The 1,153,433-nt window shown below is 40.5% G+C and overlaps 3 protein-coding genes and 1 pseudogene across 5 annotated transcripts in view; 2 read left to right on the forward strand and 2 right to left on the reverse strand.

The window, feature by feature from the left end:
* Positions 1–1,607: 1,607 nt before the first annotated feature.
* LOC126185576 (5S ribosomal RNA) lies at positions 1,608–1,724 on the reverse strand (annotated as a pseudogene).
* A 47,431-nt stretch (positions 1,725–49,155) lies between these two features.
* On the forward strand, positions 49,156–650,309 carry LOC126184668 (muscle calcium channel subunit alpha-1-like). 3 transcript variants are annotated; one of them, XM_049927151.1, is made up of 41 exons: positions 49,156–49,400; positions 54,892–54,997; positions 132,545–132,684; positions 148,545–148,651; positions 175,198–175,350; positions 181,874–182,079; positions 182,391–182,494; positions 222,639–222,799; positions 245,298–245,400; positions 269,049–269,194; positions 273,744–273,817; positions 287,264–287,415; positions 287,655–287,865; positions 299,768–299,888; positions 326,306–326,397; positions 341,091–341,200; positions 355,622–355,719; positions 371,147–371,276; positions 372,978–373,107; positions 373,301–373,467; positions 427,787–427,874; positions 447,976–448,083; positions 482,008–482,060; positions 482,263–482,409; positions 499,775–499,976; positions 507,082–507,351; positions 507,480–507,557; positions 517,657–517,845; positions 549,646–549,748; positions 549,860–549,999; positions 550,083–550,307; positions 550,431–550,635; positions 550,718–550,851; positions 551,268–551,369; positions 577,214–577,315; positions 581,733–581,771; positions 615,389–615,507; positions 639,792–639,911; positions 640,079–640,119; positions 641,041–641,171; positions 649,345–650,309. In XM_049927151.1, the coding sequence occupies exons 1-41, from the start codon at positions 49,270–49,272 to the stop codon at positions 649,558–649,560; spliced, it is 5,454 nt and encodes a 1,817-aa protein (XP_049783108.1). In that variant the 5' UTR covers positions 49,156–49,269; the 3' UTR covers positions 649,561–650,309. The 3 variants fall into 3 exon arrangements, with proteins under 3 accessions (XP_049783108.1, XP_049783109.1, XP_049783110.1); XM_049927152.1 differs by lacking the exon at positions 447,976–448,083 and adding an exon at positions 449,589–449,696; XM_049927153.1 differs by lacking the exon at positions 371,147–371,276 and adding an exon at positions 372,032–372,152.
* A 104,292-nt stretch (positions 650,310–754,601) lies between these two features.
* LOC126183648 (xaa-Pro aminopeptidase 3-like) lies at positions 754,602–963,568 on the reverse strand. Its single transcript, XM_049925791.1, has 7 exons — positions 963,414–963,568; positions 872,709–872,848; positions 848,774–849,256; positions 800,174–800,477; positions 779,417–779,658; positions 762,849–762,969; positions 754,602–755,072 (listed from the first exon to the last, which is right to left on the reverse strand). The coding sequence occupies exons 1-7, from the start codon at positions 963,460–963,462 to the stop codon at positions 754,897–754,899; spliced, it is 1,515 nt and encodes a 504-aa protein (XP_049781748.1). The 5' UTR covers positions 963,463–963,568; the 3' UTR covers positions 754,602–754,896.
* Positions 963,569–1,112,738: 149,170 nt separating this feature from the next.
* Positions 1,112,739–1,153,433, forward strand: part of LOC126184858 (heat shock 70 kDa protein 14-like) — a 232,727-nt gene continuing 192,032 nt past the window's right edge. The window contains exons 1-3 of the mRNA XM_049927472.1: positions 1,112,739–1,112,923; positions 1,113,085–1,113,165; positions 1,113,311–1,113,545. Coding sequence (XP_049783429.1) covers positions 1,112,864–1,112,923; positions 1,113,085–1,113,165; positions 1,113,311–1,113,545 — 376 coding nt within the window. The 5' untranslated portion in view covers positions 1,112,739–1,112,863. The remainder of the gene's footprint in view (positions 1,112,924–1,113,084; positions 1,113,166–1,113,310; positions 1,113,546–1,153,433) is intronic.

A 1,153,433-nucleotide genomic window follows, 5' to 3' on the forward strand; every position in this document is an offset into this window, starting at 1 on the left:
CCGCGAGACCAGCGCGGCCGGCGCAGGAATCAATGTCGGAAGTATGACCAACGTATCGGTTAGGAAAGTGCGGCGAAATTTGGCGTTAATGGGCTGTGGCAGCAGACGACCGACGCGAGTGCCCTTGCTAACAGCACGACATCGCACACAGCACCTCCCCTCGGCTCGTGACCATATCGGTTGGACTCTACACGACTGAAAACAGTGGTTTGGTCAGATGAGTTCCGATTTCCGTTGGTAAGAGCTGATAATAGCGTTAGAGTGTGGCACAGACCCCCCGAAGCCATGGACCCAAATTGTCAAGGCACTGTGCAAGCCGATGGTGGCTCCAAAATTGTGTTTACATGGAACAGACTGTGTCGTCTGGTCCAACTGAAACGATCATTGACTGTAAATGATTATGTTCGGCTACCTGAAGACCATTTAAGGCCATTCGTGGACTTCATGTCCCCAAATAACGATGGAATTTTTATGGATGAGAATGTGCCATTTCACTGGGCCACAATTTATCGCGATTGGTTTGAAGAACATTGTGATCAATTCGAGCGAATGATCTGGCCACCCATCGAACATTTATGGGACATAATCGAGTACTTATTATTATACACACTTGATTCTTCAGAATTCTCAATGGATGGACATCCTCATCCTGGAGGAGACTGTGTCTGGGGTTTGTCAGTTTGCTGAGTGCCGATTAGCAGTGGTAGCGGGATAGCATAGCCAAAGTACCTCACCTGCTGGGGGGCAGCATGCTTGATAGGCCTGTTAGTAGCCTTCGGGTCAAGTGTCTTCACGTTTCTCCTCTCCAATACGCTGCTTCAGGCTCACACATATGGATCTGCTGGCTTAGGTCTTGGTAATGTGGATTTCTTCCTGATTTATCAGAAATACTATTCATATTGGAAATTCTGTTCGTGCTTGCTTTTTTACAGTGTTTTAGAAACTTTCGCTGATGACTGAACAGGATCCAAATTATTACGATTTATGTACTCAAAAGAAAAAAAAATCAAACATATATTGCTCCATAGGATGAAGGTAGTTGCAATATTTTTGACCTGGAGAAGAAAAGCTGAAGTAACGTGGAACTGAAAGTAATATAGAATCACAAAAACACTTGGATTTGGTACGACGAGATGGCCTACACTACTGATCGAGAATTTAGCTTATGGTTTTGACTAGCAACAATTGTAGCATGGTACTAAGTGCTGTTTGACCGAAAGATTAACCAGTGAATCAGCTGACGGTTCAACTGTAGCTGCATAAGAAAGAGACTTCTCCTAAAAAAAAAAATTCAGTAACTAATTAAATGTAGAAAAATACTGACCTAGTGACGGTGCTCAACTGTATGTAACCTGCGAACGTGTTCGTTAAGGAAGCGCGTTCAGATCCCTTCAGTATACTCCTCCGGAGTAGGTCATAAAGGCCCAAAGGTACCGACCGGCCGCCGTGTCATCCTCCGCCCACAGGCGTCACTGGACGCGGATATGGAGGGGCATGTGGTCAGCACGCCGCTCTCCCGGCCGTACGTCAGTTTCCGAGACCGGAGCCGCTACTTCTAAATCGAGTAGCTCCGCAGTTTGCCTCACAAGGGCTGAGTGCACCCCGCTTGCCAACAGCGCTCGGCAGACCGGTGGTCACCCATCCAAGTGCTAGCCCAGCCCCACAGCGCTTAACTTTGGTGATCTGACGGGAACCGGTGTTACCACTGTGGCAAGGCTGTTGGCACTTCAGTATACAATAATATAATAATAATGATGATACCGAGCAGCATACATAGCACACGCCCGTTGGGCATTTTAATCACAATAGCCATACATCAACACGATATCGACCTTTTCCGCAATTGGTAAACGGTCCATTTTAACACGGTAATGTATCACGAAGCAAATACCGTCCGCACTGGCGGAATGTTACGTGATACAACGTACTTATACGTTTGTGACTATTACAGCGCCATCTATCACAAAGCGAAAAAAGTGGTCCAACTAAAACATTCATATTTCTTTATGTACTACACGAATATGTAATAAAAATGAGAGATCCTATTTAAAAAAAAAAAAAAAATCGGCGTTGATATCCGTTTGACCTATGGCAGAGCCATCTAGCGGATCATCTGGTTTCCCCCTTCATGCTAAACAAGTTTCGTTCCTTGTAGTTTTTTCGTTTGATGCTTATTTCGTGAGATATTTGACCCGGTCACGATCAATGGACCACCCTGTATATATGGGGGTGATTTAATATGAAATGAATATATACATATAGTCGTGAGGAAGGTAAAAATCGGATGGGAATCTGCCTGAAAAATCGCGAGACATTTAAAAGTCTACGTGAAGGAGTCTCACTTAAAATTCACCCTTCCAATCAATTCTTCAGTATAGTTCATCTGTCACAGACACTTATCAGTTTCTACACTCCTGGAAATGGAAAAAAGAACACATTGACACCGGTGTGTCAGACCCACCATACTTGCTCCGGACACTGCGAGAGGGCTGTACAAGCAATGATCACACGCACGGCACATCGGACACACCAGGAACCGCGGTGTTGGCCGTCGAATGGCGCTAGCTGCGCAGCATTTGTGCACCGCCGCCGTCAGTGTCAGCCAGTTTGCCATGGCATACGGAGCTCCATCGCAGTCTTTAACACTGGTAGCATGCCGCGACAGCGTGGACGTGAACCGTATGTGCAGTTGACGGACTTTGAGCGAGGGCGTATAGTGGGCATGCGGGAGGCCGGGTGGACGTACCGCCGAATTGCTCAACACGTGGGGCGTGAGGTCTCCACATTACATCGATGTTGTCGCCAGTGGTCGGCGGAAGGTGCACGTGCCCGTCGACCTGGGACCGGACCGCAGCGACGCACGGATGCACGCCAAGACCGTAGGATCCTACGCAGTGCCGTACGGGACCGCACCGCCACTTCCCAGCAAATTAGGGACACTGTTGCTCCTGGGGTATCGGCACCGTCTCCATGAAGCTGGGCTACGGTCCCGCACACCGTTAGGCCGTCTTTCGCTCACGCCCCAACATCGTGCAGCCCGCCTCCAGTGGTGTCGCGACAGGCGTGAATGGAGGGACGAATGGAGACGTGTCGTCTTCAGCGATGAGAGTCGCTTCTGCCTTGGTGCCAATGATGGTCGTATGCGTGTTTGGCGCCGTGCAGGTGAGCGCCACAATCAGGACTGCATACGACCGAGGCACACAGGGCCAACACCCGGCAACATGGTGTGGGGAGCGATCTCCTACACTGGCCGTACACCACTGGTGATCGTCGAGGGGACACTGAATAGTGCACGGTACATCCAAACCGTCATCGAACCCATCGTTCTACAATTCCTAGACCGGCAAGGGAACTTGCTGTTCCAACAGGACAATGCACGTCCGCATGTATCCCGTGCCACCCAACGTGCTCTAGAAGGTGTAAGTCAACTACCCTGGCCAGCAAGATCTCCGGATCTGTCCCCCATTGAGCATGTTTGGGACTGGATGAAGCGTCGTCTCACGCGGTCTGCACGTCCAGCACGAACGCTGGTCCAACTGAGGCGCCAGGTGGAAATGGCATGGCAAGCCGTTCCACAGGACTACATCCAGCATCTCTACGATCGTCTCCATGGGAGAATAGCAGCCTGCATTGCTGCGAAAGGTGGATATACACTGTACTAGTGCCGACATTGTGCATGCTCTGTTGCCTGTGTCTATGTGCATGTGGTTCTGTCAGTGTGATCATGTGATGTATCTGACCCCAGGAATGTGTCAATAAAGTTTCCCCTTCCTGGGACAATGAATTCACGGTGTTCTTATTTCAATTTCCAGGAGTGTATTAAGGCAAGGAATCGAAAATTCAGAGCAAAGCTCGTCTATACGAAACTTCGCTTAGTCTCCTTGATAACACCGCGAAATTATTCATCATACTTCTGCGTTGCTGCCTTTTGGATCACAGAGTCCCGGGTTCGATTCCTGACCGGGTTGGGAATTTTCTCTGCCCGGGGACTGGCTTTTTGTGTTTTCCTCATTATTTCATCATCATCATCATCATCATCATCATCCGTGACAGTGACTAGATTAGACTATATAAAAAAATTGAACTGTGAAAAAATTGGAACTTTGTACGGGAGCTGATGACAGCGCAGTTGAGCGCCCCGCAAACCAAACATCATCATCATCACCATCATCATCACGACCATCACCATCATACTTCCCTTGTAAGAAGCACTCTGTCCGTAAGTGGAAAGAGAAGACGGTAAAATGGTACTAGTTTCTTGTTTACTATACAGCTATTTGCGAAGCACAGATGTAAATGTGGATCTAATCAAGAAAATAAAACTAGGGACAAAAAGGATTTAACATCGTTAGAAACTTTTTGTTCGTTATTCAGTAATAAATGTCGAAAATTCGAAAACTAATTTTTACTTTATATTTTCTTCAGAGAGATGAAATAAGTATTTACTATTTTCATAAACACCTTAAAAACCTATTTGACAGCAGTAATAAAAAAAGGCGGGAAGGCGATATTAGTGATGCCACCGAAGGATTTTGTGTGAAAGCTGTAAGTGTAATCATCTGTGATCCCTGGATTGCTCGCGGTCTCACATCGGCAGAAGTTCATCTAATTGCTGTAAACTGACGAATTCTCAAATAATGTACTCAATATAGCGTTTGATTGCTTTAGCTGCTTTGCACGTTTATTAACATTCGTAGCAACGCGATGACCGGTCTCTGTTCCCACACTGGATATTAATTATAGACAGGCAAATACGATAACTTACAAACCATCTGACTGCGGCTAACGGTTTACAGGGCACTTTCACATATGGATGCTGACAGACGAACATAACAAAGTTCGTGTCGAATTACCCAGTCGATGGATGCAGTAGGTTTTGCGATAGCTAATAACGTTGCACAGTAATTTCTGTAGCTGATACGGAGAAATTAACACCATGACATACGCAGACCTCGAAGTATTGAGCAGTTGACGAACAGGCACGAACTGAACTTTCACCAAAAAGTTTCACACAGATACAACTAAAGAGACTAAACGATGTTATCGAAGTGAATAACTCCCGCAAAAGTTCACGGTGATATTAAGCATTAGCTTTCCGGTAGCAGACATTGATACATCTTACGATACGACTGAACAGAACTTTTATCAAGATGTTACTCGCGTGCTATCTGGCTGCGGATTGCAGTTTGTAAGGGTAGGGGCGGCTGGCGTAATGGTATTTTAGGACTTTGGAAATTATTTACTTTTCATAAAAATGTACTAGTCATCGTACGCTAAACAAGAACTTGCTTTAACTGAAATATGGTTAGTTCACAAAGAAAAAAAAATACATTATGGAACTATTTTGTATACCTCCGCTGTGATTTACCGATTTACGAAATGGCTCAAATGGCTCTGAGCACTATGGGACTCAACTGCTGTGGTCATAAGTCCCCTAGAACTTCGAACTACTTAAACCTAACTAACCTAAAGACATCACACACATCCATGCCCGAGGCAGGATTCGAACCTGCGTCCGTAGCGGTCGTGCGGTTCGAGACTGTAGCGCCTTTAACCGCTCGGCCACTCGGCCGGCAACCGATTTACGAGAAAAGTTGCTATATTTAAATTTACATTAATTTATACAAGTTCTTAACTATAGGCTTACTGGAGTAATTAAGAGTCTCATTTGTATGCACATATGTGCGTATGTATTAAACCGGGGACCTAGAAACGATGGAGAGGCTTCGTCCCGCCGTATCCCTCAGTGGTTCACAACCCCCACAACAGGCCACAGCAGTCCACCCACCCCACCACCGCCCCACACCGAACACAGGGTTATTGTGCGGTTGAGTCCCCAGTGCCCCCCCCCCCCCCCCCGCTCCCCCCAGGAACGTCTCATACCAAGCGAGTGTAACCCCAAACGTTTGCAAATGTGTGTGTGGTAGAGTAATTATGGTGTACGCGTACATGGAAACGGTGTTTGCGCAGCCCAGTGTAACTGAGGCGATATAAGGGGAACGAGACCGCATCCGCTGAGGTACATGGAGAACAGCCTTAAAAACTATCCACAGGCAGCGCGTTAGACCGCGCGGCTATCCGGGCGGGCAGGATCTCATTTGCTGTAGAAAAATTAGCGCAGTAAAAGTGTAATGTTAATTCCTTGACTTAAACAAGTACCTTCGGTCACTTGATAAAAGTAAATTTGGTGTGACTGAGCTATTTTCCTTTATCTCCAGGAATGTTTTAGACATCAGCAAGTGTTAGAATTGACGAGGTATTGCAAGAAAGAAACGTAATTAAGTTTTTATTGAAATTGTAAATTTATGGTAAGTTCCTATGGAACCAAACTGATGAGGTCATCGGTTCCTAGGCTTACACGCTGCTTAATCTAACTTAAAATAACTTACGCTAAGGGCAACACACATACACCTATACCCGTGAGAGGACTCGAACCTCTGTCTGGGGGAGCCGCGCGAACCGTGGTAAGGCGCCTCAGATCGCGAGGTACTTATTGACTTTAGATATCTCGTCAGACCATCATAGTGAATAGCGGAAGTTATCTCTCAGAGGTGACGACTGTAACAACTAATTTCACTAGACCATAAAATTTTGAAATTTTGAGAGTTAATTTTTGCAGCGACGCTAAGAACACGGTCCATAAAATCCACCTGCCTCATACTGAATCACTCGCGTTTTGCTATACAGCAGACGATTGGAAAATTGACACATGTGGTGATTGTGGCATAAATGACCGAGCAACCGGCACATAATTTTCCAACGCGCTCTGTAAACATAATCATATTTTGCTGGTAAATAGTTTACAAACCACTGGCGCCATAAGTGCAAAACGATAATTAAAATGACGATTTCAGAGACGACATAAATGTGATAAATGTTTCTTAGCTCTTTCAAGACATGACAAGTCCCGGATTATAGAGGAGCGGCGCAACACAGCAGACAGGGCAGCTGCATTTTCGCTGCTTCGCGTCGAGGTCTAATTGGGACACGCAGTGGCGCGGCAACAGGAAAGCGCGCTTCACCGAGTGGACGGCAAATGCACGAGCCGGAAGAGCTGCAATCTTTCTCAAACGATTTTATAGAAACTACTCTGTAAAAAAAAATTGTTGTCTAGCATCTCGTAGCTTTATTCGTCAGCTTAAGAAAGAACTACTCTTAATTTCGTTAATTGTCACAGATATTATATTTCAAACTTAATCAAGCTAATGGAAAGAGAACCGAATAGTTCGCAATGAAAAATAGAGGACGCCATGAATTTGCGTTTCATGCACATTAGGCCATATGATTTTGCGTACCATATGTAGTTACCATATTGAACTACTTTTTAAACTTGTTATGCCACCTATACCTCACTCCATTCTCGAGAAAATGTATCGTATCGAGCTCATTCCGTTCCGCTTGCGTGCCCATACGATAACACCTTTGTATATCATAAACGATTTGAGGTATGTAAACAAGATTTTGGCAAATGATAACACACAAAGAGGAGAAAAGGTTGCTATGTGGTTCGTATACGTAACTCCTTTATCTAGCTCGATATACAAATAACTAAAGGTTTTTTCAATCTAATAATGTAATTTTTTAAGCGTCGTCGTCAGATGGTGAACGAGAATTGTTACAGTTTCCTAGAAACCAGAAGTAGTTCTCGAGTCATGGCTCTGACATTCACGATACGATTTATAACCATTGTAAGAATTTTGAAGTCAACTATCAAAGCGTTTTGGCATTGCATCCAGCCACAACACACAAACGCCTTCTGAAGACGATTTTCTAGCTACTGTAAATATTTATACAACATACAGAATTTTCTAAATGCAGTTGGTGATGCTGACAGGAAACACATTCGACTAAAACGCTCAGAAAATTCCGGTACAATGTTTATAACTATAAAACATTTTCATTCAATCATCTTACAATCAGTTGCAGAACCTCACAGAAAATTCATAATAACTGATGTTGGGTAATAGGGGAAGGAAAGAGAAGGTGTTAGATTCCATTCTGCTAGTGTATTCCATTTGATGCAGGAAGGGGAGCTTAATATATCGCCAGACTCTCTGCTACCAAAGACATCATGTGTGTTGCATTATGTGTTCATTCGTGATGAGGCATATCTATAGTTGAGGCATTTTGTCAACTCTTACAGTCGAGGGGATTTAGATCCAAGGAAAGAATATTTCGACAAACGCTTTGCCAGACCACGACGATTATAAATGTGCTTGTGGAAAATCGGCATATTTTGGAAATTCACCAGGGTTTGCTGACGGTATCGTGAAATGTAAATGTTATCCACAACACTGTCATTTACCTAGGAGGATTCCTGAGTGTCGATGAGCAAAATACAGAAAAAAAATCATCCTTTCTATTCTTTCTATTACATTTATGAGACAGGACGAAACTTCGACAGAGCTTCAGATGAAACTCTCCAAAAGAGACGGTTCTGAAAACTTTTTTTTTTCACGTAGTAAAACATGTGTGTATCAGCTATGCTGCTTCAACTTAATGATCGCCTGTCGTTTTAAGACAATGAAATAAATAAGAGAGTAAGGAAATGTACTGTGTGCTTGTAGTTTGTAATACTGGTGCCACCTCATCAGATAACTTGTCCAAAATGAACCAGTTGTGATGAGAGCCGTTTTGCTACTTCCATAAGGACGCCGAGTAAGTAAAACTGCATTTGCTCAACTGTACGGCAAAAGAAACACAAGCGCCAGCGACAGTACTGACTGCTACCTGCAGAAACAGTCGAATGCTGTGGGCGTTCCACGAACGCAGTCGGAGTCACTCGAACGTTCTGGTCGCCGCCCTCAGGATCAAAAGTGTTTGATTCGCCTCTCAGCTGAGCGCCGCCCTGCTCGGAGCACGCGCATTGAGCAGCACCGGTTTGTTCCGCCAGCGCTGCTTTGATCGTCCCACGCCGCTCCAGTACATCTACATCAACATCTACATTTATACTCCGCAAGCCACCCAACGGTGTGTGGCGGAGGGCACTTTACGTGCCACTGTCATTACCTCCCTTTCCTGTTCCAGTCGCGTATGGTTCGCGGGAAGAACGACTGTCTGAAGGCCTCTGTGCGCGCTCTAATCTCTCTAATTTTACATTCGTGATCTCCTCGGGAGGTATAAGTAGGGGGAAGCAATATATTCGATACCTCATCCAGAAACGCACCCTCTCGAAACCTGGCGAGCAAGCTACACCGCGATGCAGAGCGCCTCTCTTGCAGAGTCTGCCACTTGAGTTTGTTAAACATCTCCGTAACGCTATCACGGTTACCAAATAACCCTGTGACGAAACGCGCCGCTCTTCTTTGAATCTTCTCTATCTCCTCCGTCAACCCGATCTGGTACGGATCCCACACTGATGAGCAATACTCAAGTATAGGTCGAACGAGTGTTTTGTAAGCCACCTCCTTTGTTGATGGACTACATTTTCTAAGGACTCTCCCAATGAATCTCAACCTGGCACCCGCCTTACCAACAATTAATTTTATATGATCATTCCACTTCAAATCGTTCCGCACGCATACTCCCAGATATTTTACAGAAGTAACTGCTACCAGTGTTTGTTCCGCTATCATATAATCATACAATAAAGGATCCTTCTTTCTATGTATTCGCAATACATTACATTTGTCTATGTTAAGGGTCAGTTGCCTCTCGCTGCACCAAGTGCCTATCCGCTGCAGATCTTCCTGCATTTCGCTACAATTTACTAATGCTGCAACTTCTCTGTATACTACAGCATCATCCGCGAAAAGCCGCATGGAACTTCCGACACTATCAACTAGGTCATTTATATATATTATACCCTTCTTTGTATCACCGCAGACTTACAGTTCTACGTGCACAGTTTTACCTGCATGCTATCTTCTAATGAAACTCGTTATAGTCAAGGACTTCGTTGAATACTTGCTGTCTTTCTATGAATGTAGAACGCAATTTGTTTCTACTAGGGTTTTTGTAAATGCTCAACATAAATTCTCCTGACAGACAGTAATTTGGCTGATTTTCCGGCGTAGTAGAACAATGCCATACCTCTTACGCGTTTCATTCGTATATGTGGCAAATGCATTTCTGTACCTGTGCTAATGACACTCAAAGTCGAACGTAAATGTACGCACCGAATGAAAGATAATACTTTGTAGTCTTACTTCTGAGCAGGGGTTTATGATCCCTGTCCGGTCATTCTAATTTAGGTTTTTAGTGTTTCGTTAACTATTTTTATGCGTATGCCATGTGAGTCCTTCAACCCCAGGAGCCACATATCGTTACCTTTCCCACCTCACATGTCATCGCAGTCGACGAAACATTAGAATCTACCCTTCTTTGTTTCATAATAAGCAGCGAAGGTAATCTGAGCACTGTGCTTTAATTTCCTATAAATTTTACATCTAACAGCACAACAAATGGCTACTGACTGTCGCAGCCAGTACAGGGTGGTTATAATTAAACTTTTACTACTTGAGCCAGCGTAAACCGAAAACTCTTTACCGTATGTATACGCAACATCATAGGAATGATGCTGGGACTGTGCACTGCAGGATAAGCGTTGTTAGTGGTGTTAGACTAGTCGCAAATTGAGGCGCGTGTGGCTCGGAGCAGCCGTCATGTAACTTAACAAGTTCAAGGGCGAGCGCGCGAATTGAGACGTGATGTGATGGCAACGCGATACGTGGCTGCGCGGCATTGTGGTTGTGGCACAGTTTCTCGCGTCGAGCACGGAAAGCAGTCCTCCCAATCCTACCTTAGGCATCGTGCATTCAGTATGGACAGTGATAGTATTGACCGTCCGAAAAATATTGCCTTACTACTGAACTTTATTGTCACGTAGTAGTGTTTCGTTTTTCGCCATTTAAGTTTTTCGTTGCTGCATTATATTTTTCAGTTATTTATATCTGTATTGACTTGCTGTGTTGTTTCGTTATTGTTTTTCTTTTACCGAGAACAATGCACCATTAAATGACTGGTGAGCAGTTAGCCACTGGGGTTATACCTTCTGCCTCCACAATGTCTTCAGATCGCAAGAAGAGACAGACGATTCATCGTTAAGGTAGTGAAAAAGGAAGTAATATTATAAAATCGTTTGTTAACATCGAGTATAGATTTAAATGCCAGGAAGTCGTTTCTGGAAGTATATGTATGGAGTGTAGCCATGTATGGAAGTGAAACATGGACGATAACTAGTTTGGACAAGAAGAGAATAGAAGCTTTCGAAATGTGGTGCTACAGAAGAATGCTGAAGATTAGATGGATAGATCACATAATTAATGAGGAGGTACTGAATAGGACTGGGGAGAAGAGGAGTTTGTGGCACAACTTGACTAGAAGAAGGGATCGGTTGGTAGGACATGTTCTGAGGCTTCAAGGGATCACAAATTTAGTATTTGAGGGCAGCGTGGAGGGCAAAAATCGTAGAGGGAGACCAAGAGATGAATACACTAAGCAGATTCAGAAGGATGTAGGTTGCAATACGTACTGGGAGATGAAGCTTGCACAGGATAGAGTAGCGTGGAGAGCTGCATCAAACGAGTCTCAGGACTGAAGACCACAACAACAAACAACATTATAAAATCGGTTGATCGAAAAGGAAGACAGGGAATTTTAAACATTATACAGTGAAACAAGGTTGTCTACGTGCTGCCTATTATGCTGACGTATCTGTACGATCTGTTACAAAAATTCGAAAAGTGGAGATTTCCACGGATGTATCACCTGCTGAAAAAGGTGCAAGAACTGAAGTATATAGATTCCACTGTAAGTACTGGGATATGCATGTAATAAGAGACGTTATACTACATGAATGTGAACATCGCATTTTCACTGTAAGCTAAAAACAGTCGAAAAACCGCCATAAATGACAATGTTTATCACTGATCCGCCAGAACAGTATGACCACGACCTACTATCGTTATAAACCCGTCCAGACGAAAGCAGCATTATCTGGAGAGGAATGACCGCTAGTCACACACGCACGGTGCACGAAGTATCAGTAAGCGTGCTGTCCGTGTCTCGAATAGGGAAGGCGTGCGATCTATCCGAGTTTGACGAAGGACAGATAGTGATGGCCCAAACGCATTCCGGAGGCATTTCAGAAAAGGCACGACTTGTCGCGTGGTCGAGAAGTGCTGTGGTATGTGTCTTCAACAAGCGACGAAACCGAGGTGAAACCACATCCAGACGTCGTGGGGTTGGGCGGTCACCCTTCATTACAGATGTCGGGCGTCGCAGGCTGGGCAGACTGATAAAACAGGACAGGCAGCTAACTGTGTCGGAACTAACATTAGACTTTAATGCTATGCAGAGTACAAGTGTGTACTGCAGGACGGAGACAAGGTGGCGGAACAATGGCATGGGCATACAATGGTCCAGTGGAGCTTGTGCAAGGCACCACGACGGCCATAGAATATCATACACTGGTTACAGACTACATACAACTCTTCATGACGTTCATGTTTCCCGACAGCACTGGCATTCTTCAACAAGACAATGCGCCATATCACAAGCCCAGGATTGTGGTGGAATGGTTCAAGGTCCACATGATTCCAGTTGATGTCCTGTCCCTCCCTCCGCTCAACACGCCAGATCTGAACACGATCGAGTACATCTGGGATGTGATTGAACGTGGCGTCATATCTCATCGTCCCCCTCCCGGAATTTACGGCAAGGTGACTTGTGTGTGCAGATGTGCCAATTCCCTCCAGCAACCTACCAGGGTTTCATTGCTCCCATGCCACGGAGCATCGCTGCTGTTATCTGTGCCATAGGTGGACGTACCGGATATTAGGTAGGTGGTCATAATGTTCTGGATGATCAGTGTAATTGGCACGTAGTGACGAGAAAAAGCATTTCAGTGGTTGCGTATAGGGTATCTGTATCAATAATCTAATTACACAACATGCTGTGCAAATGAAGAATGCGGTCGGTATTATCCTGAAGGATTGGGGTGGTTTGACATATTTAATATGCTGAAATGTATTGCTGACAAAGGCATACCCAATACAACAAATATACAGAAGAAAACGGGAGAAAAACTGAAAAATACATCCAACTGGCTGAGGAAGTCAAGGACGTGTGGCATCAGGATAAAGTTGACATCATACCAATTATACTAATAACTACAGGAGTCATATCACACAGTATCCACCAGTACATCAACGCAATACAGCTACATCCAAGCGTATACATTCAACTACAGAAATCTGTAATTATTGATACATGTTCAATTACCCGAAAGTTCCTAAATGCAATGTAACATATACCGAACAGGTAAAAGGAAGTCACGCTTGATCAAGGTCCGCGTCACTTTCCATTTTTGACCGGACATAACGTCTGAGAAGAGAAAGAAGAAATAATAATGATGATTCTAAATTAAGTCTGTCACAGTCTAGCAGAAAACTGAAAATCATCAATAGCGATTAATTAATCTATGCAAGAGCAGCACGAACAATGAGTTGCAAACACTGTAGAAACTATTATATCCTATGTTACCTTTCATCAACTTTAATTCATTTGCAAACGGCCAGAACGAAGTTCAGTAATGTAAAGTTCTGAGCTGATATATAGCGCATCTCAAGCGTGACGTGACGATGGTGGTTGGTTTGTGGGGCACTCAACTGTGTGGTCATCAGCGCCCGTACAAAGTCCCAATTTTTACGCAGCCCAATTTTTGTACACAGTCCGGCCTAACCACAGTCACTAATGATGATGATGATGATGATGATGATGATGATGACACAAACACCCAGTCCCCGTGTAGAGAAAATCACCAACCTGGCCAGAAATCGAACCCGGGACCCCGTGATCCAGAGGCAGTAACGCTAGCCACTATACCACGAGCTGCGGACACATGACATGATGAAGGAGCCTAAACCACTGAAACACTGATGCCTGGAAAACTGTCTCATTCGTACAGTGCTGACTAAAGCATAACATTCACAAAATGTCCGCCGCCTGCGAGTTTGGGGGTAAGAGTAGGCCCGCGGTATTCCTGCCTGTTGTAAGAGGCGACTAAAAGGAGTCTCTCACGTTTTAGCTTTTATGTGATGGTCCCCTCTCGGATTTGACCTCCATCTTTCAAAATTCTTCAGAAGAGCGAGCCAATTGGGGAAGGGCGCCTTACATGGTGCATTGTGTCCATCGTGCATTGAGACCTTTAGCCAGCTTTCTCGTCGTCGCATTGCAGTCTCCCTCGTTCTCCATCTCTTGGGCGAGGATACATTCCTGGGTGCGATTTCTACCATGCACTGTGCAGTGTTGCTTTCTGCGTAGACGACGACCATGGACTTCCTTGCACCTAATATCCAGCATGGTAGCCAAGTCGGTTGTGGTGGGGCCGCCATGTACCCTGTTAGTTGTAGTCCCCTGACAACACAGGGATCGCTCTGCTCATGCCTGCGCCTTTAACTCCCCACGTATGCCTAGAAGAAGATCACTATCTCCCTGGGGCGTTGGAACTCCTAGCAATGGCCATCCTGCCAGGTGGCCCTTGCTGAGACTGGGTGGCGCCCGTGGGGACGGCCCTTGGTCAGAGTGGGTGGCATCAGTGCGGATGACCCGCAGTGAAGCTTGGTACATCATCTCTTGCTGGTGGCCAGCCGCCAGCAGTCTCTAAACGTTCTCGGGCTCAATTCAACGCTCAGAAATACGATCCCAAATCGTTCCCCTCCCTGGCCACACCATGGGAGGAGCAAAAGGCTCAGGATGGCAGCAACACTTATTTGCCCCAGTTCCTAGTTTGTATAAGAGCTGATGGGGAGTCTTTCATGTCAATGAAGCCTCCAGTCTTTGTAGAGTATTTAGAGGATACGTTTGGGGAGGTGGAGGGCTTGTCCAAAATGCGCTCTGGGTCAGTATTGATAAAAACGGCATCCTTTACCCGTCACGAGGGTTACTTGCTTGTGACAAGTTGGGGGATATTTCAGTTATCATCACACGCCATAAGAATTTAAATATGGTCCAGGGTATTATTTTCCATAGGGACCTTCTTTTGCAGCCTGATGACGAGCTGCGCGCCAGTTTGTGGCGTCTAGGTTTTAATTTCGTCCAGCTTGTTCATCAGGGTCCAAAGGATAATCAGATTGCTACCGGTGCCTTCATCTTGGCCTTCAAGGGCGATACATTACCAGAGGAGGTCAAGGTGATGGTCTACCGCTGTGATGTCAAGTCCTATATCCCTCCCCTTATGCGGTGTTTTAAGCGCTGGAAGTTCGGACATATCTCTTCTCCCAGTACTTCCACCCTCACATGTTGAGGTTGCGGACGCCCATCACATCCCAATACTCCATGTGCCCCGCCTCCCATCTGTGTCAACTGCAGAGATCATCATTCACCTTGCTCGCTAGACTGGAGGATCTTACAAAAGAGCGGAAAATCATGGAATATAAGACCCTGGACCGACTGACCTATATTGAGGTTAAGAGGAAATATGAATGACTCCATCCTGTGTGAATGACTTCCTCATATGCTGCCGCTACAACAACCGTGATAGCCCCAACAGTTCAGCAAATTCCAGTTAGCTCCCCGAGCCATATGATTCCACATGCGCCCTTGACTGTGGGGGTGCACTACCCACCCTGTTGCTCCTGCACCACCTACCTCGGGAGCAACACACCCTCCATCCCCCTTGATTGGGGACGTACCTCCCTGCTTCTAAGCTGGAGAAGCGTCCAACTGCTTCGGCTCCTCTCGCTCGCAAGGGGTCCCATGTTTCCACAAGTGGGAAGGATGACGCCCGGCAGTGGCACAAGTGCCCACAAGCAGCTGGTCGTAGGGCTTCGCGATCCTCCTCCGTCCTGGAGACAGAATCAGTTAAGCCCACCCACCCAGTGAAACCCAACGAGCAGTGAGACAAGTCCAAGAAGACCTCTAAGACCAAGGAACTTGCAGTGGCACCCACCCCTCTGCAACCTACAAGCTCTGCATCTGAAGATGAGGTAGATATTCTGGCGTCCGCTGAGGACCTAGATCTCGCCAGACCCTCACACACATTGGATGTCACTTGCACAGGTATTCAATTGGAGGCAGCAGGTGACCCAGCAGAGTAATCTGCCTCCTTGGACCCTTCACGCCTTTCTCGCACATGGACAATGTAATCCTCCAGTGGAACTGCAGTGGTTTTTTCCACCATCATGCTGAGCTCTGACAACTTCTCAGCCTTTACCCTTTCCTCTGAATTGCTCTTAAGGAAACTTGGTTTCTGGCAATGTGAACCCCCACCTTCCATGGCTATCGAGGTTATTATAAGAACCGGGCGCTTATGAGAGGGTATCTGGTGGAATCTGCAACTACATCCTTCACTCTCTTTACAGCGAGTGTGTCCCTCTACAAACACCTTTTGAGGCTGTCGCCTGTCCTGGCTGCGCTGATAGCCCAATTGCCGCCACCTTTTCTGTTACTGCGCGACTTCAACGCCCACAACGCTCTACGGGGTGGATCAGTGGCAACAGGACAAGGCAGTATCATTGAGCAAGTGTTGGCACAGCTCGACCTTTCTCTTTTAAATAATGGGGCCTTCACACTTTTCAGTGTGCCGCATTGCATGTACTCAGCCATCGACCTTTCGATCTGCAGCCCTTGCCCATTACCGTATGTCCAACGGAGTGTGCATGACGACTTGTGCGGTAGTGACCACTTTCCGATCTTTCTGTCACTGCCATAGTGTCACTCTTCTGGGTGCCCCTTCAGATGGGCTATGAATAACGCCTACTGGAACTTGTTCATCTCCATGGCCACTATTGAGCCTCTTTTCAATGACGCCATTGATGTGGTGGTTCACTGGGTCACCACTGGCATCGTTACTGCCACAGAATCTGCCATTCCCTGTTCTTCTGGGTCCTCTCGGTTCAGGAATGTGCCTTGGTGGTCGCCAGAGATCGATGAGGCGATTAAAGATCGCAGGCGGGCCCTCCAGCATCACAAGCGGCATCCCTCCTTGGAACACCTTTAAACAGCTCCGTGCACAAGCCCGCTGCCTCATTCACTGATGCAAACAGGAGTGCTGGGAAAGGTATGTCTCCACCATCGGCCTCCGTACCTCTCCATCGCATGTTTGGTCCAAAATTAGGCGACTCTATGGATATCGGACCCCCACCAGCATACCTGCACTTTCGCTGAATGGAGTAGTCTGTACTGACTCCAACACAATTGCAAACCACTTAGTGGAGCATTTTGCTCAGAGTTCCGCTTCTACAAATTACTCGCAGGCCTTCTGCTCCCTGAACGAGTGGTTGGAACATCGGAGGCTTTCATTTCACACATGCCACCCTGACTCATACAATGCTCCATTCAGTGAGTGGGAATTCCAAAGTGTCCTAGCTGCTTGCCCTTATACAGCTCCTGGGCCAGGTCGCATCCACTGTCAGATGCTCAGACACCTCTTGGTTGACTGCCAGCAACGCCTCCTAGACCTTTTCAACCATATCTGGGTTGAGGGTGAGTTCCCGTCGCAATGGCGGGAAAGCATCATAATCCCTGTGTTGAAACCTGGCAAGAACCCGCTGGAGGTGGACAGCTATCACCCCATTAGCCTGACCAACGTTCTTTGCAAGTTGCTCGAACGCATAGTGAGCCAGAGGTTGAGTTGGCTACTTGATTCTCCGGGCCTTCTGACTCTGCCACCGATAATCTGGTGAGCCTGGAGTCTGTCATCCGTACGGCCTTTGCCTGACATCAGCATCTGGCTGCCATCATTTTTGACATGCAGAATGCATATGATATGACATGGCGTCATCATATCCTCACCATGCTCCAGGGGTGGGGTCTTCAGGGTCCGATCCCAATTTTCATACAAAATTTTCTGTCATTTCATTCCTTCCACGTGGAAGTTGCGGCCTCCCATAGTTCCTCCTGAGTTCAGGATAATGGGGTCCCACAAGGATCCATCCTGAGTGTCTGCCTCTCTTTTGTTGCAATTAATGGGCTCGCTGTGGTGGTGGGAACGTCTGTTTCAGCTTCCTTGTATGCTGATGACTTCTGCCTATACTGTAGCTCCACCGGTATTGCAGCTACTGAACGGCAGCTGCAGAGCGCTATCCGCAAGTTGCAGTCTTGGGCTGTAGTGCATGGCTTCCAGTTTTCGGCTGCCAAGACCTGCATTATGCATTTCTGCTGGCGTCGCACTCTTCACCCTGAGCCACGGCTTTATCTTGATGGCGAACCTCTTTCAATGGTGGAGATGCATCAGTTTTTGGGATTGGTTTTTAATGCCCAGTTGACTTGGCTTCTTCATATTCGGCAGCTTAAACAAATGTGCTGGCGGCGTCTTAACACTCTTCATTGCTTGGGTCACACCAGCTGAGGTGCTGATCGGTCTACCCTTTTATGGCAGTACCAGGCGTTAAATCAGTCCCATCTAGATTATGGGAGCCTGGCTTACTGTTCGGCATCCCCTTCCGCGTTGCAGTTGCTTGACCCCATCCTTCACAGTGGAATCCGACTCGCCACTGGAGCTTTCTGCACAAGCCCTGTCACTAGCATCCTTGTGGAGGCTGGTGTCCCTCCATTGCGGATCCGGCGCCAACGATTACTGGCCGCTTACGCTGCCCACGTTTGTAGCTCGCCCGGGCATCCCAATTACCATCTGCTGTTCCCCCAACTCGGTCGTCCATCGGGCAGAGCGGTGGCCCTGATCAGGGTGTACGATCTCAGTTCGTGTCAGGGCTCTTCTCTCTGGGCCTGAGTGTTTCCCTCTCCCGCCTGTTTTCCGGGCCCATATATGTCTACCCCTGTGGTGTACGCCCCGCCCATACCTTCGGCTCGATTTGGCACACGGCCCAAAGAACTCAGTCTTTCTTTCAATCCTTGCCACGTTTCAAGACTCTGACGTTGTCTGTACTGACGGTTCGATGGTTGCTGGTCGTGTCGGTTATGCTCTTACTCTTAGGGAATCATTATGAATAACACTCATTGCTGGCTGGATCCAGTGTTTTCACTGCCGAGCTGGTCGCCGTCTCTCGCGCCCTAGAGTATATCCTCACCTGCTCAGGTGAGTCCTTTGTTATCTGTAGTGACTCCCTATGCGTTTTACGAGCTGTCGCCCAGTGTTTCCCTCGCTCTCGTCTGGTGATGGCTATCCAGGAGTCCCTCCATACTCTTGCCCGTTGGGCACTGAGTGCTGGGTCTCAGCCACCAGGTCCATGAATGACTGTGTAGCTTTCCAAGTAGGCTGTATACGCGGTGGATCGAAATCATCAATTGACATCTGTTAATGTGTACATTCAGGTATAAACAATTTCTGACTTGAATGTTCTGTTCACTTCTACTGCAAAAGTACTGACAAGCACTACTTTAAGGACACAGAGATACTTCACTAATAAAAAAAAAAAGCTATGCCTGAAAAACAGCGAGGGGACTGTCAATGAACAAAAACTGGGTTCTATTCGTCATTTAGAAACCAAATAATGAGGTAACATTTATGCGAGCAATGAGCGCACGGGTAGCTATCATATCTCGTTGACAGATATACAGATAAAAAATCTTGAACGTGTAATATTAGACAACTGCTTGTAGGCCTGTCTGTATCGGTCGAACAGGTTATCTGTTGGTTTTTGTGAACGTGCAATTTGACTCTTTACTGCACAACATCAAGTAATTTGTCAGTTGCGTTTCTTTATACATCTGCTCTCATTACCCTATATCCAAATTTTCGCAACAGTCTATAAATTGCACTTCTATGCGGGTGATCTTTCTTATTATTTTTAGGTCAAAGGTGTATAACATATACCTGCTATGAGACCTTTTCGACAAGCAAATTTAGCAATTACTTTTCTATTGATAAAATAATAATTTGTCATAAGCTGCTGTGGATAAGGGTGTAATTCATCTTTTATGTAAATAGGGTATAATCACGATGGCGTATTATATACTTCAATATTTTTCGCTCCGTAACTGGCATGAGAAATCGTGACATAGCTAAATTTTCTATATATGTGTAGGAATTTTCTGACTCCGATATTAGCAGCTATAAAGTTCTCACAACCATCTGCATTAGCTAGTTTCAGATATCAGGAAATCTGGATAAAATCTTATTAATTACCTATTATATCACATTCAGTCAACGTAAGCTTTTGCTAGGTTTGACGAGTTACTCCAGAATATGATCCAATATGACATAATAGAATGAAAGTCATCCAAGTAAGCAAGTTTTTTTATATTTATATCTCCTACATCTGACATCGTTCGCATTGCAGATACAGACCTGTTTAGGCGCTTCAGCAGTTCTGTGTCATTCCCTCCCCAACTGAATTTGTTATCGAGTTGTAATCGCAGAAATGTAACATTGTCAACTTCTTGTATCAGCATGTCTTCATATGTTGTACACATGGTGGGAGGAAATCCCTAATTATTAAAGATGCTCCATTACGCTTACAACTGCCAACAATTGTTAATTTGTTTTTTATTTATTGAGTTTGCAATTTCGAGTAACACCATTCAGGCAAAAATATGCACACAAGCACAAATACAGGCCCTAGTCCGAGCACCACGTTAGTACGAACAGTGTCAGTCATGGAGAATACAGATAAACACAAAACCATAGTAACTACTGTGGCATCGGGGTATTTCTTACCGTCCTAGATTCCAGCTCATATCAACTGCGTTTCCTAAGTCTGTATTACTACGTGACGCAGTTTCCTTGCGTGTTTATAGAGGGTACGTCTTCATGCCGATTCAACATGTTAATCCTCATATTACATTCAGAAATTACAAGCGTTTCTTTCCTTTTGCTGCGCACACTCTAAGGCTAAGCACAAATTGACACACGTATAGCTCCTGTGAAGTGGCACAACACTACAGCGCGATGTGCACCTTGCACACATATCCTGCACATATTGAGGCACGATGACATTCTTTGATGCTGATTTTGTGTATGCAGCAACAAAAATGGTTTCTCGCGCAACTACATACCAATCAGAACATTGTCACTCACTGGCGTTTCTCGACTGTTTCTAGCTTATAATAAAAATGTGATGCCCACGTTAGCGTAGTATAACGTCCCTTATTACATTCAGATCCAAGTAATCACAGTGAAACTTACAAACTTCACATCTTTCACCCTTTTTAGCTGGAACACAACGGCGAAACGTCTGTGGAAATTTCAACTTTTCGAAGTTTTATAAAGAGGTCGTACAGATACGCCAGCACAATAGGCAGCACGTAGACAACCTTGTTTCACTGTATAGTATTTAAAATTTCCCCTCTTGCTTCTTGATCAAACGATTTTATAATATTGCTTCCTTTTTCAGTACCTTAACGATGAGTCGTCTGTCCCTTCTTGCGATCTCAATGCATTGTGGCGGCACAAGATATTACCGCAGTGGCTGACGGCTAATCCGTCATTGAATTGTGTGTTGCTCTTGGTAAAAGAAAAACAATAACGAAACAAAACAACAAAACTATACAGATAACGTATAATGTACTAATGAAAAAGACCGAGAATTTAAATGGCGAAAAACGAAACACTACTCAGTGACAATAAAGTTCAGTGGTAAGGCAATATTTTTGGAATGGTGAACAGTACCACTGCCCATATACGCGGTGCCTAAGGGGACATATTGGAGAATAGCTTTCCCGCTCCCCGCCACACGCCTCCGATAATGCCAGCGTGACGCGCGGCGCGAGAAACTGTGCCCATTACAAAGCCGCACGACCTGGTGCAGCCAGTTAGAGAAATGCGCGCTACGCGCGTTTCAATTTGCGCAGCGTTCACAACGAGACTTGCTGGACCTGGCCGTGACGCGCCGGCTATCAAACGCATTGTTCTGCACTATGGCGTTCACAATGACGGCTGTATTCAGAATGTTTAAGGTCAGATTCTCATTGAAATGAGCAAAAAATAGACAAAGTTTCGAAATTTTTCAGAGACCGTGAAAAGACGAACAAAGGATGTGTTTGGGAATTACGGTTAATCATACTATAAACTTCATTTTAAGATTTCAATACAAAAAAGAAACAGAATGGCTACTGTAATTATGGTTTGGAAAGGGGCCTGCTAGAAGTACCTGACTACGTGCAGTTTAGCTGCTCGGGAGTTACCTGAAACTGAAAATGGATAACATCAGTCGATACTGAATTAAATTTATGGCACCTTATACCTAATCACAATGAAATAACCTAAAATTTAACGATACGATGCTAACTCAAACTTTGAGTTCGATTTTTAGGGACTTTTTCACTCTTTACCCCTTTTTAAAAAATAGGTAATATTAACGAATTTCATATACTATAAGTATAAACTCCCAAGAAAAGTGTTTACTTCTCGAAGGTAGGAGTTAATAGGATGAACCGCTTTTATTTTACTCTGCACGCACTTTTGATAAATCGTTTCTAGAGAAAAACCTGTTTAAGGAAAACTTTTGTATGTATTAGTAGTTCAATTTGCATAAAAACTGCATGTTGTTACATATTTTTTATGTCGCTGAACACGAATCTGAAGTTGGATTTTCAAGTTCAAAATAGCTAATCCAGTATGACGGAGCAAAAATTATGCTCTGACCAATATTGTCTAAAAAAGAAGGGTTTTCGTTACTTATATTTAGTCTGTAATTCCAGGACCGTATATCGACCCTTCTTCTAGCTCGAATTTTTCCTGGAGAGCAATTCCCTGGTTCTTCTTGGCGAGAAAAGCCGATCTGGCTGAGCTGGATACGCTGCACACGTTGTTCGACACCTCTTTTCGGCGAATATGTTTGAACATAAATCATTTTGTGAACGTGCGTCATGGCACGAAAAGTTTCCCACCTGAGCCAGGCGTCTGCGGCTGAGAGCGTCCCACTGCCTCGACCGATGGGCTGCAGAAGCTTTTGTAACGCGCGGATTAAAAAAAACTTTTCGTCCCAACGTTCAAGGCAAGTATACCTTTCAAAAAATGCAATAAAAAATTGAATTTTCGATTATTTTGAATGATAATTTGGTCTTAATATTTCCGTTGTGTGCCGGTGGACGGCTCAAGCACGTGGAGATAAGCTTCAGGTTCTACATTAAACGTATCAGATGTCTCCTGTATGTTTTTATCAAAAGTGTCACTGCACATTCCTCAGACAGTATTTCACAATCAGTGAGCAAAAATTACAAGTATTGTAATGATGCATGCAAAGTTAATTAGTTGATCCACATTTACTTAGTCTACTTTAATAAATCTGTAACAATGGGGAACTAAAGAGCCGTATTTTCCTACAACCTTTTTATTATTCTTCGACTTAAAATGGTGAAATCGAAGTGGAACTCCTTAGAGACAGTTGCAGAGAAGAATTTAAGAAACTTGACAAAAATGAGGTGAGCTGATCCTGGGAAAAGTCCATCGAAATGCAGTTCCACTTGGTCTTGGTTTCTTCATATGAATTTTTAACGGATATTTTAATTCCAAGAGCTGTGCACAGTTCGTTATCTGTGGATGCAGAACAGTGAGCCAAATGGCATTATCTGAAGAATTTTCGGCTATGATTCAGTCTTTCTCACTAGGTGATCTTTCTGAGAGGTCCAGTCGATGAACCATCTCCACTGCGAAGCACCGCATCATTAAGGAAAAAAAAGGAAACTTGTCGGAGAAATATTGAAAATTTTTTTCTATTCGAAAATGTCGGAATACCGTTGCTGAAGGCACAGCAAGACCTTAACAAAGATGATGCTAATTACTTCGTGGAGTGTCTCAGGAGTCCAATAAATTCCCTTCCTCTTCAGAGGCAGACGATTGTAAAACTTAAAATATAAGAGCTTGACTCTAATGAATTGGAGTTGAATTTGGTTCAAAGTAGTACTTCAAAACATTGATTGTGCAGCAATTTATCTTATCGTATACAGGCCGGCCGGAGTGGCCGAGCGGTTAACGGCGCTACAGTCTTGAACCGCACGACCGCTACGGTCGCAGGTTCGAATCCTGCCTCGGGCATGGATGTGTATGATGTCCTTAGGTTAGTTAGGTTTAATTAGTTCTCAGGTCTAGGGGACTTATGACCACAGCAGTTGAGTCCCATAGTGCTCAGAGCCATTTGAACCTTATCGTATACAGAGTTTGTTCTGCTGTTATACTCCTGTGAAAACTTCTATTCACTTTCGAAATTTTGTATTAAACGTTCTGCAGCGAATACTTAAATTTATTACCATTCATTCTGTAGTAAGAATAAAATTTTTCAAGGAATGTTTTAGTTCGTCAAGTAAAGAAAGAACTCTCCTACATGTTTGTCGCTATTTATGGGATGAACCCATATCCTCCTACTTCTTTTGTGCTTCGAAGTTCGATGAGTCAGTACATTGACAAAACAATACTAATAAAATACTAATAAAATAAGGAATACTATACGATAGGCCAATACTGGTTGACGGTAAACGACTTGATGGCTGCACCTGTGTTATCTATGTAGCTGTAGCTGCAGTTCCGACAGCCAAGGAGAAAAAGTGAAAAGAAAAGAAAAAAAGAAAAAAAATGACACATATGCATCGATCGACAGTAAATCGTTTACATGCGGTGCATTGTTTAAGGGTACGCTGAACCTGTTCACTATTATTTCTGTTTACAGTCTCTAATGACCTCGATGTCTATGGGACGTTAAACCCTAATCTTCATTAATTCTTTGTGTTAAAGTAGAAAAATCGAAATGGAAACTCGTTAGAGGCTGAGCTGACAATTTAAAAATTTAGCAAGTTAAGATGAAGCAATTCACGGAAAAGTCTATAGAAATGCAGCTCCACTTGCCCGTGGTTTCACCATATGAATTTCCTAAAAGAAATATTATTCCTGAGAGCTACCCACAGTTCTTTGAAAGTGGAGATAGATTCGATCTAAAGCACTTAATTATTTACAACCTGTGGTACTACAATCTCACAAAAATACGAAAGGGTAAATTTCAAAAAGGAACGTCTTACATATAAGTCAACTTAGACGTTGAAACATCTATAAATGCAATTCTGTTTCTAGCCATCTGCTATTTTTTATCCCCAATTAAGTAGTGTCGCAAACTTTCATTATAGTCCATCCACAGCAAAGTATCACCTTAGATTGACTCTTCTCGTGTAGTTCCAAACGCGAAATGCACACGGACGACAAATAATTGTTTGCCTTTTATAATATAAAGTGTAGCCCATTGTAAAGCAGTAGCAGATGACTGTCCAGTGCAATCGGTCGTCTCAGACTGAGAAATTTGTATATATTTGTACTTTTCTGAACATGGATGATTAAAATCACACAAGGATCCAATTCTAGGCCTGCAGTGATCGCTAGTAATTCGTTTGTCTATCCTGCGGTGTTTGACACTATGCTGAACCCGTACAAACTCCGTAGGCTTGTGATCATAGCACTGACGCAAATCAATAACTCGCGTTTACAAGGACACGCTGAAAAGAAATGCCTCGGAATTTTTTGTGTCAAACGTCTTAAAGCTTTTAAAACAATACAACCGTTATTAAAATTCTACATCTGTATTCATAGTGTCTACATACACTCCTGGAAATGGAAAAAAGAACACATTGACACCGATGTGTCAGACCCACCATACTTGCTCCGGACACTGCGAGAGGGCTGTACAAGCAATGATCACACGCACGGCACAGCGGACACACCAGGAACCGCGGTGTTGGCCGTCGAATGGCGCTAGCTGCGCAGCATTTGTGCACCGCCGCCGTCAGTGTCAGCCGGTTTGCCGTGGCATACGGAGCTCCATCGCAGTCTTTAACACTGGTAGCATGCCGCGACAGCGTGGACGTGAACCGTATGTGCAGTTGACGGACTTTGAGCGAGGGCGTATAGTGGGCATGCGGGAAGCCGGGTGGACGTACCGCCGAATTGCTCAACACGTGGGGCGTGAGATCTCCACAGTACATCGATGTTGTCGCCAGTGGTCGGCGGAAGGTGCACGTGCCCGTCGACCTGGGACCGGACCGCAGCGACGCACGGATGCACGCCAAGACCGTAGGATCCTACGCAGTGCCGTAGGGGACCGCACCGCCACTTCCCAGCAAATTAGGGACACTGTTGCTCCTGGGGTATCGGCACCGTCTCCATGAAGCTGGGCTACGGTCCCGCACACCGTTAGGCCGTCTTCCGCTCACGCCCCAACATCGTGCAGCCCGCCTCCAGTGGTGTCGCGACAGGCGTGAATGGAGGGACGAATGGAGACGTGTCGTCTTCAGCGATGAGAGTCGCTTCTGCCTTGGTGCCAATGATGGTCGTATGCGTGTTTGGCGCCGTGCAGGTGAGCGCCACAATCAGGACTGCATACGACCGAGGCACACAGGGCCAACACCCGGCATCATGGTGTGGGGAGCGATCTCCTACACTGGCCGTACACCACTGGTGATCGTCGAGGGGACACTGAATAGTGCACGGTACATCCAAACCGTCATCGAACCCATCGTTCTACCATTCCTAGACCGGCAAGGGAACTTGCTGTTCCAACAGTACAATGCACGTCCGCATGTATCCCGTGCCACCCAACGTGCTCTAGAAGGTGTAAGTCAACTACCCTGGCCAGCAAGATCTCCGGATCTGTCCCCCATTGAGCATGTTTGGGACTGGATGAAGCGTCGTCTCACGCGGTCTGCACGTCCAGCACGAACGCTGGTCCAACTGAGGCGCCAGGTGGAAATGGCATGGCAAGCCGTTCCACAGGACTACATCCAGCATCTCTACGATCGTCTCCATGGGAGAATAGCAGCCTGCATTGCTGCGAAAGGTGGATATACACTGTACTAGTGCCGACATTGTGCATGCTCTGTTGCCTGTGTCTATGTGCCTGTGGTTCTGTCAGTGTGATCATGTGATGTATCTGACCCCAGGAATGTGTCAATAAAGTTTCCCCTTCCTGGGACAATGAATTCACGGTGTTCTTATTTCAATTTCCAGGAGTGTATTTATTTCTCAACAATCACTCTGTTGACGAACACATTTCTACCAACGAAAGACCAGTTTATTTATATCGTCACTGTATAATGTTTGATTTTGTTGAGGAAGCTACAGCCTCACGTCTGCTTGCACCGTTTAAGCACTACCAAAGTGTGGTCGAACCTCGACTACAGCGCACAGCTTCTCACACTCTGACATAGTTACGTTTCAAGCAGCCATGTTATACGCAACATTTGAGAGTTGCAAACATGTGGACATGAAGAATAAACGTGTACTTTATTAATAACGTTTGTTTTAATAGTTTTAACATAAAAAATCCGATGCATTACTTTCCAACGCACTGTCATACTTGTGATAGAAGACACCTATCAGTCTCACTGCCGTTCCAAAATTTCTTTTGTACGTTTAGCCACGTTTCACCCGTAATAATATATATCCTAAAACGTATCGAACAGTAAGCTACCCACTATCAGACTAATAAGCGATTTGTAAATCAAGTACGTGTGCTTAACAAATAGCGCTATTTCACAGTGACTGTTACGAATTATGAAAAGCTAAAGGATTTATTAAGAAGCTAAGGAACTCCACTACTACGTGTACAAAAATCAGATATTTTAACGCATACTTTCTCCAAAATCGACTGAGGAACGTTACGGAACGAAAAAATCCGTGCGAAATGAAAATTAGGCTTTTTTCTTTTTTCACAAGGAAAGTAAAACTTTTAAGGAAGAAAAATTCATAAACCGATGTGGTGTAGTCTTATATACCGTCAAGAGTTTTTATGACATTAAAATCTGTTAAGAGGATTTCCCCGCCGGCCGGTGTGGCCGTGCGGTTAAAGGCGCTACAGTCTGGAACCGCGCGGCCGCTACGGTCGCAGGTTCGAATCCCGCCTCGGGCATGGATGTGTGTGATGTCCTTAGGTTAGTTAGGTTTAAGTAGTTCTAAGTTCTAGGGGACTGATGACCTTAGAAGTTAAGTCCCATAGCGCTCAGAGCCATTTGAACCATTTTTTTGAGGATTTCCCCCCTTTCCTCTACACCGATCCGTCGCGCCGTGGGCGCACACTCTCCAGTACATCCCATCCCGGCACGCAGTGTGAAACCAGCTTAATGGAATTCGTTGCCGCGCTAACTCGACAGCCCTGACCATTATTTGTAAAGTCAAGTGTAAACTTGTATCCTGCAACTTCTTGTGAGCCACATTACAAAATTTACCGCGTATCAACTGTTCGTTGTATTTCGCTAATTTATGGAGCGATGGAATAGCTACAGCTTATGTGATTTCTATAACTGATACAGTACAGTGATCAAAGGACTTTCAGGAGTGGTACACAGATGGTTGGCTGTAATTTCTACATCTGCGGTTGAAAAACAGGATTTTTGAACTACTTTTTTTTTCAGAAGTAGACACTCATGTTGGGTTCATCCGCAAGATTATAGTTTTAAAGCTACTTCACTTTACGTAAGACCGAATCTGTACAGGGTGGTTAGAAACAGTCCAAAAAGTTTGTAACGGTGTTGCATGGTAGTTCGAGCTGAGAAATAATTGTTAAGAAAAAGTTCGATCGTTGCCCCGTTTCCGAGTTAATTAGCATTGAAGTTAGCCAATCAGCCCGTTACGCGCGCAAATTCAAGCGCCCCTCCAGTGCGAGTTGCTCAGCCTTTGGCTCGGGTTCGATCCTTATTACCGTCTCATGTTCAATAATTGTATCGCTCTCTTCTTCGGTTTTAGGAAATAAAACGAATGACACGTTTGGCGACACCGTATCTGACGGACATTTGAATTTGGGCGCGCAACGGCCTGATCTTGAATGCTAATTAACTCGGAAACGGCGCAACGCATCGAATTTGATTCTTAACAGTTATTTCTCATCTCAACCAACCCTGCAACTCCCTTACAAGCTTTCCAGATCGTTTCTGACCACTCTGTAGAACCTCATTAATTTTATTTCTCCTCTTGTTGTCACCCCCCCCCCCCACATGTCCGCCGCTCGTGGTCTCGCGGTAGCGTTCTCGCTTCCCGAGCACGGGGTCCCGGGTTCGATTCCCGGCGGGGTCAGGGATTTTCACCTGTCTCGAGATGACTGGGTGTTTGTGTTGTCCTCATCATTTCATCATCATCCAGGAAAGTGGCAAATTTGGACTGAGCAAAGATTGGGTAATTGTACGGGCGCTGATAACCGCGCAGTTGAGCGCCCCACAAACCAAACATCACCCCCCCCCCCCCCCCACACACACACACACTTACCTGTTTCAACTGTGACTCATTAATCCAGAAGTCAATGACTGTTGCATTATTAAGCTTCGTAAAGTGCGTATATCTGAGTCTTCGTACATTTCTAACCTGTTGTCAGTACCTACAGAAAACTAAAATCTTGCAGAGATGTGTCAATAAGTTCGTAGTTTTCTTCTAAATCCGCCTCATAGGTAACTGAGTGCTTTTGAAATTACATCTAATTTGATAATTCTAAAATCTGTGGAGAACCAGAAAAAGCCTTTCAATCTGCTACGAACTGAGCGCGGTTTTGGAACTTCCTGGCAGATTCCAGCTCCGTACCGGACCACAATTTTCCCTTTTGCGAAATGCTCTTAGAGAGTGAGATATCTAGGCACGATTCGTGACCCGCTCTCATACCTACCTTCGTCTTCAGATGCCCCGTCCTCCACACAGGTTTGATCGTATAGAGTGTAGTACGCGATCCGATCTGGACACTTCTGTTTGGCAAACGATTCACTATATCGAAGCAAAGTTTGCATTGATTCATGAGACACTAATATAAAAAACATTGTCAGTATGTTCTTTCGAGCCACTATTACTTTAATTGGATCGATATACATTATTAACTGCAGTCGAAAGCAAAATGGTCAATACAGTGACACGGCGCTTTTTAACTTCTGCAGTGAATCTAAAAATAAAAATAAACTTCACTATACAGCAATATTACATCCGTATAAACTTAGCACGATAGGACGAAAACTGCTATGGCTTTCACATTTATCACTTACCCGTAGGCACGAGTTTTACTTTAAACTCGGAGAAGCACATAACACTGTGTCCCTCAATCCTGTTACTTGAGAATTCCGTTAAAATAAAAGTACAAAATTTTATTTAAAAATGAAAGCCAAGTCGTTTCACTTCCTCTAAACAAAAAAAATTGTGATTATCGAAACAGGAAAGTATTTTCCCGGTAGTATAATACGAAAATTGGCTTTCGAAATCTCGAATTTGTATTAATACTACGAGTAATAGCGTAATACGGCGACCTTTATCTCGGTGGAATGGACAATAACGGACATAATACGTCTCTTCGGGAAACTTACGAAATTTCCTCTGAATTTGTTGTTGAGACTATTTCCATGGAAAATATTGCCTTCTACCTCTTGAAGGTTTCTCACTCTGCACATTCTATCTAATCAAAAGTATCCGGGCACCTATTAGTGGACGTTAATGTGGCGTGTGTCCGCCCATCACCTTTATGACGGCTTGAATTCTGCTACGGACTCTTTCAATGACGTGTGTGGATGTCTCTGGAGGAGCAGAAACCAGAGAAGTTAGTGATGCAGGACGCTGGGACTTGGATCGAGGTCGACGTTCTAAATCATTCCAAAGGTATTTCATTGGGTTGAGGTGGGGACTCAGGGCAAGCCAGTCCTTTTCAGGAATATTACTGTCCACAAACCATTGCCTCACGGATGCAACGTTATGACACGGTGCACTGTCAAGCTGATGGAAATGATAATCGTCCCCGCACTATTCCTCTACTGTAAACCGCTCGTAATGATGTAAAATGTGTTCTTATCCTTCCACATTTAGTGTTTTCCCAATCGCAGTAAGGGAATCACACCCTAATCACGAAAAACACCCCATAACATAACATCGCCTCCTCCGTACTACCCTGTTAGCACTACATATGACGGCAGGTAACGTTCTCCACCCATTCGCTAGAAAACCCAGACCCTTCCATAGGACTGCCCCAAATTATAGCGTGATTCAGCATTCCAAATCATTTGTTTCCAGTCATCCTTTGTCCAGGGAATTCGCTGTTTGTACCGCCTCGAGCATCGCTTAACATTTACGACAGAATGTGGCTTACGAGGAGGGGCTCAACCACTGTAGCCCATTCTTCTGTCTCCCTACTTAAAGTCACTGCGCTACCTGGACTGCTGGTAGCATTCCTTCTACTGATTTCGTGCGATTTTTACAAGCACCCTCCGCAATGTTCGACGGTCCCTGTCCATCACTACATGAAGTGTGCCAGCTCTCGGTTTTGCTGTGCTTGTCCTTTCGCGTTTCCACTTCACAGCCACACTATCAGCGGTCGTCTTCTGCAGCTTTAGAAGGGTTTAAATGTCACTGATGGATTTGTTGCTCACGTAACAGCCAATGATTAGTCCACGACTGACCCATTCTGCTGTTACTGGTTCTCTACTGACAACCTTGTTACATTGGGGTGTTCGGAAACTTCTGATGGAGTAATGTAGGCCGGCCGCGGTGGCCGTGCGATTCTGGCGCTGCAGTCCGGAACCGCGTGACTGCTACGGCCGCAGGTTCGAATCCTGCCTCGGGCATGGGTGTGTGTGCTGTCCTTAGGTTAGTTAGGTTTAAGTAATTCTAAGTTCTAGGGGACTTATGACCTAAGATGTTGAGTGCCATAGTGCTCAGAGCCATTTGAACGATTTTTTTTTTTTTTTTTTTTTAGTAATGTATGCCATATGAGCTTATTTTGTTCAGGTTGCGCCGATGTCACACAGAATCGCATGTTTTCATAAACAGAAAAAAAGGAAACCTGTCTGGTTAGTTTGACTCAGGGTTTTAATATAAAAGATTTGGAGAGCGCCAATTGCGTTTCACATGGTGAAATATTATGGTTTCCCCTAAATCACTTACGGCAAATGCCGGGACGGTTCCGTTGGATCCTTTACCCAATGTCAGCTTCTGCTCCGTTTGTAATAACGTCATCGTCTACGGGACGTAAAACCCTAACCTTCCTTTCTTGTGAATTGCTAGTTACGAAGGACAAGAAAATCTATTTCTTTTGTCAGAGATGAATAATTTTGTTTAAGATTCGAATAAAGTAAAGAATGTTTTGTAGATAGATTTACATAGATTTCAGGGTCTTATTTTAGATCAGTAATTAATCGTGATAGTATCGACCGATTTCAATTACGCTGTTTTCCGTACAAAAACGGTGCGATTTGGCACAGTGGCTAAGGGCATCTAGAATGAATTTTTCCGTCGTTTCCTTCCACCTTTCGAAGTAAATATTCGGTAGTTTCTTCAAAACGCCAAGACCGATTTTCCGTCCCGCCGTCAGGTAATCTGAGCTTGGGCTCCGTCTATAATGTCCTAATTTTGGTGTACTTTTTTTCGTTTATTTAGAAAGTTTTCGTATCGAATGATCTTCTATGAATTCTGGTGGAACAGGGAGTTAATTAAGCTACCAAACAAAATGGACGCGGTTCCAGCGTAACGATTACGGATGCCTTTATCATACCTCTTTCTGTGAAAAACGATTAAAGGGGATCACTTTGTCTTTGCGTTCTGAGAAAGATCTCCTGGCAGGCGGGCTACGGTACTCGTTAAAGCCATTATATCGTCTAACATAAAACGGCTAATAAACAGGTTGTTTGCTTCTTAGAAATTCGAAATTGCCACTGCGTCTCGTTATTTCATTAAGAGATTTGTTAACTACACTCCTGGAAATTGAAATAAGAACACCGTGAATTCATTGTCCCAGGAAGGGGAAACTTTATTGACACATTCCTGGGGTCAGGTACATCACATGATCACACTGACAGAACCACAGGCACATAGACACAGGCAACAGAGCATGCACAATGTCGGCACTAGTACAGTGTATATCCACCTTTCGCAGCAATGCAGGCTGCTATTCTCCCATGGAGACGATCGTAGAGATGCTGGATGTAGTCCTGTGGAACGGCTTGCCATGCCATTTCCACCTGGCGCCTCAGTTGGACCAGCGTTCGTGCTGGACGTGCAGACCGCGTGAGACGACGCTTCATCCAGTCCCTAACATGCTCAATGGGGGACAGATCCGGAGATCTTGCTGGCCAGGGTAGTTGACTTACACCTTCTAGAGCACGTTGGGTGGCACGGGATACATGCGGACGTGCATTGTCCTGTTGGAACAGCAAGTTCCCTTGCCGGTCTAGGAATGGTAGAACGATGGGTTCGATGACGGTTTGGATGTACCGTGCACTATTCAGTGTCCCCTCGACGATCACCAGTGGTGTACGGCCAGTGTAGGAGATCGCTCCCCACACCATGATGCCGGGTGTTGGCCCTGTGTGCCTCGGTCGTATGCAGTCCTGATTGTGGCGCTCACCTGCACGGCGCCAAACACGCATACGACCATCATTGGCACCAAGGCAGAAGCGACTCTCATCGCTGAAGACGACACGTCTCCATCCGTCCCTCCATTCACGCCTGTCGCGACACCACTGGAGGCGGGCTGCACGATGTTGGGGCGTGAGCGGAAGACGGCCTAACGGTGTGCGGGACCGTAGCCCAGCTTCATGGAGACGGTGCCGATACCCCAGGAGCAACAGTGTCCCTAATTTGCTGGGAAGTGGCGGTGCGGTCCCCTACGGCACTGCGTAGGATCCTACGGTCTTGGCGTGCATCCGTGCGTCGCTGCGGTCCGGTCGCAGGTCGACGGGCACGTGCACCTTCCGCCGACCACTGGCGACAACATCGATGTACTGTGGAGATCTCACGCCCCACGTGTTGAGCAATTCGGCGGTACATCCACCCGGCTTCCCGCATGCCCACTATACGCCCTCGCTCAAAGTCCGTCAACTGCACATACGGTTCACGTCCACGCTGTCGCGGCATGCTACCAGTGTTAAAGACTGCGATGGAGCTCCGTATGACACGGCAAACCGGCTGACACTGACGGCGGCGGTGCACAAATGCTGCGCAGCTAGCGCCATTCGACGGCCAACACCGCGGTTCCTGGTGTGTCCGCTGTGCCGTGCTTGTGATCATTGCTTGTACAGCCCTCTCGCAGTGTCCGGAGCAAGTATGGTGGGTCTGACACACCGGTGTCAATGTGTTCTTTTTTCCATTTCCAGGAGTGTAATTAGTTGACGAAATTTTCAGAAAGGCATTTTTTTGGACAGTAAATTACCGGTTATTAGAGACCGAGAGGGAAAACAGTCAAATATCTTAAGTATGTAACATGGCGTAACTCAAATACTAAATTAGCTATTACCCTTCCTAAATAGTAATTTACGAAAAATAGGGCATGTTTGATCGTACAGAAATTCTATGTTTCTGTGACCATATTTTATTTTTCAAGGACATTTCGAACAAATAAATTTTGCAGTGCATTTGAGTTATTAATAATGGTGTGATATATTTAAAAAGACATCCAGAAAACACCACCACGTGAACGAGGACTCGTATATTACCTTGCTCAAAGTTATCTTTTCAAATTATTATCATACGTCGTAAAATTGTTCTGATAGGGAAGCAACATTGAAGCTGGCAATGATTTGGAAAGACTGAGCCGTAACCGTGCTTACTAAATTGAGAGTGATTAAATCTCTTTTATTTCCAGTTTTCCTTTATGTGGCTGGGCATGGACAGTAACTGAAGCGGACGGCAAAAGAACGAATGTTTTTGAGTTGTGGACACACAGGAGGTTTTTGAGAACATCGTAAATCGAAAAACGAACCGACGAATCAGTCCTTCAAGAAGAGTTTGGTACTATATCTGTTTCCACCGAATGCTGCAGTATGTTGGTCTCACAGATCGACGACAGGAGGGTAAGTTGGAAAAGATGATCATCTAAGCTAAAGTTAAAGGGAAAAAGACTGCTGAGACGATAGATGGACCAGATAAAGAAGAAGACAAACCAAACATGCTGGCCAGCTACTCCGAGATGTGGAAGACTGGGAAAAATGGAGACAGGCGTTTAAGAGGATAGTGTAACGAGTCACCAACTTTCAACTATGACAGACTGGGTGCTGATGATATCCCGTGCTGTTATGCAGTGGTCGAATGTGTTTACTCGATAAGCCCAAAGTTTCGCCCCCCATCTATGTCGACACAGACCGAGCGCGGGTGGCTGTTGGGGGGGGGGGCTGTGTTGTCATGGGAGTCACAAGTTTTTGAAATTCGAGAGCAATTGGGCGTTGTCGGTTGCTGCTGCGCATTGCCGCCACCTTCACAGAATATGGGAAATTTAACTTACTTTCTCTTCAGTGCCAAAAGCCAAATGTCACGAACCGTAGAGCTTTCTTGTTTCTGATGTTGTGTTTGACACTTTCTACCGCTTTTCTGTGCTGCCTGTTGTAGTACCTGCTAGCGTTTTCCCGGATATAGGTCTTATCAAATCGAATCCCGTGGTTTCCTGACTACGAAGTTTGTTTCGCTGCAGACGATCTATCCATTTTTCAACACAAAATATCTTTCATGCTCCTCTGTTTCATTATTTTTCTTCTCACAATACTCACATACATCTGTCTGCAACTATACAGCATTTTGCACACTTCTATTTTTTGGCGAGAATCCTTGGCAGACAACATTTTTGTATTTGCTAGTAGGTATGTGTACTAGAGTGATACGCCGCTTTTCCTAAATCTTATTCAGTTGTTCCTGGCCAAGTTTTTCCTGTACAAATATGCCTGAAAACAACACTGAAGCGAATGTGGTGAGGATTACTGTCATGTAAAGAAGACACGCAGTTTCACATACTAATTTGAGCAGATACAGCAGTTGTATTATCTCTCGGACCGTTTAGTATTCATAACTTCATGAATTACCTTCGATCAGAAAACTCTTCAAATAGGGAGCGTTGGCATTATAGCTGGCGCTGTGTTTAATGCGGTCCTTCATTTTCTCCTATTGATGGCAATCTCATCATGTGTGCTGGTTACTGATGAATGGCGTTATCTTTAGTAACTGCTTTCCCAACGTTTCACTTTACCATTAAATTATCTCTTCCATTGTCTCATTAATTAACCACGAACGTAGTTATGGGCCCGATCTCCCTCTTCCCCCCCCCCTCCCTCCCCCCCCCCTCTCTCTCTCTCTCTCTCTCTCTCTCTCTCTCTCTCTCTCTCTCTCTGCAGCCGCAAATTTACGCTTTTAGCTTCTTTCCTGGTCATATAAAGGTCATTATTTCGCTTTTATGTTTTTGCTCGCAGTACAATCTCGCGCGATGGCATAAGGAAATATTACTGCTCGTTTGCGATACTTTATTTTTCGAGTCTCTTGCTTATAAAGTGACATTTCTTAGTACTTTTACATAATTTTTTAAATTTCTTCCTGTAGCGTGTTGTAATTCCCATTTTCCCGCATCTCTTTTTCACTTGCCTAAATGTCTCACTGCGTAGACGCTCTGAGAGCGATGCTCTGGTTTTCCACCATAAGAAACTCAGTGACAGATCTCTGCTTGGAACGCACTTCTGTTACAGACGCCACCTCCCAGAAATTCATGAAACTATAGTGGCTGAGGCGAGAATATTCCACGAAGCCCCACAACAAAATCGGAATTGTTTAAACCGCAATTGGCCGAGAAAAAATGTGTTGCATTATTTACTGACAGCCCCTCGTAGAACGGTGTTCTCAAAGTTGTAAGACTACAGAGGCGCGACAAACAAAATTTTACTGTTAACAGTTACTGTAATAATCGCTGAAGAGATAGGTAACCCACGTGGAGTACGTGGATAGGGAACATTCTTTAAAATCACATGATGTCATGAATCTCGTAGAAAATTTCCTTTGGGTAATGTTGTTAAATCTCTGTGTATCTACACTGAAGAGCCAAATTAACTGGTACACCTGCCTAATATCATGTAGGGCCTCTGCGAGCACGCAGAAGTGCCACAACACGACGTGGCATGGACTCGACAATGTCTGAAGTAGTGCTGGAGGTAACTGACACCATGATTCCTGCAGGGATGTCCATAAATCCGTAAGAGTACGAGGGGGTGGAGATCTCTTCTCAATAGCAATAGCACGTTGAAAGGCAAGCTAGACATATTCTAGATAATGTTCATATTAGGGGAGTTTGGTGGCCAGGGAAGTGTTTAAACTCAGAAGAGTATACCTGGAACCACTCCGTAGCTATTTGGGACGTGTGGGCTGTCGCATTACCCTGCTGGAATTGCCGAGGTCCGTCGAAATGCACAATGGACATGAATGGACGCAGGTGAGCAGACAGGAAGCTTACGTACGTGTCACCTCCCAGAGCAGTATCTATACGTATCAGGGGTCATATATCACTCCAATTTCACACGCCCCGCACCATTACAGAGACTCCAACAGCTTGAACAGTGCCCTGCTGACATGCAGGGTTCATGGATTCAGGAGGTTGTCTCCATACCTGTACACGTCCATCCACTCGATACAATTTGAAACGAGACTCGTCCGACCAGGCAACATGTTTCCAGTCATCAACAGTCGAATGCCGGTATTAACGGGCCCAGGCGAGGCGTGAAGCTTACTGTCATCCAGATATCAAGGGTATAAGAGTAGGCCTTTCGCTCCGAAAGCCCATATCGATGATGTTTCGTTGAATGGTTCGCACGCTGACACTTGTTGATGGACCAGCATTGAAATCTGCAGCAATTTGCGGAAGGATTGCACTTCTGTAACTTGGAACGATTCTCTTCAGTCGTCGTCCGTCCCGTTCTTGCAGCATCTTTTTTCGGCAGCAGTGATGTCGGAGATTTGATGTTTTACCGGATTGCTGATAGTTACCGTACACTCGTAAAATGATCGTACGGGAAAATTCCTACTTCATCGCTACCTCGAATATGCCGTGTCCCATTGCTCGTGCGCCGAGTATAACACCACGTTCAAACTCACATAAATCTTGATAACCTGCCATTGCAGCGATAGTAACTGCGTCAGACACTTGTCGTCTTATATAGGCTTTGCCGACGACAGTGCTGTATTCTGTCTGTTTACGTATCTCTAAATGCGCACGCCTATACCAGCTTCTTTGGCGCTTCAGTGTATGAACTACGTTATAATTTCTATTCTACACGCAGAGGAATGCAACTAATTATCCATCGCGAAACAAGTCCTCATAGGTACGAATGGCTCTGAGCACTATGGGACTTAACATCTATGGTCATCAGTCCCCTAGAACTTAGAACTACTTAAACCTAACTAACCTAAGGACATCACATAACACCCAGTCATCACGAGGGAGAGAAAATCCCTGACCCCGCCGGGAATCGAACCCGGGAACCCGGGCGTGGGAAGCGAGAACGCTACCGCACGACCACGACCACCACCACGAGCTGCGGACAAGGGCAGTCAGCATGAGTGCATTAAACAGGGGCCTGCTGCAAAGGCCCGTAGGTAGCAACATTCGGTGAACGGTCATTGAAGAGACACTATCGGTAGCCCCATTGTTCATCTGGGCGGTCAGTTGCTCAATGGTGTCACGTCTATTAACCCGTACACATCTCCGCAACCGTCGTTCACCCCCCTCCCCCTCTCTCTCATCTATGGCCCGTGGTGCACTCCAGTTGTCTCAGCGCCGGTTTTGGATAGCGCTGTTTTGCGATGGTCGGTATGCTTTAACCACGGTGGCAAGCAAACAGTTGCTGTTTCGGAAATACTTACACACTTGTCCCGAAAGCCAATGATAATGGCCTTTTGTATATCATCTAAATCGCTCCGCGTTTCCACGTTACGACAACGACCACATTGTTCTCGCGTCCCCCCCCCCCCCCCCCCTCAGACACGTATCATACACTCCTGGAAATTGCTGGAAATTGAAATAAGAACACCGTGAATTCATTGTCCCAGGAAGGGGAAACTTTATTGACACATTCCTGGGGTCAGATACATCACATGATCACACTGACAGAACCACAGGCACATAGACACAGGCAACAGAGCATGCACAATGTCGGCACTAGTACAGTGTATATCCACCTTTCGCAGCAATGCAGGCTGCTATTCTCCCATGGAGACGATCGTAGAGATGCTGGATGTAGTCCTGTGGAACGGCTTGCCATGCCATTTCCACATGGCGCCTCAGTTGGACCAGCGTTCGTGCTGGACGTGCAGACCGCGTGAGACGACGCTTCATCCAGTCCCAAACATGCTCAATGGGGGACAGATCCGGAGATCTTGCTGGCCAGGGTAGTTGACTTACACCTTCTAGAGCACGTTGGGTGGCACGGGATACATGCGGACGTGCATTGTCCTGTTGGAACAGCAAGTTCCCTTACCGGTCTAGGAATGGTAGAACGATGGGTTCGATGACGGTTTGGATGTACCGTGCACTATTCAGTGTCCCCTCGACGATCACCAGTGGTGTACGGCCAGTGTAGGAGATCGCTCCCCACACCATGATGCCGGGTGTTGGACCTGTGTGCCTCGGTCGTATGCAGTCCTGATTGTGGCGCTCACCTGCACGGCGCCAAACACGCATACGACCATCATTGGCACCAAGGCAGAAGCGACTCTCATCGCTGAAGACGACACGTCTCTATTCGTCCCTCCATTCACGCCTGTCGCGACAGCACTGGAGGCGGGCTGCACGATGTTGGGGCGTGAGCGGAAGACGGCCTAACGGTGTGCGGGACCGTAGCCCAGCATCATGGAGACGGTTGCGAATGGTCCTCGCCGATACCCCATGAGCAACAGTGTCCCTAATTTGCTGGGAAGTGGCGGTGCGGTCCCCTACGGCACTGCGTAGGATCCTACGGTCTTGGCGTGCATCCGTGCGTCGCTGCGGTCCGGTCGCAGGTCGACGGGCACGTGCACCTTCCGCCGACCACTGGCGACAACATCGATGTACTGTGGAGACCTCACGCCCCACGTGTTGAGCAATTCGGCGGTACGTCCACCCGGCCTCCCGCATGCCCACTATACGCCCTCGCTCAAAGTCCGTCAACTGCACATACGGTTCACGTCCACGCTGTCGCGGCATGCTACCAGTGTTAAAGACTGCGATGGAGCTCCGTATGCCACGGCAAACTGGCTGACACTGACGGCGGCGGTGCACAAATGCTGCGCAGCTAGCGCCTTTCGACGGCCAACACCGCGGTTCCTGGTGTGTCCGCTGTGCCGTGCGTGTGATCATTGCTTGTACAGCCCTCTCGCAGTGTCCGGAGCAAGTATGGTGGGTCTGACACACCGGTGTCAATGTGTTCTTTTTTCCATTTCCAGGAGTGTATGTAGACACTATGAATACAGATGTAGAATTTTAATAACGGTTGTACTATTTTAAAAGCTTTAAGACGTTTGACACAAAAAATTCCGAGGCATTTCTTTCCAGCATGTCCTTGTAAACGCGTGTTATTGATTTGCGTCAGTGCTATGATCACAAGCCTACGGAGTTTGTACGGGTTCAGCATAGTGTCAAACACCGCAGGATAGACAAACGAATTACTAGTGATCACTGCAGGCCAAGAATTGGATCCTTGTGTGATTTTAATCATCCATGTTCAGAAAAGTACAAATATATACAAATTTCTCAGTCGGCGACGACCGATTGCACTGGACAGTCATCTGCTACCGCTTCACAATGGGCTACACTTTATATTATAAAAGGCAAACAACTATTTGTCGTCCATGTGCATTTCGCGTTTGGAACTACACGAGAAGAGTCAATTAATCTAAGGTGATACTTCGCTGTGGATGGACTATAATGAAAGTTTGCGAGAATAACTGTCCATATGGCTCTGTACGTGCCGTAATCTCTCTTTTCTTTATCTCATGATTCCTACGCGAGATATTCGATGGTGCAGCGTAATGACGGTACAGGAAAAAAAGGCAACGCCGCGTTCAGGCCCTGAAGACCACCCGAAACTCGACCGACCGCCGGGCTTCCTCAATCATTTATCATCGGCTGCGGTATTTAGCGGCATGGGGTTAACACATCGTACTCCTGGCCGTTGTCTACGTTTCGTTGGAACTGCTACCTCCTAATCGCGTAGCTCTTCGGTTGGCATCACGAGGCTGAGTGCACGCTGGCCCAGTCCTCCCACTAACGAAAAATCCCTGACAAAACCAGGAATCGCATTCGGGTCCCCCGAATGAGTGTCCGTCGTGTTGACCACTCGGCTCCTTCGAATACCAGCTCTCTGACTTTACCCAGCAGGGTCTCACGATAATTGGGGCGCCTTTCTTCTAAATATTAGCATTTAACTTCCTCGAGCATTTCCGTTAGTTACACTTTCGTATGGATCATACCTTCCTGTCACGAGCCTCTGCATTCGTTCAATATCTGTTGCCTGACCTACTTGATAAGGACTCCGAACAGTGGAACAGTACTCTAGATCTGGTGGTACTAGCGTCTTGGCTTTGCTTTACAGATACATTACACTTTCCTAGGGCCCTTCCAACAAATCTAACTCTTCCATTTACTTTCCTGTTAGTTACCATCCGACTACAGGCACATTTTCAATCTAGCAGCACTATCTATGGCTTTAGAATACATGATTCACGGGCAGCTTACTAATTACTAAACCTCAAATAACCTTTTAGATGAACATAAGTCAGGTTTCCGCAAAAATCACAGCGCGACGACTATTCTGTAACCTTCCCGTATAGATTTAAAAAAAAAAAGACGTGTAACCTTCCGGAACAAAAAATAAAAAAATAATTAAATTTGGATAATTAAATTCTGGCGTATGAAGACTGATAAATATTAACTCACGAAAAACTGATAAATTTTGACGTAAGCAGCGCTACTCCATGGCCCTGTGAAATCAATTTGAATCTGTCCGTGAGAAACTGAAAAATTCTTACCTCGTGATGGTGTCGCCGGATAACGCTGTCTATATATCTGCTCGTAAATGGCACAGCTTAGTGCAATGCTGGCCTATCTACTGATACTGGATAACATTTTTCTGTGATCTTAATTACGAGAAAAACTGACATTACTTAGTGACACAGCTGCACAGCCGGTCGTCTGGTTACTAAAGAGCACATGACTATGATCTGACAAAAATGCTGGAATATTTTAATTTAGATAAATGACTGGATCGGGACTGGCAATGACTTAAGGGGAAATTATACTTTTATAGCTGACTAGTAAAAACAATTATATTCTAAATATTTTTTTACGTTATTGATAAAGATCTACAATCCATTACTCAGGAACACTGAATATATTATAAATCTGGGTCAACTGGTGCTGACGAATCAAAAGAGGAAAGATTGAAACAAATTCATATTAACATATCAGACAAGTGACTTAACTACGCGCATACCAATAAAAATAATAAAATTTATCTTACGATAGATGTTTGACTTAATTACACTGTCGATTTTTCATAATATTAACAATTATTCATTTGTTCATCATCATCGTCTCATTCCATGGTATCTTTTAGCTCCACGGCTAATCACAATTATTATTCAGTTCCATATAACAAAATTTTACTATTTGTTCTGCACTGTGACTTTAACAACTACTAACTATAAACTGCGCTGTACCGGCGACAGACTACAACTACACTGTAGCAGTGAGCGACTGCAACTGCGGCAGGGACTGCTCTGACCTGCGACTCTGTCGCAGCTCTCTTTTAACAGGGCAAAGATATTTTATGTCTCAGGCAGCGCCTGTGAATTGTAGTTCTAGCAAATGAAGAATGCATCGAGATTACATCTGCTCCAGCAGGCTGGGGAACCCCTTACAATTCATGTAAGAGCAACTGACGAACTGAAACACGCAATGAACAAATAAGAGGTGACTATTCTGCGCGGTTTGGACTTCAGCAAAGCTTTCGACATTGTCAATTTTGACATTCCACTTGCTTGCGCCACAAGTCAAAATTTTTCTTCAGGTGTTGTACAGTGGTCCCCTGCAGCCCGTCAACAGTGTGAGATAATAGTAACAAAAAATGTCGCAATAAAGGGATGTAGTACCAGGGGTCGCACTCTTTTCTCGTTATTCGGTATGTTAGTGATGTGCCGACTAGTCTCTCCTACTGAAAATATCACTTACACGCTAACAACCTGAGTTACACCTAACCGCATCCAACATACCGGTGCACGACCATTTAGCATGTAAATTCAGACTTACTGGCCTTATCAGAGAAGCCGCAGAACATAGGTTTGAAACTTAATGGATCTAAAACCATTTACTCACAAAAGACTTATTTCCGTCAGTTCAAAGAATCTCTTCTGCCCAGAAAGAACTTTTTCTTCTCCTGCATAGAACTTCGGTATAATTCTGGACAACCACTTAGAGTGAAGTGAATACACAACTGGAATCTGTAAGAAGGTGTTGACGTTACATCATTCTCTACAGAAATATAAAACGGTATTTCCTCTCGAGCTTAAGAAGAAACTCGTAGAATCACAAATATTCTCCGTACTTGATTATGGTGGTACAGTTCTCCAAGGACTTTCGTATGAGAGCTCACTCCTGCTGCAACTGGCGATGAATGCTTGTGTGAGATACATTTGTGGCGTTCGCAATTTCCACCATATCACTCCTGCCTGCGTGCATTTATCACTGGTACATGCCGATAAGCGTATAGACAATCTTACCCTGTGTCCAGCATTGGAACTATCTTCCTCAAAATATCAACGTACTTTAATACCTTTCAAACTGAAAAAGACATAACGGCCCACCTTCTATCAAAATAGCTTTCTTCCATATGATTGGCTGTAACTTATTATCAACCTCCTCCGGCACCACATTTCCCCTTGTCTACTGCACTGGAAGTCTGTCCTTTCTTAGCAGCTGTTATCATTATCGTTTCATTCTGCTCCTCTATCACTATCCCTTCCATTTCTGATGACACAAATGCGCTAAACTAATAAATATTATTTATAAATCATATTATTACTATTATTCTAGGTTTTAAAATTTATTTACATTTTCTGGTAACCTAAGATTATACATCAGATTTAATTTACGTTCTCCGTTTGTGCCTAGCTGCACATTAATTTGATTCAGTAATTCCTCTTCTAATTAATGTTGGCATTCCTTGTATCCATGTGGCCGGTGGTCTCCCCTTGTCTCCCTTCTTGGTGGTTCGCATTCTGTGATCCGTCGTGGAAATCTCTCATCTGACATCAATTATGTACGCTCATACCATATGAGCTGTTTTCCTTCTATAAAATCAATTACCGAATTTTCGATACCCTTTCTCGCCTGGAGATCGTTGCAGCCGTCTTCAAAAGTCCATCTCAGCTAGTATCAGTGTTTCCATGAAGTTTTTTCTTTTGTTTCCTTTGTAATCTGACGATCCTATGAAACATCATCTGTGAACTCTCCAGAATATATTCTTGAATTAATTTTCTTATCTTGTTTATCGCGGTGTGCCGTTTTTACTCGTATATATTTCCACCCTTCAGTAGGTGCAATCGTTCCCTTCCCTTCTTAAAGCGGCAAATCTTGATTTGTTCCTGCTACTACCTTGCATTGTGTTTCATTCATGTTGACCTGAGGGCCTCATTTTTTACACTCCTCTATTACTTTCTAATTTCCAGGTGATACATTCAGTGTCTTCATCTTGTGCCAAAATTAGCTGGTCAGCAGCAAATTATAGGATGTATTGGGATTCTCATGTTCTTGTATTTTTCTTCTATTTTTTCCAAGACTTTTTTTGTATTTATTTTATAAATTGTCGATGAGAGACTGCATCTCTGTTGTAATTCCATTGCAGCTTTAAATCCAAGAATGAGAACGTTTTGTATGTATATTCATGCTGTAGAGTTTCATGTAGGTTCTTAATTGCTTCAGCTATGATAGGATTAATCGGTATGCATGCAACACCATTCTTACCAATATATCCCAGTACGAAAATGGTTCAAATGGCTCTAAGCACTATGGAACTTAACGTCTGAGGTCAGCAGTCCCCTAAACTTAGAAGTACTTAAACCTAACTGACCTAAGGACATCACATACATCCATGCCCGAGGCAGGATTCGAACCTGCGACCGTAGCAGCAGCGCAGTTCCGGACTGAAGCACCTAGAACCACTCGGCCACAACGTGTCCCAGTGCGCCGCGCATAAAAATGTGATTTTCCGATGCTCATTCTTAGAGTTCTGTTGGTGGTAGAAATGGAGCGTTAAGCGTTTTGGATATCGCTTGGTCTAGGGACCTTATGTGCGCCCAGAAGAAGAATCGTCTTAGTGTCAATACCCTACAGTATAGGGTCATAGTATGAATATTACACACTTCCTCGTGCTTAGGCAAATAGAGCAAATTGGTTGGTTCTTTTTGCATTTGATGTGGCCAATGGAGGGATTGATGGGACTTTTGGAGGCACCATTATTTCGGGGGCAGTTCCTCGGAGAACGGCAAAAAAAATTTTTTTTACCATATTTTCGTCATTAGCGGACCAAACCCCACCCGAGTCACTAGATGGCTATTCACAGCAAATGACTGAAATTTTTACGGTATAATCTCGAACAGCCTTAAAAATTTTCGTGATAACTTTATCCCTTTCTCAGATACAGAGGTTCAAAGTTGCCCTACTCGTACACGTGAAATATGCAAGTGAAAATTAAATAGATCGATTGATGATATGCCCCTGAATGAATGAATGATTGATACATTTGCGTAAATTCATGGACGGTTCCTGAGAAAACCCCAAAAAAGCGTTTTTCACCATTTTTTCGCTGTCAGTAGCGGACCAAGCCCCAGCGGCGGATTCCAAGACGGCTATGCACAGCAAATGGCTGAAAGTTTAACGATATATACCCAAGATCCCGGTCTCAAACTGCCTTGTAAATTTTCTAATTACCCTACTTGTGCACCTAAAGTGCGATGTGAGGAGAAAACGTAGGTTATTAAGAGATTTAGCAGAGAGAAATATGACGTAAAGTGTCTCCGTTAACCATCAGAAGGGTTCTGGCAACTCCACATTGTAGCTTTTTGTGCACGTAAAATCCGGTCTGAGGCGTAAAATTAGTTTTGCATTATTTCAGTTTCACATAAATAAACTAAATTTTACTACCCACCAAACAACGGAAAAGAAGGAAAGCTGCTACTCCCCATATAGCGGAGATGCTGAGTTGCAGATCGGCACAACAAAATGACTCTCACAATTATAGCTTTCGGCCATCAAGTTCTTTTCATATAAGTGACATGGCCTGCTGTGGCAGGGAACAGAAGGGAATCAGAGGAAAAATGCTCCTATCAGAGCACAAAAAAGGCGAATATGCTCCTGTTTATTGAAAGACTCTGACTGACGAATGGGATACCAGCTTCCTCGTTCTACCTTCCTCGACACCTTTAAAATTTTCGCAAAAATATTGGCATACGATCATATTCGCCCTTTTTATACTGAGAGAGGAGGAGATAATAGCAGCGGAAAAGAGATGGAGAAATGGAGAAGTAATAAATGCTGGAAGATAGTAGACAGTGGTTGTGGCGCAGAAAGAGCGAGAGTGACAGAGGCAGTGTGAGAGAAAGAAAGGGACACAGAGGCAGTGGAACATAGTGGATAGTCAGAGAACAGTGTTAGGAAAAGGGTGAAAGAGACAGTGCCAGTAGGAGAGAAATAAAGACGAGGAGTGGAAGTGGGTGAGAGCAAGTGTTAATGAGAGACAGAGTCCATGACAATGACGATGTGGAAGAGAGAGGGAGGGGGGGGGGGCAGGAATGAATGAGATAGTAGCAGCTAGAGAGAACAAGAGAGAAACAACGAGAGGCGACAGTAGTAATAGGACAGAACGAAGGCGACTGTGGCTGTGAGACAGAAAACAGTGACAGCTAGAGGGGCACAAAGACATAATGACAATGAGTTGGGCAGAGTGAGTGAGTGAGATTGGGCAATTGCGAGTGGATGGGTATGGGAGCCTTAAAGCAATGGATTAGTGGGTGTGAGTGATTAACAGCTAGGGCAGCTTTTGGGAGTGAAAGGTGAGTTGTATCTTAAAAAGAGCGCGAATATAGTCACATGCCAATATTTTTAAAGGTGCTGGGGAAGGTAGAATGAAGTAACTGGTATCTCAACTTTCAGGCAGAGTCTTATTAAAGAGGAGCATATTCGCTTTTTTTTTTTTTGCTCTAGTAGGAGCATTTTTCCAGTGGTATTCGATGATTCTAAGGCTTTCCACAAACTGCATAAAAATATGTTAGCATAGGCTTTTTCTACGTCTACAGATATTAACTGAAGGGGCTGATTTTCAATATCTTTCTTTTCACGTATTTGTTGCAAACAAAATATACAGTCCGTAATTTTTTTTCCTCTTCTGGAGTCAGTTTGCTCTTGGGCTCAATTTCTTTGCATTTTGTCTCTAAAAATGTTTAACGACTATTTGTCACAGTTAATTCTTTATAATACTTCTATTAATTTTTCCCCTTCGTATGAATTGTTGATATAAATTCTACTTACCAAACTTTGGGGATGCTTTCGCTATTTAAACATTTTTCAAACAGGTTTCTCAATAGCTCACGTAATTTTACCATATCCCATTTAAATACTTTAGTTAGGGTTTCGTCCAATTACTGTAGTTCTTCCATTCTTTAAAATTTTGATTGAATTTTTTATCGTTTCTATGTTCAAAGAAAAGTCTACATTGTCCTCTATTATCTCTCTTTTGTTATTAATCCATCCAAAAATTCTTCCCTAATTCTGTCAACAATTGTTCAAATTATTATTCTCAAATCTGGACATTAATACTTATAATTTATTGTGTTTCTTTAGAAATTTCCTCAATATTTTCAGTGGCGTCCATGCTTCCAAGCCTCTTTTTCCTCCAATAAAATTATAATCAGTTTTATTATTTATCTTTTCCCAATTTTTATTTTTTTAAGTCTGTTGGATTTCTCTAATTTTTACTTCTTGCAGTCTTCATTATGCCTTGTCCCGAATATTATGCATATTTAGCCATTTTAAATATCACTGTTTATTTGTAACTCTTTCTCTACGTCTGAATAAAAATAATACAATGGTTTCTTCCTTACACATTTAATTACTCCGACTAGAGCTTCTTTGGCTGCCTCATGTAAAGTACTAATGATGTATTTATACTTTATTTCTGTATTACCATATTTGGTCAATTATTTCTGTATAGATACACTATACTTCCATTTTCTAGCCTATTTACCTCATACTTTGGAACCCTTAGCTAAGTTTTGAAGTCACTCCTTTTTATGCTCTGATGTCTTGTGTTTTTAAGGCTGTTTTCGCCTAATTATTATGTAATCAATTATTGATTTTAATTGAAGTTTATACTGGTGCCATGCATATATATGAATTTCTTTACGCAGATGAAAGCCATTTAGAATTTATACTGAATTTTGTTCACATACATTAATTACTCTCGTGCCATTATTATTCACTACATTTTCTCCATGTGCTCCTACTATTTTATTTCTTACTTACCTCCCGATTCTGCCATCGAAAATTCGGCCAATAATCAATTCCTTTCTATTTCCTACCGCTTCATCTATGTCATTCAATTTGTCGAAGAAGGTAATTTCGATACGATCTCGTACATCTTCGCTTATTACATAGGCTCCTATTACGATAGTTTTGCGTCTGTATAAAGTTATATTTACTTTAATCAAAATTTCATTAATATGTTCCCAATTTGTAACATTATTCTGTAACTGTTTCCTCTTCGTTATTTATACTCCTCTCTTTGCTCTTAGATGTTCCTGCACCCCACGACGTGAATGTACATACCATCCTTTAGTTTCTGTGCTGTCCCCCTTCTTTTCTCATTTCTTAAAATAAAATGTCTGGCTTTTTTTGTTTTCCAGTTATCTAATAACTTTCCAGAATGAAATTTTCACTCTGCAGGGAAGTGTGCGCTGATATGAAACTTCCTGGCAGATTAAAACTCTGTGCCAGACAGAGACTCGAACTCGGGAGCTTTGCCTTTCGCGGGCAAGTGCTCTACCAACTTTTTTTGTTCGGGGCGGACGTCCTATGACACCTTTTCATAGTTCATCGTTGATTCATTAACTCAGTTTTTTTTTTTTATTACAGAGGGCAGCTAACCCTCTGACCGAACACGCTTAGCTACCGTGCCGACGACACACAGTTTTAATCTGCCAGGAAGTTTCATATCAGCGCACACTCCACTCTAGAGTGAAAATTTCATTCTGGAAATATCTCCCAGGCAGTGGCTAAGCCACGTCTCCGCAATATCCTTTCTTCCAGGAGTGCTAGTTCTGCAAGGTTCGAAGGAGAGCTTCTGTGAAGTTCGGAGGGTAGGAGACGAGGTACTGGCGGAATTGAAGCTTTGAGGACGGGTCGTGAGTCACGCTTGGGCAGCTAAGTCGGTAGAGCACTTGCCCGCTGAGTTTGAATCTGCCAGGAAGTTTCATCTAATGACTTTATTCCTTAATCTTTGACTATTCGATGTTTGACAGCTTTTTACGTTGACCGTTTAATGTGTCCAGCAGGGCCTGTGGCAGGCGTGCAGCATGATCTGGGGCGAGCGACCAGTACTGCAGGCAGCAGCGTCGCAGCGGACCGGCCGTTGTCCACGGCGTGGCAGACGGCACTCAACGCCACAGCCATGAGCGCAACCAAGAAGAGGCAAGTGCGCCGCGGGGGCAAGCCACCGCCCGACCGGCCCCAGCGGGCGCTCTTCTGCCTCACCCTCACCAACCCCATTCGGAAACTGTGTATAGACGTCGTCGAATGGAAGTATCCTTTCAAATAAATATCTCTACCGCCTACCTTACGGCCTGGAGCCGATACGTGTGGTTGCACTTCTCGATACGCTGCCTTTGTTAACCTTTGGGCAGTTTCTTTGTGTGTTTTCCTCTCTCGCTTACAGCAGCATGTGCGAACTTACTGTGACAGCCACGTAACTGTCGTCTCAGTTAACAGTAGAAGTGTACACATTCCGCTTTCAACCTGCCCGCGCTTGTCTGTTAGCCAGGCAGACAAGCTGCCGTACGTTATCGAGCTCAACGGGCAGGCTGCTCTACTTCCGTCTAGACCAAGCAGGCTACAGAAGTCTTGCTTGCCTGCCTGCCCGTCTTCCCGCTGTGCTACAATACGTAGCAGTTTATTCTGTACACTTTCATTGTAGTGTTATGACTAGGACTAGGAAGTTGATGAAAAGTCTCTTTTTACACGAGTATCACGAGAAGAGGCTGAACGAAATATACAGGATGTTTCACAATTCATGTTACACACTTCTAGAGGTTGTAGAGGGGACTTATTAGACCAAGTTTTACGCAGGGACTGTAATCTACCCCCGCCTTCCTACTTCCATCTATTGTCCACATTAAACAAAGTATTTTATGAAGATTTGAGAGGAACGAAGATTACAATAAACTTTCTTGTTTACTTAGCTTGTCATGTCGAGTTGACTACAGTTCTTCTTGTCTAGGGATCTGATTCTTGAAGATGAAAATGTCACTTTTAGGTTCCCACGGTTGGATTAATCTAAATAAAGTCTGAGAGTGTTGTTGCACAATTTATGTTTTTACGTAAATCTATTTTCTCGCATTTGATTTTTCACATTTACAAAGCCGAAATTACATTGTTCGCACAAAATACAGAAATACGTCCGATCCCGTCGGATTCATGCTTACTACTCCCATACTCTGCGAAATAACCATATTCCAAAGGGTTTACAATTTTTCTTAACAAATTTATTTCTTCTAGTTTCTGTTGCATTATTACATTCGATTATTATTTCATAAACTAATCCAGAAACAAACATAGTAACCAGTATAGTATTGCGTAATTAATAATAGAAATTTTAAGTGTGCCAATAGTAAGTAATTTCGAATGAGTCAAAAAAAATAATTTTAGTTGTACATTCAGAATTAGTTCTTATCGATTATAACATCGAGACTACAACATTTTATAAAGTAATTCATTTTCGTAAGTTTTAACTTGAAATGTAACATACTGTGTATAAAATTATATGAAAGTTTTCAGAAAAGCAACTGAGATAATATTGAGCTGTCCAAAATTCGAAAAATAACACTGGCGTCGACAATTACTGTTGACGAAAAGTAATGCTTGTGAAGGACGTCCCATTACAGGACCCTTGTCCGGAAAAGTGATCCGACGGCGCTACAGAGCGTCAAAGTTATAGGCGCCGGCGCCTGTAAATGTACGTATATACAGGGTGATACCGTGATGATATTACAAACTTTCTAGGATGACGCAGATGGATAAACGTAGCAATATGAAGTAACGGTACCTTTACCGGAAACGAACGAGTCGAAAGTTATAAGCGAAAACCGTTCTGGTACCTCTGACAGTGGAATACGTGTACTGGTACCGTTCTTGCTAAGGTTGTAGTGTAGACAACTTTCAGGGGTGGTAGTATGGACCAAAACAAGGAAAAAATGTGCAGTAAACATGAACTCTAAAATGTATACCTTCAGAGCTATGAGCACTTATTCATCTTCGCTACAGTGAAACATATTTCCTCTTTTGAAGAAGTGATCATAGCTCTGAAGGTATGCATTTTAGATCCCATGTTTACTACACATTTTTTCCTTGTTTTGTTCCATATTACCACCTCTAAAAGTCGCCTAACCTACAATCTTAGCAGCAGCAGTACCAGTACTTGTACTCCACTGTCGGAGGTATCAAAATGGCTTTCGCTTATAATTTTCGACTCGTTCATTTCCGGTACAGAGACCCTTACTTCAGATTGATGCATTTATTCTTCTCCATCGTCCTAGGAAGTTTGTAAGATCGTCACGGAATCAACATGTATAAACATAAATTTACAGGCGCCGGCGCCCTTAACTTTGACGCTCTGTAGCGTCCTTGGATGACGTTTCTGGACGTGTGTTTCTGCGTACGACTCGATCTACTAAGTCCCCTCCACAGCCTCTACAAGTGTGCAACAAGAATTGTGAGACAACCTGTATATTCATTTTGGGTCATTGTAGGCCAAATAATGGTGGATTTTATTTGTCTTTATTTCCTTTTTGGCGTATTTCGGGCTTGCTTATTTATTACGATATGACGGTTTTCTCTGCAGCATCACCCTCTTTCTATACTCAAGTCAAACCATCATCGGGACACACTTTTCTGTAGTAAGCACAACCATGTCTGGATGTAGACATCCTTTGCACCTGAGAACCGGAAGATGTCTATTATACTGCAACGCTAATTAAAGTTAGATTCTGGAAGTCTAGTTTCTGCAACACTAGTGTGTTCCAGCCAAATATGACTCCAGTTATACCTATTTTACTTTTTCCAGGATGTCTGTTTGGGGTTAACTGAAATCATTCTAAGTGGCAAAAATAGTTCATTCAAATCTCATGAAATGCATTTTTAACAAACACGAAGTTCATTTGCCACATTATGTTAATCTAAAAACTACACGCCTGAAAGGAGAAACTTTTCTTTCATCCTAAGCTTTTTTCACATAATGTTGCGTACCACCGGAACGAGGTTTTTAATATCCACTGAGGTACATTTTTTTACTACTTCAATGTTTTCCCTAAATTTACAACCCCTGTACACTGCTAAATGCCCTCAAGTCCTTCCCACACACTTGTCAACCGCTTTGTCCTCTTTCAGAATATTTATGTGGTGAGGAAACTGCTGGTCAAAGTTACAAACACGTCGTAAGATACTCAAAGTCCCCAAATGAGTGCATAATAACTTTTTACAAAATTTGCATTGCGAGACACCTACTGATTTATTTGAAGCTGCCTCATAAACACACGACAACTTTTCTCCAGCTGCACATGGGCTCTGTTTCGTGACTGGTATATATTCGCCAATTCTTAATTTCCCCTCAGTTTCCTTTAACTTAATTTGTTCATTTTGCTGCTCCCACCGTTATGTTAAATGAGCTGCAGTGAAACTAGCAACGCAAACATATTCTGGCTAATCACGTTGGATTGGTAGCGCAACCTGTTGTGTGGTGCAGCAGGCTGAAGGGGTCCTGTGAAGCTTACCGGGCTTGCGGAAACCCATGTTGGCCTGCTTTAACCACTGGGCTTAAGTACACATGCACTCTTTACGTCACCGTTGCGACAGCTTGGGATGCTTCAATGGTTGCGGCAGACATGGGCAGGCAGGCCGGAAGAAGAATTTGTATACCTCTGGTTAACAGTGATGTGGACGCCTGTAAAGACAATGATCCGAACTTGGACGTATTGGACATGGTGAATCTCAAGTAGTCCATTTTTTTCTTCTTAATGTTTTGTACTCCTTCATCGAAGAGGAGAATAATGCCAACTGGAAAAGTTTGTAGTCTTTGTCACATTTTTGATTATCTACGAGCACATCTGCTTACTTCCGCGACGCATTGCGGCCCACATCATGGATCACACATACGGCTTGTTTAAGCTACACATATAGTACTGTTAGCAAGTATTCAGACTGTTACTAAAATTTTTTTGTATTTCTTACTTAATTCTTTGTTTCTAAAATAGCTTTTATGTGTAATACGCTGAGCTAACTGTGTTTTAAACATAACTTCTTTAGATAGTAAAGTCGAAGCTGATAGTCAAGTGTGTCTTGTTTCACACGGATGTATAGCTGCTCACACGTAAAATTTCTGTCGAAATACGAAACGTATGTGCCGCAGTTGCGCATACCGTTTGCCGACAGCTAACTATTTCGCTCTCTCAAGTTTCCCTAATCACTTTAGGGAACATTACATACCAAGTAAAAATAAGAAAAACTGGCCTTTATTCTCAGTTACTCTAATTTACCTCACATCAGAAATCAGTTCATTCCTACTTAGACCAAATACCTATTTTATTCTCAAAATATAATACATGCTTTATACGATCATTTAGATATTATCCTAGCTTTGGATGAGAGCAGATATGTTCTGTATAATAAGTCAAATGAATGGAAGCATTATATTAAAATGACTGTCACCTACAGCTGAATTTGGACAAAATCTCGTTAAACATTCCATGAAAAACGAAGAACATGATGCGAATTTAATGACGCTGAATCTTTCAGAAAGACTGAGGTTCAAGTAGGATAGTGGAAACCAAAAATGTTGCCGTATGAAACACTTCTTTACAGATAATGAAGCATGACATAAATGCCCTTAAATGTAATCTAACAAGGTTTGTAAACATTTTCATAAACGTTATGAGCGTTCATGATTTACAAGAAGCAAGTCATACAGGCTTAAGTTTATTAAAGAAACGTTATTGTTCATTGGCCTAAGCTGCATTCATTTGGCATTGTGATTAGGACGTAATGATAGAACTGCTCATTTCCTGTGCAGTGTCTGTGTAAGTGTTCATTACAGATTACTCTCTTTTTAATATCTAAAGATTTCATTCTTTATTTGCGCCTAACTGCGATTAAAAATAATTGCATAAATATTCAAAAATCTGTACTGTATTTGGAAATTATGACATGTGTAGGTCCTATAAATGGATCTCATAAAATACGTCAATGTGGTGTAGGCAGTAAAGTACTAGTCAATGGGAGAATGGGCGATCTATAATACTGGACAGTGTGCTTATTTATAATTTTCATAGTTCTTTAAAATGCACAACACGCACAACCTTGAGTGGATAAACTGTATAATATCATGAAAGCTGGATTTAATTCTTACAACTGCACTCTCTCTTGCTGGTGAATATTTTCTGTTGGTCTCCAGTAAGAAAGCCTCATGGACATAAATAAATGTGGTCTGTAAGGCAAAAAAGAGGAATAAATTATTTAATACTCGGCAAACGAAATCACTGAATCACAAAGAAATTTCTATATCTTTAAAACAGCTTTTCTCACTTTGAACTTCCATAAACACACTGTTTCAGATACAGACAGTGCTCCATAATTGTTTCACATCTATAGTGATACAATTTGCTTAAATAAGAGTATTATATTATTAATTCTACTAGTGTTCCTACGTTACTAATTCCTATTTAGTCTCTGCAATTATTCTTAATCTAGTGAAGCTATGCTTTGAATTTCCTAACAAGAAAATTAATCTGAATTTCTTACTGGTAATAGACACCTAGTAATGGAGCAACAGAAACAGCTTAGAATTATTATTAACAATCTTGTATCAAGAAATTGTTTATCTGAATTAATCAATAGTAAATGTGTTCACAATGTCTAAGTTCATTTGAATATTGTCATCAATTAAAAATGTTTAGACTCAAGCAATTTCTGTCTAGAATTACTTGTCTTGTCTGCAGTAAGTTACTTTCTTTAACTTCGTACACAGACCTTTTGAGTACCTGATATTACTGACCATCTTTGCAAACTGTGTTGCCTTGGCTGTGTACACTCCTTATCCCAATGGTGATTCCAATAATACAAACCTTTATTTGGTAAGTACATGAATATATTACATTATTACTGCTATTTTAAAGAGCACCTTATTTATGTAAACAAAGTACATGACTTTTTTCGGTAAATTGTTATCATAGGATCCTAAATGAAAGTGTATAAACTGTTTAGCAATATTTCATATAAGTTGGAAGTATAGTGTTTCATATGCACCGTCCCTTTAATGATGACAGACGAGTTTTGACTGACACTTGCTATGTTTACATTTAATTTTGTGCACTAAATTATTTTTATGCTCTTCATTCCTCCTCCTTTTGAGTATATGGATTATCAAAAGAGCAGCTACCTAACATATTAGTCAGTGTGATATTTGTAGTGAAATGTTGGTGTTTATGAATGCAGTTTGCTGAACATGGCTCAAATGGCTCTGAGCACTATGGAACTTAGCATCTATGGTCATCAGTCACTTAGAACTACTTAAACCTAACTAACCTAAGGACAGCACACAACACCCAGCCATCACGAGGCAGAGAAAATCCCTGACCCCGCCGGGAATCGAACCCGGGAACCCAGTTTGCTGAACATCTACATCGATATGCATAATCTGTAAATCACATTCGAGTGCCTGGCAGAGGGTTCATCGAACCACCTTCACAATTCTGTATTATTCCAGTCCCGTACAGATTGCGGAAAGAATGAACACCTATATATTTCCGTACGAGCTCTGATTTCCCTTATTTTCGCATGGTGATCGTTTCTCCCTATGTAGGTCGGTGTCAACAAAATATTTTCGCATTCGGACGAGAAAGTTGGTGATTGTAATTTCGTGAGAAGATTGCTCTGCAACGAAAAACGCCTTTGTTTTAATGATGTCCATCCCAAATCCTGTATCATTTCAGACACACTCTCCCCTATTTCGTGATAATACACAACGTGCTGTCCTTCTTTGAACTTTTTCGATGTGCTCTGTCAATCCTATCTGGTAAGGATCCCACACGGCGCAGCAATATTCTAAAAGAGGACGGACAAGCGGGGTGAAGGCAGTCCCCTTAGTAGATCTGTTACGTTTTGTAAGTGTCCTACCAGTGAAACGCAGTCTTTGGTTAGCCTTCCCCACAACCTTTTTTATTTGTTCCCTCCCATTTAAGTTGTTCGTAATTGTAATTTCTAGGTATTTAGTTGAATTTATAGCCTTTAGATTTGACTGATTTATCGTGTAACTCAAGTTTAACGGATTCCTTTTAGCACTCATGTGGATGACCTCACACTTTCCGTTATTTTGGGTCAATTGCCAATTTTCGCACCTAATAGATATCTTTTCTAAATGTTTTTGCGATTTGATTTTCTGATGACTTTACAAATTGATAAATGACAGTGTAATTTGCAGACAACCTAAAACGGCTACTCAGATTGTCTTCCTAATCGCTTGTATAGATAAGGAACAGCAAATAACCTGTAACACTACCGTGGGGAACACCAGAAATCACTTCTATTTTACTCGATGTTTTTCCGTCAGTTACTGCAACACGATCTAAGTAAAACTAGAGATCGTGTCGTTGCAGCAGCCTCGCCAGCGACTAAGTCCCATTCAAGGGCACCCGCGTTGAGATGCGACAGGAAATCACGAATCCAGTCACATAACTGAGGCGATATTCCGTAAGCATGCAGTTTCATTACAAACCGTTTGGGTGGTACCTTGTCAAAAGCCTTCCAGAAATACGGAATCAATTTGAAATCCCTTGTCAATAGCACTCAACACTTCGTGAAAGTAAAGAGCTAGTTGCGTTTCACAAGAACGATGTTTTTAAAATCCGTGTTGACTGTATGTCAGTAGACCGTTTTCTTCGAGGTAATTCATGATGTTCGAACACAATATATATTCCAAAATGCTGCTGCATTCCGACGTTAATGATAAGGGCCTGTAATTCAGTGGATTACTCCTTCTACCTTTCCTGAATACTAGTGTGACCTGTGCAACTTCCCAGTCTTTGGGTACGGATCTTTCATCGAGCGAACGGTTGTATATGAGCGTAAAGTATACAGCTACTGCGTCAGCATACTCTGAAAGGAACGTAACTGGTATTAATTAAATTTTCTGTAACTTACCTGTTGTATAGGGAAACATAGAGGGAAGTTTCGATCAGCCCACACTCCGCTGCAGAGTGAAAATCTCTTTCTGAAAATATCACGCAGTCTGTGGCTAAGCCATGTCTCCGCAGTATACTTTCTCCCAGGAGTGCTAGTTCTGCATTGTTCGCAGGAGAGCTTCTGTGAAGTTTGGAAGGTAGGAGACTAGGTAGTGGTAGAAGTAAAGCTGTGAGGACGGCGCGTGAGTCGTGCTTTGGGTAGCTCAGTCGGTTTAGCCGGCACGGTAGCTCAGCGTGTTCGGTCAGAGGGTTAACTACCCTCTTAATGAATGGATCAACGAGAAACCAAAACGGATGTCGTCCGACGTCCGCCCCGAACAAAGGCAACGAACAATACAGAGCAAAATGAAATAAAAAAGACGGTAGAGTTTGCTGTATGTGAACAAGGCGCGTTTTCAGTAAGTAATGAAACACATTTTTCCTAGGCCAATTTCGCTTGAAAAAATGCGGAATTTATGATGGGACATCGTGGAATAACCACGCTTCAGACCCCATAGCTTCATGAAGTTCCGACAGGTGGCGGCGCTATACGTGGCCTTCAAAGTGGAGTCTGTAACCGAGATGGGTTCGAACCAAAGAGAAGAGTTTCTTTCGGCAGAAAACCAGAGCGTCGCAGATACTCATAGGCGCTTGCAGAATGTCTACGGAGACCTGGTAGCGAACAAAAGCACGGTAAGTCGTTGGGCGAGACATGTGTCTTCGTCACTGCAAGGTCGCGTAAACTTGTCAGATCTGCGGCGTGCATACCAGCCGCACACAGCTGTGAAATCCAAGAAATGACTTCAGCTGTTTCGTCGCCACAAAAACGAACTTCTCCTCCTCCATGACAACATAAGACCTCACACAAGTTTGCGCAGCCGAGAGGAGCTCACAAAACTTCATTTGACTGTTCTTCCTCATCCACCTTACTTCCATCTGTTTGGCCCAATAAAGGACGCACTCCGCGGGCAGCAATACGTGGATGTCGGGGAGTTTACTGACGCAGCGAGACGTCGGCTCCGTCGTCGACCAGTAGATTGGTGCCATGCAGGCATTCAGGCCCTCTATCTGATTTGTCCGAACACTTCACGTCGACTTCCCTGTTTTGAAATTTCTGCCAATGTCAGTGACGTAGCAGTTGTAGTGCCAAAATTGCGTGGTGAAGCTATACGTTGTAGTTTGTGTTGGTAGCGCGAAGCGCCGATTACGTCAGTATTTACCCTCACACGCCTCCGCCCAACGCAAAAACCAAACCGAACCAATCTTCTCTTTTAGATTTTTTCCCATCATTTTCAGCAACTATTTTTGAAGTATACTGATACGGAAAAATAGCACACTAGTTTCGTTAAAAATGTTTTTTTTTTCACACCGCCATCACCCCCCCCCCCTACCCCCACATACACTTGTTTCACACAGTCAGAGAGGAGGACTGGACGTGATGAAAGCTCATAAAGCAATAAGACTGCTTCACATAGTGAAAGTAAAATTATGTTCAACAATTGCAAAAGAACAACTCAAAATATTTACCGAAAATTTTGAAGAAAATTTAATATAAAATAAAAATATCGGCGCTCGATATTGCCATTTTTATGTCGATATATCTCGGGAAAAATATCGACGAAATATGTTTATATATTTGGAAAAACTATTGATACATCGATATTTTAACAACTGTCCTTGCGCACACCCTGGTGGCGACAGAGCGTGTAGGTGCACTCGTCGACCGTTTACTGCATTCAGTAGTGCTGAAAATAGAGAAATGGAGGCTCCATAAGAGGAGCATAGGCGTGAAGTGCGTTTCTTCGCAGCGAAAGGAGCAATGAAAATTCGTCAAACAATAACACGAGTGTAAGGAGAACACTGCATGTCGATTGCAGGGGTCAAAGTGATAATCGATGGCCGACGATCTGGAACGCCACAGCACATTACCGAACCATTGTGTAACATATAGATGCCCTCATTATTCAAGATCGGCCAGTTACGGTAGCGGCCATTGCTGCAGAGGTACGGTTGAGCGTCGGAAGTGTTCACGCCATTATTAAAAGTAGATTGAAATTTCGCAAAGCGTGAGCACAGTAGGTACCTGAGCCGTCAGCCAGCTAGGAAGTATGTCGAATGGAACTCCGTTGAACTTCTACAGCCTTACGCGAAGGAAGGGAATTAGTTCCTGTCACGAATGGTAACTGGAGACGAGAAACGGTGTCGCCACTTCGAACCGAGTCAAAACTATAGAGCTTCCAGATGAAGTATGCAGGGTCGCCGCCTCCAAAAATGCACTACCTCACTTTGATCTAAATCTGAAGCCTCAGTTCCACAGTTTCCAGCACGACTGATTGTATTGGAGCGTCGACATGTGCCCGTGGTCACTGTGTCGCCGCGTGGGTGTGCGCACATGCCCCTGTAGCACCGAATGCGGGATCACAATGCTGTTGTAGGGATCACACCTTCTTCTATAGGCGATGGTATTACGACCCCTTAGACGGTTTTCGTTTTACAGCCACCGGCTCGTTTCTTGGGAACGCACCTTATCTACTAAATACACTCCTGGAAATGGAAAAAAGAACACATTGGCACCGGTGTGTCAGACCCACCATACTTGCTCCGGACACTGCGAGAGGGCTGTACAAGCAATGATCACACGCACGGCACAGCGGACACACCAGGAACCGCGGTGTTGGCCGTCGAATGGCGCTAGCTGCGCAGCATTTGTGCACCGCCGCCGTCAGTGTCAGCCAGTTTGCCGTGGCATACGGAGCTCCATCGCAGTCTTTAACACTGGTAGCATGCCGCGACAGCGTGGACGTGAACCGTATGTGCAGTTGACGGACTTTGAGCGAGGGCGTATAGTGGGCATGCGGGAGGCCGGGTGGACGTACCGCCGAATTGCTCAACACGTGGGGCGTGAGGTCTCCACAGTACATCGATGTTGTCGCCAGTGGTCGGCGGAAGGTGCACGTGCCCGTCGACCTGGGACCGGACCGCAGCGACGCACGGATGCACGCCAAGACCGTAGGATCCTACGCAGTGCCGTAGGGGACCGCACCGCCACTTCCCAGCAAATTAGTGACACTGTTGCTCCTGGGGTATCGGCGAGGACCATTCGCAACCGTCTCCATGATGCTGGGCTACGGTCCCGCACACCGTTAGGCCTTCTTCCGCTCACGCCCCAACATTGTGCAGCCCGCCTCCAGTGGTGTCGCGACAGGCGTGAATGGAGGGACGAATGGAGACGTGTCGTCTTCAGCGATGAGAGTCGCTTCTGCCTTGGTGCCAATGATGGTCGTATGCGTGTTTGGCGCCGTGCAGGTGACCGCCACAATCAGGAATGCATACGACCGAGGCACACAGGGCCAACACCCGGCATCATGGTGTGGGGAGCGATCTCCTACACTGGCCGTACACCACTGGTGATCGTCGAGGGGACACTGAATAGTGCACGGTACATCCAAACCGTCATCGAACCCATCGTTCTACCATTCCTAGACCGGCAAGGGAACTTGCTGTTCCAACAGGACAATGCACGTCCGCATGTATCCCGTGCCACCCAACGTGCTCTAGAAGGTGTACGTCAACTACCCTGGCCAGCAAGATCTCCGGATCTGTCCCCCATTGAGCATGTTTGGGACTGGATGAAGCGTCGCCTCACGCGGTCTGCACGTCCAGCACGAACGCTGGTCCAACTGAGGCGCCATGTGGAAATGGCATGGCAAGCCGTTCCACAGGACTACATCCAGCATCTCTACGATCGTCTCCATGGGAGAATAGCAGCCTGCATTGCTGCGAAAGGTGGATATACACTGTACTAGTGCCGACATTGTGCATGCTCTGTTGCCTGTGTCTATGTGCCTGTGGTTCTGTCAGTGTGATCATGTGATGTATCTGACCCCAGGAATGTGTCAATAAAGTTTCCCCTTCCTGGGACAATGAATTCACGGTGTTCTTATTTCAATTTCCAGGAGTGTAGATCGGTTGTACAAACGCTAGAAAAAAAAGTTATCTTCCGCTTATCCAGAACTTAGTGTATATTGCAGCGGTCTTAATGAAATTCACAACGTCCTCCATAGCCCAGTTGTGCCACCGCTCTTACTGTGAATGTAGGGCTGGTGTCCTAAGTATACCGGGCAGTTCAGAAAGTGCTTCATGAGTAGTATAGTAAGGACAGTTTAATAACAGCGAGTGTCATCGATGACGACATCAATGAGTCATGGGTTACCCCCACTCCTCATCCTTCTGGCAGAGGCCAATTGTCCCATGCATAAAATGGCGGGAGATTCAAATTATGGTGGTAAATTCAAAATTTTGGCAGGGAACTCAAAAATAGACCAATTGTGTTCTTCCTGTGGATGTAGGGCTGTTGTCCTAAGTATAAATTGGCGAGAAATTTTAAAGCGCAAGATGGCGACCAGGGAATAATGGGACAAGCTGTATGACGTCGGAATCCGAGACATCGAATACTGAGACAGGCTATGCGGCGTCACAATAAAGTTTAGACCCATTGGGCTGTTTATAACCCTGTCGAATTCTGGTATGCTGCCCCAGAGCTGGGATACTGTCACTGGCTCTATGATGCCAGAACCCAGCTCAGATCTGTCGGGCAATTTATAACATTGCGGGATTCTAGGACAGGTTCTACAACGACAGGATCAAAGTTCTGGAATACTGGCACTTTGACGTCAGAGACAAAGGACGTTTGTGCGTTTCCAGGCCTGACTGCTGGACTATTTGACATTTTTTTCCCTCCAAGCTACTATTCACTGTGCTTCTCGTAACCCTACACTCAATAACTTTCCATTATTGTTCCTGTTATTAATCCAACAAGAAAAGTTTGAAGAATAATGAAAAGTATTTCTGATATTGGATGTCTTAATTTAATCAAATTAATATTTATTACATTTGATAGTGATGTAATCATTATTTTGATAATTTCATGGGTTAGTTCATTAAAGTTTGCATGCGTCTTTATTCAGTCAAACACTGGGGAGGGTCCTCCGCCGCAGGGAGCACCGCCGCTGCATGTGCGTGCATCGCGCCGGCCGTCGCTGTCGCCTCAGCGCACCGGGGCAGCCGAAATCTCACTAAGAGCTATCGGCTAGTCCACTATTCTCTACTCGTCTGCGTTTAGGGATAGGTGCTCATATCTTAAGTTTTCTTACGTCCTTCTTTATAGACAGGACGTGTGCAGTGCAGACGTCTCTTAAAATTGTAACCAAAAAATGGTGCAAATGGCTCTGAGCACTATGGACTTAACTGCTAAGGTCATCAGTCCCCTAGAACATAGAACTACTTAAACCTAACTCACCTAAGGACGCCACACACATCCATTCCCGAGGCAGGATTCGAACCTGCGACCGTAACGGTCGCGCGGTTCCAGACTGTAGCGCCTAGAACCGCCCGGCACTTTATGCAGTTCTCTCTTCTTGAACTGCCGGCCGCGGTGGTCTAGCGGTTCTAGGCGCTCAGTCCGGAACCGCGGGACTGCTACGGTCGCAGGTTCGAATCCTGCCTCGGGCATGGATGTGTGTGATGCCCTTAGTTTAGTTACGTTTAATTAGTTCTAAGTTCTAGGCGACTGATGACCTCAGAGGTTAAGTCGCATAGTGCTCAGAGCCATTTCTTCTTGAACTGAAGGCTGCGTGGGGTAGCCGTGCGGTCTAGGTCGCCTTGCCACGGTTCGCGCAGCTTCCCCCGTCGGAGGTTCGAGTCCTCCCTCTGGCATGGCTGTGTGTGTGTTGTCCTTAGCGTAAGTTTGCTTGAGTTAGATTAGGTAGTGTGTAAGCTAAGAGACCGATGACTCCAGCAATGTGATCCCATAGGTACTTATCACAAATTTCCCAAATTAAATTGAAGTGTAAATTGCACCCATTGTTATAAAAAGGACACGTGCAGTGCATATTTAACGGCACGTTACAAACAATTATATACATATATGACACGGTAGAATGACTGAAAAAGATTGACTAGAGTTTAACAAAACATTTATTTACTCGTCAAAAACAGATGGCAGATAACATTTTTTCTTACAGAAAAAGTCCCACATGTTGGACTATTTCATTTGTTTCACATAATAAGACACATGGCACAGATGACAGACTTAAACATTTTAGTTACACTTGGTAAAGACTATTTATTTACGCCTCCCGTCCTAGTGAACAGCAAACTAAATGCAATCTGCTTTGGTATGGCCATTAAACTACTTCACAGATAGTAGACGCACGGTGAGCAGGAAACAAGATATCTCGAACAGTTCGTGTGCAGAAAACAATATATTTCGCACAAATGGCGTGCAGAAACACACACACGCCAGCACAAATAACTCACGTGTTTTCATGCCGAGACAGACCGATTGTCAGTTGCGATACCGTGTGCGCCTCATGTCTTCGCAGTTGAATACTGAAGCGCCGTAGCGTGTGCGGACCAGGCGGCAGAGCACCGTCAGCACCGCCGCGAAGGCATTTCAAGTAGTCATCAACCGAGAGGACTATTGAAGCAGCCCGCCACACACCCGTAGCGCGTCTAACGGTTGTACAGTATGCGTGGAAGACTACAAGCTACACAGTCGGTGACCCGTTCGCCTCGTCTTGCATGACAGAGATAATTACTGTTGGCAGGTTTACGGGCTCATAACCAGATGCGTTGAATGCGTCGGAGTGGCACCTTGTTATTTCATACAGATCCCAAACCTTCACCCAATAGATGAAGCTGTCGGTATCCATATAAAGCAACTTCGGATTTTCGAAGTGCGTTTTCGCAACCTCATCATGGAACGTGTACATGTGGAATTTAGATTGGTCCAACACACTCATCTCAACACAAACAGGTCTCGTAAAATCTACCGAAACCTCAGCCACCTCCAGAGCAACGAAATCTTTGTTGTAGATTGTGAACCGTTTAACATTTGGCCTGTCGACATAATCTGCTGCGGCGAAGCGCCCCCTTCCAACAGGTAACTAAGTGAATTTCGCGATGGTCTCTGACATAGTTTGTACCTTGTTTTTTCCTCCAGCATTGTCATCTGCTTGGGGTTGCAGCTGGATACACACATCCGCTCTGTTCCCTTCGAGCAGCTTCGCTGTTGGAAGGACTAAATTTGTTTAAACACCGAAAAAGGGTTCTCGCGTCATGTACATTTGATAAATATTTTTACAAATTTATGAATAAAGCAGTTTTTGGCAAAACTATGCAAAACGTCAGAGAACATAGCTAAATTCACTTTAGTTGCCCGTTGGAAGGGGAGTTTTGGCACACAGATTATATGGCCAGGCCAAATTTTGAACGGGACACAATCTTCAACAAAGATTTCGTCGTTATTGAGCTGGGTAAGGTTTTCGTAGAGTTTAATGGTTCAAATGGCTCTGAGCACTATGGGACTCAACTGCTGTGGTCATAAGTCCCCTAGAACTTAGAACTACTTAAACCTAACTAACCTAAGGACATCACACACATCCATGCCCGAGGCAGGATTCGAACCTGCGACCGTAGCGGTCGTGCGGTTCCAGACTGTAGCGCCTTTAACCGCGCGGCCACTCCGTCCGGCCCGTAGAGTTTACAAAACCTTCTTATGTCGGTTTGTGTACACTTAACCGATCCAAACTCCTCATGTACCAGTTCCATTATAACATTGCGAAAACCTACTTTGCTAATCCAAAGTTAGTTTATATGCATACCGACAGCTTCATCTACTGGGTGAACGGTTATGATCCCTATGAAGTAATAAGGTGTCGACCCAACGTATTCGACGTGTCTGGTTATCTACCCGATAATGCTTATGGCGTAACACCTATCAACAACAAAGTAATTGAACTCATGAAAGACAAGGCAGATGGGTCGCCGATTGTTGAGATATAGATGTAACCCTTAGAAGAAGGTTGTCTGGCGTGGGGCATCAATAGCCCTCTCGGTTGAAGGCTACTTGGTGGTGCTCCCTCTCCGTACATGAGAGGCACACTGCAACTGAGAATCTAAGAAATGGTCTGGCTTGGCATTACGACGAGACTTATTTGTGCTGACGGGATAGAAACCCTACTGTATGCGCACTATTAACTTGGGCGATGAAGATTGTGTGTGTGGTGTAAGCACTTTTCCTGCTCACCAGTTGTGTTGTGCGTGAGTTAATCGGTTTTTTGTACGCCATTTGTGTGAGATATATTGTTTTCTGCATACTACGTGTGTATCACATTTACTTTAGAGTTATGTTTCAAAGGAGGGGGTGGGGGGTGGGGGGAGAGGAGGAGAGCTGTAAATAAATATTTCTTACCAATTGTATCTAAAAGTCTGTCAGTGGACCACGAGTATTCCAATCCCATCAAATGTGATTAAAATGTCGAGTCTGTCAACTGTCCCACGTGTATTCCAAACTGTCGGAACAATTTAAAATGTCCATCAGCTATTTGTAAACCGTGAAAGCTGTTTGAAAACGTAACGTGTGACATAAATATTTTTTTGTTTATATATTCCTGGAAATCGTGAAGTTGCTTTTTTTAAATACTGTATACATGTTTTGTACCATGTTTTCGGTGTATTATGTAAAAATGTGAGGCATGTCGTTTGTCTATGTTGAAAAGTTATGTGATAAATTGCCATACTTTTATAACTATCTGCAATTTATTTTCATCGTATTGTTTTGTTTTTCTGTGTTAGAACGAACATATTATTACGTGAAACAAATGAAATAGCTCAATATGTGAGACACCTTTTTTTGTAGGAAAAATATTACTTGCCATCTATTTTGACGAGCAAATAATCTATTTGTTAAACGCTAGTCATTCGTTTTCAGTCGACCTACCCTGTCATATGTATATACAGGGTGTTACAAAAAGGTACGGCCCAACTTTCAGGAAACATTCCTCACACACAAAGAAAGAAAATATGTTATGTGGACATGTTTCCGGAAACGCTTACTTTCCATGTTAGAGCTCATTTTATCACTTCTCTTCAAATCACATTAATCATGGAATAGAAACACACAGCAACAGAATGTACCAGCGTGACTTCAAACACTTTGTTACAGGAAATGTTCAAAATGTCCTCCGTTAGCGAGGATACATGCATCCACCCACCGTCGCATGGAATCCCTGATGCGCTGATGCAGCCCTGGAGAATGGCGTATTGTATCACAGCCGTCCACAATACGAGCACGAAGAGTCTCTACATTTGGTACCGGGGTTGCGCAGACAAGAGCTTTCAAATGCCCCCATAAATGAAAGTCAAGAGGGTTGAGGTCAGGAGAGCGTGGAGGCCATGGAATTGGTCCGCCTCTACCAATCCATCGGTCACCGAATCTGTTGTTGAGAAGCGTACGAACACTTCGACTGAAATGTGCAGGAGCTCGATCGTGCATGAACCACATGTTGTGCCGTACTTGTAAAGGCACATGTTCTAGCAGCACAGATAGAGTATCCCGTATGAAATCATGATAACGTGCTCCATTGAGCGTAGGTGGAAGAACAAACTAAAATGAGCTCTAACATGGAAATTAAGCGTTTCGGGACAGAAGTCCACATAACATCTTTTCTTTGTTTGTGTGTGAGGAATGTTTCCTGAAATTTTGTCCGGACCTTTTTCTAACACCTTGTATATAGTTGTGGCAGTTCGGCAACGACGAACGGTTGGGGCGTGACGTTGAGCGCTCTGATTGCGGGAAACCAGCTACAATGCGTGAAGTGTCAACTATCAAGTAATTTTAATCGAACTATAGGTACAATGACATAAAAAGAAATATGGCATCGACAAGCACAAAACAGTATTGACACACTTCACAACAAAAAATATATAGGAACACAAAAGTAAGTTTACAGACAAGCAGAGCAGAAAGCAAGGAATAAATGGTCAAGGGATGGTCTCCACAGGTACACTTAACGGTTAAGATAAGGGGTGACATAATAATGAATTGAAATGAAAAACATAGCAGAAGGAAGCTAAAGAAGTGGTAGAGCTCGGCATTCTGCCCTTTAAGACGCACGGAAGAAACTGAATACTCCCTTACAGACGTAACCTTAACACAGTTATTTGATTGCACAATCACTTCAGTTATAGGTGTGATGAAAGATGAGACGAGGGGAACTGAAGCAAGTCTCGTATCTGGGAGTGAACGTAAGCGGGATCCACGTAGTACAGCCTAGTTTTAAGTTGGACTCGAATCTCGAAGTTCCTCCTTAGACGCTACCTCGCATCGTTCGCCCACAGCACGCCTTAACAGTTGGGGCCTTGCCCACTCGTCTCGTATAGGGTTCCTATAGGATGCTGCGTTCTCGGAATGCTATACAACAATTCGAGGTTTATTTCTATAAAGCAGATTGACAATACTTTGAATTTAGAACAAGTGTCGCAAGCGATGGCCGACAGGCAATATAAATCAGAGTACGGTGATATATGCATTGGCCAGTTGTGGATCACCACTAACTGTTCTTGTAGCACTCTCTGCGAGGCCGTGCTAGTACTCCGCGAATACTTTCCACTGATGTCCGGTCTGAGCCACTAACGTCCGCCCGAGGCTGTCAGGAGCGCCGCTTGTATCCACTTCTTGCAGAGATCTCTACTGCCGTGGCGCGGGATGTTGGCTGACGCCGCCTCACCGCCTTCTCTGGTCTTGCGTTCTTCCTCTTCGTTCCGGCGCTTGTCGTTACGCCAGAACGAATAGCACATCCACTAAGCATCATCCTCTGTTCACAACCCACAATATCGCTTGCCTTATGACGGTGTCACTCATATGTATTGTCATTTTTCTTACTGCCGTCCATTGTGTGACTCATCTGTACCAATCGTAAACATCAAAATCGCCAGTCGTCTCCGACAGTAGGCCTTAATGGCAAGCATAAGTGTACTCGTGCCAACGCTGCAGCAAGTGATTGCTACTTCTACACGGCAAAAATGTCATTGCTCTACGCGAAAGCAGCAAAATTTCTAGAGACTGACTTACTCATTCTTGTACATCTTCCATAAATTTGATTCAGAATCACCTGATAGCTGTGACAAGATAGCATAACACAAATTCAGAGACAGACTCTTTGCATTGTTCAGAAGACGTAAGCCACTAATGGTCTTTAGCTGTCTCGGTACATACTACAAATACTGTAAAGATCTACTTACGAGGAGAACACGGCAAGTGCCATAAACCGACTTTCCAGAAACTTCGCTCTGTTCAAGGGAACCAAAATAAGCGGACACGTGTATCGGCTTATCCGTAGATACTTGACCGTTACTGAGAAAACGACCGTCAAAATTTTCGACGTCATTTAGATGCCTTTTTGTGCACGATAAGCTCAGCCCAACTGGACACATACTGGGTAACGTTATGGTCTCTTACTTTTGCGTCCCATGTTCGAAATCCCATTTTTTTTTTTTTTTTTGCTTAATTTACTTTTCTTTGTTTTTCATTTATCTATCCATGAGAGTAGAAGGTTGCTACATGAATGTTTCTTACCAAATTAGAGGATAAAAGGGCGTTATATTAATTGTGAAATTATAGCTGTATTTCACAATAAGTGTAATACACTTATTATATAATGTGTGTATGATATTTTTGAGTTACAATTTTTCTGAATTCTCGTATTATTATATTTCATTTTTATGTCAGTACTTAATTGTTATATTTTATTCTTACGCTTATTCTTACGCTTATTCTTCAGGAAGATTTGTTGCATTCCCTCGGATGATACCGATCGTAGAAACATTCGAAACACAGAGCATCGCGCGAAGGTAGCGACATTCATTCGTACGAATCTCACTAGGGAAACAAATGTTAAAACTGCTGAATATTTCACACGTTGACAATAATTTTGCGACAAACCATACATAACGGATTACTTTCCCGAAAACTGAGGCTTACAATTGATTATGAATAAGATACACTACAGGAAACGATTTCAAATAGTTCTGTCATTTATCTATTTTTAATTCATTCGCCAGGCATACAATTAGTAGACGAATCAGGACAAGGTTATTTCGATGTACACTAGAAAACATTCGTGTAGTAATCTGCTGACGTGGGTAGGTAAACGAAAAACGAAAATAAAAATTAGAGGAGGGTTTCGAACACGGAGCTCGAAAGTGTGAAGCCGATACGCTAGCCACTGTGCCTCAGTTTAGATAGAAAGATTTACTCGTTAAAAGGCGCACGAAGTACCTCGAAAACGTTTGCCGTCGTTTTATCAGAAGCGGTCGAATATGTACGAATAAGCCGCGACACGTGTTCACTTATTTTGACCCCTCTTCCACTGAGCGATGTTTGTGGGAAATCAGGTTACGGCGCTTGGCGTGTTCCTCCTCGTTAGTTCAGTCAATTCGGGGAGATACAGAGTTGCACGACTTGTTGAAGTCGGCGACGAGCTGCTTGGGGTAGGTCAGTGTCTGTGGCGCGTGCCGTAAACGGCTGACTGAAAGGGGCAGTCGACGAATTTGCTCTGAGGCAGCTGCCGGCGCGGCGTCGGGCGGTGTTGACAGAGCGCACTGCGTTAAGAGGCTAGCTAATCCGAGAGACGGTCTAAGCGCTGCAGAGGTCGCTGCCGGGACTCCCTCCGACTCTTTCGACAGCCATTACCCCCACGCCAAAAGTGCGCAGGTGTCATCGGCGTGCGGCGAACCGGAATCTGTCGCGATGTGCACTCACCCACAAATCTGCAAGTCTAACGTCTATTTAGGGACATCACGAGAAGCCACTGACAATCATTCTCGCTCACCGACATACAACGTACTTAATAATAAAAGCGAGAAAGATTCCCGCTTTACACTGATGTTGGCCTAATTGCTCCGTAACACACAGAAAAAAAGTGACGTATAATGAAAACAATTACTTAAAAGCCTTATCACTAGCACAAGGCGAGTACAAATAAAGAAATCGTTGTTGAGCGATACACTCTACAAAAACGGTTCGATAAAATGAATGAAACTGCTTTAGGAGCTCAATGTTAACAAAAGGTACACACAAGCAAACAATTTACTGTTCCGTTATTGGTATGATAGCAATGCAACCGTGACTGGACAAGATTTTCAATTTTAAAAAAAGAAAGGTGCGCGAACATGGAGTATATACACAGCCATAAAAAAATTAGTACACACGTTTAGAGGAAGATTACTGTTGCAGCAGTGCATATGGAGTACATGAAATGATTAAATTTACAGATCAGTGGCACAGGTGGTTTTGAGATACAAGGTATCGACTCGTGCCGAAACACCCGTATTAGTACGTGATGTAGCCCCCCCTCTCGTATCCAGTCGCTTCTACAGGGAGTGAATACTGTCTTGGGATACGTTGTTCCACGCCTGCTACACCTGTTCACGTAGTTCTGTAAGAGTTGCCGGCTGACGAGTCGCAGGAATCACTTCTCGCCCCGTCGTATTCCACGAGCGCTAGGTTGGAGACAAGTCCGGACATCGTGCTGCCCAGGGAAGCTGCTGCACGTCGAGTTCCACGGGCAGCGTGTGAGCGAGCATTATCCCGTCGGAACAACACATCCTGTTGCAAGAACGACAAAAGAACGGGTCTAACAACATTCTCCGCGTGCCGAGCGCTGGTCAGCGTCCCCTCCAGAAACATCAAAAGTGAACGAGAGTTGTAGCTTGTCGCACCGCGCACCAGAATGCCTGGGGTGAGACCGGTGGGTCTCGGACGAATGCATTCTGCGGGACACACTACGTCGTACGGACACACGACCCTCACTTGCGTGTAGCCTCTGATACATAGTCCGCAAGCCACCGTATGGTGCGTGCGGAGTGTAGTCTGTACCACAATTAGGCGTTTCCTTTCCTCTTCCAGTCGCAGATAGAGCGATCGGAAAACGATTTTCTATATGCCTCCGTATGAGCCCTAATTTCTCGTATCTTATCTTCGTGGTATGTTGGCGGCAGTAGAATCTTTGTGCAGTCAGCTTCAAATGCCGGTTCTCTAAGTACTGTTCTTCGAAATCAGTCTTCTTCCCTCCAGGGACTTCCACTGGAGTTGCCGGAGCGTATCTATAACACTTGCGTGCTGATGGAACCTACCTGCAACAAACCTAGCAGCTCGCCTCTGAATTCGGTCGATGTCTTCTTTCAATCCGATCTGGTGCGGAACACAAACACTAGAGCAGTACTCGAGAACAGGTCGCATTAGCGTGCTATATGCGGTCTCCTTTACAGATGATCTACACTTCCCTAAAATTCTCCCAATAAACCGAAGTCGAACGTTCGCGTTTCCTACCACAATCCTCACATACTCGTTCCATTTCCATCTTCCAAGTGATCCTCTGACAGCACCAGTCGAGCCATGCACGTTAATGCTATGACGTGGGAGGAAGACGGGCTAATAACCGCTTCGCAACAGTTCCGGTTGACCCGTCTGGCCTCCCAAGCCCTCTTATCTGTGCTGCACGATCTGCCACTGCTGCCCTTACAATACGACGATCCTGGAGGGCGTCTGTGCTGCGTGGACGTCCAGAATCTCCTTTACGGGCGTGAGAGTGTTTACCTGACCACCGATATTAGCATTGTTGACCAAATGACGCAGCACGCCCAGCTTGTGCGGCAAGGATAATCCCGCCACTCGGAAGGCCACAATTTGATCCCCTTGAAATTCGTTCACTTGGTTGTAGGAAGCACGAGAGTGTGTTCTTGGCGTGGTTGCCTGCTTGCTTCACACATTTGCAGCCCAATGAGCCTTCTGCCTGTGAGCATTTACTATTAAAGGGTAGACTCAGTTGGCGCTGTTGTACCCGTGCCACTACGCTGTCTGTTGGACGACGTCGAAACCATTATCAGTACATCCACTACCCCCCAGGTGGCATATGCCGTCATGGGGGCAAAATCGACGTTGTCATTCCAGGTGTACCTAACTTTTTTTCCGACAGTGTATAGACAGAGTATCACTTCTGCCTCATTAAGCATGTTATTGAAATATTACATATGCTCAATTACCATGAGATAAATACAAAAGGCCGGCCGGAGTGGCCGAGTGGTTCTAGGTGCTTCAGTCTGGAACCGCGCGACAGCTACGGTCGCAGGCTCGAATCCTGCCTCGGGCATGGATGTGTGTGATGTCGTTAGGTTAGTTAGGTTCAAGTAGTTTTAAGTTCTAGGGGACTGAAGACCACAGATGTTAAGTCCCATAGCGCTCAGAGCCATCGTCAGACACTGCGCCATGGTTTGCTTAGTTATTAACACTGGAAGGTAGAGATGTCATGTCCAAATACGCATATGGGATGTCAAAAACCGTAGAAGGATTACCCGTCACAACTTTTCCCTCAACCCTTCTGTTTACCTGAAAAACAAGTGAAATTACTAAAATTTTATTTTTTGTGTCTTTTGTAGTTCAAAAATGGTTCAAATGGCTCTGAGGACTAAGGGACTTAACATGTGAGGTCATCAGTCCCCTAGAACTTAGAACTACTTAAACCTAACTAACCTAAGGACATACCACACATTCATGCCCGAGGCAGGATTCGAGCCTGCGACCGTAACTGTCGCGCGGTTCCAGACTGAAGCACCTAGAACTACTCGGCCACCCCGGCCGGCCTTTTGTATTTATCTCATGGTAACTGAGCATATGTAATATTTCAACAACATGCTTAATGAGGCAGAAGTGATACCCTGTCTATACACTGTCGGAAAAAAAGTTAGGTACACCTGGAATGACAACGTCGATTTTGCCCTCATGACGGCATATGCCACCTGGGGGGTAGTGGATGTACTGATAATGGTTTCGACGTCGTCCAACAGACAGCGTAGTGGCACGGGTACAACAGCGCCAACTGAGTCTACCCTTTAATAGCGAATGCTCACAGGCAGAAGGCTCATTGGGCTGCAAATGTGTGAAGCAAGCAGGCAACCACGCCAAGAACACACTCTCGTGCTTCCTACAACCAAGTGAACGAATTTCAAGGGGATCAAATTGTGGCCTTCCGAGTGGCGGGATTATCCTTGCCGCACAAGCTGGGCGTGCTGCGTCATTTGGTCAACAATGCTAATATCGGTGGTCAGGTAAACACTCTCACGCCCGTAAAGGAGATTCTGGACGTCCACGCAGCACAGACGCCCTCCAGGATCGTCGTATTGTAAGGGCAGCAGTGGCAGATCGTGCAGCACAGATAAGAGGGCTTGGGAGGCCAGACGTGTCAACCGGAACTGTTGCGAAGCGGTTATTAGCCCGTCTTCCTCCCACGTCATAGCATTAACGTGCATGGCTCGACTGGTGCTGTCAGAGGATCACTTGGAAGATGGAAATGGAACGAGTATGTGAGGATTGTGGTAGGAAACGCGAACGTTCGACTTCGGTTTATTGGGAGAATTTTAGGGAAGTGTAGATCATCTGTAAAGGAGACCGCATATAGCACGCTAATGCGACCTGTTCTCGAGTACTGCTCTAGTGTTTGTGTTCCGCACCAGATCGGATTGAAAGAAGACATCGACCGAATTCAGAGGCGAGCTGCTAGATTTGTTGCAGGTAGGTTCCATCAGCACGCAAGTGTTAGAGATACGCTCCGGCAACTCCAGTGGAAGTCCCTGGAGGGAAGAAGACTGATTTCAAAGAACAGTACTTAGAGAACCGGCATTTGAAGCTGACTGCACAAAGATTCTACTGCCGCCAACATACCACGAAGATAAGATACGAGAAATTAGGGCTCATACGGAGGCATATAGAAAATCGTTTTCCGATCGCTCTATCTGCGACTGGAAGAGGAAAGGAAACGCCTAATTGTGGTACAGGCTACACTCCGCACGCACCATACGGTGGCTTGCGGACTATGTATCAGAGGCTACACGCAAGTGAGGGTCGTGTGTCCGTACGACGTAGTCTGTCCCGCAGAATGCATTCGTCCGAGACCCACCGGTCATGCCCGAGCAGGATTCGAACCTGCGACCGTAGCGGTCACGCGGCTCCAGACTGAAGCGCCTAGAACCGCAGGCCACACCGGCCGGCTCATTCGCTACAAACATACGTCACCAGGAATTCTCCTCAGCTAAAGGTATGCGCCAAAGCTACATTTCATCGCTTGGTGTTGGTGGTTCATCTTCATGATCTTTAATATTTATGTCATCCTATACGTTCCGTTGGGGTAAGAGGTACCATTTTCATTTTCTGGCAGAAACATACCACTACATCCATGGACAATCATCTGAAACCCAGTAGACATCAGCACAAAGACGAGAGAAACAGAAAACTAACAAATTAGTGATTATAAGCTGGGAAAACGGTGTGGGAGTGTTGATACAGATTACCTTCGGTTTAAATACTATACCCTTCACTAATTTCATGCCGGTCCATGATCGACTTTGTTGTTGACTCGTCACTTAGGCACAGACAGCATTCTTCGTTGACAGAGCTATGCATTTATCTCTCAAGGCACTTACGTCATACCAGTCATCCTTCCAAGTTAGTTATCAAGCGGACCAGCGCAATGGTTAGCACACTGCACTCGCATTCGGGTGGACGACTGCGCAAACCCGCATCCGTCCATCCTGTTTTAGGTTTCCAGTGATTTCCCTAAATCGATTAAGGCAAATGCCGGGATGGTTGTTTGAAAGGTCACGGCCGACTTCCTTCCCTAACCCGATGAGACTGATGACCTCGCCGTTTGGTCCCCTCTCCCAAATCAATTAACCAATCAATCAGTCCTGCAGACGGTCAGCCATGATATCGTCGGCCTCTACAAACAGCGCGGCATACTCCCTGGATTAATTATTGCACCACCCATCTCTCCTGCTTGCTTAGTCCGATTAAAATTACTTGGTAGTTGACGTCTGTCACTTGCGGCTACGGTGTTGTCACATCGGCTGCCGGCTGCCACTCTGTTATAGGCGACACACAGACTCGGAGATTACGTCACAAATGCTGTTAACGTGTAACGAGGAGAAATGTTGGAAGCGGCCGCACGAGGTATGACGGACCAATGACTGAACTGCGGCAGACGATGCGTTTTGTTGTCCTAAACTAACGACGACCTCGTGATGTGTAGTGCATTGGGAAAACCGCGGTCAACAGTCTGCGGCAGAATTAAAGTCACAATAGCTCTGTTCACTGCAATTAAAGCTAATATCTTCGACCAAACTCAAGACAGAAAAGCTCAATTTCAGCGCTAAAAGCAAACTAATTTGCCGCTATCATTCGTCACCTGAAACTATGCTCACACTGGCTACACGAGCTACCGCGTTACCAACCGATGAGCAGTCCTCGTTGTCACTTGGCTGCAGATTGCAGGAGACGCCGGTAGATTTCAGACGAAAAAAGAAAGCTTGGAAGAAAAATGAGAGCAAATAAACAAATCTATACGATAATGATGAAAATTACGCGGCAAAGTATTTTAAATAAAAAGATTACATTTGAACCAGTTAATTGAATAAAAACATTAATGAGACACTTTTGATTAGATTTATAAATTTAAAGAAATTCGCATCATTTGACGAGATTTGAACCTACGAGCTTCTACAGTCAGGTACATAAGCTAACCATGGTACAACAACTGTGGCGACCGAGTCGCAACGATGAATAGCAGCCTTCAAAAATTCGGCTTTACGCAATGCCGTGCGAAGCCTATCTACTGTAAGCCGATCTCCTTGATTATGATAACTGTATATGTGACGCTGAAAGTATACATTAGTGTTTGGTTCGTGCTGTGTACGAAACGTGTGTAGTAGCATCTGTGTGTGTTGTCTTTGGTACGGTTATCATGTGTAATGAAATACGAAATAGAAGTTCCAGACCCATGATTCGGGATCCAACTATATAAAGAGGGGAACCGAACAAGGAACTCAGAGTGAAATGACCAGTCGTGGCAGTTTGGCAACGGCGAACGGTTCGGGAGTGACTTTGAGCATTCTGACTGGAGGAAAAGGGCACCAAGGCGTGAAGTGTCAACTGTCAAGTAATTTTATTCAAACTGTAGTCAGATCTACATCTAAATCTACATCGATAATCTGCAAATCACATTTAAGTGCCTGGCAGAGGGTTCATCGAACCACCTTCACAATTATCTGTTAACCCAATCTCGTATAGCGCGCGGAAAGAGCGAAAACCCGTATCTTTCCGTACATGCTCTGATTTCCCTTATTTTATCATGGTTATCGTTTCTCCCTAAGTAGGTCCGTGTCAACAAAATATTTTCGCATTCTGAGGAGAAAGTTGGTGATTGGAATTTCGTGAGAAGATTTCGCTACAACGGAAAACGCCTTTGATTTAATGATGTCCATCCCAAATCTTGTATCATTTCAGTGACACTCTCTCCCCTATTTCCCAATAATACAAAACGTGCTGCCCTTCTTCGAACTTTTCAGATGTACTCCGTCAATCCTATCTGGTAAGGATCCCACACGGCGCAGCAGTATTCTAAAAGAGGACGGACAGGGGTAGTGCAAGCAGTTGCCTCTGTATATCGTTTCGCATTTGACCCTCCTTCACGCGGCGCACTGTGTTGTGGATTGGGGCTACGGACTTGAATTAGCCCACAGCGCCTTAGATCATGAGGACGATTGCATCGATGAGCGGTGCGCTCACTACGTGGCCAATCATTACGACGGTCCCCCCGCTTCCAACAGTTGCTATCGTGTCAACTGTAACGCCTTTGTCGCCACGCGATTCCGTCGTTGCTATTACGCACCGGCGAGTTCCGTTGTCAACATCGCTACTGCGTCCTGCGGTCCGCTTTCGTAGGACAGTCTCCGTAAAGCAATAGGGAAGAACGGCTGCCCGACATGGCGCGCCCCTCTGTGACGATGTTACGCTGCAGTCTTTGCGGCAGTGTGTTTAAGCACACCCGTTTCATCTCCGGTTGGTCGTATGGGGCATCAAGGACTTGGTTCCTCTTCTCTAAATCTTGCAAGAACTCAGAAGGACTCTCAAACGACGTTTCATGGAAGGGCTTCGTCACGAGAATCACTAACTTTACCCTGGCTCGCGTCCGCCTAGACAAACATTCTTCTACTGAAACGTCTTGTTGGCTCCATCAATTCTCTCATTGTTTTCCTCCCAACTGGTCATTAGAGCACAGTACTTTCTTCATCACGGCAATAAGCGAAATAACTAAGATATCTATACGCAAAGCATTTCACTTTTGTGTATCATGAGGTAAGTACATTGGCTTCTGCAGAACTTAGCTTTCGGAGGACGATAACTACGACACTTCCACAGAGATTATCTTACAACAAGACGCACATTTAGCGCTACAGGACACGTATTTGAGTGATTAATTTTGTACTTAAATCATTTATTTTTAATGATATTTGAAGTACAATGATACAAAGGTTTTCCGTAATACATTTCATTCCATTGTTGTAATCTGTAACACCTGAGGGTATAATTACATTAATCCTCAGGGGGTACACGCCTACTTTGTGTACCATGTGTTTGGCAAGCACAAGGAGCCCTTGCTTGTGGATGAATGTCGTTGCCAGAATTCTTAAATGTTTTAAATCTACGTGTAGTAATAAACAGCTTATAGTCAAAACCATCATGTCGGCGAGTCGCATATCGGTCATTGTTACGTCGTTTCGGCGGTTCCATTTCAAAATTCGGTGCACCTTGCCAATTTCTTTCATAATTTCCGAAATGCGCTGTGTTATTATTTTGTGGCTGTTCCGTATTTCTATGTCTCTCTTCCGTATTGGGGCGCGAGTGTCCTCTGAAATACGTAATTCTTGTATTACCTATGTCAGCTGATCTTGTACTTCCCGGATTTCTCTTTGGTGTTGCGAATTAATTTGATTCTGATTTTGTTTGAATTTCCTAATTTGTTCGCACTCTTCTGTGTCCTTAAAGACTACCGGTTTTGTGTCATTCAGATTATCATCTACCTTCGTAGATAAATTATTTAGCTGATCCGAAAGTCCAACTACTTTCTCTGGTAATGAACTAATTTCCTCCATGTGTCTTTCTACTGTGTCTAAGTTTTCCTGAGTTTTTGCAAGTTGCGTAACCGAATTAGTAGATGCAACTGAGTCAATTTTAGCTTGCAAGGTCTCATGATTTTCATGAACAATAGTTTGCAGTTCTTTTATGGCTGTTTCGTGATTCTGTAGTGCATTTTCATGACGCGAAAAAATAGGTTGGAAATGCTCACAAAGTTGTGTTTTTACGTCATTACAGACTTTTTGACATTTCGATTCGATGTTATGTAACTCAGTAGTTAAATCTTCACGTGTTTGTTCAAGCGTGGTGTGAAGATTTTGTTCCATTGCGTCTAACTGTTGCTGTGTTTGTCTCTGATGTTGTTCCATTGTGTCTAACTTTTGAAGATTTTCTTCCATTGTGTCTAACTTTTGAAGCTTTTGCTGTGTTTGTCTCTGATTCTGTTCCATCGTGTCTAACTTCTGGAGATTTTGTCCCATTTGTTTCTGATTTTGTTCAAGCGTTGTGTCTAACTTTTGTAACCTTTGTCCCATTTGTTGAATTAACTGTAATAACAATGCACTGGTGTCTGAAACATGTTCCTCAGTGCTATTCGGCAGTTCATTTGAACCGGCAATACTCGCAGTTTGAAAAGCAGACAATGTGTCTTGACTTATTTGAGAAAACGGTGAGGACGCAAAACCTGAATCTACAGTATTTGCGAGATTGTGTCCTGTCCTTTCGGATTCCTGAGGCAAGCTGTTGCCGACTGATCGATCGATAATGCTTCCCTGTTCACTAATTGTTTCACTGTCTACACCATTGTTTGCAGCCCAATCCATTTCCCTATGTACAATTACCAAATTACTACTTTGAACATTAGTTAATTCATTACTCGGTGGCGCTAACACACTGCTTTCGTCTTCACTGTCGTTTCTCAGTTTACTTTGGAGCCCAGTATTACGTTTTTCACACGCCATTATTGTCACAATATTTCACCCGATAACACAGAAAAGCACAATTTGAAGAGCAAAAATAAGAAAACACATTAACATAGCACTGAAAATAATATCTCGTTAATTGCAAGCGCAGCTGCGAAATACTTGGTGCAAATCTGCATGCATGCCACAACTGTTCTACAGTACAACAATGAAAGACTGCAACTACGAAGGAGATTCTCTCTACAATTACGCGCTAGCAATAAACAAAAGCTACACTAATTACACAAACTACAAGAAAAAATCAGAAGATTCCAGTGAGATATCCTCGGCTAAGGGTCGACATATGAAACGTCCCCTTAGAACAATTTCAGAATTACTGTGCTGATAAACCTCTTACATTATTTGCTTTTCAAACAGCTGAGCAAAACTGAACGTACTCAAACATTCACTAAAGTGACACACAATATTTTTAGCGCAACGCAATCTGACTTTCAAAAATCCCTACAAAAGAGTGGCCCTGACTAACATTAACCTATACCTTTCACAAATCACTTACCTCACAAAAATCGTCGTTACTCAAGCTACAGCAATACAGCGAGCGCCACTACTGCCAGCTAAATAACAGATTCAAACTACGGAAGGCACTAAATACTAGTAGGCATAGTTAGCAAATGAAAGATTTTAATAGAGAACAAACAATGTATTTACCTCAATAGTGTTCAAAAGTCATAATGTATATAGCAGTTCATGATATCCAGTATTACAAATTTCAAAACTCCGCCATCTCTCTCCTCACATCCACCACTGCTGGCGGCTCACCTCCAACTGCGCAACGGTACGCGCTGTTCACATCCAGCTGCCCAACACTACGATGGCAGACAACAATGCAAACTAGCCACAGACTGCACACAGCACAGCCAGTAATTTTCATACAGAGCGCTACGTGGCGTTACCAATATAAAAACCTGAACAGCCTACTTACATAGCCCCCATGCTCCCTACAAAAAATTTTACAAATTGTTTTGGGCAGTGGCCAATAATGATTTGATAAAATTTTTCATAATTACAATAACAAAGAAATCAAATGAACATACTTATTGATACAATGTTGGTCAAAAGCTAAAATTTTCTCACAGTCCATAAAGACAGTCCTGATGCTCACACCTTCGGGTAATTCAATGTTTCCTTTAAAATTCTGTGAGCGGTGCTTCGGGAAACCTCAGGAACCAACGTGCAGAGATCATCCACGGTGGTCCGCCGATCTTCACGCATGCTTTGCTCAGCCTTCAACAACTCAGAAGTTAACGGTCTCCAGCTTCTTTGTTCGTCGTGAATTTCGGTCCGACCAGCTACAAACTCTACACCATTTACGAACATTTTTAACATCCATGCACGACTCACCATACACTCCCGTCAATTGGCGATGGATTTCAATCGGCGCAGGACCGTTTGCGCTCAAAATCCGAATAACGGTGCGCAATTCGCACTTGGCGGTAACATCCAACGGGAGCTCCATTCTCAACGGCTACCAAGCCAACACTGAGCGCCTCAGCGCGGCGTGCGCATATTTACACACAGCGCGTGAAGCACTCTTCATAACAATGTGACCAACTGTCACACAGAGTTCTGCACTTATAAAAAAAATAGGAGCCCTTACTTTTGGGATTACCCTCGTACATAGACAAACGTCTTAGTTGGTGCTTTACATTTGACGTTTGTTCTGTGCGTCAGTGTAGTGTCTAACCGTTCCGGCAGATGGCAGAGCTGTAGTACAGCGTCAAAATGGCCTCTACGTACGACTCTCGTTACAAGCAGTGTACTGTTATTTAATTCTTGTGTGCAGAAAAAAAACCGTGGTGAACATCCATAAACGTTTGTGTGCAGTGTATGGCGATGCTGCAATTGATATGAGTACAGTTGAGCGATGAGTAAAGAAAGTTAAGCCACAGGAAATGCAGAAACACAGCTCCGTGATCAGCCACGCTTGGGACGTCCTGTCACAGCCACTGCTCCAGACATGCTGAATGGTACGGATGCCATTATTCGCGCCGACCGGCGCATCACAAATCTACAATTGGCTCTACAGCTGTCGTGCAGCATTGGAAGTGCGTCTGTAGCCGCGCGGTCTAGGGCGCCTTTCCACAGTTCGCACGGCTCCCCTCCCCCCCCCCCCCCCCCCCTCGTCGGAGGTTCGAGTCCTTCCTCGGGCATGGGTGTGTATGTGTTATCCTTAACGTAAGTTAGTTTAAGTTAGAATGTGTAAGCCTAGCGACCGATGACCTCAGCAGTTTGGTCCCATAGGAACTTACCACCTCCTCCTGCAATGATTGAACCTCTCGGATATTGTACGTGGTACTCACGATGGGTTCCATGAATGCTTATAGCGGACCACAAGATTCACAGAAACGCCATTTCATCTGAATTGTTGGACCGTTTTGAGACGGAGAGGCCCATCCGTCACAGATCGTTACGGGGACGAAAGCTGGGTGCACCACTTTGCGCCGGAAACAAAAAGGCATCATCCTCATTCACCACAAAAGAATAAATTCGAGACAACCCCCTCTGCCAGAAAATCGTGGCGACAGTCTTCTGCGATTGTGATGCCGACATTCTCTGGGGGTGATACGAAGAGGGGCAACCATCGATTCAGAGGCATATATGAAGACTCTGAACTGCTTGCAACGTGTTCGATCGAACAAGAATACAGCAGAATTCTTGTCCCAACACGATAATTCACGCCCACACACAAGTCTGAGAACCTGGGAACACATCGCCAAATTGGGTTGGACATCATTGCCTCATCCACCCTACAACCCAGACCTTGCACCATCGAACTTCCATCTCTTTGGGAAGCTTAAAGATTCTCTACGGAGAACATACTTTGAAGATGATGAGAGTGTCAGTCATACAATGAAAACATAGCTACGCCTACAGGACAAGAGTTTTTACCAGCAAGAAATACATCCTCTTCCACAAAAATAGGACACGTACAAAACATGTTGATGTATATTGTCACAAAATTCTGACTATTAACAATAAATATGTTCTGAGAAAAAAATGTGGGGCATTACTTATTGAACGACCATCGTATATAATTTATTACCCAGCAGTTCGTAGGCGGCCTTCTGCTCTTCAAATGTACGTAAAAGCCTATCGTAAGCGGTCTTCGGGTAATTGGACATTCGCAAAAGTTGTGACCTTTGGCTCGTAGCTGGACACAGAGGGACGAAGTGGTTTGCGGGGAGGGAGGCGGCGACACAACCCTGGCGGCTTTCGCGAAATCGTAGGGGCCGCATTCTGTGACGGCCCACTCTAAAACTGCTCACAAATAAAAATCGCTAAGTTACTTTACAATCCTTTCAAACGTATTAATCTTGAACGTTTATAACCTGCCCGACATTAAACAGGCACTCACGCCATCTGTTGCACAGTCAGTCGCAAACCAGACGTATTGGGAAATGTTCTCGTCGATGCGCTGTTGTTAGTGACATTTGTTTTTCTCGCTTTTGTGCTTAACTGGAGATGAAAACACGCACTGAATATCGAAATGAAAAGTGAGTACTTTATCTTACATCATACCATAATTGTTTTATTGTTTCAACTGTATGTTAACGCAATGAAGCGCTTCGGGAGGCGTCGGGTAATCCGTGATATGGCGCCTCAAACCGCGCGTCAAATACAGACGTACGTAAACAGGCAGAATAATGTGCTGGAGTCGGCAAAGCCTATATAAGACAACAAGTGTCTGGCACAGACGTTAGATCGGTTACTGCTGCTACAATGACAGGTTAGCAAGATTTAAGCGAGTTTGAACGTGATATTGTAGTCGGCGGACGAGCGATGGGGCACAGAATCTCCGCATTAGCGATGAAGTGGTGGTTTTCCCGTACCACCATTTCACGAGTGTACCGTGAATATCAGGAATCCAGTAAAACATCAAATCTCCGACATCACTGCGGCCGGAAATAAATCCTGCAAAAACGGGACTAAGGACAACTGAAGAGAATTGTTCAATGTGACAGAAGTGCAACCCTTCCGCAAACTGCTGCAGATATCCGTACTGGGCTATCAACAAGTGTCAGCGTGCGAACCATTCAACGAAACATCATCGATATGGGCTTTCGGAGCCGAAGACCCACTCGTGTACCCTTGATGACTGCAAAACCCAAAGCTTTACGCATCGACTGGGCCCGTCAATCCCGACATTGGACTGATGATGCTTGCAAACGTATTGCCTGATCAGACTAGTCTCATTCCAAATTGTATCGAACTAATGGACGAGTACGGGTATGGAGACAACCTCATGAATCCATGAACCCTGCATGTCTGCAGGGGACTTTTCACGTTGGTGGAGGCTCTGTAATGGTGTGGGGCATGTGAAGTTGGAGTTATATGGGACCCTTGATACGTCTGGATACGGCTCTAAGAGGTGACACGTACTTAAGCTTCTTGTGTGATCACCTGTTTAAACACTTCCGCTGGCCACCAGACTCCCCACACATGAACATTATTGAGCATATCTGAGATGCCTTGCAACGTGCTGTTCAGAAGAGATCTCCACCTCCTCGTACTCCCACGCATTTACGGCCAGCCCTGCAGGATCCATGGTGTCAGTTCCCTCCAGCACTACTTCAGACATTAGTCGAGTCCATGCCCCGTCGTGCTGCGGCACTTTTGCGTGCTCGCGGGGGCTCTATACGATATTAGGCAGGTGTGTCAGTTTCCTTGGTATTTCAGTGTATATAGTATTTCTATGGGTGCTTTTGTTATCTCAAAATCTAGAGATTTCAATGTTTCAGTTACCTTTTTTGGTCTTGTAAAGTCATATTTCTTATAGATGCACGAAATTTAGAAAGGTGACAATTGTTTCACACAATAACATTGTCTGCCCCCATCCACCATATTGTTTTTTATTAATTCAAAATTAAATGTTAAAATAGTTAAACTATTGCAACTTAGAAATTCTTCGATTATTATGTTGCAGATTCTTTGCGAACGGTAAAGATATTTACCAGAAGAACTTCGTGCGATATTTTGAAGCAGTTTAAAGCATAGAAAATGGAGGAGATGTTTTCGTTTATACAAAACAAACTTTCAGGAATGTTAAAATGTCCAGCTGATCAAACAGGTGTTTTAAGTCGTGCTTTGAGATATTTCAGAAGTGACTTCGTGTATGTCTGAATATAAATGACGGCAGCACATCTAGAAGATTGTGACCCAGAATTGCCTTCTCAAGTCACTGGCCTCAATGTGGATTTGATTAAAAGATTCAGAGTAATTCTGGAAATGATTTCGAGTGGGAACAGCACTCATACCTACAAATTTTGATGCCATTGTACCTAGAAATTTTGATGCCATTGCTTGTCAAATTGCAAAAATGTACACAGACTCGTTTGTCTGGTATCCTACGTCACCAACCCTTCACAAAGTTTTAATGGAGACACAAAGGAATTAATGATATTTAGCTGCTAGTGGACACTGATTTACATCAATGGAGAAAGTTCAAAATGTGTGCCAGACTGGGATTCGAACCCTGGTCTCCTGCCTATTAGGCAGATACTGTCACCGCTAAGCCATCAGCATACACCAGTCCTCGCAACTGCACGGACTACCAGCACACCTCCCGTCAGACCTAAATTGTCAACTTATCCAAATATTACTGCCTTAGTAACCCTGCCCTTTATCGTCAGTACTCGCGGAGTTTCGCCGATTCCGGTAAGAGTTCTAGCGTGGTGTGCACCTGCACTGAAGAGATCACTGGCCAGTCTCGCCTTAATTATGTATGTCCGAAAGAACAGACGCCACATATATAATTAAGGCCAGAATAGGCAATAATCTCTTCAGTGCAGATGCACTCCACGCTCGAATCTTTGGGGAATTAGAGGTACGCCGCGAGTTATGAAGATAACAGGCAAGGGCGTAGGTCAGTAGCGTGTGGATAAGCTGAGAATTTGGGTCTGACAGGAAGCTTGCTACGACAGTCTGTGCAGTTGCGATAACCACCGTGTTCGGATGACTTAGTTGTCAAGGTGTCTGACTAGTGAGCAGGGGCCCCGGGTTCGATTACCGGTCCTGCACAAATTTTCAGCTGTCTCCCTTAGGTGTCTTTTCATAATAGCTGCAGGATCAAAATGGTGTCTGCTGTTTCTGACATGTCCGAAAGAACGAACCCCACAGATATAAAGCTTTAATGCAAGGTACTTAAGTCATTGAACATAAAAGGGGAGTCGAAACAAGACACACACAATTCCAACGACACAACTGTGATTTCATGCAGCAATGACTTGATTGCAAACAGAATTGCAACGCCTGTTAAAATAAAGTACAGGTTAGTTAGTACATATTAAAGTAACTTAGGCTACCTGTCCGCGTGGAGTCAGAAGAAGCCACTGTAATCCTTACGGGGTCTGATCATTTTGTGTGTGAGGTATTAACAGCAACCTGACTGCTGGGTATCAGAAGACTACGCAGGGAAGGAACCTGCACCGCGGGTCGCCATTATTATAGAGAGGTGCACTTGTCTCCGGGAATTTGATTGGGGCACATGACATCTGTCGTAGCCGCTATCCTCCGCGTAATTGATTAAACGGAATCAGGTTCGCGTGACGTGTGATAGATGCGCCCGCACTCCACACGTGGGAAAGGAAAGATAAACTATGAGTCATTCTCTCCCACGTGTAATGGACAATGGAGAATCAGACCCTATTCGAAACTAAATTTTCATTCACAAAACTTGCACAAAGGAACGCGTCTCCGTTTGCCCCAGCGACGAGTTTATTCAAGTAAGGGAAATTATCTTGGGGGGTCTTCACCAGCGTCAGAAGTTCTTACTTGTGAAACTGATCCACTCGCTTATTACGGGGTAATCTGTTAATGCAGAACCGATTTACGCTGAAAACAAAAATTCCAGTTTTGCAACCAGGTACTAATGTGGGGCTGTGACTGCAAGAAAGACGTATAGAAATGTTTACACATCTAATGGATTAGAAACGGGACGTTGACAGATAAGGTCAAACAAGCGAGAATGTACAATGTTACTTCCTGGCAGATTAAAACTGTGTGCCGGACCGAGACTCGAACTCGGGACCTTTGCCTTTCGCTAGCAAGCGCTCTACCGACTGAGCTACCCAAGCACGAGTCACGCCCCGTCCTCGCAGCTTTAATTCCGCCAGTACCTCGTCTCCTACCATCCAAAGTTCACATAAGCTCTTCTGCGAACCTTGCAGAACTAGCACTGCTGGAAGAAAGGATATTGCGGAGACATGGCTTAGCCACAGCCAGGGGGATGTTTCTAGAATGAAATTTTCACTCTACAGCGGAGTGTGCGCTGATATGAAACTTCCTGGCAGATTAAAACTGTGTGCCGGACCGAGACTCGAACTCGGGACCTTTGCCTTTCGCGGGCAAGCGCTCTACCGACTGAGCTACCCAAGCACGAGTCACGCCCCGTCCTCACAGCTTTAATTCCGCCAGTTTGGAAGGTAGGAGACGAGGTACTGGCGGAATTAAAGCTGTGAGGACGGGGCGTGACTTGTGCTTGGGTAGCTCAGTCGGTAGAGCGCTTGCCCGCGAAAGGCAAAGGTCCCGAGTTCGAGTCTCGGTCCGGTACACAGTTTTAATCTGCCAGGAAGTTTCATATCAGCGCACACTCCGCTGTAGAGTGAAAATTTCATTCTATGTACAATGTTGATTTTATCATAAACCTCCGCTTACGAAATTTGTTCAATATGAGCACAGGAGACGTCGACGAGATGATGAACAGCGCCACATTTGCACCTATTGGCCAAAGTTGGAAATGATTTTTTTCTAGCAGAAATTGGTTCCACATTAACTCATCAGCTAATCACCAAGTTTCACTGCTATACGATAATTACAGCCTCCGTGAGTAGCTGCACTTTAGTTATAACCACCTGGTACTTGCTTCTTGTGATAAAACCATACACATGCTTTACTCTCCATCCCACAATATTTATGAAATATTAATAAAAGGGGGAAATTTAGCGATGTTTATGTATTAAAGTGATGCTTATATAATAGTCTGACAGGTATTTACATCTTTACACAGGAAAGTGATACATATTGCAAACCCCCCAAACCAGTTCTGCAAACAGAGATTGAAAATACCGCTTCAGTTGAAAATTACTTTATTTTCACACGACCGGTTTCGGATTGTTATAAGCCCATCCTCAGGTGTCGTAGCTGTGCTGTCGTCCCCGAGCGCCTGGTACGCGTGGCGCTCTGGGACCACAGCACAGCTACGACACCTGAGGATGGGCTTATAACAATCCGAAACAGGTCGTGTGAAAATAAAGTAATTTACAACTGAAGCGGTATTTTCAACCTCTGCTATAATGCTCAGTTGCGGATGTTCTTCCAAGAGGATTGTTTGCAGTTCTGCAAGCTTCGCAGGAGAGCTTCTGTGAAGTTTGTAAGGTAGGAGACGAGGTACTGGCGGAAGTAAAGCTGTGAGGGCGGGTCGTGAGCCGGCATGGTAGCTCAGCGTGTTCGGTCAGGGGGCTGCTTGCCAAACTGAGTAAATGGATCAACGATCAACTTGAACGGATGTGATCTGACGTCCGCCCAGGCCAAACGCAACGAACAGTGCCGGAAAAAATGGATAAAAGTTGGTAGGCAAAAGTCCCGAGTTCGAGTCTTGGTCCGACACACAGTTTTAATCTGCCAGGAAGTTTCTTAATCTCCGAACTATTTGCAATGTTTTTCATGGTCGTAATCTCATACAGGAATATTTGACTGACTAGCGAAATGCCCTCCGGACTGTATAAAATGCATGCTGCTTGGAGTTCAGTGTCATAGATCCTTGTTATGGACTATCAAACACATTTAAACGTAGTTACATAAATAGAAGTACAGCATTCCTTCTGGGTCGTAATATTCTAGTAAATAATCGTAAGGTGTTCAAATCAAGATTTTATTGCTGACAGAGTAGTTCGTTACAACTGTTTTTCTGTAACATAGTGTTACAGTTTTATTTTAAGTTTATGGAGTTGATTTATTTATTTGGATGTTTTATTTCAGTTACACAAACATCTGCAGCCCTCTAAGATGTCCAGAGTACCTTGCGCATACACTGCACTGGATGTAGGCGTATATAATTCTACAGTCTCTTGTTAACTCTACCATAGGATTCGTGACCGTGCATCCCTAATGCAGTGTAAACTATGTAGAATACCGAAAAATTCACTTATCTTCCATGTCTCCCTGTCCGAAGTTTGGGGGTGATCCTATGATAATGCTACAAATTTTCAGGGATTATGGAGAAGGATAAAGGTATAAATCTATGGTAAGAGGCCCTGGTCCGGAAACGGTAGAGGCGAAAGTTTTAAGCACGACTGGTTCTAATGCCTTTGACATTGAATCTCTTCCACTGCAAACTCATCGCTTTCCTTATTTTGGAAGGAGGTATTCTGGACCAAAACACGAAAAAAAAAAGTCCAACAATCAGGGTCTCTAAAGACACCTTAAGAGTTATAAGCACTTGTCCAGTTGAAGAGATGTTTCGCAGTATCGGAGATGAATACGTGCTATACCACTTGATGTATGCCCTTAATAGCTCATGTTTCCTGTCTTTTTTTTATTGATACAGTTTGTTAACATCCTTGTAACAACATCATAGAATCACCCTGTCTAATTAGAAGCTGTACGTACGCGACATTGGTAGCGGACTATTTTGACGTTTTGTGATTTGGACGTTTTGTCTCGATTGTGGTACATGCTTAGACGACTCGGCTCAGTTGTTAATTCAGCTCTACATCTCCGTTATCAGTCACCACCGGAACCGCTTGCTTCGCTCCGCCGATCTCCTCTTTACCATCAGTCCGAATGATCATGAACTATGTTTTTTACCTACGCAGAGTAGGATGCAAAAGTTAATATGATATTAGTAAACTGCAGGAGCATCCAAGGAAATGTTTCAGAGTTAGTATCGCTTATTGAAGGTTATAATGTCCAGATAGTATTAGGAGCAGATAGCTGGTTGAAACCGTAAGTGAATACCACGAAATCCTAGGTTCCGATTGTAATATTTAAGAACAGGGTAATCGCCATTGGTGGCGGTGCTTATTGCTGTAAATAATTCGATAATACTTAGCAAGGTTGTCACGGATTCCGAATGTGAATTCATCTGAGTGGATTTAAGCACCACAGGTCGGTCAAAAACGGTAATCTGGTGCGTTTATAGACCGTCTGGATCGGGAGCTGTACTAGTAGAGCGCTTCAGAGAGAACTAGTAACATTCCCAACCATGCCGCTGTAATAGGGGGTGACTTCAAACAGCCAGGTATAAATTGGAAGAGCCATACTGTCGAAACTGGTGCCAGAGACAGGGATTCGTCACACATTGTTGTGAATGTCTTGTCCGAAAATTATTTTGTGTAGATAATTAGAGAACCAACTCGAGAAGGTGACGTCTTAAGACTTCGTAGCAACAAACAGACCTGAACCTAACGTACCATTTAACGGAGAGGAAGGTATGAGTGACCGTAAGCCTGTGATAGCAACTATAACTACAGATATTACAAGGAATGTTAAGAAACGCATGAAAATATTTTTGCGTTGCAAGAGTGACAGCATACAACTTGCAGAGTATCTCAGCAGCCAGCATCAAATATTCAGCTCCAATGACGAAGACGTTGACCAAAAACTGAAAAAAATTCAAGAGCATGGTTGAATATACCTCAGACAAGTATGTTCCGAGCAAAGTCTGAAAGACCAAACGTGGTTTAATCGCCGGGTTTCAAAATTGCTAGTTAAACAGAGAGAGCTTAAAACCCAGCGGATTAACAAAAGCTGAACGAAGCGAAAATAAGTGTAAGGAGAGCAATGAGGCAAGCGGTCAGTGATCCCGAAAGTAAAATTTTGTCAATCAATCTGAGTAAAAACCCTAAGATGGAAAATCAGTAAGTGGTTCGAGATGATTTATTCAGTCACTCAGCGACCATACTGGCACCGAAATACTGAATCTGTTTTACCACGGATCTGTTTTACCATGGAAGATTGTAATACCGTCCCACCTTTCAATCATCGTACGAACGTCAAAATCATACGGGATAAGCGACCACAGAACAGAAAAGCAGCTACAGTCGCTTAGTAGCTGAAATGCGTCAGGACCAGATGAGACACCTGCAAGATTCTACAAAGATTATGCGAAATAACTAGCTCCACCTTTAGCAGCAGTACAACGAAGGGTACCTAGCAGTAGTAGGGCAACCAGGACGTCACCCCAAAGTAGGTCACTCCAAGTACCGTTATCCAAGATGGCTGTGACGCAAGTACGTGACGTCATGTGACGTCAGCTGATGACACATTGACATCAGCTGTTGACGCGAGTACAATTATCCAAGATGGCGGCTTTTGAAGGGAAGATGGCTCAATTGCGCAACCTCTACTAACCTAAGAAAGTACCACGCCCCCCTGGCAGGACGTTTGAATTTTGGAGGGAAGATAGCTCAATTGCGGTACCTCTACTAACCTAAGAAAATTGCGGGAAAGAAAGGGCTACCTCCACTAACCTAAGTCACCTCTTCCTAGGAACTGGGCATAAATCTTTATTTAAAGAATAAGAGGCAGTACCATCACCAAGTGTGTTCGCTATGCTTTTCGAATTTCGAATTTTGCTCTAAGAGCTTACTCCTGCAGCTGAGGCAAATTAGTATGGTATTGTCGTTCAATTCGAATGTAATTTTTATAAATTTGCTTAAAATCTGCTTAAATTTATTTAAATTTCATTAAATTTGTTAAAATTTATTATCTACCCACAGCATTAGTGTCGTGCTACCGGCACAAGACGCTGAGCTCTATTACATGCACACATTCAGCACTGGACATAAGTCATTATTTAAACAATTAGAGGCAGTACCACCACCAGGTGTGTTCGCCATTCTCTTGGAAAATGGTCACGAGTTTTGCTCTAAGAACTTACTCTACTAACCTAAGAAAATGGCGGGAAAGAAAGGGCGCTTGACCTACCTCTACTAACCAAAGTCACCTCTGCCTATGAACTGGCCGGAAGTTTCAATTTAGGCAGGGAAAGAGAGGGCACTTGGGCAACATCTACTAACCTAAGAAAATGGCGGGAAAGAAAGGGCTACCTCCACTGACCTAACTTACCTCATCATAGGAACTGGACATAAGTCTTTATTTAAACAATTACAGGCAGTACCACCATCAAGTGTGTTCGCCATCCTCTTGCAAAATGGATGTTACTTTTGCCCTATTCCTGCAGCTGAGGTGACTTAGTATGGTATTGTCGTTCAGTTCGAATATAATTTTTATAAGTTTGTTAATTTGCTCAAATTTCTTTAAATTTGTTTAAATTTGATTAAATTTGATTAAATTTGTTTAAATTTATTATCTACCTACAGCGTAAGTGTCGTGTTAACACCACAAGACTGTGAGCTGTATTACATGCTCTCATTCAGATCTGGACATAAGTCTTCATTTAAACAATTTGAGGCTTTACCACCATGAAGTGTGTTCACCATCATCTGGGAAAAACGTTCACTAATTTTACTCTAAGAGTTTACTCCTGCAGATGACGGGTGTTAGTATGGTGTTGCCCCCACTAGACGCTGCTCATTCAATTGAAATATAATTTGTTTAAATTTACTATATTCATCATTAGTTTCGAGTTATCGTCACAAGAGGCTGAGATATCGATAGCTCTATTACATACACTCATTCAACAGAGCATTTATGCTCCAACATTTGAAGAGGAAGAATGCAGTCCTGGAAATAAATGCCTTACACAAGAGGCAAAATGCATCCGTCCGAAGAACTGACCTACTTCACTACTACAACAGCGCTTCGCGATCTCTCATGTTGTCGTCCGGCTGCATGTGTGTCGCGCATTGATAATAAGAACGACATCCGACTAACTTACTTTCAGACCCGCCGACGTCTGCCGGACACACAAACATCCCCTTTTCTCTGAGAACACTCAGAACCGCCTATTCCAGCACTACGCGTGGCTGAAGTCCCACAAAGCTTTATATAGGTGAGAAAATGGGTTCGCTACGCTTTCAGCTACCTAGTTTCAACAACTTTTCAAGGTCATCCGACCACTCACGTCCACATTTCCTACATACATCGAGGGACGTATGCCATCTAGTTTATTTATTGCGCCGATACAGAACACTCACTCTGCCTGCGGTCTGGAGGGAGTAAAATTGCTGTGAAGAAAGGAAACAGCCTGCTCTGGGCTGCTGGAGAGAGGAGGGAGTATACTTTATTTATTTTTTGAACAATTTTTTTAGCTACGGATTTCACCTAATTTATTTATTACGCTGATGCAAAACACTCGGCCGGCCGGTGTGGCCGAGCGGTTCTATGCGCTTCAGTCTGGAACCGCGCGACCGCTACGGTCGCAGGTTCGAATCCTGCCTCGCGCATGGATATGTGTGATGTCCTTAGGTTAATTAGGTTTAAGTAGTTCTAGGTGACTGATGACTTCAGAAGTTAAGTCCCATAGTGCTCGGAGCCATTTGAACCATTTTAGAACCAATTCAATGCACAAACACTTGCTGTAAGTAAAAAGCCTAACTTATCAACCACTCGAACCCTGATTCTACTGGATGGAATGCCTAAGTGCAACCCCCCTAACGCATGGAAACTCTCCAGATGCGGGAGAGGAGGGTTAGGTTAGTGTACTTTATTTATGTTGCTCGGGAAATTAACCCAAATATCCATCCTAATTACATAATTAATCACAAAGGTCGGTCCTAATTACACAGCAATATGCATAGCGTTGCGTTGTTAAAATCGCAAAAACTGTACTGTTGTGTCCTCCAACAGTTTATTGAACCTAACTTCTTCTACAATACAATAACTGGCTGTACAATAGATGTAGACGTCCGTGGATCTAGCCGGAGATGTGGTTCCTCTCGGTCGGCTGGTACTTCGATCGGCGGTGCAGTACAGCGGCTTCGGCGATATCTTCTCGGAGACTCTGCTATAGCGGTTGCCATTAGTAGCGGACGAAGACTGGTCTGCCTTCGACCGGCCGGGCCTATATAGTGAACTGGAGCCAATAGAAACCCGGCGTAGGAATCCGTGGCCGGATATATCGCGGCGACCTCTGCAAGGATAGGTTCCTATTAATCGACTGGAATCTTCGGCGTGTTTACCTGATGTCTTCGCCTGTTGGCTGTTGGTTTGTTTCCCTCATAGCTGGCTGTTATGCGGTGCTGCCTGCCATTTAGGGGAACCCGATGGCAGACAGTACATTTACAACTCACCTTATCCTGCTTTAGTTACACAACTATATAGCACTGCCCAAGAACGGCAATACTCGGCAAAAACTGACAACTCGTGTTATCTTCTTTGGGAAAAAAAATTATACCACTCGAAACCAGCAACAGAAATACGCAAACACTACCCTACACCTTGAAGCTAGGGGGAAAAATGTGCAACTCACTAGATCCTGCTGTTGGACAGAGATGAGTTTAAAAAAGTCTATTAGCTCCAAGCATATATCATCTATCCCTGTTTGGCGTCAGAGTTCACTACACACGCCTACTAAAAAATCCCCCTAACCGAGGCCAGGGGAAATCCTCGTCATGAAAAACTGCCTTCTCATCCATATACAATCACAAACTACGCCAACAGTCTCGCGGCGCCTGCCTCGCCGCGAAAGTCCCGCTTTCTCTCCAAATGCATCCTGTTCCTCTAAAAGTGTAGAGACCCTAATCGCTACGAAGCACCGCTGTCACAGTCCCACAACGCCTCGCGTTCACAGACTTTGTTTTTGCATCACGTAGTACGCTCGAGCAGGGCCGGACAAGAGTCGCAGTTAGATTATTATTTATTTAACATCAACTCAGCTCCTGTAACAAACCAAAACATTTCAGATCACAATAAATGTCCTATTTTTCACGAAAATAGACGAAGTCCAGTTTTATGAGCGAAAATCTTTATAGTTTTTCATGTTCGACTTAGAAACTTATCATTTCTGCGAACACATTTATGTCTAAACCGATATTTCCACTCACGAATACAGATTTCTGTGATTTAGCAGTTTCCAAATTACGCCCTATAATTTACAAAAGCAAATAACGTCTTTCTCATATCTAGATAACCGGCAAACATGTGTTCCACCTGCTAGATGCACACACCACAATCGACCTCCTCTCAACTAAATAAAGAAGTCAAATGCGAAGAAGCACTCGACCGAACAATTTACAACGAAATACTCCCTGCTGCAGGCTCAGGGAATAGAAATATCTCTACCATTCTTATGACTTGACATACTCTCCCCTTTTCTGTCACAGTATTCCACGTCAAATCCGAGCATTCCTTACCAATCGACATAGTCATCTCCTTTACACATGTCTGAACACAAACACATACTTTATAAACCTGATGCTCCCAATTTAGAAAATTATTCTGCTAAGGGATGTGTTATGAAACCTGTATTTTCAACTCCCTCAAGCCACCGCAGTTAGATATTCATCCAGTATTTGTAAATACTGGATGTAGATCACATAACTAATGAGGAAGTATTGAATAGGATTGGGGAGAAGAGAAGTTTGTGGCACAACTTGACCAGAAGAAGGGGTCGGTTGGTAGGACATGTTCTGAGGCATCAAGGGATCACCAATTTAGTATTGGAGGGCAGCGTGGAGGGTAAAAATCGTAGGGGGAGACTAAGAGATGAATACACTAAGCAGATTCAGAAGGATGTAGGTTGCAGTAGGTACTGGGAGAGGAAGAAGCTTGCACAGGATAGAGTGGCATGGAGAGCTGCATCAAACCAGTCTCAGGACTGAAGACCACAACAACAACAACATTTGTAAAGCATTCTCTCTCTATGCCTCGTCAGAGGTTCCGTGATATATCGACTAGGCTATAGGCGATGCTTGATTGAGAAGGATCACAAACAGTGGATGATGTCGTAAGAAATGTAAACTAGCTTTTCAGATCTGTAGTGCTACTTTATCCGCTAGAAATGCAGTACCCAATTTTGAATCAAGTCCTCGCATTCAAGCACATACCTGCGTAGGATTCTATGGAGAAGTTCTTTATTACAGCCACTAATGAATCATATTTCTAGCACTCTCATATCTCGAAACGACTGACCTTTCTCGAGCCGATCTGCTACAGTAAAATTCCAACCCCGTTTTAGTTAGCCTCCATGCAACTGCTGCCATTTCAAAAAATGGTTCAAATGGCTGTAAGCACTATGGGACGTAACATCTGAGGTCATCAGTCCCCTAGACTTAGAATTACTTAAACCTAACTAACCCAAGGACACCACACACATCCATGCCCGAGGCAGGATTCGAACCTGCGAGTTGCCATTTCTCCAGCTTTAAGAATCTGTTCGTTGAGATTTAAATCGCAACTGAGTAGGAGTCCGGGGAAAACATATCTACCACCTTCTGCATCCCATTTAGAAACAGGCTAAGTTGCGTTACTGCGACAGGACTGTGTTTTGACCATTCAATGGAAACCGGAACTGCTAGAAGGACAATGATTTTTTCTACCGTACTGCGGTACGCCCCCAAACTACATATAAGTACTACAGATCCGTGCCCATTCACATCTATCTTCGTTATTCTGTACCATCCAACAGAGAAATATTACCAACTACAAAAGCTCCACTAACTTCATCCAATAGACAACTTGATAATATTTTCATTGCATCTCTCTCCTACCATATATCGAAAACAAAATACCGCATGCGTGCAGGCATCGAGCACATGTGATTATCCTATTAAATATACGCGTTTTGATCAACTGCACACCTCAGTTTAAAGTTTCATCACCTGTACCATAGGACAATGACAGTATCCCGAGGACAATACTGTAAGTTGCAAGAGACGCGCCCTCTGACCCTGTCTCGTTGTTTGCAATATTAATTTTTCTGCTCTAACATGCTTTGTACACTGTCAAACATTTTAATTATTTTTCCCTGCCACGACTTCGAGCTCTGTGTCAGGTTCTAAACTGACATTAACTTGGCCTCTCGCAGAAAACTACACCTTGAACGGTGACGCGATTGACCTCAGCTAATCACTCGAGTACCACTACCCAAGACCACGGGAGAGTACAGCGGCTCCTTGCCGAGTCCCCTTTGCGGGAAGTTTGAATTTTGAAGGTGAAATAGGTCAATTGGGACACCTCTAGACATCGCATGGTCTAAATAATTTTTTTTACTGCTGTTACTGTAACACACACTCGATTATTTTAAATAAAATTCACTTACAAGATAACGAAATTGGAACAGGTTTGCCGCGTTCGCGTGGGTTTCCAAACTGCAGTCCAAATCTGATTGCTATGCATTCCGTTTCGACTGAATCCTCATATTGCAGTCATCTACACAATCACTGTCTTAGTGCTAGCATCCCGCAGAAGGTTTCGTCCCTCCACAAAACTTTTTCTCCAACTTGAACAAGCATTGTCAGTCAATCATTTGTGGTACCAACAACGTGCCAGTGGACGGAGAAGACACCGCCGATCTACTGAAATAATAAGCATTACAATTGATTATATGAACAATTTTACCAATTCGAAATTAATTTCACCTACGACTAATGGTGTGAGAGCACGTTTCCCAATTTCAGTATCATAACTGAACCACCTCTTCTCCACTTTGCGAATCTGGATAGATGGCCGGCCGCGGTGGTCTAGCGGTTCTGGCGCTGCAGTCCGGAACCGCGGGACTGCTACGGTCGCAGGTTCGAATCCTGCCTCGGGCATGGGTGTGTGTGATGTCCTTAGGTTAGTTAGGTTTAAGTAGTTCTAAGTTCTAGGGGACTTATGACCTAAGATGTTGAGTCTCATAGTGCTCAGAGCCATTTGAACCATTTTTGAATCTGGATAGATGACTGTGCAGTACCTCCATTCATTGTTAATTCTCGAACATATACATCATCAAATTATATCAGACAGCGCTCTACATATTTCTAACACCTACAGCATATTGCTTTATTTATGATCTGTGTCTATGCTGATGGGAGTTACAGAGCATTCGCACAGTCTTACGCTAAAATTAGAGACTGAAAGATCCCCCTCACACTGTCATTGACCAACCTGCCCTTCTCCACTGGTACCTATTTAATCTGCAACCGACCAGAAGTAGTCAGCTACATTTCACATCTCGGGAATGGATGGAGCTCGTTGAGTCCTCGCTCATCCAAGTGTACAAGATTTCTCGAGATGCGCGCATGTCGAGGAGGTTAGCACTCCTTATCGATGTATAGTAACAGATTTGAAAGTGTTGTGATCTAATAGCAGACCGTTAATAAGAAGAACTGTAAAAGGATGATTTTTTATGCGTGATGGAATTCAGATGGATGGAGTTCGAGGCATTTTTACGTAAATCAACCAAACCATCAATTTTAAACTATTAGGATCAGTAGCTGGAAGGTATTGTTAAGAGAGAGAAAATAAACACACACGCACTCCTAAGGCTACAACATTCCTCACTTAAAACGGGCTATAATGTTAGATGGCTTAAGTTTCCAACCTATCACTCGTATGGAATGTAGCTCTGTTATTATTCCAATGTAAGAAGTATATTTCAAGCGCATGCCATACATCCTTCTTCCCAGTTTGAGTGTTTTGCATCAGCGTAATAAATTAGGTGAAATCAGTGTGTGTGTGTGTGTGTGTGTGTGTGTGTGTGTGTGTGGAAGGGTCCATGGACGAGCGCAGGAGAGCTGCAGGGTCTCTTCCGACCAAGCAAATCGTTGCGACGTGAGGGACGGACGCCTCCTCAGCACGCAAGCGTTTCGCGCAAGTAGCGCCCGCAGCGCCTCTGCGTTGTTCGCACACAAGGTAAACGGTGTGGTATGTTTGCGCTTTGCGAGTGGGAAGCGCGGTCTCGCACAGGTTTTGTGCAGCACGTTGCGGAAAATTCCCCCAGCTAGGAAAACGTAGCTTTGTGGAATATTGATGTAGATCTAGTAGCTGATTAGAATGTTCATTCACTGGTTCTTCTGCATTCAGTAGTACATCAGCGTGTTTCGTTGCGCATGCCACCATATGGCAGAAGGTACGGTTTGCCAGTATAATTTATAGGAATGACAGTTTTACTCGCTTCAGACACACAGCTAAAGCAATTCGGGAGAAGTTGAATCAACTTTGTTCTTCCATTGAGTCATCTTATGAGGTATCTTGTGCTTGGCGCTTCGCAGAATATCTCAATTGTGTCCGGGTTAAACATATAATATAAAATGTAATAACTTGAGACACAATTGAGATATTTCTTGGCGATTTGCTTTACAAGTACGTTAACTCAAAATGTTTTCCGTGTTTGCTTGCGGCTGTAGGTACCACGTGCGCATGCCCGTAACTGCTTTGTTCACGTAAACGCGCGTCAGAAGTCTTGTGGACTCCACAGCAGCTGTTTACATTGTTACTATACCGTGACGTGATCTTTCAACAAAATGGCGCACTATCCTATTTTGCGAACATTCTGATTTCTTGCGTCATGAGTTCCCAGATCGATTGATTAGGAGAGGTAGTTGCTTGCATTGCATTATGCCACTCCACCTTCTTTCCCCCCTTGAGGGTTTATCAAGAATTACGTGTACCAGACACAAGTTCGTCATCTACCAGATCTAGGCATCGCAGCCGTCCAGTTATCACAAACGTTACTTCTGCAATGCTGCAAAACACCTGGAGAGAGGTAGAATTCAAATTAGATGTCTGTCGCACCAATAATGGTGCGCATATCGCGGTCGATGGTTCAAATGGCTCTGAGCACTATGCGACTTAACTTCTGAGGTCATCAGTCGCCTAGAACTTAGAACTAATTAAACCTAACTAACCTAAGGACAACACACACATCCATGCCCGAGGCAGGATTCGAACCTGCGACCGGAACGGTCACGCGGTTCCAGACTGAAGCGCCTTTAACCGCACGGCCACACCGGCCGGCATATCGCGGTCGATTAGGTGTATAACAAAAGTTATCATACTTCTAGAAACATAACGTCAACAAATACTTCAATTACTTCTCGTGTTATTACATTTTATATTGTTGTATCTTAACTCGGAACATCCTGTATAAAAAATGGTGATTTACTTCATAGGCCGGCCGGAGTGGCCGCCGGTTCTATGCGCTACAGTCTGGAACCGCGCGACCGCTATGGTCGCAGGTTCGAATCCTGCCTCGGGCATGGAAGTATGTGATGTCCTTAGGTTAGTTAGGTTTAAGTAGTTCTAAGTTCTGGGGGACTGATGACCACAGCAGTTAAGTCCCATAGTGCTCAGAGCCATTTGAACCATTTTTACTTCTTAACAACATTGCCATTTATTTTCTGGGATATTTGTGAAATATTCAGTCTCATAATTTATTCTTGTTTGCAATCAGTATACAACTGAAGTATTATGTTCAAGATTAATAAATGTACATTTGGCGTAACTTCAGCTCCATGGATTTCACTTTCACGAAGATGGGCTCCCCTTACTCCAGTAATTCCGATAGCATAAAAATTTGAGCTTAGCAGCAACCGATCCTGAGACTTTCGACGTGCCTCCAGTAGCGTGCGACGTTTTCTGCTGCAGGTGAAATAATCCGTGGCCAACACAGCTGACGGAAACGGCCGCATCGTGTCCCAGTCGAGGTGCTCAAACAATAATACCACTAAAGACTTAATGAAATAATATCGCGAATGATTTATGATAAGTAATGTACGTGTACGCATGTATATTTCCTTTTAACTGGGACCAATGACCTAGCAGTTTAGTCCCTCCCCCCCCCCCCTTTTAAACCAACCAACCTTTTAACTAATTAAGCGTTACTTCTAAAGTTATTGAATATGCTCAAATTATTACTTGTATGTCCAAGTATAAAGGGGAAGGCCTCAAGTTTTCACACATTCAGAGAGAGAAATCGAAGTGCCCTTTAAACGCACCATGTGAGCTGTTAAATCGCAAGTGAAGTCTAATCGAAGTCATACTCGACTGTCACAATCCCCATCGCCCGAACCAGCTACGAGTATATCAACTTCATTGCAAAGTTGAAACCTCAACATTACGTATCCTAATATCGTACAAATTTCAAACCACAAAATCGAAATAAGTATCCAAGCTCGCCAAAATTTGACAGAGTCCCGGCGTGTGTTCTGTGTCACATACTCCATGTTTTGGTTATGGCAAACTGAGCACCAGGAACTGCTTACAAGTTATTCGACTGAACAGTGCTTTGAAAATTTCAAATTCGACCGAATTCGCCGCACATACTGATACAAGGTCATATCGCTTTACAGCTACACCCTCCTTAAATATTATCACACGCTTCCCATCCTAATTTTCTCTTTAGTGATCATTCAGCTAGTTGCAGTACTGTATTAAATTGTAACAATTCGACCATAGCATTGGTGAAGATGATTATTTATACACCGTTCTATGCATTGAAAAAAAAAACAAAGAAAAACAACAAAAAATCTAATCAACCTCAGAATTAATATATTCTTCCTAGCGAGTAAACTGTTGTTATTACAGGGCGCATATAGATTTCATTTGATTCAGCTCCTCAGTGACTGATAACTAGTGTACTGGACTCATTTCTAACTTATTGCATTTGGGAGTAATGAATTTTCCAGTTATATCTCTACGCCGACGTGACGAAAGTCTCGGGATGCTTCCTAATATCGTGTCGTACCTCCTTTTGCCATGCGTAGCTCAGCAACTCGACATGACATGGACTCAACAAGTCGTTGGAACCCCCTGCAGAAATATTAAGCCATGGGGTCTCTATAGCCATCCATAATTGTGAAAGTGTTACCGGTCCAGGATTTTGTGCACGAAGTGACCGCTCGATTATGTCCCATAAATGTTCGATGGGATTCATGTCGGGCGATCTGGCTGACCAAAAAAATGGTTCAAATGGCTCTGACGACTATGGGACTTAACTTCTGAGGTCATCAGTCCCCTAGAACTTAGAACTACTTAAACCTACTAACCTAAGGACGTCACACACATCCATGCCCGAGGCAGGATTCGAACCTGCGACCGTAGCGGTCGCGCGGTGCCAGACTGTAGCGCCTAGAACCGCTCGGCCACCTCGGCCGGCTGGCTGACCAAACCATATGCTCGAATTGTCCAGAATGTTCTTAAAACTAATCGTGAACAAATGTGGCCCGGTGACATGACACATTCTATCGTTGTTTGGGAACATGACGTCCATGAATGCCTGTAAATTCTCACCAAGTAGCCGAACGTCCAGAGGACCCAGTCGATTCTATGTAAATACAACTCCACACCATTATGGAGCCAGCACCAGCTTGCACAGTGCCTTGTTGACTAATTGGATCCGTGGCTTCGTGGGGTCTGTGCCATACTCGAACCCTTCTATCAGCTCTTACCAACTGAAGTCGGGACTAATTTGATCAGGCAACGGTTTCCCAGTCGTCTAGAGTCCTGCCGATATAGTCACGGGCTCGGGAAAGGTGCTGCAGGTGATGTGCTGTTAACAAAAGCACTCGCGTCGGTCGTCTGACGCCATAGCCCATTAACGCCAAATTTCGGCGCACTGTCCTAACCCATACGTTGGTCATACTTTCCACATTGCTTTCTGCTGTGCTGCTTGTCTGTTAGCACTGGCAACTCCACGCAAACGCTGCTGCTGTCGGTCGTTGAGTGAAGGCTGTCGGCCACTGCGTTGTCCGTGGTGAGGGGTAATGTCTGAAATTTGGTGTTCTCTCCACACTCTTGACACTGCGCAACTCGGAATATTGAATTCTCTAACGATTTTCGAAACTGAATTTCCCATGTGTATAGCTCCAACTACGATTCTGCGTGCAAAGTCTGTTACTTGACTTCGTGCGGCCATAAGCACGTCGGAAACCTTTCCACACGAATCACCTCACAGCTCCACCAATGCACTGCCCTTTTATACCTTGTGTACGCGATACTACCGACATCTGCATATAAGCCTATTGCTATCCGTGACTTTAGTCACCTAAGTCTGTTTGTTACCCCTTCGCTTGTGAAATAAATAAAGGAGAAAGTAGGCTTTATTGGCGTCACACTGGCCAAGAATTTAACTTCAAACGATTATCTAATTCTATTGTAGCGTTTCTCTATCCGTCTGAAACATCGCGGTGCGACACATACGTATTCATAATTCACTATTTGGCCGTCCATTCTGGTAGAAATTCAGCCTCCTCTACTACGTCTTCTGCGCTAGAATATCCGCCACTTGTCCATCTTACACCAGTTTTTTCCCACTGGCAGTTTCAGGTAGTACCGTCGCTTTGATCCGCTACGGAGCACTTGTTCCGCTGCCAGACTTGTAATCAGGCTACCGAGCGAGACATTGGACCCGTATTAAGTAGAACGGCGGTCTCAATCACGCAGGCTTAAGTTTCCGTGCTGTCTTTAAATCGCTGCAGACGAATTCCCAAACGAATCTTTTGGAACGAAGTGGCCGATTTGCTTCCACATTCTGAGCTTGTTCCCGGTCTCTAATGACGTCGTCGATGGATGTCAAACCCTAATCTTTCTTCAATATTACGAAAAAGATACGTTGCTACTGACTCTAATGATGAGATTTTTAGTTGAAGACAGGCACAACGAAAATACTGATACAAATTGAACTTTCGGCCAAAGCCCTTTTCAGAAAGAAAACACACACATACACACAAGAAAGCACACCTCACGCACACATGACCGCCATCTCCGACAGAATACATTCTTGCCGGAGCGGCCGGTAATGTGGGTGTGAGGTGTGCTTTTGTTTGCGTTTGTGTTTGTGTGTGTGTGTGTGTGTGTGTGTGTGTGTGTGTGTGTGGGGGGGGGGGGGGGGGGAAGAAGACTTTGGCTGAAAGCTCAATGTGTAACAGTCTTTTCTTTTGTGCCTATCTGCAATTCAACGTGTCATATTTAATGTGAGCAGCAGTCTATCCTTCTCATAATGCAGACAACCTGGTTGCCGTAATATATGCATATGATGATCCTCTTTCACGTCATTGCGCTCTCAAGGTTTAGCATACTTACGGGTGTTACTGATATATCAACAGACGCTAACATACTCTACAGATTGTTTTTCAAAAAAGGTTTTGTACTTTTTATCCCAATACTCCTTGTTCTTATTCACCATTCGTGTATCCCTCAAAAGACCACCACTCATTCGATCGGGCCCAAGAATTGTCAGCGCATGCGCGAGCCGCCTGTTTACTTTCTCGCCGTCAGTATGACACACGCCGCCGCGTCCCCTGTTCGCGAGTGCGTACAGAGAGGCGGGAAGTTCGGTTTCCAGGTGCTGCTTTTCCGTCAATAGCTGTTTCCTTGACGGGTTTGATCCCGGTAGAAAATTCCTCCGTTTTGTGGTAACCACATCTTGGTTTTTCATTCTGGCCCAGTATTAGGTCTAATAGTTTTTCATTTATTTCCAATTTACAAATGAATCACTATATGGTATGATTTGTTTAGGACCCATCCACCATATTGAAATCCGGCTGTTTTATTTTATTACATATCATCTTTTAGTGGTGTTTTGTTCAGACGAACAACAAATGTTGGGTACGAAGTGTTGAGCTTTTCAGCTTAAATGTTTTAGCTATGAGCGTACTAATATTTTAATATTATCATGTAAAGGCTTTTAATAGTTTTTAAATTTTATAGAATCAATGTAATTTACCTTGTCAGTGTATATCGCAGGGTTGTTATTCCTTCTGGATCTATTTTTATGTAGATGTTCACCTGAAAATATAGCTTTTAGTGCCACAAAACCGAAAGTGATCCAATAATAGGGGACTAACTACAGCTCAAGCGGTTTATTAATACCCAAGATGCCTTCTCATAATATTGATGGTACTCCAGTCTGGACTTCCGAATCTTTCTTCAATTTTTAGTGATCCAGCACAAAACAAAACAAATCAAATCTCGTAATATATTTAATGTGTTGCAGCTGTTGTACCAATCTCATCGCATCGTGTTCACTGCAAACAAGGCAGACGTTCGTTTCTAACGTCTCGGCAATCTGGCAATAGGCTAAGCATCTTGTCGCTCTGTCTGCCTTATAACCATGATCTAAGAAGTGCGATTATACTGTCTAAATATTCAAGGTGCATGCGTTATGTGTAAAGCATGGAGCAGTTCTCGCTCTCATTTAATTTGCTTAATTTGTTTACCCTTCTTCTTACTCCACTTAGAAATACTGCGTGATTACACAACGAGCTACGAGCATGTTTGTTTACTAACCTCTCGAGTTTTATCGCTGTCGTCCTTACACTGTATTCATTTATCGAGGAGTATAAAGTTTCTAGATTCCTCAGACCCAAGTTCTCAGGATATGCCTCTTCTAAAATGGACAATTAAATTTTGTTGAGCATCTTTGCAGCATTATTGTACCGAGTAAGGAGACAAATTTCCTAGCTCTTCATTCAAACTTGTATTTTTTTTAAGTTACTCAGACTTCACATAGATACCACAAATACTTACGGGATGGTGAGACGTAAGTTTTGTAACCCGCTGCTTCTTAAAAAAAATTTTACCTCCCTAGAATTTTCCAGGCTGGCCGTATCTGGCATTTTACCTCCCACTAGATTAAGCACCTGGTGGCATGAATCACATAACAGTGTAAGGCGGTACCAATGTACTTGGCCAATCTAGTGCTTTATTGCAGATTTTTGTACTCATTTATTGCAGGAAACGTGTTATGTACTTGTTTTTCATTTTGTTTTAAGTTGATTGTGTTCACTGACAGTTGTCGGGAAAAATGGTTCAAATGGCTCTGAGCACTATGCGACTTAACTTCTGAGGTCATCAGTCGCCTAGAACTTAGAACTAATTAAACCTAACTAATCTACGGACATCACACACATCCATGCCCGAGGCAGGATTCGAACCTGCGACCGTAGCGGTCACGCGGTTCCAGACTGAAGCGCCTTTAACCACACGGCCACAACGGCCGGCAGTTGTTGAGATCAAGTATGTCTTATTAAATACTCCTACAATTCGCAGCACTTCACTTGGGAGATCATAATCTTACTGAAGCCGCATCTAAGTAGGAATGGAGTTCAATAAGTAAAAAAACGTTTTTTTTAAATACTCCTACAATTCGTAGCACTTCGCTTGGGAGATCATAATCTTACTGAAGCCGCATCTAAGTAGGAAGGGAGTTCAATAAGTAAAAAAACTTTTTTTCTGAAATCAGGTTCATTTTAATCAGAATTCCAATGTACTATATTATTTCCGACTCGTTTAGCTACAAAACCCCATTTTTCAACATCTCCTCCGTTCACCATATGCCCGCGTGGTACCACTCTACCACTCTACTGGTCGACGTCTTGCTGCATCAATAACCACCTCATCGCCCACGTACTGCTTCCCGCGGATTTGACCAGCCAGACGGAAGTCGGAAGGTGCGAGATCCAGGCTGTAGGGTTGTTGAGGGAGAACAGTCCAATGAAGTTGCGAACTCCTCTCGGGTGCCTAGACTTGTGTGAGGCCTTGTGCTGTCATGGACAAAGGAGAAGTTCGCTTGCATTTTTGTGGTGACGAACCCGTTGCCGGCAGGGGTGGCCGAGCGGTTCTAGGCACTACAGTCTGGAACCGCGCGACCGCTACGGTCGCTGGTTCGTATCCTGCCTCGGGCATGGATGTGTGTGATGTCCTTAGGTTAGTTAGGTTTAAGTAGTTCTAAGTTCTAGGGGACTGATGACCTCAGAAGTTAAGTCCCATAGTGCCATTTGAACCATTTTGAACGAACCCGTCGTTTCTTCAAGTTGGTGAGGTTAGCACAGTACACTTCAGGGTTCAAAAATGTTCAAATGTGTGTGAATTCCTGAGTGACCAAACTGCTGAGGTCATAGGTGCCTAGAATTACATACTGCTTAAACTAACTGATGCTAAGAACAACACACACACAAACATGCCCGAGCGAGGACTCGAACCTCCGGCGGGCCACCCGGTCCGTGACATGGCGCCCTAAACCGCGCGGCCACTCCGCACGCGCTTCAGAGTTGATCGTTGCACCGTGTGGGAGGACATCACACAGAACAACCCCTTCAGAGTCCCACAAGACCATCACAATTACTTCACCGGCTGAGAGCGTGGGTTTGAACTTTTTCTTCGGAGGAGAGGTGGCGTCGCGCCATTTCACGGATTGCCGATTTCTTTCCGATTCAAAGTGCTGAATTCAAATTTCAGCGTCTGTGACGATGTTCGACAAGAATTTGTCACCTTCAGCCTCGTAACGCACAAGCAGTTCAGTGCAAATGGTCCGTCGTTGCTGTTTACGGTCTCGTGCTAGGCGGCGAGAAACCCAGCGGGTACGTGGACGAGTGTGTCAGCACTAGTAAGAGAGACGTCCACTTGAGCAGCGAGGTGTTCGACTGTCATCCTTCGATCACCTCGAATGAGAGTGTCCGCACGTTCCAACATTAGAGGAGTCACAGCTGCGGCCGGTCGGGCGGCACGCGTGAGATCGACAAGGTTTGCGCAACCTTGTTGCCTCGACCAGCAACTTGCTGTGCTTTCGTTCATTGCCAGTTCTCCGTAGACATTCTGCAAGCGCCTGTGAATATCTGCGATGCTCTGGTTTTCCGCCAAAAGAAGCTCTCTGCTCGAAAGGCACCTCCGTTACAGACTCCATTTTGAAGGCTACGAGTAGCGCCGCCACCAACCGGAACTTCATCAAAATATAGGAGTTTAAGTGGGAATATTCCACGATGTCCCACAGCAAATGCTGCATTTTTTCAATCGAAACTGTCCAGGAACAAAATGTTTTGTATCACTTATTGAACGCCCCTCGAATATACTTAGACACATTGCGTGCAAATGCCTCTACCAGTACCTTCATACAGTAACAGATCAAAAAAAATCCCGTTATAAAATAGTTCAAAGTGTTGCAAACTGTTTCCATTAGTACGCTCGTGATCCAGGCCCCGTTGTATACCACTTCATAGCAATTCTATCGATTTTGTGTGCTCGTATCACACAGGGCCATTGCTTTATGGAAGTAGTTTTCTCGTTCTACTGTTCGATAACATAGTTTATGGTAGAGAAACCAGCCTGAAATATATTTCTTACATTGCAATATTAACAGTACTACATTCCATATGAGTGATAGGGCACAAACTCGAGCGATCTAACATTGTAGCCTTAGGAGTGCGTGTTTTTATGTTCTCTCTTACCAATACTTTCCAGGTACTGATCCCAGACTCTGGTATAATTCTTTAAAATTGATAGCTTGGTTGATTTACGTAAATATGCTTCGAACTCCACCCGTCTGGAGCTCCATCGCACATAAAAATCACCCGTTTCTTGTTCTTCCTCACCGTCTGCTATTACATCACAATTCTTTCAAATCTATTGCTATACATCGATAAGGAGTGATAACCACCTCGACATGGGCGCATCTCGAGAAATCTTGTTCACTTGGATGGGGGAGGACTCTGCAAGCTCCATTCATTCATGATACGTGGAATGTAGTGGTCTGCTTCTGGTCGACTAAATCGGTAACGGTGCTGCAGGGCGGGTTGGTCAATGACAGTGTGAGGGGGGGGGGGGGGGCGTCTTTCAGTCTCTCATTTTACCCTAAGACTGCGAGAATGCTCTGTGACTCCCATCAGCATAGAGATAGTTCGTAAATTAAGCGCTATGCTAAAAGTGTTAGAAATATGTAGTGTGCTGTCTGATAAACTTTGATGATGGATATGTCTGAGAATTAACAATGCATGGACGTACTGCACAGTCATCTATCCACATTCGCAGTGATACTTGCAAAATGGTGAGGGGGTGGTTTAGCTATGATACTGAAATTGGGGAACATGCTGTCACATCATTGGTCAGTGTTGAAATTACTGTAAAATTGGTAAAATTGTTCACACAATCAACTGTAATGCTTATTATTTTGGTACATCGGGGTGTGTTTTCCATCCCATCCGTCCACTGGCATACTGTTGGCTACCATCACTTGTTTGAGTTGGAGAAAGAGATTTGGTGGAGGGTAACAACTTCTGGGACGGTTAGTACTGAAACAGTGATCGCATAGATGACTGCAATATGAGGAATCAGTAGAAACGGAACACGGAGCTATCAGCTATTCCATCACTGTGACAGATCAGTTTAAACGCATAGGCTGTCAATCACTTTCGGACAGCAGTTTGGAAACTCTCCACAATGCCGCCAAACTCTTCCAGTTTACTTATGTTGTAACTGTCTTTTACTTAAAATCATCCAGTGTGTGCGGCGTGTTACGGTAGCTGGAGTAACAAGATGATTTACACCATGTGACATCTAGTTTTCTGTGAGAGGCAATGGATCAGAACCTGTTAATGTCAGTTTAGAACCTGACACAGACCTCGAAGTCGTGGCAGAAAAACAAACTGTATGGCAGTGTGCAAAGCGTGTTACAGCAGAAAAAAAATGTTTCAAACAACGACGCAGGGTCACAGGGAGCGTCACTTGCCACTTACAGTATGATTCAAATGGCTCTGAGCACTATGGGACTTAACATCTATGGTCATCAGTCCCCTAGAACTTAGAACTACTTAAACCTAACTAACCTAAGGACATCACACAACACCTAGTCATCACGAGGCAGAGAAAATCCCTGACCCCGCCGGGAATCGAACCCGGGAACCCGGGCGTGGGAAGCGAGAACGCTACCGCACGACCACGAGCTGCGGACCGACTTACAGTATGGTCATCCTCCTACAGCACAGGTGATGAAATTTTAAACTGTTCTGTGCAGTGGATCAATACCTGTATATTTAATTATATAATAGGATCGTCACATGTGCTCGATGCCGGCATGCATGCGGTATTTGTTTTCGATATATGGGAGGAGAGAGATGCGGTAAAAATCTTATCGAGTTTTCTATCAGATGAAGTTAGTGGAGCTTTTATAGTTCGTAATTTTCTCTGCTGGATGGAAGGGAATAACGATGATAGAATGTTGGGGTGATAGACTGAATGGGCCCTGAGGGACGTGGATCTATAGTACCTGCTTGTAGTTTGGAGAAGCACCACAATGCAGTAACAAAATCCACGTCCTCCCCTCCCCCCCCCCCCCCCCCCCCATTTCCCATATTGTCTTGTATACTACATCGTGATGCAGGAGCAGGCTTCATTTTTGTCCAATGGTCAAAACACAGTTCTGTCGCAGTAACTAAGTTTCGCCTGTTTCTACATGGGTTGCAGATGGTGGTAGATATAGTTTTCCTCAAACCCCTACTCAGTTCCGACCTACATTGGAATGATTACGTTCGTAAAGCTCCACGGGTGGTAGCGCTGAGTCTGAGGGGGCAGTTGCAGGAATTTAACTGTAGCAGATAGGTTCGAGAAACGTGACTCGTTTCGAGGTACGAGAGTGCCAGAAATATGATTCACTTGTGGCTGTAATCATCAAAAGACTTCTCCAAAGGATCCAACACATGTATGTGGTTGAATGGAGAGACTTGATCCCAAATCGTAGACATCATTTCTAACAGATAGCGTAGCAGTAGAGGTCTGAAAAGCTAGTGTACATTTCTTACGGCCTCAATCAGCACACCATCTACTACTGTTTGTGATCCTTTTCAATCGCCTGTAACTCAGTGGATATATCGCACAGCCTCTGACGTGGTACCGAGACAGAATACGTTACAAATACTGGAGAAATATCTAATGGCGGTGGCATGAGGTGGTTGCAAATAGCGTTCCTCAGCCGAATCACTTTGAAAATTCAGCTATTTTATGACGAGGTTGCATTGTGGGCTGCGTGTAACTGGATTGCTGGTCTGATAATATACACTCCGGCAATCGTCGTCTGGGTATTTGTCTGTAAAAACCACGTGATTCATAGGTAATACAATACGTGGATTTATAAAGCCGATATAGCTTTTAACATGGATACTTGTGTGCACATGTAGAACCAAGACCGCTTATGACAGTAACATGCAGTAATTGTTGGGATTGGGTTTTAAACATCTGGCGATTTTTAAGACGATTAAACCCCTCTTTCTAAGACATGGTGGTAGCACTCGCAAGAAAACTTACGAGACATGTCCACCCATCGTTGATTTTCGGTCAGTATTACTTTGTATCGCCAGCGATCAGTTATTGACGAAGTATTATACTTACTAGTACGGGGTGTGTGATAGGTTCGCCTTGAGCATCAGGCTTATAAAGTATGTGTTTGTGTTCTGACACGTGCAAAGGAAATGACTACGTCAATTCGTAAGGAAATTATGGATTTGACGTCGAGTACTGTGATAGCAAAGAAAAGAGTATGTCAAGTCATAAGGATAGTGCTGATATTTCTATTTACAGAGCCTCAGCCGTGAACAGGGTGTATTTCTGATATTTCGCTCATTGTCGAATGTCGTTCAACTGAGACAGCAATCGTAACATTTAGTTGTAAGTGCAGGGATAAAATATGTATGTGACCGATTTCTTAGGATAATGATTCTACCTGTGCGTGCTTGGCGTGCAGCGTCGGTGACCTGTGCGAGGATGATTCACGTTTCCCATTAACAGTAGGAGCTGTCCGAATGAAGAGGCCTGTTGGAGTGTAGGAATGTAGATGACAACCTCTAGACGACCGAATAGCGAACTAGTACTTACTAGGTGTTGGATAGCTTTCGTGATCACGTGGAAATTTGAAAAGATTGAATATGGTGGTGCGTTTGCGCTGGTCCGTTATTCGCTCCCATGTAAATTGTTTGGTTGACTGCTTATGCACATTTCGCGCCTTTATTTAGTTGAGAGAAGATCGATTATGGTGTGTGCATCTAGCATGTGGAAGACGCGTTTGCTGGTTCTCTAGACATCAGAAACACCTTAGTTGACCTTGTAAATTATGAGGATGATTTGGAATCTGCTTCGTCACGGACATCGGTATTCACGGGTGGGAATATCAGTTACCTCTATTATTTTCGAGTCTTCGCATAAACGACTTCGCAGTGGTTTACAGCATGCCCCACGTAGCTAAAGTTTCAGGTTTGTAGAGAAATAGTTTCCAGTCTATATCTTTGGAATTATGTTTTGCAAGCGATCGTTAGGATACTGCTGTGTGCTTGATATCGAGAAGTACCGCGAAAATGGTGTAATATTATGGCAAACCATGCGAAAATACATGAGTTCTTGTAATCCCAGAGTCTGGAGATGGGTGTAGTAAGCAAGCAGGTCTGGAGCAGAAACAGTAACGCTTTTGTTCCGGGGGGGGAGGGTGGGGGGAACGAGCCCGAATCTAAAGAACAGTTCTAAGATTGACTTTGGTCCGCTGAGGGCACTCTGGTCACCCTTCGGGGGAGGATGACTGCCAACCTCACAGGGAAATATCTACTGCTGCGAGTAGTGTGTACGGTGCTGTCCGTCTTTGCAGTATATGTACAAATGATGTAAATGGGCTGATTTTGTATGGCGCAGCATACGAATTGTATGTTTACTACATCGACATGGTACGCGATGATATATTGCTGGGTTGGAGATCTGTTTTGTGCTCTAATATTGAAGCTCCTGTCCTCAGTGGGAGAGCAGTATAATATAGTGAGAGTCTTTCTGTATTTAACTATCTGTAGGCCACTTTGCAGGGTTTAATTGTCAGTGCAATATGATCATCTGTGCAAAATACAATCATAATGCTCTATTCATTCACAAGATATCCTTTGTGCCAGGATGTAGGAGTGTCTACAAACTGTTTCGAACAAGATGGAGGCAAGGTATGTATGCAAAGTTCTGAGAAAGCACGCGTTCAAAGACAAGTTGAAGCAGACCAGCTATCTCTGGCGGGGATGCCGTCATTCATCCGCCACTGTGATCTGTATCTGTAGGATACCAAAAATTCCGGCCATTGTTTTCTCTTCTGTAAGACAGTGCTTCGAATTCTGTTTGTGTAATTGTTCTAATTCCTCTCCCCCCCCCCCTCCACCCTGTCTGTACTTAGAGGGTGCTCTGATTCCTAACAAAATGAAAGCTGTTATGATTAACGGTGTTTTTGTGAGCATGCACAGGCTTTTAGTGATGAGAACGTTTAACGAGTCTGAGATGTATACTGATAGCAGGACAAACATTTTGCCTGCTGTTTCAGCCATGCTGGATATGCGTGCACAGCTTGACGCAGCTCGCATGTCCCGTAAGGATCGCTAGGAACAATGCACCCTGTGCTATTCTGTGACACCAGTAAGTGCAGGTATTGCGTCAGCAATGGTAAACACATGTGCTGCCCAGAGGCATCTTGCATATGGGATGGGCGTGAGGGCACCTTGGAGTTCTGTGATGTCAGTATAACACTCAAAGAACTCTAACTGTATACCCGAAAATAGGCCCAACTTTCACCTGCTCGCTGTAGGCAGCAGCGGTGTGAGAGCGATAGCTCGCACTGACCTGCGTCCGGCGGTGGCTCACGGCATCATCGACACGTCTGCGCCCTAGGAGCGTCTGTGCTCTCCAAATAGATCTACACTCCCATCCGGTCTCATCAGCAATGATGCCTAGGTGATAGCGTATTTTGAGAGAAATTTCTCAGGCATCAAGTATGAAAGGGTTGCCGCCGTTTCATGCTTGAGGGACCAAAACTGGCACCTGTGCGTGGTTTGGCAGCTGCCAGTGCATCCCGTCTTTTGGGAGTGTGTGCGGTAGCCTCCTGTGCAGTCCAGTGGACAGGGGGCAGTGGGCGGTGCTGGCACACGTTGTTTGTATGTCTGTTACATTATTTTGCGAGCAGGTCTGTAGGCTGTGCTATGCATTATTTGGACAGTTTACAAGTTGATTTCGTGTCTGCACATCAGTGTAGTGCATTATTTAGGAGGAGTTTGCATGTCTGTAGTGCATTATTTCGGTAATTTAGGGGTTGTTTGCATGTCTGCAGAGCGTTATTTCAGTAATTTATGAGTAGTTTCCAGGTCTGTAGGCTGTGCAATGTGACCCCAAGCGTGTTAGGGGTGAGTGTTTTGTATCAGTGTGATAAATATACTATCTAAAATCTGTCCCTAAATAAACTGTACCAAAATTAATAAATAAAGTACACTCCTTCCTCTCTCCAGCAGCCCAGTGCAGGCTGAGTCATTTTCCCCTCCAGACAGCCATCTTGGGTTACATCACAGAATGGACGACAGTGCTCTCTGGTTGTGGTACTGTGTACTAGGTCAGGTGCACTCCGGACCCCATGGCGACCACACTGTTTCCCTCCATTTCCCCCCGCCATCTTGGATTATGTCACGGAATGGAAGACAGTGGCCTGTGGTGGCAGTACTGTATACTAGGACAGTTGGACTCCGGACCCCATGGTGATCACACTTGACGGTGGTACTACCTCTAATTGTTTAAATAGACTGGATTCAAAATAAAGACTTATGTCCAGCACAGGCCGAGTCCTTTTCCTGCCAATTCCTAGTAAGAGGTGGTGGCCGGATGACTTAAGTTAGTGGAGGTTGCCAAAGTGACCTATTCTCACATCATTTTCTTAGGTTAGAAGTGGTAACCATGGTGTGTAGCATTCTCCTGATGGGATTTGAACTTCCTGCCATTTTCTGGGGAGGAGAGCTGAGGGGGGGGGGAGGGGAGGGGGTTTACCAGTGGGTGAGAGCTTAATTAATTGATCAGTTTAATGACTAGTCAATCAAATTGGTAAGAGCGATAGGAGCTATTAAAATAACTCAGACCTGTTAAAGTGTACCTGTAGCAGTGAGGGGGATGGGGAGGGGGTGGGGGAACAGTAGGTTAAGTGCCTGTCAATCAAAAGGCATGGTCCTTTTAGCAGAACAATAGGTTAAGGGCCTGTCAATCAAAGGAGAACAATAGGTTTGCCCCTGATATAGGCAACCCGCACTAACATAATCTGCTGATGCCCCTGTAGCCCCCCTGCATATGTTAACTCCTGTCATGTGGCCATAATCATGTCGGAAACCTTTTTGTATGAATCATATGACTTTTGTCACCTCAATATGCTCTAAAGAGACAAAGAAACTGGTACACTAACCTATTATCGTGTAGGGCCCTCACGAGCATGCAGAAGTGCCACAACACGACGTGAAATGGAACCGATTAATGTCTGAAGTAGTGCTGGAGGGAACTGACACCATAAACCCTCCAGGCCTGTCCATAAATCCGTAAGAGTAGGAGGGAGTGGAGATCTCTTTTGAACAGCAAGTTGCAAGGCATCCCAGATATGCTCAGTAATGTTCATGTCTGGGGAGTCTGGTGACCAGTGGAAGTGTTTAAACTCAGAAGAGTTTTCCTGGAGTCACTCTGTAGCAATTCTGGATGTGTGGGGTGTCGCATTGTCCTGTCGGAGTTGCCCAAGTCCGTCGGAATGCACAATGGACATGAATAGATGAATGTGATTAGACAGGATGCTTACGTACATGTCATCTGTCAGAGTCATACCTGGACATACTAGGGGTCCCATATCACTCCAACTGCGCATGCCCCACACCATTACAGAGCCTCCACCAGCTTGAAGTCCCCTACTTACATGCAGGGTCCATGGATTCATGAGGTTGTCTCCATACCCTTACACATCCACCCACTCAATACAATTAGAAACGAGACCCTTCCGAACAGGCAACACGTTTCCAATTACGAACAGTCCAATTCGGTGTTGACGGGCCCAGTCGAGGCATAAAGCTTTGTATCGTGCAGTCATTGAGGGTATATGAGTGGGCCTTCGGATCCGAAAGCCCATATCTTTGATGTTTCACTGAATGGTTCGCACGCTGACACTTGTTGAAGGCCCAGCATTGAAATCTGCAGCAATCTGTGGAAGGGTTGCTCCTCTGCCACATTGAACGATTCTCTTCAGTTGTCGTTGGTCCCGTTTTTGCAGGATATTTTTCCGGCCGCAGCGATGTCGCAATTTTGATGTTTTACCGGATTCCTGATATTCACGGCACACTCGTGAAATGGTCGTACGGGAAAATCCCCATTTCGTTGCTACCTCGGAGATTGTGTGTCCCATCGCTCGTGCGTCGACTATAAAGACACGTTCAATCTCAGTTAAATCTTGATAACCCGTCATTGTAGCAGCAGTAACCGATCTAACAACTGCGCCAGACACTTTTTGTCTTATATAGGCGTTGCCGACTGCAGCACCTTATTCTGCCTGTTTACGTGTGTCCGTATTTGAATACGCATGCCTTTACCAATTTCTTTGACGCTTCGGTGTACATAGATTAGTGTAAAACTACCCAGCGGCGGGACACATCGTCATCATTTGTGTGAGTAGGATCGTTTGTTATACAACCTAATGGAACACTGATGTAAATTATCCGAGAATATGTTATGCACACTGACAGAATCAGTCAGTTTACATACGTGGACACGGTAGAACGAGGTGCCTGTTGCTTACTAGAAACTAGGATTATGTAACCTCCAACGTGAATACAAGATTACAAGCGTCGGTGGAGAAGGAAGTGCCTGTGGTGCGGTAGGCAGATGTCTCTGGCGCCCCAAGCGGCTAGCCACACATGAGCGGCGGGCCACGGATATTTCCGACGGATTAGCTGGCCACACACGAGCAGATTTCCGCGACGAGCCAGAACCACGGGTCGACTGTGCTTTTCTCTCTGAGGCCTGGTCCATACCGGATTTTCACCGAGCGAGGTGGCGCAGTGGTTCGACACTGGACTCGCATTCGGGAGGACGACGGTTCAATCCCGCGTCCGGCCATCCTGATTTAGGTTTTCCGTGATTTCCCTAAATCACTCTAGGCAAATGCCGGGATGGTTCCTCTGAAAGGGCACGGCCGACTTCCTTCCCCATCCTTCCCTAATCCGATGAGACCGATGACCACGCTGTCTGGTCTCCTTCCCCAAACAACAACCAACCATACCGGAAAAATGTTGCTGGTCTATATAGCGAGGCTGCCTCGCATATGTTGAGGCACAGCCCCGCAACAAAGAACCTTGTCCACATTACAGGGGACAGTTCAGCTCGAAAAGTCTGAGGAACTATCCTGTGCACGTCTGTAGGTCCACCTGTCTTCGCTTTTACTATCGATTTAAAAAATAAAAATATAGATTGTGCCTCCAGAACAGAGTGGAAGTATGTTTTTTTCTTTTTTTTTCTTGATTGTAAGGAATTCTTCAGCCTTATTCTGCTTGCTGTAGCTGACAGAAACTACAACTTCATATGTTTGGATGTGGGGTGTCAAGGAAGAATTTCTGACGATTGAGTGTTTAAATATCCAAGCTTTCTGAGAAAATAAATAATGGTACATCGGGTTTGCCTCAGCCCATCCCATTGCCAGGGTGAGAAAACAGCGTCCCATTCTTGTCTGTAGCAGATGACATGTTTCTTCTGTTACGAATTCAGTTATGATCTAAGTCGTGCACGCTGTATTATTGAAAACGTTTTTGGGATATATGCCGCGAAATTTCCGGCTTTACTGAAGCCTAAGGGCTACATCCTTGCGAAGTGGAAACAGTGGTAGTGTATTTTGCATAATTTTTTATGACGACATGCAAAAACAAGTTACATTCCACCTGACATTTTTGCCAAGGAAGAGTCTGATAGGAACTTAGAACTGCAAGAATCAGAACTTCAGGAGCTACAAACTCTACCGAGGAGGTCCCCAAATCAAGTTCAGGAAATCAGAAATAAATTTAGTGATTAATTTGTCATCTGGAGGCTCAGTACCTTGGCGGGATTAAATGATTTGAAAATATATACATATAAGCTATCTTTTCCTAATCCTTATTCTGTATTTCTAAAAAAATGAATGTTATTTGAGGTTCATAACAGTTATTAATTTTGTATTATCTTACCTTATATTCTTCTACATCAGTACTACTACTTCCTCTAACTGAATGGCAGGCATGAGAAACATGAGAGATACATATCCAAACCATGAAAATTTTTAGGAGAAATCCCACTCTTCCTACTTTCCTCTAATTTCTTGTGTTCCCGCCGAAACTGGATTTCCAAAGCGTGATCTTTTTCCAATTTCTTCTATGAAGACGCCGAACCTTTCCGACAAACATTTTAATGTGCGTCCTCATTTGTCGCGGTTCCTGCGTTCGATATATGTGACGTCCCACAAGCAGTTGTTCATTTGAAGATCAGCAATTAGTTACAAAGTAGTTTCAGTCGTCCACATATTGGAAAATATAAAATATAACCAAGCTAGACGACAACGATAACACTGACGACTACGTGACTGACTGAGCCAACTTCCCCTGGACATGTTGCGCAATATTGTTTCATAGATTCCCGTTTAGACGGGAGTCCAATCCTGTATCACTTTAGACCGGTAGTACACTCCGTGGACATGGGAACATTTTGAGAGTCTGAATCGTAGCAGCACTGATTCAGACTGGATGCAGCCGCGTAACAAACATCTGCAGCATCGAGTCACGGCGTAGACTAGGCTGCGGCCGCCGATCTGAGGACCATCGCTTCCCACTAGCGCACAGACTGGGTCCGTTCGTAGGTAAGTCGCCGGATTTTCGTGATTTATCCGCGGATACAGGACTGCGGTGCATACTCGACAGGCCAGAGGCTACGGGCGGCGGATCTATATCTATATCCACATCTACACTCTGGAAACCATGGCGGAGTGTACATCCCGTTGTACCAGTGATTAAGGTTTCTTCCTGTTCCAGCCATGTATGGAGCTCAGGAGGAATGATTAATTGAATGCCTCTCTGTGTACAGTAATTGTTCTAATCTTATCCTCACGATCCCTATGTGAGCGATACGTGGGGAGTTGTACTATATCCCTAGAGTAATCATTTGAAGCCCGTTCTTGAAACTTTGTTACTAGACTTTCTCAGGATAATTTATGTTTTTCTTCAAGAGTCTGCCTGGACTGTTCCTTCAGTATCTCTGTGACACTCTCCCACACATTAAACAAACATGTGACCATTCGTGCTACCTGTCTCTGTATAGGTTCAATATCCCCTGTAGTCCTATATGGTGTGGGTCCCAGAGACTTAAGCACTATTCTAGGACCGGTTGCACGAGTGATTTGTAAGCAATCTCTTTTGTAGACTGATAGCACTTCCCCAGTATTTTACCAATAAACCGAAGTCTTCCACATGCTTTATCCACGACTTGAACCTATATGAGCATTCCATTTCATACCCCTACAAAGTGTTACACCCAAGTATTTGTATGAGTTGGCCGATTCCAACAATGACTCATCGATATTATAGCCATACAATACTACGTTTTTTTCGTTTTATGAAGTTCAGAACGGAAGAATTACCACTGTGTCTCGCCACAAGTATGTTGTAAACTTTGTCTTATTTATTGTAGTACTTTTCGCAGTTTGAAAGTAGTTCATATCTTCGAGAGAAAATATGGACGATGTACGCTATGTACTAATATATTTCTCTAAAGAAAACTTGCACAAAATTTGTCAAAAATATGTGGCCAGAAAGCAACATTCTAGGTACATAGAGCTGATTCAGAATCGCGGCCATTCTTCTGATAATCATGAAGATTCAGCACGCCAGGAAGAGGACGTTCTTGACTCATTGAAAAGTACAGTAATTCGTAATAGCTGGGGTTCCGCGATGTAGTGTTATAGGCCCTGTGCTGTTCCTTATCAACATAAACTATTTAGGAGACAATCTGAGCAGCCGTCGTAAGTTGTTTACAGATGATGGTATCGTTTATCTTCTACTAGTCATCAGAAGAGCAAAACAAATTACAAAACGATTTAGGAAAGATATCTGTACGGTGCGAAAATTGGCAACTGATTATAAGTAATGAAAAGTGTGGGGTCATCCTCATGAGTGCTAAAAGGAATCCATTAAACTTCGGTTACACGATAAATCAGTCAAATCTAAAGGCTGTAAATTCAATTAAATACCTAGGTATTACAATTAAGAACAACTTAAATAGGAAAGAACACAGAGAAAATGCTGTAGGGAAGGCAAACCAATAATAGCGTTTTAGTGACACGTAGAAGATGCAACAGATCTACTAAAAAGACTGGGTCCATTATGCTCGTCCATCCTCTTTTGGAGTACTGCTGCGCGGTGTGGTGGGATCCTTACCAGATAGGATTAGCGGAGTATATCGAGAAAGTTCAAAGAAGGGAGCACATTTTGTATTATTAAGCAATAGGGGAGAGTGTGTCAGGGACATGATACAGGATTTGGGGTGGACATCATTAAAAAAAAAGGCGTTTCTCGATGTGACGGGACCTTCTCACGAAATTTCAATCACCAATTTTCTGCTCCGAATGGGAAAATATTTTTTTGACGCCGATCTACATACGGAGAAACAATCGTCATAATACAATGAGGGAAATCAGAGCCCACAAGGAAAAATATAGATGTTCGTTTTTCTTCCGCGCACTGTTCGAGAGTGGAACAACAGAGAATTTTTGTTAAGGTGGTACGATGAACCATCTGCCAGGCACTTAAGTGCGATTTGCAGAGTAGCGGTGTAGATGTAGATATAACACAGTTGTGGGTAATAGCCTGCAATAGCACTAGCAACATTTTATTGGCGTTCACAATACAAATTCTACGCTTCTTTCAAGAGACCTACATCTTTCTGAGCTCTTTTCTGGAATTACTGAAGGTATTTTAAACCTGTCTTTACAACTATAAGAAAATGCGTATTTTTGTCACCAAATGCTTTTCGTGTTATTGAAATAAAACATCAGTGGTCTGTAATGAAACACATTTACAGTCTGGCTTGCATTCTAGCTCTAAAAACAGTTCGTTGGAAAAGATGTTGATTTGACTTACGATATTTTATGTCCCATTTCTACTCCCATCAGGAAACGACGTTTGCTTACACGCTTTTGTGGTGTTACTCGTTTGGCACTGTTGCTTCTTGCCCCGGTTGCAAAAACGGATTTAAAATACGTTTAGTAATTACAAAGCATCTACGGCCAGTATTACCCACACAAATGATGCATTTCTTTTCTGAAACTTTAGTTCAAATTTTGTAGCTTAGATTTTATAACACTTTGACCCACTAGTGGAATTCGGTATACAAATGTCAGCCATCTCTTTGTACATACTAATTATTACGTTTTTGTTTGTGTGACATTCATGTGTCAATTTTCACAAGCAAGGTATTTCACGGTACAATTGTGTAAGTTTCTCGATGTGGCTATTGGTCCACCCCTTTACTATGCTTGCAGCAATTAAAATATGCTGTCCCCCGAGAACCACAGGAAAACACTTGTACTTCCTAAGGAGGCCCATCGCAGAAATCCACACGAGTGTGGACAACTAATGAGGCTGGATCGCCGCTTCCGAGAGTTGCATGTCTGAATGTCGTCTACCCTCTAAGGCACAGGCGGTGACTGCACGTGTTTCAAGGATCAGTCAGAAATATTCGTGGCCCGTCGCTAGCTCATTTGTGATACGTCCTGTAAAGAATGTGCCAACTATGGCTCCCCAATCGGCGGCTGTGAGTCGCTAGTGCCTTAAACCGGCCATAAAACCCCCCTCCTGATTCATCCCCGCCTACTGTTTTAAAATTATCAAACAGATCGACTGATATCTTTAAAAAAAAAAGAAACCATACCATTGGATCTTAATTCCTTTTTAACGATGTCCCTTCTAGTACTCCGAAGTACCATTGATGACTTCACCTCACTTGATGGATTTCAGCAATTCTGGGCACCCTGTGTGTTCAGTAGCGATGAGAATCAATACAGTCATAATTGGGATCCGATCTTAAGTGGGGTGCGGCTACAAGTCGGGGTTTTCAAACTGCGCGTCGCGACCATACAGTGCTTTCATAAAAATAATAATTTGGTTTATTTGCGTTTTGAGCAAAGAAACAATGTATGCGCTAGTTCAGACAGCCAGAACGCCGGCAAGTAAGTGGTGTTACTATAACGGCGTGGTATATGGCAGTCGAATCGTACTATATAGCGCATTTGTGTTTATTCAGTAACAATCCGTTCGAAGGTCGGTTTGTAAGATGCAGATCGTCTGTGATTGATTTACGTCTATTGTGGTCTGCCAGCATGGACAAATTTTTAAATGTGAGTACAAAACGTAGTATTTCAAATGTATCATGCGGTTCTAAAGATATGAATAGACGAAAATGCTGGAATTGACGACAGTAAATTTACGTGGATTGCTGTTGGAAATGAACTACCACAATGTGTCCTTTGTTTCAAAGGCCTAGCTAAGCGTGATTACTTTCTGAAGTACTTTACAGAACAACTTGATGAGCACATAAATTGCCTATCGTACCTACCATGTGGCCGAACTTGCAAATAAAGACTTTGGTAAATCAGCCTACACGTCTCCGTCTGCACTGTCTTTGTATACTCGTAGTAAGAGACAAATATCAATTAATGAGTCTGTGTTTATTTGGGTCAAAGGTAAAGGAGTATGTGAATATGTAAAGTTTGTTGGTGATTGTACTTTGTATTTTCATAAATAAATTGATCTTTATTCAAACTGATTTGTAGCGTTATTTATTCTAAATAGTACATCGAGAACCGGGGGCTCAAGGATGCAACAGTTTGTTTTTGTTTCTTATCGGTTATCGCTTTATTTCAGTACAGAACTTCCATCAACACTTACCACTGAACAACGGGGGAAATTTATTGATATTTGCTTCAGACTTCATATCGAAATCGAAGTTTGTTTCCTTATCACGGCTTGAGTTTTGGAGCTTGGTGAAAGATGAGTCTCTGTAATAGGTACTGGCCCTTAAGAGTTTTGATACCTCTTGCAGCATCCTACTTATTATCAACCCAAAATATATCGCGAATTAATGTGGGAAAGAGACGAGAGTCGAAATTTTCAGTTTTGTGCCGAGATGTGAATAACTGATGATGAAGCATACAATCTCGTTCTTCCGATTGATTTCGTTGAAAGAATAAGGTTGAATTTCGATTAAAATGTGTTATGTCAACAGTTAACAAAGAAATAACCACTGTTATTAATGGTTTTTTTTTCGAAACATGAATTCAATGACCCAACATTTTGAGTCGGATGCCATGTGTGGAAGTGGACACAGGTGCTCATGTTCAGGTTTAGGGAACTATGGGCCCAAAAAACACTGCTCCTATGCGTTACTTAAATTCGTATCAGCGTTCTAATTTTTTTTTCTCGTTTGTGTACAACATTGTGACAAAATAGGCACACTCTTGAAGCCTTAGTTCCCATTTTGCAAGTTGTGCTAATGGGCCTTTCAGGATTGGCAAACAAAATAGAGAATGACAGTCTGGTGCAGTAGTGAATGGCATGCCAAATAAATTTGGGCGGATAGCCCAAACAGCTTTTAAGACACTGGTTATAGGTAGGCCCTACTCGGGGAGCAGAAGCCCACATTTTCAGCAGCTTCCTCGATTTTACATGAAATTATATTGCCAATGTTACTGTGCTATTCCTACACTACACATACATTGCACAATGCTACCATGGAAGATATCAGCGCATGCTCAAGTATAGAGGCAGATATGTATTGCTCAATCGCTCCGAGAAAATTTCGTGTCTCACTGCAACTGTATTCCTGAAGACAACTGAAGGTGTGTGAAAAAGGGCACTTTTTGTACCTCTGTCACTTCCCACTTTTCCTGTTCTGGTCATGAATGGTCAATGCAGAGAGGAGGATTGTTGGGAAGCCTACGTGTGTGATCTATATGTCTGATTTTACCTCCATGGTCGTGATCGGTGGAAGTCGGATGACTTCGTGCCACTCAGGAATTTTTACGGTTGCTGTCAATATTAGCTACATAATTGTGCGCTGTAACAATAAGGTGCCGTTGGGAATCTAGTGTTAATTTGTATGCTGTGTTGTGCGTGGTCACTGCTAATATTGTGAACAAATGTGAGCGAAGAGCCCATACAATAATGAGTCATTCTGCCAATTTATGCATAATACATTACACCTGTTTATATTGCGGGCTCAACTGGCAGTCCACGCAGCAAGTTCGATCCTCTGCAGGTCTTTCTGCAGTTCGGTAACATTTTTTGGTGTTGTGAATTCTCCCTATACCGTACATCATTATGATTCGCGAAAAGCGTCATGGGACTTTCTACGTAATACGTAATCTACCTATATTGTGAAAAGTAATGCTCCTATAACACTCCCTTGTTGTATTCCCAAAGTTACTTTAGGTCTGAAAATCTCTCTCCATTGAGAATCCCATGCTATATTCTATTTCCTAACAACTGCTCTGGCGAATCACACAGCTGGCTTAATATTCCGTGTTGTCCTACATTGTGCATGAAGCAGCTGTGTGAAATGTAGGTAAATCACTTGGGGATGAAATGTGGCTGTTCACAGTATCTCTTGGATTGTTTGTGATGCGTCTTATTTTCGCTGGCATGTAACTTTCCTTACGAACTTGATTACAGCCTACCGCTTCCAGACTGACTAAGCTTCTTTGTTAGAATGAGAGTCTGGATCGTTGACTGGAACTAGTCCGATCTGTCATGATATAACATCATCTGCAGTGGTTCACAACCAGCAGAGTATATGTTATGGGAACTGTTTGAAGCAGTAGAGTCAATCTACTGTTCCTAAATTTCCCAGCCTGTGATCACCTTTGATATTTGCAAGAAGTTTCATCTGAGGATAACACTATGGCTGCGTTCTGGAAGTATGTCAAACACAAATCGTTGTTACACTACTGGCCATTAAAATTGCTACACCAAGAAGAAATGCAGATGATAAACGGGTATTCATTGGACAAATATATTACACTAGAACTAACATGTGATTACATTTTCACGCAATTTGGATGCATAGATCCTGAGAAATAATTACCCAGAATAACCACCTCTGGCCGTAATATCGGCCTTCATACGCCTGCGCATTGAGTCAAACAGAGTTTGGATGGCGTGTACAGGTACAGTTGCCCATGCAATTTCAACACGATACCACAGTTCATCAAGAGTAGTGACTGGCGTATTGTGACGAGCCAGTTGCTCGGCCACCATTGACCAGACGTTTTCAGTTGGTGAGAGATCTGGAGAATGTGCAGGCCAGGGCAGCAGTTGAACATTTTCTGTATCCAGAAAGGCCGGTACAGGACCTGCAACATGTGGGGTCGTGCATTATCCTGCTGAAATGTAGGGTTTCGCAGGGATCGAATGAAGGGTAGAGCCACGGGTCGTAACACATCTGAAATGTAATGTCCACTGTTCAAAGTATCGTCAATGCGAACAAGAGGTGACCGAGACGTGTAACCATTGGCGCCCCATACCATCACGCTGGATCATACGCCAGTATGGCGATGACAAATACATGCTTCCAGTGTGTGTTCACCGTGATGTTGCCGAACATGGATACGACCATCATGATGCTGTACACAGAATCTGGATTCATCTGGAAAAATGACGTTTTGCCATTCGTGCACCCAGGTCTTTTGTTGAGTACACCATCGCAGGCCCTCCTGTCTATGATGCAGCGTCAAGGGTAACCGCAGCCATGGTCTCCGAGCTGATAGTCCATGCTGCTGCAAACGTCGTCGAACTGCTCATGCAGATGGTTGTTGTCTTGCAAACGTTGCACATCTGTTGACTCAGGGATCGAGACGTTGCTGCACAGCCATGCGGATAAGATGCCTGTCACCTTGACTGCTAGTGATACGAGGCCATTGGGATCCAGCACGGCGTTCCGTATTACCCTCCTGAACCCACCGATTCCATATTCAGCTAATAGTCGTTGGATCTCGACCAACGCAAGCAGCAATGTCGCGATACGATAAACCGCAATCGCGATAGGCTACAAAGCGACCTTTATCAAATTTGGAAACGTGGTGGTACACATTTCTCCTCCTTACATGAGGCATCACAACAACGTTTCACCAGCCAATGCCGGTCAACTGCTGTTTGTGTATGAGAAATCGGTTGGAAACGTTCCCCATATCAGCACATTGTACGTGTTGCCACCGGCGCCAACTCTGTGTGAATAGCTAATCATTTGCATGTCACAGCATCTTCTTCCTGTCGGTTAAATTTCGCATCTGTAGCACGTGATCTTCGTGGTGTAGCAATTTTAATGGCCAGTAGTGTATTTGTTAAGTGAGTGTTACCTTCTCAACACTGGTTTTAAGAGGTTGGGCATGTTTTCGATTCATAATTTTCAGCACAATGCCCCACATACCACAAAACATCATTATCTTTGGCTAACAGTAAGACATCTGATATCATGTAAATGGAAGATTCAGTCAGCGAGGACAACAAATTTACACAAAAATGACGATCATATAATTTCCTGACATATTGGCAACTTCCCCCACAAACTCCTAACCGTTGCTGCCTCATCTGCAGATGGTGCTAGAGAATCGCTGTAATGTATTGGAGAGTGAATTTGACCAGGATACAGCAGTTCATTCCATCCTGCAATTCAGCTGTAATTTTTGCAGTTCCTTGGGTGGAGGGGGACTGCTGTATATTATTGTAGAATACTCAATGAACACTCGTCATCTTGACAGTAGTGAATGATTTACACAAGGTGTACACATTGGAGCCATTCTAGTGTGTTGTCCCCTATCTGTCAGATATTGCAGCATATTTTTTTATTTATTTTTTTATTTTTATTTATTTATTTATCTCTTGTTCCGGTGATCCATGTTGTGATAGTATCACAGGATATGGAACGTGTCAATTTTACAAGCTTTTGGCCAGAATTTATGGTAATACATAAAACAAAACAAAAACAGCAAACAGTAACTTAGGTCCCACTACAAAAAAAAAATACATTTTAGATATAGATAGAGATTACAAAACAAAATACAGTGAACAGTAACTTAGGTCCCACTACAAAAATACATTTTAGAGAGAGATAAAGATTACAAAATAATAAGTGTTACAAAGAAATAAATATTGCAAAATATATGTTCACAATAAAAATATTCGGTATTACAAATACAAATTTGGGCATACATTTGCAATTTACAATACAAGAGATGTTAAATACTGTAGTTCAGGAACTCTTCTAATGTATAAAATGATCCTTGCAATAGGAACTGCCTTAAGGTTTTTTTAAACAGGAGATCATCATCTAGCAAACACTTAATTCTTGAAGGGAGGGCATTAAAAATCTTACAGCCACTGAAATGGACTCCTTTCTGCACCAGACTTAGATTTGGCTGTTCATAGTGGATATCATGTTTCCGTCTAGTATTGTGACTGTGATATGCACTGTTCAGCTTAAAGATGGATTTTTCTTTCCTTATGAAGCACATCAATGAGAATATATATTGCGCAGTGGATGTAAGTATTTCAAGCTTCTTAAAAAGATTCCTGCATGTGGCTCTAGGATGGACTCCACACATGATCCTTATGGCTCTTTTTTGTACACACAGTACTTTTTTAGCCAGTCGCTGATTTCCCCAAAACATAATTCCAAATGCCATAATTGCATGAAAGTAACCATAATATGCTGACTTCATGGTTTCCATATTTCTATAAGAAGAAACAATGCGCAATGCATATGTTGCTGAACTTAGCCTTTTGCACAGATCCACGATGTGGCTGGACCAATTCAGTTTGCTATCAATATGCAAGCCTAGGTATTTTGAGGAATCTACCCTGTTTATTGTCTGCTCACCTACCTTTACAAATATTTCCTCATCTTTGGATGTTTTGTGGAACTGAATATAGTTTGTTTTACAGTAATTTAAAATAAGACCATTAATGTTGAACCAGTTCACCGTTTCATTTAGAACCTTATTTGCCATTACCTCAAGCTTATCTTCCGAATTATCAATAAGTAGTGTAGTGTCATCCGCGAAAATGGTGAATCTACAATATTCCATAGAGAGAGGAAGATCATTTATAAATATAATAAAAAGTAGGGGGCCCAGAACTGAGCCCTGCGGCACTCCACATGTGATGGTACCCCATTCTGAAGATATAGGGACACCATCTTGACTACCTACTACAACTTTTTGTTTTCTGTTTGATAGATATGAGTCGAGCCATTTCCCTGCTGCACCACTTATACCGAGATGTGCAGCTTTTTGTAAAAGAATTTGGTGATTTACACAGTCAAATGCTTTTGTTAGGTCACAAAATATGCCAATCACTTTCAGTTTTTTGTTGATAGATTCCAAGAGTTTGCCAGTAAATGCAAATATTGCATCTTCTGTTGACAAACCTTTCTGAAATCCAAACTGACTTTTGCTGAAGCTATTGTGTTCACTGAGATGCTTAACTATCCTGGCATGCATTAGTTTCTCTAAAACTTTTGAAAAGCTTATCAGTAGTGATATTGGCCTATAGTTAGCAGTATCCGTCTTATCCCCCTTCTTATACAGCAGTTTTACAACTGCATACTTAAGCCTCTCAGGAACTATTCCTTGCTTAAGTGATGCATCAAAAATGTGGCAAAGGACTTTACTTACATGGCTGGAGCAGTATTTTAATAATTTGTTAGAAATGTTGTCAATTCCAGCAGAGTTTTTACTTTTCAGGGATTTAATAACTCTTTCAATTTCTTGAACAGTGACTGTTTTTACCTTCATGTGTTGCACTAAACCAGGTACTCTAGCTTTCAAAAGATTGATGGCTTGCTTCATGGACCCTTGTAAACCTATTTTTTCTGTTACTGTTAAAAAATTGTAGTTGAATGTGTCTGCAACTGTTTTTGGATCGCTAACAAGATTACCCTCACTTTTGATTTGGATATTTTCACTACAAACTGCATTTTTCCCCATTTCCTTCTTTACAAATTTCCAGATAGTTTTTACTTTATTGCTCGAGTTGTCAATTTCTGCCTTCAAGCACATGTTCTTTGCTGCCTGAATTGTCTTATTCAGAACTTTATTGTAGATTTTATAGTGTGTAATCCTACTGTTATCATTTGAACTCCTGGCTGCAGCATATAGTTCTCTTCTTGTTTTACAAGAGATTTTGATGCCTTTAGTAATCCAAGGCTTGTTTCCAGATTTGCACAGGTTTTCTCTCACTGATTTTTTTAGGAAATGCTTCTTCAAAAAGGCTTGTAACTTCATTGATAAATATATTAAATTTTGAATTAACATCAACTGTAGCATATACAGGAGACCAGTCCACAAGCCGTAATTGCTGATTAAAGGTTTCAGTGGTGTGTCTGTTTATGATCCTAAATGTTTTCCAAATGAAATTTTCTTTTCTTTGTACATTCATTTGGTTTAGAGTGAGGAATTGCCCTTCATGATCAGAGAGACCATTTATAATATTTTTCATGGTTAAATTATTACAAATATCCTTATCTACAAATACATTATCTATTAAAGTGCTAGAGCTGGCAGTTACTCTAGTAGGAGTGTTCACAAGTGGTACTAAATTGTAACAGTACATTAAATGTTCAAAATCTGTCTTGTTTCTATTTTCTGTTAAAAGGTCCACATTGAAGTCACCCATAACAATGATAGATTTAGTTTTCCTACATAGGTGGGCCAGAAGTGATTCAGTTTGTCTTAGAAATACATTTAGATTTCCAGCAGGTGCCCTGTAGACAGCCAGAACAATAACAGTTGCACTATCCGCTGTTAACTCAATGCCACGCACCTCAAAATGTTGTTCATCACAGTATTTGCTTAAATCTAGGGATTTATACACTATATTATTTTTTATAAATATTGCAACACCACCTTTTTCCATAACAGATCTACAGTAATGAGTAGCTAAACTAAAGTTCTCAATCTGTATCATGTGGATCCCATTCATAACGTGATGTTCTGAGAAACACAGTATATCAGGCTCACTTTCACACTCGTCTTTTAAATTTATTAGCAACTGGTCTATTTTATTCTTGAGGCTACATATATTTTGGTGGAATAAAGACAAAGTTTGATTTTTTCTCACCTCTGCATTTGCGTGATGTTTGCTAGGAGTGGCTTTTTTCAGTACATTAGTTGATAGTATTGCTTGGGGTGTGGAAAACTCATATTGAACACACGAGAGAGATGCTTCACGCAACTTTGAATCCTCATCTCTCGTGTTACTCACCATAAAAAACGCTGAGTTTGTTTTCTGTTGCGTGTAGGACGGGCAATAGTTACCGCTGGATATGTTGTTTTAGCTGTTGGTTCCGCCACTGACGATTCTGCTGCTTTTGAGGATGCTTCTTTTTCTTTTGCTGAGACTGGTCCCATACTGGTACATGGAATTTTTCTGTTCGCTCTCTCTCTGTTCGCAATGATTTCTTTTATAATTTTACATACAACATTTTTTCCTTCATAATTTAGATGCATTCCGTGTTTGGTATGCTGGCATCTGTCCAGTTTGCCTATATCAAGGACGCTACATTTTCCAAACAAAGAACACATCTGTTATATAACTTGGCAACATGGCCATTCACACTTTGTTTTCTGGGAAGCATCACTGTTTGTGTTGCATACTGAGGCAGTCATTAGAGATGTGAAGCTACAAACATTGTGGGATTCACCAGTGTTAAAGAGTGCTTTCAGGCCATGATTTGATGATAATAATAATAATGATGATTACATGTGATTCAACAGCCTGATGCAAGTCTTTCAATTGGATGCCACTTTGGGGACTTGCATGTCCCTAACGTACTACAGTAATTCTAATGGGGAAAGTTAATGTAATAGTTTAGCGTGGAGTCTGAACCACATGTCATTTCAGGTGATTCTTCACATCCTTGAGAGGTGAGATTATAAGCAGACTGAAATATTCCATGCTCAAACCAGGATTTAGTTCTGTGACCATTTGGTTTTCAGGCGTGCACTTTACCACCAATCAACCATACCTGACTGGACAGTGATGAAATCCGTGAGTGGATCACACATTGTTCACCCATAAAACTATCTTTTGAATAAAATATCCTACATATGGCTGGAATGGGCATTCAGTAATGGCAGATATGTGTGGCAGTGGAATGTGCAAATGTTTTCAGCAGTAATTCATCAGATGTGGAGAGGATAGTCTTGCCAATATGATGATAAGTCTCTGAGTAAATGATGGGGTAGTTGTTTGAGGTGTCAGCATTTGCTAGTATCTGCGGCCCCAGTCTGACTATGGTGAAATCCCTGAGCAGACTACACAGAATTTATGGTGAGAATTGTCTGTTGATTACCAAATACACTGTATGAGGCTTATGCAGGCAGATTGGTAGCATAGAGATGTTGTAGAGTTGCCAGTAGTGCATCAGCAGTCTCGGCAGGGAATTGTCAAACAAACGAGGACTAATTTTAGCAACATGATTACTCTAATACAACTAGATTCCTGGATTTGATGGTATTTTATAATTTCAATCTACACTTAGCAGGCGTATTGCCTCAGCGTGATGGCACGACTTGGCAGATGTGCGCTGCTGTGTAGTCATCATTCAGACTGTTTTAAACTGATTTACTCCTGCAGCTTTCATTATAATCACAATAATATCAATGAGTCACAGTTGGAATCAGACAACTCAAACAAACCCCTGAGTGTATCAATTTGTAGTGACATGAAATGGAACAATTACATAGTCTCAGTTGTAGGTAAAGCAGTCTAGTGGTAGAATATGAGGAAACACAATATGTCTACAAAGGAGACTGCGTACAAAACACTTGTGCAACTCATCCTACAATATTGCTCAAGGGTGTGGGATCTGTACCAAATGGGACTAAAGGGGGACATTGAATGGATATAAAGAAGGGCAGCATGAATGTTCACAGGTTTGTCCAACTCATGGGAGTGTGTCATGAGGATACTGAAAGAACTGAATTAGCAGACATTTGAAGATAGATGTGAATTATCCCATGAAAACCTATTTACAAAGTTTCTGGAACCAACTCTAAGTGACAAATCTGGGAATATATTGCAGCCCCCTACGTATTACTCCTGTAGGGATACGAAGATATGATTAGACTAAGTACAGCGCATTCAGAAGCATTTAAGCAGTTGTGCTTCCTGCAATCTGTACATGAATGAAATGGGGGATAGTCCTAATAACTGCACCTCACATTGATATGCAGGTTATATTTGTATGTGTAGATTTTATGTAAAGCTTTATTGGCTTAGTCTCATTTGGATTCATTGTGTGGAACAGTGCCAATACACTGTGTGTAATTATATTATTGCATATTCTTCCATTGCCTAGACTCTAAGCCGGCCGTGGTGGCCAAGCGGTTAAAGGCGCTACAGTCTGGAACCGCGTGGCCGCTACGGTCGCAGGTTCGAATCCTGCCTCGGGCATGGATGTGTGTGATGTCCTTAGGTTAGTTAGGTTTAAGTAGTTCTAAGTTCTAGGGGACTGATGACCTTAGAAGTTAAGTCCCATAGTGCTCAGAGCCATTTGAACCATTTGAACCTAGACTCTAGTCCATTGCCTGGACTAGAGTCCATGCTTCATTTTGTTCTCCTAGGAAGTGAAGTTACTGCTGGTTCTTGTCAAGGTGTACAGGACATTGACACAGCTTTTGAACCTGTCGTCTTCGTTGTTCTTGAACTAGTGCTGGGCTGTACTGTACAAGTGAAAATAGATTGTAGTGATGCGCACAATATCACACTACCCTTTGTATTGGGCGACTGTCAATTCCCTTTAGTAATTTAGCCAAATCTTGATGGTGTCTCCCAAAGTCACTGGTGGAGGCTTGATGTATAAATGGCTCACTGGCATTTGTGTATCCATCAGTCTCTTCCTAAGTGGATATAAGTAACAATGTGCAGCACTTATGTGGGTGATTTAAGCTATGGCTATTTTATAGCCCCACTGGAGTGATAATGGCATCAGTGTACCAAATTACCAGGTGAATCATGTCACGTTTTTCCCAGAAATCTGTACCAAATGCACCATGAAGTTATCAGTTGACACTGGTTTATCATAATTCTGAAAATTCTCTGTTGACAAAATAAGTGGAGTGTATATGTTTTGCTGATTTACTCGTTACCTACAAATATACTACACTTTAAATTCATGATATAAACAGTTTTAGCAGAAATTTGTCTCCAATTTTCAGTGGGTTCAGAGATGTTGACATATGTTCTGTTCAGTATGTATGACTGACATAGGTGACAAACACTCATAAGTATGATGTTTGAATGAAATAAGATTGTATGCCAAGCTGGATGACTGTTATTAGCAAGTGTTTAAAATGGTGCTATTAATGTTTATATGTGTTACAAATTTATGCATGTTGTAATTTAATTTTACGTGTATTTTTGAAGAAAAACATAGATTTCTACTTAAAAACAGAGTACTGCAATAGAATCCAAACTTCAATAATATCTAATGCTTGGAATAATTCCAACAGTCACCTTTGTTATAGAAATTTAGCTATAATACTAACAGAAATACGTAACACAAAAGATAAATAATTTAAGGAGTTACCAATAACAACTATCCAAATAGTAAATACCAGACAGGCACATATGGAAATATAACAAAATGCATAGATTGGAATCACCAGTTCATGAAAACAAAAGAGGAGGTACTGATTCTTGAATTTTAACACTATATTTAACTCATTAGCTCTATTCCAACTTCAAAATTTAGTGTGTATTGCATTCAGCATAGCAACCCATATCTGTTGCACAAAGTTCAAGATGTTGTGAAAGTATGATACTCTGAAGTTGAGCCTTTTCATTTTATAAAAGAATTCAGTGATTGCATTTGTTCGCAGTTAGCCATAGCACTGAAATTTTCTCAACACCTCTTTATGAAATAGACTTCTTCCCCTTCTTATGTATGTAGTAACTATTGACACTGTAATATTGTATCATTTCTTATGTTTTGTCAGTTACTCCAACTTGTCTGTCATGGATGGACACTGTAATTCCCTAGTACTCAGATATTATACAGTGGTAATCATGACCTACTAACCTGAAATAGTAATGTAGTGGAAATATCACAATTCTAATTTACTTTTCTTAACACAGTATTTCCATGTTAAGTTACCTACATTTCTGTTAATATGTGTTATCATTATTGTTTTTAATACTGTATGTTTTTCCATTTCAGGAAAAAATTGAAAATGTCTTTTTAGGTATATTTACAGTTGAATGTGTGATGAAGGTTGTAGCGTATGGTTTAGTGGCACACCCTGGAGCATACTTGCGGAATGGCTGGAATTTATTAGATTTTACTATTGTTGTTATAGGGTGAGTTGTAATATTAAGAAAATTAATTTTAAAAATGTTCATTTTGTGACTTTTTGGTACACATTTGACAAGGTGTTTATACCAACAGCATGTTTTGTAGGAGAATTATCTCTAATTAGCACTAGCTATAAAACAATTTTTAACACATTGAAGTCTGGCCTCATTCTAATGGATGGGTGCTGTTTTTAACACATTTTTCGAAAATTACAACTTCTTGACTGTAAGGTAAAGGTAAGATAAGTTTTGCATTCTGACTCTATACAGTCCAGTCAGGCCTGACCAACCATTGTGTCATCCTCTACCAATCATGTTATTGGATGCAGTATGGAGCATGAGTTTTGTTGACCTTGTAAACGCTACCAATCAGTTGAATAGCTCCTTTGTTAGCCTCACAAGGCTGAGTGCTCCCTATACCAGTCCTCCAACAAAGCAAAAATCCCTGGCAGTAATGAGAATCAAACCTTGGCATGGCAGTTAGCTGCACTGGCCACTCAGCTACAGAGGTGGACTTTGTAACTGTGAATACAATAAATTTGTATGATGTTTCATTTGAAAAGATGAAACCTGGTTTATCTATTCTTAAAAATCTTACTATGAAATGCTAAAATTACCAGATATACAACATGTTTTACTAAATCATGTTTTTCTTCTGAAAAAGAAAGATCTACAGATCATTTTTGTAAATAATTTTTCTGGGTATAGTATGTCGTGAATAGACAGGCATACAAAAATCTACATTGCAATTATGATGCCACCAAAACATTTCTTTCTGGCACATTTTTACCTTCTGGCTCTTACCGACATTAGAATACACTTTGCAGACACATGTTTGAGACAGATTTTTTTTGGTAGGCAGAATCATTTTGGCAAAATGTCACTGACTATGTCTGCTCTGCCCAAAAGATTTGGGTGCCGTCCACTTGAGTAACTTTCACTACCTGAGTCCTAAGCAGGTGCCATCCACAATGTGTTAAATTAAAGCAATGAAATTCACATTTCAAGAGCCTCAATGAACCCTCTGTAATGCATGACAGATTATGGCACGGATGCTATTTTAGTGTTTATTTCAGTGGTTTATCACAGGAAAATCATGGTAGAATATCTGTTTATATTTTTATATTTGTGTAATGCAGTTTTGTTGTGTGCACTGTCCATCACTAGTAATCAGTATCATCAGTGTTCATATCTGTCATTATTGTGCATGTTCATAAGGAATTGAAAAAAAATTTCAAGAGCCTTTTGATGGTAAAAGCTTATGGAATTTACAGGAAATATAACATTTATTTTGTTGTCCTACTGTGCTTGACTTGTTGTTCTGTCTTACATGCATATCACCCCTTGTTCTGTTAGTTAATTTCTAATCAGTTTGCATTGTCTCATCAACTAATACATTTTGGTTACTGATTTTATAAACTGCTGGCATGGGAAGAGTGTTAATAATGAATGTACTAATGTATAGCATATTGCAGAAAATGAAGAGTTTGATGTATCAATAAAGTTGTGGAAAGTGCATGGCCTCACTGGGCAATTCCAATAAGAAAGAGAAATTAAGAGAAGACACTGAAATTTTAAAATGATATTTCAGCTTGATCTGTAATGATAGTTCTAAACTTACTTCATACTCATGACTAAAATTAACAGCAGGACACATCAGGTATGATTATAAAAAGTATATCTGAATCAACTAAATTCACAGCTGCTGCTTCTTGTCTGCTGGGAATGTCAAAGTGAGGACTAAATAATTGCAGCTCATTTAACAGTGTTTGCCTGTGAAATAAAAACTGAAAGCAATAAATCATTGAAACACGTCAGCCTCTCCCTTTATCCCCTTCCCATTCTTGCCCCCTAATACTTTTTCCTTTCTTCCCATGTCCTGTTACTCATGTATCACACACATTCAAAGAAATTCTTTTCAAATGAATGCTGCAGGAATAATAAATAGTCTCGTTCCTCAGAAAGAACCATAGTAAATGCACCACATGAACAACTACTATCAAACACCTCATTAATCACATAAATCAGAAAATAGAAGTGATTGAGAAACAGATTATTGAAGAAAAGCTAATTTAACATGTTTACAGTCTTACAAAATTAGACCCATCGGGGTAGCCTAGAGCGCTAATGCGCTGCTTCCTGGACTCTGGTAGGCGCACCAGCCCCGGATCAAATCCACCTGGCAGATTAACGACGAGGGCCGGTATGCCGGCCAGCCTAGATGTGGTTTTTAGGCAGTTTTCCTCATCTCGCCAGGTGAATACTGGGCTGGTCCCAATGTTCTGCCTCAGTTACACAATTCACAGACATTTGCAGATGTTCACACTATTTCATGGCTTACACCAGACGCAGACAGCTGGGGTACATTACTTACATCCCAGGGGGTTCGGAGTGGCGGCAAGAAGGGCATCCGGCCACCCTCTGCAACTAACATTGCCAAATCTGATAACAAGGCCTGCCCCATGTTGAATTTGCTATTGTATATGTTGTGTTACGATTATGAAAACAGCAGGCACTACTTGAGTACAACACACGTTATATATACAAACTCCTTTCTAATATGTAATGTGTATTTATTAGTAAGAAATATTATTTATGTAAGTTACATAACTGAGACCAGATATTCTGATAAATTGTGGAAGGAATGCCTAATAAGATATTCTTTTACTTAGTTTTTGAGTGTCAAGGGATTTTCAGTACTACATTTGATGTCACCTAGTGACATGTTAGCTAATTGATGTAGCATAGCGCTTTACTACTCAATGTCCTACTGGACATAGTATTCACTTGTTTCCCTCCTCCATTTGAAATGACTCATTATACTTGAACCTATGGTTTAATGTCAATTCCAAAGCACAGTGTCACTATCAAGGTTATCCAGAGCATGCGTAAACTTCTTTCTTATTTATTTACTTCAATGATGACCATACTGCATGCATTGAAGACAAACAATGAGAGCACTCCAATGACAGAAAACGTTAGTCCCACAACTGTTTGCATTTTGTAGCTTCATTTAATCCAATAATAATAATAAATAGATAAAATGAAATTACATTATATTACAATTCATCTATTCCTTCATATAATTTAATTTAATACAGGGCATCTAACCAGTAATATATTGGTTGTTTAATTGCATGTTCAGGAGAATCTTGTACAACTAGCTGAAGTGTATTAAATAATGTTTATCCTCTGAGTTCACAGCTGTTAATTGATCTTGACAATTTATGGTACAATGTATAAACTTAACGCCCAGAATCATGTGAGTAACTCTGCACAAAAATACATTTAGCACTAAGGAAGAAACTATATTATACAGCTTAATGAAACAAAATATTTCTCATTTGCCATTGTTTGAATTGTCTGCCTCCACTGTTGAGTGGTCAGCACAGCTGACTGGTGTGTGTGGAGGACCCGGGTTCTTTTCCCAGTTCTGCCAGGGATTTTTCCTCAGTAGAAGGACTGGAATGAGGTTCATTCAGCCTCATCATGCTAATTGTGGAGCTTCTTGACCAAGTAGTATAGGCTCCAGGTCAGGGTACCTAACGTTGGCTGGGAGAGTGGTGTGCTGACCTCGTCCCGCTCATGTTGAATCCAGTTACAGAATTGACGAAGGATGACACAGTGGTCAGTTGGTACTGAGACTACCAGGGCATGTAGACAGAGTTTAGTCTTTAATTGTTTGCACTGGTGTTCAAATAAAACTAATACTTTCAAATAATTTATAAAGTTACCGTTAAAATCTGTCCTTGGATAAAGAACAGTTTCACTTGCAGCCTATTGTTAGTGAACTCGTAATCAGTTCCCTACTGTTGTTTCACTTCTGTATGTATATAAAAAAATTGGCACACATGATCAATAAAGACTTATTATAAATGTACAAGGGTCCTATTTGAGTATATATAGCTTTTAGCACATTAGCTCATATACACAGTATTTATTTATTGCTGATATTATTCTGCATGTAAATTTCAAGCTGTCTGGTCAGATCAAATATTTATTATAATAATTCAGGGCTACAACCATGTCAACATTTTAAAAAAAACACACACACACACACACACACACACACACACACACACACACACACACACACACACAGTGGTATGTGGTGTGCAAAACTTAGGGACAAAAGTAAGTTTCATATGATGTGTCACTGCCCAATAATGTAAATTGATGAAACTTGGACCATACATAGAAATAACTGCTACACTGTAGTGCAGAAGGTTACTGAAAGAAACATGCTATGAGATGAACAGCAATGGCATTTTTATTCAAAGACAATAATTACACTGAAATTGCACCGATACCTGATTGTTCCCTGGACCTTACAAAAGGTGGTACATCGTTCTCGATAGGGTTTTGGTCATCATGAATGGCAGTGCATGCTCTTAAAGTGCCAGTTTCATTCTGCCAGTATCTACATTACCGCTAGTATGAGATTACATAAACTGTATTCTGATTATGTAGAGTAAGACAGAAAAATTGCTACATGTTGAAAAGCACCAGCAATGATCTGGCAGTTATCTACCTTGCTGGTGGAGGAATGGATCACCCTACCATAAGAAGTCATTACCAACCTTTTGGTCAGCATGGAAACATGTTGCAGAGACTGCACTGCGTCCATGGTAATCACACACCCAATTAAGAACCATGTCCTGTCTTTTGTAATGTCCACAAGACAATCATGAATTGCAGTGATTTTACTGTAATTATTATCGTGGAATAAAAGTATAATTTCTATTCATCTGATTGTGTATTTCTTTCACTGCCTTCTTTGATGCTGTGTTACTAAGCAGGGACACATCATGTGAAAAATACTTCATTCTTACATTTTGCACACCAATGCACAGTGCAACATTTGCACGTATATCAGGTGGAAGAAATTATAAGTGACAGAAAAATCTTACGACTGACTGAGAATTCAACCAAAGAACCACACATCAAAGATGTAGTACAGAATGAGAGCTGTGTTCAGAGTATGATGATGTACCCAGTTGTTGTAATTCTGAACATCATTCCACAGATCAAATTACAACCTGTTTCTTATTGTTGCTCAAATTTCCCAACTTTGTATAATGATTTAAATTTTCAAGGGACTACATTGTGGGAGCAACATCCCCTCCCTCCCACCAACCCCCTCTCACCCACACACGCAGAGACACAAAAAATTGTGCCTAAATTGTAGGAAAAAGTGTTTATTTTACACGAACAATAATAATTTCACCACCACCACGAAGTACTACTAAAGAAATAAATAAGTAACGTTTTAATTCTCTGTAATCTTGTCTATATGATTCAAGGCTGAAAACAGTAATTTTCATGTAGGTGTAATAGCCTGGAAAAAGATAAGGAAATCATAAATTCTGTCCCCAACCTTGTTATATGGTCACTTAAATGACCAGTACTGCTTCGTACCTGCATGTATGGATTTAGTGAGATTAGTAATTAGTCTCTGATGGGTATTTTGCTACTCTTCAAGAGGAGTACTTTTCTGCTTTGGAATAATCACAAAAATAGGCTTGCCTACTTCAAATACATATTTCAAGAAAAATTGTGACAATCATGAATCATCAAAGAATTGTCAGATGAAGTTGAGGTCAATACAACTGCAGTGTGAGTGTATCTGTGTGATATTGTAACTCAGAGCTGTAAGATGGTGTGATATTTCCCACTGTCATGGAATGCAAATGATTTCTTTGTCAAGCAAAATTTGCTTTCGTTTGGTGTGCTTTTGTCTAGCAAAGTCTTCTGTGCAGTGCCACTAAGTGCTTTGGTGGCATGTTAATGGAACATACACCAGAAGCATGCATGCATAGGTGACATTTTCAGGATAGTTGACAAGAGTATCTGAGTTGATCAGACAAAGCTGGTCATCCCCAGTGGGGATATTGCACTCCACCTCTGGCCTCGATTATAGCCTCAATTTAGCAAGAAGAGTGTCCACAAGTTTCTTCAGGTACACTATGTCCCACAGAGCTCCCAACTTGCAGGGATGTTGACTGTTATGTTTCACTTTTTGTTCCAAATACCATAGCCCTAGACATTTTATGTGGAATTTAGGTGATTTAGTGGTACAGTCAAGGTGCAATAGGGTACTTAAGTGTATGGCTATCATCCCCTTGGAACATGGGAGAGTTAATATGACACTAATTGTGAAGATGCAGATCAAAGAACAACTCTTGTTTGCCAAGAATTTTGAAATAAACATTCTGGTTAACATTCCAGTCAACTACTGCTTAGTTGCCATGTTGTCTGTCTCATTCAGGGTGTGTGTGTATGCAGCCTTCTGTGCTGAAGCAAGGAATAGCCTTTTCGAAGGTACCTGAGTGGCAACTATTCTTGTTTGTATTGAAACCAATAGTCACTGATGAAGCACTACACTTGCAGCCAACCCCTGTTAGTTATCATATTTTTATTACTACTGTTCTTACACCGTGTTACATGGCTGCTAATAACCCACCATTCCTTATAGACATGTTAGACAATCCTCATTGATGCACTAATAAATTGGACAGTTTCGTGCACTGTGTGGTCGTGGCTATAGCCAAGCATAATAGCTCATTTCTGCTGTTAATTTACAACTCCACATTGATGTCTCCTAATGTGCTCATTCCATACAGCTGGCGGGCATACACAAACAACTGAAATGGTATGACTTACATCAAAGGTGGAGGATGACATGATCCCCTGGGACCGGTTTTTCACCATCTACAGTACTCCAAAGTGATGTGTGTAATCTGTAATAGGAGTGACTAATATTTTGTCCAGTGAGCACATTACCCATGATGTGGCTGTTGGCAAGACTTGTTGTTGATGCAATCATCTGGGTGTTCTCAAGAACTTTTGTAAGCGATAAATGTTAACTATATTTTCTTGCTCCAGTAGTGCTGAGACATGAGGTCATCAGTTTTGCTTCTCAATTCTGTTATATGTTTATTTTTCATTTCAGTTTTGTAGTGAATTAATATGGAAGGAGCTGATGTGTATCTTCATGTCTATGGTACATTTTTGTAGGTAGGCACTCACAAGATGGAGAAATCTCAACTTCCTGAACAGCAGTGTACATTACCTTAATGTGTTTCCCTCCTCTCACCAAGGCCAGATTAATTTACAATTGCTGTCTTCAATTAATAAACTATTGCTGTATTGTTGACTAGATTACCTTAGTAAATGGTTTAGTCACAACTTAAGTGCTATTTTTAGCATGAATCTTACATTCTTCAATGGAGTATACAATATAATACAGTTCTGTGACAAGTTTACTGAGCGTTTCATCGTGACTCTAACTCAGAATTTCCATTTCTCAAGTATCACGATTCTTTGTCTCAATCATTTGTGCATACCTTCGGCTCACTCAAGGCCTCCAGTCTTTCAGTATCTCTCACATTCTCTTCTACATTTCACAGAATCCCCCCTGTGGGTGTGGGGGTTAGAATAGGTTCGAGGTATTCCTGCCTGTCATAAGAGGCAACTAAAAGGAGTCTCTCACATTTTGGCCTTTATGTGGTGGTCCCCTGCAGGGTTTGACCTCCATTTTTCAAAATTTTCCCAAAGAGCGAGCCAATTGGGGAAGGGCGCCTTACAAGGTGCATCATGTCCATCGTGCATTGAGATCTTTAGCCCACTTTCTCATTGTTGCATTGCAGTCATGCCCATTCTCCATCTCTTGGGTGGGGGCACCTTCCTGGGTGTGTTTTCCATCATGCACTATGCAGTGTCACTATCTGCATTGACCATGACCATGGACTTCTTTGCACCTGATATGGTAGCCAGTCCGTTGTGGTGGGGCTGCCATGTACCCTATTGGTTGTAGCCCCCGGACCACACATGAATCCCTCTGCTGATGCCTGCACCGTTAACTCCCCACGTATGCCAAGGGGTAGATGCCCATCCTCCTTGGGCATCGGGACTCCTGGCAATGGCCATCTTGCCAGGTGGCCTTTGCTGCGGCTGGGTGGCGCCCATGAGGAGGGCCCCTGGTTGGAGTGTGTGGCATCATGGCAATTGACACGCGATGAAGCATGGTCCATTATCTCTTGCTGGTGGTGAAGCACCAGCAGTCTCTAAGCGTTCATGAGCTCAATTCAGTGCACAGAAGTATGTCCCAAAATTGTTCCCCTCTCTGGCTGCACCATGGGAGGAACGTCAGGCTAAGGATGGCAGCGGATCTTATTCACCCCGGTACCTTATATGTTTGAGAGCTGATGGGGAATCTTTCATGACAATGAAGCCTCAGTTTTTTGTTGAACATTTAGAGGACAAGTTTAGGGAGGTGGAGAGATTGTCCAAAATGAGATCTGGTTTGGTCACGATCAAAACAGCATCCTCTGCCCTGTTACGGATGTTACTCCCTTGTGACAAGCTGGAGGATGTTTCTGTAATCATCACACCCCATAAGAGCTTAAATATGGTCCTGGGTATCATATTTCATAGGGACCTTCTTTTTCAGTCTGACGATTAACTGCGTGCCAGTTTAGAGCGGCGTGGTGTACATTTCATCCCGCGTGTCCATTGGGGTCCAAGGGATAATCAGGTTGCCACCGGTGCTCTAATCTTGGCCTTCAAGGGTGATACAGTGCCCGAGAAGGTCAAGGTGATGGTCTGCTGCTGTGATGTAAAGCCCTATATCCTTCCCCTGATGCGGTGCTTTAAGTGCTTCAAGTTCTGTCATATGTCTTCCCGCTGTACTTCCAGTGTCACATGTCGAGATCGTGGATGCCCATCACATCCCCAGACTCCATGTGCCCCACCTCCCATCTGTGTCAACTGCAAAGAGCACCATTCGCCTTGCTTGCCAGACTGCAGGATTCTCCAGAAAGAAAGGAAAATCATGGAGTACAAGACTCTGGACTGACTGACCTACACTGAGGCTAAGAGAAAATTTGAACGCCTTCATCCTGTACCTATGATATGGTCTTATGCCACTGCGACAACAGTTCTGGCACCATCACCTCTGCCAACCCCAGTCACCTCTCAGAGCCGGAAGACTACTTTTGCCCCCTTGTTGGTAGGGGGCACTTCCCTCCCTGTTGCTCCTGCACCACCTACTTTGGGAACAACACCCCCCAACCATCGGGGACGTCCATCCCCACTTCTAAGCCAGAGAAGCGTAAGTCTTCTTCAGCGTCTCTCTCTAGGAAGGGTCACTCCCTTCCCAGGTTTCTGCTAGTGGGAAAGATGACACCCAACAGTGGCTGAAGAGCTCAAAAGCAGCTGGTCATAGGGCTTCACACTCAACCTCAGTCCCGGAGACTGAGCCAGTGAAGTCCTCCTAGCCAGGGAAACCCAAGGAGCAGCGAGAGAAATCCAGAACGAAGACCCCTAAGGCCAAGGAAATTGAGGTGGCACCCACACCACCACTACCTACAAACTCTGCGTCTGAGGATGGGGTGGAGATTCTGGCATCTGCTGAGGACCTAGATCTCACCAGACCTTCAGACACAATAGATATAAACTGCTTAGGCAATAAGTCAGTGGCAGCAGGTGACTCTGAGGCGTAAACTGCCTCATCGAATGTTCCATGCCTTTGTAGTCTCACGATGACTTCATCCTGCAGTGGAATTGCGGCGATTTTTTACACTGCCTGGCTGAGCTACGGCAACTGTTAAGCTTTACACCTGCCATCTGCATTGCCCTCCAGGAAACATGGTTCCTGGCAATGCAGACCCCTGCCCTCTGCAGCTATAAGGGATATTACAGGAACCATAGCGACTATAATCGAGTGTCAGGTGGGGTTTGCATTTACGTCCTAAACTCAGTCTGTAGTGACACTGTGCCCCTTCAAACCCCTCTAGAAGCTGTGGCTGTCAGAATAAGGACGACGCAGGAAATAACTGTCTCCAATGTATTTCTTCCTCCAGATGGTGCAGTACCCCTGAATGTATTAGCTGCACTGATTGATTAACTCCCTAAACCTTTCCTACATTTGGGAGATTTTAACACCCACAACACCTTGTGGGGTTGGCACCGTGCCTACTGGCCGAGGCAGAGATGTCGAAACTTTGCTGTTTCAGTTCGACCACTGCCTTTTAAATACTGGGGCCGCCACATATTTCAGTGTGGCTTGAGGTAGTTACTCGGCCATTGATTTATCAATCTGCAGCCCAGAACTTCTCCCACTGGAGAGCACATGACGACCTGTGTGGAAGTGACCACTTCCCATCTTCCTGTCACTGCCCCAGCATCAAGCCCACAGACGCCTGTCCAGATGGGCTTTAAACAAGGTGGACAGGGAAACTTTCACCTCTACTGTCACCGTTGAATCTCGCACACATGGTAACATCGATGTGATGGTTGAGCAGGTGACTACAACAATTGTTTCTGCTGCCGAAAGCTCAATCCCTTGCTCTTTAGGATACGTCACTTTCACAAGTCTGGGCAAAGATCAAACGTCTTTCCGGGTACCAGACCCCAACAGGTGTTCCCGGCGTAACCATAAATGGCGTGTTATCTACCAACACAAACGCAATTCCCGAGCACTTTACTCGAGCCTCTGTGTCAGAGAATTACCCCCCCCCCCCCCCCCCCCCCAGCCTTTCGCACTCTCAAACGGTGGCAGGAAGGGAAAGTCCTCTCATTCACTACACACCACAGTGAATCCTATAATGCCCGTTTACAGAGTGGGAGCTCCTCAGTGCCCTTGCACATTGTCCCAACTCAGCTCCTGGGCCTGATCAGATCCGCAGCCAGATGATTAAACATCTCTCATCTGACTACAAGTGACATATCCTCATTATCTTCAACAGGATCTGGTGTGATGGTGTCTTTCCATTCCAATGGCGGGAGAGCACTATCATTCCAGTCCTCAAACCCGGTAAAAACCCACTTTATGTGGATAGCTATCGGCCCATCAGCCTCACTGACGTTCTTTGTAGGCTGCTGGAATGTATGGTGTGTCGTTGGTTGGGTTGGGTCCTGGAGTCACGTGGCCTACTGACTCCACGTCAGGGCGGCTTCCGCCAGGGTCGCTCTACCACTTATAACCTCATGTACCTCGAGTCTGCCATCCGAACAGCCTTTTCCAGATGCCAACACCTGGTTGCCATCTTTTTTGACTTATCTAAAGCATATGACATGACCTGGCGACATCATATCCTTGCCACATTGTGGGAGTGGGGTCTCCAGGGCCTGCTCCTGATTTTTATCCAAGACTTCCTGTCACTCCATACTTTAAGTGTCCAACTTGGTGCCTCCCATAGTTCCATCCATATCCAGGAGAGTGGAGTCCCACAGGGCTCTGTATTGAGGGTCTCTCTATTTTTAGTGGCCATTGGCTGTCTAGCAGCAGCTGTCAGGCCCTCTGTCTCACCTGCTCTGTATGCAGACGACTTCTGCATTTTGTACTGCTCCACCAGTACTGGTGTTGCTGAGCGTCACCTACAGGGAGCCATCCACAAGGTGCAGTCATGGGCTCTAACCCATGGCTTCCAGTTTTCTGCCATGAAGACGTGTGTCGTGCATTTCTGTCGGCATCGTAATGTTCATCCGGAACCAGCACTTCACCTTAATGATGATCCACTCACTGTAGTAGAGACATATCGATTCTTAGGTCTGGTTTTCGATGCTTGTTTGACTTGGATGGAAGTTTTGGCAGCAGGTCAGTGCCTTCCGCTTCCTGAGCAACACCGACTGGGGTGCAGATCGCTCCTCTCTGTTACAGCTCTAGAGAGCCCTTGTTCAATCCCACCTTGACTATGGGAGTGTGATTTATGGTTCAGTGGTGCCCTCAGCATTGCATTTGCTCTACCCATTGCACCACTGCAGAGTTCGACTTATGACCGAGCTTTTAGGACAAGTCCAGTGAAAAGTGTACTGGTGGAGGCTGGAGTCCCTCCATTGAAGATCAGATGTGCACAACTGCTCGCCAGTTAAGTTGCACACATTGATAGCTCTGTTGAACATCCTAATTACCATCTTCTTTTCCCAACCACATTGGTTCACCTCCCATATAGGTGGCCCAGGTCAGGGCTAATGATTGTAGTCCACGTTCAATCACTTCTGTCTGAACTGGAGTCCTTCTCTTCACCACCTCTCCTCGAGGCCCATTCGTGTACACCTCCCTGGTGTAGCTGCAGGCCAAAGCTTCGCCTGGGTCCTTCACGTGGCCCTAAGGACTCCGTTAACCCGGCAGCTCTCCGCTGTCTGTTCCTCTGGATTCTTGAAGTGTTCCATGGCTCTGCAGAGCTGGTGGCCACGTCTCGCGCACTTCAGTATATCCGTTCGTGCCCCGAGTAATCATTTCTTCTGTTTGACTCCTTGAACAGCTGACGAGCTATCGACCAGTGCTACCCTTGCCATCCTTTGGTAGCATCCATCCGGGAGTCCATCTATGCCCTGGACTGGTCCTGCCATTCTGTGGTGTTTGTGTGGACCCCAGGACTCGTCGGCATCCGAGCCGACAAACTTGCCGACACACTGGCTAAGCGGAAACCACTTCTGGGGATGGGCATCTCTGAACCTGACCTGCATTCTGACTTATGCCACAGGGTTTTTCGGCTTTGGGAGACAGAGTGGTGTAACAGTACGCACAACAAACTGTGTGTCATTAAGGAAACCACGAATGTGTGGAACTCTTCCATGCGGGCCTCTCACGGGGTATCAGTTGTCCTCTGCTGGCTCCACATTGGCCACGCTTTGGCGACCCACGGTTACTTCTTGCGCCGCGAAGACCCGCCTCAGTGTCGGTGTGGCGCCAGATTGACGGTGGCCCATATCCTGCTGCACTGTCCCACTTTGACTGCCCAGTGACGAAATCATGGGTTGCCGGACTCATTGCCGCTCATTTTACCTGACGACGCCTCATTGGCTGATTTAGTTTTACATTATATTCATTTGGGTGGGTTTTATCATTTGATCTAAGTTTTAGTGCATGTCCTTTGTCCCTCTGTGTCCTCCACCCTAGTGCTTTCAGGGTGGAGGTATGATTCCATTATGATTCTTAGCAAACTCTTGATATGGAGCAGCAGGAGGAGGAGGAGGAGGAGGAGGAGGAGGAGGAGGAGGAGGAGGATGTGGTGTAGGTTTTGTTGTTTTACTACAAAGCAATAAGTGGTCAGATGTTACTACACACAAATTATTAGGAGGCTTAAAATGATTAGAACACTTTGTAATGAGTGAAGACACATTTTTAGCCCTCTGTGTAGAATTACCAAATATTTTCTACCAGAGCCTTTGCCTGTAAAACTAAGAGTGCATAGAGCAATTCAAAAATTAGCCTGATATGCAAGATATGACATTGTTGACAAGTAGTTCTGTTTTTCTAATTCAGTAAACATATCAGCATGTGTTGCAGGGTGGCTGGCTTTTCCTTTTTATTTTCGTAGTTGGCCAGCCACTGTAATCTGCTTCCTTGTTTTACTCTCTTCTAACTGTTTCTTGTATATTGCTGTTGTTTTCTTGTTTTCTTTCATTCCTTTTAGTGTTCGCTGCCTTTCCTTCGTTCTTGTGGTCTTTCCTTTCTTTCTGCTTTGTGTTAAATGCCTCATCTGTTTTATTCTCACACTTATGGTATTGTTTTATTAGGAACAAGGGACTGATGAGCTCATAGTTTGGTCCCTTCCCCCCCCTCTTTTAAACAAACCAACCAACCAACCAACCAACCATTTCACAGAATCTCTTCTGCATACCTTGTTAGAAGCAGTGGCCATAAAAGGTCAAGGTCTGGGTTCATTATCCAGCCTGGCAGAGTGTTATTTTTAGTCCCTCAGTATAATACATTTAATTAGTCTAAAAATTCAATCAGTTGACTCACTTGCAATATTATAATGAAAGACTTTGTCCTTCTGTCACATCTATATTCAGTGACCAAATTGTTGAGTTACATTGGACAAGAAATTGTATCAGGTGCTCTTTTATTACACATTTTGAAACAGTAGAACAATACTTTGCAAATGGGAATGATCATTTTTTCAGTCTTCCAATCATTACTGAAAATTAATTTCATGTTGTTGGTATTTGTAGGTTTCCAAATTTTTTTTGCCCTAAATATTTAATTTATGAGACAGACAAGTGGTTTAGTGAACTCCCGAGCACCTGCTGCTGAAATTCAGTCAAATAAAATCTATATGGTTTGTGTTCCTATGAGGAACTGTTTATAATTGTGTGTGTTATTTTGAAAACATATCTTACTGTTAGAAAACTAAGAAGCAATAATTGAATGTACATTTAAATGTCAGAATTATGAAATAACTACCGAAAATTTTTTATCAATTGTCTCTCTGTTGTTCTACTATAATTTGTATTGCTGCACAATCATTTGGTTTGTGTAGGCATTCTCCTGTTACTCACCTCTTTTTTTTCTGCAGAAGTAACCTCATCTAATCATGATAGAAAGTACATCACCAGTGATAACTTTGACTGGTATTTCTCTGTCACATCATTGGATTTGATGTAAATTGATTCTTTTTCACAATAAGGGTTAAATTAATATAAATGTATCAAATGATACTGCCCAGTTCTGTTAAAGTAATGAATTTTGGTTAATTTTGGACTTGCATTCTGAAAGAGTGGAGTTTCATGTGGACCCTTAATCACCTCTGAGAATTGCCAGTTTCACCATATTTTCATATGGTACAATTCACAGAAGATGAAAACTAAATTAAAAAAAACTGATTTTAGCTGTGCTGTTTGTATGTAAATCAGAACTGATTGTGATAGTTCAATCAAATGTGTTTCCTAAGTATCAGTTGTTTTATTCAGATTGTGAGCTTAAATCAGCTGTTTAAATTTCAACAGCACAGTGAAATGAGGTTATCAGTATCTTTGAAATGTTTTTATTAAATGCAATGTATGATTCCATTATGATTCTTAGCAACCTCTTGTTGTAGGTTTTGTTATTTTACTACAAAGCAATAAGTGGTCACATGTTACTACACACAAATTATTAGGAGGCTTAAAATGATTAGAACACTTTGTAATGAGTGAAGACATATTTTTAGCCCTCTGTGTAGAATTACCAAATATTTTATACCAGAGCCTTTGCATGTAAAACTAAGAGTGCATAGAGCAATTTAAAAATTAGCCTGCTATGCAAGATATGACATGGTTGACAAGTAGTTCTGTTATTCTAGTTCAGTAAACATATCAGCATAGCTGTATGTCTTTCCATTTCAAAGAGATAAAAGTGTGTTACACTAGATATAGGAAATTAATAGCTTCCAGGTCAGCACAGTATTTACTTCCCTTCACTCCACTCAAAAGCAGTCCATACACATTATCAAAAATTCTTAAAAGCAAGTAACTACCTGACAATCCAGTCATGTTTCAGATGTTTACATGGAACCAAAAACTAATCTGGCAGTTTGAACTACATTTACAATCGATATTGCATTATACACAGGACCAAACAGAAGTCAAGCAAAATTGGGAAATCAGTTAACAGAAAATCAGATTGTGTAGATCATGTACATGTAGTTAATGATTTCTTCTGCAGGTCATGAACTTTTCCTTCCTCCAGCTTTTTTCTCAAACTGAGTTACTGCTTCATCTTGAATGACTTTAATGTTAAAAAGATGTTAAACTTTTCTTTTGTCCTTCCTTCTGTCAACAAATATGAACAATTTACAGTATAAAAATGAGATATAATTTTCATAGAATGACAGTTTTTTGTTCTACTTGTGAAACCACATATTATCACCTTTTTATTTTTTCCCATCTTAGTTCATTCATGCTGTATTTTAAAATATTTGTAATAATTTTTAATGTTAGTAAAACACTTGCAAGAGGAAATGAAACATTGTAATTTCAATCTGAGCAATACAAATGTTGTCTGACTTATAGTATTACATTAACTCTTGACTTTTATTCAGTTATTTGACTATTATTGGTATATGAAATAATTTTAGATATGCTTTTTTATTTTGCAGTTTAATAAGCACTGCATTGTCAAACTTAATGAAGGAAGGGTTTGATGTGAAAGCATTGCGTGCATTCCGTGTTCTACGACCACTGCGTTTAGTATCAGGAGTACCAAGTGAGTAAGAAATGACAGGAGTAAGTGTCTCTGAAGTAGAAATAAGACAGTGAGATGATGCATATGTGACGTGGTTTCATTATGACTAAGAAAGATTTTTATTATGTTGTATGCCAAAACCACTATTAACTTATAGGTCCTTTCATATAACAGAACTATTTAAGTAAGTTCAGGCACATGGGTGTTGGGATGCATGTGAAGGTCTGTGGATCTTAGCTAATATGAACATTTTGCTTAGAGTGCAAATTTTCAACTTCTAATTATAAAATTAGTCATGTTTTACAACACTATTTTGTCTAAAATAAATATTTGTAGTCTAACCACTACCTTCAAATAATTATTGTGTATTTCTTATAACAGAAAATTCTTGAGACATTTTTTGTTGTAACTAGACTCCATGGTATTACGGGAATTGTGAAACTCTAGTTGTGTCCTGAGCGTTACGGAGAAAATATAGCCAGCCACCTCTCACATGTTTATTCTAAATGTGTACAAATCAGATCCATGATTTCTTTTCCATTTTAGTGTACTGTGATGCCTGAATTTCTTTCTATTTGTACGCCTATGTTGCGGTTACTCATTTGTACTTACATATTCAAAAGTTCACTTTCAACTGACATACTTTAAGCTGAGTTCATAAATATTTCCAACTGGTTAAAATATAGTATAGTTCATGAAGGTAATAATTAAGCTTAAATTCAGTGTAAGTTATTTGTTCTTCAGTAAAAATGACTATTTTGGAACATTTGCAGTGTCTTTTGGACTTCTTCGGCAAAAATATTGGTATTTTCATTTCAGGAAATATATCTTAACAAAGTGTTGATATTTAACAGTGTTACAGTTATAAACAACTACCTGAAACATTTTTTTCTGTTTTTTCACTTTTTTTAGGAAATGAAAATTTGCCATGTCTTACTTTTAACAACACAGCAATATTAAACTACTTTTATTCCATTATGCTGCCTAATATAAAACATTTGTTTTATTTTTTTGACATAGCAGTTTTTGCTTTCAAGGGCACAGTCTTAAGAAATAAAATTAGGATATTTCAGCATTGTCTAAAATAGTAAGAGTTTTAAGAGTTAAATAAAATAAATTGAAACTACAGTAAAACAATTACATATTCTCTCATAATCAACAATAAGATACATGAATAGTATCTACAAGAGACCTTAGTATACATTTTAGTACACTCATGCACAGTTCAAGTACACACATCCATGTAGCAGTGCGTAAGCACATCGTTTCACCCTGATAACAGTGGCAATGCCTCATGTCACTGCAGGAATTGTGTTTCTCACTGAACACAAGAAGTTGATACCATGGGTTTGCTAGGTGTGGAGGGTAAAATGAATGGGTAAAGCATGGGAACAAAGTGCGAAAAGAATTCTGATTAGCAAACAGTTCATATATTGGAATGGTAACAGGTACAGTTAATTCCCGAATGCATTTACAAAGGAAAGTTACCAGAAAAATTAACAAAAGCTCTCAATCGAGTCAGTCTAGTAATCCCACCACTCATGAAGACATTATGAATACACGTGAGGGGTGCCCACTGTACATGTGTGAGGAATCAGTTTACACAGGTTTTGTTTAAGACAACAAGAGAAACAATCATTAATGTACTTCAAGTACAGTAAGTGGCATTGTGTGCCCTGTGTTAAAACACAGTGATCAAGGAAATAGACAAATTGAAATAAATGAACTTGAATGTAACATAAGTGTATGTAATCTAACACAGTGATGGAAGCAAAATACAATACACAAAGAAATGAAATTTAGGTACCTTACGTGAAGCTAATCTAATACAGTTTGGGATTTCAGTTTTTAATGGTTGTAGTGGTTTGCATATAGATAGCAAAAAGTGGTCCGATCTTGTCACACTCACTGTAATTTAATGGGCTCTGGAAAGTGGATACTCGGTACTCAGAACATGAGACTGTGAGCCAAATGCCAAATGTTTCTCTGAAGTATGGTATCAGTTTTGTGTACTAGTTCTCCGTTGGTGTTGTGCGAGCCTACAATGCTGTTCGCTTCGTAGATGTACAAAACCAGCTCACCATCAACACATTCATCAGTTGTGTGCCTATCTGGTAACACTATGACAAGCTGTTAAGTTCTCAAAATGAGGTAACTTAAACATAAACTTAACATCAGAAGAACATTAAATTGCTGCACTTGTGTCTAAATTGATGTACTCATGTCAACAGCTTAGCTTTGGCATGGGGAGAGTGCTGGGAGTTGGAATGCTCCCTCTAGCATGCTTTAGGGAAGTACCCCACATACTGCAGCAAATGGCACATGGCAGAGAAAACTCTTGTCCTTGGATGCATATATTTCCTGATGTGGTTTTTTTGCCAGGCAACACATCATAAGTGTGAGATCTTCTGCTAGAGCAAATGGGTGTTGGGCACAAATGTGTAGTAGTGCATTGCCACACAGTTTCTCCCCCCCCCCCCTCCCCTTTCCCCTGTAAGAAGGAGAGGGCAGGTTGCACAATGCAGTAGCCACTCCCAGCATTCATCAGAGGACTGCCGTGGATGGTGGCATGGTGTCAATGGAGTCAGGGCCACTGATGATGGTGGAGTTGGTGGCCTCTGGGGTGTCATGTTGCAAGCTCAGCATGTGGGTAACACCCTGCCACACTGCCAGCTGGTGTCAGGAGTGACGATCCGCTCTTGTTGACAATTGTAGTCTGATGCACTGCAGTGCAAGGGCGGGACATGGTAGAGGATGCTGTGGTGTGGTGGTGCTGGGGAACATTGCACAGTGTACCCCACGTGGGTGGCGTAACAACCACTGTCATGTGTCGGCAATGCAACAGAGCATGTCTCGGCACATTGGCAGAGGTGTCTCGGCTTAGTGGCAGAGGTGTCTCAGCATAGTGACAGGTGTGTGCCAGTGTTTGGTGAAGGCATGTGCCTGTGTTGTGAGGCTGATGACAGGTGCCTCAGTGTTGAACAAGTGGTGTTGGTACCTCGCAATTTAGGTGAGGTACCAAAGGATGGGTCCTCATGAGCAGCTCTGCTGGGCCAGGTAGTGGAGTGAATGGCAGGGTGGGCTCTGCTCTTGTGTTCCAAGAACTGCCTGCCAGATTGGCAATGTTGGAATGGGTATTGTTTTTGTTGATCGGTGCCAGCTTAGTTACAATGATTGGCAGTACGCAAGGGCTGGAGAAGTTGAGCATGTATCAACTGTTGGATAGTGTGGTGGCAGCACTGTGGAGATGTACAGAAAAAGTTTTCTCCCATTGCGTGGAATGATGGGTAGCTGGTTTCCAGCCAGAGCATGACATGTGTGCTAGCAGCAGGGTGGCAGACCATGTTTTGAATTGACAGGTAATAGCAGCTTTTTTGGGTCCTGTGGAATGCACACGAAGGCCTGCTTTGAAGCACTGACATGGGAAGAAGGCATGGGCCCAGCTGTTACAGCCCTGCTGGACACCATGCCAGTCAAAACACTCTTGCATAAGGACTGTGGATGCACACACGCCAGTTTGGGACAGGCCGTCAAGAGGTTCAAATGTCACTTCATGGAAGCTTGGGAGAAGGTAGGGGTGGATACGCTCCACGGAGTCACTTGGGTGGTTGGAAATCGTGTGAAAGTCACACCAGACATGTCGGTCCATACCAGGAAATGCGTGTGGTTTGAGATTGAACCTGGTGTTTGGGTTGCTGTGCAGTCTTAGCATCTCAGGATCAGCTGCCTGGGTGGTGGCCCGGATGGTGTAATTTAGGGGGAGCAGTGAGGGTGCAGGAGCAGCTGAGTCAGTCGGCGATAATATTGTCAACGCCTGTCAGGTGCCATATGTCAATTGTGAACTACCTGTGTACAGAACTGCCTACAGAAAATCTGTGTTCCTCCCTTTCAACAAAACTCTGTCGTAAGTGGGCGGTGGTCAGTGAAGGCTGTGGAGTGGTGTCCTTCCACCAAGGGATGGAAGTAGTTCCAAGTCTCTTATACAGTGAGGAGCTCACGGTCATATGCAGCCCAGCTCCACTGTGGCCCTAAGGAACTTCATGGAAAAAGGCACCAGCAGCTGTCAGGAAGCTTCAACACATTGTTGAAGGATGACACTTTTGGTGCTGTTAAAGAAATGTGCCCACTATCTGTAGTGTGGTCACCCTGGAGTGCAGCAGTGAGTGGTTCTTGCAGCATTCTTCAAATGGCGCCAGAAAAAATATACCATTCTGAGAAACCTGCATTGTTATTTGAAATTTGTGGGGAGTGCGAGTTTGGCAATTGCCTGGTCCTTTTCATTTAGTGGGCAGAAGCCTGCAGATGATATCCTATGTCCAAGGAAGTAGAACTCCAGAACACCAAAGACACACTTTGCCAGGTTGATGATAACTCCTGCCTCTTGGAGGGGGAAAATACCTCCTGGAGGCACTGGCGGTGCTCCATGAGGTCTTATGAATGGACAAAGGTATCATCCAGGTAAACAAAACAACCCAAGATTCCACACAGGACATTTTTGAGAAATCTTTGCCAGTTCTGTGTGGCGCTGCAAAGCCTGAGGGGCATAACTATTCTTTGAAAAGACAGAAGGGGCTGATCATTGCCATCTTCTCGACACACTTTGCCAGTCTGGGTACTGGTCAGGTATCTTACTGGCATTGATGGCCTGGAAGTTGCTGCATGGATGCCAAGTGCCATCTTATTTTTGATAAGGTGTAGGGCTGAGGTCCATTGTCTCATCAAGGGATGGAGAACACTTGCAGCAGTTGCTGCCTCCATTTCAGTCAACATGGCTCTTCGTTTATGCAGCAGAAAGTGGCGAGGGCAGCAGAAAACCAGGGGGCCTGGTGACACGATGTTGTGCAGCATATGATATTGCATCTCCTGAGGAAGGGGGAAGACACAGGAAGGGCAGTTGAGGAGAAGAAATAGAACACAACTGTTAGGGCAAACTGTATAGAATCACTGGTAATCGAGGAGCTGGTGAATAGTACATGAAACCCAGCCATATGCACTCGTAGATCAGTGGGAAGGGGGGGGGGGGGGGGGGGGAGGGTGGGAGTGTTTGGATGTTTGGTTACCAGCCATGTCTGAACTCGAAGGTAGCAATAAGCTGGGATAGTACTCATTCTATGACATGCCAGGGTCACCAATGTGGGAATTGTGTTCCTCACTCCACATGACAGGCAGATACAGTGGGGTATACTGCACATTGAGGATAAAACGGATGGGTAAAGTGTGGGAACAGTGTACCAAAAGACATTCCTATATTGGAACATTAACATGTGCAATTAATTGCAGGAAGCATTTACAAAGTTAAGTTGCCAAAATGTGTACACACAAGTAGTGCCCACTGCCCATATGTTGGAAATCAGTTTGCATTTTTCTCATTTTTTAAAGACAACATGAGAATATCATTAATTGTCCTGAAGTATGGCAAATGGAGATAATCTAACACAGTATTCAATGGAATGTGAAATGAATGAAGTTGGAGGTACTGTAAGTGTATTTAAACTCATATAGCAATTACAAATAAACAAACTTCAGGTACTGTGAGTGAAGCTAATCTAACACAGTTGAGGACTTCAGTCTTTAATGCTCTTTGATGGCCACACATGATACATTGCAGTGGTTTGCGAATAGTTCTCAAAAAGAGGTCTGATCTTGTCACACTTGCTATAATTTAATGTGCTCCATTAAATGGATATGCCACACTTAGGATATGAGATGACAAGACAGGTGCTGAATAATGTTTCCTAGAAGTATGGTATCAATTTGGCCAGCCAGTTGCCCATAGGTGTCATGGGAGCCTGAAACACACAAAACCAACTCACCATTGATGTCTACGAGGGTCGTATGCCTATCTGGTAGCGCCACAGCAAGCCATTAAGTTCTGATAATGAAATAACTTTAACATAAATTTAACACTAAAGGAATCAGTTTACTTTAGGGAGAAACCCCATGTGCTTCAGCAAAGATGCACACGGCAGAGAAAACTCTTGTCATCTGCTATAGTGCAAGATCATCTGCTAGAGCAGACAGATGGCAGGCAGGAATGTTAATAGTGGATCACCACAATTTAACTAGTCATATTTCAAAATATTCACTCTTCCCATTGTGAAAACACCTTCGTGAGCAGGTGAATTGGCCTGATGAAAGATGCTGTTTTCCCCTTTTGCAATCAAGGTCTCTTCTTGTTTATTGTATAATTGACATGACTCGGAAGACTTGTATAATATTTTCCTTTTATTGTTTTATCCATTACAAGGTGGTCAACAGAAGGATTTATTTCTGCATTCCATAAAACATTAGTCATATCCCAGAAAATTAAGTAATTCCATATTTTTTGAAGTAAAGCCATTGGCTTATACTTATTGCTTTGATTGCTGTGTGAAACAATCTGAACTTTGTTGAGGAGTTATTTTGTATATTCTCTTTAGGTCAGTATTCAACAAATGCAGCACGTATCTTCTCACAGTTAATTCTACATTAAAAAATTACAGTGCTCCGTCATCAGATATACATATAGTACTGCCTACTTCATAGAGTTGTGATTGCCATCTGTCCAATGCCATAGTATATACTCATATATTATTTTCATCTGTGGGTGCAGTTTTCATCAAATAAAATTGGACACCCTTCATTTGGATCACCTTTAAGAGTAGTAAGGACACATTTTAATTCAGTGTCCCATTTCTTGACTATAGGAAATGAAGGAGAGCACTTATTCCAAATGTTTTACCAACTTTATGTGAATATACATTGGTGATAAATTACCAGAACAAAGATTTTCATGACATTATAGTATTCCTGTTGATCTATATGAACAAACCACTCATATCATGAATACTTGTAAGAGCAATAAAAATCTGTTCCACAATTCAAGTTGACACTTAACTTGTATAATTGTTTAATATGTGCTAACACACCAAAAATAAAATTTTATTGATATCAATGCTGTTTCCATGCCAGGTTGAGAATTTCACTTTGCACTCATACACTGCCCTCTGTTTCTATGTTTTAACCAAATGATATGGTATAATATGGTAGAGTGATTGACAAGATGTTAAACCACAATCTTTCTTATTTTCCACATCCTTGAGCCATCTTCATTAGTCACACAGATATTCTGTACAGAAGTATCTGATCAGTGGGACTCAAAATGTCAGAAGGTGTTGCCAAAATACATAAAAAGATGATATACCACAAAGGAATTATCTGAATGTGACAGAAATCGGTAGATGTGATGTACATGTACAGACAAACAAACGATTACAGTTTCAGAAAAGATTGAATGATTTATTCAAGAGAAAGAGCTTCACAAATTGAGCAAGTTAGCAATGTGTTGGTCCACCTCTGGCCTTATTCGGCATCGGATTGATTGATAACGTTATTGGATGTTCTCCTTAGGGTATGGTGTTAAACTCTGTCCACTTGACACATTAGATCAACAAAATCCTGAGCTGGTTGGGAGGCTCTGCCCATAATGCTCCAAACATTCATAATTGGGGAGTGATGTGGCAACCTTACTGGCCAAGGTAGGGTTTGACAAGCATTAGAAGCTCTTGCAATTTGCAGAAGGGTATTATCTTGCTGAAATGTAAGCTCAGGATGGCTTTCCATGAAGGGCAACAAAATGGGGCATAGAAAATTGTTGACATACCACTGTGTTGTAAGGATGCCACAAACGACAGCCAAAGTGGTCCTACTATGAAATAAAATGACACTCCAGACCTTCACTCCTGGTTGTCATGCCATATAGTGGGTGACGGTCAGGTTAGTATGTTACTGCTGTCTGGAATGTCTACAGTTAAGTCTTTACTGGTCATTGGGTTTCAATTCAAAGCAGGACTCATCACAGAAGACAGTTCTACTCCAGTCGATGAGATTCCAGGCCCTGATAACTAGTGAAGATGTGTCTCGAGACACCCTAGGTAGCAATGGGAGACAAACCTGACTGCCACCCACTATACGGGACAAAAACAAGGACTGATGGTCTGTGGTGCAATTTCATTTCACAGCAGGACCCATTTGGTTGTCATCCATGGCACCCTTACAGCACAGTGGTACATTGGTGGTATTCTACAACCTGTCTTGTTGCCTTAATGTGACAGTTAGACATAATTTGGCACAGTACCCCTCAGAAGGACATCCAACAATTATTTCAATCAGTGCCAAGCCAAGTAAATGCTTGCATAAGGGGCAATGGTGGAACAACATGTTATTGACTTGCTCAGACTTGTGAAGCTCTTTCTCTTGAATAAATCATCCAATTTTTGTGAAATAGTGATCATTTGATAATCTGTACGTGTACATCACAGCTACTGATTTCTGTCCAATTCAGATAATTCCTTTGTGCTTATCTTAGAGTGTATTTCAACAGATACATACAGTTTTTGCATAAACATAAGAATCTACAGCTACAAATGAAGTGTTAAATTTAGCAGTAACAAACATTGCTATAAGATGAGACTGAAACGCAAAATTGAGGGTCACATATCTTCTGTATGATAGCACATTGTTGAACTCATTTCCCAGTAAACACGGTTTCTAACTTTGTTGTTCAGTTACCCTTGTGTAAAGGTTTTACATGGTTATAAATCCCAAATTTTGTATGAAACTTGCAGCTACAAACAAACACTGCAGTCAACATTGGGAAGTGTATGCGAGTTTGCCAGATCTATGTTTTTCATTTGCCATCTTCGCTTATGCAATATTACTCTTTGTATAAACAAATGGCAGCATCGACAGTGTGATGCTAGCAACAGTACTATTTGAAAATTTCTTCTATTTATCTGGAACGATACCAATCAACTTAATTACATGTTTAGGGAAAATCAGGTGACTAACACAGAAATATAGCCTCTATTCCGAATTTTGCATACAGATTTAATTAAAAATTGTGAAGTACAATATGAAAGATGTGACTTAACTGGGCCTGTTTTACATACATTTCCAGTGTAACATGTTTTAAAAATGACAGACTATATGCACAGTCAAAAAGAATTAGAAGTACATCAATGTCTCTCACATGTAACAAAACAGAAAAAATCAGTAGTTTCCAAATTGATTACAGGAATACTCAGTTGACTAGTTAGATAGTTAAATTAATAATAATAATAATAATAATAATAATAATAATAATAAATCATTGTTGTACAGTTCCAATTTCCTGGGTACTGTTAATGAGCCTCTTCCATTTTCTTCTGTCTGTGTGTAAGTCACAGAGAATCTCATCCATTGTCCTTCCTCTGTCAGTGAGATCTTCCTTGATCATGTCCAACAGTGGGTTCTAAGTCTCCCTGCTGAGCATGTTCATGCCACCTCTCTTTCCAAATTTACTCATGCTGTTCCTGTAGTCAACAGCCTTATTATAGTCCCATTCCACTGTAGTCTGGATGCCTGGATGTGCTGATTCTGTTTAAAAGGGATGCCATGACTCCAGCTTTCTTCTCACCTCCTCATCCCTTATCTTATCCACCTCAGTCTTCTGGATGGTGGATCCAAGGAATTTCATTTCTGATGCCTTTAACTTTGAGGACCCTCCATTTGTGAGGATGCACAATTAGATACTGTACATCAATGTTGGTATGAGGTAGCTGTTGAACATCACTAATTTTGCTTTTCTGGCACCTTTGCATTCCATAAAAGGGTCGTAAATCATTGATAGAATACAGCTCATCTTACACTCTGTTGGTAATCTCCTGTCTAATCAAATTATTCTTGGAGGTTATACTGTACAGAAAACTGCCTACACACTGGTCTCGTAGTTTCACACTTGTGGAATGCCTGTCTCCATTGACTGCCATCATAGTGCCTTGGTCTCACTGATGTGAAGGTTGTGCTCCTGGAACTTGGCTTTCCATATGTCTAATTTGATATGAACTTCCTCCTCTATTTCACCCCAGATAATGAAGTAACAAGGAAAAGCAACTGCATGAAGTTCACCAAAACTTTTTTTGGTGTTCTTTGTTATATCATCCATAACAGTGATGAACAGTAGTGGGGACAGTGCACTACTGTGCTGAACTCTACTCTCGGTCTGAAATAGTGAAGATCATCCCTATCCAACTTGCACACAGATAGTATAGTACTGTTATAGCATCTGAATTTTCCTTATCAGTCCTTCAAGTACATTATTCTTCTTCAGGCACTCCCAGATCTGCTCCCTTGCAGCACTATTGTATGCCATTTTTACATCTAAGAACACAGTTAACAGGTTCTTGCATTTCTCCCAGTATTTTTCCATCAGTATGCAGGGACTGAAAGTTAGATCCACTGTTGATCTGTTCTTTCTGAAGCCATACTGCTCCTCTTCCAGGTGCACTTCTATGATCTCTCTCAATCTTTTCTAGAATTTTTAGCTCATGCAGCAGCAGAGTTATTCTTCTGTAGTTAGTAGGCTTCCATCTACTGCCTTTCTTAAGCAGTCTGCGGGCATCCTTTTGTATTTCCACAATTTCCACACTGCAGTGGGTGTTCTCAGAGTAGCCATTGTAGGCCCTGGGTACCTGCTGCCTTATGTCCACGTTCATTTCATCTGCACATAGAGATTTTCTTTAGCTGTCTCTGTTTCTGTCCAGCTGATTGGAGGCTCCTCACTGTAGGTCTGAATATCTAGTTCTTTGTCATGGTCTTCATCCATTCCATTCAATTGTTGGTCAGAATGCTCCTTCAGGTCTTCTCTGATGCCATTTTCTTTTCTAACAAGATTTCCATTATCATCTTTGAGTGCCTTTATGACATTCAATGATTTACTTGTACCTCTGCTAATGCTAAAGAGAAGTTTCTTATTGCCTCTGCTACCCTTTTTGAGTTTCTGGGTAATACCTGTCATATCTCGGTCTTCTTTTCAGCAGCTGTTCTTTTAAATTCTAGTTTTTTGTTTGTGTATTTGTTCCAGATCTCTGATATTTTCTTCAGTTATAGCAACTTGTGATTAAACTGACAAACTGAGAGTAATTGTCATCAGTACTTAAGTTCGGGATTCTAAATGTTGAGCACTGCCAGTATACACACTTTTATGCATGTGTAGTGGTAGTACTAAACTTCTGGATTCTGGAAAGTAAGTACTGACCGTAATTATGTCTCATAATTTATTACTTGTCTCGACTGCAGTTCATGAACAGCTGAAGGTGTTTTTGACTATGGTCAGTTTCCTTCAGTGTGTGTGTGTAGTGGTGGCAGAGAATCTGGTGCATCACATGAGACACCTCAGGTGTCACTTGTTTTGCCCACAGGCTCTGCTTCTGAGGCATCTCCCAGTGTATCCGATGTGGTGGACCTGCCCTCACAGCAGGATGGGTGGCGGGTGGTAACACATTCACGTTACTCAAGGCGGAGGGCCAATATGGAGACTGGTCACCTGGTTTCACCCATTCACCCTGTGAGTGGAGGTGGCCACTTCTTCAACAGGGTCTGAGCAGCCACACAGTGGGAGGGGTTTACTAGTTATTGGGAGCTCCAATGTTAAGCATGTTATGGAGCCCCTTAGGTAGATAGCATTCAGGGTGGGAAAGAAAGCCAGTGTGCACATGATATGCCTGCCGGGGGGACCTTACCTGAGATGTGGAGGTAGCCTCACCTGTGGCTATCAAATATGCAGGGTGCAGTTGTCTGCATGTTGTCGCTCATGTTGGCACCAAAGACGCCTGTTGCACGGGTCCAGAGATGATGCTCAGTTCATACAGGCAGTTGGTGCAGGTGGTGAAGACTGCTGGCCTCGTGGGCAGGGTGCAAGTGAAGCTTACAATTTGGAACATCATTCCCAGAGTTGATCAGGGTCCTTTGGTATGGAACCAAGTGGAGGGTCTCAACCAAAGGCTTGGCTACAGGTTTTTAGACCTGCGTTATTGTGTGGGGATTTGCAGGGCTACCCTTAATAGGTCAGCGGTACACTATACAAAAGAAGCAGCTACTCTTGTAGCAGAGTACTTGTGGAATGCACGCGATGGTTTTTTAGACTAGGCAGTAGCTTGAGGTGCTGTGATGAATGCTCATCAGCCAATATGCGACAAGGGAAGTCAAACAGTATTCAGAATAAAGAAACTTCAACTGTCACAATTTTATCAGTAAACTGTCAAAGTATTCATAATAAAGTTCCCAAATTTATTGCCCTCCAGGAAAGTTCTTGTGCTCAAATCATGCTTGGGACTGAGAGCTGGCAGAAACCCAAAGTGGAAAGCTCTGAGATATTTAACAATTAAGGAAATGTATATCTGAAAGACAGATTAGCGACCATAGGAGGAGGAGTCTCTATTGAGGTTGAAGTTGAGTGTGATAGTGATGCCATCTGGTTGTGTATAACAGGTGCTGGTGAAACCAAGTTAATTGTAGGATGTTTTTCGTGGCCACCTGATTCTGCTGTGACTGTTCTAGAGTCATTCAAAGGAAGTCTACAGTCAATAGTACGTAGATACTCAGACCATGCAGTACTGGTTGGACATGACCGAGCGAGGTGGCGCAGTGGTTAGACACTGGACTCGCATTTGGGAGGACGACGGTTCAATCCCGCATCCGGCCATCCTGATTTAGGTTTTCCGTGATTTCCCTAAATCACTTCAGGCAAATGCCGGGATGGTTCCTCTGAAAGGGCACGGCCGACTTCCTTCCCCTTCCTTCCCTAATTCGATGAGACCGATGACCACGCTGTCTGGTCTCCTTCCCCAAAACAACCAACCAACTAGTTGGAGGCGACTTCAACCTGCTGAGTATAGACTAGGGTATGTATGGATTCATTGCGGGGGTACAGACAGACAGTCATGCAAAATACCTTGAACATGTTTTCTGAAAATTGTCTTGAGCAGCAAGCTTGGGAGCCCACACACACTGGAAATGCCTTAGACCTTGTAGCTACAAACAGAGTGGACCTTATCGACAATGTTAGTATAGAAACTGGGATTAGCAATCATGATGATTTCATTCTAGAAACTGTGATAATAAAAGTTAATAAATCAGTCAAGAAGGCTAGGAGAGAGTTTCCACTAGACAGAGCAGATAAGCAGTGAACTGACATCACTTAGTTCCAGTGAGGTGGATGTAGAGAAATTATGGGCAAAGTTTAAGCAGATTATAAAATGTGGTGTGGAGAGTTACATGCCTGTTGTTGTTGTTGTTGTTGTTGTTGTTGTTGTTGTTATTGTTGTTGTGGTCTTCAGTCCTGAGACTGATTTGATGCAGCTCTCCATGCTACTCTATCCTGTGCAAGCTTCTTCATCTCCCAGTACCTACTGCAACCTACATCCTTCTGAATCTGCTTAGTGTATTCATCTCTTGGTCTCCCCCTACGATTTTTACCCTCCACGCTGCCCTCCAATACTAAATTGGTGATCCCTTGATGCCTCAGAACATGTCCTACCAAACGATCCCTTCTTCTGGTCAAGTTGTGCCACAAACTCCTCTTCTCCCCAATCCTATTCAGTACCTCCGGATTAGTTATGTGATCTACCCATCTAATCTTCAGCATTCTTTTGTAGCACCACATTTCGAAAGCTTCTATTCTCTTCTTGTCCAAACTATTTATTGTCCATGTTTCACTTCCATACATGGCTACACTCCATACAAATACTTTCAGAAATGACTTCCTGACACTTAAATCTATACTCGATGTTAACAAATTTCTCTTCTTCAGAAACGCTTTCCTTGCCATTGCCAGTCTACATTTTATATCCTCTCTACTTCGACCATCATCAGTTATTTTGCTCCCCAAATAGCAAAACTCCTTTACTACTTTAAGTGTCTCATTTCCTAATCTAATACCCTCAACATCACCCGACGTAATTCGACTACATTCCATTATCCTCGTTTTGCTTTTGTTGATGTTCATCTTATATCCTCCCTTCAAGACACCATCCATTCCGTTCAACTGCTCTTCCAAGTCCTTTGCTGTCTCTGACAGAATTACAATGTCATCGGCGAACCTCAAAGTTTTTATTTCTTCTCCATGGATTTTAATACCTACTCCGAATTTTTCTTTTGTTTCCTTTACTGCTTGCTCAATATACAGATTGAATAACATAGGGGAGAGGCTACAACCCTGTCTTACTCCCTTCCCAACCACTGCTTCCCTTTCATGTCCCTCGACTCTTATAACTGCCATCTGCTTTCTGTACAAATTGTAAATAGCCTTTCGCTCCCTGTATTTTACCCCTGCCACCTTTAGAATTTGAAAGAGAGTATTCCAGTCAACATTGTCAAAAGCTTTCTCTAAGTCTACAAATGCTAGAAACGTAGGTTTGCCTTTCCTTAATCTTTCTTCTAAGATAAGTCGTAAGGTCAGTATTGCCTCACGTGTTCCAGTATTTCTACGGAATCCAAACTGATCTTCCCCGAGGTCGGCTTCTACTAGTTTTTCTATTCGTCTGTAAAGAATTCATGTTAGTATTTTGCAGCTGTGGCTTATTAAACTGATTGTTCGGTAATTCTCACATCTGTCAACACCTGCTTTCTTTGGGATTGGAATTATTATATTCTTCTTGAAGTCTGAGGGTATTTCGCCTGTTTCATACATCTTGCTCACCAGATGGTAGAGTTTTGTCAGGACTGGCTCTCCCAAGGCTGTCAGTAGTTCCAATGGAATGTTGTCTACTCCGGGGGCCTTGTTTCGACTCAGGTCTTTCAGTGCTCTGTCAAACTCTTCACGCAGTATCGTATCTCCCATTTCATCTTCATCTACATCCTCTTTCATTTCCATAATATTGTCCTCAAGTACATTGCCCTTGTATAGACCCTCTATATACTCCTTCCACCTTTCTGCTTTCTCTTCTTTGCTTTGCACTGGATTTCCATCTGAGCTCTTGATGTTCATACAAGTGGTTCTCTTATCTCCAAAGGTCTCTTTAATTTTCCTGTAGGCAGTATCTATCTTACCCCTAGTGAGATAAGCCTCTACATCCTTACATTTGTCCTCTAGCCATCCCTGCTTAGCCATTTTGCACTTCCTGTCGATCTCATTTTTGAGACGTTTGTATTCCTTTTTGCCTGCTTCATTTACTGCATTTTTATATTTTCTCCTTTCATCAATTAAATTCAATATTTCTTCTGTTACCCAAGGATTTCTACTAGCCCTCGTCTTTTTACCTACTTGATCCTCTGCTGCCTTCACTACTTCATCCCTCAAAGCTACCCATTCTTCTTCTACTGTATTTCTTTCCCCCATTCCTGTCAATTGTTCCCTTATGCTCTCCCTGAAACTCTGTACAACCTCTGGTTCTTTCAGTTTATCCAGGTCCCATCTCCTTAAATTCCCACCTTTTTGCAGTTGTTACATGCCTAGTAAGTGGATAAAGATGGAAAAGACCCACCATCATTTAATAATGAAATTCAGAGGATGCTGAGGGAGCAGAAGCTGTTGCACTCTCAGTTCAAAAGGGAAACATAAATGACAACAAGCAAAGGTTAGTAGAGATTCATGCATCTGTGAAAAGATCTTTGCACAAACAACTACTACCACCATCACATCTAAAGATCTGGCAGGGAACCTGAGAAATTTCTGCTTGTATGCAAAATAGCTAAGTGTGTCAAAGGCTTCCATTCAGTCCCTTGTTGCCCAGTTTGGTGTGGCAATTGAAGATAGCAAAACATAAGATGAAGTTTTAAATTTCACATTCAAGAAATAGTTCATACAGGAGAATTGTAGAAACATACAGTCATTTGACCATTAGACTGACTCCCATATGGTTGACATAGTGATAAACATACCTGGTGCATAGACACAACTGAAGAATTTGGAAGCAAATAAATCACCAGATCTGGATGGAATCCCAGTTCGATTTTACAAAGAGTACTCTAGAGCATTGGCCCCTTACTTAGCTTGCATTTATCATGAATCTCTTACCCAGTACAAAGTCCCAAGTGACTGGAAAAAAGCACTGGTTTTTCCAGTATATAAGAGGGGTAAAAGAACAAACCCACAAAATTACAAACCAATATACCTACTTCAGTTTGTTGCAGAACCCTTGAACATATTCTCAGTTCAAATATAATAAACTTTCTTGAGAGTGAGAAGCTTATGTGCATGAACCAGCATGATTTTAGAAAGCATCACTCATGCGAAACTCAGCTTGTCCTTTTCTCATATGATATAATGAGAAATATGGATGAAGGGCAACAGACAGATTCCATATTTCTAGATTTCCGGAAAGCATTTGACAAGGTGCCCCATTGCAGGCTGTTAACGAAGGTATGAGCATATAGAATAAGTTCACAGATATGCGAGTCACTCAAAGACTTCTTAAATAATGGTACCCAGTATGCTGTCCTTGATGTGTGAGTGTTCATAAGAGGCAAGAGCGTGGTCAGGAGCGCCCCAGGGAAGTGTGATAGGACCGCTGTTGTTCTCTATATACATAAATGATTTGGCAGACAGGGTGAACAGCAATCTGCAGTTGTTTGCTGATGATGCCATGGTGTATGGTAAGGTGTTGAAGTTGAGTGACTGTAGGAAGATACAAGAGGTCTTAGACAAAATTTCCTGTTGGTGTGATGAATGGTAGCTAGCCCTGAATGTGGAAAAATGTAAGTTAATGCAAATGGGTAGGAAGTACAAACCTGTAATGTTCGGATATTGTATTACTAGTGTTCTGCTTGATATAGTCAATTAGTTTAAATATCTGGTCATAACGTTGCAAAGCGATATGAGATGGCACAAGGATGTGGTAACTGAAGTAGGGAAGGCAAATGGTTGACTTCAGTTTATAGGGAGATTTTTAGGAAAGAGTGGTTCACGTGTAAAGGAGACTGCATTTAGGACGCTGGTGTGACCTATTCTTGTGTATTACTTGAGTGTTTGGGATCCATACCAGGTTGGATTGAAGGATGACATTGAAGCAGTTCAGAGGCAGGTTGCTATCTTTATTACTGGTAGGTTAAGGCAATATTTAACTATTACAGAGATGTTTTGGGAACTTAAATGGGATTCCCTGGAGGGAAGGCAATGCTCTTTTTGAGAAACACTATTGAGAAAATTTAGAGAACTGGCATTTGAAGCTGATTGCCGAACGATTCTACTGCCTCCAACACATTGTGTGTAAGGACCATGAAGATAAGATACGAGAAATTAGGGTTCATATGGATGCATACAGACAGTAGTTTTTCCCCTCACTCAATTTGTAAGTGTAACAGGAAAGGAAATGACAAGTAGTGGTACAAGTTACCCTCCACCATGCACCATATGGTGGCTTGCAGAGTATCTATATACAGGGTGCGTCAAAAAAGTGTATACACACTTTGAAGTGTCATAGAAAATTTATTTCCCTTTCTACAATGTTAAATTTCTGGAAATGGAAAGCTTAAAGTTCAATTGGAAAAATAAATGTACTTTGCAAATGTGATTAATGTTCAAACTGGTGGCCTTCAGCATCAATACATTTCTGAGTATGAGTCACCACTGATTTCTGTGCACACCACCTGAATCTCATTCCAAAGTGTGTCCAGGTTACGTGGTTTACATTTGTAAACCTCATCTTTTACTGTGCCCCATAAGAAGAAATTTAGCGGCGTGAGGTCTGGAGAGCATGCAAGAAACTCGATTGGTGCCCTGCTTCCTATCCACTAGCCTGGCACATTGTGATCCAGGTATGCTTGTACATCCCTATGATAGTGCAGCAGGGCACCATCTTGTTGGAAATAACTCATCAGTACCGTATAATGCACAAATGGCAAGGAATATGGAGTCAGCAAGCATTGTTAGGTATGTTTCTCCAGTAACAGTACCTTCAAAGTGGAAAGGCCCAATGAGTCCCCTTGCAGACAAACCACACCACACATTTACACCAGGCAAATTCACAGCCTTTTCAACTGTAATGTGAGGATTATCTTCAGCCCCGTATACACAATTGTGCCTATTGACAGTTCCATTGAGTTTGAATTGGGCTTCATCTGAGCAAATTATGCCACCCATAAATCCCGGTTCACGACTCACCATCTCCTGAACCCATTCAAAAAATTCTAACCTTCGATCTGGATCATTGTTACTTAGCTGTTACACCAGCCTTGGAATGTACACACGAAACTTGATTTTCTTCAGAATGCATAGCACACTACTAGCACTTACATTTCTCTCACGTGCTGATTGCCTTGAAGATTTTTGAGGCGAACACTGAAACAGTTCCAAGACCGCAGTTGTGGAATCATCACTTGTAGCTGTACGAGGTCACCCTGATCGACCTTTATGCACATCACACACTGTTCCATGAATTTCGAATTTGTCTCGTAGACGTGTAATTGTTAACCTTGAAGGTGGTTCTGCATCATACTCACTTCTCCACTGTCTTAGAACTGCAGCTACATTCTCAAACTTCCAGTACCACTTAATTATCTGATTCCGCACTTCAAAGCTCAAACGCACATCCACCATGTTGCAGTTACTTCCTTGCCACTGCTGGCACCTGTTGAAGAAACATAACATTACTTTCTCACATATATTTAACCTGGTAGAACGGGAAATAAATTGTCTATGACAGTTCAAAGTGTGTGTACATTATTTTGATGCACCCTGTAGATGCAGATGTAGACTGACATTTCCTTTCATACAACTGATAGATAGTAACATGCTTGTCACATACAGCACTAGAGTGTTTGAAAGATTGCATATGTCTACATCTACATGATTACTCTGCAGTTTACACTTGCATGCTTGCAAAGGATGCAAGACAATTTGAAACTACTTCTCTTACATTTTACCCTCTGACAGAATGTGGAAAAATGAACACTTTTTTGTGAACTCTGATTTAGCTTATTTTATCATGATGGTCATTTCTCTCTATGTAAGTCAGAAGCAACAAAATACACTCCTGGAAATGGAAAAAAGAACACATTGACACCGGTGTGTCAGACCCACCATACTTGTTCCGGACACTGCGAGAGGGCTGTACAAGCAATGATCACACGCACGGCACAGCGGACACACCAGGAACCGCGGTGTTGGCTGTCGAATGGCACTAGCTGCACAGCATTTGTGCACTGCCGCCGTCAGTGTCAGCCAGTTTGCCATGGCATACGGAGCTCCATCGCAGTCTTTAACACTAGTAGCATGCCGCGACAGTGTGGATGTGAACCGTATGTGCAGTTGACGGACTTTGAGCGAGGGCGTATAGTGGGCATGCGGGAGGCCGGGTGGACGTACCGCCGAATTGCTCAACACGTGGGGCGTGAGGTCTCCACAGTACATCGATGTTGTCGCCAGTGGTCGGCGGAAGGTGCACGTGCCCGTCGACCTGGGACCGGACCGCAGCGACGCACGGATGCATGCCAAGACCGTAGGATCCTACGCAGTGCCGTAGGGGACCGCACCGCCACTTCCCAGCAAATTAGGGACACTGTTGCTCCTGGGGTATCGGCGAGGACCATTCGCAACCGTCTCCATGAAGCTGGGCTACGGTCCCGCACACCGTTAGGCCGTCTTCCGCTCACGCCCCAACATCGTGCAGCCCGCCTCCAGTGGTGTCGCGACAGGCGTGAATGGAGGGACGAATGGAGACGTGTCGTCTTCAGCGATGAGAGTCGCTTCTGCCTTGGTGCCAATGATGGTCGTATGCGTGTTTGGCGCCGTGCAGGTGAGCGCCACAATCAGGACTGCATACGACCGAGGCACACAGGGCCAACACCCGGCATCATGGTGTGGGGAGCGATCTCCTACACTGGCCGTACACCACTGGTGATCGTCGAGGGGACACTGAATAGTGCACGGTACATACAAACCGTCATCGAACCCATCGTTCTACCATTCCTAGACCGGCAAGGGAACTTGCTGTTCCAACAGGACAATGCACGTCCGCATGTATCCCGTGCCACCCAACGTGCTCTAGAAGGTGTAAGTCAACTACCCTGGCCAGCAAGATCTCCGGATCTGTCCCCCATTGAGCATGTTTGGGACTGGATGAAGCGTCGTCTCATGCAGTCTGCACGTCCAGCACGAACGCTGGTCCAACTGAGGTGCCAGGTGGAAATGGCATGGCAAGCCGTTCTCCATGGGAGAATAGCAGCCTGCATTGCTGCGAAAGGTGGATATACACTGTACTAGTGCCGACATTGTGCATGCTCTGTTGCCTGTGTCTATGTGCCTGTGGTTCTGTCAGTGTGATCATGTGATGTATCTGACCCCAGGAATGTGTCAATCAAGTTTCCCCTTCCTGGGACAATGAATTCACGGTGTTCTTATTTCAATTTCCAGGAGTGTATTTTGTTATTATTGGGTACCCGGAATGTGTCGCAATAATTCTCAAACAAAGGAAGAGTTCGTATTTAAAATCTGTTTATTAGAGTGCTTTTGGAGAGAACAATTGTTTTTTAATCTGATGCATACACAAATAAATGAGAAGATTTTCCAATGTGTGAGCAGGCCACATGCAGTTGTCCGTATGAGAAGCACAGATTTGATAAATTTAGTACACACACTTGTATAAGTTCTCCCTGTGCTTTGTTGATGGCCACTGAAAATGCGAGTTGCACCAGAGACTGCAAATATTTGAATTTGAATGGCATATCTGTCAAAATTGTTGGAATGTGTGGCAATATTCTCAAGCAAAATTTCCATTCAAACTGTAGCTTTGATGATACTGTTCATCGTTTCCACTGAAATAGTGGTACTGCTGCAGACTTGCAGTATATTTGTGCTTTGGAGAAGAATGATAGACATGCCAATTTTCAATGTTGAAACATGCAGTGGCATACCTGACAAATCAAATGAATTCAAGAATTCAGTTGGATAATTTTATTGACACCTTCATTTAGATTCATTACAGTATTGATCAACTGATAAGTTTTTTGCGTTGTCTCCTATTTTGTTTTGAATGCTGAAACTGATGGCACTGACATCATTGTTTTTGGCTGCTAATATAGCACATGCATTGAGCCATTGACAGCTTTTATAATTCTGTGCAATATTTAGGAAAACTTTGTGAATCAATTCATCTATGGTTGCTGTGATTGTATAGAAGTTGGCAGTGCGATACAGTTTGTAGATTGAACAATTACCATTTTCCCATTCTCAGTATCCAACAATTGTATAGCAAAACATTTGGCAGATGCTTTGTGTTGTAGTTACACATGCATATTGGTCAACAAAGCGAGCATCTGTACATGTCACCATTATATTGACTAGTTGAGACATGCGCTAAGTTCATCAGTGGCTACTGAGCATAGTATAATTTGTAGAGTTTGTTGAAAACCACCAAACAGTACAGTGAGTGAAGAGCTGTTCCTTTCCTCTCTAATCTTTGTATGATGAACCACTTCTGATGCTTTTTGTGTGCCTTAGTAAATTTGTCTCATATTATTAGTTGACATGACTGGAGCACTTTACCCATTCCTGAATTTTTGTTGGTATTTCAAGTTGGTATCTGAGTGATTTGTATTACCAGTGGCAGTTTCAGTGGTGAATGTGCTGTTTGGCCACCATCCAAAAGAGTTGGCACAGTTCCAGATGATGCAATTGCCACTGCAATATTTTGTAATGATTGTATGGTTACCAAAATAAGTGAGGTGAGAAAACTTTTTCCCATGCCTCCAGGTGCATCTAAGAAACAAAATCCACTGCTTTTGCTTGTAATTACATGCAGAATTGTCATACAGTATGTGTTGTTCTGGAACCAATTTCAAAAGATTAACTTGAATGAATATACCCAATTCATTGACATCAAAATGTCTTTTTCATTGCAAATCATGATCAAAGATGTCATTTACAGATCAATATGGATTTAGCCATTCCCAACCAACCAGTGCCTGTTTGGAATTGCCAAAAGTATGTTGTCAGTTTAAATCAGTGTCTCATTACACGTGTCTGGCGTGAAATGAATGTTTCAATTTTGATTTGTAGCAGTCAAGTGATTCAGGGTATCTTCACTCGTGTAGTCTTCGTATTTTTCTCAAAGATCTTTTGGATTGTATGGGAAGGACATTATCAGTATGATTGCAAATAACATCAACATTTGCTGTGGTTGACCAGTATTCAATGCATCAGTGAGTGTAATGTACCAGTGTGCATAATTATGGAGATTTAATTCTTGGCCAGCTTCATGGTAGGTGGCACACACTTGACCAGTCACTGTTCTCAGTTCTTGGTAGGATATTGGTCCACATATATTGTTAAGAATAACTGTAAGTAAAAGTATTCTGCATTGTTTGGGAGAGTCGAGTACAGACAGCCCAAGGTATTGGTTGAATATAAATTGGGATGTCCTGCAACTACTTTTTGTTGTTTACAACATCGATATTTGTTAGCTGATGCAGTCCACATGCATTATGTTGGCACCTTAGAGTAAAATAGCATCTTATCATACATATCACCACACAGTGATAAACATGCAGTTAATCTTGTTGGTGTCAGTGTCGGTGCTCTTGCATATACATTTTCAGTTGTCAAGTACAGGTGCTATCCATTTTCAAGTTGCACTGCCAAATGAAAAACTGCTGGATTTCATTCACTGATCAAAAGTGATAAAATGCACCATACTGCTTCATCCTACTAATATAGGGTCCTAGTTGATATTGACTGATTACATTTATAGATGTTGTCACATTCCCAACCACAAAAACTGCCATATCACTTCCTGTGTTGACGTATTTGCAAATGTACTTGATTGATTTCATGAAATTGCAGCATTCAGCATTGGTGTGTGCTTTGTACATTTCCAATAGTAATATTGAATATGGTGCAACCTAACAATTATCAACTTGAATATCATTGTTTTAAATTTATGGATTTACTGCCATCTCCAGTTGAACATCAACAATATAGCGTATATCCATCATTGCCATTGATAGTCTCAGCAAGTAAACCTCTTGGGTATCGTTTCATGCATTTCCCTTCAGATGTGCATGGTGAATTATTGTTGAGAAAACCATATGGACCGTAAATCATGTTTGGCGACAGCTTCAAATAAGTATGAATAGTACTGACATCAGGTATTTCTCCTTAGATGACTTGATCAATTTTATATGGTGTGACTTTTTTGTTCAAGGAAATCAAAGTGCCTTCATGTGGCAATCCTCTCTCTTGCCATTCAATAGGATACAGCCATATGTGTGTTTATCTATAAACATGATGCTTAACAATGAAACCCATCAAACATTTCAATTCTTTTTTTTTTAAGACGAGCACTAAAATATGACAGTTCAGTTAACAAATGTTCTTTTATTTCATCCCATTTAGGATTGTATGTGAATGTGTAAAAAAATCTAAGTGGCTATATGCACAAATGTATGTCATTGCATCATGTGGATATTCATGCATATCCCATTGACTCCCTGTCAACGTGGCCGATATTGTGACCATTTTCTCCTAATTCACTGATATTCACATTACCACCATTAACAACTGCATCACATATGTGAATGTACTCTTCAGAACACAACTTCATCTGGTTTAATTAAATGTAGAAGAGTCATTTGTTTTTCATTTTCACATACATATTGATGATTTATTGGTGGAACAATTGTCAAAATTTTCATGATAGAATTATAAGCATTTTCAGAAATTATCAATCAGTGTATAATAATTCATGACACTGACTTTATTATTTGTTTCCTCATCTGTTTATGAATTTCTCAGTTTGTTGTTACTGAGATTCATCTTCTCCGTGCCAAAATAAAATCCGATATTGAAATCCATCATATGTGTGGTGAGCTTCTGAGACTCACTGAACATCGTGATTTATGCAATGAAGAACTGTATTACATAAGTTAAATTCTTTATGAACTATAACAATCACAACTTCATCAGTTGTCAGTGCATTTTATTGTCTTTTGTGTTGGCCACCAAGTGTTTTGTCTACTCTAACTACAACTTTGTACTCATCAGCTGGCCTTTATTAAAGGACAGTTCTGAACAATAGAATTAATTTGTTGTGATGACTGAATAAAGTTTGTAATTCAGTGACAATTCCTCATTGAGTGCCCATATTGACTCAACAATGTTGATCATCTTGTTCATCAGTGTTTTCCATGGAATAAATTTGAAGAATTCCATGATGTTTATTGGCAGTGACAGTAATGATCCTGCGTGGTGATAAATTTGCCTATGAACTTTGAATGTTATCATGTAATTCTCAGACACAATATTTGTTGCACCAAATGATGTCATTTGAAAACAAATTTTATATGTTTGCCAAGAAATGTTTAGATTGGCTAGTCACACCTGATACCAGTGTTGACAATGATGTTAATGGTGAATGTGATTCTGGCAGTTTCACATTTCCATCCTTGCAGCACATTCCTGGTGTTTCATTCTTAAATTTGTGTGTGCATAATTTAACAATTTCTTCAGTAACCACAATTGGATGAAGACTATTCATAATTAGCATTTTAATGGAATGCACTAAGATGGAAGTCAGCATGCAGTGTTTGTCTGGATCAAGCAGTATTAATCTCGCATTATGTTGCTCAGTTGTTTCAGACAAACAGGCATGAGCATGGAATACTTGTGCCATTTTCAGTCTTGCTTCCCATTGCTTGCCTGTTTCCAATACTCATGATGCCTTTATCATTTGTGCTACAGACTGTATATCTTGATCAAACTTTTGTTGTTTGGGTGGCGTAATTTACTTGCCAATGAAAGTAAAGATTTTTGACAACTATTACAAATTTACTTGGAAAAACATAAGAGAATGACTGTGATCCATATCTAATGTCAACAGGCAATTGGAGTTTCTCAGTAAACACCACTGTTCATACCACATGTGAACTGAAAAGTCACTGCTTGTATTTCATTCAGTTCAGTTGCATCACACATGCACTCACACTCTGAAAACGTATGAGCTGCCACTAATCTATGTAAAATACATACATTTGTTGAAATGACTCATGCACAACTTACTGTAAATTGGTTGTGCAAATTCAGAAACGTTCACAGGTTTACACACAACAACTCATACCAGTTTCATTGCCCTCAGGTGAATGATATAGGAATACACATGGGACAAACAAAGAAATATGCATTTTATGCATATAAATTATTATATGTATTTGGAGGAGAAAAGTTGCATTTCAGTTCTTCCAATTGTAATAGGTGTAGTAGTTCTAACTAATAATTCCCTAAAGTGCAGTTAGCTGTGCATGATAAAAAATTATTTCATGTGGTGAAAATGCACACAAATTGATTGGACATAATTTTATTGCACATTTTTCTTAACTGAAACCACTTTCCAAAGAATTGAAAGCTAAAGGTATCAGAAAATCTTCTGAAACTCCGATAACTCAGCTGCATTAAAAACAACCGAAACATGCTTACAGATTCATATGTAGTACAAACTTGTAAAAGGTAAAGCTGTAATTAACCAGAAGGTTGGCTCGAACACCACTGTGCTGTACTAGCATGGTTTTATTGGAGATGGCATGCTGTTGCCTCGCTCCAACTGCAGAACTGACTTACACGGCCAGTTGTAACCTGCCCAGATAACCGCATATGAGTGTGACTTCCAGGGTGTGGGGAGGTGCACCAGCCACAGATTTAATGTACTTGGCAGATAAACAATGAGGGTCAGTGTGCTGGCCAGCCTAGGTGTTGTTTTTAGGCAATTTCCCATGACAGTCTAGGTGAAACCAGGCTGGTACCCACATCCCACTTCAGGTATATGATTTGCAAACATTCAAAACATATTTGCACACTTTAACAAGGGATTGCACTAGACATGGACTGAAAGGGTACCAAAATTCAGTCCTGGCAAGGAAGGGGTGGTGACAGGAAAGGTATTTGGCTCCCTCTACAACTAACATTCCCAAATCCAAAAAATTAACGTGCCGATCCCATGAAGATATAGGATAAAGGCCATGAGAAACAAGACAACCCAGCCAGTTGTAAGGGGACCTTCAAGTTAATGTAGATTCTTAACCATGATGTAGCTCAGCATTTTTTTACATCAACAAACTTTTCCAAAGATCAAAGAAGTAATAACTGATAGATAAAAATGCTGGGAATAACCAGGGATCAAACATGAGACCTTGGGATCCATAGTCTGACACTGAAACACTTAACCAAACAGTCACTTCATGAAACTCTTTAAACATGATAGTGCTTGCTGCAAGCAAGTTCCAAAATACAGAAATTACAAAATAAAGGCAAAGGAAGTGCACTGTTCTTATCCACGAGGACATAACCAGATTGCAAAGTAGACAAACATGAAGGAAAGAAATATGTTTCTTAATATATATTCCAAAAACACTGCAGAATAGATTGCAAAGTAGACAAACATGAAGGAAAGAAATATGTTTCTTAATATATGTTCCAAAAACACTGCAGACTATTAGTGTGTCCATAGTAGCACTAGAATGCAACAATTCTCTCCAAAGTACATAGCATAAAAGCACAGAACTATATTCAAAACCCAATGCTATTGCTGCCTGGTCTGATCAGGAGATCAGTAGTAAGGTGAACAAAGAAAGAGTAAAAACACTGTAGACCTTTACAAGGTACCAATGTGTTTGCTAATATCAGGCTAATATAAGCATTATAAATGGGTCCTTGATGCCTGGTGACATCCTTGAGAAGGAAGATCATGGTCCTTCCACAATGGTGCATAGACTTACCTTAATTTTAAGAATATAATCTGTTATTTTTTTATGTCACTCATTATGGCCTTTTCTTTAATTTGCAGGTCTACAGGTTGTGCTAAACTCAATTCTTCGTGCCATGGTGCCTTTATTACATATTGCTCTCCTGGTATTGTTTGTTATTATAATCTATGCAATAATAGGCCTGGAACTATTCTCAGGAAAGATGCATAACACGTGTTATGATAATACAACAGGTAGGTAATGCTACAAAATGTATGTTAACCATAAAACTGATACATGCAACAATGCAAATATACTGAAGAATAAATTTCCTTGAGACTGAGAACCGTATGTCTACAAATCAGCACAGTTTTAAAAAGCATCACTTGTCCAGAACTCAGTTTGCCCTTTCCTTGCATGATATGCTGCAAGCTATGGATTAAGGGTACAGGCAGATCCCATATTTATGGAACAGCAATTGACATGGTGCCCCACTGCAGACTGTTAACAAAGGTATGAGCATATGGTATATGTTCCAGGATACGTAAGTGGCTTAAAGGTATCTTAAGTAATAGAACCCAGAGTGTTGTCTTCAATGGCTAGTCTTCATCAGAGACAAGGGTGTCATAAGGAGGGCCCCTGGGAAGTGTGATAGGACTATTATTATTTTTTATATACGTAAATGATCTGGCAGGTAGGGTGAGCAGCAATGTGTGGTTGTTTGTGATGATGCCGTGGTGTGTGGGAAAGTGTTGGAAGTTGAACAACTGTAGAAGGATGCAAGATTATGAGTTAGACAAAATTTCTAATTGGTGTGATGAATAGCAGTTAGCTTTAAATGTACAAAAATGTAACTTAATGCGGATGAGTGTGTGAAACAAACTCATAATTTGTGGATACAGCATTAGTGGCGTCCTGCTTGACACAGTCAAGTTGTTTAAATATCTGGGTGTTACATTTGAAAGTGACTCAATATGGGATGAGTGTGTGACTATTGTGAAAGGGAAGGTGAATAGTCATCTTTGATTTAGTGGTAGAATCATAGAAAAATGTGATTCATCTGTAAAAGAGACCACATGTAGGATGCTAGTGTGATCTATTCTTGTGTGCTGCTCGTGTGTTTGGGATCCATACCAGGTCGGATTAAAGGAAGACAATGAAGAAATTCAGAGGCAGGCTGCTAGATTTGTTAGGTTCAAATAACAAGCAAGTGTTACGGAGGTGCTTTGGAAACTCAAATGGGAATCCATGGAGGGATGGTGATTTTCTTTTCAAGAAACACTATTAACACTTACGGTTCTGGTCTCATAGGTCACTACCATTGCCTTTGGCTTGGTTAAAATATCTTTTTTAAGCTATAAATCGAGTGTACAAATATGTAGTTAGAACTTCAAAACATTTTCAGGTTTAACAGACGTACCCCTTTGCAGACACATATTCTGGAATTGCCAGTGTTATACCTTGAATACGCAGACGAACATTAATTTAACATAATCATTACAGAAAAAAAACTGTAAAGGAGTTGTGCTATTCAGATATGTAAGCAAACATGTTATCTTTCTGTTTATTTTGCTTTGACAGCTAGGTCACATCTAAACAAACACACAAAACGTAAGATCAAACAAAATTTTGCATACAGCACATGTCCAACATGAAATTCATTGGACTCTAATTCTTGCATTCATTTTCTGATGTACCAGAAGGAGAATCTGCAATAACAACACAATCTGTGAAAATAACACTATACGCATATGCAGCAACTCATGTTCAAAAAAGCTTAAAGTTACTACAATTTTCAGATGATATGTAATCTGAATCACCATCACAAACTTCATTTTCATCATCTACAGACTTGTCAAGGGCTTCGTAAATCATTTATCAGTTTCTCCAAACATTTCTCTTCTTCACTGCATGTTTTGATCAATGTAGAAGCAAACAAAATGCACAAAACAGAGAGTACTCGAATGTCACCTAAAGCCTACCACACAAGAGACAATAATTGTTCAAGTGATACAGATACTCATCTATGAAGCCTCCCGATCTCACAGATGATTCTGGGAGCCATAAAAATATGTTTGACACCATGGAAAATCATCATAATTGACGTGATGTAATATTAAGTCCACCGCACAATTTGATTTCCTGTGAGCGCCATAATACTATGTCAACCGCACGCTAAGTGTTAAGAAAATTTAGAGAACCAACATTTGAAGCTTATTGCAGAAAGATTCTAATGCTGCCAAAATACATTTTGCATAAGGACCACAAAGACAAGGTTAGAGAAATTATGGCTCGTACAGAAGAATTTAGACAGTAATTTTTCCTTCACTCTGTTTGTGAATGGAACAGAAAAGGAAATGATTAGGAGTGGTACAAGGTACCCTCCATCACTGCCCATATGGTGTCTTGCAGAGTGTGAATGTGGATGTGGATGTAGATGTAGATGTAGATGTAGATGTAGAAGAGCAGTTTGTACAGTTATTTGAACTTCGTCATCGACAACAAGGAAGAACAGAGTTTCTGATCCTTGGTGATATCTGTATAAAAATTACAGCCAGTCTCGGATCAGACATGAGTGGAGGCAATACATAAATCAGAATGTTCAAGCTGTCTGAGGGTTCACATTGATAAGAACTGTAATTTTTACAGCTCATCTTGAACACTTTCATCAAAAAAATTCTCCAGAGTATCTGATTATGCCTACAGGAGTGCAAAGAATGCTGTTTTTCTTTTGTTAGATGTGTCATCATTATCAGGTATAATGGTAGCCTTCAGTGATCGATAGAATTATTTTGAGCCAAGTAATTGCACACATAAAGAAATCTATGAATGATTAGAGGACACATTATTTATGAATCTGCATACTATGTCTCTCCTTTGTTAGACAGACATAGCTGACGGGCAAAATAATGCTAACAAAATTAATGAATTCTTCTTGGGAAATAAGTTGAGTATCATCTTCATTTTGGAGTGACATTTTTACAAGCTTCTCCTCTGGCAAAGTGTGTGGGTCCTGTTGGATGCTGCTGTTCATCTGATTCAAGTCTAATCAAGACTCCTGGCAAAGTTTTTGCGATATATCATCCCAAGCAAGCTGAGATAGAAGCTGCTGTCTCTCTTCATTAGATTTTCATGTCTTTTCCATTATTTCCTTGATTATAGAATCCTAGAAATGCCTAGTGCAATAGAACATCTTTATTTCTTTGAAGTTCAATGCATTATCTTCAACGATCCTATGCTCCAGTACTGCTGACTTGTTTTTGTAGCCAACTTGGACATGCTTATCATGCTCTACACATCTCTGTGAGATGCAGTATTGCATTTGGCTGATATATTGGTAGTCAAACTCACACATGATGCTGTCTGTGTCAGTTGTCCTTTGTTGTAATGGATTTTTTGAGGTGCCCTGCATTTCCCTAATTTTGCAAGCAGACAGAAAACTTTTGTTCATATTATGCTTTTCCAGGACCCAGCCAGTCTCACTGGTGTGGAGTCCAGCATGTGGTTGGAATGTCAGGCCCTAGCTGTTATCTTCTGTCTTTTCCCTTTCCTTGTGGTAATCTGTCCTGAGAGAACATTTTATGTGTGGCCCTGAGTTGCCATTCCTTCGGAATGTTTCACGTAGCTGTGCACTAGTGTTAGTGTGAACGTATGAGTCTGTGTGTGTCTTCTTGGGGTATACCATGTGCCTGAGTGTAGTATACAGTTTCTTCTGTATTACGGTGTTCAAGAAAAGTAGAAAATTACTATCCCCTACTTCCATGGTGAACTCATGCTTTTGTGTATGCTGTTTTCTTTCACATGACTAAACCACAGAAGTTCTATCCATGTATTGTGGAAAGACTTTGGCTTGAATGAAGAGGTTTCAAGTGCTGTTTCCTTGCAGTGCTTCACGTATGAGTTGGCTGTGAGTGGAGCCAGTGAAGATCCTATTCTTACCCTCTCTTCGTATTCATGGAAGTTATCCCCACATTGAAAATAAGTGGTAGTGAGTATGTTTTGTGACAGTTGTAGTGGGTCCATGTGACAGTGCTTCTCTAGCACTTGTAGGGAGTCTTGTTTTGGCACTCATGTGAAGAGTGACGTGATGTCAAAGTTCAGCAACAGATCACCAATGTCCAGGTGCATGTCTCAGAGCATTGACACAAACTGACTTGAATTCTTGATGTGGAGACATTGTCCTGCCAATGGCTTCAGAAGTTGTGGTAAATGTTTTGCCAAACTGTAATTTAGAGAATTTGTCATATTCACTATTGATTGTAGAGGGATTCCCTCTTTTTGTATTTTTGGAAGACCATAGAGACAAGATTGTGCTGGTAGTCTGGGATACAGTGCATTACCAATCGTGTCATATAACCCCAAATATTCTCAAGTCCTGGGTGTGTGTTTTACTAAAACCATGCCAAGAAGTTGTAAAACTTCGTTTGTTGTTGAAATAAAACAAAAGAAACACCATGTAGGATTATCAGCTATGTAAGAAAAGGTAGATTGCTATTTACCGTAAATAAGACACATTAAGTTGCAGAAAGGCACAATTAAAAGAGAGAGAGAGAGAGAGAGAGAGAGCAGGATGTGTGTGTGTGTGGGGGGGGGGGGGGGGGGGGCGGTTGGCAGTAGCAGTAGCAGTAGCAGTAGCAGCTTCAAACTTTGTGTGGTCTATTCCCTATAGAGGTGAACTATGTGTAAATTAAGGCTTTCTTAGCAAACTACACTGATTTTCAGGAAATAAGCTAAGTGATGTCTTTGTTTTGGAGTAACATTTCAACAAGTTTCTTTCTTGTTATCTTGTGGCAGAATGTTTGGATTCTATCAGATTCTGCTATTAGCAATATGCTTGGATCTGTAAGATTCCTTAGGACTAATGAGAATTGACATCATCATTAGTGTTTGGCCACCAATACATCAACCATACAAAGTGCTGCATCACACAGAGATGTGTGTAACATATGAAGTAAGTCAACCTGTGCCACAGCAAGTTGGTAATAGTGAAGCATAGTATCTTTGAGAGGTACACATTCTGCTGTGAAGAAACCAATGCCATGGGTTTTGGGATTCTATGATAAGAGAAATCATAGAATACAGATGGCATGAAAATCTCTGTGACATAGGCAGTGCCTTCCATCTCAGGTCCACCAGGGACAACAGATTAGCAAAAATTCACCAGGACTATTCCCTGATTGGGTAAAATGCCCCATCAACATTGAGGTTATTAGAGCTTTTCCTGATTAGAACACTAGCAATGTGCAGGACAGATAGGTGGGATCAGGACATTATGTGTGGCCAGTACCTCACCACCTGAGACTCCCATGTCCAAAAGCTTGCTACTGGCCTGACTGATCTGAGTCCAAGAGATGAAAGAAATGACCTGAAATGAATAAACATCAGTGTCCAGGAAGACCCAGACACTTCAACAGCAAATTACAAGTTAGAAATTTGTTAAAATGTCACTCTTAAATGAAGGTATTACACAGCTGATTTATTGAGAAGAATTAATTCTTACAATTTGCTGAGAAATCCTGTATTTGCATAATAAAATTTATTTCACAAATAGATAAAACGTTTTTCTATTGCTTTTAATACCTTATTCAGTAGTGATAACTAGGTCTGAAGTAGGGTTGTGCTGTTTTACAAATTCCCTGTTTTATCTTTTAGAGTTTCGTTAAAAAGAATTATGCAGAGCTCAACATCAGTTAAATTAATGTTGTCATTTCAACATCAAATTATTATTGCACTAACTGCTTGTAATGACACTTAAGAACTGCTGTGACATTTTTATTGCTATCTTAAGTTTTTTGCTAACTTAGAAATTTATTTCCTGTTGGGGCTTGTTGGCACTACTAGTCTGAATTTTATCTTCAGCTCCACTATCACAGTACAGTATTCAAAATCATTCCCTTTTTGTCTCCATTAAACTGTCTTGATTCTATTTTTGTACATATAACTATTCACACTTATTTTACAAATTCTATTGTAACATGACACCACACTGTATCTATTCAAAGTGTGTCCATTAAATTTTTAAAATGTTAAAGTGATGCTCAGAAAACTGTAACACAGTGCTGATACTATATTTAACATTTAATTTTCTTGTGTAGATATTCATTTATTAAGATGTCATAAATTTGTATGGCATGTGTCCTTGAGTATGGTTGTGTGAATAAAACTACAACAGCTAAACTGATTTTTGCTGGCAACTGGAGCATTTGATTTCAGTAAACTTGTAGTCAACAATTATGTAAGAACTCCAGCACTTTGAGTTGTGGCAACTCAACCACTGCCTCATGAGCAAGTACATTACTCAAATTTCTTCATAATCAAAATACACTTTTCAGTATTTGTTTGGGTGATAATAGCAGTTTGTCATTGTGGTTGTTGCTGATTTTTATGATGATGACAGAGTATTTTGGCAGGGGAATCAAAAGATGGGAGTGACATTTGTTAGTTTTCAATAGTTTTTTACAATATTATTTTTTATTATTTTTAAAATATCCACAAGCAAGCCAAGATACACAAAATTCCCTTGCCACATAGCAAGAGACACTGAACAAAATTTGTTTTCCTCCATACTATTTATAACTTTTCAAATGAAAGAACCTTATATTCTGAAAGACAACATTTATGACGTTTTTATACATATCTATGTCTGCTGCTGCCTGGCAGGTTGCAGTTTTTTTATCTACATTTGAGTCTAGTTTAACTTTGAAAACCTTTGTCAAATTAATTTAGTGATTCTTTGAAAAGACATGGCTGGCTTAAAAACAGACAATACTTTTACAGATAAAATGATGCGTGATCCACATCCATGTGGGAAAAATGGAGAAGGTGGTTTTCAGTGTTCTGAACTAGGTCCAAATATGACATGCAAAGAAGACAGCTGGGATGGTCCAAATTTTGGAATAACTAATTTTGATAATTTTGGCCTTGCTATGCTAACAGTTTTTCAATGTATAACTCTGGAGGGTTGGACTGACGTTTTGTATGATGTAAGTAAATCATTATTAAGGTAACTGTAGATATTGAATATATTTTAAAATTTTTTCAAGAGACTAGCCACTTAATCTGTGTATAAAGAATGCTATTGACTTGGGAATTTCTATTTGTCCCTAACATAACAGAATGATTTAGTTACAGCTGTCAGTTTTGTTTTAGTATTATTAAGTGTATGACTCTGATATGAAGCAGTCCTCTGACTGTTTGTCTTTATCAATGTAAAAAAGCAAGATGGCTAATGGGATACATTACAAACTTCTTGCATATTTAGTTACAGACATGAAAACTTTTTTTTTAAACACAGATTGAAGATGCGATGGGAAATACGTGGCAGTGGATATACTTCATCTCAATGGTTATTCTCGGAGCATTTTTTGTCATGAACCTGATCCTTGGTGTCCTCAGTGGGTAAGTCTGTTGCAGAAGTAGTAAGGTATGCTGACATCTGCAGATATTGTGATCAATCACTAAAATTATGATTCCATTGCCGTAGATGTGTAGGTACGAGAACATTGAACTTTTCCAATAGTACGCAGTTAAAAGATTAGATTTCACGTAAAATTTAGTGCATATTATTTCTTGTGATTATGTTTAGCTGTTTCCTTTTTCTCTTTTCCATTTCATGAGAGGTCACTTAAATTAGGCCAAACAGCATTACATGAAAAAACTAAGTAGAGAATCAATTCTGCTGGAGACTGGATATTCTTTGACAAAGATTACAGTAATTCATGAGAATGTATAAGTGTTAGTTACAACCAGAGTCCTTAAGTGCATCATATTGCTCATTGCATTTACATACCTAAATATGTAATGACATTAATGAGATCATATATTATCAAAATATAAAGTATAAATGCAAACAGAAAAGAACCAGTAATGTAAGACTGTACTGATTGCCAAAATCATGGCCGATTTCATCATATATTAGTACTATACCCAAAATAAATCTCAGAGGTTAGTTGAAAAGCCTCATAGAATTACTTGCACAAGAGCAGAACAGTTCATAGTGGTCTGAATTGTGCATTTGGTGTAACAGACATGCAACTGAAGCTGAATACATTTTTTTAAGGAGCAGAGGAGGCTTTAAAATGGAATGTTCTTTGTTTAAAGTGTTTAAAATTCCAAACTCTAGGTGGGAAGCAGGAGGCACGTTCTTCAGTTTCTCTCTCTCTCTCTCTCTCTCTCTCTCTCTCTCTCTCTCTCTCTCTCTCTCTCTCTCTCTCTCTTTATATATGACGTTACTAAAATAGGAAAAACTGAACATGACTAAGAGTAAAAATTACTTTATGTTTAAAAAAGAGAAGAAATTTACATAAAGTAAAATTTATGTAGAACGGTTGTTAGAAATCTGTTCATATTTCACTGCATTGAAAACAATTGTTTTTGAAAATATAATTCCATTACATATATGTATCCTTGTCCACCCTCGTGGTTTCGCGGTAGCGTTCTCGCTTCCCGAGCACGGGGTCCCGGGTTCGATTCCCGGCGGGGTCAGGGATTTTTCCTGCCTCGAGATGACTGGGTGTTGTTGTGTCGTCTTCATCATCACCATTCATCCCCATTACGGTCGGAGGAAGGCAACGGCAAACCACCTCCATTAGGACCTTGCCTAGTAAGGCGGTGCGGGTCTCCCGCATCGTTCCCCTGCGCTCTGTAAAGAAGCATGGGACTTCATTTCCATTCCATTTTTCCATATGTATCCTTATGAATTTGTGTATAGGCATCAGCAGATCTCTGCTTGAGTCACTGAAATGTCCCTGGTATCCACACAAAAGCTGGGAGAAAATCCAGGGAATATTTACCAGTGGTGGAGCAAGTTACTGAGCCTAGCCACAGCATAAATCCATTGTTGATGGACATTCATGTCCAACAAATTTGCACTGTGGCAATGTGTTGGTGTCGTATCTTCCTGGTAGAACATTTCACTAATATTCAGGCACTTAAACACAGTTTTTGAAAGCAAATTGTGCACCATAGACCAAAAAATTGTGTCACTGAAAAACCAGACATGTACAACCGTCACTATAGTTGCCACAAGAAATGATGGTGATAACTGATAATCATGTCTTTCAGAACATCAAAGTGAATACAGGCATATAAATTGTAATTTTCCAGTTGACATGCTGTTTTTAATATACTTTCCACATGAGAACTGCTATTGGCTAGTTACTCATAAATGTTCATCAAATGTACGGCATTATGTTGAGCTATAAAACAACACTGGAAAATTGTGTTAAATATGTAAATGTAAACTAGACTTTGGATCATCTTTACTTGTTAATTATGAATCTAAATAATTTAAATAAATTGATTCCCCATTACATGTTAAAAAAATCACTTTTCTGGGCCTGTCTGTGACCCCTGTTGTCTTTAAAATTTATTAAAAGATGACATACCTCTATTTTTCCTTGAAATCATTCACATAAAACTATATATTTCTAGCTAACACATTCATAAATTGTGTAATTTACCAATAAATAGTATACAAACAAATAGTTTTGAGAAAGACTTTAACTAAATTCTACTTTACTGTAAACACAAGTTTTACAGTTTATTTTCATCTTTGAAATCTCTCACTCATAAATCTCTCACCCACAAATGGACAAATATTATGTCATGAGAACATTTATTGACTGAAAATTCTTTCTTTTGATTGAAGTTCTTTAATTTTACCACACATATAACATACCTGAAATAAAATATTAATAATGAAAATTAGAAAATGTGTGTCTTTTAAACATCAGTTTCTAGGTCTGTGTCACAGTCAAAATGCTTAACAAGAACCTAAACAAAACTGAAAGCATCACTAGCTTTAGGACGAATTGTTTTTAATTCTTTTTTGAGCTAAGAGTACACATACTGACTCCCCCCCCCCCCCCCCCCCCCCCACACACACACACACACACACACACACACACACACACACACACACACACACACACACAGAGGGAGAGAGAGGGAGAGAGAGAGAGAGAGAGAGAGAGAGAGAGAGAGAGAGAGAGAGAGAGAGAGAGAGAGAGAGAGAGAGAGCTGAATAGCTGAATAAACAGTGTTGGGGCTGGAGTTCTGCAGATTTATGAGGGTTGTGTCAGAGGGAGTAGGCAAGGGGAGAAAGGAGGCATGAGGTGGAAGGGATGTTTGGGGAAGGGTAGCTGAAAACTCAAAGGGAGCCAGTAGGAGTATGAGACAGGGATGGCAGCATGTGCAGGGGATAGGAATGTGACACATGGGCAACAGCACTGACGAGTTTGGGCAGTGTGTGATGATGTGGGAGGGGTGACAGAAGATAGGAAGGGGATATGGTGGGGAAGTGTGTGTGGGTACACAGTGAAGTGGATGTGGGCAGGTATTAGTGGAGACTGAGGCCTGCAGGATTATGGGATGAAAGAGGTATTGCAAGGGCATCTCCCATCTGTAAAATCCAAAAAAGCTGGTGCTGGGATGGGGGTTTCCAGATGCCTCAGGTCGTGAAGCAGCAATTGAAATTGAGCGTGTTGTGCTCAGCAACATGTTCCACCACATGAAGGTGTATTTGTACCCCTCTTGAGCTATTTGTGATTTGCATATTTTATTTTAATTTTTTAAGTTGTGTTGATATAATCCACAAGTAATCTCTGCCCTCTTATGCTCCAAGTATATTTATAGATATCTTTTCACTGGCAAAATATATTAATTAGTATTAATTTATTGCATACTGTCTGAGATCTTCACCACAGTCATTCATTCATTTTTGCCAAGGGTATAGGCAGATTTCTAATACGGACACTCAAATCTCCACAAATTAATGCTACTCGGTCTGTTATTATTAACTTTAGTAATTGTTTCATGCAATTTGTAAAAGCTGTCTTTCTTCTCTCTTCTGGTTCATATACATCTATGGTATTTATATGATCCTTGTCAGTTTGAAATATTCCTTAATGTATGCATAGCTCATTATTTTGTTTTTTCATTTTTTGTTTATTAGTACAGTGACTATACAATATTGTCTTCTATTTTGTTGAACTCCACTGTAAATAATTGTATAGTAGCCTAGATCTTAGTCGCTTTTAACTTCTTCTTTGTTTCAGTTATGACCTCGACATCTGTCTTTCGTTTCATCAAAGTCCTATTAAGATCTAATGCCGTGTTTCTTAAGCCTCTTACATTCCATCTAAATCTACATAATTACTCTGTGGTTCACACTTAAGTACTTGGCAGATGCTTCATCGAACCACATCAGACTATTCTGATACCATTCCATTCTTGAACAGCATATTGGAGAAATGAACACCTAAATCTTTCCATGATGCTCCGATTCCTTTCATTTTATTACAGTGGTCATTTCACCTTTTGTAAGGAAGAGCCACAAAATGCTTTTGCATTCAGAGGAGAAAGCTACTACAGAAATTTCATGGGAAAACCTCCCACAATGAAAATTGTCTTTAGTTTAATGATTTCCATCCAACTCTTGTATCATGACTCTCTCTCTCTCTCTCTCTCTCTCTCTCTCTCTCTGCTATTTCATAATAATATAAAATGAAGTGCATTCTTTGAACTTTTTCAAATCCTCTGTGTATCATATGGTGTAAAGATCCTATACCGTGCAGCAGTACCTCAGAAGAGGATGGACAAGCATAGTGTAGGGAGTTGCCTTTAGTAGACTTGTTGCATATTGTAAGTGTTCTGCCAATAAAACACAATCTTTGGTTCACCTTCCCTACAACATTTTCTGTTTGATGCTTTGAGTTTGTTTGTTTGTAATTGTAATCCCTGGATATTTAGTAGAAGTGATAATCTTTAAATTTTGTCATTTACTGTGCAACGAAAATTTAACAGATTCATTTAGATATTCATGTGGAGGACCTCACATTTTATATTTTTTAGAGTCATTTGTCACTTTGCACCACACAGACATCTTGACTAAATCATTTTGCTATTGGTTTTGATCTTCTAATGCCTTCACTAGATGTTAAACAACAGCACCATCTGCAGACAATCAAAAAGGGCTATTCAGATTGTTTCCTAAAAAATTTATGTAGATCAGTAATAGTAGAGGGCTTGTAGCACTTATTTGGGGAATTCCAGATATCACTTATGTTTCACTTGATAACTTTCTGTCAGTTACTACAAACTGTGACCTTTCTGACAGGAAATCAAATATCTAGTTGAACAACTGTGATGGTACTCCATAGGCATGCAGTTTGATTATACAGCACTTCTGGAAATCTAGAAATATGGAATCAATGTGAGATCCCCTATCAATAGCACTCATTACTTCATGTGAATAGAGAACTATTTGTGTTTCACAAGAATGATATTTTATGAATCTATGCTGACTGTATGTCAGTAGATCATTTTCTTGTAGGTATTTCATAATGTTAGAATACAATACGTGTTCGATAAACCTACTGTAGATTGATGTCAGTGATACAGGTCTAAAGGGTCTAAAATTCAGCAGATTATTTCTGTTTCCATCCTTTAATACTGATGTGACCTTTGCAACTTTTCAGTCATTAGGTATAGATCTTTCATTGAACAAGTTGTTGTAAATGATTACAAAATATGGAGCTATTACAGATGCATACTCTGAAAGGAACCTAACTGATATAAAGTCTGTACCAGAAGACATGCCTTTATTGAGTGACTTAAGTTGCTTCACTAGAATGAGTGAAGCTATCTGCTTCTACATTACTCCTGTTGGCAGCTGTTCTTTTTGTTTAATTGTGGAATATTTAGTGCACCTTCTTTGATTAAGAAAGTTTGCTAAACCACGTTCAGTAACCCTGCTTTAGTAGTGCTGTCATTAGTAACATTACCATAGCTATTGCACAATGATGGTATTGATTGTGTCTTACTGCTGGTATACTTCAGATATGTCCAGAATCTCCTTGGGTTTTCTGCCACATTTTGAGAGAGTTTGGTTGTGGAAGTTATTAAAGCAGCTCACATTGAAGTCCACACAAAATTTTGAGCTTGTGTTAAACATTGCCAATCTTGGATATTTTGCACTATTTTAAATCTAGCATGTTTCTTTTTGTTGCTTCTGCAACAGTTTACTGGACTGTTTTGTGTACTGTTCTGTCAGCATCTATTACAAATCCACAAGTATTTTCAACAGTATCAATGCAGTCTGTTCTGTCTCTTATTTATTTACTTGGTATGAATCTCTCTGCTACCATCAATACTGTTTCTTTGAATTTAAACTTCATCTGGTCGATGCTTGCACAGTTAGTGTGCTTTTTAAGATAAGTATATGTAGGTACCTTAATTTAATCTCTTATACCAAGTCATTTTTCCTTGTCACATCTAGTTTGTCTTTGTATACATCCATCCATTGCTCCCTCCCTCCAGTTACGACATAGCTGGAGTTGTTAATTAGTGGGGATTGTATGTACCCTAGCACAGTTCCTCAAATCTTCAAAAATTCATCTTGACAATGGTAGCTCAATTACTGTCTACTTTTTATTTTGATTAACAACACACAGATCTCTGTAAATTATTAATTGTTAGTATTTAGCACCTTCAAGAATCAAGGATAAGGTTGTTGTTGTTGTGGTCTTCAGTCCTGAGACTGGTTTGATGCAGCTCTCCATGCTACTCTATCCTGTGCAAGCTTCTTCATCTCCCAGTACCTACTGCAACCTACATCCTTCTGAATCTGCATGGTGTATTCATCTCTTGGTCTCCCTCTATGATTTTTACCCTCCACGCTGCCCTCCAATACTAAATTGGTGATACCTTGATGCCTCAGAACATGTCCTACCAACCGATCCCTTCTTTTTGTCAAGTTGTGCCACAAACTTCTCTTCTCCCCAATCCTATTCAATACTTCCTCATTAGTTATGTGATCTACCCATCTAATCTTCAGCATTCTTCTGTAGCACCACATTTCGAAAGCTTCTATTCTCTTCTTATCCAAACTATTTACCGTCCATGTTTCACTTCCATACATGGCTACACTCCATACAAATACTTTCAGAAATGACTTCCTGACACTTAAATCTATACTCGATGTTAACAAATTTCTCTTCTTCGGAAATTTCTTTAGAATTTGAAAGAGAGTATTCCAGGCAACATTGTCAAAAGCTTTCTCTAAGTCTACAAATGCTAGAAACGTAGGTTTGTCTTTCCTTAATCTTTCTTCTAAGATAAGTCGTAAGGTCAGTATTGCCTCATGTGTTCCAGTATTTCTACGGAATCCAAACTGATCTTCCCCAAGGTCGACTTCTACTAGTTTTTCCATTCATCTGTAAAGAATTTCGTGTTAGTATTTTGCAACTGTGGCTTATTAAACTGATTGTTCAGTAATTTTCACATCAGTCAACACCTGCTTTCTTTGGGATTGGAATTATTATATTCTTCTTGAAGTCTGAGGGTATTTCGCCTGTTTCATACATCTTGCTCACCAGATGGTAGAGTTTTGTCAGGACTGGCTCTCCCAAGGCCGTCAGTAGTTCCAATGGAATGTTGCCTACTCTGGGGGCCTTGTTTCGACTTAGGTCTTTCAGTGCTCTGTCAAACTCTACACGCAGTATCGTATCTCCCATTTCATCTTCATTTACATCCTCTTCCATTTCCATAATATTGTCCTCAAGTACATCGCCCTTGTATAGACCCTCCATATAATCCTTCCACCTTCCTGCTTTCCCTTCTTTGCTTAGAACTGGGTTTCCATCTGAGCTCTTGATGTTCATACAAGTGGTTCTATTATCTCCAAAAGTCTCTTTAATTTTCCTGTAGGCAGTATCTATCTTACCCCTAGTGAGATAAGCCTCTACATCCTTACATTTGTCCTCTAGCCATCCCTGCTTAGCCATTTTGCACTTCCTGTCGATCTCATTTTTGAGACTATTTACAATTTGTACAGAAACCAGATGGCAGTTATAAGAGTCGAGGGACATGAAAGGGAAGCAGTGGTTGGGAAGGGAGTAAGACAGGGTTGTAGCCTCTCCCCAATGTTATTCAATCTGTATATTGAGCAAGCAGTAAAGGAAACAAAAGAAAAATTCAGAGTAGGTATTAAATCCATGGAGAGGAAATAAACTTTGAGGTTCACCAATGACATTGTAATTCTGTCAGAGACAGCAAAGGACTTGGAAGAACAGTTGAATGGAATGGACAGTGTCTTGAAAGGAGGATATAAGATGAACATCAACAAAAGCAAAACAAGGATAATGGAATGTACTTGAATTAAGTCAGGTGATGCTGAAGGAATTAGATTAGGAAATGAGACACTTAAAGTAGTAAAGGAGTTTTGCTATTTGGGGAGCAAAATAACTAATGATGGTCAAAGTAGAGAGGATATAAAATGTAGACTGGCAATGGCAAGGATAAGGTATGGCTTTTAATAGACAACTTACTAATTCATCTCCTTTTGAAGCAGACGGCTGTGGCCACATAAATCATTGCACTGATACTGTTGAAAGTGCTTATAGATCTGCAATAGATGCTGATAGAAAATAAATTACATGTGAGTTGTGAATATGGCATGCTGTAAATCCATAATTATAACTGAGGTGTCACAGTCAAGTTCTTGCTGAAGGAGAAAATTTTTCATAGTAGTTTGTGCTTTTTGCAGATGTAATTTATATTTAATTACTTGTAGTTCAATATATTGTGCTAAGTCGCAAACTTTACAAGTGTACTATGTTGATGGCAATGTCAGTCCAGTAGTGTCCTCTGTACAGTATTAAATTTGTTTCAAACAATATATTTTGCGAAGAACAACTATGTTCCTTCACAGGATTCACAACTTCAGCCATACACTTACGTATATGTAATTCGTACATCTCTGCCAGTGAGTGAACATTGGTTGTGTAAAATATATTTGGATTAGCTCTTCTGTTGTAATCTGACATAGTCTAGGAAACCATTCATTTATTTCCCCTTACAAGTTGTTTTCACTTTATTGGTCAAATCTATAACTCATGTCGCATATGTTATCTAAAATTATGTGAAGACCTAAAATATTTTTTACAACTAACTCATTCTAATGTTAACTGTTGTAAAGAATATTGTAAAATACAAATTTTAGTAGAACATAACTCACCTGTGAGAGATGTCAAGTGTTTTTTAGCAATATTGTGATCTGGAAAAATTCACTCCTGTAAGGAATGTGAAGTTAAGATCAGGCTAACTCCAGCACACAGTTACATTTAAGCAGTCATTCTTCCTGTGCTCCACATGTGATTGGAAGAAGAGAGAATCTAACATGTTCCTGGTACAGATATCCACATCAAGTATCTCTTTGCCCAAAAGTGGAATGACATCTGGTGTGCTATTGCTCTCAGTAATAAACTCCGCACAGTCAAGGAGACTACTGAAGTTTGGTGCTCTTCCTTCAGCTCCTCTCAGAACGAGTCCACTGTCTTTTGCTGTCTACACATTGGTCATACCAGGCTCACGTGTTTTTTCTCTTTGTAACAAACCACCCCTCAATGAGACTGTGGAGCCAGACTGACGGTATCCTATGTATTAGTGGAATGTCCCTATCTTTTCACCCTTTGCCTCCCAGATTCTTTGTCTTTAATATTAGCAGACGATTCTTGGATGGTTGAACTGGTCCTCGTTTTGCTCTGTGAAAGTGGTTTTTATTTTCAGTTCTAGGGTTTTGCTTTACTCCTGGAGCAGGGGCAGGGTGGTTGTGGTTGGGGCCTCTCTTCATGTTTTCTCGGCCTGGGACCCATGATCATTCCCAGGTGGTAAAGACCGCTCTTTTATCCCTCTGTTTTTATGGTTTTTATATTTGATCTACCTTTCTATGCTTTCTAATGTTTGTGTTTTAACTTCTTTGTTTTATAGTTTGAGCCCTCTGACTGGATTCATCTACTTTTAGCAGACCCCCTCTCTTCTATAAGTAATTTTGGAATTGGCTTACTGATGGCTTCACTTTTTAGTCCCATAACCCCACTCAATCAATCAATCAAGAATCTAACATGTAGTTCCATGCTAAGTACCCTCTGCCATGCAGTTCATACTAGTTTGCAGAGTATGTATCTATGAGTGGGCTTCAAAAAGTAAATTACACATGATTATGATAGATCATGAAACTTTGATAGAATGCTACACTACGCTTCAAAGTGCTACAGATACATGACATTAGATGACATTAGTTTTTGACATAGTTACTTAGTCTGTGTAAACAAAGGTCGTCATGTTCTACTGGCCACTCAGTTCCTTGGCAATAGAGCTTCATTCCTTTATCATGGAGCCATTCAAGAACTGCTGTGTGAATATCCTTATTGTTGGAAAATATCTTTCCTTCTCAGATGTTCTTACTCAATTGCCCTGGACAGTGTCATATGTGGTCAATGTTGACAGCCTTCCTTCCCAATCAGCATCATCAGATCAGCATCCATTTTACTATGGTTGGATACATCATTGCATTTGGTCCATATGCCACCAAAATTTTACAGTGAATCTGTCAGCAATTTAGACCTTTTGCCCACAAGAATCATACTGTCTCACATACTCCAACTTTGGAGTATATTTACAGTTGCCCCACCATTTCACTTACACACTGTGAAACTCGGAATATGTACTCCATTTATGGATAGTAATGCCATGCTTGTAATGGTCTCAGCATGAGGTGACATCTGTAACTTACTTTTTAGTGCCTACATAGATGTAGAAAAGAAGTCCGCAGCCTCTTTCTAGCTCCTTAATTATATAATGTGTAGCTTCAAGCTAGACTGTATATTTCTTGCATGCATTTTTACATCTATAGCACTTAGCAAGACAATGTATGTATATATTGTGAACATAATTTGTAAATTTCATGAGAAATAGTTGCCTTTGTCTCTATCTGTTATTTTCAGTAAATTCATCTTACAACATTGAACAATGCAACTAAGCTGCTTCACAAGGGGCAGAAATATATTCTTTTCCACTGTTGTCCAAAACTTTATTCTTAAGTTTGTTCAGCTCATAAACACAGCAATTTATTTCCACTTCTAACATCACCAATTACAATAAAATCTTCTCGGTTCACAAGCTGTATCACTTCAAATGAAACAAGTGAGCTTTCAACATCTGTCCCAACCATCATCATCAGGAGTTAAAATCACTGACTACTGGGGCTGGCAAGGTGTTCCACTTATACACTGAAGAGCCAAAGAATCTGGTACACCTGTGTGTAATATCATTTAGGGCTTCCACAAGCACATAGAAGTGCTACAACACGATGTGGCATGGGCTCGACTAATGTCTGAAGTAGTGTTGGAGGGGACTGACATAAAGAATCCTGCAGGGCTGCCCATAAATCTGTAAGAGTATGAGGGGGTGGAGATTTCTTCTGAACAGCATGTTGCAAGGCATTCCAGATATGCTCAATAATGTTCGTGTCTGGGGAGCTTGGTGGCCATTGAAAGTATTTAAACTCAGAAGAGTGTTCCTGAGCCACTCTTTAGCAATTCTGGACATGTGGGTGTTGCATTGTCCTGCTGTTATTGCCCAAGTCTGTCGGAATGCATAGTGGACATGAATGGATGTAGGTGATCAGACAGGATGCTTACAAATGTGTCACCTGTCAGAGTCGTTTCTAGATGTGTCATGGGTCCTATATCAATCCAACTGCACATGCCCCACACCATTATAGAGTCTCCACCAGTTTGAACAGTCCCCTGCTGACATGCAGGGTCCACAGATTCATGAGGTTGTCTCCATACCCGTACACATCCATCTGCTCAATACAATTTGAAATGAGACTTATTCGACCAGGCAATATGTTTCCAGTCATCAACAGACCAATGTCAGTGTTAATGGGCCCAGGTGAGGTGTAAAACTTTGTGTCGTGCAGTCATCAAGGGTACATTAGTGGGTCTTAGGCTCTGAAAGCTCATATTGATTACATTTTGTTTAATGGTTTGCATGCTGACACTTCCTGATGCCCCAACATAGAAATTTGCAGCAGTTTTTGGAATGGTTGCACTTCTGTCACATTGTACAATTATCTTCAGTTGTCATTGGTCCTGTTCATGCAGGATCTTTTTCCGGCTGCAGCAATGTTGGAGATTAGATGCTTTGCTGGATTCCTGATATTCACGGTACACACATGAAATGGTCGCACGGGAAAATCACCACTTCATTGCTACCTCGGAGATGATGTGTCCCATTGCTCATGTGCCAACTATAACTCCATGTTGAAACTCATTTAAATCTTGATAAGCTGCCATTGTAGCAACAGTAACCGATCTAACAACTGCACCAGACACTTGTTGTCTTATATAGCTGTTGCTGACATGTATTCTCTGTACTTGAATATGCATGCCTATACCAGTTTCTTTGCCACTTCAGTGTGTCAGTATGATAGCATCATCTGGATCATTTCAGAGAGGGCTAAAGTGATGCGTGCAAAGAAGGAGAGTTGGGCAGCTCTGGCCTGCTGTGAGACCAGGTGATGTCAGTTGGCATGATGGACCAGGGCCACATTTGAAACTCTCATTCTCACTTTGCCACAAGCATCAGGTACCCATCTTTGCTTATGCTCAATATCCAAGACCCACCCCCATGCCCTACTAAGCGTGTAACCCTTGGATATTGAGCAGAAACAGAAATAGATGCTTGATGCTTGTAGCGAGGTGGGAGTAACAGTTTTAAGTGTGGCACCAGCCCTTCATGCCATCTGGCCTCACTTGGTCCCACAGTGGGCCCAAGCTGCCAGGAGGTGACCAACTTCCCTTCCATGTGTGCATTACTTTGTCCCTCCTTGGAAGGTTCCAGACACTGTTATTGCACTTATATAAGCAGAACACCTTGACAGCCCCACCAGTCAGTGAGTTTCACTCTTGATGATGACAGAGACAGCTGCTGAAGACTTAAGTGTTTTATTTGAAGTGACATGGCTTGTAAACAGAGAATGAAACCTGCCACTGTGAAAGACTGTGAGGGCATCACCAGTTACATTACATCAGACGCTTCATAAACTGGCCATACTGCATCCACTACCAAACGGTTACAGAATGCCTTTCACTGCTGCAACAATGTGGATGTGTGATCTGAATTAGAATGGGTTCTTCTTCCATTTAGTCACATAGACATTGTAATTATTCATTTCTCAGCTTACTTCAGTTGCAACCCAGTAGCGAAAGAGATAAGTGTGGTATTCTATAAATTGATCACAGATGGAGCTGGGTGCATACTGTTTGCACACTAATTTTTGTTCGTCTGTTGAAATGGGACCCTTCTACAGTGAGCAACTCGGTTGTGAAAAGTAGTATCTTAATCTTCCCACATCTATAGTCATCTCACGTACAGGATGAAGCAGTTTAGTTGATATGATGAGCATGTAATCTTAAGGCTACACAAGTTTTTGCTCATTGCAGCTGGATTCTCAAAATTCTGTCTTAACTGATGCAAGTTATTGTTTGAAGATGAAGAGAAACTTATTAAATTTGTGTGATGATGACAAATTACAGCATGTGTTATGTCAGATGATGTCAAAATTTGATAATCATTGTAATCAATGAAACAGAAATAGATAGATAAAAACAATCTACCTGAAGAGACAGTGATCACTCAACATGGAAGTTATGAAGTGACAGCTTAGGATGCATGCTTGTAGCATATGAGAAAGCAAAATTTTAAGTTTTATTGTGTTTTTTAGTTATGGTTTTAATTTACAACTTTGTAGTTTCTGTGTAGGATTTTGCTCATGTAAGTGATCATTATTGTTTATGAAATGACATCTTCACCTGATTTTCACATTTTTACCCATCCACTTCACATAGGTTGTAATTATATACAAGTAAGTAATTTACACAATTTGTCTAGTCCCATTAGCCACCATAAAAAATATCAAGTTATTACTCTCAGAGGAGAAATAAATTTTTGTAGAGTAATCTCTTCAGAAGTAAATATGATAACAGGAAGCCCTCAGTGGAATATAAATAATGGAAGGAGTGAAAGTATCAACTTGCCGCATAGTTGAGGTTTTGAGTGGCCATTACATAATTCAAAGAGGAAGGAGGGGCACTGGGAGAGAAATCGAGTGACGCTGGTTGTGAAGCAGCTGAAATTATTCCATTCTGATTTGATACTGAATAATTGGAAATGGTGCTCCTTTCCAACTGGTTCAGAGACTCATTTGGAGGATTGTGGGCATGTGTGGATATGATGTGGGGGGATATGTTTGTGGTCTAGTGTAGGGTAATGCCTGTATGTGAAGGCTTTAGTCAGTCACTCAGAATTCTGGGCAATGGATTGCTCATCACTGCCAGTGTGCCATTCGTATGCTAATAAATCATAGCAAGATGCCTTATGCCTACACTTTTCTAAAGATGATTTAATTTTTTCTGCAGCAGACTGCCATATCATTGTAGAGGTGATAAATAAGAGTATCACAACATCATATAATCATGCACCCTTACTGCACCTCCCACATCCACACTGAAGATTTGCTTGTGTGATGGTATAAAATTTCAAGTGTTGATTGTATTGTACTTGTGTGTGTGGATTCTGCAAGAAGTGGAAACCAGAGAACCAAGATCTGTTTTGTGCTATTTAGACACTATTGACCCTCTTGTATACTGCCACCTCTGAGCCCTGCTGCCCCACATACAGCATGTGAAATATGTGTTTTTGCTATGTTGACAACAATGTTAGGCCTAGGTGTGATGATTTTTGTGTGCTGTTGGAAATGGAGCACCATTTTATCCTCTCTTGCAAGATAAATATAAGCAGTTTTAGTTAGACAACAAGTGGCAGAAGTAATGGGATGAGATTAAAATGCAGGGTGTTCATAAAAGAATGTACTTATTGGAATGATATAACTGTTTAATTTAGATTATTTACAGAAAATCATACATCAAATAGAAGGTAAGCTAAACTAGTTTTTCTTACAAATCTTCAGTATGTGCACCTTTAGTTATATGGAAGACATGCATCCAAAAATCCAATAATTTGGTTAACAAGTCTGGAATAATGGAAACAATAGCCTCTTCAATCCAGTGCATCAACTGTGGGGAAATCATTAGGTACAGCTGGAACCTAGACACAGCGTTATATAAAATCCCAAAGGAAAAAATCGCATAGTATGAAGTCAGGTTGTAATGGTCGCCTGGTCGTAGATATTGCTAATTGCTATAATCACACTATTTCACTCCCATTTACGGAGCTTGTTAGCACTTGATGTTAGGTTGGCGCCATTAAAATGCATTGTGTTGTGGAAATCGCTGCTACTTGCTGGATCGCTGCTGTCTCTCGATGCTGATGCTGGCTCTAAATCTGGTTGTCTAGGGTTAAAAACATGAGGTCCCGTGTTTTTTATGTGCTTTTGATGATAAAGAATGAGCGAAACCAACAAATATGTAAACTTCAAATATTTATTACTCTGGTGGCCATTTTAATTCCACTGTCTACCAAAGACCATGACACAACACAAAGTAGTACTTCCGTTACATGTTCTTTGCATTGTTTATCCAACTCAAACAATAACACACAAACACACTTTACCAAAGTGACATTCCGGCTGCCTCCCGACCGTTCTTGCTGCTTGTATTTATAACATTGTCAAAGAACTACTAAAAAGAGATATAGTTTACAAGTCACATGTACATCTGTTATCATAATTTGTGCAGAAAAGTTATTAATTTGCAACGAGTGACATAATTTAACATGTTCTTAAAATGACAGACAGATTTTTTGACTTGACAGAATAATTCTTTGTTACAAAAAGGCCGTTTTTTAGAAGTTTGTCAATTGACTTCTCTAATTTGCATAAATAAGTAATTAACATGAACTATTAAGAATTACATTGGTTTTCGTCTAAAACAGGATTGATTTCGTGAATACTAAGTGAAACCGCTCCTAGTGAACAAATAGGTTTCACTGGGTGATTTTTATTTAAGGAGATCCAAAATACCTAAGTTATCCACTATTTTTCGTACTTCATATTAATTATTTAAGATGAACTCAGTGTTTTTACATTATGACATTTGCTGTATCAGTGATCAAGTGATATTAACTTTTGTGTGGGTCAGTTATTCAGTATAATTTAATGGGTTGACTGTTTATGGAGGCATGTTATGCAATCATTGTTAACATACGCAATAACTTTTCTATAATCATAAATACTCGTTAAACTGGTTGAATTTGGAGGGTATCCCATACTTCGGTATAGTAAAGCCTTCAATATGTTCCGTTACAAGGTGAACTTGGAGGCCCGTGGAAAAGAACTCTTGTCATATTGACCATTATAACCAATGCAATGGTAAATGTTCAACTACTAAATAAAGTTTTCAGGTTTACCATCTAATTGTGGAACGAGCCAGTCCTGCAAAATATTTAGGTAAGCCACCCTTTTATGGTAGCTTAAGCAGAAAAAAATTGTCTGTACACTTCATGTTGGGACACAGTGCAGAAAACAACTAATTTTGAGGTATCTCTTCCATAATGTAGAGGTTCATGAGGTTGTTCTGACCCACAGATATGAACATTATGGGTATTTACATTCCCACTTTAAGATAAAGTCATCTCATCACTCCACATGATAAAGGAAGTAATCTTCCCGCTACAAAACTTCACTTAAAAAGTTATAATGTGCACCATAATCATCTGGCTTTAAATTAAGTACCAATTGTAACTGGTATGGACACATGTGAAAACTTTTCTTGAAACCTTCCACACTTTGTCTGTGGCAAGTAAAGCTTAAGATTTGCTTACTGATCAGACTTCTTAGGATGTGAAGATAAGATGCTCTTCTTGAGACACTTTTGGTCATTCCATGCCTTTTCCTTCACACACACAACCGGTCATTAATAAATTGACTGTACCATTGGTGGATGTTTTTGCACATGAATGATCATCACAATTAAACTATAAATGAAATTCACATTGAACTGAAATTACAGATTCAGTCTTGATAAACTGCAGGACACAAAACACTTTATGCTCAGGAGTCACCATTTTGTGTATGTGGTGCTGCAAGTGGAAGAACAACAAAGCAGTACTTGCACATGCACTTGTCTAAAACTGTTTGAATTGCTGTTTAATTGTGACCTTGAACCAACACACTATAATGCTTACAGTTGATGCTATTGAAATTTGTGGCTGGGATATCCTTTTATGGATACCATAGTAAAACAGTTATGTAATCAATTTACACAGACCTTCACTTATAGATAAAATTTATAGCTGTATTATTATTATTATTATTATTATTATTATTATTATTATTACTACTGTTATTACTATTACTATTATTATAATCTAATTAATGACATTTTGCCATGTACTTCACCCTCTCAGTGACATAAGAGGCAGTACTTATCCAGAAAGACAGGCAGTAGAAGACTACTGCAAGTGAGCAGACGGTAGCAGAAGAGAAGTATGCATTGGCAGTCTATGTAAAATATAGCCATGAACTTGCTCTGATTGAAGTCAACAACAGAAATTTTCTCAGAGTACAGCAAACCAAGAATAACTATTGAAAACTTGCAGTCCAGTGCCAGAGTGACAGCTTGCACAATAAAGCATTGCATGGGCAGTTTTTGAAGAAGATCGAAGGTAGAACGGATAAGGAAAAGACATGGTCATGGGTGACAATGAAACTGAAAGACTGATTTTAGCTGTGCAGAAAAAACTCTTCACAACTGTTACCATCAAAGCCGGAATCAAGAGATCAGCAGAAGATCCAAAGTGCCGACTCAGAAGAATCTCAGGAAACAGTTGGCTACAGCTTCAGCTGTTGCAAAAATATTGCTTACCCTGATTATAAGCAGAGGCACAATTTTGTGGCACAGGTGAACCACAGGTACTTAGGCCAAAATCATCATCTGCCAATGCTGTATAACTGGTGAAACCACGAGCCAGAAGAAAATTTTTTAAGACAGGCATGCCAAATTACTGTGGGTTTCATACTTCAGACACACAGAATCCTGGAATACAATATGTCATACATCACAGTTGTGAAAAAAGGAAAGTGTGGATCATTGACACTGCCATCCAAGATGCTAGCAGAACTGAGAGAAAAAAAAATCTAGAAAAACTTACCAGACACAGGAACTTGAAAATTAGACTACTGCGACTTCTGGTGTAAACTAATGAAAGTGATTCCAGAAGCAATGACAAAAGAGTTTAGTGGGCACTTGTAAACCATTGACATTGATAAAATATCCATTTGCAACTACAAAAATCCAATTTACTGTGATCTGCACAAATTACCCATGATATGTCACATAGTCCTAGATGCTTGGAAAGTGTCAGACTAGTGATAAAATAAGAAATACAGTATAGTGATCTGATTTTTTCTGTGATTATTGTTGTTGGTGATGATGATGATGATACAGATAGCCAAGAATCTGTATTGGTGGCATACTAGATTTTCTAGTGTTTATATATAGTACTTAAGAAAAAAAATCTCATGCTGTAATTTAGAATTCACAGCCTTCCTCACTAAGTCCAAGCATTAGCTGTTGCATCACACACCTAATATCAATATGGAATCAATATAGTTGAGTTTAACATCCTATGTACATGTATTATAAACTGTCTCTGTGGACAACATGACTGGCTACTGCTTGTAATTAATGTTCTCAACTCTTAGAGAATATATGACTTGTGGAATGAAATAACAAAACCTCTAGCCATGCTATCAAGGAATGTTGATGCCTGCATGATTTTTGTGAAGTATGTTTTTCTCCTTTGCTATCATACAGTAAAATAAATCCTCAATTTGTTAAATTACAGACTGAAGATGTGGTTATTTTGGAATCATACACTCCTGGAAATTGAAATAAGAACACCGTGAATTCATTGTCCCAGGAAGGGGAAACTTTATTGACACATTCCTGGGGTCAGATACATCACATGAACACACTGACAGAACCACAGGCACATAGGCACAGGCAACAGAGCATGCACAATGTCGCCACTAGTACAGTGTATACCCACCTTTCGCAGCAATGCAGGCTGCTATTCTCCCATGGAGACGATCGTAGAGATGCTGGATGTAGTCCTGTGGAATGGCTTGCCATGCCATTTCCACCTGGCGCCTCAGTTGGACCAGCGTTCGTGCTGGACGTGCAGACCTCGTGAGACGACGCTTCATCCAGTCCCAAACATGCTCAATGGGGGACAGATCCAGAGATCTTGCTGGCCAGGGTAGTTGACTTACACCTTCTAGAGCATGTTGGGTGGCACGGGATACATGCGGACGTGCATTGTCCTGTTGGAACAGCAAGTTCCCTTGCCGGTCTAGGAATGGTAGAACGATGGGTTTGATGACGGTTTGGATGTACCGTGCACTATTCAGTGTCCCCTCGACGATCACCAGTGGTGTACGGCCAGTGTAGGAGATCGCTCCCCACACCATGATGCCGGGTGTTGGCCCTGTGTGCCTCGGTCGTATGCAGTCCTGATTGTGGCGCTCACCTGCACGGCGCCAAACACGCATACGACCATCATTGGCACCAAGGCAGAAGCGACTCTCATCGCTGAAGACGACACGTCTCCATTCGTCCCTCCATTCACGCCTGTCGCGACACCACTGGAGGCGGGCTGCATGATGTTGGGGCGTGAGCGGAAGACGGTACGTCCACCCGGCCTCCCGCATGCCCACTATACGCCCTCGCTCAAAGTCCGTCAACTGCACATACGGTTCATTTACATTGCTAGCAGCAGCTGTTCATGAAATATTTCATTTTCCTCTCAAATAACCAATTGACTTGTTCTAAATTATCCTAATTACTTTCAAACAATTACACCTTTGTTGCAAAACTGTACCTCATGGTGGGTCAGCTTGGTACCATAATTCCACTCTTTGTTTGACAATGAATTTGACAATGAAAATCTGGACAAAAATCCATACTGTAATTTCTAGGGAGTCTTGTTTTCAGAGCACAGAAAATGCTGTTCACTCTTATGTGTGACTGACACTTAATATACCAAAAATGGTTTGATGATAGTAGGTAATTTCTTTGATTTAACAAAAGCATTTGATATCTGGATCATGCATAAGTTGGAACACACACCGTTGGGTGGCTTGCGGAGTATAAATGTAGAATGTAGATGTAGAAACAGAGATGTTGAGTCCCACTGAGGTCATCTAAAGGGGGGGGGAGGGAAGGGAGAGAGAGGAGTACCACAGGGCTCTGTTCTGGGTACATTGCTTTTGCTGATTATCTCAATGATCTGCCACTAAACGTGACAGATGGTGCAAATATTGTAGCCTTTGCAGATGACACTGGTGTTATTATGAAAGACATGGAATGTATTATAAATGATGTAGCTAACAGCATATTCAGTAACATCACCACGTGAATTTCAGAGAACAGATTAATGCTCAACTGTAACAAAATTTGATGCATACAGTTTCTGACACAGAACTCTGGTAAAAACAAAATTTTACTGTCCATATGTGGTCAGTCAGTCAGTCAGTCAATAAATGAGGTCAACCACTTTAAATTCTTAGGACAGAGAGTAGGTGGAAGACTTTCTTGGAAATATCATGTTAAAGATCTTGTGCAGAAGCTTAATACTGCTATCTTTACCAAAAGAATAATCTTCACTATCTTTGACACTGCAACCTGAAGGCATGTTTAATTTGAGTACTGTCACTTTGTTATCTCAGATGATGTTACACTTTAGGAGTAACTCTATGCACTAACCAAGAATATTCTTAGTCCAGAAATGATAGGTCAGACTGATCTGTGGTGTCGGTTTGCGGACTTCATGTAGGTTATGGTTCAGGTTTCTCAGAATTACAGCTGCCATAGCAATACATACATTCCAGCTTGTAATTTGTTATTGACAGCACTGACTCATTCAGAAGAAACTTCAACTTTGATTCAGGGAATACTAGATGGATAAACAATTTCACTTAACTTAAGCATGGTACAGAATGATGTGGACTGTTCAACAATTTCATTTTCAGTAGGTTTATAGTAAAACTGAAAGAAATAGTTATAAATCCAAGCCTTCAAATATAAGTTGAAATTTTTCCTTATGGCACACTCTTCCCATTCTTTACAGAAACTCCTTGCATTTATTGAAGACATTTCTCTGTAATTTTTTTGTTATTTATACGCACTCTCTTTTTTGTGTTTTTATGTCTTATATTTTTTTTTTAAATCAGGATTCTGTAAAGTATCAGCTGACTTATTCCATGACCTAGTAGCTTTGTTTGCATAGTCCCATGGAAACTATAAATAAATAGAGCACTAAGGTCACAAGAGGATGTTCATGCACCAGTAACTTGTGTGCATGCACTTCCACACCAAATTTTGAAATGAACGTAGCTATATACATCCACAATCTCCAGTGTAAAAAATGCACTTGAAGATGGTAGAATGGTTGTCAGCTGAGATGATATGGCAAGATGTTGATGTCATGTAGCTTTAATCCCAAAACCACAAGAAATACTCATCACACCACGAAAACTTCAACAATACAATTTTGAAAGGTTTCTTAATTCAGTTACTCATTTGTAGGGCCAAGATTTTATGTAATTACATATTCTGTTCCTTTATATATAGTTATAAGAAAAACTAAAACGTAAACAAATTACACTGAAGAGACCCTTATTTAAGAGTCTAAAATTACATATTTTGAGGCATAATACAGATTTCAACTATACTACACAATTTTACATGTTTTAGTATTAATGTGGAATTATTATACATTTTTGTAAGTCACAGACATTTTCATTGCAGTGCAAGAAAGGAAAAAGAAATTAAGTTTTATTATTGTGTTTCTCATACTGTTGTCAGCCCCGTTACACTCACAGCCAATTTTTGCAACTTTGATGTGAACAAGAATGACTCATTTTAAACACTTTCTTTTCTTATTTTCAAAGACTTCACAGTGTGTGACAGTCAGTTACATGTAAGTTAACTATGGCACTGGTTGCACCTCCACTGTCACCAATGGTGAAAACATGGATTTCAGTCAGCTGTTGGTAAAAGAATCCCCTGCCAAACTTGTGACAAACTTGTAGGATTTACAATGAACCCTCAAACTGAAGATCATTTACAAAGTAATTTGCATATTAGAAATAAACAATGGATTTCTTCAAAGAAACAGGTTCTACTTCCATAGTTATAGGGACACACTGCATCATATAATTATGAATTTTACAAATAACTGTGTTTTGCATTGGTTGCAGGAAACATACCCATGAACAAACTTCAGGTACCTGAATTTAAACATTTTTTACAAAAATACTGCAACTGCAACATTCACAACAAGTCCACTCTCAGGAAGGATTCTTGCTATGTTGTTGTATTAGAAAAAATCAGGGCCAATTTTGGCAAATCACCTATATGAATATCTCCTGATGAGATAACGGGTGCTGTAGACCTTTCCATCTCTAATCTAATTGTGGGCAATTGGACTGTGGGGCTACATGTAAACCTTATTTAATTTATTGTGAACCTTTGTAGGCAACAAATGCTTCAACTATTGCTACATTAATTAATGATGGACTAAAGGTATTATGGCCAGATGGCATAAAAGAAGAAAGAGTCCTATTGATGTACACCAGTGTAGCTCCCTACATGTTAAAAGTCAGACATCACTTAATGTATTTTATCCAAGCTTAGTGCATGTTAAATGTATGGATCATGCATTGCAACAAGAAGCAAAGACTGTTAGACTAAATTCCCAGAAGTAAATAAACTGATATCAGCAACCAAAAAGGTTTTGTTCAAATGTCCTTTTTGTGCACAATGCTGCAAGCAGCATCTGATGTACCTCTGCATCCAGAGCCAGTGATAACAAGTTGGGCAACATGGACTGAAGCTTTGATTTTCTATGTCAAGCTCTTTGAAGCTGTGATGCCAGTGAGGGAGAACTTTTGATCCTACAGTGTCTGTACATGAATCCTTGTCAGCATTCAACAGTTCTTAAGTGCTCAGTTAAGTTTCATACATTGCAAGTCACTTCAGCTCACTTCCTGAAAGTATCAAAAAACTGGAGATTTCAAGTGTGCCTCTCCGAGAGACTGTGGGGGTAATGGAAGATGCAGGTCAAAATGTCAGCATTGCACCATGTGAACTAGATGGTGCTGTTTCCAGTTAACTGTGATCTGTGCTGAATAAGGATCCTGGATACTCAAATATTGTTATTGTGTCTCACTTATTTAATGGTGAAATGGTATAACTCCCAGAGAATATTACTTGTAGCACACCCACTCTGTATAAATATGCACTGTTCACTTCTTGTGAAGCTGAACGATCTTTCTCTACTAGTAAAAACATATTGTCAGATATAGTCAGACAGAAGACTGGGCATGGCAGCAGAACATTTGGAAAAGTATATTATAATTAACTGTGCAGCCAAGTCCAGTGTGACTTAAATACTTGGAAAGGAGACACTTGTACCTCAGTACTTTTACAGTGGAAGTGAACTGATTAAGAATTAACAGTGATATTTGACTAGCCTACCTGTGAACTTATATCTTCTAGCAAAACAATAAAATTTTGGATTTTACATATAACTGCTCCATTACGTATTTAAGACAGCATGCTGAAAAGTAATACATCAGAATTTTTTATTTGAAGGCACTTAAAGCTTTCTAAATAACACATATGTTGTTAACATTCTATATCTTTATTTTACATGTCTACATAAAACTAATGTTATTAACATTCTACCTCTTTATTCTACATGTCTACATATATACATCCCTCTGTCACTAGATGGTTCCAAATTGTAGCGAGTAACTTGGTAGTGTATAATGTAGCTGTGTCAGCACATGAGGAACAGCGTGCTGTAATCGAGTTTCAAATTCAGATAGTTCATTGGAACACCTTCAGCATGATAATGCCAGATCACACATGAGTGTTGTGACATCTGCAACAATCTGACACCTTGGGTGTTCACTGTCGTCTATCTTCCCCCATAGAGTACCGGCTTGGCCCCATTATCTGGTCTTCCTCTCTTTCCAAAGCTCAAAGAACACCTTTGAGGACTTTGCTTTCGTAGTGATTAGGTGATGCAAGCAGAGGTGAGGTTGTGATTACATCAACAAAATCAAAATTTCTACAGTGATGGTATCAACATACTGGTGTCTTATTGGGAGAAATGTGTTCGTCACCAGGGTCACTATGTTGAGAAATAAATATGTATACATAAATATAAAAGAGGTAGAAAGTTAATAAAGTTGATTTTATTTAAAAATCTTTGAGAGTTTTCACATAAAAAAATTTGGTGGCATTACTTTTCAGCATGCCTTCGTATTTATATATTTCAGAAATTTTGGTTGCATATTTTGGTATATTTTTTCAGTTTGATATTACATAAAATATAGGCTCTAATCATTAGTGTGTACGTAGTTACCACACTGATATTGTTAATTATGTGATACAGTAGGAGAAAGCTGAAGTTGTAAATAACTGGACTTTGACCTGAACCAACCAAGTGAGTTGTTTTGGCAATCTGCATATCTGTAGCACATAACTTCAGGACTAGCAACATCAGCACTTGTTTTATACCAGATTTCTCTAAGTCTGTCTCGTGTTTTCTTGGATGGTGTAAGGTATAATGCTGCGATCATTACTTTTCTTGGTCCTCAACTGATCTCATTATTTTCTGACCTTGCTAGTAACAGAAAATAAAGATGCATCAAAATATGTTCTTTGAATGCATTCAGTGTTGACTGAACGTTATTTTTCTATTATTCTTGTGTACAGATCTTCATTTATTCATTACTATCAGATAGGTAGCAATTTCAGTTCCTAAAACTGCCACTTCATTTGTTTTATTTTAACAAATGTTACTTTTAGCATATTAATATTTCCAACTATGGACAGTAAAATGCCTCACCCAGAACGTCGTCGTTAGTTTTCAGGATACTTTGTAAACAATGTTCAAAATCCATATCTATTATAAAAATTGATGTATTTATGTTTGTATGTGCATTCCCCATCTCATCCTAAACAACTGGACCAATTTCAACCAAACTCGGTAGACATATCACTCACTGTTTGGAAAGAATTGCTGTGGGGGTAAGAACAATGTACCAATCAAAGCAGTGGGGCTGGGAGTTAGAAAATAGTGTAAATGACTGTTGTATCTGCCTGGTTTGGCAGACAAGAAATGTTTACATAGATTTTGTAGCATGAAGTCTGTTTAACAAGAGAGAATACATGTGTTACCATATGTGTTTTAGTACAACATATTAATTAATCACTTGACAATGACAGTTACTTCTTGAATAAGGAATAAGTGCTTTTAAAAAGAAAGTATCTTCTCAATTAGTGAAATAACAGTAGTGTTAATTGGTAGGTCAAAGGCCTGATGAAAACAGATACTTCTTGGAAGAGCAAATAAACATCAATGTAGTGTGAAGGCTGAAGACCTTTAGAAAGAAAACAACCACTGCTAGAAAATATCACTAATTAATGAATACACAATGCACTATGCTAGCTGAAGTTAAAGCTCTGATGGGACAGTCTAAAGTTAGTTTTGTGCACTTGGACACAGTATGAGTTAAAGTTCCAGAAGGACAGTTTAGTTTAAAAGTTCCAGTATGATGAAACAGTCAAGTCCAGGGTAGAAACAAAGATAAGAAATCTTACAACTCCACTACTGATCATTGCAGTGGTTCCAAAGAATGCACCTGCATTTAACACATGGCCCAGGAATCCCATCCAGAGTGAGCTGCTCATTGTGGCTCAAGCACAGATCTAAATACAGCCTGGGCACCAGCATGCCAAAGGAACTACTTCCAGTCCTGTGGCCTGTGGTACCAGCGACCTCTATCAGTGCCTGGGATGCCATCTGGTGACTGGGCAGATCATGGTCGAGTTGCACCTGTCTGCAGGAAGGCTGGGCTCTATTAGTTACGTGCCATTTCCCTCGGGTCCTTATTGGTTGTGGGCTGGATAGGTACAAGGCCTGCTCATAGCACCCATTTATTTGTCCAGTGTTTGTGAACAAGAAGTGCTTAGTAACTTGCAACAAACTTTACACATAGATTCAAACATTTTTGAAACTTCCCAATGACAACCCCCACAAAATCATGTAAGGAAAAAAGAAAAAGGAAAAAATCACTTAATACATTTTGACTGTCCATATAGTAAAACAGTCATGGTATTTAAATTTATTACTTCTTTACCACCAACTCACAGACAGTTTCTACATGTCCTACTGAATGTACCTACAAAATTATGTCCTTGTACCACACACAGTTCAGCAGATACAACATCACAAGCATTGAGTTGTGTGAAAATAAAACTGCAGAGTGAAATTCATTAGAGATATAGGTGAGCTGCATGTACAAATATGTGTGAAATATGATAAATATATTCAAAATATGTGTGACATATGCATACATGGTCAAAGATGTGGGTAAAAAGCTTCTCCTAAACTCCTGGAACAATTTCAGCCAAACATGGCACACATCTTACTTATACCACTTATTACCTGAAAAGTAATACGAGGGTGGTTTGATAAATCTGGTAAATTTCCATGGAAGAGTGCAACATTTTTGTTGTGCCTTTAGGTTGGTAAGCTCGATTATTCCAATGCTTGTATAAAGAATTTCAACTATGTACAGAATACAGTTCATTGTTGACAGTCATCTGAACTGTTCAGTGTGTCAACTGAGATTGAAAATGGAGAAAACCGAGCTTCGTGCTGTTATTAATCATTTTTGTTTGAATGGCTGGACTGCCACACAAATGAAAACAGAATTGGATGTAGTTCACATGGACTGTGCATGATCATTGAAGACCATTTACTTTTGAATTAATGAATTTAAATGTTGTCAGACAAGCACTGAAGATGAAATGGGCTTGAGCTGTCCAGTTGAGGTCACCATCAAGGAAACCATTGACTAAATCCATGACATGTTAGTGCAGATTGCCGTATAAAAATTCATGGGATTTCTGAGACTGTAGGCATCTCAGTGAACCGATGCATAGTATCTGGAATAAAGAACTGACTGTGAACAAGCCGTGTGGGAAGTGGGTGACACAAGAGGCATCCAGCACATTTCAACACAATGTCTGGTGATGTGTAATTATAATCCACAAGACATTTGCACAGACTTGTGACTGATGATGAAACCTGGATCCATTACTAAATACTAGAGTCAATTCAATGGACAAAGGCTGCTGAAAATGCACTGAAGAAGGGAGACTATTTTGTCAGCTGGTAAGGTGATGGACACTGTTGTTTGAGATTCCCTAGAAATAACCCTCACAAATTGAAACTTGTGTTGGCTGAAAAATGACAAAGGTTGGCATGTAGAAATGTGCTCTTTCATCAGGATAATGCACCATCCAACACATCAGTGAAGATAATGGTGAAAATGCGTGAATTGTGCTTTGAATTGGTCTCGTCTAAATTGTTCGCCAGACTTAGCCCCAAGTGACTTTTTCATGTTCCCTCACTTGAAACTTTGGCTTGCTGGGAAGAAATTTTCATCAAATGAGGAATTGATAGTCACAGTCACCTCTTCAAATGACAGTTGAAATGCTACACACTATTGTATCATTCTTAATTGTTCATCCTCACCATGTGGCTTTAGTCACTTATACACTATACAGCCCCTAAAATTCTACATCCATTGAGGTGCAGTGCTCATGAGCATTAGAAATGCATTCTCTTATATTGTGCAATGATAAGACACCAGACTTACAGTTGATAAGACAAGGGATAAAATTTTTGCCTGGTCATTGAGATGTTGGCTTTATTGTTTGTTATATTCTGGATGGTTCCTTTGAAAAGGTTTTCTTTTTTTGTTCTTCCTGAATAAGAGCTCATATTCAGCATGTAATGACCTTATCATTGATGGGGAACCAAATAAAAATAATTTTCCATTTTCTAAAATATAGTTGTAGTATCTACTTGTATAAAACACTGAGTTTTGTGTAAATACACAATCTCACTGGTCAGTTATTTTTATTTTTTCATTTTGGTGAACTGTAATGTTGTGGAATTATCTAGATCACTTATCGTTAGAATGGTCAAGTGTTGTTCGATTGCAGGAAATTGCAGGCCACCAGTTACTTGTTATAAATAGTTAAATATTAAGTGTTGTGAAACCACCTGCAATAGTATTGCCAAAGTGACACACACAAATAATCAGTTATGTCACTATCAAAGTCTAAATCTCTCTACATATGTAATTAATTTATTTGATTACTTTTCTCTCATATTAACACTTCTTTCCAGGATTGGATTATGTGTTTTTCTATATCTTTTGGCCCTTTTTTTTACATTTGTACCTTCTCATTTTTCAAACCTGGTATTTTTTAAATATATATTGCCTTTCAGATAAACATTAAGTGTACTGGGAACTCTTTGCCTTAAATATTATCGCATATTCTAGAACAGATACCACTGAATCTGTCACTGATCTCTCTACAATGCAATGAGCTCTGTCTTAGAAATGGACGAGTTGTCTGTGCTATGTTCAGTAAAGATTTATGTTGTCTTCTTGAACATATTGCCTTATAATCCACAGCATTCAGAATTTGCTACAAAAACTGTGGCAGTAATCTTGATTATGTGGCCAAGTGCATGTCGTATTAATGCCAAATGTGTTCAGTAAATGTGTAAGTGTGTAAGTCATTCTAAAATAGGTCTTTTTCAGTAAGGCTTCATTGACTTCATTTTTTTTTCTGTGCATCTGCTGAATGATAATTCATCTGTCAAAATTAAGTTCTGGAACATCTGCAAAATACCAAACTACAGCTGTTACCTATGAATTCAAAACATTTCACAGTCTAAAATTTACTGGAGTGTCCTCATTCATCCCTTTCATTTTAATTGAATGAATGTGAAAGTAATTCTTAAAGTCAGGTGAAAATTTTCATCATATCATGATCATTAATACAGAAACCAGAAATGAATCATGAATTCATCTATCATTGCAGTTGAAAATTCCCAAAGCTGCAGCTAGACTGACCATTGTTGCTGACCCAATAATGTACTACACTAATTTATGTCCTGTATGGCTCACACCCTGTCCCATGAGCAAGTGATTAGTGCATTATGTTGTATGAGCAAGTGAGTGAGAACACTGTATATTACCTAACAATTTCATCAATATATTTATTCATTTTTCACCATGTTGTTCATGAATACCTTCAATCATTGTAGTGCGACTTTTTTTAAATTTTGCAATCTTGTTTCGGACTGGTATTTACCTGTGAATATTCCTTTATTTTTATCCTCACTTATGATCATCACTACTGGAATTAGTTATAATGTCCTACACCACAAGAAGATACAGGCATTACAGTTTAACCATTTTTAAAGTGTATGAAATGTAATTCTGAAATTGAGCAAATCAGATTTCTTTTTGTGTATAAATCCATTAATTTCTAACAGAGAATATGCATATCCTTGAATTTACTCAATATCCTTGAATCTGTCAACCTCTAAAAATGAAATTGAGGTTTAATTTGATTGTCTTAATTGAAAAATTGAAAGTTAATAAAGTTAGAGATTTTTTTCATGATATTCAGTTTGTAATGATTACTGCAGTCAGTTTAATAAATTGTAGTTCTGTTTGTAAAGGATAATTGGTGTTCTGAAAATACAGACATATAGATACTGCTCAAACTTTAAGAGCAATAATTGCAAAAAAATTCTTTAGCATTTCATATGCATTTCTGTGCACATGTAATCAATTTTTATAGTAAGTATAATTGTAATTTTAAAGATTTCCTTTATGTCACATGAAAGTCCACTAGTAGTAGTAGTAGTAGTAGTAGTAGTAGTAGTTTTTTTAATTGGGCTGCTTGGAACTGACTAATAAGAGCAGGCCACGATGTTGGGATCACAGATTTACTTCAAGCTTTGTACACCTTTAGCAGGCCATTAATAAATCATAATGTGCAAGTAGGAAGGTGCACTATCCTGGCAATACTGAAAAAATAACAAGAGAAGTTTTATGCATTTACATTACTCCTCGATGATTTGAGCTGCAGACAGAGGCAGGCTGCATTTGGCAGTTAACCTGCATAGTGGTGGGATGTTGCTAATGTAGCAAGAATGAATAGTGTGGGTGCAAATTTTTTTAATATCACAGAATTTACTCTTGTACTACAAAAATAAAGATTCAAGTGGGAGGTGAATTGTTGCCTCATACACATTCATCTTATTAGGCTCAAATGCTAATGACTGCCGGCCGGGGTGGCTAAGCGGTTAAAGGCGCTACGGTCTGGAACCGCGTGACCGCTACGGTCGCAGGTTCGAATCCTGCCTCGGGCATGGATGTGTGTGATGTCCTTAGGTTAGTTAGGTTTAAGTAGTTCTAAGTTCTAGGGGACTGATGACCTTAGAAGTTAAGTCCCATAGTGTTCAGAGGCATTTGAACCATTTTTTTGCTAACGACTTGGACACCATGAACTCAAATGTCCAGCACTTATGCACAGGTACATCAGTTACATAACAGACATGTGAAACTTCTCTTGTGATTTTCTTAGACTTGCCAGAGTAATGCACCTTACTACTTGCACATCATGTTGTTTTAATGGCCTACCAAAGGTGCACTAAGTTTAAAGTAAAACCATGATACCAACATTGCTGCCTCCCCTTATAAGTAAAACATACAGTTTAATGACCATCTTTCAGTGATTCCCTATCTTCTTTTTCAGTGCTATAACAATGTTTCTAAAGTTGTACAGGTTGCAAAAATTAAAGGGAAGGGTGAATTAAATTATATATTACCGCTTTGATGTTAGTATCAGGGAAACAATAAACTTAAATGTTGAAAGATACTACCAGTTTAAGAGTAGACAAAATCAAAATTTGATAATGATGCCTGTCACTGGATAGAAATTTTATGTGGCTCTTTTGAGTCATAATTGAGAAACTAATTTAACATCATTTTTAGTATAGACTTCAGAGAAAGTGGAAAGCAAATGGGATGTTCCCATTAATAGTTATGTGGAGGAGGAGGTTATATAGGGTTATTCATATAGTACATTCAGGGTTTAAGAAGATGAATACATAAAAACTACAAGACTACAGAAAATAGATGCTTATCTGTGTATGGAGCATCTCTGAAAGCCTTTAACTAACATTATAGGTGCTCATTATGGGCCCTGTTTGTGTCGCAGCAAACTTCAATAAATGTGTTTAACTCACTGAAGATACCTCTGTCTCCTCACAAGGAGGAGATATGACAGCAGTCTGCTTTGAAAATCTGTTCATAGGGTTGCCTGTCTGCAGGTGTGGACTAATTCAGTGCAAGAACACAGAACAGATTTTTTGTCGTCGTGTTCTGACATGCCTGTCCCATAGTGGTGTGCTCTGCAACTATGCCACAGTGGGTACACTACTGGCCATTAAAATTGCTACACCAAGAAGATATGCAGATGATAAATGGGAATTCATTGGACAAATATATTATACTAGAACTGACATGTGATCACATTTTCACGCTATTTGGGTGCATAGATCCTGCGAAATCAGTACCACCTCTGGCCGTAATAATGGCCTTGATACGCCTGGGCATTGAGTCAAACAGAGCTTGGATGGTGTGTACAGGTACAGTTGCCCATGCAGCTTCAACATGATACCACAGTTCATCAAGAGTAGTGACTGGTGTATTGTGACGAGCCAGTTGCTCGGCCACCATTGACCAGATGTTTTCAATTGGTGAGATATCTGGAGAATGTGCTGGCCAGGGCAGCAATTGAACATTTTCTGTATCCAGAAAGGCCCATACAGGACCTGCAACATGCAGTCATGCATTATTCTGCAGAAATGTAGAGTTTCGCAGGGGTCGAATGAAGGGTAGAGCCATGGGTCGTAACGCATCTGAAATGTAACGTCCACTATTCAAAGTGCCGTCAATGCGAACAAGAGGTGACCGAGACGTATAACCAGTGGCACCCCATACCACCATGCTGGGTGATATGCCAGTATGGCGATGAAGAATACATGCTTCCAATGTGCATTCATCACGATGTCACCAAACACGGTTGTTACCATCATGATGCTGTAAACAGAACCTAGATTCATCCGAAAATATGACGTTTTGTTATTCGTGCACCCAGGTTCATCGTTGAGTACACCATCGCAGGCACTTCTGTCTGTAATGGAGCATCAAGGGTAACTGCAGCCATGGTCTCTGAGCTGATAGTCCCTGCTGCTGCAAACGTTGTCAAACTGTTCGTGCAGATGGTTGTTGACTTGCAAACATCCCCATCTGTTGACTCAGGGATCAAGACGATGCTGCACGATCCATTACAGCTGTGCGGATAAGATGCCTGTCATCTCGACTGCTAGTGATAAGAGGTCATTAGGATCCAGCATGGCGTTCCATATTACCCTCCTGAACCCACCGATTCCATATTCTGCAGTCAGTCATTGGATCTCAACCAACGCGAGCAGCAATGTCGCGATACGATAAACCGCAGTCATGATAGGCTACAATACGACCTTTATCAAAGTCAGAAATGTGATGGTACACATTTTTCCTCCTTACAAAAGGCATCACAACAACGTTTCACCAGGAAATGCAGGTCAACTGCTGTTTGTGTATGAGAAATCGGTTGGAAACTTTCCTCATGTCAGCACATTTTAGGTGTTGCCACCGGCACCAACCTTGTGTGAATGCTCTGAAAAGCTAATCGTTTGCATATCACAGCATCTTCTTCCTCTTGGTCAAATTTTGCGTCTGTAGCATGTCATCTTCATGGTGTAGAAATTTTTATGTCCAGTAGTGTCTTATGACTCAAAACTGGGAGACATGCTCTATCCATTGATACGAGTCATTTTCCTGTTCATCTTGTAGTTTTCATATAATTGTCTTCTCAAAACCCAGAAGCACTTATGAATAACCCTTTGGTAATGGTAGTGCAAGAGCAGGATGCTAAGTACCGCTGGCAGAACAAGATATTTTGACCACTCAAGAATACATTCTGCAACAGATTTCAGAACAGTTGAACCTTTTTGTGTCCATTCATTATTGCTGAGATATTTTTGTCAGTTTTGTTAATGCATAGCTTGTATAGTTTCATATGTTACCTGGCAGAAAATATTCTAATACTACATATTGTACTTCCTAATAATGAATATTGTCTGGGATCAATTAGTCAAAGTTAAAATATCAGTTTTTTCTGGAACCTCTTTGTCATTCAGATATACAAGGCTTAGTATTCCAACTTTATTATAGTGTCAGATAAGAGAAATTATATAAGGTAGAGCAATTGAATGAAATGACTTAAGGTATACCATCGTCGTGTGACGAAATAATTTCCAAATTATTTAACTGCATGAATGTTTTGAAATTTGAGCAAGGTGCATATTATTTAGCAAACAAAATCAATTTAGAAATAAGATCATTTCTATTATAGAGGGAGTACAGCAGGACCTGAATATCATAGTCCCCCCCCCCCCCCCCCTCGGACTCCCCCTCCCCCACACACACACACAAAATCACTCAGCATTAGGAGTTAGAACATTAAAGAGGAAATCCCTAGCTTTGAATGAATAGAATGTGTCTGATTATAGTTGATGCCATTTACAGTTGTGCATTAACACTTGTTTCCATATTTGGTTAACCAGGTAAGCTTAATAACAATAACAGCCAATTTTTAGGTGTTTTGAAACTGGTGAACACATGCCTCAGGTTATTACTCGTTTGCATCTTTAAAAATGTCACAATAAAAGCAAAATTTTAATAAAATTAAAGCAATAACAGCCCTCGGTCACAAAAAAGACTTCTTTCTTTTCATTTTCTTCTTCTTTTTTGTGACCGAGGGCAGTTATTGCTTTAATTTTACTTCTTAAATGGTCACTGACCTGGCAGACCTGTTCAGAACTCCAAAATTTAAATATTTTCAAAGGAGAGCATTTAAATAGAAGGGAACATAATGCGTTCTCTAATTTATATTTGGGTTTCCCAGACAACCACATATCTCCCATCAGAACAAGTGTGAAGTTTCCAAATGAATACTTTATTTTACATAATATATTAATAGTTTTATTAATTCTTAGTCAACTCAGTAATAATATAACAGATATAGTCATATATATGTTCAAAATATATCACATTTTACTATATCTGAGAGAGACCATGAGGATAAAATCAGAGAGATTAGAGCCCACACAGAGGCATATCGACAATCCTTCTTTCCACGAACAATACGAGACTGGAATAGAAGGGAGAACCGATAGAGGTACTCAAGGTACCCTCCACCACACACCGCCCGCATCTCGTGGTCGTGCGGTAGCGTTCTCGCTTCCCACGCCCGGGTTCCCGGGTTCGATTCCCGGCGGGGTCAGGGATTTTCTCTGCCTCGTGATGGCTGGGTGTTGTGTGCTGTCCTTAGGTTAGTTAGGTTTAAGTAGTTCTAAGTTCTAGGGGACTGATGACCATAGATGTTAAGTCCCATAGTGCTCAGAGCCATTTGAACCAATCCACCACACACCGTCAGGTGGCTTGCGGAGTATGGATGTAGATGTAGATGTAGATGTAGATGCAGATGTTGATGTAGACGTAAAGCATGTAATATTATATAGCTGCTCAATTTTGCTGCTCGTTATAGTGGATAGATAAACTTGGAATTATTATTTATTAAGAAGTCCACACACTTGTTGTAATGCAATGCTCACCACTTATTGGCTTCTTATATTTCTTGCAACTTTTTTTTTATTATTATTGAGAATTGCATACAAAACAGTCATCAACATCCAGAAGCATCTCATTTTGGCTGAGACTCCACTTGTTCAGGAACCAGAATTAGAGGTCCTATCGTGCACACAATACCCGATTTCACAAAAAAATTTCTCAAGCGATTAGGATTCTACACTCCTGGAAATGGAAAAAAGAACACATTGACACCGGTGTGTCAGACCCACCATACTTGCTCCGGACACTGCGGGAGGGCTGTACAAGCAATGATCACACGCACGGCACAGCGGACACACCAGGAACCGTGGTGTTGGCCGTCGAATGGCGCTAGCTGCGCAGCATTTGTGCACCGCCGCCGTCAGTGTCAGCCAGTTTGCCATGGCATACGGAGCTCCATCGCAGTCTTTAACACTGGTAGCATGCCGCGACAGCGTGGACGTGAACCGTATGTGCAGTTGACGGACTTTGAGCGAGGGCGTATAGTGGGTATGCGGGAGGCCGGGTGGACGTACCGCCGAATTGCTCAACACGTGGGGCGTGAGGTCTCCACAGTACATCGATGTTGTCGCCAGTGGTCGGCGGAAGGTGCACGTGCCCGTCGACCTGGGACCGGACCGCAGCGACGCATGGATGCACGCCAAGACCGTAGGATCCTACGCAGTGCCGTAGGGGACCGCACCGCCACTTCCCAGCAAATTAGGGACACTGTTGCTCCTGGGGTATCGGCGAGGACCATTCGCAACCGTCTCCATGAAGCTGGGCTACGGTCCCGCACACCGTTAGGCCGTCTTCCGCTCACGCCCCAACATCGTGCAGCCCTCCTCCAGTGGTGTCGCGACAGGCGTGAATGGAGGGACGAATGGAGACGTGTCGTCTTCAGCAATGAGAGTCGCTTCTGCCTTGGTGCCAATGATGGTCGTATGCGTGTTTGGCGCCGTGCAGGTGAGCGCCACAATCAGGACTGCATACGACCGAGGCACACAGGGCCAACACCCGGCATCATGATGTGGGGGAGCGATCTCCTACACTGGCCGTACACCACTGGTGATCGTCGAGGGGACACTGAATAGTGCACGGTACATCCAAACCGTCATCAAACCCATCGTTCTACCATTCCTAGACCGGCAAGGGAACTTGCTGTTCCAACAGGACAATGCACGTCCGCATGTATCCCGTGCCACCCAACGTGCTCTAGAAGGTGTAAGTCAACTACCCTGGCCAGCAAGATCTCCGGATCTGTCCCCCATTGAGCATGTTTGGGACTGGATGAAGCGTCGTCTCACGCGGTCTGCACGTCCAGCACGAACGCTGGTCCAACTGAGGCGCCAGGTGGAAATGGCATGGCAAGCCGTTCCACAGGACTACATCCAGCATCTCTACGATCGTCTCCATGGGAGAATAGCAGGCTGCATTGCTGCGAAAGGTGGATATACACTGTACTAGTGCCGACATTGTGCATGCTCTGTTGCCTGTGTCTATGTGCCTGTGGTTCTGTCAGTGTGATCATGTGATGTATCTGACCCCAGGAATGTGTCAATAAAGTTTCCCCTTCCTGGGACAATGAATTCACGGTGTTCTTATTTCAATTTCCAGGAGTGTATGATCTAGAGAAAATGCAGCAGTCTGTGTCTACGAGTCACATTTTTTGCTTGAGGATTGTTTTCTGTGTAAGTAATGTATGTTACTAAGCAAGCAATATCCAGAATGTAAAAATGCTAGCAGCCATCTCTGTGTCCTTTTTACACTGTAATGAGAACACAACTTGTCCATATTATCAATGCTCCCATTTGTTTTGTTACAATAACGTATAACTTCTGGCTTTGAAAGAGGGCCAGAAGTGGTTGCATCATAATGTGCTGTGGATAACATCAGAACTGCTTTCTTTTTCTTTGGAACATATGAACACAGAGAAACATTATCTTCACTGAATGAAAATATAGATGATAGTTCTTGGTGTGAGGAGGAAGGTTGCATTTCTGGTGGTATATAGGGGTCATCTCTTTCACAGTACCAGCTATGGACAAATCCCATGTCATCAACAGCCCTGCTAATGGTAGAGTTTTGAAAAAATTGCCAGTGACTTTTTTTCTGCCTGTACCTTTGAAATGGTAACAAATCTTTTATTAACCTCTTCCCTTGATTCGTTTCTCTGCCCAAAGCAGAGTTACCTGTATAAATTTCGTGTTACTGGATAAGAGTTACGCGAAATTCAAGCCATATTTGGAATTATTTGAGGGCATGTGTTGAGTAAGTCTTGTCTTTCCTTTGTAAGGAAAAATCTGCTCATCAACAGCGAGGCAATCAGAAGGCATATAGTTCTTACAGAAAATAGGATTTTAGCATTTCAGATGTGTCAGATATTGCAGCAGCTTTGTCAGTTTTCAAATGCTTGACCCTAGTGTTCATACTGTCAGATCTTATAAATCTGCTTGTCTGCCAAAACTTGTTGAGGGATAAGCTTGCATGGTACAATGGGAATGCATTTTTTTCCACATTTTCTTTGTGTGTTGAGTGTTAGAGAGTCTTACACAAGCTGTAATCAGTATACCAAGATATGCATCAAATTCTTCAGTTATCAATGGCTTGCTCCTTCCGATTCGATGTTATAGTTTGTGAATACCTGATTTACCTACCTGCTTGTTTCATGTACTATTATATCACATATTTCTTCTATAAATATACTCTTGAAGGTGTCTTTTATAGAAAGAAGTTTTATTTTTCATGTTAGACCAGCCCTTTCCCACAGAATATAGTGCTTCAGCAGCTTTCTTGTCCCAATAGGTTCCTTAAGCCATTTAGTTCCATCTTTACACATATAGAATGCCTGCAGAAGACACAGTCACTTTATGGTTTTCATCAGTTCTGTCATTTCATCAGTACTATTATCATTTGTGTCTCTCTTAACTTCTATATCACTACAAGCACCAATAGCATCTTCAGTATCTAAAGTAGCAATATCTTCCTTACTCAGAATCCACTCGTCTATAGAATCTTAGTCACTGAAATTTGTAGCATCATTCTCTTCTGTATCAACAACAGACAGAAAGTTCCTGATATACTCTTCTTTTGCTTCATAGCTTAATCTGCCATATTCAGATTTAGGGAGCCCCAGTTTATCATCCATGAGAATCCAGAGTTGAGGTTCATAGTAACAAAGCTTACACAGTAATGAACAGTTTGTAAGGTTGTGCAACAGTAGCCAGCAACAATTATAATGCCTCAGTGCAACAATTTTGTATACAGGGTGACCGGGCCAAATGTGTCATGAAATAAGCATCAAACAAAAAAACTGTAAAGAACGAAACTCGTCTAGCTTGAAGGAGGAACCAGATTGCGCTATGGTTGGCCTGCTAGATGGCACTGCCATAGATCAAACAGGTATCAAATGTGTTTTTTTTAATAGGAACCCCCATTTTTATTACATATTCGTGTAGTAGGTAAAGAAATATGAATGTTTTAGTTGGACTACTTTTTTCGCTTTGTGATAGATGGCGTTTTAATAGTCGCAAACGTATAAGTATATGGTATCATGTAACATTCCGCCAGTGCAGACGGTATTTACTTCATAATACATTACCCTTGTTAAAATGGACCATTTACCAATTGCGGAAAAGGTCGATATCGTGTTGATGTATGGCTATTGTGATCAAAATGCCCAGCGGGCTTGTGCTATGTATGCTGCTCGGTATCCTGGACCACATCATCCAAGTGTCCGGATCATTTGCCAGATAGTTACGTTATTTAAGGAAACAGGAAGTGTTCAGCCACATGTGAAATGTCAACCACAACCTGCAACAAATGATGATGCCCAAGTAGGTGTTTATCTGCTGTCGCTGCTAATCCGCTCATCAGTAGCAGACACATTGCGCAAGAATCGGGAGCCTCAAAAAGTCAGTGTTGAGAATCCTACATCAACATCGATTGCACACGTACCATATTTCTATGCACCAGGAATTGCATGGCGATGGCTTTGAGCATCGTATACAGTTCTGCCACTGGGCACAAGAGAAATTACGGGACGATGACAGATCTTTTTCACGCATTCTATTTAGCGATGAAGCGTCATCCACCAACAGTGGTAAAGTAAACCAGCATAATATGCACTATTGGGCAACAGAAAATCCACGATGGCTGCGACAAGTGGAACATCAGCGACGTTGGTGGGTTAATGTATGGTGCGGCATTATGGGAGTAAGGATAATTGGCCCCCATTTTATCGATGGCAATCTAAATGGTGCAATGTATGCTTATTTCCTACGTAATGTTCTACCGATGTTACTACAAGATGTTTCACTGCATGTCAGAAAATTGATGTACTTCCAACATGATCGATGTCCGGCACATAGCTCGCATGCGGTTGAAGCGGTATTGAATTGCACATTTCATGACAGGTGGATTGGTTGTCGAAGCACCATACCGTGGCCCACACATTCACCGGATCTAACGTCCTCAGATTTCTTTCTGTGGGGAAAGTTGAAGGATATTTGCTATCGTCATCCACCAACAACACCTAACAACATGCGTCAGCACATTGTCAAAGCATGTGCGAACATCACGGAAGGCGAACTACTCGCTGTTGAGAGGAATGTCGTTACACTTTTGGCAAATGCATTGAGGTTGATGGACATAATTTTAAGCATTTATTGCATTAATGTGGTATTTACAGGTAATCACGCTATAACAGCATGTGTTCTCAGAAATGATAAGTTCACAAAGGTACATGTATCACATTGGAACAACCGAAATAAAATGTTCAAACGTATCTAAATTCTGAATTTTAATTTTAAAAACCTACCTGTTACCAACTGTTTGTCTAAAATTGTGAGCCATATGTTTGTGACTATTACAGTGCCATCTATCACAAAGTGAAAAATGTGGTCCAACTAAAACATTCATATTTCTTTACGAACTCCACGAATATGTAATAAAAAATGGGGGTTCCTATTTTTAAAATGTGCAGTTGATATCCGTTTGACCTATGGCAATGACATCTAGTGGGCCAACCATAGCGCCATCTGGTTTCCCCCTTCAAGCTAGACAAGTTTTGTTCTTTGTAGTTTTTTTGTTTGATGCTTATTTTATGAGATATTTGGCCCAGTCACAATCAATGGACCACCCTGTATACCTCGAGATAACTGTTGCCAACCATGATTGTACAACAATAAATTGATTCTGTTACCCTGGTAACAGGGTTATAGAACAAAGTATAATTTGCTGAGTGTGGACAGAAAGGTTAAAATAGGAATTCTGCACAACTTCTCGTTCATAGTCAGTAACTGTGTAATATGAATATTCTCTGCAGCAGTTAGTGGTTTTTCAGGGCATAATGTGTTCCTTGTATTAGGTCCTCTCCAGTTTGAAGTCAACTTATTAAATTTATGTACTGGAGATACTCTTTGAAATATTTATCATAAGTTTTTCCATTCTCTGTTTCTTAATAAAAATGCAAGAATTTGATTTATTGTCTTTTAAAATTGTATAATTTTGATTAGGAACAAGACAGCTGCATTAAATTATTGTTAATTGTTCTGATACTTTAAAATAATTATCTAAAAATTTGCCCATAAAAAGGGAGAATGTGTTGAACATTTTATTTCAATAGAAATATTTGAAGTCCTGTTTTTATGGGTCTGGTTTTCAGATGATAAGGCTTTTCCTATTTTAATGAGACAAGTTTTAACACACATGTATCTGAAGAATTGTTTGAAGCCTATAATACATTAAAAATGAATATATAAATTTGAAAATGTTGTGAGAACCAGTTTTCACTATGTAGATTACAAACAGCTTTTAATGAAAAACTTTTCATTTCAATGACCCAGTTGTGTTTTGTTAAATATATTTCTGACTGTAGATGATACACTTCACTGTGTGTAGTAGATAATACAAGGAAGACATGTGCAAAAAACAATTTACAAGTTAAATAGTAGCGAACAACATACACAAATTTTGAAAATTGCTTCTAATCATGTTGCAACCATCATTAACTGAAATGCTCTTTGTATAACAAGAAAGATGTCATTTTTGTCCTGACAGAGAGTTTTCCAAGGAAAGAGAAAAGGCCAAAGCTCGTGGTGATTTTCATAAACTCAGAGAGAAACAGCAAATTGAGGAGGATTTGAGAGGTTATTTGGACTGGATAACACAGGCAGAAGATATTGAACCTGAAGGAGAGGATCATCCTCGGAATCAAGATGGTAAATGTGTGTTCATTTGCTTGAATGTGGCAGCCTTAACTTGAATTGCATAAATGGATGAACTGCTTTTTATGTCTATTGCATGAAAAGAATTAATTCATTGTGGAAAAATGGACTATTTACTTTTTAACATATTAGGCTAAAATTTTTTCATTATGTGCAGAATATTTTAAAACATAATGCTGCACACAAAGTAATTCAACATCCTATGCATCATGTGCTCTATACTAGTGTAGAGCTTTCTTTGTATGTACCATCTGCCTCCATCTCAGCCATTAACTACAAGACTTGCCACATCATGTAGATTTATTGGGTGGCCTACTGGTGGTGCTCGAGCTCAGAAAATTATAGCTTTCAAGACATAATGCACGCTGTCATGTGTGCTTAATGTACAGAGCATAAAGACTAAGACACACATCCTGTACTAAATGCTGAAAAAACTTTTACCAATTTTAGGTTGTTGAGGCTAAAGGTCACTGCTAAGCTAGGCTACTTGAGTTGTTACCAGTAGGTTCAAACAACACATAAGTGTTATGGAGATGTTTTGGGAAATCAAATGGGAATCCCTGGAGGGAAGGCAACGTTCTTTTTGAGAAACAGTATTGAAAAAAATTAAAGAATTGGCATTTGAAGCTGACTGCTGATTGATTCTACTGCTACCAACATATATTGCACTTAAGTACCACAAAGATAAGATACGAGAAATTGAGGCTCATATGGACAGTCATTTTTCCCTCAATCTATTTGCAAGTGAAACAGGAAATGAAATGACTAGTAGTGGCACAGGATACCCTCCGCCATGCACTGTACGGTGGCTTGTGGAGTGTCTATGTAGATGTAGATGTAGAAGTAGATGTAGAAGCAGTGTACCTGTGTGGTAGCAGCCTCTCACGGTACTGCTGCACAATTCTTGGCTTATGTACACAGCATGTAATACATCCATGGAAATAGCTCACAAATTAATATTTACAGAGTTACCAGTCAACTTTTGTGTCTGTGTGTCATAAGCATGAAGTAACTGTGGCTCCCTTTTAAAGAACACTATAAGCCTTTTCCTTTCAACTATAAAAAATAAATTATATACATTCAAAGCAGATTTCGCATAACTTAATGTAAGTATTGAATATATTTTTTGATAGAACTGTAGAAATACTAAATTCATATTCAAGAAACATGAAGACAAAATATCAAATTTAGATTTCTAGCATTTCCCTCTACATTGATAGGAAAATGCTGGGATCATTCACTTAACAAAGTTGCATCAGATTTCATACTCAGCCATCTGCTGTAGTGGTCCATCTCTAACAAACTGCTTGTTGCACAACATGCTACACAATTGATTGTACTTTGAAGAGTTTTCTGTTTGTAGTACACAAGAGATCATGGAATATGTAATCACCAAAGTGAATAAAGCTGTAGCAGAGGATGAAAGCTCTCTTCATGCAGTAGACTGCCATAGATTGCTTTGTCAGGTAATTCCCCCTTTGTGACTTAACTTCAGACCACCCTTGCAAAAGGGTACATGTGCAGTAACTGAGGGAAAAGTGGGAAGACATTGACATAACAGAAGTCAAAAGCATAATAGAGTGAGTAATTCACTGTAATACGAAAGACAAAATGTGTCAGTCAGAACAATGTAAGTTGTGATATAAATTTGCAGACTTGTACCCTCACTTTTGACTCTCAAATGCTTCCAGAGTATGGGTATATTCATAACTGTGAAGTTACTCCACATGTACCAGCAGTGAAACAATGTTTCCATTGTTTATATTATGGGCATATAGCCAGACAATATCACAGTCACTATCGCTGCTGTCAATGTGGTGCTCAGCATACTATAGAACAATGTCACAACACCAGTCTATCTTGTGTGAGAGGCATCAAGCTATAGACAAATAATATAGGGTGTTCCTATTTAGAAAACAAGTTAATGAAATTGCAGTTCAAAATAACTGGAGTTTTAAAAGGCTGAGAATCACCTATGCAATGCAACATATACTCATGCTATTCAGTCTTTCCATGTGTTTGCAAACATTAATGTACCTCAAACTCAGCTATATGTACTTGCAAAAATTACAAAAGAATTGGATTCTCCCTCCCCTTTCTTCCACAAAGAGCTGCACTGGAAAAAATAGATTTGTAATGGCTCCCAGAGTTATACAGTATAATATGTAGGACTTGTGTCAACAAACTGCTAATCTAAGCAGTGATAGAGCAGAATTACAGTCAGGAAACACATTGATGTCCAGCAAACAAAGGAATCATGGAGGCTATAATTATCCACACCACTTGTTAATAGACCAAAGAGGAAGTTAATGGAATTTGATCCAAAGTAACACACACTTTCTGACATTAGACCCACACAGTGATATTCTGGTTGGAAAAACTCTGCAACTTAGTACAGGGTGGAGCAAATAAAAGTGGCCTGAAGAACTGAGTTCCAGGATACAAAGAAACACAGCAGAGGAAAGGAAATATGGTACTAAGCTGACTATAGCAGATGTTGAAAGTGACCACCATTCATCTCTTGGCACTTTTGGGCCCTGGTCAGCAACTTGTAGTTTATGAAGACTATGAAGGTTGTCATGATGCACTTTAGACCTAAGGGCTCCCTCCACAAACTAATTGCACACTGACAAATCAGGCAACTTGAGTGCTCAGCTACATCTGCAGCCAGACTGAACTCTGCTAAGATCTCTGTCAGGTGTGAAGATTGTGTAAATGTGCTCCAAGGTTCAGCCAGCTGTTTGGGTAGTTGCTCCATCCTGTTGGAAGTAACTGTAGTTCTTTTACTTCTCTGTTAATGCTGCCACAAATGGTTTCAAAATGTTGGCAGTGAAACACACCAAAGTCAATGGTGAAAGAAGATGGGGACCAATAGTGCAGAGTGCAGATGCTGCACACCACACCACACCACACCTAACCCAACCCCAACCTTCTGATCATTCAGTGATGTTTTACAGAAGTTATGTGGATTCTCTGCTGCCCAGAACCTGTGATTCTGTGAGTTGACATTACCACTCGGGTGAAACCAGGCTTCATCGGACATAAAGAACAGATCCATGCCCAAGCCATTCATTGTTATCTCTGTGAACAGCCATTCACAAAACTGGAGGCACTGAGGAGCATCTACTGCTTTTAATGCATGAGCAATAAACACTCAGTAGGGGTGCATATGCAGGCCGAGGTGAAGTATTCGTCCACATGATCGATGCGATTTCTGGTCTCTTGCCACTGCCATCAGATTGGTTTAGTAGGACTCTCAAGCATTTTCTGGTGTACTGGCACATTTCAGATTATTTCTTGACTTGGTCAAAACAGATACTGCCCAATGCCATTTTCAGACTAGGTATTGCATGGCACCCTTTACTGGCAGTTTGTTTCCTTTAAACTTCTTGGCAAACAACTGACCATACTATTTCCATGACTTTGTTGTCAGGTAACTTTCCACACCAAACACTGCTTCACTGTGAGTACCATCGTCCCCTTTGCACTACTCCACTCACATTGACACTTCCCACACTTTGCTCTGAACTGGTTGGATCATGTGGTGGGTGTATACATGGTGTGTGCATAACGGGGTGAGTTTATATGCGTACAGTCACATTCAGTCATATCCACTCTTCCAGGCCACTTTTATTTGCCCCACCCTGTACTTAATTGGATAGAACAAATACAAAATGAAGGAAACTTACAATCATCATTAGTAAAATCATTGATTGATAAACTGCTAATATCATGTTATGGGGTTTAACTTTTTGCAGTGGAACAGTTGCTCCTTTATTTCAAATAAAGAAAGTTTAGTCAGACAACTACAGCACAGCTGCATAGTGGCTGCAGTAATATTGGATACATGGCTCCAGCTGAATAAACAGTTTTTAGTCAAAGGCTCTACTTCATATAGAGCTGACCAAGATTATGGAAGAGGAGGAAGAGTAGCAATTCCGATCAGAGACCATAAACCAACTAACTAGTAGCCTTAAACCTGTATAATTTTCAATTCCAAGCTGGGGCTAATAGGACTGAATTAGGCAGTATGAAAATATCTTTTGTATTGTGCATTCCACCATAAACTCTAGTAAATGAAGTTCAGTGGGAGGCTTTGTTTCAACAGATACAACCTCTGTATATTTTATGCACTAAGCTCCATAGTTACTGACAGTTGAAGTAATTGAAGCATGGGCTATAGGACAGCAATTTCTGATAGATATGATGCTCTGATAGATGTGTTGTGGAAGCAGACATTAGTTGTGTATGAGTACCATCTGGAAGTGATTGCTGAGAACTGTTAGATGCCTGGCAAGCAGTGTGTCTATGTGGCAGTTGGGTCTGCATGTTTAATTATTGGAGGGGCAAGTCTATTCTGACATTGTTGGATAATAAATCACTGACTGTTATATATGAAAGCTCTCCGATAATGATTTTGGCTCCTGAGAGAGGAAATTCTGCATTAGACCCATCACTGTGCTCCCCTTGCATTGCAATAATGTCTATGCAGCAAGTACTCCAGGATTCTCTAGGATCAGATCATTACCATATGCTTACAAAGATCATTGTGAATGTAGTTGCTATCAGTATATAACCTCACTGCTATATGGAATATTAGAAAAACAAACTGGGAACATTATCAAGAAATTGTAATCCAAGAAATACAAGACAATTTCAATATTCGCAAGAGAGGTGGTGAGTATGGAAAGCTCGTGTCACGAACTGAATGAGCGGCTACTAGAAGTATCACTCCCCTAAGAAGCAGCAATAAAGACAAATGACTGGTAGTTGTTTGGTGGAACATACACTGCTCTAGGGCAGTAGCAAGGAGAAGATTAGCTTTATCACAATACAAACTATGGAAAATCCAGGATGGAATGTACAATATTATGAAAAGGGTAGTTGCTGCTCACCATATAGTGGAGATGCTGAGTCGCATATAGGTACAACAAAAAGACTGTTGGAAAGTGAGCTTTTGGCCAACAAGGCTTTTGTCAACAAAGGACTAATTGGCCAAAAGCTCACTTTCTGACGATCTTTTTGATATGCCTGTCTGCAACTCAGCATCTCCGTTGTGTGGTGAGTAGCAACTATCCTTTGTGTAACATTCCATCACAATACAGAAAGGCACAAATGTTGGATTTTTTTTACATTAAAAGTGAATGGAAGCAACAACAAAAAACGTTTTGAAGGGGGCCAAAAAGAATTTTGGATTCAGTACTGTGAGTTGATATGAGTAGTTACTAGCATGACAGAAGTCTGGCAAAAGATTAGGTGTTTTAGAAGTGGGAAACCAAATACTGAATTGTTTGAGAAACAAATGCTTTGGTAGAGCTGTTCTTGGGCAGAATTTCACCAGCTTCAACCCACAACAAAGATTTTTACATGTGGGATGATGAAAGAGAATATGAATTGTGTACCCCTTTGCAAGAACAAGGATTGATTAATGCTTTACAAAATTCACTCAGTGCAGCACCTGGTACCAATGAAATACATTATAGCATGATCCAAAACTTGCCATCTGAAGCACTTTTTCTATTACGAAGGTTATACAATGAAATAGGGTGTATGGTCCATTTATTTCCCATTCTTAAACCAAACAAAGATAGTCTAAACCTGTTTTCTTACAGACCAATAGTACTATCTTCATGTTTATCAAAGACACTTGAAAGAATGGTTAAAAACAGCTTGGAATGGTGGATGAAGAGGAATGATGTTCTTCCCCATACCCAATTTAGATTTCAGAAGGGAAAGAGTGCTCTTGACAACATAGGGTTTTTGACAACTGACATTCAATGGGACTCCACGAACAAATGTTTCTTGTTTATAATATTCTGTGATGTAACAGGGGCTTGTGACAATGTGAAAATCGTGATACTGGAAAGAAAACTTGTTTCAACCAGTTTACCTGTGAAACTAATCTCTGGCATTAAATCTTCACTCTCAGAAAAAAAAAATCTATGTTAAGTACTGTAGTAAAGACATCAGGCCATGGATAGTCAACAATGGTCTCCCTCAGGGAGCCATACTGAGCCCTCTCCTGTGCATAGTGTACACGCAAGACCTTAAAAAATGTTGCTCAACAAGAGTATCTGCATTATAGTTCACTGATGATCTTTGGCTGTATTTGACAGCTTATTCCATACAAATGGCAAAAGAAATTATGGATCAAGCGGTATCAAACCTTAGAATCAGATTGAAAGAGAATGCCCTTTTGATAATACAGGAAAAATCAGCAATAGTTATTTTTATGCAAAGAGAGTTCCAAATTGCCCAGATAGTTTAAGGGTTTGTGGAGTAAATATCCCATTCAGGGGTTAAGCTAAGTTTCTAGGCATGAGAATTGACTAAAGACTAGTGTGGAGACCTCACATAAATGGTACCACTTCTAAGATGGAAACAAGGATGAATGCACTAAGATATGTGGCTGGCACATGGTGGGGATAATACCTGAAAATTCTGCTCAATTTTTATAGGGCTTGTGAGGTGTAAATCCTTAGGCTCACCTTTCATTCACTTTAATTACTCAGAGCATGTGGACGTACATAAATAAGGCACTTACATCAAGTTAGGATGACACTGTGACTGATATGGTGGGTGTTAAATAGAGTTGACAATTGTTGGGTACTGAGTTAAAAAAAATGTTCAAATGTGTGTGAAATCTTATGGAACTTAACTGCTAAGGTCATCAGTCCCTAAGCTTACACACTACTTAACCTAAATTATCCTAAGGACAAACACACACACCCATGCCCGAGGGAGGACTTGAACCTCCACTGGGACCAGCCGCACAGTCCATGACTGCAGCGCCTTAGACCGCTCGGCTAATCCCACGCGGCACTGAGTTTGTTGGTACCTAATTGTATGGAGTAATTTTAGGTGACAGCACTAAGTTTATGTGTGGTAGAATATTTTGTACTGATCTCTTGCTCACAGTGCCAGCAAAATCGGGCTTTTGACTAACCAAGAGAAAACCGAATATATGGAAATAGGTAGAGTCATAAACCCAAATCCTTACTTTGAAATTGACCAACATTCTAAATTCAGAAATGTTCTCCAGTTTAAATACCTTGGATCACGTTTCAGCAGTAAAAATATCATAACAATGGATATAAATGAAAGAATAGTCTCTGGGTCAAGATGTCTGTTCTCACAAAGCAACCCACTTAAAAGTAAAGCTTTGTCAATCACCACAAAGATGAAGATATATAACATTATCATCTGCCCCATAGTACTGTATGGTTCAGAAAGCTGGACGCTTACAAAGAATGAAAGAGAAAAATTGAATGCTTTTGAAAGAAAAGTAATGAGAAAAATCTGGGTACCTGTGTTGGAGAATGGCGTATTGAGAATTCAAAAGAACAATGAATTTTATCAGTTAATGAAGCAACCCACTATCATGCAGAAATTAAAAAGTATGAGACTGCAATGGGCTGGACATGTGGCCAGAATGGAAAACAGTAGAATCACCAAGAAAGCATTTGAAGGAACTCTCCAGGCAACAAGACCATTGGGCTGACCTCGTACAAGGTGGAAAGATGACATAGAGAAGGACATCACAGCATTAGGAATTTCTGTAGGCTGGAGAGAGGCTGCGGGAGGTAGAAGGGGGTGGAAGCAGATCACTGATGCAGCACGTGGTCTACAGAGTCTGTGATTGCTGAGGGGAGAGAGAGAGAGAGAGAGAGAGAGAGAGAGAGAGAGAGAGAGAGAGAGAGAGAGAGAGAGAGAGAGAGAGAGAGAGAGAGAGAGAGAGAGAGAGAGGAGAGGGAGAGAGAGAGAGAGAGAGAGAGAATATTTTGTTGGCCAGTTAGAGCTGCAGCTGGGTGAAGGGAAGCTCACTGGACATAGATGGCAAAATAGTCACTTTATTGGTGTCAGGTCAGATAGCAAGGGAGGGACACAGGCACAGGTATTTCAGTGTGGCCTGGGAGACTTTGTCGCTGCTTTCATGCAGAGGGAGGCATGCTGGTGAACATGGCCTGAACAGCAGGGGACCACTCCAGCCATGTGCAGAGGAGGTCTCTTAGTGAGTCACAGAACATTGTCCCAAAGGTTTGCAGAGAGATAAACACTGGGTGGATTTCATGGACCTTCCCATACGAGCAGAGAAAAGGTGCTTTGTTTGGAAATCTGACTGTTACATCAATGATGTACCAGAAATTGTCTGTTCTCTGTCATAGCAAGTAATAATGAAAGGAATTTGCCCATCTTCTGGAGGAGGGTGTACTGAGAAAGGAGAATTATGTGTTTGGCATAAAGGAGTGCTGCTCATTTTGATTGGTAGGTAGTTTTTTTTTTCCATGAAGTGAGGGAGATGAAGATCTGGGCTTTGGCCAGGAGTCATGTTAGATTGTGGTTGTGGGTTTTGATCTGCAGAAAGCTTAATAGTCCTGGGACAGGAGGAGGAGGAGGAGGAGGAGGAGGAGGAGGAGGAGGAGGAGGAGATCCACAGTTCACGTCAATGTAAAAGCACACTGGTGGCTGCATTGCAGACTCTTGCAGGTGTAAAGTAAGCATATTGCAGGGCTGGCATATGATGAGCCTTAGAGGTGAATTTTCACCATCCACATAATGCTTTTTTAAACAGTTGTAGTCACAGTTTAATGTGTGCATGTCACAGTAGCTTGCAGCTTTGTGGTTTACAATCACTGGCAACTGAAGTAAATTCAGTTAGCTCATGTTATCCACATTTAAAGTCAGAGGTGTAATTGATTTTCCATGTACTCCCCCACTTTTTCAACTATACATTGGTGCATACTTTGTCATTAGACAGGTGCTTGAGTGTGATCAATGTTGTTTATTTTTGTTTATGTCTGATGTCATTCTTGTTCTTTTGTAATAACTATATAGTTATCTTAAATATTGTGTCTTATTCCAGAAGATTCCATTCCTTGATCATTTATTAGTTTTGTTAATTAATGTGGGAGACAATAGTAGTATTTTGGAGTGTAATGCATTGTATCAATTTCAGCTTCACTGCTCAGGGCCCAAAATCAGTCATTTAGATATAAATCTTCCATTGAATTTAATTTCACAATGGGGTAGCTGAAGGATGGGTCAGTGCCATAGAATACTCTGGAGCAGAAGTTCTGTTTAGGTATTACCAAATTGTATATCGATGCTGTACACCTCCACTCATGAAAGCAGACACTACTGCTGTGGGCTGTCTTCTGCAATAAGAATCTTGGTGGATTTCCATGCCAACTGGCATATGCTGCCTTGAGCTGCAGAGCCATGCCAAAATGGTACATATCCTGCCATGGACTCAACCTGTCACCATTCCTGCCCAGCTGCTGGCATGAAACAGGCTACTGGATGCTTGCTGCATCATCACAGCCATATTTGCATTGCTACAAAAGTTGTAGTTAATTCTCCAATAAAATGTATGTCTAATAAAGATGTTTCCTTGAGCAACCATTGTTTATCATCCTGACGACAAGCCACCATCTTAACTCAACCCAGCCACCATAGAGGTCAACCACTCTGTGCCACTAAACCACAGTGTTGTAGCCACCACCATCTCCATTGAAAAATGAAGGCATTGTGATGATTTTGAGAATGACAAAAAACAGCCCAAAGCCATCAGACTGTGCTGCACTTGCCTTGTGTAGTGAGTCTGATGAATATGAAAGTACATTCCCAAGTCTTTACCACCCTGTAATACTAATCATTCAAAACTACTACAGAATTTTCCAAGTTCAAAGGTCTCCTTATGAAAATGAAGGTATCTTAACAGTCAGCCAGATACTAGCACAGAAGTTGTTAAAATTGTGCTGAGTCTTACCAGAAATTAAAATAATCCCCACACATTGCTGACTCATTACCCAGAATATTGCTTGAAAATCATCACTGCCAACTGACACAGATTCCTTCTGAACTGGCATCCAAACATATAATAGAGGGTGTGCAGAATAATGTGGTCAGTAGATACACAATTGACTCATATTTTTTTGTAAATATTAAGTAGAGGACTTCCATGCCCATCATCCAAAAAGATCTACTGTCACCTTTGCTTTGGTTAGTATTATAGTTGCACTGTACCAAAACTACAATTTAGTAGAGTGTGATGTAGTGAATGTTAGGATTACAAACAGTATCGGTAGCGTAGGTAGGGAAAGGAACATAAATTAATGTGTTAGAGAGAAACTGAGAACCAACAACTTCTCTCGCTCTCTCTCTCTCACTCACTCACTCACTCACTCACTCACTCACTCACTCACTCACTCACTTTTTCACATAATTAGAACCACAAATCATTCAACGTTAGTCCATAGTGTATATTATATCCATATAATTGCTTTTATAAGTAATAGAAATTAGGCTTTTATGCAACCAAATAAATTACTTTCAATGCAAGTACAGTTTACATGCACAAAAATAAAAAACTATGTATTATTGTTGTTGTTATTTTATACTCAATAGAACATTTTTCATTATGATGAAAGGTAAGAGTTCTCTTCTGATAAATGCAAAAGTTGTTCTGAATAACAGAAACGTGTTTTATATAAGTCTGATGAGGTACTGAAATGATGATGATATATTTTTTATTATTATTTCTTTTTCTTGGGGAAACTGCATTTTATAGTGGTCTAAGATATGTTTCCATTGTTTTCTTCATTTTTATAACAACATTCCTCTGTTTTACATGATGAATCAGCAATTTTTGAATTAACCTGTATAAACATTCACAATTTGTTTTGTGATTCATACTGTTTACTTTTAAGTAACAGACAGGTGGATAGCTATGTAGGACAAAAATATTTTGTAGGTTACCCAGCCCTTTATATATATCCTCACTCAGTTTTTAGATGGTTCACTGCTTCCAGTTTATAGGGAAATCTAGTAAGACACTAATTGTATATGTAAAGAAAGCAATCCTTATGAGGTACCACCTGGCACATATGCATCACACCTAATGTACAGGTAATGTGGGTACAGCCTTAACTGACCAGAGCTATTAGGAAAATTACCAAAGTCCACACTTACGAAAATCTACAGCAGCTTATAGTAGTTTTTAATATCTAAAGAGAATTCCACTGATAATGCAACAAAAATAGAGATTCATTTTCACCTGAATTGTTAACCATTTGTAACTTTCATATAAACATCAAGTGGTGAATTTTGAAGAAAACCTACATTTCTTCTGTTGCCATGTTAAAATTTGGTTCTTTCGCCAAAACTCAGTGCAATTTACACAGTACCACCTCACCAATGAGTTGTGCAGGCAAAGTTGCAACAGAATCCTGAAACAGTGGTTTATTAAGTGAGGAATTGAAGTCAAGTAAGGTCAATAGCTTAAGTAAAAGCACATCCTCAGTACAAAAATAAAGATGTTATGTCCTCATTTATATTGTTCCAAAACCCACAGCAGTTCTTGTTTCATCAGCAATTGACAACCTTTAAAAATTACATTGTTTCATCCAAAGTCTGTAGTTAGTGAAATAACACAGTAGGTAATGAAGTTTTGCATATTACCCGTATGGAAAAATACTCTCCTCTTTGTGTGCTATCATTTGCCAAAATCTTTTTTGGTATCTTAAACCATATGTGAAATATGAGAAATGTTATGGATATTTCATTCTGGCTTTATCCCTTGCGAACATGATTGCAAACGAGTATGCTGCTTAAAATCAATTTTCTCGAGATGGGTGACAATAGAGATCTCCACCCAAGTCTAAAGAAAAATTCAATGTGTTAGCTACATTTCATATGCAGTAACATATGATGTAATATGTATCAAACACAAAATCATACCAACCCCTATTTTTGACTGCAAATTATTTCGAATTTTGCACAGTATCTTACTGAAATGCAAACATCACAATAACTAGACCATTAACAAATAACTTTAATATGAAGGTGACATAAAAACCTATAAGTAATGCAAAAATGAGATTTTTTACCAGTAGTTTATGTAAAATCATTTGATAAAGATTGCAGGCCACGAACCTTGATTCTGTCAGTGAATTGTGTTGCCAGCTAGCCGAAAGTGAGAAAGCAATGGTGACCATGGCTTCCAAACAACTGAATGTACTAGCACAGTGCTTTGGATGAAAATTCATTACTATTTACCGGCCACTGTATCCTGTGTGGACTCTGAAAAAAAATTGTCATTAGTGCTGCTCTCCCACATTTTCATTTAAACCACAAATTTAATAACATGGACCACTATTCAAACAAATAAACTTGTAGGACACTTGCAGATGCTAAGAGGAGTACCTCTATTGGCTGTACCTTTTGAGACCTGGCTTGGTGACATATGTTAAACAATACATGAATAATTAATTAAATTATGAAACACAGGCACATACTACTTATTAATAAATATGCAGAAACACGTTAAAATACATTCAACACATTAACACCGCTGTATTCATATAAAGCATTTTTCTGCACTCATTATTGTTGTGCTATCAGATTATACAGTAGAGGCACCCAGTTCTAATGACTTTGTGTCTTTATTAATTACCATTGTAACTGGTTACCCAAGTTACTACTGAATCAAACGTAAGACTGAATATTTTACATAAGGAAAAGTGAAAGTTTCTAGTTTTCATGTACTGGTTCATATTCTGTGCAACAGTGGAAGGCTCAAAGTTCTGGCATGAGTTTGTATACTTAGTATTAACTGATGAGGCTATAACTGTAGTTGTGTGATGGCCAACAGCGAAAGATTTTCAGTGGCATTACTTGACCCCTTCAGGTATACTATTTGTGTAGATATTTCATAGACTCAATAGTGGCAAGAACAAGATTTTGGCCAGTTTGATAAGTAGCCAGGTACAGGAACATTTTCAGCATAGTCTTCAATTTCTGGAAAGCCGCATCGCATGACGCGTACTAGTGAAAAGGCACGTTTTTATGCAACAGGCGATGTAACGGCTGAGCCACCAAAGCAGCAGATGGTAAAAACTTGTGATAGTATGATATTTTCCCCCAAGAAGGCCTGCAGTTACTTAACAGATGTAGGGCGAGGAAGGGCATCGACCACAGCGACAGTTTGCTGAAGCGGACGAATACCATCCCGAGAGAGTTGAAACCTCAAGTACGTGATAGATGCCTGAAAGAATGTTGATTTCTGAAGATTACACTTAAGACTGGCAGTCTGTAAGACATGAGAAAGTGTGTGGAGATTTTGAAGATGGTCGTCAGTGGTGGAGCCAGTGACAACAATGTCATCCTGGTAATTTATACACCAAGGGACAGTGAGCAATAATTGTTCCAAGAATCGCTTAAAGTGAGCAGGGGTGCTGGCAACCCCGAATGGCAATCGTTGGTATTGATAGAGGCCGAAAGGCATGTTAAGGACCAGAAACTGCCGGGAAGCAGCGTCATGAGGAAGTTGATGATAAGCTTCTGACAGGTCAAGTTTAGAAAAATACTGGCCTCCAGCAAGTTTAGTGAACAATTCTTCAGGTCAAAGCATAGGGTAAGTGTCAATAAGGCATTGAGCATTTACAGTGGCTCTGAAATCGCCACAGAGATGAATATCACCATTTGGCTTAGCAACAACAACGACAGGAGAGGACCACTCACTGGAAGTGACAGGAAGCAAGACCCCTGAAGCAGTGAGATGATCCAGTTCCCGTTTGACCTGATCACGAAGGGCCACAGGAATGGTTCGAGCCCAAAAAAACTTAGGCCGAGCAGTGGGTTTAAGCATCATATGAGCTTCAAAGGCATTTGAATGGCCTAACCCAGGAGAAAAAGGGACAAAAATGTCGTCAACAAGGAATCCAACTGAGCATAAGGAATAGCATCAGAGACTATATTGACAGTCATCTATGGAGAACCCAAAAACGCGAAAGGCATCGAAACCAAAATGATTCTCCGTGTTACTATGGTCAACCACAAATATGGGTACAGTGCGAACGACAGATTTGTAAGATACCTCAACATCAAATTGTCCCAAGCGAGAAATCTTCTGTTTATTGTAAGTCCGTAATTGCCTTGTGACAGGTGACAGGATTGGAGAACCCAACTGAAAATACATCTGAGAATTGATTATAGTGGCAGCAGAACCAGTATCCACCTGCATGCGAATATCTCGACCAAGTATTTGGACAGTGAGCAATAACTTCCCTGAAAGGGAAGAAGTACAATTGACAGACAACACAGAATCAGAATCAGTGTCATGTTCAGGAACATCATGTATGTGGTCGGATTTTCAAACGGATGACACATGACCCTTTTTTCTTTTCTTTTTTTTTTTTTTTTTTTTTTTTTTTTTGCATTTGTGACACACGACCCAATGTTGTGGACAATCTTCTCATGAATGTTTCATAAAACACCACGGACATGAAGGAAGTTGCTGTGGGTTTTGCTGCAGTTTCTTAGAGGTTTGTTTACAGTTAGGCTGAGGCTGTGCTTGGAAGCGTACTGCAGCCACGTTGGCCGGCGGGGACATGTGACACACTCTTCGTCAACATCGCACAGAGTTGTATTTCCCCACCGTCGCCCCATGACTCTATTTGCGCTCCAGTGGTGCAAGAAATTTCAAAAGACTGAGCAATGGATAGGACTTCATCTAGAGTTGGATTTGCCAACTGAAGGGCACATTGCCTAACTTCTTTGTCGCGTGCCGATCGGATAATAGCATCCCGTACCATGGAATCGGCATTGGATTCTTTGTGAACTTCAGTAACAAATTGAAACTTTCTACTGAGGCCGTGAAGTTCAGCAGCCCAAGTGTGATAGGATTGATTTGGTTGTTTTTGACAATGATAAAAGGCATCACAAGAGGCTACCACATGCATTTGCTTTTGAAAATAGATGGACAGAAGTCAGCACATTTCAGCAAAGGACAAAGACGCAGGATCTTTCAAAGGAGCCAATTGCGGCAACAACCGATACATTTGAGGTGAAATCCATGAAAGGAACAGAGACTTACATGTTTGGTCATCCGCGACATGAAATGCCAAGAAGTGCTGTCGAAGATGTTTTTCGTAATCAGACCAGTCTTCCGCCGTCTCGTAAGGAGGAAAAGTAAGTAGAGAGGACAACGAAGGACGCCCCACATTTGATGCCATGACGAAATCACGAATCGCATTTGTGAGAAGTGATTGCTGTTCTATGAGACCTTGCAATAGTTGCTCTAAAGTAGCCATGGAAACATGTGGGTCAACGATGGAAAAGAAAAATCCCATCCTCTTTGCCAATTGTAATAACTTCAAGTTGAACAAATATGTTTCAAGGAAGATGCAATACATAAAAGTCACAAATCAAGTAAACAGAGTAAGACGTGTGTACACTTTAACAGTCAAATCATAACTGAGTCCAAGTCTAGTGGCCGCTGGCTGGCTGGCCGCTTAGGTGGCGCTGCTGCTGCATGGCTGGCAGACAGCGCCGCATGTAGAGGACGCGTGTAACTGTGTGGCGGCACTTTGAAAGATTGGTGAGTCACAACACTACCATTACAGGCCATGTTCACAAAAGAAGCATTGTGCTAGAGTTTCCCCTCTTTCCAGACTTGTGGACAACTGCAGTATGGGTCTTCTCCTAACTGTGGTATGTTCCTTCCTGCCTGGGTGTCTCATGTAGTCTGCTTTTGATATGTTTATGTTTACCTTGCATATGCATTGTCCTACACCAGTCTTATGTCTACAGAGCGTTCCCTCACAGATGCCAGACTTACAGCAGTGGGCATAATCTTACAAACTTCATATGACAAAACTAAAAAAAAAAAAAAAAAAAAAAAAAAAAAAAGGAATACAAACAAATGTTCATGTGTTAATCAGAATTTGTACTCCGAAATTCCAAATAACTTTAAAATTTAGGACCCATAGTAAGTTTTTTAAAAATCATTTTAGGAACAAAAGCATCCAGAAAGCAATAAAAAAATCATATTTGTAGAAAGGAAAAATCCTCATTGTATGTATGGGAATCATACTTGTGGGTGGAAAGCATACAGCTAGTTGCCTAAGAACTAAGTAGCCCATTCTACTGTTTTGAATATTGTGTAAACTGTTATACTGTGGTGAAGTTATTCATCAATAGTAATAAAGCAACATTTGCTTTAACTGTTCTTATAGCTTGTGAAGACATTTCCTGTATATTGTTGCTAAACTGGTATCTGTCCAGTGCAAGTAATACTCTTTCGTCTCTTTGAGCCATTTCTTCCAGATTTGTTCCCTTAATGTAAATTTTTATTTGTGTTACTTCTGTATATCATCATGGATATCATTACTTCAGAAAAATAGTGGGCCTGGGACACTTTTTTCTGTGTGTCAATTTCTAGGAAGTGTATATTGGACTCTGCAGCTGATATTTCTACTTTCCAGTACCTTTTTGATAATTGTAGGTTGGTTCAGAAAAATTGACCGAGTTTCAAATGTTTATAAATGTGTAACCATAAGTCAAATTTCAGTGAACTATATATCATTTTAAAATAGTAAAATAAGTTTTCAAATGGGACCACAAGAGCATTCATAAAGTTGCAGCCACTAGAACAGTCTTAGCTTTCATTAACTTTAATTTTGAAGAAAGTGGTTATTATGAAGTATATAGTTTGATTTCAGTAAAACCAAACTTGTGTTCCTTTGGTCATGATTCCAGCATTTCCCTATCAAAAGAAAAAAAAATGTTGTTAGAATAAAATAGAGCTCATGTAAATGTTTCTTATTGGATGTGAACATCACACAAATTAGGGAGTATTTTGATTTCAAGTCATGGAAGTCAACAAACAGGATGAACAGAAAACTTAGACTATTGCATGCATCACTCTGGTGTGATTTGAGAAGCAGTTTACTATTCAAATCATTTGCACAAACACTTCATAAAAAATGACAAAGTAAAGTAAGCAGAATTTTTTGAATGTATGCTATGAAACATGGAATGTGTTGATAACTCCCTACCATATGTTAATGATGAAGCATGTTTTACAATGTCTGCATTTCAAGACACCAAAATTTCCACAAAACAATTGAACATGAAATGGGTTTCCCAAAATGTAATGGGATTTGCAAAGTACCAGTACCGAAAGTTTATGGATATTTCTTTTTCAATGAATATGGCTTAATATATCTGTGACTGTTAATGACTGCTGATAAAGAAAACGGGTGCAGTTCGCAGTGCAAATATAATCATGGCAATGCAGTTAGTGACTCCTTCAATGAACTCTGTAATTCTTCCACAAAACATACACTAAAGTGCTATGTGATTTTACTCAGAGACAGCCATAGAAGAAAGCTAGGTGAAATCTTAATAACTCAAACAATCATCTTGAAGTGACCAGTGTTGTGAAACCCAGCATGAAAACAAAAAACATTGTACAAGGCGCTGACTTGAAAGGTAAAATGCTGCATAGCAATGATTTCTTACTTTGTGTAAGTGGTGCAAAGGATGTGGGAAGCAATGAAGGTGGTGTCTCCATTGAAGCTCTGAAGAATTTCATTGAAGAAAATAAGTAGAAAAACATGATTGTTGCTACTGTCCTTCATCGATACGATCTGATCAACAACTCATGTGTGAACAAGGAAATAAAAAAAAAACAAATATTATAATTAGGGCACTATGTTTAAACTATGGAAATTGTTCAATTCTATGGTGCCTAGTGTGAAAAAATTGATTGGGTTGATAAACTTGTATGTGAGATGATTTTTCAAATAGCTGTAATAAGAATAAAGCTTAAAAATAGCAGTTGAATAATAGCAAGCATGTGCAGATCCCCTAACAGTAACATGGAAGAATTTTTCTGTCATTTAAAGGAACTTGTTGACAAGCTCTCACCTTGTAAAAGACAGACTATAGTAGTAGGGTTGTGAACATAGATTCCTTAACTAATAGTATAAATTATCTTAGATATATTGATATTTTACAGTCCTATAATTACACCCATGTGAATTCAACACCAACAAGAATTACATGTGACTCTCGGACATGTATTGACCATGTTATTATGAACTTAAGAAAGGAAGATCTTGTAGTTAGAACTGTTGAGAATCACATTTCAGATCACAGTGCATTAGTCCTGAACTTCATAAGAAAAAGAAATAGTATCTGATGGAGACCTATTTACCTACAAAAGAAAACTTGAGTATTGTATGTTAAAGGAAACTCTGCCACAGATAAATTGGCATCAGGTAGATCTATATGAAACAGAAGATTTTAATGAAAAGTGACAAATTTTATACAACATTAACCCATTGTCTTAATCAAGTGTGCCCAGTGGTAAAAATACTTAAGAAAACTGACAACTCCAGGAATCATAAACTTCCCCCTAACATGATAAAATTAAAGGAAGATATGAAGGATTTATACATTCTTTTTAGAGACACCAAACTGCAGTACTTCCAATATAAATACAAAGCCTGTAGGAAAACCTACAGGGAAGCACTTAAGATATTAAAAGCACAGATGCATGCTGAACAGATGAGGCAATCTAGTAATGTTAACAAAATAGTGTGGGTTGTAGTAAATGTGGAAAATGAAGGGAGTGACAATGTAGTGTGCAATAACATAATAAGTGAATGAAAAATTGCTGACTGACCCAAAGAAAGTATGTGAGAGATTCATAGACCAGTTTAGTAAGATGAGTAAGGAGGATGTGATAAACCCACCACAGGTGCTAAATCCCAATAATGTTAGCAATTCATTCTTCCTGGGGTGTGTTACAACATTGGGAATTCTGAAAACCATTTCCAACTTAAAATTAAATACATCCAGTTGCTGGGATGACATCTCAGCGAAATTCCTGAAAGAATGCTTTAATGAATTAATAAAGCTACTACAACATTTAATAAACAGTGCTTTCAGTCAGGGGTCGTTTCCTGACCTGTTAAAAGTCACTGAAATAATACTGGTGCTTAAAAAGGGGATAACTACAGATATACAAAATTATAGACCTCTTTCACTGACATCACTACTTAGTAAGCTGTTGGAAAGGCTACATCTAGATGAACTTGAATCATTTTTCTGTATGTACAATTGATTAAAAAACTGTCGGCATGGTTTCACGAAGGTCTGGCCCACAATAACAGCTATAGCTACATTTTTGCAAGTGGTATTGAATAAACTTGATGATGGAAACAAAGTTATTGGCACCTTTTTAGACCTACCCAAAGCTTCTGACTCTGTAAATCATTCTGTTCTTCTACATAAATTAGAAACTTATGGAATCAGAGGAGTTGCTTTAGATTTTTTAAGATCCTACCTTGCTGATAGGAGACAATGAGTAAAGCTGTATAATGCAACTGGGAGACACACACAAACAGTAAAATCATCTTATAAAATTCTTAACTCTGGAGTCCCTCAGGGAAGCATTATTGGGCCTTTTTTGTTTATTGTGTACATCAATGACATAATAATTCCACAAAATTCGAACCTAGTAAATTATGCAGATGATACCTCCTTCATAGTGCATTTTTTACTGGAAGACATTTTTGTAACAGATTGCCAAATAATATAAAATTGTTAAAAGGAAACGTATTTAAGACAAAATTAAAGCAACTGTTAATTGATAAATGTTTGTAATCCACCAGGGATTTTTAATGTTTATTGTGTATAATTTCTCTTTACTTCTAAACTTTTTTAATGTTCTTGTGTTTGTAAACTGACTATACTCATGACTATTAAGTTAGTATGCAAAAATAAGCCATTTATTTATTTATCTAGTACTTTTACAGAACAGGCTTCTTTCTAAAACCGATAGATATGTGAAGATTTTCATTTTCCAACTCCATGAGGCTTCAACCAGTTGGCTCAGAGATGCCTGCCACTTTCTAAGTAAATGTCTAGTTTAATGATGGATAGATTGCATATGGAAAGCAAATTTTCTATTAATGTCTACTGATATAACACACACACACACACACACACACACACACACACACACACACACACACACACACACAGAGAGAGAGAGAGAGAGAGAGAGAGAGAGAGAGAGAGAGAGAGAGAGAGAGAGAGAGAGAGAGAGAGAGAGACAAATATAAGTTTAAGGACATAAATGCTTATCCTGTTGAGAATGGTCTTTCAGATCATGGTGCACAGCTAGTTACAGTACATGACATAGCTCCATGCAGTATATCAAATCAGACTTTCAAAGCAGTGCGTTCAATTAGCAATATAAATATTGCAAACTTTAGGGAAAGCCTACAGCAGCTAGACTGGGATAAAGTGTATAAGGAACCCGATGCAAACTTCAAACTTCAAATATAACTTACTTCACGATACATTTTTAAGGGTATTTGAAAATTGTTTTCCCAAGAAAATAGTTAAACATAATTCCAAGAAAACATATAAAAAACCTTGGCTAACTAAAGGAATAAGAATATCTTGCAACCATAAAAGAGAACTGTATCCAGCAGCAAGAGGGAGTACTGGCCCCGAAATTGTTCAATATTATAAAAACTATTGTGCGGTACTAAGAAAAGTTATTAAAAAGTCCAGAAGCATGTGTATCATGTCTGAGATCAGTAACTCTGATAATAAAATTAAAGCAATTTTGAATATTATTGAAAGGGAAACAGGGCAACCAAGAGCACAGGAAGACTTTAGTGCCATAAAACTGAATGACAAGTGTACTAAAAAACAATCAGTAATTGAAAATATTTTCAATAATCATTTTTTAAGTGTTGTGGAGAAAATAGGATCTAGATCTTCACTAGAAGAGGCAAGGCTACTAATAGAAGAGGCCATACCTGTGCTGTTTGAAACAACTGTAATTCCACCAACCTCCCCCTCTGAAATCAGTAAAATAATAAACTCACTGAAAAGTAAAAGCTCTTACGGAATTGATGGCATTTCCAGAAAGCTTGTTCCCCACAGGTAAGTAGGATTCTCAGTCACGTATGTAATAGCTCTTTGGAGCAGGGTGTTTTCCCTGATAGACTGAAATATGCCATTGTAAAACCATTGCATAAAAAGGGGGATATGTCAGATGTCAACAACTACTGCCCAATCTCTCTTCTGACAGCTCTATAAAAAATGTTTGAAAAAGTAATGTATTCAAGAGTAGCCTCCCGTATTTGTAAAAATAAAGTACTAACAATATGTCAGTTTGGTTTTCAGAAAGGCTTTTCAACAAAAAATGTTATATACTCTTTCACTGATCTAATATTAAATGCTCTGAATAACCGGACATCACCCATTGGTATTTTTTGTGATCTCTCAAAGGCCTTTGATTGTGTAAATAATGGAATTCTTTTAGATAAGCTAAATCATTATCGTTTGAGGGGGACAGTGCACAAATGGTTTAATTCATACTTAACTCAAAGAATGCAGAATGTTGAAATAAGTGGTTCATGTAATGTTAAAACAACAGCTGATTCCTCAAACTGGGGGGGCTATCAAGTACGGGGTCACACAGGGTTCGGTCTTAGGTCCTTTACTGTTCTTGATATACATTAATGACTTACCATTCCACATTGATGAAGATGCAAAGTTAGTTCTTTTTGCTGATGGTACAAGTATAGTAATAACATCCAAAAACCAAGAACTAAGTGATGTAATTATAAATGATGTTTTTCACAAAATTATTAAGTGGTTCTCAGCAAATGGACACTCTTTAAATTTTGATAAAACACAGTATATACAGTTCCATACAGTAAATGGCACAACTCCAGTAATAAATATAGACTTTGAACAGAAGTCCATAGCTAAGGTAGAATTTTCAAAATTTTTAGGTGTGTCCATTGATGAGAGGTTAAACTGGAAGCAACACCCTGATGATCTGCTCAAACGTCTGAGTTCAGCTACGTATGCTATTAGGGTTATTGCAAAGTTTGGTGATAAGAATCTCAGTAAATTAGCTTACTATGCCTACTTTCATTCACTGCTTTCATATGGCATCATATTCTGGGGTAATTCATCGTTGAGTAGAAAAGTATTCATTGCTCAAAAACGTGTAATCAGAATACTTGCTGGAGCCCACCCACGGTCATACTGCAGACATCTATTTAAGGATCTAGGGATCCTCACAGTATACATATTCACTTATGAAATTTGTTGTTAATAATCCAACCCAGTTCAAAAGTAATAGCAGTGTGCATAGCTATAACACCAGGAGAAAGGATGATCTTCATTATGCAGGGTTAAATCTGACTTTGGCACAGAAAGGGGTAAATTATGCTGCATTATGCTGCCACAAAAGTCTTTGGTTACCTACCAAACAGCATCAAAAGCCTGACAGATAGCCAACTAACATTTAAAAATAAATTAAAAGAATTTCTAGATGACAACTCCTACTCATTGGCTGAATTTTTAGATATAAATTAAGGGGGGGGGGGGGGAAACAACTTAAACATTAGTGTCATGCAATATTTTGTGTGATGTAATATCTTGTACAGACATCTTTAAAGAGAGAGAGAGAGAGAGAGAGAGAGAGAGAGAGTGAGAGAGTGAGAGTGAGAGTGAGAGAGTGTGTGTGTGTGTGTGTGTGTGTGTGTGTGCGTGTGTGTGTGTGTGTGTGTGTGTGTGTGTGTACATAGATATTTCACTGCCTTTAAGCAAATAAGTTATTTGCAATTTTCTCTTTATTGCTTTTAAATGCTGTGTCCTTCTATTTTAGTAAAAACACAGAATGAAATGGAAACCGCAGACAGAGCTGAAGGTGATGAACTGGAAGTAGAGCAAGAATCTTGGTGGAGAAAAAAGAAAAAGGACTTCGACAGGTCAGCTGTACATTATGTACTCATATTATTTGTATCTTTGAGCAAAGTTAAATAATTTTATCACTCCTTCCATTTTCATTGATTTTTTAATGTGTCATGTACTGTGATCCTTTAGAAAAGGGATGTAAAATTCCCATACAGCCGGCAGCATATTCAGTCATATATTAACTTGTTTCTAAAGTAAAAAAAAAAAAAAAAGAACACGTTAACTACCTCTAAAATACCTTATAAAGTTACAGTTGAAAAATGAATCAAAACAGAACACACCATTTTCAATATATATGAATGCTCGAGAATTTTATCAGTATTTCCAATACATACCCCCTAGGGGGCTCGCCACTCTTTGGTGGGTTTGTGCTTCACTACCACAGGGCGCCAGCCTTTGTAGGACTTTTTCCCTTCCGTGCTGTATGTCTATCCTCTTGCTATTCTTTCTCCCCTCCCTTGGGGAACGTGTCTGGGGTATTATTGGGAATGTTTTGCATTCTGTCACTGACCTGCAAACAGTCTCAACTTTCTTTTTGGCTCCCTTTTCCTTTCTTTGTTTCCCTTCTCCTCTTGTTCCTCCGCTTCGTTATTTGAGGATTCTCTTTTTTCTTCTTCCTCCCTGTGTGCCCCTGAAGGCCAGCCCATGTGTATGATGTGTAAAAGGTGACTGGGTAACGCATAATTCCCAGCCCCGGGTTGACAGATAGGGTTCGCACATACCCCCTGGTACAGGTCAGGCCCAGGGAGGGGGAATTGCCTGAGCTTTAACCTTCCCAAACTGCCCATTGGTCCCTCCGTCAGGTGTTTGGGAGGTGTGAACAATCACCTATGGCAGGTGTGCCCCCTTGTAAAGAGGGCCCCTAGTTGCAAGGAGTGTGCCATTGGAGATGCTGGCAATCATGGGGGATTTCCTCACGATGAGTCAATCATCCTCTCCATCGACTTTGATGAAACATAAACGTAATGAGGCTACTGATTTGTAGACCCTTCCCGCTGCACACGGTTCCTTGTGGTATCTCGTACTGAAGACGGCCAGTCCTTCACCACAGTCGATGCATTTATTATTCAGAAAGGTGTTGATGCCATTGTTGGTCCTGTGAAATCCTGTTCTCATTTATGGAATGGCACTTTGCTTTTGGAGACAGCTTCTGATTCTCAAGCACAACAACTACTTGCTGCCTTGCTTCTCCATGGCTACCCTGTTCGTGTCAAGTCACATAGAACTTTGAATTCTTCCTGTGGTGTAGTTTACACCAGGCTTCTTGATGGTCTAACCGAGGCTGAAATACAATCTTACCTCTCTGATCAGGGTGTCATTGCTGTCCATTGTGTAATGAAAATGGTCGATTCCTCCTTGGTGCCCACCCGCACTGTTTCCTCACATTTGATAGGGTGGTGCTGCTGTCCAAGATTAAAGCAGGCTATGAAATCATCACAGTCTGGCAGTACATTCTGAATCCAATGCGCTGCTACCAGTGTCATCAGCTCAATCACACTAGAACATCTTGTTGACACCCAGCAACCATACCACCTCCTTCCAGGATTTTCCTGTGTATCTAGATGAGTGGGCTGTTCAAGAGATTTGGGTAAAGGAAAAAGTGCCTTGTGGAGCTGCTCGCAAGTTATTGGCAAGTCGCAAACCCTGTGTTCTCCTGTTTGGCAGCTAATGCGACCTCTAATTTGGCTGAAAAGTTGTGAAATCAACAAGTGTCAAGGTAGCATTGCCATTCTCCATTCCCGCTGTGCTAAGCTACCCACTACACAACTGGCAGGCAGTAAAGGACAGAAGGAGTACTCCCGAGAAGACTTCCTCCATCCCTCCAGCCAAACAACACTCAAGTCTTCCTCTAACCAGAAGGGCTTGAAGAAGTCTGCTAAAGACAAACAGTCTTCTCCTTTACAGACTCAAAGATCCTGCTTGAAGGCATCACCACATGGTCACTTAGCCTGGCCGGCCTCTGTCTCGCTGGTGTCCACCACCAACCGTTTTTCAGCATTGGACTCCACAAACCAACCGCACAAGCACGCCGATGCTCCTGTGAACCCCATGGAGCAGGATCCTCCTGCTTCTGTGCCCTGTAGTAGTGACTCTCCACCGGCTGTGCCTTGGCAGCCACCGAGTTGAAACCCCTACATCTCTTACTCCTCATGACTGTCCTCCAATGGAACATTCACGGCCTTTGGTCCCACAAAGAAGATTTACAAATGATTCTAGCATTGCATCATCTCCATGTACTCTGCCTTCAGGAAATGAAATTACACCCTCAAGACCGCTTTGAGCTTTCACATTACTTACCAGTTCATTTTGACCTTCCCCCTGAGGTCGGCATTCCATCTCGTGGGGGCATTATGCTACTCATACAGGATGACCTTCATACGAGGTGCATTCAAGTTCTAAGGCCACCGATTTTTTTTCTCCAGACTGGAAAGAGATAGAAACATGGGCATTGTTTGAAAATGAGGCCGCATTCATTGTCAATACGTCCCAGAGATGGCAGCACCATATGGCAGATGGAATTTTACTGCCAGCGGCAAGAATGAGAACTGTTTTAAATACTTAAAATTGCGACGTTTTCCCTACTTGAACAGCGTGCAATCATTCGTTTTCTGAATTTGCGTGGTGTGAAACCAATTGAAATTCATCGACAGTTGAAGGAGACATGTGGTGATGGAGTTATGGATGTGTCGAAAGTGCATTCATGGGTGCGACAGTTAAATGGAGGCAGAACATCGTGTGACAACAAACCAAAGCAATCTCGGGCTCGCACAAGCCGGTCTGACGACATGATCGAGAAAGTGGAGAGAATTGTTTTGGGGGATCGCCGTATGACTGTTGAACAGATCGCCTCCAGAGTTGTCATTTCTGTGGGTTCTGTGCACACAATCCTGCATGACGACCTGAAAATGCGAAAAGTGTCATGCAGGTGGGTGCCACGAATGCTGACGGACGACCACATGGCTGCCCGTGTGGCATGTTGCCAAGCAATGTTGACACGCAATGACAGCATGAATGGGACTTTCTTTTCGTCGGTTGTGACAATGGATGAGACGTGGATGCCATTTTTCAATCCAGAAACAGAGCGCCAGTCTGCTCAATGGGAGCACACAGATTCACCGCCACCAAAAAAATTTCGGGTAACCGCTAGTGCTGAAAAAATGATGGTGTCCATGTTCTGGGACAGCGAGGGCATAATCCTTACCCATTGCATTCCAAAGGGCACTACAGTAACAGGTGCATCCTACGAAAATGTTTTGAAGAACAAATTCCTTCCTGCACTGCAACAAAAACGTCCGGGAAGGGCTGCGCGTGTGCTGTTTCACCAAGACAACGCATCCGCACATCGAGCTAACATTACGCAACAGTTTCTTCGTGATAACAACTTTGAAGTGATTCCTCATGCTCCCTATTCACCTGACCTGGCTTGTAGTGACTTTTGGCTTTTTCCAACAACAAAAGACACTCTCTGTGGCCGCACATTCACCAGCCGGGCTGCTATTGCCTCAGCGATTTTCCAGTGGTCAAAACAGACTCCTAAAGAAGCCTTCACCACTGCCATGGAATCATGGCGTCAGCATTGTGAAAAATGTGTACGTCTGTAGGGCGATTACTTCGAGAAGTAAAGCCAGTTTCATTGATTTCAGGTGAGTAGTTAATTAGAAAAAAATTCGGAGGCCTTAGAATTTGAATGCACCTCTTAGTCAACCCACCTCCCTGACTACCTGTCTCCAAGCTGTTGCCGTTTCCCTTTTCCTTCGCCACCTGACTTTCTCCTTCTGTACCATTTATGTACCTCCATCTTTCAATGTCACCAGAGAGACTTCCTTCAGCTTATTGGGCTGATACCTCCCCCATTTTTGCTACTCAGTGACTTTAATGCACATCATCCCCTTTGAGGTTCTTCCAGGACCTGTCAGAGAGATGCTCTCTTGGCTGACCTTCTTAACCAACTCAACTTCTTCTGCCTCAACACTGGAGCACCCTCTTTCCTTTCTGACTCCTCGCACACCTATTCCCATTTGGACCTATTCTTTTGCACTCCCAAGCTTGCCCATCGTCTTGAGTGGTTCGTTCTTTCTGATGTATACTCAAGCGACCATTTCCCGTGTGCTCTCCATCTGCTGACTCCTACCCCATCCACATGCATGCCCAAATGGCGGCTCACTAAGGCTGACTGGCAGCTTTAGTCCTCCTTGGCGACCTTCACAGAACAAGATTTCCTCAGTTGTGATGACCAGGTGGACTATCTCGCCAACGTTATCCTTACAGCTGCAGAATGTTCCATTCCTTGCACTTCCTCTTTACCACATTGTCTCCAAGTCCCTTAGTGGACTGAGGCATGCTGCAATGCAGTTCGCACACAGAGACATGCTCTCCACATTTTTAACTGCCACCCTACGCTTGAAAACTGCATTCATTATAAACAGATGCATGCAAAGTGTCGTCGAGTTCTTCAGGATAGCAAAAGAGCTATTTGGATTTCATTCACTAGTTCTTTTAACAATTCCACACCTTCCTCTGTTGCGTGGGCCAACCTCTGATGGCTCTCGGGAACTGAGATCCATACTCCCATATTCAGCCTGACAGTAGGTGCCGATGTCATTGTGGATCCTGTTTCTATCTCCAACACCCTGGGCTGCCATTTTGTGGAAGTTTCAAGCTCTTCCCACTATCACCCTGCCTTCATCCATGGGAAACGAGTGGAGGAGTCTTGGGCGATAACCTTCTCTTCTCCGAATCATGAGTGCTATAATGCCACCTTCACTATGAGGGAGCTAGATCATGCTCTCAGTTCATCCCGGTCTTCTGCCCCAGGGCCAGGTGCAATTCACATTCAGATATTGCAGCACCTCTCTCTTGCAGGCAAGCACTTTCTGCTTAACACATACAACTGCATCTGGGCTGAGGGCACATTTCCTGGACGCTGGCATGAAGCGACCATACCTAAGCCCGGTAAGGACAAAAAACTTCCCTCTAGCTACCACTCCATCTCTGTTACTAGTTGCATCTGGAAGGTGATGGAATGTGTGATTCGTGCGCAGTTGGTGTGGTGGCTCGAGTTTCACCATTTACTCACGAATGCACTGTGTGGATTTTGAGTGCATTGTTCAGCAGTTGACCATCACATTACTTTGTCCACCCATGTCATGAATGGTTTTTGGTGGAAATCCCAGACTGTGGCCATGTTTTTAGATTTGGAGAAGGCCTACAACATCTGCTGGAGAACTGGTATTCTTTGTACTCTTTACATGTGGGGTTTCTGTGGGCGCCTGCCCTGTTTTCTTTGGGCATTTTTACAAGACCAAGTTTTCAACGTGTGTTCTGCGTTTTAGGGCACCTTCATTCAGGAAAATAGTGTGCCTCAGGGTTCTGTCCTGAACGTTATCCTCTTTGCTATTGCCATTAACCCTATAGTGGCCTGTCTCCCACAAGGCGTCTCCGGCCCCCTTTTTGTCAATGATTTTGCCATCTATTGCAGTTCTCCACAGACCAGTCTCCCTGAGTGGCGTCTTCAGTGCTGTCTTCATCATCTTCATTCCTGGAGCATCACCAATGGCTTTCACTTTCCCAGTGACAAAAGCATCTGTATGAATTTCTGGTCTCGCAAATGGTTTTTCCCACCATCTCTACATCTTGGGCCTGTTGCCCTTCTGTTCATTGACACTATGAAATTCCTGGGGTTCATGCTTGATAGGAAACACTCTTGGTCATCCCATGTCTCTTACCTGGCAGCCCACTGTATGCAGTCCCTCCGTGTCCTGTGTGTCCTCAATGGTACTTCTTGGGGTGCCAATCTAACCACCCTCCTCTGTTTGTACTGGTCCCTGTAATGGCCTGTCTCCTGCCGGGCATCTCCAGCTCCCTTTTTGTCGATGATTTTGCCATCTATTGCAACTCTCCATGGACCTGTCTCACTGAGCGCATCTTCAGCAATGTCTCAACCATCTTTACTCATTGAGCATCAACAACAGCTTTCACTTTATCACTGACAAAACCGTTATATGCATTTCTGGTGGTGCAACTGGTTTCTTCTACCATCTATACATCTTGGGCCTTTGCTCTTCTGTTCGTTGATATTATGAAATTCCTGTGGCTCATGCTAGATGGGAAACTTTCTTGGTCCTCCCACATGTCTTACCTGGCTGCCTGCTGTATGCAGTCTCTCAATGTCCTGTGTGTCCTGAGTGATACTTCCTGGGGAGTGGATTGGACCACCTTCCTCCATTTATACCAGTCCCTTGTCCGTTCGAAACTCGACTATGGGTGCCTTGTTTATGCGTCTGCACGCCCATCCCTTTTACACTGTCTTAACACTATCCATCACCATGGCATCTGTTTGGCCATGGTTGCCTTTTACACCAGCCCAGTTGAGAGTCTGTATGCTGAATCTTCTGAACTACCAATGTCCTACTGCTGTTACTTTCACTTCAGCAGGTATGCGTGCCCTTTGTCTGCCATGCATGGCCACCCCTCGTATGCCTCCTCCTTTGACGATTCCTTAGATCGTTAGTATAAGGCTCGTACCTCTTCTCTGTTACCTCCTGGAGTCCACTTTCGCCACTTGCTACGGTAGCTTAAATTCACGCTACCTGCAACTTTCCCAGTGGGTGTGAACCCCTCACTACCTTGGGTTCATGAAGGGGGCCAATGCTGACGTTGGCCTTCATTCACTTTGTAAGGACACTGCTGCAGCCTCAATCTATCGCCTTCAGTTTCATGACCTTCACATGGAACTTAGCGATAGTACCTTTGTATACACTGCTGGCTCTCGGACTGACCGTGGGGTCGCGTGTGCCTTCGTCATTGGCACCCATGTCTTTTGATATCAGCTTCTGGCACACTCCTCAGTATTTGCAGCTGAGCTTTTTGCCTTGTATCAGGCCACGGAGTACATCCAGTGACACAGCCTTCCCAATTGTGTCCTCTGCACAGACTCACTCAGTACCCTCCAAAGTTTCTGTGTGCTGTACACTGCTCATCCCTTAGTGCGGCAGGTCCAGGAAAACTGTCACTTGCTCACTCTTGGTGGAGCCAATGTCATGTTTCTGTGGGTCCCTGGTCATGTTGGTATGCCAGGAAATGAGGCTGCTGACACTGCTGCCGAGGCTGCAGTCCTCATACCTCGTCCCACGAGTACCTCTATTCCCTCCAATGATCTCTGCATTGCCGTCTGTCAGGAGGTGGTGTCCCTTTGGCATCGCCAATGGTTCTCCCTTCATGGGAAAAAGCTTCAGCTTATTAAGCCTCTCCCGGCATCTTGGATGACCTCCTCTCAGTCCTCCCGCCACGAGGCTGTATATTGGGCACTGCCTTTTTAGCCATCATCATTTGCTGATTTGCTTAGTGGTGCTGCCCCTCCACTTTGTAGACATTACGCCCAAATTTTAACTGTTTGCCACTTCCTGCTGGAATGCCCTTTTTTTACCAATTTATATTCAAGCTTGGCTTTGCCATCTGATTTATTAGCCGTTTCAGCAAATGACACACGTTTTACTTTTTATCTGCCGAAGTGCCCTGAAACAAAACAAGGCAATACATATATTTTTTTCCAGTAGTGGAAGAATCAAAGTGTTGAACAGAAACTAGTTCACAGCAAGCAGCTTTACAGTTAATATTATAAAGTCTTATATTATGGAACTGCAAACAAATATAAATGATTTAAGGTTACTAAAAGTAGAGATCACTGTCCAAGAACTACATAAGGGTCATTGGTTGAAATTCCTAGGCATGTAGAGATGGGGCAAGTAAAGGAAAAACTATGACAATTCGTTACAAGAATTTCTTAATGATAATATGACAGTCTGAGCAAGAAAGTAAGTGGCCAAAATGTTTTGTTATTTAAGATTAGAAGTTTTATATCTAATAAATGACTGTAAAAATTATTCTCTCTGGACTGATGACCTCAGAAGTTAAGTCCCATAGTGCTCAGAGCCATTTATTCTCTCTTTTTACAGTAATACTGTTGTTAGGCTACACACAGTCTCTGTAAGTTATAGGTTAATAATTATTGTTTGTGTAATCCACCATGAATGAGCCTCTGATCAATCAAAATGTTCACTGAAAGCTGTTCAGACATGTTTCCCATGTTCTGCATAATTTTTGCTAGTATTTTGCAAGGCAAGACGCTAAATCACAATGCATGAGAGGTCCATATGATCAGGCACCACCATGTTCGCTATAAATGCAGAGTTATAACTGATGCTTCCTAGTCATAATGATAGAGTAATATCATTATGCCATTCCTAGCCTCATGCTTCCACACAATACTTGATGCAATATTATTTTTGTCAATAATATTAAGCAGGTGAGGGCTGTCTGGTGGTATTTGGGGTTGACTGAATGTAGAATGAACTGTACAGTTCACAGCCATAATATTACACTGTCCAGATACATTAATGTGACCATCTGTCAGAAGCCTGAATAACTACCTTTTGCAGCACAGAACACTGCAAGACATGGAGGAAGAGAGTCTGTGAAGTTTTGGAAGGTACAGACAGGGATGTGGAGCCATGCCAACTCCTGTGCTTTGGCCAGCTATGTTACATTTCTCGACAGAGGATCCATGTTGCGAATAGTCCAACCAATGTTGTCCCAAAGATTTTCAATTGGTTTTGTGTCTTGGGAAGTTGGTGGCAATGGGAGTATGCTAAACTCATCCTGGTGCTCTTCAAACCATGCCTATACACTGTGAGCTGTGTGATATGTTGTATTTTCCTGCTAGTAGATGCCATTGTGCCAAGAAGAAACAGACTGCATGTAGGGCTTAACTTGGTCTCCAAGGACAGGTGAATATTTGCATTGATCCATTGTGTTTTTCAGAATTATGAGATCACTCAGGGAATGCCTAAAGAACACTTCCAAGACCATAGTGCTCCCTTCTCTGGCTTGAACCCTTCTGACGATTGTTGCAGGACCATCACACCAGTGGTCATCTGTCCAATGGAACATAAAACATGATTCATCTGAAAAGACCACCTCTTGCCACTCAGTAGTGATCCAATTGTGGTACTGGCATGCAAATTGAAGCATTCATCACTGATGGACAGCAGTCACCATGGGTGTGTGGACCAGGTGCAGAGGCCCATATGCAGCAACATTTGCAGAACGGTCATTGAGGAGACACTGTTGGTAGCTCCTATGTCCATCTGGGCAATCATTTGCTAAACAGTGGCACATGTATTTTCCTGTACACATCTCCACAGCTGTTGTTGAGTCCTTTCATCTATGGATTGTGGTGCAGGACAATTGCCTCACTGCCAGTTTTGGATAGCACCATTTTGCCATACATTGTATACATAAATCACGGTGGCACGCAAACAGTTTACAAACTTAGCAATTAAGGAATGCTTCCTTCTTTGGCCTAAAGCCAGTGATGGTTTTATTTTGGAGGCCTGCATTACAACAATGTATGCACCGTTTTCTGCATCCCCCAAACACACTTCATATGCCCTCCACAGCTAGTCAATCTGTAAGTGGTTATTGCACTTTGATGTCAGACATAGGCAGTGGTCACATTAATGTGATTAGACAGTGTAGGTACAAAAATAATACACAAATTATGCATAACTCTTACAATTAACATTGCTGTTTTATAGGCTGGTGCAGAAGTCTATAAGTTACATGCTGGTAGCAGACATCAGGAAGGAAATTGATAATCCACTGATATTCAAAAACTAAGTAAATAAGTAGCTAATTAGCTATTCCTTCCATATTTCATGAGAGTATCTTGTCTCAGATGTGTAAAATCTAATGTTGTGTGAAACACGAACAGCTGTTAGCTTGAGTTTCTTAGAAGTAGATACCTTAGGGGTTGCAAAGCAACTCAAATCACTTGATACGGGCAAGTCTTCAGGTCCAGATTGTATACCGATTAGGTTCCTTTCAGATTACGCTGATACAATAGCTCCCTACTTAGCAATCATATACAACTGCTCATTCACCGATAGATCTGTACCTACAGATTGGAAAATTGCGCAGGTCACACCAGTGTTTAAGAAGGGTAGTAGGAGTAATCCATCAAACTACAGACCTATATCATTGACGTTGGTTTGCACTAGGGTTTTGGAGCATATACTGTATTCAAACATTATGAATCACCTCAAAGGGAATGATCTATTGATACGCAATCAGCATGGTTTCAGAAAACATCGTTCTTGTGCAACCCAGCTAGCTCTTTATTCGCACGAAGTAATGACTGCTATCGACAGGGGATCTCAAGTTGATTCCGTATTTCTAGATTTCTGGAAAGCTTTTGACACCGTTCCTCACAAGTGACTTCTAATCAACCTGTGGGCCTATGGGGTATCATCTCGGTTGTGCGACTGGATTCATGATTCCCTGTCAGGAAGGTCACAGTTCATAGTAATAGACGGCAAATCATTGAGTAAAACTGAATTGATATCAGGTGTTCCACAGGGAAGCATCCTGGGACCTCTGCTGTTCCTGATCTATATAAATGATCTGGGTGACAATCTGAGCAGTTCTCTTAGCTTGTTCGCAGATGGTGCTGTAATTGACCATCTAGTAAGGTCATCCGAAGACCAGTATCAGTTGCAAAGCAATTTAGGAAAGATTGCTGTATGGTGTGGCAGGTGGCAGTTGATGCTAAATAATGAAAAGTGTGAGGTGATCCACATGAGTTCCAAAAGAAATCTGTTGGAATTCGATTACTCGATAAATAGTATAATTCTCAAGGCTGTAAATTCAACTAAGTACCTGGGTGTTAAAATTACGAACAACTTCAATTGGAAAGACCACATAGACAATATTGTGGGGAAGGCGAGCCAAAGATTGCGTTTCATTGGCAGGACACTTAGAAGATGCAACAAGTCCACTAAAGAGACAGCTTACACTACACTCGTTCATCCTCTGTTAGAATATTGCTGCGCGGTGTGGGATCCTTACCAAGTGGGATTGACGGAGGACATCAAAAGGGTGCAAAAAAGGGCAGCTCATTTTGTATTATCACGTAATAGGGGGGAGAGTGTGGCAGATATGATACGCGAGTTGGGGTGGAAGTCATTAAAGCAAAGATATTTTTCGTCATGGCGAGATCTATTTACGGAATTTCAGTCACCAACTTTCTCTTCTGAATGCGAAAATATTTTGTTGGTCCCAGCCTACATACAAGGGTTGTTTTTTAAGTAAGGGCCGTTCGCGCATATAGTCCCCTAGTTCGCGCGGATGCCGCAACAAGCCACCGCGCCAGTTGCCGGCATCCTTGCCATTCACACTGATGCAAGTTGCAGCTCTGTAGCTGAGGTGTACGCATCGCTGTGCTACTTTATAATGTTTACGATTATTGAATCGCCCGCCACGTGTGGGATAAGGTCAGTGATAAATTTTTTGGCTGCGAGAAGCCTATCAGCTGCAGAAATTCATCGTCAGTTAACAGAAGCTTATGGCTTGAATGCAATGAGTGAAGGTAAAGTGCGTCAATGGGTTAGAGAGTTTAAAAATGGCTGTCAAAACATCCATGATGAAGAACGCTCAGGCTGGCCCTCTGTGATCACTGATGATTTGGTGGCTGCAGTCGAAACAAAGATTCGTGAGGACAGAAGATTCACAATTTCCACTCTTTCTTTGGAATTTCCACAAGTTTCAAGATTGGTTTTGTACAAAATTGTGTCTGAAAACCTAAACTTTAAGAAACTGTGTTCTCGGTGGGTACCCAGACTCCTCACAGAGGACTACAAAGGGAAGAGATTTGCCACTTCATTGGACTTTTTGATTTGTTACGAGAAAGAAGGGGATGACATGTTGAGTCAAATTGTCACTGGAGATGAAACATGGGTATCCCATATCACTCCCGAAAGAAAGCGACAATTGATGGAATGGCGACACACAACCTCACCCGTCAAGGTCAAAGCCGAACAGACGCTGTCAAAGCGCAAGATTATGGCAACTGGGACCAGTGCGGTGTTTTGCTAGTGGACTTTATGCCACGAGGAATGACAATCAACTCGGATGCCTACTGTGCAACTCTAAAGAAGCTCCGCAGAGCAATTCAAAACAAAAGGCGCGGCATGCTGACAAAAGGAGTTTTGCTCCTGCATGATAATGCTAGGCCTCACACCTCTCAAAAGACTCTGGATTTGATTGATTCTTTTGGCTGGGGAGTTTTGGACCATGCACCATGCACCATGCACCATACAGCCCTGACCTGGCTCCTATCGATTTTCACCTTTTCCAGTACCTGAAACACCATCTTGGTGGGCAGCGCTTCAATGACGACGATGAAGTGAAAGCAGCCGTGAACTTTTGGCTGTTGGAGCAGGCAGCCGAATTCTTTGAAGAGGGAATTAAAAAATTAGTTGTACGGTATGAAAAGTGCTTAAATAAACAAGGCAACTATGTAGAAAAATAGGTAAAAGTGTTTAGAATCAGAAAATAAAAGTTTTTTTACAAAAGTATTTGTATTTTTTTTTAAAATAAAAACGGCCCTTACTTAAAAAACAACCCTCATAGGTAGGAATTATCATCAAAATAAAATAAGAGAAATCAGAGCTCAAACAGAAAGGTTTAGTTGTTCGTTTTTGCCGCACGCTGTTCAGAAGTGGAATGGTAGAGAGATAGTATGATTCTGGTTCGATGAACCCTCTGCCAAGCACTTAAATGTGAATTGCAGAGTAATCATGTAGATGTAGACCTAAACATTGCCATCATATAGGCAGCTGATAGTGTTCTATGTAAACTGATGTAAATGCTTTGGTTGAAATGTTTGAGAATGCCATGGCTTCTCCTCTTCCACTATTCAGCTGTTATTTTTATCTGAGTAGCTATCTTTATGCTAATATACATATATAAAGCAATCTAGAAGTAATTCCCACAGTTACGGGTTGGGGTGAATTAGCACAAGTCACAATTGATGTTTAGCACACTTTAGATAAGTTGAGAAGTTGCTTTCAGTGGATGCTTCTGCCTCTTAGTTTATAGCTTAACTTGTTCCACATCCTGAAAAGCTCTCTTTCTTGCTGTAGTTTACAGGACACAGTGTATGAATGTGTAAATGAATGTGTAAATGAATGAATTACCACATTCACCACCACTGTCTGTCCTCTTCGAATGCATAGGTGCATTGTCAATTTTCTGGCAAATTTAAAGACTAATTACACAGTAGTCAAGCATCTTAGAGGTACACATGTAGCATCATTTTAAAAACCATACGTCATAGATTAGGAAATATGCTTGTTTATAAATATGTATGCATCAATACTGATATATTAGCATTAAAAGAACATAAAAATCTCTTCCCCAGCAAAAGTTTTGCATTTGCTTACAAAGATTTCAAGTGGAAATAAAAACAAAAAATCACAAGAGCACATTTATTTCATATTTTATGAAAAAATGATTATATGTAATTTATACATAGTTTACTTCCAAATGGTAATCATGAAAACATTGTAGTACACAATGTCCAACATTGCAGTTTTTGCAACACAATCTGCTTTCTTTCTTTATCCGCTTGTCAGTCTCTTTCTTTCTATTTCACAGCAAACTGTACAGTAGCATGTGGTGTTTACTTTGTTTTCAGTGGGTGGTACCTTTTCTAAAAACCTGTGACCAAAATTTCTATATAGGCTAGTGGCTGGTGTTAGTTCTGATGATTGAATGTCTCCTCCTGCAGCTACCAAATCTGTGCCAACTTTTCTTATAAATTTCCCTAGAGATATCTAGCTGATATGTAGCTGAAGCTGTAGAAAGGGCACAACAATCTTTCAAGGACTTGAAAAAGGTAGGGAAATTTTTAAAGAAAACGAAAGTTCTGTTGTTAGGTAGTTCCCATGGTAGAGGTGTTGGCCAACTACTGCAGAAAAATCTAGGTCCAGAGTACCAGGTCATAAACTTTTTAAAGCCTAGTGCAGATCTGGGTCAGGTAACAGAGGATGTATGTTGCTTATGCAAGGATTTCACAAAGGAGGATGCTGTGGTTATAGTGGGTGGTCCGGGAAATAGCATTGACAGAGACACTGAATATTCCATAGAGAGTTACCTGGTGAAGACAGCATCAGCAACGAAGTATACAAGTGTGGGATTTGTGTCTGTGTTGAGGTGCCACAATCGGCCTCATTTGAACTCTTCCGTTGGGAGGGTGAACTTGGAGTTGGAGTGGCTGGTTTGATTCCTGTGCATGCCATCGATAGGTGGGACTACACTAGGCATGGCCTTCACCTCAATCGGAAAGGGAAGGGAAAACTGTCTGGGTTTATTGCAGAAAACGTAAGGGGGGACACTGTCACAAGTGGAAAAATACCAGTGGTCACAGGTGTCAGAGGGGTACCTTTTTTAGGATATGGAGGGGGGAAAGAAAATGAGTTTTAAGAGAGATTGGCAGGCACACTCAGTTTGAGAAAACAGATGAACAGGACTCAGATTTTAGCATACAGCCTCCATTTAAACAATGTTTAACAGAAAGTAATCAGAAACTGCCATTTCATCTTTGCCAAAGCAGTTATAATCCCATTAGTATTCAGTATCAGTTATCTTTATTACACCAGAAAATTCTGGGACACAGAAATAAAGTTAATGAACTACTCATTTGTATTGATGAAATGAATTCATCTAACCAAATTGACATAATCTGACTCTCTGAACATAAAGTGACCACTGGTATAGATATCTTAGACATTTCAGGATTTAAGCTAGCTCCCTACTTCTGCAGAGTAGATATGGATGGAGGAGGAGTTGCCACATTTATTAAAAACTATCATAAATTCAAGAACATTGACATTAATAAATTCTGTTTAGAGCAGCATCTAGAAGCATGTACAACAGAAGTAGAGTTTCATAACATATCCTATACAATAGTAACTATTTACCGAGCACCTGCAGGAAATTATAATCTATTCATAAATCATCTAGAAGCTCTTTTGGGTTATTTAACAGAAAGAAACAAAGAAATTTTGATTGCTGGTGACTTTAATACAGATTTTCTAATGTAATCTTCCAGTAAACATTTACTGCAGTTAGTAATGTTGTCTTTGAATCTAACTCACACTGTAAACTTTCCAACTAGAATCACTAAATCCTCAAGGACAGCCATTGATAACATTTTTATAGACAAATCAAAGGAACAAAATCATATCATAAAACCTGTAATAAATGGACTATCAAATCATGACATGCAGCTCCTTGTTTTAGATGTAAATTCTAAGCAGATTATCAAGACTGCTAAATCTGAGTACAGGAGAGTAGTCAATCAACTAAAAATTGAGTGTTTTAGAAAACTGCTAAAAGATATGAACTGGAAAGATGTTTATAGTGCTCATGACACAAATGAAGAATATAAGACATTCATGAACAATGTCAGTATCATGTTTGAAAACTGTTTTCCTCTAAAAGTTACTCAAATTAAACAGAAGTCTATAATAAAACCATGGATTACACAAGGAATAAAGATTTCCTGTAAGACAAAAGGAAAATGTATCTGTCAACCAAGAACAGCTCCAATGCTGATGATTTAGCTAAATACAAGGAATACTGTAAAATATTTAAAAAAGTAATTCAGACATCTAAACAAATGCACTACGAGAAAAAGATAGCAATGTCAGGGAACAAAATAAAAACAGTATGGGATATAGTGAAAGAGGAGACTGGTAGAATCAGAAAGGAACAGGAGTAAATAGCATTAAGGGTAGATGACACATTAGTAACTGATGGGCATAGTGTGGCAAATCTATTTAACAAGTACTTTATATCCGTTACTGATAGAATGGAATTGTCAGGATAGGTAAATAATGCCCTTGAATATCTGGAACTAGCCTTTACAAATAGCTTCAGGTACATGAATATGTCACTCACTTCACCAAAAGAAATAACTTCCATAATAAAATCTTTAAAAACAAAGCATTCTAGTGGTTATGATTAAATATCAACAAAGTTAATTACAGCATGTTCTTGTGAGTTTAGTACAATTCTAAGTTACTTGTGTAACCAGTCAATTATAACTGGGACATTTCCTGACTGGCTAAAATATGCAGATGTTAAGCCTCTATTCAAGAAAGGGGATAAAGAGATACCATCAAACTACAGAATGATTTCACTTTTGCCAGCTTTCTCAAAAATTTTAGAAAAAGTAATGTACAGGCAGCTTCTCAACCATCTGACCACAAATAACATATTATCAAGAACACAGTTTGGATTTTTGAAGGGTTCCGATATCGAGAAGGCTATTTACACCTACAGTGAAAATGTACTTAATTCATTAAATAACAAATTACAAGCAGCAGGTATTTTCTGTGATTTGTCAAAGGCATTTGATTGTGTGAACCACAACATTCTTTTAAATAAATTAGAATTCTATGGTGTCACAGACAGTGCTGCAAAATGGTTCAAGTCATACTTTGCTAACAGGAAACAAATTAAGTCATCAGTCATCATCAGAATGGGAAGAAATTACATGTGGTGTCCCATACGGATCCATCTTAGGGCCATTGCTTTTTCTTGTGTACATTAATGATCTCTCATCAGTTACACTGCCAGAAGCAGAGTTAATTTTGTTTACAGATGATACAAGTATTGCAATAAATAGTATGCTGAGTGTAGTTCTAGAAAGATCTGCTAATGGTATTTTCATGGATATTAATAAATGGTTTAAAGCCAACTCACTGATATTAACCTTCGAAAAGACTCACTATATGCAATTCAGAACCTGCAAGAGATTTCCACCCAGCATATGCATAAAGTATGAAGAAGAGCAGATAGAAGAGGTTGACAGTCTTAAATTCCTGGGGTTACAACTTGATACTGATTTCAGTTGGGAGGAGCACACAACAGAACTGCAAAAACACCTTAACAAATCTGTATTTGCAATTTGAGTGTTAGCAGACATAGGTGACATAAAAATGAAAAAGCTTGCATACTTTGCCTACTTTCATTCCATAATGTCATATGGTATAATATTTTGGGCTAACTCTTAAATTCAAACAAAAGTTTTCAGAGTCCAAAAGCGTGTAATACATATTATTTGTGGAGTAAATTCATGGATGTCCTGTAGAAACCTCTTCAAAGAACTGGGTATACTAACTACTGCCTCTCAGTATATTTACTCCTTAATGAAATTTGTCCAAAATAACATATCTCTTTTTACAACAAACAGCTCAGTTCATACATACAATACCAGGAACAAAAATGATCTGCACAAGGACTTAAAAGCACTTACTTTAGTTCAAAAAGGGGTCCACTACTCAGGAACTCTCATCTTCAATAATTTGCCAGCAAAAATAAAAAATTTAGTTACAAATAAAGATCAGTTTAAAAGGAGCCTGAAAGACTTACTAGTGGCCAACTCCTTCAACTCCATTGATGATTTTTTTAATAGAAACAAATGATGTATTGTATATATTCATACTATTAGTATTGTTATTTCAGCTTTAAAAAAAATGAAACCTTTCACAGTTGAAAGTAGAAATATGTGACAGAAAAGTTTTTTCTACCACTTCATCATTTTGCTTGCTAATGTGTAGTAGCTGTAAGGCTGATGGACACGGTCTAAACCAGTCTTTTTCATATTATAATCTGTGATAATGTTTGGTTTTATTGTTCTTGTAAAACCTTCTTTTGAATGTACAGAGATCTGTTTGGTGGTTGCCTGATGTTTTGTGGATAAGAAATATACATTAAAAAATTTAATTTTGCTTCAGCTTCCTTGTTTTGAAGCCTGTTGGTAGGCTCTTTCTGTCCTTTATGAGAGTTTCAGTACATAGTTTCTTATGTTTGTACACCATGTTCAGTACATGCATACTTGTAAGTTGACTCCTGCTGCATCTAGTGGACATAATATGAACTACTGCAGCAGCGGGCAGTTGTATAGCATGCGGGAAAACACATTTCAGTGAGTGGAAAAGCTGGGTCCTTATGGGATATGAGTGCCATCCACATGGATATTATGTGCGTGACTGTATATCATATGGGCATAGTGCTGAATGTGTTAAAGAACAAATGAATATATGAATATAATTATTGTACTTGGAACAAAATACACACATCACTGAGGCAATAAGATAATCTGTGTCATCATTGTCACTAACAGGTATACAGGAGTGGCATAAAATTGGAACACTATTATGAGATCAATCGGTTGGTTGGCATTAGCAAATTCCAGCTCTCAAGAATAGCATATTAGGATATGCGACTGTTGCTGGTGAAGAATATCACAGTGCAGTTTATTTTTCCAAGCCACAAATTATATTTTATAGTGAATTTACATCTGGAGACCCCAGTACTTGAACTTTCCTGCATTTCTGAAACATTAATACTATATACTACCCTATTCCTTGCAATTTTCATCTACATCTATACTCCGCGAGCCACCTTACGGTGTGTGGCGGAGGGTACTTATTGTACCACTATCTGATCCCCCCTTCCCTGTTCCATTCACGAATTGTGCGTGGGAAGAACGACTGCTTGTAAGTCTCCGTATTTGCTCTAATTTCTCGGATCTTTTCGTTGTGATCATTACGCGAGATATATGTGGGCGGTAGTAATATGTTGCCCATGTCTTCCCGGAATGTGCTCTCTCGTAATTTCGATAATAAACCTCTCCGTATTGCGTAACGCCTTTCTTGAAGTGTCCGCCACTGGAGCTTGTTCAGCATCTCCGTAACGCTCTCGCGCTGACTAAATGTCCCCATGACGAATCGCGCTGCTTTTCGCTGGATCATGTCTATCTCTTCTATTAATCCAACCTGGTAAGGGTCCCATACTGATGAGCAATACTCAAGAATCGGACGAACAAGCGTTTTGTAAGCTACTTCTTTCGTCGATGAGTCACATTTTCTTAGAATTCTTCCTATGAATCTCAACCTGGCGCCTGCTTTTCCCACTATTTGTTTTATGTGATCATTCCACTTCAGATCGCTCCTGATAGTAACTCCTAAGTATTTTACGGTCGTTACCGCTTCCAATGATTTACCACCTATGGCATAATCGTACTGGAATGGATTTCTGCCCCTATGTATGCGCATTATATTACATTTATCTACGTTTAGGGAAAGCTGCCAGCTGTCGCACCATGCATTAATCCTCTGCAGGTCTTCCTGGAGTACGTACGAGTCTTCTGATGTTGCTACTTTCTTGTAGACAACCGTGTCATCTGCAAATAGCCTCACGGAGCTACCGATGTTGCCAACTAAGTCATTTATGTATATTGTAAACAATAAAGGTCCAATCACGCTTCCTTGCGGTACTCCCGAAATTACCTCTACATCTGCAGATTTTGAACCGTTAAGAATGACATGTTGTGTTCTTTCTTCTAGGAAATCCTGAATCCAATCACAAACCTGGTCCGATATTCCGTAAGCTCGTATTTTTTTCACTAAACGTAAGTGCGGAACCGTATCAAATGCCTTCCTGAAGTCCAGGAATACGGCATCAATCTGCTCGCCAGTGTCTACGGCACTGTGAATTTCTTGGGCAAATAGGGTGAGCTGAGTTTCACATGATCTCTGTTTGCGGAATCCATGTTGGTTATGATGAAGGAGATTTGTACTATCTAAGAACGTCATAATACGAGAACACAAAACATGTTCCATTATTCTACAACAGATTGACGTAAGCAAAATAGGCCTATAATTATTCGCATCTGATTTATGACCCTTCTTGAAAATGGGAACGACCTGCGCTTTCTTCCAGTCGCTAGGTACTTTACGTTCTTCCAGCGATCTACGATAAATTGCTGATAGAAAGGGGGCAAGTTCTTTAGCATAATCACTGTAGAATCTTAAGGGTATCTCGTCTGGTCTGGATGCTTTTCCGCTACTAAGTGATAGCAGTTGTTTTTCAATTCCGATATCGTTTATTTCAATATTTTCCATTTTGGCGTCCGTGCGACGGCTGAAGTCAGGGACCGTGTTACGATTTTCCGCAGTGAAACAGTTTCGGAACACTGAATTCAGTATTTCTGCCTTTCTTCGGTCGTCCTCTGTTTCGGTGCCATCGTGGTCAATGAGTGACTGAATAGGGGATTCAGATCCGCTTACCGATTTTACATATGACCAAAACTTTTTAGGGTTCTTGTTTAGATTGTTTGCCAATGTTTTATGTTCGAATTCGTTGAATGCTTCTCTCATTGCTCTCTTTACGCTCTTTTTCGCTTCGTTCAGCTTTTCCTTATCAGCTATGATTCGACTACTCTTAAACCTATGATGAAGCTTTCTTTGTTTCCGTAGTACCTTTCGTACATGATTGTTATACCACGGTGGATCTTTCCCCTCGCTTTGGACCTTAGTCGGTACGAACTTATCTAAGGCGTACTGGATGATGTTTCTGAATTTTTTCCATTTTTGTTCCACATCCTCTTCCTCAGAAATGAACGTTTGATGGTGGTCACTCAGATATTCTGCGATTTGTGCCCTATCACTCTTGTTAAGCAAATATATTTTCCTTCCTTTCTTGGCATTTCTTATTACACTTGTAGTCATTGATGCAACCACTGACTTATGATCACTGATACCCTCTTCTACATTCACGGAGTCGAAAAGTTCCTGTCTATTTGTTGCTATGAGGTCTAAAACGTTAGCTTCACGAGTTGGTTCTCTAACTATCTGCTCGAAGTAATTCTCGGACAAGGCAGTCAGGATAATGTCAAAAGAGTCTCTGTCCCTGGCTCCAGTTCTGATTGTGTGACTATCCCATTCTGTACCTGGTGGATTGAAGTCTCCCCCTATTACAATAGTATGATCACGAAACTTCTTCACGACGTTCTGCAGGTTCTCTCTGAGGCGCTCAACTACTACGGTTGAATTCTTTACTGCTATAAATACTCCTCCACCATTGGCGTTTATCCTATCCTTGTGGTATATATTCCATTCTGTGTCTAGGATTTCGTTACTGTTCACTTCCGGTTTTAACCAACTTTCCGTTCCTAATACTATATGTGCACTATTTCCTTCAATAAGAGATACTAATTCAGGAACCTTGCCCTGGATACTCCTGCAGTTTACCAATATTACGTTAACTTTTCCTGTTTTTGGTCTCTGAGGACGGACGTTCTTTATCAACGATGATAATGTCCTCTCTGGTAAGCCGTCAGGTATTTTATCGTTTTGCCCAAGGGGGGGTCCCTCTAACCTAAAAAACCCCCGTGTGCATGCCACACGTACTCTGCTACCCTAGTAGCTGCTTCCGGTGTGTAGTGCACGCCTGACCTGTCTAGGGGGGCCCTACAGTTCTCCACCCAATAACGGAGGTCGATGAATTTGCAACCATTATAGTCGCAGAGTCGTCTGAGCCTTTGGTTTAGACCCTCCACACGGCTCCAAACCAGAGGACCGCGATCGACTCTGGGCACTATGCTGCAGATATTAAGCTCAGCTTGCACTCCGCGTGCGATGCTGGTTGTCTTCACCAAATCAGCCAGCCGCCGGAAGGAACCAAGGATGGCCTCAGAACCCAAGCGGCAGGCGTCATTCGTTCCGACATGTGCTACTATCTGCAGCCGGTCACACCCAGTGCGTTCAATAGCTGCCGGAAGGGCCTCCTCCACATTACGGACGAGACCCCCCGGCAAGCACACCGAGTGCACACTGGCATTCTTCCCCGACCTACCCGCTATTTTCCTGAGGGGCTCCATAACCCGCCTAATGTTGGAGCTCCCTATAACTAATAGGCCCGCCCTCTGTGACTGTCGGGACCTTGCCGGAGAATCGGCCACTGGCCCAACAGGCGAGGCATCCTGTGGTGGCTCGGAAACGATGTCATCACCACTAGGAAGCACCCTGTACCTGTTGGAAAGGGGTAAGGCAGCTGCCACGCGGCCAGATCCCACCTTCGCCTTTCGGCCAGGCACACGCGAGCCCACCACTGTCCGCCATTCACCCTGGAGTGATGGCTGACCGGTAAGATGCTCACTGCCGGAAGACGCAGCGACACCAGGGGTTCCATGTGACTCCAAGGCCACCGAAGTAGGCATAGGTCTCACCACAGTTGCCCCAACGCCACTACGAGCTGACGCCTGCGCCTCGAGCTCGATGAGCCTAACAGACAAAGCCTCCACCTGCCCCCGAAGAGTGGCCAATTCTCCTTGCGTCCGCTCACAACAACCACAGTCCCTACACATGACTATGTTTACCCTACTCTATACGATGACAAATTCCCAAGATAATCTTCTGATGAGCTACTCTGATAATCAAGAAACACTCACTGAAATACGAGACGTGAAAACTACGCTAGGTTTTCCCATAAAAACTATTTAAAAGCTAAGCGCAGCAAATAAGTACAAAAACGCTTTATACAAACAGTACTCGCTGCTGCTGGTGCTCTCGCTCTGGCTGTCACAAGACAACTGCTGATTCAAGTGACTAGTGGCTAACGGCCGCGAAACAAACAAAAGACGGTTTTAGGGCGCTTTCTGTTCTAAACGATCAAGAAAACACTAAGAAATCTAACACGAAAACTACGTAAAGTTTTATCAAGAACTGTTAGTTACTATGCAGAGCAGATAAACACAAATAGAATCCCTTCCTTAGTGGAAGGTCGTAAACAAAATGCAAAATAAACGCTTTATACAAACAGTACTCGCTGCTGCTGGTGCTCTCGCTCTGGCTGTCACAAGACAATTTTGTGTGTTAATAGCCTTTACAGTGAAAGCATGTAACAGAATATTTGCAGTGAATCTTAAGCTCAGATTATCTGTCCCTTTTGTCATTATCAGTATTAAAATGGGCTCACAGCATTTATATGAGGCATGTGTCAATGATGATACAATAGCTGACCAGTTATGTTATGTGTAATTACTTTGTTATTGATGTTCCTTGTTGGTCACAGGAAATAAATTACTATAAACTTTCATCAGATCCTTGCCTGCCTCCTCCATTTAAGTTTCCACTGGTTCCCCTAAATCATGTTAGGTGAATACCAGGAAGGTTGCTACAATGAAGTTATGGTCATTTTTACTAGTGATCCTAATATAACTGAGTTAGTACTGATACTCAAATAACTTAATTGGTGGAATGTTAAATACTGATCTTCCATTTCTTGCTTTCACCAACAACTTAGTGGCTGTTCTGAATGTTTCATTATTCAGTAAAAAGGGGATGTAATAATAAAAATCACATTTCACTCTAGCATTCAATCTACAATCTTTTCAGTATATTGTCTGTGACTCTCCAGTCACTAAAACGCTGTTTTGTACTGGTATAATGTGTTTACCTATGGCAACTGCTTGTTCGCTGCCAGGTCATTCCGCATACCAATATGAAAAGCATTTTTAACCTAAAATGCCCCCAATGATGGTGGAGAAGCTCACATGAATTGAATTGTGTGTTTCACAGTTTTCATTGCTTTCTGTCTTTGACAGACAGATCATGAAGGTAACTAAGAAAATTTGTATAACAGATGAATGTTAACTACAAAACCTGAAAGTACTGTGTTTATTGCTTGCTGTCAAAATAGATTAATTGCATAACAATGGCATGGCTCTTAAAGTGTAAGTTTCACATCAGCAAATTATGAAGACATTTTGGTAAAACAAACAACTAAGCTTGAAATTTAACATGCAATAAAATATGTTGACACACAGTACTGGCAATTAATTTTAAGTGAACAATTTCATTTTTGGACTTGTCTTAAATCATGAATTTCATTGATAAGTTAACTGTAATTTTATTACAATGCCATAATAATTGGTGCCTCATTGTGACATAACTTATAAAATTAATTTCAGGCAGAATCGTCGTTTGAGACGAGCTTGCAGAAAAGCTGTGAAGTCACAAGCATTCTACTGGTTAATTATAATGCTGGTGTTCTTAAATACAGTTGTTCTTGCTACAGAACATTATCATCAACCTAAATGGCTTGATGATTTTCAAGGTAATATTTATAAATGTATTCTTACATAACCAAAGGTTTGGTATTGATAGCTGTTGTTTGTTGTTGTGTTGAATTTGTTGGTACTAGTATTTGTGGTAATAATAATAATAATAATAATAATAATAATAATAGAAATGTAAGAAAAATAGCATAGTCAAGGGCAAACACACTAAACAAGAAGATTACATATTGGATAACCACAGCGACTGCATAGAAGCGATGGAAAAAACAGATGCCTATAAATACCTAGGATACAGACAAAAAATAGGAATAGGTAATACAAATATTAAAGAAGAACTAAAAGAAAAATATAGACAAAGACTAACAAAAATACTGAAAACAGAATTGACAGCAAGAAACAACACAAAAGCTATAAATACTTATGCTATACCAGTATTGACCTACTCATTTGGAGTAGTGAAATGGAGTGACACAGACCTAGAAGCACTCAATACACTTACACGATCACAATGCCACAAATATAGAATACATCACATACATTCAGCAACAGAAAGATTCACATTAAGCAGAAAGGAAGGTGGAAGGGGATTTATAGATATAAAAAACCTACATTATGGACAGGTAGACAATTTAAGAAAATTCTTTCTAGAACGAGCAGAAACTAGCAAAATACACAAAGCAATCACTCATATAAATACATCAGCTACACCATTGCAATTTCATAACCACTTCTACAACCCTTTAGATCACATAACATCAACAGATACAAAGAAAGTAAATTGGAAAAAGAAAACACTACACGGCAAGCACCCGTATCATCTAACACAGCCACACATAGATCAAGACGCATCCAACACATGGCTAAGAAACGGCAATATATACAGTGAGACGGAAGGATTCATGATCGCAATACAGGAACAAACAATAAACACCAGATATTACAGCAAGCATATTATTAAAGATCCCAATACCACAACAGATAAATGCAGACTTTGCAAACAACAAATAGAAACAGTAGATCACATCACAAGCGGATGTACAATACTAGCAAATACAGAATACCCCAGAAGACATGACAATGTAGCAAAAATAATACATCAACAACTTGCCATAAAACATAAACTAATAAAACAACACGTTCCCACATACAAGTACACACCACAAAATGTACTGGAGAATGATGAATACAAATTATACTGGAACAGAACGATTATAACAGATAAAACAACACCACATAACAAACCTGACATCATACTCACCAATAAAAAGAAGAAATTAACACAACTAATTGAAATATCCATACCCAACACAACAAATATACAGAAGAAAACAGGAGAAAAAATTGAAAAATACATCCAACTGGCTGAGGAAGTCAAGGACATGTGGCATCAGGATAAAGTCGACATTATCCCAATTATACTATCAACTACAGGAGTCATACCTCACAATATTCACCAGTACATCAATGCAATACAGCTACATCCAAACATATATATACAACTACAAAAATCTGTAATTATTGATACATGTTCAATTACCCGAAAGTTCCTAAATGCAATATAACATATACCATACAGTTACAAGGAAGTCACGCTTGACCGAGGTCCGCGTCACGTTCCATTTTTAACCAGACTTAAGTCTGAGAAAAAAAGGTCAATAATAATAATAATTATTATTATAATTATAATAGTGTGACAACTCTCGTAAAAATAATAATATTTCTTCATAATAAAAATAGTTGCAACTGAAATAAGTGTACAACTTGTTCTCTTCAGTGCCACAATGACGGAAATTTGTAATACATGGGATAACTGGTCAGACAGGCTCATGTTTATAGCACTGCCTGGAGAATATACACTGAAGCGCCAAAGAAACTGGTATAGACATGCATATTCAAGCACAGAGATGTGTAAAACAGGCAGAATACAGTGCTGCGGTTGGCAACACCTATATAAGATACCAAGTGTCTGGCCCAGTTGTTAGATCAGTTACTGCTGCTACAATGGCTGGTTATCAAGATTTAAGTGATTTTGAACATGGTGTTATTGTCAGCGCATGAGCAATGGGACACAGCATCTCCGAGGTAGCAGTGAAGTGGGGATTTTATCACATGACCATTTGATGAGTCTACCATGAATAACAGGATTCACGTAAAACACCAAATCTCTGACATTACTGTGGCCCGAAAAAGATCCTACAAGAATGGGACCAACAACAACTGAAGAGAATTGTTCAACAATGACAGAAGTGCAACCCTTCCACAAATTGCTGCAGATTTCAATGCTGGGCCATTAACAAGTGTCAGCATGTGAACCATTCAACAAAACATCATTGATATGGGCTTTCAGAGCCGAAGGCCCATTTGTATACCATTGATGACTGCACAACACAAAGCTATTCGCCTCACCTGGGCCCATCAACACTGACATTGGACTGTTCATGACTGGAACATTTTGCCTGGCTGGACAAGTCTCATTTCAAATTGTATTGAGCGGATGGACATTTATGGGTACAACCACATGAGTCCGTGGACCCTGCATGTCAGCAGGGGACTGTTCAAGCTGGTGGAGGCTCTGAATGGTGTGGGGTGCATTCCGTTGGATTGATATTGGCCCCCTGATACGTTTAGATATGACTCTGGCAGTTGAAATGTACTTATGCATCCTGTCTGATCACCTGTATCCACTCATGTCCATTGTGCATTTCGACGGACTTACGTAATTCCAGCAGGACAATGTGACACCCCACCCATCCAGAATTGCTACAGAGTGCTTCCAGGAACACTCTTCTGAGTTTAAACACCTCTGATAGCCATCAAACTCCCAAGACATGAACATTATTGAGCATATGTGGAAGTTCTCGCAATCTGCTGTTCAGAAGAATACTCTTATGGATTTATGGACAGCCCTGCAGGATTCATGGTGTCAGTTCCCTCCAGCACTACTTCAGACATTAGACGAGTGCATGCGACATCGTGTTGTGGCACTTCTGTGTGCATATGGGGGCCCTACACGATATTAGGCAGCTGTACCAGTTTCTTTGGCTCTTCAGTGTATATCGAGGTGGCAAAAGTGATACGATAGCGAAATGCAAATATACAGATGGTGGCAGTACCCAGTAAACACAACTGCAAAGTGAAACTAGACTGAGATACTGATTTAGAGAAAAAGTTCAGCAGTAATAGCTTTATTTGCTACACTTTAGAGACATCAGTTAATCATTAATAACAGCAAACAATTACGATTTGCATGGTAATATTATTTATGACTTTAAAATGTTCAATTCAAGTCTGACTGAAGTAATGATGGTGTCAATGTTATGTTTATATTATTTTAGCATGTAAAGTCAAAGAAAATAAAGATAAATATAACATAGTGCATAAAAATGAAGGAAAAAATGTATTTCACCCAAAACTAAAAAAAAAGGAAAAAAAACAGATTACTCTTTCACAAAATATGCTGCGGACAACAGTACCATATTGCTCCCTCAGTAATGCTACACATAATGTAATATGCCTCAGACAGTAGTATGTTAACTAATCAATTTGACAAAGTGTTACAGAAATTTGATTTTCTTTGGGAAATATGAGGCTTAAACTCTCATCTGCCCTTTCTATGCGGTACCTTTAAATCACAAAATAAAAGTAACATTTGCTTTGTAACAACATGTGTAAAGTCCTGGTAACTGAAAAGAAATTTTGTGATCATGGATAAATAAAATTATATAGTATTTTATATCTGATTCACACATGTACATATCTGATAATCAGATTATGGAGATGATATTTGGTTAGTATAACATTTTTCATTTGTTTTCTTACCTTGAATAAAATCCTTTTGTTCAACCCCACATCTTTTGTGGTTTCAGAGCTAATATATCAATTTCAAACAATTCAACAGATCATTGACAGTGCATAGTTGTAAAAGTTAAAGATTGATTCTTACGAAACTTTGTGTTTCTTCCCTTTGCTATAGTGTCCCCTTCATATAAATTACAAAGCTTTCTGGATGAATAGGTTAGTAAGATTAATAAAGCTGTTAACTTTATAATAGCTTCCACCTCATCATTGTTGGCTGTATATGTTGTGGGAGGGTCTGTTGTTGTCTATCAATCCAGATACGTTTGTATTCATATTAAAATAACAATATTTTGGCATGGATGCTAGAATTTGGTAATATAATGTCAGTTAATTAAGGTATGTAGACTTGAGGAATTTGTGGATAAACAAAGAATGGGAACTAACATGTCTTACTAATCACATGTAAATGTCTTCTGATAAAGACGATGGTTCAATCCCGTGTCTGGCCATACTCCAGAAAAATGCCGGGATGGTTCCTTTGAAAGGACAAGGCCAATTTCCTACTCCATCCTTCCCTAATCCGATGAGACCGATGACCTCGCTGTTTGGTCTCTTCCCCCAAACAATCCGATCCAATCTTCTCTTAAAACATGGGAGCTCCTCCTTGGCCAGGCATGATACTTCTCACAAATACTTTTACTTGGTATCATTGTACTAAAAAAAATTTCTAAAGCTGTAATCATCTTTTAATCTCTACTTTTACTAACATTTGTCATTTTTTATTTTCAGACTGGACCAATCTCTTCTTTGTTGCTCTCTTCTCAATGGAAATGTTAGTCAAGATGTATAGCTTAGGATTTCAGGTAATATAAAGGGAAAGTGAAGGTAATATTAGAAATCTGACAGTGAATGTGTATTGGATGTAACTGACTGTGTCATCTTTTCATATTTTTATCATTTTACACAATCTACCTTTTTACCACAAAACTTGTGGGAAGACTTACTTGCAAACCCTTATTCTGCCCTCAGAGCCTCATTGAAGAAAGTTTATCGATTTGCTGTAGGACTGTTGTTATGGAAAGTATCCTAATAATGTACACAACAAAAATTTTTAATAAATGTGGTTTTTCCCTTATTTATCATCACTATATGTGACACAATGACCAGTTCCAGTTTTCGGATAAAGTCATTGTTTACAGGCAGGAATCTCCACAATCCTATGAAACAGTATGAAACTGACACATATAGTGAACTTTCATGCTTGAAGTCTGACATTATATCACCACAACAGTTCTAGTGTGCACAGTTTGTTAGCATTCAAGCTTCCAGATACGTAACACAAATGCACAGATGTTCATGATGATCACAAAATTATGTGACTAGAATAAATGTTATCTACAGAATGACTGAAAGAGGTTTCTACAAAGGTGTTTACTGTAAGAACACAAGTGGCATATTCTCAAAGATATAATCCTATACAAGCTCATCCAGGTCTTTTGACATAGATCGTACTTGCATCATTACCAGCTGTGGACTGAAAATTTTGGTGTGGGCTTAGCATTGTTAATGATATATTATGAACATTTTAGTATTTTTGACACTACATAATCATTTGGAAAACTGCTACATTGGATTTTTCTAATTTGCATGCACTGTGTGTGTTAAGACATTAATTTGGTTGTGGTGGGTTAATAAAGTGTAATGTTCATGGAATCATTTTGTATGCCTATGTTTAGGATAATCCATTTATGAGCAGAGGCATAATCATTTATGATAATGTATGCAAATTATTAATTAATCACTTTTTTAATTAATAAAGGGTGTCATTTAGTCCAGGAAAATCAAGGCAACAAAAATATTGTGGTTGAATCAGGTAGCTAACAAGCACACTGGCTAAATTGGCTGTGGAAATTTTGGATGGGTGTGAACTTTGACCACAATTATATCTTAATGAAATTGTTTTTAGGAGAATTAAAGTCTGCTGCTGTAAAGTCTGAATTCTTAGCTCTCTGTTGGTAGGTGTCAATATGTATAATATGACTGATTAGCTCATTCAAAATCTTTCCATGCATGTCTTTATATGTTCTATTATTAATATTTTTTTTAATTATTCCTCAAAATTAAATATATCATTGCAGTTAGTGTATCAACAATTATCATAGAAATAATGACTTAGCAGGAAATATAATGTTAATGATGGTTGGACATATTTGGGCATATACTGCTCATTCTCAGGTGTGTATAACTAACTTAAAAATAAAAAAAATAATAATTATTAGTAGAAGTGCAAAAAGAGCAGAAGAAAGAATTCAATCATTTGTGCTATTTGAACAATATAAATGCATATATTATTGGAACTTTCACTGGTCATTGTTTTCACACACATATTAAAAATAATATTAACAAATGAGTCCTTTTTCCTAAACTTTATTTCATAACAGCAAAATTTTCTCTCATTGTCTTTTCTTTTTAACTCAGTGACTCAGTACAATGCTCTTCCTTTGAAATCCAGTACATACAGTTTACCCTCTCTCATAGTCCAAAAGGTGGTTCTGTCTCCCAGGCACTTTTGTCAGTGTTCATGGTTACACAAACACCCGGTGTTCGTAAACATGAGAAATATACAAAAATATCTGAAATTAGTAACACAATAATGTTCATATTTAAACCTAAAAGTAAGTGAGTTACCCCCTATTCCAGAAGAAATACAGATTATATGCTGGCCAGTCACATTTATGTAGCCACCTGTCAAAATTCTGAATAACCACATTTGCTGTGCAGACTGCTTTGAGACATGCAGAAAGAGTCAAAGGATTCTGGAGGGCACTGACAGGGCTGTTAAGTCATGCTGACTCCAGTTCCATAGCCAACTGTTCTAGGTTCCTCAGTTGAGGATCTAGGGTGTGAACAGCCCGATCAAGGTGGTCCCACAGACTCTCAATTGGGTTTAAATCCAGTGAGTTAGGTGGCCAGGGGAGTACAGTAGACTCATCCTCGTGCTCTTCAAACTGTGCATGTACACTATGTGATCAAAAGTATCCGGACACCAGGCTGAAAATGACTTAAAAGTTTGTGGTGCCCTCCATTGGTAATACTGGAATTTAATATGATGTTGGTCCACCCTTAGCCTTGATGACAATTTCCACTCTCACAGGCATATGTTCAATCAGGTGCTGGAAGGTTTCTTGGGGAATGGCAGCCCATTCTTCATGGAGTGCTGCACTGAGGAGAGGTCTTGATGTTGGTCAGTGAAGCCTGGCATGAAGTCGGCGTTCCGAAACATCCCAAAGGAGTTCTATAGAATTCAGGTCAGGACTCTGTGCAGGCCAGTCCATTACAGGGATGCTATTATCATGTAACCACTCCACCACAGGCTGTGCATTATGAACAGGTGCTTGATTGTGTTGATGGATGCAGTTGTCATCCCCGAATTGCTCTTCAATAGTGGGAGACAAGAAGGTGCTTAAAACATCAATGTAGGCCTGTGCTGTGATGCTGCCATGCAAAACTACAAGGGGTGCAAGCCCTCTCCATGAAAAACACGACCACACCATAACACCACCGCCCCTAAATTTTACTGTTAGCACTACACATGGTGGCAAATGATGTTCATCGGGCATTCGCCATACGCACACTGTGTACCGTGATTCGTCACTTCACACATTTTTTCACTGTTCAGTTGTCCAATGCTCCTTACACCAAAGATGCATCATTTGGAATTTACCTGTGTGATGTGTGGCTTATGAGCAGCTGCTCGACCATGAAATCCAAGTTTTCTCACCTCCTGCCTACCTGTCATAGTACTTGCAGTGGATCCTGATGCAGTTTGGGATTCCTGTGTGATGGTCTGGATAGATGCCAGCCTGTACGGTTTTGTGCTGTATGTGTCCCTTCATGTTTCCACTTCACTATCACATTGGAAACAGTGGACCAAGAGATGTTTAGGAGTGTAGAAATCTTGCATATAAACGTATGACACAAGTGACGCCCAATCACCTGACCACATTCGAAGTCCATGAGTTCTGCAGAGAACCCCATTCTGCTCTCTCATGGTGTCTAATGACAACTGAGGTCACTGATATGGAGTACCTGGCTGTAGGTGGCAGCACAATGCACGTAATATGAACAATGTATGTTTTTGGGGGTGTCTGGATACTTTTGATCAGATAGTGTATACTGGGAGCTATGTGGCTTGTTGCATTTTTCTGCTGGTGAATGTCATTGTGCCTATGAAAAATAAACTCCATGTAGGGTTGGATATGGTCATTCTCCACACCATAATGTTCCCTCTTCCAGCCTGGACCTTTCTGACAATTGTCACAAGGTGTTTGCCATGTGTCTGATGAAGCACAAAACGTGATTCATCTGAAAGGGCCACTTTTCCCCTCTCTGTGTCCATCCACTTATGGTAATGGCATGCAAATTTCAGCCTTTGTTACTTGTGAACAGCATTCATTATGTGTGCATGAACCAGGTGCCTGCTGCAGAGGCCCATATACGGAAATGTTCGCTAAATTGTTATTGAGGAGACACTGTTGGTAAGGGTGGGTGAACACCATATTGAATTCCAGCATTACCTATGGTGGGTGCCATGAACTTGTAAGTCATTTTCAGCCAGGTGTCCAGATGCTTTTGATCATATAGTGTATAGATGTAACATACTCTATTAATGTTAGAAACTATCAAATTTTATAAAAAGTAAGTTAACAGTGTTAATAAAAGTACAAACATAAGCACATCAATATGTCCAAAAACCAGTTACAAAGATGTAGGAAGAAAATGGCAAGAGGATACACTTGCGTATAAAGGCATAAAATTTAAAAAAACGACATACACAATGTTGTACACACATCAGGTCATATGAAATTTAATAAAACAAAAATTTCACTTAAAATATAAAACAGTGAGAGAAGAAAGGACAGAGATGTGGAAAACATGGCCATCTATAAAGGGCTCAGGAAAATGACTATATGTGAACAAGAATTTATTCTCAGAAACTAACAGACTGCACTTAGACAAACCACCATAAAAAATTAAAATATAAAACTTTACATGAAGCAGTTACAAGCAAAAATGTTTACAATTCCACCTTGACATAAATCTAACAAGAAAAACATGGTCATATAGAGCATATAAGAAATGCATTTCAACTGACATGCAAAGTTGTTTATCATAAATTAGGGAGAATCTGCTCAAATATCACATATACTACAGATTGTGAGACCCACTTACTCATTAAGCTGGTGAATGTCAGATGATCCATGGTGGTAGAAAATCTCCATCTCCTATTGTGTGGGTTGTGATGATTGCTACATTGGACAGACAGGGTGAAAAGTGGCAGTCTGCTCCAGTGAACGTGTTGCCATTGATAGAAAGGATGTGGTATAGAAGTCCAACATTGTCACTCCCCTGATTGTGAGTGGACATTGTGTTCCAGCTGTTGACTTGCATATGTGACTATTGCACCATGGTCAGAAGGGTAAGTTTATGGATCTCCTTAACTGTTCGCCCACATAGAAGGTGCTCTTCCTTTATGCAATCTGTTTATATGTGTGACTATGTATTCAAATTTGAAAGATGTATGTGTTTAAGCACAAGTTAGATGTAACCTCATAGGGTGATGTATGACACGTATTTTTCTTATTTGTATTATTACTGCATTATGCTGTCTTGTATATGTTTGTATTCTACTTGTTTCTTTTAGCTCTGGCACTGGTGATAGCTTTTCTTTAGTCAGAATTGATCTGCAATAAATTCAGATTATCCAGGACTAATTGCTGCATTTTTCCATTTGAACTTTGGAATGAGTAAAGATAACCACTCACAGTGTACTGAAAGTTTCTGAACAGTAGGTACTCATGAGAGAGAGAGAGAGAGAGAGAGAGAGAGAGAGAGAGAGAGAGAGAGATATGAGTGTTACAAGGACTTTTATGGAAGGTAGGAAAATACTTGCTTAACAAGAGTGGCAGGATACAAATTACAGAGTATCTAAGCAGTCAACATTATGTATTCAATGCTGAGGATGAAAATTTGGTGCAAAAATGGACAAAATTCAAAAGCATAATTCAGTATGCCATAGAAAAGTATGTTCTATGCAATGTTTTAAGGAATGGGAAAGACCCAACATGGTTTAATAGTCATTTTAGAAAGTTGTCATATAAACAGAGCTTCATCATTTAAGAGAAGTAAAAATATAACTGACAAACTAAAGCTGAACAAAGGAAAAATGAGTGCAAAAAAGTGTTTCATACTGTAGAAAAGACATCAGCATGGCCATAATGAACCAAAGTTTATTCTTTTTCAACATACAAGTGAACAACTGTTGAGAACACTCAGACAAACACAGAAACAAATGAGATACTGATACAAGCATTTCCTCACAATAAGTATGAACACAACAGGATGGTGAGTGCCTGCTGCACTACGCTAATAAAGAGGACTCCAGTATATGGCATGGTGGCTGCCAAGCTGTGTGCACAGGTCATATGGCCCACTGTAAGTGGCCTCTGTTGGCCTGCTCATGCAGATGCCATTGGAAGAATATTTGAAGTGTAGCCTGCCAACAACCTGGTGCCGCAGCGTGTATCAGAGTGTTACGGCCAGGGTTATAGTGTCCCTCTCCACTTGGAGAAGGGATTCACCAGCGATGCAAGCATCAGAGCGGCTGTTGAAACATCTGTGGCCCCTGCAACAGACACAACAGGTGTGTCAATGATGGTGAAAGGAGATACTGGGCAGAAACTGTTGAAAAAGAGCAGGAGTGGTGTGACCGTGGACACCTGCTGCGGCCTCTCTGCTGTAATGTACCTTAAGAGAAGACAAGTTACAGGGGTGCTGGTAGGATCTCAATATCTGATCCCTTGATGTAGTGAAGCTGCATTGACAATGAAGGCCCCAACCACTTGATCAGGGACGCCAGGAATGCCAGTGTTGAAGGACCTGAAGGCTCCAGCCTTGCTGGCTGTGAAATCACTGGTGGCAGTAAAGCGTCGTGGAAAGGCCCAGCAACAGGTGCCGTGGATCCTGGACTGTGGAGGAGAGCAGGAGCAGGTGACATCTACAAAGAGGGGTGGTCTGCACTGCAGGAGGGACACCCAAAAAGGTTGGGACAGGTGCTGAGGGGGGTGACAGAGGCAGAGCCAGAGGCACTGGTGATGGACCCACAGCCCTTGCCAAGGCACGAGGATGCAACTGGTCATAGTGACAAACCACCAGCCCATCACTGGTGAGCACCATACAGAGTCCATGGCCTCTGTAGCTGTGGACATTGGCTGTAATCCACTTCGATCAGCAGAGCCAGGAGCAAACCACGATGGGGGCTGTGCCAACGGATGTTAGGGGGTAACATGAGCAGATGCAGTAGGATGTGTAGCTGATGGCCATGATGCATCTCAGCTGGAGTCTGATCTCCCACCAGCATAAACCTGTAGAAACTCAAGATGCATGTCAAGGTGGCATCTGAGGAGGAGTGTGTGACACACTGCTTAATTTCAATCTTTAACATACAGATGAGATGTTCTGTCTCGCCATTATTTTGGGTGTCAAAAGGAGGAGCAGTCATGTAATGAAGGCATTGATGGGCATAGAAGTCACGGAAGGCATGAGACACAAACTGTGGACCATTATCTGTCACAATCGTAGAAGGCAATCCTTAAATAGAAAAACATTTGGAGATGGTGTGAATCAGAGCCATGGTGGCTGTAGAACCACCAGGAAGAGTTTAGGAAGGGTCTCACAAAATCAACATGGATGTGTTCCCATGGACGCTGTGGTGCAGGCCACGGAGAGAGCACCCCCATCATGCCGCCTGTTGTGTAGCACACTAAGAGCAGACCATGAATAAATGTGCGGAGTTGCTGTCATTGCTGGGCCAGAACATGTGCTGACAGGTCAGTAACTTGGTATGCGAGACCCCCTCCTCCAACGTCCATTATATAGGAACTAGCACATCCTGCCATAGGGCGGCTGGGATCACAACCCTAGGTGATGGGCCATCTGTTGCTTAGAGAATGGTACTACCCAATACCAACAGGTGATGACACAGGGCAAAAGAGGTATGTGAAGGATCAGAAGCCCTGCGTGGTGGCTTGTCCGGCCAACCATGCTGAATGTGATGAACAAATTGGTGCAAAACTAGATTGGCACTGACAGCAGCTGCAATCTTAAAGCCTGTAATAGGAAACCTTTCCAGTGTATGTTGCACTTCAACATCTGAGTGAAAACAAAAGAGTTCATCCTGATTAAAAGTAGGATCTTTCCTCATCAGAAGCCAGGACAGCACATCGGCATTGGCGTGATGCGCAGTAGGCTGAAAGTGTATTTCACAGTTGTAACAAGACAGAAACAGGGCCCATAGCTGGAGGCACTGTGCTGCTTTGTCAGGAATGAAGCAGATGGATTAAATTATGAAACCAAGAGCTTGTGGTCAGTAATGAGATGGAACCCATACAACAACGTGTATGGGGTATAGACAATAGCAAGAACTTCCTTTTCAACTTGTGAGTTGTGCTGCTGAGCATTTATGATGGAATGGCCAATATGGCTGAAATATGGCTGAAATAAATTTGGGATAGTAAGCAACTTTACCTGAAAATGCTTGGAGTTCTTTGACATTTGTAGGGTGAGGTAGTGTTGTGACTGCAGCAACATGACCACCTAAGAGATCAACCCTGTCCTGAGACAGACGTAGATAGCTCAAAAATGTGTGACTTGGTCAAGTTGCATTTCAACCCTACAATATGTAAAACTGTGCACAAGTTATGTAAATGCATTTCCATGGATGCACCCATCACAACAATGTCATAAAGATAGTTGATGCATCCCAGAATGGATACAAGTCAGTTGTTCCAAAAGAATGCTGAAAAACTGCTGGGGCAGTATCCACATCTAATAGTAGGCACTGATATTGGTACAACCCTAACGACATGTCAACCACAAGGAGCTTTTTAGAATCCTCATCCAAGAGAACCTGTAAGTAAGCTTCAGATAAATGAATTTTGGAGAAAATTGTCCCTCAGTGAGTTTAGCCAATAACTCGTTTGGATGGGGCAAAGGGTAGGTATCAGTGATAGGCTGAGCATTGACTGAAACTTTTAAAGTCACCTCAGAGGTGACCAGTAGGTTTTTTAACAGTCACAACTGGGGCAGAACACTCACTTGCTATAATAGGCTGTATGACCCACAAAGATGTGAGCCTGTTCAATCCTGTTTTCACTTGATCACACAAAGCCACTGGAATAGCGGACACATGGAAATAGTGCATCCATCTTGTAGATTCCAGGATTATATGGGCCACAACATTAGTGTTACAAACTAACCCACCTGAGAAAAGAGGCAAGAACTCATAACACAGAATCTAACTGCTGGTAAGGGACCAGGTCAGAAATGTGGTGGTGCACCATATCCAAAATGGAAAAACAAAAAACACTGAGAGCATCCTGACTGAACAAATTTGCAGTTCCAACATCATCTACTACCAAAAGAGTCTAGGAATGAATCACAAATTTATACATGTTGGGAGCTGTAAACGCCCAAAAAAAAAAACTGGAATAAGCTGCTTGTTGTAACTCACCAATTGTCGATTAATGGGAGACAACACCAGAGATCCAAAGTACGCATAAGTTTGTGAGCTCGGCCAAGTCACAACTGCACCTATGTCCACTTTTAATCTGAGTGCTTTGTCTATCACTCGCACTTCGATAAACAGTTTATTACGATTCATGAGCACTGGAGACATGCAATTAACATCCACATCCATGTCTCGAGCAGGGGGCTGGGAACAATACAAAGATGTTATATGTGCTCTTTTCCAACAGTTGTTGCAAGTTGCTCAATGATTGTTGCTGTCCTGTCATGGTGTGTGAAATAGTATGGGCAAGTTGAGAGTACAGAGTACTGTTGTAGCTGTGGTTCTTGTGGTTTACCACATTGGTGTCCAGTGCAGTGTAGAGGCCGTGTTTCCATGGCTGCCATATTGTCCCCTCCCCATCATCCCCCTGAACTGACTAATGCTCAACGACCAGGAATAGGAGCTCCCACAGGCATGTTACACCAAGCCTCAATCTGATCACCAGCAGTACGAGATACCTTGAAAGATTGATCAGTATTCAACACTTCAATCAAAAATGGGTTCTTACCCTGTAGTGTGTGTTGACATAACTCCTTGGTGGGAGCCAACTGACTAATGGTGTCACAGACCATAAAATCAGCAAGGGAATCATGATGAGCATTGGTAACAAACTGACATTTGTGATTGAAGCTGTGGAATTGGGCTGCCTAAGCCTGGCAGGACTGGTGAGACTGTTTATGATAGTCATAGAACTTCACACGGGCTGCAGTGACATGTATGGTGATAATTTGACAGCAACTTATACATTTCATCAAGCGAAAGTGAAGCAAGTTCCTGGAGCAGAGCTAACTGGTACAATAACTGGTAGGTCTGAGGAGAAACCCAAGGCTTACACGTGTACGACAGTGACACCAAAAGTGAGGAAGTCTCATAAACCTCCCAGTCTTTGGCCAGATCACTGTAAGGGGGAAGGGTGGTTGGTATGCCAACAGCATAGAACCCTGCATAGTCAATGTGGCAGGTAAGCCCCCTCCTCAAGACACGGACATGGATGTTAATTGTGTGTCTCCAGTGCCCACGAATCTTAATAAACTGTTTATTGAATTACGAGTGATGGACAAAGTACTCAGATTAAAGACATGGGTGCAGCTGTGATGTGACTGAACTCACAAACTTATGTGTATTTTGGATCTCTGGTGTTGTCTCCCATTAATCGACATTTGGTGAGTTACAACAAGCAGCATATTCCAGTTTTTTCAGGGTGTTTACAGCATGCTGCTGCTCCAGGAGAGATTGGAGCACTGCCTGTCCCTGGACAAAATAACCACAGGAACAACTAGATAGACTGAGCATGTGAAAGTTAACACAACAATCATTGCCAGTTGTATGGTACTGTAAGACTTAAAAACAACAGCATGGCCACAATGAACCAAAGTTTATTCTTCTTCTGCATACAAGTGAACATCAGTTAAGAACATAGACACAAACATACAATCCATGTAATGATACAAGGAGTTGTTGACAATAAGTATGTTCACAATATGAGAGTGACTGCTTGCAGGATTGTGCTTATAAATAGGGGGGTTCTGGTAGACGGCACAGTGGATGCTATACACCAGTCATGTGGTCCACAACAGGCAGCCTCTGGTGGTCAGCCTGCACAGATGTCATTGGCAGAATATTCAAAGTGTAGTGCACCAGTGATCTGGTGCTGTGGTGTGTATTCAAGCATTATGTATAGGGCTATAGCAAGGAGAGCAATGAGAGAAACTTTTAGTGATCTTGAAAGTAAAATTTTGCCAAGTGACCTGACTAGCAACCCTAAGAAGTTCTGGATTTATGTAAAATCAATAAGTGGATGAAAATCATCTATTCAGTCACTCAATTGCCATAGTGGCAGTGAAACAGAAGATGACAGAGGAAAGGGCAAAATACAGGATTTGGTCTTCCGAAACCGTTTTCAATGAAATATCACAATAGAGCACGTCCTTTCAGTCATCGCATGAATGTCAAAATGGCAGATATTGAGATAAGTGATCATGAAATAGAATAGCAAATACAATTGCTTTGTAGTAGAAAGACATCTGGACTGGATGATATAGCTGTAAGATTCCTCAGAGATTATTTGAAAGACATTGCTCCCCTTCTAGGAACTGTTTATCATAGGTTGCTGGAAAAGGCAGGGTTCCTATTGACTAGAAAAAACCACAGACAATGCCCATTTCCAATAAAAATTGTAGGAAAGTTGCACATAACTGTAGTCCTTTATTGCTAATGTTGATCTGTTGTAGAATTAAGGAGAATGTTTTTGCTCACGTATTATACAGATATCTTGGGAAATGCGGCTCGCTCTGGTCCTCCGTTAGATCCCCAGTGCTGTAGACATTGGTGCCAGGTTGATGCCCTGTTCCTTGACTTCAGGAAGTCATTTAATACAGTCCCACACTGTCATTTAGTAAAAAAATTGAGCTTACCAAGTATTGAACCAGATTTGTGGCTGGATTCAAGACTTCCTTGCAGACAGAACTCAACACTGCTCTTAATGGAACAAAATCAACAGATTTAAAGGTAATGTCAGCAATATTCTAAGGCAGTTCGATAGAACTGTTGTTGTTTATAAATATAAATGATATAATGGATAATGTTGCAGGCTCTGTGAGGCTGTTTGGAGGCGATGCAGTTGTCTATAAGAAGGTAGCAAGGTAGACTGTAGTGAGCTACAGGAAGACCTGCAGAACACTGAAAAATGGTACAGGGACTGTCAGATGACCCTGAACTTAAAGAAATGTAACATATTGTGCATACATAAGCAGAAGAAATCCACTACTGTACAATTTACACTGTTGGTGATAAATTGTTGGAAACAGTGACTACCAGAAAATATCTAAGAGTAACTATGGAATAACCAGATAAAACAAATAGTAGGAAAAGCACATGCTAGATTGAGTTTCATTGGAAGACTCTCAAGGAAACATAATTCATCCACTAAAGAACTGGCTTACACAACACTTGTTTCACTGATTCTTAATTATTGCTCATTAGTTGGGGACTGTCACCAGTGTGGATTAATAGGAGAGAGAGACAGGATCCAACAGAGTGTTTTGTGTCTCTTCATTGGATCACTTAGCCAGAGTGAGTTACAGGGATGCTTAACTAACTCTTGTGGAAGACACTACAAGAGAGGTATTGTGCATCACAGAAAGGTTTACTATTGAAATTCTGAGATGGTACATTCTGGGAAGAGTCAGAGAAAATATTACTTCCCCCTTCCCACACATATGTCTGACAAAATGATCATGAGAAAATCTGAGATATTGAAGCTAATATGAAGGTCTACCAACAGTCATTACTCCCACACACCATTTGTGAATGGAACAGGAGAGGCGGGAGGGTGGGAAGCAGATAGTGGTACCAGAAGTACCCTCCACTACCCAGTGTCAAGTGGCTTGTAGGTACAGTGGAGTCATAAAGTCAAGGGAGGGAGCAAAGCCTGAGAAAAAGAGTAACAGAAAGGAGAAAGGAGAGCAGGATGTAACCTGAGAGAAGACATCCTAGCTCAGGCACGATAGTGGCATGAACAAAATATAGACAGAGGGAGACCAGTGAGAGAAGAATGTGGATAAACATTAAAGGTATATCTCCAAAGTGAAGAAGGGAGGGATAAGTACCTTGAAAGGAGGATGGAGTATTTGGAATAGGAGGTACTGAAGGACAGAGAATCAGATGATGATGATGATGATGATGATGATGATGATGATGATGATGATGATGAAGAAGAAGAAGAAGAAGAAGAAGAAGAAGAAGAAGAAGAAGAAGAACAACTATTGAAGTACACAACATTGTGTTCAGCAGCATGTTCTGAAACCAATCATTTAACCATGGCATCGGCCATAGTTTCACAATGTCTACGCATCCAGATGCACTGCTGCTTGGTGATCAGTCTCACACAAAATCCTATGAAATTTGCCTAAATTTAATCAGTCATGATATCATATGGTGCTCTCATGAGTGGCCCACTCTCTGAAAGGGTGCAATATGCCTGTGATAATACCGGAACATAAAGTACTAGCTTATTGCCTGGGACAGTTCTTGTATTGAAGTCTTTCATGGATAAGACCCATGCAGTAAACAATTGAAGTTACACATGACATAAGGTTGGATCAAAGAACAAATGTTTGTAAGCTAAGTTACCATTCTCCTTTTCTTGTTTATGTGCATGTCTCCTACTCAGTGCCTCCACTATATGGTGCGTCGCTATATTCACTAATTCAGATGTCCATATTCCATGCAGAATTTGCCAGTGTAGTATTATTGTAAACAAAATTGTACATTTTCTTATATTTCAGCATAAATAATTTAATATTCTTACTTCAATAAATAATGGGTTAGTGGTTATCATCTATTCTTGTAAAACTAAGTAAAAGTCATTTAGAGTTTATAATACTTTTTTCTCCAAATCAGGCCTATCAGCTCATAATATAAAGTATCTTGCATAGTACTTATAATAAGACAAAAATCTAAGTCCTTTGCAATGCATTTCTAACTTTATTTAAACTTGTATTTGAAAACTAAGATCTGATTTGTGACATTCAAAATCTGTTGCAACCTTTTCATGTTACAGTATAGCACAGTTCAGTTTTAAAATACAACAATATTAGCCTGCAACAACATTAGTGTGTAACTTAGTAAACAAGATTTATCAATGTAAACATAGTGTGACAAAGCTTTTTATGTTTTTCAGGGCTACTTTGTGTCACTGTTCAACCGCTTTGACTGTTTTGTCGTGATAGGTAGTATAGGTGAAATTGTTTTAACGCACACAAAAGTTATGCCGCCTCTGGGAGTATCTGTCTTGCGGTGTGTTCGTCTGTTACGAGTGTTCAAGGTGACCAAGTGAGTTTTCACTAAATTTCTCTTCTTCCTTTCCATTACTGAATTTTTTCACTACTTAATTTTAGCTTGTGGTCGTCCTTGAATCATCAGATAAATTATAAGTCAACTGCTTCATTATAACAGAGACTGTGATCTTTACATTAGTCTTGATTAACTTCACATGTTTTACTTAACTTCTTTATAAATGTAAGTGTTTATTGTAGGCCATAGTCTGTGTCATGTTGTTCATATTCTTGCAGATATTGGAGATCTCTGTCAAATTTGGTTGCCTCTCTGCTTAATTCAATACAATCAATTGCATCTTTGTTGCTGCTGTTATTTTTGTTTATTGTTATATTTGCCTTACTTGGAATGCAAGTATTTGGTGGAAAGTTTGATTTTGAAGACACGCAAGACAAAGATCGAAGTAATTTTGATAGCTTTTGGCAGAGTTTACTGACTGTCTTCCAGGTAAAGTAACTGTTAAATACTAAGATTACCTTTTGTTTTCCATTGGCACTAAAACCTAATTTTAAGCAATAAAAAAGTAGTTCAGTAGAGACAAGTATAAGCTTTACCAAATAGTTATGCATCTAACTTTAGAAGTTATGTTTTCTACCAATATGCATGATTAATATGTCTTTGTTTATTGTTTTCAAAATTTCGAAAAATATTGAGACATATCAGTTGTAGACATTATCTTTTGTGCAGATATTGTACAAGATTCAGTCAACTACAGAACATTCCAAATCCTCTTATCTTTTTTTATGGGCACTTAATGTCCGTCATGTGACATAAGTAAACTGACACAAAATACCACAACTGTAATGTTGTTTTCCTTTTTTTCTGCATGAAAGTAAAACGAAACAGTAAGAAATATGATATATTTTAAGTGGATGGCAACTACTTAAGATAAAAGAGCAGTGTAATATTGCCCAAATAAGATGGTTGTTTAAATGAAGTAACTTCAACAACTGTACTGTTCACTATTTAGCACTTTGTATTAGTCCTGCATTTTTTGGAAAGACAGCATTATTTATCCTGTATGATTTAGTATACAGGGTGTCCCATCATGTAGCTTGACCACGCTAAATAACTGTTTGTCCAGATGCAAGTTACAAATGTTCTTTAGTCGTCAGGGGGACATCAATCAGCATGATTGCCTTTGTTGTAGCTTTGTTTTTTACAAAAATATGAACAGCGGTATGACTTTTTTAAATGGCACCCTGTGTTTTTTATTCAGTAATTCATTTCCTCTCCTAAAGTCCTATTCAAAAATGTATCACAGTGTACCATTCACTCAAACACAACATTATTAATTACATAACACAACACTGACGTTGACTCGCTGAGCACTTAGGGCAGGTACTCAGGGTAATGGAACACATCCACATGCTGCTGTTGACAGAGGACAAATGTAAACATAAATAGAATGCACACCAGTCATTGCATCAACCATCGTCAGTTGAAGAGTTGTGTGAGTAGAATGTACACCAACAATGAGAAGGTAGAAATGCTACTCATTTATGGGGAATGTAAGTTAGCAGAACAGTAATTGCAAAACTGTTTTTTTTATGTACAGGTACATTTAGTACAGTAGTCTAGTCCTTTTAAATACTGCTGTGTAGAATAGGCATACAGTAAAGGCTGTCCTTCCTACAAACTGCATTGACATAACATTCGTTTAATTGTTGTTGTTGAAGGCAAGTGAAATGCTACACAGGCAGTGTAACTGTACAGAGAGCAATATCCTGACAAGAACACACCTTCCCAATGAATGTTTTCTCATCTTGTTGTGATGTTTCAGAAACGGCAAGTTTCAACCCACAACAATGCAGTCATTGTAGCACTCACACAGACGAAGCTACCGAAGTTACTGTTCTCGTTTCCGTTGCTATAAATCCACATGTGAGCACACGACAGCTTGAACATGAGGTTGGCATTCCTAAAACAAGTGTACATTGTATTCTTACATGTTACCGGTTCCATCCTTACCATGTACACCTACATCAAGAATTGCATGGGAATGATTTCCACAATCTTGTACAGTTCTGTCAGTGGGCACAGCAGCAAATCATTGCCAACCCTAACTTCTCTTCCAATGATCTATTTACTGATGAATGTTCCTTCTCAAACAAAGGACAGGTAAATACAAGGAACATGCATTATTGGTCCAGCAACAACCTACGATGGCTTAGACAGGTAGAACATCAGTGTCAGTGGAGGGTTAACATCTGTTGTGGGATGCTTAATACTACAATTATTGGCCCTTATTTCATCAATGGTAGTCTAAATGGCACAGCATATGCCAACTTCCTCAGACGAATTCTTTGTCCTCTTCTGGATGAAGTGCCACTAAGAACCAGAAAGCTTATGTGGTATCAACACCATGGATGTCCAGCACATAATGCCTTGCGTGCATGTTGTGTTCCGAACTGAAGGTATCTTGCCAGATGGATTGGTTGAGGAGGAACAGTTACTTGGCCTGCCAGGTCTCCTGATTTAAATACTATGGATTTTTTTCTTTGGGGATGCATTAAAGACGTTGCCTATCACATATTCCAACAACTCCAGAGGACATGCAGGTACGTCGTGCTTGCTTGTAATTCTCTTCAGCAGGCAACACTGGAAGCAGTAAATAATTCTTTCATTCAATGAGTGCACCAGTGTATTGGTGTCAATGGTCACCACTATGAGCACCTTTAAATGTTCTACTCCTGGGCAATGATTCAGGAGAGTCAAAGTCAATTTTGTGTTATGTTTTTATTCAGTTTTCATTTGTGTTGTGACAACTACAGCAAGTGGACGAGTTTGTGATTCTGGTCTCAAAGTCAGTGTTGTGTTATATAATTTGTTTGTTGTGTTTCAGTGAATGGTACACTGTGATAGGTCTTCAGGAGAGGAAATGAATTACTGAATAAAAAATACAGGGTGCCATTTAAAAAAGTCATACTGCTGTTCATATCTTTGTAAAAAAACAAAGCTACAATGAAGGCAATCATGCTGGTTGATGTCCCCCTGACAGCTAAAGAACATGTGGTTGAAACATTTTGTAACTTGCATCTGGACCAACTGTTCTTTACAGTGGTCAAGGTAAATGGGATACCCTGTGTATGCATGCTCATAAAAGACTGTGCAACTAATGTCTAAATAAAAGCTTTGAAAATCTCAGGCACCCTGTGCTGGTGGCTACCTGTTGCCACCAGTCAACAAAGATTTACCTAGTGATATAAAATATCTGACACACAGCAAAGCAAAATCTGAAAACAAACTGAAAGAGTTTCTCATTGACAACTCCTTCTATTCCATAGAATAATTCCTATTGTAAAGTGTGAAAGATACCGGGTAAGAATTACAAACTCACATCTGTATATTAAAAAAAATAACCTTATAAATGTTCAGCATGTAGCCATGTTTACAAATTAATTTGTGATGTGAATGTAAAATGACTCATTCCACATCATTGTGATATATCACACAAAATGATCCAAGGAACACGAAACTAAGTAACTAACTTTACATTGTATTCATGCTTGAATGATCATTCTTGGGCACATTTTTGGAATTTGGCAAATAATAGGGAACAAGAAGCTTGTATTTACAGACTGCTTAATGAGTAAGGTACATCTCTTTGTCAAAATTCCTTAGTTTAAGATTATCACTGAATAGTATAGATGAATGATTGTTGTGATAAAACACACATTAAAGTATTTGTCACATCCAAGTTATGTTACCCTTGGCTTAACCATGAAAAACATCTTACAACATAGGCTGCTACAGTGCTGCCACATTGGGCACAGCACTGCTGAGTGCCCTTCAGCTTAGTTGCTGTCAGGTGCCAGTCGGGTAGACTATTGGCCCTTTGTATGCATTCTGCACATGCACTAGCAAACTGGCCACCCGTGGTTATGGGCTCCCATCCAGTGTAGTATGATCACATATGCTACTGCCTGCCTGCCTGCCTGGCTGCCTGACTGTCCACATGTCAGCTGTTTACTCAGCTGTCTGCTAGTGAGCATGTGAGCTGGAAGACTCTATTATACCTTTCCGTGGATCATTAAATTACTTGACTCTGTTCATGATCAGCAACACTGACTTATTTCTCAATAAGACCTCAGCTTTGTGAGACCTTGGTTTCTCCTGGTGTATACAATGTTCAAATAACTTATGGGAATGCAGCTGGGCAATGTCGTTGACAACCTCTGATATTTTGACAGGAGCACACCCTGCCATTTTCAAGGCAAAACTGCATCACATATGCACTGTGCAATGGAAACTCCCTGTTGCAGATAAGTATCTGATTCCATGTTAAATAAAAGCATTTAGTTAGACTCATTACATCTAATTTTAATATCATTTATTATATGACAACTGGTACAAATTATTGCCATTTAATAAACAATACAAAATGTATTTTGCAATCATGAATCCTCCATTTTTATGGTTATGCCATTCTTTACTATATGTCTATTGTGTTTGTACTTCTGAGGTGACAAATGTGCAGTCTTTCATGATATTTCCTGTGTAATGCCAAACAGGCGTTATTGGACCTCTGTTTTATGAGATAGAATTCTTAGACACAAGGAAACAGATTAGACACGTACCATAATCTCAGCACTGTTATTAAACCTTCCACAAGGTGTGGTTCCAATGCTCTGACAATACTTCTGAGAACATGAACCGTTTGTTGAACACCAGTAAAATGTTGACCTTGAGTAAGGAATACACAATAATGTCAAAATCTGACAGCTTGACAAAGAACTCCAACAAGTTAAGTAAGTCTGTAGAGTTTACAATTACTTCAAGACTTTTGGTTCTCAACAAATGGTTCACTGAGGGTTCAGAGCAGTTTATATCACACATTCCGTAGTGTGTGCCCCATTCAGGGCAGTATAGAGACTGGCTAATTGCTGATGGTATCAGCAGCACCAGAATAGAATGATTCTTGAGTTTTGAAGTGCTTTTAATGAAAAAAATCTCTTTTCAGTTTTCAAAATGATTTGTGTTTCCCACATTTTGGCCAGAAATCAAGAAAATTTCTGCAAGTAGGGTTTGTAGGTTATGATGCTAATAGTTTAGCCAACTGGCCAGAATAATATAAAATTATTTCTTCAGGGTTATGCAAGCTCAAGCCCGGTGCAGCCCAAAGAAATGGCCTACAAGTATCTTTCCATTAGAACATAAAAAATGCCTTGCAGACATTAAAAGTGTTATGTATGTCCTATTTCTGATGAGAAGTCATGATTTCCTTCAAGCTTAATTTTTAATCATGTGATCATTGTTGTTATTGTTGCCACTGCTAATGGACGAGTGGTTAGTATTTTGCAGGCCAGTAAAAATTTCTCATTGACATTCACAGGTTCAGATGTGGATGTTAAAATTCCTTTTCACGCAAAATTTGTCACTAAATTGGTGCTGGAGTATCTTTATTTCACTATTAATAAAATTTAAACCTCAGGTTTCACTCAAATTTCATGACATGTTGTGGATGTGGATTAAAAAAAGAAAAATTCAAGAAACTGACTACGTAACTTCCACACAGAGTCAGCAACTGAAAGTGTAAGATCACTAGTGCACTGCTAATACCAATTGAGCACTATTTGACCAGTCCACTTAAGTCTGCCAATGCTTCTACAATCATTACACTCTGAGGATGTAGCATAGCAGCAGTAGCAGCAGCTGGGTTCTCAGTTGCAGTCAAAATGTGAAGTTGTACCAAATTTCAAAGCAAAAATCCAGTGATTTGCACTGTGGTGTAGGCATTGAGAGAAGACTTTAATTACAAATGCATGAGTGGCATTTTTAACCTGTGTTCACCTTAGCGGAGTAATCAGCATGTCTGACTGCCATGCAGCAGGCCTGGGTTTCATTCCCAGACTGGTCAGAGTTTTCCCTGCTCAGAAACTGGGTGTCGTGATGTCCTCACCATCATTTCACCACCATCAATACGCAATTTTCCCAGCATGGTGTCAGCTGAAAGGACTTGCAAATTGGCAGCCAAATTTCCTCAGGTGGGGTCCCCCACTCACCTGTGGCATACAATCATTTCATTTTGTAACTTGTGTCGATCCCCTTTAGTACATCTGTAGCCAGCAGCACACCCCACTGTCATGTGGTGTTAATCAAGTGAGATGGAGCAGACCACATGAATTTGCATAGGTTCACTAGCAATACTAAACAATGTGGCACATCATCTGTTGCATCATTTGAGCCAGATCTCACAGGCAGATATACCAAATATATTTCATGCCTTGATGTCAAAGTACTTAGAGCTGGAACTGCCTAAGTATAATGAATTATGACAGTTTGATGAAACTATAAGAACATGCAGGCTCACCCCCAGCCAAAGATACGTATTTGTGTTAGCCAAAACTGAGATAACATAATAAGTGGACAAATTGAATACTTTAAAACTTTGATAGGCAATTACTTCAAGAAAATAACTGAAACTTCACACACAAAGTTGATTGATACCTGGACAGGCAGTCAAGTCAAATGATAAAAGTCTATTGATCAATTTCTCAAAAACAAAACTGCATTTAGCATCTTCTATTTTAAGAGCTGTTTTCTATTATGTACATAAAATTCTCAAAGTTGAAATATTTACCATGTTCACTGCCAAATGAAAGAATGATGAAGTTTTTATTCCGCAGAAGTGATCAGTTAGTTTTCGTTGATGTTAATAACTGTATCTGGCACTGAGGCATCTTGAAAGCATTTTCTTCACAGTACATAGCACGGCAAGAAATTTATTAAATTTGTTGAATGAAGATGGCATTTTACCACCTCTGCTGTATTTATTTTATTGGTTCATGACTAGTTCCTGGCCTTTAGGCCATTTTCAATTGATATCCTGTAGTAGAAAAACATACCACATGCATTTAAATGGCAAAGTCCTTAATTTTATGTTTTTTGTTTGTTTTGGCTATATATGCAAACGAAAGAAAAAGACCATGTAAAATTGAAGATGCTGCCATTTCAATGTTTATGGCATATTTTTCTGCTACAGAATATCAGTTGAAAAGGGCATAGATGGCAGAAAGTAGTCATGAATGAATAAATACAGCTGGAATGGAAATATTTCACATTCTTTTAATCTTGAAAGCACTCAAGACATTCTTGAACAAATCTACATCAGTGACACAACACTCAAACATGATTGTTAGTTTCATTCTATGGCAATCACGAGAGGGATAAATGAAGGATATACATTCAACAGTGGAAACTTTAAGCAGTGTGTATTCTAAAGCAGTAGAGAAAAAGATGATGGTAACTTCTAAGCACCAAGAATATATTGAAAATATGGATCAATTCAATGCCTTCTGTAAGTTAATTAATAATAATTAATTGGAGCAGCAAGAATTCACCTCATTTCAAGCATAAATTAATGATTGTCTCGCTGGATTTTTTCAGAACATTGTGCCCGAGTGAAAACCCATGCTGTAAGACTACACCCTGCCAATTTAAAAGAAAAAAAAAAATCAATCAATTTGATGTGGATTTAAAATCGAGGGGATTTTATTCTAAACTCAGACATAATGTAACAACAATGAAAATCAAAGATAATCTATTGAGAACTATACAAGGAATGTGGATATTATACACATGTGCTTGTCTATGCATATGTATTGCACCAAAAATATCTGCACAAGAATACAAATGTTATCAGTGTGTGTTGGGTCATGATCCATCCCACGGTATTTGAGGTTGATGACAGTAATGATCATTTAACACTTTTCTCTCTTGTCTGCATTCAGTACTGTTAAGTTCTGTCTAAGGTTTGTTTTTCTGACAGTGTTAGTTGTATGTTAACAGCTGCTGTATACTCCTCTGTGATCATGGTTGCTGACATTTTGAACAATAACCATAAGAGAACAATTGTTCGCATTCTTCTGTACTATACTGCGCGCTGGCAGTGTAGTTCAAATACGCTGTGATAAAAGTATATGGCTTAGTCTTACGGTGGTTGCGTTACTCTGTGTTTTGTGTTTTACAATGGAATGATGGCATACTGCAGCCTTTTTTGGAGATGTGAAAATATTTTCACAAAATCAAATATAATTGGGGTAAAAAACTAAATAAATGATAATTACGTTAGTGATGTGTAATGAGCTGCCGGAGACCGTGGATCACTTATACTAAAATACTCAGAGAACATTCGTGAACAACCTCAGAAATTTCATCTCTGGAATTTGGATTCATACAATGAAGGCTTTCATGACTGGATGGTACTGTTGTTGATCATTCTTCTGGGTTATATGGCTGTGGTCCATGGAATTCTCCTATTCCTAACATATCGTCCAATACTACGTTGGACATCCTCAGAGGTATGGCTGGTCATGCTGAGTCTTGCCAACTGTCGGCAAGACTCATCAGGACGAGCCATACCTCTAAGGATGTCCAATGTAGTATTGGACGAAATGTCAGGAATAGAAGAATTCCATGGACCACTGCCATATAACCCGGAAGAATTATCAACAACAATTTGGATTCACCCTGAAGAAATCTAGTGTGCAGGTAAAAATGACAGGTTGTATAATAGTAACATCTTTGATAGCAAAAAAAAAAAAAAAAAAAAAAAAAAATCTTTAGGGAATGTGAAAAAATGTTTTGCCACTTATTAAGAGAATAAACAAATATGCATGGTGTGGGTGCACCAGTGTATTATAGTATGATACATTGCAGTGGCATGTGTATTTCAGTGTGTTGTGTCAGTAGTGGAGGTGGCCAATAAACACAATCGGACTTCTACAATAGGTAACACATTAATAAGTTTATTTACACCACATATGCTTAATAACTGAGTTACAAATAACTTTGAATGCTGTAGGTTCTTCTGTAATGCTGATATATGAATATATGAATGTCCCAATGTGCCATTGAAAAAATTTCCATATTTTTCAGACAGGGGATGAATACTGGCCTATGCAAGTTGCGTATCAGTAGCATACACAGTGACCTGTATATCCAAGCAAAATAAATTGAATGCGTCCATGCCAAAAATATTGGGACTAGAACATGACCAAACTACTGTGAAAGGCATTGATGTTATCATCTGTCTATATTTTGTTTGTAAAGTGGACGTTCCAAGAATAGAAATACTTTCACCATTTTAGGCCATGAGGTGCAGATATAATTTTCATAGTTGGGGTGTCACAATTGCTCATAAGTATTTCAATTAACTGCAGCACCAGTCTCTAACTGAAATGGTACAGACCGATTGCAAATCTGCATAGAGATGAACAGTTTGCACTTACTCATCAGAGTGTGACTATCTGTTATGTGTGAGCATTTAGCTGTGCATTTATTAGGGTAGAGCTGGTTAGAATGAGGCAAGTGTTACAATGTGTGATGCTGTCACTTTTGTCTATTGTTCCTGTGTTTACAAGAGGAGACCTGGTTAGAATGAGGCAAGTGTTTCACTATGTAATACTGTCACTTTGGTTCATGGGTCGTGTGTGGATTGCAAGGAGGAGTGTGTACAAGGAAGGAAGGAAGATAGGGTTTAATATCTCATTGACATCAAGGTTATTAGAGATGGAGCACAAGCTCAGATTGTGTCAAGGATGGTGAAAGAAATTGGCCATGCCCTTTCAAAGGAACCATCCTGTTGCCTCGAGTGATTTAGGGAACTCACAGAAAACCTAAATCTGGAGGGCTGGATGCTGATTTAAGATGTCATCCTCCAAAATGTGAATCCAGTATGCTAACCATTTTGCCACATTACTCAGTAGGAGTGGGTATAGATTAGGAATGAGAGATCATATGTGTTTCCAGATTCTCAAGTCAAGATTTATGTTGCTTTTGCATGCACACTTCCTGTGTGCATAGTGATTTATAGTAGTGCTGGAATTTTGCATGACAGAGAAAGCAGTTTTTGCAGTCATGAATTACAAAACATTTTGCACAGGACTTCAGAAGGTGTGAACAAGCCAAGGAAGCAGCTGAGTGTGCCATGCTTTGTTTTTGTTGTTGTCTACATTGGCAGGTTCTCTGGGAAACTAGGACCACTTTGTGCTATATAGGGTCAGTGTTGCAACAAAAGGCACATTACAGTCTGGTTCCACAAAGTACAGAACTTTCTGGGCTTTTATTACTTTAATCATAGCATTGAGACCAAGGTTTCAATGCTTCAGAACCTCAACCCTATCAGTAATGTTTTTAATAATGACATTGTGAAGCATTGCATCTTGAAATGAGGCTCCACAAGAGCAGTTAAATTTACAGCTCCTACTTATGCACTGGGGTTCAGCAATCCATTTCTTGTAAGACTAATTATAATGATTATGCATGCAAAAGAATTTGAATCAAGGAGCGGCTACATGAATCTGTGCTTCAATGAAGTTGTTTAATTCTCAAATAATGTCTTCATAGGGTAGGGTTTGGGCCTCTAACTGAGGGAATAACATGCTGCACAGTTGGAAAATATGCACTCTTACTCGTGAAAAATGAAAGAGCATTGCTATTCATGTGATATGTCATATTCAGTGAAGTGTTGCTCTATCTGCAAACAGTACTCAGTCCATTCCTCTTGTTGTGCATCAAAAGAGTGGAAGGGTGGAGGAGGTGGCACCTGGCCACTGACATTCTGTGCTTCAGTCATTGTTGTTTGCTGGGTTTGCTGTGCATCCATCAACCTGCCAATAGCAGTTAACAACAATGTGATTTATTAGCTCTGAAACTGAATAAGTGCAGTGGGGGATTGCTCTCCAGAAGCTGCCATTGCTTGCACAAATTAAAGACACATGAAACAGAGAAAAGTTCCACATAAAAAAAAATTTGGAAAAAAATTTTAAGATTAGCTGACCACTGCCTTCTCTAGCATCACACACATCGCCAATAGGCAAAAAATATCAGACTTGTCACCATTTGACATCTGTTGTGCAACTAGTGGAGTTGGTAAACAAACACAGTAAGACATCTACAAATGGGTAACATATTAATAAGTTTATTTACACTATGCACACTTAATAACTGAGTTATACATAAGATATGCTGTGGGTGCTTCTGTGATGCTGAGTTATATACAAAGAGGATAAAGTTTCCTGATTGTAGCAGATAGTCTTGAGTGCTGATATGCTTATATAAGTCACTAAATATTAGAAATGTTCAGTAGCACTGTGCTACATTGATGAAATGTCCTCACTGCAGTCTTCTGTACTTGTGTTGGTAACACTATTGATGCATTGAATCTTGGCCTGAAACTCTGACTGAGGCAACTTAAACAGATGCAACAGCCAATCACAGTTGCAGCAGTGAGGCATTGCCATTTCTGCAATCTCTGGTGGTGTGTATGCATGGTGACTCTCATTGGAGTTTGCAAGCAATGGAGGAGCAAAGTTGCCCAGACCAGTCTTAGTGTGACATGCGGCCACCGGGTGTGATCAATGAAGATTCTGTCGATACCGCACACTGAGTCAAAAAAATCTTGTGTATCAGATATTTCATTATTTAAGATGGCAAATGTTAAAGTTGACTGCTCTTTTAAAATTGCTAAAAATACTATAAATGTTGAAAACATTAGACAAACAGAAAAACCCCATTTAATACTTTACTTGATATATTAACTTAGGAAGTTCACATCAGTTAACAAGTGATGAAATGATGATAAAGGATATATGTAAGAAACAAAAACATAAGAATACCTATAAGAGCCATAAATAAATCATGAAAGTGCTATCCACATACTGTGTTAAATATCTAATATGAACAATTTGTCAACAGTCTCCTGTGATGGTCTTACATACTTGGTAACCACATCAGCCACAGATTTTCATCACACTTTTCATCATTGAAGTATTGAAGTATAAATCATGGTCTGGAGAATGGTGTGTCTTGTAAGTGGGTTAAAGATGGAAAAGGCCCACCCTGGTTTAACAATGAAATTCAGAAAATACTGAGGAAACAAATTCTGTTGCACTCCCTGTTCAAGAGAGAATGCGCAAATTACTCTTGAAGTAGAACTACATTCATTATCAACAGACTGAAAATGTGTGGTCTGTCACTGTCTCATTTGATGAAAAAACATTAGCATTTTCCTGAACACACAACTATTTTGATTTTATGATGAGGTTCAAGAATTCATAACACATCTAGCTGTTTGTGAGAAAGGTACTGGTTAACCATGTAAAACTCAGTATTGAAAGCTTCTTCCTGAAGAACTGTAGGATTTGGTGGGCAATAATTTTGACTGGTCTTCTGAATAATGATTTATGTATTTGAGGTCTACTGAAGAAAATAATTTTTAAGAGCAGTTACCAATTCTTGATTCTGTAATCATGTATTTCGTATTCAGCTGTATTTTGATCAAATTTTTTAAAAAATCTTCATCATGTAATAACATCAACTCATTAAGCCCTGTTAAAATCCACAGGTACTGACTGGTGAAGACTGGAATATGGTGATGTACAATGGAATACAGGCTTATAATGGAGTTGGCTCATTTGGTGTACTGGCCTGTGTTTATTTCATTATTCTTTTCATTTGTGGTAACTGTATCCTTTACATCCAAATTTTCATTTTTTATTTTGTTAAAGTAAGAAAATCTAAATATAATACTTTTAGATTATGCAGCCTGGTAAATGTACTCGAAATGTTATATTACTGATACTGTTGATAAACTGCAGCTAGGCCTCTTCCGTGTATTAAAAATACATGTAATCAATGGTCTCTGAGTCAGTGATGTACAGCTCTTTATGTTAAATGTAAATACTGATTAGGGCATGAAATCTACTAACTTTAAGTTCAGAAGGGAAGCCAGTAGGTCAAAAATTAATTATTTCAGTGAACTCCTCAGAGACATGAACTGGAGTAATGTATTTAGTGTGCAAGACAGCAAACAAAAAAACTTTATTAATATTTCCTTACGTTCTTTAGAATCTCTTTTCCTCAAACATTAATCCTGATTAGAGCAAGATGGGCACAGATGAAATTATGGGCAAAGTTTAAACAGGCTATAAATCACGGTCTGGAGAACTATGTGTCTTGTAAGTGGGTTAAGGGTGGAAAAGGCCCACCATGGTTTAACAGTGAAATTCAGAAAATACCAAGGAAACAAATGCTGTTGCGTACTCTGTTCAAAAGGGAATGAGCAAATTACAACAGGCAAAGATTAGCAGAGATTAAGACATGTGTGAAAAGATTTATGTGTGAAGCTTACAACTACTGGCACCATGATATCTTAACAAAAGATCTGTGCGATAGCCCAAGAATACCCTGCTCCTATGTAAATTCATTGAGCTGGTCTAAGACTTCCATCCAGTCATTCGTTGACTGGTCTGGTGGGGCAGTGGAGCAAAACAAAAGCCAAAATTTTAAATTTTGTACATAAGAAATTATTCATGCAGGAGTCATACAAATATACTGTCATTTGACCATTAAACAGACTCCTGTATGGACAACATAGTAATAAGCATCCCTGGCATAGAGAAACAACTGAAAGAGTTAAAAACAAATAAGTCACCAGTTCCAAATATAATTCCAATTCAGTTTTACAAAGAATATTCTACAGCATTAGCTCCTTACTTAATTTGTATTTATTGTGACTCTCTCACCCATTGCAAAGTCCTAAGTGACTAGGAAAAACACAGGTGACTCCTGTACAGAGGTAGGGTAAAAGGACGGACCTGCAAAATTGCAGACTTTACCTAACATCGGTTTGCTGCAGAACATATACTCAGTTTCAATACAATAAATTTTCTTGAAATTGAGAAGCTTATGTCCTCAAATCAGCACGGTTTTAGAAAGTGGTGCTCGTGTGTGAAACTCAGCTTGCCATCTTCATATGTGGTATACTGTGAACTATGTATCAAGGGCAAGAGGCCAATTCCATATTTCTAGATTTCCAGAAGGCATCTGACATTGTGCCCCACTGCAGACTGTTAATGAATGTGCAAGCATACAGAATATATTCCCAGATATCCCAGATATGTGAGTGGCTCAAAGACTTCTTAAGTAATAGAACCCAGTATGTTGTACTTGATCAAGTATTCATCAGAGACAAGGGTATTTTCAGGGATGCCCCAGGGAAGCGTGATTAGGAGCATTATATTTTTTATATTGACAAGTGATCTGGTGGACAGGGTGGGCAGCAATCTGTGGTTGTTTGCTGATGATGGTGTGTTGTATGGGAAGGTGTCAACGTTGAGTGACTGTAGGAAGATAAAAGATGACTTAGATAAAATTTCTAGTTTGTGAGATGAATGGCAGCTAACTGCAAATGTAGAAAAATGTAAATTAATGTGGATGCTCCAGAAAAACAAACTTGTAATGTTCAGATACAGCATTAATAGTATGCTGCTTGACATAGCCATGTTGTTTAAATATCTAGGCGTAATGTTACAGATCAATATGAAGTGGAAAAAGCATGTGGAGTTGAGGTAGGAAAGATGAATTGTCAACTTTGGTTTATTGGGGGAACTTTGGGAAACTGTGGTTCATCTGTAAAGGTGACCACATATAGAGGACACTAGTGTGACCTATTCGTGAGTACTGCTAAAGTATTTGGGATTTGTACCAGGCCAGATTAAAGGAACACATCAAAGCAATTCAGAGATGGACAGCTAGAATTGTTTCCAGTATGTCTGAACAATGAAAATGTGTTACAGAGATGCTTCCCACAGTCAAATGGAAAACCCTGGAGGGAAGCCAACATTCTTTTTGAGGAACACTATTGTGAAAGTTTAAAGAACTGCATTTGAAGCTGACTGCACAATGATTCCACTGCCACCAACATAAAATTTGCATAAGGACCATGAAGGGATATAGATTGTTGCTTTTCCCTTGCTCTGTTTGTGAGTGAAACATGAAAGGAAATGATTATTAGTGGTACAGGGTACCCTCTACCATACACTATATGGTAGCTAGTGGAGTATGTTTCTAGAAAGACCAAAAAAGCTATGGATTACTCAAAAGGAAGATGTCTTTTGAAACAGGGCAAAAACTCTACATAAAATAAGGGAACGGCAGCCACTCACCTATAGCAGATGACTGCATGGAGCTCAGTAACACATAACAGAAAACAGCATTCGTTCTGAGCATTTGCTCATTTTCCAGAAATAGTACACACATTCACACACATAACAACAAAGTATAACATTCTGTACAACAAAAGAGAATTGTAGAAAAGGTAACATACAAGCAGTTTCTTAACCACATGACTACAAATAATACATTGTCATTGAAACAGTTTGGATTTATTAACAGTTTCAATACTGAGAAGACTATTTATGCTTACAGTTAATACATAAGACAATAAAGTACTGGCTACTGGTATAGTGTGTGATCTGGCAAAGGTAACTGACTGTGTAAAGCACAATCTCCTCTTAAATAAATTTAAGTATTATGTGGTAAACGGAAATGTAGCACAGTGGTTCAGATCATGTCGTTCTGATGAAACAAAAGGTGTCAAAAGGAAAAAACCCTGAATTAAGCTATCACACATCATCATACTAGTAATCATGTGATGTGTTCCTTAAGATTTTCTTGTGTATATTAATGCCCTTTCATCAGTAAGATTTCCAGATGTCAAGTTTGTTTTCATTGCAGACAGTAAAACATGGCAGTAAATAGCAAATTGTGTATAGTTTTAGAAAAAACAGTTAATTCAGTTTTCAAGTATTGTAATAAATGGTTCTACCCAATTATCTCTCATTAAACTTCAAAAAGTCACACTATGTGCTGTCCAGAACATGGAAGAGGTTTCTTCATAGTATTTATCTAAAATTTGCCAACAAGCAGATAGAAGAGGTCAACAGTATTAGATTCTTGGGATTACAACCTGACAATAAATTCAGTTGGGAGGAGTGCACCACAGAGGAAAAAAATCTAGCATCCTCAGCTCGCTTTCATTCCTTAATGTCATACAGGATCATTTTAGGGTTATGTAACTGCTCAAGCCAAGCTAAGTTTTCTGAGTCAAAAAGCTTGTATTATGAATTATGTGTGGAATGAGTTTCAGAATATCATGCATAGAACTGAAGATGTTGACTGCTAATTCACAATATATTTATTACTTAATGAGATATGTCATAAATAGTACACCTCTTTCTCAAACTGTCTGCTCAGTTCATGAAAACAGTTCTAGAAAAAAGAATAATCTGCATAAAGATATAAAGTCATTGTACAAAATTGTCTGTTATTGAGGAAGACACATTTTTAATAAATTACCAGAAGCCATCAAAAGTTGAACTACTAATACAGTTCAGTTTAGGAGGAGCCTAAGGGACTTGTTGGTGACCAGTTCCTCACACACCACTGACGAATTCTTAATCGAAACAACTGACATAAAATTATTCACCATATAAAATAACATTAGTTGTATATAAAATCTGACTTGTGGACTTCTTCAGTGCAGTAATGTCATCACTATAAATAAGTGTTGTAAATTGGTTATCTGATGATGCAAGGCCACAGTATTCTAGGAATTGTCTCACAATTCTCAGTGTATTGTACATTCACACATATAGTGACAGATTTACAATGAGTGACAAAAGTCATGAGATACCTCCTAATATTGTGTCGGACCTCCTTTTGCCTGGCGTAGTGCAGCAACCCAAATCTGCATGAACTGAACAAGTTGTTGAAAGTCCCTTGCAGAAACATTGAGCCAATTGATTTTTGCAGTTATTTCACATGTTGTCAATTGTCTGTTAGCACTGACAACTCTCTGCAAATGCCACTGCTCTCGGTCATTAAGTGAAGGTTGTCCATCACTGCATTGTCTGTGGTAAGAGGTTATGCGTGAAATTTGATATTCTGGGCACACTCTGGACACTGTGGATCTCAGAATATTGAATTCCCTAATGATTTCCAAAATAGTGTGTCCCATGCATCTAGCTCCAACTACTAGTCCACGTTCAAAGTCTATTAATTTCCCTCGTGCAGCAATAATCACATCAGAAACCTTTTCACATGAATCACCTGAGTACAAATGACAGCTTCACCTATGCACTGCTCTTTTATACCTTGTGTACATAATACTACCACCTTCTGTGTATCTGTGCATAGCGCTATACCATTACTTCTGTCGCCTCAGTCTATTATTGCCTCTTAAATGGAAATATACACTACTGGCCATTAAAATTGCTACAACACAAAGATGACGTGCTACAGACGTGAAATTTAACCAACAGGAAGAAGATGCTGTGATATGCAAATGATTAGCTTTTCAGAGCATTCACACAAGGTTGGTGCTAGTGGTGGCACCTACAACGTGCTGACATGAGGAAAGTTTCCAACCAATTTCTCATACACAAACAGCAGTTGACTGGTGTTGCCTGGTGAAATGTTGTTGTGATGCCTCGTGTAAGGAGAAGAAATACGTACCATCATGTTTCCATCTTTTATAAAGGTCAGATTGTAGCCTATAGTGATTGCGGTTTATCGTATCGCGACATTGCTGCTCGCGTTGGTCGAGATCCAATGACTGTTAGCAGAATATGAAAACGGTGATTTCAGGAGGGTAATATGGAACACCGTGCTGGATCCCAATGGCCTCGTATCATTAGCAGTCGAGATGACAGGCATCTTATCCGCATGGCTGTAACGGATCGTGTAGCCACATCGCAATCGCTGAGTCAACAGATGGGGACGTTTGCAAGACAACAACCATCTGCACGAACAGTTTGATGACGTTTGCAGCTCAGACACCATGGCTGCAGTTACCCTTGATGCTGCATCACAGACAGGATGTGTACTCAACGACGAACCTGGGTGGACGGATGGGAAAACGTCATTTTTTCGGATGAATCCAGGTTCTGTTTACAGCATCATGATGGTTGCATCCCTGTTTGCCGACATCGCAGTGAACACACATTGGAAGCATGTATTCATCATCGCCATACTGGTGTATCACCTGGCGTGATGGTATGGGGTGACATTGGTTACACGTCTTGGTCACCACTTGTTCGCATTGATGGCACTTTGAACAGTGGACGTTAAATTTCAGATGTTTTATGACCCATGGCTCTGCCCTTCATTTGATCCCTGCAAAACCATACATTTGAGCAGGATAATGCATGACCATGTGTCGCAGGTCCTCTACTGGCCTTTCTGGCTACAGAAAATGTTCGACTGCTGCCCTGGCCAGCACATTCTCCAGATCTCTCACCAATTGAAAACGTCTGGTCAATGGTGGCTGGACAACTGGCTCATCACAATACACTAGTCACTACTCTTGATGAACTGTGGTATCATGTTGCAGCTGCTTGGGCAGCTGTACCTGTACACGCCATCCAAGCTCTGTTTGACTAAATGCCCAGGCGTATCAAGGCCATTATTATGGCCAGAGGTGGTTGTTCTGGTTCCTGATTTCTCAGAATCTATGCACCAAAATTGCATGAAAATGTAATCGCATGTCAGTTCTAGTATAATATATCTGTCCAATGAATACTCGTTTATCATCTGCTTTTCTTCTTAGTGTAGCAATTTTAATGGCCAGTAGTGTATTTTAGATTTTTTGTGTTATTGCACATTCGTCAGGATCATTTCTAGTTCTTTTTTCAAAATATTGCCTTCAAATTTGTTTCCTTTCTATAGCCCTTTCTAACATTCCCACCACCTGTAAGACTTCCCTTCTTTTTTTAGTACAGGCTTGTCATCCGAGCTGTTTTTTTTTTCTTTTTCATCAATCAAATTGAAGGTCTCATTTGTTATCCAGGAATTTCTACTGGGCTGCATCTGTTTGCTTATTTGATACTCTGCTAACATCACTATTTCATCTCTTACTGCTGTCTATTCACCTACAATTTTATTTCTTTCCTCTGTTTGTGTAAACCATTGTGTAATATTCCATATAAATCTCTCTACAACCTCCGGTTCTTTCACTTTATCAAGGTCCCATATCCTTAATTTCCTATCTTTCTGCAGTTTCTTTAGTTTTAATCTGCTGTTAATAACCAATAATTTATGATTAGAGTTTGTATTTATCCCTAGAAATGTTTTTGCAGTTTAAAATCTAGTTTTCAAATCTGTGTGTCAAGGTTACGTAATCTATCTGAAACTTTCCAGTGTCTCCGTGTATAAAATTTTCTTTCGTAATCCTTAAACAGTCTGCAATGAATAAATTATACTCTCTTCTAAATTCTACCAGGTGAATTATAGTTTCATTTCTTTCATCCAGTCCATGTTCTCCAGCCATTTTTAATTCTCCTCCTGCTATCGAATTCCTGTCTTCCATCACAATTAAATTTTCATCTCCTTTAACTATCGGAAATAATTTCTTTTGTCTCATCACACATGGTTTCAGTCTCTTCATCATCATCTGAATTGTTTAATGTGCTTTTTAATACTGTTGTCATGTCATGTCATGTCATGTTCCTGTTCATCTTCTTAAAACATCAATACTTTTGTCCTGCTCAGTTGTTCAGTATGTCTCTAAATTGCATTATTGCTTTTATGTCATATTAAAAAGTAGTGTCATGAGTGAAAAATGTGTGTTTTACTTTACGAGGTCTGTTCAAAAAATTCCATAACATTCATAATTTCGTGTCAGTGATGTGTTGGAGCAAAATGCAGTTGGCATCCCTGCACACACCTGTGTGTAGCTGCCAGAAGTTTCATTGTTGTGTGTCTGTTAGTTACTGTTCAGTGCTGTATTGAGTAGAACATTGTGTCACATAGTTTACGAAGTTCGAGATGGCAGAGTCAGAGGAGCAATGCATCTGCATTAAATGCATTTGCATTAAATTTTTCTGAAACTCAAGAGTCACCAAATGATACAGGAAGCCTACAATGGTAAGTGCTTAAGCCATACTTGGTGTTACAAATGGTTCACTTGATTTAAAAATGGCTGGACGGAAGTTAAAGACAACCCTCATTCAGGATGCCCTTCAACGTCTGCCAATGATGCTTATGTCAGGAATGACAATGAAACTGTACATGCCACTTGAAGACTGACTATCCCAGACATTGCAGAAGAATGTAACATTTCAGTTGGATCATGTCATGAAATCCTGACGCGGCTTCTTGGAAAGCATTGTGTTGCCGCCAAGTTCATCTCACAGCTCATGAGTAAAGACCAGAAATACCTTCGCCTCACAGTCTGTGAAGAACTTGTAGATCATGCAAATGAGAACAAGCTGTTCCTTAACAGAATCATAACTAGCTCTAAGATGTGGGTCTACAGTTATGATATTGAGACCAAGGTTCAGTTTTCACAATTGGTCAGGAAAGGTTCTCCAAGACTGAATAACTAAGCCATGCTGATACTTTTCTTTGACTTTGAAGGACTAGTTCATCATGAATTCATGCCACAGGGACGAATTGTTGATCAGTGGTACAATCAGGACATGTTGCAATGCCCGTGAGAAAATGTGAGAAGGAAATGGCTTGAAATGTGGCGAGACAATTCATGGCTCTTGCATCATGCGTGACTATTGCACAAAAAACAAAATCACTGTGCTGCCTCATCATCCATACTTGGCCCATGTGGACTTTTTTTTTTTATCTCAGAAGTTGGAAATCCCATTGAAAGGATGAAGATTTGCAATGATAGATGAGATAAAAGAAATTCGCAGATGTTGCTTCATGGAATTCAGCAAGAGTTGTACCAAGGCTGCTTCCAGAAGGGGAAACAGTGTTGGAAACAGTGCATCAGTTGTGGAGGAGAGTAATACAAAGGAGACCAAGCACAGTGAGTAAAAGGTAAGCGTAGAAAAATTTTGAGGACAAAGTTCGACAATTTTTTGAACAGACCTCGTAGATTAGCCACTCAGAGTGTAATAAGCGAAGTTTATGGCCTGGACTTTGCTGGTGTTACTGTAGTGAGGACATTTAATAAAATGCTTTGTAACGTTTTCCCATAAAGTCATTTTAGGCAAGGTAACAGAATAGTGGATCTGGGAAGAATGATTTCTGTGTGTCCTTCAGGCAGAGGTGAAAGTAGTTTATGTTGCACTGGATGGAATGAAGTGGGAAATGAACTATGAGAACTGGGAAATGGTAACAAGCAAAATTAAAAAGAGACAAAAAACAACACATTGGAGTTGCAACTAATAAATAGTTTAAGTTGCTACCCGATACGATGGTGAAGAGAAATAGGGAGGAGGTACTATACAAAGGACGACTGTTGCACTCTAATTGGAGCAATGCTAGATGGTAAAAAAGAGGTGTTTGTGTTTATGCTATACCAAAAAATCATCTATGGCAGAATGCAAATTGAAAGTGGGCAACAAATTGCATTCAGTGAGACATCTGTTATTATGTAGATTAACAGTTTCTAGAATAGCATAAGAAAATAAACAATTCATTTAACATTTTGAACATGGCTGCATGGTCAGTGACTGTTTACAAATTAAAGTTAAAACAAAAAAAACAAAAAAACAAAAATAAAGTCGAATGAGTGGAAAGCAAGCCACTACGGGCTGCTCACATATATGCTTGCAGGATATGCGAGCACCCCATAGTGACCTACTTTTCACTCATTCTACTTTAAAAATTTTCTGACTTTAGCTTTATCGCTTGATATTTATTTTATATGTGACATGTAAGTACTGTTTCTTTCTTGTACTGATAGTCAGTACTTACACTTTTATATAAAAAATTTATCCCACAATTTTGTACTTATGCTATAGGCCAATTTGAATATTTAATTTCTGATGAAGGCACTCGTGTTGAAACCAGGTCGAAAGACTTAATTTTTGCAACTGAGGGCTGTAATTGCTTTAATTTTAGTTTATTTAACTATGGACTGAGCAGCAGTGACATCATAGGTGGTAGTGCTACTACATAAGGATGAAGTCATTGCAGACACAGGCATCAGTTACCTTTTGACAATGGCCAAGGAGAACTGTGCTGGAAGTTTGTAGTGTTTTAACCACTTAGTGGCTGGAAACCTGAGAATATTTTGTTATAAAAATCCATGTGTCCATAAGCTTAAGCTTAAAAAAACTTCGGCATGATTCATAAGTATATTATCATGCACTCTGTGATCTCATTATCATCTGCAAATTTCAGGTCTCGTAATGTTCTGTGAAAGAGCCAAACAAGTAAAAGTCTGATGGTGCCAGTCCTAGTCTGTTTGGTGGGATTTTCAACAATACAAATTTCAGATTATGAAGTCTTCTTTTTCCTAGCTTTAGCTTTAATCTTTACAGGGACAGTTAGTCTGGATTTGGCAATGTTAGTGGTAGAAGGTGGCCTTGTGACATCATTAGGGTAATATTTGAAGGAGAAAAAAATGTTTATCTTCAGATATTCTGTTTTTTTTACTGCTTATGTAATGAAAAATTAAATGACTAACATTGAAATTATTAACTGTTTCACCCATCAAAGTTTAACACATAAGCCCCCATGTGCTTCAACACAAATAAAAAATTAAATAAAGCAAGAAAAGCACAATTCATAGGGCTTACCATTGTGTGGCTGGATTTCAAAATATTGCCTTAATTAATGCCCAGGAGCCAACCAATGCATGCACTGCATTTAACCATAAATGAAGACAGTCACAAGCTTATTAAAGTTGCATTCAGGAATTTGCAGTGAAACAGGGTTCACTTCTCGCTTTTCACAGACTGAATTTATTTCAGAAAAAACAAATGAAATATCCTTTCACACTATTCACAACAGATGATTATTAAAATAATATTTACAGTATTGCAGTTCCTGTGTTAGTCTGAATTAGAGTGCTATGTTCCTTCGGACCTCCATACATGCATGTCCAAAGGAACAGGCACTGTGGCGACTACAGCTATTATGAAACACGTGAAATGTATTTGCAGTTGTGAATATGGACAAATGTCCCACTCCGACACAAATTTTCATAGTTGTTATTCCATTTTACAGCTGATGGTTGTCCATATTCGCAACTGCAAATACAGTGCATGCTTTCAAATAATATTTGTTAGTGTGGGAACCTAAGAGGGTCAACCAGCACAATATGATCACTCATCCTTTAACAAAGTCACAAAAATGATTCAGAGTGCTTCAGCGCACTTCTAAGTTGAAGCAATGTAACTGCAAACTAACGATATTTTTAATAGTTCATAAATGTTTACACACAGTCACCTAACACAAAATTATTCATACTCCAAATACAGAACAATGTTTTAAACTCTTTTTTGATCAACAATCTTGAAATATTTATAAGCCCCACCCCATCCATTCAGGCAGCCTGAATTTCTTCTAAGTATGGAAAAGCTAAAATTATTTCAGAGTTGGAACTTCCTGGCAGATTAAAACTGTGTGACAGATCAAGACTTGTACTTGGGACCTTTGCCTTTTGCAGGCAAGTGCTTAACCTACTGAGCTACCCAAGCATGACTCACAACCCATTGTCACAGCTTCAATTCTGCCAGTACCTTGTCTCCTACCTTCCAAACTTTTAATCTGCCAGGAAGTTTCATATCGGTGCACACTCCACTGCAGAGTGAAAATCTCATTCTATTTCAGGGTTCCTCATCATGGTCACAGGTGAAATTCTTATAAATCCCAACCAACTACTTAGAAAATATTTTGTCTACCCATAAGATGACTTCAAGGTGCACATATGTGAGCTCCACTCCAACTGAGTACCAAAATCTGAGTGTAGTCACGCAAAAATGGTCGCTGATACTTATAGCTTCATCCTGAAAATGAGTCAGTATTTCCCACTCTCAAAAGTATTTCAATGCCACTCATAGTTTTTGAGTATCGTTAATGGTTTTCACACATATTGTGTTTTTGTTTATATGGGTGCTAGTTTGCATCATTATATCACTTGCAGCGAGTTGGGTTTTGTGACACTAGATATTGAGCATCAGTGATAGACAGGAACAAAGGTCATTATATTGTCATGGATGGCAGGAGGGAAAGCGACACTTTGGGTCCTTCCCATGGCCCAGTGAATGAAACATTGGTTGTTCCACTATCAGTCATTTATTGACACATAAGACCCTTTAAACAAACAGACTAATGTGTTTTAACTCACTCAGTTCCTCATGGCAGTGATGCAACTCGGAGCTGTAGCATGCAGATTCCAGCGACCACTCATGCAGGGACGGCTTGTGTTGCAGTGGAGCACCAGGCAGCATATTCTTCTATCCAGTACTGTAGCTGTTACCCACTGTATCAGCAGTGTAGTCTTCTCCTTGCAAATTCACTCATTGTGTTGTTAACAAGCAGCTACAGCATGGCATGGAGTGGTCAGTCATGGAATCGACCCAGTGACCCTGAGGTTTGGCGTCTTCTGCTGGAGTTCACCAACCTCTAAGTTCACAAGTGACCCATTTGGTGAGGTTGTAGTCTCTTCATCCTCACCAGCCACCTGGGTAAGTACCACTTTCTGGTAACATCTGGGATGACATCTTATGCTTTGACCTATTGGGGTGGTACTGACATCTTCTTCTGTCAAGCAACATAGTGGCTAAGTCATTGCAGCAAAGTATAATGCCCTCTGACTAACCATCTGTTTGTCCATCCAGGCAGCATTTCTTCATCTCTTCCTTCTCCCCTCAAAGGACCACCTCATGCCCATTTGTCGCAGGTGTTTATAAGGTGTTTTCACTATTGTCACCAAGTTTATAGGTTGGTGACTGACTCCTTGGTCATTGATCAGTGCTTGTCACGTTGGGCAGAAATGTGACCACTATGATGGCATTGTCGGGCATTACCCTGTCATCCTCCGCTGCATCACCAGATATGTCACACATGTGAATTCTGTATCCTGACAGTTCCTGTGGCGTTGACCACTGACATGCAAACTTCACTGGTTGTTGTTCTCCTTCGGAGCATTTCCCATCTGCTGAGTTGTTGATCTGTCAAACTGTTGACTGCTGCTGCACAAACTCCGCTGGTTATCGGCCTCCTTGCTCAACTGCTGCCACTTCCAAACATTGTGGTTTAACATGTCAAAGTCTCTGAAATGTCCACTTAACCTATAATAAGTTTTTACATATTTCTCTGCACACAAACATAAATAACACATAATTATTATACATCCTACATTCCTCCTCCATCCAGAAAAATTCATTCTTGAATTTTCTCCTATGTCCATCTAGAAATGACTAACAAACAAGAAACAAAAACAAAGTGTGTCCTTAGCCTGTCAGGAAAATTACATAGTACATTCATTCTGTTATAGTTTGAAATACATTATCACTATCAAAACTTCTGAAAATAATGTTAGAAGTGTGGTAAAATGATGATCAGTAGCAATAAAATGAAGTAACAAGCAACAATTATCTCTACACACATTTTAGCAGAACATGTGTATGCTTTCCATTTTTGTAGCCATTCAACTAGAATTTGATGCAGTCATATGTTATTGTTTGTCTTCAGTCTTCATCTGATACAGAGGAAAGCAGTAAAACATATAATTATGAACAAGAAGATTCCAAAAATACCGGTGGCCAATATCATAATGCATGTTTCATGTTCGTCATTCAACTGTACAGTATGCTGCTTCATAGCATTGGCATCAATCTTGCCTTGTTGTATTGTGATAAGAACATCTAATGACTGCAGGAAGGAGGAATCAAAGGAGCTGTTTAGGTAAGACAGATTTTAAGGAGCCAATAGTTGCATAGGTTTTTCTGGCCAGTAAATTAGTGGGTACGATGAGGTGACAATGGTCGAACCAGCTTTGCTTGTGCGCAAGTGAAATTTCACACCTGAGGGAGAACATAATGTACCATTAACTATCAGTCCACTGCCATGGAGTTTAACATGTTTGGTTGTAGTAGCGGCACCATGGTTGAAATAATGGCCAAAGATATCGGTCGGTTGGTTAATTGCGTAAAGCCAGTGTTCTCCTATGTGCTTGAAAAAATATGATGTCTCAGTTAGTATGTAGCATGGGGTATTTGAGGCTTTGTTTGGCTCAAAAAATAGCTGGGGTTCACAATTATTGGTGTTCATTTCAGTGGCACGTGATAGACATATCATAAACTGCTCAGGCATCAGTTACGTAATTCAGCAGTTGTCATTACTGCAGTAGCATTCAATGTTTTGGAGATTAGGAACACCTGACTTGTTTGAAATTATACAAATCAGTTAAGCTGGCCCCATTTCACTCAGAAGTAGTGCACTGTATAACAGTCATAATATCTGATTTGCCAGTCACCGGGAAGGAAATATGAATTTGTAACTTTATGCCATTTGTATCCACTAGTACCTTAGCTAAGTAGTGGTAGTGCAGCAAGTGTTCATTATCTGGAGGGAAACTTCCTGGCAGATTAAAACTGTGTGCCAGACCGAGACTCGAACTCCAGACCTTTGCCTTTCGCGGGCAAGTGATTTACCAACTGAGCTACCTGAAAATGACAAATTTCTCTTCTTCAGAAACGCTTTCCTTGCCATTGCCAGTCTACATTTTATATCCTCTCTACTTCTACCATCATCAGTTATTTTGCTCCCTACATAGCAAAACTCCTTTACTACTTTAAGTGTCTCATTTCCTAATCTAATTCCCTCAGCATCACCCGACTTAATTCGACTACATTCCTTTATCCTCGTTTTGCTTTTGTTGATGTTCACCTTATATTATCCTTTCAAGACCATGTCCATTCCGTTCAGCTGCTCTTCCAGGTCCTTTGCTGTCTCTGACAGAATTACGATGTCATCGGCGAACTTCAAAATTTTTATTTCTTCTCCATGGATTTTAATACCTACTCCGAACTTTTCTTTTGTTTCCTTTACTGCTTGCTCAATATACAGATTGAATAGCATTGGTGAGAGGCTACAACCCTGTCTCACTCCCTTCCCAACCACTGCCTCCCTTTCCTGTTCCTTGACTCTTATAACTGCCATCTCGTTTCTGTACAAATTGTAAATAGCCTTTTGCTCCCTGTATTTGACCCCTGCCACCTTCAGAATTTGAAAGAGAGTATTCCAGTCAACATTGTCAAAAGCTTTCTCTAAGTCTACAAATACTAGAAATCTTTCTTTTAAGATAAGTTGTAGGGTCAGTATTGCCTCACGTGTTCCAACATTTCTATGGCTGGAATCCATAGCTCATGTTATTCATACCTGCAAACAAGAAAAGTAGTTCTGCAATGATGTAGGACCCCATTGTGGTAGAAGGTGATACCTGTAATACGGAAAGTAGTATTGCTAAGCGCATCTTTCATAATTGTGATTTTATGCCAAAAGAAAAATTATTGTGAACTTTGTATGACTTAGATACCCTTATCAATACATTATAATTAATGACTTACACTTATTTAAGCACATGGTACCTAATCACATGTCAGTACTTCCTATTACTTAGAACCCAGAATTCCCCTTTGTGTATTTTCCTAATTCCCTTTTCTGTACCTGATTTCCTGTTAGTACATTATTGCTAGAATCTGCAGTATACAAAGCTTATTTGTATTTGCATTAGAATGGTAGATTTTGTATTGTAAATGTGTAATTGACTGCACGCAGCCCAAGATTGTGTGTGGCTGAGTGTGTGTTCTATGTTGGTGGATCAGTAGTCTTCTGTATTTGCTATTGTTGGTGCCATTACATCTGCTACTCCCTTAAAAGGTTTCAACCAGCTTGCTTGAACAATAGTTGCTTTTGTGTATAACTGTAACTTGACATTAACTGATGATGTGATTTTGACAAGTTGGCAAGGACCCTGGTAATTTGTCACAATTTTTTTTGTCTTTTGTAATTCATTTCTTCTGCTTCAATCATTATTGTAGATTTTTGTCTGTCCTTCAGCAAAATAGGGAGTGGATAGAAAAACCCATTGTCAAATTTTGAAATCTGGATGCTTAGCATGTACATTGACTAATTACTCTTGTCATTCTAACGCTCTGTTATTCTGTACTTTTTTCCACATGTCCTCAATGATTAGAGCAAATTTTCTAACTGCTTTTCCATTATTCCCTTCTTTGGGGGATAAAATTTCTTAAGGTGACATGACCGTTCCTTCATATGTTTTGGCGTTTTAAGTGCTTACATGGTATTGAATGATGATATACCAATTGTTGTGTTGGTTGTTGATAAAATAACTAAGCATCTGCCCAGTAGTGTGGGGAACCCTTTCTGTTCATTCGTTTGCCTGTAGATGTAATGGAGTTCTGCATAATTTATGTACTTTCAGCAAACTTGTTTCATGAGGTCAGACATGAAGTAACTACCTTGGACAGCTATAAGTGCTGTGGTGCACCAAATTTTAAAATCCAATTGTTGACCATAGCCTGTGCAATGGTGTTTTCCTGTTGATCAGGAAGACTTACCACAGTTAGATATCTTGAGAAATGATCTGAAATTGTTTATACACACCTATTCATGGCTGGTGTTTTACTAAAGGGACTATAAATGTCCATTCCTACTATTTGAAATAGGTGTGATGTTTCCAGGAGTCTTTGTAACAGTATACATTGATGGCAGTAGTCTGCTTGCTAGGTGCATGGTATGCTATTTTGCACTTATTGTGCTACATCGTGTTTTCTTGCCTCCCACCAGAAACGTTTAGCAATGTGTCTATCAGTAGTTAATAGTCTGAATGCATAGGCTACTGGATGTTCTGCACCATGAATGTTTTGACCCAAAACTGCTCCGATAGCACATCCAGATGCATCACAGGACAGGATGAAGTCTTTGCTGAAATCTGGATAGATTAATACAGGACTATGTGTTAATTTGTATTTCAGTTTTTCAAATGCTGTGTTGCATTCCATTGTCCAGTGAAATGTAGTACCTTTTTTCAATAACTTCATGAGAAGTCATACAATTTCTGCATAGTCTTCAAAAAAATTTTGATAATAATTTGAGAGGCCTAGACCTTGATAGATGGTGGTGTTGGAAAATCTTTAACTGTTGTTATTAGCCATGGATCACTTTTGATTCCATGTTTGCTGATAATATGGCCTAAATATTTTATTGCTGTTAATGCGAAGTGACACTTTTCCAAATTTAATTAGCATCCCTGAGATGTTGGAAAACTTCACGTAAGCAAATCACATGCTGCTTGATATCTTTTGAAAATATGATTGTCATCAAGGTATATCATGCATTGTTGAGGTGTTAACCCACATAACACACCATCTGGCAATCTTTGGAATGTTGCAGGGAGATTTTTTAATCTAAAAAGCACCCTTAAGAATTGCCAATGACCTGAAAAGGTAGACAGAGCAGTATTATGTCTGTACTCTGGTGCAACTTCTATTTGATGGTACCTGTTCCTCAAGTCAATTGTGGAGAAATATTTACTGTTGCTGAGATGATCAATGGTATCTACGATATTTGGTAATGGATGCATGTCCAGAATTGTATTGCTATTTAAATGCCTGTAATCACTACAGAATCTACAATGTTTTTCACTGTCAGCTGATTTATTTGGCACAATTTCTGCATTTGCACTGTATGGCGAATCTGAATACTCTGTTATACCATCATCTAATTGCTGCTCTATGAATTCATCAAGTAATGGTTGTAACTGGTGAGGAACTCTGTATGGTCTCCTATAAATTGGAGTGTTATCTCTTGTTGGAATCCTGTGTTGTGTGATGTTCATTACTGGTAGTGGTCCCTGTGGACTAAACAGATCCTGAAATTCCTCCAACACTGCTATTGTATCCCGTTTGTTTGCTTTTAAGTGTGATATCTTCTGGTGCAATGCAGTTTTGTATGTGACTTGTTTGTCCCTATTGTCTAGGTCTGACCAATCAAAATCATCTTCCTCTAAGGCACATGTGTTAGGTAATAACATTTCCTTTCAGCTATCTAAATGCAGCTGTACCTTCTGTATGCCATCAGTTGCTATGGCACAAACTATGCTCCTGCACACAAAACAATGTGCTGTGTTTAATTCATCATTTTCCTCTAACGGCTCCACTATGCATATTGTGTTTATGTGCAGCATTAATGTGCACTAAAAGTAGCTTTCCTATACTGAATGGTATTTTATCCCGCAAATCTACCTTCAAGGACAGTGCTCTCAGTTTAGTTGAGTCCTCTTTACAGGAAGAGGGATCTTGTGGCTGAGCGTCCTTGGCAGCTGATCACCTAATCAAAACAATGTACCTCTCAGCTCCACTGTTTGCTGTTGGTTTATGGTTCAAATGGTTCAAATGGCTCTGAACACTATGGGACTCAACTGCTGTGGTCATAAGTCCCCTAGAACCTAGAACTACTTAAATCTAACTAACCTAAGGACAGCACACAACACCCAGCCATCACGAGGCAGAGAAAATCCCTGACCCCGCCGGGAATCGAACCCGGGAACCCGGGCGTGGGAAGCGAGAACACTACCGCACGACCACGAGATGCGGGCGCTGTTGGTTTATCAGGAAATCTTACCCTTGATATGACTTACACAATCTCCTGGAATTGTACACCCTCAATGTGAAAGGTCAGTGACATGCAGCTTACTGAACATATGTCACCTCCACCTATAACACTTAAATTATATCTTGGAGTGTCATATCTCCTGACCTCAGTCCACTGTTTACTTATGACTGACCCATGAGCCCCAGTATCAACTAATATTCCAAGTGTTTTACCCTTGATAGTGCCTGCTAACCAGCACTCTGCCTTTGAATGGGCTCTAATAGCATAGAACTTTAATGGGAATGTATTGCAGTAGTTCTGGGGTTCCCATTCCTGTTTAACAGACCATTGTTTGCAAATTTCCCTGTACTGCTACAGTCATGATATGTATGTCCCACCCTTTGACAATTTGTACACCTCATCACGCCATCTATTTCCTCTAATGCTGTAGCATTGTTGACTGCATCAGTTAAATTCTTCAGAAATTCTGCCCTAACAGCACGCTGTTTCGGGTAGCAATCCTCACAAAAAGTATCTAAGGCCCTGTTCTCCTCTTCTTGTATAATATACTTATCAGCTTCATCAATGGCTGAAAATTGGGAAATATTACTATTAACTTTTCATATTCTGTCCACAAAGCTTTCTATTGTTTCATTGTGTATATGGGACATGTTGTTCAATTGCTCCCTATAAAAACGGCAACTGTTATGCTTTTTAAAACTTTTGAGCAAACCTTGTTTCAATTCTTCAAAAGTTAATGCATTTCATAACTTCTCGTGATATATTACATGTGACTTAGCTTCCCTGGTTAATTGTAACCTTGTCATTTGCAGCACCTGTTCATCCGACCAGCAGTCCAGTGTAGCAGCTGCTAAAAAATCAGCAAAAAAATACTTCCATGTCCTCGCTTGGCTTGCCAGAGCAGGGAGTCACAGTAGTGGCTGCTGATGAATCGAGTATCGGATTAGTTGCACTAGATGTTGAGCTGTACTCAGATAATTGATTCAACAATTCATTATTGTCAGACCTCAATTGGGCTACCTGATTAAGTACGCTCTGAATAGCCTCATGAGTGGAATCTCCTTGTGTCCTACTGTCTGTCATTATAATGATTTCCTGTTTAACAAATGGTTATTCCCACAAATATATTTCCTATGACTACAAGAACATAGACTCAGATATATAACAAGTAACATTAGAAACCCAATTAGAGTTCCGATCAAAATAACAACAACATCTAACACTGTTCGAAAAAAAATTTTGTAGTGTCAAATTTATCTGAAAGAAAGAGAGCTTTACATTGTTAGTTTTTTACTCCGTGAAAGCGTTACTTTAAAAGGAAAAACACCTGGCACCAATTTGCACTCACCAATGTACTGAAATACTATCCATTGGCTGCAGGTTGTCATCTGCTGTCTGTGGGTTGTCTGCAGCCCTTCGCTGGTGATGGCATCAACAATTTCTTGTGCCACAAATTCCCTACCATGTACATCTCAAAAAGAGCCAAAGTTATCTGACTCAAAGTGTAGCAGGTCAGGGTTTTGTGACACTAGATATTGAGTGTCAGTGACAGACAGGAGTAAAGGTCATTATTTTGTCAGTGACGGTGGGAGGGGAAGCAACTCTTTGTGGGCAGCGGAATGAGTTCTTCCCTTGACTCACTGAGTGAAACATTGGTGGTTCCACTATCAGCCATTTACTGACACATAAGACCTTTTAAACAAACAGAGTAACACATTGTGTTTAAACTCACTCAATTCCTCATGGCAGCAGTGCAGTGCGGAGTTGTAGCGTGCAGATTCCAGTGACCGTTCATGTGGTAACAGCTTGTGTTGAAGCAGAGCGTCAGATAGCGTATTCTTCCATTCAGTACTGTACCCTTGACCCACTGTGGAAGTGGCACAGTCTTCTCTTGTGAATTTGCTCATTGTATTATTAACAAGCAGTTATGGTATGGCATAGAGTTCATCCTGGAATCGAACCAGTGACTCTCAGGATTGGTGTCTTCTGGTGGATTTCATCAACCTCTAGGTTCACAGGTGACCCAGCTGGTGAGAATGCAGTCCCTTCATCCTCCTCAGCCACCTGGGTAAGTACCACATTAATTTGTTTCTGGTAACATCTGGGATGGCATCTTCTGCGTTGACCTATTGGTGCGGCACCGACGACATCTTCTGTCAAGTAGCATCACAGCTAAGTCATTGCAGCAAAGTATGATGTCCACTGGTTAACCATCGGGCCATCCATCCAGGCAACATTTCTTCGTCTCTTCTTTCTCTCCTCAAAGGACCGTCTCGTGCCCACATGTTGGAGGTATTTATTTGGTGTTTTCACTAGTGTCATGAAGTTTATAGGACAGTGACTGACTGTTCGGTCGTTGATCTATGCTTCTCACATTGGGCAGAAACATGACCAATATTGACACATGTGCTGGCTTTCCTTGTTTTACCTCTATGCTGGCATTTTCAGGCATTGCCCTGTCATTCTCCTCTCACCACCAGATACATCTCACATGTGAATTCAGTAGGCTGACTGTTCCTGGCACATTGACCACTGATTTGTGAACTGTGCTAATTGTTGTTCTCCTTGGGAGCATTGTCCATTTGCTAGATCATTGATCAGTCGAATCTGCTGCACAAACACCACTGGTCATCAGTCTCCTTGTTCAACTGCAGCCACTTCCGAATATTGTGGCTTAATGTGTCAAATTCTCTAATATATCCACTTAACCTGTAATAAGTCTTCACATATTTTTCTGCCTGATCTCTGCTTTGAACAACCATAAATAACAATTATTATACGCAACTATAAATAACACATAATTTTATACATAATTGTTATATGTACTACACATTAATAAATATTAAATAACTGAACTAATTAATAGTCATACATTTCTAACTGCCTGTATTAATTGCCAGTCCTTTTGCTGTTACATGTTTTATTTTTCAGAAAATTCACTCTTTCATGCATAGAATATACATTCTGGTCTGTAATTCAAAATACAAAATTCTCAAAGTAAGTCTATCGGAACTGTTTGATAGTGCTCAGGAGCCCTATCTATTGAAACTATGTTTATATGAACAACTTAAGGTATTAGTGAGTTACTAATTTTAAAGATCATTCTATATGCAAAACATTTAACTATTAATAACGTTTAAAGACTTTTAAATAAAATCTTGTAGAGAAGGTGTATCTTCAGTTGTGTCATTGCCTAATTTTTGTTTTTAAAAGCGTGTGAGTGGTTTCTCTGTTACTGGCTTGGTTTACTTTTTATTTAACATTTCCCTTATTTATCTATTCAACTTGTTCATTCATGGTAGTGACCCTGTGTAGTTTGTTCTGATGGTCAGGATTTGCCCACCATGTGTTCAATGTGTCTGACTAGCTGACCTGCAGTCAGGATTTCACATACTTCGAGCTTTGCCAGTCAGCTCACTGACCATGCCATGAAGCTCATCCAGCCTAGCATGGCCCCACAACTGTCAAAACATGCTCACCTGGCTGTCACAATACACATGCATGGCTGCGTCTTTTGTTAAAGGTTTTCATAGACATTTTTGACATCTGCTGCGTCAGCTTGTTTCCAGCCCTTCACTCTCTGGATGGAATTACGTGTACCCTATCTGTCTATCCTAAGTGAAAGTGTGAGAACATGTTTTGAAATGTTTGTTAGTCATGTAACTGAGGTGGGACTTGGGTAGAAGCCAAGTGTTCATCTAATTAGATGTGGGTACCAACTAAAAACCATGTCACAGCTCATTGCCACACAAGCCCTTGTCATTAACTCGCCAGACAGATCATCAGCTGTTGGCATGCCTTATTGCCAATGTACACCTGTCCGGGTACCAAGCTATGTTGTAACCATAATGGTGGACATCTTGAGGGCTTTCAGTCACTTATGGTGGGCAGCACATTTTGCCCATCTGAGGTACCTGGACTGCCCACCAGCTCTATCAACTGTTTAAAGAAGAAACTGCCTGGCAGATTAAAACTGTGTGCCCAACTGAGACTCGAACTCGGGACCTTTGCCTTTTGCGGGCAAGTGCTCTACCATCTGAGCTACCAAAGCACGACTCACGCACGGTCCTCACAGCTTTACTTCTGCCAGTACCTCGTCTCCTACCTTCCAAACTTTACAGAAGCTCTCCTGCGAACCTTGCAGAACTAGCACTCCTGAAAGAAAGGATACGGCGGAGACATGGCTTAGCCACAGCCTGGGGGATGTTTCCAGAATGAGATTTTCACTCTGCAGCAGAGTGTGTGCTGATATGAAACTTCCTGGCAGATTAAAATGAAGGTAGGAGATGAGATACTGGCAGAAGTAAAGCTGTGAGGACCGGGCGTGAGTTGTGCTTTTGTAGCTCAGATGGTCGAGCAGTTGCCCATGAAAGGCAAAGGTCCCGAGTTCAAGTCTCAGTTGGGCACACAGTTTTAATCTGCCAGGAAGTTTCATATCAGCACACACCCCACTGCAGAGTGAAAATCTCATTCTGTTTAAAGAAGTATTGTCAAATCAGAGAAGGAATGCTATCATGACCAGGTGAGATCTGAGCAAAATTAATTTAATAGGCTGCCCACAGGAGTCAATAAGTAGCCCTGTCTCTGGAATATGGTGCTTGACTCTTTGTTGTGAAAGCAGCATGATAGTGATGCATTCGAGAGAGCTGTGGCACATTCTGATAACCTGATAATCCTTGTGAAGGGGAGCTTCAGAAATAACCTTGAAGAAGGAAGTGACATAGTCCTTCCACAATTACATCAGTGGTGCCAAGGAGTTAAATTGCCTATTGTGCCTGAAAAGACTTCATACTTGTTGGTAAAATGGAACATTTTAAGATACCTAATCATAAAATTAATCAACAGTACCACAAAGAGAAATTAAGTCACCAGATATCTATGCATCTTCTTGGACAAACAAAAATATTATAGTGCACATATTGAAGAAATGAGGAACAGAGGCAGGAGCATAATGTACAGAATTATTAGTTTAGCCAGTAGTGATTATAAACTACCATTTAAAGACTAACACCTTCTTATAATCCCATCTTGATTCTAGTTGCAGGATACTTTGAGAGTGATTGACTGCATGGACTTTAGCTTATAACACAGGCATGGGTAGTTAACAGGGTGTAACTTCTTTGGTTGGCAGGAGCTTTTAGTACTGTGTCAGCTGAGGCATTGGAGTACTCCAGATACAGAAAAAATGGTGACGTATTGGCTGAAGAAAGCATATAATCATGAAGTGCTGATTCAATAGGAATATTCATTGTGAGCAAGTAGCAAATTCAGAATTGGGTCCTTCACTTGTAGCAGAGACAATGCAATGATGCCCAAATAGAGAGGTGCACATATGGGTTTCCCCCCAAATATAAAACAGAGACTGGGAATGAGGCATTTCAATACCTCAAGAGGATTGACACACTTCTTCATAGACGTGGCCCTTATGCCACCTACTGGCACTGGATTGGTCAAAGACAGACCTCTGAATGTGCCTGTGCTGTTGAAGTCTCTATCTAGGGATGTGGGCTATATGCTGATCTTACTGACAGTGGTTGGCAGCAACTGAATCAGCATGGAAGATTAAATGTTAAGGAGATACTGCATTTGGAGGTAGTGCAGCAGAACTTTGACAATATTGCCAACGCTATTTCAAGAAAGGATTGGGTAACACATTTCATTAAAAATCAATCCCTGTCCACTGCACTACAGAAGCTTGTGACAGAAGATCGAGGAGCAATGCATCGTAGACTATCACTGCTCATACACTATGTGATCAAAAGTATCCAGACACCCTCAAAAACATACATTTTTCATATTAGATGCATTGTGCTGCCACCTACGGCCAGGTACTCCATATCAGCAACCTCAGTAGTCATTAGACTTGAGAAAGCAGAATGGGGTGCTCCACGGAACTCATGGACTTTGAACGTTGTCAGATGATTAGGTGTCACTTGTGTCACACGTCTGTGTCTGACATTTCCACACTCCTAAACATCCCTTGGTCCACTGTTTCCAATGGGATAGTGAAGTGGGAACATGAAGGGACACATACAGCATGAAACCGTACAGGCTGACCTCATCTGTTGACTGAAAAGAGACTGTCAACAGTTGAAGAGGGTTGTAATGTGTAATAGGCAGACATCTATCCAGACCATCATACGGGAATTCCAAACTGCATCACCATCCACTGCAAGTACTGTGACAGGCAGGAGGTGGGCAAACTTGGATTTCATTGTTGAGTGGCTGCTCATAATCCACACATCAAACCACTAAATGCCAAACAATGCCTCATTTGGTGTAAGGCGCATAAACATCAGATGATTGAACAGTGTAAAAACATTGTGTGGAGTGACGAATCATGGTTCACAATGTGGCAATCCGATGGCGGTGTGTGGGTATGGTGAATGCTAGTGAACGTCATTTGCCAGTGTGTGTAGTGCCAACAGCAAAATTCGGAGGCAGTGTCTTAGGGTGTGCTCGTGTTTTTCATGGAGGGGGCTTGCTTCCCACTATTGAAGAACAATTCGGGGATGGCAATTGCATCTTTCATCATGATTGAACACCTCTTCATAATGCACGGCCTGTGACAGAGTGGTTTCACAACAATAACATCCCTGTAAAGGACTGGCCTGCACAGAGTCCTGACCTGCATCCTATAGAACACCTTTGGGATGTTTTGGGATGCCGACTTCATGTCAGGCCTCACTGACAGACATCAATACCTCTCCTCAGTGCAGCACTTCGTGAACAATGTGTTGCCTTTCCCCAAGAAACCTTCCAGCTCCTGATTGAACATATGCCTGCGAGAGTGGAAGCTGTTACCAAGGCTAAGGGTGGGCCAGCACCATACTGAATTCAAGCATTACTGAAGGAGGGCACCACGAACTTGTAAGTAATTTTCAGCCAGGTGTCCGAATACTTTTGATCACATTGTGTAGTTAAATCAAACTCCTGCTCAAAATCATTCACCAACAGATCAGTGACTTCTCTAGGCTCTGATACAACCAGACCATCACAAATGTGAATAGCTAGAATGGCCAGGAATCCACTCCTGCCAACAATGTGACCAACAACACCACCAGGTTGGAAGTACAGCCATGTTTTGCCACCCAAGGAACTTGAGTTGGGGTGATGTGACCTGGTATGCTGCCGCATTTCTCAGTGTAAGCAACAATGCATCCTTGGAAGCTGACAGTTTTTGGAAGAGCACACAGTGCCATCCACAGCACCCAAGGAACTGGCAGCATGTACCTACGAGGAGTGGTGGTGTGCGTTCTGAAATATGGCAGACAAGAACTGGTGTTATTACTGTTTGTAACCTGTTTCAATTATTTATGGTGTATACTAGTGACAGATAGGAGGTAAACAAGGTTTAGAGCAGTAATAATGGTAGACATAGCTAAAATTGGAAGTAGGCATAGTTTTATTAATATTGGGAATAGTTAAGGTGATGGGAATTTTGTATCATTAGTTGCCAATGTATGAAAAAACGTTTGCTGTTGATGATAATTTGTGTGAGGACAAATACAGCCTGTGTTTAAATTATAGGTAACAGGCTGCACTTTAATAAATAAATAAATAAATATATATTCAGACGGGTGAAATTTTGGATCATATAGTGGTTCTTTCAAATAAGGTGCAGTATTAGGGCTTGCATAGCCCTCCAGCACAGTACTGCTTGAGTAGGAGAATTCTATGGCAATATGATTATTCATCTCCTTTACCAACACACCACTGTAACAAGTACTAGTTAAAATGTGGCTCTTCTCCTGGTGGAGATCCAATGTAATTCCTTTGACATCTCAAAAATATTATCAGTAAGAGTTACCTCAGCAATGCCTGTGTTTTAAATGATTTCTTGGCCAAGGCTGGTGGATGTTCTCTCTCTCTAAACTGTTTCTACTTCCTGATTCATAGTGGTACATCCAGGACTTGGTGTTGTTGTAATTTAATCAAGAACACCTCCTTCATGAACATAATGCTTAAAAGTCACCTGTGGTATTGTCCGCTATGCACACTTGTAATCATCTAACAGATAACTTCATTACTATTCATTACAGTGTCCTGTAGCAAAGGTTATCATGCATGATTTGTCTCCAATATGTATCAATGATTTCAAAAACAGTGACACATTTTGGCATGAATCCATTGGTTGACATGCTGTTTCAGTCTTAGTTCAAATTCATTTTGGCCTTCAACTTCCTTGTTCATTGCAAAGGTTGTTTTGTGCTTATGAGTCTTTCTTTACATCTATAAATTCTTCCTTTATTTAAACATTTGTCACCTTCAGTAATGTTCATTGCGATGTTGATTTAAGACAGTTTCACTCATTATGACCACGAAAAGTATTACATTGTTAATCCTCTATGACGACAGTGGCATGGCCATGTTGTGTGTGCTAATGTGAAAGTGAATGTTGCTTCGTGACTATGAGAAATCTATGATGTAATGTTAAGGGAGTAAGTTTACTTCCATTAAACAATATTTTATTGTACTTATATGTGGACGAAAGTTGTAATAAAACACATTCACTTAATAACTGTCCTTTGTGTGTAATAGTGTTCTCCATAGTGTGCATTGCATAGAGAGAGGTGAACTCATGAGCATGTTTCTTGAGAGAATTACAAAGATTTTGTTGATTGGCATTCTATTCTATGTCTGTTTCTTATATATGGCTCTTCAGGATTGGTGTGTTATTACATGAGTCTTCCTTAATACAAACAACAAGATATTTTGTTAAATGTATTCTTGGCTATCGCTGTTGACAACCTGGCAGATGCAGAATCGCTGACAGCCATAGAAAAGGAAGCAGAAGAAGAAGTAAGTAAGGTTTTGTTTTATGGTCAATAGCATAACAACTTCAGAAACAGTGCTAACATGAACTGAAAGAACAAAAGCTTGTATCACCACATAATAAGTAATCCTTTCACGAGAGATAATAAAACAAAGAAAAAATTAAGGTATTGGAAGCTGGCAGAGATGGTAGATAATTCTGAATGATTCTCACGAGATACAACCAGAAACCACATAAAAAAAATTAGCTAAGGTGAATCAATATTTGTGCAGTGAAATATCTACTGGAAAGAGGTGCTAAATAATAATCAAGACCCAGGTATGGTATAAAAATACAAATGTCCATGAGCCCAAAATTTGATGCTATTTATTTTAATGGATGAAAGATCAAATCATACAACGGAGTGGAAAGTCTTGTGAAACAGTGTAAGTGTTTCTTAATTATCATATTCTCTGAAGTTTCATGGCTTGGGAAGCTGACATATTATAACTCCCTTACGTGATCACAGCTAGCTTGCGGATAGGTCATGGATGCACTACTGTTGCTAATAACTGAAGCACAGTTAATGATATTTGCTAATACTATAAAACTTAACCCAATATTCAAAACTTTATATGATGTGTTAGTTGCTAGAATTACAGTGAAATAGCTTGAGAGTCTAGTTAGCAGTGCCTTATGAGCATCAATAATAAATCTATATACAGGGAGTATTTGAAATGCATCTGTTGTTAACAAGGCCACCACCTTGTGCTTCTGCAAGTTCCAAGCTCTGGTTGCTAGACCAAATTTAACTACAAAACCTATAGTTAATTTTTGAGTAAGAACATCCCATGCATATCTTGAGTCACTAAAAACAGACAAACAACAATCCCCACTCCTTAATGATGTAAGCTGTAAGAGACTATTCGCTTTAGGTACTTGAAAATTCTCTTCACTCCTTTCCAATGTGTCTCTCCAGGTTTTTTGAGTTGCTGACTAGTATTTTCCACTGCAAATTTGATGTCAGTTCTGGTTCCCCTGATAGATAGTGCAAGCTTCCAACAGCTTGACAGAATAGAGCACTGATAATTTCTTAACTGAGTCCCAGCTCAGATTACACGTGACCACAATCAGTGTGTATTGCCACAGCATTGGCATTCTCCATGTTGTACCATTCCAGCAAATCCCCCTCATATGCCTCTTAATTTAAGAAGACAGAACCATGTTGAAACTGCTCTATTTGCAAATCGAGGTAATTATCTACATTTTAGTAGTTACATCAATTTCCTACTGCAAATCATTCAGCAACAGATTGATGACTTCTGTATACTCTGGTACAACAAGACCATCATTGATAGGAATAGCTAGGGTGGTGAAGAGTCCACTGCTCTCATTTACAGAAACACAGGGATCTGCATTGGTTGCTGTCAGGATAGATTTGTTTTGCATGCTGTTGAATTGTTGATTCCATAGTAAAGATGTTTGTTTCAGTCTATAGATATTTTTCTTCAGTTTGCATACTCTTTTGGTGCCACCCTCAAAGCACTCTGGTTGTTGCATATGTATCTTGGTATGGGTTTCACTCTATACAAATTTAGTGTTAACATCAGACTGACTCAGGCCCATCTCTTTGGGTGCTACAGTAAATAATATTATTCTTATGCAGATAAATCTTACAACTCAACTAAGGTTTTCAGTACAGTCCATGCAATGCCTTTGTTGAAATCCTGTTGCAACAAGTCAGCCCTTAAATCAATGCATATTTCCCTCTGTTTTCCTCTTCACTTTGAGTACCCACCTGTTGTTGAGAATGTCTTGGTTTTCTGGTGGTTCAGTGATGGTTCAAGTGTAATTAAGATTAAGTGCATGCATTTCTTCTTGCATGGCCTGTTTGGAATTTTCTGAGCTGTGACATTGTATAGCATCTTGCTATGAGATGTGTTCATAAAACTGGGCACATATGCAGATTTTACATTAAGGTTGGCATATCTAATAAGCTTTTTGATTTTTGCCATGTCTTATAGGCTGCTTCTTATTTGATTCACTGATTCTGTGCAATCTCCATTGACTTTATGTTTAGCACAGTTGATTTGAGAGTATGGTTCTTCTTCAGATTATTTAATTTCCCCTTCTTCTGCTTGATACACTTCCTTTGGAGTAGGCAGTTCACCCCTAATGATGTTTTACTCTTCTTCAACAGACAGTTCTTCCTTAATAAAGCTTTTATTTTCTTCCTCAGATAGAATTTGTCTGTCCTTCAAAGACTTTTCTGCATGGAGAAAGTTTTGATATGCAAGTCTTTTGGGCTAAATTTTAAGGTCTACCTTAGTACCCAAGTTTGCCCAAAAATGTCATTTTCACTCAATGAAATTTTAAACTTCATGTTATACAACTTTTCTTCATGAAATCCTACTGCAATCATGTTTTCTCTCTTGAAGATTCTGCATGTTTTCTTATCAGGTTTTAATTTTATTCCCTTATCTACAGCAGCTCCAAGTGAGAATAAACTGAACTGAATACATGGCACACACAAAACATTTTATAGATGTTTCTCATTCCATCTTTCTCCATCATAGGCTAAAATGTTTGTCACCTTTTCGTTGTGAAGAGTGAAGAGATTGTCCCCAATACAGACTGGGCATTACTCTCAGATGAACCACACATCTGTAAACATATGTGATCAGTAGCACCTGAATCTAAAAACCACACATTTTCATCTGTATGCTTGTCTGTTACAGAAGAAAAAAAAATATCATGGCACCCTCTCTCAATTTCTGATCTTGATCCTTTGATGTAGAGTTTCAACACTCTTTTGTTATTCTTAAAGTGTTTGTTTCTCTGTTTGTGACCTGCAAGAAAAACCTCCCCCTCCATATAATTCTGGAGACTTGGGCATTTATCTTCCCTCAACTATCTTGAGGCCAAATCTGCTAGTGTTTGTTGATCAGGATCTGTCAGTTCCCACACACTCAGAAAATGATTATTTCCCACAGCCTCAGAAAATTGTATTACTCATTGATAACATAATTAACAGTTTTGTAATTACCATAGAATTTGAAATACTTTCACCTTCATTCCTCTAGTGATGTACCATGTCTTCTACCTGTGAAATATATGTAGCCATATTCCTTGAAATATACTTTCTGAAGTTGTACCATTCCTGCTTCAATTAATGTATGCTTACATTGTTTTTCTGTTTGTAAACTCAGAGTAGTTTGGTCCACATGCCAGTTGAATAATATATAGAAGGTCTTCTCCTGACTTGAAGTTCTGTTCTGATGATAATTTTTTGATCTGCATTGGCTGTTTTTTCCCACACTGTAAGATCTTTTTCATATGTCTGTATTGCTGCAGTGTTCACGTCATCTTTACACACTGTTTTAAGTGCCTGATCTGTGACAATATCCCAAGCTCCCCTGACACTTCAAACTTGTAGGCCAGCCAGCTGTCAATGCATTAGAGCTTTTTAATTCTTTTAATGTGGCTTTGTATTATTTTAAGGTTACATTTTCATTTGTACTTGGCAGAATAACCTCAAAATGTCTTTCTTACATGCATTTTTGGTACAGTACCTGGTATATTATTTTATTTATGTCACACATCACTTGGTGATTGCTGGGCCCATAAACTGATAAAGGAGTCTCAGTAAAACAGCACTGGTTGTCACTGTTGGATAATGACAATGTTTTATTTCCTAAACCGGTACAAAAATTTGATACATAATGCACACACATACATTACAAAAAAATTGGTCTTGTACCACTGAGACTGCTGTATAAGTCCCATATGACAGCACAGATTAAGCATTGGGAAAGTGTGCCAAACATGAATGTGAAATTATAACATTGCGTTTATAAACATCAGAGAAACAAACAAAATAAAATAAAACATCTGTAATTGATTGTCATAAGAGTTTGGATGGCTTTAATTAAAACTAAAGCATGTTTTGTTGTGGAGAGATCTTTCATGAAATTTCAATTACTAACTTTCTCCTCCAAATATAATATTTTATTGACTGCCCCCTACATAGTGAAAAATGACCATCATAATAAAATAAGAGAAATCAAAGCTCGCATGAAAAAACTTGGGTGTTCATTTTCCCTATACACTATTCAATGAGGTGTACGGTTGCGAAATAGTCTGAAAGCAGTTCTGTGGACTCACTACAAGGCATTTGGTTCTGTGAACTCACTACATGGCACTTAATTGTGAATTGCAGAGCTCTCATGTAGATGTATGTTTAGATGTAGGAAATAAGGACAAATTCTGTATAAACATTTGTCAAGTATTTTTCATTCTTGAGCTATTAATTAAAGTTTATATTCAACATGTTTTGATGTAAAATCCAACAACTGGAATTTGTCACCAATAAATAAATAATTTTGTTAGATAATTTCATAATTTTCCTGATGCATTTGTGAGAAATATTTATGTTTGACACTTGTGTGCATTTGAAGTTAGACTGTCTCGAATATTTCATACGTCTGGATTTTTGTGGGGATGTATGGTACCAGTCCCATACCAAAATGCATCGGTGGCCAATATTAAGCTTTTCTTTGGATCAAAGATAGCAAGACAAGGGGAAGAGCATAAGTGATGTTTTAGCCACAAAAAAGCTTGCTGACAAGTGCCTCATAAAACAAATTTCACAACTTTCTTATCAAGTTGATTTAGAGGGGACGAGACCTCCAGTGCATTTGGTATGAATTTATTATAGTATTTCACACTGCCAAGGGACAACTGCACCTCCTTCAAGTTCAGAGGGATGGGAAACTTGTCAATTTCCGTGACATGGTCATTGTGTGGTTTATTGCCCTCCTTATTTTGGTTGTGTCCTAAATACTTGACACTAGGTGCTAAAAATGTACACTGTTCCTACTTACAATGCAGACGTATGTCCTCCACTGCCTGTAAAACTGCCTGTAAGGTTTGCAAATGTTCTTTCCTGGTGGTGCTTGTCACAATTAAATCATGCATATAAGTTGCACACTTTAGGATATGGTGGACTTTCTGCTCTGTAAAACTATGAAAAATTCCTGGGGCTGACGCAACAGCAAAAGGCGATCTGGTTAACTTCTAGAGCTCAAATGGTAGAATAATACTGAGCAACTGATGCAACTCAGCACTGAGGAGAAACTGCAGATAAGTGTCTCTCAAAGCAATCTTTGAAAAATAGTGTCAACCTGCCAAACTTGCCAAGAGCTCCGTGGGGTGAAGGATCGGATTAACTTTCACCTCACTCTAGGCATTAACTGTGGCTTTAAAATTGCCACACAACTACATTGTCCCATTGTGTTTTTTAACCATAACTAACAGCGCTGCCTACCAACTCAGTGCAGCATGTGGAATGATCTCTAATTCCTGTAGTCTGTCTAATTCAGCTACAATTACATCTCTCATATCAAATGGCAAAGGGCAAGCATGACAAACTTATGTGTTGCAGACAGCTTCAACTGAATTTGGCCCAAAAAATCCGTTGCTTTATTGGCTCAAAGAACTGTTTATGGGACTGCAAAAGGGAGTCTTGGTCGTGAAAAGGAGTGGCTGGTGACACCTAATCAAAATGATCATCAATTTTGAAATCAAATGTTGTAAAAGTGTGCAACCCAAAAATATTTGACACTGGTGGGGAATCACCCATTAATAATGTTACTTGGTGCTCTAAATTCTTATATTATGTGACTAAGTCACTGGTGAGTGTGGGAACCACTGTCTTGTTAACTATTTGTGACAGTGGGCTACTCAGTTCATGATACGTAGCCAAATTGATGAACAAGGCCGCAGCCCCATTATCAAGCTGAAATTCAACTGAGTGTCCAAAAATAGATAATCCAGTGCAAGCTTGAGCCATTTGCCATGTTGTGAGCTTGGCATGGGAAGTGCCTTAATAGACTACTTATCATATTGCAAACCATATGCTGCATAGCAGACAGACCAGTGGTGTGGCCCTTTGGTTGCACTTGAAACAAACGTTATTTAAATGTGGAAATTTGCACCACTTATGATGGGTGTGGCAGTTAGCAAAAACCTTCTACTCTAAGGTGCATCCCAATGCAGGGGAAAGGTGACTGCTGTGTGCCATACTGGACCAGAAATTTGACCACCACTGCCCAATTGTGTGAAGGCTAGTCCAAAAATGGGAAAGCTTATTCTTAGTATCTACCTTATTAAGTTGCTCAACAGAGCCATGATGAGACTACTTTTTGACAACCAAGTTTGACCTGGACACATGTGTCCTTAGTAAATGAGACCCTGCTGTGTTGTCTGATGACAGACTATGGGAAGAACTGCAATGCACTTCTGCTATGTGGCACTCATCGACAATGGCTTCCTGGGCCATTGCAAACAACCCATGTGACTGTGCTAACAGTGCCATGTCAGCTAGAGATGGGTCAGATAACTCTAAAGCCTTCACTTGAAACAACTCGTCTGGGGCTAATTGAATAAGTACATCACAAATAATGGAATCCACATAAGATACGCCACACTGGCTACAGTCTAACTTGCAATCACTCAATAAACCATGTGGCTCAACTATCCATTCCACATATGACTCATTAACCTGCTTTTGTTGCTGATTTAACTTAAGGCACACTGCTGTGGCATGCAATTTATGCTCAGAATGTGCAGTTGACAATGTAGACAACTCATCAGATTTCAACAAAGTGAGATCCATGTGTGGACAAAGCTTTTGCACCAAAATGTAAGAAAGAAACTGGGAGAAAGGAGTAGTGTGTACTCATGTCTACATGGTCACTAACTTTTCTTACACTGCAGTAGAGCAAGAAACATTTCAGGTAGATGTCCAACCTCTCTGTCTATGTCAGAAAACCCAAAAGCTGGAGGAGGGGGGGGGGGATGTTGCTGTTTGCTGCTGTTGTTATTTATGCAGCTGCTGCTGCCATAATTCCATAATTTGGTCCTCCATGATGATGCTACAAGACTGATGCACATGTGAGTCAGACTCATCACCACCTGTACAACTCATTCCCTGTGTACAGGTTTAACATGCATAAACTCACAGACAGGTGGAATACACAACAGCCTGCCTGGGCTGTACCAACTTTTCAACAGTGAGTGTTCTAACACCTGAAGAACTAAACCAATTAAAACTTTGCAAAAGCCAGGAATGTTGACAGCACACGTAATATGTCAAGAGAGCAAAGAGAGAGAGAGAGAGAGAGAGAGAGAGAGAGAGAGAGAGAGAGAGAGAGAGAGAGAGAGAGAGAGAGAGAGAGATCCCTAAACAACCAACTGTCTATGTGTCACAGAATATTAGCAGGTCTGGCTCCTAAACTAGCAAACACACAAGTGAACTGAGTTGGTGGCCACGTTATTTTCTCTCCTTGGTCATCAGAGGCTCTTTCAGACATGCTCTGTCAGCAGCTGTTGTGACCAGTTCGCTGGCTGCCGGCATCATTGGTTCTGCACGCTTTATTGCCATGGCATTATCAGCAGGTGCATATACCAAAGCATCAACATGTGTTACCAGATAGAATACAGTTCATTCATCAAATCTTTTCTACTATTTATCATCTCATTTCTAAGATGGGATCCATAACACCACAAATGGTTGTTGAGGTAGATTGAGATTCACACAAAAATCTGGCCAGAAAGAGAAAATTATTTCTGTATGTGTATTGTCTTTGATGTGTACAGGGCATATTGCTTGCTGGATTCAATGCAGTGATATGTGAGTTAATACATTTCCAGTACAGAATGATATAGTTGAGGTGAGGAGTGAAGCAATCATTATCATTATTAATTTTTCATCGATTTTGGTCACACTGATCACTCCAGTGAGTGTGCTGCATGTGGAAGAATGAAGATGCATTGCAGATGCTACTTGTCACTGGCCTCCCAGTTTAGTCCTCATAAAGGGTTTGCTATAGAAAAGGTGTTTTTGACTGTGCTACTGAAATTTGTCAGAACTAAGCAGTGAAAGTGAGATTTAACATTAGTGTTATTAGTACAGCTGCAGTAATACCTCCATAACATAAAACAGACAATTATATGAATATAATTTACTGGAATAAAAGAAAGTTTAGAATAATGGTTCATTGAATTTGGAATTTCCCTAAGTTCTGTTCTTGGCTTTCACACGTTTTTCACTGATATCTACAGCTACATCTATGTCTATACTCTGCAGTATACCATGAAATGCATGGCAAAGGGTATGTCCCATTGTACCAATTATTAGGGTTTCTTCCCATTTTCATTCACTTATGGAGTGTTGGAAGAATGATTGTTTAAATACCTCTCTGTATGCTGTAATAAATCTAATCCCTTTGTGAGCAGTAAGTATGTAGTTGAAGTGCATTCCTAGAGTCATCATGTACAGGTGGTTCTTGAAACATTTTAAGTAGGCTTTCTTGGGATAGTTTACAACTGTCTTCAAGGGTCTGCCAATTCAGTTTCTTCAGCAACTCTGTGACATTCTCCCACAGGTCAAACAAACCTGTGATCATTTGTGCTGCCCTTCTGTGTGTACATTCAATATCCCCTGTCAGTCCTATGTGGTACAGGACCCACACACTTAAGCAATATTCCAGAATAGGTTGCATGAGTGATCTGCAAGCAATCTACTTTGTATACTGGTCCCAGTAATCAATAAATCAAAGCCTGCCACCTGCTTTATCCATGACTGAGCCTGTACCAGCATTCCACTTAATATCGCTACATAGTGTTACACCCAGGTATTTGTAGAAGTTGGCAGATTCCAACTGTGAGTCATTGACATTATAGTCATAGGGTAAAAACTTTTTTTTTCCATTTTGAGAAGCATACAGTTTTACATTTTTGACCATTTTAAGCAAGTTGCCAATCTTTGCACCACTTGGAAATCTTATTAAGATCTAACTGAATACTTATGCAACTTCTTTCAGATGGTGCTGCACTATAGATAACTGCTTCATCTGCAAAAATTCTGAGATTACTATTAATATTGTCTGCAAGGTCATTATATAAAATGCAAACAGCAAGAGTCTTAATGCACTGTCCTGCGATCCATCCGAAGTTACTTCTCCATCTGACAATGACTCTACAACCAAGATATATTTCATCCTCTGTACCAAAGAATCCTCAATCCAGTCAAAAATTTCACTTGATACCCCATATGATCATACTCCTGACAATGAATGTAGATGTGGTACTGAATCAAATGCTTTTTGGGGATCAAGAAGTATTGCATCTACCTGCCTGCCTTGATCCAAAGCATTCAGTATGTCATTTGAGGGAAGTGCAAGTTGGGTTTCACATGATCATTGTTTCTGAAATCCATGCTGATTGGCATGGAGGAAGTCATTCTGTTTGAGATACCTCATTATGTGTGAACTCAGAATATGTTCTAAGATTCTACAGCAAGTTAGGGATATTTGACAGTAGTTTTATGGAACATTTGACTACCCATCTTGTAAACGTATGTGACATGTGCTTCTTCCAAATATTGGGCATGGTTTTTCGTTTGAGGGATCTGCAATAGATTACAGTTAGAAGATGAGCTACCTCAGCCATAAATTCAGTGTCGAATCTGAGAGGGATTCTGTCAGGCCTTGGAGCTTTGCTTAGTTTGATTTTAGCTCTTTCTCAACACAACTGACACAAACACCTTTTTCACTCTTCTTTTCAGTGGTATGAGGATTAAATATGGGCAAGTCTCCTGAGTTTTCATTTGTAAAGGAACATTTGAAAATGGAGTTAAGCATTTCATCTTTTGATTTGCTACCCTCGGTTTAAATTCCCGTCTCATTTGTGACTGGACACTAATCTTGGTGCCAGTAACAGCCTTTACATATAACCAGAATTTCTTTGGGTTTTGTGAAAGATCATTTGACAGTGTTCTGCTATGGTAGTCACTGAAGGCTTCATGCGCTGCTCTCTTGACAGCCAAACATGTTTCATATGGCATATTGGTATCTGGAGCCCTGTGCTTTGTTTTACACCTGTTATGCAGTAGTCTCTGTTTCTTCATAAGTTTCTTCATAGTGACTGTACACCAAGGAAAGCTCTTCCATTATGAACTGTTCTACTGGGTATATATCTATCAATTGATGGTCAACTATTCTTTTAAACTTGAGCGGTAGTTTGTCTATGAGGGTTGGAACTTAAATAGTGGCACCTATTTATTCAGAACTGATACAAAAGAGTTACATTGTTTACACTTGTTACTGTCCTTCAAGGTAGTAACCAGCATTGTGTAGAACCCATTGCCAGTGATGTGGAAGGTGTAGTATACAGTTAGCAGAGCCTGTTCTGTTGATGGTGCGAATGGAGCGGTCTAAAGTTACAGTGACTCTCATGTATGACTGTGATGGTGTTATTCTAATGCATTATGTTCCTCCATGGCAGACTGTCAAAGCACAGTATTACTGTTTGTTTTTGGAGCATCATCTGTGACCTGCTTTGCGAAAGAAGTGGCGACACTTTCTGCACAACCCATCCATTATTTTGCACAACAATGCGCGGGCACATACAACGCAAGCTATGGCTGCTCTGTTGGTTGATGGGACTGGGAAGTACTGTACCGTCCACCATACTCCCCATAATGCATTAGAATAACTTTTATTTGATTTCGAAGATGAAGGAACCACTTCATGGCGTTCACTTCACAACTGTTCCAGAGATTCTACAGGCAGTAGACCACTCCTTTTGTACCATCAACAGAACTGGCTCTGCTAATGGTATACTACACCTTCCACATTGCTGGCAACAGGTTCTACTCAATGCTAGTGACTACTTTGAAGGACAGTAACAGCTGCAAGCAAGTAACTCTTTTGTATCGGTTCTGAACAAATAGTTGCCACTATTTAAGTTCCAACCCTCATACATGCTTCTGTTCATTGCTGTAAGTGTCAAATTTCTCACTGAGATACAATATTACTGCTTTTTTATCCAGTTTGCTGAACACACATATCTTTCTACTTGCTTTAGTTGTCCTTTGTACTTTGGTAACCATTGTTGGTAAAACTGTGTCATGGTCACTGATACCAGTTTTGGTGTGGGCATCCTCAAATAGGTCAGGTTCATTTGTTGCCTTTAGATTCAATGTATTTCCATCATGAGTGGGGTTCCAGGCTTTCTGTTCAAAATTGTTTTCAGAGAAGTTATTCAATAATGTCTCATCATGCCCACCACTAACAAAACTGTAATTTTTCCAATTCACTGTCAGATGATTAAAGTCTCCACCAGTGATTATAATATGATTGGGGAATTTACGTACAAGCAGCCTGAGGTTTTCACTAAAGTTTTCTGTTATATCAGGAGGTGAGTCTAGCTGGCAATAGAAGGATCCAATTACCTTTTCATGCCCAACCTCATACTGAGTCTTACCCAGTCAGTCTCACATGCAGCTTCAATTTCTCTCTTGGTGGATTCAAGTTTCTTGTCTACTGCAACAAAGACACCATCTCCATTTCCATTAGTCTGTCCTTTTGATAAACCCTTACATTTTCCCCCAAAATTTCACTGCTATCAATTTCAGGTTTCAACCAGCTTTCTGTACCTAGCAGTATGTGAGATTCACTGCATTTCTGGAGCACTTCAAACTCTTGAACTTTGTTGTGAATGTTTCAGCAGTTAAGTACTAGGATTTTAATATTCTCTCCTGTAGGGGACATTATTTTTGATTTTATAGTTATACTTCTTGGTCTCCTACAGCTGTCATTATCTGGACTGGATGGATAGTTGCTTAATCTTAAAATAAAAAAATAAAAAGATCTTGTGTGCACCCCATGAACAGTGAACTACCTGGGTAGCAGCCTCTAATCTGTAGCACACATGTGACCCACTTAGGGTGACTCTACAATTCTCAACCTTATGGTGCAAGTCCAGGAAGTCACAGCCTAGCTTGTCACAGGACCTCTAAAGTCTTTGGTTCAGCATTTTGCACTTGACTCAGAATCAGAGGACCTTGATCAGTTCTGGTGACAATGCTGCAAATTGTGTCACTGGAACTTTATGAGCAAGGCTGGTCTTCTCAATGTGGAATGATTGAAGTATGTCCTCAGAGCCCAGACAACAGGCACCGTTTGCTCCAACATGCACCACAGTCTGCAGTTGGTTCAACCATGTTCCATCAATAGCTGCTGGAATAGCCTCTTCATCATGTTGAATGAGGCCTCCAGGCATGTACACTGAGTTTAATAAGGGACAAAGATGGTTTCCCCAAAACAGCCAGAGTGATTCCCATAGGCTCAGTTTCAGTGAAGACAGTGTCTTGAACTTGTTGGTTAGGGATGTTGGTATAACATACTGAGTCCTCCCTGATCCCTGACTAACATGTACAGGATGCCTAGATCTACCATTGATATGCCACTCATAGTCAAGTGGATGAGTAATGATAGATCCCACATTTGCAGAGGAGACAGGACCCACAGGAGATGTTAGTACTGTATGTACCTTTGGTACCACAGGTGCATGACTGTTGCGAGCTCTTCCAACCCACTGATTCACAGTAGCTGCCAATCATTTGACAATAGTCAGGCGATTTCCAACTATTTATGAACATCAACTAACTCATCTTGCATTTGAGTACAGCAGTCACCATAAGGGTGCATATTGGTTGGTGCAATGTTTTACAGGACAATGAACAACTAACTTTAAACTAAGCCTGCTGATTATCTTTTAGCCTGCTGATTATCTTTTAATCTGTTGAACTAAATTTTTTAACTAATGCCCTATAAGAGTTGAAGCAAATACACAAAACAAGATTTCTATTAAGGCAACAGAAAATCTGTGGTAAAATTGCTATTTTCCTTTAAAAAATTGAGGCCAATAATAGTCTGACAAATATGAAAATAGATCTAATTCACAATAAATGTTGGTAATATATACTCCTCTTGAAATTGAAAATTAAAAGTAATGCAACTTGTTAGTTACAATATCTGCTACAGTAACTAAATCACAAATACTGATTTAATACAGTGAATTAGTTTATGCACAGGACAATAGTAACTTCTGAAAATTCTCAAAAATGTACTTTTATTTGCACTCATCTACACTGAAATTCATGGTGATGTATTCATTGGCAGTTATTATGTATCATAAGTGCTGACTTGTGATGAAATAAGTTAGCCTCAACTCTTGTAACTTACAAATTTTCAGAAATATAGTTTTGTAAGTGTCCAAAGATTCTACAAAATAACCTATTTTTTCTTATAATTATACAATGGAATTAGAGAACAGTTGTTTTGAACAAGGATACACCTACTGGTCTCAAGAAGTTTAATAAATCACAGAAACGTTTAAGCCTACTATTGACAATAACTGTATGAGTTGATTGCGGTACTTGCAAATGTTGAAAATTTCACAATATATCACAGCACAAATGAGTATTGATACAATCAATGAAAGATTATGTAAGAGTGATTCAAACAGTAAAATTGTGAAATTCTAGAATTTCAAATCAGCACACAAATCTGGCACATGTGGTCTGGCACTGATATACATGATCTCTCAAAATCAGTGAAAGACTTTTCAGATACTGTAATTTTTACTGGTGCTGATAAAGGGATCTAACTTGGTCAAACTACAAGCAGGCAGTATAATAGCTTAACTGACTTACCATTAGTTCACTGAAAAGAATGTAAGTCCTAAGTTTAAGAAAATCCATAATACCCACCTTTAAAGAAATAACATAGCGCTTGAAATAGGTGTTAATTGTCACATCTGTGTGAAAATTTCGTTTATGTGCAACTCAATACTGTAATACAATGATATAATAAAACTGAATAACAAAATTATGGAAAGGATAGATTGCTTCTCACCACATAGAGGAGGCATTGAGTCACAGACAGGCACAATGAAAAAGACTACTAAAATATTAAGTGTTCTGATGAATTTCTCTTTCTGAAGTATAAATATAGTTTACATGTTAGCATCAAAAAAATGAGTAAAAATTTCCCGACAAGTTTTACATTCTTATTCATGTTATTAACAACATGCTCAATAACAGACACTAGGGAATTCAAATTCTCCATAAATTTAAAAATATATAACAACCAAGTCTACTTGAGTTTGATACTAAACATCGCTTTAAATATTATATGCAGTAACTTTCTGAGTTAAATAAAAATCCATTTGTAGAATATGTAGATAATTCTTTTCTTTTAATGGTATTAATGCACACTGCAGCATGTAGAGAAAGCTTCAGTTTTGCAATTGGCAATAATGATGTATCATACAAAAGTGTGTTGCAACTGCTCTTTCTATTTACTGATGTATTCCTGGAATTTTTACAGTTCCTTGAAGACTTTGCTTTGTGTTATGATAAACAGATCATGGAGTCTAAATGGTAATTTGCATTTGTGCTTTGTGTAGGCAATAAATTCATTTGTAAATCTTCGTGCGTATAGAGTGGTTATTTTTAAGATAGTGTAGTACCAGGAGATCATTTTGAAATGTTGTGAGAGCTGTAGCTTATCTTTTCCACTGTTTAAATGTCCTATTGTATCCTGCATGATGTGTCGACCATTAATCCAGGTGCCATCATCATCATCATCCCTTAACTCTCTGCTCTCTGTCTCATATTTTCCCATTCTTATCAAATGTATTGATGGTACTTCTTTTGCTGCTGTAGAAAGTTGTCATTTTTGTTGTTCATATTGCTACTGTGCATTGAAAATGTGTTCTGGCAAGAAATTATCACAAATGTATATTTATTTTGAAATAAAATTAGATAATGACTGTCAGTGTTGTGAGACTCTAGTGATTTTCAAATTTGGGTATTTTCAATATATTTCAGGCTGAGAAACAGCAGAAATCTCACAGTGGATCCCCTTCTCGAGGAGATGAAAATGTAGACAGCAGAACAAGTGAAGAGGATCAGGATAGAGACAGAGATGGTACAGAAATGTAAGATAATCTAATGCTTATGTGAGAATAGTGTAGAGTATTTTGCAAGATGTAGCAGTTCAGGTCTGTGAATACAGCTGAACAGTGTTTTGTGGTCAGAAATCTTTTTATGCAGAAATAACTATTTGTGACAGTTTTGTCTGGTATGTCTGCTACTTATTAATAATTAGTTGTGTGTTTCACTTTAATTTTCATATTGTCACAGAGTAGTTTAACTTAAAAATTTTCAAGTTTGTGGGAGTCTGTTCATTGTCCCATTGTAATCCATTTGACATTCATTGTAGTGTGAAGGTGAATGCCTCATAAGCCTACTTGAGAAGTTATTGTCACACAAGTTCAAACTGGGATGTTTCCTAATCTAAATAAGATCAAGGTACATTAACCCCTTGGGTAGTTACATGTTCCATGGTTTTGTTATTACTTAATAAATTTGCTGAAATGAGATTTAAGCAAACTATTTTTGTTTACTATACCTTTTAATAATAGTTCACTTAATATGATACTTCATAAATGTTCATGTACAAAGAATAACTTTAAAATTAATTAACATGGTGGTTACTGATTATCTTGGATAAGCCAATGGTGATTATCCATACTCAATGTGTGGTATGATTTTTGTGGCTTCAAAGTGCAAACATTTATTTTTGAAAAATGAAATAGTTGTAACTATTTTATTATTTGTGAGTGGCATGTGACATAATGAGAAATATGTACAGTAGAGTCCCATTAATCCGAAATAATTGGGAGCAGACCTTGTTTGGAGTACTGATTTGTTTGGGTTAGCTGGAATTACGGTGACAAGTTTCTGGAATAAATTATATCAAGCAGATAAGTAGGTACACCATGGTAACAAATGGGAACAAGCGGGAGAACAATAGCTTACTCTCACTCCCTGCCCTTATTGTTGTGCATTGTTGAGACCTTTGTAGTGTCTGAGGTCAGTGCACTGCCAGTTGGCTGGCAAAGTGCTTGATTATGTTAGTTATCAATCGCTGACATGCGTAACAGTTTTATTGTATTCGTTCAGGTGTAGTGGTGTACTTTTTTTTCATCATGAGTAAACGGAAACATACAATCTTAACTCTCAAAGAAAAACTGAATGCTTTGAAGTTGATAGACAATGATGAGAGTGTATCTAAACAAGCAACAGAACTGAATGTTGGTAAAGCAACCATTTGCCATTGGAAGATAGAACCGAGTGAAGTGTGATCAGTCCTGTGCAATGTCTTCGCGAAAAACACACGAAATTCGTCAGCCTTTGAAACAGTCTAAGTGCGATAAAGTAGATGAAGCTCTTTTCCTTTGGTTTACACAGGAAAGAGAAAGGGGAACTCACTCCTTTGAGTGGAGCAATGGTTCAGGAGAAGGCTGTTTACCTGAACAAGTTAATGAATGGTGATGAGTCTTTTAATGCAAGTACAGGTTGGTTGGACAGATTCAAAAAATGTGAAGGAATCCGTCAGCTAATAATTACTGGAGAGAAGCTTTCTTCTGACTGTGATACAACAAAGGAATACTTGGGTGAGTTTGAAAAAATGAGAAGAGAGGGAAACGTTTCTCCCCAACAAATTTATAATGCTGACGAGACTGGCCTTAATTTTAGAGCATTGCCAACAAAAATCCTAGCATCAAAAGCAGAAGACCATGTTCCTGACCTTAAAATGTGCAAAGATCATGTGACTTTATTAGCATGCAACAACACTGTTGGTAATCACAAGCCACCTTTAATTCTGATCGGCAAATTTGTTAGGCCCAGAGCTTTTAAAAACTGCAACATGAAGTCTCTGCCTGTTTATTATCACAACCAGAAAAAAGCATGGAGGGATGGTAAGATGTTCAAAGAATGCTTTCATAAACAGGTTGTTCCCTCTGTTTGACAGTTTTCTAAGGAAAATCATTTGTCTCCCCATGCAATCCTTTTGATTGATAACATGACGCCAGCCGGTGAGGCCGAGCGGTTCTAGGTGCTTCAGTCTGGAACCGCGCGGCCGCTATGGTCCCAGGTTCAAATCTTGCCTCAGGCATGGATGTGTGTGATGTCCTTAGGTTAGTTAGGTTTAAGTAGTTCTAAGTTCTAGGGGACTGATGACCTCAGATTTTAAGTCCCATAGTGCTCAGAGCCATTTGAACCATTTTATAATGCACCATCTCACCCCAGCACTGAGGAATTATGTGATGGTGAAATTGTGGCAAAGTTATTGCCACCAAATGTTACACCACTTCTACAGCCAGTAGACCAGGGCATACTGCAACAAACATTAGAACTGACTTACAGGAAACATTTTTAACACTTTCAACACTGCCCTCTTTACACTCGGCACTTGGCTGTGGACTGGCATATTTAATGGATGTTTGAAATTAGATTGCAAAGAACAGAAAAATGATAGGAATATGGTTCTTGCATCATTTAAAAGGAAAAAGTAAGAGATTTTCATGAATGTGAGTTTATTTTACAATATAAAATACAAATGGGTGTTATAATTAAAAAAAGAAAACACAAAAATGCCGTGGATAAAAAAGTTTTACATGATCTCTCTCTTGAGTAATGCCATTATTACTGTATCTAAATTTAAAACAATATATCACTGTACTGTCTAACATCAGTTACCTGTAAACTAGAGTATTTTAATAGTTCACATGTAGTTAGCCTTTGTGTGAAAATCCTGGAAACATTGTGGGACGCAAAGGCCAACGCCACAGTCCTTGCACCACTATCTACTGTCCTTCCTTATGTGCTTACCCATCTCTTTCTACCCCCTGTCTGAACATACTTTGCAATACCTTGTAGTATTCACCTTGTTTGCAGTGGGTGGGACCTTCTCTGGAAAGTGCCTTGCAAATGTCCTCTCAATTTGTGAAGATGAAGCGGCTTGTTGCTGAAAAATATTTCCGCACTTCTCAGCCAATTTCTTGCCCGCTTTGTGAATAAAGTCTACTAGGGATACATTCTTCCTAGTCTTCTCTTTACATAAAATAAAACTGTTGACAGCTGAGATGATAAAGTGGGAAAACAGCTTTTTCCTCCACTTCAAAGTTTTTCAGGCAAACGGATAATAGCTGGAGAACTGATCTGCTCTGTCAACCCTAGCTTTATTCTTATTGTAGTCAATAATAACGTCTGGCTTTACAACGTCTGCTGTTCCATCTTTTGCCCTCACTTGAATAATAGTGCTGGTAGACTTATGCTTTGTGGAAAGACAAAAAACATCTAGTTTTGACATCCACTTCATTGCCAAGAGATGGTGTTTCCTTTGAAAAACTATCTTTTTTTTAGTTTTAGTGTTTTGAATATTCGTCGCAAACCTTTCCTGTTTTTCATTACAGTTCCCACTCCAAGAGCTTTATTTTCCCATAACATGTCCAAAAGAGATGGACTGGTGTAGTACCTATCCATATAAATGCAATTTCCTTTGCCAAAGTACTGTGAACACAACCTTTTTACAAGGCCCTTGACACTATTGTCAACACTGCCTGCAAATGGTTCAAATGGCTCTGAGCACTATGGGACTTAACATCTATGGTCATCAGTCCCCTAGAACTTAGAACTACTTAAACCTAACTAACCTAAGGACATCACACAACACTTATGCCAAACAGAGTTTATTTTCAGGCAACCCTTGCGTTTCATTGCAGTAATAATGTTACCAGCGTACCGAATCGTTTCGCTTTTGGTGAGCCGAATAAGGTCATCATCAAAGAAATAACTAAAATATCGAAGCTCCTTAGTGGCATTTGAAAAATGTGAGGCTATGCCGACTACTTCCTGGAAGTCTGGCAGTGCTGGATGATCGTCGACTTCCGACCAATCTTGCTCTTTGTACTCATGACCAATCTTGCTCTTTGTGCTCAGTGAGGCACACACAACCAGGTACCACAGATGGTGACTGATGGTCTGTAGCACTCTCTGCATAGAAAAAAAAATGCTAAGAATGGTACTAAAAGGTACTAAATGCAAGTGAAGTAATGAACACTACTCACAATACAAAATGCGGTAATGAACTCTTCACTTTATAAACAATTGAGACATATACATACCTGAATCATCACTTGTACTTTGGTCTAGAGAGTGCAAATCCTCTCTGTCAGAATCGTCAATTTCAGATCCTGCATCTCCATAAAGAATATCTAAGATCTATGCCTGCGTCAACTCGCTGCGCGATATTCTCACGATCGTAAACACCTGTGAATGAACTGCAGGTAACTTCTTCTTTGCAGTGCTCACAACCGCTCCCAGGATGAGAGAGCCAATAAGTGCTTGGCTCTTGCAGAAGAAGAATGAAATACCTCGACATTAGTTGATGAAACTGCTTCGGAGATCCGCTAAACGCGCTTAGGAGCCAAATAAAGGCTCGCCCGTACGGTTTACGGGCGCCGTCGCCAACGTCAGGGCAGCCGTGCCCGTATAGTGCATGAGCACCATGCTGTAAGTGTTAAGAATGCTGATCCAAGATGATAACATTCCTTTACTGGACAAAATAAAAAAGACCAATGTGAAGGATGTTGTTTATTGGGCCACTGAGGTATGGCAGAATATTTCAGAAAATACGCTGAGAAAATAATGGAGAAAACTGTGGACATCTCTTGAATTTCAGGACAACCTAGTTGGAAATGAAGAGGAAAATGTACTACAAATTATACAGACAGTCCCTGTATGTGAAGAAGCTAGTGAAGGAGATGTAGATGAGTGGATGGCAGCGGATGGGGCATGCGTTGAGAACCTTACTGACACTAAATTAGTTGCTACTGTGACTCAACACCAGGAAGAAGTAGACTGCTATGACGGAAGTGACAATGAGCCTAAAAGTGGCAAAGGAGACCTGGTGCCACACAGCGACACAGCAGAAGCCCTTCACCTCATGCTATGTTATTTGGAACAACAGTCCACTGCTACACCTGCTGATATGATGTTTATGAGGTGATGGCGCAACTATGTGTCATATAACAGACTGTCTTCATTATGCCAAAAAACAATGATTGAGTTTTTGTCATCTAAAAAGTAGAGATAAAATGTCCGCTGTATTTTAGTAAGTTTGACAGCTTTTCTTTGATTTTTATGCATTACTTAAACCTAATGTTTTCATGCCAATTTTTCTAATACGTGTTTGCTGAACTGTGTAAATTAAAATAATGTCTATGTACAGCAGTTTACCGCACAGTTAGACTAACATTTCTGATGTTCAGATTAACCGAATTTTCAGATTACCGCAGTTCGGATTAGTGGGACTCTGCTGTACTTGCAAGTTACAGACTTCAGGAGAGCACATACAGTGTTTAAATGTTTCACAAGTGACTGAGTTAATCATAAGAAAATCATCTCTTCTCAGACTTTCAGTTTTAATTTTATATAATAATATTTTGAAGAAAATTAAACTTTTGTTTCTTCTAAAAACATTTGTATTGGAACAGATGAAGAAATGCTCTTCTTAGGAATAATTTATATGATGAAAAATAGCTTTACACTACGACTTTCCATCTCTCTGTACTATCACTGCACATGCATGGACACCGCTGGTGGCTCCATGTCCATGAATGTGCTGCTATGCCTCTTATACATCCTTCAGTTGGTTTGAAAAACTGACTTCAGGTTCATAAACATATTACTATGTCTCATTCATTTCCCCCTCTCATACATTCAGTATAGTGCCATTAGTATACTGGTGCATGTTTTAATGCTGCCAACGATATTTTGCATTAGTCTTCACCACATCTATACAATTATGATGACAATGGAGGACTATACAAAGATGCAGCTCATGTGCAGGAAGGCCATTTGGAGCTCCATTTTTATGCACATGGCATGGACCCAACAAGTCGTTGGAAGTCCACTACAGTAATATTTGGCCATGCTGCCTCTGTAGCCATCCATAATTGTGAAAGCGTTGTCGGTGCAGAATTTTGTGCATGAATTGATCTCTCAACCTGGGTGGCCAAATCGATATCTCAAATTGTCCAGAATGCTCTTCAAACAAATTGTGAACAATTGTGGCCCAGTGACCTGGTGCATTGTCAGCCATAAAAATTCCATCATTGTTTGGGAACATCGCATCCATGAATGGTTGCAAATGGTCTCCAAGTAGCCAAACATTACCAATGATTCCTTTGGTAGGACCAGAGGACCCAGTCTATTATATGTAAACACAGCCCACACCATTTTGGAGCCACCACCAGCTTGCATAGTGCCTTGTTGACAACTTGGGTCCATGGCTTCATGGGGTCCGTGCCACACTCAAACCCTACCATCAGGTCTTACCAACTAAAATCAGGACTCATCTTACCAGGCCACATTTTCCAGTCATCTAGGATCCAACCAATATGGCCACAAGCCCAGGAGAGGTGCTGCAGGCCATATAATGCTATTAGAAAAGGCACTCACATTGGTCATCTGCTACCATTACCCATTAATGCCAAATTTCACCACACTCATGTAACAGATACATTTGTGGTACATCCCACATGGATTTCTGTAGTTATTTAACACAGTGTTGATTGCCTGTTAGCACTGAAAACTCTGCACATGTGCTGCTGCTCTTGGTTGTTAAGTAAAGGTTGTCAGCCACTTCATTGTCTGTGATGAGAGGTATTGCCTGAAATTTGGTATTCTTAACACACTCCTGATACTGTGGATTTCACAACATTGAACTCCCTAACAATTTCTGAAATGGAATGTCCTATGCGTCTTGCTCCAACTACTGTTCCATGTTCAAAGTCTGGTAATTCATGGTGTTTGGCCTTAATATTGTTGAAAACCTGTTCACATGCATCACATTTGGATATACATATTTAGCATCAGCAAAGCATCGCTGGGTTTGCTAGTAGTCTTATTTCTACAGATTCTTAATTTATGTATAGGTCTTTGTGCACAAAGTCTTAATTTACCTATACTTTAATTAATATCACCTGTTCAGATTTTTGTTCATATTCACTATTTAATTTATATATTAGTAACTGTTGATTTTCCCCCTTCTTTGTCTTCCTCTTCTTCTACCACAACAACTTCTGCTGTTACTTCTGCTGCTGCCATTGTTTCCTTATTCTAGAAAGAATGTTTGTATAATCACAGAAATGCCATCTGCTAAATACACACTCAGTAAGAATATCTGATTATTTGCATCTCTAAACCTGAACATCACATCTTTTTGAAGCACATGATAAGTAAAAAAATAACCTGTGTTAGGAAATTGCTGTATCTGTTGATTCCTTGCAGTGTACGGAGAGAGACCTGGCACTGGTAGATTCCTGCAGTATGTACACTCCATATCCCCAAGTATCTCGCTACTTCAGGAATACATTCAGTAAAACTGCAGAAATTTTCTGCAGGCACACAGAGGTCCCACAAGTGAATTTGACTAGAATTCAGAAGATCAGTTTCCAGTGCCCACGCCATCTTCTAGTGGACAACCATCATTCCTTTTTGTTCCTCCATGCCCCCCCCCCCCCCCCCCACACAATCCTCTTGACACCCCTCACCCTCTTGACACCCCTCACCCTCTTTGCACCCCCATCTTCCTCTTTGTAGACCGCCTATGTCTTCCTCTTTGTGGCCCCACCTATGTCTTCCTCTTTGCAGCCCCACTTTTGTGGCTCTGTTTTTGTTTTGTTTTTCTCATGTGCTCCTAGACCCCACATATCTCCTCAGTATCTGTCTATTATAGGGTAAACAGCATACATGTTCTAATATAAAACATGTACTAATTTGTCCTCTTTGTTTGAAATAACATGTATGCCACGTTAGATTAAAATATATAGAGCTCACTTCTAAAGAAGAAATGGAAATTTTATGGCAAAATCTTTTGTACCTTTTTATTTTCATAACAGTGACCTTAATTTGTGTATTCTAGAGATCAGAAATACGGCAATTATGAGCCTAATTGTTGAGGTTTGCAGACATTAGAAACATTACTGTTATGTCAGTCTTATACTGATTACCTTCCTTTTCACTACAATTCTGCAAGTTTGATGAGTCTGAAATGGTAGCACTGCAGTTGCTTATTACTTGTTGAATCATTCCCCCTTCCTGAAGCATGTAGGAAGTCAAGACTAATCATGACTTAATACTGATGTTTAGTGTATGATCTTTCTGCTATTGAGCAGCACTGACAGGGTGAAAATGACTGACTGTCAGATTCAGACGGTCTGTAATAGTGAGAGTTTTGTGGGACTTGTGGAGGGTCTAAAACAAAATTGTGCTGCATTGTGTACAATTCCAGCATGTTCCATGTGGGAAAGAGTGATGTATGGAAAGAGTTCCTTGCTATAGTCCGTGCAGCAGATGAAAAATGTACAAAGTTCATCCCGTGCAAACAAAATCGTTGCATTCTTGTTTATTCCACCTCCACTATCAGAAAACATATGTGCTCCAGTGAACAGAAACGGGATACAGAGCGACTTCACTCTTATGTTACTGCAACTAAGAAGCATGCAGCTTTATTTTAATAATTAACCACAATTTGGAGAATACCCTTCATTGTCATTTCCTGTTCTCTTGAACTGCCATCACAGACTTAATAATGTGTTTAAAGTGTGTGTTTGTGTCATCATAATTATTGGACATTCTCTGCATAGAGATTAAAAATTAAAATAAATTTACAGCAGTCTTCAAAATGGTTTTATCCATAGACATACATAAAGAGAGTGCAAAAATGTAACAGGACAGGGGTCAAACAAGCCAGCTTAAGGAGATATGGAAGTAAACTTGTGTACCGCTTTGTCTAGCATTACTATTTTTCACCTTATTTACAACTAACATGCGTACAAGTTTATGCATACTGTGCTGTTTTTTTTATATATATATATATATATATATATATATATATTCTTTATTTCCTGCAAGGAAATAAGGACAATGAGTCTGATTACTAGGAAGTCATGACGCATGTTTTGTTTACTTTACTTGTCCATAATGTGGCTCTGTTTCATTGTAATTACATTGACTCGTGGTAGAATGTGCTACAAATCAATGACAGACCCATTCATTACTCAATGTTATTCAGACACGTACACTAAAATATGATGGGTAAGTACCAGTATAGCTTTGTAGAAATTGCTGACATGCACTTTGTGTATGGGGAAATATGTTGAATGCTCTCTCTGCTGAGAGGCTATACAGGGAACAATTTACTTACAGGCATCATCTGTCATGACAAGTGTTTATTTCTCTTGATTGATGAATGCAGGAGACTGGTTCATTGGAAATAAGAAACAGGTACCTGGCAAGATGAGGACCACTCGCCCACCTGATTTTGAAGAGGTGGTGCTGGAATGTGTTGCAGTGGACCCCACTACAAGTACTAAAAATGGGCACTGTACGCACCAGTATGTGGCGAGTACTTGACGAACAACATTTACACCCACATCCCCCCAACAATTCCGTGCAATATGTGTGACACTTTGAACCAAGGATCACATTGTGTCAGTGGTTGCTCCAATGATCAATTGATCAACCAGATTTTCTCCAAATCATGCTATTTACTGATGGGGCCTCATCTGATCATGATGGTATTTCACATAGAAGGAATAGGTATGCGTAGGATGAGGAAAAGTCTCATGCTGTAGTTGAGTCACACCATCAAGTACATTTTGCTGTGAATATCTGGGCTGGCACTGCAGGTGAAATTCTCATTGTGCCATACCTTTCCACCTGGCCATCTAAATGGCCATGTGTACTTGAGGTTCATGCAAAGGTTCATGTTGTTGTAGAATGTACGCTTGGTTGTTAGTGAGAGGATGTGGATTCAACATGATGGTGCACTGCTTCACTTTAGTGTGGATGTCGGCAACAATTTTAGTGCTGTATTTCCTGGTTGCTGGATTGGAAGGGGAGGTAGTACTCCATGACCTGCAAGGTCACCTGACCTGAATGCCCTTGATTATTTACTATGGGCATGTCTAAAGTCACTTGTGAATGGCATCCCAGTGGATACACAGATGGAATTAGTTGGCAGAATTGTAGCTGCCTGTGATGTGACTCAAAACACACCAGGGATATTTGTCAGGGTGCACCAGAATCTTGTTCACTGATGTCATGCTTGCATTGAGGTTGATAGCCATCAGTTCAGCACATTTTGTAATATACAATTCAAATGGTATGTTCACTGTGTCAGTAATGGTCTTTGCAGTTAGCTGTAAGTAATGTAAATAAAAAACATACAGTTATGTGATTTTATTCCCATTATCTCATTAAGCTGGCTTCTCTGTCCCCAGGTTCCCTACCTGAAATCGTTCAGTGAAGCGTACTCTATGTCCTGTTAAATTTTTGCATGCTCTTACGGAAAAATCCTTTATACGACACAAGCGCATGCGTGCATGTGTGCGCCCCCCCCCCCCCCCCCCACACACACACACGCTTATGTGCATACATATACACATATGTACATAAATGTACACATCACTGCTGACTGGTCAGTCATTGTATCGGTATATAGGGTGTTCATTTTAATTGAACACATTGAAATATTTTGAAAATTACACATCAGATCAAAGAAAGTTATAATTCCAATTTGTTTGTCTTAGAGGGGGACATCCAGTGATTACCACACTCGACACCCTACCCCATCCCATGCATAGGCAGTGGGGGGCAACTTTGAAATCTTCAATGGCAACCCCCATTTTTTTGTTGCAAATTATGATTCTATGCCAGAATCAAGATACATTTTATGTAAAGCATTTTCTATGTTTTACCACAGGTTGTGCTGTAATCAGAGGAATAGAAATGGGTACACAATCATAATTTATGACATGCTGCTCAGTGGCCCTTGAATATCCAATGGTTTGTGGGATTGCACCTCCATGCTGCAAGGGTAGGACAGGCTAGTACTTCATAATTTCAAATTGGAAACCTCATTCACAATGTTGTATTCCTCTGACATATTGAACTGGGATCTAACCGATGCACCACTGTGGCAGTGGCTCGAGGCAAATGCTACTCTACTTTCCCAATTAGAGTAAGTGTTCAAACAACATACGGCCAACTTCAATACACTTAGTAATCCAGTTTTCAAATGACTGTACACAGAACAGAAGAATATCTGTGGGAATGTCAGCACAGGCATTTCTGATGTGATCAACCATATCTTCATAGCCTGTTGGCACTTGCTGGTACACCTTATCTATTAAATATCCCCACAGAAAGAAATCTGGTGATATCAAACTTGGTGACCTTGTGGACCAATTAATAGCGCCACATCTGCCAATCCACCAACCAGTGTAAACACATTTTAATACCTCACGTGCTTCAATTGTACACATATCAAAAAAACGTTTTGCATCACCCCGGATCCCGGAACTCCTGAAGATATACGTTGACTGTGGAAATTGTATCACAGACACAGTCCCTTTGACTGTTCAGAGATGTCACTAAACCCGCCCAAAGATGTAAACGACCATGTATGAGCATGGTGTATTAGATGGATGGGATCTGACAGCCGATCAGTTCCAGTCATTCCACCAGGAAGGAGGTACACGGCTCGTATTGTCTGTAATTCAACCACGCCTAGATGGTCAATGCTGTGGTTTGATCATGTTTGCAGCAAGGGCTCTCAGCAAGGGAAGTGTCCAGGCATCTCGAAGTGAACCAAAGCGTTGTTGTTCAGACATGGAGGAGATACAGAGAGACAAGAAGTTTTGTGACATGCCTTGCTCAGGCCGCCCAAGGGCTACTATTGCAGTGGATGACCGCTACCAGACAACAATGCCATCATGTTGAATAACGCTTTTCGTGCAGCTGCAGGACATCGTGTTACGACTCAAACTGTGCGCAATAGGCTGCATTATGCACAACTTCACTCCCGATATCCATGGCGACGTCCATCTTTACAACCAAAACACCATGCAGCACAGTACAGATGGGTCCAACAACATGTTGATGGACCTCTCAGGATTTGCATCACGTTCTCTTCACCGATGAGTGTTGCATATGCCTTCAACCAAAAAATTGTGGGAGACATGTGGAGGCAGTCCAGTCTGGCTGAGTGACTTGACACATTGTCCAGCAAGTGCAGCAAGGTGGAGGTTCTCCGCTGTTTTGGGGTGGCATTATGTATGTCCGACGTATGCCGCTGGTGGTCATGGAAGGTGCTGTAACGGCTGTACGATACGTGAATGCCATCCTCCAACTGATAGTGCAACCATATCGTCAGCATATTGGCGAGGCATTCTTCTTCATGGATCTCAATTTGTACCCCCATCATGCACATCTTGTGAATGATTTTCTTCAGGATAACAACATCACTTGACTAGAGTGGCCAGCATGTTCTCCAGACATGAACCCTGTCGAACATGCCTGGGATAGATTGAAAAGGGCTGTTTATGGATGACGTAACCCCCCAGTCACTCTGAGGGATCTATGCTGAATCACCGTTGAGGAGTGGGACAATCTGGACCAACAGTGGCATGATGAGCTTGTCGATAGTATACCATGATGAATATAGGCTTGCATCAATGCAAGAGTACATGCTACTGGGTATTAGAGGTATCAGTGTGTACAGCAATCTGGACCACCACTTCTGATGGTCTCGCTGCATGGTGGTACAACATGCAATGTGTGGTTTTCATGAGCAATAGAAAGGGCGGAAATGATGATGATGTTGATCTCTGTTCCAATTTTCTGTACAGGTTCCAGTACTCTTGGAACTGAGGTGATGCAAAACTTTTTTTGATGTGTGTATAATGCACAGGGCAGCCATCATGCTGAAACCATATATGTTGTTGAATGTCCAGTGCAACATCCTGCACTAATACCAATAGTTCCTGTTCAAAAAATTTTTAATATTTGCATCCATTCAATCTGCTGCTGGTAAAATGTGGACGGATGTGTTTGTTCCCCATGATGCCACACCATACATTAACCGACCAAGGACATTGATGGTCAGTTTGCCATAACCAGTGGGGACTGACTGCACTCCAGTAATGCATGTTATGCTGATTAATGCTACTATAGTTTGTGAATGTAGACTTATTGGAAAATAGTACCTTGGCAAATAATGTGAGGGTCATTTGCATTTGTTGACATGCCCATTCACAAAACACTATCTGGATGTAGAGATCAGGGCCATGAAGTTGGTGATGCAGTGACACATGGTACGGATGACACAGTTATTGTGACAGTACTACCCACAGACGTGACAGAATCATGGTGTAATTGCCAGGTGCTTTTCCATGAGGTGTGGTGCACTGCTGCTAGTACAGCAATTCCATTAGCTTCTCCTGTAGCATGTTTGCTTAATTTACTTTTCCCAGTCTGCACACTGCCATAAGACATAAAGGCATTCACAACCTTGTAAAATAACAAATGGGAGTGAGCGTTCTCTCAAAAATGCCCAGTATAGAAGGCAACAGCAGCCTCAACATTTCTGCTACAGTCTCTGTAAATCAGGATCATTTCAGATTTTGCTTCTGTGGTTGCAATATTCATCATCCACTTGCACATATTTTCTCCAAGTGAAAGGTAGATGTGCAGGCAATAAATATTGTGCAAATATGGTAATGTTTAGAGCTGCTATCTGTTTGATATATGCTTGATACGTGAGCCCTGGTTGCATTGTACTGCCTGTTATGATACATTGTAGTTCAATACATGGCCATAGTGGTGCGTTTGAATAGTCCCCTGTTCGATATGTTGGAGGAATACAACATTGTGAATGGGGTTTCCAATTAGAAGTTATGAAATACTGACCAGTCCTACCCTACAGCATGGAGGTGGATTCCCATGTAGCATTGGCTATTCAAGGTCCATTGAGTAGCATGTCGTAAATTACCCATTTCTATTCCTCTGATTTCAGCGCATTCTGTGACAAAATGAAGAAAATGCTTCAGACAAAACATTCATAGATTTTTCCATAGAATTATAATCTGCAATAAAAAGTATGGGTTCCCATTGAAGATTTCAAAGTTGTCCCTCACCACCCATGCACGAGTGGGGTGGCAAGTTGAGTGTGGTAATGGTGGATGTCCCCCTTTGAGACAAACAAATTGAAATAATGAATTTTTTTTATCTGGTGTGTAGTTTTTGAAATATTTCAATGTCTTCAAGTAAAATGAACACTTTGTGTAATAATCGTCATGTCTAAGATTTGCTTATATAGTGGCAATGCTGCGAGTACTCGGTTTGACTTATGTACTGGTGGACTTGTTCTCCTTTCTACAGTGGCTCAATCCACATGTACTGGACAACAAATTCAAGCGATGAGTTTTCATTTAAATGGGCAATGTCATAGACTGGGGAACTGAGTCTGTGATTATATGTAGACAATGAGTTCAGAAGCACCATCATAGGACCTATTAGCAAGTTTGAAGTGACTTTATGGAGCTTATTTCTGATATCTAGTATACTCCTATGTATTACTTCCTGTTATGATTTTTTAAATTACTGTAGTACATTGTAAAGCTATGTATTTATTAAGATTTTAAAAAAATCTTCGGTTTCAGATCAGAAAAAGATGAAGAATTAGGAAGTCATAGTAGAGTTCAGTTAGAAATAGGTGATACAGAAGATTATGGTTATGACGGGCAGAATGACAATCAAGGTAAGGATACCTTCAATAGAAACTGCTTTGAAATTAGAATATATGATATGGAAATAGTTGTAAGTATTATGATATTCGTAACTTGTAGGTCAGACATTTCGTACTATCTCTGGCACACGTTGTAGATGGAACAGCAGACCTTTTAAAAGTAACACAGAACAGATTTAATGACTGTAACTTCCAATTTCCCTCCATCTTCACTTTGATGCCTGTGAATAAATACACAAGAGCAACAAATTCTTCATTCTGGGTTACAATTAATCCATAGTAAAACTGTATCAATACCACACACTTTAGTTGACTTGTACTATTTAAATCAGTATTTTGCTGATGGTGTTCATGTCAATGAAATTTTATTTTTGGGCATGCCAGTACATAGTGTAATAACATAACTCAAGAGGTAACTTAAAGTGGAGAATAGATTTGTTTATTCATTTATTAAAGTAATGGAGCTGTTGTTTCACTCAAATGGTTAAAAAAATCCGTTTTGAATGGCATTTTCTCATGAAAATTCATCCAAAGTAGGTGATGAAAATGAAGGAACAAGCTCCTTAAAAATCAGCAGTTGAGAATGGGTGGTTGACATTAGAGACGGTCATAATTCACTTTAAGGTGATACATGTGTCAGATGATCCAAAACTGCAACCACCAAAGAAACTAATATGAAGTACACAAAGAGGTGATGGCTGATTGGAGATTAAAATATTTTACATGAATAACTGACTGACATACCAATTCATGTCAAATGTGTTCTGCATTTTTGAGATTCTGAGCAATAACATATACAATAAATTTTACTTTGTTAGATGTAATTCTACTAGAAATGAAAGAACATCCAAATATGATGGAAGATACTAGGCCCACACCAACAAAGATGAAGCCAATTTCAGCCACAGGAAGGTTATTGCCAATGTTTCTAGGTGCATAAGGAATTGTTATTACTGATTACTATGGAAAATTTACAAGCGCAGGAATTGATATTGGACAGTCAGTGATTAAAAGGTTTGAAATATCTGATGCTCTAGTCATAACATAAGAAAGGGAATGGTACATTATACATGCATATTTGACTGTGAGAAATATTTGCACAAAATAAGTGCTAAATTTGTAAAAAGTTTGACCAAAATCAAATTTAGCAGCAAATTTTGGCTCTTTTTCTTAAATAATCTAATTAATTTTGTAAGGTGATTCGTTATGGTGAATGAGATATGAGTCCTGTACCTCATACCATAAATAAAATAACTCTCTAAACAGTGGATGGAAGCTGACAGCCCTGCACTAAAAAAATTTAGTGCTGAAAATGTTATAATTTTTTTTAAATTTCAAAAGGGATTATTTACATTGATTGCCTCAGAAGGGGTAAAATAATATTTGGTGTGTATTACAGAGCAAATTTGAATCATCTTCTTGACAAATATGTAATATGGGGCCTAGGTGTTGATTGAAAAAATCATGCATGATCAGGAAAATGCACACGAAGCTACTTTGACAAACTGATGGCTGTATTAAATGTTGGAACATCACATCATCACCATTTACCAATTTTATCTTAAATTTGCAGAACCACCATTTAATTTATATATATGAGAGAGAGAAAGAGAGAGAGAGAGAGAGAGAGAGAGAGAGAGAGAGAGAGAGAGAGGGGGGGGGGGGGGGGGGGAGGAGCCAGATATAATGTAATTTCATATGACTTCAATTGTATTACCATTGAAGTAATTTAAAATTTGTTTTCATTATATACAGAGTGATTTGTATTAATATTTTTAAAAACCCCAAAGCCATGTACATGGAAAAAAATGGTTCAAATGGCTCTGAGCACTATGGGACTTAACTTCTGAGGTCATCAGTTCCCTAGAACTTAGAACTACTTAAACCTAAGTAACCTAAGGACATCACACACATCCATGCCTGAGGCAGGATTCGAACCTGCGACCGTAGCGGTCACGCAGTTCCAAACTGAAGCACCTAGAACCCATGGCCACACCGGCCGGCTCATGTACATGCAACTGAGACAAATAATTAATACACATTTTATGCCTATAGCGCATTTACTGGTCATGGTGCAGTGTAGATGCTTATATTTATTTACTTGTGAAGCAATATGGTAGGTTTTCGTTGTACTGTACTTTGCAATTAACCAGCGGAGACCACAAGACAGGTAAATATCGCCACAATTGTCGAATGAAATGCAAAAAAGAACACTACCTGCCAGGCACAAGACTCAAACCCTAAGTCTGACACGCTAAAGTGATGCACATAAGCCTTTAGCCATATCAATGTGACTACCTGACTCAGGTTTCAATGATCAGGTACGACCAACCAGTAGGCTCCACCACTGCATGTGCTCCAAGGTACATCATCTGGTGATGTTCCATGTTCAACATTTGCCATACACTTTTGGGGTTTTTCCAGACATTTATGACCATGTGTGTCTTATATTAAATTACTTGTCTCAGCATCATCGACATCACTTCAAGAGGTTTTAAAATATTAGTAAGTATCACCCTGTATAATATAAACTACTCAGTTGTAATTTTTTGTTGTTGGGATTTCCTGTAGAGAATGACAGAGCTGCTGTTACAGACTGTTGACAATGGTGTTTCTCAGTGAGGAAAGAGTCAGGCTGATAACACAATTGGTTGTATTTCAGTTGTAGTTGACAACTGAAGCGTTACACCTGCTACCTTCATTTGAGTTGCCTCCTAGTTCTCTAAAATATTTGAGGAAATAGTCATTCCATTGTTACTTATCCAAATAATGGTGAGATATGTAGGCAGTTACAGTTTTTATTTCAGATGTTCACATAACAATATCTTGCTCATTTGTTTTTTCTTTGCTCTTGTATTTGTTTTTTACATAATATTCTGTCAGTGAGGTTGCATTTTTATGACATAATGGCACAATTTATGCACTATTTATTCAAGGTAACTGTAGCTTATTTCTTCATCTTAAAGCTTATCACTGATCTGTCCTCCATTAAGAAATCAAGCTGAACAACTAAAAAAACTATAATAAAAATTATGCCAGAACAATATGCAGTATATGCTAGACATTAAAAGCACTTTTTAAACAAATTAATGTGGTTTCTACTATGCATATTCTCCCACAACATATTAATTTGATTATTTGTTAATGATGTCATAATATACCTTATAAGATAGTATATTTTCTTGCCAGTGGATGTGATGTCAGGTAGAAATTCTCATTGCTCATCTACATTCAATCACTTTAGCATATTGTCCTCTCTGAAACCATCATTGCTCAGAACACCTTACATTTTGCACTGTCAGTCTATATTAATAAGCGACTATCCTGGAACCCAGTCCAATGTTGCATCTCTAATGGCTCCCAGAGGCAACACAAATTTGATTTTCAGTATTTTGTGTAATTGTTGACTGATAAAATGCTTTCATAATCTACTCATTAAGAGGTATAGTATTATGTTAAAGGTTTGACACAGTGAGACAAATGTTACTGTTAGAAACTGTGTGTTTATCTTGAGGAAGTGTAACTGACAGTGTGCAAATACACAGACTTTATTTATCCAGTATTTGAGAATGAGAGCACTCAGTGATTTCCAACAACCGTTACACATAATTTAAAACCCTTACAAAACTTTTTGTCACTGACAGCCCCCACCCCCACAGAATGAGGAATGGAAAAATATTTTACCGCTTACTACATTATTGCTTTGCAGTACAACTTCAGCATCTGATGTGACATCTTAATTTATTACTTCTTTACTACCAATTCTATTCATGACACAGTTTGCAAACAGTATCTGTATGTACCTGCAAAATTATTTCATTTTATATCACGTAGCCAGCCTGGGTGGCGAGCGGTTCTAGGCACTACAGTCTGGAAACGCGCAACCACTATGGTTGCAGGTTTGAATCCTGCCTCAGGCATGGATGTGTGTGATGTCCTTAGGTTAGTTAGGTTTATGTAGTTCTAAGTTCTAGGGGACTGATGACCTCAGAAGTTAAGTCCCATAGTGCTCAGAGCCATTTGAACCATTTTATATCACGTAGTTCAGGAGATAAGATCACATAGAAATTTAGATGCGTGAGAAACAAGGTTTTGCTTAATATGGTATAGTAAAACTTCAGCATTAGGCATGATGTTTTAATGTACTATTACTTTACTACCAACTCCATCTGCAACACACTTTGCAGACAGTATCTGCATACGTCACTGAACCTACCAGCAATTGTTATATCCTTGTACACACACAGTTCAGAAGATATGATGTGATAAACATTGAGATCCTTGAAAATCTAGCTTCTAATTAAAATGGAGTGCAAGTTACCCACCCTATATACTGTGTTTCATAATGAGAGCACTTAGCAGCTTCCAACAAATTTTAAGCAAAATTTCAAACTTTTTCTCACTTTCATGATTAATGTCAAATATTTAACACATTAACTCATTTGTACACTAATCAGGTGTTTGAGACTTTTTTATGCATGGCTGTTTGATTCTTTAAAGTATCATGGTTTACTGGTTAGTTGAAAAAAAATCTTAGATTCTTCTTAAGAATGAACACTCATTCTACTGGTAAATTATTTCGATCAATACTGAAAGGGATCTGCAGTACCAGAATCCATGAAGGGAGGCAGAATGATCACTGATGTGACCACTATAAAGGGATAACCAACTCAGATGGGGCAGGGGTGGGGAAGAAAATTAAATCTGTCCTTTTCAAAGACCCATCCAACATGAGCCTTAATTAATTAAGGGAAATTGCACAGTTGTAGCATTCATTGAGCAGTAACTTGCAATGTACCTATTCACCAGACTACAGATCTCCATTCCAAAGTACAGGTAAGAAGGCAAATATTTTTTGGGACATTAATATTTGTTGATCTGCTTCTATGCAATATCAATCACATTCCCATTATGTGGCATAAATATTCCAAAAAGACAAATATACAACGTTTAGGTATTGGCTGTAATCAAAAATTCTCATGGTTAGATTTTGTCGAATCAGTATTTTGCTTCTCTTTATTTCATCACTTTTGTATATTATCCTGAAAGAAACAGGGAGCCTTAATGGGCAATATAAGGCAGTATGGCAGATAGGTCTAAATAGAAAGCTGGCTGGACTCAATTTCATATTGATCTTATCAATGTGCTGATTTCATTATACTTGTAACCCAGGTGGATGCCAAAGATTATTATGTTTGTAGTTTCCTTTATCATGTGACCATTAATCTCATATTACTATATTTCTTTGTAATGACAATAAAGATTCATTGTTATGATTATTAATGTATATTTTTGCAGTGAATCAGATATAAATAAGTTCAGCTATTAGCTTATGGTATTTTCAAGCTGGACTCTCTCTCTGTGACAAAAAAAAAGGAGGAAAAGCCTCTTATTGCTACTGGCACAACACTTATACAGGATGGTCAGAAACAGTCTAAAAACTTGTAAGGGTACTGCAGAGTGGGTTGTACTGAGAAATAATTGTTAAGAAAAAAATTTGATACAGTGCACAGCTTCTGAGTTAATTAGAATTGAATCAGATCATTGTGCACCCAAATTCAAGTGGCCCACCAGATACAATTAGTGTCAGCTATTCTCATACTGTAGATGATAGCAAACAAGACTGGCTCAGTCTTTGGCTGAGGTTTAATCCCTGCTATCATCCCACGTACAATTTTTGTATCACTCTCTTGTTCAATTCTAGGAAACCAAATAAAGAACATGTTTGGCGACCATCTCTGGTAGGTTGCTTGAATTTTTGCTCAAAACAGCCTTATTGGCTAATGTCAGCACTAATTTTCTTATGAATGGTGCAACATTTTGAATGTTTTCCTTAACAATTGTTTCTCAGCGCAAACCTACCATGTGACATCCTTATTAGCTTTTCAGACTCATTCTGATCATCCTGAACAGAAGGGAACCAAGAATGGAAAAATTGAGGATGCCATATAGTATGCCGCAGACACATACTGTTGTGCAAGGGACAGTATTGGGTTTCTCCATCATTATAATTTACATTTCATAATGTAAGTTGGTTATGTCAGCATTGTGATGTTATTTGGGGAAAAATTTTTGAACAATAGTTAAGATTTAGGTGAAATTTGAATTGCATCTCATAACCTTTGAATCTTGATTAACATCATCTTATTTCTGATTTAATTATACTCCGGGTGTTGATTTCGAACATAAAAACTATTGGATCTACATTAAAATGAAAACTGCACAGTGTAGTTCAAAACTTGCCTACATCTAATAATGCCCCAACAATGAGAATGCTATGGTATTACTGGCAGTTCTGCAATATGGTTCAAGTCACATCTCACAAACAGGAAACAAAATGAGGAACAAAGGGTGTCAGTATCAGAGGTCAGTGAGTTAAACTATCAGTCATCTACAGATTGGGAAGTAATTACATGGAGGTCCAATAAGTCTTCATCTTAGGGTTATTGTTTTTATTGTGTACATTAATAATAAATTCTTATGTTAGTAATACCAGGATGAGTAGTATGTGTCCATGCTGTGAGCACACTGAAGGAGCTTGCTGCAGTTAGTGAACAGGTGAATGTGCTTTTGGCTATGGTCAGTTATCTTCTGACTGCTGCTTCAAAATGTGAAAGAGCATCTGGTGTGTCGCATGTTTTGCCCACTGCTGTTGAGACACCTCCTAGTGTACCCAAATGGTGGATCTGTGCTCACAGCAGGATTACTGGCTGATGTTAACACACTCACATTGCTTTACACAGGGAGCCAATGTGGAGACTAGCTGTATTGCCTCACCTATTCACCCTGTGAGTGGACGGGTCACCACTCTTTCAGCAGGGTCTGAGCTGGCACGTGGGGGCAGGAGTTCAGTAATTATCAGGAGCTCCAGCATTAGGTGCATTATGGAGCCCCATACGTTAATGGCATTCACGGCCAGAAAGAAAGGTAATGTGCACTTGTTATGTCTGGTGGGGTGCCTCATCTGAGAGGTGGAGGCGGTCTGTTGAGGCACCTCCTAGTGTGCCCAAATGGTGGATCTGTGCTCACAGCAGAATTACTGGCTGATGTTAACACACTCACATTGCTTGCCACAGGGAGCCAATGTGTGCAGGGTGCAGTCATCTGCAAGTCGTGGCTCCCTGTCAGCACCAACAATGCCTGTAACTTGGGTTCTGAGGCCATCCTCAGTTCGTATAGGTGGCTCACAAAAGTGGTGAAGGCTTTTGGCCTTGTGCAAGGGGTGTAAGCAGAGCTCGCAATTTGCAGCATTGTTCCCAGAGTTAATCTAGATCTGTTGGTTTGGAGCCGAGAGGAGGGTCTTGACCAAAGGCGTCATCAACTGTGTGACAGTCTTGGCTGCAGATTTCTGGAGCTGCCTTATTGGTTGGGGAATTCTGGGACTCCCCTTGGTAGGTCAGGTATTCATTATACAAAGAAAGCAGCTACTCAGTTAGCAGAGTACTTATGGAGTGCACATGGGGGTTTTTTCCATTAGGCAGCAGTTTGAGGTACTCTGATGGACACTCACCAGATGACATACAGCTGGCAGAATCGGACTGCATTCAAATTAATGACACTTCAGCCATCAAAATTTTACTTGTTGATATCATTAAACTTTTTTTTATTAATAATGCACATTTTACACCCTTTAAACTACTCAAGATTCTTTCCTACATTAATCTATTTTGTAGTATGTGGACAATAACTGCTCTACCACAGATGTTTTGTTTATGTAATTCCTATCTCAGGGGTATAACTGACACTGTGTTTTGTAAGTGTATATTAAGCTTTGCAGTCACTTTTATAGCACCAATCTTTTCAGCAGTACTGTACTCTCTCTATCCAATATTGTGCTCAGAGAAAATGTGTCATGAAATCTACATGTCGTCATGACACTAGATGCCCAGAGCTGAATTGACAGTTTTCATTTTTGCAGTTACTAAATAGCTGCCAAAAATTTTATCCAGTTGGGCATCTGTAAATTTTGAACTGATAGTAGATAAAGAAGACATCTCAACATAATGTACACTATTAGTTCAAAATACTTATTGACATATTATAGGACAAGAGATACACAAAAGAAATGTCACTGCTTTACAGATATATAGGAAACAAGATTTGTAAATGAGATATTTACATTAATCAAACAATCAAAAATCCAGGATGTAATGTAACAATATTGTGAACTGACACACACATGACTGCAGTCTCAGGCAACTGCCATGGCAGTGTGGTTTCAGTTGCCATGTTGCCATGGCAGTGTGGTTGCAGTTGCCTGAGTCTGCAGTCGTGTGTGAGTTGCATTTAGGCATGTCGTGTCCGTGTCGTGTGTGGGGGAGGGTGCGCGTGCGCCACCCCAAAGGAAGCCAACCACAATACAAGAAACAGGTTCTTAAAGAATTGCAAATAAGACAAAAATTTATTTCGTGGAATGTGAAATGAACATCTTGTAACAATGGTTGCAATAATTAAAACATTTCACAGTTATTTTGCTCTGAAGTGTGTAGTTAAGGCAAACTTGTAGTATTATTCAGTCAAATGAAAGTGAATTGCCTATGAAGTTACTGTTAGGAAAAAACATTAACATCATTTGACAATGGAAATGCAAATGCTGTGTGGCTAGGGCCTCCCGGCGGGTAGACCATTTGCCCGGTGCAAGTCTTTTGAGTTGACGCCACTTCAGCGACTTGGGTGTCGATGGGCATGAAATGATGATGATAAGGACAACACAACACCCAGTCCCTGAGTGGAGAAAATCTCCAACCCAGCCAGTAATCAAACCCGGGCCATTAGGTATGACATTCCATTGTGCTGACAACTCAGCTACCAGGGGCAGATGTCGTTTGACAATGAATGAAATACTGAATGCCATTTCTTGAATATGTCTTCTCTTATAGACAACTTTTTTCTATTTTATTACAGTTAGTACTTTTAAAGACTCTCTACAATTAATATAATTTATGAAGGATATAAACAAACACAGTATTCTTCAAATATGAAACTGGGACAGGAAAACAAAAAAAGTATGGCAATTAATGTCATTAAGTGTGTTTAGCCCACTGGAAAAATTTTAAAGGAACTTGACAAAATATTAAGGTGCATTCAAAAAGAAAAGAGCTGGAGGCTGCAAAAGGAAAACTGCTAAAAGGTTTGTAATTTCATTGCCTGTGGAAGCAGGTGTGGTCCCTATAAGAGCACCGAGGTCACTAACTTGCCACTACAGGGACATGGGTGCATACCCACGTGATGACAGAATGTGCATGCAAATGCGTTGACTGTTAACTGTTTTTAGTAATGCTGAATACCGAGAAATGAAGGCTTCAAAGGAAGAGGAAAGTGGGGTAGTACATTTTTACTTACAGCAACCCTGCATGCTATAACTGTAGACTGTCATTTTGACTTGGCTTCAAAGTGGTGTCAACATGTTCAGTAGAGTCCCATTCAGTGTGCTTCCTTTGCTGGTTGAAGACTCAACCCTTCATCTGCAGCAATGGCTGCTACCATGACACACCAGTCTCAAATAATGAGGACATCCACCTGCTGTACAATGATATCACTAATGCACTGTGGCATTCGAGTCCATGCATCATCAGCCAACATCTGCCCTTCCCTCAATCACTTGTGCATGCTTTGACTTTTGCAAAAGACATATAATGCTTCCTGTAACTCGGGCCATTCTTTGATGAATTTCCATTCCCTGCACACCTTTTGTTGTCAGGAAACATACTACACACTTTGTTCTTCTCTTGAAGCCCCCATTTCATGGTTTCCAGCACAACTGAGTGCAGTGGTCAGTGCTTGCATGTTGCACACTCTGTCATTACACAGATGTGCCAACATGTCCCTCTGGCAGCAAGTTTGGGAGCTCAGTGCTCATACAGGCACTGTGCCTTATTCTGCAGGCAGTGAAATTATCATCCTTTTATGGTTTCCATTTTACAGTCTCCAACTTGCTTCTCTTTTAATGCACTTTATACAAGCAAGCACCTTAAATTATTTTTACTATTTGAGAATCATGGGTTGAGGAAGCATTCATTTGTGAAGAAAGAGTGCTCTGGGAGAAGTTTTAATGCTACTTTATAGAAGTAACATCCAAATTTGCCTTGTGTAGATACTTACAGGATTAAGTGAGTATTTGGACTGAACTATAAATGATGAGTCATAGATATCAAATATATTCAATAATCATTTCTTAAATACAGTAGGAATTTTAGGGACAAACAGTTCAAGAGAAAAATCACAGCCACTTGTTGGAAAAGTAACTCACATAAAATTCAGTCATATGCGTGAATCACCAATGTCTCCTTCTGAAATTAAGAAAATTATATATTCCCTCAAAATAGTAGCTCATGTGCTTTTGACAGTGTTTATTACAGAGTAATGAAGATTTGTTACCATACAATAAGCCCAGTCTTATCTGAAATATGTAATGCATCACTAACTTAACATAGTTTTCCAGAGAGACTAAAATATGTAATGCATCACTAACTTAACATAGTTTTCCAGAGAGACTGAAATATGCCATTGTTAAACCCCTCTTTAAGAATGGTGATAATGAGATGTCAATAACTACTAAGCTGTTTCACTGTTGACATCACTTTCGAAAATTTTTTAGAAGGTGATTTGTTCTAGAACATTATCTCACCTTAGCAACTACAATATTCTCAGTGGCTGTGTTTCAGAAGAGTTGCCTTACTGAGAATGCCATTTAGATGTTCACTCACCAAATTGTACAAGCATTAAGTAACAAAATAGTGTCAGTCAGTATATTTTGTGACCTGTCTAAGACATTTCACTGTATGAATTATAGTATTCTCCTAGATAAATTGAAGTTTCATGGGATTGATGGTATATCCAACCAATGGATAATATCATATCTAACCAAGAGAATGCAGAAAGTTGTACTTGGTACTTCAGCAAATGTAGCCCAGGGAGTAATTCTGACTGGAGAGAGATTGTGTTTGGGGTTCCCCAAGACTCAATCTTAAGTCCACTATTGTACTTCAGATATGAAAACAATCTTCCATCTAATATACAACAAGCAGAACTAGTTCTTTTTGCAGATGACATGAGTGCTCTAATCATTCCAAGCATATACACAGAAACAGAGGAAATGGTAAACAATGCTCTTAAAAGAATTATTGACTGGTTTTCTACTGACGATGTTGCCCTTTTTTTAACCCTTTGTTTCCTGACATAAGAAAAAATTTACTTTTTAACATTTTCTTTGCAGAATTTATGCTATTGTGGCCTCAAATGACGGTAGGATTTTTTGTAAAATTTTATTTTATTTTTTCCAACTTTTTTCACTCGTGGTACTCAGAAGTACCGTCAGACTCCATGGACAGAACCACAACATGCGCAGAAAAATGCTCCAATTTTTATAACTTGTTCTTTATTCCACATAAACATTAAATATTTTTACATTAGAAAATTAATTAACAAAATATGATATTTCTGATTTTTTTTTTAAATTCGCATAAATTTACCTTACTATGTGTGTCCAGTATTCACATTGAGGTGAAGGTGTAAACGGCAAAGAACACTCTGAGGCATCATTATCCGAAAAAGTGGAGTTTGTTTCACAATCTCTCTCTTGAGAAATGGCACGAAAAAGCTTTGTCAAAATTATTAACATTTTCGTCATCATCTTCTATGTCAGTATCTTCTGTAATATCAGAAGGAATGTCCTCATACAAAATTGCTTCAGTCTCTGCATCACTCAAAGGTCGAAAGTAGCCACCAGTTTTACAATTTTCGTCCATCTGTGTGTGAAAAAGTGGATAGAACAACTAGTGAGAGGTAACGCACTGTTGCTACAATAAAGTGTTCGCACAACCTGACGGTACTAATAGGTCTGCTTTATATTTTCCACTTTATCTCATTCCCTTGTAACGTAATGCTTCAAACTATTATAAAAAAAAAAGAAGGTAAGTACTTACAATGTAAAACTCAGCGGAAGTTTCAATAAATTGCGCATAAATTCAGGCAACACCATGGAAACAAGCACATACAATCTTCTGTTTTCACAGCAGCGCGGGAAAAACTATTTCAAGCTCTAACAGCCAGAGAGGTCTAAGTATTGCATAATAACATCTATGAAACAGTAGAGCAGAGTTACTATAACGTACCGACAGGCTCTCAGATCACGAAACTGCACCACGAGAAAATAATGACAGTCAAAACTTACTGGTACTTTTAAGTACCATCAGGCAACAAAGGGTTAAAAAGGCACAACACAACATTTTCAGTTTTGCATGTCTGGGGGACTACACCAATCATAAGTGTAACACATGCTGAGGAAATAATAAATAGGTTGAAAACTTCATAATTCTTAGGTGTTCATATCACTGAGAACTTTAACTGGAAAAAGCTCATTTTCGAGCTCCTAAAACAATTTAGTTCAGCAACAGTTGCACTTAGAATCATTTCAAATCATGGGGAGAGACAAATCAGTAAGTTGACATATTTTTCATATCTTCTTTAATTAATGTCATACGGGGATAATGTTCAGGGTAACTCATCTTTAAAAAAATAAAGTCTCCATTGCTCAAAAATGTGCTGTAAGAATAATATGTGTGGCTCACCCATGATAATCTTATAGACATATCTTTAAGGAGTTGGGCATTCTGGTTACTGCTTCACAGTATATTTATTCCCTCATTGATGTAAATAATCCACAGCAGTTAAAAAGGAATAATGATGTATATAATTACTTTGCCAGAAGAAAAAATGATATTCAGTACACCTCATTAAGGTTGGCTTTAGCACAGAAAGGGCTGCACAATGCTACAACAAAAATTTTTGATCACATCACCCAGTGATATAAAGCGTCTGACAGACAGAAGAGTAAAATTTGAAAACAAGGTGCAAAATTTTCTCCTTAACAATGCCTTTTATTCTGTATAAGAATTTGTGTTATTGTAATGTGTAAAAGATGGTGGGTAGGAATTACTAACTCACATCCATATATTTAAAAAAAATAACTTAGAAATGTTCAGCATGTAACCATATTTACAAATTTGTGATGTGAATGTGAATTAACTCAATTCAGATCATTATGATTTATTGTACAAACATGGATCATAAAAGTAACTAACATAACTGAGTATGATGATTTAGGTTAATAGTAGTTTAACAGGTATGACATACAAAAATTACACTCATGCAAATTTAAAGATAATACTATCATCTTAAACACATTTGGTAAATGTCATTTATAGGTAAATTCGTGAAATTCTGTTGGTTACAGTACAATGTATATGGATCACATATTGTGCTTATCTAATTTTAAAATAGCAACATTCAGAGGAAAATAATTACATTTGCCACAGTTGTTTAATATCCTACTAGTTTGTACTAATTTTAGATAGTTAGTTTCTCCTCCATACTAAATAGCACTTGTACAGCAGCAGTTAAATCAGAAATAATTCTATATTTTCTAAAACTGTCAAACTACAACAAATGAATAAATTAATAGATAAATGACATATTCTTAGGAAATACATTTCCCACACATATTTAACACATACTTTCATGAAATACCGTTCAATACCTTTCTACAGGATACTTATAGCAATCGAGATTAGAATGTACACTGCAAATGCAAAGAAAGAATTAACTAAGAGTCCTATGCAACTGAGCTGTATACATAGAGGGGACCAGTTTATAATGAAAAGAAATCTGTGCAATTTCTTGTTATCTTCTTCATATACAATTATTTATTCATGATGGTGTGAAAACATTAAATACTTCATAGAACTTGAAAGCAGAATTTTAATGACATTGAAGGTGATAGCCAACTGGTGTATTAAGAAAACAAAATAAATTTGCTAACTTAATGACCTGAAGTGCTAATTTGTGAAGAACCAATATGCCTTGCAAATTCCACCGTATGAAGTTACCGAGAAACCTCTGTTTCTGTCGTCATATATATAAAAGAGCAAAAATGCCTGAAAATGCAATTAAAACTATTTTCTTCAAGCATTAACTACCATTCTGTTGACCATAGGTGTATGTGTGACTCAGGATTTTTTAAATATTCTCATAACAGTAGTGTTGCTTTCCATTCACATCTGATTCAAAATCTGAATTAACAGCTGTAGGAACTTCAGTTAACATGGGGTCAAACTCCACTCTGTTGTGATGTTTAGTTCTGAAATAGCCCTACCTTACTACAGGGGGAGATATTCATTTTCATACGTTCATACTGTAGGTCCCATAGTGAGGACAACTAGTGACAGTTACTCTACTACTTACCACTGATTATCAAGTTTTTTGTAACATGCCTACAATTTCAGTCTGAACTGTCATGTTAAAGCCATCAAGTTTTATAATATAATTTCAGATTAAAAAACAATCTGGGTAGTCGTATCTGTGTGATCATTAAACAGACCTGTTGTGCCATGCTCAGCTGATACCGCATTTATACTGATCTAAGGGTGGTCTTATTCTGTGCTGCTGTAGTGAACTTTGCTGGTGAGATTAAGGTCCACCTATCACTCTGTATGCCATCTGTGATGGATGAATTTTATATCCAGTTACAATCTGATTATGCTCCAAAATGGTGAAATGCATTATTGAAATAAATAGCTTTTCAACCCAGACTGTTTTTCAATCCAAACTAATTCCAAATGGTTGCTGTACCAGCCTGCCAGAATGGAATGGAATAAATTCTTGACAATATAATCTTCACTGGTGTTTATACAGCATACTTGAATGTAATTTTCCATTGCCTACAATCTTTCGTTACTGCTCTTATGGCATAACTGAATATGAATGACAAGTTTCATTGTGTTTTGCTCACATTTAAGGTACAAAATATGTGACTGAACTGTGTATATCCTTCCATTGCCTGATGACTGTCATCCCAAATACTGGCGACCATGTCTTTGATATGATCATATATCTCATATATCTGGACAGTTGATAAACTTGTATCATGGACCATGTTTGAGATAAACTGACTGCACAAATAATATGAATGTATTCTATCTCAAGAAATTAGAATTGTACCTCACTTATAGGCAGCAGAATATCTAAGAATTTTTTTTTTTCAATCCAGCTCCTGTTCACTTGAAACAAATACCTCATTCTGCTTTGGATGTTTTGTCATTCTATGTCTTTGACAGAGTTGATGTATATGTCAGTTTGCTTAATGAGTAAACATTTTTATTTGGTCAATTTTTTCCTATTTTTTTTTTCTTTGCTACATAATTTGAAAATTTAGTATAAGTGTCAAAAGCAAACTATTTTGAATGGCAGTTTTTAAAATTTACCATTTCAGATTTAATTTTATAAAATCATTGCCTTCACACAAAAGACAAGGAAATAAGAACCATATTACTAATTTACTGCACAGTTACATAAAAGCAAAAACAGACACATAAATATCAATATCAGAGCATTTTGTCATTAGTCTGTGCCAAGGAGTGCGCTTTGCAATCAAAATTTTCAGATGAAGTAGATGGAGATGGTATGCCAACCGTATCTGCAAGGCCCCGAAGAATGTCAGAGATCAGCATCAAAACAACCATTCGACCACTCCCCACAGGAAGTGCCTTCTTTATACTTTCCCACACTAACAGGTAAGACTAAGACATTGAGCACGACCGCTATGCCACAGTGGAACCCCATTTCTTTCCTGTATTCCATTTTGTGTAAAAAAATTCAACTTCCTTTGTAACAGGTGCAATGATACTTGCTTATACAATTTTTTGGTATCACAAGGTGAGTGTAAACCGTTTCTGCAATGTATTCTCATTCATAGTTTTTATTCTATGATATGTAGGAATTGTGATTTTTGGTTGCACTACTTTTCAGTACTTCATTATGGTTTTAAATCGTAGCACATCATCCAAATTTCTCATTAAACCAATGTGCCCTTATCCTGTTGACTTATTTCAGAAGCAGAAAGGATATTTATTTGGTTGATGCAATATGATATAAGTTTTAAGGAAAATAAAAGTATGTCTTTCATGGTGTTATCCTTTTTTGTATCCCATCTACCTTTATCAAGGGAACATGCCCTGTTTGCAGTCTCTGTTTAAGTGTTGAAAACAGTGAAGCCACAGAATACAGGTTATCACATGTGCTGCCAGTCTTCTGAGAAACTCAGCATTTGAAAGAACAGTATTGGTGCTGAATTCAGTTTTTGTGCCATGGCTGTTTGGTAAATAATTTAACTGTAACACATTCACTTTCTACATTGTACAGTTCTTATTTGTGATACATTTTCGGTCTTAGAAAAAAATTTCAGGAGTCCTTACCTGCCAAGTGGTAGCGGTCGTGCCTTAACTTTGATCAAGTGTCTGATACGTTTATCTTGTGTTATGTGACGCAGACATGGAAATGGAAGACGGTGTGTCAGCTCGGCCACGTCGTCTCTCAGAGTTCAACATCGCCACAAAGAAGCAGCCTATTCCTCAAGCATCGTCCTTCTTCATTTTCTCTGAGTCCAACAGGTGATAGATAGACTCATCTGTTAGTTCCAGACAAACCATCATTGCAACTTTAGTAATCAAGAGCTTTCTCCCCACAGCCGTTCACTCTGCATTTAATGACAGCTTCTGCAACTGAACTCCAAGCTTATTGTACAGTAGTTATAATCATTGTTAAACCTGTATTTTTTCTATGGAATGGAATTGCATCTAGTGAGCGTTTTCATAGGTACAATTAGTAGTAACAGCACAGCTTTGCAGGATGGAATATACATCACATATTCAAACTGTGTTAATATTTAGTACAAAAAAGCCTTAGTAATGTGTTGTATCTTGTAGTTTATATTATAACAAAATATAGTTCAGTGTCAAAAGCAAAGTGAAAAATACGCTTGAAGCATAGTCTAATAAAATCCATTTTTTAGATTTGGCATTCTAGCATGATGAAGAGATTTACTGCATGTCATTGTTTATTGAATAAAGATGTTACTGAGTAGTGGTGATGGGAATAAAACCATTGCTGCTTTGTGTGTCATTAATGTTCAGAGCTAGTATATTTGAGTTTTTCCTCATTATAGAAACATTACAGTAATCACATTTATCGTTCCATCACTAAAACTTCCTAATAATGTTGTACCAATGTATGAAATGATGTGTCTTAGATCTTATTCAATCTGTTTCAAAGGTGTTTATGGTTGACATGTCTTATATAACCTTTGTCTGGTCTAATAAATTTAATAACTGTTACTGTAAAAAATATGAGGTGTTAAAATAAGTTGCCTTTCAATTCAAAAGAGTTTTCAAGGGAATTTATTTATAAATATATCTCATCTTTTTCTACTTTTACAGGTTCAGAGTATTCTGTCACTGGTTTTGTAACCACAGCTACTTTGGAAATGTTATACTTGCATGCATCATGATTTCCTCTGCCATGCTTGCTGCTGAAGAACCTCTACAGCAGAAGACTCCAAGAAATGATGTAAGAATAAAATCATAATATCAAAAACTGATGTTTTATTTGTTGTATTGTTCAAACATTTTACATTTAAAATATGTTGGTATTTAGGGAAAAGTAATTCAAATTTATATGAACACTGTGGTGTATATGAATAAAATATTACACACATACTCACATGCAAAACCGGTATATGTAAATTTTTTTTTAATTACAGATTCTTGGACATTTTGACATTTTCTTCACAACAGTTTTCACTGTTGAGATATGTTTAAAAATGGTTTCCTATGGTTTTATACTCCACGATGGTGCCTTCTGCAGATCAGCATTTAACCTTCTCGACCTGTTAGTAGTCTGTGTCTCACTTGTGGCCATGTTTGTCAAGTAAGTATAAAACTGCATAGGTTACTAATATTATGTTATTTTAGTAACTAGTAAATGTTAAACATTCTTAAATTTCATAAAAACCGTAGAGCAGATGACACCCAATTCATTGTGTATTTGTTCTGCATATGTTCATTGTGTTGTCTTGAATGTATTAAGAAAATTAATCTGGCAGTAGCACGAGGCTATGATTTTGAATTTAAAATCGAGGCAGAATCGTTGCCCATGTTTTACCTTCAGGAGGTAAACTGCATAGTATTGCCAATACACACATATAAAATTAAAAACAACACACTGCATAGCTTTCAGAATTAATAGTAACCTCCTCAGGAAGGTGAGAGGGGCTGGAGGAAAAGGATAAGTAGGTCACTCAGACCCCAGAAGGAGAGGGACCCAGCTGTAGTGAAGATGTGATTAGACAATAGTGCCAAGATCTAAAGGAAGTTAGACATTCTGTGGATGTTGTTTATTGATACCATGTGGTTATAATTAAACTGATGGTGTTCAGAGTGCTGCAGTGGGGACTGTATGCATCACATGATGCTGAAACATCGTAGGTATGTTCAGTAATTGGTGCACTTGCGGAGTATGTGGAAAAATAATAGTTCCACTTTGTGCCACCAGGTGAAAATATGGTGCTGTCAGCAGTTATAAAATGGGAGGAATGACCAAACACATGATAACAGTGGTTCTGGCATGTTTATTAGGATATGGTCACAGGTTACATGTGTTCACAATGATCTCCCAACTTGGCAACATGCTGCACCTGCAACATGGCATGGTCAACCGTTGGTCCCAGCATATCCATTGCAATCTGAGTGGTATGTCATCATATGCTATCCTTCATATCAGGAAGAGCTTGAATACATCACTGATAGACACGATCTTTCAGATCTCCCCACAACCACAAGTCACATGAATTTAGGTCAGGAGTATGGAAGGCCACCCATCTTGAGATTGCCTAAAGATAATGCAGTCATTACTGAAGGTTTCTCAAAGCAAATCTTTCAACTGACAAGTGACATGTGGTGTTGTTGCCCCATCTTTCATGAAAATAGTAATATGTACACAGTGGTATTCTTGCAAAGCTGGAATCAAGTGTTGCAAAAGGAGGTCCTTATAATGTGCAGATGTCGCTGTACACCTAACAGGCCCACCAGGTGTCACTCCTCAAAGATAAATGGCCTGAGGATTAAGAAGCTTGTGAAACCAAACCACAGAGTCACATAAGCTGATTGCAGTGGATGTTCATGTCCAACGTGCAATAGAGTAGAACTGCATACATGACAGTTCTGTGCATTCATTTCACTGTACAGAGTAAAATCTGCCTCATCCATTCAAAGAATATTCCCCGGCCATATGTCACCCTTTTCTATGCATGCCAGAAATTGGAGGGCAAAGTCACTGCATTGTAGCCTATCTTGGGGCTTAATGTATTTCACATTCTAAATCTTGTGGGGATACCAGTGTAGAATGCACTGCAAAATCATGTTAACTGTTGACCAGGTGGAGACAATTCCCATGACACAGCTCAAGCACTGGCTGCAGAATTTGAGATTTGAGCAGTGGTGCTATTACTGCCATTCTGATTAAACAACATTATCAGCAGTGCACAGACTTTCTTCTTAGCAGCCATTGTGTTTCATGCAGAAAATGTCAACTATCTTAACCATTCACACTAACAGTCACTTCACAGTATAAATCACCATGTGTCGTCAAGTGACAAACAGTGTACTGACATCAAAACAGGAAACATTTTGCATTCTGAATGCTTATAGCACCATATTTTCACCTGGTGGCAAAAAGTGGAACTATTAACTTTTCCCCATAGTCTGTGAACAAACCAGTTAATGAACATATCTACAATGTTTCAGTGTCCTCCGATATATACAGCCTTCAGTGCAGCATGAGGAACACCATCAGTGTAATTATAACCACCTGGTACATTAGTTTTACACCTACCATCATGATGGGGAAATTCTGGTGGTAGGACACCATGTCAGAGACATGCTGCCTGTGATATATCTGCTTCATAAAGATGTACTCTAATGGCCAGCAGAAACACTTTTTTTTTTGTAGCCAACAGAATATCAGTGATATTAGCTGGACATCATACCCAACTCGGTGTCATTTCAAAGCATACTGAGTACCATCGAGTCAGGCTGTAGGTATTCTGTGTTGAGAGGGAATAAATATTTTAATTACTTGATGCCAGACAGCATTGGTATGTATCTGAGTGACTGAAACATTCTATTAAAAGGGAAGAAGTGTGCCTAATGTTCTGTCAGGTCCCACTGTCCATTAGATGTGATAATAAAATTCTTTATGTACGTTACAAAACATATCATTGAGTATTATTTCACTTCTATGACCCTTTTTATGTTCTCAACATTTTTCTTAGTTGATTTTCTAGCAGATATAATTCAGTGTGTAATTTTTATGAGAAAACGCTAAGCCACTTCACACATTTTCTTTCTATAATGGATGCATAACAATATTTTGGGGAAATTTTACTTTTTTAAGTGAGATAATCATTACAACAAATGTTAAAAAGTCAAAATTACATCCATAAACACTTCATAAACAACATTTCAACAATTTACATGCTCAAGGTATAGTCTATGACACAAAACCTGGCCACTGGCCAGCTGCTACCATATTGACTATGTCACACTTAAGGTGCTAAAATAACTTACAGCACCTCAGAATTCTAAGTCAAGCCATGATGATCTGGCGACATAGTACGATGTGAAAGCTTCTGAAGGCAGTGTTATCTTCCACTTGAGATGCTATGATTTAACTGCCCATGTTGTAGTGGTAATCATTGCACACTGTACACGCAAAGTTCAAGCACACTCTAATTTTTTAATCTTTATTTCTTTGTGTGCTTAAAGTACCAGTCCAATGCAAGAGATTATTTGTTGGTGGAATGATGAGTGTCATTCTTCACTTGGGGCCAGGAGGGTGACTGTGTGGTGGTTCAGTTGGTGTCGTGTGGGTGAGAATCTTGCAACATTTTTGGTGGTTGGGGCAATGGTGAAGAGGATGATTTGAGCAAGTAAGAAGTAGTCTAAATAAGGGTTCCTGGACTCCATTAATACATCTACACTCACAAATAAAGTACGGGAAGCCATTTGGTGGATTTTCAAGCGGAACTCAAAAACACAAATAATAGCTGTATGAGAGCAGGGATACCTCCTAATATCGCCAGGATACATAGCTCAGACAAAGGTGGACTCTCGTAAGAACTTTGTGGCTGAGTATAGCCAGGGTTCAACTTTCTGTCACTATCAGGTAATACAGGAGAGGGTTTATTGGATTTCTGTTATACCAACATGGAGTATTACAATCATCCTCTCTCTCCTTGGGAGTTGGATTCAGTGTTCCAGTAGCTCATAATTCTGTGTGTGCCCACAACCTAATAACATTCAGCATGGACAATCAGTTGACTAGCATTCAAAGGACATCCTCCTGCAGGTTCTTAATGAAATTTGAGTGACAGGAGTATTTTCAGAGTAGTTGAAAGAAGCCTTTTAATCCCAAATTTATGACCAGTAAAGGATCATACATACCCCAGTAGATATCATAACTTAATTATCACTAGATGCATAGGAAATACACAGGAGCATATGGTCAGGGAGGTGCCTAGTGTGGGTTCTGAAAACAAATTCATTACTAAGTCACTTCCAATGAGGCTTCAGGAGGTATCACTCAACACTCAAAGACCTGACCATGTTAGGAGCAGCATTTAACCAGGTTTCCTACATAAGCACCACCTGGTCAGTGTATTCTTCAATTTGGAAAAGGCCTACAATACTACCTGCAGGCATAACAATTTGCTGCAGCTGTACAAGTGGACATCTCCCAACTTTCATATAGCCCTCCCTCTCAGAAAAGTAGTTTAGATACAGGGTCACATGGTTATTAATGTCCTGTTTGACTATTTTTTGCAGGGGAATGGCATCCCTCAGAGGAGTGTTTTGAGTGTAACAGCATTCACCTTTGCAATAAACAGTATTACGTCCATGGTGAGGAGTCCTGTACAGTGCTCCTTGTTTGCCCATTAATAAGTGGCTTTTTCTTACAGTGCAAGAGGCCACCAGCGTATTAAAGATGTGGAATACAGCTGTTGATATGACATTTTTTAATTGAGTGTGTTTTGTGTGACGACCTGACACCTGATTTCCCACAGATCTCCCCTCTATTTTAACTGATAAAGAGGTGTGTGTGATTTGTGTTTTAAAATTTTGTGTAATGGCAGAACTACTTTCCAAAATATTTGGTGTATGATTTAAGTTGGCTCCAAAATGTCACATGTCATACAATTTATTAATACTCCACTGCCCTGCAGCTCAAAGCACTCCCTCAGATAATCCTTGCTTGTAGCAGTTTGCAAAAACTACCACTGGATTATATACTGAGTATACATACCCTCTACCTACTTTCTGGAAATAAGCTTGCAGTACAAGGATGTCCTATGGGCATCCTTCCACTACCTCCATTCTAAAAACAATTCTACTTCACACATCCTGGTGGCTGTCAGGATCATTCTAGATCAATATTAAACAAAAACCATTCACTGTGTGTTACTTCCTCTCTCATTATTCTATGCCCTTCCTAAGCCTACACACAATTATTTACAACAAAATTTCCTTCCATTTCAGTCACTTCTCCAAAAACTTTATAAGGAATTCTCTTTCCCCTGCTTATTCTACTTTCAGAAATAAAAATACTGTGTGCCACAGCTGTGATCACAGTGATGCAACCTGAAAATACTAATTAATATACTTCCTGCAGACTACATACACACAGATGAACAACAGTCTCTGTCATCTGACATTCATTGATAAACATAACAAAATAAATACCTGAAAGCACTCAACTAACAAGACACATGACTTTGTGCATGATACCTTGACCGCAGTAGATCGTAAGGAACATATGTTGGAAATATTCCTGGACCTCACAAAAGCCTTTGATGTAAAGCCATGCATCGCCCCACCTTTACCCACACAAGCCAATTTGCAGATGAACACTCCATCCTGTTGCCCGTAGTGTGGGTAGTTCAGCTCAAGTGCACCAGTGATGGAGTATGTGAGCCATGATGCACTGTCTGTGGCTGCAGCTCATTTGAGTACCTGGCCAAGCGCACGTGTCAACAGGGCTTGGTTCAACAGAAAAAGGGACAGTGCTGGTGAGGGGGGATTGACTGATCACATGCAAGTGGAGTTGCTTTCTGAATCATCTGCACTCCCATGAGAATCATGAAGGTTTGATATGCTTTCTTTTACAAAGAAAAATAATGCATAATGTCAAAAAAGTACTTACTGTAACACGGAAGTAATTGAATTCAAAGCAAATAGTTTAATAGTCCTAATGTTTTTACAACACTTTACATTTCACCAGTATGACATCAAAAGGACTGATGAAGTTTTTGCACAATGAGCAGGACTAGTATGCAATATTAAAGTATTTTGCACTTTTCTATTAATCTACAAGTTTTCATTATAGAATTAACTGGCTCAGCCTTCCTTGGAATTCATTGAGTGGGATCCACTTGCTTTGCATATAACATAACTTTGAAATCAGGAACCACAGAAGGTAAAGACAGACTGCAATTACTTTCGCTGTGAAGTTTGTTTCTGGATTTATTTTTTATATATGTGTAAGAAGGAAAAGCCTTTTCACACAGATATGTGGATGAGATAGGCAATAAACTTGTTACCGTTTTATTTGATAGCACTGGAAACTGCGTCTAAGCTTAACCAGAAACCTACTGGGGGCAAAGATTTATTTTCTGTAACTTAGTCACTGGAAGTTTTGAGTACCCCTTCATGTTGATTCCAAAATTACTGTGTTTTCCAAGTGACTGCGAATCCTGTTGTTATTACTGGATATAGGTGGAAAATAGTCCTTGAAATTTTTCCAAATCCCATCAAATATTCCTTAATTTTGTTCTTGACATTTTCGTGTGAAGCAAGATCAATTTGTACTAGGAAATCATAAAGAGTATTGAAGTACATAGTTTGATTGGTATTTGGACAGATTTCCCAAATTGCAAGGCTTTTAATGAAAAATTTGATATGATCTTCTACATTACACAGATTTCTGTTTGGCCCATGAAGTAATAAATTTAAACTGTAGATTTTTTAATGAAATGTTTGTCTAGTAAGCCACAATGGGAAGCCAGACTTTGCCTAGGGAAAAGTGTACCTCTTGAGAGAAAGATGAACTTCATACAACATGGGAATGATTCTGCTGTGGTATAAGCATCTTACATCTGTGTGAGTCAATCAAAATTGTTAAATACTTTGGTTAGTATTACAAAAAGTCACTAATTAGTAAGGTACAGAGATTTTTCACACGCACATTAGCCGTAACTTGCCTTAACAATTGCGGGCAATGGTGGATATTTAAGTAAACATCTCGTTTCTGATGTTACAGCCGTAAGTTATTTTAATGTGAGACTAGAGGTGAAGTACTGTGTCAGTAAATACTGTGTGAATTAAGAAATTGCATGTTAATGGGCCACAGATATTTCGTTTCATGCTCACAAATTTTTAGCGTCCAGCAGATGTGACTTGTTGAACAGCCGAGTCGGACGTGTGTCAAAGCAGACTCAGGTTCCGGCAGGACACCTCTTGGCCCGGCACACCCCCCCCATACAGCTTGACCAGCTGACCATGCAGTGCGATTTAAGGCTCACCCAGCAGTCAAGACTACGGTCCTGTGCAGGCCACTCAGGCTTGGTACATGCCTCTGCTTTAATTTGATAGACCACAAGTTACGGCTTAAAAAAATTGGAGTACATAGGAATTACTGGACTGGCTTATGAATGGGCAGTATCATACTGTAGAAGCAGAGAGAAGATAGCAGAAAACACTCTTCAAGAAGAGAACATTATGTATACCTACTGTGGTGTGTGTACTGTATGACCTTCGGTACACACACCATCAGATTATTTGACTTGTCACTCTAGCGAAGTAGGCGAGTGTCAGCAATATGTCTCGTGGTCTTATCGTGGCGTGTTTATCTTCTGCCATTAGGTCAGACGATAGAAATGCCACTTGCACGCTTAGAGTAGCAGATTGACGGTGACCAACTTTAAACAGTACTTGATTAATTTTTACACACATTTATTAAAATAATAATAATCATAAACCTTACTTAACTTGATTCTGGATGCTATTTACAATTGACAATCTGAAGTTCCTTTGGTCTTGGTACGTTAATCTTATTCTCACATATCTCATACTTGAGAAAGTGTCTATACATTTCTCTTCATGGCTATGTACAGGAATATGATAATCTTATTAGGCACAGACTGAAACTTGACTATAGACTGGTACAGACAAATGTAGACTAATGCAGACTAATCCAGACTGACTAATCAGAGGTATGTACACTTGTTGTAATACCTCACGTGTTCAGGTATCACTGTGCGAGTGCGATCCGCAAGGAGAAAAGGTTCTACATTAGCAGCAATCTCATTGGCTGCATTACATATTAATACGCGGATCGGCAGAAGCAGAACTTTGTCCATCTCTAAGACAGCGCCATCTCGTAGTGCGGAGATGGACGAGCACTGCGCCTGCGCTGTTGTGCTTAGTGGGGCGTGCTCTAGTGGGAAAGTTGTGTACGCACTGACTACGCGGAATTATGTACACAACACCTACCATTCTAAAAGAAAATAAACTATGTACACTGTGCCCCCAGGTTCTCTTTTGGACCCAGTGGTTCTCTTGATATTTATCATTAACCTAAAGTCATCCAGCAACTCTCTGAAATATATAAAATTTGTGGATGACACAAATGTACTGATAAAAGGCAAAATTGTTGCAGAACTACCATATGAAACACAAAATTGTGCCTCACACACTGCTGAATGCTTCACCACTAACAGTCTTGTTGTTAACAGAGAGAAAGCTGTTGCATGCACCTTCATAACATACACAATAAACATCCATTAACGCCCACTATATGCCATGGCAACAAAAAGGCTTGCTAGGTGCACAACAAAAGAAACATTAAAAATCTATATTATGCTCAAACAGAATCACTGTTTTGTTATGGAATAATTTTTTGGAGCATGTCACCAATAAGCAAATGCTGTTCCAAGCACAAAAGGGGGTCACAAGGGTGACTGAAAATGTTTGTACATTATTGAGGTGTTTACTTACATAAAAAAAATTTCAGAAGCTAAAAACATCGTAGTATGTACAAGTCACACAGTCCAGACAAAAACTGGATCTTCACAGTGTGCATGCAAACACAACTCTCAGACAAAATGGACCACTGCAAACTGGAAAAAAGCTTCACAGAAAATTTCAAGACAGTAAAAGAAATACAAAAATTAAAAATTGCTCTAAAAACACATTGTCATAAATTAAAATTATTTCCTTCTCTCTTATGTATCTAAAATTGTTTTGGTGTCTACTGTATAAGGTGACATCAAATGAAAATGAGAGAGATGGCAACAAGTAAGTATACTGTTTATTTTAAAAAGTAATTTCCATAAATGTTAATACATTTATCTCATGGTGAGACAAGACTGTCAATGCCTTCATGGAAAAATATTTGCAGTTACCTAAGAACCTCGATAGTGGCGGCCCACATATTGCTGCAATTATTTTGAGTATGTTGCAGTAGTTTCACTGGGAAGTCCTGATATATCCACCATCCAGTCCTGATCTCTCCCCATGTGACTTCCATATTTTTGGAGTCTTGAAGAAAGACATTTCTGGTCATCAATTTGTTTTGGATGAAGAGGTGCACATCAGGCTACAATCATGGTTCTATAGGTGACTGCAATCATTTTTCTGTGAGGATGTTGACCATCTTGTCTCACAAGGAAATAAATGTACTAGCAGTTATGGTGAGTACTTTTGAAGTAGTAAACAGACTTACTTTTTTCCATCTGTCACTTTTTCATTTGACTGCCTCTTCTATGATAATTATATCAAACTATTATTTTCCTGTATTATACTTATCTGTTTTATTGTAACATATTACATGCTAAAAATTACTTATCAACCTTGTAGGGAAAGATAGAATGCTACTTACCATAAAGATAACACCCTAAGTTGCAGACAGGCACAATTAAAAGACACATACACATAAGCTTTCGGTCACAGCCTTTGCCAGAAAAAGAGAAACAGACACCATTCATTCATACATACAAGCAAGCACACCTCACCAACACAAGACTGCCAACTCTGGCAGCTTGGGCCAGGATACATTTGGCATTCCAGCCCGAGCTGCCAGAGTTGGCAGTCATTTGTGTGTGAGGTATGCTTGCTTCTGTGAATGTATGGTGTGTGTTTCTCTTTTTTTGACAAATTTTGTTGCAAAATGCTTATGTGTAAGTGTCTTTTAATTGTCCGTATCTGCAACTTAGCATATTATCTTTATGGTAAACAGCAATCAACCTTTCCCTACATTGTCAGTATTCCTACCTGGAGTTTTCATTGTTTAAAATTGTTTATGGTATTGAATAAATTTTACTGTAATATACCATGTGTTTGAAACTGCGTATTAATGTACAAAATAGGTTGTATCCTATGTAAAAGATTTGATACAATGGATGCTTACTAGATAGATAGACAGACAGATATATAGATACCCCCAAAACTGTTAACTTACCAGAACAAAGCTCATTCTCACATTGTAACACCTAAATAAACATTGTACTTATCAAACCACACTTTTCTGTCCATCTGTAAACACACAGGGGTGTAACCACTCCCACTCTAAGAGACTCCTGTAGTTTCTCAAGCAAAACACATGCACATACATAAAAACAAATCCTCTTACAGAAGAATACAATTAAATACTCAAAAACCATTCATCATTTGTACATTGTCTCCTTCACATGCTCTCATTACCATGGTGTGTGGAATGAGATACAAAAAAAAAATGCGCGTAACAACTCCAAAATTCTAATACACTATAACTTTTACGGCCGTAAACTATAGAGCAATTTGCACATAGTTTCCTCATACTGTCTCCTCCCCACTTTTTCAGTGGTGGCACAGGTAATGATAAAAGTAATCTAGAGCAACCTGAGAAGAGTGGATACATCCAGTGTGTATAACCATTGTACACATCAAAACAGCCATAGTTCAACATTCACCAGTGAGATCATTTTAATTAATTGATGCAGACTTTGATTCTGAATGATGAATGTCTTTGTTTTATCCTTTGGGGTGTATAGGCTTGTTAACACCACCCACTGCTCTAGAATTTACTTGGGTAGCTTTGCATTGTGCAGTCCCATTTGCTCTTGACATTCGAGGGCCTTCCTATTGCCTTTCTGTACCTGATTCCACTTTCCTCATAACATCCTAGAAAAATTTTTCACTGGGTCACCTTCCTTTCCTACCCTAGGTTTAAAAATCTCAAATAATGACCATATTTTTTGCCATACATAACTTCATACAGTGATAGGCCTCTAATTTCACAGATAGAGTGACAAGCAGCGACAGCATATGGCATTACAGTATCCCAATCATGTGATGGCTATTTTCATGGTGCCTTAGTATTTTCACTATTGTCTGATGCACCCTCTCTGTTCTTACATTCTTCAGCAGATTTAATCCACTTGTCTTAAATTATGAATATGTCATAAATGACACAACTGTTTCATTAGTTCTGACATAAAATTGGTTCCCTGATCTCTAATTATCATTTCTGGAAAACCAAACTTTAGCAATGAGTTATTCACCATTGCCTGCACCACTTTGTTGACTTCCTGATTCAGGATAGCTACCATCCCACATATTGCAAAAAAGGGACTTTTATCATGAGAATATAGTGGTTCTCTGTAGGTGTTTGTAGAAAAGCCACCGGGATATCCATCTCAACCATTTCAAAAGGCTTATTAGCTTCCAGTCAGCTTGTTTTGTACATGAAACACAGTTTTTCACATACTGTTGTTAGTTGTCACGCCAATCATGGTGGACGATCACACTCTCCAAGCATTCTGAGATTAGCACCAGCAGCTGTGGAATGCTACATGTCATTTTGAATACAAGCTAGCGATAATTTGCGGATAGTGTATGATTAATATTGCTGTTAAAAATAACATGGTTCCTTAATTTCATTTGTGTTGTGTAATCTGTGATTTAAAACTTGGGTTCATTGAGTCTCTGTGGATGTTCATGTTCTGGTGTTAACATCCAAAAGCTGTACATTGGGGTACAGTACAGTACTTTTCATAGTTTTCTGGTAGTGCCAGTTTAAGATTGTTGTTAAAAATACTGTGCTTTTTAGTTATCATTCATTTTGTCTCTTCTGCTACCTAAAACTCACGTTCAACAAATATCTGTGTAGCGTTTACATTCTCATGTTATACGTCCACATGCCACATACAAGCTAGCTGTGCAGCTCATCAAAAGATAAGTTTTCTCTAATTATTACTGTATTACAGTTTAAAGCTGTTGTGCTTTTTTAGCCTACTATAAAACTAGCATCATATGTGAAAAATTTGAACGTTGCTGTAGGTTGGTTAGTATGGGAGAAACATGTCAGCACTGTAGGTTGATGTTTTATGGGGTGAATGTAGCGAGCCATATGGGCACATATTTTTAGGTTAGAGTCAGGATGTAGATGGTCAGTCTTGAAAGAAATTCGAACAGAACAGGACAATAATACATGTAAAATTTTCCAGAAAAATAAAATTAATTTGTTTCATCACCAAATTAGGGAGCTAAAAACAAGATAGATGAGCTTTTATATGTCTAGGAGGTCTGGAAAATTTGGAAGTGATAGATTTCTGTGCCACTGTGAGCACCATGTACCCATAGGGTTGGAGAAGTTAAATGTCAGGATTATAGACTAGCATCATTTTCGTGTGGAGTTAGATCAGGACATAATGAAAATCAGAACCTAGAAGCAAGTGCTTGTGAGTTGTTGATGCAGAATACCTCTCTGGTAATTGTAACAGTCTACAAATCCCATCTTGAAAACTTTCAACTATTTATGAGAAATCTAGATGTGTTACTGACCTGCCAGTCAAACAAGAAGACACAGTTAGTAGTTTGTGGAGATTTTGATGTAGATTTCTTGAAAGATATAGACAGAAAAAAATGAACTAGGATCATCATTTGGGTATTCAAACCTAATTTCAGTAAAATAATAATATCAGAACTGAGTCCACCTTGATGCGAAACACCTTGTTATTTGTTTACTTATTAATTTCCCAAATTAGTTTCTGTGACAAATATCACCATCATCAGTGGGTTTTTAAAATGTAGAACATGCAGAAAATAGCATAGTTATACCAACACAGCAACACATTATTACATTTTTACTGTTATTTTTTTGAAATATAGTTTTCTAATGATACTTTCATACTACCTTATTTATTGTACGTTACGGTATGTTTTTAAGAATTATGGTCACTGTTTGCGGCATATTTTCTGTGCTTTCTTCTGTTGCTGTTTTTTATTAGTATACATCATCTCATCTGCAACTGTGTGAGCAGCTGTTAGTAAACAAATACTAAAAGGTGAACTTAGCATGTCAGCATTATAATACACTTAGTGTTGCAGTGGTGTTTTGGAATATAGTTTTGGTGTATACTGGGCTGTTACTTAGTTATTCATGTACTCACATCCATTGGACATCATGTAGCTGATTCTATACACAGAAAAACAAAACTTTCACACTTTCTTCATGGTCAAGAACATTACACCACCTTGCTGTTCCCGCATGTCACGAGAGGTGTATCGCGTGTTGCAAGAAGGCTGTGAAAACTTAAGCGGAAGTTACAACTACTTCTGTTCCTTATTTATGTCTCTGTGTGTAATTGGGAAGTGGTTCTTTTGCATGTGTGTGCTTTCTGTTCTGTGCCCTTGGTCAGTTCTCTCAGAGCGGTAAAGAGTGTGCTGTTGCAAATTGTTGTCTTTTCGTTTATTACATTTTCCCTTCAATTATAGCCTTTTGCATGTAGTAATTTTCTTCTATTGTTAGTTGTTGGCATAGACTGTTGCTGTGTTTCAGAATGTGTAGATCGTTTCCCATATTAGTGGGGTTATGGTTTTTGTTCATTAGGTGTTCTTTGAAAGTTGAATGTGTGTAGTCACTCTTTGGAGCTCTCATGTGCTCTGTGTACCTCATTCAGAAGTTTCTGCTTGTTTATCCTATGTATTGGGCCTGACAGGAGTTGCATGTGAGTTCATATATTCCAGTGTTGCTGAATTTGTTTGATGTTTTTTGTCTGGTCTTAGCCTTTTCCGAACTGTGTTGTTTGTTCCAAATGTTATTGGGACCCCCTTGCTTTTTTAAGATGTTTACTATTCTATGTCATATTTAGTTATTGTATGTTAGTGTGTACCATCTGTCTCTGTTTTCCTGATGTGGTGTGGTCTCCTGTGTTGTCTGTGTGTACTGCCTCTGGGTTTTCAGATCCTTCGGTTGTGCTCTTGCGTGGCTGGCCACTATTTTTATGTTTTGTTTTTACCTTGTTGTTGAGTTTGTTTATAATATCTGTTTTGTAGTCAATTTCAACAGCAATTTGTTTGATTATATTCAGTTCCTGCGTGTTTGTGTAACTATGCTATTTTCTGCATGTTATAGATTTTAAAAAAGCCACTGATGATGGTAATATTTTTCACCAAAACTGGTTTTGGAAATAAATAAATTAATAAATAACAAGGTGTTTTGCATCAAAGCGGACTCAATTCCAATATTGTTGTTTTTCAATGCAAACATGGACCAAATGGAAGAGTTATAAGATAAAGTTATTACTAATTTTAGTAGATAATATTCCAACTTATAGTAGGCTTCCGCAGCCGGTGTCATAGTAATTAAAATTCTTCTGAGTATTGTGCCGCATCATTGCTAAACACTAACAACAATAATAAACTAAAACCGATGTTTTGGCCAAATTTCAGTGGCCTTCCTCAGGCCACGATTGGTTTTGCATGGGGATAGGTGCTTGTATTTATTACACACTATCGATGTCTGATGTCACTGTTGTAAAACTTTTAATTGGCCGTCTAATATGATTGGCTAGTCATGACGTAAGAGAAGATGGAAAGAAAGAGGCTATTCGTGGATGTCCATGTCGTCAATGATTGGTAACTGTCCGCCAATCAGCGTTTGGCTTCTGGTTGGCAAGTTTTCCTCCTGGTGTGCTTGAAAGTGGACTGACAGTTGCTCTACCGCTGTTTGTGCAGATACGTCCATGTCCTGTGTAGCTTCTGCCCCATGACCGCTCACAGACCATTGGACTGGCATGGCTGGCAGCCAGGATGCTGGGAGTTTGTAGCCATCTTCTCTGTTGATGTTGTCAGGCTGCTTAATAATTTCGATTGCCTCCCTTATTTTGCGTTCCCGCATTCACAATTCTTTCGCCAGTACTAAGGTTTCCTGGAACCTGATAGGTTGTCCACAGTCATGGTAGTGTTCCACTACCGCTGATTTATGTTGTTGTTGTAATCGTACATAGTGTTCGTGTTCTGCTACTCGTAAGCTGACAGCTCTCCCTGTTTGTCCTATGTAGGCAGCTCTGCAGTCACACCATAGTTCATAAACACCTGCAGTGTTAAGATTGTTGACTACATCCTTGGTGGAACCTATCATTTCATGGATCCTGTGACTGCTTCAAAAAATCGGTTTGAAACCTCGTCGGCCAAGGACGTTGCCTAGCCATTCACTGACACCTTTTACATATGGTAAGTGTACCAGTGGAAGCTTCTCTTCTTTGCCTTCTTCTCGTGTTCTGCTCCCTTTGGTTTTAGTTACTTTTCTTATGATGTTGTCATCATAGCCGTTGGCATGAGACGTGTGTTGTAGCTCCTTTAATTCTTCTTTGATGTTATTTTCATCACTTATCCAGTAGGTTCGGGCAGCTAACATATGCAGAACAGAATACTTTTGAGCTGGGTGGTGGTGGCTCTCCCTGTGCCGGTACCAATTAGTGTGCATTGGTTTCAGGTACACTTTGTGTCCCAGTTTACCTTTGGCATCTCTGTATACTTCCACATTCAGAAATGGCAAGATACCAATTGTTGACGACATAGACATCCACGAATAGCCTCTTTCTTTCCATCTTCCCTTATGGCATGACTAGCCAATCATATTAGAGGCCCAATTAAAAGTTTTACAACAGTGACATCAGACATCAATAATCTGTAATAAATAGAAGCACCTATCCCCATGCAAAACCAGTTGTGCCCTGAGGAAGGAAGTTGCAATTCGGCCAAAACATCGGTTTTAGTTTATTATTATTGTTGTTAGTTTTTAGCAATGATGCAGCATAATACACAGAAGAATTTTAATCAATATTCCAACTTGTTTGCAGCAAGACACCAGGACTCTTGGTGATAATACACACACATCAAGAAAAGTTTTGCATCACCTCAATTCCGAGAGTTACAGAACCTGTACAGAAAATTGAAATAGAGATCAACATAAACATCATTTCTGCCCTTTTTATTGCTCATAAAAACTACACATTGCATGTTGTACCACCATACAGTGAGGCCTTCAGAATTGGTTGACCAGATTGCTGTTCACACCAATACCTCTAATACCCAGCAGCACATCGTCTTGCATTGATGCATGCCTGTATGCATCGTGGCATACTATCCACAAGTTCATCAAGGCACTGTTGGTCCAGATTGTCCCACGCCTCAATGGCGATTCGACGTAGATCCTTCAGAGTGGTTGATAGGTCACATTGTTCATAAACAGACCTTTTCAATCTATCCCAGGCATGTTCAATACGGTTCATATGTTGAGAACATGCTGGTCACTCTAGTCGAGCAATGTCATTATCCTGAAGGAAGTCATTCACAACATGTGAATGATGGGGTTGCAAATTGTCATCCGTGAAGATGAATGCCTTGCCAATATGCTGCCGATATGGTTGCACTATTGGTCAGAGGATGGCAGTCATGTATTGTACAACCATTACAGTGCCTTCCATGACCACCAGTGGTGTACATTGGCCCCACATAATGCCACCCCAAAACAGCAGGGAATCTCCACCTTGCTGCACTTGCTGGACACCATGTCTAAGGTGTTCAGCCTGACCGGGTTGCCTCCAAACACGTCTCTGATGATTGCCTGGTTGAAGGCATATGCGACACTCATCAGTGAAGATAACGTGACGCCAATTCTGAGTGGTCCATTCGGCATCTTGTTGGGCCCATCTGTTCCACACTGCATGGTGTCGTGGTTGTAAAGATGGGACTGGCCATGGACGTAGGGAGTGAAGTTGGTCATTATGCAGCCTATTGCACACAGTTTGAGTTGTAACACGATGTCCTGTCGCTCCACAAGGAGCATTATTCAACATGGTGGCATTGCTTCAGGGTTCTTCCGAGCCATAGTCAATAGGCAGCGGTCATCCACTGCAGTAGTAGTCCTTGGGCAGCCTGAACGAGGCATGTCATCAACATTTGCTGTCTCTCTGTATCTCCTCCATGTCCAAACAACAGCGCTTTGGTTCACTCCAAAGCACCTGGACACTTCCCTTGTTGAGAGCCCTTTCTGCCACAAAGTAACAACGCAGACGCGATCGAACCACGGTATTGACCATCTAGGTGTGGTTGAACTACAGACACCACGAGCTGTGTAACTCCTTCCTGGTGGAATGACTGGAACTGATTGGCCATTGGATCCCCTCTGTCTAATTGGCGCTGCTCATGCGTGGTTTCTTACATCTTTCGGCAGGTTTAGTGACATCTCTGAACAGTCAAAGGCACTGTGTCTGTGATACAATATCCACAGTCAACATCTGTCTTCAGGAGTCCTGGGAACTGGGGTGATGCAAAACTTTTTTCGATGTGTGTAATTCTTGGCAGTTCTCAGGCTGAAACAATTAATAGAAATAAACAATATAGCACCTTACAGCACTGAGGCAGGCTCAAACAAAGAAAGTTAATGAGAACAGGATACAATGTTTTAAGAGTAAGTTAAAAGAAGTGGTATGGGATGAGGTATATATAGATAGAGATTCTAATGTCAGATATAATTTATTCTACAGTAAATTTGTGTCCATATTTTAAAGTTATATCCTAAAAAATTTATTCAGGAAATTCATCAAAAAAAGAAGTAAGTCATGGATAACTAAGGAAAAGTTAAGATCCAACATTACTTGCGTGCTACAAAAACTATTGTAATATTTTAAGGAAAGACATTAAAATGTCAAGAAGAATGTACATCCTGACAGAAATTAATAATGCAGAAGATAAAATTACAACTGAATGGGGTACTGTCAAACAGGAGGCAAGACACCCAATCAGTGTACGTGATACGATAAAAAATTAACTAAATGGCCATGTTGTGACTAATAATTCACAAGTTGTGAGAACTTTCAGTAATCATATTCTAAATGTAGCAGCAAAAATAGTATTAAATGGTTCAGTTGAAGAAGTAAGAGGACATACTAAAAATGTTGCTCCCCAACATTTTAATCAACTTGAAGTAGCACTAACATTCTTACTGAAATTAATACAATCATAAAAATTCTAAAAAACCAAGCAGCTCTTATAGTGTTGATGGAATTTCAAACAGATTTATGAAACGTTGTCCTAAATAAATAAGTAATGTACTTGGTGATGTATGTAATGCATCACTGGCATGTTCCACACAGAGTAAAATAAGCAGTTGTTCATCCTCCTCAAAAGGAAGGTGACAAGAAAGACTTAAATAATTATTGTACAATTTCCTTAATTTTTCAAAAATATTCATGAAATAATCTACTCAATAGTAATCTTACATTTAAGTAGAAACAATTTGCATAGTAGATCACAATTTGGATTCCAGAAGTGTTGCTTGACTGAGAATGATATTTATGCCTTCACTTTTCAAGTTTTACAAGCCTTAAATTATAAAATACCCCTAGCTGGAATTTTGTGAGATCTGTCTAAGTTCTTTGAGGGTGCAGATCATGTTACATGCTTACAAAAACTCAAGTTTTATGGAATTGATGGCTTTAGATGCAAATGGCTTGAATCATACTTAAGCAGAATGCAAAAAGTTGTGCTGAATAATTCAAACACTGATGAAAGGGTAGACAATTTTACTGGCTGGGAAGAAATTGCAAGAGAGTCCCACAGGGTTCAATTTTAGGTCCTCTCCTATTCCTTATGTATGTGATTGGCCTTCCATGTAACATTCAAGAAGAAGAATTGGTACTACTTGGAGATGATACTAGCGTTATAATAAATCCCAGTATTTTAGTATTTGACTTGTTGTTAACCAACATATGTTGAAATAGACAGTATTACATTTCAAGTTCTACATCATATTTAATAGCTTACCACCTTATTGCTAGAAATTTGCTTTATAACTGTGAAATTGATGTGGTGCACTTGGAACTGGTAAGTAACCCTGTACACACTCTGTGTTATACGAATCTGAATCTTTTGCATACAGTTTAACAGTTTGAGGAATACACAATATTGAATTTTTATTTCCTTCAAATAGCGTAATTTTTACAGGAAGTGATGGGTTTGGACAATACATGGGGATGAGGAGATTTACTATATTCATTGAAATTCCTTAACACTATAAACACACTTATCAACTAACAATTTATGAAGGTGCTTCTCAAAAATGCCATTAGGTAAGTCTCTCATTGATGTTGGTAGCTTGTTTTATAGCTTCATTCATGTGTGTTTAAAACTACTTTGGATCTTGCACAGCCTTATAACTTCTGTGTATAGGTTATTTCTGTTTCTAGTTTCATGGGTTTGGATGGTTTTCTGCAATGTAACGTATTATTATTACTTTTATTTATTTATTTCTGCTCTTATTTTATGGAAAAATATATGTTTTAATAGAGGAATGGTACAGTCAAGTTGTTTCAATCTTTTGAGTGCTTTCGACATGGTTCTCAGTTTGTAATTCCTGTAATTGCTCTTATAGTATTCTTCTGCTACATGAACACTGTTTAAGCACCAGGAGAGTTGCCCCAAAGTTTTATTGCATATTGCAGATGGAACTGAAAGAAGTTGTTGTGTTGCTAACAAATGTTTTTACTTTGCTTACCAGAAAGACTACTCTAGACAGTTTGGTACATAACTGTTTGATGTGCCTGTTCCAGGTCAGTTTGGGATCCAGGTATAACAGAGCTAGAATCATTACTTTTTCATTTAGCTTTTGCAGGAAGAAATTGATAGTTTCAGTTTTGCTATGCAGCATATATTCTGACCTAGTGTGGTAAGAAAGTAGTCAAGTCATTCTTGTACACCAGGAAAAGGCAGAGTCCAAGTACTGAGCCTTGTGGTGCACCTCTAACAACTGGTAGGGCATTTGATAAACAGATATTTACCATACCTACCTGTGTTACCCTAGCAAAAAAGTGGCAAAAGAGATAGTTAAAGAATTTTTTTTTTTTTTTTCAAAGAATTATGAAGTGATTCTCTGAACATAGACTAGCTAAATTTTTAGAAAACACACTATATTCAGTTGTGTACAACAGATGGTCATATGATCAATTGGTGAAGCACATGAAAAGGAGTCAGTAAATATGGCAGAATGTTCCAAATTTTTGGGTTGTGTGTTGATGAAAACTTTAACTGGGAGAACCATAATACTGTGCCTCTGAAACAGTTAAGTTCAGCTACTTTTCCATAATTCCTAGGCTGGCCGGTGCGGCTGAGCAGTTCTAGGTGCTACAGTCTGGAACCACGTGACCGTTATGGTTGCAGGTTCAAATCCTGCCTCGGGCATGGATGTGTGTGATGTCCTTAGGTTAGTTAGGTTTAAGTAGTACTAAGTTCTAGGAGACTGATGACCTCAGAAGTTAAGTCCCATAGTGCTCAGAGCCATTTGAACCATAATTCCTAGTCTTGTAAACAAATCAACCAACATCCAGATGTATTTTGCATATTTCCATCCAATCCTGTCTTGAACAATTTTCTGGGGTTATTTGCCACTTAGAAAGAAAATATTGATCACACAAAAGTTAGCATTAAGGGTAATATGTGGTGCTCACTTAAGGGTGTTGTGTATGTACCTCTTCAAGGAGTTAGACACTTTAACTGCACCTTCACAATAAATATATTCAGTAATGAAATTTGCCATAACTATTCCCCCACAATTTGAGAACAACAACTGAACTTCAATACTCATTATCAAAACTGTTAGTAGCTCAGAATGGAGTTCAACTTGCAGCAACAGAAATTTTTGATGAGTTGCCCATTAACATAAAATGTATGTCAGGTAGCAAAGCAAGTTTTAAATCTAAGCTAAAATAATTTCTTCAGGACAACTGCTTCTATTCAATGGATGAATTTTTGTTTAAAAATGGAGGCCTGAATAAAACCTTGTTTTTAAGTGTAGTTACATGAGTAGCGCTAAAAATAAATGTGTTCACTGATGTTAACACAAAACATGTACATATAGCGTGCCAACTGACTTGTCCACATCACTGCAATAAAAGAATCATTTGAATGATCTGTGGAACATGTAACTAACTACACTAACTAACAAATATCATTTCTGTTCTTTCAGCACTAATATCCTCAGCTACATGCCATTCTATATGTTCCAGTTTCCATGACCGGACAACATATGATCATGTGCCTGTTTTAAAACTTCCTCCCGCAACATGACTGGAAGTATAATATATGAATCAAGATTTGTTGACTTGAATAACACATTGTCATGCATAATGGTCTGTGGCTGTGATGTGAATCATTTGTAGTCATCATTAGAAGTTTGCATTTTTTACCACTCAACATGGGAACATAATATTCTCTGTAACATACACCCCTTCACACAAAGGCAATCTGAATTCTTGTCTTTTGCCAGGTTAATAGATTACTTCAAAATCAAATTCACTTAGGTTAAGTGCCCATTAAGTTAACCTACATCTACATCTACATCCATACTCCGCAAGCCACCTGACGGTGTGTGGCGGTGGGTACCTTGAGTACCTCTATCGGTTCTCCCTTCTATTCCAGTCTTGTATTGTTCGTGGAAAGAAGGATTGTCGGTATGCCTCTGTGTGGGCTCTAATCTCTCTGATTTTATCCTCATGGTCTCTTCACGAGATATACGTAGGAGGGAGCAATATACTGCTTGACTCTTCGGTGAAGGTATGTTCTCGAAACTTTGACAAAAGCCCGTACCGAGCTACTGAGCATCTCTCCTGCAAAGTCTTCCACTGGAGTTTATCTATCATCTCTGTAATGCTTTCGTGATTACTAAATGATCCTGTAACGAAATGTGCTGCTCTCCATTGGATCTTCTCTATATCTTCTATCAACCTTATCTGGTACGGATCTCACACTGCTGACCTGTATTCAAGCAGTGGGCGAACAAGCATACTGTAACCTACTTCCATTGTTTTTGGATTGCATTTCCTTAGGATTCTTCCAATGAATCTCAGTCTTGCATCTGCTTTACCGACGATCAACATTATATGATCATTCCATTTTAAATCACTCCTGATGCGTACTCCCAGATAATTTGTGGTATTAACTGCTTCAAGTTGCTGACCTGCTATTTTGTAGCTAAATGATAAGTGATCTATCTCTCTGTGTATTCGCAGCACGTTACACTTGTCTACATTGAGATTCAATTGCCATTCCCTGCACCATGCATCAATTCGCTGCAGATCCTCCTGCATTTCAGTACAACTTTCCATTGTTACAACCTCTCGATACACCACAGCATCATCTGCAAAAAGCCTCAGTGAACTTCCGATGTCATCCACCAGGTCATTTATGTATATTGTGAATAGCAATGGTCCTATGACACTCCCCTGCGGCACACCTGAAATCACTCTTACTTCGGAAGACTTCTCTCCATTGAGAATTCCATGCTGCGTCCTGTTATCTAGGAACTCCTCAATCCAATCACACAATTGGTCTGATAGTCCATATGCTCTTACTTTGTTCATTAAACGACTGTGGGGGAACTGTATCGAACGCCTTGCGGAAGTCAAGAAATACGGCATCTACCTGTGAACCCGTGTCTATGGCCCTCTGAGTCTCGTGGACGAATAGCGCGAGTTGGGTTTCACATGACCACCTTTTTCGAAACCCATGCTGATTCCTACAGAGTAGATTTCTAGTCTCCAGAAAAGTCATTATACTCGAACACAATATGTGTTCCAAAATTCTACAACTAATCTATTAGATGGATCTGTTAACTGTAAAACCATTTCAACACCATGCGATCCATTACTACCTTAAACTCCTCACCATACAGTGGAACTACATCACACCATAAAAGAGGCTACGCATTTCCTTGTCCATGGTACAAGGTGTACAACGTTGCTTCCACCGTAGTTTCCCCAACAATTAAGGCTTTAATGAAACAAATTAGTTACACATGTATCATTCAAAGTATTTTCCAACATTGGCCACTACTTTCTCCCATCTTTTGCTCAGTGTACGAATACCGCATGGAAAAAATTGTTCATCTTTTGAAGCAATCCATGAATTGATCCAATTTGTGACTTTTTTATGAGATTGGAAGTGTTAGTCAGCTAGGTCATGCACCATTGATCTAAACAGGTGATAATCAGATAGAGCAATATCTGGAGAATACGGCAAGTTGGCTAGAACTTACCAATTTAATGTTTCCAAGTATGTTTTGACCTCTTTTGCAATGTGGAATCGAACATTGTCATGCTGCAAAATAACTTTTTCATGCCTCTCACTGTATTGCAGCCGTTTGTCTTTTAATGCACTGCTCAAATGCATTAATTGTGTTCGATAATGAGCACCTGTGATTGTTTCACTTGGTTTTAACACATCATAGTACATGAGGCCAAGCTGGTCTCACCAAATGCAGAGCATGATCTTCAAGCCATGAATATTTGGTTTGGCTGTCGCCATGGAAACATGTCTAGGATATCCCCATGATTTTGTGTATTTAGGGTCATCGTAATGAACAAATTTTTCATCCCTGGTCACAATGCGATGCAGAAATCACTTTCGCTCTGAAGCAACTGTTCACAAATACACAAATGCCATTCAATGTCTCTTGGTTTCAGCTCACACGGCAATCAAGTTCCTTCTTTCTGAATCATGCCCATAGCCTTTAGACATTTGCTATGTCACTCCAACTAATTGTTCCAATTCTTCTTGAGTTTGATGCGAGTCTTCTGCATCTTCGAAAACATTCTCTCTTCCACCACTATGTTGGTCTATGACGTTAAAATCACTGTTCTTGAAGTGTTGACATCCCTCATGACACCTTCTTTCACCAACAGCGTCCTTACCATATGTACTTGAGAGCATCTGATGAGACTCAGCCACTGTTTTCCTCATATTGAAACAAAACAGTAACACCTCCCACAAATGATGAGAATTAGGCTCATAAACTGACATTTTCAATGAAGGACAACTTTATGATGCAGGCACAAATCAACTAATGTTTGAATGAGGTTATGTTGACCAAGGCTAACTGCCTGATGTCTTCGATCTGTTTCTTTCAATCACTACTTACCATTGTCGCCACCTTTCAGCAAAACGACGGAAGCAAAGTTGTACACCTTGCAGAATAGTTCCTCTCAACTTTATTTTATTTAACGTATGTGATGCACAGAGTCCAATATTCCAGAACTTAACATACAACCCAGCAGCGTGATTAGTTGGATCAGAAGATATTGTGAATAACTTTTTTTAATTCGAAAAGACTACCAGTAATATGAAATTAGTTGTCAATAAATCTTTCAGTTTTTCAAATGCACCTTCACATTCTGATGTCCAATGGAATTTTACACCTCTTTCAATAAATGCATGAGTTGTTAAGCTATTTCTGCAAATGCTGGGACAAATTTCCCATAATAATTATCTCTAAAAAATGACTGTCATTCTTTTCCAGTCTGGAGTATTGAGAAACTTTACCAGTGCAGGATCTGTGTGTACCCCTTCTTGGTTAATTACATGTCCTTAATAGTTTACCTCCTGTAACACGGGGTGGCACTGAGAGTAAGGGCTACTGCAAATAACTTCATAAAAACATCCCTTAATTGTTTGATGTGCTCTTCATATCTTTTGCAAACACAACTATATTGTCCGAATATGCTATACATTGTTTTGGGTATAGTTGCCTCAGTATTCCGTATAACAAATACTGAAAAGTGGCTGGCACATTCTTAAAACCAAGCAGTATATGTCAATATTGGTAGTTTCCTCAAGGAACAATAAATTCCATTGTGGGTTGGTCCTTCAGTGCTACTTCTGACTGGTGACAGCTGATTCATAGATCTATGGTGCAAAAATATCTACACTGCCCCAAATGGTCTGAAGTTTCTGTTATATTTGAGACTGAAAATGCGTCTGGAATTATGTGGTTATTGAGATACCTGCAGTCACAGTAAAACTGATATGCCTTTGTTCCCTCCATTCTCTTCTTCAGTAGACCACCAATGGTTAATAATGCCATCCCATAATTGCAGATAATTAAGAAACTCATCTCCAGCTGAAAGTTTCTGGCAGATTAAAACTCTGTGCTACACCAGGACTCGGGTAAGTGCTCTACCCATTGAGCTACACAAGCACAACTCACAGCCCATTCTCACAGCTTTACTTCTGCTAGTACCTCATCCCCTACCTTCCAAATGTAACAGAACTTCTGCAGAAGAACTTCTGTGAAGTTTGGAATGTAGGAGATGAGGTACTTATTAAGTCCTTACTGATGATTGAGAAAGTTCTTGTGGTATTGCATGTTATCAAAATATCACATATGTTGCTTATGTCAAAGGTTCACACTCATCCTGTCTAGATCGTCTTCATCTAAGATATCCAAATTCTGACCAGCAATCCTTTAGATAAATCCATGTCTCCAGTCCCAAAATTATGTATTCCAACTGGCAGTATCTGCTGACTGTCTGTTTCCTGTATACTTACAATATTCCTGTGCATAAAACACCATGCATTATGTAATTCATTTTCTCTCGGTGGCTCAACCTCACACAACCACATTTACTGGCAGTTCCAATCCCGTGCTCACCCAAAACAGTTTCCCTATGCATTGTGGTGCTTTTATTGTGCAAAATTGATCCTTACTGCTGCTGTGCACAGTTTAATCAGTTCGTCCTTGTGGAAAGATTAACCCTGTGGCAGTGTGTCACTGAGAACAGTTTCCTGCAGTTGAAATGATGTTCCACTGAGTTCTTCTGTATGTTGCCCAAGGTCAATTTTAGCATGATGGTTATTAGGAAATCTAATCTTACCGTCATGTAGGAACCACTGTCTATAAGAAGCTGGGAAATGCTTTACCCCCACCTGAAAAATTAAGATTGTCAAGCCTAGGGAATGCACATTATTACTCCCTATGTTGCCTAAGTTACACTGTGGAAGGCTTTAACTGCCTCTTTCTCATGAGACCCAAATGTGCCACAGGCACCTTTGCACTTGTGTCTAATGGAAACTTGTAGTCCCTTCAATGCACTATGCCACATTTTTCATACTGTGGCTCATGGCAGTCTCGCCGTATTTGATCTAACACACAAAACAGTAACATTTAATGTCAGTGGAAAAATACTTGTCTTATGTCCTAGACTTGGGATACTGTGTCTATTTTTTCTAAAGCCATTGCTGTGACTGTGGCTCCACCTAAGAACTTAGGAAAATCTGAACATAACTTTCTTGACACATCAGGTGGTAATACCCGTAAAAATGCATCTTGCCCTTTGTACTGCTTCCTTTGGAGGGACTCTACTCACATTATCATTCTCTGTTAACTTGTGAATTCTAAAATTGATTTTTCTTATTCTCTCCAAGAAAGTATAGATGGATTTGCCCTGTCTTTCTGACACACTGACTAATTGATCCCAATAATACTGATAACTATTTTGCCTTATACACCTCAGTGCCTCTATTCTGCTATACGCCTTCCTCAGGATATAAAATGTTTGAGCATTTCTCAGGTCTGCATGGTACATCACTTACTTTTCAACATCAACTATTAAACTTCATTTGGTCATTTGTAGCAGTTGCTCATCTGCTCTGCAACCTGGCTTTGTTGCTGTTAATAAATGATCTAAAAATGTTAAAAAATCCTCCTGTGACTTACCCAAAAAAGGAGAAACCCAGGTAATGCTGTATACGTACCAATAAACTGGATGTCTGACTAACTATGCATGTCTGTATTATCTGTCCTCCTTTGAGCTACTTGATATAATAAAGACTGAAATGCTTCTAGAGTGGTAACCATCTGTTCCCCTGATTTACTCATCATAAAGATTGTATCTAACAACAGGATGAAATGGGTTAGAACGAACACCAGAAAAAACATTAGCAAAACTGTAACTATTTTCACAACATTTAATCTTCATGTCAAAGTGCTAATCATGTGCAATTGTTGCATTCCGTGCTGTAATGCCCATATCTTCTACGTGTAATACAAACTACAGGTGACAACTGGGGGAGGTACTAGGCCCCAGAAAATTATGTTGTGTACATCTGCCGGGTCACATATCTATGTATCTCTCTTTAGTGTACCCTCCAAACTCACTCAAATCTGTACCAGACCCTGTTTTAACAAGCTGTGCTTTGACCACATTGGCCAGTGAAACATCTTGACCAACTTGAATGGGAAACAGTCAAAACAATTTGTCGACACTCAACGTGATAATATGATGATGCCATATGCTGACCCATGTGACTCCTCAACATCATTGGCTCTACTGACAACAGTTGTTACGGGTGTGGAACTGTGAAGTCACTTCTGTCAACAGTTGTTACCAGCAGGCAACCCCATTAAGCATTAGGATGGGCCAATAGTCACTGACACTATAAACTGCCAGGGTGAAAAACAACTCAGGATGGTGAGCAGAGTGATGGGTGTGAAGCACCCCTTTCCAGCAAACTGTAGAATCAGAAATGCAGTGATATAAAAATCATGCTTTGTTTAGCAAGAGCCCACACAGTAGTGTATGGCAGCATCACAGTGGCAGAGCATGTGTCACCATAACACAAGGCTGTGTGTTAGCACCACACGGTCACCAGCAAGTAGCAGGGCAGCCATGGCAGAATCACTGTGTCAACAGCTTTGTGAACATGTTGTTATGTTAGGCATTCCACTGATGGTGAGGTGAGGAAGTGCTGAGGAGTTAGCAGGACCTACTGATGGTATGTTAGGTGCAGGTTGCTCCAAGGCACAGGTTGGTCAGTGATGAGACTCCAGCCGGATGGCATATATAGAGGCATGAGCCACTTCAGGCCTAGGAGAGGTCCATAGATCAACATCTGGTGGAGACAAGATAGATGACCCACATCTGGTTGCAAGCTAAGTTGGAGTACTCCTCAATGTAGGCAGCAGACAAGGACAGATACTGCTAGGGCAGAATGGGCAGAATTTATACTCACTCAGCCTTGTTCTGTTATGATGAGGTGCCACTCCTGCCACATTAATGTAAATGTCATGTGACTAGGGCCTCCCATCGGGTAGACCATTCACTGGGTGCAAGTCTTTCGATTTGATGCTACTTTGGTGACTTGCGCATCAATGGGGATGAAATGATGATGATTAGGACAACACAACACCTAGTCCCTGTTCTGTCACACTGACCAGTCAGCTACCGGGAGGGGGGGGGGGGGGGGGGGGGGGAGAGGGAGGGAGACTCCTGGCACATTGAGGGCCCAAGACAGCACAGCATGAGATAACCCAGTTCTCCACTGCAGCAGGCTGAAGGCTTGCATCTTTCTGTTTGCCACACTTCAGAATTTCACATGCAGCAAGCTGACCTGTCTGGCCACAGATTGTGGAGTTCACAAGGAAGGGTGGTGGTGCAACATTTTATTCAGTCTGTTGGAGTCAATGAAGACATGTTTCAGTTCAGCAGAAACAAAAAGTGTAAAATAATATGTAAAGTTATATGTGAGGGTAGATCTCAAAGCTTAATAATTTTGTGTTCATTTTACATTGCAGCTCTGTACTCAGCAACTCTTCTATTTGTGGAGTGTTGATCCCTCCTCTTAAATATTGTTATACAGCATCTTGATTTATTTTCATTGGTACATTTACTTCAGGAAGGTTTAGATGAATGTAAATGTGGCAAGGGAAAGCTGTTTCTGTACAACTCAGGAATGTTGTAAGTTCACTGTCTTGACTGAAAGGGTGTCTCATAAGTTGTCATCTGCTCTCATTGTCCAGTTAATGATAAATTTGATATAGCTTTTCACTGTCCTTTATGACAATAGCAGCGTTTATATTCTAAGCTTCACATTTGCAATGATACAAATCAACAAATTCACAACTAAGTCTAAATTACACAAACATGTGGCAGTAATGCACTGTCAACATTTAATATCTGTTCATTCCAAGTGTCTGTATACTATGGTAGCTCCTAGCAGACTGACTTTACACTAATGACTGTACGCAGTACTGAGTTTAACTTCATGTGATTCAACTTAGCTGTGACTCACTATATTAACATTACTCTATGAAAGCACAGTCGGGACCATAAATGACTATGTTTACATAGTTCTGACTGACAAGGAACTCCACATAATGAATTTTGGACACACACTGACTACATAAGCACAGTTCGATAATTGATTAACAGAGACAGTAAACACTACTTAATGAAAGCTATGTGCAGACTGACTGTGGCTGTATTCATAGCATCTGTTTAAACATGTGTAGGACTGTTTTTAAAAAAATGATAGAAATGGTTACTACATTTTTAATAGTATTAAAAAGACAGGAAAAATGGAGAAAACATATTACATTCAGCAGTGAACCTATTTTGTTTAACAATAGATTGAATAATCTCAAAATAGCACAATTAGTGGAATCTATTTTTATTAATGGGATTTTTTGCATACACTTTTATCTCTTTTTACATACGTTTTTATGCTTTCTAGCAAAGTCAATGAAGAAAATTCTGGAAACTCAGATTTTCTGATTGAAATATTTCATTAACTAAATTGTTATTTTAAGTTGGTCAGAGGATTCCAACTTCCTCTGTTGAATCACATTGCATTTTAACCTGGCCACCCCAGAATCCGAAAGATCAGTTGTGCCAGTAATACTGGTGGTGGATTGGCCACCTGGAGTAATATTGTGATTATCAGAATTCTCCATGGTGATTGTACTTGGAATCAGGTGGGGTTGAGTAGATTCATTGAGTGAACTCAGAGTGTTAAGACTGGAAGGATTAGTTCCAGAATATTAATTTCAATCGCATCACTGGTGAACGGATGCTGACCACTTCACCGCTTGCTGCAAGACAGATGCAAAGTTGATTTGGTTTTGTTTTGCTACCTGGGGGAAATAATACAAGAAAATAGTCTGGGAAAAGCTGCAAATGAAGCTCGCTGTCAAAAAAATGGCAACTGCATTCAGATTAACACACAATTTTATAGCAAAAAATCACTTTCTAAATTCAGTAAACTTAGGCATTACAACACTGTAATCAGTCTTTATGGAGCAGAAACTTTAATTTGAAATAGAATGAAGGATATTGTGGAAATTCAAAAGAAAGAAAGAAAAAGTATTACGAAAATATTAGGCCCAAAAAGTACTGATGCAGAAACTTACAGATTGAGAAGTAATAAGGAAATAGAAGAATACACAGACATACATGCTGACATAATAAAATGAAAGCTTAAATTTTGTGGGTACATTAAAAGAATGGCACCCAGTAGGTTGACAAAACAAACAGTAGAATTCTACAGAAGCAGAAGTAAGGCCAGAAATGAGCAATTAAATGGATCACTGTGATTAAGGAGGATCTTAAAGTAGGTGGTGTAACTTGAGCAGAAGTTACAGATAGAAAATCATTCAGACAGAAGTTACATGATTGGAAAGTTGGAAGATACGTGATTGAAAAGTTGGTCAGAGGGAAATCAGAAAGCAGACTGGAACACTGTGGTCTGGTGAAAGAAGGAGATCTCATTCTGAAAGGATAAAACAAATTTGGACACAATGGAAGGCCAACCATCAAAAATGACATTGATTGATTGTGCCTCGCATGGTCCTATTGGTCCTATATATGAATAATAATAATAATAATAATATCAAGCTAAAACTAAACAAAGGTCGTTACACTACGCATACATTGATTACCAAAAAGCTTTTGATAGTGTACCCCACTCATGGTTACTACAGATATTGGAAATATACAAAGTAGATCCTAAATTGATACAGTTCCTAAACATAGTAATGATAAATTGAAAAACCACACTTAATATCCAAACAAATTCAGATAATGTCACATCACAGCCAATACAGATTAACCATGGAATATAGCAAGGAGACTCATTAAGTCCTTTCTGGTTCTGTCTTGCTCTGAACCCACTATCCAACATGCTTAATAATACAAATTATGGATATAATATTACTGGAACATACCCACACAAAATCACACATTTACATGGATGATCTAAAACTACTGGCAGCAACCAATCAACAACTCAACCAATTACTAAAGATAACAGAAGTATTCAGCAATGATACAAATATGGCTTTTGGAACAGACAAATTTAAGAAAAATAGCATAGTCAAGGGAGAACACACTAAACAAGAAGATTACATATTGAATAACCACAGTGACTCCATAGAAGCGATGGAAGAAACAGATGCCTATAAATATCTAGGATACAGACAAAAAATAGGAATAGATAATACAAATATTAAAGAAGAACTAAAAGAAAAATATAGACAAAGACTAACAAAAATACTGAAAACAGAATTGACAGCAAGAAACAAGACAAAAGCAATAAATACTTATGCTATACCAATATTGACCTACTCATTTGGAGTAGTGAAATGGAGTAACACAGACCTAGAAGCACTCAATACACTTACACGTTCACAATGCCACAAATATAGAATACATCACATACATTCAGCAACAGAAAGATTCACATTAAGCAGAAAGGAAGGAGGAAGGGGATTCATCGACATAAAAAACCTACATTATGGACAGGTAGACAATTTAAGAAAATTCTTTCTAGAACAAGCAGAAACTAGCAATATACACAAAGCAATCACTCATATAAATACATTGGCTACACCACTACAATTTCATAACCACTTCTACAACCCTTTAGATCACATAACATCAACAGATACAAAGAAAGTAAATTGGAAAAAGAAAACACTACATGGCAAGCACCCGTATCATCTAACGCAGCCACACATAGATCAAGACGCATCCAACACATGGCTAAGAAAAGGAGATATATACAGTGAGACAGAAGGATTCATGATTGCAATACAGGATCAAATAATAAACACCAGATATTACAGCAAGCATATTATTAAAGATCTCAATACCATAACAGATAAATGCAGACTTTGCAAACAACAAATAGAAACAGTAGATCACATCACAAGTGGATGTACAATACTAGCAAATACAGAATACCCCAGAAGACATGACAATGTAGCAAAAATAATACATTGACAACTTGCCATAAAACGTAAACTAATAAAACAACACGTTCCCACATACAAGTATGCACCACAAAATGTACTGGAGAATGATGAATACAAATTATACTGGAACATAACCATTATAACAGATAAAACACCACCACATAACAAACCTCACATCATACTCACCAATAAAAAGAAGAAATTAACACAACTAATCGAAATATCCATACCCAATACAACAAATATACAGAAGAAAACAGGAGAAAAAATTGAAAAATACATCCAACTGGCTGAGGAAGTCAAGGACATGTGGCATCAGGATAAAGTTGACATTATACCAATTATACTATCAACTACAGGAGTCATGCCACACAATATCCACCAGTACATCAACGCAATACAGCTACATCCAAACGTATATATACAACTACAGAAATCCGTAATTATTGATACGTGTTCAATAACCCGAAAGTTCCTAAATACAATGTAACATATACCGTACAGTTAAAAGGAAGTCACGCTTGATGAAGGTCCGCGTCACTTTCCATTTTTAACCAGACCTAAGGTCTGAGAAAGGAAAGAAGATAATAATAATAATTAATTTTTATTTTTGAAAAAAAAAATGACATTTCAAGGTTCAAACATTCACAAATTCAGTAATTTAGAGTAGTGATAAATTTTTAAATACAAAATATCAAGAGAGATAAGATGTTCTTTAAAAAGAAAAGAATGGGGGCTTTCAAATAAGGTATGGCAATTGTGTAACAAAGAATTATTATCAGGAGACAATTTTTATAAAGTGCAAGAGGTTTTCACAAATTGTAAATTTGGAATGTTTACTTACATAAAAATATCTTGCATGTACCATTTACACCCTTGTTATCTAATACAGATTGTTTATGTACTGGATAATGAGGATTCAAAATATGTAACTCTGATAAGAAAGTGGAGATTTTGTATTTGCATAGTACGAGTATATGTGTAGCATATGCACAAGAGAGCAGACAAGAAAAATAATAATTTTCTTAGGAATGGAGTTATACAAAATGGAACTATTCCACATTGCTACCTTTTTGAATAACAAATAAGCAATCTTAGGTATGTTATTTATTTTATTTTTACAATCTGGATCTCTTGCTAGAAGTGAACAGTCCACAAGATAAAAGCTGTACTCCAAGTCTGAGGTAAAACTCATTTTAGATTTTGTTCACAGAAATATTGTGCAGTGTAGGTATATTATTAGCACCACAGGAATACCTGTAGCACAGATGGAAGCTGTGATAAATCTGTTGATAGTATTATATCTGAGCTTTAAATTCAGCTCCTTCTGTAACCACTGCTATTACCTTTTTCATTAACACTATTGCAAAAATGTCTTATAAGGGTAATATTTAATGATTTAATCATGAAACATCCCAACAAATGCAGCAAGTAATTTTTATATCTGCTGTGTTTCTTGAGTTATACACACCTACATTATGTGAAATAGTGGACTGTGCGCTGAGTGCAACACACAATAATCTCATCCAGGGCCTGTAGCAGAGCACTTAAGTCTTTAGATCTAATGTAACCTGTCTCAGGAAAAAAAGATGTTAATCTTTTGCCAAAGGTAGCATTACACAGGTGAATGGAGTTCCCCTTAGGTAGATGTTCTCAACAAATATTTTCAGACTTATAATATATATTTGGAATCAAATTATTAATTTCTGTAGACTCCTGACAAGTACAAGTAAATACTGAACCAAGACATATCAGGAGGTAAAATTCACAAAATATGCAGCTAACTCTAACTGTACTGCATCATCTCGAAAATCTTTTTTTCAGTTATCGAAATGGAAGGGAGGAATGGGAAGTTGTTGCTTTAGACATCCAGAACACCTAAGAGCCCTTATAAGACACAGAAATCTATGAAAGGCTTGTTTGAGTGACTCTCTCCTCAACAGTATGAAATAGGATATATTGCTACACACCACAGTGATGAGATGTTGAATGACAGATGGTCTGTACTGTTACATGTTGTTATTTCACATGAGATTTTCCATTGTTTGACATTCTTCAGAAGTTGATTACAACACTGTTGTATCTTCTAATTGTGGTAGAACTGCGAAGCATCTTTAACATTAGGAAAAAAAAAAAAAAAAAAAAAAATTACAACCTAACAGAATAGAGCACACAAGTTCCCTGTCGAGTTGCTAAGAGAGAGATCTCAATACTAAGGAATATCATGCAAAGAACGATGGATACTGTGTGGCTACAACAGCTGCATTATACTGTAATTACAGTTGTGACATGAATTAAGTTAAATTAGAACACATTTTGATATATCTTCATCCAGACTAAGTAAAGATTATAATTTAAATCAATGTTATTTGCTTTTTAATGAGGATGGAGTCTCAGTGATAATTTTATTGCATTTCTAGGGGCTACCCACTCATGTGATGGAACTCTACTAATTTGTCAGGATATGTGGCCTGAGGACATGTGGGCTGTTGTTAGATTCCAAAAAAACTAGATTAATTAATACTGCATTTGCTGATCAGTACACATCTCATAGCTGTGGCCTGAGTGATGGCTGATTACTAAGTAGGTCATAGTGGAATATGCTGTCAGCAGTGGCAGAATCAGGCTACCACAGGTCACTGCATCAGCCAAAGTATCAGCTGGTGACTCATGGTCTGGCAGGTTGTCCACATGCCAATCCATAGATGCTTCCCATGCAGTAGATCACCTTGAAGAAGGCATGACCCTGGCATCTGTGTAATTGTTTCATACACTACCCTGAGAGAGCTTGGACCCCCTCTCACCACTGCCCATGTTGTCCCATCAGGTGGACTGCAGTGTCAGATGCTGTGAACTCTGATGTCATGATGTCCACTGGTTAGGTAGGCCCCTTTGTCTGTTTGAAATTATCACAGCAGCTCATGCCCTGAACTGTAATGGGTGTGGTGAACCCATGAATGACCCGTCAGTGGCAGCTGCACTCCTGGACTGTTGAGTCAGTTATCCATGGTTACGGAACTTCTGTCATTATGCCAGGCTGCAAGTGTAAGACTGGCATATTGTGGCAACAATGGAACAATCTTACACAAGAGTTACAGTATAATAATCAGAGAATCAAGCTTGAACACTCCTACTGATCAACTGCATCAAAGCTAGCTGGTCAGGGTATTTATATTGAACTGAGGAGAGCTTTGCTGTGAGATGCCACTTGTAATGACTGAATAAGTCCCATTTATTATGAGTGTTCAGCAGTCTCTGGGTTTGCTTAATGGGTTTGTTTCAGCACTGCAAGTGCTCCATGTGGTCCCTGATAGTGTTTTTGTTTCCTGTTTAGTGCATCTTACTCAATGTTATGAGGACAATGAAGGCAGCTTGATGTGCACTTGTCTTACTTTTACACTGAGCTCACTTGCACTTGCCCACAGGAGTGCTGATGTTGCACTCTTGGTGACTGACTAACCTTGTCGAAATGTTTACACCTTGTGGCAGGTTTCTGTTGACACATCCCTGTGCTGAAGCAATCTTGAGCTGTGGGACTAAGAAAATTTCTACTCTTCCATTTCCCTACTATCTTAGTACATAAGACCTCAAAAGACCTACTGATGTTCTCTTATCTGCTATTTTGATGTTTTCATTTGGACATTTTTGACAAAAAACAAAGGAGGATTATTATAGTGTTATGTCCTATGTTCATCTTGGTAATTATAAAGGATACACTGCCTTAGTTGACAAAAATATGGTGGGGGAACTGGCCATTGTCTTTCTGAAAGAAGCACAATGCCATTTGCTTAACACCAGACAACCTAAATTGGAATGCTCAGATGGTGATTCAGTTCCAGTTTTTCCATAAGTGCTAGTCAAATTTTTTTAACCACTGGGACAGCTCATTTTGTGATAGCAAAAAACTGAAAAGCATAATAATCTCCAGTGATTAATAACATGTCATATGAACAGTAATTTTAAATATTGTATTTCATTTTGGTTTGAATTGCAGGTCAGTTAGTGGATAAGTTGAATATTTCTATGAAGATGACCTTATCACAATATGAACTAACAGTTTACCTAGCAATCTAAGGTCATTACATTTCTTTTTTGCTGACAGTTAACAACAACAATAATATTCCTAAGGTAACTCCTTCTCAAGTATTTCACTTGTGTGTTTCATTCTTGATACATGTGTTGTTACATGTTAATGGTTCATTACTGTTCCATAGTATATTTTCCAACAACATACAGCTGATCAAATTTCTGTATGGTGTGTTTCAATAAAAAACTTTTCCGTGTGCAAAATGATGCAAAATTCCTCATTTAAATTTAAAATAATCAAAAATACTTTGATTTTACTCTCCTTATTTTCTTTACTGGAACATCCTAGGTTGATTCGTGGGCCTCACTGTACCATCTCACATACTGATGGCAGTAACACTGTTGATAATAAAGTGTATGGTGGATGTGTATATGAGTTTAGTTTATTCTGTTTATTTAAAAATAGCATTTTGCAAGTTACATATACAATATTAGACCACCGTAGTTCTGTATTCTTGCTCTGTAAGACAATTAAGTACTTGAAGGTAAACATCTTCACTCACTTCACTTCAGCAGTTGTTGCTTTTCCAGCCTCACCTCAGCTAGTGGTTATTTACCTAATTGTATAGAAACAATCAAAATGTAAAACAACTTCATGACAGTTACAGTGGTATGGTTTCTAAACAAAGGATTAAACTTTGTCATATCAGAGGCTTGAAACCGATATCAGTTTAATTCATGATGACCTACGTAATATGGGCATCCTTTTGTAAATAAAGGACCATTTTTTCAGTTAATTTGTTCTTCCTAGAACCATTTTGAATATCACTAAGCCTTAAACTTAATCCAGTATTTCTCACTTGCTGTTAGAGAGGTGTGATCTGTGTATCAGCACTGTGCAGTGTCCCTTTCTACTTTCCATTCATCATAAACATACAGACAATAAAAGTACACACTAGATACTCTATAACAGGCCACAAGTGTCAGTGCCAGATCATCATCATTGGATCCTAGGATATGACTGCAATATATGTCAAGGAGTCCTACTCTGCATCATTTATCCAGAAAGTGATCACCAGTTTTAGTCACATAATGATTGGCTTGAATTTTAAGTGGCAGTAATTTTCAGATATAGAATAACAAAAACCAAACTTAGCAAATATATGACTTAAAACTAGTTTTGTTTAGGTGACCAAAATAATAATACATTTTATCAATTACAACATTCTGCAAAGCAACAATTATGTTATATTTTATAAAATATTCTTAATGTGTAGAAATCATTACCTTGTAGACCCTAAGTGACAACAATTATCAAGCCAAACCATAATTCACTTTTGAAACAGAGTAATCAAAAGTGGATGTGCTCATGATAGGCAATTACACCTTGGCTATTAAGTTAGTATGTTAACTACATGTTATATAGATCATTTGAAAAATTATTTTATCAAAATGATCTGAAACAGTTCAGTTTACAGGATATGTATACATGATTAGTGTTATCATTAATGAAAACACTACTTTTTTTAGTCCTGCTCATGCAACTACACTTAAAAACAAGGCTTTTTTCAGGCTACCATTTTTTAAATAGAAAGTCATCCATGGAATCGAAGGAGTTGTCCAGGAGCAATTACTTTACGTTACATTTAAAACTTGCTTTGTTACCTGTCATGTTATTAGACAAATAATTAAAAACTTTGGTTGCTGCAAATTGAACTCCTTTCCAAGCCACTAACAGATTTAATAATAGGTGGTAAAGGTCAGTGTTTCCACTAGTGTTTGCAGGTATGGGCACCACTGTTCTTAAACTGTGATGATATGGTTATGCTGAATTTCTTTAGTGGATGTACTTATTGTGGCAGTGTAGTTCAAATGCCTAATTCCTTGAAGAGGTACCTGTATGTTGACCATGGGTGAAAACCACATATTATTCTTACTGCTCACCTTTGTGCAATTAATACTTTCTTTCTAAGTGTTGAGTTACCCCAGAAAAATTATTCAGTAAGGCATTATTGAGTAAAAATATGTAAAATATGTCTGAAGCTTGTTTCCAAAATGAGCAATTATATAAGGAGCAAAAGTAGCTAAACTTAACTGTTTGAGAATCTCAGTAACGTGCATCTCCCAGTTCAAATTTTCATCAATATGTACACTGAAAAAATTGGAGCATTCTACCCTGCATAGTGACTCCTGTTCATTACCTGAGTTTTTCATATAACTATTTGTTGTACAGAACTGAATGTAGTGTGTTTTCTCAAAATTTACAGAGAGTTCATTTTCAGAGAACCACTTAATAATTCTTTGAAAAACCAATAACAATCTCTTCTGTGGCTTTCTCTTTAATGGGATTTGTTATAACACTAGTACTGTCTGCAAAAAGTATCAGTTCTGCTTATTGAATGTTAAGTGGAAGGTTATACACATATATAAGGAATATAAGTGTACCAAAAATTGAACCCTGTGGGACCCTTCTTGTGGTTTCTTACATCTTTGTTTAAATTATTTGGCACAACTTTTTCCATTCTGTTTAAGTGTATTGAAACCAATTGTGTATAAAACCATTAGTTCCATAAAACGTGAGTTTTTCTAAGAGTTTAATATGATCTACACACTCAAATGCCTTGAAAATATTACAAAAAATTCCAGCTGCGGATATTATTATTTAAGGCTGGTAATCTTTGAAGAGTGAATGTATAAATATCATTGTCAGTTGAGCAAACCTTCTGGAATCCAAACTCTGATCTGCAAAGTAAATAGTTTCAAATTTTTATAACTGTATTAATTTCAGTGAAGGGCATTGGTGCTACTTCAGGTTGCTTAAAATGTTGGGTAATGACATTTTTAATATATTCTCTTGCTGCTTCAACTATTTTTGCTGCTACATTTAGAATGTGATTAATAAAAGTGCTCACAACTTCTGAATTATGAGTCACAACATGACCATTAAGTTTACTTGTTATGCTATCTTGTGCACTGGTGGGGTGTCCTGTCTCATGTTTGACAGTATTTCATATAGTTTTAATCTTATTTTCTGCATTATTAATTTCTGTCAGGACCTCCTTCTTGACATTGTAATGACTTTTCTTGAAATATTACAATATTTTTTGTGGCCCACAAGTAATGTTTGATCCTGACTTATTCTGGCCTTTATATAAATGTCACTCTTCCTATTCCATGAAATATTAAGTCAATTAGTTATCCATGACTTACTTGTTTTTTAATAGATTTTATTGATAACTGTTTAAGAAGTAACTTTAAAATATTGACACAAATTTACAATGAAATAAACTGAATATATATATAATCATCCCACACCATTTCTTTTATCTTACTCTTAAAATGCTGTGCCCTATTCGCATTAATAAGCCTCATTGCTTTGTTTGAACCTGCCTCAGGGCTGTAAGGTGCTATGTTGTTTATTTCCATTTATAGTGAACCGAGATCAAATAGTCCATTAACAACTGGACACACATTAATTGCATCAGCCTGAGACGTCTATAAATACACTATGGTGCCTATAAATATGTTATCACCTAGAGTACGGGTATATTGCTGCACACTTGTTGGAATATTATCTACTGAAATTAGATCAAACAACCAAATAATGATTCTAGTTTACTTTTCCTGTCTGTATCTTTTAATAACTCTATATCAGTATCTCCACAAACTACTAACTGTTGGTAATTGATTCAATTCTATTTTTAAGCAAGTAACGTGTGTTATAATGTGTGATAGATATGAATGTTGTCATATGATAGTCAAATAGATAGTGGTATATGTAGACTATGGGTTAAACTGAATGGGGAACTCTGAGGGTTTAGTTGAACAGGAGATAATGATTCGTGTCCTCCAGGCTGAATTAGAACACAGAAATTTGAATTAGGTAGATTGAAAGGGAAAAAGATCATGGGAAATGGGTAAAAGTAACAAGCAGTGAGCAGAAGGGGAACAGCTCTTCAACAATTTGAGTTACATTTGAGCTTGCAGTATCAAATACATTTTACTCATTACTCAAAATAGTAGGGGAAGAACCTCTTCCAGCTGTAGGGTACAGGAGGGTGCAGCAGAATTCCTGCAGGAAAACTAAGTATAGGTCAGTACCTAAGGAGAGTTGGAAGAAGAGAGTAAGAAGAGAGTCTTGCTGCTAGGTAGTTCCATGGGGGGGGGATGTAGTTGTTGGCCACATGTTAGAGGACAGATCAGGAACAGGATGTCAGGGTAACAAATCAAGCACTAGCCTTAGCCAGGTAACAGAGGACATAAGGCACTTCCGCAAAAATTTTGGCAAGGAGGATCAGGCTATTGAAGTAAGGGGGGATGGAAACAGACTGATTAAGGACAAATATTACAGCTTCAGGGGTGACCTGTATGAAATAGGAGTAGCAATTACACAACAGATATGAGTTTATGGACATCCTACAGTGTCATGACAAACTCTGGGTTAACATTGCTGTGAGACATCTGAATGCTGAGTTGAGTAGGCTGCTGCTGACTGAAATGAAATCTCATATGACTGCCGTACCTGTTGCTATGATAGGGAGATGGGGATATACTAGAAGTGGACTACACCTGAATAGTAGAGAGGAAAGATAGGTTGGCTGAGCTTCTTGCAGAAAATGCTCGTGGGGGCTACCATCATATAAAGCAAGATCCTTGTGGTTACTGGTGTCAGAGAAGTACGTTTTTTAGGTGAGAATTGAAATTCAGGTAGAAAAGAAGTCAAAATAAAAGAACAGCCCCACAGAATCCTTAAGAATGTGCAGGTAGTAAGGGTAGCTTATTTCATCAAAATATCAGAGAATTGAGTAATAATGTAGAAGAGCTCCTTGTATATTTTGAAAATTTAGAGAGCTCTGAAAAGATAGACATCATGTGACTACCTGAGAACTGCGTAACTACAGGATTAGAGAATTTCATGTAAAAGATTACACTCTATTTGCTTATTCATGCAAAGCTAATACAGGAAAAGGAGGAGTTGTTGCATATATTGAGACAGAAAACAAGTTCAAAAATATTGAGACATGTAGATTTGTAGTGATCACCACTTAGAAGTGTATGCTTGTGAATTAATACTGAAAAATAGTTCACTTTTAATTGTAACTGTATATAGATCCCAACTGGGAAATTTTGAATTTTTTATGGTGAACCTGAATTCCTTGTTACGCTATTTGTTAGGCAGCATCAAATAGTTAATAGTCTGTAGTGATTTAAAAGTAGATTTTATAAAGGATTCTGATAGGAAAAATGACCTGGAAACCTTATTTGGATCCTACAATTTGATCTCAGTAATTAATTTTCCAACACCGGTGGATAACACAGTAAGACCCTTATTAATAATGTTTTCATTGGTGAAGCTTTAAGAAAGAAAATAATTGTTTACCCCTGACAAATGCTCTCTCTGATCATGATGCATAGATAGTTAGGCTATTCCTCAGTGGAAATCAGTTATAATAATTAATGACTCCAAGACAAATGTTTTTAAGAATAGTTTACAAAAGGTGACATGGGATGAAATTTATAATGAACCAAATGCTAACATAAGACTTAATCTTTTCCATGATAAATACATATCATTAGTCGAATATGGCTTTCTGCAAAAACTAATCAGAAAGGACATTAAACAGCCATGTAAGAAAGACATGGATCACTAAAGGGATTAAAGTATCTTGTGAGAGGAAAAGAGAAATGTATCTGTTGACAAGAACAAGTAGAGATCCTGCAGTAGTTGTACAGTACAAAAACCAGTCAAAGTTATTTAAAAAATTAAGGAACATGCACATTTGAGGAATCAGCAATTCCAACAATGGACTTAAGGCTTTAAGGAATGTAGTGAAACAAGACACAGGACAACTAGCCACAGAACAGGATAACATCAGTACTGAACTGAATGGGAGGGCTATAAATCGCAGGGCACAGGTACCAAATATAGTGTATAATTATTTCTTAACTTAGTAGAAAGTATAAGGAAAAACAGCTCAAGAGAAAAGTCATAACCATGTGTGTTGAAAGAGTAACTTGTGTAAAATTCAATCATGTGGATGTATCAACAACTTCTCCTTCTGAAATTAAGAAAATTGTACATTATCTCAAAAATAATAGCTTATCTGGTTTATTTAAAATAGAGTACTAAAGATTTGTTCTCATATAATAAGCCTGGTCTTATCTGAGATGTGTAAAGCATTACTAACACAAAGCATTTTTCCAGAGAGACTGAAATTTGCCATTGTTAAACCCCTCTTTACGAAAGGCAATAAGAGACTTTCGGTAACTACCAACCTGTTGCACTGCTGACACCATTTTCCAAAATTTTTGAGAAGGTGATGTATTCTAGAATAGTATCTCACCATAGAAACAATATCACCCTCAGCAAATCACATTTTGAGTTTCAGAAGATTTTCTCTACTGAGGAAGCCACTCACATGTTCACTCACCAAATTTACAAGCATTAAATAATAAAATAGCACCAGTTAGTATTTGCTGTGAGCTATCTAAGACATTTTACTGTTATCCTAGATAAATTGAGTTTTCATGGGAGTGAAGGTATATCCAACCAAAGGATAATGTCATATCTACTCAAGAGAAGACTGAAAGTTGTATTTAGTAATCTAACCAAAATAATCTGGGAATGTAATTCTGACTGGGAAGAAATGGTGAAAGAATGTCTTGCTCATAAATGTGCTGTAAGAATAACATGTGATGCTCAGGCATGATCATGTTATAGACATCTGTTTAAGGAACTGGGCATTTTGACTACCACTTCACAGTATATTTATTCCCTCCTGAAGATTGTTGTAAATAATCCTCAGCAGTTACAGAGGAACAATGGTGTATATAATTACACTGCCAGAAGAAAAATGGCATTCAGTACACCACATTAATGTTGTCTTTAGCACAAAAACAGGTCCCCATAGTGCTACAAACAAAAAGTTTTGATCACTTAACCAGTGATATAAAATGGCTGACAGACAGTGAGGGAAAATTTGAAAACAAACTGAAAAAGTTTCTCCTTGATAACTAGCTCTATTCTGTAGAAGATTTCTGTTACTGTAAAGTGTAAAATGTTGGGGGTAGGAATTACTAACTCACATCCATATATTTAATAATAATAATAACACAAATAGCTTTTAAATGTTCAGCATGTAGCCATATTTAGAAATTAATTTGCAATGTGAATGTAAAATGACTATTTCCCACATCATTACGATTTATCATGCAAATGATCCATGGAACATGAAACTAAGTTTTATCCCTCACACTTAACTTCTCCATCCCTGTGGTTACAGAATGATCAGAGAGACACAGAACATCTTTCACTTCAGAAGTTTCCACACCTTATAGACATAGAAGAAGCTCATTTTTCTTGTTTTTTAGTCCTTTAATGTTCTGGTGTATCAAATTAATTTTACTCAAACAGTCCACAGTTGTACTGCCAGTCCATAGTGTGCAACGGGCACAATATTTTGGCAATCATACATGTCGCCATCATCAGGTGCGCTGACGAACTGAGCTCCTGAGGTCAGGCTGCCATCTGAAATCCCCTCGCATCACAATGCGCTCTCTCCATGGTCCATCCCTGTGCATTAGTGGTCGGTGAGATGCTGGTGTTGGTGTCTGTGGTGGCGTTGGTGTAATTGCCTCATCTGCTCTGGTCACCCATACATTTCCTTTGCTGAACGTCTTTTTAATTAGACTCAGTGTTGGTTCCCATGCCCTGCTGAGGTTGTAGCAGAAATCTCGGTTGATGAGTCCACCCGTGGTACGAATTTTGATACCCTCTCTAAAGACACTGTCCCAGTATTTAGATGTCTGAGCCAGGACCCTGGTATGTTGGTAGTCCATTTCATGATTTTCAGACAAACAGTGCTCTGCGACCGCCGACTTGTTGGGGTACCCAAGTGGAGTGTGCCTCTGATGTTCTCGGCAACAATCTTCAGTGGTGCAAACTTTCTGACCAATATAAGTCTTCCCACATTGACATGGAATCTGGTATATGTCAGCCTTCACCAAACCGAGTTCATCTTTGACACTTCCCAATAATGCTAGCGTTTAATTGGTAGGCAAAAGGCAGTTCCTACTTGGTGTTTCCTCAATATTCGTCCTATTTTCCCCAATAATGTGCCAGTATACGATATATAAGCAGTGGCTATCTCTTTTTCTGTGGCTTCTTCCATCTCCACATGCTGTACTGTAGAGGTGGGGCGGGGAGCGCGTCTGATCTGCCATTACAAGTACCCGTTTTTCTGGGATACAGTTTTGAGGTGTTCCAGTCGTTGGGGCAGACTCATATGTGTCAATGATGGTGTGCACCCTGTGCACCAGAGTTTTTAGCACCCCATTCCTCTGCACAGGGTGGTGGCAGCTATCTGCTTGCAAATACAGGTCAGTGTGTGTTTTCTTCCTGTATACCCCGTGTCATTAGTTCCTCTTTTGACCATGGCATCCAGGAATGGTAATCTTCCTTCTGCTTTGGTCTCCATAGTGAATTTGATGTTTGGATATATGGAGTTCAGGTGTGTAAGTACGTCTAGGAGCTTGTTCCTTCCATGGGGCCAGATCATGATCGTGTCATCCACATAACGTAGAAAAAAAAGTAGGTTTCCTTTTGGATGATGCCAAAGTTTCCTCCTCGAAGTACTCCATATAGAAATTCATGATCACAGGCAAGAGTGGGCTCGCCATTGCAGCTCCTTCTGTTTGTTCATAGTATTCTCCATTAAAGAGAAAATACGTGGAGGTCAGAATGTGCTTGAAAAGGTTGGTCATCTTCTTGTCAAATTTCTGTGCAATTTATATAATTGACATCCCAAGGTCTTCTTATGTGCAGAATTGGCGGTCACCCAGGTAACATCATCAACCCAGTCCCAGGTCCCGGATTTAAAATGATTGGCTAGTTGTAGATATAGTTTAAGTCGTCCCTGGGGGCTGTACTCAAGGCTGCGCCTGGTAAAGTGTACCCTCTCATGAACCAAGGCAAGGCTAGCATGCTTCATAATTCTCTTAGCTGCTGCAGAATTGATATGATGCGTGACCTTAGCAAAGTTTGGCACAACGATACGACATCTCTTCAGAAAAGCAAGAGCACTCAGCAAACGGCTCCTTCAGTGGCGCGGCAAGTTGAATTGCTTCATGCTGCGATACATCTCCTCCACGTAGAGGTATATGATGTGATTCTTCAGAATACTATGAACAAACAAAAGGAGTTGCAATGGGGAGCCCACTCTTGCCTGTGGTCGTGAATTTCTATATGGAGTACTTTGAGGAGGAAACTTTGGCATCATCCAAATGCAAACTTACTTGTTTTCTATGTTATGTGGATGACACGATCATGATCTGGCCCCATGGAAGGGACAACCTCCTAGACTTCCTTACACACCTGAACTCCATACATCCAAACATCAAATTCACTATGGAGACCAAAGCAGAAGTAAGATTACCATTTGTGGACATCATGGTCAAAAGAAGAGCAGATGGAACCCTGGGACACAGGATATACAGAAAGAAAACACACACTGACCTGTATTTGCAAGCAGATAGCTGCCACCACCCTGCACAGAGGAATGGGGTGCTAAAAACACTGGTGCACAGGATGTGCATCATCTCTGACGCAGAGTGTCTGCCCGAAGAGCTGGAACACCTCAAAACTGTATTCCAGAAAAATGCTGTACTCAGAATGGCAGATCAGACATGCTCTCTACCCCACCTCTACAGTACAGCATGTGGTATGGGGGAAAATAGGATGAATATTGAGGAAACACCAAGTAGAAACTGTCTTTTGCTCACCAAATAAAATGCGAACATTATTGCGAAGTGTCAAAGATTAACTCAGTTTGCCGAAAGCTGGCATATACCAGATTCCGTGTCAATGTGGTAAGGCTTGTACTGGACAGACAGTGCGCACCATCGAAGATCATTGCTGAGAACATCAGAGGCACACTTGATTTGGGTACCCCTACAATGTGATGGTTGCAGAGCACTTTTCATCCTAAAATCACGAAATAGACTACCAGCATACCAGGGTCCTGGCACAGTCATCTAAATACTGGGACACTGTCTTTAGAGAGGCTATCAAAATTCATAGCACAGACGGACTCATCAACCGAGATTGTGGCTACAATCTCAGCAGTGCATGGGAATCAACATTGAGTCTAATTAAAAAGATACTCAGCAAAGGATCGAACAGGTGACTAGGGCGGACAAGGCGATTACACCGATGCCACCACAGTAGGCAACACAAGCATCTCACCGACCGCTGACACGCAGACACGGACCGTGGAGAGAACTCCTCGTGAGGGGAGGGGATTTAAGATGGCAGCCCGCCCTCAGGAGCTCAGTTCGTAAGTGCACCTGATGATGGCGACATGTATAACCACTGAAATATTGTTCCCATTGGTTCATGGTGTGGGTTCCTGTAGTCATGTCCTAGTTCATGAACCACGGGCAACGTATGAGTGGCCAAGTAAGTGGTCCCGACAGTCGGGATACCAGTTACTTTGGAATAAGACTGGGCATCTTGGACATATTCTGAGTCGTGGTCACCTTTGTGCTCATACGGCAAAGACTACCAAATCCACCGGTTAGTCCCTCAGCCGTTAGGGGTAAAACCCAATGGGACTCGGGGCAAGTAAGGCTAGCAACCTGCTTCCCTGGTACTTTAAATATGATGCTGGCAACAATCAGAGCAAAATGTCTCGGACCTTTGGAGGTGATGGAGTCCCACCTCTAACTGACAAACCAGGGACTCCTAAGATAAGACTTGGCAAACAAATGGTAATGAGATGGGGAGCTATTAATATCAATGGGGGCTACTCTGGGAAGAAGGTAGAGCTGGCAGAGGCTGCAAGTAAGATGGGGCTGGACGTTTTAGCTGTTAGTGACATTCGGGTAAGGGGTGAGAAAGAAGAGGAAGTGGGAGAATACAAGGTCTACCTGTCAGGAGTCAAAGCAGGAATAGCACAATGGGGTGTAGGGCTTTACATCAGGAAAGAAATGGAACCCAGCGTAGTTGCAATAAGGTATGTAAACGAACGACTGATGTGGATAGATTTGACAGTGTCTAGCAAGAAAATTAGGATTGTGTCAGTATATTCGCATTGTGAAGGGACAGATCAAGATAAGATGGATAGTTTTTATGAGGCACTCAGTGATGTAGTTGTTAGAGTAAAGGACAAGGACAGTGTTCTGCTCATGGGTGATTTTAACGCCAGGATTGGAAATCGAACAGAAGGGTATGAAAAGGTTATGGGTAAATTTGGAGAGGACATGGAGGCCAACAGGAACGGGAAACAACTCTTGGATTTCTGTGCCAGTATGGGCTTAGTAATCACAAACTCCTTTTTTAAACATAAGAACATTCACCGGTATACTTGGGAAGGCAGGGGAACCAGATCTGTCATCGACTATATAATAACAGATCAGGAATTCAGGAAGGCTGTGAGGGACACACGTGTATTCAGGGGATTCTTTGATGACACTGATCATTATTTAATCTGCAGTGAAATTGGGATTGTGAGGCCGAAAGTGCAGGAGGTCAGGTCCATATGTAGGAGGATAAGAGTGGAGAAACTTCAGGATAAGGAAATCAGGCACAAGTACATAACAGCGATCTCAGAAAGAACCAGTTAATTGAATGTAGTCAATTACAGTCATTGGAAAAGGAATGGACAAGGTACAGGGACACAGTACTAGAAGTGGCTAAAGAATGTCTTGGAACAGTAGTGTGTAAAAATAGGATGAAGCAAACAGCTTGGTGGAATAATACAGTCAAGGCAGCCTGTAAAAGGAAAAAGAAGGCGTATCAAAAATGGCTACATACCAGAACCCAGGTAGACAGAGAAAGTTATGTTGAAGAAAGAAACAAAGCCAAACAGATAATTGCAGCATCCAAGAAGAAATCATGGGATGACTTTGGAAGAAGGTTGGAGATTATGGGTCAAGCTGCTGGAAAACCATTCTGGAGTGTAATTAGCAGTCTTCGAAAGGGAGGTAAGAAGGAAATGACAAGTATTTTGGACAGGTCAGGAAAACTGCTGGTGAACCCTGTGGATGCCTTGGGCAGATGGAGGGAATATTTTGAAGAGTTGCTCAATGTAGGTGAAAATGCGATCAGTAATGTTTCAGATTTTGAGGTAGAATGGGATAGGAATGATGATGGAAATAGGATCACATTTGAGGAAGTGGAAAAAATGGTCAATAGATTGCAGTGCAATAAAGCGGCTGGGGTGGATGAAATTAAGTCGGAACTCATCAAATACAGTGGAATGTCAGGTCTTAAATGGCTACATAGGATAATTGAAATGGCCTGGGAGTCGGGACAGGTTCCATCAGACTGGACAAAAGCAGTAATCACACCAATCTTTAAACATGGAAACAGAAAAGATTGTAACAAATACAGAGGTATCTCTTTAATCAGCGTTGTGGGTAAAATCTTCTCAGGTATTGTTGAAAGGAAAGTGCGAGTATTAGTTGAGGACCAATTGGATGAAAATCAGTGTGGGTTTAGGCCTCTTAGAGGTTGTCAGGACCAGATCTTTAGCTTACGGCAAATAATGGAGAAGTGTTATGAGTGGAACAGGGAATTGTATCTATGCTTTATAGATCTAGAAAAGGCATATGACCGGGTTCCTAGGAGGAAGTTATTGTCTGTTCTAGAAGATTATGGAATAGGAGGCAAACTTGTGCAAGCAATTAAAGGTCTTTACATGGATACTCAGGCAGCAGTTAGAGTTGACGGTAAATTGAGTTCATGGTTCAGAGTAGTTTCAGGGGTAAGACAAGGCTGCAACCTGTCTCCACTGTTGTTCATATTATTTATGGATCATATGTTGAAAACAATAGACTGGCTGGGTGAGATTAAGATATGTGAACACAAAATAAGCAGTCTTACATATGCGGATGACTTAGTTGTGATGGCAGATTCGATTGAAAGTTTGCAAAGTAATGTTTCAGAGCTAGATCAGAAATGTAAGGACTATGGTATGAAGATTAGCATCTCCAAAACGAAAGTAATGTCAGTGGGAAAGAAATATAAACGGATTGAGTGCCAAATAGGAGGAACAAAGTTAGAACAGGTGGACGGTTTCAAGTACTTAGGATGCATATTCTCACAGGATGGCAACATAGTGAAAGAACTGGAAGCAAGGTGTAGCATAGCTAATGCAGTGAGCGCTCAGCTACGATCTACTCTCTTCTGCAAGAAGGAAGTCAGTACCAAGACTAAGTTATCTGTGCACCGTTCAATCTTTCGACCAACTTTGTTGTATGGGAGCGAAAGCTGGGTGGATTCAGGTTACCTTATCAACAAGGTTGAGGTTACGGATATGAAAGTAGCTAGGATGATTGCAGGTACAATGGCAGGAGGGTGTCCACAATGAGGAAATCGAAGAAAAATTGGGAATAAACTCTATAGATGTAGCAGTCAGGGCGAACAGGCTTAGATGGTGGGGTCATGTTACACGCATGGGAGAAGCAAGGTTACCCAACAGACTCATGGATTCAGCAGTAGAGGGTAGGAGGAGTCGGGGAAGACCGAGGAGAAGGTACCTGGATTCGGTTAAGAATGATTTTGAAGTAATAGGTTTAACATCAGAAGAGGCACCAATGTTAGCACTGAATAGGGGATCATGGAGGAACTGTATAAGGGGGGCTATGCTCCAGACTGAACGCTGAAAGGCATAATCAGTCTTAAATGATGATGATGATGATGATGATGATGATTGGGCACTAAGGACCAGCATCACACCCGTGGACTGTTTGAGCAAGAAATATGCTGGAAGAAACTGAAGAATCAAAAATTAATTTTACTTTTCTGGAAACTGTTACATATAATATTGTTCTGTTCAGTTCGAATTTCTTTCAAGACTGTCCCGCTATAGCCTGACTCTAATCCAAAAAAATGTGTCCCCTCTGCTTTCATTAATCACAGAAATATTGTCTCGTATGTCTGTGGCCCTCTTATACTTTCCCCAAGATCCTCAGCTAACCTGTCCTTCCCATTCTTATTCAGGTGCAGGCCTCAATTTGTATATCCCCATCTCCCAATTGCAGCAACAGGTATGCACAGATATGAGATCTTATTTTTACATGGCTGACAGCTGTGTTAACCCAAGTCTGGTCATGGCACTGTCAAACGTTCACAAACCCCACACGTGTGGTGTTGTTGCTCCTATTTTCTCCAAGTGACATATGATTCTACAGTCTAAGCTACTAGCTAAGCCTTCTGCAGTCATGCCTTCTATAAATACCTGATGATTTTCATCAAAATTTCTGCACAAGGGCCATATGTTCTCTGTCACTAGGCTAAACTTGACAATATGTTTTATGATTCTTGTGATATGATGTCCTAGGCTTTGCTGTCCCTGTATCATTTATCACACATCCCTCCCACAACTCTCTTGTTTCTACTTTACTTTTCTACTGACCTAGCCTTAAAGTTGTTCCTACAAGTCTACTGCACTCTACTTTGCTCAGAAAGTACTTGAGGCTCTTCTCCTATTTCAGGTAGCAAGTGAATCTGATTCCTAACTGCAATTTGAAATGTGATTTCTGAGGTTCTCTCTTTTTGTCTATTACTTGTCACCTTTCCACAGCTCCCATTGTCTCCGCCCCCCCCCCCCCCCCTCTCCCCCAAACCTATCTAATTCAAAATATGCCATTTCTTATTCTGCCTGAATGGTACAAATCTTTCATTATTGTTTCACAATTATCCTGCCTCAACTACATAATCTAGAACTCTACAGGAGAGCCTGATCTGATACTTAACTGTCTTTCCCATTAAAGTCACCGCAGTGAAACATCAACCATCAATCCTGACACATTTCTTCCGTACTAACCAAACTATGGCAACATTCACATTTTTCACACATGATGCTAGTATTACCCAAACTAAAATGCACTAAGACACCTTAAACTGTACTAAAGTGACAATTAGTGAAAAAATTATCTTCGGATGAATTATGCAGCTAAATTCTAGGCAACAGGCAGACAGAAAAACACATGAATGTTAACAACACACAGATGTTCTCTGTACGTAAGCTTTAAATCATGCAAGACATGCAATGAATGAAAAATTATGAAAAACATGGCAGTGTATTCAAACAACACTTTGCACTCCACAGCTGCTGATGTTTTACATTTCTCAACCTGTTTTACATTTTTCGACCTGTTTTGGAAACAGACTTTCACTGCTTTTCCTGTGCCTAAATTTCACTTAGTCCCTTGAGTAAAAAGAGCACCTCTCAGTCTATGTAATGCAACTGTCACTTGTTAGCTGACTGTTTCATTTCATTTTCATTAAAAATTTAAAATGTTTTGAATTATTAATGAAGGTTTTAACAATTTTTCTTCTAAAAAATCATTAATCACATTTTAAATGTGTGCTCCATTTACAAAATGTGTGTCAGTGTCCAGATAGTAAAGGACTGTATACAGCTTTGATCCAAGAAAGCAAATGGTAAGTTCCATGGTGTTTGAAATGAAATAATTTTATTTCAGCGTAATGAATCTTTATCATTCTCACCTTTTGGTTTGAGTGCACATAACCAGTGTGATGAGAGGCTTCTCATAATATAAATAATGTGTGTTACATAAAATAATTCATATAGGATTCCACTTCATAAATTTAATAAATTATACAATTGTTTACAAAGTGCATTATCAGCCACCAGTTAATTGTCAGCTGTACCTGTGCCTGGTAGCACATTTAATGAACACTCATGAAATATACACTCTGCAGCAACTATTTGTGTGTTTAGTCAGTATGCCTGACCACTGAAATATTTATTGTTGCAAATTCACGAGTAATCTGAAGATATTTTGGAAAATAATTATTACGTGCAGGCTTCTAGATCAACTCAACAGCCACAATGTGCACATACACCAAAGATATATCAGACAAAGAAATAACACTGTAACACATTTATGATTCAGAAACTAGAAATATGTGTAAGAATGATTAAATAATGAGTGAAGTGTACAATTAAAAAATTCATTCCATTGTGAAATACAGCTCAGTGAAATTCAGGCTTAGAATGTTGTAATGTTACATAAAAGCAATTAAGAAACAAAAGATTTTTGTAAAGGTTGTTTTAAATTACCACTACCAGTCACAAACTTTGTCAACTATTGTGTTACTTATTTATTAACAATATGTTTTGAGGGAATACCTCATCTTCAGGCTAAATGGCATTACAAAAACAACTTTACAATAAGGTCATACTGATTGTAAAGTTGTTTTTGTAATGCCATTTAGTCTGAAGATGAGAAATTCCCTCAAAACATGTCACTAATAAATAAGTAATACAATAGTTGACAAAGTTTGTGACTGATAGCGGTAATTTAAAAAAACCTTTACATATTTCTTGAGACAGTCACGGTTGAAAAATAATCAAAATGCCTTCAAACAAAAGATTTTGTTACCACTTTTCACAAAATTATCATTTCTCCCTTTAAAAATTACGTCCATTGAAGAGATAGTGTTCTTTGATAATAGGAATATCACTCTGTAGAGTTGGGCATGCAACTCTTCAGTTGTTGAAGGACTAATTAACCTCCATTAATCCTGCAGCTCTATATCCTGTAGGTAAATTTGAGATTAGTAACCCATTTCTGTTTCATATCACAAATATCATAAACCACTAATACATGGAAACATCCAAACATGGATCATGCAGTCCAGATTACTCTTTCCTTACAATATTAGTCAGCTGTCAGACAACATCTGGCGCTTAAACCAATCCTTGTCTCTGTGATGAAATAAGTAATCACCACCTCACAAAAGATGATAGTACGCAGAGTAGGAAGTGAGTCAGTTCTTGTTAACTACTTTAAATCTATCGTAATGCTAGGAAAGGCTAGATTACTACACACCATATAGTGGAAATGTTGACTTGCAGACAGGCACAACAAATCAGTTCTGGATTTTCCATTGTTTGATATAAGGAAAAGAATTTCCACAGCAGCTACTATCATTAACAAAATATTGATGTGAATATTTAACTGCTTTTGAAAAGACATATTATTTATTGCAGATCCTATGTACAAAATATCACCATTGGCAAGGAATACTTTCATTCTTTAAGTCCTATATTTTTCTAATCCATCTACTCCAGTGGTTCTCAAACTTTCTCTCTTTGCTCCCCTTCATGAGGGAAAGTAATATCAGCCCCAACCTTTTTTATTAATAAAAAATTGTCACTTTTTATATTTTCTCTGCCTTATTCTCAGGTTTAGCAAATCCGGTTTAGAAGGATTTTACACAACGGAAACCAAAACTACTATAAGTGTTCTAACAAAAATATGGGAACAAATTCTTTATCTTTATCATATTTTCAATTATTCAAAAACTGTGAAATAAAAAAATATTTACAATTTCAGCAAAAAGGGATTACAAGAGCATCAAAATATTAAATTACAGAGTTCATAGCTGCCAAAGCTGAAAAGCCAGTCTAATACAAGTGTGTTGTTGCAAACTGAGTCTGGATATTCATTGCATTTTGGCTCAGTGTTGGGATTTCCTTGCTAATATGTATCTAAAACTCCAACAAAGACACTACATTAAATTTACAGCTCAGTGAAGTATCACAATTGAGATCAATAAGTTGTTATTGCTCTTTTATGTGATATGATGCTCCAGGAGTTTTGTTGAGTGAATTTTTGACCCAATTATATTTATCAAAATTATTGCTGAAATACTTGATGAAATGTGCTTTTAGTGTTACTAGGTGGTGGAAGCAGGGTTTTATCTCAGTTGGAAGCATTGTATTATTTGTGTCCTCTAACAATGACTCCAGTGTAAGGAACATATCTAGCATGCCACGTTGCATTCAATTTTGCCACAGCTCTGATTTCTGTATGAACACCTTCACTTTTTCATTCCGAGGATTGTACAGTTGTCTGATAACTTTGAAGTGATGTGTTAAGAATATTTAGTTCCTCAAAAGTGTCAGTGAGGTAAGCCATATTCAATAGAAAATCTCCATTGCTGAAACAGTGTGCCAGAGAGTGACTTTTCTGCTCTAAGAAACGGAAAACATCATTCTTCAGTTCAGACATTCTTTTTACTACTTTACACTTGAAAACCATTAAGGATTACTAAAAAAAAAAAAAAAAAAAAAAAAAAAAAAAAAAGAGCAGTTGAGTGTGTTCAGCACCCATCTCCTCACATAGAACTTTAAAAAGCTATGAGTTTATAAAGTATGCCTTAATAGTAGCTGCCCCTATAACTGTTTCCTGCACTTAATGAAGGGGTGGGCTATGTTCTTGAGTGGCCAGAGCCTCCCGTGTATCATGCAGTTAGTCTATACTGCATAAGGAGCTACAACTTTAACTTTTGCTTGGAATCCATCATAAATTGCAGACTTTGAGTGAGCTCCATCTGCACATACTCCGGTGCAACTGTGCCATGGTATCCCATTTTGATTAAAAAAAAGTATTTATCAATAAAAAGACTTTGAGCTGTAGCTGTTTCCAGTATTCACTTATGGAAAAACAGTTCCTCTTGAATGTTAAACTTGTCAACAAAATTAACATAAGTATCAAATGAATATCTTTATGACTATCAGTTGCTTCATCTACTTGAAGTGCAGATTAGTTGTTATGCAGCTCATTAATTAACTGCTCAAATAAATCATCAAAGAACTGTGACTGATGCCCGAACAACAGGGAACTAACATGCATCAAGATAAGAAAATAGTGCATTGATAGTGGCTAGGCAGTAATGGAAATCTGGATTTGGATAATAAAACCTGCAAAAAAAAAAAAAAAAAAAAGATAACTGATTGCTGCATTCTATAAATTATAAATCTTACACATATAAGGATAATCACAAGCAATACATTCTGTAACATTTGTGAACTGTTATCCAGTTCCATAACATGAAGGAGTAGAAAAAGGATCTGTTAAATGCTACTTGGATACTAATCACTTACTCTTTCTAAGATATTTTTCTTGTTTTAAACTTTACCTGTAATTGTTTGTTCATCATTCTTAGGTCAAACGCAATTTCTGTGGTGAAAATACTAAGAGTTTTGAGAGTACTTCGTCCATTGAGAGCAATAAATCGAGCCAAAGGATTAAAGGTAATTATTTTAAATTGCATTTGTAGTGTGTAAAAATAATTTCTTCATAAACTGTGCCTTGTAGTGAAAATGTGAGGTATTTCAATGCACTGAATTGATGATTATGATAAGGGTGATAAATTGTGTTATTAAATGGAGGAGTTCCATATCATTGACATGAGAATATATAATAATAGTTAGGGAGATCTGTTATGATTTTGAATGAAAAATAAGTGTAACTAACTAGTGCTGCTGAAAGTATCAGTTTCTCCTTCTCACAGAAAGCTTACATTAGAAATTAGGCATACGATACATGCTACTCTCTAGCTTCATATCACTTTCACCAAACACACACACACACACACACACACACACACACACACACACACACACACACACACACACACACACACACACACACACACACACACACACACACACACACCTACCTACACACTTGCAGCTACCTGTGTTGTTTATTGTACTTGAATGTCCACTGGCCACTGTTCCTAAGGACTTCGTGAAGCAGTTTACTGGACCCTGAAAATGAAAAGCACACATTTTATCATCTTAACAAACTCTGTATATGAACCCTATCAAACTGTGTCTTAAATAGTTACTGGTGCACCGCTTAGTCTTTGTGTATTAATCTCTTTGTTGAATTTGATACAGTTACATTTAAGAAGTTGTTTCAGCCACTATGCTCTTGGATTGTAGTGTCAATAGATAGTGTACAGATGTTATTTCACATGACATTTATTGTGTTTGTCAAAACTAATTTTTCAGTGTGACTTCTGCACTGTGCAGTGATTGAAACAATGTGTGGAATCTACCTGCCAAACATAAAGTTCTCAGCCAAATTCTGCAATCTTCCAAAGCCATCTTTTCAGTGTTTCAGATATTCGGTGGTATAGTCACACTCAACAGTCATGTGTACCACTTGAAGTTATTTTTGTGTTCCATACCACCTCTCTCATATACCCTGACCAAGTGACATTGCACATTTGTTAATTCTCTAGATTTGCATTCAAGTGACTGGAACTCATATCACTGTCTGGTTATCTAGATTCATACTTCCATTGTTTCCCTAAATCTCTTAAATAACTGTCAGAATTGTTCATTTGAAGAGGCATGGACTGTTTCCTGTATCTATCCTTCTTTATGCCAATATTACAATGCATGTTTGATCACATCATAATAAATATGACTTCAAACTCTAATCTAACTTCCTTCTTTCCAATTTGACGCCAGATATTTAGGAAACTTGTCTACTACCTCACAGCTTCCTAGGCCATTTTTATCTGCCTTTATGTATTTACATTACCTTGAATTAAGTATCACTGGTGTGGTTGTTGTTTTCAGCCCAAAGACTTGTTTGATGCAGTTGTCCAAGCTACACTACAATGTGTACGCCTCTCTATCATCAAGTAAACACTGCAACATACATACTTTTGAACCAGCTTACTGTATTCATCAATGTTTTCCCTCTACAACTTTTACCCCCTATACTTCCCTCTAATTATAAATTGGTGATCTGTTGATGATGTCTGAGAATGTGTCCTGTTAACCCTTTCTTTTAGTCAAGTTGCGTCACAAATTTATTTTCTCCCCAGTTCTATCCAGTATTTCCTCACTAGTTACATGATCTTCCCATCTAATCTTCAGCAGTCTTATGTAGCACCACATTTTTATCTAAACTGTTTGTTGTCCATGTTTCACTTCCATACATGGCTACACTTGAGACAAATACCTTCAGAAAAGACTTCCTAACACTAAATATATTAATAAATTCCTCTTCTTCAGAAATGTTTTTCTTTCCATTGCCAGTCTGCATTTTATATCCTCTCCTCTTCAGCCATCATCAGTTAACTTTCTGTCCAAATAACAAGACTAATCTACTACTTTCAGTGTCTCATTTCCTAATCTAATCCTCTCAGCATCACATGATTTAATTTGACTTCATTCCACTACCCTTGTTTTACTTTTTTATGTTCATCTTATATCCTCCTTTCAGACCATTGTTGATTCCATTCATCTGCAATTCCAACTCCTTTATTGTCTCTTACAGAATTATAATGTGATCAGCAAACCTCCAAGTTTTTATTTCTTCTACCTGAATTTTAAGTTGTCCTCCAAATTTTTCTTTGGTTCCCTTTAATTCTTGCTGTATGTACAGATTGAATATCATTAGTGATAGTCTACAACCCTGTCTCACTTCCTTTACAACCACTGCTTCCCTTTCATGCACCTTGACTCTTATAACAGCCATCTGGTTTCTGTGGACGTTAGAAATAATCTGTTGCTCCCTGCATATTATCCCTGCTACCTTCAGAATCTCAAAGAGTGTATTCCAGTAAAAATTATCAAAAGCTGTCTGTAATTATACAAATGCAATAAATGTAGGTTTTCCTTCCTTTAACCTATCCTTCTAAGATAAGTCATAGGGTCAGTATTGCCTTGCATGTTCCTAACTGTCTTGGGAATCCAAACTGATCTTCCCAGAAATTGGCTTCCACCAGTTTTTCCATGTTTCTGTAGAGAATTTGTGTTAGTATTTTGCAACCATGAGTTACTCAACTCATAGTTCAGCAGTATTCACACCTGTCAGCAACTGCTCTCTTTGGAAATGGAATTATTATATTCTTCTTCAAGTCTGAGGGTACTCCCCTATCTCACATATCTTGCACACCAGGTGGAATAGTTCTCTCATGGCTGGCTATCTCAAGGATATCAGCAATTTTGAGAGATCATTATCTACTCCAAGGGCCATATTTCAACTTAGATCTTTCAGTGGTCTGTCAAATTCTTTTAACAATATCATATCTCCCATCTCATCTTCATCCTATTCCCTTTCTAAAATACTGCCTTCAAGCTCATTTCCATGTCGTTTCCCTAGCCAACATATGCTTCTACATTCTTGCATTTGTCCTCTAGCTGTTCCGATCAGTCTTGTTTTTTTGAGGTTTGTATTCCCTTTCACCTGCTTCATTTGCTGCATTTTTATATTTTTTCCTTTTTATTGATTAAATTCAATATCTCTCATGTTATCCAGAGATTTCTACTAGGCTTTGTCTTTTTACCTATTTGATCCTCTGCTGCCTTCACTATTCATGTCTCAAAGCTACTCATTCATCTCTATTGTATTCCTTTCCACCAGTTCAGTCAGTTGTTGCCTAATGCTTCCTCTGAAATTCTCAACAACCTCTGGTTCTTTCAATGTATCCAGATCCCATCACCTTAATTTCCAACCATTTTGCAATTTCTTCAGTTTTAATCAATATTTCATAACCAGTAAATTGTGGCCAGAGTCCATATCTGCCCCAGGAAATGTCTTAAAGTTTAAAATCTTATTCTGAAATTTTTGTCTTACCATTATATAATCAATCTGAAACATTCTGTTGTCTCACGGTCTCTTTCACATACCGTATTCACTCGAATCTAAGCCGCACTCGAATCTAAGCCGCACCTGAAAAATGAGACTCAAAATCAAGGAAAAAAAATTTTCCCGAATTTATTTACTGAGGCAGAAGATTTGGTGCCAGTATTTATCTTTGTGCCTACAAAGCATGCCTGTGTAGCACTACATATATTCGACGGCAGAAGTTAGTTGTGGCGGTACCCACCAAAATTTTTCAGAACTTCCGCTTGCTTTGCACTCGATTCTAAGGCGCAGCCGGTTTTTTGGATTACAAAAACTGGAAAAAAAGTGCGGCTTAGATTCGAGTAAATACGGTATACAACTTTCTTTCACGATTCTTAAATCTAGTGTTAGTGGTGAGTAAATTATGCTCTTTGCAAAACTATACCAGGTAGCTTCATCTTTCAGTCCTTTCCCTCAGTCAATATTAACCTACACATTTTCCTTCTCTTCCATTTCCTACTATCCTATTGTCTGCTGCAATTAAATGTTTATCTCATTTTATCATGCATTTTTATATGCATTTCATCAATCTCTTCATCATCTGTGGAGTTAGTTGGCATGTGAACTTGTATTACTGTGGTGAGTCTTGGCTTCATGCCTATCTTGGCTGTGACAATGCGTTCACTGTGCTGATCATCGTAACTTACCCACATTCCTATTTTCTAATTCATTATTAGATCTGTTCCTACATTACTCATATTTGATTTTGTTTTTAAAACACAGTATCCACCTGACCAGAAGTCCTGTTCCTCCTGCCTCTGAACTTTGCTAATTCCCATTATATTGAACTTCATACTATTCATTTTCCCTTTTTAAATTTTGTAACCTACCTTGTCAATTTTGGCAAGCAAGCCACTGCACCATGGCAGGGTCTGTGGTTCATTGATGTTGGTGATATATCATTAGTAACTGAATTCACAGTGAGCAAGACATAATTTTGTTCTTTGGGTTACTCCTATTTATTATAGTAGATGTATTCACCTTTATTCTCTTCTTTTCTCTTCTTCAGTCTGTATTTTTATGTGAATTCATACTGAAATTCAGTCTCTACTTATTTAGCTCTACAAAATACACTAACTGACCAAAAGTAACAATACACCTGTTAGTGGACATTAATATGGGGATCTGTCCATCCTTCATCTTCATGATAACTTGCAATCTGCTGGGGATACTTTCAACAAGGTCTCTGAATATTTGTGGATTAATGGCAGTCTATTCTTCCTCAAGATCCAAAACCAGAGAAAGTAGTGATGTTAGTAACAGGGGTTGGGAGGGATGCTAACTCATCCCAAAGGTATTCCAATGGGTTCAGGATGGGACTCTGGTCAGGATAGTCCATTTCAGGACATAGCAAAGTGCATTGTCATGCTGATGCAGTCAGTCATCATCTGTGAACTGTTCCTATACTGTACACCATACACAAAGCTGTAAAATGTGTTCACATCCTTCTGCATTTAGTGTTTTCTTAAGCACAATAAGGAGACTGCAACATAACAACAAAAGAACAGCTCTTACCTTAACACCACCTCCTCTGTTCTTCATTGTTGGCACTGTGTGTGATGGCAGGTAATGTTATTCTGGTATTTATCATGTCCAAACCCTTCCATTGGTTGTCCATGGGGTATAGCATGATTCATCACTCCTAATCACTTATTTACAGTCATCCACTGTCCATTGGTGCTGCTTATTACATCACCTCAAGTGTCACTTAGCACTGTCTGCAAAAATGTTTGGTTTATGAAGAGTGGCCTGACCATTCTACCCCATTCTTTTTAACTCAATATAACAGCCATTGTTCTAGAGAGAGTGCTGGTAGCATTTTGGAATTCACAAGTCACACCTTTCACTGATTTCATCTGATTTATTTTTTACAACCACTGTCCACAATGCTCAACAGTCCCTATTTGTCAGTACATGAGGTCTTCCTGGCCTTGATTTATCTGTGGTTGTTCCTTCATGATTCCACTTCATAATAACATCGTCAGAAGTTGTGTGCAGCCTAAGAAGGATTGAAATGTACCTGCTGGATTTGTTACTCAGGTGACATCCAGTGACTAGTCAAAGTTCAAAATACTGAGTTCATCTGACCGACCCATTCTGCTGTTACTGCTTCTCTACTGACACCGCAATAATCGCCACCTCCTTTTATACTGGTGGGTCCACCTCTCGTGACATCCAGTGGTCAATTCTGCAATACGTGGGGGTGTCCAGATACTTTTGATCAGATAGTGTATACGTGGGTAGAGCAATTGGAACCTTAGCTGCACATTGCTGAAACCTCTCAGTCAGGTGGTGGAGTTGTAAGGTACTAAACTCCCGTTTGAGTGTAAGTCAGATAAAATCCCAATAAGGGCCTCCAGATGTAGGTATTCCATAGTTTCCCTGAATTTCTTAAGGGAAATGCTGTGATGATTCCTTTGAAAACAATGTGGCCAATTTCCTTGCCCATACTTCTCCAGCCTGAGTTTCAGCTCAGCCCCTAATATCTTATAATCAATAGAACGTTAAATTCTAATCTCTCTTCATTTTCCTTCATTGTTAAAACATGAGACCATCTGCATCAGCCATTTCATATGGTTATTTTTAATACTGCATTAAACTGCTCGAAAAAAAACTTTCACACTGCTATCACATCTGCTAACTTTTGTGATGTTAATTTGAAGGGCAGCAGATAATGAAAGAATGAACTTTATGAAACTAAAAAACTAACTTTCAAATTGCACGTCTGTGAAACTTAAGTCCTCTACTGGTTAACATTCAGTACTGTTGCTCCACCCCATTCATTGTACATGCTAGTCTTCTCCTAGTGTGTTGTCTACAGTGCTATTCAGGCCTGTCCCGCTGTTTAACGGTGACACTCCTGAGGTCACCCAGCGTGGATGGAGGGCTGCTGAATGTTCAACAGCAAGTTTCAATTGGTCCCAAACATGCTCAACTTGTGTATCTTGAAGTTTTCCTGACATATTGATTGGTCCATCATATTTCGGGCTTGCAGCCGGATCAAGTTGACATCTTGGCATGATATTTCGGCTAACAAACATGCAGACATCTTCAGGTGAGTGCGAGACTGAAGATTACTGGTGCGCGTCGTTCTATATAGACCAAAAATTGGCGCGGTGGCGCCTGCACAGTGGTGAAGGCTAATACTGCACCCCCTATCTAATTTGGCCCACTCTGCAGCAGAAGCGGGCTGCGCACGCGTAGTGGTGTACCTACATTTGCGCTATCTGTCGTAAAGCGCCTTCGCGCAGCTGAGGCGCGGCAGTCGAAAGTATAAAATCAATTTTCGTCAGCCGTCGCACTAGATGCAGACCAATGTCTCTGTGAAGTGATTAAAGAAATTACATGATCCCATGCTTTATCCATCTGAAAGCCGCTGTCTCAATTAATAAGATCTTCTGCCAATCGTATCTCCACGGACTCCTTGATAATGGATTCCCAAAAAGATCTAGTTGTCGCTAAAATTTTTGTTCCACAATAATCCATGGAGTGTCCCGTCGAAATACAGTGTTCTGCTATGGCTGATTTGTTGGGCTGTAGTAGACATGTGTGGCACTCATGCTCCACGCATCTTTCACGTACTGTGCGAGTAGTTTGGCCAATGTAGGATTTGCCGCATTGACAAGGGATCTTATAAATACCCGCCTTCCTCAGACCCAGATCGTCCTTCACAGAGCCAAGCAAATCCGATATTTTCGTAGGTGGTCGGAAGATCACTTAACACAATGCTTCTTTAAAATCCTTCCTATTTTAGAGGAGAGGTTACCCACATACGGAAGGAACGCCCTGGACCTGACCACCTCCTTGTCTTCTTCTTCTTGTTTCTCTTTACATTTCTTCTTTGTTACAGCTGTGCGGATTTGGCATGTAGAATATCCATTCTCCCTGAAGACGGATTGCAAATGTTCTAATTCTTTAGGAAGGCTGTCCTTATCAGATACCACATGTGCCCGGTGCACCAGAGTACGCAGCAAACCCACGGTTTGTGCAGGGTGGTGGTAGCTTGTCGCCTGCAAATACAGATCTGTGTGTGTGGGCTTCCAGTAGATGGAGTGCCCCAAAGATCCATCAATTCTACGATTGACAAGGACATCCAGAAATGACAAACATCTTTTTTTTTTTTTTTTTGACCTCCGTGGTAAACTGAATATTCTTGTGAATGGAATTCAGATGTTTTAATAATCCTGCCAGTTTTTCTTCTCCATGGGGCCAAACTACAAATGTGTCATCCACGTAACGCCAGAAGACTTTCGGTTTAAATTCAGCCAACTCGAGTGCCTTCTCCTCAAAGTCCTCCATAAAAAGGTTTGCTACCAGAGGGGACAAAGGACTGCCCGTGGCAACACCATCAACTTGTTCAAAATATTCATTATTGAATAAGAAATAAGTTGAGGACAGGAAATGATGAAATAATGCTGTTATGTCGGCTTTGAACCTTCTGCTAATGAGTGCCAGTGAATCCATCAGTGGAACCTTAGTAAATAAAAGAGACGACATCAAACCTCACTAATAAGTCAGAATTGTGGAGTTGGAGCGACTTCAGTCTACTAATAAAATCGGCGGAATTACGAATGTGATGTGGACACTTGCCCACATAAGGTCTCAGTAACGAAGACAGATGTTGTGCTAAGTCGTAGGTTGGCGCACCGATATTACTGACAATAGGACGTAATGGTAGTCCCTCTTTATGAATTTTCCGAAGACCGTAAAGCCTCGGTGGAACAGAGCTATGTGGTGTCAGTCTTTTAATGACTTCAGGTGGAAGTGTACAAGAGTTTAACAAAACTGTCGTTTTACTTTCTACTCTGGTCGTCAGATCATTGTCAATCTTCCGATATGTGGATTCACCGAGGAGGCTATAAATCTTCTCGTTGTAGATGTACTGTCACATTGCCCTCATCCGCTCGGAGAACCACAGTGTGGGGATCTTCACGTAGTTTGCGAAGTGCAGCCCTTTCGCTAGAAGAAATGTTGTTCTTCAGAGGAGTCGCTTTCTTAAGTGCACGGCATGTTTCACGCCTGATTTCTACAGCTGCGTTGCTGGGAAGGGGTCTAACAGCTTCTTCAATAGCACTTATGAAATCTGCAAAAGGTGGAGTCTTAGGTGTAGGAGCGAAGTTAAGTCCTTTTCCGAGTACAGACAGCGTCGCATTGTCCAAAACTCTATCCGTGAAATTAACCACGGAGCGTCAAAAAGTGCCTTCTTGCGGCGATGCTGTCGATAGACGTGCAAACTTTGATGACTGCCTAGAAGATGACTTGTTGTGAGCCCAGTCTGCTTTGGCCCAAGTGACTCTGTCAACCCACTCCCAGGTGAAAGAAGGAAGACTGGATGCTATTTCCAAATGAAGATGATACAGTTGTCTTGAAATCAGATCCAGTTCACGGCGAGTGAAGCAAATCCTCTCCTTTACTAGAGCCAGGCTAGCCTTCCGAGTTATATTCCTGGCGGCGGCGGTCTTCATGAAATGTGTCACTTTGGCAAACTTTGGGATAAAGCCATTGTCCCGACTCTCCAATGAAAATCACAGAGAGCTAAGTAATCTTGCTCGTTTGTTGCGTAACTTATCCAAACTCTGGACATGTGCTACCATCTCCTCCCCGTAAAGGTGTCTGAGGTGTATCTTGAAGTTTTCCCGGCGTATTGATTGGTCCATCATATTTCGGGCTTGCAGCCGGATCACGTTGACATCTTGGCACGATATTTCATCTAACAAACATCCAGCCATCTTCAGGTGAGTACGAGACTGAAGATTACTGGTGCGTGTCATTCTATATATACCGAAAATTGGCGCTGCGGCGCCTGCGCAGTGGAGAAGGCTAATATCGCGCCCCCTATCTAATTTGGCGCGCTCTGCAGCAGAAGCAGGCCGCGCATGCGTAGTGGTGTACCTACATTTGCGCTATCTGTCGTAAAGTGCCTTCGTGCAGCTGAGGCGCGGTAGTCGAAAGTATAAAATCAATTTTCGTCAGCCGTCGCACTAGATGCAGACCAGTGTCTCTGTGAAGCGATGATGTATATACTGGATTTTCATTTGGGAAGAGTGTGTTTCTGATACCCATCTGATCTTCCTAATTAAGGCTTTTTGTTGTGACAGGCAAATGCTAGACTGATTCCTTCATTGAATCAATGGTCCATTCCATCTCTCTATTTTCATAAATTTGGACTGTTCATTCCATAATGACCTGCTGTTGATGCAAGTTAATAATTAACCTCCCAAGTCTTTTCCTGTCAATGTCCTTCCTTACAACTTCTCACTCCTTGGGGGTTACACTTACTGTATCTATATCATCCATAAGCTACATCTACCTCCTGAGTGCCCGTAAATTCTGACCACGTTGGGAAGCCCAGTCTGCAGAGACATTGTTAAAGTTTGGCAAATCCCTGTTTATGAAGCTGAGGACTGCTCCGTGCCAATAGTTCTCTATAAATAGACTATGTGATCAAAAGTATCCGGACACCTGGCTGAAAATGACTTACAAGTTCTTGGCACCCTCCATCAGTAATGCTGGAATTCAGTATGGTGTTGGCCCACCTACAACCTTGTTGTCTTCCACTCTCACAGGCATACATTCAATCAGGTGCTGGAAAGTTTCTTGGGGACTGGCAAGCCCATTCTGCATGGAGTCCTACACTGAGGACAGGTATCCATGTTGGTTGGTGAGGCCTGGCATGAAGTCAGCGTTCCAAAACACCCCAAAGGTGTTCTATAGGATTCAGGTTGGGATTCTGTGCAGGTCAGTCCATTACAGGGATGTTATTGTCATGTAACCACTCCACCGTGCATTATGAACAGGTGCTCAGTCGTGTTCAAAGATTGAATTGCCATTCCCAAATTGCTCTTCAACACTGGGAAGCAAGAAGGTGCTTGGAACATCAATGTAGGCCTGTGCTGTGATAGTGCCACATGAAACAACAAGGGGTGCAAGCCCCCTCCATAAAAAACACAGTCACACCATAACACCAGAACCTCCGAATTTTATTGTTTTCACTACACATGCTGGCAGATGATGTTCATTGGGCATTTGCCATACCCACACCCTGCCATCAGATTGCCACATCGTGTACCGTGATTCACCACTCCAAACATTTTTCCACTGTTCAAGCACCCAATGTTTATGCTCCTTACACCAAGTGAGGCATCGTTTGGCATTTACCAGTGTTATGTGTGGCTTATGAGCAGCTGTTCGTCCATGAAATCCAAGTTTTCTCACCTCCCACCTAACTGTCATAGTACTTGCAGTTGATCCTGATGTAGTTTGGAATTACTGTCTGATGGTCTGAATAAATGTCTGCCTATTACATGTTATGACCCTCTTCAACTGTTGGCAGTATGTCTCACTCAACAGACGAGGTTGGTCCATATGCTTTTGTGCTGTATGTATCCCTTCATGTTTCCACTTCACTATCACATTGGAAGCAGTGGATCTAGTGATGTTTAGGAGCGTGGAAATCTTGCGTACAGACGTATGACCCAAGTGACACCCAATCACCTTACCACGTCCGAAGTCCGTGAGTTCTGTGGAGTGACCCATTCTGTGCTCTCACAATGTCTAATGACTACTGAGGTCGCTGGTATGGAGTACCTGGCAGTAGGTGGCAGCACAATGCACCTAATATGTTTTTGGGTGTGTCTGGATACTTTTGATCACATAGTGTATGTTACCTGTAAATGCTTCACTGTCCACTGTTGGATACTCAGGTGAAATATCTTGCATTATGAAGTGGGGACTTTGGCTTAAACTACTGGGTAGCAATGAAGATGTAGGTAAATACATTTCAACTTCAGTGTGTACTGCACACAGATAGATTGGGTGGCTACTTGAGCAAAGAATTCAGTAGGGGCACTCACTTTTTTTATCTGCCATGTCTGAGTTACATTAGGCTTGCTTGGGTATGTGAGGGTCTGCCTAGAATGACTAAATTCCATAGTTACTAATGGGAACAAAATAGTTCCATATTCTGCTTCATAGTATTATTTCCACAGTAAAGAGTTTGATGTTGGTAGCAAGTATACTCAAACAACAAAGAGTGCAAGCCACCTGAGTTCTGTGTCTTTCATAGCTTGTGAATTGTAAAACACTGTGGGAGTGGAAGATAGCTCTTTCAAAAACTATCACTAAGCATATCATGCCAATATAACTGCACATTCTAAGTAGAACTGTCATGTGAGCTTTCTATGGACACCTCACAGTGTGTTAAACAGGATTGTGTGTGACATGCTGGCTCTTCATCATGGGAGTTTTAATGCACTGTGCCACAAGGCTCAGCAACCACCTGCCCCATGGATCAAGCAGTAGTGAGCTCCTTATTATCATCATAATATCCACATCTCCTGAAAACTGTCTAGAGGGTTCACTTCAGCACTGCTATTTGGTCACTATTGACCAATTTTTCTCTATGCTTTCCAGTTCTCATATACAGTTCTCAGTGGGAAGTGGTAAATTATCTGCATTGTAGTAACCATTTTCCTATTTAAATTCACTGACTAGAGAGAGCAGTTCCTCCCAAAATAAGAGTTACTAGGTGTATGTTCAGTTAAGCAAACTGTTTGGTCAACAGGCAGCTTGCCATATTGCGGTAGTGTCCAGGACTGGATGGGTCACATTAATGACATGATCAGCACTGTAAGGAAATCATTAGAAGTGGCAGTGCTCAGTTGTTGCTGTAATGTAAAACTGAAGCCTCCAGAGCAACTGGGCAATGTAGACCAGACAATTTTGAAATCTTTCACCATGCTGAGGTCATAAGAGACAGAGCACAAGCTTGGAACAAAAACGGATGGCAAGAGAAATCAAGTGTGTGTGATTTTCAAAGAAACCATCCTGACATTTAGCTTAATCAGTTTGATGTAACAAGAAACTTAATTAAGAAGGGCTAAATGAGGATTTGAACATGTTCCTTTAAAACTGAGAGTCCAATCTGCTAACAATTGTGTTATTTCACTCACTCCCAAAGCTACTGCTATTGCTACTGCTTTCTGACATCACAGAATGTTAACTGAGAGCAGACAGCCAGGACTTCAGTTCCACTAACGATTGTGGCTTACAGTCTCTCCTCCTTCAGATGGCAGTTGTGACGTGTATTATCTACAGCTTGTAATTAAACCTGATTATGAAAGGTTCTCTTCCAGAATTTTGTAGCTTCTCATAGAAAGGGTCAGTTAAATTTGCCTTGCACTCTTAAATTTTATTTTATTACGAGGCATTTTTCTGTTTTTTGGTGAGATGTGAAAGATTTGTACATGTTCAAGTAAAAATCATAGTGTTTCTGTGACTAGCTGTTTATGAAAGTCGGATTGAATGATCAGTCACCATGTTGTTTGCGTATTTACACTCCAAACACCTTAATATGGGTTTGGAGATTTCACTCCACCACATATAACCTGACCCTGCAGTAAGCAAAAATACAGCAGGCTTTCCCAAATAAGCATCACGTAATATGTGCATTTTCCAAACTTCACAAGGACTAAGATACTATTTGGATGCATTAAATAAGTATATTATCCTGCCTCAAATATGCTTGTAGGGTGTATGTGTCTGTGATATGGTCATATTTGAAGCATGCAGTTAACCATCAGGGTACTAAGAGTATTTAGGATCATATTTTCATTCAGCTGTATTTTATGTCATTGCTCAACCATCTTTAAAACAACTGTAATAACTGTTAATGAGCAGTTAAGTGCTATGAGATTCATACTAAGAGTTATTTCTTCTTTTTTAATTAATCTGCAAATATTGATGTTTTACATCATTGTTAGCTAAAAGTCTTTCTTTGTTTCTTATTAAGATGCCAAACATTATATTAGCCTTGATTATGCCAAAGAAAAATTGTACTTAAAATGAATTTTTTTTTTTTTAGTTTGTATTTCACAACATTAGGTAATCACCACGATTTTATCATAGTGTCTAATGCAAATGGCTCCCCTTCTTTGCTCAGCAGTGTTTCTGAACCGTCTGCAGGTTTTGACTTTCAGTCAAATTTACAAATTTTTTGTGTGACCCTGAGGCAGGTGCAGAAATAGGATTTAGCTCTGGGGGTGGGAAGTCACAGTTCACAGTTTCTTACAATCTCCTTCCTTCTTTCCTTCTTCCTTCTTCCTTCCTCCCCCATCCCCCACCCCCACCAACTACCCCCACCCCCTTTCCTCAGGAGGCTCACGACTTTCATGAGTACATCCATGGTGAGCATGGGGCCCCAAGCTATTACAGCACCTGCTTCCTTTCTTGTGCTGCTGTCTCCCATTGTCAACTATCCTTACTTCTCTTACTTACTGTGTTGTGATGGCAGCCTTTGAGTGTGACCTGGCTATCCACAATGTTCTGCCTTCCTTTGTCAACATATTCATTCATTTACTTTACATCACCTTTTGGCTGATGTAAATTTTTGGTCCCATTTAGGTCTGATGTTCTTTTCTGTAGTGTGAACTAAATGGGGAAGAATGCCTTAAATAGTACCTACTGCATGCAGTGTTCAAGACAACTTTCACACAATACCTGTGTAGTCTCACAAATGCACTTAAAAGCCAATGTGGTATCCAGTCTGATGTGGCAGGATAATTATGTACCCTTTCTGTAGAGCCCCCTGACAACACAAGGATCACATGTCTGATGCCTGAGCTGCTTGCTCTTTTTGTCCCATGCATACAAAAAGGTCCCTAGGATAATTTAACAATTACAGGAAACTTTATCTTAGCCTTTGAAGGGAATGTCCTCCCAGAAAGATTTAGTCATGAAGCACATGTGGGGCGTGAAACCTTACATCCCACTACCCATGAAATGCTTACGATGCATCCACTTTGGTCAGATATCATCCCACTGTACAGGTACTCAAAATGTGGTATCTGTGGGTAATCACTAAATGAAGGTAGTCCTTGTGTGCAACCACCTTTGTGTGTTAATTGCACAGAACACTGTCCTCCATATTCTCCAGTTTGCCCAGTCTTCAGGAAAGAAAATAAAACACAGAAATATAACTCTGTTGACCACCTTTTGTATACTAAGGCAAGAAAAAAATATGAACACCTGGGTGTTGTCAACATGGTGACCAGTTACGCAAAAAGTCACTGCCCCCTTCCCTCTCCCCCTCCCCCTCCCCCACCCCCACCTCAGTATTTTCCAAACCAGATCTATCACCATCCTCCACTCTCATGGTTCATGTGACACCATCTTCAGGAACTCCTTCCCACACCCTGCCAGAAATGCAGCCTCTTCCTTTGGCATCTACCAATGATAAGGGGTCCCTCTCGGAACCCCTCTCCCTGGAGTCGGAATCCCTGAGATCGGATTTGACACTAGCCAGTGGCTGAAGGAAATGTGGCATGTGGGTCCCAAGTCTGACCACTCTTCATCCATCCCTACGTCTACTGCAGAGCAGCACTTGCAAGAATCTCAACCAACAAAAATTGTGAAAGACAAGATGAGGGTGAGGGTGAGGGAGAATTGAGAGGAAGTTACTCCAGTGACCTCAGAGATGACAGGTCCACACATGCTATCAGTTTCTGAGCCAACATTCATTAGTGTTCTCCTGCCATGCCAGTGACAGTCAGTCATCCTGGGACGTCTCCTCACCCATTCAGGCCTAACCAGAATGCCCTTACTGTGATGATCCAATGGATGGACAGATGCTACTGTCACCTGCTGGAACTGCTACAAATAATTTTCTCTTACTCTGGAATCTGTATCACCCTCCAAGCAACTCATTTCATTGATGACAATTCCCCAGCACTTCAATGATACCGTGCATTCTGTTTGAATCATAGTGTCTCCAGAATGGCAGCTTTAGGGGTCTGAATGTAGGTTCACATAGATATTATCAGTGAGTGGATTTCTTTCCATACAAGGTTAAAAGCAGTAGCAGTGTGAGTGTAAAGTGTCCCAGCAGGGCTCTTACTTCCCTTGAGATAACTTCAATAATCCAACAGCTCTCCCCCCTTTTCTCCTATTTGGGGATTTCTGTGTGCATCAACCCCTGTGTGGAAGTAACATTTCATCTTGTAGGGAACTTCTGATTGACTAGCTTCTGTGCCATTCATGGCACCTATTTAGTTATTGATCTTATAATCTCCTCACCCAATCTTGTAACTTCACCTCAGTGGTCACTTTACAATTGTCCTTGCAACAGTGACCACTTCCCGGTGATCCCATCACTTTCTTGTCACTGCCCAATGGACCACTTACCACAATGGACTCGCCAACTTGCAGTTATATACTTCTGCTGTCTCCTTCACCTCTTTTCTGTCAGACTGCATTGATGAGGTTATGGGAGATGTCCTCGACACAATCACTCGTACTGCTGGATCTGTTATTCCTCTTTATACACGTATGCTTCACCACTGGTCAGTCCTGTGGTTGACCAGAGACATTGCAACAGCTTTTCAAAATTGTTGTATGGCCCTGCAACATCTCAAGTGGTATCCTTCACATGTCACCCTTCTCACTTTTGAGTGACTGTGCTCTAAAGCCCTCTATCTAATTAAGCACAGTAAGAAGAAATGTGGTGAACACTGTGTCTCCTACATGAGAAGATATGCCTCTTGCTCCCAGGTGTACACCAAGCTCCATGGTGTTCTGGGTTTCATCCTTCTTGGTGACCTACATACTGATGTTTCAGTTCAGGCTGAACACTGTGCAACAACTTCTGCTCACCCTTCTTCCCCAGCTACCTTTCCAAACTCAGAAACAGCTAGTTGAAGATATCTGCCTATGTTTCAATCCCCTGCCAACTCGAATTATATAATGAACCTTTCACTGACTGGGAAATGCTTCATCTCCCATTATGCTGCAGACCGTGGTTCAGTTCATGATCAGATGATCTAACATCTGAATGTTACTCAAAGGCTGCATCTAGTTCAACCAAATTTGGTTTGAGGGCATAAACTCAATATCTTTCAACAGCTACAGGTCAGTTAGCATCACCAGTGTGATCTGCAAACTATGTGAAAGGATGGTTGCTTGTATATTATGCTGGAGTCTGGAATCTGAGGGTCTTTAGTTCCCCTATTGATGTGATTTCCAGGAGGTGCGATCCACAACCCATCTAATTATGTTCAAAATGTCAATCTGACTGTCTTTTTGTTAACTGCCAACATCCCATCACAATTCTTTTTACCTGCATAAGGTTTATGAGACTGCTTGGTGCCATTACATTTTACTTGCCCTTCATGACTGGGTCTTTCAAGGTTCCCCAACGATTTTTATTTGGAAGTTTTTATCCCATGGGTTGTTCCAGGTTAGAGTTGATGCTTCACTCAGCTCTCCAAAGGTCTGAGACAACAGCATCCCTCAGGGCTCCATGCTGATTGTCACCCTTTTCGCCAATGGCATCAATGGGATAGAGGCCATTTTTTGGTCTACTGGTCAACCCTTTACTTTTGTATCCGGTACAACTCCTACTCCATAGCCTTGGCAAAATGCCTGCTCCAAGGCATCTTGCAAATGTATTTCTGTCATCGTACCAAGGTCCATCCTGACCCAGAACTCTACTTGGGTACCCAGCACTTAAACATTGTTGCACAGTCCCATTTTTGGGCCTCCTCTTAGACTGACTGCCCCCCCCCCCCCCCCCCCCTCCATATTCATGAACTAAAGGCTAGCAGCATGCGGAAGCTTCAAGCTCTCTGCTTCCTTGCCCTCTCTTGCGGTGCTGATCGTACTTCTCTTCTCCATTTTTACCAAACCCTGGTCTCATCCTGACTAGTCTATAGTTACCAGGTTTATGGTTCAGTGGGTTTGCAAATGTTAGAACCATCCCCTCATTGTACCATTCAACTGGACACTTGTCACCTTCCAAATTAGTCCCATAGACAATCTCCTTGCTGAAGCATGAACCCTCCCCATTCAGCTCTGACAGTACCAACTCTTTCTCACTTATGCAATCAGCATCCAACAACTTCATCATTGTCCAACTTATTTATTGTATTCTTTTTGCCTGTGAGGGGCATCAACCCCCTGAGACTGCCATTAGGTGGGATAACCAGCTGGAAAGCACCTCGTACCCTTCTGCTGAGACATCCGCATTACCTCCTTGGAATGTACTCCTTGGGCTTTACCACACCCCCAGTCCCCCTCCTTGGTCAGTACACAGGTCACAAATTAGCGATGATCTTTCCCATGGTCCTAAAGTTTCATTCACCTTTCAGCATCTGTCCCTTTCAGTTCTCCAAGAGCATCAGGGTGCTACTGTAATTTACACTGTTCTAATGGACTGATGACCTCAGATGTTAAGTCCCATAGTGCTCAGAGCCATTTGAACCATTTTTAACATAGCTTCAAAGAAATTTCAGTTCATAGAAGTACACTATTTGAAAGGCATTTATCCTAAAATTTGAGGTGTACATGTCTCATGCAGTTGATGTAAAAATTATAATAGCAACAAACACTCTACTCACTTGGCACTCAACTACATGCACAGGTCATCGAAATATGACAATTCAAGTGAGTAAGTGAGAAGAATGCTGTTTCTTTTACTCATTTCTGCCTGTTCTGAAAATCAGACATTCTTAGTGTTCAGCATGGAGAGGGTGTCTTACCCTTCCTGTTCTGGGTTACCCAATTTCCCATGGTTTACTGGTCCTATCTGTGGACTCTTGGACTGTGATGGATACGTTTTTAGCTGCACATAAGGGCAACCTGTGACTGGAACCCATGTTCTCCACAGGCACTCAGGTTGCAAGGCCATCCATGTGGGTAAGAAGCTTTAATTCCTTGCCATTTTTTTTTTTTTTTGAGACTTCTAGTTTTCGTTTGGAAACTCATATATCAAAAAATGTAAATGCTTTTACTAATATTGCCTGCCCTGGGAGAAATGGAGCAGATAAGGTGCCACTGAGGGAATAAATTTTTTCCATTATGTGGTAATTACAGGGTGTGGGAAAAAGTATGGAAACACCAAATACACAACACATTACCATGCCTGGTATGGTGGAGGAAAATGTTTGGTACTCAAAACAGCTCCCAGTCATCTCAGAATGGATAATTACTGATCCCATATGATTTTCAATGGGTTCTTACACCATTCTTCCTGCAAAATAGTGACAAGTTCAGCTAAAGATGATGGACGTTGATAGTGATCACACAGTGTTCTGTCCAAAATAGACCACGAAGGCTCAGTATATTGAGATAAACCAGTTGTGGAAGATGTGAGCTGCGTGGGCAGTTCCTGTCATCTTGGAACACATATCACCACTTGGAAACAAATATTACACCATGGGATGGACCTGATCAGCCAGAATGGTAGCTTTGGCATCATGTATTCCTGTTACAGGCATTGGCATCAGTGATGTGTGGTTTCTGAATTCTAGCTCACCCTGTGGTTCCCAGCTTATGGAGCTACCTTTGTAAAAAAAAAAAAAATATATATATATATATATATATATATATATATAATTTTTATTATTTTTTTTATAGTGTTCATGAGTGCAATATTCATCTCAGCAGTGACTCTTGCAGATGTTGTCTTCTTATTTTTCGTCACACTCCTCTTCAGTGACCAGTTGCCATGATCACTCAACACACACTGTGATCCATGTTGTGACCAGGCAGATGATATTTTTCCATTTTCCCTATATGTGGTGTAAATCCTTGATTGGTGCCTCTTAAAATACCAAACATGTTGACACCATATGAGCACCAACAATTTGTCCATGTCTGAATTCACTTAGCTCCAATATAATGCACTCAAAACTACATAGAACACTGTTCTGGCCATCAGCATACTGAGGACATTTGACAGGTGCCATTTGTGGTCACATACAACAGTGCCATGTGCAGACCTGGCTAGCATCTGCATTTATGTTGTCATGTTTTTCTTGTGATGTTTTCACATTTTTCTCCAGCCCCTGTATATGGCTTTTGACTATAAAGTTATGTTAGCAATGAAAGGCAGCAGAATTTTTTGTTCATGGTATTTATTTACTGTTGAAGCTTTCATGTATAAATAACACTAATAAAACTAACAGATGTATAAGAAAAAAGACATAAAAACTATAAATCTTCAGAGACTGTGTATAAATTACATGTAGATTGCTTTGTATGTGCAGTGTTCTGACTCATCTCATTTATATTATGTCTCTGTCTCTCTCTCTCTCTCTCTCTCTCTCTCTCTCTTACATACACACATACACACACACACACACACACACACACACACACACACACACACACACACACACACACACACATTTTCATTTTTGTTGTTGCTGCATTTTTTTTTTTTTTTTTTTTTTTTTTTGCTACATTTAGTAAAATATTTCTTTTGTTGATACATTTTCTGTAATTATTTAATAATGATTTTATAGAATTGAAAATAAGTTTTATTTATCTTAAGATAAAACTTAATTATGAGAAATACATCAAAGAAATGGCTACACTTGAAGATTAATAATTGTAGTAGATCAACTTGTTGGCAAATATACAGTGATAACTGCAGGAATGTGTGGTATGCTGGGCAGTTGGGTATCATATAATATTTCTGTCACTTGTTCACAGGGTAGTTTAAGGCATTAGGCCTTACATGGCAGGATGAGTACGTGAATTGAGTGGGTGAATGAGTGATTGTGTGTGAGTTGGTGGCAGAGTATTTAAAGATGTAATTATGCACATATATGGAACAGGGAGCATATGCAGATCAGTGAAGTGTGGAACAGGTGTATTCTCATAAAACAATTTCTGGTACATTTTCATAATATATCTATTCCATAGCATGTAGTCCAGTGCGTGATAGTTGCTGTAAAGACTATCGGCAACATTGTGCTGGTCACCTGCCTTCTACAGTTCATGTTTGCAGTTATTGGAGTCCAATTGTTTAAGGTAGGCAGCAGTTAAAAGAATGTTTTATTGACAAATGCACCTTTGGGAAAGGATTAATCTTAATGAGTTAACTTTTGTGATAATTTGTTAAAAAAAATCAATATTAATTTCAGCACTTCAATTTGTGGTGTATCTCAGATCAGTTTGATTCTTAATTATCATTATGACACCATGCTCCACATGAGTCAGGGAGTCAGCCAGCAAGTTTTTCTGTGACACTGTCTCAGAAAGCTTCCCATACTCATTTATGCATGTCTGTGTGAATTAGACATTGTGGCCACACCTTTCCCTTTATTTTTGATACAGATTTCATTTAGGAAGCTCATTAACTATGGAGTAGCTTGTTAACATATTAGTGTCTTAATAACTAGATCAGAATTCCCAGTGTCACCCTTGTATGAGACATTAGTCATACCTACTCCTTATGTGTGTACATGTCCATTAGCAGGGAAATAGGCTTATTTCAAACCAAAAGAAACATTTTTGTCATGGAAGTCTCTATGTATGAGCTCACACACACACACACACACACACACACACACACACACACACACACACACACACACACACACATAGGATGAGGAAGAGCTAATGAGTAAAGTTACAGCTGCACAGAGGGAGCCATCAGGCATGCAGCTATCTAATAAGTTAGTCAGTATACCATCACATATAACTGCTTACTTCTATCAATTATATGCTTCATAAAGGTTATTTGCTGCACCTTGAATGACTGAATTTTCATAAGATACTGCCAGAATGAAGGACTTATTTGTGAGCTCCATCAAACACAGCAGTATTTAGATATGGGGCAGCATATATTTCAGTGGAGAAATGGAAAAACCAAGTGCATTTAATAACTTGGAGAAGCTCTTTCTCTTCTGTATTTCAATACCATCAACACTTGTTCAAAAAACAGCTTATTAATTGTGTGATATAATGTTATTTGTATACATTGCTTGCTGGCTCCCTACACTCTGAAGTAATTTTCAGCTTGCGAGTGTTATTTATTCATTTATACTCCTTATTCCCAATAAAAAAAGTCATCATGGCCAATTGTCTTTTCCCTGTTTCTTATACCCTCCCCCTTCAAGGGAGAAATTTTTTTATTACCAGAGTGAAGAAAAAAAGCTAGGTCTATCAAAGATTCTGCTGAGCATTTGTAGCAACACAGAAACAGCAGTGAATTTTTTGTCTGTAGAGGTTTCTTATACTTTGAAAAGAGTTAGCATACAGATTGATGTTCAGTTTCTCACAGTTGTTACTGCAATAAAATACTTTCACTTTTCTTGGATTAAAATCTTTGATGATCAAAAATTTTGAATTCTAGTTTTATTTCCATCACTCTGTCAGTTCTGGCACGGAGTTGTCATTCCAGCTCTCCTGCCCATCTCCCCTTAGGTGCATTTGACTGTATTCCTGCCTGCCTACCTGCCTAGCTTTGGGCTAGAATAACCATCACATCAATGCCCATACTGACACTTGCCTCTCTCTCTCTCCTCCCCTAGTACGTAGTGAAATGCGTGATAGTAGCCATTAAGACGATCGGCAATATCATGCTGGTAACCTACCTTCTGCAGTTCATGTTCGCTGTCATTGGAGTGCAGCTATTCAAGGTAACTCCCTCCAGAGCCTCTGTATATGTAGCACCTTGACGCTTCAGTATTGTTTTTACAGTTTTCTTGCATTTTGTATCCACTGGTATAGAATGTTTGAAAATTAACTTCATGCTTGCGAAGACTTTCACCATTAGTGTCTCTTGTGTGCAGATTCATGTTAAATGCACGAATGACTCATATCCAAAAAAACTGCACTGCATGTTTGCTGCCCATGCACAGCTTAGCTCTGTTATATCCATAGAATAAGTTCTTTTAGTAAAATTTGAGATATCTGTTTGAGATACATGTCCATCTTTAACTACTGTTTCATATCATGCCAGTTATTCACTTAGCCTGGAAGACAAAGAAACTACAGAGAAAATTTAAAAAACCTAATATATTTCTTGTGCCATACAAAACTTGCTTTTTGTGCTTAATGTGAATTTGAAAGAATGGAATTAGAACTTAAGTAGTGTCTTGTTTGTTCTTTTTCTGTATGTCATTGTCATATATGTGGTGCATACTTTAAATAAATAAAGAATTAATTCTTTTTTTTAATTGATGTAATATGAATTATTTTAATAGATTTTTCATAAAGTTTCCTGTTGCATTTGTATATATAATCCTTAATGGTTACAAGTTTTGTACAAGTCTGTTCATTTTCCAACCATTGACTGCGTCTTTATCATGTGACTGTAAAATAATTCCAGTATACTCTATAAAAGTTTTGTTCTTATCTTAGAGTATTCATTTGAATTGTCTGTCCTTGACACAACTGAGTTCCATACAGTAGGTCAACGTAGCAAATGTGATTGAATGTTGCTAAGTAGACCTAGTGTATGGAAGACAATTGCACCAAGAGAAGATAATTCAGAAGTACTCGTTAAGAACAGAGCAAAACTTTCATATATTGCACTGAAATTATTGTACAGTCACATAATAAATATGCCACCAGTGGCTGGAAAATAAACAGGCTCTTTTATAACTAACCACTATTAAAGAATATGCAGCTATGACAGGAAACTAAATAAATAATAAAATATAGTTGATAGTCCTTTGTGCCAACGCACTGTTGGACTTACACAAATTAATTTTTTATTTGTATGTTGCTGTTCATTAAATTGAATTTTTCCTTAAATATTTTTTGAGACATTTCAACTGTATTGCATTTCAGGATTGTAACTTATTTCACTTCTTTTATTAGTTAAATAATATTTTTATGTTTGTTAATACCAAAATATAGTATATGAACAATGCACATGTTATTTAATAAGTCTTGCTACTTTGTTTATCCTATTGGACATAACACTTTTCTGTCTTTGGTATTCATTTTAATACTGTGCACATTAGCATAGAATTTGTGATTGATAGATGGAATTGTACAATAAATCTTTATTAAGTGCTATAAACTGCCATTTTATGGTCCATATAATGCATTCTCCATTAAAATGGCAAAAAAGTGTAACTCATAAAGCCAATCCACCACAGTCATGATTTCCAATTTGATTGTATGGTGTCAACGAGGGAAGTAAGGGCTTTTTTCTTGTTACAATGTTTAAGGATAAAATTTTAAATGCCTGCAGCTGTAACTTATCTGTAAGCAGTGTGTGCAGCATGAAGTGTAAAGTATCTAAATAAACTAGCTCTCCTGTGCTGAAATGCATGTCTATAGTATCATCAGGACATGCAACTCATGTCAGAGTTAGCCAACAGCTCACTGCTAAAAGCATGAAGGTTCTTCACTGCAGACGCAAGCATAGTATATATAGATGGCATGCAAGTTGAATGTTCAGGCATAGTATTTTATCTGGGCATAAAAACAAATTATTTGATTATCATATTCCTGCTTAATATTTCAGATGGTAATGTCCAAAATATTTTTAGTTTTAACTGCTACAGAAGTGTAAATGACAGTTACTTAAAATGTACCAAATGATAGGGGTTCCCATTACTAAGTGTTAAAGGACATATGAACTGCATTTACTCATATCATTAATTGAGGAGAGGACTTGCAATTTTGAAAGATATTCCCCATTCCAGTAACATATTCCCTATGTTTTGCACTACAGTCCCTCTAGCTCTCTGGCTGGGTAGTTTTGATTGCTCATAGATTGTAGGTACTTGAACAGCAAGCAAAAGCCTTAAAATTATTATTAAATGGATCTTTGGTATAATTTTAAGGACTACCACAGAAAGGAGGACATAATTTTATAATAAAATTGACGCTCTCTTCCAAACGCCTATACATACATCTCTGTAGTACTGTTCATCACTAAAAGAAATATCATTTTGAGTCTCACCTTACATTTCATGTTAGTTCAGCAAGATTTGAATACGTGAATTATTATCTTGTGACCTTATAATTTATGTGCATAAATAATTGCACATACTTTTGGGGTGTACAGAAGGTACTTTCATTTCTAAAAGTAGAAAATATAATGACATTAGACTGAAGCAAACTTAAACTCCAAAGTGAGATATATATATTCTGGCTGCAGCAATGAAGGAAAATTTGTACCAAACCAGGATTCAAACATGGATCTACTGCTTGCTAGTAAGATGCATTAACTACAACACCACCCTGGAACAGTGGCTTTGCACAACTGCTCAGCCAACTCTAGCATGCCTCCATCCTGTATCCAAATTGTCATTCACACCTCAACTCACTTGGTATTCACCCATAACTCAAACAGCATCGAAGAGATTCTCCAGCTGTATTGAAACAGCACATCAGCATTAAATGAAATGGGGGATCTTGACAGAAACCCAGGTATATGTGGTTTCATGAATGAAACTAAATGGTTGCAGAGACCTTTTAATGTCTCAAACATCTATGATGTATATATGTAGACTGAATCAATGAATGGAGGGAGAGAGGTATGCTAGAGTAGTCCGTGCTTTTGTGCACATTCACTGTGCCAGGGTGGCATAGTGGTTAGTGCATCTGCCTAGCGAGCAGGAGATCCAGGTTCAAATCCCATCCTTCATACAAATTTTCATTCATTGCTTCCGAGATTTGAAAAGGTCTCTGGAACAATTTAGTTTCATTTGATTAAATTTTAAAGCATCAAAACTTTTATAACACGGCAATGATAACAACACCAAAACTTGTCAGAGTGTTCATCTGTACCACCTGCTACTCTTATGATGCACAAGTACACAAAAACGTACCATTGCCACAATATTAAGTGTCAAATTTAAAATTTAATAAGGCTGTGGCGGCTATATAACTTCACCTACTTTGTTAAATTATTTGCAGAAGGTAATGGCAGGAATGCAACATACTTTGTTTAGTCTGTTCCCAATTGTGCAGGCTGGCCTGATCCAGCTTATATAATTATAATATGAAGGGACAAATCAGTGATATTAGCCAGCTTGTGTACAACTTCTGTTACATCAACTTCTGTTACTTCATTGTTACATCAAATACTTGTGAAGTAACAGTTACATATTCATAAGGCATACCGTACTTCAGACATTTGATTAATTTCATTGTGAGTGAAACAGTATTAAGCCATTGCTTTGATCTGAAATTTTGTCATCAGGACACGTACTTGCACACATAATTTTTTTTTCCTTTTCCTTTAATATATTAAAACTAGCCTCCGTTTTTTATGAAAAAATCTAAACTTCAGTGCAGTACTACTATTGGAAAAAAAAAACAGATGCAACCTAAGTGTAAAAGATTTTAATCACAGAGATATCAGTGCCAATTGGGATACCACTCATTTTTTAATGTTTGTACATACCCTGAGTTTTAATGTTTGTACAACACAGACAGTGAAACACTCCCATCCATTGATGCAGAGATGATAAAGTGTCTGTGCAGTTACATGTGTCAATGTATCATGTGTAAATCAGCTGTAGTGGAGTGGATGCTTTTCCTCATTTTTATTTGCGGTTTCCATTCTGGAAGTTGTGTAATTGTGACCAGTTGCTATACAGGAGTGTTTTTCAACCTGTGGGTCATAACCTCCAGGTGGTTGAAAAGTTGTTTTGGGAGGGTTGCAATCATACAAGGAACCACTTGCAACATGTCCAGTAACAAATGTTTTGTGACAATCATCTGTTATGTTAGAAATGTCACATTGAAGTGATGTGGTTTTGTGAGAGCACTTTATACAGTTGCTCTCTTTCAGTTGTGAAACTTATTTTTAGTAATGAATATGAATTTAATTTAAATCTGTTGAACACTTGAAATGTTCAAAGACTTGCAGCAATGAGAAGTGACACAGTGTCTGTTGAACTCCTCCGTCATCTGCGAAATAGAACTAGGGCAATGAGTGTCACTAAGTCCTGTATAGATTGTATTCATGAATTCACCTCAGAGATATTTGTGTAGAAATGGTGGTGCACAGCAGCATCTTGTAAAGTACTGACAACTTAGTTTTCAGCTTAAACTCTTCAACATTTGAAATCTGCTATGGTAAAATTCCATGGAACTAGAACTCTAGAACAGTTCATGAAAGCACATTTAAAACATACATTGAAATGTGATACAAAATGGCAGCAACACCACACACACACACACACACACACACACACACACACACACACACACACACACACACACACACACACACACACACACACACACACACACGCAAGACTTCACGACATGGTTACTAGAATATAGCATCCTTTGAACCAAACAATAGATGACCAGGAAGAGAAGGCATGAAGTACAGCATTTTCTACTGAATGAATCTAGGACACTTGAGCTCATCTCAGATTTTAATTGACACAGTGTGCTTACACTGTTTCTATTTTTGTAGGTCTGTGGCTTGGTTGGAATTCCTACAAATGGTTCAATTCTCACTTCTTTTGTGTTGTTAATTGTGTGTTTGCTGTGAAGTGAGACATTTTTTAATTTTGATAGACCAACGGTCAGCAGCTGGTGGATGGCGGTCCAGATCTGGACAGTGGAAGGTCAAAAACTGGACCGCCAGCAAGAAAGTATATTCAAGAAAATTATTTTAAAAATTGTTTTTTTGTAGGTAACAATATGTTTGAGTGGCAACCTTATCACTTTTAATAGTATTTTACAAGTAATTGCATGACCCATTTTTTTGAGTTCTTAATGGTTAGTAACTGGATTAAAAACACAGTGGCTATGCTGTGTAGCTCAGGAGGGTGCACTGCAGAGCAGAGGCAGAGGGGAGAGCTAGCTGTCTGGCTGGCACAGCATGTTGTGTTGATCCACATGAAAGCTCTGCACATTTGAAGGCAACACAAGAATTTTATTCAAGGAAATAGGAAATTTTATACATCAACCTCTGACTCTGGAAACTTGAGAAGCCTCTTTTAATCAGAGCAGGCATATTCATTTTAACAAAACTCTAACAAAAGCTTAACGCTGCTTTATGAAACTTTGATGTGAAATGACAGTTTTATCTTTCGGGCAAGTGAACACAGTGACCTGTGACATGGAAGCAGCTCCTTTATGGTGCCTTGGCACATGATTTGTGCCCAGCAGTATCTTTTAAAGAATGAATTTTAATTGTCACTTTATCAAGAGTAGTTGCAACCTCATACAGAGCTGTCATTCATTGGTCTTGTCGTAACAAGAAGCTTATAATGTTTGTTTGCATCAATATGGAACCTAAAATTCACAAAGATAATTCTGAAAACAGGAAGTATTTAACTGACTGGACTGAAGAACAATTGTTTTTCCTTTTTTTACGCTGCATTATAGGCCTGGAGCTGTTTCAGTTTGCCTCGTATGTAACAAAACCGTTACTTATGTGAGACATATCAATTTAAAGTGACACTAGTAAACATCTCATCAACAATTCCATAAAAATTTTCCTCTGGATAGTGAAGCTCATAAGAAAATCTGTAGGCATATCTACCTTCTTTCAGAAAATGCATCCCCTTATGAAATCGCTCTATGAGTAGGCAAGTAAAAATCTGCCGAAAAAGTGTTGTGCATATGTTGGGTGCTTAATAAACTGTAGAAGCCATTTTTGGACACTGAGATAGAAAAAAAAAAAATGTTGGAAGTGTCCACAGTTCATGGTATTCATTGTCAGCAACAAGTAATACAAGAAGAACCAAAATTTTGGCTGGTGACAGTAAAACTGATTTGCATGAACTACTGCAGAAGACACCTTGCCATGCCACAGCACTTGATGAATCATGAAGAACAAATGTCCAGTTTCATGTGATTTTTGGATACTGAAAATAAATCATGTAGGAAAGCCTTACTATTGTATGTTGCTTGACAAGACTCACGGAGAAGATTTATTGAAGAGTTCTGATGACTATATGAGAAAAACAACCATTAGGATGATAAAGTTATGTTTCTATGGTGCCCTGGCGATGATCGGCAAAGAAAAGGGACTAGTAAAGAGAATCGAGGATAAGAATGCTGGGCATCTTCCCAGTGCATAATTCACCAGGCAGCCCTTTGTGGAAAACTTAGTACCACTCTGTAATAAGTAATGGATAGCTTTATCAAGTTGATTAATTTTATGAGGTCTCATTCTGTTCTTCAGCACAGACAGCACAAAGAGTTTCTATCTGAAAGTGATTCATCGCATTGTGACTCAATGCAGCACAAGGGTGTGCATTGGTTAAGCAAAGATCAAGTGATTAAATGATTTTGGCAAACAAAAGAACAATTATCCTCTTTTGTAGGCAAGAAGCTATGAGTTCCTAGCAACTGAATGCAGTATTCTGTCTGTGGATTTCCTGAAAGACATTCTAAAATGTTCAAATGCACTCAAGTACCAAGCTCCATGGAAATGGGAAATTAATATGCGATCTGACACAAAGCATGTCTCCTTTCTGTCACAAGTTGAATGTCTTTGAAAAAGAAATGTAATTCAAGAATATATTCACATCCCAACAATTCTTGAAAATAAAAGTAATTCTGAAACAGGCATTTCAGTATTTTCATATTTTACATCTGATCTTAGGAAGAAATTTACAGCAAGATTCCAAGACTTTGCTGAGATACAGAAGTTGCTGTGATTTTTAAAATTGTTTTTTGAAGTTTCTCCAGTGGCAGAACTAACTGATGTGGCTGTGAAGTTGTTCCGCAATTCAAAGCCTTTCCTCCAAATAGAGATAATGGGCTTGAATGGAAACATTTCTTTGCAAACATAGAAAACTCTGGCTAACAAAATAAGGAAATTGCAAAAAAATTGCCATTTACCTGCTATTATGTTTGACGTCATATGTTTGTGAAACTTATGCTCTCTAGTGTCTGTAATATGTAGTATATCTACTGTTGAAACAGCCATAGTGCTGCTTCAATCATCACTGCAGTGGCAGTTTTTGTACAAAGGCTTTTGCTTGTATGGTCATACTTATGATATGGATGGTTTGAAAGTGGACATGGGTGTCTGAAACTAGTCACAGTCAAGAGCTAAGAAATATACTTCCTAATGCAACTTATGATGGAGCTACAACAATTAATTCAATTTATTTTTAAAAAGATTGTTTTTGAAGGACCAGTATCTCTCAGGACTAACAGTCATCCACCTTGAAGATGCTCTTCACATTTCATGCATCCCATGTGAACCTGACTTAAAAAAAACTACATCAAGACCACAAATGTGATTTTTGAATGGAGTTATGTCTACCTATGGTTGTTCATATTATTCTCTGTAGTAAAATGTACCAAATATACTCACAATTAATTAAAAAGAAATATCTTCTTCTGAAACTGGATGAAAGTAAATGAAAAAACCTGCCCAGTGCATGTCTGTATACTATGGGTTCTGTAATACAAACCCAAGGAATGTGGAATTTATTTTTCATTGAAATTACATAATTACTTGTTTAACAGTAATTTAATGTGGTGTCACTTAAGGAGGATAATTTACTTCTGAGTCTTACCTGCAATAGGAAACATCTGTTATGTGAAACATATTTTCCTGTAGGTGCTCACGTAAAAATATGGTAATGCATTCCATTACGAAATAAATACTAAACATGTTCATAAAACAGTAATATAGTGTATAATATTATACCTCCTTTTTTATGTAAGAAAGTTGTCTAAAGACATTTGTTTTTGCTTGCTCTTCAAAATGAGTGCTAAACACAGAAGACAGCTAGTTAAACGAAACATATTTCCACATATTGGTTAATGCACAGTTTTATTGAATTCATGTTGGTTAATGATGACAGATCTAAAATAGAATTTATAAATGGCTATTTGAAGACCATGACTTAATATGAGTCTTTGAAGTTAGGAGAACTTGCAACATTATTACAGAGAATTTGTAACATCATCATAGAGTCCTGAGTGGAAGTACTGTAGACAACAATTTCAAAATGAGTAATGTGGCTAAGATACAGCTGAATACTGCATTCTCAGCAGCACTGTCATTTGTTGGAGCTTCTACTATACAAGAAGGAAGGTCATAGAACATCAAGTGACTTAATGTGCAGCTATAGCAGCTGAAGACAGAAGGTTATTTTTCAATAGTTACCAGAGGCTAAAGAGAGGCACTGGACAGACTTATTATGTGAAAAAGTGCTCATTAAGTGATTCAAGCTTTTACAAAATTATATTGTGTATTACTCATTATATGAATCACTCTTTATAGAAGGCATTCATTAGGTGAGGTTTGACTGTACTTTATTCATCGTAATAATAATACTGATGTAAACATTAAACTGTTTATTCTTCCATATTTTCAGTTATTCCATTGTAATTTCTTTCCTCCAGAATATAAGCCATAGCATCAAGAGTAAAGTCAGTAACAATAATGGTATTATTCAGTGATTATATGCAAATGCAGAGTGCTTTATTGACACAACTGCAGTTTTATGCTTAATGACTAATGTCTTTCATTTATATTATTTAAAATCATACTTGACATTTATCAGGATAAAAAAATCCAAAAATTTAAATTAGAAGACTTTGTCTGTTTATTTGTTAATAATTTGTCAAATATTGGCTCTATTTTTGACCACAAATAAACAACTCATTTTCTAAATGAAGCCTATTTCTCTGCCTACAATGTTCACCATTGAAGAGAATGTCTAATTCATTTAGATAGGAAGTGGTGAATGTCACTAATAAAAAGCTCTCCTTGCCAGCTGTGGATATTCATATTTTCTCCTCATCCAGAAGATGTCAAACTTTTGCAAATTGAATTCCATTTTAAGCATGTCATAAGCAGCAAAATTTATGTGTTTCTTTCATCGTCATGTTCACATCAGCCAGTTGTACTGACATATCCAAAAATGGGTTTAGTATCCATCTGTGCCCATTAACAGCTTTAGAGTTCAGTTCTGGAAAGAAACTTAAATAGTTTCCCTTCTAAATTATGCAAGCTCCATATAATGCAAGGAATGTGAGAACTTACTACCCCCAACTGATCTATTGCAATTCCTTTGCCAATCTTCTGAAGACTAGGGAAAGACTCAAATGTCATCTTTTGTAAAGATGTTGACCACAAATGAAGTTTCCTCTGATTTTATCCTTGGTTGTAATGTTTGTTTTTCCCCCCTCCCTTGGAGGCTCTTGTTTAAAATATTTAGTTGGTTAAAAAGATGCTCTTTTCTAAAATATTTTGTTGGTTAAAAAGATCAGTGAGCAATGCTATTTTTGATAGCTAAACACAACTACAAAAATAATTCACTTATCCAGCTTTAGAATCTCGTAAGAACATTAACACTTAAGCTTTTAGTTCCAAAACTCGTGTCAATACCTCTTCTTTGGAAAGCCACCCGACTTCTGTGTGATAAAAGAGATTTTGATCAAGCAAACCTATGTCTTCACAAATGAATCAAAACAGTTGAGTTTTCAGTGCTTTACCTTCAATAGAGTTCCCAATTTTGATCACCTCTTTAAGCACATCATTTAAATCAGAAGGTAAAACAGGAAACAGAAAGCAGTGTGTCTCAAACCATTTTGCATTATTGATTTTAATTTGACAACAAGCTTGTTTTTATTGGCAAGCAGAGTTTTAGTACCATCACTGTCATGAGTGATACATTTTGTCCAATCAGCCTCATAGTGCAAGTGCTTTCTAAAAACATGTCATACAAACATTGGCCAACAGTGCAGGAAGTATTTGAAAAATAAAATTTCTTCTGTCATACTTTCAACTGCCTCAAATTGCACAGATACTGTAAATTGGACATGCTCTGAAATATCAGTAGAGTCATCAAACTGAAAAGTGGACTCCTCTTCAATTTTGGAGTAATTGTTGTTGAATGTCACTGACCATATCATTTGTTCTGCATTCAGTTGTATTATCAAAATGTGATATGCTTTTTAGCTTGTTTGCTTCTTGCTTAGCTAACATAATTACAACCATATCCAGAGCTGCTGGCAAAATAACATTCTCAGCATCTGTATGTGGCTAGCCTGCTTTAGCAACTCAGTAGCTAGCAAATAATGCTTTCCTGTTGACACTTGATATCTAAAATCAGATAAAAATATTGTTAAATAAGAAAAACAAATAAACAATCAATGACATAACATTGTTTTTAATCAACAAATGACAATACTGTTTTGTTATCTGAATCATAGTAATTAGCTATTAGTTAAGGGTTTTCATTTTTTTTTTTTTTTTTTTTTTTTTTTTTTTTTTTTTTTTTTTTTTTTTTTTTTCGAAGAAATTCAATGGTTCATCAGCTTCCTTGGAATGTTTAGTTGAAAGGCAATGCATAAGCTTTGATGGTTTCAATCTTGCACCTGAAAATACTTCACATATATTTTAGATTTGTGTTTATTATTCATGATAATAAAACATTACTTCAAATAATTGTTATTAGAAAGTCTTTGCTTTACAATTTTGATTTGCATCAGCGACTGCCACCTTCATCAGGCAAGATGGCTGCACAGACCTGATGGGAAACTACTCCATTTCTTGCTTGGCCGGAGGCAAGCACAAAGACACTATAATCACATTGATACTTACTGATGTATTCAGACAACTGATTAAACCAAGTGAAAATGTGTGCCTAGGAAAACAGCTTGACTCTTTCTCGGCCTCATGTACTCACCGTGGTGCTGCCTGCATAGCACTGGGACTACCTTGCTCAGTGCACTTTATTTCTTGATTAGTATAGTATCAATAGAAATAAAATTAAATACATTGCCTTTGAAATCACTGATATAGTTTTATTATGGTCCTGGGGGGCTGCCAGAATTTATTTTTGATTTCATTTAAAGGACACTCCCCCCCCCCCCCCACACACACACACACACAAAAAAAATCAGTGCTGTAACAACATATATGTATAATTTAATGGCAAAACTACAAGCAAATTTTCAGAATAAAGTGACACGTATATTCATAAAGAAATATATGTGGGGTTTTGGCCTTCCACAAACAGTTTGTTCTGGAATGGAAAAGCACTCCACAGAAAAAAATGTGACAGCTTTATGACTAGGAACAAAATTTACAGTATAAACTGAGAAAATATCTAAGTTTTAAATGAACAAATTTGTTTGCAGAAAGCTATCAACAAAATGGAAACAGTGTTCTAATAAAAATTGTTTCAGTATACCTCTTATTTTTCTTGGAGATCTGGTTCACTTGATGGCTATTGGATGGTTGTATATTTGTGACCTTATAAATATAACACAACTTGCATTTAGTATTGGGATGTGTGGTGTAATTTGTAATTGAGTTTTGTTTCAGTGTCATTGGGATAGTAATCTAGATGCTGTACTGTAAACCAAGTTAAATTCATTATATTAACAAGATGGATATGGTAGGGTTGAGTAATTTGAACAGAAGTTTCAAACTGCTCCTCTTTCTCCTTAGATGATATCACTATCATTGCTTGTTTGTACAAGTTAAAAATTATGAGAGATTCAGAGCTGTTTCACTGGAAAATCAGGCATAAATGTTGCTTAATTCAAATGTAGTTTGGTATTCAAGCTTCAAAATATATATAATAAAAACAATCAGTTTTTGAAAATATAATATAGTTGGACAGATAAAAGAATCTACTAACCAAGTACTGTTAGGAGAAAACGCACAAAAGTTGAGGAGTCAGAGGAGACTTACTGGACGGGCCAAGTAGGAAAGACTGTCTGAGGTTATGGATGATTTTCCCCTAACTGTCCCCATTTCCTAAACATTTCCAGTCCTTTTCCTTCATCCCTCTTCTTCCCCTTCCACCCTTCTGTCAGAAAAAGGAGCCACTGGCTCTGAAAGCTTGCACACTGCCTTAACTTTTATGTGTGTTTTCTTCCACCACCACTTGGTGAGTAGATTTTTTGTGCGTCCAATTAAAATATATATATGTGCATTGCATCTCTTATTCACTGCTGTAGGAAAGACTTTTATTGAGTTGTTTTGGTTATATCTTTATATGAAGTTATTGGTTTAGCGTATTACTGATGAACACTCCAAAGAAATGCTATTTCTATCAATATACAGAATGAATCACCTAAAACTTAAATCCCTTTTACTGTTTAGATCATTCAAAATATCAGAGTAAGGGTTTTGGGAAATAGTGGTAGATAGATCATGTAATTTTGTTGGAGGTGTAATACTTTTTAACTCTTGTATCATATGACATATTGGAGTAAATATTTTTTTAAAATGGAATCGTATACACTGAAGAGCCAAAGAAATTGCTACACCTGCCTAATATCATGTAGGGCCCCCACGAGCACACAGAAGTGCCACAACACGGTGTGCCATGGACTCAACTAGTGTCTGAAGTAGTGCTGGAGAGAACTGACACCATGAATCCTATAGGTCTGTCCATAAATCCATAAGAGTACAAGGGGGTGGAGATCTCTTCTGAACAGCATGTTGCAAGGCATCTCAGATATGCTTAATAATGTTCATGTCTGGGGAGTCTGGTGGCCAGTGGAAGTGTTTAAACTCAGAAGTGAGTTCCTGGTGCCACTCTTTAGCCCTTCTGGACATGTGGGATGTCACATTGTCCTGGTGGAATTGCCTAAATCTGTCACAATGCACACCAGACATGAATGGATGCAGGTGATCAGACAGGATGCTTATTGCCAGAGTCATGGCTAGACTTATCAGGGGTCCCATATCACTCCAACACCATTGTGGACCCTCCACCAGCTTGAACAGTCCTCTGCTGACTTGCAGGGTCCATGGATTCATGAGGTTGTCTCCATACCCGTACACAGCCAAGCGGGGCTCGCGTGCTAGGCCCCACCATTACATGCAGCAAGGAGATAGACCCATGGTAATAAGATAAAACGAAATTCTTTTTCTGTGTTGTTCATATGACATAAGTAATGGGTCATCTGACACACACACACACACACACACACACACACACACACACACACACACACACACACACACACACACACACAAAGCAAAGCAGTCACAGGTCACACACACGCTCTGTCCAGAATGTCTTGTGCCACATTGAGCAGAAGCAGCAATTACAGAATTACGTGACTCTCGGCCTACTGACTTTTGCCAAAAATCTCATTACAAAATCTTGAACCATTCATGAAAGAAAAGAGGTGTAAATTTTAGGTGATTTACCCCGTATAGGAAGGGGTAATATTATGTATTGTATGGACGTTCATATGTACAGTTTTCTATACATTTATTAGTGACCTGGTTGCCTCAGACTGAGGTTTTATATGAGGATGATTTTCATTGGTTGCATCGTGTAGTATATTGGTTGTTAGTACACTTGTGTCAACTGAATAGAATGTTAACTAGCCTTATTTATGTTATCAGGGAGGACATTAATGTACAATGTGAGAAGAACTGGGGCAAGCAGCACACTGTCCAGTCATCCAGATTTTGGCTTTTTGTGATTTTCCTTCACCACTCCTGGCAAATACTGGGATGGTGCCTTCGAAAGGGCATGGCTGATTTCGTTCTCTGTCCCTGCTACAGTCTGAGCTTGTGCTCCATCTCTAATGACCTCAGAGTTAGTGGGATGTTGAACCTTGAACTTCTTTCCTTTTCTTTTTGGCATGAAGGTTGATTTGAACATTGCAGTGCTTTACTAGACATGTTCATATTGGAAGTGGTAAACCCTTGCCTTCATCTGAGATTAGATTTGAGTTGACCTACTCACCCAGTTACAATAGAACATACAGTTTAACGTGGGCCCCAAGTGACAATGCACCTCACCGTTTTTCACTTACACAAATTATTGCCAATGATGAGTGAAGTGATAAGTAACAGAAAAATAGCAGAAGACGTATCCACTGAACCACATACTCTTATTATTACAGAATTATTCCTAATATTGATTTATAAAATGTCTTACATATTGTGTAGTAATATGTCAAATGTGGTCTCAAATTTTGGATTGCTGCTGATGTATCAACAAATTATTTAAGTAATACTTTGCCATACCTTGAAAAAGAGGTCACATTAGAGAGTGTTAACCATTCAGAGAGTACAACGTTCTACATCCCATGTAGCTATTTCAAAATCAAGGAAGAAACATAATGACAAACAATGTCTTCATGTCTCCTACTCTTGCTAATAAGCTCAAAGAAAAGAAATACATCATGAAATATCTGATGAGGTAAAGAAACCAAATGCTGAAATACACTCCACACCCATCCTGTGTTGGACTGGCAACACAGACTGCATCATGATTGAATACCAAGGGAGAAAGAATAAAAACTTCATTCTTCTACTGAAGTAGCAATACAAAAAGAAGGAAAGAAAAAACCTGAAACCATGAAATTCTACAAGGTAACAAAGTACACACATAAAAGAAAAGTTTTGCATCACCTCGCTTCCGAGAGTTCTGGAACCTGTACAAAAAATTGGAACAGAGATCAACATAAACATCATTTCTGCCCTTTTTATTGCTCATGAAAACCACACATTCCATGTTGTACCACCATACAGTGAGTCCTTCAGAGGTGGTGGTCCACATTTCTGTACACATCAGTACCTCTAATACCCAGTAACATGTCCTCTTGCATTCATACATGCCTGTATTAGTCATGGCATACTATCCACAAGTTCATCAAGGCACTGTTGGTCCATATCGTCCTACTCCTCTATGGTGATTCGGCATGGTTGATGGGTCACGTCACAGCACTTTTCAATCTATCCCAGGCATGTTCGAAAGGTTCATGTCTGGAGAACATGCTGGCCACTCTAGTTGAGGAATGTCATTTTCCTGATGTAAATCATTCACAAGATGTGCATGATGGGGGCACAAATTATTGTCCATGAAGATGAATACCTCGCCTATATGCTGCCGATGTGATTGCACTATCGATTGAAGGATGGCATTTATGTATCTTACAGCCTTTATGGCACCTTCCATGACCACCAGCAGTGTATGTCGGCCCCACATAATGCCACCCCAAAACATCAGGGAACTTCCATCTTGCTGCTTTTTCTGGAGTGTGTGTCTAAGGTGTTCAGCCTGAGCAGGTTGGCCCCAAACATGTCTGTGACAATTGTCTGGTTGAAGGCATATATGACACTCATCAGTGAAGAGAACATGTTGCCAATTCTGGGCAGTCCATTCGGCATGTTGTTGGGCCCATCTCTAATGCACTGCATGGTGTCATAGTTGCAAAGATGGACCTTTCCATTAATGTTGGAAGTGAAGTTGCGCATCGTGCAGCCTATTGTGCACAGTTTGAGTTGTAACATGACGTCCTGTGGCTACACAAAAAGCATTATTCAACATGGTGGTGTTGCTGTCAGGGTTCCTCCAAGCTATAATCCACAGGTAGCAGTGATTCACTGAAGTAGTAGCCCCTGTGTGGCCTGAACAAGGCATTTCATAGACAGTTCCTATCTCTCTGTGTCTCCTCCATGTCTGAAAAACTCTGAGATGCCTGGACACTTCCCTTGTTGAGAGCCCTTCCTGGCACAAAGTAACAATCCAGACCCAATCAAACCACAGTATTGACCATCTAGGCAGGACTGAACTACAGACAACACAAGCCATGTACCTCCTTCCTGGTGGAATGACTAGAACTGATTGACTGTTGGACCCCCTCTGTCTAATAAGCTCTGCTCATGCATGGTTGTTTACATCTTTGGGTGGGTTTAGTGACATCTCTGAACAGTCAAGGTGACAGTGTCTGTGATACAATATCCACAGTCAATGTCTATATTCAGGAGTTCTGGGAACTGGGGTGATGCAGAACTTTTTTGATGTGTATATGATTTGGGTATGGTTGATGAAATTACTGATAAATGTACTACAAATGTTGGGTATAGGAGATGGCCACTGCATGTCTTCTACAACATATTGGACATGGTGGCAATAAATGTATTGGTCATCTACAAAATTGTACAGGAGAAGAAAATGGAAGGAAGAAGTTCGTACTCCAGCTGGCGAATTAACTTAAGAGAACAAAAGAGCAGTAAGAACAGAGAAAAAGAGGAAAGGGGACCAAAATCATGTAGAAAGTGGGAGGAGTGCCAAATCAGCCTCTGCAAAGGCAATAAGACCAGTGACAACTGTGTAAAGTGCTACAAAGCTGTGTGTAGAAAGTGTGCACACTATGCAGAAATCATGTATGCTAACTGAATGTAGAAGATTCCACTGACGAGTAAAAGTTGCAACAAATGTGAGTGTAATATGGACCATATATACTTAGTGTGTCTAGAAGATTGTAATGTATGAAAGTCTAATGTGTATGAAACTTGTTAGCAATGATAAATTGGTTGTAATGAGTAAGTAATATATTAATTAGCATGTTAAATAATTATTGTTATAATTCACAAAAAGGTATGGATTAGCATACACTGAAGTAAAATTCTTGTTAAAGTCAAATATGAAGATATTGTATGCAGGGTTAAACTGACCCCTTTTTACCATTTTAGGAATGTCTGAAACTCTGCTGTTCTTGTGTTAAGTAATATACAGTTGTTGAAGCTAACCACTACTCGTGTGCAACTTTGGGTGTGCCTCTTGTACTTTATTTCTATTAGGTTTACTCAGCATTCTGGATTCTATTTTAGTGGTCTTTATAATTCACTAACATTTCATAGGATTCAGATGAACCCCAAAAACCTTACAATACAAAACTTGAAGTAGTAATATATGAATGGGCAGTTAGTGAGAACAGATGCCCTCACAGTGAAAGGAGTCTGGTAAGAAATCGTTCTTGAACAGTTCTATTTCAAATTGTGAAAGAAATTTAAAAAAAAATATTTAGGGTATACCAGAATATGTTTTTGATTATGATAACAAATTTCTATGATAAAAAAGACCTTCAAGGATTATATGACAGGCTGCTATCAGAAAAGAACTTGTAACTGTGTCCATTTTTTCATTACTTAAACCAAGAAACTTGCCTGAACTACACAATACTCTTCATTCTTACAAGGTTGTTGGCAATGTGCAATGAACTGACGGTTATTGCATTTAAGTAATATGGATGCAAGACAAAAATTAATGATATAAAAGGTCAGCTAGAGAAAAAGTAAAGTTTGTCAGTATCTTTTATGATTTGCTAATGTTTGAACTTATTAAAGCAGAAGTCATTCCCATTAACATCTAACCTGAATTTTCACTTTCATTATTAGAACTATTACCATATGGTCTCAGCATCACAAGGGAAAAACTAAATTGCTATAATCATGAAGGACCTGCTTGTCAAAAGTAAATAGCGTATTTGTTGACCATATGTTTGTGTAAATCACTTGGACGTCCATTCTGTTTGGAATTCTGTGTATGGGATGAGAACACAAAAATGTAAGAAACAAAGGTCAGTAGATGAATATCATATTATAACCCTACTGTCACTAAAAAGGAAACTCAGTATTCCAAAATTCCTATTACGGTTCATAGACTTCACTCAAATAATCTGTTAATCTCTGTCTTTTTGTACACACAAGGTATGGCTAAGAAAAGGAAAAAAAACTTAATTGAAAAATACATTAAAAAGTTAGAAACCAGGGGAAAAATTGTTACTTCCAGTACTTTCAACACTAGTGTGAGCTTCAGGCTTTTATTGAGGAGAGAGAATCTAATGTGGAAAAGCGTCATGGGTATACAGACATTTACTTCTGTACTGGTGATTGCTGGAATACTATCAGTTCCCATAGATAAAGAGATGAGATACAGAAAGCACATTCTTAACTTTTCATTGGTACATTTGGTCTACACTTCCTCTTCAGAAATGATAATGACACTTGCCATGAAGAAGTCTTGCAAACCTGTCCTCACCTCTTCGCCAGAAGTGAGATAGACTGCCAATTGAGTTCTTGAATCACCTTATAGTGGGGAAATTTATTTCTGTCTTGTATGTGTGGCAGCTAGACTTATCATATCCTACATTATATCTTTTGTTGATGAGATTTTCCTGTTTTGTTGCTTCTTCTGAAATGTGTATCATCAGGTTCTGAGGTTTGCAAATTAAATCACTTGCCCTCTATTGAATGTCAGCTGTGTTGTGATTGAGCATTATGTGGTCTAGTAATCCCTTTGGTACTGCATTAAGCAAATATGCTCACAGTCTTTGATTTTTCTTAGCTATTTGGACATTATTGTGTCAATCATCACCAGTGATTATCTTGTACATTGTAGGTGGTTTCTTGTTTAAATATTTTGTTACGTAGAAACACTGTTCATTTCTTAACTCCTTCTATACATCAGCGAGATGAGGATTTTTTCTTGGTTTCAGAAGATTGCTGAAGAATGCTTAAAGCCATGTATACCTTCTTATACATTACCTAAGAGACCACTTCTCACTGTACTATCCATCATATGGGTATGATCATTCAAATAAATGCTGCGCCAATGAAATGGATACAGTGCACAAATCATTATGTAAGCTGGAGAAGTCTTGAGAAATATTTCATGATTTTTTTAAAGAACTATTTTTGGCTCAGCCCTATTTAAAATTATAGTAGATCATTTAAAAAAAATGTTCTCAAGCATCCTTTACTATGACCCACACAAGAAGGAGGCACCAAAGGAGATTTAAGTGTTCTTTGGTAGTGTACATTTTATATGTGCATTATAAAAGATGATTTGACCTTATATGATCATAAGGTTAAAACTACCGTACGCCCTGGAAACTCTGATATTATCCAAATACAATAAACTAGGGCACAGTCACTAAAAAAGTTTCAAGGTAACCTATCTACTGGGGTCTCAAAGTTTTTTGAGTACCAAGAGTATAATTTCGGTGTACTATCATCGACAGTGAAGAGGAGATTATGGAAGACATTTTAAATTCATTACTCATGCTACACCATCAAATATAAAAGAAAGGTTACTGAAGATATTTTATGGAAAATGAAGCCCATGTGCCACAATGTCTATATTACAGTGGTATATTCTTCAGAACTGATCTGAAATGAGTGTCCCCATAATAACAAATGCTTCCACAGAATAATGTCTAAAAACAGCCTTGATCACACTCTGTGATTTATGGTAGCTGTGAAGTCACCACTGAAGCATAAGAGTAACAAATAGCTTATTTTCCAAATGATGTGCTGATGAGGAAAATTTTTCCAACTTGTTTCCATGTGCTTGGCATCATACTGACACCATGTTGCCCTTGAAAATAAATAAAAGTAAAATATTACCAAAGTAAGTGTAATCAATAGTAGTGAAGTAATGACTGAAAACTGTAGCTTCTAGAAAACCATATATTTTCCACCTAGTTAGAATTCTTAAACACAAAGAGCCACTTGGTGCACAAGTGGCATTCTGACAATGCCAACATGCTTTTATCAAGGAAATTTGAACCCTCAGTAAACCTTAGTCTATATTTATGGAAGTATTAAGTTTGGATCATCATCAAGAGAACTTCTATGTGCAGTCATTCAAATGTAGCACCCCTCAATGCAGCCATGGTAGGAAATGGATAGAGAACATATGAAATGATTGTGTTAGCATTTCTGGTCCAAAATGTTGTTCATAACTGAGAAATGGAATGGTTACATTGAACATTTTAGGAGCTCTTTAATAAAAAATACAACACCCATTAATTAATTAATGTTCAATAAACAACTGTGAAAGGCAAAACCTACTTTCAGGCCAATTTAACTTCCACACTCTAACCAAGTGAATTAAATTTGTCAATCTTTGTTTGACCATTCAGTATAACTATACCCAAATATAAATAATAGAATACCAAATGATAAATGGCTTTACACACAAATAGAGACTGTTCTGCTGTGAAATTTCATTTCAGATACCTCTTATTACTTGCTGAGCGCAACAGGCTTAGTTTTTCTTTCATTCATTGATTTATTAAAATCTTGGAAGCTACAGAAATTTTCATCTATTTACTAACATTGTTTTGTATATAGCTTTTTATATTTATTCCTTTCTGCTATGCATCAATACAGACATGGTTTATTCTATCTGTCTTCCATTTGTTGTTTGAAAATCAATATTTAAGTAGTGACATGTATGAGTAGGTTACAAATTTCATTTTGTAAGATAGGAAAATTCATTTTAGTTTTCTGAAATTAAAATGAAATACAGACTAAAATTCAGAGTAAACTTGACACTACCTTTCAGTTCTTTGTTTTGATGTTTCATTGGTGATTCTATATGAGTCGATTAGCATACACAACAGTTCATTACACACATTGAATATTACTTATATTGGTAAAGGTTCAACTGTTTCTTATGAGAGATTACATAATGTATCACCTTTCTCAGCATGAGAAAGAGAATAATGAATGATTCATTGGACTTCCTTTCACTTATAAATTGCAAAGTGTAATTTAGGTAGCATTTGTTAAGTCTTATTCACATGTTATTACTGCAAAAAAATCCTTATAATTAATCAGCACAATTCTGCAATTTATTCATCCATCATGAAGCAAAATTCATGCTTTCAATGCTGTTGTAATTTGTACAAAGTAAATTATACATCATAATATGGAAAACAAAATAATCTGGTAACACTGAACACAATAATAAGGCAACACTCAACATATTCTAGGTAACTGTTAAACACAATAGTAACAATAGCAATAAAAGCATGCTGTACTAGTTAACCTACAAATTTACAAACAACAAGAGTCAAAATGTGAGGTCTTCCTTTGTACAGTCCAGAAATTCCTCAACTGCATGAAATGTATCTTTTTTCAGACAGTTTTGTATGACATTCCTGAAATCATTTAAGGGGGCAGTATTTGCTTGAGAAGGTACTTCATTGGTAAGTTTAATGCCTGACTACATTGTGCTGGCACTGCAACTCAGCTGGAGTGAGGGGTTGTGTTGGATGGTCTGTGTGAGTGGTGAAAGGCGATGGAAAGTTTGGAGGGACAGTTGGCGGTGGGTGGCTAATGAATGGGAGGGAGAGGCAGCATGTGCAAGTAATAGGAATGTGGGACTGTAGCAGCCAGAGGGAGCTGTGGGAAGTGCACAATGATGTGAGGGAGGCAGATAGAACAGAGCAACAGGGATGCTGTGAAGAAGAGTGTGTGAGTGCAGGATGTGTGGAGTTAAGGTGTTGGAGTGGGGATATAGGTGGATGTGAGGGAGGACCTAGTTGAAATTGAGGCCAGGAGGATTATAGGATTGAAGGACAACTCCAATCTACGTAATTCAGTGAATCTGGTGTTTGAGCGAAGGATCCAAATTGCGCAGGTTATGAAGTAGCCATCGAAATCAATCATGCTGAGCTCACCAACATGTTCTGGCTCAGGGTGGTCAACTCTGTTCTAAACCCCAATTTGGCAGTGGCAAATTATTCAGGTGGACATCTGGTTGGTGGTGATGCCCACATAAAATTCTGTTCAGGAATTGTAGCAGGCCCTTTCTCTGATAGGGCATGATAAGCCTGTAACACAGATGGAGTAGGATGTGCTGTGTGAGTGTATTAGCACAGGTCTTGCACCTGGCCTTCCATATATATTTGACCCATGTGGCAAATGGTTGTGAAAAGATGTGACATGAAAGTGGACTAGGTTATTGTGTACGTAAGGGGATGGCGGTGTATTGCTTTGCAAATTGTGCCAATGATTGTGGATAGGATATTTCTCATTTCTGGGAATGATAAGTAGTCAAATCTTGACTAAGGATATGATTCAGTTGTTCCAGTCTGGAATGGTATTGAATGATGATGGAGGTGCTTCATACTGTGACATGGATAAAAATTTGGGTGTAGCCATCAGAGAGATGGAGGTTAACATCCATGGAGGAGACTCATTTGGCTGAGGAGGATCAGGGGAGACATGAGAGAAGTATAGAGACTAGGGGGCAATGGTTTGCCACCTCAGGACTGATTAAAAACACCAAAGAAGTGACATTAACAGCTGTCCACTGCAGTCAACAGCTGCAACACAGGGATAAACAAGTTGTTATAGAAAAGTGTCCAGTTACAATACTTATGTGCAACTTCTAGGTTCATTGCTTTTCTTGACAAATAGATCAGTGGGAATCTACAGCTCATAACATAAAGAGAACTGATTGTCACTGCAACAAAATACAGTGTATACAGTTTCCAACACAGAACATGGAAAACACATTAATTTAACTTAAGAAAAAGAAAGAAAGAAAGAAAGAAAGAAAGAAAAAGATATATGAACAGATATGTGTTCAGTATTGCCACAAATTGTGTTGTATGCAGCATAGGTAGCAGTTAATGTCACTGTAGTGTGTGTTATGGGTTGTCAGCTCAAATGTGAATCATACTATTATATGTTGTTTAATGTTTTTCTGTTCCAGAAGGTTCTTGAAATTTCAAATTTTTGTAATGTTTGCTCATTTTGGAATATTCAATATTTGTATGAATAGCTACACTCTGCGTCCAGGGCTTCAGTTCTGTTCTGGTGTACACTGGTGTTTATAATAAAACATGCTTTCAGTGCTAAGTGTTGTACTTCATTGATGACCCTGCTTGCACATTTGGACTGTATTCTGGTTAAAATATGACACTATTTCTGACAACTTTAAGTATTATCATACCCATGACCTGTCAATTGGGGAACTGATCTGAGGCATTCAGTCATTCATTTATTTGTATTATCAGCAATGGTTTGAGTTATTTTAATCACAGACCATAATTGTATACAGTGTAGCAGTGGTGTAGGCAGGAGGAATAAGTAAAAGGTATTGTTGTGATACAGAGAGTTCTGGCAGAATGTAATTAATTTTGGAGAAAAAATTTAGAGATGTTGAATCTTATACTCAGAGCCTCTATTGTTGTTACTATTTTTCATAAATTAATTAAGAAGAAACTGGCACACATTTACACAAATTATTTCATGTCATTCTAATTGTGTGTGAAACTCCCATAAAATAAACTAGATTAAATTTTTATGAAAGGTTAACAAAATAACCAAGATTTCATACAGTCTGATTATATTCATTCATTGTATGTATCAGACAGCTTAAGTATGTTGAAGATAAGAAGTGTAGTTGGCTGGTTGGTTGAGATGGCGGAGGGGACCAAACAGCCCTTTCAAAGGAACCATCCCAGAATTTGCCTGAAAAAATTTAGGGAAAACCTAAATCAGGATGGCCAGATGCGCGTTTGAACCGTCGTCTTCCTGAATGCGAGTTCAGTGTGGTAACCACCAGAGCACATGGCTCAGTGAGAAGTGTAGTGTGATCACCCTTATTTACAAGGTGATTCATTTAAATTTTTCACCTCAGATATTTCCTAGTCCATTTAAGATGCTATAATTCCATTTCAAAAGTCCTTACTAAAATTATGTTGGCTGTTTTTGTAGCTATATTAATTTCGGAGATATATTTGCTTTTTCCAATGGAACTATAGTAATTTATGCTATTTATATCATTGTTCTAAGAGAGATGAATTAAATGGTGTTTCACTCTTCAAAATCTGATCACTAGTTTTGGAGTAATAACAATGGTTACAACTGAGGATTTATCTATTTTGAACAACTGCTGTCTTATGCAGAAATCCATATTTTTATACAGAACTGCCATGTCAGGCGGATAGTGGTGCTACAGCCTTACACAGCTAAGGGAGTCTTACAAAAATGGAACTGGGCTGGTATACCAACTGGTAAGCAAAGGACATGGCATCTAAGGATGACTCATCAGCCAACTATTGTAACAGTTCTGTCTTTTTTTGTGCCAGAATCATGACAGAAAGGCGCTCATAAAAAACTGAATGGATTTGTACAGTATGGAATTGAAATATAAAGGTCGTTAAATAAGAACTGTGCATCATGAGTTTGATGTCATGATACACACTTACACAGCCAAATTATATCAGCAACAGCAACAAAATGACAAGAGAATGTTGTCATAAACAGTTTCATAAAATTCCATGCATGTCATCAAGTGTTCAAAATGTCCATGATCTGCTGCAATATACATTTGCATTTGTTGGTGCCTGAAGAGATTCCATTGATATCATTGCACATGTTACAACAAGGCAATGTTTTAAATCCTCTGGAGTCTACACTTCATTTTTGAGTTTACTCCAGAGAAAAAAAGTGCAGTAGTGTCAAGTCAGGTGAATGTGCAGGCTAACTGATTGTGATTTCACATGTTCTTCTCTAGTAACCATGAAACAACTTGTGAACCCTTTTCTAGCTACAAGTGAGTACTGAGCCAGCACCCATTGTGCTGTTCTCACATATATCTTCACATTTCAAGTGGTATGTGGATTTCTTCAATGAAGTAACGACCAATCACATATACTCCAACAATTATGCACCAAACAGTCTCACACTGCTGCATCTGTTGTTCAGCCTGCTTCAACCAGTGGAGATTATCTGCAGCCCAATAACATATATTATATACATTCAGCTCTCCGTGATGTGTAAAGATGGCTTCATCAATGAGGAGAATTCTTTGAAGAAAGAATCTTTTACCCTGATGTTGCATCAAATCCTGAGCAGCAGAAGTCCATGCATATTCTGCAATCCCAGTGGTTAAACTGATGATGAGTGTCACATGACATGGATGGAACCTTTTTGCATGTAAAATGTGAACAATACTGGGATGACTTATTCCAGAGGCACTCACAATTTCCCTGGAACTAATAAGTGGACTACGTGCATCAGCTGCCATAACACCTTTTTTATTTGCTCTGCTCATACCAGTCTTGTTCCTTACCCTCTTCACAGTATTCCAATGCCCTTTCAGTAACAATTTTTGTACATTTGCTGAATTGACCTTCTTGTTGGGCACAGTGTCAGAATATCTTTGTGGATACAACTCAGCTGCTCTCTTCATGTTCCTTGTCAATTCTCTAGGAAGGAATAGAATATCTCATTTCTCATACTTTGCAAGATACATTTATTTTTTCAGCCTAACCAGTACTTGACACACATGAACAACACAGACAGAATGAAGGCTACATTTTCTTTGTGATCTATGTATACAGTTATCACGGTGGTGCAACTCTCTGTTTCTTCCTTATCTGACCTGACTTATTTTCTTATTGGGTATGAAATTTTGAATGTCTGCAAAAGACAACAATCAGTTTCATGTTCAGAACAGAAAAATACTCAATTAACTAATTATCGGATTCTGAAGCGTTTAATACCTTTCAATTCATCTCTTTTAGAACTACAATACTAGCAGCAAAAATTACTATAGATCCATTTGAAAAAACAAAATTGATATGATTATGTCTGTAATTAATATAGTTATGAAAAAAGACTCTCTGTTGTTTGATGAGGATTTTCTTGCAATTCATCTGGGAGAAAACAGAATTAAGATAGCTGAAGGTCCTAGAAATATTTGAAGTGAACAACTTAAGTGAACCTTTCTGTACATTGTCTCCTGGGATTAACTGCCTCAAATTTGTGTGCACTTACCCTTTTTTTTATATTTCTCATCTTGTGTACTGATTGTACCATCCCCGCCAGCAGACACTGTGACAGAGGCAGATAAACTGGCAGGAGTATTGCAGCCAGATAATGTCAACTACCTGCCACAATATTTCAGTTGACAACCATTTAGCCATCTTCAGGTGAGTGTTTTTCAATGGAGTTTGCTAGTTCATGTCACTACCTTTATACAAAAAGTTGGTGCGAAGACGCAAGCCCAAAGGCAGTCGCTAAATGAGTGACCTTTGTAAAGTTACACACTGTCTTCAGAACTGATCAATCTATGACATCCAGGTGCATACATAATGTTATATTACATGAGCACTCTCTGTCTGAATATGCATTCACTGAGTTAAAATTCAGATGTTAAAATTAATTAAATGTCGCTAGGTGTGTCATTGGTTATAAAGTGTTTTCTTTTTGAAGAAATTAAAGAAATCACTGGGTCCCACACATTATCCAGTTGAAAACCACCATCAAAAGTTATAAGACCTTTTGCTAAATGCATTTCTACTGACTCATTAATAACTGAATCCAAGAAGAATCTTGTCGAGGTGAAGATTTCTGTGGCAGGGTAATCCATGGAATGTCCTGGGGAGATAGATGCTCCACTATAGCTGACTTACTGGAATGTGAAAGGTGCTTGTGGTAATCATGTTCAGTGCATCTTTCTCACACTGTGTTGTCTGACCAATGTTGTCTTTGCCACACTGACAAGGTATTCTGTAGATTCCAGCATTCCACAATCCAAGATTGTTTTGCTGATCTGAGATGAGCACAAATCTTTGTAGGTCGGTGAAAGATTACTTTGACATGATGTTTTCTTAAGATTCTGCCTAATTTTGATGAAATATTGCCAATTTATAGGAGGAACACCCTGGATTTAAACTGCACCTTCTCCTGTTGCTCTTGTGGTTGTTCATGTTTCTTATTCCTTAAAGCTGTGCTGATCCAATGTGGAGAATGTCAGTTATCTTTGAACATTGATTGTAGGTGTTCCAGCTCCTTTCCAAGGCTGTCTCCATCAGACACAACATGTGCCAAGTTCGACAGTGTTCGAAGTTTGTGATGGGCGGTGGCAGCTAGATGACTGGAAAATTATTATTATTATTTTTTTGTGTGTGTGTGTGTGTGTGTGTGTGTGTGTGTGTGTGTGTGTGTGTGTGTGTGTGTGTAGAGAGAGAGAGAGAGAGAGAGAGATAGAGAGATAGATAGAGAGAGATCATGGTAAACAGAATGCCCCAATGGTCCATCCACTTCCATCTGACACAAATGTCCAGAAATAGCAGACAACCGCCCTTCTCCACTTCCATCAATCTTATAATTCGTGATGGCTGTTTTCAACTCGATAAGGCATGGGACCCAGTGATTTATTTAATGCTTTCAAAAAGAAAACATTTTATGATCAATGACACATCTAACGACATTTAATTTTTACATCTGAATTTTAATTCAGTGAGCACGAATTCTGACAGAGCACACTCATGTAGTATCACATTACGCATGTGCCTACATGTGGAGTAGTATCCAAAGAGAGCGCGTAGCTCAACAGCGGCTGCTCGTGTAGCAGCTGCCTTTGCACAGGTGTCTTCATACCTATTTTTTGTATTAAGTGAAAAACACTCACATGAAGATGACTGAATGGTTGTCATCTGAAATATTGTGAGAGGAAGTCAACACTATCCGCTTTGAATTACAAAGCTTCATGGAATACTCTTTACACTGGGAAAATTTTAAGAATCACAGCAATGGAGTGGTGGAAATGTGTCACAGAGGGAACATGCATCTTGTAGTATGGGCAGACACACTGATGAAAGTGTTTATTTGCAGGCAGCAGTAATAGGAGCAGGCAGTGCTCACACTGGCTCAGCCACCACAGACCTCATGCTGAGTATTGCTGTCTTGTTCTTAGTTGTTAGATGACTGTGTCATCCGCATGCCAAATTTATTGCCGTGCACTTCTCTGCGTGGGTTCAGATGGGCTGCTTCCCGTAGATTGACTCACATGGTGAGTTCATTTCTGCTGCTTGGTTTGTTATTGAGCCACTGTCAGCCTGTGAAACACCCTTGCCAACAATGTAAAGAGGCACCATCATCACACTTGTGCAGATACTAAACTCATCTTCTGAGATAATGAAGTGTAGTATGTTGTTAGGTGACAGTTTCTCAGTTTTGTTATGTATCTACACAAAATTATTTCCAGAGTTATAAATTGGGAGAGAATGTTTCTTGGATTTTACAAAATGTATCTTACTGTTAGTAAAGCACTTACACAGTACAATGCACAGCTTCATTGGTTGTAGCAGTTATTGACTGTCTTGTTTGACAGTGCTATGATTAGCATGAATGCATACTAATGTACCTTTGATGTATACTATAATGCTTAATCCAGTTTTCCTTTAGTAGTGTTCCTCAAACAATAAATAAGAATTATAGGCTATAAACCTCAGCGAAAATCCAGTAATAAATTAGTAGCAGGGTGAACAGGCTAGTACAAACATATGAAAACACTGATTGTTGGATTAATCCAGTTTTTTTTCAGAAAGTCTGTGAGTGTATGTCAGAAATTCTATTTCTGGTCTTCCATCACAATGGAAGGAAAGTTGTGATGTACGTTTTTACATAATACCTTGAAGTGGGAAATATGAGGTCGAAAACGTGCAGTATCAGGTTGTATGGCATGTAAGAGTTCAGGCATTAATTGAGAAGGTGTTATATGAAAAATATTGAAATGCATTGAAAAGTTTAAATCAAGCAGCTCTCCTACTCCACCCAGTAGCAAAGGGAAAACAGTGTACCATTAGGAGGAGGAAAAAAGAAAGGATAGATATGTCAAACAGTACAGAAGCAAAGGAGTCCTCTGAAAGTATACAACAAATATGTGAACTTTTTTGGGGAGGGGGGTTAAGAAAAGTGTTTTTTATATATACTGATATGACAGGTTCTGCAAATGGTGCTACATTTGACATTTGATGGTGAATAAGATGCATGTGTAGTTATAGAGTAAGAAGTTGTTGTGGTCAGTGGTATGGGAATGTGTTCCTTGTGTTGATGATTTTTATCCCTACTGGAGAACATATACTGTGGGCGAACCTCCTGTCATTTGTGGTTACATATATCCTATGCATCCACTCCATTAGAGAGAGTGAATATGATTTCAGGTAAGTGGTTTGATAGCAGTTGCTAAAGCAAGATAAAGAGAAAGTGAAAATAAATACCGATTGCGTAAATCAGTTTTTAAAGTGATCCAGAGTGTGTAGATATTGCAGTTTCACTATATTTGTAATGCATGATGATTTTACCACATTGGAGAGAAAGAAAGTCACTCTTTACAGAATCCTTAAATTATTAATATACACTCCTGGAAATGGAAAAAAGAACACATTGACACCGGTGTGTCAGACCCACCATACTTGCTCCGGACACTGCGAGAGGGCTGTACAAGCAATGATCACACGCACGGCACAGCGGACACACCAGGAACCGCGGTGTTGGCCGTCGAATGGCGCTAGCTGCGCAGCATTTGTGCACCGCCGCCGTCAGTGTCAGCCAGTTTGCCGTGGCATACGGAGCTCCATCGCAGTCTTTAACACTGGTAGCATGCCGCGACAGCGTGGACGTGAACCGTATGTGCAGTTGACGGACTTTGAGCGAGGGCGTATAGTGGGCATGCGGGAGGCCGGATGGACGTACCGCCGAATTGCTCAACACGTGGGGCGTGAGGTCACCACAGTACATCGATGTTGTCGCCAGTGGTCGGCGGAAGGTGCACGTGCCCGTCGGCCTGGGACCGGACCGCAGCGATGCACGGATGCACGCCAAGACCGTAGGATCCTACGCAGTGCCGTAGGGAACCGCACCGCCACTTCCCAGCAAATTAGGGACACTGTTGCTCCTGGGGTATCGGCGAGGACCATTCGCAACCGTCTCCATGCAGCTGGGCTACGGTCCCGCACACCGTTAGGCTGTCTTCCGCTCACGCCCCAACATCGTGCAGCCCGCCTCCAGTGGTGTCGCGACAGGCGTGAATGGAGGGACGAATGGAGACGTGTCGTCTTCAGCGATGAGAGTCGCTTCTGCCTTGGTGCTAATGATGGTCGTATGCGTGTTTGGCGCCGTGCAGGTGAGCGCCACAATCAGGACTGCATACGACCGAGGCACACAGGGCCAACACCCGGCATCATGGTGTGGGGAGCGATCTCCTACACTGGCCGTACACCACTGGTGATCCTCGAGGGGACACTGAATAGTGCATGGTACATCCAAACCGTCATCGAACCCATCGTTCTACCATTCCTAGACCGGCAAGGGAACTTGCTGTTCCAACAGGACAATGCACGTCCGCATGTATCCCGTGGCACCCAACGTGTTCTAGAAGGTGTAAGTCAACTACCCTGGCCAGCAAGATCTCCGGATCTGTCCCCCATTGAGCATGTTTGGGACTGGATGAAGCGTCGTCTCACGCGGTCTGCACATCCAGCACGAACGCTGGTCCAACTGAGGCGCCAGGTGGAAATGGCATGGCAAGCCGTTCCACAGGACTACATCCAGCATCTCTACGATCGTCTCCATGGGAGAATAGCAGCCTGCATTGCTGCGAAAGGTGGATATACACTGTACTAGTGGCGACATTGTGCATGCTCTGTTGCCTGTGTCTATGTGCCTGTGGTTCTGTCAGTGTGATCATGTGATGTATCTGACCCCAGGAATGTGTCAATAAAGTTTCCCCTTCCTGGGACAATGAATTCACAGTGTTCTTATTTCAATTTCCAGGAGTGTATGTTGCTATCATACAGATACCTCTGTGTGACAAGATCTACTCTTTAGAAAGTTTTGACATATTAGGTGAAAATATAGTCAGTAATAAGGAAGTAGGTAGTCTCTTCAGAGAGACTGAGAAATGAAGTGAATGAGGGTCAGCTACAGCAAAACCATGAACAGGGAAATTGTTATATAAAAGGGCATAATGTGAATTGTCACAGACCAAGTGCCATGTGGTGGTGATAGATTGCTGAGATGGTCAACTAAATGGATAATGGTGAATAAGATGATATTTAAGGACAGCTTTTGTTTCACATTACAACTAGAATATTGTGATTCTCCAGGAAGGGAGCAATTTCTGTGGGGCCACTGTAGTTGGTGGCAGTTGTATATTCAGAGAGTTTGGGTTTCTGAATTTTAACTTTAGTTAGATAGTAGGGGTACTGGTAGTGAACAAGAGCTAACAACCTCTATAAAAAGAACAAATATCCACATTGAATCAGGGATTGTATGAATGTGTGGGAAGTCCTTTTGTACGTTCAGAACTAGTTTGCTTCACAACTAGAAACATCTTGTTTCTACTGCTATCCAAATTCCTACTTTCCCCTTCCTTGAGTTAACCTCTATTTACATTTCATACTGTACACTTTCACTTTGCAGTTTGTATTCTCCCACATCTTATCTATCCCAATATGTCCCAGTATTCTTTCATGTAACACTGGCAGTGTCCCTCATAACCACCCCCCCCCCCCCCACCCCCTTTTTCCTATACCTTCATATAAGAGTTTCTTGCAATTCTTCCACAGTTATTTCACTCAAGTCATTTTAAACTCTCTCTTTCATTTTTCCCACTCTTTCTAATTCAGTTTTCCTACACCTGGAATTTCCTCATCCCCCTCATTCAGTCTACTACATATCATGTGTCACAAAAAATCAGTTATTTTGGACCTGAAAACACTCTATTACTGTTTTTAAAGAACAAAAATAAACATGTAAAAACTAAATTAACTGACTTATATTCATCATCTGCAACTTCAAATGTAAGGTAAATAGCAGGCGTTGTGCCTTTTCTTTAATACTTATTACTCTGGATTTTTGAAAGTTCTTATTACTTCAAGCAAATTACTAATCATGCACTGATAATATGTTATCGTGTTAGGTGGATTATTTTTCTGTTAAAAGAGTCAAAATTTACATTTTCTTTTTCCTTTTTATTAAATGTGGCATTTCATCCATTCTTATGATATATAATGAATGATCATTGTGTACCTAGAAAATTGGCATTGTTGCCACAACAACCATAATCACCACCACTGCTAGCACAACAGATTACTCTTATTGTAATAACAGGCAAAGATGTATGCAAAAGACAACCACAAAGGATAAAGACTTAAATCTTAGTGCTATGGTACTGATTCTTTTAATGTGGTGGAAGGTGTCATTTGTTAACTGCCCACTTCTGTTCTACTCTAGTGTTTTAACATGATGCCCAGTTATGCACATGCAAAATATTATCTGACCTTATTCACTGGTTTGTTAGAATTTACATCCCTCGCTGACACCATCTTACTACAATGTGAACAAGTTAGCAAATAGAATTCAGGAGAACATATTTTTTTTAAAAAAAGTGCACCATTTTGTGTGTGATGTTTATATGCCCCCTTGTTTTTGTTATCCTTCAAATTATGAAATATTTGTATGTTCAAAGCCAGTTCCAATGACAGAAATAACAAAAGTTCTATAGTTTCATTTTTACTTTTATGCATAACTTTAAATAGGTGTAGTCTCTAAAAGTTTGTTACACATTTTAGCTTCATGAATTACCTTTCTTTTTACAATATCTGAAAAAGAAATGTATCATACATGCATCCAATAATTACTGTCAATAAGTAACCTGACATCATACTGATTCTGAATTCCAGGGTAAATTCTTTTCATGCACAGATGGCTCAAAGATGACCAAGGATGAATGTCAGTGAGTATTTTCACCACAGAATACATTACAGATCATCATAAATGTGGCATTATATTCTGATTTTAAATGTATTTAAGGTGTTAATTGGTTTAGTTCTTTCATTTTGTTTGTAAATATGGCAATTAAATTTTATATTTCTTCTGTTTTTTTCCTTGTGACATTTTTTCATGTGACTTTCTTTATTTTTCTTTTCTGCATACAGAGGCACATTCTTAGTTTTTGAAGATGGTGACATTAATCAACCAAAAGTGGAAACCAGAGAGTGGGAAAGAAATCGGTTTCATTTTGATGATGTTGCTAAAGCCATGCTCACACTTTTTACTGTATCTACATTTGAAGGTTGGCCTGGGTAAGTACTGAAGTAATTTGTTAATCTAGAAATTAGTTTATTTGTCCTGATGTTGTAAAATAATAGGACCAAATGTGTATTTCTATATGTCACCATTTATCGTAACAGTTGATGTTAAATTACCCACTAAGACAATGAACAACCAATACCAGTGAATGTATTCCATTATAAACGTGGATGAAATGTAATTATTATTTTTTATTTATTAATAACAGTAATTATTTATGCCATGTTTTTGTACACTTTTATTTATTCACTGGTGTCAAATTCTCAAACATTTTTTGAAATGTTTGCAGTTCATTTGAAGAATTTATGAGAAATGCAGGAGAGTATTTATATTTAGTTGCTATGTTTAGGACCAGAAACATGGCAGAATTCAACAGGGATACTTACAGAATTTCAGACTATTTCTAGCATTTTATCTGTTTGTAGTATAGACCACATTTTCCATGAACTTATAGTGTAAGTATGTTGTTCAGATGCTGAATGAGTCAATACAGCATTCAAAAGAACACAGTAATAATCACAACATTAAATAAAAAAAACACTTCATGTTTTGTATTAATGCAATAACAGGTAAAAATACAATATACATGGTGTATAAAAGGATGCTCCAAGTTTATATGCCAACTAGCTTTGCAAATGATGAAAAGATTGAAAAAATGTATGATGAGACAAAAGAAACCATTCAGATAGTTAAGGGAGACAAAAATGTAATTGTGCTAGGTGACTGGAATCTGGTAGTAGTAGGAGGAGGAAAAATAGTAGGAGAATATGCACTAGGGGAAAGGAATGTAAGAGGAAGTCCTATAAAAGCAGGTATAACTAGAGGGAAGATAGATACTGCCTATAGGAAAATTAGAGTTCTTTGGAGAAAAGAGAAGCAGCTGTATTAGCATCAAGAGCTCAGATGGGAAACCAGTAGTAAGTAAAGAAGGGAAAACTGAAGGGTGAAAGTAATATACGGAGGGACTATACAAGGGAAATGAACTTAAAGGCAGTATTATAGAAAGAGAAAAGGAGATTGATGAAGATATGATACTGCAAGAAGAATTTTACATGGCTCTGGAAGATGTAAGCTCAAAGGCCCCTAGAGTAGATGACATTCTCTCAAAAATTCTGAAATCCTTGAGAGTGTCAGCCATGACAGAGCTATTCCACCTGGTGTGCAAGATATATGAGAATGTAAGAATTCCAATTCCAAAGAATGCAGGTTCTGACATGTGTGAATATTACCAACCTATCAGTTTACTAAGTCATCATTGCAAAATGCTGACATGAATTATTTCCAGAAGAATGGAAAAATTGGTAAAAGCTGACCTTGAGGAAGATCAGTTTCGGTTCCGGGGAAATGTTGGAACATGCAAGGCAGTACTGACTCTATGATGTAGCTTAAAAGGATAGGTTAAAGAAAGGCAAACATATATTTATAGTTTTGTAGACATAGATAAACATTTGACAATTTTGAATGGTATGTACTCTTTGAAATTCTGAAGGTAGCAGCAGTAAAATATAGGGAGTGAAAGGTCATATACAACTTATGCAGAAACCAGACAGCAGTTATAAAAGTTGAAGGTCATGAAAGGAGAACAATGTTTGAGAAGGGAATGAGACAGGACAATAGACTCTCCCTGTTGTTATTCAATTTGTACTTTCAGCAAGTAGTGAAGAAAGCAAAAGGAAAATTTGGTGAAAGAGTTAAACTCCAGGGAAAGAAATAAAAACTTGGGGGTTTGCTGATGACATTATAATTCTGTAAGAGACAGAAACGTACTTAGAAGTGCAGTTGAATGAAGTGGACTGTGGCCTCAAAGGAGGATATAAGATGAATATTAATAAAATCAAAGCAATGGTAATGGAATGTAGTTAAATTCAAGAAGGCAAAGTTGCTGCAGATATGAAACTGACCATCTGGTTTTTTAACAATCAGAAATGGCATAGACAGCTTACTGGACATAATAGGTTATACGACCCCCTATGACATTGGTCTGTCCAATTCTGATTTCACTTGATTGTGCAAAGCTACTGGAATGTGGTATGCCCAGAAAAAGTGCAGCTAGACCATAAGTTCCAAGGTAATGTGGACTGTAAAATTAGTGGCACAACGTAACCCATCTAAAAAAAAAGAGAAGTACTCAAAACACAGAGAATCTACTGGTGGTAAGGTATCTGGTCAGAAATGAGGTGCACCACATCTGAAACAGAAAAACCATTGAAAGCATCCAGACCAAACAAATTGTTAGCACCAGCTTCATCCACTACCAGAAAAGTCAAGGGATGAACCACAGATTTATACACAGTGGAGGCCATAAATTGCCCCAAAAATGGGATGTGCTGCTTGTTGTAACTCACCAAACATTGAGTAACCGGAGACACTGCTGAAGCTCTCAAGTCCACCTAAGCATCTCAGTTCAGCAATGTCACAGCTGCAACCATGTCCACTTCTAGTTGGAGGACTTTGTCCATCACTCAAACTTCAATAAACAGTTTGTTATTATTCATAAGTGCTGGAGACACATAATTAACATCCATGTCCATATCTGCAGGAGAGGGCTGGGAATGACACACAGATTCTATATGTCCTTTTTTCCTACAGTCATCGCAAGTCACCCAGCACTTAGGTCAAGTGGCCCTGTCATGTTGCACAAAACAGTATGAGCAAGATGGATCCACTGAATCCTGCCACTGCTGTGGTGGTTGTTGTTGACTGGCATGTCAATGTCAAGTGAGGTGCTGAGGCCACATTTGTATGGCTGCCATATTGTCCTTCCCTGAGAACTGACCAATGCTCGATGGCCAGGAACAGTAGCCATCACAGTGATGTCACACTAAGCCTCAATCTGATTACCAGCAGCATGAGGTACCTTGAAAGACTGAGCAGTATTCAGTGCTTCATCCAAAGATGGTTCCTCACACTGTAGTCCATATTGCCACACCTCCTTGTCAGGAGCCAACCAAATGATGGCATTGTGGACCACAGAATCAGCGTAAGAATCATGATGAACATTGGTAACAAACTGACATTTGTGACTGAGGATGTGGTGTTCATCCACCCAAGCCCAGTAAGACTGGTGGGGCAGTTTATGACAATGATAGGACTTGAGATGTGCAATGACTTGTGTGCTTACAGTAATAATTGTACAACAATTTACACATTACAATGAACAAAAGTGGTACAGGTTTCTGGAGCAGGGCTAACTGGCTCAACAACTGATAAATCTGTGGGATTGGGGAATCCAAGAAGGAACAAAGCCCTACACATGTTAGTATCATTGACACCAAAAGTGAGAAAGTGTTGCTGAAGCTGCTTCTCGGAAGCTTCCCCAATCTTTGACAGCATCATCGTAATGCAGAAAAGATGGCAAGTACACCAGCAGCTGTAAGAGCATGTTGCTGCATGAGGAGAGATGTGAGCACTACCTCCATGGACTAGAGAACTGGTAGAACAAACAAACAGACTGAGCACACAGAAGTGATCACCACTCACACTGCAAAATGTGTCATAATGTTAGACACAACCAATAGTGTGGCTACTAAGAACAAAAGTTTATTTATCCATATTCAAGTAAACAACAAACATAGAAACTGTACAATTTGCAGTAGAACACAGAGTGAGGGGGAGCACCGGGTGTGCCCTCTTCATATAGACGAAGACTCCAGCAGGCAGCATGACAGATGTCATTCCATACACACTGGTCTTGGGACCCACCACAGGTGGCCTCTGGTGGCCAGCAAGTGCAGCTGCCATTGGCGGACTATTTGAAGCGTAGTGCACCAGTGGCCTGGTGCTGTTGCAAGTATCCAGGTGTTGCATACAGTGCTACAGTAGAATGGACAACATTTCTTGAATTTTGAGGAAATGAAACAAAACACAATGCACAGCTGAAAAGATTGATTTACTTAAATCATTACAGGCAAATTCTGGGACGGTTCCTGTCCTCAAAAAATCTAAGCTTGTCCTCCATCTATAATCAATGTCAATGGGTCATTAAACACTAACCTTCCTTTGTTCCTTTTGAAGAGATTGACTGATAAAGGATTTTGAGACTATGCAATCTGAGGCTTTCCCAGCGTATATGATGCTTCCAAAGTTTTGGGGTGTACCACCAGACGCAATCATAGAAGGTCCACAATATTTCAGTTAACAACTGTTCCGCCATCATCAGGTCTTACTGATGGGATGAAGGGTCTGTGGTGTCTCCCGGTATATATACCTGCAGGCCAGATTTCTGGACTTGAAGGCTTCATGCTGTGCTGTGCAGTGGTGGCGGGGGAGTGGGGGAGGGGGGGGTCATGCGGCTGTTGTCAGTTGTGTGCCAGCCTCCATCCCCATCGTATCTTGCATGTGGATGTTATGGTTTCCTTTGATTGAGCTAAGTACTGGCTCTCATGCCTTACTTAATTGTGAAACCTGTGTTCGTGTTTATTAAGTTATGTGTCTCATGTATTTCAATAGCTTCTTGAAAAACAGAGTCCCAAAAGTTGTTTGTGTTGGCCAAGATTTTTGTCTGCTGATAATTCAGTTAATGTCTGTTCTCAATGCAGTGTTCTGCTATTGCCGACCTGACAGGCTGCAGTAAGTGGGTGTGGTGCTCGTGTTCTTTCCAGTGATCTTCAATACTGCAGATTGTTTGAGAAATATAGATTTTCCCACATTCACATGTAGCTTGCTACATCCCCGTTTTTTTGAGAGCAGTCTCATGCTGTTTGCTGGCAGTGTATCCCCCAAAATTGGCAGACTACTGTTTAAACACAAAATAGCCCTGGTGTTCTGCTCTCCAGCCAAAATATGAGGCCTATTAGGGTCAGTCAAAAAATGACATGCATCTCTAAAATGCAGGGATATACCACATCCCATGTGAATGTGGGAAAACCTATACTGGTCAAACAACCCACAGAATTGAAGACTGGTACAAAGAACACGAGCACCACATCTTCTTACTGCAGCCCAGAAAGTCCGCAATAGCAGAACACTACATTGAGAATGGACATTCAATGAATTATCAGCAAACAAAAGTCTTGGCCAACACAAACAAATTTTGAGATTCAGTCTTTAAATAAGGTATTGAAATACATGTGAAAGATAAGTTAATAAACAGGGACACATGTTTCCAACTAAGAAAGGCATGAGAGTCAGTACTTATCTCAATCAAAGAAAATCGTAACATCCGCATGCGAGATGTGACATGGCTGGCAGCTGGCAAACAACTGAAGCTCTGCCTTCCCACTACTGCAGCCACACGTCCCTCCAACACTGAGCAAGGTGCGGAATCTGTGAGGGCAGAACTCTGGACCTGCAGATATACAGGGTGTTACAAAAAGGTATGGCCAAACTTTCAGGAAACATTCCTCACACACAAAGAAGGAAAATATGTTATGTGGACATGTGTCCGGAAACGCTTACTTTCCATGTTAGAGCTCATTTTATTACTTCTCTTCAAATCACATTAATCATGGAATGGAAACACACAGCAACAGAATGTACCAGCATGACTTCAAACACTTTGTTACAGGAAATGTTCAAAATGTCCTCCATTAGCGAGGATACATGCATCCACCCTCTGTCGCATGGAATCCCTGATGCACTGATGCAGCCCTGGAGAATGGCTGATTGTATCACAGCCATCCACAATATGAGCACGAAGAGTCCCTACATTTGGTACCGGGGTTGTGTAGACAAGAGCTTTCAAATGCCCCCACAAATGAAAGTCAAGAGGGTTGAGGTCAGGAGAGCATGGAGGCCATGGAATTGGTCCGCCTCTACCAATCCATCAGTCACCAAATCTGTTGTTGGGAAGCGTACGAAAACTTTGACTGAAATGTGCAGGAGCTCCATCGTGCATGAACTACATGTTGTGTCGCACTTGTAAAGGCACATGTTCTAGCAGCACAGGTAGAGTATCCTGTATGAAATCGTGATAACATGCTCCATTGAGTGTAGGTGGAAGAACATGGGGCCCAATCAAGACATCACCAACAATGCCTGCCCAAACATTCACAGAAAATCTGTGATTATGACATGATTGCACAATTGCGTGCGGATTCTCGTCGGCCCGCACATGTTGATTGTGAAAATTTACAATTTGATCACGTTGGAATGAAGCCTCATCCATAAAGAGTACATTTGCACTGAAAATGGATTGATACATTGTTGGATGAACCATTCGCAGAAGTGTACCCGTGGAGGCCAATGAGCTGCTGATAGTGCCTGCACATGCTGTACATGGTATGGAAACAACTGGTTATCCCGTAGCACTCTCCATACATGACATGGTCAAAGTTACCTTGTACAGCAGCAACTTCTCTGACGCTGACATTAGGGTTATCATCAACTGCAAGAAGAATTGCCTCATCCATTGCAGGTGTCCTCGTCATTCTAGGTCTTCCCCAGTCGCGAGTCGTAGGCTGGAATTTTCCGTGCTCCCTAAGATGCCGATCAATTGCTTCGAACGTCTTCCTGTCGGGACACCTTCGTTCTGGAAATCTGTCTCGATACAAATGTACCGCGCCATGGCTATTGCCCCATGCTAATCCATACATCAAATGGACATCTGTCAACTCCGCATTTGTAAACATTGCACTGACTGCAAAACCACGTTCGTGATGAACACTAACCTGTTGATGCTACGTACTGATGAGCTTGATGCTAGTACTGTAGAGCAATGAGTCACATGTCAACACAAGCACTGAAGTCAACATTACCTCCCTTCAATTGGGCCAACTGGCGGTGAATCGAGGAAGTACAGTACATACTGATGAAACTAAAATGAGCTCTAACATGGAAATTCAGCGTTTCCGGACACATGTCCACATAACATCTTTTCTTTATTTGTGTGTGAGGAATGTTTCCTGAAAGTTTGGCCATACCTTTTTGTAACACCCTGTATATACCAGGAGCACACTGCAGACCCATCATTCCATCAGTACCACCTGACAATGGCTGCACAGTTGTATACTGAAATATCATGGACCTGTGATGATTGCATCTGGCAGAACACCCAAGAACCTTGGTGGTGATTTGAGACTGTTTTAAGCAGTTTTATTCATGTTTAATAAGTGTCTGATTGCAGGAGTGAAGTACTGTACTTCAAGAAACTGTAACATATAAGGTTTTGGGGTCAGAACAACAGCTGTGTAAGCTGTAAATATTTTTGGGTTAATGTTGCAATCTTATCACAGAAATACATGCATTTACACAGTTTGCAATGTGACAATGTTATGACAGTTGTCAAACAAATGCATCTCATCCTCAGAAAGTGAAATAATCCTAAGCACAACAATGGTAAATTTTAACTAGAAATTCTTTACAAAATTATTCTAACAACTATGTCACAATGTTGGCCAGTGCTACAATAAATCTTCTGATTCCAGGTCAAAGTTTGGTACTATTTAGGATGACAGTCAAGTCTGCAGAGGATGGTTAGTTTTGTGACAAGTTGAGCAAAAGTTTACCCAAGGTTGCTCGAGTTTACAGTGGGCACAAGCTGGTGAACCAACAAGTTTATGCCTCTGCTTGTGGTATTTGCCTTAGCTGTGATGAGCTGTCATCTGCATGGCTGCTCTCATCCTCTGAAATTCCTATAAAAACTAATTAAGCCTTTGCTGATTTTTCCAGCAGAAACTCTCCCCTATGTTTCTCATTATGTGAGAAAACATGTACTCATCCCTAGTCTTGGAATATGGCGATATGCACATACACGCCTGGAGTAGTGTTCATATTAAAATACCCTCTCAGTCCTCGCAATGACAATTAACTAACTGGGCGGTTCGTTTCCCCACAGTTGGAGCTGATTGATGCTGCAGCTAATATCTAGCTGAATGGCAGCCACAGTGAATGCATTGTTCACTCAAATTTCTTCTCCACATCATACAGAGCATTATGCACCCCATTCTGTGCTTGACACCAGTTCAGAGAAGAGTCCCTGAAAATTTTGCTCGTCTTTCTCATAGCCGAACTGTCTCCCCACCTGGATTCTTTCATTCTCCAGGTCACAGCTTTTTTCAACTAATAGGAGCATTCCTCTTATTTTGTGGAAACTCTCTCTGCCAATCACAAGGGCACTACCATTGGACTGCATCGAAATCTTGGCACTTTACTCCTTCCTAGTTTGTTTCCACCAACCGGATGTTTTGTGCCCACTCCAGACGTCTAAAAGTTATGGTAATGTGTCAGGCTTGGCGACGAAGGGAAAGCAGTAGGCACCCATTGAGGTGAAGGAGTTACTCATTTTTATAAGAGCATTGTTGTTTAATGTAGTAAAGAAAGGCAGGCCAAAACTAAATGGGTTGCCATCCAAGAGAGCAGGAGAGGAGAGTGTCTGTTCAGGTCAGAAGCTGCCAGCAGAAGAGAGCAGACGGCGTGTCCGCTCCCTGCAGCTGGCTACGATTCAACCCACATGTGACTGCCTCCAAACCTCCCTATTGAACAGCCAAGGTGTAGACTCGCAGTCTGGTAGCATTACCTCATTATCAACATGTGAGTTTAGCTGCTGATGGTTCAACACGTGAGTTTCAAAGTGCTTCTGTCCGGTTTTTTTGCAACGTGGCTGATACGCTGCAACTAGCCACCAGGCAGAAGGCACTGACAAACATAGAGCAAAAAATAAAAATCAAATTTTTATTCTATCAAATCCATTCAGTAATGGCCCACACTGTACACCTTTCTCCCCTCCACAGGAGTGAAGCATTGTGGGGGAGGGGGGACAAATTGACAGTTACTATGGGGTTCCTGCGAAGTACAGTGTTATATAATTTTAACAATACATTTTGATTTTTTTATTTGCATTGAAAAAAGGACAATAATGTGGTAATGAAATCTTGCATGACAAAATTTGGACAGTGACAGATGGTGCAGCGGTGGTGTGTGGCACTGAAAGTGGCAGCGTGAGGTGCGGCGATCAGCTGTTGGCACTGGCAGCGGTGAAGGTCGCTGACTGCAGTGGTCAGTGGGGAAGGGGTTGATACTTTTGAATCACTTCACACGCATATTTTGTTGCTTACATCTAAAGGAGGGCCATGTCTTTTCTTTTGGGGGTATTTTACTTATTTACTATTCCTTTCTACTCACTACTATTTTCTACTGGACTACTACAGCATGGGGCAACAAGGAACATTCTTGCCCCCATTTCAAAACTTAAGCATGATATTCCCCAGGGGGTTGCTGTTCATGGACAGCAGGAGGGGGGAATGAAGTCGTGCAAAAGTCCTTTTCTAATAGCTACCCATAGTGATAAACCAATAAGTGTAATTATTAAAGGGGTGCATACAGAACTGGGAATAAGTATATGACTGAGATACTGGTGGTGGTGCCAATCCATGATATGCACAGTGGCACGGTCCAGCGTAATCTGCCCTGACTCTTTGTTCACCAGGTCGGTTAAAGATTGGACCAGCTGTGAATGTGAGTGATTGGGAAGAGATGGCCAATTGTCAGGTAACGGTATTACCATCAATTGCTCTACTAAATACCACATGAGAGGAGGGAGTCACACATTTTGGGCATAAGATAAGTGTGCAAACACCTCCTCGGTGGGGAAGCTATTAAATAGTAGCACACGGTAGGGCTCGGTTGCTCTAAAGTATTCGTACATACGACAATGGCTGTTACTGGATGGGGTAGGGTGTATAAAATATTGTTGCCTATAGCAACAAACTAATCTTGTTAGCTCCAGCTGGTAGATTGTTATGAAAGGGAAGTACTACAGTGGGTGAAAAAGTAGTAAGTAATTACCTGAGGTGGTAGAGGTGGGTGAAAAGTTGATGGTTAACAGACTCGTGGGCACTTTGCCACTGGGCAATCTAAACTGATGATTCCAGAGAACTGCAGGGGTATGAGTTAGTAGCAACAGGATAGTGAGGGAAGGAGGGGGCTATGGTCGTGCTGAAAAGAGGCTTACTAGTCATCCTGATCAGCATGAGTGCAAAAATGTGGGGTAGCATTAATCAATGCCTGCAATTGATGCATAGGTGGAATTTGCATTATATAGTGGTTTTGTAAGTGATTTGCTGAATTGGAAGCTTTAGTAGGGGATGTTGTGGTTTAAGAGGAAAATGGGTTTGACCAATGGGAAAATTATGCTGCAGTTAACACTGCGTTTTTTCTGGGTATATTCGTGGACATCCGTCTGCGGTCACAAAGCCAGGATAGCCCAACATATTGGCCATTTATGCTGAGCAGCCCACACGCGGTGAACCGGGAGGGTGCTCACGCTAAAGTATAAGGAATTGAGTGTAATTGGGAACAAGTTCGTTTCCACCAATCGAACGTTTTGTGCCAGCTCCAGATGCCTAAAAGTTACATGCGTACATCACATATGTACCATTCGCTGTTCACATGATCAACTGCATCACAGGTTTTCCGAAATGCAGTTTTCTAAAGCTTCTTTCTGTCCTACTTCTGTTGGCTTCTTACTTGCTCTCCAGTATGCGTCACCTGTCTGGTCGCTGACTCCCACTGCGGGGCACCCCCTAAGAGCTTTTCGTGGTGCCTCCCGTAGTGCAGCCTTTGCTTCTGCCTGCACCCCTTTCCACACAAAACGTTTCCTCTCGCTGCTTGTTTCACCTTCTGCTCATTGACATGCATTATATAGGAGCGGTGTGTTAATACTGTCGATTGATTGTCATCCCTTTTGCATTACATACTTATAGGCAAATCTGCTCATTACCGCCAAAGTAAGTCAGGTGTCATATTCACCTTCCTGTTATGATGTATTAAACTCTTATGTAAGGTGCGAAATTGACTTTAATTTATTTTGCCACTTTACGAACTTAAAATTTATCTAAGATAATAAATAAATGGTTTTAATCAATTTTGGGAACATATCAACTCTGTTATATGGAATTATGAATGATACCGTTTTCTGGTGGCTCTTAACAGCTATTGTGACAGTGCTGCCCTGCACATTGTAGAATGAGCTTAGAGGCAGATCTGTGAGGCATATCATGCCGAGTTGCTGTACTTGTATCATGAGTTAGTGTGTGAAAGATATTTACTAGGTAACAACTGTTCAATTAAGGCTGTGGCTAGCTGAATTTTATCTGTGCTAATACTAGTAGGCAATACCATGTAGCTCAGTATCCATCCTTCAGTCATGGAAAAATGTCCCTTTTTGGAAACTCACATATCACAATCACATCCATATCCTAAAAACAGGGTCAAATGAGTTTGAAAGCAGTGTTTTGTTATGTCAGTGGATTATGTTGTGATGCATACCGTATTTACTCGAATCTAAGCCACACTCGAATCTAAGCCACACCTGAAAAATGAGACTTGAAATAAAGGAAAAAAATATTTCTCGAATCTGAAATTTGAGACTCGAAATTGAAGAGGAGAGAAAAGTTTTAGGCCGCACCTCCAAATCGAAACAAAGTTGGTCCATTGTAATATGAGACACAGAATGAAAGACGATACAGCTACAATAGTTTGGTTCGAGTCGTAAGCTTAGCAGTTAAGCTTTACCAGGTAGCCATTGCTATGCGTCAGGCGCTCCATCCGTATTTATATGGGTACCCTTCCTTTTTCACGTGCTTCGTCTGGTTTGAATCGATTGCTTATTTTGCTTTGATCTGATAAGTGCCGTTTTTTTTGTTATAGGTGTTTATGTCACTCTAAGCTGAAAATGCATTACTGTACTGTGTCATGCATTGTTTGTCGCATTCTGATAGTGTGTGTTTATGGCCTGTCGCCGCTCGCGGCGTGACTTGCTTTTGTGCGCGCTACCGCCGCTTAAAAAAAAAAAAAAAAAAGAGGAATCATCTCATTAGTGAAACAATGGTAAGAGACTGCTATTTGTTGTTACTTACACTGCTGCTTTCTTTGATAATGATCAACAAGAACCAAATAATAGACTGCGTATGATAGAACATGTTCCGAACGAGAGTTAGGCGCAAATTTTTCTCCGTTTGAAAATCTTTGCGGCCGCTTCTTTAGTACATCAAATTCTGCACACAAATTAGTCATCTTACATTTAAAATCTAATCAGTTGCCGTGCTTCATTTCTGACTATATCACTATTAGGCATAAGAATAATACGAATATAAACATGATACGATATGTATATTCTTCCACGTTTGCTGTTGTCTCACTCTAGTTTCGTAGTTTATTAGGCAGACAGGATTTAAATGAGATAGCAGCAAACACGAAAGAATAGATGACAAAATGTTTAGATTCATATTATTCTTATGGTGAAGAGAATACTGCATGTGATTCATATTTCATCAGGTTCCTATTAGCAACCATCTCTTCTCACAGGTAGGAAAATACTCGGAACGTAGAGTTGGCTATATTGACAAACATCCCTAACAGTCTTGCCAGTCGGATTTTTGTAGTACATTGAAATTCTGCTACATTCAAAGATGAACAATATGGAATTTGTATTTACTTCGTTGGATAATGTATGAAATGCAGTGGTCGAAACTCGGGGCGGAGAAAATAAAAGGTTTTGGCGCCAGTATTTATCTTTGTGCCCACAAAGCATGCTTGTGTAGCGCTACATACAGGGTGTTTCAAAAATGACCGGTATATTTGAAACGGCAATAAAAACTAAACAAGCAGCGATAGAAATACACCGTTTGTTGCAATATGCTTGGGACAACAGTACATTTTCAGGCAGACAGACTTTCGAAATTACAGTAGTTACAATTTTCAACAACAGATAGCGCTGCAAGTGATGTGAAAGATATAGAAGAGAATGCAGTCTGTGGGTGCGCCATTCTGTATGTCGTCTTTCTGCTGTAAGCGTGTGCTGTTCACAACGTGCAAGTGTGCTGTAGACAACATGGTTTATTCCTTAGAACAGAGGATTTTTCTGGTGTTGGAATTCCACCGCCTAGAACACAGTGTTGTTGCAACAAGATGAAGTTTTCAACAGAGGTTTAATGTAACCAAAGGACCAAAAAGCGATACAATAAAGGATCTGTTTGAAAAATTTCAACGGACTGGGAACGTGACGGATGAACATGCTGGAAAGGTAGGGCGACCGCATACGGCAACCACAGAGGGCAACGCGCAGCTAGTGCAGCAGGTGATCCAACAGCGGCCTCGGGTTTCCGTTCGCCGTGTTGCAGCTGCAGTCCAAATGATGCCAACGTCCACGTATCGTCTCATGCGCCAGAGTTTACACCTCTATCCATACAAAATTCAAACGCGGCAACCCCTCAGTGCCGCTACCATTGCTGCACGAGAGATATTCACTAACAATATAGTGCACAGGATTGATGACGGCGATATGCATGTGGGCAGCATTTGGTTTACTGACGAAGCTTATTTTTACCTGGACGGCTTTGTCAATAAACAGAACTGGCGCATATGGGGAACCAAAAAGCCCCATGTTGCAGTCCCATCGTCCCTGCATCCTCAAAAAGTACTGGTCTGGGCCGCCATTTCTTCCAAAGGAATCATTGGCCCATTTTTCAGATCCGAAACGATTACTGCATCATGCTATCTGGACATTCTTTGTGAATTTGTGGCGGTACAAACTGCCCTAGACAACACTGCGAATACCTCGTGGTTTATGCAAGATGGTGCCTGGCCACATCGTATGGCCAACGTCTTTAATTTCCTGAATGAATATTTTGATGATCGTGTGATTGCTTTGGGCTATCCGAAACATACAGGAGGCGGCGTGGATTGGCCTCCCTATTCGCCAGACATGAACCCCTGTGACTTCTTTCTGTGGGGACACTTGAAAGACCAGGTGTACCGCCAGAATCCAGAAACAATTGAACAGCTGAAGCAGTACATCTCATCTGCATGTGAAGCCATTCCGCCAGACACGTTGTCAAAGGTTTCGGGTAATTTCATTCAGAGACTACGCCATATTATTGCTACGCATGGTGGATATGTGGAAAATATCGTACTATAGAGTTTCCCAGACCACAGCGCCATCTGTTGTTGAAAATTGTAACTACTGTAATTTCGAAAGTTTTTCTGCCTGAAAATGTACTGTTGTCCCAAGCATATTGCAACAAACGGTGTATTTCTATTGCTGCTCGTTTAGTTTTTATTGCCGTTTCAAATATACCGGTCATTTTTGAAACACCCTGTATATTCGACGGCAGAAGTTAGTTGTGGCCGCACCTACCAACATTTTTCAGAACTTCCGCCTGCTTTGCACTCGATTCTAAGCCGCAGGCGGTTTTTTGGATTACAGAAACCGGAAAAAAAGTGCGGCTTAGATTCGAGTAAATACGGTACATGTTAAGTGTCAGTTGTCACTTTGATCAGTTGTTACAAGGTTTAGTTTTTCCTGTAAGGCATAAATTGTTTGTTGAAAAAAAGAAAAACTATTTATTTCCAACTATTGGTTCCGGTTCCTACCTCCAAGTTCTCAGCTTAGGAAACACAGTCATGTATTTTATTTTCACTCTAGAGATTTGGGATATCCTGTACCTGTACTTCAAAATATGCCACACCAGTGTGAAATATATAATACTGCAGAGCCCGTGTTATTCTGATGACGATGCAAAATTCTCATTGTTGTCATTCCATTCCACAGTGGGTGGTTGCCCATATTCACAATTGTGAATATATTTAATGTATTAGTGTGAGGTATATCCTTATGTGCAAGTGTCATGAATGTTAACCTGAATGCATTTTTGAAAACATGGATAAGATACCTCAGACCAAACTTTACGCGTAATTTATACCCACTCTGCAGCATTTCTCTACTCAGTCTTTATAAAAAAAATTCCATGAATGTGAAACAGACTAATATTAAAAACAGAATACTACCTGGAGGAAAAAATAAGTGTTCTCCTCACGAACAATATTATGAAAAAATGCAGGAAAAACAATGCTTGGCAAAATGGAGGAAAATAATTGGAATATGTAAATGTTCAACCGACCAGAAAACTGGCTGCACCCTGTAATTTGCTCATTCTGATGTAACATGTGCTGAACATAGTGAGAGTGTAAAACTAATTTGCAGAATAGATGTTTCTTACTGAATTGTGCAAATATTTTGGTTCAGTTAGCTGTCATATTAAACTAGAGCATACATATACATACACATACATACCCCACAAGCCACCGTATGGTGCATGGTAAAGTTTCTTACTGAATTGTGCAAATATTTTGGTTCAGTTAATTGTCACACTAAACTAGGATCTACATATACATACATACATACATACACACACATACCCCACAAGCCACTGTATGCTGCATGGTAAAGAGTACCTTGTACAACTGCTAGTCATTTCTTTTCCTGTTCCACTTCCAAATGGATTGAAAGAAAAAGAATGTGTATATGTTTCCTACAGTCCTGATTTCTCATCTTGTATTCACTGTCTTTACACAAGATGTATGTTAGTGGCAGTTGGATCAATCCAGTCTGTTGCAAATGCTAGTTCTCTAAAGTTTCTCTTGGAGTTTTGTGAAAAGAGCATCTTCTTCACTACAGGAATTTCCCTTTCTGTTCATGGACCATTTCCATAATGCTCACGTGCATCTAGTAGCACATGTCCTTATTGCCCCACTTAGATCACTGGTACATGAAGAAAGTGTTTTTTTAAAAAAAATAATGATGTAGTCATTGTGGCCATTAATTTTTGAAAAAAGCATTTCTTGGCAGTGCAGACGATCAGGGACAAAAAATCAGAAACTTTGAATTTGTAAATGCCTTGATGGTGGTTTTCTATGACCTAGAGAGGGATATAATGTAACATCTATTTTTAGCAAAATTCACATCTATTTTCAGAAAAATTTGCACATCTGTGCATATTCTCAACGTATTTTCTCGGTTTTGACCTTTTGTGGGCATTCATAGCCATGTGGCCCATGCTTGACAATTATACAGGTAGAACTGACAAGCTGCTTAGAGAAGATAAACAAAAATAACTGTATTTACAAGTTAGGGAAAGACATTCAGTGTGGTCAAAATACATTCACAGGTGCTATAAACTGACATTTGGCAACAAGCGTAAACAAACTAGAAGTATGACTGCCAGAGGCAATAGGAACGGTGCAGGGGAACAGGCCCCAGCACCCAGACTACACCCGTGTTCCGTGTTTTTGTGAAAGCATAACTGAACTACTTATTCAGTAGTAAATGTGAAAAAATGCTTATAGCTCTTAAGGTATGCATTGTAGATCCTGTGTTTACTGGACATTTTTTCTTCTTTTGGTCCATTCTGTCTCCTTCCAAAGTATGGAAAGCAAAGAGCGTGCAATAGAAGAGATGTGTTTCACAGTATCAAAGATGAACAAGTAATCATAGGTCTTAAGGTATGCATTTTAGAGCCCATGTTTTTGGACATGTTTTTGTAGTTACTACCACCTCTCAAAATATTCAACACTTTTTTAACGCTGTGTGTGTGTGTGTGTGTGTGTGTGTGTGTGTGTGTGTGTGTGAATGCTTGAATGATTAACATTTAATTATTTTAAACTTAAAATATAGAAGTGAAACACATCATCTTCAACCAGATACAGTCATGATATCATAGCAGCAAACAGCTATTCATAACAGAATATTCTGCTCCACTTAAATAATAACAGATATGACCACAAACACCACTGTTAACTAACAATTCATGTAATTAATGTGCCATTAAATTTATATCAAAAGTAACTCTCTCCTAATATCATTTCCAATTTTGTTTCATTGCCAAATGTAGTGAAAGTAATCTAGGTACTTTTTCATAACAAATTCACCCATTGGTTACACTACCTTAGTTGCACTGTTACAGTTGCTGATATGCTTACCATTTGATTTTAGGACACTGACCATGCCATGTATATCTTTATTTTAGTAGTTACACTGTTAGATTTAATGTGTTGTATGCTGGAACAGTGACAAAACCCCATAAGGATTGCACCGTCTAGATTTTACATATGGTTTATACATCTGGGATAGTAGCATCATGTTTTACTTCCCCCACACTGATGGGTGGAGTATATCATGGTATATACATAAAATTTTTTACTGTAATGTATCTTGATTTTTATTAAATGTGGTTCCAAGTAAAAGAACAGCCTATACAGACAAATTCACAAAGGCTGTGGACCTGTACATATAAAAAAACTATTGATACAAAAGGCTACCTTAGAAATTATTTTTGATTTCTTATATCATTACCATCAGATTTAATTTGAGTGCAACTCATTAATGTTTCAACTCAGTGTTCTTTTTTTACCATCATAATATATATCCTTCTTGGGTGTCATATTCCTATCTCTTGTAACTGACAAACATTGTTTAGTGCTACAAGCATTCTGAGCAACACCAGCGTGTGAATTATTAACTGGGTATAATTGCCTAAGTTTCAGATTTTGTGTCTGCATATCTTCCTGTATCTTGGCATATGTAGTTACCTGCTAGCTAAATACTTCGTTCTGCACTGACTTCTCTCTCTGTTTATTTTTCAGATTGCTGTACGTCTCCATTGATTCAAATAAGGAAGATCATGGTCCAATTTATAATTTCAGGCCAATTGTTGCTGCATATTACATCATATACATCATCATTATTGCATTTTTTATGGTGAACATATTTGTAGGTTTTGTTATTGTTACATTTCAAAATGAAGGTGAACAAGAATACAAAAACTGTGAGCTGGATAAAAACCAGGTAACTTTTGATTAAAATGATAATCACTTTAGGACACTTGCATTACTGAAGTTGAATATTTAGATCAAAATTACTGTGAAATATGCTACATGTGCCAAAATGCTTAACAAGAAGTCAAATTATCTAAATATATATATGCATATAATCACGAGTAAAAGTTGACTGTTATTTTCCTGTCTCCTTCCACCGTAAACAGATTCTGTTAAGAGTGACTCCAATGACCTCAAAGAATTGCAGTTGTAGTTCATTGATTACAGATTCTGAAAGAATGTATCAGTGATACATGGTGAACTGATTAAGATCACTCTACCAAATGAAGACACACAATTTATATTGGATTTGGGTTCTTTCCTTTCAAGCAGACACCACTTATGTAAAATGAAATGGTAAATTTTATTTTATTTGTATTCTCTAGAAGAGGAGGAGTTGTTGAAATTTTATACCAAATATAGAAAAAAGTAAATCAATGGCAGTAAACTTGAATAGTAAACACGATTCATCTGAGTAAAATGATAGCACACAGTGAGTGATCTGTACAATGGTACTTGATGACACCATTGATGTGCGTATAGAAAGATAATAAACTAGACGACAGAGGTAAAATATAATAATTTTACTCTACAGTAGAGCTGCTGTATGGAAACAAAATGGCAGGAAACGAGAAAGTAGCAAATATTCTGAATTCCAACACATGCATCAGTTTCTGTGCTGTTAGTTTCACTTAAAGACAACAGCCATCTGAGAACTTTTTGTAAAAGAAACCAGCATCTTATGTGTTAAAAATATGATAGAAAAATGCAAATGCAATAAAAGATGGTCACTTTGATAACTAAATAAAAATAGAGAGAGAGAGAAATAAGTCAGCAAGTGCTGTAATTTAAAAACCAACCTAAGACTAGGTCAAATGAATCTTTTCTTCTCCCAAGGGAGCACACATTTCATTATACCTAGGGACTGGGTGTTTGTGTTGCCCTCATCATTTCATCAGCAGCAGCAGCAGCAGCAGCAGCAGCAGCCATCACAGTGGCTAGATTGGACTGTGTAAAAATTGGGACTTTGTACAAGTGCTAATCACTGCACAGTTGCGCACCCCACAAACCAAACATCATTATCATCATTTCATTATATGTTCTAAACAGATACTGTTGTGACACACAACATAAGTAAATGTGCAGCATGTCATCAACAGGTATATTTCACAGCACAAATACAGTACAAACTTTCATAGGCATAACGAACAGTTCCAGAGTCAAAACCAACAGAGTAATCCACAATGATGGTGTGATTTAGTTTCATATGCAAAGGCAGTAGGTAGATGGTACACTGTGAGCAAAGAAGTGCTTGAGCAGCTGGTGACATCAGTATAAATAGATGGCAGCCTAGTGATGGTGGGACTAGGTGGGCACTGGTGTGAGCACGACGGTTGGCAGGCTCACGTCACGTGAAGCAGTGCCGGTTCTCTGGCAGCTGGGTGCCGCAAGAGCACTGGCAAGCTTTTGGGGCGTGCCATGCAGAGTCCCTTGGGCACTGGAGTGGAGGTGTGATCCAGGGCATCCCACGGTTGTAGAGGCAGAAAACAGACTGGTTGTAAATAATGTGAATGGCAAGAAGATGCTGGCACTGACGAGGTGCAAGGCCCACCGAAAGGTGTGATAGTCCTGTCAGTTACCACAGGCCTACCCATTGATGTGGGTGATGAGCAGCTTTACATGGTGTCATGCTGCACTCAGCTGGATGCTGAGAGGGGTGCCGGCCAAGAGAAACGTCAAAAGATGCACCAAAAGGATATGCAGGCTTAAACAGCTCCCGGTTGGTCCACATGAGGGAGTATGGCTGGCAGGATTTTGGGTTTCAGTGGCTGCTGGGTTGTGACAGTGAGTAGGATGATAACAGAGACACTGCAGGACATGCCGTGTCAACATCTGGTTCAAGTGGGTGAAGACATCCCTGGTGGAGGTGCCGCTCAGGAAGGTCTGGTGGCCGGTTTCTGTGGGTGGCCTAGAAAATGAGAGTGATGAGTGCACTGCTGGAGGTGTCATGTAGGGTTGTAGGGAAGGAGGAAAGGAGGACTCCTAATCAAGAGTGGGAAAAAAATGGTGAGAGGAGTGTAGAAGAATCTTATGTAGCATTGCTGTGAAGAGCTTCTGGAAATGTGAACTGGAACAGGGGTGGCTGGTCACCTGCCACTGGTGAAGTTGGTTTCAATGTCAGGTCACTGTCCTGGCTCCCACGTCTTAAGGCGTGTGTACATCAGCCCCCTTGCTACCAGAGTACTGCATCAACCCACTTGTCCTGGCACTCAAAACCTCACATGCACACTTCCTTGTCCAGATTGAAACGTGGGGCAGGCAACATTATGGGAGCTGACAGGAGGTTCAGGAGGCATATGTGGCTGGTGGCCATGATGCAGCTCTGCCATACTCTTCTCCCTCATACATGTAGCTCTGTATGTTAGAAAAAGGGCTAAAGCATTGTCTGTGGGTGATTCATTTATATATTTTTTCATTTGGGTTTTGAAAGCTTGGGAATGTCTCTTGCTTCTCTGTTGGTTGGAGGCTGCAGAAGTGGTGACTTGATCTGTTGAATCTCATCCTACTAGCAGAAATTCTCAAAAAACTGCACACAGAATTGCAGCCCGTTATCTGGTATAATCATTCAGGAAAGACATTCTACGACAAAAACTTTGTTACATGCCTGAATAGTGGTATCTGCACTGGAGGAACAGCTGTTAAAATGCAACGGAACATGGAGTAAGCATTGATGACTATCGGCCGGGTTGTACACAGAAAATGGTTGGCAAAATCAAGTGGAGTTCTCTTCCAAAGCCATGAGGGCATCAGCCAGAAGAGAGTGACTGGTGAGGTACTGCTTGCTTGCTGTACATTTGTGACAATTCTGTATAAGGTGCTTGATCTGCCTATCTGCCTGTCAGAGCCAGACCAGTAGACATGACACCTGGTGAGCAGCTTGGTACGAAGTGCACCCAGATGTCCATTGTGTTGTAGGTGCAGGATATTAGAATAAAGGCATACTATAATGATGGCTAGTAGAAATTTTGGTCCGTTATTGACAAAATAATGCTATCCACTAAGATGAGCCTGTGATGGAGGTGAAAATAGTGCTGTATTGGGTTAGATTTCTGGCAAGGGATGCAGTCTGGCTATCCCCACAGGATGTATTGATGTACTTGTAATGTTGTGCCTGTGCATGTGGTGCCTTCAATATGGGATTGAGTGATGGGAAAATGATCCACAGCTTGCTGGGCCTCATCACTGAAACAGAAAAAAAGGTCCTCTTCTTGACTTAACATCAGACTGGGGTCCATCAAGAGGTGTGACACGGCTTCAGCATTTTCATGCTGAGTAGCACTTCAGAAATGTATTTCTTAGTTATACATACAGTGAAAAGTAGCTCAGTACTGGAGCCGGTGGGCCTTTCAATTGGGTAGCTTAGTACCAGGGCCAAAGAGTGATACCAGAGCCTTACGGTCAGTGATTAAGTCTAACTTGGCTCTGTAGAGAAAAATATTCATTTCTTTAGTGCAAGAATGACCGTGTCTGCTTGCTTCTCAATCTAGGAATACTTCTTCTGGGCTGTTCTGAGCGTTTTTGAAATGTAAGCAGTTGGTTGTTTAGAGCCATCAGCATTTTGGTGCACTAATACAGTGCCCAATCCCTGTTCAGAGCCATTGGCAACCACCCCACTTACTGAGCTGAAGAGTAGACAGGCATGGCACAGAGGATAAGGCCTGTTTGAAGGTCTGGAACATCCATTCAGAATGTGTTGACCAGGAAAATGGGATGCCTTTCTGCCTAAGATTGTTCAGCGGGTATGCAAACTCTGGAGTGCCAGGAATAAATTAACTAGGGTAAGTGATTTTTTTTTTGTTATTTTTTTGTAGAGGAAAGATTGTAGATCCTTCAAATTTGAGGCACGTGGGAGTGGTGTGATTACTGCCACACACTTCTTCATAGGCGGAATTCTGTCGTGAGATATGATCTAGCCATGCCATTCCACTGGTGGTTGAAAGAATTTGGGTTTGTCAAGACTATGTTTTAGGCCGGAGGCTGTTGAATGTGACATAGTTGCCATAGGTTCTGTAAATACTCCTCCATCATGGCCCCAGCGATGACAGTATCATCAAAATTATTGATACATCCAAAAATACTGTTAATTATTAAAGGAGCCATTAAAAAAAGAGCTGGGGCATGGCCATGCCAAAAACAACATGCTTAAATGTATAAAGACCATGCAGAGTGTTGATGCCTAGTATTTTTTTGTGGTTCTTCATTGAAAGGAAGTTGCAAATAAGCCTCAGCCAGGTTAGTTTTTGAAAAATATTGCCCACTAGATATCATGGTGAAGAGTTTGTCTGGCTTTGGAATCAGATAAGGGTTGAATTCAGACTGTGAGTTTATTGTGAGGATATAGGTTCAATTCCACTGAGGTTTGTCAATCTGTTCAGCTCATCTTTTACTGTATGATGCAGTGCTAAAGGTACGGGCCATGCATGAAATAAACGAGAGCATGGTGATTTTGTTAATGCGATGTACACTATAGAGTTTCTTGCTTTTCTAAGGCCTTCTGAAAAAATATCAGGACACTCATTACAAATGTCTTCTAGCTTCTTAAAAGGTTCTTGTTCACAGACAAGGTTCACAAAATCATCAGTAGTGAAATCAAAAGCAGAAACTTGATCCAACAAAAATATTTTCTGTGTTTGTGCAATTAACCACTAAAAAGACGAATTGCTGTACTACATTTGTGTAAGCTGCCTCAACAGTAAAATGACCTTTGACCAGAATCTACTGCTTGTTTTAACTCACTATGTGGTGAGCAGTTGGTTTTAGTGTCAGTGCATCTAGCTGTAGATAAGTATGAAAGCTCAGAAAGGAAGCTGATGTCACTGTATTGACCTATAATTGGATCCCTCTATTGCAAATTGCAAACAGGATGAACAATTTATTTGAGCCTACCATTTCATGTTCAGAATCAGTTGTGATCACATTAATATCCACTTGATCCACCGATGGAATCACCAAAATAAGGTGGTTCTACATATGGAAGCAAGATGTCAATCTTTATTGAATTTGTTGCACTGTACCTATCTGTCTGGGCAGTCATTCTGGGAATGCTTTTGGAAACAGATGGGCGTGTGCACTGGTCAAGCAGCCACAACTTTGTCCACTGTTTGCCGGCAGTGTTGACATTTGATTGCAGTTACTTCTGCCTTGTCGGCCTAGCTGTATGATTTTTTTGTGTTTGGCAATGATTTTTATAGGTCAAAAAAGTCAAGATACAATGTGGTTTGGAGTCTACAGTAAGCTGTACATCCCGTTATGAATGGCTGTCAGTCGTTTCAAAGGTCAGAAGAAGACAAGAGTGTACCACCTCCATTCTTTCCATACATAATAAAGCAAGACAGTATTCAATCCAATATTTGGACAGAGGACAGCTTCACCTTTATAGAATTTCCATTGTATATGGCTGTTTGATGATGATTTGTTACATTTTCAGGTGTTTGGTACGCAGAAATGGGTAAATATGTGAGATGAGACCATAAAATTCAATATGTTAGTATAGTATTATTTCTTAACCTCAATAAGTCCTACTGTTAAATGTGAAAATCTGCCATTAAATATAATTCTTCAATTCAGAATATACACTGACAGAAAAAAATTGCAACATAAAAAATAATCAATGTAGAATAAGGAAATTTTGGGAATATGTTTGTCTAAGTAACATATTTAAGTGATTAACATAACAAGATCACAGGGTGATGTAAGTGTGAGATAAGCCATTACAAATGAGAAATACTGGTATAATAATAACAGGTATAACCATCAGAATGTTGAATTCAAGCATGCAAATGTGCATGCATTGTGTGGCACAGGTGCCAGATGTCAGTTTGTGAGGTGGAGTTCCATGTCTGTAACACTTGGTCAGTCAATACAGGGATGGTTAATGTTGTTTTACGATGACAGTGGAGTTATCATCTGATTGCGTCCAGTATGTGCTTCATTTGAGACTGATATGGTCATCAAGCAGTACAAGGCACATGTGGACACACCGTAGATCATGTTGGGTTGCAACAGCAGTGTGTGGGCAAGCATAATCCTGTTGGAAAACACCCCATAGAATGCTGTTAATGAATGACAGTGCAATAGGTCAAATCACCAGATTGACAGACAAATTGGTAGCCAGGCAGCCTGGGAGAACCATGAGAGTGTTCCTGCTGTTGTACAAAATCTCTCCCCTGACCATAACTCCAGGTGTAGATCCAGTGTATCTAGCACGCAGACAGGTTGCTTGCAGGCCCTCAACTGGTCTCCTTGTAACCAACACACAGCTGTCACTGGCACCAAGGCAGAAACCACTTTCATCAGAAAGTGCAACAGGCCTCCACCCTGCCCTCCAATGAAATCTCACGTGACACCACTGAAGACACACATGGTGGTGGTTTGGTATCCGTGGAATGCCTGACTCGGAGCTGTCCTTGAAGTAACCAATTTGTAACAGTTTGCTGTGTCACTGTGGTGCCAACTGCTGCTCAAATTGCTGCTGCAGATGAGTATGGTGCACCAGAGCTGTAAAATGAATATGGTTGCTGTCCAACTTGGTAGTGCCACATGATCATCCAGAGCCTGGGCTTCTTACGACCATACATTTTCGTGACCACCACTGCCAACAATCATGTACAGCGGCTACATTACTGCCAAATCTTCCTGCAGTATCACAGAAGGAACATCCAGCTTCTTGTAGCCCTATCACATGACCTTCTTTAAATTCACTGAGGTGTTGATAATGGCTTCTTTCTCACCTTAAAGGCATTCTTGACTACCATCAACTCATGACATCCAATCTCAAAGGTAACTAATGCTCATGACCACTACAGCATGTATTTAAAGCAAACCTGATTATTCTTATCCCATTGGCACAAAATTTCAGATGTAGAAACGTGCCAACCAACTTTCATTTATGTCTTACATGTCCTCCTCAGTGTTGCATTTTTTTTCTGACAGTGTATTTTTCAGTATAAATGCAAAATCTCAATTTCTTTTTTTGTTACTTAGCAGACATCTTATTCTTTCTTCATTTTTTTCAGCGTAATTGTATTGAATTTGCTCTAAAGGCAAAACCAGTTCGAAGGTACATTCCTAAACACAGGCTTCAGTATAAAGTCTGGTGGTTTGTCACATCACAGCCTTTTGAGTATGCAATTTTTATACTTATTCTGATGAACACAGTTACATTGGCAATGAAGTTCCATAATCAGCCAGAACCATATACAAATGCTCTGAATATATTAAACATGCTTTTCACATCTGTTTTTGCAATGGAATTTGTGTTCAAACTAGCTGCCTTCAGATTCAAGGTAAGCTTTAAAATGTATTGTTAATACTCAACACTGGCTTGCAACAAAAACTAGCAGTTGTAAAACATTTTGTAATGTAGCTGTAATACACTTCAGATGAGTAAAAGATCTGTATTCACAATTTTCAGAATTACTTTGGAGATGCATGGAATGTATTCGACTTCATCATTGTACTAGGCAGCTTTATTGACATCGTCTATGATGAGGTGAATGTGAGTAAAAGTTATAGCGAATGCTGAGTTTTTGGTTTTTATGGAAGTAACTTTTAACACTAACACTCATTTTGTACATATACTGGTATTAGTTATTGAAATTTTTATTGAAGATGTTGGAAAAGAAATATATTTTCAGTTTTCAATACATGTTCTTGAACTGAGAGATTGTCACCATTAGTCTCCTAAGTACTCCTCAAACAAAATGTTAGTCATCTCTATTTTTGATATGGTTTGTAAAATATGATACCACTGGGATGTTGACGAAGGGTACATTTCACCCGAGTTGACACTAGTTTTCCATAGTTTCCTCCACATCATTTATGACAAGAGACACCTCCTGCAGCAAAATCATAGCCTGCTCCCTCCCCCCCCCCCCCCCCCCCCCCCCACAATGCTGGTCCAAATGAGCAGGTACTCTTATGATTTTCATATAGGTCAAACCCTAGAAAAGAAGAAATGTTACCTGCAGCTGTTATAAGCTCATGATTCTAATATCTTTGTAATCTTTTTTAATATTGGATGGGAAGAGAACAACTATTGGTGTCTCATTTCAGGAATTTGAACATGTTCTATACACTTTGTAGCTGTTTTCCACCACTGTTGTAAAGTTGATTTGAGGTTTCTAGAAATTTATATTAGGAGTCCTCTGGATTTAAATACGCATACATATCGGTGTACTACTTCTTCATGGAAATAAGCGGTGTCCTTTCTGCTGCTCTGTAAACTGTCAACAGAAGTCATATAATAGAAATAATGTGTCTGATATCTTCAAACAATTCTACAAGGCATGTATCAGAAACCTATTGTTACCTGTTAACATGCTACCTCTTGGCAGCAATCAAAATGAAATAGTAGTTGAAACAGTGGAGTCGAATTTGGGAGGAGCAAGGTTCAAACCCTCTTGCAGGCACCAATATTTAACTTCTCCATGGTTCCACTAGGGCTTAAGGCAAATCATGGAATGATTTCTTTGAAAAGGTTACAAGCAATTTCTTTCATTATACTAGCCCCATCAGAGGGCGTGCTCCATCTCTGATGATGTGTTGCAGACAGAATGTTAATACTTAACCTTAATCTCTAGTTATTTGGTCTGAAAAATTGCTGTATCAGTCACTAAGGATAACTGATATTTTGTCTGTGGAGCTTGCTTAAGCAGTGAGACTTGAATATACAAAGATAGGAAATGGGAGAAATTAAAGAAAAACTTAAGAAAACATAAATGACTTGAAGAGTTAATATTGAGGTGCCTTTAAAATTTTCTGAAAAGTTTAATTAACAGACCATAATTTAATAGAGCTGTATTTACAATTATAAAATTGTATTTTCTCATTTACAGTCTTCATTCTATCTGAAGAATTGCACTTGATTAGTGATGTAGTGTTTCTCCAAAAGTATCTGACATTATGGAGGTGTTACCAAAACTATATTTTGCTTTGAATGCATGGAAATATTTGGTCACTGTCCATTTCACATTCAAAGCTGTCTATCTTTGTGTTACTTTAATTCAACAAGTGAGTTGATGTGTGTCAATAATTTCTTTTAAATGGGATTAATCTAAAATCCTGCTTTAATCATGAGTGAGAAATACTGTAGGTGTTATGTTAAATAAACAAAATATTATGTGATACCAGTGATTTAACTATGATTACAGTGAGCAGTAAAAGACTTGGAGGTTTCTTAAATTTTCAGTCAAAGGCAGAAGGGAGACATGAGGAACTCCAGATGGTCTAACAATTATTAAAGGAGAAGGCCAAAGTAGTAATTATTTAAATGTGAAATGTGCTGCATCTGGAATCTGGATTTGCCTTTTAAACTGCTTTAGAAGAGAGAGAGAGAGAGAGAGAGAGAGAGAGAGAGAGAGAGAGAGAGAGAGAGAGAGAAAGAGAGAGACTGTGTATGTTTTATGTTTGTTACCCGTATGTGACCCTTTTTTACCAAATAAAACTTCCTTTTGGACTAATGTTATTGACAGTGTGGTAACTATCTAGTGGTATTTGCAGTTTGTAGATTATTAGCATGTTGTGGAGTGGTATGAGAAAGAGTAACGGAGTGCATACTTTGGTGACCAAGTTCATTCCTTTTCAGTAAAGTTCTTCTGAGGGTGTGACCATGACATGATGTGATGCAACTATTGATGTTTTGACTACTGCTGCAGGTATCATTCTTTGTGATGCAGTTACACACTCAGAACAATTTTATTGATATAGTCTCCAGCTGTGAAAGCCCATACTCATGTCAATTCCTCTTAGAAATAGGAATTGTTGGGAAAAGAGCATGACCAAAATATCTTGAGTCGATGAAATGTTTATCTTTAGGTGAATGAGTACATTCTTTAAAATCTGTGTTTACTGGACTTTAATACAATCAATAACAGGTGAAGATCCTAACCATTCATCACTCTGGAATCTGGTAATCATGTTGGTATAATTTTGAACATTGCATACAGAAAAGTCATTGTGTAGTATGTTTGCTGTTGGCCACTGATTTTTAGGTAATTTTTCACATTATTTGTACTGGATCCTGCTCTGGTTCTACACAGTTATCTCAAACACAGATTATGTAAACAGAGAACATGACACACTTTTGCTTGCATAGAAAAATGATGAAATTATATTTCTGACATGTAGTGTTTCAACAAATAGTTTGAGAGAAAAGCAACAGTAGTCCCATTTAGGATTCTTGCTGAAGATGGAAATAATAGGTGAACAGCCACATAAACAGTAGATATTTATGTATTATGTGCAGAACATAACGAAATAATAATGTTACAATAACTATACTGGAAGTAGGTTTTTATTCTCTTTCCGACAGTTCATCTTTCTCACAAAGTTATTTCTCAGCAGCCAACAGTATATGCTTATGACACTATCAATCAGCATCAGAATTTTTGTTGTTTATTTTCATTATGTGGATACCACTCCTACTAGAAGGTCTGTTGGATGGATTTAGTTATCTACCAGAGGTTTACAATGTCATTGAAAATCTGCATATCAAATTCAATGTGCTGTGAAGTCTGGGAAACTAGTGTGATAAAGATTATTCTTGTGAGTCAGCATTATTTTAAGTAACAGCCAAGAAGGTTGCGGAACCAATCGGGAGTCAATAGACAGCTATGTCACACAGTACTTCCAAATCTTGAGACATATTTGAGTGGCCATATTCTTCCAAAACAGCAACCAGATATGTTCACATTTCACAGGTGATCTTGGTTGTCACATGTATTTTTCTTCAATAATTATTCAATATTATTTTACTGTTTTGTGACTGGAGTTCATGGTGGCAGTGTAATCTATTGCGAAGATCGATGCCAAGGTTAGATTGAAATGTGCTCAGACACCATGTTGATTTACATGTTTGCACAGCTACTGTGTCCATTTTTCATATTTATACTTGCATGCTACAAAAGTATGAATGATGCACCACATTAAATATCTGTAAGATAAGTTGTGGATAGCGTCAGGAAATGTCACATACGCAATCACGTCTTTTACTGGAATGGACATAGTTGGAAGACAGTGCCTTCATTTTATGTCATATCTAGAGCTGTACTTCTGTACATGGGAAATAGGTTGTCAGTTTAAGATTCTCAATGTTGAGAAAAAAGTCAAAATCCCATTTCAGCCTTCAGTAGCTGTGTGTTACCAGTATAGATGTACTTTCACCTTCAGATTTACGTTTTCACATGGGTCTAGGGAAAATGCCAAATGTCATGACATTTTTTAAAAAATGATGATGCTGTGTTACGTCACTAAAAGTCACAACTTTCACATTATTTTTTCACTTTATCACTTATGGAAAAATTTTCCTCTCCAAATGAATATGTAGTAAAGTGTTTTTGTTACTGATGAGTCAGATATGTGTACAGCATTTAACAATCCCTCTCTGAATACAGTAGCTGAATTAAGTAAAAACTTAGTTTCTTCAGGAAATAACACAATTCTCTTAAGAAATGGCCTTCCAAGACTAGTATCTGTAATACACATCTGTGATACTGGCAAGCTGTAGACTCAGTCAATAATTAAATTGCTGAAGACCAAGGACTCTCATGGATATAGTAGGGGTATGTAACAGGATATTAAAGCACTGTGCTGCCTATGTAGCCCCTGTACTTAGACACTTCTGTAATTTTTCCTTTGTGAATGGTCAGTTTCTTGAATGATTAAGGTATCAGTAATGAAACCACTGTTTTCAAAAAGAAGAGAGAGATACTTTAGACAATGTTAGACCTGTTTCTGTGCCTTTGGTGTTTGCAAAAGTTACTGAAAAGGCTATATGCAAAAGGGTAATCAATCATTTCAATTCCATTTTTTTTGCTGTCAAGCATCAGTTTAGGATTAAACAAGAAGTTTCAAACATTAGTCAGCTTCTTTGATTTAGCTAAAGTTTTTGATTGTGTTCATTACAAAATATTGTTGCAGAAGTGGGACCATTAAGTAATAGGACTAGCTCACAGTTGGTGCCTTTCACACTTTAAGAATAGACAGCAAAACGTCATTCTCTAGAGTAATGAGCTGGTGCCTTATAGGGGTGTGATCAAGTGGGGGGGGGGGGGGGGGGGGGGCTGCCTCAGGAGTCAGAGCAAACCGAATGCGGATATATTTACCATTAGAACAGTACCTGCAAGAAGTTGTAGTCTAACATGAAAATTACTCTGCATTGCTTATTTTCATTAGGTTATGACATATGGAATTTTATTCTGGGGTAACACTTCCCGTTCACAGAGTGTATTTGGCTCAGAAACAGGCAGGTGGAGCAATATGTGGTGTAAGTTTGTGAACTTCATGTCTTAATTTAATCCATTAACAATTACTTGGCCTAAGTAATTGACTTCTCCTAGTACAAAATGACATTTCTCAGTGCTTAGCATCAAATGAGCTGCCCATAATCTCTTAAATATTTCCCTCAGTTGTTGCCTATCATCCTGCATATTGCTCAAAAGGATGATTATGTTGTTGAGGTATGCCAGACACTGTCAGTTACAGTACTTTTAATACTCTGTCCAGTAAATTATGGAGTGTTGCTGGTGCATTATTTAACCTGAATGGCATCTTTGTATACTGATAGTGTCCCCAAGGTTCTGAAAATGCAGTTTTTGCTTGGTCCTTTGGAGACCTTCTAACTGATGGTATACACTCTTCAATCCTATTGTCAAGAAGTACCGGCATTGCCCAAGATTATCAATCATTTCTTTGATGTTTGAAACTGGATAGGCATCGATTGTAGTCTTATTATTTAAATGGCGGTAGTCACAACAAAATTGATTTTTTTTTTGAGTCATCCATATACTTCTTCAGTAAAATTACATTTTCCACCCCCAGAGGCTACTTCTCTCTTCTGTTACACTATCAGGCAATTGTTGATTATAAATTCTTCCAAAATTGGTAGCAGAGATCATGGTATTCTGTACAGTCTCCTATATACCAGTGCTTCGTTCCCTGTCAGAAGCCTGTGTTGTGTTACTTGAGTAGTAACGAACAGCCTGCATAAAAAGCAGGTCTTGAAAGACTAGCAAAAGTTTCTCAATCTATGTCCTTTCTTTCCCTCTTCAAATGCTTCAGTTTTTCCAAAAATGCAGTCCTAGTAGCATCCAGTGTGCTGTTATAGGCTACAACCTCTGAGCAACAATCTTCCTCATCCAGACTCTCCAATGAGGGCAACAGTGTATTCTTGAAGAACCAAACCTCCTTGGTGTCAAAAATTATCCACAATTATTGGTACTACTTTGCTTCTGTCCCTCTTTTGTATGTATAGAGTACCATGTCCCACAAAAACAACTTGCTGGATCCAAAACCTCACTATCATCCAACAGTTCCACTGTACGTAACATATCACTTGGTAAAGCAGGCTCCACATTCTACCCTAGTGACTTTCCGGTGCCAGCCGACACACAATCGTGCAATTTAGGCCTTAATGTCATTGTTCACAGTTCACAGTCTGATTGGATTTTCCTGTACACCAGACATTCCTCACAACAGATCAGTATTGACAACAGCTCCCCTAGCTGGAATATCTTCTCACTAAACTCCACTATACATTGTTGAAGGTCAATTGTGGCATGATGTTGATGCAGGAAATTTAACCCTAGAATGCTGTAGCCCTCATTGACATGAAACACCACTCCCACACACTGCCCAAACTTGGTCACCTCAAACAAAAAGTTCATCATTACTGACCCCAATGGACATACGTAACTATCCCCTACTTGATGCAAGTTGTAACATGGTGGGTTCCAATGCATCCTACCTGCTATCTCTGTTGAGGCTTGTGTCCAACAGAACTTTATATTCCCTACCATCTGTCACATCCACTATGGCACATTCTGGTTCTGCATTTGTTTTTACTACATTAATTTTTCTGGGAACTACTTTGGCACCTCTGGGGTTCCCTCTTAACTTTAAGAGGTACTTCTTATTCCCCAGACTCTCTCTCCCATTACCCCAATAGCTTTGCCATTTGTCCATACCACCCCTACTACTATTTCCATTAAATCATTGGAAGCCCACACTATCCCTGTTGCCACTCGGTGGCTGGTAGGTTGCCTCTTAACATGCTTCACACATCTAAAAACAGTTATGTTTGACACAAACACATATCTTTGACCCCTTATACCTGTTGACACATCATTTTCGTCATCTTTCAGTGCTAATCTGAACACTGCTTGGAGATCTTTAGATGCCCCAATGCACACCCTCCTTGAAATCTTGAGTGCCAAACTTCTCAGAAAAACAACCAGCTCACGTTGCTCAGCTTCCTGTACCAGTACTTTGTTTACATCCTCACTCTGAGTTAACTTGCAAGTATGTACAAATCAGTTGCCTAACCCTATGTGCAAGATATTCAGATGCTCCATTATGCCTTTTGAAAGCCACACACAACTGCTCATGGAAGAACCGTGTGCTGTTCTGTTTCCTACATCTTTGATCAAATTTTCGCAAGTGCTGATCAAAAGTCCGTGCATTTTGCAGCACCTCTGAGCACTGCACAAACAACTGTGCATCTCTAGTTAAATGTAGCCATGCTTTCTGCAGTAATTCCTTAGCTGACCAATCCCCTATGTCAGCCAATGACCTAAGATTCTCCAGAAATGCTAACACATCATCAGACAACCTGCCAAGAAAAGGAAGAAACAAGGTTAGCAACAGCTGGATCCACTCCTGGAGGCTGTGACTTCATCACCTTTATTTCCTCATTTTTCTCCATTATTTTACCATCTGAAACCACTTTATCTACCCTTAATCGAGCTACCTGATTCACCAATGACTTGATAGCTTCTTCACTGGTGACACCTTGTGTGTCTAATTTTGCTATTGCATTATCATTACTCACTTTTGTGACTCAGAATTAATAATCCAGAACAACACAGGAATAATAATCCACCAGTAACTCAGACAGAACACTCTGTAACTCCCTATACTACCAAACTACTTCTTTTGCGTAATCACGAGCCACCTGGATTCAACTGCACTGTCTGTCCATGAGCCCAAAAAGATTACATGTAAAGCAAACAACTGCTACAGATTTAGTACAAGGGACAGAACACTCAAGCAAATTGCACTGTGTACAAAGCACAAGTACTAACCACTCATCTCTTGAATTCCCCATTAACTGAGATAAGTATACCGGCTCCTCTGGTTTTACAAAAGTAACCCTACTATTATCATGCCCCTTAATTCTTGACCCCCACGATTGTCAGCATAAAAGAAGAAGATAGTCTCACTCACCCCACACAAAGAAATGGTGAGCTATGGATCAGATATCACACTTTGGATGTGTTACACCCTCCGCTGTTTACTGTGGTGATGTTTACTCCCTGACACCACCCTGAATTGAGCGGTTACACTTGGACAGGTGAGTGGTGGTGGTGACAGGCTGGAGGACTCAGTGGAAATGCTACGGACAATAAAGAAGGCTTTTATTCAGTCCCAGTACATGCTTCATCATGGCTAGCAAGGCAGATTGTGCCTCATTCTATTGTCCCTGGCCTGCGCCAATATAAAGGTGGTGGCTTCGGCCCTGGTGAAAGGTTGCATAGGTACTCCACAGTGCTCTCTCTGCAGGCCATGGCCGCAGCACCAGTGGTGAGCTACTGTTCCATTGGTGATGACACCTGGGACAGACAGACCTTCGTCTCCACACATGACCACAGCTGTAGTGTGTGGTCACGTGTGGAGACTGCTGTGCATGGCATTCCACCCACTATTCCCTGACAGGAGCAACACGGTGGATGGCGCTGTGTTACTACGTCCAGGAAAGTGAGTTTGGGAAGCAGCAGGTGCAGACAGAAAGTTGTCGATGCTGTGGCACCGAGTCCTGTGAGGAACATAGTCTTGGCAGCAGCAGGCATAGCCCTGTCTCAATCTCGTGGCTGCTGCTGGTGATGCCCAGTCGTGTCACTGTCCGGTATGGCCCTGGCATCGTGGTAGTGCTGTTGGACTTCAGCGATGACAAGTGCGTGACTCAGCCTCAGAATTCAGACATATTTATATCACTTCAAGATGCATTTCTTTCAGGAAAACCTGGCAACAAGTCACCTTACCCCTAACAAGAGACTTGCCCTGGTGTCATGACATCTACACACTACTGTCATTACCACTGTTCAGTACTGTTTTCTGATAAGTGCAGTTCGCCTCATCTTGCAATCCCATTATGTATGTGTTATTCTGACCCACATGTCACCACAATGCAGCTACCAGCCTGTGGCTGCTAATGCAGTACTTCACGGTGTCTTCCTTGCTACTTATTATTTTTCATAAAATACTGGGTAGTGACACTGCAACCCACATAATAGACTGCACTTGTTTCACACATCCAATCTGGTGTAACCTTCTGACTTAAATTACTGACATAATTTATTTGGCAAATAATTCCTATTTACACTTTTTTCTTGATTATTGTTACACAATTAATTCCTACTGTGGTTTTACTGTGTAACCTTGTTCTAACATAAGCACATGATTTTTCATCTCTATGTATGTATGTGAATGGTGTGAATGGATGATAGGGTAGATCACCATTCACTCAAAGTTCATGTTGGTGAATATGTACACAAGAATTGGGGATACTTGCTTGCCAAGCTATTTTATAAGCTTTGTTGGAACTATTGCTCCAGAGATGAAAATGCCCCCTGCCCCCTTTTCCATGCAGTGAGACATGCATGTGGATGCTTGCGCCCACACACACACACACACACACACACACACACACACACACACACACACACACACACTCTCTCTCTTAGCTCTTCGTACTATAAAAAAGAATGGAAGGTCGACAGCATAGAAATCTGTCCTCTCTACTTTTTTTTTTTTTTTAATATATATATGCTTATCCACCAGTCAGCACTTTACCTTAAATTTGGATTGTATTTTTTCACTTTAGCATTGTTTATGTATCATCCTTGAGTGTTAGATGAACAGCTAGGCACATTCCAAACTTTTTGAAATGAATACAGAAAGTGAGGTATATACTATAAGTATTGTAATCTTTGTAAAATAGTAAGACTGAGAATTCATCCATACCTCTTCCAAATGGATTACAAATAATTAGATGGAGCATCCTTTATTCATATATAAATTATGCTTGGAGCTTAATAACTTTTGGAATTTATTTTTGTTCCTCCAGCTTTTAAAACTTAACTTTACTCTCCAATGATATCCATCTTGCAAAAGCACTTCATGACCTAAGAAATCCTGTTTTACTTCATACTTGGAAGACACTCACAAACAACCTTCACTTAGTGATATATTTTCATCCCTCAAGCTTTTGGTCAGAGAGAGAGAGAGAGAGAGAGAGAGAGAGAGAGAGAGAGAGAGAGTGAGAATGTACTCTTTTTTTTCCCATCAGTTAGCTGCATGTAGTATGGAAATGGTTTGCCATTTGAGTAGCTAGTGTACAAATAACAAATTTTTTGTGGTTTCAGAAACTGCCCATGTGAATTTCTAAAGAGTTTGCATTATTACTTTACTAACAGTTTTAATTTTTCTTTGTTTGTGATTCAAAGAAATGGAATCTACACTTGTCAGTATTCTCATATGATTTCTTTAAAAGCCTGTGTTGATCTTTTTAAACTGACTTTATGGTTTCGATACAGCCCGGTTCTGGAATGATATCCATTAATTTCTTCCGTCTCTTCCGAGTAATGAGATTGGTGAAACTTCTGAGCAGGGGAGAAGGAATACGCACTTTGCTATGGACATTTATAAAATCATTCCAAGCGTTACCATATGTTGCATTGCTCATTGTGATGCTGTTCTTCATCTATGCAGTGATTGGTATGCAGGTTAGTATCTTTTTAACTGTATCAGTGTTTCTTTCAATAGTGTAAATTAAAATTGTTATATTACACACAATGGAGAAAATTTATTGTTTTGGAGTTTTGTTAAAAAATTGATTGAGTTAATTTAATTACAATAATTGATTATATTTAGTTATCATGTTTTGTATATAAAAAGAACTATAATGACAGAAAAAATCCCAACATCAAAGAATAATTAATATAGAGTAGTGAAATTTTGGGAATACATTTATTTAGGTAACATATTTAAGTGATTAACATTGCAAGAGCACAGGGTAATGTAAATGTGTGATGTTGTTGTTGTGGTCTTCAGTCCTGAGACTGGTTTGATGCAGCTCTCCATGCTACTCTATCCTGTGCAAGCTTTTTCATCTCCCAGTACCTACTGCAACCTAAATCCTTCTGAATCTGCTTAGTGTATTCATCTCTTGGTCTCCCCCTACGATTTTTACCCTCCACACTGCCCTCCAATACTAAATTGGTGATCCCTTGATGTCTCAGAACATGTCCTACCAAACGATCCCTTCTTCTGGTCAAGTTGTGCCACAAACTCCTCTTCTCCCCAATCCTATTCAGTAACTCCTCATTAGTTATGTGATCTACCCATCTAATCTTCAGCATTCTTCTGTAGCACCACATTTTGAAAGCTTCTATTCTCTTCTTGTCCAAACTATTTATCGTCCATGTTTCACTTCCATACATGGCTACACTCCATACAAATATTTTCAGAAATGACTTCCTAACACTTAAATCTATACTCGATGTTAACAAATTTCTCTTCTTCAGAAACGCTTTCCTTGCCATTGCCAGTCTACATTTTATATCCTCTCTACTTCGACCATCATCAGTTATTTTGCTCCCCAAATAGCAAAACTCCTTTACTACTTTAAGTGTCTCATTTCCTAATCTAATACCCTCAACATCACCCGACTTAATTCGACTACATTCCATTATCCTCGTTTTGCTTTTGTTGATGTTCATCTTATATCCTCCCTTCAAGACACCATCCATTCTGTTCAACTGCTCTTCCAAGTCGTTTGCTGTCTCTGACAGAATTACAATGTCATCGGCGAACCTCAAAGTTTTTATTTCTTCTCCATGGATTTTAATACCTACTCCGAATTTTTCTTTTGTTTCCTTTACTGCTTGCTCAATATGCAGATTGAATAACATCGGGGAGAGACTACAACCCTGTCTTACTCCCTTCCCAACCACTGCTTCCCTTTCATGTCCCTCGACTCTTATAACTGCCATCTGGTTTCTGTACAAATTGTAAATAGCCTTTTGCTCCCTGTATTTTACCCCTGCCACCTTTAGAATTTGAAAGAGAGTATTCCAGTCAACATTGTCAAAAGCTTTCTCTAAGTCTACAAATGCTAGAAACGTAGGTTTGCCTTTCCTTAATCTTTCTTCTAAGATAAGTCGTAAGGTCAGTATTGCCTCACGTGTTCCAGTATTTCTACGGAATCCAAACTGATCTTCCCCGAGGTCAGCTTCTACTAGTTTTTCCATTCGTCTGTAAAGAATTCGTGTTAGTATTTTGCAGCTGTGGCTTATTAAACTGATTGTCCGGTAATTTTCACATCTGTCAACACCTGCTTTCTTTGGGATTGGAATTATTATATTCTTCTTGAAGTCTGAGGGTATTTCGCCTGTCTCATATATCTTGCTCACCAGATGGTAGAGTTTTGTCAGGACTGGCTCTCCCAAGGCCGTCAGTAGTTCCAATGGAATGTTGTCTACTCCGGGGGCCTTGTTTCGACTCAGGTCTTTCAGTGCTCTGTCAAACTCTTCACGCAGTATCGTATCTCCCATTTCATCTTCATCTACATCCTCTTCCATTTCCATAATATTGTCCTCAAGTACATCGCCCTTGTATAGACCCTCTATATGCTCCTTCCACCTTTCGGCTTTCCCTTCTTTGCTTAGAACTGGGTTTCCATCTGAGCTCTTGATGTTCATACAAGTGGTTCTCTTATCTCCAAAGGTCTCTTTAATTTTCCTGTAGGCAGTATCTATCTTACCCCTAGTGAGATAAGCCTCTACATCCTTAAATTTGTCCTCTAGCCATCCCTGTTTAGCCATTTTGCACTTCCTGTCGATCTCATTTTTGAGACGTTTGTATTCCTTTTTGCCTGCTTCATTTACTGCATTTTTATATTTTCTCCTTTCATCAATTAAATTCAGTATTTCTTCTGTTACCCAAGGATTTCTACTAGCCCTCGTCTTTTTACCTACTTGATCCTCTGCTGCCTTCACTACTTCATCCCTCAAAGCTACCCATTCTTCTTCTACTGTATTTCTTTCCCCCATTCCTGTCAATTGTTCCCTTATGCTCTCCCTGAAACTCTGTACAACCTCTGGTTCTTTCAGTTTATCCATGTCCTATCTCCTTATGTGTGATGAGCCATTCCAAATGTGGAATGCTGATACATTAATAAACAATGTAAACACTAGAGTGTTGAATACAAGCATGCATACATTGTGTTGCACAAGTACCGGATATCAGTTTGTGGGGTGGAGTTTCATGCCTGTTTCACTTGGTCGGTCAATACAGGGACAGTTAATGCTGTTTGTGGATGATGCTGGAGTTGTCATCCAATCATGTCCCATATGTGCTCGATTGGAGACTGATCTGATGATAAAGCATGCCAAGGCAACATGCGACACTCTGTAGAGCATGTTGGGTTACAACAGCGGTATGTTTGTGAGCGTTATTCTGTTGCAAAACAGCCCTTCATATGCTGTTACTGAATGGCAGCACAACAGGTTGAATCACCAGATTGTCATAAAAATTTTCAGTCAGGATGTGTAGGATAACCATGAGAGTGCTCGTGCTATGATACGGAAATTACGCCCCAGACCATAGTTTCAGATATAGCTTGAATGTACCTAACATGCAGGCAGGTTGGTTGTAACTGGCCTTCTCCTAACCAACACAAGACCATCACTGACATGGAGGAAGAATGAGCTTTCATCAGAAAGCACAACAGACCTCCACCCTGCCCTCCAATGATCTCTCGCTTGACACCACATAAGTCGCAGACGGCAGTGGTTTGCTGGCAGTGGAATGCACACTACAGGGCACCTGGCTTGGAGCTGACCTTGAAGTAACCAATTTGTAACATTTCATTGTGTCACTGTGATGCCAATTGCTGTTCAAACTGCTGTTGTAGATACAGTACAAAGTGCCAGAGCCATACGCTGAACACGATGAACTTCCCTATTGATAGTGGCACATGGCTGTCCAGAGCCCAGTCTTCATGTGACTGTATGTTCTCATAACCATCACTGCCAGTAATCATGTACAGTGATTACATTCCTGCCAAGTCCTCCAGCAGTATTGTAGAAGAAATATCCAGCTTCTTGTTGCCCTATTACGTGACTTCATTCAAACTCAGTGAGGTGTTGACAATGGCGCCTTTCTCACCTTAAAGGCATTCTTGACTAACATCAACTCACCACATCCAGTCGCAAAGGTAACTAATGCTCACAACTTTTACAGTGTGTATTTAAGGCAAACTTGATTTGCAGCCTCGTAGGGGCACTACTAGTGTCATTCTTATGCAAATGGTGTGAAATTTGAATAGACATCATCATTAAGGTGTAGAAACACGCCTACCAGCTTCCATTTATGTCACACAACTCCTTCTTGGTGTTGCAATTTTTTCCCACTAGTGTATATTTTCTGCTAATTATGGGAAAGTAATTACATTTAATATTCTTCAAATCAAATATCTTGGCACACATGGAGATGTGAATTAGACATGCAGTTTAGCAATATGAACAATCTTAATGTTTTCTCTAAACTATTTTGGGATGCTAGTTCTCCTTTCCCAGAGTTTTTACATCACTCTTTCCTGGAAAGTATGTATATTCTTCTTAGTATAGGCATATTCTGGCTGTTTGTAAGAGAAATTTTATGTCTCTAAATGCTTGTAGTAGTCAAAAAACTTTTATTAGTCAAACCTTGTTGTTTCGACATTAATTTCATAATTGATCTGGCATATTTCTTGCACATCACTAGAGAGATTACAGGTGACTGTGTTGGGAGAAAAAGCACAGAATAAAATGAAAATTGACTCCACATTCATATCCAGAGGGATGTGTGCTGACCCACCATTCTGCATCAATATCTACGTCTACATCCACACTCTACAATTCACTACGAAGTGCTTGACAGATGGTACTTCCTGTTGTACCAATTATTAGGGCATCCACCTGTTCCATTCACATATGGAGTGTGGGATGAATATCTGTGTAAAAGCCTCTGTGTGTGCTGTAATTAATCTAATCTTGTCCTCATAATCCTTATGGGAATGATACATAGCGAGTTGTAGCATATTGCTAGTTTTATCATTTAAAGCTGGTTCTTGAAACTTTGTAAGTAGGCCTTTTTTTGGATAATTTGTGCCTGTGTTCAAGTGTCTGCAAATTCAGTTTTTCAGCATCTCCAACACACTCTCCCAAGAGTCAAACAAACCTGTGATGATTCTTGCCGCCCTTCTATCTTTGCATTCAATATTCCCTGTTAGTCCAAATAAGAACAACTAAAGCGCTAGTAGAGGACTCACAAAAAGTGGATCTAAGGCTCAATCAAGATAAAACATATTATGTGATTGTAACTAGAAACCATGAATAGGAAACTGAGTGATCACTAGTAATACCAGATATAGAATTTATAAAGACTAGATCCTTCAGATATCTTGGAAGTAATATCAGTGTGAACAACATCGAAGAGGAGATAATGAACTGGATAAAATCTGTAGAGAAGTGTCTCTTCTCAGTGGGCAAATTACTCAGTACTAAAGTATTAACCAGACAACAAACTCAACATGTACAAGACAACTGTGTCACCAGTATTAATTTATGGGGCTGAAACCTGTAAATTGAGCAAGAAGATGGAGATAAAAATTATGTATTACAAAAACAATGTGTTAAGAAAAATATTCAGACCTGTATCAGAAAACAGAATTTTTAGAAGTAGGAAATTCACATTTTGTTTAATGAACCAGATGTGGCCACTGTAATAAAGAGCAGAAGAATTGAATGGATGGGACAATGACTGACAAGTGAAGACATGATGTTGAAGACATGATGTTGAAGACATGATGTTGAAGACATGATGTTGAAGACAGTGCTGGAAGGGAAGCCACAGGGAATGAGACCCCTTGGTAGACCAAAATTGAGGTGGATGGCTGGCTTCAAGGAAGATATGGAGACCCAGGGAACTCACTAGAACCTGGCCAGCAGCAGAGAAAAATGGAAGTGGCTGAAGATTGAGGCAATGAAGGACTTAAGTTCATGTGTAGTAGTAGTAGCAGTATTTCATATGGGCCCCACACACTTGATTAATATTCTAGGATGTATTTAACAAGTGACATGACAACAATCTCCTTTGTAGACTCATTGCATTGCCCTAGTATTCTACCAATGAACCAAAGTATGATAACCCCTTTACCTACGACTGAGCCTGAATGATCATTCCATTTCATATCCCTACAAAGTATTACACCCCTCTATTTGTATGAGTTGACCAATTCCAGTTGTCTCATTAATACTGTAGTCATAGCATTATATGTTTTTTTTCCAGTTTATTAAGTACACAGATTTACGTTTCTGAACATTTAAAGCAATTTTCCAATCTTTGCACCATTTTGAAATCTTACCAAGATTTGATTGAATACTTGTGCAGCATTTTTTTAGCACCATTACACTAAACCTATATCACTCACCTTTGCAGGGTGCAAGTATTAAATTGGGGCAATACCACTGGATCTTCATTTGTAAAGGCACATTTGAAAATGGAGTTGTGTGTTCCTGCTTTTGCCTTGCTACACTCAATTTCAGTCTCTATCATGCCCATGAGTGTCCGGACACTAATTTTGATACCATTAACAGACTTTACACACGTCCAGAATTTCTTTGGTTTTTGTGAGAGATTTTTTGGTAATATTCTCTACAGTAGACATAGAAGACTTCATGCATTGTCATTTTGACCATCAAACATGTTTCATTCAGCATTTCCCTCCCTATAGCCCTATGTTTTGTTTTGCACTTATTGTGCAGTAATCTCTGTTTCTTTAGACGTTTACTTACAGAGACTGTAAACCATGGAGGGTCCTTCACATCATGAACTGTTGTACTAGGTACATATCTGTCAAGTGCATGGTCAACTATTCTTCTGAACCTAAGCCATAGTTCTTCTACAAACTTCTCTCCAGAGTTAAATATTTTGAGTTTCTTATTGAGATACATCACTGCAGCTTCTTTATTGAGTTTGCTGAACATATAATCTTCTACTTGTTTTTGTGGCCATTTGTACTCTGATAATCATTTTTGCTGCAACTGCCTCATAGTCACTGATACTAGTTTCTATGTGGACATCCTCAAAGAGCTCAGGTTTATTTGTTGCTATTAGATACAATATATTTCCATTATGAGTGGGCTTCCAAATTTGAGTAGTTTTCAAATGTTTCATTTAGTAACAGTTTGCAGGACATCTTGTTACATCTACCACTCACAAAACAGTAATTGAATGTTGGATGATTAAAATCTTCTCCAGTGATGACAGTATGTCTGGGTTCTCTCTGAAGTTTTCATTTACATCTGGAGGTGAGTCTGGTGATTGTTATAAGTATCCAATCATAAGTTTATGCTCATCCTTGATACTGACCCTCACCCAAACAGTCTTACCTGCAGTTTCAATTTCTCTCCTGATGGATTTGAGTTTCTTGTCTATTGTGACAAATGGATAAGATTCACTTACCATTAGCCTGGTACTGTCTCTGGCTGAGCCAGATGCAGCTGCCTGCCCTGTTTCAGAGGATGATTCTCAGCCTTCAAGGTCCAGGCAATCACAGAAGGCTTATCGGTAGTTGGGAGCTCCAATGTTAGGTGCGTAATGGGGCCCTTTAGGGATATGGCGGCTAAGGAGGGGAAGAAATCCAGTGTGCACTCCGTGTGCATTCTGGGTGGAGTCATTCCTGATGTGGAAAGGGTCCTTCCAGATGCCATGAAGAGCACAGGGTGCAGCCAGCTGCAGGTGGTGGCACACGTTGGCACTAATGACGTGTGTCGCTTTGGATCTGAGGAAATTCTCTCTGGATTCCAGCAGCTATCTGATTTGGTGAAGGCTGCCGGTCTTGCTTACGAGATGAAGGCAGAGCTCAAAATCTGCAGCATCGTTGACACAACTGACTGCGGACCTTTGGTGCAGAGCCGGGTGGAGGGTCTTAATCAGAGGCTCAGACGGTTTTGCGACCGTGTTGGCTGCAGATTCCTTGACTTGCGCCATAGGGTGGTGGGGTTTTGGGTTCTGCTGAATAGGTCAGGAGTTCACTACACTCAGCTGGTGGCTACATGGGTAGCGGAGGCTGTGTGGCGTGGGGTGGGTGGTTTTTTAGGTTAGAAGGCCTCGGGAAAGTACAGGGTGGGCTGGAATCTCAAAGAGTGCATGGCAAATACAGGACGTGCTTGGATCAAGGAACAGTCGGAAATGTAGTTGTAAATTGTTGTAGTTGTGCTGGGAAAGTCCCTGAGCTTCAAGTGCTAATAGAAAGCACAGATGCTGAAATTGTTATAGGTACATAAAGCTGGCTAAAGCCTGAAATAAGTTCTGCAGAAATTTTTATGAGGTCTCAGACAGTGTTCAGGAAAGATAGATTAGGCAGAATTGGTGGTGGAGTGTTTGTGTCTGTCAGTAGTAGTTTATCTTGTAGTGAAGTTGAAGTAGATACTCCGATCGAATTGGTATGGGTAGAGGTTATACTTAACAGCTGAACTAAGTTAATAATTGGCTCCTTCTACTGACCCCGAGACTCCGATGATATAGTTGCTGAACAGTTCAGAGAAAATTTGAGTCTCGCAACAAATAAGTACCCCACTCATATGGTTATAGTTGGTAGGGCCTTCAACCTTCCCTCGATATGTTGGCAAAAATACTTGTTCAAAACTGGTGGTAGGCAGAAAACATCTTCTGAGATTCTCCTAAATGATTTCTCCAAAAATTATTTCGAGCAGTTAGTCCACGAACCCACGCGAATTGTAAATGGTTGCAAAAACACACTTGACCTCTTAGCCACAAACAGTCCAGAGCTAATAGAGAGCATCATGACTGATACAGGGATTAGTGATCAGAAGGTTGTTGTAGCTAGGCTCAATACCATTTCTTCCAAATCCACCAGAAACAAATGCAAAATAATTTTATTTTAAAAATCGGATAAAGTGTAACTAGAAGCCTTCCTAAGAGACAATCTCCATTCCTTCCGAACTGACTATGCAAATGTAGACGAGATGTGGCTCAAATTCAAAGATATAGTAGCAACAGCCATTGAGAGATTCATACCTCATAAATTGGTAAGAGATGGAACTGATCCCCCATGGTACACAAAACAGGTCTGAACGCTGTTGCAGAGGCAATATAAAAAGCATGCGAAGTTCAGAAGAACGCGAAATCCCAAAGATTGGCTAAAATTTACAGACACATGGACTTCAATGCAAGATGCCTTTAATAGGTTCCACAACGAAACATTGTCTCGAAATTTGGTAGAAAATCCAAAGAAATTTTGGTCGTATGTAAAGTACGCAAGTAGCAAGACGCAGTCAATACCTTTGCTGCGCAGTGCCGATGGTACTGTTACCGATGACTGTGCTGCTAAAGCAGAGTTATTGAATGCAGTTTTCCGAAATTCCTTCACCAGGGAAGACGAATTTGAAACACAAACAGCTGCTAGCATGAGTTTCTTAGAAGTAGATACCTTAGGGGTTCGCTGAAGCAACTCAAATCGCTTGATATGGGCAAGTCTTCAGGTCCAGATTGTATACCGATTAGGTTCCTTTCAGATTATGCTGATACAATAGCTCCCTACTTAGCAATCATATACAACCGCTCACTCACCGATAGATCTGTACCTACAGATTGGAAAACTGCGCAGGTCGCACCAGTGTTTAAGAAGGGTAGTAGGAGTAATCCATCGAACTACAGACCTATATCATTGACGTCGGTTTTCAGTAGGGTTTTGGAGCATATACTGTATACAAACATTATGTATCACCTCGAAGGGAATGATCTATTGATACATAATCAGCATGGTTTCAGAAAACATCATTCTTGTGCAACACAGCTAGCTCTTTATTTGCACGAAGTAATGGCCGCTATCGACAGGGGATCTCAAGTTGACTCAGTATTTCTAGATTTCCAGAAAGCTTTTGACACCATCTCTCACAAGTGACTTCTAATCAAGCTGCAGGTCTATGGGGTATCATCTCAGTTGTGCGACTGGATTCGTGATTTCCTGTCAGAAAGTTCGCAGTTCGTAGTAATAGACGGCAAATCATCGAGTAAAACTGAAGTGATATCAGGTGTTCCCCAGGGAAGCGTCCTGGGACCTCTGCTGTTCCTGATCTATATAAATGACCTGGGTGACAATCTGAGCAGTTCTCTTAGGTTGTTCGCAGATGATGCTGTAATTTACCATCTAGTGAGGTCATCCGAAGAACAGTATCAGTTGCAAAGCGATTTAGAAAAGATTGCTGTATGGTGTGGCAGGTGGCAGTTGATGCTAAATAGCAAAAAGTGTGAGGTGATCCACATGAGTTCCAAAAGAAATCCATTGGAATTCGATTACTTGATAAATAGTACAATTCTCAAGGCTGTCAATTCAACTAAGTACCTGGGTGTTAAAATTACGAACAACTTCAGTTGGAAAGACCACATAGATAATATTGTGGGGAAGGCAAGCCAAAGGTTGCATTTTATTGGCAGGACACTTAGAAGATGCAACAAGTCCGCTAAAGAGACAGCTTACACCGCACTCGTTCGTCCACTGTTAGAATATTGCTGCGCGGTGTGGGGTCCTTACCAGGTGGGATTGACGGAGAACATCGAAAGGGTGCAAAAAAGGGCAGCTCATTTTGTATTATCACGTAATAGGGGAGAGAGTGTGACAGATATGATACGCGAGTTGGGATGGAAGTCATTCAAGCAAAGATGTTTTTCGTCGCTGCGAGATCTATTTACGAAATTTCAGTCACCATCTTTTCTCTTCTGAATTGAGCCCAACCTACATAGGTAGGAATGATCATCAAAATAAAATAAGAGAAATCAGAGCTCGAACAGAAAGGTTTAGGTGTTTGTTTTTCCCGCGTGCTGTTCGGGAGTGGAATGGTAGAGAGATAGTATGATTGTGGTTTGATGAACCCTCTGCCAATCACTTAAATGTGAATTGCAGAGTAATCATGTAGATGTAGATGTAGACGTAGATGTCCTTTCAATAATGCATAAATTTTCCCCCCAAAACCCCCTGCTCTCAATTTTGGATTTTAACTACCCTTCTGTACCTAATATTATGTGAGCTCCACTGCTTATTAGAAGTGCTTGAACCTCAAGTTTGTTGGGAAAGTTTCAGCACTCAGACGCTAGGATTTTAATGCTCCCACCTGTAAGGGGCATTTATTTGGATCTGATACTGATACTTCCAGGTCTCCTACAGCTGTTGTTGACTGGATAGATAGTCACTTAATCTAGAAAACCTGTTGTGTGCACTCCACATGCAGCCAGCTACTTGTGTAGCAGCCTCTGACATGTGAAGTACACCTGACTCATTTAAGGAAACCCTACAGTTCTCAACCTTGTGGTGCAAGTGCAGAAAGGCACAGCTTAGCTTGTCATAGAACAAAGTTTTTGGTGCAGTCCTTCCACTCAACATAGTCAGGGGGCTTTGATCAGCTTTGGGACAATGCTGTGAATTGTGAGCTTTGTTGAAATTCCATGAGCAAGGTTGGTCTTCTCAACCTGCTCTGTCAGTTGCTGGAATGATCCAGATATGATGTTGGACCCCAGACAACAGCCATCATATGTTCCAATATGCACCACAATGTGCAGTTCTTTGCACACTGTTTCCTCAGTGGCTGTAGGAACAGTCTCTTCGACATGTTGAATGAGGTCCCAGGCATACACACTAAGTGCAACTGGTTTTGGTTCCAATTCCTTGCTGTCATTTCCCTAAGAGGTACCAGTATTCACCATATGTTTGAGCTGCTAATGATTAATAGACCCTACACTTTTGCATTTGCCTTTTTTTGAGACGGACACAGCACATTCCTCAACAGGTAAACTGAGTCTGTCTGGATCAGTTTTGGTTTCTATGGAAGCGAGCACCTAGAATCTATTGATTAGGGGATGGATATAACACCTCGAGTTCTCCACGGTCCTGTCTCTCCTGTACAAGGCACCTAGCCCTACCACTGCCACACGATTCCCAATCAAGTCATCCCCCTTGCCTATGGTTTTTTCAGATATCATCATGGACCTGCAGGTGATTATCTCATTATTCTCCCAATTATTAATGCAGCTGTTATATCATAATCCCAAATTCCACCTTCAATCATCTCAATTACCCTCACAAAATTTAATGTGCCCCACTGCAGTCACACCAAAGAGAGAAAAAATTGACAATACAAAGAATTAAACCAAACTGGCCACCTTAATTCTAAATTTTTACCTGTATAGAAAGAATTAAACCGAATTGGCCACCAGTCATGCAAAATTTTAGTTGTGGAAGCATATAGATGCTATTTTGTGAACAGTAAATTTATTTAAACAGTTAGACATTTGAGATGCTGACTATAACCTAGCTAGCCAACAAACAGTATGAGACAATCCGTTCACTCATTTGTTCACCCTTATCATTACACTGAAGACCCATGTATTTAGCAAGACTATTCACCACTCCATAATTCCTGTATGCAGTTTTGTGGAGAAGAATGAGTGTATACGGTTTGTGCTGAAGTCAGTCTCAGTGAGCTGAGTTGTGGATTACAGTAGGATGATCATGATCTGGCATATTGTCATGAACCACTGTTGCAGTCATCAGGAGACAGTGGGGTGCCATATGCTACTAAGAAGGATTGTGTGAATCATTTGATCATAAATGTCAATTATGCAGTGCCACATTCTCACAGTGACCTGTGAAAGATGGATGCAGATTCACATTATATATTTCATAACTTAACTTTTGTTATCTTGCTTGTGGAAGGTTGTGAACATATACTTGAGCTGTATTATTACAGAGAGTGAAATAACAGTACAGGATTAACTAGTAAAATTAAAGTAGTTCTTGATTCATAACCTGCTGCACACTGCTCTCCACGCAACCTCTCTCTCTCTCTCTCTCTCTCTCTCTCTCTCTCTCTCTCTCTCTCTGCAGATTATGATTAAGTAGTGGTGCACATCTTTATATTTAGGCAAACAGTAGTATATGGTTTTAACATGATCACACCAGTGGAGAAACATACATGATCTAAGGGATGTCATTTGACATTAGAGCACTCCCAGATACAGAGGATGTTGTATCTCCACTGTATGAAAGGCCCACATGATAGGTTGTAATGAACTAACAATGTGTATTTGATCTTCATCAGTTAATGACAATCTTCCATACCACAATGTTCGTATACCCTGACATAGCTTCATACTTAGCACATTAGCAGCAGTTTGGCACATTTAAACAGAGTTTCATTGGAGACATACATGAAGCCATGTGGTCAGTTTCTCATAAAACTTTTCATATGGGTTGCCACCATAACAGCTTTACATGTCATGGGTAGAACAGGAGCATAGTTTATCACGTAGAATTTGTTTTGGTTTGTACAGATGCCCTTTTGAGTGATGATTGTCAAAGCCACCAATGTGCAGTGGTAGACAATGGCATCTCTTTGCCCCACAGACCAGGGGACTTGTAGCATATTTGTTAATTTCTGCATGAAATATTTATCACCATTTACACAGGTCTGGCCTCCTCATGTAATGTCTTTTGAACTGCTTATTCTTGAGTGACTGTAGCATGTCACAGACCATGCATAGAACAACAGAACTGAAAGAAGGAGTAACAGCTCAGTTTGTTCTCTTTATTTTTGGTGCAGATCATTGACACAACAGAGTTTGAAACTTTAGTAAATAGTGTAACAACCTTCTTTGATGTGTGAAGATATTATTTTTGTCGTCACTAATTATGACCTCTCAAAACTGTTGTGAGCACAGAAATATTTCAGAAATTACCTACTACCTCCTGAGAACATTTTCACATGGTCCCTGTAATAGAATGATAAAATGTGATAAAGCTTGTGGATATATAGTTTTCAGAACTAGATGACTCTAGTATCACCACCTAATGCCTTTGAAAGCCCTGTGGAATTGTGTCTTAGCCACAAGGTGGAGCTGTTAAAACCATGAGCACTAGTGTTGCATTGCCATGGCACCACACATCACTCCACTGCCCTATAATCTGTGCATCACCGTGAAACAGGACTCAGTGATGTTATTGCTTTGTGGTCATCTCATTCTCATTTTTGGTCTCTGCTTTCACTATGTCTCAAGTGTCTCCCCCCCCCCCCCCCTCTCTCTCTCTCTCTCTCTCTCTCTCTCTCTCTCTCTCTCTCTCTCTCTCTCTCTCTCTCTCTCTCTCTCTCGATTTCTCATTGGACCTCGTTTTTCTATAGTGTCGTCTCCACTTCTCCATTTCTTCATGGTTGACTCTACTGTTCCCACTCAGTAATCTGCTGTTCATGGCTCCAGATCAGTCAGTCTAGCCTAATCAGATTTCTCTCAAACTGTTGCTGACATACAGTTGAATCTCACTCACAAAATTGGTGGTGATGCAAAAGGTTAGCAGAGTACCGTGGAAGCAAAGCTTGTGAAACTCTTGCAACAGCAACAGTAACAGCTACAATTACAACAGAAGTTCTAGCAACAAAAACAACAAATCAGCAGCAAACTGAACTGTTCCATAATGAAATTCAACTTCTGAGGGAGCAACTGCAGATACAGGATACCCACACAATGCAGACAGTGATCACTTCCCAGGTGGAGAACTGACCACTTGCACATCTGCCATTTAACTATGGCAAAGAGGGTTGGGATACACATTTACTGTGGCTAAAACAGCACTTCTCTGGCTTTCAGGTCACTGATGACAGTCTATTATGGTTGAACGTCTGTCTTGCGGCTCTCCGGAGAAGCTTTACTTAAACTTACGAAGTTGGCTCCGCACTCTAATCTGTTGTCCTCTGATTTGAGGAAATGTTCATGTTCCTGTCAAATTGTGATTCACAACAATTGCACATAGTCACAGTTCAACTCAAATTTCATCAATACCACAAACAACCTTGTCAGTAATATCACTCCTGGATAACTGATTTACGAGTGTTAATTTACCGTTGCAATTTCATTTGTGGGAAACCACCATGCAAAACCTTATATGCAGACTCATTAATTACAGATTTTGTTGTCCACTTGGCTCCTGAACTGGAAGTATGCACATCAGCCCGAATACTAGATAGTCCATCATTGGAAAATATTTTGAAATTTGCTCATTGTTTCAAAATCACATAGGCAGAGAATGAATGTCTCATAGCCTGACTGCAAGCAGAATTGGTCTGGGCACCACATTATGCCCATGGACTGTGAAATACCCATAAACAATTTTCAAGATGGCAGCATTGTGATTGAGCAATATTGTCACATATTGTCATCAAATCCAAAACTGAAAGCAGGGTCATCAGTGAAGTACAACACTTAGCATTGAAATCACTTTTATTATTGTCACAAATGTAGAGATAGAACAGAACTTCCTCCTGTACAGAGATTTCTGCTATTTATGCAAACAATATTTTATCCAAATCTGTCTATTCAAGATCAACATCATTGAGAGCACATCTTTCAATGTCTTAGTAAAGCTTTCTGTGAGACCATTCATCTTTGAATGGTAGGCAGTTGTCAGCCTGGGTGATGGTGCAGCCTTAAATTACCTGTGACACTAGTCTCAACTAGAAAACTTTTCCATGGTCAGTGACCATTACATGGGTGCTCCATGCTTCAAAATGATCTCTCCTTAATTTCTGAAGTTTCAGCATTCGGCACAACTTTGGTGACAGCGCACTGAGTCGTGCAGTCAGTGCAGATTATTATCCACCAATTCTTGTTAATCGACTTTTGGAACTTCCCCAAGAGAGGTTTATTCCAGTCTGGTACAATTGCACTGCTATGGGCAGAATTGTTATTGATGGCCAGGAGATAAATGTGTTATGTGCTGCCATCACTGAGATTCCTTTCAGTGGCTCACATGCTGTCTGATGGATCAGTAGATATCTGGCCAGTAAGATAGTCATACGATTCTGCCTGGGGTCTGAATGAATCCCAGGTGACCAGATGATGGAGTGCTATGGAAATACTTCAGGATAGCTGGCCTTAGATGAGCTGGAATGACAAGCACCCATTCTACCCTACTGGATCATAGTTCTCCTTATACTATGTTCCATTAATTTATTGGAATTCTCCCCTGGTCAGTTTCTCTTCTTCCAATGATTTCATGGTCTTCAGTAGTGCTGGGTCTTTTCTCTTTTCAGTTACAATGTCGTTTAATGCAATGATGAATGAGATTTTAGCCACAATAGTGTGTTCTGGAAAAGGATTCATTGAAAAGCCTTGAAGTCAGTCAGTCTCCAGCCATCACCTATTTCACATCTCCAGATTGGCAAGTTACATATTTAGCTTTTCCTGTGTTTTCCTGGTAGTATATTTCTTAAATTTCGTGCATTTCTCTATATTTAAGAGTTTAATCTCACATTTTGTTAACTCCTAGAAAGCTAGTGAGTAGGCCCCCAACAGTTGCCTGTTACTGATCTCCAGAGTAGCAGTGACGTATTTATCTTTTCCTGTATTTTCCTAGTAGTATATTTCTTAAATTTCAAGCATATTTTTCTATTTAAGTTTTTTTTTTTTTTCACTGTCATTTAAAGTCAGGAAGTCTGTGGAACAGCTTTCATTTCTTCTGAACAGCCAGTTACACAACTCATTAAGGCATCAGTGTCCATTGGTGACACATCAGGAGGATAGCAAGCTGGATGACACAGGAGGAGCTGGCCACTATTCATCAACAGCTGAATGCACTTATGGCTGTAGTCAGTCACCTTCAGGCTGCTGTCTCTGGGTGTAGAGGTGGCAAAATATCCAGTGCAATGCACAGGACATCATAGGTGTTGCTTGTTTTGCCCAAGGCTGAGGCACCTCCTAGTGAATCCACCCTCATAGCAGGATGAGTGGTGGCTCGTAAAGCATTCGCATCACTCTAGGCAGAGGGCCAACGTGGAAGCTGGGCCATGTGGCCTCACCTATTTGCCTGTGAGTGGACAGGTCACACTGTCCCTTCAGCAGGGTCTGAGAAGACACACGTGGACAAGGGTTGGCTAGTTATTGTAAGCTTCAACATGAGGCACATTATGGAGCCCCTTATGGAGATAGCAATCAGGTCTGGAAAGGAAGCCAGTGTGCATTGGTATGTGTGCCACGGAGCCTCATCTGAGATGTGGAGGAGGCATTACCTGCAGCTATTCAGCATGCAGGATGTGTCAACTGCAAGTTGCGGCTCATGTTGGCACCAACGATGCCTGTTGCATGGGTTCTGAGGCCATCCTGAGTTCATACAGGTGTTGGCAGAAGTGGTGAATGTTGCTGGCCTTTCACTTAGGGTGCAAGAAAAGTTTGCAATTTGCAGCATTATTCCCAGAGTTGATCAAGGCCCTTTAATTTGTAGCTGAGTGGAGGGTCTTGACCAAATTCTACATCAACTCTGTGACAGACTTGGCTACAGATTTCTGGACCTGCAGTATCGAGTCCAGAATTGCAGGAAAGTTCTCATGCTCAAATTATTTTTGAGACCAAGAGCTGGCTGAAACACAAAGTAGAAAGCACTGAGATATTTAAGCAAGTTATGGAATGTATATCAGAAAGACAGGTTGTACACCATAGGAACAGTAGTGTTCATAGCAGTTGACAAAAATATTGTGTCTACTGAGGTCTTAATTGAGTGTGACGATGAAGTTATCTGGTTGCATATAACAGGTACAGGTGAAATTGAGTTAATTGTTTGATGTTTTTACCAGCCACCCAAGACCACTGTGACAGTTATGGCATCAATCAAAGAAAATCTGCTGTCAGTATCATGTAAATAGCCAGGTCATGTAACATTAGTTGGAGGTGTCTTTAACTTAGTGAGTATAGACTGAGATGTCTATGGATTCATTGCTGTGGATAAAGACAGACCATCTTGCAAAGTGTTTTTGAACACTATTTCCTAAAACTCTCTTGAGTATCTAATTTGACAGTCCACACACAGAGGAAATAATTTAGACTTTGCAGCTACAAACAGGTCAGACCTTATCGATCATAGTGACTGTTCTTACTAAAATTAGTAATCATCCAAGAAGGCTAGGAGAGTTTTTCTGCTAGAAAGAACAAGTAAGCAGTTTTTAACATCTCACATAAACAATGAATAAGAGACATCATTTAGTTCCAGTATGATGGGTGTAGGAGAAGTATGGGTAAAGTTTAAATGGATTGTAAATCATTTTCTGGAGAAGTGTGTGCCTAATAAGTGGATTAAGGAGAGAAAACACCCACTGTGGCTTAGCAGCAAAATTCAGAAAATGCTGAGGAAGCAAAGGCTGTAGCACTCATGGTCCAAAAGAGAATGTACAAATGACAACAGGTGAAGTTTAGTAGAGATTTATGCATCTATAAAGAGATCAATGTGCGAAGATTAGATTAGATTAGATTAATACTTGTTCCATAGATCATTAATATGACACTTCGTAATGATATTGATGGCCAGGTTAATAAAAGATGTCTGTACAAGATATTACATAACACAAAATATTGCATGATACTAATGTTTAAGTTGTTTTTTTTTCCCTTAATTTATATCTAAAAATTCAGCCAATGAATAGAAGGAGTTGTCATCTAGAAATTCTTTTAATTTATTTTTAAACGTTAGTTGGCTATCTGTCAGGCTTTTGATGCTGTTTGGTAGGTGACCAAAGACTTTTGTGGCAGCATAATTTACCCCTTTCTGTGCCAAAGTCAGATTTAACCCGGCATAGTGAAGATCATCCTTTCTCCTGGTGTTATAGCTATGCACACTGCTATTACTTTTGAACTGTGTTGGATTATTAACAACAAATTTCATAAGTGAATATATATACTGTGAGGTTACTGTGAGGATCCCTAGATCCTTAAATAGATGTCTGCAGGATGACCGTGTGTGGGCTCCAGCGATTATTCTGATTACACATTTTTGAGCAATGAATACTTTTCTACTCAACGATGAATTACCCCAGAATATGATGCCACATGAAAGCAGTGAATGAAAGTAGGCATAGTAAGCTAATTTACTGAGATTCTTATCACCAAAATTTGCAATAACCTTTATAGCATACGTAGCTGAACTCAGACGTTTCAGCAGACCATCAGTGTGTTGCTTCCAGTTTAATCTCTCATCAATGGACACACCTAAACATTTTGAAAATTCTACCTTAGCTACAGACTTCTGTTCAAAGTCTATATTTATTACTGGAGTTGTGCCATTTACTGTACAGAACTGTATATACCGTGTTTTATCAAAATTTAAAGAGAGTCCATTTGCTGAGAACCACTTAATAATTTTGTGAAAAACATCATTTACAATTACATCACTTAGTTCTTGGTTTTTGGATGTTATTACTATACTTGTATCATCAGCGAAAAGAACTAACTTTGCATCTTCGTCAATGTGGAATAGTAAGTCATTAATGTATATCAAGAACAGTAAAGGACCTAAGACCGAACCCTGTGTGACCCCGTACTTGATAGCCCCCCAGTTTGAGGAATCAGCTGTTGTTTTAACATTACATGAACCACTTATTTCAACTTTCTGCATTCTTCCAGTTAAGTATGAATTAAACCATTTGTGCACTGCCCCCCTCAAACCATAATGATTTAGCTCATCTAAAAGAATTCCATGATTTACACAATCAAAGGCCTTTGAGAGATCACAAAAAATACCAATGGGTGATGTCCAGTTATTCAGAGCATTTAATAATTGATCAGTGAAAGAGTATATAGCATTTTTGGCTGCAAAGCCTTTCTGAAAACCAAACTGACATTTTGTTAGTACTTTATTTTTACAAATACAGGAGGCTACTCTTGAATACATTACTTTCTCAAAAAAATTTGATAGAGCTGTCAGAAGAGAGGTTGGGTGGTAGTTGTTGACATCTGACGTATCCCCCTTCTTATGCAATGGTTTTACAATGGCATGTTTCCGTCTATCAGGAAAAACACCCTGCTCCAAAGAGCTATTACATATGTGGCTGAGAATCCTACTTATCTGTGGGGAACAAGCTTTAAGTACCTTGCTGGAAATGCCATCAATTCCGTAAGAGCTTTTACTTTTCAGTGAGTTTATTATTTTACTGATTTCAGAGGGAGAGCTTGGTGGAATTACAGTTGTTTCAAACTGCACAGGTATGGCCTCTTCTATCAGTAGCCTTGCCTCTTCTAGTGAAGATCTAGATCCTATTTTCTCCACAACATTTAAAAAATGATTATTGAAAATGTTTTCAATTTCTGATTGTTTGTTAATACACTTGTCATTCAGTTTTATGGCACTAAAGTCTTCCTGTGATCGTGGTTGCTCTGTTTCCCTTTCAATAATATTCAAAATTGCTTTAATTTTATTATCAGAGTTACTGATCTCAGACATGATACACATGCTTCTGGACTTTTTAATAACTTTTCTTAGTACTGCACAATAGTTTTTATAATATTGAACAATTTCGAGGTCAGTACTCCCTCTTGCTGTTAGATACAGTTCTCTTTTACGGTTGCAAGATATTCTTATTCCTTTAGTTAGCCAAGGGTTTTTATATGTTTTCTTGGAATTGTGTTTAACTATTTTCTTGTGAAAACAATTTTCAAATACCCTTAAAAATGAAACTTCCTGGCAGATTAAAACTGTGTGCCCAACCGAGACTCGAACTCGGGACCTTTGCCTTTCGCGGGCAAGTGCTCTACCAACTGAGCTACCGAAGCACGACTCACGCCCGGTCTCACAGCTTTACTTCTGCCAGTATCTCGTCTCCTACCTTCCAAACTTTACAGAAGCTCTCCTGCGAAACTTGCAGAACTAGCACTCCTGAAAGAAAGGATACTGTGGAGACATGGCTTAGTTTTAATCTGCCAGGAAGTTTCATATCAGCGCACACTCCGCTGCAGAGTGAAAATCTCATTCTGACCCTTAAAAATGTATCATGAAATAAGTTATATTTGAAGTTTGCATCGGGTTCCTTATACACTTCATCCCAGTCTAACTGCTGTAAGCTTTCCCTAAAGTTTGCAATGTTTATATTGTTAATTGAACGCACTGCTTTGAAAGTCTGATTTGATATACTGCATGGAGCTATGTCATGTACTGTAACTAGCTGTGCACCATGATCTGAAAGACCATTCTCAACAGGATAAACATTTATGTCCTTAAACTTATCTTGGTCTATAAAAAAGTTATCTATCAATGTACTGCTGTTCTTTGTTATCCGATTAGGAAAATCGATGACGGAGCTCAAATTGAAAGAACTGAGCAATACTACAAGGTCATTCTTCCTATTACACTCTTTCAGGGAATCAACATTGAAATCCCCACAATAACTACCATCATTATACCTCAGCAAAAGATCCAGTTGAGAACCAAAGAAAATTCTGGTCCTATAACAAAATCACTAAGCAGGTCTAAGGTTTCCATCCATTCACTCATTGACTAGTCTTGAAGACAGCAAAATGAAAGCTGAAGTTTTAAATTTCGTTTTTAAGGAATTTTTCACACAGGAGAATCATACAAATCTATTGTCTCTGTGGCACTGGCCTCTTACCAACGTTGCATTTATTATGAATCTCTCACTCAGTGCAAAGTCCCCCAAGTGACAGTAAAAAAGCACAAGTGACCCTTGTATATAAAAAGGGTAAAAGAAGAGACACACAGAGTTACAGGCCTATATCCTTAACATTGATTCACTGCAGAATTCTTGAACATATTATTACTTTGAATATAATAAATTTCCTTGAGACTGGGAAGCTTCTGTCCACAAATCAGCATGGTTTTAGAAAGCATCACTCTTACAAAACTGAGCTTGCCCTTCTCTCACACTAATCCTGCAAACTACAGATGAAGGGCAACAGACAGATCCCATATTTCTAGATTTCTGAGAAGTATTTAATATGATGCAGACTGTTAATGAAGGTATGAGAATATGGAGTATGTTCCCAGATATGTGAGCAGCTTAAAAACTTTTTACATAATAGAACCCAGTATGTTGTCATGGGTGGCGAATGCCCATCAGAGACAATGGTATTGTTAGGAGTTGCCCCATGGCGTATAATAGGACTGCTGTTATTCTATGTATTTATAAATGATCTGACAGACAGTGTGGGCAGAAATCTACGTCTGTTTGCTGATGATGCGGTGGTGTATGGGAAGGTGTCATTGCTGAGTGACTGTTAGAGAATACAAGACAACTTTGACAATGTTTCTAGTTGGTATGATGAATGGCAGCTATCTCTAAATATAGATAAATGTAAGTTAATTCAGATGAGTGGGAAAAACAAACCCACCATGTTTGAATACAGTGTTAGTAGTGTCCTCCTTGATACAGTCACATCATGTAAATATGTACACATAAAAATGCAAAATGATATAAAATGGAACATGAGGATCATGGTAGGGAAGACGAATTGTTGACTTTGGTTCATTGGGAGAAATTTGGGAAAGTATGGTTCATTTGTAAAGGAGACTGCATATAGAATGCTAAGGTGACCTATTGTTGAGTACTGCTCAAGTGTTTGGGCTCCACCTCAGGTCAGATTAAAGGAAGACATCGAAGAAATTCAGAAGTGGGCTGCTAGGACTGCGACACTGTACTCATGCCCATTATGCCAGCTGACCCAGTGGACCCTTCAGGCTAATCGGTCAGCATAGAGAATGGTGGTCTGTCACAAATGTGAATTGTTTGCCAAATAAATATTTCCCAAACTTGTTGACGTTCAAAACAACTGCAAGGCATTCCTTCTTGGTTGTAGAGTACTTCATCTTGGACTTGCGGAATACTCTGGAAGCACCAGCTATCAACTTTCCAACACATTCATGAATTTGCACTAAAACTGCATCTACCCCATAATTTCTAGTGTCAGTGTGAAGTTCTGTCTTGGAATTTTGTCACACAGTGCTAGAACTGGAGATTTCAGCACCTCCTAAAGAACAACAAAAGATCTGTCTTGTGCTTCATTCCAGGAAAATTTGGCGCCTCCCTGCAGTAGTTCTTGCAAGGAATGTGTCTCAGTATAGAAACCCTTCTTGAATCACTGGTAGCATGAGTACATGCGAGAAAACTTCTCACATCACAAATGTGCCAAGGAGTCAGAAAATCTGTGCCTGCTCTTATTTTTTTCACATTGTGATGGACACCATGGCCAAGATTTTTATTTCTTGTACAACAAGAGAGACTTTTTTCAGATTCAGGCAGAGGTCTGCAGTATGAATATAGTTAAACACAGTTATCACATGAATTGGATGTTCTGCAAATCTGTCTGAAAAAATGATAGTGTCATCTATATAACAGTGACATGTCATCCATGTAAGCTGTGATGTAAGTCCAACTTTACCAACCGCTGTTCATGGTGCATTCAACTGATGGTAGAGATTGGCGCTCAAGATCAATACACCTCTTTTTATCATTCTATATTACTACTTGATGTATGGGACTGGCTATATCTTTTGTACTTGGTCAGATATTTGTGGCTGCTATGAACCGCTCTTCTGCCACTACCTGACATTTAGAATGGGTGGGGTTTTTGCAGTATTCCGTAACTGCCATAGTGACCACATTCAGGGGTTGGTCGTACTTATTTCATCTGATTATTTTGTATTGCATTTCCTCAATGACTTGCCACCACTTGGTGAATTCCTTTGTTGTTCTGATATTCTTTACCAGAGAAACTTCTCTGTGAAGAACTCTTCTGTGACTCCTATCATCAAACTGTGGGAAATAGTCAGCTTCTGGTTTATTCAGATTGACAATGTGGCATGTGGCCAAAACATTCTGTATGTAAGACTGTGTCATTTCCCTATGACACTGGGACATGTTCTTCAATTGTTCTTTGACTCTGCAGACTTACTGCTGATTAAAACCAAATGTTTTCATCATTTCAGCTTGGAATTTGTCCCAGCTGTCAAACTCCACTTCATTATTCACAAACCACTGCTGAGCTGTGCCATCAAAGTAAAAGTACACATTGTGAAACACATTATGTGATTCCACCTTTTGTATTTTGCAAGTCACATCCTGACCAGTGTCTCTGGAAAACACTGATGGATGTGTGATGTGTAGCTGACTTACTGCTGATGTGGAATCCATTGGTCTCCTGAATACACAGACCTTAGGAATGATGTACTGCTTGTATTCTGGTGCCTGTCCATGTAGGCAGTGGCTTTTATGTTACCTAATTGGCATCATGGATATGTAAATGTTTTGAAGTACCTGGCGCCTTCACCAATCAGTCTCACATCTTAAGCACAACGGAGTCCCTATACAAAAGTAGGTCATCAATGAAGTACAACATTTAGCACTGTAACCACATTTATGAGGGAAACCAGTGTACAGACAGGGCAGAACTGTCTACTAGACGGAGTGTGCTGCCATTTATACAAACATCAAATATTCCAGGTGCTGAAGCAGATTGTCCATCATACACACAAAGGTATCTATAGTGTTACATAGTGTAAAAAGTATAACTTTGAACTCACAGATGCAACCTTTTCCTGGTGAGCCTCATCAACTTCAGCTTGCTAGTAGCATGTCTGCATGTCCATAGTTGAGAAATACCATGTACATTTCAAGCAGTCTAGAGTGTCATCAATGCACAGAATTGGGTAGACATCTTTTTTGTAATTTTGTTTACTCATCAGTAGTCACTGCAGAAAAACCATGTGCCACCTGTCTTCTTCACAAAGACCAGAGAATACGACCAAGCACTCACTGAAGTGTTGTCATATTGCAACGTCTTCTCCTCTTCCTCCTTTTCCACTTCTTGTTATTCAGTCAGCAATGTTCTATACAAGTGCTGTGAAAATTTTGGATGATTCCCAGTGTTGATTTGGCGTTTTACTTTGGGCTGCTTGCCCTGTCTTTTCTCCATTCCAGTTTTAAAAGCATCCAAAAATTGGTACAGAATGGCTAACATTTACCAATACCTCTGGGGATGAGTTGTGGCTGCATGTCAAAATTATTGATGAAAGTTCTCCTTGACCACCTGCAGTGCTTATGACCATTGCTGATATGTAGATTTATTTTGTAAGTGTGAGTAGCTTTTTGCATCTGACAAAAGTTTAATAGTGTAAATGAGCATCTAGATTGATGACTGAAACTCATCTCATTGATGATGGTGGGATAAAAATGTCTTCAACAGCAGACAACTGCCCAAAGCAATCTTGCTTATGTGTGCTTTTTGAATAGCTTTATGAGTCTGGTGCACTGATCTTGCACAGTCCATGACTGCTTGTGGTGCCTTCAAGAAGTCCCATCTGAGAATAACATTATGACTACATTGTGTTAAAATGATAGGTTCTAAAGGCTGTGTTCTTTCATTGATAATTATTCTTGTTATACATCTTCCCATCATCTGGCCATATTTCCCATTTCCCATTTGTTATCTTCAGTACTATTACTTTTTATCATGGCAAATAGTCTTCTTAGACTGGTGGCAGTAAGTATTTGATGTTACAGAAAAAGAAGCCTCTGAGTCACATAGCAGTTGGACTGATTGGCCGTCGATAATGACATTGGTAAGATACCTGCTAACTGTCATCAATGGGGGATTTTCATCTATAGCAGCCTCATCTCCACTGATGGTTTCTTGAATTTAGCAGCTAGGTGAGTGGCTGGTAATACCATATGCCAACGGAGAACAGTTGCAGTGAGTTGGGGAGTGAGCTCATCTGTGTACAATGATGGGCTTTGTCCCCCGGTTGACTATAGTGATGTGCAGTTGACTGGTGTGAGTATAAATAAAGTGTTACTTGATATCTGGAGGTGCAGTAGTTTTCAAATATTAGTCTTCCTCTCTTGTAGGTTACAACATGTTGAGGGCACCCACAGTAGAAAATACTGGCATGTTGTTCTCCAACTTCCAAATGGCAGTCCTTCTCTGGAGTGTTATACATGAGGTTGAGGAGTTGTTTGTACCTGTGTTGGTAGGATACTGGGCTTTCTGTTGATGGCTGTGACGTAAGTCTGAGTTGGCCACATTCTTCACGGTGCATTCAACTGGTGGTGTGTTACCCCATGATGTATGGGACTGGCTATCTCTTGTGTACTTGGTCAGATATTTCTCTTGATGAATTCCTCTGTTGTTCTGGCATCCTTTACCAGAAGAACTTGGTCTGTGTCTTCTGCCATTCCTGTCATCAAAAGTGAGACTTTGTCAACTTCTGTTACATTCGGATTGACAATGTGCCATTGGGCCAAAACATTCTGCATGTAAGTGTGTGTCATTTCCCTTTCCCTATGACAGTGGGACCTGCTCTTCAGTTGTTCCTCGACTATGTAGACTTGCTGCTGATGAACATTTTTTTTTCAGCTTGGAATTTGCCCCACTTTTTAACCTCTCTTCGTTATACTCAAACTATTGCTGAGCTGTGCCATCCAAGGAAAATTACACATTGCCAAACACATCATATGATCCAACCTGTTGTATTTGGTGACTTGGTTGAATTCTTTCAGCCATTTTGTTGGGCTTGACCATTGTCTCCAGAAAACACTGATGGATGTGTGTGATGTGTAGCTTACTTACTGATGATTTGGAATCCATTGGTCTCCTCAATATATGGACATTATAAGTGATGTACTGCTTGTATTCTGGTGCCTATCCATGAAGACAATGGCTTTTAAATTGCCTAATTGGCACCATACTAATTTAAATGTTTTGAAGTACATGACATTACCATGAATCAGCCTCGTGTGTGAAAGATGATGAAGTCCATATCAAAAAGTAGGGTCATCAGTGAAGTACAACCCTTAGCACTGAAAGCACATTTATTATGGACACCAGTGTAGAGACAGGGCAGAACTGTCTCCTAGACGGTGAGTGCTGCTATTTATACAAACATCAAATTTTCCAGGCTATGCGAACATTACAAACATATAAAGTTTTGAGAAGTTTCTAAAAATAATGAGTACTAAACAACATATGTTTCCTAGTGATTTCATTTAAACTGGTGCCCCATTGCATGCCAGCCAGCATCACTAACTGCAACTAAACACTGCATGCAACACAGCTCGTGTCAATATCAGATGTATCAGTGGTGTCATAACTGCCAGTCATACTTCTCTGGCATGTGCAGCAGGAACTTCCAGTGTCCCCAGACTGCTTCATAGCACAGCAACGCAGTGCGTTCAGATCACTGGGCACACAGTATCCCTTTTAAGAAAGATGGACATCTCTGAACAATTTGCCACAAACTATCAAGATGACCAGATTCAGTTCCCTGCACGCATCACAGGACGGTGCATGAACTTAGACAGTAGTTCCTCCAGGCAATAATTTCACTAACAAGCTATTAGTGAGTGTCACAACTAACATAAAAGATGTCTGTTTCCAGGTATTCACAGGGGGCTACAGTTTCTTTGTTAAATCTCCAGATGTATGCTCATCTTCATTTGCCAGACTTAGCCCCACCTTCCTGTACATCGTAATGTAAGGTGGCAGTTCACCTCCCCTGTGGCATCAGTTCACAATTGCTGCAGTCATTGATAGTTAAAGTTGCCAGTAGCATCAGTTCACAACCACCACAGCCTAGAAGGTGGTCACATGGCTGATAACACTATTTGTTTTCAATAGTCACTTAGCCAGAAACATTTTCAATTTGGATGCCTTCACATTGTTTGGTTTCTCCATCACTGATGGAGCTCAGATCAGCTCTGACAGAGTTCCCTTCCAGGAACCAGATGGTCCCTGTGCCACGTTCAGACCTACATTTTAACTTGGCCTGGGGTGCATCACAGATTTCCAGGCTCATATCTGATTGCAACCAGATGCAATGCCTCCTTCCTGCAGAGCACAACCCATTTCAGTATCCTTATGAACAAGAGTTGAGTAGGAACTTGATCAAATCTATGGGACTGGGGTGAATGAACCAGTTAAAACAAGTGCTTGGATCATGCCTGTGGTAGTGATCAAGAATCCCAGAGCCTCTGTAGCACTATGCAGGGACTTTAAATAAACAACCAATCCCCAGACACAAGTAGAAACCTGTTTTATACCACGTACAGAAGACCACCCCACAAAGCTTGTTGGAGGAGAATATTTTTCTAAGATGCACCTTGCCACCACTTATTTACAAACACTGCTGGGTGAGGAGTCGCAAAACGTCATAGTTACCAGCACACCCTTTGGCTTGTACAAAGACAAGATCTGTTAGAAAAGTATCTGACCTTTCGAAATTGGCTTTCTTGGGGTGTTGGACACCTAATCACTCACAAAGTAGTTCCCTTGGGACTCCATGCATGTCTCACTGCTGTGCCACCATTGTTGTAAGCATGCCAAAAAAGCCTGTTTCAGAATAGAATTTAGCTCAGCAGTCATTGCTGCAATTGTGCCCTCTCTTGTCAGAAATCACGTTTTTTCAATGACCTCTTTTGTTTGGGGAACAGCCAGAAGTCATAATGGGCCATATCAAGAGAGTAAGGAGCCTGTTGAGGCATAGAAATGTGGTTTTTCACCAAGAAAGTCTGAACCTAGTACAAGGAATGTGCTGGAACATTGTTGTGATGGAGGCACCAGTTTCCTGTTGACTGCAAGTCCGGTCTCTTGCACCCCACAGCATCATGTAGAAAATGGAGGACATCACAGTAGTACCCTTTGATGATTGTTTGACCCTGTGGTGCATACTCATGATGTACAACACCACAGTAGTCAAAGAAAGCAGTCAGAATCAGTTTGACATTGCTGTGCACATGTCGGGGCTTCTTTGGTCCTTAAGATGAGGATTGCTTCTACTGTGATGACTGGGATTTGGTTTCTGGGTCAAACCTGTACACCCAGGACTCGTCACCAGTGATTATGGTGCTCATGAAGTTGGAGTCACTGTTTGTGGAGTCCAGCATGTCCTTTGAGACTTCAACACAAAATTGCTTTTGCTTATACATCAGAAACTTTGGCACAAATTTCACCGACACTCTTCATGGCCAAATCTTTGGTCATAATGGAATGTGCCAAAAAGTGCTGGTGCTGACCTCTTCTGCAGTTTCTCCGATTGTCACAAGATGGTCCCACATCACCACAGCATTCACTTTGCCAACGACCTGATCATATTGGCATGTTGATGGCCAACTGGAGCATGGCTTGCTCTCCATCAATGTGCAGCCATCATTAAATCAGTTGTACCACTACTTAATCTATGTGATGTCCATAGCATTGTCACCAAAAGCCATCTGAATCTTCTGAATGGTTTCCACCTGACTGTCACCCAGTTTCTGGCAAAATTTGATGAAGTAGCACTGCTCCAGTTGTTCCATCATTTCCCTTGCAATAAAAAACCAATGCAAGCATTACACATTACCTCACTCATCTGCTGTTTACCTGCAACTGACGCTATCAACAGGCAGGAAAAAATTCATGCATGTGCACAAAGTTTCAAGGTTGGCTCATGAAGGTGCACTAGATTCAAGCCCATTAAGTGTTTGGAAAAAAAGAAAAAAAATGGATACTTTTCTAACAAACCTCAAAGAAGCATGTGCCTTTTGGGATATCTTGCGCTTCTGCAGTCTTCCAGAAACCCACTGGGACGGTTAACCATCTCCATTCCCAGCAGTACTAACTTTGTAGACAGCTGGGCACTATGCATCAGGAACATCTGTGGAACCATTGTGCCCTGTTAACTACATTATGTGGCACAGGGCTAAAATACTGTTTGGACAAATGTGGTTTTTCGAGGAGCAACTAGAGTACCTTGGGCACTTGTTAAACAATGAAAGGATCCAGCACACTGATTGCAGCATAGCAGCTGTCGACTCCCAACCCCACCACCAAAACTTACAAAATCTGCAAGCTTTTTTGGGAAAGGTGAATCATTGTTCAAAGTTCCTGCAACAAGTGGCCCATATCATGCAATGACTAAGCCAGCTGTTCAAACAAAGGTGTTTGATATAGATGGAAAGCTGCATATGAGCATGCCTTCATATAGTTAAAGTGTATGCTGCACTCAACATCCTGCCTTACACCATTTTCACAACCATGTCCATTTGTTCTGCCTGTGGGTGACACTCCACATGGCACTGCTGCAGTGCTGGCACATGGGAATGATGATGGTACTAAACAACCAATCACCTATGCTTCAAGGATGCTGGCACCTGGACAAAAGATCTACTCACAGATTGAAAAGGTGTTAGCAATTGTATTTGCAATTAAGGAATTCCAAGATCATGTATTCAAGGAAAAGTTCACTTTCATCATTGATCAAAAACTGCTGGCAATGTTATTCAGTCCACATTCCAGTCTTCCAGAAAAAATAACACTCTGCTTCTGGCTTTAGGCACTTTTCCTTAGCTCCTACAACTGTACAATTAAGCACAACACAAAAATGTGGCACACTATCTTGTCTTCTCACAGAACCAGACTTGACCTTTAACCTACAGGAAATGTCATGCGTCCACATAGATGCATAAAGGACTAACACCTTGGAAAATTTTCTCGTAACAGTTGCACAAATCATTTCAGACATGTCCCGTGATCTAATCTTATGACAAGACATGCATTATTTGCTCTGTGAGTGGTCCACATAGATTTAAAAAAAATGTAAATTAAGAACTCCAGACCTGGTCCCCACTTCTACTCCTGTTATCAGTCAAAATTATGTCTTCATAATAGAGCTGAGACACATACACATCATGTCATCATCCTGGCCATCCTGTGGCCACAGATTTTCTGAATACATCATTTTGGGCTCTGGGGAATGTTATGGATGAAAGTGACAGTGAAATGACTAACTAGCCAGACTTGAACATGGAAACCATTCTGTGCAGCTGTTCAGCTAGTGCCTCACATTTCCTCTTGACCCACCCCCACTTGAACATTGGGAAAGCATTTGAACTTTGTAGGCCCATTACTGGACTACATGGGGCTGATAGTTGTGGACACCTACTCCAAATATCCATACATTATAAGCATGGCAACAACCCCAACAAAGTCCATAATAAATGTGCTGGTTCAGATTCTAGCCAATGAAGGGGCTCCCTGAACTGTAGTGCCAGACTGAGGGCCCCAATTCACAGCAGCAGCTTTCAGCCAATTCTACACATCAGGCAGTGTAAACTATCTTCTTAGTCCATCATTTCACTTATCCTCCAATGGCAAAGCAGAGTGTATGGTGTAGTCATTTAAGCAGCAAATGTTGCAAGCAGTGGGAACTCCCTCTGCCATAGCCAGTGCTCATACTGTTCCTGAGCATGTACAGGACCACGTACATCTGAGATCATAGCCAGGCAGAGCTGCTCCATGGTAGGCAACCACAGACACTCCTCCTCCTGCTGGCCCTGTACACCAGGAATCCTGGATTAAGCACTCAGGATGATACCCACCAAAAACAGCAGTAGGGCATGTACATTAGGAGTAAAAGACATGTGGACACAAGCAACAGTGGTTAACAGCTGTGGGTGGCACATCACATCAACCAACACACTGAAGGATTTGGAGTGCTGTCATACAAACCAACTCCACCCACACATATCAACTGCACACCACCAGTGGTATACTGTGAAATAGAAAGCCCGTCATTGCCAGAACCACAATCTCCCAATAATAACTTGCTTCCACAAAAACAAGCACCAATGTCTTTGGACACAGACATGGAGATGGAGCTCAGCCAACAATGTGTACATTGCCAGCATAGTACCAGAAATTCCCAGTTCCTCACACCAGCTGGTGGCCCTAAATGCTGTGATATCCACCATACCACTGGTCCACCTTCTGAAACATCATCCGAGATGCTTCCAAACATACATATCCATTTTTGTGTGGTGGGGGAGGGGGATGTAGTATCCCAGAAATGTTACTTTGAAACCCTGCTAGGCAGAGCTGTCAAAACCACAATCATTTGCTTTGCTCTCTTGTAGCACCACATGCTATTCTGCCAGCCAATTGGAGCTCACAGCTGCTGTATGAGCTGTGCCACACAGTGACACAGGACTCCATGGTGAATTCAGTTTGCTATTATGTTGTTCTTTTTCTTAGTGCTGTAACTGTGAATTTCAGGCCTCATAAGAAAGATTTTCAGGTTTTCCTTTTCATAATTAAGGCAGTTGAAAGCAATTAACTGAAGACTGTCATTACTCCTAACTAGATGAAGATATGTTGTAGTAATCAAGTTTCTTCCTTGTTATTATAACTTCCTTTTCCTATAGTGAAATTTGCTGAGTGGCCTCACAACATCAATGTATAGCTAATGAGGCTGTGAAGAGTACATAGTATACCACTAAGATATACTGTATTAGAACTATTAAAAAGCTTCTTCCTTCAGTTGCTATCATATAGTGAATATTTCTAGTAATTTGATATTATTTATAAAGAAGATGTTAAAATATATGTTCAACCAATGGCAATGGGCCATGTGATGGTGGTGGTGGTGGTGGTGGTGGTGGTGGTGGTGATGACATGTGCACTTTTTTGATATTTTAAATTTTGACATGACTGAAATTTCATTAGTGGAGTTTAAAAATTTTAACACTAGAAAGTTAGAGGACATATTTTCCTTCTTTGAGGGGGGGGGGGGGGGGGAGGAAGACATTAAATCAGCAAGTAAAATACTGTAAAACCACCCTATTATATTGATTAACTAGGCTGCTAATTATTTATTTCTTTTTTATCCTCAGTTATTTGGAAAGATAGCACTTGACTCAGACACGGAAATCCACCGCAATAACAATTTCCAGACCTTCCCTCAAGCTGTATTAGTTTTATTTCGATCTGCAACAGGTAATTACAACATTAAATTGTATGAAATTGTTTGATTACGCTATTGAAATAAATAATGAAAAAGTTATTCATCATGAGTCATCATGCAGATCTTTTCTGTTGGTTTTGTAGGTGAAGCTTGGCAAGAAGTTATGTTAGCATGTTCAGCAAATGTGAAGTGTGATATTAAATCAGATGAGAAAGGAAACACATGTGGATCCGATATGGCATTTCCATATTTTATATCATTTTATGTTCTCTGTTCATTTCTGGTAAGTATTAATCAAGTACTGCATGTATGAAAATTAAAACTTTGTAAACTTTTGTGTAAAATTTGCTGTAAAATTGTTTTCAGATAATAAACTTGTTTGTTGCTGTTATTATGGACAATTTTGACTATTTGACAAGAGACTGGTCCATTCTGGGACCTCATCATCTGGATGAATTTATACGCTTGTGGAGTGAATATGATCCAGATGCAAAGGGTCGAATCAAGCATTTGGATGTTGTTACATTACTTAGAAAAATATCACCACCCTTGGGGTTTGGAAAACTGTGTCCGCATAGAGTAGCCTGCAAGGTAGTAAATTTATGCACGTACATAGAAGCTTGTTAATTTTGTATGAATCAGTTTTTAATACTTTGTCATTTATCATGCTATTACTACACCACTTTTTAATTTTTTTGTGCCATTGCTCTCCAGAGATTGGTTTCCATGAACATGCCACTAAATAGTGATGGCACTGTTCTGTTTAATGCTACATTGTTTGCTGTTGTCCGAACGTCACTGAGAATAAAAACGGAAGGAAATATAGATGATGCCAACGCTGAGCTTAGAGCAGTGATAAAGAAAATTTGGAAAAGAACAAGCCCCAAACTATTAGATCAAGTAGTGCCACCACCAGGAGGTAAGTGCTTAGTAAGTCAATCATGAAAATAAAATAAAAATGTTTTATAACAATATTAATAGAATCAATTTCATATTTGCAGTGGAAGATGAAGTAACTGTGGGAAAATTCTATGCAACATTCCTCATTCAAGATTATTTCCGACGTTTTAAGAAAAGGAAAGAACAAGAACTGAAAGATGGTGATAAGGAATCTCATAACACAGTTACTTTGCAGGTAAACATTTTATTTTTCTCTGTGGTAGAATTTATGCTTCGAGTTCCTGCTTTGCTAGATGAAACAGTGACTGGCCTGTACAGTTAATTGTTCATTTTCTTTGGGCAGTACCACCATATAATAGCTAGACTGTGAAACCCTGAAACACATCTTAATTGAAATTCTTTCAAAAATCAGGAGATAATGTATCAATATAATGAAGAGGAAGAATACTTTCAAGTAAATGTACAGAAGATCAGTTTATGTAAATGTAGAATTTGATTGTAGGATTCTGTTAAACATAAAAGGAAAGAAAATAGTGTAGAATTTTCTGATTTCCTTGTGAAGGTCTTAAAACAAAACTTTGAGTCATTGGTGCTCCATTAGAGCTGATTATAATAATTTCAAGGTGTGAAATAATTCACTAATGCTTTCAGGCAGGTCTTCGGACACTGCACGATGCTGGTCCTGAGTTGAAACGTGCCATATCTGGAAATTTGGAAGAACTTATAGATGACAATCCAGAACCCATGCACAGGGTATGTATCAAACAGTTTTTTCATCAGAAGCATTTTGTCATTAATCATTTCAAGAACATTCATCTATATATATTGATAATAAAACTGTAAAATCATTGTCTTTTTAAGTTTGACCATCCTTATCTCCAAAACTACTAGATGAATACTAATCAGGTTTGCACAGGTAACTTGAGTACAGTTTGGGGCAATGTATAGGCTTCATTTCATCAAAATTGGATTGTGGGAAAAAATGTATCATGATTGAAAGTTTCATCTAAAATCATCTGCTCATCTTAGTAGTTGGGATGTTTAATCATTGCAGCACAGTACACCAAAGAATTGTTCTAACTAAAACACAAGGAAAACACATGGCTGTAAAGGAGATACAGTTCAATTAGTCACGGAGTGACAATAACAAGAGTACAGTGCAGATAGTTACTCATCTCGAAAACATTAACAGGAGAGGGCCTGGACCTCATGCATAATTCTTGGGACACATTTCTGTGCCTCCATTGTTTAATGAATGTCTTGAATAGCACCTTTCTGTTGATTCTTCCAGAAGTTGTATTGCTCTTCTTAGCAAAAGGCTTTGGGATCACTTAACGTTTTGCACTGAAACTTTACGAATATTCTATGTTGTGTCACCATCGTTGCAGTCGCAACTATGTCAATGGTAGCCAGTGAGGATGATGGCCAAGTTCTCAAATCAGTACATTCTGTGACTGCTCCTCTTTCTCGTAGAAAGTCTTGGCAGCTTCCTGGAACCATCTTTGTAGAGGTAGTGTATCAGCTACTATACGAAGTTCCTCCGAGGGGAAGTCTCGTGGGAGGTGGAGATCGAGATTCAGTGCTTTGTTTTGAATGGCCTGAAGTCAGTGTAGGTTGATCTCTGCTGTAAATCCCCAGACCACAGCTGTACACTTCAGGAGGGGTCGGATTGTGGCCTTTTTATACTGTGGGAGAACTAAGTGGCCTGGCATCAGTGATGTGGGGTAAGCACTGCATACAGCATCCTTACACAGCCCCACGTTTTCGTGCCTGTGCACATTCTCGTAAATATGCCATTCCCATCACATGTCACTACTGTAGTGTTGCATGTGCACAGTGGAGCAGGTGATGGCAGTCAGTGGTGGCTGCCTCAGATAGCTGTGGGCCTGCCATTTGAATGTCAGCATGCACTGTGCTTGCAGTAGTGGCCCAACTCAGGTCCACTGGCAGAAGGTGTAGTGACTGGTGGGTTGCTAGACTCCTTGCAGGGGGAAGGACCAGGCATCACCATCCATGTTGCTTTAACCGGCAAGAGGACCATTGTCTCAAAAAAGAATACTTCAACAGGATCTGACAATCCTGTCTGCTATCGCAGATGGACGACAGACGATGTGAGGAAAGTGAGAAGAAGCATCAGTTGCAAATAACTACAAATTTTGTATAAAAGGACCAGCAAAATCAATGTGGACTCTTTCCCGAGGCTTTATAGAGCCCGGTCATGGCAAAAAAACAGTGCACCTGCTAACCCAAACACTTGTGGCAGGGCAGGCCACTACAAGGTGTTCCACCTCCTGATCAATGCCAAACAAAAACACATGGTGGTGCACCAACAGTTTTGTGCAGAAGACCCCCCCTCCCAATGACCCTGATGTAATAAGTGGAGGACGTCCTCCTGCTGAGCTGCTGGAACCACGACATGGAGAGTGCACTCTACCACTGACAGGAGAATACTGCCATCTGAGAGGTGGTGGCACAATGCATAATAACTCCGAAGTGGGTCCGATGCCTGGCCAAACAGATGGTCAGGCAACCCCTGACATATCGTGCCTATGACGTGCCAGATCACTGGATCTATTGCCACAACAGAGGCAACACAGCAACTGGTGATGGAGAAGCCATCCACCGTGTTCCTCATTTCTGTATGCAGTTGAAAGCAAAGCAGTTCCTCCTGATCAAATAAGGAGTCAGGGTTCATGAGGAGTAGGGACACAGCATGTACATTCACATATTGTGACTTGAGACAAAAATGGATCTCGTAATTGTACTGGGACAAGTAAAGAGCCCAATGCTGAAAATGATGAGCAGCTTTGTCTGGTAAGGATGCTCATGGGCTAAACAGGGAAGCCAAGACCTTATGGTCAGTAATTATATGAAATTTTGCTTCGTACAAGAACACGCAAAATTTTTGATTTTTTGAGGGAATAGACAATAGCAATAGCTCTTTTTCCACCTGAGAATAATTTTGTGGAGCCGAGTTTAGTGTTTTTGACAAAAAGGCAATCGGTGGTTCAGAACCATTTGAGTGGTGATGGGCCAGGATGGCCCCCACCCCTTACTCAGACACATCTGTGCACAAGCCCAAATGCTTGTCAGGTTAAAATGTTGCAAGACATGGCCCAGGATGAAGTACATCCTTAAGCTGTGCAAAAGTGCTCTCACAAGCTCCAGACCAAACCATTTTGCTGAGGAATGCCTCAAACTCTCACGGATTAGACAGAAGGGGCAAGGCCATAATGGCAGTGACATGTTGTTCCATATGGCTCATGCCCGGGGCTGTGGGGAGAGGGGGGGGGGAGTTTGACATATCACTGCTATGTGACATTGTTTCTTTTTCATTTATGGTAAGAAGCCCACTGCATGGCGTAGGTCACCCACTCATGTCATATGAAATCAGGGACACAAAGGAAGTGGCATTTGCTGTTCCTGTTGTCAATGACGTGTTTGTCTGTGTCAGCCTGGTTGGCTTACTTGTCCTCCATTGTACTAGCTCCATGTGCTGGGGCTACATGCTGTCAACAATGGTGACAAGCCTATAATTGGTGGCCAATGGCGTGGGAGACCTCAGACAACTGTGCTATATTCAAGACCTCTTCCAATGTATGGTCTTCAAGCAGAATGACACGTTGACACACTTTCGTATCTAGGACTGAACAAATGATGGCATCCCTGACCACGGTGTGCACATAAGACTCCCAAGACTTAGCTGTGACAACTTACAACTGAGGCTGTGAAGCTCAGCCACCCAAGTGCAATATGACTGCTGTGGCATTTTTGTGACAATTGTAGAATTGAACATGCAGAGCAATCTCATGCATACACTTGTGTTGATAGGAGAACAGCAAGCTAAACATATTATCAAAAGCCATGTTTAAAATTTTGAGATTATCAACACAAATTGATGCTGGTTTGTGCAGAGGAGCTAAATGGTACAGTTAGTGATACATACAAGAGGGTATTCACGATAAGAAAAGAACCTCAGAGACCTCCGTGCCAACCACCTGGAATACTACAAAATGTCAGCTAAGCCACTTCTCATAAGCATCCCAGTCTTCTGGGGATTAATCATAGGGTGGGAACGCCAGCAGGTGAAAAACTGGTGACTGAGCCTAGTCAATGTAGCCAGCAACCATTCCAATGTGGCTGTGTGTGCTCTCACTCATTGCCTCTTGTGTTCTAACTAGAAAAATAAGGAAAACACATGGCTATAAAAGAAATGGAATTTATTGAATCATGGGTAAGGACAAGAATGCAGTGCAGATAGTTACACATCTTGGAAACATTAACAACTGAGGGTCTGGAGGCCCATGCATATCCTAATAAAACTGCTACCCCCATCAGGTGTCACTGTTGTGCTGTGCACGCATGGCTGGGGTGCCTGTGGTGGCCATCTCTGGTAGCTGCGGGCATGCCATTTGAATGTTGGCATGCCATAGTGGCCCAACTTACATCCACTGGCAGTAGGTGCAGTAACCAGCAGGTTATTACAGGAGCCAATAAATAGTGCTGTTAGTTTCTGTAACTCAAGACAGATGAATTTTTGGGTGTTTATGACAGTGACACAATTAAGTGCCAAAATCTTATCTTTACGAATACAAACTAAGATTGAATTTACCAGCCTAGGATATACAGATTTAATGATTTCACTGTGTGTATTAAAACCTTGTTTCTTTTTGATAGGTTTTATTTATATTCATAGCTAGATGGAAAGATGAATTAACTTGTATTCTTTGCTAGGAAAGATGCTTTGTGATTTGGGTGCCTACGCATTACATTTTGATTTTATTTTGTTTAGTGATGAGTCCCACTTTGAACTGAGCCCCAGTGACCTGCAAAATCATGTCTGGAGCTACCATAGACAGCAATGCAATACCAACCTGACTTTTTCCTGCCATATGGCCCGACAACCAGAAGTCATTATCTGTGGTGCCATTTCACTGTGCCCTTTGGTTGTCATCTGTGGAACCCTTACAGCACAGCAGTACACCAGTGATATTCTATGCCCCATTTTGTTGCCCTTCACTTCAACCCATTCTGAGCTTACATTCCAGCAAGATAATGCCCTTCTGCATTTGATGATCTAACATGCCAGTTGGACAGAATTTGGCTTTATATCGACTAGGAAGACATCCAACAACTCTATCAATCATTGCCAAGCAGAATAACTGCTTGCAAAAATTCCAGAGATAGACCAATGTGTTATTGAAGTTCTAAATTTGTGAAGCTCTTTCTCTTGAATAAATTGTTCAGTTTTCGTTCCATTTGGGTATCTCCTGTGTGTGTTGTCTTCCTCCATCTCCTCCCCCCCCCCCCCCCCCCCCGCCCCAGCAACCCCCCCCCCCCCCCCCGCCCACCCATAGAAAGAATTTATTGTCAGCTGTCAGCTACACACGAATGAAGTATATGAATGTTGGGGCTCAATAGATTAATACCCAATGTATCCCCCTAGCTATGTGAACCAAGACATGTATTACGACATAATTTTATGATGGGTAGTCATAAAGTTTCAGTTATCACACCTAAAAGGTAAAGTTATATAATTATTGTTTTGTTTGTTTGCAGGTACATGTTGCATTCCTGGTACACATTGAAATTCTCCTGCCTCAATACTGTAGCATGTCACCATTGGAGCAAAACAAAATAGTACAGCCATTCGATAAAGTGAAGTTGGGCTGCATCATTTCAGTGTGTGCCAGAACTGCAGACATGCACCTGCACACAAACAGAATATTAACTGCACAACTTTATATTTCTTCTGGTAATGATAAAACACATTATGACTACCCTTTGTAAGGTTGCCACAAGATCTGCCTTGGTCCTACAAGCAAATAAGGAAGTCCCTCATGTGTCACCAACTTTCATTCACCTCATTGGTGTATTGCTGACACCTTTAGTGATGTGCTATAGCACTGTGGCATGAGAATTTCTCAAAGCATATTTTTGTACATAAAACAGGCATAGGGAATGCTTAAAAATTTTTTACATAATCTATACTCATAAAGTCCACAGCTTGTCGTCTCGCCGTAGCATTCTCACTTTCTGAGCACGGGTTCCTGCCTTCGATTCCTGGCGGGTTCAGGGATTTTCACCTGCCCCAAGATGACTGGATGTTGTTGTGTCATCTTCATCATCATCATTCATCCATATTAAAGTCAGAGGAAGGCAATGCAAACCACCTCCATTAGGACCATGCCTAACACAGTGGTGCGTGTCTCCCGCATTGTTCCCCTACACTCTGTCAAGAAACATGGGACTTCATTTCAATTTAGTAACCTGTAACAAACATTACATACAGTATGAGATATTTCCAAATCATCTTTTCACTGGCAACACCAGCAAAGTGGTGAGAAGAAAAAAGTTTATCACTTACTACATTTTTGCTGTTCACGCAGTAGAATTGCTGCATGGAGCACGATGGTTTAATTTATTACTTCTTCACTACTAACTGCACACACAACATATTTTGCAGACAGTATTCACATATACCACTAAATGTATCTGCAAAATTACATAATTGAGCTTCAATATTACATCCTTGTAAGGAGCATAGTTCAGGAGATACAATCTTATAAACACTGAGCAGCACGAAAGTGAAACTGCAGGGTGGAATTTGCTAGAGATAAAAGTGAAATATGTGCACAAATATATGTGAAATATGTTAAATACATTTGAAATGTGTTTGACATGTGTATGCAGGCAAAGACAAGGGTAAAAAGCTCATCCCAAACCCCTGAAATGATTTCAACCAAATTTGGTACATCCACACATCAAAAAACATTTTCATCACCTCGGTTCCAATAGTTCTGGAACCTGTACAGAAAACTGGAATAGAGATCAACATAAACATCATTTCTGCCCTTTTTATTGCTCATGAAAACCACACATTGCATGTTGTACCACCATACAGCCAGACCTTCAGAGCCAGTGGTCCAGATTGCTGTACACACCGGTACCTCTAATACCCTGTAGTACGTCCTCTTGCATTGCTGCATGCCTGTATTCGTCATGGCGTACTGTACACAAGTTCATCAAGCCACTGTTGGTCCACATTGTCCCACTCCTCAACGGTGATTCAGCGTAGATCCCACAGAGTGGTTCGTGGGTCATGTTGTCCATAAACAGCCCTTTTATCTATCCCAGGCATGTTCCAAAGAGTTAATGTGTGGAGAACATGCTGGCAACTCTAGTCAAGTGATGTCATTATCCTGAAGGAAGTCATTCACTAGACGTGCACAATGAGGTAACAAATTGTCATCCAAGAATATCTCACCAATATGCTGCTGATATGTTTGTACTATTGGTTAGCCTTGCTGCACTTGCTGAATAATGTGTCGAAGGCAGTCAGCCGGAGCAGGTTGCCTCCAAACATGTCTCCAATGATTGTCTGGTTTAACACATATGCAACACTCATCGGTGAAAGAACATGATGCCAATCCTGGCCAGTCCATTCGGCATGTTGTTGGGCCCATCTCTACTGTGCTGCATGGTGTCAGGGCTGCAAATAAGGACCTCACCATGGACGTCGGGAGTGAAGTTGCACATCATGCAGCCTATTGGGCACAGTTTGAGCCATAACATGACATCCTGTGGCTGCACGAAAGCATTATTCAACATGGTGGTGTTGCTGTCAGGGTTCCTCCAAGTAGCCGTCTGTCATTTGTTCCTTTCTTTCAAATAGTCTTTGTACATTACTGACAGTACAGTTAGCCTTCTGCCACTGAGCAGTGTGTCAGCAGTGTGCAAGTAGCAGCATTACTGCATTTACTAGGCAGTCTCGTATTTTAATAACTGTTTAAATTTTGTGTCAAATTGTTTGTGCTGTCTGTTCAGACGTTCTTTGCACATCAGTATTTAGCATGGATAGGGACTGTGACTGCTGTGTTTGGATGCAGGCTGAGTTGGCATCCCTTCGTTCCCAGCTTCAGGCAGTGTTGGCTTTGATCACACAGCTTGGGGCTGTTGCCAATGAGCATCATTTTGGGGGTCCAGACAGGGGTTTGCCGGGGACAGCCAACTCGTCCCATATATCCCCCAATCGGACTATGGCTGTGGCTGCCCAGGATACTGCCCACATTGAGGCTGACCCCTCACCTCTGGTAGAGTGGGAGGTCATCTCGAGGTGTGGCAGGGGGTGAAATACATTCCGGAGGGCTGGACGGAAGAACTCTCCAGTTTGTCTGATCTTCGGCCGGACATGGCTGCTTGCCCTGTTTCAGAGGTTGCCCCCTCAGTCTGCAAGATCCGGGCAGTTGCAGAGGGTGGGCTTACTGGTCACTCATGCTGGCACCAATGATGTGTGTCGCTATGGCTTTTGGCGGCTATCTGATTTGGTGAAGACTGCCAGTCTCACTAGCAGGATGAAAGCAGAGCTCACCATCTGCAGCATCGTCAACAGGACTGACTGCGGACCTTTGGTACAGAGCCGAGTGGAGGGTCTGAATCAGAGGCTGAGACAGTTCTGCAACTGTGTGGGCTGCAGATTCCTCGACTTGCGCCATAGGGTGGTGGGGTTTCAGATTCCACTGGATAGGTCAGGAGTACACTACACACAGCAGGCAGTTACATGGGTAGCAGGGGTTGTGTGGCATGGACTGGGCGGTTTTTTAGGTTAGATGGCCTCAGGCAAGTACAGAAAGGGCAACAGCCTCAAAGGGTGCGAGGCAAACTCAGGACATGCAAGAACCAAGCAGCAATTGGTATTGTAATTGTAAACTGTCAAAGCTGCATTGGTAAAGTACTGGAACTTCAAGCGCTTATAGAAAGCACCAAAGATGAAATTGTTATAAGTAAGGAAAGCAGGCTGATGCCAGAGATAAATTATGCCGAAATTTTTACAAAGGCACAGATGGTGTTTATAAAGGATAGATTGCATGCAACCAGTGGTGGTGTGTTTGTCACTGTTAGTAGTAGTTTATCCTGTAGTGAAATAGAAGTGGATAGTTCCTGTGAATTATTATGGATGGAGGTTACACTCAACAACCGAGCTAGGTTAATAATTGGTTCCTTTTACTGATCTCCCGACTCAGCAGCATTAGTGGCAGAACAACTGAGAGAAAATCTGGAATACATTTCACGTAAATTTCCTCAGCATGTTATAGGCTTAGGTGGAGATTTCAATTTACCAGATATAGACTGGGACATTCAGATGTTTAGGATGGGTGGTAGGGACAGTGTGTCGAGTGACATTATATTGAGTGCACTCTCTGAAAATTACCTCGAGGAATTAAACAGAGAATCAACTTGTGGAGATAACATGTTGGACCTACTGATAACAAACAGACCCAAACTTTTCGACTCTGTAAGCGCAGTACAGGGAATCAGTGATCATAAGGCCGATTTAGCATCCCTGAATATGGAAGTAAATAGGAATATAAAAAAAACTGAGGAAGGTTTATCTGTTTAGCAAGAGTAATAGGAGGCAGATTTCAGACTACCTAACAGATCAAAATGAAAATTTCTGTTCCGACACTGACAATGTTGAGTGTTCATGGAAAAAATTCAAGGCAATCATAAAATGCATTCTAGACAGGTATGTGCCGAGTAAAACTGTGAGTGATGGGAAAAACCCACCGTGGCTCAACAACAAAGCTAGGAAACTACTGCTAAAGCAAAGAGAGCTTCACTGCAAATTTAAATGCAGCCAAAACCTCTCAGACAAACAGAAGCTGAATGATGTCAAAGTTTGCATAAGGAGGGCTATGCGTGAAGCGTTCAGTGAATTCTAAAGTAAAATTCTATGTACTGACTTGACAGAAAATCCTAGGAAGTTCTGGTCTTACATTAAATCAGTAAGTGGATCGAAACAGCATATCCAGACACTCTGGGATAATAATGGCATTGAAGCAGAGGATGACATGCATAAAGCTGAAATACTAAACACTCTTTTCCAAAGCTGTTTTACAGAGGAAGACCACACTGCAGTTCCTTCTCTAAATCCTCGCACAAACGAAAAAATGGCTGACATCGAAATAAGTGTCCAAGGAATAAAAAAGCAACTGAAATCACTCAACAGAGGAAAGTCCACTGGACCTGACAGGATACCAATTCTATTCTACACAGAGTACGCGAAAGAACTTGCCCCCATTCTAACAGCCATGTACCGCAAGTCTCTAGAGGAATGGAAGGTTCCAAATGATTGGAAAAGAGCACAGGTAATTCCAGTTTTCAAGAAGGGTCGTCGAGCAGATGCACAAAACTGTAGGCCTATATTTCTGACATTGATCTGTTGTAGAATTTTAGAACATGATTTTTGCTCACGTATCATGTCATTTCCGGAAACCCAGAATCTACTCTGTAGGAATCAACATGGATTCTGGAAACAGCGATTGTGTGAGACCCAACTCACATTTTTTGTTCATGAGACCCAGAAACTATTAGATACAGGCCCCCAGGTATATGCCATTTTCCTTGACTTCCAGAAGGTGTTCGATACAGTTCTGCATGTCGCCTGATAAACAAAGTAATAGGCTACGGAATATCAGACCAGCTGTGTAGCTGGATTGAAGAGTTTTTAGCAAACAGAACACAGCATGTTGCTCTCAATGGAGAGACGTCTAAAGACGTTAACGTAACCTCTGGTGTGCCACAGGGGAGTGTTATGGGACCATACATATAAATGACCTAGTAGATAGTGTCGGAAATTCCATGCAGCTTTTCATGGATGATGCTGTAGTATACAGAGAAGTTGCAGCATTAGAAAATTGCAGCAAAATGCAGGAAGATCTGCAGCGGATAATCACTTGGTGCAGGGTGTGGCAACTGACCCTTAACATAGACAAATGTAATGTATTGTGAATACATAGAAAGAAGGATCCTTTATTGTATGATTATATGATAGTGGAACAAACACTGGTAGCAGTTACTTTGGTAGCCGTTCCTTCTGTAAAATATCTGGGAGTAAGCGTACGGAATGATTTGAAGTGGAATGATCATATAGAATTAATTGTTGGTAAGGTGGGTGCCAGGTTGAGATTAATTGGGAGAGTCCTTAGAAGATGTAGTCCATCAACAGAGGAGGTGGCTTACAATACACTCGTTCGACCTATACTTGAGTATTGCTCATCAGTGTGGGATCCGTAGCAGGTTGGATTGACAGAGGAGCTAGAGAAGATCCAAAGAAGTGCAGCGAGTTTCGTCACAGGGTTATTTGGTAAGGGTGACAGCATTACGGAGATGTTTAGCAAACTCAAGTGGCAGACTCTGCAAGAGAGGCACTCTGCATCGCGGTGTAGCTTGCTGTCCAGGTTTTGAGAGGGTGTGTTTCTGGGTGAGCTATTGAATATATTGCTTCCCCCTACTTATACCTCCTGAGGAGATCACGAATGTAACGTTAGAGAGATTCAAGTGTGCATGGAGGCTTTCTGGCAGTCATTCTTCCCGCGAACCATACGCGACTGGGACAGAAAGGGAGGTAATGACAGTGGCACGTAAAGTGCCCTCTGCCACACACCATTGGGTGGCTTGCGGAGTATAAATGTAGATGTAGATGTAGATGTAGATGTAGAATCCGTAGGTAGCAGTCATCCATTGCAGTAGTAGCGGCCTGAGCGGGCCTGTCATCAATGGTTCCCGTCTCTCTGTATCTCCTCCATGTCCGAACAACATCGCTTTGGTTCACTGTGAGACACCAGGACACTTCCTTTGTTGAGAGCCCTTCCTGGCACAAAGTAACAATGCAGACATGATTGAACCATGGCATTGACTGTCTGGACATGGCTGAACTACCGATAACATGCGCAGTGTACCTCCTTCCTGGTGGAATGACTGGAACTGATCGGCTGTCGGACACCCTCTGTCTAATAGGCGCTGCTCATGCATAGTTGTTTATATCTTTGGGCCAGTTTAGTGACACCTCTGAACAGTCAAAGGGAGTGTGTCTGTGATACAGTACCCACAGTGAACATTTATCTTCAGGAGTTCTGGGAACTGGGGTGATAACGTTTTTTGATGTGTGTGTATTAGTTACAATCTGAAAACAAGTACTGTGAGGGTAACAACCACCATCCCCCTAGTGGGGTGGTGGTGATAATGTGTGGTGGGGAGAGAGAGAGAGAGAGAGAGAGAGAGAGAGAGAGAGAAGGAGGAGACAGACAGACAGACAAAGTGGGAAGGAGCAGATCGTCACAGATAGGTGGGGGGGGGGGGGGGGGGGGGGGGGGGAAGGGAGGGAGGAGATGAACAGAGGGGACAGGGAGGACATGTTGGATAGAGAGAGGGGGTCGTAAGAGATGGGCAGAGACAGGGGGGAGAAGAAGATTAACAGAGAGAGGTGAGATGGATGGGGAGAGGCGGAAAGAGGAGATGGATTAATAGAAGATTTGAATAAACACATACCTAGGCATTTTGTTTAACTGTGGGTAACACCACAGGGTGCAGCTAGTGAATTACTATTAAGATTCTTAAATTTGTTAAATGGGTATGTTATACTTTGCTTGTGGAAACAATGGCACTGAGAACTGATTCATAACGGGTTCAGAAACAATATCACATGACATCAAGCCACCAAGATGTATGTTATGCATAGCAAATTGTTCCAGTATAGAAAGCTAATCATAATTGCATCATAAAGTTCTCAAATTAAGTAACAAGGCAATATGTCTGAAGTTAAGGATGGATTGACAGCATTCCAGTACAAGTGCAATGATGTGCAAAGAATTTTGCACACTTTATTAAAGAAGCCTGACAACACTCACAGAAAAGTTATTGAATTCCATGAAAGTATGCACTACAGTTGTAACAGTAAGGCATTGAATTATAAGCACAAATCGTTGTTAACAGAGTTGCTTTAAAAATTTGCGTCGCAAGTATCACACGAAATGGAAACTTATTTTTATCACATTTGTGGTTTTATTGTTCTTTTCAAGCATTATTGTCTCATTCCATTAGTTATAACTTAAAATTGTGGGATAAAAAGACAAAGAAAAAAGAAACAGTTTCAGAGTTTTCTTCATATAATAAGAGAAATAAACAGTGCTTTCTAATCTAGAAATCGACTAATATGTTATTGTAAAGGCTCTGGTTGACCTCATCTGACCACTGCAAGGAATGATTGCTGTATTGTACACCCTTTCACAGATGCACCTGCCATCTGAGAACAAGAAGTGTGTTCCTTGCAACATTCTGTGCCACCTGCCATCTGAGAACAAGAAGTGCGTTCCCTGCAACATTCTGTGCTATCCTGTAACACTGATTACGATCTTGCAGCAACTGAACTGGAGAATTTTGGTCACTTGCACAGAATGCCATTAACACCATGTTGGGAATGTTGTACGTGAATGTGTCAGTTCTGCCCAAACATCCACTGTAGTAAAAGACTTAATTCTTACTATGGTACAATGGAATGTAGCAGAATTGCACACTAGAACTACCAACAGAATAGAAATGTCACAACACAGTATGAAATACCCAATAACATTTATTAAGGGTTATGATAGAATATGATACTTAACTTTGTTACAGTTAGATGCATAGTGCCGGATGTCCTGTACCTGATGCAATGGAATCTAAGTAACTTTACTGTCTCATGGCTGTCTATGATATTGTCACTATGACTGAATATAGTTATAGACACACTCTTGATCATCTCATTACTCCATAAATAGCAACTGCTAAGTCAAAATGTTGTCTTCTCAATGGAACTTGTAGGGCTGTGCTATGTAGTGTAATTGAAGGAGCTATGCTGAGCTGGCTGCAGACCCAAAATTGAACTGTGTGACTGCTGGATCAGAACTGTCTGAATGTCTGTGGTGCTCATGCTTTGTGCCTACCAGCAGAAGGATTTCCTCTCTGCCAGCAAGACAGTAGCAATGTAGTTCACAGTTGACAGCACTCTCTTTGGCAACTGGCAACACTAATGACAGATGAGTATGATTCACATATTGACGTGGTGTGGAAGCTGAATGTGAGCCAAATTTGTCAACATCATCTGGGGCTGGTGCTCAGAACTGAGTGGTGCCAGGTGACTGGTTGTGCCCCTGTGGTGGTGGCCTCTCATGGTATTTGTTGTGCACCCTTAAGTCTACTACACAACACACCAAAACACAAATGGCCACAATCAGAGTGGTGCCCTGACTGGGAAGCATGGACCATTAATGAATGGTATCACATTGTGTTCAGCAATGAACCGCAGTTCTGCACTATCGTGGATGACCATAGGCTGTGATTATGGTGGTGACGTGTGGCAAGGTCCCATTTTTCCAATAATTTGGAAAGGCATTGAGGTGCTACCCCTGGTGTTATGGTGTGGGAAGCCATTGAGTATGACTTCATGTCACAGCTGGTAGTGATTGAGCGAACTCTGACAGCACAGTAGTATGTAATAGGCATCCTCAGCTGTTACCTCTCATGCAACACTATCGCAGTGACATTTTCCCCTTCTGTGTGCTCCACCTTTTTGTCAGGCAGTGTATTATAATCCGAAACTTGTGGCATAACAATGGCCTCATCATGTCATGCCAATAGAAACGTCCTATAGAAAATTATAAATAATTATATCTAAAAATAAAGATGATGAGACTTACCAACCAAAAGTGCTGGCAGGTCGATAGACACACAAACAAACACAAACAAACTCACAAAATTCTAGCTTTCGCAACCAACGGTTGCCTTGTCAGGAAAGAGGGAAGGAGAGGGAAAGACAAAAGGATTTGGGTTTTAAGGGAGAGGGTAAGGAGTCATTCCAATCCCGGGAGCGGAAAGACTTACCTTAGGGGTAAAAAAGGACAGGTATACACTCGCACACACACACATATCCATCAGCATATACACAGACACAAGCCACAAGCCATCTGAGAACAAGAAGTGTGTTCCTTGCAACATTCTGTGCCACCTGCCATCTGAGAACAAGAAGTACAATTAAGTTTATACATTAATATTACACCACACAATCTACATCAAACACTAATATACATGTTACATCTTTTCCCAGAGTCATGCCTCACAGTTAATAACTGAATCAGGAATTCAGACTCGAGACAAACACCATGCTCTCATGAACTCCTATTCCAGTTACATTTTGTACCAACTTAAACATCATTGATATACTAAATTACATACAACAATTGTTGAGACTGAATCTTTCATCCTGCAATTCATGTGTTCACTGTATTCAAACTTAGTGGTAAATTAAAATTGCGTGCTGCACTGAGACTCAAATTTATTGCCTTTTATAGGCATTACTATAACTAAATTAGTAGTGATGACTTTTCCTTTTTCCTTCATTGTTCCCAAATTCTTTTCATATATTCGCTGTGTTCTCTCTCAGGTTCTTATGACCCAGTGATTTCCTATTCTCATTTCTGTGTGTTTTGTTTTAGTATATATTTTTATGTGAGGTTTCTGGACTGTTCTCTATTCTTTATGTTATCTGATGTGGTCCCCATTTCTTTGATACCTTCTTCTATTTCAATGATTGATTTTCTCTTCTTTTTCCTAGTGTTTTCTATCTCAAAGATTTGCCTTGTAACACTTTTCTTACTCATCCTAGGGATATGTCCACAAATTTTCATCCTTCTTTCTCCTAATATGTTTACTATTGTCTCAGTCTGTTTGTAGATCTCTCTCAACTCTCTGTTTATCCAAATTCCTTCACAGAAAACTGGTCTGAATATTTTCCTGGGAATTTTCCTTTCCTGCTTTCCAATCTTTCTTATTTTTGTTTGACCATGAATCACCGTATTTCAACAGTGTAGAGTGCTTCTGGTAGAATTACTGTGTTGTAATGTATAAGATTTGCATTAACAGAGACAGATTTTTAATTATAATAACACTGTGTGAGCTTATATGCTTTTCCATAATTTTCAGAGTCTTTCTTATTTGACTATCGTGTTCAGCCCTGGTGACCGGAAAGTCTCTCATAGATATTTAAAGTGTATCATTTCTTACACTTCCCTGTACCAAGTTATTATGGAGCAAGTATTTGCAGGCTTCCTTTCTATATACTGACTTTTTTCATAGGACATTTATAGGCCAGTTTTACATGAGATTTCATGAAGATTCTCCACACCAAGCTTGGCTTCTCCTCTATTGTTTGTTAGAATATCAAGATCATCTGTGAAATCCAGACACTTCACATTGATTCTCTGCTCTATTTTAATCTTGAGTTGGATTCTTTTTATTTCCTTTTGTCATACCTTTACACTGTTTTGCAGAATTATGTTAAATAAGATGGGGGAGGGTCTAGCTCCTTGGTGAACATCAGTGTGGATTTGAAGTGCTTATGAAATTTCTCACATGAATTTAACTTTGGGGAATATACCTGTTAACATCTGTTGGATAATTGCCCTTGTTTTCGTGTCAATTTTGCCTGTCTATCAAAACAAAAGCCTTTTTTAAGTTGACAAAAGTTACCACAGTATTTCTACAGCTATTTATTTGCAAAATTATCATTACGTCCCACATCTGTTATATAAAAGATCACCCTTTGTGAAATGTTGCCTGATACTGTCCTATTAAAGGATATTCTTCCAGTTGACTTAACAGTGCTTTTGATAGACTTTTGCACACAAAAAGGAGAAGTAAAATTCCACTGTAATTATCCAGATTGGTTTTAATTTCTGCTTTTTGAGAGGACCAATTAATGCACATTTCCACTCTGCAGGTATTTGTTCAGTTTCCCAGATGTTTGACATAATTCCTCAAGTTGCTTGTGTGAAATTACTGCCATATATTTTCCATATTTCTGCCATGATATCATCTTCTCTGGGAGACGTACTATTGTTCAAAGATTTTATTATTTCTTTCAGATCCTCAAGAGATGGTACTGTAGTTTTGAATTGGGATTGGATAGGGATTTTTTTCAAAATCTAGTTTTTCTACTGGAGGCTGGCAGTTGAGAAGTGAGTGAAAGTATTTGGATAAAATTTGACAATTATTTTTCCTGTTGGTTTCCAGTGATCCATTGAGCCAACAGAAGCACAGAATCAGTGGCTCATACTGTATTAATTTTTCTATAGAAGTTTTGTAAAAGTGTCTTTTGGTAGTTTTGATAATGTCTTGTCCAACTTCTGTAACCCAGTTCATACCACACCTTCATTTTCTCTTTATATCATGTTGGTCAAACTTTTCAGGGTCTTTCAAAATTCCTGCCATTTTTCTGAGGTTTCGTTGCTACTGGAAGTTTTCTCTGCATGCATTCTCTCTTCTACTGCCTGATGAAATGTAGTGTTCCACCACCTGTGTTTGCTCTAGTGATTTCAGTATGTTTGCAAGTTCCTTCCACTTCATGGTGATTGATTGCCTACTTTTCTGAAGAATTTCTTTATTATTGAATTGCAAGTATTCTTGATTAATTCAGAATGTTTTGTTTATTTATAATTTTTCTGTTAGATTGAAATCTAATCTTTATTTGTGAGAGATTATGGTCTCACTCAAAAACTTTCTTGTTCATACATTGAGTACTTCTTTGGTATTCTTATTGGATATAGCAATCTGGTCTATTTGAAACTTGCCTAAATTGGAGTATTTAAGTTTGTTTGCTGGTTTAAGGAATTGCATGACATGATTTTAAGATGAAAATTTTTGCAGAAGTTTACTAGTCTATCACCATTTTTGTTTGTTCTCTTGTCAACTGTTGGAACTCTTGTTTTTTTCTGAATTTTTTCTCTTTGCTGTGCTGTCCATTGAAATCTCCTAATAAAATTTTCACATTATGTTTAGGGTTTTTATTTGTGGTTTCCTCCAGTACTTCCCAGAAGTCACCTTGTGCCTGTGGATATTTTCTGTTGTAGTCATTTGTGGGAACATGTGCCTTTATCAGTGTGTATGGCTTGTTTCCAGATATTACAGAAATTGTGGAGATTCTTTCTGATGTTGAGTTGAACATTATTACCAAATCTATGATGGATTTGTGCACAGCAAAAGCTGTGCTAAATTGTTTGGGTCCCTTGTTCAACATCACTGCTCATTTTCCTTTCTAGTTATGAGAATCAAAATAATTTTTGTCAGTAAGTTGTATTTCTTAAATTGCAAGGATTTTTATGTGGAATTTTTCCATTGTGTTTGTGATTTGTTTGAGGTTACCTACCTCGGAGAGAATGATCAGCTGTAGTTTCTTTGTTTCAGTCATAGAGATTTTGAGAAGCTCTGACTCTTCTGCACATGATGATGTTCCTGGTACCCCAGTATCCCATGATCAGGAAAATTCACTCTGTAGGTTGGTGCCTGGGGCAGTTGATCCATCATTCTTATTCAAGTTGATATTAGTTTTGTGGTGATCTTCTGTCCAAGAGTGCATGTTTATGACTCAATTGTCGAGATCAAGAAGTAACTGTAGCAGCTGCACCAACTAGGTTCACAGATGCTTACCACTAACTGCTGAATTCCAGGACATGTCTTTCACATGATCCATGAAAGCCAGGTTGCCTCATCTCCCAGTTCCACTGCACTGATTATCATCTCTGTGCTTAGTTTCACATACAGGGTGTTACAAAAAGGTACAGCCAAACTTTCCTCACACACAAATAAAGAAAAGATGTTATGTGGACATGTGTCCAGAAACGCTTAATTTCCATGTTAGAGCTCATTTTAGTTTCATCAGTATGTACTGTACTTTCTCGATTCATGGCCAGTTGGCCCAATTGAAGGGAGGTAATGTTGACTTTGGTGCTTGTGTTGACATGCGACTCATTGCTGTACAGTACTAGCATCAAGCACATCAGTACATAGCATCAACAGGTTAGTGTTCATCACGAACATGGTTTTGCAGTCAGTGCAATGTTTACAAATGCGGAGTTGGCAGATGCCCATTTGATGTATGGATTAGCACGAGGCAATAGCTGTGGCACGGTACGTTTGTATTGAGACAGATTTCCAGAACGAAGGTATCCTGACAGGAAGATGTTCGAAGCAATTGATCGGCGTCTTAGGGAGCACGGAACATTCCAGCCTATGACTCGCAACTGGGGAAGACCTAGAACGACGAGGACACCTGCAATGGACGAGGCAGTTCTTCATGCAGTTGATGATAACTCTAATGTCAGCATGAGAGAAGTTGCTGCTGTACAAGGTAACATTGACCACATTACTGTATGGAGAGTGCTACGGGAGAACCAGTTGTTTCTGTACCAAGTACACCGTGTGCAGGCTCTATCAGCAGCTGATTGGCCTCCACGGGTACACTTCTACGAATGGTTCATCCAACAATGTGTCAATCATAAATTCAGTGCAAATGTATTCTTTATGGATGAGACTTCATTCCAACGTCATCAAATTGTAAATTTTCACAATCAACATGTGTGGGCTGACGAGAATCCACATGCAATTGTGCAATCACGTCATCAACACAGATTTTCTGTGAACGTTTGGGCAGGCATTGTTGGTGATGTCTTGATTGGGCCCCATGTTCTTCCACCCATGCTCAATGGAGCACATTATCATGATTTCATACGGGATACTCTACCTGTGCTGCTAGAATATGTGCCTTTACAAGTACGACACAACATGTGGTTCATGCACGATGGAGCTCCTGCACATTTCAGTCGAAGTGTTCGTACGCTTCTCAACAACAGATTCAGTGACCGATGGATTGGTAGAAGCTGACCAATTCCATGGCCTCCATGCTCTCCTGACCTCAACCCTCTTGACTTTCATTTATGGGGGCATTTGAAAGCTCTTGTCTACGCAACCCAGGTACCAAATGTAGAGACTCTTTGTGCTTGTATTGTGGACGGCTGTGATACAATCAGCCATTCTCCAGGGCTGCATCAGCGCATCAGGGATTCCATGCGACGGAGGGTGTATGCATGTATCCTCGCTAACGGAGGACATTTTGAACATTTCCTGTAACAAAGTGTTTGAAGTCACGCTGGTACATTCCGTTGCTGTGTGTTTCCATTCCATGATTAATGTGATTTGAAGAGAAGTAATAAAATGGGCTCTAACATGGAAAGTAAGCATTTCCAGACACATGTCCACATAACATATGTGGAATGTTTTCTGAAAGTTTGGCCGTACCTTTTTGTAACATCCTGTATATAGGCATACACATTTCTTCTATCCTAATTCTTAATTGCACTATTCATCTTTATAGTTACTTCTCAATATGTCCTTGTCTCTGACACAGTACTTATCAATGTACCATCTCTGACACTTTCCTCTTTGTCCTCAAGCGCCCTCATCCTCACCAAAAGTGGGTGTCTCCCATCCTGGTGTCTTCATAAGCTTCCCTAGCTCATCCTTCTGTCCTCTCTGATTTAGAAAATATTAACTCCAGAAGCTAGGTTGTATGTCCATTTTGTTTTGTGTGTCTGTCAGTGATGCTATACAGGATATTTATTTTAACTAGGAATAAATAATATCTCCAAAAACACACATCTTATATAAAAAAAGTTCCAGGTGAAAAGTTAATGTTTTGGAAGGGGACATCTGCCAAACCCCTTCTCCCTTCCACCTCCCCACCCCCCTCCACCCCGTCACCACTCCCATTGGGGAGGGGTTAACATTTTATTTTCAAATGGTGACACCCCCCACCCCCTCATTCTTATTAAAGATTCAGATTCTATGTCAAAATATACAAGGGGTTTACCTGAAACAATTTGTTTTCCATTGGTGGTGGATGGTGCTGTAATTGACAAAATTAGATTAGTCCAGTTATTGCAATTAAGGACCAGCATATTTAATTCTACATTACATTACGATAAAACTGTAAACTTTTTTTGTCCTGAACAGTTGATATTTTTGTTCAAAATTTAATTTTGTTTTACATATTTGATTGTACAGTAAAACTTTTACAGTTAGACATTTACATGTCCAGTTAATAAACCACTTTTAGTGTGAGCCAGGAACAAAAATGACGACATAAAAATTTTCTGCTCCCATTGAGTTGCTCAAGCTTGGCAGGTACCCTTGCCTCCCACCATTTTCACAACTCATAACAAATACTCAAACTTATGAGGATTTTGAAATAATAAACAGTTCATACACTTTCTTTCCATCTGTATCATTTTCATTTGAATGCCACTTATAGAAGGGCTATGAATAGGAAACAAACTCAACAAAACTATGGAAAGGAAGAAGAACTAGTTGACAGTAAGATGGAATACACAATAATGTGAGAAAAATCTGTCAAAGCACTGAAAGAACTAAGTCAAAATAAGACCCTGACCTATTTAATCATAATCATAACTGGTTGAAGCCTTTAAATGCCATCTTCAGATGCTATGGATGACATTTGATGAACATGTTTTAATTTTTTTTAAAGGAACACCAGCTATGATTGTATCATAAAAAGTGATTAAGTCAAAAATAAAAAACAAATAATACCTTACAGTAAGTCAGTCATCATCTCGGCTAACAAAATGTCATTTTTTTCAGAAATTAATTGTTATCTGGTATGTGTCATTTCTGGAAGGTTCTTGAAATCTCTTATGTTTGTAATTACTGTATATTCTTGGATATTCAGTGTTTGTATAAATAGCAAGACTTTCCATCCAGGAGTTCAGTGGCATCAATAATAAATGTGGTTTCACTGCTAAATGTTATACTTCACAGATGACCCTGCCTTTAGATTTGAACTCATTTGTGGTTACTACATTACATTCACTGTGCTGTTCATATCAGCTCACCTACATTTGTATTTTCTTATTTGATTCCGTCTTGATAACCCTGCAGACAACTGGTCTTCCTGCTACTACATTTCACTAATACCCATTGTATCTAACTCCAACCTATCCATTTCAGTTTTTAAATTCTACCTGGCCTCAGGAAATATAACAGCTTCAGTTGCCTCATGTTTTCAGCTTTTTACAGTATAGCAAGGCCATGATACTTCCTGGCAGATTAAAACTGTGTGCCCGACCGAGACTCGAACTCGGGACCTTTGCCTTTCGCGGGCAAGTGCTCTACCAACTGAGCTACCGAAGCACGGCTCACGCCCGGTACTCACAGCTTTACTTCTGCCAGTACCTCGTCTCCTACCTTCCAAACTTTACAGAAGCTCTCCTGCGAACCTTGCAGAACTAGCACTCCTGAAAGAAAGGATATTGCGGAGACATGGCTTAGCCACAGCCTGGGGGATGTTTCCAGAATGAGATTTTCACTCTGCAGCGGAGTGTGCGCTGATATGAAACTTCCTGGCAGATTAAAACTGTGTGCCCGACCGAGACTCGAACTCGGGACCTTTGCCTTTCGCGGGCAAGTGCTCTACCAACTGAGCTACCGAAGCACGACTCACGCCCGGTACTCACAGCTTTACTTCTGCCAGTACCTCGTCTCCTACCTTCCAAACTTTACAGAAGCTCTCCTGCGAACCTTGCAGAACTAGCACTCCTGAAAGAAAGGATATTGCGGAGACATGGCTTAGCCACAGCCTGGGGGATGTTTCCAGAATGAGATTTTCACTCTGCAGCGGAGTGTGCGCTGATATGAAACTTCCTGGCATATTAAAACTGTGTGCCCGACCGAGACTCGAACTCGGGACCTTTGCCTTTCGCGGGCAAGTGCTCTACCAACTGAGCTACCGAAGCACGACTCACGCCCGGTACTCACAGCTTTACTTCTGCCAGTACCTCGTCTCCTACCTTCCAAACTTTACAGAAGCTCTCCTGCGAACCTTGCAGAACTAGCACTCCTGAAAGAAAGGATATTGCGGAGACATGGCTTAGCCACAGCCTGGGGGATGTTTCCAGAATGAGATTTTCACTCTGCAGCGGAGTGTGCGCTGATATGAAACTTCCTGGCAGATTAAAACTGTGTGCCCGACCGAGACTCGAACTCGGGACCTTTGCCTTTCGCGGGCAAGTGCTCTACCAACTGAGCTACCGAAGCACGACTCACGCCCGGTACTCACAGCTTTACTTCTGCCAGTACCTCGTCTCCTACCTTCCAAACTTTACAGAAGCTCTCCTGCGAACCTTGCAGAACTAGCACTCCTGAAAGAAAGGATATTGCGGAGACATGGCTTAGCCACAGCCTGGGGGATGTTTCCAGAATGAGATTTTCACTCTGCAGCGGAGTGTGCGCTGATATGAAACTTCCTGGCAGATTAAAACTGTGTGCCCGACCGAGACTCGAACTCGGGACCTTTGCCTTTCGCGGGCAAGTGCTCTACCAACTGAGCTACCGAAGCACGACTCACGCCCGGTACTCACAGCTTTACTTCTGCCAGTACCTCGTCTCCTACCTTCCAAACTTTACAGAAGCTCTCCTGCGAACCTTGCAGAACTAGCACTCCTGAAAGAAAGGATATTGCGGAGACATGGCTTAGCCACAGCCTGGGGGATGTTTCCAGAATGAGATTTTCACTCTGCAGCGGAGTGTGCGCTGATATGAAACTTCCTGGCATATTAAAACTGTGTGCCCGACCGAGACTCGAACTCGGGACCTTTGCCTTTCGCGGGCAAGTGCTCTACCAACTGAGCTACCGAAGCACGACTCACGCCCGGTACTCACAGCTTTACTTCTGCCAGTACCTCGTCTCCTACCTTCCAAACTTTACAGAAGCTCTCCTGCGAACCTTGCAGAACTAGCACTCCTGAAAGAAAGGATATTGCGGAGACATGGCTTAGCCACAGCCTGGGGGATGTTTCCAGAATGAGATTTTCACTCTGCAGCGGAGTGTGCGCTGATATGAAACTTCCTGGCAGATTAAAACTGTGTGCCCGACCGAGACTCGAACTCGGGACCTTTGCCTTTCGCGGGCAAGTGCTCTACCAACTGAGCTACCGAAGCACGACTCACGCCCGGTACTCACAGCTTTACTTCTGCCAGTACCTTCTTCGGTAGCTCAGTTGGTAGAGCACTTGCCCGCGAAAGGCAAAGGTCCCGAGTTCGAGTCTCGGTCGGGCACACAGTTTTAATCTGCCAGGAAGTTTCATATCAGCGCACACTCCGCTGCAGAGTGAAAATCTCATTCTGGAAACATCCCCCAGGCTGTGGCTAAGCCATGTCTCCGCAATATCCTTTCTTTCAGGAGTGCTAGTTCTGCAAGGTTCGCAGGAGAGCTTCTGTAAAGTTTGGAAGGTAGGAGACGAGGTACTGGCAGAAGTAAAGCTGTGAGTACCGGGCGTGAGCCGTGCTTCGGTAGCTCAGTTGGTAGAGCACTTGCCCGCGAAAGGCAAAGGTCCCGAGTTCGAGTCTCGGTCGGGCACACAGTTTTAATCTGCCAGGAAGTTTCATATCAGCGCACACTCCGCTGCAGAGTGAAAATCTCATTCTGGAAACATCCCCCAGGCTGTGGCTAAGCCATGTCTCCGCAATATCCTTTCTTTCAGGAGTGCTAGTTCTGCAAGGTTCGCAGGAGAGCTTCTGTAAAGTTTGGAAGGTAGGAGACGAGGTACTGGCAGAAGTAAAGCTGTGAGTACCGGGCGTGAGTCGTGCTTCGGTAGCTCAGTTGGTAGAGCACTTGCCCGCGAAAGGCAAAGGTCCCGAGTTCGAGTCTCGGTCGGGCACACAGTTTTAATCTGCCAGGAAGTTTCATATCAGCGCACACTCCGCTGCAGAGTGAAAATCTCATTCTGGAAACATCCCCCAGGCTGTGGCTAAGCCATGTCTCCGCAATATCCTTTCTTTCAGGAGTGCTAGTTCTGCAAGGTTCGCAGGAGAGCTTCTGTAAAGTTTGGAAGGTAGGAGACGAGGTACTGGCAGAAGTAAAGCTGTGAGTACCGGGCGTGAGCCGTGCTTCGGTAGCTCAGTTGGTAGAGCACTTGCCCGCGAAAGGCAAAGGTCCCGAGTTCGAGTCTCGGTCGGGCACACAGTTTTAATCTGCCAGGAAGTTTCATATCAGCGCACACTCCGCTGCAGAGTGAAAATCTCATTCTGGAAACATCCCCCAGGCTGTGGCTAAGCCATGTCTCCGCAATATCCTTTCTTTCAGGAGTGCTAGTTCTGCAAGGTTCGCAGGAGAGCTTCTGTAAAGTTTGGAAGGTAGGAGACGAGGTACTGGCAGAAGTAAAGCTGTGAGTACCGGGCGTGAGTCGTGCTTCGGTAGCTCAGTTGGTAGAGCACTTGCCCGCGAAAGGCAAAGGTCCCGAGTTCGAGTCTCGGTCGGGCACACAGTTTTAATCTGCCAGGAAGTTTCATATCAGCGCACACTCCGCTGCAGAGTGAAAATCTCATTCTGGAAACATCCCCCAGGCTGTGGCTAAGCCATGTCTCCGCAATATCCTTTCTTTCAGGAGTGCTAGTTCTGCAAGGTTCGCAGGAGAGCTTCTGTAAAGTTTGGAAGGTAGGAGACGAGGTACTGGCAGAAGTAAAGCTGTGAGTACCGGGCGTGAGCCGTGCTTCGGTAGCTCAGTTGGTAGAGCACTTGCCCGCGAAAGGCAAAGGTCCCGAGTTCGAGTCTCGGTCGGGCACACAGTTTTAATCTGCCAGGAAGTTTCATATCAGCGCACACTCCGCTGCAGAGTGAAAATCTCATTCTGGAAGGCCATGATAGTTAATGTTACGAGGCTGTATTAATAAATCATTCACACTGGTGTCCCTGAAACTGTTGAAATGCTGCTGCCCATCTTCAGGAATTATATGTTAGTCTGTCCTCTCTGTGGATACCCAATGAATTTGATTGTACTTACTGTATGGATATCTTCAACACTGAGGCAAGTAAGTGATGGCATCGCAGCAAGGTCCATGGACCATGGGGGAAAATTTGTTAGACATGATTTTTGTATTTTGTGTGTAACAGCATTATCAATCAATATAGCTGACTATTTTTCAATCTTGAATGTAAGGTAGAGAGTGGAATACAACACTGATTTCTTATCCTTCATTACAAGTTTCAAAAAATACTTTAGAGTGTATGAGCAATGGAATAATATTTTGTTCTGTAATCAGAGACAAACTAATATTTTCCATTGACACATAATTGCATGAAACACATGGTGAGCAGTATTTGTTTGAAACTTTCTGGCAGATTAAAACTGTGTGTTGGACCATAACTCAATTCTGGGACTGAGGTTAAAGTCCTGGTCTGGCACACAGTTTTAATTAGTCAGGAAGTTACATATCAGTGCACAGTAGTGTAATTGCAATAAGTTTCTTCATGCTATTGTCCATAGTAACTTCTCTCAATGACATAAATGAGTTTTAAATTCCAAAAATGCACTGCAGGAAAATAATCCCTATAAACACTGTGCTGTACAATGTGCTTTGCATGAGACACAGCCACAATTGTTGTCACCTGGGCTCTCTGGCCTATCAAGCATGCACCACTGTCCTGGATCTACAGATAAATCACAAAAATCCCCAGATATACTCCACTTACAAAGGGACACAACCTCTGGGCAGAGAGAGTAGATATGATGGGCAGTACCTGGATGTTAGTGGGAAATGATGGTGTTGAGATTATCAGGCTGAATCCATCAAAAATATCAATAGAACTGGCATATGACTCTAGCTCATTGCAGAAATCAGCTCATGTATGGTCAGCTATTCATCCTGAATCCCAAGGCTGCAAAACCAGTAAGTTATGTCTGCTAATAGCTAATTTTGATGACAAATTTCTCTTAATCAAACTTTGCTGTATCTAAAGAGGCAGTCTGTGTTCAGACATTAAAGGAGTTTGATGTTCTAGTCTTATTATACTTTTTTAATCTGTAAAAATCATTGATTATATTATATCTTGACTTTCTGACAAATTATATCATTTAAATATACCTTTGTATTTTCAGCGGAACCATTCTCTGTTTGGAAGTGTATGGTCTTCCATGCGAAGAGGACATGGAGGATTTCACAGAGCTCGTTCTCTTAAAGTAAATGCTACACAGATAAAAGTAAGTAAAATGAAAAAAATTGATTTAGTACAGATTATCTTTAAATTAAAAACAGATCATTAAGATCTCACTTTTCAAGTCTTTGGTACAAGATATAATACAGATGCATTCTTCCTAGAATGAAAATCTCAGGGGGGTGTAAGTTTATTGACCTGTAAAATGGATGCCTCTGAAGACTTCTTGTTCTTCCATTGTCTTTTTGATCATTGCTAGGTGTTCTCAACAAGCATTAACATTACCCAACATCCTCTAAGTAAATTTACAAGTTTGTGCTATTTTTTTATCACCGTCCAAACAAATGATGAATTTTTGCATAATAAAATAGATACTTGTAAAAAGATGTCTCTGTAAACTATGTAGACTTCAATGAGTGAGTCTCTTGATGTATCTTTACTGACTGTGGGATAGATGTTACAGAACTGACAATGTGAACATTACACAGTGATTGCTTAGTGTCTACGTTTCACATGCTAATAACAGTCACTGACCTTTACTTAATGAACACTAAACATGAGCTTTGTATAATACAGACATCATGTACAACTGATTATGAATATTATTTATTGAAAGCTGTATGCAGACTGACTCCTGTTTGAGGTGGACACCTAAGTGATGGTCCCTGTGAGTGGAGAGGATATGGCGAACTATTCTCCAAGATTAATCCTGAAATCAAATATGACCCCTTTTTTTATACAGAATGTATGCATTGAATCATGCAACGTACAATAGATAGTGAAAAATCTCCTGATCATATTTTTCAGTCTGCTCCTGGGCATTTAATGGCTTTGCAGCTGAGTGTTGCTTCCATCCACATCTCCCATATTCTTATTGTAATCCATGACAACACATAGATTTTGGATTAAGTTATTCTTTGAATTTGATTCTTTAGCTGAGTCATTATAGAATGTGCTGACCATCGTAATGACCCTCTTGTTCTTCCATTTGATAAATATCTGCTTTTTTTCTATATGTTATGACATGTTTCCCGTACTTCAGGTTTTCATTTTTTATGAAATGAGGGAAGTCCTTTCTGTTTTTCCATATTTTGTGGACAAGATCACTGTTCTCCCTTGTTAGTTTGATAACCAAATCTGGTTTAGTGTATCAGTTGTTGACATATGTACAATAATCCTTTCCAAGCAGATCATAATCAAGGTTCAAAACAATTTGACAAGTGCGGGCTTTCAAAAAAAATTAATGGTGGCCCTCAACTATGTACCCTCAGACTCAAAGTTGAAATATTAAAAGTTTTGGCTGGTTTCATTGTCTAGGGGCTTGGAAACGTAGTTGCCACATTACAAGCCGAATACTGCTGAGTCTACAGTATACAATATGAATATACACATGAATCAAATGGTCAAAGGTTCCTATCACTTGGCAACTGCGAATTTTGAATGTAACATAGAAATTTATAAATGAAAGATTGTAATTAAATAAAATTTGCAGGCACTATTTTTAATTACTTTAAATTATGAGTATGATAGCATAAATACCTTTAAGAGTGTCGTTTATTACTGCAAAACACTTATTGGTGTCGATGGTCCAGCAATTAAATGAAATGTTAGTTGAATAGCAGGGAAACAATAGATTCCTACTTCATGCAATTAGTTATGAACAACAACATAGCCCACAAGATATTAACTTCTAAATGCATACTACGTCTTCACTGCAGAAGCCATGGAAATCTCACAAGTGCACAAGTCGGCACTACGAAATATTTCTATACTCCTGCGACCACACGCAAACTGCTCAACACTCTCCAAGTATTTCCTGCGACCGTCCATCTTGCCTTCCCATCCAGCACTTCCCCATGTCCTGTGCCACCCGATGTTCCTCCCTCACTTCCATACAGTCTCTCCATTGACTTCGGTAGTCGCCTATGGTAGTAACAAGTGCTGTGATGGGCTAAAGCACTCCCACCATGTCTCCAAGCCAACACACACTCACAAGCATATTGAAAAACATACAAAATATTGGATTTACATTTAAATAACTTGAAATTAAATAAATATACCTACGGCTGGACCATAAACATGTTCTAACGCACATTATTAAATACATAAACAAATTAAATAAACATATATCAAAGGAATAGAAACAAAAGTAGGCCAGCAGCCTAATGTCTCTGTGCTTTCTAAAACACAGTAAATATTTGACCAATTTCTTCATGAATAGTATATATCAGATATAAACAAAGACATAGTTGAATAAATATATTTATAAGCATGCTGCTACTGTTTTTTTGTGTAACTGTGGCTTACTTATGGCCTGACACGATCAATAGTAATCAGCCACTTTGACCCCCAATAACTCGTGTACTATTCATGTTAAATGCCTGTAACTCATACCAATTTAGGTTCGCACTAATAGCTTTCTAAAGACATGTCGATCGACAAAATTGGATGAACCATTTAGATTTTGGAAACTTGTTGCTGCATGTTACTTGTATAATTTACAGTCAGATACTAAACTTTAAACTAATAAAGATATTGAAAATTTGATTACACCATCAGAATTGTTGTGCAAATAACTGTAATGTACATGTTACTTTTTAAGGTTTCATGATTCCTCTGGCTATTATTAATTTCTACATGAACTGTGAAATGTCTGCCATTATGGTTTCACAAAGTCCACCATCTTTGGCACTCCCAACATACAAATCTTCTTCATTGGCACAAACCACGGTCTTCGACACAGTGTCAACATGGAATTTCCAGCCACGCCGTCTGCCTGTACCATGCGTTGGGGCTACCCCTCTTGCTCCGGCTACTGTTTGGCACCACACGGTTGCTGACAGGCCCTGGCTTCCAGAGCAGCCCATGCGGCCATGCCAACTCTAAACTTAGAATTTTTTCATGGTGCCACAACTCACCCGTTACCTCACACTAGCTATTTTTGCTTTGGGAGAGGTGGTCAAAATATGTGTTCTTACCAGCATAAAAAATAAAAAATGTTGTAACTGATTCAGATTACATTATTTTGACTGACGGGGGTACTATCTAGTGGAGGAAACATTATAACACCTGCCAGTCTGGAACTCATTACTCCCATTATCTACAAGCCACAGAATGCTGCGGACAGATATATCTATTACTCCCTCTGAGAATAAGCAGATCATGTACAGATAACCCATCATGCCCACTTATGGGGTTTAAGATATGTAGAAGAAGATTTTTACAAATTGTTTAAATACAGAGTAATTACACTGTCAATATTAGCCTAAAAGACATGAAAAATAGAGAATAAAGATACACATTAGTCCATTATTTTGTTTAAGGATAAGCTGTATTTTCAGTGGTATAAATTATTGGTTCCTTTTTATTTAGTGGAAGTTTTGACATGCACTTTTATCTATAGCATTTCTAATCCACCAAGAATTTTCTGGGAACACAAATGTTCTGACTGAAGTAACTGGTCAACTAACACATCATTCTATTAAAAGTATATATTTTTGGAAACAGACAAAAGTGGGGTGCAAGATAATAATCCACATTATAGAATTATTACAATAGCAACAATTTTTAATAAGAATATTTTCTTAACTACACATATTTCTGTAAAGATGAAATATTCATTAGAGAGAAGGAAAGAGATTTTTCAAATAAGGTGTGTCAACCCTAAAACAAACAGTTATCAGTGGATTACAATTTTTAAGTGTGTGTGGTTTCATGACTCATAAATTCTGAATATTTCTTTAAATAAAGTGTTTCTGCACCAATTACTTACACTCATTATCAACAGCCTGTAAACTACACACCAAATAATAAAGCTTAGAAAATTACAGACCGAATTAGAATTTGGAGATTTCATGCCTAAATGCTGTATGTATTAAGTATGTAAAGTTAGAAGAAAAGGAACAAAGATAGTATGTATGTTACGAGTGGTATTATAGCATAGTAATTATGTTATTAGTGGTATTATAGCAAGTGAAGCTATTCCATGTACATCTCAGGTGTGGCACCTGATCACTAATAAACTCCAGAATGTAGTTGCAAATTGCATTAGATCTCAGCATGCTGGAAAAGAGCTCCTTTAAGAGCATACTTTACAATATGGTATAGTATATCATAGCTTTCATCTAACTGATGTGTTCAACATGTTATGTAGATTTCAAAATACCTTATGATAATCACTCACTTTGATGTACGTAATTGGAGGTAACTTTCTGTTGTGGTAACTGTAGGTGCTGGTGGTATCTGAATAATTTTTATATTAAGCAATAGGAAAACTATATTTTGTGCAAATCATAAACATATAATATGAACAGTAAAATTCCTTTTAGATGATGTAAGTAGACACCTTGTATCTACTACGCCAGTAGGAGAGAGAGAGAGTACACCAGAAAATAGTTTCAGCTTAGCAATGTGTGTCCAGGTCAAATAACAGAGCTTGAGTACATTCTTGTTCTGTTTTCCAGATGAACCATTTGGATGTGCCTGGCAGAAACCTGAGAAAGGTATTATCTACGTTATCATTCTGTTGATATCAAACTCATTTTGTGTTTCTGTTGTAGAAGTTTAAGATGTTTTAAAAGCAATTTTTAATATTATTGCCATGCTGTTGTACCTATTAAAGTATACATGATATCAGTGACAAATCATTATTGTGAAAACTCTGCATTTACACTGAACCCAAAACGGTTGTGATTTAGAGGATATAGTTACTTGTAACTATAGAGAAAGAATGACAGTATTTTATTCATCAAAAAGTATGCAGATTTGATTTGTGAATGCAAGTGAAAAGTTTTAGATATTTTCACTTAATCACATTTGCAAAATATTTCTGTAGCCATTCACTTGGCATAATAATTGATTTTGCTGAAGTATTTCTATTGCTTCTCATAATACCAGTGAATAGCAATTCCACTGTGGTCCTTACTGTTTCATTTGAGTCCTACTATTTGTTTTCTTTGTTGTGAATTTTTGACCCACCCCCCCCCCCCCTTACCAACACCCATACACCCCCCCCCCCCCCCACACACACACACACACACACACACAGTCCTCTAGATTAAATAAAACTCTAAAAGTTAGGATGTGTTAACCAGTGTTCTGTTGCAGTCAAATTGTCAGTTTCCATTATGATGCAGACTTAACAATTACAGAAAGCAATGCATCTCTTTCATCCAGCATAGTTGTAATTGTTGCATACTGATAATCACACCTTCATGATTCACATTATAACCATGATCAAGAAGATAATTTCACAGTTTCCATGTTTTAGAGATTTCTCATCAGTTACAGAATTTTCATAATTAATTTCAAGGGATTTTGCCCATCACAAAGTCATGCATTTATGTAACTTCCAATTACTTGACTATGTGAATTTCATTCACTCAGGGGAAAAGTTCATAGGCAGAGACACAAAAGCAACAAAATAATATTGTAGCACTACATCTTGCTCTGATTTCTAAAATGACTAGTCATTTATTTATTTATTATTGCTTATTTCACACATTCCACAGATCGGTAAGCACGTGTAGATGCAAGGATGTGAAATGAATCAAAACTTGTATTTTTATTACTGCATGTCATTTACAAGGCATTAATTTACCCACTACTCATTTGCCATAATTTACATACAGATTGTTTGCCATTTCCAGCAAATAACATAATTATCTAAATCTCGATCTGTTTAGATACTCCTCAAGCCACTGAATAATGCATGGTGGCAGGTACAACTATTAGTTATCTCTCTTCTGTTCCACTCACAAATGGATTGAGGGAAAGACGATTGTCTATATGCCTCCATATGAACTCTAATTTCTCTTATCTTGTCTTCACAATACTTAAGTGAAATGTACATTCTGCAGTCAGCCATAAATACTGGTCCTCTAAATTATCTCAATAGTGTTTCATAAAAAGAAGGTCATCCTCCCTCTATTTTATTCTCATTTGTTTCCTTGAATCCCCATTCAGCTTCTTAAACATTTTCTTGGCACTGCTCTTTTTATATCCACTGGCCCTCACTAATAGTTGCTGTAATTTCCAAAAAAGCTAACACTTACATTAGCTTTTGTGCTATAGGAATCTTCAGAGCAAGACTACCATAAAATAAGTGAGATAGATAGCAAATTTATGTGTTCACATAATGGAAAGTCATAGATAGAATAACAATGATATGGAAGGATATATTTCTACTCACCAGAAGAGGCATTGAGTTACTGACAGGCACAATGAAAAAGGCTTTTAAAATATAAAGCTTCCGGACAACGTCCTCCTTCTGAAATAGAAATCACACACACACACACACACACACACACACACACACACACACACACAATATTTTAGCAGACTTTTTATAGTGCCTGTTTGTTAATCAAATTTGTGTGTTCATTATTGACAAGTCACAGTGCCTTTGGCCACAACTCCAATGTCACTGCTGCTAGTGAACACCGTGACTGCGAGACGGCAATGATAACATGGTTTGCCATTCCAACCAAATTTTATATTTTATGACAGTTATTATATTTTATAATAATAGCTCCTTTTATATATCTTATAGTTGCTTTTGATAAATGTTGCAACATTGTTATTACTTTCTTTTACAATGAAAGGAAAGAAAAAAATATTTCAAATGTTATGCTTTCTGTCTTATACAACATAATGGCATGTGTTAAATTGGTTCCACAGTTCACATTAATTCCTAGTACATTTTATTATATTTATAGATTTTATTAATGATTGTATGCCTCATACAGACCTTTTTTTTAATGTTATATTTGAACTTTAACATGAAAATGGTGTCACACTGGAGTCTCACATCAACCATAATTTGTCTTATATAAAGTAGGCTGCCCTATCAAAGGGCTAGCACTAGACCATGGTATTTTCTCATACACAGGAATCTGAGAGACACAATGTATCAATGTCCTTTTAATGATTTTTTTAAAATTTATTTATATGTGTGTGTAAAACTGTCTCATTTCTTTCTTTATTAAGTTGAGTGTCCTTCCCAACCTTATTTGAAGGTTTAAGCCAGAATATATAAAAGCTGAATAATATATGAAAATAAAAATTGATCAGGGTGGAACATTGTATTAAATGGATAATATTTTTGCTTAGAACTTATATTCCATAGATGAATTTCTAAGTACTCCTAGTCAATGAATTTAAATGCAGACTACTTTATCAAAAGTATCTGAACACACCAATGTAATGTGGAATAAACTACGAAATGTCATGAGAGGTGGTCCTGCCAGTATGGAAGAAGGTGGGGAGTATTCTGTTGTCAGCAGAGAAGCAATGACAGCAGAATGGTTTGCTCAGGAGGGCTCAGTCACTTTGAACATGGACTCCTCATTAGATGTCACCTGAGAAACAAATCTATCAGGGACATTTCAATCATTAAAAAGCTGCACAAGTTGCTGTTAGTGATGTGATTGTGAAATGGAAATGTGAAGGAAAAACTCCAGCTAAACAGAGAGCAAACAAACATTGTATACCAACAAATGGGGACTGTCGAGCCTTGCAGAGTGTGGTTGTAAAATATTTCATGGAAATCAGTGGAAGGACTCACCCTTGAGTACCAAAGTGGTACCAGAAGCCCATATAGTACAATGACTGTGTGTATGAAGTTAAAAAGAATGGGGTACCCTGGTTGAGTAGCTCCTCATAAACACACATTTCAAAAGTCAGTGCTAAGTGAAGCTTGAGGTGTTGGAAAGAGCTTTGCCACTGGACAGTGGATGACTAGAAATGACTGATTTGGAGTGATGGCTAATGCTATACCCTGTGACAATCCAATGGAAGGATTTGGGTTTGGTGAATGCCTGGAGACCTGCCATTATGTGTAGTGACAACAGTAAAATTCAGAGATGATGCTGGTAAAGTATGGGGGTGTTTTTCATGGTCAGAGTGTTGTGGCATTCTTGTGCTTAAGAAAACTCTAAATGTGGAAGGCTATGAACACAGCATTGTGTACTGTGTGCAGAAGAGTAACATACCAGAGATGATGATTGTTTATATGAGTATGACAGTGTACCCTGTCATGAAACAGAATTTGTGAGGCAATGGTTTCTGGAAAATAACATTACTGAAATGGAGTAGCTTGCCCAGAGTTCCAACATGAACCCAGTGAATCACCCTTAGCGTGTGTTGGGAATGTTGTCTTCACTATGGGCCTCAGTATCCATCACTACCTTCTGTGGTTGTGGCTGTGAGAAACAATGGAGTGCCTTTACTCTGCAGACATTTAAACACCTCATTGATTGTGTCCCCAGCAGAGTTCAGATTGTCATAAAGGCAACAGGTGGACACTCCCCTTTTTAATGTACACTAATAGGTGTCAGGATTCTTTTGGTCAGAGAGTGTAGACTGTGGTTAATGTTAAAGAAAATGCTGCATGTGATAATCATGTATGTGTGTTTTCACTGGGAAAATATCATATTTGTATATCAGTCACCATGTTACACATCTTAGCATGATATCACAAATATGACCTGAGCTATTTACAAATAATGAAACTGAGCCAAATTGGAGCAGGATCTGAGACTTGCAAATTCCTCTCAGCAGCTTTGTAGATACACCAAACAGGATTGATGTTAGCTGTTAAATGACACAAATATATTCGTGTCTGTGTAATGTTCATCAAACTACAAATTATTAAAATTTTTATTCCAATATCCACACCTTGTAAACAACAAGAAGTGATGTGACTGTGATTAAAAAACAGAAGAACCATCAATTTATTCTTAGTGTATATGAATACATTCTTCAGAAATAGTGCAACATTTTTCCTAGAGGCACATACTTTGTTCATTCCTTAAAACAATGAAATGTTGTGCCATAAATGAATATAAAACACAAAAAGGTGAAAGTGAAGTTAAGTATTAAAAATGGCATCATCCCTGAAAAATTATATTGAGTACAGTACCTATATGATGAAAAATGCAAAATTTAATTTACATTGCTATAGTCAAAATATTCAAGATTTTAGTACTTGTGAAAAATGCTTAGCTTATAATAAAAAAATATTACATTTCAACAAACTCTGGGCATGACTAACAAGCTGTAATAAAATGAATTGAAGCTGCGAGTTGACTGAGTTACAAAGCTAGTGCATATGTACATCATCTACATCTACAATTGTATCTGCAATTAAATCTACATGCAGTCCACAAGCCACCATATGGTAAATGGCAGAGGGTATTTTGTACCATTACTAGTCACCCTTTCCTGTCCCACTTGCAAGTGGAGCAAGGGAGAAACAACATATGAGATCTAATTTTTCTAACCTTTTCCCAATTTCATTACACAAAAAATTCATTGGCTGCTATATAATCATTTTGCAGTCAGCTGGAAATGACAGTCATGTTTTACAGAATGAATCTTGTGTCTCCTTCAGTGATTCTCATTCAAGTTCATGAAGTTAAACCCAAGCTTTCTTCCTTCACAAAGTATATTTGTAATACTAGTGTGTTAATCAAACACACAGTTCAAAAATCTAGCAGCACTCCTCTGAAACACTTTGATTTCTTAATCTGACCTGGTGGGGGTCCCAGACACTTGAGCAGCACTGAAAAATGGATTGTACTACTATTCTACATGCAGTCTCCTTTACAGTTTCACTTTCCTAGAATTTTGCCAATAAACCAAACTTGACCATTCACCTTCCCTGCTATCGGCCTTATGTAATTGTTACATTTCATATCACTTTGCAATTTTATGCCTAGATATTTAATCTACATGACTATTAAGCAGTACACTACTAATACTGTATTACAGAGTTGTTTTTCCTATTCATCTGCATTACCTTACATTTTTCCACATTTAGAACAAGTTGCCTTTCATAACACTAAACACGACTTCTGTCTTAAGTTATCTGTTTCCTCCTACAGTCCTTCAACAGTAACACTGTCCCTTACACTACAGTGTCATCAGCAGTCGCAGATTGCTGCCTGACCTATCCAACAGATTGTTTATGTACAGCATACAGAGAACAATGGCAGTCCTATCACACTTTTCTCTATACTCATACCTCTGATGAACACTCACCACTGAGGACAACACACTGAATTCTATTACTTACAAAGTCTTTGAGCCACTTACAGTCTGTAGTGGAGCACTGTGTCAAATGGAAATCTAGGAACATAGAGTCAGCCTGTTCCCCTTCCTCCATGGTTCATTGGATGTGAGAAAAAGTGATGCTTTCTAAATCCAGTCTGATCTGTGGACAGAAGCTCTTCTATCTCAAGGAAATTTATTATATCAGAATGTAGAAAATGCTCAAGAATTCTGCAGAAAACTGATGTTAATGATTTTTGTCTGTAATTTTGTGAGTCTGTTCTTTTATGATACTGATATATATGGGGAGATACCAAAAGGAAAGACAGAATTATTTTGAAAAGCTGTATGTTTTCAAATTGTTTACAAAATGACCTTATCCCCAACAAAATACTCTCCACTACAACTAATACATTAGTACCATGGTGCTTCCACTGTTTGAAACAGTTGTTGTAGTCATCTTTAGATATGGTATACAGCTCTTCCCTCATTTTTTCCTTTACTTCTTCAGTGTTGTGAAAACAATGTCCTTTCATGCCCCTTTTCATGTGTGGGAATAAGAAAAAGTTGCACAGAGCCAGGTCAGGCAAGTAAGATATGTGAAGCAGCAGAACCATGCCATTTTTAGCCGAAAACTGTCTAACAGAGATGGCTGTGTGTGCAGGTGTGTTGTCATGGTGAAAGAACCAATCTCCTGTCTGTCACAAATTGAGTATTTTGACAAACACTGAGCTCCAAGATAACTCACTAATCTCTGACAGTTGATCAATTGTCTGTCGATGGTCTGGGAGCACAAGCTGTTGTCGAATTTTTTCAATATTTTCATCGATTCGGGCAGTTGATTACATCCAGAATGAGGTTTGTCACCAATTGACATGTCACCATTTTTAAACTGAACAGGCCACTCATCCACTTGGGTTTTTCCTGTAGCGTCATCTTGGTAAGCTGTTTTCAACATTAATACAGTTTCAGCAGCATTTTTTCCAAGTAGAAAACAAAATTTCACAGCTGCACGTTGTTCACTTAACTTTCTTGCTAGAATGCTACTGGTAATGAAAGATTAGTACTGCCATCTACTGAGAGCTCTCACAAACTTCACGCCAACAGCTGACTCAATGTCTTAGCGCAAATGACACATTTGTGTTTTTGTGCAAACTGAGTAAATTTTGTTACTCAGATATCAAAGGTGCTAGGAAGCATACCTTTTAGAATTGAAAATAGATAAATATATGTTCAAATCAAACAATGAAAAATCCAGGATGGAATGTAACAATATTATGAAAAGCAAAGTTGCTATTCACCCCATAGCGGAGATGCTGAGTCGCAGATAGGCACAACAAAAAGATTTTCACACTTAAAGCTTTCAGCCAATAGCCTTTGTCAACAATAGAGAGAGAGAGACACACACACACACACACACACACACACACACACACACACACACACACACACACACACACACACACACACACACACACACACACACAACTACAGTCTCAGGCAACTGAAACCACACTGTGAGCTGCAGCACCAGTGCAATTTGCAACTGGGTGGCAGTGAGGAGGAGGTTGGGGTTGGGAGAGGAAGAATAGTATGGTGAGGATGGTGGACAGTGAAATGGTGCAGGTTAGGCAGAGGGCACGGGAGAGTTAGCGAGGAGTGGTGGGGGGGGGGGGGGGGAGGGAAAATAGCGGAAAAGGATAGAAATAACCAGCCCCACCAACCTATCCATCCCCCTCCCTGCCCCAGCCTCCTCCTTACCCCCACCCTGTTGCCACTCCCATCATGTGTATGTGTGTCTATTGTAAATATATGTTAATTTTCATGAGAATATTCTACATTACAAGGTATGTTTGTATAATGTGAAAGCCTGAAAGTTACGACAGTAGTTTTGAAACTAATTCAGTTATGCCAATGGGGCAGATTTACACATTATTTTGCACTGCCATCATAACTGATACCCCAGTCAAGGAAGCATTAATGCATCATAACTGATACCCCAGTCAAGGAAGCTTTAAGACAACAGCAGTTGGAAAAACAGTTAAGAAATGAAGGCAAAATGGAATAAAAGATAGAAACTGCTAAAAACGTTATTTGAACCTAATGATTCTCATGCAGAAAGAATTGAATGTATGAGAGAAAAGACTGATAAAGGCAAGAATTACTCAAAATAAGAACAAGAAAAAATAAGGACTGACCTACTTATGATATCATTAGTGTTCTATACAAAGGAAGGTTTTCACACAGTAACTCTCCACACACTCCTGTTTTCTGCCATCCTCTTCAGGTCCATGTAATTTCTGCTTCCCTTTATATCATCTATTGTGTTGTATGTCTTCCTTCCTCTCTATCTCCTCACATAAATTCGTCCTTCCAAAGTACCTGTTAGCAAGCACTTCCATCTCAATGAATGTTCCATCCTGTTCTTATAAATAAAAATGTGTGTGAAATCTTATGGGACTTAACTGCTAAGGTCATCAGTCCCTACATCCTGTTCTTCTTCCTTTATCTTATAACCTGCAGCAGTCTGATGGAGAGGATAAAACTGTCTTCATATTGACTGCTTGAAGTGATACAACCAATCGCAAAGAAATCAAGAATAGCTCCAGTTGCTTACATGCACAAGGTAGTTGAGGATGACTGTGCCATAGGAAACACATCAATTTTTGTGTGCATAAATTTCAACTAAGACAGTGATGATGAATAAGCATTTACTTAACATCAAACTTCTATGTCGCCATTATTATGCTAACAGGTGGAAGTCTGCCAAAAAATTTGCTTACTGGCAGTAAAATTGTTGCATTGTGCCACGTTAATTGGTGTAAGCTAGCCTGGACTTTTGTTTGCTGCCAATAAAACATATTTTGAAAATTTTAGTAGTGTTTTTTGTCTACTCATCATTGGGTTCTATGATACATGTAAACGTGCTCTCATAGGTGCATCAGACTGCCCCATACCCAGGGCAAGTTTTGTGCACTCGACTTGAACCTGTGTCAAATTATTTTGCAACTGGTAGTGTTGAGTTAGAAATATGTATACCAAGTTATACTTTAATAACCATATTGTAAGACTAAGCAATATGAAACAATAAATCTAACCAAAAAATTTTAAGAAATCCAAAAAGAAATCCATGAAAATGTACTCCAATCTCCCTTACAATGTGTAAAACTGAATTGGGATTCCATCTGAACCTGGTGACTTATTTACTTTCAGCTCTTTTAGTTGCTTATCAATGCGAGGAATGCCTACTTTTGCCTATTTGTATGTTCTTCATACAGGAATCTATGTGACAGACAAACATGGCTTACCTTCTTCTGCCTTCTTTTAGCATACCAGACTGGTCAACAAGTGACTGGATAGAAGCCTTTTACATGATAATAATTTTACATAGGACCATAATTTTCTCTGATTCTCGACAAGATCTTCCACTAACAATGTATACATGAATGGTGGTGGAAGTAATTGCATGCTTTGTGTATTGATCTTTCTATAGACAATGGACAAATTTCCAGTAACTTTCATCTGGTGACATTTGTGAGTTCTTTTTTGAATCAAGAATGTAACAATCTCTGTTTCCTCAGCATTTTCTGAATTTTACTACTAAACTATGGTGGATCTTTTCCTTCCTTAATCCAGTTTTCCGGCAGATACTTCTTCCATTAAGGATACAATGATGAGTGTCCTATCTTGGAAATGTTGCCTTCCTAGGGAATGAAAACATTACCATCCCAGTTCCCACATCACTAGGTGTGGATGTCTTCATAAACCTCAAATGCCTATCGGTGTAACAAAACAGTGGCATAACAAAATACACTTGGCACAAGCTTACTACTTCAGAATTCAGGTGCTAATTTGAAGTATCATATTTTGTTATATGAATGTCCTTTCCTGAATGGGTGCTCATTTGAAATCTGTGGCCACTGATTGGTACTTACTCGTAGAAGAAAGAAGTCATTGTCATTGGAACTACTGCCAACCAATGCAACCTAACAGTGACTGGCATGCATTGAGTAATTGTTGTACAACAGCCCTCAGTTAATTAATTTTGTAATCACTACTGCGAATAAGCACCATATTTGAGCATGAATGTCTCCAAAATGCACAGTCGAGAACCTCAGCTGATTGGTATGGCATGAGTGTGTGGTCGGCAGTTAATGAAATTGTCTCTCAGTTTTTCCAAAATCAACAGTGAATTGTAAGTGAGCAGTGGTGCATGAATGTGGTTACTTCGAATTTTGTGCATTGTGTATTGGGTGAAAAAAAATAAACAACAAACACATTGAGATAGATTGAAATTGAGATATATTGAGATTGATGATTCTCCAAAGTACGGGATTTTATTGAATCTATGGCAACCCAACATAAATTATAATTTCAAGAAAGACATAGACACCATAAAGAGAACATTTCAGTTCGACTGGCTATCATTATATCCATGACTGGTTTATACACTTTCCAAGTTGTGTGTATTTGTCCAGCTACATATAATGCATGGCAATCAACAAAGTGCTTTTATAAGCTTTTTATTAACCAAGTTCAAAAAAGTTTCTCAAGTTTGCAAAATGCATATGAATTCCATGTGGCATAAGGATGCAGTCAAAAAGTCCAGTAATTTTGTTAATATTATAACAAGCCAAGCTAAGAGTGTAGAGCAACTCATCAATGAGAATCTTGCAAAATTAGTACAAGCTAATGGTGCTAAATTGAAATTAGTAGTTTCTTGCGTATTGTTTTGTGCATTACTTGACTTGCCTTTAAAAGGAAAAACCAATTAAAATGCTGTTTTTGATGGTTTATTGCAGTTAAGAGTTGAGTCATGTGACGAAACACAGTGGAAACATTTTGAAAGCACACAAAAAATGCCACAAATTTTTTTTTTTCTGAACCCAAAATGATTTAGAGTGTTAAAAAAGCTGTACAGTTTTATGTTGTGCATTATTCTACAGGTTATGCATGAGCAGGAACACACCATAAATCAATATGAAAATTGATGTTGAAGCTTGTGGTAGTTGTTCAAAAGTGCAAAATTTGGGAAATGTTATCCATACGAAATTTTCATTGGCAGGAGAACAATTAACTGAGAGACTAGGGCTTAAGACATACCAACCTAAAGTAACATAAATGACAAGAAAAACTGAGAATGTAAAAACAGGTTTTGCTGTTAGCTTGTTTCTGTGTATTTGACTGGACAGTCTGGCATATGGTTTTCTAATGTCTAAACCATATGTTGTGCTTTGCTATTCAATTATTGGTTAAATGCATCTGTAGATAAATTAAAATATATTCCCTCCCAAGGCTCTGACAGAATGATTTTGCAAATTTTGTATTTCATTGTGATTACAGAAGTTGCATAGCAAAATTAAAATAAATTCCCTCCCATTACTCTGTCAGATAGGATGTAGTTATGTCTGGGTGATGCACATGCTTTTTGCAGATTTTGTGTGTGTGGGTAAAGCAGTTCAGCACAAATAATAACAATAACTATCAAATCTCATCACCAAATTTATTCATCCACGTTTTGTTAGTTATTTTGTTTATAAATTGTCTTGTCAGCATTGTGTAAACTGTGTACTGACTCATTGCATGACCAAGTAGGCTTGGCTCACATGACCCCACACATGTAATAAATAAAGAAAATAAAATAAATATACCACAGCAACCTCAGTGTAACAGACGGACAACTATTCTTGCTAACTGACTGGGGATGACTTGACTGAATATAATTCCTTACTGTCAATCAGACAATGTTGCACACGAGAATATATTGTAATGGCTGGATCAGTCCCTGTCATGTTGAAGCTGGTCACCAAAACTTGTACGCTTTTGAACAATTGACAGCACTGGATTCATGGCCAGTTTCTCAGAGAATGTGCATTGCATCCCCAGATATTGTGCAATCTGTTGGAGCTGGTCATGTATAACAAATACACGCACATCTTCCCATCTTCCTCAGCTGTGAAGGTTGCAACAGGTCCAAGTTCTATTGTGGTGCACAGTGTATTTCTTAATTATAGCCTGTCTTTTATTTCATCTTGTTTTCTTTGTCGAGCTGTACCATGGGAAGCTAGGAGAGGATGTTGTTTGGTGGCCAGTATCCTCTTTCTATAACACAGACTACATGCAAATATTAACTGGGATGTTTATTCCTAAGGATAAGAAATCTACTTAAGCTGGTTGTTGTGTGTTACCAGCTGTTTGTAATATTCCATGTTAGCCTCACTGCTGGTGAAGTACAAGTCCGCTATGTACACTCTTTTGGTAGCAATGTGCTGCCTGTCTCTGAGCTAGTGGCAGAGCTAACTGCTACTGTGACTCCCACTGGACTCGACCGATGACAGACCCGGACTCACTCGGTGCAATAGACTGTGACAGACTGGACCCCCGGTCCACAGCGGCACTCTAAATACTGGCAGCCAAGAGGGCATTGGTGGTGCATTTCCTGGGAGTCTGTCGTTGGCCTCTACCAATACTCTCGCAACCTCTCTGCTGCCTAGTGTGCTGGCACCAGCTTACACCAGCACATTCCTTCCCCCTCCACTCCACCCTCCCCCCCTCCCCCCATCCACCCCCCCCATCGCCCCCTCTGAAATGCTGCACCATTGTCGTGTAGTGAGGCTGTGAACAACAATGGGGAGGGAAGCAGGATGCTGGATGTAGATGTGGGCCAAGAGCCGTGACTGTGTAGGATGGCATACCCCTGACCATACCCTGCCATCTGGCTTGCAAGGCAACAGAAACATCCTCCATAAAACTGCTGCCAGGGCCCACATCCAGGCCTGAGGGTGTGTGCTGGGGTGATGATGAATGTGGCGATGGCGATGGCGATGGCGATGGCAATGGTGGGTCCAGGTTCATCAGGTTGGCAAGCGGGGATGGCAGGATTGAGAGCGCATCATCTATCCGCACTCCTGGAGTGCCCTGGTGGCACCAGCAGATGGCTGCAAAGGCTATGGTCCCATGAGGCCATGAATCTGGGGGAAGAAAAGCAGCAGAATCACAGAAGAAATGACATGTGCGAATTTGGGTCTGGTGACGGCGCTGCCAACCATCAGGACCTGAGAAGAGCCAATGTGTTCCTGAATCACGCCTCTTTCCCAGTGCCCACAGTTGCCATACACCCTGAAAAGAACAAGATCGCATGGTGCAAAGTGATACTTGCAGACCATTGATGGCGCTGGATGCTGCGGTGGGTGTAGCAAGTGTAGCAACGTCCGGTGCGGCGGCCATGCAGAAGCTCTGCAGGTGATGGTACATCTCATGGGTGGGAGTGATAGAAGGCAAGAAAGAGATGCAGTGCCTGTTCCCATGTGTGGCTGGTGCGAAGCTTGGCTATCTGTTGCTTGAAAGTACATACAAAGCTTTCTGCTTCTCTGTTGGGAGGGTGTAACGGACCACTTGTTAAATGACGAATGCCATTGCGTTCACAAAACTGTTCAAAATCACATGAAGTGAACTGTGGTTCATTGTTCGACACAAGTACTTCTGGCAAACCTTGTATGCAAAATATGGAGGACAATGCTTCAATGGTGCTATGTGATGTAGCAGAATTCATATGCACCACAAATAGGAACTTGCTGAAAGAGTCTACCACTATGAGCCAACGTGTGTTCCAAAGTGGTCCTGCAAAGTCAATGTGCACTCATTGCCATGGCAATTGAGTCTTAGGCCAAGCTGAGAGCTGAGAATTTCTGTGGTGGAGCTGATAGATTCTCCACGCATGCGCAGCACTGTGGCGTCATCTGTTCAATGTCGGCATCCATGCCTTGCCAAGTACAGTGCCAACACGCTAACTATTTAGTGCAAACCATACCCCTATTTCTTTCAGGGAGCAACTGCAACACATTCTTTTGCAACACTTCTGGAACTAAGCATACGGGATTGTCCATTGTCATTTTGAACTAGAATCACACCCTGTTGAACTGAAAGGCTGTGCTGAAGTGCAGAATACTGGTGCACAACTGAGTTCTGGATATTGTTCAATGAACAAGGCCAAGGCGTGTGAATGTAATGCAACAAAATCTTGAGGTCTGGGTCTGCTCCCATGGCCTGTGCAATTTTCATGTAGTGCAAGCGAAAATTCAGATTCTTGTGTATTGATTTGGCAACAAGATGCCGCAGATGCATCAAAATCAGAGTCTGGGTCAATTAGAAGGTGAGATAGTGTGTCTGCATTGCCATGCTTTGCCATAAGCCTGTATACGATTGCATACTGATACTGCAAAAGCAACAAAACCCACTGTTGCAATTTTTGAGCAGAGCATATAGGAACTGGCTTTGGTGGATGAAACAAGAACTGCAAATACTTGTGATCTGTCACCAAATAGAACTTGTGACCATACAAATAGTGATGGAATTTTGTCACACCATACACAGTAGCAAGAGCTTTTTTTTCAATTTGAGAGCAATTGCACTGAGTTTGAGTGAGCAACTTTGAGGTAAAAGCAATATGTCTGTCTTGTGCACCAATTTTGTAGGAAGAAGTGTCAACTTGCAAAACTACTGCCTTAGCAGAGTCAAAATGCACCAAATATCTGTCACTAAGCAAAGCATTCTCGAATTTCTGAAATGTTCTTGACAGTCTCTAGTCCAAACAAGAGGAACATTTTTGTGATGCAAGCAATACAGTGAAGCTGAGATCTGAGCAGCATTTGGTATGAACCGAATGTAGTCTGTCATCTTGCCTCATAGTGACTGCAGTTCAGATACATTGCAAGGAGCGGGCAGGTCACAGACTGCAAGCAAATGTGATTGGAGGGGGTACACACCCTGACTGTTCATCACATGACCTAAGTACTGTAGTTCAGTTTGAAAAAAGTTACACTTTTCGAGATGACTCTTGAGTCCTGCATCTGCCAACACTCAAAAAAGAGTATGCAGATTGGCAGTGTGTTCTTCTGGAGTACAACTTGAGACAACAACATCATGAAGGTAGTTTGGCAAAAATGGCACTTTTGCAGTCAGCTGTTCTAAGTAGCATTGAAAAATAGCAGGTGATGAAGCACTGCTGAAAGGCAAACACAAATACTTCAACAGTCCTAAGTGTGTATTTACAACAAACACTTTCTGTGATTATTCTTCCATTGGAATTTGCAAGTAGGCATTACACAAATCTATCTTAGAAGGCTAACGTCCTGCACCAACCCTGTCCATGAGTTCCTCAGGTTGAGGTAATGGATTAGTGTCAACTATTGTCTGTGGGTTGACTATAGACTTGGGGTCAACACAAAGGCAAATGCAGCCAGAAGGCTACAATAGTGGACTTGCCCATTGACTAGCTTGAATGGGAGCAATTACACCATTATCTAGCAATTATTTCAATGCACAGGCTACTTTGTCTCATAAAGCAATTGGAATGGGTCAGGCTCAGAACACCTTAGGCTGTGCATTGTCTTTCAATGTAACTTGTGCTATGAAATTATTAGCTTTTCCATATCCTTCCGAAAATAGTTCAGGAAATCCTTTAAGCAAGCTAGCAACAGTGTCTGTTGGATCACAAGTCAATATGGAAAGTACATTGCCTTGGATGCTAAGGCCAAACAAATCAAAGGCATCTAAACCAAAAATTTTCTCACTGTCTCATGATTTTGACACAGTAAAATTCACTGTCCTAGTGTGAGATTTGTAAGTGGTAGGCAAACTACACTGTCCAAGCACTGGAATTTCCAGTCTGTTGTAAGCAGTGAGGTGCTTGCTAGATTTAGAAAGGCATTATGAGCATAAATGTTTGTACATGGCATGATTAAGCAAAGTTACTGAGGCACCTGTGTCTAACTGAAAGTTCACACGACAGCCAGCAATGTGTAATGAGACAAATAGTTTGTTAGAACATTGTTGCATAGCACTAGGGCTAGTATGAGGCACAACCTTAATATTACTTTTGTCAGACCCCATTGTAGGTTTGGAAAACACAATGTTCATTGCACATGCATCAGCCTATTTTTTCTAGGAGCAGTCAAAATTGGCATTTTTGTGACATTGCAAACAAACTGCTTGGACATGGCATTTTTTCTGCACATGTAACACATTGCATTACATGATGTGCAATCCTGTCTTTTATGGTGAGCAAAACATTGAAGGCAAGACTTCACTAAGTTCACAGGCTTGTTTACCTGTCTACGTGGTTGTCTACACTCTCATTGTTGTTGCTGTTTGAGGTGGTCACAAGCAAGGGGCGACTCAGCCCAACTAATCAGGGTCTGGTCAAGCTTATCAGCTGCTATGGCACTGGAATCATATTGCTCTAAGATTTGCAACACTTGAAGAAGTGATGGATTAGAGTGCTTCAAGATCTGTTCTCATATTCTACTATCTGGGACATTGAATTTTATAACATTCCTAATCATTAAGTCACTGTAAAAGTTGCCACAACTACACTTAAATTTACACTTCCTAGCCATGCCTGTTAATTCTGTATACCACTGACGGTACGTCTGTTCTGGCTTTTTCTGCAAATGAAAGAACTGATATGTGGCTGCAGCTACTTGGACATGCTGGTCGTATTACTTGGTTAATGCAGCGATTCCTTCATCATAACTGAGTTCGTTGGGAGACGCATTTGGGAATAGGTTTTGTATTAACCTGAACACTGGGACCCTGCAATCAAAAGAAAGTATTGTAGCTTCACAGTACCTTGAACTCTATGAACTTCACAATGTGCTTGGAACTTCGTCAGGTCATTCCTCTTCAGTGTCCTTAAATTGCCAGAATGTTGGTATGCTGGTTGGTGACACTTGTTGGGCTTGTCGGTCTGTCTGTTTTTGTGCAACTGACACTGCTTGTGCAACCAGAAGTTGTTGTACTGTCATCAGCAAGGCAACAATTTGTCAGTTCTGAAACTGAAAAGCTTGTGTTAGTTCCAGCACACTGGCCGTCTGCAGCTGAGGCGCATGAGAAGGGAAGGGGGTGGGGTAGCCATGGTTTACACAATTAAATTATAGCAAAGCATCAAGCAAAGCCTCTGAAAAGAGAAATTTGATTAGTTCTGCTGCTCCGCACCTGGAATACATGCAGTAACACAAGAAGAAATTATGAATGACCAGTCCTGCAACCTAAAACACAAGATAAACAAGCAAAATCTTCTTCTGAATTATACATCTTGCCATCTGTTATGTCATTTCTTTGTCTCTGTAGAACTGTACCATGGGAAGCAAGGAGAGTATGTTGTTTGGTGGCTGGTAGCCTCTTTCTATAACACAAACTGCACACATATATTAACTGGGTTCTTTATTCCTAGGAATAAGAAATCTACTTAACTTAAGCTAGTTTCTGTGTGGTACAAGCTCTCTGTAACAGTACATGTTAGCTTCACTGCTGGTGAAGTACAGGTCTGCTATGTACACTCTTCTTGTTGGTATGTGCTGCCTGTCTCTGAGCTAGCGGCAGAGCTAACTGCTACTGCGGCTGCCACTGGGCTCGACTGAAGACAGACTCGAACTCACTTGGTGCAATAGACTGCGACAGACTGGCCCTCCTGTCCACGGTGGCACTCTAAATACTGGCGGCCAAGAGGGCATTGGCAGTCCATTTCCTGCGAATCTGTCATTGGCCTCTGTCGATACTCTCACAACCTCTTTGCCGCCTGGTGTGCTGGCGCCAGCTTAAGCTAGCACACTGTCAACATGAGTATCCTCCACAACAGACACTGACTTGTGTGAACCAGTATATTTTATGGAAGGTTGAAAAGGATGAGTGACATCTTGTGATTTGGAATTAATTGGAACATTTTGTCAGAATGTTAGGTATGAAATTTCACTAATTTAAACACACAGACCAAGCCACTTCCTCAGTCTGGCAACAACAGCATTGCACTCTGGACTATGTTATAAACAAAAATGTAATAAAGTGCTCTATCCCACCTCCCTGGCAATGGGAGAAAACTGTTCTGATGCAGTTGCTCCATTTACTTTTTAATGATAACCTAGTTTCTTGAACTGATTAGCATCTTTAATATATGTTAGTTCTTGTATCAGTATAATTCTGCCTTCTCGGTGTCCCATAGTGCAAAAACAGTAGGCATTGTGGAAAATTATTTTGTATTTACATCAGACTTTACAGTAATGTGAAGCTGTAGAAGCTTTTCACAGTCCATGCCATCTATAAAAATGACCACACATATGTTACATACAGGGGCTGGACAAAAATATGGAAACACTGCAAGAAATGCATGCTTGGACATATATGCAGATTCTTGGCAAGCTGTTGTATTTTATCATGAACTGCACATGTGCAATGCCCTCAATGCATCACAAGTGCCATTTGTGGTCAGAACAGTGTACTGTGTTGTTGTGAGTGAATTATGCCAGAGCTAAGTAAATTTGAATGTGGGCAAATTGTTCGTGTTTGTATGGTGGGTTCTTCCATAGCAAAGGTGGCCAAAGTGTTTGGTGTCTTAAGAGGCACCATACTAAAGACTTATATTGTGTACAGGGAAAGCAGAAAAACACCATTCATCAAGTCACATGTGGACAAAAGTGTGTGTTGAGCAATTGTCACATGTGGTCACTGAAAAGGATTATAATAAAAAATAAGAGGACTGCTGCAAAAGTCACTGTAGCACTGAAAGTTGCACTTATGAACCCTGTCAGTAACAAAACAACACCAAGGGAGCTCCATAAGCTGGGAACTTCAGGGTGAGCCAGAATGCCAAAACCACATATCAGTGATACAAATGCCCGTAACAGGAAACTGTGGTGTCGAAGCCATAAAACCTGGACTATGGAGCAATGGAAGAAAGTCACTTCATCAGATTAGTCTTATTGCAAACTGTTTCCAACTTCTGACTGAGTTTATGTCTGGCGTATGCCATTTCAAGCCTATGATTGAGACAGCTTGCTGCCAAAGAGTGAAACATGGTGATGGTTCAGTGATGATTTGGGCAGCCATATCATGGTAATCCATGGGCCCCCTGTCAAGAATTATGTGACCATTTCAGCTAATGAGGTCCATCCCATGGTACAATATTTGTTCCCCAATGGTGTTGCTGTGTTCCAAGATGACAAGGGCCCTATTCACACATGACTGACTTGTGAGCACGAGGAGGAATTGTTACACTCCCAATGGCAACCACAGTCACCAGATCTCAATATTATTGAGCCTCTGTGGTCTACTTAGGAGAGAAGGGTACATGATTGCTATCCACTTCCATCATCGTTATCTGAACTTACCATTATTTTGCAGAAAGCACAGAATAAGATTTCTTAGAAAATCATACAGGACCTGTATTTACACTACTGACCATTAAATTTGCTACACCATGAAGATGACGTGATACAGATGTGAAATTTAACTGACAGGAAGAAGATCCTGTGATATGCAAATGATTATCTTTTCAGAGCATTCACACGAGGTTGGCGCTGGTGGCAACACCTACAATGTCTTGACATGAGGAAAGTTTCCAACCGATTTCTCATACACAAACAGCAGTTGACCGGTGTTGCCTGGTGAAACGTTGTTGTGATGCCTCGTGTAAGGAGGAGAAATGCGTACCATCATGTTTCAGACTTTGATAAAGTTCGGATTGTAGCCTATCATGATTGTAGTTTATCATATCGCGACATTGCTGCTCACATTGGTCGAGATCCAATGACTGTTAGCAGAATATGGAATCAATGTGTTCAGGAGGGTAATATGGAACATTGGCCTCATATTGCGAGCAGTCAAGATGACAGGCATCTTATCTGCATGGCTGTAATGGCTCGTGCAGCCACATCTTGATCCCTGAGTCAACAGATGGGGACATTTGCAAGACAACAACCATCTGAATGAACAGTTCAACGGCGTTTGCAGCAGCATCTACTATCAGCTCGGAGACCATGGCTGTGGTTACCCTTGATGCTGCATCACAGACAGGAGTGCCTGTGATGGCGTACTCAACGACGAACCTGGGTGCACAAATGGCAAAACGTAATTTTTTTGGATGAATCCAGGTTCTGTTTACAGCATCATGATGGTCGTATCCATGTTTGGCAACACTGCAGTGAACGCACATTGGAAGTGTGTATTCATCATCGCCATACTGGCATACCACCGGGCATGATAGAATGGGGTGCCATTGGTTACACGTCTGGGTCACCTCTTGTTTGCATTGACAGCACTTTGAACAGTGGACGTTACATTTCAGATGTGTTATGACCTGTGGCTCTACCCTTCATTCGATCCCTGCAAAACCCTACATTTCAGAATGATAATGCACAACCATATGTAGCAGGTCCTGTACGAGCCTTTCTGGATACAGAAAATTTTCGACTGCTGCCCTGTCCAGCACATTCTCCAGATATCTCACCAATTGAAAACGTCTGATGAATGGTGGCCGAGCAACTGGCTCCTCACAATACACCAGACACTACTCTTGATGAACTGTGGTATCGTGTTGAAGTTACATGGGCAGCTGTACCTGTACACGCCATCCAAGCTCTGTTTGACTCAATGCCCAGGTGTATCAAAGCTGTTATTATGGCCAGAGGTGGTTGTTCTGGGTACTGATTTCTCAGGATCTATGCATCCAAATTGCGTTAAAATGTAATCACATGTCGGTTCTAGTATTATATATTTGTCCAATGAATACCCGTTTATCATCTGCATTTCTTCTTGGTGTAGCAATTTTAATGGCCAGTAGTGTATCATTTCTGAGATGACTTGAAGCTGTTTTGAAAAAAATGCCAATGGTTTTTCTAAGCATTGGCAATGTGTTGTGCTTTTTGTGTTTCCCTATTTTTGCCCACCCTCTGTAACTCCTCTGAATCTTGTGGTGGTCTGATTTGGGATACCAAATTTACAGTATCATATAACATGGACCAGAAGCCATATATGCAGGATGTATTTTGCCGGATCATATTTGTTGATAACTTTTGACCAGAGGTTTCATTTATAGAAATTAATACTTGGCTTAAATCATGGGTCATTACCCAAATGTTAGTATTTTGGTTACCATAACCCACAAGGAAACTTAATATGAATAAGTACATTTGTAATAAAAGCCATGTTCATTGCCACTGGTTTGTGAAAACGTGTGTGAAGTTGTCTGCTGTGCTTCAGTGAGCTGCGCTTTCTAATAAAGTTATAGGAAGCTTTTCGATGTGGTCAGCTATGCAAATTGCATAGAAAATAGTAGTTGCCACATTATTTGGCACTTTCTTTGTATGGAACCCCCATGCAATTTGGCAATTTGTTATATTGTTTTCTAGACTGTGCTATCTTCTGAGAGCTCCCTGGTCAGAGAACTGTGGATGTTTTAGTTATATTGTTGCTCCTTCAGGTTCCCATTGCATTTCCATGTCATTGAATATATTTGTTACATTTAACAGTTCCTCCAATGCCAGGTTGGAAAGACTTAGTACTTTCTGCAGCTGGCTTCATCTAGAGAATGTTGGATCAACACAATACCTTTGTATGAAGTTCTGCAATTTGCTTTTCTGCATTTGAAGTGAAATAACTTTATGGGAACCTGCAGTTCTGAAACTCGATGTTTTAAGGCTGATGTGCCCATTTGGAGGCTCAAATAAACACTAAACTGCCCAGAACGGCATGGATATTCTTTCAAAGATATCAAGACATATTATGCCAAAATACAGTAAATAGCATGGCTGTTACATCTCTTTCATGACAGATGTTCTGCACATCTGCCCACAACAGATGCAAGGCAAGCTACTGAGGCTCTGATATTTGTAAGTTACATTGTGAGCTTGAAAGCTCTGGAGTCAGGCATTTTAACATGAGTCCCATTTGTCCTTCACTATACAGAATCTTGGAAACAGTGATGACACATGATTTGGTCAGTCAACTGTCATCTTGCTATGGTGAATTCAAAGAGATCTGTAGCTGCTGGTGGGCCACTAGGTGTTGCAGTATCTGTTGTTGTTATTACTAGTAGTATTGCATCTTCTTCTTCTTCTTTTCTGCTAGTTGTTGTGATATCCGTTATTGCTCTTGGAACATTTCAATGATACTTGGATCCATATTGTCTGATTGGACAATACAGTATGTGAATATGTAAGAGCACCCACTTCTAGTTTACACTGTTGTGTCTCTGGATACAAAGAATAAAATAAGACTGCAGTTCAAGCACAGTAGGCTGTGTGAATGAATACCCGAGTAGCTAATGAGTGGCAGTCTTCTACTTAGGCCATCAGGTGACTGGTTCCAGCAGCTGGTCAGTGCCTGGGTTTCAGAGATCCAGAGAGATAAATATTTGGTGACAGTTGCATGAAAGATTGTCTGCCCACAGTGAGATACACTAGTGGCTGGTAAACCATAACTTTGCACAGATTTTATATACTAGTTGTGATGTTGCAGAACTCTTAATAAACTTTAGTAGTCCTTGAATGTCCAAACACAATTATTGTCTACATGTGAGGTGCCAGTAACGAGATGATTCCAGTTTCCTATTGCTACCCTGTTGGTCACAGTATGTTCCTCCACTGGTGAGGATGTCATCTGAGTGTAGTGACAGTCTTAGATAATAGCAGTGTGTAAAAATTGTATCTCATTATTATGATAATACCAAAGAATATACATGAGTATTTTTTATTTTGATTCAGTAAAATTCTGGCATCTTCAGATGAAGGCTCTCCATCCTTTAAGTGAAGGATGAAATAATATTACAAACAATGTACTGAGAAAGACATTGTTAACTGGCAAACTAGCAAAATCTCAGATTTCCTACGTATTACATAAATATTTTAGAGTTTGTGAGCACTAATAGGTATCACCTTGTAGGTCAACAAAGAGAGAAATTAGTAACTAAAATTTTGCACTATAGTACAATGGTTAGTAAATGCTAAAGCAAGTTCTAACAAGAATGCTACAAGGGACTGTCTTTGCTAGATCAGATAGCAGTCACTAAAATCATAAAGCATAGTTTATGATTCTCAAATTCAGTCAACACAGATCATGTGTGGTCCAAGTTCAGAACTGTTATCTGTTACACTCAGAACTTATACCTCCAAGTTCAGTGATAAACGTTAGAAATAACCAATCATGGTTTATCAGTAACAAATGCAATGCAAAAATAAGCTATTGTGATGGTGATTCAAAAATGTTGTGGGGTCACCAAACAAAAGTTAAGAGCAACTTTTGTATCTATGTGAAATTCAGTTTTTAATTCCTGTAACAGTTTCCATAGTTAGAAATTAATAAAAGATAGTTTACAGCATATAATAATAAAAAAATGTGCTAAGTAGGATTGCTCAGCACACTGAAAGCTTCTAGCCACACAATTGTGAAGCACCATGATATCAAAACAGAAGACAACAAAAGGAAAATCAATTACATCAGAATTGTCATGGTAACACAATGCAAATCAACACTTCAAAATATATAGCACACAGGATATGTAATAGACCTTATGAGGTTAGAACAGGTGGTTGGCCATGGCCTTGATTAAGGAATCATCCCACAATTTTCCTAGGTCATTTAGGAAAATCAGGGAAAACCCAGATCAGGATGGCTAGACAGAGCAACACTATCTTCCTGAATATGAGATCAGAGTCTTAACAGCTGCACTGCATAATCTAGTTGGTCCCTGTATTACAGATTTTCAAACAATCTTTGGTACATGGAATACGTTCCCAAATTTTTGGTGGATTTTCTAAAAAAAAATTGCATTATAGAATCCAATGCCTTGTCTTCAAAAACTACATGTGTACTTTCCAAACCATTGTGAAGTGCATGACAGAGGGTAATCACATTGTAAAAGAATATTAGGGTTTCTTCTCATTCTATCTGCATATGAAACATGGGAAGAATGGGGACTTAAATGACTGTGTGCATCTATTTTCAAGCATCTACCAGTTCAAGTTTTTCAATACCTCAGCAATACTCTCCCATGGATAAATCACACATGTGATCATTAATGCTGCTCATCTTAGTATATGTTCAATATCTCCTGTTAGTCCTATTTGGTATGGTCCATCACATGTAAGTACTATTATAGGATGGGTCTCACAAGGGTTTTTTAATTAATCTCCTTTGTAGACTGATCGCATTTTCTCAGTATCCTACCAATGAACCAATGTACACCACATGCTATACCCATCACTGAGCCGATGTAATCATTCTGCTTCATATCCCTACAAATTGCCACCCACAGATACTTGTATGGATAGACTGATTCCAGTTGTGACTCTTTGATACTGTAGTCATAAAATACTATGCTTTTCTGTTTTGTAAAGTACAAAATTTTACATTTCTGAACATTTGAAGCAAGTTGCCCATCTTTGGCCCACTGTGAAACAATGTCAAGCTCTGACTTCTTCAAATTTACTTCATTATAAATAACAGCATCACCTGAAAAAATTCTGAGGTTATTGTAATTATCATCACTCAGGCCATTGATATGCAACTTTAATTACAAGGATGCCAATGCACTTCCTTGAGACACACAAGACGTTACTCCATTCTCTATCCAAGATAATATGCTGCATCCACTCTACCAATAAATCATCAGTCCAGTCACCAGTTTCATTTAATAACCTATGAAACCATACTTTTATTAATAAGTGTTGATGTGCTACTGAGTCAAATACTTTTTGGAAGTCAACAAAATTACATCTGCCTGACTGCCCTGAACCATGGCTTTCAAAATGTCATGTGAGAAAAGTGAGAGTTGGTTTTTACATGATCAAAGTTTCAGGAATCTGTTCTGGTTGGCATGGAGGAGGTCATTCTGTCCTGCATACCTCATTATGCTTGAGACACTGATGACCTCACTGTATAGCACCCTAAAACACTAATTACATCACATCATTATCTTTCAGCACATAATATATTCTGAGATTCTACAACAAATGGATGACAAGGCTACTGGATGGTAGTCCTGTGGATCACTTCTTCTACCCACCTTGTAGAGAAGTGTGGGCGGTGGTTTCTTGCAAGAACTGTGCACAGTATTCTTTTAAGGGATATGTGGTATATTATGATTAAAAGAGGTATGAGCGAAGTTTTCTTGCAAGCAGTGTGCACAATTTTTGTTTAAGGGATCTGTGATATATTATGGTTAAAAGAGGGATACCTCAGCCACAAATTCTGTATAGAATCTGATAGGTATTCAATCACAGATTGAATCTTTGTTCGGCTGTAGCAGTTTCAGTTGTTTATCAATGCCACTGACTGTAAGATCCATAGCATTCATCTTTGAGTGTTCATAAAAACAGAGACAATCTACTGAGCTCCCCTAGAATTTCATTATGGTTACCATCTGCATCATCCACATTGCTGCTACATGTTTTTAATGTCATCTACTCACTTTCATATAGTTATCTTTCCTTATCTTTTCTTATCACTTGGAATCCAGCATGAGCTTCCTTAGTACACCAGTTTGCCTGTTTACATGTTCTATCCACCAGTATTTCATTTTCAGTATGGTCACAGTTGTGTCTTCCTCTGTGTCTGTTCACTGATTGATTTATTTGTTATCCTATTTCTTCTCATTGTTCCCAAGATACACCACTCCATTATCCGTTGGGCAGTGCTGGGTTTTTGAATTGTTTTGCATTAAAAACCCATGTGTCAATATCATAAACCACAATTCGTGGAACACACTGGGTAACTGGAGTGATGGTAAGCTTTCCTTTTCAGGCACATCAGACACTTAATTTTTAAAAGCTTATTTAGTTTACTGAAAGCACTTGAGGCCACTTTGACTCTTCTATTTCAATATTTTGCTGATCATCCACTCAGCAATCATAAATACAAAAATTCATCAACTTGTTGTATGATTTTGTTGACAATGTGTACTATTTTACTTATATACTTACTTATATATGTTTACTGTTTATCATTTTAGTCTTATTGTAATTATTTCCAAGCCTACTTTCAAACTTCTCAAGGTCAGTCAAAATAAATACTGTTGAGACTGAGTCAAATGCTTTCTCAAAATTCATGAACCCCAAACACAGCAGTAATTCCTACTAATTGCTCTGTTCTGTAATTTCATTCATGACATGCAAATGGTCCATTGTGCTGTAGTGCCTTCATTTGAAGAGTTTCTGTGAAAAATTTTGCAATTGCCATGTTTACTGAATAGTCTTCAGCTTTCATAATTTTGCCAATGGCATTGCCCCAGTGGTAACACCAGTTCACATTAGACCACCAAAGTTAAGTGCTGTTGGGCTTGGCTAGCTCTTTAATAGGTGACAGTCTGGGTCTTCTGAGTGCTGTTGGCAAGTGAGGTACATTCTGCCCTTGTGAGGTCAACTGAGTAGCTATTGGATTGTGAAGTAGCAGCTCCAATCACAAAAACTGACAGCAAATGGAAGAGTGGTGTGCTGACCATATGCCCCTTTATATCAGCATCCAGTGACACCTATTCACTGAGGGTAACATGTTAGTTGGTCAGTACTGTTGCAGCTGAAATGAGCACAGGTAGTCTCAGTCTTCAAGAAGGGTCATCGAGCAGATGCGCAAAACTATAGACCTATATCTCTGATGGCGATCTGTTGTAGAATTTTAGAACATGTTTTTTGCTCGAGTATCATGTCGTTTTTGGAAACCCAGAATCTACTATGTAGGAATCAACATGGATTCCGGAAACAGCGATCGTGTGAGACCCAACTCACTTTATTTGTTCATGAGACCCAGAAAATATTAGATACAGGCTCCCAGGTAGATGCTATTTTTCTTGACTTCCAGAAGGCGTTCGATACAGTTCTGCACTGTCGCCTGATAAACAAAGTAAGAGCCTACGGAATATCAGACCAGCTGTGGCTGGATTGAAGAGTTTTTAGCAAACAGAACACAGCATGTTGTTATCAATGGAGAGACATCTACAGACATTAAAGTAACCTCTGGCGTGCCACAGGGGAGTGTTATGGGACCATTGCTTTTCACAATATATATAAATGACCTAGTAGATAGTGTCGGAAGTTCCATGCAGCTTTTCGTGGATGATGCTGTACTATACAGAGAAGTTGCAGCATTAGAACATTGCAGCGAAATGCAGGAAGATCTGCAGCGGATAGGCACTTGGTGGAGGGAGTGTCAACTGACCCTTAACATAGACAAATGTAATGTATTGCGAATACATAGAAAGAAGGATCCTTTATTGTATGATTATATGATAGCGGAACAAACACTGGTAGCAGTTACTTCTGTAAAATATCTGGGAGTATGCGTGCGGAACGATTTGAAGTGGAATGATCATATAAAATGAATTGTTGGTAAGGCAGGTACCAGGTTGAGATTCATTGGGAGAGTCCTTAGAAAATGTAGTCCATCAACATAGGAGGTGGCTTACAAAACACTCGTTCGACCTATACTTGAGTATTGCTCATCAGTGTGGGATCCATACCAGAAGGGGTTGATGGAGGAGATAGAGAAGATCCAAAGAAGAGTGGCGCATTTCGTTACAGGGTTATTCGCTAACCGTGATAGCGTTACAGAGATGTTTAACAAACTCAAGTGGCAGACTCTGCAAGAGAGGCACTCTGCATCGCGGTGTAGCTTGCTCGCCAGGTTTCGAGAGGGTGCGTTTCTGGATGAGGTATCGAATATATTGCTTCCCCCTACTTATACCTCCCGAGGAGATCACGCATGTAAAATTAGAGAGATTAGCGTGCACACGGAGGATTTCAGACAGTCGTTCTTCCCGCGAACCATACGCATTTGGAACAGGAAAGGGAGGTAATGACAGTGGCATGTAAAGTGCCCTCCGCCACACACCTTTATGTGGCTTGCGGAGTATAAATGTAGATGTAGATGTAGATGTAGCTTCTTGGGCCTGTTCAAAGACAGTGTAGTTTATTTTTCATCATTTCTATTGAAAACCATCCTGTCTAGGTGCCTTTATTTTTTTTATGTAGGATATGGGTTTATACACTTTACATGGCATTACTGATGGAACATTAATATTTTTGTTATTCACTATCTGCATTTCCAACATACCTCTTCATCTACATCTAAATCTAAAGAAGTGTTGGAATTGTTGCTCGAGTTTGTCTCTGTTTTTAGTTATTGTGCAATCTGCTATTTTAACTTGTAAGATGTAGCTTCTACCCAGATGAGTTTTCTGTTTTGTTTCTCCAGATTTTTATTATTTTCAAATGCCTCTCTTTTTATTATATCTCCTCACAATTCTCGTGGTACATTACTAAATAGTTTTATGAAATCCAACATATTCTACTATGTTCCTATTATCGTTAACTTAAAAATATAACTCACTTATATTTACATATGCTGACTGGCTAATAACATAATGACTGTATTGTTCGACTGTTGCACATTAATTGACTAAGGCTTTGTGCATGAAATGTTTTTATATCCATCCGTATTCCAGAAAATAATAAGTTGAGAAAATAGTAAGATATCCCATTTTAGATATTTAATAAAAAACAGTAGAGTTAAAAGGGATGAAGATACAATGGACAGTGAAGTAAATTTGTTTAATTACTACCTTTAAAATTAGAAAATGATAATATTACTGCTACTATTTCATGAGAGCAGTTCAGCATGTACAGGAATTCCCAAAGTTCATCAAAATGTGCATACAAAGTGAAATCTTCTAGTTTGAATAATTGCCAAACTAACAGTTTATTGTAGTGAAAGTATATAGTTTTCGAAACAGGAAAATCAAGTCTACAAGACAATGGTCCTGTGTTTTGGAAAGCACTGTATTTTAAGATTCAGACATACTGCAACACAAAAATTTTGATTCCAGATGACTATTGAAATATTACCAGGTTCAATTCTGTAGAGAATGTGTGTGCTCAGCAGCTAAGTTTATTAAAATTGAGGAATGTACAATCATCAATTGCTAACAATCTGTTTATTGCAGATGTAGATAGATTTCAACCACTGTGTGGCTATCATCAATGCAATAAGATGCAAGTTAAATCATCATTATCACTCACCTGTACAAATAGCCCCTACAAAATTATCCATGTCAGTACTTCAGTTCACTGATCATGGATGATCTAGTATGAGCTATTTGTAAAGGCAAGTAAGTGATGATGATTTGACTTGCATCTTGTAGCCATGCAGTGGTTGAAATCTAGCTAGATCTACAATAAACAATTTATTAGTGACTGGTTGCTGTACATTTCTCAATTTTAATTGAAATATTACTTTTTCAGAAAAACTGCACACTCTGTTGAAAAGAGGAGAATGAGGAGATGAGGATTCTTAAGTGAACTGTCTATGTCAGTCTTAAAAGAAACAATTTTTAGCATTGTTGAATTTTTATCGTCATATGGTTTGCAATTATTGTAAATAATAAGTATTTCTTTAAATAAAATATTTCCCATAAGAACCAAGTATACTGTTGTCATCAGCAATCATTAAATTATATAGTGAACAATAAAGTTTGATGAAATGTTTCATGGATAAGAAATTAGTTATTTTATGTTAATTACCATATACGTACTACTAACAAAAAAAAACTGAAATGGAAAAAAATAATAAGATTGGCATTAGGTGTGATATAAGAACAAAAGTGATAGTCCCAGCTTGCTCTGTTACTGCTGCTCAATTTAATCTGATCTACCTCCTTGTTTTTATAAGAGAGATGTCCCCAGCTCAATTGTTTGAAACTGATTTTAAATATTTTAAACAATGGAGATTTGTGTGTTCTACGATCCATCAAAGTCTTTTATGTGTAAGACTCTACATTTGTGTACAATCAATGATTGAAGGTTAATGAATGTAATGACTACAGAAGCTCATATCTCTAAAAAACAATACCACACAACAAATAATTATAGGGGGTGGATAAAAATATGGAAACACCAAAAACAAAACACATTTCCATGCCTAATATGAGGTAGGAAAACTGCTGGCATTCAAAATAGTTTCCAGTCATCTCAGAACGGATAAATACAGGCCCCATATGGTGAAAGTAAATCTTATACCACTCTGCCTGCAAAATAGTGGCAGGCTCAGGTAATGATGAAGGAGGTAGATAGTGACCACACACACTTCTCTCAAAAGAAGACCACAAAGGCTCAATAATATTGAGATCTGGTGACTGTAGTTGCCGGGATAAGTGTGACAATTCAGCCTTGTGCTCACAAAACCAGTCGTGGATGGTGCAAACTGTATGAACACAGGCCCTGTCATCTTGGAACACAGCAACAGCATTGGGGAAGAAATATTGTACCATGGTCAGCCAAAATGGTTACATGATCCTTGGCAGTAATGTGACCTTGCAGAATAACCTTGGGGTCCATGGAATTCCACACTGTGGTTGCCCAAATCATTGCTGAATGCCGACCATGTTTCACTCTTGGCTGCAAGCAGTCTGTATCGTAGGCTTGGAATGGCATTCACCAGACACAAACTTGGCCAGAAGTTTGAAACAGTGTGCAACAATACTTGTCTGACCAAATGACTTTCTTCCATTGTTGCATAGTCCAGATTTCATGGCTTCAGCACCACATTATCCTGTGTCCTCTGTCACAGCGGGACCCACCTCCTCTTCCTCAAAATCACCCTCTCCAAACCTTCCAGGAATTTCTGACTTCCAGCCTTGCCTCTCAATCCTTCTTAAAAAACCTTAATCCTACTCCCAACATCACCACTGCTGAAGCCCAGGCTATCCGTGATCTGAAGGCTGACCGATCCATCGTCATTCTTCCGGCGAACAAGGGTTCCACGACTGTGGTACTTGATCGTCTGGAGTATGTGTCTGAGGGACTGCGTCAGCTTTCAGACAACACTACTTACAAAGTTTGCCAAGGTAATCCCATTCCAGATGTCCAGGCGGAGCTTCAAGGAATCCTCAGAACCTTAGGCCCTCTACAAAACCTTTCACCTGACTCCATCAACCTCCTGACCCCACCAACACCCCGCACCCCTACCTTCTACCTTCTTCCTAAAATTCACAAACCCAATCATCCTGGCCGTCCCATTGTAGCTGGTTACCAACCCCTACAGAATGTATCTCTGCCTACGTAGATCAACACCTTCAACCCATTACATGCAGTCTCCCATCCTTCATCAAAGACACCAACCACTTTTTCGAACGCCTGGAATCCCTACCCAGTCTGTTACCCCCGGAAACCATCCTTGTAACCATTGATGCCACTTCCTTATACACAAATATTCCGCATGTCCAGGGCCTCGCTGCAATGGAGCACATCTTTTCACGCCGATCACCTGCCACGCTACCTAAAACCTCTTTCCTCATTACCTTAGCCAGCTTCATCCTGACCCACAACTTCTTCACTTTCAAAGGCCAGACATACCAACAATTAAAGGGAACAGCCATGGGTACCAGGATGGCCTCCTCGTATGCCAACCTATTCATGGGTCGCTTAGAGGAAGCCTTCTTGGTTACCCAGGCCTGCCAACCCAAAGTTTGGTACAGATTTATTGATGACATTTTCTTGATCTGGACTCACAGTGAAGAAGAACTCCAGAATTTCCTCTCCAACCTCAACTCCATTGGTTCCATCAGATTCACCTGGTCCTACTCTAAATCACATGCCACTTTCCTTGACGTTGACCTCCACCTGTCCAATGGCCAGCTTCACACGTCCGTCCACATCAAACCCACCAACAAGCAACAGTACCGCCATATGACAGCTGCCACCCATTCCACATCAAACGGTCCCTTCCCTACAGCCTAGGTCTTTATGGCAAACGAATCTGCTCCAGTCCGGAATCCTTGAACCATTACACCAACAACCTGAAAACAGCTTTCGCATCCCGTAACTACCCTCCCGACCTGGTACAGAAGCAAATAACCAGGGCCACTTCCTCATCTCCTCAAACCCGGAACCTCCCACAGAAGAACCCCAAAAGTGCCCCACTTGTGACAGGATACTTTCCGGGACTGGATCAGACTCTGAATGTGGCTTTCCAGCAGGGATACGACTTCCTCAAATCCTGCCCTGAAATGAGATCCATCCTTCATGAAATCCTCCCCACTCCACGTAGAGTGTCTTTCTGCCGTCCACCTAACCTTCGTAACCTCTTAGTTCATCCCTATGAAATCCCCAAACCAACTTCCCTACCCTCTGGCTCCTACCCTTGTAACTGCCCCTGGTGTAAAACCTGTCCCATGCACCCTCCCACCACCACCTACTCCAGTCTTGTAACCCGGAAGGTGTACACAATCAAAGGCAGAGCCACGTGTGAAAGCACCCACGTGATTTACCAACTGACCTGCCTACACTGTGAAGCATTCTATGTGGGAATGACCAGCAACAAACTGTCCATTCGCATGAATGGACACAGGCAGACAGTGTTTGTTGGTAATGAGGATCACCCTGTGGCTAAACATGCCTTGGTGCATGGCCAGCACATCTTGGCACAGTGTTACACCGTCCAGGTTATCTGGATACTGGCCACCGCTCATACCTCACCTGTCTTTCAACAACATCTTTGCCTCTGTACTTCCGCCTCGACTGACATCTCTGCCCAAACTCTTTGCCTTTAAAAATGTCTGCTTGTGTCTGTGTATATGCGGATGGATATGTGTGTGTGTGTGTGTGTGTGAGTGTATACCTGTCCTTTTTTTCCCCTAAGGTAAGTCTTTCCGCTCCCGGGATTGGAATGACTCCTTACCCTCTCCCTTAAAACCCACATCCTTTCGTCTTTCCCTCTCCTTCCCTCTTTCCTGACGAAGCAACCATTTGTTGCGAAAGCTTGAATTTTGTGTGTATGTTTGTGTTTGTTTGTGTGTGTGTCTATCGACCTGCCAGCGCTTTTGTTTGGTAAGTCTCATCATCTTTGTTTTTAGATATATTTTTCCCACCTGGAATGTTTCCCTCTATTATATATATATATATATATATATATATATATATATATATATATATAATTTAACAATGAGAACAGTGTTCAGGGTGCCACATGGCAAGCTAGACACCAACATTTCAGTCACGAAATGAATTGCACTATTGAACAATTGTGAAATGGGTGAGTGATGATAATACCGAGGTGGCACAAGAGTCTACAGCCTTTTTGCCTTATGTAGGGAGCATTTCAAACAGGATTGGTTGTATTTTGCAGAAATATGTTGTGCAAGGTTCCATAAAGGATTATCTTGGTTTGTGTAGGGGAAATTTCTACCGTAGTCCTTGCAATTGTGGCATGTCATACATTAATCACACTATTAGGAATGTGGAGGATTTGTGTACTGAGCATAAGCAGCACACATGCTTACAATAGCTCAGCAAATCTACCATTGCAGAGATTGTCCTGGCACCAGTCATCCTATGGAATATAATGACACAGATATAACAGTGTTATTAAGGAAGCTGCTGAAATCAAATTAGCAAGTTAAATTTTAAATGGAGATAGTGGTTTTTGTTTAAATTGTGCATGAGATCCTGCTATCTCCCTTGTAAAAAATGGAGAGGCAGAGTTTATGCTACCTCAATCATTGATTATTGATTTCACTATAGATAACTTCTGTCATCAGTCACCTTTGGTTTGTGATGGTACTAGTGTTTACAGTGTGTGTTAATGTTATCTTGCTGGAGTTTCCCTGAAAACTGAGATTTTGAATTCCCTTGCACAGTGCTTACTTGCTTTAATTTTGCCTTGGAAATGTTAGGATGTACTCCTACCAAAACATCAGCAGTTGTTGATGATGTCACCCAGCTGCATTTCTGTAACTTATTTGAATATTGTATATGCCGGAAGAGACTCAGGTCTCCATGTGTCACATGTGTATCAGCAAGGGGAACAAATACTTAAAACACTGCGAAGATGGCTGTAACTCTTTAACCAACAATACGTCAACAGGCATTATCTTGCTGGAATGAAAAGTTGGTTCAGGTGTGTGGGGGTGAAAGCTAAAGGAAAGACTGGTGTTGATACCAGTTGCAACTGATGACTGCTGAGCCTGCTAATGATGCTGAATCATCCCCATTTAATTTGCAGCTTTACATTGTCTTAAATAACTATTGTTGTGTTCAAAAACACCTCTCAGATTCATTTTTTGTTAATTTTATCAAGGAGAGGGGAGGTGTTTTATATCAGATGGATGTGTTTACCCTTAATCCAGTGGTCCATTCACTTGAAACCTAATTAGAATAACATTTACAAACATCATGTAATATGAATTTGAATTTTTTAAGTTAATTGTTGATATGTAGAAAAGACATTTTATAATGCTTTTTCTTCTCCATAGGTCTCACCCACAAATTCTATAGATTACTTGCCCTACAATTCAATTCATAGGGCTATAACTGAGAGTATGAATCATGTAACAAGCATGACAAAAGCAGCTGTAGCCCCTCAGATAATGAGGTATGTATAAATATTGTTCCTCCACTCATATACTAAATGTACACAAAGGCTTACTGTTTAGATATTTAGCAGGACAGATCTATGCATTGTAGCATCATTTCACAATATATTGTAGCTGCAGTCTTCTCTTGATTAAACAGTATTTAATACTTACCTTGACTATATTCCAGATCTTCACTCTATAGAGGGCACTATTTTAGATATTGAATAATTTACATGATATTAAATGGTTTTTGATTTTGAGACAGCTGCATTGTGAAAAATTAACATTGAGACTAAATTATAACTTTGAGCAACACATTGAGGCTGTCAAAATTTATTTCAGGCAATCAGTCCATTCCATATTTAGGAAATTAGCTTTTGGGAAAATGTGAGAATCCTACATTTTTGTACTGAGCAAACTCCTAGTGGAGGCAGTTTGCTGTTTTCTCCTTGTAACACATTATAAATTGTTTAAGAGTGTATCTGTGTCATGGGGATGTGTTTAATGTTATGATGGACAAAGGGAAGGGAGAGAGCTAGACCCTTTGCTGGCACATAGACTACTACTCTCAAACAGCACCATGACAAGGGTACCCATACCTGGGGGCAAGGGCAAGGGCAAGGGCAAGAGCAAGGGCACCCCACCCCCCTCCCCCAAGCTCTCATTGAAAGGAAAAGGTGTATAGTATAGTCAGGTGTTTTTCTTTTGGGTAAATGATTCAAAAGTCAGTGTTACAGAGGTTTTTAACAGGGTAGAAACTGGAACTTTTTTGGGGCTACTTACAAGTCACTATTCATCTCCCAAAATATTAAAAATACTCCATACCTGCAGGCCTGGGACCCCTCCCCCCCCCCCTTCCCTTGCACCCTACAAACTATTGTATGGGCACCCTTGCACCAAGAGGCCACCAAGTTTAGCATCCCCATCTGACAGATGGATCACTATCCATATTATCCCATGCCTCCACACTATGAGACACTGTGAAGAGGTCTAGAAGTTAACCATGACAGAGGTGCAAGGTGTGGTCATCAGGAACTGTATGCCTGTTGGTGATATGGACAATGTTTAAGGGCACCAGCTTGCCTTTCTCACACTGCTGTAGATGTGGCTTATTCACCTTACCTGGTTGACCTTTTGATTGCCATGGATCTGTTCATATACAGTGCCACTTAAGTAGCACATATACTGAGGATGTGTTAACATGGGTAATCATGTTTCCAGTCCAAAGACTCATCATCTGTTTGCAGTTTGAAGTTTGGGGCTGCTTAGTTGGAGTAATTGTTTTTTTTTTTTTCTTTTTTTTTTCTATTGTTGTCTTTTGTCATTATTTTATACTTGATTTTGCATCTAACTGTTTGTAATGATTGCCATAAGTGCTATTCTCACTATTCTTTTTCTTCTTTGGTAAAAATAGCAAGTCATCATAACTGCCTAGAGTGGGAAACAAAGGTTTAATGCTCCAATGACACTGAAGTCATTAGAGACTTATCACAAGCTCTGATTGGACAATGGGGCTGGCAGCAATTCACTGCATGGGTGCACCTGGCTGCAAATCGTTGTTCATGCCTGGGTTTAGAGCCCATCCTCAGTTCCTACTGGCATGGCTGATGTGGTGAAGACACATTTATGGGATAGATGCAGAGCTGTTGTTGTACAGAATCATTCCCAGAACCGATTGTGGTCTTCTGGTTTGCAGCAGACTGGAAGATCTAAATGGTTCTGTGATGGGATCAGATGCAAGTTTCGTGATTCCACTACTGAGTGGAGAATTGTAGGGTTCCCCTTAATAGGTCAGGCATGCACTACCTGCAGGAAGCAGCCACTAGGGTAGCCCAGTATGTGTGGCATGCACACATGGTTTTTTTTAGGATGGATAAAACCTTCCACAGGCCCAATAAGATGCCTTCTGAGTCCAGACAGAGTAGCATTCATCATAACACCTTGGAGAAAGAATATGTTAATATAGTACTGGGCAAAATCAGGAGTATCTATGGAAATCTCTCAGGACTAATCTCATTTATAAATGGTAACAGTGCCCACATAGTACCAGGGGTAGCAAATTGGTTGAAACCAGATGCAAATACCAATGAAATTCTAAATTCTGATTGGAATATATACCACAAAGATAGGGTGAATTATGGTGGTGGAGGTATGTTTATAGCCATAAAAATATGATAATGTTCGTGAGGTTAGTACAGATTCCGAATGCAAAATAATTTGGGTGAAGACAAGTGTTAAAGGTGGATCAAACACTGTCATCAGTTGCTATTATAGACCCCTGCCTCAGCAGCAGTAGTTGCAAAGCAGTTTAGAGGAAACTTGGACAATATTTCATACAAATTTCATAGTCGTTTTCTAGTTTTAGGTGGAGATTTTGAGTTGCCAGCTATAGACTGGGAGACACGTGTAATTAGGATCAGCCATAGGGACAGAGAATCGTGTGAAATTGTCCTAAGCACTTTACCTGACAATTAATTTGGTCAATTAATCAGAGCACAAACTTGGAGAGATAATGTCTGAGACCTGCTGGTGACAAACAGACCTGAAATTTTCAACCCAGTTAATGTAGAATAGGAAATCGGTGATCATAAGGCTGTTACAGCATCACTAAATATGGCTGTAAATGGATATAAAAAGGAAGGCAGAAAAATCTTTCTGCTTAGGAAGAGTGACGATAAACAAATTTCAGATCACCTGAGCAGTCAGCATAAAAATTTCATCTCCAGCATTAACAACATTCAGTGTCAATGGACAAAGTTCAAGAGCATTGTATGATATGATTTAGGCAGGTATGTGGTGGTTGTGAGTGATCATAAAGGCCTGCTGTGGTTCAACAGTCACGTTAAAAAATAGCTACAAAAACAGGGGGAGTTTCACTGCAAATTTAAATGCAACCAAACCTCAGAGAGAAAGAAAAACTAAATGAAGCTAAAATTAGCACAAGGAGAGCCATGCATGAATCAGTCAACGAATTCTAAAGTAAAATTCTGTCTACCAATTTGACAGAAAATTCTAAGACATTTTGGCCTTATGTTAACCATAATGGCATTGAAATGGAAGGTGACACAGGAAAGGCCAAAATACTAAACCCTTTTTTCCGAAACTGTTTCACAGAGGAAGGTCACACTGAAGTGTGTACTTTGTCATTTCACGAATGACAAAATGGCTGATATCAAAATAAGTGGCCACACTATAGAAAAGCAGCTGAAATCCGTCAACAGATGGAAGACCAGTGGACCTAACAGGATACCAATAAAATTGTACATAGAATATGTGAAAGAACTTGACCCTCTTCTAGCAGCTGTGTACTGTTGGTCTTTGGAGGAATGAAATATTCCTGATTATAGACAAAAAGTGCAGGTCATTTCCATTTTAAAGAGGCTCATCAGACAGACCCAACTATAGGTCTATATGACTGATTTCAGTCAGTTGCAGAATTTTGGATCATGTTTTATGCTTGCCTGTTATGTCATTTGTGAGACCAAAAGTTTATGTAGGAACCAACACAAGTTCTGAAAACGTTGATCATGTGAAATCCAGTTTGCTCTGTTCGTCCACAAGACCCAGGTGCTGAGGTAGATGCTGTGTTCCTTAACTTATAAAAGGCATTCAGTATAGTTCTGCACCGTTGCCTAGTAAACAAAACATGACTGCATAGAATATCAGACCAACTGTGTGATCACAGCATGTCATTCTAAATGGAGAGAAGTTTTCAGACACAAAAGTAATTTTGAGTGTGCCCCAGAGGAGTTTTATTGTACCATTACTTTTCACAGTACATATATAAATGACCTAATAGACAATGTCAGAAGTTCCATGGGGTGTTTTATAGATGATGTTGTTGTACACAGGGAAGTCCTGATGCTATAAAATGCAGGAAGACCTACAGATAATTGATATTTGGTGGAGGGGGTGGAAATTGACCCTCAATATAAACAAATGTAACATATTGTGAATCCATAGAAAGTAAGACCCATTATTGTATGATTATGTGGTTGGAAAACAATCACTGGAAGCAGTTATTTCCATAAAGTATCTAGGGGTATGAATACAGGGTGATTTGAATTGAAATGATCACATAAAATTAATTGTTGGTAAGACAGATGCCATACTACGTGTTATTGAAAGAATCCTTAGGAAATGTAATCCATCAACAAAGCCAGTAGCTTACAAAAGCACTTGTTTGACAAATACTGGAATATTGCTCACCACAATGGGATCCATACTAAATAGGACTGATACAGGAAATAGAAAAGATCCAAAGAAGAGCAGTGTGTTTTATGACATGCTCATCTAGTAATCACGAAAATGTCACAGAGATAATCAGAGAACTCCAGCGGCACACGTTGCAAGAGAGGCGCTCTGCATCACATTGTGGTTTATTGTTACAGTTCCAAGAGTGTACATTCCTAGAAGAGTCAACATATATATTGCTTCCTCCTTTGTATGTCTCACAAAGTACTATGAAGATAAAATTAGAGAAGGCTTACTGGCAGTCGTCCTTCCTATGAACTATTCACGACTCAAACAGAGGAGGAGGGAAGTGACGGTGGTACACAAAGTATGCTCCACCACATACCATATGGTGGCTTGTGAAATATAGAGGTAGATGTAGAAGGAAGTTGATTGTCTTTCACAAAGGAATTGTCCTAGTATTTGCTTTAAGCATTTAAGAGAAACCTCAAAAAACTTGACTCTTGGATACTCAGATGAGGAATACAATACTCATAGATACATATCAATGCCTTAACCACTGCACCAACCTGATTGCTGATAGAGGAAGAGTTTATGAAGATGCTCATAAGCAGTAACAGTGAGGATGATTTCTTTGATGCCTAGAATAGGTAAATTATGACAAATTAAATCAATTGACTGCATTTACACTCCAGCATTTTAGTGTGTACACAGCAGCAATAAAAAAAATCTGTTGCACAATTTGGAGAATAGTGGCAACAGTCTTGAAACTGTATGTAGAATGGGGATATAATGTTTGTCTCAACAACTGAGATTTAACCTGAGACAATTATGTATTTCTCTGGCTTCACATTGTGCCACATGTGATATTGGTCATATGAACTTGTGCACCATACCAAAACTAGAGACACTGAAATGAGGATAAAGCCAGCCTTTATCAAAACCTAAAATGATTGCCATAAAGTGCTGCAACAACAGGGAAGTGTGGCTGTTGACTAGATGAGTGGGTGGTGGAGGGGGGGGGGGGGGGGGGGGGGGGAACAACTATGAAACTATGTCACCAATGGGGACAATGTACATATCAAACAGATAGAGAATTAGATGGAAAAACAAAGGGTATCTTTTATTTGAGAATAGCTTTATTCATTCTTGAGTTATTTCATATTTTGTACAGAACAAGGCAATACTGGTTATAGAGTATGTTGTCTGGTATGTAGGAAGGTGCTTGTTAGCCAGTTCACCGATTCCTCATGGACTCTGCAGTCTGACATATGCAAGAGTTCTGTTTTTCTTCACACAAACAACTGCCTTCACATGTCTCTGCAAATACAAACCTAATGAACTTAAATCCAGAGAGTGTTGTGGCACTCCGCCAGATCTCTCTGATCTATCTGTGTGTAGCCCAAATTCTCATCGCAGGTATATGGCTAACCCCAGTTTCCTGCAAGATGCAGTGAGTACTGCACACTGAACTCTTACTGAATGATTCCAGAGCAGTGGTTGATGTTGCTTCACCTGTAGTCATTTTGATCCTGGCTGTGGCAGAGCCAGTTTAAGAGACTTGTGTTAGAAGTTCCAGCACCACACACTACCAGTAATTATTGGGTGATCTGTATTGTTTTACATTTTCTGCAATAACACGGATGCTGATCTCTCCAGATATCAGGCTAATCTTAGTGTGTTTGTCTTGTGTTGACGCCATCAACTTTCATACCAACTGTAAAAATGCAACTTCAGTCATAACTTGAGAATGGATAAAGCTATCCTTAAATAAGAGATACCAAATTCAGTGTGGAATCACTTGACTATCTCCACATGCCAATGTAAAATCATTGCATAAAACAATGAAATGATGTAGTTCATTCTTCACATTCTGCCCCTGTGATGGTCAGATTCTCATCCTTTCCACAGGTTCATACTATGGCAGAAAGTGTTAATATCAGTGGTCTGTCTGCTTCTGACGAAAGAACTTTAAAGAAACATATGCAAGAGAATGACAGATAACTGGCAGAAAAGGGCATGCTGTTGATGAGAATCCTCTGTTTCCAAATGTTATTGTAACTAATCACTGGAAGAAACAGATACAAATGTTTATGTGTACAGTTAACTCAGAACATAAAGTATGGCATGAAGTCAGATTAATTGCAAAACATGCAATGAACCATTATGTGTGAGAGTTATGACAAAAAAATCAGTAATTTGAATCTGGAAAAAAAAAAAAAAAAATTAAACGACTTGAGAGGGATGTTGAGACTTCTGCCATTGTCACATTGTGTACTTAGGCTATAGAGAAGAATAAATTGACTAACTATAATTTATATACTGAGTGCTTGGTTTACAATAGTTTAATGAGTGAATAACAGATCTCTTGAAAAAGATTCAACAAAAGTGAAGGGAAAACTTAATCGTTTCTGATCCACAGTCAATGATGTATCATATCGATATCACAGACAGTTAGTGTACACCCCTGTGAAATACATCCCATCAGTCAGAAAAGCTTTGAGACTGGATTAATAAAACATAAAGCTAAGATGATGGATTTAAAGCTTGAGGAGCTCTACTCCCCCCGCCCCTCTTCCTCCACCACTTGAGTACAATGTGCAGAACGTTCATACAACCATGTGAAACTGTCAGAAAAGACCTTCTTTGGGATGTTGTTCAACTCATGTGTCACATTGGCTTAAATGTCAGAAGTACTCTAATAATAATAATAATAATAATAATAATAATAATAATAATAATAATAATAATAGTTCTGTTATTACCAAGCAACAAACTTAGGAACCAACACAACTATACACAGCATTTATTACCAGATACCCAGAATTAAAATTTTTAACAGAGCAATGAATAGCTGATCAGATCCATGTAATAATAAAAAATAACAGGATACCCCAGTCAGAATTAGAAAACATCAAACTACAAGTACAACAAATACTGGAACAAAATAATGTGCAATCAGAAGAAGAAGAAAATACAGTAATGGACTCAAACATCCCAGAGCAAACAAACAAAGAACAACACGCATCAATTAAACAATCAGAGGAAAACGAAATCTTAAGACAGCCACCAGAACAAGCACAAATAGAACACGAAGTGACACACATGTTAGATATAGAAGAAAAATTTCAGCTGACATATATAGAATACAAAGACACAAATACAGACATTAGACCATTCTTGCATAGACCACCTAATAACCGACAAGTCGAAACAACAATAAAAACTATCAACACAATCATACACAACAAAATAAATGAAAATAAAACTATGGAAGAGTTACAATTACTGGTTTATATAGGAGCACTCACTACACTAAATATACACACTAGGCAGAGATAAGAACCAACCAACACACAGAAGAAACCCACAAAACCAGCATGGCAACACAGGCTACAGATCAGAATAGAAAAACTCAGAAAAGACATTGGACAGCTAACACAATTTATAAGAAATAAAATGTCAGACAAAAAACAAAAAAGGTTAGGTAAAATCTTACAACAAGAAGCGATAGAGCAATTAGATGAAAAGAAGCAGAAATTACAAGCATTGGCCAAAAGACTTAGAAGACACAAAAAATTGAAAATAGAAGGAAACAAAACCAAACATTCAACACAAACCAAAAGAAGTTCTACCAGACAATAGATAACACACACATTAAAATAGACAATCCACCAAACATAACAGACATGGAACACTTCTGGAGCAACATATGGTCAAACCCAGTACAGCATAACAGGCATGCACGGTGGATACAAGCAGAAACAGACACATACAAGATGATACCACAAATGCCTGAAGTGATAATTTTGCATCATGAAGTCACCCAAGCAATAAATTCTACTCACAATTGTAAAGCCCGTGGAAAAGATAAAATAGCAAATTTCTGGCTAAAGAAGTTCACCTCAACAAATTCACATCTAACTAAATTATTTAACAGTTACATTGCAGACCCATACATATTCCCTGATACACTTACACATGGAATAACTTATCTGAACCTAAAGATCAAGCAGACACAGCAAACCTAGCTAAATATCACCCCATAACATGCCTACCAACAATATACAAAATATTAACTTCAGTCATTACACAGAAATTAATGACACATACAACACACAACAAAATTATAAATGAAGAACAAAAAGACTGTTGCAAAGGAGCACGAGGATGTAAAGAGCAACTGATAATAGATGCAGAGGTGACATACCAAGCTAAAACTAAACAAAGGTCACTACACTACGCATACATTGATTACCAAAAAGCTTTTGATAGTGTACCCCACTCATGGTTACTACAAATATTGGAAATATACAAAGTAGATCCTAAATTGATACAGTTCTTAAACATAGTAATGAAAAATTGGAAAACCACACTTAATATCCAAACAAATTCAAATAATATCACATCACAGCCAATACAGATTAAGTGTGGAATATACCAAGGAGACTCATTAAGTCCTTCCTGGTTCTGCCTTGCTCTGAACCCACTATTCAACATGCTAAATAATACAAATTATGGATACAATATTACTGGAACATACCAACACAAAATCACACATTTGCTATACATGGATGATCTAAAACTACTGGCAGCAACAAATCAACAACTCAACCAATTACTAAAGATAACAGAAGTATTCAGCAATGATACAAATATGGCTTTTGGAACAGACAAATGTAAGAAAAATAGCATAGTCAAGGGAAAACACACTAGACAAGAAGATTACATATTGGATAACCACAGCAACTGCATAGAAGTGATGGAAAAAACAGATGCCTATAAATATCTAGGATACAGACAAATAATAGGAATAGATAATACAAAGATTAAAGAAGAACTAAAAGAAAAATATAGACAAAGACTAACAAAAATACTGAAAACAGAATTGACAGCAAGAAACAAGACAAAAGCTATAAATACTTATGCTATACAAATATTGACCTACTCATTTGGAGTAGTGAAATGGAGTAAAACAGACTTAGAAGCACTTACATGATCAAAATGTCACAAATATAGAATACATCACATACATTCAGCAACAGAAAGATTCACATTAAGCAGAAAGGAAGGAGGAAGGGGATTTATAGACATAAAACACCTACATTATGGACAGGTAGACAGTTTAAGAAAATTCTTTCTAGAACAAGCAGAAACTAGCAAAATACACAAAGCAATCACTCATATAAATACATCGGCTACACCACTCCAATTTCATAACCACTTCTACAAACCTTTAGATAACATAACATCAACAGATATGAAGAAAGTAAATTGGAAAAAGAAAACACTACATGGCAAGCACCCGTATCATCTAACACAGCCACACATCGATCAAGACGTATCCAACACATGGTTAAGAAAAGGCAATATATACAGTGAGATGGAATGATTCATGATTGCAATACAGGATCAAACAATAAACACCAGATATTACAGCAAGCATATTATTAAAGACCCCAATACCACAACAGATAAATGCAGACTTTGCAAACAACAAACAGAAACAGTAGATCACATCACAAGCGGATGTACAATACTAGCAAATACAGAATACCCCAGAAGACATGACAATGTAGCAAAAATAATACATCAACAGCTTGCCTTACAACATAAACTTATAAAACAACAAATTCCCACATACAAGTATGCACCACAAAATGTACTGGAGAGTGATGAATACAAATTATACCGGAACAGAACCATTATAACAGATAAAACAACACCACATAACAAACCTGACATCATACTCATCAACAAGAAGAAGAAATTAACACAACTAATTGAAATATCCATACCCAATACAACAAATATACAGAAGAAAACAGGAGAAAAAATTGAAAAAACATCCAACTGGCTGAGGAAGTCAAGGACATGTGGCATCAGGATAAAGTTGACATTATACCAATTATACTATCAACTACAGGAGTCATACCACACTATATCTACCAGTACATCAATGCAATACAGCTACATCCAAACTTATATATACAACTACAGAAATCTGTAATTATTGATGCATGTTCAATTACCCAAAAGTTCCTAAATGCAATGTAACGTACACCGTACAGTTAAAAGGAAGTCACTTTTGATCAAGGTCCATGTCACTTTCCATTTTTAACCAGACATAATGTCTGAGAAAGGAAAGAATAATAATAATAATAATAATAATAATAATAATAATAATAATAATAATAATAATAATTTTTTATTGTCATTTGGCTGATTACAGCAATAGACAAAGTCAAGAGCATATATTTCTACATAAACTACTGTATTGATGTAAATTGCTTTTCGTAAAATAGGTACATGTTAGAATACAGTATTTTCATCTTCAAATAATTCATTAATAACATAAAACGGATTGTTCACTAGTAGCTTGTATAATTTAGCTTTAAAAATATTTACAGACAGTTCTTTAAAGTCAGCACTTAGTGTATTAAACATCCTTAGTCCAAGAAATAGGTAGGAGTTCTGCAATTTCGATAATCTATGATATGGCATGTCTACAGATGTTCTGTTCCTAGTTTTATGGCTATGAATATCACTTGTCAACACAAAATTAGAGACATTGTTTCTAATGTACAATAAAATATTGTAGATGAGTAAGTTTACTATTGTAAGACACTGCAACAGAGGTTTACAATATTCTGCTTTACCAGCATCCATTATTATTCTTATTACTTTCTTCTGTAAAAGTAAAATGTCATTTACATGACAGCTACTACCCCACAGTAAGAGTCCATAAGAGATGATGCTTTGGAAAAAGGCAAAATATGCTGATCTCACATAGTCATTGGGAACATGTCTTTTTAAATTTCTAATTAGATAAATAACTCTTTAAAGCCTAGCCAATATATTTTTAATGTGTGGTTCCCCTGTCAATTTACTGTCAATACTAACACCTAAAAATTTAACAATTTCTAATTCTTGGTAGTTAAGAATCTCTTTGAGGCTAAAGTAAAGTGTCTGGGTTTTTTTCATTTAGTAAGAAGCCATTAGCTTTGAACCATAATGAGGACTGAGCAAGAGTATTTTTGGTCAGTGTTTTCAGTGTACCTAGATCAGAGCTTTTATGTTGAGAAGTTGTGTCATCAGCATACAATATTTTGTGAGAATTTATGAATAAGGGCAGGTCATTAATCATCAGTATAAACAGTGAAGGTCCTAGCACCAACCCTTGAGGCACTCTGTACCTAACATTAACCAAATTTGATTTCTCCCTACCAATGCATCCAACTTGTTGATGGTCCTCTAGAAAAGACCTGAACATACACTCCTGGAAATGGAAAAAAGAACACATTGACACCGGTGTGTCAGACCCACCATACTTGCTCCGGACACTGCGAGAGGGCTGTACAAGCAATGATCACACGCACGGCACAGCGGACACACCAGGAACCGCGGTGTTGGCCGTCGAATGGCGCTAGCTGCGCAGCATTTGTGCACCGCCGCCGTCAGTGTCAGCCAGTTTTCCGTGGCATACGGAGCTCCATCGCAGTCTTTAACACTGGTAGCATGCCGCGACAGTGTGGAAGTGAACCGTATGTGCAGTTGACGGACTTTGAGCGAGGGCGTATAGTGGGCATGCGGGAGGCCGGGTGGACGTACCGCCGAATTGCTCAACACGTGGGGCGTGAGGTCTCCACAGTACATCGATGTTGTCGCCAGTGGTCGGTGGAAGGTGCACGTGCCCGTCGACCTGGGACCGGACCGCAGCGACGCACGGATGCACGCCAAGACCGTAGGATCCTACGCAGTGCCGTAGGGGACCGCACCGCCACTTCCCAGCAAATTAGGGACACTGTTGCTCCTGGGGTATCGGCGAGGACCATTCGCAACCGTCTCCATGAAGCTGGGCTACGGTCCCGCACACCGTTAGGCCGTCTTCCGCTCACGCCCCAACATCGTGCAGCCCGCCTCCAGTGGTGTCGCGACAGGCGTGAATGGAGGGACGAATGGAGACGTGTCGTCTTCAGCGATGAGATTCGCTTCTGCCTTGGTGCCAATGATGGTCGTATGCGTGTTTGGCGCCGTGCAGGTGAGCGCCACAATCAGGACTGCATACAACCGAGGCACACAGGGCCAACACTCGGCATCATGGTGTGGGGAGCGATCTCCTACACTGGCCGTACACCACTGGTGATCGTCGAGGGGACACTGAATAGTGCACGGTACATCCAAACCGTCATCGAACCCATCGTTCTACCATTCCTAGACCGGCAAGGGAACTTGCTGTTCCAACAGGACAATTCATGTCCGTATGTATCCCGTGCCACCCAATGTGCTCTAGAAGGTGTAAGTCAACTACCCTCGCCAGCAAGATCTCCGGATCTGTCCCCCATTGAGCATGTTTGGGACTGGATGAAGCGTCGTCTCACGCAGTCTGCACGTCCAGCACGAACGCTGGTGCAACTGAGGTGCCAGGTGGAAATGGCATGGCAAGCCGTTCCACAGGACTACATCCAGCATCTCTACGATCGTCTCCATGGGAGAATAGCAGCCTGCATTGCTGCGAAAGGTGGATATACACTGTACTAGTGCCGACATTGTGCATGCTCTGTTGCCTGTGTCTATGTGCCTGTGGTTCTGTCAGTGTGATCATGTGATGTATCTGACCCCAGGAATGTGTCAATAAAGTTTCCCCTTCCTGGGACAATGAATTCACGGTGTTCTTATCTCAATTTCCAGGAGTGTATTTATACTTTTGTCATCAAAACCGTAGTAAACTAGCTTATTCAGCACAGTGCTATGCTCTACACAGTCAAAGGCTCTGCTCAGGTCACAAAATGTAGCTTGGGCATAATCCCTAGCCTCGAACACATCTAGGACTAATTTTACGGGGAGTCCATTGCATCCGCTGTGGATTTACCTTTCCTGTTTAGCACTAATTATATTTAGTTTCCCCAAGTAGACACTAACTTGCTCATATATAATTGTTTCTAAAATTTTTGAAAGAACTGGGGTTATAGATATAGGTCTGTAGATAGCGGGACAGTTATTTTCCCCTTTTTTGTATATGGGCACAACTCTAGAAATTTTTAGTATGTTGGGGAACTTACTTTCAACTAGGCATTTGTTAACACAAAAAGTTAAAGCACAAATCACACAGTCAATAACATCTTTCAACAAATTACCTGACATATCATAGTAATCAACACTAACTGAAGGTTTGAAATTTTTCACTATTTTTAGGATATTATTTGGGTTCACTTCTATGAAAGTGAAGGTGCTTGGGGGAAGCTTTTCAAAGCAGCTGTCCATTATACTAAGTGCATTTCCAGGGAGTTTGTTTATTGAACTACTAATTTCTTCAATGGACTGAATGCAATATTTATTAAATTCTTCTGGGGTAATGGTGATTTACTCTTTGTGTTTAGTGTGTGCAATGGAGTTTATTACACTCCAGGCCTTTTGGCATTTATTTATAGATTTTTCAATGTTTACTATGTTATGCAGTGTCTTTGCTTCATGTATTGCCTTCCTATACTTGTATTTAGCTTGAGCATACAGTTCTTTATACAGTTCTGATTTACTGGTTTTTTACAGACTAGAATAGAGCATAACAGTATTTTTCAGTTGCCCTAACTGTGGAGTATACCATTCCTTCATTTTCCTTTTCTTGTAATTACTGTACATTTTTTCAGAGGGATGTTATTTTCAAATATATTTAAAAATACGGAGAAAAACGTGGTGAAAACAATATCAGCTGAGCAGTGTTGAGGCCTAATAAAACATGTGTCCCAACTGAAATAAGTGAGGGCATGTCTAAACCTATCCATCCACTCTCTGCTCACTGGTCTAGTAATCACAATTTTAGATTCTGGTTTGATGCTGTCTGAAGTTACATTATTAAGACTAAGTTATACTGCATCATGGTCTGAGAAAGGGAAAATAATTACATCAGTGGACATGCAGGTTCTCTTGATATTTGTAAATATATTGTCTAGACAGGATGAGCCTCCGGTAGGTTTGGAGTTAACATGTTGTTGTTGTTGTGTTCTTCAGTCCTGAGACTGGTTTGACACAGCTCTCCATGCTACTCTATCCTGTGCAAGCTTCTTCATCTCCCAGTATCTACTGCAACCTACATCCTTCTGAATCTGCTTAGTGTATTCATCTCTTGGTCTCCCTCTACGATTTTTACCCTCCACACTGCCCTCCAATGCTAAATTTGTGATCCCTTGATGCCTCAAAACATGTCCTACCAACCGATCCCTTCTTCTAGTCAAGTTGTGCCACAAACTTCTCTTCTCCCCAATCCTATTCAATACCTCCTCATTAGTTACGTGATCTACCCACCTTATCTTCAACATTCTTCTGTAGCACCACATTTCGAAAGCTTCTATTCTCTTCTTGTCCAAACTAGTTATCGTCCATGTTTCACTTCCATACATGGCTACACTCCATACAAATACTTTCAGAAACGACTTCCTGACACTTAAATCTATACTCGATGTTAACATAGTACAGGTTAAATTGTCGAAGCACATTTTTGAGTTCTGTCCTGCATGACATCAAAACTTGAATTGATATCCCCTCCAATGACAATATTGTATTTTTTTCCATTTTGGTATACATATGTACATTAAGAGTTCCTCAAGTTTCTCCAGAAAAATATGGGGGTCACCACTAGGTGGCCTGTACACTACTACTACTACCATTAGCTTAAGGCTTGCAATTACTAGACCTGATATTTTAAAATGCATTTCATCACAAAGGGTATTGAGATATATCCTGCCACAGTTTGGTGCAGGTGGTGTTTTTGCATATATTGTTCTCCCACCACGTAAGTGCTGTTTTCTGCAATAGCAACTAAGTAGTGTGTAATCATCTAATACTTTGTTCCCAAGCTCATCCTCTTTACACTAATGTTCCCTTAAACATAGAATATGTTTAATGGTTTCATTTGAAAATTCGTTGACTATTAAGTTTTTATCTGCCATACCCTGAATATTGAGGTAGCATATTTTAAACTCTACTTGACATGACCTAATGTTACCACATGGAAGCTGACCAGGTTGTGTCCTTATGTTACTAGAACACCCAGCCTGGTCTATGCATACAAGTTTTTTGTCATCTCAGTTGAAACATAATCCAAACACATTACTGGTCTTTTGTCATCTCAGTTGAAACATAATCCAAACACATTACTGGTCTTTTTTCCTTCTCTAGCTTATCCAATACTATTCCGAGAATTGTATCACTTAAAACACGTACCTAGATTATTGAAATGTTGACCATGCTTGGTATGCCATTCTCTGTTACAGATACTGGTGTTAATTAAGGAAACATTCTTAAAGTGCTCACAGATACTTTTTTACTCCTTGTTGGTCTGCTCCACTTCTTTATTCACACATGACCACTGGGGCAAATCATGTCAATGAGGCACATTAACAAGATCACATTGGTGTGTGTTAACCCTCCGAGAGTCTTCTTCAGTGTCAAAGTAGCTATCTTCCTTTCATTTCTGCTGACGTTGTTTGCTCCGGCCATTACCACTACAAAGTCTCTGTCCACAAGGGCTGTGCTTTCTTTCTTGATTGATCTTGAAACATATCGTAAACCAGCTCCTGATTTAACGGGACCTTATATTTCAAACTTGTTAATCACACAAGATCCGCTTTCCGTTAACATAGCTGCTAATCCTCTGGTGTAACTGTCTGAATAAATCTTGATTTTATATTTTTTCTTATACCTTACTTGGCTGTTCACTAAGTTTTGAGTGTCCTGCACCACTGTATCAGATGAGTATGCTGATACAGTTTCTATGTCGTCTGTATTTTGAAGTGAATTATATTTGTTATTTAATGGTAACACAAAGTCCTGCCTATGTTTATTGTTAATATGTTTGTAAGAGCTCCCCTTCCATTTTACATTTACCCATCTACTGCTAGGCCTGTTGTGAGCCATTTTAGTCATAGCTTCACTTTCTGACAATCTTTCCATGAGTTTGGAGATATTAAGACATACTTGATGATCACTCTCTTCCAATTTAAGGTTGAGTCTTCTGTTTTCATCACTCAGAATTTTTGTGTCCTCTCATAGCTCAGCAATAATTAACAACATATCAATTTTGGAGGATGAAGCACTCATTTTCACATCTTTGGTCATTGTTTTACTACACCATTGCTCCGACTTGTGTGGATTTAATTCATATTTCTCGTATAGTTTTTTTAATTCGTCGTGCAAGAGTCCAATAATTGTAATATATGATAGGTTTTCATTTTTGATACTGTCGCATTAACCCCTCATGTGAATTTTTGCACTTTATCTTTTTGTGGTAGGCTTGTATTGGTAGCACCAAGTATCATCACCCATGACAGTTTTTTTCCAGAAAAGAATTGTTCACATATTGCATTTCTATTAAGTCATGGCAAGCAACCACACCTTGTTGTTTTTGTTCAGGAGTTAAGGTGTGCAGGACAAAACTATCCACACTCTTTTCTCTTTTTCAACATATTTTGGAGAATGTCTTGCACTCTTGATTTAGATATGTAATTCCATTGTGATTTTTGACACCATAACATTGACACAATATGGCACCATGTCCACTACTTAACACTGTCTGCATAGAACTGACCAGATGAAAACACATCTGTTGTTTTACAGTTGTTACTTCCAACTGCCACAGTAGTTATTGCACTGATGTCACTTTTGCACTAGGAATAAACTCAACCAGGAACTTTCCGGATGGATGGTGTATACCATATCATAATACTTTTAGACTACAACAGGATATTAAAATACTCCACATTACAGATGATCAGTATTCCTCTTAGGCAGTGAAATGATATGATCTGCATCCCATCAAATAGTATGTCATAATTAGTAATCCTAACAGATATCATGAGTTACAACATGAAGCGCATACACACATACATTCGCGTGCCCCCCCCCCATCCCCCCCCCCCCCCCCCCCACACACACACACACACACACACACACACACTCCATTCACATATTGAGCACAAAAAGAATGAATGTTTAAATGACTCTGTGTATGCAGTAATTAATCTGATGTCCTCACACTCCCTATGAGAGTGAAATGTAGAGGCTTGTAGCATATTCCTAGAGTCTTCATTCAAATACGGTACTTGAAACATTGTAAGTAGGCTTTATCAGGATGGTTTATGTCTACCTTCAAGAGTTCTTTCAGCACCTCTGTGGCACTCTACGTGGGTCAAACAAACCTGTGACCATTCGTACTGCCCTTCTCTCTATATATTGAATGTCTCCCATCAGTTCTATCCTGTACAGGTCCCACACACTTCAGCAATATTCTGGGATGTGTCATATGAGTGATTGTATTTCTCTAGGATTCTACCAATAAACTGACATCTGCTACCTGCTCTACACACTACTGAGCATATGTGATTGTTCCATTTCATGTTCCTGCAAAGTACACCCAGGTATTTGTATGATTCTGTTGATCCCACTTGTGAGTAGTGATATAGTCATAAGATTCTATGTTTTTTCATTTTGTGGAGTGCACAATTTTACATTTCTGAACATTTAAAGCAAACTGCCAATCTTTGCACAACTTTGAAGTCTTATCAACGTCTGACTGAGTATTTGTCGAGTTGCTTTCAGACTGAACTTCACTGTAGATAATTGCATCATCTCCAAAAAGTCTGAGATTAATATTGTCCACAATGTCTTCCCTGTGGTACACCTGAAATTACCCCTATATCTGATTATGACTTTCTGTCCTAGATAACTTGCAGTGTTCTCGCTACCAAGAAATCCTCAATCCAGTAACAAATGTTTGACACCCTGTATGATTGTACTTCTGATAATAAGTTGGGTGTGGTACTGAGTCAGGTGCTTTTCGTATCTAATATCACTCCCATTACATCCAGGGTGTCCATTATTAAAGTTCCAGTTTCAAAATGCTGTACAAAGCAAACAACTGCTAAGAATGACGTCAAATTTGAACAGCACATACTGGTGCAGGGGGAAATATCATGGAACCAAAGAAATTCAATGAAAATTTTACCAATAAACAGTTCTGTAAGCATATTAATGTAAATGGGGTCAGCTACAAATGACAGGTGAATTACAATATGACACCTATGGTTTGAATTACATATTACACCATCTGTACTGTTCAGTGTGCATGACTGTTCAAGATAGACAGTCAACAGTTGTGACATTGCTAGTCTGGTAAGCCCATCCACAAGGTCATACCACATCAGATGCTATAAATTGGTTTTTGATTGTCCTGAGGCCAAAAACCTCATAACAAGCAAAATGAAATCAATTTTTATTTGTTCTGTGACCAAAAACTGCACAAAAAGAAAAATGACATCAGTTTGTTACTGCCGTGAGACTGGCACAAGACATATAGTTTTCTGCCACAAGTTAAAAATCAAGAAACAGCATGTTGCACAATAGATCAGTGTGTGCCATCAATTCAGCTCACTCATAACTAGTACAGTGAACACAGTATCTTTCAGATAACCCCACAGCCAGAAGTTACACAGATTAAGATCAGGTGATATGAATGACCAGGCTGTAGGGAAACTATGGCTGATGATACTAGCATTTCCAGAATCCCTCTGTAGCAACCACTTCACTGGCTGTGCAGTGTACATGGGGGTGCCAGTTTGCTGAAAAATGATCCTACCACACATCCACACTATTGAAGGGTTGGAATGACCTTGGTGCACAAGATTCTCATAGCATTTACCATTAACAGTACAAGTAACAGGATCCACAGGACTCATCACCTAAAAAAAAGGCAGGGGGTGGTGACCCTACAATAAATTATGCTGTCATCTTTGCAGAATGAAGTGGTACTGGTTGATGTGTGTGTGGGTTTCCTGTTGCCAACATTCTACAATTTTGCATATTGACATCTCATTGGAGATGAAAATGAGCTTTATCTGTTCCACTTCAATATGAGTGAGAAATTTTGGACTGAACATTTGTCTATCTGGCAGGTCAGCAGGAAGCAGCTCCTAAACACAGGTGGTTTTGTGTGGATAGCAATGCAAGGTGTTTTGTAGGATTTTATGCACCATCCTTCTAAACATGTCCGACATTTGGGCAATTCCCAATGCACTGTATGTTTGCACACATTATTCGAACCCTTCTCTAACGCTGTGACTACATCTTTGACAGACATCAGATCAACTACTTTCCTCCTTCTGCCACACTGAACTTCAAAAGAACCTATCTTTATGAAATTTGTAATCATTTTTTCTCGAGCCCCTTTAGCAGACATCGGACAAATGCATTTTTTCACACCCTTCCATGCCTAAAACGTCTGTAGGGCTACTGGTGCACAGTCAGTTTTCCGTCTCCTTAGCAGAGACAGTCATGTTGGGTGTCTCAGAAGCAAACTGAGAAACAGACATGTTCTGTGCATCTGTTGGTGTGCATATACTAAAGCTTACAGTGCCATCTATTGCTCAATTTTTTCCCCATGACATTTCCCCCCCTTGTTCAAATCTGATATTCTTCTGAGCTGTGGTCCTCTTTCTACAGCATTTTGAAACTGGAACTTTAATCACGAACCTCCTGTACTTTGAGAGTTGATAGTACTCATAGTAGTTGAATCTTTGAAAGCCACAGTTCCTCAGAGGTATGACTATAGTGAAGTACCATACTATCTCCATGTCAGTCTCTCAGTCTTTTCTTCTTCTTCTTCTTCTTCTTCTTCTTCCTCCTCCTCTCCCCCCCCCCCCCCCCCCTTCTCGCCATATTGCCATGCTATCAGTTTTTACTTGGCATTTGCATTTCACCATTGTTATAGTACTATAAGACAGTTTTCATTTATAACACTATCTTGATACATGTAAAAAGTGCATCTACACGTACTGCTAAGATACTGTAGTTCCTCAGTGCACAGAATCTTAGGCACTACTTGTGATCATTTGATCAAAAACACTCCATCCAACAGTAATATAAATGGCTGATGTGAACCATCTACCAATTATATCAGTAGAGAGAGGGGGAGGAGAGAGGGGGGGGGGGGTTAATCATAGCTCACTGTGGCATGTGTTGGTAGCTTAAATGTATCTGATTTATTTATCTATTCATCCATAGAAAATAAGCACTGAATGGATATCTCGTGAATGTGTACAGTTTTTAAATATACACAAGAATGAAATTTCAGTTGGCATAATGTACAGGAATGTTATTTTGACATCTTTACAACTTACAACATTATATTTAACCAACAGTGGTAGACAGTTTCCCGAATTCACTATCATAAGATGACAGATAGCGGGATGCTTATAAATTTTTAAGTATTTCTCCTTAAAAAGGATAATGCCTGTTGTAATCTCTTCTGCCAGCTATCTACTGCAGTGATATTTTGCACTTTTGTTTAGCAATGCTATCTTATAACTTTTAGTTTTGCCCTTTGGCCCCATGCTTTGTCCCCAGTCTTAAAAAGTTCAACTACATTCAGCTAGATAGGAAAGGAATATAATTTGGTTACTGTCAAACAGATACCCCCCATTTATTTATTTATAGTTCACTACAAATGATTTAAAAACTTTATGCTTCATATAGTCTGAAAACATGTATGATGGGCTCAGTCCTGTCAATATGTGTAGTATGATGGACATGCAGTTCTTACTAATTATTACTGATGCTTGAACACACAACATTTGTTGTTACATTAAATACGGCTATCATTAGGTGTCTTCACATTTACAAAGTTTCCATTATGTTTAGAACTAAGGAAAGAATTGAAAGTTTAAAAGAAAAAATGTTCGTAGTTCTTATGTACTTGTTTGGCTCATATGCAGTAAACTGGGGAGGATGGAAATGTGAACATCTGTTTAATTCTTTTATCTTCCTCTTTTCCTTGTGCTTTTGTTAAATATGAGCACAAGGTTGGCATGGTTATTAATGGAGTTGGTATGGTTAATTTAACGGGTGGTCAGACTCCTTTCATGTCACCAAACTGTTACCCTCTACTGCAGGGCCGGCCAGAAATTCTGCATGCGTGTGGTGCTCCTGCACATGTGCAACTTCCAGGTCACAGCGTGCACACCGCAGCCATCAGCGTTCATGTAGTGCATGTTTCTACGCACAGATGTCGCTTCTCTGTTACACGAAGTGCGTTATCAACACCTTGTATGTATATCACAGCCTGGGCTGTATCTGTAAGATCTGTTGCTTCATCGAGCACAACAGAGAAACAACAAAGTATTTAGCCTTATTTATTAGCTGCCTGTGCAGATCACTGGCCATAGCACTGATACGTCTTGTCACTGTTTGTTTGGATAGATTGATTTCTTGAAACCTGCTAACGTTCGTGGGACACACAAGTTCTGCAGCATCAATTAGACACCCTTTCACAAACTCCCCTTCGGAAAAGTGTTTCCCAGATTGTGCAATTCTTAATGCAATTTTAAAAATTTCTCACAGTGAAGATGTAGTATGATTGCCATTCTGGAAAATTGAAAATAGTACATTGTACAGCGTACAGTAAAACAGACATAAATGTAACACAAGAAACTAAAAGTTCAAGAAGTATCAGTTACTTTGACATACAGTAAAATCGAGTTGATGTGTCTCATCCATTTTCTGAAGGACATTTAATTTTGCTTGCCGTTCTTCACTGATGAGTACACTACTCTCGTCTTTGTGATATGTATTGTAATGTCTTTCAATTGAAAACTTACACTGGATGCCTATTATTCGGCGGCACAGCAAATGCTGTGAGCTTTCACTGATGGCTACAAAAAAGAATTGCAGTTCCCAGTCATTTTTAAATGACTGAGAACATAGATTTCCCGTCCTTTGCTTTTTCACAGTACTTGCCATTTTTCAGTACTTCTCTGTTAAGATTACAGTCACCAGAGGTAAACGAGACTGGATTGTTGCTCTCTTGATTGTACCTCAGGGACGTGGAGCCACCACCATTCATTTAGGACTCATGTCTAATAACAGATGTCGCTGTTGCTCGCTGTCGCACATGTGCAGCACTTCCGCATGTCTGCACACGTTGCAGCGTTTGGCCGGACCTGCTCTACTGTCTGCATGTAGTGTTATTCACGTGAAAGTGAGCAAAACTTTTCTAAATGTTTGCAAATCATGCAATTGAAGTGGATCTTGAGCACCTAATGGGATGTGGGAAAACTGCCTAAAAATCACATCCAGGCTTCCCGGCACACTGACCTCCATTGGTAACCTGCTGGGTGGGTTCAATCTGGGGCCAGCATACTCCTCCCTCCCCTACCACAAGTGGAGCTTTAACCCGCATAGCTATCCATTTTAGAATTCAAAATAATAACTAGACAGGCAGATGGCTAGACGAATTCAGCTTCTTAAATTGTCTTTGATGCAACAAGCATCTCCAACTCATTTTTAACACAATTTTTTATCAGCAATGGTATGTTCCTGTGCTATAATTACACATTCTATCTCTATAGTCACACATTTTGATTCTGTGTGCCCAGTACAAGCTTGTGAAGACATGACATAAAACCACTGCATTTTGATGCATGATAAATTTTTGAGACTTAGATATTGAAGGATACGAAGATTGTAATCATGTAACACTTGTCACCTAGAGAAAATAATTGCAAGTGATAAGTCACTCATGCGTCATATATTCAGAAATGGTATTCTTGAGATATTGCGACATTCCAAATTAGAATTTCAGCTTCTTTCTTTCTTTTTTTTCCCAGCTCTTCCCTCATTACAAAAAATAGTGATCAGGTTCTCCTGCAATGTAAAGATCATTTATACTGAATCAAGTTTCATTCAGTTGTAATCTTACTCTAATAATAAACAGCAGTACCAGCATTTCAATTGTTATCCTCTCACTCTGACAGATTGTATTATTTTCACGGTATGTACATGTTACAGAATTTCTTGAAAAATATGTCAATCACCACAACAGCCCCTTCATAATTAATAATTATACTTTGCATTTTACATATGAGTCTGCTTCCAAGAATGCCTTGCCTTTTCCTCCTAAAATTAAAAAAAAAAAAAAAAATAAAAATAAAAATAAATACTGCATCTCACTGTGATATGCCACACTTTTGTCACATTGCACTGCTCCAGACTAAAACACATGGCTTTCATTTCATCCAGAAATGGTGTTATCCATACTCAAAATTTTTTGCAAGGTTAGCATTATTGTTCGATCACTTATTCAGTCATTGCAACATCAGTATTGCATATCACCATTATCTCTTTCTAGTTACTACCCATGTAACTACCACTGGTGCCAAACCTTTCCAATTGTTCAGCATTACCACCAACACCATTCCCACAAACATCATTAATATTACAACCAATATACTTCCGCTTGCTGCCTTTTCTCACATTCTTAGCCATTTTCTATTGAGCTTATGTGTTTTTCCTCACTTCATATCATATTTCAACTAATTCTGTGTTCAAAAGCTACAACATTTTTTCCTCTTCTCATGTGTTTTCATTTATCCCAAATTAAGGCAAGCTATTATTCATCACTGATAAATGATCTTTGTCTCTGCTCACACTGCATTGTTGCCTTCAATGCAGAAGGACTCTGGTGCAATTCCTAGCACCACAACAGATTTTTTCTGAGGTAGGGTGGTCTGGTGCAGAGTCTACTCAGACCTTGTGAGGCCAAATAAGGATCTGCTTGAATAAAGAAGCAGCAGCTCCATCAGGATTCATCAACTGGTGATAACAACTTGAGGGATTTGTGACATGCTGATCACATGTGCCATAATCATCGATCTCTCCTCGTACCGCTGTACAGGCAGCAGGCCACAGGTTGGAACAGGCCTAAGGTCTACTCCATGAGTGGTGTTTATGTTTACACCTATTATATAGCTCTGCATGCAGACTGTGTACCAGTAAGAATAAAAATAAATTAATTTAAAACAAATGTGAACTTTTTTAAACTTTATGCAAGAGGTTGTTCTTCACTTGCTGCTTTAGAATCATGCATATGACAATCAGCATTATTACAGTGATCATTATTGTACCAACTTGTTATGATATCTACAAATAGTGTTAAGGAAAATCATATATTAATCTATACTGTCATAAACAATACGTTATTAAAGCTCTTCTCTGTTGCTTGAAAAAAGCTCATCCTTTACAAACACAACTTTAAGACATGTTTTGCTTTCTTGCTGTTCAGTTCAACAGGAACACAAGATGCAGTTGTACCAAAGGGTGAAGAGTCAATTCCTCTCCATTCTTTGACTGTGTCAAATGGTGATCCAACAGACCAATCTTATAGCCCGTATCGGGTCATTGGGTAAGTTCAGCAGCACCTTGTTTCAAAACATGTTTTGTTTCATTATATAATAGTTGTAAAAATCAACATCAGATGTATTAAATTAGAATTTTATTTTGCTTCCTTAATCTTTTTTTTAAGTAAACAAATGAGTTTGACATTTGTAAATTATATTTGTAAAATTTCAGCAAACCTGGCTATGGCCAGTTTATACAACCCAACAGCTATGGTAAGCAGATTCCTATTTATCTTTTCAGCTGCAGCTGTAACACCACCACAGTGTGTGAGCATGTATCTGCATGACAAAGCAGCAGAGAGAGAGGGAAGAGGAGGAGATGTTTTGGATGATAAAAAGGGACACACACACACACACACACACACACACACACACACACACACACACAGAGAGAGAGAGAGAGAGAGAGAGAGAGAGAGAGAGAGAGAGAGATTTGAGATTTGAGATTTGGGGGTGGGGGGATTCATAATGGTTTTTTACCAGCTGCCTTCTGACTGTTAACCAATGGAATTCCAGTTACTTAACTTAACTACTAACACATATCCTGATCCCTTGCAGCTTACGCGATGAATACAGCACTGAGATCACTCCCCCAACGCCACCTCCCCGGCGTGTTCGTCTGGGATGCATGGGACGGGACACATCATCCAGCTTTTCACGCATTGCAAGTGGTCTTAAACTGGCTCAAGCACAGGCTATGGCAGTAGCTGTAGCAGGCTTCATGCCTAACACAGTGATGTTTGCTGTAAACCATGGAAGGCACTCTCCTCCCACACATAGAGCATCTTTCCATGGCCGAGGTTAGCCCCAATGAACAACTTCCTTTTTGTTCCTATTACATCTTTAATTTTCATTTTAGAATAAGCTTAATAAACAGTTCATGAACGTTATTAATATATAAAATTTTCTTTTGATATTTGCATGACTAAATAACTACTTCACCATTCAGTAGATAGTGCAAATATTTAATATGTGTGGGCACATTTTTGTGCATGCTGTTTTCAGTTTGTGGCGCATGACAAGTTAACACGGAAATGTTGTGATGTGGTAACATTATTCATCTTGTATCTTTTCAGTGAGGATTTCATTGTCAGTAAACACTTTTCTGTTTAGTAACTCTGTTCTTTTCTATAGTGTCAAGGGTGGGAGATTCAAATGGGAGTCTTGGTACAGAAAGACTGTCGCATTCCCTTCCTGGTAGTCCAGCTGATCGCAGGCCAAACTTTCCTGAAGTTGTTGGGTCAGCTGAGAGTCTTGTTGGCAGGGTAAGTTAAAGCTTCATAACATTGGTGTCAGTCACAACCTTTTTTATAACCATACAGTTTGAAACACAATACAGAGTTCTTTCTGTGAATGCCTGTACTTTATTTAAATGTACCCTATTTAATACTAGTACCACAGCTGTTAAACCACAAATTAACTTCATAGTTTGTAGCAAGTTTTGTGGCTAAAAAATGGCATTAAAAAACTTTCTTATTATCACCTTGAGCTACTGGTAAAATACCATATTTACACACCCAGTTTTAATCACCCGATCATCAGGTTCATAAAAGTATTCACAGCACCAAGTTAAGTGAAATATAAAATTGTTTTTGTCAGGTGATAAAACCGTGATTTATACATTGTTGTCATATAGTAATATAAATTGCATCATCAGACATTGATCATCGATTCAGTAACCTCTGCATAGCAGGAATCTGTTCAGAACATTAATTCAGATTATAGTTTCAATGTGAATGAGTACACTACCAAACACACTTTTTATACATTAGTGGTGTAATTTATATTATGATATGACAACAGTGTATAAGTGAAGCATATGCACAAATAATGATGTATGGCACATTCTGCCATTTTTAGGAAATCAACAAAAACTGTTAATTCCAGAGAATTATTGCAAAATAATAATGTAATGGCAGACTGTATTGTTTGTCCATACAGACTGTTGAAAATACTTGGCTGTGTTTTTAAAAATTGTGCTAAGCATAGTTTTCTTTTTTAAAAAAATAAGTAAGTATTAAAATGATAAAACATTGTACAACAATGGATATACAGCATTATTCCAGATCACTCTGTATTCTGCTGTAAGGATAAGGTTGTTTAGAAACCAAAAGTTGCATGAAAGAAAATTATAACAAGATACAAAATAATATTTTTGTGAACTAATTACTTTCATCTTAAAAAGGAAACAGAACATGAATTTTTATTAAGTTGAGACACAAATCTGGCACATTAACCTCAGATGTCCCACTGCAGGTTTTTGTAAAAATGCCTGTATTTTGGCTCCCTATATTTCATGTCCAATAGATCCCTTTTTTTCTCCATATGAAGTTTCAGCACCCCATTGTTAAGCAACTGAAAACCAGAAAGCAACAGAAAATTTTTTAAATTGATGTTTGCAACCATGTTTTACAATACAGTGTCTTTCCCATGGGTGAAGCACATTACGACTACGACACACGCTTACGCTTGGAGGATTGACACTACACAGCTTCAGTCAGAGTTTATCAGTAATTTTCAAAGCAGATGGCTTTTTTAAAACCAACTCAGTGGGTCCTATGTCCTTGAAGTCTTCATCATCATATCTTTCTGACACAGTGGTCAGAGCGTAAAATCAGTTTCATACCATCTTCAAGCATATTGTAATTGTTTGTCACAAATTTAAGCAGACAGGAAACTATTTTAGCTGAATCTCTCCTTGTAGTGGAGCCAGCCCACAAACTTACTGTAATGTTTCTAGTACCAACATCATGAACCATGAAATTATATGATGGCAGTTGTCTCTGGTAGAATACTATGGAATGTGTCAATGAAAGACAAAGTACAACCTGTTGTAGGTCTACTCACATAACATGGGTGTTGTTGTTCCTTTTAGCCATTTTCATATAATTTTTTAGAACTTTGTATGTTTGGTCTCCTTTTGCATGATGCAACTGACTAACAAGTTCAAGGTTGTGCAGTTCTGTTTTGTCTGAAGCTTCAAACATTTTGTTGAACAACAGATTGCACTGTCTGCAAGTATCTAACCCTCATGTTCTGAAATGCAAATTAAAGTCTGTCTGAAACACACTGTGATAGGATGACCTGCTTGTTGATTTACCAGGAAACTTTTGGGTAAACAGTCAATACATTCTGCAGAGGTTGATGTTGAGGTGCAGATATTCTTTTGAGGATTTATTCCAGCAGTAATGGCTCATCAACTTTGGGAAACTCAAAATGTGTTCATGACTTGGAGTTGGGTCATCACTTGATGTGGCATGTAACTTATTGAAATATTTTCCTTGACTGTCTCTGGAAGTGGTCATTCGACCTAAAAGATGGAATGACCACTTTTATGTTGAAAGTTTATGTTGATGAGTCTATATTCATCATTGGGTGACACAGAATATGTTGAGCAATGTTTTTTGACACACTTCTTTTGATCAGACTTTGCATTTAAAAGTAGCTTACTTCCACAGAATGTATTGACTGTTTACCCACAAATTTCCTGGTAAGTCAATAAGCAGGTCATCCTACCACAGGGTGTTTCAGACAGACTTTAATTTGCATGCAAGGGATGCCAGGGAGTGAAATTGTGCATCATGCAGCCTACTGCACACAGTTTGAGTCGTAATGTGATGTCCTATGGCTGCATGAAAATCATTATTCAACACGGTGGTGTTGCTATCAGAGTTCCTCCAAGCCGTAATCAATAGGTAACAGTCATCCACTGCAGTAGTAGCCCTTGGGGGGCCTGAGCGAGGCATGTCGTCGACAGTTCCTGTCTCTCTGTATCTCCTCCATGTCCGAACATCACTTTGGTTCACTCCAAGATGCCTGGACACTTTCCTTGTTGGGAGCCCTTCCTAGCACAAAGTAACAATGTGGATGTGATCAAACCACTGTATTGACCGTCTAGGTATGGTTGAAGTACAGACAACATGAGCCATGTACCTCCTTCCCAGTGGAATGACTGGAACTGTTTGGCTATCTGACCCCCTCCGTCTAATAGGCGCTGCTCATGCATGGTTGTTTACATCTTTGGGCAGGTTTAGTGACATCTCTGAACAGTCAAAGGGACTGTGTCTGTGATAAAATATCCACAGTCAACATCTGTCTTCAAGAGCTCTGGGAACCAGGGTGATGCAAAACTTTTTTTGATGTGTCTATATAGCCAGTTTTTTATGCTAATGGAGCAAATTTGGTTTGATATCAGCCATTGTTCTGTAACACAGAGAGCATGTCTATAACTCTAGTTAGCTGTAAATAGCAACTTAATATCTGCAATAGTGATTGACTATTGGTGAGTGATGTGTAAAATATTCGAGTCACTGGGGAAAAATTTCGTCCAAAATCTCTGCAGTAATTTATCATTATGAGTGTGGCTGGTATTAAATCAGCTATATTTTTCTGTACAGAAACTCACAAAAATTCCACTGTGCCCTTGTGTGATGTTGAATGTGCCCTTTTTAATTATTTTTGGTACCCTTTGGTGAATTACCATATTGTTACAGTAGCATAACAATTAAATGCAATCAGTGTTCTTTTGATCTGATAAAAATGTGAAATGTGATTTATTCATCTCTTAATATAGAGTTGTTATATTATTTATTTCCTTGTAAAGATTTTAATGTTGTTTCACCAGGTAATAGTGCGATACAACTACCAAAACAACATTTATACATTTTATATCAACATATAAATACACAAATTTACTATTCAAATTTTTAACATTGCTCTCTGTAAATGCCCTTGATAAAAGAATAACAGTTCTCCATTATACGACTGTAGAGCAATCAAGCTCAGTGTTAAAAACATATTCCTACCTCTGCTCAGTACACTGCAACATCTGCGAATTGTTTTTAATGGCGCATGGGAACTCATATTTTTTCATTGCAGCAATCCTTTCTTTCTTTGTTTCTTTCTTTCTTTGATTTTCTTTTCCTACAATACTGTTTTGATGCTAATTAAATGGCATCTGGGAATTATGTGATAAAAATAAATAAAACCCTCAAACACACATTGCAAACATTATGTTATTGAATGTAATTTTTTAGTTATCCATTTCTGCCTTTTGAATAAAAATTTTGTTTTGATTTAGGTGTAAAAATTTTCAGTTACTTCATCTGTCTCCTGATCATTGCAAATTATTTTTGTGTCACTCATTTCTAATGATACAGCTCTGAATTGCTCTGGGGCTTCATGATGATGATTTTTTCCCATTTAGTTTTAACCAGGATGTGAGCTTTTCTAAATTACTTTTGTGCTGTCCAGAATGTTTTTTCTGGAGCATAGTTTTCAGTCGGAATTAAGGAATCATCTAAAAATAAGCAAGACTGAACATCATTATTTAATGGTACATTTTCTCCATGGAACAAGAACAGATGCAGACACAAATGTTGTGAAAGTCTTTAGAAAATTCTTTCCTAGTCAGAGAAATAATTGTTTTCATTTGATTATGGTATGTTGATAATTTTTGCTTTTGGACTGCATAATTACAACTGAATGAAACACAATTTTTGTGGCATACATGTTTCACCTTTATTCTGTGGAAAGCATCTTTAAAAAAATTGTCAACATACTGTAATAGTACATACAACTGAGGACAAGAGGACTACAAAAGTTGGAGATGTTTTCATTTGATATTACAATTTCTCTTTAATTGCTTTCTGTCAAATATGAGTTGACCCTCCTTAGTGTACATTTTTTATCCAGACATCTGTAGTTTGTAAAGAAGTAGAAGTGATTATCTGAATATAAAGCTTTTGTCAGATAACAGACCATTTTTGTGACTTCTTACTTTTATCTAATGGTCAGGTCCTCTCTCCTGTAAATTTGTGTCTGGCATTTACAGAGCTTACTTCCATTTTGGAAAGAAATAGCTATAAACAGAATGTACTATTTTTGCTTCAATTTTCCTATTCTTATGTTCCAGTTCTTCAGGCTACTTGATATTAATTTAGATAACAACCAATCTAAGAACACCAAATGGTGATATTATAGGCCTAAAAATTTCATGAAATATTTTCATTTTCAAACTTCTTTCCCAGAAGTAGTAGTCCAGAGATATAAGATAGGGCTTCATACAGACAGGATTGGGTCATCATGTTCTCCCAATTAATGTTACATGCATAGATAAGGTGAACTTTGGGACCTGAGTCCTGCATTGAAGCAATCTTATTCCCAGTTAGAGCTTCAGAATTTTGAGTTTGTGAGAAAACAAGAATGCCAAGCAAATTGATATAATGTCTTTTGCTATGGTGCTCAGTGAAGGAAAAGGTCCCAAATAGGCAACTGAAATTTTTGGTGTTTCTAGCATAAGACTGCTGTTTGTGTTTTGATATTTTTTTAAATTTTATTATCCCTATGCTCCCCTCTCTGTACTAGAAGTGCTTCTTCAGCTTGGGGATGTTCCTTCTGATATGTTTCTGGTTTCCTTTTTTTTTTTATCATCAATTGAACTAAAGATTTTCTTCTGGGTATAAATTCATCAAATTTCGTTTTCAATGAACTTTTTATCCCTATTACTATTATCACTGTCAGTATACTATTAACACCAAATCAGGGCCAGTTTAAGACCAAAGTAACACAAACGGCCAGTTGGAGCACCAATCTCAAAGGGATGCCAGAGAAACCCAAGTGCGAAATATGTATACATCATAAACCAGAAATAGTAGCAAAAATTGAGATGAGTGAAAGTATTCAGTAGTAGAAGTAGAAATGTTGTAGTTGACATGGGTCCACAAATGAGCTGTTTGCAAGATAATTACAAATGTGTAGTAATGAGCCATCTCTGATTTCAATATCAGATATTGACTTTGTTGATATAAATGTAATTGAAATGTAAACTTCTCATTTAGATCCTCATCTAGTTAAATTTTGTCACTCATTGGTCTGAGTGAAAGAAGTTTTTCAAAACTGAAGTTGACAGAACAATGGAAACCCCAGGTTGGAATATCAACAATATAAGGGAAAAGATGATTACTACTCACTGTAAAGATGGCACATTGAGTTGCAGATTGGCACAGTGAAAAGACTGTTACACATTTAGCTTGAAGAAAGCTTTGGTCGAAAGCTAAAGTTTTTGGTTGTGCCTGTCTGCAACTCAGTGTGTCATCATTATGGTGAGTAGCAATCTATATTTTTCCCTGTATTGTTGAAGTTGATAAACATATAATTCCCTCAAGAATAATTGTGCGGAATGTTAACTTTTAGCCATTGAAAATGATACTATGAAGCCAATCAATTCATATTCTGAAACTTCCTGGCAGATTAAAACTGTGTGCCTGACCGAGACTCGAACTCGGGACCTTTGCCTTTCGCGATCAAGTGCTCTACCATCTGAGCTACCGAAGCACGACTTAGGCCCGGTACTCACAGCTTTACTTCTGCCAGTATCTCGTCTCCTACCTTCCAAACTTTACAGAAGCTCTCCTGCGAAACTTGCAGAACTAGCACTCCTGAAAGAAAGGATATAGCGGAGACATGGCTTAGCCACAGCCTGGGGGATGTTTCCAGAATGAGATTTTCACTCTGCAGCAGAGTGTGCGCTGATATGAAACTTCCTGGCAGATTAAAACTGTGTGCCCGACCGAGACTCGAACTCGGGACCTTTGCCTTTCGCGGGCAAGTGCTATTTGGAAGGTAGGAGATGAGATACTGGCAGAAGTAAAGCTGTGAGTACCGGGCATGAGTCGTGCTTCGGTAGCTCAGATGGTAGAGCACTTGCCCGCGAAAGGCAAAGGTCCCGAGTTCGAGTCTCGGTCGGGCACACAGTTTTAATCTGCCAGGAAGTTTCATATCAGCGCACACTCCGCTGCAGAGTGAAAATCTCGTTCTGAATTCATATTCTGTTCCAAAAGCTTTTTTGAACTGGAAGGCTAGAAAATTTCCAATACAATGTTTTTACACAAGGGAAATACTACACTATGTACACTGAATAACTGTAGAAATTATACATGACTTTATTAATAGAACATTTCTCTTTCATGTCACACAAATGTGTATTATCTTCTTCGGTTGCATACCTAAAAACTTTGACCATGTTTATCAGTTTTCAACTACTTTCATTTATAATTTTATAAAATTTAACTACTTATTAATGAGTCCTCTTCACATATAATGTACAGTTTATGCAGTTAAACAGTGTCTTATGTTTAACACATCAGTATAAATTTAAATGATATGTTTTTGTATTTTTGTCCTACATTTTATGATGGAAAGTGAAATAATTTGTAAAAAGATAATTATCAAACAAAATGAAAAACAGAAATTTTATATTCGCATTCAGTCCATTCAGGTTAATAGTTAGTGCATTGTTATCAAAGCTAGAAAAATGCAATAGGTCTAGTTCTTTCTGCTTTCATCAAAAGAAAAGATTTCAAAGATCTCAGACATTATCAGTGCAGGTTTAAGACCCAAGAAACACAAACTGCATTGGGGTGCTAAGCTGAGAGGGGTGCCAGAGGTGCCACAACTGTTAGATTTCTATACAGGATGTGTCACAGTTAGTAATGGTCATGTGGGACGCCAAATGTGCCAAAGCTGTAAGCTTTCTATTCACTATGTATCACAATTAGTAGCAGCTGATTGGGACATCAAGCTGGGAGGAACACCCAAGCACAGGATCTGTATAAAGGTGATACCACAATTAGCAAAAGCTGATATGTATGAAAGCAAAAGAGGGAAAAGATCTGGAAGGGGGTTGTGCAGGTGAGGGAGGGGAGGGGGGAGGGGGGGGGAAATGAGAAGTGTGTGGAAAAATGTTGTTGACCCAGCCCCAGATCTTACCTTTAATGTAAATGAATGGTTTCTTCTTTCAATATTTAGCACTAGCATAAAATTTCGAAATGTATTTCTTTTGCTAAGGAATGTATATGTATTGCTTATTCTAACTTAAAACATTTCCAAGATCGCTAATTTAGTTTTATTTTCATGTGTTTTACAAAGAGCCAAAGGAAAGGCAACTAATGTCTTAGGGGGGGTTAGGCACCAAATGCTGAGGGACAATGGGCACCAAATACTATGTTGCTTGTGCGGAAAAATGTTCTTGAACTGACCCTGGGTCAAATCTTTGACAGTATCCATTCCTATAACTACTGGTTACCGTATGCTTCAGTTAGTGGTTTTATTATTCCATGTGTCATGTTTGTGATATCTTGCTTTGAGGTGGACCATTTCAACTGCTCTACAAAAATAATATATTTATTTTGTGAATACGCATCTGCAGATCAACCACTTAAGTGATTCCTGTTAATATTTTAATTGCACTTGGCCATTGTTTATGTCTTTGTGCTTATTTACACATGAAACAAGGTACATTTGTCATGAACTGAAGAGAATGAGTGATACTGCTCTACACTTGCAGTTTTAATGCTCTTCTATTTTGTTAAATAATTTAATGTATGAAAATCAGGAGATGCAGTATTTGATGTGATCCTTATTTCTGATTTGTAATAGGTGCTGGTTGAGCAAGGACTTGGAAAGTACTGTGATCCTGACTTTGTGCGTTACACATCACGAGAAATGCAAGAAGCACTCAATATGACGCAAGAAGAAATGGATCGTGCAGCTCATAGGCTGCTGTTACAAGAGCATCAAGGGAGACCCCTTTCATTCCAGAACTCCACTGTTCCTGGAGAACTTGTACAAGGAAGTGCCAATCCCCATTTATAGCAGTGGGCCCCTACTCTTTTCAGCCAAAAAGTATTGGCTTGTCTTATAAAGTGCCTCATTTACTTTTCCTGAAAATGGAAAGATAAATCAACCTTGACACAAAGTGTCATTTCCTCCTCATGTGAACTGCCCAAATTCAACAATAGTTGATTGTTTTTCCTGATATACATATACAAGAGGAATGACATAGAGAAACATGACTCATTCACCTGGTATGGCCTTTATGTTGTGTTAATTGAAAATTTGTCATGAAATGTGTGTGATACATATCCAGTGACAGTGCTTTTTAAGTCAAATATGTATCCTGGCAGGACCAGGAAGCTGTAAAACACTTGTGGTGAGCATAGTCACATATTTTTATTATTCCAGTGAAGGAATTGTTTTTGGATAATGCATGAAGAAACTGGGTCAGCTTTATTTGCAGCATAATTACCTGCACTATGTGAGCCTCAAGAAATTAATTTTTCAGTATATGTTTGAAACATTTTTTCTTCTCATTTCTCAAAACTACAGCTTACATTTAAAACTGACTTGGGTGGTACATTTCAAGGCAAAGCTAATTTTGTTTACTGAATAAGGGAGAAAGTACCATATTATAGTAAACTTTGAGCACATTTCCAATATTAATTCTTTCAACAATTACTGGAGAGCTATTTTATTTTTTGTTCTTTTCCATTATGACAATCTTCATTCACATATGCTGATAAAGTCAGGTCTGGAACATATTGGTTTTGTGTGTTCAGGGAATTTACAAGGTATTATTCCCATTTTTCAGCCCCTTTCCTTTGCCTTTACAGTTATACCAGAAAGATATAGTAAATATTTTTCCATTCAAGATTGGTGCACAAAATTTTTACAAACTGAACAAAAATTGAGTAAGAGTGGTCAGTCAGTTTTTTTTACAATGAATTTATCTTACTTTTTCATGATAAGTTTGGACTATTACTTGAATACTAATTTTGTTCTGAGGAAGGGTTTTTTCTGACAACATTGCTAATATGAATACATGCAAAGAAAAAGGAGTTGTAATAACTAATTAATAATAACTTTTTAATTATTTCTCTTTTGGATAAAGTATGAAGGGCTTTACTGTTATTCAGTTAGTCTTTTACCTTTTTTTAAATAATTTGCCCCTGTAGAAGGAGAGAGACACAAAATTACACTTACATAAATTATTCATTTTGTAGAGTACTGAGCAAATAATTCCTGTTGCAAAATTTCATTTAACTTTTTCATTATCATTGTATTTTGTGTTAAATGAAATCGGTAAAAACAAATATTTTAGTCACTGTAATCATCCTTTGGTTATTACAGCCCCATTCATCATGATTGCTCCTGTTCATTCATTCAGAAAACATTACAGCTCCTTGCATAATCCTATGATAAATGGAGTAGTTTTCTTCTCCTGTTTCCATGTGTTTCTTTATGAATGCCAGTTAAAAGATAAAATGTTACAGAATTGTTACTTTTATGCAATGTGGATTTTGTATGACTGTAAGAAATTGTACATGATACTGGATGTCCATTTGTAATGTTATAAGCCTTCTACAGTGAATGTAAGGAAGCCAGTACATTTCCTGATCTCCAAAGCCATTGCTGTTCTTTTCCATATTTGTGTGTGTGTGTGTGTGTGTGTGTGTGTGTGTGTGTTTAAAAATAAAAATTGTACATTTTGTATACCTGAGAAGTTGAAAGGCATTGTACTGAGAAGTTTTTAATCCCACACAAATGTGTGCCTTGTCAAACCATAAGTAAAACTATTTTTTAATGTTAAAACATTTATGTATAAAGAATATTAAAACTATTCAGACAAAAAATTGTTTTGTCCATTTATCCTCACATTAAAAGTTTCAGTCTCCATTTTATTTTTTGGCCAAAAACATTTGAAGCTAGTAAGCTCTACTTGGAACATTATTTATGTGCACAGTAACAAAAATTTATAAAAACAATCTGTAAGTGATATACATTTAACATCTGAATTTGTTTTTTTTTTTATTTTAAAATTTTAAAATTACACTTGTATCACTTATAACTATGTTGTAACATCAATAGCACTGGCCAGTGTGGCCGAGCGGTTCTAGGCGCTTCAGTCTGGAACAGCGTGACCGCTACGGTCGCAGGTTCGAATCCTGCCTCGGGCACGGATGTGTGTGATGTCCTTAGGTTAGTTAGGTTTAAGTAGTTCTAAGTTCTAGGGGACCGATGACCTCAGATGTTTAAGTCCCATAGTGCTCAGAGGCATTTGAACATCAATAGCGTTCATCTCAATAACATCAATTATGGATGTGTCTTACAGCCTAGCCACAGTGGTTACACCAGTTCCCATCAGATCACCAAAGTTAAGAGCTGTCGGGCTGTGCCAGCACTTGGACGGGTCTGCTGAGCACTGTTGGCAAGCAGGGTGCGCTCAGCCCTTGTGAGGCAAACTGAGGAGCTACTCGATTGAAAAGAAGTGGCTCCAGTCTCGTAAACTGACATAAGGCTGGGAGAGCGGTGTGCTGACTACGTGCTCCTCCGTATCTGCCACCAGTGACGCCTGTGGGCTGAGGATAACACAGCGGCCAGTCAGTACTGTCGGGCCTTCCGAGACCTGGTCGAACAAAGGTGGATGTGTCATAAAATATCTAAAGCAGAAACGAAGCTATTCTGCTAAACTCTAGTACAATGTAGAAAATGCTTTGTCATTTGGATCGTGCAGGAAGAGCTCTGCTGTTATTCAGTCAGAAGTTCCATTAGACTGTTTTCAATCAAAGTCATTGTATATAAGGATTCACAACACCACAAAACTGTAACAAGGTGTGGAAAGACCTACAGAGAATCTATATTTTGGGTAAGGGCTGGCAGGTGACCCTAATCATAAACAAATGTAATTTATTGTACATAAACAGGAAGAAGAATCCATTATCATTCACTAACACAATCGGTGGTTAAACACGGAAAACAGAAATAAGCACCATATATAGGTACGGGCATTTGGCTCACTCTAAAGTGGAACTATCATAAGAAAATGTAATTCATGTAAAATGTAATTCGTGTAAAATTTAATTTTATCCAGTGTCCAGGTTGCTTACAAAACCACAGTTTGATTTTTGACTCCGTTCATCAGTCTGAGACCTTTATTTGGTAGGATTAATAGGGGAGACAAGGAAGACCCAATAAAGAGGAGAATGCTTTATCACGAGATTGTTTAGTAGGTACAGGGGAATTATAGAACTGTTCATCGAACTCCGATGGAAGATTCTATGGGCACATCATAAGTCTTGCAACAGTGTACTGCAAAAATCCAGATACTCCACAGTCAAAGAGGAAAAGGCAACTTATTACTTTCTCCCACATGTATCTCACAAAATACCATGATGTTAAAATCAGATGAACTCGAGCTCATGTGGGGTTTTAACAACGGTCGTACTTCGAAGGAAGATTAGGGTCAACAGCAAGATAATTAGAGATGGAACCCAAGCCCAGAACGGCGAAGAAAAACAGTTGTGCCCTTTCAAATAAGTAATCCCAGCATTCACCTCACATTATTTAAGGAAATCGTGAACCACTAAAATATGAATAAAAAGTTCTCATGTTTCCAGCTGCATTGCCATATACGGGCATATGTTGAGTCGGCATTCAATGAATCTATTTCAACCACGTGACTGCTGGATCCCATGCTGTGCTGAGCTGCAGGCCAATGTCTCTATTTACAGTGTTACTGGTGATTTTTATTTTAATGGCTTCTTTAATTACACAATCCCAGAAGCCATTTTTGCAATTCATGATGGATGCATTGTTAAATTTTATCCAGTGTCCATTTTCTAATGCATGCTCCTTCCTGCATTGTTCCGCAGTACGTGCTGTTTGTCTGATATTAGACTGGCCACAGTCGCAAGGTATCTTATAGACCCCAGGTGTTCTGAGACCTGCTGCATCTTTAACTGGTCTCAGTAATTGATGGATTTACATCAGAGGCCTGAAGATTGATTGGATCTTGTGTCATTTCAGCTGGTGGTTTATCTTGCTCGACACAGAGCCACAGAATGGTAAGAAAGCAAGTTTCTATTCCTGCTCTTTGTCAGTGGTCTTGTTGTGAGTGTTGCATGAAATCACTTCATTTATTTGATGGACATTATAGCCATTGTTCCTGAAAACCTTGCATAGGTGGCTCAGCTCATGGGGCAGGTTATCAGCATTTGATATGATTCTTGCGTGATGCACCAATTTTTGTAACACAGTATGCTTCTGTGCTGGGTGATGATGGCTGATGGCATGCAAGTGCAGGTTGATGTGGGTGGGTTCCCTATAGACACAGTGGCCAAGGTAAGAGTTGTTGGCCCACAGCTCAGCACGACATGGGATCTAGTGATCCTGTGGTGGAAGCGGGCGCATCAAAAGCTGAGTCGACATATGCCTGTATATGGTGATGCCCAGGCACTAGTGATGTCACAGCTGGTATCTAGCGTATATAAGGGAATTTACCAGCAGCCCACTGGTAGTCATACCACTTGACAATGGCCAAGGGATACTTGGCTGAAAGCTCTTGCAATTTTAATTAATTGTTATCATTGGAAACCCAAGAGATTTTTATTCAATGTTACTGCCACGAGACTCTGCATTCTTATACCTAAATATGGATGGCTGGATGAAATTTTGAACTGAATAACAGTCCAATGTCTTGTTACTGTTATTCATCTCTTGCACCGTTCATAAATGAGACAATAAAGGAGGAAAATGATTAATGTAAAAAAGTACCTTCCACCACACACTGAAAAGAGGCTGAGTTGCATAGATCCATATGTAGATATTAGATCGTCTTCTACTTCTCATGAAATGATACACACAAATGGAAACAGAAGTAGTAAACTGCAACAATTATCTTTTTAATTTTATCCATATTTTCCAGCTGTGAACATGCTATACTCTATACACAGGAAGTTTAAATAAAAATTACTCCAGTCACAATTTTTTTGTGTTTTATTAAATTACATAATATATTTCAGAGCTTGCGGTTCCATCTTCAGGTACAAGTCATTTAACACATAATTTACATTTGCTCTTGAATGAGGTGAAATGCATTTCTATTATGAGACAGTTAGATGCTAGATTTTGTATTTTGCAAATCGAGTGTGAAAAATGTTTGAGAAACAGTGGAAAAACAGTTGAAAACTTTCTGAATAAACAAGGAAGAACATTTTAACCTTCTTTGACTCAGCATACAGTGGTTTATTCATTCTGCCATCATAAATCATGTCACTGAAAGTGCACACTTGTTAAGAATAAGAATAAGAATAAGAATCTCTATTAGCCATTCAGTATTTTCTTATACAATGAGCTTCGTCAATAAGTTCGATTACAGTATAAAGATGGTTATATTCTCTTAACAATGACCATATAAATCATATGAATGTTAGTGTAGTACAATAGCACACATTTGGAATTTTATATATTGTTAATTTTACAATAAAAAGGGAAACATTATACAGATTTATATTAAGCAGGGAGTATTCATGTTGATGACACTATGTCATTATCATATACATGTTGATAACACTATGTCATTATCCTAAGCTATTGATACAAATTTAGGTCCTACTACAGGCAGAGGTACCTTTCTCTATGTTAAAACAGCAAATCTGCCATATTATAATCTTTAAATTCATCAACTGAGTAAAATGCTTTACCTTTGAGCCATTGACTCAATGTTGTCTTAAATTTACTTTTAAATACTGTTCGTACAATTTTAGGGAGCATATTAAACAGTTCGAGGCCTACATATTTATAACTATTATGTATCTTAGACAGTCTAGAGTATGGCAGATCAATTGTGTGGTTTCATTTTGTATTGTGGGTGTGGACAGATGACCTAAGGGGATATTAAGCTATGTTTTCTTTTACGTGTAGTAAGTAATAATAGATGTACAAACAAGGAACTGTCATGATGTTAAGTTTTTTGAAATGTTCCCTGCATGTATCCCTAGGAGGTAAGCCCACTATATATCGAAGAGCTTTTTTTTTGCCATCTGAAAATTGATATTGAATTGGGAGAATTTCCCCAGAGCAGAATACCATATGAAAGATGGGGGTGGATGTAAGCAAAATATGAATGCAGCAGCAAATTTTGGCTGACATTACTCCTAAGCTTATAAAGTAGGAACATAGCACGTGGAAGTTTAGAACAGACGTATGTGATATGTTTATCCCAGCTAAGTTTCTGGTCAATCATCATTCCTAGAAGTTTAACCGACTTATTTTCTTTGTTTGATACTTCCAAATTAAATAATATTTCCTCAGTTTTTGTTTCATTTATGAATAGGGAGTTTGCACTAAACCAGTGAACCGATTTTTCAAATATTATATTATTTTTTTCTCATACGGATTCAAGAGTATGTTCTGAATTAATTATAGTTGTATCATCTGCTTAGAGGACTGTTTTACAGGGTAAATACTGTGGCATATCATTAACATACACTACAAACAGGAAGGGCCCAAGTTTGGAGCCCTGTGGCACACCTCTTTTTATTGTTTGTGGGTTTGACAGCTGCTCATTTACACTAACAAATTGTACTCTGTTGCTTAAGTAGGATTCTAATAATTTCAGGGTGCCTCTTCCATGCCATAGTGTCTTAATTTCATGATCAAAGTACTATGAGATACAGTGTCAAATGCTTTACTCAGGTCTAGGAGAGTAGCACAGGAAATTAACTTATTTTCAAAGCCATCATATATATCACTAACAATATTTTCAACTGCTTTAACTGTGGATAGTTTAGACATGAATCCATACTGTGAGTTACTTAACAAGTTATTCCTCTCAAAATAGTGATTCATCTGTTGGTGAACACAGTCTTTGATTATTTTAGATATTATTGGGATTAATGAGATAGGGTGATAGTTACTTGGATTTGATTTATCTCCTTTCTTAAATATGGGAATAGTTACTGCTATTTTCAAACAGTTAGGGAAAATCCCTTGCTGTAATATATGGTTAATGAGAGTGGTTAGAGGGGGCAGAAGATCACTTGATATCTTCTTTATGACAAAGTTTGACAGACCATAGAAGTCCTCTGCTCTGGAACTACTTAGTTTGCCTATTGCTTTGCTAACATCATTTTCAGTTACTGTTGCCCATCAGAATTTATGGACTACATACTTATCTGAACCAAAAAGAGTTTTAGCATCAAGCATGGCATTGAGGGGAGACAAATCTTGTTGTAAACTGAAGTTAACAAAGTGTGAGTTTAAGATATCTGGGGCTATGTGTATATGTAGTTGAGTTGTTGGTCTATTTATTTCACTTTTAATTACTTCCCAGGCAGCTTTACAGCTGTTTCTGGATTTAAGAATATTGTTATCATTCGCCCTATGTTTTGCCAAACTTATTTGATCTCAAAAGGGTTAAAAATGTTAGTCCGTATTTGTTTGGTAAGGTTTTCACTGTTTTTTCCACTGTTTCTCACATATTTTCCACACTCAATTCACAAAATATAAAATTAACATCTAACATTTTCATAATTTGCAAATGCATTTCGCCTCACTCAAAAGCAAATGTAAATGATGTATTAGACAATTTGCACATAAAATCCATCATATAATTTAATAAAACATGAAAAAATTGTTGCTGAAAGCATTTTTATTCAAACTTCCTGTGTACAACAATTATCATTTTATCTTAAAACTAACATTAAATTATATAATATCTCTGTGCAACAAACTGCACAAAAAAGGGCTCTACAAAATGAAACTACATTCATACAAGTAATTTCCAATTGCCAAGTGGCAGCAGATAAATATGTGAACAAAATTAATGAAATTGCAGCATTCACAAACGACATTTTAATGTAGTAGCAAAAGAAAGGGAATTGGGCTACTCCACGCATATTTATTTTTCTCTTTCTTGCCATGCAAAGTAAACTCCTGTTCCAAAATCTGCTGTTTTTGTCAACTTTTATCTGAGTCTATGTCAACTTCTGTCTGGTTAGTAGACACTTCCATTGCTGCAGCTTTCACACCAGAGGGAGAGATTTTTTTCTTTGTAGATTTTTTTTTTGTTGTAATGCTTTTTAATCAATCTTGTATGGTTCCACTGTTCATAGTCTTTATTTCCAAGCATCATACCAGTCTCAGGACTGAAGACCACAACAACAACAACAACAACAACAACAACAACATTTCCTAATGCGTATTTCAGATATTGTCTTTTCTATCTTTCTTTACAGTTTACCATTTTTGCATATGACATGCTTTTCTTGTTATATACTTCTGGCTTATTGTCCTGACCCTCCAATCAGATGCAGCATTACTATCTACTTTTTTATTTTTATTTTGCCTACAGTCTCTCTCTCTCTCTCTCTCTCTCTCTCTCTCTCTCTCTCTCTCTCTCTCTCTCTCTTTCCCCTCCTCACTTCCATGTCCATCAAATTAGATTTTACTTTTAGTCTGCCTCCTAAATAGTGTTGTGAGTTATGGTGCATCCAACGTGGCATAGTGATTAGCATCACTGGCTTGTGTGCTGTGGGTTGCCAGTTATTTGTTATTTAATATTTATCATGTCTGGAAGATTCTTGATATTTATCATGTTTGAATATTTGGGAATATTCAATGTTTGTATAAACACCAGCAGTCTTGAATATTTGATGTTTGTGTAAATAGCCGCACTTTCCATCCAGGAATTCCATTCTGTTCTGACTGTACACTGGTGTTCGTAATAAAAGAGCTTTGAGTGCTAAGTGTTGTACTTCACTGACTACCCCACTTTCATTTCTGGGCTTGATTAAGGTTACAACATGACTTTTTTGGTGGGGATGCCGAGTAGTTCAAAACACCTACATCACCATGGTTCCAACTAGGCAGCGTAAAAGCCATTGCATACATATAAGTAGTACCTCATTCTCATGGTTCATATATTCAGGAGACCAATGAATTCTGAATCAACAGTAAGTCAGCTGCACATCAGTCACTCAGCAGTGTTGTTCAGATATGCTAGTGAGGATCCAATGAAATGACTAAAACCAAATACAACTTGTAGGATGATAGGATGTGTTTGGCAAATGTATACTTTTACTTCATTGGCACAGCCAAGTAGTGGTTTGAGAATGACAAAGTAGTGGATGAACAACTGAAGAACATGGCCCAACATCAGGGGGAGATGTCACAATCCTATAACAGAATGCTTTGGTCCTATGCACACTGTGAATCCAAATATGACAGAAGCTGACAAAATCTCACACCTGATGAAAGGGATCATAGATGACTTATTCCTAGCTCATCTGCTAACTGAGGAATTTATCAAGAAGTACCAGTGCATTGATAAATGCAACAGTGAAGAATTGGGCTAAAGAAGTATGACTAATTCCTGAATGGGGCCCCTATGGCAGCTGTGGAAGACCACCATGACTTCACCTTTCTCCTACACCAGGTAGTGAGAGAAGAGTTACAGCATTTTATGGCAACCAGAACTACAGGACTGAGTACACAAGAGACAGTGCCTTATACATAGACCCAATATGTTAGGAGGTAATAGAGAATGTTGAAGGAGAGGTGTATCGATCTATCAATCTCTGCTACAAGTTGAATGCACCACAAAGAATGGACTCTGCCATCTCAGACTAAAGCTGCTATTATCAAACGACAACCCAACATCCAACCAGTGCAGGTACAACTGTCTCCTCCACCAAGTAAAATGCCCCATAGAACAACATGCATTTGGAGGACATAGAGCAACATGCCATTATGTGTGGATGCCATAGACACATTGTGCACTTCTGCAGAGAATGAAGATGAATGTTTGACATCTTTTTACACCACATGACATCAATCATCACAACAGTCTTATTCATGCCAATCAACAGCAGGTGAATATTCTCAAGCTGTGGACCAAAGCTCATTGCTGTACCCTGGATGAAGTTGCTCTCCAACATGCCACAGCTGTTGCCTGTCACTATACAGAGGTACCAACTGCTTGCCTATACACCAACTTTGAGAAAACTAAGCAAGGCAACCATCTTTGGAAGTGAGGCTGGCACAGGTCAAAATCCTCCTTGGATGACAGCTACCAAGATGTCAGATAATCTCATTGACACAATCTTCAGTGGCCAACCTGTCTGGGCACCAGTAAATTTGGGCTTGCTTTCCTGTAATTTCAGATGCTTATAGTCATTAACTTAGGAAGACTATGTTCCATAATATGAAACCAGTTGTGCTGGAAGTAACAAATGGGAAATATATCCAGCTGACAGGAACATGTATTGCACGAATGATTAACTGTCAATTACAGGACACATCCCTTCGTATTTGTCATTTTAACAGAATGTAATTATAATGTTATTTGCATGTCAAAAATTTAAGAGGCATCACAAACAGTCACAAATAGTACAAGATCAGAGTTTCAGAGATTGTTCTCAGGGCAGTTGTATGGTGTTGAGGACATACATTAGTTATCACACCATCATCAATGAGACAAGTCCCAGTCATCAGTTGAGAAGCTCAATTAAACTGTGAAGCTTTTGTAGACTGCTAAATGCTTCTCAGGTTCACAAAAAGTCTACATTCTGGCAATGACCATAAACATTGTAGATAGTCAGGGAGAACTTTGGATCAGTAATTGTCACTGGCAGCCACAACTTGTCTGTAATAGAATGTGCATTGGGACAGCTGAACCAGTCCAGGAAGGGCAGTTTAATGTCATATATGAAGAATCATGCCCTACCACCACTACAGACAAAGCATGGGAAAAAGCTACTATCAGACTGCCAATAGGATCTGGCCTGACCAAAGAACAGTGTCAGCATGTGATAGCCATTGTGTGTCAATTTTCAGAAGCTTTCAAATCTGGAGTGGAGAAAAGACAGACCAACCAGCCCATGGTAAAACAGTGTATCAACACCACTGATCACCCACCATTTAACCAATGCTCATATAGAGTGTTGCCAGATGGACGATAGATAATCCAGCAACAAGTGGAGAGGATGTCATAGTTGAACCTTCAGAGAGCCCTTGGTCCTCTTCTGTGGTCTTTGTTAAGAAAAAGCATGACACGTGGTGTTTCTGTGTCAACTACTAATGGCTAAACAAAATTGTTGCATTGCTGCACTTTGATGACACCCTATATTGCTTGAAAGGACAATGCATCTCTCAACTATGGACATGCAGACTGACTACTGGCAAACTTTGGTTGACAAGACTGAGTGTGAAAAGACTGCCTTTGTAACTCCTGATGGCACTTATGAATTTAATGTTATTCTGTTTGCATTTTGTAATAATGCAGCCACCTTTGTACATATAATGTACACCCTGCATTGATATCTTAAATGTATAATAAGTTTTTGCTATCTGAATGACACTGTCATTTTCTGAAGACATTTTAAGATTTGTGGAGGTATGTTCTGTCTATGCTATTAATTGAAGGCTGTTTTTTTTTTTGCCATATGCATATCGCTTCTTATATTTGTGGAGCATCTTCAGTGACCTGTAATACACGTTTCTTTTTATACATATATTAAACATGTTATGTGGTAGTTACAATATGTTAATATGTTACATTTTGTCATGTTTTTCTCTTGTTTTTTAGGTTAGAATCAACTTTTATATCTCAGATTTCATGATTGGTAACTATTGTTTGGTGTTACATGTTAAGAACATGTAACAAGGAGCCCTTTGAGTGCAAGGTCGCAAGTTCAATCTTTAGTAAGGTTCATCTGAAAGTGTTGTGTTAACAATTATGAAAGGAAAAACAAATTAGCTGCTAATGTGCTTCAGGAGGATTGGATTGGATTGTTTGGGGGGAAGACACCAAACAGAGAGGTCATCGGTCTCATTGGATTAGGGAAGGAAGTCGGCCGTGCCCTGTCAAAGGAACCATCCTGGCATTTGTGTGGAGTGATTTAGGGAAATCACAGAAAACCTAAATCAGGATGGCCAGATGCGGGATTGAGCCATCGTCCTCCTGAATGCGAGTCCAGTGTGCTAACCACTGCGCCACCTTGCTCGGGCTTCAGGAGGGCAACAGAAAATGAGTATCCAGGAGGTGCAGAGATCAGCCTTCTATGGGATGTATGTATTACTCTTCACAAAATGGACATTATCGATATTCAAGAAATATTCAATACAAACTGTTCACTTGCACCATGAACACCGAATGAAAAATGGCATGCCATAGTGGTCACAAAGGTTTGCACCATCAAGATCAAAGGAAAACTACTTGGGAGCTACAAACAATGCAGGATGTTTAGGCAGGTCTCCACTCTTAAAGAAGGCATTTAAAATCATATTGGGGTAATGATGATGAGAACTGATAGAATGTGATGGCATGCCATGATATGCGAAACAGTCTGTCATGGAGCTTATTGTGACACTGGCTACCCTTTAAGGTGTAGCTGCAGGTAGTGTGATAATAAATTTTATAGGCATGGGAAAAAAAATCATCCAGAGGCTGAATTTGTCCACTGGTTCTAGGTAGTATGAATTGCAATATTACATACTTTTCAGGAGGGGTAGTTTGCTGTAAAGGAGTATGATTTTTATATGCAGACTGGTAAACAAGCAAAAGCAAGTTATTTTGACCATATTTGTAATTCTCTTACACCCATTTTCTGACTATTGCTCACTGTGATGTAAATATTGCCCACTGCCCTTGCAAGATCATGCACATGAGAAAGAATTATAGGGGGTACAGCACTTCCAACTTCTTGCAGCACAATAAATAGCTTTCCAGGCAATTTGCACCCAGACTAACAGTTGGCATAATTGTATATGAATGCGTTAAGGCATTGATGTTAGTTGATTTTGATACAGCTATCTTGGTACCTCTTATTTCCAGGGTTCCTTTTGTATGTATTTCCTCTTCCAATCCTGATTGGTTGGAGTTGAAAACAAATACCTTAATGAACGATGAGATCAGTTTGCTTTTCTCATATACAAATTTTCTGCAGTTTACTGTGCATCATAAAATTGACAATCTCTTTGAAACTTCATTATCTTACATCTTCCAAATCTGTAGCACTGTTAGAAGTTATACAGCCATCCAATGCTTCCCTTGAAATCCCTATAATCTATGTTGCATGCAATTTGATGTCATAACGTAATAGGTCACTATCATGCACATTCTGTAAATTGTATTGAACATACTTGATATGTGAAAAACACCAATTTTTGTAGCAAGTGCACCTTGTCCTCCCTTGAACATCCATAGTTTTTTGTTTGCATCACATGGTCATTTTGCTGTGGACTTATTTAAAATCTGTTCATAATTGTACTTTTACTATGCTACAAAAAATGGTTCAAATGGCTCTGAGCACTATGGGACTTAATATCTATGCCCCTGGATAGAGGGACAAACCAGCAGTGGTGAAAACCATAGGAGACTTGAAGGAGGAGGAACAGGCCAAAGGGGAATTCCAGTTAATAAAAGGAGTCTTGTATGAGAGGAATTATGATCCAATATGGTGGAAATGTTTTCTTCTCATCCCAGCTCATCTACTGCCAGCTATTCTGAAGTACTTCCATGGCACTCCAACATCTGGCCACCTGGGATTTATAATGGTTCTAGACAGGTTCTGGCCAGGTCTCTAACGATCCATTAGACACTATGTGAGCCATGGTAAGGAATACCAATCGTGGAAGTATAAGACACAATTGCATCCAGGGCATCTGGTACCAATCCCATCTGCAGCAGCACACCATTCCATCAAATTGGAATCTCTCTCTTGAGATCCTAAAGTCAACAAATGGGAATTAATGGATAACAGATTGCAACTGCTATGTTGTCATCAAAGTTTTCCGTACTGCCAGAGCCCTGTATATGGCAATGTTCCATGTGGGGGACATCAGTTTGAATCATAGAGCACCCTGACTGATGATCTCAGATCGTATAAACATTTTTCATTTGAGACCAGTGTCAGAAATAATTTCACAATGTGGCATCACCCACAGAATGACAAGTGCCTACCATCTTCAAACAAATGGCTTCACAGAATGCTTTAATAAGATAGGGATGGAAACAGAAGTACCTGTCTTAATAAGACATGGGGAGAAATGCTCTCAATGTATGTTGATGTCAAGCAGAGAGATTGTGATACAATACTACCCATCATCAGATTCATGTACAACACAGCAAAGTAATACTGTATAGACTTCCCACTGTTCTTCCAGCTCCATGGTCTTGAGGCCTAAACAATGATGGATACAGTTTCCTGTTTCAACTGGGTGATACTCAGGATGACTACATGAAGCACCTCATCACTAAGACCAAAGGAGCAAGGTAGCTGGCTTACATACAGAACCTGGACGCCTAGGAGAAAGAGCAAGAGCCCTATATCACAAAGCTCCAGCCAGTGAGATACACCCTGGGAGACTTGGTACAGATTTTCATGCCTGTGTGGAAAGTGGGACTATTGGAAAATTTATTAAAATGTTACTTTCACCTGTCTCATATCCATCGTCGCTTGCTGGATGTCACATTCAACATTGGTTTTCGCTCTTCAAGAAGAAGAAAAAAGTATGAAGATATCCTCCATATGAAGTACTACGACATTCCTGAGGTGCAGATTAATGACAGGAAGTTCAAGGAAACTGAAAACCCACACAGTAATCATGAAGCTATAAGGGGATGGACAGCCTTTAATGCCCCTCATAGTAAAGATGATGTGACAACCCACCCAGAATAGAAGTATCCACTAGTGCTGGCATACAGAGAATCATCACAAGATCTAGAGACAGGGTGCTGTAGATGCGTCCAGTGACAACATTTGAGAGTGTGGGTCACTGTTTCTCCAGGAGAGGGAACAATGCCATGAGCTGTGATGTGTGCAATGTGATGCAGTGGTTAGCATCACTTGCTTGGATGCAGTGGGTTATCAGTTCAAACCTAGCCACATGCAATTACTTGTTATTTAACATTTGTTATTTCTGGAAGTTACCTGAAATATCTTACATTTCTATACAGACTGGCATTCTGGAATAGTCAATGTTTGTATAAATAGCAATACTCCCCATTCAGAAATTCAGTTCTGTTCTGGCTGTACAATGGTGTCTGTAATATTGTGCTTTCAAGTGCTAAGTGTGGTACTATATTGACAACCTTGCTTTCATATTTGGACTTAATTCTGGTTACAATGTGACAATACTTTTCGAATTTCTTTTATGTATTATGTACCAGTGTAATGCATTATACCTTGTGGACCTATCTGTCTTTTTTTCCTTCTTGTATTGTAGGCCAACTAAGAACCACGTTTAAGTAACTAAGTAAGCTTTCCACTTTCTTCAATATTCCTTTATCTCTTCACACATTTTTCTTCTCTGCCTTCTGTTGATTTTCTTCCTTGTCTTTTTAGAACTGTTTTGTCTTGGATGCATTTCTATTTCCTAATTTTGTTTCTATATTTTGTTCTGTCTTCAATTTCTTATCTATTTATGACAATCTTCATGCATTTCCCTAAGCTAGTCTGATTTGCCGTATAAATTTTCAAAATGCTGGACAACTTTTCTTGTTCGTTTACTAGGTCCCATTCTTTGGATGTGCCCATAAACCAGCAGTCTTCTTTCCCTATTTTCTCCGTATATTTTCCCGCATGATCTTATACTTTTTTTTGTTATATCTTAATGTAAATGTTTTTGCTATTGTTATATTTCCTAAGATCTTTCTCACAATCTTTCTTTCCTTTTCCTGCATTTTTCATTCTCTTTTATTACTCTTAAAATTAGTTTTTCTGAGATGTAAGTGCTGTGTAGGCAAATTAATGTCTTGTAATGATGAATTTCTGCATTTCTAGAAAATGATTTTTTATTGTATATGTACACTCTCTGACATGAAGCACCCAGAAGACAGGGTTGAATGTTTAGAGTTGTAATTCTCTGTGACTGGTTGAATGGCCACTAGAGTGCATTAGTGCTGTTACCAAGCATGGTAGGGTATATAACAGGTGAGAGCCATGTCAGATGTTGAATAATCATTATGCAGCATAGAAATGCCACATTCGTGTGTGAGACAGTGTCATCAGCACCTGACTGATTCTGGAACGGACTTTATTGTAGATCTTTAGATGTGACAGTGGCCCAATATAGGACTGCATGGGAATGTCAGGGCAGACATGCTCATTGCCAAGGCTACAGTTGAACCATGTCTGACAACCACAAGAGAGGATCACTGTATTCTGTCTCAAGCTCATTATAAATCCTTCATGTCTACACCTGCTATCCCAGAACAAGTAATGGACTCTCTAAAACTCCTGTATTGTCATGCACCACTGGTCATAAACAAGCAGTAGCCAAACTAGGAAACTTCCATCACATGTGTTGGCTGCCATTAACACCACAACCCTAACAGCTGCATTTGAAGCAGTGCCATGAGTGGATCTGTGGACTGCTCATGAATGGTATTGCATTGTTTTCAGAAATGAATTGCAGTTCTGCACTACCATGAATGGTGATCGTCAGTGTGTATGATGGTGGCTTGGGGAGAGGTCTCGTGTTTTGGAGAGGCTAGTCATGGCATCATTGTGCATGGAGCCATTCTGTATGACTTTATGTTAGGGCTGGTAGTGTTTGAGGGAACTCCAACAGAATAGTGGTGTGCCAGGCACATCCTGTGTCCTCAAGTGTTACCTCTCATGTGACAGTCTCATGGCACAATTTTTCAACAGTACAATGCTCATCCACAAATGGTACGTGTCCCAATGAATGGTATGATGTTGAGGTACTCCTTTGGCCAGCAAGATTCTCAGATCTGTCTGCAATAGAACGTTGCTGGCCGGTGTGGCCGAGTGGTTCTAGGCGCTTCAGTCTGGAGCCGTGTTATCACTGCGGTAGCAGGTTCGAATCCTGCCTCGGGCATGGATGTGTGTGACGTCCTTAGGTTAGTCAGGTTTAAGTAGTAAGTTCTAGGGGACTGATGACCTCAGATGTTAAGTCCCATAGTGCTCAGAGCCATTTTGATAGAACGTATGTGGGATTGGCTATAACATTAGCTCTTTTCCAGTGCCAGTATGTAGGGTATTAAGGACCAGCTACAATAGATGATTGCAAGCTTACCACAGGAGATGATGAAATGGCTTTATAACACCCTTCTCAACTGAGTTGGTGCATTCATTCAGGGCAGAAGGGGTGCAACAACCTACTGATATGCCGGCTCTTACTGCCAAGTTCTTTATAAATTTGACTCAGTTTTGTTATCACTGCAACAAAATTGCATACCCTCTCAACTTGTGAAGTGTCATTTCATTTCCTCCTCTTCTTCTTGTTGCTTCACTTTTTTTTCAGGTAGTTTGTTTTGTGAAGCAAAATGTTAACTCCATTTTTGTATTCTTTTTCCCATCCATTGTGCTGGATGAGTTCTCCTAGATACTTAAATTTGTCTGTTCTTCTGATATTTCCACAATTTGTGCTTAATTTTGATGGTGCAGTCTTCTTGTCTGGAATTACTTCTGCATTTTTGAAGGAGAGTTGTAGCTCTGCCGTTTAAGTATTTCTGCCTCTTTCTGTGCTACTTTTGGACTGTGTGCAACAATTTCAATCATCTTTAAATAGTAAACATTCAGTTTTGAGATTATCAATTTTGCAGTAATTTTGTATTCCACTGTTAATGTCAGATTCTGCCACTTCCTTCATACATTTTTCAAGTACACAGTCAGACAACATTGGAGATAGTCCAGAACACACAACCTGGACCTCAAATTGATTTATCAAACAGCGGATGGCAAGATTCATCACTGGAACACGAGCGTGCAACAACGACCAATTAAGGTAAGAACGCTATCACTTTGTCTTTAGATACAATGAGGCAATATTCATTAAATTCTGTAAACAGTATTTCAGTAGTGTTGTCACCTCTCTTATTGCCATAAGCATAAATATTGCTGCTTTTCTGACATTTAAAACTGAGTACATTCAAACATTTTGTTTGCTATTTGTTTATCTACCAATTTTAGTACATGATTATTGATTTTGGATTTTTTGATTAAACAGTTAAACATTTTAAAATACTTCTTGCAGTTGTAATGCACCTCTTTCTCCAGGGGACAAATATTAATTATTGTCAGTAGTGGTATATTAAGCTACAAATTATCATTTTAAACCTGTGTGGTCTCCCTGGTGTGCCTAGACAACCACAAGTCCCTGTCACGCTATTCACTCTAACAACAGAGTACATATAGGGTTGAAGACATGGAGAAAGAAAGGTATCATCACAATTTGAATTTAGAGTAATATAGCTTTCTTACCTTAATTGGTCATTGTTGCACGCTCGTGTTCCAGTGATGAATCTCGCCATCCGCTGTTTGATAAATCAATTTGAGGTCCAGGTTGTGTATTCTGCTGCTTAAGAACTGACACATATTTAAACTTCCAACTTTTATTTTATAAATGCTGATCATGATGATATTCAATAATTTTCAATGTAACAGCTTTTCCAATACACCATTTCGTTCCCTCTATCCTTGACCTTCTCAAAGCAAAGCGTATTACAAGACGTCTCAACACCAATTGCCCATTGTCTCTACACCCGCCAATAACCGGTTCCTGTTCACAGATCTTACAAACTGTGTAGTACTGCCAACCTTGGTTGTATATCAATATTTTACACATCGCACGTATACATATATGAAAAACATAGTATGAAAAATGAAAAGTGTTTATAATATAGTTCTGTGGCAATATACCTCATGATTGTCCTCATATTAACAGTTTTGTAACAAAATAATAATATTTCAGATTATGTTTATGTAGTTAAAGTTCACTAGCTCCTTCAAGTTGATTGACGGCACCGCACACCTCACCAGCTGGTGGATCGGTAGTTTCAGTAGTCTGTTACATTACACAGTGAAACTGAACAACTTGACTTATACAAGGAACTTAATCTAGGAACAAATCTCTCTTCCTCTCACAGTGTGTTCAGATGGGCCATGTTTTATAAAAAGAAATACTTTGCTCTTTAGGGTCTAGCAACTTTTGCAGTATGTGCAGTAGCTGATTTATAAAGATAGCAAAAAAGTCTATTCTTTCCTATTTTCATTTATTTTCTAGCCCAACATTCTGTGTTAACCTTCTGCTTGGACAGAAAATATATAGTATAAAGGACATAGAAAGCAGAGTACATTGTGTTTGTCAGTGGGGTAGCGTGGTTGTAAAGTTTGGGGAGACTTTGCAGTTATTATAGGGAGACAAAATAGTACAATAAACAATAATTTAAACAAATGAAATAAAATGCATAAAATAAAACAACAACAACAGCTACTACTACTACTACTACTACTACTACTACTACCACCACCACCGCTACCATTACCACTGCCACTAATAATAATAATAACTAACTTGTTCCAGAAACGATGACAAATTTGTAGAACTGCAGCAGCAAGAGAAGAAGCACTTGTATTTTCTTGTACACAAGTGCAATGCGCCTGTCTTTTTCTTTCCACGAATAAGTCTATAACTCGGTGTACAAAGATCTCATCACTAGATAGCTCTCCAAGTGGTGTCTTTTCTATTGCTAATGTGCTCAAACATGACAGCTGGATGTTGGACATTGAATTCCTTAAATAATTCTTCACTCATTTAAGAGCACTCATGCTTTGTTTACTACTTGCTATAGTTGTGGGTAGGGTCAAAACCAAATGCAGGAACTTCGTTGTTTCTTCATAAACGGAGTCTAATCATTGTTGACAATGTACTTTAAGAGGATTCTTGGAGATAAGTGTTTTTTCTCATCAGCGTTTATGTTACACAGTTCATTTTCAAGTTGTTCTTGTTTGAAAAAGGGTACTGTTCTAATAATTGAAGTAGCTTCAACTTTGGGAATTCTTTTTGATAGTTCGGGATTCACTTTTCATTCAAAGGTTCAACAAACTGAATTTGGGGAAAGTCTTGAAACCTTCTTTCCATCTGAACAATTTGCAAATCCAGTATCTTGTAAGTTAGTGCCCTGAGAGATGTCTTTTGACTCTCACAGAATGATAAGTTGCCATTCAAACACAAGCTGCATTTAATGCATTCATCAACGAATGTATCCATTCTTAACTGTCATAAGTTTCTCAAAACAGTTCTTATTTTGTCGTGGCAAGCAGTTATACTGGCAGATTTTGACTGAAGAACATTAAAGAGATGATTAACATAAACAAAGCACCCTCAGCAGAAGCAAAGCAAGTAGACAAATGTAGGATCATCCATCCATCATTTCATTCCCACCGCACAGCTCAAAGATTCTTGATCCCACTGAGAATCTGTATCATCAAATATATAATTAAAAACACTATATAGCCCTGAGAAATGACTAGATGTTCTTGAAACTGCCCTGGAATGAAAGTTCCAGTGAGTGCTGCTTGCATGTGGCAGTTTAAATCCTTTCTCAGTTAGCAATACATTTCGTTTTGATGATTTGCTGAAAAATGAATGGAATGCAGTAAGATCACTTACAAACATGCGTACTTGTCATATGATTTTGGGGGCATGTAACAGTACCAAATTCAGTTGGTGTGCGTAACAATGAATAAACAGTGGATAGGGACAGAACTGCTTCATTAATTGTTGTAGTCCTCTTTCTCTGCCCGCCATTACTGAAGCATCACCATATGTTTGACTAACCACTTTTCCTTCCACATTCCATTCTTTCAATACTGCATGAATAATGTTTGACAAACCTTCAGCAGTTTTATCTCCAGAAATATCGTAAAATCTAATGAATCTTTCCTCAATTTTGTCTGCAATGCAGTACCTAAATATTATACTCATTTGACTCTTGCATGACATGTCTAATGTTTCACCGGCCTGAATCGAAATGAAATTGCAGTTTGAATTTCAGATTTTATTTTCCCATTAACTGCCAGAGTTCTCATTTCTATTACATCATTCTGTATATCTGGAAAAGTTCCTTTAAAGGTTGAAGATGATGACAGATGATCTGAGATTAACTGCTCTCCTTGAGCTAGTAAATCCAACAATTCCAGATAGTTACCTTTGTTGCTGGAGGATTCATCTTCTTGATAGCCGTGAAAGGCTAGTTCTTGTCTACAAATAAATACACTTGCCTGAATAATACTAGCCAATATTCTCCTGTTGGATGCAACTTGTTCATTGTATTTTATTGCTGTCAGTTGAGCAGCTTCAGAAAGGGCATGCTCAATTCTACTTTTGCCCCAAAACTGAAATGATTATTTGTTCTGCAGGTGATGTTTTGATATCTGATGCTTTTGTGCTCTCTTGTCAAAGTTCTTTACTGCACAAATGCCCTCATTGCATCATTCCTTTACACCACCAGACAGAAGACATATATAACAATATAATCTGTTATTAACTGCATTCGCAGTCAGCCAAGCATACTTTTCGTACCAGGCTGTCTGAAAAGTGTGTTTTTGTTTGGCTTCACTTAAAACTACACTGAGTATAGGAGTAGGTTGTTTGTCCTTCAGTTCACACTTTTTTGTAGGTTAATGTAGAAAAAGGCGTTTTTAATAAAAATTCTATAAGGTGTTCAGTTGCTGGCTCACTGTTGTTGGCAACACAACTAAAATATGCACTAAAATCACACAAGAATGACTATGAACACAAACCGTGCCGACTGTTCACTTCCTTGTTAAAAGCCAGCATAGAAGTGGCAGAGACTAGTCTCGATACCTGCGAGCAAGTGCAGCACACTGACCTTCGTGGAAGAGTGGGTGTGGAGGAGAGCCGAGAATGCCACTAACCATCAGGCACACACAGCCAGGTAAGGGAAGGGAGGCAGAGACTGAGAGCAGTCGAGTCTCAAGCAGGCAGATACATCGATACTCAGGTGGTGGCGGCACGGGCTACAAAACTGATGTCTTTGCACATTTAGTGCTCTTAGTAGAAAGTTGTTTATATTTTTGTTTTGAATAACTATTGCATCTTTTTTAAGCACGAATACAGGGGAGACTAAGTCTCAAAGTCTCCCCTCACACTATACCACTGGTGTTTACACTCAAATAGCTTGCAGACAATTGTTTAAGAAAGTGGGTAGTGTGTTAGTTAATTACATGATCGTTGCATGATTTCTATTGCAGTGATGCAGAAAAAGTCAGATTTCAAGTGACATACACAATATTTGTTTGTTTACATGACAACAGCTGGCCATTTTCGGATTATTAAATAAGACAGTGGCTTAAATTGGATAACAAAAAACAGTTTCGTCTTTCATACTACACTCATTGTTAGTGAAACAACATAAATTTAAGTGCAAAATAAAAATATTTGTTCCTTAGTTATATGCTATTAGTTTTTAATTAAAAATTCATGTGCCCAACAAGAGCTGTACATAAAATAGATTTCACATTAGATTTCAAATTTATATTGCTACATGTTAGACATTTTGTGTTATTTGATAGCCACACACTTAAAACATTTTTAGAGTCATTGACAGCTTTAGTTATAAGTAATTAAGTGCCTTTTGTCTTCTAGTGTTGTAGTTGTGATTATTATTAGCTTTTAAAATTGCACTGGATTATTTATGGCTAGAGCTAAGATTTTTATGACCTAAAGTCACCATAATATACAAATAAATAATAAGTAATGACCAAAAATTTACAAGAATATGCACAATGACATACTAAAAATATAAACTAACAGTATTAAAATGTTATACAATTTCTACTGTGAATTAAATTAGTGAGTCAGATTATGATAATGAACTATTTATTTAAGAATAAAATGCACATGACAAGTAGGCTAGACTATGGAATTTGATGTATGTAGTGTAGTTTTTATTAACACTGTCAGAACATAGTTAACTTATGATGTGTTTTATTTTTATTTTTTCTGTATCCTCATTCTTACTTTAGGTTATGACCTCTGAATTGCAATATACAATAAATACCTTGTGCAAATTTTGAAATAAAAAATACTTCCTATTGTCGTCTTGTATTTCAAAAAACTTCTTTCTACTTCAACTGACCCATGTGAAGAGCATATTTAAAATGGATAATTTGATTTGTAAACCATATGATTAGTCCCAGATTAGAGTGGAGCAGTGCAACAGAGCAAAGTGGAGCTGTGCATAGGGCAGCCGCTGCAGTGCTGCTTTGTGCCCAGGTATAGTGGGGCCAAGGTGCAGCAAGGCAGCAAGCAGGCTCACTTGACTGTGTAGATGCCAATCCGCAGTCTTTCTCAAATGATTTTTTAAAGAAACTACTTGGTAATAACATTTGATTATCATGCATCTCATTGCTTTATTGACTGCTTCATGATGAACTGCTGATCATTTCATTATTCATCATAGTTACTGTGATTTTTCCAAATTAAGCAATCTACTGCAAGATAATTGAATAGTTTGCAATGAAAAATAGAGGTCATTATAAACTGTGCATATTAGGTCATATGTTGCTGCATATCAAATGTAGTTAACATATTGAACTATTCTTTAAATTTGGGGTGGAGTCTATAACTCACCACATTCTGGAGAAAATGTATTGTATATAGCCATTCCATTTTGCTCATGTGGCCACACAATAAAGTAAGAATGAAATATTCATAACACCCTTGTATTGAGATCTTAAAACAAGACTTTAGCAACTGATAACCTGCAAAGAGGAGGGTATGTTGCCATATGGGTACTGTGCATGATATACGAGTAACTACACTATTTTTAATGGAATAATGTAATTTTTAAGGGTCATCGACAACTGGTGAAACAAGAATTGTCACAGGTTCCTAGAAACCACAAGATGTTTTCAAGACATAGGTCTGAGATTCCCAATAGTATTCATAACCATTGTAAGAGTTGTGGAGTCAGTCATGCATGTGTTATGGGATTGCCTCCAACCACAACACAGGTGCCTTTTGAAGATGATTTTCTAAATACTGTAAATGATTTGTACAATGTACAAAACTTCCCAAATGCAGTCAGCGATATTGACAAAAAAGATATTTGTCTAAAATGCTCAGAAAATTCTGCCACAATGTGTATATCTGTAAAACATTTTCATTCAATCATTCTATAAGCAGTTTCAGAACCTCACAGGAAATTCGTTATAACTGATGTTGGGTAATATGAGAACGAAAGAGAAGGTGTTAGATTTCATTCTTCTAGTGTATTTCACTTGCTGCAAGATGGGGAGCTTAATATACCACCAGACTCTATTACCAAAGACATCAAGTGTGTTGCCTTTTGTGTTCACTGGAGATGAGGCATATCTATTGTTGAGGCATTGTATCAACTCTTACAGTCAATGAGTTTTAGGTCCAGGGAAAGAATATTTCAACAAATACTTTTCCAGGCCACAGCAATTAATTGAATGTGCTTTTGGAAAAATCAGCACTAATTTGAGTATATTTTGGAAGCAAATGCAAAAATCAACAGAATTTGCTGACAATGTTGTGAAATTTACATGTTCCTCATGACACTTTCATTGACTTAGTAGGATCCATGAGTGTAAATGAGCATCATACAATAGAAATAGTGTGTACTATAAGGCATTTATCAGACAGGACAAAACTTCAACAGAGTTCAAATGAAGCTGTCCAAATGAGACAACTTTGAAAACTTTTTCTCGCACAATAAAACATGATTTTCATGTGTTTGTCAGCTGTGTTACTTCAACTTTATTATCCCCTACTGATTTAAGACAATGAAAGACATAATAAATTCTGGAAGTGTATTCTGTACTTGTAGATTGTAATACTGTTGCCACTTCATCAGGCAACTTGTCCAAAATGAATCAGCCAAGATGATACTTGTTTCACTATTTCCATAAAAGATACTAAGTAAAATCATCTGCTATCAAGGTTTCTGATGATGCCATTTTCTCAACAACACAATCAAAGAAACATAAGTGCAAGCAACAGTACTGATTCTGTGAGTTGCAACAACAGCCAAATGCTGCCGGCATTGCCCAAATGCTGCCAGAGACAATAAACCCTCTGGTCACTGTGCTGAGAAACAAACAGGTTTGATCCAGTCAGTCTCACCCTGCTCCATGCCACTCTGCTTGCAGGGCCACTATAATTACACATATTGAGCAGTACTAGTTTGTTCATCAGTGTTGCTCTAATCGTGCCACACCGCTCCAATGCAAATGTAGCCTTAACAGACAACAAAATCATTGAAATGGAACAGAGTGTATGATACTCTTCATTTCATTTTATTTCTAACACCTTTTCCATTTATTTGACACTTCTTATCCAAGTTTACCACAAACTGCTTCCGATTCATTTGCAATTTTTTCACTTGTTCGATCTGCTTCACTATTGGCACTTACACTTGCTCCAAAGCAGTTATGACAGCAGGAATAAATCCAAAATTTGATTTTAATGTATGAAAGTTTGCCTGAAATATCAGCATTAGGCATTAATTCTTGGGTTGGTACAATTGAAGAGTCTTCACTGGTATTGAATGAATCAATGATGATTTTCTCAATGTTAAAGTTTTGGTATCAATCCAGGACCCCATCTTGTCAAAATAGGAGATGATGGTAAAGAAATGTCTTGAGTTAACAACATAAATGCCACAACACATGAAGGGGTATTAGTGTGTGTGTGTTTATACCCATATTTTTTTGTATTTGTAACCCCTTATCTGATATGTTGTATTAAATGCATGTATATTCATATGTCTTTATAGATTACCTGCATTTAAGCTGACAGGACCTATATTATTGTAAAATGATCCTTGGATGAATAAATTATTAAGACTAATTGGTCTGACTGTTGTGCAGGTTGCAGTCTTCTAGTGCAAAGTATATATTTTCTCCATCTTTTGCCAATTCCATATAGTGGTGGTGGCATTACATCATGAAAGATTAGAGGAACTTGCCAGCTCTGAGAAAAAATAGAAATGTCTAAAAGTCTTGGCCACTGCAACACACTACTACAGTTTCAGTTAATTTTGTATTCATCTTTATACTTTCTTACTTGTAACTAAATGATGTTGCAAAGACACATTGTCATTATATGGCATGTTGAGATGTGAAAAGATTATTTCTTTGACCATTTTCTCATCACTATCTCTGCCACATGAAATTCCTGTAATGCTTAAAGATCTCAAAAATTACTTCCAACCTTGTCATGAGTTTTATCTGTTGATGAAAAGAATGGAAGTAACACTGAAAATCTTTTTTATGTGCTTGGACTTATGCTGCTTCTATATTGAAGATATTTTATTGATATTTATTCAGTTTCAATTAGATTTTCTATCACATTATTTCATTTAAACATATCAGCTGAGTCATGGAAAATATGTTTTATGCTGAGGGAAATTTATTAATAATGCACAAAGGTGATGGTTCTCACCTACAGATGTATTTAAAAATGAGCACCAGTTTAAACAATGTAAAGTCCAGGATGGAATAACAACAATATTAAGAAAAGAGCACATTGCTACTTGCCATACAGAGGAGACAATGAGTCACAGACAGGCACAATGAAAAGGCTGCTATTCATTTAAGCTTTCAGCCAAAAGATCCTCTGAAATAGAAAAACACACACACACACACACACACACACACACACACACTCTCTCTCTCTCTCTCTCTCTCTCTCTCTCTCTCTCTCTCTCTCTCTCTCTCTCTCTTACACGTGACCACTGGACCACTGTCTCTAGCTGCTGTGGCCTGACTGTGGACACCAACTGTGCTTGATGGAAGCATCAATCTATTGTAGGTGGTGGGTACAAGGAGGAGTCATGAGATGGGGAGTGGTAGGGAAATCAGGGTAGGGGTGGAGGAAGGTGTAGTATTACTGTGGGACCATTCAGGGATGTAGTGGGTGACAAGGTAGAGCAGCTGGGTACAGTGATGGGGTTTGGGAGGGGAAAAAAGACTAGTGGATGCATTGGCAGAATAGAAGGCTGTGTAATGCAGGGATGGGAATGGGTAGGTGGACAGAGACTAGTGAAGGTTGAGGCCAGGGGATTACAGGAACATAGGATATTTTGCAGGAAGAGTTCCCACCCAAGCAATTCAGAAAAGCTACCATAGGTAGGAAGGATCCAGATGGTTCATGCTGTGAAACAGCCACTGAAGTGAAGCACATTGTGTTGGCCAGCATTCAGCAATTGGGTGTCCTGCTGACTCTTGGCCACAGTTTGTCAGTGGCCATTCATGCAGACAGACAGCTTGTTAATTGTCATTCCCATGGAGAATGCAGCACAGTAGTTTCAGCTTCATGTGTAGAGCACACCTCTGCTTACACAGGAGCCCTGCCTTTGATGGGATAGGACATGCATGTTACTGAACTGTGATGGGTGGTAGTGGGAGGATGTATGAGAGAGGTCTTGCATCTAGGTCTATTGCAGGCAAGGGGTTGAGAGCAGGGGTGGAGTAAGGATGGACAAGGATACTCCATAGGTTTGGTGGTCAGTAGAATACCACTGTGGGAGGTTGAGAAGAGTGGTGAGTTGGATATTCCTCATTTCAGGGCACAAAATAGAGAGTCAAAATCCTGGTGGAGAATGTGATTCAGTTGCTGTGGTCCTGGGTGGCACTGAGTCATGAAAGGAGTGGTCCTTTGTGGCAAGATGGTTGGTATGTGGGAGGTAACTAGAGATACAAGGTTTTAGAGGTCTGTTTCCATACAAGGATGATGGGTAATTTTAGTCTGCGAAGGTCCAGTGAGACACTTGGTGTATTTGGACAGAGACTGCTCATCCCTACAGATGTGACAGCCATACAGCTAGGCTGTATGGAAGGGTCTTCTTGGTATGAAATGGGTGACAGCTGTCAAAGTGCTGGTGGTTGGCAGGTCTGATATGGACGGAGGTATCCTGCAATAGAGCTAGATGGAAGACCTGTCCCATACATCCTTCCACTACCACCTCCTACAGTCCAGTTACAGGCATTTCCTATCCCATCAGAGACAGGGCTAACTGTGAAAATAGTCATGTGATCTACACACTAAGCTGCAACCACTGTGTTGCATTCTACATGGGAATGGCAACTAACAAGCTGTCTGTTTGCATGAATCTCCACTGACAAACTGTGGCCAAGAGATAGCTCGACCACTCAGTTGCTGAATATGCTGTCCAACACAGTGTGCTTCACTACATTGATGTGCACCATCTGGATTGTTCCTACCAACAACAGCTTTTCTGAATTGCACAGGTGGGAACTCTCCTTGCTGTATATGCTATGTTCCCATAATCCCCTGGCCTCAACCTTCACTAGTTCCTGTCCTCCACCTACCTATTCCATTCCCTGCTCCCACTCTAATACTCTGCCAATGTATTTACTAGTCTTTTGCCCCTTCACTACTCCTCACCCTTTCCATCACCCTCTCCACCCCTCCCCCCCCCCCTCCAAAAAACCTCCCAACTGCACCCACCTGCTCTATGCTCTACCCAGTCCCCCACTATGTTCTTGCATAGCCCCACAGTAATGCAACACCTTCCCCTACCCCTAACCTGGTTTCCCTCCACCTCCCCACCCTATGCTCCACCTTGCCCTCACCACTTCACCACTTACTCTAGATTGATGCTTCTGTCAGGTGCAGTTCCACAGTAGCTACAGGCAGGGGTGTGTGTGTGTGTGTGTGTGTGTGTGTGTGTGTGTGTGTGTGTGTGTGTGTGTGTGTCTCAAGGAAGACGCAATACATGAAAGTCACAGATAAAGTAAACAGAGTAAAACATGTGTACACTTTAACAGTCAAATCATAACTAAGTCCAAGTCTAGCGGCCACTGGCTGGCTGGCCGCTTAGGTGGCACTGCTGCTGCATGGCTGGCAGACAGCGCCGCATGTAGAGGATGCGTGTAACTGTGCGGTGGCACTTTGAAAGATCGGCAGGTCACAACACTTTTCTCCCCTTTGAATTTTTTGCACAGGTCTTGATGGAGGTGGCCTGTAGATTGCTAACGTCCATAGGTGTTGTTTGACTGGCTGTAAAGTCTCGAGGAGGAGGCTTCCCGTACGGATGGAAGTGTCCCTGATGATAACGGGTTGAGATGACAGGAGATGTGGGGGTCGAATCTGCTGGGGCCCCATGCACCAACCTGCCCGTTGCGGCAAGTCCGGTTGTTATAACAGGAGACATGAGCAGTGTGTCCGTGTCCGTAGGAGAAGAAGGCAAGTAGAGTTGCTCCAACAGATGATGGTCATCTGGCTCCTGCATGGGCACGTCTCCTGGTGGCGGCAGTTCTTGTGCTGGCACCGATATGATGCTGAGAGGACTGCGTTGTGAGTAATGAGTGATTCCATTATCCCGAGGGTCAGGTAGAGCCGAAGGTGGTGTAGCGGCATCCAGAACAGGCGTTGCTGGCACACGAGGCCGAAGCTGGTCTGAATGATGCACTGCAACACCCGTGTCCATCTGGATTTCATACAGGCATTGGCCACGGTGTTGTTAGATGCGGCCAGGACTCCATTTTGGCTGCCTGCCATATCCCCGTACCCATACAAGGTCGTCGGAGGTGAACCGGCCAAGCGAAGGCACCCGCAGCTGAGAGATGGAAGGCCACAGAAGATGAAGCAGCATGCGGGGCTTTCGGCCATGTAAGAGCTCAGCCAGGCTGTAGTCGCCCATGGGGGTGAAATGGTAAGAAGCCAGAAATTGGAGAAGCGTATCATCAGCAGAAGAAGTCAGGAGTTTCCTCATCTGAGCCTTAAATGTGTGGACCAGTCGTTCAGCCTCACTGTTTGACTGTGGGTGGAAAGCAGGGGCCGTGACATGCGTGACGCCGTGACGGGCACAAAAATCCGCAATATCGGAAGAGCCAAATTGTGGACCATTATCAGTAACAAGAGTATAGGGAAGGCCTTCCAAAGAGAAAATGCGAGCTAGAAGGCAGCATGAACATGCTCCCAGGGCTTCTCAGGTGAAGGCCACAGTGACAAAGATGACTTCGGGGCGGCGGCCTGTGACGCACAAGGGCAGCAGGCAGCGACCATGTGTGCGATTTCAGAGTCGATGCTGGGCCAGTACACATGACAGCGCATCAGAGATTTTGTGTGAGAGACACCACAGTGCCCTTGGTGAAGGAGGCGCAAGAGTAAAGTGCGCAAAGATGCAGGTACCACAACACGCGGCAAAGCATTTTCGGTGGAAAGGAGGATAACACCATCCCTAGCCATGAGGCGGTAATGCAAAGCGTAGTAGTTCCGCAACGGACCAGAAGTCTTAGCGGATGGACGATCTGAATACAGTGTAAAACCCGGAGAGGGTAGGGTCAGAACCCGTAGCAGCCGCCAGCCAGTCCCCGGTGATGGGGAACCCATCCACAACCCACTGCTCGGCAACATCCAGGTGGAAACACAAAAGTTCGTCCCTATTGAACGCCAGATCAGGACTCATGGGAAGGTGACACACTGCATCAGCATTCGAATGTTGAGCTGTGGCCGGAAATGAATCTCATAATTGAAATGAGAGAAGTAAAGAGCCCAACGCTGGAGACAGTGTGCAGCCTTGTCGGGAAGTGACGTTGATGAATGAAACAAGGAAACAAGAGGTTTGTGATCTGTAACAAGATGAAATTTGGATCCATAGAGAAAAACACCAAACTTATGAAGAGCATAAATAATGGGCAAAGCTTCTTTTACAATTTGAGAATACTTTTGTTGGACATCCGTGAGCGTTTTGGAGGCATAAGCAATGGGTTGTTCAGAACCGTCAGAAAAACGGTTCGCAAGGACTGCACCAACCATGTATTGAGAGGCGTCTGTGGCAAGAACAAGATGTTGGCCAGGTCGATAAGTAGCCAGGCACATGGCCTGTTTCAGCGTAGTCTTCCATTTCTGGAAAGCCGCATCGCATGACGCGGACCAGTGAAAAGGCATGTTTTTATGCAACAGGCGATGCTACGGTTGAGCCACCAAAGCAGCAGACAGTAAAAACTTGTGATAGTTTGCTAATTTCCCCAAGAAGGCCTGCAGTTCCTTAACAGATGTAGAGTGAGGAAGGGCATCGATCACAGCGACAGTTTGCTGAAGCGGACGAATACCATCCCGAGAGAGTTGAAGCCCCAAGTATGTGATAGATGCCTGAAAAATTTTGATTTCTCAAGATTACACTTAAGACCGGCAGTCTGTAAGACATGAAAAGGTGTGCAGAGATTTTGAAGATGTTTGTCAGTGGTGGAGCCAGTGACAACAATGTTGTCCTGGTAATTTATACGCCCAGGGACAGTGAGCAATAATTGTTCCAAGAATCACTGAAAGAGAGCAGGGGCACTGGCAGCCCCAAATGGCAATCGTTGGTATTGATAGAGGCTGAAAAGTGTTTTAAGGGCCAGAAACTGCCGGGAAGCAGCGTCGAGAGGAAGTTGATGATAAGCTTCTGACAGGTCAAGTTTAGAAAAATACTGGCCTCCAGCAAGTTTAGTGAACAATTCTTCAGGTCAAGTCATAGGGTAAGTGTCAATAATGCATTGAGCATTTACAGTGGCTTTGAAATCGCCACAGAGATGAATATCACCATTTGGCTTAGCAACAACGACAGGAGAGGACCACTCACTGGAAGTGACAGGAAGCAAGACCCCTGAAGCAGTGAGACAATCCAGCTCCCGTTTGACCTGATCACGAAGGGCCACAGGAATGGGCCGAGTCCAAAAAAACTTAGGCCGAGCTGTGGGTTTGAGCATGATATGAGCTTCAAAGTCATTTGCATGGCCTAACCCAGGAGAAAAAAGGGACGAAAATGTCATCGACAAGGAATCCAATTGAGCATAAGGAATATCATCAGAGACAATATTGACAGAGTTATCTATGGAGAATCCAAAAACGCGAAAGGCATCGAAACCAAAAAGATTCTCTATGTTACTATGGTCGACCACAAATATGGGAACAGTGTGAATGACAGATTTGTAAGATACCTCAGCATCAAATTGTCCCAAGCGAGAAATCTTCTGTTTATTGTAAGCCCATAATTGCCTAGTGACAGGTGACAGGATTGGAGAACCCAAGTGAAGATACATCTGAGAATTGATTATAGTGGCAGCAGAACCAGTATCCACCTGCATGCGAACATCTCGACCAAGTATTTGGATGGTGAGGAATAACTTCCCTGAAAGGGAAGAAGTACAATTGACAGACAACACAGAATCAGAATCAGCATCATGTTCATGAACATCATGTATGTGGTCGGATTTGCAAACGGATGACACATGACTCTTTTTTTTGCATTTGTGACACACGGCCCAATGTTGTGGACAATCTTCTCATGAATGTTTCGTAAAACACTGCGGACATGAAGGAAGTTGCTGTGGTTTTTGCTGCAGTTTCTTAGATGTTTGTTTACGGTTAGGCTGGGCTGCGCTTGGGAGCATACTGCAGCCATGTTGTCCGGTGGGGACATGCCACACGCTTTGTCAACATCACACAGAGGTTGTATTTCCCCGACGTCGCCCCATGCCTCCATTTGCGCTTCAGCAACGCGAGAATTTAAAAAGACTGAGCGATGGATAGGACTTCATCTAGAGTCGGATTTGCCAACTGAAGGGCACATTGCCTAACTTCTTTGTCGAGTGCCGATTGGATAATAGCATCCCGTACTATGGAATCATCGTAGGATTCTTTGTGAACTTCAGTAACAAATTGACACTTTCTACTGAGGCCGTGAAGTTCAGCAGCCCAAGCGTGATAGGATTGATTCAGTTGTTTTTGACAATGATAAAAGGCAACACAATAGGATACCACATGCATTTGCTTTTGAAAATAGATGGACAGAAGTGAGCACATTTCAGCAAAGGACGAAGATGCAGGATCTTTCAAAGGAGCCAATTGCGATAACAACCGATACATTTGAGGTGAAATCCATGAAAGGAACAGAGACTTACATGTTTGGTCATCTGTGACATGAAATGCCAAGAAGTGCTGTCGAAGACTTTTTCGTAATCAGACCAGTCTTCCGCCGTCTCGTCGTATGGAGAAAACGTAGGTAGAGACAACGACAAAAGACGCCCAGCATTTGACTCCGCGACGAAATCATGAATCGCATTTGTGAGAACCGTTTGCTGTTCTATGAGACCTTGCAATATTTGCTCTAAAGTAGCCATGGAAACATGTGGGTCAATGATGGAAAAGAAAAATCACCACCTCGTCGCAAATTGTAATAACTTCAAGTTGAACAAATATATTTCAAGGAAGACGCAATACATGAAAGTCACAGATCAAGTAAACAGAGTAAGACATGTGTACACTTTAACAGTCAAATCATAACTGAGTCCAAGTCCAGCGGCTGCTGGCTGGCTGGCCGCTTAGGTGGCGTTGCTGCTGCATGGCTGGCAGACAGTGTGGCATGTAGACGATGCGCATAACTGCGCGCCGGCACTTTGAAAGATCGGCAAGTCACAACAGTTTTCTATTTTGAAGAAGGCCTGTTGGCTGAAAGCTTTAATTTATAGCAATCTTTTCATTGTACCTGTCTCCACTCAACATCTCCTTCATATGGTGAGTGTCTCAAGTTTGTAATACACCTTCTGACATCATTTAAATAGCTGCTACTGCAGTCTTCAGAAAATAGACCAATTGCTGTGATATTGTTATTTCTACAACAATAAACATGTTACAGAATCTCTTTAAAGGCAATAATTATTTCAAATATATGATGATATTGATCCTGAAATAATTATTTTACCATTTTTGACTTAACGTATATTGCTTTGTAAACTGTAATGTATTTGCAATTTTATATGTTTTAATTGGTAGCCTTTTCAACTAAATTCCCCAGCTTAGTATTGTACAGGGGTATCATAGTTCACAAATTCAACACAAAACGTACTGGAAGTATTTGATACAAACATATTTTTATTCATTTTTGATCCCTTGAAAATATAGGAAAACTTTTTCAGGTTAACATTACCTAGGTTATATGAAGAGCTAGACTCTTGATTTTTATCTTAAATGTACATTTTTGTGCTGCATAAACTTCTCAGATCACAGCAGTTTACATTATTTGTTGACATGCATTTGTTAATTGTAGTCTGCTTGCCTCATCTGCCAGCAAGACATTCACGACATATTTAATGACTCCTTTATGATCTGCACAGGAAATGTGATCAGCCATGGCACTTGGAACTAAGTCTGTTCTAGCTCTTAAATAACACTACATAATGAATAATAAAAAATAAATAAATAAATAAACACCACTGATTACAGCAATGTGAGATGTACTATTTTCACAATATTTCATAATGCCAAAGCCACAAGTCTGCTTATTGGCTTCTGATAGAATGATTTTTATTAGTTTTTGACACTACAGACTGCCACCTTTTTACTTTTCCAACAGCAGTAATTTATAAAGTCCAAGCACTACAGATATTTTTAATACATCACTGTCTAATAGATTTCAGGTCTTTTCAGTCTTATCACTATTACTATTGCATATATTGTTCTTCTTCTTCTTCACCATTTTCAAGGAGATGGCAATTATACATTCTCAGAACCCATATACTTTCTAGTATTCTTGTAGAAATTTCATATAAAGAAAACTTCTGCATTACAGTCCTGCTATGGAAAAGGCTTCCATTTTTATTTTCTGATCTACAGTGTAGACCAACTGCAATATTGTATATTATTTTTCTCTTCAGCTATCATCAATTTATTTAATATTATTGTCATATACTAACAACACACACATTTGTGTCATATAGATTGAGCAAGATGGCAGAAAGATTGAGGCACTGGATTTGCAATCAAGAAAGACTGGGATCAAATTCCCATTTGGTCATCCACATTTAGGTTTAAGTTTCCTCTGTTTGATTTAGGCAAATGTCAGAATGGTTCCTTATGGAAGGACACAACCACATTTTTTACTATTCTTGGGGAATCTGAGCTTGTGTGCCAACTCTAATGACCTCTTTATCAACAAGATGCTAAACACCAATCTTCCATCCTTTCATTTTGCATTATGTTTACCAATTCCTTAAATAATGGAATGATCTGTTTCCTTTTGGGACCCTCCATTATTGCCTTATCCCACAGAATTTAGTGGCTGTACAGCTTTCCATGGGTACAATCTGTAACACTCGTATAGTAAACAGTAACATTTCCTGTTAAAATCTGATCCATGTCCTCTCACTCTCTCTGGCCTTCTCTCAAACATTCAAACCAATATTAACATAAGTTAAAACTGTTAATAAATCTATATTATTTATTAATAGACCCTCTCATATAAAATAATGTGCAGCATTCTAGCTTGCGAGATAGGAAGGCGAGCTAGGGTGAGATCAAATTAACGACGGGAAGCTGGTACACCTGCCAGCTTGAGTGTGGTTATTTGGTGCTCTCCCACATTTATTTAGGCAAGTGCTGGGCTGATCCTCAAATTCCACCAGATAAAATATGATACAGAAACATTTAAGATATGGTAACACACAGAGCAAAATTTACACAATTCACACACAGATGGCACACTCAACTTCCCTCCCTTACATTACCTTGATGATTGTGGTGTCACAGAGTGCATCCACCCATAGAGGTAAATGCTAAAATAAAATTTTCTAAATCATTAAAAAGGTGAAAGGAGAAACACTATGAAAAAGAATTATTATTATTATTATTTCTTTCTTTTCTCAGACGTTATGTCTGGTCAAAAATGGAAAGTGACACAGACCTTGATCAAGCGTGACTTCCTTTTAACTGTACGGTATATGTTATATTGCATTTAGGAACTTTCAGGTGATTGAACATGTATCAATAATTATGGATGTCTGTAGTTGTATATATAAGTTTGGATGCAGCTGTATTGCATTGATGTACTGGTGGATATTGTGTGGTATGACTCCTGTAGTTGATAGTATAATTGGTATAATGTCAACTTTATCCTGATGCCACATGCCCTTGACTTCCTCAGCCAGTTGGATGTATTTTTCAATTTTTTCTCCTGTTTTCTTTTGTATATTTGTTGTATTGGGTATCGATATTTCGATTAGTTGTGTTAATTTCTTCTTTTTATTGGTGAGTATGATGTCAGGTTTGTAATGTGGTGTTGTTTTATCTGTTATAATGGTTCTGTTCCAGTATAATTTGCATTCATCATTCTCCAGTACATCTTGTGGTGCATGCTTGTATGTGGGAAGGTGTTGTTTTATAAGTTTATCTTGTAAGGTAAGCTGTTGATGTATTATTTTTGCTACATTGTCATGTCTTCTGGGGTATTCTGTATTTTCTAGTATTGTACATCCGCTTGTGATGTGATCTACTGTTTCTATTTGTTGTTTGCAAAGTCTGCATTTATCTGTTGTGGTATTGGGATCTCCAATAATATGCTTGCTGTAATATCTGGTGTTTATTGTTTGATCCTGTATTGCAATCATGAATCCTTCCATCTCACTGTATATATTGCCTTTTCTTAGCCATGTGTTGGATGTGTCTTGATCGACATGTGGCTGTGTTAGATGATACGGGTGCTTGCCATGTAGTGTTTTCCTTTTCCAATTTACTTTCTTCGTATCTGTTGACGTTATGTGATCTAGAGGGTTGTAGAAGTGGTTATGAAATTGGAGTGGTGTAGCTGATGTATTTATATGAGTGATTGCTTTGTGTATTTTGCTAGTTTCTGCTTGTTCTAGAAAGAATTTTCTTAAATTGTCTACCTGTCCATAATGTAGGTTTTTTATGTAGATAAATCCCCTTCCTCCTTCCTTTCTGCTTAATGTGAATCTTTCTGTTGCTGAATGTATGTGATGTATTCTATATTTGTGGCATTGTGATCGTGTAAGTGTATTGAGTGCTTCTAGGTCTGTTTTACTCCATTTCACTACTCCAAATGAGTAGGTCAATATTTGTATAGCATAAGTATTTATAGCTTTTGTCTTGTTTCTTGCTGTCAATTCTGTTTTCAGTATTTTTGTTAATCTTTGTCTATATTTTTCTTTTAGTTCTTCTTTAATATTTGTATTATCTATTCCTATTTTTTGTCTGTATCCTAGATATTTATAGGCATCTGTTTTTTCCATCACTTCTATGCAGTCGCTGTGGTTATCCAATATGTAATCTTCTTGTCTAGTGTGTTTTCCCTTGACTATGCTATTTTTCTTACATTTGTCTGTTCCAAAAGCCATATTTGTATCATTGCTGAATACTTCTGTTATCTTTAGTAATTGGTTGAGTTGTTGATTTGTTGCTGCCAGTAGTTTAGGATCATCCATGTATAGCAAATGTGTGATTTTGTGTTGGTATGTTCCAGTAATATTGTATCCATAATTTGTATTATTTAGCATGTTGGATATTGGGTTCAGAGCAAGGCAGAACCAGGAAGGACTTAATGAGTCTCCTTGGTATATTCCATGCTTAATCTGTATTGGCTGTGATGTGATATTATTTGAATTTGTTTGGATATTAAGTGTGGTTTTCCAATTTTTCATTACTATGTTTAAGAACTGTATCAATTTAGGATCTACTTTGTATATTTCCAATATTTATAGTAACCATGAATGGGGTACACTATCAAAAGCTTTTTGGTAATCAATGTATGTGTAGTGTAGTGACCTTTGTTTAGTTTTAGCTTGGTATGTCACCTCTGCATCTATTATCAGTTGCTCTTTACATCCTCGTGCTCCTTTGCAACAGCCTTTTTGTTCTTCATTTATAATTTTGTTCTGTGTTGTATGTGTTATTAATTTCTGTGTAATGACTGAAGTTAATATTTTGTATATTGTTGGTAGGCATGTTATGGGGCGATATTTAGCTGGGTTTGCTGTGTCTGCTTGATCTTTAGGTTTCAGATAAGTTATTCCATGTGCAAGTGTATCACGGAATGTGTATGGGTCTGCAATGTAACTGTTAAATAATTTAGTTAGATGTGAATGTGTTGAGGTGAACTTCTTTAGCCAGAAATTTGCTATTTTATCTTTTCCAGGGGCTTTCCAATTGTGAGTAGAATTAATTGCTTGGGTGACTTCATGTTGCAAAATTATCACTTCAGGCATCCGCGGTATCATCTTGTATGTGTCTGTTTCTGCTTGTATTATTATTATTGTTATTATTATTATTATTATTATTATTATTACTACTACTACTACTATTACTACTACTACTATTAATGCATTCTCCGTCCCACTTGCCAGGTTTTCACTAGACTGGACTCAGTTTCCTTGTAAAGTATCTTTCCAGAGGTCTCTATTTCTGAAATTCATATGATACACCTCCATACATATATAATATATAATTTTTTTTTGTATCCCGCCTAGTTCATACTTTATTTTATGTATATAGACTGAAGTGGCCAGTAAAAGTTTGTACCAATGCCAGGAATCAATTCTGGGTTTCCTGCTTACTAGGCAGGTGCATTAGCCACTAAGTCACCTTGACACAGCAGTTCACACACTTCCATGGACTACCGTAGCATGCTCCTCAATCCAAATTCTTACTGCTGCAACAGTCTGCTTTAAATTTCTCCTTATAAATGAACAGAATTGACGAGGCTCTCCACATTCTGGAATAGCACCTCAACATCAAACATCTCGGCATCAAACGTAAATGGGGTATCCCGCCTGAAACCCAGGTGCAGGTATGTATACAAATGAAATGACACAATTTCAGAGACTTTACCGGTGTCGTACATGTACGAATCGTAACGAGTCAGATCTGTACGAGACTGATAAAGTCTCCGAAATTGTGTCATTTCATTTGTATAAGTAACTGCACCTGGGTTTCAGGCCGGATCGCCCATTTACATTTGACGTCGAGACGCTATTCCAGAACGTGGAGAGTCTTGGAAATTCCATGTACGTGAAAGGGGGAATTTAAAGCAGGGGATGGCAGTGAGAAACTGGATCAAAGAGGGAGGCACGCCAGGGTAATCTGTGCAGTCGTGCGAACTGCTGTGCCGAGACGGCTCAACGGCTAACACACCTGCCTAGGAAACAGGAGACTCGGGTTTGGTTCCCGGCCTCAGTTTAAATTTTCACTCGACGTTTCAGTTTGCGAACATAAAATAATATTTGTATCAGACAAGTAAGGTCTTTGAAATTGTGTCATTTAATTCATATTTTATGTTTTTATACGCTTAAGACGTGCTTTCATTGGGACATAACACTCTCGTCCATATAACTCAGGAACTGCCTCATCACCTTACAGAATTTGAGTCTCTTTCTCTCTGCCTCTTTGAGATATATTGCATTCAGGCTTTATTGATTCTATAATTGTGTTCATCATAATCAGACAATGAAAAATCTGGGATGGAATAGCAACAATATGAAAATAATCGGTTGCTAATCACCACATAAAGGAGGCACTGAGTGGCAAACACACGCATACAGAAGACTGCTATATGTTCTCGGCTCTCAGATGAAGTCCCTCGTAAGACACGACATGTGCACACTCAGCCCACATGGCCAGTCATCTCCATGTGCTAAGACCTGTCTGACAGATGATATCAAGTCCTTTTTTCTTAATTATAACAATGACACAGCCTATTATTGATCCAGTAAGATTTTAGCAACAATTTTTCCTGTTACAGATGCTAAGAATATAGCACACTAGAGTTGCCACGGATGTGATCACTATCATTCGATACAGTGCCTACAAGTGCACGTTTCGTGGGGGACTGACAACCTCAGATGTTAAGTCCCGTAGTGCTCGGAGCTGTTTGAACTGTTTTGCATGTTTCGTGTTGACGAGTACTTTTTAGGTCTCCCACATTAAAAGAATAAGAGAGAGAATTCTGGTCACGGGGGTAATCCTCCACTTTGCAAGAATTCTAGAGGAATATTGTTTGTCCCTGGAATCTTTCTCGGTTTCGAACTTTGCGTCACCGTCGTTAACGTAATTTAACAAAATTCCTCAGCCATGCAAAATTGTGGATGACTTTGTGGTACTTTCTGAAGAAAGTGTTTTATAGCTGAAGAGCAACAGTTCAGAAGAGTTGAAGTTTTTCTTTCCGGTGCCTCAGTATTTATTGTGTCTGAATAAAGCCACAGTTTCTTCAGCTATCGGTCTTCCTGTTGAGGAGTGAACAGATCCACATCTCTCTTTTAAATGAATTCCATTATGGAGATCATAAAGTCACGTGAAATGTGTTTGATAAATGATGCTGCAGACAGCTGGCAACTGTGTGGTTTCAAACGTTGGAAATATCTTCCATTTTGCAGCAAGTTTGACATCCAGACACAAGTATTTTAGTCTTCGTCAACTTTTATCGTTGTTCGAACACTCCTAGGATGTTTGCTATCTGTGTGGCATCGTGCACATCTTGTACTTCCTTTATTCATTTAAATGACTTTTTAACATCTGTACAGTTCAATTTCTCTATGGATATAATTTTATGTACTAGTTGAAATAATGTTTTTCTATTTGTTAGTTATTCTGCATGAACTTTTTGTGTTGTCACAATGTCTCTAATATTATTTAATACACTACTGGCCATTAAAATTGCTACACCAAGAAGAAATCCAGATGATAAATGGTTATTCATTGGACAAATATATTATACTGACACGTGATTACATTTTCACACAATTTGGGTGCGTAGATCCTGAGAAATCAGTACCTGGGACAACCACCTCTGGCTGTAGTAATGGCCTCGATACACCTGGGCATTGAGTCAAACAGAGCTCAGATGGTGTGTACAGGTACAGCTGCCCATGAAGCTTCAACACAACACCACAGTTTATCAAGAGTAGTGACCAGCATATTGTGACGAGCCAGTTGCTTGGCACCATTGATCAGACATTTTCAATTCATGAGAGATCTGGAGAATGTGCTGGCCAGGGCAGCAGTCGAACATTTTATGCATACAGAAAGGCCCGTACAGGACCTGCAACATGCAGTTGTGCACTATCCTGCTGAAACATAGGGTTTTGCAGGGATCGAACGAAGGGTAGAGCCACGGGTTGTAACACATCTGAAATGTAACGTCCACTGTTCAAAGTGCCATCAATGTGAACAAGAGGCGACCGAGATGTGTAACCAATGGCACCCCATACCATCACGCCGGGCCGGCCAGTGTGACCTAGCAGTTCTAGGCACTACAGTCTGGAACCATGCGACCGTTACGGTCGCAGATTCGAATCCTGCCTCGGGCATGGATGTGTGTGATGTTCTTAGGTTAGTTAGGTTTAAGTAGTTCTAAGTTCTAGGGGACTAATGACCTCAGAAGTTAAGTCCCATAGTGCTCAGAGCCATTTGAACCATTTTTGAACCATCACGCCGGGTGATACGCTGTATATTGATGACGAATACACGCTTCCAATGTGCGTTCACCGTGATGTTGCCAAACACTGATGCGACAATCATGATGCTGTAAACAGAACCTGGATTCATCTGAAAAAATGACGTTCTGCCATTCTTGCACCCAGGTTCATCATTGAGTACACCATCCCAGGCCCTCCTGTCTGTGATGCAGCATCAGTGTTAACTGCAGCCATGGTCTCTGAGCTGATAGTCCATGCTGCTGCAAATATTGTCGAACTGTTCGTGCAGATGGTTGTTGTCTTGCAAACATCCCCATCTGTTGACTCAGGGATCAAGATGTGGCAGCACAATCCGTTACAGCCGTGCGGATAAGATGCCTGTCACCTCGACTGCTAGTGATACAAGGCCATTGGGATCCAGCACGGCATTACCCCCCTGAACCCACTGATTCCATATTCTGCTAACAGTCACTGGATCTCGACCAACGTGAGCAGCAATGTCACGATACAATAAACAGCAATTGTGGTAGACTACAATCTGACCTTTATCAAAGTTGGAAATGTGATGGTACACATTTCTCCTCCTTACACGAGGCAGCACAACAACGTTTCACCAGGCAACGCCTTTCAACTGCTGTTTGTGTATGAGAAATCTGTTGGAAACTTTCCTCATGTCAGCACATTGTAGGTATCGCCACCGGTGCCAACCTTGTGTGAATGCTCTGAAAAGCTAATTATTTGTATATCACAGCATCTTATTCCTGTCGGTTAAATTTTGTGTCTGTAAAATGTCATCTTTGTGGTGCAGCAATTTTAATGGCCAGTAGTGTACTTTAAGGCTACGTTTTATCAACTCAAGTACATTTTGTATAGTGATGAAGATTTACTGACAACATGAATGTGTGGCTCATGAGCAATTGCTCGACCATTGTAACCCATTATTTTTAATTCCCGACACACAGTCATTGTGTTAGCTGGACGGCTAGTAGCACTTTGGAGCTCGTGATTCTTCCACTGATTTCATGTGATTTTTACAAACTCTATGTTGTACCTAGCTAACCATAGCTAACACTTGGTTCAAGAATCATAAAAGAAGGCTGTATACATGGAAGAAGCCTGGAGATACTGAAAGGTTTCAGATAGATTATATAATGGTAAGACAGAGATTTAGGAACCAGGTTTTAAATTGTAAGACATTTCCAGGGGCAGATGTGGACTCTGACCACAATCTATTGGTTATGAACTGTAGATTAAAACTGAAGAAACTGCAAAAAGGTGGGAATTTAAGGAGATGGGACCTGGATAAACTAAAAGAACCAGAGGTTGTACAGAGTTTCAGGGAGAGCATAAGGGAGCAATTGACAGGAATGGGGGAAAGAAATACAGTAGAAGAAGAATGGGTAGCTTTGAGGGATGAAGTAGTGAAGGCAGCAGAGGATCAAGTAGGTAAAAAGACGAGGGCTAGTAGAAATCCTTGGGTGACAGAAGAAATATTGAATTTAATTGATGATGGGAGAAAATATAAAAATGCAGCAAATGAAGCAGGCAAAAAGGAATACAGACATCTCAAAAATGAGATCGACAGGAAGTGCAAAATGGCTAAGCAGGGATGGCTAGAGGACAAATTTAAGGATGTAGAGGCTTATCTCACTAGGGGTATGATAGATACTGCCTACAGGAAAATTAAAGAGACCTTTGGAGATAAGAGAACCACTTGTATGAACATCAAGAGCTCAGATGGAAACCCAGTTCTAAGCAAAGAAGGGAAAGCAGAAAGGTGGAAGGAGTATATAGAGGGTCTATAAAGGGCGATGTACTTGAGGACAATATTATGGAAATGGAAGAGGATGTAGATGAAGATGAAATGGGAGATACGATACTGCGTGAAGAGTTTGACAGAGCACTGAAAGACCTGAGTCGAAACAAGGCCCCCGGAGTAGACAACATTCCATTGGAACTACTGACGGCCTTGGCAGAGCCAGTCCTGACAAAACTCTACCATCTGGTGAGCAAGATGTATGAACCAGGCGAAATACCCTCAGACTTAAAGAAGAATATAATAATCCCAATCCCAAAGAAAGCAGGTTATGACAGATGTGAAAATTACCGAACTATCAGTTTAATAAGTCACAGCTGCAAAATACTAACGTGAATTCTTTACAGATGAATGGAAAAACTAGTAGAAGCCGACCTTGGGGATGATCAGTTCGGATTCCGTAGAAATGTTGGAATGCGTGAGGCAATACTGACCTTACAACTTATCTTAGAAGCTAGATTAAGGAAGAGCAAACCTACGTTTCTAGCGTTTGTAGACTTAGAGAAAGCTTTTGACAATGTTGACTGGAATACTCTCTTTCAAATTCAGAAGGTGGCAGGGGTAAAATACAGGGAGCAAATTGAATTATATGCCAAACACTATAACCACGAAGACATAAGCTTATCTACAGTAATTGCGCATCTGAGAGATTAAACATGGGCACTTAAATTGTAAAAATTTGTACAGAAACCAGATGGCAATTATAAGAGTCGAGGGACATGAAAGGGAAGCAGTGGTTGGGAAGGGAGTGAGACAGGGTTGTAGTCTCTCCCCAATGTTATTCAATCTGTATATTGAGCAAGCAGTGAAGGAAACAAAAGAAAAATTTGGAGTACGTATTAAGATCCATGGAGAAGAAATAAAAACTTTGAGGTTTGCCGATGACATTGTAATTCTGTCACAGACAGCAAAGGACTTGGAAGAGCAGTTGAACGGAATGGATAGTGTCTTGAAAGGAGGATATAAGATGAAAATCAACAAAAGCAAAACGAGGATAACGGAATGTAGTCAAATTAAGTCGAGTGATGTCAAGGGAATTGGATTAGGAAATGAGACACTTAAAGTAGTAAAGGAGTTTTGCTATTTGGGGAGCAAAATAACTGATGATGGTCAAAGTAGAGAGGATATAAAATGTAGACTGGCAATGGCAAGGAAAGCGTTTCTGAAGAAGAGAAATTTGTTAACATCGAGTATAGATTTAAGTGTCAGGAAGTCATTTCTGAAAGTATTTGTATGGAGTGTAGCCATGTATGGAAGTGAAACATGGACGATAAATAGTTTGGACAAGAAGAGAATAGAAGCTTTCGAAATGTGGTGCTACAGAAGAATGCTGAAGATTAGATGGGTAGATCACATAACTAATATGGAAGTATTGAATAGGATTGGGGAGAAGAGAAGTTTGTGGCACAACTTGACCAGAAGAAGGGATCGGTTGGTAGGACATGTTCTGAGGCATCAAGGGATCACCAATTTAATATTGGAGGGCAGCGTGGAGGGTAAAAATCGTAAAGGGAGACCAAGAGATGACTACACTAAGCAGATTCAGAAGGATGTAGGTTGCAGTAGGTACTGGGAGATGAAGAAGCTTGCACAGGATAGAGTAGCATGGAGAGCTGCATCAAACCAGTCTCAGGACTGAAGACCATAACAACAACAACATGTTGTACATACATGTCTGCAGTTCAATGTGTCCTGTGTGTGTTAAGCAGCAATTTATCTTTCGCATATTGTTGTCAAATGTAGTCTTGGACATGTAACTATGACTCTCTTAAGATAGCCAATGCCTGGTCACCAAAAGTATTGCATCAGTAAATTCGAGTACTCACTGGCAGGAGTAACGATAGCTCTCTTATGATACACAACTATTCACGTATCGCTTCTGGCAGACGCCACAGTTACAAAAAATGTGAAACTGGGTGAGCAACACTGACGGGTAACTATTACTCTCTTACGGTAGCCAATGCCTCGTCACCACGAGAATTACATCAGTAATCTCGAGTTACTCCTGGTAGAAGGAACGATTACGCACTTAAGATACACAACTAGTGACATATCACTTCTGGCAGACACCTCAGTAACACAAAATGTGGAACTGGGTGAGCAACTTGGACCGGTAACTATGACTATCTTAAGATATCCAATGCCTCGTCATCACGAGTATTGCATCAGTGATCTGGAGTTACACCTGGCAGAAGTAACGATTACGCTCTTAAGATACACAACTAGTGACATATCGCATCTGGCAGACTGGACACAGTGACACATTAATGTAAAATGGGGTAAAAAACAGGCAGGAATAACTATGACCCTCCTGAGGTAGCCAATGCCTCATCGTCACGAGTATTGCTTCAGTAATCTGGAGTTACACCTGGCAGCAGTAACGATTACGCTCTTAAGATACACAACTAGTCACATATCGCTTCTGGCAGACTGTCCACAGTAACAAAATAATGTAAAATGGTGTAGGAAACAGGCAGGAATAACTATGACCCTTCTGAAGTAGTCAATGCTTGGTCACCAAGATCATTGCATTAGTAAATTCGAGTAGCTACTGACAGAGGTAACGATAACACGCTTATGATAAACAACTAGTTACGTATCGCTTCTGGCAGACGCATAGTTACAAAAAATGTGGAACTGGGTGAGCAAAGTGGACAAGTAACTATGACTCTCTTTACGTAGCCAATGCCTCGTCATCACGAGCATTGCATCAGTAATCTGGAGGTACACCTGGCAGGAGCAACGTTTACGCTCTTAAGATACACAACTAGTGACATATCGCTTCTGGCAGACTGTTGACAGTAACAAAATATTGTAAAATGGTGTACGAAACTGACAGGAATAACTGTGACCCTCCTGAGGTAGCCAATGCCTCGTCACCATAAGTATTGCATCAGTAAGTTCGAGTACTCACTGGCAGGAGTAAGGATAACTCTCTTATGATACACAATAAATGATGTATCGCTTCTGGCAGACTGGCCACAGTATCAAAAAATGTGAAACTGGGAGAGTAACACTGACGAGTAACTATTACTCTCTTACGGTAGCCAATGCCTCGTCACCACGAGAATTACATCAGTAATCTCGAGCTACTCCTGGTAGAAGGAACGACTACGCTCTTAAGATACACAACTAGTGACATATGACTTCTGGCAGACACCTCAGTAACACAAAATGTGGAACTGGGTGAGCAACTTGGACCGGTAACTATGACTATCTTAAGATAGCCAATGCCTCGTCATCACGAGTATTGCATCAGTAATCTGGAGTTACACCTGGCAGAAGTAACGATTACGCTCTTAAGATACACAACTAGTGACATATCGCTTCTGGCAGACTGGCCACAGTAACAAATTAATGTAAAATGGAATAAGAAACAGGCAGGAATAACTATGACCCTCCTGAGGAAGATAATGCCTCGTCACCAAGAGAGTTACATCAGTAAATTCGAGTACTCACAGGCAGGAGTAACGATAACTTTCTTATGATACACAACTAGTGACTTATCGCTTTTGGCAGACTGGCCACAGTAACAAAAAATGTGGAACTGGGTGCACAACTGGGACGACTAACTATGACTCTCTTAAGGTAGCCAATGCCACTTCATCACGAGTACTGCATCAGTAATCTGGAGTTACACCTTGCAGCAATAACGATTACGCTCTTAAGAGACACAACTAGTCACATATCGCTTCTGGCAGACTGTCCACAGTAAAAAAATGATGTAAAATGGTGTAGGAAACAGGCAGGTATAACTATGACCCTTCTGAAGTAGACAATGCTTCGTCACCAAGAATATTGCATTAGTAAATTCGAGTAGTTACTGGCAGAGGTAACGATAACACGCTTATGATAAACAACTAGTGACGTATCACTTCTGGCAGACGTATAGTTACAAAAAATGTCGAACTGGGTGAGCAACTTGGACGAGTAACTATGACACTCTTAACGTAGCCAATGCCTCGTCATCACGAGCATTGCATCAGTAATCTGGAGGTACACCTGGCAGGAGTAACGATTACGCTCTTAAGATACACTAATAGTGACATCGCTTCTGCGAGACTGTCCACGGAAATAAAATAATGTAAAATGGTGTAGGAAACAGGCAGGAATAACTATGCCCCTCCTGAGGTAGCCAATGCCTCGTCACCAAGAACATTGCATTAGTAAATTCGAGTAGTCACTGGCAGGAGTAACGATAACTCTCTTATGTTACACAACTAGTGACGCATCGCTTCTGGCAAACTGGCCACAGTAACAAAAAATGTCGAACTCGGTGAGCAACTTGGACGAGTACCTATGATTCTCTTAAGGTAGCCAATGACTCGTCACCAAAAGTATTGCATTAGTAATACGTGTACAGAAGTCGGCCTTCTACCTTTTGTATTCAATTCCTTTGCAGTTTCTGTGTTTCATCGTCAATATGATAGCCCAAGGGATACAGTAAACGTCCGGTCGTGCATCAGAAACTAATACTGTTCACCCAGGAAAGGCTTTAAACACAGACTGTCACCCCACATTTACATTAGTCGGCATTGTGCGTTTTGTATTCAGTCCCGATGCAATTTCTTTGTTTCATCGTCAATGTGAAGGTCCAAGAGATACAGTAACCCTTCAGTAGTGCACCGGAATTTGATCCTGTTCTCCCAGGAAAAGCTCAAAGTGTACAGAAGTCGGTATTATGCCCTATGCATTCAATCCCGATACAATTTGTGTGTTTGATAGTCAATGTGAAGGTCCAAGGGGTACATTAAACCTGCAGTGGTACATCGGAATCTAATACTGTTCGCTCAGGAAAAGCTCAAAGCACAGATTGTTTAAAGCGTCACTCCACGTGTACAGAAGTCGGCATTGTGCATTTTGTATTAAATCCCGATGACATTTCTGTGTTTCATCGTCAATGTAAATGTCGAAGCGATACAGTAAACCTGCAGTTGTGCATCGGAATCTAACACTGTTCTCCCAGGAAAGGCTCAAAGCACAGACGGTTTGAAGCGTCTCTCCCCATGTCAGCAGTAGGCATTGTGCCTTTTGTATTCAATCCCGATGCGATTTCTGCACTTCATCGTCAATGTCACAGTCCATGGGATACAGTAGATCTGCAGTAGGGCATCGAAGTCCTATACTGCTCTCCCAAGAATGGCGCAGAACACAGACTGTTTGGAGCATCACTCCCCGTGTACAGAAGACGGCATTGTACTTTTTGTATTCAATTCCGATGCAGTTTCTGTGTTTCATCGTCAACGTGATACCGCAAGGGATACAGTAAACTTGCAGTGGTGCATCGGAATCTAATGCTGGTCTCCCAGAAAAGGCCCAAAGCGCACACTCTTATAAGAGTCACTCCCCTTGTACTTAAGTCGGAACTGTGCATTTTGTATTCAGTCCCGATGCAATTTCTGTGTTTCATCGTGAATGGGAAGTTCCAAGGAATACAGTAAACATGCAGTGGTGCATCGATATCTTATACTGTTCTCCCAGGAAAGGCTCAATGCGCAGACTCTTACAAGAGTCTCACCCCTTGTCCTTGAGTCGGAATTGTGCATGTTGTATTGAGTCCCGTTGCAATTTCTTTGTTTCATCGTCAATGTGAAGGAACTAGGTATACAATAAACCTGCAGTGGTGCAACGGAATCTAATACTGTTCTAGCAATAACTGCTCAAAGCGCAGAATCATAGAAGAGTCACTCCCCTTGTAATAATTTTGGCATTGCGCCTCTTTTATTCAGCCCCGATGGAATATATATGTTTCATCGTCAGTGTGAAAGGCCAAGGGATACAGTAAACCGGCAGCGGTGCATCGGAATCTAATACTGTGCTCCCAGACAATTCTCAAATCGCAGACTCTTACAAGGGGACCTCCCCATCGCACCCCCCTCAGATTTAGTTATAAGTTGGCACAGTGGATAGGTCTTGAAAAACTGAACACAGATCAATCGAGAAAACAGTAAGAAGTTGTGTGGAACTATGAAAAATATAATCAAAATATATAAACTGAGGAGTCCATGTGCAAGGTAGGCAACATCAAGGATACTCCGAGGACGGGAGCGCCGTGGTCCCGTTGTTAGCGTGAGCGGCTGCGGGCCAAGAGGTCCTTGGTTGAAGTCTTCCCTCGAGTGAAAAGTGTAATTTCATTATTTTTGCAAGGTTATGATCTGTCCCTTCGTTCATTGACGTCTCTGTTCACTGTAATAAGTCTAGTGTCTGTGTTCTGTGACCGCCCCGCAAAACCGTGCGATTAGTAGACGAAAGGACGTTCCTTTCCAATGGGGACCGATAACATTTGATCGCAAGGTCATAGGTTTCCTCCACAGGAAAACACGTATGATATATTCTATACGTAACTGGTGACGGCATGTGCGTCACATGACAGGAATATGTTGTCGACCCACCTAACTTGTACACTTGGCGAATGGGTAAAAAGATTCCTCTATCTTGCCCGATTTACGTTTTCTTGTGGATATGATAATCACTCCCATCACTCGCATCTGACGGACAGATAGCAATTGTCTGAAAATAGAAACTTACACTTCTCACTCGAGGGAAGACTTGAACCAAGGACCATTCGTTCCACAGCTGCTCCCGCTAACCACGGGACCACGGCGCTCCTGAGCTCACATTCTCCTTGATGTTGTATATGATCCGCATGTACTACTCAGTTTCCATATTTTGCTTACTTTTTTCATAGTTCCACGCAAATTCTTCCTGTTTTCTCGAGTGATCTGTGTTCCGGTTTTCAAGGCCTATCCACTGTGCCAACTTATAACTAAATCTGAAAGGGGTGCGATGGGTAGGTTCCCTTGGTAAAAGAGTCAGTCCCCTTGTACTTAAGTTGCGAAAACCTCCTTTTGTATTCAATCCCGTTGCAATTTCTCTGTTTCATCGTCAATGTGATGGTCCAAGGATTGCAGCAAACTTGCAGTGGTGCGTCGGAATCTAATACTGTTCTCCCAATAACGGCTCAAAGCACAGAATCTTAGAAGAGTCAATACCCTTCTAATAAACTCGACATTGCACCTTTTGTATTCAATCCCGATGCAATATCTGCGTTTCATCATCAATGTGAAAGTCCAAGAGATACAGTAAACCTTGCAATGGTGTATCGGAATCTAATACTGGACTCCCAGGAAACGCTCAATGCGCAGACTCTTAGAAGAGTCAACCCCTTGTACTTAAGTCGCCATTGTGCCTTTTGTAGTCAATCCCAATGCAATTTCTGTGTTTCATCGTCAATGTGAAGGTCCAAGGGATACAATAAACCTGCAGTGGTGCATCGGAATCTAATACTGGTGTCCCAGGAAAGACTCAAAGGGCAGAATCTTGGAAGGGTCTCTCCCCTTGTACATAAGTCGGCATTGTGCCTTATGTATTGAATCCCGATGCAATTTCTGTGTTTCATCGTCAGTGTGAAGGTCCAAGGCATACAAGAAACCTGCAGTGGTGCATCGTGTAGTGGACTGGCCAGACAGCCAATTCACTATGACCGGTAGCCGAAAAGCACGCGTTAAGCTCACGCAGGCTGGCGTGAGGTCTGGAACAGGACAATGTAATTAATATAGCCAATAAGGTACGTTGCTGCTGGAATACTTAACTTTAATCCATAATTGGTGTACATCGGTCTGAGGTACAGGCATGACAAGATAAATAGTAAAGGATAAAGGCGCCTTGCTAGGTCGTAGAAAATGACGTAGCTGAAGGCTATGCTAACTATCGTCTCGGCAAATGAGAGCGTAATCCGTCAGTGAACTCTCTCTAGCAAAGTCGGCTGTACAACTGGGGCGAGTGCTAGACCTGCCGTGTGGCGGCGCTCGGTCTGCAATCACTGACAGTGGCGACACGCGAGTCCGACGTATACTAGCGGACCGCGGCCGATTTAAAGGCTAGCACCCAGCAAGTGTGGTGTCTGGCGGTGACACCACACATCAGAATCTACTACTGGTCTCCCAGTAAAGGCTCAAATCCCAGACTTTTAGAAGAGTCACTCCCTTTTTACATAAGTAGGTAATGTGCATTTTGTATTCAGTCCCGATGCAATTTCTGTGTTTCATCGTCAGTGTGAAGGTCCAAGGGATACAGTAAACCTGCAGTGGTGCATCGAATCTAATACTGTTCTCCCAAGAAAGGCTCATAGCGCAAACTCTTAGAAGAGTCACTCCCCTTGTACTTAAGTCGGCATTGTGCGTTTTGTATTCAATCCCGTTGCAATTTCTGTGTTTCATTGTTAATGTTTAGCTCCAAGGTATACAGTAAACCTGCAGTGGTGCATCGGAATCTAATACTGGTCTCCCAGGAAAGGCTCAAAGCGCACACTCTTAGAAGAGTCAGTCCCCTTGTGCTTAAGTCGCGAAATCCGTATTTTGTATTCAATCCCGTAGTAATTTCTATGTTTCACCGTCAATGTAAAGGTCCAAGACATACCGTAAACCTGCAGTGGTGCAGCGGAATCTAATACTGTTCTCCCAATAACGGCTCGAAGCGCAGAGTCATAGTAGAGTCACTCCCCTTGTAATAATGTTGGTATTGCGCCTCTTGTATTCAGTGCCGATGAAATATATATGTTTCAACGCCAGTGTGATAATCCAACGGATACAGTAAACCTGCAGTGGTGCATCGAATCTAATAGTGTTCTCCCAGGAAAGTCTCAAAGCCCAGATTCTTAGAAGAGGCATTCCACTTAAAATAAAGTCGGCATTGCGCCTTTTGTGTTCAAACCCGATGCAATTTCTGTGTTTCATCGTCAATGTAAAGGTCCAAGGGATAGAGCAAACCTGCAGTGGTGCATCTGAATGTAATACTGTTCTCCCAATAACTGCTCAAAGTGAAGTGTCATAGTAGAGTCACTCCCCTTGTAATAATGTTGGCATTGCGCCTCTTTTATTCAATACCCATGGAATACCTATGTTTCATCGTCAGTGTGAAAGTCCAAGGGATAGAGTAAACCTGCAGTGGTGCATCGGAATCTAATACTATTCTCCCAGGAAAGGATCAAAACGCAGACTGTTAGAAGAGTCACTGCCCTTGTAATAAAGTCGGCATTGTTCGTTTTGTATTTATTCCCGATTCAATCTCTGTGTTTCATAGTCAATGTTTAGGTCCGAGAGCAACAGTAAACCTGCACTGCCCGCATCTCGTGGTCGTGCGGTAGCGTTCTCGCTTCCCACGCCCGGGTTCCCGGGTTCGATTCCCGTCGGGGTCAGGGATTTTCTCTGCCTCGTGATGGCTGGGTGTTGTGTGCTGTCCTTAGGTTAGTTAGGTTTAAGTAGTTCTAAGTTCTAGGGGACTGATGACCATAGATGTTAAGTCCCATAGTGCTCAGAGCCATTTGAACCATTTAAACCTGCACTGGTGTCTTCGGAATCTAATACTGTTCTTCGAGGAAAGTCTTAATTCACAGACTCTTGGGAGAGTCACTCCCCTTGTACTTCAGTCGGCATTGTGCCTTTTGTATCAGTCCGACGCAATTTCTGTGCTTCATCGTCAATGAGACGGTCCAAGTGATACAGTAAAACTGCAGTGGTGGAACGGAATATAATACAGGTCTCCCAGGCCGGCTCAAAGCGCAGACACTTAGAAGGGTAACTTCCCTTGTACTAAAGTCGGCATTATGCCTTTTGTATTCAATCCTGATCCAATTTCAGTGTTTCATCGTCAATGATAAGGACCGAGTAATACAATAAACCTGCAGTGGTACATCGGAATCTAATACTGGTCACCCAGGAAAGGCTCAAAGGGCAGACCCTCAGAAGAGTCACTCCCTTTATACTTATGTCAGCATTGCGCATTTTGTATTGAATCTCAATGCAATTTCTGTGTATCATCGTCAATGTTAAGGTCCAAGGGATGCAATAAACCTTCAGTGGTACATCGAAATCTGATAGTGGTCTCCGAGGAAAGGCTCAAACGGCAGAATCTCAAAAGAGTCACTCCCCTAGTACTTATGTCGGCATTGTGGATTTTGTATTCAATCCCGATGCAATTTCTATGTTTCATCGTCAATGTGAAGGTCCAAGGGATACAGTAAATTTGGAGTGGTGCATCAGAAGATAATACTGGTTTCCCAGGAAAGGCTCAAAAACGCAGACTCTTAGAAGAGTCACTCCCCTTGTACTTAAGTCGGCATTGTGCTTTTTGTATTCAATCCCGATCCACTTTCTGTGTTTCATCATCAATGGTAAGGTCCAAGGGATGTCATAAACCTGCAGTGGTACATCGAAATCTAATGCTGGTCACCAAGAAAAAGGCTCAATGGGTAGACTCGCAGAAGAGTCACTCCCCTAGCACTTAAGTCGACATTGTGCATTTTCTATTGAATCCCGATTCAAATTCTGTGTTTCATCGTCCGAGGGCTACAGTAAACCTGGAGTGGTGCATCGGAATCTATTACTGGTTTCCCAGGAAAGGCTCAAAAACGCAGACTCTTAGAAGACTCACTCCCCTTGTACTTAAGTCGGCATTGTGAATTTTGTTTTCAGTCCCGATACAATTTCTGTGCTTCATTCTCAATGAGAAGGTGCAAGTGAAACAGTAAACGTGCAGTGGTGCATCGGAATATAATACTGGTCTCCCAGACCGGCTCAAGGCGCAGACACTTAGAAGAGTCACTCCCCTTGTACTTGAGTCGGCATTGTGCATTTTGTAATCAATCCCGATGCAATGTCTGTGTTTTATCTTCAATGTGAAGGTCCAAGGGATACAGTAATCCTGCAGTGGTGCAGCGGAATCTAATAGTGTTCTCCCAATAGGGGCTCAAAGCGCAGAGTCATAGTAGAGTCACTCCCCTTGTAATAATGTTGTCATTGCGCCTCTTGTATTCAATCCCGATGGAATATATATGTTTCATCGTCAATGTGTAGGTCCTAGGGATAGCGTACATGCGCAGGGGGCGCCGGAATTTCATACTGTTATCCCAGAAAAGGCTCAAAGCGCAAAATCTTAGAAGAGTCAATCCCCTTGTTCTTAAGTCAGCTTTGTACATTTTGAATTCGATCCCGATGCAATTTCAGTGTTTCATCGTCAGTGGGAAGGTCCAATGGATACAGCAAATCTGCAGTGGTGCATCGGAATCTAGTACTGGTCTCCTAACAAAGGATCGAAGCGCAGATTCTTAGAAGAGACTTTCCTTATACTTAAGTCGGCATTGTGCATTTTATATTCAATCCCGATGCAATATCTGTGTTTCATCGTCAATATAAAGGTCCAAGGTATACAGCAAACCTGCAGAGGTGCAGCGGAACTGAATACTGTTCTTCCAGGAATGGCTCAAATCGCAGACTCTTAGTGGGATCACTCCTCCTGTAATAAAGTCGGCATTGTGCTTTTTGTATTCTATCCCGATGCAATTTCTGTGTTTCATCGTCAATATGAAGGTCCAAGGGTTACAGCAAACCTAGAGTGGTGCATCGGAATCTATTACTGGTTTCCCTGGAAAGGCTCAAAGACGCAGAGTCTTAGAAGAGTGACTCCCCTCGTACTTAAGTCGGCATTGTGCATTTTGTAGTCAATCCCGATACAATTTCTATATTTCATCGTCAAAGTTAAGGTCCAAGGGATACAGTAAACCTGGAGTGGTACATCGGAAACTAATACTGGTCTTCCAGGAAAGGCTTAAAGCGTAGACTTTTGGAAGAGTAATACCATTTTAACTGAAGTCCGTAATGTGCATTTTGTATTCAGTCCCGATGCAGTTTCTGTGTTTCATCGTCAATGTGAAGTTCAAAGGGACACAGTAAACCTGCAGTGGTGCATCGCAATGTAATTCTGTTGTCCCGGGTAAGGCTCAAAGCGCAGACTCTTAGAAGAGTCACTCCCCTTGTACTTATGTCAGCATTGTGCGTTCTGTATTCAATAACAATGCAATTTCTGTGTTTCATCGTCAATGTTTAGGTCCCAGGGATACAGTAAACAGGCAGTTGTGCATCGGAATCTACTACTGTTCTCCCAGAAAATTCTCAAATCGCAGACTCTTAGAATAGTCAGTCCCATTGTACATAAGTGGCGACATTTGACTTTTGTATTCAATCCCGTTGACATTTCTGTGTTTCATCGTCAATTTAAAGGTCCAAGGGATACACCAAAGCTGCAGTGATGCATCTGAATCTAATACTGTTCTCCCAATAACTGCTCAAAGCGCAGAATCTTAGAAGGCTCACTCCCCTTGTACTTAAGTTGACATTGTGCCCTTTGTATTCGATCCCGATGCAATTTCTGTGTTTCATCGTCAATGGGAAGGTCCAAGGGATACGGTAAACCTGCAGTGGTGCATCGGAAACTAATACTAGTCTCCCGATAAAGGCTCAAAGCGCTGAATATTAAAAAAGTCACTCCCTTTTTGCTTAAGTCGTAATGTGCATTTTGTTTCAGTCTCGAGGCAAGTTCTGTGTTTCACCGTCAATGTGAAGTTCCAAGGGATACAGTAAACCTGCAGTGGTGCATCGGAATGTAATTCTGTTCTCCCAGGAAAGGCTCAAAGCGCAAACTCTTAGAAGAATCACTCTTCTTGTACTTAAGTCGGCATTGTGTCTTTCGTATTGATTCCCGATGCAGTTTCTGTGTTTCATCGTCAATGTGAAGGTCCATGGGATAAAGTAAACCTCCAGTGGTGCATACGCATCTAATACTGTTCTCCCAAAAAAGGCTCCAAACGCCAACTCTTAGAAGAGTCACTCTTCTTGTACTTATGTCGGAATTGTGTCTTTTGTATTCAATCCCGATGCAATTTCTGTATCGCATCGTCAATGTGGCGGTGCAAGGGATACAGTAAACCTCCAGTGGTGCATCAGAACCTCATACTGTTCTCCCAGGAAAGGCTCAAAGGGCAATCTCTTAGAAGAGTCACTCTTCTTGTACTTAAGTCGGTATTGTGTCTTTTGTATTCAATCCCGATGCAATTTCTGTTTTTCATCGTCAATGTGAAGGTCCAAGGGATAAAGTAAAACTGCAGTGGTGGATCGGAATCTAATACTGTTCTCCCAGGAAAGTCTCACCCTTAACTCTTAGAAGAGTCGTTCTTCTTGTACTTAAGTCGGCATTGTGTCTTTTGTATTCAATCCCGAAGCAGTTTCTGTGTTTCTTCGTCAATGTGAAGGTCCAATGGATACAGTAAACATGCAGTGGTGCATCCCAATCTAATACTGTTGACCCAGGAAAGGCTCAAAACGCACGCTCTTAGAAGAGGCACTCTTCTTGTACTTAAGTTGGCATTTTTTCTTATGTATTCAATCCCGATGCAATTCCTGTGTTTCATCGTCAATGTGAAGGTCCAAGGGATACAGTAAACATGCAGTGGTGCATAGGAGTCTAATACTTTTAACCAGGAAGGGCACAAAACGCACACTTTTAGAAGAGTCACTCTTCTTGTACTTAAGTCGGCATTGTGTCTTTAGTATTGACTCGCGATGTGATTTATGGGTTCCATCGTCAATGGCTAGGTGCAAGTGATACAGTAAACCTGCAGTGGTGCGTGGTATTCTCTACTGTTATCCCATGAAAGGCTCAAACTGCAAACTCTTAGAGGAGTCACCCTTCTTGTACCTACGTCGGCATTGCGTCTTTTGTATTCACTCCCGATGCAATTTCTGTATTTCACCGTCAATGTGAAGGTCCAAGGGATACAGTAAACTTGCTGTGGTGTATCGGAATCTAATACTGTTCTTCCAGGAAAGGCACAAAACGCAAACTCTTAGAAGAGTCAGTCTTCTTGTACTTAAGTCGGCATTGTGGCTTTTGTATTATATCCCGATGCAATTTCTGTGCTTCATCGTCAATCTGAAGGTTCAACGGATACAGTAAACCTGCAGTGGTGCATCGGAACCTAATACTGTTCTCCCACGAAAGGCTGAAACGCCCAAACCTTCAGTGGTGCAACCTGAATCTAATACTGTACTCCCAATAACTGCTCAAAGCGTAGGATCTTAGTAGAGTCCTTAACCTTGTACTTAAGTTGCCATTGTGCCCTTTGTATTCGATCCCGAACAATTTCTGTGTTTCATCGTCAATGTAAAGGTCCAAGTGATACAGTAACCCTGCAGTGGTGCAGCGGAATCTAATACTGTTCTTCCAGGAATGGCTTAAAACGCAGACTCTTAGTAGAGTCACTCCCCTTGTAATAAAGTCGGCAATGTGTCTTTTGTATTCAATCCCGATCCAATTTCTGTGTTTCATCGTCAATGGAATGCTCCCAGCGATACAGTAAACCAGCAGTGCTGCATCGGAATCTAATACTGGTCTCCCAGGAACGGCTCAAAGCGCACACTCTTAGAAGAGTCTACCCCTTGTACTTAAGTCGAAATTGTGCATTTTGTATTCAATCCTGATGCAATTTCTGTATTTTATCGTCAATAAGAAGGTCCAAGTGATACAGTAAACCTGTAGTTGTGCCTCGGAATCTAATACTGGTCTCGCATTAAAGGCTCAACGCGCACACTCTTAGAAGAGTCAACCCCTTGTACGTAAGTCGCCTTTGAGGCTTTTCTATTCAATCCCAATGCAATTTCTGTGTTTCATCGTCAACATGAAGGTCCTAGGGACACCGTAAAAGTGCAAGGTGCTTCGGAATGTAATACTGTTATCCCAGGAAAGGCTCAAAGCCTAGACTCTTAGAAGAGTCACGCCCCTTGTACTAAAGTCAGCTTTGTGCCTTTTGTATTCAATCCCGATGTAATTTCTGTGTTTTATCGTCAATGTGAAGGTCCAAGGGATACAGTAAACCTGGAGTGGTACATCGGAATCTAATACTGGTTTCCCTGGAAAGGCTCAAAGAGCAGACTCTCAGAAGAGTCACCCCTCTTGTACTTATGTCGGCATTGTGCGTTTTGTATTCAATCTCGTTGCAATTTCTGTGTTTCATCGTCAATTTGAAGGTGGAAGGGATACAGTAAAATTGGAGTGGTGTATCGTAATCTAATACTGTTCTCCCAGGAAAGGCTCAAATCGCAATCTCTTAGAAGAGTCACTTTTCTTTCACTTAAGTCGACAATGTATCTATTATATTATATCCCGATGCAATTTCTGTGTTTCATCGTCAATGTGAAGGTCCAAGGCAGTCACTCTTCTTAGAAGAGTCACGCTTCTTGTACTTAAGTCGGCATTGTGTCTTTCGTATAGTATCGCTATGCAATTTCTGTGTATCATCGTCAATGTGAAGGTCCAAGGGATACAGTAAACCTGCAGTATTGCATCGAATCTAATACTGTTCTCCAAGGAATGGCTCAAAGCGCAACCTCTTAAAGGAGTCACTCTTCATGTACTTAAGTCGGCATTCTGTCTTTTGTATTGAATCGCTATGAAATTTCTGTGTTTCATCGTCAAAGGGAAGGTGCAAGGGATACAGTAAGCCTGCAGTGGTGCATTGGAGTGCAATACTGTTCCCCCAGGAAAGGTCCAAAGCGCAATCTCTTAGAAGAGACACTCTTCTTGTACTTATGTTGGCAATGTGTCTTTTGTATCATACCCGATGCAACTTACTGTTCCCCCAGGAAAGGGGCAAGCCGCAAACTCTTAGAAGAGTCACACTTCTTGTACTTAAATCCGTATTGTGTCTCTTGTATTATATTCTCAACGCAATTTCTCTGTTTCATCGCCAATGTGAAGGTCAAAGAGATACAGTACACTTGCAGTGGTGCATCGGAATCTAATACCGTTCTCCCAGAAAAGGTTCAAAACGTAAACTCTTAGAAGAGTCATTCTTGCTGTAGTTATGTTGGAATTGTGTCTTTTGCATTCAATCCCGATGCAATTTCTGTGTTTCATCGTCAATATGAAGGTCAAAGGGATACACTAAACCTGCAGTGGTGCATCGGAATCTAATACTGTTATCCCGGAAAGGTTCAAAACGCAAACTCCTGGAAGAGTCACTCTTCTTGTACTTATGTCGGCATTGTGTCTTTCCTATTCAATCCCGGTGTAATTTCTATGTTTCATCGTCAGTGTGAAGGTCCAAGGGATAAAGTAAACATGCTGTGGAGCATCGGAATCTAATACTGATATCCCAGAAAAGGCTCAAAATCCACACACTTAGAAGACCCACTCTTCTTGTACTTAAATCGGCATTGTGCCTTTTGTATTGAATCGCGATGCATTTTTTTGTTTCATCGTCAGTGGGAAGGTCCAAAAGATACAGTAACTCTACAGTTGTGCATCGGATTCTAATGCTGTTCTCCAAGGAATGGCTCAACGCGCAAACGCTTAGAAGAGTCACTGTTCTTGCACTGCAGTCGGCATAGTGCCTTTTGTATTCAATCCCGATGATGTTTCTGTGTTTTATGGTCAATGTGAAGGTCCAAGGGATACAGTACACATGCAGTAATGCATCGGAATCTAATACTGTTCTCCCACTGAAGGCTCAAAGCGGAAACTCATAGAAGAGACACACTTCTTGTACTTAAGTAGGCAATTAGTCTTTTGTATTATATCCCGATGCAATTTCTGTGTTTCATCGTCAATGGGAAGGTCCAAGGTATGAAGTAAACATGCAGTGGTTCATTGGAATATAATTCTGTTCTTCCAGAAAAGGCTCAAAACGCACACTCTTGGAAGAGTCACTCTTCTTGTACTTATGTCGGCATTGTGTCTTTTCTATTCAATCCCGGTGCAATTTCTATGTTTCATCGTCAATGTGAAGGTCCAAGGGATAAAGTAAACATGCAGTGGAGCATCGGAATATAATACTGATCTCCCAGTAAAGGCTCAAACCGCAAAAACATAGGAGAGTCACTCTTCATGTACTTAAGTCGGAAATGTGTCTTTTGTATCATATTCCGATGCATTTTCTGTGTTTCGTCGTCAATGGGAAGGTCCAAGGGGATTAAGTAAACGTGCAGTGGTACATCGGAATCTAATACTGTTCTCCCAGAAAAGGCTTGAATCGCACACTCTTAGAAGAGTCACTCATCTTGTACTTATGTCGGCATTGTGTCTTTTGTATTCAATCCTGATGTAATTTTTGTGTTTCATCGTCAATGTGAAGGTCCAAGGGGTACAGTAAACCTGCAGAGGTGCATCGGATTTTAATACTGTTCTCCCAGGAAAGGGCCAAGCAGCAAACACTTAGAAGAGTCACACTTCTTGTACATAAATCCACATTGTGTCACTTGTATTACATTGCCGATGCAATTTCTGTGTTTCATTGACAATTTGAAAGACCAAGGGTTAGAGTAAAGCTGCAGTGGTGCATCGGATATCAGTACTGTCCTCCCAGGAAAGGCTCAAAGCGCAAAACCTTAGAAAAGTCACTCTTCTTGTACTTCAGTCGCCCTGGTCTCTTTCCAATTCAATCCCGACGCAATTTCTGTCTTTTATCGTCAATGTAAAGGTCCAAGCGATACAGTGACTTTGCAGTGGTTCATCAGAATCTAGTACTGTTCTCCCAGGAAAGGCTTCAAAATCGAAAACTCTTAGAAGAGTCACTCTTCTTATACTTAATTCGAATTTGTATCTTTTGTATACAATCCCTGTGGAATTTCTGTGTTTCATCGTCAATGTGAAGGTCCAAGGAATACAGTAATCCTGCAGTGGTGCATCTGAATCTAATACTGTTCTCCCAGGAAAGTCTCGGACCCAAACTCTTAGAAGAGTCACTCTTCTTGTACTTAAGTCGGCATTGTGTCTTTCGTATAGTGGCGCTATGCAATTTCTGTGTATCGTCGTCAATGTGAAGGTCCAAGTGATACAGTAAACCTGCAGTATTGCATCGAATCTAATACTGTTCTCCAAGGAATGGCTCAAAGCGCAACCTCTTAAAGGAGTCACTCTTCATGTTCTTAAGTCGGCATTGTGTCTTTTGTATTGAATCGTTATGCAATTTCTGTGTTTCATCGTCAAAGGGAAGGTGCAAGGGATACAGTAAGCCTGCAGTGGTGCATTGGAGTGTAATATTGTTCACCCAGGAAAGGTCCAAAGCGCAATCTCTTAGAAGAGACACTCTTCTTGTACTTAAATCCGTATTGTGTCTCTTGTATTACATTCCCAATGCAATTTCTCTGTTTCATCGTCAATGTGAAGGTCAGAGAGATACAGTACACATGCAGTGGTGCATCGGAATCTAATACCGTTTTCCCAGAAAAGGTTCAAAACGTAAACTCTTAGAAGAGTCATTCTTGTTGAACTTATGTTGTAATTGTGTCTTTTGCATTCAATCCCGATGCAATTTCTGTGTTTCATCGTCAATGTGAAGGTCAAAGGGATACACTAAACCTGCAGTGGTGCATCGGAATCTAATACTGTTATCCCAGAAAGTCTCAAAATGCAAACTCCTTGAAGAGTCACTCTTCTTGTACTTATGTCACATTGTTTCTTTTCTATTCACTCCCGGTGCAATTTCTATGTTTCATCGTCAATGTGAAGGTCCAAGGGATAAAGTAAACATGCTGAGGAGCATCGGAATCTAATACTGATATCCCAGAAAAGGCTCAAAACTCACACTCTTAGAAGACCCACTCTTCTTGTACTTAAATCGGCATTGTGCCTTTTGTATTGAATCGTGATGCATTTTTTGTTTCATCGTCAATGGGAAGGTCCAAGGGATACAGTAACCCTCCAGTGGTGCATCGGATTCTAATGCTGTTCTCCAAGGAATATCTCAACGCGCAACCTCTTAGAAGAGTCACTGTTCTTGCACTGCAGTCGGCATAGTGTCTTTTGTATTCAATCCTGATGATGCTTCTGTGTTTTATCGTCAATGTGAATGTCCAAGGGATACAGTACACCTGCAGTAATGCATCGGAATCTAATACTGTTCTCCAAGGAAAGGCTCAAATCTCAAACACTTAGAAGAGTCACGCTTCTTGAACTTACGTTGGCATTGTGTCTTATGTATTATATCACGATGCAATTTCTGTGTTTCATCGTCAATGTGAAGGACCAAGGGATACAGCAACCTTGCACTCGTGCATCGGAATCTAATACTGTTCTCCCACTAAAGGCTCAAAGCGGAAACTCATAGAAGAGACACACTTCTTGTACTTAAGTAGGCAATGTGTCTCTTGTATTATATCCCGATGCAATTTCTGTGTTTCATCGTCAATGTGAAGGTCCAAGGTATGAAGTAAACATGCAGTGGTTCATCGGAATCTAATTCTGTTCTCCCAGAAAAGGCTCAAAACGCACACTCTTGGAAGAGTCACTCTTCTTGTACTTATGTCGGCATTGTGTCTTTTCTATTCAATCCCGGTGCAATTTCTATGTTTCATCGTCAATGTGAAGGTCCAAGGGATAAAGTAAACATGCAGTGGAGCATGTAACAACTCTAACGTTATCCTACTATATATAATAAATTTTTTCTTCTGAATTTCAATAAATTAGTATAATCGATGTTCTGATTTCATTGCTTTTTTGTTTCATGTCATTATGTTGAAAAAGCTATAAACAAATTTCGATCTAAATTTTAATATTTATGTCAAATTTCAAGTAATGTTGTAATCGAAGGGAAGTGTACCTAATGTTGTAACTATTTAAGAAGTGAAAGTTGTATTTGTACGCCTGGTCCATACGTAGGCAATGTATTAGAATATGTGGAATGTAAAACCTTTGGTGAATACCCTGTCTGTAGGGGAGCGGTAAAAGGTGGAGGCAGGCGAGCGCGGATAAATGCACACGGGCACGGTACGGCATAACGGGCTCAGCAGTAGTAGTCGGAGTTGGGCACCGATCTGAGAAACACGTGCTGGGTCGAGGTGGCTCTCCTGGAAAAAGCGGTTTCGTTGAGTCTCGGATGCGCTGTTTCCGACGTCTATACAGCATGACAATATTCCATAGGCACTAAATGGAAAAGCATTGCGACGCCATGAAGAAGTAAAGTGCCGATATTTCATGAGCCATTGCCGTAATTGCACGTGTGCTTTGTGCCTCGCCATCTCGCCGCCTGCCGACCGCCTCATCGATACGAACAGGTTGAAACTTTCAGTACTGTATACGTGTGGACCAGTGTCACTTTTGCTACATACTGTTCAATAATAACTTAAATTTTACCAGAACTGTCCTATCAATTAATTATCCTCACAACTAACCTAGGCAGGGTCCTTTCCACATGTTGTGCAATCCGAGTATCCTGAGATGAAGATTTAAAGTTTATGTTAATAATAATTACCTGCAGACCTATCTATGTTAGAATGATGTTTAAAGAACTCTGTTGTTAATGAAATACTGGACGAATAATATAGGTCTGACCAAGTTGGAAGATAATATTGAAATTGGTTTAGTGATGAAGTTTATTTAAATTGAGACAAAAATAACGGTAGTTAAATGAGCAGGAAATAAGACAAAAAGAGTGGTAAATCATATATTGGAAATCTAGAATGCTTAAGGCTCTCAATGATCAAACTTTCACTACAGTGATCATAACAGTTTCAGGGCCCCCCCCCCTCTTCTTCTTTTTTTCTTTTCTATTCATTTGAATCCTGAAGTGTGCTCAACTTCTTTGACCAGCAAAGCTAAATTCAATATAAAACCTAAATTTATCAGTGTTTTACCCTTCTTAAAATTGACATTGTATGTGTGTTTCAAAAGTGCTGTTTCTAGGGTAACCTATGTCCAATTTCAGTTGGATCAGTAGACAAAACGCAGTTTGTAGTAATCATTATAGTGTAATGTTGTGTATTTATAGCTTGTCTAAATTAGTACAGAAAGTGAAAATATTAGTTCAGTAGATTTTTCTGGTTCTAAAATTTACCATATAATCCAGTATTACTACGTGTTGTTATGCTTGCACGTACATCCACTTGTACAGGGAAAGAACTCAGTTAATGCCTAATTAGGCTGGCGACCGTATTATTAATAATTGGTAGCATCTGCTGTGTATGTTTCTTGCCCGTCCTAACGTGTAGTTGCACTTTAGACTTGCTTGACGTATCATTGTTGTTACTGAGTTGGTGTAAGTCTGATTTTGCCTCCATTCAGGTACACGCCTTCAATATATTTACTAAAATCCTTTCTTATAAGATATAGCCCGTCAACTTACCAAGGGGATGAAGTGCAGTGGTACATCGGAATCTAATACTGTTCTCCCAGAAAAGGCTTGAATCGCACACTCTTAGAAGAGACACTCATCTTGCACTGGAGTGGTACATCGGAATCTAATACTGGTTTCCCTGGAAAGGCTCAAAGGGCAGACTCTCAGAAGAGTCACCCCTCTTGTACTAATGTCTGCATTGTGCGTTTTGTATTCAATCTCGTTGCAATTTCTGTGGTTCATACTCAATATGAAGGTCCAAGGGATACAGTAAACCTGCATTGATGCATCGGAATCTAAAACTGGTCTCCCAGGGAAGGCGCAAATCGCACACTCATAGAAGAGTCACTCCCCTTGCTTTTAAGTCGGCATTGTGCATTTTGTATTCAATCCCGACTCAATTTCTGTGTTTCATCGTCAATGTTTAGGTGCGAGGGCTACAGTAAACCTGCAGTGGTGCTTCGGGATCTAATACTGGCCTTGGAGGAATGTCTTATGCACAGACTCTTGGAAGAGTCACTCCCCTTCTAATTAAGTTTGCATTGTGCCTTTTATATTCAGTCCCGATGGAATTTCTGTGCTTCATCATCGATGAGAAGGTCCAAATGGTACAGTAAACCAGCAGTGGTGCATCGGAATATAATACTGGTCTCCCAGATCGGCTCAATGCGCAGACACTTCTAAGTGTAACTCCCCTTGTACTTAAGTCGGAATTGTGCCTTTTGTATTCAATCCAAATGCAATTTTTGTGTTTCATATTCGATGTTTAGGTTCGAGGGATACAGTAACCTGCAGTGGAGCTTCGGAATCTAATACTGGTCTTCCAGGAAAGGCTTAAGCGCAGACTTTTGGAAGAGTAACTCCACTTTTACTTAAGTCCGTAATGTGCATTTTGTAATCAGTCCCGATGCAGTTTCTGTGTTTCATCGTCAATGTGAAGTTCAAAGGGATACAGGAAACCTGCAGTTGTGCATCGCAATGTATTTCTGTTCTCCCGGGTAAGGCTCAAAGCACAGACTCTTAGAAGAGTCACTCCCCTTGTACTTACGTCGGCATTGTTCATTTTGTATTCAATAACAATGCAATTTCCTTGTTTCATGGTCTATGTTTAGGTCCAAGGGATACGGTAAACAGGCAGTTGTGCATCGGAATCTAATACTGTTCTCCCAGAAAATTCTCAAATCGCAGACTCTTAGAATAGTCAGTCCCCTTGTACATAAGTGGCGAAATCCGACATTTGTATTCAATCCCGTTGCGATTTCTGTGTTTCATCGTCAATGTAAAGGTCCAAGGCATATACCACACCTGCAGTGGTGCATCTGAATCTATTACTGTTCTCCCAATAACTGCTCAAAGCGCAGAATCTTAGAAGAGTCACTCCCCTTGTACTTAAGTTGCCATATGCGCTTTGTATTCGATCCCCATGCAATTTCTATGTTTCATCGCCAATGTGAAGGTCCAAGGGATACAGTAAACCAGCAGTGGTGCATCGGAATCTAATACTGTTCTCCCAGGAAAGGCCCAAAATTGCAAAGTCTTAGGAGAGTTACGTTTTCTAGTACTTAAGTCGGCATTGTGTCTTTTGTATTCAATCACGATGCAATTTCTGTGTTTCATCGTCAATGTTGTTGTGTGCTTATTAACATGAATTGGTAAACGACCTTATATTATAGCAGGGCAAATCTTAACAATTATCTACTTTACATACTTCTTAATTAATGTCCATGTTGCAAACGCATGAGATAAGCTAATTGAGGAATAATGAGTTAATTAGCTTAGGAAAAGCATAAGTTTGGAAAACATAAAACTAGAAGTTTAACTCTTCTATTAATTTTTCTTAAAAAATTTCACTAAATAAACGAGATAATTAAAATCTTTAAACCAACAAAGAAAATAAAGAAATTCAAAGATAAAATTAAAAAACTTTTTCAAGGCAATTATATTAACTTATCATAACAGAAATGTGGTAATGTACCACGAACTCAAATAAAGCCAAAGGATATAATAGCACACTTAATAAAAAATATAAAAGAATAAAAATTACCACCTAAAAAAATTAAAGCAAATAATATTCTTATAAAAACAATTTTAGTATACTCAGCTAAAAAAATTAAAGTAAATCCTCCCGCACCATATTCAATATTAAAACCTGAAACTAACTCAGATTCACCCTCGGCAAAGTCAAAAGGAGTACGGTTAGTTTCAGCTAAACAAGAAGCAAAACAAGCTAAAGCCTAAGGAAAAGAAATAATAATAAATCAACAATAAAGCTGGTAATTTATAAAATCAAACATGTTAAAACTACCAATTAAAATAATTAAAGATAATGAATTTAAAGCCAGACTAACTTCATATGAAATTGTTTGAGTAACAGATCGAAGACAACCTAATAAAGAATAATTTGAATTGGAAGACCAACCAGCAATTATAACAGTATAAACACCTAATCTAGTGCAACATGAAAAAACAAAAATCCATGAGAAAAAGAACATATATAAGTTAAGTAAAGGAAAATTACTCTAACAACCAAAGAAATTATTAAATTAAAAACAGGAGAAAACTAATAAGGTAAATAATTAGATGTAATAGGAATTGGCTGCTCCTTACAAATTAACTTAATAGCATCACTAAAGGGTTGTGGAATTCCTACAAATCCTACTTTATTTGGACCCTTTCGAATCCGAATATAACCTAAAACCTTACGCTCTAATAAAGTTAAAAAAACCACCACTAATTAAAACACAAATTACTAATAAAAGAAAATTCAATATAAACATAAATAAATCGTAAAGTATCGATACTATTTGTAGAAGAAATCTACATAAATGAATTCTAAATTCAACACATTATTCTGTCAAAATAGTAAATTAATTAATATTAATCAATATAATAAAAAATAAGTTCAACCATATGGCCCTGTTGAACTAATATGGGTTTATAATCCTATGATAGAAACCGACCTGGCTCACGCCAGTCTGAACTCAGATCATGTAAGAATTTAAAGGTCGAACAGACAATCATTGGGCTCCTGCACCCAAAATTTTTCTTAATCCAACATCGAGGTCGCAATCTGCTTTGTCGATATGAGCTCTCAAAAACAATTACGCTGTTATCCCTAAGGTAACTTAATCTTATGATCATAAATTATGGATCAAAACAACAAACATAAATAAATGATATAATAACAAAGAGTTTATATATCCTTCATGCCACCCCAACATAACATCATCATTAAATACAGAAAGACAAACAAAAAACTATATAAAAGTAAAATGTTAAGCTCGTTAGGGTCTTCTCGTCCTAAAGAAGAATTTAAGCCTTTTGACTCAAAAGTTAATAAGAGACTAATGATTATGCTACCAAAGCTCTTTAAAAATCCGCTCAGTGAGCAGGCCAGACCTCAAAGTATTTTCAAGAGGACATGTTTTTGATAAACAGGCGGAGATCAATTTTGCCTAGTTCCTTATAATAAGTTTAAAAGGTAAAAATTTTATACAAATAAATATACTAACTCTATCATTATTACAAAAATTTTAAAATTAAATTAATAATCTTAATAAAAGACCTAAAAAATTTATAAAATCAAAACAAAAAATAATTAACTAAAATGTAATCTTCAAGATAGCTGGTTTAAAATTTACTATTATATTTTTATAAAACAAATTATAAGCTATTAATTTCAAAGCTTATTCCTTAAAGAATAAATAAGTTAATATTTATACTTAAAAAATTAAATAAAAACAATTAACTTCAAAAATTTAAATTTTTTCTTAAGAAACTAGATATCTCAGGAAACGATTAACATTTCATTTCTATAAATAATTTAATAATAAATATGATACATTAACTATTAATTATTTATAAATGAACCCAATTCGAGACAAGTAAAATAAATACTAAAATTTTGATAAACCCTGATACAAAAGGTACAATAAATTAAATCTACTTAAAAAAATTTAAAATAATATTTCATAAAACATTATATTACCAATAAACTATAATTTAAAAAATCAATTCTATAAGATATACTAAGACAAAATTCAACAAAATTATTTATATTAAATAATTAAATAAACAAAAAAATAAATATAATAAAATAAATAATCAAGATATCCTGATTTGACAAGAAAAATTTTCAGTGTAAGTGAAACACTTTACTAATAAGTTATATCCTGAGCCTCTTCCTAGATACACTTTCCAGTACATCAACTATGTTACGACTTATCTCATCTAAATTGAAGCTACTTTAAAATAATAAACTAGAATAATCAATAATGAGAGCAACGGGCGATGTGTACACACCTCAGAGCCAATATCAGTTAAATTAAATAAATTAAATTACTGTCAAATCCACCTTCATTAACAGTATTGCACCATAAAATCCGTTATAAACAAAAATCTATTGTAACCCACCTCCTCTTAACTATAAGCTGCACCTTGACCTGAAATATTTTATAATTATAAATCTTGAGAATTATAACTCTCAAAAGATTCTCTGATACAGGAGATATACAAACAAATAAATTAAGTAGAGTAAATCATGTATTATCAATCACGGGGTAGGTTCCTCTGAATGGAATGAGATACCGCCAAATTCTTTAGGTTTAAACACCTTAACTAAAAGTACCCTGGTAAATACAATTAACATTTAATATAATAGGGTATCTAATCCTAGTTAATAATTTAAATTTCACAGATTCATAAAAAGAGCTACAAATAAATTTTAACATTTCACCATACAAATTTATATTTTAACCCTAAAAATATAAACAACTGTTTTAACCAATAATATTCACTTGTATCAATCGTATAACCGTGGCTGCTGGCACGAATTATGCCGATACTAAATCAATTGCTAAATCCAAAATCACTTGATAATTAAATCAAAATACTGCAGAAAGAACATTTAGTTTAACAAAACTTACATATAATACAAAGAAAATGTGAATAAACAAGCAAGAATAAAACTTTTAAGAACAAAAAATAAGAAATTTGAAAGTTATTTAAATTAAGAAGAAATAAAAGATTCAAATATTTAAAGAAAATAGAAAAAATCACAAACACTAACAAAACAAAAAGAAACGCACCCACGCATGACCACAACAACTTCTCTATTGAATATAAATAAAGATAAATATGGAACATGTATACTGATACATGTATTATATTCTTTCTTATTAATCTCTCTTTTCACTAATAATAAAGAAAGATTAAATAATGTAATAAATATATTTTATACAATTATGTAAATTAATGTAATATGCTATTAATATAAAAGTAAGTTTATATTAAGTTAACTTAAATATTTATTAGTTAAATAATCTAATTATAGATAATTTTATAATTATATTACTATAATTAATATAATTATTTATATTAATATAATATTTTATATTTAAAATTTTTAATTATATTTATTATATCCAATTATAATAATATTTAATATTAATTAACATATTATTATATATGTTATAATACAATAACCTATTTTAAGCTAAAATCATAAGTAGCAGAATATCAATGCGAAAAAAAATAATGAATGTATTTGTAATGTGTTTATCAGGGGGGGGGGACACATTTTCCTGACACAGTTCACATCAGAATCAATGGAATAAACACATCATGCTTACACAAACAAAGCACAAAGTATACCCTTAAACAATTGCATCAATTAATTTGGTGCTCAGGGATGTGTAGCATGTCCCCCTGCCTCCTACTTAGTTTCCTTGAACCAGCAGTAATTTGAGTGTCCCGGGAGAAGCTCTATCACTATTTGATGTACGAGATGACTCACAGGCAGTCTCCCTTTACTCATCTTTGTGTTCCAACAATGATGATGTAGTCCACACCAAAACTTGCAATCTAAATGTGTTACTTACATTTTAAATGTGTTACTTACATTTAAATTATGAACGAATTACTGTTTATGGCCAGTTTGACTCTCAATACTGTGTAACACAATTTGGCAATGAATGTACATCTAATGGGATTTTCTCAGCTGGAAGAACTGCTGAACTCCTCATGTAGAAACATGAGTCATACAGCCTCCCTTAGTGTGTTTTGTGAAGCATACTTCACCTAAGCACCTAGCTGTCAGTCCAACCCGCAAACAAATATATCTACAAAGTGAAGCATTACCTTTTTAATATTGTACAGCAATACCCACAGTGCAGGACCATAGCACTGTCATAAGCACTCATAAATATTCATGTGTCAGACACAGATAAGTAACGCAGTCTCTGAAGTAAAATACTGCTTATGCAATTCTTCGGTGCTAACGGCACTGCTCACTTTGTCTCCAATGGACAAGAAATAATTCTGAATCTATAATTTCAGTCTATTATTCACACCATAAACTCAGTTTGGAAGTGGAGACAAAACAAATTGAGTTTGATCATTCAATACTAAACTGGCAATGTGTCATATGTTTGTTGATTCCCAGCATCCTCAGCTGGACCATCATTCTGCCCTTGTTAGGATATTCTTCATCAAAACCCACAATGTGGATAGTACACTCAAGGAGTTCATTCTATAATGTCATATGTTTACAATACAAAAGAGAATTGTTTTACCATCTGCTGTGCCTACAGCAAGCAGCATCTACAGTTGTATTACATCTCGTTTATATGACCTTCTTTCTCCTATCTTGCGAGTACAGGTGTTTCCATCACTTAAGCAAGTGCTCACAAGTTCACAATTTCATGAGGATTCATGTTTTCACTACAACCTCCACAAGTGTTCACATCAATTTCAAGGTGCTATCCTCTCGATTCTTGTGCTCTGCAATACCTACCCTGTAGACTTCCGTACTTAGATTTGTGGTTATCTGCACTGTCTAGTAAGACCAGATTCCTTCGTAAAAGGTACACGATTAATTCACCTCAATTCCTCTACACCTCACTCCTCTGTTGTGAACACCTAGTACCAATTCCTTGGCATGGAATCTCATTGACAGGATTAGAATTGTCTTCACTGTTGAGTCCCACTTTGAATTAAGCCCTGATGGTCAGCGAAGATGTGTCTCGAGACACCCCGGACAGCAGTGGGATACCAACCTGACTGTTGCCTGCTATTCAATTCAATTCAACAACCAGGAGTTAAGGTCTGTGGTGCAATTTCTTTTCATAGCAGGATCCCTTTGATAGTCATCACCAGCACCCTTACAGCACATTGGTATGTTGATGATATTCTGCACCTCATTTTGTTGCCATTCATCACAAACTATCCTGAGATTACATTTCAGTAGCCACCAGATCTTTCCAATTGAGAACACTTGGAGCATTATGGGCAGGGCCCTCCAACCAGCATGGGATTTTTATGATCTAGCATGCCAATTGGAAAGAACTGGCATGATATCCCTCAGGAGGACATCCAACAACTTTATCAATCAATGCCAAGGCAAATAACTGCTTGCATATGGGCCAGAGGTGGACCAACACATTATTTTGTTCAGTTTATGAAGCTCTTTCTCTTGAATAAATCATCCAGTTTTCTGAGACTGTAATCATTTGTTTGTTTATGCATGTACCACAGTGTAGCTACAGAGTTAGTACAGTAGTAGGAAGAGGTTGCAAATTCTATCCAGTGTGACTTAATAACCAGCCATGAGGCACTATCCAACTTAACAGCTACCTTGGAGATGACCAAACATCACAAGTTCTGTTGCACACTGAAGTGACAAAAGTCATGGGATACCTTATAATACTGAATCGGAACTCCTTTTGCCCAGCGTAGTGCAGCAACTTGATGTGGCATGGACTCAACAAGTTATTGGAAGTCCCCTGCAGAAATATTGAGCCATGCTGCCTGTACATCTGTCTATAATTATAGAAGTGTTGCCTGTGCAGGATTTTTTGCACAAACTAACCTCTTGATTATGTCTCATAAATGTTCAATGAGATTCATGTCAGGTGATGTGGGTGGCCAAATCATTCATTTGAATTGTCCAGAATGTTCTTCAAACCAATTGCAAACAATTGTGACTAAGTGACATGGTGCATTACCACCCACAAGAATTCCATTGCTGTTTGGAACCAGAAGTCCTTGATATGGTCACAAGCCCAGGAGAGGCACTTCAGGCAATGTCATGCTGTTAGCAAAGGCACTCGTATCAGTCATCTGCTACCATAGCCCATTAATGCTACATTCACCATGCTCTCCTAATGGGTACATTCATCATACATCCCTCATTGATTTCTGTGGTTATTTCATGCAGTGTTGCTTGTCTGTTATCACTGACAGCTGGCCGGCCGGAGTGGCCGAGCGGTTCTAGGCGCTACAGTCTGGAACCGCGCGACCGCTACGGTCACAGGTTCGAATCCTGCCTCAGGCATGGATGTGTGTGATGTCGTTAGGTTAGTTAGGTTTAAGTAGTTCTAAGTTCTATGGGACTGATGACCTCAGAAGTTAAGTTCCATAGTGCTCAGAGCCATTTGAACCACTGACAACTCTACACAAACACAGCTGCTGTCAGTGGGTAAGTGGAGGCCTTTGGACACATTTTTGTCTGGTTTTTTTTTTTTTGTGGTTTTAGGGCGCACAACTTCAATGGTCATTAGCGCCCTGACTACTCTAAGAATGCACCGTGAGGCACAAGTTGACAACAACAACTAAAAGGGAAAACACGATAAAAAACAGACTGACAGGCATAGGATTAAAAAACAACATCATCAAATGTCCTTAGCGAGGTTTGTCAAATTGATAAAACGAAGAACACGAGCAGCTGCTCGTGGGTCATCCGCTAAAATGGCATCGAAAGTATGTGGCAGGTTAAGATCGAGGCGCAGTGTGTTAAGATCTGGACAGGACATTAAAATGTGTCTAACCGTCAGCAAGTGCCCACATGGGCAGAACGGCGCCGGCGCAGCCGTCAGCAGATGGCGATGGCTGAACCGGCAGTGTCCAATTCTTAACCGGGCTAAAACGACCTCCTCCCACTGAGAAGGGCGTGAGGAGGACGTCCAAGCCACGGGAAGAGGTTTTAAGGCCCGAAGCTTGTTGTCGGTAAGTGCAGCCCAATCGGCATGCCACAGCGATAAGATGCGCCGACAAATGACCCCGCTAAAATCCGACGAAGGGACACAACAAGAAGCTGTCCGAGGCTGGAGGACCGCAGCCTTGGCCGCAGCATCTGCAGCTTCGTTCCCAGGGATACCGACATGGCCAGGAACCCACATAAAGCTAACCGGAGAACCGACGTCCACCAGCTGCTGAAGAGAGCGTTGGATCTGGTGTATGAAAGGGTGAACCGGGTACGGATCACTGAGGCTCTGGATGGCGCTCAGGGAATCTGAGCAGATGACATAAGCAGAATGTCGGTGGCGGCAGATGTAAAGAACAGCCTGGTAGAGGGCAAAGAGCTCAGCTGTGAAGACCGAACAATGGCCATGGAGCCGGTATTTGAAACTTTGTGCCCCGACAATAAAGGAACACCCAACCCCGTCATTGGTCTTAGAGCCATCTGTATAAATGAAAGTCATCTTGATGAACTTCGAACGAAGTTCCAAAAAACGGGAGTGGTAGACCGAACCGGGGGTGACCTCTTTTGGGAGCGAGCTGAGGTCAAGGTGAACGCGGACCTGAGCCTGGAGCCAAGGTGGCGTGCGGCTCTCGCCCACTCGAAAGGTTGCAGGGAGTGAAAAATTAAGGTGTTGAAGGAGGCGACGAAAGCGAACTCCAGGGGGTAGCAGGGCAGAGACATACAACCCGTATTGATGGTCAAGAGAGTCGTCAAAAAAGGAACGATAAGACGGATGGTCGGGCATTGACAGTAGCCGACAGGCATACCGACAAAGCAGTATATCGCGCCAATAGGTGAGTGGCAATTCGCCAGCGTCAGCATGAAGACTCTCTACGGGACTGGTATAAAATGCTCCGATCGCAAGTCGTAAACCCCGATGTTGTATGGAGTTGAGGCGGCGTAAGATGGATGGCCGTGCAGAGGAGTATACGAAGCTCCCATAATCCAGCTTGGAGCGGACGATCGACCGATATAGACGAAGTAGGATGGTTCGATCCGCTCCCCACGACATACCACTGAGAACACGGAGGACATTTAAAGAACGGGTACAACGGGCGGCCGAATATGACACATGTGGAGACCAGCTAAGTTTCCTGTCAAAGGTAAGGCCTAAAAATTTGGTTGTCTCCACGATTGGGAGAGCAACGGGACCGAGTCGTAAGGACAGTGGGGGAAACTCTTCGTAGCACCAGAAGTTAATACAAGTTTCCTGTCAAAGGTAAGGCCTAAAAATTTGGTTGTCTCCACGATTGGGAGAGCAACGGGACCGAGTCGTAAGGACGGTGGGAGAAACTCTTTGTAGCGCCAGAAGTTAATACAGACCGTCTTCTCGGCAGAAAAACGGAAGCCATTGGCGACACTCCAGGAGTAAAGACGGTCAAGAGAACGCTGAAGACAGCGCTCCAGGACACGTGTACACTGCGCGCTGCAATAGATGGTAAAATTGTCCACGAAAAGGGAGCCTGATACATCAGCTGGGAGGCAATCCATTATTGGATTGATCGCGATGGCGAAGAGAGCGACGCTCAAAACTGAGCCCTGTGGCACCCCATTCTCCTGGTGAAAGGTGTCGGACAGGACAGAACCCACACGTACCCTGAACTGTCGATCCATTAAAAAGGAACGAATAAAAAGAGGGAGGCGACCGCGAAGGCCCCATGTATGCATGGTGCGGAGAATTCCCGCCCTCCAACAGGTGTCGTAAGCCTTCTCCAAATCAAAGAACACAGCCGCGGTTGGGCGCTTCCGCAAGAAGTTATTCATAATGAAGGTCGACAAGGTAACCAGATGGTCAACAGCAGAGCGGCGCCTACGAAATCCACATTGTACATTGGTAAGTAGGCGTCGAGACTCAAGCAGCCAAACCAATCGAGAGTTAACCATTCGCTCCATCACTTTACAGACACAGCTGGTAAGCGAGATAGGTCGATAACTGGAAGGCAAGTGCTTGTCCTTCCCCGGCTTAGGAATCGGGACAACAATAGACTCGCGCCAGCATGCGGGAACATGTCCCTCAATCCAGATGCGATTGTATGTACGAAGAAGAAAACCTTTACCTGCAGGAGAAAGGTTCTTCAGCATCTGAATATGAATAGAATCAGGCCCTGGAGCGGAGGACCGTGATCGGCCAAGTGCGTTTTCGAGTTCCCGCATGGTGAATGGGGCATTATAACTTTCACAATTCGAGGAGCGGAAGTTAGGTGGCCTAGCCTCCTCTGCTTGTTTGCGGGGGAGGAAGGCAGGGTGGTAATGAGCGGAGCTCGAAACCTCTGCGAAAAAGCGGCCGAAGGCATTGGAGACAGCCTCAGGGGCCACAAGGACGTCATTCGCGACCTTCAAGCCAGAAACTGGTGAGTGGACCTTAGTGCCAGATAGCCGGTGCAGGCTACCCCAGACAACAGAAGAAGGAGTAAAACTGTTGAAGGTGCTTGTGAAAGCAGCCCAGCTGGCTTTCTTGCTGTCTTTGATAATACGACGACACTGAGCACGTAATCGTTTATAATTGATACAATTCGCCACTGTAGGGTGGCGTTTAAATGTGTGTAAAGCGCGTCGACGAGCACGTAAAGCGTCTCTACATGCTGCGGTCCACCAGGGGACCGGTACGCGACGTGGAGAAGAAGGAGGGTGAGGGATGGAATATTCAGCAGCAGCGAGAATGACTTCCGTGAGGTGTGCGACCTGACGATCGCAGCTTGTGAAGGTTTGATCCTGAAAGGTCGCCCTGGAAGAGAAGAGCCCCCAGTCTGCCTTGGAGATGGTCCAACTAGAGGAGCACGGAGAGGGGGTATGCTGCAGGAGATGGATAACACACGGGAAGTGGTCGCTCGAATATGTATCCGAAAGGGCATACCATTCAAACCGGCGTGCAAGTTGGGGAGTACATATAGAGAGGTCTAAATGGGAATAGGTGTGAGATGTGTCCGAAAGAAAAGTAGGGGCGCCTATATTGAGGCAGACAAGATTAAGCTGGTTGAAAAGGTCTGCTAACAAGGAGCCCCTCGGGCAGGATGCTGGAGAGCCCCAAAGGGGATGGTGGGCATTGAAGTCTCCAGTTAACAAAAATGGTGCAGGTAGCTGAGCAATAAGTTGCATCATGTCTGCCCTGGTAACGGCAGATGACGATGGAGTGTAAACGGTACAAAAGGAAAACGTAAAAGTGGGGAGAGTAATGCGGATGGCAACTGCCTGCAGGCCGGTGTGCAACGTGATGGGATCGTAGTAAATATCATCCCGGACCAGCAACATAACCCCTCCATGAGCTGGGATACCTACCACAGGGGGTAGGTCAAAACGCACAGAGGTGTAGTGTGCCAAGGCAATTTGATCGCATGGGCGTAGCTTCGTTTCCTGGAGGGCTACAACGAGCGGACGGTGCAAGCGGAGCAGCAACTTCAAGTCCTCTCGGTTGGAGCGAATGCTGCGAATATTCCAGTGAATAAGTGCCATTGTAAGAAAAGGAAGATGAGAGAAGGGGTCACCTCGAAGTCCGCTTAGGGCCTGGCTTCGAGCGAGCACTGCCGCCGCTATCAGTAGGCGGATAGTCATCGTCCATTGGGTCTATAGGGTCATCGGCCATCTCGGGAGGATACCCGGGAGGGGGAGCTTCCTCCGCCGGTGAACGGCCAGATGTACGGCTACCAGCGGTGCGGCCAGGCGAAACGGATGACGGCCTGGGGCGGCAACCGCTGGGTGGCACAGGAGAAGAAATGCGCCGTGGCGGAGAAGGAGAACTGTGCTTCCTATGCGCCTTTTTGGAAGGACGTTTGGTGGAAGTACCGGTCGAAGGCTGGGAGGTCGAGGTACGGAGGAAGTCTGCACGGGATGGTTCCTTCTTGAAGGCCCGTACATCTGACTTCGGGGTCTTCGTTTTAGCAGAAGCTGAGGAAGGGGCTGGTGTCTGTGGGGTGATGGGAGGAAGAGGAGACGTCGACCGCACGATCTTAGCACTGGCCGAACGGACGACCGTGGTGCTGAAGGTCAGATCGCATGTCTGGGTTGCTACCTCCCGGGTAGTCCGAGGAGAGGCGAGGACAGTACTGTATTTCCCCGCTGGGAGCAGCGTGGGCTTCCTACTAGCCAATAGCTTGCGAGCAGCCGAGGTGGACACTTTCTCTTTGACCCGAATTTCTTGGATACAGTATTCTTCCTTATAGACAGGACAGTCGCGGGAGGATGCGGCATGGTCACCCTGACAGTTCACACAACGAGGAGACGGAGGTGGACAGTCACCCTCATGGGCATCCCTGCCACAAGTGACACATTTAGCCGCATTGGAACAAGACTGTCGAGTGTGATTGAAATGCTGACACTGGTAGCAGCGCGTAGGTGTCGGGACATAGGTGCGAACAGAAATAACCTCGTAGCCCGCCTTGATGCGCGATGGCAGCTTAACACTATCGAAGGTCAAGAAAAGTGTCCGGGTCGGTACAAGGTCATTGTTGACCTTTTTCATGACCCTATGGACAGCCGTCACGCCCTGCTCAGCGAGGAAAGATTGAAGCTCCTCGTCAGTCAATCCGTCGAGGGAGCTAGTATAGACTACACCACGAGACGAATTCAAAGTTCGGTGGGCCTCCACCCGGACAGGGAACGTGTACAGGAGGGTGGCCCAAAGCAGTATTTGTGCCTGAAAGGCACTCTCAGTTTCCAGTAATAAGGTGCCGTTACGCAACCTGGTACAAGATTTGACAGATCCGGCTATGGCATCTACGCCCTTCTGAATAACGAAAGGGTTGACAGAGGAAAAATCCTTTCCGTCCTCAGATCGAGAAACTACGAGGAACTGTGGGGCAGGCGGTAGTACTTTTGTCACTGTTGGCTGGTCACGTTTCCGTTTTTGGGTCGAAGTCGAGAGAGATGGAGTAGAATCCATTGCGGATGAATCCCCCATGATTGCCAGTGTCTCCGATGGCGCGCTCCTTCCTTGTGGGGACCCTCTCAGAGGGCACTCCCGCCTTAGGTGAATGTTTACACCTCAGGTCACACCTCCCGAGAAACAGACGGAGGGACCAATCGGCATGGTCAGAAGGTATCAGCTCAGGCAATCACCCCTCCCCGGGCCTGGCCTTTACCAGGGGGTACGCGCGTGCCTTACATGTCTACCCAGGGCGGGGACTTACGCGTTACCCCGTCACCGGCTACGCGTGCGAACGCGTGGGTCGGCCTTCAGGCACGCACAGGGAGGAAGGAAGAAGAGGAAAAAGAAGAGAGAGGGAGAAAGAGGACAGACAGTCTCAAACGCCAAGGAGGAGACCAGAGAAGGCAAGGAGAAGAAGGCAATGAGAAGGCAAGGCGAAGAAGGCAATGAGAAGGCAAGGAGAAGAAGGCAATGAGAAGGCAAGGAGAAAAAGGCAATGAGAAGGCAAGGAGAAAAAGGCAATGAGAAGGCAAGGAGAAGTCAAGGGAAAGAGTAAGGAAGACAGTGAGGTGGAGAAGAGCAAAGAAAGGAACCAACAAAAGGAAGGAAGAGACGAGAAGTGAAAAACCAAAAAGACCACGATTATAGGTCTTGGAACCGTCCGTCTCCGGACGCAGGCGCTAACTACCCCCGTGAGGGGGGTGGACTCCTTTTAGTCGCCTCTTACGACAGGCAGGAATACCTCGGGCCTATTCTACTCCCCGGACCCGCAGGGGGGTTTTTTGTCTGTGGTGAGAGGCAATGCTTGAAATTTGGTATTCTCAGTACCCTCTTGGCACTGTGGATCTCAGAATATTGAATGCCCTAATGATTTCTGAAATGGAATGAACTATGGGTCTAGCTCCAACAACGATTTCACGTTCAGTGTCTATTAATTCTCATCGTGCAGCCATAATCACATTGCAAACTTTTTCACATGTATCACCTGAGTCTAAGTGACAGCTCTGCCAATGCACTGCCCTTTTATACCTTATTTATGTGATACTACCACCATCTGTATATATGCATATCGCTATCCCATGAATTTTTTCAACAAAGGGTATAACATTCACACAATACAGTTACACATCAGCACCCTGCATGTAAGGTGACCATCCATCCTGATTTTTTTTTTTTTTTTTTTTTTCGGGACAGTCCCGATTTTTGTGCGTCTGTCCCGAATTTTTTCAAAGGTAATTCGGGACACCTGTTTGTCACGAAATTAACAATCATGACCCAATTTGTCCCGAATTAGAAATTCATTTCACCTGTATCGGTTGTTGTTGTTGTTGTTGTTGTTGTTGTCTTCAGTCCTGAGACTGGTTTGATGCAGCTCTCCATGCTACTCTATCCTGTGCAAGCTTCTTCATCTCCCAGTACTTACTGCAACCTACATCCCTCTGAAACTGCTTAGTGTATTCATCTCTTGGTCTCTCTCTACGATTTTTACCCTCCACGCTGCCCTCCAATGCTAAATTTGTGATCCCTTGATGCCTCAGAACATGTCCTACCAACCGGTCCCTTCTTCTTGTCAAGTTGTGCCACAAACTCCTCTTCTCCCCAATTCTATTCAATACCTCCTCATTAGTTATGTGATCTACCCATCTAATCTTCAGCATTCTTCTGTAGCACCACATTTCGAAAGCTTCTATTCTCTTCTTGTCCAAACTATTTACCGTCCATGTTTCACTTCCATACATGGCTACACTCCATACAAATACTTTCAGAAATGACTTCCTGACACTTAAATTTATACTCGATGTTAACAAATTTCTCTTCTTCAGAAACGTTTTTCTTGCCATTGCCAGTCTACATTTTATATCCTCTCTACTTTGACAATCATCATTTATTTTGCTCCCCAAATAGCAAAACTCCTTTACTACTTTAAGTGTCTCATTTCCTAATCTAATTCCCTCAGCATCACCCCCTACTTAATTCGACTACATTCCATTATCCTCGTTTTGCTTTTGTTGATGTTCATCTTATATCCTCCTTTCAAGACACTGTCCATTCCATTCAACTGCTCTTCCAAGTCCTTTGCTGTCTCTGACAGAATTACAAGGTCATCGGCGAACCTCAAAGTTTTTATTTCTTCTCCCTGGACTTTAATACCTACTCCAAATTTTTCTTTTGTTTCCTTTACTACTTGCTCAATATACAGATTGAATAACATCGGGGACAGGCTACAACCCTGTCTCACTCCCTTCCCAACCGCTGCTTCCCTTTTATGCCCCTCAACTCTTATAACTGCCATCTGGTTTCTGTCCTGTATCGGTATATTTTAAAATTAGTTTTAGTTATGGTGGGAAATTATTTGACAAGAGGGTATGACAAATTGCTGAAACCATTATCAAACTGTTTCTACTGTGCAAACACGTGTTGGCCACAGCTCGAACAGCTAATGGGCAGTCAGAGACCATGACAACTGGGAAAAAGTAGCACTCTAACACATTCACGCCGTCGAAACGGTTCTAACCATAACTCAAACAGAAGGAGGAAGAAATCTGCATATTTTCTGATAGCCATGGAAGAGGCAGAGGAGGTTTTATGGCAAACATGCAGACGAAATACAAAGTAACTCGAACAGACGAACAGTAATATACGCTCTCGTTGACTTTGGCATCGCCAACGAAGTGTATGCTGGTCTCTAGAATACTACCATTTGTCATCTGTGTGTGCCATATTATATCAGATTGAATTTTGTGTTACATCGTGTTATGGTATATTAAGTTTGATAAGTTTAGTTGTTTTTCCTAGTCAATAACAATAACAATACTTCTTCACAAGAATGAGTTCAAAGAAGTGCAAGTGCTCCTTCAATGAACAGTTGCAGAAAGAATTTCCATTCATCAAAGACATTAATTCTTCAGACTCAAAAGGAAAAGTGAGGTGCAACACGCCGGCTGGGATGGCCGAGCAGTTCTAGGCGTTACAGTCTGGAACCGCGCGACCGCTACGGTCGCAGGTTCGAATCCTGCCTCAGGCATGGATGTGTGTGATGTCCGTAGGTTAGTTTGGTTTAAGTAGTTCTAAGTTCTATATATATATATGGTTATAATAGAAGGAAACATTCCACGAAGGAAAAATATATCTAAAAACAAAGATGATGTGACTTACCAAATGAAAGTGCTGGCAGGTCGACAGACACACAAACAAACACAAACATACACACAAAATTCAAGCTTTCGCAACAAACTGTTGCCTCATCAGGAAAGAGGGAAGGAGAGGGAAAGACGAAAGGATGTGGGTTTTAAGGGAGAGGGTAAGGAGTCATTCCAGTCCCGGGAGCGGAAAGACTTACCTTAGGGGGAAAAAAGGACGGGTACACACTCGCACACACACACATATCCATCCACACATATACAGACACAAGCAGACATATTTAAAGACCGTAGCGGTCGCGCGGTTCCAGACTGTAACGCCTAGAACTGCTCGGCCATCCCAGCCGGCGTGTTGCACCTCACTTTTCCTTTAAATATGTCTGCTTGTGTCTGTATATGTGTGGATGGATATGTGTGTGTGTGCGAGTGTGTACCCGTCCTTTTTTCCCCCTAAGGTAAGTCTTTCCGCTCCCAGGACTGGAATGACTCCTTACCCTCTCCCTTAAAACCCACATCCTTTCGTCTTTCCCTCTCCTTCCCTCTTTCCTGATGAGGCAACAGTTTGTTGCGAAAGCTTGAATTTTGTGTGTATGTTTGTGTTCGTTTGTGTGTCTGTCGACCTGCCAGCACTTTCATTTGGTAAGTCACATCATCTTTGTTTTTTATATATATATATATATATATATATATATATATATATATATATATATATATATATATATATATATATATATATATATATATATATATATGCAACACATGTGCTTCTAGTTTCTCACTAAGTCACAGTGGACATGATGATATACAACTACATTAAAAAAGTGACAAACATAAAAGAGCAGTCTCTGCAGCAGTGTCTAGTGCAACATTAGTCATTTTTTACATCAGAAAAACTTTGTGGTCAGGAGGAGAGGTTAGTTGCAACCGAGGGCCTTTTTGTGTATCATACAATTCAGCACAATCATAGTTTCAGATCTATGGACTGTACATCAAAGCTTCTTCATGAGACATTAGAGCCTAAATTTGCTTGTGCACATACAAAAACAGAGGCAATAATTGTGAATGTGTTAGCTCCTCATGCATTAGATATGTTGCGACGTGATTTAGAAAAGTGACATTTATTTCACTTCTGACTGATGCATCTAACCACAAAGAGATTAAGGTCTTTCCTATCCTCGTCAGATATTTTGATTACAAAACTGGTGTAAAAGTAAGATTATTACAATTAAAATCGTTGCCTGGGGAGACATCTACTATTGTGAGTGGCTATTTAACAGACTGCCTCAGAAAAAACAGCCTAGAAGAAAACGTTGTTGGATTGTGTGCTGATAACACTAATTTCAATTTTGGAGGTGCTGAAAGAAAAGGTCAGAATAATGCTTTTACTAAACTACAAGTGGAACTCGGTCATAGACTGATAGGGATTTGTTGTGCTGCTCATATACTACATAATACTGTTCGAGCAGCTACTGATATTTTGCCTGTAGATATAGAAATGGTAGTTTTCAAAATATTTCTGTATTTCAAATCATACACTGTGAGAGGTGAAACTCTGAAGGACTTTTGCAGCTTTGTTGAAACAGATTTTGCAGTGATTTTGGGTTATGCTGAGACAAGGTGGTTAGCACTGTTGCCTGCTGTTGAGCAAGTCATCAAAATGTTTAAACCACTAAAATCATAATTCCAATCTGAAAAAATGTGTCCATTGTTACTTCAAAACCCTTTGTCTGAAGTATGGCTATACTTTGTTCACAGTCAGGTTTCATCATTTCATGAAGCAGTTAAAAAAGTTGAAGGACAGACAGTCACTATATTTGAAGTGGCTGATTGTATTAGTAAGTTGAAAACTACATTGCAGTCCAAAATTGGAGACCAGTTCCTTCCCTCAAGAGTTAAAACAATTCTTGAAACTCTTGAAACAGAGGTAGGTCTGCTTCCAGCAGAGGTAAAGAGTTTTCATGGTGCTGTATTATTTTTCCATGAAACTGCTCTATCCTACTTAAATTAGTGGACTGAAAAACGTTTCCAGGATTTGGACTGCTACAATTGGGTTACCTAAAATCAAATACCTGTATGGGATGACATTGAAAGAACTTCTTCTCTAGTTAGCGAGACTGTGTCATATGTTCAGTTTGCAGAAAATGTAATGTATGATGAGTATGTCAGTGTCAAACAGTTTGTAACCAATGAGAAAATCATTGAATGCACTGCTAACAACACTGTTCCAGGTCAAAAATGGGTTGAGATGATTTCTCATTTCAGCCAGAATCATGTGCCATTCTCAAATGTACTCAAGCTAGTGGAGTTTCTTTTCTGCCTTCCTGGCACTAATGCTGCTACTGAAAGGGTATTTTCCCACATGAACAATATATGGACAAGTGACAAAACACAGTTGGCTGTAGAAACCATGAAAGCAATGTTAGTGAGTAGAATAAATTATGATGAAACTTGTGTCGAGTTTTTTCATATGTTGTAAAACACAGACTTGATAAAGAAAATTCACAGCACTGATTAATACAGTTGCCCTGATCACACTCATTCATCTTAGAAGGTATTAATAAAATGTAAATGTGCTTTTCTTTGTAACAAATTTAATTGATATTTTGTATTTATTACATTTAATTGAAACCACCTTCTCATATAATAAATAAATATAGCCTATTTTGCAAAAATTTTAATGTGTCCTGGATTTGGGCCTAGGAAATACAGGGCTATTACAAATGATTGAAGCGATTTCATAAATTCACTGTAGCTCCATTCATTGACATATGGTCACGTCATACTACAGATACGTAGAAAAACTCATAAAGTTTTGTTCGGCTGAAGCCGCACTTCAGGTTTCTGCCGTCAGAGCGCTCGAGAGCGCAGTGAGACAAAATGGCGACAGGAGCCGAGAAAGCATATGTCGTGCTTGAAATGCACTCACATCAGTCAGTCATAACACTGCAACGACACTTCAGGACGAAGTTCAACAAAGATCCACCAACTGCTAACTCCATTCGGTGATGGTATGCGCAGTTTAAAGCTTCTGGATGCCTCTGTAAGGGGAAATCAACGGGTCGGCCAGCAGTGAGCGAAGAAACGGTTGAACGCGTGCGGGCAAGTTTCACGCGTAGCCCGCGGAAAATTGGCTCATGCCACAACTGGAGACCGACAGCGCCGACTTCATCTTTCCACAGGATGGTGCTCCACCGCACTTCCGTCATGATGTTTGGCATTTCTTAGACAGGAGACTGGAAAACCGATGGATCGGTCGTGGTGGAGATCATGATCAGCAATTCATGTCATGGCCTCCACGCTCTCCCGACTTAACCCCATGTGATTTCTTTCTGTGAGGTTATGTGAAAGATTCAGTGTTTAAACCTCCTCTACCAAGAAACGTGCCAGAACTGCGAGCTCGCATCAACGATGCTTTCAAACTCATTGATGGGGACATGCTGCGCCGAGTGTGGGAGGAACTTGATTATCGGCTTGATGTCTGCCGAATCACTAAAGGGGCACATATGGAACATTTGTGAATGCCTAAAAAAACGTTTTGAGTTTTTGTATGTGTGTGCAAAGCATTGTGAAAATATCTCAAATAATAAAGTTATTGTAGAGCTGTGAAATCGCTTCAATCATTTGTAATAACCCTGTATGTTAATGTCACGAATTTGAGTCTAGAAAATATGTCACCTTACCTGCATGCCATTATTCAACTGGGACTGAAAAAAAACCTAGTCCTAAACTACTGCCTGCTGAAACTTTCCTACATATCTTAACAAATGTTTAATTCCACCTGTTGGCACCAATGTGAATGATATATCCTATTCAGAAATCAACTTGACCATACTACTACACAGCTGCTAGAGTACGCTTGTCTCATCTTTCTGGTGCCTTAAGTGCACAGACATTTTTATTTCTGATTTGTGCTACAGCCTCCATACTTTTCCCTCAGCATGGGCAGCTGTAAGGAAACATGCTTGCCACACAAGTGAAATCTTGATTGTTAGTAAGAATTGTCAAAATCATTCTGTTATGCGTCACACTGAACTTTGGCTTTGTATTCATATAAATTATTACAAGTGCTCCACTTTATCATGTACGGTGGTGTAACTGATTGTGAAATCACTCTTTTCTTTATGGCAACAAGCTGTAGTGGTGCACAATCCTCTGTTCATGCCTGTTGGTATTAGCCTATTGTAGATTGTACTGCGACCAACTGTGACAGCACTCCTTTTTTATCATGATGATTTTATGTCTCAGACTTGCCGGGTTACCTTAACTGGCTGTAGTGTTATGTATAATAGTCCCTATTGTGGTTTGGTTGCACTGTCATTTAAACTATCAGCTCATCTAATGTATTTGCAAAATGTTAGTGTAAAGTCTTTTCCACTGTATATGCCTGAATTGCCTTTTGTAGTGCCACAACCTGAGAGTTGGCCTGTGCTGCCTCGTTTTTGAAATAATTACCTACTCCAGTCAGTTGATAAGCTTAGCACACAAATTCGGTCAGATTACCACTGTTTTGACCCCCTCCCAGGGGACTCTGCCTTATCGTAGGCACCTTCAGTGCCAGGCAGGAGTGGTTGCCTTTAATGAGGTCGAGCGCTGTGCTGGCAGTAGTGTAGCTACTGGCAGGGTCACCCAAGTTAGAGTGGTCTCGACTGATGAGCTAGATGAATTGTGTCCCACATCACAGGGTAGGGGGAACTCTGAAGGCTAGGTCGTCAACCCCTCTAGGGGAGTTAACCCCGAAATGAAAGCCCGGTCCTCCAGATTGGTGGTTGAGCACAGGATTGATACCCCTGGCTTGTAAAAAGTCTATTATTGTGAAGAATTCAACTATACCGGAGAAGGAAAGTTGCTACTCACCATATAGCGGAGATGCTGAGTCGCGATAGGCACAACAAAAAGATTTACACAATTAGAGCTTTCGGCCATTGAGGCTTTTTGTTTGCAGCCTCAGAGAGCTCAAACCACACTGCGAGCAGCAGCACCAGTGCATGATGGGAGTGGCGACTGGGTGGGGGTAAGGAGGAGACTGGGGCGGGGAGGGATACTATGCTGGGAGTGGCGGACAGTGAAGCATTGCAGTTTAGACAGAGGGCAGGAGAGAAGATGCGGAGGGGGGAGGGGGTAAATAGTGGAAAGGAGAGAAATAAAAAGAAATTAAAAGACTGGGTGGTGGTGAAATGACGGCTGTGTAGTGCTGGAATGGGAACAGGGAAGGGGGCTGGATGGGTGAGGACAGTGACTAATGAAGGTTGAGGCCAGGAGGATTACGGGAACGTAGGATGTATTGCAGGGAAAGTTCCCATCTGCGCAGTTCAGAAAATCTGGTGTTGGTGGAAGGATCCATATGGCACAGGCTGTGAAGCAGTCATCGAGATGAGGGATATCATGTTTGGCAGCATGTTCAGCAGCAGGGTGGTCCACTTGTTTTTTGGTGACAGTTTATTGGTGGCCGTTCATGAGTCATCTAGAGGAATCCTTCCTAAAAACCCAGAATCCTAAAACCCTCACCTGGTTCAGATTCATTGATGACATCTTTGCTATCTGGATTGAAGGTGAGGACACCTTATTCACATTCCTCCAGAACCTCAACAACTTCTCCCCCATTTGCTTCACCTGGTCCTACTCAACCCAACAAGCCACCTTCCTAGGTGTTGACCTTCACCTCAGAGATGGCTACATCAGTACCTCCGTCCATATCAAACCTACTCACCACCAGCAATACCTCCACTTCGACAGCTGCCACCCGTTCCATACCAAGAAGTCCCTTCCGTACAGCCTAGCCATCTGCAGTGATGAGCAGTCCCTCTCAAAATATACTGAGGGTCTCACTGAAGCCTTCACTGACCGTAATTATCCTCCCATCCTTGTTCAACAACAAATCTCCCGTGCCTTATCTTTCCAGTCTCCCACCACCTCCGCAAGTCCCACAGTCCGGCAACAGAGGAGCATTCCCCTCATAACTCAGTACCACCTGGGACTGGAGCAACTGAATTACATTCTCCGCCAGGGTTTTGATTACCTCTTGTCGTGCCCTGAAATGAGAAATGTCCTGCCCACTATCCTTCCTACCCCTCCTACCATGGTATCCCACCATCCACCGAACCTACACAATATACTCGTCCATCCTTACACAGCCCCTGCTCCCAATCCCTTACCTCATGGATCATACCCCTGTAATAGACCTATATGCAAGACCTGTCCCATACATCCTCCTACCACCACCTACTCCAGTCCAGTCACTAACATCACCTATCCCATTAAAGGCAGGGCTACCTGTGAAACCAGTCATGTGATTTATAAGCTAAGCTGCAACCACTGTGCAACCACAGCCAACAAGCTGTCATGTCCACATGAATGGCCACTAACAAACTGCCCAAAAAACAAGTGGACCACCCTGTTGCTAAACACGCTGCCAAACATGATATCCCTCATCTCAATGACTGCTTCAGAGCCTGTGCCATATGGATCCTTCCCACCAACACCAGCTTTTCTGAATTGCGCAGGTGGGAACATTCCCTGCAATACATCCTACATTCCCGTAACCCTCCAGGCCTCAACTTTTGTTAGTCACTGTCCTCACCCATCCAGCCCCCTCCCTGTTCCCATTCCAGCACTACACAGCCGTCATTTCACCACCACCCAGTCTTTTAATTTCTTTTTATTTCTCTCTTTTCCACTACTTACCCCCTCCCCCCCCTCCACACCTTCTCTCCTACCCTCCGTCTAAACTGCAACACTTCACTGTCTGCCACTCCCACCATAGTATCCCTCCCCCTCCCCACCCCAGCCTCCTCCTTACCCCCACCCAGTCGCCACTCGCATCATGCACTGGTGCTGCTGCTCGCAGTGTGGTTTCAGCTCTCTGAGCCTGCAGACGTGTGTGCAAGTTGCGTTTGTGTGTGTGTGTGTGTGTGTGTGTGTGTGTGTGCGCGTGTGTGTGTGTGCGCGTGTGTGTGTGCATGTGTGTATGTGTGTCTACTGCTGACAAAGGCCTCAATGGCCGAAAGCTCTAATTGTGTGAATCTTTTTGTTGTGCCTATCGCGACTCAGCATCTCCGCTATGTGATGAGTAGCAACTTCCCTTCTCTGATATTGTTACATTCCATCCGGGATTTTCCATTGTTTGAATAATTCAACAAGGAATGCCAGACCGCCCCTATGAAGACAAACTGTGCTAGGAAACAGGAATATTGATTTATTGGTGCTTCAATTTGGAACATAGAACGTGGGTATGCTGTTGCAAACAGGAGCAATGAGTAGTGTTGCAGAAGAGGTGCTAAGGTATGGAATGGGATTTTTTGCACTCCAGGAAATCAGGTGGAAGGGAAGAGGAGAGATTTATAAGCAGAAATGCTCCCTGTACTATTCAGGAAAAGACGAAAGACAAGGGGAGTATGGAGTTGGGTTTATAGTCTCCAAGGATATGGGAAGATCTGTTATTGCTTTCACCTCACATAATGAAAGAATATGTACTCTGCTTATGAAAGACAAATTTCACACTGTGGCCTTTATGAATGTATATGCACCAACCAAAGAATCAGACGCAGGTACTGTGGACATCTTCTATGACCAGCTACAGAAGGTTTGTGACACAGTGCCCAGATATGATTCCAAAATAGTTCTTGGTGACTATAAGGCAAAACTGGAAAAGGAAGAGGGGTTCAGAAGTGTGTTTGGTAAGGAAAGTCTACAGATGAAACTAATAATAACAATAATAATAATAATAATAATAATAATAATGGTATGAGGATTGCCAAGTTTGCTTCTGCAAACAAGTTGAAGGCTGTAAGTACCTGTTTTCCAAGGAAAAATATCTACAAATGGAGATGGAAAATACCAGGAACAAATGAAGCAAACCAAATAGACCATATACTGATATCAAGGATGTGGAGATCTGATATGGAAAATGAGCACACTTTATGATGAATTAATTCTAAGTCTGACCATTACCTAGTAGGAGCCAAAATGAGACAGAAACTTGCCATGGCTGCCTAAGGAAGTAGTACCAGAGTAAAGAAATGGAATATAGGAAAGATAGGTCTACTGTTCAGGAGTACCAGAACACACTGAGACAGGAGTAACAAACAAAAGATGGTGGAGATGATATAGGCAAGGAATGGAACTCTATTATAGATGACATTAGGACAACAGCACATGAAATACTGGGGGAAACAAAGAGACTGAGGAATGAAGACTGGTATGATGATGAATGTAGACAGGCAGTGGAACAGAAAATGGAAGCAAGGCTGAAATGCTTGCAGCAGAATACTAGATCAAATCAGGTACCATATAATGAAAAGAGAATAGAGGCAGCAAGGGTATGTAGAAGGAAAAAAGGGAAGCCTCGAAGAGAAAGATAGAGGAGATGGAGGAGAACTACCAAAGGCATGAAAGCAGAAAATTCTATAAGAAAATTAAAGAAGGAATTCAAGAATATAGACTGAAAACAACAGCTTGTAAGGTCAAAGAGGGAAATTTGCTGACAGATAAACAAGATGTTCTGGATATATGGAGAGGATACTTCAAGGGAATTTTGGAAAGAAATCCTACCAGGAATCAGCAGCCACTCTTATTATACTGCAGATCTAGAAGTAGAGGAAGCAACATTAGAGGAAGTACAGAAGGTAGTGTATTGTCTAAAAAATTACAAAGCACCAGAAACTGATGAAATAATTGCAGAACTGCTAAAAAATGGGGGAACTGATCTTTATAATCAGATCCACAAACTTATTACGTTGATATGGAGTCAGGAAAGAATCCCAGATGAATGGATCTTAGGTGTAATTCAACCAATACACAAGAAAGGAGACAAGACCTGCTGCTCAAATTACCGAGGAATTACCCTGGTGAATGTAACCTATAAAATCTTCTGTAGTATTATCTACAACAGGTTAGCACCATATGCAGAAGAGATTCTTGGGGAGGTTCCAAGGCTGCAGTGTGAGTGGATGGAGTACTGAGCAATTGGTTTAGCAATAGTAAAGGAGTCAGACAAGGGGATACACTCTCAACAATCCTTTTCAATCTGACTCTTGAAGCAGCCATGCGAAAGCTTCAGATACCTGGTTACATAGGCATGAAATCTATTCTGATATCCACATAAGCTGATCATGTTGCAGTTATTAGTAGAAGAAGGGTATCATTAGAGAGGACAATATTTGAACTTAAAGAAGCCACAGAACCTAGAGGCCTTACTATAAATGAAACAAAGACTAAGTACATGAATTTCACCAGGAAGGAAAATAATAACTTGGATAGACTATCAGCAAATGGTTTCAATTTGTAGCATGTGCAGAACTTGGACTATTTGGGCTCTAATATTAACAGCACAAATTCCATGTCAACTGAAATAAAACTGTGCATCCTAAGTGATAATAGGTGCTTCTACACATTTAAGAAATTGTTGGTCTATAGGTTATTAAATAGGCAGCTGAAGCTGCAACTATTCAACGTCACGATCAGGCCAGTTGTAACCTATGGATGCAAAACATGGACGATGATGAGTGATGATGAGCAACAGCTCAGGATATTTGAATATAGAGTGTTGCACAAGATCTATGGGGCAGTTCTGGATACTAATGGTTTATGGAGATCTAGGATGAATACTAAGCTGGATCACCTCATACAAGGAGATGACATCATAAGAATTATAAAAAGTAGAAGAATAGCCTGGCTTGGACATGGATACTGGAAGAACAACTAAAAAGATTTTTGAATGAAGGCCAACTGGAAGACGACAGAGAGGAAGGCCATGAAAATGGTGGATAGATGATGTGGAAGAAGATATAAAATCTCTCAGAGTCCAAGGATGGCAGAGAACCGTGCTGGTGAAGGCAGAATGGAGGAAACTAAAACCCAAACAGAGTTATAATGCCGTGAGAAGAAGAAGACTACTGTTGTGACTAACATGCTTAAATATTTAATGCTGGAAAGAAGAGTACTATTGTCTAGCCATGGCCCTCCATTAATTTTAAGCCTTAGGATTAAGGTGCTGGTATGTTAGTCTTGTTTCCATTGTGTACTTTGGTATTATAATTCAGATTAATACAACTCTGTCTTCTCATGTTCATGACATAAAGTAATGATCTATAAGCTGGACCAGAATGTTAATGGTCACAGGGATGGTTTCAAAAGTAAAGTTGTGTAGTGTCAGTTGTAATATGTAACTGAGGTGAAGTAATATATGGGATCAATTATAGTAGATATTCAAATGTAAACATGCTAAAGGGTTATGCCATCTGTAGATGCGATTAGTACAATGATATAGCTGCCTATGCAGTCAGTCAACTACACTACTTTTATATAAGAAGCTAGAAGCTGTTCTACCAACATTTCATGTTCCATTAAACCAATCAAAGCTGGTTGCTAAAGGGTCTAGTGGCCTTTAGAGTTTCTGTTAAACTGGTCCTTCACCCTCTCCTCCTCTTCTGAAATCTCCCTCCTGAACCCCAACTGATTCGCCTCTTCCACGGAGTGTTATAGCCTTGCCTGCCATTAATATGTGACACCTGGTCACCGCAACTGCCACCACCATTCAGCAGCATCAGCACTGTAGTTATTGGCACCTGTACTCCATCACTGTGCTTGGTGCTGTCACTATGCTGTCACTCTGCCACCCCACCCTGTACCTTGCCAGCTCTGTGGCTATTATTGTAAAGCTCAAGCCATAACATTGTATATTCTACAGCTTTATACTGTATCATGGCCCACTTTCATTTTCTAAATGAAACAGATTTAAATCTAATTCATCCTCCCTTACAAAATTATGTCCCCAGTAAATGGCGCCTTTTTAAGGGAGCTTCCTTCTTAAAAGTTTGTATCCTTGTCTGAACCAAATTCTCTGCTCCTGCAGAAGGCAGAGTGATGTACAGTGTTATGGACACTGATTCTGTACAAGATGGGCCAGAAGTCTGTACGGAAGATAGATATTTCCAAGTAAATTTTTTTTCATCATTTGAAGTAACTAAGTTTTTGTTGTAAGCTGTGGCTGAGCCTGGGCTGGTCTGGCACCAAATTCCAGCACCAACCCACACTCTGTTCACATGTTGATCAGTAAACATCACTCTCACAGTCGGCACTGCTGACAAGGGGATGCTTTAGGAATAACATTGATGCTGTAGACCCACCAATGAGAGAGGTAGAAATGGTCACATGAGGGCCTTGGAGCAGACTGAGGAATGTAGTTGAGGAGATCTCTCATCTGCTCTTGCCAGCCAGCTCCTGACCCGAGCAGATACATCTTTTCTGTCCTCTTAGATGCCATATCCACTCAGTCTGTTGGTATTCTTCTCAGGCACTCATGTATCTGTTAGTCTTTAGCAATAAAGCTGGTGAATTAGTGATAAATATGTTTTTGTTATTTCAACCATCCTCTCAACTGGATGCCCACTGAGTTCCAATTAACTTCCAACAGCCATCCAGGACAGTCCATATGGCTCATGCTGATTCAAAACACATTTCAATCAGCACCCATTAAACCTCAAGAAAAGCCAGCAGAAACACAGAACTGCACTAGGATGGTTTTCCTGCCTTATGTTAGTGGTGTGTCAAAGATTGACAGGCTCTCCAAGAAACATGGAATAAAATGTGTCTCTCATCCTCTGGTGTTAGTGCAAATGATTCTGGATTCCGTAAAGGACAACTTAAGTCTAAGGAGACCAGGAATATACAGGATCCTGTGTCAGTGTGGAAAATCATACATTGGCCAGACGTCCTGCACTATTAAAGACAGATGCGATGAACATAGACATCACACTAGGCTCTGCCAGTCAGAAAAACCTGCTGTTACTGAACACTGTCATCATGAGGGACATGGCATGAAATATGGAGAGACCTAGATCCTCTCATCTGTCTTCATGTACTGGGATTAAAGAAGCAGTTGAAATATGTATAGTTAATCACTTAATTAACAGCCACAGTTTTGCAGCTCAGCAAAACATAATAACCAGCACTGGTGGTACTACGGAATCTTTGGCTGCAGTAAAATAAATTCGATAAGATATGACCAATGGAGAATGGAAGTGATGATAGCTAACCCAGGCACCTACTACTCACCTGTGCGTATTTGCCTATGTCTGCAGCTTGTTGCGTTCTAATGATGTTCACACAAGCAGAGAGCCATTGCTCTTTCATCAGCGGAAGCTGAATACACAAGAATCACCAAAGCAGAAAAAGAAGCAATTCACTTTTTGAAATTTAAGGGAGCTGTCAAATATCTCCTTATTCAGTGGTAATCAGTCTCCTGGGAAGAGTAATAAACAATTGAGTCTTTCACTCAAAGAAAAAACATATTCATATAAAATTTAAATTTATACCTCAAACTCTTCAAGAGTATCCACTGAAACTGGAATATCAGCTGATACAGGACATGGCAGCAGATGTAGTGATGAAACCTTGTGCTACAACCCATGTGTGAGAAGTGGGTTAAACGACTCAGTCTTTGAGTCTAAAATCCTGAACTTTAGTTTGTTCATCATTTATCTCATGGCTGTAAAAACTGATGTGGCAAGTTAAAATTTAAATTGTTTCGGTCATGTGCTTTCATCTGTTCCTTTTCTGGTGTTTGTGCACCGAGTTGTTTTGTTCTGTTTTGTTTAGCATTGTACGCAGAAAACATACTCAAAAAAGTTGTTCTGAAGTTTACGCGTCTAATGTCCAAGAATACACATCACACCAACAACATTTCCCTCGGCTGCTAGGCAAGTTCTGTAATTGAAAACCCCTCCCAAAATTATCAATTGGGACTCCTCCCACTCCAATAGCAGCTTGCCTGATATTTGGCTGAAAAGTCCGTGACTCTACTGGGATGATTAATCAAATAGTCTGCTCTGCCTAGAGAATGAAAAGCACATACAGGTTCAACCACACTCATATGCCACAGTGTAACTCCTTGCATACTAAACACACAAAAAAGTCTCTAACAAAATTTCGTCCCATGCATATTTTTGGTATAAAATAGATGTCAAAGAAAGGAACTTTGGTAACACTGTAAGCACATGAACAACATGTATCTTCATTCACGTTGTGTAGCTATGCTGCCTAGTTACTGCAGTCGTGAGAGTTTTGCATTATAATACTCTAGTTTGAGAGTTTCATTCTGGTTATAGATGAATGTTTTCCTTCTAATTTTAGACTATAGAATATGGCTGCTGTCTTTTAAATTGTTATAGAGCAATTAAACCACGTCTTATACAAATAACATACAATTATTTACCACTAACACAGATATGAGAGCACAATCATTTTTAGTATTCCACTTTTAAAGACGTATTTTGCCTTAAAACATTAATTCTGTTCTCTTCCATGCACTACAACCCGCCATGCAGTCTGGTCCATTATCAGCATTGCTACCTTTTTTTGAGCTATATTTATCTCCCAAAGTAGAAAAAAGGGGGCTCCACCTTCTCCTTCTTGGCCTATTACTGCTGCTTCTTTCATCTTAGGTAGTTGCCTGGCAACCACACACATCACGTAGCCACATTATCTAAGTGTAATGTTTTGCATTAATTCAACTATATTCAAGTTCAGTCTCTGGTATACAAGGGTCAGTCTAATGAAAACCGAACACCTGCCATAAAGTGAGCATGAAATGGTTCCATTCAAAACTGCGTTAAGACATTTATCCCACTGGGAGATGAGATGATCAATTCCTGTTTCGTAGAACTCGGTCAGCCACTGACAGATCCACAACCGCACCTACTCTTGCACTTCTTCATACAACTGAAACTGATGTCCATGTGTGCCTTCCTTCAGGATGGCAAAGATATGAAAATCACACTGTGACAGATATGGGCTGCATGGAGGATGTTGCAGTGTTTCCTAACCAAATCGCTGAAGTACAGCCTTAGTCCAATTGGGGGCAGGCATTATCGTGCAACAGGATGATTCCCTCCAACAGCTTTTCGCATTTTGACTTCATAGTACACCACAGTTTCTGCAAAGTGTCTTCATAGCACTGTGCATTGATTATGGTTTCACGCTTGAGGAACAATGAGCAGAGGGTCCCTGCAGTCTAAGAAGAACATCATCGTGATCTTGCCAGAAGTTGTGGGAACATCTTTGGAGTTCCTTTGTGGGGTAAGTGTGTGATGTTTCCTCAGGTGGTTGGAAAGTTTTCAGATGGAATCATCCTGTTGCATGATAATGCCTGCCTGCCAGACTGCCAACTGAGAAAGGCAAAACTTCAGTGATTTGGTTGGAAACACTACAACATTCTCTGTACAGCCGAGACCTTCCACCGTGTGATTTTCCCATCATCGGTAACGTGAACAAAGACATGTATGGATGTTGGTTCCAGTCAGATGAGCGAGCGCAAGAGTTGGTGTAGTCATGGAGCCATCAGTGACTGACTGCATTCTACAAAACTGGAACTGAGTCATGTCTTCTAGTGGGATAGATGTCTTAATGTGTGTGATGATGATTACATTTGAATTCCATGGTGCCATTTTGGCAGGTTTTCAGTTTTCCTCTGCCTGCCCCATATATTTTTCAGCCATTGAGTCTGTCAATCAGAACCATGTCCATTACACCACCAGTGGGGCTGGCAATCCCACTTCACAGGTACTAACCAAACTCTGTCACTATTTTCATTACCATCATCATGTAGTGATTATTTGTGTGCTTCAACTTTCAATTATTGACTATATCAATGGATATGTGGAAAATCTTGTCTACTACCACAAGGGGAATGATGTAATTGAAAACTTATATGTTCAGTGTTGTAAAAACTATAATTGTAGATATGTATAATTCAAGATACAATTTACACTGCAACTTTACTGGGCAGAAAAAAATTAGGAAATACAGAAAAATTATGCCTACTCCCAGAGTTGAAATTCCAATTAAAAACTCTAACCACTGCATTAACGAGGCAGCCTAGCTACATAGTACTGAATGAAGATACATGTCATGATTAAATTACTGAAAAACAGCCTTTCTTTGACATCAAATCTCTACCAAAAGAATGCAAGAGATTGTTGTATAACTGGTGACACAGGCAACAGCCATACAGTCACATAATGCATGTTGATGCAGCTCCAGCCCACAAACAACATTTCTTCTAGAGCTCAGACGAATACAGTCCACAGAAACAGATTCACACCAGGTTGTTTTAAACCGAAACTCCAGCAGCTGCCACAGTATCTGGTGGCATCAGCCTTGTTGGCAGATGCAGAAGAAATACTTCAAATAGTGCTGCCAATGCGATCCTACCACACTTCCACAAGCCACATGCTTCCGCCCGTATCCTTCTCCCCCCCAGCTCTGGAAACTGCAGTCGCAGTGATGTGACCAAACTATTTCCCTTTCTTCATGTCACTCCTCACTGTAGGATAGTTTAGTGTCACCATAGGTTGACCCAGTGGATGGATCATCTCGGGCATCCCAGTAAACCCTGCTGTGTCTGTCTTGTTACCACTCTCCAATCTATCCACACTTCTACACAATGTTACGAGCCAGCTAGCTTGTACCCGTAACTTGAATTCTTGCCTGCATCACTCAATGCACCTACCTGGAGTTGCCTTGCACCATCATCTCCCCCCCCCCCCCAACTCTCACCCTATTGGGATTCATCAACAGGAAACATCACAAACAGCAAATGGGGCCATCTCTCAGTAGTGTTCTGTATTCTGGACCTGTGGAGTTGAACTTTAGTATCTTAACAAAGTAGATTGTTTGCTAAAAATGCCCTTCAATTTATTAAATATGGAAGAGAAGCTAGAAATCAAGTGGTTAGATACATGTCAACCAAAAGGTTTCTTAATGTCTCAACTTGATGAAACAAAGAACAGAACTTTCTGGAATACATGGTTCTGCAAGAATTCATGTTTGACAGTCGATGAAGAGAAATAAAAGTTATTTTGTTTTTATGGTGTATTATTTGGTGGTGAAAGATTGTGGGCACAGGTTGGTTGTAAGGATCTAAAGCATTTATGTGACTGAATTAAGAAACATGAGGAAAGAGAAAATGCTTGTAAATACAGAAAGTTTGGTGCCAGTAACACTGCTGCTCAGATTGATTCAGCATAAAAAATGTCAATTCAGAAACATAATGAATTAATTATGAAAAATAGACACACATTAAACAGAGTAATAGTGTGCTTAAAATTTTGTGGAGCACCAAGGGCTCCCATTGAAAAATAGGAGTCAGCTACCTGTAGCAATGTCTTATTTGTTATCTCTTCTAGGAAATCTTGACAGTGTATTAGATGACCATTTTAGCAGCTCTCTTACTTCTGTCATTTAACTACGTGTCCCACATTATACAAAATGAACTTTTACACTAGCTGCTGGTAAACCTTATAGGATGTGAGGTTGTGGTCAAAGAAACCCTTCTGTTTCTGAGGTATTGTACAGAACTGTGCTGGACGTGGTGGTGCCACGTTTGTTTCTGGGCAGATAGACAAAACAACAAATATTACATGCAAAAATCACTTTGACATTGGACTGTGGAATATGAAGGGGAAGAAACTTGTTGAAAGATTCCTTTCCTCTCCCGTAAATGACAAAAATGAAGGTTATATAACAACAATTCTGTTTTCAAGTTTCTTGCTTTTTCATCTCACCCCCTCCTCCCAATGAAAATGAGCACCAGCCACCACTGGAAAACTGTCATAAATAATTCATCTGAATGTGAAATAAGAAAATGACATATATTAATTGCCTGATAGTACCATGCAGGCAAGCAAAGTTTACACATAAACAGCTATCATTTCTTTTGGACATCTCTTGCTACTCTGATGACAAATTTTTAATTAAGACTAGTAGTATGCACAGAAAGTACATGTCTTTTTGTTGTTAAACTTATTTCTCTAGTATCCTCACATGCATTATTTTTGGTTGTCATGGTATTTAGTAATCTGTAAATTTCTAGCTTGCAGTCCTATATACCTTATAGGCTCCACATCATTTTGATAGAGATAAATCAGATTTATCTATGAAACACTGAGTTAACTAACTATGAAACATTTTTAGGTGTACATACAAGTGTAGCAGCTTTTGCTATTGTCTCATAATTGTGATTTTAGTGCTCATCAAAACACAAGTTTGATGGTGGAGTTAATTAGTGAAAGTATAGCAGACGGGAGCACACATGGTCAAATACCTGTTGTCATGGGTAGGATTGGTAGGTCTCTTTTTAGAATACATCATGAAAACAGGCTCCCCTCCCTTAAAAGTGAAACAACCTGTCCAAAGATTTCTTCTCCATGTACACTGCAGATAGAATGTATCATGGTGGTGTGCACACTCACCAGTTATCAGAGGGAAAATGCAGTCATAAGGACAAATGTCACAATTTGTTTAGAATTACATATTCATCATCAAATTATGCAGTCTATTAAAAATAAAGTACACTAGCTAAACAGTGTATTTACAGATATTGGCAGGGAAAATTGTAAAATGTTTATAAAAAAAGATCTTGGCCTCTCTGATCGTTACTGTCAGATAATAAAGCTAAAGACAGGCTTGGTAAAATGCAAAAAACTGTAGGCCTACAAATGAATCTTCTTGGAACATAAATACACACTTTTTCTATGGCATAAGCAAATCACACCTGGAATGAAATATGTATGAAAAAGACTACAGATCCTAAGTTTTCTAGATTCTGTACAATGTTTAAATGAATTTTTGAGGAGACATTTCCAAAAGTAATCTCTTGAACAGCAGCAATTAAGGTTCAAATGGCTCTGAGCGCTATGGCACTTAACTTCTGAGGTCATCAGTCCCCTAGAACTTAGAACTACTTAAACCTAACTAACCTAAGGACATCACACACATCCATGGCTGAGGCAGGATTCAATCCTGTGACCGTAACGGTCACTCAGTTCCAGACTGAAGCGCCTAGAACTGTACGGCCACACCGGCCGGCAGCAATTAAGGAAAACAGGTAACAATGGGTATTAGAAAGTCCTTCTAGACACTAAAATTTCTTAGTTCTTCACAAAAGTACTGCACTAATCCACAGTTCTTAAGTTATGAACACAGGATAATACAAGATATACAGCATGTTACTGCTTTCTGCAAAAACATTATTCAGTGACAAAATGATATAAATGAAGAAAGTAAAAGCAAAGTAGTACGGGATGTTATAAACCACAAAACTGGGAAGGCAGATACACGTACAATAACTTATCAATAAAAGATGGGAGTAGAGTAATAGAAAATCTTCTGGAATTGGCATATTTTGTAAATGAATATTCCTCTGGTATTCCCGAAAAGTTGCAAAGAATCTTGTTGAAATACATGCAGCACTCACAATGAATTACATAGCAAGCATAATTATGATGTTGCAACATAAAGTCAAGAAAACACACCAGAAATTAAAAATAAGAAGTCACAACAGAATAGAAAATTAAGAAAACACAAAAATTAAAAAATAAGAAGCTGACAGTTCAGTCTCTGTTATGAAGGCACACAGACAGCATACAAACCCCTTTAACAAACATAAATGAGTCCTTTAATTCAGGTATTCTTCTATTGTACCCAGTGCACATACTAGCTGTGCCGTTATTGAAAAAGGTAATGAGGAGAGCATAGGTAATTGTCTAGGTCAGGACCAGCAGCAGTCAAAGTGGAGATTATCTATTGCTCATAAGTTGGCAATTTGTCAGTGTGGCATGGCCATTGGGGATATACTTTCCAACAACCAGTGAGAGGCAAGAACATAAGCAATATATTTCTAGCACTGAAATTGAATCCATTGTCTTGTTTGCTGTTCATTAATCCTCCTTCCCAGAAATTCTCCCATGATTTAATTAAAAAAACACTGACTCACCCACTTCCTCCAATGATTTAATTAAAAACATTGATCCACCTACCTCATCGCACGATTTAATTAAAAACATTGAGCCAACTACCTATTCCCATGATTTTAAAAAACAGTGATCCACTTACTCAGAGTGCTCACACAAATTACCTCCGTAGCAACACAAAGCAGAGAAATATTTTTCAAATACATCATCATGGGTTATGACACTGTCATTGTATTACACTAATAATCTCATTTACAGCAATGCTTCAATTTCTCTTCTGAATGTATTCAAAACACATCGTCTGTTTGCTGCTCCCACATTGGCTACATAACATAAAGAGCTGACATGCCACCTTTTGTTCCCATCATACCTCACGGCATTAGCTGACAACATTCCTGGGTGAAACACGTAAGAATGCTTCTGGTCCTATTCTAGACTTTTACCCCACATGCCAGTTCACCACTATCACTGTTCTCAAAAATAATTGAATCAATTATGAAATATAGGCTGACTAGTTACATGAATAAATACAACATTTTTAATGAGGCACAGTTTGGTTTCCAAAATGGGAGATGTTCAACATTGTTGGCCATTACAGAGTTCACAAACATGGTACTTGAAGCTCCTGACAAGGATGACTGTGTTACACATATATTCCTAGAGTTGTCTAAGATTCTTGACATTTTTGACCATGATATTCTACTAAACAAACTAGAAACACAAGATGTAATAGGAGTAGTAATACAGTTGCTTCAATCTTACCACAAAAATAGAGTGCAAAATGTAGATACAGTTCAAATGTCTACTGATGATAAATTTTTAGTGATCAGTTGTGAGACAAGAAACCCATAAAAATAGGTTACTCTCATACTAGTGTGTTCTGTCCAATTCTGTTCTTAACATATATCAATGAACTTACAGACAGTCTAAGACCTGGAGAAAAAGTTCTCTTTGTTGATGACAACATCATAGTCATCGACTACTAACAGAGACAGCACATAAAACCCTCATGGATGTTTATAGTTGGGCGGTATGTTATAAATTAACACCGAACATAAAAAACAAATAGCATGCACTTCAATATGAAGACGGAAAACAATTATGTCACATTAAGCATAGATGGTAAACCTATAGATGGCATGACAAACACAGAGTTTTTAGTGATGAATATTGATTGCCAGTTAACACAGAATGAACACACAAATGTAATGGCAAAAAGAATGTCATCAGAATGTCGTGTTCTTTGGGTTCTATTATCAGTTTGTAATAGCCACTGTCTTGTGGTGACACTATTCCCATGTACGCCCAATTCTTCACTATGGGATTCTTTTCTGGGAATCAGAGACACAAAATGTGGACACAGTTTTAAACTGCAGAAAAGGGCCATAATAATAAACAAAAGCAGCAGTTTGGATAACTAGCAGGAACTGTAATGAAAACACCTTGGCCTTCATACATGCTGAGTGAATACACCTACCAATCTGTTGTGTATATCAAGGAAAACATTAGTAAGAATTTCACTAATAGTTCAATATGTAATCATGGGGACAAGATCCAGTTTAGCCTTGCATTTACCACAGAAAAACAAACACAACACTCGAAAAAGTACTTCCTATCAGGAAATAAAGTTGTTCAGTAAGTTCCCCAAGGAGAAAAAAATATTGCTAAAATACACTATTTAAAAAGGCAGTTAAAACATAATTCATAAATGATGCTTACTACACAATGGACTCAAAGTATGGAACAATGAAAAAGAGGGCAACTACAATACATAACAACAATGCAATGCTTTCATATGAAAATCATGTGCCAAGGTCCGTAGTGCAGGACATTACTGCCCTGTCATTCTCTTGAGCTCAACACCTCACTCATCATGGGGGTATGCTGACTCAGTTTTCCAAATGGACTGAATGGAGGCAATGGAATACACATGGGGCAGAGCAGCAAGTTTACAGACCTGTTGTCTGACTGGAGGGAGTGCAAGGAGCACAGCAGTATGTCTGTGGTCCTGGAGTCACTAGTGGTTGTCCACACTGTATGCAGGGATAAGCTATCTTGTGTAAATTGTGTATAATCAAAAGAATATTGTAAACCGGGACCAAACAAATGGGGTAGTGCAACTGTCAGGACACTGACCTCATATTAAGGAGGATGGCGTTAACTGTGTCTGGTCATCTTGATTTAGGTTTTCTCTGATTTTCCAAAATCATTTCAGGCGAAAGCTGGAACAATTCCTTCAGCAACACCATAGCCAACCAACTGTCCTAACCCAATGTAAACATACTTATGTTCTATGTGTATGTATAGTTGAGCTATTTGTTTTCATTGCATTATGATGAAAAATCCTGTATCTTTTGAAACTATCCCTGGTTGAATAAGTAAAAACTACAGCTGCCAAATAAATGTGTATACCTTGCTCCTGTCATTTTTATAACCTACTAGTATCTACTAACAATTAATGTGTAACACATATCTTGTAATATTATGCCTCACTAGAGCCTCTACAAAAGTTATTGATATGAATTACACAGTTTTCTTTTAATATACCTTCTTCTAGACGAAGACAAACTGAATGATGACTCATCAAAATTATCACAGAAAAGATGACAAACAAAATTCTCAATCACAATGGCAACAGGGATGCCTTTTTAGAATAAAACACAGAAAATTTACCCGTTCAGGTAGTTGTGCTACTTTAGGAAATAAAGTTAAAACATCTTACCAGAATATTCAATATTCAATTAATAAAGCAGAGAACTTGGGCAAATACCTAAATGAAACTAAACCAGATTTTCTCACAATGAATGAATTGGTTTGCAAGGAAGACGATGCTTGTAAATACAAGCTAAATAACTGCAAACTCATAAATTTTGTTCTATAGGAAGACACATGAATGTAGTAGGGTGGGCATTTATAACAGAAAGCATTTCAAACAGTCAAATGGATTGATGATCTGAGTACAGAAATGGTACTTGTGGTTGCAGCAATGAATTTAAAACAGCTTGATTATAGCAGCTTTGCATAGGTTACCTGGACGCATAATTTAAGATTTTTTAGTTGCCTAGAGGACTAGCTGGAGAAGACATCATATTATAAAAAGCAGTCTCATTAAATAATAGCATTAATTATTTGCAACAAGTCAACTTGTTGAGTGTTATAACTACAGGGTTTAACAAAATGGTATGTCTAAACTTTCAGGAAATATTCCTCCCACATAGAGGAAATAAATGTGCTATATGGGCATTGATGTGGAAATAATTGATTTCCACCTTAGAGTTAATTTTCTACTTTTCTTAACAATCATGTTAATTATAGGAAACACATAGAAACAAAATGTACCAGAATTAAATGAAATGTTTTCTTACATGAAATGTACAAAATATCCTCTTGGTTACATTTGGTTAAAATGCACAGCAACTTGTAATTGTTATTACCTTCGTTACCAGTGTTTGTCATTCCAACTGAATGGACATAAAGTTGCTATGTGACTCACTTCAATGTTGTGTTGAAATATGACAAAATTCATTGCTTGTGTTGACATGCGACTAATTTCATTGACCTGCCTCATTTCATTGATAATCCAGAACATAATGTAATGAACAGTAATGTACATAATTAAAATACACAGGGGAGGGAAAACTCACAGAATTACAAGTAATCAAAAGGCTGAAGACTGAAATCCACATATCATCAGGAACAATTTTTTTTTATAACAAACTACCATTTGATTTTAAGATAGCTTATTTAAATACCTTAAAAATAAATTGAAGCATTTATTAATGGGGAAATATGCTGCTATTCAATAAAAGATTTCACATTGTAATATCTTCTTATAAATCTCTTAGTGTATATAGCCATACGTTCATTTTTGTAACAAAAAACTGACAATTTCTGATCTTCACATTTTATATAAATATATGCATTTATATTTCACTAGTAAGAAAAGTACAATTAGTACACCCTTTTATCTCAATGTATATGAAAGCTAAAGCAGTGGTGAGATCTGATCTTTTTTTTAAATGGGAAACAAAAAAATGACACCAGCAAATTCATCTTCTCTAAACTGTACTTTGCAGACACAAGTTGGTTCCCACAATGGCAACCTGAAGGTTTAGATAGTGTTTTAGTGTATTAGATGCACAATGCCAGTGATGCAAGTGTGATCCTGGAGTCCCTCTTTAAGCCAAAACGGTAAAATTTAAAAACAAAACTGTTGCTTCAAAGTTATCTGAAAGGGCATTTTTCACAACCAAACAATGTCACACAACACATAATGCAATTTTTGGATGGAAAAATAACAATCAATTTTAAAAGAAAAATAATTTCTTTTAATGTTTTATCATATATCATGGGTCTGCTGTTACAAGGCTCTAGCAGAATAACTACCATCAAAACACACTATCTAAAACCATGACACCTGATACATTCACTCATTTTGCATTTAGTCGTAGGTCCAAAAACATTGTTTACTGGAATCAGTCAGTCCCTACAAGTAAAATATGAAGTAGTGGTAAAAACTGCACCAAGATCCAAGATGTCACAGGGTATGAATGGTCTATTTTTCTTTATTGCTAGTTCCACATTGATATGCCAGAACTTCACCAACAAACTTTCAGAGGTGGTGCTATCAACCAAAACAAAAAAAAATGTCCAGTAAACATGGGCTTAAAATGCACACCTTATGAGCTATGAGCATTTGTTTAGTAGAAAAGATGAGTTTCACAGTAGCAAAGATGAACAAGTATTTATAACACTTAGTGTGGTGTCACCGCCAGACACCACACTTGCTAGGTGGTAGCTTTAAATCGGCCGCGGTCCATTAGTACATGTCGGACCCGCGTGTCGCCACTGTCAGTAATTGCAGACCGAGAGCCACCACACGGCAGGTCTTGAGAGACGTACTAGCACTCGCCCCAGTTGTACGACGACTTTGCTAGCGACTACACTGACGAAGCCTTTCTCTCATTTGCCGAGAGACAGTTAGAATAGCCTTCAGCTAAGTCCATGGCTACGACCTAGCAAGGCGCCATTAACCATTTCTAGAGAGAGTCTCACTTGTATCATCAAGAATGCTGTATACAAATGATGGATTAAAGTTAAGTATTACAGAAGCTACGTACTTTTCTTTATAGCATTCATTACGTATCCTGTTTCAGACATCACGCCAGCCGGTGTGTGTAACGCGTGCATTTCGGCTACTTCCGAGTGGCGTGGCTGTCTTGCTACGTCACAACACTTAGTATGCACTTAAAATCCCATGTTAACTGGACTTTTTTTTCTTATGTTGGTCCATAAAACCAGCTCTGAAAGTTTTTCGTTGGAGTTCTGGTTCACCCCATATGTGAAACATACTCCATCCTCATGCAAATCTTCATGACTTCTGTCTCCAAAATCAACATGTCTGCTGGTACTTTCATCTGTTACTTACATCTTACCACACAATAATCACCTTTCAGTTTCTTTTCTCTTGTCACTTGTTATTACCGTTTTTCTTATATGCATTACTATCGTTCAGATCCCCCCCCCCCCCTTCTTCACAGTACTCTCTCTCTCTCTCTCTCTCTCTCTCTCTCTCTCTCTCTCTCAGTGTGTGTGTGTGTGTGTGTGTGCACATTTTTTTAAGGAAACAAAATCTCAACATACAGAGTAAAGAACAGATCATCAGTAGTGTGCAGTCTATTCTATTGCAAATCCCAGCCTCTTTCCATTTTCTGATAGTGTGTGTTCTTTTCAGCTGTAGCACAATTTACAATTTATTTGTCTGATGAGGATACTTGCTTTAACTACATATAAGTTGATGGATTTCATTTGGCATTATATTTCAAAGTAAGGAATATTCAGTTACAATCATATTCACAAGTCCACATCTTTTCAATGTCTTCAGTGTGCTTGGGACAGCTAGATGTCAATACAACAGGGCCATCTTCTGTAATGAGCACATCATCCTCAATGCGAATTCCAAGACCGCGGAATTCAGGAACAATCATTTTGTTGTTCTTCTTGATATAAATACCTGCAACAGAACCAATGGAAGGGACTGGCACTTTAAGTGAAGATCAGTAAGATATTGCACAACTGAAGACATGGTGTCTGAAGGTACAGTCACCACTTTTAATATAATGAAGAAAGACATTGTCTTGGTCACTTCTTATGTATATCTCAAATACTGGTTTTACCCTTTGTTAACACGTCACTCTCAGAACCAATATCTAAATACTGTGAAGTGAAGCTCATTCATGATGCAAAGATTCAAGGTTTTATTTCTTTTTTATGTTACTGAATTTTCAGCCTTTTGACAAGCTGCTTTTCACTGTAATGAGATGTTAGGTCTGATGATGACCTGTAAAAAGGTCAAAACTCGATATCTGAATTATAAAAAGTGACCTAATGGTGTCTTGTCTTTTTCTTCAGTAGCATACAGCACAGACAGAGAGCTATGTTAATTGCTACTATGTCCCAGCAACATTCTACCACATAAAAAAGAAAACAAAAGAAATATATATATATATATATATATATATATATCTAAAAGGAAAGATGATGAGACTTACCAAACAAAAGCGCTGGCAGGTCGATAGACACACAAACAAACACAAACATACACACAAAATTCTACCTTTCGCAACCAACGGTTGCCTTGTCAGGAAAGAGGGAAGGAGAGGGAAAGACAAAAGGATTTGGGTTTTAAGGGAGAGGGTAAGGAGTCATTCCAATCCCGGGAGCGGAAAGACTTACCTTAGGGGGAAAAAAGGACAGGTATACACTCGCACACACACACACATATCCATCCGCATATACACAGACACAAGCAGACATTTGTAATGGCAAAGAGTTTTTAGATATATTTTTCCCACGTGGAATGTTTCCCTCTATTATTTTCATATATATATATATATATATATATATATATATATATATATATATATATATATATATATATATATATGTCTGTATATGTGTGTGTGTGCGAGTGTATACCCGTCCTTTTTTCCCCCCTAAGGTAAGTCTTTCCGCTCCCGGGACTGGAATGACTCCTTACCCTCTCCCTTAAAACCCACATCCTTTCGTCTTTCCCTCTCCTTCCCTCTTTCCCGATGAGGCAACAGTTTGTTGCGAAAGCTTGAATTTTGTGTGTATGTTTGTGTTCGTTTGTGTGTCTGTCGACCTGCCAGCACTTTCATTTGTTAAGTCACATCACCTTTGTTTATATATATATATATATATATATATATATATATATATATATATATATATATATATATATATATATATATATATATGGTTATAATAGAAGGAAACATTCCATGAAGGAAAAATATACCTAAAAACAAAGATGATGTGACTTACCAAATGAAAGTGCTGGCAGGTCGACAGACACACAAACGAACAGAAACATACACACAAAATTCAAGCTTTCGCAACAAACTGTTGCCTCATCAGGAAAGAGGGAAGGAGAGGGAAAGACGAAAGGATGTGGGTTTTAAGGGAGAGGGTAATGAGTCATTCCAGTCCCGGGAGCGGAAAGACTTACCTTAGGGGGAAATTGTGTATACCCGTCCTTTTTTCCCCCTAAGGTAAGTCTTTCTGCTCCCGGGACTGGAATGACTCATTACCCTCTCCCTTAAAACCCACATCCTTTCGTCTTTCCCTCTCCTTCCCTCTTTCCTGATGAGGCAACAGTTTGTTGCGAAAGCTTGAATTTTGTGTGTATGTTTGTGTTCGTTTGTGTGTCTGTCGACCTGCCAGCACTTTCATTTGGTAAGTCACATCATCTTTGTTTTTAGGTATATATATATATATATATATATATATATATATATATATATATAAAGCATTTCTCTTTACAGTAACTGAACTTGTAGAGTGACATCTGTACTGTCATTGGCTCAACAAGGTTTCAAGTATATGACATTTATTACTACTTCAATACATGTTCCAAGTCTTGTTGAAAAAGTCACTGCTTTTCCTCTCTGCTTACATCAGATTCCTAGTATATAGTATTGTATGAGTTCTTTTGCTTTCTTTGGGAGCAGGAACACATGCTGATTTCCTGGAAGTCTCATTATTCTGTGTATGAGTCACATCATTGTTGGGAACACCTTGGTAGAGAACAGTGGGATTTGTAACACTCTCACTCTGCATGCAATCTGTGATCCTATTTTGAAATTCGTTCATTAGTCAAGGCAGTGGGAAGCCATTTACACACATTCAAGTATGTGTTGTGCATCTGACTCACAGAGAGGATCCTATATATATTTTTCCTTTGGTGCAGATTTATGAAGTCATTAACTTGGTTGGCAGAAAAATGCCAAAGTTTCTGGATGATGCCTTCCACTCAGCTGGAAACTAAAAGTTGATACCATGTTTCAGAGACAATACTGTATAACTAGAACCAAAATGATGCCCTGCAAGCTACATACATTTCCAACACTTTCTTTCCCTTTCACCAGAAGAATCCAAGTATGAGTTCACAGTAAATGTAACAGAGATCCTTGCTTCAGTCATGTGGGACAATCTGTAACTAGGTCCATCTTGTAATCACAATATCTGCAGTCACTGTTGTGTCACCGCCAGACACCACACTTGCTAGGTGGTAGCTTTAAATCGGCCGCAGTCCATTAGTACATGTCGGACCCGCGTGTCGCCACTGTCAGTAATTGCAGACCGAGCGCCACCACACGGCAGGTCTAGAGAGACGTACTAGCACTCGCCCCAGTTGTATGACGACTTTGCTAGTGACTACACTGACGAAGCCTTTCTCTCAATTGCCGAGAGACAGTTAGAATAGCCTTCAGCTAAGTCCATGGCTACGACCTAGCAAGGCGCCATTAGCCTTACAGTGCTTGTATTTAAAGAGTCTCATTTGTATCGTCAAGAGCGATGTACCACAATGATGGATTAAAGTTAAGTATTACAGCAGCTACGTACGTTTCTTTATAGCATTTATTACGTATCGTGTTTCAGACCTCATGCCAGCCGGCGTGTGTAACGCGTGCTTTTCGGCTACTTCCGAGTGGCATGGCTGTCTTGATACGCCACAACAGTCACAGATGAATGGGCAGATGGATGTGGCTACAAGGTATACACTGAGTGTGCATGGTAGTCATTTCCATCCACTGATCATATACTTACTGAAAAACACAAATATGACACACGAGTGAAATGCTGCTCTCTACAATGACAAAGTTGTGAGACCTCAAAAAAGTGCTTGCCAAAAACTGATAGCTCACTGAGTATTACACAGCAAAAAGTGTGAAACCCTCAATGTTTTTAATCACATGTAAAGAAAATAATAATGCAATAAAGAAAATAAAGGTTAAAGCTGTTAAACTCACAGTTAACCAAAGGCAAAAGAAAAATGTTAGAAATTCTTAAGACAGTTTGTTTAATCAGGCAAATAAAATGTAACGTTACCCAAAATGTGTCAGAAAGGTTTAAAAGAATGTCAAAATAAGCAAGAAAGCTAAGCGATTACTCATACCAAACAACAATATAAAATTATATCAAAAACTTGCCTCGCAGGAAATGTTCTTTCCAACACGAGCTATCCAGGCATGGCTCGCAACCCGTCCTTAAGGTATTATTTCTGTCAGTAATTCTCTCCTGTTTTCCAAACTTCTGCATACCTAGTTGAACTAGCACTTCTGGAAGAAAGTATTGGTCACAGCCTAGGGGTTGCTTATAAAACGAATCTCATTCTGCACCAGAGGTTGTTATTACTATATTAATGTCCATCCATCGTTTTCCTAAGTTTTTCATTATTCACCATGTCTTAATTATTGATGATTAACAGACATAGCCATGAACATATTTGCCTTGATCCAGCATTGGATTTATCTATTTTCTGAACAACACAAGTGTGACAAAGTAGCTCAGAGCTACTTTCAGCTTTCAGATGTCATTTCAGGCTTGTTCATCAGGGGGTGATTGTGGTTTCCAAATATCTTAAGTGTTCAGGTTCTTTGTCACTGTCACACCATTCATGATCTTGTCTGCATGTCAGTCATTTCTTGAGCGAAAGAAGTATCTGATACTTATTTTCAGCACGTTTCTGACACCCTACATGCACCACCCAACACATTACTGAGTAACAGCCTCTGGTTTCTAATAACAGACAAAGTAATTTTCAGCTCCTCTTGCGTAACAATGAATTTATGCATATATAATAAGTTACACTTTCAATGGGGTGAAATTCCAGTTCATATTCGGTCTCATCTTTTGACAAATAATAATAAAAAAAATACACTTGCAATTCAGAGTGCATCCAGTTTCCTCTACAATAGGATAACTTTTGAATCTAATTTTACTTGGGAAAATGAGCTGTAAGCAAACTGGAAGTAAAAAGTTATCAAATTCTGGAATGTTCTCCAACCATATGCATAGTTCAGTGTTATGACTCTTTGTTAGTCTCAAACTGTAATACCAAGATATGACCAATATTCTTACAAAAGTAATCTGTGGATGAATTAACACTAGCACTACTAATACTACAACAATCCACTGTTCACTTACAAAAAATTTATGAAAATAAACCTGCTCAAAAACTAAAATAAGTAAATCAGATGCAGGTATGTTCTGTGAATGATCTCAGAAAAAAATTCAGTGTATTGGTAGCTCCAAATTATGACAGTTGTTCACCAAATAACCACACTGGGCACAGGACTGGCACCTCGTCATCTTTTCAGACAAGTCTGGATCTGTGTATAGCATCACAATGGACACATCCAAATGAGGACACTTTGAGATGAACAGACATTGCCAGATTGCATTCATCATCACCATCATCATACATGCCTAGAACTGGGCATGCTGGTATGGGATGCCATTGGGTATACAACATAATCACCTCTGGTTTATGCTGGCAATTTGAATAGCATGCATTACATTTTGATGTGTTACGACTGTTGGCTGTGGTTTATTTTCAGGTATCCGTGACATCATCTTTCAAAAGCAATACAGAGTGTGTGTGACTTGCTCTGACCAGAACATTCTCCAGATCTCTCCCCACTGAAAGCACCCAATCGCAGGTTGCAAAAAGAATGACATGATGAGAATCACCAGCCACTACAACTGATGAACTCTGGTGCAGAGTTTAGCAGCACAGAGTAATGTACCCATATCTGTCATCCAAACTCAGTTTGACCTGATGCCCAGCGATGTTACAGCTGGTTTTGCAGCTAGAAGTGATAGCTCTGTGTACCCCCAGATCACTTACAAATTTAATCACGTATTGTTCCTCATACACTGCAAACACACAATAATTAAAATTTTGATATTTGATATCTGCCTGTTAGGTGCAACTGTAATGGCCAGCAGCATGAAATATCGTATTACTAAAAATTTTCATAACCATGGTATATCAAATCTGGCAAATATGAGTCTTTCATGAGGAATACTGGGCTGTTTAACATGATTATTTTATGGTCCTGACATCCTGCACCACTAGGCTTGTCTTCTCTATGATGTATTTACAACTTTAAGTGAGACTAAAAACATAAACACTACTTTATTTGGCTTGTTAATCCTAGTTCTTCCAAGGACTATGTGCTAGTTTTCTTATTTCAAGATAACTAAACACTGGGGGTATCATAACCTATGTTTCTTTACTACAGAAAAATCTGATGCTCAAAATGCCATTTTAAAAGTTTGTTGTACAAGAGCAATGATAAGAACACTGATAAGCCAAAACATTAGGACCACTGCCCACCATGATGTTGGATGCTGCCTGGTGGCTTTGAGGTTATGTGACACAGTAAAAAAAGTATGTATGCAGAGCAGACACAGATGGGGGGGATCACATTAGCAAAAATATAGACTGCAAATGGGAAAATCAATTGAGATAAGCAACTTTGACAAAGGATAGAGTATTATTACAAAGAGCCTGTGAACAAGTATCTCAAAAATGGTAAAACTGGGTCAATGTTCACATGCTACTGTCATGAGCATCTATGGAAAGAGATACAAGGACAGTGAAATTACCACTTGGTGCTAAATGGTTGGACGTCCATGACTCTTCACAGAATGTGGGGTTCAGAGGCTTTTCTGCTCTGTAAAGTAAGATAGAAGGTGATCTGTGGCATCTCTGCCAAAACAGCACAATGCTGGTGCATACACAAATGTTTCAGAGCGCACTGTTCATCACACATCATTGAACATGGACCTCCACAGCAGACCACCCCAGGGTGTTCACGTGTTGACCCAACGGCAATGTCAATTATGTTTGCAGTGGGCACAGGACCATCAGGATTTGACTGTCAATTGGCTCTTTGGGTGAATCAGATTTTTGTTACACTAGGTCGATGGTCATCTCCACGAATGCAATTGTTGAGGTCAATGGAGGCTCGAAACCTGCCCGCACAATGGACACAGGTCGTGGGAGCTGTATTATGCTATGGGAGACATTCTCCTGCATTTGCACAAAAACTGTGTTAGTAATTGAAGACACGCTGATAGCTGTAAACCACCTGCCTCCCTTCATGTTTGATGTATTCCACAACAGCAATGTCCTCTTTCAGCAGTATGACTGTCCATGTCTCAGAGCCAGAACCATGCTATAGTGGTTTTAGGAGCATTACAGTGAGCTCATCACTGATGTCTCAGTGACCAAATTTGCCTGATGTAAATCTTATGGAACCCATCTGGGTCACTATCAGGCGCCATCACCATTCGCGCAAATCAGCAGCCCATTATTTACGCGAATCACATGACCTGTGTGTAGATACCTAATGCCACATACCTCCACAAACCTACCAACAAACTGTCACCCCTTAAATGCAGAATCAGTGATGTATTTCACTCCATAGATGGACAAACAAGCTATTAAGCAGATGGTCATAATGTTTTGATACATCAATGTATAATTTAAACTACAGAAACATAAGTGACACATAAAACAAGTAGACCTGTTCAAACAACTGCAATCTTTAATATATGTATTTTAAAAAATTGTTATTTAATATTTTTTGTATTTTCAGTATAGCTGCACTTCCTCAATGGTTAGTAATCAGTAAATAAATCCAAAGTAGCCAACCAGTTGCAACAAAAGGTGGTTTTATTCCATCTTTGACCATGGTTTTGACAAATGTAAACTTGTCTTCTACAGAAATTCACACTGGAAAAAAATACCAAATAATGAAGCAATCTGACTTTGGCCAATGAAAATATGTGGTCACTGCATGTCACTGTATACATTACTAAATATGCTGCCCACTATGAAAAGGGATTGTCAAGAAAGAATAGTTAAACTTCAGAAATAAAGCCAATCAAATAAAATGACAGGTAATATTACGAGCTGCTCAGTGACTTAAGTAAACTCAGAGTTGGCGTGCACCTCATAACAAGATGTGACATTTTATTTTGTTGGCTTTATGTCTCAATTTCACAATTCTTACTCAAAAAGCCCAGATCGTAGGGGTCAGCATATTTAATAATACATAAAATGATGTGTGCTGAGAGCATATTTTCATTGGACAAATGTCTGATCATTTCACGATTTGGTGTTTTCCCAATGTGAAATTTTAGTTACATATATTTCTGAAGAAGACAGGTTTACATCCGTTTAAACCACAGTCTAATGTTGAATAAAACGACTGTTTGTTGGCTCTAGTTGGATGCTTTGGATTTATTTATTATGTTGTTATTTGTTGCCGAATACAGAAATTATTGGAGTTCCCAAGTACAGTGACCTGTATCATTTAAATACATGCAACATCAGGCATTCTATAATATATTGTGCTGTTATTTTTGATATCCTATTGATTACCTATGAAGAACAGTTGAAACAACTCACCTGGTTCCACAGTCACTGTCATTCTCGGTTCTAATCTTATACTACGAGCAATAAGAGGTGTGTCATGAACATCCATTCCCAAGTAATGGCTGACGTGATGGGGGCACAATGAAAACCCAACCTGTAATGTTAAACATCTTTATTTTAACTCGTGACGATAAAAAATAGGAATACTTCAGTGGTATGCATATACCACAGACAACAGTTTAACTGCTGTTTCACAACAGTTTAAAAGAAGTTTCATTTGCATATTTTCTACAGCTAAACATTTTGAAACAGCTATGACAAAATCCTCTGAAAAGAAGGAGAAATACAAAAAATAAATATGCCTACAGACATACATCATATAAAGAACAAGATATTCACGTTTCCTAACACTACAACACAAACAAGTGCTCCCTTATTAGTCCTAAGGGGAAATGAATTAGAAACTTACATCATAATGGTGAAATGCACAAAATATGTTTAGACAGATAATATGCAGGCATGGGACTACAGAAAACTGGTTTGTTTTAAATGAAAACTGTGTCAATTGGTGTCTCAAATTACTACTACTCACTGCTGGCTCAGTTTGACATCCAGTGAATATGCTTAGAAAAATACAATAGGTAATCAGTAGCATATTTGAATTTTGAACAAATTCAACATGAGGGCAACCATTATCCTCACCAAATATGGCATCTGTCACCTTTCTAAGGTTGGATGGATATTTTTTTGTAGAATTCTTTGTATATTTGAATGCAGTTCCCTGTATCAAAACTGGAGGGATTGTAAATTATATGTTACGGCATCCCATACAATGACATAGCAATTGTGCAATGCGATACTCAAGATGCTCCTTTTGCTTGCATGCTGCTGAGGATTCTCTATACTAAGTTCACCACACAGTGCTACAATATCCGCTCATAACAGAACCACTAACGGAATAACTCACTGCTGTCAATAGGTTAATGGTGGGCAACAAAAAAGATACAATTAAAAAGAAAGTAGATCTGGATTTTATGTCCCATCAACAATAAGATTACTAGAGATGGAGCCCATGCTTGGATTAGGGAAGGATGAGGTTTTGACCATGTTCCTTCAAAAGAACCACTCTGGTATCCGTCTTAAACCATTTAGGGAAACCACGAAAAGCCTAAATATAGGTAGGCAGACAAGGATTTTAACTTTCATCTACCTGAATGTGAGTCCAGTATCTTTACTACTATGCTGCTTTGCTTGGTAGAAACTATAGTTCCTATCTTGTACAAGGTCATGGTATCATTCTTTCTACAAATGGTTAATCACTAATGATACAATATATCTCTGTTTGGAACACAGCGATGATAAGCAGAAACAATGAGTCTATTCTTTACTTCTACATCTACATGGAGACTTTACAAGGAACTGTATGGTACATGGAAAAGGGTATCTTGTACCACTACTAGTTATTTCCTTCCCTACTCCACTTACAAATAGAGCGAGGACAAAACTGCTGTCTATATGCCTCTGTACAAGCCCCAATTTCTCTTATCTTCATGGTCCTTACACAAAATGTAGATTGGTGCCAGTACAATTGTTCTGCAGTCAACTTCAAATGCCAGCTGTGGATTCTCAATTGAGTTCACAAACAATATCCAAAATATTCATGTGCTGTTCGAATCTAATGGTAAGAAATCTGGCAGCCCACCTCTGAATGGCTTCGATGTCCTCCTTTAATCTGACCTGGTGGGGTTCCTGAACACTGTAGCAGTACTCAAGAATGGGTATCACTAATATTCTATAATGCAGTCTCCTTTACAGATGAGCCACATTTTCCTAAAATTCTTCCAATAAACTGAGGTCAACCATTCACTTTCCCTACTACCATGCCTATGTGCTCATTCCCTTTCATATTTTTTTGTGTTATACCTTGATATTGTCACGGCAGAAGCTGAGTAGCACCGTGGTGTAGAGGTTATAATACTTAACTGTTGCATGGAGCGCCATGACTTGAAAACTCACCTGGACTGTACAATTTCAATTTCTATATTCAGTTTGAGTACATTCTAGAAGAATCTACAAATGTCACGAATCACTGTACTGGAATGTTCTGTAGCTGTATACATACTGTATGTGTTCTGACTGGAGGCAGTTCGCTCCACCCTCTTGTATGTGCAAGTGCTGAATAAACCTTCGTTAAGTGAAGTTAGTGTTCGTCATTCATCTAATTACATCTACTTCTACACGACATTATTCTGGTCGAAGTGCCAGTTATTGGAACTTGTGATAACGCACATTATCGACAACACAGTGGCTCCCATCAGGCCACGACAGAGTCGCTATTTGCGTGGCGAGAAACTGGAGTTTGAGCCATATTCAACAGATCACAATCTATCGGAGACAGAAGAAGAAGAGGACGTTACGATGACAGCAACTGTGTGCCACCACATAAGACATCCTTTTGGGTTCTCTGGTGGTGATGGCCAAGATCCAAACAAATGGCTGAAGGTATATGAGTGTATAGCCAACTTTAACAAATGGGATGACACCGTGTGTTTGCCTAATGCATTTTTCTACTTCGAGGGCACTGCCAAGCAATGGTATGAGAACAACAACGAGAAGCTCACAAGCTGGGAAGTACTTCAGGCAGAACTGCGTAAGTATTTCGGCAACATACAATAACAGAAGTGCAAGGATGAAGATAAATTAAAGTGCAGGGCACAGCGTCCAGGAGAAACTACAGCATCCTACATTCAAGACATCTTGGAGCTCTGTAAAATAGTGGATCCTAGAATGGAGGAGGAACATAAGGTTGCACATCTCATGAAGGGTGTTGCCGAGGACATGTAACAAGCCCTACTCCTGAAGGAGGTTGCGACAGCAGACGACTTCATAAAACGGTGCCAGTATATTGAGACAATGCATCAAAAAAGAATTACACGCTAGAAGTTCGAACGGCTTCCAAATATCGTATCAATGTCTGTGATGGACGAAGGAACTGATTTCACAAGTGTTCTTCATCAGATGGTGAGAGAGGAATTTCAGAAGGCACTTGGATATCACAACAAGCAAAAAACTGAGATGCTTCAAGAGGTCATAAGGGAGAAAGTGGAACAGGCATTGAACTCAATCTCTTGTCCTTCATTTCCCTTTAAAACGGTGAAAAAGTCGAGACCCAGGCAGAGTTACATTCCTACAATGCCACATGAGGAACCTGTATGGGCACCAGAACAAGAAGATGTGGGTGCAGGATGACATAGGTCACCATCACCGCAAGCTAGCTGCAGGAGAGGATGCTCCCCAACACACTGTTTAGAAGCTCCAGCCGATCACCTAGCCGCCGCAACCTGGAAAACTAAAGGGTGCGACCTTCCTTGGAGGCGAGGCCGCTGAAGAGAAAAATCCTCCAATGTCGATCACTACAAAAATGATAGGAAACTATGTCAATATCCTCATGGATGGCCAACCAGCCTAAGCTCTTGTGCACTCTGGATCATCATATTCAGTCATTTTGGAGAAGTACTGTCACCAGTTGCAGAAAACCGTATTAGTCAACAACAAAAGATCTCTGCTGAAGATGGCTAATGGGAAATATGTAAAACCTACAGGAAGATGTACCATTCATGTGGGTATAAGTGGCCACACACAGCTCTTAGAATTCACCTTCTTACGAGTGTGTAGTAATGACGTCATTCTCGGATGGGACTTTTTGAAAGCTTCTCAGGCAATTATAGATTGTGGTCACTCGAAGATTATGCTAGACGAGATGAGATACTGTGGACAGGAAGATGTGCATCCGAGTGTGTGGAGACTATGTGTGTTGGATGAAGTGAACACTCCTGCACTAGAAAGGTAACTGTCATGGGTCATGCCATGCATCAACCCATGGACCTTGTTGTGTAATGTAAGAGAAGCATACCACTGAAAAATAACTTGGTCATCCCAGCCACTGTCATCTCGTTTAAGAATGGATTCGGTGGATTGTGGATAGTTAACTGTCACCGAGAACTGCAGCTCCTTCCAAGATGCATGTGCATGGCAAATGCTGAGCCATTAATTGAAGAACAGCTGAGCATCATAGAAATCTCCCATACCACGTCTGTGGGTGAAATTAGCGCTACCCCTACGAGACAAGATCATCTTGCTGCTTCAAGAGTTCTCTGAGTGCTTCAATCCACAGGTGAAGAGCAAATTAGACAAATCAACAGTGAATCACTGGATTAGCATTGGAGACCATCAAACAATAAGCCAAAGAGCATAGGGCGTGTCAACAATGGGATGTTGAATAATTCGCGACGAAGTAGAGAAAATGATGAAGAATGACATCATTCAGCCTTTGCAGAGTCCATGGTTGTCACCAGTGGTTCTCGTCAGCAAGAAGGATGGCAGTTGGCGCTTTTGTGTTGATTACAAGAAGCTTAATAAGATAACTAAAAAGGACGTTTACACTCTTCCATGAATTGACGATACACTAGATTGTCTGGAATGGGCTACGTTTTTTTCAACCATGGACATCAACTTTTGAACGGATGATGGATAATCTCCTATGTCCCCTGAAGTGGACGATGTGTCTTTGTCATTTAGATGAAATTATAGTGTTCACAGAGACTTTTGATGAACATATAAAAAGACTGAGGGCCGTTCTTAAGTGTCTTCAACAAGACGGACTGAAACTTAATCCAAGAAAGTGTCTCTTTGGAGAAAGGGGAAAAAAAAACTTGGACACCTTGTGTCAAACGAAAGTGTGCAGCCAGACCCAGAAAAGGTGAGATCTACAATGGAATTTCCTCTTCCTAAAAGTATGAGAAATTAAAAAGCTTCCTTGGATTATGTTCTTATTACCGTTGTTTTATCAAAGACTTTTGTATCAAAGCCAGGCCACTCCAAGAGTTGTTAAAAGCTAAATTTATCTGGGGTGGTGCTCAACAAGATTCCTTTGATGTGCTACAAAAAGGAGTACCTGACCTGTATGATGCAAGAGCACCTACAGAACTACACACAGATGTGAATGGATATGGGATCGGTGCTGTTCTGGTGCAAATTTCGGATGGAAAAGAGAAGGTTATAAACTATGCATCTAGGACGCTTACAAAAGCTGAGAGCAACTACTCAACTACAGAAAGAGAATGTCTTGCTGTGATCTGGGCCATATGAAAATTTTGACAGTATCTCTATTGAAGGCCATTTGCAGTTGTTACAGACCATCACTCACTTTCCAGAATGGATTTTCACTCTGCAGCGGAGTGTGCGCTGATATGATACTGGCAGAAGTAAAGCTGTGAGGACCGGGCGTGCTTCGTGCTTCGTGCTTCGGTAGCTCAGATGGGAGAGCACTTGCCCGTGAAAGGCAAAGGTCCCGAGTTCGAGTCTCGGTCGGGCACACAGTTTTAATCTGCCAGGAAGTTTCATCACTCACTTTGTTGGCTGACAGGTCTTAAGTATCCAACACGACGACTCGACAGGTGGGCCCTACGTCTTCAAGAATATGACATTACCGTAGTGTACAAAAGTGGAAAGAAGCACCAAGATGCCGACTGTCTCTCAAGAAACCCTGTGCAAGACCATCAAGATTTTGATGAAGATAGTGACTGTCTCGCTGCACTCCAGGATTTCTCTGCAGAGCAGAAGAAGGAGGCCAAGATATCTCAAATTATGCTTGCCTTAAATCGGTCACAGGATGTGATAGGACAATTTAAGGTAGTTAATGATTACTTTTCAAGAAAAACTTTGATGCGTTTGAAAAGAGGTGGTTAACAGTGATTCCTAAACACATGCGGTTAGATGTTTTACAGAAATTCCATGACACACCTGCGGCCAGAGATTTAGGATTTATTAAGATCTACGATAGAGTCCGCAAGAGATATTTCTGGCAAGGTTTATTTAGGAGTGTCTGTCACTATGTGTTGCACTGTAGAGAGTGCCAGAGGAGAAAGGCAAGTCCTCAAAAACCACCTGGTTGACTCATACCAATTCCACCAGCCGAAACTTATTTCCAGCATGTTGGGATTGACCTCCTCAAATGATTTCCAACATCTGCTAGTGGCAATAGATGGATTATTGTTTGCAAAGATTATCTGACACGCTATACAATTACAAAAGCCGTGAAAACAGCCGAAGCATTTGAGGTAGCCAAATTCATCATGGAAGACATTGTATTAAAACACGGTGCCCCAAGGTCGTTAATTACAGATTGAGAGAAAGTTTTTCAATCGAATCTTGTGACAGAGATAAATCATCGGTGCAACATTACTCATTACATGATGACTACCAACCATCTGCAAACTAATGGGCTTACTGAATGCCTTAATAAGACCTTCGCTGACATGTTATCAATGTTTGTCAATGTTAAGCAGAGCAACTGGGATGAGGTGCTACCTTTTGTGACGTTTGCCTACGACACCGCCAAACAAGTCACCACAGGATTTACGCCATTTCTCCTGGTGCACGGGCGTGAAGTGTCTACGATGATGGACACTGCGTTTCCGTTACATACTGATGATGTGGACGATGACTACATCGGCTAGATGTTAACCAGAGCTGAGGAAGCTCAGCAGTTAGCTCGACTCCGCACACCGCAGAGTCAAGAAAACGATCACCGAAGGTATGACGTGCGCCACCGCCCTGTTGTCTACCAGCCTGGTGGCCTTGTCTGGATCTTCACTTCTGTAGGGAAGGTTAGTCTCTCTGAGAAGCTCCTCAGGCACTACTTTGGACCTTATAAGGTTGTAAGACAGTTGTCTGATGTTACTTATGAAGTTGAAGATTTCGACCCCGACGCACGACGATGAAAGATCAGAGATACGGTCCACGTCCTTCAAATGAAGCCCTACAAGGATCCTGCCACCCAGGGAAAATAGAAGCTCCAGCGACAGGCAACAAGCGGAAAGGTGACTAAGAGTGTAGCAGCAAAAAAAGTTCTCAGAAGATCACCACCAGGGCAAGCATCTGTCATTGGGAGTCGAAGTATGCAGGACCAGTGACTCATTCCCGGACTAGGAGGACATAACACCGAGACACTGTTCTCTAAAGGAGGGAGCAATGTCACAGCAGAAACTGAGAGGCACCGTGGTGTAGTGGTTATGATACTTAACTGCTGCATGGAGTGTTGTGAGTTCAAAACTCACCTGGACTGTACAATTTTAATTTCTATATTTGGTTCGAGTACATTCTAAAAGTATTCATAAATGTCAAGAATCATTGTACTGGAATGTTCTGTAGCTGTATATATACTGTATGTTTTCTGGCTGGAGGCAGTTTGCTCCACACTCTTGTATGTGTAAGTGCTGAATAAACCTTCGTTAAGTCAAGTTAGTGTTCATCATTCATCTAATTACACCTTCTTCTATGTGACATTATTTAATTGACATAACTGTGTGAAGCAGGCCAATACTATACTGTATTTGGACAGTACAGGATTGTTTTTCCTACTCACCTGCATTAACTTACATTTTTCTACATTTAGACAAAGCTGGCATTCATCACACTAAGTACAAATTTTTTCTAAGTCACCTTGTATCCTACAGTCACCCAATGACAACATCATCCTATACATCACAGCATTATCAACAAACAGTTGCAGATTGCTGTTCACCCTGTCCATCAGGATACTTACATATATAGAGAATAAGAGTAATCCTGTCACACTTTGTTGAGGCACTCCTGATGAGACCCTTGTCTATGATGAACACACACTATCAATGATAATGTACTGGGTTATGTTACTTAAGAAGTCTTCGAGCCATTCACATATCTGGGAACCTATTTTGTATGCTCATATCTTCATTAACAGTCTGGAGTGGGACACTGTGTCAAATGCTTTCCAGAAATCTCGGAATATGGAATCTACCTGTTGCCCTTCATCCGTGGTTTGCAGGATATCATGCGATAAAAGAAAAAGCTGAGTTTCGCACAATGGTTTCTAAATCTGTGCTGACTTGTGGACAGAACCTTTCCCATCTCAAGGAAATTTATTATATTTCAGCTGAGAATATGTTCAAGAATTCTGCACCAAATCAATGTTAAGGATATTGGTTTGTAATTTTGTGTGTGTGTTATTTTAGCCTCTTTATATACAAGAGTAACCTGGACTTTTCTCCAGTCACTTCGGACTTTGCACTTGACAAGAGATTCATGATGAACTGAATTGGGATTACATCTGGACTTGGTGACTTATTTGGTTTCAACTCTCTCACTTGTTTGTCGGTGACGGGGATGTTTATTACTGTGTCCTCCATATGGAAGTCTATGTGACAGTTGAATGTTGGTATGTTTGTACAATAATCCTGCATGAATGGTTTCTTAAATGTCAAATTTAAAACTTCAGCTTTCCTTTTGCTGTCTAGTCACACTAGACTGTCCAGTCAATGAGTGACTGGATAGAAGTCTTATATCCGCTTAGCAATTTTATGCAGGACTATAATTTTCTCAGGCAGTTTTTTTGCTGGGTATGTCAGTGGTAGTTGTTGTATGCTTCATGCATCGATCTATTTATAGACACAAGAATTTCTACTAACTTTTCCCTGTTGTCATTTGTGTGCTCTTTTTTGAAGCAAGAGTGCAACAGTCTCTACTTCATCATTTTCAGAATTTTGTTATTAAACAACAGTGGGTCTTTTCAGTCTTTAATCACTCATTCAGCACATACTTCTCCAGAGAGCAGTTTACAATCTGCAAAAACTTTGTCCATCATAATCAAATTAAATGATATACATTCTTGCCTTACCTATGTAATTGTCAGTTACTCGGATGACAAGCCAGCTTTTCTGAATTTAACAAAGTACATGCTTCCACAGTGTCTTACTTGTTACTCATGCTAGCCAATGTATCATTGCACCATGCAACATGCTTACTCAACCCTGTTCTCTAAGGCAAAGACTTGGCTGTCATGTGCCCAAAACATGTTATCACAATCATCAACCCTGTTCTGGCCAACTGCATTGATATTATAACTTCATATATCGTTTCTTGGTTATTTAAGTTAAACACACAGTGATGTCACTACTGGGGCTACATCACAAATATTCATTAGTAAAACATCACCGGTGAACAAGTTACTTATAATGAGAGTGTGTATCAAATGAATGATATTCCCAGATTGGTGTAGGAATGCAAGTGATCATATAACAAAAGAAGAATATTATCCGATGATGTTTACAGTCAATGTATTTTTATAACTTTACCAATATCATGCTATAAAGCAGTTATGATAAACAATTTTTTACACCATGGCATGGTTCTCTTTCCTAGTAATAGACTATAACATAACAACCCTCTTACCAGCTGCACATTATACTACTGAGAGGAAACGTTGTGGCCACCACCCACCACACGAATGAATGTTGCTCAGTGGTGTTGCATGCAAAGATCAACTAAGGAAACTACGAGGGTTGCCCAGAAAGTGATGCACCAATTCTTTTTCTTTAACAATTCTTTATTGAACATAATGAGAATTACACACACGAGAAAATGGTGTTTTATCTACACACCCTATTTTTCCATGTAATCTCCATCCCGTTCTATGGCCTTCCTCCAGTGCAAAACAAGGGCGTGTTTGTCCAGTCGGCACCAATCCTTGTTCTGGTGGCGAAGCCAGTGCTTTACTGTGTGAATCAACACTACATCATCCTCAAAATGTCTTCCACGGATGGCATCTTTTAATGGGCCAAACAGGTGGAGGTCTGAGGGGGCTAGGTCAGGGCTGTAGGGTGGATGGGGTAACACTGTCCAACCTTGTTTTGTGATGTGTTTAGCAGTCCTCAAACTTGGGCATCCTCAGTTCCTTTGCTGATTGACAAATGCAGCACCAACTGCCAAGCCATAATGCATCTGTCCTCGCAAATGACATCAGCTCGCTCAAACGAGTCTGGTGTGACAGCCGTGGATAGTCTCCCCAACCACTGCAAATCATGGAGCTCTGCTGAACCGCCTTCTGATGACCTCACCCCCTGTGCCCAGTGACTAATTGTACTTCTGTTGACAGCAGATACTCCACAGACATTGCACAAGCATTTGTGAATATTCCCCACAGTTTCCCTCTCTGCAGTGAGAAATTCAGTGATGGCACATTGCTTGTAATGTACATGACCTACAGATGCCATTTTGAAACTGTCCCACAGCTACGCTATCTGTCGGAAGTGATGGGAACTTGGTGCCTCACTCAGGAGGCTTCAAATAATACATACGTAATGTTTTGCATTCATAGCATTGTTTTCATGGAAAAAAAAAGAAAAAAAAAAAGCGGTGCATTACTTTCTGGGCAACCCTTGTATATAAGCAGAGCAGAGAGAAATGAGGAATCATTCTAGTGATGATATGAGTTGTAATTGGGGAAATCCACTGACATAAGTGAATTTCACAAAAGGCAGATTGTTACAGCCCCGCACCTAGGAACAAGGATCTGGGAAATGGTGAAGCTGGTTGGCTGGTTGCATGCTACCATTGTGAGCATCTATGAAAAGTAGTTGAAGGACAGTGAAAACACAAGTAGACAACAAGGTGTACGATGTCCATACCTCGAATGGAGAAATCTCCTGACATTAATAGCTTCAAGAAAGGTCAGACTGTTATGGCTCAGTGTCTGAGAAGAAGCATCTCAGAAAGGAAGCTGGTCAGCCATTTGTGTGCTACTGTTGTGAGCATCCATGGAATGAGGCTGAAGGATGGTCAAACCATGAGCAGACAAAAACACATTAAACAAGTACGCCACATCACAAAACGTGGAGGTCGGAGGCTCGCTTGCTCTGTATATCAGGATACGTGGCTGGTGATCTGTGGTGGATCTGATGAAGAGAATATAGTTGGTGCAGGCACAAGTGGTTTGGAGTACACTGTTAAGCACATGCACATATTGTTGAACATGGAGCTACACAGCAGATGACGCCTACACGTTCCTATTTTGACCCAACGACATCAACAGTTATGAGTGCAGTGGGCACAAGATCATGGAGACTGGACTATGGAAACATGTCACCTGGTCATATGAATCATATTTCTTGTTCCACCAGGTAAGTGGTCATGTGCAGATATGGTGTTATCCAGGCTAGCTGCTGCTCAAAAGATGCACCACACCATGGACAATGGCCGATGAGGGCAGTTTTATGCTATGGGGTGTATTCACCTGGGCTTCCACGGGACCTGCGGTGGTAATCAAAGGCACCTTGCAACAGTGCACTACATGAATATTATGGCAAACCATCGCATGGCTTCATGCCTGATGTCTTCCACGAAGGTGATGGCATCTTCCAGCAGGATAACTGTCTGTGTCAGAATCTCAGAAATGTGCTACAAAAGTGAACTCATACTGATGTTTAGACCACTACCATAAATACGCCTGATCTGAGCTCAACAGAACACATCTGGGACACTGTCGGGTGTCAGGTCCGTGTCCACAAACCATCAACCCATAATTTACAAGACTGCATGACCTGTGCACAGACATCTGGTGCCACATGCATCTGGAAACTTTCCAAGGACTTGTCAAATCCATGCCATACAGATGTATCACATTCCAGAAGTTCACCAATAAGCTATTAAGCAGTGGTTATAATGTTTTGGCAACATACTGTAACATTCCCAGGACCTTAACAAGTGCTGGTCAGGAACAGATATGGTGAGTCAGAAAACTGTGCACGTGACTAGTTAGTGCTATCAGTCCATAACACTTTTTATTAATTTATTTTATTACAATACAACTCATTACCTTATGTCTACAAAGAGCAATAATAATTCCATATAACAGTCTAGGCCACTACCTTCTATCTGTTTTCATCTGTGCACCTACCCCTACCCATCAATACATCCCACATCACATAAATTTTCTTAAAAATCTACAAAATACAGAAATTTAAAAACGTAGTGCTCATAATTCTTTAACAAAACTAATCTTGCAAATTACACTAACTGAATGCATACCTGGTCTAATTACTAAATTTTGTCAGTCTGATCAAATTTTCTCTTGATTGTCTGTACTATGTCTCTGAGATTTTGTACATGTTATAACTGTTAGAGTATCTTGCCTCTCTAGTTCCACCTCAGTCATAATTATATTATATGTAGTATTTGTTAACAACTCTGGCACTATTGTGCTACCACCACAATTTTTTTGGACCACATGCAGCTAGGATCATAGTGACTACACTCCATGACTTTAGTTTCTATCTGCACATGGTCCAGAACATAATGTCCCTGAACACCTCCATCTGATGATGAGCCTACAGTGGCTTAAAAGCTAGTGAATGGTACAATAAATCATATCAAAAATGACTGATTGCATATTATAACCATATAAGCCACCAATTTCAATCACAGTTGCAGTTAGGCATTCAGAATGGATATAATGAAATATCAGTCTGTTTCCCATTACAAACAAAATTTCTTTTAAAGTAAATTGTTGTTTGTCCATTTTATATGACACACTCAAATTGATGTACTGTGATATTTGGTTTAATGAATTGTATTAACATGGACAGCAAAACCTGAAGAATAACCAGTACTCCAGCAGCAACTGAGAAGACAGTGAGAAAGTTGGGGTAACAGAAATAGAAGTGAATGATAATGAATGTGCTACATCTCCCATGGGGAGATGCTTCATAATAAATAATAAGACACATGTAAACAAGAACAATGGCTATTACAAGCACAGTAGAGAGATTTAATAACAAAAGAAAATTCTTCTCAATGACACAGCTTCTCTGACACTAACAAGCATACGCCTGGAACACACAGTGAATAAACTATGCCACTGATAGTCCCTAGTGATGGAGGTTGAGTTTTGGCATAGTTGGCTGACAGATACATCTCAGGATATCGCTGGAAAGTCATAGGTCCTGCCAAGGTGGCTTCCAACTGGGCTGTCTGATGGGCTGCTAAGAGATGACACTAACTGACCTACAGCTCAAGTGGAGTGAACTGCCAAACAGTTGGTTTGTGCTGCCCTATATAGCCGGGGCAAGGAGAAATGCATCGATCCAGTTCCGAACATGTGACATGGTGGAGGAAATAGGTCTCTGGCACAGAGGACCTCTGGTGGCACTTTTCCTGCCGTGTGTCATCCTTGTTGTGATCAATGCAGTCCAGGAAGGTAACACCTTGTACATATGCGAACCTGGGAAATGACTTGTACGTATGCGAACCTGAGATGCTTCAATGTCTGGAGGTTGCTGATCCCTTTAGGTGAATGGTGGGTACATGGCATTATGACTTTAAGAGACAGCTACCTTTGGCATATTGTCCTGTTTGCCTATTTCCTTATTTCTATTGCAAATGCTCATCATCAAATTTCAAAAGACAGTAGGAGTGATTTATTGTGTGAAGTGACATCCTTCAGTTCCTAATACCCCGATGTATCACAAATGATAGAAGTTTCAACATAATATTATGATGTGTTAGGTTCACATATTTTATGGTAAGTGTGGCAGTTATCTGTACCTCTCTTTGATTTAATGAGTGACCACTACCAAACTGTGGCCAAGAGCACAGTTGACCACTCAGTGGCAGAACATACTGCCGAGCACAACATGCTCAATTTCATGTCTGTTTCATAACTGGTGCCATCTGTATCCTTCCCCTTAACACCAGCTGCTCTTATGCAGAAGGGAGTTTCCCTTGCAACACATCCTTGAATCCTATAATCCTGCCAACTTGAATTTCCAGTAGTCCGCTGCCCCAGTGCCCTAACTTCTCTCATCCTGCAGCCACAACCCATTCCCCACGGTCTCTCCTTTCTCTGTCATCTCCCCTTCCCAACACACTTCCCATTCCAGTGTGTGCTGCACAAGCTCACTACAACCTGTGGGCATGGCACATTCACATTCCTGTGCCTCATCTTCCTCCCACACTCTTTATTTCACACATCTGCTGCCTCTCCCTCCAAGCTATCAGCCACTCATCCACCCCAACCCACTCTCCCTCTCACCTCCTCTGACCCCTTGCTCACTCTTCCCAATACAACCCCTCATCACAGTTGAGCTGCAAAGCTGCATTACCATGTTATCAGCTAGCACAATGCAGCCGTGTGTGTGTGTGTGTGTGTGTGTGTGTGTGTGTGTGTGTTTACGGAATTCTGAGACCTGCTCTGAAAAAAAAAAAAAATATCATCATCTTGTTTTTTCCTTTCTTTTTTCTAATGTAGCTTTGGAGCTCATTTTGCACAATCTTGGATGGTGCACTTGTCCCGTTCTTAGGTTATACATATGTCCTATCAGACTTAGACATTGCAAAGCTAATGGTTCAGCTTTGTTATACGCGTGCATCACGGAAGAATTCATAATTATGTACAGCCACCAAATACAGTTCACCAGTTTTGCTCTTCACATGACGGCAGAGAAGCCTTTGCATAGGTGAAGTTCTGTTACACACTTTTCAAAAGGACCAGGGATTGGTTACAGGAATTATGATTTTACCAACCATTTACAATATCTTCCTATATGGAAGTTAAGTGTTCTTTTGCAGGAAACTTAAGCTCACTCAGTAATTTATCCAAAGTGAAATGATGGACATCATCATGATTTTGCATGCCCATTTCAACTTAAATATTCATATAGCAAACCAAGAATCTGGCAGATACAGAAATCTAATTAATCAGAAAAGATCAGATACACCAGGATTTAAAAGTAAGTGTGGAACAACGTGTTCAGACAGCAAGATATCCCCACTTAAGACTATCTGCATGCAGGTCTGTAATTTTTGGGAGAAAAATGATCAGAAATATTAGAGTCGTGGTAGAACTTACAGTACGGATACTGGGGAAGAAAGAGCAACCTGTAAAACAAACTATAGAGCAGAGTGAATAATCTCCTTGAATATTGTCCCAGTGTGCCGGTAAGGAGTAAAAAATATTCATGACATTAAAGGTTGTTTATAAAAACATTATTATGAAGAAAATTGGATTGATGTATTGACACAAGAATGTGCATCATGGAAGAATTCATAATTATGTACAGCCACCGAAATCCATGTGAACCTCAGATTCAATCAATGAACTAACTAGTATTTTTTATCAATATCGTGTTTTGATGTGTGTCTGAATAATTTGTAATGGAATGTTCTTGTAGAATGTAAATAATTTAGGAGTGAAGGTAATAACTCATCAAACAGCAGAAGTATCGAGTTGTCGAAAACCACACAAACAAGACTGGAAACTTTGCTAGCTTTTGGATGAATCCTCCTTCGAGCTACAGCATGTGCGTAAGTGCACACACACACACACACACACACACACACACACACACACACACACACACACACACACACACACACACAATACTTTGTAATTCTTTTTCCCTTTTCGTCCACTACACAATTTCTAAGAAACTTGAAGTATATCTATAATTTATTACATTTTATATGATAAGTACAATCTTTGACTTTGAATGATTATTCAGTATTACATTTTTCATATTAAAACCACCTTCCAGAAATGGGATTGATTAATCATTTGTGATAAATTTGCATAACAGTCATCTGCAGACACGTTCACATTAAATGCCAACATGTGTACATTTTAGTAACAAAAATGGATATATACATTTTCAAGCCAATTTTTACAATTAAATGAAAATGATATTGGATACTACACAATACCATCCCTGTAGAACTGAGTAAAATAATCTACAAATCAATCTGTACCTTCTATTCCTCAGAGGAATTCTTGAACAGAAATAGTTAATCATTTTTACAGGAAAAATCTATAAATGGATAGTACGTATCCACATTAATCCATTTCTTTAATTTTTTAATTTTTGCTTTTCAGATATATGTGAACAAAACAGCATACCAAGAGGAAAATATTTATAATATATTTTAATGGCTAAATAATGACCATTTGGGCAATAGAGCTTGTCTCATAATTAATATTTCTGTGAATAGTTGTGCACAGTAGAGCTCCACAGCTAAATGAACTGCAGTGAGTATACTCTCAAATATCTCAACCCGGGGTTGCATGACATACTTTCACCACCTGCATGACCACAGCTATTGGACGGAGCTTCATGCAGCAAGCAAAACTATGTCTTTCATCCACAAGTATCTGGCTTGGCTAACAGCAGGAAATAAAATGAAGTTTTCTAGAAAGAAAACTGCTGTAGAAAATTTCTATGTGAACTGCATATAATCAGTCTCTTTACCCTAAAAATGTCATCAGCCAGCAATACACAAATGATGATTAACATGTTCTTGTGCACCATCTCAGGTTTCTACCATGAAAGTGAGAATGAAAAAGTGGTTTAAAGCCAACTGCAACTGGTAAGATTTCTGTAAGTCAGTTAAATTACTATTTTATAAGACCTCTATTCGGAAACAACAGAAGAACGTCCTTTATGCTACAGGACAGATCAACCTAAATCTTAAAAAATAGAGACTTAGAACACTTCAGAAAAAACTGAATAGTAGCCTTGTAGACAGATGTTGGCCAGTAAGAACAAGCCTACGGCCTAACCCATGAGTGATGTAGAAAGCTTTGGAAGTGACTTCTTGGATTCCATATTTAATGAAATCTTTAACTTCTGCATGCAGTGTTATCAAGTGAGGTCGAATGGTGAGTAAATAATTAATACTGAGTACTATGGCATAAAATAAATGAAAAATGAGAGAGAGGCTCCAGTATTACTCACAGAAGCTCCATCTTCATTTCTAAAACTCCGAGAAATAACCCCTGCAGCAATTAATTTCTCCCGAATGAGTGTGCACATGTGGTGAAAGAGAGCATCCAGTGGAGGAAATGTTGAACAGTGCTGTATTAAGGACATCTGCACTTCCAACAAGGCCTCATATAAAACCTGTTGCTCATCTGAAAACTTTCCCGAAACAGGCCATGTGCGAGTTATGTCACTACAGTATCCATGGTACTCACAACCTGAAACACAAAAATATCAACTGCTGTTGACACTGTGTATAAAAGACACTACAAATAGGCAACACGAATAAAATACAAACAAACAATGGGAAAAACAACTGAAAAGACAAAATTATTAAGCAAATCCTTTTTTGTTCCATGAAAATGTCTTAAGGTGTGCACAACAGCAAGCTTACATGAGAATTTCAAGTAAAAAAAAAAAAAAAAGTGTAACACAGCTTAGTGAACAATGCCACTGAAAAGTTTGCGGAGTACTGTTGCGTTGAGCAGAGTTTGAATAAAACATATTTTTTCAGTAGAGGTGTGAAATGTATCCTGCTTACAAAAAATGCCACAGAAACTACCATGATATTGAAAATGGCATACAAAGATGATACTAAGGGAAAACTCATGTGTACAGGTGGTTTTCTTGACAACAAAGATAATAAATTAAGTTGACAAACCTCATTCTGGACATCTATTAACTGCCTGAACAGATGAAATTGTCAAGAAAAACCATGAACTTGAGCTTGGAGAACGTCTGAACACAACAGAGTCAACTGGATTTCTGAGAGCTTAGTTCAGTGAATTTTAGTAGAAGATTTGAGAAAGAAAAGGGTCGTTGCCACATTTGCGACTAAGGTTTCCACTGACCAGCAAAAAGAGCAATGAGTGGAAGCATGTTGTGCATTGAAAGAACAATTCCAAGCTGCCTCAGAATTTTTTCCAACCTCATTACTGGTGACAAGTAATGGCGACATAGTTACAACTGCAACAGCAAACAATAATGAACCGAATGAAAGATAACATTGTGACCTAGCTAAAAAAAAAAAAGGCTCATCAAATGAAGTTAAAAATCAAGAAAATATCCATTTATTTTATCTTAACTGATTCTTCTCCCTTCTTAGTACAACAACATACACTTTAAGACAACAAAAGATGAACCATGAAGGAATTCTCCAAATGGGCAGAAATCGGCAGATGTGACATACATATAAAGACAAACGAATGATTACAATTTCAGGAAATTGGATGATTTATTCAAGAGGAAGAGCTTCACAAACTGAGCAAGTCAATAACATGTTGGTCCGCCTCTAGCACTTATGCAAGCAGTTCTTTGGCTTGGCACTGATTGGTAGGGTTTTTGGATGTCCTCCTTAGGGATATCGTGCCAAATTCTGTCTAAGTGGCATGTTAGATCATCAAAATCCGAAGATGGCTGGAGGGCCCTGCACACAATGCTCCATACATTCACAATTGTGGTGCAATCCAGTGACCTTGCTGGCCAAGATAAGGTTTGCAAGCATGAAGACAAGCTATAGAAACCCCACTGCGTGCAAGCTTGCATTGTTTTGCTGAAACGTAGGCCTAGGATGGCTTGCCATGAAGGGAACAGAGCACAGAATAATATTGACACAGGGCTGTGCTGTAAGGGTGCTGTGGATGACAGCCTAAGGGATCAAGCTATCAGAAGAAATAGCATCCCTGACCATCACTCCTGGTTGTTAGGCCATATGGCGGATGACGGTCAGATTGGTTTTCCACTGCTTTCTGGAGTGACTATATGGCAGGTGACACGTTGGTATCCCACCACTGTCTGCAGTGTCTCCAGCCATGACTTCACTGGTCATTGGGGCTTAGTTCAAAGTAGGACTCATCACTGAAAACAATTCTACTCCGTTCAATGAAATTCCAGGCTGAAGACATGTCTGGAGATGCCCCAGACAGTGGTGGGATACCGACCTTACTGTTGCCCACCATACAGCCCAACAATCACGACTGTTGGTCTGGGTTGCCATTTCTTTTCACAGTAGACCCTTCTCGTCGTCATCATCTGTGGCACCGATACAGCAGAATGGTACATCAATGATACTCTACACCCCATTTTGTTTTCTTTCATGGTAAGCCATCCAGGCCTTACATTTCAGCAAGATAATGCCTGCCTGCATGCAGCGAGAGTTTCTACTGCTTGTCTTCATGCTTATCAACGCCTACCTTGGCCAACAAGAATGTTGGATATCTCTCCAACTGAGAACATTTGAAGCATTATGGGCTAAGCCTTCCAACACGCTGAAATTTTAATGATCTAATGCACCAGTTGGACAGAATTTGGCATGATATCCCTCAGGAGGAGATCCAACAACTCTATCAAACAATGCCAAGCAGAATAATTACTTGCATTAAAGCCAGAGGGAGACCAACACATTATTGACTTGCTCAGTTTTTGAAGCTCTTTCTCTTGAATAGATCACCCAATTTTTCTGAAATCGTACTCACTTGTCTGTCAATACATGTACATCACATTTACCAATTCCTGTCTCATTCAGATAATTTCTTTGCAGTGCTTTTTTTTTCTTTTTTCTTTTTTGTCTTAGAATGTGATGATAAATGAGAAGCACAATACTGTGAATGTTCTACAGATTAACTAATTTAGTTAATCGGTTTTCAGCTTATGAGGTCATCGTCACACTTTAACTGACTATCATCATCAAATAAGTTACAATATTTGTGAACAACACTGGTAAAGATGTTACTCATCTAGACTGAAGTGCAAACACACGGTATATGTCATCTTTGACAGTGCAGTGGTAACGGAATTAAAAGGTAAAAAGTTGAACAATAAATAAAAATGAAGTGGCACACCAGGAAAAACATTAACACTACACTCAAAAAACTGTTCCTACATGACAGTTTAAATTAATTTAACAATTCCAATAAAATAAAATTAGTACTTGAAATGGCAATTAAAGAAAAGCCTAGAGAGGTACTACATATAGAATGTAATATGGAAGTAGACTAAAAGATGGAATTAATAAATGTCACAGCAGAATATATGGAGTATATTGGTAATCACAATAAAATTAAAATAAATAAATACAGGAAAATCGAGGAACAGAAAGGAATAGGCAGTGTAAGGAAGCATTGGAAAATGGAGAGAGGATTTAGATTAAATAAAATTTAGAAGGGGGGAAGTATTGAGCTGTGTTTGGTCGTTTAATATTAAGTCAGGCCTGGGAGGCCAGATGTTTGTTGATTTCCAGGGCTTCCAACTGGTTGAGTTTTTGGTCTCTGTTATAACACCATATAACACCATCACATAGGGAGGTTTTTTCTAGGCACAAAGAGAATACCACAATTAAGTGGTAAGTATAAGAACATCTTCCTCCAATTCACCAGCATTATGTACTATGTCCACACCAAATAAGAACCTAAGATCAAAAATAAACAGTGCCACAACTGGCTGAAAAGAGCTTTGCCCTGCCACAGCCCAACATTTCCTTCAGAGATGGAGTGAAAGATGAGAAGAAAGAATTGTTCTTAATTGTTTCCTGAGGTTCAAATTTTATTTAACTGTTACCAAAGTGGGTGAATTCAGAATAGATTCCAGATTTTTGGAAAACAATAAAACATAACATCCCATCCCTTAGGAGACCATTTTGTTATAATGAGTGACCCAGATAATTATGACTGCTCTTTCTTATTTCATGGGCAATTCAGTTTACCGTATTTACTCGAATCTAAGCCGCACCTGAAAAATGAGACTCGAAATCAAGGAAAAAAAATTTTCCCGAATCTAAGCCGCACCTGAAATTTGAGAATCGAAATTCAAGGGGAGAGAAAAGTTTTAGGCCGCACCTCCAAATCGAAACAAAGTTGGCCCATAGTAATATGAGACACAATTTAGGTCGAATGAATGACGGTACAGCTACAGTAGTTTGGTTCGAGTCGTAAGCGTAGCAGTTAAGCTTTACCATGTAGCCATTGCTATGCGCCAGGCGCTCCGTCTGTATTTATACGGGTACCCTTCCTTTTTCACGTGTTTTGTCTGGTTTGAATTGATTGCTTATTTTTCTTTGATCTGATAAGTGCCATTCTCTTTGTTATAGGTGTTTACGTCACTCTAAGCTAAAAATGCATTATTTTACTGTGTCATGCATTGCTTGTCGCACTCTGATAATGAGTGTTTATGACCTGCCACTGCTCGCGGCATGGCTTGCTTTTGTGTGCGCTACCGCCGCTTTTTTTAAAAAAAAGGAAGGAATCGTCTCATCAGTGAAACAATGGCAAGAGACTGCTATTTATTTTCTTTGCTGCTTTCTTTGATAATGATCAGCAAGAACCAAATAATAGACTGCATATGATAGAAGATGTTCTGAACGAGAGTTTAGCGAAAATTTTTCTCCGTTCGAAAATCTTTGGAGACGCCTCTGTCGTACATTACATTCTGCACAGAAATTAGAATCGTCTTAGATTTAAAAATCTAGTCAATTGCCGTGCTTCATTTCTGACTGTATCACTATTAGGCATAAGAATAATATGAATATAAACATGACATGATATGTATATTCTTCCACGTTTGCTGTTGTCTCACTCTAGTTTCGTAGTTTATTAGGCAGACAGGATTTAAATGAGATAGCAGCAAACACGAAAGAATACATGGCAAAATGTTTATATTCATATTATTCTTATGGTGAAGAGAATACTGCATGTGATTCACAATTCATAAAAGTTCCTATTTGCAACCATCTCTTTTTCACATGTAGGAAAAAAATTCAGAACGTAGAGTTGGCCATATTGACAAACATCGCAAACAGTTTTGCCAGTCGGATTTTCGTAGTACATTGAAATGCTGCCACGTTCGAAGATGAACAATACGGCATTTGTATTTACTTCGTTGGATAATGTATGAAAATGCAATGGTCGAAACTCGGGGCGGAGAAAAAAGCTTGTCTTCCACCTTTTTTTAAATTTATTTACTGACGCAGAAGTTTTGGCTGTAGTATTTATCTTTCTGCCTGCAAAGCATGCCTGTGTAGCGCTACATATATTCGACGGCAGAAGTTAGTTGTGGCGGCACCTACCAACATTTTTCACAACTTCCGCTTACTTTGCACTCGATTCTAAGCCGCAGGCGGTTTTTTGGATTACAAAAACCGGAAAAAAAGTGCGGCTGAGATTCGAGTAAATACGGTAGACTAGAAAAGTAATAGTGACAATCTAAACCACAGTATTAGCTGCTCACAAAACCACTTCTGCTTGCAGACTGCAGCTATAGACAATGTCTGGTGTGCTACCATGTCTTGCTAGTGACATCACAGCCCTGGTTGAGTAAGTTTTGTGCCGGAAGCTGGAATCCATTCCCTCAATATTCACCAATTGAACAAATTTAACCTGCATGTAAAAAAAGAGCTTTTAAACAGGTAAGTGGTGCCCCCCCCCCCCCCCCTTCTTATAATCCTGGAAAATCTCCTCATCAAACTATGTTGCAAAGCTAATAAATTTAGCTCATTTATTAGTAGCTCAATTACACAGCTACAATATGAGTGAAGGTAAATTATATTATTTCAACCAAAGGATAAAATTTCTGTTCAAATATCACACACACTGAAAAACTGAAATGACATCAGGATATCAAATACTACAGGGTTATTACAAATGATTGAAGCGATTTCACAGCTCTACAATAACTTTATTATTTGAGATATTTTCACAATGCTTTGCACACACATACAAAAACTCAAAAAGTTTTTTTATGCATTCACAAATGTTCGATATGTGCCCCTTTAGTAATTCAGCAGACATCAAGGCGATAATCAAGTTCCCCCCCACACTCGGCGCAGCATGTCCCCATCAATGAGTTCGAAAGCATCGTTAATGCGAGCTCGCAGTTTTGGCACGTTTCTTGGTAGAGGAGGTTTAAACACTGAATCTTTCACATAACCCACAGAAAGAAATAGCATGGGGTTAAGTCAGGAGAGCGTGGAGGCCATGACATGAATTGCTGATCATGATCTCCACCACGACTGATCCATCGGTTTTCCAATCTCCTGTTTAAGAAATGCCGAACATCATGATGGAAGTGCGGTGGAGCACCATCCTGTTGAAAGATGAAGTCGGCGCTGTCGGTCTCCAGTTGTGGCATGAGCCAATTTTCCAGCATGTCCAGATACACGTGTCCTGTAACGTTTTTATTGCAGAAGAAAATGGGGCCATAAACTTTAAACCGTGAGATTGCACAAAACACGTTAACTTTTGGTGAATTGCGAATTTGCTGAACGAATGCGTGAGGATTCTCTACCGCCCAGATTCGCACATTGTGTCTGTTCACTTCACCATTAAGAAAAAAATGTTGCTTCATCACTGAAAACAAGTTTCGCACTGAACGCATCCTCTTCCATGAGCTGTTGAAACCGCGCCGAAAATTCAAAGCGTTTGACTTTGTCATCGGGTGTCAGGGCTTGTAGCAATTGTAAACGGTAAGGCTTCTGCTTTAGCCTTTTCCGTAAGATTTTCCAAACTGTCGGCTGTGGTACGTTTAGCTCCCTGCTCGTCGACTTCCGCGGGCTACACATGAAACTTGCCCGCACGCGTTCAACCGTTTCTTCGCTCACTGCAGGCTGACCCGTTGATTTCCCCTTACAGAAGCATCCAGAAGCTTTAAACTGCTCATACCATCGCCAAATGGAGTTAGCAGTTGGTGGATCTTTGTTGAACTTCGTCCTGAAGTGTCGTTGCACTGTTATGACTGACTGATGTGAGTGCATTTCAAGCACGACATATGCTTTCTCGGCTCCTGTTGCCATTTTGTCTCACTGCGCTCTCGAGCGCTCTGGAGGCAGAAACCTGAAGTACAGCTTCAGCTGAACAAAACTTTATGAGTTTTTCTACATATCTGTAGTGTGTTGTGACCATATGTCAATGAATGGAGCTACAGTGAATTTATGAAATCGCTTCAACCATTTGTAATAGCCCTGTAATGTAGGTAAAAAGCAGGATAAAAGGAAAAGTAGATAAGTACACTGGAGGAGACCAATTTGGATTTAGAGAATGCAGAGGGGCAAGAGAAGCAATTTTGGCATGATGCATGCTATTTGGGGAATGATGGATATAAATAGAACAACTTGGGTTACCTTCACTGAATTAGAAAAAGCTTTTGACAGTGTGAACTGGGAGCTACTCTTCAAAGGTGTGAAAAAATAGGACTTCACTGGAAGGATAGAAGAATGATCAATCAACTGTATAGAACCAAAGCATAAAAATAAACATCAATAATATTGAGGAAGAGACCAAGATTAGAAAAGGAGTCAGACAAGGACGCTGCCTATCTCCATATTTATTTAATGTGTTCATTGAGGAAGCTACTCATATGATGTAAAAGAAGGCAAAGGGAATAAAAGGCAATGGTGAAAGGATACATTGTACTAGGTTAGCTGGTGACATTGTGATAGATGGAGACTCTGAGAAAGAAATGAATAGAATATTGCAAGTCCTATCCGACACTCTCAAACTAAGGAAATTGAAAACTGTTAAACTGAACAGGGTCCCAGTACCTGACAGAATCATTGACACATTCTATACAAAATTTGTGACTTAGTTAGCCCCTCTTTTAACCATAACATACTGTACATGCTTCAGGAGGGGAGGGAGGGGGGAATAAAAGACTGTACCCTGTGGTTTGAAGAACGCACAGGTCACATCAATCTCCATCTACCAGAATGGTAGCAGAAATGGCCCACAAAATTACCATCCATTACATTGAAAACCATTTGTTATAGAATCTTTGAACATTTTCTGAGCTCAAACATACAGATATTTTGAACAAAATGACCTCCTCCATGCCATCACAAGTGGATGTCAAATACATCAGCTGTGTGAAACCTAACTTGTGCTTTACTCACATGATATTCTGAAAGTCATAGACTATAGATATCAGATAGATGCAGTATTTATTGCCTTCTTTAGAGCATTTGACTCAGTACCACACTCATGATTAATAACAAAGCCAACTTACCAAGTTCCAAGAACCAGTATTAAGTAAGGGATATACTACAGCCTCCTACATATTGCTCTTGCATAGATTGCAAAGAAAATATTAGAATAACTACAACATGCAAAGAGGCATTTAAGCAGAGTACACAGAGTATGGATGAAGATTCAGAGAATGAGTTGGCTACTGAGTTAAGTTTTGGATAACTACATATAGCACACACACAAGGTGAATAAGGAGAAACTGCGTATCTAGTAGATCATACATTACATTGGACAATTTTGCATGCATGGCCCTCAGTAGTAAGAAAAAAAATTTGAAAAGTAGAAATATAAACCCACCAATGAGAAATGTACTTCATAATCTGTAAATGGTAATGGGATATAAGCTAAGAGGGTGGAAGAACCATCAATATATGAGGCCTCGCACAAGCTCAGTCTGCATAAAAGAAGCCAAGATTTATAGGCAAAAAGGAGAACAGCAGTCAGAGGAAAGAAAGAGAGAGAGAGAGAGAGAGAGAGAGAGAGAGAGAGAGAGCTGGCCTGCTAACCTCACTTCCTCTGGATCTCAAATGAAAAAATCCACTACACACAAATACCTCCCCATGTCGTTTACAATCAAACATCCAGCAGCCAACATGGTACAGTGTGGCACCAGCCTTGCCTCCTATTGTCACAAACAGCACTGTCATCATGGCACTGCCCCACTTCCATGGGTCAGGTGCCTCCATTGGTATCCTTCCATTGGATGATTATTTATGTCTCCTCCAGTTCACTGTGCAGTCAGTCCACACACAGAGCTTTATTCCAAGCACACCTAGTGTTTCCTCAATCACAGTTCTTTCACCAAATGCACTCTATACTCCAAACTCTATGGCAACCGCACATAATGACCTATCAGTCAGAGTTATTCCAGCCAGTGCCCTCTACAGTCTATGCTGTATGCCAGTTGTGCCTAGTGGCCCATGAATTGGAGTACACCACAGCTCACCACTTTGTGGGACTTTGTCTCAGGCTCATCTCTGAGCTCACCATCTCACAGGACACTGCCTTCACATACTTCATCCACATATGAACATCCACAGTCCAATGTCAGTGATTATCCACTAGGACATTCCTGTACAGTATCAGTTCTTATTACTTGCTGGGACATTCCAGTGCTTCAGTGATTACCTGTCAGACTGAATTAAGTAGTACTGACTCTTGTTCCAGTAAACTGTTACTGTATTTTGCTTATCAGACTGAATAAAATGCCATTGTTTCTGCCTACCCAGGCACGTCAATTGTAGTGTGTCGATCCCCTCAGTCCCAAACATTACAAATATGTACTCTTTGTGCTTCCAGTGTCTCCTGCCAACCCCATTCGTTTTTTATATTACTCTTAATTTCCTTGTTCCAAAAACGATCTCACCATTCCACACAATAGCTATTTTCTAAACTACTTCCCGCATTTGCTTTTCTGATCTTCCATCTTTTACCTCTTTCTTTTCATTCCTCATATGCCATAGCATTTTAGTCTATATAAACTTATCTTGCAATAAACTACTGCTACTCCTGTGTCATCTCAGGTTTTGTTGGGGTGTTTTTCTATTTTTTGCACAATATTTTGACTACTGATCCAATCCTCTCCTTCAGGTGCTCTGTGTTGTGCTATTATGTGTACTCACTGCCTGGACTGCAACCAGACTGTGAATTATTGTTGGACTTGAGTAGCTATTTAGAGCTGATTATGAGTTTGACTCCTGATGCAAACTATACCCTTTGATGCTGTTTGGTTTCCAGCGCCCATGCAGATATTCCCTGAAACACACACTCTCTTAGCATTTTCCAGCTCTGATGGACGTGATAGCTGGCAAGATTTTAATAAATTGAGTGCTGGACCCAAGCCTTGTTTAAATTGTACCTGTTTATTAGATTTTCCACCACCTTTATTTCAATAGACTTCTTAATTATGTTGTCAAAGAAACTTGGACTTGCACCATGATACTGGTTTCCTCATATTTCATTTCATGATTACATTCGAGATGGAGCTTGGCAACAGATTATTTGCTTGGTTGTTTTAGGCAGGTGTGTTGTCAATGTTCCTTGCATATCTCCTTGATTTTTCTAATAGTCTGCCCCATGTAATACATGTCACACCTGTACGGAATATCATACAAACCTGGTTTTCAGAGACCTAGACCACCTAGACCACCTTTAACATTACACTCAAGACTTTTTATCTCTGTTGACAGGAACAAAATACACTGGATACCATGTCTACATTGGAAGCTACCAATCCTCCTGGATATTGGACCAGCATAAGGTAATACACAATTCTTGGCTTCATTTTTCTTCTGGCAGCAATGCCCACTCAATCTGCTTATTTGAGTACCCATTTCTTCAAAACATTATTTATGTGTCGTAATTCTTCGACAATGTTCTCCTTGCCTGAGCTACGTTGTCTAGAGTCCTTGGCACGAAATTTCTTTGCCAAGAGTCACTTATCTACCTACACTGGTCCAATATCCAGAAAGACTGGTAGACTCCTATGGAAAAATGTCATCTAGTGTACTTTTCTCCCATTAGTAAAGATAAGTCTTCTTTGTAATGTTAAGGATGACCTAAGTCTCTGAAAGCTGGGTTTGCACAACATTTCACACAAATGTGGCACGTATTATTTGCAAAAGACTATTAGAACAGTCAAAGAGCGATTCAAGAAACATCAGTAACAGACCTGTAAAAAAAAAAAAATAAATAAATAAATCTGCTGTCACTGAGCATTATCTTGAATATTATGCCACGCTTCTGAGACAGCATAATTAAGGAAACTATCAAAATAAATGTGTCAGAAAATCTTATGAACAGTGATGGAAATTTCTATTTAAATGATGTCTGGATTCCTGCACTCAATACATTAAGATCTTGCTGGCTATCGCATCCACCAGAGTTGGGAAATGTTAAGAGATTGTGCATTTCAGAGAATATCATTACCGGTTTTGAAAACCAAACCGCATCATCAAATGACATAGTGGGCACTGGGAGCAGAACTCACAACTAGCAGCATAAGACCAACAATAATACAGTCTGGTTGGACTCCAGTCAGTGAGTATTTATAACAGCATAAGTCGCATCACTTGACAAAGATGATGACTGAGTACGTCATAAAATATTGTGCAAAAATTGGAAACAGCAACTCGGCTGTGTTCTCTGAAGCACACCATGACTGCTGCTGGTCCTACTACTACTACTACTTCTACTACTACTACTACTATTAGGATTACTACCATACATAAACTCCCTGTTTCCCCCCTCACTCATTTGTTTTCTTCCTTGATTATAAAAAAGGAGGTATCATATATTACTTTTTTCACTGGGAGGAATAAAGATAACAATTCTCCATACAGTTTTGTTGAGTTCTGGCTAGACACACACACATACACACAGATATATATTAGAGGGGAAACATTCCATGTGGGAAAAATATATCTAAAAACAAAGATGATGTAACTTACCGAACGAAAGCGTTGGTATGTTGATAGACACACAAATAAACACAAACACCCACACAAAATTCAACCTTTCACAACCAACGGTTGCTTCATCAGGAAAGAGGGAAGGAGAGGGAAAGACGAAAGGATGTGGGTTTTAAGGGAGAGGGTAAGGAGCCATTCCAGTACTGGGAGCGGAAAGACGTACCTTAGAGGGAAAAAAAGACAGGTATACACTAGCGGCGCGCGCACACACACACACACACACACACACACACACACACACACACACACACACATCCATCCGCAGATATACAGACACAAGCAGACATTTGTAAAGGCAAAGAGTTTGGGCAGAGATGTCAGTCGAGGCGGAAGTACAGAGGCAAGGAAGTTGTTGAATGACAGGTGAGGTATGAGCGGCGGCAACTTGAAATTAGCGGAGGTTGAGGCCTGGTGGGTAACGGGAAGAGAGGATATACTGAAGGGCAAGTACCCATCTTCGGAGTTCTGATAAGTTGGTGTTAGTGGGAAGTATCCAGATAACCCAGACAGTGTAACACTGTGCCAAGATGTGCTGGCCGTGCGCCAAGGCGTGTTTAGCCACAGGGTGATCCTCATTACGAACAAACACTGTCTGCCTGTGTCCATTCGTGCGAATGGACAGTTTGTTGCTGGTCATTCCCACATAGAAGGCTTCACAGTGTAGGCAGGTCAGTTGGTAAGTCACGTGGGTGCTTTCACACGTGGCTCTGCCTTTGATCGTGTACAGCTTCCGGCTTACAGGACTGGTGTAGGTGGTGGTGGGAGGGTGCATGGGACAGGTTTTATACCGTGGGGGTTACAAGGGTACGAGCCAGAGGGTAGGGAAGGTGGTTTGGGGATTTCATAGGGATGAACCAAGAGGTTGCGAAGGTTAGGTGGATGGTGGAAAGACACTCTTGGTGGAGTGGGGAGGATTTCGTGAAGGATGGATCTCATTTCAGGGCAGTATTTCAGGAAGTCGTATCCCTGCTGTAGAGCCACATTCAGAGTCCGATCCAGTCCCGGAAAGTATCCTGTCACAAGTGGGGCACTTTTGGGGTTCTTCTGTGGGAGGTTCTGGGTTTGAGGGGATGAGGAAGTGGGTCTGGTTATTTGCTTCTGTAGCAGGTCAGGAGGGTAGTTGCGGGATGCGAAAGCTGTTTTCAGGTTGTTGGTGTAATGGTACAGGGATTCCGGACTGGAGCAGATTCATTTGCCACAAAGACCTAGGCTGTAGGGAAGGGACCATTTGATATGGAATGAGTGGCAGCTGTCATAATGGAGGTACTGTTGCTTGTTGGTGGGTTTGATGTGGACAGATGTGTGAAGCTGGCCATTGGACAGATGGAGGTCAACGTCAAGGAAAGTGGCATGGGATTTGGAGTAGAACCAGGTGAATCTGATGGAACCAAAGGAGTTGAGGTTGGAGAGGAAATTCTGGAGTTCTTCTTCACTGTGAGTCCAGATCATGAAGATGTCATCAATAAATCTGTACCAAACTTTGGGTTGGCATACCTGGGTCACCAAGAAGGCTTCCTCTAAGTGACCCATAAATAGGTTGGCGTACGAGGGGGCCATCCTGGTACCCATGGCTGTTCCCTTTAATTGATAGTATGTCTGGCCTTCAAGTTGCCGCCGCTCATACCTCACCTGATTGTGTGTGTGTGTGTGTGTGTGTGTGTGTGTGTGTATTTGTAAGTCTATCAACATACCAAAGCTTTCGTTCGGTAAGTTACATCATCTTTGTTTTTAGATATAATTTTCCCACGTGGAATGTTTCCCTCTATTATATTCATATCATCAATTTGAACCCAAAAATTACGTTTGTTATTGTCACTGTTGCATTTCGAAATCTTTTCTGTCATCTTACTTTCTCATTCTGTTTTTGCAAGTAGTTTCACTGTGTATTCACCTTCTCCTTTTTACTATAATCTACCATACAATTTCATCCTGCCTATATATACTCAATAATACGTAACCCACTTCCAAACCATAACCAAATCAATTTTCTTTTTCTGCTTTCAACACTACCGCTGCTATAAAATCCACAGTTCCCAGTTCACAAACAGTTCATTTCACCTACTAAACAACCATTTTGGCTAGTTCTAACAACTTTCGCTTTATTTCCATTTCTGTTATTCCCACATCACTGATCATTTTTAGCCGCTTCCCACAGTTTTTTACGTCATTATTTCTTCGACAGACAATTGTTAGCCTCATTTTCATAATCTGCCACCACAAAACCACGCCTTTTAATACATTTCCACACAGTTTTTTTCGAAATTTTCCCAAATTTCTCCACCCTTTAACGTGTTTTGGCGACAACACAAACACCTAACCTTTGTGCACATCGTTGGTTATCAACCCAAATTCACCACAGGATCAACATAGCTCATCTTTAACCAACACTTTTTCAGTGTTTTTCACACCAGATCTCCAGTTGCTTTCTAGTTCACCTTTATCTCTCCCCATATATTTTTATTTTCATTTTCCTTGCAGCCTCATGTTACACTTTCCACCTCCTAATACCATGTCACCCTCACAACATCCCCACAATGACCCCATTAAGTTTTATTTACATTCCCTCCGCAAACATGCCTTCGCCCTAGCCAGATTACGCTCCCAAATTTTATTTACTCAGGCTTGTCTGACGTTTGGCATTACCCCCAAAGAACTCACATTTAAAGTTCCCATCTCTGGCTGTAACCCTTCTTTCCATCAGTCCCTATACCAGTTCCAAACTGAACAATCCATAGCCCTCACCCACCTAATCCTTCACCTACACATCAACTCAGCCAATGAACACACCCGTCAACTTCTATCCTTAATAAAAGTCCTCAATCATTCCTCTCCCACATCCACACCGGCTGTTCAGAGCATCCTCCTACAGGCCAACTGCAAATTAGAACAGCATGCCACCCTCCACCTCAAAAAACTATCTTTCTCCTGGTTTCCCACCTCCAGAAACGCAACTCACTCACCCTCCACAACCTTTCCAGCAAACCTCAATCTCCTCTCATTGCACACAGACCCAGTCTCTCCCATCTCCTCAATCTCCCACTTCCAGCTCCACTTCCCCCCAAAACCTCAAAATTCTAATCAACACAATCTGGAACCACAACACCCTAATTCAGTAGTTAACCCTTCCTCCAAACCTCTCTCCCAATCCGAAACCTCTGTCCTATCCAAAGGCCTCACCTTCAGCCTGTAATCTCCCCACGGAAAATTACCCTCTACCACGCACCAATTAATCATTGTCAATCAAACCATCCACATTTATTTACTTTGGAAAAGTATCTGATCTGATTTTCTAGTAACATATGCGGCGACAGCTCGACGACGCCAAAGTATTTTCTAGTACGTTTATTCTTTGGAATAACAGAGATACATATATGTATTCTCCATGGTTGTTAGACTGGTAACGAGGACAGCTTCGGAAGTATCTGTTGAAAGATTGACGGGTTTCTAAGAGAGACATATTTCCTTTTCTTCTCGCTAAAGTGAGCTATTAACATTTGTGCCACTAGCGGGTTATTTGAAGAGAGAGAAAGACTGTAAACGGAAAATAATTAAGACTTGGAACCAACAGAAATCGGGACATGTAATGGAGATGGATTGAATATATAATTTCCTTCATAAATAAGGTTTGTGACCCTTTTATTCTGGAGTGAATGAACGAATGAGTTCTTTGTCTGAATCATTGATGATCGCGTTGGCCCTGTAATTAGTGGGGAAGTTTCAGCTGTGTCGAAGAGAGCCTGCAATCACCGAGTCTTTGTTAAATCGTCCAAAAAGGCTTCGTACACATCTGGAATTCGAAATCTTTCGTAACAGGAACGAATTGTTCAAACGATTGATTTTCCCAACGGAATGCAGCGCTTAACAATAATAATAAATGTAAAGATCTCTTACAGCAAGCCAGCCGCTGAATACTAAGACGAAGGGCTCCACCAGAGATTCTATTGGGCTGATTTCACGTAATGAAATATTATAGTTAAAACTGTACATAGATAAAGGAGAGAGAGAGAGAGAGAGAGAGAGAGAGAGAGAGAGAGAGAGAGAGAGAGAATGAAATTAGAGAAAATACTAATAATCTAACTTTTCGCCTGTCTTATCATGGATCAGCCTAAAGAAAAAACGGTAGGCCCTTACTTTACTGTATAGATTTATGTGTGAAAGTGAAGGGATCTTAAAGGCAACAGATACACGTCTATACAGACAAAACATTACACAAAGTTAGCGGCAAGCTGCATGCATTCATCATTCAGCATCTATTCTCCTTACATTTATACATTATAAGCCCTACTCCCAGATTCAACCAAACAGCCCTCGTCAAAGATTTACTGTCCTACACTCGTACTCTCTGCTGGAAATATCACTTTGCCACGAAGAAAAATAATCCTGATCCTACTCCTAATGATCCAACTCCCCAAAACACTATCCAAATTGAACCCTGCCTGGAACAGTTCCGTCCTCTGTCACAGATGGACCCACCTCCTCTTCCTCAAAATCACCCTCTCCAAACCTTCCAGGAATTTCTCACTTCCAGCCTTGACTCTCAATCCTTCTTGCAAAACCTTAATCCTACTCCCAACATCACCACTGCTGAAGCCCAGGCTATCCGTGATCTGAAGGCTGACTGATCCATTGTCATTCTTCCCGCGGACAAGGGTTCCACGACCGTGGTACTTGATCGTCGGGAGTATGTGGCTGAGGGACTGCGACAGCTTTCAGACAACACTACATACAATGTTTGCCAAGGTAATCCCATTCCTGCTGTCCAGGTGGAGCTTCAAGAAATCCTCAGAACCTTAGGCCTCCTGACCCCACCGACACCCCACATGCCTACCTTCTATCTACTTCCTAAAATTCACAAACCTAATCATCCCGGCCGCCCCATTGTAGCTGGTTACCAAGCCCCCACAGAACGTATCTCTGCCCACGTAGATCAACACCTTCAAACCATTACATGCAGTCTCCCATCCTTCATCAAAGATACCAACCACTTTCTCGAATGCCTGGAATCCATACCCAAGCTGTTACCCCTGAAAACCATCCTTGTAACCACTGATGCCACTTCCTTATACACAAATATACCGCACGTCCAGGGCCTCACTGCGATGGAGCACTTCCTTTCACGCCGATCACCTACCACCCTACCTAAAACCTCTTTCCTCATTACCTTAGCCAGCATCATCCTGACTCACAACTTCTTCACTTTCAAAGGCCAGACATACCAACAATTAAAGGGAACAGCCATGGGTACCAGGATGGCCCCCTCGTACGCCAACCTATTTATGGGTCGCTTAGAGGAAGCCTTCTTGGGGACCCAGGTATGTCAACCCAAAGTTTGGTACAGATTTATTGATGACATCTTCATGATCTGGACTCACAGTGAAGAACTCCAGAATTTCCTCTCCAACCTCAACTCCTTTGGTTCCATCAGATTCACCTGGTTCTACTCCAAATCCCATGCCACTTTCCTTGACGTTGACCTCCATCTGTCCAATGGCCAGCTTCACACATCTGTCCACATCAAACCCACCAACAAGCAACAGTACCTCCATTATGACAGCTGCCACTCATTCCATATCAAATGGTCCCTTCCTTACAGCCTAGGTCTTTGTGGCAAATGAATCTGCTCCAGTCCGGAATCCCTGAACCATTACACCAACAACCTGAAAACAGCTTTCGCATCCCGCAACTACCCTCCTGACCTGCTACAGAAGCAAATAACCAGACCCACTTCCTCATCCCCTCAAACCCAGAACCTCCCACAGAAGAACCCCAAAAGTGCCCCACTTGTGACAGGATACTTTACGGGACTGGATCGGACTCTGAATGTGGCTCTACAGCAGGGATACGACTTCCTGAAATCCTGCCCTGAAATGAGATCCATCCTTCATGAAATCCTCCCCACTCCACCAAGAGTGTCTTTCCACCATCCACCTAACCTTCGCAACCTCTTGGTTCATCCCTATGAAATCCCCAAACCACCTTCCCTACCCTCTGGCTCGTACCCTTGTAACCCCCACGGTATAAAACCTGTCCCATGCACCCTCCCACCACCACCTACTCCAGTCCTGTAAGCCGGAAGCTGTACACGATCAAAGGCAGAGCCACGTGTGAAAGCACCCACGTGACTTACCAACTGACCTGCCTACACTGTGAAGCTTTCTATGTGGGAATGACCAGCAACAAACTGTCCATTCGCACGAATGGACACAGGCAGACAGTGTTTGTTCGTAATGAGGATCACCCTGTGGCTAAACACGCCTTGGCACACGGCCAGCACATCTTGGCACAGTGTTACACTGTCTGGGTTATCTGGATACTTCCCACTAACACCAACTTATCAGAACTCCGAAGATGGGTACTTGCCCTTCAGTATATCCTCTCTTCCCGTTACCCACCAGGCCTCAACCTCCGCTAATTTCAAGTTGCCGCCGCTCATACCTCACCTGTCATTCAACAACTTCCTTGCCTCTGTACTTCCGCCTCGACTGACATCTCTGCCCAAACTCTTTGCCTTTACAAATGTCTGCTTGTGTCTGTATATCTGCGGATGGATGTGTGTGTGTGTGTGTGTGTGTGTGTGTGTGTGTGTGTGTGTGTGTGTGTGTGTGTGTGTGTGCGCGCGCGCCGCTAGTGTATACCTGTCTTTTTTTCCCCCTTAGGTACGTCTTTCCGCTCCCAGTACTGGAATGGCTCCTTACCCTCTCCCTTAAAACCCACATCCTTTCGTCTTTCCCTCTCCTTCCCTCTTTCCTGATGAAGCAACCGTTGGTTGCGAAAGGTTGAATTTTGTGTGGGTGTTTGTGTTTATTTGTGTGTCTATCAACATAGCAATGCTTACACACACACACACACACACACACACAGTGAAAAAATTGCAACACCAAAAAATAATTAATGTATAGTAATGAAATTTTTGAAATAAATTGGTATAGGTAACATGTGTAAGTGATTAACATTGCAAGATCACTGGTCAATGAAAGTGTGAGATAAGCCAGTGGAAATGTGAAATGTTGATACATTATTAACAACCATAATGCGGAATGCAAGCATGCAAATGTGCATGTACTGTGTTGTACATGTGCCAGAAGTCAGTTTGTGGGATAGAGTTCCACGTCTGCTGCACTCGGTAGGTCAATACGGGGACAGTTAATGCCGGTCGTGGATAACACCGGAGTTGTCAACTGGTGAAGTCCCAAATGCACTCGATTAGAGGCAGATCTGGTTGTTAAGTCCCACAGTGCTCAGAGCCATTCGAGCAGATCCGGTAATCGAGCACGCGTGCAACATATTGACAGTCTGTAGAACGTGTCGGGTTATGACAGCAATATGTGGGTGAGCATTATCGTGCTAGAAAACACCTCCTGGAATGCTGTTCAGGAATGGGAGCATAACAGGTGAAATCACCAGATCGATGTACAAATTTGCAGTCAAGGTGCACGGGGTAACCAAGAGAGTGCTTCTGCTGTCATATTCCACGTGTAGGTACAGTGTGTCACGCACATAACAAGTTTGTCGCAGGCCCTCAACTGGAAACCTCCTACCCGACACGAGGCAATCACTGGCACCACACGGCCACCAATGACACCGAGGCGGACTGATGACCGTAGATGTTAAGTCCCACAGTTCTCAGAGCCATTTGACACTGAGGCAAAACCACATTTCACCAGAAAACACAACAGACCTCCAACCTGCTCTCCAATGAGCTCTTGCTTGACACCATTGAAGTCACAGATGGTGGGGGTTTGGGGTCAGTGGATTTCACACTACAGGGTGTCTTACTTGGAGCTGCCCTGGAAGTAACCTACATGTAAGAGTTCACTGTGTCACTGTGATGCCAGCTGCTGCTGCTGCTGCAGACGGAGTACGATGCACCATAGCCACACACTAAACACGATGGTCTTCTCTCTAGGCAGGGCCACATCGCTCTCTGGAGTCCAGTCTTTTTGCAACAGTACAATCTCGTAACTGCCGCTGCCGGCAACCGTGTACAGTGGCTACGTTCCTGCCGAGTCCTTCGGTAATATCACAGGAGGAACATCCGGTTTCTCGTAGACCTATTACACGACTTCATTCGAACTCGGTACGGTGATGGCATCTCTATCACCTTACAGGCATTCTCGACTAACGTCGACTCCACACATCCGGTCTCGAAGGTAACTGATGCTCACGATCGTTAGAGTGTCTACATAAAGCGAACCGCATTTGCGTACTCGTAGTGGAGCTACTAGCATCACTCTCATGTGAATGGTGTGAAATTTGAATAGACATCACGTTTCAGGTGTAGACGATGCTTAATTCACATGACTCCTCCTCGGTGTTGCAATTTTTTCAGACAAAATATAAATAACGTAGCAGCTCGGCCTAGAATTACAGTCCACTGCACAAATGTCACTCAGTTTATTGGGTCCTTATCAGACTGGGATGGCAATTGTGTATATGTAAGCTTTATTGTTAGGGAACTTGTGCATATATATATATATATATATAAAAACAAAGATGATGTGACTTACCAAATGAAACTGCTGGCAGGTCGACAGACACACAAACGAACACAAACATACACACAAAATTCAAGCTTTCGCAACAAACTGTTGCCTCATCAGGAAAGAGGGAAGGAGAGGGAAAGACGAAAGGATGTGGGTTTTAAGGGAGAGGGTAAGGAGTCATTCCAGTCCCGGGAGCGGAAAGACTTACCTTAGGGGGAAAAAGGACGGGTATATGTCTGCTTGTGTCTGTATATGTGTGGATGGATATGTGTGTGTGTGCGCGCGAGTGTATATATATATACAAAGATGATGTGACTTACCAAATGAAAGTGCTGGCAGGTCGACAGACACACAAACGAACACAAACATACACACAAAATTCAAGCTTTCGCAACAAACTGTTGCCTCATCATGTCTCATGTCTGCTTGTGTCTGTATATGTGTGGATGGATATGTGTGTGTGTGCGAGTGTATACCCGTCCTTTTTTCCCCCTAAGGTAAGTCTTTCCGCTCCCGGGACTGGAATGACTCCTTACCCTCTCCCTAAAACCCACATCCTTTCGTCTTTCCCTCTCCTTCCCTCTTTCCTGATGAGGCAACAGTTTGTTGCGAAAGCTTGAATTTTGTGTGTATGTTTGTGTTCGTTTGTGTGTCTGTCGACCTGCCAGCACTTTCATTTGGTAAGTCACATCATCTTTGTTTTTAGGTATATTTTTCCTACGTGGAATGTTTCCTTCTATTATAACCATATATATATATATAAATTTGTACCTGCATCCATCAGTACCATGTCTCCATCTCTCAAAACCTGGTCATTGTTAATGTAATGAATAATATTGGCACGATCCCCACCAGCTACTACTGGGGGATAAGCAAGTTGCTGTGCCCCATGCATTCGACACTCAAAATCGACACGAGCTTGCAATTCGTGTTCTGTTGTGCAATTCTTTGTGACGGACATCGTTGTTGCAATTGCTTTGGATGCTATTTCACATGAAGTCTTCATCAAATTTATTTCTGCATCAGATTTGTAAAGACGCAGGCGGTGAATGAAAGGTCTCGGTGATGACCAGGTCTACAAGAGAGAGAAAAAAAATTATGTTTTGGCTGTATAAAGCAGTTCAAACACATTCAGAGTTAGTTTTATGACAACACACAAATTATATATTGAATAAAAACATCCACACAAATTCATCCAGAGCCTCGTCTCCTATCAAAATATTTAATTTCAAACTTTCTCGCATTACATTAGATGACACCCTTCTAACAGCCATGTACCGCAAGTCTCTAGAGGAACGGAAGGTTCCAAATGATTGGAAAAGAGCACAGGTAGTCCCAGTCTTCAAGAAGGGTTGTCGAGCAGATGCGCAAAACTATAGACCTATATCTCTTACGTCAATCTGTTGTAGAATTTTAGAACATGTTTTTTGCTCGAGTATCATGTCGTTTTCGGAAACCCAGAATCTACTCTGTAGGAATCAACATGGATTCCGGAAACAGTGATTGTGTGCGACCCAACCCGCTTTATTTGTTCACGAGACCCCAGAAAATATTAGTTACAGGCTCCCAGGTAGATGCTATTTTCCTCGACTTCCGGAAGGCGTTCAATACAGTTCCGCACTGTCGCCTCATAAACGAAGTAAGAGCCTACGGAATATCAGACCAGCTGTGTGGCTGGATTGAAGAGTTTTTAGCAAACAGAACACAGCATGTTGTTATCAATGGAGAGACATCTATAGACGTTAAGGTAACCTCTGGCGTGCCACAGGGGAGTATTATGGGACCATTGCTTTTCACAATATATATAAATGACCTAGTAGATAGTGTCTGAAGTTCCATGCGGCTTTTCGCGGATGATGCTGTACTATACAGAGAAGTTGCAGCATTAGAAAATTGTAGTGAAATGCAGGAAGATCTGCAGTGGATAGGCACTTGGTGCAGGGAGTGGCAACTGACCTTTAACATAGACAAATGTAATGTATTGTGAATACATAGAAAGAAGGATCCTTTATTGTATGATTATATGATAGCGGAACAAACACTGGTAGCAGTTACTTCTGTAAAATATCTGGGAGTATGCGTGCGCAACGATTTGAAGTGGAATGATCATATAAAATCAATTGTTGGTAAAGCGGGTACCAGGTTGAGATTCATTGGGAGAGTCCTTAGAAAATGTAGTCCATCAACAAAGGAGGTGGCTTACAAAAACACTCGTTCGACCTATACTTTAGTATTGCTCATCAGTGTGGGATCCGTACCAAATCGGGTTGACGGAGGAGATAGAGAAGATCCGAAGAAGAGCAGCGCGTTTCGTCACAGGGTTATTTGGTAACCGTGATAGCGTTACGGAGATGTTTAGCAAACTCAAGTGGCAGACTCTGCAAGAGAGGCGCTCTGCATCGTGATGTAGCTTGCTCGCCAGGTTTCGAGAGGGTGCGTTTCTGGATGAGGTATCTAATATATTACTTCCCCCTACTTATACCTCCCGAGGAGATCACGAATGTAAAATTAGAGAGATTCAAGCGCGCACGGAGGCTTTCAGACAGTCATTCTTCCCATGAACCATACGCGACTGGAACAGAAAAGGGAGGTAATGACAGTGGCACATGAAGTGCCCTCCACCACACACCGTTGGGTGGCTTGCGGAGTATAAATGTAGATGTAGATGTAGATTATTTAAATCCACCCACATATTTTCATCAGTTGTAGAGCTAAAGTCCGATTCCATGATTTAGTTTCTACACACTATCTACTAACAAAACGTAGTACATATGAACTTAGTAAACAAACAACAATAAACAGCCAACACCTGCAGTTTCTCTCACTCGCACTCGGCTGTTTACATCAGTTGCACGCACTCCAGCATGGCCACACAGGTACATGACCTGAACTTGTCAGAACATGATTTCCGCACATCGTGTGGTGTCATTTTTGTCACAAAGAGTGGGTACCTAATAAATGATTAAAGGGTTCAAAGAAAGTTAATGGAAGTTATAGAGTCTATTAATGATTTTTTCAAAATTAACTTAAAAGTTGGTGCATTACTCAAAAATAAACTTTGTTAATTAATGATTCATGGATTAACTGTCTTGTGCCCAGCAATGCCCTTTGCAAAATTTTGGATGTATGGAAATTTAACTGTAATTTTGTTTCCATGTTAAACTACAAGTCCATGATAATTGATTATGTGAGTTGTTTACATGTCAGAGGAAGGGAAGGGTGTGTTACATTAAATTTTAGATTCCCAATAGTGAGCTGAATAAGCCACTTTACAAATCAGGAGAAAGACAAAGATATATCACCTCCAACAAAATCATGCTTCATGGAGTACTCATCTTTTCAACGGAAACTTTGGGTTGATATCTGCTTTAATTACTTAACACACATCACTCTTTGTAATACCTACATCCAAAACAAGTTTTTTGCAACAAGTATATGTTCTAGAAGACAACCTCTCTGCTTTCAGGAACAACAATATTTTTCATCTGGACTGTTACTAGATTTATTTACTTCGCAGTTGTGATTTGAGCATGTCCGCCACTCTCAAGTGATAATGCACCATATCACTTGAGAATGGCACACATGTAAAACTCATGATTGTTAAATAAATGAATTGGTTGGTTGGTTGGTTGGTTTGGGGGATGAAAGGGACCAGACTGCTACGGTCATCGGTCCCTTTTTCCAAATACAAAGAACACCCACAGAGAATAAAAACGAGGAACGGAATAGATCACAGATGATACAGAACAAGAGAAACGGAGACAAGGACAAGACAAAATGAACTAAAACCACACAGAGTGTGACAGTCCGACCATAGAAATAAAAAAGGAAAAGCCAACCACTTAGAAACACATTAAAAGATCAGTTTAAAATCATAGGCCAAAGGCCAGAATCAACACAAAAAATAAAATAAAACAGAAACACTCACATGAAAGAATAAAAACTCCCCGCCCTAATAAAACGTAAAACTAAGGCAGCCATAACAGGGTCATCAGATAAAACGGCAGGGAGCGTATCAGGCAGCGCAAATGTCTGCCTGACCACAGCTAAAAGGGGGCAGGCCAACAGAATGTGGGCCACCATCAAAGCCGCCCCGCAGCGACATACAGGAGGGTCCTCCCGGCGCAGTAAATAACTGTGTGTTAGCCGGGAGTGGCCAATGCGGAGCCGACAAAGGACGACTGAGTCTCTGCGAGTGGCTCGCACGGAGGACCGCCACACAGTCGTCATCTCCTTAATGGCACGGAGTTTATTGGGTGTAATCCGATCGCGCCATTCAGCGTCCCAAAGCGCAAAAACTTTTCGGCGGAGGACTGCCCGCAAATCAGCCTCTGTGAGGCCAACATCCAGAGATGGTTTACTCGTGGCCTCTTTCGCCAGGCGGTCAACATGTTCATTGCCTGAGATACCGACATGACCGGGGGTCCACACAAAGACCACAGAGCGGCCGCAACGCGCAAGAGTATGCAGGGACTCATGGATAGCCATCACCAGACGAGAACGAGGAAAACACTGGTCGAGAGCTCATAAACCGCTCAGGGAATCGCTACAGATAACGAAGGACTCACCTGAGCAGGAGCGGATATACTCTAGGGCTCGAAAGATGGCGACTAGCTCAGCAGTGTAAACGCTGCAGCCAGCCGCCAAGGACCGTTGTTCGGAATGGTCCCCTAGAGTTAGCGCATACCCGACACGACCAGCAACCATCGAACCGTCGGTGTAAACAATTCCAGAGCCCTGATACGTGGCCAGGATGGAATAAAAGCGGCGGCGGAAGGCCTCTGGAGGGACCGAGTCCTTCGAGCCCTGTGCCAAGTCGAGCCGAAGGCAAGGGCAAGGAACACACCACGTGGGTGTACGCAGAGGCGCCCGGAAAGGAGGTGGAACAGGGAAAAACCCAAGCCTGCAGAGAAGCTCCTTGATGCGTACGGCGATCGGACAACCCGACTGGGGCCGACGGTCTGGCAGATGGACGACTGACTGCGGGAACAGGACACGATAATTTGGATGCCCGGGCAAGCTTACAACATGGGCAGCATAAGCGGCCAGCAAACGTTGGCGCCGGAACCGCAGTGGAGGTACACCTGCCTCCACTAGTACGCTGTCCACAGGGCTGGTGCGGAAAGCACCAGTGGCAAGGCGTATCCCACTGTGGAGAATTGGGTCCAGCACCCGTAACGCAGATGGGGATGCTGAGCCATAAGCCAGGCTCCCATAATCCAGACGGGACTGGATTAACGCCTGGTAGAGCCGCAACAGGGTAGAACGGTCGGCGCCCCAGCGGGTGTGGCTCAAGCATCTCAGAGCGTTTAGATGCCGCCAACACGTCTGTTTAAGCTGCTGGATATGAGGCAGCCAAGTCAACCGGGCATCGAAAACCACCCCCAAAAACCTGTGGGTCTCCACCACAGCAAGGAGTTCGTCGGCAAGATAAAGCCGCGGTTCAGGATGGACTGTTCGGCGCCGGCAGAAATGCATAACGCGGGTCTTGGCTGCCGAAAACTGAAACCCATGTGCTACAGCCCAAGACTGCGCCTTACGGATAGCGCCCTGTAGCTGACGTTCAACAGCTGCAATGCCAGTAAAGCTGTAATAAAGGCAGAAGTCGTCAGCATACAGGGAAGCAGAGACAGAATTTCCCACGGCCGCAGCGAGCCCATTAATGGCTATTAAAAACAGGCAGACACTTAAAACAGAACCCTGTGGCACACCGTTCTCCTGGACGTGGGTGGAACTATAGGAGGCTGCAACTTGCACGCGGAAGGTACGATACGACTGGAAATTGCGGATAAAGATCGGCAAAGGGCCCCGAAGACCCCATCCATGAAGCGTAGAAAGGATGTGATGATGCCATGTCGTATCGTATGCCTTCTGCATGTCGAAAAAGACAACGACCAGGTGCTGACGGCGGGCAAAGGCAGTACGGATGGCCGACTCCAGGCTCACCAGATTGTCGGCGGCGGAGCGGCCTTTCCGGAACCCACCCTGAGACGGAGCCAGAAGGCCCCGAGACTCCAGTACCCAATTTAAGCGCTGGCTCACCATCCGTTCGAGAAGCTTACAAAGAACGTTGGTGAGGCTAATGGGGCGGTAGCTGTCCACCTCCAGAGGGGTCTTTCCAGGTTTCAAAACGGGGATGACAACGCCTTCCCACCATTGCGACGGAAACACCCCCTCGACCCAAAGACGGTTGTAAAGATCGAGAAGGCGCCGCTGGCAGTCCACTGAAACGTGTTTCAGCATCTGACAGTGGATGCCATCTGGCCCAGGAGCGGTATCAGGGCAAGCAGCTAGGGCACTGCGAAATTCCCACTCACTGAATGGAGCATTGTAAGATTCTGGGTGGTTGGTGCGAAACGAAAGGCTCCGACGTTCCATCCGCTCTTTAATGGAGCGGAAGGCCTGGGGGTAATTCGCAGAAGCGGAACTCATAGCAAAATGCTCTGCTAAGCGATTGGCAATGACGTCGGAGTCAGTACAAACTGCTCCATTCAGTGAGAGCGCAGGGATGCTGGCAGGGGTCCGATAGCCGTAGACGCGTCGAATCTTGGCCCAGACCTGCGAAGGAGTGACATGGAGGCCAATGGTGGACACATACCGCTCCCAGCACTCCTTCTTGCCTTGGCGGATAAGGAAGCGGGCCCGCGCACACAGCCGTTTGAAGGCGATAAGGTGGTCTAAGGAGGGATGTCGCTTGTGACGCTGGAGCGCCCGCCGGCGATCTTTAATCGCTTCAGCGATCTCAGGCGACCACCAAGGCACAGCCTTCCGCCGAGGGGACCCAGAAGAACGGGGAATGGCAGATTCGGCGGCAGTAACGATGCCGGTGGTGACCGATTGAACCACCGCATCAATGTCGTCATTAGAGAGAGACTCAAGAGCGGCAGTGGAGGAGAACAAGTCCCAGTCAGCCTTATTCATAGCCCATCTGCTAGGGCGCCCAGAAGAGTGACGCTGTGGTAGTGACAGAAAGATCGGAAAGTGGTCACTACCACACAGGTCGTCATGCACACTCCATTGGACAGACGGTAAGAGGCTAGGGCTACATATTGAAAGGTCAATGGCGGAGTATGTGCCATGCGCCACACTGAAGTGTGTGAAGGCACCATCATTTAAAATCGAGAGATCGAGCTGTGACAATAAATGCTCAACAATGGCGCCTCGACCTGTTGCCACTGACCCACCCCACAGAGGGTTACGGGCGTTGAAGTCGCCCAATAGCAAGAAAGGTGGCGGCAATTGGGCTATCAGCGCAGCCAGGACATGCTGCGAGACATCACCATCCGGTGGAAGGTAAAGACTGCAGACGGTAACAGCCTGTGGCGTCCACACCCGAACAGCGACAGCCTCTAAAGGTGTGTGGAGAGGGACAGACTCGCTGTGCAGAGTGTGAAGGACATAGAGGCAGATGCCACCCGACACCCTTTCATATGCTGCCCGGTTCTTATAATAACCCCGATAGCCACGGAGGGCGGGGGTTCGCATTGCTGGAAACCAAGTTTCCTGAAGAGCAATGCAGAAGAAAGGGTGAAGGCTGATAAGTTGTAGGAGCTCAGCTAGATGGTGGAAAAAACCACCGCAGTTCCACTGGAGGATGATATTGTCCATGGCTGAGAAAGGCGTGAAAGGACTGGGAAGGCAATTTACGCCGCTTGTTCACTCACTGCCACCGATTCAGTACCCGTACGAGAGGCATCCATGGCGTCTGAGGGACCAGCGAGATCAAGGTCCTCAGCGGATGCTAGAATCTCGACTGCATCCTCAGACGCAGAGCGCGAAAGGTACGGTGGGGTTGGCACCACCGCAAGTTCTTTGGCCTTAGAGGTCTTTCTCTTGGACTTCTCTCGCTGAACCTTGGGTTGCACCGGCTGGGAAGGCTTCACCGATTCAGTCTCCGGGACAGAGGAGGATCGTGAAGCCCTACGCCCGGCCACTGGTGAGGACTTATGCCACTGGCGGCCGTCATCCTTCCCGCTGGTGGAACCCTGGGAAGGGAGGGTCCCAAGGGAACTCTTACGGGCGAGAGTAGCCGAAGAAGTTAGACGCTTCTCCGGCTGAGAAGCGGGGACGGACGTCCCCGACGGGTGGGAGGAGGTTGCTCCTGAGGTAGGTGGTGCAGGAGCAACCGGTTGGGTAGAGCCCCCCACAGGCAAGGGGGCAGGAGGAGTCTTACTGCTTATCGAGCTGGCTGGAAGTCTCGAAACTGATGGGGCTAGCACAGTTGTCGTAGCAGCTGCATAAGAAGATGTCATTCTCACAGGATGGAGTCTGTCATATTTCCTTTTGGCCTCAGTATAGGTCAGCCGGTCCAGGGTCTTATATTCCATAATTTTGCGCTCTTTCTGAAAGACTTTGCAGTCAGGCGAGCTAGGTGAATGGTGCTCCCCGCAGTTGACACGGATGGGAGGCGGGGCACATGGAGTATCGGGATGAGACGGGCGTCCGCAATCTCGACATGTGAGGCTGGAAGTGCAGCGGGAAGACATATGGCCGAACTTCCAGCACTTGAAGCACCGCATCGGGGGAGGAATATAGGGCCTGACGTCACATCGGTAGACCATCACTTTGACCTTTTCCAGTAACGTATCACCCTCGAAGGCCAAGATGAAGGCACCGGTAGCTATCTGATTTTCCTTCGGACCCCGATGAACGCGCCGGACGAAATGTACACCCCTGCGCTCTAAGTTGGCGTGCAGCTCGTCATCAGACTGCAAAAGAAGGTCCTTATGGTAAATAACTCCCTGAACCATATTTAAACTCTTATGCGGCATGATCGTAACAGCAACATCCCCCAACTTGTCACAAGCAAGCAACCGTCGTGACTGGGCAGAGGATGCCGTTTGGATCAGGACTGATCCAGAGCGCATTTTTGACAAGCCCTCCACCTCCCCAAACTTGTCCTCTAAATGCTCAACGAAGAACTGAGGCTTTGTGGAGAGAAAAGACTCCCCATCAGCTCTCGTACAAACTAAGAATCGGGGCGAATAACTATTACCTCCATCCTGAGACTTACGCTCCTCCCACGGCGTGGCCAGAGAGGAGAATGTTTTCGGATTGTACTTTTCAGCATTAAATTGAGCCCGAGAACGCTTAGAGACTGCTGGCGGCTGGCCGCCAGCGAGAGATGATGTACCACGCTTCATTGCGGGTCATCCGCCCTGATGCCACCTACTCCGACCAAGGGCCCTCCCCACGGGCGCCACCCAGCCGCAGCAATAGCCAACTGGCAGGATGGCCATTGCCGGGAGTCCTAATGCCCCAGGGAGACGGGCATCTACTCCTTGGCATACATGGGGAGTTAACGGCGCAGGCATCAGTAGAGCGATCCCTGTGTTGTCAGGGGGCTACAACCAAGAGGGTACATGGCGGCCCCACCACAACGGACTGGCTACCGTGCTGGATCTTAGGTGCAAAACTGTCCAAGGTCGTCGTCGCAGTTAAAAGAAACACTGCAGAGTGCAGCGTGGGAATCGCACCCAGGGACGTATCCTCGCCCAAGAGATGGAAAACGAGCGGGACACCATTTCAACGACGAAAAAGCCGGCTAAAGGTCTCAATGCACGACGGATACAGTGCACCACGTAAGGCGCCCTTCCCCAATTGGCTCGCTCTTCGGAATAATTTAGAAAGATGGAGGTCAAACCCGAGAGGGGACCATCACATAAGGCCAAAACATGTGAGACTCCTTTTAGTCGCCTCTTACGACAGGCAGGAATACCGCGGGCCTATTCTAACCCCCGAACCCGCAGGGGGAAAATAAATGAATTCAGTAACAGTCTAGACAGAACTCGTTTTCAGATCTGAAATACTGTTGGGTTGTGGACACACACACACACACACACACATATACACACACACACACACACACACACACACACACACAAAGAAAAAAAATGAAAGCTCTCTGCTGATCATAAGATTAGATAAGACAAGGAATTGTGAGAGACTAAATACTGAATAACAATCAAGTCAGTGAGGACACAGGTAGTGAATAAGTATCTCTCTATTCCATAAACAGTTCTAAGAATGTTAAGAGAGTAGGGTGTAGAAGGGTATGGGGAGTGAGAGGGAGAGAGAAAATCCAGGTGATGTAGATGTGTAAGAAAAACTCATTAATGAATCATTTGGAAGACAAGCAAATTCTAATTTTGTAACAAGATGCTATGGTCAGCCAAAAAGGACTACTTCATACTGAATTTATCTCATTTTTCTGGATTATTACTCAAAATGTGTGTACACCTCAAGAGAAGAAACAGTCAGTTACTACACTTGACAGCTAAAACATCTTATTTTTAATAACAGAATCATACATTTGAGAAGTCAAACAGATTGAACTTCTCCATGAATGGTGAGAATGAAGGCATTTTAAAATAAGAGAAATTCATTTCTGGATTCTGGAAAAATTAACAGCTGCTGGTGTCTAAAAACAGCAGAACAGACACTATTCTACTTACGTATGTTTTATGTTCAATTATGCTGAACGATTTTCTATCAAAAATGATCTGCTTTTGACAAACATGTATCACATCTTAATCTCAAAAGATACGCTAAACAAAAAATTGTTGAAAGCTTCATATGAATTTAAACACACTCACTGCCAAAACTCAACCACAATTCACTTCTACGGCAGAACAACGTTCTCCTGATCTGTCAGAAGTAAATCTATTAATGAGCACATACAACTACAAGGCTTCTCAATTAAAATAGGACCTTAATTGTGACAGTATTATGGGGAAAGCTATGAAATAGTTTTGCCATGTTCTAGTTCATATTTCAGTAAACTTGCATCATGGTCAACACTTAAAAATAAGAAAGGAAAAAATGCACTAACCGTGGAAAATCAGAAAGTTGCAGTAAAACAGAAAAAGCATATTGTGTTCAGTCTCCTTTTAATGATGCCCACATGAGAAGTGAACAAAACTGCCAGTGCCATTAGTTATTAGTTATTTATTCAACTTATGATTGCTCAGAATATATTTGCACTTTATCGTCTTACAGAGGTAAATTTTTTCTTAATTTGCACATATTCCTCATTTGCAGATTTAAGTTAATCAGCATTAGCAGCATTAATCATGTATTAAAGAGCTCAGTGCTTTAATAGAAATGCCTTAACATATCACAACACAAATTATCTATGCAAATTTCAGAACGTCAGTACTTCAGGATGTTTATATTAGTAAGCAATTTTGTGCATGTCTTTTACATTATAACTCTGAAATAATGTACTGAATAAAATGTGTGATTGTGGAACATAGTAGATTGAGACAGTCTAGTATCACAAAACATACACAGGCACCGTTTGCACTTAGTGAGGCTAATTGATGATACAAGAGTATTTTTTAAATATTTTGCAAGAGACAGACTGAGATGAAATTTGTAAGCTACAAGTATCTATATCATTTCACACAGTTGACAACAGACTAGGCAAATATGGTGAAAGAATTTTTTGTGGCAAACTAATCGAAAAACTTTCTCTACCACAAGCACATCTGCAAACATGAGATTACAATCAAGGGGACCAAAGGAATCAAAGTAACATGTCTTCTGAAGTTAACTTAACTGTTAACTAAAAATAGAATAACAAGCAGAATAAAAGCAGTTTGTTTGAAAGTACACATTTGTAAAATCAAACTCTGCTGCTCAGTAACAATCAATACTTTATTACTCCACCCTTTTAGATTAGATTAGATATAGTTTTTGTTTCAATCAATCCATAGTGAGGAGATCCTCTAGGGTGTAGAAAATGTCAGGAAACAAGAATACACAACACATATTTACACAGAAATGTAAATATGCTAATGTACCATCCACAGATTCCAGTGAAATGGTTCTCATAGATGTGTAAAAAGTCCAAAAAAGCTTGAACATATTTTCAAAGAAAGATAATAGCAAACTTGTCGCAAAACATGTAAATGTTCAACACACTGAGGTTCTCATGATAATTCTTAGGCTTTTGTAACCATGCATCATCAAACACAAAAATCATTTTATGGTACTTATTTACAGTTGATCACATTACTGCAGTGAATTTGTACAGAAGTCAGATTGTACATAATTTTCACATTATTTAATATGTTTAGTAAGATACACACATCAGTTGATTCTATTGAGAAATTCATCAATGGAGTAGAAGGGGTTGACCACCAATAAATCCTTTAGGGTCCTCTAAACTAAAACTTAATTAGTAATTAACCTGTTCATGGCTGTTGACAAGTTCTTGAAAATGTGTGTTCCTGAATAATGGACACCCTTCTGGATTAAAGTACCTGACCTTAAATTTCTGTGAAGATTATTCTTATTTCTAGTATTAATTCATGAACTAAGCAGCAAGTTTGAAAAAGAGATATACAGGGTGTACATAAAGTCCAGCAACACTTTCAGTTATTTCTTGCACAAGAACTAAACATTGTACATTTTGAAGGGAAACCCCGAAAAATTTTTTTTACAAACATTCTATATGCGAACCATGAGTGGCCCAGCAGATGTCAATATGGTAATCAAATTGATGCCATACCCGTCATAACATGGCATCATCGACTGTGGCAGTCACTTCCCATATTCTCTCCCAGAGCTCTGCTACATCACGTGGTAGAGGCGGTACATACACCAGATCTATGATGTGTCCCTAAAGAAAAAAGTCACACAGTGTGAGATCTGGTGATTGGAGAGGCCATTTCATGAAACAGGTGTCCCAACTGTAGCACGGCCGATCCATCAATGCGGCAGCCCTGTGTTCAGGTACCCACAAACTTCATGATGAAAATGGGGTGGAGCCCCATCCTGCTGAAAGACGAATGGAGAGTCCGATAGCATTTGAGGCATCAGCCATTGCTACAACATGTTCAAGTAGGAATATCCAATGACAGTGCTCTTGGCTAAGAAGAATGGCCAGTACAGTTTTCAATGTGACAAGGCACACATTTACCTTTGGGGAATCACACTCAAATTCAGTGATTTCGTGTGGATTCTTTGTACCCCAGATTCAACAATTATGCCCGTTCACTTTCCCATTAGTGTGGAAAGCGGCTTCGTTGCTACAAATTAAGTGATCAAAAATGCCATCCCCATCCTCATTCAATTCTTGCAACTGCGAACAAAACTCAAAATGCTTGTCTTTGTCGTCATCATTGAGCTTCTGCACTAGCTCCAATTTGAATGATTTCACAGGCAGCTTCTGTCACAGGACTTTGCACACTGTCAATGGAGCAATTTCAAGTTCACAGGATGCAAGACACACCAGTTTCTTTGGACTCCTAATGAATGTCTTTCGTACACGCTCCACATTCACTTCTCTCACACTGGGATGTCCGCTGGGAAATTTGCTGGGCACAAGCAACCCGCAACCCATCATAACAAATTTGTTGTGGCAGTGGTAAATGGCCTTCCGTTGGTGGCTTCTTACTGTACTTGGTTCTAAACATCTGCTGAGCAGTTGTAGCACACTTGTTTTTGTCACACTCCAACACACAGAAAGCTTGCTCCGCACCTGAACTCACCGTGTTTGCTACTAGTGTTGACTATTCGCAAATTACCAAACTACACTGTGGTGGTATACATGAAAAAAAAACTTTCAGGGTTTCTCTTCAAAATGACATGTACACCCTGTATTATTTATGACAAACTTCATAAAGAAATAAATATTTTGGAAGCATTAGTTGATATCTCTAGTTCCATAAACCTGCCTCTGCCGGATGTTCTTGAGTTCACACGACAAATATTTCTTATTGCATCTTTTTTATACTCAGAAAAATTTAGCTTGGTTTGATGTGTTACAACCAAAAATAATCTTGTATGACATTATGGAATGAAAGTAGCATAATATGCTAGCTTTTTTATTTATATATCACCTATGTATGACAACATTAGCATTAGAAGTAGAGTTTTGTTTGGATGGTTGAGTAGTCATGTGGTGTGCTGCTCCCAGTTGAATTTGTTATCAAGCTGTAATCCCAAGAATTTAACACTGTCTATTTCTCTCTCTCTCTCTCTCTCTCTCTCTCTCTCTCTCTCTCTCTCTCTCTCTCTCTCTCTCTTTTTTACAAAGTTAATGATGAAGAATTAGCTAAGAACTATTTATTAATGTCCATGACAATTTCATTAACCAATGTTTTTAAGATTATACTTGTTTTGCTGTTTATTACAATGTTTGTATCATCTGCAAACCAAACAAACTTGTCATCTGGCAGTGTTACAGATGAAAGGTCGTTGACATAAACAAGAAAAAGTAAGGGCCCTAACATGGAGCCTTGTGGGACACCACATGTAATGATAGACACTGGATGATATCTGATAGCTTAATGCACATCTCTTTCCTACTGACACCCTTCATTTCCTGTCAGAGATATAGGATTTGAACTATTTTGCAGCATTTCCTGTTACACTGTAATATTCTGATTTACTTAAAAGGACATTGTGATTTACACAGTCAAAATGGCTCTGAGCACTATGCGACTAAACTTCTGAGGTCATCAGTCGATTTACACAGTCAAATGCCTTTGACAGATCACAAAATATGCCAGTAGCCTATAATTTATTGTCTAACAAATTAAATACATTCTCGCTGTCCGTGCAGATAGCCTCCTCAGACTGTAAAACACTCAGATCCTCCTCAATATGCCATCCATAAGGTGCTTGAGATACTGTTGCTTGAGCTTGCCCAATTCTTTCATAGTGGCCCTCCCGAGGCCATTGAGTCCACGAAGTGGATTTGTAACACGATGCACTGGAAGTTTCAGCTGGACACTAGAACAGTCAATCCAATGTATATCTGCCTTCCGAAAGAAGATGCACAGAAGGTAAGTTATCATCTTGATGCTGTGAATACATAGAAAGAAAGATCCCTTATCATTTAGCTACAATATAGCAGGTCAGCAACTGGAAGCAGTTAATGCCATAAATTATCTGGGAGTACGCATTAGGAGTGATTTAAAATGGAATGATCATATAAAGTTGATCATCGGTAAAGCAGATGCCAGACAGATTCATTGGACGAATCCTAAGGAAATGCAATCCAAAAACAAAGGAAGTAGGTTACAGTACACTTGTTCGCCCGCTGCTTGAATACTGCTCAGCAGTATGGAATCCGTACCAGATAGGGTTGATAGAAGAGATAGAGAAGATTCAATGGAGAGCAGTGCGCTTCGTTACATGGTCATTTAGTAATCGCGAAAGCATTACGGAGTTGATAGATAGACTCCAGTGGAAGACTCTGCAGGAGAGACGCTCAGTAGCTCGGTATGGGCTTTTGTTGAAGTTTCGAGAACATACCTTCACCGAAGAGTCAAGCAGTATATTGCTCCCTCCCACATATACCTCGCGAAGAGACCAAGAGGATAAAATCAGAGATTAGAGCCCACACAGAGGCATAGAGACAATCCTTCTTTCCATGAACAATACGAGACTGGAATAGAAGGGAGAACTGATAGAGGTACTCAAGGTACCCTCCACCACACACCATCAGGTGGCTTGCGGAGTACGGATGTAGATGTAGATGTAGAAAGATGAACTCATTGCCAAAATGTTGACTCTATGGTTGAACAACAGACTGAAGGATCCTGTCCCAATATTGCACAGCACTCAAATTACCCTCAATAGCTCTAATAGTTTTCTCCTGACACTCGTAAGTGATGCTGGCCCAAAACACAACCGACCCTCTCCCTGCTGAACCTGAGGGACTACGCAAATGAAGCATGCACTGGCCACCCTGACACTCGTCTATGACACTCGTCAAACATCAGACAAAACTTGCAACATTGTGCTGAAGGGAGGGGTGATATAATTGACACCTTGAGGTCATACTGATCATGTGGAGGTGATTTCATACCTTGTAAGTCGACGCAGCCCTCAGAGTTGCCTTCAGAAAGGTAGCATACAGTTCTGTTGCATTCTCCTCTAGGTACTTACAAGCCATAATTTGTAGGTAGCGATTATCACCTGGTGTTATCGATCATGCTTGAAAGGACACTGAAAGCCATGCTGACAGTCTGAACAGTATTTACAAGCCACAATGTCCTGTTCAATCTAGGAAAGACAGTGCATTCTACTGAACAGCACCGAGAATACAGATTTACTTTTACTTCTGAGACACAGGTGGCTATGTATAGTGATTTCCTGCAGTTGAGAGTACTGAGAAAAGGTTTCTGATTATTATTAAAAAAAAACTTTTTTCAGATATTATAACAAAGCCATGTATAAAACCATAGTTCATTACAGCTACTTTATATCATGTGAATAGAATAGTGTGCTTTATAAACTAATGTTCCTCAGTTGATGGGCATTTGAGATCCGAGAAACAACATGAGGGATGACAACAAGGCACATAGTCACGAGTACATCGAGTAGCAATGTGGCCCTGCATAGTGAGGCTGCTCGAGAGATTCTGTCTGCCGCTTTGTGGTTAATGTGTTTTTTTAACATGCTAGTTTTTAAACTGCTGAATTTGAACTGTGATGCCCTGCTTGTTGCAGGTAACAGCATTTTATTTTGAGGAGATTGGGCACCCTCCTTCCCATATTATGAGCTTAATGTTTTGCTGACATATAAACACCTGAGGATGTGTTCTATATCATGAAACTGATCATGCTTCTGTAAAAGATTCATATATAGCTGGAAGCAATTTATTAATGAAATATGGATTACTTTAGTTGCAGCTGTCCACAACATAGAACTAATTTGTAACGTATGTTGAGTGTCATTTACTGAATACGTCAACTGGTAAATGGCATGCATAGTGTTGCATATGGCTATGTCTGCTGATGATGGGGAATGTGTGACCAGTTGTAGATGGCTATATGATGTTAAGTTTTTGAGAAAGACTAGTTGCAGAGGTAGGAGCCTTGGGTCAGAAACGATAGTCTGGGAATGTCATACGGCTTATTAAGAATGTTAGGAAGGTTAGGGCCAATAAAAGCAACTATAACTCACAAGGGGGTAGGGAGGTATTATGGAGAGATAATCTGATTTCAGGGTTCGCTTTACGGAAGTTATAGCCCTGATTTTAATCCCAAAGAAAGCAGGTGTTGACAGATGTGAAAATTACTGAACTATCAGTTTAATAAGTCACAGCTGCAAAATACTAACGTGAATTCTTTACAAACAAATGGAAACACTGGTAGAAGCCGACCTCAGGGAAAATCAGTTTGGATTCCGTATAAATGTTGGAACATGCGAGGCAATACTGACCCTATGACTTATCTTAGAAGATAGATTACGGAAAGGCAAACCTACGTTTCTAGCATTTGTAGACTTAGAGAAAGCTTTTGACAATGTTGACTGGAATACTCTCTTTCAATTTCTGAAGGTGGCAGGGGTAAAATACAGGGAGCGAAAGGTTATTTACAATTTGTACAGAAACCAGATGGCGGCTATAAGAGTCGAGGGGCATGAAAGGGAAGTAGTGGTTGGGAAGGGAGTGAGACAGGGTTGTAGCCTATCCCTGATGTTATTCAATCTGTATATTGAGCAAGCAGTAAAGGAAACAAAAGAGAACTTTGGACTAGGTATTAAAAACCATGGAGAAGAAATAAAAACTTTGAGGTTTGCCAATGACATTGTAATTCTGTCAGAGACAGCAAAGGACTTTGAAGAGCAGCTGAACGGGATGGATAGTGTCTCGAAAGGAGGATATAAGATGAACGTTAACAAAAGCAAAATGAGGATAATAATTAAGTCGAGTGATGCTGAGGGAATTAGATTAGAAAATTTGACACTTAAAGTAGTAGATGAGTTTTGTTATTTTGGAAGCAAAATAACTGATGACAGCCGAAGTAAAGAGGATATAAAATGTAGACTGGCAATGGCAAGAAAAGCGTTTCTGAAGAAGAGAAATTTGTTAACATCAAGTATAGATTTAAGTGTCAGGAAGTTGTTTCTGAAAGTATTTGTACGGAGTGTAGCCATGTATGGAAGTGCAACATGGACGGTAAATAGTTTGGACAAGAAGAGAACAGAAGTTTTCAAAATGTGGTGCTACAGAAAAATGCTGAAGATTATATGGGTAGATCACATAACTAATGAGGAGGTATTGAATAGAATTGGGGAGAAGAGGAGTTTGTGGCACAACTTGACAAGAAGAAGGGACCGGTTGGTAGGACATGTTCTGAGGCATCAAGGGATCACCAATTTAGTACTGGAGGGCAGCGTGGAGGGTAAAAATCGTAGAGGGAGACCAAGAGATGAATACACTAAGCAAATTCAGAAGGATGTAGGTTGCAGTAGGTACTGGGAGATGAAGAAGCTTGCACAGGATACGAGTAACATGGAGAGCTATATCAAACCAGTCTCTGGACTGAAGACCACAACAACAACAACAACAACATAACCCTGATGGAAAATTGTATTAAGGCATTTAAGAACTTTGTGGTAATAGAGGGAGGACTACTCAGTGATTTTGAAGCAGGAACTTTTGTTGCTGGAAGGAAGGAAGGAAGTGACAGATCAGTAGAGTTGTTTTTGGAGAAGATAATGGGAAAGTGGAATAAATGGGTAGCTTGAATGGAAGTTAGTTGGTATACACGTTGAGGAATTTTGTGTTGTATAAGATATGTTTACGTCAGATGAGATGGTAGCTACTAAAACTGAGATGTTGTTTACTTGTTGGTTTCATGTGGACAGGAGTTACAATGTGCATATCAGCAAGACAGCAGTCCAACTTCAGGGAGCAGCTTGAGAAAAGGTGTTTGACTATGGATGGAAGTATAGGAGCTGTACTTCATTACCAGTTCAGACTCCAAAAATGATACAAGTGAGCCTGTACGAACCAAAAGTGTGCAGCCTCTGGCACTTAATGCATGTCATCCCACTGAATTATTTACAGGTATGTTCCTCAAAGATGAAGACATTAAATGTAAGTATAATGCTGATTAGTGTTCACATTTGAGGGAGAATCCTACCAACACATCATTGGAATGCCTATGAGGAACATGATTTTCCTATTCTATGCCAGCCTTTGCATGAGTTGTAGTCAAGAAAATACATTAACTCCAAGAATCTGTGCCCATTTGCTTAGTACAGGTTCATTGTAGATATCTTTTTAGTCTGGAATTCTGCTAAACAAGAACTCCTCCACTTCTTCCAGTGGTGTAACTCCTTTTTGTAAATGAAACACACACACACACACACACACACACACACACACACACACACAATCATTAACTGCTGTAACAGATACGCTGGAGGAAGGGAAATGGTGCATAGTGCACTTTCTAAATTACAAAGTATTATTCTCCAAGTGATCTTTCATTTAGATCATAATAATAATTATAATGATAACAAAAATACACCACAATAATTGTCATAGATGGTAAAGAGGTGGCAAGAAGGACACTATAATTTCATAAGGACTATATTTCTGACAGAGACTTACCAATGCACAAAATTGTGTATTGAGAATAATATACAGAGCTGTTCCACAATCAACTTGTAGACAAATCTTAATAGCGAAGTGCTGACACATAGCCCACTCCTCTTTTAAGGAACATCCCAGGACTTCCAAGCTTAACAACTTCATCTGATGTATTACCATCAACAGTGTCATCACCACAATAATAGAGGTGTATGAAATTTAACCCAGAAAACTGGCACACAGTCTCATGAATATGCACTTTTCACCACTGTCTCTCTTTCCCTCATTGGTCAAATACTGTTGATGAAAATTTCTTCCATCAGCAGGATTTCACTGATTATCTCCAAGTGCAACAGCACAATCATGGAATAGTGACTTCAGTTACAGAGGTTGGTTAATATACAAGTGAATCTTGTTAGACTGTACACTAACTTTCACATAATTGTATGTTGGCCAAATGCTCTAACAAAAATCAAACTAATTATACAAATAAATGAATAAGTAGATAAATAAATGAAGTATCCAAACTGCTACTGAAATTTATGTACGCCAAGATTTTTTAACCTAAGTGTGTGTGTGTGTGTGTGTGTGTGTAGAAAGACAGAGAAGGGGGAAACCTGTGGGGAGAGAAAAGGAGGGGATAAAAAGGAGAGAAAGGTGCACACAAAGATGGAGTAAGAAGGGGGAGGGAGAGAGGGAGGGAGAGGGAGAGAGAGAGGGTGGGGAGGGAGGGTGGGGGTGAGAGAGAGAGGGGGGGGGGGGGGGGGAGAGAGAGAGAGAATGCCCGCATGGGTGTGGGGGATAGGAAGAGTGGTGGGAGAAGGCAGTGCTTGATCTGGGCAGAGAAGGAGGAGTGGTGTGGACAGAAGAGAGAAGGGAGAAAGGCAAGATGAGACAACAGGAACAGGTTAGCAGAGGTTTCGGACAGGGGGATTGCAAGAATGCAGGATGAGTTGGATAGACAGTTCCCGTCTGTGTAGTTCAGACAAACTTGTGCTGGAAGGTAGTAAGGTAGTATCCAACATATGGCCTGAGTAGTGAAGCAGCTGTAGCCCCCCCCCCCCCCCCCCCCCCTGCACTCTTTCCCCCTAATTCAACTCCCATCACCGCTATCACCTCCATCAGCTCAGGCAATTACTTTCAATAAGCAATTATCAATTATTGGTTTTGCCATGGCCATGGGAGTGTGTGTTCATGCATCTATGTAGTTGTATGTGTGAATGTGTGTATTATTGCCAGAGAAAAAGAACTGGTACTCAAAAGTTAGTGTAAATGATGTTTTCCCTTGTGTGTTTCTGGCTCCAAACATCGATCCACTAAAGGTGAGTGGTTGCCTTTCCCCTATGTTATGTACTAGCCACTATAAAATCAATCTCAACTACTACCATATGACTAGAGTGTTATCAAATGGAAAACACCTGACTATTGATCAGAGTCCATCACTGCCAGCTGCCCTTGTCCATATGAGTTCACAGTGGGACTGATTTCTAACCTCACTAGAAATCCTCCTGCTGCGTTTTGCTATAAACATTCCACATCATGACCTACCTGTATTCAACATGTTGCCAGAATTTCCTCTGCTTTCAAATATGGGTTTGAACAAACTATCAGTTCTTAGTATTATGTATGGTGACTGCTTACCTGGTTATAGTGAATTCTGAGACTTTTCTGTGATCACTTTGGAAGTTAAAAAGTAGCATTTTAATATTCTCTCTCTCTCTCTCTCTCTCTCTCTCTCTCTCTCTCTCTCTCAATACACACTGCCTGACAAAACAAAGTGAAGCACTCAGAAGGAAAGGAGGAAACAAAATGAATCTTCATGGGTTGAGAGCATATGTGAGTCATTTCAGTGATTACAAAACCAGGCTACATTTACAAATAACTTGGCAGGATGAGCTCACTTATCTGTATGATAACACACCCCCCTCTGGCCTAATGTATGTCTGGCCTAATTCAGTCGGGAAGGGTGTCATAAGGCCATTGTATCCTCTCCTGAGGCAAGGTGGCCCACAACTGCTGTAACTGGTCCCAGATACTGGGACTGGGATGAAGTTGACATGAGCTGGTTCCACACATTTTACTGGAGTCAGATCTGGGGAGCTTGTGGGCCACAGGAGAGCCTCAACATCACGCATCCAGTTCATGGCATACATGTTATGTGTAGAGGAGCATTGTCCTGTCGATAAATGGCGTCATGGTACTATCGTGTGAGAGGTAACACGTGAGGATGCGAGCTGTCTGTAATGTACCATTGTACCATCAGAGTTCCCTCAACCACTACCACCCATGACCTGAAGTCACATCTAATGGTTCCCCACACCATAACACCTGGAGTAACACTGCTGTGTCTTTCCAAAACAAAGGAAGAGAGAAACCTATCCCCAGGTCACCGCTACACTTGTCAACAATTTTCATCTAATTCAGTGTCCTCCATCAGCAGTCCATGCTTCCCAGTCAAGGCACTATATAGGAGGGGAATTCCCTAGTCTGGCTGCTGCTAGTTTCCAAAAAATGGTGCGGAGTGACACAGAATGCTGCAGCAAATCCATTACTCATTATCAGATAACAGGCACTGATGCAAATAGGTTACAATGTGCTTGATATCCAATACAGTGATCATCCCTTGTTGTTGTCAACCAGAAACTTGACAACTAGTATGCCTACCCTCACATTCCTATGCATTTCAACATCAGTCCACTGTCACATGCAAATGGCCCACAAATCTGGATATTGCACAATTCAACCAGCCGACCAAATGAAGACAAACAATTATTCACCTTTCAAACTCTGTCAAGTGCTGATAATGCTGTATCACATGTGTACACAGCATCTTGTGTTCTTCACAATGATCACTCAGCACCCGATACTCACTCTGGTGGCCTTTCTACCTGTCACAGAGAATTGTAACTCTAATCATTTACATACCCACCAAAGGTGTGTACATGTACAAAGTTACATTGACATCGGACATCTTCTGGATGCTTCACTTTTTTTTCTCAAGTGGTGAATGTTGTCTGACTGGTTTTAATAACTGGTTTGTGATAAGTTAGATTTGCATAAGGAAATCTCTGAGTTTTGTCTTCTGGAAAAAAAAACTTCAAAGTACATGCCACATGTACTTTGCCACCCAGGCAGTCATTTCCAACAAATTGAGCACATCTGATTAATCAAGGGTGACTCTACAAGTCTCCAGCCTTTAACACAGGTCAAGTAATCTACAGCTGTAGACATCTAAAAAAAACTGATGATGTATATAGTTTACAGCTTTCACTAATCTCCAGATCAGATAACAGAGCTCATCTGTAAAGGATTCTTCCTTAGTGTAGATATTATTACTATAATAACAGGAATAAAAAGCTACTGTGATTAAAACAATTATACAGTAAAATACATATGATAAAAAGGTAATGACATTTTTTCTCCATTCCAACAAATGTGGATTACTGATCAGATAGGTATGCAAAAAAAAAAAAAAAAAAAAAAAAAAGCAGTAAGGATGATAATGATAATAATAATAATAATAATAATAATAATGAAAGCATATATCCCTTTATTTTTCTTATACAATTAGACAAACAAAACCAGCATCCCCCCCCCCCACCCTCAATAAACCAAGTAATTCATTGTACAGCAAATTGCAGAGAACAGATGTAGACATATACAGAAAGGGCAGCAGTTACAATTGAAATATCTTAAGCAATATCACAGTACAAACTGTGGTGACAATAAAGAACTTTAGCAGACATAGAATGTGACCAGTAACTCTTGATAATGACAGGCAATATGGCATGGAATAAAACAGCTTCATGGTGGACACAAAATGGTGCGCGCAATACTTACAATCATCATAAAGTGTAAAACATAAACAAAAGCTCCTCATATTGAAAATATAACACAGAAAGGGTGAAAATCATCAGGTGAGGTGGAATATAAACAGTGGTACAAGTACAGATAGCCACTCACTGTACAGAGGAATCACTGCTACACAAATATACAAGAAGTTTAACAGAAACTTTTACACTTGAGCCATCTTTAAAGCATACACATGTGCAAGCCAAAGTTAAAAGTTGAGTTGCAATATTTAATTTTTTGCTTATGTTGCTATTAGCTATTCTGGACTTCCTCTATAAGGTGAGTAGTTAATTTTACTCATGCCATTATACATTGAGGTGACAATAGTCATGGCATAGCATATGGCAGTAGTCTCGTATACACAATATGTGACAGGGCAGTGCATTGGTGGAGCCACCATTTGTGTGCAAGTGATTCATGTGAAAAGGTTTCTGGCATGATTATGGCCACATCATGGGAATTAACAGACTATGAATGCAGAATCATAGTTGGAGCTAGAGGCACGGTCATCCCATTTTGGAAATCATTGGGAATTCAATATTCTGAGCTCCAAAGTGTCAAGAATGTGCCAAGATTATCAAATTTCAGGCATTCCCTCTCACCATGGACAACACAGTAGCTAATGACCTTCACTTAATGACAAAAGCAGCTGCATTTGTGTAGGGTTGTCAGTGCTAACAGGCAAGTAACACTATGTGAAATGACCACATAAATCAATGTGGGACATATGATAGATGTACCTGTTTGGACAGTGCAGTGAAGTTTGGTGTTAATGGACTATGGTAGCAGATGACCAATGTGAGTGCCTTTGCTTACAGCGTGACATTGCCTGCAGCGCCCCATCTGGGCTCATGACCATATCGATTGGACCCTAGACAACTGGAAAATAGTAATCTGGTGAGATGAGTCCCAATTTCAGTTGGTAAGAGCTAATGGCAGGGTTCAAGTTCAGCGCAGACCCCACAAAGCCACGGACGCAAGCTGTCAACAAGGCACTGTGCAAACTGGTGGTGGCTTCTTAATGGTGTGGGCTGTGTTTACATTGAAGGGCTGGGTCCTATGGTCCAACTGAACTAATCATTGACTGGAAATGATTATGTTCGGCTATTTGGAGACCATTTTCAGCCATTCAAGCACTTCATGTTCCCAAACAACAATGTCATATCACTGGGCCACAAATTGTTTACATCTGGTTTGAAGAGCATTCTGGACAATTTGAGCAAATGATTTGGCCACCCAGATTGCCCAAGACAAACCCCATCAAACATTTATGTGACATAATGGAGAAGTCAGTTCATGCACAAGATCCTGCACTGGAAACGCTTTCACAATTATGGAAGGCTATAGAGGCAGCATGGCTCAATATTTCTACAGGGGACTTCCAACAACTTGCTGAGTCCATGCCATATCAAATCGCTGCACCACACCAGGCAAAAGTAGGTCCGACACAATATTAGGAGGTATCCCATGACTTTTGTCACCTCAGTGTATGTTAACTATAGTTTAAGGTTTGTCTGATTCAGAAAAATTCTGGGAGCATTAAAAGTTAATTAAAAATTACATAAAAACAATGAGAATGGATTCAGTTTTCTGTTTCAGTCACGCCTGTCTGAACCTACTACCAACAGGCCACAAGCATACAGTGTAGAATAATTTGATGATGAGTAGTGAAAAATCTTTTGTAAATGATGGTATTGGCAAACTACCTACTTGTGTGGGTAGCTGCATCTTCCTTTGTGACAGTACCAGCATTTGCCCACTGCCTTACATCTCTGAACTCTGTGATTTAGAGTACTGGGGAACAGACCATGATGTTGCATCTGGACAGCTGTCCATTTCCTCCAGTGGGGATCAAGTTTGTCTGAATATCACGTTGTTCAAGTCATGTAACTGCGCACTAAGTCTGCAGCACTTACAAAATTATCAAACTGGAACAAAAAGTTGCTCTTAAGTGCTCATTTCTGCTATTACCTCAAATTTACTACGATGTGGGCAAGTTGTGACAAGCAGTGTGTTACGTTCTACAACCAGAAAATAAGTTACTTTATTATAAGTGTGCAAATTCACTAAATTTTCTAAGGCATGCAGAGACTGATCTCCACTTATATCAGTGAAACATTTGCTTTCTTAATTATATTATGGATCATACAATACATTGATTATGGCTCAAAAGCATGTTATTTAGGTTACTGTGAAAACTGATGTTATATACATCTTCAAATTGCCATAAATTACAGTCAGTGGAACTTAATGTGTCTTGGGTCTTTCACAAAACTTAAATTACATTCAGAAATTCAGTATGTTTAACTTTATTACCCTGCCTACCTAACTTTAGATAGGTTCTAGTACATCATTAAATACATTCGCAGAAGTTACTACATTCAGTTATAGCATGTAAAACTGAATTACCATGTGTGATATATGCAGTTACTGAAGCGTATTAGCTGGCCTGCAACTCTTCCACCCATTTTCAATCAGCTGATTCTGCTGTATGACTTTAGTGTGAACTTTATGAAAATACTTCATACAGTTACTTAAAATTTTAGAACAAAAACCAAGTTTAACTAGTGTAGAGGACTGGAGTGTGAGGAAGAGAAAAGGCACTTTAGGTTTTCTATTGCCAGGAATCTGGAATGGCAATATACTCTGAATAAAATTGGTTGTGAAGTAACAAAAAGGACATGAAAGGCATGTGTGACACCAATAAAGTGAAAGTTACAAGACTGAGTTATATAAACAGTTGGGTGCAAAAGTTCATTAGAAAAAATTGAATTTTGTATAGCCACATGACGATAAATGTGTATGGAAGGGCAACAGTGAATTTAAGAATTACTTCGGGTCTGGTATGACCACAGTAATGTCATTCTCTATTCTTTCATGCTTCCTTTATGGAAAGAACCAAGTACAGTAATGCATTATAGTTTCTGTCCCATTTTTCATTTTTTTGGTGTTGCCCAATCACCAAGCATATATTTCACTTGGTGTGGAAATTTCATATTAATTCAACTTAAACACAAAAAATATATTAGATGACAACACCCAAGTTGACTTTTTCACCGAGTTATCAAATCAAAGAGTTTCAGATGTGTTCCTGACATATTACCTGCCACACTATTCAGATTTGAGGTCACAATTTATTACGCAAAATCCTAATAGCAAGTTGCAAAGTGACTGTCTCATATCTTCATAACTGAAGGAGGGCTTAACACCCTGTTGACAATGTGGTAATTATGAACTGGGAATTAAATTAGCCGCAGCCTTTTCTAAGGAACTATCACAGCATTTGCTTTAAGCAATTTAGCAAAACCATGGGAAAAATAACTTTGGATAGCTGAATGGCAAGTTGAACTTACCTTCTCTCAAAAGTGTACCATTGCCTTAACCAGTCAGTCAGTCTATGTAACTGAGAGCACATTTGGCCACCTATCACGCAAGAGAATAAATAATATGTTCTGAATTGTTAACAATATATTCTACATTCCATGTAACAAGTGAAGAAGAGATGTTTTGAAAGATGGTTTTTGGAGGGTCCTGAAGGAAGATGCAACTTCCCAAAAACTACTGCTGTTGTTGGTAAAGAAAGTATTAGTTATAACTAATCTGGGTTAACAACAACTGATAATAAATTAACGGCCTCTGCTAATGTCCTAATGGTCTGAGGGAGTAAGGAAAATGAAGCTTATCAGCAGTTACATGCATGGGCAGAAGCGCTTTGAGTATGTGTTGTGAAATTTAATGTGAGGCAGATAAGAGTTCACAATCGTGAAAACAGAAGAGAGAAACAACTACCCACAGAATAATGCTGGCAGGGGAACAGTTGACAAAAGGTTACTGTATCAAATATCTTGGAACAATAATGGAAACAAATGGAAGAAATGATGAGGAAGTTGATGAGAGAGGGACGCAAACAGTAGCATTTCTGATAAGTGTCAGGAGTTTGATGTGGAATAAAGGTGTCCCACAGGGGACCAAGAGATTAATATATTGCCCCTAATATTTGCCTATCCTAGCCTACACTTCTGAAATGTAGAAAACGAAGGAAAGCTCAAAATAATATCATTTTCCCTTTGCCCTCTTATGTCATGATGAACATTGCCAATTAATTCAGTGTTGATATACCTTTAACAGCTGGACTTTTGACTGTAGCTTTGCAGTACACATATTCTCTACTGAAATTTGTTAGAAACAGCAGCTCAAGAAGGTTAACAACTTTAAAAAAAATAATACTAGGTAAGAATGATCTTTTCTCTTCTTAAATTTTTTTCACATTGACTATAAAAGCAATGATATTTGTTGTGACAGAAACATTCAATCACTTACCCAGTGATGTAAATGATCTGAGGTAAGTTAATTTTAAAACCACCACCATCATCATCATCATCATCATCATCATCATCATCATCATTTAAGACTGATTATGCCTTTCAGCGTTCAGTCTGGAGCATAGCCCCCCTTATACAGTTCCTCCATGATCCCCTATTCAGGGCTAACATTGGTGCCTCTTCTGATGTTAAACCTATTACTTCAAAATCATTCTTAACCGACTCCAGGTACCTTCTCCTCGGTCTTCCCCGACTCCTCCTACCCTCTACTGCTGAATCCATGAGTCTGTTGGGTAACCTTGCTTCTCCCATGCGTGTAACATGACCCCACCATCTAAGCCTGTTCGCCCTGACTGCTACATCTATAGAGTTTATTCCCAATTTTTCTTCGATTTCCTCATTGTGGACACCCTCCTGCCATTGTTCCCATCTACTAGTACCTGCAATCATCCTAGCTACTTTCATATCCGTAACCTCAACCTTGTTGATAAGGTAACCTGAATCCACCCAGCTTTCGCTCCCATACAACAAAGTTGGTCGAAAGATTGAACGGTGCACAGATAACTTAGTCTTGGTACTGACTTCCTTCTTGCAGAAAAGAGTAGATCGTAGCTGAGCGCTCACTGCATTAGCTATGCTACACCTCGCTTCCAGTTCTTTCACTATGTTGCCATCCTGTGAGAATATGCATCCTAAGTACTTGAAACCGTCCACCTGTTCTAACTTTGTTCCTCCTATTTGGCACTCAATCCGTTTATATTTCTTTCCCACTGACATTACTTTCGTTTTGGAGATGCTAATCTTCATACCATAGTCCTTACATTTCTGATCTAGCTCTGAAATATTACTTTGCAAACTTTCAATCGAATCTGCCATCACAACTAAGTCATCCGCATATGCAAGACTGCTTATTTTGTGTTCACATATCTTAATCTCACCCAGCCAGTCTATTGTTTTCAACATATGATCCATAAATAATATGAACAACAGTGGAGACAGGTTGCAGCCTTGTCTTACCCCTGACACTACTCTGAACCATGAACTCAATTTACTGTCAACTCTAACTGCTGCCTGACTATCCATGTAAAGACCTTTAATTGCTTGCAAAAGTTTGCCTCCTATTCCATAATCTTGTAGAACAGACAATAACTTCCTCCTAGGAACCCGGTCATATGCCTTTTCTAGATCTATAAAGCATAGATACAATTCCCTGTTCCACTCATAACACTTCTCCATTATTTGCCGTAAGCTAAAGATCTGGTCCTGACAACCTCTAAGAGGCCTAAACCCACACTGATTTTCATCCAATTGGTCCTCAACTAATACTCGCACTTTCCTTTCAACAATACCTGAGAAGATTTTACCTACAACGCTGATTAAAGAGATACCTCTGTAGTTGTTACACTCTTTTCTGTTTCCATGTTTAAAGATTGGTGTGATTACTGCTTTTGTCCAGTCTGATGGAACCTGTCTCGACTCCCAGGCCATTTCAATTATCCTGTGTAGCCATTTAAGACCTGACATTTCACTGTATTTGATGAGTTCCGACTTAATTTCATCCACACTTAAAAATATTCATTTTTGACTACCAAAATTTTAGTCTTACTCAACAATATGATAACTTCACATAGCAGAATAGAAGGAGTTGAGGAGAAACTTTTTCAGTTCATTTTTAAATTTTACTTCGCTCTCTGCCAGGCATTTTATATCACTGGGTAAGTTACAGAAAATTTTAGCAGTAGCATTGTGTCCCCTTCCTTTTGTGCAAAAGACAGCCTTAATGTGGAGTAATGAATGTAATTTTTCCTCCTGGTATTGTAATTATCTATGTCATTGTTCCTTTTGAGCTGCAGCGGATTATTTACAACAAACTTCCCAAGGAACTAAATATACTGTGAACCAGTAGTCAGAATGCCCAATTCCTTAAAAATACAGCTGCAAGATGATTGTGGGTGAGCATCACATATTATTCTTAGAGCCCGTTCTTGAGCAACAAAGACTTTCTTGAAGATGAGTTACCCTGAACATTATTCAATACGTTGTTAGTGAATGAAAATATGCAAAATATGTTACCTTACTGATTTGTCCCTCCCCAAGATTTGCAATGATGCTAAGTGCAAATGTGGCTGAACTAAATTTTTTAGGAGTTCCAAAATGTGCTTGTTCCTGTTTAAATTCTCATCAATATGGGCACCTGAGAATTTTGAAGTTTTCACCCTATTTATTATTTCCTCATCACGTGTCGAATCTGTCATTGGCGCAGGAGCTCTAGATGCGCAAAGCAGAATATGTAGTGTCTTTCTAAAATTGAGGGCGAGACCATTTGTTGAAAACCAGTCACTGATACTTTTAAGAAGACTGTTTATGATTTCTTCTCTTTGTGTATGTATACTTGGATCAATTACAAACTAGAGTCATTTACAAAAAGATCAAATGCTGCTTGTTGTATATTAGATGGAAGATAGTTTACATACATGAGGAACAGTAGTGAACCTAAGACTGAGCCTTTGAGAATGCTATACATGACTTCTCAGTCAGAATAATATTCCTGAACTACTCATCTCTGACATTATGTGCATGTTTCTTGGCTTTTGAATAACTTTCTTAGTAATTTTAAGTACTTTCTGTAGTGTGCAGCTACTGCAGGATCTCTACTTGCTCTTGCCAACTGAGACTTTGGCCGTGCTAAGAATTGTAGTAGCTGGACATACCATTCTGAGTGGGCCCAATTGTAATGCATATAGGAATAAAATACTATCAAAGGAATATTTACTTTCTCCTTTAACACTGCCCTGGGATGTCCACACGTCACCTATACTGACCAGACATTCACATTGCATTTATACAGATCTAAGACATACTGGAGAGCTGCATCAAACCAGTCTCAGGACTGAAGACCACAACAACAAGACATACTCTCAAACTGTACAAGAAAAACTTGAAAATTCATTGGAGTATAACCAGTGTAGCAGAAGTATAGAATATGAATAGAAATGTAATTCTGAAAGCTTCAGAAGAAGAGGTTTGAGAAGTAAAGGAGGAAAAGAATAGGAAAGAATGGAATGTTACACAAAATGGATTAATGTGAGAGGAGTGGGCGAAAAGTCAGTGTGAGGAGACTGAATATCTGGAAAAGCAAGATACATTATGAAAATATGTATGGAACAGTTACATACCTAACAAAGTGCAAGAAAACTTTGGAAACACAGTGTACTTTAAAATAAATGAAAATGTGAAATAAAGATTGTGGAGAGCAAACAGGTATGGAAAGAGTGTGCTTGAGGAATCATATGAAGCACAGGATCATACACAACTTCGAGTAGATACTTTAAGAGTAAAGGAGACTACTCACTGAAGAGCAAAAGCATTGAGTCACTGACAGCCAAACACAAAAAAGAAAAACATTTGCAAGCTTTTGGAGTAAATCCTTCCTCGAGCTACAGTAGAAATATAAACAAACAAACAAACACACACACACACACACACACACACACCTATGCCCCTAGGAAGAGGAAACTAATGGGTGGAGGGCATGGGGACAGTGGGTTAAGAGAGATTGAGGCCGGGATGATCACAGGAATGAAGGATGTGTTGCAAGGATAACTCCCATCTGCATAGTTCAGAGAAGCTGGTGGTAGAAGGAAGAATCCAGATGGTGCAGGTTGTGAAGCAGCCATTAAAACTCAACATGTTATACTCACCTGCATGTTGTGCCACCCGATAGTCAACATTGTTCTTGGTCACAGTTTAGCAGTGGCCGTTTCTCCTGGTGGACAGCTGGTTGGTAGTGATACCAACATAAACAGCTTTACAGTGTTTGTGGCAGAGCTGGTATACGACATGGATGCTTTCACAGGTGGGACAGCTGCTGATGGGGTAGGATAAATCTGTGACAGACCTGGAGTAGAAAGTGATGGGTGGGTTGATTGGGCAGGTCTTGCACCTTGGTCTCCCACAGCAATATGATCCCTGCGGCAACAGGGTGGGAGTGTGATTGACACAGGGATGGACCAGGATATTATGTAGGTTTGGTGGGTTGACATAACACCACTTTAGGATGGGTAGGAAGGATCTTGGTCTGGATGTCCCTCATTTCAGGGTATGATGACAGAGAATCAAAGCCCTGATGCAGGATGTGGCTCAGCTGTTTCAGTCCAGGTTGATGTAGGTTGATGAGAGGGGGCTGGCACTCCTTTGTAGCTGATTCTTGGGGGTGATGGGGGGAGTGGGGATGTGAGGATATGGAATGAGGTATCTGTTTGCAGACTAGGTTTGTGGGTAGTGCCAGTCTGTGGAGAACTTTGTGAGACTTTCAGCATACTAGGCAAGGGAGTTCTCATCCCTCCAGATATGTCCTCCAGAGTAGTGAGGCTGTATGGGAGGGACTTTTTGATGTGGAATGGATGGCAGCTGTCGAAATGCAAGTATTGTTGGTGGTTAGTGGGTTTAATGTGGACAGAGGAGTGGGTGGAGCTGTCAGAGAGCTGGAGGTCAATGTCCTGGAAGGTGGCACATTGGGTTGAGGAGGGCCAGATGGAGGAGATGGGAGAGAAGGTGTTGAGGTTGAGAACAGATGAGGATAGGGTGTCTTGGCCCTGCATCCAGATCATGAAGATATCATCTACAAACCTGAACCAGCCTAGGACTTTGGAGTTTTGGGAGACTAGGAAGGTGGTCTCTAGATGGTCCATAAAACAGGTTGGCATAGGAGGGCGCCATGGGGGTGTCCATGGCTGTGATATGGATTTGTTTGTACACCTTCCACTCAAAGGGGAAGTAGATGTGTATCAGGATATAGTTAGTAAGGCATATGAGCAATGAGGTAATTGGTTTGGAGTCTGACATATGTGGGGAAAGGTGTTACTGGATAGCAGAAAAGCCATGCACATGAGGGGTGTTGGGTATACATAAGTGGCATCAACAGTGATGGGTAGTGATTGGGGGTGGGGGAAGGGGGAGGGGCAGGAGAAAGTGGAGAGTCAGTGAAGGAAGTGGATAGTATCTTTGATGATGGAGGTTAGGTTTTGGACAACTGGTTGGAGATGGTCAATATCAGTGGAAATTCTTTCAGAGGGAGCACAATAGCCAGCTACAATGGAGTGTCCAGGATTATTGAATTTGAGGATTTTGGGAAGCATGTAGAATGGTGGTGTGCAGGGTGTCTGTGGGGTCAGGAAGAGAAGGACTCAGGTGTTAGAACTTCAAGTTTAACACATATATTTCGGAACGACACAACAACACATACCGTATTTACTCGAATCTAAGCCGCACTTTTTTTCCCGTTTTTGTAATCCAAAAAACCGCCTGCGGCTTAGAATCGAGTGCAAAGCAAGCGGAAGTTCTGAAAAATGTTGGTAGGTGCCGCCACAACTAACTTCTGCCGTCGAATATATGCAGCGCTAGACGGGCATGCTTTGTAGGCACAGAGATAAATACTGGCGACAAAACCTTTGCGTCAAAAATAAATTTTTTTAAAAAAAAGGTGGAAGACGAGCTTTTTAAGTAAATACAAATTCAGTATTGTTCATCTTCGAATTTAGCAGAATTTCAATGTACTACGAAAATCTGACTGGCAAGACTGTTGCTAATAGGAACCTGATGAAATGTGAATCACATGCAGTATTCTCTTCACCATAAGAATAATACGAATATAAACATTTTGCCATGTATTCTTTCGTGTTTGTTGCTATCTCATTTAAATCCTGTTTGCCTAATAAACTACGAAACTAGAGTGAGACAACAGCAAACGCGGAAGGATAATCGTATCATGTCATGTTTATATTGGTATTATTCTTATGCCTAATAGTGATACAGTCAGAAATGAAGCATGGCAAATGACTAGATTTTTAAATCTAAGATGACTAATTTCTGTGCAGAATTTGATGTACTAAAGAAGCGGCCGCAAAGGTTTTCAAACGGAGAAAAATTTTCGCCTAACTCTCGTTCAGAACATGTTCTATCATACGCAGTCTATTATTTGGTTCTTGTTGATCATTATCAAAGAAAGCAGCAGTGTAAATAACAACAAATAGCAGTCTCTTGCCATTGTTTCGCTAATGAGATGATTCATCTCTCTCTCTTTTTTTTTTTGTAAGCAGCGGTAGCGCGCACAAAAGCAAGCCATGCCGCGGGCGGCGACAGGCCGTAAACTCGCACTATCGTAATGCGACAAACAATGCCCGACGCAGTACAGTAATGCATTTTCAGCTTAGAGTGACGTAAACACCTAAACAAAGAAAACGGCACTTATCAGATCAAAGCAAAATAAGCAATCAATTCAAACTAGATGAAGCACGTGAAAAAGGAAGGGTACCCGTATAAATACGGACGGAGCGCCTGACGCATAGCAATGGCTGCCTGGTAAAGCTTAACTGCTAATCTTACGACTCGAACCAAACTACTGTAGCTGTATCGTCTTTCATTCGACCTAAATTGTATCTCATATTACAATGGACCAACTTTGTTTCGATTTGGAGGTGCGGCCTACAACCTTTCTTTCCCCTTGAATTTCGAGTCTCAAATTTCAGGTGCGGCTTAGATTCGGGAATTTTTTTTTTTTTTTTCCTTTATTTCGAGTCTCATTTTTCAGGTGCGTCTTAGATTCGAGTGCGGCTTAGATTCGAGTAAATACGGTATAAGTCACAGAGTAAGTTGACAAGTAAGACTTGTGTACACATTAGCATTCGAATGAGCACCGAGTCCCAGTCTAGCGGCCGCTGCTCGGCTGGCCGCTTAGGTGGCGCAGCTGCTGCACGGCTGGCAGACAGCGCCGCACGTAGAGGACGCGCGTAATTGCGCGGCGGCACTTTGAATGATCGGCGAGTCACAACATCAGGGAAGATGTTCTGGGAAGGGCCTAAGGATTTCAGTAGGGACTATGTTCGACTTCTGGGAGGGGATCACTATGGCAGAGCTTGTACGTGGAGGTGTCAGACAGTTGGTGGAAGCCTTCTGCCAGGTAGTCATTGCGATTCATTGTGACAATCATGGACGCTTTGTCTGCAGGATAGACGATTAGGTCAGAATCTGTTTTGAGGTTGGGTATGGCTGTCCTTTCTTCTGCTGAAAGGTTAGTGTTCTTAGGAATGGACCTGGGGATGGATGGTGAGGCCAAGTTGAAGGTAAGGAATTCCTGAATGGTGACTAGGGGGTGGTTAGGTGGAAGGGGAGGAAGGTCATGGTTGGATGGTAATATGAACTGGGAGAGGCTTAGGTTGCGTTAGGTTGGCTTTGGGTAGAGGGACTGGTGGCAAAGAAGTGTTTCCACTGTAGGGATCAGGAGTAGGAGAGTAGGTATTTGACAAGTACAACAACATTAAACTTGGGTGTGGGGCTGAAAGTGAGGCCTTTTGATGCGTCCGAAACTTCTGTGGGACTGAGGATTTTTTTGTGGAAAGGTTAACAACAACAGTTTGGTTTTGTTTGGTTTCTAGATTTTGTGGAGTGTTGAAAGGAAGTTTTGGCAGATGTAGTAAATTGAAAAGGTCAACTAGACAGGATCTGGGTGCTGTGAAGGGATGACAAGGGGGTTCATTGTGGTTAGGATACATATTGCTGGATACAGGTGACCCAAGGTAAAAGTAGGACGTCAGCAGGTTGGACAGGTTATGGAGGTGACATCTGGAATGCTCTTCCAGGTGTTGGGAGTGCAACTGTTTCAGTTTTGGCGATGTAATGTATTTAGTAAGGATTGCATAGTAACCTTACCTTGTGGAGGTAGAAGAGGTGGTCTGGGATGCCTGTGCCATGCAGATATGTTTCTGCAGTACAAGGTTTATGAGGGATGGTGACTGGTGGAATCCAAAGAGGTGAAGGTTGTTGTGGAACTGTGAGCATAAATTAGTTTTGTCAGAAAATAGAGATTTTAAGATCAGGCTACAGAGAAATGGGGAAGCCTATTTAAGCAATGAGCTGTGATGAAGTATCAGCTGAAATACTACAAACTTAGGAAATGGAGCAACATACTGACTGACCAGTTTTATCTATATGATATATTACAAGGGTATTTGACCTGTAAATTTAGTTAAAACTATTCTAGTTCCTTCACATAACAAACACAACACCAAATACTGTGAAATTATATGACAGTTAGCTTTATGTACATTTGTTTGCTTGTTTTATTTTGTTTCAAGGCACAAAAACAACTAGGGTCATAATACATGCCCAAGTCAGAACCATAGAACACAAAGAGAACAAAGGAGTTAAAAACAACTACTCATTAAGCCCAGTTGACAGAAGGAAAGACAGCTAAAAACAGGGACTTTGGAAAAGGACTGTAAAATATGCCATAGAGAAACAGAGATCCTGAACTAAAGATTAAATGTCCATCGTCATATTGCTACAATGGATAAAGAGTAAAATGCAGTCAAAAGGCTGCATGTCATTTGCTAAAATGGCTGGTAACTTAGATGAAAAACATAAATGAGAATGTAAATAGTTAAAAAAAAAAGGGGCATTCCATCAGGTAAGCCGGCCGGTGTGGCCGTGCGGTTCTAAGCGCGTCAGTTTGGAACCGCGTGACCGCTACGGTCGCAGGTTCGAATCCTGCCTCGGGCATGGATGTGTGTGATGTCCTTAGGTTAGTTAGGTTTAAGTAGTTCTAAGTTCTAGGGGCCTGATGACCTCAGTAGTTAAGTCCCATAGTGCTCAGAGCCATTTTCCATCAGGTAATGGCGAACTGTCAAGAGGGGGAAAAAGTGAGAGCATGATCTAGCTCCCTCATAGTGAATGCGGCATTGTAGCACTCACATTTCTGAGAAGAGAATTGTACCACCTGAGTCTTCTCTACTCATTTCCAATGGAGGAAGGCAAGGTGATAGTGCGTGGACCTCAAAATCTCCACTAAATAGCAACTCAAGGTGTTGGAAATTGCAGTATGGTCCACTATGAGATCATCTGCTACTGTCAGGCAGAAATTGGGGAATGGACCTTGGTCCCAGACAGCCTTCAGAGGTTGGCTCACATGACGGAAGATGGTGTGGAACTGTTAAAAGTACCAGTAAAAGAAATCCAGCTAGCTTTTCTGCTATCCCGAAGAACGTGATGACACTGTCCATGCAACTGTTTGTAATGAATGCTGTTGGCCATCATAGGATGACAGTTAAAAATGCGGAGAGGATGTCTCCACGTGCAAATTGCATCACCACATGCCTCAGTCCACCAAGGGACTGGGAGATGGTGCAGCAAAGAGAAAGTGCATGTGATGGAACATTCTGTGGTGGTAAGAATAATGTTTTGTAAGATATTCTACCTGGTCATTGCAACTGGGGAAATGTTCAGAGGTGGTCACCAGGGACGATTAAAGCCTCCAGTCAGCCTTAGAAAGCTGCCATTTGGCTGTGTACATAGACGGGGTAGAAGTCAGCAATTGGATGGCACACAGGAAATGGTCACTTGAGTACGTGTCAGAGAGCATGGACCACTCAAGATGTTGGGCAAGCTGGGCAGTGCAGAAGGAGAGGTTCACATGGGACTAGGTGTTACTGGAGTCAGAAAGGAATGTGGATGGTCCCATGTTAAGGCATATGAGGTTAAGGTGACTGAGAAGGTCAACCAAGAGGGCACCTCTCTGACAGGTTCTGGACAAGTCCCAAAAGGGATGGTGTGCATTAAAGTCACCGAGCTGCAGCAAGGGCTGAAGGAGTTACCCAATAAGCTGGAAGAAGTCTGCCCTGGTGACACCGAATGATGGGGGGATGTAAACGGTACAAAGGGAAAAGATCAAGTGGGGAAGGAAAAGGCGGACAGCAACAGGTTGAAGCCAGGTAGCCAGGGAGATAGGCCGACTATGAACATCATCCCAGATGAGAAGCATGACTCCCCCATGAAATGGGATGCCATCCTTTGGGGGAAGGTCAAAGTTAACAGGGAAGAAATGCGAGAGCTCAAGGCAGTCATGAGGACACACTTTTGTTTCCTGGAAGCAGAGAACAAGTAGGCACTGCAATTCTAAGAGCAGCCTTAAGTCCTCTTTTTGGGACTTAATGCCACAAATGTTCCACTGGAGGAGAGTCATAATGAGGAAAGGGGAGGAGGGAAAAAATGAAGGCGTGTCAAATCAGCAGCTGCCTAGTGTCAGCCTTTGAAGACTCGCTGCTACAGGGCACAGAGACTGGAGGATCCTGCTCCATGAGATCTATAGAGGCACTGGCACTCTCCTTCTCTTGGTCTCTGGAGTCCAGGGCAGAAAAACTGTTGGTGGTGCACAATGGCAACACAGAGGTCGACTTGGCAAGAGTATCACGTGTCTACATCATCGAAGAGGATCTCCGAGTTGGTGAAGGAGAAGACCGTTTGACTTCTTGGAGCCTTTCCGGTTGACAGAGGAAGACTCAGATGTTGGTTGGCTGGAGGGACGTAGGAAGTCTTTGTGGGACTATTCCTTCCATCCTTTCCGGCCTGCCTGTTGTGAAGCAGGTGACTTTGCTTCATGATGCAAAAGGTAGAAAACGAGAGCATGTAGGCACTAAGGATGCATCTACCTTTTTCATCAGCTGATGGACTGCAATGACTCACTGATCAGAGAGGTACACTTGGATTTCTGCCTTGGTCAGACCATTGAGCAGCCTAGTGTAAATAACACCATGGGAAGAATTCAGTGTTCGATGGGCCTCGACATGAACAGGACAGCCATGGAGGAGTGAAAATGCAAGCAGTATTTGTGCTTAAGAATTAGAAGTAGTCTCCAAAAGCAAAGTGCCATTTCATAAATGGGAGCAGGATTTCACAGAGCCGGCAACTGCATCAACACCTTTCTGAATAAGAAACAGATTGACTGTAGCAAAGAACTGAAACCACGAGGAACCATGGTGCTGCTGGGAGGATCTTTGAATTGTTAGCCTCATTCTGTTTATGTTTGGTAGACATTGACTGGGAAGAAGATGATTGGCTCATTGCAAAAAAATCCCCCATGATTGCCAGTGTCTCCGATGGTGGCCCCCCCTTCAGAAGGGGCGCACCCACCTTACATGATTGTTTACACCTCAGGTCACGCCTCCTGAACACCTGATAGAGGGAACAATCAGCAATTTGGGGAGGTAGCAGTACAGGCAATCACCCATCACTGGGCCTGATCTGTACCTGGGGTACATGCGAACCCTACCTGTCAACCCAGGGCTGGGAATTATGCGTTACCCAGTCACCTGTTATGTGTCACTGGCCTTCAGGAGCACACAGGGAGGAAGAGAAAAAGAGGAACCCCAAATGATGAAGCAGAGGAAGAACAGGAAAAGGGTAACAAAGAAAGAAAAGAGGAACAAAAAACAGTGGAGAGACTGTTCTGATGTCAGGGTACTGATGATGCAGAACACATTCCCAAAAACATCCCAGACATTTTCCCAAAGGGAGGAGAAAAAGAATAGCAAGAGGATAGATATGCAGCATGGAAGGGAAACGATGCTGCATAGGCTGGGTACACATGGTAGCCAAGTATGAATCTGCCAAAGAGCAGTGAGCTCCCTGAGGGCGAGGGGTGGGGGGGTTATGACACATTACAAAAGGCCATTGGAGACAAAAATTCAAGAAAACATTCAAAATGATCAGGATGGATGCAGGAATGGAAAAGAAATATGAACCTTCAACATCTCAGCGCGTCGGCAATCGTTGAACCAGAAACCCGCCTTGATTGCGAAATATGCACCTAGTGTTAACCTAGGTTTCGGTGTAGATAACTACACCTTCTTCAGAAGCCATGGTGTTCTTTTAATCATCGACAAAGGTCTTCTTAGGCACTTGTGGATTTATTGTTCTGAAGAAGGTGTAGTTATCTACGCCGAAACCTAGGTTAAAACTAGGTGCATTTTTCGCAATCGAGGTGGGTTTCTGGTTTTTTTAATATAAAAGAAAAATGAGATGCCATGGAATACTTCATAACAACAGGACAAGAAATGCTTGAAGTAAACAGAGATATATATACATCTCCAAAAGATGTGTGTTCACTAGTAAGAAGACTTCTGCAAGTCATTTATAGAAGCTACAGCTGCAAGTCAGCTTCATAAGTTTCATCAGCTTCCAGAAGAAGCTTCCACAAGTTAGTGGGAAACACTTTTTTGTTTTTCTGCAATGACTTGTCATACCCAATTGCTGGAAGTTTTTCTCTAACCTGCAGAAGTTTTGTGTTTTGAATACCAGTAAAAACACATCATGTCACAAACTGAGGAGTACTTGTGGAGCATTGAAAGAACACAACTGTTAATTCAGAAAGTGAAATGCTTTGCTGTACTGTGGAGCACCAAACAAGTGGATTTTACATAACAGAGTTATAAGCCAAGGCACACTAAAATATACTGCAAAACACACACACACACACACACACACACACACACACACACACACAAAAAAAAAAATTACAAATTACAGGCCCTGTATCGAAAAGAAATTAATGAAGCACTTCTTAGAAACATTAATAGCTCTGAAACCATTTCTTCTCCCAAACATTTTTTTAACTCTTTGTTTTTCACCATGCTTCTTCTTTAATAATAGTAAAGCAGCAAAAGTTGCAGCTGCTCTGATTTTTAAGCATGATATTGTAAACTTCCACTTGCCTATATGAAGCCTTCATGGGTTGTCAGCCAAGTAGTGTCGTCTCGTAGCAACGTTTTAATGGAATGCGTCTCCATCATCTTCAGGCAAACTGTTGGGATATCGTCAGTCGCGGGCTGATATCTCTGCTGGGCCGCTCTCCGCTTCCTGTCACTGGCCAATCATGCGCCCGCGGAATCACTCAATGGGCCTGGAACAGCCGGTGGTGGGGGGCACGTGTGTGTGGGGTTCGTGTCCCGGCATCCGTCTCTGTTTGTGGGGTTCGTGTTCCGGCATCCGTCTCTGCTCTGTCCATGGCCCTTTGTGGAACAGAACATTCTTCTCTGATTTTACTAATTGCAGGCTCCCAGGCTGTGCTGAGATGGTAGCCACTCTTGCAGTTGATTAGCTTGTCGTGTAACCATATTTCTATGGACTCTTTGATTACTGAGTCTAAAAATCCGTTTATACTGCATATTTTCTGTGTGTCCTCAAAATCGAAGGTGTGCTTCTCGTCAATACTATGTTCCGCCACACCAGATTTGTCGGTCTGACCCAAGCGTACATGCTCGATGTGTTCATTGCAGTGCTGAGATATGCAATGCTGCGTCTGTCCTACATATTGCATCCCACATTCACATCCGATCTCGTACACACCAGATGTCGTCAGACCTAGTGGATCTTCGGTTGAACCGAGAAGGTCTTTGATTTTTCCCACTAAGCGGAAAATGGTCTTCGCTTTATGTTTCTTGAGAATTCTCGGGATCTTGGCTGTTGGAGGACCAGCGCATTAGCAGTTTGTCCCTGCCATGTGACCAAACTACAGAAGTATCGTCAACGTACCTGTAGAAGGCTTTTGGCTTGTGTTTAGCAGTGTCCAGTGCTAGGTTTTCAAAGTGCTCCACGTACAGATCGGCTATGCCCGGTGCTAGGGGGGAGCCCATAGCTACACCACCTATCTGTTCGTAGAACTTCCCACCACATTTGAAATAGGTGGTGGTTAGCACATGGCGAAAGAGCTCGATGATATCCTCCTCAAAATGTTCTTCGAGTAAAGCCAGGGAGTCTTCTATTGGCACTCGTATGAATAAGGATGTCACATTGAAGCTGACTAGTAGGTCTTCATTTTCCAGCCGCATGCCCTGTAGTACCTTCACAAACTCAGCCAAGTTTTTCACATGGTGTGGACTGTAACCCACCAAGGGTTTTAGCATCTGTGATAAATGCTTAGCAATACCATATGTCAGTGAGTTAATAGTGTTCAAAATAGGTCGTAATGGGACGCCTTCTTTGTGGACCTTTGGGTGGCCATAGAGACGTGGTGGTGCCAGTGCCCTCGGGTACAGCTTCCTGATGATATTCTTCTCTAGTCCAGAGTTGATAAGCATCTCAATAGACTTGCGAGTCACTGTGATGGTGGGGTCCTTCCCTAGTTGTTTGTAGGCAGGATCCTGCAGGAAGGCATAGATTTTTTGCCAATAGTCTTCTGATTTAAGCAGCACCGTCGCATCCCCTTTGTCCACTGTCAAGACCACTGTGTCCTGGTCCTCCCTGAGTGCCCGTAGTGCCTCGTGTTCTGCCGCCGAAATGTTATTCTTCAGTATCTTTGCTTTGTCTAGTACTTTGCAGACATCTCTTCTTACTTCTTCTGCAGCCTCTTCAGGTAGTCTCATTACGGCTTGCTCTACCCCATTTATGATGTCCCGTTTCGGCAGGGTCTCGGAACCGGGGCGAAGTTTAGGCCCTCAGACAGCACCTCTCATGTCGGCCCATCCATCTACATCTACATCTACATCCATACTCCGCAAGCCACCTGACGGTGTGTGGCGGAGGGTACCTTGAGTACCTCTATCGGTTCTCCCTTCTATTCCAGTCTCGTATTGTTCGTGGAAAGAAGGATTGTCGGTATGCCTCTGTGTGGGCTCTAATCTCTCTGATTTTATCCTCATGGTCTCTTCGCGAGATATACGTAGGAGGGAGCAATATACTGCTTGACTCTTCGGTGAAGGTATGTTCTCGAAACTTTGACAAAAGCCCGTACCGAGCTACTGAGCGTCTCTCCTGCAGAGTCTTCCACTGGAGTTTATCTATCATCTCCGTAACGCTTTCGCGATTACTAAATGATCCTGTAACGAAGCGCGCTGCTCTCCGTTGGATCTTCTCTATGTCTTGTATCAACCCTATCTGGTACGGATCCCACACTGCTGAGCAGTATTCAAGCAGTGGGCGAACAAGCTTACTGTAACCTACTTCCTTTGTTTTCGGATTGCATTTCCTTAGGATTCTTCCAATGAATCTCAGTCTGGCATCTGCTTTACCGACAATCAACATTATATGATCATTCCATTTTAAATCACTCCTAATGCGTACTCCCAGATAATTTATGGTATTAACTGCTTCCAGTTGCTGACCTGCTATTTTGTAGCTAAATGATAAAGGATCTATCTTTCTGTGTATCCGTAGCACATTACACTTGTCTACATTGAGATTCAGTTGCCATTCCCTGCACCATGCGTCAATTCGCTGCAGATCCTCCTGCATTTCAGTACAATTTTCCATTGTTACAACCTCTCGATACACCACAGCATCATCTGCAAAAAGCCTCAGTGAACTTCCGATGTCATCCACCAGGTCATTTATGTATATTGTGAACAGCAACGGTCCTATGACACTCCCCTGCGGCACACCTGAAATTACTCTTACTTCAGAAGACTTCTCTCCATTGAGAATAACATGCTGCGTCCTGTTATCTAGGAACTCCTCAATCCAATCACACAATTGGTCTGATAGTCCATATGCTCTTACTTTGTTCAATAAACGACTGTGGGGAACTGTATCGAACGCCTTGCGGAAGTCAAGAAACACGGCATCTACCTGTGAACCCGTGTCTATGGCCCTCTGAGTCTCGTGGACGAATAGCGCGAGCTGGGTTTCACATGACCGTCTTTTTCGAAACCCATGCTGATTCCTACAGAGTAGGTTCCTTGTTTGTTAGATTAATGACCACCTTGTCGGGAGACGGTTTTTCTTCTATTGTCGGACTTCCAAAAGTCAAAGGAATTTCTTGCACTGCCTTTCGGTGGCTTTCTTCGTGGACCATTCACCATTGGCAAAGATATTGCCTTCTATCCAGTGTGTTCTGGGAGACAGGAAGCCATTCAAAGATGTGTCTCGTCCTGTTGGTATTGACAAGATGCCACAAGTTGGCAAACTTAGGCATCACTTCTTTATCCTGACATCGGAGTACGAAGGCCGACCTGGTGAGCAGCTTCCCCTTCTTGCTCCATAGCTTCTGCAGCATCTTTTAACTGTGACGTATATCATCCCCGTAGAGGTATGTTATATATGAGTGCAGGCTTTCTCGGCAAATGTCATACGTGAAGTCTTCACAGGTTGTCAGCCAAGTAGCATCATCGTCTTGTAGCAACGTTTCGACGGAATGCGTCTCCGTCATCTTCGGGCGAATTGATATCTCGGCTGACAACCCGTGAAGACTTCATAAATGAAATTCGCCAAGAAAGCCTACACTCACATATTCCACTTGAGTGTTTCATCACATAACTCTAGTGGAAACACTTCTGGAAGTATCTGCAGCAAGTTGCTGGAATTAACTTGCCTAAGTGACTTGCAGAAGTAAATTTGTGCAAGCTTTTGTTCTAATGTAAACACTTAAGCAAAAACACGCAGAAATTATTTGTGGAAGTTACTCGCTAGACACATACCTTTGATTAGGAGAGGAAAGAACATTAGTGGAAATTATATAAAAATAAGGAAAACATCTTGGTTGAGGCACATGTTGTGAAGAAATTGCCTGCATTGAATAGTACTCACAGGAAAGATTGCAGGGAAGCAATGGAGAAGAAGTACGAGGCTTGGAATATTGGAGGACATTGAAAACAGATGAAGTTACTAGCATATTAAGAAAGAGAGACAGAGCAAAAGAAAGAGGCACACATCCAGTTGAACCTGTCATAATACAGATATAAAAGAAAAAAAACATCTCTAGGAACCACTTCTTTACGTTATACAACCACGCTGGCGTCAACTGCAAATTCTCCACTCAATTTGCTTTTGTTATTCAGAATAAACTGTGGGAAACTTTATGAACTGATCTACATACTACAGTAGTTATTTCACTCTATGACTCGTGTGACTAAAGCATAATTATGTGTGTACGTTTTCACTGTAACCAACATGGAGTGTCGTGTCCCCTTGCAAGTAGCATAAGCACACTTCCTACAATGTATAATAATGCATTCCTTACTTTACAATTCCATTAGCCCCTTTCCCACTCCAAACCCTCCAAATTGGAAGTTTTCCTTAAAAAACCAGCTGTACTCTTCAGTTAAGGGTTACTCATGAGTTTTAAAATGTTACAGAGGTTCAACCTGGAAAACTATTCAAACACAATACTAGCAAGCTTCAGCAACAATATGAGCACATTCCAGGAAATTTTACAATTGAAGATGTGTAAAAAAGAAAAAAAACACAAGGAATCTGGTGCACTTTCCACCATTTTAGGCCTAGTTATGCTTATAGTGACCTGCGACCTTACTCACAGAATATCACTTTCTCCATACAACAAAAGGTTTTGATATGCAACTTATTTTTCCAAAGAACAGAACACCCCTGAATTTCAATGTATGTCAATAAAAGTAAATGTGCTTTTGGTATTAAATTGCTATTTGTGATTTAGTTACTGTTTTGGTGCACCTACCACGGAGTGCTAGGAGCCGAATGTTTGCTGGCCACAATATTCAAATGCCCATTGCTCCGCTTGTATCATGGCAGGGTGAGAAAGTCAGCAGAGGGCTACTCCAGTGGTCACTTTGAAACCGCAATCATCATCATGCGCAGCTAGACTTGACGTGTGCTGATTGGCACTATGTTCTGCTTCCATGGCCCAGCTCTGCAGCCAATCAAAACAAAGTAATCATTCATGAAGCAAGGATTTAAGCTCTCACTGAAGCAGTAGAAAGCAGTGACATCACCTGCCTGGAACTGATGATCATCACCACAGATGCTGCCACTGCAGCTGTCATTGTCCAGTCCACCATTCACCACCACTCTTCTGACCACAATATCACACTATTGGGAATCAGACACTATCAGCCAGGCAGGTCTGGAGTAGGACATCGTTTCAGGGATTGCAGTAAAAAAATTTAACTTCACAGCACTCGTAATCATAAAAGAACAAAGCATTCAAGATGAGCAGACTAGCAGTATTTCAGAACTTAACTTCTGTTTCCACAATATAGTCTAGCACGTAACTTAATTCTTGGCAGTAGCAAAAATAGAGTTTTAAGCCATCTAAGAATTACAAAAGAAGTGTGTATTTATTTGTTGTTTAATCTTGAAGACTCTCCAAATACATTTAAGTTGTTTGTCCAAATAAACAGAATTGTGTGAATAAACAATTAATCAATTCAGCTGAGTATGTGTTTCTTGTGGTGGACATAAAAGTTACTGTAGCAGATATTCTAACATATCGTATTACACCTAGTTTTCCCTTAAAGAGGAGTAGCCCTATATAATATCTACATTTATCATAAATTAACTCTGTTTTCACGTTTGCTAACAACTATAATTAACCTCAAAAAGTTTTAGGAAACTACTAATTTTTACCACAGGGTTTCTGTTGCCTTAATAGAAATCTCATTTTGTGTATTTTCTTCAATTCTTATAGGGAATTAGTAAGTTTATAGCTCAAGAGATTAAAAGATACACAGTGGGTTTAATTTAAAGTTATTTGTTCGTTGTCCTGTAATATATCACACCAGCTAAAATGCAGCCCCACTGTGAATGCTGCTCCTGAATCTGGAATGAGTTGGTTGACATTCATAAGCAGCTGGAAATCACCCTGGCTACTGTCAAACGAGAGGCAGCTGCTGCAAGTCGTCATGATGGAAGAGCTCGCTAGAATCAGATAACCATGGTACTGGTACCAAAGGTACCTAAAGTACTATCTGCTCCTGTGGCTCCTGTCTCCTCTGCAGAAAGTACAGGATCTGTCATTACTCGTCCACTTGACTGTGAGTGGCATTTCAATGGTAGAGCTAGGCATCCCGTACATGGTGGATGGGAACCAGGGAGAACTCAAGGTGTTGTACCTATCCCCCTAACTAACAAGTTTGAGGTGCAGTCTTTTTGATGAAACCTGCTTTGTCTGGTGCCAAGAGGAGGCAACCCCAAAAAAGAATAGGAGTCTATTAATGATTCGCACTTCAAACGTATGTTGAATGATGGTAGAAAGGGACAGGAAAGGACACAATGTGAACTCAGTGTGTGCACCTGGGGCCCTCATTTAACATGTTGAAAAGGCTATTCTGGTACCCACTGAGGGAACAGGGTGCAACCAACTGCAGACTGTGACCCACATTGGAAACAGGGTAGCAAATAAAAAGCTGAAATGCTTAACTTTGTTTTCAAATGTTCCTTTATGAAGGAAAACCCACAAGAATCATTCCAATTTAATCCTCATACCACTGAAAAGATGAGTGAAACAAGTATTAGTGTCAGTCGTGTTGAGAAACAGTTGAAATCATTAAAACTGAACAAAGCTCCAGGACCTGATGGAATCCCTATCCGATTCTATACTTGATTTGCAGCTGAGTTAGCCTCTATTCCAACTATAAACTATCAAAGATCCCTCAAACAAGAAACCAGGCCCAGTTCTTGGAAAAGAAGCACACGTCATACCTTTCTACAAGAAGGGTAGCAGACGTGACCCACAAAACTAACATCTGATATCCTTGAATCAATTTGTTGTAGAATCTTATAACAAATTCTTATCTCAAACAGAATGACCTCCTCCATACCAAACAGCACGGATTCTGAAAACATTGATTATGTGAAATCCAACTCTCACTTTTCTCACATGATGTACTGAAAGCTTTGGATCAAGGCAAGCAGGAAGTTGCAGTATTTCTTGATTACCCAAAAGCATTTGACTCGGTACCAGACATATGCTTACTGTCAAAAGTACAATCATATGGGATATAAGAGAAATCTGTGACTCGATTGAGAACTTTTTGATAGGGAGGATGCAACACGTTGTCTTGGATGGAGTATTCTCAATGCCCTTCTACATAAGCCTATGCTTCCTGAATTTTATCATTTTCATCACATACGATGTACCTTGGTGAAAGCAGTACATTCTTGGACTCATAATGTAATGTGAGCACTTGGAATTTTGAGAGCTCCCCTCAATGACCAACATCTTTCTTGTAGTGCCCAAAAACTAAAGCCCCATTTGAGCTTGACACTGTGCTGTCTTAATGTTTTTAAAAAACAACTTAATTCCAGGCAGAATGTACACTCTGATGATCCTTAGCTATAGAGTTGTCTTCCCCAAAACAAATCACCCTTCCAGAGCATAAATCTGTGATAAAAATGCGACCACTCCATGGGAGCAGGTAAACAGTTCATGAAATTAGATATTTACCAACATACTATGAAAATCCATTCTCAAAAGTGATAAGAAGCAATGCTTAAAATTTAGTTTATCATTTTATGAAATATCTGAAGACTACAATTTTAGGAACTGTTTGTGTGTGTGTGTGTGTGTGTGTGTGTGTGTGTGTGTGTGTGTGTTTTGTCTATTTTTGACAAAGACTTTGTTGGCCAAAAGCTAACTTTCCAATAGCCCTTTTTTTTTTTTTTGTCCCTTTCTGCGACTCAGAATCTCTGCTATATGCTGAGTAGCTACTATCCTTTTCCTTATATTGTTGTATAACACAAAATTTTTCATACAATACATTTTCTATTTTCTGCTAAAATGATTAAAAATGGATCTTTCAAATGTGCACAAAACTGAAGTAATATAAGTCTCCTGCGTAAAAGAACCAATTAGTCTAAATAGTTGAAGAAACAAGGCTTACTTTTACACATTTCATACCTTTTGGTGTGTAAATTTCAAATATTTTATTGATGCACAGAGATACAAGGGTTGGAACTTTAATAGTGGCAACTATTTATTTACAGCTTGTACAAAATAGATACATGTTTCAAAGTTTTACTGGCCTTCAAAGTAGCCACCAGCATTGTGTATAACCCATTGCCAGTGATGTGGAAGTCTTAAGATACTCTTAGTAGTGCCAGTTGTGTTGACAGTTCGAGCGGCGCAGTCTATTGCCCGACGAATTTGTAGCAGTTCTGAAGTGAATGCCATGAAGTGTTTCCCTCAGTTTAGAAATTGAGTTGAACTCACAAGGGCTTTAGTCAGAGGAGTGCAGTAGGTAGTATAGTACTAAGCAGCCCCATCAGTCAAACAAATCAATAACAGCTTGCACTGTACATGCTTGAGCATTGGTCTGTAAAATGATGGTCACGTCCTGCAGAAAGTGTCATCGCTTCTGTCTCTAAGCTGGTCACAGGTTGTGTTCCAAAAATGAACAGCACAGAGACACAAGTGATGACACTTTCTGCAGGACGTGACCATCATTTTACAGGACAATGCTCAAACACGTACAGTGCAAGCTGTTATTGATTTATTTGACTGATGGGGCTGCTAGGTGCTATACCACCTACTGCACTCCCCTGACTTAAGACCTCATGAGTTCAACCCAATTTCTAAACTGAAGGAAACACTTCACGGCATTCGCTTCAGAACTGCTAAAAATTCGTCGGGCAACAGACCACGCCGCTCGAACTATCAACACAACTGGCACTGCCAAGAGTATCCTATGACTTCCACATCACTGGCAACGCTGGTGACTACTTTGAAAGTCAGTAAAACTTTGAAACACCTATTTTTTACGAGCTGTAAATAAGCAGTTGCCACTATTAAAGTTCCAAGCCTCATATTTCTCAAATTTCATCTAAAAACATGATCTACAGATTCAAACACAAATTGGATAGAAAAAGGAAGCTTCCACATGGAGCATAAGTGCAGTTAGGATGAGGATAGGGAAGGAAATCACCCAGACCATGTCCTCTTCAGAGAACGATAACAGTAGTTCACTTAATCAATATAGAGAAACCATAGGAAACCTAAATATGGAAGTCCATATGGAGATTTTAACCCCATTCCTACTGGATTGGAGTACAGGGCCTCAACCACTTCACTGCCTCTGCAATCTAGTGATTATCATTTCTGGCTAATGTGGAGGTTCTGGATTCAATGCCCAGTGACCACCTTGATTTGCAAAATTGCAACATAGGCTGCTGAAGTGACGTAATGTCAAAAGGCTGGCATTGGGCTGAAGGGCCACTATCCCATCTTGCTTGGTCTAAATTTAAATAACTCTTTCAAATAACAAATATGGTGAAGAAATATGATGTTTATAAAGGTGTACTTCATTTTTGAATATATTTTCTTAGCATCTATATAGTTACCTTATTCCACTTTCCATTGAGAAAGTCACGCATCACTTTATGCAGGTTTGGTTGCACAGGTTGAATATATTCATACCACAGATAAAATGAACTTGTTCCTTTGGCATAGGATTGAAGAAATGTTCCAAGATCTCTTATATGTAATGCCTCATCTACACCAAAAAATGAAGGAGCTGCATCAATTCCGGTGCGAGGCCCATCCCAGAGTTCGGCTTGTGGGTCCTTATTTCTTAGAAACAACACAGACTTGGACTTCTCAGAATGAGATGACATCACTAAGGCACATTCAGGTTCCAAACATCCAGTCAAATACAGGAAATCTGAGTTCTGTCGGAATGGATATGGAATTTTCTCAGTCATGAACATTTTTGTGGCTGATGGTATAACAATGACATGATTCAGGTTTGGTTCATATCTCAGTATGCTGGACAGCAACTTCTGACGGCGTTCTTGAAATTCCTGTATACAGAGGCCAGGAAGTACCTGAAAGAGAAAAGAAGTATGTGACATAAAATGAGTAAATATACAAGGGTGTCATTTAAAGCTTGATACACAAAAAAGGTAATCCACTGTCAATCATAGGTACATAAACTGATGTAGTATGCTTCATGGTGGTGAATATACTGAACTGATAAAGAGAAAAGACCGCCATTGTACTGAAAACATTTATTTGTTCAGTAGTATGATTGGAGAAAGGGCTCAAGTGATATGCAACACTGAAATGTAGCAATAAATCCCACTTGCTACAGTCCCACTCCTAAAATAAACATTTTTTTTCCTTTTCTGATAACTTTTCTACACTTAAGGCACAAGCCACAAGCACAGACAATTGCTAATTATTATGCAGGATTTTGCTAAACATTATTATTTGAGTTATAATTTTCAGACCACTGATGATAACAGTTGTGATGTGACATGTCGAGTCTAGAGAATAACATGTTCCACTACTAACCACTTGGGCCAATGAATGATAACACTCCACAGTATACTTAGTTTTGGAAGAAACATTTTATTTAAAGAAGTATTCACAATTGTAGAGTAATGTTAACCACATGCACTTTTATATTTGACCCCACTACTAATTATTTGTTTTAATGCTGACTTACTTTGTTTGAAAGCCCTCATTCCCATCTTTGAAAGAACAGTTTTGTAGTCCCCATTTCTCACATTCCAGAAGTGTACAGCTTTACTAAAATAACAAGTTGGTTTTGAAATATTCCAATCAGAAAATTAAGTTTCCTGAAATTTCTTGGCAGGCTTTGGAAATCCCAACAACTGGTATAACTTTCCGCTCATAGACAATACCTATCATTTTTCTCATTCTTAGATTATACAGCTTATAATTAAACCAAATTACTTCATTAACTTATGTGTATATATACTAACAATTTTTCCCATATTTATATTATTATTACTGAAGGTGTAATTGTCGTGTATTTTACCATTTATCTCCCTACACCCATTTTTATACAGACATCACACACAAAGCAAGAGTCCATCGGCAGCTAACACTCAAATATTGCAATTACAATTTTACATTGAATACAGATACTATAGAAGTAGGTGATTTGCAGTCAGTTAGTCAATCATTTCTTTAACTATGGATGGGCACTTCTTAAATTTTGGTAGGCTACTAAGAGCCCAACCTGCAGAATTAGATTACCAAAGTTCCAATATAATCATGCAAGATGATCACCATAAATGTGTTTAAAGATATGAAATTGAATGAAGTGGAAAAACTCACATGTGTTGTGAGCAATCATTTCACAATTGTTTAGAGCATGTATCAGGAGAAGTAAGGTGAAGAAGAAAATCTATGAGACTTATGAGGCACAAAACAAGTTAATAACCTTACAGCATGCTTTGATGGGGAAAATCTGTAGAGTTATCACTTGTGTGAATATGCTACATTGGTAATAAATCAAAACAGGCATGCTGCTATTGACAAAGAAAATTACCACATAAAATAACTTGCACAGTTCAAGTTACATAAAGTCTTTCAGACTCTATCCTTATACTTTAACAAATTTCTGGACTAATAATGTGAAGTGTACAGTGGTACAGTGAAATATCTGTGAAATACATCAGGTGTAACTGTTTCACAAACTCCAGCATCCATTTTTCTAAGTGTTTCTGTTAAATCTTCAAATTTAATACATATTTCAGACAACACAACAACACATATAAGTCACTGAGTAAGTTGACCTGTGTACAAGTCGGCATTCGATTTAACACTGAGTCTCAGTCTAGCGGCCGCTGCTCGGCTGACCGCATAGGTGGCGCAGCTGCTGCATGGCTGGCAGACAGCGCCACACGTAGAGGACGTGCGTACTTGCGCGGCGGCACTTTGAATAATCGGCGAGTCACAACACTTTTCCCCCCCTTTGAAATTGTTGCACTGGTCTTGATGGAGGTGTCCTGGAGATGACTAACGTCCATAGGCTTTGTTTGACTCGCCGTAAAGTCTCGAGGAGGAGGCTTCCCGTACGGACGGAAGTGTCCCCGATGATAACGGGTCGAGATGACAGGAGACGTAGGGGTCGAATCTGCTGGGGCCCCATGCACCAATCTGCCCGTTGCGGCAAATCCAGTTGATATGACAGGAGACATGGGCGATGTGTCGGCGTCCGTTGGAGGAGGAGGCGAGTAGATGTACTCTGACAGAGGATGGTCCTCCGGTTCCTGCATGGGCACGTCTCCTGGTGGCGTCCGTTCTGGTGCTGGCATCGCGATGACGGTGAGAGGGCTGCATTGTGAGTATTGAGAGATGCCAAGATCCCGAGCATCAGGTAGAGCCAAAGGTGGTATGACAGCATTTGGAACAGGCGTTGCTGGCACCCGAGGCCGAACCTGGTCCGAATGACGCACTGCAACACCCGTGTCCGTCTGGATTTCATACAGGCGTCTGCCACGGTGTCGTAAGATGTGGCCCGGGCTCCATTTTGGCTGCCTGCCATATCCCCGTACCCAGACGAGGTCGTCGGCGGTGAACCGGCCAAGTGAAGGCACCCGCAGCCGTGAGGTGGGAGGCCGCAGAAGATGAAGTAGCGTGCGGGGCTGTCGGCCATGTAAGAGCTCAGCCGGGCTGTGATCGCCCATGGGGGTGAAACGGTAAGACGCCAGGAACTGGAGAAGCGCATCATCAGCAGCAGAAGAAGTCAGAAGTTTCCGCATCTGAGCCTTAAATGTGCGGACCAGTCGTTCAGCCTCACCGTTGGATTGGGGATGGAACAGCAGGGCCGTGACATGCGTAACGCCGTGACGAGCACAAAATTCCGCAAAGTCGGAAGAGGCAAATTGCAGACCATTATCAGTAACAAGAGTAGAGGGGAGGCCTTCCAAAGAAAAAATGCGGGCGAGAGCACTGGTGGTTGCCGCAGTGGTAGGTGACGTGCAACGGACAACGAAAGGAAAGTTAGAATAGGCGTCAATTACGAGGAGCCAATAAGTACCTAAAAAGGGTCCCGCAAAGTCAGCATGAATGCGCTACCAGGGCTTCTCAGGCAAAGGCTACGGTGACAAAGATGACTTCGTGGCAGCGGCCTGTGATGCACAAGGGCCGCAGGCAGCGACCATGTGTGCGATTTCAGAGTCGATGCCAGGCCAGTACACATGACGGCGCGCCAGAGATTTTGTGCGAGACACACCCCAGTGCCCCTGGTGAAGGAGGTGCAAGACCGAAGCACGCAAAGACGCAGGTACCACAACACGCGGCGAAGCATTGTCAGTGGAGAGGAGGATAACACCATCCCTAGCCGTGAGGCGGTAGCGCAAAGTGTAGTAGTTCCGCAACGGATCAGAAGTCTTAGCGGACGGGCGATCTGGCCAACCCTCCTGAATACAGCGTAAAACCCGGGAGAGGGTAGGGTCAGAACCCGTAGCAGCCGCCAGCCTGTCCCCAGTGATGGGGAACCCGTCCACAACCTGCTGCTCGGCAACATCCAGGTGGAAACACAAAAGTTCGTCCCTATTGAATGCCTGATCAGGACCCATGGGAAGGCGAGACAAAGCATCAGCATTCGCATGTTGAGCCGTTGGCCGGAAATGAATCTCATAATTGAAACGGGACAAGTAAAGAGCCCAACGCTGGAGGCGGTGTGCAGCCTTGTCGGGAAGTGACGTTGATGGATGAAACAAGGAAACAAGTGGTTTGTGATCCGTAACAAGATGAAATTTTGAGCCATAGAGAAAAACACTAAACTTATGAAGAGCATAAATGATGGCCAAAGCCTCTTTTTCAATTTGAGAATACTTCTGTTGGGCATCCGTGAGCGTTTTGGAGGCATAAGCGATGGGTTGTTCCGAACCGTCACAAAAACGGTGCGCAAGGACTGCACCGACCCCGTATTGAGACGCGTCTGTGGCAAGAACAAGATGTTGGCCAGGTCGATAAGTAGCCAGGCACGGGGCCTGTTTCAGCAGAGTCTAATTTCCGGAAAGCCGCATCACACGACGCGGACCAGTGAAAAGGCACGTTTTTATGCAACAGGCGATGCAACGGCTGAGCCACCGACGCCGCAGACGGTAAAAACTTGTGATAGTATGCTATTTTCCCCAAGAAAGCCTGCAGTTCCTTAACAGATGTAGGGCAAGGAAGGGCATCGATCGCAGCAACAGTGTGTTGAAGCAGACGAATACCATCCCGAGAGAGTTGAAACCCCAAGTACGTGATAGATGCCTGAAAAAATTGGGACTTCTGAAGATTACACTTAAGACCAGCAGTCTGTAAGACATTAAAAAGTGTGCGGAGATTTTGAAGATGTTCTTCAGTGGTGGAGCCAGTAACAACAATGTCGTCCATGTAATTGATACACCCTGGGACAGGGAGCAATAATTGTTCCAAGAATCGCTGAAAGAGAGCAGGGGCACTAGCAACCCCGAATGGCAAGCGTTGGTATTGATAGAGGCTGAAAGGCGTGTTAAGGACCAGAAACTGCCGGGAAGCAGCGTCGAGAGGAAGTTGATGATAAGCTTCCGACAGGTCAATTTTAGAAAAATACTGTCCTCCAGCGAGTTTAGTGAACAGTTCTTCAGGACGGGGCATAGGATAAGTGTCTATGAGGCATTGAGCATTTACAGTGGCTTTGAAATCGTCACAGAGACGAATATCACCATTGGGCTTAGCAACAACGACAGGAGAGGACCACTCACTGGAAGTGACAGGAAGCAAGAGCCCTGAAGCAGTGAGACGATCCAACTCCCGTTTTACCCGATCACGAAGGGCCACAGGAATGGGCCGAGGCCGAAAAAACTTACGTCGAGCAGTGGGTTTGAGCGTGATATGAGCTTCAAAGTTGTTTGCACGACCTAACCCAGGAGAAAAAAGGGACGAAAATGTCGTCGACAAGGAATCCAGTTGAGCATAAGGAATAGTGTCAGAGACAATATTGACAGAGTCATCTATGGAGAACCCAAAAATGCGAAAGGCATCGAAACCAAAAAGATTTTCTGCGTTGCTCTGGTCGACCACAAATATGGGAACCGTGCGAACGACGGACTTGTAAGATACCTCAGCATTAAACTGTCCCAAGAGAGAACTCTTCCGTTTATTGTACGTCCGTAATTGCCGAGTGACAAGGGACAGGAGTGGAGAACCCAGCTGAAGATACGTCTGAGAATTAATTATAGTGGCAGCAGAACCGGTATCCACTTGCATACGAACATCTCGACCAAGGATTTGAACAGTGAGGAATAACTTCCCTGAACGGGAAGAAGTGCAATTGACAGACAACGCAGAATCAGAATCAGTGTCATGTTCATGAACATCATGTATGTGGTCGGATTTACAAACGGAAGACACATGACCTTTCTTTTTGCAATTGTGACACACAGCCCAACGTTGGGGACAATCCTTGCGTGAATGTTTCGTAAAACACCGCGGACATGAAGGAAGTTGCCGGGGATTTTGCTGCAGTTTCTTAGTGGGTTGTTTACGGCTAGGCCAAGGCGGCGCGTGGGAGCGTACTGCGGCCACGCCGGCCGGCGGGGACGCGCCGCACGCGTCGTCAAAAGCGCACAGAGGTTGTATTTCCCCAACGTCACCCCACACTTCTATTTGCGCCCCAGCGGCGCGAGAAATTTCAAAAGACTGCGCAATGGAGACAACTTCATCTAGAGTCGGATTCGCCAACTGAAGGGCACGTTGCTGAACTTCTTTGTCGGGCACCGACCGGATAATAGCATCCCGTACCATGGAATCGGCATAGGATTCTTTGTGAACGTCAGTAACAAATTGACACTTTCGACTGAGGCCGTGAAGTTCAGCAGCCCAAGCGCGATAGGACTGATTTGGTTGTTTTTGAAAACGATAAAAGGCAACACAAGAGGCTACCACATGAGTTTGCTTTTGAAAATAGACAGACAGAAGGGAGCACATTTCAGCAAAGGACAAAGACGCAGGATCCTTCAAAGGAGCCAATTGCGACAACAACCGATACATTTGAGGTGAAATCCAGGAAAGGAACAGATACTTACATGGTTGTTCGCCCGTGACATGAAATGCCAAGAAGTGCTGTCGAAGACGTTTTTCATAATCAGACCAGTCTTCCGCCGTCTCGTCGTAAGGTGGAAAAGGAGGTACAGCCAACGACGAGAAATGCCCCGCATTTGACGATGCGACGAAATCGCGAATCGCCGCTGTTAGAAGCGTTTGCTGTTCAAGGAGATTTTGCAAGAGCTGCTCGACAGTAGCCATGGAACCCTGTGAGTCAACGGTGAAAAGGAAAAATCCACTACCTCGTCGCCAATTGTTAAATCTTCAAATTTAATACATATTTCGGACAACACAACAACACATATAAGTCACAGAGTAAGTTGACCTGTGTACAAGTCGGCATTCGATTTAACACCGAGTCTCAGTCTAGCGGCCGCTGCTCGGCTGGCCGCTTAGGTGGCGCAGCTGCTGTATGGCTGGCAGACAGCGCCGCACGTAGAGGACGTGCATACTTGCGCGGCAGCACTTTGAATAATCGGCAAGTCACAACAGTTTCATAGCATTATAAATCAAAATTGTTTGAGTTACTATACTCTGAACATTCTGACATGACACATACAATACCAAATTTCTTCAAAGAAAATAATTTTTCCTGTCCACAATCAAGAAACAGACTTCACAGTCTGAATGTAAAGATTTTAAGTTAGGATTAAATGTGACAGGAATATCAATTGAAATACACAAATAATTGTAGCAAGGCATTTAATTTATATTTTTCAAGTATTTTTGGCGCTTACTATCCTTAAATATGCAGCACATGAACTTTATCCCGTTGAACACATGTAAACTAAATTTAGCATGATAGGTAATGCCTTGGTAAATGGGTATGGAGAATACACACAGTAAAGATCTGGCTTGCTCCTCAGCCCTGGATACTTGCATTAGTGCAAATAGGTAGAATATTGTGCCATTGTTATATCCTCTCTTGAAGAAGCCATAAATATTCTAAAGGGCAAGGCCAAGATGGAGCTGATGACTGGCCCAATTACACAATAGTTCTACAGGAACAAATAAAACCATAATGCTGGCCATGGGTGTAGTACTCAACATGTGTGGCCACGTATACTTATCACATACGACAAGTACCGTCTTACTCAAAGACTGTCATCTTGTATCCAAGATTGATTCTGATTTATAGTCTGAGCTGCAAACAGCCATGGGTCGCACATGACATAACCCAAAGGTACAATGGGCACAAAGTTCTGTGTTTAAATATGCACATGGTCCACCAGATACTGTCCCTTGCCTGTTATCATGTGAAGCGTTCAGACTGTGACATTTAATACAATGTTTGACTATTGTTTGTGTTACAGTTTTCTCTCTTTCAATATTCACTTTGGATTGATGTTCTATGCTTATGGCAAACTTGGTGTTTTTCAGACTGTTTCTATCCAGCCATTCACTCAGTGAATTTTGTTGTTACTAACCACTTAAAACTACCATTTGTTCTACCAGTCACAGTGTCACCATGTGCTGCACAATACTGAACTTTTGCTACCTACACCAAATAAGATATTAAGTGACACTGAGGATGTTACTCATCTTGCAAAGGTGGATCCTGAGTTTTTGAAGTTGTGAAAATTGCAGATGGCACTGCAACACCAAGAAAAGCAGCAACAGAAGAAGGAACTATAACAGCAACTCATCCGCCTGCTCCAACAACAAAAACAACAGCAGCAGCAGCCAACACTAGTACCAAAAGCTACATCACTTCTTCCTCAACCATTCACTCGCTTTCATGAAACAAGCAAATATCTCTTTGATACCTGTTGTGAGGCAAGTCAGATATTGTACTGAACTTGTCAGAGTGCTCCATTTTTGCCTTTCTATAGAAAATTGTACAAAATGTTCTTTTATAAACCTGGAGACATACCAGTTCAGTGGGTTCCCACACATGCAGCACACTAAGTGGATGGTGGTGACATAAAATAACCAATCGATCCCATTGCAGGGCCAAACAATGGCCTCACCTTAGTATGAGAATGCAGCTAGACAAATAACATTTAAAACAGCGAATTTCTGTATGGGTACTAACATTTTCAGACTGGATCCATTCAAGATTTTTGGCTTCAAAATTGAAGACCAAGTTAATCTGGCCTCTAACGCAATCCCGCACAAGGAACTCAGTTCGTTATGTGCATAGAGTAAACAGATTTTTGGACCCACCTTAAGGTGTACTGTGAATTTTAAGGTGCACATTTCGTTAAAACAATCAGCAGTACCCAAGTTCTGTAGAGTACATCCAGTGCCATTCCCTATATGCAAACAAGTTAAGATACAACTTGACAGGCTGCAAAGCTTAAGGGTAATATCTACTGTATTTTCAAGTCGCTGGACAGCACTGTCGGTAATCATTAAGGCGGCAAATGGAGCAAATAGGTTATACAGTAATTTCCATTGTGGTAAATGCTCAGTCACATGTGGGTCTGTATCCGATTCCTAGGTCAAATGAATTGCTAGTCAAGTTTGTCAGAGGCACCTTGTTTTCAAAAATGCATGTAGCTGATGCACATTTGTAGTTGCCTGTTGAGGAAACAAAATGGATCCTAGTTATTAATATGCCTTTATGCAAGTTTATATACAACAGATTATGTTCGTAGTCCCAAGTTCTCCCACAATTTTTCAGAGGTATCTTGAAAACTTTATAAAATGCATGACACACAAATGCTGACTTTATTTATACTTCATTCCAATCACTTTTGGCCATAAACCACATTCACAGCTATTGAAAAGTTAATATGCAGCCAATATTACATAGGAAATTAAAAGTATCATTCATTTCCAACACACATATCATGCTTGTATTTTTCTAAATGAATGGCATTGTTTATTTTGATGCATAAAGTTTGTTACAGATTAATTTTTCGACGACTGTGAACATGGTTTATGACTGAAAAACTGGTCGGAATAAAATATAAAACTCAGCATTAGTGTCTCATGCATTTTATAAAGTATTTACAAGCCAATAACTGCCTTAATGAGATGTATCTCAAACATTTAATTCAAGGCATCTCAAATTGTCTAAACTATATGGATAAAAAAGGGTGACCCTTAAGGAATGTGACTTTTGAAGTGCCCCTTTTTCTGTTCTCGTAAGTTGACAGTGCTAAATGTTGCATGGTCTCCACCTACTTTCTTTGTGGCTAGTAATGGAGTGCTTCATGACAGAATAGCAGGTTGTCACAGTGAAATCTTATTATAATGTGGTGAATGTTGTGGCAGAGAATGTTTGCAAACTCCATGGAATGCTTGGGCAATGTAATGCATCAAATAACTTGACTGTGATTGGACTGATTGCTAATTTTGAGAAAACCAGTTCAGTTGTGGATATTAAACCCTTGAGGCACCCTCATGTTAGTTGTAATGCAGAAAACATCACCATCATGAATGATGATGATGATGCAAGTCTGGTAAAACTTTACAGTGACATTCGCAACAGTTGGATATTCTCAGAACCAGCAAGCAATGAATTCTGAAAGAAGATCTGACCTTTAGTCTAATAAACTTTTACTGACACAAGAACTGAAGCCAAATGATCTCTACATCTACATCCATACTCCGCAAGCCACCTGGCGGTGTGTGGCAGAGGGTTCCTTGAGTACCTCTATCGGTTCCCCCTTCTATTCCAGTCTCGTATTGTTCGTGAAAAGAAAGATTGTTGGTATACCGCTGTGTGGACTCTAATCTCTCTGATTTTATCCTCATGGTCTCTTCGCGATATATATGTAGGAGGTAGCAATATACTGCTTGACTCCTCGGTGAAGGTATGTTCTCGAAACTTCAACAAAAGCCTGTACCGAGCTACTGAGCGTCTCTCTTGCAGATTCTTCCACTGGAGTTTATCAATTATCTCCATAACGCTTTTGCGATTACTAAATGATCCTGTAATGAAGCGCACTGTTCTCTGTTGTATCTTCTCTATCTCCTCTATTAACCCCATCTGGCACTGATCCCACACTGGTGAGTAGTATTCAAGCAGTGGGCGAACAAGTATACTGTAACCTACTTCCTTTGTTTTCGGACTGAATTTCCTTAGGATTCTTCCAATGAATCTCAGTCTGGCATCTGCTTTACCGACGATTAATTTTATATGGTCATTCCATTTTAAATCACTCCTAATGCCTACTCCCAGATAATTTATGGAATTAACTGCTTCCAGTTGCTGACCTGCTATATTGTAGCTAAATGATAAAGGATCTTCCTTTCTATGTATTCACAGCACATTACACTTGTCTACATTGAGATTCAATTGCCATTCCCTGCACCATGCGTCAATTCGTTGCAGATCCTCCTGCATTTCAGTACGATTTGCCATTGTTACGACCTCTCGATATACTACAGCATCATCCGCAAAAAGCCTCAGTAAAATTCCAATGTTATCCACAAGGTCATTTATATATATTGTGAATAGCGATGGTCCTACGACACTCACCTACGCCACACCTGAAATCACTCTTACTTCGGAAGGCTTCTCTCCTTTGAGAATGAGATGCTGCGTTCTGTTATCTAGGAACTCTTCAATCCAATCACACAATTGGTCTGATAGTCCATATGCTCTTACTTCATTCATTAAACGACTGTGGGGAACTGTATCAAATGCCTTGCGGAAGTCAAGAAATACAGCATCTACCTGGGAACCCGTGTCTATGGCCCTCTGAGTCTAGTGGACGAATAGTGTGAGCTGGGTTTCACACGATTGCCTTTTTCGAAACCCATGCTGATTCCTACAGAGTAGACTTCTAGGCTCCAGATGATGATGAAAAGTGCTGAGCATATGCTCACTGGATCCTTGTGAGATAAAGAGCACACAATGATTTAATCAAGAAATACAATGTCCACTGACAAGGCACAGTTTCTGTAGAATTGCTTCAAGAACAAGCAAAATTGAAGTATTTGGGTGCAGGACATTTAGACTAAAAACATAACTGGATTTACTTCTTCAAGGATAGTGCCTGTGATGCATTAACAGTGGGCAATGAATGCCACGTTAATACATAAAGAGAGCTTTATTGTCTGAACTCTATCAGAACGCAGAAGAGGTTCAATTTCAACAAGTTGGTGGAACCTCTCACACATCAATTGCAACAATGGACTTGTTATGAGAGATGTTTGCTGGCTGGATAATTTCTCACAATAGTGATGTGAACTGTCTATCCAGATCTTGTGAGATGACACCATGAGATTTCTTTCTGTGGCGGTATTTGAAATCTCATGTCTATGCCAACAAACCACAATCACTTCCAGAGCTGAAGGCTGAAATTCAGCATATAATTTCAGAACTAGAGGTGCAAGTATGCTGAAAAGTTATGGAAAATTTCATCAACGAACAAAGTGCCTGCAGAGTCATGGAGGGCATTTGAGTACTATCATATTTTATACATAATCACAGGTAGCATACACTGCAATAATATGCAAATTACTTAATTTCAAAAATAAATTTGTATGTTATTATGCACTCAAAAGTTGTATTCTTCATGGGATACCCTTTATATTTGTAACAGGGATTATGAGACAGCAGCATTTATAGGCATTATTTGAGTGGCTGCAAGCCCAGAGACTGCTTTGCCTGTTCAACGTGTCAGTTTTTTGAAACAAGCATTAAATACCTCGATAATGTCTTGGGCAAAATGGGGTTAACATGCATGCAGAATCATGTAGAAGTCATACACAAGCTATCCATCACGAATGAGATGCAGTCGTTCCTCAGTAAAGTAAATTATTATGCCAAGTTCATTCCGCGGGCTGCCCACATTTTGCGCACACTCAACTAGCTGTGTAAAAAAGGAGTCAGATCGTCTGCTTGGAATTTCACCACAAAGCATACCACAATACATATTTGAAAGCAAAGAAAAGTTTTTTAATTTAAAATTTCTGCCATTTGACTGTATAGATCTCGCATCCTACTGTACAATCATGATTTTGGCCTTTGGCCATTTGCAAGTACCACAATGTTGGCCATGATCAGACTTCTATAAACAAAGTCATTGTCAAAGTTTAATCTAGTTCAGCAATGTCTTTGTTTACAGAAATCTGATGATCTCCAACATTGTGGTACTTGAAAATGTTCAAAGGCCAAAGATATGACTCTACAGTAGACTAAATGATCTATACATTCAAATGGCAGAACTTTTACTTAAAGAGCATTACATGACTGTGGCCTCAACCCATGGTAAAGTAATTACAGAAATGTCTTTGAATGGCTCCCTATTTGGCTACATTTTCTTCAGACAAAAGTCTTATTACAGCTACTGATGCTTCAGATTGTTTGCATTGCCAATTTCAGATTGCATTGTTGGCTGCCTCATGTGGAAAACATGCTTTGTTGTGGTCATAATTTTTATAGTTTTTCTGGGACATGCTGACACATACGAGGGGCGTTTGAAAAGTCCATGCAAAAATAAAAACTACTTACATGTTTGGGGTAAACCTTTTTTATTTTTCAAAATAGTCTCCTTTTAGACATATACACTTTGTCCAACGCTGTTCTAATTTGTTGATCCCTTCCGAATAATAGGAATTATCTAAGTCTACAAAACAGCTATTAGTTGCTGCAATCACCACCTCATTTGAATAAAATCTTTGTCCCACCAGCCATTTCTTCAAATTGGGGAATAAATAGTTGTCCAAGGGAGCCAAGTCTGGGGAACAGGGGGGGATGTGAAATGAGTTGGAATCTTATTTCCATTAATTTTGCAACTACAACTGCTGAGGTGTGTGCTGGTGCATTGTTGTAATGGGAAAGGACTTTTTTGCGGTCCGATCGCCGGCGTTTTTCTTGCAACTCAGTTTTCAAATGGTCCAATAATGATGAATAATATGCACCTGTAATAGTTTTATCCTTTTCCAGATAGTCGATGAGGATTATCCCTTGCAAATCCCAAAAGACAGTTGCCATAACCTTTCCAGCCGAAGGAATGGTCTTTGCCTTTTTTGGTGCAGATTCTCCCTTGGTAACCCATTTTTTAGATTGTTCTTGGGTCTCAGGAGTGTAGTAATGTACCCGTGTTTCATCCACAGTGATGAAACGACGCTTAAAGTTTTGCGGATTCTTCCTGAACTGCTGCAAACCATCCTTGCAATTCTTCACACGGTTCCATTTTTGGACAAGCACGAGCAATTGCAGAACCCATCTTGCAGATAGCATTCTCATGTCCAAATGTTTATGCAAAATATTATGTAGCCATTCATTCTAGATTCCCACAGCACTAGCAATCTCATGCACCTTAACTCTTCCATCATCCACCACCATATTATCAATGATTTCTGGAGTTGTAACCTCCACAGGGTGTCCAGAACATTCAGCATCACTTGTGCCCATATGGTCACTTCAAGAATTTAGAAACCACTTATAAACTGTTTTAATCGAAGGTGCAGTGTCACCGTAATGTTTATCAAGCTTCTCTGTAGTCTCCTGAAGTGTTTTGCCTTTCATAAAGTAATGTTTAATCACCACACAAAAATTTTTACGTCCATTTTGTGACAATCATTCGACTTCTTTGATTCACATGAATGCCAAACACAAATAAATAGACCAATATGGCTGAAACTTGGTGTGCGTTCTTTCCAAAGATGCTACTACCTAAACATGACCTCGATATGCGCCGGTGGTGCCATCCCTCAGACTTTGCACAGACTTTTCAAATGCCCCTCGTAGTGTTTATCTTTGGCATCCTAGTGTAGCAGATGTCATCAAACCAGTTAAGTGAAAAATCTGTGCATTTCACACATTTATTAACATGTATTTATGTAAATCAGCTGACTTCTGATATTGCCTTTATGTCCTAGTAAAATCACATGTGTCACATAATTGGCATAGAAAACTAAGGTTGTAGATCTAAACACAACATTTAAAATTAAATGTCTTTCTGTGTTAACTGTATCAAAACTTGTGTACATGTCGTGATAACAGTTAATCATCAAATGTTGAATGCCAAAAAAATGTATTTTTTTCTATAACATCAGTTATAGTCTACATTGGCACTTTATAAAATTTTAACAGTAGTATCCTTGTTCAAAAATAATTATTCATCCTAAACCAGTGTAAATCTACATTGATAAACATACAATTCTGAGAATATTTGAAGTTCCATAACTCCTAGATGACATACGTCTGCTGCAGATGAAGATAAGTTAAGCCTCTGGCCTCTTCAAATGTTGGAAAAGCTGAAGCTAGGGTAATTCATTTGATACCCTTCATATTGTGAAAAGTATTCCAGCCATTGATAGTGGAAACAATGCTATCACCATTGTCCAATATGTATTGACAGTATACTACACTGGAGGTAGGCTCTTCAGGGTGGTAGATAATAGACAGATCCAGCTGTTGAACTTTTTTACATGATAGGGCATTTAACAACTGCAAATAATAAGTACTTCTGTAATAAACTGAAAACAACTCTACTGTATAAACACAAGCTTAGTGAAGCAATTTTGTCTATTCACATATGAAAACTGGACAGAGAATGCTGGAGATGTACAGTCTGTCTGTAACTTGAAAAGCTAGCAGTGCTCATACTGGGGGAGGTAACCTTCCCCAGAAGAACACTACAGTTGCTGTGCAGGATGCTAAGGATCCCCCTATCAGTGTAGAACAGTATGCTGACATTTACCTAGATTCTGTCCATGGGTGTTTCTTGCATTAGTATTACTAGTAACTCATGTTTGTATTCCATATGTTGCTAACACACTTCGTGGAAAACAAACACCCCTCTGCCATGTTTGCATATCTAGTCACCAGTGATTCATAAGGCATACTGCGGTGGATCAATGTGACTTTGGGAAACATATTTTAGTTGCTCCTTGTGATGTGGTGGGGTACACAGAATGAGGACTCACCTTCTCTCTCTTCAAATTGCACACCTATCATGGAGGGAACTTCAAGACTACATTCCGGTGACTTAATTTTCCTCACACTTCTACCCTCCACCCCCAACCCCTTCACTCTGTTACATCCCAAGAACACAATTTATCTCTTAGTACAGGTCTACTGCTCTTAGCCGTAGCACAGGCATTTAATATTTGTTTTTAACCCACTTCATTTCACAATAAAGATTAATTTTATACCATTAAGACATTATTTTTAATAATTGCAATTTTTCCATCCCCTGTAATGCAAAAACTATTATTCCAAGAAAAAAATTAATAAGGCCTTTTCTGTAAGAAATTTAATGTAGTTCAATTTTGTACTGGGAAACATTTTCATTAGAAGCCACAGTTTTCAAGTTATTTAAGAGAAAAGTAAAAGAATAGTGACCTTTAAATGCCCCACCACCCCAATGCTCACACCCCATAGGTTGGGGATTTCTAATATGCTATTTGTAACAATCATCCCTAACACTGTACAAAAATTTGTGACTACACAAAATTGTTTCCCTTACTTTCCTTTATTGGCTGGACTCTACAGGTGCACATTGGCAAAAGCAAAGAGCTCAAAATTCTCCAATTTCCTATCATAAACACACAATATATATGTGACAGGAAGTAAACCTTGATCAGAATAAAAATATGATTAACAGATAATTGTCAGCAGGATAGGTATCCTAGGAACAATCAACCAGAGAATGAGGTTGGGCAGACTTCTGCTACATGCTGCCATATTGCTCTCCTACCTTAGGTGCTGATTACTGCAATCAGTTGCAGACAAATATTTCAGCCAGTGACATAACTGATGTAATTAATTTTTTTCATGTAAACTTCAATTCTCATTGAGGTTAGTTTATTTTAAGTAACAGGGTGAATCAAACAGCAATAAGGCTATTAGAATCCTGAAAAGTTATCTCATTACTGCACATCAGCAAGGAATGTGTGAACATAATAATAAGGAATCGCAAATCTGTTCCTATGACAGCCATACACCTCACACGGGTAACGGTGAACCAACATTGCCAAACTCTTCCATGTTCAACAGTCATTCCCTTTATTTTGATGCAGGTAGAATATGTTGTTTGATTCATCTTACAATGTATGCTCTCAAAGTTTTAACAGTAAACCTCTCCATTGTGCATAATACCCCTACTGTATTGGAGATGGGCAAGGATCTCTATTATTCTCTCATACTTGCAAAATGAAATCATGATAAACACTACTGTCTTTTGAATCTCCTCTATTAAACTTACTAAATCTGTGTAAGTAAAGGTATATCAGACAACAAACTGTCTTCTCTCTATTTTTGGTTACTGACTTCTTTGATAATGGGCATCATTAATGTTTGACAATGAAGTTGCATTCAAGATAAATCTAAATGGGAATGAAGGGGAAAAATGGACAATACAGCAGCTGCCTGTTTCAGTAGCTATAACTCATTAGTAGAGTCAGAGTTTGGTTTCAGGCACAGCTCATCTAGGTATTAACAAAGCAAGTTGGCAATCTCTGCAAGTTAGCAATCTCTGCATGAGACAGCAGAGAATTTAAGTAAAAACATTACGGCCATTGCATCATGTCTGATGATAATCCATGAATTATAGATGTAGGGCACTGTTTAATATGGTGGATACTCTTACACTAACATCACAGTACAGCTACGCTCTTATGAGATGAATGGGCATGTTAAAAGAAACAGCTTCATCCAACGAGAGAATGTATATCAGACAAATGATCTATATGTTCAGAATATCTTATGCATATACATTACTGACATTAATCAATGTGTGTAATTATTACTGATATAATGTTGTAAAATGTACCATGACTGTGTGGCAATTTTACAGTGTTCCGATCAATACAATTTTTTTTCCTTTACACGAAAGCATTCTCTTCTTTATCAGTGATTGCACCATTCGTGATTACATATTATGCCTGTAATACTATTCAGTTCTTAAATGCGTAATGGTTATGAAACTAGGTCCTACTAATGGAAACTGTTTATTGTGGACAATCTGGAGAATATTTGCTCAGATGTCTGATAGGACTTATGATCTGCTATCAATAATCATTAACGCTTAGCAGTAACCCAAATTCTCAAAACAGTGCAGGTCATTACATTCACTGGTAGCCTGAGAAAAGACCATCACAGCCCAACACAGCGTGAAACCTGCTATGGTATATATTTGTCTGGATTAAACAGTATATTTTATACATTTGTCACATCATGAAAATGGATCTCATATTAACTGGTACCTGACTGGGCAGTGCAAGGAGTAGAGGACTATAGCTGGTCCTAAAAGTCCTGTTGGTCATCACAGTTCTCTTAGGGTGGACTACATCCCACCAAGACTGGCTCATACACTTTGTGCACATAATCAAGCTGGCAGTAAAAAAATGTTCTGAAACATCACAGAACGCCCAGGAGCCTCACCAAATCTTTAGACCAGCAAGTGACATGCCTAGCTCTAAATTCTAGAGGATTAAAAATATGAATGTTTAAAAAGAGTTTTCATAATTGAGACCTAAAAGAACATTTCTTCTTTCTTTTACCCCAGCCTGTCATTTGTAAGCCCCAACTGACTTGAGGGTGCCATGCAAATTGGTTTGATAGGGTATCAATAGCTCAGTATTTAGGTACATTAATATGATGGGAGATAAAACAATATAAAAATAGTAAGATGTCCCCAGAATCTCCATGAATAAAGTAATGAGGAGATATTATGGTCCAAGTAGTATCAGGCACCTTCTCATGGTACAAAAAAAAACCTAATCAGTTGTGTCTCTTCATTAAAGCCTTTTGTATGGCTGCCATCAATGGTTCAGATTACCTGCAGTGAGTAAATTGTTTCATGTGACTACAGAGCTGCCTGGATTATAGGAACAGACATGATAGTGGTTACTTATTGAATCAAATATCTTTCCTATACAGCTAGAGGGGCCATATTATGGTAGTTAATTATCCACCCTAGGTTTAAGTTGTGTAATTAAAACTGCTTCTTTCCATTAGTTGGAAAAGTATCCTATCTCTTTCACTACATTACAAAGATCAAGTTAGATTAATATAGGAAACTCCCTCTGCCCTAGATTTTCTGAAGCGTGCAAATGGGAGTTATCCTTACTACACATTCTTCGCTCCCGTAATTATTCCGGCCTCAACCTATGGTAACATACTGTCCCCAAACCCTCCACCCAACAGTTTCCACTCTTTGTCCTTTGATCTCCTCCCCATTCACATCTCCCAACCTGTTTACTTGACACCCTCTGCCAACACATCCACCTGTTTTCCCCATCCCTCTCCTTTTTTGCTCCTTTTTTCCCCACCTCCCTGCCCCACAACCTCCTGACGCTGCGCCTGTCGTCATTCTAGGCCCTGCACATTCCACCAGACAGTGTTTCGTCTCGCTCCCCACCCACACATTACTATCCCTTCCCATCCTGCCCCCTCCAGATTACTGCTTGCATCCCACATAATAGTTGCATTCCAGCCTGAGATGCTGGAGTTTGTGGTCACGTGTGCATGATGTGTGCTTACTTGTGTGTATGAATGGTGTGTGTCTCTCTTTTAGTGATGAAGGCTGTGGCCAAAATATTTAGTGTCTTTTAATTGTGCCTGCCTGCAAATTAACGTATTTCCTATATTCTTTCAATTAATATAGCTTTTTATGAAATTCTACACTGCATAATGAATTTTATAATTATCTGGTGTAGTGACAAGGCTCCAGAAATTGTAAAATATAACTCCTGCATGGAGAATAGACAGAAGTCAACTTCATCTGGCTGCCAGTGTGCCACTATTGTCTGGGCAATATCTCCTGTGCTAGTCTAAAGTCAGCAGTTTAAGCGGCACCTCCCACGTGTCCCTGAAATCTTGTTGATGATTTTCCAAATATGATGTCTTTTACTTAGTATTCAAAAGGCTATGCAGTTCTCTGAAGTCAGTCAGTGTTTGAATTTCCAAGAGCAACACAGTTGCCACACACTATGGAGCATTATGGTACCTTAACCTAAAGGAACAAATGCACCAATCAGCTGACTGAATACAGGGTAGTCCTCTTCACTACACCATCGAGAAGGCTGCCTCTAATATTTCCCTGAAAAGTGTAAAATGGATCCACTAGTGGATCATAGTAACATGATCAATTCTTAGACACTAGGTTTGTGTCTAAGCACAGTCAGTTTGCTGTACATTTATCCAGTTCACTTTGCTGATAACCCATTTATGCATTTATTTTTTCATGTGGTATTCTATCTGTATCCAAATACCAACAGGCCACTGACATATGTACCAATCATCATTTCCCACTTGGTGTCTGTCATGAGAGAAGAGAATCATTAATAAGAGAGAATCTGCAGCAGTGCTGAACTCTCTGCCCTGCCCAATATTCAGAGCATACAGGTCCTCTGATAATGTGGGGTTCTCTGTAGCATCAGCCCAGAGGCAAGTCGTAGAACATCTATGTAACATGTTCCATGTATTATAACATATGCAAGGAGAAATGCTCAGGAGAACTATGCAATTAGCTTGGTGCCAGCATCACTGCTGGTAACTGGTTACCCTAGGGTGTCCAGTTTCATTTTTATTAAGAAAATGGGACTTTCTTAAAGTTTTGAAAAAACCTAGGATAATTAAGGAGAACAATGGGGACAAATGTATTGACAAAATTTAATGAACATACAAGTTCACCTTTGCATCATACACTCATCTGATCCCAAATGATGTTTTACAATTATTCTGCTGCCTTGTCACCATACTTCTCACTTTTATGTACTTTATCAAGATGTCGATTTTTGTTTGAACACTCTTCATCTTAACATGATTCACAATGCCAAATCTTCCACCACACATGCAGTAGTGATGTTTGATTTGCACAACATACTTTCTGCAGTTTCTGTCCTGACAGTAAGAAAACTCAACTCACTTTTTATACTGCTGTTAAAATTACACTTTCATTTTGGCAGGATGAAACAGTGAACATGAATCAGTACTACCAACAGTACAAAACATTAACATAAATAAACAAAGATTATAGAGCAAGTTGTACAAGTGGCATTTCCTAGCATATTTACTTGCACAATGCACAGTAAATTGGAAATCAAACATCTGGATGGATCGATGGTCTCAGCAGTTTGGTCCCATAAGACCTTACCACAAATTTCCAAACATTTCAAACATCTGGTAGTGCAAGTACTTTATCCACGTGGAATAAACAGAAAGTGAGATATCTGAGCATCCCCAAAAAACCTTTCAGGACAGTAGGATATTTTGGAAAAAAAAACAGTCTGTCCTGGGAAAAATGGGATGAATGGACACTCTAGGTTACCCTGTACATCATATGTACAGCAACAGTCAAGTGCTTGGATATTGGCTGCAAGGGAAAGAGTTTTACTGTGGTATATGTCATTAATAAAGACAGCAACTAACCAATTATCTTTCTCCTTATTGCATTTTTGTAAAGGCTATAAATCCTTGGCATATAGGGGTCATAAATCTGGAATGTATCTCTTCAGAATATAAACACAAGGACTTCCCTTTGCTAGACGTTTCACTTCCTTCAAATGTGTCATGCACCCTTTTATATTCCACTGCGGAATATGATCTATCCATGCTCTTAATGTTAAACAAGATTCCAATGAGATGCCTGCCACACTACCCGAGCCTACAACCTTAAATTTCTTAAGAAAACATATTGTTTCACATAATCAAAGCAACTACACAATTCACAAAAAAGTATCACTTGCTATTACACTACAATTTACACTTCTAATTCTTGTACCTTTTGTGGACTGCATTTGTAAATGGATTATTCAGTCAAGAAATCCTTCAAAATTTCAACCTGTGATTCATTAAGTATATTATTATCACAATCATGATGAGACATCACCTTGAAATTTTGAAAAACAAAAACATTAAAAACATAAGTTGTTAATATCTCCAGTCACATTTCTTATAACACTATTTAATTCAGGTATATCTTTCCTCTCTGGAAATATGTCCAAAGCTGGTGATGCATAAAATATTTCATTCAAGTCATTACTTTTTTTTTAATATCAGCTAGATCATGCAACTTTGTATTTCTGAGATAATATAAATTACATTCTTCGAGAATGTGTAGCAGGTGACACTGCCTCCATTCAACAATTCATAAGAGCCATACTACATTTCAGACCTACCAATAATAAAAGTCATTGTCATAATGTTGGCAGAGGATTACATCAGATTAAAACTGGGATATCCCGTGGACTACAATGTACTTCACAGTCCTAATAAATAATACCATATTCTTTCCAAAAAAAAAAAAAGGGGGGGGGGCGCAAGTGTGAGTCGTGTAGAATGCTAAGTAACTCATATCTTTCATAAAACATGCAATTACTGTTCAAACTATATCAGAGTTTGCAACATGACTTCTATAGCTTCTGAAATAAGCATATCAGACAAAGAATTATCACCACCTATAGCATTGAACAGAACCCAATATGTTGTCCTCGACAGTGAGTGTTCATTATCAGAGACAAGTGTATCATCAGAAGTGCCCCAGGGGAGTGTGATAGGACCACTGTTTTTCTTTATATCCACAAATGATAGGATGGGCAGCAATCTGTGGTTGTTTGCTGATAGTGCTATGGTGTATGGGAAGGTGTCATTATTGGGTGACTGCAGGAGGATACAAGAAGACTTACACAAAATTTCTCGTTGGTGTGACGAATGGCAGCAGTTCTAAATGCAGAAAAATGCAAGGTAATACAGATGAGTAGGAAAAACAAACCCACAATGTTCAAGTATACCAGTAGTAGTGAGCTACTTGAAACAATCACATCCATTAAATATCTAAGTGTAATGTTGCAAACCAATATGAAATGGAACGAGTAGGTAAGGATTGTAGTAGGGAAGGCAAATGGCTGACTTTGATTTATTGGAAGATTTTTAGGAAAGTGTGGTTCATCTGTAAAGGTGATCACATACACAACACTAGTGTGATCCATTGTTGAGTACTGTTTGAGTGTTTGGGATCCGCACCAGATCAGATTAAAGGAAGACACTGAAGCAATTCAGAGGCAGGCTGTTAGTTACCAGTAGGTTCAAACAACATGCAAGTATTAGAGAGATGGTTCAGGAACTCAAATGGGAATCACTGGAGGTAAAGCTATGTTCTTTTTGAGGACCACTTTCAAGAAAATTTAGAGAACTGGCATTTGAGGCTGACTGTAGAATGATTCCACTGTCACCAACATATATGTCATGTAAGGACCATGAAGATAAGGTTAGAGAGATTAGTCCTCATATGGAGGCATACAGACAGTTGTTTTTCTCTCACTTTATTTGTGAGTGGAACAAAAGAGGAAATGACTAATAGTGATATAGGGTACCCTCCACCATGCACCATACGCTGACTTTCAGAGTATGTATGTATGTAGATGGAGATGCAGATATAGCTTCAGCGAAGAAAAAAGAGTCCACAAGTTTCTTCAGGTATGTCATATACAGATAAGGCCACTCACTCGTGATTACACCCCAAAGCGCAAACAAATTATGAGGATGTTGATTACTGTGTGTCACCTTCTGCTGTTTCAAATAGTGCCACAGATTTTTGATGGTAATAAGATTGGGAGATTAAGCAGACATTCAAGGTAAAACAGGGTGCTTGAGTGTACACAGCATACTCTTCAGGAAGATGTAGATGAGACAGCAACAACTGGTCAATGAGAAAGTTAGAATAAATATATCAGTCATGTTCAGGGTGATCTTAATTATTGGGCCCTAGTCATGAAACAAAAAACACCACAGAACATTACAAAAAGTATTACAGGTTAACTACACCCCCACACACTGTAGGTTCAACACTCCAGTCAGTGCTCGGTGTACTAGACACCTCGCACTGTTTGAAAAAAGGAAGAACTGTGACTCATTGGACCACATACTACATGCCTCCAGTCTGATATTGAGAAGTTTCTGAGTTGTTCAGCAAACTGAAGTCATGTAGCTTTATGTACGGATGTGAGCTATGGCCTTTTGCAAGGCAACCAACTTCCAATATCTATCACATGCACCCTTTGTGACATTTATTCAGAAAATGGTTGAAATGGTTCTGCAATGACAGCAGCAATTCCTGACAGGTTTGAAACCAACTATCAGTGGCAAGATTTAACAGTCATCTTTGCTCCCTGCCAGTTAGGATCTATTTATGATCACAGTTCTTATGCCACGTTGCATGGCTGTTAGTAGTATACATTATTTGCAGGTGTTAGACAGTTCTCACTAATATATCAACAAATTGGGCAACTTCACTCATGCGTGGTCATGGGCATGTCCAAATATGAGAACTCCTTTTTGCCATTCTGTCACATCCCCATGGTAATCCATCTTACAGCACTACTTTCATACAACCAACTGGTAAAAACACACCGCTTCACTGCCATGACTTATGTGAAAGGCAGAGGGTCACATGACCATCTGGTACCAGTAGTACACCATCTACAGCATTCCAAACCAACCAGTGTGATCTTTTAAGGGGGTACCTAATATTTTGTCCAGTGGGTTTGCTTGTACAAGTACTGGAATTTGAGGCAAACATCTGTGCTTACCTCTCCTTCTTTTAGCAGATGTGGATGTGTCACATGAGTTGGCTGACCAATCACACCACATGTTTTCTCTTTCATATCAGATCCTTTTTCAACTGCATATCTTGAATAGGAGCCATAAAAAATTCTTTGTATCTCATTTCCTGCAACAGAATTAGAATTCAAAATAAATCTTCCCATAAAAAATTGGCATGACAATTAGCAGTTAAAAATTAACAGTCATACTCTCAGTATTCTATAACCTTCAGTTAGGTGTGTTCTCAAAAAAGATGTATTTACACTGTTCACAGAAGTTATTACATCTTTCGGTACACAACAGAAGTGAAACATTTTTCAGATCTTATTCAACAGCACTATCAAAAACCAGGCTAACTAATTCACTGGATTTAAGTTATTACACAGGTTTTGAGGAGATGCCTCTGACCTAATCATATATTCATCACACCTAGCAAAGAGGTTTGAGGGATAAAGAGAGCATGAAGCCATGGCAGCAGCCTCACGCTTATAGATGCAGCAATATCCATGCATTCATTCAGGAATCTAATAGAAAAAAATACACAATTAAACTATAAAATTCAAGAGAATATTCCCTTCAATAAATGAAGTATCCCCCTGACATATTATCCATAACACTAAGTTTAGGGCTTTGAAACTGAAGGTATACTTAAATTACACTTGATACAAATTTATATTAAATGTTTATTTATGAAAGAACACTTAGAACAGTGAACTAATAGTGTTCCTGTAAATTGGAAAGGTGTGACATCAAACTAACAATAAAACTCTAAGAAAGAGATCTAAGAAAAATAGCTTAGGCTTGCAACTGGAATAAAACACAGGGTGTCCCTGGAAAAATGGTCATTATTCAGGGATATGACAGGAAAAACCACCTGAAGCAAAAAGTCTAGTAAACATGGGCTCTAAAATGTGTACCTTAAGAGCTGTGAGCTAAGGTATGCATTTTAGAGCCCACATTTATGTTGGCATATGCCTTTGCCAGCACACCAGTCGGTACTAGGAAACATTGTATAGCAGGCACTGAACTAAGCATGCCTATGTGCCTATGACAAGAGAGGACCAAGACACACCCCCAGGCTACACACCGATAATGCCCCCTGGGCAGCGTGCATATAGGCCACTGCTGCAGACCAAGCTGTGTCAATCTCAATCTCTGTACCTCAGTACATCGCATCGGGACTCAGTTTGCACTGCACCTCAATATGTACTGTGCTCTAGTCTTCCACAGTGATAGTCATCGCCTTGCACCTTAGCTAATTGTGAGGGAACATTAGTCATTTTATATCATTGTGATATGGACACAGACAAGATTCAAGAATTAGTACGTATAACTGATCACTGTTAAGCACAGAACTTCAAACTGGACAAAACTGAAGTTAAGTACTCAATTGGTTCCTGTAATAAAGTGTATTTTAACCATGTACACATTTTGTGTTGTAGTAAGAGGAAACCCGCCACCCACCTATCATACCACACTCTCCTCAACCAGCCAGGATCCACAAAACATTGCAGGAGGGCACAGCCATAACAATGTTTACTAGACTTTTTTTGCATCGAATAATAATTCCTGTTATATCCCTGAAGTCAACCACTCCTCTTAGAACACCCTATATACACCAGGAAAATAAGTTATGAGAGAGGTTCAGTCACTACAAAGAAAGTGAAGTTAAGTTATCATGATCAAAAGATTCATTTGAACAGCACATTGAATTAATATACATGACCCTATTGGAGGTGGTGTGCCTTGTCTTCTGCCATGATTTGCTAACTTACCCAAATAGTTGTAATAACATTTAAAAGTTTAATGTGGCCTCTGATCCACAAAAGTCATAAACTTATTAATCTGCTTCATCACAGAGTGTATATTACAGCTGCTGCTGGTTTAACCAAGTCCAGAGTTCAGTATCCCCAATAACCAACATCACGATGGAGGCAGATGTTCTGGTGTGAGTAGGGCAGTGGACTAGTGCAGACAACTGCTACGGAAGGAGGGGGGCCGTGTGTGACGCATTTTTATGAGCAGACCCACTTTGACAGAAATGTGTATCTATAGTCAACAGCAAGCCAGATGGGGCAGCTATAATTCTCAGTTCTACCACCACGAACCTTACCTTGCGCCTCAAGCCGTGTGCTCATTACTCAGCCACCTGTGCCTGCTGTTGTTGTGTTCATCCCCGTGCAGGTCTCTATGTGGCTTAGAACTTTCTAATTTCCCATACATTGCTTCACATGGTGACTTTTCATTTCTTCTTGCAATGTTCTGTTCCCCAGTTTGTTGTCAAGGCACTGTCAGCCTGTACAGTGCCTTGTACCGACAGTGTTGTTTAGTGGTACTGTCACACCAGCGCAGATATTACAGTGGTAACGGAGGATCTTGTTGCACATGTGACACTATTTTCCTTCCTTCCTTTTCATAGGGTTAATTCTGGGTCACCATGAACCTGCATTTCTGCAATGCTGGCAGGAACAGTTGGGCCTATAGAAGGAGCACCAGCATCATGCACAGATGCAGGCACTGCTAAACCAGAACGTGGAATTGCTTCATGCCCATGCTACACTACTGGCAGGTCAGGTGCCCACTGTGTGGTTTTCTGCCCAACCCTGATGCCATTTGCTGGTTTCAGTGTGTCTATGGAAAGATGAGAAAATTAACTGTGCCAGTTGCTGCTGCACTGCCAGGTAAGGCATATTGTTGATAAAGTGGATAAAGCCACGTTGTTATTGTATAGCAGTGCCGGGTTATGTGGAGTTGTGCAAAATTTTAAGTCCTCCACTGAGAACAAGATACTCCTCTTGACAAACTTTTTAGGTTGCTTACGCAGTATTCCAGACATCAAACCAAAGTGGTGGCAGCACGATTGATGTTTAACCGGCACCACAACAAACCCAGGCAGTCATATGCTGTCTGGATCACCCATTTGCAGTGTCTCTCATGTGTCATTTTGAGTGTACCCCATTTAATCGCTTGCCATTTGGAATCTCGTCTGGGCCACGAATTTATCAGCAGTATATGGAGATTCAGGACTTCCCCTGTTGAGTAAAATAACTTGACATCTGGGTTAAGTGCTCTTTATGAGAGAAGCATTTACAAAATGTACAAAGGTTTCCCAACACCTTCTGGAGAATGGCCTTAGGCGCAAGCTGGAAGAGCAGAGTTTTCTCTCCCCAGAGGTGCATTCCTGGGAAGTGTGCTTAGCAAAGATGGCCCTGTCCTTACAGACAATCATACCAAAGACATCGTCACCCTGCCAGAATCCAAGACAAGGGCATTAAGTTTGTCTAGTCTGCAGTTTGTCAACAGGCTTTTCAGTCTCTCAAGTAGTGTTTGTGTGTTTGTGCTCTGCTCCCTTTTTGGCTTCTTTTATGTCAGGTAAACCTTTAACTCTGGCCTGTGACACCTACCAGTATGGTACCGTTCTGTCCCATCTGAACACAGATGCCACAGAGCAGCCCATCACTTACACATCACAGACATTTTCTGCATCACAGCACAGCTATTCACAGGTGGAGGAGGTGCTGGCTATTGTTTTCGGACTTAAAGAATTTCTCATTTTCTCCACATCACCAACCCCCCACCCCACCCTCCTCCACACACATCAGCAACCACAAGTCGCTGGTTTCCTTATTTGGCCCTCTTTCCAAACTGCCAGATACGACTGTCCACCAACTGCAGATGTTGGCTCTCTTTCTCAGTAATTATTGATATGACATTCACTACTGCTCCACCACCCCGCAGGCAAATGCTGATGCACATCACGGCTGCTGGTAGGGTCCAATCCAGGGTTTGACCAGCAGGAGGCTTTCGTGGTCGCATTGGACAATACCGTGCAGCAGACCTTGCAGACCTTGTTGGATTTTCCATTGACACTGCAAAAGGTCGTGACTGACATGGGCGCCTAACCACTTTTCTGGGATTTCGTTTTGGCTGTCTACGTAGGTTTGCCAGAGTTTGTCTATTTGTGTGCGTATCTTGCATGTCATATATTTTTTTCTTCACTGTGATCAACTCAATGTTGTCCGGGGGTCTTGTATGCCACAGAGGAGCAAAACTGTTATGTGTTGGTCCCCCAGCACTGTCTCCTCACATACTCCAGTTGTTGCATGTGTTGTACTGGGATACGACTCCTACGAAGGTACTGGTGCGTCACATCTACTGGCCAGCAATCTATCACAATGTCAGACATCTAGTGCATGCTTGAAGGCCCTGTGCCAGTTTTCCCCATGGCCATGGCCAGTTCCAGAGCACCCTCAGGAAAGAGTGTATGTTGATTTCACTGGCCCATTTTTGGGCAGCACGTAGTTGTTGGTGGCTGATGCCTTATCGAATTTCCTGTACGCCGCCAATCTGTCCTCCACACTGTTGACTGCCACTGTCAATGATTGCTGGTCAGTTTTGCCTCTGAGGGATAACCCACAACCTTTGTGTCTGATAATGATTGCCAATTTGTGTCTTGGAAGGTTGAAAACTTTTGCATTCACAATGGTATCCAGAATCTGATCACCATCCCATTTCACCCAACTTCTAACTCTTGAGGTGGGCCGGCCGCAGTGGCCGAGCGGTTCTAGGCACTTCAGTCCGGAACTGCGTGACTGCTACGGTCACAGGTTTGAATCCTGCCTCGGGCATGGATGTGTATGATGTCCTTAGGTTAGTTATGTTTAAGTAGTTCCAAGTTCTAGGGGACTGATGACCTAAGATGTTAAGTCCCATAGTTCTCAGAGCCAATTGAACCCTCTTGAGGTGGTGAGCTTCCTATGTATGTTCAGTACTCAAATGGGGAAGTGTGTGTCTACCTCTTCCTGTAACAATATGTTTTTGAGTTTTGTGACTACAAACTAAGTGGTTCCTCATATTTTTCCACTGAGGTTGCCTTTTAGGAACAGTCTTAGAGCCTGCAGCAGTGGCAGTTGCCTGGCGTCGTGGTAGGCAACAAAGGTCAGCAGTTTTTTGCAGTGGACGTCAGTCTGGAGCAGCTGACTTGTCATTCCAATCAGTTGTGCCTGCACCCCACTGGCTGTTACTGCAGAGGTCTTCCACTCTGCCATGCAGCAGGGTTGGTCGTGGCACCATTCAGGGTGCGGGCTCCCAGTTGCCGTGGTGTGCTTCCCTGCGACAGCCCTCTGTACCCTTCACTGCCCTACCTTAGCCTTTAGCCTCAGGCCCTAGTGAGGTTCGCTTAAATATCTACCAATGTGTAGCCCATGGATTTTGACCCATCCTCCTCCTCCTCCTCCTCCTCCTCCTCCTCCTCCTCTCCACTCTCACCAGTGGATACGGCCTCACCTCTGCACCCATTCTCCCCCTCTGACAGAGTTGGCAGCAACAGCCTTGCCTAAGGTCGTCAGTCCAATGCTCGGGTCTGTGGCATTTTCTCCCCTTCTATGCTGGAGGTCGTAGCCCCAGACTGGTATTTTCAGCAATACGTGGCCTTTTCAGGAAGAAGGGATTTACTATCCCCACCAGTGGACTTCATGATGGAGGCAGATGATCTGCCACGGGTAGCACAACTGCCATGTGGGCGCATGCGACTACTGTGGGCAAACCTGCAGACAGAAGTATTTACCTGTGGATGACAATATGCTGGGCAGGGCAGTTCTAATGCTGAGCTCAACCACCACAGATCTTGCTTTGCAACTTGTGCATTGTGCCCTCTGCCGTCTCCATGTGCTCAGTCGTCAGCCGCTCGCACCTGCTGTGTATTTTAATCCCCGTGTAAGTGCACGTCTCTGCAGGGTTTTGGATTCCCACAGAAACACTCACACTGCGAGTTTTCATTTCCTCCTGCAGGGTTCTGTTCCCTGCTTGTTGTCAAGGCACTGTCGGCCTGGACAGAACCTTGTTGCGACAGTCTTGTTCAGCTGCGTTGCCATGCCCATGCAGATACTAAAGAGTAATCACTGCTTGCTGACAGTGTTTTCAGTAGTAGTGATTGTTGTTGCTTGGCAAGAGTGGTTACCACAGTTGACGTGTCAGTGCTTGATGGGAAGTGGAGTTCAGATGATGAGCGTGCCCGCACTGCTCAGACGTTCTTCTGAATTTGATGTTGATATAATTATTTGTGCTCTATTCCGATTGCTTTTCGAGGTCTCACTGTGAAATGATTAGTGTTGTATGACGACACACAAAATATTGCTAAAACTTGGTGTATTTAAAAGCATTTGAAATGAATATTGGTTTCGGTAATAAATGATACAGTTTGTGATCCGCTAACAGTCACTGTTCTTAACCGGAAACTTCATTATCTGCATCGTCACACTATCAGTAAATGAAATAAATATAATGTTAGCTTCTTGGAGTGAAGAGAGGGAGCAGCATCTTAATATAGCACACCTAGCGGTCGTGTTATAACGTATTAATGTTTTATACAGCTGGCAGGTTGCTCTCCTGGACAGAGTCCTGGACTTAAGTAAGTGTTGCTTTATTTCCACATTAATATCATTCGGTGATGTTGCCAGGGTTCCCAGGTAGAGAAATTCACTAACTTATTCTACTTGCTCATTTCTACTGCTACTGCCACCAGTGCCCTACATGTTTCTTAAGCAGCTAGTTTTGTTCTTGCAATGATGTGAACATTATCTGCATAGGTCCATAGGTCAGAACCTGCTCTATTCTACTGAATATTGTGCCCGTTATGTTCATTGGAGCTGATCTTATTAAAAAGCATACACGATAGTGCGTCCCCTTGCCTCATTCCACAATGATCGCCAAGGCTGGTGTTAAATTTACTTGTATTTGTACTTTACATACAAGTAGCATACTACTTTTTCTATAGTCACACATACAAGGCGTATTAACTCTTGCAGTATGCCAGGTTCATTCATGGCTTCAATAAACTTTCTTGCTTTAAAATCAACAAATGTATGACATGTTTTGATATCGTACTTCCTTGTTTTTTTTCGGTTTTTTTTCCCAATATTTGCATCATGGTGGGCATTTATTTAATAGGTGATCTGCCAGATGTAAAGTCTGCCTGATATCTCCTGATTGGTTTTTCTGCAAAAGGTTTTATATGTGTAAAAATCAGGGAGGACGATATTTTATGTGCAGAGCTCAATACTGTAATTCCCCTACAGATTGTTTATTGCAGGATATCCACTTTCTTACCTTGTTGTTGTTGTTGTCTTCAGTTCAAAGACTGGTTTGATGCAGCTCTCCATGCTACTCTATCTTGTGCGAGCCTCTTCATCTCCGAATAACTACTGCAACCAACATCTTTCTGAATCTGCTTACTGTATTCATCTCTTGGTCTCCCTCAATGATTTCTTCCCCCGTACTTCCCTCAAATACTAAATTTGTGATCTCTTCCCGTCTCAGAATGTGTCCTATCAACCGATCCCTTCTTTTCTACATCTACATCTACATCTACATTTATACTCCGCAAGCCACCCAACGGTGTGTGGCGGAGGGCACTTTACGTGCCACTGTCATTATCTCCCTTTCCTGTTCCAGTCGCGTATGGTTCGCGGGAAGAACGACTGTCTGAAAGCCTCTGTGCGCGCTCTAATCTCTCTAATTTTACATTCGTGATCTCCTCGGGAGGTATAAGTAGGGGGAAGCAATATATTCGATACCTCATCCAGAAACGCACCCTCTCGAAACCTGGCGAGCAAGCTACACCGCGATGCAGAGCGCCTCTCTTGCAGAGTCTGCCACTTGAGTTTGTTAAACATCTCCGTAACGCTATCACGGTTACCAAATAACCCTGTGACGAAACGCGCCGCTCTTCTTTGGATCTTCTCTATCTCCTCCGTCAACCCGATCTGGTACGGATCCCACACTGATGAGCAATACTCAAGTATAGGTCGAACGAGTGTTTTGTAAGCCACCTCCTTTGTTGATGGACTACATTTTCTAAGGACTCTCCCAATGAATCTCAACCTGGTACCCGCCTTACCAACAATTAATTTTATATGATCATTCCACTTCAAATCGTTCCGCACGCATACTCCCAGATATTTTACAGAAGTAACTGCTACCAGTGTTTGTTCCGCTATCATATAATCATACAATAAAGGATCCTTCTTTCTATGTATTCGCAATACATTACATTTGTCTATGTTAAGGGTCAGTTGCCACTCCCTGCACCAAGTGCCTATCCGCTGCAGATCTTCCTGCATTTCGCTACAATTTTCTAATGCTGCAACTTCTCTGTATACTACAGCATCATCCGCGAAAAGCCGCATGGAACTTCCGACACTATCTACTAGGTCATTTATATATATTGTGAAAAGCAATGGTCCCATAACACTCCCCTGTGGCACGCCAGAGGTTACTTTAACGTCTGTAGATGTCTCTCCATTGAGAACAACATGCTGTGTTCTGTTTGCTAAAAACTCTTCAATCCAGCCACACAGCTGGTCTGATATTCCGTAGGCTCTTACTTTGTTTATCAGACGACAGTGCGGAACTGTATCGAACGCCTTCCGGAAGTCAAGGAAAATGGCATCTACCTGGGAGCCTGTATCTAATATTTTCTGGGTTTCATGAACAAATAATGCGAGTTGGGTTTCACACGATCGCTGTTTCCGGAATCCATGTTGATTCCTACATAGTAGATTCTGAGTTTCCAAAAACGACATGATACTCGAGCAAAAGACATGTTCTAAAATTCTACAACAGATCGACGTCAGAGAGATAGGTCTATAGTTTTGCGCATCTGCTCGACGACCCTTCTTGAAGACTGGGACTACCTGTGCTCTTTTCCAATCATTTGGAACCTTCTGTTCCTCTAGAGACTTGCGGTACACGGCTGTTAGAAGGGGGGCAAGTTCTTTCGCGTACTCTGTGTAGAATCGAATTGGTATCCCGTCAGGTCCAGTGGACTTTCCTCTGTTGAGTGATTCCAGTTGCTTTTCTATTCCTTGGACACTTATTTCAATGTCAGCCATTTTTTCGTTGGTGCGAGGATTTAGAGAAGGAACTGCAGTGCGGTCTTCCTCTGTGAAACAGCTTTGGAAAAAGGTGTTTAGTATTTCAGCTTTACGCTTGTCATCCTCTGTTTCAATGCCATCATCATCCCAGAGTGTCTGGACATGATGTTTCGAGCCACTTACTGATTTAACGTAAGACCAGAACTTCCTAGGATTTTCTGTCAAGTCGGTACCTAGTATTTTACTTTCGAATTCACTGAACGCTTCACGCATAGCCCTCCTTACGCTAACTTTGACATCGTTTAGCTTCTGTTTGTCTGAGAGGTTTTGGCTGCGTTTAAACTTGGAGTGAAGCTCTCTTTGCTTTCGCAGTAGTTTCCTAACTTTGTTGTTGTACCACGGTGGGTTTTTCCCGTCCCTCACAGTTTTGCTCGGCACGTACCTGTCTAAAACGCATTTAACGGTTGCCTTGAACTTTTTCCATAAACACTCAACATTGTCAGTGTCGGAACAGAAATTTTCGTTTTGATCTGTTAGGTAGTCTGAAATCTGCCTTCTATTACTCTTGCTAAACAGATAAACCTTCCTCCCTTTTTTTATATTCCTATTAACTTCCATATTCAGGGATGCTGCAACGGCCTTATGATCACTGATTCCCTGTTCTGCACTTACAGAGTCGAAAAGTTCGGGTCTGTTTGTTATCAGTAGGTCCAAGATGTTATCTCCACGAGTCGGTTCTCTGTTTAATTGCTCGAGGTAATTTTCGGATAGTGCACTCAGTATAATGTCACTCGATGCTCTGTCCCTACCACCCGTCCTAAACATCTGAGTGTCCCAGTCTATATCTGGTAAATTGAAATCTCCACCTAAGACCATAACATGCTGAGAAAATTTTGGTCAAGTTGTGCTACAAATCTCTTGACTCCACAACTCTATTCCGTATTTCCTTCTTAGTTACACGATCGACCCACCTAAACTTCAGTATTCTTCTGAAGCACCACATTTCAAAAGCTTCTATGCTCTTTTTATCTAAATTGTTTCCCGTCCATGTTTAACTTACTTTGGTATAGCACATACTACTCCTACTTTCTAATCATCTGGGATGACTTTTGAGTACATATATGAGATCATGGCATACAAGCATCAAAATAGATTATCTCTACCACACTTAAGCTCAGCTGGTAGGTTGTCACAGTCAGGTGACTTATTGTCGAGTAGTTTCATTAGTGCTTGCCGAATCTCATTTTCCTCTTCTTCCACCTGTTGGTTTTCGGTTAGTTCCCATGCTTCAGCATTCTCTGGGCATAATAATTCCTTAAAGTAATCCGCTCAACAATGTAACAGTCCCTCCTGTAATGCTATTACTTCATCATTTTTCCCTTTACATTTTGAGAGAGAGAGAGAGAGAGACACACACACGCACGCACGCACGCACACACACACACAGTCTGCACGGAAATTATTTTTATTTGCAGTACTATGATTGTGAATTTTACAATTCACCCCAAATTCCCTCTCATTATTAACCTAAAAAACCATTAGGCCTAAGGAGTACCTGTATTGACACTTGAGTTTAAGAATCCTTAGGTGCCTCAAGAGGGTTTTCTAAGACCTTCGGTAATAGAATTTACGTAAAAAAAGTACTTTTTGACCTTACACGGATCTGCTGAATGAGTGACTGGCTATACAGGAAATTTCCGAGAAAGTGATGAACACGGCTGAAGGCTGCGGTGCAAGCAGTGTGGACTAAGCCAGTTTAAACCCAACCACCAGCAATTATTTGATTTAATATTTAGCATTTCTAAAATGTTCTTTAAATTTCTTATGCTTCCAATGTTTGTATCTTATGGAATATGAATTGTCAGATACCAATGATATAAGATGTATTTGGTCTTTGAAATAAATCGAAAGATGGTAGGTGAAAATTTGTGCTGGAATGGGACTCAGACCCGGATTTCCCACTTAACGCAAGAGGTCACCTTGACCACATCGGCTATGCTTCCCATCTGACCCCAATTTCCATCCTGACATACAAAGGCAATGTCCTTGTTCATTCTCTTGCTGCCAGCTCACCCTGATACCTACAGGGCATGGATACACAAACATAGGCACACGCACGCACACACACCTCTGGCATCTGCCCTGCCAGACATGTCCATCAGAACAGACACCATGAATATGTCTGTGTGTATATTTCATGTCTATGAGTGTGACAGCTCTTACAGTTACTTCAGGGTGGATGCACATTACATACAAACTCCTGTCGGAATCAAGATGAGCTGCCAGCAGGAGGAGAATGGACTGAGATGATACTTGCTTACAACGGGATGGAAATTTGGTTCAGATGGGAAGCATGCCATGATAGTTGAGGCAATCCAGGGGACTTGTCCCATTAATCGGGCAATCCGATTTTAGTCCTGATCTGGCACAAAATTTCATCTGTCATCTTAGGATTTACTTCAGAGCGCAACTGCTACTGTCATTGGTGTCTCTGTTCACACAATAAACACCGCTGTTTCAGATAGTGGTATCTGTTCTGTCGGATGTGTCCGGCAGAACAGACTCTACAAATATGAGTCTGGGTATATCTTCACATCTTATGGAATATTTGATGCTTATATAAATAGCAGCACTCTCTGTCCAGGAATTCTGTTCTCTTCTAGCTGTATACTGGAGTTTGTAAAAAATATGCTTTCTGTGTTAAGTGTAATACTTCATTAATGATCTTTGTTTGAGTACTGGACTTGATTCTCGTTACAATGTGACATTGTTTGGTGGAGACTCTGGTTAGTTCAAAACACCTATATCACTGTGGCTCCAATTATGCAATGTAAAAGCCCCATGGCCCCAATTACACAATTTAGCACCTGTGACCTATACAGACAGGAACCAGAATACAAGCAGCATATAATTCCCGTAGTCGGTATATTCAGGAGACTAATGGACTCCAGACCAGCAGTACGTGAGCTGCACATCATGCATCCATCAGTGTCCTCCAGAGATTGTAGTCAGGACCCAATTAAATGGCTGAAAGGATTTGACAGAGTCGCCAAATGCACGGTCCAGTCACATTATTGTGACCACCCCCTATGTTTGATGTAATCATGCAATAACTTCTCACAGATGGCAGGTGGCAGAACTAGCAATGGAGGGTGTATAAAGTGTGTCGGGAGGACGCAGACAACAGTGCAGTCTTTGTCGTAATGTGCATGTGGAGGGATTTATTTGACCTCCACAAGGGCACAATCACTGACTTTCGGAACACGTGTGGAAACATTTCCGAAATGATTACGTTTGTAAACTGTTCACATGCTGCTGTATTTAAGTATACTGTGCACAACAAAATGGCGATATCCAGAACTGGCTCTGAGGCAACTGATGTGCACCACGGGTCATAGATAACAGGGGTGAACAATGTTTATGGAGATGTCTACAAGCGAATAGACGTGCAACTGTTGAGCAATTGACCGCAATGGTATCTCCTCAATGACGTTCAGCAAACGTTGCTGTGTACAGACCTCTCCATCAGGTGTCTGGTCCGTGCACCCGTGCTGACTGCTGTTCATCAGTGACTAAGCCTGGAATTTGCACACAGCACTGAGTGGTGACAGGTGGCCTTTTCAGATGAATCTTGTTTTATGCTCCATCAAACAGATAGCCATTGGCGTATATGGCGTGAAATGTCTGAAAGCAAACAAGGAGGGAGCGTTATAGTCTGGGGACTGTTTTTATGGCATTCCCTGTCTGATCTCATCATTCTGGAAGGCACAATGGCTCAACACAAGTATGCATCTGTCGTTGGGGACCACGTGCAACCCTACATGCAGTTTGTTTTTCCACAGCAGGATGGTATCTTTCAGCAGGACAACACAACATATTATAGTGCACAATGTACATCCGTGGTTCGAAGAGCCCCAGGATGAGTTTACTGTACTCCCCTGGCCACCTAACTCCCACGATTTAAACCTAGTCGAGAATGTGTGGGACCACCTCGATCAGGCTGTTCGTGACAGGAATCCTCAATCGGGAAACCTAGCACAGCTGGCCATGGTACTGGAGTCAGCAAGGCTCTGCATCCCTGCCGCTACCTTCCAGAAACTAACTGAAGTACTTCCTGCACGTCTCTGAGCAGTTCGCACTGCAAAAGGTAGTTATTCAGTCTTTGGACAGGAGGTCACATTAATGTGACTGGACAGTGTACAACGGGCAGGATGGCATATAGTGTTTGGCAAATGTGTAGTTTTACTAAAGGCCTGGCCACACAGAATGCACTCTTCGACCTTGAACCGCTGTGGGCAGCCCGCGTCGTTGAAATGTGTGCTGTTGCATCGGGTCAGTCAGGCAGTGGGCGGTCTTGCCTCAGTGGCAAGTGCCAGTCTATCTCAAAAAACACATTCGCTGACACGGTCGGCGTTGGGTGCGCCTGCAGCCGCATTTTTTGCTGTGTGCTCACACCGATGGCTGAGCCAGCAACAGCGACAGGCAGATCTGTCGTATCTGTGAGCGCGCAGTGCAATCAGTGGAAATCATACAAACAGAAAACTTATCAGACAGGTGAGGAAGTACAGCTTCTTGTGCAGTACAGGCGATGCAGGTTATAAGAAAATTTTGAAGAAGGCCGAATTATGGAGGGATATGGCTGCTAAACTGGTCCAAAATGGTAAATATTTTTGCAAAAAATTTAATTTTCACACATACAATAAGCTACATAAAATGAAGTAGAGTGCAGTGTTATATACTGGAAATCAGTTAGGGTATATTATATCTTGAGGCATCTGAAAGATAGTACAGGAAGTATGTAAGCAATCATGTGATCAAAAACGAAAGCAACATGAGAAAATGAATAAGACAATTACGTGTCGCATTCAATGAAAATTAATTTTCTTGCCTCACATGGTTTCTGATGTCAAAACGAATTATTTTCATGCATGTTTCTAACACAACCGAAGATGTTATTCCATACACTTGTTTTGTAATACAATTCAAAGCAATACCTCCTGCCTTACGAGAAAGTGTATCCTTAACATTTGCAATCAGTAAAAACTTTACATACTCGTTAAAACTGAACAAAGCCCCAGGGGCCGATGGAATCCCTATCAAATTTTATATTGCAGTTGAGTTAGCACTCACTGCTGTTAATATAATCTGTCACAGTTCCCTCTAACAAAAACCGTGCTCAGTAATTGGAAGGAAGCGTCACATTCATCTACAAGAAGGGTAGCAGAAGTGATCCACAAAACTACCGTCCTACAACGAAGAGCCAAAGAAACTGGTACACCTGCACAATATCGTGTAGGGCCCCGAGAGCACGCAGAAGTGCCTCAACACGACATGCCATGGACTTGACTAATGTCTGAAGTAGTGCTGGAGGGAACTGACACCATGAATCCTGCAGGGCTGTCCATAAATCCACAAGAGTACGAGGGGGTGGAGATCTCTTCTGAACTGCACATTGCAAGGCATCCCAGACATGTCTGGGGAGTCTGGTGGCCAGGGGAAGTGTTTAAACTCAGAAGAGTGTTCTTGGAGCCACTCTGCAGCAGTTCTGGGCATGTGGGGTGTCGCATTGATTTGATGTTTTACCGGTTTCCTGATACTCACGGTATACTCGTGAAATGGATCGTATGGGAAAATCCCCACTTCATCGCTGCCTCGGAGATGATGTGTCCGATCGCTCGTGCGCCGACTATAACACCACGTTCAAACTCATTTAAATCTTGATAGACTGCCATTGTAGCAGTAGTAACCGATGTAACAACTGCACCAGACACTTGTTGTCTTACATAGGCACTGCCAACCGCAGCGCCGTATTCTGCCTGTTTACATGTCTCTGTATTTGAATACACACACCTGTATCAGTTTCTTTGGCGCTTCAGTGTATATCCTTCATGTAAATTTGTTGTATCTTGGAACAATTCTGAGCTCAGACATAAAGAGGCATCTCGAAGAGAATGACGTCCTTCATTCCGATCAGCACGGATTTCAAAAACACTGATCATGTGAAATCTTACTCACACTTTTGTCACATGGCATGCTCAAATCTATAAATAAAGTCAAGTCAGCTAGATGTAGTATTTCTCGATTTCCGAAAAGCATTTGATTCAGCACCACACCTATGCTTATCAACAAAAGTATGACCTGTGGGAGTATGTCACTGAGATGTTGAAAGAACTGAACTGGCAGATAGTTGAAGGTACTCATAAATTAGCCCGAGAAAACGTACTTATAAAGTTTCAGTAACCGGCTTTAAATGATGACTTTAGGAATATACTACAACCCCTAAGTATTGCTCCCATATGGATCGTGATGATGATGATGATGATGTTTGGTTTGTGGGGCGCTCAACTGCGTGGTTATCAGCGCCCGTACAATTACCCAATCTTTGCTCAGTCCAATTTCGCCACTTTCCTGGATGATGATGAAATGATGAGGACAACACAAACACCCAGTCATCTCGAGGCAGGTGAAAATCCCTGACCCCGCCGGGAATCGAACCCGGGACCCCATGCTCGGGAAGCGAGAACACTACCGCGAGACCACGAGCGGCGGACCCATATGGATCGTGTGGACAAGATTAGACTAATTACAGTACGCACAGAGGAATTTAAACAGTCTTTTTTCCTGCACTCCATATGTGAATAGAACAGGAAAAAGCCCTTACAACTGGTACAATTGGACATACCCATTGACACGCACTTCACAGCGGTTTGCAGAGTATAGATATAGATGTAGAATTATGTCGGGATACACCAAAAAAAAAAAATTTGATCTTGGATACAATATCGCCGAAGTGTCGCTTTGTTCTCTTTCCGTTAAAGGTATTCATTTATTCAAATGTAATACTGTAGTAGTCTACGAATGCAACAATTACTGAAAATACAACATAGCTAGCTCTGCCGTTAACTGCATTATAAGATACTAGACAGAATGGCTCTGTGGCTACGACAGGCTCAGCTTGATAAGTGTTAACACAATTCTGATAATTTGTTATGTAGTTATATAAAGTGTGCCATATTTTAATGCAAAATAGCTTTACTCTCTCAAAAACGGTAGAATGTTCTATCTGAAGTGAAAATCTGGCTGTTCTGCTTTTGTTCGTATTTGCCAGGTATATCGAAAAAACACGCTTTACAATAGTTTTCAAGGTATTTTGACTTTTCTTGTTTTAGTGTTATGGCTAATTTCGCGTCGGGTGTTATTGGATACAAATATCTATTTGATGAATTCTTCCCGAAAGCTTATTTGCCCAGATCTAGGAAATAGTTAAACTGGGAAATATTTAACCTGTAGAACTCACAGAACTTTGTATTTGTTTAATAAATAACGATTTATTTATTTTGCGTATGGCATTTAATTACATTTCAGTATTGGATCACGTTATTTTACATTACATAAGATTACATATATTCGCAGACAAACATCTAGTCCTTGGATATATTCAGTGGATTTTTGGGATGCCATGAGGAATTCTTCAAAGTCCCCACTGAACGCTCTGGTACTGCATTCTTCTCCGATATGTTGTACGGTCTCCTTACACACCCTGCAGTCACATGTTGCCGAAGACAGAAGTCCCTATTTGAAGAGTGAGTTAGCACATCTTCCATGCCCATTCTTAGTCGGTTCAGAGTTGACCAGATCTTGCGGGGCTGATCAAACCCAGGAACTGCCTCAGTAATACAAGGCATTAGGTAGCAAGTTGTCGGGGCATTTTGGAGCCAGTCTCTTCTCCAAGAGTTGACGTCAGCCCCTGTGAAGCTGTCGAGAGCAAGAGGAGATTGTCTCGAACGAAGCCTCTCGATACTCAGATCAGGTATACCTACGTGTACCAGTAGTTCAGGGTTTGCTTCGATCTTGTCGTATTCCCTGACCGAGGCTGCTTCTCGTCGCATTTTTAGGGGTGGTATACGACTCAGGATAGGTAGCCATATGTTAGGTGTAGACCTAACGGTTTCTGAAACAATGCGCGTACTGTTGTTCAGTTCAACATCGATTTTGTTGACACGGCTGCTGTTTAGCCATACTGGTGAACAGTACTCCGCCGCAGAGTACACCAGGCTCAGGGCAGACGCCCCCAGGTGGTTCGGTAGAGTTTACGGATGAGGTTGTTTCTTGTTCCTGGTAAGTGTCGTAAACGAAATTTTTGGTCGAGCCTTGTCTTAAAGATAGGACATGTTCCCACTTTCTATTACACAATTGTCTTTTTCATTATTTTCTTCCAGCAGTAGATACAATAATAATTTGCGATCACTAATTTGAAAAAAGGTGCGTGTATTGCTACGAAATGTTCACGACTGAGCTGCAGGCTACGCTGTCTGTGTGTCTGTGTGTGTGGGGGGGGGGGGGGGGGGGGCGTTTGTGCGTGTGTATTGCGTATTGAACCGGGGACCTAGAAACCTGTTTAGTGTAACTGAGTCAGAATAAGGGGAACCAGCCCGCAGTCGCCGAGGCAGATGGGAACCCGCCTTAAAAACCAATCACAGGCTGGCCGGCACATCGGACCTCGACTCTAATCCGCCGGGGACCGGCACGCCTTCCCGCTCGGGAAGCAGCGCGTTAGACCGCGCGTCTAGCCGGGCGGGCTCAGGCTACAGTACTCAGCCGTGGCACGCTCAGGCAGTGCGCTCGGCGCCAGCGCGCACAAGTGAAGTACTCCGACTTCTCTTTTCTCCATACTGTACTGAGATACAGCTTTCGTTCCAACTTTAAAAACAATTTTGATATAATAGCTACACTTAGTCAGCAGCAACATATCACCTGAAACGAATGAAATGTAAAGTAGCCAGCGACCATATTTTTCACTGCAAACTCTTCGAAGTTTGCTACATAGTGCTTGGAAAGTAGGTATCACATCGACAAAAAGATACGTAATCGAGCTATAATGTGAAACTATAAGATATGCAAATATCAACTTTTTGTGCGTAATAGTTTCTTCAGAATCGAATGAGAAGGATTTTATAATGACAAAAACGCAAACGCACAAAACCTAAAGAAGTGGTTTTTAATTTTCTTAAAGAAGAAGAGAATCTCTACGGAAAAACTAACTACAGGAATTGACGTAGTTTTGCTTCATTTACACACAGCATTCTCTACAGCAAGAAATTCGGAAAACTCATTTTTCTCGTGTACCGTATCAGCTGTTGTGGGGGAACCGCTTCCTATGTGGCGTCCCTCGCCACTGAAAGATGATGCCAAAGGCAGCGGCGTGAACTGCGCCGCCAGACCGCCTTCTGTCTGGCCAGGCCTTTAGACAACACAGCTCAGCATCGATTCGGGAACAACGAACAACAGTTTTTTCGTTGTCTGCCTGTGTGCTCTGTAGTTGCGGCAGTGAGTTAGTGTTTACACAGCAGCTTGCGCTTTTCATTTTGTGATTTTGATTATTAGTACGTCTTTAGCGCTGTCTAAAACACATCAGAACCAGTTTTTGTTTTCTTGCATATATTTCTGTGTGTATCAGAGTTTCAATAGTGTAGATATACGCTGCGTGCAGCGCCACAGTCGAGTAGTTTGAACGTTTAGAGCAGCCAGTTGGCAGCCTCAGTTCGTTGCGAGCCTGTGTGCTGTGCAACTGCGTTCAGTTAGTGTTTATATACCAGGTTGAGCGCTTCACTTCAGAAGCGCCACAGTCGGGTAATTTTCTCTTTTGCGGGCGTCTGTTCGTACTTTTTCAGTCACTCCTCTTTGTTTTGCTTGTGGGCGCTGATGACCTAGACGTTGAGCGCCCGTAAACCCCAACACACACACACACACACACACACACACACACACACACACACACACTTGTATTTATGAGATCTTATTCAGATTTTTATACAGTAGATATGGATAGGAAGTGTTCTTGCTGTCAGCACAGGAATTGGCTGCTGGTACGTAAACAGCTGGAGGCTGCGTTGGCCACAGTCGACAGGCTTCTGGCTGTGGTGACATGAGGGCGCCGGTTGCGAGACCTGCGACACCCTCGGTGCCAATGGAACGCCCTGGTTGGTACGTTTTCCCTGCGTCTTCTGATACACAATATCTTAACTTGAGAGTGAGTGAGTGGCGCACAGTGGCGTGTTCGTGCGCGTGTCACTGGGCAACAGGCGAAAGGGGAATGCGCCTCACGGCTGCCTTCGTATACCTTAGCAACAGGTACGAGGTGCTAACCTGTGTTGATAATACTTCTGAGCCACAACGGGACATGTCTCCCGATGTACCAGCGGCCGATTTTCCTGCCCAGTCCGGACAAGTGCAGAGGGCGGGTATCCTAGTCATTGGGAAATCCAACTTATGCAGGTAATGAAGCCCCTCAGGGAGGAAAAGTGACACAAGTTGACACTAATGACGCCTAGCGCCTGGGTTCTGAGGCCATCCTCGGTTCTCGGTTCCTGTCTGCGGATAGCTGATTTGGTGAAAAAGCTGACTATTTGTAGCATCGTACCGAGGGTTGATTGCGGTCATCTGGTTTGGAGCAGATTGGAAGGTCTTAAACAAAGGTTCAGATGACTCTGCGACGGCATCGACCGCTATCGGCTGTAGAATTGTAGCGCCCCCCTTAATAGGTCAGGCAGGCACTACACGCAGGAAGCGGATACTAGAGTAGCGCAGTACGAGTGGCGTGCTCATGGAGGTTTTTTACGGTAGAAAAACCTCCTTTTGGGATCAGAGACGAATTGCCTGCCAAAATCGAAGTTACGTCAGCCGCGATGATCTCAGAGAATGCTCGTCCTCGCAGACCGATTACAGAAAAGGTTAATACAAGTAAACTGTAGGAACGTGCAAGGAAAGGTTCCAGAATTAGTATCGCTAAATGAAGGTTATAATGCTCGGATAGTATTAGAACAGAAAGTTGTTTGAAACCAAAAGTGAACAGCAACGAAATCCTAAGTTCAGATTATTTGCTATCAACACTGGTGCTAAGGGATTAGTGTGAGGTCATTTTGAATGTCTTGTCCGAAAATTAGTTCGAGCAGAAAATTAGAGAACCAACTGGTGAAGGTAATGTCTTAGACCTCCTAGCAACAAACAGACCTGAACTTATTGAATCAGTTAACGTAGAGGAGCGTAGCAGTGATCATATGGCTGTGATCGCATCTATAACCACGGGTTTTACATGAATTGTTAAGAAAGGTAGGAAAATATTTTTGCTTAGCAAGAGTGATAGGAGACAAACTGCAGAGTATGTAAGTAGTCAGCATCAACTATTCAGTGCTGAGGACGAAGATGTGGAGCACAAATGGGAAAAATTCAGAAGCATCATTCAATATGCTTTAGACAAGTATGTTCCGAGCAAGGTCTTAAAGGGATGGGAAAGACTCACCGTGGTTTAATAGCAGTGTTAGAGAACTGCTGCGTAAACAAAGAGATCATCACAAATTCAAGCGAAGTCAGAGCATACCTAACGAAGCGAAAATGGGTGTAAGGAAAGCAATGAGACAAGCGTTCAGTGACTTTGAAAGTAAAATTTTGACAACCAATGTGAATAAAAACCCTAAGAGATTTTAGTACGTAAAGTCAGTAAGCGGTTCTAAATCCTCTATTCGTTCAGTCAGTGAGACCATTCTGGCAACGGAACGAAGATAACAGAGAGAAGGCTGAAATACTGTATTCGGTCTTCCGAAACTGTTTCAACGCGGAAATTGTAACACGATCCCTCCTTTCAATCATCGTACGAAAGTCGAAATGGCAGATACTGAGGTAACTGATCGCGGAATAGAAAAGCAACTACAATCGCTTAGTAGTGGAAAGGCATCAAGACCAGATGACATACCTACAGGGTGTTTCAAAAATGACCGGTATATTTGAAACGGCAATAAAAACTAAACGAGCAGCGATAGAAATACACCGTTTGTTGCAATATGCTTGGGACAACAGTACATTTTCAGGCGGACAAACTTTCGAAATTACAGTAGTTACAATTTTCAACAACAGATGGCGCTGCAAGTGATGTGAAAGATATAGAAGACAACGCAGTCTGTGGGTGCGCCATTCTGTACGTCGTCTTTCTGCTGTAAGCGTGTGCTGTTCACAACGTGCAAGTGTGCTGTAGACAACATGGTTTATTCCTTAGAACAGAGGATTTTTCTGGTGTTGGAATTCCACCGCCTAGAACACAGTGTTGTTGCAACAAGACGAAGTTTTCAACGGAGGTTTAATGTAACCAAAGGACCGAAAAGCGATACAATAAAGGATCTGTTTGAAAAATTTCAACGGACTGGGAACGTGACGGATGAACGTGCTGGAAAGGTAGGGCGACCACGTACGGCAACCACAGAGGGCAACGCGCAGCTAGTGCAGCAGGTGATCCAACAGCGGCCTCGGGTTTCCGTTCGCCGTGTTGCAGCTGCGGTCCAAATGACGCCAACGTCCACGTATCGTCTCATGCGCCAGAGTTTACACCTCTATCCATACAAAATTCAAACGCGGCAACCCCTCAGCGCCGCTACCATTGCTGCACGAGAGACATTCGCTAACGATATAGTGCACAGGATTGATGACGGCGATATGCATGTGGGCAGCATTTGGTTTACTGACGAAGCTTATTTTTACCTGGACGGCTTCGTCAATAAACAGAACTGGCGCATATGGGGAACCGAAAAGCCCCATGTTGCAGTCCCATCGTCCCTGCATCCTCAAAAAGTACTGGTCTGGGCCGCCATTTCTTCCAAAGGAATCATTGGCCCATTTTTCAGATCCGAAACGATTACTGCATCACGCTATCTGGACATTCTTCGTGAATTTGTGGCGGTACAAACTGCCTTAGACGACACTGCGAACACCTCGTGGTTTATGCAAGATGGTGCCCGGCCACATCGCACGGCCGACGTCTTTAATTTCCTGAATGAATATTTCGATGATCGTGTGATTGCTTTGGGCTATCCGAAACATACAGGAGGCGGCGTGGATTGGCCTCGCTATTCGCCAGACATGAACCCCTGTGACTTCTTTCTGTGGGGACACTTGAAAGACCAGGTGTACCGCCAGAATCCAGAAACAATTGAACAGCTGAAGCAGTACATCTCATCTGCATGTGAAGCCATTCCGCCAGACACGTTGTCAAAGGTTTCGGGTAATTTCATTCAGAGACTACGCCATATTATTGCTACGCATGGTGGATATGTGGAAAATATCGTACTATAGAGTTTCCCAGACCGCAGCGCCATCTGTTGTTGAAAATTGTAACTACTGTAATTTCGAAAGTTTGTCTGCCTGAAAATGTACTGTTGTCCCAAGCATATTGCAACAAACGGTGTATTTCTATCGCTGCTCGTTTAGTTTTTATTGCCGTTTCAAATATACCGGTCATTTTTGAAACACCCTGTACAAGATTGTACAAAGATTATGTGAAAGAACTTATTTCCCTTCTAGCAGCAGTTTATTGTAGATCACTGGAGCAACGAAGGATCCCTAGCGAATAGAAAAAAGCGCATGTCATTCCAGATTTCAAGAAGAATCGTAGGGCAGATGCACATATTTGTCGGCCTATAGTGTTGACGTCAAAAATCTGTGGTAGAATTATGGAGCATGCTTTGTGTTCACGTATTTGACGCTTATGGAGAAGTATAACCTCCTCTATAAAATCAACATGTACTGCAAACAGATCGCGAAACTCAGCTCGCTGTGTTCCACCACGAGGTCCATAGCGCTGTAGGGAAGGGCGCTTAGGCTGATGCCGTGTTCCTTGACTTCAGGAAGGCGTTTGACACCGTCCCACACTGCCGTTTAGTGGGAAAAAAACGAGATTACTGAGTATCGTAAGAGATCTGCGACTGGATAACAAGATTTCCCTACAGAAAGACCTCAACATGTCGCTTTCAACGGAAAAAAACTGACAGATTTAAAGGCAGTTTCCGGCGTACCCCAAGAGAGTGTGATAGGACCATTACTGTTTAAAACGTATATAAATGATATAGTAGAAAGCATCAGAGACTCTTTGAGACTGTTCGCAGATGATGCGGTTGTCTATAAGAAAGTAGCAACGACAGAAGATAGTATCGATTTGCAACGTGACATACAGAAGGTTGCTGAATGGAGCAGTCTCTATTAGTTGACCCTGAACGTAAATAAATATAACATATGAGTATAGCGGATACATAGGGAAAGAAATCCACTACTGTATAACTACTCTATTGATGACAAATTGTTGGAAACAGTATCTACTGTAAAATATCGAGGAGTAACTATCCATAGCGACTTTAAGCGGAATGACCACCTAAAACAAATAGCAGGAAAATCAGACGACAGGCAGATTCATAGGAAGAATCTTATGGAAATGTAACTCATCCACGACAAGGCGCTTGTTCGGCCGATTCGTGAGTACTGTTCATTACTGTGGGCCCTTTGCCAAGTAGGACTGATAGAAAAGGTAAAGAATATACAACGAAGAGGGGCACGTATCGTCACAAGATCGTTTAGCCCGCGCAAGAGCGTTGCACAGATGCTCAACAAACTCCAGTGGCAGATGCTACAAAAGAGGCGTTGCGCATCACGGTCAGGTTTACTATTGGTATTTCGAGACAGCAGGTTCCAGAAAGAGTCGGACAACATTTTACTTCCTCCCACACATATCTCGCAAAAAATCGAGAAATTAGAGCCAACACAGAGGCTTACCGACAACCATTCATCCCCAGTGCCATTAGCGAGTGGAACAGGGAAGGGGATACCTGAAGTACCCTCCGCCTTGCACCGTTAGGTAGCTTGCGGAGTAAGACACAGATGTAGAAGTTCAGCTGCTGGATTAAATTCCTGGCCGAACTGAAGAAAATGTTTTGCGGCAGTCAGCAGCAAGTCCGCTTAGCGGAAGAAAACTGAAGCACAGGGCCCAACACCGTGAGGAAACGACACAGAACAGAATGTTTCGGCTCAATGCCACACTGTAAATCCGAATATGACAGAAGCTGACAAAATCTCTCACTTGATGCAATGGGTCACAGAAGACATGTACCGTGCTCTCATGCTAAAGGATGTCACAAAAACCGAGGAATTTATCAAGTGGTGCCAGCGTAACGAGGCACTGCAACAAAAAAAAGTCTGACAGCAGAAGTATGACCGACGCCTGAATGTGGTCCCTGCAGCAATTGTGGAACACCACTACAACCTCGCCTCTCATAAACCAGGCAGTAATAGAAGAGTGACATTTTATGGCAACCAGAAAAGAAGAGGTGCTTAGATCTTTAAACAGTTGAGCGCAACACGAAGAATGGGCTCACCCAGCTTGGACTTACGGCTCAGCAGTCAAACGACAACCTAGAACCCGACCGATGGAGCTACAACCGACCCCTCCAGTAAGAAAAGCACCCTGTAGAAGAACAGACATTTGGAGGGCAGAGAACAACACACTGCTGTGTTTTCACTGTGAATGCCCTGGACACGTTATATGATACTGCAGAGAAAGAAGGCGACTTTTCGACAACTACTACACCACCAGACATCGACCGTAGCAGTAGCTCTATTAACGGCAGTAAACTGAAGATGATTACAGTCTACCTGTCGGACGAAGTCCATCGTTCTACCCTGGACGAGGCCGCTTCCCAACTCCCCTTAAGACTTAGCCTATCCTCGTCACCGTGCAGTCACCGGCCACTCGCCTTCCTCCCAAATTCAGAAAAACTAAGAGAGTCGACCATCTACAGAGGTGAGGCCGCCACAGATGAAAATCTTCCACGAACGACAATCACCAAATCTCACTGACGTCCTCACCGACGAAAAACACTTCGGGGCACTGGTCGACTCGTGGTGTACCTTTTATGTAATGGCTAACGTTTATCGTCGTCAGCTAAAGAAGACTACATTCCGTGGTATGAAAGCGACTGTGCTGAAAGCTGTAAATGGAATATACACTCCTTGAAATTGAAATAAGAACACCGTGAATTCATTGTCCCAGGAAGGGGAAACTTTATTGACACATTCCTGGGGTCAGATACATCACATGATCACACTGACAGAACCACAGGCACATAGACACAGGCAACAGAGCATGCACAATGTCGGCACTAGTACAGTGTATATCCACCTTTCGCAGCAATGCAGGCTGCTATTCTCCCATGGAGACGATCGTAGAGATGCTGGATGTCGTCCTGTGGAACGGCTTGCCATGCCATTTCCACCTGGCGCCTCACTTGGACCAGCGTTCGTGCTGGACGTGCAGACCGCGTGAGACGACGCTTCATCCAGTCCCAAACATCCTCAATGGGGGACAGATCCGGAGATCTTGCTGGCCAGGGTAGTTGACTTACACCTTCTAGAGCACGTTGGGTGGCACGGGATACATGCGGACGTGCATTGTCCTGTTGGAACAGCAAGTTCCCTTGCCGGTCTAGGAATGGTAGAACGATGGGTTCGATGACGGTTTGGATGTACCGTGCACTATTCAGTGTCCCCTCGACGATCACCAGTGGTGTACGGCCAGTGTAGGAGATCGCTCCCCACACCATGATGCCGGGTGTTGGCCCTGTGTGCCTCGGTCGTATGCAGTCCTGATTGTGGCGCTCACCTGCACGGCGTCAAACACGCATACGACCATCATTGGCACCAAGGCAGAAGCGACTCTCATCGCTGAAGACGACACGTCTCCATTCGTCCCTCCATTCACGCCTGTCGCGACACCACTGGAGGCGGGCTGCACGATGTTGGGGCGTGAGCGGAAGACGGCCTAACGGTGTGCGGGACCGTAGCCCAGCTTCATGGAGACGGTTGCGAATGGTCCTCGCCGATACCCCAGGAGCAACAGTGTCCCTAATTTGCTGGGAAGTGGCGGTGCGGTCCCCTACGGCACTGCGTAGGATCCTACGGTCTTGGCGTGCATCCGTGCGTCGCTGGGTCCGGTCCCAGGTCGACGGGCACGTGCACCTTCCGCCGACCACTGGCGACAACATCGATGTACTGTGGAGACGTCACGCCCCACGTGTTGAGCAATTCGGCGGTACGTCCACCCGGCCTCCCGCATGCCCACTATACGCCCTCGCTCAAAGTCCGTCAACTGCACATACGGTTCACGTCCACGCTGTCGCGGCATGCTACCAGTGTTAAAGACTGCGATGGAGCTCCGTATGCCACGGCAAACTGGCTGACACTGACGGCGGCGGTGCACAAATGCTGCGCAGCTAGCGCCATTCGACGGCCAACACCGCGGTTCCTGGTGTGTCCGCTGTGCCGTGCGTGTGATCATTGCTTGTACAGCCCTCTCGCAGTGTCCGGAGCAAGTATGGTGGGTCTGACACACCGGTGCCAATGTGTTCTTTTTTCCATTTCCAGGAGTGTACATCCAGCCGATAGTAACATGTAGCGGACGAACGTACGTAAGTGGGGGTGGGGGAGGGGGATGGGGAGGAGGGGGTGTTGATGGTCCGGTCCCCCTCCTCGCCTTATAGAGAAAAAGGTGAATATTAGTCGAATACTCGATTTTTGAAACCCAGTGCCACAAAATAGTAGTCACGCACCGCGTTTGGTTGACATTGCGACAAATCGTGGGAGTATGATTCCACAAACGACAGCTGTGCCCAAAAGCGAGGTGTCTTCCCCCACCGTCACTATGCGTTCAACGGAACCTAGCTACTCTGATGTGTCACTTCGCTTTGGGCAGTCAACAACCAACAGTGAAAGTTTTTGGCGTCGTGTGTTTAGCTCTGCCTGTGTGTGTTAATTGATAACAGTCTCGTTTGAAGAAACTATCAAACGGACAAGTCAGAAATAGCTTTTAGGTTTTCGTTTCCAAACAACAGACCATCCCTCATAAACGTCTTTCAAAAGACAATTGCATAGCTCTGCATATAGCGGGAGCGGTTAAAAAAAGCTTCTTTCCCCATTAACTTTTCATTTAATATGTAGTTTACAAGTTTTGCCAGTTGCAATGAATAATTTTTTGAACACTGGGCAGAATCGTAATAGTGTCGTTTGTTTTGAGTTAGCAGTTTGGTTGCAGTCTGCCGCCTAGTGTCGGATTTTTGTACTACAGATACGGACACTCAAATTGTTCAAATGGCTCTAAGCACAATGGGACTTAACATCAGTCCCGGATACGGACACTCGTGGCTTTAATTACAAGCGAAGTAGCGAGCCGATAGTTATTCCTGTTGATTCCTTGCGTTAGGCTATATGAGACACTTTGGTTTTAATGTTCAATAGCTATTTTTATTTATAATTATCGTAAGAATTGTCCGAGTTTTGGGCGTCTTCACTAGCAACTGCTGACTTTAAAACTCTTGAAACGCATTTGTCCAATATTCATAAATTTTAATAGATTAGAGGCACATGCATTGGTAGAGTAAATCTCAAATTACAGAATCTATCATACAACCAAAAAAAGTTTTTATAATTTTCTAAAATAACATTTTCTCAACCCAGTATAAATTTATAACAGAAAGCGTGAGTTTGTTTCGAAGTTTTCTTTCGTATTTATCTAAAACTATAACTGTCACTGAGACTGTACAATGTCACACCGATTTTATAAAGGGTAATATTGAAGAGTGGTTGTGTAGTAGCAGCTTCGTGTTATCTGCGCCACGGGGCGCTGCACCAAAATACTGATTGTCTATTGGCTGAGAAGTATCTGTGACGAACTTACAAGCAAGTTAGGTTATAATCAATCCAATGTTTCTCGAGGCATGAGCAGCGCAGTACGGGGAGAAGAAACGGTATACACCTTTGGAGCCCTGGGCTGCAAAATGTTGCGGTGGGAGTGGAGGAAGATCTCCCTCAGTGCTGACAGCATTTGCGGCTGCTGATAAGTTCCGACTACTCGCACTGACGGGAACTACGCACAGCAACAACAAGACAGTACGTTACGACATTCACGGTCACACATCATACTTATGTTAATGGATATGAAATCTGAAATACAATTAAATTCAAGCCGCAGCACAATGTCAAACGATAAGCAGCTCACTGCAGCACCACTAAGTGTCACTCGTTACGAAAACTTCCGAAGTCTGTTGACGAGTCCTGAGCAGAGCTACGGTGCCCAGGCCTCAAGAAAAGTTGGACGGACTATAATTATATGTTGGCCGTACTGCTTGTAGACAATACCACAGTATTTGTCACAGTTTAAACTTAAACAAAACAGAAAGAATTCTTACGGACTTCGCTTCGGTTCTCCAATCAAGTTCCCTGTATGGCTCTGAGCACTATGGGACTCAACTTCTGAGGTCATTAGTCCCCTAGAACTTAGAACCAGTTAAACCTAACTAACCTAAGGACATCACACACATCCATGCTCGAGGCAGGATTCGAACCTGCGACCGTAGCGGTCTTGCGGTTCCAGACTGCAGTGCCTAGAACCGCACGACCACTTCGGCCGGCAAGTTCCCTGTAAAAAGTGATTTTTAAGGTATGGGAATTCACAGATTTTGTAGGACAAATTAGCGAAAATTAAAGTATATTGTATGTAAAAGGCACGGAAGTTTGATTTCGATTGAATTCACACAGCATTAAGGTCACAAATTAAAAATTTTTAAAGCCACTGTCACCAAAATCTTAATGTTGCCCATTCACATAAGATGTCGAAATAAGAAAGGAATAACACAGAAAGCAGACTTCCTCTGTATTGAACAGGTAACCATAGACAATAACACTCAACTAAACAAATTACTTAGATTCTTGCATGGAAATGTGAACACAAATTATAGAGAGTGAATATTAATAAAACCGACAAACTGTAGGGACCGATTCATGAGTGGAAATGGAAGAAAAAAAGGCCCTATGAACAGGTGTCCGGAGATGCAGTGTTGCCACAGTAGATGGCGCCGACGAAAGAAAGTTCCTCTGACCACGTTCCGTGTGTTCTTTGTGTGCTGCAGGCTGTGTGACTGATGCAGCGTGCTGTAAATAGCAGAATGGGCCGGTATTCATGTCGGGAACACGCCGAGATGGTTTTTGTGTACGGCCAAGCATATGGAAACAGTCGAGGCAGCACGGCTGTACCAAAACAAGTACCCTCACCGACACCAACCACATCACACAACATCTGAAACCCTTTTTGGGGGTTCGTGTGATCACGAGTCCTTGCAGATAGACGAACGTACAGCGACGCGGAAGACTGTGCGTACACCACATTTGGAGGATCGGGTTCTTTAGGATATTGAGACAAGCTCTAGTACAAGCACCAGGCCAGTAGCCCGCCAACATGGTGTAAGACGAAGTATGATTCTGTGTATCCTGTATGACAACCGTTATCCCTATCACCTGCAACGAGTGAAAGGATTATCAGCAGTGGAACGTGCGGTGTCTGTGATGGTACTTGGTTTGGTACAGCCGTGCTGCCTCTCGACCGTTCACATCTGCTTGACTGTACACAAAAACCATCTCGGCTTGTTCCAGACACGAATACCGGACCATTCTGCTGCTTACAGTACTCTGAGTCGATCACACAGCCTGCAACACACAAGAAACACACGGCACGTAATCAGAGGAACTTTCCTTGCTCAGCGCCATCTACTGTGGCAATGATGCGTTTCCGGGCACATGTTCATATGACCCTTTTTCCTCCATTTGCCGTCAGGAATCCGTCCCTGCAGTTTGTCGGTTTTATTAATGTTCACCCTATATAAACAAGTCATACAATATATTTATTCTAGTATCGCCTCGTTATTTCCTTGTGAAGAACTATACAGCTATTTGTATTGTCAGTTTCGTGTAGATTATTTTGGGTGATATTCTGAATAAAACAGAAATTGTACGGATGTTGGATGTGACTGGAGGACCTGCATGACTGTCGTATTTGCAGTCCGTCACAGCTCAGTCAATGGCATTATTTTTGACGCAGGCCACCCGGTGACAGGTATGTACTACCTGTGAGAGTCACAGATATTTCAGGAAGTGCGTCACAGATATAACAGTGACAGAAAAACATCTGTGATAAGACAACATGTTGTGATTTATCGATCATCCCTATAGCTAGTTGTATACCAGCGAGAACAGATGTGTGTTGTTGTAACATTAATTTTATTTATTTTTATTTTTTCTTGTACAGCCGTGGTGGATTTGTCTCCGGTTTCATATATGGATTATGATATTGGAAGATACGTCGTTAATCCTCCAACTAATGATGAGGGAAAGCTGAGAGTATTAAAAGGGCCTCAACCCCACTGGATGCTTTCAAGTTTCCAGTCACGGGCAAGAAACTTTCTTTCTATCTAACACCCTTGGACTACCAGCTACTCACTCATAGCTTGTATATTCAAACGTCATGCAGGCAGCATTTTGTAAAGTATGTATCTTCTTTGGAAAAATGCAAGGCGGTAGTAGTCATTAACAACTTGTAACCTTTCTCAGTAAGCCCTTTACTAACTGGAAGAAAGCTTTAGAGAGCTTTGCTCACCATGCAGATACGAACTATTATACATTCGTTGGCGAATAGACAAATTTTGTAAAGGTCGCAGAACGAAAAGCACTTGATGTTGTGGAATCCATCAATGTGGAAAATAGTAAAATTTCTGAAGAGGTCATAAAAAGATTAATAGCTATTGTGGAAACAGTTCTTCTATGTAGAAGACAGAAACTTGCCCTGAGACGATTCCGTGATACTGAACAAAGTGCAATAAATGACCACGCACATAATAATCATAATTTTAGAGCACTACTTCGTTTTCGGCTCTATCGCGCGTTGAGGCTCTTAAGGATCACTTACTTGCACGAAACATCCATAGTAGAGCCACGTACACTTCTCCAGGAATTCAAAATGGAGTTGTTCAGCTATGTGGTAATGCTATTGGTGCACAAGTATTTAAAAGTGTCAAAGAGGCAGGTTTTCTACAGAACTGGCTGACCAAACAGAAGACAACCTGTGTCTCAGCAAGAAAAACTAACGTCATGTTTACGTAGATTACTCATGTGGAAAATCGATTATCAGGGAGTATTCTCTTGAATGTATCTACGTAGAAATGGTTCAGCTCAAGTACTCGTAACAACGATTATAATGCATCTCTTATGTTATAACTTGAATCTGGAAAAACTGATTGAGCAAGGCTTTGATGGTGCTGCAGTGATGAGCGACAGGTTTCGAGGCGTGAAACAATAAATGCACAACAGTACACGAAGAGTGCAATTCGTACACTGTGTGGCTCACTTTCTTAATGTAGTTATTGCGCATTCGTGACAGATACATATGATACGGAACTGTGAGAAGTATAGTAGCTTGTCTCCCTTTATGACACGTGTTTATCCGGAAAGCATGTGGCTGTCGAAAGATTTGCAGAAATGTTTCCTGTAGTACGCGTAGCACTTGGGGTACTTCAAGACGCTGCAATACTTCGTGCATCATAAGAATAAGGGCCAGGTCCCATATGCACATTCGAGTATCGGCCGTCACCCGGAAGACGAAATAGACCGTAAAAATACATGTAGCGGTCCAGACATGACCGGACCATGTTCCAGTAACGTCAGTGAGCCGAGAGCGTGCTGGGCGGCATTTCTTGTGTTCAATTTTTCACGTGACGGACGACGCGACGGTACAATTGTTTTGTAAGCTGTGCAAGACTGTTTTGTTTCCAAAAATGGACGTCGACAGACTAATAGAAGAAGGTCGTGAGGTCTTCGTTTGTTTACCTTCTGTTTAACAGTTTTTTAACCTGCCTTAAAAAACAGCCAGGCGTTCTTTGCGTAAAACTGATAGTCTCCAGAAAATGTCGTTTTTTCTCAAATTTGGTTCTACTTTGTTTGAAAGTTGACAGAAGGTGTGCCGCATCATCTTAAAATATTCATAAAACTTTGTCCCATCATCCATGAGATGAGGAAATAATGTTCGAAACTCTCCCTGTTCCGGTCTTATTTCCCAGCCACTGTGGATACACATATTTCTTCTTCTTTTTGCCTTGCTTCTTTTTCTTCTTCTTCGCATAATGCAAGTATTATCTGTCCTAATTCCCTACTACGAAAATTAGCAGACACATTTACAGCTTTGAGAATCGGGAACACAGACCACCATTACCGAGTCACTACAAGAAACAACAGAAACGCGGTCGAGCCTCGGTTATGTGTGGAACGCGCGTCATTCTTACGACTATCGGTCCTGACACGGCCCACACCTGTTGACTGATTGATTAATTGAGCGCGGGGTTATGGGACTAAACGGCGAGGTCATCAGTCCTGCGATTCCACAGTTACTCCCGGAAGAGAGAGCGGACGGATCCAGCCAGAGGAGTCCAACTATAAAACGAGAGCCCGAAAATGTGTGACCGGGCGTTAAATCTGGTGTAAACACACAAACGCGATGACTGGTCAGCAGTCGTAGCACACGTACACTGGTGTTGTTACGCTCTTGGCAGCAGCTCCTACTTATGTACACTCCTGGAAATGGAAAAAAGAACACATTGACACCGGTGTGTCAGACCCACCATACTTGCTCCGGACACTGCGAGAGGGCTGTACAAGCAATGATCACACGCACGGCACAGCGGACACACCAGGAACCGCGGTGTTGGCCGTCGAATGGCGCTAGCTGCGCAGCACTTGTGCACCGCCGCCGTTAGTGTCAGCCTGTTTGCCGTGGCATACGGAGCTCCATCGCAGTCTTTAACACTGGTAGCATGCCGCGACAGCGTGGACGTGAACCGTATGTGCAGTTGACGGACTTTGAGCGAGGGCGTATAGTGGGCATGCGGGAGGCCGGGTGGACGTACCGCCGAATTGCTCAACACGTGGGGCGTGACGTCTCCACAGTACATCGATGTTGTCGCCAGTGGTCGGCGGAAGGTGCATGTGTCCGTCGACCTGGGACCGGACCGCAGCGACGCACGGATGCACGCCAAGACCGTAGGATCCTACGCAGTGCCGTAGGGGACCGCACCGCCACTTCCCAGCAAATTAGGGACACTGTTGCTCCTGGGGTATCGGCGAGGACCATTCGCAACCGTCTCCATGAAGCTGGGCTACGGTCCCGCACACCGTTAGGCCGTCTTCCGCTCACGCCCCAACATCGTGCAGCCCGCCTCCAGTGGTGTCGCGACAGGCGTGAATGGAGGGACGAATGGAGACGTGTCGTCTTCAGCGATGAGAGTCGCTTCTGCCTTGGTGCCAATGATGGTCGTATGCGTGTTTGGCGCCGTGCAGGTGAGCGCCACAATCAGGACTGCATACGACCGAGGCACACAGGGCCAACACCCGGCATCATGGTGTGGGGAGCGATCTCCTACACTGGCCGTACACCACTGGTGATCGTCGAGGGGACACTGAATAGTGCACGGTACATCCAAACCGTCATCGAACCCATCGTTCTACCATTCCTAGACCGGCAAGGGAACTTGCTGTTCCAACAGGACAATGCACGTCCGCATGTATCCCGTGCCACCCAACGTGCTCTAGAAGGTGTAAGTCAACTACCCTGGCCAGCAAGATCTCCGGATCTGTCCCCCATTGAGCATGTTTGGGACTGGATGAAGCGTCGTCTCACGCGGTCTGCACGTCCAGCACGAACGCTGGTCCAACTGAGGCGCCAGGTGGAAATGGCATGGCAAGCCGTTCCACAGGACGACATCCAGCATCTCTACGATCGTCTCCATGGGAGAATAGCAGCCTGCATTGCTGCGAAAGGTGGATATACACTGTACTAGTGCCGACATTGTGCATGCTCTGTTGCCTGTGTCTATGTGCCTGTGGTTCTGTCAGTGTGATCATGTGATGTATCTGACCCCAGGAATGTGTCAATAAAGTTTCCCCTTCCTGGGACAATGAATTCACGGTGTTCTTATTTCAATTTCCAGGAGTGTATTAGATATCTTGTTACTACGTTACTGCAAATGAAACTTTAAGATATTCTAAAGTATTAACAGCCATCAACGATTTTCTTAATCGCACTTTAGCTACATACTTTTATTTCAAAAATCGTGTGCAGTCGCAATCTCTGTAAACGTTAGTTGTGCTCTGGTTGTCGCGCTGTGAACACAATCTGTGAAAATGTGTGACGCTGCTTCCTGCTCCTTAGTGAAACACGCGCATGGAACACCGTTAAAAATGGTAATAAACTGGTTGTTCTCAATGATATTTACGAGTTTACAGGGAAAATCGATTTTGAAGTTTTCTGAAGGGCTTTGGTACACAAAGTTGATGCGTTTTTGTAAACAAGCACGTGGTTTGGCTCTGAGCACTATGGGACTTAACATCTGAGGTCATCAGTCCCCTAGAACTTAGAACTACTTAAGCCTAACTAACCTAAGGACATCACACACATCCATGCCCGAGGCAGGATTCGAACCTGCGACCGTAGCAGTCGCGCGGTTCCGGACTGAAGCGCCTAGAACCGCTTGGTCACCAGGGTCGGCTGCACGTGGTCTAATTGGTAGCATTGAAGACTAGTAAACTGGTATTCTGCGCATCGCTGGTTCGAATACCGTTGTGCGCTTTTCTTTTTCCTCGTTTTTTTTCGTTCATTTCGAATATGTACAGTATTTACATGTAAAATTTCTTCAAAGAAATGCTAATTAACATAACTAAATCATTTTTATGAAAAATGCACGTCTTCTTATTTCTAACTACACATCATATGAAAAATTCCGGTTTCCATTATAAATATAAGTTCCTAGTTATCGACATTTTATAAAATATCGTTGATAATGAGTGTTTACATTAAGAAAACATTACAAATTAAATTTTTGAGACAAAAATGAAGAATTAAAAAAATCTTTATTTTCACTATGACGATAGTTTTATACCACAGATGCGGTCTCATACGAGCCAGAGTGATACCGGCAAGCGTAGTAGAAAAACGGAAAGCAATAATTTTCACGGCACTGAGCACACTGTACAAATGCTGCATTTTTACATTTACTACAGTGCCACTGTAACCTGAACCCAACAGAACTGATCTGGGTCCAAATTAACGAATTTAAGCTGCCAGACGCACTGGAAGTAATGTACGAATTTTTGTCACACATCACTGCCGAACGCTGGCTGACTGCAGAACAGCACGTCACACAAGAAGAGGAGAAATGTAGCGCTTGGTTTGCTTCGTGGATTCCGTTGTTGATCGCCTCGTTGTCAACACAACAGATGACTGTTCTAGTACTGGAATCATTCCTCGGGTTCGGATATGGAAAGACTTCAGAGATTACCAGACGACTGACATACTAATACCTTCAGTGGCTTCATTATTTAGCTATAGGACACAATCCCTGCAATACGCTTTTATGCCACATATAGATCACGCAGCAAAAGTACCCTGTGTTTGCGTTAAGAATTTTCACAATTATATTTTTTTAATTGCAATACTATGTTAGTTAAGAACGAGAGCACGTTATGTTTTCCATTTGGTGCCCTAAGAAGCGTATTGCAGGAGTTTTGCCGTATGTTATTTCATTATGTTTGCAAATTAAATGACATTTGAAGCTATATTGTTTCTCTGATCGTCTCTTTTTTACGTCTTAAAACTGTTCACCTCACTGCAGGTAAACGCCAAAGCACTGCAGGTAAACGCCAAAGCATCGCAAACTTAAATATAAACAAGGAGCAACATATTATAGTAACACTGCATAATATAATTAATTATACAATTTAATAATTTATAGTTATCTACGGATTTAGCTTTGTTACTTTTGTCGTGAATATGTATGTTAATACCTACATCGCATATGTTTTATTTAAAAGAGCTTAGATTAATTGGTATTTGTCTGCAGTTTATTTGCTCACGATACGGATTCTAACGTGTTTTTGAGTTTTTATTTTCTAATCAACTGATTTTATTGGGACTGACGGCAATGTCTTTTTATGGCACGAACAAAATTACGGGCAAAATGTAGTTCACCTTTCCAAAGAGCAGTGCTGGGCATCCCCCACTTAAAAGTTATAGGTCACTGATGCATCGCAAAAATAACTATAAGTGACAGAATACGGCCCCTTGTAGTTGGCCGTTTTAGCAGAATGTTATTCTTGAATGGGCCTTCTTGCAGGCATCACAAATGATAGACGGTCGAAGACCAAAGCTTCATTGGCAAAGCTATTGCAACAAGATAACGTAAGAGAGATTGCTATGGGCGATTGTTTGCCGCTGAAGATGATGTTATCGCGCTGCGATCACCGAGATCAGTTCATGTCGTCACTCGAGATGCTCAGCTAAGTTGTGGAGCTTTTGTCGATTGCTAGATGCTACTCAGGGTCACAAAATAAATCTGCAGGCCAGTGACAATCACAAGCGCTGCAGGCTAAGGAGAATTTTTGATCACTAACTATCATCAGTGATCACTCATCCCTAAATGTATGTACATGGGCTGCCGAACCAGTGCAGGAAGGGCTGTTTAGTGCCCTCAATGAAGACTTGTGCTCTGCTACCATTACAAACAATGCAACGGAGGATGGTGCGTACTATCGAACAGCTAGTAAGATCTAGCCTTGACCTAGGAACAACGTCAGCCGTTCTGGCCCATTACTGAGTGGAGAAAAGACAGATCAAGTGACCCATGGGAAAATACCATATTAACACTGGGGATCTCCACTTATTAGCTAGCGCCTGTATAGGGTGTCACCTGCTGAATGACAGAAAATCCAGCAAAATGCTGCAAGATGTCATCATTGAACCTTCAGTGTGTCCTTGCTACTCTCCTGTGTCTCTTGTGAAGAAGAAGGATGGAACACGGCATTTCTGCGTCAACTATTCGAGACTCCGCTACATCATGGAGGAAGATGTTTATCCATTGTTGCACTCTGATGACACCCTAGACTGCTTGAAAGAAGCAAAGTATTTCTCAACTATGGACATGCATACTGGCCACTGGCAAAATGAGGCTGACGAAGATGACGGTGAAAAGAGAGCCTATGTAACTCCTGATGATACTTATGTATTTAAAGTTACGCCGTTTAGATTTTCTAATTCTGCAGCCATCTTCAAACATATAACGGGCAGACTGCGTTGCACCTTAAATGAACGATGCGTCTTTGCTATGTGGACGACATTGTCGTTCTTCGAAGACATCTGAAGAACGTCTAAGCCACATGATCAACTGTGTTTAAGTGTGTTCAGACTGCAGGTCGCTGCCTGAATCCGATATTTGCCTCTTCGCTGCCCAAGAAAAAAAATAGTCTTGGGGCGTCTAGTGAATGATGATGGAGTCTGTCCCGATCCACAGGAACTACGAGCAGTTACAGCTTTCCCGACTCCTCAGGAGATTTGCATTGTGAGAAGTTTTCTCGGAATATAATCTTAATGCCAGCAATTTATGAAGGACTTCTTTACCGAGGCACATCCCTTGCAAGAACTACGGCAAGAAGACGCAAACCTGTCCTGGAACAAGGTGCAAGAAAGACCTTTCCTTGAGCTTAAGGAAGCACTAGCATCTTCTCCAGTCCTAGCAATGTGACGAGAATGCCGAGACAGAACTTCACATCTACGCTAGCAGTTATGATATAGGTGCCGTTCTAATGTACAGGGTGGCGCACGAAATGTGTTACCAATTGTTTCTTTCACAATTTACGACGCACATTAGATATCCCGCTGGGATCTCTACAGCAGTACCAGCAGAGCTTGGAAAAAACAAATGAGTTACGAAATGACGTGTAATTCACGATACTGCCACTAGGAGACTAGTAAGTGGCAATGGCTGACAATGGAAGACACGACACAGCAACGATCGGCAATTGTGTTATTTCTTCATGAAACGAAAAGCCTTGTTGTGACTCAGAGGCGTTTTCGACAACAGTTTAACACACGATGGGTCCCTTGCAAAAAGACCATCCACAAGTTGTACGATAAATTTTGTACAGGAAGGAACAGTATTGGAAGCGAAGCGACCTCGGCCTAAGCCTGTTTGTTCGCCGGAGAATATTGAAGCGGTACGAGTTGCTGTACAGAGAAGTTCCGGGAAATCGTGTAGAAAGGCAGCAGTGCAACTGGGAATATCCAGACGCTCCGTTCAACGCATTCTTAAAAGTGACCTCCATATGTACCCATTCAAGATGACCTGTGCACAGAAGTTCACTGAAGAACACAAGCAGCAGAGACTACTGTTTGCTCAGTGGGCAGAGGATAGGGAAGAAACTCTCAACCACGTTTGGTTTTCAGACGAGGCGCATTTCCATTTAGACGGTATGGTTAACAAACAAAATGTACGCTTTTGGGCCACTGAAAACCCACAAGTGCTTCACGAACGACAACATTATGCTCCGAGGATTACAGCATAGGCAGCAATTTCCAGTCACGGACTTATTGGACCCATTTTCTTTGAAGAAACTGTGAACAGCGAGCGTTATTTGAGCACGCTTCGCAATAGCTTCATTCCACAGCTTCTTGCTACTGCCTTGCCCTTCAAGACGCTGTGGTTCATGCAAGATGGAGCAAGGCCACATACTGCAAACACTGTGTCAGAGTTATTACACGAGCATTTCGACATGCGGATCATTTCACTCAGGTTTCCAGGTCGCTTCAATGACGGACAAAATTGGCCCCCCAATAGTCCTGACCTCAATCCATGTGACTGTTTTCTTTGGGGGTACCTAAACGAAAAAATTTTCCCGAAACGTCCACGTGATTTAATGGAGCTCAGAAGACTTATTCTTCAAGCTTGGAGTGAAATTACGGAAGACATGTGCCGTAGGGTAATCACTAACTTCAGTGTTCGTTTGAAGGAAGTTAGGAAACGAAATGGTGGACATATTGAGCATGTGCTGAGTTAGAACAAATCTCCATGAGCGGCTCTGCATTGTAGTATATGTTCCTTTCAGATTGTGTTGACAATAAAGTTTATATTCAAAAACAAAATGTTAACACATTTCGTGCGCCACCCTGTAAATTCCGAAAGGTGCTGAATAAGTGACAACTTATGCTTCCATAGTACTCTCCAAGTCCGAGATGAATTACCCAACAACCCAGAAAGAGTGTCTTGCAGTTGTTTGAGCCAGCAACAATTTCCAGTAGTATTTATTTGGCAGACCATCATTCTCTGTGCTGGCTGACCAGCCTGAAGGATCAGTTGGCCGCCAGCGACGGAGTGGCGAGGACGCGTGTTTGCCGTTCCGCCGGTCTAGTGGCGAACGCGAGTTTGTTTACTTCGAGCGAGCGCGGGATACTTGTTACAAGCTCGCTGTAGTACCATGGCGAACACCTTTAGGAAGAACACCATCAAGATTACGTTCCAAGCCGAATATCCGAGACCGCAAGCATATGATGTAGAAAACTACTTGCGTGATGAACTAAGTCTAGATCCACAGGACATAACTGGTATTCACTTTTCGATCACGGCCAGTGTAGTCAATATTAAGATGATTAACGAAGAAGCGTGCACGAAGGTGGTTACCGGCGCTGCCGCCAAACCACAGTTTAGGCGCCGAGATGGACATACCGGCGATGTTACCGTTGAAAACGGAGGCCTAGGCATGAGGACCCTTCGGGTATTCGAGCTACCTTTTGAGGTACCCGCCGAGGCCGTCATCTCCGCTCTCAAACCGTACGGGACTGTCATTAGCCACGTGGCTGAGAAGCGGCAGACTTTTACAACGTATCCCGCACTCAGCGGAGTAAGACAGGTCAAAATCGAACTGACGAAGCATGTTCCTTCATATTTAAACATAGCCGGTTGTCGTGCAATTATTATGTACGAAGGACAATCGCGCACATGCTCACGATGTGTACAGCAGAAGGGTCACGTTCGCTCTGATTGCTTGCAGCGGCGGATCTCCCAGATTACATCAGAAGAAGCGGTACGACACGTTTCTCCGTCGATTCTACCCATTACTTATGCACAAGTGACGGCTCCTACGACGTCTGGCGGCACCTGCGACGTCAGGCGGTGGGGATCGGGATCGGTTACTACCGCAGACAGACGGACACGTTACTGATGAGGCACATACCGTCCGCTCTACGCAGATGGAGTCACCAGATAAAACCCAAACAGCAACTGCCACCGCACAACGAGCGGATGGATGTCGTGCAAACCCGAGCTTACCTCTCTGAAGCGCAGAGGAGTCGGATCTACACTCACATTCTGACACGGAGACGAACGGCTGGAAGAAGCATTCGCCCCGCAAGCACAAGAAACGGCGACGGACGCCGTCTGACGACTGTCTCTTGAGGACAGATGCAAACGATCGTACTGATTTCGACACTGTCGTGGATGGCCGTGCTCCGGAGACTTCGACCGAAACTGCTCACTCTTTAGGAACTGGGACGATGGACTTTTCTTCTCCTGGACACACGTGCGGAGATGGAGGGGGCCGTAGAACACCGTCGCAGCCGCGAGTAGTCACAAGGGCCTCTTTGGTAGCCGATGAACCACTCCGATAGCCTCCTCCCAGTAACTCGTGGGCGGACGACGTGGAAGACGACTCTTTGACGGGCACATCACATACAGAAGAGGGGGAGTTACATAAACCTCCCCATCTCCTGCGGACAGCATGATAATGGAAACGTCAGGATGGCGTTGAGGTGACCAAACCTGTCGTCACTGCGTACACCGATGACTGCCGCTGCCTTTGAGGGCGAACGACAGTCGTATCGATTCGGGACGATTAACATCAATACTATCCGGTCGCGCGAGAAGCTATCATTACTACGCGACACACTATGTACGGCCGATATTGACGTGGCCTTATTGCAAGAGGTATACGTTCTTGCCTTCCAGGACATTATCGGATACACGACATGCATATCAAGCGCATCGGATACGGGCATTGGCGTAGCAATACTTCTAAAAGAAGGGTTAAATGGCTCTGAGCACTATGGGACTTAACATCTATGGTCATCAGTCCCCTAGAACTTAGAACTACTTAAACCTAACTAACCTAAGGACAGCACACAACACCCAGCCATCACGAGGCAGAGAAAATCCCTAACCCCGCCGGGAATCGAACCCGGGAACCCGGGCGTGGGAAGCAACAACGCTACCGCACGACCACGAGATGCGGGCAAAGAAGGGTTAATAGCCACCGATATACGTTACCTACCGAATGCCAGGGGCACGGCGCTTACAGTCCAAGGGATACCTCGTCAATATTTACGCACCATCCGGTACCAGCAAGAGGCGTCAACGTTCGCTGTTCTTTACTGAGGAATTAACACAATTGTGCCGAGCCAGGTTGGATGATATAGTGATTGGGGGCGATTTTAATTGTACACGATCTCCCAAGGACCGAATTCCTCAGCATTCACCACGCCCAGCACTCGGCGCTGTCATCCGCGAGCTCGGTTTGGTTGGGTTGTGTGGGAGAAGAGACCAAACAGCGAGGTCATCGGTCTTATCGGATTAGGGAAGGAAGTCGACTATGTCCTTTCAAACGAGCCATCCCAGCATTTGCCTGGAGCGATTTAGGGAAACCACGGAAAACCTAAATCAGGATGGCCCGACGCGGGACCGAACCGTCGTCGGATCCGATTTCTAAACTCTGAAAAGGGATACAAAAAATTGTAGCACGAAGTATAACAAAAAATACTTACTTGTAACTACTAACAGTGAGAATGAGACTCTATATCCCTTACATAAAATTAATTCTAAAATAGAATATTTTGTTTACGTTAGATCTGACCGCGGAACAGTCCAGCGCTGAGCAGTGCTGTTCGCTCTCACACTCGTTCCGCAGCGCTCTCTCTCTCTCTCTCTCTCTCACTCTCTCTCGCTCCTATGTCGACACTAGCGACACACGGTCGCGGCCGGGGCGCTGATGTACACTGCCTTGCGCCCGCCGGGCGCAATTCTTGGATGAGCCTGCTCTATATCTACAAATTCAGTTCGGTTCTGGCTGTATGGTGGCGTTCAGCACTAACTGTTGTACTTCACTGACGACCATGCTTTTGGATCCGAACATTAGTGTGGTTATGACGTGACAATAGTTCAAGGTGACATATCTGAGTTAAAAAGTTCACACAAATGTAGCAGATTTGCAATACCTGGAGATCCAACAGTTTGAATGAACGCTTGCAATCTTAATGCAAGGATATAAGTTTGCAACATATGACAAGTAAACTGATATCTGACTCAAATAAGGCTGGAGTTTCAAAGTGTCTGTGATAATAAACGCTTTTTCAATTGGAATATACTGACATAATGTGAATCTAACAGCGTCACAGAGCTTCCAGCACACACACTCCCCTTGCCCCCCACGCACTATTTGATGTCGTATTCCAGCTAAAGCAGTGGGCAGTGCGTAGACAGGATTTGTGGCTCCTCACCTGCCACATATAACTCGATCTATCACTCCCTAATGTTTGCATTATTGGGGATTCCAGCAAATGAAGCTGAGACTGATATACACATTCAGATCGTTCCAGATGCTTACCAGTAGCTATTTTACCGATTTAGTTACTTTCTGGTCCACTACCAGCACCACCATAGGTCTTTCCCCCGGCTTGTAGAAACTCTATCACCTGCTGCGGAACTCACTATCTGCAGCATCGTTGATAGAACCAACAGTGGTCATTTGCCGCAGAGTCGAGTGGAGGGTCTGAATCAGAGGCTCAGGCCGTTCTGTGACCGTGTACGCTGCAATTCCTTGACCATCGGGTGGTGGGTTTCCGGTTTCCGCTTAACAGGTCAAGAATCCACTACACACAGGAAGCGGCTACATGGGTAGTAGGGGCTGTGTGGGACTGGGCGGCTTTTTAGGTTAGTGTGTCTCAGAAAACCACAGGAACGCCGTCCGTCTAAAAGGGGGCAGGTAAAACACAGTAAAGTAGTTGTAGAAACGATCGGTATTGTAGTTGTAAATTGTCGTACCTGTGTTGGGAAAGAACCAGAGCTCCAAGCCCTAATAAAAAAGCACTGAAGCTCATATAGTTATAGGTACGGAAAGCTGGCCAAAGCCGGAAATAAGTTCAGGCGAAATTTTTTCAAACGACCTAACAGTGTTCAGAAAGGATAAATTAAATTTAGTTAGCGGTGGAGTATTTATTGCTGTCAGAAATAGTTTACCTTGTAGTGATATTGAAGTAGATAGTTCCTGCGAAATAGTATGGGTAGAGGTTATATATGACAATCTGACTAAACCATTAATTGGATCGTCCCCCCCCCCCCCCTTAGAAGATATAGTTGCAGAACAGTTCAAGGAAAACTTGAGTCTCATTTCAAATAAGTACCTCACTCATACAATTATAGTCGGTGGTGACTTCAATCTACTCTCAATACGCTGGAAAAATTATATGTTTGAAGCCGTCGTCGGGCATAAAACGTCATCCGAAATTGTACTGAATGCTTTCTCAGAAAATTATTTTGAACAATTAGTTCACGAGCCCACACGAAGCGCAAAAGGTTGTCAAAGCATACTTGACCTCTTAGCAACAAATAATCCTGGACAAATAGGGAGTATCATGACGAATACAGGGATTAGCGACGACAAGGCAGTTGCTGCTAGGCTGAATACCGTAACACCCACAACCATCAAAAAGAAACACAAAGTACATCTGAAGGATAATTTGGAAAATATTTCGAGTAGATTTCCCCACCATGTTATAGTTCTGGGTGGAGATTTTAATTTGCCGGATATAGACTGGGAGACTCAGACGTTCATAACGGGTGGCAGGGACAAAGAATCCAGTGAAATTTTTTTAAGTGCTTTATCTGAAAACTACCTTGAGCAGTTAAACAGAGAACCGACTCGTGGCGATAACATATTAGACCTTCTGGTGACAAACAGACCCGAACTATTTGAAAAAGTTAACGCAGAACAGGGAATCAGTGATCATAAAGCGGTTACGGCATCGATGATTTCAGCCGTAAATAGGAATATTAAAAAGGGTAGGAAGATTTTTCTGTTTAGAAAAAGTGACAAAAAGCAGATTTCAGAGTACCTGTTGGCTCAACACAAAAGTTTTGTCTCAAGTACTGATAGTGTTGAGGATCAGTGGACAAAGTTCAAAACCATCGTACAATATGCGTTAGATGAGTATGTGCCAAGCAAGATCGTAAGGGATGGAAAAGAGCCACCGTGGTTCAACAACCGAGTTAGAAAACTGCTGCGGAAGCAAAGGGAACTTCACAGCAAACATAAACATAGCCAAAGCCTTGCAGACAAACAAAAATTACGCGAAGCGAAATGTAGTGTGAAGAGAGCTATGCGAGAGGCGTTCAATGAATTCGAAAGTAAAGTTCTATGTACTGACTTGGCAGAAAATCCTAAGAAATTTTGGTCTTATGTCAAAGCGGTAGGTGGATCAAAACAAAATGTCCAGACACTCTGTGACCAAAATGGTACTGAAACAGAGGATGACAGACTAAAGGCCGAAATACTAAATGTCTTTTTCCAAAGTTGTTTCACAGAGGAAGATTGCACTGTAGTTCCTTCTCTAGATTGTCGCACAGATGACAAAATGGTAGATATCGAAATAGACGACAGAGGGATAGAGAAACAATTAAAATCGCTCAAAAGAGGAAAGGCCTCTGGACCTGATGGGATACCAGTTCAATTTTACACAGAGTACGCGAAGGAACTTGCCCCCCTTCTTGCAGCGGTGTACCGTAGGCCTCTAGAAGAGCGTAGCGTTCCAAAGGATTGGAAAAGGGCACAGGTCATCCCCGTTTTCAAGAAGGGACGTCGAACAGATGTGCAGAACTATAGACCTATATCTCTAACGTCGATCAGTTGTAGAATTTTGGAACACGTATTGTGTTCGAGTATAATGACTTTTCTGGAGACTAGAAATCTACTCTGTAGGAATCAGCATGGGTTTCGAAAAAGACGGTCATGTGAAACCCAGCTCGCGCTATTCGTCCACGAGACTCAGAGGGCCATAGACACGGGTTCACAGGTAGATGCCGTGTTTCTTGACTTCCGCAAGGCGTTCGATACAGTTCCCTACAGTCGTTTATTGAACAAAGTAAGAGCATATGGACTATCAGACCAATTGTGTGATTGGATTGAGGAGTTCCTAGATAACAGGACGCAGCATGTTATTCTCAATGGAGAGAAGTCTTCCGAAGTAAGAGTAGTTTCAGGTGTGCCGCAGGGGAGTGTCATAGGACCGTTGCTATTCACAATATACATAAATGACCTGGTGGATGACATCGGAAGTTCACTGAGGCTTTTTGCAGATGATGCTGTGGTGTATCGAGAGGTTGTAACAATGGAAAATTGTACTGAAATGCAGGAGGATCTGCAGCGAATTGACGCATGGTGCAGGGAATGGCAACTGAATCTCAATGTAGACAAGTGTAATGTGCTGCGAATACACAGAAAGATAGATCCTTTATCATTTAGCTACAAAATAGCAGGTCAGCAACTGGAAGCAGTTAATACCATAAATTATCTGGGAGTACGCATTAGGAGTGATTTAAAATGGAATGATCATATAATGTTGATTGTCGGTAAAGCAGATGCCAGACTGAGATTCATTGGAAGAATCCTAAGGAAATGCAATCCGAAAACAAAGGAAGTAGGTTACAGTACGCTTGTTCGCCCACTGCTTGAATACTGCTCAGCAGTGTGGGATCCGTACCAGATAGGTTTGATACAAGACATAGAGAAGATCCAACGGAGAGCAGCGCGCTTCGTTACAGGATCATTTAGTAATCGCGAAAGCGTTACGGAGATGATAGATAAACTCCAGTGGAAGACTCTGCAGGAGAGACGCTCAGTAGCTCGGTACGGGCTTTTGTCAAAGTTTCGAGAACATACCTTCACCGAAGAGTCAAGCAGTATATTGCTCCCTCCTACGTATATCTCGCGAAGAGACCATGAGGATAAAATCAGAGAGATTAGAGCCCACACAGAGGCATACCGACAATCCTTCTTTCCACGAACAATACGAGACTGGAATAGAAGGGAGAACCGATAGAGGTACTGAAGGTACCCTCCGCCACACACCGTCAGGTGGCTTGCGGAGTATGGATGTAGATGTAGATGTAGATGTAGATGGTAAAAATGCTCTTAACGCCTTTTTAAGAGACAGTCTTCATTCCCGATCTGATCACGTAAGCGTAGAAAAGATGTGGAATGATTTCAAAGAGGTAGTATCGACGGCCATTGAGAAATATATACCACATAAATTAATAAGTCATGGTACTGATCCACCATGGTACACAAAACGGGTCAGATCGCTGTTTAAGAAGCAGCGAAAAAACCATGCCAAATTTAAAAGAACGCAAAATCCCCAAGATTGGCAAAGTTTTGCAGAAGTTCGAAATATAGTGCGTATTTCAATGCTAGAAGCTTTTAATAATTTCCACGACGAAACTCTGTCTCGGAATTTGGCAGAAAACCCAAAGAGATTCTGATCATAGATAAACCACAACAGTGGCAAGACGCAATCAATACCTTCATTGCGCGATAACAATGATGAAGTCACTGATGACAATGCCACTAAAGCAGAGTTATTAAACACGGTTTTCTGAAACTCCTTCACCAAAGAAGACGACGTAAGTATTCCCAAATTCCAATCAAGAAAAGCTGCCAAAATGAGAAACATCGAAGTAGATATCCTCGGCGTAGCAAAGCAGCTTAAATCACTTAATAAAGGCAAGGCCTCCGGTCCAGATTGTATACCAGTCATGTTCCTTTCAGAGTATGCTGATACAATGGCTCCATATTTAGCAATTATATACAACCGCTCGCTCACTGAAAGATCCGTATCTAAAGACCGGGAAAATTGCTCAAGTCACACCAATACCCAAAAAGAGAAATAGGAGTAATCCGCTGAATTACAGGCCCATATCACTAACGTCGATTTGCAGTAGGGTTTTGGAACATATACTGTGCTCGCACATTATGAATTACCTTGAAGAAAACGATTTATTGACACACAGTCAGCACGTATTCAGAAAATATCGTTATTGTGAAACACAACTAGCTCTTTATACTCATGAAATAGTGAGTGCTATCGACACGGGATGTCAAATTGATTCCATATTTTTAGATTTCCAGAAGGCTTTCTACACCGTTCCGCACAAGCGTCTTCTAACCAAACTGCTTGCCTATGGAATATCGCCTCAGTTGTGCGACTGGATTCGTGATATCGTGTCAGAAAGGTCACAGTTCGTAGTAATAGACGGAAAGCCATCGAGTAAAACAGAAGTAATATCCGGCGTTCCCCAAGGAAGTGTTATAGGCCCTCTATTGTTCCTGATCTATATTAACGACACAGGAGACTATCTGAGTAGCCGTCTTAGACTGTTTGCAGGTGATGCTGTTATTTACCGTCTTGTAAAGTTATCAGATGACCAAAACGAATTGCAAAATGATTTAGATAGGATATCTGTATGGTACGAAAAGTGGCAATTGACCCTGAATAAAGAAAAGTGTGAAGTTATTCACATGAGTACTGAAAGAAATCCGCTAAATTTGGATTACGCGATAAGTCACACAAATCTGAAGGCTGTAAATTCAACTACAAGGTGTACAACTTTGCTTCCCCAGCTTGCCGATAGGTGGCGACAACGGTAAGTAGCGGTCGAAAGGAACAGATCGCAGACGCCAGGCAGTTAGCTTGGACCTCGGTCAACATTAGTCGACTTTTTTCTGCATCATAAAGTTGTTTTTGATTGAAAATGTCAGTTTACGAGCCTAGTTCTCGTCATTTGCGGGAGGTGTTACTGTTTTGTTTCAATATGAAGAAAACAGCGGCTGAGACTCATCGAATGCTCTCAAGTACGTATGGTAAGGGCGCTATTAGTGAAAGAACGTGTTACGAGTGGTTTCAACGATTCAAGACGGTGATTTTAACGTCGTAGACCGGCATAGTGGTGACGGAGGGAATGTTTTCGAAGATGCAGAAGACACTCGTCAAACTCGAGAAGAATTGGCACGATTAGTGGGAATGACACAGCAAGCCATTTCAAAACGTCTCAAGGCTACGGGCATGATTCAGAAAGAAGGAACTTGGGTCCCGTGTGAGCTGAAACCAAGAGACGTTGAACAGCATTTGCGTGTTTGTGAACAGTTGCTTCACAGGCAAAAACGGAAGGGATTTCTGCATCAAATTGTGACTGGGGACGAAAAATGGGTTCATTACGATAACCCTAAACGCAAAACATCATGTGGATATCCTGGCCATCCTTCCATGTCGACAGCCAAACCGAATATTCACGGCTCCAAGATCATGGTCTGCATTTGGTGGGACCAGCTTGGTGTCGTGTACTATGAGGTGTTAAAACCAAGTGCTCATTATCGCATGCAATTAATGCGTTTGAGCAGAGCATTAAAAGACAAATGGCCGCAATACAGCAAGAGGCACGATAAAGTGATTTTGCAGCACAACAACGCTCAACCCCACGTTGCAAAAGAGGTCAAAACGTATTTGGAAACGTTACAATGGGAAGTCCTACCCCACCAGTAGTAGGACTAGGCCAACGTCACCCCACTTTCCAATGGTGCCAGATGTATCCAAGATGGCGGTGATGAAGTCATCCAAGATGACGACCTGTAGATTTGGCAACAGCACACGACGTTATCCAAGATGGCGGATTTTGGAGGGGAGATACGTCAATTGGGATACCTCCACTAACCTAAACCCCCCTCCCCCATAAAATGGCGGGAAGTTCAAATTCCATCAAGATAATGCAATACACCAATACTAACCTAAGAAAATGATGGGAAGATAGGTTAACTGGGCTACCTCCACTACACTAAGTCGTCTGACCGCCACTTCTTCCAAGGAATTAGAGGGAAATTTGTATTTTGGCGATAAAGAAAGGCCATTTGGGCTATCTCTGCTCACCTAAGAAAATGGCGGGAAAGAAAGGGCACTTGGGCTACCTCCACTAACCTAAGTCATCTGACCACCACCTCTTCATAGGAAATGGTGGGAAGAGGACTCGACCTGTGCTGAACATTAGTCTTTATTTTCAGTCTTTATTTAAACAGAGGCAGTACCTCCATCGAGTGTGTTCACCAAGAGGTCCGGAGTCCAACTGACCTAATACACAGTACTGCCACCAGAGGGTGCTGTTATCCGTTCTGTGATGCAATCCGAGATGGCAGGGGAAAATGGAGAGAAACAGTGTGGTCACCATGGGGTCCAGAGTCCAACTGACCTAGTACAGAGTACTGCCACCATAGGGCACTGTCATCCATTCCATGACATAATCCAACATGGTGGGGAAAATGGCGGGAAACAGTGTGTTCACCATGAGCTTTGGACCTAGTACACAGTACTGCCACCAGAGAGCACAATCGTTCATTCCGTGACGTAACCCAAGATGGCTGTCTGGAGGAAAAAATGACAGCCTGCACTGGGCTTCTGGGGAGAGGAAGGAGTGTACTTTATTTATTTTGGAATAATTTATTTAGGAATGGATTTGAGATAGTATATTTATCACACTGATACAAAACACACGCTCTGACATGCTTGGGGTCATGCCACACAGCCTACGGACCTGTAAACTACTCCTAAATAATTCACTACACACACAGAAACAACTCGTAAAACACGGAAATAAATTCAGTACATAGCACACAGACATGCAAACTCCTCCTAAATAATGCAGTACACTGACATGCAGACACGAAATCAACTCGTAAACTGTCCAAATAACGCATAGTGCAGCCTGCAGACCTGCTCACAAAATAATGCAACAGACAGGCAAACAACACGTGCAGGCACTGCCCACCACCCCCTGTCCACTGGACCACACAGGAGGCTACCGCACACGCTCCTAGAAGTCGGGATGCACCTGCAGCCCCCGCAAAGTGACGCGGCCGTCAGCTGCCAAGCTACACACAGGTGCCCATTCAGATCCCTCAAGCATGAGGCGGCAGCATCCCTTTCATACTTCACATCTGAGAAATTTCTCTAGAAATACATGATCACCTAGGCACCGTTGATGATGCGACCAGATGGGAGCAAAGATCTATTTGGAGACCGCAGACGCTCCAAGGGCATGCGCATATCGACACCGCCGGACGCAAGCCAGCGTGAGCCATCACTCTCACGCCACTGCCGATGGCATGTCAAAGTCACCTCTACAGTTAAAGTTCTTCGAGTGTTATACTGACATCACATGTCTATCTAAATAAGTGCCAACTCATCCTCTGGATCGCATGCACATGTGTCCATCACTGCTGGTGTGATTCCTCTCTCAACCTGCAGTCCAGCAAAGACCTAATTGCCGAGCAGCTCACCCTCACAGACGCTGCAGAAATCCATTCCAGAATAGCATAGGCTGCATTCTCCCTAGAGATTCTAACGGGACATGCATGACGTGTGGTTTGACGCATCGCTGCGCATAGCTACATACCACTGAAAGAGCATCTAGCAACGTTCCCAATGTTATACTGAAGCCAAATGGCTATCTAAAATAAGAACCAATTCGAACTCTCGGAAATTGTATAGTGTCCCACAAATACTTAACATGTGCTTTTGTACTAGTGTTCGAGATGTCTCGGCTTGTATGCACGATAATTCTTGTCCTAACAGAACCTGTTGACGAAAATAGCGCAGAATAATGTCAAATGCATTCTTCCTTGCATTGAATACGTGGTGTCCAGTCCATCATGTGTCACCCTTCCTGCTTTCAACGTATGCAAACGTTCTCACCATTATGTAGAGACTCCTATATCCCAGAACAATGGATATCTTGGGAAAAATTCCACGTTGTGACTGCCTCTTATCGAATTTACCCACCGAATTACTGATGACACTGGTGTGGAAGCACCATTCGCCTTTTTTTTCTTTCTGCAGACGAGGCTTACAGCAGCAGAAAAGAGATTTTACACAGATCGCCATATAGCACCGACAATTAAACCTTGCGAAGTGCCCCTACTCTTACTCAATTACACTGCTTTCCCCACTGAGGACAGGAGCTTGAATATTAGAGCGGGAAACCGATCTCCAACCCAGCAATATAGCACCGTGTACAGTGTCGATGTGGCAAACATACAATTCGTATCCTGCGCCACACAAAATCAGCCTTTTTACATCAATTGTACATATAGCACGAAGATGGACAGCACCGTAAACACTCCTTGCAGCACTAGATATTTCCGTGCAACGTCGGCGGTTATCCACTCCCTACAGGTGACCAGAGGACCCTCAGCGGACCGAAGTCAGTCTCACAACTGTTCTACAAATTCGGGCTTGTTCCCCCTTGGCACAAATGCATTACTGTTTCTGGTCCGAACCTGCTTCCTTGTTTGCTTTTCTAAACCAATCTCCAGACTCTGGTATTACAAGAACACCTGTACACTCCTGGCAATGGAAAAAAGAACACATTGACACCGGTGTGACAAACCCACCATACTTGCTCCGGACACTGCGAGAGGGCTGTACAAGCAACGATCACACGCACGGCACAGCGGACACACCAGGAACCGCGGTGTTGGCCGTCGAATGGCGCTAGCTACGCAGCATTTGTACACCGCCGCTGTCAGTGTCAGCCAGTTTGCCGTGGCATACGGAGCTCCATCGCAGTCTTTAACACTGGTAGCATGCCGCGACAGCGTGGACGTGAACCGTATGTGCAGTTGACGGACTTTGAGCGAGGGCGTATAGTGGGCATGCGGGAGGCCGGGTGGACGTACCGCTGAATTGCTCAACACGTGGGGCGTGAGGTCCCCACAGTACATCGATGTTGTCGCCAGTGGTCGGCGGAAGGTGCACGTGCCCGTCGACCTGGGACCGGACCGCAGCGACGCACGGATGCACGCCAAGACCGTAGGATCCTACGCAGTGCCGTAGGGGACCGCACTGCCACTTCCCAGCAAATTAGGGACACTGTTGCTCCTGGGGTATCGGCGAGGACCATTCGCAACCGTCTCCATGAAGCTGGGCTACGGTCCCGCACACCGTTAGGCCGTCTTCCGCTCACGCCCCAACATCGTGCAGCCCGCCTCCAGTGGTGTCGCGACAGGCGTGAATGGAGGGACGAATGGAGACGTGTCGTCTTCAGCGATGAGATTCGCTTCTGCCTTGGTGCCAATGATGGTCGTATGCGTGTTTGGCGCCGTGCAGGTGAGCGCCACAATCAGGACTGCATACGACCGAGGCACACAGGGCCAACACCCGGCATCATGGTGTGGGGAGCGATCTCCTACACTGGCCGTACACCACTGGTGATCGTCGAGGGGACACTGAATAGTGCACGGTACATCCAAACCGTCATCGAACCCATCGTTCTACCATTCCTAGACCGGCAAGGGAACTTGCTGTTCCAACAGGACAATGCACGTCCGCATGTATCCCGTGCCACCCAACGTGCTCTAGAAGGTGTAAGTCAACTACCCTGGCCAGCAAGATCTCCGGATCTGTCCCCCATTGAGCATGTTTGGGACTGGATGAAGCGTCGTCTCACGCGGTCTGCACGTCCAGCACGAACGCTGGTCCAACTGAGGCACCAGGTGGAAATGGCATGGCAAGCCGTTCCACAGGACTACATCCAGCATCTCTACGATCGTCTCCATGGGAGAATAGCAGCCTGCATTGCTGCGAAAGGTGGATATACACTGTACTAGTGCCGACATTGTGCATGCTCTGTTGCCTGTGTCTATGTGCCTGTGGTTCTGTCAGTGTGATCATGTGATGTATCTGACCCCAGGAATGTGTCAATAAAGTTTCCCCTTCCTGGGACAATGAATTCACGGTGTTCTTATTTCAATTTCCAGGAGTGTATTTTCGCATGGTTTGCCATAATATTATACCATTTTCGAGGTACTTCTCGATATCAAGCACACAGTGGTATCCTACCGATCGCTTGTGCAACATAATTCCGAAGATAAAGAATGGAGTTATTTCTCTACAAACCCCAAACTTTAGTGAGGTGGAGTGTGGTCTAGACCACTGAGTAACTAGAAACGTATCCCGTCTGCGAAGATCTTTATGTGAGAACTCGAAACAAATAGAGGAAAATGGGAAAATGATATTTCCACTCGCGGAATACTGATATCACTGATGTAACAGATTCCAAATCACCCCTATAATTTACAAAGCCAACTAAGGTGTTTCTCATATCTAGAGAACCAGTAAATGTGTCTTTCACCTGCTAGATGCACACACCAAAATCGATGTTCTCTCAACTAAATAAAGACACAAAATGTGAACAAGCAGTCAACTGAACAATTTACATGGGTGGGAATAATGCCCTAGCGCAAATACACGTCCATAATCTTCACAAATTTCCATGTGATCACGAAAGCTATCCAACACATACCAAGCATTAGTTTGCTATTCGACTGTCTCCATTCGGACGGCCTCTACCATTAGCTGGAAACGTGAATCATTCCCAGCACAGGGCACACATAGACGGAATCATCCTATGAAAGCAGTCACATATATATTTGATCACTATACTTACAATTAAATGTTATGATTGCAGTTTCAGTTGAATGATGTTCGACAATGAGCGAAGTATTGGAAATACATCATGCTGATGGCTCTGGAAATAGAAATATCTGTACCATTCTTGTGACTTGACATACTCTTCCCTTCGCCATCACAGTATTCCACGTCAAATCCATACCTTCCTTTGCACTTGTCTGACCACAAACACATACTTTATAAGCCTGATGCTCAATGCAAACCTATCCCACATCCCCTACTACTACTACTACTACTACTACTACTAAGTATAATACATCGTCAATAACTGATTGATGGCGATACGAAATAACATTGACCGAAAATCAACGATGGGTGGACATGTCTCGTACGTTTTTCTTGCAAATACTACCACTGTGTCTTAGAAAGAGAGGCTTAATCGTCTTACAAACAGCGAGATGTTAAAAACAGAGAGAAAATACAACCATATCACCATCACAAGCGGTCTTGGTTCTACAGGTGCATATAAGTTTCCACGTTAAAAGCTATACTTGCTTTATAAATTGAGGTACGACATTACCTCTGAATGAGGTGGTTTCTTGTCCAGACAAATACCGTGACGGTGATCACAGGAGTGTATATTATCAGACCAACAGTCCAGTTGCGCGTAGCCCATGATGCAGCCTCATGATAAAATCGCTGAATTTTGAAAGTGATTCAGCTAGGGAATGTGGTATGAAACCGGTATTTGCGACTCACTCACGCCACCCCAGCTAGATATTTCTACAGTATTTGTAACCTATTATCTCTCTATGCCATGTCAGAGGTTCTGCGGTACATCCACTGAGTTATACGGGATGACTGATTGAGGCAGATCTCAAACAGTAGTAGACGGTGTGCTGATTGAGGTCGTAAGAAATCTAGAATAACTTTTCAGACCTCTACTGTTATGCTATCCGCTAGAAATGCTGTCAGGGATTTGGAATCAAGTCCCTCGATGCAAGCACATACCTGTGTTGGATCTTTTAATGATTACAGTCACAAGTGAATCATATTTCTGGCACTCTCATTTCTCGAAACAAGTCACCCTTCTCTAACCTGTCTGCTACAGTAAAATTACAACGTGGTTGTAGTCAGTCCCTACGCATCTTGCAACTGCTGCCATTTCTGCAGCTCTGCGCATGTGATCGCTCCAAATTAAGTCAGAACTGAGCAGAAGTCGGAGAAAGCCCCATCCACCACATTCTGCAACCCATGTAGAAACAGAACGATCTGAGTTACTGCAACAGGATCGTGTTTCGACCATTCGGCGGAAATGCGCGCAATGTTGTACGTCCCCAAACTGCATACAAGTACTACAGATCCGTACCCATTCAAATCAGTCAGCCCAACATGCTATCGTCGTTATTCTCAAAATTAAGAACTATAAAAGCTAATCCTATTTAGAAGTCAACTAGGCACCGATGCTGGTGCAATGACACATAGCTGCGGTCCTGTCCAGCGGGGAGAGAGAGATTTCACAATGCTCCCCAACGCATAGCTGTGGTGGGGCTCCAGTGCGGAGAAAGAGATTTCGCAATACTCCCCAGAATAGCGCAGTGTGCAGCCCTCCAAGCAATCCTAACGGTTTACCAAGTCCCTCACCGAATTCACACCTCAAATTACTGCTGCTACTGCCGCCTATTAAATATACACGCACTGCATAGGCCACTTTAAAGTTTGACCAGCTACACTCTAGGTGAATGATCGTATCCCGCAGACTATACTAAATCCCTCTCATCCTGTTTAGTTGTTTGAAACACAGTTTCCTAACACGCCTTTGTACAATGTCAAACACGTCGTTTTTCTGTCACGAATTCGAGGCCTGTGCCAGGTTCTAAACTGACATTAAGAAGTTCCCATCGACAGCCTTTCGCAGCAAACTAGACGTTTCACAGTGTAAATCATGTTCTTATGGTGGATGGCATGACACTGGATGATTTTAAATAAAAGACAGTTACAACATAATCAAACTGGAAGACTTTTACGGCGTTGGCGTAGGTCTCCAAACTACAGTCCGAAGGTGATTCACTCGTTTCTCACACTGGTGGATTAGCTGACGACTCTGCGTTCCCTTTCGACTGATTCCTCATATTGCACTCATGTGTGCGATCACTGTTTCGGTGCTATCCACCCCAGAAGTTGCTGTCCATCCACCAAAACTTTTTCCCCAGCTCAAACAAGCCATACCAGATGGAAAAGACACCATCTATGTATTCTAATAATAAACATCACACTTTATAGAGCAAAGAATTTTACACTAAATTCAACACCGGCCAATGATGTGACAGCATGTTTCCCCAATTTCAGTATCATAGCTAAACCATCCCCTCTCCACTTTGCGAGTATCATTGTGAACATGGATAGATGACGATACAGTAAGTCCATTCGGTGTTAATTCTCGAACACACAAATCATCAAAGTATACCAGACAGCGCTCCACATATTTCTATCACCTCGAGCATAGTCTTTAATTTATGATCTGTCTCTCTGCATATGGGAGTCACAGAGCATTCTCGCTGTCTTAGGGTAAAATTCGAGAGTGAAAGACACTCCTCACACTGCCATTGACCAACCAGCCCTGCAGCACCGTTAGCGAATTAATCTGCAACTGACCAGAAGAAGACCGCTACACTCCACGTCTCGTGAAGAACACGTTGTTATATACAAGTAGAATGCAGTCTATGTCACGCGACTGATGTATCCGGACAGAACACTGGAAAAAATTGACCTCCAGCAACTTCTACTTCTCTAGAATCAATCAGTCAACCATTAAATCATACCTTGTTATAACTCTATCTCAATCAATCACCCCGTCCACTCTCTGTTATCCTTTAATGCAGATGTAAGTAAGTTTAGAAGTGAATGGTTCTCTGTCCTCCTGAAAAGCATCAAATACAGTAGCCAACTCGCGTGTATCACTGGTACCTCAACACACACACACACACACACACACACACACACACAGTATAATACTGTCTTGACGGAAAAAAATTCACTACCTCCCTGTTTCCAATCGTTTCGATGTCAATGTTTTCCCAGATTCCTCCTGTTGCCGCATACTTGTCCCCATGTACAAATTGTTCGGCGGGAACCAGAAGATACGCAAGTACTTCCTCAATTCCACAGTATTTTGGTGTATATTCTGTCAATTTATACCTATTCCCTCGTCATTTTTCGTAATTCTATCCATTTTAGGTCAGATCTATCCATGCACTCACGACATAACATCTCGTTCTGTGTTCTAAAATTGCCTGTAAATGTAGCACAGCTGCCAACACCTATCCCAAATGCACTGATCTGGAGGCGTAATATAGCACTGTACTTGACTGTATCAAATCACCTCCACATTCGGAGAGCATTTGCTGTTTTCTGTATGTCTGTGTATGGCACTGGTCGATAGCTTGTAGGCTGCTCAAGGAGTCAGTACACAGGAGAAGTGACTCACCAGGGCATGAGCGGATGTGCTCATAAGCACGAGATATGGTCGCCAGCTCTGCAGTGAAACCACTGCAACCATCTGACTAGGAGTGCTGATCAATATGTCTTCCATGAACATATGCAAAGCCTATGTGACCATCAGCCATCGAGTCGTTGGTGTAAACCACTTCATGGCCCCAGGACATGTCAAGAATCGAGAAGAAGTGATAGCAGAGAGCCGCAGGGGTTAACGAAGTCCTTAGGGTCATGCGAAAAGTCCAGAAGAATCTGCGACCTAGGTGTACACCATGGAGGTGTACGTGAATGGACCTCAAGGAGAGGTGGTAACTGGAAGGACTCCAGTTTAGACAGAAGAGACCGGACGGGAACCGCAATTGTAAGCCCTCACCTGGGCCACTGATGCGGGAGATGAGCCGCCGTGGTTTGGAATGAAGGCGGTAATTCGGATGTGCAGGAGAACTACGAACGTATGCAACGTAACTGGCGAGCAGTTGTGCACCCCTAACCTTCAATGGAGGGACTCTGGCCTCCTCCAGGACACTGCCCACCAGACACGCTCTAAAAGCTCCCGTCGCTAGGCAAACACCACAGTGGTGCACTGGGTTGAGTAAACACAACACTGAGGGTGCCACCGAACCGTAAACCAGACTCCCATAGTCAAGGCAGGATTGAAAAGGGCTCTGTAGAACTGCAGCAGCATAGAGCGATCTGCACCCCAGTTGGTGTTGCTCAGGCAGCGGAGGGCATTGAGGGGCTGCCAGCACTTCAGCTTAAGCTGACGAAGGTGAGGTAGCCAAGTCAATCCGGTGTCGAAAATCAGTTCTAAGAATCGATATGTCTCCACTACAGTAAGTGGGTCGTCATTAAGGTAAAGTTCTGGTTCTGGATGAGCGGTGCGACGCCGACAGAAGTGCATAACACACGACTTTGCGGCCGAAAACGGGAAACCGTGGGCTCGAGCCCATGACTACGCCTTGTTGATGGCTCCCTGTAGGCACTGCTCAGCAACACCAGTACTGGAGGAGTAGTACAAAATGCAGAAGTAGTCCACACACAAAGATGGTGAGACTGACGGCCCTGCAGCTGCTGCTAGACAGTTAATAGCCACTGAAAACAGAGAGACACTCAATACGGAGCCGTGCGGAACGCCATTCCCTGGATACAGGGGAACTATGGTAGGCACCGACTTCGACACGAAAAGTAAGAAGCGACGAGAAGTTTTGGTTAATAATTGGAAACGGGCCCCAGAGACGCCATTCATATAAAGTGGCAAGGATATGATGTCGCCAGGTTGTCACATAAGCTTTCCTTAAATCAAAAAAGACAGCAACCATATGTTGATGTGTGAAAAAGGCTGCTCGGATGGCAGACTTGAGGGACATGAGATTGTCAGTGGTAGAGCGACCCTGGCAGAAACCGCCCTGGCATGGAGCCAGTAGGCCACGTGACTCCAGGAGCCAACACAACTGCTGATTTACCATACGTTCTAACAGCTTACAAAGAATAATGGTGAGGCTGATCAAGCAAGTTTTTACCAGGTTCGAGTACTGGAATGATGGTGTTCTCCCACCATTGTGACGGGAATACGCCATTGCACCAGATTTGGTTGAAGATGAAGAGGTGGTGTCGCTGGTAGTCCGACAAGAGATGTTCAATCATCTGACTGTGGAACCGATCTGGCCAAGGAGTTGTGTCAGGGCAATGCGCAAGGGTGCTGAACAGCTCCCACTCTGTAAATTTGGCGTTATAAACTTCAATGTGGCGTGTAATGAACGAGAGGACTTTTCTCTCCATCTGCCGTTTGAGGGCTCGAGCACAGTGCTCAGCAAAGTGCTCGGCAATCGTGTTTGCATCAGTAGATAACACGTCATTGATGTTAATGCCAGGGACACCTGTGGGGTCTGGTACCCAAAACGACTTCTGATCTTCGTCCAGACTTGGGAAGGTGACGTATGGCACCCAATGGTCAACACGTCCCTCTCCCAACGCTCCTGTTTCCGTCGTTTTATAAGCTGGTGAACGCGGACACAGAGCCGCTTAAAGACTATTAGGTGCTCTAGGGAAGGGTGCCGCTTATGTCACTGTAGAGTTCGCCGACGCTCTGTAATAGCCTCAGTGACTTCCAGCGAGCACCAAGGGACTGTCTTTCGCTGGGGGCACCCTAAAGAACGAGGGATCGCGTTTTCCACCGCAGAAAAGATAGTTGTAGTGACCTGCTCAATGACAGCATCGATGGCACCATGTGATGGAGATTCAGCGGTGACAGCAGAGGTGAAGGCTTCCCAGTCTGCCTTGTTTAAAGCCCATCTGGATGGGTATCCGTAGGCATGACGCCAGGTGAGTGACAGGAAGATTGAGAAGTGGTCACTACCACACAGGTCGTCATGTGCTCTCCAGTGGATAGATGGGAGAAAGCCAGGACTGCAAACCAAGACATCAATGGTCGAATATGTGCCATGTGCCACACTGAAATGTGTGTGGGGGGTGGGGGGCACCTGTATTTAAGAAGCAGAGGTCGAGCTGTAACAGTAAATTTTCGACCTCCCTACCTCGGCCAGTAAGCTTGGCGCCACCCCACAAGGGGTCATGGGCATTAAAATATCCCAAAAGGTTTAGGGAGCTGATCAATCAGTGCAGCCAATACGTTCAGGGATACTGCACCATCTGGAGGAAGATATACATTGCATACAGTTATTTCCTGCATCGTCCGTATCCTGACAGCCACAGCTTCAAGAGGGGTTTGAAGGGGCACCATTTCACTACATGCTGAGTTCAGGAAGCCGGCCGGGGTAGCCGAGCGGTTCTAGGCGCTACAGTCTGGAACCACGCGACTTCTACGGTCGCAGGTTCGAATCCTGCCTCGGGCATGGATGTGTGTGATGTCCTTAGGTTAGTTAGGTTTAAGTAGTCCAAGGGCAATTGGGCATCGAAAACCAGTCCTAAGAATCGATACGTCTCCACTACAGTGAGTGGGTCGTCATTAAGGTAAAGTTCTAGGGGACTGATGACCTCAGAAGTCTCATAGTGCTCAGAGCCATTTTGAACCATTTTTTTGAGTTCAGGACACAGATGCAAACTCCACTTGACACTCTATTATAGTCGCTATAGTTCCTGTACTATCCCTTATAGCTGCGGAGGGCAGGGGTCCGCATTGCCAGGAACCAGGATTCCTGGAGGGCAATTCAGAAAGCATGTGTTAAGTTTAACAGTTGCTGTAGCTCAGTCAGGTGGTGGAAACCCCCCCCCCCCCCCCCCCCCCCCCGCAATTCCACTGGAGGATTACATGATCGTGAGACTGGGAAGGCATGATACATTCAATGAGGCAGTCTACGCCTCAAGGTCGCCTTCTGCCACAAGATGAGTACCTGTGCGATTGACATCCATTGAGTCCAAGGGCAATTGGGCATCGAAAACCAGTCCTAAGAATCGATACGTCTCCACTACAGTGAGTGGGTCGTCATTAAGGTAAAGTTCTGGTTCTGAATGAACGGTGCGACGCCGACAGAAGTGCATAACACATACTTTGCGGCCGAAAACTGGAAACCCTGGGGTAGAGCCCATGACTGTGCCTTGTTGATGGCTCCCTGTAGGCGCCGCTCAGCAGCACCAGTACTGGTGGAGCAGTACGAAATGCAGAAGTCATCTGCATACAGAGAAGGTGAGACGGACGTTCCTATAGCTGGCCACTAAAAATAGAAAGACACTCAATACAGAGTCCTGCGGGACCCCATTCTCCTGGATATGGGGGGGGGGGGGGGGGGGGGGGGGGGGGGGGACTATGGGAGGTACCAACTTGGACATGGAAAGTACGAGGCGACAGGAAATTCTGGATAAAAATCGGGAGTGGGACTTGGAGACACGACTCATATAATGTGGCAAGGATATTATGTTGCCGGATCGTGTCATACGCTTTTTGTAAATCAAAAAAAGACGGACACCAGGTGTTGGCGTCTGGAAAAGGCTGTTCAGACGGCAGACTCTAGGGACACAAGATTATCAGTGGTAGAACAACCCTGGCAGAAGCTGCCCTGACATGGAGCCAGTAGGCCACGTGACTCCAGGACCCGACCCAACCCAACCGCCAACACACCATACGTTCCAGCAGCTTACAAAGAACGTTGGTGAGGCTGATGGGCCTATAGCTACCCACATCAAGTGGGTTTTTACGGAGTCTGAGCACCGGAATAATGGTGCTCTCCCGCCACGCGATGGAAAGACGAAATCCCACCAGATGCGGTTGCAGATGACGAGGAGATGTCGCTTGTAGTCAGAGGAGAGATGTTTAATCATCTCTGGTCCAGGAGCAGTGTCGGGGCAATGAGTAAGGGCACTGAGGACCTCCCACTCTGTAAATGGGGCATTATAGGATTTACTGTGGCATGTAGTAAATGAGAGGACTTTCCCTTCCAGCCGCCGTTTGAGAGTGCAAAAGGCTGGGGGGTAATTCGATGCAGAGGCTCGAGCATAGTGCTCAGCAATCGCGTTTGCGTCGGTAGATAACAAGCCATTTATGTTAACACCGGGAACACCTGTTTGGATATGGTACCCGAAAACACGTTTGATCTTTGCCCATACTCGGGAAGGTGACGTACGGCACCCTATGGTCGAGACATATCTCTCCCAACACTCCTGCTTCCGTCGTTTGATAAGTTGGCGAACGTGAGCAGGGAGCCATTTAAAGGCTATGAGGTGCTCCAGGGAAGGATGCTGCTCATGCCGCTGTAGAGCTCGCCGACGTTCCTTAATTGCTTTAGCGACTTCCAGCGACCCTAAAGAGCGAGAGATCGTGTTTCCTGCCACAGAAACGATTGTTGTTGTCACCTGCTCAACCATCACATCGTTGTTCCCGTGTGGGGGAGATTCAGCGGTGTCAGCAAAGGTGAACGTTTCCCAGTCCACCTTGTTCAAACGCCATCTGAGCAGGCGTCTGTGGTACTGACGCCAGGGCAGTGACAGGAAGATGGGGAAGTGGTCACTACCACACACGTCGTCATGTGCTCTCCAGTGGATAGATGGGAGAAGTCATGGGCTGCAGATTGATAAATCAATGGCCGAGTAACTACCTCGAGCCACATTGAAATGTGTGACGCCCCAGTATTTAAGAGGCAGAGGTTGAACTGACACAGTAAAGTTTCGACAGCTCTGCCTCGGCCAGTACACACGGTGCCACCTCACAAGGGGTTAGGGACCTTAAAATATCCCAAAAGTAGGAAAGATTTAGGGAGTTGATCAATCAGTGCAGATAATACATTCAGGGGTACTTCTCCATCTGGAAGAAGATATACATTGCAGTTATTTCCTGCGTCGTCCTTATTCTGACAGCCACAGCTTCAAGAGGGGTTTGTAGGGGCACAGGTTCACTACAGACTGGGTTTAGGACGTAAATGCAAACTCCACCTGACACTCGATTTCAGTCGCTATGGTTCCTGTAGTAACCCTTATAGACGTGAACGGCAGGGGTCCGCATTGCCGGGAATCATGTTTCCTGGAGGGCAATGCAGAAAGTAGGTGTAAAGCTTAACAGTTGCTGTAGCTCAGCCAGGCAGTGGAAAAAGCTGCCACAATTCCACTGAATGATGATGTCATCGTGAGACTGGGAAAGCATGGAACATTCAATGAGGCAGTTTACGCCTGAGGGTCACCTGCTGCCACAGATATTTTGCCTGAGCAGTCTATATCCATTTTGTCTGAGGGTCCGGCGAGATCTAGGTCCTCAGTGGACGCCAGAATCTCCACCTCATCCGCAGATGCGGAGCTCGGAGATAGTGGTGGTGTGGGTGCCACAGCAATTCCCTTGGTCTTGGGGACCTTCTTTTTGAATTTCTCTCGCTGAGCCTTGGGGTTCCCTGGCTGTGAGGACTTCACTGATTCAGTCTCCGGGACTGACGATGAACGTGAAGCCCAGCGACCAGCTGCTTTTGGGCTCTTCAGCCAGTGGTGGGTGTCATCTTTCCCACTAGCAGAAACCTGGGAAGGGAGTGACCCAAGGGACCCGTTCCTAGCGAGAGGAGCCAAAGAAGTTGTACGCTTCTCTGGCTTAGAAGTGGGGATGGACATCCCCGATGGTTGGGGGGGGAGGGGGATGTTGCTCCTGAAGTAGGTGGTGCAGGAGCAACAGGGAGGGAAATGCCCCCCACCATCAAGAGGGCAGGTGTAGTCTTCTGGCTCTGAGAGGTGTCTGGGGTTGGCGGAGCTGATAGGGCTAGAACTGTTTTAGCAGTGGTGTAAGACAATGTCATGCGTACAGGATGTAGGTGTTCAAATTTCCCCTTAGCCTCAGTGTAGGTCAGTCAGACCACGGTCTTGTACTCCATCATTTTCCTTTCTTTCTGGCGAATCCTGCAGTCTGGCGAGCAAGGCGAATCGTGCTCTCCACAGTTGACACAGATGGGAGGCAGGGAACGTGGAGTATTGGGATGTGATGGGCGTCCGCAATCTCAATATGTGACGCTGGAAGTCATATGACCGAATTTCCAACATTTAAAGCTCCACATTGTGGGAGGGATACAGGGTTTTACATCACAGCGGCAGACCATCACCTTGACCTTCTTGGGTAATGTATCACCCTCGAAGGCCAAGATTAAGGTTCCAGTGGCAACCTGATTATCCCTCGGACACCGGTGGACGTGCCATACAAAATCGACACCATGCTGCTCTAAATTGGCGCGCAACTCATCATCAGACTGCAAAAGAAGGTCCCTGAGAAATATGATACCCTGGACCGTATTTAAGCTCTTATGGGGCATCATGGAAACGGAAACATCCCCCAGCCTGTCACAGGTGAGTAGTGCCCATGACTGGGCAGAGGATGCTGTTTTGATCAAGACCGACCCTGACCGCATTTTGGACAAGTCCTCCACCTCCCAAAACTTGTCCCCTAAATGCTCAACAAAAAACTGAGGCTTCATCGTCATGTAAGATTCCCCATCACCTCTCGAACATACAAGGTACCTGGGCCACTGCCATCCTTAGCCTGACTTTCCTCCTATGGTGTCACTAGGGAGGGGAACGATTTGAGGTTCTACTTCTGTGCATTGAACTGAGCCTGTGAACACTTAGAGACTGCTGGTGTTTCACCACCAGCAAGAGATGATGTACTATGCTTCATAGAGATGATGTACTATGCTTCATAGAGATGATGTACTATGCTTCATCGCGTGTCATCCACCCTGATGCCACCCGCTTTGACCAGGGGCCCTCCCGAAGGGCGCCACCCAGCAACAGCTCAGGCCACCTGGCAGGATGGTTATTGCCGGGAGTGCCGATGCCCCAGGGGGATGGGCATCTACCCCTTGGTATACGTGGGGAGTTAACGGCACAGACATCAGCAGAGCGATCCCCGTGTGGTCAGGGGGCTACAACCAACAGGGTACATGGCGGCTCCACCACCCCAACAGACTGGCTACCGTGCTGGATATGAGGTGCAACCATGCAAACAAGTCCATTATCATCGTCAGTGTAGAAAACGATACGGCACAGTTGATGGAAAAATACGCACCCAGGAGGGTGACCTCTACCAACAGTTCGAGAATGAGTAGAAGTGCAGATCCAAGTCCACGAAGGATAAGATAGGTCTCAGCACATGATGGACACGATGCACCATGTAAGGTGCCCCCCCCCCCAACTCGCTAGCTCTTCAGAAAAATTCTGAAAAATGGAGGTCAAACCGCACAGGGGACCATCACAAAGGCCAAAACCTGTGAGACTCCTTTTAGTCGCCTCTTACAACAGGCAGGAATACCTCGAGCCTATTCTAACACCCAGACCCGCAGAGGGGTTGAAGTCCGGGAAGGAGCCTCTGTGTCCCAGACAAATGCACTCTGGAATAGACAGCTCACCAGGTCTGTGCCATACACATACAGGGGACAGGCAAAATAATGTGAACAGTCGTAATAACAGGATGGTGGTTTTTTTTCTTGTTTTGATTTTAGGGCGCAAAACTGCTATGGTCATTAGCGCCCGGTCCGGGACTTAACGAACAGGAAACAACCGAAAATGGAAACCAGCAGCAGTGGGAACGAAAGTCATAAAATTGGAGAAACTAAAAGCAGAAGGAAGGCTTAAAAATCCACTACAGAAAGGGGTTGGTTGTCCCCAAAAACAGCTTCAAATGACTGACGTCATTTCACTGGCACTAATGAACTCTAGAACGCGATCGGCCGAGCGCATGTCATCTGCTAAAATTGACGATATATCAGGCGACAGCTGTAGACGGGCGCGTAACGGATTAAAATAGGGGCACTCAATTAAAAGGTGTCTTACCGTCCACAGCTGAGAGCAGTGGGGACAGAGTGGGGGAGGATCGCCGCTTAAAAGATGTCGATGGCTAAAAAGACAGTATCCTATCCGGAGTTTAGTTAAAATTACCTCCTCCCGACGACGCGTTCGGGAGGAAGAGGTCCAAGCACAAGGAAGAGTTTTCACGTCCCGCAATTTATTTTGGAGAAGTGTCGACCAATGCACGTGCCATAAATGAACAACACGACGACATAAAACGCTCTGTAGATCGGCGAAGGGAATCGATTGAATAGCTGGCCGAAGAAGAGAGACTGCAGCCTTGGCTGCAATATCGGCCGCCTCATTTCCGCAGATACCAACGTGTCCCGGGAGCCAGAGGAACGCCACAGAGACGCCCCCCCCCCCCCTCCCCAGGTGGAGCAAGCGCAGACAGTCCTGAATCCGGTGGACCAGAGGGTGCACAGGGTAAAGGGCTTGGAGACTGAGGAGAGAGCTGAGAGAATCGGAGCAGATAAAGTATTGTATCCGCCGATGGCGGCGGATGTAGTGGACAGCCTGGAGAACAGCGTAAAGCTCCGCAGTATAAACCGAACACTGGTCGGGAAGCCGAAAGTGATTTGGGGTGTCGCCAACAATATAGGCACTCCCTACACCTAACGATGTTTTCGAGCCGTCGGTGTAAATAAATGTGGCGTCCGTCATTTGTGCGCATAGAGCAGCAAATGCCCGACGATAAACAAGTGAAGGGGTACCATCCTTGGGAAATCGACAAAGGTCTCGGAGCAGGCAGATCCGGGGACGGAGCCAAGGCGGTGCTGTACCCCAATTTGTCAAGAAGGTTTTAGGAAAGCGGAAGACAGGATGGTTGTGTTTGGTGGTCAACAACACTGGTAATCCAAGTGTTACACTGGACTGTGCGTGTTCAGTGCGGATTAGCCATCAGTGCAGATTGTTTACGAGTAGTGCACACTTCGTATTTGCATTCAGAGGTCGAGGTCAACGTGCAATAAAAGAACTAACAGAGTTTCAAAGAGGGCAGATTGTTGGGACCCGATTAGTTGTAGCATCAGTAACCATGACTTCAACTTATAGAATGTTTCAAAGGCAACTTTTTCAACAGTCATGACAGCCTACACAAAACATGGAAAGACATCATCGTGTCAATGTAATATTTGGCGTAAATCAAAACTAAATGATGGAGATCATCATACGCTAACACGAATTGTGTCAAAACAACACAAAACTATGGCAGCTAAAGTGAATGCAGAAACCAACGGCCATCTTCGACACACTGTATCTATCGACACTGTCTGCCGAGAACTCCATAAAGTGAATATTTATGGACGAGCTGCTATACCAAAACTATTAGTGATGACAACCGAGCAAAGAAGTGTAAAACATGGTGTCAGGAGCATAAATCCTGGATAGCTTATCAGTGGAAACACGTCATATGGTCTGACGAGTCAACATTTTTATTATTTCCAACATCGAGCAGGATTTACATCTGGAGAACGCCAAAAGAAGCCTACAATCCCGATTGCTTGATTCCAACGGTTAAGCATGGAGATGGAAATGTGATGGTGTGGGCACCCATATCATGGCATCCTGCTGGTCCCATCATTACTCTCAAAGACCGTGTTACAGCCAACGATTATGTGAACATTTTAGGTGATCAGGTGCACCCCGTGATTCAATGTTCCCCAACAATTATGCCGTATTTCAGGATGATAATACACCCATTCACTCAACCAGGACAGTAGGTCGTGGTATGACGAGCATGCAACTGAACTGCAGCGTCTTTCCTATCCAGCACAATAGCTGGACTTTAACAGTATCAAATCCTCGTGGGCGGTACTGGAGTGCAGACTCTGAAGCATTTCCCGCCTCTCTCACCACTACAGGAGTTAGAAGAGGTTCTGATCAAAGAATGGCATAACATTCCACTGGAGACTATGCAATCATTATATGCCAGTATTCCAAGAAGAATCACAGCACTATTACGGCCAAATTGGGGTCCAACCCCTTATTAACAAACCATTTCCAAGTAAGACAGGTGTCCACATTATTTTGCCTGTCCCCTGTATATGTATGTCTCTCACGTGCAGACAAAACTTACTTGTCCGCGAAAAAGGCAAAGGTGCCGAGTTCGAGTCTCGGCCCGACAAACAGTTTAATCTGCTAGGAAGTTTCATATCAGCGCACACTCCGCAGCAGAGTGAAAATCTCATTCTGAAAACTTACTCTCCAGTCATCTCTTTCATGACAATAGAGTAGCCATGCTTGGCGATGTGGTGTCAGTGGTAACCTGGCCAGAGGCATATGTGATCATAACCCCGCTGTGAGCATATGGTTCCCAAAGCTCCCTTATGACACACCAGGTGCAACATGTGCCCAGACTTCATCTGTGGATGATGTTCGGTCGACTACCACTGCTGACACAAGTGTCGATCTTGATTGTGTCTGTACTATGTGGATGTCTGGAAACCAGTCTACAAGTGTGGGAATGTTCCACACACCACTGTGACCGGTGAGTGCTATAATCTGTCAACATGTCCTTCCAGCTTTCTGCAGGCCCACAATGTAACCACGATGAAATGATTGAAGCTGTCCAACAGTAGTGCATATTTCTCAGTGGTGCATGGTCGTACTCTAGAATGCATGCTGCAAATACCGACCATCTCTAAACTCAGAACAGTTGCTGCCTACAGATCAAAACAAAAGGTGCACAGACAAGCTTCCTGTGCACCCTGTGATTGCCAATGTACACGACAGATGAATCACTTAAACACTTCAACCCCTCAGTATGTCCACATTACCCCTCAGTGCCACTGAACGCAATCCTTGAGGGTGTCACATTCTTTTTTCGACAGTGTATATAGTCAGGGTAGAATCTGTGAGAAAAAAAATCACTCCCTTTACCATGTAATACATGAAAGAGCTTTAGCGCCATACCCAAAGAATACAAAACAATTGAAAGCCATGTTTGTCTTGTTCGGGTTATAACGACGATTTGTGTCAACACAAGCTTTAAATGGGTTCTGTCTCACTCCGCTTTTAAATAAAAATGTCTTCTGGAACTGACCTGTAGGATGTGAACAGGCTTTCTTGAAGTTAAAGTCAAAGTTAGTTAATAGTCACATTTTATACCATCCACATTTCTAACTATATTTTTATACGCCAACAGAAACATCGGCATTGGGGTGTTCCAGATGGAATCGACTGAAGGAGGAGACGTCCACAGGATAATTGTATTCGCAACATAGAGTTAAACACAACAGAAAGAAACTATTGCAATTCCGAATTTTAAGCACTTGCAATCGTCTAGGGTTTCCAGAAGTTCACATGTTACTCGCTAGGGCACCAGACTATTGTAATGAGTGTTCAGTTTTTTATAGCAATGCAGACTAATGCATCCACTTCTCACAAGCTGGGCTGTAGATGTGCAGTAATAAAATTTCGAGATTCGATACGTAAAAGTACGAAACTATATGATTGCTGATACACTGTCTCATGTGCCTGCAGGTACATGTAAGGATGATCACACCATATGATTGGTTATCAGGATGGTTTACTAATGTGGTGTTAAAAATGTGCAAGTCATTTGGAAGATACACAGATAACTTTGCCATGAATAGACTGCAGATGACAATACACGATTAGTAAAGCAAACGTTGAATTCAAAGGGTCATCCGAAGGCAAAAACTTACTATAAACTGCATAAAGGTATATTGTTTAAGAGGTGAAGACCAGTTGTCCTTCCCTGAACATCGTGCACAAAAATTGACTGATTCTGTACACAAAAGTTACGGGCATTTTGGTGCAAAAAAGTATATTGTGAAACTTCAAGAAACTATTATTTTTAGTGACCTATGGTACTGCATCTGAAAGAGAGTGTCTGCATGTGACCAAGTCCACAGAGTACAAGCAACAGCTGTACCTATACAAGGTCTGATGCAAAGTATGGAGCCAACAGAGTCAGAGTACCCATGGCTGCAGATCTATTTGGACCACAACATGGGCACAGAGGTTGTTCATATATGTTTGAAGTGCTACGTACACATTCTGAATATGTAAAGCTGTCTGCCATCAAAAAAGCACAGCTTAAGTACCAATAAATAAACCGGAGGGTTATTTTGTTCATACAGTAAAGCCAAGATCTATTCTACCTGATAATGGTATCATTTCATAGCCAACACAATTGAACTTGCATCAGAAAGTTGCCAGATTCATCATACCGAAATTTCACCCTATTTTCCACACAGAAGTCCCAGAAAAAGGATTATGGAGGAGATAAACAGATTGTGTAGAACATACTGTAATAAGAGACACACTTAACTCTTCTTTACAAGGAATAATAAACAGTACGTAACCTGAGGCAACACGATTCGCTGAATGTAAATTAATGTTTGATAAACTGCTAACTACCAACATCACAGAGGAGGTACTTTTCCCTGTTCTTCAAAGGTTGACAAAAGATGAGATAAAAAGGGAAGTTTGTCAGCAGGTTTATAAGCAAGCATTGCATAGGAAGAAATGACATGATAGGAAGGCAACTAGGTTACAATCTTTAAAATGAATATTTAGTTCTTGTTAAGACTAGGGGAGACTATGAAGAACTACGACATTAAAAAAGAATCACTGGTTGTATCATTGCCCATTCATGGTAGAAAGCTCTTCTCATCTTCATGCTTATAAACTGGCACTACTGGTTAGAGAAAACAAACTGAGCTGCCAGGAGCACAGGTGACAGTAGAATGAACTGTGTTATTGATAAAGCGATAACCAGTATCCCTCAATAAAATGTCAAATCAATAACATCAAATTGAAACTATAGACAGCTGAAGGTGTTTTTGATCTGACATTTTATACTCAACAGCCAAGGTCCTGCAACCAACCTGGAAAAAGATGGACTTACAGAAAATATTCCTCAATATTTGTTTGACTGACTACCAGAACAGGCTAAGAGATTTCACTTAAGATATAAGTACCTGAGAAGTGATGAATAATTACATCACATTCTAAAGTTAATTATGATAGCATGTATTATGGAATCATATTATTAAGCACAATTTGAGATAAGAACGAAGAAAAAACAGAAGGACAAAAATTTCAAGTATGTGCAATTTGGTAGTAGTTATACAAGGCTGTTAGAAAAAGTTATTCTCCTCACTGAAGACACATTGAGTTACATTCAGAGCATACTAAAGACAAAACAGACCAAACACTTCACTGATGTTTGGTCTGTTTTGAGTTGCATACTATTGAAACAGAGCCTCGTGGAGTCTACAGAGTTTTCACAAATAGATTCTAGAAATGTAGTTAAATCAATATTGTTAAGAACAAAATGTCAATACAAGAGATACACAGAGAAATAATCTCTTATCAAGTTAAATAGCTGAAAGTTGCACATCTGTTGTCTGTATTTCTAGTCAGATGTTTTCAGAGTAGACATAATGCTAAACTGCAGGGGGAGGTGCACCCTAACTGCCAGCTTACTCGACAGAGCATTTTGTTTCTGTGCAGTCTTGGACTCCAGGCCTCCTCAATGCTGCACTGAATCTGCAAAGGTGGAAGGGGAGGAGGGGGGGGGGGGGGTCAGCTGCCAGGTCAGTACCTCAGAGAACTCCTGCAGCTAATCAAGTGTTGAAACCACTTTAGCTATCAAAAGAATAGCAAGAGAACCTGTTTTAAGTGTCAACGTGGGCAAATTTGTGTTTTCAAATAATTTAGGTTTGCTAAATGATTTATTACAGCTGTCTAGAAATAGTGCAAAATGGTCCACATATGTATGTATAAAATGTAAGATGACCTAAAGTAATAAATGGCTATACAGGATGTATTAAAAGTTGCCAAAATTTCTCATTCGGTGCATTTTGTTTATTGATTAATTATTTCTTTGTGTACTTTGCACTGAATTGTTCAGCAGTCTAATTTCTTTTTATAATTTGGTCTGACTTTTTCAGTCACCTGTTTTCTGTATATTTTTTCAGCAGTACACTGGGTGGGTGGTGGGTGGGTGAAATATAGCAGGCTGGAACCCTCACAGTTGACCAAGTTAGGTATGGGTCAGTGCGTCTGGATGTACGAGAGAGTGCACATGCCACACCTGACCGCTAACTGGATGATAAGTAGCCCCCTGTGGCTCAGCAGATAGACAGGCTGCCAGTAGGACATGTAGCTGTACATTTGTCGTAGCGTTTTCGTGTTTCCGTGACCTGTACTTTTTAAGTGCTTCTTGACTGTGTAACAATCTTTAATACAGTTATGAAGTTAATATTCAACACCTGTGTACATCATTGCACACAGCTTGAGTGCAAGGGATCTCAATAGAGGAGAGTGACTTGGTATGTCGCAATTTGCGTTGATGCTGCATTTCTCCTAGTGATTTTTTAATGGAAAAGCATATTCATTGAAAGTTCTGGCTTATAAAAAATTATTATATTGTCGCAGAAGAAGCTGAGTAGCACAGTAACTGTGGTGTAGTGGTTATGACACTAGACTGTCGCATGGAGGATCGTGAGTTCAGAACGCACCTGAACTGTAAACTTTTAATTTCTATATTTGGTTCGACTACGTTCTAGAAGTATCCACAAATTTCAAGAATCATTGTAATAGAATACTCTGTAACTGTATATACACTGTATGTGTTCTGGCCGGAGGCAGTTCGCTCTGCGCTCTTGTATGTGCAAGTGCTGAATAAACCTTCATTAGGTGAAGTTAGTGTTCATCATTCATCTAACTACACCTTCTTCTACACGACAATATTTATTGTTCATGTTATCTGAATTCTAGGATCCTTAATAAGTGTCTGAACTTCAAGTGGTCCTAGATCTCTAAATCTTTATTTGCCACATGGGTACACAGATTTACCATGAATCGTTACATGTAGTATTTGTGCATCATGATCTTACAGACTGTAGTAACTATGTAGTACACGAGACCCGTCCGAAGTAACCCAAATATGGCTTTACTTGTGAAGCATTCAACTACAACGGAAATGAGACTCCCGTGGAACTCCATGTAACAATACACTACACAGACATGAATGGGGCACTGGAAAGACACACAAGAGAAGCAGTTAGTGTTCTGTGTGGGCAGGAGGGGGGGGGGGGGGGGGGTTGGTTGGTTGGTTGGTTGGTTGGTTGGGGTTGAAGGGACCAAACAGCAAGGTCATCAGTCCCTTGTTTCAAATGTCGTCCATTCCGATAGTGTGATATCTCAGAAAAGTCAGAACGATAAAAGGGAAAAGGCTAAAAAATGTAAAAGGGCAGTCATGTTGTCAATGGTAAAAACAAAATGAGGTAAGTCAGCAAGAGAGCGAACCCAACGCTATGCTAGAGACAGGAAATACCCCACCTCTGAAGCAGCAGAGGCAAGACCACCTGTGACTTAAAAGGTGCAACCGCTAAAATGTAGAAGTGTGTATGGGAAAAGGAGTCTAACCAATCCTAAAAAAAAATGATAAAAACAGAGTAAAAGGGGAAGAAAAGAGGATATCGGCCAGGGAGGGGAGTCGGGAATCTCCAAACATGGCTTACAGTGGGAGATACAGCAACACTCACCACCCTGCCCCAACACCAGAGAGAGATTAAAAACCTTAAAACTGAGAATAAAAACCACTTTCCCAGAGGAAACCAAGAACCAGGTCGACCAACCAGGAATCGTCAGCCAACATCATAGGTAAAGTGCGGGGGAGTCTGTACTTAGCACGCAGAGCCAAAAGAAGGGGGCATTCAACCAAAATGTGGGCTACTGACTGGAAGGCTCCACAACCACAAAGTGGGGGTGGCTCATCACGCAAAAGAAAACCATGGGTCAGCCTGGTATGACCAATGCGGTGACGACACAGTGTGGTCGAGTCCTTTCGGGAGAGGCGAACAGAAGAACGCCATGGGCCTGGTGTCACCTTAATCACACGAAGTTTATTAGACAGGGAAGTAGCCTCCCAAGAGTTGGCCCATGATTGTGTGAAGTGGGATTTGATGTGAAGCCGTAAATCCGCTGCAGGAGGGGTTACAGAAAACGGGGGCTAAGTGACTGCTCCCCCAGCCAAACCATCAGTGAGCTCATTAACCGGGATACCCTCATGGCCAGGGACCCAAGGGAAGTCAACAGAACAAGCAGCACGGTGAATATCAGCGAGATGGTCATGGATAGCAAAGACCAAGGGATGGCGTGAAAAACACCGGTCAATAGCCAGCAGGCCACTCATTGAGTCCGTACATAACAAAATGCCGTTGTGTTGGGACTGTTTAATAAAGGTAAGGGCCTGGAAAATTGCCATCAATTCCGCAGTAAACACCCCACATGTAGGTGGCAGCAGATGATTTTCCATTCCGACAGAGGACGAGAATGCATATCCCACATGATCAGCAGATTTAGAGCCATCAGTGTAAAAAAATAACAACATCCCGAAACTCCCATAAAATTCAGCGGAAAAAGGAACAGAACACCATCGGGTGGATGGAATCTTTTGAACCTCGGTGGAGATCCATCCGAATTTGAGGCCGAGGACCTAACCAAGGTGGGGTGGAGGAGAGGGAGCGAGGAAGACAGGACGAAGAAGGAAGCTGAAAATCACGGCAAAGAGACACAATGCGGAGCCCAACCGGTAAACCCGCCCAAGGGCGGGAATCAGGTGGGCGACGTCCATGGTCTTGGAACAAGATAGAATAGGAAGGATGAGTGGGAGAGGAACGGACAGCAAGTGCATAAGACACCAGAAGCTGGGACCACCGAACAGAAAGGGGGGGGGGGGGGGGGAGGATCCCAGCTTCAACCAGGAGACTATCAACAGGGCTAGTAGGGAAGGCACCGGTGGCAAAACGGATACCACGATGGTGGACTGGATCCAGCACATGCAGTGTGGAAGGAGCAGCCGAACCATAAACTTGACAACCATAGTCCAAGTGAAACTGAACTAAAGCACGATAAAGACGTAGAAGGAGGGAGCAGTCCGCATCCCAAGAGGAGTGGGCAAGGAAGTGAAGGACATTGAGTTTACGGAAACATCCTACCTTCAGAAGTCTGATATGGCACAGCCAAGTAAGCTTGTTGTCGAAAAGAAGACCCAGGAAACGAAACTGTGGGACCACAGGCAATCGTTGTGCATTGAGGTAGAGCTCTGGATCAGGGTGGATCGTAGTACGGCGACAGAAGTGCACCACCCGCGATTTTAAAGGAGAGAATTGAAACCCGTGTGAGAGGGTCCCTGCAGAGGCACGCCGTATAGCCACCTGGAGCTACCACTCTGCAGACGCCATCAAAGAGGAACCAACCCAAATGCAGAAATCATCCACATACAGGGCAGGGGCGACCAAAGGAGCGACAGAGGCCACAAGTCCATCGATAGCAATGAGGAAAAGAAGTACACTCAAGACAGAACCCTGTGGGATGCCCATCTCCTGGGCCCATGGAGAACTAAAAACAGTACCAACCCGAACCCTGAATGACTGATGGAACAGGAACTGGCGGATAAAAATCAGGAGAGAGCCCCGAAGACCCCACTGATGAAGTGTAAGTAAGATGTGATGGTGCCAGGCCGTATCATACGCCTTGCGAAGGTCAAAAAATACTGCAACCAAATGGCAGCGCTAGGAAAAAGCGTGCCAAACTGCAGATTCCAAGCGAAGTAAATGATCGATCGGAGACCGTCCCTCTCGGAAGCCACACTGGTAAGGAGACAATAGATCCTGAGATTCAAGGACCCAATTGAGCCGATGGGGTACCATCTGTTCAAGTAACTTGCAAACAACATTGGTCAGACTAATTGGCCGATAGCTGTCAACAAATAGGGGGTTCTTACCAGGCTTAAGGACAGGAACCACGATGCTGTCCCTCCACTGAGATGGGAAGTCACCCTCGAGCCAGATACAGTTAAACACCTGGAGAAGGTGTTGCCGTTGTGGAGCACTGAGATGTTGAAGCAGTTGGTTATGAATGGAGTCTGGGTCAGGGGCCATATCATGAGAAGAAGAAAGTGCGGAAAGAAATTCCCATTCAGTAAAAGGTTCGTTGAAAGATTCTGACTCACAAGGGGTAAAACATAAGGTGGAAGCTTCGGCCCGCTGTTTCCGGTTAAGGAAAGCAGCTGGATAGGAGGCCGAAGCTGATGCCATTGCAAAATGGGTCGCAAGATGTTCCGCAAGAATCAACAGGTCCGTACAAAGGCCATCTGGAAGGTGAAGGCCTGGGAGGGTGGACTGCCGATGGCAACCTTGGAGACAGCGAAGTGTAGCCCATACCCATGACATAGGGACAGTAGAACCGAGGGAAGAAACAAATCGTTCCCAACATATCCGTTTGCTATGTTTGATTAAATAATGGGGTTTAGAGCGAAGGTGTTTAAACGTAATAAGGCTGGCAACGGACAGGTGCCTCTTAAGGTGTTGCAAAGCTCGACAGCGATCACGGATGGCAATGGCAATGACCGTACTCCACCACAGGACTTGCCGGCGACGAAATGGTCCAGATGAGTGCGGTACAGCAAGGCTAACAGCGTGAACAATCGCGTCAGACACGTACGTAGGATATCACCAACACAACCCGACAAAGAGGGAGAAAACACGACCTGTGCAGTGTGTAGAGGACAATCGGCATGTTGGAAAGACCAATGAGGTAACCTGTCCGTCGGGGAGCGGGAAGGAAGAGAGAGAATCAACGGGAAATGGTCACTATCACAAAGGTCGTCGTGTGGCGACCAGTGTAATGAAGGGAGGAGAGAGGGAGAAGAAAGAGAAAGATCAATGGCAGAAAAGGTACCATGACCAGCACTGAAATGAGTAGGGCAGCCATCATTAAGGAGGCACAAGTCATGGTCTGCAATAAACTGGTCTATGAGAAGACCTTGTCTAGATGGAAATGCACTGCCCCACAAGGGATGATGAGCATTAAAATCCACGAGAAGGAGGAAGGGAGGAGGAAGTTGCTGAAGAAGGACAGTTAAGGCAGCAGGTGTAAGAGTCCTGTCAGGAGGGAGATAAAGATTGCAAACCGTGACCTCAGAGTCCAGGTGGACCCTAACAGCAACCGCTTCCAATGTAGTTTGAAGAGGAATCCACGTGCTAGCAATGTCTGTACGGACCAATGTACAAATGCCACCAGAAGCCTGCAGGGATCCGACCCGATTTAGACAGAAAACACAGAACCCACAGAGGGTCGGTGAGTGATCATCAGTAAAATGAGATTCCTGTAGAACTACACAAGCTGCAGAGTAAGACGAAATAAGGGATTTCAATTCCGGAAGGTGATGGTAGTATCCATTACAATTCCATTGGATAACCACAGAATGATGATTTAAATGGGGGTTGAACAGGCTAAAGCCAGTCATACCGCCGGGTCACCACCTGTCACCGACAAGGAGGGGGCGACATCCATGAACGACAGGTCAGAATCTGGTTGTGAAGCTGGGGATGGGACCTCTGGATACACCGGAGGCTCTTTGTCCCGAGACTTATGTTTCTTCTTCTTTTCTGTTTGAGATCGAGGAGGGCTGTGTGTCATAAAGAAGCCAGCTGCAGCAAGATCGGGAACAGAAAGAGATTGGGCGACCTGGGGGCCGACAGACCGCGGCTCTCGCGGTCGTCACGCGGCAGCAGACCTTTGGCCTGGAAGGTGCTGGGAAGGAGCATCCCGGGAGAGGCGCCCTTGACCGGCAGACGCCGAAGGAGTGAGACACTTCTCCGGCTGGGGAGGGGGAGCAGTGCCCAGAAGAGAAGGTGTGGGAGCCACAGGGGTGGGGGGGGAGGAGAGGGGTCCAGGACTGGGGTAAGGAAGGGGGAGGAAGGGGTGAAGATTTAACTAAAGCATAACTAGATGTCATGGACACAGGGTGAAGACGTGTATACTTCTTACGAGCCTGTGTGTAGGTTAAACGATCAAGGGACTTATACTCCTGTATCTTCTTTTCCTTCTTATATACTGGGCAATCTGGTGAACGTGGAGAATGATTGCCATGACAATTAACACACACAGGAGGGGGAACACAGAGACTCCCCTCATGGAGTGGACATCCACAGTCACCACAGACAGGGCCCTGCGAGCAACGGGAAGACACATCCAAAACCCAAGCACTTAAAACACCTCATAGGAGGTGGGATATACAGCTTCACATCACATTGATAAACCATAATCTTTACTTTCTCAGGGAGAGTATCCCCTTCAAAGGCCAGGATAAAGGCACCAGTATCAATGTGATTGTCCTTAGGACCCTTCTGAACACGCCGAACAAACTGAACACCCCGCCGTCCGAGATTGTCCCGAAGTTCCTCATCAGTTTGAAGGATGAGGTCACTGTGAAAAATCACACCTTGAACCATCTTCAGAGACAACTGGGGGTTAATGGACACAGGAATTGTACCAAGATGGGTACAGGCACAAAGGGCCACAGACTGGGCAGCTGAAGCAGATTTGATCAGCAACGAACCCGACCGCACCTTGCTCAGGGAGTCCACTTCGCCAAACTTGTCTTCAATGTGTTCCACAAAGAATAAAGGTTTGGTATTGGTGAAAGTATCGCCATCAGTCCCGGGGGTAGCCATGGAAGGGAATGCCGAAGAGAAAGGAGAAGCAGCACTAGAAGAATCAGTTCCATGCAGAGAGACGGCCACAGAAGAACAGCCAGAGTTCTGGACCCGTATGCATTTCATTTGCATAGCGTCTGCCCTGATACCACCCACTTCGATCAGGGGCTCTCCTCACAGGCGCCACCCAGCCACAGCAAGTGCCATCTGGCATGGCAGCCATTGCCGGGAGTTCCGATGCTCCAGGATGACGAGCAACCACTCCCGAGGCTTGCATGAGGAGGTCACAGCTCAGGTATCAGAAGTGTGATCCCTGTGTGTCTCTGAGGGAGAGAGAGAAAGTCGCTGGTAGATAGCGGAGAGAAGGCCTCGCCGCATGCACACCTCCCACAGGCTGCCTCCAGTGGCCGGCCCATGCTGATACAGCTGGTGCCCGAATTAAACACGAATTTGCGGCAACACCACTCTAGGCGCATATGCACCAGTCACAGGATATAACACAGACCACAATGCATTCTTCTTTGTGTGCTTTCCTACTATGAACAATGTATGAAGAGACTGTGGCATGGAGAAAACATTTAAAATGTCTCTGCTTTTATTGTTGCCAAAAACTTCATCCACATCTTAAAAGACACAAACCATTTCCCAATCTACCTGCAATTTGTGCCCATCCCACTTGTACCTCATCTCTTGTCAGTCACCACTGATGCCTCCTGCCTCTACACCAACGTTCTTCATTGATACACAATGTATCCAGTACAACTTTTCAGCAATCGGCACCACTCACAAAAATGAACTTATGTTTCCAATCCTCCACTCCATATTCAATTACATGATTTCCAATCATTTTCACTTTTGTGAGGAGGAGGCAGGCTCTGCCAAACAGTGACAGCCGAGGAAGTCATCACAGGTTGTGCTACTGATACCCATCAAAATGAAACAGCTGCAAAAACATCAGCAGTGGAGAAAACATCAGGCAAGTTAACGCATTCAAAATGTTATAGTAGTTTACATCCCACACCACTATGACTTAATTGAATGCAAATATGGAATTTTCTAAAGCTAATAAGGTATATGATTCAATTTGTAGATAACTTAAAAACAAAACAATGGTAGATGTTGATGAAAGTACTAATTGTAGACAGTCAACTGATAATTCATAAATCACATTGTCAATATAACAGAAGCTGCCACACAGGACATGGTAAATATCTCGGTGGACTGTAAGAAAATATACATAGTAAGAAAATATTACAGTTGTGAAAGATTGATCAGGCTGCACCAACAATAATAAGTAAACTCTAAATTTCAAAGCAGGGAAACTTCAAACAGTGACGAAGCCCAACTACTGCTGGGCCTGATCAAAACAAACTGGAATACTACGTAATGCTGAAGACTTGTAAGATGTAAGCAGAGAAGTAGCTGATGTTGGATCTCTCATAGTAGAAACAGAAATCACTGACGAGTAATGAACAAAAAAGATGCAAAATAAATTTTAGGGTAATAAACTAAAATGTGCAGTATCTTAGGAATACACTGACGGATCTAAACATTTTGACCACTGCCACCCACAAGACCGAATGCTGCCTGGCAGTGTTGTGGATAAGTGATGCAGTAAGGAAAGTCTGTAAGGAGAGCAGAGATGAATGGGGAGTCATTCAAGGATGGAACAAGATGAGAGGAAATCCAATGACATAATCGACTTTGACAAAAAGCAGATTATTGTGGTCCAGTACCACGAACAAGTATCTTGGAAACAGCAAAGCTGATCAGCTGTTCGTGTGCAACTGTTGGGAGCATTTATGGAAATTGGTTGAAGGACTGTAAGTGTTGGGTACAGTGTTTGCATAGGCAGTGTAGAAGCTGTTTAAGAGCTGAGCAGATTTCTGTGGAGCAATAGCAGTTTGTTTAATACATAGTAATTTAGTTTAGTTTCTGTTTTTCACATACTTTTACCAAGAAGTGAATTGCATAGATTACTGTTTATTAACTTAAACTTACGTTTTTTGTGTAAAGGTTGGTGCATTATCTTCATGTGAGCTGAGTGAAGTGTAAACTAGAGATATCGTAGCAGCACAACTTTGACTGCACCACATGACTTCTTGTGTTACTGTCACATTACTTGTGATATAGGCAAAAATTCAGTAATCACGGATAGGGGATGCACCTGTTGTGTACGGATGCAGGAGGAATTCCCTGCTATACATAAACAGCTGGAAGCCGTGTTGGCCATGGCCAACAGGCTCCAGGCTGCTACCTGCGCTGCATGACATTGGGGCATCTGAGACAAATGCTTTGGTGTCTCTGGAACCTATAGCACCACCTGGCATCTATGGCACTCACGCACAGGCAAAAGTGAGTGTACTATCTACAATCCATTTTCTCAAGATTGGAGGTAGATATACACCTCAGTTTTAAAATACTATCTACTTTTAAGATGCAGCAATGTATGACCTGACACGCACCAAATATAAATTCACAGCGACTCCTATTTTTTGTTGCTAACTACCTGCATTTCGTACAGTGGTTTATGTAATTTCGAAATATCACAATAACTATGACCATTAATGAAAAGCTACGCAGTTTACTACGTAGCTGACATATAAGGCTACAAGTAACCAAAGAATCGACATTTTTCACCAACTAGTTTTTGCAAAATTATTTGTGAAAGGTTGCAGAACAGCCGATGTGAGCACAAGTTTGTTTTGCCGGTGTAAAGTGTCTGCCATCGGCCACACCAAAGCGAGCAAATAATATTTTGTACGAATGCAGGGTGTCTGTTCTTCCGGACATGTCCAAAAGAACAGACACCACAAATTTATATAATTGATTCACGTTAATAGGCCGCCACCTTCAGTGCGTATACACAGTTACATCTGACCTCCTGCGGGAATCTCAAAGTTGCGAGGATGGAGGACACAGACAGGGACTGTGGTTACGGGATGCTCGGTGGGAGTGTGGGTGGGCTGGGAGGTGTGCCAAGATAGTCCGTGCCATTGCAATAAACATTCTGTCCAGATGGTGCAGTGGTTTACGCAACTGATTAGTAAGGAGGAGATCCCAGGTTCGAGTCACGGCCCGGTACACTATCACTGCTGATCCCTCATATCCATCAATAATTCCTTCCCTTTCCTTTCTCCCCCCCCCCCCTTCCACCTTCATTTACATAAAATAATATTCTGTTCATTCCATTTAGGCAAGTGGCGCCTATACCCTGGAGTCGGTGGTGCGACCTGGCTGCCACTGTGTGTTACCCCCATTTTATAACACGGGGATACTCTTCGCACTGTTTCAAGCCACCTCACACTGATCTCTGCTACATGGGTAAGCTGTTTTCTTTGTTTGTGCACTCTACTGTGTGAAAGGATCATATAAAAGGTGGGGGAAATTCTACAGAAATCTGCTGGGACATTACAATTAATGTTGCCCCATTAGAGAAATCCGAGGAATATTTACATACAGTCGAAGTGAAAATAACATTCGATTCACACTTCCAGCCTATATAATTGAGCTTAGGTAGAAAAATCGTGATCTGTATGTGTTACACAAGTAAACAAATTTATAGCTTTTCAAGCATAAACATAGGACAGCTGAAAAATGTTAAAGATAAAATTTTCAAATGTTTAAAAATTGGTGGGAGAAATTCTACATAACTCTGTTGGGACATTATAATTAATTTTGCCCCGTTAGAGGAATCTGAGGAATATTTACATACAGTCAAAGTGAAAATAGCATCAGATTCACACTTCCAGCCTATATATTTGAGCTCAGGTGGAATAATGGATGTGCTACACAAGTAAGCACATTTACAGCTGTTCAAGCAAAAATATAACACAGCTGAAAAATGTCAAAGATAACATTTTCAAATGTTTAAAAATAGGTAGGCAGCAATGACATAGCACAATCTTGTAGCATAAGGAAAGGTTCATTGAAATTAACTGGTAAGTATTGAAAAGTCTCTGTGACTGGGGACAGTGAACAAACACACATTAAACATTATGGCAAATTCATGAAATACCCAGACACAGTACGAAACATCTTAAATAAATACTTCTACCTCGCCAACAGGCAGTCGTGCAGTGCAGCACACGATATAGGTTTGCAATAAATGGTACCTTGTTACACCATCCAAATAATGGTCTTACATTGGAACAGGTGAATGAACGTGAGGTATACAAAACAATTCACATATTAAAGAACAAATTGTCGCTGGGATGAGATAGAATGTACTGCAAAGTGTCATAATTAATGAATGTATAAAGGAAATAGTAAACCCACCCAGCCACCACATCAACTGAAACATTAGAGAGAACACCTACCAGAGTTGCTTAAAAATAAGCATCACCACACCAGCACATACATATGGAAACAAGGAAGAAATTTCAAACTACCAACCAATTTCATTTATCCTCACTTTTAGTAAGGTAGGCCTATGTAAAACAGTTATTCTGTCATTACTTCATGCTTACTTCCCACAAAACAAGATACTTGTAAAAACAGCATGCTTTCAGGAAAGATCACAGTATAACTAAAGCAGTCCTTGAGCTTCTCCATCAAATAGTCTCCTCGAGCAAGTTCTGCAGGCATATTCTTTGAGCTCTCAAACTCACTTGTTTCAATACAACAAGACACGCTGCTTAAGATACTGAAGGCATATAATATCAAGTGTTCATCCATCAGCTACTGTCCACATACTTAATGAATCACTAACAGTATACAAAGCTTTCATATGAAATGGATAACAAATTACAGATTTTTCAGTCCATCTGTGATACAGGAAACACAGTGTGTTCTCCAAGGTTTAATTCTCAGCCCTTTTCTCTTCTGGTGTACATTAATGATATTGCTCAACCCCACCAATTCACACACAGTAAACTATGCACATGACATCTCTCTTCTGTTTTATATGGAAGACTGTAGTTCGCTAGGATCACTTGTGACTGGTGATGTCACAGATGTAACCTCTTATTTTTTTCATCAGGGCTTGAAATTCCACTTACTTACACTTAAAACAGTCAACTCACATCAAATGGATATGGAGAGTACAGGCAGTATTTCAGCAATGGAAATCACCAACACAAGGTCCTGGGTATCGACCCAGACAAAAACATTTGATGATAAATCATACTAACTTTATACATGGGAAAATTTGCTGTGCCATACTTGCTGAGCCAGTTGCCAAAATACCCCATAGTGAAACATTAAATGGTGTATTATGGTACAATTTATCCCTATCTTAATTATTGTGCAAAATTGTGGGGCTGTTTGCAGACAGAAAGTTCAGTAGAATATTGCTACTACAAGAAAAGTTCAATTAGGCTATTGTGTGGATAAGAACGCAGTGTGTTCTTTTGTGAATCATGTGTAAAACATAAAACTTTAACTATATATTCCTCGTATTTGTATAGATTGATAACATTTTTGTAAAAAATCAAAGAGAATCAGGCAAATCAATGACTTTCCGCACAGTGTAAGAAATGGAGAAAAAGTTCTCTTTGCCAGTGGCAGCAACTTCATAGCATCACAGTTGTCAATAAAATACCACAACTCTTAACAGAAAAGCCACATGAAACACTCAAGGATATTTACAGTTGGGCAGTATGTAATAAAGAACCGCTAAACATAATGAAAACACACAGCATGCGTTTCAGCACAAAGAGGGAAAACAATTGTGTCACATTAAGCATAGATGATAAACATATAGACTGTATGACCAATACAAAGTTTTGAGGGGTGAATACTGCCTGTCAATTAACATGGAATGAATGCACAAAAATCTTACAAGGGAACCTCCCCATTGCACCCCCCTCAGATTTAGTTATAAGTTGGCACAGTGGATAGGCCTTGAAAAACTGAACACAGATCAATCGAGAAAACAGGAAGAAGTTGTGTGGAACTATGAAAACAATAAGCAAAATATACAAACTGAGTAGTCCATGTGCAAGATAGGCAACATCAAGGATAGCGTGAGAGAAGGAGCGCCGTGGTCCCGTGGTTAGCGTGAGCAGCTGCGGAACGAGAGGTCCTTGGTTCAAGTCTTACCTCGACTGAAAATTTTACTTTATTTATTTTCGCAAAGTTATGATCTGCCCGTTCGTTCATTGACGTCTCTGTTCACAATAATAAGTTTAGTGTCTGTGCTTTGCCACCACACCGCAAAAGCGTGTGACCGTGCGATTAGTAAATGAAAGGACGTGCCTCTCCAATGGGAACCGAAAACATTTGATCGCAAGGTCATATGTCAACAGATTCCTCCACAGGAAAGCATGTCTGATACATTCTATACGACACTGGTGACGGCATGTGCGTCACATGACAGGAATATGTTGTCGTCCCACCTAACTTGTACACTTGGCGAATGGGTAAAAAGATTCTTCTACCTTGCCCGATTTAGGTTTTCTTGTGGATGTGATAATCACTCCCAAAAAGTGATGAAAACACAAGAGTTTGTCACATAAACTGAAAATGAAGAATTAAACTTTTCACTCGAGGGAAGACTTGAACCAAGGAACTCTCGTTCCGCAACTGCTCACGCTAACCATGGGACCACGGCGCTCCTTTGCCAGTTTTTCAAGGCCTATCCACTGTGCCAACTTATAACTAAATCTGAGGGGGGTGCGATGGGGAGGTTCCCTTGTTAGTGAAAAGAATGTCACCAGTATAGTTGTGCTCTTAGTGTTCTACCATCAGTTTCTAACAGCCAATATCTTGTGGTGACAGTTTTCCTATCCACACTCAATTCTTAGCTATGGGATTTTTTACTGGGGGCAATGGCAGAAAGCATGAACACAATTTCCAAACTGCAGAAAAGTACCATAAGAATAAAAAACTCAAAGTAGTAGCTGGGGCCATAGTTAAAAACCATTTTTGAAAAAACTGGATATCCTAACTGCACCAAGTAAGTGCATCTAGTAATCTTATGAGCATTTCAGAGAAAACATTTCCATGTATTTCCCTAATAGTTCTACCAATAATCATGGCAGAAGAGCCAGTCTGGTCTTCCATTTATCAACTGAAAAACAAACAAAGAAATCAAAACAGCAGTCTCTATCTGGAAATAAAACTGTACAAATAAATTCCCCATGAAGATGAAAAATATTACTAAAATACATCTAATTAAAAGCCCACTAAAAATACTTCTTAAGTAATGCACACTACATAATTAAAGATTACTTAGAGGACTCAGAATGGGGCTTAGTAATGAAAGGGGGCCAACTACAAAACCCTGTCATATATAAACAGACGATTACAATGTAATGCATCGCAAGCACGTGTGTCAAGGTACGTAGCGCATTATAGTAACGTAACTGTGTTTTATGCCATAAGTTATCTGGTGCAAACTGTGTATGATCAGTCCGCCTCGGTAGCGTTACCGCCTGCCATGCAAGGGGGCCCAGGTTCGATTCCCAGCAGGGGACTGGGTGTTGTGTGTTCTTCATCATCATATTCATCACCACTGCCACGCAAGACGCCAAAGTGGCGTCAACTAAAAGGACTTGCAATACAACGGCTGAACCCCGAAGGGGATATCCCAGCCAATAAATGCCACATGATCATTTCATTTTGTGTATGATCAGAAGAATATTGTAAATATGGACCAATTGAATGAGGCAGTGAAGTTGTTAAGACACTAACTTCATGTCCGGGAGGATGAAGTTTGCCCTGTCCAGTCATCTTGATTTAACATATCCTAAATCATTTCAGATAAATGACAGAATGGTTTATTAGCAAGGCCACAGTTGACCATTCATCCTATCCTCATAACACACACTTGATATTCTGTGTGTACGTATATTAGAGCCATTTATTTTTATTGTATTATGACGACAAATCCTATATCATCCTGATCACTGGATGAATAAATAAAAAAACAGATAGTTATGACCTCCATTTTCCTTATATGTTGTGGTGGTCTTCAGTCCAAATACTGGTTTAAAGATGTTCTCCTGGATAATCTATCCTAATTTTTCATCTCTACATAACTACTGCACTCTACTACCTACATCCACCTGAACGGGCTTACTGCAGTCGAGCCTTGTTTCCCCTCTACCTACAAAACCTCCTCCCCACCCCTCCCCTTTCACACACACACACACACACACACACACACACACACACACACAATTTCCTTCCACAGCCTCACTGAATAGTCCTCGACACGTCAGGATTTATCCTTTCAACCGATCGCTTCTTTTAATTGAGTTGTGCCATAAATTCCTCTTCCCTCCAATTTGATTCAGTACCTCTTCATTAGTTATCCAAAGTCTGCCTTTGTAGCATAGCACTAGCATTTCCGCCTACCACACAGGGGGGCCAGGTTCAATTTCCGACAGGGGACTGGGTGTTCATCATCATTGACCCGCAAGTCGCCAAAGTGGCGTCAACTAAAGAGGACTTGCAATACGGCAGCCAAACTCCCCCCGCATGGGGCTTCCCGGCCAACAATGCCACATGCTCATTTCATTTTTCTTTTTAGTTATCCAAAGATATCTGAAGACACACTGATTAGTTTGTTGCCATCCATGCCATAAATGTGTCCTAAGAATAGTGAACCCCTCTTTCTTGTTGATTCTGTTAGGCTTTCTATGTTTTGATACATTTTCTTGCCACTTCTTAATATCCAGAATTATTAAGTTTACATAAGTTTTAAGAGCACCTAATATTTTCCTTGGATTCTTCTTCCCAACACACATAATTTTCCAAATCTATAATTAACTACTAAGCATTTACTTTAATTCAGGCAGTTTCACAACTACGTTGTTTTACTTCCCTCTGACCTTTTTATATAAGCATTTGTTTCCTCATTGCATTTTGTCTTTCCTTTCCTTCAGAACCAATTTTTCTAAATCATTTTCTTGAATTGTTTCTCCAAACATCTTAATTTCTTTACCTTTTATATGCGACCAACATTGTAATATAATTTTTGAGCATGTTTTATATTTATTACAAACATTGTTTTTTCTGTAAATATTCTTAAGCCTACCATGTTGCTATCCAGGATCTGATCGCATAACTGCGGAATTAGTTAAAAATGGCGGACAGAAATTGGTGGAAGTAGTTCACAAAGTGATACCTAAAGTATGGAACTCAGAGATGATACCTGAAGAGTGGCAGGAGTCGATTCTGATCCCAATTTTTAAGAAAGGTTCACGACAAAATGGATTGTAGTAATTATAGAGGGATATCGCTATTACCAGTATGTTCCAAAATTTTCTCGAATATTCTACTAAGCAGGCTTACACCATATGCAGATGAAATTATGGGGGATTACCAAGCCGGCTTTCAGAGGAACAGATCAACTATAGACCAAATATTCACCCTGCATCAAATTTTGGAAAAGAAATGGGAATACAATGAACCAGTTCATAATCTGTTCATAGATTTTACAAAAGCATATGATTCAGTATTGCAGTCAAAATTGTACAGAATTCTTTTGGAACTTAGAATACCAAAGAAGTATGTTATACTTATAGAAGTGAGTTTGAAAAACTCAAAAGGTAGAGTATGCGTGGGGAAATTGGAGTCAGAAGAATTTGTAATAAAGAACGGACTTAAGCAGGGAGATGCCCCGTCTCCACTACTTTTTAATTTAGTCCTAGAATATATTGTACGAATGGCAGCAGATAATTCAGAGGGTGTGGAGTTAAATGGAAATATTAAGGTATTAGGGTAGGCAGATGATCTAAACATCATTAGCGATAGGAAAGAATCTGTAACAGCAAATGCGAATGTGTTAATCGAGGCTAGTGAAGATGTAGGTCTAAAGATAAGTGAAGACAAAACTAAATACCTGGTTACTACTAGAATGCCAACAGCAGTAGATCAGAAAATGTTAAGAGTTGGAGACATGCAGTTTGAAAAAGTGAACACATTTAAGTATCTAGGCGTGGACATCACTTCGAGAAATGAGATTGAATCCGAACTGAAGAAGAGATTACGGGCGGGAAATGCGTGCTACTTCTCACTGAATAGATTACTTTCATCACGGATATTGTCTAGGAATTTAAAGATTAGAATATACAAAACTATTATTCTACCAGTTATGCTGTATGGGTGTGAGACTTGGTCTCTCACTGTGCAAAATGAAAAGCCGTTTCGAGTATTTGAAAACAAAATTTTGAGGAACACTTTCGGAGCAAAAAGGGATGACATTAGCGGAGAGTGGAAAAAACTGCATAATGAAGAGGTTCACGAACTCTATTCAAGCTCCGACATAATCAGTATTATTAAATCATGTAGGCTGCGATGGGCGGGTCACATAGCTCAAATGGATGAGGGCAGGGCAGCGCGCTGAGTGCTGGTAGGGCACCTAGAAGGAAAACATCCTATGGGGAGACCAAGGCATAGATGGGAGGACAATGTGAAAGCTGATTTGAGGAGCCTAGGTATTGAAGGTGAATGGAAGGAAATAGCCTAAGACAGGGACAGATGGCGAAAATACATTGCTGTGGTAATGGACTCTCGAGTCCGGTATGACCAGTGAATATAGAGTACAGTACCGTGTTGCTATCTCTTCCAGGTGACTTGTACGACTGCATTTGTAAGGCTTTCAGAAAATACAGAAAAATCATCAGTAAATACTAGGCTATTTATTACAACACCTTTACTCTTTCTTCCCAGCATAAGTGGTAATTTTTGTTTTCTTTATGTTTTTCATTTTAAATTCTCACAGTTTGTTCAAGATGCAATTGGAAAAAAAAAGAAAAGAAAAAAAAAGAGGACATACTACTATTGTGCCATGACAAGTCAGCTGTCACAGGTGCACAGTATGAGCAAAGTGCACTGTACACACGTGCAACACTAGTAGCAAAGTCCTTGTGCAAACATTAGCCAGGCCATAGTTAGTGTTGTAAGTGGCAGTTCATACTGTAGTATCTGCACCAACAGACATGCCTACAAACAGCTGCAATTAGTCTTGGTGCACCAATATTAAACCATCACCTTGATGGCACCTGCCTTTATTTTAAAGTTCAGGATTCCTCACTCCTAAATTTTACTTTTGAGATTGTGTTTTTAAGGGTTTCAATATACTACAAAACCCAAACACTATGCTTTTATAGTCATTAAAATGTTCCAGTGTCATACTGTAGATTATTGTTCACCTACGACATTTGCAAAATTCATCAATTTCATGACAGCACGCAAATAAAATAAACCCCTGTGTGTATCAGGCTGGACCCCTCTTACGATAATCTTATCATATAATCCTTCGAGGAGCTTTCTAGGAATCCTGGAACTGTTTACCTTCTTTTCACTATTCACCTCTGTGGTGAAGCATATACACCCTCTTTGACAATTGCGGAAGAGGTTACCGATGCATACTTCAATACAGCCTGTGCAAAATCCATGCACAGACACAGACTGCAGTATTAACCCTTTTTACAGTTTTCACCATTTCTACATTACAAACTCCCAGGAGGCAGAAGGTTAAAAAGGGGACAGGTCACTCAGGCCCCAAGATGAGAGGGACCCACCTGTTGTGAGGACAAGGTGAGACAAAGCTCCTACCCAAGGAACGAACTATTAGTTCCAAAAACTAGGATAGTGTATGTACTTTTATGTGTAATTTGGTAGTGCTGAATATTTCTCTTCAAAGTAAGTAGTGGCTAGCAATTCTGTTCCAAAATTTTATAGTTTTCCTTTTGATAAGATCAGAAACGGTACTCAATGTGTAAACAACACAATCAGTGCTGAAACAACCATTGAATAGCTACCAACTGAAAAATTCAAAAAATGTTTTCAAAGCAGTACACTATCATCATACACAGGCCCATGTGCCTATCCACTGGGGTCATCAAATGGTAAGTCTGTTTCTTAAATGGGAAGAGCGCACCTAGTATTCATATGTGCAGTGTTCTTTACATGTCATCCACCAGAATAAAAAAAAGTTACGGTGTTCCATTAAAGACACGGTCATTCCCTAAACTGAACATGCTTGGATCAAATTAAAGTATGGGGTAGGAAATTACATGTGACTCTTCAAGCAAACATTTACATCAATCACATTAAGCAATTTTAGGGAAATTAGACAAAATCTAAATTTTCATGGCCGGGCATAGACTGAAAACCTGCTCTCCAAAATGCAAATCTAGTACCTTAAACTATTGTGCCACTTCTGGTAATATCATGGAACACTTAAGAACAAATCAAGAGTTCAGTGATAAACTAATAATTATTGATGGGGGATATGTACAGAAAATGGAAGGATAAGACTCAAGAAATAACAGCTACTGGTAGGCACAAGGAACAATACCAGAACAGAAAGCAACAACATTATACACTTGGGTTTCCCTTTTTTGTCCAAAAAATTATCTCAAGTCTTATAAGACTGCTTACATTGTCATCAGTGCTGTGGATGTCATGCAGATTCTACTACCAGAAATGAACCAAGTTTTGTTGATTTCATTACAAACTATAGCCTTTTTTCTTTACAGTGTCTGTGTGTTATAGGCTTATAATGTAGAATTATGATGAATGATTATCACACAAAAGAATATTTTTAGGGTAAAAAGTTCTTGGAATTTCCCCCCATAGTTTGATTAGTAGATCTTTTCATACACATTCTAGAAATGGAACATAATATAAACAGAATATTCCTTCAGCTTCACAATTCCACCCACCACATTTTCAACTTCTACTGGCAAACAGAATAGTGTAAATATACAAATATATCAATGACTTTAAATGGATTTTACAAATTAGTCTTAATTTACCATCAAATGTTAAATAATGGTAGCCTCCTAAAGAAATTATCCACACTAAACCTGTCTTACTTAAACATCTGCGGGACCCCAAAGTGACCACACATTGAGATAAAGTCACTGTTTCTAACACGACATAGTCTTCTGATGCTTCTTTCCCACTCCCCCACATGAGTACACACATTTCGATGTATCTCCTCCTCTATCATTGTACTTATCATTACAAGTAATGAGGCGACGTAATGCAGAACTGTGAGCAAGTAAACAAATAGTATTGTAATAAACTGCCTTCTGCCATAATAAAGTCTCAGTTCCACACTGTTTAATTTTGTTTAAAACCACCGTGTGTACGGTCCGAAAACGGGGAGGACGTACACATAACAGAACTATTTCAAAGCGGTTACAACGTTTTTAGAAGAGGTATGTCTTAATTACTTTATCACCAGCATGGCTAAAACCGGACTCTATTGTCACATTGTAGCTAACAAATAAAAACTGACAGTTCATCACTTCTCATTAGAAAACAAAGGGTTTCAGCGAAACATTGTCAGATGACGGATAGTGAAAAGTTGGCCTATGTTTCTTGCGGCTTCGAATTCCCGCGGATTTTGCTGTCATCAGGCAAAATTTCCTAAATGTGGGGGACAATTTTCTTCTGAAAGCTAATCCATTAAAAAAAGAAATGTAACTCGTGTGACGATCTTTCATCGATGGAACTCCCAAGCATACATTTTTTGTTGCTCGCGTAGCACGAGTACCATCTGGCGGCATTCCATTTCATAAATAATACGCTGAAATACCATACTATGTAACAAACCTGTCTGTGCGATACTGCTTTTCAATAGCCTTAAAACCGAGGACTGCATTTTCCATCACTAAATATAACACTACTATCACATAACAATACTGCACTAAAGCACGTAAAAGCACGCTCATTTCTTTAAACTATCGATATATGGCTCATTTGTTGGTTTTCGTGACGATGTTGGAGTTTCTATTTTTATCGCATTTAAGTACGTTATTCGAGTGCCAAAATATCACATTTCTTTGTATTGTGATCAGTCATAACTAAATTTCGTCTCACGCTTGGGAACCAATATAGGTACAACCGGGTAATTCCTGCATGTAGCATACCAGTACCACACCAAATTTGTAAAAAGGTCAAGCAGTTGCCTCTTCGAGACAGTTACCTTTATTTTTTTTAAAGCGACGAGATGGGTCTGTATAATAAAATGTAGATCGCTAAAATATCGCTTTTGTCACAAGACGGTTGCTTCTTTAACTGAGTATCTCGTCTGCAAACTAGCCCAACAATATTTATTGACAATTCTAGTTTGTCAAACCTTCAATATATTGAAGCGACCTCACACTATCAATAACATTGAGAAAAATTGTGAGTTGATTTTATGAAGTTAAAATGCCGAAAACCCAAAAGAAAGCATCTTCTGCAGTTATATTAGCTATAGATAGCTTGCAAGCAACAGAAAATAACGAAAAAGACTAAATGGGTCCAAGAATAGTTGAAAAAACGGAGCGACTGGTCACGTCTTAATTTAGTGGCTGAAGTCAGAACCCGAAAGATTTCATAAACTGTTTTCTGATAAGCCCGCTATCGTAGATCAAGTTAATAGCCCTGATACGAGATGAACAGAGAATCAAAATATGTTAATGAGAGAGGCAATCGCAGTCGACAGGAGATTAGGAGTAACTTAGAGATTTATGGCGATATGCAACTCATACCAGTGCCCAATATTAATCACAGCTAGCACAATTAGTTGCTACTGGTAGGTTGGACCTCACAAGGCATGGCCTGCATCTCAGTAGGAAAGGGAATGGTAAATTGGCTGGTATGATGGCAAAATCTTGGAGGAGGCACTTGAACTCGTGAAAGTACCTCTTTTTTTTAGGCTAAGATCAGTTTCCAATGATTAAACATTAAAGGAAATTAAACTTAATTAGGAGCTCAGACAGGCAAGTACTAGAGATGTTAAAATATCACAAGATTCTCAAAAAGGCACAGTAAGAAATAATGGTAGTATATTGCATCAGAATATCAGGACATAAAAAAAAACAAAGTAGATGAGCTTCTTGTTTGTTTAGGAGATTCAGAAACCGAGGATAGAAAAGATGTACTGTGGCTGTCTTAACATCATATAGTCACAGACATGGAAAAGGTAACTGTAGGTAGATATAAGCTGTCAGCACATGTAAGCAGAGAAACTATGAAAAGAGGGGGAGTTGCCATATATGTTACAATTTATCGTAGTGTGAAAAATTTAGAAATTACAAAAAAATGTGTAGAGCAACATATAGAAGCATGTGCCTGTGAGCTTAAACTAAATAATGGTACTTTTATAATTGTAGATGTGTATAGGTCCTCATTGGGAAATTTTTGAAAAAAAAAAACTTGAGTTGTTTGTTGTGATATCTGTCAGACAGAGGGACACAAATTATTGTTTGTGGGCATTTCAGTGTAAATTTTCTGAAAGAGTCCAATAGAAAGATAGACCTTGAAGTTACTTGGTTCTTTCAATTTGATATCAGTTATTGATTTTCCTACTCGTGTGGTACAGGAAAGCAGCATACTGTTAGATAATGTTTTTATAGCTCAAGATAAATTTATTGAAATAGAAACTTTTCCTGTTAAGAATGGTCCATTGGATCATGATGCACAGCTAGTTACAGTACATGAAATACCTCCATACAGTAATGCAAGGCAGTTCTCCAAAATAATGCGTTCAATTACAGTTTAACACTTGCAAAGTTAAGGGAAAGCTTGCACCAGTTAGACTGGGATAAAGTGTACAGGGAACCTGATGCTAATTTAAAATGTAACCTATTTCATGATACCTTTGTGAGTATATTTAAAAACAGTTTCCCATAGAAAATAGTGAAATATAATTGTAAGAAACCAACTAAAAGGATAAAAATATCTTGTAAACAGAAAAGTGAAACGTATCTTATGGCTAGAAGGAGTAATGATCCAGTAACCGTCAAACATCATAAAACTACTGCACTGTATCAAGAAAAATTCCAGAAGTATGTGTATTGTCTGATATTAGCACATCCGATGAAAAAATTAAAACAATTTAGAATATTGTTAAAAGGGAAACAGGACAACCAAGACCACAGGAAGGCTGTATTTCTATCAAAACCAATGAAAAGTTTGTTAACAAAAAGTCAGAAGTAGAAAATATTTTTAAAAGTCATTTTGTAAGTGTTGTAGAGAAAATAGGATACAGCTATTCATTAGAAAATGCAAAGCTGTGTATGGAAGTGACAATACCTATGCAATTTGATAAAACTGAAATTCAAGCTACCCCTCCTACTGAAATAAGGAAAATAATAAATACACTCAAAAGTAAAAACTCACAAGTAATTGATGGCATTCCCAGCAGAGCACTAAAAGCTTGTTCATAAGAGGTAAGTAGGATTCTCAGCCACATATGCATACCTCACTGAAACAGTGTATTTTTCCAGATAGACAGAGATATGCTACTCTTAACCCATTGCATGCCAATGGCCTTGCTGCAGTGGTCACATCGGTTCCCATCAGATCACAGAAATTAAGTGCTTTCAGGCTGGGCTAGAAGTTGAATAGGTGACCATCTGGTCTGCCGAGTGCTGTTGGCAAGCAGTGTGCACTCAGCCATTGTGAGGCAACTGAGGAGCTACTTGATTGAGAAGTAGTGGCTCTGGTCTCGGAAACTGGCATATGGCCGGAACAGTGGTGTGCTGACCACATGCCTCTCCATATCTGCATCCAGTGAAGCCTATGGGCTGAGGATGACATGGCGGCCAGTCGGTGCCATGGTCTTCGGTCGGTGTCATGGCCTTCATGGTCTGTTCACGAGGAGTTTAGTTTTTAACTCATTGCATAAGAAAGAGGATAGGTCCGATGCTAACAACTACTGCTCAGTCTCACATCTGACAGCATTATCCAAAATTCTTGAAAAAGTAATGTATTCAAGAGGAACTTGACACTTTTGTAAAAATTAAATACTAATAAAATGTCAATACGGTTTTCAGAAAAGATTTTCAGTAAAAACGGCATATATGCTTTCACTGATCAAAAATTAAATGCTCTGAAGAAGTGAACATCATGAATTGTGATCTCTCAATGGCTTTTGACTGTGTGAATCATGAAATTCATAGATAAGCTTAAGCATTGTGGTATGAGTGGGACAGCACACAAATGATTTAATCCATATTTAACTGGACGAATGCAGAAGGTTGAAATTAACTCTACAGATAATCTGCAAAAATCAGCAGAGTCCTCTAACTAGGGAGGTATCAAGAATGCTGTCCCACAGGGTTTAGTCTTGGGTCCCTTGTTGTTCTTAATATATATTAATGGCTTGCCTCTCCTAATTCATGAAGATGCAAAGCCATTCTTTTTTGCTAATGATGAAAGTGTAGTAATCACATAAAGAAATAAAAGAATTAGCTGAGGGAATTGTAAATAATCTCTTTCAGAAAATTATTAAATGGTTCTCCACAAATGATCCTTCACTAAATTTTGAGAAAGCATGGTATATACAGTTCTGTTCTGTAAGTGGCATAACACCATTGGTAAATATAGACTTTGAATAGAAGCCTGTTGGTAAGGCAGAATATTCCAAATTTCTGGGTGTGTGCATCGATGAGAAATTTGAGTTGGAAGAAACACATTGATGATCTGCTGAAACTGTTAGGTTCAGTTATTTGTGCCTTTAGGGGTATTGCAAATTTGGTGATAAACATGTCAGTAAATTAGCCTACTTTCATTCACTGCTTTCATCTGGCATCATATTTTGGGGTAATTTGACATTTTGAGAAGAAGTATTCGTTGCTGAAAAGAATGTTATCAGAATTACAGCTGGAGCCCACCCAAGATCACCTTGCAGACATTTATTTAACCCTTTCATCCCCGAATTAATATATGTGGTTTAAAAAAATATTTGCTTTGACATATGTTATCTAGGATGTATTTGGAAATAACATTTGAAGTTCTCCTAAATTTTCCACCACCGAATTTTGAAAAAATAATTGCCGTATGGTAGGAATTTGATAAAATCATTTACATTTAAGAATTGAATACAAATACAATTGTGATAGAAGGGAGACTATCAATGCAACAAGGAGAATATACCTTTATATGGATGACATGACCATTTCTAAATTTTCTTATACAACATCATATAAACATGTCGTCATCGTAAGTTACAGAATACTTTATTTATTGCTTGGTGTGGAAAGACATAAAGCAATTTTTTCACTTGTTATACATAGAAACACTTTACATTTTAAACACGACAGTCTGCTGAATCATTTAGGGCAGAGCTTGCAGCGGCCTTTCTGGTGGCTCTGTTGTGGCCCGTGACCAACTTCATCATATCTGACATCTGCAAAACGCCTGGGGGCTACCAACCTTTTCTTTGGAGCTTGTATATCTTCTGTAGATGGTCTTCCTCTTTTGCAAAGAACAACATTTCCTGCCATAGTAAGACCAGAAGCATTATGAGTGTGGAAATCCAGAAGAGAAAGATGAGCTGTTGCACCTCACTGATTCAAGTGATGCCTGTAAAGCAACCATGAATTTACAACCACTTTTTGGAATGGACATTTACACTATAAAGTTCTATGAGAATGTCTGCTAAATCCACTCCTTCCATGTGTTCATTATATTCCTTCACAATCAGTGGTCGATTTACCTGGAATGACTGATTATCCTTTTTACTCCACCTCTTGCATTTATCCTGTGGATTTATACCTGCATATGTGGAAACCAGTAGCGCAACTTTATTGTCATACCACCTTACTGCTATGATGTTGGGTGATTCATCAGTGCTATAATCCAGTCCCCCTCTTCCTTTCTTTTCCAGCTCCTTTTCTTCTGCTACGGGGATGAGTGACATTCTGTCTGAACGAATAGCCGCAACACATAAAATACCTTTCTGTTTGGGAACATCTAAAAGGTCTAAATAGCTGAACCAATTATCAAAATAATCTTGTAGTTCTTGCCCTCTGGTAAATCTTCACACAGTATCAGAACAATTTCTCCTGAAAGTCCTAAACCGTGCTCATCACATGTGCCTTTACCCACATAAACTGCAAAGTCATATATTAGGCCTGATACTCCAGCTCAAATAAACACTTTATATCCTTACTTATGAGGTTTGTTTTTGAGATGCTGAACTAAAGAACTTCTTCCCTTGAAAGGGATCATCTGTTCATCAGTGCCCTGTTTCTCTTGTGGAGGGAGTTGCAACATGTTGTTCTGTAAAGAATCTATCAGGGGCTTCATTTTGAATAACTTGTCATGCTTGGGATCACCTTTCGGTTTCTGGTTGTTGTTATTATTTAGATGGAAATATGACCTTAGAGTTCCAAATCTATTCCTACTCATAACATCTGCAATTGGAGGAAAGCGACACTGTTGTGACCAGTACATTTTATATTGTGGCACTGTAACTGTACTCATAAATAGTAAAATATCATTATATTATTTCATTGCAAGAAACATCAATGACAACCCCATCTTTGATGTGTGTGTAATGATTTGTTTCAGGGGCAATGGATTCGCATATTTCATCATCAACGAAAATCTGAAAAGAATTCATTGGAGTTAGGTCTTCATCAGATGATGGTGGAAGTATGTTGTCTTTCCTCATGGTATCTGGCAGAACGAAATCACCTTTCTTCCATGAACAGTTTTTCTTCTTCTTTTTTGCGGGTTGAGGTGCTTCCTTTAGCATAACGTATAAATAAACAATCAGTTACGTGCATTTTGAGGTAACACTACATAATAATTTTTCGTGTTGAAAAGATACATTACTTACCTTACTGGTGGAATGTTGTACACCGTTACTTTCTATGTTTGTTGCTTGCGGTTTAGTGATGTCCTCATGTTCAATAGTGTAATCCTTCCCTTGCATGTGTATTTCAATATGATTACTTTGTGAATATTCTAGGACACTGTCGGGGTCTTGCTGGATAAAGTCAGACACATTATTTTCTTCATCTGACGAAAAGCTAAACTCTGAAATATTACCATCTAGAATCTGCAGCAGCTTTAATATTTCCTTATCAGTTAGACTTTTCTGGGGAATGCCATTCTCAGAAACCTGTGAAACAGGAAACAGTTTCTGAGGTTATGTAAATGCAAGACATGAATTCCCATAGTTGCCAAATGGCAACAGTCACTTTTTAGTAAGTGTTTTGAGTATAAATCGTTACAAATGTGTCATTATTTTACAGTTAGTGATACATTGCAGTTTTAACAATATTATGCAAAATTTACCTTATAAATATTCGTGGAGAGAGGAGTACAAAAGCGCAACAACTAACAGCATAAAACAGCTGATCGAAACATCAAAATGGCAGCTCATATCAAAGATTACTTTTAAGACACATAGGTGGGCATTCTGCTGCCATCTGTTGCTGATTTCTCAGATTAGAGTAGATTAGATTTACTTTCATTCCAATTGATCCGTAGTGAGGAGGTCCTTCAGGATGCAGAACATGTCAGAAAAACAATACACGACAATTATTTACAACTCAAACAAATAAGCTAATGTACCATACCACAGGTCCCAAGTGGTATGGTCATCATTTTTTAATGAACACTATATGAAAGAATCATTTTACAAATACTAATGCACTGAATTTAAAATAAAAAGTTTTTTGTTTTATTATAAGGTAATAACGTGCAATACAATTACTATAATACTTATTTACAATGAACACATTACTGCACTGAACTGGTGCAGAAGTTAGATTGTACTTACACACACATACAGACACACACACACACACACTTATTTACAATGATATATATATATATATATATATATATATATACAAATGAATTGGTTCTACTGAGAAATTCATCAATGGAGTAGAAGGAGTTGGCCACCAATAAATCCTTTAGGCTTCTCTTAAACTGAATTTGATTGGTTGTTAAGCTTTTTATGGCTGCTGGCAAGTTATTGAAAATGTGTGTTCTTGAATAATGCACACCTTTTTGTACAGGACTAAGTGACTTTAAATCATTGTGAAGATTACTCTTATTTCTAGTATTGATTCCATGAATTGAGCTGTTGGTTTGAAAAAGTGATATATTTTTAATGACAAATTTCATTAAGGAATACTATATTGGGAAGCAGTAGTTAGTATCCCTAGTTCCCTAGACAGGCTTCTGCAGGATGTTCTCGACTTCACACCACATATAACTCTTACTGCACGTTTTTGTGCCCGGAATACTTGAGCTTGGCTTGATGAATTACCCCAAAAAAATATTCCCATGTAACATTATGGAATGAAAGTAAGCATAGTATGCCAGCTTTATCATTTTTATATCCCCTATATCTTATCTGCTTGTCATCGTATGTTAGGCATATACTCGTGGGACACCCCTTACAAGTTCTGAACTGCATGTAGTGTGTTTTTTCAAAGTTTAGTGGCAAACAATTGGCTAGGAACCAGTGATTAATGTCCACAAATATTTTATTAGCTAACCTTTCTAAGACTACGCTTGATTTGCTATTTATTGCACTGATTGTATCATCGGCAAACAAAACAAACTTAGCTTCTGGTAATGTTATGGACGAAAGGTCATTGATATACACAAGAAAAGTAAGGGCCCTAAAATGGAACCTTGTGGGACCCCACATGTAATTAGTTCCCACTTGGATGATGCTTGATAGCTTGATACATGTCTCTTTCCTAATAACACCCTTTGTTTCCCGCCAGAGATATAAGATTTAAACCATTTTGCAGCATTTCCTGTTACACTATAATATTCTAATTTACTTAAAAGGATATTGTGATTTACACAGTCAAATGCCTTTGACAGATCTGAAAATATACCAGTTGCCTGCAATTTTTTGTCTAATGAATTAAGCAAAATTTTCACTGTGGAAAGACGCTTGTGCATTACTTTATCTAAAATTTTTGAGAATGCAGCAAAAATGAAATTGGACAGAAATTTGATGCTATTTCTTTATCTCCCTTCTTAAACAGTGGCTTAACTTCAGCATATTTCAACCATTCAGGAAATATTCCATTAATAAATGACTGGTTACACAAATAGATTATTATGTTACTTAACTCAGAATCACATTCTGTAATTAACTTTGTTGATATTTCATCATACCCACTAGATGTTTTTGATTTTAAAGATTTTATGATGGATATTATTTCTGCTGGGGTAGTGATGGTCAAGTTCATATTATGGAAGTTATTGAAATGTCTGGTCAGAGGTATTCCAAAACAGGATCTGCAGAACCTGACAACCCCATCTTGTCAGTAACAGTTACAAAATGTTTGTTAAAAAGTTCTGCAACACTATACACGTCTGTTACTAATGCATCATTTTACTCTTAATGCTATTTGTCTCTCTTCATGTCTGGTTCTACCGGTCTCCTCCTTCAATATATCCCATATAGTCCTTATTTTGTTACCTGATATGACTATCTTTTCCTTGTAATATATTTGCTTTGATGTCTGTATTACAGTCTTTAATATTTTGCAGTATTTCTTGTAATGTGCTGTATCATCAACATTGGAACTGTTTCGGATTGACAGATACAGTTTTCTTTTTGCTTTACAAGATACTCCTTGAGTAATCCATGGCTTCTTTGTAGACTTTGCTTTACCATTGGTAAGTTTTGGGGGAAAACAGTGTTCAAATAAGGTAATCACTTTATTAGCAAAAGTGTTATATTTTTGAAACTTCCTGGCAGATTAAAACTGTGTGCCCGACCGAGACTCGAACTCCGGATCTTTGCCTTTCGTGGGCAAGTGCTCTACCATCTGAGCTACCGAAGCACGACTCACGCCCAGTACTCACAGCTTTACTTCTGCCAGTACCTCGTCTCCTACCTTCCAAACTTTACAGAAGCTCTCCTCTTCGCAGAAGAGGTTCTGTAAAGTTTGGAAGGTAGGAGACGAGGTACTGGCAGAAGTAAAGCTGTGAGTACTGGGCGTGAGTCGTGCTTCGGTAGCTCAGATGGTAGAGCACTTGCCCGCAAAAGGCAAAGGTCCCGAGTTCGAGTCTCGGTCGGGCACACAGTTTTAATCTGCCAGGAAGTTTCATATCAGCGCACACTCCGCTGCAGAGTGAAAATCTCATTCTGTTATATTTTTCATTCATGCCATGAGCACTGTAAACATCAGTCCAGTGAATGTCTCTGAGGAGTCTCATAAATAATCAATTTTTGGCTTATTGATTACCTTCTTGAGCTCGGATTTAACAGATTTTATATCCTGTTCAGTATTAAGATTTAACAGAAGGAACTACATGTCATGATCTGAGAGGCCTTTGACTATTGGTTTTGTAATATAATTTTGTTCATTGGACTTTTCTATAAAGATATTATCAATGGCTGTTTGTGAGCAATTGGTTACCCTAGTGGGGAACTTTACAGTGGGAATTAAGTTGAATGATAGTGTTACTAACTCAAATAAGTTCTTATTGGGAGAGTCTTTAAGGAAATCTACATTGAAATCGGTAGCAACCACTATTTCTTTGTTTTTGGTTGTTAAATGGACCAGTACAGAGTCACAGTGGTTTATGAACAGATTAAAGTTACCTGCAGGTGCTCCATATACGCTTAATATTATGAAGGATTTTTTGTGAAACTCTACATCTGTTGCACATGCTTCCATATGCTGTTCTAGGCAAAATTAATGAATGTCTATGTTTTTATTTATGACAGGTCCTGAGGAATGTAGCAATTCCTCCTTTCTCCATTTCTGATCTACAAAAGTGAGATGCTAACCTAAACCCTGTAACACTTAGAAGTTCTATACCAGTGGTCACATGATGTTCAGAGAGGCAGATTATGTCAGCTGGGTTTGAAGACTCTTAATTCATCTATGCAGATCATTAATTCATTAATTTTATTTCTCAGTCCTTGAGCTTTAAATGTCTGACAGATGGCCAACCAACATTTAAAAACACATGAAAAGAATTTCTGAATGACAACACCTTCTACTCAGCTGATGAATTTTTAGATACAAAGTAGTAACATATATATATATATATATATATATATATATATATATATATATATATATATATATATATATATATATGAAAACTTATGTTAAACTGACACATTCCACATCATTACGAAATGTCATATTCGTAATCTATGGAACAAGTATCAATGTAATGTGATGTAGTAAAATTCTGTGGAAAACTGTGAATCAATTATATCTACCTGGCCAGAATCTATTCTGGCAATTAACTTATAGCAGATTTTTTCGTTTTGCGGTAGTTTGGTGAAACTGATATGTATTTGTGAGACCTCTTACTAGTCATTGCAGATATATGACCTATTTTTCGACCTGGGATCGTTTCTCCTAACTGCTATATAGTACACCAATCTATATTATATTTTCAATTTATTGAAGTAAGCAGTGTCATAGCGAATTCTCCGCTAACTGTCCTAAAGTGGTATGTACAATGATTATCCTTGCATAGGCCTATTAAAATTCTTCTGTGTTAAAAGCTCCTGAAACTTGAATCTGAGGTATGGCATACACAACAACGTATTGAAAAATAAACAGTGCACACTAATGCCGCTTGGCTGGTTCCTGAAGCTCTGTCAACATCTGAATGGAGAATATGGTCAAACTGTCAATACCTGAGTTTCCACGTTCTGTATATATTGACAGTACTGAGAATATTTTGAGGTCCATCAGTACTGCTCGTCAATAGTTTTACGGTTAACAATACATCAATACATGCATTCAGATGGTGAATATACTGAAAGTTTTACAATATTGTTGAACTTTTGAGGGCCCCTTAATCTAAACATAAGCTGTTTATCAAAGTCTCTAATAAAAGTGTAAATCAACACAATTCTGTGTTTTCTTGTTTAATCAGAATCCTTTGCTTTCTTCTTTCAATTTTCACAGATCAAATGCAGCACCACTATAACTGTAAACATCTATGCATTCCGTACTTGGTAATCTTTTTCTGAAAGGAAACACGTGATGGTGATGGTAAGAAAGGTTCAGAATCTCCCACAAATATCACCTTTCGAAAACCTAACAGTGAATTTTTGTAAAGGGAACACATCTCTTATCCCATGCTAGTTAGTTAGTTAGAATCAATAGCATTGGCCAAAGATTCCATATCACACATTGCCTTGATTTGAATGGCCTTGGGAAAAAGTTCATAGCTCAAAAATAGTCGAAACAATTGTATGTAATTTTCTCATGTCAGATGCAAGTGAAGTTATAAAAAGTATTGTATGACCCTTTATAAAAAAAAAGAGAAGTAGTGATTCTTGGCCATTGCAGCACATTCCTGTAGTAGTCAACACTCAAAAAAGCCTTTTTTAGACTAGACGATAGGGAACGTTACAGAGTAAATGTACCCTGTAATAATAATTTAGCTCATGTCAAATCTAACGTTAAGAAACCTGTCAGAAGTCCAACAGATTATCTGCATAGCTTAAAAATATAAGAAACATTTTAAATAAAGAAGAACTATTGCTTTCTCTTCGAGAAACAGCTGACATTGATGAAACTACTACTGATGTGCTCTGCCTCACTGAACATCACCTGGAAGCTACAGAAATCAATCAAATACATTTAAATAGCTATAGATTTGTCTCTACCGTAGGACCAACTTAAGGCAGGTTGGGGTGGCAATTTATATGCAAAATATTTTGAGATGACAAACCATAGATGTAGTCCAGTACTGTATTGACAACATTTTGAATGCTGTGCTGTCAAATTAGAAGTGGAAACTCAGTTCCTCATAATAATTGCAGTTTACAGGACACCCGTGGGAAAATAAAAGTTTCACTCGCAGCTACAGTTAGTTCTTACAATAGTTTATAGGAACAACAGTCAGATTACAGTATGTGGCGATTTTAACACTAATTTTCTTTCAAATAGAAACAGTCATAAACAACTGGAATCATTGTTCTCAACTTGCAACCTTCTCCCGATGGTTTCATTCCCACCAAGACTATATGGGTACGGCAAGACCTTGATTGATAATCTGTTCCCAAACCTCACAAATTACAATTATGTAAAAACACAAGCCATAATAAACAGCCTGCCGAATTATGATGCTCAAATGATAACCTTAAAACTCGCATGTAGGAAAATAGTAAACGGCCACACCCATGTTAAACATATTAGAATAATAAATACGGAATCTACTAACTATTTAGAAACAGTTTACACTGTGAACAATGGGAGGAAGTCTACCAGCCACTTACAATGAATGAGAAATTCAATTCATTCCTGGACTTATTTCTCAATCATTTTGAAGGTTGCTTCTGTCAAAGACAGATTAAAATGAAATCAATATGTTGTGAAAGTAAAGAGTGGATAACAGCTGGCATCAGAATATCATGTGCTAAAAAGAGAGACCTGTATGTAGAAGAAGGTGTAGTAAAAACCTAGCAGTGAAACTACATTACAAAAAATACTCTAAAATTCTAACATATGTAAACAGAAAGACCAAACAAATGCAGTGTGCAGAAAAAAATTAAGTAGTTAAACAATAAAGTAAAAACCACATGGAACATAATAAAAAGTGAGACAAATAGGAACATAAAATCTGAAAAAGCAGGACACCACATCCCTCTGTTAGTGTTTCAGGCTCTGTTTTTAATAACGTTTTTCTCACTGTAGCTGAAAGAACAGGGATCCACAATAAGCAGTCTCCCACAGAAGCCACAGAGCTCTTAAGTCACATGCAAATCACACCAAATACAGCATTTCATTTCAAAACCACATTTACTAAAGAAATTCAAAAAAATCATAAAATTACTTAATAGCTCTGGCTCTTCTGGATATGATGCAATATCAAATAGGATTCTAAAATCATGTGCAGACTTTATCAGTCACATATTATGCTATTTACGTAACCAATCAATGAATAACTCGGATATTCCAGACAGACTGAAACATGCAGTAGTGATGCCAATCCACAAAAGAAGGGCAAGGCATGTACTATCCAATTATCGGCCCATCTCTTTGCTGCCAGTGTTCTCAAAGGCGTTTGAGAGAATAGCTTATGATAGGATTTATGGCCACATGACACAAAATGGCATACTGACATCTACACAGTTTGGCTTTCGTAAGGGATTCTCCACAGAGAGAGCTGTACTTAAACAGATGAAACTCTTGGTGGATTAAATCTCAGAAGGTATCCAATGGGGATCTTTTGTGACCTTGCTGAGGTTTTCGGCTGTGTAGATCATAACACATTGCAAGAAAAGCTTCCACACTATGGTATCAAAGACAAGCCTTTGATGTGGCAAGATTCTTATCCACACAACAGGAAACAATGAGTTATCTTAATGGAGGCAGGTGACACAGCGAACACAGACTGGGGAAATGTAAAATATGGAGTCCCCCAGGGCTTGATCCTTGGGCCACTGATTTTCCTGATCTGCGTTAATGATCTACCAGTTACAATTAATAACGGATGCAGGATACTGCCCTGACAGTCACTAACCAAGAACATAGATAGTTCACAACAAGTAGCCTAGCCCTAAATTTTTCAAAAACTAACATTATACCGTTTCAGACAGTAAAGAAAACACCATGTTCTGGAAATGGAAATCAACAACAACAAAATTTATGAAACCACATATACAAAATTCCTAGGCATCCAGATAGACAGCCTGCTAAGGTGGACAGAGCAAATGGATCAGCGAGTCAAGAAAAATTTAATACAACATGTTATGCCCTGAGAACTGTTTCTCACCTTGTTAACAGAGAAATATTGCTTTTGTCATGTTTCCATTCTGTACTCTCCTATGAGATTATCTTCTGGGGAACTGACTGGAAGAGTCTTAAAATTACAAAAACGAACAGCGAGGTTGATATCTGGGGTCTCTAACAGAATATCTTACAGAGGTTTCTTTAAGTCTCTCATGATATTTATTGTTGAAATTCAATATATGTACTCACTGATGATGTTTATAGTGAGCAACAATGAATTATTCCAAGAAACTGTGAAATTCACAAGTGTAATACAAGACAGGGGAAAAATTTCCACCAAGATTCTGCAATTCTGACAATGGTCCATAGGGGAGTAGCTGGATCAGGAATAAAATTATATAACAAGCTTCCCATCACTATAAAAAAGGAAACTGATAACATGCAGGTATTCAAAATAAAACTAAAAACATTCCTCAGAGAACAAACTTATTATAAAATGACTGAATTCCTAGAGTAATAAGGCATCCTTTTGAGTAAAAATAGAGAAAAGAAAATCTTTACTTATGTTGTGAAGACAAAATGGTGTACTTCTAACATACATTATAGTCATAAAATGTAAATGTGTTTATATCATAGGTTAAAATGTGTACTGGCAATTATTCTATACTATTAAGTATTCATTTGAAGTTACTTATGTGATGAAGATAAAAGTTTTGTATTTTAATTCAAAACATAATTACAAAATGTAAATTTCATTATTTATTTGTGACACTGGGAAAAAATGTGTATTTCCATGCACTTTGCTATTTTAAGCATTCACTTGAACTTATACCAGTAAAATGCAGCTTATAATACAGGGTTATTCTAAATGATGGACCCATTTTCAAGACTTCATATTTATTCAAGTACAAAAACGAAATGAACAAGCTTTATACAAATGAAAAGAGGAAGTTTCAAAGTTTTTTCATAATGTTTCATATCAATCTCATAAATTTAATAATTTGTAATTAATTAGTTTCTAGTAATTATTTAATAATTATAAATGTGATAAATATTATAAATGTTCAGTGTTGTCACCGTTGGCTGCACAGCAAACATTGACGAGGTAACCAAACTTGTCCCACACACGTGAAAGAATATCTGCTGTTACTGAGTGCACAACAGCAGTGATCCGGTTCCACAGATTGTTCAGAGGCGGGATGTAAACAGCTTTCTTCACATAACATGATAAGAAATAGTCGCAGGGTGTGAGATCAGGAGATTTCTGTGGCAAGAAGTGCAGAGCTAGGTCTTTAAGTCCCCTGTGACAGATCCAGCGCTGCAGAAGGGAGTCATTCAAAAAGCCTCATACATTATGGTGCCAATGTGGCGGAGCTCCATGCTGTTGGAAATGAAGTCCTAGGAATCTTCCATAATTTGGGGGAACAGCCATTTTTTCAACATGTCCAGGTACGTGATTCCCGTTACCCCTCTTTCCAGAAAGAAAAATGGTCTATAAACCTTTGTGCAGGATACAGCACAGAACACATTAATCTTCAGTGAGTGTCTTTCGTGTTGCAATGGTGAATGCGGATTTTCCAAACCCCATATGCGAACATTGTGACTGTTGACTTTTCCACTAAGGTGGAATATGGCTTCATCAGTAAAAATTAGACGCTGTAGAAATGCATCATCCTCCATCTTTGATAGCACATAACCACAAAATGCGAGACACTTCTCTTTATCATTGGTGTTGATAGCTTGCACAAGCTGTAATCGGTAGGGCTTGTACAGCAAACGCTATCTCAGAACTTTCCATACAGTTGGTTGGGGTATTCCAAGTTCTCAGCTGGCTCTATTGGTAGACTTACTAGGACTGTGCACAAAACTTTCATGAATCATGGCACATGCGGTCGGCCCTTGGTACAAAATGCCTGTTGGACTGCATTTGCGACTCACTTTTCACGAATTCAAGAACAGAGAAAATCTTGTGCTCCACAGTCGCCATCTCACTCTCAACTGACAGTGAAACAGAATGACAGCACTATTACCTTACAAACTCTATAGGCCACTTCCGAAACCATCACTACCCACCCACCACTGCCCGCCATAAACTTTTAAACTTCCTTGTTTAATTGGTATAAAGCGTATTCATTTTGGATTTGTACTTGAATACATACGAATTTTTGAAAATGGCTCCATCATTTAGAATAACACTGTACTGTTCATAATCAATTGTTCATAGAAAATAAGTATTTGTATGATAAATAAAATTCTCACATAATTTTGTATTATTCACTTGACTTGACCTGTATTACTAGTACACCCTTTGTACAATATGTAATTAACAGGACTAAACAAAAAATCAAATCAAATCAGTTTAATGTCCCATGGATGATTTGCACACTAAATCATAATGATACAAACGAGTCATTTTCTATTCCCATCACAAATTAATTTGTAAATATGAGAACATGCTGACCATTTGCAAGGGTTCTTATTTATCAATTTTTTATTTACAGATGTGTGTAAGTAAATCCTACCCACCACCTTTTACACATTACAATAACAGACATTCTACTACTGAATAGAAGGGATTGTCAAGGAGAAACTTTTACAGTTTGGTTTCAAATTTTACTTTGCTTTCAGTGAGATCTTTTATTGATTGGACAAATTATCAAAAAGTTTATTTGCAGATTTGTGCATCCCTTTGTGAGCTAAAGACATCCTTAATACAGAGTAGTCATCATATTGTTTTCTTCTGGTATTGTAATTATGTGCATTATTGTTTCTTTTGAGCTTCTGTGGATCATTTGAAGCCAACTTTGTTGAGGAATAAAGTAGGGTAGGGAAAAAGCTGGATATTTAAAAAACCAACCCAGTGGGTAAAATCGGATTTTTATGGATATTAGGTTTTTTTGTACTGATGATTAGATAATTCAGTTTAAATTCCTATGATTAATTTGTTCGAAACAAAACAACTAGTTCATTAGTGCATCACTTCTTGACCTAGCAACACTAAATCCATTCAGAGAATCTTCTCCACCTAAGGTTTGTTTTGTCAAAATTAAGTAATGATTTAGGAGAGAGAAGATCCGAGAAATTAGTGAAGATCTAGAATTTCTGCATTTAAACTGAACTGTACTTTACATCCATTACAGTTGTATATAAAGCATTTTTTGACATGTGTAAATGTTATTTGACTGTCTCCCTTATATTGCAAGAAAAGTAAAAAAAAAAGTATTAATAAAATAAATTCTTGTGACAGTAAATAGTTGCTATCACTAAATATGATGGTTCCTTTTAATTTGTGTAAAGCTAATTATGTCATATTTTGAATGTTAATTAAATTTCCAAGATTAAATACAGTTGGGTTTTATTGTGCTTTTTGTGTTTTAATTTTTTTAAAACCACATGAGCTTTTTGGATCAGAGTGAATTACAAAAAAACTGGAATAAGTATACTGTGAAGCAATAGTCAAAGTGCCTGAGTCTATAAACACGTGTTTACAAGATGATCTTGCAAGAATTAGCACCATGTACTAGCAGTCTCCAGTCTAAAACACTCAGTGATGATGGCTAAATGGTTGTCAACTGAAATGTTGTGGGAAGGTGTCGACGTCATCTGGCTGCAATGCTGAAACTTCATTGAATGCTCTTTACACCAGGAGAGCTTCAAGAATCAATACCAGTGTCATCTGCAAAAAGAATTAATTTTGCTTGTTGCATATTAAACAGAAGATCGTTTACATATATGCGGAAGAATAGTGGACCTAAGACAGAGCCTTAGGGAATGCCTTAAGCTACTTCTTCCCAGTCAGAAGAACCTCTTCTGATTAAATTGTTTTAATTACTAAGTACAACATTCTGCACACTTTTGGTTGGATATGATATTATCCATTGATTGGCTGTACCATCACGTCCATCAAACCTCATTTTATCTAGAAAAATACTGTTATACAGGGCGATAATGCGGTGGTGGTGGTAGGGAGTGCATTTCTTCTCCACTGTGAGGCCTTTGCTTGTGTAGAATTGTTGTAGAGGTAGCACATGTTTGTTATGCTACAGAATATAATGTTTTCCATTAAACTGTTTCAAATAAAATCGCGAAATACCAGTATTCTATTCGGTTAAGAGTATTCATGTATGATTCATATGTATATGTTGAATCAGCGTGTGTTACAAGGAGATTACTTCAAGAGGAAATTCCAGATGATCAAGTTCCTAATCGTAGTGTGATTCATTAGTTGATAAATAAATTTCGTGAAACAGGAAGTGTTCTTGACAGGAAACATAGACAACCACATACAAGACTCACAAGTTGAAATCCCAACACCATAATTGATCACACGTACGAACTTTCTCCCTCAATTTTCTTTTTTCACTGGTAGCCTATCATAATCGCATCAAATAATAAACTGCTCTTATAGTAACGTAATTCACGTCCTTTGGTTTTGCAGGGGGGAAGGGACTGAAGACTTTATTTCAAGCAGTACGGTCATCACTTGTTCTCGAACACAGTCAGCACACAAATCTTTGATATCGCAGTACAGTCGCCACGACGTCCGCGCTCCAACTGAATTAGTTCAAATCCTCGCCACCCCCTGGCCAGCGCGCGGAGACACTGCTGATTCCTGTCACATGAGGCGGCCGGCCACTCGCGCTGGACTGGCGGTACGCTAGGGTCGAGCCCAGCGATCGCTCCCACGTCGTAAACATGATTTTGCTGGACACGCTGAAACTTGCCGAGTTTGATGTCACAGTGGTCCCTTTTCCGCTTACCACGTGTATTCGTCGCCTCCGCACGGTTCCCGCCAAAATTGTTTGCCTCAGAGCTGAATCACACAACGGTCAGCCGTTCCCTGCCACACTTTTGGCGCCAAAGTTCTTTTCCTGGGCACGTTCAGGCCTGTCGATGCCGACCGCTCACCGTCCACCACATGTCCTTGTGCGAAGGAGAACGCAGTGCTACACTTTTGGCAGCAAAGTTTGCCCGACAGTGGAATCCGCCATGACTATATAACAGCACATTTGATCCGCACTAAAACGCTCGCTAATTGACTCTCTCTCACGCCCGCATAATAATTGTACAATCGCTGCGCCGCCACCCCGCTTACGTCACACACCCTCCATTCACGCGACGGACATAGTCTTCTGTAAATACCTAAGTACTTAATTCCATTTCGTTTTTAATCATATTAAATAATTCAACTTACAATTTCATATACAAATGCAAATGTGTTCAACTACCTAATTTCATCTACTTTTCGAGGACCAGACAGCCACCTCTCCCTAGGAACCAGTGCCAAGTTTGAAATATGCCAGTAAACAAAGCTCACTTGCGCTTCTGCCACCAACCTAAGAAAATTGTTGCAAACAAAGCTCATTACCACTAAACTAAGCCACCAGCACTCAACCTCTTCCTACACGTTTTGGGTAAAAGGACTCGCCCTGCACTAGGCCCATGGATGGAGGAACCAATTTACTTTATTTAGGAATGGAGTATACGTATCACACCGACATGTTCCACATCATACAGACCTGCGAAACACTCCTACATAACTCATTTATAATGCTCTAGACACACGCTTGCTAATTGTAAAGAGTTAAAAATAACGCATAGCACAGCCTACAGAAATGCGAACCACAATGCAAAACATTTACATCCAAATAGCCAAACAACTCCTAATTTTCGCAAATAATTTCACTGCATAGGCTGATGGAAGGAGTAACGAGTGTACTTCATTTATTTGGGACATATCTTTTTGAAACTTTTGCTTCTCATAGGTTTCGATATGTAAGACTGACCTAAGGCATGTTCTGAACTACAGTAGTGCACTACACTTGGCAACACAACCTCACCCATCAAGATATTCATTCCAATCCAGACCTGTAACTCCTCTACAGATAAGGCCGGCCGAAGTGGCCGTGCGGTTAAAGGCGCTGCAGTCTGGAACCGCAAGACCGCTATAGTCGCAGGTTCGAATCCTGCCTCGGGCATGGATGTTTGTGATGTCCTTAGGTTAGTTAGGTTTAACTAGTTCTAAGTTCTAGGGGACTAATGACCTCAGCAGTTGAGTCCCATAGTGCTCAGAGCCATTTGAGCCTTTTTTTCTACAGATAAATTTGTCCAGTTATTTGTCGACTCACTCACAGTCTGACCAGATTGCAGTTTTTTGCGCAAAAGCCACTCAGACTGCGCTGTGATGCTCGGGGAAGTAAGGAAGGACTGCACTCTATGTATTTGGATCCCTTTTATTTAGTCGTGGAATATATTCGTCACAAAACACCCGCACTGATCGGACTGTGGTCATCTGCCACAGGCCACAAACACGTAAACAACTCCTAATTTCACCACACACTAGCAAACAGCTCTTAAATAATGCAGTACAGAATATCAGCAGACGAGCTCTGTACTCTTAAACTCTCCAAATAAAGCACCGCACAGTGCACATAAATGCTCGCAAAATAGTGCAACAGACGCGCCCAAACACCCCCAGCTGCCAAACCGACAAAAGTCTCTGCTCGCCCCCCCCCCCCCCCAAACATGACCACAACACAGTCGCATTCGCACCTAACACCAGAAAACTGATATCGCCTATGCGCCTTAGATTACGCTCCAAGGCCGCGCGCGCGTGCGGTCGGCGGGGGTGAGGGTTCCAGAGTCTAGAGTCAAGTCCAGCTTCCGAGAGCTCGTGACAGCCGACCAGAAAGGGCACTCTCTTCTGACACATGTCAAAGCTGCATTGTTCTTCTCGTGTATACCGCCGGCGTCTCAGGTCTGGACCTGCCTTCACGCCTATTGTCAGAATAGCTCATAGCTCGTTGACGCACACGATTAACGCGACCGGGAAAACATTTACGACTCACATGCAACCGAGATGGTGACGCAAAACCAATCACTCTGATCTGTGCTGCAGGCGCATGTAATCATTGAGAACACTCTACTTATTTTTTCGAACAACTTATTTAACCATACAGTATATCTAACACGCAATCACAAAACACCCACCCAGATGTGCCCTGGGCCATGTTGCACAGCCCACAGACACACACCCAATCATAATTTCAGTACACACTATAGCAAACTGCTACTAAATAATTCTTCACACAGATGTGTAGATACGCTCCGTACTCGTAAACTATCCTACTAACGCACAGCAGAGCCTGCAGATCCGCTCGCAAAATAACTCAGCAGACGTGCGCAGGTACCCCCCACTCCGCACCCTGCCCACAGGATCGTGAAGTCACCCATCCGTCTGATTTCAGACCTCGCGCAGCCCCTGCTCGGCTTCCGCAAGCGTGGTTTGGCGCGGTCAACGCGCTCGTCAGTGGTCAAAGCACACACATATGTCCGACCAGGACCGCGATCCGTCACAATCCCGAGCCCAAACCACCGAACGCGGGTGAAAGTCAACTTTATATCAACGTAGCATAATTCCAAAGCGCAGCCTCCATACGCTAGACACATCATAGCAGCACATGTCTTTACCTCCTATGACACAGTAGCACACTGTGCATTGCTCCTGACACGACATTACACGGCCCTTTAACTAAACATAACTACATATCCCTGCTCTCGCATCGTCGCATGACCAGCCATCTGAAACCTTCTCAATATTATTCTTACTTTACAACATTAAAAAAAAACAACATCTAATTTACATCCCCCACCGCACCTAACCTCACACCCGTCCCACCATCAACAAATGCAAACGTCCTCAGTCCTATCTTGACTCTCATATATCACCCCACAAACCAAGTCAATCAATCAATTTACCATTCTCATCCCCTCTTTTCGAATTACAAACGTAGCCTCTATCTAAACACCAATCAACTCATCTTCCTCTCACTTTCAAAAGTAAAATTAATTTTACACACACCCAGAAATACCAAACGCAATTAAAGAGTCAAACTTTTATACAGAGCATCAAGCAAATACTACACTCACACCAATATTCAAAGCCTGGTCCATATTTACCACCTCCACCTTGAATTAAACATTATTACCATTGCTGCAACATTCTGCCAGCGTTCGATTTGTACCTATTTTTCCGCTCTTACCTGTTGTCACTAGCGGTCGAATATCACTATCTATAGATTGCATAAATTTCCACATAAAAAAATCTCGCCCCGCCATTTAGAGGCTCCTATATCCGAACACACAGCATCATTCAACTATCACTTGCTCTTATCTAATAACTCATCCATCAGGTCTGGGGGGAAGGTCACCCCTTTCTTTCTTTCTTTCTTTCATTCAGCAGCAGACAGCTATTTTTTTTACAGTGGTAGGTAAATTGCGCCATCAACTTAACATCACCATTTGCGAAACATATCTTCAAATACGTAAACACGCTTACTCAATTACACAGCTGTCCCGCTGAGGACATGACCTTCAATATTACAGTTCTTAATCCAATAACCACTGAAACAAGTACTAAATGCTCAAACTAATCCCATAGCGCCTTACAAAACGAGTGTCCGAGCGCCGCCGGCGGCACGTCAAAGCCACACAGCTGTCCATCTAAACAGCTGTCCACTCAGCCCCCAGGACCATCATGCTGAAGTGGGCTCTCCCTATACCTGCTCTCCAGCTATTGTCTAACGACATACAGTGCACAAATGGATTCCTGAATAGCGCAGATCCCTATCTCCCCCTTGCATCTCCAACAGGACATGTAAACAGTGTCTCCCCCAGCCAGCGAACCCGACGTCATTCGCCCTTCGCTGACAATTTCCGCTCACAAATCTTAAACACTCACATATATAAAACCATATTCACTCCTGCAAAAACTCACTTAATAATAAAAGAAGTATTCTCCCTTTCTAAGCATAGATGAGTATGCATTTATCTTCACCCATCTGATCTCTGCAATTTAAGTTGGAGCAAGACATATCTATTACCTTCTGCAACCTGTCTATAAACAGAAAGATCTCAGTTACTACAACACGACCTTGTTTTGACCATTCGCCGGAAATGCGCACAATGTTGTACGCCTCAAACTAGGTACAAGTACAATAGCTCCTCAACACCCTATCATCTTTATCCTCTACCATCAAACAGTGAAAAAGTCACGAAGGCACCAATGTGATCCACCTCCAGCGCAGACAAACGGAATTCACAATACTCTCACTGAATAACTCAGAGTGCGACCATCCAATAGTTCCAACAGCTCGCCAAGTCCGACACCTCAAACTACAGATGCCTATATGAAGAAGATCATATTAAATATACACGCTCTGGAGAGACCCCTTTAACGTTTGATCACCCATACTCTAAGCGAATGAGAAGCTGCCTCTGGCCCTTGTTCAAACAGTGTTTTGTAACACGCTTTTACACACTGCCGAGCATTTCGTCTTTCTGCCGCGACTTCGAAGTCAGTGTCTGATTATAAACAGACATTAACACGGACTGTTGCATGGCCTCTCACAGGAAACTATACCTTGCCCCTTGTAAATCATATTCTTACAGTCGACAGCATAACATTGAATGATTTTAAATAAAGGACAGCCACAACACAAGGAAACTAGAAGAGCCTGGTGGCGTTGTAGCGACTTCCCTCGAAAGTGATTGACCACCTCTACATTTAAACTCATATGTCGCAGTGACCAAATAGTTTATAACTCTGCATTCCATTTGTAGTGATTGGTAACTTTTGCACACAAGTACGGGATCACTGTTTTCGAGGCTAGCAACGCCGGAAGTTGCGGTCCATCAACCAAAATTTGTCCCCTAACTCAAGCAAGCATTGTCAGTCAATCATTATGTTGTACCCAATGCACAGATGCGATGGATAAGACATCACCGATCTACTGTAATATTATCCATCACAGCTGATATCGCGAAAATTTTACAGTAAGTACAACACTGGCCAATCATGTGATAGCTTGTTTCCTTAATTTCAGTATCATAGCTAAACCATACATCCTTTACTTTGCAAGTATCATTGCGACCATTCATAGATGACTGCTCAGCACATCCATTCACACTTATTTCTCGAACACATAAAGACGATCAAATTATACCAGACAACGCTATACATATTTCTAAGACCTCGCGCATACTCGATCAATATCTCTGCGTATGGCGGTCATAGAGCTATCTAGTCCTCTTACGTTAAAAGACCATTCTCACCTCGGCATTGACCAAGCAGATGCCAGTCTGAGATTCATTGGAAGAATCCTAAGGAAATGCAATCCGAAAACAAAGGAAGTAGGTTACAGTACGGTTGTTCGCCCAATACTGCTCAGCAGCCTGGGATCCGTACCAGACAGGGTTGATAGAAGAGATAGAGGAGATCCAACGGAGAGCAGCGCGCTTCGTTACAGGGTCATTTAGTAATCGCGAAAGCGTTAAGGAGATGATAGATTAACTCCAGTGGAAGACCCTGCAGGAGAGACGCTCAGTAGCTCGGTACGGGCTTTTGTTGAAGTTTCGAGAACATACCTTCACCGAGGAGTCAAGCAGTATATTGCTCCCTCCTACATATATCTCGCGAAGAGACTATGAGCATAAAATCAGAGAGATTAGAGCCCACACAGAGGCATACCGACAATCCTTCTTTCCACAAACAATACGAGACTGGAATAGAAGGGAGTACCGATAGAGGTACTCAAGTTACCTTCCGCCACACACCGTCAGGTGGCTTGCGGAGTATGGATGTAGATATAGATGTAGATGAAGACCAACCTACCCCGCAACATCGCTACCCAATTATTCCTCAACCGAGCAGACGAATACAGCTACACTCCACCTCTCTTGACTGAATAGAGCTTTCCTAGTCCTATCCCCTCCAAGTGCACCACATTTCTCGAAATGTAACCAAGTCTTGGAACTCACACCATCTCGATATATAGTAATAGATCTCAAAGTGCCTTAATTTAATAGCATACAGTTTAGAAGAATAAGAACGGAGCGATATTTATACACAACGTAGTTCGACACATTTTTAAGTAAATCATCCAATCTATCATGTGTAAAAAAATTGTTCTAGAGCCCATGATCGGTGCATCGAAGGTTCCAGTCGGAGATAGAGAGAGAGAGAACATAAACACACACACACACTCCTAAGACTAGAACGTTCAGCACTTAAAAACGGGCGATAACCTTAGATCGCTTACTTTTCCGTCCTGTCAGACATACACCCTTCTCCCCGGTACCCCTGCACTGAGCTATCTCTACCCCAGTCGTAAAACTTTTCCTTTCTATGATACGAGCCCAATATAACCCTGCGGACACGTCTAGTGCCCAATGATCACATCAGATCACGAGTCGTAAATAATACTATTACTCCATTAGGCCTATATAAAAATAATAGTTATTAGCAACCGGTACATCCTACAAGTAAACAGGTACGCATATCAGCAGCGTCCAACATGTGAAAATTACAAGTCATCCCGTCACCGACTCTGTAAACACCCGTTTGTCGGGTAAGTGTGTACACACTGATTACAGCCCCTCACAAATACCCGCAGCTAACTTAGATATGACGCTGAAGTCTCGATTTTACACCAAGCATGCGACAGGGTGGGGATCGCGTAAATCAAAGTGCGTTTAGAGGATTGTGTCAACTTTCATCACACATGAGATGGAAGTCCTCTGATGACCGACGGGTTCACCGTTAACGATCACAAGTAGACAGCGCTTTAACCCACATACCGAACACGTAGCCGCATACGACTAGAACGCTGGCTATGTCCCGGGACTAAAGCATCCAAATAGAATACTGGGGAAAAAAATCGACCTTCAGCAACTTGTCCTTCTCTAGAATAAATGAGTCAACGTTTGAATCGTACCTAGTTGCAGGTCTGTCTCAATCGATCAACCCGTACACTCTCTGTTATCATTTAACACAGATGTGAGTAAGTTTAGACGAGAATGATGCTCTGTCCTCCTGAAAAGCATCAAATACAGTATTCAACTCGCGTGTATCACTGCTACCTCAGTAAAGATACACTATAATACGAACTCAACGAGAAAAAATTGACTGCCTTCTTTATTCCGCTCTCTTCGAGGCCATCGTTTTCCTGCATCCCTGCGGGTCTTGGGAGCCGTCCACGAAGTGTGCTAGTACATAGCGATACAGAAAACAGAGCAAGCGCTCTCCGAAAGTGGAGGAGACTGGATACGCCTTGGTTACATTTAGAGGCATTTTAGAGCACGGTGTGCATGTACATAGAGATACAGAAAACAGAGCAAGCGCTCTCCGAATGTGGAGGAGACTGGATACGCCTTGGTTACATTTAGAGGCAATTTTAGAACACATAACGATAGCTTGTGTTGCGGTCGCATGGATGGATCTGACATAAAATCGAAAGAAATGCGAAAACTAATTAGCTCATAGGAATAAACTGACCTAACATACACCGAAATGCGGTGAAAATGAGAACGTACTTGCTTATCTTCTGGTTCGCAGAGGGGAAATTTGTACGTGGAGTCAAGTATGCGGCAACAAGAGGAATGCAGGAAAGGACTAGGAAAGCTCTATTCAGTCAAATGGCTCTGAGCACTATGGGACTCAACTGCTGAGGTCATAAGTCCACTAGAACTTAGAACTACTTAAACCTAACTAACCTAAGGACAACACACACATCCATGGCCGAGGCAGGATTCGAACCTGCGACCGTAGCGATCGCGTGGTTCCAGACTGTAGCGCCTAGAAACGCTCGGCCACCAGCGGCCGGCTATTCAGTCAAGACAGGTGGAGTGTAGCTGTATTCATCTGCTCGGTTGACGAATAATTGGGTAGCGATGTTGTGGGATAGGTTGGTCTATATCTGCATCTACATCTACATCCATACTCCGCGAGCCACCTGACGGTGTGTGGCGGAGGGTACCATGAGTACCTCTATCGGTTCTCCCTTCTATTCCAGTCTCGTATTGTTCGTGGAAAGAAGGATTGTCGGTATGCCTCTGTGTGGGCTCTACTCTCTCTGATTTTATCCTCATGGTCTCTTCGCGAGATATATGTAAGAGGGAGCAATATACTGCTTGACTCCTCGGTGAAGGTATGTTCTCGAAACTTCAACAAAAGCCCGTACCGAGCTACTGAGCGTCTCTCCTGCAGAGTCTTCCACTGGAGTTAATCTATCATCTCCTTAACGCTTTCGCGATTACTAAATGACCCTGTAACGAAGCGCGCTGCTCTCTGTTGGATCTCCTCTATCTCTTCTATCAACCCTGTCTGGTACGGATCCCAGGCTGCTGAGCAGTATTGGGCGAACAACCGTACTGTAACCTACTTCCTTTGTTTTCGGATTGCATTTCCTTAGGATTCTTCCAATGAATCTTAGTCTGGCATCTGCTTAGTCAATGCCGAGGTGAGGATGGTCTTTTAACGTAAGAGGACTAGATAGCTCTATGACCGCCATACGCAGAGAGATTGATCGAGTATGCGCGAGGTCTTAGAAATATGTATAGCGTTGTCTGGTATAATTTGATCGTCTTTATGTGTTCGAGAAATAAGTGTGAATGGATGTGCTGAGCAGTCATCTACGAATGGTCGCAATGATACTTGCAAAGTAAAGGATGTATGGTTTAGCTATGATACTGAAATTAAGGAAACAAGCTATCACATAATTGGCCAGTGTTGTACTTACTGTAAAATTTTCGCGATATCAGCTGTGATGGATAATATTACAGTAGTTCGGTGGTGTCTTATCTATCGAATCTGTGCATTGGGTACAACATAATGATTGACTGACAATGCTTGCTTGAGTTGGGGGACAAATTTTGGTTGATGGACCGCAACTTCCGGCGTTGCTAGCACCGAAAACGGTGATCCCGTACTTGTGTGCAAAAATTACCAATCACTACAAATAGAATGCAGAGTTATAAACTATTTGGTCACTGCGACATATGAGTTTAAATGTAGAGGTGGTCAATCACTTTCGAGGGAAGTCGCTACAACGCCACCAGGCTCTTCTAGTTTCCTTGTGTTGTGGCTGTCCTTTATTTAAAATCATTCAATGTTATGCTGTCGACTGTAAGAATATGATTTACAAGGGGCAAGGTATAGTTTCCTATGAGAGGCCATGCAACAGTCCGTGTTAATGTCTGTTTATAATCAGACACTGACTTCGAAGTCGCGGCAGAAAGACGAAATGCTCGGCAGTGTGTAAAAGCGTGTTACAAAACACTGTTTGAACAAGGGCCAGAGGCAGCTTCTCATTCGCTTAGAGTATGGGTGATCAAACGTTAAAGGGGTCTCTCCAGAGCGTGTATATTTAATATGATCTTCTTCATATAGGCATCTGTAGTTTGAGGTGTCGGACTTGGCGAGCTGTTGGAACTATTGGATGGTCGCACTCTGAGTTATTCAGTGAGAGTATTGTGAATTCCGTTTGTCTGCGCTGGAGGTGGATCACATTGGTGCCTTCGTGACTTTTTCACTGTTTGATGGTAGAGGATAAAGATGATAGGGTGTTGAGGAGCTGTTGTACTTGTACCTAGTTTGAGGCGTACAACATTGTGCGCATTTCCGGCGAATGGTCAAAACAAGGTCGTGTTGTAGTAACTGAGATCTTTCTGTTTATAGACAGGTTGCAGAAGGTAATAGATATGTCTTGCTCCAACTTAAATTGCAGAGATCAGATGGGTGAAGATAAATGCATACTCATCTATGCTTAGAAAGGGAGAATACTTCTTTTATTATTAAGTGAGTTTTTGCAGGAGTGAATATGGTTTTATATATGTGAGTGTTTAAGATTTGTGAGCGGAAATTGCCAGCGAAGGGCGAATGACGTCGGGTTCGCTGGCTGGGGGAGACACTGTTTACATGTCCTGTTGGAGATGCAAGGGGGAGATAGGGATCTGCGCTATTCAGGAATCCATTTGTGCACTGTATGTCGTTAGACAATAGCTGGAGAGCAGGTATAGGGAGTGCCCACTTCAGCATGATGGTCCTGGGGGCTGAGTGGACAGCTGTTTAGATGGACAGCTGTGTGGCTTTGACGTGCCACCGGCGGCGCTCGGACACTCGTTTTGTAAGGCGCTATGGGATTAGTTTGAGCATTTAGTACTTGTTTCAGTGGTTATTGGATTAAGAACTGTAATATTGAAGGTCATGTCCTCAGCGGGACAGCTGTGTAATTGAGTAAGCGTGTTTACGTATTTGAAGATATGTTTTGCAAATGGTGATGTTAAGTTGATGGCGCAATTTACCTACCACTGTAAAAAAAATAGCTGTCTGCTGCTGAATGAAAGAAAGAAAGAAAGAAAGGGGTGACCTTGCCCCCCAGACCTGATGGATGAGGTATTAGATAAGAGCAAGTGATAGTTGAATGATGCTGTGTGTTCAGATATAGGAGCCTCTAAATGGCGGGGCGAGATTTTTTTATGTGGAAATTTATGCAATCTATAGATAGTGATATTCGACCGCTAGTGACAACAGGTAAGAGCGGAAAAATAGGTACAAATCGAACGCTGGCAGAATGTTGCAGCAATGGTAATAATGTTTAATTCAAGGTGGAGGTGGTAAATATGGACCAAGCTTTGAATATTGGTGTGAGTGTAGTATTTGCTTGATGCTCTGTATAAAAGTTTGACTCTTTAATTGCGTTTGGTATTTCTGGGTGTGTGTAAAATTAATTTTACTTTTGAAAGTGAGAGGAAGATGAGTTGATTGGTGTTTAGATAGAGGCTACGTTTGTAATTCGAAAAGAGGGATGAGAATGGTAAATTGATTGATTGACTTGGTTTGTGGGGTGATATATGAGTGTCAAGATAGGACTGAGGACGTTTGCATTTGTTGATGGTGGGACGGGTGTGAGGTTAGGTGCGGTGGGGGATGTAAATTAGATCTTTTTTTTTTAATGTTGTAAAGTAAGAATAATATTGAGAAGGTTTCAGATGGCTGGTCATGCGACGATGCGAGAGCAGGGATGTGTAGTTATGTTTAGTTAAAGGGCCGTGTAATGTCGTGTAAGGAGCAATGCACAGTGTGCTACTGTGTCATAGGAGGTAAAGACATGTGCTACTATGATGTGTCTAGCGTATGGAGGCTGCGCTTTGGAATTATGCTACGTTGATATAAAGTTGACTCACCCGCGTTCGGTGGTTGCGGCTCGGGATTGTGACGGATCGCGGTCCTGGTCGGACATATGTGTGTGCTTTGACCACTGACGAGCGCGTTGACCGCGCCAACCCACGCTTGCGGAAGCCGAGCAGGGGCTGCGCGAGGTCTGAAATCAGACGGATGGGTGACTTCACGATCCTGTGGGCAGGGTGCGGAGTGGGGGGTACCTGCGCACGTCTGCTGAGTTATTTTGCGAGCGGATCTGCAGGCCCTGCTATGTGTTATTAGGATAGTTTACGAGTACTGAGCGCATCTACACATCTGTGTGAGGAATTATTTAGTAGCAGTTAACCATCTTTAATGACATCACGGTGGCGCTCTCTGGTGGCAAGTGTATGAACTAACACAGTTGGATTGCATACACACATGCATTATATAAATAATAATAAATGATAATGAATGTTAATAAATGATAATCAATAATAATAAAGACAAGTACGGTTTTTGCATGCATTATCCTGTTGGAATTCATTCTTCCCGCCATTTTTTCTTCTGGAGGCTTGGTTTAGTGAATGTAGCACAATTGGTCTATTTTCCCGCCAAAATTGAAACTTCCCACCAAAATTCAAACTTCTCGCCATTTTTTCTTGAGGTACGGTTAGTGGACATGGCACAATTGGCCTATTTTCCCGCCAAAATCCGCCATCTTGGATGACGTCATGCGCTGTTGCCAAGTCTACATGCCGCCATCTTGGATGACTTCATCACCGCCATCCTGAATAAATTTGGCAACAATGCAGCGTGAGCTGGCACCCCCTTGTCCCCCTACTGCCGTGATCTTCAAGTGTTTTATTATTCCCAGCTAGAGTGCTGCATTCCTCTCTGTCCATGTCACAGGGTGCTGCGATTCTGAGGACGCCACTTCACTGTCTGCAAAACAGCTCGATGCAAAGAGGCTACCTCAGCGATCCATGCAACGTACTGCGGCGTGCCGGCTGTGTACAGCCACGGAGTTTTGGCGACGTCAGGATGCGTGGGCAGCCGACTCAGTGGCCTTCCTCCCCATTGCCTGAGCGCCGCTCTCGTGGAGCCACAGGGCAGCTCACTGCGTGCTTCTTTTCCGTCGTGCTTAAGGTCGTGGCGACAACAAGTGGCTGTGATCTGACAGCCAAATATACAGCCCTCGCCTCAGGATGCCTTCGGCGTGTGTTGGGAGCGAACAAGACTGACCGTGCTAGCGAGCCATCGAGTGTCCCGCCGCTGGCCTCAGAGGGTCGAACCAGCAACCTGACACGGACTCGAATGTTGGCGCCCCATCTGCTGCTGCGTGTAGCCGGTGGTGTGACACGCCACGCCATCCAGGAGAGCTGCCACACTTGAATCCCCTTCGTTAGAAAATCGACACCTATTTATACATGTACTCATAACACCTAGGTTGGGCCAGTGGGCCCCTTCTGCCTGTAACTTACACCATGCAAACCGCTGCATTTACTCCGCATTAAATTTCGAGCTTCTGTAAAAGATTACCAATCGTGGAGATTTTACGTCAGTTTAAATTTGGCATATTTCTTTCGTTGTTTCTGCAACAGTGTTCTGACCCGTTTTGTGTATCAAGGAGGATCAGCTCTGTCGTTTGTTAATTTATTTGGTTTAAATCTCCCAATTGCTGCCGATGCTATTTCTTTGAATTCGAGCCACATCTGTTCTACACTTAACATTGTTAATTTGGAGGGAGTCAAGTGATTTTTTATTTCCTTTTTTGAACAGGTATATTTTTCGTTTATTTTTGGAGGATTTGGGGGTTACAATATTCAATCTCGCTACGACAACCCTGTGTTCACTAATCCATGTGTCCGATTTCATGCTTTTTATTAGCTCAGGATTACTTGTTGCTAAGAGGTAAAGTGTGTTTTCACAAACGTTTACAATTCCCATGGGCTCATGAATTAACTGCTTGAAATCATTTTTAGGGAATGCATTTAACACAATTTCGGATAATGTTTTATGCGTACCTGCGGACTTAAACATGTATTTTCGCCAACATATCAAGGGTAAATTAAAGTTACTACCAACTATAATCATATGCGTCAGGTACGTGTTTGAAATCAAACTCAGGTTTTCTTCGAACCTTTCAGCAATTGTGTCATCTGAATTGGGAGGTCGGCGAAAGGATCCAATTATTATTTTATTCCCGTTGCCAAGAATGACCTCTGCCCATTCTATCTCACAGGAACTATCTACTTCAATTTTACGACAAGGTAAACTACTTCTAACAGCAAAAACACTCCACCGCCAACTGTGGTTAGCCTATCCTTCGGGAACACTGTTAGATTTTTCGCAAAAATTTCGGCGAACTTATATCCGACTTTAGCCAGGTTTCATTGCCTATAGCACTTTGAGCATCAGTGCATTCTAGTAGTGCTTAGAGCTCAGGTACTTTCCCAACACAGCGACAACAATTTACAACTGTTATACCGATGGTTCCTGTATCTACGTTCTTCCTGTGTTCGACCTGCACCCTTTGAGACTGAAGTTCTTTTTGTGTTTTCCCGAGGCCCTCCAACCTATAAAACCTAGTCCACACCACACAGCCCCTGTCACCCGTGTAGCCGCCACCTGCATGTAGTGAACCCCTGATCTATTCAGCGGAACCCAAAATCCAACCACATTATGGGAAAAGTCGAGGAATCTGCAGCCTACACGGTCGCAGAACCGTCTGATTAAGACCCTCCACTTGGCTCTGTACCAGAGGTCGACAATCGGTCCTGTCGACTCTGCTGAAAATGGTGAGCTCTGCTTTCATCTTGGAAGCAAGACTGGCAGGCTTTACCACTTGTGTTAGCCACTCGAAACCAAAGAGATTCTCTTATGATCTGAAGCGACACACACCATTGGTACTGACGTGAGCCACCACCTGCAGCTGGTTGCATCCTGTGCTCTTCATGGCATCCAGAAGGACACGCTCTCCACATCTGGAATGACTACTCCCGGCATGCAAACACAGTGCACATTGGCTTTCTTCCCCTTCTTGGCAGCCACGTTCCCAAGAAACCCCATAACGCGTCTAACATTGGCGCTCCCAACTACCAATAATCCCACCCTCTGTGATTGCTCAGATCTTGCACGTTGCAAGGTTTCCTCTGAAACAGGACAGGCGACTGCATCTGGCTGAGCGGCAGTGTCAGCCACAGACAGCACATGGAACCTGTTTGTCAGAATAACTGGGAGGGGGGGGGGGGGGGGCTTACGTGCGGCCCCCTGGGAAGTCTTTCACCACCTGCCGCACCCCGAGGTGATCTCCCACTCGATCATGGGTGTAGCTAACCATTGACTATACGATTTTTGGAAAATGCTACAAAGACAGTAAGTGCATTCTATTTTGTATTGATTGAGAGGCAAGATGGTTAAATCCGTTACAAAGATGAGAAATAGATTCGGTAGTGATATTTATGGACTGTATACAGGAATGACAAAATGTGAACCAGTTCACCTAACAGGACTACTGATGTATGTACTGAATATTTGCATACTGGAATCCTAGCTTTCAAGGGCACTAAAGTATGTGAAACTTATTTCTCTCTTTTAAAAAAAAAATATTATGGGACTTAACTGCTAAGGTCATCAGTCCCTAAGCTTACAGACTACTTAACCTAAATTATCCTAAGGACAAACACACACACCCATGCCCGAGGGAGGACTAGAACCTCCGCCGGGACCAGCCGCACAGTCCATGACTGTAGCGCCTAAGACCGCTCGGCTAATCCCGCGCGGCCTTATTTCTGTTCATAAGAGTGGTAGTCTCTCAAGTTGTGACAATTACAAGCTTATGTCACTGTTTCCAATGCTATAAAAAAACTGTAGCTATACTGAATAAACAGATTGTAAATTATGTTGAAGAAAACATCTCTAGTGAAAATAAAATTGGTATGAAATCAAGCATGAGTATAGTTAAATCTACTGTGTAATTTCTCGAACAATACATTAAGGAACTACAAAACAGACCATTGTTACACAGCACACTTCCTGATTTATCAAAAATTTTTCACATTTTATCACACGATATTTTATTAAAGAAACCGTCAGCCAGGCTAGCTAAAGCAGCTAGCCACATGGGGCTGTGTAAGGAATGCAGGGAAGTTGTGGGTGACCTGCATTTTCCTGAGGCGGTAGAATGCATGCTGAATGCGAAGGTGGACACGAGACAATGACAGGCGGGATGGACAACATGAAAATGTAATATAATACATTTTAACGAAAGTACATCACAGACCCTACAAACATGTTACACAAAAACTAAGTGCACCAGAAAAAAAAAATCATGGTAATGACACTAGCTCAGTGAGCTTCAAGACTGATTTCAGGAATTGTTACAGAAGTTAATATTGTCATTAATTCTGGTGTATATATTGTGGCATAGTCGTTAATACCACTGGCTGGCATTTTCCTGGTCACCATTTCAAATCCAAGCATTTCCAATTACTTGTTATTTAGTATTTATCATTTCTGGCAGGTTCTTCATATATTTTATGTTTTAATTGTTTGTATACTCTGAAATATTCAATGTTTGTTTAAAAACCAGCATTTTGGAATCTTGGATGTTTGTATAAATAGCTGCACTCTCTGTCGAGGAGTTCAATTTGCAATATAACGACATCAATAATTGTAGGTTTTTTCCTAATTTTTATGGAATCGAAAATCAATAATAATATGATTGATAACGACCAGACAAGAAAGATTGTAAACTATGAGTGTTAGCTGCAACAGGCAGAAAATTTGCTTTTTTGGTGCTGCACGTTTTAGTGATTTTGACCGAGGTAAACTCAAGTTCAGCATTCTTGTTTGGCACGCCAGTGTAGAAGTGTGCACAGAAGCAGCTAAGTGAAAAATCTGTGCAATATGCACGTTTATTTGTATATAAAAGCCGACTTCAGAATTTTCCATTGTGTGAGACCGCGTGCACAAGACTTGTGTGCAAATTTGAACTTCTAGATTCGCATATCTTACTATTTGCGTCGCTTCTGCGTACTCTTTCAATGATTGCTTCAACACCCATTAATATTGTGAAATTTCGAACATTCGCGAGTGCCGCGGTAAGAGCGATAGCGCACTGGTGCGGCCACGGCCACAGCCACGGCCAACGGCTGCGACCAGGACTGCGGCTGGCCGGCAGTCAATGGCACGATGCACGTCACGGAGACAGCTACGGCTGTCTACCTCTGGAATCGTGAGAGAAAACGAAAGAAGAAGCGATATTGGGTACATCCTGTGTTGCAATCCCGCTCTTCAAACGGAATGTTTGTTACTTTTTTTTTTGTGGACTTCGCGAACACGAAGAGAAATTCTTCAATTTCACTAGAATGTCAACAAAAACTTTTGATGAATTGTTAAAGAAAATTGGAGACAGTATAAGGGGTATAAATACAACAATGCGGCTGTTGCTGTTGTTGTGGTCTTCAGTCCTGAGACTGGTTTGATGCAGCTTTCCATGCTACTCTATCCTGTGCAAGCTTCTTCATCTCCCAGTACCTACTGCAACCTACATCCTTCTGAATCTGCTTAGTGTATTCATCTCTTGGTCTCCCTCTACGATTTTTACCCTCCACACTGCCCTCCAATACTAAATTGGTGATCCCTTGAAGCCTCAGAACATGTCCTACTAACCGATCCCTTCTTCTTGTCAAATTGTGCCACAAACTCCTCTTCTCCCCAATTCTATTCAATACCTCCTCATTAGTTATGTGAGCTACCCATCTAATCTTCCAACACGCGACCGCTATGGTCGCGGGTTCGAATCCTGCCTCGGGCATGGATGTGTGTGATGTCCTTAGGTTAGTTAGGTTTAGGTACTTCTAAGTTCTAGGGGACTGATGACCTTAGAAGTTAAGTCCCATAGTGCTCAGAGCCATTTGAACCATCTAATCTTCAACATTCTTCTGTAGCACCATATTTCGAAAGCTTCTAGTCTCTTCTTGTCCAAACTATTTACCGTCCACATTTCACTTTCATACATGGCTACACTCCATACAAATACTTTCAGAAACGACTTCCTGACACTTAAATCTATACTCGATGTTAACAAATTTCTCTTCTTCAGAAACGCTTTCCCTGCTATTGCCAGTCTACATTTTATACCCTCTCTACTTCGACCGTCATCACTTATTTTGCTCCCCAAATAGCAAAACTCCTTTACTACTTTAAGTGCCTCATTTCCTAATCTAATTCTCTCAGCATCACCCGACTTAATTCCACTACATTCCATTATCCTCGTTTTGCTTTTGTCGATTTTCATCCTATATCCTCCTTTCAAGACACTATCCATTCCGTTCAACTGCTCTTCCAAGTCCTTTGCTGTCTGTGACAGAATTACAATGTCATCGGCGAACCTCAAAGTTTTTATTTCTTCTCCATGGATTTTAATACCTACTCCAAACTTTTCTTTGGTTTCCTTTACTGCTTGCTCAATATACAGGTTGAATAACATCGGGGAGAGGCTACAACCCTGTCTCAATCCCTTCCCAACCACTGCTTCCCTTTCATGCCCCTCGACTCTTACAACTGCCATCTGGTTTCTGTACAAATTGTAAATATTATTTCGCTCCCTGTATTTTACTCCTACCACCCTCAGAATTTGAAAGAGTGTATTCCAGTCAACAGTGTCAAAAGCTTTCTCTAAGTCTACAAATGCTAGGAACTTAGGTTTGCCTTTCCTTAATCTTTCTTCTAAGATAAGTCGTAAGATCAGTCTTGCCTCACGTGTTCCAATATTTCTAGGGAATCCAAACTGATCTTCCCCGAGGTCGGTTTCTACCAGTTTTTCCATTCGTCTGTAAAGAATTCGCGTTAGCGTTTTGCAGCTGTGACTTATTAAACTGTTACTTCGGTAATTTTCACATCTGTCAATACCTGCTTTCTTTGGGATTGGAATTATTATATTCTTCTTGAAGTCTGAAGGTATTTCGCCAGTCTTATACATCTTGCTCACCAGATGGTAGAGTTTTGTCAGGACTGGCTCTCCCAAGGCTATCAACAGTTCTAATGGAATGCTGTCTACTCCCGCGGCCTTGTTTCGACTCAGGTCTTTCCGTGCTCTGTCAAACTCTTCACGCAGTATCGTATCTCCCATTTCATCTTCATCTACATCCTCTTCCACTTCCATAATATTGTCCTCAAGTACATCGCCCTTGTATAGACCCTATCTATATTATATACTCCTTCCACCTTTCTGCTCTCCCTTCTTTGCTTAGAACAGGGTTTCCATCTGAGCTCTTGATATTCATACGAGTGGTTCTCTTTTCTCCAAAGGTCTCTTTAATTTTCCAGTAGGCAATATCTATCTTACCCCTAGTGAGATAAGCCTCTACATCCTTACATCTGTCCTCTAGCCATCCCTGCTTAGCCATTTTGCACTTCTTGTCGATCTCATTTTTGAGACGTTTGTATTCCTTTCTGCGCGCTTCATTTACTACATTTTTATATTTTCTCCTTTCATCAATTAAATTCAATATTTTTTCTGTTGCACAAGGATTTCTACTAGCCCTCGTCTTTTTACCTACTTGATCCTCTGCTGCCTTCACTACTTCATCCCTCAAAGCTATCCATTCTTCTTCTACCGTATTTCTTTTCCCCGTTTCTGTCAATTGTTCCCTTATGCTCTCCCTGAAGCTCTCTACAACCTCTGGTTTAGTCAGTTTATCCAGGTCCCATCTCCTTAAATTCCTACCTTTTTGCGGTTTCTTCAGTTTTAATCTACACTTCATAACCAATAGATTGTGGTCAGAGTCCACATCTGCCCCTGGAAATGTCTTACAATTTAAAACCTGGTTCCTACATCTCTATCTTACCATTATGTTTCCTTCTCTCCCTTTTCCTACTATCGAATTCCAGTCACCCATGACTATTAAATTTTCATCTCCTTTCACTACCTGAATAATTTATTTTATCTCATCATACGTTTCATCAATTTCTTCGTCATCTGCGGAGCTAGTTGGCGTATAAACTTGTACTACTGTAGTAGATGTGGGCTTCGTGTCTATCTTGGCCACAATAATGCGTTCACTATGCTGTTTGTAGTAGCTTACCTGCACTACTATTTTTTTATTCATTATTAAACCTGCTCCTGCATTACCACTATTTGATTTTGTATTTATAACTTGTTCCTCCTGCCACCGAACTTCACTAATTCCCACTATATCTTATTTTAACATATCCGTCTCCCCATTTAAATTTTCTAACCTACCTGCCCGATTAAGGGATCTGACATTCCACGCTCCGATCCGTAGAACGTCAGTTTTCTTTCTGCTGATAACAACATCCTCTTGAGTAGTCCCCGCCCAGAGATCCGAATGGGGGACTATTTTACCTCCAAAATATTTTACCCAAGAGGACGCCATCACCATTTAATCATACAGTAAAGCTGCATGCCCTCGGGAAAAATTACGGCTGCAGTTTTCCCTTGCTTTCAGCCGTTCACAGTACCAGCACAGCAAGGCCGTTTTGGTTAGTGTTACAAGGCCAGATCAGTCAATCATCCAGACTGTTGCCCCTGCAACTACTGAAAAGGCTGCTGCCCCTCTTCAGGAACCACTCGTTTGTCTGGCCTCTCAACAGAATACCACTCCGTTGTGGTTGCACCTACGGTACCGCTATTTGTATCGCTGAGGCACGCAAGCCTCCCCACCAAAGGCACGGTCCATGGTTCATGGGGGGGGGGGGGGGGGGGGGGGACAATGCGGCTATGCATAGGAAATGAAGAGAAACTGCTGGTTATCTTAAGGCAAGTTTTATTAAAAGTTATCTTATGAAAATGAAGAATAAAAAAATTAATTTCACTACACTTAGTGATATTGACTTTATCATTCATGAAACTACTGAGTAAAGGTGACGTAGCACTATTGTCAATACTGCCATCATTGATGGTTTCTTGTGGAGACTTCGCTATGTTGTCGTGTGAAGAAGAACAAACAGGTTGCGCAGGGTAGCTTTGCTGATAATATCCTTCTGCTTCACGACGTAGCGATGTAACTAAAGGATGGCATTGTGAGAAATATACTGATAATTGTGAAGGCTGAAAAAAGTTCTGTCGGTGGTGTTCATGGCTGGATGTGCTTGGATAACTAGGGTTACACTGAGCTTCTTCGATGATACTTAAGATACCTCGTTTTACTGACAACTTCAAGTGCTGCGGTATTTTCTTAAAATCGGGGACCAAAGATAACATAAAGAGTCTGTCCTCGTCTGTCATCATTTGTGCGTCTAGTTGCTGTCTTGCTTCTGCAGATTTTTGCAGCACATCGATTAATTCTCTACCAGTTTCATCTTGTGGCTTCCTTTTCTTGCCTAGCACCCTAGCCGTGTACGGTCCACTTGCTGCTTCACTTTCTTGTGAGGCCTGATTCTCAACGTTTTCAGGCGATACGTTGCTGTGCGTATGGGAGGGTGGACTGGTGATATTTAAGAATGACAGCAAATTGAAATACAAATATTGTGTCTTCCTTGCAGCGGCAGAACCACTTTTACCATTTAATCTCCTCTTCTCTCGGTTGTAAGAGTCTTTGATATTGCGACATTTCTTCTGTAATTGCATACCTGTAATAATGAAACATTATTTTAACTACAAATAAAGTCCATTGTTTGTAAACTGAAACCGCAAGCAGTGATATGTTAACGAGTTTCCTCATACCATAAGTTAATTTTTTAAACAATATTACAATAATTCTGATTATTAGATTATCTTAGCAAAATGTTTCACGAAATTACGTTCAGGAAAAGGTTGCCTGAAATGTAACCTGTTTCCCAGAAGTGTGAACTGATTTTATTAATTTCTCCCTTTCTGATATCTATAAACTGGAAATTTGTTCGTTGATTTGCATCATGCCTTTTGGCTTGGAGTAACAGCAATCAGAGAAATTGTAAGAAGAGTATATTCATCAACCTGGATTACCTTGAAAGACGAATGTTTGTCAGAACCTACCAAAAACGATTGGTTGCAAACAGCAAAAGATTTTGAATCTAAGGCCAATTTCCCAAACTGTCTCGGTGCTGTTGAAGGAAAGCATCTGAGACTGGTGAAACCAGCAAACAGTGCATCAATGTTTTTTAAATATAAGAAATATTTCTCTATTGTATTAATGGCTGCTAGTGATGCAAACTACAAATTTGTCACTGTGGATGTTGGATCATATGGTAAATGTGCTGAGTCAACAATATTTCAACAATCAGTGTTCTATAAGAGAATACTGTCTAATAACTTGGACATTCCAGAAGACAAACAAATTTCAGAAATAAACAAAACGCCAGTGCCTTATGTATTCGTTGCTAATGACGCATTTTCTGAGTCACACAGAGTTCTGTGTCCATACATTGGTCTACAACTTGATATGAAAAAAAAGTATTTAATTATCGTCACTGTCGAGCAAGACGTTTCGTAGAGGGCACTTTCGGGATAATGGCTAATAAGTGGAGGATCTTTCACAGGCCTCTGAATGTAGACGTTGATTTCGCTATAGACATTGTAAACGCAAGTTGTATTCTACACAACTTCGTACGAAACAGAGATGGTGCGCAATTTTTAGATACATTGCATGGATATCCTCGAATTCATGAGAATACTCCACAACCAATATGCAGGCATAGATCCAATTCAAACTACAAAATGGTTTTGCCGATTACTTTGCACTTGAAGGCGCTCTGCCATGGCAATTGGATTACATTCACTGAATTATGTTGTGTTAATTAAATACAAATAAATGTAAAAGAATTTACACACCATGTTTTTTTCCTGCAGTATTTTACATTCACTGCCCCGAACATCATGATCACTTCCTCCCACATTCTCTTCTTCAGGTTTCTATCAGCATATTCTTCAGATGACAAGTCCCACAAAGAAGGCCTCTCCCTAATTTCTATAATAAATTTCTCCGTGTCGAAATCCATTACCAATGAGAGATATTTTTGCATAAACACACACGAATACTGAAACGTAAAAAATCCGCACAGCTGGAACGTCATCGACCACTGGTCGCACACTGAGCTGCAAGTAACTTTGGCCGCATCGCTGGTCGCAAGACCCGACACTGGGCGCAGTCGACTACGTGCGCGGTGCCCGGTGCACTCCCATGTCAAATTGGCCGCATCTGACCAGCCGCAAGTTTGGCCGTGGCCGTGGCCCCACTAGTGCGCTATCGCTCTAAACTCGTACTGTTATCGTCATAGGTTATTTCTGAAAATTCTTGGACGCTTACAAATTTATATTTTCGGAAGTTACCGGTACGAGTGTTTTGGATATGTAACTTATTTCGTCGTACATCACGTTTGTAGCTGACAGTTACTGCCTGAATTTCACTGTATCTCAACGCAAATAAACGTGCGGTTTTGAGAATTTTCGGAAGCTGCCATTGTCCTTTGCATATTCTAGAAGTAATTTGTAGATTATCTCACAGCTCCAGGAAGCGCTGGCTTTGGTCATGCAGCCTGAATCTGTTGCCAGTTAGTATCACTGTTGGGGAAAGATTTGGAGACACATGGAATGTCCAGCATGACCACATGTTCCCTGGTAGTTCCTCTACTGTGGTTCGAATGGTCCCTGCCCACATTGAGGTTGACTCTCATCCATGGTCGTGTGGTCATTTCATGCACACAGTAAAAGACTTTCTGGTGACCCAATCGGAAGGCCTCCCTGTTCGTCTAACAAACAGGTTTAAAGTGCTAGTGGTGGCTGATAAAAATCCTGAGCCAGATACTGTCACATGCCCCATTTCAGAGGAATCTTCTCACCCTGCAAGATTTGGATGTTCTAAGTGGGTGGAGCTCCAATATTATGTCCATAATGGGGCCCTTCAAGACATGCTTCCAAGGAGGGAAAGAAGTCATGTGTACACTTCGTGTATTTCCAGATACCGTGGAAGAACACAGCATGTAGCTACCTGCAGGTGGTGGCTCGTGTTGATACTCTGACATGTATTGGAAGAGAATCTGTCATCGACAGGAGCCGTTGTGGACATTTGGTACAGAGCTAGATGGAGAGCCTGATTCAGACGGTCCTTTATTTATTTATTTATTTATTTATTTATTGTTCCGTGGGACCACATTAAGGAGAAGTCTCCATGGTCATGGAACGAGTCAATACATGAAATTATAACACAATTGTAGAAACAGATAAAATGAAATATAAGAAACATATTCAGGCGACACGTCAGTAGTTTAAATAAAGAAAATCAAGAATGTAACACTGGAATTTGCTTAATTTTTTAGCTCTTCTAGGAGCTCGTCGACAGAATAGAAGGAGTGAGCCATGAGGAAACTCTTCAGTTTAGACTTAAAAGAGTTTGGGCTACTGCTAAGATTTTTGAGTTCTTGTGGTAGCTTATTGAAAATGGATGCAGCAGAATACTGCACTCCTTTCTGCACAAGAGTCAAGGAAGTGCATTCCACATGCAGATTTGATTTCTGCCTAGTATTAACTGAGTGAAAGCTGCTAACTCTTGGGAATAAGCTAATATTGCTAACAGCAAACGACATTAAAGAAAATATATACTGTGAGGGCAATGTCAGAATTCCCAGACTATTGAACAGGGGTCGACAACAGGTTCTAGAACTTACACCACACATAGCTCGAACAGCCCATTTTTGAGCCAAAAATACCCTTTTTGAATCAGAAGAATTACCCCAAAAAATAATACCATATGACATAAGCGTATGAAAATATGCGAAGTAGACTACTTTTCGTGTTGAAATGTCACTTATTTAAGATACTGTTCTAATAGTAAATAAAGCGGCATTTAGTTTCTGAACAAGATCCTGAACATGGGCTTTCCACAACAGCTTACTATCTATCCGTACACCTAGGAACTTGAACTGTTCCGTCTCGCTTATAACATGCCCATTCTGTCTGATAAAAATATCAGTTCTTGTTGAATTGTGAGTTAGAAACTGTAAAAACTGAGTCTTACTGTGATTTAGCATCAAATTATTTCCACAAGCCACGAACTTATTTCATGAGCTACATTATTTGATAATGTTTCAATATTACACACAAGATCCTTCACTACCAAGCTGGTGTCATCAGCAAACAGAAATATTTTTGAATCACCTGTAATACTAGAAGGCATATCGTTTATATAAATAAGAAACAGCAGCGGCCCCAGCACCGATCCTTGGGGAATGCCCCATTGAACAGTGCCCCATTGGGACTGAACATCATTACCACTCTCAATATTGCGGAGAATTACCTTCTGCTTTCTTTTCTTAAAGTAAGAGGCGAACCAATTGTAAGCTACTCCCCTTACTCCATAATGTTCCAACTTTTGCAGTAATATTTTGTGGTCAACACAGTCAAAAGCCTTCGCTAAATCAAAGAAAACACCTAACGTTCGCAACCTTTTATTTAATCCGTCCAAAACCTCACAGAGAAAAGAGACTATAGCATTTTCAGTTGTTAAGCCATTTCTAAAACCAAACTGTACATTTGACAGCAAAATATGTGAATTTAAATGCTGCAGTAACCTTGTATATACAACCTTCTCGATAACTTTAGCAAACACCGATGGCATAGAAATAGGTCTATAATTATCAACATTATCCCTGTCTCCCTTTTTATAAAGTGGCTACACTACCGAGTACTTTAATCGGTCAGGAAACCGACCACTCCTAAAGGAAAAGTTACATATATGGCTAAGTACTGGGCTAACATACATGGAACAATACTTCAATATTCTGCTAGATACCCCGTCATATCCATGAGAGTTCTTAGTCTTTAGTGATTTAATTATTAACTCAATCTCCCTGTTGTCAGTATCATGGAGGAGCATTTCAGGTAACAGTCTCGGAACACTTTTTTCTAAGAGCGCTATATGATTCCGTGTTGGGACTAGGTTTCTATTTAGTTCACCTGCTATATTCAGAAAGTGATTATTAATACTGTACATATATGCGACTTATCAGCAACACGGACATTCCCACTATGCACTGATTCTATATCCTCGACCTGTCTCTGCAGACCAGCCACTTCCTTTACGACTGACCATATGGTTTTAATTTTATCCTGAGACTTAGCTATTCTATCTGCATACCACATACATTTTGCCCTCCTAATAACTTTTTTAAGCACCTTACAATACTGTTTGTAATGGGCTACTGCATTTAGATTGTGACTGTTTCTAACGTTTTGATATAATTGCCACTTCGTTCTACAAGATATTCTTATACCTTTAGTCAGCCACCCAGGTTGCCTGTTTGTGCTAGTACCCTGTTTTGAACGTTCTAACGGAAAGCAACTTTCAAAGAGCACGAGAAAAGTCTTGAGGAAAGCATTATATTTATCGTCTACTGTATCAGCACTATAAACATCTTGCCACTCTTGTTCCTTGATAAGGTTTACAAAAGTCTCTACAGCAACTGGATCAGCTTTCCTAAAAAGTTGGTAACTATATTTAACCTGTGCTGCAGCACAAAAATCTTTTAGACTTAAAATTTGTGCATCATGATCTTAAAGGCCATTCACCATTTTGCTAACAGAATGCCCTTCTAGTAATGACGAATGAACAAAAATATTGTCTATGGTTTTTCTACTGTTCCCTTGCACTCTCGTTGGAAAGAATACGGTTTGCATAAGATTATATGAATTAAGGAGGTCTACCAGCATCCTTTTCCTTGCACAATCACTTATACAATTTATATTGAAGTCACCACATATAACGAACTTTTTGTTTTTCCTATAAAGTGAACCAAGAACCTCCTCTAGCTTTAGCAAAAATGTTGTCCTGTGACCATCAAGGCTACAGATTCCTTGACTTGCGCCCTAGGGTGGTGGGGTATAGAGTTCTGCTTAATTGGTCAAGGGTCCATTACACACACGAGGCTGCTACATGAGTAGTTGGTTGGGGGGGGGGGGGGGAGACTGTATGAAGTGGACTGCGAGGTTTTTTTGTTGTTTTTTTTTTGGGTAGAGGGCCTTGGGAAAATACAAAAACTGCTTCATTGTCGTAGGACGCAGATCAAACATGGAACGATGGCAGACCTATCAACAATCGATATTATAGTTGTAAATTGTTGTAGCTATGCTAGAAAAGAACCAGAGCTCCAAGCACTAATAGAAAACACTGATGCTCAAATCAGTATAGATATAGAAATCTGGCTAAGGCCAGAGATAAGTCCAGGCGAAATTTTCACAAAAGACCTAACTATGTTCCGAAAGAAAAGTTAAAATACAGTTGGTGGTGGTGTGTTTATTGCTGTCAGAAGTAGTTTGCCTTGTACTGAAATGGAAGTAGATAGTTCCTGTGAGTTAGCACAGTTAGAGATTATATTTGATTACTTGACAATTGGAATAAATTAATAATTGGGTCCTTTTAGCAACCCCCTGACTCAAATGTTACAATTGCTGAGCAGTTAAATGAAAACTTGAGTCTCCTTTCAAATAGGTTCCCCACACATACAATTGTAGTCTACTGTTGGTATGTTGGCAAAAGTACATGTTCAAAAACTATGGTAGGTGCTCTGGTGAAACCACAAGCGATTGCACGAAGACGAAGAAAGCAAGAGAAGAGAAGGCGGTGAGACGATGTCAGCAAATAGTCAGTTGACTAGGACCGCACCACGTCAGGAGCGGCCTCTACAAGAAGCGAATACAAGCGCCGCTCCTGCCAGCCTCGGCTGCACGGTACTTGACAGCACAGTACTAGGAGACCACTACATTAGCAGTGACGTGCGATCCATATCAATTGCTTACATTGTACACAGCAAAGGATGTTGATTGTTTGCATGTCGCCCATCGCTTGCGACATGTTCTTGTAACTCCAAAGTTAAGTTGTAACCTCCCCCTTACTTATCGACCTTAATGACAGTGAAAAATTAAACCGCACGTACCTAATGGAAATTTAGGAAAAGCAATCGTCACCGAAGTTAATCTGTCGGTAAAGAGGGAGGAAAGGGTTACATCTAAATGAAAGGAAAAATGCAAATGAAACTGGTGGAAATTAATTTTGAAAAGGGGTAAAGTTAATAAAGAAAGTAAATGTGCGGCCGTTACGTTAACAATTAACTAGCGGTAATTAGATATTTGAGATTTGGGGGAAATTATGGTCGCCAGTCCTATGGACAATTACTATAGTAACTGAAAAAGAAAGGTTATTACACATATAATTAGCACTAGAAGCGTGTCAACTGAAGGTTGACATGTGTAGTGTAAAAACTGAAAGTTTGTCAGAAGTAATAAATTTCGCTACACTCTGACTTAATTTAGCAAAAGAATTAATAAAACCGGAAAATCGAATGTTAATTTAGTGACTGAAATTAATAGTGAGCTTTGTTTCTGAAGCACATCGAAATTCAGTAAAATACGGTTAGTCTTGGGCTACCTCAACAATCATTTCAAAAGCTACTTGAATCTACGCAATTTAGAAATAAGAGATTTAACTTTGAACTTGAATTAAATGATTCTGAACAATTAACAATAGTAAAATTTAGTACGTACCAAGCTGAGCTGCAGTCACAGGTAAGGTAAAATATGCTAACAAAACTCACACTTTTAATTTGTGCTTATGTAATCTAAATATTGTAGCCAGCTATGAATACTTTAACTGAACTTTGAAATTAAAGCAGTGAAATGGAATGATATTACTTTAATGCTGGCGTCTGAATTTCAACGACACTCGGGTTCATTTCGGAAAAGGAAGGGACCCTGCTTGGTAATGCAATTGGGACAATGAGCAACAAAGGTTCATACTAAGTTGCTGTAATTTTGTGATGCAACAATTTTAAAAGCTGAGGTCTGCCATACAGTTCTAAGACTTTACGTGCTTGTTGGGTGATTGAAGGTTTGAAGTCGTTGATCAAGGAGGTGGCGACAGTCACTCATTGTCGGCCGTCGCTGTTGCAGAAGCAGGATGTTGGCGTGCCTTCTCCTTGACACGGTCTCCAGCCGACAATACAATATGCAAAGACACAGAAACGTCATATCTTCAGGTAACAAAATAAGGAAAACAATTTATAGTACAATAGATGGAAATAGGAGGATATGCATTTCCGGCGTTACACGTGCCCCACATTGTCTGAGGATGTTCGTTTAATCTAAACAGACCCAGAAAATGTCCCAAAAAAGAAACAGCGGAAATGCATATGCTTAAAACATCAACAAAATTTAGCATTCGTCTAATTAACCATAAATCAATTTTTAGACCATAATAATTGAGTGGAGACACTCCTAATCTTATTCCACTCAGTCATCTTACACAAAAGAAAACAGATTGACAACATATTAAAATTCATAGAAAACATAGAAAATGGTTTAGCTATTCAAAAAATCAAAATTCCTAACAGTATCAAGAAATGGAATACTATTTACAAAATTAATCAGAGTACATGGTCATAGAAAACAGGTATATCAAAATACATAAATTAATAACAAAATTACATAGAATACACATTTTAATTGCGATTTGCTTGAATTGTTGTGTAGCATTCCGAGACCGCAGAGACCAGTGGGCAGGACCCCACAATTGGCGACGAGGACTTACAAACAAACCCCACGTCTACGGGCACGGAATTTTGTTTGCTGGCGCCTTAATTTTCTCTTGTCGTTACTTTGCAGAGACGCTTATTTGCTTTACAAGTTTCTTGTCGTTTTTGCTAATCAGTGTTTTCAGGCATAAATTTTGCTTTGTTTGCTAGCTTGCCTTGTCTGTTCCTTGCATGTGTCTCTTTCAACTTGCCCATCCCACCTGTCCCATCCGGCCGGTGTGGCCGTGCGGTTCTAGGCGCTTCAGTCTGGAACTGCGTGACCGCTACGGTCGCAGGTTCGAATCCTTCCTCGGGTATGGATGCGTGTCATGTCCTTAGGTTAGTTAGGTTTCAGTAGTTCTAAGTTCTGGGGGACTGATGACCACATAGTACTCAGAGCCATTTGAACCATTTGAATCTGTCCCATCCCCTGCTCAGGCGCCACAGCCACAAGTGTTAGATGCCTACTACAGCTGCTGCACCACCTTCTCGACAGTTTCGTGAACAACAAGAGAAATGGCTCGAGTGGTTTTCCCAGTCTGAGGCCCACCTCCTAGCTCATAACGTACCAGTTACTGTGAAAAGCCATTATTTCTTATCCACGGTAAGAAGTGCAGTGTTCCGTCTAATCACAAAACTTTTTCCTAAAGCCACTCTGAGTGAACTTGTTTACGACCAAGCGGTCGCCTCGCTAACAAGCTATTATGACCAACAAGTGAATGTGGTAGCAGCTATGTATCAATTCTTTAATTGCAAAAAACGGTCTGAACAAACTTATCGCAAGTGGGTAACAGATTTGTAGGGTATGACAAGGAAATGCCAATTCAAATGTGCTTGCAGTGCTTTCTATTCAGACATTATGTTGCGTGATGTGATCGTGAACAATGTCCCTGATGTCAAACTCAGAGAACAGATTTTGAAACAGTGCGATCCGTGATTTCAGCCGGTAGAGTAAATGTTGTTGTTGTGGTCTTCAGTCCTGAGACTGGTTTGATGCAGCTCTCCATGCTACTCTATCCTGTGCAAGCTTCTTCATCTCCCAGTATCTACTGCAACCTACATCCTTCTGAATCTGCTTAGTGTATTCATCTCTTGGTCTCCCTCTACGATTTTTACCCTCCACACTGCCCTCCAATGCTAAATTTGTGATCCCTTGATGCCTCAAAACATGTCCTACCAACCGATCCCTTCTTCTAGTCAAGTTGTGCCACAAACTTCTCTTCTCCCCAATCCTATTCAATACCTCCTCATTAGTTACGTGATCTACCCACCTTATCTTCAGCATTCTTCTGTAGCACCACATTTCGAAAGCTTCTATTCTCTTCTTGTCCAAACTAGTTATCGTCCATGTTTCACTTCCATACATGGCTACACTCCATACAAATACTTTCAGAAACGACTTCCTGACACTTAAATCTATACTCGATGTTAACAAATTCCTCTTCTTGAGAAACGCTTTCCTTGCCATTGAGTAAATACTAGATCAGTACTATTCCGGTGCCTTGTCGGCTCATACATTTGAGCAGCCAGCTATTTGTCAGGTTGAGTCCTTTTCCGATCGGCCCATTCGGCGGCGGCAGCAGCTTGCCACGCCGAGTAAACAACCTTCCATGCCACGTAAGCAGTTCGCTAAACAGGCGGTTGCACAGGCAAACATAATTAAGTCTTGCCCTCGGTGGTATTCACAGCACTAACGCCACGACTGCCCTTCCCAACAAGCTCAGTGTTACGCTTGTGGTAAGACAGGACATGTACAATCTGTATGTTTGCAGCGGAACAAACATAAGAATTCGGCTCACTCACGAAAATCTCGTCTCAAGGCCCAAGTCATTAATGCAGTACATTCAAAGTCTGCAACAGGCATTTGCAAAGCTGGCATGCGAGAAGTTTCTTCAGTGATAGGCCAGTCGAACAAACTTTTTGGTCATTTACTTATTTATGGCAAATGTGTGAAATTTCAGTTGGACACGGGTGCTTCTGTCACATTGCTCAATTGTCACACATATGAACTGTTAGACTCCCCACGCCTATCTAAGACTAGCACGTAACTGATGGCTCATAATGGACAAGACATTCCTGTTCTTGGAAAGTGTACTTTGCCTGCCCTGTATCGCTTGCATACGCAAACAGTGACTTTTACGGTGCTACAATCACGCGAGTATGCGAACATATTTGATCTTGATTCTTTTGATATATTTGGCTTTAAGATTCAGGACAATGTGTTGTCAGTGTCTGTATTCAATGCTAAAAGAATTCCCGGAACTCTTTTCTGAAGGCTTAGGCAAAGCTAAAAAATTTGTTGCACATATTACTCTGAAAGACAATGCTCAGTCGAAATTTTGCCGGGCCAGAACTGTTCCCATTGCATTACGGGACAAAGTCGCTGCTGAACTTAAAGAACTGCAGTTATTGCGCCCATATCAGCTGGTCAGTGGGCAAGTCCACTGGTTTTGCTCCCCAAACCTTCAGGTCACATTCGCCTCTGTGTTGACTACAGTCAACCCACAAACTGTCATTGATACTCATCCATTGCCACTCCCAGAGGATCTCACGGACAGACTAGGAGCCGGACGTTACTTTTCAGAAACTGATTGGTGCGACGCATATCTTCAAATGCTGTTCGATGAAGAATCTCAAAAAGTGTTTGTAGTAAATACTCATTTGGGCTTGTTTGAATATTTGAGTTTGTCTTTTCACAGTGCTTCCGCACTCGCCATTTTCCAATGGTATTTGGAACAGCTGACTGCCCAAGTGTCAAACAGTTCGAACTATTTAGACGATATTGTCTTAGCAGGTCGTACACCTGAAGAACATTTTTGCAAATTTACGTGCTTTGTTTCATGTGTTATCTGAGGCAGGACTAAAGTGTAGACTAGAGAAGTGTGATTTTTTTTAAAACCTGACTTGCAGTATTTTGGTCATCTCATGAACAGTCAAGGTGTACATCCTCTTCAGTCGTATTTGTTAGCCATACGAGACTTACCGGTTCCTCGCTATATCACAGAATTGCAGTCAGTTTTTAGGGAAAATGAACTATTATATTCGGTTCATACTGAACGCTGCACAAATCGCAGCTCCATTGCATCGCCTGCGTCACAAGAATGTCCCCCTTGTTTGGATACATGAGTGCCAAGTAGCTTTTCAAAAACTTAAGGATGCATTGCTCAGTGATCGATGCTCAGTTCACTTTGCTCCTGACAAACCAGTTGTATTGCAAGTTGTTGCTTCCTCTTACGGATTCGGTGCGGTGCTTTTGCACAGAATTAGTGATAAAGACAGGCCTGTTGCTTTCGCATCAAAAGTGTTGTCCAAAGCTCAGTGTAACTATTCACAAACTGAAAGCGAGGCTTTGGCTATTGTGTATGGTGTCACCAAATTCCACCACTGTTTGTATGGCAGACATTTCTACTTAGTAACGGATCACAAGGCTTTGCATTCCTTGTTTCATCTGGCTAAACCGCTTCATGTACGAACTGCCCAAAAATTGCAAAGATGGGCTTTGTTGTTGTCTCAATACCAGTACGAGATTGTGTATCGTCCGACAGTTCAACATGGTAATGCAGACGCGCTTTCACGTCTTCCGATTGGCCCTGATACAGACTTTGACGCTTCTGCTGCACCTTGTTGTCACATAGATTCTCAGGATTCCGAATTGCTTCAGTCTTTTCCGCTATAAGAAAATTGCACAGGCCACGGAAGCTGACCCGGATTTGAACATTTTGCTAACATACATATGCACATCTTGGCCTCGTTCCTACAGAACCCTGTTGTGCGCTGATACTGTTGCCCGTCGGCATAGCCTCGCTGTTTACAAAGGAGTGATTCTTGTTCAAAATAACAGTGGACAGTCACGTGTGTTGATCCCTAAAACTTTGCAAAAAACAAGTGTTGCAGTTACTTCACCAAGGACACTGGAGGATTGTGCGAACGAAACAGTTAGCCCGTCAATACTGTACTTGGTAGGGTATGGACACCCAAATAGAACAGATGACGTTACAGTGTCACGCACGTGCGGAAAATCAGTCCACTCTGCCACAAATATTCTCTGTTTGGCCTAAGTCGTAATCGTCATGGCAACATATGCACATAGACTTTGCGGGACCTTTCTGGAACACTCGTTGGTTGTTTGTGATTGACTCGTATAGCAAGTTTCCTGTTGTTGTGCCAATGAACTCGACAACGTCACGTAGCACAATTCAGGTGTTGTCATCGAGTTTTTGCCTAGAAGGTATACCTGAAGTAATAGTGTCAGACAACGGCCCTCAGTTCACGTCAAATGAATTTGAAACATTCTATGAATGCAGTGGCATACGGCGCGTAACTAGTGAACCGTTCCATCCACAGTCAAACAGCGAAGCCGACAGTTTTGTCAGGAACTTCAAGCAGCAGATGGCCAAACTTCGCTCCCCACACATCAGGGATCGAGCATGGCAACTGTTTCTCTCCTCATATCATTCTCACCCATGGGATGAACCGTCACCAGAGGAACTTTATCACGGCCGCCGCCATCGGACGCTGCTCCACCTGCTCCACCTTTCTCAGCATTCGGCGCCGTCGGAAGGCCGTAAGTATCGCTTCGCGCCGCTTGATTTTGTCTTTTACAGGGTTTTTAGCGGACGGTGTGCGCGAGGCGAGATCATCCGTCGACTTGGCGCTTGCATGTATCTTATTTCAGGTCCAGATGGCTTGCAGCGCTGCCATCAAAATCAACTTCGCCTCTATCATGTGCACGATGATCTATCAGTGTCTCTTCCCCCAGATTCACGGATCCAGAGGACAGTGCGGCCACTGCAGCCGCCAGGGGGTGTCATCACGACACCGCGGGACAGCCTTTGCCTCCTCTGCCGTCTCTCGTCCTACCGATGGAGCTGGAGGTGGACGCGTGCCCTTCTGGCCGTTTTCTGGGGGACATTCCTGCCAGAGCAAAGGTCCCGCGATCCGCCCACGCTCCTGCCTCCCCCGCTGTGGTCGCATTACCTACACGACGATGGCATGTCGCTTTGGGGGGGGGAATGTTCTGGCGTAACCACAAGCGCTGGCACGAGGACGAAGAAAGCAAGAGCAGAGAAGGCAATGAGACGACGTCAGCCAATAGTCAGCTGACTAGGACAACACCACGACAGGAGCGGCCCCTACAAGAAGAGAATATAAGCGCCGCACAGTACTGGACGGCACAGTACTAGGAGAGCACTACGATAGCAGTGATGTGTGATCCATGTCAATTGCTTACATGGACCTTGTATATGGCAAAGGACTTTCTACATATACATCTACATACATACTCCTCAATTCACTATACGGTGCGTGGCGGAGGATACCTCGTACCACAACTAGCATCTTCTCTCCCTGTTCCACTCCCAAACAGAACGAGGGAAAAATGACTGCCTATATGCCTCTGTACGAGCCCTAACCTCTCTTACCTTATCTTTGTGGTCTTTCCGCGAAATATAAGTTGGCGGCAGTAAAATTGTACTGCAGTCAGCCTCAAATGCTGCTTCTCCAAATTTCCTCAGTAGCGATTCACGGAAAGAACGCCTCCTTTCCTCCAGAGACCCCCACCCGAGTTCCTGAAGCATTTCCGTAACACTCGCGTGGTGATCAAACCTACTGGTAACAAATCTAGCAGCCCGCCTCTGAACTGCTTCTATGTCCTCCCTCAATCCGACCTGATAGGGATCCCAAACGCTCGAGCAGTGCTTAAGAATAGGTCGTATTAGTGTTTTATAAGCGGTCTCCTTTACAGATGAACCACATCTTCCCAAAATTCTACCAATGAACCGAAGACGACTATCCGCCTTCCCCACAACTGCCATTACATGCTTGTCCCACTTCATATCGCTCTGCAATGTTACGCCAAAACATTTAATCGACGTGAATGTGTCAAGCACTACACTACTAATGGAGTATTCAAACATTATGGGATTCTTTTTCCTATTCATCTGCATTAATTTACATTTATCTATATTTAGAGTTTGCTGCCATTCTTTACATCAATCACAAATCCTATCCAAGTTATCTTGTATCCTCCTACGCTCACTCAACGACGACACCTTCGCGCTCACCACTGCATCATCAGCAAACAGCCGCACATTGCTATCCACCCTATCCAAAAGATCATTTATGTAGATAGAAAACAACAGCGGACCTACCACACTTCCCTGGGGCACTCCAGATGATACCCTCACCTCCGATGAACACTCACCATCGAGGACGACGTACTGGTTCTATTACTTAAGAAGTCTTCGAGCCACTCACATATTCGAGAACCAACCCCATATGCTCGTACCTTAGTTAGGAGTCTGCAGTGGGGCACCGAGTCAAACGCTTTCCGGAAGTCAAAGAATATGGCATCCGTCTGATACCCTTCATCCATGGTTCGCAAGATATCATGTGAAAAAAGGGCGAGTTGCGTTTCGCAGGAGCGATGCTTTCTAAAGCCGTGCTGATGCGTTGACTGTTTGCATCTCGCCCACCGCTTGCAACATGTCCTTGTAATTACAAAGTTAAGTATTGTCAATCTTCGTTATTGTAATGAAAACTACTAATTGTGATTTGCTTGAATTGGTGTATAGCATTCCGAGAGTGCAGCATCCTTTAGGCACCCCATACGAGACGAGTGGGCAAGACCACACATTAGGCATATAACATCTTCTGACATTGTACTAAATGCTTTCTCTGCAAATTATTATAAGCAAATAGTTCATGAGCCTACTCGAAGTGCAAGTGGTTGCAGAAACTAACATTCAAATCCACCAAAAATAAATGCAAAAATATCTATTTAAAAAACAGAAAAACTTTCTCTTGTAGCCTTTCCAAGACACAGTCTCTACTCCTTCCACATTAACTAAGAAATCGTAGACCAGATATCGCTTAAATTCAGAGAAACAGTATTGACAGCATATGAGAGATTTATACCAGATAAATTAATACGAGATGGAACTTGTCCCACATGGTACAGAAAAGAGGTCATAAAACTTCTGCAGGAGTAATGAAAAAAGCATGAAAAATTTAAAAAGAACAAAATATCAAAGACTGATAATTTTTTTTATAGAAACTCGTAATTGATCACGAACCCGAAAGCGAGATACAATTAATAACTTTCACAAAGAAATTCTGTCTCAAAAAATGGCAGTAAATCCAAAGAGATTCTGGTCATATGTAAAGTACATCTGTGGCAAGAAACAACCATAACAAGGTAATGTTACTGATTAGAGTACCACTAGAGCCTAGTAACTAAATACGGATTCCGAAATTCCTACACCAAAGAAGTAAATATTCCAGAATTCTAATCAAGAACAGCTGCGAAAATGAGATATTTCCTCAGTGAAGCGAGGCAACTACAGTCAATTAATAAAGACACCTCTTATGGCCCAAATCGTATACCAATTACGTTCATTTCAGACTATGCTGAAATAATACCTCCATACTTAACATTCATATACAACTCCTTGCCCAATGAAAGATCTGTGCCTAAAAACTGAAAAGTTGCTCAGGTCACCCCATCACTCAAGAAAGGATGTAGGAGTAATCCAACAGGTTACAGACCCATATCACTGACACTGACTTGCAGTAGGACAGTGTTTGAACATCATAAATTACATCGAGGAAAACGATCTGTTGATAAACAGTCAGCACGGATGCAGGAATTATTATTCATTCTTATGAAACACAACTAGTTCTTTATTCTCACGAAGCAATGAGTGCTATTCACAGGGGATCTCATATTTATTCCATGTTTCTAGATATCCAAAAAGCTTTTGACACCATTCCTCGCAAGTGGCTTCTAATAAAATGGTGTGATGTGCGACTGATTTCCTGTCAGAAAGGTCAAACTACACAATAACTGATGGAAAATCATTGAGTAAAACAGAACTGCTATTTGATTACAAGGGCTCTGCTGGTTTTGTCCCAAAAAGATACTGACATTAGCATCAGCGTTTTCTTATCTGTGGTGTTGTATTACAGCTGAGATAATTACACATGTTATGTTTCACTAACAGCAGCAGCGCATCCTTATCTGTGGTCTTATATTACAGCTGAGACATCTGCAGATGGTGTACTTCGCTGACAGCAGATTTAGCACTTCTTTATCTCGAGGTCATTCCAGGAATCATGAAATCTGGCCACTTGCCAAGGAGGGGAAGGGTGGAATGGGAGGGTCCCTCTGCCCTTCCGCAATTTTCATGAAGCACCTGGTACACCAAGCGCCTCTGCTCAGCAGCCATATACAATAAAAAGTATCTGAATCGCCGAAAAATGTGTCAGCTATGTTTGCATTACTGACTCCCAAAAATTCATATAAGGACTGGCCCATCACTCGCATTGGTATATTTCATTTGAAGTTATATATCATTCACCATGGAATGTTGAAATAAGTAGATAGCATATTTCTCTATGAACAATTAAAAATCAATATTGGCTTATGGAATATAAATGACAAAATTGAAATTCATATTTGCAAAAAATGAATTTTAGCTTAAATACATCGCACAAACCGTGAAAACACGAAATAAAAGCAATGCCTGATTTACATCATGGTTGCTCCTGTGACCATCAGATAGTTGCACTGAAGGAAACGAGTTCTTACTGCCACCGACAGATAGCTGCACTGTAAAACTGAGCAATGTTTGATCTCTGTACTGCCACTTCTAAATACCACCACAAGATTGATGTATTGTTAAAAAACACAACAGAGTTGTAAATTGATTGTTTTCCATATCTAAGATGCGATATTCTAAAATGTCTGCAGATAAATGATGGCAGCATGAGAAGTGCGATGTTTATATTGATTGTCTAAGACCTGATTAATGTTAACTACAAGAAAAATAAGCGCTGTAAGCCTCACATCAAGCTGTGCTGCTGACAGCACTCCCCTGCCCATGTGGGACTGGGGAATGAAATTACAATACAGAAAAAAAATCTCATCAATTAATGTGACATTACATACATTTGCAATATGAAACAAAGTGTAAATTAATTTCCAGATATGCACATGTATGCCAAATTATTGGTCAAAATTCTAAAGTATTTAATCCAACGCAAGTTTTCCATGCCTAATAACACCTGACAGTTTGGGAGAAATCGATGCTGTAAAACTAATCTTACCAGGCTTATATCTGCAGAAAAAAACATGTTAGCTAAAATACTACGGTAAGCAGACAAGCATGCAAACCAATTGACATTTTGAATGCATCTAATTGGGCCTACTCTTGATGTAAATCACAATACATCCTCAAAGCAAATATTTCGGCTTTTAAAATGTTCTCAAGCACCCATTTAGGAGGAACAAAGATAATGCATCATGTTATATACTAGAAAAAATATAATCGATGACACTGATTGACAGTTACTTCCAGTATTGCAAAAGAAGCATGTCTACTGGAGCATATGTAAATAACAGCAGTTTGCAGTCAAAAGGCTCCGTGAAAGCTTCATAGACTGCAGCGGTATCCAAATATGTGAAGTGTGTATCTAGTTTGCACAGCTGTATTTCTGGAAAGTATAGCTGTAACCAACTCACCACAAATACATGCACAACACAGTTGTTTCATTAGGTACAGAAGGAATAAAGTGATTGTGTCACCAAATACTATTTAAACTGCAGAAGGAATTAGACTGCTTTTAAATACATGACGAAATATGCTAACAATGAGAGATACGACATTTACAAAGTCAATGTAAGAGTTGATATCTCAGAAAATAAAGAAAACCGCCTATCATATATTGTGAGACATCTCTCACGTGGCAAGCACAAATTAAATATCGCCGTTTCTATACTGTCTGTATAACTCACTAAGATACATGTTTATCGCAATGTTAGGAAAGTCGCTAAGAAAATTCAATTTCGTACATCTTGCAAGGACAATGAGCCATCAAAATACGTCTAACACCTAATGCAAGATATTGTATGACCACCATAAATTGCTATAAATGCTAAACAAATGCCGCAACACATAATAGAGGGATGTCATTCTCTATAACATGCATATATATTGATATGGAATTAGCTGTCTTCTAAAATTTGGTGGGTCACAACCGGAAATGGTGTTGGAGATTCTGCCAACCATTGATGTTGCTATAGCTGAAAGATACACTTTATATCAAATCCTCAACCAAATCGTCCCTTTTCAGACTTCCAATAAGCAAACCTGAAACCAAATGAATGTAGCTATTATGAGATACGATAGTGCAACATTACAGTGTGATAACATGGCAATGCCTGTTGTAGAGATGATGGACAGCAGCTGTACGTCAAGATATTAATGTTTATGGGTCTCAAGCCACTCCCATCTACATATTTGCTGAGAAAAATTCACCCTGCATGGGTATTGCAGTGTAAAGATATTTTACAGTTAGTTACCTGCTTCTATATCTCGAGCCTTGCAAACTGCAGTATATTTTTATAGGTATACGTTATATATATATATATATATATATATATATATATATATATATACACTCCTGGAAATGGAAATAAGAACACATTGACACCGGTGTGTCAGACCCACCATACTTGCTCTGGACACTGCGAGAGGGCTGTACAAGCAATGATCACACGCACGGCACAGCGGACACACCAGGAACCACGGTGTTGGCCGTCGAATGGCGCTAGCTGCGCAGCATTTGTTCACCGCCGCCGTCAGTGTCAGCCAGTTTGCCGTGGAATACGGAGCTCCATCGCAGTCTTTAACACTGGTAGCATGCCGCGACAGCGTGGACGTGAACCGTATGTGCAGTTGACGGACTTTGAGCGAGGGCGTATAGTGGGCATGCGGGAGGCCGGGTGGACGTACCGCCGAATTGCTCAACACGTGGGGCGTGAGGTCTCCACAGTACATCGATGTTGTCGCCAGTGGTCGGCGGAAGGTGCACCTGCCCGTCGACCTGGGACCGGACCGCAGCGACGCACGGTTGCACGCCAAGACCGTAGGATCCTACGCAGTGCCGTAGGGGACCGCACCGCCACTTCCCAGCAAATTAGGGACACTGTTGCTCCTGGGGTATCGGCGAGGACCATTCGCAACCATCTCCATGAAGCTGGGCTACGGTCCCGCACACCGTTAGGCCGTCTTCCGCTCACGCCCCAACATCGTGCAGCCCGCCTCCAGTGGTGTCGCGACAGGCGTGAATGGAGGGACGAATGGAGACGTGTCGTCTTCAGCGATGAGAGTCGCTTCTGCCTCGGTGCCAATGATGGTCGTATGCGTGTTTGGCGCCGTGCAGGTGAGCGCCACAATCAGGACTGCATACGACCGAGGCACACAGGGCCAACACCCGGCATCATGGTGTGGGGAGCGATCTCCTACACTGGCCGTACACCACTGGTGATCGTCGAGGGGACACTGAATAGTGCACGGTACATCCAAACCGTCATCGAACCCATCGTTCTACCATTCCTAGACCGGCAAGGGAACTTGCTGTTCCAACAGGACAATGCACGTCCGCATGTATCCCGTGCCACCCAACGTGCTCTAGAAGGTGTAAGTCAACTACCCTGGCCAGCAAGATCTCCGGATCTGTCCCCCATTGAGCATGTTTGGGACTGGATGAAGCGTCGTCTCACGCGGTCTGCACGTCCAGCACGAACGCTGGTCCAACTGAGGCGCCAGGTGGAAATGGCATGGCAAGCCGTTCCACAGGACTACATCCAGCATCTCTACGATCGTCTCCATGGGAGAATAGCAGCCTGCATTGCTGCGAAAGGTGGATATACACTGTACTAGTGCCGACATTGTGCATGCTCTGTTGCCTGTGTCTATGTGCCTGTGGTTCTGTCAGTGTGATCATGTGATGTATCTGACCCCAGGAATGTGTCAATAAAGTTTCCCCTTCCTGGGACTATGAATTCACGGTGTTCTTATTTCAATTTCCAGGAGTGTATATATATATATATATATATATATATATATATATATATATATATGTGTGTGTGTGTGTGTGTGTTATATTATAATATATATGTTGATTTCTTGATCAGTAACTTTACATTCACTACGTCATTCTGCCTACCTCTCAGTGACATCGGATGCCTTGCTTCTCTGACTGCTTTAAGCCCATGTTGCTGCACCATTGGTTATAACACGATGCATAAGGACGCTATGATGAGGTGTTGCCTTACTATCTACCAATAACAGAACGCCACCGTTCTGAACAGGGAGATAATCCGCATGCATGATGCATGTGCACTGTCTGATGATCTTCGCTAATGTCAACTTAACATTTTTCCAAGAAGAATGTAACATTTTCAGCAGCTTTGATACTGTGAAACACTTCTCTTCTATTGCAAGCTCTTTACTCTTAATATTTCGGAAGAAGGTAGTATGGATCAAAACAAAACAAAAAGTCTAGTAAACATGGGCTCTAAAATGTATACCTTATGAGCTATGACTACTTTTTCAGTAGAAGAGATGTTTCACACTAGTGAACATGAACAAGTGCTCAAAGCTCTTAAAGTATGCATTATAGAACCTATGTTTTCTAGCCTTTTTTCCTTGTTCTGGGCAATACTTCCACCTCTTAAAATATGGAAAACAAAGAACTTGCAATAGAAGAGATCTGTTTCATACTATCGAAGATGAACAAGTGCTCATAGTTCTTAAGGTATGTATTTTAAAGCCCATGTTTACTAGACATTTTTTACTTATTTCTGCATAAGGAACTTGTTCCTAAAGTTTCTCTGTTTTTTTTTTTTTTCCGGGACAGTCTGTATATTATCCAGTTGCTAGCAAGCATCTATCTATATGTAATGGTTTCAACGTTCGACTAAAATATTGCGCTGTGCTATTTGTTTTAGTGTGTGTTATCGGTGCATTTGTGTTAAAATATCACTCTGTGCTACTTGTTAAACATTTAAAATCGAGTGTTTACCTATATATATTAGAATTGGGATAATGAGGGTATTTGGAGAAAAGGAATCAGTGAAAGTTACAGCCAATAACAGTGGTAGGTTGCTGTGCTTACAGAAAAAAAATCATCATGTCCTTATATATCATTTCAATACGTGTTGCAGCATTTGTTTAACATTTATAGCAATCGCGGGTGTTCATACAATAGTGTGCTTACATAGAATGTCTTGCTTTAGCCATTAGGTTTCAGGCGTCAGGCGTTAGCTGTTAGCCATTAGGCGTTACGGGTTATGTATACTGTGCTTAGTGCGAGTGCTGAGGGCTGTTTGGGGCTGCTGTCGTATGGAAGTTCACGTAGTCGGCTGTGGCGTGAGCTTATGCAATAGATTGTTTGCTACTGCAAAATATCATCATGTAGCCCACCAATAAATATATTTTTAAACAAGACTTTGTTATTATTTATTAACTTCTTATTTTCCACCTCCTCACTTACAGGCTTCAAATAAGTACTTAACATATGTTATCTGTGCCGCTCTTGAAGAATAGGAGAAATAATTTTGGAGATATCATCAATACGATTATCAAAGCACTAACAGTCGATTCCTACTTGCATCAAGGGTCGCTTGTGAGCTTCTCTGTGTATGGTACAATCCCATTCATCGAATAAGTAATTTGCAGTGCACACTGGGATCGTTGCTGGGAATTCATGTCTGTAGCAGATTCAGCACTGCTGTGGCTGCTAACCAGGAGACCCATCTGCTACCTAGTGGCACCAGTGGGTCCTAACAGGCAAGGTGCCAAGTGATCAAGCTCCCAGTCGCAACATGTGTGCGATTTCCACAGAAATACACAACATATGTCCGAGTGGCAACATCGCTTTTGTGGCGACAGTTCTCAGTCACACCAGGATTAACAATTTCCATAGAAATACATATCTCAGCAGGAAAAAATAATATTCTTGCCATCCAGCCCAGTGATGTTCCCACACATGTGCTATACAAAAAGTAGGGCATCGAACAGTGTGATTATAGTAAGAGAGTACGGCCACAGGAGCATGAAAACAGGAATCCATTGGCTGTAGGACTGGTTTTCTGAAACCCCCTCCATAGCGTGCAACATTATCAGCTGCCTATTACAGAGGTGAGGAAGGTAATATGCCTTTATTGTGGAACTGTTGGAATAAAAATGGGTCCTCCCCACAAGCAGCTGTGCGTGGGAATTTAAAGCCTGCGACTGAAGATACTCATCGTCGGTTATCAATAATGGCCATGTAACCGTAATGGGTATATCCATACAGGTGTAGAAGGTAGACCTACGCAGAATGCAAATATGTCCAAATTCCTTTCCAGAACCAACTCCTCAATACAGTTCAGCTGAAATCATGGTGGGACCAGAGTGGTCTAAGTAAAGGAAGCAGGAGGCTAGATTACAATAATTCAATGAGCAGCCTCTTGTGACTAAGCAGTGACTGGGTGAGCTAAGTGATGACACAGTGTGTTTTCATTGTGGTGTTGTATAGAAGCATTGGCATTAAAAAGATTATCTATGGACTGCACACGCTCCAGGCTTCTCCAAATGCTTGTTTACGTTTTGTGTAAAGGGCACTGACTTCAGTGATAAGTCAAATATTAAACCTGAATCAGATATTCTGAAGAAAGCAGTGTCATCTCAACAGCCTGTGGCTGAAGGTACTCGTCTGTGTAAAATTTGCTTCCACGATGAGGTGGGTGCAATGTTCCGTCTGTGTTAAATTTGCACTCTCCATTTCCTCATGTGTTGTTTGTTTGGAGCATATAGCATCTACAGTTAGAGTATTTATTCAACGTAATTAAAATAGTATCAGCAACATCTAAACTCTACAGTTCACAAATTAACATGTCTCTATCTTAAAGCACAATAAATATCCCTATTTTAAGCAAGTTCTAGTATGTAGTCATACAAAATTCATAACGCTCACCCATTAACTTATGGAAAAAAATCACAACACCAAAAAATAATTAATGAACAATAATGACATTTTGAGAATACATTTTTGCAAGATCTCAGGACAATGTAAGCAAGAGATAAGCCACTGCATATGTGAAATGCTGGTACATTAATAACTGGCGTAACCCCCAGAATGTTGAATGGAAGCATGCAAAGGTGCATGCATTGTGCTGTACAGGTGACAGATGTCAGTTTGTGAGATGGAGTCCATGCCTGTAGCAGTTGGTTGATCAATATGCTGGTTGTCGATTACACTGGTGTTGTCGTCCAAAGATGTCCCACATGTGTTCGATTGGAGACAGACAAGCAGGGCAAGATAACATGTCGACAATTTGTAGAGCATGTTGGGTTACAACAGTGGTATTTGGGCGAGCATTATCCTACTGGATAATATCCCGTGTAATGCTGCTCATGAATGGCAGCACAACAGGTCGAATCAACATACTGACGTACAAATTTGCAGTATGGATGAGTGGGATAACCACGAGAGTGTTTCTGGTGTCATACGAAATCTCATCCCAGACCATAAGCCAGGTTTAAGTCCAGTGAGTCTAGTACGCAGACAGGTTGCTTGTAGACCCTCAACTGGCCTCCTTCTAAACAACACACACACACACACACACACACACACACACACATTGCCATCTTGGCACCAAGGCAGAACCAGCTTTCATCAGAAAACACAACTGACCTCCACCATTCCCTCCAATGAGCTCACTTGACACTACTGAAATCGCAAACGGCGGTGGTTTGGGATCTGTGGAATTCACGCTACAGAGCATCTGACTTGCAGCTGTCCTTAGAGTAACTTATTTGTAACAGGTTGTTGTATCACTGCAGTATCAACTGCTGCTAAAATTGCTGCTGCTGCAGTTGCAGTAGGTTGCGCCAGAGCCATACGCTGAACACAATGGTACATGATTACTGGCGAGAGGGGTCACAAAAATGTACAGTTGCAAGACGACTCGGCCCCAGATGGCTATGTATCACTACTGAGAGGGAACTCAGTAGTGCCACACGGCGATCCAGAGTCCAGTCTTCTTGCGACTGTGCATTTTCGTGAGCCCCGCTGCCAGTAATCATGTACAGGGCTACATTCCTGCTAGGTGTTTCTGCACTATCACAGAAGGAACATCCAGCTTCTTATAGCCCTCTTACAAGACCTCGCTCAACCTCAGTGAGGTATTGATAATGGCGTCATTGTCGTCTTAAGGGTATTCTTGACTAACACCAACACACCATGTCCAATCTCAGTGATATCTAATGCCCACGACAGTTACAGCAAACCTGACTTGCATTCTCATAGTAGCTCTACTAGCGCCACTCTTACGCGACTGGTGCGAAATTTGTATAGACGTCATCTCTCAGATGTAGAAACGTGTTTACCAACCTTTGTTTATGTCGCACACCTCCTTCCTGCAATTTTGTTTCTGTTAGTGTAGTAGGTTCCATTCATTGTATTCGAGCACTCAGTGTAGTAATGTGTTTCCTACACGTGTATGTTGTGACTCCGTCATTTCTGCTAACATTGGATTAGAATCCCCTTGGGCTATGATGGTTCACATAATTCTGTATTGCGACTTGGTAGGGGGGTTCGCTGAATACAAGTACCTCTACCCTGTGCCAAGTGATTCCATGTGGTGTCAATTAAAGAATAACAGTCGCTGCATAGTGTTTAACAACATTTATGCTGTTTGCCTACTGGTTTTCATGTAGACTATTACCTATATTCTGTCTGCATATGGCTATAAAAACAAGCTATTCTGACTCTGAGCAATGCGGCGCAGAAGTGCTGTCTTAAAAAAGGGGAGGAAACATTATTCTCCACAATATCGTCAGCTGTACAGCCTGTTCATCGCGATTTGTTACTCTGTCACACACAAACTACGGAACTTCTCATGAAATTATCGTTATATCTTATTATTCACTGCCATTTTTTTGCGGAATATCCGATGATATCATTAATTTATACATACCACATGTGGAATCACATGCCATTCTCACCAAACTACACTGTAAATGTACATTACCAGCCTGCTAGATCTATAAAGTTCTGTAGGAGGAGCGTAATTTTCGCTTGGAGGGACATCTCGTATATACACCGACACCTAAGGTTACATTATACAATAAGACAGTTGTGGTTGATTTTGTTTTAGAAATGCACCTGTCAGGAACTTTTACACATGCCTTGGGTAAAGAACATGTTATTACTATGTTGGCGACTGCTACAGAATGGATCGTGTGTTTTATTCCTGTGGAAAACTGTTCAGGTAGGCAAACGGTGACTTGCATCTTACTTTTCAACTACTCTGTTATGGAGTATAATTACATACTATGACAGTTATCGGTAATTTCACACCGCTACAACTGCTGCATTTACATTATTCCGCTTCTGTTTTTGTGTATTACCACGTCGATATGAATGTCTCTGCAACTGTCAATGTCATAATGTCCAACGCAATGTTGAACTACCATACTTCATATTATTTACACTCATTTGACATAAGCTTTGATTATTGGAACTCTGAAGGTAAACGATGTGACTGAGGACTTCATAGACTTCAGCTGTAGCAACATCAAAGATTTGTGGAATCTCTAATGTCATTCCCAGTTGCAGCCCACTAGATTTTAGAACACAACGAGTTCAACATCTACACCTACATATTGGTATGTTATAAAGTATGACAACCCTTTAATACATATTGCGGAATTTGTTTAGCATTTAGAGCAATGGACGGTGGTCGTTCAATATCTTGCGTTAGGCTTTAGGCATATTTTGATGACTCATTGTCTTTGCAAGGTGCACTAAATAGAATTTTCTTAGCGATTTTGCTTACACTATGATAAATATACATTTTGCCGAGTTATACAGACCATTTAAATATGGCGGTATTTAATTTGTGAGATGTCTCACAATATATGGTAAGTAATTTCCTTTATTTTCTGAGATATCAACTTTGACATTGTCTTTGGAAATATCAAATCTCTCACTGTTACTGTATTTGGCCAGGTGTTTATAAGCAGTCTGTGTTCTTCTGCAGTTTAAATGATAATTGGTAATAAAAGCACTTTATTCCTTCTGTACCTAATCAAGTAACTGTGTTGTGTATGTATTTGTGGTGAGATAGTTACAGGTTTTATTTTCACAACCTATAGTTTCCAGAAATACAGCTGCTCAGACTAAATACTCACTTTGCATATTTGATTAGTGCTGTAGTCTATGAAGCTTTGGGGAGCGTTTTGACTGCAAACTGCTGTTATTTGCATAGGCTCCAGTAGGCCAGCTTTTTTTGTAATACTTGCAGTAATTGTCAATCAGCGTCATAGATTATATTTTTGTAGTGTATAGCATGATTCATTATCTTTGTTCCTCATAAACTGGTATTTGAGAACAATTTAAATGCGGAAATATTTGCTTTGAAGATGTATTGTGACTTAGATCAACTGTAAGGCCAATTAGATGCATTTAAATGTCAAGTGGTTTGCAAGCTTGTCTGCTTAGCGTAGTATTTTAGTTGCACAACATCAATTCCTTCTAAAATGTCAGCTGTTACTAGGCCTGGAAACCTTGCATTGGATTACATACTTCAGAATTTTGATTACTAATTTGGCATAGATGTCCATGTGTGGAAATTAATTTGGACTTACTTTGATATTGCAAATGTATGTGATGTCATATTAATTGACTTGAGGCTTACAGCGTTTTCTTTCTTGTAGTTAACCTCAAGTAGCTGGGTTGGGTTGTTTTGGGGAAGGAGACCAGACAGCGAGGTCATCAGTCTCATCGGATTAGGGAAGGATGGGGAAGGAAATCGGCCGTGCCCTTTCGAAGGAACCATCCTGACATTTGCCTGGAGCGATTTAGGGAAATCATGGAAAACCTAAATCAGGATGGCTGGATACGGGATTGAACCATCGTCCTCCCGAATGCGAGTCCAGTGCCTAACCACTGCGCCACCTCGCTCGGTCAAGTAGTTCCACTCTTCACGTTGCTGACGTATTTTACAGACATTTTAGAAATTTTGCGACATCTTAGATACGGAAAGTAATTAATATATCATTCTGTTGTGTTTTTGAACAATGCATCAATCTGCTGGTGGTAGTAACAAGTAGCACTACAAAGATCAAACATTGTTTGGTTTTACAGTGCAGCTATCCGCTGAGGGCAGTAACCACTCGTTTTGTAAAGTGCAGCCATCTGATGGTGATAGGAGCAACCAGGGTGTGAAACAGGTCTTGCTTTTATTTCGTGACGTCAGGGTGGGGTAGTATTTAAGATAAAATTCATTTTCCACAAATATGAATTCCCATTTTGTTATTTATATTTTATAGGCAAATGTTGATTTTTAATTTTTTGTAGAGAAATATGCTTTCTACTCATTCCAACATTCCATGGCGAATGATATAGAGCTTCTATGAAATTTACCCATATGGCTGGTGAGCCAGTCCTTACATGCATTTTTATGAGTCAATAATTCAAACATAGTTGACATATTTTTCGGCAATTCAGATATTTTTATTGCAAATGGCTGCCAAGCAGAGGTGCTTGGTATAGGAGGTGCTTCCTGCAAATTGAAGGAATGCAGAGGGTACTCCCTTCCCCTCACCTCCTTGATATTGGCTCATAACCAAAAGCAATTCCTGGTTTGGCTCTGGAGACAAGGAAATACCGATGCTGCTATCAGCCAAATAAAACATGCACAATTGTCTCAGCTGTTACATAACACCACAGATAAGAAAGCACTGATGCTGATATCAATGTTCCTTTGGACAGAACCAGCCTTGCTCTACTACTTATCTGGTGTTCCTTAAAGAAGTGTTATAGGGTCTTTGCTGTTATTAATGTATATCAGTGATCTGGGAGACAGTCTGAGCAGTCTTCTCACATTCTTTGCAGATGATCCTGGGATTCTGTCTAGTAAAGCCATCAGAAGATCAACACCGATTCCAAAATGATTTAGACAAGATATCTGTATGGTGCAAAAAGGAACAATTGACTCAAAGTAATGAAAAGTGTGACATCATCCACGTGAGTACTAAAAGTAATCTATTAAATTTTGGTTACACATTAAATCACACAGATCTAGAGGCTGTCAATTCAACTAAATACATAGGGATTACAATTACAAGCGACCTAAACTGGAACGATCACAAAGAAAATGTTGATGGGAAGGTGAAACATAGAGTGTGATTTATTGGCAGAATATTTACAGGAAGAAACGTATCTACTAAATAGACTGCCTACACTACACCCGTCCATCCTCTTCTGAGTGTTGCTGCATTTTACAGGATCCCTACCAGGTAGGATTGACGGAGAACATTGAGAAAGTTCAAAGAAGGGCTGCTCATTTTGTACTATCGCACTAGTGTACGGACGCAGGAGGAGCTGGCCACTGTTCGCGAACAGCTGAGCGTGTTGATGGCCGCGGTCAGCCGTCTTCAGGCTGCTGCCTCGGAGTGTAGCGGCAGTGGGGAGTCTGGTGCGTCACAGGGTACACACCAGGTGTTACATGCTTCACACACTGTCCCTGCTGTCGAGACATCTTCGCGGGTACCGGGCGCGGTTGGGCCACCCTCTCCCCAAGGGGAGTGGCGGGTTCAGCGGCGTTCGCGGCGCACGAGGCGGAGGGTCAATGTGGAGGCTGGCCGTGTGGCATCGCCCGCTCTGCCTGTGAGTGGACATGTGGCTGCTCCTTCAGCAAGGTCCGAGCAGGCACACGGGGGGAGGGGTTTATTAGTTATTGGGAGCTCCAACGTTAGGCGGGTGATGGAGCCCCTTAGGGAAATAGCGGGAAGGTCGGGGAAGAAGGCCAGTGTTCACTCTGTCTGCTTGCCGGGGGCCTCATCCGAGATGTGGAGGAGGCCCTACCGGCGGCGATAGAGAGCACTGGGTGCACCCGACTGCAAATTGTTGCTCATGTCGGCACCAATGATTCCTGCCATCTGGGTTCAGAGGTCATCCTCAGTTCGTACAGGCGGTTGGCGGAATTGGTGAAGGCGGAAAGCCTCGCTCGCGGGGTGGAATCAGAGCTAACAATTTGTAGTATCGTTCCCAGAACCGATCGCGGTCCTCTGGTTTGGAGCCGAGTGGAAAGTTTAAACCAGAGGCTCAGACGATTCTGCGGAGATCTGGGGTGCAAATTTCTCGACCTCCGCTATCGGGTGGAGAAATGTAGGGTCCCCCTGAATAGGTCAGGCGTGCACTACACGCCGGAAGCGGCTACAAGGGTAGCGGAGTACGTGTGGAGTGCACATGGGGGTTTTTTAGGTTAGAGAATCCCCTCCCTAGGCCCGACAAGACGCCTCCTGAGACGCGGCAAGGTAGGAGTAGGCAAAATGCAACAGGGAATAACAATATTAATGTGCTAATAGTAAACTGCAGGAGCGTCTATAGAAAGGTCCCAGAACTGCTCTCATTAATAAACGGTCACAATGTCCATATAGTACTAGGGACAGAAAGTTGGCTGAAACCAGACGTAAACAGTAATGAAATCCTAAACTCAGATTGGAATGTATACCGTAGAGACAGGCTGAACAGTGAAGGGGGAGGCGTGTTTATAGCGATAAGAAGTGCAATAGTATCGAAGGAAATTGACGGAGATCCGAAATGTGAAATGATCTGAGTGAAGGTCACGGTTAGATCAGGCTCAGACATGGTAATTGGATGTCTCTATAGGCCCCCTAGCTCAACAGCTGTTGTGGCTGAGTACCTGAAGGATAATTTGGAAAATATTTCGAGTAGATTTCCCCACCATGTTATAGTTCTGGGTGGAGATTTTAATTTGCCAGATATAGACTGGGAGACTCAAACGTTCATAACGGGTGGCAGGGACAAAGAATCCTGTGAAATTTTTTTAAGTGCTTTATCTGAAAACTACCTTGAGCAGTTAAACAGAGAACCGACTCGTGGGGATAACATATTAGACCTTCTGGTGACAAACAGACCCGAACTATTTGAAAAAGTTAACGCAGAACAGGGAATCAGCGATCATAAAGCGGTTACGGCATCGATGATTTCAGCCGTAAATAGGAATATTAAAAAGGGTAGGAAGATTTTTCTGTTTAGAAAAAGTGACAAAAAGCAGATTTCAGAGTACCTGTTGGCTCAACACAAAAGTTTTGTCTCAAGTACAGATAGTGTTGAGGATCATTGGACAAAGTTCAAAACCGCCGTACATTATGCGTTAGATGAGTATGTGCCAAGCAAGATCGTAAGAGATGGAAAAGAGCCACCGTGGTACAACAACCGAGTTAGAAAACTGCTGCGGAAGCAAAGGGAACTTCACAGCAAACATAAACATAGCCAAAGCTTTGCAGACAAACAAAAATTACGCGAAGCGAAATGTAGTGTGAGGAGGGCTATGCGAGAGGCGTTCAATGATTTCGAAAGTAAAGTTCTATGTACTGACTTGGCAGAAAATCCTAATAAATTTTGGTCTTATGTCAAAGCGGTAGGTGGATCAAAACAAAATGTCCAGACACTCTGTGACCAAAATGGTACTGAAACAGAGGATGACAGACTAAAGGCCGAAATACTAAATGTCTTTTTCCAAAGTTGTTTCACAGAGGAAGATTGCACTGTAGTTCCTTCTCTAGATTGTCGCACAGATGACAAAATGGTAGATATCGAAATAGACGACAGAGGGATAGAGAAACAATTAAAATCGCTCAAAAGAGGAAAGGCCTCTGGACCTGATGGGATACCAGTTCAATTTTACACAGAGTACGCGAAGGAACTTGCCCCCCTTCTTGCAGCGGTGTACCGTAGGTCTCTAGAAGAGCGTAGCGTTCCAAAGGATTGGAAAAGGGCACAGGTCATCCCCGTTTTCAAGAAGGGACGTCGAACAGATGTGCAGAACTATAGACCTATATCTCTAACGTCGATCAGTTGCAGAATTTTGGAACACGTATTGTGTTCGAGTATAATGACTTTTCTGGAGACTAGAAATCTACTCTGTAGGAATCAGCATGGGTTTCGAAAAAGACGGTCATGTGAAACCCAGCTCGCGCTATTCGTCCACGAGACTCAGAGGGCCATAGACACGGGTTCCCAGGTATATGCTGTGTTTCTTGACTTCCGCAAGGCGTTCGATACAGTTCCCCACAGTCATTTAATGAACAAAGTAAGAGCATATGGACTATCAGACCAATTGTGTGATTGGATTGAGGAGTTCCTAGATAACAGGACGCAGCATGTTATTCTCAATGGAGAGAAGTCTTCCGAAGTAAGAGTGATTTCAGGTGTGCCGCAGGGGAGTGTCATAGGACCGTTGCTATTCACAATATACATAAATGACCTGGCGGATGACATCGGAAGTTCACTGAGGCTTTTTGCAGATGATGCTGTGGTGTACCGAGAGGTTGTAACAATGGAAAATTGTACTGAAATGCAGGAGGATCTGCAGCGAATTGACGCATGGTGCAGGGAATGGCAATTGAATCTCAATGTAGACAAGTGTAATGTGCTGCGAATATACAGAAAGATAGATCCTTTATCATTTAGCTACAAAATAGCAGGTCAGCAACTGGAAGCAGTTAATACCATAAATTATCTGGGAGTACGCATTAGGAGTGATTTAAAATGGAATGATCATATAATGTTGATCGTCGGTAAAGCAGATGCCAGACTGAGATTCATTGGAAGAATTCTAAGGAAATGCAATCCGAAAACAAAGGAAGTAGGTTACAGTACGCTTGTTCGCCCACTGCTTGAATACTGCTCAGCAGTGTGGGATCCGTACCAGATAGGGTTGATAGAAGAGATAGAGAAGATCCAACGGAGAGCAGCGCGCTTCGTTACAGGATCATTTAGTAATCGCGAAAGCGTTACGGAGATGATAGATAAACTCCAGTGTAAGACTCTGCAGGAGAGACGCTCAGTAGCTCGGTACGGGCTTTTATTGAAGTTTCGAGAACATACCTTCACCGAAGAGTCAAGCAGTATATTGCTCCCTCCTACGTATATCTCGCGAAGAGACCATGAGGGTAAAATCAGAGAGATTAGAGCCCACACGGAGGCATACCGACAATCCTTCTTTCCGCGAACAATACGAGACTGGAATAGAAGGGAGAACCGATAGAGGTACTGAAGGTACCCTCCGCCACACACCGTCAGGTGGCTTGCGGAGTATGGATGTAGATGTAGATGTAGATGTAGTGGGGAGAGTGTCACACACAGGATATGTGAGTTGGAATAACAATCATTAACACAAAGGTGCTTTTCTTTGCAGCAAGAGCTTTCCACAAAATTTAAATCATGAACTTTCTCCTGCAAACACGAAACTATTTTGTTAGAACCCACCTGCATAAGAAAAAATTCTGGATAAGTTGATAATCTGCTGTGTAAACCCCACTGCCCAGTGATCTTCGCTAATCACAACTTAACATTTTTCCAAGAAGAATCTAATTATTCCAGCACCTTTCATACTATGACCCACATCTCTTCTATTGCAAGCTCTTTGCTTTTAATATTTCGGATGGAGGTAGTATGGACCAAAACAAGACAAAAATGTCCGGTAAACATGGGCTGTAAAATGCATACCTTGTGAGCTGTGAGTACTTTTTCAGTAGAAGAGACGTTTCACACTAGTGAACATGAACAAGTGCTCATAGTTCTTAAAATATGCATTATATAACCTAGGTTTTCTAGCCTTTTTTTTCTTGTTTTGGTCAATACTTCCTCCTGTCAAAATATGGAAAACAAAGACTTCACAATAAAAGAGATCTCTTTCATAGCATCAAAGATGAACAAACGCTCATACTTTTTAAGATATCCATTTGAAAGCCCATGTTTACTAGACATTTTTTACTTATTTCTTCATATGAACTTCTTCCTAAAGTTTCTCGGTGTTTTTTGTCTTTTTTGGGAGAGCCTGTATATTTCCAGTTGTTAGCAAGCATCTATCTACATGTAATGGTTCCAATGTTTAACTAAAATAATGTGCTGTGTTATTAGTTTTAGTGTGTATTATCGGTGTATTTGTTAAAATATTGCTCTGTGCTACTTGTTAGACATTTAAAATCGAGGGTTTACTTATATCTATTAGAATTGGGACAATGAGAATATTTGGAGAAAAGGAATCAGTAAAAGTTACAGCTAATAGCAGAAAAAAATTATGATGTCCTTATATATCACTGTACTACGTGTTGCAGCATTTGTTTAACATTTATAGCAATGGCAGGTGTTTATACAATAGTTTGCTTACATAGAATGTCTTGCTTTAGCTGTTAGGTGTCAGGTGTCAGGCGTAAGCTGTTAGCTGTTAGGTGTTAGGGGTTATGTATACTGTGCTTAGTGCGATGGCTGAGGGCTGTTTTGGGCAGCTGTCGCATGAAAGTTCACGTAGTCGGCTGTGGCGTGAGCTTATGCAATAGATTGATGGCTTCCACAAAATATCATCATGTAGCCCACCAATAAATATATTTTTTAAACAAGACTTCATTATTATTTATTAACTTCTTATTTCCCACCTTTTCACTTGCAGGCTTGAGATAAGTATTCAACATTTGTCATCCTAGCTCCTCTTGAAGGGTAGGAGAGTAAATTTTGGGGATATCACCAATACCATTACACTAGTCAACAGCCATTTTGCATCTGGGATGAGATACATCGACTGGTATGTATTTTGGTGTGTAGAATTCGAATATATCTTTCAAAATGTTCTGGCACGAATCATTTCTGAGTATTTAAAGGTTTTTTATTTTTCGTATTCAGTATTTCGCTTTTTGCTGCTGTTCTGTTTTGATGTTTAATTGCTTGTTTTTGATTTGCAGAGGACAGCTAGAAGATCTACAAATCGTCAGTAAATGGTTGGTGTGGTAATCCAGAGGTGTGAAAGAGATCCTCAGTGAGTGTTTCCTGTGAAAGATAGTGCAAACTTTCTGTGTGTAAAACTTACACAAAGAATAGTGGCAACTAGTAAATCTCATTGCTGTATAAACCACACTGACAACTTTTGTTATGTGTTTGGGAAAGTCACTCCAAAAGCCTAAACAAAACCAATCATTGATTTGGTTAAGAAGGCATATAAATTGTATTTTGATTGTCCTGTTGGTGATCAAGATAAAAATTTTGGTTCAAAAAGGTTCAAATGGCTATGAGCACTATGGGACTCAACATCTTAGGTCATAAGTCCCCTAGAACTTAGAACTACTTAAACCTAACTAACCTAAGGACACCACACACATCCATGCCCGAGGCAGGATTCGAACCTGCGACCGTAGCAGTGCCACGGTTCCGGACTGCAGCGCCAGAACCGCTAGAAAAAATTTTGGACCTCGTATTGCCTGCATAACGTGTACTACAACCTTAACCGACTGGCTGAAAGGAAAACGCCGAGCCACGCCATTCACTGTTCCGATGGTGTGGTGTGAGCCTAATGACCATTATTCAGACTGGTACTTCTGTCTTACAAATATTTCTGGACATTCAAGCAAAACTAGACATAAAAAAGTATCCAAATGAATCTTCAGTGCATTTGCCGGTGCCCCATAATGAAAGGTTGCCTATTTCTGTCTGTAACTTGAAAGCTACAGAACCAGGCACCATGTCAAGTGAATCAGAAAGTATTGAACATATAGAAGAGTACTGCCCTCAATATCATGACACTTCGCCTTAGCTCTTTAATCAAAATAAATTGAACTATTTGGTTCGCTATCTAAAACTTTCGAAACAGCAAGCTGAACTCTTGGGATCGACACTGCAACAACGGAACCTTCTAGCTCCAGGGACCAAAATTTCCTGTTTCAGATCAAGAGGTGCTTCCTTCGATCAATATTTCGATATGCAGAATTCAGTGTGTGTATGTAGAGATGTAAATGGTCTGTTGATGCAGCTAGGTGCACAACCTAATCCACAGGAGTGGCGACTGCTTATTGACTCCAGTAAAACTAGCTTGAAAGCAGTACTATTGCATAATGGCAATGCATTTCCATCGGTACCTTTGGCTTATACAGTTGACATGAAAGAAACTTATGAAACCCTGGCTTTGCTGCTAGAGGCAATCAAATATTAGGATCATGAATGGCAGCTTTGCTGTGATTTAAAAGTTGTTGTACTCTTTACAGGTTTACACCCTGGATTCACAAAATACTGTTGCTTTTTTTGCCTTTGGGACAGCTGTGACACCAAGAACCACTATACAGTCAAGGAATGGCCCATAAGGAAGTCATGTGTTCCTGGAAACGTAAATTTGAACAATACCCAATTGGTTGAGCCTGATGAAATCATTTTGCCTCCCCTTCATATTAAGTTGGGCCTTATCAAGAACTTTGTACAAGCTCTGGATAAAAAAAGGTGAGGCCTTCAATCAATTAAAAGAAAAGTTTCCCAAATTAATCGAGGCAAAGCTGAAACAGGGTATACACGTTGGATGACAAATAAGAAAATGGCTGGAAGATCCAACCTTTGATACCAAACACACAGATATCAAATTAGCTGCTAAAATACTTCATTTTGTATGATTCTAATTTTAGCATTGTAAGAATATGCCAATAATATTTCTTTCATAGGTAATTGATTTGATTGAGATGTAATTAATCAAATAAGAGTTGATTAAGAAATAAATGGATGTTCTATTCTAGATAAAATATTTTTTCCCTTTTTTACTGTAATAACATGAAGCAATTTTAGCACATTGTTATCAAATAGTTTAATATTCTATTTACCATTGTATGCTGAAAAACTGTTCCATCTGTGTGAATAACGTCAAATGCCATATGAAGTTTTGAATAATTAGGATGAAGCCATCCATCGCTATTATTAATATTAATTTCTGTTTCTTTGTTAGGAAGATTCAAATTACATTTTGTTTTCTCACTAAAAGGAAATGGGTAAAATTGGTAACATTGTTAGTGTTACACTAGTACCATTTAAGTCAAACACATAACATTTTCATCAGTGATAGTAATTATTAAATTTTAAATAGTATCAAAAATTGGAAAATACATAGGATAATTTGGTACATAAATTACTGGTCCTCCAAATTCAGCATTTCGTTTAAATGAAGAAATAATATTACTTTCCCTATGAAAATTATCACTATTTTTAACAAACGTTCCATCAGCTTGATTGAAATATATATTTATTAATTGAAATGGACTAATTTTAGGAAAATTGATAGCAATTGTTTTTTCGTAATCTTCAATAATTTGATAATTAAATTCTAAAATTTGTCCAATACAATATTCATTATCTATAAATAAATTAACACCAAATTCGAAAATAACTCTACTTAAAATTTTAACTTCTTAATGTGTATTTTAGCTTTTTTCGATTTCATTATTTTTTCTAAATTTATCAAACTATATTGACCAACAGAAATTTCCATTGTTTCTTCATTAGTGTGTGAATTATTATTCTTCCTTGCAATAGTAGGAGTTGTAAAAGTTGAATAAAAACCAACTAATGGAAAATTTTTACAAGTTTCTTTGTTTGGAACACTAAACCTTTTTTCAGAACTGATGAATTATCGTTCAATTGAAATGATCTGCGCATTTTTATTAATAAAACTTACGAAAATAAATGATATACTGGGAACCAAAATTAAGAATTCCTCAAATAGTTAAAAAAGTGAACAGTGTAAACTTTTACCATATTCTATTCCAAGTTCAGTAATAGGACAATGTGGTTGTGCAAAAACAACATTAATGACTGATCATTTTATTCTGCTTCAAGAAAGGTTATAATTGAAAGCATTAATCATTTGTACATTTTTTCTAAATGTTAAGACCAACTAGAATACAAGAATTTTTTAAAATTTGTGATAAAATTGAAAGAAAATTAATAAAAATTGTTGCTTTTGTTGAATAAATTATCCATTAGATGGATGTGAAAATCATTTAGTTACAGTATTTGACGATTTCATTTTTGACAATCAAAATGTACTTAAATAATATTTATTAGAGGGAGATATTTTGCAATACATTATTTTTATGTAGCTCAAACATATTCAAAAATACCAAAACAATGAGTTAGAAATAATCTATAATTTAAATATTTTATGACTAGATGACACTTATTAGAATCATAATTATCATGATTTTGTTGAAAGTGATTTAAAATTGACAATTTTAAAGAAATATATAGTAAATGTTGGAATGAAGATGAATTTGGTTTTATAACAAATGACACATTTTGAAAACTGTAGAAGATAATAGAGAAGCAGAAAAACAGATGGTTCTTTATAAGCAACATTACTTAGAATAACTTAACAATATTCAATGAATTAAACAATATGATAGTGATAAAAGAGATTGAATAAGTATGAAGAAGACATAAAAAATAGAAAAATCAAAAGAGAAAGATATTAAAAAATAAATATAAGTGAAAGAATGTTAAAATTTATCAGTCATAGTGAAGATACTGTTTTTGGATTAAGATCTGTTTATAGTCTTAAATATATTGCTAAATATCCGGTTGAATTCAAGGATGATAAATATAAAATTGTTTAAAAACTATATGAAGGTAATTATGGATTAATGAACCATTCATCTAAAAAACAAAAATTCTCTGGATTTGCCATATTATAGTATATGCTGATAATAATCCAAATAAAATTGAATCACTTTGAAGCAAATACATATAATTATATGATTAAAAACAATTTTGAATATTATATTCCAAATTTTTCATTAGGAACTATTAATGATCCATTTCAAATGTTGGCGAAGGTTTAGTAACAAAGTATATAGAAAAACCAGTTGAATATATCTGGATTAATTATGTTAGTGAATTGATCGATAGATTAAGAGTAATCCATGAAGAAGAATTAGCTGGAAATGAAAATTACCATAGTGAAACAGTTGAATCAATCAAAATGTTTACAAATAAATTTAATAATTTTCTAATTAACATTCCAAGAACAATTCGTTATTTTATTTGAAAATTTGAATATTTTAACACATACGTTTTGGGAAAGTGAATATGGGAAAGGTTTAGCTAAAGATGCAAGTAACAATTTACCATTTGAAATGCATTTACCTTTTATATTGGTATGGCTGTGGGATTAAAGTACATGAAAGATTAACATGTGCATATAAACGAATAAATTCATTAAATGATGCATGTAAAGAACATGTTTTCTTATGGAGAACATGAAGAATTAGAAAAGGACATAAAGCTGATCAAAAACTTCAGTTACCTGCTTCAGATACTTCAATTGGTGAAAAATTTGCTGCAACTGCAGTTACAGGTATATTGAATGGAAAACGAAAATTAGGACTGGGGTTAAATGTTGATGAAAATGGATGAGGATTATAAAAAAATTCCTTATTACTTTTTAATCTGTATGAATGAATAAATATAGCATTGATTATAGTAAACTTCCAGCTGGTGAAATATAAACAAATTCGATTAAAGTTAAACAAATAATGAACAATTAAATAGTATTAAACCATTTTAAATGACGCACAAAAAAGAAAAAAGGTAAAAAATTTGAGGAAACTTGTTTATTACATTTGGCATTATTGTTGTGACAAAATTTATTCAGTATTTAATGAACAGAAATGAAACAGAACACAAAGGTGGCTCTTTAACATTACTGTTGTCAGGTTTACAAATTTTATTTCGTGCTACTTCAGCATCCTCTGTGATCGCAAATGATTTATAAACAAGTGAATAGGAGATTAAAAAATTAGAAGAACAAAGATGACAATTTAGAAATGGAAAATAAAGGATAAGGTTTGAAAAACAAAATAAAATTTGAAGAAATAATAAAAAATTTAATTATCCCTTATCTAATTTAGACTCAGAAGAATGAGCTGTTGTTGTTGTGGTCTTCAGTCCAGATACTGGTTTGATGCAGCTCTCCATGCTACTCTATCATGTGCAAACTTCTTCATATGCCAGTACCTTCTGTAACCTACATCCCACTGAATCTGTTTAGTGTATTCGTCTCTTGGTTTCCCTTTACCATTTTTACCCTTGAGGCCGCCCTACAATACGAAATTGGTGATCCTTATGAGCTAAACAATTAAAAATTAAGTATTTTTGTGGCGTTTTAATATTTGATGAATTACCTGATAAACCAAAACATTTTGTATGTGGAATAGTAAATTTAGGTACATCCAATTACGTTGGTACTTACTGGATTTATTATTATAAGAATAAAAATATCAAATTTATTATGGATTGAGTTAGTATTAATATTCCAAAAATAGGTATATCAATTAGGGCAAAATGATTTATTTAAAAACACAAAATGGATACATAATTTACTTTTGGTCATTTCTGTGTATTTGTTTTAAAAGTATTATTTATCATCTATAATGTAATGATAGTTCAAATTTAATAATTTGGCATTTTTGGAATTAAGTGATATACGATAGTCAATAATGATTTAGAAAAATAAAATTTTACAATCATTACAACCAATAAGTCGAAAATGAATTAACTTACAAATTTGAAGGATTTGAATAAAACATTAATAACATTCAAACAACAATGGATCCAAAAATTCAAGAAGAATTAGCGTGATAACTTAAAAAAATAAAACAATCATTTTGGTCAGTGGAAACAAAAGTTAAAGGTACTCAATAATCAGAAGTGTCAAATTATAGATATTGCAATAAACCAATTTCAGAAGAATATAATCCTATTTAGTTTTAAAAACAGAAGTATTGTGAATACAAATAACCTAACTGATGTAATTGATGCCGTAAACAACCGATATTTAGTTAATGAATAAAAAAAGATCTTGCAAAAGCTAAATTTACATGTACAAGTACAAGTACAACGGATTTTACTCAACTTAATAAACCTAATCTAATTACTTTACCAAAAATTGGAAACAAAAAAAGCATTTTCAGATTTCTTGCCAAAAACAGACTTAGCCCCATATGTAAACAATTTAAGTAATCTTAAAATATATGTTAATCAGATAATTAAATTTACATATATGCAAGAAGGGTAAAAAATGTAGTGGGTCAATGAATATAATTTTCTTCATAAAAAATTGTTTGTTTTGGTACGAATATACACAGAGATTTAACAATTAATGGATCTAATCGTTCTATTAGTGTTTTTGAATATTTTGACAAAAGAGATCCTGACTACCAATGAATAATAATAACATGAAAATCAAATTTTCTAACTATAAGATCAAAAGAATCTGCTCAAACTTTTCAGTTGATCTAAAGCTTTGGAGAAATTATGTAATTACTTTTAGTCCTATACATAAGTGGATCATAATCCATCTACTGTTTGAAATGGAAAAAAATACTGAAACAATAATCTTCATAGAGTAACAGAAAACACGGAATGGAAAGACTTTATTCAGTTTGTAAATTTAAAAAAGAAAATTTATTAATAAAATCTGGAGGTAAAGAATTAAATATTCATGAAGAATTAATGGATTACATAAACCAATGAGAAAATATTTTAAAACAGAAAATGTAATTTCTTTTGGAATAAATGACTTATGGCAGGCTGATTTAGTCAAAATAGGTTTTGGAAAATTAAAAGTAATTTCAAGTAATAAATATATGATATAAATATTTATAAACTGTTATAGACGTTTTTAAAAGTTTCCTTCATCTATTCCAGTTAAAGATAAAACAAGGAAAAATATAGTTGATTATTTTGATAAATATATGAGTTGAGGAAACTAAAAAAATTACAAAGAGATAATGGTAAACAATTTATAGTGATGAATTTCACTAATTAAGGAAAAAATTTAATATTAATCATTATTCATCTTTTACTGTATTTAAAGTATGTGTTGCTGAACGATTTAATAAAACATTAAATGAAAAAAATATCGAAAAATTTGTTCTTCAAGGAAATCATAATGTGGTTGAATTCGATTCTAAATTAACTGATGAATTTATTAACTCCAAATATTCAACAACAGAAAGGAAACCCAAAATGATAAAAACAATGCTAATCAATAAAATTTACAGAAACTGTTTTTGTAAATAATTTGTTATGTACTAATGTTAAATATAAAACTAGTGATAAATTAAGAATAATTAAATTAAAATAAATTTTGAAAAATAATGTATATCAAATTGTTGAACAGAAAGTTATAGAATTGAAGATGTTATTCGTTGTAACCCTGTCACATAAAAAGTAAAAGATTTAAATGATGTTGCATAAAAGGGAAATTTTTTTGAACAAGAACCACTGAAAATGAATTATCCAGATGTACATCGTGCTGAAAAGGTTTTTAATAAGACAGGTAAAGTTTTTGTTAAATGTTAAGGTTTTGATAATTCACACAATTGTTGGATAATTAAACGTAATGTAATTCTTTCAAATTTTAAAGCAACATTTAATATATAAACGTTGTTAGTTATTGAAAATTTTAACATGTTTGGGATTGAATAAAACATTCATTATGCTTACTGTTTTATTAAAGAAGATGGAATATCTTTTGGCATTCAAATGAAAATGATTTCATTACTTTTAAATTTGAATTAATTTTAATGAATATTATTTAAAATTCAGTTTTGGTAAAAGTGCTTAGAAACTTAGTTTTCTATTCTACAAAGAATCGCTAAGATTAACTACACAGACATACAATTGTGCTTGCGAATAATTATCCAAAAACTTTAGTTCTTAGGAATAAAGTTATTGAATTTGGTACGTAACTGACTCTTAAAAATATTTTTTCTAAGATTATATATTTGTTTTTCAACATTTTGAAATTTTGTATGAATGACATAGTTATCATGATTAAAATTATTACAATGATTCTTAAAATAACAAAAGCAGGTTATCATCAAGTGTTCAAGAAACTGCATGTGGTAAAAAACTATTTATTTGTACATTTGTTTCATGTAATATTAAATAATATATCATATGAGATTTGTGTACTTACCTTTAATTTTGAAACTGCTTGGCAGATTAAAACTGTGTGCCAGATCGATACTCGAACTCGGGACCTTTGCCCTACCAACTGAGCTACCCAAGCACGACTCACGCCCGATCCTCACAGCTTTACTTCTGCCAGTACCTCGTCTCCTACCTTCCAAACATAACAGGTCTCCAGCATCCTTGCAGAACTAGCACTCCTGAGAGAAAGGATATTGCGGAGACATGGCTTAGCCACAGCCTAGGGGATGTTTCCAGAATAAAATTTTCACTCTGCAGCGGAGTGTGCGCTGATATGAAACTTCATGGCAGATTAAAACTGTGTGCCGCACCGAGACTCGAACTCGGGACCTTTGCCTTTCGTGGGCAAGTGCTCTACCAACTGGGCTACCCATGCACGACTCACACCCTGGCCTCACAGCTTTACTTCTGCCAGTACCTCGTCTCCTACCTTCCAAACTTAACAGAAGCTCTCCTGCATCGTTGCAGATCTAGCACTCCTGAAAGGAAGGATATTGCGGAGACATGGCTGAACCCGAGTTCGTGTCTCGGTCTGGCACGCAGTTTTAATCTTCCAGGAAGTTTCATATCAGCACACACTCAACTGCAGAGTGAAAATCTCATTCTGAAAACATCCCATAGGCTGTGGCTAAGCCATGTATCTGCAATATCCTTTCTTTCAAGAGTGCTAGTTCTGCAATGATGCAGGAGAGCTTCTGTTAAGTTTGGAAGGTAGGAGACGAGGTACTGGCAGAAGTAAAGCTGTGAGGACGGGGCGTGAGTCGTGCTTGGGTAGCTCAATTGGTAGAGCACTTGCCCGCGAAAGGCAAAGGTTCCGAGTTCAAATCTCGGTCCAGTACATAGTTTTAGTCTGCCAGGAAGTTTCATATCAGCGCACATTCCGCTGCAGAGGGAATATCTCAACCTTTAATTTTATTTATATCATTTAAACGATTTATTTGGCCTTCATAGATCTGTTTTACATTGCTCTTTATTTTATGTTCACGTTGTTTTCGAATTGATGGTAAACCCAATCTTCAAAATTTTCTGCAAATGTCATTTTCAAGTTCATAAATAGAGAAAATTAACAAAGTTCATTTATGAATTTTGTATATGGATGAATATGTTTTTTCAATGCAACATTTCATCGCTATTGAAATTTTTGTACGTTTTACAATTTTTTTATGTGTTGTTTTACAGCATCTTGAGAATGCTCGTATCCTGTGATATCACCAACTTGATTTCCATAATGGATTATATTTTCATATTATATTAATATTATATTATATTATATTATATTAATATAATATTAAAACTTGTTTTTATATATAAATTAGTAACCTTTTAGGACTATAAACGACAGCATTTATATACAATACAGTTATTTATTTTTATTTATTTTAAATCGTAGAATTTTTTTGTTTATAAGTGGAAAGTGAAAATAAAATTATTTGTCAATTGTATAAGAAGTAAAAGATTCATAAAGTAGTAAAAATTACAAAGTAGAGTAGAACTTCAAAGATGGATAGTACTGATTCTATAAAAAAGAAACAAAAAGAATGTAACAATATATTAAAGAACTTATTAATAACACAAATATAAAAACATTTATTTTTGAAAATTATAAAAAAGAAATTAATATTTCTTTTAAATATATTCACAACTGTTACTATATTCAATCAAAAAAAGATAAAATACTATTTAATAATCAGAAACATGACGAAAGCTATGATAAGAAGCTGGCAGTTTTTGTGAAGAATCTGTATGGAAAGTACATCTGAAAACACATCAGAAATTAGCATATCATAAAAGGTATTAAAAGTGATTAATTATTTATTTTATTACTTTTTTTGGTTAATATTCTATTCAACTGCTTAATTCATGAAAGAAATCGTTGTTATCGTCTGTTATTTTACTTGGGTTTAATTTATAATATGTATATGTTAATGTTATTAATTCCACCCTGTAATTCATGCGATTATCATCGTCAGAACATAAAACAATTATATTACATTCAACTATATGCAATTCGTGTTTAAATGATCGAATTAAATTCATTTTTCTATTTTTTAACATAGAAGATAAATCAGGAACTGTCAAATACCAAGATGGACAGAGTTTATAAAATTTAATGCATTTTCGAAAATATGTACTAAACTTAAAATGTAAGAATTATTACATAATTCTATGTATTCATCTCAATTTTTAATATCGAATTTTTTCCAAACTGTTTTTTCTCAATTGTAATTTTCAGCAGAAATATTTCCTTTATTAAGTCTCGAATAAAAACTTTTATGGATAATTTTGTTTCTTGCGGTTTTTCTTCATAATCCATATATTTATAAAGAGAGATTCCTTTTTAAAATATTAAATATAATAGTGCACATTTATAAATGCTTTGCTGATCTCTAAATTCTTTTTATGTAAGCAAGATCGAAAGAGTTGGATAAGAGCCACCGTGGTACAACAACCGAGTTAGAAAACTGCTGTGGAAGCGAAGGGATCTTAACAGAAAACATAAACATAATCCAAGCCTTGCTGACAAACAAAAATTATGCGAGGCGGAATTTAGTGTGAGGAGAGCTATGCGAGAGTCGTTCAATGAATTCGAAAGTAAAGTTCTATGTACTGACTTGGCAGAAAATCCTAAGAAATTTTGGTCTTATGTCAAAGCGGTAGGTGGATCAAAACAAAATGTCCAGACACCCTGTGACCAAAATGGTCCTGACACAGAGGATGACAGACTAAAGGCCGAAATACTAAATGTCTTTTTCCAAAGCTATTTCACAGAGGAAGACTGCACTGTAGTTCCTTCTCTCGATTGTCACACAGATGACAAAATGGTTGATATTGAAATAGATGACAGAGGGATAGAAAAACAATTAAAATCGCTCAAAAGAGGAAAGGCCGCTGGACCTGATGGGATACCAGTTCGATTTTACACAGAGTAAGCAAAGGAACTAGCCCCCCTTCTTGCAGCGGTGTACCGTAGGTCTCTAGAAGAACATAGCATTCCAAAAGATTGGAAAAGGGCACAGGTCATCCTCGTTTTCAAGAAGGGACGTCGAATAGATGTGCAGAACTATAGACCTATATCTCTAAGGTCGATCCATTGTAGAATTTTGGAACACGTATTATGTTCGAGGATAATGACTTTTCTGGAGACTAGAAATCTACTCTGTAGGAATCAGTATGGGTTTCGAAAAAGACGATCGTGTGAAACCCAGCTCGCGCTATTCGTCCACGAGTCTCAGAGGGCCATAGAGACGGGTTCCCAGCTAGATGCCGTGTTTCTTGACTTCCACAAGTCGTTCGATACAGTTCCCCACAGTCGTTTAATGAACAAAGTAAGAGCATATGGACTATCAGACCAATTGTGTGATTGGATTGAGGAGTTCCTAGATAACAGAATGCAGCATGTAATTCTCATTGGAGAGAAGTCTTTCGAAGTAAGAGTGACTTCAGGTGTGCCGCAGGGGAATGTCGTGGGGCCATTGCTATTCACAATATACATAAATGACCTTGTGGATAACATTGGAAGTTCACTGAGGCTTATTGCGGATGCTGCTGCAGTATATCGAGAGGTTGTAACAATGGAAAATTGTACTGAAATGCAGGAGGATCTGCAATGAATTGATGCTTGGTGCAGGGAATGACAACTGAAACTCAGTGTAGGCAAGTGTAATGTGCTGCGAATACATAGGAAGAAAGATCCTTTATCATTTAGCTACAATATAGCAGGTCAGCAACTGGAAGCAGTTAATTCCATAAATTATCTGGGAGTAGGCATTAGGAGTGATTTAAAACGGAATGATCATATAAAGTTGATCGTTGGTAAAGCAGATGCCAGACTGAGATTCATTGGGAGAATCCTAAGGAAATCCAATCCGAAAACAAAGGAAGTAGGTTACCGTACACTTGTTAGCCCACTGCTTGAATACTGCTCACCAGTGTGAGATCCATACCAAATAGGGTTGATAGAAGAGATGGAGAAGATCCAACGGAGAGCAGCGGGCTTCGTTACAGGATCATTTAGTAATCGCGAAAGCGTTACGGAGATGATAGATAAACTCCAATGGAAGATTCTGCAAGAGAGACGCTCAGTAGCTTGGTACGGGGTTTTGTTGAAGTTTCGAGAACATACCTTCACTGTGGAGTCAAGCAGTATATTGTTCCCTTTTACGTGTATCTCACGAAGAGACCATGAGGATAAATTCAGAGAGATTACAGCGCACACAGAGGCATACCAACAGTCTTTCATTCCACAAACAATACGAAAATGGAATAGAAGGGAGAACCGATAGAGGTACTCAAGGTACTCTCCGCCACACACCATCAGGTGGATAGCGGAGTATGGATGTAGATGTAGATGTAGATGTAGATTTGAAGATAAGTTATAAATATTTGCAGCCATAAGTTTGAATGTATCCAAAAGTCTTAAAGTTAATCCAGCTTAAGCCTCCTTACTAAAAGAAATATATTTTTCCAGTATTTGGAATAGCATTAATATATTCTTCATTATTGCTAATTCTTTAATAAACATAGGAGCATCATAATTTAATGAATGATGAATATAAACTGAAATAAATTTAGGATTTTGCTTTGAGTGCATCTCCTTGATATTTTTCTGTTGAATGGCGATGATTACCTACCTTTTTCTCCACTAGTAAATTTATTTTCACAAATAAAATAACTATTTTGCTTAATCTCTACCAGTATAAGTTACAGGTTTTTTATAATCGTCATTAGAATATTTAACATAATAACTAAATGAAATCGGTAAGTGTTTTTCATATTTATTAATATATGCATTTTCAGGATTTGAAGTGTTCACATCTTTTAAAAGACTTTCGACATGTGCATCAATTACAAAACATACTCAATATGAATAACTATAATTTCAAAATTAATTTTTTTTGTACAGGCATATCTATTTTTACTTCTTTATGTTCTTTGTAATCGTTCTCATGGTTTTCTAGTTTTTCTTGAGAATAAAGATAACTTAAACATCTATCACAAGGCTACATTTTTCCATTGTGTTCGCCTGTAATTAATCTCCATAAATTTGTTGGCCAGCAATAATGTGAATTATTTTTATCTCGAATTTAGTGATTAACTTGTTCTTTTTTTGAATGGTAAGCAGGATATACTATAAATCTTTCATTGTAAGTGTAAACATTAATTGAAAAATTTGGCTTTTTTTCAGGTCGTCGAATATCTCTTAATTGAACAGAAAAATTAATTTTCTTTTTTTTCAAAAATTTCATATACTTCTAATCCAAGACATTTATAATTTTTAACTCTTTCAGCATGATCTTTTGCTGGATATGAAGCTGATTTTAATGACTAAAGAAAACGTTTCTGATCTGGACTTTTTCGTTAATTACAGCATTTTTATTTTTAATTTCGTTTGGTAAATCGATAAAAGAACAACAAAAAATGGATTTGCCTATTAACCATTAATTCTTAACTTTTTACATAAAATAATGACCATTCAGATTTTTTTCTTTGCATTTCCTACATTTCAGTTAATAGTTTACTTGTTGATTTTTTATAATAACCTCCTAAATTAGTTGTTCAAAATAAAATTTTATTAATTGTATTAAAATTAAATTCATGTGCTTCGTTTTTATTTTTAAAATTACAATAAAATTTCTTATTTACTTTAATCACTCTCCTCTGTATTAAAATGTTCTTAAATTTAGCGTTTACAGTTTCTTAAATATGATTCAAAAATTCTTGTAAGATGACAATATTACCATCATTATTAATTTCGTAAATTATTGATCTCGATTTAAAAGCAGATGGTGTTACATTAATTTGTGTAGGTGTTTTTTAAAAAATTGACATCATCTAGAAAATTGAAAGTTTGTAAATTTCTAACAAAATTTTTTCATTTAATTTCTTGTTATTTATCTACTACAAGCTTTTGACATAATTATCATTATCGATATTACTAATATTGCCCTCAGACCTATTGATAAGTTCGATTACTTGTTGTTCATTATATCTAGAATAATTTTTTTAAATTTTTTTTTTACAGATTTCATGAAGTTCTTTTAAAGGTTTTATTATTCAGTTCATTATCATTTTTGATATGTCCACAGGCTTTTTGATAAGATCGATTAATTGTTATATATAAAAATTGGAATGCTATTTAAATTTTTTGTTTTACATATTTATTGAAGTTCCTTTTATGATTTTTCAGTCAGTTCATTATTATTATAATTAACATTCTCAACAGCATTTAGATTAAGAACAATTAATTTTTCATTATTAACTTCAGAATAATTTATTTAATTTCTCATTTTACAAATTGTTTTAAATTACTTCTTATTGTTATATCCCAGTTCTCTCTTCCTCATTTCTTTTATGTTAAAATAACCAATTAATTCCTCTAGATTGTGTCTAGTTTCATTTGAATAACCTTTTTCTTTATAATAATTGTCTAAATCAGCATACCTTAATCCATGTTTTCCTTTATAGTATTTTTCTAATTTTTGAAATACCTCTGCTTTGGAATACAATTTGTTTTGCTTTGATTTATATAGAAAAATTTAAGTTTTTTTAAAAAATGAAATGTTTATAGCTGCATATATGGTTCAAACGATCCTTTGAATTTTTAATTAAAATTTGAATAGGTTCATATAGATAGACTAGGTTTGACAGAGCTTATTTACAAGGAAAAAAATTATTAGATTTTTATTTTTTAAATTAATAAAAATTTGATTCATGGAAGTAGATAAAAGCGACCTTGAAGGGCTTCTTTATAAAGAAAAAATTATTAGATTTTTATTTTTTAAATTAATGAAAATTTCGTCCATGGCTATAGTTAAACACAATCTCACAGAATCTTTTTAAAAAAGAAAAATCTATTAAATATTTAATTTCTTGAATAAATGAAAATTTGGTTCAAGGTTATAAATAAGTTTTTAAATAGGGGAAAGAGCGAAATTAAAATCGTGGTTTCATATCTGAAATTTTGAAAAAATATTCTCTTTTGTCCAGAACTCTCATACATATACTATACTCCATGTTTAATATAATTCTTCCTAACAAGAGGAATGACCTCCTTTACATGGACATTATTATATGGGTGTCTAGTGACATCCATCTGTAGTTACTTGGTATCTGAACATTCTTAATTTTCTCAACAAGGTCATAAGTATTTTTAACAGTAAACTGCCACTCTAACACATAATTTTGACTAAAATGTAGTTCAACTTATTTCAGGCCTTGTAGGCCAGACTACCAATATAATTAACAATGAGTGTAATTTAGTAGTTCAGTCTATGAATCTTAGGCTGTGCCCTTAAGCAAGGAACCCCTGAGTTCATTACTTTGGATAGATGACGTTTGAAGAGATTGCTGTATCAAAAATCTACAGATACCAGTCTTTGAATGCTGGTCCCTGTTCCGACCAGAACCGAGGTAGTAATCTTTCTACACATCGACCAGGGGGGCTGAAGATGATATAATATATCGCCAAAACTGGTAGCCCAATAAAATAACAATTTGGAAATTTAGATAGCTGAAAAGTGTTTGATTTGACATTCCATATGCTATCTAGTTGCACCAGCAGGTCGCAACAGGAATGGTGCTGAGTGATTGGTTTTCAGGTTCTCGAACTTGGTTGATCCCAAGAAGAACGTTCAGGCCTGACCTGTCCCTCAGATTACAACAGCAGGTCGCAGCACTCATGGTATTGCTCTACTGAGTCATCAGTCCTCCGATTCCATTGCAGCTGCATGTGGTGTTCATTGTGATTCCAGTTCAGGACAGTTGCAGAACAATGGATAACAGAGTCACAGTCATGGGAACGAGTGACAGCTCCCAGTCACGCCATGTGAGCGATTTCTACAGAAATACACAACACATGTCTGAATGACAACATTGTATCTGTCGTGACAGTTCTCAGTCACACCAAGTATACTAACACTCGCTTCTTTTCCTTACCATTGTACGTAGAGGGTTTCAAATGCATCTGTCAAAAGTCATGTTCATCGATGGAAAACGTATTACAACACTCTGCTGTAGGCAAACAAAGATGTACGCCAAGTACTCCATTTCTCTATTACATCTGGGACATAAATCGAGTTTTCAGTTTCATATAGGTACGAAGTGAGTGTTACTATACTTTTTGTGATTGTCCTATCCAAGATGCATGCATGTAGATCATTGGAGAGACGGCAAATCTTAGGATTTTTGAGTAGGTTGGTGTATAAGATGCACAAATATACTTGTAAAAAATCAAAGAGCACATGGATATGTCAGCATTATGATCAGATACAGATGGAAAACTATGGAAAAAATATGGAAAATGACATAAAATCGGTAAAATTCAAGGAAACCCTAATATAATAACGAAGAATTTATGTGAAATACATAGAAATTGAGGGAAAGACATGAAATATGTAAAATAGCGAAAACCTAGTAAAATTAGAGAAGTTGACAGAGAATATATAAAACTATAGGAAAATATCATGAAATTAGTACTGACAGAGGTCAATAAAATTGTGTGTTCTGGAGAAGGAGAGTAGACTGGTGCTACATATACTCTCCTTAGGAGTGGAAAGAGGAGGCATTCTGCAGAAGTCTCCACATGAGCAATTCAACCTAACGCCGGACCACGAATTCTGAGTGCAAGAGCAAGATTACCAGAAGTGGTAAGACTGTTATTCCTCTTGCTACTGATTGTGGTTTTTATTTCTTCATTAGATGTTACTTTTTGTTCATATGCATTTTCGGCTGTCAACGATCATTTTATAGGACTATTCTGAACATTCTGAACTGTAATCAGGCTTCAACGTCGTAAACATCAGGTGTGATACACCTCCAGAAACCGATGTGGTGTTTGTGTTACAAAAAATCGATGTTTTCTTTAGTGTACAAGGTAGTTGTTTTATCAACTTACCGTTTGTCATGATAGTTTATCGTAGAGAAACTTGTTTGGAGAATATCTGTCATGTGCTGGAAATATATTTCTTACATTGGACTATTAAACAGTGTTGCATTCCACATGATTAATTAGTTGCAAATGACACTGCTTTAGCATTATAGCATGTTTAAGTGCAGAGCCCTGTAGCCTTTGGAATGTGTTTACGTTCCACAATCGTTCCTCTTTTTCCTGTATCTTCTTCATAGGGACACCACACACTGGAACAATACTTCAGAATTGAAAGCACAGTTGATTTATGTAAAATGTTTCAAGCTGTGTCCGTCTGGTGCTCCATCATGCAGAAACCACATGTTTATCCTTAACCATCTGTTATATCACCACACTCTCTTATCTGTTCATAATCCTGTAACACAGTCTTCAACTGGTCTACATTCTTGAAACAATAGTCGACATCAAAGTGTTTAGTTTGCAGTATTTTGAAAAGAGCTCCTGACTTGGGAAGTATATGCGTAAAAACATTAAACAAGAAACTGAAACTAAACTGCTTAAGTATCAGGTAAAAGCCTTTAGTAAACTCTCCTGTTTCGCCATCCACACATTAGGATCATCTTTCATAGGTCTCAAAACGTCTTCGAGTTCAGTATTATGGCACACCACTAGCTCTAATAACCTGCTGTCGTATAATCATCTGGTGTTGGATATTGAAGAAAACATCGTTTGATAAATTCATCTAAAGCATTGGATCTTTTAGAGGATTTGGAGAAAAAAGAAGCAAAACCACATATAGTCTGAAAAAATATTTTACACTCCTGTATATGTTCAACAGACTGTTTTATTACTAAATTCAATTCATAAGCATAGTGATGTATGAAGAGAGCTGTGGGATATTTGCCTCCCACAAGTTTTTATACCCTGTTATGTTGCCCAGCCATGACAGTGCAGGTATCATATGTTTGAACTAGAACTTTTCTACCACACTCAAGTTCATTTATGCACAAAAACAGATGCACCACTAAGTTAGCAACACCTTCGTTATCAGTGGCATCAACAAATCCCAAAAGTATTTCACACACTTCAACAGTGGATAATAGATATTGCAAAACAATAGAAAGTTGTAACTGGCTTGAAACATCTTATCGTGGCGTCATCCGTAGTAACAGCAACAAATGGTGTTTCTTTCATTTCTTTCGAAATTTTTGTGCGAATGACTTCAGCAAAGGGAACTGACGTGGTCGTTCCGTATGTCACTTGAGATACCTTGAAAAACAGTTGAAGACTGCAAGTGATTTGACAAACATTCATTTTTTTGTGCCATCAAGTGTAACAATTCAACATAATTGCCCTGATTATCACTATCCTCTGTTTCATCATATCCTCTGAAAGGATTTTCTTGTGCTGCTAGGAAACATGTGACAACCGTTGAACAGGTCACAATGTGTCTATTTTTTCTCGCTTGTTCGTTATGATTCTATACATTTAATATCAAGGTACAGTTCAAACAAAAATATATCCTCGTACCGCCAAATTTAATGTAGTACGATCATTGGAATTTTCGTGCTGTTTCCTTTAGTTACTGAAATTGTTGATGTCACTCACGTCATGTTTTGTCCACAACATATTGGAAGAAAAGAAAACACATGCCTAACAGTACAATTTTTGTGTCTCTTTACAGTAACATAAGAATCTGTAAGAAGAGTAACAAGTTTCTTGAAAGTGTGTGGCATAATTTTTAGTTGTTGTATTTAAATGTAGAAGATTTGGTGTAGGAATATAAAAAAAGGGAGGAAGGTTTATCTGTTTAGCAAGAGTAATAGAAGGCAGATTTCAGACTACCTAACAGATCAAAACGAAAATTTCTGTTCCGACACTGACAATGTTGAGTGTTTATGGAAAAAGTTCAAGGCAACCGTTAAGTGCGTTTTAGACAGGTACGTGCCGAGCAAAACTGTGAGGGACGGGAAAAACCCACCGTGGTACAACAACAAAGTTAGGAAACTACTGCGAAAGCAAAGAGAGCTTCACTCCAAGTTTAAACGCAGCCAAAACCTCTCAGACAAACAGAAGCTAAACGATGTCAAAGTTAGCGTAAGGAGGGCTATGCGTGAAGCGTTCAGTGAATTCGAAAGTAAAATACTAGGTACCGACTTGACAGAAAATCCTAGGAAGTTCTGGTCTTACGTTAAATCAGTAAGTGGCTCGAAACATCATGTCCAGACACTCTGGGATGATGATGGCATTGAAACAGAGGATGACAAGCGTAAAGCTGAAATACTAAACACCTTTTTCCAAAGCTGTTTCACAGAGGAAGACCGCACTGCAGTTCCTTCTCTAAATCCTCGCACCAACGAAAAAATGGCTGACATTGAAATAAGTGTCCAAGGAATAGAAAAGCAACTGGAATCACTCAACAGAGGAAAGTCCACTGGACCTGACGGGATACCAATTCGATTCTACACAGAGTACGCGAAAGAACTTGCCCCCCTTCTAACAGCCGTGTACCGCAAGTCTCTAGAGGAACAGAAGGTTCCAAATGATTGGAAAAGAGCACAGGTAGTCCCAGTCTTCAAGAAGGGTCGTCGAGCAGATGCGCAAAACTATAGACCTATCTCTCTGACGTCGATCTGTTGTAGAATTTTAGAACATGTCTTTTGCTCGAGTATCATGTCGTTTTTGGAAACTCAGAATCTACTATGTAGGAATCAACATGGATTCCGGAAACAGCGATCGTGTGAAACCCAACTCGCATTATTTGTTCATGAAACCCAGAAAATATTAGATACAGGCTCCCAGGTAGATGCCATTTTCCTTGACTTCCGGAAGGCGTTCGATACAGTTCCGCACTGTCGTCTGATAAACAAAGTAAGAGCCTACGGAATATCAGACCAGCTGTGTGGCTGGATTGAAGAGTTTTTAGCAAACAGAACACAGCATGTTGTTCTCAATGGAGAGACATCTACAGACGTTAAAGTAACCTCTGGCGTGCCACAGGGGAGTGTTATGGGACCATTGCTTTTCACAATATATATAAATGACCTAGTAGATAGTGTCGGAAGTTCCATGCAGCTTTTCGCGGATGATGCTGTAGTATACAGAGAAGTTGCAGCATTAGAAAATTGTAGCGAAATGCAGGAAGATCTGCAGCGGATAGGCACTTGGTGCAGGGAGTGGCAACTGACCCTTAACATAGACAAATGTAATGTATTGCGAATACATAGAAAGAAGGATCCTTTATTGTATGATTATATGATAGCGGAACAAACACTGGTAGCAGTTACTTCTGTAAAATATCTGGGAGTATGCGTGCGGAACGATTTGAAGTGGAATGATCATATAAAATTAATTGTTGGTAAGGCGGGTACCAGGTTGAGATTCATTGGGAGAGTCCTTAGAAAATGTAGTCCATCAACAAAGGAGGTGGCTTACAAAACACTCGTTCGACCTATACTTGAGTATTGCTCATCAGTGTGGGATCCGTACCAGATCGGGTTGACGGAGGAGATAGAGAAGATCCAAAGAAGAGCGGCGCGTTTCGTCACAGGGTTATTTGGTAACCGTGATAGCGTTACGGAGATGTTTAACAAACTCAAGTGGCAGACTCTGCAAGAGAGGCGCTCTGCATCGCGGTGTAGCTTGCTCGCCAGGTTTCGAGAGGGTGCGTTTCTGGATGAGGTATCGAATATATTGCTTCCCCCTACTTATACCTCCCGAGGAGATCATGAATGTAAAATTAGAGAGATTAGAGCGCGCACAGAGGCTTTCAGACAGTCGTTCTTCCCGCGAACCATACGCGACTGGAACAGGAAAGGGAGATAATGACAGTGGCACGTAAAGTGCCCTCCGCCACACACCGTTGGGTGGCTTGCGGAGTATAAATGTAGATGTAGATGTAGATGTAGTTTGTGACTGTTTGATCACGTCACTTTTCCCCTCAAATCTAAGTCCATCCATGGATGTTTCCACAGACTTCCCAGCACAAATTAACAATTTGATATACCGGGTGATCAAAAAGTCAGTATAAATTTGAAAACTGAATAAACCACAGAATAATGTAGATAGAGAGGTACAAATTGTCACAAATGCTTGGAATGACATGGGGTTTTATTAGAACCAAAAAATTACAAACGTTCAAAAAATGTCCGACAGATGGCGCTTGATCTGGTCAGAATAGCAATAATTAGCATAACAAAGTAAGACAAAGCAAAGATGGTGTTCTTTACAGGAAATGCTCAATATGTCCCCCATCATTCCTCAAAAATAGCTGTAGTCGAGGAATAATGTTGTGAACAGCACTGTAAAGCATGTTCGGAGTTATGGTGAGGCATTGGCGTCAGATGTTGTCTTTCAGCATCCCTAGAGATGTCAGTAAATCATGATATACTTGTGACTTCAGGTAACCCCAAAGCCAATAATCGCGTGGACTGAGGTCTGGGGGCCTGGGAGGCCAAGCATGACGTAAGTGGCGGCTGAGTACATGATCATAATCAAATGATGCGCGCAAGAGATCTTTCACGCGTCTAGCGATACTTTGTTTTTCTTATTTTTTTTTAGTTCTAATAAAACCCCTTGACATTCCAAGCATGTGTATCAATTTTTACCTCTCTATCTACATTATTCCGTGGTTTATTAAGTTTTCAACTTTATACTGACTTTTTGATCACCCAGTATTTGTATCTTTTGAGGAGCCCCCTAGTTCGTATTGCTTCAGCAATCCAACTGCACACTTATGCAGAAACTAATTTAAAATAATTAAAAATATACCCGTTCACTAAAATTGTAATGAATAAATAATAATATGTACTAAAACACTGTAAAAGTCTAAAATATGTACTCTGAGTTATACCTGAACCGTTTCAGCATTGTAGAGCATGAAAGAATAACACACATGTCATTAGAAGAGTTGAGATTCATAGACGCTGCACCATTATTATCTGCCTTTAACAGCTGTACAGCCTTCCTTCTCTTCCTTTAACATAAACCAGAAAGGGAATGAAGCTGGCAATGGGATGCACGTGTACCATTAATCTCTGTTGCTGGGAAGTTACCAAACTCTAGCATGTAGCTGAGCCCCCTGTGGCCTTCCAAACTGGCGCATGTCACATTGACAGCCATAAATGAAGTGGTGGCTTATGAGCAAACTTCCTGCATGTTCACAAACTTTTAGATTAAGATAATAATAGCATCTCCTGTATAATAGTTTTTCTTATCAACATATTTACACAACAACACCCACTGCCAACAATAATAATAAAAATATGCATATCTTGTTGGAAAAAATAAAAAATTGTTTTTGGGTAATTTTGTTATTTTGTACATAATTACTTAAAGTTTACGACAAAAACGAAATAATGTGTAAGCTTTCGTTACTCTCCGTTTCGCATTTTTGTGTCAGTGGGAGTTTTCATGCTTTTTTTAAATTTTTCGGACAAATGTACAAGATCGATAACACATGTATTAGTTAATGAATTAATTTGTGGGCTGAAAATCAGACATTTTTATTGCTGCACCCACACAATAACTTATACTTATTATACACTTCTTTGTTTACCTGTACTCTCGCTTATTTCATTTCATCACTTTCTCAGTCAATCTATCTGGTCTGGGAGGCCACAATTCCTTTCTGGCTAACTTTTCCTGGTAATTTTCTTTTCTTTCAGAACTTAAAAGAGATTCAACAGAGTTCATGTGGACACTATACACAAAAGCGGATTCCAGCACAGTAAACAACCAACTTCAAAGACAAACTTAGGTTTATGGAAATGGTTAAATTCATGCAGTACTGTCTACCAACATGATCACTTGACTAAAGTAGAAATGAGGTGCTGAGATCCATAAGGACCAAAAGCATTCCGTCATCGATCTCACATTTAACTGAATATCACAGAGGCCAGATAGACACTTTTTCGTTAATGTTCATATATACAACGTAGGTCTACAGCACAGATAAACCTGATCCACCATAAGATCAACAGACACCAGATGCATGAATAAATGCTACAGTCTCACTGTCGATGATGATGTACTTTATGGTTCCCAGCACCTCAAATGGAGTACTGTATGATACATCTCATTCATAATCCCACAAAACAGGTTTTTCTGTCAATATATGTATAACATGCATTGATGTTCCATCTAATTTTACTACATAGTGAGTGAATTGACATATCTGAGGAGTGGGCTACCGTCTAGTGGGATTTATGCAAAGTGGGATAAATTTTGCTGGAGTTTGCTACCATCTGGTGCCACTGATGTAAACTTGTACTTGAGTGGTGCACATTGTTTATCAAATCTGTACGTGTTTGGCCCAGAAGGCAATAATGTCACGTCAGTTGCGCATGTGCAGATACTTCTTAAAACGTGCACAATTGCAATTGTGCTCGCGACCCTAACGCCAAGTTTCATGGAGTCTAGAGGAGTGTCAATGTCGGATAGCATGGCACATTTAGCGCCCTGTATTTAACATAGCCACATCTACCTTACGTTTAATGGCATTCAAAGAAAAATAATCAATTACTCTGAAAGATGTCAAAAGTTAGGGTGTTCATATGAAGGGCTTATTTCAATAGTGATACAAGTCCATTACATCCACGTTTCTGTCTATAATGCTTCTGACATTAATGGTCCAAACAAACAGAAAGAAAAGTTCATCTCTAGCATGAAGCCATATGCTTGAATATTTCTGGTATCTCAACTGCAGATTTTTCAGCGCTCATTTAACTTTAGGACTCTGTATCTCAGAATGAACAAAAGTGGACTTGTACCACTATTGAAATAAGTCCTTCATGTGCTCTTGCGACCTTACACAACAGCCGCTACTGCATTAATATCTTAAATGCTTCAGGGTTAGCAGTGCATTTTAGAAGTATGAAGTATGTCCGCTACTGAAATTGCAGAAAAAATATATACCATGAATGTTTGAATGTAAAAAAGAATGTGTCTTACTGTAACTGTAATCAGCAATTACTAGCATGCCTCGTCCATATTGCTAGCTAACGAATTCCATAACCCTCTAAATACACTGCAAGTAAACGAATCTGGTGTTAACCAGGAACACGCATGCTGATCAATCCACAGTGTGCAACGTCTCGCTTCTACCTGCTAGGACAAATCGAGCGTGTTCTCTTGTCTACAGAGGAGATCTGGATCCATTGGGGGCTAATCAGATGGCACAGTTCTTGCCACGTAACTAGGTACGGTTATAGTTGGCAGCCTGAACTTATAGAGATGGCTTGTGATTCACCAGAATTCGGTTAGAATTTCGTCCAGGAGACCTCTTTACAGCATTAAAGCTGTGTGTGAGAAGTGAAACTTCAAGGTTGGTACTGCGAATTGTGAGAATAAGAAAAGGGACTACTTTAATTTCTACAGAGCATTCAGACTGCTGGTCCATGTTTTCGAGAACAATGATCGTGGAAGAAACAGGAAGGCATCATGGCTACTCCAGGGAGACTGCTGAACTGAATATAAAAAATTAAAAAATCTTGCTCCCATTATTTCTCAATAACCAGAGTGAAATTAGTACAGGAAATTATCTAGCCCTACAGGTATGTTACTGCAAATTAAAAGTTGATGAAAGAATGTACATTTAAATTAATAAGCAAAAAATTAAAAAAAAACATGAAGGAATGCACAATAAATTTGAAAGAATGCACATCTTTCAGTGAATTCTCTGAAAATGCAGCTATGGGGTTATCACTTTCCTCCAACACTCTGTTACTGCACCTCACGTGCCTGATGTCAGTCAGGACCAACCTGTTTGGACAGTTCATGATAGTCTCTTGCTGGCAACCCCATACTTTTCCAAGGACATTACAGTATAAGTTTTCCTGTTTTGCAAGACTATTACAATATCACTGGTTCATGCTAGTACACACATTCCTACTGTGCTCCATTTTACAAGGTGACAGTGTACAATAAGAAACTGATATTGGATATTCAAGCCTACTACTGGAAAATGTACCACAACATGCAACCTAGCACTATCCATATTGGCTTCGACTACTGACGTGTGATAAAACAACTCCAAACTACCTTCAGTTGGTCCCATTCTGTGCCGTAACTCAGTAACAAAGTCCTTTTGTTCTCTCTGCGTTCCAGCAAAGAAATGCTGCAGTGGAAATAGTGTGAAACTCAGTTGCCCATGTATGGCACCCCACCTAAGAGAAAGGAATTTTTCATCACTTTCCCTCCCTTGTGATGACTGGGTGTTGTGTGATGTCCTTAGGTTAGTTAGGTTTAAGTAGCTCTAAGTTCTAGGGGACTGATGACCATAGATGTTAAGTCCCATAGTGCTCAGAGCCATTTGAACCATCATCACTTTCCCTCCATCAAAAAATAGGAGTGCATATGAAAAACACTACCGAATAACGTAATAATACCGACTTGTAACCTACCAAGCACAAAACAAAAAACAAATTCCCCAAAATACAACAGTAAAAACCCCAATGGTTCAGGAACAACAGTGCAAAAATACATATTGAGACAAAAGAAACTGTTCATCTATCATGTGGTGTCAGTGCGTACAGCGTGCAGTATATATCCTGATTATTATTAACAACAGGCTTCTTTGCCCTCATAGACACTTTATTCTATACCACCTGTGGTGACAGAATTTGCAGCAAACCGTGTACTGCTCCACTGAAGGGTTTGTCTCAGCTGACGTGGAAGCGGCACCTTCACATTTACTGGTGATGACATCTCTATTGCTTCGTATAGACCCTGGCACTTAGTTAAAAACTTTGTTCTGTACCTTAGTGCATAAGTATTTGTCACTAAAACTCGGTGGCCCCATCGATATAGCGGGAATTTTCCAGTATGTTGCCCCATTGTTCTTGACATTCGAGTGCCTTTGTATTCATCTGTTTGATCTTCTGCCAAATCATTCTTAACTCCTTCATGAATTTCTTCACCGATTCCTCATTAGCACCTGATTTAGGTTTCAGAACCTCAAAAGGAGATGGTATCTTCCCACCACATACCAACTCATGGGGGGAAAGACCTGTACATGTGTGAACTTAAGAATTAGACACTGAGACGATGTACTGAAGATACATGTCCCAGTTGTCAAACTGACTATTTAAATAATGGCTCAAAGTTTTAAAAATTGTGCCATGAAGCCTCTCAGTACAATCATTCACTTGTGGATGGAAAGGACTAGTGTGAAGATTTCAGATAGGAAGTTGGTGAAACAACTGCTTCGACCGATCTGACATAATATTTGTGCCCTAATCTGTAGCTATAGTAGCAGAAACGTCAAATATTAATATCCAGTTGTTAACCATCACGTTTGCCACTGTGCTTGTTCACTGGTCAGGAATCACTACCATTGCTATGAACTGGGTAAAGTGATCTATTATTGTCAGACTAAATTTATTTCCCACTGCTGTCCAAGGATATCAAAACCGAGCATTTCAAAAGGTTTCTGACAATCTTTGCAATGGAATATGCCAGTGAGCAAGATCTGCTCTTTGCACACATGGGCATACAGTGCTTCAAATGCTGTTCAACATCTTGTTTTCTGTTTCTTCTAACTGTTGTTCTACATCCACCATGACCTGCCAACAGGTAGTCATGTGTTTGTCATAATACTCTGTTCCTAAATGAATGGGAACCACCACACATGCTCCATATTTCGTTCTCCTGCACAGCAAGCTGTCATGCATCTCAACATGCCCAACATTCTACATCTACTGTTTGTGCCTTCTGCCACTCAGACAAACTTTTACCTAGTGCTTGCAGAGCTTCTGTCTTCCTGCTTATTGAGGCTGTGTTTGCATGCTTTTTCCCAGGTCTGTGTACCACTTCATAATTAAACTTAGCTTCAGCACTCACCATGTCAGCCTACTGGAAGGATCTTTTAATTCTAACAGCCACTTAAGGGAAGCATGATCCATAATTACCTTAAACCTTTGTCCATACAAATAACACAGACAGTAGGTAAAACCATAAATAACAGCTAGCATTTCTTTCTCCATTGTGGAATATTTACATTCCGCCTTCTTCAACTACCTTGATGCATAAACCTTTGGATGTTCACTGTTATCCACCATCTTACTCAAAACACAACCAGTTACTGTATTACTTGCATCACATAATATGATAAACTCCTGCTCAAAGTTAGGAAATACCAACAAAGGACTCGATATCAATGCATGTTTGAATTTCTGAACTGCAGCTTGACACACAGTTGACTATTCAAATTTCACTCCTTTTTTCAATAACTGGTTAGATGTCTTGGTAATGTGTGCTAAATCCCTCACAAACTTTCTGTAATAATTACAGTGCCGTAAGAATGATTGTCCCTCTTTTATAGTCTGCAGTCGAACAAAGACACTACCCACTGGTATTAGCCATGGATCAGTTTTTGCTTTTTCCTAAATACATGCTGAAGGTAGTTTACTTCTGTTCTAGTGAAATGACACTTATCACCACTACCTGCAGTCTTTTAAAACTTCTTCCAATTGTATAATATGTTCTTCTATATCCTTTGAAAATACCATTATGTCGTCAAGGCAAAATATACACTTTTTCGGTTTTAGTTCCTGAAGCACGCCATCCAAGAGCTCTGAAGTGTAGGTGGTGTATTTTTAATCCAAACAGCATCCTATGATGTTGGTAATGCCTCCATGGTGTGGTAAAGGCTGTCTTTGGTCAGTCTTCTAGAACTACTTCAAGCTGGAAGAAGCCACTATTCAAATCCAAGGTTGAGAAGTATCTACATTGGCCAAAATTGTCGAGTGTTTCCTTAATGTTAGGGATGGGATACGCATCACTGATAGTCCTTGTGTTTAGGTATCGATAATGGTAGCAAAACCTATATTTCCTGGTAGTGTCTGGTGATTTTTTGGTCAAGGTGACAATGCTTGTACCCCAGGGGTAATAACTGTGTTCAATGACTCTATCAGCTAATTGCTGGTCAATTTATTCTTCCATCAATGGTTGTAAACGCTTTGGAATCCTGTATTGCTTCCTATACACTAGAGTGTTGTTTCCTGTTGGTGTCATATATTGTGTTATAGGCGTCATTGGTGATGGACCCATCAGATTAGACAAATCTGTGAATCTAAGCAATAAGGCTTCCACGTCTTCCTATCTTTCCCTTGCAAGTGTTTAACTTCCTCACATAGTGTAAAATTGCTAATAGTATATTTGTGCCTATGGTCATCAATATTGTCTTCCGCTAACACACTCAAACTGTCCACCATTAGACCCATTGGCACACTAACCTCTTCCATACCAAAATTGTCCAAACTTATGGGAACCATAAATCTCCATCTGTATCTGCAATGTGTACTATACTCCTGCACACCATACAATACAACTTATCTAATTCCTCATTGCAGTCTAATGATTCTACCATGTACAATAATTCCCTTGGTAAGTCTGTACCTACACTAATCCAGATCAATTTTTCTGTACTTGCTGATATGTAGTCCCACAAATTAACCTTTTGCATACTTTTACATAGTTTAGCTGGCAATACCTTCCTGACAGATGCACCTCATGGCATTGTTTCACCAGTAACTCTCTCCCCCAGCTGAAACAAAGTTCCATCAAGCTCAGTTGTATGCTGTGAAACATTAATTACAGTGACATGTTTGGCCAGAAAATCAAGTCTGAGGTTTGCACAGTACCACTCACCAATACGTGACAACACTTCTGTATACTCCTTAGCACTCTTAGGCCAAGTGCTAAAGGAGAGCAATGTTGTTCACAATTGTTCCACCTCATTGTTACCCATCCCACATAACCTATACCAAAGAGACTCAAGTCTGTTTCCACCAAAGAGGTCCCTACTGACAGCTGATGTATATGCACCCGTGTCCACCAAGAATTTATGTTCCTTATTATTCACTGTGCCAAGTAAGCAACAATCCGTCCCTGCACACATTCTTGCTGTGTATCATTTTCATTGGGAATGACTTTTGGCAGTTAAGACATTCACATTTGCGTTTAACGAACGCTTCCTTAGATTCTGTTCATCCTGCTTCCTACTTTTGCAGTGGCACACCTTATACCCACCATCTACACACTCAAAAGTCTGCGGCTAGCGACCTCTCTTCTCTACGTGTCCCACCTATCCACAGCTGTAAACTTGACGTAAGAGGAGAAGACAACACAGACACTCTGTACCTGAGTATCAAGATCCATCATTTCTAGTTGCATGGCAGTCCTGATAATCACATACGTTTTAGCACTAATCGTAATGTAGGCATATAGAGACACGTTTCTTAAGACTGATTCCCTAACTTAACTGCGGCCCTCACATCATCAAAAAAGACTGGCACATCTTCACATGCCTTTCCAGAAAAAGGCATAATGGGACTGCCTGCCATAGAATCAGTGATCAGAACAGGTATGTTCACTGAGGTCCTGATGTCCCCTCTCTGGGACTGTGCTCGCCCACTCACGACTTGTAATGCTTCCAGTTCCTTCTCCAACTCCTCATTAACCCAGTTTTGACCTGCTTTACTCTGGAGTAACGTGGCTACTTGACTCTTGAGAATTTCAGTGGCTTCACTTAAAGTTGCTACATGGATTTCTGCTCATTGTATAACCTCCATCGTGGATTATGCTATAGAACAAATGAGAACCCAGTACACTGTCACTATATAAATAAGTAAAAAATCACGCTAATCCTTCGTACATATCGTGACCCAGACGCCTAGAAGCAATAACTTCTACTTCTATAATCAGATAGGTGGTCAGGAAATTCTGGACAGAGTTACTTTAAAGTGTGGAACTCATCAACACCATCATATTCTTTCTGCCTTGTTGAAGGAGATAGAGTCGTAGAACATCAAGAATAGCTGTAAAGGTAAAGTGGATAAAAAGAAAAAATCAACATAAAACTGAACATCAGTTACAACAAACTCGCAACTGAGGAATAGTAAGGTAATGGCAATACAAACGCATTTTGTTAGTACAGGTTGCATACTTTCAGTGGCAAGTGTACATTCAGGGGAAAACTGGATTGATTTATGATCCCCTGACCCTCCCCTCAACCTATTGTTCTGTTAATTAATGTATGAAGCCCTGGGGTTGATTTACGACCCCTGAGGATAATCTGTCCTTCTGAGAAACCGCTACCACCCGTCCCACTCCCCCTCCACCTCCACCACCCCTCTGGGGAATCCTCACTGATACAAGCACACTCTTGATATCAAATTAATTGATTAATTAATTAAACTGATCAATTAATTACCTGTCAACATCCTGTGAAAACCCCTATCCCTTCCCTCACTTCCCAACTCAGAAAACAATTGGCAGCAAATCGCTCAGACTGTGCAGAGCTGTTGCTGTGGAAGGTGCAAGTAGTATGCTGTCCAGCAACTACATGTCCTAATTATGTAATTACAGTGCTGTAGATTGGAGGCATTATCTTGTTGCAATATTTTCGTGTCTGTCCTCACCTTGGGGTACGGAATTGACTAGGCTAGTTCACTATGCTACCATCAGAGGATGTCCCACCAATCGCCCACTCCATCCGCACCTCTCCCAAAAGAAAAATTGGCGGGAAAAATCGCTGAGCTGGTGGATTGGAAGGATCTCATGACAGGAAAATCAACTACATTGAAGAGGGTATATTAATATATTGTTTATTTATAAAATTGAATCCACATGGCTTGGAACTAATTTTTATTTGGCAGGAAAAACTCATTATTCTCTGTCGTTTTGGAATATGTAGGCCTTGTAAAATACACCGAAAGAAGTAATTAAACAGATCATATTTTGCTAAAAGGAATACCGTCAACATAAAACACTCACATCACATAATTACACTATTACAGATTGTGCTGAACATATCTGGCGAAAAACCAACTTTCCGATTCCAGACACTTGCTTCTTCGGGCACGTCTTCTGCAGAGTAATGTGTGGTGATGGGGATGTGGCCGCATGCGCATTGAACAATGGGCACCAACTGTCAGAGGAAAGGGCCACCATCGGTAGCAGCCTCTGGTCGCCTGCTAGTTAATTTCCAAATAAAGCGTCAGGTGGCGATCTCCATTTGATACCAGACTCCTGCTTGTTTTGCTGCCACACACTTTCCTGTCAGGTCAGTGGAAACAGCTCCTTTATGTGCTCCCCCTACTGTGCAGACACTGACTGAGTTAATTCACAATACCACGGGCACAGGACGCTCGAAGAAGCAACCTCCCTACCCCTCCTCCCTCCAATCTCCTCTTCCTCCCACCCCCACTCACTTCTCCAGTTATTCCATTTGCACTACCCTACCACATTAATTGTTTAACAATTTACAGGAGCCAAAAAGATCGCTTAATATAGCCATCACTACCTTACGATGATTCTTCTTTGTCATAAAACTTATTTTCAGCTTTTGTGAATTACAAGCAAACATTTTGTAAATCGAGTAATTACATTTCCTAGCACTTAAGTTATCTGAGGTCTTGTATGCACTAACGTTTGACAACACAAGCGCAATTTCTACCACAACGTTTGCACTAAACATAACTGATGAAAAAGAATCCTACCGATCACAGACGTTCGCAATCGCTAAGAGCGCACTGTCTGCCGACTTGTGAGTTGCGGCTGCGCCGCCAGCCGAAACAACGTGTCGTCGTGCGGGTGCCGGTCAGGAGAGACCCATACGCATTAGCATCCCTGGCATCCACACGCCGATCCTACCGTACGCTCCGAGGTCAGAGAGACAAAGCAGTCTACCAATCAGTTCACATGGGGGGAATAACCATCCATCGCAAACACCCATTGTATTGACTTTTGTATCACAACACACACATCAGATTCTGTCACTGCTCACCAGCATACTGGGCAGTGATCCAGAGAGTGCCACCACCAGAACTAGTCCACATGGAAGTGGGCGAGAGCCAAGAGGTCGGAGCATTCTTTGTAACTAACCAACAGTCACAGGCTAAGCTAACTCGTGACTCCTGGTCGACTGAAGACTTGTGCCCACTCATTCCGCCAGCTGTGGCCCACTGCAAGACAACAGGCGGAGCCTGGAGTATAGCTTTAATCGCAATTCCACTCCAACAGAGACTCTCCCCAGTTTAAAAAACCCACCTCACCCAGTCCGAGACAGGAATGTTGTTGACCATACACCTCGAATTTCTCACATGGAATGTAGATTTTTACCTTTTATTCGAGTTATTTTCGAAGACAGAGGAAATCGGGGCTTACACGCGTTTTCACACCACTGATATATAATTATTGCATGAGAAAATCCTGTAACAGTATGGCATAGGCTATATTTTCTCTAAGTATTCTCTCATCAGGCAAAAAAAAGTGTTCTAATCAACTTAATATCTGTTACGTCCTGTATCACGGGACTGGAATATTAAACTCATTTTTGGCTCATGATGGAGTGCTAAGATCTACCTCTGTCACAGAATGCTTCCTCACTTTTAAACTCTTTTAAAGTAATCACAGACTTCATCATATTCAAAGTCTCTTAAGGTAACAGCCGAGCAGGTTGTAAATATCAGGTTTCTACCATGTATACTTTATAAATTCAATAACACAGCTGATTTTATTACAATGTCATCCCTCTTTGTGTAGGTGGAAGATTGAAATTTCTTTAAAAGAACGCATGATTACTGCTCCAACTCTCGAATCATATCTGTGGTGCTCCAGCCCTCCGGTGGCATGTCATTGATATCAAATTGATAGGCTAATTAATTAAACTGAACATGAGAGTCACTCTGCATGGCGGGTAATTTTTTCCCATCAGTCAGATTACACTAGCCAGGTAGCAATCCCTGGAGGGAAGACGATGTTCTTTTTAAGGAACACTATTGAGAACCGAGATTTGAAGCTGACCGCAGAAGGATTCTACCGCCACCAACATACATTTCGATAAGGACCATGAAGATAAGATACAAGAAATTAGCTCTCATAAGGAGTCATATGCCAACGGCCTTGCCACAGTGGTAACACCCATTCCTGTCAGACCACCGAAGTCAAGCGTTGCTGGGCTGGGCAAGCACATGGACGGGTGACTATCCAATCTGCTGCGAGCTGTTGGCAAGCGGCATGCACTCAGCTCTTGTGACGCAAACTCAGGAGCTACTTGACTGATAAGTAGCAGCTCCGGTCTGCTAAACTGACATCTGTCCAGGAGAGCAGTGTGCTGATCACATGTCTCTTCATATCTATATCCAGTGACACCTGTGGGCTAAGGATGACACGGCGGCCAGTCAGTACCATTGGGCCTTCATGGTTTGTGCGGGTGGAGTTTAGTTTTTTTTTAACAGGTCATATAGTCAGTCTTTTCCCTCGCTCTATTTGCGAGTGGAATAGGAAAGGGAGTGACTAGTGGTGGTACAGGGTACTATCCGCCACACTCCATATGATGGCTTTCGAATTAAACATATAGATACAGATGTAGATTTAGTCTACCTATTAAGATGTCACTCCATCTATTCATAGGCACAAAAAACTCATGGAATAATGTTGTCTCTTATTTATCAAGAAACCAAAAGACAACTGCCACCTTGATTGCTTAGCTTGCTAAAGGCTGTCATGATCGGTCAGTTTGTGCCAAAGACAGGTCTCCATTAAAACAAAAAATCAAGTCACATTTGTGAGAACACAGCAGTGTATTACAACTGAGGAAACTTTTTGTATCGTTGCCTTAGGGTTTAATATCTTTAACAAGAGAATGGTTGGTTATGGCATTGTGGACCCATGCAAAGGGTCAGTATCCATCTACGGCTGTGAAACGTCTTAACAGTGCGAGACCTGCTTGGTTTCCAAACGTTTTATTTTTTAGGAGCTAATGAGGTAAGTTTTATTTGTATTATTGGTCTAAGAAACTAGTAACAATCAGTCATTTGAGCCATCGTCATCATTTTCTATTTAGTTTTAATCGTCATAACAATGATGTAGAAGCTCATTCAAGAACTGGTTTTAAAATTACAATTGTCATTTTAGGAAGGGATTTGCAGTACTGGCAGCAGAATATCGTAGTGAATGGAGGGAGTGGCTCATTCCATATGAGTAAGCTGAGACACATGTCATAAATTGCAGAGGTGCAGAATCCGACATATCCCTTTCTTGAAACTTCCTGGCAGATTAAAACTGTGTGCCGGACCGAGACTCGAACTCGGGACCTTTGCCTTTCGCGGGCAAGTGCTCTACCAACTGAGCTACCCAAGCACTACTCACGCCCCCTCCTCACAGCTTTACTTCTGCCAGTACCTTGTCTCCTACTTGCTTCTGTAAAGTTTGGTAGGTAGGAGACGAGGTACTGGCAGAAGTAAAGCTGCGAGGACGGAGCGTGAGTCGTGCTTGGGTAGCTCAGTTTGTAGAGTACTTGCCCACGAAAGGCAAAGGTCCCGAGTTCGAGTCTCGGTCCGGCACACAGTTTTAATCTGCCAGGAAGTTTCATATCAGCGCACACTCCGCTGAAGAGTGAAAATCTCATTCTGGAAATATTCCTTCCTTGTTCATGGCTGATGATTAAATCTGTAGGGGAATGCATGAATGTTGAGATCTATTTGCATAGTAATGTTGGTAGAGTTTCGTATTTTTTCTGTTTTAATAAAGTGAAACTGAGGCAGAAATATTTATCTAGCTCACCAGTGTTTCGACGAGTGTGGGTTCACCATACGAAAATCATATTGAGACTGACCAGCAGACCCGATTTGAAATCACCTAGGGTCGAATGAAGACAGCAAATAACTTCCACAGTCTAAAGGTCTTGAGATGGTGGCGCAAAGCCGCCTTAGCAGGTTTCGATTGCTCTTAGTGGAAAGAGAAACAAAATACAGGGTGACATTTAACAATTCACTTGTCTAAACAATAGTTTTAATTTCGTTCTACGCGATTTGAACTTATAAAAGCAAACTTCACAGAGTAGTTTTAGTGTCTTGACTAGTGTTAATTATTTTGGTGGTATAACATTGCAAAAATCAGAGTACAAAGCACTTGGTAGCGCTTAAAATTAAAAAAAATTATTAGACTTACCCACCATTTTACATGGGCATAAAATAATGTGTCAAGAAACAAGCTGCCAAACTGGGTGATAGGCTGGCCCCTACCACTAAAACTTCAGTCACAAAGCTGATTTAACCCTAATATAAGCTCACATACCCTTTTTGTTTACTTTATGGTTTGCTCAAATATTACTTGTTTGACATTTGTTTAACAGTGAGAAGCAAATGTGTCGAAATTATTTTACTTACAATTAGTGCAGTCTTTGAAGGCAATATGTTAATCTGGTTTCCTGCATTATCGGGTTGGAGATAAGCGATCTATGAATGTAAGTTATTGTGTTCATACACTGAAGAGCCAAAGAAACCGGTACACCTGCCTAATATCATGTAGGGGCCCCATGAGCATGCAGAAGTGCCACAACACGACGTGGCATGGACTCGACTAATGTCTGAAGTAGTGCTGGAGGGCCCTGACACCATGAATCCTGCAGGGCAGCACATAAATTGGTAAGAGTACGAGGGAGTGGAGATCTCTTCTGAACAGCACGTTGCAAGGCATCCCAGATATGCTCAATAATGTTCACGTCTGGAGAGTTTGGTGGCCAGCGGAAGTGTTTTAACTTAGAAGAGTGTTCCTGGAGCCACTCTATAGTAATTCCGGAAATATGGGGTGTCGCATTGTCCTGCTGGAATTGCCCGAGTCTGTGGGAATACACAGTGGACATGAATGGTTACAAGTTGTCAGACAGGACGCTTACGTACGTGTCACCTGTCAGAATCGTATCTAGACATATCAGGGGTCCCATATCACTCCAACTACACACGCACCACATTCATTACAGAGCCTCCACCAGTTTGAACAGTCCCCTGCTGACATGGAGGGTCCATGGATTCATGGGGTTATCTCCATACCTGTATACGTCCATCCGCTCGATGCAATTTGAAACGAGACCCATCCAACCAGGCAACATTTTTCCAGTCATCAACAGTTCACTGTTGGTGTTGATAGGCCAAGGTGAGGTGTAAAGCTTTGTGTCGTACAGTCGTCCTGGGTAGACGAGTGGGCCTTCGGCTCTGAAATCCCATATCGATGTTTCGTTGAAAGGTTCACACGCTGACACTTGTCGATGGCGCGGCTTTGAAATCTGCAGCAGTTTGAGGAAGTGTTGCACTTCTGTCATGTTGAACGGTTATCTTCAGTCGTCGTTCTTGCAGGATCTTTTTCCGGCTGCAGCGATGTCGGAGATTTGATTTTACCGGATTCCTGATATTCACGGTACACTCGTGAAATGTCATATGGGAAAATCGCCACTTTATCGCTACCTCAGAGATGCTGTGTCCCATCGCCGATTATAGAACACTACATTCAATCTCACTTAAATCTTGATAACCTGCCATTGTAGCAGCAGTAACCAATCTGAACTGCACCAGATACTTGTTGGTTTACATAGGCGTTGCCGACCGCAGCCTCGTATTCTACATGCCTACATATCTCTGTATTTGATTATGTATGCCTACACCAGTTTCTTTGGCGCCTAAGTGTATAAATAATCCTTCATTAGTCACAATAGAAAAAAAATACATACAATCGTTGATAACTAGTTTCGGCTAATCAGCTAGCAAATATTCAGATCACATAACACAGACATTGCTGTGTGTAATCACCAGTATACGTTTCATACATGGTCTGGGACTGCACATGCAAGAGATAGATGCAGGTTAGTTACTTAAAAACGCAATTAACAGAAAGCAAGAAAATTTATAGTCTTATGTACTAAATACAGCATCGTTATGCAATTTAACCTCAAAATATTTATGTGGCTTTAATCTGTACCACCCATGCTGTGTTGCCTTCTTTTCGAGACATGTCATGCTATATACCCAATACAGTAATGAGCAGCTCCATCTATCGACAATATAAAAATTTGTACATTTGTAAGTATAATTATAAACTCAATACTCTTTCATAAAATATAGATGTTCATACGAACTATTAGGCATGTATCCTTGGAACCTGAAAACAGGAACGACAGGATCTAACTCTTTTCATGAAGTATGTGCATCATTGCCTAAATATGTGACAACAATATGTTGATGACTTAATCCAAACGCATGGTATATCTTACATTCCAATTTAGTACCAGTAGTTTTTACATCTCGTACACCACAACTTCCTTGGGGCCCACATGAAGAGTAATCCACCATTTCAGATCTGCTGGCCACTGAAGCCATGCCTTAGACCACATCTACCAATTAATTTACTGCCCAAAGTAGTAATTACACTTGCCTGATAAAGTTAGTTTGCGTACACTGCACATTGGTTTCTACAAACAAACCAATTACTTCCAACAATTCTGGCAATATATCCTGTAAAAACATCAGATTTGTTACACCTGATAGGATAGGTCAGAAGGTGTTAGATTTAATAAAGTTGGTAGCGCCAAAAATTCACTTTTGGAATGGAGGGACAGGTTTCCATGTGTTTTACGTCTACAAACATACTCTGCAAGCCAGCATATGGTAGGTGCTAGTGTGTATTCTGTAACTCTGCTTGTCATTTCCTTCCCTGTTACACTCGTAAACAGAGCAAGGGAAAAAAACGACTATCTATATGCCTCTCTACTAGCCCTTATCTCTTTAATCTTATCTTCGTGATATGTACACGAAACGTACGTTGGTGGCAGTAGAATCGTTCTGCAGTCAGACTCAAATGCCAGTTCTCTAAATTTGTTAATAGTATTTCTCGAAAGGAACATCGCCTTACCACCTGTGACTCCCAAAGCATCTCCATAATACTTGCATGTAGTTTGACCCCACCTGTAACATATCTAGCAGGCCACCTCTGAATTGTTTCAGTGACTTCCGTTAATCTGACCTGGTACACAACAGTGTGTCGCACTAGTGCCATATATGCAGACGTCTTTACAGATGAACAGATAGTCCCAACAAACCGAAGTCGACCATTTGCGTTCCCTACTATAATCCTTACATGCTCATTCCATTTCAAATAGCTTTACAGCCTTACATCTGGATGTTTAACTGATGTGACTATCAGTCAGCAGACTAGGAATGGTGCATTAAAATGCTATCGATTTGTTTTCCTTACTCATCTGCATTAACTTTACATTTTTCTACATTTAGAGCTAGTTACCACTTACATACCAACTAGAAATTTTATCTAAGTCGTCTTCTATCACTCTACAGTCACTCAACGACGACACATTCGCCTACACCACAGCATTATCAGCAAATAGCTGCTTACACTGTCCGCCTTACGAAAATATAGGAATATGGAATCTGCCTGTTGCCCTTAATCCATAGTTTGCAGGATATCATGTGAGAAAATGGCAAACTGAGTTTCGTAAGAGCGATGCTTTCTAAAACCATGCTGATTTGCAACCAGAATCTTTTCCCTCTCAAGGACATTTACTATATTCGAACTGAGAATATGTTTAAGGAGTCTGTAGTAAACCGATGTTGATGATATTAGTATATAATTTTGCAGGTCCGTTCTTTTACTCTTCTTATTTAAAGGAATCACCTGCGCCTTTTTCCAGCAGCGTGGGACTTTGTGCTAGGTTAGAGATTCGTGATAAATGCAAGCTATGTTGCCATTGACTAACTTGGAACAGCTCATGCTAGCATTATTTTTTCTTGAGAAACATGAAACACTGTTGTTTCCTGTGTACAGTGGCAGCAACAACTAAAGTTTTAGGAAAAATGTGGATAATCTTTGTGATGCAGATAAATCTGAAAGGAGATTCAAAAGATCGCTATGACTTCATTTGTAGTTCACAAACGGAATGGAAATCAGCGGAATTTGGGCATGTATCACCTGAAGATTATGTAGTAAGAATCGAAATACTTCGTAGTTATATAATGAAACCAGTGATTAAGTCTGTCTTTTTGTTGGTATTTTAAGCATACTGTAATAGACTCAACAACCATTTTTCGTTGAACGAAAATATTTTGAAAAAATGGCATGTGACAATTAATTAACATAAGTAACTTAATAATAATGGTAATACTGACTTAAAAGACAACAGAATAAATCATCAAAATTTTATTTGCACAACATTTCCAATTTCTGTTATCGCTGTGGCCATAAATGGAAGTGTCTCATTTGCTACCTCACTATCATTACTTTCTATGCCACCCTCTCCTAAATCTTTGTAGCCTGATATGTTCTTTCCATTCTGAACAAACTATCTGAAGATTGGCGAAATTATTGGGTATTTGAATAGGACAACATAAACAATACAAAACAACAAACAATAAACGAAGTCTGTATCACAAGTTACAGCATATCAATGAGGTGTGGTCCAAAAATACTGTGAATAATTTTGTTATAAACAAAGTAATAAACTTACATAGAAATTGATTTAATCTCATTCAAAGTGTTGTCCCATGGTAACAATGCAATTACACCAATTTTGATTCCATGACTGGGAGCATTTATAGGAAGGCTTCTTTTGGAAGAGCATTTTCCTTTAACCATGGATTTAATTTTTGGGATGAGTCAGAATTGCATGGTGCTTAATCTGGTGAGAAAGGTGGATGTGGACAGACATGAACACTTTTTCGGCCAAAAACTCGCGAATCAAAAGCGGTGTGGCACAGCACTTTGTAATGATGAATAAGGAAGTCATTGTCCAATTTTTCTGGTCCTTTTCTTTGTACATCGTCTCGCAAATGTTGCAGTACACACTTGTAAAATTTGGCGTTTACAGTTGTTCCCCTTGGAACGATTCTGATCACACTATGCAATCAATATCGAAAAAAACAATGAGCGAGGAGATTCACCGACTGTCCATTGAAACTCTGAACTCTCAGCATCATATCCACAGACCCAAGTTTCATCCCCAGTTACAATTTTTGACATGAAGTCCAGATCCAAATGAAGACGATTCTTCAACCCTGTGCAAATCTTCCGTCTGTTCATCTGGGAACAAATTTTGTACTCACTCCTCTCATTTGCAAATTACCGACTTGGGCACAATGCTACAGTCTTTGGTAAGTTTTCGAATAGTTATTTGCCTGTTTGAATGAACAATTTTTGCCACTTTTTGCACATTTTCTTCTGTTTTTGAGGTTAACACTCGGACGCCCAGACTTTGCTTGCCCCCTCGAACACCCAGAGGGGACATTTTGACTCCTACCATTTAACAAGAGTTCTGTGTACTATTATTTTGAAATATTAACAATTTATTATATTTTAATTTTTACCAGTTTTATAGTCATTTCAGATACAGAGTTGTGAATAAAAATAACAGACACAAATTATATTATTTATTGACATATAAACAAATTTCACTGAACCTGGTAACACCCAAACAAGTGGAAGCAAGTGACAGGCTTTCCTTTGTTCCAAATTCACTAAAAATTGAACTTTTCCTCTGTACAGAAATTTCAGCTACATCATTGTTTTACGCAATTGACGCTTTTGCATTCAGTTTCCTTTTTACATTTTCCACAAACCATCTTCCTACAAACACTGCACTTGGAAATTGTTTATTACATTTGCAGAATTTGCGAATTTGAGATTTACGGCGTTTCTGTAGCATTCGTCTTCATCTTCATTTTCATTCTTTTCATACTTGTCTGTGGTAATACGAGGAAAGGGACTCTTCAAGTACTCAGAGCGTAGTTCATCTGCAAGCTGCTGAATAAAATGTCTTCTTTTGATCTTCTTCCCAGTAATAGCCATAAATACTACATATTAATTTATTCCTGCTAGGTCAAGGATATTGTAGAAGGAGAGCACTGGCCATCTTCTTGAGGAAGCCTTGACTGAATACTGCCTCGGCATTTTATCTACTATGTCACCCCATATTTTGTTTTGTTCTAATAACATACATTTTGTGGAGCTTTTTTCTCATTTGTATTTATGGTAACACTAGGATGAAGGAAACACATTACTAGCGCTTTTTTTGCTTTCTTTCCTTGATAGACTGTCAACGAAATTTCGTCATGTTTTAAAACTTTTATGGAATATGGAGGCCTCTTCAAGTACTTCAGAGCATGTGGTATTTCTCTTCTTGCTCTATTTACCGTTCCTACAATGGAGGTTGATTTTTCTTTCAATTTTTTGGCTAGTTCAAGTTAAGTGAAGTAATTGTCTGCACTGACATTTCTGCCTTTTCCCAGAAATCGGTCCATAAGACGCATCACTACATAATCTTAAACCCTTTCTTCTTGGAATTGTGCAGTATCCTTACCAAGATAAGGGAAACCACTGGGTATATACTTGTTTTCAACATCTAAAGCTAACCAGTATGTTTGCCCATACTTGTCAGGCTTTGAAGCCATGAACTGTGTGAACGGACACCTAGTTTTACTTGGGAAGAGCTGTGTGTCTATTATTATGTCACTTCCAGGTTTGTAACATATTGTACAGTTTTCTATGAATTTGTTCCAAACAGCAGAAACCAATGCAAATTTATCATTCTGTAATCATACAGAGACTTATCGTCGAAGCTCAGGAATCTCACAATCTCGCAGAGTCTATTTCTACTCATGGTTTCCACACAAAGTGATATGCCCCTGGAATCTGACAATAAGGTGTGAAGGTGTGTACTTTGGCAACCACTCACCCCACGAGCATAAATAATTGCAATAAATGCTTCCCGTTCTTCTGTGGTCAATGACCAGCTGTCATTCGCTAGTACTCTGTGTGCCTCTGTTATAGTACATTTCAAGATTTGTTTGATTATACAGGGTGGTCCGTTGATAGTGACCGGGTCAAATATCTCACGAAATAAGCAACAAACGAGAAAACTACAAAGAACGAAACTCGTCTAGCTTGAAGGGGGAAACCAGATGGTGCTATGGTTGGCCCGCTAGATGGCGCTGCCATACGTCAAACAGATATCAACTGCGTTTTTTAAAAATAGGAACCCCAATTTTTTATTACATATTCGTGTAGTACGTAAAGAAATATGAATGTTTTATTTGGACCACTTTTTTCTCTTTGTGATAGTCACTAACGAAGTACGTGGTATCGCGTAACATTCCGCCAGTGCGGACGGTATTTGCTTCGTGATACATTACCCGTGTTAAAATGGACCATTTACCAATTGCGGAAAAGGTCGATATCGTGTTGATGTATGGCTATTGTGATGAAAATGCCCAACGGGCGTGTGCTATATATGCTGCTCGGTATCCTGGACGACATCATCCAAGTTCCCAGACCGTTCGTCGGATAGTTACGTTATTTAAGGAAACAGAAAGTGTTCAGCCACATGTGAAACGTCAACCACGACCTGCAACAAATGACGATGCCAAATAGCTGTTTTAGCTGCTGTCGCGGCTAATCCGCACATCAGTAGCAGACAAATTGCGCGAGAATCGGGAATCTCAGCCGGCCGGGCTGGCCGAGCGGTTCTGAGCGCTACAGTCTGGAACCGCGCGACCGCTACGGTCGCAGGTTCGAATCCTGCCTCGGGCATGGATGTGTGTGATGTCCTTAGGTTAGTTAGGTTTAAGTAGTTCTAAGTTCTAGGGGACATGACAGATTTTTTGCACGCGTTCTGTTTAGCGACAAAGCGTAATTCACTAACAGCGATAACGTAAACCGGCATAACATGCACTATTGGGCAACGGAAAATCCACGATGGCTCCGACAAGTGCAACATCAGCGTCCTTGGTGGGTTAATGTATGGTGCGGCATTATGGGAGGAAGGATAACTGGCCCCAATTTTATCGATGGCAATCCAAATGGTGCAATGTATGCTGATTTCCTACGTAATGTTCTACCGATGCTACTACAAGATGTTTCACTGCATGACGGAATGGCGATGTACTTCCAACATGATGGATTTCCGGAACATAGCTCGCGTGCGGTTGAAGCGGTACTGAATAGCCATGGCCCGCACGTTCAACGGATCTGACGTCCCCGGATTTCTTTCTGTGGAGAAAGTTGAAGGATATTTGCTATCGTGATCCACCGACAACGCCTTACAACATGCGTCAGCGAACATTACGGAAGGCGAACTACTCGCTATTGAGAGGAATGTCGTTACACGTATTGCCAAATGCACTGAGGTCGACGGACATCATTTTGGGCATTTATTGCATTAATGTGGTATTTACAGGCAATCACGCTGTAACAGCATGCGTTCTCAGAAATGATAAGTTCACAAAGGTACATGTATCACATTGGAACAACCGAAATAAAATGTTCAAACGTACCTCTGTTCTGCATTTTAATTTAAAAAACCTACCTGTTACCAACTGTTCGTCTAAAATTGTGAGCCATATGTTTGTGACTATTACAGCGCCATCTATCACAAAGTGAAAAAAGTGGTCCAACTAAAACATTCATATTTCTTTACGTACTACACGAATATGTAATGAAAATAGGGGTTCCTATTAAAAAAAACAAAAACGCTGTTGATATCCGTTTGACCTACGACAGCGCCATCTAGCAGGCCAACCAAAACAGCGCCATCTGGTTTCCCCCTTCAAGTTAGACAAGTTTCGTTCTTTGTAGTTTTTTCCTTTGACGCTTATTTCGTGACATATTTGTCCCAGTCACGATCAATGGACCACCCTGTATAGTTGTGTATGAACAAGTGCCAAGCACTTGATACAAGTTCATCACTTACATTTCTTTTTGCATGTGCTGTAGGTCAAGGAGATTCTCTCGAAATATTGTGATTAGGAAGACGCCCACCTTGTGAAATAGGCACTGCTTCTATTCAGACTCTTCAATCAGGGGCAACTTCTTTATGTCTTTCATCAGATGATGAAGAAGTAGTCACTTGTTCTACACTCCAAGGAACAGGATTATCTCTTCTTCTGTTACGTGATTCTTTGCTATCTATAGAGCACGAATAATAGAACAAATGTTAGGAAGCCACCATAAAATCTAAATTAAGTACAGTAACATATGTAGATAAGAATATGATGATTATAAATTAGCAGCAATAACAATAATATACTTACTAGACTGTAAACTTCCATTATCTGTATTTGAAGAATCAGGATCATTAGTATTAGATGATTCATCTTCACTCAATGTTTGTGGTAAAAACTCTTCCTCTGAATCGTCAGAAAAAATTTCGCCACCATCTGAATCACATTCCATAACTCTTTGTATCTCTGGAAGAATCTCTTCAGCTCGTAAAAACTCTTTCTGATTCATTTCAGTCTTCAGCTCACAATCACCTTTGAAAGACCGATTCTTTAAAGGGAATGACGAACAATGGTGAACCAAGTCCATTGTTGTCATTTCACATGCCAATAATATGAACGAAAGCAGATTATTGCAATACAGAGTAAAGTAGTCGAGGCTTGAGAATGCATGAGATAAATGTATGGCATAACTACAAACAAAATTATAGCTTTTTTCTAAAGCGGTCAATATGACCCCTCTGGGTGTTAAAGGTAAAACTGGAAAAAAGTGATATTCAATTAGGCGAAATGCACTGTTTTTAATATAATGAAAGTACATGCTAAATAAATAAATGTCACGAAAGTAAATGTCGCTTGAATCATTCTTCAAAACATAGCTAGCACTTAAAAACCGAAAAGGGTCATTTTGACCCCTCTGGGCGTTCGAGTGTTGAACGTTGCTCGTCTTCTACCGGCTTATTTCCGCTTCTACGTCGCTCATACTACTTGTAAACAGTCTTCATAATTACAGAATTATGGGCATACACCAATTACAACATTTCTTTCTTCAGCACTTGTTTGCAACGTGAAACAGAACTTATTCATAAGGACATATTCATATGTTGTTCGAAATCCATGATGTGCAGCAGACGAAGTAAATACAACCTCACTCTAGCATCTCTGGATGTTGACTGACCAGTCAAAACGTGTTCTAACTTGATGCTGCCTGTCTCAATGGCTCAGGCAAGTGAAAAAATTACGTCAAATGGCTGTAGCGTGGTAGGTTCCTGTAAAAAAAATTCATTCATCACATTTTTATTCACATGTTATATATACATAACTATATTTTCCGATACATAAACTCACTACCAACAGTAAAATACTGAAAGATAGTTCGATTTATACATCTGTAACGTCAGTACATCTATGTACACAAACTGCATTTTCCAATACATGCTAATAACACCAAAATATTTAAGAAAATTTCCATTCTTATATTGGAAACTAAAGTACATCTATATACAAGGGGTAATCAAATGAAAACGAGGGACAAGGCAAAAAAGTAAGTAAACTGCTTGTTATTTCAAAACTAATCACCGTGACTGTAAATTATTTATCCCATTTTGAGACAAGACGATCAATGTCTTCATGGGAAAATATTTAAAGTTGTCTATGGGACCATGACTGTACCTATGAATCAGCTCTTTATCTGGACTAAATTGATGGCCATGAAAGTCTTTCTTCAGGACTCCAAAAATATCGAAATCGCATGGGGAGAAATCAGACCTGTATGGAGGATGTGTAAAGGCTTTCCAGCAAAACTTCTGAAGTGTAGTCGAAACAACCTTGGCAACATGTGGGTGAGAATTCCTTAAATAACTTTTACATGACGCATACACAACAATGTTCTTCCACATGATGCATAGGAAGCTGAAATACTCATTGCTATTTGACTTAATTTGTACAAATCATGCAACACAAGATTAAATTGCTCTAACCACTTGAGCAATGCAAGTAAATTGTCAATCTTCACTCTGGTTCGCTGTTTATGCCTTATGATAAGATTTTTTACTACCTTAATTTCTGCCTCCACCGAATCTGGATTGCATAAATAATTTTCTGCCAATGAAAATGGCATTTGTTTATTGATAAAATTTTCACTTTTTGGAGTTAAACATTTATTTATTTTATTTATTTCGTGTTCCATACATCCATATGGGAATATATCCCTGGATATAGAACGAGTCAAGGTTTTTACAGATTATTGTTTTGTGCACAGATACATTGATCTTATCATTAGAGTAAAAAAGCATATACCCTTACATATTAGATAAGATACAGGGCATCTAAAAGAATGTACAGTCATACATAAATTTGGGTATTGTTCTTAAGTTATACAGGCGTCATATACATACATAAATTTGGGTATTGTATTAAGTTACACTGTACTGACAGAGTATGATTAATAAATTGTAGAGGTCACACTGTAAGGTTTAAGCACAAACAAGAGATTCTGTGCATTTTTGCTAAGAGATTCATCAATACTGGAACAACATTCATCTAAAAGGAACTGCTTCAGATTTTCTTTAAACTTTGGCATGTTTCCAACCAGTTCTTTAATGTGCGGTGGGAGGGCATTAAAAATCTTGGTGCCACTGTATAAAACCCCCTTCTGGATCATGCTTTTCGTTTTTAGCTCATAATGGATATCCAGTTTCCTTCAGGTGTTATAACTGTGGTATGAGCTATTGATTTTGAATAAGTTGCTATTTTTTGAAACAAAGCACATTAGGGAAAATATATTGGGCAGGTGTTGTAAGGATTTGTAGAGCTCTAAACATATCCCTGCATGAGTGCCTAGGATGTACTCCACACGTAATTCTTATTGCTCGCTTCTGTGCATGGAACGCTTTTTTTGCTATTAGTTGATTTCCCCAAAATATTATACCATAGGCCATAAGTTGGTGAAATAGCCAAAATATGCAGTTTTTATTGTGCTCATTTCCCTAGTGTCTGAAATTATTCTTAAGGCAAACGTTGCTGAGCTTAGCCTTTTGCACAGATCTTGAATATGGTGGTGCCACTTCATTTTGCCATCTCATGCAGACCCAAGAATTTGGAGGACCCAACCATCAAAATCTCATGCTCACCCATTTTTAGGTTCATTTCAATAGTAACATGTGTTAGAAGAGAAATGAATGTAATTTGTCTTTTTTAGGTTGACTGTAAGGCCATTGGTTTCAAACCAGTTTTTCAAATCTGCAAAAGCTCTATTTGTAGCCTCATTTGACACATTCCCTGAGAGATTATTAACTGATAAAGTGGTGTCATCAGCAAACATGAGTATTTTCCCATATTCTGTACATAGTGCTAAGTCATTTATAAATATTAGAAAGAGCAATGGGCCCAATACTGAGCCTTGAGGTACTCCTGCAGTAATGGAGCCCCATTCTGAAGATACCTGGTCACCATGCAGTCCTTCCACGATTACTTTCTGTTTTCTATGACACAGATAGGATTCAAGCCACGTGCCTACAGTTCCACCCATTCCTAGGGTCTTGGCTTAACTCAAGCGAATATGGTGACTTACACTGTCAAAAACTTTTGACAGGTCACAAAATATTCCAACCGTCATCATATTATTATTTATGGTTTCCATAACATTGTCAATAAAGGCATGTATTGCATCCACGGTTGATACCCCTTTCCGAAAGCCAAACTGGCTACTGCTGAGGATGTTATATTTACTAAGATGCTCAACCATTCTGCTATGCATCAATTTCTCTAGTACCTTGGAGAAAACTGAGAGTAATGAAATTGGTCGATAGTTTGTAGCCTCAGTCTTTTCTCCCTTTTTATAAATTGGTCGTATAAACCCATATTTTAGCCTGTCGGGAAAAACACCTTCTTCCAATGACGTATTACTAATATGGCAGAGGACTGTACTTATTTCTTTACAACAGTATTTCAGTAGCTTGCTGGAAATATTGTGAACTCCAGCAGAATTTTTACATTTTAAAGACATAATTATTTGTTTTAATTCTATCACTGTAGTTTTTCAAAGATGCATCTCATCTATTTTGTTAGTTAAGGTGTTATGCAAGTATTATGTAGCTTTCTTTACAGAACCCTGGCATCCCATTTGGTTGGTGACTGTTAGGAAATGATTGTTAAAGGTATAAGCCACCATTTCGGGAGCATGCACCAAATGGCTCCCAGTTCTTAAGCTAATTACTTCTTTGGCAGATAGGCTTTTCCCTGACTCGCTTTTAACATATTTCCATATGGTTTTCATTTTGTTATTTGATTTGTCAGTTTCCTTTTTTAGATACATACTTTTAGATTTCTGGATCACCTTCCTTAATATCTTAGTGTACACTTTATATTGCCCCATCACTGCAGTATTGTTAGACTGTCTGGCTGAGGCATACAATTCTCTTTTTGTTTTACATCAAATTTTGATGTCCTGGGTAATCCATGGCTTAAATGCAGGGTTACATTGATTTTCTCTGACTCTTTTATTTGGAAACACCTCCTCAAAAAGATTTGATGTTAAATTAATAAATACTCTAAATTTTGTGTTGACATCCTTATGAGTTGAATACTTCATACCAGTCACCTAACTGTAGCTTCTGCCTGTATGTCTCCATTGTTTCTTTATTTATTGGTCTCACATTGTTCCAGGTAGCATTTGGTTTTCTGTTAAGATTTGAATGGGGGATTGTCAGAAGTATAGCATCATGGTCTGACAGCCCATTTAGGACTTGACTGACTGTCAAGCTACTGTGCCTAGACTTATCATCAAACACATTACCAATTAGAGTACTGGAGTAGTCAGTCACCCTAGTGGGAAATTCAACTACTTGCATTAGATTGTAACAGCTCATTAGTTGCTCCAGCTCCATTCTCTCATAACTTTCATTCAGGAAATTTACATTAAAGTCGCTTAGTATTATGACTGAAATGTTTTTTTCTGTACAATTTTTGATAACATTGCTTCAATCTGTTTGAGAAAGATTCCAAGATCCCCTGCAGGTGCTCTATAAATAGATAATATGACTACTGATACACTTTTTGTTGCCAGTTCCATACCACACACTTCAAACTGCTGCTCAATACGCCGACCACGGTGGCCGAGCGGTTCTAGGCGCTCAGTCCGGAACCGCGCGACTGCTGCGGTCGCAGGTTCGAATCCTGCCTCGGGCATGGATGTGTGTGATGTCCTTAGGTTAGTTAGGTTTAAGTAGTTCTAAGTTCTAGGGGACTGATGACCATAGATGTTAAGTCCCATAGTGCTCAGAGCCATTTGATTTTTTTGCTGCTCAATACAAAATTTGCTTACATCAAGAGTTCTAAATACTACATTACTTCTAACATAAATCACTGTTCCGCCCCTCTCCATGTTGGATCTGCAATATTGAGATGCTAAACTGAATCTGTCTAAGCACAACATCTGAATACCACAATTGACATGATGTTCAGTGAAGCATAGTATATCTGGTTGCTTTTCTCTTTCAATATCATTTATGTTTATTAGTAGCTGGTCCAGTGAATTTTTAAGTCCTCTTAGGCCAATGCTCTGATAGAAAATTGTGAGTGGTTTAGTCTTTCTTAAATCTGCACCATTTTTACGATTACGCTTACTTGGTATCAGGGTACTTTCACTGAGAACATGTAGGCCTACTGTTGGTTTGAGCTTCGGAACTTCTGCTATATCCTCTTCCTCTGCATTAAAGGATAGCAAAAATCCTCCTGGAGCCTGGAAGTTATCTTTCTTCTTGACTGCTTCACCACTTTTATGGTCGCTGCTGGAGATTCCTATGGTTCTGTCTGGCTGGTGTGTTGAAAACTCTGTATGTTGCTGGCACAGGATACAGTATTTAAGTGAGTTGGCAAATCAGTTGAGAACGAACTGTTTTCGTAAATTAGGGTACTTAGTTCGATCTTTTCTGTAATCAGTTCGTTTAATCTTCCACACAAAAATCGCTTCCCCTCATAGTTCAAACGTAATCCATGTACAGTAAGCATGCATTTATCTACTGCCCCTATATCCAAAATCGAACATTTTTCATATCTTGAACAAAGCAGTTTAATCCTTGCATTTGTTTTTCTGATCTCTTTGTTAAAACACGAATGGTATGTTAAATCATGCCGATGTGGAATGATAAAAACAACAGTATTTTTACATTTGTTTTGTTCTAGAAACATGGACAAGCTTTCGACACAGGTCTCAGCTTCATTAAACGCCACGTCATTTGCGCCTGCTATACATACGATAAAATCATTGTCCAGCAACATTTTGTGTTCTAAGTCTACATTTGCTACGATGTTTTTGGTTCTTGCTCCTGGCTTCACCACGCTGCTTACTTGGAGTTTATTGTTTACACTTTGCAGGGTTTCCGCTAACTTTCTTCCGTGGCTGTCAGCAAGCAAGAGAATACTGCACTTCGATTTGGATTTCGGAGTGAATTTACAGTTGTTATCGCGCAGTTTATTGGACTTGTTTATCTTGTTCACTGTCTTCTTTCCACTTGTCTGGACCGTTTCACTACCTTTAGTTACAGGGCTTCGATTGATGTAGCAATTTTCTTTTGTGACCTGGTTTGTTTTGGTACTCGGTGTTTATGGAGTTCATTGTCCTTAGTGTGTTCGTCACTATTTGTCGACAGTATTGTGAGTCTGTTTTTTTCGGCGAACACAATATCATTTACAAAGTTAGATACATGTTCTGCCCAACCTTTACGCTTCTCGAGATTTCCTACAGCTCCAATTTGCAATTTGCTTACAGTTTTATCGTTAGGAACACAACACACCTTCTGCAGCTCGGTATTTTCATTTCTTAGTTGCGAAATTTCACGTCTTAGGATTTCCACGATTTTTGTATACTTGAAATGCGTTCGTTTAATTTCGCTATTTCACTGTCACACTTCCTACAATTTGCTTTTTTTACGGCAAAACAGTAACTTTTTTTCGCTTGATCACTATGAACAACCACACTAGACGCCATCTTGCCTGAGTATGTTGTCAACTAATTTCCAAGTGATTTATTTAATTATTCTGGAGTTTGAGATAAAATATCTCTCAAGTTCATTGTCTATTATATATAAAACTTTATCATATACTAAATATTTGAAACCAGTTGGTTATACAGGTTCCAGACTGTCTTTATTCAGCAAATCACAAACCTATTAATCACGATGTTTTCGCAGCTTTCGAATTCTACCAAGAAAAGCAGAGTCTTTGGGAATATCAGCACCTAGTTTTGTTGCCATATCTACACTCTCTTTCCATACACAAGTGAAACCTAAGCCTGATCTATGCATTTGGTTGAAATGATCACTTGTAGCTTCTACTAAGTTGATTGCAGCAACAATATCACAGTCTTTGCCCTGAAGGAAATCATATATTGATGCACTTTTCTAGCAAACTTGAGAACAGACATAAAAGAAAAAGAAAATAAAAATTGAACTTTGCACAAAACCCTAATGCTTCTAAATGTCGTCCTGAATTTTCTGCCAGAATGTGTATTAGGGTTACAATGATCCCTTCAACTGTCTTATTCATAGGCAAACATAAGCCATAGTAACAAGTCCATCTAGTGTCACTAACTTTTTAATTTCATTTCTCCCCTCTTCAGTTTTCTTGTGCATCAATAAACATTTTCTGCACTGTTCCCCTACTCATAAAAGTTCCTGCAGTGTCATACCAAAAAATCTGCTGTGTCTTGATCCCTCCACATGTTGCTTCTATGATGAAGTTCAACTTATGGTTCATACAGCATGTATATATGGCTTGTGTGACTTCCCTGCTTAAAAGAGCTTGAACAACTACACAAGAACCACTCAGAACTGCAGTTTGTGCAGCACAGTAATTTAAATTATCTTCACAGTGTGCTACTTTTCTTTACATGCAGACTATCAAAGGAGACGCGTGTAGTTATTTTGATGGTTCAAAGCCTAGATACCTTCGAGCGTGTTACCATGTAAATAGTATTCAAAAATGGTTCAAATGGCTCTGAGCACTATGGGACTTAACATCTGAGCTCATAAGTCCCCTAGAACTTAGAACTCCTTAAACCTAACTAACCTAAAGACATCACACAGATCCATGCCTGAGGCAGGATTCGAACCTGTGACCGTAGCAGTTGCGCGGTTCTGGACTGAAGCACCTAGAACCGCTCAGCCACCGCGGCCGGCAAACATTATTCAATTACAGTTGATAGTTACTCAGTTTTTGAACAGTCTTTTGACTCATCAACAATTAGGGCAGAACACTGGGCTTGGTTTCTTCATCTGGGATATGTTCTAGCACGATCATGATTATGGTGCTAAGAATTTCATTTTGTAATAGGATGACCGGAGCGAGTGTCGTGGTTGGGGTTGTAAGGCGTGGCTGGGTAGAAGAAGGTGGCTGTTATTAGCTATCTTCTTCTTTATTGTTGGTTCTCCCAATACATCTTCCGATAGCTCAGCCCCACCGCTCGTGTCGTGGTGGAGACATGCTGATGCGCGCAGTCCGGGGAATGCGACGCCGCTCTCAGTCAGTGGCTGCGCAGGCGTTCTCATGCTACTTATAGGGAGAATTAGACCCAGTTTCTCTTTTGCAATTACTGAAACACTCACTCATAAAACGAACCAACTCTGTTTTTCTGCCTTCAGTTTGGGCATGCAAAAATCGATACATACAACAAAATGCAGCATCACTTATGATACTATATTCCAGCCATGGTCGAATTTTGTACCAACCTGGCTGGAATTTTCATTTGTCTCAGTACAAGTGAAAAGGAAAATGCCACAATAGAGGTTGTTTTGATTCATCAGTAGGTTTTGTGGATGTATCACAAACTCAAGCAGATGCTGAGGCTACTGCTAGGAATAGAAAATAAATCGTTACTTTTATTTTCACTCAGATTTTCATTTTACAACTGTTTTAATTCTTCTGCTACTGTTTCATGATCATAAAAAGGTTTTTATATACTTCATTTCCTGGATCGTGAAAATTAAACTCTTCAGTTACAGACAAAGAGACTGTAATGTCCTAATTTGGTTTAATAACTTTTCGTTGGCGACTCAAGAAATCTGATATGCTAAGCTGTTCTGTCATTTTACTATGATCACATACAATTCACTACAATAAACAAATCACACACCATGATGATACTAAATATGATTATATTGTTCACCATCAATGCAAACTATAAAACTCACGTGCCAACAGAAAACAAAAACTGGGGAAGAACTGTTGGTTCGATAGATCGATCGAGTGGTTTGTTGACTTGTAGCTCAGCATGTAGGCATCAATATATAGGTTGACGTTAACTTTTTTCATAAAATTCACTTCAAATATATTTGTATCGGTTTACAGCTATAATACAGGACAATACAAATCTGTTTGACAAATTGATGGAGTGCTTTACCAGATGCCTATAAATATATACAGTTTATTTTAATTTTAGCTTTAGTCTTTTATTCTGAAATTTGACCATCTTTTTGTGTACATCAGAAGGTGGACCAAGAAAATTATAAGTGAGCTTGGGCCCACCCTGGCGCCGCCATTGTTTAAAGTCCAAACAACACAAATCACCACTTGGGGCACCATCATGAGAGAGGTGCCAATATGGAAGGGGCATCAGAGGCGTCACAACCAAATATTTCTATACACGACATATCACAATTAGTCCTTTTGCTCTTGCAGACATGCTTTCTCCATTATATGGCGAGGGTGGCTTTTTTTATGGCTCTACTACTCACTAAATGTTGTAATGCCCGTGCTGAGAGGTAGCGTTCTGGCCGATACGAAATAGTTACTGTGGTGTCACCGCCAGACACCACACTTGCTAGGTGGTAGCCTTTAAATCGGCCGCGGTCCGCCACTATCAGTGATTGCAGACCGAGCGCCGCCACACGGCAGGTCTAGTCTAGAGAGACTCCCTAGCACTCGCCCCAGTTGTACAGCCGACTTTGCTAGCGATGGTTCACTGTCTACATACGCTCTCATTTGCAGAGACGACAGTTTAGCATAGCCTTCAGCTACGTCATTTGCTACGACCTAGCAAGGCGTCATATTCAATTACTATAATTACTGTCTTCAAGAATGTATTCTGAACAGATAATATTGTGAATCATCTACCGTCAAGAGCGACGTTCATCATTAATGGATTAAAGTTAAGTATCAAACTAATTACGTCTGCTTTCTGAATTCTCATTCCTTGTCATGTTCCAGACCTCACGTCAGTATAGTTCTTCCCTCCTCATGCCTGCCTGCGTGAGCTAAAACGCGTGCATTTCGGCCTCCACTCGTAACACAGTGTCGGCTCTTCTGCTAACACAAAATTGGCGACGAGGAGTAACAACAGTGTTGTTAACTATACTGCCATATGTCGTTGAGACTGCCCTGATTTCATTGTGTAATGGCTTCGCCACAATCTCCAGATGTACTCTCCAAATTTTATCACTTACAGAATCAGCAGACGCAGGCATTACTGGGTGCCCTTGGACAGCTCGTCCAGGGTCAACGTGCAATGCAAAATGATGCGGCAGCCACCGCTCCACCGCTAACGCAGCCACAATACGGAGTTGCACCGACCTTCAGACCTTTTGATGCTGCACTGGAAAGCTGGATAGAGTGGTCACGCCAATTTGGTTTCCATATCGCCGCCTACAGAATTCAAGGTAACGAGCGGCAGCCTTTTCTTTTGTCGTCCATCGGTGTGCAAACCTACCGTGTGATAGTCAAATTATTTCCCCAACGCGACATAGCAACTCTGTCCTACGAAGAAATTTTGTCTGCATTAGATGCATATTTCAAACAATCGGTCAATGTAGTTGCGAAATGGTATACCTTCTTTCATACAAAACGTACAGCAGATCAGACTAATCGGGAGTTGGTTGAAACCTTGCAAGGCCTTACTAGGGATTGTGCTTTTGAGTGTCAATGTAGACTCCCATATTCAGATACTATGGTACGTGATGCAATTACACAGAACGTTTCTGATGTTCGTATAAGGGAACAGATTTTGAAACTAGTCAATCCATCCCTTCAACAAGTGATGGACATATTGGATCGGCAGGACACACTTGACTTTGCTCAGGAATCATTTGAAACTTCGCCAGCCGTGTGTCAGGTTAACCGGCCCGCCGGGCGAGCTGCACGGAGCAGTAAACAGCCCTCGCACCCAGCCGCACCACTGCTGCCAGGCTCTCAGCCACGTGTGCTGCGCTGGCAAGCAGATGCAGTGCTCAAATCATGCCCGCGGTGCACTACTAAACATTCACGTGAGAATTGCCCGTCACGCCAAGCTATTTGCTTTTACTGTAATGAAAAAGGACATGTTCAGAGTGTTTGCCAGGAAAAGCTCAGATCAGAAACTCAAAACCATTCCAGGCCCTTTGCTTCGCGCCGGAACCAGAATCGAACCAAGGATACTCAGGCTCGCGAAACTTCGCCCATCGAAATTCATGTCGTTCATTCCACTCTGCCCATTGCCACACTCTCTAACAGTGACTGTGTTCGTGCCACAAATAGTGTGCGTCGACATCGCCGGAACTCCCGTCAAGTCGCTATTGATTTTGTACCAGTGTCAGTTCACGTTGCCCGAGACAGTCGCTCTTGTCATCAGCAGGACAATAAACTTTTTTTAGACTTGGACATTAACGGCAAAGTGATGCCATTCCAGCTCGATACTGGAGCTGCAGTTTCACTTATCAATCAAGCCACTTACAAACTGCTGGGCATGCCTCCATTGCATGCCGCAAATGTTACGTTAACTAGCTATTCAGGTCAAGAGATCCCTGTGTTAGGACAGTGCAGCCTTCTTGCAACATACAAAGGACAAACAAAACTTGTGTCATTTTACATCCTTCGTTCTTCTTCTTGAGTGAACTTGTTTGGTTTCGATTCATTTCAGTTGTTTAACATGTCTATAGTAAATCAGGTCCTATCAGTGAACCAGACGGTGCCTTCAGACAGTGTTTATCGTCTCTGTGAAGAATTTGCAGACTTTTTGCACCGGACCTCGGTTGGACTAAAAACTATAAAGCACATTTGGAACTGAAAGTAAACGCGCAACTGAAATTTTTCAGAGCGCGCAATGTTCCCCACCCATTGCTTGATGAGATCGCAAAAACATTACACGATTTGGAATCACAAGGTGTAATTGAACGTGTGCAGGCTTCTCTCTGGGCATCACCCTTAGTAATTTTGCCAAAACATTCGGGAAAATTGAGACTCTGTGTGGACTTCAAGGCAACAGTGAATCCACAACTAGTGATTGCAACTTTTCCTTTACCCTGCCTGGAAGGTCTTTTCGACAAACTGTGCCCAGGCACATAATTTTCGAAGTTGGACCTAGCAGATGCGTACTTGCAAATACCGGTGGACGAAGAATCCCAGCGCATTTTGGTGGTTGACACGCATCTTGGTTTGTATCAATTCAAACGACTGCCATTCGGGTGTGCATCCGCCCCAGCATTGTTTCAGCAATATCTACAAACTGTTTTGTGCGTCGGTCCCTACTGCAGCAAACTATCTGGACGATACTGTGATCTCCGGAAAGATGGAAGAAGAACATTTAGCCAATCTCAAAACATTATTTCAGGTCTTACGACAAAATGGTCTTCACTTACGGAAGCACAAATGTGTGTTTTTTGCTAGTGACTTGCCATACCTGGGACATGTACTCAATGCCCAAGGCATACATCCCAGACCCACACACCTCCGTGCCATACAAGACTTGCCTTCACCGCAGAATTTGAAACAGCTACAGAGTGTGCTGGGAAAAATCAACTATTATCACAGATATGTGCATGCCTCTTCCATTTCAGTTCCGCCTCATCGCTTGCGACGTAAAGGTGTTCCGTTCGTCTGGACGACGAATGCGAACGCGCCTTTCGCCGGTTGAAATCGGTGTTGCTTTCTAATACTTGCCTTACGCTGTTCGATCCCCAGAAGCCCCTTTTGTTGATGGTGGATGCATCGGATTTCGGGATCGGTGCTGTGCTTGCGCACAAAGATGGCTCGCTTGATTGCCCTATTGCCTTTGCGTCCAAATTGCTCTCGTCTGCACAAAGAAATTATTCACAGATCGAGAAAGAAGCATTGGCTCTCGTATTTGGTGTTACAAAGTTTCATGATTTCTTGTATGGTCGTCACTTTACTATAATCACAGACCACAAACCTTTGACATCGCTTTTTCATCCGAACAAGCCTGTACCTCCACGTACAGCGCAGAAATTTATTCACTGGTCTATTTTCCTCTCGCAGTACTGCTACGACTTCTTGGATCGGTCCACTGCTAAGCACGGAAACGCCGATGTGTTGTCCCATTTGCCTGTTGCTGAGGATAGGGCATTCAGTTCCTCCAAACTTGCTTGCACGTTCATTGATTCGGAAACCAATGACGTGGTCGACTCGTTTCCGATTGATTTTCGTCGTGTCGCTACAGCCACAAATGCCGACCCTGTCCTTACTACCATTCTGCGTTTTGTTGCTACGCAATGGCCCTTGTCAAAGTCACGGATCGGGGACCCGTTGGTTCGCCGATTTTTTGCTCACAAGGTGAGACATTTTGTTCGACGTGGTGTTTTGCTGTTGCGTTCTGATAATGATCAGTCCAGGGTCGTGGTCCCACGTTCGTTACAGTCTTCTGTCTTTAAAGCTTCTCCACCAAGGACATTGGGGTGTAGTGAGAACGAAACAACTTGCTCGTTAGCACTGTACTTGGTTCGGAATCAATGCAGCGATTACAAAGATTTGCTCTTCTTGCACGGTTTGTGCAGAACAACAATCAGCACCAACGTGGAAATTCTTTGCATGGCCAAAAGCCACTATCCCTTGGCAATGCTTAAACATCGATTTTGCTGGTCCATTCTGGAATGCTCGATGGTTGGGTGTGATAGATTCATTCAGTAATTTTCCTTTTGTTGTCCGGCTGTCTTCCACAACATAATCTGCCGCCATCCAAGCGTTATCTGCTATCTTTTGCATTGAAGGTCTTCCACAGACAATTGTTTCCGACAATGGCCCACAATTCATGTCTGCAGAATTTAAGTCATTCTGCAAGGCCGGTGGTATTCAACATCTGACATCTGCGCCGTTTTCGCCACAGTCAAACAGTGCCGCTGAACGATTGGTCAGGACTTCCAAGTCACAGATGTTGAAGTTGAAAGAGTCGCATTCCCGGGAGGACGCGTTATTGCTCTTTTTGTCCTCATATCACTCTCAGCCCCGAGATGGTCACTCGCCGGCTGAGTTTCTCCACGGTCGCCATCATCGAACCTTGATGTCTTTGCTACATTCGTCGCATCAGGTCCCTGTGCAGCGGCAGACACCTGCTTTTGCCCCAGGCGACGTTGTATACTACCGTCACTATCGAGGTTCACGGCGTTGGCTTGAAGGGCGCATTCTTCGCTGCCTCGGACGCGCTGTGTATCTGGTTTTGGGGGCCTCTGGCGAGGTGCACCGGCATCTCAATCAGCTACGCCTCTGTCGTCGAACGGGATCTGCCGCTCGCCGTCTGCTTTCAGCGACGGTGCCGTCCGGTCAGCGCCGCAGGGACCCATCTACTGGCTCGCCTCAGCCCCAGGTGTTACTGACGCTGCCTTCCATTTTGCCCCATGGCGACGCGCCGCCGCCTGTTCTCCCGCCAGCGACGCCCTCTGTGGACGCGTCGCTGCAGCCCCCTGGGTCACGTGCCGCTGATCGCTCCCCGTGACCAGTTGTCCTCCGACATGGAACTCTTGCCGCTCCGGACCATATGTCGTCTTCGCCCGTCGGGTGCCCTGGCCCGATGGAGGTCGACCCTTCGGCCCCTCCTGTCTCTCTACGGGTGCATACAAAGCATGTTGGCGTGCACCCTGGAGTAGGTTTTCAGGCGTTTCCTAGCTCCCCGCGGTCCGAATGGCAGGGTGCGGGTGGCACAGCCTCGCCTGTTGTTAGGCTCCCCACCTCATCGCATACGTCAACATGGGGTCCTCCCCACAGCGGGCGGAGGCCTTATACCACAACCGTACGCCGATTTGCGGGGGAGGAATGTGGTGTCACCGCCAGTCACCACACTTGGTAGGTGATAGCCTTTAAATCGGCCGCGGTCCGTTAGTATACGTCGGACCCGCGTGTCGCCATTATCAGTGATTGCAGACCGAGCGCCGCCACACGGCAGGTCTAGTCTAGAGAGACTTTGCTAGCGATTGTTCACTGAGTACATACGCTCTCATTTGCAGAGACGACAGTTTAGCATAGCCTTCAGCTACGTCATTTGCTACGACCTAGCAAGGCGCCATATTCAGTCACTATAATTACTGTCTTCAAGTATGTATTTCGAACAGATAATATTGTGAATCATGCACAGTCAAGAGCGACGTTCATCATTAATGGATTAAAGTTAAGTATCAAACTAATTACGTCTGCTTTCTGAATTCTCATTCCTTGTCATGTTCCAGACCTCACGTCAGTATAGTTCTTCCCTCCTGACGCCAGCCTGCGTGAGCTAAAACGCGTGCATTTCGGCCTCCACTCGTAACACGGTGTTGGCTCTTCTGCTAACACAAAAGTTACCATTCGATATTTCGAAAACAATCAGATGAAAAAATTTTATGTTTGCACATCTTATAGTCGGATATCTTCACTCAATAAGGATCTAAATTTCTTTTCGCTATCCATCATACTTACTGCGCGACGTCAAATTAAGTAAAACATTACACAAAGTTTTTAAGAGTCTGCAGAGGTAAAAGTGCATTGTGTCAACGTTGTATGTAGTTAATTTTAGCTCTAGAATTGCTGAGAATGAAATGTAGGTAAGATATCGAAATTTTATTTAAAACTGAGAGGAGAACAATATCTCATTTCGTTCACTAGTTATTGGGTTTTATATCCGACGGACGGTCGGGCGCAATGAACTCATTCACATCTTGCACATCGGGAATCACGTGTTCATAACAATAGTCATACCTCATAAACGATACAAGATATCGAAACGACGTTTTTTGCGAATGATAACACGCACTAAGGCACATACGTTGTTTAATAAATACACCAAACATTTTTATTCAGCAAGACGTGTAAATAACTCGTCCACAGCAGCGGGAACTCAACAAGTCAGGACGCAGATGTCCACAGCGCAATAGGAAAGCCCAAACGGCGAGCTTATACACGTCCATAGCACCTCGAGATCGGCATAGCAGGATGTGTATACACGTCCTTAGCAGAGAACGGGTTAGTAACGAAAACTGACATGGTCAGATGAGTATGAGAGAAAAGGGGAAGTGAGGTGGGGCACCAAATCATGAGTCACTTGTGTGAAAAAATATTCTCAAACCAGAGATGGATGAGACACACTCATCACGAAATATCACTACAAGTAAGAATTTTCAAATTACTAACATATGATAAAGATCATAGCATTTATGGGTAAATGATTTCTATTCGAAATATTGGCCTTTCATCAACAAAACATTCGTTTCCAGACTAAGTTTTCCAGGTCACACCACCTTCCTACAAAATTGACAGGTGCAATCCTCTAATACAAGATAGCGATTGTTGAACACTGACACTGTATTGAGCTAATGGTGCTAGGGACATCAAAAGTGAAAGTAGGTCACTGCATCCACATTCCTGCTCCCCATAGTGGGAATGCAAATTTTGACAGGGACAGGGACAGGGAGGCATCTCACATCCTCTTGGTAGGAAGTTCAAAATAATCCTATAGACCAAATTAGCAACTGTGGATAAAATTTTGGCAGGGGCAGGAAAACTCGAAACTAGTTCATGCGTACTTAGTTACAATGGAAGATGACCAATCTCACCGAAACTTATGCCAATGCCTGGGAGGCCCTTGTTCAGTATTACGTGAGAGTATTTTTAAAAATTTTAATTTTTCCTCTATTACCCATGTTTCTGGTATTTAACGAATGGTTACGAATGTCTCCTTATCTCTAACCTATCAGGATTTTCTCAAATGATAGATTAGAGTCTCGGTAATGGTATTCTATCTAAATACTATTGGTAGTCTTAAATTGTAGAGCAAAGCAATTTCTGGGACAAAATTTTTCTTTGTATGTTACATCACAGTCCAAGAAAATGGTAAGCCACATCCTCTTCCTAAGCCATGTCCAGCTCCCTCCCCCCTCCAATCCCTATCCTTCTCCTCCAGCCACTGCCCAGTATTATACTGGCTATTAAAATGGAACAGCCAATGATATCCTAGTATTTTACCAACCATTGTAACGAAATAGCTAGTCCTTATCTTTATTCCCTGTACCTCACAGTGGTCAGTGAGCATAGTTCGATCTTTATACTACTCTTGGTGCAGGATATACTGAATGCTAAAGTTTAATATTCTTCCATCTAAAATATCTTTATATATATCAAAATGCTTCTGACACTACCACTGATCGAACTTGCAGATTAAGCTACACTTCTCAAAGACCATATTCGATCACTGCACCTCACTTGGTGTAAGGCACAATGGACCCCCAAATTAAATATTTACACATCTAAATTGTCACCAAATGAGGTAGCGCACTGGTTAGCACACTGGATTCACATTCGGGAGGATGATGGTTCAAACCTGTTTAAGGCCATACTGATACAGGTTCTTCGAGATTTCCCTAAATCGCTTCAGGAAAATGCCGGGATTGTTCCTTTGAAAGGACACAGCCGACTTCCTTCCCCATTCTTCCCTAATTTGATGGGACTGATGACCTCGTTCTTTAGTCCCTTCTCACCAAATCAAACAACCAATCTAAATTGTCAGTGTCATTATTCTGTAGCTGTACAAAGCACATGTTAGCTAAAATAATATGCCTATCAAAGGTCATAATGTTAATTTCAAGTCTAAAATATATCTCAAAAATACATAAGCTTCATTAGCAACACAATGTTATAATAACGTTATTTCCATATCCAAAATGTTGGTCAAAAATACATAAAGTGTGTAACTTGCAGTACATCCATGTCTTGTAGTATTTATCAATAATATCTAAGCACAAACAATGATAATGTCAATATTGTTTCCACGTTTATATCATCTGTATTATTTATCTATAAACACATGTTAGTTAAAATGATGTGTTAGTTATTGGAAGAGTGCAGTTATTGTATAACTTACACTTGACACTTAAAAAATGATTATGGTCTCTCAAATTAAGTGTCACAGTGCTATTTCCAAGTCTAAATTGTCTATATTATTAGTCTACAAAACACATGCTAGCTATTATAATGTGTCAGCTACTGGAAGAGCGCAGTTACTGTGTAACTTGGACCTGACGCATAAAACACGACTGTTGGCTCTAAAATTAAGTTTGCAATGCTATTTCTATGTCTAAATTTTTCGATAATAGTACAAAACACATGTGGCTGAAAATAAAATGCTGCAGTAGCCGTTGACGCTTCATCCTCCACCAAATTGAGGCTTTGTTGCAAGTATAAACTGAGCAAGCATCAGTTTAGGACAAAAGAAAATAATGCACCAAGAAAAATATAATTAACGTTATTACCTGGCTGCTATAGCTTTTTCAATTACTTTAGCTTTTCAATTACTTTCTGACCCTTGAACATACCATACTGTACCAAAAATGGCACAGTTTAATGAGCTCTTTAATGCGTTGTATAACTTAAACTGCAACACACAAGTATAACTATGAAAACTGGATAAGGTTCCATACAGAGTGGAAATTTTGATACCCCCAAAAATTCGATTATTGCACCAAAATAAAATGAATTATGAAAATATGTAAAGATTTTTTGTACAAAACACACATGGACTGTATATCATAACATGCAAGTATAAGTGCAGGTCACTGAGCATGGTCGAAAATTCAGTCTTTGTACCAAAATAAAATCGTCTGTTTTATTTATCAAAATATGTAAATGTTTCACTTACCAAACATACATGTCACTACTGTCATACTTTACTTGTTCTATAACATTTTAAAAAATCACATGGTTCACTTATTTGGACTACTGACATAAGTTATAGGCAAAACTGCGCTTGGCAATGAGTCTAAATCGATTGTTGTACCACACTTTAAAAACACTAAAAATTGTCTATATTATGTATCAAAAAATATTAGGGTTTGTTCCATAATATTACAAAACACACTGTCACTGTTGCTGATCTAACTTATAGCTTAAAGTGTGTACTTGTTGAAAACTGCTGTCTCACAGTGGAAAATACATGACACTTTGATGAACTAGCACACTGAACAGTAATAATAGACATTCATATGGGTAAAAAATGAGGGTTGTTAAGCTGTTGACTACCCACTTTCAACAACTTTTGAGTCATCCAAATATTATAGTGACTCCAAGTTAGTGTATCAACTTCATTTTGCAGTACAAAATGTTTGGCATCTTCTGCTGATAATGCTAACTTATGTTACTGCACAGTGGAGAGTACATGACAATTTGCCCCATACATCGCCATTTTACAGTAAAATAGTAACAAATTGACCCCCTACACTGCCGCGCAGTCAAGGGCGTCTTGCCATGGTTCGCACGGCTCCCTCCGTTGGAGGTTCGAGTCCTCCCTCGGGCATGGGTGCATGTGTTGTCCTTAGCATAAGTTAGAATAAGTAGTGTGTAAGGCTATGGACCGATGACCTCAGCAGTTTAGTCCCATAGAACTTGACACAAATTTCCAAATTTACCCCATACACAGGCCTGTTACAGCAAAATTGCAACAAATTGCCCTATGCATCGTTATGTTACAGCACATTTGTAGCTGATTGCCACAATACATCCCCATGTTACATAAAATTGTAACAAATTCCACCATACCCCAAATCAATGGTGACAGTGTGTGTATGTGATATAACAAGAGAGTGGGTGTCAGCTACTGAATCCCAAATAGTATTCTTAACACTAGGAGTTGACAGTATGTGTGTGCCTAACTGCCATTACCTCAGTTGTGGTGACTATCACTATGCCAAATGCATGGTGGAAGCTATCAGGGCAATGATGGTCAGGTGACATGGCGGCTGCCATTATCCCAATTAAGGTGTCTACCATGAGCCCAAATGCATGTTGGATACTACTGGTGTCATGATAGTAGGTTTACATGATGATTGCTATTATCCTGATCAGTACAACTACCATTACTTGTAATATATGATTTTACTCAACAATTAAAAAAATGATGCCCTGTCAGTTGGACTCAGCTACTGGATCTCAAAACTGTATTCTAATACCACAAGCTTGTAGTGTATGTGGCATAACCTGACAGTGAGTGTCAGCTACTGGATCTCAAACAGTATTCTAACAGCAGAAGTTGACACATGTGGCTATAACCCAACAGTGAGTAACAGCTATTGGATCTGGATCTTAAATAGTATCCCAAACACCAAACAAAATTCCAAAAAATGGGTCCATTCATCAGCACTACTTTACAAAATTGTAACAAATTGCTCCATACATCACCGTTGTTGCACGAAAGTGCAAGATATCACAACTCTTACACAAAATTATCAAAAATAGCCACATACATCAACATTCTTGCACAAAACTGTAGTAGACAGCCCTTTTCATTGTCATTGTTACACAAGCTGCTAAGAAATTGTTTCATACATTGTCATTTATGCTGAGATGTATACATATTCTTAGTTAGCAACATATGGTGCAATTTGTTACAATTCCATGTCACAATGATGATGTACGATACAATTTGTTAGTTTTGTGAAACACGAGGTGTATTGGGGTAATTTGTTATAATTTCGTGTACCAATGACAATGTATGGGGCAATTTGTACAATTACATTTTATGCTTAATCTATAACTCTCTGCCTACATAAGTGACTGGTCAGCATAAATTGTTGGCACACGGAGGACCTGGGTTCGAGTCCTCCGTACTGCATACTGCCAAGGATTTTTCCTTGGTGGAGGACTGGTATGGGATGTACTCAGCCTTGTGATGGCAACTGAGGAGCTACTTGACTGACTAGTAGTGGCTCCACTGTCCAGAAAATCTGCCAAAAGGCCAAGATAGTAGTGTCTTGATCACATGTCCCTCAATAACACATCTGCTTGACACTGCAATGCAGAGGATGACACGGTGGCCAGTGGATAGCCCTTTGGCATTCACGGCCTGGCCAGGAGCTCGTTTTTTATCTATAACTGTATGTAAAATGGGAGAACTGGTTACAATTTTGCTGTATCATGGTGACATACATGGTGTTACAAAAAGGTACGGCCAAACTTTCAGGAAACATTCCTCACACACAATGAAAGAAAATATGTTATGTGGACATGTGTCCGGAAACGCTTACTTTCCATGTTAGAGCTCATTTTATTACTTCTCTTCAAATCACATTAATCATGGAATGGAAACACGCAGCAATAGAATGTACCAGCAATAGAATGTACAGGAAATGTTCAAAATGTCCTCCATTAGCGAGGATACATGCATCCACCCTCTGTCGCATGGAATCCCTGATGCGCTGATGCAGCCCTGGAGAATGGCATATTGTATCACAGCCGTCCACAATACGAGCACGAAGAGTCTCTACATTTGGTACCAGGGTTGCGTAGACAAGAGCTTTCAAATGCCCCCATAAATGAAAGTCAAGAGGGTTGAGGTCAGGAGAACGTGGAGGCCATGGAATTGGTCCGCCTCTACCAATCCATCGGTCACCGAATCTGTTGTTGAGAAGCGTACGAACACTTCGACTGAAATGTGCAGGAGCTCCATCGTGCGTGAACCACATGTTGTCGTACTTGTAAAGGCACATGTTCTAGCAGCACAGGTAGAGTATCCCGTATGAAATCATGATAACGTGCTCCATTGAGCGTAGGTGGAAGAAACTAAAATGAACTCTAACATGGAAATTAAGCGTTTCCGGACACATGTCCACATAAAATCTTTTCTTTATTTGTGTGTGAGGAATGTTTCCTGAAAATTTGACCGTACCTTTTTGTAACACCCTGTATAGGGGCAAAGTGTCAAGTAGCCTCATACCCTAACAGTACCCATCATACATTCAGGGTAATGGTAGTCACCATGATCAGATGAATGGTAGTCACCATGTCAAATGACCATTACGCTCAGTAGTATCAACCATGGCAGTCACCATAATTAAGGTTGTGGCAGTCACAGTCTACTGTTCAGCATGTTATTTCATCAAAGATTCTTGTAGTCTCCACTATGTAATAGCATAAGTTAGCAATGTCAGCAGAAGATCAAGAACATTTAGTAGTACAAGATAAAGTTAATACCTTAGCATGGATGCACTATAATGCCTGGGTGACTTTCTAAAATAGCTGAAAATGGATAGTTCAAAGCATATCAACCCTCATTTCCAACCTGTATGAAGGTGTATCAATGTTGTTTCATTGAGGTGTCATGTAGTTTGAACTGAGTGACACAATTTTTCAGTCCTTGGCAAGTGCACTTATAAGCTGAAAGTTAGGTCAACAGTAATGTTACGTGTGTTTCGTAATTTATTCAACAGATCTTTAAATATTTTGATAAATAATGCACACACATTTTTTTCTCTTTAAAGCATAGTGCAGTAATCAAACTTTGCTTGTTGTGATGTGCACATTAACCTATTAGATATATCAGTAGTGCCAATAATCTGAATTTTTTTAACAATATTATAGAAGAATGAAATTACTTCAGTAGCACCTTTTATGTTTTGTACTTCAGATACACACATAGTTTGATTGCTTCAAAGACTGAATTTTTGTTAACAATCAGAGACCTGTAGCTATACTTGCATTTTGATAAATAATTTTGTTTTGATAAAAAGATCGCATTTTCAATACCTGGAACTTTCATCTTTGTGTGAAACCTTTTCCATCTTTTCCTCTTTACATTATGTATTTGGTACTTTTAACAGAGCAGGAAAAGATAGATTGCTACTTGCCATACAGATAACCTGCTAAGTTGCAGATAGGCCCAATTAAAAGACACTTACACATAAGCTTTCAGCCACAGTCAATTGGAAAAAGAGAAACACACACCATTCATTACTACAAGCAAGCACACCTCACGCATAGCCCGCCCAGATAGCTGTGCGGTCTAATGCACTGTTTCCCGAGTGGGAAGCCTCAGCGATTGAGGGCTGGTTCCCCTTATTCCACCTCAGTTACACTATGTCAGCGATTGCTGCGCAAATTCTGTCTTCATGTATGCGTACACCATAATTAGTCTACTATGCAAACATTTGGGGTTACACTCGTCTGGTATGAGACGTTCCCGGAGGGGGGAGGGGCTCAAATGGGGGCTGAACTGCACAATAAACCTGGGTTTGGTGTGGGACGGCGGTGGGGTGGATGGACTGCTGTAGTCTGTTGTGGGGTTGTGAACTACTGAGGGCTATGGCAGGACGAAGCCTCTCCATCGTTTCCTGACTGCCAACTCTGGCAGCACAGGCTGGAGTGCAACTATACTGTGAGATAGAAGCAGTAATTTGAGTGGGGTGGGGAAGGGGAAGTGCTAGCAGTGTATAGGTGAGGGAAGAGAGGAGTGCCATCTTGCGGGGTGTGCAGGTACTAGAACGCTAACAGGCACAGCGTCAGGAGGTTGTGGAGCAGGGAGGTGGGGAAAATGGAATGAAAAAGGAGAGGAGCAGAGAAAGATGGGCAGGTGCATTAGCAGAGAATGGCAAAGAAAGAGTGTAGGCGATGAGAATGGGGAGGAGGTAATAGGACAGAGTGGGTGGGAAATGTTGGGTGGAGGGTGTGGGGACAGTATGTTACCATAGGTTGAGTCCGGGATAATTACAGGATCACAGAATGTGTTGTAAGGGTAACTCCCATCTGTGCAGTTTAGAAAATCTGGTGGTGGATGGCTTGGTTGGTGAAGCAGCCATTGAAATCAGGCATGTTATGTTCAGCTGCATGTTGTGCCACAGGGTGGTCTACTTTGCTCTTGGCTATAGTTTGGTAGTGACCATTCATCCAGGTGGACAGCTGGTAGGTAATCTTCATGTAGATTGTTCTTATTCCTATGACATTTAACTGGTGAATAAATAATGCTGAAACTTGTAGTGCAATGAAAGATAGATAGCTCCATGTCATGCATTTAAAAAATGTATTAGTCATTTACAATAAAATTCAGGTACAATTTGAGATATACAATCACAGCACATTACAATATGTAAATACACCGATTTCCTAACCATATACAAATTACTGGGTGGTATTTCTGTTGTGTCACAATAAACTGCCAGCACATACAAAAATAAGAACTTTGAATCCATAACCAGGCCAAAGATATAGCTTGTTAGCCACGCTTTAAAGTTCTCTGTAGAACATTGTGTGTGAATTCCCAGTTATAATTTAGTTATCAGAGGGAGAGTAAATTATTTTTGGATGTATCTACTTTTGCATGTATGGGTACACATACAGCAACCTAGAGCACTTAATACATTACATTACCTGAAATGTCAGCAGCTGTTTCCAAAGTGGTAGCTTCAATGTGAACAATGTTTGACATTCAGCTAAATCAGTTTCCAGAGGATTAGATCAGATGAGGGGAGGGAGGTGGGAAGTATTTGCTTGATTCTGTGAGGAATGTAATGAAAAAGGACATTAATGGATCATTCTATGTAAACAACACAAAGCAACCCTTTCAAGTTAAACATCTCTGATTTCTGCCACATTTTCTAAGTTCAATCATCTTGGTAAGAGATGAACAGCTACCGATCTCCGCCATACACTGTCAGATGGCTTGCGGAGTATGGATGTAGATGTATATGAGAACCCTGTGGAAATTATAGGCCTGCAAAATACAACTAAAATTTACTAGAATTGTGGTTCTAATCTATATAGAGCAATGGACTTACCACCAGAAAATTAATTTAGTAGGCCCTTGCATTAATATGCAGTATGACTTCACGTCCTCCAATTAACCTTTTCCCTTCCTACCCCAGACTGTCACCAGCAGGCAGTCAAGGTGACCTCGGGTGTAGGGGAACCTTTCTTAACTTAAATGTGTTGTCTCCTAGAGACTTCCATAGAATAACATGAAATTGTGTACATGTGCCACTTCCATTTTCATTTATCAGTGCAATATAATGAAACTATCAGGTTTCTTTCCATGCGGAAGGAAGTGTGCTTAGTAACTGTACTAATTTCAAGTAGTAAAGGGTACCCCCTTACTACTTGACATTGATACTAAATAACTCAAAATATACCACACACAGAATATATAAATATACTTTTATGAGGATTGGATAGGAAATTTATGCTTGTATTATAGATTTTAATTAAAATTGTACCAACCATCACCACCTCACACCTTATCATTAGCATTTTCGTCAGTGAAATTAATTTCATAATTACGTTCTTGAATGTGCAATGACAGAACAAGCAGTGGCAATGGTCAACCTAAAGAAGTTTTGTTGTTTTTTTTTTTTGTTTTTTTTTTTATGCCTTCTGGCTGGATCAACGGAAGCGTCCGATTCCATTCGTCTGCTTTGACCCGTGACGTAGTGGTATTGTGGTGTGTGACGTCACTACGATGCGGAGTTTTTGAGTTGGTTGTGTTTGTAGGTGTCATGTTGTTATATTTGCTGGTGCCCTCTGGTGGTAAATGTAGACGTGCTGAGTTTAACGGGTAATATTGTGTTCATTTGAGTTTTGGTTGTCATCGTGCTAAAGCGGTTTTGAGTTTCCGTAGTTAGTGCGATAACGTGGGTTGTTAAGTATTTTCAGTGAATTATTTAGGCGAATAGCCTAGGAAGAAATTGACTCCTTGCGAGAAAACGTAAAAACTGAAAATTGTGACCGGAGTGTTGTGGCATTTTTTGTAACACAACTAGAAAAAAAAGGAAGACTTTAAAGAATATGGTACCATTGTCTAGGTGAAAGATACGTATGCATGAGACAATACAAATTTAGGCTGAAGTTCTGTAGAAGCCAAATTATTTTATTGTTGCCAGTGCCACATAATTTTTCTGTGTATGTGATTCACACACTTTTAACTTTTGCTGCAGAGTTTTAAAGGTGGAAAGAGAATGTAGCAACGCATCAGGAACATTAGTTATTGTCATACAGTGCAATATTTGTTTCATGCAGTCCCGCACTGCTAGTATGTTCTTACATCCATGTCCCAATTATTAAAGCACGGTAAGATGGGTTGGAATGACACTGACAAAATTACATACAAATAATGTTTAACAACAGAGATCAAGGTACTACGGTGTTTTCTACGACTTTAAACAGCTTCTACAACACTAATTTATGACTCAGCAGGAGCTGCAAATCTTTCGGATACTAAAGACGAACGCAAAGTAAAATGATCTCGCGTTCGTAATACGCAGGTATCACAACAGTTCACAAGGAAAAATTCACCCATTACAAATACTAATTAAGTCTGTCATATATGGAAATATCCGACTTCTTTCATTACACATTTCTACATGATCCCACTCATTTGTTCTTTAATTTTGGTGAGATGATCACAAAGAAATAGGCAAAACGATTTTGGTTTGTTTATGCACAGCCTTGACTTATCCGCGTTATTACCGACCTTCGACCATAAATATAATAGACTGGCCCTGACGTCATTTTCGCGGCTCCAACATCTCTGGGCTGAAGTCACGTGAATGTTGGCAAAACATGGTTGTTTCGTGTTGCGCTTATGGCTGTACTCAGCGTTTTGTCGGGGGAAATGGCATTACATTTCACGTGTAAGTGTTTCTATGATAGTGCAGATGCATTTATTGAAATCTGCTGAAGTGACTTTTATATGTTTTATACATTTGAAATAGAGTATCACGTAAATTAAAGTGTTGAAAGTGGTGCCTGTAAAGTCAGACTCATACTACATTTTGGAAAGTATCTGTGATAATTCGGTTACAGAAGTAAGTATAACTGTTTCTCGTTCCTACTCATAGGTTCCCTAAGGATGAAAATCGAAGGCAGCTTTGGATACAGGCTCTGAAGCGGAAAAACTTTAAGCCGTCTGCACATATGCGCCTTTGCTCGAAACACTTAGAGGAGAAATGTTTTGATAGGTTAATTATTATTTACAATGTATATTTATAATTTGTATTTACAATGCCTGTCATTTTTAAACCCGATGTTTTTATAGGGCTCAAACTGGAGGGAATTGGCTAAGTAGTGATGCTATCCTGACACTTTTCGATTTTCCGGAGCATATGAAATCGAAGAAGCCTAAGCTCCGTAAATCACACTCTAGAAGGCGTTCGTTAGATGATGCCTCGTCTTCTGAAATCTGTGCTTCCAATGCCTGTAAGTCTGAATGTTCTTAGAATGTGTGTAACAACTGCTAGTTAGTAAAATATTATATTAGAATAGAACTGTAGCACGTTACGTTAAGTGCCATTTCGGACATGCTTCGCCCACAAATTATACCTCAAAATATGCATTTTTGCTTTGTTTACAGTATCATGCGATATGGAAACGAACACCCCGAAAAACAAAAGTTTCAGGTATATTGGGGACTTTTCGAATAGCGATTTGTGTACTCCTGGCATAGCAGAAAAAGTGATAGATGTGGCAAGATGGCAGATTAGCATCAAAGCCAGAAAGTTAAAGAATTTGCAGCGGTCATCTCGTGGGATGAAGAAGAAAGTCTTGTCTTTGAAATCTTTGATAAATAATCTTGAAAATAATCGTGTTATAAATGAATCCCTGGCTAATTTACTAAAGGCAAGTATATTTACAATGCCTGTCATTTTTAAAATGTATAACTGATTTCAGGTTGGAATACTTATGCTTAAATGATGTGGCTTTTTGCTATCAGATGCTGCCACCTGGTACTTCGAAGTTGCTCCAATGTGTCAGTAAAGGTAAAGAAGCAAATATGTATCCAGCAGCTCTTCGGACCTTTGCTCTAACACTAAATTTTTACAGTAGCAAGGCATATAGCTATGTAAGGAAAAATTTTAAAACATCACTGCCACATCCACGAACATTAAGAAAATGGTACAGTGTTGTTGATGGGGATCCTGGTTTCAGTAAGGAAGCAGCAATAGCGCTTAGAATAAAAAGTCAGGAACTCATTAGCAAAGGTAAGAAATTGCTTTGTGCCATGTCATTTGATGAGATTGCCATAAGGAAGCATGTTGAATTTTGTGGAAATAAGTTTATTGGTTACATAGATTATGGTACAGATCTTGACAATGACAATCTGCCTGTTGCAAATGAGGCATTAACATTCATGTTGACTGCTGTTAATGGTTCATGGAAAATTCCAATTGGTTACTTTTTAGTCAATGGCCTGGGTGCCGTTGAAAAATCAAACCTACTTAAGGAGGCATTGAAATTTACATATGATGCTGGAGTAGAAGTAATTTCTGTTATTTTTGATGGTGCTCACGTAAACACTGCAATGGTAGACAAGCTAGGGGCCTGTCTTTCAACGTGCAGAATGAAATCTTTTTTTAAACACCCTCTATGTAAGAATGATGTTTGTATATTCCTTGATCCATGTCACATGTTCAAGTTAATACGCAATACATTAGCTGGTAAAGGTGTCATTTTTGATGGAAACAGAAATCCAATAAAATGGGATTATGTATTACAATTACATGAGCTGCAAAAAGTGGAGAAACTTCTGGCTGCTACAAAAGTAAGAACAAAACACATTGAGTTGTATCGTCATAAAATGAACGTAAGGATTGCTGTGCAAACATTTAGTGGTAGTGTAGCTAATGCTCTAGAATTCCTTGACAAAGATTTGCAACTAGCTGACTTTAAAGGATGTGAACATACAGTTAAATTTATGAGGACAATGAACAACCTTTTTGATTGTTTCAATAGTAGGAATCTCCTGTCCAAAGGGTATAAATCACCTCTGTCAATGCAGACAGCTGGCCATATTTTACCATTTCTTGATGAAGTGGAAAAATATATTCAGGAGCTGAGACTTGAGGCTAATGGACCATCTATTTTGCATACGAACAGAAAGACTGGTTTCCTTGGCTTTCTTGTATGTATACAGAGCCGAAGAAAATTATATGTTTCCCTCATAGACAGCTCTCAACCAAAACTAAATTTCTTGCTTACATATAAATTGCTACAGGACCACATAGAGACATTTTTCAGCTCAATCAGAAGATATGATGGTGATAACAACAATCCCACAGCAGCTCAATTCAAAGCAGCCTACAAACGATTGCTTATCCATCAGCAGGTAAGAGGGTCAGAGTTTGGATCTACTTTGGATACTGCAGATTGTTCCATTCTCAGTGTATATTCTGGACTGGATGTGATGCAATCTAACCCATTTACATCAGTTATCAATTGTAATTCAGAGAAGTTAGGCCTAGATGTTGCATCAGTCTCTCATGATCACTCATACAGCATTCCTGCTGTCTCATTTGAACAGCTGTCAAATTATGTACAGAATGTTGTTGCATACATAGCAGGATTCATTGTGCGTAAATTGACTAAGTCAGTACATTGTGTAGAATGTGCAAATTCCTTGTGTGGGGCAGTGGACAGTGACATTGGACTAATCAGAAGAAAGAATGTGGGAGGTTTAGTTACACCTTCTGCTGAAGTTATTAAAATTTGCAAAGCAGCAGAGCAAGCTTATCGGTTGCAACAGGCGAAGGGAATGTTGCAAAAGAAAAATGTTATGCTTGTTCTTGTTTCATGTGCTATGGCAGATGTTGATTGTAGTGTTTTTCAATCTATCAACAAACATATTATGGACTTTGAGCCCACAGAAAAATCACAGAAATGCTCTAATTAAATCAATTTCATTTGAGTATTTTAAAATTAGAAATCACCATTTTGGCAAGTCTGTGACAGAAACATTCCAGAAAGGTTGTGTGAGGAGTTTATACACAAAAACTGTGCTGTTTAAGGGACATTAAATATTCTATGCCTGATCCCTATTACATTAGAGTTAATAATTGCCAAGGTTATGTTGTTTATTATTATTAATGTTTGAACCTTGATGTCTACACAAAGTACAGACAGAGGTATCTGGAGTTCTTCTAAGTGCCCATACTGCACCCACAAAGCCTTTTTCAATATATGTTTGGACTTTATTTCTGTTTTCAGACCAATTGGATTCATTTCTTTTACGTAAACCTAGATATTCTTTTGCTCTTAACAGAATATATATTTATGTACTGTCTTTTATTTTTTGTTCCTTCTAGGTCTGTATGTTGTGTTGTTAATTTGTTTGGGCCCTTATATTTTTACTAGATTTATTCTCTTGTCAGTGTCTTCTGTATCTTTTTACCTGTTAAACATTGTTCTGCCCTCTGAGAATATGGGCTTAAGAAATAAATCTGTGGGAAAGTATTGTGTTGTAAGAAAGAAAATGTGAAATAAAATTTTGTAAGAAATAAAATAATGTTGTGAAATAAAATATTGAGTTAATTTTTTCTGAATATCCATTTTTTCCCAAGATATGTTAGTTTTCTTTGAATACTTGCAGCAACTGAGAAAAAAGTGTAATAAATTTAAAATGAGAAAAGCACTTTAAAGAATCGACATTTATTTCTTTTCATGTTATCTATGGAAACTCAAACACCCAAAAGTTGTTTCACATAATAGTTTAAACCAGTTTCTTGATTCTTAGTCAACTGTAGTTGGTGCAATGGATTGTGTTCACTTTGGTAAAATGTGTCTACTATAGATACATAATAACCACCAGGTAGCAAGGATTTGTCAGATGAGATTGTAATACAAAATTCAGTAGGCTCTGAGTGAAGCATGTACAGGTACATATATTTCATTCATATGCAACAGCTTTCAAAATTTGCTAAGGAACTTAGTGAAAATGTGAGATTATGCATGGTGTTGGCAGTGCATTTTTGTAAATATCATTGGAGTGTCAACCACAAAAGTATTTCTATTACCTCAGTTGTTACTGCAATGGATAGTGTTCACCTCTGGCAATATGCATCCACTACAGACACCAGGTACTAAGGATTTGTTGCATAAGCTTGCAATAAGAAATTCAGAATGCTGTTTGATTGAAGCAAGTACAGGTATATATATTTCATTCATATGCAACAATTTCCAAAATTTGGTACAAAACACCATGAAAATGTGACATTGGCAGTTTATGAACTCTGCAGAAAACAGACCTCACTTTTCAGTGTAAGAACAACTTTTCCTATATTTAAAGGTTACTCCTAAGGTAAGCCTAAAATTTCTGTTAAAAAAGTGAGTTTTTAAGCTCTAGATTGACTAATTGTCTTCTGCTGCATTTGTAGTAAGCTATTCAAATTGTTCACAAACTGCAATGATAATCATTATTATGTAATTAAAGGGGAGTTTTATTTGATTTATGCCCACATGATTATTATGCAGAGGCAAGGAAAAATTTCCTCATGATCCCACACAGTGTTAGAACAAAATCAGATCACTGTACAGGTATTATTTTTCTAAAATAAGAAAGAGCCTCTATTCTTATTGTACTGAGAGACTGCTAAATGTTTTCGTTTTGGCAGATGAACTCTAACCTGTTTGTGCCCTGGGAAATAGCTCTTAATCTGGATGAGGGTCAGTACAGTTTTGCAATATTAGGAATGGAAAGTGGCCCTTAGATAGTTTTCTTAAAAAATTATATACTGTCACAGTTCATTGTGGGAATTATTTTGCAGTTTGTTTCCTCACAGAATTACTATCTTAAGACAGAAGTTGACAACAGTGTTTTAACCTTGAAAAGAGTTTTCCTTGAGTTTGTTTTCATCAACTGTGAAGAAATACCTGTAAAAAATTAAAATCATTGCATAATCTCTTGGAACTTTTAATTTATGGCCTGCCCTGGTTAAATTGATTGCTGTAACGACTGTTTCAGTTGAAATTTTGTAGGTGTTTCTGGAGTCATAATTGACATCTTTTACGGTGCACAATATTCACTTTGGTATATGCATTATTCGTTTTGAGGCACTTAATAGCCCACAGGTAGCAAGGATTTGTATATTCAAGTGAGATTATAATAAGGTAAGAGCACCTATAGGCGACACATTAAGAGAATTTTTTCTACCTTCTAATACTATTAAATAAACGTAGGCTCCAAAATTATTTTCTGAAACTTCAAAGTCTCATCTTTCATCTAAAATTTTTTTTAATCTGATAGTTTAAACTTTTGTAAAAATATTGGGAAATGAACCTTTGAAGTGCACCTAAAACTGATACTCTAAAATGGACCTGCTCCTAAAGTCGACAATTTTGGCACCTATAGTTGATATAATTCCCATATCCCATTTTCATTTATAACTGACTAGAGCTCAAAACGCGGCGAATCCAATGTTTAAAGTTTTGACATGAGCCCACTCTTACTGTTTAAAAGAATTTTAACGACATTTTACTTTAATTGATAGTTTATGGTAATTTCGTCCCGCTGGGCACCAGAGTGGCGTTCGATGTATTTTTTAGATTTTTTAAATGGTACTGTGAACAAATCCAGGTCAAATGTAGTTCTGGCATAATTTTTCGCAAATAAAAAGTAATTTTTGTTGGAAGCGTTTGGCAGTCAATTGAGAAATGTGGGGAAAATACGATACAAACATAGGATGGCAGACTGCTGATTTGAAATCCCGCCACGTTTTGCCAACAGTCACGTGGTTTATGTTGGAGCCACACCAGCCCTATAGCTTCTGCATAGCAAGGCCAGTCTACTAGTATCTATGGTCGAAGTTACCGACAGACATTCCTTTACAGAATTAATTATACTAAACGAGTTGATGGAAAATAGCGCTCATTGCAATTAACAAATATCAGATTTTTAAGCTACACAGAAAAAACCCCATGAAACGCGAAAGATAATATGGATCACAATTTCATTTTTGTTTTTTATGAAAATGTTTTCAAGTAACAATTCAGTATTGATATTTTTATTTGTTTAATAATGCGCTATTTCGCTAGTGGCACCTGGAAAAATGAAATTCGTGCTAATTACTGAATATTTTCGTATTTATTATTTTTATGACTGACATATCTCCCCTTCCAACATCCTTGAATACGTCTTTGACAGCAGAATACTTCTTTGAACGCTAAGCAGAGGAAAACAAAGACACGTGAATATTTGTGTTTTGGCGGCAGTAGTGTGTTGTTCGCGCATCGTGTACGGTTTGTTGCCGTCGAAGACTAGCAAAATGGCTGGTGTTTTTGGCATTCATGTGGGTAATTCTTCAGCCTGCTTGGCGTATTGCAAGGTTGGTAATGTTTTTCATATTTGTTGTTCACTGAGAACTTCTAATGTGCCAGAAGTGAAGTCATGAACGATTATTCTTCTAGCACGAATGTATTCGTGAGAAACGTTCTAATAAGATCATATCAATGTAACTTTGACATTATTTTACGTTTTGTTTCTCAGGATGGGAAAGTTGATATTATAGCCGACGACAGTGGTAACAGAATAATGCCTGCAATAGTCGCATTTGTTGACGGTGAAGAGGTAAGGAAATTTTTTACTAAGCAGCAGTTTATTTGAATAGTGCCCTCTAAGCTGAAATTGCCTGTTACTACTTAATTTAGTTGGTTTACCACTGTTCCGTAATTCCGCTTCGTGATCAAAATTTAAGAGATCGTATGTGTTTCAGTCTGTTGGACTCCCAGCGAAGGCAGCTCTTGTTAGAAATGCCTCATGTACCATTGTTCGCAATAAGAAACTCTTAAATGACAGTATTCCTGACGACGAACTTGAGCATCATATAAAGTCAGTGAAATGTAAAATAGTGACTGAAGGAGGTCTGAAATATGAAATCCGAGATGAAGACAAGATTGCTGTGTATACCCCGGAAGGAGCCATGACATGCATATACAAAAAGCTGTTTGGTATGTAGAAATGTTTTTATGCGTAATGCCCCGATCTCATATTCCTACGAGTAACTAGTATGGTTCATTCCGTGTACTCTCACAGGGGGTGAAAAGGTGGCTATTTCAGAATTTAGTCATATTTGGAACATGGATGCCCACATGTCCCAGTAGCAAAACTGCCAAATAGCACTGTTCTAACTCTTACCATTTTTGATAAATTCAGGTTTGAAGATTCATGCGTGGGTACTCAGTCATTAGTCGGGAACCAGTTTCCGTATTCTCAGACACTTGCTATTCAGTAATGAGGTGACCTACAGACGTCAAGTATTTTAGTCATGTACTGTGTGGGTCATTAAGTTGATATATTGCATAAAAAGTAGGATACATCTCCATTTTTTATGAAAAATGTTGTGAATTGCTCTTTCTCCGTGATGTGCTTTACATGTGTGATTTTTTTTTTAATAATTATAACTTCACAGAGGGAAAAAATGCAGACTTCATCTTACGCACTATAACTCTTTAGTGCTAGTATTAAGTATAAATAACAATGATAAGCTTTTGGCATTGAAATTAGTAGTTCTTACCTTCACTTAAAGATGACTCCATCACAAAAAAGTCAAATTTGACGAATTTCAAAGTCCTGTGGGGTACATAGATAGTTGAATCACAATATGATTTTTTGCTGAAATGTTTATATATCTGTCAGCAATCTTATCTGCAAAGAATAATATCCAAACCAACTTTATTCATTGAAAAAGAATAAAATGAAAATGTCAGTTACATATGCCACCCACATTCAGCACTACAGGGCATTAATAATAAAAACGTGCATTCCTTGAAAAATTTATCTGTAGGTCAGAACTGTAAACAATTTAGAGCTGAAAACAGTTATGAATCATTATTATCAGTGTATATGTTGTATTTCTCTATTAAGTGTCTTTCCTGTGTAAAGAATTAAGGGACAACGTGGGTGCACAAATGAGGTGATATATCCATATTTTGTCACTGCAACTTAAAAAGACAACTTAAATGAAACATAAGAAATGGTGTAAGCAGTAATGAGACACAGTAATAACCTTAAATATGTACTTGTATGTACAGATATAAAAATTTTGCAAAGAACATTTTGATAAACAAATTCAAATATAAAGAAGGAAACTTACTTTAAAACCCTTCCACCTTGCATATAACTGTTTTCCTCGGCATCTTGATGCAGAAGCAAAATGAGTTCACTTAAATGTGAGAGATATTATTTTTTTCCGAAGCACTTATTGTTATGTTTATACAACTCCTCACTGTGTCTTTGTAATGATGGGGATCTACCTTACATGTAGCATTGGAGAAGGGGACCCAAACAGCATCATTCCAAGCTAGCCATGAAGGGAATTGTAAATCAGCTGTAGGCATGCAGTTAATCTCAACATCTTTAAACTCATGTCATGCCTGGGAAATGTGTCCTGTGTGCCAGATTTTGTTGTATTTGAAAGCCACATTCTGCCTGACTTGCAACCTTTTCTGCAAACCATTTCATGAGCTCCCATTGCAACACTGCTCCTTTTTTATATGTTGGAAGTCTCTTTATTATAAAGGTGTTAATTGCAGTGAGTAGTAATGTGTGGTACAATCATATTACTGGAAATGTCATCGCTATACTGTACCTGTGTTTTGAGAAACCTTAATGTTATTTGATCTGTGAAGAAGCAAAGAGCATATGGTTCATAACAAGAAGATTCACATAAAATTGCATGAAGGTTTCTTGAAATACAGGTACAGCACAATGACAGTTTCAGAAACCCAATTGAAACAAGCATTTCTAGTCATTGCTACTATCACCTTCCTAATGAAGAGACTTCCAATGAATGCAAATGAGAGCACTGTTGCTATGGAAACTCGTGAAAATGCTTTTTGGGAACAATTGCAAGTTGAGCAGAATGTGGCTTTCAAATTCTACAAAATCTGGTATACAAGACACATTTTCCACCAATCACGTGAATTTAAAGATGTTGAGATTAACTATATGCCTCCTACAGATTCACAATTCCTTTCATGGTCCAGTTGGAATGATGCTGTTTGGCTACCCTTTGCCATTGTGACGTCTAAGGCAGATGTCCTATCATTACAAAGACATGGAGCATAGTTTTATAAACATGACAATAAGTGCTTTGGAGAAAAATCATATCTCTCACCTTTAAGTGAACTCATTTCATTTGTGCATCAAGATGTCAAGGAAAGCAGTTATATGCAAGGTGTGTGTGGTTTTAAAAATGCAGTTTCCATCTTTGTATTTGATTTTTTTTTTTTTATGAAATTTTTCTTTGTGGAGGTTTTATAACAGCATATACTGGTACATATTCAAAGTTCTTAACGTCACTCATTATTGCTTGCTGCTTTTCTTACTTTTCACTGAAGTTTGTTTTTAATTTACAGTAACAGAATAAGAATATATCACCTCATTTGTGCACCAAAGTTATCTATTGTAATTCTTTACACTGAAAAGACAACTAACAGTGAAATAATGATAATAGTAATACTAATAATAATAATAATTTATCATCATTCAGCTCTTACAGCAATAGACAGTCATAAGCGCACATTTCTATATGAACTACTATATCAATGTAATTTAGTTTACATGAAATAGGTAAAACTAGAAATTATATGTTAGCAGCATTTTCATTTCCAAAACATTTGTCAACTGGGTAAAGAGGTTGTTTACTAGTAGCTTATACGGAAGCGTCTGATTCCACCCATCTGCTTTGACCCATGACGTCACAAATGTGGCGGAAACGACATCCACTATGACTCCAATATGGCGCCTATGACTTCATTACGTAAACATAACAAACATGAAAATACATCGAAAAACACACACACACACACACACACACACACACACACACACACACCTTCCACAAAAAACCTGACCAAACGAATGGGACAAGTGTAGGAAATTGGGGGCTTTTGGGTGGGGACAATTAAATATAAACACACGCCACTACGCCAAACGACAAAAAACACTAAAATGACAAGACCCCACAACTTTCCCAAATTTCACTACACACAAAATCCACTGGAATCGATCACTTCCCTTGGTTGACAGAAACAACTGCTACCACACTATAAATCTCAGAAATTTCGCCACCACCACACTTAATCCTACCACAAAAAAGAAAAAAAAACACACACTAGGAAATCAAAATTGCAATCAAATACGTCCCTTGACCTGTTATCCTTACGACATATCCACATATAGCCATCCCTGGTCAGAGACGCTAAAACTTTAGTAAGTCTCATTTCTTCACGACACGCTGAGCACTTCACGACTTCAGCCAACAGCCCGCATTGCTGAAGAAATTCTATTAGAGACAACGCACTGTCCCCCATCATCGCAGACAACCAAAAACTGTTGACCTTGTCAGTCATATCCATACCTACCATAGACATAAGCAAAGAAATTTACCAAAATTCACACATGAACAGAGAAGAAACTACAGTAACATCAACATAACAAAACCAAAATCGTTAACTCATTGAAATATATTCCACTGAAGGCACAGTCACCACTGATACTACACACATGCAATGCTACCACACAAGTGAACCCCATATGCCACATAACACACTACCCATAAACACACCACCAGAGAGAACCACCGACCGCAACAATACGCCACCTATAAACACGCCACACACGCAAACTAAACCAAAACCATCACCTAACACACAAATACACCACTAGAGACCACTACCGATCACATCAAAACAACACCTACAAACATGCCACGCTCACAAACTAAACTCTGCGCCGTGGTGACATCACACACCACAACAGCCTTACGTCACGAGTCAAAGCTGACTGGTGGGATCGAACGCTTCCGTCAACCCGCTTATACAATTTAGCTTTAAAAATATTTATAGGCAATTCTGTAAAATCTACCCTTGGCCTATTAAACATCCTTAATCCAAAGGCTAGGTAGGAGTTACGTGATTTAGATGATGTGTGGTATGGTATGTCTACATGTGTGCTGTTTCCAGTGTTAAAACTATGTACATCAGTTCTCAGTGTGAAATTAGAAACATTGTTTCTAACATACAATAAAATATTATAGATGGATAAGTTTACTGTTGTCAGACATTCCAGTTTAATGGACAGAAGTTTACAGTGTTCTGTTTTATCAGAATCTGTTATTATTCTTATTACTTTCTTCTGCAACAATAAAATGTCATTTGCTTAACAACTGCTACCCCATGAAAAAATTCCGTATGATATGATACATTGGAAGAAAGCAAAATTTCGTGATCTTGCATAGTTATTTGGAACATATCTTTTTAAATTTGTAGTTAAATAAATAACTTTTGAAAAGTGTAGAAAATATATTTTTAATGTGTGGTTTCCAGGCCAATTTGTCAGTAAGAACACCTAAAAGCTTAGTAGTTTTTAATTCATGATGGTTAGGAATCTCTTAGAGGCTAAAATTAAGTACCTGTGTTTTACTTTCATTTAGTAAGAAAACATCGCAGTACCCACATCCTGCGAGGCCTCACTTAGTGAAAACTAACCAATATGCAAAGATGTTTTGTGTTGGCCTTGTAGGTACTGCGATGTTTGCATATGTCTGGTTATGATTAACCATTAATATGCGCTCATCTGGAGATAGATTGAGTCGAAAGTTGGTCGAAGGGTAGCGATTTGAAGGGCAAAAGGGAAAAAAGTGCCAAGGCAAGAGCCAAGGGAAAGAACCCTATGTGGTAGCTGGGTCAGATTTTACGAGCAGTAGCAGTTTTCTTGCTGTCTACAACAGGTCACGCAAGGCTAGATTTTGATTCTAGTGGGTATCTTGCAGGCAGATGCCTTTGATGTTGTGCAGTGGTGTTTCTTGGTGGTTGCAGCTTCTCTGTCAGTGTCAGCATACCAGTAACAGTTAGGTTCATCATCATTTAGTGTCTGATAGGTTGTATATTGGATTAACAGTGTAGGGCAGTGTTGGCGGTTTGTTTGTGCGTTAGTGTGCGAGCTTGTCAGCTTCCCTGTTGTAGCCTGTTGGTCGGCTATAATAGCAACTGGCATATCCAGTCAATGTTGCTGATGTTGTCATGTGATAATTTATAAATAAACACAGATTAGTAATAAAAACAATAAAGGTCTGAGAACCGATCCTTGCAGCACTCCAGGCCTAACATAAACCAAATTTGACTTCTCGCTATCAATGCACACAGCTTGGTGTGCAGTTCTCTAGCAAAGATTGAAACATATTTAAGCTGTTGCCATCAAAACCATAGTAGAATAGCTTATTCAACAAAGTATCATGCTCTGTGCAGTCAAAGCTCTGCTCAGGTACAGAATGTAGCTTGGGAATACCCCTTAGCCTCGAACACATCTAGGACAAATTTTACTAGAGAATCCATTGCATCAGTAGTGGATTTACTTTTTCTAATTCCAAATTATTTATCAATAATTATAAACACTAACTTGATCATAAAAAATTTTATAGAGTACAGGGATTATGGATATAGGCCTACAACTAGCGGGACTGTTCTTTTTGCCTTTTTTATGTATAGGCACAACTCCAGAAATTTCTAGTAGATCAAGAAACTTACTATCACCTAGACATATTTTTTCACAGTAAGTTAAGGGATAAATTATACAGTCAATAATGTCTTTCAACAAATTACAAGACAGTTTATAGGTATCTACACTAGCTTAGCTTTTGAAATTTTTCACTATTTTCGGAATGGTTTTTGGACATTCTTCCGTGTAAGTAAACATGCCCAGGGGATGCTTTTCGAACCACTTATCCGTTATACTAAGTGCATTTTCATGGGGGTTTATTTGTGGTACTACTAATATCTTCAATAGATTGGATGCAAAATTTATTAAATTCTTCTTGGGTTATGGCAGTATCATTTTATTTGGTGTGTACAATAGAGTTGATTACACTCCAGGCTTTTTATGTTTGTTATGGGACTTTTCAGTTTGCTATATTATGTAGTTCATTTGCTTCATCGATTACCTATCTATACTTGTATATACCTTTATACCTATATGTACCTTTAGCATACAATACTTAATGCAATTCAGGATAATTTTTATATTTGGACCAGAATACATTATGACAGTATTTTTCAATTGCCCTAACTCTGGAGTACACCATTCATTTTTTAAAAATCTGCTACTACTAATATTCCTGTAATTTTTCCAGAGGCATGTTTGTTTCAAACATATTTAAAAATGCAGAGAAAAACTCAGTGAAAACAATATCAGAGGAACAACGTTGAAGCCTACTGAAAAGGGAGTCCCAGTTTTAACAAGTGAGGGCATGTCTAAACCTATCAATCTTCTCTTTACTAATTGCTCTAGTAGTCACAGTTTTAGATTTTGGTTTGGAGCTGTTGGAAGTTACAATACTATGTCTAATAAATACTGCATCATGATCTGAGAAAGAGAAACTAATTACATTAGAGGACATAAAAGTTCTCTTAATATTTGTAAATATATTACCAAGACAGGTAGGGCCTCTTGTAGGTTTACAGTTAACATACAAAAGGTTAAATTGTTGAAGCACATGTTTGAGCTCAGTCACAGTTTTTTTGTGCTGCAGTATGTCAAAACTTGAACTGACATCCCCACTGATGAGAATTTGTCTGTTTCCCATTTTGGTATAGTACAGATGTACATTAAGAGGTCATCAGTGCCCTGTACACTACTCCTACATCTAGCTCAAGACTCTGTAGTGATGTGATATTTCCAATTGCATTAATGCATTTCAACACAAAGGATGTTGAGATATGACCTACCACAGTTTGGCCCAAGAGATGTTTTTATGTGTATTGCTACCTCCTCCTCCCCCCCCCCCCTCCCCCATCCCCCATGCAAGTGATGAAGACGAGTCCTCTATTATACCAACTAGGTAATGTGTAATCATTCAGTACTTTGTACCTAAGCCCTTCCTTTTTACACCAATTTTCACTTAAATATAAAATGTCCAACATGTTTTCATTTGAAAAATCATTAACTATTAGATTTTTATCTGCCATACCTCGAACATTGAGGTAGCCTGTCCTAAATTCTACTTTTGGCATTACTTTTTTCGTATATACTTAATTGACGTAGGCCAATGTTACTATGTAAAAGTTGATCAGGTTGTGTTCTTGTGGCACTGGAACATCCAACCTGGTCTAATCCTGTAAGTTTTTTATCATCTCAGTTGAAACATAATCCAGAGTACTGATCTGTCTTCCTACCTAAGTTTATCCAATAATATTCGTAGACTTGCATCATTTAAAACACATTTACCTAGTTTGTTGAGACGTTGGCCATGCTTGGTATGCCAAAATCTGCGGTAACTACTAGTGTTAGGTAAGGAAACATTCCTAAAGTGTTTACAGATAGCTTTGTACTTCTTGTTGGTTTGCTCCACTTCCATAGTCACACATGAATACTGAGGCAAATCATGTTGATGGAGCACATCGATGATAATCACATTGGTGTGGGTTAACACTTAGTGTCTTCTTCAGTGTCGATGTAGCTGTCTTCCTCTCATTTCTGCTGATGTTGTTTGCTCCAGCCATTACAACTACAAAGTCTTTGTCCTTGGGGGCTGTGCTCTCTTTCTTGGTAGATGCTGAAACATCTTACAAACCAGCCCCTAATTTAACAATTTCTTCTATTTTAAACTCTTCCGGCACAGAAGGTCCACTTTCCATTAACATAACTGATAATCCTCGCGCATAACTGTCTGTGTTAATCTAGATTTTACATTTCCTCTTATATACTAGTTTGCTATTTACTAAGTTTTGAGTGTCTTGCATTGCCTTATCAGATGAGCGTGCTGATGCAATTTCAATATCATCCATATTTTGCAATGAATTGTGTTTGTTGTTAATTGATAGAACAAAATCCTTCTCATGTTGGTGGGTTTGTAAGGACTCCTCTTTGATTTCATAGTTTCCCGTGCTCTGCTGGACCTGTTATTGTGAGTTATTAAAGTCCTAACCTTGCTTTCTGGCAATCCTTCTGGTTTAGATATATTGAGACATACCTGATGATTACCCTCTTCCAAGGTATGCTGGAGTCTTTGGTTTTCATCACTCAGTATTTTCAAGTACTCATGTAGCTCAGCAATAATTCATAACAAAGAATTTTTATCTTTATCAGATAAGTTTTACAATGTTACCTATTGTATCAGCACACCTTGGACAAATCCACTCTGTGCTTTCTTCAGGTCGGTCATTTGTGGTAATGTTTGCACAAGTGAAGTGATTCCAATGATCCCACAAATCACCCAAGATACCATGTCTTACATTTCTGTTACATTTTACACACATTTTGGATCAACCCTGTTTTTTTACGGTAGCTGAATCACTACCTACTACTTTGATTGGTGCCATGTTGTGCAACATATATACTGAGAAAAAGACTGATAACTGTTTTCAGCTCTGAAGTGTTTACAGTTCTTATCCACAGGCGAACCACACATATATTTAGGGGAAAAAAAAATTCAAAGAATACACGTTTTTATTTATCGGTGCCCTGTAGTGTTTAATGTGGATGGCATGTGTAAGTGGCATTTTCATTTTCTTCTTTGCACCTAACGTTGTTACCCGATATGTAAAAATTTCAGCAAAAAATAAAGTGATACAGTTGTCTATGTACCCCACAGGACTTTGAAATTCGTCAAATTTGACTTTTTTTGTCATGGAGTCATCTTAAAGTGAAGGTAAGAACTACCTCCAGTTTCAATTGCCATTTATACTTGATACTAGCACTAAAGAGTTACAGTGCATAAGATGAAGTCTGTACTGTTCCCCTCTGGAATGTTATGATTTTAAGAAATCACAAATGTAAAGCACATATTGGAAAAGTGTGTTTCTCAACATTTTTAATAAAAAACTGAAGATGTATCCTACTTTTTATGCAATATATCAACTTACTGACTGGCGCAGTAGATGCCTAAAAAACTTGAGGTCTGTAGGTCACCTCATTAGTGAGTAGCAAGTGTGCGAAAATACAGAAATTGGTTCTTTACTAATGACCAGTACACACCATTGTGTCTTCAAACCTGAATTTATCAAAAATGGTTAGAGTTATAACAGTGCTATTTGGCAGTTTTCTATTAAGATATGTAGATACCCATGTACTGAATATGACTAAATCCTGTCATGGTCGCCTTAGGAGCTACCAAAATATAATTTTAAAGGAATGACCCATACTGCTCTTGGATCACAGAGATGTATTAGTTTTCTCATCTTGACATTAAGATTTATAAGAAATATAATTATCAGCTTGAGCTAAATTTTCTTCTAGGTATGGTTGCTTCACACTATTTAAAATTAGATCACCAGCTGCTGGCTGGAGTATGGTAGTGCCACCTATCCCGAAACAGTGATTGTCATGACAGGTTTACATTAATTTGGAAGGCTGCAATTTGATCGTGAGCAGGCAAAGTCAACGAATGTGTATCAAACATAAAGATTTTGATAACAGATTGATATACGGTGTAGCCTGATGTGTACATTTCCATCGTATCTAATGCGCTTTGGCATATTTGACCTTTATTGTCATGCAAACTAGAACTGGAAGCTGAAGTCTAAACATCTTTATTGAGTAATAGACATATCTTCTCCTAGTATTCTGGTACATACAGTGTGGGGCAAATAAAAGTAGCTCGGGCAAGAAGATACGATTAGACAACCATTTGTGGTATTCTGGTACATACAGTGTGGGGCAAATAAAAGTAGCTCGGGCAAGAAGATACGATTAGACAACCATTTGTGGCAGTATTGACAGAGAGGGAAAAGACATACAGTTACTTCCAGCACAATGGAGCAACTCCCCATACAGCCGGCTGAACCTTAGAGCACATTTACACAGTCTACATGCCTTACTGAGTTGTTAGGAGAGGTCAGTCTTTTTGCGGCCGTGGCTGACCAAGCAGGTCACTTGATCTATCATTGTGTGATTAATTTGTGTGGGGAGCCCTCAAGTCTAAGGTGTGTTGCCACAACCCTCATTGTCTTCAAGAACTGCAGCAGAACATATCAGATGATATTGCAGTAATTCCAGCAGATCAGCTTCGATCCATCTTCAGCAACTTGTTGATAAGGGCCCAGAAGTGCCAAGAGATAAATGGTGATTACTTTAAAGATCTGCTGTTTTCTGTTAATACTGTATTTCCTTTTCTCTGCTGTGTTTCATTGTACACTGGAACTATGTTCCCAGTGCTACTTTTATTTGCCTCACCCCGTAGATTGTAAATGAAATTAAAAAATTTGCAAGAGAAGGGGTAAGTTATGTTTCCTGAAAATTTTTGATCCAGTTTAATTCTAATGCACAGGAAATGGGAGGGAGGGAGGGAGGGTGGGTATGGGTAATGCCTGACACTGCAAATTTTGTTATACTAATGATGCCAGTTAAGGGAGATTTGGCGAAGAAAGTTTGATCATAACCAAATCTCTCAAAAATACTAACTGAACCTTCCCCACATTTGATGGTTAATCAACTGATTCAAAACCATGTGGTGTTCTGGATAATGTATCACTACCACTCCAGTGTCTGCCAGAAAAGTCTTATATAGTAGCATAGCTAAGTTGGTGGTGCGGAGGGGAAGATCAGTTCTCCCTGTGCTAATGTCCTCTTCTACATGAATTGCCAATTAGTCGTTTGCTCATCCTCTGACTATGTATGCACGCTGTTGCCGCAACTTCATTTTTACAGTGATTGCTATTCAAATATCGCCATAAGAAGACCATGCCTTTCAGTGGCATACTTATGTGACACTACTTCATCTGATTCATACAGCTGTTAGGGGTACAGTTTTAATTATCTGTTGTTGGTGATTCAATCATATGTGTGTAGACTGTTTGCAAGTGTTCTTTTGCTGTGATAGACCAAGTGATTTGAACCACCATCCTCCTGAATGCAGGTCCAGTATTTATTACTGGGAAAGACCAAGTGGAAGTTGAACTTTCTTTCTGAAAGATTGTGGTTCACACAATCATTCAGATACAGATCTTCTGGGGTTTCCCTAAATTGTTCAAGACTGATGCTTGGGTTGGTCCCTGTAAAAAGGATGTAGCCAACTTCCTTCCCCACCCTTCTACTTCCAGGCTTGTGCTTCATCTCTTCCAAGCTTGTGCTTCATCTCTAATGACATTTTATTGCGAGACTTTAAATCCTACTATTTGCACAGAGAGAAAAATGTGTTCCCTCTCTTAATGTCCCAAATTCTCGGTTGATTACAGTTTGCTGCACTTTCTTAAGAGAAAGCTAACTTTCCAAACTTGTTCACGTATTCTGTACTGTTTCTTAATTTTGAGTCAGCTTGAATCAGTCCCAAAGGGGGAATCACATAGGAAGTGTATGAAATTTTTTATTTTTTTTATTTTCACCTCAAGCTCCGTATGACTAAATTGAGGAGCAAATCTCCAAGGTCATGGAACATGTCAGTACATGAAATTAAAACATAAAAGTAATAACAGATAAAAATAAATGCTTATGAACCCAAAAAAAGTCAGACAGTAAATTTGAGTAAACGCAATCAACAATACAAGAAGCAGCTTAAGTTTTCAAGGAACTCATCGACAGAATAGGAGTAGTGACCCACAAGGAAACTCTTCAGTTTTGACTTGAAAGCTCGTGGATCACTGCTAAGATTCTTGAATTTTTGTGGTAGCTTATTGAAAATGGATGCAGCAATATACTGCACACCCTTCTGCACAACAGTTAAGGAAGTCTGATCCAAATGCAGGTTTGATTTCTGCCAAGTATTAACTGAGTGAAAGCTACTTATTCTTGGGAATAAGCTAATATTGTTAACAAGAAATGACAGTAAGGAATATATATATTGAGAGGCCAATGTCAAAATACCCAGGCTCGTGAACAGGGGTTGACAAGAGGTTCGTGAACTTGGCACCACTTATTGCCTGAACTGCCCATTTCTGAGCCAAAAATATCCTTTTAGAATGTGAAGAGTTACTCCAAAATATAACCCCATGTTTGTGACGTACCTCTCGTAACACACCTGTTTTCATCTTTTTATAAAAAAAAAAGCTCCGAGCACTATGGGACTCAACTGTTGAGGTCATCAGTCCCCTACAACTTAGAACTACTTAAACCTAACTAACCTAAGGACATCACACACATCCATGACCATGGCAGGATTCGAACCTGCGACCACTATGGTCGCAGATTCGCCATCAGCTCTCGAACATACAAGGTACCGGGGCAAATAAGATCCGTTGCCATCCTTAGCTTGCTGTTCCTCCCATGGTGTGGACAGGGAGTGGAACGATTTGGGGTCGTACTCTGTACGTCCCACCATGAACCATGGACCTTGCCGTTGGTGGGGAGGCTTGCGTGCCTCAGCGATACAGATACCACAACGGAGGGGTATCTGTTGAGAGGCCAGACAAACGTGTGGTTCCTGAAGAGGGGCAGCAGCCTTTTCAGTAATTGCAAGGGCAACAGTCTGGATGATTGACTGATCTGGCCTTGTAACAATAACCAAAACGGCCTTGCTGTGTTGGTACTGCGAACGGCTGAAAGCAAGGGGAAACTACGGCCGTAATTTTTCCCGAGGGCATGCAGCTTTACTGTATGATTAAATGATGATGGCGTCCTCTTGGGTAAAATATTCCGGAGGTAAAATAGTCCCCCATTCGGATCTCCGGGCGGGGACTACTCAAGAGGATGTCGTTATCAGTAGAAAGAAAACTGGCGTTCTACGGATCGGAGCGTGGAATGTCAGATCCCTTAATCGGGCAGGTAGGTTAGAAAATTTAAAAAGGGAAATGGATAGGTTAAAGTTAGATATAGTGGGAATTAGTGAAGTTCGGTGGCAGGAGGAACAAGACTTCTGGTCAGGTGACTACAGGGTTATAAACACAAAGTCAAATAGGGGTAATGCAGGAGTAGGTTTAATAATGAATAGGAAAATAGGAATGCGGGTAAGCTACTACAAACAGCATAGTGAACGCATTATTGTGGCCAAGATAGATACGAAGCCCACACCTACTACAGTAGTACAAGTTTATATGCCAACTAGCTCTGCAGATGACGAAGAAATTGAAGAAATGTATGATGAAATAAAAGAAATTATTCAGACAGTGAAGGGTGACGAAAATTTAATAGTCATTGGTGACTGGAATTCGAGTGTAGGAAAAGGGAGAGAAGGAAACGTAGTAGGTGATTATGGATTGGGGCTAAGAAATGAAAGAGGAAGCCGCCTGGTAGAATTTTGCACAGAGCACAACTTAATCATAGCTAACACTTGGTTTAAGAATCATGAATCATGGAAGAACCCTGGAGACACTAAAAGGTATCAGATAGGTTATATAATGGTAAGACAGAGATTTAGGAACCAGGTTTTAAATTGTAAGACATTTCCAGGGGCAGATGTGGACTCTGACCACAATCTATTGGTTATGACCTGTAGATTAAAACTGAAGAAACTGCAAAAAGGTGGGAACTTAAGGAGATGGGACCTGGATAAACTGACTAAACCAGAGGTTGTACAGAGTTTCAGGGAGAGCATAAGGGAACAATTGACAGGAATGGGGGAAAGAAATACAGTAGAAGAAGAATGGGTAGCTTTGAGGGATGAAGTAGTGAAGGCAGCAGAGGATCAAGTAGGTAAAAAGACGAGGGCTAGTAGAAATCCTTGGGTAACAGAAAAAATATTGAATTTAATTGATGAAAGGAGAAAATACAAAAATGCAGTAAATGAAGCAGACAAAAAGGAATACAAACGTCTCAAAAATGAGATCGACAGGAAGTGCAAAATGGCTAAGCAGGGATGGCTAGAGGACAAATGTAAGGATGTAGAGGTGTATCTCACTAGGGGTAAGGTAGATACTGCCTACAGGAAAATTAGAGACTTTTGGAGATAAGAGATATTATATGAATATCAAGAGCTCAGATGGAAACCCAGTTCTAAGCAAAGAAGGGAAAGCAGAAAGGTGGAAGGAGTATATAGAGGGTCTATACAAGGGCGATGCACTTGAGGACAATATTATGGAAATGGAAGAGGATGTAGATGAAGATGAAATGGGAGATACGATACTGCGTGAAGAGTTTGACAGAGCACTGAAAGCCCTGAGTCGAAACAAGGCCCCCGGAGTAGACAACATTCCATTGGAACTACTGACGGCCTTGGGAGAGCCAGTCCTGAAAAAACTCTACCATCTGGTGAGCAAGATGTATGAAACAGGCGAAATACCCTCAGGCTTCAAGAAGAATATAATAATTCCAATCCCAAAGAAAGCAGGTGTTGACAGATGTGAAAATTACCGAACAATCAGTTTAATAAGCCACAGCTGCAAAATACTAACACGAATTCTTTACAGACGAATGGAAAAACTAGTAGAAGCCGACCTCGGGGAAGATCAGTTTGGATTCCGTAGAAATACTGGAACACGTGAGGCAATACTGACCTTACGACTTATCTTAGAAGAAAGATTAAGGAAAGGCAAACCTACGTTTCTAGCATTTGTAGACTTAGAGAAAGCTTTTGACAATGTTGACTGGAATACTCTCTTTCAAATTCTAAAGGTGGCAGGGGTAAAATACAGGGAGCGAAAGGCTATTTACAATTTGTACAGAAAGCAGATGGCAGTTATAAGAGTTGAGGGACATGAAAGGGAAGCAATTGTTGGGAAGGGAATGAGACAGGGTTGTAGCCTCTCCCCGATGCTATTCAATCAGTATATTCAGCAAGCAGTAAAGGAAACAAAAGAAAAGTTCGGAGTAGGTATTAAAATCCATGGAGATGAAATAAAAACTTTGAGGTTCGCCGATGACATTGTAATTCTGTCAGAGACAGCAAAGGACTTGGAAGAGCAGTTGAACGGAATGGATGGTGTCTTGAAGGGAGGATATAAGATGAACATCAACAAAAGCAAAACGAGGATAATGGAATGTAGTCGAATTAAGTCAGGTGATGCTGAGGGAATTAGATTAGGAAATGAGACACTTAAAGTAGTAAAGGAGTTTTGCTATTTAGGGAGTAAAATAACCGATGATGGTCGAAGTAGAGAGGATATAAAATGTAGACTGGCAATGGCAAGGAAAGCGTTTCTGAAGAAGAAAAATTTGTTAACATCGAGTATAGATTTAAGTGTCAGGAAGTCGTTTCTGAAAGTATTTGTATGGAGTGTAGCCATGTATGGAAGTGAAACATGGACAATAAATATTTTAGAAGAGAATAGAAGCTTTCGAAATGTGGTGCTACAGAAGAATGCTGAAGATTAGATGGGTAGATCACATAACTAATGAGGAAGTATTGAATAGGATTGGGGAGAAGAGAAGTTTGTGGCACAACTTGACCAGAAGAAGGGATCGGTTGGTAGGACATGTTCTGAGGCATCAAGGGATCACAAATTTAGTATTGGAGGGCAGCGTGGAGGGTAAAAATCGTAGGGGGAGACCAAGAGATGAATACACTAAGCAGATTCAGAAGGATGTAGGTTGCAGTAGGTACTGGGAGATGAAGAAGCTTGCACAGGATAGAGTAGCATGGAGAGCTGCATCAAACCAGTCTCAGGACTGAAGACCACAACAACAACAACTCTGTGCGTTGAATTGAGCTCATTATTGCTTGGAGACTGCTGGTGTTTCACCACCAGCAAGAGATGATGGACTACGCTTCGTCGTGCATCATCTGCCCTGATGCCATTGACTCTGACCAGGGGCCCTCCCCAAATGCGCCACCCAGCCACAGCAAAGGCCACCTGGCAGGATGGTCATTGCCGGGAGTCCCGATGCCCCAGGGGGATGCGCATCTACCCCTTGGCATACGTAGGGAGGTAACGGCGCAGGCATCAGCAGAGCAATCCCTGTGTGGTCAGGGGACTACAACCAACAGGGTACATGACGGCCCCACCACAACCGACTGGCTACCGTGCTGGATATCAGGTGCAAAGAAGTCCATGGTCATCGTCGACACAGAAATCGACACTGCATAGTGCATGGTGGAAAACGCCCCTAGGAAGATGTCCTCACCCGAGAGATAGAGAATGGGCAGGACTGAAAAGCAACAACGAGAAAGTGGGCTAAAGATCTCAATACAAGATGGACACGACGCACCTTGTAAGGCGCCCTTCCCCAATTGGCTCGCTCTTCGGGAAGATTTTGGAGAATGGAGGCCAAAATGTGTGAAACTCCTTTTAGTCTCCTCATACGACAGGCAGGAAAACCTCGGGCCTATTCTAACCCCTGGACCTGCAGGGGGTATATCTTCATGGTCATTATGCAAAATGTATGTTGGCAACAGCAGAATCTTTCTGCAGTCAGCTGCAAATGCTGGTTCTTTAAATTTCCTCAACAGTGTTCTGTGAAAACATCTTCTCCCCTCCAGGGATTTCCATTTGAGTTCATGAGGCACCTCCATAATAATTGTGTGCTGATTGAACCTACCAGTAACAAATCTAACAGCCAACCTCTGAATTGCTTTGATGTCCAACCCAACCAGGTGGGGCTTCCAAGCCCTCTAGCAGTATTCAAGAATGGTTTGCACGATCTCCTTTACATATGATCTCCACTTTCCAAAGACCAAAGTCACTCATTTGCCCTCCCTACTACCATCCTTATGTGCTTGTTCCATTTCATATCACTTTGAAACATTATGCCAAGCTATTTAATCGACATGACTGTATCAAGCAGCACACTGGTATTGCTCCATTTGGTCATCATGGACTTTTTTTACCTACACATCTACATTAACTTAATTTTTTTCTAGATTTAGAGCAGGCTATCACTCATCACACCAACTACAAATTTTGTCTAAGTCATCTTGTATCCTCCTACAGACACTCAATGACATCTTCCCGTACAACTCAGCATTATCAGCAAACAGCCACAGACTGCTGCTCACCCTGTCCATCAGATCATTTATGCATATAGGGAGTAAGATCAGTCCTATTACACTGCCCTAGGGCACTCCTGGCAATACACACTCATCACACAGTATTCCTGTGACTCTTGGAGCTATTTAGTAATGCCCTTAATGTCTGCAGAATACCAAATCAGGGAAAAAAACATGAGTTACTGTCACTCTAAAACTTGGAAATAATGTAAGTAGCTTCAGAAATGCCATACCTATCTCTTTCTTGAAGTAAATAATTAAGAAATCAATGAGGCACTTCACTGAATAGTACAAGTGCTGAGTCACAGACATGCAGACAAAATGAATGAAAACTTTACTAGCTCAGGGACAAATCATTTAACAAACTAGAGTACACATATATATGCGCGCACACCCACATACTCTTACAGTTACATTGGGCCAGCTGAACACACATCACTGGGCCTGCAGTCTAGGAAGTATACTGGGGTTAGGTGGTTTGTGTGTTGTCAGGGAGGGAGTGGACGGGTGAAGAAGTAAGAAGGCAGGAAGTGACAGGAGGGGTTGGGGAAAGATAGCCGACGGCTAAGAGGGAGGCAGCTGGTATGCAGGATAGGAATGTGACATACAGGCACCAGAGCCAGTGAGTCATGTGGTGTATGATGATGATATGGAGAAGTGCACTGGGAGGGGTGACAGAGCAGATGGAGGGGAGACTTGCGTAGAGGGTGTGGGTGCAGTGGGTTAGCAGAAATTTGATGCCAGGAGGAGTGTGGGAATGGAGGACGTGTTGCAAGGATAGCTCCATCCATGTAGTTGACAAAAGCTGGTACCTGGGTGAAGAACTCAAATGGCATAGGTTGTGAGGCAGCTGTTGAGCTCTAGTATGTTGTGCTCAGCAGTGTTCTGCCACTGGGTGGTCGGTCAACTCTGCTCCTGGTTGCCGTTTGGCAGTGGTCATACACGGGTAATACAGTGTGCAGGAATTGCAGCAGATGTGGTATATGACATGGCTGCTTTCACAGGTGGCCCTGCCTCTGGTGGGACAGGATAAGCCTGGGATAGGACTAGAGTAGGGTGTACTGTGTGAGTGAATGGTGCGGGTCTGACACCTGGATCTTGCACAGGGATATGACCCCTGCGACAGTGGTTGGGAGTGGGAGTGTCACAGGGATGGATCAGGATAGTGGAGGTTGGGTGAGGAGCAGAATACCACTTTAGGAGGGGTGGGAAGGACGTCTTTAATTTGCAGGCCTGATGATGTATGTAGCACAGCCACTACTGTTTGTGTGCTACTACGAAAATTGCAGCTTTGCCACAGCACGTGTGAGAAGCCTTAGAAGCTGGCGGGAGCCAAAACACTACCATGGCAGTGGCAGCAACCGGCCTATTCACACATTGTGAGCTGAACTGGCCTGAGCATTGCAATACCAATGACACAGCAAGAGGATATGGTTACTGTGGGGGTGGATGGCCAGTTTCCACACTGAGCGCTGGACTTATTATACTGTACATGGTTAGAAGCAGTACATCGCCGCAACAAAATGAGCACAGAACCATTACAAATACCCAGTAATTCTAGCTAAAGGGAATCCACTCTGGCAGTGCCAACCATGAGGAGACGGCTATGTCAGTTGACAAGGGAATTTGGTCCTGCAAGCAGCCACCACGAGTTTGAGCCTTCACCACCAGACTCACAGTCCACCTTCTTGGACTCGGTGTCCTCGCACTGGCAAGCTGCCCTGCAACTTGCTCAGGCCACAGCGGACTTCTGCCCTGGAGGACAACAATTCAAGGCCAGGACAATGCAGTCATTCATCATCCTACACTGGTTTGTTTGTTTGTTTGTTTGTTTGTTTGTTTGTTGGTTGGTTGGTTGGTTGGTTGGTTGGTTTAAACAGGGGGGCATGGGACAAACTGCTAGGTCATCGGTCCCTTGTTCCTATTAAAACAATTCCACAAGGGCGATAATAAAACAAACGCGACTTACAACACAAAACTGGGAGAAAGGGAAAAAAACCACAAGAAAGACAGAAGAGCAATGAACACTACAATGGACAAAATAGGACAAGAAAACCACAGAGACATGCAAGAAACAGGTAGAAGGGATTAAAACAAAAGAGCAGATGACCATGGCTGGCTGATCACGAGAGGATAAGGCAACCACTCTGCAACACATTAAAACCTCCAGCATAAAAATACTAGGGTGGAGGACACAGAGGGACAAAGGACATGCGCTAAAACGTAGATAGAATGATAAAACCCACCCTCTCATATAAAACATAAAACTAAATCAGCCGATGATACATTGTCAGCTAAAATTAATGGAAACAAGACCGGAAACCGAATATTACGTCGTATGGCAGCCAAAGTAGGGCAGTGCAACAGAGTATTGGCCACTGTCAACTGGATGCCGCACAGACACTGAGGTGGGTCTTCATGGCGCAGGAGATAGCCATGGGTCACCCAAGCGTGGCCAATGCGGAGTCAGCAAAGAACCACGGAGTCCCTGCAAGAGGCCCACATGGAGGACTTCGACACATTCACAGTCTCCTTAATGACATGCACTTTGTTATGCGTACCGAGGTTATGCCATTCCTTATCCCAAAGCTGAAAAACTTGCGGTGTAATAATGAATGAACGTCAGTTACAGGGATGCTGATCTCCAAAAGCGGGTTCCATGTACCCTGTTTGGCCAGCCTGTCAGCAAGTTCATTGGCTGGGATTCCGACGTGCCCTGGGATCCAGACAAACAACACTGGGACCATTCCAGGGCATAGATGGAATCCTGGATGGTCACTACCAAAGGATGGCAAGGGTAGCACTGGTCGATAGCTTGGAGGCTGCTCAAGGAGTCACTACAGAGAAGAAACAACTCACCAGGACATGAACAGATGCACTCAAGAGCAAAAGATATGGCCGCCAGCTCTGCAGTGAAACTGCAGCAATCTGGCAAGAAGTGCTGTTCAATATGTCCTCTGTGAACACAGGCGAAGCCAACGTGACCATAGAGCCATCGGTGTAAAATACTTCAGAGCCCCGGGACATGTCAAGAATCGAGAGGAAGTGACAGCGGAGAGCCCCGGGTTTAACTGAGTCCTTAGGGCCATGTGAAAGATTCAGACAAAGCTACGGCCTAGGTTTACACCGTGGAGGTGTATGTGAATGGACCTTGAGTAGAGGTGGTAAAGGGAAGGACTCCAATTCAGACAGAAGGGATCGGATGCAAACAGCAATCTTAAGCCCTGACCTGGGCCGCCGATGCGGGAGATGAACCACGATGATTGGGAAAAGGAGACAGTAATTTGGATGCTCAGGAGAACTACGAATGTGTGTGATCTAACTCGCATGCAGTTTGCACACCTGATCTGTAATGGAATGACTCCAGCCCCCACCAGTAAACTGCTCACCGGATTTGTCCTAAAAGCTCCCATCACTAGTCGAACTCCGCAGTGGTGCACTGGGTCTAGTTACTGCAAGGCTGAGGGTGCTGCCGAACATACACCAGTCTCCCATAGTCAAGGCAGGACTGAACAAGGGCTCTGTAGAGATGCAGCAGTGTAGAACGATCTGCACCCCAGTTGGTGTTGCTCAGGCACCGGAGGGCACTGTGGGGCTGCCAGCACTTCCACTTAAGCTGACGAAGGTGGGGAAGCAAAGTCAATAAAGTGTTGAAAACCAGTCCTCAGAATCAATATGTCTCCACTACAGTGAGTGGATCATCATTAAGGTAAAGTTTAGGTTCTGGATGAATGGTACGACGCTGACAGAAGTTCATAACACACGACTTTGCAGCCGAAAACTGGAAGCCGTGGGCTAGAGCCCATGACTGCACCTTGTGTATGGCTCCCTGTAGGTACCACTCAGCAACACCAGTACTGGTGGAGCAGTATGAAATGCAGAAGTCGTCTGCATACAGAGAAGGTGAGACGGACGACCCTACAACTGCTGCTAGACCATTAATGGCCACTAAAAATAAAGACACACTCAATACAGAGCCCTGCGGTACCCCATTCTCCTGGATATGGGGGAACTATGGGAGGCACCAACTTGGACATGGAAAGTACGAGGCGACAGGAAATTCTCGGTAAAAATCACGGGTGGGCCTCGGAGACCTCACTCATACAATGTGGCAAGGATATGTCGTCGTCATGTAGTGTCATACACTTTTCGCAAATCAAGAAAGACAGCAAGCATCTGGAAAAGGCTGTTCGTATGGCAGACTCTAGGGACACAAGATTATCAGTGGTAGAGCGAACCTGGCGGAAGTGGTCCTGACATGGAGCCAGTAGGCCATTTGACTCCAGGAGCCAACACAACTGCCGACTTATCATACATTCTAATAGCTTACAAAAAATTATGTTGAGGCTGATTGGCTGGTAGCTATCCACATCAAGCAGGTTTTTACCAGGTTTTAGCACTGCAAGCAATTAAAGGTCTTTACATGGATAGTCTACATCTACATCTACATTTATACTCCGCAAGCCACCCAACGGTGTGTGGCGGAGGGCACTTTACGTGCCACTGTCATTATCTCCCTTTCCTGTTCCAGTCGCGTATGGTTCGCGGGAAGAACGACTGCTTGAAAGCCTCTGTACGCGCTCTAATCTCTCTAATTTTACATTCGTGATCTCCTCGGGAGGTATAAGTAGGGGGAAGCAATATATTCGATACCTCATCCAGAAACGCACCCTCTCGAAACCTGGCGAGCAAGCTACACCGTGATGCAGAGCGCCTCTCTTGCAGAGTCTGCCACTTGAGTTTGTTAAACATCTCCGTAATGCTATCACGGTTACCAAATAACCCTGTGACGAAACACGCCGCTCTTCTTTGGATCTTCTCTATCTCCTCCGTCAACCCGATCTGGTACGGATCCCACACTGATGAGCAATACTCAAGTATAGGTCGAACGAGTGTTTTGTAAGCCACCTCCTTTGTTGATGGACTACATTTTCTAAGGACTCTCCCAATGAATCTCAACCTGGTACCCGCCTTACCAACAATTAATTTTATATGATCATTCCACTTCAAATCGTTCCGCACGCATACTCCCAGATATTTTACAGAAGTAACTGCTACCAGTGTTTGTTCCGCTATCATATAATCATACAATAAAGGATCCTTCTTTCTATGTATTCGCAATACATTACATTTGTCTATGTTAAGGGTCAGTTGCCACTCCCTGCACCAAGTGCCTATCCGCTGCAGATCTTCCTGCATTTCGCTACAATTTTCTAATGCTGCAGCTTCTCTGTATACTACAGCATCATCCGCGAAAAGCCGCATGGAACTTCCGACACTATCTACTAGGTCATTTATATATATTGTGAAAAGCAATGGTCCCATAACACTCCCCTGTGGCACGCCAGAGGTTAATTTAATGTCTGTAGACGTCTCTCCGTTGATAACAACATGCTGTGTTCTGTTTGCTAAAAACTCTTCAATCCAGCCACACAGCTGGTCTGATATTCCGTAGGCTCTTACTTTGTTTATCAGGCGACAGTGCGTAACTGTATCGAACGCCTTCCGGAAGTCAAGAAAAATAGCATCTACCTGAGAGCCTGTATCTAATATTTTCTGGGTCTCATGAACAAATAAAGCGAGTTGGGTTTCACACGATCGCTGTTTCCGGAATCCATGTTGATTCCTACATAGTAGATTCTGAGTTTCCAAAAACGACATGATACTCGAGCAAAACACATGTTCTAAAATTCTACAACAGATTGACGTCAGAGATATAGGTCTAGAGTTTTGCGCATCTGCTCGACGACCCTTCTTGAAGACTGGGACTACCTGTGCTCTTTTCCAATCATTTGGAACCTTCTGTTCCTCTAGAGACTTGCGGTACACGGCTGTTAGAAGGGGGGCAAGTTCTTTCGCGTACTCTGTGTAGCCTCGAATTGGTATCCCGTCAGGTCCAGTGGACTTTCCTCTGTTGAGTGATTCCAGTTGCTTTTCTATTCCTTGGACACTTATTTCGATGCCAGCCATTTTTTCGTTGGTGCGAGGATTTAGAGAGGGAACTGCAGTGCGGTCTTCCTCTGTGAAACAGCTTTGGAAAAAGGTGTTTAGTATTTCAGTTTTACGCTTGTCATCCTCTGTTTCAATGCCATCATCATCCCGGAGTGTCTGGACATGATGTTTTGAGCCACTTACTGATTTAACGTAAGACCAGAACTTCCTAGGATTTTCTGTCAAGTCGGTACCTAGTATTTTACTTTCGAATTCACTGAACGCTTCACGCATAGCCCTCCTTACGCTAACTTTGACATCGTTGAGCTTCTGTTTGTCTGAGAGGTTTTGGCTGCGTTTAAACTTGGAGTGAAGCTCTCTTTGCTTTCGCAGTAGTTTCCTAACTTTGTTGTTGTACCACGGTGGGTTTTTCCCGTCCCTCACAGTTTTACTCGGCACGTACCTGTCTAAAACGCATTTTACGATTGCCTTGAACTTTTTCCATAAACACTCAACATTGTCAGTGTCGGAATAGAAATTTTCGTTTTGATCTGTTAGGTAGTCTGAAATCTGCCTTCTATTACTCTTGCTAAACAGATAAACCTTCCTCCCTTTTTTAATATTCCTATTAACTTCCATATTCAGGGATGCTGCAACGGCAGCAGTTAGAGTTGACGGTAAATTGAGTTCATGGTTCAGAGTAGTTTCAGGGGTAAGACAAGGCTGCAACCTGTCTCCACTGTTGTTCATATTATTTATGGATCATATGTTGAAAACAATAGACTGGCTGGGTGAGATTAAGATATGTGAACACAAAATAAGCAGTCTTGCATATGCGGATGACTTAGTTGTGATGGCAGATTTGATTGAAAGTTTGCAAAGTAATATTTCAGAGCTAGATCAGAAATGTAAGGACTATGGTATGAAGATTAGCATCTCCAAAACGAAAATAATGTCAGTGGGAAAGAAATATAAAATAAAGCTAAGGATGGCAGCAGATCTTATTTGCCCCGGTACCTTGTATGTTCGAGAGCTGATGGCGAACCTTTCAAGGCGATGAAACTTCAGTTTTTTGTTGATCATTTAGAGGACAAGTTCGGGGAGGTAGAGGGCTGATCCAAAATGAGATCTGGGGCGGTCTTGATCAAAACAGCATCCTATGCCCAGTCACGGGAGTTACTTGCTTGTGACAAGCTGGGGGGATGTTTCTGTAACCATCACACCCCATAAGAGCTTAAATATGGTCCAGGGTATCATATTTCACAGAGACCTTTTGCAGTCCGACGATGAGCTGTGTATCAATTTAGAGTGGCGAGGTGTACATTTCGTTTGGCATGTCCACCGGGTTCCGAAGGATAATCAGGTTGCCACCAGTGCCTTCATCTTGGCCTTCAAGGGTGATACATTGCCCGAGAAGGTCAAGATGATGGACTACCTGTGTGATGTAAAGCCCTATATCCCTCCCCCGATGCGGTGCTTTAAGTGCTGGAAGTTCTGCCATATGTCTTCCCGCTGTACTTCCAGCATCACATGCCGAGATTGCAGACGCCCGTCACATCCCATTACACCATATGCCCCGCCTCCCATCTGTGTCAACTGTGGAGAGCACCTTTCGCCTTGCTCGCCTGTCTGCAGGATTCTCCAGAAAGAAAGGAAAATCATGGAGTAAAAGACCCTGGTCAGACTGACCTACACTGAGGCTAAGAGAATATTTGAACCCCTGCATCCTGTGCATATGACATCGTCTTACACCGCCGCTACAACATTTCTGGCACCATCAGCTCCACCAACACAGGTCACCTCTCAGAGCCGGAAGACTACAGCTGCCCCCTTGATGGTGGAGGTCATTTCCCTCCCTGTTGCTCCTGCACCACCTACTTTGGGAGAAACCCCCCCCCCCCCCCAACCATCGGGGACATCCATCCCCACTTCTAAGCCGGAGAAGTGTAAGTCTTCTTCGGCTTTTCTCGATAGGAAGGGGTCCCTTGGGTTACTCCCTTCCCAGGTTTCTTCTAGTGGGAAAGACGACACCCGCCAGTGGCTGAAGAGCCCAAAAAGCAGCTGGTCATACGGCTTCACACTCGTCCTTTTGGCGTCCACTGAGGACCTAGATCTCTCCAGACCCTCAGACACAATGGATATAGACTGCTCAGGCAATAAATCTGTGGCAGTTGGTGACTGTGAGGTGTAAACTGCCTCATTGAATGTTCCATGCCTTCCCAGTCTCACAAAGTCATACTCCAGTGGAATTGTGGCTGTTTTTTCCACTGCATGGCTGAGCTACGGCAACTGTTAAGCTTTACACCTGCTATCTGCATTGCCATCCAGGAAACCTGGTTCTCAGCAATGTGGACCCCTGCACTTGGTGGCTATAATGGATGTTACAGGAACCGTAGTGACTATAATTGAGTGTCAGGTGGAGTTTGCGTTTTGCCATAAACTCGGTTTGTAGTGAACATGTGCCGCTTCAAACCCATCTTGAGGCTGTGGCTGTCAGAATGACGACGACACAGGAAATAACTGTCTGCAATGTATATGTTCCTCTGGATGGTGCAGTACCCCTGAATGTATGAGCTGCACTGATTGATCAACTCCGTAAACCTTTCCTACTTCAGGGAGATTTTAATGCCCATAACCCCTTGTGGGGTTGTACCATGCTTACTGGTCGAGGCAGAGATGTTGAAACTTTACTGTCTCAGTTCGACCTCTGCCTCTTATATAATGGGGCGCCACACATTTCAATGTGGCTCATGGTAGTTACTCGGCCATTGATTTATCAATTTGCAGCCCATGACTTCTCCCATCTATCCACTGGAGAGCACATGATGACATGTGTGGTAGTGACCACTTCCCCATCTTCCTGTCACTCCCCCAGCGTCAGGCACACGGATACCTGCCCAGATGGGCTTTGAACAAGGTGGACTGGGGAACTTTCACCTCTGCTGTCACCGCTGAATCTCCCCCACACGGTAACATTGATGTGACTAGCACAATTGTTTCTGCCACAGGAAACACGATCCCTCGCTCTTTAGGTGCCCGAGGCGTAAGGCAGTCCCTTGGTGGTTGCCGGAAGTCATTGAAGCAATTAAGTAGCGTCGGCGAGCTCTACAGTGGCATAAGCGGCACCCTTCCCTGGAGCACCTCATAGCCTATAAATGGCTCTGGGCCCGTGTTCGCTACCTTATCAAACAAGGAAAGAAGAAGTGTTGGGAGAGATACGTCTCAACCATTGGATGCCACGTGTCACCTTTCCAAGTCTGGGCAAAGATCAAACGTCGTTTCGGGTATAGGCCCCAACACCTGTCTCCGGTGTTACCATAAATGGCAAGTTATGTACTGACGCAAACGTGATTGTCTAGCACTTTGCTGAGCACTTCGCTCATGCCTCTGCGTCAGAGAATTACCCACTAGCCCTTTGCACACTCAAATGGTGGCTGGAAGGGAATATCCTCTCATTCACTACACCCTGCAGTGAAAGTGAATCCTATAATGCCCCATTTACGGAGTGGGAGCTCCTCAGTGCCCTTGCACATTGCGCCGACACAGCTCCTGGGCCTGATCGCATCCACAGCCAGATGATTAAACATCTCTCATCTGACTACAAGCGACATCTTTTCGTCATCTTCAACTGGATCTGGTGCGATGGCATCTATCCATCGCGGTTGCAGGAGAGCACCATCATTCCGGTGCTCAAACCCAGTAAAAACCTGCTTGATGTGGACAGCTATTGGCCCATCAGCCTCACCAGTGTTCTTTGTAAGCTGCTGGAACGTATGGTACGTGAGCAGTTGGGTTGGTTCCTGGAGTCATGTGGCTTGCTGGCTCCATGTCAGGGCAGCTTCCGCCAGGGTTGCTCTACCACTGATGATCTTGTGTCCATCGAGTCTGCCATCTGAACAGCCTTTTCGAGACGGCAACACCTGATTGCCGTCTTTTTTGACTTGCGTAAAGCATACAACATGACTTGGCGACATAGTATCCTTGCCACATTGTGTGAGTGGGGTCTCCGGGGACCACTCCTGATTTTTATCCAAAACTTTCTGTCGCTCCTTACTTCCCGTGCCCAAGTTGGTGACTCCCATAGATCCATACATGTCCAGGAGAATGGAGTCCCGCAGGGCTCTGTATTGAGTGTCTCTCTATTTTTAGTAGCCATTAATGGTCTAGCAGTAGCTGTCGAGCCCTCCGTCTCACCTTCTCTGTATGCAGACAACTTCTGCATTTCGTACTGCTGCTCCAGTACTGCTGTTGCTGAGCGGCGTCTCCAGGGAGCCATCCACAAGGCGCAGTCATGGGCTCTAGCCCACGGCTTCCAGTTTTCGGCCGCAAAGTCGTGTGTCGTGCACTTCTGTCCGGAACCCACACTTTACCTTAATGACGATCCACTCACTGTAGTGGAGACATATCAATTCCTAGGACTGGTTTTTGAGGCCCGATTGACTTGGCTCCCTCATTTTCGTCAGCTTAAGCCTCATTTTCGTCAGCTTAAGCGGAATTTCTGGCAGCACCTCAATGCCCTCTGTTGCCTGAGCAACACCAGTTGGTGTTCAGATCGGTGTACTCTGCCGCAGCTCTACAGAGCCCTTGTCCAGTTGTGAATTGACTATGGTAGTGTGGTTTACGGTTCAGCAGCACCTTCAGCATTGCATTTACTCGACCCTGTGCACCACTGTGGGGTTCGACTAGTGACAGGAGCTTTTAGGATGAGTCCGGTGACCAGCTTACTGGTGGAGTCTGGTGTCCCTCCGCTGCAGATCAGATGTACGCAACTGCTCGCTACTGTGTGCCCGACCGTGTCGGGCACACAGTTTTAATCTGCCAGGAAGTTTCATATCAGCGCACACTCCGCTGCAGAGTGAAAATCTCATTCTGGAACTGCTTGCTAGTTACGCAGCACAAATTCATAGTTCCCCTGAGCATCCAAATTACCGTCTCCTTTTCTTGCCCGTGGCAGTCCATTTCCCATATCGGCATCCCAGATCAGGACTAACGGTTGCGTTTGCGTGCGGTCCCTTCTCTCCGAACCGGAGTTCTTCTCTTCACCACCTCTACTTGCGGTCCGTTCACGTACGCCTCGGCCGCAGCTTCGTCTGGATTTTTTGCTTGGCCCTAAGGACCCCATTAATCTCGCCGCTCTCCGCTGTCACTTCCTCTCGATTCTTGGCGTGTTTCGGAGCTCTGAAGTGGTTTACACAGACGGCTCAATGAGTGTTGGTCACATAGGCTTTGCATATGTTCATGGAGGACATATTGAGCAGCACTCCTTGCCAGTTGGCTGCAGTGTTTTCACTGCAGAGCTGGCGGCCATATCTCGTGCTCTTGAGTACATCCCTGGTGAGTGTACTGACTCTTTGAGCAGCCTGCAAGATATCGACCAGTGCTACCCTCGCCACCCTCTGGTAGCATCCATTCAGGAGTCCATCTATGTCCTGGAACAGTCCTGCCATTCCGTCGTGTTTGTGTGGACCCCAGGACGTGTCGGAATTCCCGGCAACGAACTTGCCGACAGGCTGGCCAAACAGGCGACGCCGAATCCACTTCTGGAGATAGGCATCTCCGAAGCTGACCTGCTTTCTTTCTCACATCACAGGGTTTTCCGGGTTTGGGAGACGGAATGGCATAACAGCACGCACAACAAACAGCCATTAAGGAGACTATGAATGTGTGGAAGTCTTCCATGCAGGCCTCTCGCAGGGAATCAGTTGTCCTCTGCCAGCTCCGCATTGGCCATACGTGGTTAATGCACGGTTACCTACTCCGACACGAGGACCCACCTCAGTGTCGCTGTGGCTCCCAAATGACAGTCATCCACCTCGTGCTGGACTGCCCACTTTTAGCCGCTCTGCGGCAGACTTTTAACTTTCCCAGCACCCTGCCTTCGGTGTTGGACGACAGTGCCTCCACAGCAGCTTTAGTTTTACGTTTTATCTGTGAGAGTGGGTTTTATACTTCTACGTAGGTTTTAGCACATGTACTTTGTCCCTGTGTGTCCTCCACTCTAGCGCTTTTAGGGTGGAGATTTTAATGTGTTGCAGAGAAGCTGACTTTCCCTTTTTATTCTCGTGGTTGACCAGCCACTGTAATTTGCTTTCATGTTTTACTCTCTTCTGTTTCTAGTGTCTCTCTGTTGCTTTCTTGTCCTCTTTTGTTCCTTTCAGTGTTCGTTGCCTTCCCTTCGTTCTTGTGGCCTTTTCTTCCTTTCTGCTTTGTGTTATATGTTTCGTCCGTTTTATTCTCACACTTATGGCATTGTTTTGTTAGGAACAAGGGACCGATGACTTTGTAGTTTGGTCCCTTCTCATGCCTTTAAACAAACCAACCAACCAACCAACCATGAAGATATGTATGGAAGCATATAGATAGTAGTTTTTCCCTCACACTATTTGCGAATGGAACTGGAAAGGAAGTGACTCTTAGAGGGACAAGATGTCCTCTGCCATGCACCGTGAAATGGCTTGTGGAGTATGTATGTTAATGAAGGTCTAGTTAATGAATATTACTAGGGGTGTTCAATGTGTAATGCAACACTTTTGTTCTGAAAACCAGTTGGTTTTATTCAGGATTCCAATACATCAGAGCCGGCCACAGTGTCCCAGATTCATGTGTGCAGCATGTGCAGGCTGTCGGCGGGCCAAGACTCAGCCTCCCACTCTGCTTTGCTCAGTCCTTAGAAGTACATGGAACAGTGCTATGTTTCATTTAGCATTGCAGTGCGGTATTTTTCAGTTGGTAAAACTCGGAGTTCGGCAGAATCGTACTGTCAGCGCCGTTTAACCTTCGCTGTTTGTTCGTGGCGTGAAGGTCCAGTGGCTGTTTGCTCAAAAAGAGGCAATCTAGCGAACTGTCTTCACAATCCGTTAAAATGAATGGGAATGACAGGAGAGAGGGATGAGAATTCGCAATTTGCGTAAGCGACAGATACTACATATTTGGTATGAAATGACATTACAATACCATGCAGAAAGAATTTAAAGATTTAGTTGACAATGAAAGAGCAAAAAATTACAATGATCAGCAGATATAACTCATTGTTCTGTACATCAAAAAGCACTTTGTGCTAAATTTACTGGCCTGCAGCATGTGAAGAAATTGGTGATACAAATAATAAAAATTTCTGTAAAGTCGCACGCATTATTCCATTCAGATTCAACAGTTTTCAGTGGAACTGAATGAAGAGTATGGATACTTCATATATTACTGCAAAGTATGTTGGTTAAGTCAAGGAACATGTCTAGAATGATTTATCAATTTAAAACTTGTTACTGTTTAATTTATTAAGGACAAACGTGTGCAAGAATGAGAATTAGAATTGAATGTAGACTTCGAGTTTTAAATGGGTTTCACTGCACATTGCCCCCAGCAAGATGTTGCAAAGTAACTTATTTCTGATTTGATGGGGATGCATTTAAAAAGAAAATCAAATTGTTGAATGCAAAGTTTGAAGAATTCAATGTGGCCTTGAAGGAATTACAAGAGTAGTTTTATAAAGATCTTGAGGGCACTGTCAATCTTACATCTGTTTCTGATCTGTTTTCGAGATCGTTTGCCATTTCAGTTGAAAGCACCACTGTGCATGTGCAGATGTAACTGATTGACCTGCAAGGTAATTCTAGTTTTAATGAGAAATCTTTCTGTGTTAAAACTGCCCAGCATGTCAGAATTGCTTTCCTCAGGTTGAGTTTCCAAGTCTCCATAATGAGGTTGCAAAAACGCTACAATACTTTGATTGACGTATTTGTGTGAAGGACCTCTTTTCAATTATGAAATTAAGTTAGTTGCGATATGTGGCAAATTATGTGTCAAACTCAGTGAAATTGTATAGATCTGTCTATACACCAACAGTTTGTACCAGATAAAAATCATATTATGTCTTCAGTGCGCCAAAAATAATTAAAAAATACTGGAAATTTGTTTTGTGTGTTTTCTATGTTGTTGAGAAATGTAAAATATAAAACCAAGTAGCATGCAGTGCGACTGTACTGACATTTTAAATGCAGCACATTCACAGTTTTCCCTCTTACCCCTCTTTGTGCTCAGACAGCGTGGTGTGGTAGTGGGGAAATGTGAAGCAAAGCTGAGCACTTTGGCACTCGTGCCCGGGCCAGGCCCATGAGCTGAATTCTTGGCCATCCATGCAATACATCATTTTATTCTCCACTCTTTTGGCTACAAAACCCTATTTTACAACATAATTTCAGTTTAGTGTGGCAGCCTTATGCCATCTTTCAGGGAGGGCTTGTATGCCCGCATGGTACTACTCTACTGGTCGATGTCAGAGCTAACATCTTGCTGCATCAATAACCGCCCCATCATCTATGTACTGCTTCTCGTGGAGTGCATCCTTCATTAGGCCAAACAGATGGAAGTCTGAAGGTGCACCACCTGGGCAGGGCTATAGGGTGGATGAGGAAGAACAGTCCAATGAAGTTTTGTGAGCTCCTCTTGGATGCACAGCCGTATGTGAGGCCTTGCAGTGTCATGAAGAAAGATAAGTTTTTTTTGCATTTTTGTGACGCTGAACACTCTAAAGTCATTTCTTCAATTTTCTGAGGGTAATGCAATACATTTCTGAGTTCACTGTTATGGCGTCAAAATGTATAGGCTCCAGGACAGCCAGGAAATCTGGCAAAAACCCTGGAATTTTTTTAGAAGTCTGGGTTTTTAGTTTTGAGTTAAGTTATTGTTGTTGTGACTGGTAAGAACTGATACACTAACAAAGAATTTTACTTTAGCCCACTAATACAGCAAACTACTGCACCAATAAAACAAATGAGAGAAAAACACCAATATAAAACTTACGTTACAAAGAAAATGCACCACTTGCAACAAAACACAGTGCACACAACTGTCTGCCAGCAACAAAATGTGTCAAAGGCTTTAGGACAAAGACTATGCAATACTCCGTAACAACAAACTGCTTTCGATGAGTGTGGCATCACAACCGTTTAAATTCTAACAGGTTGCGGGAAAATTTGTGAAACGTGGTTTGAGAAACCTTACTTTAAAAGTAAATATACTTTTATACAAGATAAATTATGTTAAGTGTCAGACTGTGCAATGAATTTTTTAAATCACAGAGTGTTTGACTTTCATTCAAACCTTAACACTTTGTTGACCAGTCACTTGGAAAAATTTTGAGCACAGAAGACCAGCCATTGATGCCACTATTTCAAATTTTACCAGCACATTTGCGTTTGATACGTCTTGCGGTAGCATTCTCGCTTCCCGAGTACGGGGTCCCGGGTTCAATTCCTGGTGGGGTCAGGGATTTTCCTTGCCTCGAGACGATTGGGTGTTGTTGTGTCATCTTCATAATCATCATTCATCCCCATTACAGTCAGAGGAAGGCAATGGCAAACCACCTCCACTAGGGCCTCGCCTAGTTGCTGGTGTGGGTGTCCTGCATCGTCCCCTACGCTCCTCAGAGTATGGGACCTCACCGTCGTGTCTTAAAGGAGTAATATATGCTAAAAAAAGACCACTATTATAAGTGAAACCGTAGCTTTTCTTGTAGCTGTGCTCTATTTATATTAATTTAAACTAGAAGTTTTTTCCAATTTGTGTGTTCTCATTACTGAAGAGTGATGTTGGTAATGACTGACTACATCAAATGTCCTATGCTCTGAATGTCTGCTATCATTTGCTGGCAAGATAACATAAGCTATGACTGGCTAGTAGATGCACATCGCAATCTCGATTTCTGTGCTTTGGAAACTAATGTGCCGTGTCTGTCGGAATTCGTATTTATACTTTCGGAATACGAAAATATGCGGTGTTCGTGTTGCTGTGCATCAAAGATCTTCCCAAAGTGCGTAATTTATTTTGCCGGGTTTCATTTTCTAAAGTACCGGGAAGTCTAATGCCGGTGTATAAAACCTTTACCGTTCAAAGGATTGATAAGTTTTGCAGTTCTGAGCGAAAGTATACTGTCACTTAACCTGGAAAAATATGTATTTGCACCCGGGAAAAAAGTGTATTTTTAACCGGGAAATTTTTTTCCTCGGCTGCGTGGACCCCCTGACCTCGAGGGAGGACATCGAACAGAACAACCCTTTCGGAGTCCCAGAAGACTTCACCAGCTGAGGTTGCAGCTTCGAACTTTTTCTTCGAAGGAGAGGTGGTGTGGTGTCACTCCGCAGATTGTCGTTTCATTTCTGGTTTGAAGTGATGAACCCGTGTTTCATCACCTCTGAAGATGTTTGACAGAAAATTTTCACGATCAGCCGTGTAATGCGCCAGAAATTCTCCACAGGTGGTCCTTTGTTGCTCTTTACAGTTTTCTGTTAGGCGGGCCAACACCTTTGAGTAACCCGACTGTTTGCCGAGTGTGTCAGCACTACCAGTAGAGGTGTCGAGTTGACCAGAGAGATGTTTGATCACGATCCTCGATCTCCTCGAATGCGAGTGTCTGCATTTTCCAACACTGGAGGAATCGCAGCTGTGTGTGGCCAGCTGGCACGCGGTAGGTCGGGCAGCTTTGCGCGACTTCGTGGTGGTGACACGTACCTCACCCGGCGAGTCACCGCGCTGTCTGTCACTACCGGGTCTCTGTAGAAATTTTGTACGCGTCGGTGAATAATTGCGACGCTCTGGTTTTCCACCCGAAGAAACTTGACGACAGCTCTCTGCTCGGAACACTCCTCTGTTAGACACACTTGTTTGAAGGCTACGTATAGCGGCACCACTTATCTGAATTTTGTGAAACTATAGTGACTGAAGTGGAAATATTCCACGGTGTCAAATTACTACTACTTCTGCATTTTTTCAGTCAAAATTGGCCGAGAGAAAGTGTCGCATTACTTATTGGACGCCCCTCGTACATTCTGACCGGCAGATTTTCCGTTTCTGCATTTATTCCTTACTGAGTTTGTTTCCTCTTCGGAGAGGGTCGTAGTCAGTTGTTCGTGTTATCTCACAATTTTGTCCCTTTACATTTCACTTGAATTTTATAGACTATCACTTTTGAGAAGATGGAATGTAGTCAGGAATTTTCATGTGTATGGGTTAGCTGTATTTGCAACATTTACTTTTGACTGCTTCATTCTATGTTAATTTCTTCAATTAACTTCATTCACTGAACTCGATATGTACGTGATGTAGAAGAAACTAGTCCCTGTCCGTATTCAAATATTTTATCACTCATAGCGTGTTTCTCAAATAACCTGTTACAGTAATTAGGTTTCAGGTTTTGTACACGAATATTGTTAGGTGCCCCTGGGAGTAGTTGCTCTCGTTCGAGAGCGAAGGACGTCAGTTAAACAGCCGAGATGTGACACAGTCGTAAAACTTTATTAGCTGAAATCAGCCTTTTTGGCTGGATATTTCGAATCTACCATTTCAACCAGCCAGCCTGCGGAGACTACAAGTAGTAGCAGTACACTGCTGGACATACAGTTCCATTGGACAAACAATTGTAAATTCATCCTCATGTACCTAGAAGGGAATATCATTCATTATGACTAGGGGTCTTATCAGGAATCATTAATTTAGAACATCAGTCCAATGGCATGAGAGCGTACTATTCTAGTTTGTTATGACCAGTCTGATGACATTACCATCAACGTTTTTTGTGACTACTAGAATGTTATTTTTCTGATTGACTGCAGTGTCAGCTGGGTGTTAAACTGCAACTCTCTATTTGAGTGACAATTGTGCCACAATGTTTGTAATGTCATCATCCAGAAATACGTACAAAAAATGGCTGGCAGAAATCTTGGTCAAAGTTAGTTCTGTTTAGCACTCACATAATTTGAATGAAACCTGGCAGTTTTTCAAAATACCATAAAGACACCCTGTAGAGCAAAATTACATAATATATAATGTGAAAATCGTCCTCTCACTTTCTTAGACTCTGTCTATGGTGTGTCCCACTATAATATGTGAAACATAACCATAAAAATAAAAATGACAGTGTGCTATTTCTCTCTCTCTCTCTCTCTCTCTCTCTCTCTCTCTCTCTGTGTGTGTGTGTGTGTGTGTGTGTGTGTGTGTGTGTGTGTGTGTGTGTGTGTGTAAAATTATGTGAAGCAAAGGTGAAATACAGTCTGGTGATTGGTGTGAAGTGACTGAAGGCATGTGTCCACTAGCAGGTAACTTCTACAAGCACTTTCTGAAGTGCATTAGAACAAAAACTTGTGCAAGTTTACTTCTCCAAGTAACTTTGAAAAGTTAATTCAGGAACTTGTTGCAGATACTTGCGAACGTATTTCCACAGGAGTTGCGTCATGAGACAGGGTAGTGGAAGTTACAGCATCAGGGTTAAAATGGATCAGCTGCCTCCATTGTTACTTTATTATTATTATTATTATTATTATTATTATTATTATTGTTGTTGTTATTGATATTCTTATCACTGAAGTAAAATTTTTACAAAAAATGAAGTTAAGAAAAAGGAAATATTTGAGTGAAGAAATGGATACAGAGACATATGTATTTAAGTTATCAAGAAATACTATTGGATGAAATAGTCAGAATACTTTGCTCAGCTTAAAAACTTTCTGAGAATGTCATGTGCTAGTTTTGAACATCTCTTTTCTGTTGTACAATCTAACATTTGAAAACAGGATACAAAAGTGCAGCAAGCTATATCACCAAGAGGTGACCTTTTATTACTCTTTAAATTTTGCGAACAGGTTCCATAACAAATGTAATGTGTTTGTGTTTCTGCTAACATTAAAAAAATAAGCAAAAATTTAAAGATATCTACTGCCATTTCACACATCCGTAGGTGCAGTGCCAGTTATATACATTTTGGGGTTCCAAAGGTACATTTGTTTCACTCCATCTGTATTTGTGCCATTCCCCTTTTTGACACAGACATTTTTATACCCATATTGAACACACAAAACTTCCAGCAACTGGCAAGTTCAGCAAGTAGTTATAGTGAAACACAAGAAACTGTTTGCACTTACTTGCAGAAGTTGATGAAACTGGAGGAAGTCAACTTGCTAGTTGTGTTTCCATTTGAAAGAACTTGCAGAAGTATCTCCTGCAAATAACTTGCAGCTAGTGAAAACAAGCTATAACAGCAACCTAGAAATATACTGTCAGCAACTTCTGCTCTTGGCCAGCGGAAGTGGGATGGCTCTGACTCCTACAACAAATAACGGCAACAAAACTGTACTAATAACACTGGTCTGCAAAAACATTAAATTTGTCTCTGACCCTTACAAAAAGTCAGTTCCATCCAAATTGAGGTCGAAGGCTAAGAACATGGCACCAGAAACTCGTTACCTCGTTGTTCAAAGATATTTGTATATGGAACTTATCTCTTTGATCTCTTAAATATTTAATTATTTGCGAGTGTTTCTGAGACACCTCTTATGACATTCCAACAATAGTCTGTAAGCATAGGTGAGTTCCACTTGCGCTGATACCTTTTTTCCGCCACTGAAATGTCTTGGAGGCGATTTCCATGCTCATCTCTCACAGCACCCTAATTGCATGGAATGAAGTTGAGATGTGAGTCCAAAAAGTGGATCTTGAGTGACATATTAAACTTAGCTCTTGGTATGTCCTCGGGAGTTCAGTAACAACTGGATTGTAATTTTCAGCTCTTTCATTTCCCAAAGAATTGTGAACAACAGTGTTGAAAGTTTTCCAAACTGCATTCTCCCCTTCAGTGGTCCTATCTGATGTTCCATCCTTCAACAGTTCTCAAATTTGTCATAATAATGGTAAATGCTGTCAGTGTTCATGGGGTCAATTCAAGTTTCTGAGATGAAAGTCGTGTCACCACACACATAGCAAAAGTTATTTGCACTGTAAACACATTTTTGTGTTATCTTAAAGTCGAATTAGTTGGATATATAAACAAAATAAATATATTTAAGGAAATTTAGGTTATGAAAATGTCTTTTGAACCCATGGAGATAAAGGTTTGCCCTCAATTTCCTATTGAAAATTTATAATCAGGCACACACAATTACACGTATTCACATGCTTTACTGTGCGCTGGGCCGCTCTGCACACGTCCTCTCACTGCTGCTTGCGTTAAATCTCACACGTAGTCCATTGTCAAATACTGTTGCATATTTATGCTATAATGAGCTTGAGGATAGGTGATATATATGTTTTATTGAGGTACATCTTCCATGTCTAAGGAGGTCAATAGTTTGGCATCTGAGCATGTGACTTTATACTCATGAAACTGTTTGTGAACCAACAGGTGGTCTACAAATCTTCTCACGGCAACTGTTGCTGTTATTTATTTATAAAGACTGACATTGCAAAATTTCTCTTTACCATAAAATTAATTCCTGTATTTTCTCAAGGGAGAGCTAATTACCATTTTAAACATGGTATTCATTTACTTCACATCAAAATGAATAGAAATTAACTATTTTTAACTAAGATTTTGAGTGTTGACTTGTGTAATGAATGAATTGTCACACAGTTGAGCAGAAGTTTGTCATTTATCAAAAGTTGATTAATCATTCTACGTAACAACAGCATTAGGAACACAGAGATTTTATTTGATTTAATTTCTGAATTATGTTCTAGACATTTGTAGGTTGAGTACTGCACCTTCGTGTGCGGCTGTCCGTGTCAAGCTCGCCCTTGGGGCCTCCTAATCTGTGTACCTGCACTGGCAGCCACTTCCGCAGACTACTGTGTGTGCCTGAGCTTTCCACTCGGCCGTCTTCGCCCTGGCCTGGAACCACGGCAGTCGTGACAGTCTTGCAGTTAGTGTGATCGCAGACATTACAAATAAATGCAGGATATCTGGATCCTTATTCCATAGCTTTGAATCTGGAGATCAATTGCTCGACTTACCTAATGTACACTGAAACTGCTTACGCTGCTAACATGTAACTCCTCATCAAAGGCTTTCTTTCATTTGCAATTAGTTCTTGAGAATCGTCATAAGGTCTCAGTATACATCTGTGTTTTATTTGGCATACTGATACTTAATTATCAGATGTTTGTACGCAACTTACAATGTAAACGCTGTAGTTTCCATAATAACCAAACGTTGACATTCTTCTGTGCTAGCACAATAATTTGCCTGCAAACAATCTTTGAGGGAAGTGTCTGGATGCCGAGACACACTTTTGAAGCTAATCACTATAGTTTGAAAGCATTAACCCAATAAATTATCCCCAAGGAAACTTCAAAATCAAAAATTCAATTCTGAATTCTTTTTATATGGGATGCAATTGTTGTTGTACAGTAGAAATAAACAATGATTTATAACTTTTAAGAATTAGATCAGGAAATACTCAAATTTCTAAACTACCTAATTAAATGTCACATTTAATTCCTAATGACCTTTTGTGCTTCAGAAACAGGTGAGGGTGTGCAACTGACCAACATGTGCCAAAACGCCCTTCCATGTGTAGGCTTGGAATTTTTTCACAAATCCAGTGTCCTGGAAAAATAGGACAGCAATCCGTTACTGAGTATTACTAGAAAATTGTAGCCTGGGTTGCGACAAAAGATATTTATCTAAGTGACGACTAGTATTGCGCGAAGCCCATTTTCAAACAACCGTGTCAAAACGGAATGTGACAAACACATTATTGCTGTTAATAAAACCATAGAATATCGATAGCTATCCATCTTCTATGGTTTTATTAACAGCTATAATGTGGTTGTCAGTCTTTGTTTTACATGGTGGTTGGAAAATGGGATTCACTCAAAACTAGTCGCCGCTTAAATAAATATCTTTTACCACAACCCAAGCTACAGTTTTGTAGTAATAATAATGCTAGAATTTCTTTTGTTTAATTAATGATATTTGCACCAAGTTTAAGGTTTAACTTCTACCAAGAAGTTGTTGAAGAATTCATAAATTTGTAGTAAGTTTTTATTTTTGCACCTTCTGTATGAACATTTGAAGCATCCAGTCTGTGTTTGTCAGCACAGACATGAATGTTTCACATGTTCATACATAAGGTGTTTTTCAGCAAAGTATTTCATCTGGAGCTCTTCAAGCTCAGATAATTCGCTGATTTTTTTTGCACAGTTATGTTTCCCATCTTTCTTTCTCATCCGGGCTTTGGACCGGCAATGGCTAAGTTAAAAACATTTTTTAAATTTTTGTAATTATTTTTATTTTATTTTTTAATTTTTGCAATTATTTTTATTTTTTAAATTTTTAAGTAATTTTTTTTTCAGAAGTAAGGGCTTCATTTCATCTTCCAGCTGTAGCATTTTGACTAAACGTTCTTCTTTGTGTGGTTTGTTTCAAAACATGGGTCAACACACAAAGGTACATTGCATGTTTTGCATTTGTATTTCATTTCTCGACACACATTCTGTTTCGAGCAGACTGCACATCTACGCCATACTCTGTGTTTCTTGGACTGGTCACTTGGAATGACGTGTGGAAAGTGCCACACAGCAAAGCAAAGAGGATTCTCATCATCAGAGCGTCTTCCTTTCCTATCTCCTCTCCGTCCTGTAGCAAATTTTTCCAAAAGTTCTTGTACCAGACGTAAATGAAAATTTGCTAATGATATTTTGCTCCCTGTCACCGATCTGTGAAGAGTGTGAGCATTCAAAACACAAAGGTTCACAACATGAAGAAAAAAAAAAAAAAAAAAAAAAAACTTTTAGTACCATTTAACAGATTTATGCACAGATGCAACAGAGCTTAATAGCATATCAGAGTGGTCTACTGCTCCCATATTTGCATTGCAATCAACAACACAATGCGGCTTCATTACTTTTTGCCAGTCGTCCTGTTTGTCTTTCTCGTGTCACGCATTTCTGTAGTGTTTGCAGGTAGTCAGCATGAACACTTCTCTCTCGGTGCACCACTTGATGGCAAGCATTGCATCAGTTGACATAAACTCAATTTCTCCTCGTTTCAGTTTCTTTTGTAGCTTTGGAAAGTTGCGCCTGTTCCTACATACAGTACCGCATGCTGCTGTTCTCTGGTTGTGAAGCGAGAGAAACAAGGCTGGACTTGTATACCAATTTTCGACATACAGAGTATATCCACGTTCAAGGTATGTCTTCATTAGTGTTGCCACAATATCACCAGATTTCCCCAAATTATGGACTTCAGTTTCTGTTGTTGTGCCTGTGTATACAATGAAATCCAAGACATATCCAGTTTTACAGTCGCACAACACGAATGTTTTGATTCCAAATCTACTTCGTTTCAAAG

This window comes from Schistocerca cancellata, chromosome 4, assembly GCF_023864275.1.
Source record: "Schistocerca cancellata isolate TAMUIC-IGC-003103 chromosome 4, iqSchCanc2.1, whole genome shotgun sequence".
Classification (NCBI taxonomy): domain Eukaryota; kingdom Metazoa; phylum Arthropoda; class Insecta; order Orthoptera; family Acrididae; genus Schistocerca; species Schistocerca cancellata.

Bases quoted from the DNA above. Each gene is read 5' to 3' on its own strand.
- LOC126183648 (XM_049925791.1), bottom strand. From the start codon at position 963,462: ATGCAGTCCTCGGTTTTAAGGCTATTGAAAAGCAGTATCGCACAGACA. The intron at 779,659-800,173 runs GTACAAATTTAT...TTTGTGTTTCAG, and splicing joins CATGGTACTGATGGATGCAG to GTTGTGAGTACCATGGATAC. The intron at 762,970-779,416 runs GTGAGTAATACT...TTAACATTACAG, and splicing joins GAAATGAAGATGGAGCTTCT to GTTGGGTTTTCATTGTGCCC.
- LOC126184668 (XM_049927151.1), top strand. From the start codon at position 49,270: ATGAGCGCAACCAAGAAGAGGCAAGTGCGCCGCGGGGGCAAGCCACCG. The intron at 427,875-447,975 runs GTAATTATTTTA...TCTATTCCATAG, and splicing joins ATCGAGCCAAAGGATTAAAG to CATGTAGTCCAGTGCGTGAT. The intron at 577,316-581,732 runs GTAAGTAAAATG...TCTGTTTTCCAG, and splicing joins TAAATGCTACACAGATAAAA to ATGAACCATTTGGATGTGCC.